At 42.7% G+C, this 1138649-nt stretch overlaps 8 protein-coding genes and 3 non-coding genes across 12 annotated transcripts; 3 read left to right on the plus strand and 8 right to left on the minus strand.

Annotated features, from left to right (window-relative positions):
• Window positions 1-135403: 135403 nt before the first annotated feature.
• ALK (ALK receptor tyrosine kinase) lies at window positions 135404-829212 on the plus strand. Its single transcript, XM_058551519.1, has 29 exons — window positions 135404-136849; window positions 338143-338262; window positions 361592-361756; window positions 506026-506227; window positions 645796-645923; window positions 701912-702043; window positions 709012-709143; window positions 711483-711583; window positions 730861-731030; window positions 748638-748732; window positions 748902-749030; window positions 771590-771752; window positions 782198-782348; window positions 788171-788302; window positions 789075-789219; window positions 791923-792105; window positions 793348-793446; window positions 793968-794120; window positions 795190-795294; window positions 797132-797318; window positions 798058-798148; window positions 798280-798344; window positions 799806-799935; window positions 806156-806253; window positions 810031-810123; window positions 812177-812278; window positions 823032-823166; window positions 823855-823945; window positions 826311-829212. Exons 1-29 carry the CDS (start codon window positions 136177-136179, stop codon window positions 826989-826991), a joined length of 4851 nt encoding a protein of 1616 aa, XP_058407502.1. The 5' UTR covers window positions 135404-136176; the 3' UTR covers window positions 826992-829212.
• Window positions 829213-835855: 6643 nt separating this feature from the next.
• Window positions 835856-895208, minus strand: CLIP4 (CAP-Gly domain containing linker protein family member 4). 2 transcript variants are annotated; one of them, XM_058551518.1, is made up of 16 exons: window positions 895081-895208; window positions 889281-889428; window positions 881930-882069; window positions 881035-881128; window positions 879746-879907; window positions 877865-877983; window positions 874476-874712; window positions 870301-870436; window positions 864130-864267; window positions 859338-859427; window positions 858424-858567; window positions 856332-856466; window positions 853062-853185; window positions 849006-849070; window positions 843413-843485; window positions 835856-838143 (listed from the first exon to the last, which is right to left on the minus strand). In XM_058551518.1, exons 2-16 carry the CDS (start codon window positions 889411-889413, stop codon window positions 837822-837824), a joined length of 2112 nt encoding a protein of 703 aa, XP_058407501.1. In that variant the 5' UTR covers window positions 889414-889428; window positions 895081-895208; the 3' UTR covers window positions 835856-837821. The 2 variants fall into 2 exon arrangements, with proteins under 2 accessions (XP_058407501.1, XP_058407500.1); XM_058551517.1 differs by lacking the exon at window positions 895081-895208 and adding an exon at window positions 890871-890962.
• Window positions 895209-923388: 28180 nt separating this feature from the next.
• On the plus strand, window positions 923389-931278 carry PCARE (photoreceptor cilium actin regulator). The gene is made up of 2 exons (XM_058550671.1): window positions 923389-927083; window positions 931098-931278. The coding sequence occupies exons 1-2, from the start codon at window positions 923389-923391 to the stop codon at window positions 931276-931278; spliced, it is 3876 nt and encodes a 1291-aa protein (XP_058406654.1).
• Window positions 931279-943148: 11870 nt separating this feature from the next.
• Window positions 943149-977957, minus strand: LOC131412089 (TOG array regulator of axonemal microtubules protein 2-like). Its single transcript, XM_058551521.1, has 16 exons — window positions 977783-977957; window positions 976498-976688; window positions 971415-971461; window positions 968891-969057; window positions 966188-966344; window positions 965795-965959; window positions 963511-963664; window positions 962722-962827; window positions 961697-961932; window positions 959428-959586; window positions 958426-958543; window positions 957942-958036; window positions 956072-956264; window positions 954898-955114; window positions 947481-947567; window positions 943149-943624 (listed from the first exon to the last, which is right to left on the minus strand). The coding sequence occupies exons 1-16, from the start codon at window positions 977897-977899 to the stop codon at window positions 943368-943370; spliced, it is 2466 nt and encodes an 821-aa protein (XP_058407504.1). The 5' UTR covers window positions 977900-977957; the 3' UTR covers window positions 943149-943367.
• Window positions 977958-978220: 263 nt separating this feature from the next.
• Window positions 978221-1005283, minus strand: LOC131411724 (TOG array regulator of axonemal microtubules protein 2-like). Its single transcript, XM_058550706.1, has 4 exons — window positions 1002883-1005283; window positions 982103-982246; window positions 980118-980231; window positions 978221-978615 (listed from the first exon to the last, which is right to left on the minus strand). Exons 2-4 carry the CDS (start codon window positions 982128-982130, stop codon window positions 978221-978223), a joined length of 537 nt encoding a protein of 178 aa, XP_058406689.1. The 5' UTR covers window positions 982131-982246; window positions 1002883-1005283.
• A 14991-nt stretch (window positions 1005284-1020274) lies between these two features.
• On the minus strand, window positions 1020275-1067889 carry WDR43 (WD repeat domain 43). Its single transcript, XM_058551522.1, has 18 exons — window positions 1067643-1067889; window positions 1060269-1060406; window positions 1056838-1056959; window positions 1050409-1050529; window positions 1049491-1049630; window positions 1045311-1045413; window positions 1044684-1044748; window positions 1042095-1042266; window positions 1040335-1040421; window positions 1039180-1039311; window positions 1037254-1037385; window positions 1030787-1030873; window positions 1028887-1028918; window positions 1027780-1027843; window positions 1024969-1025082; window positions 1024373-1024442; window positions 1022009-1022058; window positions 1020275-1021907 (listed from the first exon to the last, which is right to left on the minus strand). The coding sequence occupies exons 1-18, from the start codon at window positions 1067865-1067867 to the stop codon at window positions 1021713-1021715; spliced, it is 2049 nt and encodes a 682-aa protein (XP_058407505.1). The 5' UTR covers window positions 1067868-1067889; the 3' UTR covers window positions 1020275-1021712.
• LOC131412314 (small nucleolar RNA SNORD53/SNORD92) lies at window positions 1038534-1038610 on the minus strand. The gene has a single exon (XR_009221757.1). It is a non-coding gene; the product is annotated as a small nucleolar RNA SNORD53/SNORD92 (small nucleolar RNA).
• Window positions 1039741-1039818, minus strand: LOC131412313 (small nucleolar RNA SNORD53/SNORD92). The gene has a single exon (XR_009221756.1). It is a non-coding gene; the product is annotated as a small nucleolar RNA SNORD53/SNORD92 (small nucleolar RNA).
• LOC131412315 (small nucleolar RNA SNORD53/SNORD92) lies at window positions 1049951-1050035 on the minus strand. Its single transcript, XR_009221758.1, has one exon. It is a non-coding gene; the product is annotated as a small nucleolar RNA SNORD53/SNORD92 (small nucleolar RNA).
• Window positions 1067890-1082300: 14411 nt separating the features above from the next.
• On the plus strand, window positions 1082301-1099251 carry TRMT61B (tRNA methyltransferase 61B). Its single transcript, XM_058551523.1, has 7 exons — window positions 1082301-1083026; window positions 1087859-1087961; window positions 1092087-1092277; window positions 1097480-1097571; window positions 1098020-1098246; window positions 1098964-1099041; window positions 1099125-1099251. Exons 1-7 carry the CDS (start codon window positions 1082307-1082309, stop codon window positions 1099166-1099168), a joined length of 1455 nt encoding a protein of 484 aa, XP_058407506.1. The 5' UTR covers window positions 1082301-1082306; the 3' UTR covers window positions 1099169-1099251.
• Window positions 1099252-1099421: 170 nt separating this feature from the next.
• On the minus strand, window positions 1099422-1126671 carry SPDYA (speedy/RINGO cell cycle regulator family member A). The gene is made up of 6 exons (XM_058551524.1): window positions 1126419-1126671; window positions 1124088-1124146; window positions 1122085-1122170; window positions 1116867-1117038; window positions 1106373-1106667; window positions 1099422-1099510 (listed from the first exon to the last, which is right to left on the minus strand). The coding sequence occupies exons 1-6, from the start codon at window positions 1126651-1126653 to the stop codon at window positions 1099422-1099424; spliced, it is 936 nt and encodes a 311-aa protein (XP_058407507.1). The 5' UTR covers window positions 1126654-1126671.
• Between the last annotated feature and the right edge of the window lie 11978 nt (window positions 1126672-1138649).

Here is a 1138649-nt window from a genome sequence, read left to right on the forward strand (position 1 = left end):
ATCCAGTCACCAATCAATGCAGGCCCACAAGTTGCCTGAGGGCTTGTTGTTGGGTGGGGCCAGTCTCTAGGGTGGGCTGCCTGCCCTGGCTGAGCTGGATTAAATCGGTGCTGTAGCGGGTGGGGCAGACCCTGGGCTAGCAGGCCTCAGGGAGAACTCCAATGGCGTCTGTGTCAGCACGCCCACACTTGGCCACAACAATGGCCGCTGCCAATGTCCCAGTCCCTGGAGAGGTCTCACCTCTCACCGAGATGCACTCAGGGCCTATTAGGTGAGTCTCTTTTCACCACAGCACTGTGCACCTTTCTTTCTGGTGATTTTAGGTTGCTTCCTGAAACGGGTGAGTTTGCGCATGGCCCTTTAAGAGCCAGTTGTAGTTTCTTTGTGAACCGGGTTTTCTGGGGGTACTCCCCAATGCTTTAGCAGCAGGCAAAGTCAGATATTATGCCGCTGGTCTCGATTGTGCTGGGTCCACAAAATGCCCACAGCGGGGGCTCCCCGGCTCAGGGCCCCGCGCCTCCAGGGAGGGCTGCGTACCTGTGAGCTGCTCCCGGCGGCCGTGAGGTGCTGTGGCTTGTGAAGGCGGAGTTCTTCCTCTCCAGAAGGGAATCTCTGCCTCTTCCACCTCAGTTAGGATTGTCCGTTGTTGCAGGAGTTCCTCTTATCCAGTTTTCAGTTCTGTCTCAGGGGTAATTTTTCCACGAGTAGTTGTAAATTGGCTGTGTCCACGGGAGGAGGTGAGTTCAGAGTCTGCCTACGCCGCCATCTTGACTCGAGATCTCCTGATGACAGATCTTAACAGAACAGTTTGATAAGTTTTGACAGTTGTATATCCAGTGAAACCTCTATCCTAATCAACATATGGAATATTGACATAATTCCAGAAAGTTCCCTTGTATACCTTTCCAGTTTATTCTCTTCCTCTCCCTGAGATGTTCTGATTTTTATCACTCATAGATTAGTTTTGCCTGTTTTTGAACTTTATATAAATAGAATTATACAGTATTTATGTGTAGCTTTTGTATCTACCTTCTTTTTCTTAGCATAGTGTTTTTGAGATTTATCCACCTTGTAATTCATTCCTTTAATTCATTTTCTTTTCATTGTTGAGTAGTATTTCATTGAATGAGTATACCACAATTTGTTTACCCATTCTCCTGTGGATGAATATTTGGGCTATATCTAGGTTTTGGCTATCATAAATAAAGGTGCTATGAACATCCTTGTGCAAGTATTTTTGTTGACATATATCCTCTTCTATTTTTACTTATTTTATATTCTTCATCTGATAATTTTAATATCTGAGCCATTTGGGATCTAAATCTTTGCTTTTATTTTTCATCCTTTCCTGGTGGTTTGTTTTTGTGTTGTTGATAACTTTTGATTTGATCATATTTTGCTGACTATGGGAATCCTGAGGGGTTTGAGCAATTTTGCATTTGCATCTGCCAGGTTCCCAGGGTGATTTTGACTAAGAAGCACTTGAAATTAATTTTCCCTTTGGGGTTCCCTGCATATAAATAGTGTAGTTTCAAACCCTGCCTGTGGGAGGGAAGGCTTGTGCTTATAAATTCCCAGGGAGCCTTTTTTTTTTTTCAACCTCAAGCTGTGACCTGAGACAGACAGATTTCCCTGTCAGGTCCCATGTTGACATTTTCCCCCTAGCTCATCCCTCTCCACAGGTGTAGCTCTGCAGAGACCCTGGATTCAGGCAATGGTCTCACTTGCAGCCTCCACCTTGGGTCTCTCAGCACCTGCTCTTGGATCTTCCATGGGACTGTTAAAACACGGCTTCTAAAGGCTCTGGACAGAGAACCCCAGGGCATTCCAAGCCTCTCTCACCTTTCAGTTCCCTCTTCATTTTTAGACCGTGTGGATTCCCTTACTTTCTTACGAACTTAGCTATGCATTTAAAAGAATGTACTTTTAGATTTTTATAGCATGAGTTCCTCTCCCCCAGTGCACCCCGCCCCCCCGTAATATCTGGTCACATTTTTGCCAGAAGTACACGTTCTCAAAATGCTTTTTCACAGACTCTACTCTGCCTTGTGCAGAGAATATATCTCTGCTTCGTGCTTTCCATTTCCCATGTTCCTATTTTTGGAGTGAGCGGTAAGTCCGCTTACTCATCATAAAATCCTGCATTGTCACAGGTTTTTTGGATAGTGTTTTAGCATTTATTTCTTTCCAGCTATCTTGGGTCAGAAGTGGAGGGCTGTTTGCTACCTGGCCTAACCAAGCTATTTTTTATAAAGATTTCTCATTGGGCCGGCTTCCTGCTTCCCCAGTTCCTTGGTGGTGCAGAGCGAGTCCTGAGATGTCCTGCCTTTGGTACTCAAGTTAATGGTTGCTGGTTTGGCCTTTTATGATGTGTGCAGACTTCACTAGAACCATGAACCACCCAAGACCATTCTCTGCCTCCTCCCTTGACTTGGCCCAAACGACAGTCACTCCCTATCCATTTGGTTTTGGGGTTTTGGCTGTTTCCTAGTTTCACTGAAGGTGTACTTTCTTCTCTATTTTCTATCCCTTTTGGAAAGGAGAGTGGTGTGCAGAAGTGGTCGGTGCACAGAGGAGATCACTCGTTGAGCTGCCCATGGCCCAGGCCTCATCCCGTGGTCTGGAGCAGATGTGTCCCCATCTAGTCTTCAGTCCTCCTCAGGAAAGCTGTGCTCCCGCTGCACCCTGGGGCCGCCTGTCACAGCCCCATCTTATCCCATCTCATCATGCTCGTCTGCCTTGCTGGCTAGATTAAAAACTTCTTCCGGGGAGGGACTGTCTTTCATTCTTGTACATATAGTGCCTGGCACATAGTGGGTGCTCCAAAAGTGTTTGTTTACTGAAAAAGGCTCCGTCTTATTTAGTGTTTGGGGCTCCAGATGTGGCCCTCTGGATACACACCCTCACATTTAAGGCATCCCCCCAGCTCAGTCCTGATGATGTGATATTAAGGACAAGCACTTGCTTTAGGACCAGGAGACTTAGGTTTGTAGATAAATATATTAACCTCTCTGTGGCTTAGTCTTTTTTCCATAAAAAGGGGCTGAGACAACTTGCTCTGTCTGCCTCCCAAGTTTGTAGTGAGGATCAAATGAGGTGATAGATGTGAAAGTGCTTTAGAGACCATTAAGCTCTCTGTTTACAGGTCTCATCACGGGAAGGGAGAATTGGTCACTCTGTGTTTCACAGCGTGTTTCACAGGGTTTAGCTAATTCACCCACTGTCGCCTAATTCTAACCACCCCTCAGCCTGGCTTGCCCTCCTGACCTGGGGAAGCCAGAGGGCAGCCCTGGCTGGGTAATGCCTGGGAGTCAGCCATCTTTTGTGCCTTAAACAAAAAGGGAAGTTGTTGAGAGCCTGGAGTGATCTCCATGGCCACTAGGTGTCACTCTTGGCCTTAAAATAATGTATTGTCCACTGCCCTGCAAATTTTCCTCTTCCTGTCACCCTTGGTTCTGGGCGTTGAGCATGGTAGGTCTCCATACGTCCCGTATATTTCCGGGATGTGTCCCTTACAGTTTTTAAATTCCTGGCAGCAACACTTGGAGCCAACCCCCAGGACACATTTAGGTTTTTGCTTTCAGGTAAAGGGTGCTCAACAATTCTAATTTATTTTAATTTTTACCTAACCAACGCGGGACCATAAAGGTATACCCGTGGCCAACATGTTCATAAATGGGATTTCAGGACCCAATATCAGGAAATTTTTGGAAATCAGCAGATTTGAGATTGGTCATGGCAAGTCCCCTACCAGCTTCCTCCTCCGTTTTTTTGCTGTTAAAAAAAGTGTTTAAAAAACACTGCTTCAAGGTGACCTAGTTATTCTAACAGCAGGACAAGGGAGGGAAATCTCTGACTTTACCTCCACCAAAGTCTTCCAGATGGACAAAGCCAGTGGATGCTCTGGTTTAGCTTTTATCTTCCTGCAGCTCTCTGGGGGCATTTACTCTGTTGATTACTTTCCCTTTTGAAAAAGTCTCCCTCAACTTCTGTTGAGGTTTTTAGTTCTCTATTGTTTCTTCTCAGCTGTCTTTCTGGACTCTTCTGCACCTATGGCCTCTCACCATTTGCTGGGGTGCTCTCCTTGACCTCTTGTTCTTCTACTCTACACAGTGTCCCCCCCCATGGGTTCCAAATCCATAGTATATATCCAGACCTCTGTCTGTTGCCATTTCCGCCTGGTGTCTCCAAGGACACTGCTTTAAAAAGTAGCTATATTGAAGTATTTTCAGACAATAAAATTCATTCATTTTAGGTGTATAGTTTCATGAATTTTGGTAACTGCTATCTCAATGAAGATATGGGGCCTTAGAAAAATGTATTATCTCCTATTCTGTAAAATTTCTTTTTCACATCTTACGCTTCATTCTCAGTATCCCCTCACCCTAAAAGTTTACTTGTGGCCCTTTGTGGTTGGTCCCCTGTTCTGACCTTTAGCCCCTGCCAACCACTGATCTGCTTTCTGTCACTATGTTGTTTTGCCTTCTCTAGAGGTTCATGAAAATAGAATCAAATGGTGTATAGTCTTCTGTATTTGGCTTTTTTCACTTAACCTAATCATCACTTTTGACATGTGTGAAAAACAAGCTCACCTCTTGCTTCAACCTTCCCTTGTGATGGTGCCTCTATTCAGTCTGACATTGAAGCCAGAAACCTGGGTGTCATCCTCCCAAGGCCCCTTCCTCTCATTCACCATTCCCCTCCCCACCCTACCCCCTGCCGTGTGTAATTAGTTGGGAAGTCCTAGAGCTTCTTTCTCTTCTGTATTTCTGAGTCAACCTTCTCTTTATTCTCAAGGTCGCTGACTTAATTGAAGTTTCATTTACTTCTTGCCTTTCCTAACTGTTCTTCACGCCTCCAGCCAGGACCTCTTCAATCTGGTCTCACAACCACCAGTGTGAACTTCTAAAACACAAATCTTATTCTGCCGCTCCCTTACTTCAAGGGCAATGGTTTCTTAGCAAATGCCACCCTCCGTGACCTGATTTATTTCAGCCTAAATCTCTACATCTTATTTTCCTCAAATGCAGCCTATGCTCAGCCATTACTTGTGATTTTCTTGCAAGGGCCATGCTTGTTCATACCTGCATGCCTTTGCACATGCTGTTCCCTTGACCGGGATGCCCTTCTCCTCTCCTTCATCCAGCTAACTCCAACTCATTCTTTAAGAGCCAACCCATATGACTCCTCCTCTGAAATGCCTTCTCTAGCCCCAGACTGGGTTAGGTGTTCCTCCATCATCACATTTATCATCAGTCATATCAGATTGTATCAGTCTATTTGTTGAGTTAGTAATCTATCTCTCCCACTAGACTCTAAGTTCTTTGATGTGTTTGTGTTCTGTTTGACTTTGTATCCTCTGTTCCTAGCACACGGCCAGGAACATAGTGGCATCCAATGAATGTCTTCTGAGTGATTAAGGTAGCATGGAGGGAGAGAGCTAGAACTTTGTGAGGAAGCTGGGGCGAGGATCAGGAAGACCTGGTGTGGAAAACAAATGCCCCATTTTATCCAGCCTCAGACATGGGTAAGTCTACCTGTTGTGAAAGGAGGAGAAGAGTGAGGGTATCTTTGGGGAGAATCCATGGAAGGGAATGAAGTATAGGGAAGGCACATTCAAATGTCTGGGTCACTGGTTCTAGCAGTGAAAGTGTCTGACTGAAGAGAGCAGACAATGTCTTTGTTTTTTTAACAAATTGTTAAAAAAGATTTTAAGTGAGGGAAAGTCAAGAGACAGAGAGAGCCTAAACTATGGCAAAGCAACAAAAATGAGAGAAGTATACATTCTTAGATTTCTGTGTGAGAGAGCAAGATTATTAGACTCCCAGATAGTGCTCTTTTGACAACATCACTCAACTGGTTGGGTCACAAATGTCATTTCTTCCTGTGAACAGTGTCCTGCAGTTTTCACAGTGCTTTTCCAAGCATTGTCTCATCGTATCTGTACACCAACCCAGGAAGTAGGTAGAACTGATCTGATGAATCCCATTGAGCCAGTGAAGAATGGGAGGCTTAGAGAGCCTGGCTGACTTACTCATGCCGCAGGGCTGGAACTCTTCCTGGTACAGCTTCTGTCTCTAAGGTGAGACCTTGGGCTGAGTGGCCTATATCAGGTGTGTTTAGAGATGATTTGCCTGAGAAGGCCTATGGCTATTTGCAGGTTCTACAATGAGACAAGAGAGACCTGACAAAGAATGTCCAGAGGCGGAAGCTACTGCAGGTTGGAGAGCAATCTCTGAGTCAATGAAATGTTAGAACAATTTAATATTAGATTAACAGGAGAACTGTGAGTTCCCTAAAGTCTTAATGTCTTCCACTTGCACAGCTGGGGCAATTGGCCAAGGAAGCTTTTGATTAGCTGGAGCTTTATGGGATGAAACATTTCCTGTGACAGTGCTCTTTTTTTTTTTTTAATGAAAGAGAAAAGAAATGATTCTCAAAAGAGAAAAGGGATAGTTATAAAAGGAAGCATTTTTCTTTCTCCTCTTGAATAGATGTTCTTGTGTTAAATGATTTTGAATCTTAATAACATATTATCAATCTTATCACAACATGAAACATAAGAGTTTTTGTTTTGAGTGGAAGATCAGCGTTTTTCTTAGTCTATATAGCCTAGAAGGTAAGAACACAGGCTTTGGCCTCAGACTGTATTCACATCTTGGCTGCACCACTTACTAGCTGTAGGATCTTGGGCTAGTTGCTTAATGATTCTGTGCCTTAGATCTGTTCCTACCTTATAGGCTTATTTAAGTATTAACTGATATCAGTAGAAAACACTTAGCATATTATTGGTACGATAATATAGTGACAATGCCTTATATTTGCACATAGCTGGTTTTAACTTTTTAAAAGCCCTTCCATTTCATTCTTATAACAACCCTATGAAATAGGCAGGGTGGGGACTCTTGCTGCTTTTTGACAGAGGAGGAACCTGTGGCCCAGAAAGGTTAGGTGATCTGTGAAAGGCCATAGCGCTAACAAAGGACAGTCTCTTGGATGCCTCTTACCACTCCACTTTTTACAGAGAGGGTAGAATTGGGAATTATCGCTGGGGAGTGAGAAAGCGGGTATGGTGGGGATCTTAGCCTCTTTCTCCTATTCTTCTGGTTTGGAGTGTGCCTTTACTGGGCTCTAGATCTTAAATAAGTGTCTGAACATCAGCTGAGGCTCTACGAATTAGATTGTTGTGTGTCAAATCCTACTTATTGATTTTAGAAATGAAGCCTTTGTTATTTTCATTGATTTATTCTTGGGATTGTTTTGTATATGTTTTATTCTCAAGTTTTAACTGATAGAGCTAGAGTCCATTCTAGTCTTTCAGTAAATATTTGTCAAGTACCTACTTGTCGTTGTTACATGCTGTCAGGTTGTCTCTGACTCCTGGCGACCCTGTGAATGTCCATACTGTCCTGTCCTCAACAACCCTGCTCAGCTTCTGTAGACTCATGCCTATGGCTTCCTTTATGGAGTCAATCCATCTCATATTTGGTCTTCCTCTTTTCCTGCTGCCTTCTACTTTTCCCAGCATTCTTGTTTGTTTGTTTTTGCCCCAAAGAATCCTGCCTTCTCATGATGTGCCTAAAGTAGGACAGCCTCAGTTTTATCATTTTTGCCTCTAGTGATAGTTCAGGTTTAATTTGCTCTAAGACTCACTTGTTCATCTTTTTGGCAGTCCAGGGTATCCATAGAGCTCTCCTCCAATACCACATTTCAAATGAATCAATTTGAATACCTACTATGTGCCAGGAAATGGGTTAAATGATTTCACATATATTTTCCCATTTAACCCTCATAACAACCCTATACATTATGGTAAATTGTCTCCATTTTACAAAAAATGAAATATAAGCTCATAGATGTTGAGTAATGTTCCCAAACTTATGAAGGACCATCACAAGAAAGGGGAAACTATAGGTAAATCTCTCTTGGATAATGATACAAAAATCCCAACAAAATATTAGCAAACTGGTCCAGCAATATATAGAAAAGATAATATATCATGACCAAGTTGGCTTTATATAGGAAATCAAGGTTGGTTTAACATTTAAAAATTAGCTGATGCAATTTACCAAATAAACACAATAATGGAGAGAAGTCGTATATCAGTTCAATAGATGAAGTACAACATTTATTAAATTCAATACCCATTCATGATTTAAAAAAAAAACTCTTAGCTAACTAGAAGTAAAATGAAACTTCCTTATTGAGATAACAGGAATTTACAAAAAAAATAATAAAAATATATAGTAAATACAATGGTGAAATTTTGAAAGTTTACCTGATAAGATCAGGAAGGAGACAATGAAGCCCACAACACCACTTCTCTCCAACATTGTACTGGAAGTCCTAGCCAGGGAAATAAGTCAAGAAAAAAAAAGGCAAAATGAATAGAAAGGAAGAAATGAGACTCTTGTTATTTGCAGATGACACGATTATGTACACAGAAAGCTCAGAAGATTCCACAGATGTGGGGTTCAAATTATTAGGTGAAATTGGTCAGGTCACTGGATACAAGGTCAATGGTCAACAGCAACAAACAATTAGAAAATGGAAATTAAAAAATATACTATTTGCAATAATGCTAAAAACATCAAATATTAGGAATAAGTTTAAAGAAAGACATGCAAAACCTCTATCTCAGGTCTTCCTCTTCAGTATGTAGAATTTCACTTAATACCACTGTTTCCACTGAGGTATCTGACCCTGTTTTCTGATAAGTGTGATGTGCTCGAGACAGAGCCTCTCTAGTTCTGTTATACTAATGACAAAACCTCCAGTCTTCTCCCAAAGTGGGGAGGTGTAGTCACTTGGTTACTTGAGAGAGGGGCTCTTAGCGGCTTTCACTCCTCTTGTTTCAGCTGTATCCCTTACCTCACCCATTTGAGTTTTCTGGTTCCTCCAAATTCAGAGCTTTTCTGTGATTCTGAGGTGCAAATTGGTTTGCTTCTTGATGACTTCCCTCTCTTTGTGCTTAGTTTTCAGCTTTCTCTATATTCTTAAGCTGCTATCACTTCCACTTTCCCAAGTCTTGTTGACATCTTTTGTCTGCTGTCATCCTCTCTCTCCTTTTTGTTCTTATGGAGTCACACTTCAAAAAAATTCTTTTATTGTCATTTCACTAGGTTTGGAGGAGGAAGGAGTGATAAATGCATGGGTTTAATCTGCCATGTTTAATCAGAAATTCCACAGGAAGTGGAAGTTATAAAAAGTTATAGAAGCAAGTTATAAAAAGCAAAGTCACTAGGCAGTATTTGTTATGTTTGATTCCTGTACAAACCACTTAACACATCCCGTCCAATACCCTGCCTGCTTCCACAGTTCTCTTAGCTGCTCTCCCTCACAGGCATTTGAGTGTGTTGCTGCTGGACCAGGTGATCTCTGGGGCTCAATCCAGCCTTGAAAGCCTGTCTTCACATTGCCTCCCAGATGGCATTCCATGCCATGAGGATCCGGGATTGACTGACAGGAAGGAGACTGCAATCCCTGAGTCCCCAATACCCACTTCATTCATGAGGTTGTCTTTTGGGGCTTGAAAGAACGCAGATCAGCTTGAACAATGCCATTAATTAAAGTGTATTCTAATTGATTGGATGATCCCTAGGTAGCTTAAGTTTAGGGAGTGAAGGGATAAAGGAAATGGGAAGAGATGCAGAAATCTAGATAGAAAACGCTCTTTCTTTTTCTCTCAGGCTCATCCCAACTCCAAGCACCTGATAAAAAAGGTCTCCTTATCCTGTTCTCTGCAGAGTGAATGGCTCTCCCTGCTACCCTCTCCTTGCCTTTCTTCTGCCCCCAAACATCTACTGTGTCTCCTAACTGTAAGGCTGGGAGTGCAGTGACCAAGTGTGGGAATGCCAGCTTTCCAATCATGCCTCTGCCCCTTACCAGCTCTGTGACCTTGAGCAAGTTACTTTACCTTCCTGTGCCTCAGTTTCCTCGTCTTCAAACTGGGTCAATAATGATGCCCACCTCATATGGTTTTTGTAAGAATTAAACATAAGTATGTAAAGGTACTTAGAACTGTGCCAGCCATGTATGAAGCACTCAGTGCACATTAGTTATTATTTTTATATGCTTTTCTCTGCAAATGAAGTTGAAAGACATAGTCATTACACTCAAGAGCTCGCCATCTATGTGCAGATAGACTAGCATTTGAGTGCATAGGATGCTATGAGGGCAAAGAGGGTCAGTCACTGACTCAGTGGGGATTGGTGACTGGTGGCTGTGGTAGGGGAGTGTGGAGGAGACATCTGGGAAATTATGCTAGAGCAGGTGGTGACCCTTGAATTGAGCCACAGGGGGAGAGTATGAGTTAGCCATCACCAGAACGTAACAGCATGAAGGCAGGAACTTATTCTAGTGCCTAGTGTTCTAGGCACTGTTCTAGTGCCTAGAACAGTGCCTGCCACATAACAGGTGCTCAATAAATATTTGTTGCATGAATGAATGAGTGATAAGCTGGAAGAGTGGGCCAGGGGAGTAAAGAATTCCAGACAGAAGAAACAGTTTGTGGGAAAGCACAAGGTTCAGAGATTACACGACCCTCACTGGGGAAAGTATAAGGGCACAGTATCGCAGGAGCTCAGAATCAGTGTCAGAGAATGGAGAACAGAGAATAGGCAGGCCCAGGACCAGCAAGAATGTGGAAGACGCACTTCATGGGATGCAAAACAGATGAACTCATTTTAGTGGCACGTGGGACCCAGACCCTCATTTTCTTAGATACAATGCGTCAGTTGCAACAACAATCCCAAATAATATCAATCAAGTTTACATTTTTGTAATGTTTTCCATTCTACAAAGCAGTGAAACACTTTCACATGTATTATCTCATTTAAGAATCACAATACCTTGTGAAGTTGGTGACATCCCCATTTTACAGATAGGAAAACTGAGGCTCAGAGAGGTTATGGGACTTACCAAGGTTACTCAGCTATAAATTACAAACCTAGGATTCAAACTAGGACTTTGGAAAGCATAGTGCTTCACTGATTTTTATTGTTGTTGCAGAAAAGAAATTCATAGTGTGCTGAATAGTGTTAAAATAAACACCCAGGTGACTGTAACCCAGATTGAGCAATAGAAACATTACCAGCGGTCCCAGAAGGTGGCTATGTACCCCACTCTGGTCTCAACCCCCTTCCTCCCTCCAGAGGTAATCACTATTCTGACTTGTAGAGTAATCAGTTCGTTGCTTTTCTTTCTAGTTGTAGCACTTATTAATGCAGACTTGTTTTTTGATCAATCAAATAGTCACTTATAATCTGGGCATTTTTCTATTAGCCTGTAAATTCATTGAGAGGCCACTTCAGTGGCTTAATTCATAATATTCTTTTGTTAAATATTTAGGGAGCCTCTCCCAAGAGCCCAGCAGCTGGGTTCTGAAGAGCTAGATATAAAAACAGGCCCTGTCTTCAAGTTAGGACAGCCTTATGGTCACTGCTTTAATAATTTGTATGATTTTTAGTTAGAAATAAACAACAGGAACAACAGCAATGACCCACAGAAGCCCTGGGATGCGAACTCTCGACGTCACCTGACTTTTCACAGGTGTGCCTTCCCTCCTCCTGGCCAGGGTGTCCTTCCTGTTCCGTGATGGACAGCAGGGTAACCAGAACACCAGCTCCTTGCTTTGACCACTTGCTATCTTGTGGGCAGTTGGAATTTGTAGGTATTGTTCACCTTCAGAAATAAATTTATTGTTCAGTGTTTCTCAAATTTGAAAATGCATAGCCTCCTGAGAATACATCTGCATATTTCCAGCTTGAGAGAGCCTTCATTAAAAGTTAAGCACTGGGCCGGCCCCGTGGCTTAGCGGTTAAGTGCGCGCGCTCCGCTACTGGTGGACCGGGTTCGGATCCCGGGCGCGCACTGACGCACTGCTTCTCCGGCCACGCTGAGGCCGTGTCCCACACACAGCAACTAGAAGGATGTGCAGCTATGACATACAACTATCTACTAGGGCTTTGTGGGGGGAAAAAAAGGGGGAGGATTGACAATAGATGTTAGCTTAGAGCCGATCTTCCTCAGCGAAAAGAGGAGGATTAACTACAAGTTAAGCACTTGTAGTCCTGAGTAATCACTTGGTGTCAATGTGGTCAATTCTCAGTTATAACACTAACATTGAAATGTCATGGCAGTATTCAGTTATCAGTAGCCATCCATGAGGTACAGAATAAACTTAGATTAATTGTTTAAAAGTTTTCATGAAAAATGAAAATAGAAAATAATTCTTACAAGAGAGCTTTGAATTCCTGAGGATATCTCTATCTACTCCGTCAAAAGAAAGGCATGAACTCCCATGTTGATTGGAATTATAAATAAACCCACAATGAGTGTGCTTTTGGATGCATGTTGATATCTTCAAAGTAGTTCTACCTTCCAGTTATGTTTAAGGTGCATTCTTGTAACACATGTTGACTACAGGGGAAACTTCCAGGGGCAGAGGGTGGATGGCTCAGGGTTGCAAATTGTTCCCGGATAATCTATGAGTAATCAATAGCATACTAAGTCAAGAGACCGACCTGTCTTTGGATCCCCGGCGGAATTTTATGTTAAATTCCCGTTGAAGAACTGGGAGATGATCTGTTTTTCCAGTCTGGTTGCCTGGTAAATCAAATGCTCCAGTTTTGGCTCTGTTTGTTATTTCTCTGACCACCAGCCCCAATGGATTAAACAACTCACTGCGCCAGTTTGACCTATGTCTGTTCTAACATATGGAACAGAGTTAATGAGCTTGTTATGACTACTAGAAGGATCCTACCCAGAGAGTTATGGAATTTCAGAGAAGAATAGAAAAGAACCAACGTTTCTTCACTGGATTTTTGCAGCAGCCTCCTAACTTGTTTCCTTGCTGTCATTCTTCACCTGCTCCAACCCATTTTCCACACGGATCGTACTTGTCTTGTGTCGAGTTCCCTAGAAGCGGGGGGCCTGCGCTGGGGTTTGGAGTTGCTGGTGCAAATGATTTATTGAGAGAGTGTTCTCGTGAGATGAGGAATGAGGGAATCAGGACATGGAAGGAGGAAAAAATGCAAAGACATGCCTTGGCTAGAGCTTAGCTTCAGCTTGGTCCCATAGGATGCTCTGGAGTGGAAATGGCACCACACAGGTGGTCCCACATTGAGGCAAAGGGGCCAACCCTTTGTACTCCATGTCAACCAGTCATTGGCTGTGGGTGCCCCAGGTTCGTGGAGAGTGGGCTGAGGGTGATTCTTCAAAGAAGGGAGCAGCTGTGAGCATTAGCAGCGAGTACTCACAATGCAGGAGGATGGATGCTGTGCTAGAAAAGACGATCTGGGCTGGGCACCAGCTGCATGCGTTACACTAGGTAAACCTAAAATGCATATTTGATGCTGACGGCTGGTAAATTGACTTGCCTAGGAGCACACATCTAATGCTTTGCAGCTATAACCTGCCTACATTTTTTAAAGTTTAGTCTAGCTTATGTGGTATTTGGTGATTTGCCCAGGACCATATAGTTTATAGTTCAAATGCTTCATCTGAGATCAATTTTTTTGGGGTGGAGCAAGAAAAAAAAAAACGAAATCCAAACATTTCTTATAATTCTTGCAAGTTTGGTGGTGAGACACTCTGGGACTGGACTGGCCCTACTGGAACTGACTAGTTATAACCCAGACTCCTGAGGAAAGTAACCTGTTAATATCCAAAAGACTCTCTAATCCAGTGATTTGGACCCAATAATGGGATCTCTAGAAAATGACATTCTTACAGTCAGGTAGGTAATAGAGTAATTCTGGAATAGGACACAAAGGACCCAGGCATCACCCCAATCTCTGGAGCTGCGTCAGCACAACTTATCTACACCCTATTTGCTGGGAGCCATGGGACTTCTGATATGCCCTTGTCTTGGTCAGGGTTGGTTCAGGGACTGTGTAGGGCTGGGCTTCAAAGACTGTGGAACAGGACTGGATAAAGCAAGGCTAACAGGAACTAAACTTTGAATCAAATATTTAGTAAAAGATAGTATTTCCAGTTTGAGAAGCTCAAATAAAGAGCTGGGTCTCAAGAGGAACTGTATTATTTTGTTACAGACTAGTTGTTGCTTTATTTTGGTGAGAATTAAGCTTTTCCCTGAAGTCGCCGGATGGTTTGATGATCTTCATGGCAATTACAGACACAGTCTGGAAGCTGGCGCCAGATGACAGGAGCTGTCCCTGTGGTCTGTATCCCCATGTGCTCTATTGACTGGCAAATATGGCACAGAGAATTTCAAGCATAATGATTGCTCAGCCAACTAGATCAGATCTTATTCCTAAAAGCTGTTTTCTTTCAGAGCTAATATGTTGGTTCCTGACTCATTCTGATCAGTGGGACATCAAGTTGTAAGGAACAGATTGGAGATTATTTTATTGATTTTTTTTTCTTTTTCTTTACCGAAAGTGAGAGTGAATTTCTCTTCCCTGAGTGTTGTTCAGATACGAGTAAAGCGGAGGACATTAGGAGGTTTGGGTAGAGTCAATGTAGAACCATCACAGCCTGACTCCGCTACCCTGGCACATAAACACTGGGAAAACGGCCTTGGGGAGCCAAAGAGGACTTCACTCTACTGTCTAAAGGGCACAGTCAACTTTTCTTTATGGCCCTGGCTACAGTGGTCGTTGGGAGATCTCAACTGCCTTTGTAGTGTGCATCCCACAGAGGCCCCAGAGCCTTGCCAACACTCTCGAGACCATGGTGTGGGATTGCAAAGGCCACAATTTGGGAATTGTCTGATTCAGAATCTTCCTTTCCTCCCTGGCCCCCAATCTTTTCATCAGAAGGGAGAATGAGACAAGGCAGGAGATTTCTGTTGAATCTAGGAGAAAGCTTTCCTCATTACTCACAAGAGGAAGGTTTGGGAAAGGAACAGAAAAACATTTTTTTCCCTCAATTTTTCTTCCTCAGGGACTATCCCCATTTCCACTTTCAAATTGTTTTCAAAAATTAACAGTGTGGGGCTGGCCCGGTAGTGTAGTGGTTAAGTTCTCGTGCTCCCCTTCGGCAGCCCGGGGTTCACAGGTTCAGATCCTTGGCGCGGACCTAAGCACCACTTATCAAGTCATGTTGTGGCAGGCGTCCCACGAATCAAGTGGAGGAAGATGGGCACAGATGTTAGCCCAAGGCCAGTCTTCCTCAGCAAAAAGAGGAGGATTGGCAATAGATGTTAGCTCAGGGCTAACCTTACTCACCAAAAAAAAAAAAAAAAAAAAGAAAATTAAGAGTGAAAAATCATGTTTAGGCTGTCTTTCCATGGCCCTCCCCTAAACAATTTCTCAAGTTATTCAAAGTGAAAACTTTTATGTGCACTATTAGCAAACATCAATGACTTAGCATGGCACTGTGATAAGTAGCTTTACATGCAGTACTTCATTTAATCCTCAAAAGAACTTTATGAATCGGGTTATCACGACCATCTCCAATTGACACAGCTGAGAAGTGTTGAAGCTGTAATTCAAACAGAGGCATATCACCTAGGACTTCAGGGTTCATGCTTTTCACCATGAAGCTGTGCCACCTCCCAGCTCACTGAGCGTGAAGACACACCTAATCCGTGAGCCTGTTGTGGGGCCTGGCTTCATGGTACAGTAGGACCCCCAGCCAAAGTCTTACTGTAGGGCCACTAGAGAGATAAGAGTAGGCTATCAGAGCCAGGCAACCCCACAGAGGTTCACTTCTGACTCTTTATACTGCCTCATATGACACATCCCATTCACCGAGAACGGGTGGTAGAAGACAACTCTTAAATGCAAAAGATGCACATTGGCCTGCAAGGAGCGCTTCATCATCATGATGGAAGACGATTCATTACCTTGTTGGATTTATGGATTAGCTCTTGCCCCTATTAGTTGTAGCTGCTTAGACCTCAGAGTTCTGGAAGTGGTAGAGACCCTGGAACTAGTGTTAAAAGAAGTACCCTGCTTTCTATCACCTGGGTTCTCAGACCATGAGCACCTCAAAGGTAGCTCTTCAATGCTATAAAAATGATAAGATGTTACAGATGTACTCCATTAAGTTGAATCAGTATCCTGTTAACTTGTATGTGTTTGATGTGGCCTGTTAAGTTGATAAGCACTACCCGTGCCTCACATATACGTACGTAGAGACATAAAGGTAATAAAGCAGTAGTTCTCAACCCTGGATACACATTAGAATCATTTGTAGAGCATAGCAATGCCTGGGCCCTACCTCAGACCAGTTAAACCAGCATTTCTGGGCATGAGGTCCAAGCATCAGTATGTTTTCAAAGCTCTTCATATGATTCTAATGTATCCAGGTCTGAGACCCATTGGACTAAGCTAAGTCAACTATGAAACTATGCTAATAAACCGTGTCCTAAGTAAACTATGATACATGTGGGAGCTGGAGCATTAGTGTGCAATTCAATTGACCAGCTGGGAAGAGGTCTTGGTGGTGGCAGTGGGGTTGTCCATAATGATAGCTTTGTAGACGCAAGGTAAGAGAAAGGTTGAGAATGAGGGATAGAACAATTGTCTGGCAGACAGTGTTGCAGTGGCTTTGAACTCTGGGGAAAGAACTGGCTGAGACTGTGCAGGGGATGGAGTCAGGTGGCAGGTGTCCTAGCCAGGTGGTAGCATTGGTGGTATTATCGTGTGAAGGTTTGGAGGTGTAGGGGTGCAGGCACATAAGAGTGTAGCAGCTGTTGGAATTATGGCAGCTTCATTGAACAAGATCTCAGGCCTTGGAGACATAAAGGGCAGTGGCAGCAGCCCCGGCCAAGAACAGTGAATATAGAGCTAGGAAGGATCAGGAAGCATAGGCCTCATGGGTTTCCAGGCAGGTCAGACAGATGTAAAGATTTCTATCCTACCAGAATCCCTGTTGGATGCTGCCTCTTGCCTTTCTGCTGCTTTAGAAAAGCGTCTCTTAGGAACATTTAAAACTATGCTTAAGCAAGTTTATACAATGCCAGCAAAGTAAGGACATTGTAGAGGATGCGGTATTCAAAATGTTTGTTTGCATGCTCTTCATAATTTATGTGCTACCCCCGTTCCCTACCCTCTCACTTCCCAACAAGAATAACAATGCATTGTGATTAGCCCAGAATTACAGACTAGGAGGAAGCAGACCTTTGGAGGCTCCTAGAGGGAAAACAGGAAGGGAAAAAATTTTCAATCCCTGAACCTAGAACTTTTGTCTTTTGGAATCCTGGCTTGTTCAAGCAGTCACAGACAAAGGAGCTGGAATGGAGTGCAGAGATGTGGCTGGGCCTGTTCTGCATATGAATGGAGACTGGCCACTTAAGCACTTGCCATGCTTGGAAACTTCCAGTTCTTAGAAGCCCAGAGAGGGTAAGGCAGGCCCCACTGTCATTTCATGACATGGTCCCATCTCCCATCACCACATTACCATAGCTCAACAGGTGTCCCTTAACAGACTCCAGTCCCTCCCCTCAAGGAGTCCACAATCAAGTGAAGTGGATGGATAATGTACGCAACCAACTATACTGCAATGCAAGTTTATACAATGAGGTAATACTTCTGCCTGCATCCTCACCGTGTTGTTATGAGAATCAGTTAGCTAACATAACTAGAATGTGCAATAACAGTTAAGGTGTTCGTATTATCAAAATTCAGGATATTAAGCTATATTTCAGCTGTATTGTCATATTTTTCATGTTGGAACCTGAGGTTTAATGCAAAACCACTTACACTTTAGAAATAAGGGGAAGCCTGCAGGAACAGAAAGTTCTTGAGCATGATGCCAAGAGGATGCCATTATAATATTTATACATGTTCTGGTTTAAACTAGCTCCTTAACGATAGTCTTCTTCCCTGTCTTCCTCCTCCAAGCAAAATGATGAGACCGACTTTGACATATGGAAGAATTTCTGCAGTGCAAATTATTCTGGAGGAGAACAACAAAACATAATTTGCAAATGCTGTCAAGGAAATGTTTCTTTCCAAAGGCTACGAGCAGAACAGAGCACGTATTGGTGTGTGAGAGTTGCCTCGTGGTTCTGCATGGCTGTGAATGAGAGGACCGTGGTGATGAATGTGCCAGGTACTTTACCAGTGTTCTCCACCCAGATGTTTTACTATGATGCTCTTATAACCCCAGCATTGTCACATTGAAATCCTCAAGAAATAAAATATTCCACGAAATGAAATTTCTACACCTCTGTCTCCCGTTATTTGTAGACAAGATGACACCTGGATTTCAGTAAACACCTTGGCCAAGCACTCCCAAGAGCTATCTAGTCTTGGATGCCCTACTTTAAAGCCTTAAAAGCATTCTTAGAGGGAATGTTTGAATTATGAAGACCATCTCATTTTCCCCGCAGGCCCTTTTCGAGTGAATCTCTTTGCAGCCTTACTGAGTGGGAAATGGCATCGGAGGAAAGGAGAAACAATGATGCTTTTATCTCATAGCATTTACAGATAGGTGGACAATATGTGGGGGAAAGGAGTCATTCCCTTAGTGACAACACCTCAACAGTGTTGTACAGCAGCACTGAGACAGGGACCAGAATCACTGGAGAACAATTTTGCTGTAAAATGCACGAAAAGCAGATTAGTGTAGTGGAGAGCAGCATAGGTTTTGAAGTCCGTCACTTACTAGTCAGATGATTTTGGGTGAGGTTCTTAACCTCTCTATGCCAGAGTTTCCTTAGTTGTAAAATAGAGGATAATGACAGTACCTACCTCATAGAGTTGTTATAAGGATTAAGTGTAATAATGCATGGAAAGGGCTTTGGCATAGGGTATGGTGCATTGGAAGCACTTGACAAATGTGAAACAGGTCCTATTGAAGATCTGAAGATAGTGAGGCTAAAGCATTTGCTTTGCCAGCTGATAAAATAAGTACCATCATGTCTGTAGTTGGATGAGAGGTTATAATAATAAATATTCACATATGACTACAGCAGGGTATTCATCTCCTGGTTTATATGTATTTCTTTATGACATCATGAAGTTGGGAACTCTCCAAATGATATCTAAATACATAGAGAATGTTACAAACAGGTAAAATTACTGGTCAACCACTTGAAGCTGTCTTCCCAAAGTCCGAATGAAAACATCGCCAGGGGAGAAATAGAAATAAAAAGTTCTGTTAAACAAACAAAGAACTTAGTGGCCACTTAGAAATATAATTTCATAATTTTAATTTTTCTCAAATTAATACATATATATAATTTAAAAAGTCAACTAATACTACAGAGTTTATGTTGAAAACCTATAGGTCCCTATTCATCCCATTCACCTTAGAGTTCCACTCACCATAGGCAAAGACTTTAAACTCTTTACTTCTGTTTTTTTCTATTTATCTCCTATTTCTAGTAACATACAATATACTGTTCTTAGTGAGTTTTCAATTTTATATATTATCTATCCACATCCATTTCCTCAAATGTCTGATGATTCTTGGCCAATCATTTATATTGAGTGAGGCCCTAGAGAGCAGATTGAATTTACCTCCTAATCAGGGAAAGTAGACAAACCTGAAATCCAGATTAGGCTTGAGAGGCACTTGTTGACTTAGTTTTCATCTTTAAAAAATTTTGTCAGTACTGTTTGCTTTGTCTTTGTGGGCCTATGTCCTTTTTATTCCTTTATCGTCATTTTAGTGAGGTTTGAGATGGATTCAAATATAAATGCTAGGATTCCATTTACCTGGAAAATCCAACCCATAACTTGTCTATAGCCTTTGAGAGACTACTAAATGACAATTTTTAAAAATAACCAACAGCAATCAAACTTTAATCAGTGTTTTCCTCTGGGAAATGGGAATTCAGGTAGAGTGAGGGGAGAGGATTTTACTTCTCATGCTGTATACTTTTAAATATATCCATACATATACATATATATATTAAAATCAAACCTCTCATGATAGAAACAAGGACACTTCAGACAATTTAGTCATTTGTAGTAGTTGTTGCTCACAAATTACACTTATACCAGGGGATGAGATTGTGGTTAGGATTGAAATTTCCATTATTTCATTCCCATTTTGAATTCTTCCAAGTTATGAGGAAGAATTCTTTTAGGTTATTTTATGCCAGCTTAAAATGGCTTTGGGGATGTTAAAAAAGATTTTCACTCAATTTGAAAAAAAATTGATCAGGTCCGTGAAATGAAAAACAATATTTTGTATGATGATGTCTTCTGGACTCTTAACTACATTCTAACTACAGAATGACTGAATAGACATTCCAAAAGTACTGAAGGAAGTAAAGTTAAAGCTTCCATTAAGACATAAGAAGCAATTTGCCTTTATCTGCTGCAAATATCTTGAATCTAAGAGGGACAGGCATAAAGGCAATAATATCAGCTACAATAACTCACTAAAAAACCCAGAGCAAGTGAGAGTCAAAGCCAGGATTTGGACCCCTGTGTGTCCTTCTTGGTTTTAGCCATCACACTAAACAGGAACCAAGTGCCTTGGAGCAAAGATGAGAGATCAGAGGGTGCCATTCTGCTTGGGATGTTTGAGGACAGCTTTATCAAAAAAGGGACGTCTGGACTGGGTAGCAGTTCACTGCTCACAGGGGCAGGGTTTACTTACGGCTATTCACGGGCCTCTCTGTGACTTTTAGGAGGAATGTATGTTTGTAGAAGGTAAAGGACTTGCTGGCACTCTTCCTGTTCCTCATTGTACATAAAGATATTCTGGATTTCCATGTGAGGAATGACTCTCTACTTAGAAACTTAAAATCACGGGACTGTAAAGTTACAGTGACCAAGTCAGCATGGTATTGGAATAAGGGTACACTTGTAGATCATTGGCACAGAACTGAGAGTCCTGACCATCCTTATATGGTCAAATTGATTTTCAATAAAGGTGTCAAGGTAATTCAATGGTGAAAGGATGGCCTTTTCAATATGTGGTGCTGGAACAATTGGTTATTCTTGCTGCCATTCTTCCTTTTTTTGTTGTATATAATAAAGCTATTCTTGATTTCCATAAGAGAAAAGACTCTTTACTTAGAAACTTAAAATTATTGGACCATAATGGAATTAAACTAGAAATAAACACAGAAGAAATTTGAAAAACTCCCAAATATGTGGAAATATAAACAACGCACTTCTAAATAATCTGTGGATCAAAAAAGAAATCACAGGGGAAATTAGAGAGTATTTTGAGCTGATTGAAAAATGAAAATGCAATTTATCAACACTTGTAAAATGCAACTAAAGCAATGATTAGAGGGAAACTAATAGCTTTAAATGCTTCCATTGGAATAGCAGAAAGGTCTAAAATCAATGATCTAAGGTTCCACCTTAGATCCTTACATAAATAAAGGACAAATTAAACAAACAGAAAAGTAGTAGGAATAAAAGAATAAGGATCAGAGACGAAATCAATGAAATAAGAAACAGACAAGTAATAGTGATAACCATTGAAATCAAAAGCTCCTTCTGTGAAAAGATCAATAAAACTTTAGTTAGACAAATGACAGAGAGAGAGAGAGGGAGAAATATTGAAAGGGAGAGATTGAAAGAGAGAGATTGAAAGAGAGAGAACAAGAAAGTCAAATTAGCAGTATCAGAAATGAAACAGGGACATCATTACAGGTTTTATGAACATTGAAAAGATAATAAAGTAATAATATGAAAAATTTTATGGCAACAAACTCAACAACTTAGTAAGATGGATAAATGTCTTGGAAGACACAAATTACCAAAGCTCACTCACAAAGAAATAAACTGAATTATCCCATAGCTATTGAATACATTGAATTCATGATTAAAAACCACAAAACCTCCAAGCCCAGGTAGTTTTATTGATGAATTTCATCAACATTTAATGAATAAATAATACCAATCCTACACAAACTCTTGCAGAAAATTGAGGAGGAAAGATCACTACACCACTCATTTTATGAAGCCCAAATTACCTTGATATCAAACCCAGATAAGACATCATAAGAATAGAAAACCACAGACTAATATATCTGGTGAACATAGGTTTAAAAATCTTAAAGTATTAACAAACTGAATCTAGCAATATATAAAAATGGTAGTACACCATGTCCAAGTGGAGTTTATCCTAGGAATTCAAGATTGGTATAACATTATCAAATCAATCAATGTATACACCATGTTAATAAAATAAAGGGTAAAACCCATTTAATCATAGAAATAGATGCAGAAATGCCTTTGAGAAAATTCAACACACATTTATGGCAAAAACTCTCAGAAAACTAGGAATAGTAGGGAACCTCCTCAATTTGAGAAAGGTCATCTATGAAAAACCTGCGACTAATGTTACACTTAATGGTGAATATGTTCCACCAAAGATGAGGAATAAGGGAAGGAATCTGCTCTCATGACTTCTATTCAACATTGTAGTGGTGGTCTTAGCCTGTGCAATAAGACAAGAAAAAGCAAAAAATGACAGAGATTTGAAAGGAAAAAATAAAACTTTGTTTGTAAACAACATAAGCATGTATGTAGAATGTTCTAAGGAAATCTCCAAAAAAAAGAAAAAAAAGTTACTAGAACTAATAAGTGAGTTTAGTAAGATTGCACAGTACAAGATCAATAAACCAAAATTTACTGTATTTTTATATACTAGCAAACAAAAACTCAGAAATAAAATTTTAGAAATTCCATTCATAATAGCATGAAATACTCAGAAATAAGTTTAACAAAAGATTTGTAAGACCTCTACACTGAAAAATATAAACCATTGCTGAGAGAAATTATAGAATAGTTAAATAAATAGAGAGCTGTACCAGGTTCATTGATTGAAATACCCAATATTGTTAAGATGACTATTTTCCAAAAATTGTTCTATAATTTCAATGTAATCCCATTCGAAATCCCAGTAAACTTTTTTCTAAAACGAAATTGATAAGCTGATTCTAAAATTTGTATGGAAATGCAAAGGACCCAGAAAAATCAAAACAGTTAAAAATAAATTGAAGGACTTACATTTCCTGATTTTAAGAATTACTCTAAGGTTACAGTGATCAAGTCAGTATGGTATGGGCATAAAGACTTGTATAACATTGGCAGAGAATTGAGAGTCCTGGAACAGATCACCCTTATGTGGTCAATTGATTTTCAATAAAGATGTCACTATAATTCGATGATGAAATGATAGTTTTTTCAATATATGGTGCTGGAACAGTTGGTTATTTATATGGAAAAAATGAACTTTGACCCTTCCTTCATGCCATACACAGAAATTAATTAAAAATGAATTAAAAAGTGTTATAATCATAACATTTTTATAAACAAACATAAAAGAAAATCTTTCAGAACTTGGGTTAGGTGAAGGTTTCTTAGGACAAAAAAAGCATAAACCATAAAAGTAAGAATTTATAAATTGAATTTCATCAAAATTAAAAACTTTTGCTCATATAAAGACAATTAAGAAAATGAATGAAAAGCCATAGATTGGGAAAAACATTTGCAAAATATAGATCTGATAAAGCACTTACGTTCAAGAGTCCAAAGAACTCTTACAACTCAATAATAAGACAAAAAATTTTAAAAATGGACAGAAGATTCAAACTGATATTTCATAAAAGAACATATAGAAATGGCCATAAAGCACAAGAAAAGATGCTCAACATCATTAGTTATTAGGGAAATGCAAATAAAACCACTATGAAATAGCACTCATACTCTCAAGAGTATCTGAAAAGATTGACAATAGTAAAGTGTTAAAAATAATATGGAATGACTGAAATTCTCATATTGTTAGTGGAAATGAAAAATGATACAGCTTTCTCTAAAACAAGTTTGGCAATTGTTATTTTTTAAAAATAAATTTAAACACTTACCATTTGACCCAGTAATTCTACTGCTTTCTGTCTATTCAAGACACAAAAACACATGGCCACACATGGAAGCATTATTCATAATAGCCTAAAATAAGAAATAACCCAATGTCAACCAACTGGTGAATGGATAAACAAAATACGAAATATCCATGCAATGGAATACTACTCAGCAAGAAAAATGAAAGAACTACTGATACACACAACAACATGGAACAATCTTAAAACCATTGCGGTAAATGAAAGATGTCAGATACAGAAGACTCCGTACTATATAATTTCATTTAGATGGGATTCTGAAAAAGGCAAAATTATGGTTGCAGAAAGTAGATCAGTGGTTGCCTAGTACCCCAGTGCTAAGGATTGACTGCAGGCAGGTACAAGGGAACTTTTTGAACTATACACTCTAAATGGAGGAATTGTAGGAAATTTATACTTCAACAACAACAATATATATGTTTAATATATATATATATATTAAATATATATATTAAATACTGCAGAAAACCACTTACACAAATAGCTGTATTTTTTTCAGGACTCTTAGAAAGTGTTTTAGCTCTAATTGTTTTCCCTTCTTCATGGTGGTAGTATGTGGTGGCATGAATTTTCATGGCTAATTTACAGGACATTCAATATTTGTGCAAGTGAACTCTTAGAGTTGAGCAAACCTTTCCTGGTGGTATTGGGGTAAAGTGGGGTAAAAACTTAAATCCAGATCAGACTTGATTATTTTAAGAAACATTAAAAAAATACCCTAGTTTATGTCACAAAAAATTGTCTGAAATTTTTGACTGCAGTTCTTTCCAGCAAAAATTCACATGCTTATTTGTTTGCATTTTTGTAGATTCTATAATGCCCTCCTCTCCCCATGCCCTTGTTTAATGTGTTGGTGAAAAGAATGATTTCCAACTGTTTCCACAAATGGCCACATCTTAAGCTTCTGGAGAATAAATGATGAGAATGTAAATGTTCCTTGTTGAACGCCAATATTTTGGCTACTCTGATTATTTTTAGAGAATCTTCTAGAGGTCTAGGGCTCAACAATAAGAACAAATAGTAAACTTTTAGTGCCTTGGGCAAAGACAAGTTGGAATAAAATAGGAGCTGGATTAATGCTTATGAGAAATAATAATTTTTGTCTTTATTTCTTTCAGTCTTCCTCTTTTTCTTTCTCTCACTTTCTTAGTCCCTGTCTTTTACACACACACGCAAACACACGCACACACACCCCTTCATAACAATTGTGCCATTTGGAACTAGAAATGAAAAGAGCAAATAGAATTAAAAAAAACCAAAAACATAACTTTAAATGAAGTATTTCCACTTCTAGAATTTTATCCTGAAGAAAAATTAAGTACATGAACAGTTTAAGCTGTAAGGTTTTTCTATCTCACTTTTGTATGCAATAGTGAAAAACTGTAAATATTCTAAATGTCACACAGGGATTTTGTCAATAAATTACTGTAATTTTATACAATGGAATAACATGCAGCCATTAAAAACCATGCTGTAGAAGAATATGTACACTACATGGGTAAATGTTATTTTGCTAAGCACAAGGTTGAATTTGCTTCTATGACTATAGTGAGTCCTTGCCAGGTCTACCATGGATCAATAACCCTCTAAGAAACAAAAGACCAAATGTGTCACTGTGATGCAGCGAGAATTTCCTTACATAGTTTTAGGACGGACCCATGAGGCAACCCCCAATGCCAGCAGTCCCCTACTGCTTGCTTCTCAAAGAGCGGTCCGTGGACCCATAGCATCCTGTCACCTGAGACTTGTTAGACATGCAGAATCTCAGTCCCCACTCCAGACTTACTGAATCAGAACCTGCATTTTAACAAAAGCCCCAGGTGGTTTCTACGCACACGAAGTTTGGAAGGCTTGCTCTGACCTGACTTTGTGGGGGCTACACAGACCGCTGAACTTTGGGTCCCCATGGAGAGCAACACTCACTCACTTGTGCCTTTGGTTTCGCGAATAACTTTGCACTGCTTGATTTGCTGGAAAGCAAACTGCTTGATTTGTTTGGAAGTCAATCTCAGTGAAGACAACATTAGTGGAGTTCAAACCACTTTTCTCTCCCATCTAAGAACCAGACCAGCCTTTGTCATCTGGACTAGCTCTCATGTATCATTCTAGATCAGCAGTTCCTCAAATGTGTCCACTGGAACACTAGTTCATTTATTTTCTCAATAACCATTTATTAAACCTTGACTGTGTACTCACCTCTATTATAGGCACTGGGCTTTCAGCAGAGAATCAAACAAAACCTGTGCTCTCATGGGGCTTATCTAGTTGTAAAAGGTATGAACAGATTAAAAAAATAAGAGATAAGAGGGATCTGTGGCCAAATATACTTATTAACTTCAGAGTTTCTCAAATGCTTTAATATATTATTGTGCATTGCAAGTTACCACGCAGGTGGAGGGAGCAGGGTGGGCAGAGGTTGACGATATTTAAAAACAGCTTTGACCATGGAGGCTCCTTATTAAGGAGATTCTGGCAGGACTCACAGTCTGCAGAAAATACTTTGACAAATGTAATTTCAAAATCTTAAGAGTAAGAGAGTTTCCCACTGTTGTTATTGTTATTCAGGATCTCAGTAGGGTAGAAATCTATTTTTCATAAAATTCAGAGATATGTATTCCTTCTCTCCTTCACCTTCAAGTAATGATACTTTATGTTCATTTAACAGCTAACTCCACTGATGCTTAAAACACACTGATATTACCCCGTAATGATGTTAAGGCCAAATGAAGTGAGAGAGGCTGGTATCCTCACCCACATGCAATAGATGAGAAAATGGTGGAAGGAGGAGAAGAAATTATTGGAATAATAATAACTAATAGAGTGTGGCAGCCAGAATTCCAAGATGGCCCCCATTACCTTCACCCCTCACGTTATTCCTACGATTATGTATCTTACATGGCAAAAGGGATTTTGTAGATGTAATTGATATTACTAGTCAGTGTTCCTTAAGATAAGGAGATTATCTGGTAGGCCTTACCTAATCACACGAGCCCTTTTAAAAGCAGTTTTCTCTGGCTGATACCTTGATTTCTGCCTGTGATATCCTGAGCAGAGAACCCAGCCATGCTGGCCTGGACTTTTGATCTGCAGAACTGTGAGTCTTGTTTGAAGCGGCTAAGCTTTTGGCAATTTGTTATAAAGCAATAGAAGACTAAAACACAGAGCTTGAAAGCTACCATCCTCTCATTTGACAAATGAAAGAACTGAAGCCTGTGGCTCACCTAATGTGAGTGTCTGAGAGGATCTCTGAGGCCACTTCCTAAGGCCACCTCCAACTTGAAGATGCAATAGTTTTAACATTCACCTCTCCCTCTCCTGGGAAATAACCTAACAGAGTGTTTTCATTATTCATACGATATGCATTAGACACAGCCCCTCCCTTCAACGAGCTCACAAGTCTGATGAGGGGAACAGGCAGGTGCACAGAGCCCATGTATGTGGAACGCCATACAGAACTGTGCACTGGAAGGAGGGGGTGGCCTCTGTGTCCATTTGGTGGAAAAATGTATGCGTTCTAGTAGGATTTTGGTGATATGTGATATTATGAAACCATATTATTACTTGCAAGGACCTCTAGGATGAGTTCATGGAATTCAGGCTGGGACACATTGCTCATTTTATTGATGTGGAAACCTACACCAGGAGAGGGCTTATGACTTGCCCAAAGTCACGTTGTAGAATAGTTCAGAACCTGTTTATGAACTCAGACCACCCACGCCGGGACAGCATTTCCTCTGCTGTACTTCCCCTTTTTGGTCTGCTAAAAAGAAGCCAATCTCTTCCCCTCATCTGTAACACTCTACAAAGGAGAACAGAGGACTGTTAAAAGAAAATTTTCCATAGACAATTTACTGATCTAGTAGGCTTTTCTTCACTGACTCATGAATTGGGCAGCAGATAGAAAGGAACTGTGAAGAGCTGTACCAGGCGAGAGGTTTTCATAGACCAAAGGGAACAGGAACAAGGAAGTTACACTGGGCATTTGTTGAGTGGCTAAAGCAGGGTTGTTTTCCTTATATGGAGCAAAGGGAAGACTTGGAACCTGGTCAGGTAACTTGTGCTGAGCATGCGAGTGCTGATTGGTTGACCTAGACCTTCCTTTTTTGGGAGAGCTGAGCATAGAAATTTAGTTAAGTTTTGGTTTGCTGACATGGGGTTTAGCATGAGTGACTGTGTCTTGGGTCTAATCTGGTTACTTTAACAGGACAAAAAACTTTACTCCAGAATCGTTCTGTTTCAAGGAAGAGAGAGACATTCAAACAGGCTCAAGTCCTAGGGGAGCTCCTGAAATGGCACTTGGCTTCTCACTGGGCTCAGAGGAACCTAGTGCTGTGAGCCTACTCTGTTCTCTGCCCTCAGGGCTGCATAGGTTGCTTTTGCAGCCCTTCTGAGGATCTGCTTCTACATCTGTTTGCTCAGAACCCATCCTGGCCTCCACAAGGTGGAGCCTCTGAACCTAAGCAACACTCAACTTGGCTCCTTATGGCTGACTGGCTGAGTCTCTGATTGTCCTTGTTTGGTATTGCTGGTCATTCAGGGGGAAAAATGAGGTGCCTGGGATCGGGTGTCCACTCCTGGCCTGTGGGTGAGGGCAGTATCTTTCAGAAGTATATTATGGAGATCACTATTACAAGTGCCAAGTGCGGGTGGCTGTTGTCTGGCTGGGTGCAACTCTTTTAAGAAACTACCTCTGCCCTGCAAGATACACCATATTATAAAAGTGTTATTATCTATGAACCCTGTTATCCAGAGACCATTTATGTCATTTCCTTTGTCACTGAATCTTTAATTCAGTTCTTTCAGTCTTTAGCTCTTTCTCATTGATGTTTTTGTGTCTCCTCCTTGGATTAGAATATCGAGAGGGCCTTATATTTCATGTAAGGGACATACATTTCATGCCTCCACATGGTCTCTGGAACCTTCCCTTTCTTCTTCTGTTCAAAGAGCAGCCCCAACCTCACTGTGTCCTGGCTTTGAGGGCAAGGACCAAACAGCCATGGCTGGAATGATGGTGGCCAGATGGGATGATGCTGGCGGTATTTGTTCCAAGGGCCCGGCTGCTTGGCTGATGTAAATGCCAGGTGATGTCCACGAACTTGATGACTGCCTGGGCTCCAGGGCCACATTCAGCCCTCCAATTCTTCCTGTGATTCACCATCACTGGGGGCTGTTGAATCACTACAATCAGGAAAAGGTACTAATACTTGGCACTGAAATTTAGTAGCTCTCTTAGCCTTGACACTTCATTAACTGGAGGGAAAATCAATGACAGGCTCTTTATGACCCAGGGCTTCCCACTTAGAGCTTCCTCCAAGTAGGCTATACCATCCCTTCAGCTATACAATCCAAAAACAGGGGCTGCTGCCATCTTGGAATGGACGTTTGAAAGAGAAAAATTTCTTTTTGTTGTTATACATCCGGTAGATGTATTTATTCCTCTTCTCCACAGCCCAGACCTGCATCTTATATGTCAAGGTGATTGTAATCTGGAGTTTGGAAGATGAGAGAACTGTTGATTACAGATATTTTGGAAAGTCTGACTTTGGCAAACTAATAGCTATGTTGTGGTTAGAATCCTCACTCTGTCTTTGGGGAAGTATGTGTTTAATAGCATTGTCGTTCTGTGTTTGCTTGCTTAATTGCATCCCTCTTCAATCCAGTTTATGGTGTAGAAAGCGCTCCTTTGCTTTCTCTGAGTCTGTTTCACATTCATCTTTAACTTTTTCTCAAGTCTGATAAACTCCTCCAAATATTTCCTACTAAAAATTCTGTTTGATTACTGTAGATTAAATTTCTGTGTTTGGCTTCAGAAGATCTGGATTCTAAGCCATGCTTGTCTGGTAACCCATTGCGAGCTTGGGCAAGTCACCCTGAGGAGGATGAAGATAACTAGCCCTGGCTATCTCTTGGCATCAGAAGAGAAAACTTATTGGAAGTCACTTTACTTTTCTGAGCCAGTGCCTCCATTTTCAGATGTAGGCATAGTTGTTATATAAGCAAGGGCTTTAGGAAAGACAGATGCAGGTTCAAATCCCAACAAAAGCATTGATTAGCCATGTGGTCTTGGGTCAGTTTGTGCATCTCATTTTCCTTTTCATCTGAAAAGTAGGGAGAGTATTACCTTATTGCATTATGTTGGGGTTCAGTGAGGTGATTTAGGTAAAACATAATATGCATTATATCACAACCTCTCCCCCACACCCCAGTACTTGCTGTCCCCCTTACTCACCGCTGTTATTTTAATAGAATTCATCAGTTTTTAGATTTGATATAATGTACTTATTTATTTTATTTAGTACCCATCTCCCTCCACAAGCATCACAAGGACAGAGTTTTTTGTTTGTTTACTGCTGTATCCCTAACGCCTAAAACAGTATCTGGCATATAATAGGCTCTCCATAAATACTTCTATAATAAATGTTAAATGAATGTGATTCTTGTACAAGAGAAAAAGAAAAGTCAGCAGATTTGTTCTGTAAAGGACCAGATAGTAAATATTTTAAGCTTTGCAGGCCACACAGTCTCTGAACTTGGTTGTGTAGTGTGAAAGTGGCCCCATAGACAATACATAAACAAATGGGTGTGGCTGTGTTCCCATAAAATTTCATTTACAAAAAAACAGGTCTTCAGCTGGGTTTGGTCTACAGGCTATAGTTTGCCTGTCCCTGCTATAGACACATTTAATGGTTCTAAATTCTGATGCGTCATTCGTGTAAATCATTAATTCAGGAATAGCCCCTGTTTGGCCTCCTATGGTGAGGAAAGAGAAAAGCCCATCCTGGATATCCTCTCTTTGTCCTCTGGATGCACTATCCTTTCTTCTCCACACTGCCCCTGTCCTAGGAGGCTGACCCTAGATGGCTTTATCCAGTTCCTTTGTCCTCTGGCTTCTGGTTGATTTCATTGCCTTGGAGGCACCTGCAGGAATTCAGAGCATGGAAGGAGAGGGGGGCTGAGGCGCTGGTTTCCCAGCTCCCTCCCTGCTGGCAGTGGTTTGGGGAGACTGAGTTCCTTTCTTACAGCCCCAGCTCTTGACAGCTCGCAGTCCCACTGTTTCTCCACCCAGGACGCTTTATCAGTTTTTTCGCGTGCTCTCTTAGCTTTTTCCACACTTTAGTAAACAGTGCCTTCATTACACTTGCTTTTCTTACCCGCTTTAGAAGGGGACTTCTGTTTTCTGCCAGGTCCCTGACTCACACACAGTCCAAAGGAAGAAACACATAGTGGGAGCCAACTGAGATCTCCTTCGTTCTCTGTCCACAGCTGCCCGTGATCCTCTCTCCAGCAGCAGCTACAGAACACTATTTTGGTTGAGACTTTGTGTTTTCTCTTCTTTTCCTGCCGGGAAGGGCAGATAGAAGAGGAAATGACTTGCCGGAGGTAGTAGGTTGGCAAAGAAGTGAGAGATTCTACTTGTTTCTCAAATTCATCAAAAATAAGAATAGAGTGTCAGAATTTTTTGGTTCCAAACCCAATATTTTCACTCCGTAGCCCTGTGTCTTTGGACTAGTTATTTAACTTCTTTGAGCCTCAGATTACTTACCTTTAAAATGGATATAATAATCCCTGCTACACAAATTAATCTATTTAGTATGATTACACTTAATGAAGAGGAAAAAAACCCAACAAAACTAATTCATAGAACGTGAAATACTATTTAAAAATGTTAAGCATGAAAATCTACAGGTGGTTTTTTTCACTTCCTCTATTTTCCAAATTTCATGAATAAGTGTTTATTATTTTTATTGTGAGGAAAAAGAAAAAAAAAAACACCAAAACATAGTCTCTGTCAACTTTACAAAGTGGCTCAGGAAATAAAACAAAATGTTATCTTTGAATGCACTTTGAGAACTGCAAAGTGCTGCGAGGATTAGAATTACCATTGTTAATTTGCCCCACGGGTTTGTGCCATGGTTCAGTGGATCTCCTTTTGCTTGTGCAGAGGTGGCTCCTTCTACCAGGACCTTTACTTTTGAGTCCCCAAAGCCAAGGAGATATTAGTAGAGCTTGGCCGAGACCATGATGCTCCATTTCATTTCTGCTGCGGTACACCACCCCTCAGGAAAGGGTGGCCCTTTCTCTTGGGCTGTCCTGATTTCAGCACCAGTTATTCTACCAATGTTCTAAGGAGTTTCCAGAAGCACTTTCCACAGCTCCAGCTCCCAAGGTCTTTTTGTCTTCTGCATGAGCTCAGAACCTGCCGGACAGAATAGTAGCCACCAATCCCTTCTCCTCACCACATTCCTTTCCCTGAGCTCATCCTGTGCATGTGCCCTGGCTCTGGAGCCTCTGAGGGAGGACGAAGGAATGGGGCACCATGGGCATTTTCATTGACCCTCTTTTCTTATATGTTTTTGGATGAAACCTTTCTTTATGCCTGTACTCATGATGTTTTAGTGTTTGCCTTCACTTATCCCTCCCAAAGAAATGACTTTCATATAGGTGGCCCTTGGATCAGACTTTTTTGATTATACACACACACACGCACACACACGTACAGATAAAGTTGAAGTTCCATTTTTCTCCCTTCTCAGAGTCACCTACTGTCATGAAATGAATTTGAGTTTATCTATTATATTAATGTTTTCTGATTTAGAAGTGATAGATGGCATTTATGTTTTTTTAACTGTTGTTATTAAAATTTTAAAATAAACATTTTTGTTGAAGTGTAGCATACATACAGAAGTTGTACAAATCCTAAGAGTACAGCTTGACCTGTAGTAGTGCAGAGGGGGTGGTGCAAGCAGTCCACTGCAGCTTCCGGCAATAAGTGGGTTTTCATGTCTGTAGAGAATTTAAAAACAAGAGAAAAGCAGTCAATCTGCTTTTTATTATCATTATGCGTTGACTATTCTAAACAATGTCAGTGATAAAATCCTCATCCCTGGTGGGCAGACCACTCTCATGGCCCTTCTCGTTGGTATGCCCTTCAGCTTGGTAAATACCACACGGTGAAGGCATCCATGAACCACTACCCATATGCAGTAATGGAATCGACCAGCATCCTGGAAGACTCACCTGTCATACCACCAATTCATTTTGCCTATATTTTAATCTTCTGTAAGTGGAATCATACAGTATGTACTCTTTCAAGTCTGGCCTCTTTTGTCCAGCACCATGTTTGTGAGATTTCTCCACATTGTTGTGTATAGCAGTAGTTTATTCATTTCTGTTGTTGCATAATGTTTCATCGTATGAATATACCAAAATCTGTTTAGCCATTCTTGACGTTTGCTAGTCATGTTTTGTGGTTGATTAACATTCGTGGTTAACATTTGGGTTGATTCTGTTTTTGAGCTATTATGGATGCTGCTGCTAGGAGTGTTCTTGTACATGTCTTTTGGTGCACACATGTAGACATTTCTATCGGGCATATACCGAGAAGTGGAATTGCTTGGTCACAGAGTATGTGTACGTTCAACTTTAGTAGATATTGTCACTTCCTTAAAGTGGTTGTACCTATTTACACTCCCACCAACAGCGCATGAGAGGTTCAGGCACTCCACATGCTCACCAACACTTCGTGTAATCAACTCCTAAAATTTTAACTATTTTGGAAGAAGTGTCATGGTATCATTTTGTGGTTTTAATGTGTATTTCCCTGATCTCTAATGAGTTTAAGAAACTTTTATATGTTTATTGGTTATTTGGATACCTCTTTTGTGAAATGCCTATATAAGTCTTTTGCTCCATTTTTTAATTGAGTTGTCTGTATAAATGATTTGCAGAAGTTATTTATATAGTCTGGATAAACTTATTTTTTTTTCTATTATATATAATGCTTTTTCCTTTATGAATGTTGTGTTTTGAAGCACAGCAGTTTCTAATTTTAATGTAGATAAATTTTTTTAATTTTTCCATTGTGGTTAGTGCTATTTGTGTCTTATTTAAGAAATCTTTGCCTACCACTAAGGTTAATTCTCCTATGTTATTGTCTTGAAGGTTTATTGTTTTGTTTTTTATGTTTAGATCTATAATCCACCTGGAATTGATTTTTATGTATGGTGTGTGATAGGAGTCACTTTTTTTTCCATGTGGATATCTAATTTACCCGGGGATTGTAAAGTGATGATAGTTAACTCTCTTGGTTTTGCTCCCAGTCTCGGACAAAAAACTTTCAACAATTCACAATTAAGTGCAATGTTTGCTGCAGGATTTTTGGTAGCCATCCTTTATCAGATGAAGAAAGTGCTCTTCTACTTGTTGGTTAAGTTAGTTTTTTCTTTCAAATCATGAATTGATGTTTATCAGATGATTTCTCCTCATTTATTAAACTGATTTTTTTTCATTATTTTTCTATTAAATTGTAAATTTACATTGATAGATTTTCAAAATGTTAAGCCAACCTTCCTTTTTGGAATAAAACTACCTTGGTCTTGATGTTGTATATTCTTGTTGTGCATTGTATTTTATTTGTTTTATGCTTGTGGGTCTTGCCCACATCCACTTGAGGACAAGGGTGTGCCTTGCACAGATTTGATACCTCTCCCCCAATAAAGCTGAGCCTTTAGGAGATGCCCAGTGAATTCTGGTGGAAGTAAAGTGCCATTAATCCAAGTAGAGTCATTTTTCCTGCCTGTAGTCGGATGGGTTTGACAGTTTAGACGGGGTGATTCTCCCAGTGGCTAATGAGCAGCTCGAGAATGCTAATGAAGGGCTTCCTTTGCTTGTCTCTTGTGAGTCAGCAAATGAGCTCTGTAACTTGGAGAGCAGGAAGTTAATTAGCGACCTAGTATAGACAGACCGTGATGGAAATAAGGGAATTTTTATCTGTCAGAGTGGAGCACTCAGAAGCTTTGAAGGTGAGGTCAGGATTGGAGATGTGAGGAGAAAAGCGAGCGGAAGCCAAAGCTAGGGTTTATAAATAAATGTCAGTGCCGAAGCTCTGTAAAGGAAACCAGGAAAGGCCAGAACACGTGGCCTGCACAGGAAGAGGAGCGGGCCCAACATCTGGGTATCGCTGACATCAGAGTTGATTCACATCTCTCCCTTGTAGTAGAATAGAAGATATGCAGGAGATGTGTACGGTGAGAATAGCTGAAGCAGATCACCTGCCAGCGGGCGATGATGGACGAGGGATTTTAGGTGTCTTGCACTCCTTGTTCATTTTTCTTTGAGACAGGGTGGAAAATCTAAAACCCCATCTGCTTACAAGTTTACTACGATAACCCAACAGATAAATAATTTGCCAGGCAGTACCATGGATAATGTTCTCCAAATGAAGTCGAATAGACTATAGACATCAGGTGAAGATGAAAGAGCGGGACCTTCCTTGTCAAGCTGCATAAGTGATGTCCACCATAAGCACTGGACTCGGATGTGCTGGGTGTGTTCGTGATCTTGGAAAGGCAACTTCAGCCAGAAAAAGCGTCCCTCCATTGGCTTAGGCAGATACCTAATTAGGTTAGGAGAAATGCCAAAAAGCAACCTATTGAAAGCTTAAACTATTGCCAGGCACCGTGGGTAAGATACGCAAAGTGCCACCGAGGCAGAAGTAAGGAAGCCTAGAACAGGTGCAACCTAAAACTAACCTGCCAGAGAAATGGTTAGTTCTGTTTCCTCATGAAATGAGTTTAACTTTTTCCCCCCTCATTTTGGAAGCTCTGTCACCTTTACCATTTAAGACCCAGAAACAGATGCTTCCTGCCCTCTGCCCACCCAAATTTTAATAGGAGGCTGAAGATGGAAAAGAGGCTCTTGATTTTTCCACGTCCAGGTCAGGTGTTCCAGTCATTCTGTGTTCATCAGGAATATGGCGGAGAAGGGAATGGCGATGTATCAAATTCTGCCTGGTTTAAGCCTGTTCTTTGGAAGTTTAACTACTTTAACTAAATGTTCTTAATTTGCCGCACTCATTTCTTATTGCAACAATGCAGTAATACTACACCGATGTCAGCTGGGGCCTCTGTAGCCTGGGGAAGGCCTAAGCCTATCCTCAAGATTTCTGCAGATGCTCTCAGGCCCACTCTTTCATGGTCCTGAGCTGCAGTGGAATGGCCAGGTGTAAAATACAGCCTTATCACACACTCGCATGCTCCACTTATACCAGGGTGTTTTATTAGTAATTTTGTGACCGATATGAGGCGGGTGGGGCAGGGAGGATGTATTCTGCCTGTCACAGCCTCTGACCGTCTCCCTGGCCATCCCCTCTTCTCTCTCCTTCGTGTTCTTCTCTGCCTTTTCTTTTAGAAATCCTTCTTTTTGTCCATGCAGAGAAGTTTTACCCCCTTCTCTGAGCCCTTGGTACCAGTGACATCCATGCCCTTCAGGTCGTACATAACTCAAATGAGCTTCTCAGGGAAGTTTTCTCACAAAGCAGTCTCTACCTGAAAGATTTAGTACCAGTACTGTTTAGACACTTTGAAGTGGGCATCACTATCCCCATTTTACACTTGAGGAAACTGAGGCCTGGAATGAGTTTGCGAGTTGCTTAAGTTAACACAACAGGGCCAGGATCCTAAATGAGGTTGCTTGACCCCAAATCCCATGCTGTTGCCACTACTCAATGCTGCTTTAAGGGCCCCCTATAAAGATTTCAAAGCCCTTTACCTACGTGATCTCTCCCATGCTCAGGTAGGAGGAGGGTGCACTCTGTCAGCCTTCATACCGTATTGTCGCATAGTGCTTTAACCCACTTTGTTTTATTAAAGCCTGCAAGGATCCCTGCGAGTAACCCCTTTGTAAAAAAGAGGAAGCTGCAATTTGGAGAGGGAAGTGACTTGGCTAAAGTCACCACCAGTAAAGAATACACCTAAGTCTCAAACCTGAGCCTTCTGCCTCCAAATCCATTGCTCTTGACACCGCTGTATGGCAGAAACTCAAAAGTGAAGGGTCAGAAGTTTGTAGCATCCTGGTGATTTCTGCTTGGTTTTTCAAGATGATGTTTAGCCCAGACTGGAAAGAATAACTAGCTCAGCCACAGATACAGGCTTGTCTCGCACCTGCCCTGGGGCCCAGGTCAGATCTGACGTTGTGTCATCTCCAGCCGCAGTGGAGGGTATTGAACATCACCGGGCAGGCCAGGAGAGACCGAAAGTAGCTGGGCCTTCACATGTATTTTCTTCCTTCCCCTTGGCTTTTTGTGGAGCTGAGCCTATCATTAATCAGGCTGTGAAGCAAAGGAAATAAAAAACTGCCTTGGAAAGAACTCTTATTTATTTAAAATTGAAAAACAAACCCAACTCAGAAAAGACTGAAACATGTTTCCAATATACTGGATTTGATTATCTGGCTATGAACAAGGGGACCTAGTCATTTAAAATTAAAGTTTGGATATTTATTTGTTGAAAAAGTTTGTTTGATGAATCAATTGTTCTGGGAGGAGCCCCCACCAGCAGAAATGGTGAGGTTCCATCATCTTCTCTCTGTACATTCTGACATGCTTGCTAATTGCTCTAGTTGTTTGGTGTCACTGTTCACAAGGGCTGGGTAAGGGATGGAATCAGAGAAGTCCAATACATCCTCATCGTATGGATTTGAACAAGGCTTTTCATCTGAGCAAGGGAGCCCTGGGTCTCTGTCCCTAGGAGTGACCATTAGACGACCCTACTTACAGCACCCAAATGTGCCAGGCTTGTTGCTTTTGACTTTGATGGTGAGTATCAATCAGAAACATAACGCTTATCAAGCCAGGAGCAAAGACAAATGCATCATTCATACAGTAGAACAGAATGGAGGAGAGTAGGAAGCAGAGGATATTATTATTGTTCTCTAGGGCAGCTTATAGAGGAGAAAACCTGGCAATGAGTGCACAGGAAGCAGTAACTGGCGGATATAATCCCAGCAATATGAACACTGGGACATATTGTACAGCGCTTTCAGTTGAATTCCAAAATAAAATCTCGGTAGACTGGGGACTCCTCTTGCCATGAACTCATGCCCTCACCTCCCTCCCTGCAGTGTTCACAGCAGAATTCTCTGTTACCCTGCTGCTGAATTAGCTTTCCCCAGGCGCAGTTCTGATCGTGTCCCTCCCTTGTTTAGGAACCTGCAGAGGCTCCCTCTTGTCTACAGAATAGAGAGAACTCGGCATTCAACTTTGCTTTACCATCCTCCTTGACTCGTCCGCTCCTGCACTTTCCACCTATGGCCCAGGCTTCCCTTCTTGCACCCCGCATTTCAGGGATGAAACCATTATGATCCCAGCACACACTTTCGCTCCTTTTTCAGTTCATGCCTTTTCTTTCTTTACTTCCTGAAATGCCCTAAATCCCATCTTCCCATGTCACCACCTTCCCGTGGTTTTAGAACCCCGGTGAAATGACACTTCTCTCTTTGATTCCTCTCTCCCAACTGGACACCTCTTCTTCCTCCTCGGGGCTCCCACAGTACTGTGTCTTTCTGATCACAGTACCCATCACCTCCTACCCCATGTTATAGTTCCTTGGTAGGGTTTCTTTTCTGAATACCTTGCCTCATGTGTTCTTTGAAAGCAGGGGCAAGTGATTCCTTGTTGTATCTACTCTGGGGTCAGGCAGGATGCCTTGAGCATCCAAAAATTTTGATGATGAATGAAGGAATGAGAGGTTTACTGAGGCAAGGGTTAGCAGTCTTCGGCCCAGGTTGGCACCCAAGGGTGAAGTCTGTCCATCCTTTCCTTCCTTCTCTACTCCCCCTTTTGCTTCTCCCTCTTCTCTCTTTACCTTCTCTTTTTCCTCTTTTTGTCTCACCTGCCTCCAAGCCTTGCTCTCTAAACAGCTCTGCTAGGCATACCTCATCTCTGCAGGTGTTGTTTCCTACTACAGGGGGAGTTTTCCATTGTCCCAAGCAACTTTTAAAGAAGAACAACAACAACAAACAAACTGTACACACAACAGGGTCTGGTATCAGGGAAATAGGGACTTTTTCCATATGGGTCTTGTTTGCTGTGGAGATTACTATCTGAAATAGATGAAAATATACATTTGTGGAGTGTTCCCTTCTCTCCTCTGGGAAGCAACAAGTGCTCTTTCCTGGTCAGTGTCTCTGCTTCTTTCCAGTGGAGGGTTAAGCACGAGGAGGCAGGTGGGCACAGCCCTGAATAGCAGCCAAGCCTCTCTTCTTGCTAAGATCCCTCTACAAAGCCCACGTCCCTCTGTGGCCAAGGTTACTGGGCCCTAGTGGTTTGGCTTCAAGAAGCAGGAAATCAGCAAGGTGCTAGGGAAAGAGCACCAGATTGGACTTGACTCTGGCTCTGCCACAATGGGGTGGGGGGGGAACCCGCCAGCATCTAAAGGGCTCAGTTTCCTCTTCTACATAGTGGGGAAAGGGGTTGGATGATCTCTGGGGTCTTTTCTAGATCAAACACTCCAGAATTGCTGATCAGAGATTCCGGATCATTTGAAAAGTCTGCCGTGGCTCAGCCTGAGCTGGGGCCAGGAGGTGGCAGCACCTGCCCCGTTCAGAGCCCACAGCCTCAGCTGCAGCTGCAGGGTCTGGGCTGTCGCTGCTGTAGAGCTGGGGTGGACATCGTGCTGCACTCCCGTGGGGACTCTTTGGTTGCGTTCCACTGCAGGTTGTTTGTGGTCTGCTGGGTTGTGACTGCCAGCAGGACTATCAAGCAGTGGGTACAGGAAGCTCTTAACTGTTCCCTCTCTGTCTGCATCTGATTTCATCTGGCATGACACACGCAGACCAGGGCTCAGTCATCCCCAACGAGGCCCCTGTGACCAGCTCATATCCGGGCAGCTCACTGGAGATCCTTGACGCAGGCTTGGGTCTCCCCCAGGGCAAGTGAGAGCTGCATCCATGAGTAAGCGCCTGTGCTCGCCTACTCCGAGTGTGTGCTCCTGTCTCCCAGGGACCTCTGTGCTGTTTCTAAAAGCTGCATTTGCTCACAGCAAAAAAGGAAATGTCTGATGCCAGGCATGACTGATGCAAGAACAGAGAAACTGACTTGGGGGTTGCCCATCAACTTGTGGGGAGCTTTTACTAAATGGAGATGGACATTTAGACACTTAAAAGGCAATAGAATGTTTAGATCGCAAGGAACCTGTGAGATGATCTAGTTCAGTGGTTCTCAAACCCTGCAGGGCATCACCTAGGAAACTTGTTAAAAATACGTATTCCCTGGCTCAGCTTCAGCTCCACTGAATAAGAATCTCTAGTGCTAGAACCTAGGAATCTGTATTTTTTTGTTGTTGTTGGGGAAGATTTGCTCTGAGCTGACATCTGTTGCCAATCCTCCTTTTTTGCTTGAGGAAGATTGTCGCTGTGCTAACGTCTGCGCCAATCTGCCTCTATTTTGCATATGGGATGCCACCACAGCGTGGCTTAATGAGCGGTATGTAGGTCTCTGCCCAGGATCTGACCCTGCCAACGCTGGGCTGCCGAAGCAGAGCACGTGAACCTAACCACTGGGCTGGCCCCCAGGAATCTGTATTTTTAACGAGCTCCTCAGCTATGTCTAACGTAGCTGGTCTGCAGAAAGGCATTTAGGAGCCACCATCTAGTCTATAACAGTACATTCAAGGAGCTTATTAGAAATGCAAATCTCTGGGCCCAGCACTCTGTTTTAACAAGCCCTCAATCCTGGTTTGCCTGGGACTTTCCTGGTTTTAGCACTGAGACTCCGATGTCCCAGGACCTCCCTCAGTCCTAGGAACACCAAGATGATCGGTTCCCTACGAGGTGACTTTTACGCATGCTCAGGTTTGAGAGGCACTGGAAACAGTTTATTTCCCAGTGGAGGAAATGGGGTCCGGGACAGGAGTTTGCCCACAGACATGCAGGCAGTTAGGGGCAGAGATAGGACAAGACTTTCAGCCGTGTCCTTGCTACACTTGGAAACATTTTGCTGTAAGTAGCTGCCTCACTATTTCCTGCTGTCTTCTAGGAGCTAATCCTGGAGGAACTCATTATGGAGTGGCCATATTCGGAGCAAATAATCTGTATTCCGTGGCCTCCCATGAGTGAGGTGTGCAACAGCGACAGGGGCAGGTGCCATCAGACTTAACGAATTCTTCCAGGCCTTCTCTTGGTCCATGTGGGGAAGGTGACTTACAATTTAATGCATTTCCATTTGGCCGTAATCCTTGGGAAAGCAGCATTACTGAGATGGAGAATTGTTGAGAAAAGATTACAACCCAGGGGATTTGGTACAACTGAGTTAAGATCCCTGCCCTACTACCTTCAGGGTCCCCCTAGAGGCCCAGGATAAATCCTAGCACGGCTCCCTTTGTTCTCTCACCCTTGTCTGCCCAGACTTGCCACGCTATTCTTGATCATTAAGTCTAGGTCTGATTTATTTATTCCAGGGTGCCCATTGCATTACCAGTTAGCAAGGAATGGAGTACAGTAACAGGCCAGAGGCTCTTGTAATACAGTGGTTCTCAAACTGGACCATGAAGCACATTCACTTAGAGGGCTTGTTAAAGCACAGATGGCGGGTCCCACTCCCAGAGTGACTGTAAATTGGTACATTACGAGCACATGAGTGACTTTGTCATGTGATACTCATTATTGATGTCACCAGGCTGGCCTAACTATACAAGGCAGGCACTAGATGATTTCTAAGGACTCTCCTATCAATGAAATTTTTACTTATGAACAAAGTAGGTACGGCTTTACATCTGATGTAATTTCATCATCACTGTTCCCTCTTTGCTTAAGGCATCCCTGTGCGTAGGCTAAGACTTAAAAAAAAAAAAGACAATAATTCTTTTGATGTAAAGGTTTAGCTTCAATAACATATAAATATTTAAGGGGAGGGGAGGAAAGAAAACTAACATTTGTTCAGAACCTCTTTTGTTCCAGCTATCATAAAAGCAGAAATGTTAAGCCTTACCAGTCATTTGTACCTAAAACCTCTTAATCTTGGTGTCTATGGTACCAGAGTCTTCTGGTTTCCTTCCTACGCCCCTGGCTGTCCTTCTCAACCCCCTTCACTAGCTCCTCCTCTTCCTGACTTCTTTGTGGTGTGTTCAAGGCTTGGTCCTGGGCTCTCTATCCCTGGGGGGATATTATCTATCTGCTTAGCTTCAAGCCCCATCAATATGCTGGTGACACCCATATTGTACTGTCAGCTTGGACCTCTCCTCTAAGTTCCAGCTGCCTACCTAACAGCTTCACTTGGATGTCTGCATGAAATGTGTCTAAAGCCTCATTCTATATGAAATCTATTCATTTCTCTATCCCCATGGCTCCTTACCTAGTCTGGGCCACCACCATCATCTGCCTTCTGGATAATACAATGGTCTCCTTCCACTTTATTCCACAGTGGCCAGAAGATGTTCTTAAAATGAAAAGCAAACAGTCTCTCCTATACTGAAAACCTTTCACAGACTCCCCATCCACACTCCTCACCATGGCCCACAAAGCCCTGCTGGATCTGGCTCTGCCTACCCCTCTAGCATGTTTTCCTGCAGCCCACACACTGCAGCCACATGCTTTCTTTTGGTTCCTGGAGCACAACTGACTTTGTCACATCTTTGTATGTGCTGTTCCCTCTGCTTGGAATGCATGCTCTTTCGCTGTCTTGGTGTGGCTGGCTCCTTCTCATCCTTCAGGTTTCAGCTTAAACGTCATGGTCTTAAAATATCCTACTCTGACCATCCCATTGTAAGTAGCTCCATGACTTATCATTTTCTGTTTCAGCGTTCTGTTTATGTTTGGCTTTGACCTTACAAACTGTACTTATTTTATGCTTCTAGTCTGACTACTTTTCTCTTGTTTGTTCCCTCACTGGGCTGTGGGATCTGTAAGGGCAGGGTGTTGATGGTGGGGAAGAAGCTAACTTCACTGCCTGGTATGCAGTGCAGACCCCTAAGAGATTGAGTGAATGTATCAGATCCCATATGGAGAGCATAACTCTGCTCAGGGCTACCAACCATGGGCAAGAAAGAAGGAGAGGAACTGAGGAAGAGAAAGAAGTTTTCAGACATGGGAAGCCATGAGCACTGGCAACAAACAATGCTGGGCTCACAACTCTGTTTTAGCCTGGCCTGGCTACAGGTTTCCCAACTTGCCTGGAGCAGAAGGTCCAGTCCAGTCATGAGCCTGCTTGGAGCATTTCACAGACATTCTTCCCATGGATCTTACTCTCCCCTAAGCATCTCAGTGGCCTCTCTTGCGGTCTTGTGGGGCATGGCAGTAATTCAATCCATTTTCAGATCTGTGCCTTTGAGATGGGTTTGGAGAAGCAAGACCTTGCTTGTGGTGGGGATATGCTTATGCAGAGTAGGCAGCCACTGAGAAGTTCCCATCTCTCCTCCACCAGGGAGCAGAGCTAAACTATAGCCACTCACATGTAATATGAGAAGAAATTAAGTGCTGGTTGTTGTAAACCACTGAGATTTTGCAGTGGTTTGTTATTGCAGCAAAGCTGACTAATAATGTTATCATTCTCTCATAGGAGAGGAGAATGAGGGAAGATTCTTTGGAGGAAAGTATTTCTAGGTTGAGCCCTAAGGATGATCTAAATACCATTTAGACATAGTGGATGTAGGTGGGGAGTGTTCCAGTGAAGGAAAATAACCTATAAAAATTCTCGAATTCAGGAGAAAGTGTTGTTCATTAGAAGAATGAAAAAGGAGTTGGGAATGACTAAAGAATGAGAAAAAAAGAGCGGTAATAAGTACAGCTGGAGAGAGAGTTAGGGCCACACCATGAAGACCCTTGTAAACCAGGATAAGACATTTACACTTTATCCTAAAGACAATAGAAGACTATTTCATGATCTTTTTTGCCTTTTAGAAAGATCACATTGGCTGATTGCAAAGACTAACTTAGAGAGGCCAGGAGACGTAGAAAAGTCTGGCAGAACCCCAAGTAAATGATGACAGGCCTGGAGGCACAGAGGGAAGTGGACAAGTGTGAGATGTGTTTGGAAAGATATGGTGACTTCCCGTGTGAGAGCTGAGGAGAAAGAGTCAATGATGAGGCCCAGACTTGGGAATCAGGTGGGGGGTATTGACGGAGAGCACAGGAGAGGAGTGTAAGGGAGGCAAATGAGGAGTATATTTTGGCCATTTGGGGTTGCAAGTGCCTGAGAAACACTGTGACATCACTCCTAACAAGAGTACTGTGCCCAGCTAAAAACTACATTGTCTAGCTTCCCTTGCAGCTGAGGAATTGGGAAGAGTCAAGAGGAAGTGATGGTGCCAGATATGAAAATAAACTTTTCCTGAATTCCCTAGAAGACTTCAACTTGTCCCTTACTGGCCAGAACAGTGTCAAATGTTGTTTTAAGTTTGGTTTATATTCTCTACAAACCTTTCCCTTGTGTGCGTATTTTATGACAGTGCGTTTTAAATATGAATGGTATATTATTTGTATCCTTCTGTAACTTGCTCTTTCTTTTTTTTTAACTCAACAGCATCACTTAGAATCTAACCATATCATCACATACAGACCTAGATCATTCCTTTTAACTGCTGCATAGTATTCCAGGATCAATGTATTACTGGTTATCTGATCATTCTCCCATTGCTGCTTGTGTATACGGTTAGATTTGTTTCCAGACTTTTGCTTGTACAACAATGCCCTGAGGGACATCTTTGCACTTGCTTCTTTTTTTGAAAGTGTTTCTTACAAAAACAAATCCCATAAATAATGTCTGGGACAAATAGTGGAATAAGAAGAGTCAGAAGATAGGCATGTTTTTAGTTTTAATAGAAACTGTGAATTGACCTCCACTATGGTTGTATTGATTTTTATTCCCACCAGCAGTGCAAAACAGTACCTGTTTCTTCACATTCTTGCCATCACCTGATATTATAATGCTTAACATTTGGATCATCTGATGAACGAAAAATAGTATCACTTAAGTTTATATTTTCCTATCTGTTAGCAAGATTGAGCATTTTCAATCTACTTATTCTTCATTTGTAAACCTTCTGTGAACTGTTTGTTCATATTCCAGACTATTTTTCTATTAGGTTGTTTTTTCTTTTCTGATAGTTTCCCAAGAGTTCTTTGTATATTCTGGATACTAGTCCTTTGTTAATACTTGCAAATATTTTTTCTCGGTTTCTTGTAACTGTTTAATGCTATATTTTGTATATAGCGTTTGGAAAAGTCAGCTTTATCTATCTTTATGATTTTTACTTTTAGCATCCTTACCCCCAAGGACATCAAAATATTATATTTTCTTCTACTTCTTTTTATAGATTTTTATGTTACTTTTGGGTATTTATTCCATCTAGCAGTTATTTTTCTTACAGTATGACAGGTATCTAACTATTACCCCTCCCCAGAGAGAGGGCCTACTGCTCTAATATCATTTTTTGAGTAATCCATCTTTCCTTTTCCTATTAGAAATGCCACCTCTATCATTTATCAAATTCCCATATATACAAAAGTCTGCTTTTGACTCTCCATCTGTTCCATTGATCTATTCCTTACAATGACAGATAGGTTCTACTTACTTCTCCAGATCTGTTCTCTACTCTTTATCACCCTGTCCCCTGCCCTGGGAAGCTGTATGGAGTATAGGGACTAATCAAGGGGCAGTCCTGCACTTGGGCTTCCAGGTGGGTTAGGCCAATGGGGATTCTCCAATAGCAGGTGGAGGGAGTGAGGAGAATGGAGTTGGGATATTTATTCTCCTAGCTCTCTTCCTACAATGTTGTTTTGGGCTGCCTGTGTCCTGCTGTGGAAAGTCACATGTCTTCTTAAGGTAGCCCTCTTTTCCCAACTCCTTTCTTCTGGATTTTGAATTCTAGATTCGCTTCCTTTCCCCAGATTCTGGATTCTGGTAATTTCTGTCTCTCTTTGCCCCTTTAGGCCTGGGGTGGTAATAGCCCCCTTGTTCCTTACTCTAGGGTGTGGATGGCAGTTTGTGATTTCCCTAGACCCAATCTATACCATGTGTAAATAGCCCCTTTATTAAAACCTTCTGGAATCATTCTAATCTGAGTGTGCTATTAGTTCCCTCCTGGGGCCCCAAATGATATGGTCACGTTAAGATTCTGATTGGGATTGAATTGACTATATAAGTTGTTTGGGGATAAATGAAATACAATATTAAATCTCTCCATCTATAAGCATGATTGGTCTCTCTATTCACATCTTTTAAAAAACGTCTTTCAGTGAAGTTTTATGGTTTTTTTTCTCAAAATGGTTTTGCATATTTTTGTTAGACTTATTTATAGGTGGCTTTTGTTTCTATCATGAATAACATCTGTTTCATAGAATATTTTTTAATTGATAAATATTAGTTTATGGGAAAGTCATTGATTTGTGTAGTTATTTGGCATGTGGATACTTTGCTGAACTCTTTAATGAGTTCCAATTGTTTTTCAGTTGATTTTCTTCAATTTTCTAGGTATATAATCTCATCTGTGGGTAACGAGTTCCATTTCTCTTCCAATTTTTTAATAACTTTTATTTCCTTCTCTTGTGTTTTTTTCTTTTTTGACACTATGCTGAATAATATTAGTGACAGGGAACATTCTTGTCTTGTGTGATATTGATGGGTGTCTTCCCCAAACTAAGGACTTTAATGTCTATGTCTCAATTTGCTAAAAGTTTTAAAAACAATAAGCAGATATTGAATTGTATCAAATGCCTTTTCAACAGTCTTGGAGATAATAATATTTGTTAATTTTAATTTTTGTTGAAGTTATACACGTATACATGTTAAAAAGGAAAATTGTCCATAAGGATCCTAATAAAAATAACTTTTCCTAACCTTATCCTTCCTACTTCCCACTTCCCTGAGTCAACCATTTTCTAATTCTTTTGGCTGTTTCTTCTGGATATTTGCCTCCGCAGTTTTTAACACAGGCTTAGGCTGCTACCTTTTATTTTTGAGAAATTTCCTTCACTGATTAGAAAGTTATACACTTTATCTCAAGTTTCCTAGGCCTTTTTTTCCATTCTGACATAATACATAAATGCATGTTTTTCTGATAAAGTGTAGAGTTAATTAGTATTTATATTCTTTCTCTGAGTAGGACAAAAAAGCATTCCTTTATTTGCTTCCCTGTTATCCAAACCCATATTGCTATTGACTAGAATTTTGGGTTCAGATTTTTATTAAAAACTTTTTTCTTTTACAATCAATACTTGCTTAGATTTAACAATAAGCTTTTCTCATTTCTTTTCTTCCTATTTTTTCTTTATAAACATTATTTAGAATTGTTTTTTATTAAATATTGAGTATATACATAATCGTATTTATTAAATATGTATAAAGTACAAAGTAAAAATACAATGAGCACATAAGTAACCAAAATCCAGAGTAAGAGAAAGAACACACAGCCCCTAGAGTCCTACTGTCTTTGTTCAAATCCTGGATCTACCATTTATTAACTGTGTGACAGTGGGCATATTATTTAAACTCTTCGTATCTCTATTTCCTCATTTGTAACATAAGCATGATAATACTTACCTCACAAGGATGTTATGAATGAGCTAAAATGTAACACTGTTTAGAACAGTACCTGGTATATTATAAACACTATATAAATATTAGCTATTACTCTTGCATAAATATACCATAATTTATTTATCCATTTAATGGTGTATAGACATTTTTTACTATCTCAAACAATGCTTCCATGAATATCCATCCACGTGCACCCTGGACCACATGCATATTACTAAATTATAGAGTATGAGCATCTTTATCTGTATAATGTCAAATTGTTTTCTGTGGTGGTGTTATATTTTACCCCTCAACTAGCAATACATAAGAATTCTGTTTGCCCCACATCTTTATTATACTTGGAATTAAGAGATTTTTAAATGCTTGCCATCATGGTGGCTACGAAATAGTATCTTGTTATGGTTGATTTTGCACCTCTCTGATTACTAGTGCAGTTGACCATTTTTTTTTTGTTGGCCCTTGCAATCTGCTTTCTTTTATGTAGTGCCTATTCAATAGTTTCCCTATTTTTCCACTCTATTCTTTTCTCTTATTGCTGTTTTGAAGTGTTTTAAAAAAAATATGGCATCCTAACCTTTTGTCAGTTATACGTGTTATAAATTTGAGGCTTATCTTTTCACTTCCTTTATAGTGTTTTGATGATCAAAAGTTATTCAATTTTATGTAGTTGATTTATACATTTTGTCTTTGATGATTTTGCTTTTAGTGTCATTCCAAGAATCCTTCTCTCACCCTGAGAACATTTGAATATCTTCTTATATTGTCTGAAAAATTTGTTTTTCACTATTATGTCTTTAAGCCATCTCTATTGAATTTTATATGCGGTGGGAGGTTTGAGGTTTAATTTCATTTTTTCCCCTATAGATGACCAATTGTCTCAGAAATATTTATTGAAAAGTTCAACCATTTTCTACTGATGTGCAGTGTAACTAATCAATTATTTCTCTTCTTGAGTTAGACAGTCTTTGTCTTTTTGCAATTACTGTAAGCACTAATTTATTTGGATATATTTCTACATTTTATTTATTGCTATCATCTTATTTGTCTTGCATTTGCTATAGTTTTTTTCTCTTCTTTCTTACATTCATTTTGATTGAATGTAATTTCTCCTTCCACTTTTTCCTTCTATTTCTATTTTTAGTAGTTTCCCTAGAAATGTTAACTTACATTCCTAACTTATCAAATCTAGAGCTTATCAATATTTTTAAAATATCTCATTTAGAACAATAAAAGCACCTTGAAACAGTTTAACTCTGCTCACCTCTCCCCTGACTTAATTCTGTTTTTGTTGTGAATTTTAGTTTTTCTTGTTTATTTTTAATACCACAAGATATTATTATTATATCATACTGACCACATTTCTTTAGATTTATCTACATGTTTACCATATCTGTGCTCTTTGCTCCTTCTTACATCTCAGATCACTTTCCTTCATCTGAGGTATATCCTTTTGAATTCCACTTAGTGGTGGTCCATTGTGTCAAACTCTCATCTTTTGTTTGTCTGAAAACATCTGTTTTGTCCTGTTCTTGAAAGATGTTTTCAAAGTTATTTTCTAAGTTAACAGATATTTTCTTTTAGCCTGATGAAGACATTAGTCCACTATTTTCAGGTTTCCATTATTGTTATTTGGGAGTCAGCTGTCAGACTAACTGTCATCTCTTTCCCATCAATCTGCTTGTCTCTCTGGCAGTTTTTAAGATCTCTTTGTCTTTGGGAGTTTCCATTTCGTTATGATATATCTCTTGGTCAAAGCATGTAACAGTGCCATCCTAGATTCAGGGGTTAGAAAAAGGACTCCACCTCTTGATGGAGAAGTACAAAATATTATAGCTATATGTTTTCAGGAGTGTGCATTTTATTAGTCAACAAATGCACATCATATATTTTTGAAAAACATTAGCACATAAATGTAAAAAACATATTCTATTTAAAGACAATATTTGATGTCCAGGTGGATTTTCAGAAAATTAGCCCACAAGTTAGGAACCATGAATGTAGGGAATGTTCTCAATTGTGGCTTCCAAAAATAACCATAACAGCAACAATCATATATTGAGTGCTTACTCTGTATTAGGCAGTGTTCTAAGTGATCTGTAAAAAAAAACTTTTTATTTTGATATAATTTTAGATGTACAGAAAAGTTGCCAAAAACAGTACATAGAATTTTAATATACCCTTCATCCTGCTTTCTTTAAATGTTGACATCTTACACAACCTCAGTACAATTCTCAAAACCAGGAAATTGACACTGACTGTTAACTAACCTACAGACTTTATTTAAATTTCATCAGTTTTCCCACTAATGTCCTTTTTCTGGTCCAGGATCTAATCCAGGACTCCACACTGAATTTGGCACATCCCCCTGACTCCTTCAATCTGAAAGATCCTTAGACTTTCTTTGCCTTTCATGACCTTGACACTTTGGAAGAATCTGTGTTTGTAAAGAGTCTCTCAGTTTAGGCTTGTCTGGTGTTTTCTCTTGAATAGACTGAAGTTAAGCATCCTTGTCAAGAATACCACACGAGGGATATTGTGTCCTTCTTAGTGCATCATATCTGGAGGACACGGTGTTGATTTGTCTTATTACTGGTAATGTTAACTTCAGTCATGTGATTAGGATGCTACCTGCCAGGTTTATCCAATGTGAAAATCACTCTTTTCCCCTTATAATTAATAAGAATTAACTTATTTATTAATTTGTAGTTAATAACAATCTTGTGGGGAGATACACTTCTATTTATCCTTGTACTTTTTAATCTACCATACTCTTATTTTATGTTTTCTGCTCTTTATCACTCTGTTCTGAATTCTGGGTAATTGCTACTAATTTGTCTTCCAGTTCTCTAATTTTCTTTTCAGTTATGTCTACTCTGCTACTAAATACATCAATTATATTTTTAATTTCAAAATCTCTGTTTGGTTCTTTGAAGAAATTACCCATTTAAAAATCTCTTATTTTATTGATAAAATTTTATATTTCATTTTTAAGAGGATTTTAGCTATACCTTTGAAAAGCTCTTTAAATTTTTTTCTATTTACCTTTTCCCCCACATGGAAGTTCTTTGCTTTGTTGGAGAGTTACCTCTTTATGTTCACCTTCATCTGACATTTAATAATTCTTCGTTCTGCATTCATTTTCAGTGTCAGCATTCTCCCCTGGGACCCTGGGACATGCTGGTTTCCCAGATAGCTGGATGTCCTCTCAGCTGGTGTCATCAGTTGTTTCTTGGCATGGCAGATGAGACAACCTCCCGTGCTTTCTGGCATGGTGACCCATCAGTTTCCCATGTAGGTCTTGCATTCTCTTCTCAGGGAGAGTCAGGATACACTGTGGGATCTTAGCTTATGACGAGCCTTTCTATCTACCATTTTTTTCCCAGTGTGCCTCACAACTTCAGATACACCAGAATTTCCTCTATTTACATGTATTTATTAAAATAAAATTTTAAGGGTTTGGGGTAGTAGGATGGGAAAGTTAACACTTATATGACACTTAACATATGCTATGCACTATTCTAAGTGCTTAATATATATTAACTTACATATTCCTTCCAACATTCCTATGAGGTAGATACTATTCTTTATCCCCATTTTATAGATCAGGAGAGTGAGGCACAGAGATATTAAGTGGCTTCCCCCAGAACACAGAACCAGAGTATTGCAGAATCAATATCTTTATAATCAGATATAAAGCTTCCCCTTGCACTCCTCTCTTTATCAGCCAGCCCCCAGCTTTTGCAGCCCCAACTCCCCGGAACAACATCCCACCACTCAAGTTAAAGCCTGCAACCACAGAGGCTGGAATTACAGGAGTGGAAATTAGTTCCGCTAATACAACCCACATGCCCCTCTGTGCACAATGATAGATTGGATTTTGGATCTTGTTCTTCCTGCGCTACCTCCCTGCTTCAAACACTGCTCCAGGACTGTGTTGTTGAAATAAGATTATTGTAGGAATCACTTTCCTGTGGGACCTTAGGAAGTAATTTCTTCTCCTCTGAGCCTGCCTTTTCCACCTGTAAATAAGTAGAGGGCTGAGAGTAAACTGGAAGATGAAATCTTTAGTTTTTTTCTTTTCTAGCTCCAAGCATTCTCTAAATCTATGAGTCACACATGATGATATTTTCATCATTGCAATTTGACTTGTTTGTATCCACTTTATTTACTTTTCTTTTTGTTTGAATCAGTCTGAAAAAATTAAATTAATACACGTGGTTAAAAAATTGAATAATACAGACGTGCTCAAAATGAAAAACAGTGTTCCGCTTTTCCCCTTTTCTCCCAAATATTGCCCCCTGAAGACAAACACTCATGACTATCTCTGATTTTAGTTCTACTGGAGGTTACTGCCATACTTCTAAATAAAGTGTGTATTGCTGTTGCTTGATTTATGAGCATCAGACATGATCTATTAGGGTTTGAAAGATGAGGTTATAGCTCATCTATTATTGTCTAAGGGTGAGAGCTCCTGCCCCAGCTCTGTGATCTCAGTTGAACCCCGGAGGCGATGCCTCTGCAAGATGGGAAATTGCTCCCATGGTTGCTTCGTCACTCCGTCACTGCTGCCTAATATAGAATAAGGGCCTTATTCAGGTTTCTTGCTGAAGATGGTAGCACAAGGAGGCACTGGAGACAGCTCATGACTGCACTCTGAGGAGGGGCTTTCCACCCTGGGGAACAGTGTCTCCATCTTTAAAGAGGTTAATCAAGAGGAGTACAGATCAGCACACAGTTTATTGCTCCCCAGAGGGCCTTGCGGTACTGGGGAACCAAGGAATAGGAGCTATTTTACTATAATTGACGGGTGCTGTTGTTCCAGGCAGTGGGAAATAGCAAGGTCACCTGAGATAGGAATAGCTGAGTGCCAGAAGTCCTCTGGCCATGCCCAGTGACTGGCATGGGAAGATTTGGGAAGTGACCTGCATCATCACAGCAGGCCAATTTTCCTCCATCCCACTGGGGATCAGGAAAACATCCTTTGGAACCTTTGGGGGCACAGGCTGTGGTTGGGTGCTGGGAGCAGGTGGCTGCCCTCTGACAATTAGATTGCGCCACAGGAGGCCTGGGCGGGAGTGAGAGACACAGAGAGGACAACCTTGCAACTCTGATCATCCCAGAAGACCCTGTCACATACCTGTCAACCTGTGTCAGCCTCTGCCCCTTCAAGGGTCCCCTTCCTAGTGTCTGGACAAAGAGGGGGTTTGACTAATAGCCACTACTGAATTGCCCACTGACATCCACCTCTCTGTTATGTGGGAGCCCCCCTGCCTCCCAGCTCTGTCATGGGTCCCCCTCACCTCACTGCTGTCACCCCCTGGAACTTGGGCACTGCCATCCCACACAGAGTGATGGTGAGACAGCCCTGTAGGCCTCAGTACAGGGATGACTTGGGGAAGCCCATACATCCCTACAGTGCCCTGTGCCTTCTATCTCATTGAAGATAATTACAGAGTCGGAGGGAAAAACGAGAACCAGTGATTGCTTTGACTTTTTCCATAGTTCAAGGGGGAAAAGAAACCCAAATAATGAAACTCTTCACAGGATGCCCCTTGGGTACACCCTAATACCTAGCCTCACTCCTGTGCTTAAGGTCTCTTCTTCACCCCTTTTCTGAGAAACTTCTTCAATTATCCAGCATGCAAACCTCCACCTTTTTAAAAATTAAAACTCACACCCTCTATCACAGAGGTTGATCTCACTCCAGAATCTATTCTTTTCACTACTCCTCAAACCAGGGACTTGATCCCTAACAGCATCATGAAGAGCGAGCAGGGGTACTTGGGTGGGATAATCCAGGGTGGGCTTTGGCATTCCAAGGTCTGATGCCCTCTGGGGATACCTCTCTCAGTGTGAAGGTGGTTCCCTTCTTTATTCCTGGTCCTCAACCCTGCGTGCACACACACACATACACACAGACATCTCACAAAGACACAGTATTTCTCTGAGACAGTGGGATAAAGGAAAAAGACACATCATCTTTTCTGCAACATCACCTGCATAGATCGTGCTGCCAGGGGCAGGGAGGGTCCAGTGTCGGCTGTTCTTTATTCCTTCTCCCACGTGTTCCAGGCCCATTGCTCTAAAGAGAAAGACTACCAAAGACCCTGGACATTTTTTTTTTTAACAGTCACTTTTCTTTACCTTTGACCCAAGCAAATTCTCAGGCGTGTTGTCTTCCTCCCCCAGTCTATAGCAATCCACAGGAGTGTCAGTGGTGGCAGCAGTGGGGTCTTCTGCCTACATACTTATATATACCACCTATATACTGCCTAATATATATATTACATCATGTTAGAGGTCAGGAAGTGGAGCTTATAGACGCTTTCTGGTTTCCCAAAGGTCAGGTGTGGCAGTGTCGGAACTAGATTCCAGATCTAGTGAGTCCAGGCCTAGAGCTCTTTCTACCACATTAAAATGGAAGAGAACATCACTGAATGTATATCTTGTTAAAACAGATTACTGCACTGGTAGAGGAGAAATTAGTGTGAGAATGTGCAAGACAGGGGGACCCAGAGCTCAAAATAGGTCAAAATATCACTAAATTTTATTTTCCAACAGAACTTAAGGCAGAAGGATCCTGCCTGTAATTTTGGAGGCCTAGGGTATACCTTTTAGCTAACTTTTCCATCAGACACTTCAAGAGAATCTTAGTTTCTTCATCTAAAAATAGGAAAGGTTGGATTATGATCAGCCCTTCCCACTCCAGCATTCTATGATATGAAAAGCTCATATCACACGTGATGTGAAGTAAGCAGAATGACTTTCTTGTCACGTGTTGATCGGGCCTGGTCATAGAAAGTTGTGCAGCAGCATGGCTGATTTTATAGCTGTAGTGCATCCAAGGTCGAGTCAGCCTCCTCCTACAGCCACAGTGAAGAGAAGCTCTTGATTTCATGGTGGCGGAAGATGCTCGGTGAACTCATATCAAATTCTCTGTGAGCTTAAACAAATCTTCAAATGAGACACTGGACATGAGAAAGGAAGCTTAAGTGGGTCAAGAAAAAGAGCTGTCGGCTGACACTGAAGGATTCATGAAGGTCAGATACACGCGTGAAGTGGGGCCCGTCATCAGCAAGACTGATGAAAATTTGAAAAGGTCAGAAATTTGGTTTGTACAAATAGACAATTATCTGTGAGAATGATGGTTGAGGACTTAAATTGACATGAAAGCAGATTCATTTTGAGAGAACGCTAGAGGAGGAAAGTTTCTCTGACGATCGTGCTGTGCATTTGATTAAAGATCAGAAACAGCCAGGATTTGGCATTTGTCTGGATCTCTCAGAGGAAGCTGGACTCAGGAAAGGACTTTTGAGGAAAAGAGTAACTGGTCAAGCAATACCTTCTATCTCTTGCTCACCTCTCTAGTCTACTCATAGTCACAGTTCCTGATCTGGGAAGCACTCATCAAAACAAATGTTGTTGTCAAAATAAAATGAGATTATAGGCATGAAAGGGTATGGCAACCTGAAAGCCCTCAACTAATGTTATTGCTGTGTTTCAGAGGGACGGACAAGGAAAGGAGGTGAAGAGGCAGTGTGGTATCTTGGTGAGAGCTATGGCTTTGGCATCAAATGACATGAGTTTTAACTCCTGCTCTACAACCTGAAGATAAATTACTTAACACCTGGAGTCTCATATTCCTCATCTGTAAAATGGGGATAACAGAGCCCATTTGCACAGGTGTGTGACTTAAAGCCAAAAAGAGTAACATCTGGCAAGACTTTGCAAATGCTAAAGCACTATATAAGTTTGAGGAATTATAAATGTAATTACTATCTTTTGGGTCCTCAGTTTATAGGATTGAAATTCGGCTGCTCCAGTGACAGATGAACAGGAACACATGAATGATTACCCCTAGAGTATACTTTTTCTCCTTGCCATCTATCATCAATAAATATTTGATTTACATTTGAAATCTGGCAACCCTGAAAGCCATTAATCCCAATAAATACTCAGCGCTCTGCAAAGCAAAATGTCTCCCAGCCAGAGCCTCCACCTGCTCTATGATGCTTGCCTTGCGCACACGCTGACAGACCCATTTGCTGCTGGTACTGTCTATAATGACCCACCCACCAGTCAGTCAACAGCCTGGAATAGGTGGCCACTGTGCATGGAGCAGCTTGCAGGATCTTCAGGCAACTACAGAGGAAGGACAAACATGGCCCAGAGAGCTGACAAGCTGAGAGGTCCTGTTGTGGATGACTATTGTTCCTGCCTGTCCAGCCTTCATTTATCCTCTTCTGGTAAGAAAACCTCAATTTTCTTTTTGTTAATCACCCATCCCCCACTCTTGCCAATGTGGTATTTGAGTGAGGCTGACTTCAGCCCCCTGCTCTAGAAGTGGACACAAAACTCAGTCCTTCTAACCAGAGAGCCTTGGCAATTGGTTCTGGGAAGGGCAAGTCAGTTTGGCCCATTGAATGTCAGGTCCAGAGATCTTGGTCAAATATTGAGAAAAAAAAGTCTTTCCTGAGCCTCAAGATAACCATAAATAGCTTCCTAGTGATATTTCTGAGCACTTGGATCTAGCTGGGCCTGAAGCTTACATTGGACTTTGAAGTTTATTCTGGACTTTGAAGCTTACCCCAACCAATGAATTCCCTTGTTTGCTTGTTCACTTGTTTGGTCTACTCAAGGCTGCCCACAGCCATATAACTAGTTATGGCTGTATTCATTCCTTCAGTCTACAAACCACTTATTGGGTGCCTCCTTGTGTCAGGTTCTGTGCAGGGAGTTTTGATGACCCAGATGTGGGCTCTCCCCTTGTGGAGCTTGAAGACTAGTAGGAGAGACACTGATTATTAAAATACAGTACAGTAAATGTAATGAATGATATATGTATGAGGCATTAAAGAGCATAAAGTGGAAGCCCTTAACTCATCCAAGAGTAGGTCAAGTGTGGAGCATCTGGGAATCTTCTACCTTGAGGAAGTAAACCCTGAGAGGCAACTTCAGGGCTGAGTAGGATTTCCCAGGAAGTGATGGAGAGGAACGTAGATACATGCTAGTTCTTACTTCTGAGACATAGAGAATGGTGTGTGTGTGTGCGTGTATGTGTGTGTGTGTATCTGGGTGTTAAAGGTTGGGGACTAGAGAGGAATTACAAGCAAGGCCAAGTTTCTGGAATGAAAATGCAAGATCTCATTGACAGAACAGTGAAAGTGAAAGTGGGAGGAATCAGGATGATGGGAGGAGTCCTTTTACCCATGGACTTCTCTTGGGTTTTGACTGTCTCCTGTAGGTCAGCCTTGAAATGTATAAAGCAGGAGAACATTTAGAAAGGTCATGCCAGCAGCTATATGGAGAATGGAACTGATAAAGACATACTGGGAGGTAAGGAAACAATTTCAGAGGCTCTTGCCCTAACCTTGATGAGAAGCCTAATCAAATTTTGAGAGATAAATACAGAGTAAAGAAATATTTTGCAGGTAAAATTTATAGTATTGGTGCCTGGATGTGGGGGTGAGAAAGAGAAAAAGAGTCAGATTTTTTTGGCTTGCGTGGCTAGTGAAGATAGATGGCCAACGGAGATGATAAGTTTTGTTTTGGACATGCTGAATTTAAAGTACGTGAGAGATGACTGGACAGACACACCCAGCAGGTATGTGGCTTGATAGAGAAGTCTAGGTTGGAGAGAGACATTTAGGAATCATCAACATATCGTTAAAATCATGATATCATCTGAGGAGAAAAGTGTGGTATAAAGAGCAGAGCACTCAGGAGGAACCCTGGGTACGCCAATACTGAAGCATTGTGCTGGGGTGAAAAGAGCCCTCAAAAGAGGCCATGAAAGAATGGTTGGAAAGACAGGAGAGGAACCGAGAGTGTGTGGTGCCCTGGAAGTCATGAGAATAGAGCTTTAAGATGGAGGGAGTGATCATCTGTACCACATGCAGTAGAGTATAGAAATAAATAAGATACGTAAGACTGCCTATGGTATTTGAGAGTCAGGAAGTCACCTAGTGATCCTAGAGTGGTATAGAAGAGGAGGGATGGCAGTGGGAGCTAGAGCAGAGTGAGCTGAAGTTGACGGAATAACTGTGACCACTCTTTGTGATGTTTACCCGAAAAGAGAGGAGAAAGATGGGATAGTAAATGAAAATGGACCCAGTATCAAGGAAGGTTTCCTCTAAGGACAGGAGCCATGTGAGCATATTTCCAGGATAACAGGAAAGAGAGATCTACCAGAAAGGGGGAAGTTGAAGATATAAAAATAGAAGGTTTGGGGATGTAGCAAGACCTTAGAGCCTAGAGGGGTATGGTCAAGGGCACCAGGGACAGATTGGCCTTGGAAAGGAGGGCATCTCCTGTTCCAATAATGAGAGGAAATTTTTTAGGATGGGTATGGGTTTTAATAATTGGGTGGGGGAATCTTCAGGAAGAATGCACTTATGGCTCAGTTTCACAGAAGTAAGAGGTAAGAGTGGCCAGGAGGGGGCAAGGTTGGGAAGTTGAGGCAGTAATACCAGATAACTATTTTTTTCTGTGGACACTGTCCAGTTGGCTGGGAGTGGACAATGACAAGGAAGGGTAGGTAGCTGAAATGCACATGGCCCAAAGGCACGTGGCTTTTTTTTTTTTGGTCTTTTTTTTTTTTTTAATTTTTATTTATTGCAGTAACATTGGTTTATAACATTGTATAAATTTCAGGTGTACATCACTATACTTCTATTTCTGCATAGATTACATCATGTTCACCACCCAAATACCAATCACAACCCATCACCACACACATGTGCCGAATTATCTCTTTCGCCCTCCCCCCTCCCCCCTTCCCCTCTGGTAACCACCAATCCAATCTCTGTCTCTGTTTATTTTTGTTATTATCTACTACTTAATGCACGTGGCTTTTTCTTTTTCTTTTTTTTAATTGAGATACTATTCACATACCATAAAATTCACCTTTTACCTGTGGTTTTTAGTATATTCACAGAGTTGTGCAACCATCTCCACTATCTAATTCCAGAACATTTTAATCACCCACAAAATAAATCTCCTACTCATTAGCCGTCACTACTATTTCCCCCTCCCCTCAGCCCCTGGCAACCACTAATCGGTTTTCTGTCTCTATAGATTTACCTCTTTTGGACATTTCATATAAATAGAATCATACAATATGTGATCCTCTTCGTTACCAACTTCTTTCACTTGGCATAATGTTTTCAAGATATATCCATATTGTAGGATGCATCAGTACTTTATTCCTTTTTATTGCTGAGTAATAGTCCATTGTATAGATATACCACATTTTGTTTATCTATTCATCAGTGTTGGACATTTGATTTATTTCACTTTTGGGCTATTATGAATCATGCTCTTATGAACATTCACGTACAAGTTGTTGTGTGGACATGTTTTAAATTCTCTTGCGTATATACCTAAGAGTGGAATTGCTTGGTCATATGATGTTTATGTTTAACTTTTTGAGAAACTGCCAAACTGTTTTCCAAAGCAGCTACACTATTTTATATACCCATCAGCAGTATAGGGTTCCAATTTCTTCATATCTTCACCAACACTTGCTATACTACTTTTTTAATAACCATCTTAGTGAGTGTGAAGTGGTGTCTCATTGTGGATTTTATTTACATTTCCCTGATGGCTAATGATGTTGAACATCTTTATGTGCTTATTGGCATTTGTATGTCTTCTCTGTAGAAATATCTATGTAAATCCTTTGCCTATTTTTTAATTGGTTATTTGTCTTTATATTGTTGAGTTGTAAGAGTTCTTCATATATGTATAAACTAGATCCTTATCAGATATGATTTACAAATATTTTCTCCAATTTTGTGGGTTGTCTTTTAACTTTCTGGATAGTGTCCTTAGAAGCACAGAAGTTTTAATTTTAATTTCTCTATTTTCTCTTTGGTTGCTTATGCTTTTGGTGTCATATCTAAGAAACTATTGCCTAATCCAAGGTCAGGAAGATTTACACCTACGTTTTTTTCTAAGAGTTTTGTAGTTACAGCTCTTACATTTAGGTTTTTTATTCATTTTAAGTTAATCTTTTTATATGGTATGGGACAGATATGCAACTTCATTCTTTTGCATGTTAACATCCAATTGTCCCAACACCATTTGTTTCCCCTATTGAATTGTCTTGGCCCCCTTGTCAAAAATCAATTGACTGTAAATGTAAGGGTTTATTTCTGGATTCTCAATTCTATTCCATTGATCTATATGTATATTCTTACACCTGTGCCACAATACCCTGTTTGCTGTTGCTTTGTATTAAGTTTTGAACTTGGGAAGTGAGACTTCCAGCTCTGTTCTTTATCAAGATTATTTTGGCTATTTTGGGTTCCCTATATAGCTATATAAAATTTAGATTTTGAATTTCTGCAAAAAATCCAGCTGGGATTTTGATAGGGATTGTGTTAAACCTATAGATCAATTTGGGAACTATAGCTATCCTAATAATAATAACTCTTCCAACCCATGATCACAAGGTGTTCTTCCATTTATTTAGGTTTTTAAAAATTTCTTTCAATGATATTTTGTAGTGTACAAATCTTGCACTCTTTTTAAAAAATTTCTTCCTAAATATTTTATTCTTTTTGATGATATAAATGAAATTATTTTCTCAATTTCATTTTCAGGTTGTTTATATCTGGTGTGTAGAAATATAATTGATTTTTATATATTGATCGTGTCTCCTACAACCTTATTGAATGCTATTTATTATTTCTAGCAGTATGCGTGTGTGTGTGTATGTGTGTATTCCTCACAATTTTTTAAAATATACAAGATCATGGCATCTGCAGATACAGATAGTTTTACTTCTTCCTTTCTAATCTGGATGCCTTTTGTTTCTTTTTATTGCCTAATTGCCCTGACTAGGACTTCCAGTACAATATTGAATACAAGTGGCAAGGATGAAAATATGATCATCATAACGCTGATATCAGGGGTAAAGCCTTCAGTCTTTCACCATGAAGTATGGTATTAGCTGTGGGTTTTCGTAGATGTCCTTTATTGGGTTCCTTTTATTCCTAATTTGTTGAGTGATTTTATCATGAAAGTATGTTAGATTTTGTCAAATGCTTTTTTCCTGCATATATTAAAATAATCATGTGGTGGTTGTCCTTTGTTCTATTAATATGGTATATTACATTGATTGATTTTCATCTTTTGAATCAACCTTGCATCCCGGGATATATCCTACTTGTTCATGGTGTATAATCCTTTTTGAAATGTTGTTGTATTTGGCTTGCTAGTATTTTGATGAAGATTTTTATGTCCATATTCATAAGTGATATTAGTCTGTAGTGTTCTTTTCTTGTGATATCTTTGTCTGGTTTTGGTATCAGGGTAATACTGACTTCAGAGAATGACTTCAGGGAAGTATTCCCTGTGTTGTACTTTTTGGAAGAGTTCTGAAGAATTGTTATTAATTCATCTTTACTTGATTGATAGAATTCATCGACGGACCCATCTGGTTCTAGGCTTTTCTTTATGGTGAGCTATTTTATTACTAATTCAATTTCTTTATTTGTTATAGGTCAATTCAGATTTTCTGTTTCCTCTTGAGTCAGTTTTGGTAGATTGTGTATTTCTAAGAATTTGTCCATTTCCTCTGGATTGTCCAATTTGTTGGCATATAATTTTTCACAATATTTCCTTATAATTCCTTTTATTTCTATATGATCAGTAGTAATTTTCCCTCTTTCATTCCTGATTTTAGTAATTTGATTCTTATTTCTTTTTTCTTGGTCAATCTAGCTAAAGGTTTGTCACTTTTGTTGATCTTTTCAAAGAACCAATTTAGTTTTTTTAATGTCTCTATTGTTCTTCTATTTTCTTTTTCACTTATTTCTTCCCTAATCTTTATTATTTTCCTCCTTCTGCTTCATTTGGATTTAGTTTGCTCTTCTTTTTTCAGTTTCTTAAGATAGAAAATTAAGTTACTGACTTAATCTTTCTTTTTTTTGTTTAAGTAAAGGTGTTTAAACATATAAATTTCCCTCTAAGCACAGCTTTAGCTGCATCTCATAAGTTTCGGTATGTTGTGGTTTTGTTTTCATTTATCTCAAAGCATTTCCTATTTCTTTTGTGGTTTCTTCTTTGACCCTCTGATTATTTGACTTGTGTTTTTAAATTTCCACATATTTATAAATTTCCCAAATGGACTTCTGTAATTGCTTTCTAATTTCAATCCATGTCATAAAGTACATACTTCATGTGATTTCAAGCATTTAAAATTTATTTAGGCCTGTTTTATGGCCTAACATGTGGTCTCTTCTGGAGAATATTCCATGCACATTTGAGAAGAATATAAACTCTGCTGTTGTTGGGCGAAGTGTTGTATAGATGTCTCCTGGCTCTAGTTGTTTAAATCTTCTATTTCTTTGTTGATCTTCCGTCTATGTAGTTGTTCTGTCTGTTTTTGAAAGTGGGGTATTGAAGTCTCCAACTATTATTTTTGTATTGTCTACTTCTCCTTTCAAGTCTATCAGTTTTTGGTTCATGTATTTTGAGGCTCTCTAGTTAGGTGCATATATATTTGTAATTGTTGTATCTTCTTGATGGATTGACCCTTTCATTATTATAAAATGTCATTCTTTATCTTTAGTAACAATTTTTTTCTTAAAGCCTAGTTGTCTGGTATTAGCCACTCAAGATCTCTTTTGATTATTTTTGCATGATGTATATTTTTTCATACTTTTTCTTGCAACCTATTTGTATCTTTGAATCTAAAGTGTGTTATTTGTAGACAGTATATAGTTAGATCATGTTTTTGTATACATTCTGCCACAATATCCCTTTTAATTGAAGTGTTTATCCCATTTATATTTAATGTGCTTACTGATAAGATAGCATTTACACCTGCCATTTTGCTATTTGTTTTCTAAATGTTTTGCCATTTTCCCGTCTGTTCTTCCATTACTGCCTTCTTTGTTAAATAGCTATGGTTTAATAGACCATTTTAATTCCTTTATCATTTCTTTTCCTATATTTTTGAGTTATTTTTTTTAATGATCACCCTAGGGATTATAATTAACATCTTAACATATAACAATCTATTTCAGATTAATGTCAACTTAATTTCAATAGTATATGAAAACTTTGCTCTTATATAGCTCCATTCCCTCCCCCCTCCCTTCTGTTGCATTATCATACAAATTGCATTTTATACATTATAAGCCCATCAACACAGATTTATAATTATTGTTTTATGCAGTTGTCTCTTATAAGAGAAAAAAGAGAAAAAAGAGTTCCAAACAAAACACATTTATGTTTTCTGTTATATTTACCCATGTACTTTCCTTTACCACTGCTCTTTATTTCTTCTTGTGTATTTGAATTACACTCTAGTGTCTTCATTTCAGTCTGAAGGACTCCTTTTGGTATTTCAGACAGGTCTGCTAGCAACAAATTCTCTCAGTTTTATTCACTGATTCTTCTGTGTTGTTCACTGACAATTCAGTGAACTGTTTTCAAATTCACTGTTTTTCTTCTGCCTGCTCAGATCTGTTGTTGGGCTCCTCTAGTGAATATTTTCGTTCCAGGTATTGTACTTTTAAGCTCCAGAAATTCTATTTGGTCATCTTTAAATAATTTATATCTCTTTATTGATAATCCTTTTTTGGGTATGACCTCATTCTCATACTTTCCTTTAGTTCTGCAGACATGGTTTTCTTTAATTTTTTGTTAAAGTAGCATATTTAAAGCTTTTGTGTAGCATGTACAATGTCTAGGCTTCCTCAGGGACAGTTTCCATAGACTGCTTTTTTCCCCTTTATTTTTGCCATACTGTCTTGTTTCTTTGCGTGTCTCATAATTTTGTTGAAAACTGGGCATTTTAATAATAAGATGTAGCAATTCTAGAAGTCAGATTTCCCCCCATCCGAAGTTTATTATTGTTGAGCTTTGTTGTTGTCATTGTGAGTTTGTTTCATGACTTTCTGGACAAATTCTGTAATCTGTATTCTTTATCATGAATGATCACTGAAGTTTCTGCTGTTAGCTTGGTTGTCAGCTAATGATCGGCAGAGATTTCTTTAAATGCCTGGAAAGCCTTCCAGTCATTGCTAAAGGGCTCTGTGTGAATTTTGGGCTAAACCTTCAGCAACCACACAGTTAACAACTCTGCCTTAGCTTTTCCTGCTTCCTTGCACAGAGCCTCAAGGTTAGCCAGTGGTGAGATTTAGGGCTTTCCCAGGTCTTATCTGAGTGTGTTCACAGCCCTACACATGCACGTGGCCCTCTAGAATCTCAGCAATATTTCTGTGCTTTTCAAGGCTCCCTGTGGACATCACATTTCCCAGTTTTTTCTTTTAAGCTTTTTGAGTAGTCTTTTGTTTACCCCAACTGTTATCCACCTCCTCAGGCAGCTGTGATGTTTAACAATTGCCTCTGATTGTTTTTTACAAATGCCCCCAGGGAAAAGGTTGTTCCTACTGAGCAAGCTCCACGTCAGGTCAAATAACAACAGGCCTTGTGAGTGGGATCTTCCAGGGAATATAAGACAGTTCAGATGTTTGCAGTTCTCTGGGAATTAGGCTTTGAGGGTGCTGCTCCAACCCTGTTCTGCCCATTCTAGTGGCTGCCAGGATGCTCATTTTCACCGTGATTGTAGGATGTTAAATCTTTGGATAGGAGATATCAAGGATACTGCTGATCTAGGGGTAAAGGTTGGAACTGGAAATAGGGAAGTTAAAATGCCATAATGCTCACTGGCATGTTTCAAGCCTTTGGTTAGTTTCTAGAGTTTTGAAAAAGTTAATTCTTGCCAGTGTTCCAGTTAATTTTATGGAGGAGAGGATTTTTAGATGTGCTTACTCTGCCAAATTTGCTGACCATCACTGGATGGTTTCTTCATAAGGTAGAAGTAAGTACAATGATGATGAATTCCAAGGGGTACACCACAAGGCAGAAATGGTTGTAGCTAAGGAGGGGCTTAGTGTGGGGGGTGCCTTAAACAAATTTTAAAAGAGGGAAGGCTTACACCTAGATAGAAAAGGGGAGGGAGTTTTCATGTGATTTGAGAGCCAGCCAGGCTCCCAGGCTCCTAAAATGGGGCGTGTCATCTAGAGAATGATGGCTAAACTTGTCATCTTGGAAATACGTTCTCATCCTTAAAAGAAAAACTTTCATGATGGTATCTCACCTTCCAGTTACTACTACCTCTTTCTCTTATTTTCTCATGTATACTTCTTCAAAGAGTGATATACTGTCATGCGTCACCTAATGACAAGGATACGTCCTGATAAATGTGTTGTTAGGCGATTTTGTTGTGCTAACATCATAGAGTGTACTAAAGGAACAAAATTTGCCACCCCAAAATATGTCTCTTTAAACAGGAGGATTATTTTAGGCTGATTATTTTTAGGAAACAAAAGACTCAAAGTTTTTCTTGTTACCTCCCCCTTAACTGCCTAAAAGAGTTCAGATACAAAAATCTGTTTCAGGAAGTGAGCTATCACCTTAGTATAATATGAACTAGGTGATAGACAGGGAGGAACCTAGGAAAGCCTATTTGTTGGGCTGCCCTCCGTGTTCTTCTGTTTCCATGTGGCCAAACACTTGTTTTCCAAACATTTACTCCTTTTCACCTACCTGTGAATTACCTTCTTTCCCTTTGAAGTCCCTGAGTCTCCCCATCCCCAACATCTTTTTTTGTCTTTAGTGGAGGATGGTATTTAAGGTGAGGGCTTTGGCCATTTTGTTGAATTACTTGGTTTTCCTGGATTTCTTCTATGTATACATGTTATTAAACTTCTGTTTTTCTCCTGTTAATCTGTCTCATGTCAATTTAATTCTTAGACAAGCTAGAAGGACCTAGAAGGGTAGAGGAAAATTTCTTCCTCCCCTACACTGCTTACACAAACCTTGCTGGTATAGCCTACCACACACCTAGGCTGTATGGTACTAATCTTATGGGACCACCATCGTATATGCAGTTCGTCATTGACTGAAATGTCTTATTCTGTACAGTCTTTCTCACTATGTGTCATCTTCAACGCACTCCACTTTGGCTTCTCCTTCTGTCCAGAGGGGCTGGAGGAAGGAAGGCCAGATAGAGAGTCATCCCAGCTTGGGATGGTTCCAGTAGAGAGTATGAATTTGGGCTCTGGACATGGTGAGAAAAGGGTAGATAGGGAAGGATCCTCAGAGGACGAGTTAGCCTAATTCTGAGATTAACCACCTGAGGAAAGAGAGAGGTCTGATCTCTCTCTTTAGTGAAATGTTTTTTAGTGAAATGGAGCTAGAGAAACAAATAAGCTAATTAACATGCATTAAGAAATGAAACCAAGGAAATAATATTCTCATCTTTACTCTTTGAGTATATTGCTGTTCATGTTTTCAACTGTGAGGTGTTTTCTAAATCAAGGCTCATATTAGGGGGAGGACATCTCTTTCAGCTTTCCCGTTTGGCCAGGATAAAATTAGACTGAAGGTCAGAGCAGCCTTGATATAAGGGACTGAGTGGAGAGTTGTAGTCTTGCTGATGGATAGTTAGGTGAGGGCTGATGTTCAACTCAGCCTGGCTCCTGTCATCTCCTGTTTCCCTTTCTCTGCCTCAGCTCAAGGGAAAGATGAACTTGTTTTTCCTGAACCCCTACTATATGTCAGGCATTGGGCTAAGGTGCTCTAAATCTGTTCCCCACCAAATCTTCACATTAACCCTAAGGGATGGGAATCATTGTTCTCACTTTACAGATGAGCAAACTGAGGCTTAGAAAGATTTTTATTTGCCCAAGGTCATGCAGTGAATAAAAAAAAAATACAACAGGGTTGTAAATCTAGGGCTGACTAATTGAAAGTTTGTTGTATTTATTCGCTATCGCTTCTTTCTTTTTTTTTACTTTCTGTCTTCAGAGAGTGACTCTATGTCAGGTGCCAGGGATGCAAAGAGTGCAAAGATAAATAAGCCCTGGACCTTATGTAAATACTCCCTTCTCTTGTCTATGAGGGCCACAGCCCCTTCCTTCTTTTTGGTTTGGAAAAAGGGAAGAGCAATTTGGGCTCAATTTCCTCTCTGTCTCTGTTCCGGGGGCTTGACTCAGAGCACTGCAGAGTTTCATTCCTGGAAGGAAGGGCTGGTACATTTGGACAAAAATAAAGAAAGAGAGAGAGAGACTTTCAGACTTTGAGAAATACGGAGATAGCAAGACTAAGGTAGCAAAAGGACCTGCTGAATCTGTCTTCTTCACGGCAGATGGTGGGCACAGAGCCATTACAAGGTCACAAACTCAAACTGCCCACAGGGCCAGGACAGGTCACAATGAGAAAGGCAGGCAAGACATAGAAAACATGTGGCCCACTTGGTCAATCTTGGGTTCTCCCACTTTTGGTGTACACATGGGGGAAAGAAATATTTTACTCTCTTCTCTCTAAATAAATAACAGATCAAGTGCAATGATAAATGACACTGACTCCCGGCTGCCCTGTAGGGAAGACAATGGGACAAGGCGGGCGGTCTAGGGTGATGGGAAAGCAGGTGTCCCACTTGAGGTTGGCAGGAATATTGACTGGGGCAGTGTGTTGTCATGTAGAAACATGGGCGCAGTTTTTCCAAATCTTTTGATTTTTCAAGAGAAGCTTGGAAAGCCAAATTTTTAAGTGAAATAACTCAATTTTTAAGTCTGAGCACCCAATTCAATTTTTTTTTTTAAGACTAGGTAGGCTGTTGATCTGTAGGCCAAACATAATAAATCTGCATGCCACTAGTTTCAACTCTCTTCAGATCATTTTGCAACGAGGACCCAGCCATTGTTGGGCTTGAGGACCAGCTTTCAAAGCATATGGGAGTCCAGGGTACCTTTACCCCTTAGGGAACAGAAGAGCTTCTGTGCTGGAGTGGGAGTTGTTCTCCTTTCTGAGATCAGACTGACATGCCCTTCGTTCTGTTCCTGGCTCCTGGGGCACACCACACTTTATGCTTTTGGTTTCCCCAGAACCCCTTCTTCCTTACTCACTCATACACCTGAAGCAGGCATCTCTAGAATGACGGGGGAACATAAAAGAATGCAACTCTCTGAGAATCCCACCAGAACTATGCTATTCAATACAGTAGCCGCTAGGTGCATGTGACTATTGAGCAATTAAAATATGGCTAGTCCAAATTGAGAGGTGCTGTAAAAGTAAAATATATACAGATTTCAAAGCCCTTGCTATGAAAAAAGGAATGTAAAATATCTCAGTAACTTTTTATATTGCTTACATGTTGAAATGATATTTTGGATAGATTGACTTAAATAAAATATGTTATTAAAATTAGTTTGCCTGTTTTCCACATTGTTTTTTAGTGTAGTTACTAGAAAATTAAAAATTACATATATAGGTCACATTTTTTTCCCCACAATTTTCTATACATTGGACAGCGCAGTACTAGGCCCCTCCCATTCCTAGGGTAAACTGGAAAAATTGATTGTTCATTCTATTCTCATTGTCGAGAGAACAACCACTCTGAAGCTCATGGGAGATGATGGGGCTGTTGTGAGGGAATAACCAGGCCCAGCAGTGTCGGGCATCACTTCAGGTAGCTGTGCCTTTAAGTGGCAGGAAACGCCCATGGAGTGGCCACTGCACCGTCAACTCTCACCCTGGATTCTACCTCTCAGTACTCTCTTAGGATGTGACATTTGTCATAGCCCCACATGTCTGGACTTGAGGGAGTGGCCAAGGCTATTTTGAATAACAGCCCTTCCGTGTACAGTCAACACTGAACTGAGCCAAAGGCTGTTTGAGTGTGGGTGAGCAAGTTCAGGGATAAGGGATCCTTCTATCACCTCATGGCCAGAGCACCAGCACAGGAGTCCCCTTTCCTGGCTGGTGTCACAGGATGGATAGTGGCCTCCCAACCACTGCGCCTCTGGATGAGAGATTTATAGTCCTTTATACTCCTGACAGAAGTTAGGAATCTGTGCAGTTGAGACCCCACCATACTCCCCACCCCATGGGACAAGGGGTATCTGAAGGATACCAACAGAGGCAAGGAAAACCTAGAGCCACAGTGTGCTCCGTCAACTGCGAGCACTTGCTGAACACAGTGCTGAACCCTGGGTGTGCCAGCAGGAATTTTACCCAGCCGAGGAATCAAAGCAGTAGGGACTAGAGTGCAAGTGTTGGATGAAAACATCAGAAATCACTTTTAAAAACACTTTGCTGGGGCCGGCCTAGTGGCGTAGCCGTTGAGTGCACGCGATCCGCTGCTGGCGACCCGGGTTCAGATCCCGGGCATGCACCGATGCACCGCCTGTCAGGCCATGCTGTGGTGGCGTCCCATATAAAGTGGAGGAAGATGGGCACAGATGTTAGCCCAGGGCCAGTCTTCCTCAGCACAAAAAGAGGAGGATTGGCATGGATGTTAGCTCAGGGTTGATCTTCCTCACCAAAAAAAAAAAAAAAAAAAAAAAAAAAACTTTGTTGCATGTTACCACCAGGATTATCGTAGAAAGTTCCTCTTCTTTCCCTCCTTCTTTCCTCCCTGTCCCTCCCCTCCACCCCTTTCTTTCTTTTTTTCTTCTTTCTCTGTGCTCGTGCACAAACCTGCCAACACGTCTTTGCAATCTATCAGAGTCCTGATTTACACCACTCAGATGTTTTGCATGGCTGTCACCTCATTAAGGTATTCATGTCCTGGCAGAGCCTGAACTTGAATCTACCTTGAAGGTGTAATTGTGTGTTGCTAATATAATGGCTGGAGCTGCCCATGCAAAGAGCAACACGAGAAAGGTCATGGGGAGGAATGCAAGGTTACAGAGCTACCTGAGGCGTGCTCAGAGCTGATTTGCTCATTTCCTCCAATCCCAGGGAGGAAAAGTCTCACGACGGCAGGCAGGGCCTGTAGAGGGGAATGACTGTGGCATGGGCTTGTGCAGATGGGAGTGGAGAGGAGCTTATTGTGCTTTCCAAATGGCTGAAAGCCTTCGCTGATAATCTGGGCACACACGCAGCAATAGCCCTAACCCAGATGCCCATAAATATGGATGAATCAATGGGAGAGGTGGTTGCCTCTCCACTAAAGATGGCTTGCTGTTTCCCCAGCATTAGCAAATTTGTCTGCAAAACAATATAGGAAGATATTTTTCTTTTTAGAACTAGATACAAAATTCAAGCTTGCCCTCTTGCATTTGACCTACCTCCCAGGTTCCTTGGGGTACGTGGCATGAGAGATATGGCCAGATGGGCCATTGTGACACTTTTCTTCTCCTACCACACAGGGAGGGGTGGCTGACTGTGCCGTGGAGGCCTCTGGCCCCCTAGATTATATCACAGTTATAAATTCAGTGAATATTTGTTAAGCACTTGCTATGAGATGTACCAGGTGCTGGGAATAAGACAAGCATGGAGCCTGCCCCAGTGCTCACTGGCTAGGTGAGAAGACAGGCAACAGCAAACAATGTGGTAAGTGCTGTTATGAAGGACAGAGGAGGGTGCCATGGCTGGACAGATAAGGGACGTCTCACCTAGACCAGGTGGCACATGGAAATCTTCCCAGAGCAGAAGGCCCTGTGAATCCTACATTATCACGAATGGGACCTTAGAATTCATCTCATCTAATATTTGCAACAATGAAGAAATGGAGACCCAGAGAAGTGAAGTAAAACCCCAAGTTTATACAGCTGGTAAGTGGAAGACCAACTGAGGTCAGGTCTCTTTACTTCAGTCTTTTACTCCGATCCACTGAAGTTACGTATTTCTCTTTTCATAATGTTGGGTGTTAAACCAATTGAACTTTAAGACATAAGATGAAAGAGTTGATGGGAACCAAAATATTGCCGTTATTAATTATATAATGGATATTGGAGAATATGGTCTTAGGCGAAGGCTGAACCCCAGGATTAGGCAGACCTGTCCAGCCTGTCCTAGAGGTGCTGGAGCCAAGTGAATACATGCACCTGTGGGCAGCTCACTTTGAAGAGAAAGATGAGAGGAAAGGGCTAGGTGACCCTCTCCAGATTCGTTTCCCAAATGCAGCAACGGAATGGGCCATGCAACACCTCCCAGGGCTCAGAGAGTGTGGGGAGGGAAGAAGCCAGGAGAGCTATGTTAATGAGCTCCCTTCACAAAAAAGTAAGACCAGGAGAGGGGAAGAAACACACTCTCAAAACTCACCTTCCTTCCTCATTCATTTGTCCATTAAACATATTTTTGAGCACTTTCTCCTAGGTGACAAGGATTTAAAGATGTCCTCTTAGCTATCAGAGAAGTCATTACCTAGAAACGAATAGTATTTTCCCTGAAGTTTAACATTGGGAGAGGAGGGGTTATTAAATGTAGATTCTAAGCGACGCAGTCAGTAGTCCACAAAGGGCCCTTTTCTCTCCTTTGAGTCTGTTGGAGAGAATCCACATGAGGCATCACTTGCTGTAATAATGCTCTCATCTCGGCTTTGTACAATCCAAATCACCATGAGGAAGTGGAAAGGAATGGAGTTCTATCTTTCTGTGGTGAGATCTTTCTGTTTCTATCTTTCAGTTTCTCTCTTGCCTCTGGTTGCCAGCTGGTCCTGTCATGTAGTCACACCTTGTGTCCCCCCCACCTCTCCTTCCCTCTCCCTTTCCAGTAAACAGCATCTCTTCTCCATCTTCCCCCCATAAAGAAGGACTACCAACCTTTGACTCACCTCTCTTCCAAAATTTCAATGACTAGTCTTCTCAGAGTACATTTGACTGATGTCACAGACCCCTGAGTTTGGAAGGGTCTCAATATAAGTGGGCATTGACCTTAATATAAGTGAGTTTTCTATTCTTTTATTTTTGGTTCCCCCAAAAGGAAACCCTGAGACAAGTAATTTATTTGGGGGGCAGTTCCAGGAAGTACCAGTAGGGGAGTGAGGAAGCTATAGAGGGAAAGGGAACAAAGCCAGCCAAGTGTGGGTTAATGAGCAAGTTTTTGTTGTGGGCACCTGGGGCTCTGTTCCTAGGCCCTGAGAGAGCCTGTGTGCAACATGCCTCAGATTGTCCCTGAAGGATTAGGAAGTCAGGGTATTTATCCACCAACTTCCATCCTTCTCTAGGAAAAGGTTGTTCCTGGAGCACCAACTCCCTGGAACTTCTGGCCTCCCCCAAAGCAGACTGGAGGCCAGAAAATGTCCTGAAGAAGAGAGACAATGCAGAAAGCCATCCACATGGACTGAACTGTGTACAGTGACCTCTGGGGTAGGCTGGGGGTACAGGCAGGGCACTGACCCACTTGGCCATGTCTCTGCTAGCCTTTTTTTTTGGTGAGGAAAATTGGCCCTGAGTTAACATCCGTTGCCCATCTTCCTCTTTTTGATTGAGGAAGAGTGGTCCTGAGCTAATATCTGTGCTAGTCTTCCTCTGTTTTGTATGTGGGATGCTGCCACAGAATGGCTTGATGAGTGGTGTAGGTCCGCACCTGGGATTTGAACAGATAAACCCCAGGCGACCGAAGCAGAGCATGCTAAACTTAACCACTACACCACCGGGCCAGCCCCAGCTGCTAGTCTCTTAAGCCACTCTTTTTTAAAGAATGTACTGTACTTATCACACTTTTCAATTTTACATTAATTTGCAAGTTCATATGTCTAATGTTTGTCTTATTTACTACCATATACCTAATACCTAGCTCAGTGCCTGAAACCTAGGAGATCCTCAGTAATTATTTCTTAGTTAAATGATTGAATGAATGAGTGACTCCATGCCCCTGCATCAGCATTCAATCCTTGGGACATGTCTGGGACCTCTGGGGCTTCAGTAACTGGGTGTAGGGGGAAGGTTGGAAATTATGCCTGATTCCAGGTAGTTCTTTCCCTGAGAATCTCTATAGAAACAGAGTATGGCAATCCTTCAAAGTATGTCCCTTCCCCACGCCTGGAACTTAAATCTGTCTGGACACTCTAAGATCCTATCAATGGCTCATTCATTTGACAAGTATCAAGCACCCACTGTGGGCAGTGCACTATGTTCAGAGCTGTAAGAAATACAAGAGAAGTACAAGACACAAGTCTTGTCCTCACAGAGCTTACAATCAAGTTGGGGGTAATAAAATAAACCATGTGAATTACAAAACAGCTTGTAATTAAGTGATAGATTGCATTTCTCACTCTATTTGTAGGGTTCAGAATCACCGAGGGGTTTCAATAAAGCAAAGGGGAATGGAACAAGCTGCGGACTTGTGGTGAAGAGCCCTGGATTTGAGTCCCTTCTCTATCACTAGACTCTAAGACTCTGGAGGGCACATACTAGAGTTGATCTAATCTGAAAGAAGAACTAATCACAGTACTTAGGGCCCATGGAAGCCACCTTATTCTCAGCCCCAAGGCTGAGCTATATGAATTACCTTAATGGTGCTGATGCTTTCTGGTTCCTGGTTGGCCAATGGAGAACCCAGTCAGAGGGAGGAGAGTGAGGCTGTGATATTGGTATTCCATGGCTCCCTCCCTATGGTCGCCTCGGCCTGGCTATTGACTCTACCCTACTCTTTCCATTTGGGATCCATTTACCCAACCCTCTCTCATCTCTTTGGGTTTCTGCTAGGTCTGGATTTCCTCACTATCCTTTGAGGTTCCTTATATCTTTCCCACACCTTTGTAAATTAGTCCCTTGGTAAGTAAATCCTCCTTGCATTATCCAGTTTCAATGTGCCATCAGTTTCCTATTGGGACCTGACTGTTACAGAAAAACTCAGGCCCTGCCCTTAAGAAACTTACAGTCTAGTAGGAGAGAGAGCTCTAGACAAGTCTACTCATAATCAGAGGCAGACTGAGGGTAACACGCTGATGGCAACATGCTGAAGGTGTGATGATTCACATTACAGGTTTCTAGAGGGCCTTTCCAAATGTACTTTGGGATATACGGGTGATAGGAACCCTTAGAGAAGAGGTTCTTTCCTATAATTACACTAATTTAACTGTGGTAACATGATTTACTGAAATAGCAGTTGAGGCTTTGTTGTTAATGCTATACAGTTGGCATTTTACATACCCCACCAAGGCCTCTGTTTCCTTACTCCAGGAGCTTCTGCAGGAAGCAGAAGTTCCCAGCACTGCCCCCACCATGACCACCTATCCCCCCACCACCAGCAGACAGTGGCTCTCCTGGCTTTTGTTTTGCCCAAGTCTGTGCTCCAGAGGGGAATGTGCTGAGCTGCAAGGGAAGGGAAGAAGGTGGAGGCAGGTGCTTGTCATCCAACATCATCTAAGAAGACGTTGAGGCTGCCATAGGAAAAAGAGGATTTTAGAACATTTCCTAAGACCAGGAGGGAAAGAAAAGTTTTCAGGTTCACAAGGTAGTAGACACCAGCGGCTGGCCCCTGAGGTACTACAGGGAAGTGGCAGGATCTTAGGAGAGAATGACTCTTTCGGTGCCCCAAGGAGGCTGGACTTGGCAGTCTGGACACTCAGCGTTGGCCATGAGCCCAGGACAGAGGAGATGCTCATCTTTGTGGGATTTCACGGGCGTTTGGACAATGACTATATTAGTGATGGACGATGGACCAGAGAGCCATTCCTGAATGACACGTACTATGCCAGTTCCCTGGGAACTTTGCCAACCCTGAGTGAGGAAAGTATGCTCCCACAGTGACTAAAGTTAAGTTTGCTACCAACCCAGTGGGATGGGAGCCCAAAAAAGATTAAATTTTATTTCCGGAGATAAAAATAATGTGATATTTCTTATGTTCCACATCGTAGAATAAAATTTGTACCTGCTACATGTGGGGACCTCGTCTAGGACTACTAAGAATTCCAGTGCAGAACGTATCTGTCCGCAGGTTGATTACTGCCCTAGCAGTGGGACCAATTGGTTTTGAGGAAATGGCTGTTTCTCTATTGGAAAACTAGTGGGCACAGATGAGTGTGGACTCTCAGAAGTCACAGCTGATTTGGGGAGTACCATGTACTAGTGATGAAACTGAGTTTGAAAGAGTGCTATAGAATGCTTTAAACCTCTGGGTTGTTACAGAGTGGCTTATCAATGTTTGGAAGGAAGGAAGCACAAGTGTAGTTTTGTAATCTAGGTTACACTGACAATATTAATTTCTCTGAAATTCCCAAGAGGATACAAAGACATTTTAGACTCACAGAAGGAGAAATTTAATGCCCTATCTCTGATTTTATTTTTAAAAACAAACAAACAGGGGCTGGCCTGGTGGTGTAGTGGTTAAGTTCACATGCTCCACTTCAGCGGCCCAGGATTCGTGGGTTTGGATTCCAGGCGCGGACCTACACACTGCTCATCAAGCCATGCTGTGGCAGCATCCTACGTAGAAAAAATAGAGGAAGATTGGAACAGGTGTTAGCTCAGGGACAAACTTCCTCACCAAAAACAAACAAATAAACTCCCCCCCCAAAAAAAACAAACGAAATTTAACCTCTTTCCAGCATAGAGAGACATCAGAGACTCATATCACCAGAGCCCTCCGTAAGAGAACTCTCTGTTTCCCAAGAGTTATGATGGGTAAAGAGCAGACATCCATGGATAATTTTAGTGGCAGTCTTTCTGGCTGGGGCACATGGGGTCTTAAAACAGAAGGTAGACTACCAGGGAGAGGAAGAGGCCTACATCTCATTTGATGAGGCCACTAAGAAGAGGTGGGCTGAATATGCATTTGACAGCTACCCCCTGCTGTGCTCCTTAATGAAAGGGGTTATAGCCTCAGGCTCCAGTTCCACCAAAGGGGCCCAAAGAAGTCCAAATGAATTTAGGGACCACTTGCCCCCCAAGTTTGGCCCAGAGCCTGGGGCAGAGTGATGACTTAGAAGATGTAGAGTGCATGGTTTTATATTCGATTGGAAAGACTCATTTATTCATGCAATAAAAATATTTATTGAGCACTCATTATGTGCTAAATGCTCTTCTAGGTTCTGGAGATACAACAGTACACAAAATATGCAAACATCCCCGCCCTTATAAAGTGTGGCAGATTGCATTTGCTAAAAGTGACTCAATGTTTTTAAGATATCAATTCTCCCAAACTTGATCTGTAAATTCAATGAAATCCTAATCAAAGTCCCAGCAAGTTATTTTATGGATATTGACAAACTGATTCTAAAGTTTATGTGGAAAGGCAAAAGACTCAGAATAGCCAACACAGTACTGAAGAAGAACAACAAAGTTGGAGAACTGGTACTACCTGACTTCGGGTACAGCAACCAAGACAGGGTGATATTTATGAAAACATAGACAAATAGATCAATTGAACAGAATAGAGAGCTCAGAAATAGACCCACACAAATACAGTCAGCTGATGTTTGACAAAGAGCAAAGGCAATTCAGTGGAGAAAGAATTGTCTTTTCAACAGATGGTGGAACAACAGGATATGCACATGCAAAAAGTTGAATCTAGACACTGACCTTACACCCTACACAAAATTCATTCAAAATGCATCATAGACCTAAATGTAAAATGCAAGACTATAAAACTTCTAGAAGTTAATGTAGGAGAAAATCTAAGTGACCTTGGGTTTGGTGATGCGTTTTTAGAAGCAACACCAAAAAGTATAATCCATGAAAAAAAATTGCTAAACTGGACTTTACTAAAATTTAAAACTTCTGCTCTGTGAAAGACACTGTTAAGAGAATAAAAATATCAGCTAAAGACTTGGAAAAAATATTTACAAAAAACCTATCTAATAAAGGACTTATATCCAAAATACAATCATGTGTTGCTTAACAACAGGGATACATTCTGAGAAATGCATCGTTAGGCAATTTCATTGTTGTGTGAACATTACACAAACCTAGATGGTATAGCCTACTACATACCTAGTCTAATGGGACCATCATCATATATTGTCTCTCATTGGCTTGAACATTATACAGTGCATGACCATATCCAAAGAACTCTTAAAACTCAGCAATAAGAAAACAAACAACCCAATTCAAAAATGGGCAAAAGATTTGAACAAACATCTCACTAAAGAATATGTGCCTATGGCAAACAAGTATATGAAAAAGATGCTCAACATCATATGTCATTGGGGCATTACAAATTAAAACAATAATGAGATATCACTATACACCTATTAGAATGACTAAAATCCAAGAAACTGACAACACCAAGTGCTGATGAGAATGTGGAGCAACAGAAACTATCATTTATTACTGGTGGGAATGCAAAATGGCACAGCCACTTTGGAAGACAGTTTGGCAGTTTCTTACAAAGCTAAACATAGTCTTGTCATATGGTCCAGTAATTGTGCTCCTAGGTATTTACCCAAATGAGTTGAAATCTTATATCCATATGAAAACCTACACATGAATGTTTACAGCAGCTTTGTTCATAATTGCCAAAAACTGGAAGCAACCAATATGTCCTTCAAAAGGAGAATGGATAAACAAATTGTGGTATATCCATGCAATGGAATATTATTTGGCAATAAAAAGAAATGAGCTATCAAGTCACGAAAAGACATGGAAGAAACTTAAATGCATATTGCTTAGTGAAAGAAGTCAGTTTAAAAAGGTTATATACTGTATGATTCCAACTGTATGACATTCTAGAAAAGCCACCACATTGTAAGGAAATTCCAGCTATGTGGAGACATCATATGATGGTGTTCCAGCCAACAGTGCCAGCTAGATGACAGACAGCATCAACTACTAGATATATGAGTACATGAACCTTCACGTAATTCTAGCCCTCAGCTGTCAAGATACCATTAGCCTTCTAGTCTTCCAGCTGAGGACCCAGATATCATGAGCAGAGGCAAATCATCCCCACTGTGCCCTGTCTGAACGCCTGACCCACAGAACATAATAAATGCTTGTTTTGTACTTTAAATGGCAGGAAAATTTGCAATAAAAAACTCTACCATATATCTCAATAGCAATAGATAACTGGAACATATATTGTATATTCTGGCTACCATTTCATTTGTAGAAAATTCTTACATGGTGGCTGCCAAGGAAGTCTCAGAGACAAAAACATTTAGAAAAGAAAAGAGATTTACTTGCAAAGAAGTGCAAGATAATCAGAAGGACTGGCTCTCCAAATTACAAAAAACAAATGAACTAAATTCCTATATTAGTTTCCTATGGCTGCTGTGACAAATCATCGAAAACTTAATGGCTTAAAAAAGCACAATGTATTATCTTGAATTCTGGAGGTCAGAGGTTTGAAATGGGTCTTATTAGGCTAAAATCAAGGAAAGTGTCAGCAGAGCTTCATTCCTTCTGGAGGCTCTAGGGGAGAATCTACTTTATTGTCTTTTCTAGCTTCTTAAGGCTGCCCACATTCCTTGGCTCATGGCCCCATTCTTTCATTTTCAAAGCCAGCAACATCAGGCCAAGTCTTTCTCATTCTGCCATCTCTCTGGTTCCTTTTGCCTCCTTCTTCCGCTTATAAGGACCTTGTGATTACATTGGGCCCACCCATATAATCCAGGATAATCTTCCCATCTCAAGGTCAGCTGATTAGCAACCTTAATTCCATCTGCAACCTTAATTCTCCTTTGTTATATAACCTTACATATCCACAGGTTCTGGAGTTTAGCACATAGATATCTTTGAGGCCATTATTCTGCATGCCAAAGATCCAAACTAGCTTTATTATCAATTATGGGATGGAAATTTTGGTAGGTATTTCCATTCTCTAAGGTGGTTGAGAGTATGTTTTACATACTTTTGTCTCTCTCTGCAAACTTTGCCTGTAGTAGATTCTCGATAAATGTTTGTGGACTGCCTCCACTTCAAAAAAAAGTTCAAGTAGGGAAAGTAAGCATATTCACATACCAGTTACTTTGTTTTATGGAGAGAGAAAAGTTAAGATGACATGCAGACCAATCTGAAACCCACCCGGGATACATTAACCTGCTCTTTTAGTTCTGGTTTATCTCACTGAACTCTTAGCTTAACTTTGTGTAGCAGGTGGGATGGGTCTGTTATCCCTATTTTAGAGATGGGAAAGGAAGTTGCAGGGAGGACAAATGACCTCTCTAAAGTCACCCAGGGGTAACTAGAGAGCGAGACTTGAGCTCTGTCTCATGTTTCCAAATCCAGTGCTTTTCTCTTACCCACTCTGATGCCTCAGCATCCCCTTGGCCTCTTTCTCAGAGGGTCAATTGCCTACTTGTGTCAATACCTTATGTTTGCTTTTGTTTTCCCCTTTTCTCTCTTGGCATAGGGGATTTCTGTTTTCCCTACTCTGTCCTATGATTTCATGTCCAGCTTATTCTTCATATGAAGCTTGATATTTTGGGGCACTCTCAGGAACCAGCCAAGGAAAGCCAGCACAGGGCAGCTGTGTGAGCTTTTTATCTCGCTCTGCTCTACTGCATGCAGATGTTTTAAATTCCACGCTTTTATACCAGTATGTTTGGACTGGCAGCAGCTGATGAAAGATGAAAGATGATCACTCTTTAAGTCATGATCAAACTTCCAACTGTCTTTTAGGGTTATCAAGGGCAGAGAGAGCCAAAGTCACCACTAGCCCCCTCAATTGAGTATTTGCTAATTTAGTCATCCATCTAGCTATTTAAAAATATTTATGGACATATTTAGAGAAATGGAATTGTTCAAGATTTCTCAGCCAGTTAGAGCCAGACACGGGTTTAGAACCCAGTCTACTTTGCCAGCTACACTGATCACCATTGTCAAACCATTAACAGGGAACATCATGGCAAGATGATGTGGTCAGGCTATGAGGGTTGCTCGTCTCCATCAGTCCTCAGATGCCATTTTCTAAGTGTTTTCAAGTTCAGGGGTTTGTTGATGCTGGGAGATATCAGGGTTCAGAGGAAAGGGCAGAGCTTGGAGTGAGACTGGGGTTTGAATCCCAGCTTTAGAAGTTATTAGCTCTGTGCAAGTAAGTTAAATAATTCTGAACCTTACTTTCTTCTTTGTGTAGTGAGAATAATGATACTATCTTTCTAAGACTTGTGAAGAATAAATGATATGGTTCACATGAACCATGTGGCAAAGTCTGTGACATATAGCAAGTACTCAGTAAATACCTGCTTCCTCCCCTCTTTCTGTCTGCAGTGCATTCAGCTATTCCTCAGCCCTGTCCCCAAGGAAGAAGACATTGAGGGTAGGTAAGGCATACCTGGTAACTGAAATTGTAGTCTTGGTTCTGCCCTTGTTGCCCTGGAAAAGTTGCAGCCTCATTCTGTATATTGACTTTTTTATATCCATAAAAATGTGGGTAGTCAAGCCTACCCCTCCTAACCTCATGAGGCTTGGTGAATGCACTAAGCTTCTAGAACTGAAAAATCTATAGCACAATGAGAAAAAAGAAGAGACTCTGCCTCTAATATCGCTGTACCAGTGAGTAGAAAATAAGCAACCAGAGCAACTTGCCAATGATTGAGAACTGTAAATATTTCAAGAGGAAATGAATTTAGAATTGGTCAAAAAGCATTTGATTAATAGCTCCCAGGATTGAAATCCTTTATCAATGTAGTTACTATAGTTAATAGACTTGTATTGAACAACAGCTATGCTCTAGGCAGGCTACAAATAAGAGTAGTTAAACACAGCCCCTCCCCAGTGTCTACAATTAAATGAGATTGAAAAACAAGCCAAACATGAATAAATGAGAGATGTACTCAGGGGGAGAAATGCGTGGGATTAGATTCACTATGAATCAGGAGACTGCCTGAGCACTACATATGCCATGGGGCCCAAAGTCTGAGAAAAGAGATGGGTAGCTGGTCCAAAAGAAAGCAGTGAAAATGGTAAAACGAATTCTGAAGGAAGGGTAAATGCTTTGGGTGATTCCCCTGCAGAAGTAAGGGTTCAGGTTTATGAGAATCTGACTGTCCATTGCACACACATACATCCATCTTCCTCTCACCTATTTCCTCCTCTTCCTCTCCACACTCTTTGTGGTCAGTTTCCAGTTTTACTAGACTGCAAGTCCTCTGAGGATAAGAATCATATCTTATTTGTCTTTGAATGAAATCCACCGGTGCTTGTACAGAGTAAGGTGCTTATTGCATGTTTATTGGACTATTGAGTGATTGAAAGGGTGGACGGATGTGGAGTGGCCAGGCCACAGTCGGCTCAGAGGAATAAGAAAGTACAGGCTGTTTGTCACTACTCAGAAAAGTGTCCTGACACATTTGCAGGTGGGATAATGATTTGGAATCGCAGTGGACATCTGTTGATCACTTACCTAGCAACCGGTGCTGCCTTCACCTCTTTCTAATAGCACGCAGAGTTTCCTTCCTGTGGCTGAGGTATGGATTACCTCACCCTTAGGCCAATCAGTGTAATCTCATCTTCCTTGCCTGGGTGTTGGTCTAGGGCCAGGTGATAACCCAGGCCTAAGCTAATCAGCACATGGACATAACTTGGCCACTCTGATTCTTTCAGGTTGGTCCAAATCAGAGTGAGCCTTATTAGTCTGCTCCAAGTTTTGAGCACGAGAAGGTTCATGTCTCTCTCTTCCCTCTGAATGATGTAGAGCATGAACATTGTGTTGGAATCACTATAACCACTTTGCTTCAGTCAGAGATGAAGCAAGTGCATGGGTAAGGGCAGAACCAGAGAAAGGGAACACAAGCTTGGATCAAACTGCACTAAAGACAGCTCTACATTGTGCCTTTCTGTGTGAATCAATATATTCCCTTCATGTTTAAGTCAATTTGATTTGGATTTTATTAATATTCATAACACAATGCATGCTAAGTGATGCAGCCACAATTCTACCATCAAAGTTGGAAACTGAGAGGCAGTGGCATGGTGATTAGGAATTCCGGTATGGCTCCACCACTCCCTCACCAGCTCTGACACTGTGCAAGTTATTTGCACTTTCTGAAACTCAGTGTTTTTCATATGTAGAGTAAGAATAGGCTTGTGAGGATTAAATGAGATAATGCACGTACACTCCTGAGCACATAATGGGAGCTCAGAAGAGAGTAGCACAGCAGCACTGACATAAACTGTACAACCTTGGAGGGTCCTACCTGGGATTTTTAGTGTAAAAATGACATGTCCTGAGTTATAATTGAACTTTCTTGTCACATTTCTCTACCTTAGGCTTGCTTACCTTAAGTTCTTTGTGTCTACTTCTTAGAAGGTTAAGTCAACTCAAATGGCTTCTTATTAATTACACTGTCCATTTTATTATGCTTTACTCGTTGTACTTTAGTCAGGGTTCTCAAGAGAAACAGAACCAATAGGATATAGACATATTTATCTAGATACCTATCTATAGCTCTCTATATTTGTATATATATCCAGATATTTATTATAAGGAATTGGTTCACACAATTATAGAGGCTGAGAAGTCTCAAGATCTTCAGTCAGCAAACTGGAGACTTAAGAGAGCTGGTGGTATAAGTTCTAGTCTGAGTCCAAAAGCCTCAGAACCAGGAGAGTTGACGGTGTAAGTTCCAGTCCAAGGGCGGGGGAAGACCAATGTCCCAACTCAAGCCAGCAGGCAGGTGAAGTTCACTCTTACTCAGCCTTTTTGTTCTATTCAGTTCTTCAACTGATTGGATGAGGCCCTCCCACGTTAGGGAGGGCAATCTATTTTACTCAGTCCATCATTTCAAATGTTAATCTCATCCAGAAACACCCTCACAAACACACCCAGAATAATGTTTGACCAAATATCTGGGCACTCTGTGGCAGTCAAGTTGACACACACAATTAACACTCATTAATTGAAAAATACTTATTAAGTACCTCCTGTGTGCCAGGTATTGTTCTAGGCACTGGGGATGTGGGAGTGGAAAAAAAGAAAGAAATCGCTCCTCTCGTGAAGATGTTTTTTTGTGAAAGTTCCTTATAGCTTAGCAAGTTCTTTCTCCTTATGGTCTCGTTTAATCCTCATAATAATCCTGTGAGGTTGTTCCGACAAGCATTATATCTTCACCATACGAAGTAGGAGATGGAGACACAGAGAGATTAATTTGTTGACTTGGCCAAGGTCATGCAGGTCCTAAGCAGTAGAAACAAGATGAGAATAGAAATCCCCTGAATCCAATGTAATGCTATTTTCACTATACTGGATTTTTATGTACCTATTCACCCACAGAGAGCTGCAAGGTTGAGAGGAGTCCATTTACAGAATTACCTATCTCCATTCTGCAATGTGTTTAGGGATGGACAGCGCAATATGAATTGTCGGATCATGTGTAATTACTATTGTTACTCATTCGCCAACACAGTCTAACAGCCTTTCATGCCTTTGCCCAATGAGCAACTGCATTTGAGAAACACACTTGGGTTCGCATCAGCTGACCACTTAATTCTCAATCCAAGACGAGCTCTTGCTTCGTTTAATGGCCCTCAAAATGTTAACATGCATGGGAGCACGAAACAACACTCTTTCTTGTTTTACCCTCCTTCTAAAAACGCAAGAAATTATTTAAGGAAGTTTTAATGAAATGCATCTGTCACTTATTAAGATGGATGGCTAGAGTGCAGCTTTCCATTACTGGAAATGGCAGAATCAAATTAGGAAATAACAATCCTCAGCATCTTCTCCAATTGGCTTTTGCATAATGTGTTGGGAAAAATGCCACCTCGACGGAAAACTGCTGTTGTGAGCGCCAAGTTTCTTTCCCCAGAGAGATTGTGTTTACTAGTGAGGTTCCTCTTCCCCTTTGGCTCATGAAATGGCTGGGCTTGAGAGTGAATCTTCCTTGCCCAGGACACTTTGGTATTTGGAGATTGGAGTCTTTTTCCCAGTCCAAGACGCTCAGAGAACCTCTTATGCTCTATGCTTCTCTCAGTCAGAAGCCCTGGCTTTAGATATGACTTTTGAAGGATCAAATTTCTCATTTCTTATTGGACCCAACAGCACCCATTCAACAAATACTGGATGTCTTCTACGTGGCCAGCACTCTTTTGATACTGGTGTTGCCAGTGAGAGCAAAACAAAGTGCCTGCTTCACGTTGCTACTACACTAGATGGGGACACAGTAAATAAAGTTCAGAAAGTGTTTCATGCTATCATGGTAATAAAGCAGAGCCACAAAGTCAAGAGTAGGTAGAAGAGGGGTTTATTAGAAAGAATAAAATCTCTTTTACAAGTCATGAAACCCAGGCCCTTATTTCAGGATAACCACTGTATTTTTATGTCTCCTGGGAGAAACTGTGCAGTTAGTGTTTTTTGCTGTTGTTGTTAAAAAGGATATTGAGATCATTTAATTCATCTTCCATCTAAACACAGGAGTCTGTTTTTCAGCAACCCAATAAACGATAGTGGACTAGTCACCTTTTCCTGAGTACATCTAAGTTCAATTTTCATTTCCCCAGGAGGAAGTCAAATCACCTCAAAATTTTTGTTAATCCATATAATCTTTCAGCAAACATTTATTGAGCCTGTCCTATGTGCCAGGCACAGCGCGAGGCACCTGGGAGACAGCAGTGAACAAGGCGCAGAACATCAGCAGCATACCCTTCGTTTCCTTAGCACTTGATCGTTATGAAGAACTTTCATGCACGTGATTTTATCCTCTCACCCATCCTGCAAGGTAGTCAGGACGATATAGTCAAGACATTGAAGTTTATGATTGTCATTAGTGCTATTCTTTAAATATTTCTGGCTCTCTTCTTTCAGAGCACAACTCTTTTAAGTAGTTGTGCTGATGTGACACGCTCTGGCCAATGAAATATGAAGAAGAAGGATCATGTCACTAATGAACAGAGGCTCTAAGAGGACCTTTCCCTTCCTGCTTTGGTGGTGATCATGGATGCTCATGTGCCCATCACCAGCTCACTGAGGAACTACAGTGAGCAAAGATCCCTCCTGCCCCACATGGGATGTGTAGTGTGAGTGAGAAATTAAAATTTTACCATATTAAGCTACTGAATTGTGCAGTGTTGTAACTGCCCCATAACTTGGCCCCGAGTAGTACAAGATTCCATCTGATCACTTTTCCTTACTGGGGGCTTACTCTCTTGTGAGGGAACTTAGCATCTCTGGGAGAGTCCATCCCACTGCTAGAAAGTTCTAACTGTTGGGAAGTTCTTCCTTCAAAATCGAAATAAAATCTTCTTCCCCATCATTTACTCTGACTTCTCACTCTTTCTTCTGGAATATCAAAGGAGAAACCTACACCTCCTTCTACATGGCTGCTTTTCACATAATATGACAGCTGTCATATCTCCCCTCAGAGCTCTCTTCTCCAGGCAAAATGTGACTGATACCCTCAAACTTGTTCTTTAATGACACGATTTTCAGTTGCCTGGTTACTCTTGTTTGCAGTCTCTTGATATACCCTAACTTACTAGTGTAGCTTTTAAGTAGGGAAATCATAATTTCAAATGTTTTATGACCAAATATACTACAATGAAACCTCTATTTTTTTAATGCTTAGGTACTAAAACTAAAAAAAAAAAAAAAAAAAAAGAAAAGATTTAGTAATCTTTTAAGACAAATTCAATCATATACTTCCTGCTCGAAACCCTTCAATAGCTCCCCATTGTGCTTTGGATAAAGCACTCACAAGACCTTAAGTGATCTGATCATAGCCTACTTTTTCAGTTTTATCTTTTCCAAGCATCCCTGTGTTAGTCATTTGCCTATTTGCCCTCTGATCCCTTCCTTCCCCTCCTCTGCTCTATATCACAGTGGGGCAGAAAGAATGCATTCCAGGGCTCCTTATCAGCTGGATTCCACCTAGGTTCGGCCCACTGAGGGCGTTGGTGGGAGGGTAGTTTTATTCCCCCACCACTCTGCCTCTACTCCCCCACCAGTCAGCCTCAGGTGGTGTCTCTAGAAATGGCTGCATTTCCTCTGTCTCCTTGTGGCTCCAGCTCCTTCCAGGCTGCCGTGTCCTCTGTTGCCCCACTCCTGCCAAGCAATCACCACTATGCTGTGGCCCCCGCCAGATGGCTCCAGCTCTGGGCTCTCGCAACCCCACTCCTCCCTTGGCTTTCTGCTGTAACTGATTGCTGAGTTGCTTCCTCATCCTCTGTTTATCTTCTCATCTTTTCCATCACAGCTGTAAAAAATTCCCTCTATTGAATTTCCTCTATTTGAAATACCTTGAGAGGTTTCTGTTTTCCTGACTTATCTCCATTTAGCATTCTCTTCTCAACCACAGTGAACATATTTCAGTTCTTGGACTTAAGCCACATTCTCTCTTGCATGTCTGAAACAGTTTTCTCTCTACTATCCTAAACATGACTAACTTTATTCATTCTTCAGTTCTCAGTGTAGATATCTCCCCTCTGGGCTCCCTTAGCACTCCATGCTCACTTTTATCAGTATATTCACTTACTCTTGACTTGACCATTTCCCTTTGGAATTATGAGCTAATGGCAGACAAAGGCCACTTCTGCCTTATTCATTGTTTTCCCAGAACCTAACTTCGTGTCTGGCTCATAGAAGGTGCTCAATGAATAACTAAAGAATAAATGAATTAGTAGTATAATTGTAAAAACACGGTTATGAACCCAACATTATATATTTTGAAAAGTGAAATGAGTACCTTGGTAACTATCAATAATGTCTGGAACTCTGAAGGCCATGGGGAGTATTTTGGTGAGGGCTTGTATTGTGGCTTTAATATGTAGAGAAACATGCGTGACCTTGGTTTATATTTTGGATATCTGTGAGGCAAGAAATTTCCTGAGTTTTTTACTGCAAAGAGGATAACTTTGGATAAGGAATTGTTGTTGCTGCCATTGGTTATACCAGACAACTGTACCATTGGCAACAGCCCAAGATTCTATGAAAATGTGTAGATGGGACTGACAGTTGGCCAGGGCATCCTCTAGTGCTGAGATGACCACTGGAGGTTTGGCCAGTTGTGCTGACCTTGGATCCCACGCTTGATCAGGGATGCCTTGGTTAGGGAATGGAAAACAGCAGCTCTCTAGCAGGCTCTATCACATGTGGTGGTGCCACTACAATCCATAATGTATATTGACTCCCTTTTCTCCTCATTCAGCTGATTCCAAGGGGCTCCCCAGGTGGAAACAGGTCTGGAAGAGGGTTGGCTACCTCTGGTGTCATTGCATCTAGCAAGGGATTGAGGACAGGGGAAGCCATTTCCTCCTGTAGGCAGGATACGCCAGAGGGCCCTGGTTTGGCTTTATCCTATAAGTACTATTTCCATTTCAATAAGGAGGCCTCTGAGGCCCTGCTGAGCCTGTGGAGTGCTGCTCCATGACCCAAGTTATAATATATAGCTGGTAAAGACTGGTCTGGTAAAGCTGGATGAGAGCTGGTCTCAGGGACTTCCATCCATCTCCAGAGGAGCCCAATGTGTGGCCAGCAGTTGCTGCTTTCATGATGTATAGTATGAAGCTGAAGAGTTTCTTGCGCTGGAAGCCCATGAGCAAATTATGGCCATCACGGGTGGTCCAGAAACTTCAGGAGACACAAGAGGAAGTTGCTGATGCCTCCACAGTGAAGGAGTCTCTAGGGAGCACTAATGAGATTGCCTGTTGCATTGCAATTTGGACAGATTTTAGAGACTTTTGTTCTAGAGGGGCCCCATTCAAAGTGGGCTGATTTGCAAGTAACGGATAAATGGGCTTAAGTAAAATTTGTAAGTGAGGAATATGTTGCCTCCAAATCCAAATAGATCGAATAAGTGTTGGGCCTGCCTAAAGCAGTGGGTGCCGACAAGGTGAGGAGTTGATTCCTTGATCAAATAATGCCGAGAAATGTTGTTGAAGTGGTAGATCCTTGACTCTTATGGGGAACAACGGCTCAGCCCTAACTGAAAAAGTTCTATGACAAATGTTTATCTATCCTGTGTGAGTGTATCCTTTGAATCTTCTCAGAGGAGGATGTCATCTGTGTAATGTCATATTTGTGTTCCTGGAGAAAATTGAATGCAGTTAAGATCTTTCTTGCAAAGACTGAGTGTGATAGCAGGGCTGCTGGAATATCCCATGGGGAGGCAAGTGAAAGTATGTTGTGTTCCTTCAAAGATGGCAAATTTTTTTTTATTGAGGTCATAGTAGTTTATAACATTGTGAAATTTCAGTTGTACATTATTATTTGTCAGTCACAATATAGATGTGCCCCTTTACCCCTTATGCGCACCCCCCACTCCCTTCCTCTCTGGTAACCGCTAATCTGTTCTCTTTCTCCATGTGTTTATCTTCCACATATGAGTGAAATCGTGTGGTGATTCTCTTTCTACGTCTGGCTTATTTTCCTTAACATAATACCCTCAAGGTCCATCCATGTTGTTGCAGATGGCACAATTTTGTCTTTTTTGTGGCTGACTAGTATTCCATTGTATATATGTACCACATCTTCTTTATCCATTCATCAGTCAATGGGCATGTGGGTTGCTTCCACATCTTGGCTATTGTGAATAATGCTGCAATGAACATAAGGATACATAAATTTCTTTGAATTTTTAATTTCAAGTTCTTTGGATAAATACCCATTAGTGGGATAGGTGAGTAGTATTGTATTTCTATTTTTAATTTTTTGAGAAATCTCCATACGGTTTTCCATAGTGACTGCACCAGTTTGCATTCCCACCAGCAGTGTATGAGGGTTCCCTTTTCTCCACATCCTCTCTAACATTTGATATTTTTTGTGATTATAGCCATTCTAATGGGTATAGGTGATAGCTCATTTCAGTTTTTATTTACATTTCCCTAGTGATTAGTGATGTTGAACATCTTTTCACGTACCTGTTGGCCATCTGTATATCTTCTTTGGAAAAACGTCTATTCATATCCTCTGCCCATTTTTTGATCAGGTTGTTTGTTTTTTTTTGTTGAGTTGTATGAGTTCTTTATATATTTTGGAGATTCACTCCTTGTCAGATATATTATTTACAAATATTTTTTACGAGTTGGTGGATTGTCCTTTCGTTTTGTTCCTGGTTTCCTTTGCCTTGCAGAAGCTCTTTAGTCTGACGTAGTCCCATTTGTTTATTTTTTCTTTTGTTTCCCTTGCCTGAGTAGACATGGTATTCAAAAAGATGCTTCTAAGACTGATGTCAAAGAGTGTACTCCCTATATTTTCTTCTAGGAGTTTTACGGTTTAGGTCTTACCTTCAAGTCTTTAATCCATTTTGAGTTAATCTTTATGTATGGTGAAATATAATGATCTACTTTCATTATTTTGCATTTGGCTGTCCAGTTTTCCCAACACCATTTATTGAAGAGACTTTCCTTTCTCCATTGTATGTTCTTGGCTCGTTTGTTGAAGATCAGCTGTCCGTAAATGTGTGGTTTTATTTCTGGGCTTTCAATTCTGTTCCATTGACTTGTGTGTCTGTTTTTGTACCAGTACCATGCCGTTTTGATTACTAAAGCTTTGTAGTATATTTTGAAGTCATGGATTATGATGTCTCTAGCTTTGTTCTTTTTTCTCAGGATTGCTGTAGCTATTCGGGGTCTTTTGTTGCCCCATATGAATTTTAGGATTATTTGTTCTATTTCTATGAAGAATGTCATTGAGTTTCTGATTGGGATTGCATTGAATCTGTAGATTGCATTAGGTAGTATGGATATTTTAACTATGTTTATTCTTCCAATCCATGTGCATGGAGTATCATTCCATTTCTTTGTGTCATCATCGATGTCTTTCAATAATGTCTTATAGTTTTCATTGTATAGATCTTTCAGCGACGAGGGCAAATTTTGACTGAGAGGCTGTCAAAATAGGCATGAAGAGAACAGATTAGCCAAATCTGTAACTGCAAAATACTTGCTGATTGGATGGAGTCAGTAATGTCGATATTACGTATGGGGACATTAACTGAGGGTATTGTGGCTTTAAGTTTATGGTAAACCGCTGTTAGGTATAATTTATTTTCATCAGGTTTGAACACTAGCCAAATTGGGCCCATAAAGAGGGAGACAGTAGGAACAATGACCCCTTCCTTCAATAAGTCTTGTATAATGGCTCTTAATTCCTGAAGGCCTTGTTTCAAAATATACTGGACTATATTAAGTGTTTTAACCAGGTAGAACAGAAGTGTGAGGAAGGTCTATGGGATCCCATTTTGTGAAACCAACTATAAGTGCCAAAGACTTCATTTTATTCAAATTTATTACTCATTGAGTCAGTGTGTCCATGCCCACTATGGGATATTTTAGGGCAATGAGTTCTATGACCATGGGGAGTTTAGGTAAGGTAAGAGTGCTGATGGTTAAGGTGAAGCATAATTATTTGCCCTACATTTTGTGTCTCATAACTACCCTAAGAGTATAGGGGGTACCTTGTTTAAATTTTGTGAGATCCTAAGTGTAACTGTAACTAAAGCCCAGTGTTGATTAAGCTTGTGAAGATTTGCCAATTGTGGGGAGACTAATGAATCACCAGAGAAGTACAGGGGTAATTGTCCCCAGGTGGTGGCTGGTGCCTGGGGGAGATGCCAACTCCCTAGCAGGCTTGTGGTGGTTGTCACTGGGCCCTTGGGGTGGCAGAGGCCCGGGAGTCATGGAGGTCTGGAGGCAACTTGCTGTATATCTGGTGTGGCCTGGTATTGGAGGACTTCTAGTTTCCCCATAGTCTGCTGCGATAAAGCTTGCAACTCTTCAAGGGTTGTGCCCCAAATTAAATGATTTGGGAAACCCAGATTTTAGAGTCTGCAGTATCAGGCCTTTTGATGAGGATCTCGGTTTTGGGGACACTGATTACCTGGAAGCCCTTTATGAAGACCATTGCCTCCTTTATAGTTCTCATTCTCTTGATTATTTCTGTGATAGGCAAACACTTATTTGGGTTTCATCTTGTTCTTCATGGGTAACTAATAACTCTAGGCCATCTAATGCTTTCTTAATAGTGGCAGCCTGGCTAATATGGGGAAGTAAGCCTGCTTGATAATTTGGGGGTGTGCTTCTTAGAAATAATTGCCTTGTATCAACATCAAAAGGCCCTGCTTGGGGCTAGTAAAGGCCTCTGGTTGATTGGGATGTTCAACAAAATAATAACTCTATTGCATCATGCCAATTTTCCTGAATAGCTGTTGTCCTTCCTCCAAGTTTTCCCAACTGTTGAAAGCATGAGCATTTATGATGGTGGCAGTGTGATGGGCTATTTTCCATGCCATGAACACTCAGTGGATGAGAGAAAGACAGGGAGATGAGCTCTAGAATGCTGCAGAAGTGCATATTATCGGCCCATTTCGATAGATTAAATGAGTTTCTGAATAAATTGTTAATTTTGGGATCATGAGATATGCCTGTTAATTGGCACATCTCAGTAGTAAAGTTAATTCTGAACTAGTGTTATGGAGGTGCAAAAGCCAATTGGTTCCCTTTTCATCTTCCTGTTGAATAAATTCTTTTAGTCAATTTTGGATTTCCAGTCAAGTCAAATCACAGGCTTCTGTTTCAGTTTCTGTTTCCTTCACTTGAATAAAAGTCTTGTGAGCAGTTATAAGGAATACTTTACAGAAAGTCTTGCCCTGTCCTGTCTTTAAGCTTCTCCATCCAGGGAATCCCAGTCAGCGTCATCAAGGTTAGGAATTTCATTCCCCACATAACCTCACCCCACAATACCACCTGTTTTGAAGCCATGGGGTTGGAATGTCACTTAACATGCTGATAGGTGGTGGCACCCAGAGTCTTTGGTGACCACTTTTTCAATTTCCAATAAATTTATAGTTTCTTCTGGCCCCTTTGGGGAAACTGGGCTGAAATATTCTGGTATACTTTCATTAGGGTCTGTGCCTTGGGGTATCAGGGATTTCCCCTCTATAATGCCTAGAATCAGGATTTTTTTTCATGCTAGAAACAAAGCAGCAACAGCAGCAGAGGCACTTTCAGCCTCACAGAGTCCTGGTGAGCAGAGTGCCCTGTGGAGCTTGTACCTCAGTGCGCCACGTACTAGTTGCTCTTCCTCACATGAGCGACCACCTGATGGCCTGTAGATTGCATAGGGTATCAGTTTGTCCCTGAGTGTGTCACCTGGGTGATACATACAAACAACAGTAGGGCAAGAGTCCTTCCCTGGGCCTATAGTCAGTCAGTCTCAGCTCATGATGAAATCAAGACAGCTGAGATGCACAGAGAGATCTGGGTCATGATGCACCATCCAGGGCAACTTTAAGGAGGGCACCAATCCCATTTAGGGACTCCTGTTGCTAAATGCCAGTTATCAAAGCTTGTGATTTAGGCAGTTAAATCTGTAACAGAGTCTTAGTAGGACTCGGCATGTGCAGCACAAACTAACATAGCTCAGTGCAAGCTCGCCAGCAGACAGCAGCACAGCTTCAAGTGTGTGCTTGCCAACAGGCAGCGGAGCTGGTTTGCAAGCCAAATACAAGAGAAGAAACACCCCCCGGTGAGGGGGTGGTCATTGCCTAGACCATTCTGCTTACAGCGCCTCTTGTCTTGTGGTTGCCCATGGAGATTGGGATCAAGCCCCTCCAAGTTTGGCTTGGGAGTCAAGACTGATGATGGCACACATGCACCAAGAGGGTATGAAAAAAATTCATTACTCATGTATTGAGGCTTTCTGGAAAGAGCAGGGTATGCACCCAAGCCACTCTGAAATGGCTTGAGTGAAACAAGGGGATAGTGGCTTTGGTTGTTATTGTGGTTGGGGGCAGGAGCAGGGAGTGTTTCTGTGCATGTCCAGGGCTTCTGTGCTTTGAGCTTCTCTACTGGCACCTAGGGAGAGAGCACCGGAGCTTTCTTATCAGCTTGCCCAGATGTGGGGCACGAGGGTAAGAGAGAAGGGTGGGGCCTGTCAAATATAAGAGATGGAGTCAGACTCTTCATTACACTGATACAAAATGTTTTACAAAGTTCTAATTTTGGCTTGAAAGCTCAAACTGTATCATTAGCAACAAGTATTGTCAGGTATGTTCCAAGATGTGACCGTCTCACTTTGTTTGCTTTTGATGAAGTGTCTGCTAAATACACAAGTCTGAATAACCATAGTTTATTAGCCATTCTTTTAAGGAAAAATAGTGTTCCATGGAAAAAGTAGCTAATGCAGCGTGCAACTCAATCACACAAGTGCTTTTACTCGCGACAACCACGGTACTTGGGTATGTGGCAGAAGTGCTTTCTCCTTACTTCCCATTTCCTCACACAGATTATTAAAAAGACGTTTACTCAGGCATCAAGATTTAATAAAATTAATCCTGTTTACTGCTTCATCAAGGAAATTTTTAGACAAACTGGAGCTTTCTTTTGCCATGAGTTCACGGCTGTGAAGAACACGATGACTGCTGATAGAGTTTGGTGGCACAGCCTTGATTCATGCCAAGGCACCAGCAGTTTTAGCCAATGTTGCCTTGGCACCATCAGTGCAAATGTCAACTCAGTGAAAAGAGCAGGTAATATCTTAGTATTACTATGAAGATAGTTTTGACCTCATAACCCTCCTAAAGTATCTCAGAGACTACCCTGCTCCTTTTCAGGTGTTTGCATTCCACACTTTGAAAACCGCTGGACAAGATCAGAATCAAGCAGCAGGGAAGTATATTTTGCCCTTTCCTGAAGCCGTGAGGCAAAGGTGCTCCACAGGAGGGTGAAGAATTAGGACCAATGAATCAACCCATCCTGATGGGTGTCTTATCAATCTCAGCTTGTCTCTAACCGAACTCACTCACCTAATTTACATTATGTTCCAGGTTTTATTTGGGGGAATCAATAATAAACAATGAATAAGATGTGGCTCCCGATGTGTTCCCAGATCAGTAGAAGCTGAACACACTGCAATAAATGATCATAAAGCACTTATCAACAGCTCTGATGATGGAAGTACATCCTATGTGTTAAGGGAGCACAGTAACTAAATCTCCACAGAGGTCAGAAAAGACTTAACTACAGATGTGATATTTAGACCGAGTCTTGAAGGAAAGTAGAAGCAGTTCATATGGGGAAAGGATAGGAGCTTTCCGCTGAGGGAATGACATGTGTAATGACATGAAGGCCACAGAGAGTCAAACCTGCTGACATTTCTTTAAAACCAGCTCCAACTCTGTCTCAGTGACACCTTTAATCACCCCAGATCACAACTTAAGGCTTATTCTCATCTCTGCCTTCTCCTCTTTAGCCATTCATTCTTTCAGTCATTCATCAAATTTGTTTCAAGCACCTATTATATATTTTTAGAGTTGCATCTTACTCAGAGGTGGAGCTCAAAAGTCAAGCGGAGAAAGTAGGAAATTGCATGGAGTTACAGTTACGTCTGAAAATTCCTTAGATCACCCATAACGTACAATATAAATGGTTTTATGAAGACACAAAGACTTGATTTGGGGATCCATGTTGCATATAAAAAAGCTTTAGTCTTACACAGCCCTGCTGTGAGATGCTCACACTATGAGAGACACATGAGAGCTGAGACCAAGTGAAGGAATCAGATTCATAGCTTCTGGTTTCTGCTCCCTCCCTGAAACATGACCACTGAGAGGAGTAGAGGGCACATGCGCCTGCATGCTTTAAATGTTCTTCCCTCTCTCTCATGCGTGCACACACACTGCCATAGTTGAATCTGTATAGAAAAAGTGCATGTATGACGAGGCTCCCTTCTATTTTGTCCCTGGTCATGTTGCCGTTTATCACTTTCTTTCTGCCACCTCCATCACCACCCTGCTCTGGGCTCCCAGGTTGCTGTTAGAGTCCTGGAAAGCTGGCCTCCTACTTTGATCTCTGTGTGCTTCTATCCATTCTTGGCACTAGAATCAAATGAAGCTCCTAAAACCTCCTAGATTAAAGCCTTCCGTATGGTCCCCTATTGCCAAGTGGACACTCAGAACAGACAACTTTTTACTATATGATTTTTTATCTCTCTGACTTCCTTCCTCAACCAGAATGTGAAGTCTGTAAGGGTACAAATCACCCCTTCTACCCTCTGTATCCGCAGACTCTCCCCATAGTGGGACCCCCATGAATTCTGGTCCTTTTTGATGATGATGAAGACGACATTAAAGTATACATTTTGCCCACTGCATATAAATTGATGTTCACTTGGGTGTGTTTTTTTTTTGTCTCCTGTGTCCACACAGCTCCTCCCTCACTCTACTTTAAGATAGTTAGTTATCTGACAATGATTACTTACTTTGTGAGCTTTGCTTCTAGGAAACCTAAAGCTGTCAATCATTTATCTTTTGCAGATCTGTTTTTCAAACCTGATTCTCTTAAAGTCCCTAAAGCAAGTACAGCCAGTTTGTAAGCATTTACAAGGTTGTTCTCCCGCATGGGAGCGATCACTCCCTGCTTAGTGAGTTCTTCCTTCCGCTTGGTGGGACTGTGTGTGGAATGGAACACCACATGTATTGGGGGGCTTTTCCACGTGCCCTGTCCAGGTGTGTGAGAAAGCAGGGGGCCCTCAGCCATGCAACACTGTGCAGGGTAGAAGTTTAATAAATGTTCCTTATTATTTGTGCCCAACTTCTTTCTAAGAAGAATTCAGGGTAGTTTACTAGGAAAAATAAATTAACCATAAGAGAAAAAGGAGGCAAAGAGAAGGAGAGTTCAACCATGTAAGATGAAAAATAGTTAGTGCAAAAATGCACACCGTGAACCTATACACTTGTAAAGGTGGATCATTTATTTGCTCCTGGCTTTCTTGCCAAGACCCTGCAGTTGGAATTCTTATAGGATCACAAAGCCCGGAGGTGAAAACAATGCATTCAACTGAGAGAAGCACAAGTCCTACCATTGAGTCCAGAGGGAAACTTCTCCTAAGGATTTCCATAAAGAGAATCCCTACAGTAAACAATGTCCTCAAGACTGTTCTTACAATAGATGCAGTAGTGGATTTCTCAGGGCTGTTTCTTATAATGTCCTCAAATGTAGCCTTAGAGAGGGAGTAGGATGTCTTGGAGAAAAAGTCTTCCTTTGAGCCTGGCAGGGGAGGGGATAGTCCTGAACCAGACCAAGGCAGGTCTGGATAGGGCTGGGCAGAGCATGTGGGGCAGGGTAGAGCTAGGCCAGGCAGGGCTGGCTGAGAAAGATTGAGCAGAACATGAGCTGGACTGAGCAGGGCTTAGCTGGGCAAGGCAGAGTTGGGCAGGACCAGACAGTGCTGGGCAGGACCAGACAGTGCTGGGCAGACTGAAGCATGAATGTGCTGTGCTGAGCAGGTCTGGGCAAGGATACCTGGACTGGGCAGAAGTCATCAGAACTGGGCAGGGCTCAGTAGGACTGGGCAGCTCAGTGCAGAGCTGGGCAGGGCTGCCAGGGCTGGGTAGAGCAGGGCAGAGTAAAGCAGAGCTGGGTAGGACTAGACAAGACTGGACAGGTCTGGGCAGGGGACAAGGCATAGCAGGACAGGATCTTGGACTCTAAAAGGAGTTGCTGAAGGAAGGAGAATGTCCTCTGCTCCAGGAGTCCCTAGAAACTGTTGTCCCAGAACTCATCCTACCTGGGTATCCGAAGGCTGCCTGCCATTTAGATTGTGGATTATGAACCCTGGCAAGGGTGGCACAGACTTAGAGACCTCCCCTGAGGATACTGGCTCAATTATTGTGCACTGAACAGAGTAGTGTCATCATAGTTAGCGAAGACCATCTGGATCTAACATGTCCTCTGCCTGAAAGAAACTTCTTCCCTGGAAAACTCCTCCTTGTCCTTCAAGACTCAGTGCAAATGGCACTTCCTCTGTGCTACCTTCCCAATGCCTCAGCTCTGCAATTCTCTGACCCTTCACCTACCTCCACCTTAGAGTACCAATAATTTGTATCTGTGTCATTTCTAGTCTTGGTTGAAATTCAATCCTTTCTCTTCTGTTCATTCATCATCATGAGTGAGAGTGATGTTACTTGAATGGTCTCTAATTTGGCACACCTATTATTAGTGTTGGGGGAAGAGGGAGAATCCCCCTCTGCCCCTTCCCTTAAGGTTCTTATGGCTGGCCAAATAATTAACAAGATAGGTTAGCAGGAGAAAATAATACCAAGTTTAATAACATGTATACATGGGAGAAAGCAGGGGCACTGTGTTTCTCAACACAATAGCAGAAATTCTCATCCTAAATACCATGTTCAGCCAATGACAAAGGAGGATGTTGGGGGTGGGGGGAGTCAGTTACAGGAGATTACCACTAAAGCACTGTAAACAAGAGTAAGGTTATTATGCAGATTTAAGGCCTCACTTTCCACATTGATAAGTTTCTAGAAATGAAGTCATCCCCCCTCTTCCCAATACAGAGAGGGAGATACCTTTACAAATGGAGATTTCCCTTATAAATGTAAATGTTTGTCTGGCAACTCCTCAAAGGGCCATCCAGAGAATGTGGCCAGAGACACAGAACTTCTGATAAGATGAGCTTGTTGGTGCCTTTCCTATTGTAACATCTATTTTACATTATATTACAGCAATCAGATAGAAGATCTGTTCCAGGGAGGAGTTACTATGTCAAATTCTTTAGGCAGTTAGTGGGGGAGGTCAAATGTCCATCAGAGAAAACAATCAAGGTAAAGAGATATATTTCAGGGTGGCCAAATCTTGATCTCCCACATTAGTAACAAACTATTTGTAATATGCTTCACAATTAACATGTCACAATATCTCTACTAGGAGCTGCTTTCATAGGCTAAGATTGATTTGACTATAGGATCAGGGAATACAGTTAGAAGGGTTATTAAGAGGTCTTATTAGGAAACTGAGGCCCAGAGAGGAAATTGACTTACCAGAAGTCACCCAGAGAATTCTGGGGAGAACCTAGGCAAACTTCTTTTCATTCTTGATCTGATATTTTCCCCTACAGGACTTTTCAAAAACATATGACTTTATATCTCAGGGTGCTCTGGGTTAATGGCTCTGAAACCAAGATTCTCAAAATGTGGGTCCATAACTTTCAGGATTTGGGGATTTATAGAAACTTCTCTGGGATGTCATTGCCCAGCCTGAACTCATGACCCCACTCCCTCTTAATCGTATGGTGTCCGCAGGGGCTTCTTCTCCTTTTAACGGTTTTGCTAAGGGAGTAGAGGAGCCCCTGAAGTTGAGTGAGAATCACAAATACACACATCCAGGTCAGCCCGATGGAAAGAGGATGGACACTGGCGTCAGACCTGGGTTTTGATCTGTTTCATAACCTGAGTGAGTCATTTACCATCCCTGAGTCTCAGTTTCCAGTCTATAAACTGGAGATGAGAGTATTTACCTCATTGGACTGTCAGGAGGAATATGAGAGATAATAAATGCAAAATGCCTAGCACAAAGTAGGTCCTCAGTAGGCACATTTTTTTGCCTTTCACCTTAAAAGAGCCCTCACATGTCTTTAGTAGAGCCTGTTCATGCCTGGGAGGCAGTTTAGAACAGCAGACTGCTGAGGAATGCAAGCTCTGAGGTCGACCCCAGCCCTAGTTGGGAGCTTTGCGGCCACCTACAGGCTGTGTCAGCTTGCGTAGGTGAGCCTCACTTTCCACACTGTCCTTCCTTTATAAAACCATTGTGAAGATTAAACGAAATACTGCATACAAACAGTTTAGCAACTCAAGTGCTTAGTACCAATCAAGGCCAGCCATTAATGGCAGTATTATTACCTATTAAAACGCTTTAGACAGATGACAATGAGAATCTTCCAAAGGCTGGAGCTCCCTGCAGCTGACCAGTGACTCCTCCTTGGACCCAGCTCTCCCACCAGGCCTGCTGAGCCCCACAGACACCTCCTGTGTCTAGGCTTGATCCTCCAGCCATTATGAAAAATGAAAGGGCTTCTGGCAGCTGCCTCTCCCTCCCTGGGTGTGGCCAGCCCCATGTTTGTAAAGGGTTCAGAAGCACTCTGAAAACTGTGTATGTAGGAGTAATTCGTGGTTAAACCAAATGCAGGGGTCCTTTCCCCTCTCCCTCCCCAACTGAGGTCCTCCCTCCCCAAGACCCCTCCCCAGGACTGCTGCCACAGCACTGGGTCCAGGACTTCTCCTACCCTCCCCATCGCCCCTCAGTTTGGCCGTCCCTGATTAGCATTGCAGATTTTCCCAGCCAGGATCTGCCTAATCCAGGGTTTGAAGCTTTACCCAGATAAACATTTAATGAGCATGGAGTGCAGTAGACTCCATCCTGAGGGGGTCAGAAGGGAGGAAAGCAGGACCCCTGGGACCTGGAGCTGGAGAAGCAGCTGCTGCTTGCGTCTGTGCTCCACAGCCCACACTCCCCTCCTCTCAGTCTTGGCTGCCCCAGCAGGCTCCATTGGGGTGTGCCTTGGGCTGGCTCCCTGCACCTCAGAGCTGTGATTGCAGGTCTCATCAGGTCTCATCAGGTCATATCCCCTCTGGCTGAGACAGGGGCCTGTTGTTGGGACCAGACACATGGTATAATTGAGGAGCTGCTGGCAGAGCTGGACTAACAGGGCAGGAAGGGGCCCCTCCTTGGCCAATCCCCAACCTTCGAGGTCAGGGCATCAACACTGCATTTTCTCTCCCCACCGAGGTCCCATGCCTGGCTGGCCCCCTGGGGGTTTTGGGGTAACTGAAGGATGATGACTCCCAAGATATAGACATCAAAAGAGAGCATCTCCAGGGACCTATGGAACACAATGAAATGAAACCACCACCGTGGAAACCATTTTCGTATGTGTTATGTATATATAATGTTGAGTTCCATAGTATGCCTGTGAGGTGGGCAGGGCACATTTCCATCCCCAGTTTATGGATGGGGGAACTGAGGCCTGGACAAATGAGTGAAGTGCCTGAGGCTGCCAAGTGAATCAGGCAGGACTAAGACTAGAACCAGATTTTGAAGGTCTTCTGACTTGTGTCAATGGCCTTCCTAAGGGAGCTAGCTGCCCCAGGCAGCTCCACCAGAGGTCTTCTCTGCTCTTGGGGAAGGTCTTCAGAGAGGCCCTAAAAGATAGCTGGGCCTGGATGTCAGCATCTATGGGGTAGGCACTGGGCCTGCTGGACAGAAGAGGAAAAAGAGCTCTGATCCCCACTTGGCCAGGCAGCTTGGGTGGTCAGTTCCTCCACAGAGCCTGTTTTGTCCTCTGAAGAACGGGTACAAAAAGAGCTGCTCCCCAGATATACTGGGATTATTGTGAGAATAAAATGAAATGAGATGAGTGTGAAAATGTTTTGTAAATTGTAAACAGTCATAAAAATGAATAGCATAATTAACACAGAGTCAAGGAACTAGGCTGGGAAAACTTACAGAGGAAAATGACAAGCTAAGAAGAAAGGTGAGTGTTAAAATAGGGCTGGTTTTCTTTCCTTGTCTCCTTCCATCTTCTACAACAGGCTATCTACTCTTTCTGTTTGGAAGGTGCAGACATATTTTGTTTTACCCAGAGGCCCCAAGACCAGCTTTAAGATGAAAATGATTTTATGGGCAAAACCCTAATGTATATTCCTAACTCTCCTTGAATTTCAGATTTTAAGCATGCTATTACATTGATATTTTCAATACCACTCTCTCTACTCACAAGAATACAAATTAGGTATTTATCTGTTTGACACTATGCATTAAAAGAAAAACAATTTAATCTGGATATGCTAATGTAATTTGCACACAGATACCACTTAAAAATCATGTTCTAAAAATGTCAGACTTACCTTGAATAAGTCTTAGTGGGAATGTATTGCAAAGCAGAGGGAATAAATGCATCATATAGAAAGTTGTAAAATATAGAAACCTTAATCAATTGCAAGAGCAAGTTTAGACTCCAATAAAGGAGAATGATTATATGTGAGTGAATAATTATTTTAAATATAGATATAATTGGGATTACCTTTTGGCTCACATAAAACACTGTAAAACATGAGTTTTATGCAGCAAAGACATTTTGTCATCAGTTCCCATTATTCCTCATAGAATATTATTGGAGGAATAAAGAGCTTTGCCAACGACTGCTTGGAAAGATCTAAGGGAATGGGTCAATATCATTAACCCTTACCTGAAGAAGGAACTGAAGCCTGGAGAATTTAAGTAACCCACCCAAGGTCATGCTGTTGGTCAATAGCAGAGGGGATTGTGTAGCCCAAGTGCCCTGACTTCTGAGCTTGTGCACTGGTCTTTAAAGTTTAAGTGCTGCTTTTCACTATTAGTTTCTGTTAGGAATGTCATTTGGTGTTACAATCTCCTTTTTTTTTATCCTTTTAAATCTCATTTATAAAGTTAAATATGTTTTTTTCCTCTCATTAATTTCAGATTATGTTGCAAAGAGACCCAGGGTTCTGTGAATGTGACTTCACCCCAGTGAGTGTGCGGTGGTAGGAAGGACCGGGAGTGGGGAGTGGTGGGAATCAGCAGGTTCCTTCATCCTCAACCCCTCTTTACCCAGAACTGCTCCACTACTATTTGCCATATAGATTGGATTTCAGAAAAAAAAAAATTGAATTTGAAAAGAGGATTCCACTGCCAATAAAAGAATACGAAAACCATGACTGAGAGGAAACCATTCCCTTTGGATTGCCAGGTTTGGGGTTGTGGGGGTCAAGGGTGGATAGCGAAGGGCAGCAGCAGTTGTTATTTCCAGTTCAGGGCAGGCCTGCAAGGAATAGGACCGTGAGTGTTCTCACTCCAGGTGTGAATCTGGAGGAGCCAGGAAGCACCTGCCTCTCCCAGCTGCTCTGGGAGGCTCTGTTTGGCTCAGGGAATCCAGAGCAGCAGCCAAGAGCTGCCTCAGAAACGAACAAGCGGTTTTCTGAAAATAGGACATTTGGTGTCTTTAAAGGCATTATACCCCAAGCTTCCCACTTTGAAAGGGAGCAAGATTACAGAGATGTTCAGGGCTGAAGGAAGGGTTCAGAGACATATACCAATGAGAAGTCCCAAACTCCATGTTTATGGGCCCAAATTCTTTCATTTTAGGATCTCAAAGTACCTTATCTGTTCATTAAAGGTGATTACTTCAGCTGTAATGAGAGAAAATAGAGGCGAGAGAGAACAGGGGCTGCGGGTGAGTCCTGAATAAATCCCGGGGCTGGAGGAGACCTTGACAAGCTGTTGGAAATTTGACGGGATTTATTCCTTTTTCCCCCCTTGTGGAGCTTGAAACTACGAAAAGGGAGACTATGTACCTTTGGATCTGAATTTCATTTTTCATTCTTCAAAATATCACCAATGAAATAATCCTCAAGTGGGGGATAGATGATTATTAAGAAAGCTGAGAAGCAGGCATATTCTACCCTTTGAATAGTTCCTGATAAAAGAATAAAACATACCTTGTGCTTCATTGCTTACACACCACTTCTAACACCACTATTTAGTGCTAAAGCATCAGAAGGGACCCAGCAGACATACCTGTGAGGATGAGCAACAAATCTGAAAAAATAAAATGAAAACTCAGAGTCCAAGAATCAGTGATCACATCATAAAAGGAGGATGGTGGTGACAACTTCATGTACATTTTATATAGGCTATCTCATTTCATCCTCACAATATTCTTTAGAGGCGGGTATCATCATCTCCATTTTACAGGTGCAGAAATTGAGGCCCAGAGAAGTTATGACTTATTTAAGGTCACTTGGTAAAGAAGAAGAAGCATCAAGATTTGAATCCAGGTTTAGTTGCCTCTGAGGTCCATGTTCTCTTTATTCCACCATGGATGAATTCTAATTTGAGGCTACAGTTAAATGCTATTAGGCTTTTAAAAGTGGTTAGGACAGCAAAAAAGGTAAAATATTTTGGTATAAACTTATCAAGAAATGTGCAAATCCTATATGATGAAAACCATAAAACACTTCTGAGAGATACAAGGTAAACTTGAACAAATAGCAACACATCCCTTGTTCTTGGATAGGCTATCTCAATATCATCAATACATGGGTACTCTTTAAGTTAATTTTTAAATTTTTTTTTTAAAGACTTTATTTATTTATTTTTTCCCCCCAAAGCCACCGTAGATAGTTGTATGTCATAGCCGCACATCCTTCTAGTTGCTGTATGTGGGACGCAGCCTCAGCATGGCCGGAGAAGCAGTGCGTCGGTGCGCACCCGGGATCTGAAGCCGGGCTGCCAGCAGCAGAGCACGCGCACTTAACTGCTAAGCCATGGGGCCGGCCCTAATTTTTAAATTTGATGTAATTACAATAAAAATGCTAACATGCATTTTTTCCTATAGCTAGAAAAGATGATATTGAAAGTTCATGTGGGAAAATAAACATGAAAGAATAGCTTATGTGTGTGTGTGTGTGGGGGGGTGGGTTGGGGGAGGTGGAAGGAGGGACTGGGTCTACCAGATATTAAGACACACTACAATGTCTCTATAATTAAAATAGTGTAGTACTGAAACATAAATTGACAAATCAATGAAATAAAACAGAAATTCCAAAATAGAAACAAATCAAATACATATAGAAATTTAGTATGTATGATAACGGTGACATCTAAAAATCACTGGGGAAAAGATAGATATTTTAATAAATAATGTGAGACAAATATATAGGCATACAGTAAAAGATAAAACTAGATCCATATAATGTGCAAGAATAAAGTTCAAAAGGATCAGATGGAGAGTGGAACTTCTGGCTATGGTGGCATCAAGAAATTGGCATATTCTTTTTGCCCCTAAATAAGTATAAAACTGGACAAAATTGTAAGAAAAGTCATTTAAAGGAGTTAGAAATTGGCCACAGGCAGGCAAAATATTAAGCATTTATTCTTAAAAAACTACTAGAGTTTTGGATGAGAACACTGGAGTCTGCAACCTACTTGCTGGGGCTGCTATCATCCTCCCCTCTCCATCCCTGCCTCCACACACAGATATGTTGGCAAGAATTGTAATTTCATCATTGTGGAATTGGCCAGGACAAACAGCAGGTTTGCTGCCAAGGGGGTTGAATTCAATAAGAGGCAGAGGGCAAAAACTCAGGGTGTAGTCAGTAAAAGTACAAAAGGTATAAAATGAACAGGGAAACCTACAACTCTGCCTACTTGAGGTTGTGGTTCCAGGACAAGTAAGGGCAAGTGGCAGCTCAGTCAGATATTTAAGAGGGAGACCCTGGAAATGAGAGTCATAGAAGGGCTACATAAGCTCTCCATCTACCCTTGACTGACTATGAAAAAAGGTGCATGCTCAGGAGAGCCTCAAGAGAGTCCAGTGGAAAATGAAAGTCAAGGCAGACTTAAGAACTGGCTGAACTTTGAACTCTTCCTAACTCATAACTCATAACCTAACTCATAACCTAGATAAATCAGTAGAGGAGTAGATAGAAGCCTTAAGGGATCAAGGTGTTTGAGAACAACCTCTACTCAGATTGTTGGTCATCCACTAAGCTATATAATCCCTAGAAAGCCAGGTTAAAAAAATGAAAGTAAGAATAAGAAAACTGATGGGAGACATAAGTGTTTGCTCATTATGGTGGAGAGAGATTCTGCAGCTGAAGTCCAGGCAAGGTACTCCCCTCCACTAAGAGGGAAAAAAAAACCCTCAGGAAAGAAGTCAGAATCTAGAGTTGTTATAAAATATTAACTAAAATGACATTTCCAACAAAATTTGCAAAACATGCAAAGAAACAGGAAAGTGTGATTCATATTCAAGAAAAAAAAAAGAAGTCAATAGAAATGGATTCTGAGTGGGCCTAGAATGTTAGTTTTAGCAAACAAAACTTTAAAAGGCAATTATAAATATGTTCAAAGGATTAAGGAAACTGTTTCCAAAGAATTAAAGGAAAATATAGTGACAATGACACAAACAATAGAAAACTTCAATAGAGAAGAAAAAACTATAAAAAGAACCAAATGTAATATTCAGGATTGAAAAATATAATAATTAAAAAACTACTATGTTGCTCAATAGAATATTTGAGATAACAGAAGAAGGAATCAATGAAATAAAAAATAGTTCAGCAAAATTATCTAAGCTGAAAAGCAGAAAAAAAATTATTGAAGAGAAATTAACAGAGTCTCAGAGACATCTGGGACAATATCAAACATACCAATATATCTGTAAAGAGAGTCCCAAAATGAGAAGAGAGAAAAGAGCAGAAGACATATTTAAAGAAATAATAATTGAAAACTCCCCAAATCAGATTTAAAAGATGAATCTACAGATCCAAGAGACTCAACTAACCCCAAGTAGAATAAATACAAAAAGAACCATACCTAGACACGTCATAGTCAATGATAAAATCCAAAGACAAAGAACATCTTGTAAGCAGCAAGAGAAAAATGATTCATCATATGAAGGGAACAATTTAATTGGCTGACTTCTCATCGGAAAAAATGAAAGTCATAAGGTAGTGTAATGACATATTATAAAAGTGCTGAGAGAAAAAAGAAGTGTCAACCAAGAATTCTATATCCAGCAACACTATCCTTCAAATATGAAGACAAAAATAAAGTTTTCCCCAGATAAACAAAAACTGAGAGAATTCATTACTAGCAGACCTACTCTACAAGAAACTCTAAAAATGTCCTTCAGACTGAAAGGAAGTGATACCAGATGTTAACTGAATACATAAGAAGAAATGAAGAGTGCTAGAAATGATAAATGTGTAGGTAAAGTATAAAGGAGAACAGAGGAAATTGAGCTATATTGGAGTAAATGCTATATTTTACTGGAATTAAGACAATATTAACTTGAGTTAGATTATGATAAATTAAAGAAATATAATGCAATACTTAAAGTGACCACTAACAAAATAACTAAAAAAATGTAGCTGAAAAGAAATTGAGGAACTAAAATGGTACACTAAAAATATTTGTTTACTATAACAGCCGCTAAAGGTGGAAACAAAAGGAAGCAGGAGATATATGGAAAATAAATAGCAAAATGGCAGACATAAATCCAATCCTATCAATAATTACATTAGATATAAATGTGTGAACATTCCACTTAAAAGGCAGGGGTTATCAAATTGAATTTCAAAAGCAAGATACAACTCTACGCTATTTACAAGACAGCCATCTTAGATTCAAAGACACAAATAAGATGGAAAGAATACACCATGCAAACAATAACTATAAAAGAACTGGAGTGGCTACAAATAATATTAGACAAAGTAGACTTGAAGGCAAGAACTATAACTGGAGACAATGAGGGAAATTTCATAATGATACAAGGGTGAATACATCAGGAAGATATCACAATTATAAACACCTAACAACAGAGCCCCAAAAGATGTAAAGCAAAAAATGGCAGAATTGAATGGAGAAATGGACAATTCAATAATAATAGTTGGAGGTTTCAGTATCCCACCATCAATAATAAAAAGAACTAGACAGGGAATTGATAAGGATATAGAAGACTTAACCAGATATTTTTAGAGCATGCCATCAAACAATAGCAGATTACACATTATTTTCCAGTGCACAATAGACTATTCTCTAGGATAGAATTTATGCTAGGCCACAAAACAAGTCTTAATAAATTTACAAGGATTGAAATCATACAAATTATGTTCTCTAATCACAATGGAAATAAATTAGAAATCTGTAACAGAAAGAAATTTTTAAAATCCTCCAATTTTGAAAATTAAGCACACTTCTAAAGAACCCATGGGTCAATGAAGGAAAAATTAGAAAATATCTTGAAGAGACTGAAAATAAAAACACAACATATCAAAAGTTTTAGGCTGCATTAAACAGTGTTTAGAGGAAAATAGCTTTAAAATGTTCGTATTAGAAAGGAAGAAAGATCCAAAATGAACAATCTAAATTTCCACTTTGAGGGACTAGAAACAGAAGAATAAATCAAACTCAAAGTAAGTAGAAGGAAAGGAATAATACATTTTCAATGAAATAGAAAAACAATACAGAAAATTAATGAAATCAAAAGTGGTTTCCTTAAAAAGATTTTTTTTAAAAGATAAATCGTTAGGTAGACCAAGAAAAAGAGAAAACACAAATTGCCAAAAATCATGAAATGAAAAAGGGACACCATTAGAAATGTTAGAGGAATTAAAGGAATTATACGGGAACATTATGCCAACAAATCAACAATTTAGATGAAATGAATGAATTCCTAGACACAAATTACCAAAACTGACTCTAGAATAAATAGAAAATTTGAATAGACATGTAAAGAGTAAAAAAGTTGAATTAGTCATTAAAAATGATCTTGCAAAGAAAAACCCAGGCCTGGATGAATTGAATTCAGTCTACTGAATTCAATCGAATATATGTCAATCTTACACAAACATTTTCAGAAAATAGAGGAGAAGGGAATACTTCTCAACTCATTCTTTGAGGCCAGTATTATCCTGATACCAAAGCCAAACAATGACATCACAAGGAAAGAAAACTACAGAGCATTATTCCTTATGAAAATAGATGCAAAAATCCTTAACATGGTGAATCCAGCAACACGTAAAAGGATTTTGGACAATGACCACGTGGGATTTATTCCAGGAATCCAAATGGATTAGAGACTTGCATGTGAAAAACAAAACTACACAAGTGCTAGAATAAAATATGGGTGAAAATATTCTGTTAGGACCTGGGTATATGCCTATTAATTCTGCTTTGAACTTTGTAAAATTCAGAGGTACTAAAAGAAAAGATTGATAAATTTGACTGCCTGAAAATAAAAAAGAAACTTTTCAATGATAAAAAGGGAAAAAAACTGCATGCAATTTTATTCATAATAAGAGACATTAAAATTAAAATTATACTTAGATACCATTTCTCACCCTTCAGATATAGGATTGGAAAATAGAAACTTGCATTCATTGCTAGTAAGAATGTGAAATGGTACAACCCCTATGGAGTGAATTTGGTAATATCTAACAAAACTACATAAATATTTACCTTTGATCTAGATATCCTTTAATATACACCTCCAACAGTAAAGAATACCTATGTACTAGGTTATTCGTTGCAGCATTTTTTAATTGCAGGATATTGGAAAAAGGAGACTGGTTGAATAAAGTACAGTACACTCACATAATGTAGTACTATGCAGTTGTTAAAAAAGAGTGAGGAAGATCTCTATAAACTGACATGGAATGATTTCAAGGCTATATTGTTAAGTTTAAAAAAGTGCTGTGGAAGAAAGCAGGTACAAATATGGAACGGGGAAGGTTAGGAAGAACCTGTGGGTTTGGTTGGATTGAAATAGGAGCTATCAGTATAAACTCATTGTGTCTGTCTATCTCCCTGTCTCTGTCTCTATCTCTCTGTCTCTGTCTCTCTCTCTCTCAGTCTTCATCTTTCTATCTATCTATCTGTCTTCATCTACCTATCTATCTATCCTAGCTCTGCCTGCTGAAAGGGCCTGAACGCAATGGCTCCCAAGGACCAGTACTTAGTATACCTAGAACACAGATCTTATATTTCTCAATATTATTTCCCACTAAAAGGAAATAAGGCTCTTTGGAAAAATGACTGATTCCACAGTTGGGGCAGGAAAGGTACTAGATGGGCCTGGAAGCTGTTGTGCTAGAAAATTAAAAACTGCTAAAAAAAAAAAAAAAAAAAAATGAGGACATGTCGAAAAGACACTGAGGGCTTCATTGACTGTTGAATGGATAAATAAAATGTGATATAACCATACAATGAAATATTATTCAGCAATAAAAAGGAATGAAGTGCTGATTCATGCTACAACATGGATGAACTTTGAAAACAATATGCTAAATGAAAGAAGCCAGTCACAAGACCCTACATATTATGTGATTCTATTTATATGAAATATCCAGAATAAGGAAATTTATAGAGATAGGAAGTAGATTAATGATTGCCTAGGGCTGGGAGGGTTGAGGAGGAATTGGGAGTGACTGCTAACGAGTACAGAGTTTCTTTTTGGGGTGAAGAAAATATTCTACAGTTGATTGTGGTGATGGTTGCACAACTCGATAAATGTATTAAGACTAGAATTGTATGCTTTAAATGGGTGAATTATATAGCATACGAATTATATTTCAATATAGCTGTTATATTTGTTTATTAAAAAAGACATTGGGGGTCAGCTTGAAGGGACTCCTACCAGTCAAATTTGGGAAATTTGAACATCCAAGTAAATTAGGACAGAAACGGATTATAACCTATTGAATAAAATAAGTAGCCATGAGTCCATAATGATAATAAATATGTAAATAAATAAGTAAATTAGAGAAAAAGGAAAGCTCTCTTTAAGTAGAAAGTCAACTATTAAAGATAGAAGAAATAATGGTGTTAGAAAATCAGCATTTTGCAACCATTATAATACAAATTGATTGAAGCAAGTATCATCAATTATTCTAAATCTGGCAAGGGTGGGGTGAGGAAGTTCTATGAAGAACAGAATACTTTTGTAGTCTCAATGTATCTCCCCACAATCATATATTAACTTGTAAAAGGAAAAATATTAAACATAGAGTGACCAAAATGAACAACACTTTAACCAAGTGATCAAAATGAACATAGCTGAATGAGGAGTAAATTGATACACAGCACGAGACGTGATGCCTGCGAATGTGTGCCTGAGAAGGGCACGTAACTTATACAGTATTCAGCCAAAAATATATAACATGAATCTAATCATGAGGAAACATCAAACAAACCCAAATCAAGAGAAATTCTGTAAAATAATTGACCTGTAATCTTCAAAAATATCGATATCATAAATGGCAAAGAAAGACCGAGGAACTGTTGCAGGTTAAAAAAGACTCAAGAAACATGGCAACTAAATGCAATATGTGATCTTGGCCTGGATCCTTTTCTGGAAAAAAATGATTGTAAGGACATTATTGGGACAATTGATGAAATTCGAAAGCAATCTATAGTTAGATAAAAATATATTAATGTTAAATTTTTGGAATTTGATTTCTATGGCTTTATAAGAGGATATCCTTGTTCTTAGGAAAGATACACTGAAATATTACGGGTTAAAGGGACATGATATATGTAACCTACTCTCAAATGGTTCAGAAAAAAATTATTAAATATATGTAATATATAACAATTTATATATTAAAAAAGTATTAATTATTATCAGTACTTTAATGATATATATATTATAAATAATATATATGATATCTATGTGTATATATATATATAGAGAGAATGATAAAACAAATATGGCACAATGTTAAAAATATGAGTAAAGGCTGTATGGAAGTTTTGTGCTGTTCTTGCAACTTTTCTGTAAGCTTGAAATTATTTGAAAATACAAAATTAACAACAAAATTAATATGGCTAAGAATAATATTCAAAACTCTGTTAAGGCCTGCACTGTATTATGTGTGAATTAGAGAATTAGATTGTCCTTTAGTTAAAAATCAGTGATGCACCACCCTTTTCATGGACTCTGGATTATAAGATTTTTAATAACCCTTTTGGAAATAATCTTTTTTATTTTAAAATAAAACAATAGCAAAACTAATATACACACATGGTTTATAGTGAAACCAACCCCCCTGGCCCACTCCCTGCCCTTCCCACCCTTAACCTTGGCTCTGCTCCTCAGAAGCAATCCCTTTGAACCCTTCTTGGATTTAGTCTGCCTCCCACCATATGTTATATGGCACGGTAATGCCACTCTCACCTCGAGAAAGTGTCATTTGACTTCCTCCTGTGGTGAAGGAGGATGTAGCTTATTTATACTCTCCTCCCCTTTTCATTCTTCTAGAAGAAGGATGTCACTGGTTTCAGTTCCTTTAGCTTTTTCCCCCTCCGGCTTTTTTACATTGTTATCCTGGGTTGTATCTATGTTTTCCTGGGTCCCATAGCTTCCCCTTTATTTCCACCCCAAATTTGTTGGCGTACACCCTAAAGTAACTTTTTTTTTTTTTTTTTTGTGAGGAAGACCAGCCCAGAGCTAACATCCAATGCCAATCATCCTCTTTTTGCTGAGGAAGACTGGCCCTGTGCTAACATCCGTGCCCATCTTCCTCTACTTTATATGGGATGCTGCCAGAGCATGGCTTGACAAGCAGTGCATCGGTGCATGCCCGGGATTTGAACCCCGGGGCCACTGCAGCAGAGTGCGTGCACTTAACTGCTGCGCCACCGGGCTGGCCCCTAAAGTAACTTTTTAAGAGAGGATACATGGAATATTAACTTTCTGAGGTTTTGCATGTATCACAATACTTTTATTCTAATTTCACACTTGATTAATTAATTTCCTGGATATAAAATTCTAGATTAAAAATAATTTTTTCTCAGCCTTTAAGATATTCTTTCATTATATTCTAGCATCTAGTGTTCCTAATGAGAAATAGGGTGTCAATCTCATTTTTTTTTCTTTTGTAGGTAAACTTTTCTCCCCCTCTGGATAATTTTATTAGCTTCTCTTTAGGTTTGGTGGTCATGTGTCTGGATGTGGGTCCATTTCTTTCATCCTCCTTAACACTATGTTTTCTCCTCTAGGAAGCCTCTCAATTGAATCTAGACTTTCTGAATTGACCATGTCTCTTTTTTCTCTCATATTTTACATCTCTTTGGTTTTCTTGTTCTCCATTCTGAAAGTGGACCTTGACTTGATGGTCTAATGATTCTATTTGTGTAATTTTTCTTTGGGAAATTATATTTTTGATTTCTAAGAGATATTTATTGCTCTCTGATATTTAAAAATGGCATCCTGATCGTGTTTTATTAGTGCAGTATTTTCTTGAATTCCACTGGGGACATTTTCTTTTAATCTTGATGTTTCTTCATTATGGTGTAGGCTTTGCCTGTCCAGTCGTTTTTTGATTGAGACTGGGAAAAGGCTGATTGGGAACTCGCTGCGTGTCTGGGCTTCCTGACTGACAGCTTTTCTTAGGGCGTGGAGACTTAGGAGCCTTTATCCTGGGGGCTCCCGTAATGCCCAAATGAGGAGGACTGTACTTAGGGATACAAATCTTCACAAGAAAGGCTCTATCTAGTCCTCCCCACGTAGTTTGTTCTAATTCATTAGAACTAATTCATTAGACACTTTCTTTTTTTCTTCTTTGCTTGGGGCAAATGCTAACACCCGGTATTCTGTAAATGAGAGTGGAGGTAAATTGTTCCATGAACACACCTCAATCTTTGCTCCATTCTGACTCCACGTTCCACTGTACTTGTCCCCCCTTTGGAGTTTGCCTGAAAATTTAACTCCTTCCTCATCTGTAGCCAACTCTAAGTGTATTCTAGGCTGCAGTTTCACCTGTGGACAGTCAGTACTTACCAAATGATTTCCTTGTCCCTTTGTTGAGTACTCTGGTCTGCTGGGGGTCCCTCCTGTTCTGTTTGATCTTTAATGAGGTCTTGGGAGGAATAAGACATGTGTTCTGTCCACTATCTTTGGGAATGAGTTTTTTTTTTGGAGGAAGATTAGCCCTGAGTTAACATCTGTTGCCAATCCTCCCCTTTTTGCTGAGGAAGATTGGCCCTGGGCTAACATCTGTGCCCATCTTCTTCTACTTTATATGGGATGCCACCACAGCATGGCTTGATGAGCGATGCATAGGTCTGCGCCTGGAATCCGAACCTGTGAACCCTGGGCCGCCAACATGGAGCGTGTGAATTTAACTGCTATGCCACCGGGCTGGCCCAGGAATAAGTTTTAATTACCAACATTTTGTTAACAAGGGTCATTGCCCAAGCTCTCTTAGGCAGTTTGGACTAATCTTTATTTTAAATTTAGACATGGCAGTTCCACAAACATTTTTTTCTAGCACACTATTAATGCATTCTGTTTTTAACTTTCCTCATTTCTGAATTAGTGATTCTCTTTTCACCAAAGATCAATATTTACCATTTGATAAATAATCTTGGCTTTTAGGAACTTCCCTAAATCCTTGACTTTCCTGAGGCCAAGCCATGATCACATAATCTGGATTGGTTGCTTTGTCCTGAGCATTGCTGTCTCCAAGGCTTTGCCTGTTTTTTCCACCGGAATCTTCCCTTCTTTCTCCTGCAGCCCGCCTGTTTTCTCCTCCCATATAAATCCCACCTAAGCTTCAAGGCTAGATGGGCAGGCCAGTCAAAGTGGTGCCCTATCAATATCCTCCTTCTAACAGAGTCTCTGCCCAGAGCCCTGCCGAGGGAGGTGGTCACCAGAGGTGACCATGTGACCCTGTCCCTCTTACACAACATGTACCATGTTGTACCATGTGACCCCGTCCCTCTCTTCCATCACAGTTGATTGTATGAGGCTTGGCCAGGACCCAAGGGAAACCAATCTATAGATGCAGCAGCAGCCTATGAGGTGATTTTACCTTGTTTTACCTGATCAGACTGATGGTGACTGAACTGAATCTTTTACTCTCTACTGGGTAGTTAGTTGATAGCTAAGAGGGTGAGCAGAGTCAGAAACACATGGCGAGAAGCAAACACAGGCACAAGCTGAGTCACATTAATGGTGGGGCATTAGTGAGTGACAAAACAAGACAAGGCAATTGCTGGCAGTGTCTTGGGCCCTGAGTGACCTTTATCTAGCCCCAGACTCTATTCGCTGGGCTGTGCCACGGGCCTGTTCTCCCATGAGGTCTGCCTGGGAAATGTTTCCCGATTTCAGCGAAGCCTGGCTCATGGCTAGGCGTCTTTTTTCCTCAGACCTGCCTGCATTCTAATCACTAGCATCCCGTCACTTGGGATAGAAAACTTTCAGAATTCAGGCCAGAAGTGAAACAAACCCAAACGCAGTCTTGAAAGGCCTTGTGCTTCGTGAAACTGCTACTGCAACCCCAGGGATCTCTCTTCCTCTCAACTCAAGAACACTTGGAACAGTGTAGACAGTCCTTACAGGACGTGGCCCATGCCCCGTACTTTGGCTTTCGGACCTACGCTATTAGTCTGACAGGATTAGCAGAGCACGAGAACGAAGCCTTCTGCACCATTGTGTCCTCCATCATGCCTGGAGTGGGGAGGACACATAAGAACTGTTCACTGAATGTTTGCTGAAACAGCGAATGAAAACATAGAAGGTCAAGAAAAGGAGAGAGCCGTGGAGGAAAAGATTTTAATTAAATACACATGGGAATTTCTTTCTAGCTATTATTTATTCCACTAAGCACATGGATGCATGAATTCATTTAACGAATCTTTTTTTTTTTTGGCACATTTGCTATGTATTAAGTGTTAGCTATACAAAGAAAGATAACAAAGCTACAACATTCCTTCTTAAGGAGTTCTAAATCAAATGTGAAAAGGGGAGTTATAAAGTAAGAATTACAATAAAATAAATGTTGTGTTCCGATAGTCCTCTGAAAGTAAAAGAGAATCATGCATAAACAAGGAAGTCTTCACCAAAGGGGAGGAGAGATTAATCTCCTACTGTGTGTCTGCCCGCTGCATAGATGAACTCAGGTGATTCTCAGAGTAAGGTTTTCATCGTCTATATAGTACATCATTTGTTCATCTTATAGATGAAGAAATCAGGCTAAGGGAAGTTTGGGCTGTGCCTTGGGTCCCACGGCCAGCAAGACTGAGGCATCACTCCATCCATCTCTTCTGACTTGAAACCCTCCTGCTCTCTCGAGTGTCGGGTGTCTGCCACAGGTAACCGTCTTCTGGAGCTTAACCCTGCTCAGACATAAGATTGGAGGCCAGAAAACATAGGGTTTGATTTAAGAAGATTGTTCTGACTGTAACCAACACCCTTGGGACCTTTAGGGGAAAACAAACCCACTGTATATTGGCCTCACAAGACTCTTTAGGCTCCGCAGCTGGTTTCTGTTCTAAGGAGGCCTGGTTTCCCCATCTCGCATCTGGCCCTCAGACCCACACGGCCCGGCCCCAGCTGCTGGGCCCAAAGGGAGGCGCATACACAGGCTCCAACCCGCAGCTCGGCCGGCTGCCCTGGACCTGGGCTTTGCATCAGTTCTGCCTGCAGGGCTTTGTTTAATTATTGCAAACCTGCTGACTCTGGGTGTTGAGTTTTTTTTTTTTTCCCAGTACTGGACACTTAAATTCAGCAAGGGGCCTGGAAAAAGGATTGTATCTTTGGCAATGTCGTTACCAACAGCAGTTGGCAATTACCAGGTCAAAGTTGTGCTAGAGCCAATCTGGAGCTCAGCCTGGCTCCACGAGAGGAAAATGGAGACAGATATAAGAGGAGGGGGAGCTGGGAGCCCTGAGGGACTGCAGAGCCACCTGTTGCTACCGGTCAGCAAATATCCAAACACCCAGGTATAAGGCAAGGGCCTTGCAGTGGTGGGAGGGAGACACAGGCCCGAAGTGCCAGTCTAAGAGACCCAGCACAGATGCCAGAGTGTGGCAGAGAGAGAGTGTAAACATGTTACATTGCCCTTGAGCGTCACATACCTTTCTTGCTGTGCCACAGAGCGGAAAGAACACTTCTGGGGGGGCACAGCTGCTCTTGCCCTTCCCGACAATTTGCCCTCAGGGTTCATCTCTTCAGGGTAACTCTCTTGAACATATCATATTCCATCCCCAACCCTACCTCTTATGAGCGCTCTGAGTGAATGATGGATAAGTATGTCCCAAGTTGGAAGAGAGAAGCTCACAGTGCTCCAGGGAGGGCAGAAATGTATGTAGAGGTGAGGAGCACAGGCTTGAAAATCAGAACAAGCACCTTTCCAGCTCCACCTCTGTCACTTCCTATCTGCAGGAACTTGGGCAAGGAACTTAGTTTCTCTAAGCCCCAGTGATCTATACAATGGGGCTAATTCTATCTACCTACTAGTTTGTTGTAAAGATTAAATGAAGTAACACTTAAAGGGCACAAGGTATGGAGTAAGCACTCACTGAATGGTGGCTATTGTATTAGTAAAGGACCCTTAGTCTCACCCCATGAATAGACTCAAGAGATTCATTTATCCTCAGTGGACTGAGAGTCCGTGCCTGTTAGACTGTCAGCGTGAACCCACACCTTCTTCTGATTCCTGAGTTTGGATAGGTCTTACTGATCCTACAATACTCAGCTTAAGCATTTCTTTCTCTGGAACTTTCCTTGACCCCTTCTAGGCTGAGCCAAATGTCCCTCCTCTGGGCTTCATATTTTGCTTATATCTCACATTGTTTTGAAATGATCTATTTCTGTGTTTTTCTCTCCCACTAGATGGTAAACTCCAGGAAGGCAGGGACTGTATTTTTCTCTTAGTAGTCAAGCATCACTCATGGTATGTGGCATAGAAAGGTCCAATATGAACAGAACTGAATTCCGGGTCCAAGTTTGTCCCTTTCTACAAGTCAGGGCCAGGTGCCTGCTGAAAGAGGTAGGGTTGACAGAATCAACTGCATCTTTGACAGAACAGGATCCAAAGGGAAGCAAACTCTTGTTCCAGCATACCTTAGCTGAGCTGGCAGTACCTGTGGGGGCTTTGGGCAGATCTAAGCCATGAAAGGGAATAGAACAAAATGAGAGAAGAGAAAAAAAGAGGAGAAACAGGAAAAGGAAAAGTAGATTTTTAATGGTCTATTATAGATCTTTGCTGATTGAGCAAAAAAATTTTTGCTTGGTTGAGCATGAAAGTAGAAGAGAAAGAGGAGATTATTAGGGAGATGACAAACAGGTAATGCCTCACAGACTCACACCCACATCTGTGAAAAGACTTGGCTCTGTGCCATGTAGTAGATAAGCCTCATGAAGTTTCAACAGTGGGACGAGGAGAGTGTGGGGGTCAAGGGCTCTAGTTTTAGAGTCAGATTGTCTGGTTGGGATCCCAGTTCTACCAAATGGCCATTCACCTGGCTCTTTAAACCCTATTTTCTGCATTATACAATGTGGATAATAATAACATCTGTTTTATTGTTGTTATAAAGATTAAATGAGATGATCAGTGTAGAAGCAGTTGTCAGAGTGCTTGGTGCATAGTAAGTGATCAATAAATTATATCAATGATATAGATGTTGGTAATTTTTTCTGAACACCCCAGGCCTGACTCTGGAGCCTCAGAGAGTTGAGGGGAAAGTGGGATGAAGGGGAATCCTTGGATATAGGATAATATGGCCTAGAAAAGATCTTCTCCTTTCCCAGTTTATGTTCATTAAGATACTCAAAACATTTTACTATGGATCTAAGGGAATTAGCCATGTGGAGGGGGAAAATAAAAACAACAACAGGAAAGAATGACCCTGGAGTCAGGACATCTGAGTTCTGGTCTAAATCCCACCACTGCTCAGTTTTGTGACCTTGGGCAAGTTCCGTAAGCTCTCTGGGTCTCTGCTCACTCATCTGTCAAATAGAGGAATTGGTCTGTAAGCTCTTTTTTTTGGCTACAACAACCATTGATTCTAATATCTAGCCAAACTGAGTCGAAACATTTTTTTCCTTCTTGTCCACATTTACTTGTTACCCTACCCAGTTGTCTGGGGGCTATAAAGTGATTAATAGGCAAAGCAAACCTCATCAGACAGGCTCTTCATAAAAGGAATTGATGGCTGAATAAACACAAGTTATATCTAGCACTATAGGTTTAAGTGCTTAAGTTTAAGAACCCAAAGATTTCTGGGGCAGAGGTAGGGGAGGGGTGAGAGTGGGCATGAGAAATGCAGAGCTTCCTCAGGATGCAGAGCATAATCAGGCTTGGGTGTGCATGGGTCCCTCTCTAAAATACAAGCAGTGACTGAATAAGGCAAGCATTTCCATCTCAGGGAAGAGAGAACCAAGAGCAAACCACAATGATTGATTATACATAACCAAAGGGTTGTCTGATGCAAGAGGGTAGAGAGCTGTCTAATGGAGGAGGGCACAGCCTTCCATAGCACTCCAGGGGAGAATGATGACCAACAGGGCAGATTGCAGATTTCACTGTAAGTTAAGAAAACTCAACCATTTCATTAAAAGCAAGGGTTGAGAGACTTTTTATGTAGAGGAACGGATAGTAGATATTCTATGCCTTATGGGCCATACAGTCTTTGTCACAATTACTCAGCTCTCTAGAGTGCAAAACGACCAATAGACAGTACATAATAAGCATAGCTGTGTGACAATAAAACATTATTTACAAAAGCAAGTAGCAGGCCAGATTTGGCCCATGGGCCATAGTTTGCTGACCCTGGCATTAGAGGAACACCTGTAGGATTGGGTAGCTGTTGGAAGTAAGTAGTAAGTACCCCCCACCCCAACACCACTGGGAAGACAGGGTTCCAGTAGAGATTGAAAGACCCTCTTAATAGTGCCAGGGTGTATATCCCTGCCTTGCGGAGGGAATCTGGTTAGCTGGCCTGTGGGGTCCCTTTTAACACCAAATCCCACACTTAGAGGGTGGACATAGGGGGAGACCATAGGGTCCTAAGTGTCTGTGAGGGGGCAGAAGACCTTGGAAGGAGAAGCTGGGGCTCATAAGACAAACTCCACAATTAACATGGAGCTGCTGCAGTCTAGTTTGATACTTTCAACTTTGCTTCCTTTCTCTTTGGAGGAACGTCATCTGGGAAGGATTTTCTGTTCTTACAATTTTGGCAGATTTGAAGGGGATCTCATGGAGATGGTGATTGACTAATACCTGCTGGTATTAGTCATGGACATGCCTGCTCTGTTCCTGCCTTGTTTCATGCCTGCCTCTATCTGGTCCTGGGGCTTATTTCCATTTTTGTTTCATCTTCACTCTAGCCAGCTATTTCCAGCTGCTCCTGGCTTCTCCCACCTGCGTGAACTGCCTTTCTGCTACCCCTCCTGCCAAGGCTCTGACAGTGCCATCTGATTCCAAGAAGAGGTGGCACCAGGTAGTGAGAGAACATTGAATTGAGAATTAAGCAGACATGGGTTCTGGCCCTGTTCCCACCTCTCGTTATCTGGGTGTTCTTTGCATGTCTTTTATTTTTCTGTGCCCCTGTTTTCCCATCTGTAAAATGAAAGGGTTGATTAGATCACTGAGGGCTTTTTCCAGCATTCGCATTTTATGATGCTATGAGTCTTTGGCAGGGAGATGGGTGGGATGCACCTGATTTGTCCACAGGTGGATAACTGATTTCAATTGGCTCCAGAGCTAATGAAAAATCTGCTGCATGACTGTTTGGTTGAACAAGTTCAGCCTACACATCTATATTTCCTCAGGCTTGGTGATGATGACACCCCTGTGAGTGCCGTCGGCAAAAATGAAAATTAGGCAAAAGCAACGACAATATGGAGGGTACATTATTTGATTTTCATAGTAATCTCACATTCATTCATTACTCATCTTTTGGAGGAGAAAAACCTCTCAGGGTATCAGAGAAAGCCTTACTGCTCAATTTTGTAATGCTGCTTGGTGGTTCAGAGATTAGCTCAAAAAGGAAACACAAGCAGCCAAATGCCCATGAATCAAGGGAAGAGAATGTTCACTAATTAGGGGTGTTTATAATTTAAAATGAGGATACATAATAATAATGATGAGGATGGTGTTGGTGATGATGAGGATGGTGGTGGTGGTGATGATGATAATGCTAACAATAGCCAGCACATACAGAGCATATATATTATGTGCTAGGGCCTGTGCTAAGTCTATACACATACTATTTCATTTAATCCTCGGATCCACATTGTATTATCCAAGGTCATACTAAGATATAAACAATGATGTTGTAGAAACATCAGACCTGCTTAGGAGACAATATTAATGTCAGTAATAATAGTGTTTTACATTTACTCCCAGTTTATAAGCCATTGCTCCTCTGTGATACCTTTTCTGTTTTGACTTTGGAAACAACCCTAAGACATGGAAAGAGTGGACATGTCTCATGTTATAAACAAGGAAATTGAGACTGGCAAAGGTAAACTAATAGGCTAACAAATACCTAAGAAGGAACGATAAAGATCACTTCAAGGGGATTGCATTGGGGTTTTGAGAGAGACAATCTCATCCTTGAAATTTGTACAACAGAAAGAAAGCAAAGTGTTTACTCAGTCGCAAAAGCATTTGCTTAATTGCATGCCCTTTGGCTGTGTCAAAACCTGATTTGGAAATATTTAAGACTCTGAAAAGCTCCCAAAATTCTTTACAAAGAAAGAAGTTCCCCTTTCCTTCTATGACCCTGGGCTTACTGTTTTTCTGTCTGTTTTTCTGTCCTGGTGGGACTCTGGCCTTGCGGGCCCAAATCTCATTCCTTGGGTCAGTGGAGGGGGGTTTGTGGTATCATTGCAGCTACTGCTGCTCTCTGCCCTTCAGTGATGGCTGTTTTTTCTGCTGAGTTTTTCTTTGAAATATTGACCTTTGAAATTCTAGGCCTGCTTAATCTCCAGTCTGTGTTGCCTTGGCTGTGGCCAACCCTTAACCCAGGTGCTATGCAGTCTGCAGCTATGGCCAGTGGCATGGCGTCTGAAAATGGGGCCCTTCTCCTCCCCATGTTGCTTTTGTTCCCCCCAAGGTCAGCCAAAGGGCTCAGACAAGAATAAAAGATGATCTCAGTGTGCTTGCTTCCAGTTTCTACACTCAAGAACTTTATGAACTCATTCTTTTAATCTTTCTTCACATTTCTGCCTTGTCTCAGCTGGGTACCATATGCCCTTCTGAGTAACTTTATTCTTATTTCGTCTTCTAGGTCATTCATAAGGATGTTAATCATTTAGAAGGATGGGAGCTTTCCCTACCTGGAGAATGCTTTTTCCTGAACTCATCGAAAGTCTGTTTGATTTGCCCAAGAACTAAGAAAATAAAATCTAGACTAAGTGGGAAAATATTCTGTGTGAATAACATATTTATAAGCTCTGGGTGTTATATCAAAATCCCCACATTGCAGAGAGGCCTGCTAGCTGCTCCCACTGGCGGAATGCGTAGATGCCTATATAGTGTGTTTTAAAGTTTGCTAGAAAAAGTTTCCCACCTCTAAATATATTGCCTTGGATTCTGCCATTACAGATATGTAGCTTAGTGTTAAATATTGCCCTCTGTGTTCGTGTGATAGGGGTGAGAGCCTCTGTTAAAATCAGAATACTCCTAGGGTGGTTTTCAGCTAGAACTGTGTTTGGGATAACAGAATCCATACTGAGTTTTACCAGGTGTAGCAGATGCTTTCAGTACCCCACTCATGCCTGTCTTCAAGGGTCTTATTGCTACTGCAGTGTCCCCAGTTTTGTCCTCAGGCTTTTTCAGGGTGCAGGGACATGTGTGGCCTGCTTGCAGGGCAAGCTGGTGTGCTGGAGTATTAATGCGCTACAGAAGTAGCCTGGATGGGATTTAATGGCTGTGTACCCCAGCCCCTGTCCCCTCAGTTGGATAATTCTGGTACGTGTTCTATTTGGTCCCCAAGGCTTCTCCAGTTCCAGTTTCCCATTGTGGTAATTGGCTTGATGACACCGTTCTTGGCTTCCTTCCCTTCCCTGTGTCACTTCTCATCCTCCTACTGGTGTTTCCTGAGATTTCTTCCTAAATAAACTACAATTGAAATCTTGTCTCAGGCTGCTTCTGGGGAAAACCTAAACTGAGACACCAGGTAACAGCAAGTAGGCACAATCCACGAGGCATGAAGGACCAGGCTGCTTCTCCCAGCTCTAACATCTCAAGTCTGTGGTTTTCAATGTCATGGTGGCAAGAGAGCTGCTGTCCCTCTGGGCATTAGGTCCATGTTTCAGGCAGTAAAAAGGAGAAAACACCAAAAGCCAAGATGGAGACCAAAACCGTCTCCACCAGAGGCTTTGTCATTTTAAACAAGAAGGGATGCCTTCTCTAGAAAATTCTACCTACACCTCTTTTGTCAGAATTAAGTCACCCGCACCCCCACCCCAACTACCGTGGTTACTGGGGAACTGGACAGTTTTATCTGATCATATTGCCCTGCCTAACAAAACTGGGAGTCTCATTGTAAAATAAAAGGAGAACGGATATTGAGTAGGCAGTATATATCACAGAAGTTAATGCCTTATAATGTAATACTAACATCTGAGTGTGGCATAGGTTTATTAGATCCATGCTACTCGAAGTATGTGATGAGCAGCATTGGCATCACCTGGGAGCTTGTTAGAAATGCAGGATCTCAGGTCTACTGAATCAGAAGCTGCTTTTTAACAAGAACCCCCTACCAATAATTGTATGCACAATCAAGTTTGAGAAGCTTTGTCTTAAATCACTTTCCTTGGTGTCAAGACGAACAAGGGAATCCCATCTTGGTATCCTTTTCTTGGCCTTGCCCGGTGCCTTGTCAGTGGCCAATTTCTGCTGAATGACTGACAACTCATGCCAACCCAGGGTTGGGGGAGAAGCTTCCTCCCTGGTCCCTCACAATCAAAGTGATTGTGATCCTCTCTCCTTTGGATGACCCCCATACTCCTCAATATCCTTTGCCTCTCTCTTTTCTGTATCATAGTCAGGTTCGAACTTCTCTCATTGTTCTCTTGGATCCAAAAGTTTAGGATCTTACTTCATTCATCTTGGCATCCTTCGTACCCCATCCCCTCCTAACACCCAGCTGGGTGCTTTGCTAGGTTAAATTGAGCTGAATTGAGCATTCTTCTATACCTAGTTTCACCTTTGTTTTTATTGTTGCTTTGACTATTCATTTCCGTGTTCCTATTCTTAAAATAAAGCAACTCCCACAACTAACAAGGTAGTGTTTTCTTTCTGGATTTTCCTAGTATTGTTTTAAATGGCTGTGGTGTTTGAATAAACAGAAAAGTGTAGTGCAGAGATTTCAAACATTTTTTGGCAACAGGATTCTTTCTGCAAACATAGAAACTCAGTGTGTGCTCAGATTTGAGGCAAGCCGCTGTGCTTAAACGAAGTGGTGGGGGCGCCTGGACCCCCAGCCCTGGGCTTCCCCACAGTGCCCCTCCCAACCCCCATAGTCCTTAAATGTTTTTGAAAAGTCCTTAAATGTTTGGAAAAAGACTCCACGGCCCACCCATTCCCTCTGTCAGTGATGATAGCAGTTGGTGAGGATAAAAGAGAATTAGAGAAAAACAAAATCAACAAATTGCGAATAACTTATTGCTAGCAAGAAATACATATTGCATATTATTCACGTTGTAAAAGAAGAAGGTGAGCGTATACAAGTCTATATTTGCTAAAGCAATGCCCTGTGATCTTAAAACAACCCAGTGATTTTATTACACCTTCTTTGATAGAAGGTTCAAGTTATTCAAATGGCGCAAATTCACAGGCAGCACATTACAAATTAAATGTCCTTATAAAAGCAAATTAGCACAGGGATATAGATGATTAATATTAAACTTTAATTATTGGAAAAATTATAGGCCTGAAAGACTGTTAATGCAACTATATATCACTACACACGGTAGCGTTACCCAAATAATTGATATTCTCTAAATTGATAATAATGAAACTAAATGAACAGCAATTTATATATTTAAAAGATCAAAATCTCTGAAAAACCTCACCAGCTCACAATAGTTGTGGTAATCTTGTTGCTAGTAAGAAATCACATGGAGTATTATTTGCATTGTGAGTGCAACTCACATTAGCACTGGAGACCCAGTGACAAGAAAACCGACTTCCTCAAAATTGTTGGAGTACAACCACCCATAAGGCATTGCATGCACAGGAAGAAGCAGCTGAGAAATGTGGCCAAGCAGTGCAAGGCGTCCTCACTTTTTCATGGATACTAAATTAAACTTCTCTGCAAACTCTAATAATGAGCTATTTTTAGTTTATGCGCCAACATTTAATAACCTCGATAACTCAATTTAAGGTGTTACTAAGTAGCCCACAGTCCCATGTCAAGATGAAAGTCTAGAGAACAGCTCATCATTTCCTGGAAGAAAGGGAGATCTCTTGCATTTGCCAGGCTTTGAAAATCCCTGCTGTAAAGAAGGCGGAGAGACAGGCTGGGAAAATGCTTTGCGTCCCTCAAAGGAGCTTCCTTCATTATGTTGTGCTGCTGGAGATAGAAGCTAAACTCACCAGATGGGCTCCCTTGATGGGCCAGGCGTGCATTCGTGTCCCTGCAAACTCGCCTTGATGTAGTGTGACTTGCGGGGAAGTAACTGGCGACGGTGCTGGAGGTTCATTAGCGGAGTCCCTGAAGGCCCCAGGAGGCATGTCGGTGGGATGGCTTCTGAGTGAGGGTTCCTTAATGGGCTGAGCTGCTTTACTCTTTTGCTTAAAGACCAATTTAAAAGCAGTTCAGCAGTTCTGCCACTTCTCGCCACCCTTGACTCTAACCACAGGAGCTGCCTGTGGGTCTCCTCAGTGGCCTTGACTCTATGCATATGAGCAGCAGGCAGTTTGTAAATGTGATTGTTCGTCTCCAGGGATGCTTGTCCTTACCTGTGGCCATAGCTCAGGTGGGCTGTAGGGGAGACCTGCTCAGCATCATCAGACTGTAGGGAAAAGGAAGAAGTAGGAAGAGGGCACAGATGGGTGTGGAGCAACCAACCCTCTCCCACAAAAATGGAAGCCAGCAGATCACTGACTGGGGCAACAGGGGTGCAGCAGATGCCATCTTGCCTCCTGTTAGCCTTAATGTCTGAGGCAGTCTGAGTCAGGAACAAGTGTGGGGTTGTAAGACACTGTGGAATTAGAGCAGGCTTTCTCCGTGGATATGGGGGTACAGAGCCAGCCTTGGGGACATTCTCTCTATAGCCAGAAAGATCTCATTGTCATAGGCTCTCATGGCCCGTCCCAATAAAGAAGGTTCTCTACAGAAGGTTCCAAGTTACCTCATCTAGTTCTGAGTTTAATGGACATGTTTTATCTACTTCCTTCAGAATGTCCATTAGAATCCATCTAGGGATGATTTGAGTGTGTCTCCATCTTCCCATAAATGCATGGGAATCCTTGGAGACTCTGGGTCCAGATAGTTCAGAAATAGCGTTTATTCCCTTTAGGGAATAAGCACACTTAAATAGTTGTCGGGACAGCCTAATGATGTAACTTGGACCTGAAAGAGTTGAGGAAGAAGGGTTAGACCTTCTAGGCCTTGGGGGGGAATTTCATCAGTTTTTGTGACACAGTTGGAACTATAAGGCAGTGATTCTCCTCAAATGTTGGTGTGCATAAGAATTGGCAGGTCTTGGGTAGAGCCCAGGATTCTAAAGTTTTAAGCAAGAATCCTGGGTTATTCTTATGTTTCTTGGGAAACACTGCTATGAAGCGTGGTTTTACAGCCTGCACAGGGGCGACATTAGCTGGTTTGGGGTCAGGATAGAGAATGTGTCTGAAACGACTCTGGGGCCAGGGCTTAGCTATGCTTTGTGAATCAGAGACAAGCAAGGACTTAGGAGACTCAGGAGGGAGAGAGCTCAGATAGATCAATAATGTATGAATAGGTTTGGGTCTGAAGATTTTGCAGGCACAGTTTCCATTCCTTAAATGTTCCTTCAAAACTAGACAGGCCCCAATAGTAACTTCTCACTCATCCCAAACCGAAATTTGTATAGTGCCTCTTTTTTGGTAATCCTCTTTAGAGGATAATGTTTAAAAATACCCTATCTTGGTCCTCAGGCCAGGATTTACCACCTGACTTGAGACAACACACTCATTCCTCCAATTTGAGATGTACACACACACTGTCTGGCAGGTGCAGGATGGCAGCCACAATGATTGATGGAGGGATCTGAAATTTTGGTGGAAGCATGGAGTTTGGAAATATAAGAGTGTGATTCAATAACAAATATATATTTCTCAAGGAAAATCTCAGCATCAGGCATAACAGTAAGATAGTAGAATCGTTCCCATAAAGTCAAGAACAACAGGAAGCTCTACACTACCCTCACTATGATTTGATTTTGTTTTTGGAGGAGCTAGCGAATAAAACAGGATGAGAGAAGCAAAGGTGGTATAAAAGTTGGAGACAAAGAGCAACATTATCATTGTTTGCGAGTGATACAGTTGTATACTTGGAAAATCCAAGAGGATCAACTGAAAAGCTGTTACAAGCAACAAGTGTATCTGGTAAAAAGGCTGAATACAAAATGAATATAGAGAAATCAATAGCATCCCAATATATAATGCCAATAACTAGTTAGATACTATATTTTTAAAAAATCCCATTTACAATAGCAAAAGAAATAATAGGAATAAACATTACAAGGAATATGCAGGAACTATTTGAAGAAATTGTTAAATAGTATTAAGAACATGGTTAAAAAGACCTCCTATATTCTTGAATAGAAAGATTCAATACTATAAAGATGTAGATCTCCCTGTGTTAATCTGTAAATTTCAAGTGATTTCAGTAAATAAAATAACAGGATTTTTAAACTAGTGGAAGCAGTTCTAAAATTCATATGGCAAAATAAAGAGCAAGAATAGATAGGTAAATTCTGTAAATGAAGAATAATTGGGAGGAGGGAAGAGCTTTCTACCTATTAACCCTTAGGAGGGGTAGACAGATGGATCCATGAACAGAATGGGGGAACCAGAAAGAGATCCATATACAGGCAAATAATTATTTTATAATAAAGGTGGCATTTCTTATCAGTGGGGAAAAGGTTTTTTATGAAATAAATAGTGTTGGGACAATGAGTCCCATGTAGGGAGAAAATAAAAATTAAAGTTTAATTCTAATCTATTCTTTACCAAAAATATCCAAATGCTTTAAAAACATTAAAATATAAAAACTCATGAAAATACTAGAAGAAAGTATAGGATAAAATTTGAAATATCATGTGTGTGTTTGCAGGACGAGGGAGGAACGTATAACTAGAAGCTAAGAAGAGATTATTAATTTAATAGTTGCAAAATTTATTTTGCATGATAAGATAAAATAATCAAAAGGCAAAAGACAGAAATGTGCTAAGTTTTTTAATATATAAAGAAATCCTACTAATCAATAAGAAAGAACCAACAAATCAAAAGACAAAGGGGCGGCCGGTCCGGTGGCTTAGTGGTTGAGTGCGCGTGCTTCGCTATTGGTGGCCCCGGTTCGGATCCCGGGCGCGCACCGACGCAACGCTTCTCTGGCCATGCTGAGGCCGTGTCCCACATACAGCAACAAGAAGGATGTGCAACTATGACATACAACTAACTACTGGGGCTTTGGGGAAAAAAAAGGAGGAGGATTGGCAATAGATGTTAGCTCAGAGCCAGTCTTCCTCAGCAAAAAAAGGAGGATTAGCATGGATGTTAGCTCAGGGCTGATCTTCCTTACAAAAAAAAAGACAAAACAAAGGGGCAAAGTACATAAGCAGAGACTTTGCAGAGATGAAGATACGAAAGACTTTTCGAGTAGGAAAATATGCTTGATCTACTCATAATAGGAGAAATGGAATTTAAAAGTACAATGGGATAACATTTTTTTTTGTGTGTGGGGAAGACTGGGTCTGAGCTAACATCCATTGCCAATCCTACTCTTTTTGTTGAGGAAGATTAGCCCTGAGCTAACATATGTGCCCAGCTTCCTCCATTTTGTATGTGGGTTGCCACCACAGCATGGCTTGATGAGTAATGCGTAGGTCCACGCCCAGGATCCAAATGTGCAAACACCAGGCCACCAAAGCAGAGCGGCTGAACTTAACCACTATGCCACCGGGCTGGCCCAGGATACCATATTTTTAATCATCAGATTTTAGTGATTGAAAATTTGATAACACTGTGATGGTGAAGCTGTGAGGAAACAATCACTCTCAACTATCTTAGGTATAAAAACTGAGATATTCTCTGTGGAAGGTAATTTGGCAGTACCTATTTTCAATGTGCATACCCTTTGAGCCAGCAATTCCATCGCTAATGAATTTATTATAGAGATATACCTGCATTTGTACAAAATGAAGAGCACAGAAGGTTATTCTGTGCACTATTTATTTTATGTAATAGTAATAATGAAAGAAAAGATTTGAAAAAAACCTAAATCCCGTCAATAGGAACTGGTTGAATATATATGGAACAACCATAAAACGGAATGAAATACAGTCACTTAAAAACACCAAAGCTGTTTTATAGGTGCCGAGATGAAATAATCTCAAAGATATATTGTCATATTAAAAAAAACCTATAGAGTAATGTGTATAGCATGCTAACAATTGCGTGTGTGTGTGTGTGTGTGTGTTTTAAGGTCTGTACCGACGGATCTCAAACATTTTGATTTCAGGAGGCCTTTACACTCTTAAAAACTACTGAGGATCCCAATCTAGGATTGTCTTAGAAAATTCTAGAAAACTCAAGAATACACAAGTACACATTCCATTAGCTGTCAAAGTGATGATGTCATCACGTGTCACGTAGCCTTTGGAAAACTCCACCATACACTTGTGAGGGAATAAAAGTGAAACAGGTGAATAATGCCTTGGTATTATTATGAGAATAGTTTTGACCTTATGGATTTCCTGAAAGGGTCTTGAGGACCCCGAGGGGTCCATGGACCACACTTTGAGAACCACTGATCTACACATATGTAATTGTATACACATAGAAAAGTTTTGCATGAATACCCCAGCATGGGTAAAAATTGTTGCCTCTGGAGAAAGGCACTGGGAGGACCAGGGAAAGATGCACTTTCACTGCATAACCTTTTGTAACTTTTCAATTCTCTGCATGTGTTAGTAGTTACATTTTTTACAAAGAAACTTAAGGATCTAAAGAAATGAACTGAAATGCAAACAGAGATTTATGAGCTATAGAATTAATCAGAGTCATGGACTAAGATTGATGCACATGAATATTTGTCACAGCGTTATTTATAACAGCAAAGACTTGGAAACAACCCACATGTCCAAAAATAGAGACTGGTTAAACAAATTATGGTACATCTATATATTGTAATTCTATGCAGTCATTAAAAATCATAAATCCCTAGAATGTTCTGCTATATGGGAAAATGCTCACAATATAATGTTAAGTTTAAAAATATAGTGCAGGATATAATATTGCATGGACCAAATTATACTAACTTAGAACCATACTAGAAGGAAATATACCAAAATTTTCAGTTACTATTTTTGGATGATGAGACTATGGGTTATTTAAACTTCCTTTTTAATGTATTTTTGAAATTTCCAAATTTCCTGTAATTAATATATATCGCTTTTATAATCAGAAAGAAAATGCTATAAAAGAAAGAAAAAAAATGGAAAGGATTCGGGGCTGGCCTGGTGGCTTAGCGGTTAAGTTCCCATGCTCCGCTTTGGCGGCCTGGGGTTCACAAGTTCGGATCCCAGGCGCAGACCGACGCACCGCTTGTCAAGTCATGCTGTGGCTGCGTCCCATATAGAGTAGAGGAAGATAGACACAGATGTTAGCCCAGGGCCAATCTTCCTCAACAAACAAAAAAAAAAAAAGAAGAAGAAGAAGAAGGAAAGGATTCATTCCCAGGGCTATGAGGGGTTGTGCAGCTTGTTGCAGGTGCTGATGGAACAATGAAGTGGTTTTGAGGGATATCCTTCCCCTGGCTGCTGAGGCTGAGGGGCTGTGGCCTGTAGTGATGAACCCTATTTTGGGGATGTTTGGGCACTGGTGGCACTAGCTGTGGTGGATTGGCCTGCAATGGCATGGCTTGGCTGGGGAAGCAGGTAAAAGGGGAGATAGAGGAAACTGGTGAATTGGAAGGGGTGATGTATTTATTGTCTAGTACAACAAATTAATCCAAAACTTAGCAACCTAAAATAACAATAAACATTATCATCTCATAGGTTATATGAGTCAAGAATTTGACTTAGCTAAGTGGTTCCGGCTCAGGGTCTCTTGTGAGGTTACAGTCAAGGTATCAGCTGAGGCTGCAGGCATCTGAAGGCTTTACCTGGCTAGAGGGTCCACTTCCAAGTCGACTTATTCCCATGCCTGGTAAGTTAGGGCTGGCTACTGGCCGGAGTCCTTTGTTCCTTGCCACATAGACCTCTCTATAGGGTTTATTGAATATCCTTATAAGGCAGCTGGCTTCCCCCAGAGCAAGTGATCCAAGAAAGCCACAGTGTCTTTTACAACCAAACTCATAAGTCATTCACTGTCATTTCCATATATCCTATCAGTGACACTGGTCAGCCCTACTCAGAGTGGAAGGGAAATGCACAAGGGTGCAAATATAAGGAGATAGGGCTATCTTTGATGGTGGACACTTGCTGTTCAAAGTAACAGGGAAGGCTCCAGAGCTCAGCTAGTGTCCCATGGCCAGGCATTGTGGACTGGTGGGAGGTTTGAGGGTCTGTTTTGCAGAGTGGGGACTGACTAGCTGGGCCGTACTGAGGCTGCTAAGCCACCAGGAGCCATCAGGCAAGGTTTGGGACTTGGAAATTGGAAGGAGGTCTAGAAGAGGCTCTTCCCTCCTGAAACTAGGTGGCTCTCCCTTTGTATAGAACTGCTATCATGTGCTGGAGGCCCAAATATGGGTCACTGGTATTATAACCTTGCATGCTGAATGCTTTGGATCAGCATGATGTAAACTTTTTGCCATAAAGCCTTGAAATATCTGCAAAATGTGAACATTGTAGAATCCAAATTGCCTCTTATGTGGAAGCCTGCCATACACAGAAGTCATACCAGACCACATGTCCAGATTTGTGGCTTTGAAAATATGGTCCTTGTGAACCTAGGTTTCCCCAGTGCTGTCCAAATCCACCTGGGTAATCAGTTCACCATCAGCACAGAAGTGAAAGCAGAGGACTCTGGGGCTTAGTCTTAATGGGATAAACCAAGCCAGTCCTGGATAGCAGGGTGAACAGCGCTGGGGGTCAGATATTCCTGGGCTTAGAGAATAGTATCTAGGTAGGACCTATGCAGAAAATCAGTACCAGGAAGGACCAGCGAGAGGGAAAGGGCAAGTGTTCTGGCTTGTCTTAGTTTGATTTGCCAGGAGCAAAATCCTTCCCAAATTTGCTCAAAAAAGTGAGATGATCATTATAAGGTTATAGATCTGATGGGAGCCATCAGTCCTCAGGAAAGGGGGCATTCTAGTGCCTCACTATTAACATGACTCAAACGTCAGTTCCACAGTCTCTGCTTCCTAGTTCAAATTTTGGAGAGGGAAGCTGACTGGCTCAAGGTATCCTGGGGATTGGCCTCTCTAGAGTCAAGTGTTCACCTCTGGTCTAATCAGCCAAGGCCATGGCCTGTGTCCCGTGGTAATTAGTGATGCTCCCTCTTGGCTATGGGCCCAAACAGAAGAAGAGGGAAAGGGAGGAGAAATGGGCCTCTCGAGGTCACATCACTGGGAGAGAGGACTGGGAATTAGTATACACACTGCTGGGCTGGCAAGGGATTGGCATCAGGGAAGCCAGTCAGTGGAGAGAGGACTTCAGAGAAAGGGTATTGCCTGGAGGGAGGGTCCTATAAGAACAAGGCTAAGTCCAGCCCTTTCAGAAACTGGGGATATGGTATGGCTTGGTCACAGGGGCAAGAAAGGGGTTCAGTCAGCTCTGGGTCTGGATAAGAAAGGAAGGCAGGGACAGAGGACCAGACAGGACAATGCAAATGTGAAATGATGGATCAGATAGGACTGGCCAGTGGGAACTGTCCGTTATTTTGATCATTAAGACAACCAGAGCAAGTCAATTAGATGTAATCCATTGCTCAGAAATTGACTTGCCTATGGTTGATCTGATCCATCATGTACACGTGATTAGGCTCTAAGATACCAAAGCCTTCTCCTTGATGCCACTAAAAGTCACAGGCGAGGGCACTAACCTCTCTTGGCTGAAAGTCAGAAAGAACTAAATGGAATGGATACTGTGCATTAAAAGGCTTTTCAAGAAGACTATATTGATAACCAAATTACTCCAAAAGTTATTTTTTCATATTCCTCAGTCAAAAATGATATTTAAAAAGATGATAAAATATTAGGATAGCAGCAGGTGATAAGACCAACAAGTGTTGGTTACGATAATAGCTTACATCCTTCTTCCCTAATGTACCGGGCTTCGCTAAACACCGGGATTGCTGTGAAATACACAGTGGTGAACTGTTTGCTTTGATCTCTCTCTTGTTGTTTCTCTCTCTTCAGTAAATGTGACATTGTTTATAGTTTCCAAGAGAGAACTGTCACTCTTTAGTGTTTGAGAAGGGCTTTTTCTGTGTCTGTGTGGCCTCTCATAGCGTGCCTTGGGAGGGATGAGAGCTGTCTGAGCTCTTGTGTTGTTTCCCCTATGATGTATGCACAGACTGAGAGGCTGTGCTATCTGTTGGTGACTGGGATCCCAGGGGAATAAGGTCATTTTCCTCCGGGTATCTCTAGTCTGCTAGACCCCTCCTGGTCTAAGTTATCTAATGCAACACTTGCAGGTTTTCTCCTTCCTTGGGAGTCAATGAAGTTGTTTGCTAGACATTTCTAACTCTCTACCTTGTGGGCCCTTCATGATAGGGTAGGACCACATGGATATTTCCAGCAAGAGCTGTGAGTGGAAATGACAAGTGCCCTTTCCAGGCTGGAGTATTTAGTTCTTGGTGCAAGACCCTCCAAGTTTACTATAGTGGCGGCTCCATCAGCCTGGATCCCTAAATGATTATGATGATCAGAGCCCTCTGCTCACCCGAAGTGGATATGGACTATGAGAAGAATATATTTTATTGTTTTTGAGTTATTGAGATTTGAGGGTGGTTTTTTATTATTACAACGTAACCTGGCTATCCTGACTGATAAATTTTCTTTGTAGGAATCAAATTCTATTATTATATAAAACCATTAAAAGTCATTTGTATAAAGAAAAAAAATCACCCACAATTCTGCCACCCCAGTAAGTCTATTTTTCAATGTTTTCCTCTGGTTATGTTTTTTTTTTTTTTTGTATTTGTAATTTTTGCTTAACTGTAAGATAGGCATGAATTCAATTTTGTATTCTGGGTTTTTTTCATTTAATTTTATCAAGGCCTCATGATGGTAAGAACCTTGACTGTTTTGTTCACCACAGTATCTCCCCTCCACACCTTATGGAAAGCCAAGCATACAGTAGGTGCCTAATAAATAATGGTTGAATTAATAACTTTGCTTTCTTCTTAGCATGATGATTATTAGAAGACTGCAGACTATAGATTCAGAGCTCAGGTTTGTCTAGTGGCAGAGACATTTTCTCAAAGGAGTTTTTGTTTTGTTTTATTTTTCCTCTGGCCAGTGATAGGTCCAAGTTCTTTTCCTGGTTCCCCTGAAAGTTCATAGTCTCCTTCTAGTTCCTGTCCCCAGTCTTGGACGAGAGCTTTTAGTCACTTGGAGAATCTCACACAGAATTTCAGAGTGGACATGTGTCTTAAAGACTATATCTGGTCCTTCTAATTTGATACATGAGCCCAGAGGAGCCAAGGGTTTTCCCAAAGTCATAGAGCCTCTGAGAGGCAAGGCTGTGATTGAAATCCACTTTCCTGAACCCAAATCCCCAGTTCATTGGAATGTTTCTTGTGGGTCCCAATTCCTGCTCTTGGCCCTGGGTAAGCTACGCTGGTTGTGGGTTTCCAATGTCTTAGCAGTAAGCATCTTCTCATGCCTTACTTCAGCTTCACTTACTGATTGTTCTCTTGTCTTTTTTCTCTTCCTTCTCCTTCCTCTTTCTCCTGCTCGTCTTCCTCTTTTCCTTCTTTCTCTCCCTTTTCTCCTCCCCCTCCTCCTTTTTCTTGACCAACTGAATGCCTGACTTAATTAATCATCTAGGTCTCAGTCAGATTTTGCAGTTCTGAGATGTGTTTTGCCTTAAGTCATACTGCTTGGATTTGAAATGCCGTTTATATTACTGCTTCCCCTATAGAGAATTCAGACCCCTCCTTAACTGAGTGGTCCACTTCTCCCTTTCCAGAAGTGGGGGATTTCCTGAGGTGGGTCTTGCTGCTCTCAGCATCCACCTTGACCCTTTCCTCTCTTGGTACCTGGTCTTCTCATTTTCCTCCCTCCTCAACTTAACTGCCCAAGTCATTGCCAAGGTGACCCAGAGCAGCTCACCTTATTAGCTGTGTCCTCGGGGCTCCCAGTATCTCCTGTCTGTTCTCCCCGCCACTCCCACCCTCTGTGTGTCTCTTTTTGAGTCAGGCTTTCAATTTCTTCCTCTGTTCACCGCTGCCCATCTCAGCCTATTCCACCCACTCCGTTTTTTGTCTTATGAGGTTGCCCAGGATTTGAGAGCATGGACTTCTTAGTCAGATATCCAGGTTCAAATCGTGTAACAGATCTTGTCACCTGTGTGGTCTTGTTGTTGGGAAGTTGCCCTCTCTGGGCCATTCCATTTGTAATCTGTAAAATAGAGATATTATTACTTCCCCTCAGAGTGTTAATGTGAATATTAAATGAGATAATGCATGAGAATTATTTTGAAATATGCTGGTCCATAATAAGTGCACAAGACGTGTTAGCTATCACTTATGCTCACACTTTTTATCTTTCTATCTCTGTTTGCCCCACTTGCTCTTTCCCATCTTCTGCACATTCTCATCTATACTTTCTTATCTCCCATCCTCTAGATGGCAACGATATAGGATAGAGGTGTCAAAATTATAGCTGTAGGCATAAGGAAAAAGCCTAATTCATTCCAGTGGGACATGTAAATTTTGGAGGAAAAGAATCATTGGTTCGAATTCCAATTTTGTTATTTACTTGCTGTTTGACCATGGGCAAATTATTTTGCCTTTCTGAGCCTTAACTGTTTTGTCTCTTTAATGGAAATAATAATATATATCTTCCTCCAAAAGGCCACTGTGTGATGTGATACACAAACATGTACACACACACAGGCACACACTCCTACAGATACATAAGTATAGTAACCAATAGAGTCTATCAATATTTGTTCCTGCCTCCTTTTTTAAATTAACAAAAAGGGAACAACATTTTTGAGATTAGGTGTGATTTAATCTACAGGGAGAAGCACTTGTCCTTCCTTGGGGGAAATTTGAGAGAATTTATAAAAGTATGAGAATTAATTGAGACCCATGTGTCCACTAGGTGCAAAGGTAAATGGTCATGGATGTTATCTGGGAGAATGTTAAACCCTGGCAGCTCATCTGAAGTTTCAAGTCTCTGCAGCCCCCTAGTGGCCATTGATTATAGCAGAAAATTTATAGTTATTGATAAATTACTAGAGTCAATTTGACTTTGGATAAGAATTATATACAGAAGTAAGAGATGGAGTGGGGAGTGCAACAGCCTGCATTTTAGTACTTTTAGTATTTCAAATAGAAGATTATTCTTCCACCAGTGTGCATGCCAGCGAAATGAAAATGCAAACATATATGCTCACATACTAGGGAAGTGTTCATCTCCACACCCTTTCTTTCCTCTTCTCTTTCTCATTCTCCCTCCCTCCCGCCTTCCTCCACCAAGGTAGGAGCATCATTTCTTCTACTTGGGTCAGATCATTCTTTGTCCTTGAACTTGTGAAGTCAGTGTATCCAGTTTAAGTTTCAAGGAGAGGCCAGTTGCTTGTCAAATTCAGTGAGTTGTCAAACATAGAGGCAGAAGCAAGTCATTCTGAGAATCAATATTCTTTTGTTATTAGGTCTTCCAACTGCCAAAGGCAATAGCACAATGCTCAGAGGAGCCAAGCCTGGGAAAGCAGAGGTCTGCTTGGCCACCACCTCCTGTGGGGCGGTGGGCAAGTTACTGCAGCCCTTTGCGGCTCACTGAGGGAGCTTCAACTCCGCTCTGTGCTCCGACTCTGTGACGAAGCTCTTCTGCTACCTGCCAGGCTTTGAGCTCCTCAAGGGGGGACCTTGCCTTATTTTTAGCTCTGTCAGTTTTCACAAGGCCTGACAATCAACTTTTGAGAAGAAGGAAGGGAAGGATTTGTGTGAACCAGAGATTGTAGTTTTGTCTCAGGTTCTAGTGAACCACTTGTTATAAACACAGCCATTGTCTGAGTTCTGTGTTGGCAGCTCATGAGAGATGAAGGGAAAGAGAGACCAGAGTTACAGTCCTTACTTCACAGGTGAGTTAAAAAAGGCCTGCAGTTCTGACCTCTTACTCCCAAGGCTATGAGCAAGAGTGTCTGATCATTATCCCTTCTAGGTAAGTCACCACGAGATCTTCTTGGCCTCTCGCTAGTGGAGAGATATAGCAGAGCAGTGGTGAGAGCACATGAGTAAGGGCTTGGGAGGCACATATGACTATGTGACCCAAGGAAAATCAATTAAGATCTCTGTGACTCATATTTCTCATCTCTAAAACTGGAATTTCAAATACTTACATTGCAGAGACTAAAGGATACATGTTCAAGCACCATTCTGAGAAAACGCAGGGTGACTGAAAGGTCTGAAATATATTAGTTGTAGCTGAAGAACTCTGCCAGATCGCGGCCGCTCCACACTCTCACCCTGCCAACTTTTCTTGCGTAGATGGTGGGACCACCAGGTTCCCAGGAATGCTTTCAAATAGTGGAAGGGTTAGAGAAGATTCTGTCTCAGGGCCCTAATCCAAGCTGTTCTGGGATTTGGCAATGTCGTGCTGCCCCTCCTCCCTTCCCCTCGCCACCAGTTTTATTCCATAACCCGCTTTTCCAAAGTGGGACCCATTTAATCTCCTAAATGCATAATTAGAAAGAGTGGTTGATTACAAAGGCCCCTTGCAGGCCTCCCATTTATCCAAAACAGGCTCCTGTTCACACAGCGGAGAAATAGGGCAGGGAATCTGGAGGAGGGGAAGGAAGGAGAGAGGGGAGAGGGATGCAGGGCGGGGCGGGCTGTGTGCTTTTCTCAATGAATGCCAAGGCCTCTGCAGATTTGCATAGGAGCCGACCTCGGCGCGCCATTGGTTGGCGGGTGCGAGCGGGGCGGGGCGGGCCTGCGTGAGCCAGGCAGCGGCGCGGAGTTGGCGTTCGAGCCCCGCCCCCGCTGCGGCCGCGGCCCCGCCCCCTCCCAGCGCGCGCTCGCGGCTCCGCCAGCTGCAAGTGGCGGGCACCCAGGCAGATGCGATCGAGCGGCTCTGGGGGCGGCAACGGCGGTAGCAGCTGGCACCTCCCGCCGCCGCTGTCCGGAGGGTCGCGGGGCACCGGGCCGCCTTCTGGCCGCCCTCTGGCCAGCTACCCGAAGTCGCAGAGGCTGCCGATGGATGAGGAGGGGGCCGCGAGATTTCGGCTTCTCTTTCCGCTTTCGTTCCGCTTCTGCCTCCGGGGCCGCTTTGGTGTCGGAGAACTCTAAGGAGACGAGACGCGGGAGGAGAGCAAGGACGCTGCAAACTTGCGAGGCAGCGGCCTGAGCATCTGCTTCACAGCGCGGGGGTTCAATTCTGGCCCAGAAGTTCAGCGAGCAGTGCAGTCCGAAGACTCCCCGCTGCGGAAGGTCGCAGGAGGGTGCGCCAGAAAGCAGCCCGTACCCTCGGTTCCTCCCCAGACGAGAGAGAGGAGCTCAGAGGAACGGAAAGGAGCGCAGGAGGCGTCCAGGACAGCAGACACCAGCTCGGAGCCGCCGTTCCCAGCTGGAAAGTTGCTGAGGCTTGGAGGCTGCTCGAGAGCGGACAGACCGCAGCTCAGGCCGCGGGGGGCGGGACAGGACGCTACCCAATTGCCACCTCCCTTCGACCATAGTAGTTGCTCTCTTTCCAGAGCGCAGCGAGCCACAGACGGGGGCGCGGCTCTCGGCGCGGCGCGCGAAAGGCACAGGGTCCCAGCTGCGAAGCCCTTCGCGCTTCAGGGTCTCTTGACACGCCCCTGAGCTTCCAGACCCGCTTTATTGAGACTCCTGCTCGCCTCCTTGCAATTGGTGGAAAGCAAGAGAATCCAGTGCACGCACAATCCCCCAGAGATCAGGTGGAAGGAGCCATTCAGGACCAAGGACTGTTAGGAGCCCCTTCCCATTTCGGGGGAAGCGAAGGCGAGGCTGGATCCCGGAGAGTCAGGAGACTAGTATAAGCAACCCTCCTCTGGCGGGATGGGAGCTATAGGACTCCTATGGCTGCTGCTACCGCTGCTTCCAGCGGCAGCTTCGGGCTCCGGGACCGGGACGGGGACCGGAATCGGCCAGCTCGTGGGCTCACCAGCCGTGGGGCCGGCGCTGCAGCCCCGGGAGCCGCTCAGCTACTCGCGCCTGCAGAGGAAGAGCCTGGCCGTGGACTTCGTGGTGCCCTCGCTCTTCCGCGTCTATGCCCGGGACCTGCTGCTGCCGCCGCCGTCCTCCTCGGAGCCGAGGGCCGGCCGGCTGGAGGCGCGCGGCTCGCTGGCTCTCGACTGCGCCCCACTGCTTAGGCTGCTGGGGCCACGGCCGGGGGTCTCCGGCTCGCCTGCCCCGGCCCCGGCACGGACGCTGTCCAGGGTGCTGAAGGGCGGCTCCGTTCGCAAGCTCCGGCGCGCTAAGCAGCTGGTGCTGGAGCTGGGAGAGGCGGCGATCCTTGAGGGCTGCGCCGGGCCCCCAGAGGAGGCTGCTGCGGGGCTGCTCCAATTCAACCTCAGCGAGCTGTTCAGCTGGTGGATTCGCCACGGCGAAGGGCGGCTGAGGATCCGCCTGATGCCTGAGAAGAAGGCGTCGGAAGTGGGCAGAGAGGGAAGGCTGTCCGCGGCGATCCGTGCTTCCCAGCCCCGCCTTCTCTTCCAGATCTTTGGGACCGGTGAGCAGCTCTCGCATGAGCGTGTCGGGATTTGATTTTTAGTCACATCAATTTGCAATCACTATCAACTAACCCCCGTTTCCAAAACCTCAGCCTCTGGTTCTTAGCCCTCTTTCCCTCTTTCGCAAACCTTCTCCCCCAGTTAGATCATATTTTCTCCCCGAACGCAGTCAGTCCCCAGGGTCTTCCTTCCTCTCCAGCAACCAAGTTGGGAGAAAAGTTTCCTGGCAGAATTGCAGAATGCCTCCTTCTACCGACTTATACAAGGTCCCAGCCAAAACTGGGTTTCCTTGTTCCAGGGCCCCTGGGACAGTTGAAATGCCCCTATTACTTCGATGTTCCAAGCTTAGTTCTAGATCTCAAAACTATTGCCCTTCTTCCCTCCTCCTATTCCTCTTTTCTGTCAGCACAGATTTGGGGAATTTGGTACACTTTCTCAGGGAATATAGAATTCCTCTTCATATTTTGAATCCTACTCAGCTGTCCCCTCCAAATGCTGGCTTACCTAGGGATTGCCTCTGCTTCATTAATTCATTCTGCCCACCCCTCCACCCCAGTCTGCTATCCATTCTCAGACTCTTGTTCTTCCTCTCAGATGTCGTTGAGAGAACCCCAGAGGAACTAAGGGGCAGGGGACTGGAGGGAGATGTGGAGAGAGGGGGCTAAGTTGCCAAGATTGTCTTGCTTTCGGGGAGTTACTGTGAAGCCAGGGAGAGACAATAGTTGATTTCCCTGCCTTTCTTCCCCTGCCCCCTCCCTTCCCTCCAATTCTTAGCTTGAATGTCTGCAGCAGCAGCTCTGGATGACAGTCTCTGGCAGGCCTGTTTCACTGCAGATCTCTCTGCTGGAGACTCCTGAAATGAGGTTTCTGTTTCATCTCCTTCTCATTTTCTTCTCATATTCACTGAGTTGGGGGTGTGTGTACAGGCACTTACTTCTAACTCTTCCCATAGTATCCTTTGACTGGAAATCCAGGTGGTTTTCAATGGATATTTCTCTTGTAAGACCACTGGGGAAAGACTTGTGAATGAAATATACAATGTAAATGAAGGAGACAGCACAGAAAAGAAATCATGCCTTTTAAAAGCCTACACTAATTCCATTGAGCAAACCCAGTTTCTTTTCTATCATTCTCATCGCCAGAAATAAATGAAATTCTTATGCTCCACTGGTTACTAATGTCTAGTATTAATTGGATGGAAAGCATTGAAAAAGGCCCATTGTAGAGCTACAAGTATCTCCCATGCTTGTCCCAACACACACACACATTCCCACATACACCCAATACTCTCATGCAGGAGAGATATTCAGAAGCTGAGGTTCCTCAGCCATTGCACAGAACACATACTGGTATGTGGTCCCCAAGGAAAACAGAGTATGGATGCATATTTCAGCATTGGCATTAGTGGCATTGGCCTCTAAAATGACCCCTTTGTGTTCAATGTTTGAATTTATATTAGTCCATAGTAAGAGGCAGGGTCTGATGAGTTTAATAGTGCCTTCTGTGAGCTGAGATAGGAGACCAATACTGTTGTCTCACCACAGATACTTTTGTAAAGAACAGCAGTGCTTTAAAGTCATTGTGGCTTCTGTGGTTTATACATGCAACATTCTCTTTTAGTGCCTAATGTTTTTGTAATGGATATAAAAATGACTTCTCTAAAAATGCAGATTTTCTTTCACTTTCATGTCTATGAGCATCTCTGGAGCTTTCCCATCATCTCTTGTTAAATGACCATAGGTCCCAGTAGTCTATATCAGCTATTGTCAGATGTTGGTGACAGGAAAAAGGGGTCTTTTCTGCAGCCCTGAACTTGCCTACTGTATACAAGCAGGTAGCGTGAAGTTATCAGTGGATGTCTCTAAAGAGTCCCACGCTTAGTGCATTTGAAGAATATATTCCAGTCAAGCCTTAGATAAGGAGTTGAAGCTGCTGAGTGGGAGAGTTTCATGTAGAAAGGAGTGTGCTCCAAGAGCTGCTCTCCCACTGGCAGTAGGGAAGCACTATGAGCATCCCAAGTCCTCCCTCAGCAGCTCAGTCCACTTGGCAGCTGGACGAAGCCCTTATGCATCATTTGACACATCTAGCAATGCTGGTTTCAGAAAGAGCCAGGATTCTGCCATTAAAAGGCTAGAAATTTTGGCTAAGCATTTTTCAGTAGGATTGGGATCAAATGATTATTGATGGGATCAAATAAGACACTAAGTGTAACTGGATGAGCTCCCCGTGACCTCGAGAGATACAAGCAGTTTGTTGAAAAGCACTTCGGGCCTTGTGGTGATCACACTTGGAACAGGCTGGACTCTCCTGCTCTGAGACATATGCTGTCTTCAGTTAGGCAGCTGGCCATGCAGGACTAGCATCTCACCTTACCACTGCCTCCCTAGCCTCATTCGGATACAGCCTCCACTGCAGACCTCCCCATGGAGGGGGTACACACACCCCGCTATATCATGTTTCATGTTTGGGGCAACATATATCATTGTGGTTCCATTCATTTTCTTGTATGAAAATTCAAGCTTAGGTTCTCTCACTTGGATTGATTTTGCTATTTATCATGTTTGAGGAAATGGGTTTTTTCTTTTTATATAGGCTCTGATTTATAGAAAAGGCATTTAACTCTTCTGTAACATAGGATCTTCAATTATACAAAGGGAAAATAGGCACAACTCAGCTTATTTCTCCCTGCTTCTGCCCAAGTGATTGGTGGTCTTGTCTAGAGGAACACAGGCATGCTGATGGGGCTATATGTGGGGAGGGAAGAGAGGAGGATGGGTGTTCTGCCACTCCTTGTGGTGAGGGGCTTAGGGCAGCCCATTTTTCTCACACTAAAGAGAGCTTCCTAAACCTGAGCAGGACCATGACTAGGGATGTGGTAAAAATGGAAAAGCAGCCAGTCAGGACAAAGCAATACCTTCATATTTCTTGTGGTTTGGGCTGTCTGAGAGGACAAAAGGATGTCTGAGAGGCCTTATAATGCATGACATGCTAATGGTTTTTCTTTGTGGGCTGCTTTGAATTTGTAAATGGGATCAGTGTTTCAAAGTCTGAGGCAGTTCCCCAGAGCACCTGTTCATGGAGAAGAGGTAGAGAGACAGTTGCTGGGACTGTATGAATGGTAGTGCTCCATCCTGGGACAGCCCAAACCTCAGAAAAGATGTTTGCCTGGAGGCTACCACATTGCCTACAGCTCCGCTTTGTATTCTGTTTTGTAGATGTTCTGACACCTTGCTTCTGTCATCCCCCAGGCTGATGATGACCTGTGGGATAGGAGGGCTTGTTTCCCTGTAAACACCTCCCTTCTCACTCCAGGAAAGGGGATATATGACTGGGGACTTTACATGTACTATGGAGAGGCCTGAGCAATTTAGAGAGGATGTATGCAATGCAATATACCTGACCATTGACCTCACATGTCTGTCAGTCCCTTCCCATTTCATTTCTGGAGAGGGCAAAGAGAGCAAAGGAAGATAGAGAGGAAATTGGAGCTCTCAGAAGGGATATCAGTTATTGGAGGTGAATTGGGAGAGTTGGAACTAATCCAGAGAAGAGCAGAAAGCTGATTTAAGAGTTGAAGGGACTGATTTATGATGAAAGATGAAAAGAATTAAATATATATGGCTGGGCTAAGAGGTGATGAAGGGAAAGCCATGGTAACAATCTACAAATCTCTGAGGAGGGAGAGTGGCAGTGAAGGAGATGAGTTATTTAGTGTGGCCCATAGAAGTAACAGGATGAGACTTGCGGAAGGAAACTTCAGGTTGAATATCAGGGAAAGCTTATTTTCTGAAATTGATATTCCTCTGACTATGGAATGGAATTCCAAGAGGGCAAAGAGTAAGGTGAGATGTGGGTCAGACAAGCCACAGCATTCATAATTAATCAGTTCTGTATTTTCAAATGCTGAGAAGCCGCAACAGACAGGAGAGCTGGGATAGGGAACAGCAGCAGGAACCAGGATATTTTGGGATACAACTGTTGAGAGCCTTTGGGTATTGGTGTTTCCAGGGGGAGAAGAAAAGAATTTCATATGTACGTTTGAAGTTGGTAGGAAGCACTTACAGAAGAATTGTTAGTGGAAAAAATATTTTGAAATTACTGGGCTTATTCTTCCCTACCCCCAGATTAAACACAGAGTATCTTTATGGGGTGCTGTCTGTACATCCAGTCAGGGGAGGCACACTCACCAGAGCATTATACGTCTAATACACAGCTATAGGTGTGTGCGGCATTGAGTCATTGGGCAAGGCAGAAGATACCTGGGTCTTGAGATGATGAGATCAGTTCTAGATTTAGTGGACTCCTACTGGCTACCTGAAAACCCTTTGAAATGCTGAGAATATAAATGGCCATGTAAAAGATGAAGTTCATCTAAATCCAGTTGATCCCTTCACAAATCAAAACCTGGAAAAAGAAGGTCCATAAGGAGTTCGTGTGTGGGGTGTGGGAGGAGAGTGTTATCATTAATAAAAATGAATGCCTTTATAAGGAAGTTTGTCTGCTGAAGGTCGGGAGGGACTGGCCTGCAGGTGGGAGAAGAGAGGGAGAGTTGGGTCAGCAGAAGTTGCAGCTCCCTGCCGCTCTTAGGATTACTGCCCGATAACCTCACTTCATGGAAATTTGCCCAGCCTGACTGATAAAGGACATTTTGCTTTCCTTTATAACCATTATTAATGTCCTGTTACAGTTGTGTGGAACTTTACAATTTATAAAGTACTTTCACATTTATTATTTTTACCAATCCTACAGTAGGCAGGGCAAGTATTTGCTTTATTTTATAAATGGAGTAACTGGAATCCAGACATTTGATAACATTTTCTAAGGTTATACATGTAGAAAGTGGTAGACCTGACACTTTCATTTATGTGTTGAGAAGCTTTGAGATGCTAGGTGCTGTGCTAGGTACTCACTAGGACCACAGATCTCCTGGCCTTCATATCAAGCCTCTTCCCACTAAGGGAATCATCTCAAGGTGCCCATTATAAACAACCAAGACATGTAAATAGATGAAAAGCTTTACATTATCCTTGTCAAAAGGCCATGCAACAAATATTTGGTGGTCAATAACCATGACTTGGAAAAATTCTTTAAGATCTTTGAGGCCCAGTTTCATCATTAGAAAAATGGGGATCGTCGTCTCAAGATGTTGTCGTGGAGAGTAAATTAGATGATACACGTAAATCCTTAACCCAGTGCCTGACACATAATAAATATGAAGCTCTATCAATATGAAGCATATGGTTTTCCCTAGCAGCAGCAAAACCCCAGTGTCTGGTTGAGTAGATTTTGCACTCTACAACTCCAAGAGTTGCATGTACATTTTAGTCTATTTGAATGGTGCCATCTGGAGTGGTGCACTTCCATTGTGTGGCCGTATGTGGCAGCAGTTGTGATTCTATGGGTTCCCCATGCAACTAGTTTCTATTGTCTCACCACGGAAGGCCTGTCTTTCCCAGAAATGTGGACGAAGAGGAAGATCGAGGTGTGGTATTTACTTCATTTCTATTAACTAATATCCTCTTGTAGGTCTTTTGATCCTGGATTCAGTCCAAAGATTCAAGCAACATATTCACAATCCAATTCTTTTTTCTTCTACAGAAAGAAACTAAGCCTTAACTTTATGAAAGTATGAAATTGAACACTGATGAAGAACAAGATAGAGGCATTACAGAAGAGTAGTTTTGTCAAGCGGAAAGCAAGGGAGAGATGGAAAGCACCAACTGGTTAATGGACATAAGCCCATTAAGAGCAGTTAAATCTTTGAGATTTCATGGAGACACACAGCCCAGGGACTTGAGTGGGAGGCTGCCTCATGAAAGTGCTTCAACCTAAAAGAGGCTGTTAAGCATCCACACAGCATTTTATAGGGGGCGTTTTTTATGAGCCATAGCTGAGCCATTGCCTCCAAAAGACACACATGAACATCATTTCTGCTTGGGAATAGATGAAGAATAGGGCATGTTGGTGAGGATGGTTATAGGTCCAGGGGTCATATGGAGAGAGCTGCCCTATGGACGCCTTCTTCCTTAGAGACATTGTGTAGTCCTCTGGTCTAGGCTGTGGCCAGTGTTTCTTAACTTAGTGATGGCCTAGGCTCTTTCACACAGGTCAAGGTGTGAGGGAAAAGCAGTTAAAAGACAGTGTTGGCTTGGGGTGAGGTGATGAGAGGGTGGGAGGTACCCCAGCAACTTTTTTGGTGAGCCAGATTTCTCAGAACAACTTCTTTATCTTCAGCAAATCTTGTGGTTAACTTTCCAGCTGGGCTGTTCTGAGTTTGGGTTCTTTCCCAGGAAAATTCTATCAGATTCACTTGGTAATATAACGTCGGCATTCCAGAAAGTGGGAGGTCCCAGAAGAGGGCTCAAGGAGAGCTCCCTTGGGGCAGATACACCCAACCATGTGGTTAATTAAGAGTCTTTGTTCCTTGAACCTTCCCTTTCTGGCTAATTAACAACAGACGCATGGAGAGGTAGGCAGTCAGAATTTCCTGGGGTAAGGAAAAGGCTAAAGGGAAGGTATGAGGGGCCTGCCCCACGGCTTGGAGGTTGAGTGCGCGCGCTCCGCTACTGGAAGCCTGGGTTCGGATCCCCGGTGCACACCAACGCACCGCTTGTCCAGCCATGCTGAGGCGGCATCCCACATACAGCAACTAGAAGGATATGCAACTATGACATACAACTATCTACTGGGCCTTTGGGGAGAAAAAGGGAAAAAAAGGAGGAGGATTGGCAACAGATGTTAGCTCAGGGCTGGTCTTCCTCAGCAAAAGGAGGAGGATTGGCATGGATGTTAGCTCAGGGCTGATCTTCCTCACACACACACACACACACACACACACACGCAAACACACACACACACACACACAAAGGAAATCTAAGCAAGTTTGAAGGAAATCAGGGAAATAGCCAAAGGAAATCGGAAGGAAAATTTAAACCATTAACTATGTTTTTCTTTTCCTCTGATTTATTCAGTTTTCATTGGAATATGGGTTCATGAGGGTGGGTGTGGGCAGGACTCTTCATAGATCCTTTCCACATTCTCAGCCTCGATCATTAAAGTAAGTGTTCTATGGTGGAGAGAACACTAAATTAGGAGGTAGAAGACTTAGATTCTCTTATGATATTTGCCTTTTATTAGCTTTGGAATCTTGTACAACTCCCTTAAACTTGTTGAGCCTCTGGGTCTTTGCTCCTAAAGGAGATAATACAGACCTTGGCTTGGCTACCTCGTGGAGTCACTACGAGCATCGTATGATACAACCTAAGTGGAAAGCTCCAGTCTGGATTATTCAGAAATAAATATATAATGCAGTAGAAAAATGAATACACAAGATCATGAAAAGTGCTGAGATTCTGCTTCATCCATTCACGGTTTCAACCAACTCTTGGCATTAGGAGGAGCAGTACAAGGTCCCAGCTTTGAGGCCAGTGTTGGGGTTCAGTTAATAGCCCAGCAGCCCTGAAAAGGGGTTGTGTGACCCCTCCCCAAGGTTTCTCAGAGTGAGGTCTTTCCATTGAAGTCATTTTGCCCAATTCCAGACTTTTCTGGAAATGAATCTCTGGTAGTGAGACACAGGGACCTGCATTTTAACAACAGAACATGATTTTTTTTTAAATTGAGGGATTACAAATACAATTGAGTGCATTAATCTTGTGTACAGCTTGCTGATCATTCACATATGCAACATTTGTATAATCACCATCCAGATAAAGAAAGAGAACATTTCTAGCACCCCAGAAAGTTCCCTCCTGTCTTTTCCAGTCTGTATCCACGCCCCACCCAAGGTAACTATCCTTCTGATTTCCACATCACCAATTAGTTTTTCCTGTTCTTGAACTTCATGTAGATGGAATCATACTTATGCACTCCTGTTTGTCTGGCTTCTTTTAGTCAGCATGATTTCTGTGAGATTCATCAATGTTGCTGTATGTACCACATTCTTTCTTTTTTTTTAATTGCTGTGTTGTATTCCTTTATATAAATGTAAGACCATTTATTTATCCATTTTCCTTTTTGTTTTTCCTACTAATGAATTAGATTTTTGGGAAATCAAAAGTAAAAGTCTATTGCAATTAATGGGTAGAATAAGTCACAGATGTGGGGTTGAAGCCCTGCTCTACCATTTATTGGCCTAATGCTATTTATTTTCTTTGCTTTGAACTTCAGTTTTCTTATTTGTAAAGTGAGAAAAATAATACCCATCTCCTCGGGTTGTGAGAATTAAAGAGGATAAGACATGTAGTAGGCTCTCACACACACTTGGTATTCAGCAAGTGTTAGTTTTCCCCCCCAGTTCTTCATTACATTTTTTTCCCTTGGTGGCCAGAATAGATCCTTCAAAAACTTCCTGGAGGAGGGAAGCAGAACCTTTTTGCAAGTGAGGTCCTTCACTCACAGAGGGAAAAGGAACAACCAAGGGCTAAGTTACATGTAATAATTTTTAATAAATAAATTTATTTATAAATAAATAAAATAATTTTAATAAAACACAAGTATTTCCTACACTCAGTTTTAAAATTAATAAAGAAAATACACTATTCAATAAATAAATCAAAACTTTAAAAAACTCTCTGATCTTATATTCAGATCAGTTAAGAGAAAAAAGTATAGAGGAGACAGAAAAAGATGGACAGAAACACAACCACATGTACATAAAGAGAGAGACAAAAATGACTGAGAATGACAGAGATACAAGTGGAGACACCGAGAGAAGAATGTATAAGAAGAGGCGACCCAGGAAAATCGAAGACAGGAATTATCTCATGGACACTGAGATGCATAGATATAGAAAAAGAGACTAAAAGAGTGACAGAAAGAGAATGAGAGTAGAAGAGGAAAGCAGAGTGAGGAAACACGTGATTATTTTTGTCCTGGAAGGATTCTGACAAATCTGATTTTGGCGTCAAAATCTGCACTCTGAATCTACGTTCTCAATTTTATTGAGGTATAATCCACTTACAATACAATGCACCTGTTTTAAGTGTACAGTTTGATTTGTTTTATAAATTTATACACCTGTGTAGCCACCATCCTAATTAGGATATAGAACATTTCTGTCAACCCCCAAAAGGTCCTTCTCGACCTTTTGCAGTGAATGCCCTACACTTCCTGCTGTAGGCAACTTCTGATTTGATTTCTATCACAATAGATTAGTTCTGTCTGTTCTGGAGGTTCATATAAATGGAATCATACAGTATATTTTTTTTTCATGTCTGGCTTCTTTCACTTAGAATTCTAACGCTTTTAAGATTTATTTGTGTAGTTGTGTGTATTAGTAGTTCGTTTCTTTTTATTGCTGAATAGTATTCCATTGTATGAGTATACCACAACTTGTTTATCCATTCATCTTGTGATGGTTGATTCCAGTTTGGGGCTTTCATGAATAAAAGCTGTTGTGAACATTTTGTGTACAAGTCCTTTTGTGGACATACGTTGTCACTTCTTTTAAATCCATTATGGAATTGCTGCATTGTATGGTAAATGTATGTTTAATTTTATAAGAAGTTGACAAACTGTTTTTCCAAGTAGTTGTAGCATTTTACATTCCCACCAGTAATGTCTGAGAGTTCCCCTTGCCCCATTTCCTTGAAAATACTTCGTGTTGTCTAAGTGTGGTGGCATCTCATGGTTTTAATTTACATTTCTTCTGTATTGGTTCTCTAATATTGCATAGGAAGTCACCCCAAAAGTTAGTGGCTCAAAATAATAACAATAATAATTTATTATCCTTTATAGTTTCTGTAAGTTAGGAATTCGGGAACAGCTTGGCTGAGTGATGTTTGCTTGGAGTCTTTCGTGATTATAGTCAGATATCAGCCAAGGCTGACGTCATAGTAAACCTTGACTGGGGCTGCAGGATCCTCTTACAAGGCTGGCAAGCTGGTGCTGACTGTGGGTGGGTGGTCTCGGTTCTTCTCCAGGTGGTCCTCTCCACAGTGCTGCGGGAACATCCTTATGACATGGTGTCTGGCTTCCCTCAGAGTGAGCATGTATTGAGATGATCATATAGTTTTTCTTCTTTATTTTGCAAATATGATGACTTACACTGTTTGATTTTCAAATGTGGAGTTAGCTTTACATTCCCAGGATAAACTCCACAGAGTCATGTCATATTATCCTTTTACATATTGCTGGATCCATTCACTAATATCTTGTTGAGGATTTCTGCATATATTCATGATGGTTATTGGCCTGTGACAGGCTCTAGGGTCTGGCTAATGCTGGGCTCGTCAAATGAGTTGGAAAGTGCTCCCTGTTCTATTTTTCTTGGAAGAGAATTGTAATTTTTTCTTTCTTGAATATTTTTTAGTAGAATTTGCCACTGAAGCCACTTTGGCCTGGTGTAGTCTTTGTTGGAAAGTTTTAAATTACTAATTAGATTTATTTAATGATAATTATAGGATTATTCAGGTTATCTATTTCTTTTTGAGTGAACTTTAGTAGTTTGACTCCTTCAAGAAATTGGTTCATCTAAGTTATTGAATGAATTAACGCAAGTTAAGTTGTTCATAATATTCCCTTATTATTTTTTACGTTTGTAAGCTCAGTAGTGATCTCCTCTCTTTCATACTCGATATTGGCAATTACATCCTCTCTCTCTTTTCTTCATGGTCATTCTGGCTAGACCATTGCCAATTTTATTGTTTTGGTTTTTTCCCCCCAAAAAAGGGCTTTTTGTGATAGTGATTTCTTCTATTATTTTTCTTATTTTAATTTCATTGATTTCTTCTCTTATTTTGTTACCTTTCCTTCATTTTGTTTGCCTTTGGTTAAATCTGCTCTTCTTGTTTCTAGTTTCTTGAGGTGAAAGCTTAGATCATTGGGAACATGTAACGCTAAAAATTAACTCCGATAACTATTTTAGCTGCACCTCAAGAATTTCATCATGCTGTGATGAAATTTCATTCGCATTCAATTAAAAATATTTTTGGGGGCCTGCCTGGTGGCGTAGCGGTTAAGTGCGCGCGCTCCACTTCAGCGGCCCAGGGTTCGCAGGATCGCATCCTGGGTGTGCACTGACGCACCGCTTATCAAACCATACTGTGGCGGCATCCCATATAAAGTAGAGGAAGATGGGCATGGATGTTAGCCCGGGACCAATCTTTCTCAGCAAAAAGAGGAGGATTGGCATCGGATGTTAGCTCAGGGCTAATCTTCCTCACAAAAAATATATATATATATATTTTCTAATCTTCCATTTGAGTTTTTCTTTGACCCACGGTTATTTATAAGTGTGCTTTATTTCTGAATATTTGGGGATTTTCCAGATTTCTTTCTTTTACTGATTTCTAGTATAATTCTGATACATCTGAGATCATACTTGGTTTGATTTCAGTTATTTAAAATTTGTTAAGGTTTGTTTTATGGCTCAGAATATGGTCTCTCGTTGAAGGTTCCATGCATACTTGAAAAGAACATATTTTTTGCTGTTGTTGGGTGGAGTGTTCAATCAATGCCAATTAGGTCAATTTGGTTACTAGTGTTGTTTTGGTCTTTTCTATATTTACTGATTTTCTGCGTGTTTGTTACATGTATTACCAATGGAGGAGTGCTAAAGTCTCAAAGTTTTTGTTTGTGTCTCTTTCTCCTTTCAATGCTATCATTTTTTGCTTCATGTATTTCGAAGCTCTATTATTAGGTGCTTACACATGTAGAATTGTGGTGCCTTCTTGGGCCGGCCCCGTGGCTTAGTAGTTAAGTGCGTGCGCTCCACTGCTGGCGGCCTGGGGTTTGGATCCTGGGCGCGCACCGCCACACCGCTTCTCCGGCCATGCTGAGGCCGCGTCCCACATACAGCAACTAGAAGGACGTGCAGCTATGACATACAACTATCTACTGGGGCTTTGGGGGGGGGAAGAAAGAATTGTGGTGCCTTCTTGATGATTTGACTTTTCTATTATTATATAATATCTCTTTTTATCCCTGGTGATATTCATATTTTGAAGGGTTTTTTTTTGATTGATATTAGTATAGCCACTCCAGGTTTCTTTTGATTAGTGCTTGCATGGTATATCTGTTCCATCCTTTTACTTTTAATCTATTTATTTATTTAAAGTGGGGTTTCTTATAGAAAATGTGTAGTTGGATCTAATTTTAATACAACCTCACAAAGTCTGTCTTTTACTTGGTGTATTAGGCCACTTATATTTAATGTTATAATTGACGTGATTGGATTTAGGTCTACCATTTTATTATTATTGTTTTTCTCTCTGCTTTTTGTTCTTCTCTTGTCTCTTTCCTGACATCTTTTGGGTTATTTGAATATTGTTTAGTATTTCAGTTTAATTTATCTATCGTTTTGGCTATATCTCTTCGTATTGTTATTTTAGTGGTTGCTCTGGACGTTACATATATATGTAATATATGTGTGTGTGTATATATATATATATCTTTCATCGTCTACTTTGAGTTGACATTTTACTATTTCACTACACAGTCCTTTACTGCAGGGTCTCTTTACCCTCCCCCTTTATGTTATAGTTGTCATATGTGTTCTATCTACATAATTTAAAACCCTGCTAGACAACTTTTATAAATTTTTTTTTTGCTTTCAGCAGTTATACATATTTTTAAAAACTTAAGAGGAGAAAACTGGTTCTTTATATTTACCCAGATATATACCATTTCTCTTGCTTTTCCTTCTTCCTGAAGTTCCAATTTTCCCTATTTTATCATTTTCTTTTAACATAAGGAACTTCCTTTTGCATTTCTTTTAGAACAAGGCTTCTGGCAATAAATTCTTTTAGTTTTCCTTTATTTGAGAATGTCCTATTTCACTTTTATTTCTGAAGTATATTTTTACTGGGCACAGAATTCTGGGTTGACAGTTCTTTTCTTTTTGCATGTTAAGAATGCTGTTCCTCTGTCCTTCATAATTTCTAATGAGCATTCTACCAGTAAATTGTTCTCTATATGTAGCTGTTTTCAAGATTTTTTTTCTTTGTCTTGGTTTTCAGAAGTTTGATTATGATGAGTTGTGCCTGATTTTATTTGACTTTATCCTGTTTGCAGTTTGTTGAGATTCTTGAATCTTTAAGTTTATGTCTTTCATAAAATTTGGGTAGTTTTCAGCCATTATTTTCTCATTTTTTTCCTGCACCAGTATCTTGCTCCCCATCACTGAGACTCCAATTACACAGCTATTAAACCTTTTGATATTGTCTCACATACTTTTGAGGCTCTGCTAGCTCCTTTTTAATGTTTTTTCTCTCTTCTGCAGATTAGACAGTATCTGTGATCTGTCTTCAAGTTTACTAACTCTTCATTTTGCTATAATTTTTTATTTTAGATATTCTACTTTTCAGTTTAAATTTTCCATTTTTAATTAATTTTATGTAATTTATATGATTTAAATAATTTTAAATAATTTCTGTTTACTCACTGAGAACTACCTTTCCATCCATTTGCCACAATGCTAACTTACACATCATGGAATATAGTTATAATGACTTCTTTAAAGTCTTTGCCTGATAATTCCAACATTTACATCATCTTTTTATTAATATTTGTTGATTATCTTCCCCTTTAAGAATTGATTGCATTTTGTTTTTTTGTTTTTTTGTATATTGAGTAATTTTAGATTGTATCCTGGGAATTTTGGAAATTATGTTGTTTGGTCTGAGACTTGGGTGTGGTTTAAATCTTAGTTTTGTTCTCAAAGCCTTTGTTGTGCTGCTTTGAGTCTGTCCACACAATGTACTGCTCAGAGGTGAGCTGGGACCCTGGGCCAGTTTCTTCCTATAATTAGTATGTTTCTTTCTCCAGCTCTCTTCTCTTTGAGTTTCTCCTTAAACTCAGAGTTTTACACACCTGTACTACTATTGCACAGTTCCTGCAACTGGGGTTGCCTCAGTCAAAACAGACAGATAGTAAAGAGAAAGAAAACAGGAATTTCCTCCATACTCTTTGGCCTAAAGGGGCCCCCTTTCTCAGGCGTCTGGCCTGAAATATGTGATTTCTAACAGGGTTTCTGTTAGAGTTTTGGCTGCTGACATCGCCGGCCATGCTGACTCTGCTGAGGGCTCACCATCATGAGAAGAAAGAAAAAAAGAAATGGAGATTTACCTCCGTACGTTCTGGATCACAAAGCCCCATTTTCTGGCTTTTTGGCCAGAAAGAAAGGATTTCTCTGGGAATTTTAGCCGTTCGTGGGACTACCACCATAGCTTTGCTGGGTGCCCACATTTGGCTCGCAGATGCAAGAGAAAAAAGGTAAAAAACTGAAAATTCACCTCCATATATGTTGCTTTTCCAGGATTTGAATCTCTTCCTCCATATTCTCTGGTTTTATTTACTTTTCAGAGTCCCTTAGTAGTCATGTTTTTGTATTTTGTCCAGAGTTTTTGGTTGTAAGCAGCAGGATAAGTAGGATTTAGTGGGCTTACTCCATCTTGGCTGCACTAGAAGTCCCTCATTCCTTTTTTGAATCAGAGTTTCCATCAACAATATTTTTCTTTCAGCATTTAATAGCTGAGGTTGTGCCATTCTTCTGTATTTAAATTCTTTCAGCTTTTGCTGAAAGTGTCTTTCATTTCTGAAGATTTTCACTGGATATACTTTTAGATTGATGGCACTTTAATGATGTTCCATTGTTGCATGGTTTGCTTTGTTTCTGATCAGAAGTCAGAGACTATCTTTATCTATGTTTCCCCTTATGTCTCCCTTCCTTCTCCCCCCACATGGCTGCTTTAGAATTTTGTCTTTATCATTTCAGCAGTTTGGATTATGATGTATCTGGTAGTTTTATTTGTGTTTTTCTTGCTTAGGATTTGTTGAGAGACTCTTGGTTTTGTGGGTTTATATTTTTCATCACATTTGGAAATTTTTCAAATATTTTTTCTGCTCCCCCTTCTTAGTAATCTCATTACAATTTTGTTATATTATTTAACATGTTCTCACATTTCTTTAAGCTGCTGTTCATTTTTTTTCAGCCCTCTTTCTCTCTGTACTTCAGTTTGGATAGTTTTTATTGCTTGTCTTGAAGTTCACTCTCTTTTCTTCTGCAGTGTCTAATCTGCTGATAAACTAACCCATCTAATACATTTTCAACTCCAGAATTTCCACGTCCATTTTTGTTTCTTTCCTTATCATGTTTATGGTTTCTTTAAGTCCTTGAACATATTTATAATAACTGTTTTAAAGTTTTTTCTTTTTTTTTTAATTTAATTAATTAATTTATTTATTTTTCCCCCAAAGCCCCGATAGATAGTTGTATGTCATAGCTGCACATCCATCTAGTTGTTGTATGTGGGACGCGGCCTCAGCATGGCCGGAGAAGCGGTGCATCGGTGCGCGCCCGGGATCCGAACCCGGGCCGCCAGCAGCGGAGCACGCGCACTTAACCACTAAGCCACAGGGCCGGCCCTTAAAGTTTTTTCTGAGGCAATCTGGTACCATGGGAAAGAGCACAGCCATTAGAGTCAGACTGCGTGGGTTCAGATTTTAGTCTTAATGCTTAGAAGCTGGGTTGACCATAGGTAAGTCAGTTACTGTTTCTGTGCTTTAGTTTCCTTAAAATGGTACAAAGAGATTACCTCCCTTGGGGTTGTTGTGAGAATAAATGGGATAATACATAATGCTCTTAGAACAACAGCACCTTGTACCTAATAAGCACTCAACGAATGTTGATTATTATAAAATTATTTTTAAAGTTCTTTTCTGCTAATGAAATTGTTTCCGTCACTTCTGCGTCTGTTTCTATTGCTCAAATTTTTTCTTGGTTAAAGGTCACATTTTCCTGCTTCTTTGCATACCTAGCAATTTTTTTCTTGGATGTTGTTCGTTATAAATATTACTTTGTTGAGTATGTAGATTTTGTTGTTTTCATTTAAAGACTGTTGTTTTGTTTGCCAGGCAGTTAAATTACTTGTCCATCAGTTTAACACTTTCAAGGATTATTGTCAAGCTTTGTTAGAGGGAGTTTAGAGGCACCTTTATTCTATGGTTAGTTTAGGCCTACTCTTAAAGTTTGGCCGTTTTGGGGCGTCTACTGAATGCCTCAAGTGTTCAGTGAGGTTCTCCACTCCGGTTATTACACACTTAAACATTTCCCAACTCTGTGTGAGCTGCAGAAGTTGTTCAGCTTACAATTCCATGATAGATGTTTTTTGTAGCTGTCCTTTGCCTGGCCTTGTGGAATGTACAACTTAATATTCAGCCAAAGACTTAATGTGGCCCCTATGCAGTTTTATGGAGTGTATTCTCTCTGTCTGTCTCTCTTTCTCTCTCTCACTGCCTCTTCTCTGGTTTGCTGCCTGGAAATTCAAGCTGTGTCAGCCTTCTCAAACTCCACTCTCTGTTACCTTATGCCTGTGAGACCACCATGCTCTATTGGGGTTCCTCCTTCCAGCATGGGTGTGGTAAATGCCTGAAGGCAGAAAATCAGGGCAGTACTAGGGCCTACCATATTTATTTTCCCTCTCTCAAAGATTATATTCCTATGCTACTGATTATCCAATAAAAACAGTTTTTTATATATATTTGTCCCCAATTTTATAGCTGTTTATGATAGATGAGCTAGTCCAATGCTTGTTACTCCATAATAACTGGGTGCCTATATGATGAACTTTGAGATCATGATCATATTGGCTTGTCTCCAGAGACGCCATATAGATCTATATGAGAAGTGCTTACCAAATAGAAATTAGACATCCTTTTTATGGACATCTATAAATTTGGACTTTTGCCTTGAGGAAACGCTTCTTTATCGGTTTGGTTTTTTATACTGAGCACTTACCAAGTTGAATGAAGTACAATCTCTTTCTCCCAGGAGGAGTTCACAAACTAGTAGGGGAGAAAAGGCAGACAAGGCATGCTAATCTATAACTCCAGGGAAAGGCAGCACTTGAATGCTGACCAAATGATGCAAGTGGTTATAGTGGTTCAGCGGAGGCTTGGAGAGTTCAGTTCCTGCTGGGTGATTAGGGGCAGCTTCGCTCTGTGCCTCCAGATCTCAAAACCATTCGCTTAAAGGCTGATGAGCATCACAGTGCGTGACGGGAGGGGTGAAGTTCCTCCGAGACAGGAAATTATAGCTCTGGAACTTTAGAAAGAATAAGCTTATTGCCTTTTGGCATGGAGTCAGGTCAAAGGATATTTACTGAGAATGATGGTTGTCTTTTGGGATTGCGACAGAAGTGAGTTAGAAAAAGCTTTCAGAAAGAGGTGATTTGAGAACAGCATCTTGGAGGGAGTGCAGAATTGGACTTGAAAAAGAGAAGGGCAAAGGACCTTCCAAGTTGGGGCAATAGCACAACGCAGTGCCCAGAGGATGAACAATTGGTTAGATAGAGAGAGACAGACAGACAGACAGACTGACTCTGTGCATGTGTGTTTGTGGATGTGTGTAAGAAAGTAGGACTAGCCAGAGCAGACATGTCTAAGGATTCTTGGAGGTTGAGGCAAGGGGTGTTGAGTCAGATACTCTGAGTGAGAGGCGGGACTGGCTTATTGAGTCAGGAATTTACATTTGATGCTGAAGAAATCAGAAAGTGTTTAGTTCTTGAGTAGGGGTGACACATGTTGACTTCACATTGACTGCAGATTCTTCAGGAAATGTAGTTTGGTCATGGATCTCAGGCCTGGACTGAAGAGAGAGCTGGTAGTTGGACTGGAGCCCTGAGAGGCTGTTCCACTGGCTCAGGAGTGGGGGACTCAGAGCTGGGCCAAGAGATGCCCAGATATGAGAGGAACAGAAAGGAAGGAGTCAAAGTCTAAAGTTTTGGTCTGGAGACCCAGCAGACTGGTGGTATTACTGGTAAAGCAGACAGTTAGGAAGAGGATCAGGTCTAGGAGGAGAGTGGCTGGCGTGATGACTGATGTAGAGGACATCCATCTGAAGATCAAGTTATCTAGTATGCACATGAAGATATGGAACAGAAGCAGGAACAGGTAAGAGGTCCAGGTGGAAGATATGGATGTGGGAGATATTTATATGGACCTGGTGGTTTAATTCTTGAGAGCAGATACATTTTCCTGAGGAAGAAGAAAGAGGAAGGAAGGTCATACTTTTGGTTTATTCAAGTTCATAATTAGTGGAATGGAAGTCAATGATGTTACCAGAAAGAAATTCTTACAAGAAGGAAGACAGATTGAAGACCAATGGATTGTGTGGTGTCATGGAAGCTAAGGGAGGCAGATGTTCCATAGATGGAGTGCAAAGGCCATTGTGTTTGGCCAAGAGCCTTCTGGAGAGCAGGCATAAGCAGAAGTAAGTTTAGAGGGAGTGCTGAAGAAATTAAAGCAAAATGTGCATAAGTAATCATTCAAGGAGTCTATCTGTGAAAGAAAGAAGAGAAGAAAAAGAGAATGAAATGTCAGTGAGATTAGAGGGTTCAGCAGACTGAAGAAAAGATATATTAAAGATATGTGAAACTTCTTAATATTGAAAAATAGAGGAGGAAAAGCTAAAGAGAAAGGAATTTTCAGGTATCAGAAAGGGAGGGGATAATTGTGAGGCAAAACCACTCAATCTAGGCATTGCAGACTCTTATACAGGCCTTAGATGCATTCCATCCAGGCTCCTGTCTGCTTCTGCAGTCTCTTCTTGAAATAGAGTTCCTACCATCTCATCTTTTTACCTAGTTCTGGGAGATGGGGTCACTATTTTGTGAGGCTTCCCTGTGCTTGCTGGACAGATCTGTTGGGAAAATATTTAATAATGGCTGAATTCTACTCCTCTGTAACTTAATACTAATGATAACAGTTACCTCTGAACAGTTTTGCACAGATTACTTTATTTAATCCTCACTATAACGTGGTAAGATTGATTTTATTATTATCCCCATTTTCCAGATAAAGAAACAGAGGCTTGAGAGGTTAAGTAACTGGCCAAGGTCACATAGCTAGTGAGAGGAGGATCTGGTATTTGAATCCCAGCATGTTTAACTCCACTACTATAATCTCTATGTCTTATTGCTCCTACTTGTGACTGTTCTTCTGCCCCCAAGTATTGTTCTTCTTCTAACATGAGAGTCTTTCAAATGTCTGAAGTCAGTTATCCCACGTACTCTGGATAATTTCCTTTGTCTGCTCCTTCTTTTCTTCTTTGTCCTCTTTCTTGCCTTCTTTTCTTTTTTTTTCAATTGTTAATTCAACAAATAGTTATCGACAGCTTCAGTATATCAGACACTGTGTTGGGTGCTGCACAGACAGTAATGAACAAAACAGACCAGGGCTTTGCCCTCATGGGTTTATAGACTGGGGATGGAAACCTATTAAGTGTGCAGATTAACAAATAAAAATATAATAAGAAATGACAATGAGTGCTGTGAAGGAAACAAATGTTTCTAGCCTCCCTTGTCACTCTTCCTCATAAACTTGGAGTTTCAGAGTGCTCGCTATGCTTGCTTCTTTCCTCCTGACGCCCTCCCCTCTTAAAGAGCAGACTTCAAATGAGGACAAGTTTCTGCAGCTGTGATATGACCATCCCAGAGCACAGTGAGGCTCTTGACTGGGAAACCTTCTGTTACTGCAGCTTAGAGGTAGGAATGGGCAGAACCACAGGCAGGTGTGGCCGGAGAGAAGGAACACAACTCCCTCCTCTGAGATGAGAGGACAAAGGTGCAGAGGGCCATACAGAGACCAAGGATGGAGAGCTCAGGCGTGGGGCCAGGTGGTCTCAATCCATTCCATGATGTATGACCAGAGGTCATGCTAAATAGATCACAAAGCCATGCATCCCCTTCTATTCCACAGAACCTGCCTTTTGCTTCACACTTCAGGCTTCCCCCGACTCCCATACCCACACATCTGCTTGAAAAATGCAGCTGAGGAGGAAGCACTAAATATGCATGTGTCACTGTGGGCAGCTAAGGTAGGAAATGTGCTGCAGGGAAGGCTTTCTCCCCTTCCTCCCTTCCCTCCTTCCTTCCCTCCCTTCTTCTCCTGTCCTGTCCCCTTCCCTCCCCTCCATGTCCCTCCACCCTTCCTTCCACCAGCCCGCCCTCCCCCTCTCTCTCTCTTTTTCCCTCTCCCTCTCTCTTTCTTTCTTTCATAGCATTAGTCTCAATACCATAATTTGGAAGAATCTGGTCGGGGAAAAATGTCAAGAAGTACGAATGCAGATTTGGTACATCTGACCTTTCTTGTCTTCAGAACAATAAATGTCAAATAGCTTAAAATGACAGCCAGGATGGCTAGAGATTATTTATATGCTTAAATATTTAGGGAAGAAACACAGTTTAGATTTAGGTCTAATTTACATGAAGATTCTGACCTATGAGGATCATAAGTACTTTTAAGGAGCTAGCATAAACAGTGATGTTTACATTTAAGAAAACAGAAAATGTGAAAAATCAGAGTAGAATGAAGTGGTAAATGATCCCTGATAGATAATGAGAACATTTGATAACATCAAGAAAGTATTTTGCATCACAAAATTGTGTTTGGGTTTATCAAATCTGCGTGGTGTGGTGTGGTGGCATTCCAGAGAAAGACCCACATTCACATTTCCTCTCCTTTGATTAAATACAAAATATTTTATATATGCATGTTTACTTGTATGACTTATCCCCATTTTACTAAAGAAATTTTATTGTTAAAACAGAAAGAGGGAGAATTATCTTGCTCCAGCTGTGCAAATCCTGATAGGAGTATAATCCTCCAGCCTGGAGTGTAATTCTCTGCTCAGCCTCATACCCAATTATCATCAGAAGCAGCAGCGTCCCTTTCAGAGGGGAGGCTCTGAAAGGTGGTTTTTTGTTTTTTAAGAACTGTGAACATTAGTTAACCCATTTTTTTCTGAAAGGAGATGGTATTGCATTGTGTTAAGAAAATAGAATATGGAGTTAGTTCTGGGTTTGGTACCCAGCTCCAGAACCTACTAGTTAAAAGTTCTTAAGGTAGTAGTATAATAACTTTTTTGCTCTTGGCATCCTCATCTATAAAACAGAGATTATTATAGCACTTGCTTTATAGGGTTCTTATGAGAAGTAAATGAGATAATTTTTTTTTATTGATGTTTTAATGGTTTCTAACATTGTGAAATTTTGGGTTGTACATTTTTGTTTGTCCATCACCATATATATGACTCCCTTCACCCCTTGTGCCCACCCCCCACCCCCACTGCCCCTGGTAACCACAGTCCAGTTTTCTCTGTCCATGTGTTGGTTTATATTCCACATATGAGTGAGATCATACAGTGTTTGTCTTTCTCTTTCTGGCTTATTTCACTTAACATAATACGCTCCAGGCCCATCCATGTTGTTGCAAATGGGACGATTTTGTCTTTTTTTATGGCTGAGTAGTATTCCATTGTATATATATACCACATTTTCTTAATCCAATCGTCTGTCGAGGGACACTTAGGTTGCTTCCACTTCTTGGCTATGGTGAATAATGCTGCAATGAACATAGGGGTGCATAAGCCTCTTTGGATTGTTGATTTCAGGTGCGTTGGATAGATTCCCAGTAGTGGGATGGCTGGATCATAGGGCATCTCTATTTTTAATTCTTTGAGGAATCTCCATACCGTTTTCCATAGAGGCTGCACCAATTTGCATTCCCACCAGCTGTGTATGAGGGTTCCTGTTTCTCCACATCCTCTCCAACATTTGTTGTTTTTTGTCTTGGTGATTATAGCCATTCTAACAGGTGTGAGGTGGTATCTTAGTGTTGTTTTGATTTGCATTTTCCTGATGATTAGTGATGTTGAGCATCTTTTCATGTGCCTATTGGCCATCTGTATATCTTCCTTGGAGAAGTGTCTATTCATTTCCTCTGCCCATTTTTTGATCGGGTTGTTTGTTTTTTTGTTGTTCAATTGTGTGAGTTCTTTATATATTATGGAGATCAACCCCTTGTCTGATGTATGTTTTGCAAATATAAATGAGATAATTTTTAAAAAGAGTTTAGTACAGCACCTGGGACATGGCTAAAGCAGTGAAAATATTATCCATTATCTTCTATTTTATTATTAGTGTTGTTTTATTAATAAAGGGGTTTCCTCTAATTATTTTTTTGTGGCTTCCTTTCCATATCATCTTTGGTGAAATCTAACTATACTCAAAATTAGAGTTTATCTTACAGAAAATACAATTAAATAAAGAAAGGGCCCAAAAGAAATCTTTAAATATTGTGGACTAAAGCAGCCTATTTGCTCAAAGTGTAAAGTCATCAGAAAATCAGTGCCATCCCATTGTGCATCACCTAAGGATTCTATATGGAACCAGCAAGGTTTTTTTGTTTTTGTTTTTTTTAGTGTTTTTAATTAAGTCATAAAGATCATTTCTAAACTCTTAAGATATTCCTTATAAGATCTTTTACTTTCATAGCAGAAAAAGTCCTTATTTCAATAATTAACTATAAGGTTTGAAAAACTATAATGTGAGTTGAGGCGGTGGAAGGAGGGAAGAAAGTTCTGGACCAGGAGTCATCGGATTAGGTTTTCATTTTATGATGTGCCAAGTTGTCCTGTTTGAACCTGGGCAAATCACCTAAACTTTCTGTGTCTTAGTTTCTATCATATCAAATAAATGAGTTCTAATCTCTACTATCCCTTTCATATTAAAATTCTGTGATTCTAATGTATTTCCAGGGCTGGTGCTGAAGCATTACGGGAAAGATACTATTTCTATAAACAGTTGCAGGGTCAATTAGAATTTCACAGAGCTGTGACAAGAAATGATAACCTTCTCTGATTCTTACATATTGGTAACTAGCAGATTATGATAAGAGCTGTTTACCTCTAACTAATATGCCTTAGAGACTATGATAAGATTAAAGAAATTTATTTTCATTTCCACCCAAAAGGAAAACCCAAGTTATTTCGGTGCTTTTCTGGATATATAGTAAACTCACTCTGGATGCTGTGTTGTGGTTTTCTGTTGTAATCATTACAGCCAGTCAGGGATCAATTGTGTGGACAGAGGCAATAGATAGATAGATAGATAGATAGATAGATAGATAGATAGATAGATAGATAAATAGATAGATAGACAGATACTTATCCATCTATCTACTTGCATACATAAAAAGTACTTCCATTTCCTTATTTGAGTAGCATTTATGTTAGGGGTGGGATTGAGGGATAAGGGAGTGTTTGACTCATCTATCTCAGAATGAGGGACATAGGAGGTGCTCAGTAAATACTTGGCTGAATCAATGAAGGAAGGAACAAAGAATGAATGAGGAATGAAAATATAGTATATGAAAAGGGCTATTGAGCAAGTTCTTTCCATCTTTAATAACCCACGCCCCAATGAACACAGTGTGTCTTACATTCACGCTCTCACTTCTTGATGGATCATTGACTCTTTCCTTAACTTCAATTCTCCATTCAACAAATAATCAAGTAGATCTCCTGTGTGTTCAGAACTTTGTAAAGTTCTATAGGGTAAAAGACAATAATTAGAAATGTGATCCCTGACTTTAAAGGACTTATAGTCTAATAAACGACACAAAATATGGGATTTGGAGTGAAAAGTTGGGGATTCAAGACTTGACACCGGCATCAATTAGCTTCATGATCTTCATTTAAACTCTCTTGAGTCCTAGTGAAGTGCAGGGGATGATTCCAACCTCACAGGGTTGTTGAGAGTATCAAATAACATTACATAAGTAGAATAGAGCTCTGTAAAATTGAAAGTGCTGTAAGCATTACACCAGCCATTTAATTGGAAATAGTACAAGATGGTGTGGACTTAAAGGCTAAGTGTCTTGGGGCATAGAACAGTGAGTGGGGTGGTGGGTAGAGACTTCTTGATAGAGCTGAGGCTCGATGGGTCTTGGAGGATGATACGGTTTGGATAGTCAGGACGAAAGGAGACCATTCCAGGCAAGGAATATGGAGCATGGAGTGAAGGGTGCTCAATTCAGTTTGATTAAATCACCTAGTCTTCCTGGAGTGCCTAATATGAACCTCATGCTCTGTTGAGACCTGTCTGTTTGGAGAAGAGATTTTGCGTTGGAAAGTACAGTTGGATGGGCAGACTGGGATCAGGACATGACAGGAGAGTCTTGGAGAGCAAGTGAGGGTGTTTAACCTTTGCATAGCAAGAAAAAGGCAGCAATCAATAGGTCTGATGTGAATAGCATTTTAGGAAGATGAAACTAATAATGGTGTGTAGTATGGATTAGAATGTAGAGGCTGGAGTCAGTAATCTGGGGTGGAGTAAGGGGGAAGATTTGGAAAGTGGGATAGCAGAGAAAAGAGTGATTCCAGAAAAATGTCATGGGCCCTGTTGTCAGAGGCAGAAGAGAGAGAAATTCAAGTTTTTCTAGAACTTTCTGCCAGCAAGATTCAAATATCAGTGGTTCATTTGATAAGAGAGAAGAATTAGGGAAGAAAAGATTTTGGGAGGATGAGTTGAGTTCCATTTGCACATGGGGAGCTGAGATGATAACGGACTCCAGGCAGCAATATCCTGTAAGCAATTGGAAATGTGGCACTAGAACTCATGTAAGAAGCTAGGGCTGGGCATGGGGATTTGGGAATCATCAGCACAGAGACTTCTCATAAATTATGCACTTTGCTTAGAACTTAATTTCTTGTTTTTTAGGAGATAAGAGAAATGAAAAGCTTGCTGAATTATGGATTATGCAACTGTATTAAAAGTAATTCTTTCTTTCCCTCTCCCCTCTGCCTCCCTAGTGATTTTTGTGTTCTCTTCTTCCCTCTGATCCACTCCCCCTTCCCCTAATACTTTGTAAACTGAGGGACAAAATAACTTCTATTTCTGTCAGATCAGAAGATTGTCAGCGAAGAGATTAAGGTGATAGGGAATGTTCGCCAGAAGATACGACGATCCTCTTGGCATCGTCTGCAATCCTTCAGAGATCAGAGGGATAGAAGGTTTCTCTAGAGGAAAGCAAGCATTTACATTTATAGGAGGAAATGTTTAAAGAGCTAAATTCTCAGTTCCCTGGACAGCCCCGTTGTTTGATTTGCAGCTTTTCTTAAGTAAAGCACTGATTCTCAACAAGAGACGAGCTGCTTGGCAGATAATGTGATCGGATGGAGTAGGGCTTTCAGACCTGGTGGACGGGCTTGAAGCTGGGACTCCTTTCCTGGCACCAAGCTTTCATTTGTGGTTTGAACTGAGTTATCACAAACAGCAGGTGCAGCACTCAGGTGTTGAATTTTCTTTAATTTAATCCTCTTCTTCCTCCCATCCAAGGAGAAAATTTTCTCAGCAATTTTCTTGGACGCTCTCAAGAACTACCTGGCACAGACTTGACATTAGATAAGGTAATGATGGGGGGGGAGTTGCAGAAATAAGACACACGGTGCTAACATTTAGTGAACATCTATTATATGCCAGGCACTTTACAGACATTCTCTCTCTTAATCTCTACAACTGCAAAAGATGGGTATTTTAATCTCTGTTTCACAAATGAGGCTCTGATGGGTTATGCGATTTGCCCAGATCATACGACTAGTAAGTGGCTGAATTGAGATTTGGTTCCCAGAACTAGGATCAGATTTCTAAGCCTGAAGATCCCCTCCTTGTTCCAAGCTTGTGCTTCCTTCCCATCCCTATTATAAGGAAAAATTATTTTTAAAAAAGATACTTGATTATAATTTTGCAGAGGCCTGTGGAGTAGGATGAGAATCCAGTAGTGCTCATATACATCTACTCCTTAGCTGTGTCACTCATTTCCCTTGTCCCTCTTTCCTTCCTGCTTTCTCTTTTGTTTCTTCTCCTCCTATCATAGTGAGATGCCCTCTTCTCTTCTTACAATTCTTTCTATTGAGATGGACAGGTTAAAGGATGAGGCAGAGTGTTGAAGCAATACAGCATCAAGTCCTTCATTTTTCAGGGCATCCTGTGCACTTTTCCTTCTGTGGAGCCCAGTCAAAGACCTGTGGATACTACAGTTTGGCTACATTACAGCTTCTGATTTTCGTGTTGACTATGGACAGACATATTGAGAGAAGTACAAGGCACCACAGTGGGTGCTAGAAAAAAAATTACTTTGAAGTGATTAAATTGAAATTTCCTTAAAATAAAAAAAAAAAACTGTCTCCCGGGCTGGCGCCGTGGCTTAGCGGTTAAGTGCGCACGCTCCACTTCTGGCGGTCTGAGTTCGGATCCCAGGCGTGACGCACTGTTTCTCCGGCCATGCTGAGGCGGCGTCCCATATACAGCAACTAGAAGGATGTGCAACTATGACATACAACTATCTACTGGGGCTTTGGGGAAAAAAAGGAGGAGGATTGGCAATAGATGTTAGCTCAGAGCCAGTCTTCCTCAGCAAAAAGGAAGATTAGCATGGATGTTAGCTCAGGGCTGATCTTCCCCCCACACACACAAAAAAGCGTCTTCTTTTTCTTTGAATATTTAAGAACTATGTGTCAAGGAGAAAGTGGTGGGGAAGGGAGAGAAGCAGGCAGCAATTTTGCTCAGAAGCTAACAGGTTCTTGGGGATAAAAGACAAGGACAGCTTGCTGTGTGGCCCTGGCCAGTTGCCCTGGTCCACTACACAGTTGCTTCTTCATCACAGCCCTCATGTGTCCAGCGTTCTCTATTAGGCAGCCCATTTCCACTGACATCCCTCAGGTGGCGATCCATGCAGATTCTCTTCTCCCCTTACCTTTTTCTCCTTCTCTGAAATCTAATACATGAATGAATGGATAAGGGCCCACCCTCAGGGTAGAACCATCTGTGCTTTCCAAGACCCATTAATCTGGGCAAGACAGGGAAATTGGAGTGAGCCAGGGCCCCTTAAAACACTCCCACGTCAGCCAGTGCATGTTAACTACAGCCTTCCAGGGAATTGTGACTAACAGTGAGGATTTTAGGTCAATAAGGAGGCAAGGCCAGCTGTGAATTTGAGAGGATGTGCATGAGATAGTTACGACAACACTTAGCACATGGTAAGTGCAACCTAGACGTTATTTGTACCATGATCATGCTTATTCTTATTGAGATCAATTAAAATGCTTTTGGCTGCAAGTAACAAAGACGCAACTAAAAGTAGCTCAACAGTCTTATATAATAAGAGGTTGAGAGTTGGTGTGGCTCCAGGTTGGTTAATTCTGCAACACATGACAAACTCAAGGACCCAGGTCCTTCCTGTCTTTGCACTCTGCCTTCCTCAGGGTTGGTGGCAGCACAAGCTCCAGGCACCTTCACACACAGCTGAAAAGGGGCAAGTGTTTGTCCTTTATTCCTTCATAAGAAAAATGAAAACTTTTCCAAAGGCCCCCAGTGGATTTACCCATGTGTCCCATTTGCTAGGGCTGCCTCACGTGACTATGCCGAAATCTAGAGGGAATAACACAATTCACTTAGTCTCAAGCTTGAATGTGCATTAGAGTCAGTGGCAGGGCTTGTTAACACAGACATTGCTGGGCCCCATCCCCAGAGTTTCTGATTCAGTAGGTCTAGGGTAGGGCCTGAGAATTTGCATTTCTAACAAGTGCTCTGTTGGTGTGGGGACCACACTTTGAGAACTATTGGCTTAAACTATTCAGCAGTCATCTCCCAGGTCTAGGGTGGTGCCCTTGAAGCATATAGATGCCCCAAACCTGATCAAAGTTGAACTTGTGTTAGCAAGAGTGAGAGGGGAAGTGTCTGCTGAGTAGCCACATCATCATTTTTAATTTTTGGAGTTATAGAAAGGGCAGATGGTTCCATATAAGGCTCTTGATTCCCACTGGGTCATATCTTATAGGGGGCTTTCTCTTCATTTGGGGCAGTTCTGGAGAGTGTCTGGATGGCAAATCCAACTGAGCTGAAGATAGGAGAAATTTTGGTAGCATTCTGGTACAAAGGCTTGTGGATATCAAACATTTAGATCAGCTGACCACTGGAGATGGTGGTGGTGGCTTCTTCCCCTCCCTCTCCCTCCGCTTCCTCCCTACAAACTTCAGTGTCATGTGAAACGTCTACCTTTCAGAAGACCAAATTCTTCTTGCCTTACAGTGAGTCCCACTTTGGGGATGTGCAGCTCCTGTGGCTGCAAGGGCTGAGGGCCTCTCAGCTGACAGCTGAGCAGCACAAGCTGAGCCATCAGGGAGCTCGATGCTGAGGCGACTTCTAAATGAACGCTCACTATTGATGCTAATTGAACTGGAAGTTAATGAAAAAGGATTATTGTACAGGGCTTAAGTCGAGGCCAAAATTGTTATTACAGGTTAATTATTCTCCTTAAAAGGCACCATTACAGCCATGATTGTTTTTTATCAGCTTTTTCTCTGGTGCTGAAAGAGATTTCTTCGAAGGTAGATTCCTGATATAATTAGTCACCTCATCGAATTCTTAATCACCAATCATTTCTCTCCAGATAAAGGTTAATCAAAGGTATATGAGTTGGATATTCTGCCTTAATTGCATTTGATCAGTTTCAAAGAAACCTTTTTCTCTTCCATTTTTGGTTCGGAGTGTGGCCTTTCCCTGGGCTTTTAAACCTAAAACCTGGAAAGTTTTAGGCTCACTGGAAGAACGGACCTGTTCTGCTGCTGGTGGCAGCAGGAGATGGACATCTCTGGGTGTGTCTGGGGCTGGAGGAGGGAGTGGGAGAGAGATTCTCTGTGGCTCTGTTGTTAGAGAAAAACTGAGTCTTCTGCTATTCTTTCCCTTCACTCTCCTCCCTTCTTATTTTCTTTCTTTTCATATGAGGGGGTCAAGGCTTCAACATATGAATTTAGAGGGAACACAATTCGGTCCATAGTGACACCCAATTCACCCTCACAGCTCTGTGCTTTTGTCAAACTGTTCCCTCTCCCAGGGTACCCTTTCTTTTCCTCTCCATCCTGGGAAATGCTCTTCATACCTCAAGTCTCCACACAAATGTCAACTCCTCCAAGACACATAGCCTCCATAGCCCTTCCTGCCCCACAGGAGAGACCTGCTCCCTCCTTTATGTTCCCCAAGAGCTTATGACTGCATGCCTTGTCTTGCCAATTCTCTGGCAGTATCTTGTATCTTCTTGCACCCCCACTACCACTCCCACCCTCCCATTACAGGGAACAATTTGTGGACCCCATGAGGACATTCAGTAAGTGTCCCTTATTTCAGCATGGAGAGACCTATGCCAGAATCTACTGGCAGCAAACACAATGTCTGGGACATGCATAGAAGGCCAGGGAAAGAAAGCAACAGACCCATAACCTGTAGCCAGCTCCGTTTCTTCACTGCAGCCATTGAGAATGCTGGAGAGCCATGGGATGGCTCCTGTGGTCCTCCTCTCGAATTCCCATTGGCCAGAAAGAGTCCTGGGAGAGCCAATAACCTGGCTGATAAGTCGGTAATTAACCAGATTGAGGCTCACAATTAACTGTTGAATTGACGTGATGAGGGACCTCCTGAGTTAAGCTGCTGGAAGGGCTATTAAAATGCAAACATTATCTAGAAGGAATAAAATAAGAAACTATGGCCAATCATGCAACACTCATTTACAGAGACCATGAATTCTTTTCCACATTCTTTAACCCAGTAGGTTTCTGAAGGAATGGTGCAGGAGCCAGACCACGGTTTAGCCAGGCTGACAGCCACAGTGCAGGGATTCTTGGAGCCACAGCTTTCTGCTTCCTTTCTCGGTTTTTGTCTCTCTGCCAAGACTTTCAGTCATATAACTTTCAACTCACAGCCTATTCCCTTTTAGAGAAAAGCTTTGTCTTTTAACCTTTGTTCATTTTCAGTGTCTTTCAGAGTGAAAAAAGGATTTTCTTATGGAATCCTGATTCACTCCAGTGTGGTCTGCCTTCTCAGGTTGTCACCCATTCACAATGCAAGATGGCAAGGAGGCGGCCGTCCCAAGTAATAACTTTCAGGGATAATTCAGGTTTTAAATCATTCTAGAGAATTGGGATCAACCAGTGCCCCTCATGTGTGCCACTGCAACTTGCCAATTCCAAATCCCACCTTATCTCCAGGCATAAAAGCCACATTAAGTTTTAAGACCTGATTCAAAAATGCATTATGGATAATGATGACACCTTGATATTAAGTCTTCAGAAAGGATCCTGGGCATATGACTTGACATATTGAGGTTTTACCACTGATAGAAATGTTAAGATTTTATGGTTCCCATTGATTGTTAAGCAAATACTACATCTTTCTACAGGAAATACTGACCCCAAAATTGCATTTTAAGAGGAACATGTGTAAGTGGTGTGTGTGTATACGTGTTTGAGGCATAGCCCTTCTCAGATATTGACGTCTTCCCTTGTCGTCCTCCTAATGGGAGTCCAGAGTCAAAGAATATACTGCATTTTTAAAAAAGTGCTTAGGAGTAAGGAGGAAGCATTAGATAACATTATAGCACCCCGATGTTTTAAAATTTTATTTTTCGACAGAAGAGAATTTCCTGGACTAGAAGTCATGCTACTTGGGTTCTCGCTGCTCTCCCACTAATTGATTAGATGATCTTAGAAAAGTTATTGATAGTTTTAAGAGCTAGCACTTTATTGGGTGTTTTTTTTCAAGTCAGGTTTTGCCTCCATTTCTCATATAACCCTCCCAGCAGCCCTATGTGGGAAGTATGATTGCATTTCCCATTTCACAGGGGCTTAGAGAAGTTAAGTCACTTGCCCAAGTGGTACAGCTCTGGCTCAGGGCTTGCAGACTCCCAACACCCACCATTTACCACCATGCTAAGCTGCAGTCTTGAGTCCAACAACACCATCCATAACAGCAGTAAATACTCATTGAGTGCCTACCGTGAGTCAGGCACTGGGAAAGGGTTGGAGATGGACATGGCCCTTGCTCTCAGAGCTTGAAGACCAGGACAGCTAAGTTCTCTCTGGGTTTCTTCATCTTCTACTGTAAGAAAAGAGCTCAGATCCTTGACATCTCTTTCAACTTGAAAGCTTATTAGTGTTTAAACTATTTGCAATGACTTCTAGTTTTCCATTTCTTTATTAATATTATTATCAGCACATTTTTATTGGATGACTGTCATGTGCCAGGCACTCTGCTAAGAGTTTTTATAGGACTATTGAATTTAGTCCTAATACCAGTCCAGGGAGAGACTGCAAATGAGGAAGTGGAGGCTCAGAGAGGTTACTTTGGCCAAGGTCAGTCAGTTTATAAATGGCAGAACTGCGATTTGAACCCAGCTCTGTCAGCCCCATGCTTTCTCAATGTAAGCCACTTCTTGAGCTACTGCTCTTGAAATTTAATAAGCTCCATTAATTAATTAATTTTTTTGTGAGGAAGATCAGCCCCGAGCTAACATCTGCCAATCCGCCTCTTTTTGCTGAGGAAGACTGGCTCTGGGCTAACATCCGTGCCCATTTTCCTCTACTTTATATGGGACGCCGCCACAGCATGGCCTGACAAGCACTGCGTCAGTCCGCTCCCGGGATCCGAACTGGCGAACCCCGGGCCGCCCAGCGGAGCGTGCGCACTTAACCGCTTGCGCCACCGGGTTGGCCCCGGTAAGCTCCATTAATTTAAACGAACTAATTCCTATTACTACAGATATCATGAAAACAGAAATCTAGGTAAATGAGCAAGCTAGAAGCCTGGGCAGCAGTCTTCTTATTACACGCAGCATTATATACTAGGGAATTCAGACCTGGACAGCCTCGACTCTGGTTGTTGGTTTGTTTGAAACCAGGAATGAATGTGGGAACCTTCACATCATTGAGAGTTAACGTTTCGCCATGGTGAATCGATCTTGAGAAGTTGTTAGTTATAAGCACAACAACAACAAAGAACTAATATTTATATACCTCTTTATAGTTTCCCAGGCCCTTGCACATCCAGTATCTCATTTGATAAGAGGAAAAGAATAGTGGAATGAGTTGGAAGCCTGCAAATATATAAAGTGATATGGAGTCTGCCAGGGAGAAACTCCGAGCAATGAGAAAAAGGAGCAGGGTCACTCGTCAGAAGCAGACGGCTTATCTTTAAATACCTGATCAGGAAGGCGGCTGAGCAGGAGATAAATGTAAAAAGGACCATGAAGCTGAGAATAAATGGAGCAATCTTTTTCTGAAGGGAAAGTAGCTGAAATTCCAGGGCCAGGGAAGGGGAGGGGTGGAAATAATCAGAAATTATGGCCTGAGAAGAATCTCTAAAGCTGTCAGACAGCAGGGGACGACAGCAGCCCATCAGGAGTGGCCCAGAGTAGATGGAGCTGTAAATCAAAGGGAGAAGTGTTATGGCCATTGCAGGGCACTGCGGTGCCCTAATGGGGAATGGGCTGGAGGACTTTATAAAGCTGGGTCTGCCAGGCTCTGAGCATGATGGAATTGACCATGTCAACCTTGGGAAGGCTCAAAATTCAACTTGCTTTTGAAAATGGGCTTGTGGGGTGCTTAGATCATTCAGAAGATCCACAAGTCATTTTTTTTCCTCTCCCAAGAACCTATTTAAAATAAAAAAGATTATATTCTCTTGGGAAATAGTATGTGTGTTGGAGCAGGGGAGCGGTTCTGGGCCTCCAGGCCCCTATGTGTTCCAATTCCATCAGTGCCCATAGAAGCAGTGTGGAGTGGTGGTGGTAGGAACCTCGGTCCTGGCACGAATGGTCTTGGTTTCAAGTCCCAGATCAGACACGTACCAGTCATGTGACCAACCCCTTCAGCTCTCAGCCCTCAGATTTTCTCGGCTTCAATTTTATCATCTGTAAAATGGGGACAATAATATCTCAATTATAGACCATTGTGAGGATCAAATGAGCATAATGATTGTAAAGCACTTAACAAAGGGTCTAGTGCAGAGTAAGTGATCAGAAGCAATTATTAGAGAGGAAAGTAAGCGTATCTCTTCATTCAGGAATCACAATCCAACAAAGGAAGAGTGTAGTAGAAAGTTTTCTCTGGGTTATACTGCATAATAACCTCAAACTCTTGTGGCTTTACAGCATTTATGTATTTCTCATTCATGATGCTTATTGGTGCCATGGGACAGCTGCTGATGCTCTGCTCCGGGCTGTCAGTAGGTTCAGATCTGCTCTATGCATCTTCGCATTCTGGGATTCGAGATGAAGGGGGCACCTCTTGTCTAAGCCTCAATATTCTCATGGCAAAGGAAACTAGTGCAAGAGAGCTCTGAGAGCCTCTGTCTGGAGCTGGTACTTTTCTGCTTCTACATATATTTCAGTTGCCAAAGGAAATCCTGAGGCTAAGGCCAACATCAGTGGGACAGGGAAGTATATCCTCCCATGGTGGGTGGAGAGTGGAGACTGAGTATTTGCATGACAACAATGGAGTCCACCTCAAGGGGTATGCTTGGGACCATGGCTGTGTGCACAAAGTCATTTGCCTGGACCAGGGGGAGAGTGGTTGAAGTCAGTCAAGCCCCTGTTTACCCAAACAATGAACTTATGGTCCAAGAATGGGCTTTTGCTGCGTCTTGCTCTTGGCTCTGGCATTGTGTGGAGGGAGGCTGGTTGTCAGGAGGGCTGTGCCCAAGTTCTCCCTACCACTGTTGCCCTCAGGTCTTGCTGCATGTGTGCCTCCTCTTGTGACACGGCAATGACCTCCCTGACCAACTCCTTTAGCTCTCAGCCCTTGGGTGGTACTTCCAGGTCTATGTGAGTTGATGGTAAGTCAGTGTCTCCCTAAGCAGTTGGATGTAAATGTTAACACTGGTTCCCAGGCAGCATCAGAATTCAGCGGTTTCTTATAGTTCTTATAGCTCTCCCCAGAATCATAAAATGTCCTTCTTTATGGGCCTCAGACTTGTCATTTTTTTTTTTTTTTTTTTTTTTTTGTGAGGAGATCAGCCCTGAGCTAACATCCGCCAATCCTCCTCCTTTTTTGCTGAGGAAGACGGCCCTGGGCTAACATCGGTGCCCATCTTCCTCCACTTTATATGGGACGCCGCCACAGCATGGCTTACCAAGCAGTGCGTCGGTGCGCGCCCGGGATCCGAACCAGCGAACCCCGGGCCGCCGCAGCGGAGCGCGCGCACTTAACCGCTTGCGCCACCGGGCCGGCCCCTCAGACTTGTCATTTTTAAATGAGATGTGGTAGAGTGATCTCTAAGGCCATTTCCAGTTTCTATGGTCTATGACCATGATGATTTGACAAGTGTTTAGGAGGCATGTATGAAATACTTGATCTGAAACTTCCTAATATAGATAAGTGTTAATTGCAACGTTATGCTCATTAAAGTTGCATTACATTACCCACATTACTATGAAAGAGTGATTGTCACTCAGCATCCTCTCCAAGTCTTCTGTTACCCTGGGGTGCTTGTTTCTCCCATGTCCACCTCTTTCAAAAAATCTGCTGCAAGCCTGCATGGTGTCACTAAGGTGTGCATGACTGATCACTATTTCCATTCTTGGAGGAGGTGAGTCTTTACTCCTAAAGCAATGACTGTCAAATCCCATGATGTGACAGGTGTTTAGGGGAAGACACTTTAGGGTGGAGGGCGCTCTTCTTCCTTTATTCCAGTTTGATAAATATTCATAGAGCACCCATTATGTTTCTCACCAAGCCCTGTGCTTTCATTTATTTTGGCTCATTTAATCCTCACAAAACCCCTTGAAGGAAATATTAGCATCCTCATTTTATAGATGAGAAAACTGAGTTCCAAAGAAATTAACTTACCCAAAGTCACACAGCCGGGTATGGCAGATCTAGGATGCAAACTTGGGTCTCTTTCATTGCAATTTCCCTTCCCCTTTTATTATGATTTGATGAGATGTGAACGGAGCTAAGAGTTGGGGGCCTCCATCTAAGACTTGAGCCTGCTTCTGGCCCATCTGGCCTGAGGCAAGTCTCTGACAATGTGGAATTGAGGCACAGGAACATTTAGCTACTAGGAGACCTTTGTTTTTAGATCCATGTTCACAGCTTATTAACTCAATGACTTTAGATTAGTCACATATATAAAACAGGACTTATGATACCTACCCTGCCCATCTCAGAGATTCTGAGGGAGTCTGAGGAAAGAATAAATGTGAAAATACTTTGTAAACTGTTTAATATTCAAATATATGGCATTGTTGGTGGTTCTTCTTAGAAGGGAATGAGAACATAGCTAACTGCCACTTCCCCTCTTAAAGATAGATTTTGCTTAAAAAGGAAATCATATCCCCCAAAATGTTTGTTCTGAGGTTTCCAGGATACAGGAGAGAGAGTATGAAGTCTGTAGCTTCTTCGTAGCAGGGAGAACAAAAGACAGAATTTCAAACTCACTTTTAGAAAACCCAGTGAGAAATCCAGATTTCCATCAAGGTATTCCAGGATTCAGACCCAGACTTGTTTGACTTTGGGAACTCCCACTTTTTCATCCTAAAACACTGCTTAGGCTAGCTACTAACTGAGGTTACCAAGTGTAAGACCTGATCCCTTGATTCTGGTGACATGCAGTCTGATCAGAGCGGGGAAAAGACACCCTTACATAGAACAGCTGCATCGTGGTGCAGAGTGGTGTGGGTTGTGGTGTCTATTGCCAGACGAATGCTGGTTAAGACAGGGCAGAGGTTGCTTCTCTCCCACGTGTGGGTGTTCTATGTTTAGCTGAAAGTGTAAATAGCCTGGAAGTACTTGTTTAGAGGACTCAAAACCTCAGGACGTACACATTTTTTGAAGTATTTCTCTATAACGTATTTGTAAAGCACCCTGTTGTCTTATTTTATCAGCTTATTTTCACAATAGAATCCAGCTAAAGCTCGCCAGCTGGTTGTTGTTCTTTTCCTTTACAAGCTGGGTCATAAAGGGATGAAATGTCTGCTCAGTCAGCCAGGACTGGGAGTATTTGAGCCCCTCTTCATCAGAGACTCTTTATCCGCCTCACCTCACCATCTACCCACCCCCTACCCCTGGTTTCATTCATTATCTCTCGATAGAGAGAGATCTAGATCTAGATCTTCTTTCTTCTTTTCTCTCCTCCTTCTGCAGAGAAGCCACTGTACAGCTCTGGAAACATTTTGTTCTAGTCAAATGTGCTTTTAAACATTAACAAAGTACAAAGACAGAGCTTTTTAAGGAGAGGCTGCCAGACTAGTTTCTATTCAAAGTCACTTTTTGATTTAAATTAACTTCTACCCAGTGGTTTGCAAACTGTGTCCAGAGATGGTGATGCCCCCACTTTTGATTCCACCATAGCTACTCACTTTCGTTAGTTTTACATTGGGATCCTCTTAGGACTTCACTTGATGAAATGTTCTGATACAAACAGCATGCAAATCCCTCTTTTACACCAACAGTGAGTTTCCCGAGAGTCAGAAGGAAATGGTGTACTGGATGTTAGAGTAAGACTTTTCAAATGGTAAGGGAACTGTCTTAGGAACTGGCATGTAACTTGATATTTTTTTCCAAGTGGTTTTTGAATGAAAGTGTAAATGATGCAAAGATTGTGGGTATAGTAAAAGGAAGTCCTTTTTGGGAATCAATAGGAAGTCACATACGTGTCTCAAACTTGGCTTCTGTGAAAATGGAGTACTCCAGAGCTAATATAGTATTCTGAAAAGAAGCATTAGTGATTTCTTTTGTGTAAATTACAGCATATATTTCAAGGCCACTGGTGCCCCTGTGCCTCTGAGTTTTGAACTAGGTTCAGTAGTTGGAGCAGCACAGCCCCTGGAAGTTCTACACAGGACAAAACCTATACTTGTTTTGGTTGAACAAAGGGAAAAGTCCCTTTAAAAAGAAAATAGGTGCCACAGAGATGGTAATTGGTAACAGTTGAGAATAAGTCAGCACATTGTATCTAGAGGTTTATATTCCTTTAAATCCTGCTTTGAATTGTATCATTCCTTAAGTAAGCAGGTAAACGTTAGCCCGTAAAGTTGTGTTAACATTGATTGTTAGCTAATACATATGTTCCTTTTTTATAGAAAAAAAAATTGATTGAACCCATGTGCTCAATGCGTCCCGGCCTAACCCTCCACACCAAGGAACAGCCTTGAAAATTGGGTCATTGACTTGTATGACCAGAACCCAAAGTATCAATATTTACCGACTAGCTGAGTCACAGATATTGTCTGAGTCTCCAAGAGGTGATAAACCACCAGTGAGTCCTCTTCTCACAATCATCTTTTTGGACGTGTCTCTACTCAGATGGATGGTGGAGAAAAAGGTACCCAAAAGGTTTTATGATTACCTGACCTGACATCCTCATTTGCCAAACGTTTTCCCTTTAGCCATTTTAAACTCCTTTGTGAAATCTACACCCGGGGATGTTTCTTTCTTTTGAAATCGAGGTCTTAGAACATAGCAATCCTTCCAGTGAGCCTGAAGAGAGATTGGCTGGCTGAGTTCCAAATTAAATGAAACTACAGAAACTACAGGGAATGAGACAACAGAAACAGGATTTTGGTGCAGAGGAAGATGCAACATAATGGGTTGTCAAAACTTTCCTACTCAAAATGTAAGCTATGGAATGGCAATATCAGATGTAACCTATGGAAAGGCAATATCAACATCACTTGGGAATTTGTTAAAAATCCAGAGTCCCAGCCCCCATCCCAGACCTGCTGAACCAGAATCTTCATTTTAACAAGATTCCCAGGGTGGCAGTTTAGAAATGGGGCTCAAATTCCTTGATGCTCCTCTCATTGAGAGGTGAGGAGTCTGTGTCCCCTCCCCTTGAATCTGGGCAGGCTTGTGACTGTTTTGACCAGTAGTGGCTGGCAGAAATAACTCTGCATAACCTTTTAAGAGTAGGTCAGAAATGGCCATGTAGCTTTCTCCTGATTCTCTTGAGATGCTCACTGTGGGAGAAACCAGCTGCCGTGTAAAAAGTCTGAGCATCCTCCGATAGCCGTGAAGCCACTTTGATAATCTGTCCCTCTTGAGCCCAGACTTCCAGCCATCCTTGCCAAAATGCCAGACATATGAATGAGGCCACCATGGGTCCACCAGACCGACCCACCCACCACCTGAATACCACCAAGTGACCCCAGTTGATGCCACATGAAGCAGAAGAATTGCCTAGCCAATCCCTGCTTGAATTTCTGAACTACAGAATTCATGAGATATAATAAAATGGTGTTTCTTTAAGCCACTACGTTTTGATGGTACTTTGTTAGGCAGCAGGATACCTGAAACATATTTGCACTAGGTGAACTGTATGCCCAATAAACATTTGAGAAGCACTAGACAAAAATAAAAATAATAAATCACTCAGGGAGGCATTGAGAGAAATGTGCAGAGAGCAGTCAAAATGCTAGGGTGGGTTAAGATGTTCCTGATTTCAAGTGGGAAGGTTCCACTTGCAGTCTTTCTCTTCTTGTCTTTACTGTGTAAACCATGGCAAGTCTTAGGATAACAGTTGGAAAACTAACACCTATTAAGTGTCTGCTCTGCCAAGCATTGAGCTTAGTGCTTTACTGTGTTCTACTACTCTCCAGAACAATCCTAGGAGGTAGGTATAATTAGTCCTATGTTATTAATGATGGAACTGAAACAAAAGAGGTTATATAACTTGCCAAAGGTAATTCATCTGGAAGTTAAATGTAGGTCTTTCTGATTTGAACGTCTCTTTTCCCCAGGTTGTACCATCTCTTGATGGCACAAGGTTGAGATGCATTTGCCCTCAGGCCAGACAAGACACTGTCAGCCAAGGGCACTCTTCCATCCTTCTCTTCCCTCCAGGGAGGAAATAGACATGGCTGGTACCACCAGCCTGAGTTTTGAGTTTGATCTTTCTTTTATATCCAGGCTCAGATGGAGGGCTAACAAAGACCAAGATGCAGGTGACTAGAGAGGTACACGACCAGGGTGCTGCACACATATGATGGATTTTTCTTAGGCAACAAGCTCAAATATAATTAATTGGATTAAGAAAAATTCTTTCTCACTCTCCAAGGAGTGAGTAGATCTGAGCCTAGTTTTTACCCAATTGAATTTGAGTTATTCAACTTCTCTCTAGTCATCTCTTGGGGGAGAAATGCATCTGTTCAGCATCTTTTACTGAGTGTCGCTGTGTGCCTGGTGCAATGCTGGTATTGTGGGGGGGGGGAATATAGTGGTGAAAAAGACTCAGCACCCCCCCTCCCCCCAGTATTCATCATCATACATCTATGAATATCACTGGGCAGGGCCAGAGGATGGACAGTCTGGGAGGGGCAGGGAAGGTTTTCTAGAGAAGGTGGTCTAAGGTGGGACTTGAGGATTTCACAGACAGAGATCGGGTTAACAGCATTCAGTCAGGGGGATACTTAAAGCAAAGGCCTTGAGTAAGGAAAAGCCAGAGGGATTGGGAAATGGCAAAGAGACATCAGTGGCTGGAGTTGGTCTAGGTTTCCCATTGGGTGTGTGGATGGGGTGAGGTTAAGGGAGGGGGACTCCCATCCTGTTGACCTTCCTAACAGGGAAGTAAGGGACAAGGGACTTTTTAATGCTTTTTTTTTTTTTTTCAGAAAAAATTCCCTGTCAATATCAACAGTAAGCTTACTTGTTTTTCCATTTATGACCAAGGAAAAATGTTTGGGCATTAGGTAGAATTGCTAGATTTAGCAAATAAAAATACAAGATGCCCAGTTAAATTTGAATTTCAGATAAACATGTTCCATACACAATTTGGGATATGCATGTGCTATACATTTATTCCTTATCTGCAATTCAAAGTTAATTGGGCATCCTGTATTTTACCAGGCAACTCTAGTGCTAGAAAAATATAAATATCTCCTTTGACTCCTCATGTCTATTCCACAGGTGAGGTGAAAACTTACTTGGTTTGTTTAATTTTTATAAGTAAATGAAGTTTCAATTTACCCCAATGTAATAGTTTATGTCAAGACATCATGTTTTGTTTATACATTATTTTTTATTTCTTTTTTTTCTTTTAAACAATCTGTTTGCAATTTGTCACTTAGTTTCTTCCTGTGTGCCTTTACTCTTCTGAGTTTAACACTTTCAAGTCTGACAACCACAGTCCTGGAAGTGTTCTGCCTCAAGCCAAGGTTTGCTGTGACGGGACACCAAGACTTTCATACTTATAATCCTTCACAGCCTTTTGTGTTTCACGGCAAACTTGGAAATGATTACATTTATTTAGACAACTTCAAATGGTGTCCCTGTTTGCAGATGGACAAATTGGGTGGGGGCTGTCATGTGGGTGGGGGTCTTCACCAGCCTGCTGAAGAGCTGAGGATCAGGACAGGAGGGCATAACACAAGAAGGCATTCCCCACTCCTAGGACTCACTGGGTTGTGGAGCCTGTCGTTTCTCCCTCCAATTTGATGGCAGTAGAAATTATAAAGAATTTGAGGCTTAAGACTATGGAAAGGGGAGGGGTACATGCAATGAAGATAATGGTGAGAGAGTGATTCATTTTGACCTGGAGAAGGTGAAGGGGATGTGGGAGGGTGAGGAATTAGGAAAAGTTTCATGGAGGAGGTGGCATTTCAGCTGAGCCTTAAAAAGTTGCGTACAATTTATGCCACATTCTTGACTGTGGAATCTCATGCACTCTCCCTGTCCCATCATGTTACTTTGTGAAGAGTGCAATGGCCCAACTTGTAACAGCACACGGAGGAGGCAGGGAGACAGCCTGTTGTGTTTGGATGAGCTGGCAGGGGAGCCTACCCCACGAGCCCAAAAGTTTGCTGTGCCCACAATGCCACCATGCCCTTTGCTCCAGAGTCAGAACAATTCAGCCCCATCTATCTCTCTTCCTTCCTGTAAGATATAGAAATGCTCCTCTTTGAAACTTGGTAAAATCACCAGCCTGCCAATCAGAAGAGGGAAGGATCATAATTAATGATAATAGCCCTGTTTTAATTATAGCTATTTAACAAGTTAGCAGAACAATACCAGTAACACAGCTCGACACTGAATGGGTCGGGAGCAGCCTGCTATTTCTCTCAGCATTCATGCGGTCCCCTGGAACTCTGCAAGGCTCAGCTCCTTGTAACTGGAGAGATTAGCAAGTGAGAGCTAAGCAGTCTGCATCTCCCCTTTCCCAGTAAGATCTTTCTTCCTTGCTCTCTTCTGTACAATTTGCATCTCATGCCAGGTGCATCTGGCTTGACTCAGTGGCCTCTGAAGCTACAAGGTTGAAGGTGTACCTACCTTCTGTTGGCGTAGGGGAGTGAACTGGGGTATGCAGATCCCAGTGAGGCCCCTTCTGAGCTATCCATCTTTGGCTTATCTCTCTGTCTTGGCCAGACCTAGAATCCTAGAAATTTAGCCCTGGAAGGGACCTTGGAGATTCTTTAATCCAAAGACTTTCAAACTTTTTAAGGCTAGAAGGCTGCTGTAATTGAAGGGGAGGGTGAGAGGATACCCACAAAACCCTGCTCACCCAGCCTCCAACTTGCCCCTGGCTATAGCCACCTGGTTGCTCCCTGGAACCCTTAAGACTCCTTGAAGAAGTTGTTCCTCACTCTCATTTTTAAGATGTGGGGACTAAAGGAAATGCAGCTCTCCTACACCCAAGCAATTCAATTAGATACTAGAAAAATTAAAACTTAGATCTCCTCTCGCTCAGGCATATGCCCTTATAATAAACCCACTTAGGTTATTTCAGTGCTGAAAATCCAAATTCATCTATCCATAGATCACCCAAGGACCTAAGGAAAGGTTCTTGGAAAGGAAGAAAGGAGGAGCCTAGGAAGGTCTTGGGGCTGGGGAGAGCCCCTAAGTCAGAGTCAGTGTCTTTTAAGCTGCATTCCATAGTGGGTTGGGGAACTGTGTGTGTGTGTGTGTGTGTGTGTGTGTGTGTATAGCACTTATGGGCAACTTTTTTTTCTGTTTTGAGAAAAGTGTCCATAATTTTCATCAGATTTCAGCAGGATTCATGAACCCCAATATTTAAGAACCATGGCAGGAGGTTACTCAGCAAGTCAGCAAAGGGCTCTGACAAATGAAACCCCAGGCTCCTGTTTCCTTTCCAGATCAGATTGTCACACCCTGCTGCCCTGGGGCGCATCAGCCATCTCAGCTGGTTCTTCCTACTTCACAGCTAATTCCAAATGACCACAGACCCAATCAAGATAGAAGCTGACAGGTAGCAAAGGCATGAAGCAGAATGAAGAGGAGCAGGTTCTTATCCAAGGCAGCCAGGGAGATATTTGCTCTGAGAGATGACCAAGTGGCCTTGTCATTAATGAGGTAGACATCTCTCCAAGGATGGGTCTGCAGAAAAGACAGCATTTCTCCAATTCGTTTTCTGACAAGAAGCAGCCTTTAACAGATGCAGAAGAAATCTATAGGGTGAGGTTTCTAGGATCTGCTTTAAATCTGCCGTGGGACATTGGCAGTCAGAGAAAATCATCTCAGGTGATAAAGAGTTGGATTAGCATCAGATGACTATGAAGTAATAATTCGTCCCTTTGAAATAATTCAGGCAGCCTTTCTTCTCTCTGACAGATTCAGGCCGTGAGGTTTCGGCCTTGTTAGTTACCAGATTTACAGGAAACTTACCGGCTGCTTCTTATCAAAGGGAAGGGAAATTTCTTCCTAAAAGACTTTGGCCTGGCAATCTTCCTTCCTCTTCTGACTTGTAAGAGGGCATGTTGTCTTTGTTTCTAAGGAACAATAACTGTTGCTTTTGAGAGCAAAAGGATAGAATAAGCTGGTACATTACAACCACCTCATCTTTTGAGTCAAGATGAATAGATCATTGTCTAGAAGGCGAGTCTTCGAGGCTCCAACTTCCCACGTTGTCAGTCTCCTGGGACATGAGTGGAATTGCAGCATTGGTTAGGAGAGGGAGGGCATTAGACCAAGAAGATGGAGCAGAATAGTTTAAAATAGGCTGCCTGGTCACACACCATTACCAGTCACTGATGAGGTAAGGATCTTGCACCAGAGTGTAAATCATCTTCATCACTGAGTTTGTGGGTTAGTTCAGCGGACATTTTTTTCATTGCAAGACCTTCTCAAAAGAGGACGCAGCGTGTTGCTGCATGCTTGGTGAACTCTTTATTTCATCATGGACTGGTGCTTTGAGAAGCACTGGTTGAAAACGAAAGTAATTCCTTAAGCTGCTTTCTCGGAAAGCTGGAAGTTTTCCAGGCCAGACGCTCTCAGAATCCAGGAGAATTGATTGGAGGAGGGATTCTTGTCCACTTGGTCAGATCTGTGTGTTGCTACCCGTGGACAATAGCCCTGTAGGACCATGCATGGGAAGCTGGGCATGACCAAAGCTGAGTGCGTTAGTTCACAGGACCTCATGATTCTGCAGTCATTGTTGGCAAAGGATGCTGAGTGGAATTGCCTTCCCTGGGGGCACTAGGGCCCACCAAGGTGACACTCCTTGGCATCAGTCCTATTTCTTGCCTGCTCACTGCTTGGCCCCTCTGCCTGGATTCTGCCCAGCCAGCCTGCTGTGTTCCTGTACAGCTCCTGGCCTCTATCCCTGCTCCATCTACCAGCCTCACCTTCTTGACTCTGGATTCCTGGCCAACATTGTTTTCTGACGCCACTTTCCTCATAGACACGCCAAGTGTAATGCTCCCCAATCCCTCAGCCCTGCTGTCTGCTGGCCTAGTTCCACTGTGCTAGCCAACTCCCATACTTAGAGTTCTCTTTGCTCCCTAATACTGTAGCAAGGGAGTTCTTTCATCAGGATGATTGGCAACTGGTTCATTCTCCAGGGAGGACTGGAAATTCCAAGGCCCAGTAGTGACCTGGGCCTGCTGGTGACATCCAAATCCGAGCTGGGTGTAGTTGTGTTAGAAAATGCCCCAGCAGGACAGTGCAGTATATTTGCCTAGGAATGATGGTCAGAGGACAAAACTGAAGCTTGGAATTAAATCTGGGGTTGATGGTTTACCAGCTGTTGGAGCTCAGGCAAGTCCCATGACCACTGAGCCTCAGTTTCTCAATCTGTAAAATACAGATAATGGAAGAAATGTATGAGGACAATCGATGCAGTGGACACACACTTAACACAAGGTTTGGCTTAGAATAGTTTCCATTATTATCACTCAACTTCCTAGAGACCTAATTTACCTAAAGACCTGTGACTTTCTTCTTTGTCTTTTCTCTCCGACTTCTGTGCCTCCTATACTCCTCAGTGGGTAGAATATCACAGCTCCACACTAACATCTCTTGGAAGCAATCAAGTCTCTTTACAAATGGTAAACAAGTGGTTTCTTGGTAAACAAAAAACTGTGTACTTGATTTATCTTGCTATCCAACAAAATGAAAGAGATCACTTTTTATTCTGTACCATAGCAGAAAGCCATTCTTACCAAACAATGCTCACCTCGATTTGTCTCCCAAGTTGGGGTGGATGAGATAATGGCCCCTACAGACTGCAGTCAGCAGGTGGGCCCCCCACCCTCTGATACGGTGGCCATGTCCCTCCCCTGCATCTTGGAAGGAGGCCGGTGTCCTAGAGCCACGTGGCAGCCCATCACACCTCAGGGAACGGCAGCTTCTGGGCAGTTCACTGCATTCTCCCCCCACCGAGCTGGGGACAACCACAAGGAGCAGCCTGGAAGCCCTCCTGCCCTGAGGGCCTGGCTCCCAAACCATAGATGGGCAGAGCCTCTGTGTGGGAGGAATGGCGAAGTGGGGGTCTTGCCCATAGCTTGCCTCTATATTCTGTGAAATTTGGAACAAATGAAATTGATGGTGGACTGGGGCCTTGGGAGTTCATTCAGTAGACAACTGACTGACTTACTCACTGAATGAATGAATGAACAAATGAGCAATTATTTATTTAATACCTACTGTGTGCCAGGCACCCTTCTAGACACTAGGAACATAGCAGTGAACAAAATGGAAAAAAGTTCCTGCTCTGATGGTGTTTATATTCTAGAGGGGAGAGCAGACAATAAACCAAGAAATACATAGCATATCAGCGGATGATAAGGTTTAGGGAGAAAATGGAGACTGGAAAGGGGATGGACAGTTATGGGGGGTGATCATTTGCATAGGAGGGGCAGGGAAGGCTCTGCCACAGGCTGATGGTAGAGCAGGAGTGGGAATGCCATGAGAGAAGGAGCCATGAGGGTACCTGGAAGAAAGATCCCAGGCGGAGGGAACAGCAAGCACAAAGGATCTGAGGTGGGAGTGTATGTTGGCCCACATTAGCCTCCAACTTTATCTTATAAATGGGCAAAAAAAAAAGTTACATGCTTATTTCTGGTATGTTTAAGTGTGACTCCACAGGGGTCAAAGGAGACATTGATCCTCGAGCAAGTTACTCCACTGGACCTCAGTTTACTCATTTATGATATAAATGCAGTAGATTAGATTTACTCTGAGCTCCCTTCTGTAGGACAGAGTTTGGAGATTGATTTTTATTATGGGTACTGATAGGCCATGAATGCACGGAGAAGCCAGGACCAAGGCATTCTACTTAGGTGTGGTGCCTTTGTTTCAACCCTGTAGCATTCTTACCTGGCAAAGAGGAGCTCAGTAAATGTTTGCTGAATGAATGACGTAGAAGTCAGGCAGACAGACAAGGGCCAGGAGGAAAAGTTAAAGTCAAGAATGGAGCATGCACTTGGGAATGAAAGGGTTGGGTGGTTCGATTTGGTGACCTTTAAGGTCACTTTTGGTCCTGAGAATCTAGTTCAACTCCAGTGTTTGGATACAGGTTTTGCTGCATATCAACTTATCCCCAAATTTAGCAGCAGCTTAGAACAGCAAACATTTACTATCTCACAGAATTTCTGAGGGTCAGGAATCCAGGAGTGGCTTAGCTGGGGCTCTCCTGAGGTTGCAGTCAACCATCGGCCAGGGCTGCAGGCACCTCACAGTTGGACCGGGGCTGGAGGATCGGTCACTCACAAGGCTCTTGGCAAGAGGCCTCAGATCCTCATCACGAGGGCCTCTCCACAGAGCTGCTGGAGTGTCTGTACCAGGACCAGGACCAGGGACTAGGGTGAGGCAAGTTCTGGCTCTATTCCTCACAATGTGGCAGCTAGCTTCCCCCAACAAGTGACTCAAGAATGAAAGAGCAAGCCGGAAGCAGCAGGGCTTTATTCTATTCATTAGAAGCCAATCCTTAGGTCCAGCTCATACTCTGGGGGAGGTGACTTAGGCTCCACCTCCTGAAGGAAGGAATATAAAAGAATTTGTAGACTTTCAAAAATCCCTCCATCCAGTTTTTAGCTGTGGGAACCTCATTAAGTCGTTAACTTGTGATCCTCAGGTGCTCAGCTCTAGCCTTAGCTTACTGCTTAAAACACGCAAGCTGTCTGACATAATATTTGTTCATTTGTCTAGGAGAAAAGGCAAGAATGGATGTACAAAAGGCTAAGAGGGTGATCAGATATTAAAAAACCCATAGGCCACACTCAAGAATTATGGTTCAGTTGGTTTTAGGTGAGTTTTGAGCACAGGTATGATTTTATTTAAAAAGTTTTTTGTGGTTATTTTAAAAACATTTACGTATTTATTTCTTATTGTCGTAAAATATACATAAAATTTAACATTTTAACCAGTTCTAAGTGTACACTGACATTAAGTTCATTCACAATGTTGTGCAACCACCACCACTTTCCATTTCTAGAAGTTGTTCATTACCCCAAACAAAAACTCTATACCCGTTAAATAATAACTCCCCATTCTCCCCTTCCTCTAACCTCTGGTAACATCTATTCTATTTTCTGTCTCTATGAATTTGCCTTATCTAGGTACTTCATATAAGTGGGATCATATAATATTTGTCCTTTTGTGTATGGCTTATTTCACTTAGCATAATATTTTGAAGGTTCACCCATGTTGCAGCATGTGCCAGAATTTCATTCCCTCTTAAGGCAGAATAATTGTGTATATATACCACATTTTGTTTATCCATTCATCCACTGATAGACATTTGGGTTGTTTCCACCTTCGTCTACTATGAATAATTCTGTTATGAATATAGGTGTACAGGTATCTGTTTGAATCCTGCTTTCAATTTTTTGGGATATAAACCCGAAGTGGAAATACTGGATCATATAGTAATTTCATGTTTAATTTTTTGAAGAGCTTCCAAATACAGGCATGTTTTTTAAAAGCTCCCTAGGTGATTCTAATGTGCAGCCGGGGTGATAAGGACTGACTGTAGGTGAAGACTGCTAAGAAAGTTCATCTGATGGGTGGGGAACATCTGAATTTTCTCGTTGATTTCTAGGTTCCTCTCAAGAGGGAGGAAAATGTCCGATCTGATGTATCTGATATTTCACTTAGTCTCTTTGGATTCAGCTTGTCACTGCCAAGGTTTCTTTCAAGTATGTCAGCGTTTGTCACAGCAACAGAGCATTTTTTGTGCTGGGCTTCAGTTGACAGATGTCAAGCGTTGCTTGGTCCTGGGTGGTGGAGGTGGGCTGGGGACTAGTGAAGGAAGCCATAGATAAGGAAATAACCTTATAATCTTTTAAAGCCACACAAGCAATCATACCAACAAGTACTTTGGGATGCACAAATCCTGGGGCAGTGGACAAGAGAATCTGTACATCTGTTTCTTTGCATCTGTAGATTTGGTCAGTAGTTAGTGCGTGCTTTGATAGTGGAGCAATTTCTATTTACAATTGGGCAGGTCATCGTAAGAATGGCTCTTTATGGAGTCTATATTTTTCCACTGCTAAATTTGCGCTATGCCGAAAGAGAGAGCTTCCAGAACAAACCAGGTTCCCATGACACATGGGGAAATATCTGCTTTATTGGCCAGAGGCCATTGCTTTGTTGGGGACATTAAAAGGATCATACTTTTGAGGCCCAACATCAGAGTGGAAGTGCTTCTCAGGCAACTGCAGTCTGGCAGTGAGGAAACAGCAGGGATTTTTATTGTTCTGGTGGCATTTCCATATCACAGGAGGCCAGGAAGGGTCACTCCAGCTCTGTGGGCCACTGCTTTGCCCAGGGAGAGGCCACTGTGCGACATCTGCTTCTTTCTGCCTGCTTCCTTTAAGATTCTGCTTTCACTCCTGATGCCGAATTCTCTTCCTAGAATTTGGAAGGCCACTTCCCAGGCCACTTCTGGATTCTTTCTGTGGGCAGAGTTCTAGCATCTTGGTTTACTCCACTGATTCCCTCTACCTCCTGTCTGACCTGGAACCAAGCCTTGAGCACAGTCATTATTACTGTCTCCCCACCGTCACCACTAGGTTTCCCATTCCAAGAGCCTGTGTACACCAAGTGCCAGTGCTCTGGTCCTGCCTCAGCTTCTATTGCTCCCTTGGCATGTGCTGACCTGGCTTCAGGAGCTCGGAGCATCCCAGTGCACACCTTCCCTCCAGCTGCTCCCTCCGCCCACCTCAAATGTCATCTGGCTCTGGATATCTTTGGGGGTATTGTGGGGAAGAGCCATCTGAAACTGAGCCATTGGATTCTTGACTTTTACTGTTAATCATGAGAAATCATACTTGGACCTCTTGCCTGTTTGCGCTGGGAGCCCACAGCACTGAGCTGCCACTTGGATAAAACATCAGAGTCAGTGGCCAGAGCCACAGCCCAGGGTGGACACCCCCAGTGCCATTGATTCCTGGAGGGAGTGTGGATGGAGACACAGTGAGCTGAGGAGCCCATACAGTCTAGGCCACTTCCCAGGAAGCCTTTGGAAATTCCCTGGGGCTCTTCCAAGGAGAGATGCGGCTTACTTTTTGATGGATAAATGCTCCAGCCAACTTGAAAATGAGGAGGAAAGCTGCTTTTGAACAAATCTATAGCAGAGATGAGGAAGTAGAAATTTAAAGAAACATGTAGCTATAAGAGACCTTAGTGATGATCTAGCTTGTCTACCTGTTTTGTCTCCTCATCAGACGAGGAAGCTGAGGCCTGGAAAGATCACAAGATGGCCTAAGTGCCACACTGCTGTCAGGCGCAGTCCCTCTCCAGCTCTGTTCTTAATTCCTTGAATTTACGAGGCCCTCAGTTCTTCTGAATTAAGAATGTTCGGTCAACTCCCTATCATTGTTAAAATATTCTGGAGTCTCTTCTCTGAAAGCATCTAGAGCTTAATCAAAAAGAGAGGAAGGTGGAGGCTGTGAGGTTTCCTGGAGCTTGGGTCTGAGAGTCAGTGCATCCAACAGGCCCATGGGATCATTATCAGCCATGGACTTAATGACACCCAATCTAGGGCAACAGACTGCATGGTTTCTTTGGCCAAGAGGGCAGGTTAGAAGGCCTGCCTCTCTACCAGCTATGAGTGGTTTCTCTCCAACCCGATGAGGAAGATACTACCATTGCTCTCAATTTATGGTTACTTATTCAAAGCTAATACCAGGCTTCTGTCAGAACTGGTGTAGGACATGCTGTGAACCAGCTATGAGACCTTGGACAAGTTGCCTTCCCTCTCTGGGCTTCAGTTTTTCTCCTCTGTAAAACAAGGTGAGTTGCTGATATCTAAGACTTGTAGGGGGTCCATCATTCCATGACGCATGCAATATTGGTAGCAGCCACTAAAGAATGATTTCGAGCCTCTTTTTAAGAACATCTTCAGTTTCTGCATTTCTCACAGGCTTCCTATGGTCAGGAAGATAATTGGAGCCATTGATTGAGAGCTGGTTCTAGAATCAGAGGTTTTGTTGCTCTTGGATGCTGGGCCTGCCCTGATTTGTTTTTTCCCTTTTCATACTGCTTGTGCCTCGTGGGACTACGCTTCCCACTGCCACATGCTCAGCCAGTGACCAACCTTGGACTCCTGTCTATGGGGGACCAAGTGGGCAAGGGTGAGAGGACTCCCATAAGGGAATGTGGTGGCTGAACCCATGGAGCCTGACCGAGACATTCCATCCAGTAGGATTTAAAGAGTCAGCTCAGGATAGTTGCATGGATATATTACAGCTTTAGTACTAGCTGAAAATGACTCAGGGGAGCCTGGATTAGTAGATACAAACTTCCCCTAGGCCAGAGGATGCTTACACTGGTGGTTGGTTGTAGGCTTGATCTCACCGGGATCTCTCCTCTGCAGCCAGGCATCTTATCCCTCAACACTTGGCTTCCACCAACTTTCCTAAAACCAATGGGGTCTATACCAAGGTTCACGTGTGTTGACCAGCTAGACCTCTCTGTTCCCACAATGGACTGAAAAAGGAAAATGAAACATACTTATATGCGAACTGAGGGATGATATGCAACACAGCCCTGGAGTCATCATATCTGGTCCCCTCTCCTCCAAAGGTGGTTATTTGAGCTGCCTTATGATCCTGCATGGACTTATGGTTCCTGTGGGCAGTGAGAATTGCTCTTCAGCAGAGACCTATGCACTTAACTCCTCCTACAGGGAAATTGCGACCCCTGTCTTAATCAGTCTTACCCTGATTTCTTATTTTCTCTCTATAAAGTTCTACCAAAACAGAAGTGTATAAAGTAGATAAGGAAATTCATCAGTAATCCATAGAGATTACCAGCACTGTTAGTTTGAGGTATATCTTCTTAGACGTTTTTCTTTGCAGAAACATACCTATATTTGCATATTTTTATATATTTAAAATTTGATTACATTTTCTACATCTTTAAAAACTCTTGGTAAACATGATTTTAATAAAAATATGATATTTTAGGTGCCGGCCCAGTGGCGCAAGTGGTTGGGTGCATGCACTCTGCTGTGGAGGCCCGTGGTTTGCAGGTTCGGATCCCGGGCACACACCGACACACCGCTTGGTGGGCCATGCTGTGGTGGCGTCCCACGTAAAGTGGAGGAAGACATAAAGTGGAGGAAGATGTGCACGGATGTTGGCCCAGGGCCAGTCTTAGCAAAAAAAGAGGAGGATTGGCAGATGTTGGCACAGGGCCGATCTTCCTCACAAAAATAAATAAATAAATAAATAAATAAATAAATAAATAAATAAATAAAATATGATATTTTCTAAAACAGATATATCATAATTTGCTTAACTATTTCCATAATGGTGGAAATTTTCCCTAAGTTGTTTTCAAGTTTTTTTTCTTTTATTTTGCTTTCCGTTATGCTTATTGCCAACTTACTTCACCAAAGGTTATTTAAATGTATACGTACATCAGTAATGTATGAGAACACTCAGCTCACAATGCACCATTATTATCATTTTTCTATTATTGTAGATGAATATCATTATTATTTTAATTTGAAATTCTTTGATAACCCATCAGGTTGGATATTTACCATTTGGATTTTCTCATTTAGAATTTTTCTGTTTGTGTCCTTTGCCTGTTAATCAGTTGGGATCTTAGTGTTTTTGTTGTGTTGGTTTGTTTTTGGTGTTTGTTCTTTGCCTCTTTGTTGCAGATATTATTCCTTGCTTGTTGTCTTTTAATACTGCTTATAACTTTTTGGCATGCAATCCAGTCTATCAGTATTTTCCTTTATAATTCCTTTGCTTTTAAATTTAGAAAGTCTTTACCCCCAGGAAATAAAATATACCTTTATCCATATTTTCTTCTTTTTCATTTTTTGATTTTTTTACCTTAAGCTCTTTGATTCATACTGAATTTATTTAAGTGTAGGATCTAAATCGATTTTCTTTCAAGTAGTTAACCAATTTTTCCAGTATCAATTTTTAGATAATCTTCTTTTCTTTACTGATTTGTGACACTTCCTTTAACTTTTATTAAGGTTTGTTTCTGGGCTATTTGTTCTTTTTTGCTGGTCTCTGCTAGGGGTAATGTTGAAAGTACTGGGCAGTTACTAGGTCAAGGCACAAAGAAAAAGGTTAATCTTACCTTAGCATAACCGCCTCTCCTCCCTGTGAGGTGCCTAAAGAAGGTATATGTACAAGGGACAAGCAAATCAATGTGTTATTTTATTATTAGCTTTAATATTGATGATCCAGTTGTCTCTTGCTGCATAACAAACCACTTGAACTTAGGGACATAAAACGACCATTTTACTATGCCCATGGATTATATGGGCCAGGAATTGGGAAGGGCACTGCAAGGATGCCTTGTTTCTGCTCCATGATGTCTGAGGCTTCAGCTGGGAAGACTCAAAGGCTGGGAGTCACTTGATGGTAGGGGCTGGAATCATCTGAAAGTTTGTTCACTTACCTGTCTGCTGATAGATGAGGGCTGTCAACTGGGGCTGTCAGCCAGAATACCTACTTGTGGTCCATCCACGTGGCTATCTTGGGCTTCCTCACAGTGGGTGGCTGGGTTCCAGGAGTTAGTGTCCCACGAGAATCAGGCAGAAGCCTTGCTACCTTTTATGGCTCAACCTCAGAAGTTATGTAGGATCTTTTCTGCCAGTGTCTCAAACCTGTTCAGATTCAAGGTGATGGAAGGAGTGTCAGAGTCACATTGTAAGGAGAGCATGTGGGATGGGAGATACTGTTGTGGCCATCTTTGGGTGAGGTACAAACGTCAGAGCAGGGAACTTTGACAAGCTGGACTAGAGCATTTCTCCTGCTTAATATTCTCTCCTGCTTGATATCCCCAGATACCCACGTGGTTCACTGCCTCAGTAACTTAAGACCTGTGCTCAAAGCTACCTTAGTGAGGTCTCCCCTGCCCACTCTATTTAAATTTGACCTCACCCACACCCTGGAACTCTCTATTACCTTTCCTTGCTTTATTATTTCTTCAATAACGCTTATCATCATCTAACATGCAATCTAGTTGACAAATTTGTTATGTTATTATTTATTGTCTGTCTCTTCTCTGTAGAATAAACTCTCCACAAAGGTGGAATCTTTGTCTATTAATATTCATGAATGTCTCCTACCTGCCTAGAACAGTGAGTGGTGCATAGCAGGTGCTCAATATTGTTGAATAAATGAATAGATGGATGAAGGGCAGGGGCACCTCATCCCCTTCTTTCTCCTGGCCACCTTGCTTCTTGGGGCTCCTTTGGAAGCCAAAAGAGACAACCAGCCCATCTGCTTTCCTTCTTTTTGCTTTTCCAGGCTCCTAAAATTCTGAATCCCATCTTCCTGCTCCAACTCTATAGCCTTTCTGCTCACCATTCCTTTTTTAATGGCCGGCCCTTGCTCTGCTCCAGCTGAAGTCAGGGCAGCACTCTCCAGGCTCTGAGCCTTCCAGGTCACTCACACCTGCTCCTGCTACCTTTGCTCTGCACTTGATTCTGCAGGGCCCGTGTCTTCTCTGTCCTTCACCCCTCAATGAGAAGTAAGGGCGCTGCTCTCTGGGCAGCTGACCATTCCTCCACCCTCCCCAACTGTGGCTGTGTCATCTCCTTCCACCGCAACCCTCACTCAAGTGGAGCAAGGACACTTGGTCCTCTGGACAACCCTGGGAGGCAAGAAGGCCAAGCATGGAGACTCCCATCTGCAGATGAGGAAACTGCAGAGCCATGTAGTAAAAGAGCTTGCCCAAGGTTGTGAAGAACAGCAGCTGGAGCTAAGGTGCTCTGACTTGAGTCCATGGATCTCCATATGCATCAATCCTTCTGATGTGGCGACTGTCTTAATTTCTGACTCTGGGCCACTTCTCAGTCTCTCTGTGTTTCAGTTTCCCCAAAAGGAAATTAAAAAACATCCCAAGGGGTCGGCCCGGTGGCGCAAGAGGTTAAGTGCGCGTGCTCCGCTGCAGCGGCCCAGGGTTTGCCGGTTCGGATCCAGGGCGCACACCGACGCACTGCTTGGCAAGCCATGCTGTAGCGGCGTCCCATATAAAGTGGAGGAAGATGGGCACGGATGTTAGCCCAGGGCCAGCCTTCCTTGGCAAAAAAAAAAAAAATAGAGGAGGATTGGCAGATGTTAGCACAGGGCTGATTCCTCACAAAAAAACAAAAAAACACATCCCAAGGTGTAAGGCAATTGTAAGTCCTCAAGTTATCAGGGACAAAAACAGCATTGTTGTGATTTATGAATCAGTTGAATAGCATGAACATGGCAACAAAATGGTTGAATATCTCTTTAGGACAAATGAACCTTGTAATTTGATGAAATTACCTTCCAGAAATACCATTTTGACTATTTTTAATACAGAAGTTACATACTGAGCAAATGAGTGTTTTGGTTATGATCCTTCTACTCCTGCTACCTTTACTCTAGAGACAGTTTTGACAATCTCCTAGTTTTTTTTCTTTTTTAAGTACTAAACTTCCTTGAAGTGATATGAGGACACAAGGAAATAACTTTTTTTTGGCCTTCTTTGACATGCTTATTTGGCCTCTAGCCCTTAGTAAAATGGAGACTATTTTTTAGAATGTCCCCCTTCAACCTGTCATTCTGCTGTCTGCTAGTGGAGTGTCCTGTGGAATGTGGAGTGGGCTGGAGGCTTTCTTTATGTAAATATATTAATCCTTCTGCCACCCTGGAAATTGTCATCAGTGCCAGCCAGATAATGAATTTTGCCCTTCAAATATTGAGCCAGTGTATATATTTCAGCCAAAAGGTAGAAACTGGCTTGTCTGTAAGAGGCAGCAAGGCCCAGGAATGTAGCATTTTGACAGGTTCCCTGGGTTTCTGGTGCACACCACCTTCTACAGATCAGAGAGAGAGGAGCCTCACCAGGGCACCTGGTGCACTTGTCTTGCCCACACGGCTGTTGCAAGAGTTTTGTAGTTTCAAACAGGTGACTTGTACCCCATGTGGCACATTTTCCATGGGCCTTTAAGGCCCTTTTCCTTCAGTCCCTTCTCTGTTTCAGTCTCTCTCAACTCCTTTAATCATGGAGTTCTTTTCATCTGCTGACTGTAATTCCTCCTCATGTAGGTTCTCTTTAGTCTTTGCTAGTCTCTGGTAAATCTGCATATCATAGTGATCGGCCTGGGGCATAGGGATGTAGCTCATAAGTTTATCCTGTAAATAGAACCGGAGTTTAAGCTCCTTATTACCATAGAAATTAAAAATTCTTCTACTCACACGTAGGTTTGGTCTTTAGACAGGATCTGCTAAACCTGCCAACTCCTAGTGGGCTGTGAAAGCCTTGTGCTTGCCACACTCTGAGCTGGTACCTTCCTCTGAATGGCATCAGACACCGCCAGCTCCCACTGCTCAAGGCCTCCAGTGTATTGTGTACTGCGCTGTCAAATGCTGCTCTGCAAACACGAACAGATTTCATTGCCCTTCCTTTCACTCCGGTTACCAGAGAGTCCGTGGGAGTGAGTTCAGTTCCTGGCGATGCACTGGAGATGAGAGATGATGTGGAGGAGGAAGACCCCATCTCCTGAGGGGCAAGGTGGCCTCATTCTACTTCCTGAGGGGTGGGAGGAGCCCCTCTGCTGCCTCTGGGCTGGTCAGGGTCAGTCTGTGGTATCCCTTTGCTTTCTCCATGCCTTGTCTTTCTCTGCCCTGTGGAGAAAGCCACTGATGTTGCTATGGTTCTAGAAACAGTGGGAACACCTGTTAGTTTAGTTTAAAAAAAAATTAAAGAACCAACTCCCTGCCAAACACTGGGCTAGATGCTGAGGATGTAATGTTGAATAGACTGGTCCCTGCCCCCAGAGACCCTTGGGCCCTCGGAGAAAGACCCTGGGCATTCAGAGACTTGGTTTCAAGTTCTGAGTCCTCTCTTACTGGCAATATGGCTTTGGGCAATAATAACGAAAATAACTTCTGTTTTGGAGCACTAACTACGTGCCAGGCATGCAGAATGTTAGTAGTTTCACACACATTATTATGCCTTTTCAACTTTCAGTTTCTTTATACTAGACAGACTTTTTGTCAGCCCAGTTCTTCCTCCAGTGTAATTCTCACCCCCGCCCTCCCACCCCCCAACCATGGCCATGGCTGTGTGATCTAGGATGTCTGAGCAAAGATGGGCCAAAGTTCCTTATCCTGGAATGGAGGACAGGAGTAAGTTGTGTCAGGAGAGAGAGAGGAAGGAGGTGAATCTGTGAGTCTCCGGGTATGTGGATTATTACACATCAAACTCAAGAACAGCTGAGGAGGAGAGGAAGTCAACCCACACATAAGAAACAAATAAAGCAGATTGGTAGAAAGGAGGAGACAAAAGAAGGCGAGAGGGGTCCTGGGGGCTCCTCAGACCCAGGTACCAGTGTGCTTTGGATGCCCAGCTCTTTGCCTGTTCTTGGGCTCTGTGAGATAGTTTGAGTTCTAGCAAAATCTTCCCTCCTTGGCTGGAGCTAGTATGAATTGGCTCTCTAATCTTTGTAACAAAAAGTCCTAAATATACATTTCTTTTGTGCAAAGGGGAATAATTGTCAGAATTAAATGAGACCATGTATCTGAAGATGCTTTATAAACTGTAAGGATTTATTTAAAATGCAAGAGATTATTGGATGACAACAATGACTATGATGACAGCGATGATGATGATGATATAATGATTAATGTCACACAACGATAGACAAATTAAGCTGTTTATAAGTTGTGACATGAGGAGAATTTTCCAGTAGAGCTCAAATGATGCTGGTATTACCTAGTGTCAGGTGGAGTAGATGTGGATTTGGTGCTGGACCCAGTGGCTTCCATGGTGACTTAGGAGCTGATGTAGAAGTTTGAGATCAGTGAGGATGGAGTTTGGGCCCGGGGGAGCAGCTGGGTTCCCTCTTAAAAGAGCCCCGTGAACTATTGTCCTAGATCTTCCAGAAAGGGTCTCTTTCCCTCCCAAGAAAGCATCTGTTTCCTCCTCCTGCTCCTGGCAACTCCTGACCCTAACCCTAACCCTAACCCCATTATCTTGAACTAGCTCTGGCCAGCTGCTCAGTAAGAGTGGGGAGCTAAATTGCAGTGCACATGGAGTGCACGTGCCCCAAGCAGGTCACCTTAGGGTGGAGAGGATGTTATGGCTATGTTGGGAAGACATCATTGAGCTGGATCACCTCAGCCACCAGCTCTATTAATTTAATTGTCAGCAGCAGAGCTCTGCCTTGGGCTGACAGGGGCAAACCCATTGAACTCAGTAGCATCAAGCCAGAGTGTGGCTAAAAAGACTTAGCTGACATTTCTGACACTTTTGATGGATATCAGCCCTACTTGAGCTCCAATGTCCTTCAGGGGAGAGGAAGGGAAGTGTTTGTCACCATGATGTGACTTGCATGTCGAACTGCTAGTTCTATACACATCTCTTCTAGGAAAAACACTGCCTTTTCTCCAAAGACGGACATGTCCTTGCAGGATGCAGACTCTCCCATCATCAGAAGCACCCTGGCACCTGAGGCCATTTTGGGGATGTGAGGAGTGATCTTTTTCTCCCATCCAATGGATTTAACCTTTCTCTTTTCTTTCCTTTGTGTTCTCTTCCCCTGTCATTAAACAAGATAATGTATGTGTGAAAATACCATGCAAATACATTCATGTATTTACCCATTTATTCAAAAAATGTGTATTGACTATGTGCCAGGTACTGTACTAGGATTTATCAATACAATGGGAAGGAAAAGACATGAATCTTGGTATCACCGGACTTGCATTCTAGAAGAAGAAATGGGCAAAAACACTAAGCAGAAAAATAAAGGAAATAATCTTTATAAATTATACATCTGTATAAATATTGAATTGAGCGCTGCGAAGGAAATAAACCAGGGGCAGAGGTAGTGAAAAACAGAAAGCATCTATTTCTATTTAGTTAGGGAGGCCAGGGAGTACTCCTCTGCCAAGACCCAAAAGAAGAGAGAAGGAGCCAGCCCTTCAAGAGAAGAGCATTCTAGATAGAAGAAACTGTGGGCAAAGACCCAAGGCAGGAAGAACTGGGTGTGTTTGAGACACAGAATATGCCAGTGTAACTGCAGTGATCTTGGGCAAGCACTTACCCACTCTGTGCCTCATCTGGAAAATGGAGACAATAGTACTTAAATCTTGGGTTATCATAATTATAAAATGGGATAAAGCATTGTGTTCATTCAAGTCTTCTGAGGAACAGATGCCAAGACAGAATTAGGTGGGCAACAGACTTACTGAGAGAAACATCTTGAAGAATAAAGGGGAGGAAGCCAGAAAAGGTGAGAGAGTTTTCAGACCTTGATGCAGGTCTGACAGCTGTGAAGGAGAGGGGGAAGGAAGGCGTTCCAAGGCAGATCTGGCCAGTCTAGAGGGAGTTCTTGAGCTAGAGCTGCTTGTTGGAGGAGTCTCATGACCCACAGGAATGGGCTGATAGTGGTATCACTGCTTTGCTCAGTCACTGAGCTACCCAGGGAACTACCTGGGGAAAGGCATGGCCTTGTTGTGGACTCTTTGGAGCCAGAAGGATGGCTTCTGGGGCCGTTAATCAACAGTGCTCCTGCTGCAGAAGATCTGAGTAGTGCATTTTCATGGCTGCCGATAGTATGTGCTTAGCAGACCCTCTGGTACATAACAGGCATTAAAATTAAAGTGCAGCCTTTGTTACTATTATTACCAAGAATTTTAATAATTACTGTTGTTGTCTTATCTTGTTTCCTTGATTCCTTTTCTGTTTCTTTCTCCCCTGCCTTGGCTGTTCTCCAGCCAGTTGCTAGTACCTCTGGACACTACCGATCCTCCTGGTCAAGCAAAGAAGTTGCTAACAAGAGAGAGCAGGCAGTTGCCATTGAGAGAGACCACTAAAATTGCCCTTTCTTAAAAAAAAAAAAAAAAACCTGTCACACTACCAGAAATTCCATCATTAAAAATTTCTTCTTTTGGGATAAGCCATAAACCACAGGTCCCAAAGGAAAGATTTCAAGGACTTATCCTTGTAGGTCTTTATCTTTGCTTTCTTCAACCATTTGGGAGCACTCAGTATTGCTTAATCTCTCCTTAAAATTCTCCCTTTCTCTTTCATAGTCCCTGCTATTCTGATTGTCCTAACCCCTCTTCCTCTTCTTTGCTCCATATCTATAATCTTTGTTGACTTCTCTTCTTCCTCCCATCCTATGGGAACCCTAAGGCTCTTTTACACTCTCCCCTCAGAAATCTATGACTTCAACTAGGAACATGACTGCCAAATAAATATCTCTAATTTTTACCTTTCCCAAGCTTTATACCACATCTCTCAACTTTCCTATGGTCATTTCTCCTAGAAGAAGTCATCCCAATAACTCAGTCTCAACATGCCCAAACCATCTTCTCCACCCTCGACTTTTGCCCCTCTGAAGGTCCTGTTCTCACAGGCTGGAAATCTGGTCACTTCTATCTTCTTGGTGACTCACGCTTGAAATCTGGGGTATATGTGTGACTTTTCCCTCTCCTTCTCCTCCACTTCCAGTCGCTCCTGAGTCTTCTATTTATTTTTTCACAAGTGATCACTCTCTTGTCTCCAGCTTCTCTGCCATTGTCTTAATTCATGTTCTCTCCTTCCACCTATGGTTTTGCTGTGGCCTCCTCACTGGTCTTTTACTGCCTGCCTCTGATCCCTCCATTAATTTGGGACCGTCTGTTCATTATTTAACATGTATGGATGAAGTCAAAGTGTTTTTAAAGTTTTTGAAAATCGTGTGTTCTCAACAACTTCAGCAGCTTGCAACCTTCTTTATACACGTCGTTTCCATAGGTCTGGCTCTCAACGGAGAGCAGAAGCCAACTTCAGCACCCAGGACTTTCTTTCAGGCCTGGCCTTGCTCCCATCCCAAACCTGACCGCATGCTGAACAATCGTTGTCTGCACCTGACCTTTCAGACACTGCATCTTCTTGTCATTCCTCCTATCATCTACAGGGGCGTCCTGTCCCCAGTTGTCCCTCTAGTGTGACACATCCAATTCCTAGCCTCGGCCCCTCCTCTGCATCCTGCCTCACTCACTCAAGTTGTTAAATAAGATTAAGTGGCTATTTCCTGGGAATGTCAGAAAGTTCAATGGCATCAGACCCATTGTCTCTGTAGCCTACTGTTAGTGCATAAGAGATGCTTTGTGAAAAGGGTAGTTCAACTTTGAGTCTCAATTATTACTTCAAGTGACGTTCCTCATCCTTAATTATGTGCTGTTATCCATAAAACGTTAGCGCTCGTATGATTCCTTTTATATAACATTATTGAAATGACAAAATTATAGAGCTGGAGAACAGATTAGTGGTTATTGGGTGTTGGGAATGGGGGCGGAAGGGAGATGGGTGCGGTTATAAAAGGGCAACATGAGAGATCTTTGTAGTGACAGAACTGTTCTGTACCTTGACTGGTGATGGATATAGGAGCTAACACGTGATAAAATTGCACAGAACTAAACACACACAAGCAAACGTGAGTACAAGTAAAACTGGGGAAATCTGACTGAGATTGTTGGATTGTACCATTGTCAGTATCCTGAGTGTGCTCTTGTTAGTTATGTAAGATGTTACCACTGGGGGAAACCAGGTAAAAGGTACACCACATGATCCCTCTGTATTATTTCTTACAACAGCATATGAATCTACACTTACTTCAAGATATAAAGTTTAATTAAAAAAAAGTTAGCACTCCTAGTTTTAATACTCAATGGTATTTGTGGAACTGAACCATTTATTCTTTCAGCCAATTCTGCCTCTTGGGAGTAATAGATTTCATGGGATTTTTGTTCACTTAATGAGAAAATGTTTCCACTTACTTTTCAAAATGTGCCTCTGGCTTCAGCCTCTCCAGCGTTCTCCTTATTCTATTCATGATTTTGTAGACATCGCTCACACCTTCCCTGGTGCTCTTGCCTATGGACTGAAGAATCCCAATAATTTTAGTGCAACCTCAGCGTCCCTTTGATTGTTTAAACTGCTCTTTTCTGGTCCCTCAGCTGTGCAATTTTTTTTCTTTCTTTCTAAAGCAAAAGCGATGAAAACCACACCCCGCCACAGCCTACCAGTGACTGCACCATGATTTGGCATAGACAGCATGGGATCTTCTGTTTGGTTTTTATTTTCCTTCTTCCTCATTTGTTTTTTTTTCTTTCTAACATTTTTGGCTACAGAAACACATTAAAAGGAAGCCTTTGGGTCCAGTCTGGGAAAGATTCCCAGGTGAATTCCAAGGGTCTTAACTGAGAATTCAGAGCTCTGATTCCTTTAAGTCAGAGAAAACTCCTCTCCCTATTCATAGTCCCCTAGGAGCCTGTGGCTTCTTCCCATCAATTTTCCCATTCAATATCCAAAAAAAACTCCATGCCAACTGCAAAATCTGAAAGTGTATTGCACATTCCATACTCTGAGTAATTTATAAGTAAGGTAAATAAGTTTGAGTCCAGTTCTAATTCCCCAGACATGAGCACACTACACTTCCGGATGCTTTCTGCCTCTAGGTAAGGGTCCTGTATTTGCCAAATCCCATCCCCACAGACCCCTTGCCCAGCACACACAGTTACACAAGGACAAGGAACATGACTTGGTTAAAAAATAAAAGTAAGAACTGTGGTCTACCTTACTACAGAGGTGGAAAAGACTGTGAGGACATCTTATTTCTAATTCAGCACTCTACTAACTCAGGAACTGCACTTGTTAGACATTTTTTCTTACGGCGAGTCCAAGCTGTTTGCCCTCATGAGGGACACAGGTCCCTCCACCTATGATGCTTCTCTCTGCAAATTGAAACCCCTGTCTCCTTGGTGTTGCACCCACTCAGTCTTTCAGGCATTTTGTGCACATCAGGGGCAAACAGATGACACCACCAGTCCTTCTTTACCGCTTATGTGGAGTGTCTCCACAGAGGTATGATTTGGCAAAAGCAGGCTGTTGGTGGAATTATGTAGATCTGGGTTCAAATATCTGTTCTTGCACCTACTAACTGGGTGAGCTTGAGAAAATTACTAACTCACAAGCAGACTGTTTCTTCACATATAAAACCTATCTCAAAAGGTCGAAGTGAGAAGGAAATGAAGTCCTCTATGTGAAATACCTGGTACACACTAGGTGCTTGCACTCTGACAACTTACATTGCTAGTAGTAGCTGTAACAGTTTACTGAGTACTTACTATGTGCTAGATACCACGCTGAGCACTTCACATGCAATATTTGTTTTTATTCCTCACAACCCTGTGATAAAGGCGCTATTATTGTTTCCCACTTCACAAATAAGAGAGCTGAGGCTGGGTTAAGTCACTTGCCAAGGGCCACATAGCTGGAAAATGGTAGAGCCAAAATTCAACCTCAGATTTTTCTGACACCAGAGGAAAGAATCCTAACCCAAAACTCCGTGTCATTGTTTTTCCCCTTCCTCCCTCTGAGAACTTCAATACGTTAATCAGGCAGTCACCTCACGAAGCGTCGGGGTATCAGTAAAGAGAATATGCATATTTTAACTGGAAGGAGCCACAATACCTCTCACTCGATGTTTATGTAATTATCATGAATTTCAAATTAATGTCATCTGAATTAATGGGGTCACATATTAAAGAAACAAAACATGATCTTTAGGGTACTTTTTGGTTTTAAAATTTAATGATTCTATACACATAGCAAATTGTAGGGAAATAAACAACTAAATAATGGAAGACTTGAGAAGACTAAACATAGGCTTGTTTTGATCAGGATTGCTCTAGGAACCCCAAAGCCATGGCTGAACTAAGACAAAATGGGCAGGGCCTGCGTGTGTCCAATCTTCTCTGATCAAGTGGCTCTAAAGCAAGAATAAGGACTTATAAATTCCTGTAACCACTTATTTAAGGGAGGCATGGAGACTTTTGTCAGTGTGTAGATTTCTACTAATTAATTTTTAGGAGCTCTTCTGTTGATTTTTCCTAAAGTTCAAGTGTGTAATCCTTGAATATTGACCAATTAATTAAAGGTTATATATAGCCTGTTAATCAAGGTTCTTATCTTTACATTTCCATTTCCCCAGGGGTGTGAGGCAGCAATCTCTCGGTAAAAGGAAGAAGGGGATAACTCTCCCCCTTCTTCCTAGTGTCGTTCCCAGGAAATAAGCATAGCACTGCATAAAGAGATGAGTCATTTATGCATCTAGGCAGCAGCACTGTGCAGCATGAGCCCAAGATTCAAACTGACTCGGGAGTAAACCTCTTAACCTATGAGGCTTGGTATATTCAAGTATAGAAAGGAAATAATAATAATATTACTGTAGGGCAACTGTGAAGATTAAATGAGATACTGTATGTTAAGGGCCAAGGTGCCTGCTCCTTCACTGGTTCATTCAATGAATATTTATTGAGCCCTCTGTGTGCCAGGCCTGTGCCATGCACCAGGATTACAATAGGGCACATTGTTTATACTGGAAAATAATGCAGGTTGTTCCTGCCCTCAAGGAGCTCACAGTCTAATGGAAAAGACAGAGCAAAAAAAAAAAAGTCACAGACAAAATATCTAACTACAAAATGTGATAAAGGACATGGAAAAGAACATAAGCATAAAAGAGAATAGGTAGGGGCTGGGGGGAGAGGGAAATGGGAAGCTGCTGTTCAAAGTGTATAAAGTTTCAGTTTTGCAAGATGAATAAGTTCCAGAGATCTGCAGTACAACACTGTGCCTATAGTTAACAATACCGTGTTGTGCACTTAAAAATTTAAGAGGGTAGATCCCATGTTAAGAGTTCTTAGCACAGTAAAATAAATACACAAATAAACTAGTGTATTTAACTACAAAAAGTATGCATACACATCAATGAATTGATATTAGTAATGCATTTAGAATATTGCCTGGTACAGAGGAAGCACTATATAAATGTATGTTGACTAAAATAAATAAGTTCAAATATTAGGGCTTTGTTCTAAGAAAATAATCCTGAAATGCACAAAGATTTAATTGCAAGAATGTTTAACCCCAGGACTGTTAATCTAAAGTTGGAAACAACCTAAATGTCCAAAAGTGGATGATGGACTAAGTGATATTAATCCATAAAGAATAAATAAAAGAAAATCCAGGGAGTGTTAATATAGATAGTGTGGATAGTGAAGGCCTCTTTGAGGAGGTAACAGTTAAACTGATCAATGAAGGAGGAGAAAGACCCATCCTGTGCAGAATAGGGGGTGCATCAGAGTAAGAAGAGAACATTACTGGTGGAGGGAACAGTAAATGCCAAGGCTGGGAGGTGGGAGGGGCTTGTCAAGTCTGAAAGATGAGCCCCAAGTGAGGATAGAACTGAAGGAAGAAGGAGAGGTAGCAGAGACTGGGGAGCCAGGCAGGGTCTGATCCTGCCGGGTCTCCCAGGCCATCAGAATGAGTTTAGATTTTATTTGAAGTATGACGGGAGGCCTTTGAGGAGGTTTAAGTGGGAGGATGGCATGATCTGATTTACACGTGAAGAAGACTGCTCGGTCAGCTGCACAGAGAATGGATGGGGAGGAGGGCAGAGGTGGAAACCAAGAACCCAGTTGAGAAGCTGCCGGACAAGACTAGGTGAGAGATGATGGCAGCTGGACCGGGGTGGTCAAAGTGGGGAGAGTAAGATGGGTGACTCTGAGATGTTGTTTGGAGTCAGAACCAACAAGACTTGCTGATAGATTCATATTCAGATGACAGAAGGTAAAGAATTAAGAATGAAGCCTGGATTTTTGGTTTAAGTAATAAGAAGAGTCAAAGTGTCATTTACTAAGATGGGGAAGACTGGTTTGTGGGGAGAAACAAAGAGTTCAGCTCTGGACGTGTTGGATTTGAGCTGTCTGTGAAATATCCAGTTGGAGACATCAAACGAGCTGTGGAGAAGTTGGGATGGAGGTATAAGTTTGGAAGTCAAATATTCCTATTTAATAATAATAATAGCAACTTCTAGTTTATGAGTTTTCTCTGTGTGTTCTTCAGTTATAGCTGTCAAACACGCCCATTAGGCTGTGTACCATCAGGAGATGTAACTGAGTGACTTAGGATAAGGGGAGTATTTGTGGAGGAAGATTTCAGAACTTTGGGATTCTCTGCTGGGCAGGCTGCTCCTCTAGTTCCAACTCAGAGCTAAGATTTGAGAGGTCTGTCCCATGGTGTGAGAGACCTTCTCAACGTTTCGGAATGCATCATCAACAGCTGTCACTCCTAGGCCTACCTGAGGTGGCCCGTCTTGGTGAGCCTGGGTGATGGTGGATGAGGCAGCTGGTCTGTTTTTTGAGCCTGGAGGGATTAGGAAAAGGCACGTAGATTCCACCGCAGAGGAGAAGATTCATAGCCTCTGCTGACACACTCTGTCTGCCTGTCTGATTGTCACCTGGGTGGAAGGCTGTGATGTCCGTGGAAAGATAAGACGTTGTATGAACTACAGATCCATTGCTGCCTTAGCCACCTTAACACACCCCTCTCCAAGGAATCAAACTTTGTGCCACAGGTCATGGGATAAATGCTGCATAATGGGCTGGAGTTCTTGTTCCTGTGGAGACACCTAGGGAACGGAAGAGAAAAATCGATAACGGTTTTTGTTCTGTCTCTATCTTCCCCCACAGGCAGATATGGCCAGAACAGAGTAATAATATGAAAAAGTTCTCTTGGGCTGAAACATAAGAAAATGCAGGTTCTAGCTCTCATTCTACTGCTGACTGCCTGTCTGACCTTTTTCTGCAAGTCCCCTGAGCATCCCAAACTTTAGTTGGTCTATCTGTGGAATAGGAGCAACCTATGCTTGCTCTGCCCTTCTGTTTTAAAGATCAAAGACAACAAGTGTGAAGGTGCTTTGGTAACATTAAAGTGCCATAAAAGTATGAGATATCTGTTTTCATGTCTTCAGCCACGCCCCTGCCCTCATGGAAGTTACAGTCTGGTGAGGAGGATAAACACCAAACAAACAACGACAAGTGTGGCCATAAAGGGGTAAGAAGAGGAGTCCTTGGAGACAGTAACAGGGGGGCCACTTGGTCTTGACCAGTGGTTCTCAAAGTGCGGTTCCCAGACCAGCAGCAGCATTACCTGCGAACTGGTTAAATGGGCACCTTTCCAGGTCCCACCCCAAACCTACTGAAGCAGAAAGGGTGAGGGCTTATTGAAACACAAGCCCTCCAGGAGATTCTGATTCATGCCCAAGATTGAGAACCACTGGTCTAGACATTCAGGAAGACTTTCCTGAGAAAATATTTTCAGTAAAACCAGAGAAATAATTAGAATTTAGTCAGACAAAGAGGAGTGGGTTGTGGGGTTAAGAATACTATTCCAGAGGAAGATCCTGCACAAGAAACCACTTAGTCCTTTTGAGAAACTGAAATGAGCCTAATGTGGTGGGAGCAAAGAAAGAGCAAGCTCGAAGGGAATGGAATGAAGCAGCCCCGTGGTTGTAAGCCTCGGGAAAGATTTTTCAGTGTGGGAGATCAAGATTTGGCCACCCTGAAATATATCTCTTTACCTTGATTGTTTTCTCTGAGGGACATTTGACCTCCCTCACTAACTGCCTAAAGAATTTGACATGGTGGCTCCTTCCTGGAACAGAACTTCTATCATGATGGCTATAAAGATAATGTAGGATAGAGGTTACAATAGGAAAGGCACCAAGCCCCTTCTATCAAAAACTCTGTCTCTCTCTGACCACATTATCTATAGATGACCCTGAAAAAAATTGTCTTCCTGCCCTCTGAAGTCCCAGACCACTACCCACCCCCAACATGTTCCTCGCCTTTAGCTGTAATACTTAAGCAAGCAGCTTAGACAGAGGGATAAGTTGCTCATTTCTGAGTTTCTCCCATATATACATGTTAATAAACTTGGTATTATTTTCTCCTGCTAACCTGTCTTGTTGATTATTTGGCCAGCCATAAGAACCTTAAGGAAAAGGGCAGAGGGAGATTCTCCGTCTTCCCCCGACAGTTTTGGCCTAGTCGCCAGGAGCCACACTGGCTGGCAAGTTGCCTTCTCTGGCTGGAAGACCTGCCTTCTCCCTGGACTACTGCAGATGGTGAGATACGGGAACACCTGATGAAAGCTGGCAAAAGGTAAGACTTCTTACCACGTCAGCCTCCCGGAATCTCTATCTGCAGTGTCCGGCAGAAGGAAGTGGTGAGAATTTTTTTCTCTTTCTAAATTTAGATTGGCAGGAGAAAATATTTAGGAAACTAGTTTCTTGTGCTTTTAGTGACTCTTGGTTTAAATTTGGTAGAGTACTCTTGGTTTTGATCTTGATCCCTTTTCCTCCCAGAGATAGTCTCTGTTTTTCTCTTTTGTCTGTGTCTTTTGTCATAAGAAGGAAATACTAGGGTAGGACGCAGGCATAGGCCCTATAAGCCTGCTGTCCGGGCCGGCCCCACAGACTGGTGAGTTTGCAGGTCTCACCAGACCGGCGTCTACAAACTTTGCTGTGAGTTATTATGCACATGAAGTGAAGGTCATTGCCAAGGGCATCTTGGAAACCAAAAAGGCTGCAAGTTTGGTGGGCACAGGTCGAGCAGTTAAGAGCCATTAGGGCGCTCACCACTTTCAGAAGACTCCCGTGACAGGATAAGTTGGGTCACGGAACGGGGTAGATGACACAGGTCCCCCGCCAACTGCAAAAAAAAAGTCTGTGCAACGACGAGGTACTCTGTAAAGCACACAGTCCCCAACCCTGCGGCACCTCCCCCTCTAGGTATTATTCTGGCTCCAAGAGACCTAAGGCGTGGCTAAAGCTGTCATTGTACACATAAGAAAAAAAAACCAGATGAGGTTTTTCCTTCTGTCTTGTTCTGTGTCCTGAGAAAACTTGACTTTGTGACCAGTGAGAATATTCTCCTTGGTCTCCACCATACAGAAGGTGCATTTACCGGGGTGCCCCTTGGTGGCCAGTCGAGTAGACTAGGGTTCTGAACTGTCTGTTTGTCCGGCTGTGCCAAGCTCTCAGGGGAGTTTGTCATAAAGGGCACAGTCCATAAGGGCTTTTGTCGTCTTAACCTTCTTTGCTTGTTAGTGCTAGAAAAATCCCATTCCAGTATCACCCGCCTGGTGTCACAGATTAGCGGGTCTGTGACTGGAGGCGTCCCACACTATTGTGGGAGACCGGAGACACCATCCTTACCGCCTGTGCAACGAAGTTCTGAATATCTTTGGGAGTGAATTCTGTGGATCATGGGGGCTACATCATCTGCGCCCTCACCAGGGACGCCTCTTGCGTCCATGGTAAAGATTTATTCTAAGCGTGGAAAGTTACCTCCAGGTCTTTCCTTAAAAAGGCTTATTAGATTGAGTCACTATTGGAATAAATATACAAATGAAGATCCTACTCGTCAATGGCCAGACGACGGATCCTTTGAATTGGAAAAACTTCTAAATTGGAGGAAAAAAATGTTTTGAGAGCTCTCACATAATTATTTAATTGGTACCTAAAAAAAGGCCAGAAAAAAGAAGAAAAAAATTTAAATAGCCTTAAGACCTTGACTCAGGTTACAATTGAATTGAGAACATGTAAAAGTGTAAGTGTTGATAAGATTATAAAGGTTAGAATGTTTGAACTAGTTTTATATAAAGAGGTTACATCAACTTTGCCTGAATATGTTCTAAAATGTCTGACTGGGAATGCTTCCCTTGTCCAAAATTAGAAGACGAAGACCTATTGATAAAAATCTTAATGATAACTATGTCTAAAGGTATAAGAGGTGATGAAACTTACATGAAATTTTGTAGGAAAAAAAACTGATGTTATTTCTATTACAGAACTGGTTAACAAAAATAGTAATTTAAATGATGGCTAATTTTATCTGAAGTCTTATGAAGTCTTGTAGGCAATCTAAATAATTATTGAGAATAAGTAACTAAATAGTTGTGAAAAAGATGAATGTTGGATGGACTTTAAACAATAATTATGTGTCATGGTGGTTACAGCTTCCAAACTCTTTTTGGTGACTTAAAATTTTAGAGTTTTGCTAAATTTTATGATAAAAATTCAGTTGAATAGATCATTTCCAAATAACATAAGATATTAGACATTGATTGCTAAATATACATTTGTCTACTTTTGCCTTTTCATTACAAGAAAACTAAAAGGTGTTTTGGGTCTATTGGTAAACATATGTTTTATTAAAAGATTGTACTATAAAGTAACATATTTCTAGAAGTTATGAAGTGTTTATAAATTTTCCAAGCCACAAGATACTAATGTAAAAAAAAGTTTATATTTGTTTGCTTAGTTTTTACTTACAAATTAAGGTTTCTAAAGGTTAAAATTTCTAATTAGTATATGTGATTAAAGCTACTAAAAATTAAGAAAAATATGTCTGTATACAGAGAAAGTAAGATGTATAAAGAAGGTACAAAAAATGGAAATATTTTGTTTGATTGATTAAAAAAGATAAATTTGTCCTCAAGTACTAGGAGGGAAAAGAAAGACATGGGACAAATTCTAAATGTTAAAAAAAAAGTTATAGGTTTGTGGAAGAGGAATTCTGGAAAAAGAGTTTTTGCATGGTCAAGTTGGCTAAGATTAAAATGAATTTAATTAAGTAAATGAGTTTTAATATCAGAAGTAAGCTCATACAAAATTATGATTTGGTCTTATTTCTCTTAAAAAGATAATTTTCTTGAACTTGATAAAGAGGTTATAAAAGATTTTTCTTTATCTTTGGGTAAGTCTACCTAAAAGACAGAAAAAAAAAAAAAACTGTTAAAATAATTTCCTGTGTTCAAAAGACTGAGGTCTCTCTATTAAGGCTTTTTAGACTGTTAATGCTCTGTTTGCTGTGACTTTTTATATTTTTGACAAGCTCCCCAAAATTCATATCTTAAATAAAGTCTTTTTTTTTCACTTTTTCTCTTTGAAAATTTTCAAAGGGCCCTGGAACTTCTCAAAAAAATTTGCTCTCTTCCTGTAAAGAGAAAGATACTAAACTTATTAGGCTTATTCAGTATGTTAAATTACATGGAAAACATTGTCAGACAAGTGATGATAAGCCTGCTTAGGTGGTATTACGTGGGTAAATGTTATTGATATAGGTGTTTTAAAATTGTATAACATTACTAAAATTCTGATCTGTCCTGGTTATCAGTCATAATTCTGGTTATTATTTTAAAGTGTTGTATGTCACAAAATTAACGAAATTTCTCTGTCAATTGCCATTTTGAGGTCTTGTTGTTTACAGACATTTCTTTGCTCTAATGCTTTTGCAAAATGTTTAAACTTCAAAAAAATTCGTGAAAAGGACTCTGACATTTACACTGGAACACAGGTTTCTGACAAACATTCTGATCATAAAACTGAACTTGATAAGAAATTACAGAAATCTGATAGAGAGACTGATAACTTTATAAAGCCGCTAACAAAAAGAGTGGGATCAAGAATAGATTACACGGGACTGAACGAACTGATAAGGATGATTATAATTTTTATGATTTTTCATCTGAAGTATTGCTGAATTTTTAATGTTTTGTTTTTTCAGATTTAAGGAAAACTTTTTCTCTTTTCTCCCGAGCTAGCTATGACTTAACAATTTGGCAAATGATACTTTTATAAGTAAAATTAAAATATTTATCTTTTTCTCTCTATCTGATCCCTCGAATTTAGAAACTCTTAGTGAGTGAATATTGTTGTTTTCATGACAATATAGTTATTTGCATAAGTTCAATAAAAATCTGTTCTCCTTATAGCAGGACACAATTGAAAACACTGGTTATATTACCAAGGTTGTGACTAGAACATCATATTTGCGATATAACCATACAGCTTTCGAAAAATAAAGATTAGACTTTATGGAATAAAGCCACGTGAAAATATTGGCCTGGTACCTTATGTTCCAAGCAGCACTTACCAAGATAAATAAAGAATGTCACTTATCTGGCAGGTACAAGGAAACTCGAAATATTTTGGGAGAACCTCAAAAGAGAAGAATTCACCCAAATCTGTAGGTATTACAGGCGAAGTCTGATGACAAAATCCTTGGCTTGGCTTTCCTGGCCTTGAGAGGCCTTTAAAGTTCAATCTGAGATTCCTTATAAAAAGTTCCAGCAAAGCAGATTTAAAAGAGCCTATGTGATCAATTGCTATTCTTGCTGTACTTATGTAAATAATTGGGCCAACTCTATTGGAACTAGACTTATTTTGCAAACTAGTTAGTTTTAATTTGGCTATCTTAATAAAAATGAGGGTGATTTTAGAGAGAAAAATTATATTTCAATAAAAACTATAATATACATTTGTGGATATTAGATCCTAGTTTTGTTAATTGTCTTTTGAGGTTTTTGTGTTATATCTGTTGACTGGACTGGATCCTGATTTCTTCTAGTCTCCTAAAATATCTGGCTACAGATATCCAAACTGTTTTTGATTTTTTTTCCATCATTTTCATTTAAAATCACTAAAAACTAAACCTGCCCTTTTTCCTGAAGCCTTACAAACTAAAGCTGATGGACTTGATATAAACTTGAGATTACCCAATGACATCATCAGAGACATTTTAAACTGCAAAAGATGCTTTGACGCTGACATCTAAAAATCTTCTTCACTGGCTGTCCTCTGAACTCAAAAACTGCTTTACAACTTGCTCCAAACATTAACCTTGTTTTTCTTTTGTTTACATAAAAATGCTTCTATTAAATACTTGATTGCTTGCTTCCGCAATACAGGCATAACCTTGAGAGCCCACCTACATCACCACCTTCCAAAAGGAACTTAATGAAACTGATCTATTATCAGGACTAAAAAATGTGTTCAGTGAGTTGAAACAATCTACCAACTCAGCTTCTAGACTATGAAACTGCTTTAAGTTTCAAAAAGACTGTGAAACTTTTAGTTTCAAAGGCCGGACTGTGGGAGATCAAGATTTGGCCACCCTAAAATATATCCCTTTACCTTGATTGTTTTCTCTGAGAGACATTTGACCTCCCCCACTAACTGCCTAAAAAATTTGACATGGTGGCTCCTTCCTGGAACAGAACTTCTATCATGATGGCTGTAAAGATAATGTAAGATAGAGGTTACAATAAGAAAGGCACCAAGCCCCTTTTATCAAAAACTCTGCCTCTCCCAGACCACATTATCTAGAGATGACCCTAAAAAAAATTGTCTTCCTGCCCTCTGAAGTCCCAGACCACTAACCACCCCCAACACGTTCCTCACCTTTAGCTGCAATACTTAAGCAAGCAGCTTAGACAGAGAGAAGAGTTGCTCATTTCTGAGTTTCTCCCATATATACATGTTAATAAACTTGGTATTATTTTCTCCTGCTAACCTGTCTTGTTGATTATTTGGCCAGCCATAAGAACCTTAAAAAAAAAGGGCAGAGGGAGATTCTCCCTCTTCCCCCGACAGCAGTTTATGCTCAGGTCAATAGGAAGTCATTAAAGGGTTTTGAGCAAGGAAGGGCTTTTTCTGGTCAATAATGTGCTATTGTAGTTTTAAAACATTTCCTTATAATCCAATAAAGACAGTTAATTGTCTTAATTGGACTTTATACTCTAATTCAGGAAAAGGCACAATATAACTAGAGGGCCAATCCATGAATATATAATCATCACTAATTGAGTGTTCAGCACGGTAGTAGGCACGATAAAGGATGCAGAAAAAGATATGGCTCTTTCAACGGATTGAGAACCTGGGCCAGAAGACAAGATGGAAGTACACACAAAACTCCCAGGGAAGGATTTCAGACATCGTCACGTTAAATTCCTAATCGCCTCGTGTGGCCGTGGCAAGATTCCAGAGACTGGGTAGTAAAAGAAGTGCCAGGGCAGTCAGACAAGGCTTCCAGGGGGAGGTGGGGCACACGCTTGGCTTGGCAGTGGAGGAGGACCTTGGAGGAAAGCATAGAGGCACAGATTAGCAAGAAATTTGTCTGTATCCTAAGGAACAGGCTTGATGGGAGTTCACAGTTCCCATGGGAAGTACTGGAAAATACATTGGAAGGAGCAGCTGAGACCAGATTGTGCAACCGAGCCCAGAGAGAGGAGGCCCCTCAACCTGGCGGTGCAGGCCCCCAGACGGTGCTGACCCCAGATGAAGCCGTCCTTGGGCGCATTGGCACGGGTGCCGCTGGGAGCCCTCAAGCAGAATAATGGGGCCATTTTCTGCTATCACCCCTGAGAATTTCTTCTCCATCTCCTTCCCAGGCTCTTGGGCATCCCTGATAGTTGGCTGCTTTGCACTTGCTTTTAAATCCTTTTACTGAAATATACTAATCCTAGAAAAAAGTGCACAGATCTCAAATTAAGAGCATAAAGAATTTTCCCAAATGGACACCCTTTTGTTAACTCCACCATGATCAAGAAATCGGATATTTCAGCACCCCAAGCCCCCCTCCCCCCACCATTACCCTTCCAGGCATGCCCATCCCTAGCGAGTCACTGCTCTGACTGCTAACTTGCTTCTTTTTGTACCTTATGGGTTCTCTATTTCTGGCTTCCCAACATTACCTTTGTGAGATCAATCCGTATTGTTGCCTGTAGTCGTAGATTATTCTTTCTCATTGCTGTAGGAAATTCCATTGTGTGAATACACGGCAATTTACTTATGCATTGTCCTGTTGATGGGCATTTAGGTAGTTTCCAGTTTGGGGCTGTTATTGTGTTGCATTTTAACCTTTGATTTGTGTCTTGCTCGTCAGTTTGCTCGGATTTCCCTTTTTGTCACTAAAATCATCTCCTCTGAAACTGTGAATGCTCTGTTGTATGTGTGTTTGGCAAAGGAATTAAACAGAAAAGAATACTAAATAAAAAATGAACAGCAAGAGATAGGCGGCTGGAGACAACCGCTCGCTCCTGCCCCTCCTCTTCCTCAGGGAACCGGGCTACGGGAGACCGCTGCAGCCGGCTCAGGGGTGCTGCCAGCCGGGCACCTGCACAGCTGGGCCCCGTGGATTGCTCTTAGGAGCCTGTGGAGGCTGGGAAAAGTATCTTGTTCATTTGTGTAAACAGCTCGGTGTAGGCATTTGGTAAATGTTTCTTGAATGAATGAGTTTCTAACGAAACGGAACATACAAGTTACTCTGACTCGATGATGTGCCAGGTGGGCCCTGAGAATGCGGCGAGGTATGAAATCCTTCTCTTGAGGATCTTTTGAAAAATGTTTGTCGAGCACTTTGCCCTGTGCCAGGCACCTTCTAGGCGCTTTGCATCCCTCACCTCCTTTTATTCTCACACAACTCTGTGGAGTAGTTACTCTTCTTACTCCCAAGCGCAGCCGGGGAAGCTGAGGCACAGCTGGCCCAGGTAACTTGCCAGCCCCATCCTCACAGAGAGTGTCAGGTGGCATTCGCAGTCGGGTGGGCTTGAATCCGTGCTTTCACTGCCACGCGGCTGGTGTCAAATGAGCACAGCCGGCTGCAGGCCTATGGGAGGAGGGGCAGACATGGAACCGTTCCCAGGTGGGCCGCGGGAGGCCCAGATTCTCAGAGGAGGTGAGGTTTGGGTGGGACCTTGAAGAAGCGGTGATGCTGATGTAGGTGGAGAAGAGCAGGTGTGTCCAGTGACATGGGGGACCAGCTTGCGCACCCTCCTAGGGTGGGCCCAAGGGGGCTGCTCAGAGCCGGTGGGACTATGGGCAGAGGAGGGGCATATCCTGGTTGTACATGGACTACAAACTCTGGGAAAATATTGTGGCAGGTCAATCCACCAAGTGCTACCTGGGTCAATATTTCCCGCTCTGGGGTCTCTGTGGCTTGGCCGCTGTTTGGCTCTCTGGCTGCCAATTCTCTGTGGCCCTGACTTCTGCATTTCATGTGAGCCCAGCTTCCCTCCCCACGCAGTCTCCTAAGTCAGCTTCTGCACTGCCCCCCAGGACAGGGCCCTGCTTGGGGCCTCCGCCTGGACCCTCAGAGCGAGGCTGTCCCCACCTTGTCCTCCTGGCATCTGATTGCAAGATCCAGCTGTGGGGAGCTCAGAGCTGAAACCCGCCTGTGCCTCTCCCTTCCCACAGACCTGAGAGCTTAACCTGCACTCCTCTCACCCTGGGGAACCCTCTGGACAACAAACAAATCCATTAACATTTGTTAAGAATTTAGAGACTAGGTATTAAAACACTGCAGAAACCCAGCCTGCTAGCAGAAACACTTTAGAATTCTCTAGTCATCCCCCTTTCAGCACCAGCAATTTGATAATCATCTTGAAGACCTTATGGTTTGAGAGCCCATACATCTGCATAGAGATATTCCTTTCCTTCTTCCCTTTAAGTCTAGCTCAGTGGTTCTCAAACTGGCTCCTGAAAAAGCCTTTCTGAACCAGGCGGTAAACGCAAAGCGCATATGCTGCACTTTCTTGGCAGTTTAAGGGATTTTCAAGCATAGTTTTGACTCTATGGGACTTTTACCTTGTGCGCTGCCTTCAGAATTGAAGTCCCTCTGTACTGCTGAGCTGGCTGGGAAGAAAAGCCTTCCTCCTGCCCCCTTCCTGGAGGACTAAGGCACCTCCACGCTCTGCTGCCCCTGAGCCCCCAGGGACCCTGGCAGCTGCATACCCAGCCTCGCCAGCAGCCGAGAGGACACTTCTTGGAGACTTGGAAATCCCTGCCACTTATGGAGGGATTTAAATCCAGTTGGCTCCTGAACTGAGCCTATATTTTTGGAGCCAGGAGTCTGTCTCCCCCACTAGACAATGAGGTCATCAAAGGCAAGAGTGTTTCCTCTTCTCCACTCCTCTTCTCCCTCCCCCCACCTTCCCTCTCCTTCTCCTCCTTTTCCTCCTCCTTCCTCTTCTCCCTCTTCCCTTCTTTTCTCCTTTTCTTCCCCACTCCGTCCTCCCCCTTCCGTATTTCCACCATCATGCACAGTGCCTGGCGCAGAATAGCTATTCTATAAAGTTTGATAAATGAATGAATGAATATCATTATTTGGCTTCAGAGGAAAACTCACTCTTTTTTCAGTCTAGGGTGCTTGGAACTGGATTGTCATGTTCACCTTTCTGTCTTTTTCATTATTCCCTAAAAGCACAAACTCAATTTAGGCTTTAGTGAAAAATGAAGAGCATTAGACCAACCTTTCAAAATTGCTTGGTCAGTACTTCCTGCTCGCCTGTACTTCACGGCGCTGTCATCACTGGGTAATTATAACATTAAGTATGTACCTGATCAGCAAGTTGCTTTTAATTAAAATCCCCTGTTGGTTTCCTAGCACCTCAGGGCTCCTGGAGCATTTGTTCAGCTCTTTGGGTTGCTGGCAAAGTTTCAGCTCCAGGGAATAGGAGCAGACTTCCAGAGGTCCTGGGTCAACATATCTTCCCCCATTTCCCGCCCCCAGATTTCCCAACAGTATTTTGCCAGCTGTGTGGTGACCAGCTCGTTACGTTCACCTCTAGAAGAAGGGGGCTACCTATCCACAGACAGGGGAATGCCGAGGTCCTGCGGAGGGGGGAGGAAACCCCTGGAACCAGAGCTTCTCTTGGCGATTCCTAAACCATGTCCCACCCACAATGAGATTCCTCCCTGTGCCTTAGCTGATGGGGCCACCTGGCCTCTCTTCTCATGTTCCCACGCAGGGGAGATGGCAAGCGTGGCAGAGCTGTTTCTACTCCTATTTCCTTCACATGTATTTACAGATTCTACAGCTCAGCAAGAGTCTAGTTTTGGAGGCAGGCAGACCTGCTCATAAATCCTGGGGCAAATGATTTTTTTCTGAGCTTTGTTTCCTCACCCGTAAAATGGAAATAATAATAACACCTATCTCTTGGAATTCTTGTGAGGGAGTATTAAATGATATATGTAAAGAGATTCACATAGTTCCTGGCATGTAATAAACTCTCAGTAAGTGGTGGCTTCTACTACTCTTACCACTACTACTGGTAGCAGCAGTAAAAGTAGTTCTTCCTGACAACAACCCAGTAAGGAGTTTGGCCAACTTTTGATGGTCTCCAGGGGAGGATGGCATCCCTTTCTTGCAGTGTTGAATGACCTTCAATCCAAGGGAGAAGAGATGGGTCTTGGACCGCTCAGAAGACTATGGATGGAGAAAGGAACACCTTCACCAGAATAGACTGAACAGGCTGTGGAGACTGAGAAAGTCTAAATATGGAGCAACAACATCAATCTTTGAACACCAACATATGTGCCATAAAATTCACTAATACTTAGAGTAAATGCCTATTTCTTTTTGCCAAAGGATTATATTCCCCTCACTCATATAAACAAGAAAATGTAACATGTTACTGTTTTATTTCAATAAATATTTATTGGGCACTAACTGAGTATCTAGAAGATGTGACAAATATTTATTCAATCGCTCAGACCTTTTGTGTGCCTATTCTGAGTTGAAGACAGGTGTACAATGGTTAATAAGCTGAGCTGCTACACAGAAGCAGGAGATGAGGCACAGAGAGGTAAACAGCCTTTTTACAGGGGACACAGTGGCAGAATTGTGATTGAACCAAGACCTCCTCTTGCTTACCCTAGTGCCTCTCTGCTGTACTGCACCAACAGTAGTCTCTGCTTTCAAAGGGATTGCGATACTTCTGACGGGACAAAAGTTACCAGCAACAAATCATTGAAAGCATTCATTCATTCAACAAATATTTACATCCCTACTATGTGCCAGGTTCTATGTGATGGATGAATACAAGAGACAAGTTCTTGTTCTCATGGAACTTATATTCTAGAGGGGAAGACAGACAATAAATAAGCATAAAAATAAACAAACAAGGCAATTTTACATAGGGATAAGTATTGTGAAGAAAATAAAACCAGGCAATGGAACAGTAGGCAATTTGAGAGGGGTGCTGTTGAATTCCAGGGGCTGATGAGAAAGAGCCAGCCAATGTGAACTGTCTGTGGGGCAGAGGGGTGGGCAAGCACCAAGGGCCAGAGGCAGGAACCAACCTGACAAGAAACAGACAGAAGTCCATAGTGACTGGCCTAGGAGAGGACAGTTCAGGGTGAGGTCAGAGAGACTGGCAGAGCCAGACCATGGAGAGCCTGCAGAACATAAGACATTGTGCTCCCAAGTCCCAAATTAAATTTCTTATAATCGTGGGCCAAAACGTATGGCCCAGCCTATAAGTACTAAACGTAGACTGGACCATTGGAGAAGGCTTCCTTCATGAGGTAGGATTTAATATGAGCCTTGAACGGGATATAAGGGTTATGCAGTGTGCTAAAGAGAGCCCTGGCATGAAGCAGGGCACAGAGGTCTTTTAAGAGCACTTTGGAGAGCCACATTTCCAGAGATATGCCTTGGAGCACAGATGCTGTGAGATGTTCAACCAAAGGCTTCTGGGAAAGTCTTTAAAAAGTTTGGAAATTTGTAAACTAAATTTCCTTCTCCAAGGTTAAAAAAATACTGTAAAGAATTGAGGAAGTCTTGCAGCAAAGATACCTGTTTCACCTTTTGTAATCCAGAGTATCCCAAGTTTTCTTCACCATGGAATCTTATTTATTTTAAGAACTTTTATTACTATTCCTTAGAATTAAGATACCAAGGAACGTCTTTTGGGAATCACTGCTCAAGAAAAAGCTGAGATTTGTGTGGACCTAAGGGATCGGTAGCTTCAGCCCCAGGATCCCCGGGTGAATGATTCACCACTTGTGCCTGGATTGTTCACGCTGATGATCCCCTCCCGTGACTCAAATCATCAAGTGTCAACTATGCCTTTGTTGGCCCTGATCCACTTGTTTTATTTTCATTTTGCTAGCAGCACAAGGGAGGGCCTGGGGAGAGGAAGTGAGTAGACATGGATTCATAATCCCCCCAGACTCGGCTGTGACTGAGCTGGTTATGAAAACGCTCTTGGGTCTTAGACGACAACTCTGTGAACCCCCAGGGCCAATCTCCTGAAAAGGTCGATAGCCACAGCCTGTGAGAGGCCTTTCCTTAGGATAGGCGGCATGTGTGTGTGCGTGTGTGTGTGTGTCTGTGTGTGTGTGAGAGAGAGAGAGACAGAAAGAGAGAGAGAGGAATCAGAGTGAGGATGATTGTATTCTTTGCTCTACTCTGATGCTAGCAACAGCAAACCTATATTTTCTAACTTTGGGCTCTTATTTCACTGTTGGTGACAGTAAACCTTAGTTTGTCAATGACTTGGATGACTCAGAGTTAGTCTTAGGCTCATGAATCTTAGACAGATGGAATGGACTCTAGTGAGAAATCATCCAGTCCACTGTCCCAGTAAGAATCAGGACAATGGTTTTAACCTTTGGAGGATCGTGGAACTCTTTGGAAATCTAATGACAGCTATGGGCCTTGACCCTGGAGAAAAAGCACAGACAAATATTCAAATAACATTTCACCTACAACAGTGGAGATTTATCAGCCTTTTTACATTACTGGTATCCCTTATCTGTAGTATATTCAGTAAGCTTTTCTTGACTATCTATTTAAATCCCCTTAATTGACTCCCTTTGCTCCTAGGATAAAGTGAAAGTATTCTTTAAAAGGGCACATATGGCCCTGCGTGATCTGCCCCTGCTCCCTACTAGCCTCATCTGGCACAACTCACTCTCTCTGCTGCCTATCTAGTCGTGCTGCGACCCCTTGGCACACAGTGGGTAGTAAGTGGTAACTGTGTGAGATGAGGGAATGATCTTTGGTTGCCAGGGTGCACTGTATCTCCAGGCAACCCATTTCATGGTCCCAAGGCTTTTGTTGGCTTTTGGCTTTTGATAAGTGACAACTTATTGCTTCTGCCCATTATACTGACAAGTAATGAGAGGTTTTATCCTTCTGTCAGTAAATCAATGACCACTTTACAAAACTGTTGGCCAGGTCTCTACAATATAAATTTCCCTCAATGGATACATCTCCAGCCAGAACTTAGACTTCACTCTGCCCACTCTCAGGCTGTAGGAGTATATGATGACCACATCCATCAGCAACCATCCACACAATCACATTTCCATTTCCTTCCTCCTTCCCTCCCTTCCTTCCTTCTTTCTCTCCTTCCTTCCTTCCTTCCTTCTTTCCCTCCCTCCTTCCTTTCTTCCTCCTTCCCTTCTTCCCTCCTTTATTCTAGCAGTTGCATAGGCACCTTCAGAAGTTAAGAAGTTGAGAAGATCATATTTATACAAGCACACACACACACATATACTTGGAGGAAATTCTCTGCCTACGTGTGTACCTGGTGGGTGGGAGTGGATGCAAAGTAAGGCAAAATTTTACTATTCATAGTTGAAACCAACTCTGCATGGTGATGGGGCACTAAGACCCCTTATAGCTGACGATCCCCTTCCCTTTCCCCGAATTCTCATTCCCCTCATCTCCATCAACACAACCTCATAATGTCAGTATTACTCAAGTCTCAAGCTCTAATACCTTTCTCACTCAACCACCCTTACATGCTCACCCTGCCCTTGCTGCTTGGTGAAGCTATTTCCTTAAGACTTCACACAGTGGGGAGGAGAGAAGCCAGAGGCCCTCCCTTTTCTCATTTCCTCTACCCTTAATGCTAGAACATTTGTAAAACTTCCCCTTCACCTCAGCATCCCACCACCAAAATATCCATGGCCTTTGAGCCCATAATTCTCCAGATACAACTTGTCTCCCCACTTGCAAGATAGGACTTTGAATGGAACTAGGTGTGAAAAGAGATGTTTCCACAGCCCCAGGTGCTCAGAGCACACCGCTCTAGTTGAGACTACACAGCCAAATACAGCACTTGGCAAAGATGCTTTGATGGAAATGAACCTTGCTTGCTCAATACCTCCCTCTTTCTTCCCTCCCCACATGGATCAGTCCCAATGTTTGGTCCATGCTGTGGAGACTTGGAGGGTGGTGGTAATCAGCTGCTGTCCTATTGCCATTGAATATGTCCAGAGTCCTTACTGCACCTTAACCACAGCTGCCCCTAATCCAGAAGCATGAGTGTCTTCCTCGAAGAGTTGAGTGGTAACTGTGTGGTGTAGTGGGAGAGAAAGTCCATTGTTAAGTGAGAAAAAAAAACAGACACGTGGGATGTAGCTGTGTGCCTTGGTGGAGCATTAGAATGATAATCAGTGAGCCCCTAAAACGCCCCCAGGTTCAGATTCACCCTCCAGTTCCTGCTTTTTCTGAGGTGTGATGGTGGGGCTCTTCTTGAGTTCCTGTGCTCAGGTAACCTTCCAATAAATTCCTTGTTGCTTAAAGTAACTCATTGCAACCACAAGAGTCTATCTAGCTAGAACCTCTCCTAGGGTTCTTAAATTTATTTTTATTTTTTAATACTCATAAATATACCTGTCATGTTTTCCCTATCAGATTATAAACTCTCTGAGTCAGATTCCAATTCAGAGTCATCTTTCTAGCATCTGATAAAAATTGTTAGAATAAAGAGAGAAAGGGAAGGAGGGAGGGAGGGGAGGAGTGAAGGAGGGAAAGAAGGAGGGGATGAGGGAAAGAGGGATAGAAGGAGGCAGAGTAAGAAGGAAGGAGGAGGAAGGAGAAGAATGGAGGGAGGAAGATAGGATGGAAAGTTAATTTTTAGGAGTTATGTGACCTGCACAACCTGAATGTCATCACTCGTACACCATGGCTGGGGTAGGAGTGGAGAGAAAGTGGGTAGAAGCTGGGATGAGAGTGACGCTGAGTTTTTCTTAAAGAAAGACCAGACAAGCCCTTGATTCAGAGCAGAGTTTTGTTTTTGGAGAAATTAGTTTTGATGGATATTTTTGAAAGCTGAAAAAAATGGAAGTTTATTTCACTGCCAAGTCTGCCTGTTGCAATTTGGCAAACATGTATTTCTTCATCCTGTTTTGTATTTCAGATGGCACTGAAATGAGCAGCTCTGTTGAGGCTGTACTGACTCGACTCGTTGCTTGTTCAGTACAGCTCCCCAGGACTCGCTGAGCACAGCCCCCAACAGAAGCTGTCTGCTATTACCCAAAAGGCCAATAGAGGGCTCCTGAGAACACTGAGCAAAATGGGGTGGAAGTCACCAAGGAGAGGTTCAACTATAATGGCAGTGGTTATTATGGTTATCTAACACACAAAAGGATAGAAGTGGATTCAGATAGTAAAGGTCCAAATGGAGGAGAACCTGCCAAGAATGCAGTAGAAGAAGTTGGAGTGAGCTCAGATTAGATTAGCTTGTATATGGTATGTATACGGTATGCTGGGTATGTTAAAGATAACTATGCTATCTTGGAAAAAATCACTTAATTTTCCTAGGCCTCAGTTTGCTTAAATAAATTGCTCAGTTACTTAAAAATAAATGAATGGGTCATACTGAGATAGTGAGAGTCTGGCTTTCTAAAATCTTTTTTGAGGTATAACCTTCTATTACTACAACTTGTGGGAACCACATTCAGGAATGATCTCACAAAACGTGGCTTACTCAAGAGGAAGAGGGTTAATCCTGTCCCCCAACACAGGCCTAACAAAATGGTCCTATTATACACCTAGAGTAATAGCTAGAATAGTGAATGCAGTCTTTGATGACCAAGCAGCGAGGGATAGTATGGTGTGGGAGAAAGATAACATTAACTATAGCCAAAAGACAGATTGTGATCTTGACTTTGTTTACTAGCTAATAACTTTACCTCTCTGAGTCTCAGTTTCTTCATCTGTAAAGTTGGGATAATCCAAATTGCTTGCCTACATCAAAGTATGATGATCAGATAAGACAATGCAATGAAAGTACTTTGCCTATTGCAATGTGTCACACAAGTGTTCAGCTATTAATAGATGCACTAACTTACCTGCTCCAAATTTAGTGACATAGTATATGTGAATGCCTTGAGTCCTTTTTTTTCCTGAACTTAAGATCTCATATAAACCACATTATAGCCATAGTGTTTCTTTGTAATCTTCTTTCAACAGAAAATAAATTAGAAAAGAAATATTTCTGAAGTACAAAGAAACAGGAACTAGATTTGCAGATCTTAGAACTAGGAGGGAATTCAAGAGAATTCGAGAGCAAAACCAGATGATTTGTAGCCACTATTGAGACAATGTTTGAAGTAGGAAGTAAGATTGCTTTTGTTCATTTATTTATTTGTTCATTTATTTCAGTTGCTTGATGTTCTAGGAATATAAACTTTAGAATTGGGGAAAGAACTAGAGTCTTCCAATGGGCTTGTCTGTCCATCCATTCCTTCAAGCATTTGTTGAGATGTACTTATTTTCCAGACACCAGGTTAGATGCAGGAGGCAATACAAAGATGTGCAAACCATGATCCTTCCCTTCGAGGAACACTGAACACTCAGCCTGTTACACAGTAAGTGATAAATAGATATAGATAGATAGATTTTTGTTCTTGTCGTTTTAAGATAAATGAGACGTGGATGTCAAGGAGGTAGTATAGTGGCGAAGAACAAAAGCTATGGAGTCAGAAAGACTTGGGTCCAATCCTAGGTCTGCTAGGTAGACTAGCTTTGTCCTTGAGCAAGTTATTTGGCTTGTCTAAACCTTGTTTTCCTCTTCTATAAATTGGGTGAATGTTGCCTTCTTTGAAGAGTGGCCATAGGGATTAAATGAGCTGATGTATGTAAAGCACAGTGAGTAGCATGTAGTAAACCACAATACATAGTAGTTATTATCGGTATCATCATTACTATAGAGACTCACAATACCAAGCCATTCTGGATTTCACAAGACAGACACTGAGGGTCACAGAAGTTCAGAGGAGGGAGCACTCAGCAAGGCTTTTGGAGAATGACCTTTAGGCCACTTAAAGGATGAGAGGATTTTCCATTGGCAGGTATAAGGAAAAAGTCATTCCAGAGGAACACGGAAGTATGGATATGAGCAAAGGAGGGGAGCAGGAGAGAACGTGGCAAGTGCCGGGAATGACGAGACATTCATTTGCCATGAACAAAAAGCTCATGTTGTGATCTACTTAATGTATTCATTCCGACTTTGAAATTTCCGTAAAGATATCTTGCCATGTCTCTCTGTGTAGGAAATTGCCTCAATTATCCTAATGCTTTGCTGGTCTCAACTGGAAGGCAGTTACGTGAAATCATGAAGATGATGAAATTTGTCTTCTGGAATTCTCAGCTACTTTTCCTTCTGTCAGTTTTCCGTCTTGCTGGGGACTTCCACCCTGCCCAGTCATCTAGGATCTCCATGTACTTAAAAAAAACTACATTTATTTTTCTTAATACGTAATAATATGTGTTTATTGAGGAGAAATTATAACACACAAGAAAAACTATCTCCTGTGACCTTCATGGTATTTGACCCAGTCATCCTCCCAAAAACACTTTCTTAGAAAAGGAGCTGATACACTAATTTATAATACGGTGAAAATGGTTTTCAATGTGACCCCATTTAAAGGCATTTTGCTTTTTGAACAAGCATAGAGCTTCAAGGTAAATGAATTGGAATTTCAGGCATCCACAGGCACACATGGAAGTCATTTGGGTGGTAAAGGTGATACAAGTGTGTACTCAAAAAATAAAAGCAGAGGAGCCGGCCCAGTGGCACAAAGGTTAAGTGCGCGTGCACCGCTGCAGCGGTCCGGGGTTAGCCGGTTCGGATCCAGGAGCGCACCTATGCACTGCTTGTCAAGCCGCGCTGTGGTGGCGTCCCATATAAAGTGGAGGAAGGTGGGCATGGATGTTAGCCCGGGGCAGGTCTTCCTCAGCAAAAAGAGGAGGATTGGCAGATGTTAGCTCAGGGCTGATCTTCCTCACAAAAAAAAAAGAAAAGAAAAAAAGTATAAAAGCATATTATTGACCATTTATACCTAGATGTTGATTTTATTTTTTTAATTGATGAAAATTAATATAGATATATATATATCATGAGATGTACGTATCTTTAGTGTACAGTTGGAAGGGTTTTAATAATTGCATGCACCTGCATAATCCTCATCCCTATCAAGATGTACATTTCCATCACCACAGAAAGACCCCTCATGCCCCTTGCTAGTAATCCCCTCTACAGAAGCAACCACTGTTATTTCTTTCAACATAGCTTCATTATGCATGTTCTAGAACTTCATATAAGTGGAATGATACAGTATGTGTTCTTTTGCCTGGGTTCTTTCATTTAGCATACTTTCACAAAACTATTAGTTTTTTGTGTCTGGCTTCTTTCACTTAACATAATATCTGTGAGATTCATTCGTGTTGTTGTGTGTATCAGTTTGTTCTTTTTTATTGGCAAATAGTATTTCATTGTATAATTATATTACAAATTGTTTATACATTCTCCTGTTGATGGGCATTTAGATTATTTACAGTTTGGAGCTATTGTAGATAAAGTAGCTGTGAACATTCTTATCCAAATCTTTTAAATCTCTATCATTAGTTTTTAACAATTTGATTATGATGTGCCCTGGCATATCTTTCTTTGTTTATCTTGCTTAGAGTCCATTGAACTTCTTAGATCTTTAGATTCATATTTTTTATCAAACTTGGAAAAATTTTCACTATTATTTCTTCAAATATGTTTTTCTGAACCAACCTTTCTTCTCTTTCTGTTAGACCTATTACATGTATGTTACGCTGCTTAATATTTTCCCATAGATCACTAAGTCTCTGTTTATTTTTTCTTATCATCCTTTTCTCTCTTCCTTTTAGTTTGACTATTTTGTATTGCCTGGTTTTCATGTTCACTGATCTTTTCTTCTGCAGCATCATCTGTTGTTAAGCCCATCCAGTGAAGTTTTCATTTCAGATTATATTTCTCTATTCTAGGATTGCCATTTGGTTCTTTTTTTACTTACCATTTCTCTGTTTGATTCCTTCTTTGTTTCTTCATTAAGTTCATATTTTCCTTTAAATCTTTGAACATACTTATGTTATGAGAGGTTCGGGGATTCGATCGGAGACGTAAAAGACACTTTCCACTCCAAACAAATGGACTGAAGGTATATTTTATTATATAGAGGATAGTAAAGGTGACAGTCTGCAAACAGATCCAAATAGGTCAAATATTAAGAGGGAAAAAACATCAGCCCAACTGGAAAGGGAAAACACCCACATCGGCTGAAGAGAAATGACACAAATCAACCAGAAAGAGAAACACCAGGTTGACCGAAAAGAGAACACATCAAATCAATTACTTCATATCAAATCAATTACTTCACATCAAATCAGTTACTCACAACATCCACGCCCCACTGCCGGGAGAGCCCTGTCAATCGATGCGGCTGGGCAAGGATCACACATCCTGGGCAAGGTGTCCCTTCCACAGGTGGAACTCTCCCCGGGGCTCAGTTTCCAGCAGTTTTTATACCATCAGTAATTTTCAGAGTAAGCAATTACAGAGTTTGCAGAGCAAGCATTTAGTGTTTCCATGCACAAATGGTTATCAGTGGCGTACGTGCACTGAGACCCCTGGCTAACGTCCCAGCCCAGTAGTTGTGTACGTGCATTGTTCTCTTTGGTTATCGTCTCAGCCTGGCACAGATGGCCAGTCCATTCCGGGCTACGATGCTCCAAGAGCCTTGAAATGTTACAACTTGCAACTCTCTCCGTGGGAGAAAGGCCAGTTCCCGGGAAAAGGCCAGTTCCCACCACACAGAAAGCAGCTTTGTATTTCTTTTTGTGCTGGTGGCTGTAGGTCAATGGAGCGGCCAAACATGGCTGTACTCATGTCAAGACAACTTATAATACATATTTTAAAGTCATGACCGCTAATTCATTCTTCTCTATCATTTCCAATCTGTTTCTACTAACTGACTTTTCTCCTGTTAATGGATCACATTTTCTTGTTTCTTTGCCTATCTGGTAATTTTTTTTGTATGCTGGACATTATTGATGCTACATTGTTGACTGCCTGGATATCGTTGTCTTCCTTAATAGGTCATTGAATTTTGTTCTGGAAGGCAATTAACTTACTTGTGAATCAGTTTAATCATTTTAAGGCTTGTTTTTAAACTTTCTTAGGGATGACCTAGAATAGCCTTTAACCTAGGGCTAGCTTAGGCCTACTCTTAAGGCATAGACTTTCTGGGGTCTCTACTGAATTACTGAGGATTTTCCACTGTGGTTGGTGAAAACTCTCATGTATCCCAGGCCTATGCAATCTCCAGTAGATTAGGATACAAACTCTGATAGATAAGCGAACAATTATCCTCTAGTAATTTTTCTTTCTCTGGTATATGTTATTTTCCTGGCCCTGTGAAGTTGTGCCCTACACACACACAGCACAGTGTTCAGCCAAAGACTTGATGGGACTTCTATGCAGATTTGTGTATCTCCTTCTTTGCACAGTTCCTTTCTTTCTGCTACCTATTCCACAAATTCCAGCCACCTCAGTAGCCCTGAACCCCAATATCTATCTCCTGGGCTCAGCAAGACCATGTTTGGGTTTCCTCTTGTTGTGCCACAGTCCCACAAGTGCCTCCAAATAGAAAACTGAGTCAATTGCATGGCTCATCTCATCTATTTCCCTTTCTCAAGAATCACAGTCTTTTGCTGCTTGCTATCCAATGTCTGAAAACAATGATTTCATATATTCATATGTATTTTTCTGGGTTTAGAAATATTTTCATTAGAACATAAAGCTCTGTACTAGTTATTCTATCTTGACCAAAGTGAAAGACCACATAAATATAGTTCATTTTGCATATGGAGAAACCAAAGCATTGACCTTAGATTATCCAGGATCACCATATTACCAACCCATGGTAAACTTGAAATAATAGCAACAGTTTTCAGCTTTTGGTTTCTCTAATCAACCACACAGTCTCTTGTAGAAAGTGTCTATAAGCAGATTATGGGAATAAATTGATATGCATGGGAACCAAACCATATTTAACAGGGAGGCAACAGATCTAATTTCTAAGCTCTAATTTACTACAGTACTTATTAGTGAATTTTGCCCCAGGCCCATTGTTAGTTGGGTTGGGCTGTGAAACTAGTTGAGGACAATGAGTTATTAGCAGAAAAGATGTGTATTAATTCTTAGTGAACACTTGTTGTTGGCTGAGCCTTCCAGTCTCCGTTTTCCTTGTCATGGTAACTGGCAAAGTTCAAGATGATGGGTCTGTCAGTCTGGGTCTCTGAGTGACTCAGGTGAGCAGAGACCACTTCTTAAGTCTCAGCGCATGGGTAGCATGAACAAGGAATAATCCTTTATTCTTTTAAGCCGCTCAAATTTTGAGGATTGTGTGTTTTCATGGTGTAACTTAACCTATCCTGAATGATGGAGAGAATGCGATAAAACTTAATTGTTTTAAGTTGGTTCCCCAGAAGCAGACCCTGAGATGTAGATTAGTATGCAAGTGACTTCTTAGAGAAATGCTCCCATGAGAGACTGCTAAGAGAGTGGGGGAAGCAGGATAGGGAAGGGAAGAAACTAAGTTAAGGTGTGATCTTAGGCATACTTCCCTCAGATGGTATGCTACAGCCTGATTTTGCAGGGGAATTCTGGAACTTAAGTTTTGTCTTGATGTTGTCCCAACTCAGGGCAAGGGAGTAGGGCTTTCTTATGACCACATACAGCCAGGGTTGGGGAGGCGAGGCTGGGGAATGCAGAATGAGTAGAAGGCAATACCAGGGGATGTAGGTGAAGCACCAGCGTGGTCTACTACTGTGATCACAGGGGAAGAAGAAAAAGCTCTGTACCTTCATTTTCAGTTCTGTATAACAGCAGACCCCTAATTTCTTATCTCTTTTAAAAATGGCATGGAATAAATACACTGTAAAATTATTTGAGGATAGAAATACTGGTGGTTGCAGAAGTCTCAGATGGAAAGGCCTTTCTCCCTTATTTCAGTATGTCTTGACTACCAATAAACACCCCATAGCATAGCCACTGAATTTTCCCCACAAATATTTGTATTTTCTTCTATATTTTCAGCCTCTGAATCAACGTAGAGCAAAAGAGAGCTCCAAAATTTGCCTTCAACTCTTGTTATTATTTATTATTTGCTGGCTGCCAGCAGGGTACTCAGACCCTTTAGCTATACAAAAAGACATAGGTCACAAGTGCTTGTTTCCTCCTCACTACTTGACTTACCATCTTGCCAGCCCAGCTTGAGTGTTGGCTGCCTCCTTATTTGACTTAGATTGCAAGGCTTTGGGGAGCTTGTCTAATGGAGAGATTTTCTTTACAAAGAGAGCCGAATAAGTTACTCTGCCTTTGTGCTCTTTTGAAAGGTAAAGCAAATGGAATTTTGCCTGCCATGTTTTGAAGTGAAGGTGTGTGCTTCTTTTGCTGCTGTTGATGGTACAGTTAATGCTGAAGGCAGATCAGGGAACTTTGGTCTTTGAGTGTTTGGCGTGAGTGATGTGGAAAGATTCCTAAATTAGGTGCAGTAAAATGTTTTGGGACCAATCTCCAATTCAGGAGTATAGAATCATACCTCTCTTTTTCTTTCTCTCCTTTCTTTGTGGTCTCCCCTCCCCACACTCAAACCCCATTTATTTGTTGACATTTCTGGACAAAGTATTTCCTATTGCAATCCCAGTTCTTCATCTTGATGTCTGACCTGATAGAATGTCTAATATATTGGCGTTATAGCTGATGTCTAAAACAAGTTTACTATTCACTTTGAAAAAATCTTTGCTGTCGCCTCCCACTCTATCTAGTTTCTACATGTTAGCATTGACCTAATTGTTTAGAGTTGATCTTTCCCTTAGAATTTTCTGCCTCAAGCTCTGTCAACCCATTTACCAAAATAATCTTGTCAAATCAGTTGAGAAAATTGATGAGATGGGCTGTTTGGCATTGTGTCAAGCCCATAAAACCTGGCTAACTAAGCTGCCTTTTTCACTTTTTTACTAATTAGGTGGGTACCATGTGGACATAAATATACCACGTGATTGGAGCTCCCAGTCAGAAAGAAGCATTCTTCTCACATTGTCCCCAAACAGTATTGCCTGAGAAGTCAGTGGTTTTGACCTTACCAGATGTATGACCTTGCTGGATACATTATCTAATTCCGCTAGCATTTTGGAATCTCACATTAGTGATGTATATCTTATTATAACTTTAATAATATATTAAACATTTGTATGGCCCTTTGTAGTTTACAAAGTGCTTTTATATATTTGCTTTCATTTTATCTGCCCAACTATCTGTCTTACTGACATTATGTGGTTAAACTGTGCTCACTGGCTTAAGAAAATGAGGGCTGTGTTGGTCTGGGAATCGGTTGATATTGCTAATGACAAAGTCTATAAGAGGTCTCCAGAAACCATGTAACTAAGCTTCTAAGGACAACGGCACCAAAACTGTCTAGAGTTGAAGGTTGTGAGTTGTGTTTGTTATTGTGCAGGAAAGGAGATGCTGCATGCCCTTTCCCTGTAGGGAAGGCCTTTAGAATCATATAGATCTGGGCTCTACCACTTATTAACTGTGTCACCTTGGGTAAATTCTCCGTCTTTGAGTCTATTTCCTCATTTATAAAATGAGGGTTAAAATGCCTACAATGTGCAGTATTGTTGTGAAGATTAAATGAAACAATTCTTGTGAGGCACATGTACAGTGCCTGGCTCATAGTAAAGTGCTCAATAAAGGCAACTATTATTCCTTGTACCAACTGATCCTTGCTATGGGGACTCCTTCATTATGTTTAACTTTAGTCTCTTTTAGAATATGGAAAATAAATAACTCTGAATTCTTCAACCCAGCTAGTGAAAATTCAGACTGTAGAACATGGAAGACTATTATGTCCAAAGACTGATCTGATAACATGAAGACAGCTAGATTTTCTATTTTGTCCAGTCTCTTCTAGATTCAGGGCCAAGCCTCAAGGCTGCTACCTTACTGACGGAGAGTTGGTCCTCATACAGGTGCTATGAGGAGTGGTGGAGGGAGATATGGACACAGGGGTGCAGGGCAGAGCTGCCTTTTCATCACTCTTTCCATCAGGTGTCTACAGAGATTCTGACAGGTGAGAGGAGAATAGAGGCCTGAAGCTCGCTTGCCTTCTGGGCGTGAGAACTTCTAAGTGGCTGGAATCTGGGAGCTGCCCTAGAGATCTTGTCCTCCAACAGACCTCTCTGTCCAGTGCAGTTTGACTCCACCTTCCTGCTTCGAGTGCTCCCTGGCCTCTCCACCCCACCCATGTTGGCCTTTTCTCAGCCCTCTTCCTTGCCATACTCCTTGCCTCCATTGAACATGCTCTTCCTACCCTTCTTTGCCAAGTAAGTTTGTGCACATCCTTCAGAGTGCAGCTCAACTGCTTTTTCTGAGAGAAGTAATCCTCTCCTGGCCTCCTAACTATACTAAATTCCCTTACCTGCTGTCATAGCAGACTGACGATTTTTCATTCATTTCTGTGCTTATTTGATCTACGTCCACTAGTCTTTGAGGTCCATGAAGGTAGAAACTGCCTCACTCAGTGTCTGGCACATGGGAGGTACTCCTTAAATATTTGTAGCCTGGGTAGATAAGTGAGTGGATGGGTGAATATTAGGAAGTAGGCACAATAGTCTATGCCTAGCTCAATGTGCTGGAGAAACCATGGCTTTCCTGCCGGCTTTCAGAAGCTGAGTTCAGAAACTTTAAGATTCATGGGCAAACACCCACGTGTGTAGTCCGATGAGGCACAGGGAAAGCTAGGGCATTTGTGCAGGCCTAGTGTGCACAGGCCTTCTCTCTCATGTGCATTCTACATATTCCACCGCTCCAAAGACAACCCATTTTGAGCTTCTTGGTTGTTGTTCCTTGGTTTACCCCTTTGAGAGATCAACCCCTTTCTCTTCACATCACCTTTGTTCCTTGGCTCTGACACACTGGGTGCTATCTCTGCTTCTTGGACATCCTCCTGCTTGTGAGACCTCTTGCCAGGGACTGATGTGATGGGACTCAGGCACCCAGTTTTCTGAAATTTCCACCTGCTTGCCCCATATTCCTGCTTTCTGGGTCTTCCATTCTCTGCCTTCCTGTCACTAGTCCAGAGTCCTAGGGAATTGGCTTCTGAACATTCAGAATTTCAATCCAGTCTCTCCATGATGTTGAGTAAGATGACCCACATTCCCATCCCTTGCCTATCCATTTCCATAGAGAAGACAATGCAGGCAGGGGAACTCAGCTCCCAGTAAAGTAGTAGTAGTAGTAGTAGTAGTGAAGATTCACCCTTACACAAGATTTCTTTCCTGTTGCTAGAGGTTCTTTATAAAGCTTGCTACGGACACTGAAATCTTTGAATAAGACCTTACCCAGTTGGAAAGCACTGTGAAAGCCCAACTTTTCTAAGTCTCAGAATTAAGCATGCAATGAAAGAGATTAGCCTATTCAGGAGACAATGGCCATTAACCCAGACAGATGTTCACAAGTACTGCCTTGCACTTGCTATATAATAATGAATGCTATTAAATATGAATGACCTCATTTGTCCTCCTGGCATGTGTGTCCCATAGAGAGTGACGCATATGTATATCGTCATTTAGCATCTGGAGAAACTGTAGCCTAGACAGGTTAAGTGATTTTTATTAACAACCAAAGTTAACTATTAAGTGTTGAACCTTGGGAAGGCATTGCATTTGGTAGACTTGTGCCATAAAAGCTATAAATTAGAGTGAGAGTGGGATAAGAAGCCAAAAATATAGACTGACCTGGGTCAACAGTGTTGAGATGGGTCAGCAGGGGACAGTGCAAACAGGAGAGGAGCTGATTAGAAACTAGCAGTTCAGCCTGTCGTGGAATCGTCATACCTAAGGGCACAAGGGAAAGATCTAAAGCGTGCTTCTCAAAGTTTAATATACATACAGATTTCCTGGGGATCTTGTTATAATGCAGATTCTGATTCAGGTCAGGGGTGAGGCCTGGGACTCTGAATTTCTAAAAAACTCCCAGGTGATGTTGATGCTATTGGTCACTGGATCACCTTGAATAGCCAGGGTCTCAGGACCCCTGGGCTATGATGGGAGTAGATCTTACACTAATAGGATTCTTCTTAATTGAAGTCTCTTTTGAGTGCCCTAGATCTACTTCCACAATGGGGTCTTCCTATATCCTAGGGTTAGGGAGGTAATGACTATCAATGGGGCATATTGGGCTGTGCCCACATCCTGGAAATTGACCAGTGATTTTCTCCTAGACTACTTTAGCAACAACCCTACTTTTTGAAGATTGAGAATTTTTTTTTTCCCCGAAATGATTAATTCAGTTGAAAGGAGAGAGAACTCTTTGCTGTTGCTGTCTTTGTGAAGGACAAAGCATGTATTTGTTCAGAGTTGAAAGGAATGATTGAAAATAAGTTTTCCTGAAGGTATTTACAGCCAAGAGCCTCACTAAAATATCCACTTCACATTGAATAGAGGGGGTGATAGGCTACACAAACACTCTGTCTTCAGCAAGTCAGAGCCAAGTCAACGTTAAACTTCTCAGCAGCCAGCGGCTCCACGCCACTTCGGTTTGCCAAGAGAATGATGAAGGATGCCCAGATTGGAAAGCAAAACCTTGAGAGAGACAGCAAATTATGGCATCAACTTAATGGAAATCTCAAATCTTCACCCAGAGGCTGACAGCTCCTCTGTTCCCATCAGCCCAGAGCTTTTGCTGAGACTGTAGCTATTGAGAAGAGAGATGAAAGTCTAGGAGGGGAGAGAACCTCACCGATCAGGGCCACACCAGGCTGAGGAGTAGACGCATGCACCTGTAGCTTGGGGCAACAGGCTTCAGAGAATCTGGGACAGCCTTGCACTTGGTACCCTGGGATTTTTCTAACACCAGAACTCAGTTGTATTAGGATGAGTTCACTGTTCACTGAGAATTAATTTAATGAATAATGTACTTCCCTTCATAGGTGGGAATGATCTTAGTAGTAGACCCACCTCATTCATACAAATATAGACCTATAGTCTGATTCTAAAACTATTCAAAACAATTGTGATAAGCCTAAACCATGTACAACCTTGCTGAGTAATGATCTTAGGCTCCATGCAGTCGGACTGAGAATAAGAGATGTTCTTGCTCTCTGCTCTTATAAATAACACCCTGGGCTGCTTCCCACCCAGCTCCCTGGGCTTGGGAGGGATACCAGAATCTAAGCAGGCCCCAAGAGTAGAGCCAGGTTAGTTTAGGAATATCCACCCTTCATCCCAGGGCCCCTTTCAAGGCCAGTGGTGGGAAACATTCTTGGGCTATGGAACTAGTTTCTCAGCAGGGACACTAAATCACCTCAGATGGGATTTGAGCCTGCCCATTAAGTCCCTGCCCCTGCCCTCGCCAACAGAGCTCACTAAACAGATTGGACTAAGTACTAGAAATAATAACCATAAAGCACCTCTAATATGTAAACTGTGCAAAGAACTCATCATTTGATAGCAGCTCATAAGCAGAGAAGACCTGTACATTAGAGAACCTCACAACATTAGGGTGAATCACAGGGAGCAAGTGTGTTTCTTGTTGGAAATGTTTGGCTTGCCCTTTCTTCTTAGAAGGTCAGTGGGGTTTTGCATTAGACAGTGAACCACAAATTAGGGATTTTGAATAAATTCCCTAGCCTCTCTGGACCTTGACTCCTCACATTTAAAATAATCTTGGAGGCCTTCCCCTCCAGCTCTGATATTCTAATTTTCCTGGGCTTGGCAAAAGCCATGCATCCAGATCTGCTTCTGAACTATGTGCTGTCCTGAGACCATTACTTGATATCACTAAGCCTCTCTTTTCCTTCTAGCAATATTTGCTCCATCAAATATCTTTTGATCATTGGTTGGAAGATACTCGATTGAGACCGATTTCTCTGTTAGTCCCCGAGACTTGGATTTGAGTTCATATATTTGGAAATCAATCTCCCGTAAGAGTGCAGCAGCTGAAGGCAAACCTTTCTGAAATGTTGCACCATTAACATACCTCCTTAAATGGGTTTCAAGTTTGACATCTGACTAATATCGGCACAGCAAGCGCCTGTAGAATTGCAGCCATGAGCTTAGATAAAAGCATTCTGAGTTCCAGTTCAATTTTCTGTTCCTTACAGCAAAGAAACCAGGCGATGCCCTCTCTTTGGTGCTCATTCAATGCTTGGGGTCCCAAGGAGGTGGCAGGTGGCTGAGGAGAAAAAGATCTGATTTATTGCTCCAATTAATCATGGAGGGCCAGACAGGCATTGCTCCAGTGTTGGACTTTCTCCTCAGAGAGTGTGAGAACATTATTCTCCTCATTCCTTGCACGCCACGACCATTTGCTGCTGCTTCGAGCACAGAAAGGGTTGCATAAACATTTTAATATTGCATGAGGCTTGTATAAGACTGACTGAGTATGTGAATGCTAAACCCTGACACATAGAAAGAGAGAGAGAGAGAAAGAGAGAACCTGGTAAAGACCTGAGAGGGTCTCTTTTTTTTTTATCAACTGGAGAGGCTCTCTGTAGTAGCTCAGGATGTTTTGATGATTCTCATTGTAGAATTTTGTCATGGTTATATATCAAAGCCCATGATAAATCAAGCCCAAATGCCAAAAACTATAGGGATATTTTCTGTTTTTGCTTGATTTTTCACACACAAAAAAGTCTTATAAAATCATAGCCACTCTGTCTTCTTTTTTCTCCAAGAGTTTGAGGTTTTGCAGTTGGATTTCTACTACCCCCGATGGAGAGACAGGCTTCACGTAGATTTCAGAACCATGGTCTGTTTGTCATTCCTACAGCACTATAAGGCCATGACAGAGCTGCTGGGGTGGGGGTGGTAGGGCAGCACAGGGCAGGCCAGTCCCAGGTGGGTGGGTCCCGCTCCCCTGAAAGGGTCCCAGGGAGAGCAGCTGTGTAGGGAAAACTTACTTTGTTTGGCTTAGCATTCAGTGAGTCACAAGACCAAGCCGTGGGTCACCTGGCATCCTTAGTCATGATTCCCCAGCCTCCAGAACATCTTTCTTATAATCACTCTCTTCCAGGCTCCATCACCTCCGCATCTAATTGTTCTTTCTGTTGTTTTTTTTTTTTTTTTTTTTTTTTTTTTGTGAGGAGATCAGCCCTGAGCTAACATCCGCCAATCCTCCTCTTTTTGTGCTGAGGAAGACGGCCCTGGGCTAACATCTGTGCCTATCTTCCTCCACTTTATATGGGACGCCGCCACAGCATGGCTTACCAAGCAGTGCGTCGGTGCGCGCCCGGGATCCGAACCCGCGAACCCCGGGCCGCCGCAGCGGAGCGCGCGCACTTAACCGCTTGCGCCACCGGGCCGGCCCTCTTTCTGTTGTTTTGATCCTAACTTCTAAATATTTCTCAGATGCTTCCATGTTTCTCTGTCTCCATCCAGTCTAAGTTCAAATCATCTGCCTGGAACACTGCACTGGTCTCCTAGCTGTTTTTCTTTATCTTCCTCTATCCAATCCCCACCACACAATAGCATTTTTTTTTTAACACAAAATGATCTTTTCAAGAAAAAAACCTAGTTGTATCACAGCTATGCTAAAAATCACTTAATGATTTCCTCTAGGATTCCTTTAGATAGAAAACATCATCCTTAAGCTGGATTATCAGGCCCTTCAGATCTGCCTCCTGCCTACTCTACAGCTTCAGCTGCCACCATTCCCTACCTTGCACTTTATGGTCCAACGCTATTGACTTTCTTTACATTCCTTGAAGTACCAAGGTCTCTTGTTCCTCCAGCTCTTCACACACACTTTGTAATATTTATTTTAGTTCTCTGCCTCTCCTCCTTGACTATAATTAGGACATAGACTGAACCTTGCTCATCTTTCTTATTGTATGCCCCAGTGCCTAATGGAGAACTTGGCCACATAGTAGGCACTCAATGCATATGTGATGAATGAATGGATGGAGGGATGAAGAGAAGAAGCAAAGAAGGGAGTCAATGTCTGGAACAGACTCTTTCTATTATAGCTCATTCTATGTATAATCATTGAATTCAGAGATAAAGGCTGGAACTGGGGGGACCTTAGGGAGAATATAATCAACAGCCTCATTTTACAGGTGAGGAAACCAAGGCTCTGAAAAGTCAAGTGTTTCACCCGGCATCACACAGCCAGCTAGTGGGCTAAGACTAGAATCCAGGTCTTCTAATGCCTATTCCAATAATTCTCCTGTATCCTTCGCTATATTTCCAAAGATTTGATTTGTCAACTCCTAGAACTTTAGAAATGGGAGGAATCTCTTTGTCATTTTATGAATGAGGAGGCTCACTGAGTCTTAGAGAGGCAGAGGCTCCAGGTCAGTTTTTGTAAATTGCTCAAGTCCTAGAGAACAGGATGGGCATCAGCTACTCAATTGTAGCCACTGCCAAGCTGAGTCATGAGCCAACAGCACATGACTTTGACTACACATGAGGCAGAATGGTGCCCCCAGCAAATAGTCAGAATTCACATTCAGCTACACCAGTTTCACATTTCCTCTGTCCTCCTCCAGCTGAGAGCTGGTTCTGCCTTTGTCTTCCCCCTGCCTAATTGCTCTGGCACTTTAGCTCCCTAAGTTGGTGGCATAAACCACCAGCAGATGCTAGGTAGTGGTCCAAGACCAACCAGGTAGAATTCCAGATCTCCCTCTTGGGCAGCAGGGAGATGTGGAACCACTCACTTTTCTGTGCTTTGATTCCTCCCTCAGCTGAATCAGGAGGCATCCAGAGCCTGGGAGTTGACTCTACTGGATTACCAGAAACATGTGTGTAAACTTCTCTGGACTCCTTGGAGAAAAGGACAAAATAAATTCCAGACATCATCTGTATTCCTTCCTGCAGAGGCTTAGAGGCTAAGCAAACAGGGACTGAGAAAGCTTCCTGAGATCCTTAGACTTCCTAACAGGCCACTGGGAATGTCAAGACAATGTGTGGGATAGCCATCTTGGAATGGCCCATCAGCCTCCAAATTCCCTGTCTGTGCTCATCTTTAGGAGAGGGACCGTGAGGAGGAGCAGTTCACACAAGATTGATTTTCCTTTGCTAAGACTTAATCATGGCTGGCAGGCAAGAGATTGAGTTTCTCTCTTTTCCCCTAGGTCTGAGGATAGGAAAAACAGAGGGAGGCAAGGACCATTCAGTTTGTGAAAAGCATTCCAGAGGTCTTCCAATTAGTGTAGGAAGCTATCAGGAGCCAAGTGGTCTGGAGTAATTGAGCACCCCAGAACCCTTCCAAATGCACTTCATCAGTGGTGGGTGGCCAGGGCTGAGGGTGCGGCTGGCTTCCTTTTCATTGTCATTTGTGGGGGTTGGTCTTGGCCCTCTCAGGGCAGGAGGATTGAGTCTTGGTTATCACAACTTCTCACTGGGAAGGCGTCTTGATCCTGCAGTTCACTTTTATCTCCTATGTAAGAGAAATTTGTCAAGATTTCTGCTGGTTGTCCCACAGTCTTTCCAAGAGGTAGATTCTTGATGGAAGAAGGAACAGAGGTACAGAAGACAGGAAAACCAAGCAGGTTGGGAGAGGGTAGAAGGTGGAGTGGGGTAGGGCACCTTCCATTACTCTCACAACCTTCCTCTTCTTTCTCTGTCACCAGTGGGTGGAAGAACAGAAGGTGGGTCCCACATGGTTCCACATGGCACCACCTTCCCCAAGTGTCACCAGGGATTCCTGGTTTGACAGCACTCTCGATCACTGCTCTGGTGGAGGCTTTGGTCAGACACTTCCCCAGGCAGGCTCCAGATCCAGTACATGTGCCATCTCCTCCCTCCCCTCTTCTTCACACATCCTCTTCCTTCCCCGCCCCGGCCCCATGATAGCAACATTGGTCCCCAAGGCAAATGTACTGGGATTAACAGCTGTGTGGGATGAGAGTTAGAAACAGAAAAAGAAGGAGAAAGAGGAGAAGTACTGGAGGGGTAGCAGCTCCAACACTCAGAGTGCCATATGTTAGGTCTCAGACATCACATCATCTCTATTCTCATGAGAGGAAGATCAGTTAACGGACTCATCCAATGCTCAAAACCAATCAGTGACAAAGCCAGGATCAAACTCAGAACTTTCCGGATCCAAAGTCTGTGTTCTTTAAGGTACTAAGGAGACAAGGATTTTACGAGTCATCCTCTCTCATGGCCTGAGACTTGCTTCTTTTTCAGCTGAATCTCTATTCTCTTTCAATTCTCTGCATTGCTCAGGCTTTCAAAGACCTTTGACTTTTCCCAGGTCAGTTATTAGTTATCTACTGCTGCATAATAGATTTCCCCAAAACTTAGTGGTTTGAAACAGCAGCAAGTGTTTACTATAGCACACAGTTTTGGTGGGTCAGGCATCCAGGAAGGGCTTAGCTGGATGGTTTGGGCTCAGGGTCTTTCCTGTGGTTGCAGTCAAGTTATTGGTCAAGGCTTCAGTCATCCGAAGGCTTGACTGGGGCTGGAGGATCTGCTTCCATGAAGGCCCACTCACATGGCCTCAATTCCTCACTATGTGGACCTCCCCATAGAGCTGCTTTACTGAATTCCATGATATGGTAACTGGCTTCCCCCAGAGCAAGTGATCTAAGAGAGAGCAAGGAGGAAGCTGCAACGCCTTCTGTAACCTAATCTTGCAAGTCACGTACTGTCACTTGCACCATATTCTATTTGTTAGAAGTGAGTCACTAAGTCCTGCTCACCTTCAGGGACAGAGGAATTGGTCTCTATCTCTTGAAGAGAGGAGTATCAAAGAACTTGTAGACATATTTAAAAACCACCACAGCCTATTACCCAAGTCATCTCAATCATAGGGACAGATGTTTTCCACCCTCATGCCAAGTGAATGTGGGCACTGGGATTGCCTATTCCTCACCTGCAATGGGGCCCAGCCCCAAGAAAGACACATTGCATTCTGGTCCATTTAGGTAGCATTATGGATCAGAGAGTGTGGATGGTGTAAACAAAGCAGTCACTTCTGGCGACATCTTTCAGTGCCCTGCTGACTGTGGGAAGTCTAGCTCTCAGAATGAAGTCCTTTTAGCGAAAGAGAACAAAGGTACATAATCCTAATGCTGAGTCTGCTTGTTTTAACCCCTTCCTAATGCCCTGACACAAATGCTACCATTCAATCAATAGCGACAATTTGGTATGGCAACAAATTTTTCTGTGCACAATAGGGGGTTGTGAAAACACTGGGGTGAGTGGCAGTCTAGGGCTTCCACAGTCATCTCTCTCATGGTAATAATTAATAACACTCAGAGAACCTTTACAATGAGCCAGGCACTGTTTCAAGCAGCGTTAACTAATTTCCTTCACACAATTCCGTGAAATAAGTGCTGTAATTCATTTCATAGATGAGGAAACTGAAACACAAAAGGTTGTATAACATATCTAACATCAAATAAGTAGCAGAGTAGTTTTGACCCCAGCAGTGTCTGACCGCTGAATCTGGGCTCTTAGACATGTCTTAGTGGCTTGTATTATGCACAACCTTGGATGAAAAAACAGGGGAATAAGACAATGTTTCTCAATTTGTGTTGTGAATTTGAACCAGGGGAACCTGTTAAAATGCAGATACTGATTCAGTGCGTTCCAATTGCGGTCTGGATTCTGCATTTTTAAGAGGCTCCCAGATGATGCTGATGGGGGGAGGGTAGGAACTACACTTTGAGTGGCAAGATGTCCTTCCCTTTCCCTATTCTTTTTCAGGAACAAAGATTCTCCACCCAAACTGGACTTCAGAATCACTGGGATTGGGGGTGGAGTGGTGGATGGAGAAAGTAAAGAAGACCAAAACAAAAATGAAACCCTTCTGCCCATGTTCCATCCTCAAATGCTCTCAGTCACTTGGTATGGGGTGTCTTCCTGAGGAAGCAGTATTTTTAAAAGTACTCCACGTGATTCTCATCTGCAGCTGGGGTGTAGAACCAAGACCTTAGGGGTAAATCTGCAGTCTAGTATCAGACCCGTATCATCTCCCTCTGCAGAAGTTGTAGCACAGGTCCCCATGGCGAGGGCCACCCCATGCTGGTCCAGGCACTGCCAAACCCTTTATCTGCTGCTGAGCTGCTCAAGGGATTGGGGATAGAGCAGTGTAGAGCTGAATTACTTATGCAACAGAATATTCTTGGAGCACTTATGGGCTGCCTTGCTTTGGGGGAGAACAGCAGGTCCCAACCTGGAAAACCTGTACGCTGTTCCCGGCCAGTGCGTGTTGGAGATGCAGCGCATGGGCCCAGCCGGGCTTCCTCTAACGTCTCATTTTGCATAACACTTTTTGTTTTCATTATGCCTAAATTGGGCCTGCCCAGAGAGCATGATTAAAATGAAAACCTTATTCTAATAGAACTTGGAAAATGGGAGAATGAATCTAAAAACAGGCCACGGAAAAGGAAAAAACTCAAATGGTATAATGACCAAGTTGGTTCAAACAAACACAGTTGCAGTAATTTCTCTTGGAGAGAGAAAACAGCGGTGACGTCCACGGAGGTATTTGTATAATCCAAGTCACATCAAAACTCCTGTCTGTTTTACAGATACAAAACCCTGGGATAAATGGAAGCAAACAGTAATAGGAGATAATAAGAGGAATAATAAGTCTTACTCCCTGCCTCTTGCACAGCGGAGTTTGGCAAGCCAAGAGTATCTGTAATGCACTTTGTTCTCTGCAGAGAAACACTGGATGGCAAGAGGAAACGTCGTTAAAATTCTAACACAAAGCCTGAAGGGGACTGGCCACAGGCGTCTGGTTTTTGGTTTCATTCTTTGCTCTCTCTATGATTAGATAACCCACACTTAAGAGCTCTGCTTAAACTGAACTCCTTGTAGAAGGCATCCTCTGGTCCCCTGGCCTAAGTTAAATTCTCCAGCTCCAAGTCCCCAGCACCCTCTCCATTTCCCCCATAGGGGACTTGTTTCTCTTTGTTACTTTTGTTTAACCTGTGTTTAGTTCAGCCCTACATCTCCATGGCCTTGCACAATACAAGGCACATAGGAGAAGCCTAGTATGAATGAATGAATGAATGAATGAATGAATGAATGAGTCCCTGGGAAAACTGCTGAACATCCCCAGACCTCTGTGTCCAAGTCAGTACAATGTTGGTGGAGAAGAGTTGGGGTAGATGATCTTGAAGCACCCTTTCTCTTCTGATGCTCCATTAAGAAGGCTTTCGTTTTTCTGGCTTAGCAGTCCACCCTGCAGTTGGCTGGGCAGACTAGTGGCAGAAGACACGGCCCCCCAGTTGTTGCTCAGAGGAGCAGAAAAGGCCACTAGAAAAGTTACCATCTTGCAGTCACATGGCTTACTCATCTCACACCTTGTCCCCCTACCTTGTTCATGCTCTGTGATCTGTAATTTGCTCTAGCGGTTGGGTATTAAGTGTGTTAGCTCTGGGATCTTACTGCCTGGGTTCAAATCCCAGGCCTTGCTCCTTACTAAGATTTGTGACCTTGAGCAAGTTACTACTTCCCTCCCTGTGCCTCCATCTTGTCCCCTATAAAAGAGGAATGATAATTTTTCTACCTTGTAGGGTAGTTGTCAGGATTTAATGAGTTAATACATATAAAGCTCTTAAAACAGGGCTCAAAGTAGGCACTCAATAAATGTCATCTCTTTTTATTACTTCCTCTCTCTTGTATATTCCTGTCTCTGCCTCTGGCCTTTATTCATGAGCTCCCACTCCTCTACTGAAATCTGATTCTGCTTTCAAGGCCCAGCCCCTCATAGACCATAGATCACAACCTGTCAAGCTGGGAGGAGCTGTGCTGATAATTGAATCCAACCTCCTCATTTTACAGATGAGAAGTCAGAGGCACAGAGAGGCGCAGCCAGTTGCTTAAGGTCACAGAGCCGGCTGGTGCAGCACTGGCCACAAACCCAGGGGAACTGACCTTGCAGCCAGGGCTTTCCTTCTGATACCGGGCAGCCTCGGTAGCCTCCCTCTTTGGAACGCAGAGCTCGTCTTGTCGGCATCTTTCTTTTTGGTGCTTGCTCTCTTGTGAAGCCTTTTTACTAGAATGTGATTAGTAATCACTTTTGGAATAGCCTTTCTTGATTAATCTTACATCGCCACGTGCTGAGCATGTTGTTTTGTCCCTAGTAGGTATTCACTAATAATAATGAGCTGCATTGGATTAGGAAGTCATTATTTACAAAGCACTTTCAGATATATTACTATCTCATTGATGCAACAGGGCCAAGAGCCAGGGATTATTTTTATCTCCTCTAGAAAGGGGGAAATAGGTTTAGAGAAAGGAAGAGAATTGCTCAGGGCCACCTAGCCAACAAGGAGGGGAACCCGTCTGTCTGCAAAGCACTCTGCTATTCCTGCTTGCCTGAATGAATGAATCTGTTACCTAATGTTTCATGTGGATTTGTCTTGTTTCCTTCACTAGAAGGCCTGGGCCATGTGTTAAGAATTCCGCATGTGAGAGTCTACAGTAATCACAGCAGGCTCACAATATGTGTTTGTTGAAGAAATTAGTAACAATATTTCACTGTTGCCTCCAACCCTGATGAGATAGAGTCTGTTCAGGCACAAATATCATTGGCTGTGTGGCCTTAATCCACTTTCTTCCCAGTCTGTGTTTCTCTTTTTTCCTCTATACAATGTGGTTAAAGCTATTTGCTTCCTTTCAACTTCTTGATGATGCTTTGAGAGCAGGCTGACAACTAAACATTTGTGGACTCCTCAGGCTCTTTCAACAACCAGCCAGGAGAAAGAGTGTGTATGGGAGCTTCAGAGTTCAGAGGCTCAGTTGTGGTCCAGGGTGCTCCAGGATGACATCACGAAGCAGAAGTTGGGAGAGACACGGACAGGAGGTGGTAGGGAGTCATCCGACTAACCCACTCCCATACCCAATTTCCTCAATCTTTAATTACATCCTTATTTCATGAGTTAATGGTGGCATTACCGCCTTAATATTATTCATTAAAGCAGTTAATTCCACGCAACTCTGCCTGGCCTCCTCTGTGAATCCACAAGAAGAGACCTCTCCACAATCTAATAGCAGAAGGCTTCCAAGAGCAAACCTCTCCTCTCTCAGAGAGAGACCAGCACAAGAAGGGGGCCTGTGCAGGGTTCCAGTGCCTTCCTCGCCTTCTGGGCCCCAAGAAAGAGAATTGTTTAAATTAAACAGATGGTGGACCAGGAATAGTGGGGTCACTCAAAGGCTTTCACGAACAACCCCACCCTCCTCCCTTTTATTTTTAAATAAATTAGGAAGATCTGTAGAAACAGAGAAAATTTTAATTTAATCCAAAGGGGTCACAAATTTAAATGCCTATAGATGCAGGCAATTTATGCAATGAAATGAAAGAATGAAAAGAGGCCGGTCTGATAAAATGGGACATGCTAGCTTCAACGAAAGGGGGCAGGCTTAGGCCAACTCTTGCCCTGTGGGAATCTGGAATCATAAGTGAAAGCTCACTGATTTAAGTGTTGGCAACTGATTTAAATGAAAACAAAATAAAACGACACACACACAAAACCTTGTGGGATAAACAAGACTGACTGTGGGGCACGATGCAACCTGGGCTACCAGTTTGAGAGATCCAATGGGGTGACAGCATTCACACGATTCATGCCCAAGGCCCTAGCCTTGGGAGGGAAAGAAGCTTTTGAAGGTGTTTGGGAGGCCAGAAAGTGTTTGCTACTCATTTTTTTTAGCTATGTACCTAAAAGGAGTTAGGAATGACTCTATAAGGAAATGCCAGGTACTGTGCTAAATTCTTTACAAACTTTGACTCTTAGCCTCACAGCCCTGCAAGTTGGCTATTATTATCCCCATTTGACAGAGAAGAAAACAAAGGCTAGGAAAGCCTAAGTAATTCATACAAAGTCACACAATTATTGAGTGACAGAAGTAGTATTTAACCTCAATTTAGACTGCTGCACCAGAAATACCTGGGTTCCAGACACAAGCCACAAGACATCTAGATTTTTATGGTTATCCACTAAGAGCCTGCAACACACCAGAAACTGTGTGTTATACCAAAGCTGGATCTACTCATCTGTTCATCCCTTCATTCATTCCGGATTAGATTAGAGGGTCTCTAAGACTTGACACTCTGTGATTCTGAGACACAACCACCACCCCTACTGCCACTAACATTTCCCACTAACTAGTTGCCAGGTGCTAGCATTTAATTGCATGTAATTCTCACACCAATCCTGTGACATAGTATTAATCCTATTTCACAGAGGAGGAAACTAAGGCTCAGAGAAGTTAAATAACTTGCTCAAGTTCATGCAGCTAATAAGGCAGACCCAGGGTTGGGGCTCAGGTATGTCTGACTCAACCTCTAAGCAGAGGTGCCTGGGTTGGAATCACAGCTCCACCATTTACAGTAAGTACAGTGTGACATGGGCTAGGCACTTAACCTTGCTGAGCCTCAATGCCACATCTGTAAAGTGGGATAACAGTAGTACACCTGCTTCCTAGGGTTGTTGTTGAGTTAACATATATAGAGCTCTTGGAACTGTGCCTGACACATGTTGAAGTGTTAGCTGTTGTTATTTTCTTTTCTCATAGCCCTGAGCCTGTGTTCTTGCTCTGAGGACAGGAGGTCAGCTGCACATCTGTTCCTGCCTTGCACCACTGTGGGAGAAATGCGGCCCCAGACTTCTGGAGAGAGGCTTAAAGAGCTTCCCTGATGTTAGGGAAACATTAACTTACCCTTTCTTTCTCTCCTTAAGTTTCTTTCAACCACGACAGCCACGGACTTAATAGAATTCAATTCACTAAAGTTCTATTAGTTCTGGATATGAGTTCTAGAAGGAGCTTTCCCAGGAAGCTGTTTATGGGACTGGCAGGATAACAGCTATTCGCCACACAATCATGAATTAAAGGGTTCCACAAGGAGAACATCCTTAGATAGTTTGGGTGAGAGACTCAGAGCAGGCAGGCGTGGCTGCCCCAGGGTGTGCTATGGAGTTCAGTGTCGGGTCTAGGTAACAAGTCGGTCTTACTACAATGGAGCATTATTTGTGCAGGGGCAGGGCACCTCTCATTTTTTGAGGAAACGTATGCCCATATCCCTGCAAGTTCTAGGAGGTTTATTTGTACGCTTCTTTTATCATCTAGGTAATGGATTCAGTAGACTGTCTTGAGGGAGACATTGTCCTCCTTCTTCTGGCGTAACAAGAATGTGTATTCAACCTTGAGCCCTCGACAGGGTTATTCCTCTGGCCTCCTCTGTCCACTCCCTAATTCTTGTTACACCTCCATCCTGAATGCCCGGAGATTCTAGCTTGTGACACCTCTGCTGTGCTCTTCTCTGGAGCTCGCTGGCCAACCTGAAAGGGACGATTGGCACCTTCACCTAAATACAAGAAAGAGCATACTGACCAGAGGGTTGGGGAGCCTGGAAGAGACATGTTTGTATCTCCTTCGATGTCTGGCACAACGTGGAACCCTTAGTAGGGGCTCAGCAAAGGCTGGCTGGAGAAAGGCATGAACATCCTGTGCTCAGAATTAGCCATATTTACTGGGAGGCACCTGAACCCTCCATCACCTCCTCTATGAAGTTTTTCCTGGTTGTACCTTCATCCAGAAAAAATATCTTCCAATCTGAAGTCCCATGAAGGTTATCTTTACCTCTTAATAGAGTATCATGCTTCACATTGTGTCATATGTAATTCCTGGTTCCCTAGTAGGACTGCAAATGTCTTCAAGTCAGGACCAGATTGACCCCATCTTTGTTTTCTGTACAATACCTAGCCTGAGCCCATTAGTGAGAGGTGAGTGTGTGTGTGTGTGTGTGTGAACTTGAAAGCATTTTCTCTATGAGAGTGGTCTGCATTATAACTCTAAGTCTGTCTCTCTCACCAGATTGTGAGCTCCTTCAGGCCAGAGGTTGTGTCTTACTCATCTTTGCCTCCCTAGCCCATGGCAGAACCATATGCTTCTCCCACAGCCATGTTTATAACCCCCGTATGCAACTGCATTTGTCATCTCTTTGCCAGAGATACACATTTCTACTTATCTTTCACGAAAAACCCTGGCCAGTTACCCTACTCCCGTCAGAAGAAGACCCACTGAAGAAGAGTTGGTTCCTCCTTTATTTGTGCCATCACTATACCTAGTAGAGAACCTGGCTTATAGTAGCTGGGCAAAGAGATTCTTGAATAAGTAACAGGATTGGCACTTTATATTTGCTGAATAGGTGATGGAATCTAGGAAGGAGATCAGACTCCATTTGCACCTACTCCACTGTCGAGTGTTTCCGTCTCCTGTCCTAGAGTGTATATGTGTGTGTTCATGTGTATGTGTAAGTGTAGCCCCAGTGCCCAGCGCAGTGCCTAACACATAATAAGTGATCCGTAAACATGTCCTGAATACATGAAACTCAGGCAGGAGATGTTATGGGAGAAAATGCAGTCAGGGATGTTGGGAAGGATGGTGGGCTCTATGAAAGACCCTGGGGGTGGAGGTCTCCCAACAGATGACATCATCAACCTGAATTGGCTAAGCCAAATCAGGCGTTCTTTGTGTCTCATTGGGCTTCTGGTTCCTGGAGCCCAGCACTATTTTGTTGATCCCAATACACTGACATTTGCTTGGTAGAAGGCAAGTGAAATTTAAGTTGAAATCCCATAAAAACAGGAATGGGATATTTATTTATATCTATACAGAATAATATAAAATTCTTAGGATGAGTGACACATAGAAGATACTCAGTAGATGATAGTAGCCTTGCATTTCCCTCCACTTAGTGGTGTGTTGGAGTTCAGTTCACACAGGCCCCTGAGAGCCAATTATGTGCATCTTTTCCAAACTCTGTTCGGTGATTTTTTGCTGGTAGCTAGAAATTGACAATGATAGGAGAATTTACACCACAGAAACTGGCAAGTGCTACAAAATCAGAGTTTATCTCCTCTCTTCTCTCAAAGCATGTTGTTAAACATTTACTAGTGCACCCCTGCCCCTCTTCCTCTCCTCCTGCAGGCTTTGCCTGTGTGTACTTGTTGTGTGTAGCTGCGATGGGCCCAGCATAGTAGGATATGTGAAGGAGAACTGAGTGAATGTGGACTGTGTTGTAGCCTTCTGGGTCTCATACCTTCTTCTTCCCTCACACACCTGCATTCAGCTGGCTAACACCTGGTAGGCACAAGGAGGCATGGAGGACCTGAATTATTGCCATTTAAAAACAGGGATTTACCTTGTCGTCTTTCATATTTGTCCATGTTCCTGTCAGTGAGTCACAAGCCTGAAGACTTGAAATCTTCATACATGCATGGCCTTCAGAATCAGGGAACACTCAATTTGGAAGGACTATTAAATTTGGTCTAATCCTCTTCTCTTGAGAAATGGCTGAACCTCATGATGACACCATGTAAATACTATTTTTAAATATCTCACGGGTTAAATATCTCATGTCTCCACATCTCTTTTAGGTACTTATAGGAAGGAGTTTGACCCCATCCTACCAAACTTCTCTCTGTTGTGCTATCTCCTCAAGCTACTCCCTGTCTCATGCTCTTAAATTCAAAAGAAGGAGTCAAAATGTGCCCTCTCTACCTCTTCACCGCCCCTTTATCCCTCATAACCTGGCCTTAGACCCCAGCACTACACGAATGGTCCTCATTTGTGTGTCATTTTACAACTCTTTTCATACCTCATCTCTTTGTACCCTGTAGTAGTCTGCTTCGGCCACCATAACAAATACCACAGATTGGGTGGTTTAAACAACAGAATGTATTTTCTCACAGTTCTGGAGACTAGAAGTCCAAGATCAAGGTGCCATCACCTTGATTTCTGGTAAGACTTCTCTTCCTGGCTGTGGATGACCACCTTCTCACTGTGTTTTCACATGGCCTTTCCTCTGTGCCTGCATAGAGAGAGAGAGCTCTCTGGTCGCTCTTCTTAGAAGGACACCAATCCTATCAGATTAGGGCCCCACCCTTATGAACTCATTTAATTTTAAATACCTCCCTAGAGCCTCTATTTCCAGATACAATCACATTGGGGATTAGGGCTACATCCTATGAATTCTGGGGGAACATAATTCAGTCCATAACAGACCCTGAATATAAGGCCCAGGAGAGAGCCAGGGCAGGTGTTGTGATTGCCATTTTATTAGCACAGGATCTTGAGGCTCAGAAAATTAACAGTGGAGTCAAGTGACTTGTATAAGGTTGCCAGGCTGGTCAATTGGAAGCTGGGGAGAGAACCTGAGTTTACTGACTCTGCCCCCGGCCTTTTCCCATTGTTTTCCCAGGTCCCCCATCACAAATCATCCCCAACTGAAAAATACAACAGTCTGTTCTCAGTCCTTATTTCTTTGACGATACTTAACAATATGACTACATACTCATTATTTTTTTAACAATGACATCTCAATTAAATTAAATTGCAAAGGAAAAAATTTTACCCAAAACACCACCATCTGGACACCATTGCTGTTCTCCTTTGTCTGTGTCACTTTTCAAGTTTTAGCCATATGTATTTATTACACTCAGTTTAATGAGTAAGTTGGCTTAGGAAATCTATTGGCTTGTCAAGCTCTTCAAATCAATGACTTGGTAGATTCCAAAGCCACGGGCAGATATGAGCCCATGGAGTAGAAACTGGTCTTAGATAGACTGGCCCTTTCCCATGAGACTGGACTGTCCTGTGCTACTTTGTTGCTCTCTTCACAAACCACCACAATACTTCACAACTAGTATTGACTAGTTGCTTTCTGAAATTTCTGTCCTTATGTATGTCTCTGGGAAGTAACCATTTGAATTCAAGACAGAGCAGTGGAAGACACATTGAGAGCCCCATGAAGTCCATGCTCTGACTGTATCTCAAGATGGGAAGTGGGTGTCATTGGGATTTCATATACTCTTCTAAATGTCCCACACTCCTAACATCAGGAGAAGGAGCTGTGAGAAAGGAAGATATTAGGCTGAAGACATCAAAAGCAGCAGCTCCCCCTCCTTAAATCAGGCTCCCTTACTGAGGGAGAAGTAGTGAGATCTAGTAGAATGATTATGATGGAGTGAGACCAACTCTAGTTCACATCCCAACTCTGCCGTGTAGTCATTCATTCTTTCACATCCTCCCTCATTCCAGCAAAATTTTAAAATGGCTTGCTGTCTTGCTACTTGCTTTTGAGGTGACATTCAGCAAGCCTGAATTGATTTCTTAACTGATTTCTGACTCTCAGTAAAATGGAGATACTAACAGCCACCTTGAACGGCTGTTTGAAGAATTAAACAAAATAATGCATGAAAGTTCCAACTACAACATGTGGCACATAGCAGGTGCCCAATAAACAGCATCCATTATTTAAAAAATGGAAATATATGATAGGCTTGTGTTTGTAAAGCCTTGTATAAGAAAATATCCTTTATCCACATTCTTCTTTAAAACTCATATGCTCTTGGATGCAGTTTAGCTTCTGCATAAAGTTTATGCTGCCCTGGTGTTATCAGTAAGGGACTCATTATTTCATCGGTTTGGTGAAGCAATCCCTGAAAAGGCATTAGGATTTGGGAATGGCAGGTGATTATGGATGGGGCTAAATTATTTACTTCATCAGAGTGTCTCTGGGCTTTATCATGCAGACCTGTCATAGGAAGCTGTACATAAAGATGAATAATGGTCCCTTTAACTCAGGGATCTGAAGGGTCACCAAGGCCGTGGCAGACATATAAAGTTGTGTTTGCTGCATCCATCAAGATATACAATTGTGTATGGATGTGATGCATGGCAGGCAGCATGAGGGTGGACTTTGCTTTCCACTTTGTATTCCGGTCATGCTGGGCTGCCACATGGAAAGGCCGCAATTAGCCCTCCAGAGGCCCAGAATCCTGTACATACACCATCCTTTGCAGTCACTATCTCCTATAGTAGAGCATTCAGGACAGCAGGGGTTTGGAGAATGGACCAGCGAATGTAGGATAACGAAGTGTCTGTTTTTCCATCTGATAGGTGTGCTGGGCTTGAGCTCACTTGTTATCTCCCAGGGATTTAGGAAATTGATGGAAAAGGAAAAAAAAAGGAGATGAAGTAACTGATTCTGTCACTGCCATGTGATGCACCCCAGTCGGGGGTCAGTGGACTCTTGCAGGTTTCTTGGCCTGAGAAGGAGGGACTGACTCCTGCTTAGGCTCTTGGGACCCAGAGCTTTAGAAAAGTCACGCGGCTTCTCTGAGTTCCAGATGCTTTTTGGATGAAGTTGACTTTCACCTTCTCTCCTTCTTCATAGGGGCTGAGCAGCAAGAGTGGAAGACACTAATCAAATGTGCCACTGTGGGCGAGTCATCTCCTGCACTGGGCCCAACATCCTTATTTTCCGACTCCAGTGACATTCATGTTACCTTCATCATCCATGTCCTACTTTTGTTACAGGCACTTAATATTTTCCAAATAGGCAAAATTTTTATTTCAATAGATTTATTTTTAAAGAATAAACCTCATATCATTATAGTAAACAGATACAGAAAATACTTGAAAAAACAGATAAAATGAAAACGAAGCAACGAGGTTAAATTCTTGCTGGATGCTTTAGCCAAATCAAAGTCTCTACACCTGAAGCTTGCACTTTTTTTGTTAAAAAGGGAGCTTGGTAAGTGTTGGAGAAGTGTTAAACACGTAGTAGACCCAATGGAGACTTACTCTTTGAGATACTCAGAGTGGTACAAGAGAATTGAAACAGGAGTAACTTTCTCACAATATAATTTAATATTATTTAATAACCCATCCTTGTGTTAGCTACAGCATTTTCTGGACCATCTAAAATCATATGTCATATTAACAATGGCATGAATCCTATACTTTGGGGAAAACTAGTTTCCTTTCAACTCCAAATTTTTATTATTTCCATCTATTATCTATCCCTAATGATCACCTAATTAAACATTTCTATTTCCACTTTTACTTCTACTACTTGCTTACTGGCCTATATTAAGCTGGTATTTATTTGAACTGCCCACCCAGCACTTTGTACCTTCAAAACACTTCTAGGTGCTAATTAAAAACCATTGACACTTAAACTCAGCAAATTACTGGAGCCTGGAAGCAGGCCAAGGAACAAATCCCGGAGAATCCTCTGCCCATGCCTCCTGGCACGCGTTGGGCCCTTGAGTGCAGAGCCTTCCCTAACGGAAGAAAGCTTCCTCACTCCCTTCCTGAGGGCTGCCACCATTCCAATGAGTAATGTTTTGAGACAGATGCAAAATCGATAGCACTAGACTCACACCACTCTGGTTATCTGCCATTCTTTCTCATTCAACCTCCCTTGGCTTCCCTAGATGAGAGTCTAGGGAGAGATTCATCTCCTCCCTTGTTTCTTATTATATCACTGTTGTAGCCACAGGGACAGCAGGGACAAATATTTCTAGGTTGTCAAGGGAGAGATAGGAAAGATGAGCTCTTTGTAGCACCTGATAACTTGCCATAAAGACCCACAGCGCTATTTGTGGGTTTTAAAAAAGTTAATGTTTTAATTGTCATCTTCAGTTTGCCCAGCTTGTAATCCTTGCTGAGCATCGCTCCCGAGTGAAGTTTGAAAGTACTTTAGGTGGTGGAGTTGTCTGAGATCTCTTTAATGAAGGGATTTGTGTGTATATGTATCTATGTTTTCCCTGAGGATTGTCTAATACAGACCGATGGTCTTTTCTTCCAAGACCCTGCTTGCTCTTCTTATAGCCATCTAACTTGAGACGTTCCACTGAGACTCCCTCTTTTTGCTTCCTGTCTCTTAGCCACCCAGAAATGGCCCCCTGTCCAGGCCTGGATGCTCCCTGCAGGGTGGAGAGAACTGTCATGAATCAGTCATTTCCCCATCTGCCCTCCTCATAATGTCACCAGTTCCTCAACATTCCCCTGGAAAGCTTTAGATATTCACCTCTGTGTTTATCTCAGTCCCAGTATTCTAGAAACATCCACATTGCTTAGGTAGAAAATCTTGCCAGGTGAGCACATGGGAAGGATGGCCTCAACTAGCCCTAAGTCCTGCCCAGATTTGCCAGCCACCATGCCATCTTCAGGTAGATTTGTAATTGCCCACATGGACTTGCAGCTCCTTCTCCCTAAACTCCAATTAACAGTAGTGTCTACAGCTTTCCCGCCATTTTAATGTGGTGCCCCTAGCTTTTATCTCATCTCCTGGTTTCTAACCTATTTCTTTCCTCCTCCTCTTCCCCATGGACCCCTTTCCTTCCAATATATGACACTATTAGTCTTCCTCAAATGCTATTAAGAAGCTGGTCTCAGGCCGTTGCCATTCCACACCCCTCCCTCCAACAACAACCACAACAGACACAATGCGCACTTGCACACAGTTGCTTTAGGGCTTTTCATTCAACTCTCTCTGACACTTGTCCTCAAGGTTTAAAACCTCCCTAAAGCATTTAGGCCTTTCCATACAGTATCATAGCTAGAAGACAATGGAAAAGTATAACAATGCATCGAGATTTTTAATTAAACTTCTGCATATTTGAAAGCTCCTGGAAGTTACTCACCTACTGAGGCCTGGGGTTGTATAGATTCATCTTTAGTTTACCCATGTTGTTATAGTGGACATGCACGTGTGTGCGCGTATGTGTGTGTGTGTGTGTCGGGGACAGACAGGGACAGAGAGGTGGGAGAAACTAGCCTCCTGACATGCACAAACAATGGCAGGGAGGGGTGGTAATAATGAGAAAGAATGTCCCCTGGGCTTATGCCCATTTATATAGGGTTCCTGTCTTGTAGCCCTTGATGGGTGTGAGGTCTTCTTGTCTATTATCTCCACTGTTCCCCACAATCACTCGGGAGGTTGGAAAGTGGGCATTATCCTTGTTCTCATTTTATAAGTGATGGGTCTAAGAAGCAGAGGGTAGGCATATTCTGGAAGGTCAGAGGCAGGACTAAGGGGCTGGCACTCCTACCCCTGGTTAGCACCTTAAACCCAATGCAGGCACTCCTCCAGAAAATGGAAAGCACAGAGGTATGGTGGGAGCCACAGGCCCTACCTCCAGGTAAGGAGGTTATTATTAGCTTGATAACCTTGCTGAACTTCTGTTGCCTTATCTGCTGAATGCAAACAGTCCTCCTGGCCTTACTTGCCTCACATGGTCATGGTCATGAGCTGCATATGAGGTGAGGGTATGAAAGTTCTTTGTGACCTAAAGAATTCTGTGCAAATGTAAGGCTTCGGGGACTAATTCACACCCCGCATCCAGCCCCCGCCAGTTCTCAGAGAACTGGTTAGTTCCAAATGTAACGAAATGGCATCAAGAAGGACAGGGTGCTGGCTGCCCTGTTTGTGACCCCCCCATTCATCTGTTTGTGGGGTTGGGGCAGCAGGCAGGCACTGTAACATTCATTTGGAAATGTGTCTGTAAGTACAGTAGGTAGCCCTTGGAGGATGAGATTACCAACCGTAATATTCTAACTGCTGGCTTTACAGATAGGCAGGCTTTTACATTTGCAATGCAGTCGTGAAGGAAAAAAAAAGAGATTTAGTTTTCCTGGTTTGCCTCTGAGTATTGCCTAATTGTCTTGAAAAACAATTGACTTGGTATTTCATACTCGGCTTCTAATACTAAGCATACGTATATTATGTCTCCCAGCTCACTTATCTATTTACCACTGTTGCTTGAGGAAGGTTAATTTCTCCTTAGTCTAAGTTGTTTGTTCCCTGCAAATGCTGCCGTTAAGGGACACTGAGGCTGAGTCCATACAGATGTATGGGGAAATGGAGAGCTGTGTGATTTACTGAGGCACAGGTCCAGGGCATGGTTTGGACCCCCTTTCCTCCCACCCTTGACCTCTAAGCTTGGGATCCCATCATCTATCTGCATAACTGTCTTAAATCTACATTTCACTGTGTAGAAAACCCAAGACAATGTTTATTCTACATGAATGAATCAACCCTGGTGCAGTCAATTTATTTCTCTTAGTAGGATAAAAAGACAATTTCCACTTGATGGATTTGATCAAACATACAGCAATCTGAATTAATGGTTATGAAGGTGAAGACCAGCACCCCGACAGCCCGATGTTATTTTTCTCTCTAAACAGAGCCAGTGACAGTTAAAACTCTCTATTCAATGTTTCACATCTGGACCATGAAGAATACCCCAAATGTGATAGTGGGGTATTGGACTTGTGCAAACAACCAGTTACTGTTTTAAGAAGTTAATAACCAATTTTAATTATTATTAAACAACCAGTTGAATTAAAGTAAACAAGAGTTTGCTTGACTATATTCAGCTTTTCAATACTAGCTTGTGGGAACTTGATCTCTTTTGGTCCATTCCCTTCCCAAGTCTGCTCCCTAATGAGCTACGTTGCTTAGAACCTCACGTTAATGGAGTTGTGGTGATGGTAGATTTCTTTGGTCTGAATTATGTGGACAATTGCCCAAATTACCACTTTGTTTTGCTGGCAGGGACACAGCTCATTGAAAGTATCTCCCTGAGGTTGCTTTAAAAAAAGATTTGGCATTTAATAAAAGCAGTTCCTTACTTGTGTTACAGTTCAAGCCATTTAGATAATTAAGAAAGAATTCCTTTGACTACATCTTAACTATTTTTAAAAGTTCTCTTTTAAAAAGAAAAAAAAACCATTTAGCTTATTTGCACATTTGATGGGAAACAGAGAAACTAGACTTAAGCCAGAATGCATGATTTGGGGGTCAGAGTAGAGGGGGATGGCATAACTGCCTAAAATGTGTCTTGGACTATCTTTTTGGTTTTCAACCTCCTCCTCCTTTGTCATTGTTGTTATAAACCAGAACTGCTAACCAAACAAATTAGTTTCAGTGTTTTGTTTCCTTTTCGCTTTTCAGTGTAGGTACAAGGTAATAAGACAATGGTTGAAAAATCATGTTGCCAGAGAGAGATGGGAAAAGCAAAGATTCTGAATAATCTACCAACTTGATAACCAGCCCCTGAATACAGAATTCACTATAGAGGGTTTTCTCTCTCTCTCTTTTTTTTTTTTTTATAATTTTATTTATTTATTTCCCCCCCCCCAAAGCCCCAGTAGATAGTTGTACATCATAGTTTCGCATCCTTCCAGTTGCTGTTTGTGGGATGCGGCCTCAGCATGGCCGGAGAAGCGGTGCATCGGTGCGCACCCGGGATCCGATAGTTGTACATCATAGTTTCACATCCTTCCAGTTGCTGTTTGTGGGATGCGGCCTCAGCATGGCCGGAGAAGCGGTGCATCGGTGCGCACCCGGGATCCGAACCCTGGCCGCCCGCATTTCCCTCTCTCTCTCTCTCTCTCTCTCTCTCTCTTTCTAATGATAAACAAGACCATGGAGTTGCCCTAAGCTTTCTTCTCCTCTCATTCAGTCTCCATACTTGACTGAGCTTAAGTGGGTGACTATTTTGGGAGACATGTGTGGGTTTCTTATGTGACTGAGCAAAACATTATTTGATCTTAATTAGGTTTGGGAGATTTTATTTTATTTTGTTTTGACATTTAAACCGAGTCAACATTTGAAGCAGAACTATTTTCTTCGACAGTATAGTTTATCTTACAGAACCAGAGGCAGGTTTTGATTTCGAATCTATTATTATTATTATAATTATTATTTATGCCCTTCTAGACCTAGGGGTTAAGAAGTTGTTAACTCTATTATGTCCCAAACTGATTTGCCCTCAACTGCATTTGCAGTGCTGTAGTAGAAAGACTATGGGCACAGGATCATAGAGTTGACTTACTGAACAACTGTGATTCCAGGCTGTGATTTCTCGGCCTTGATTTCCTCAATTTGGAATGATGGGTTACTGGAAGATTTCTCGAGACTCTTTTAACTTTAATGGTCTATATACTCCCAGCAAATGGAGAGATGTTATTTCTTTCCTCCTGGAAAAAGAAAGAAGTCAGGCAAAAGGAAAGAAAACAAAAAATGAAAAAGTTAAGGGAAGAAAAGAAGGCAGAAACAGTGAATAGAGGCCAATTTTTATTGAAGTGGGTGTGTGGCTCCTCTGATCCTTAACGGCTGAAGGCAGCATAACAGCAGCATACACAATGCATGATGCAGGCAAAACCTATACATCTTGGAGCTGAATTCACAATCATCAAGAGTAAATGAGAAAACTGAAGTGTTGCTCAGTATAGGTAGCAACTGGAATGCTCTTTTTTTTTTTAAGCAACAAAACAGTCTCTGGGACCGAGTGATAGATGACTAGTCATTGAGCTTAAAAAATTCTGTGCGTTTTTCAAATTAGGTGCAATGAAGGGGAACTGCAGATTGGGAAAGCAAATGGGTTACTGTTTCCCATGTTCCTTGTTTTCTTACTCTTGGTGGAAGACATTTCTCACACCATCCACTAGTTATTATATATTGTTTTCTTTTTCCTCCATCAGCTAGATGGGAGAGCCGTCTCCCTGGGCTCCATGGTCTTCTCTGGGTTAAAGGTTGTACCTGTCTTGCCATCTGTGGGTCCATGGGAGCTTGGGAGAGCTGACTCAGCACCTGTCCCTCCCTGGGGAAGAAGGCTATGCATGCCTTTAGGCTGCTCCCCCCCTTGCTGTGAGTAGGACCCACCTGAATCTAGATGAGAGAGAGAGAAAGGGCCAGTGCATATGGGAGCCAACAACATGGACATTCCCAGCTGCAAGGCTCTGCCCTGTCACCACATATCAGAGTTGTGAAATGACTAAGCTGTGAGTTAGCTCCCCAAATTGTCTTACTCATGACCTGGAGACCCCAAGCCTTGGGGAAGTTGTGGGTCTTCTCTTCTGCTGCATTCCTTGGTGGTGGGAGTGGGTGGGGATAGATTTGAGCCAAAAGGACTCTTCTTGGGTCTCAAAGAGAAGAACCTGCTGGTAAGTTCTCAGTGGAGGAAATCTGAATGCCCTCAGATCCTGGCCCCTCTGAAAGATCTTCTGTTGCCAGCACTTTCCAGTGGAAGCTCCTGGGGACCTTAATCTCAATGTTTTCATTGGGAGGGGCAGTTGTAGGGGGTTGTGAGCAGTCTGTCCTCGATGACAAGTGCTCCTAATAGGAATCCTGTTCCATAGCAACTTATTCTCTGCACAGTTCTAAACTCTTCCTTCCAACTCACTATATGAAGCCACCTTAGATTGCTTTTGAAACAAGGCAGGGTATAAATAACAAATAAGTTAAACCAGTGAATGGTTCAGGTTCCTTGCCTGAGCTTTAGGAAATGCTAGGAATGTTGAAGATACATGCAAGGGTCTATTGCTCTGCCTAGATGAAGGCTAAGGGCTGACTAAATCTGGGGCCTTTCCTTTGGTCTGCATGGTGGTAGCTGGACCTACCTTAGGTTTTTCTTCTCTGAGAGGTTGATCCTGCTGTCTCTTAGCCATGAATGCCCTACCCCACCTCTCACCCTTTTAGACTCAGTTCAAGCATCACCTTTTCTGAGGGATAACCCCTTCCATGTTCCTCCCCACCCCTCACTTCTATCTCCAAGCAATGTGGGTGTCCCCATTCTGGGCTGCCATGATTCTTAGAGTACTGAATGCACCACAATGAATGCAGTTGTTACTTTGCATATTTGCCTCTCCTATTCGGAGTCAGGGCCTTTGTCCTCTTCTGCACCCTGATGCCGCACAGTGCCTGGCCCAGCAAAAATACTGAACACAGGTGCACTGAGTGAATAGGGGAACATATGACATATGGGCTCCAGCCAAGACCGTTGGCATCATGCCCTTTTGGGGCCCACTTCTGCATTCTTTGTTCAGTCAAATGCAATTTGTTAATGATAGTACGATAGTATGCCTGTTTCTCATTTTGAGGTCTTCTTTTATAATGATTTTTTATCCATTTTTCTATTTCTTTTGCTTTTTGGCCAACTATTCTCTATCTTAAGAAAACAAAAACAAAACCAAAACCAATCAAATACTAAGATTCTTAAAGTGATGCACGGTCATTCTTTCCAATATTGAAAAGGAATCTTTCCAATCTTTCCAATATTGAACCACTTCGATGCCTCCTTGCTGCTCTGGATGGAAATGATTTTTAAATTGATTTCAAAATTAGAAGAGAAGTTTCTGAAAATGTTTCTTCTTTAGTTGAAAGGGAAGTGAAGTGAACAAAACACATAGAGATGATGGTATGGAAACTTCTTTTGTTTTGTTCTAATCTGGCTGGTGAGAAATACCACATCTAAAAGAGCCAGCTGTTTGCAGCCATGGTTTCATATTTCAGACATTTTCATATCCCTCATCTTGATGATTCCTTCAATAGCTCTGTGAGGTAAGTGAAGCAAATCTTTATGTTCCCATTTTAAAGGTGGTAAAACTGATACTCAGAAAGGCTCAACAACTTACTCAAGTTCTCATGGATAGTGAGCTCAGAGGCAGGACTAGGGCCAGGGCTGCTAACTGAACCCGCTACACCAGAAGGCCTCCCCGTGCTCTCTCTCTTTCTCTATTTTTCAGGAAAACTGTCCAGTAAGATCAACATCCTTCCCTCTCTTTCTATGCACATTCTTCTTAGGGACAAGATCAAGGCTTCTCTACCTAAGTTGAGTTTGAAGGATGAATGGAGTTCTTTGGTTTATTATCATCCTACCTTTGAATGCCCATGGAGGTATGGCAGATTCTAGATATGCTGGCAATTTATAGAACATGGTTAAGGATGGTCCCCTACTTCTTGAGAGCTTCACCATTCCTGAAATGCACATGAAAGTATGTGTGCTAGAAAGGGGTGGACACCAGGAGCAGGAAATTTTGTAGTTTGTGATGGGAAGACCAAATTCTACATGTTTTCTATCCAACACAAAATCTATGTCATGTATGATTTCTATATCCTAACCAACGATTCTCATTCCCATAATATTTGAAACCACAGTTTTCCAAATGCAGTTAAAAAGAATTCTAAGTCCTTCGATTTCTTTTTAATCAGACTTATGTGGATAATTTTGTCTTTGTGAGTGAACCTATGGCTGAGAAGACTTGGCTCTCCTAAAATTGAGGGGAGCTGGTGAAGATACTGATTTAATAATAAAGCACTCAAAATACTTTCACACATGCACACAGAAAGGGAGGATTTGGCCATGTTGTAACTACCCAAGTGATGGCAATTATTCCCCTTTTGGATTTAGACTTCTGAGCTTGTTTCCTGATTAGCTAATATAATAAAGGATACTGGCAGGCGTGAGAAATCTGTCTGCTCACCCTCACCTTCCCGGATCTGTGCTTCATGGCAGTACCTTAAGATACCTGAACATTAACCCTCAGGCATCTTTCTCTGGCTGAAAGACTTCCTTACTGACCAGGGAGATCCTAAGCTCACCACTCCACTGTCTTCTGCAGGTGGTCCCACCCACTCATTTTTGGCTTCCCCTTGTACCCCTTAGATGGCCAGGGCTAGAGCTTTACTTGACCCAAACCCTTGGGCCGTTGACTGCATGAATAAAAAAGTCTAGTCCTTTGGTGATAGTGAACGACTCCTCACATTTCTCTGCTCTTCTTTTTATATTCAATTCAACAAATACTTACTGAGCACCTACTTTGTGCATGGATATGGACATGAGTAACAATGAGTCCCTGTTTTTAAAGAGATTTAAAATCTAAGAGTAGACAGATAACTAGTCAGTACATAAGTAGTTCATTCATTCAACAAATATTTGGTGAGCACTTCTATGCCAAGCACTGTCCCAGGCGTTTGGGCTGTATTGATGAATGAGACAGACCTGGTCCCTGCCTTTAGGGAGCCTATAGTCCAGAAAGGGAGAGACACAGTTAAAAGAGCAATGATAGTAAGGGGCAATAGATAACTTGATGAGGACAGGAGAGGCCGCTCTGGGATCTCATAGCCAAAGTGACCATTCTAATCAAGTGAGTCTTAAGAGAGATTCAAAGTCAATAAATCAAATATAGTTGAGGATGGAAGGGTAGCGATCAGAGGATGCTTCAAGGAGAAGTATTTGAAAAAAAATCTTTGAAAGACGGGTAGATAGTAGCAGGAGAAGAGCATTTTGGTGAAGGGAATAGCATGCACAAAGGCAAAGGAGGTGGGAAAGCAGAGAATGTGCTCAAAAAACAGAGTTACCTGGACTGGTCAGAATATTGATGGTACACCCAGTCTCGGAGACAAGACTGTTAAAACAAGTTACAGAACAAATCGTTTTTAAATTTAATTTATTTTTAAAATCTTTTAATAATGATTCAAATCTAAAGAAAAGTTGCTAGAATAGTATTATAAATCTCCATATACACTTCTGTTACATTTTCCACTTCTTAACATTTTGCTACATTTTTTCTCTCTCTCTCTACTTCTATGTATACATATTTATATGTAGATGTATATATATATTTACATCTGTATATAATTTTTTATTATCTTTAAACCATTCTATAGCAAGTTGTGGACATCATGACCCTATGTGTATCTCCTAAAATCAAACAAATAGGATTTTATTTGCACTTATTCTTTTACATTAAAAAAAAGTATTAAAAGACAGCTCAACCGCCCTCCCCACCCATGACATTGGTCATGCACTGTTTCTATGCCCCTCTCCCAGCCCCGCGTTTCCCTTAAGGTAGTTCCATCTCCATCTGCATCTTTCTGAACCCTGAAGTGAACAGCTGCTGAATAGTCAGGTTGCTTGGAGAAAAGGAACAAGTTTAAACAACTCCGAAGTCGTTCGCAGTCTCTGCTGGGTTGAAGCAGACAGGGCCATCTGTGCTTTCTGCTCATATCTCAGGATCTGAAAGAAAATATTCTATGAGGTTTAGGAGAAAATGACATAAAATGAATCCATTCTGCTGTCAGAGATCATAATGAAACTGGAGAAGAGGTACAAAATCAATTCATTCTTATTCTAATTTTCAGATTGCCATCTTCCCCGTTTGTTCAGATGTGGGTCTGATGGCTCAAATTGGTCTTTGGAATATTTAAGGAGCTTTTTTGGTCCCTTAATATTGGCTTATCAGTTCCAGTAATTTTATCTCCCAGAGTGAAATTGGCTGCTAGCATTCGGAGGAAATCCATGCTGTATTTTTTCGTAAGTTTTGCTGATCGTCACCCACTCGGCCACAGTAAATGTGCTTCTGGCTTATTAGGAAGACAGCCAGGGAGACGGGACGTTTTATCAAAAACCTCTGGTCGTTCCAGGAGCCCTTCCCCAGCAGAGAGAGCCTTCGTCAAGCATTTGTCTATTTTTCTTCCTGCGTAATACCTTAGATCTCCTGTTTAGAGGAAGTCTTCCCATTTGGCTGCTAAGATAAAAGAGAAAAATCAGGCCTGCAACAAGTGATCCTTTTATTCCTCCTTCAAGGCCATGCACGTGGGCTTCATGGAGCGAGATTAGGAAGGAAGAGAAGGGTAGAAAGAAAGGGTGACTGAGCTTGAAGACCCATTCCCATTTTTCTTGTATTGCAAGTAATAATTGGAATGTGTATCTATGTTCTGTTTATAAAACATTATTATTTTAATTATAAAAATAATATATATTATTTTTTAAATAATTAAAAAATACTGAATAAAATAATTGTCCATAATTCTAACAACCAAATATAACTACTTTTAACAATTTAATGTTTCCTTGCAGTACTTTGTGAGTGATAAATGTACAGTTGCCAATATATTACATATTAATTTTTTGAGATGATATTTTCACTTAATATTACCTAAACTCTTAATAAACATCTCTGTTAGAGGTTACATAATAACTTATCTTGCAGATGTCCATAATTTACTTTATCATTTCTTATTTCAGGCAGGTAGTTTGCTTCCTAGTTTTGTTTTGTTTTTAGTTGTTGTTTTGTTTGGTTATATTTTTGCTATAAAGATGGCAGCAATGAATATCCTTATTCAAAAAGCTTTTTATATGTATATCGGATCATTTTCTTGGGATAGATTTCAATAAGTTAAATTACTGGGTCAAAAGGTAGGCATGTTGTAAAGACTATCTGTATTTGCCTTCAGAGAATTTTTAAAAATGCTCTACGAGAACAATTTACATTTCCGCTAGCAGCGTACAAGAGTGCTTATCTCGTTAAACACTTGCCAGATCTGAATATTACTTTAAAAAATATTTTTAAATTTAACAGATAAAGAAAAAAATGCTATCATTTTTTAAATTGCAATTCTTTCCTTACTAGTGAGGTTGAAAAGTTTTTCGTGTCTGTTAGCAATTTGCGTGTGTGTGTGTGTGATTTTCTGTTAATGTTCATAGCATTTTTACCTATTAGTCTTCGTGTTTTTCTAAATTACTTGGATGATATCAGGATTAACCCTCTGACTACCATGTTTGTTGTGAATTTTTCCCAGATTGAAATCCTTTTACGTAATTTTTGTACAGTTTTAAAATTTCATGTGGTTAAATTTTCTTCCCTTTTCTTTTTATTTTTTAATTGCTTTTGGTCTTAGAAAGTCATCTCTCATCTAGGGATGTATAAAATACTGTTTTGTATTTCCATTGAGTTTAGTTATGGATTAGTTTTTTTTTTAATACTTACTTTATTCTATCTGCCTTTTATTGTGGTGGATGATTTGAATTGAGGTTCCCCAAATAGTTAAACAGTGATTCCAGCAGTATTTATTAACTAATCCTACCCTCCCTACTAACCTGAGGTATGCCTTTACGTATATTCAATTCGTATGTAGACCTGAATCTGTTTCTGGAGTCTCCATTCAGTTCCACTAATCTATTTTGGTCCAGCACCACACTTTTAAAGAAATACAACTTTATAAAATACCCTAATGTATGGTAAAAGAACGCTCCGTCCCTCCCTCCATTAATTTTCTTTTTCAAAAAAGGTTAAAACCATTTTAAACTATTTGTTATAACAGGAATTTTAGAATCATTTTTCCAACTTCCAAAGAAAACGTATTGGTGTTTTGGTTGGAGTTGTTCAACCTGTACATGAACCCAACCTTCTTCAAGGTTCTAAGTTAACTTTTATTTCATCAGCTCATGTTATGATCAGAATTGCTGATTCCTACACATAAAATAGTAAATGCCGATTTTCAGACCACTTGGTATGTCTGAATCACCCTGATTGTTTGGAGAGAATTCTGAAATGGAATGTTTCAAATACTCTAGAATTTCAATTAATTGATTATTAATGACAAAGTCTGTCTCTGGGTCTATATTAGACAAAACATGAAAACTAGTTGAATGTAAGTCAATGAATGAGTGAATGAATGAATGAGATTTACAGATGGACCATGAAAAACAAAAAATCTGGCTTACCAGAGGCCATCAGGGCCATCTGGGCAGAATGACTATTACTTGGAAATCCCTGATATCGAGTCTGCTAGTAACAACCAATGGTTCCCTATTTATGGTACAGAGATCAGAAACTAAATATTTATTGAGCTCTGCTAGGCATTTTGCTAGGTGCTTTTCACGTGTTATCTAATAAAAGAAAATAAGGTACAAAAAAGGAAGAGACTTACCCAGAGGTCATGGAGGTTGTAAGAGGTGGAGCCAGATACAAATTCACGTCTCTTGGTCTCTAGAGTCTTTGCGATCCATTTCAGTTCCTACAGTCTGTGCACGAGCAAGTCTAATGTATAGATTCTTAAAGAAAGAAGATTATTTCACCTGTTCCAATTTCAGTGTATCAGAAGTAGCACAGATAGTAATATTTTAGAAATAGAGTCCCACTGATGATTATTTACTCTTGGAAAAGACTGACAAGGTTCGTCTTTTGTCCCTGTTATATGCAAGTAGGTCCACAAAGACTTGGGCCACAAAGGAGTCTACTGATATGTACTTGAGGACCAGAGGATTCTGCATAGATTAGCATTTTTTAAGTCCATTCCATGTCAGTTGTGATTGCAGAGACATGTCTCATGAAGACTTGACCTGGCATCTAGTCTTAACAAGAGCAGACCTGCTTTAATCTACTTTCCACTGTGCTGCTCTCCATCCCGGCAAGATAGTCTAATTATGGCAGATGCAGGGTTGTGAACTGTGGTTTACTCTTCCTAAAAAAAAATGACATTAATGGTGCTGTAATCATTCTTTAGCTGCATATATTAGAGATTTCTTCCCCAGAGCCCCAAACACTTTGCAAATATGATCTCATTAACCCTCATGCCAACCCTCTGCGGTAGGTCAGCCGTCTTGGCGGCATTCGGGAATTGAATTATGTAAAGAGAAAGTGGTCTTTTCAGAGCTGCTTGCCAGCTGGGATGGGATCAAGATTAACAGAGACTCTCAGAACTGTACAGGGCCCTAGATATCACCTGATCCAACATCTTGGTTAAATAAACAGGAAACCGAGGCCCAGAGGGGCCATATCACTAAACTTCAGATTTTTCAGTCATGGTTATACGTTGTTATCACCTGGGAATCTTTAAAAATATATGCCATTGTCCAGGTTCCACTCCAGACAAGTTTAATCAATGTCTCTGGGCCCTCCCTCCATCAATGATTTTAAAAGCTTCGTAGATGATTCTAATGAGTAGCCAGAGTTGAGATTTAGCTGGACAAAGGCAAACCCAGGGGGAGAAGCCCTGTCTATATATTTTAGTCTAGGGATCCATCCATGGCTTCCCTTTGTCATTCTGTGTCATACAGTTTGGCTTATGCCAGAAATTCTTGAGATTTTAACAATCCAGGCTGGCATCTTTGAAACAGGAAATATTTGTAGTAATTTCTTAGCTTTTCACTTCATTTCACCAGCAGAGGCAAATTGCAAAGCCGTGGCAACATCACGCTGAAGTAACTGTGTTATTCTGCCAAGCCAGTCAGTCAACTAGTCAAGTGACTGGACAAAATCAGTCAGATCAGTTGGTTGGCTGACTTACCCATTGCAGATAGAATGGTCTGCCTAGTTGCCTAGGCGTGGACATTACTTTTCTACACCTTGCCTTTTACAGGGAGATGTGATGATATTATATTCATATATTATGTTAGTTTCTATCATAAGCTCAGTGCTAGGGAGCACTGGAGAGTCTCAGCGTTAGCCCTGTAAGAGAATAAAATGAAATTCTATCCTCTGGCATTATAAGGGTTAGAGATTTAAGACTTCATCACAGTCCCCATAGTAGGTGCTTGGTAAATGGTAGCAGTTATTATACTCACATTGCCTGGGGACATTGCAGCAACTTAAGACCCAGATCCAGACAGGCACATGTGAGCGCACACACACATACATAGTGTGCCGGTATGGAGCAGATTTTTAGACTTGACTATTTGCAAAACTTGGCTAAAGTTGAGGTGGGAGGAAGAAACAACCAATCTATTCACTCTTTCACCTCCAGAAAGAAGTAAGAATACAGAAAGTGGCATTGGTTGGGGAACTAGAAACACAACATAACGCTGTGTCAAGATAAAACATGCTGTCACTCTTACTTTTTAGCTTTACATGAGGTAGAGTGATAGTGGATCTCTTGGCTTCTGCTCCTTAGCCCTCTGGCTCCTAAAGCTAAAGCCCCTCGACCCTGGAATCTGGCATCACTCCTGTTCCTCAGCTCAGTAGTTCTCCATGTCCCTTTCAGTTTTATCATTTTTGACAGTAAGCCAGTCTCATTGAAGTCCTGCCCGGACCTACACTCTGTTCCCACTGACTTGAGTCTCGCTATGTTGCCTGTGAACCTTCTCCTGTCTCTTATTCAGGAACTGAGCCCTTGTCTAATTCTCTCCATTTCCCTTTCTTATGAGTCCCTGCATCCGTATATAACCTCTCAGTTCTCCCAGGCCCAGGAAGCCTGCTGCTTCATCACATAAGCAATAAAAATGTAAAGAAAGTGATCAATGCTCTCTGTCCCCAAGACAGGCTGATGGAGATCTGTCTAGACCTCTCTGGTTTCAGGAGCTAGACCTCTTCCCTCTCTGATGAAGAATGTTAACTTGTCCACTGGAACATCTCCTCACTGCCTGCCTTCCATGACACTAATTCTTCTTGTTGTGAAACCTGTCACCACAGGTGCTGCAGCTACGTGGCCAGGACATGAACCACATCACTGAGGCACTGGGAAAGTTATCATGAGGCTCCTTAATTTAAACAGCTGCTCCACTGTCAGACAGCTGGGTGAGCTAAGACAACTCCATTCGTTGTCCCTGTAGATAGGTCACAACCTAAAGACCAGGCAGAGGCTATGAAGCAAATCTCTTATCAACTGTAACCACTGCTTGCTTCCAAGAAACTCTCTTACCTTCATAGAAATCCTTAATGTCTGCAGCAAATGATGATGTGTTTCCATTTCTACAGTTATGCTTACATGCCTAACCAATATTTTCAGATACCAACACTTTGAATAAAGGCATAAATTCTAATCTCACTAATGGGATAAATGTTTACAGACGAGTGCCAAAGAAGGTCATTGGTTTCTTTGATACCATTCTTTGGTGCAGGGCAAGGTCGATTATTTAGACCCATCCACCTTTTCAGCATCATTTCCTGCCTTTCCTTCAAAGAACCATTTAAATGTTCTCCCTTATGGAATCCACCCTACTGTCTCACAAATCCATATTTTTATACTTGTTGCTTCCTCTCTCTCAAATGTCCTTTTCCTTCTCTTCCCGGCTAATGCTTACTCATCCTTCAAACCTTGACCCACATGTCAACTTCCTTGTAAAGTCTTCCCCGAACTATCATCCTTCTCTGTGTCCAAGTACCTTTTGTGTATATCCCATAGACCACTTATGATATTTCTCCTAGCTCTTCGAGCAGAAGCCTGGCATCATTTATTTTCACATCCATGATATGCACAGTATGAGTGTAATAAGTGTTTTGACACAAGTGAATAAATTTAAGTGCAAAGTAACAAATGTGGGCCTTGGATTGCCATCTGTTACTTCTTGCGCAATCACGGAAAAATGTTAAGTGGCTTGAGGAATGAAGCTCTGATTAATTCATTTTTGTATCCTTCATCCAGCACCTAACACTGTGTCTAGAACATAGTAGGTGCATAATTCATGTTTTCTAGATGAATTATGACCAGATGGATTACTGTGGTGCCAATGTGCCCTACCTAAAAATGATATTTGCTTGGGTTAGATTGAACCTGATATGGAACATACAGGAGACTTTTCTTTCCGTTGAGTGGGTTTCCATTCCCTTTCAAAAGCTCCCAGGACAATCCTTGGGGCATTTGTCTGTGCAAACTCAAGAAGCAGAGGGAAGAAAAGGAAACTTTTCACTTGCATTTATTTTTCACCTAGACTTTGGGCTCCCACCACTGAGACTCTGGCTTTCTCCAGTCAGAGGACTGTGTATTATTCCTGCTGAACTCTAATTCCTTAGCCCAGTGCCTGGTACACAATCGGTGCTTTATAAATTTTTATTGAATGAATGACCACATGGTGATGTCTATATTGCCTAGGGAAACCCTCTAGCACCATCTCTTCTAAGACACATTTTGCTTTAATATCCATCGCTATGGATGCCATTTCCTCTCCAGGCAAAGTGATTTGTTCAAGTGCAGCTTGCTTGCCTTTGGATTGTCCTCAAAAAAGAATCCCTGACAGTTGTGCTGATGCTTTAGTTAAGTGGAATGAGGTGGTTTCCATTTTCATATTGTTAGAAACTGCCACTTCTGTTGGTTCATGGATTTGGTTAGCACTGGGGGAGCAGCGCTTGTGCTTTTAGGCTCTATAGAAGTTTCAGATAATGGGAGGGAAAGAAAGAAAAGATTGGTTGGAAGAAGGGAGAAAAACTAAGCTAGGCAAAGAAAATGAATATGAAAAAACTTCTCCAAAGGACACAAAAATTGGTGGCATTCATCATTAAAGAGAGGAGCATCAATCATTCCCAGTCTCATTTTATTTTCATTGTGTGTGTGAGTGAAGGCACAAGTGGAAATGACAATGGTGAATAACTTTTAAAAGCCACTTTATCCAGAAATAGTCAATAAGAAAGATATTTAGTTCCAACCTTGCAGATAGGATAAAAAGGGAAATCTATCAACTCTAAAACCTTTTCCCCTGGGTGGGTGAAATTTCTCTGAACCTTTCCTATACTACCCAATATCCAGGGAATGGAAGATAAGGAGTGGTCAGAACCCACAGGGAAGTGCTGTTGGGGAGACCAGGGTGGGGTGGTGGTTCATGGCTACAGTTCATACTAAATTCTTTTTCCCACTGCGGATTCATTTTCAGCCCCATCTGCTTTCTTTCTGGATCTTAGCCTTGTGGCCTGCACAAATTTGCATGCCTTGCTTCTTGTTTTATACATTTTCCCAAATCACATGGACTCCTACTCATGTAACTCTCCTTTGTTAATGCAAGGCTGTGTGAAAGGTGGAACTTTCGTAAATCTAATCATCTTTCGAATGTACTCTGGAGCTTTCTATTTAACAGAAGTCAGGCTTGAGTCTCGCACAAAATGAAAAAGACTTTAGCAATCCCACTCACATGCCAGTTTGTCTGCTCTGAAAGGTGGTTTTTTAATCACCAATTTTCTTAAAGCTGAGCCTGTCTTTCCTGAAGCAATGAATAGGTGTCTGCAGTTTGCAGGACATCAGTGTACTCTGCTGAATCAGCTCCAGTCTCTCCACTCCCCTCACTTACCACTAGGAAGTGCCCAGCACAGAACTGTCCCTTGCTTACATCTAATACCCTATACCTATTAGCGCATGTGCACCCAGGTTTTCTGCAGTGCTTGGAGGTAGGTAGGGCAGATAGGGCCCATGCAGAGCCATGCGAGAAGTTTGTGGCAAGAGTCTAGACCAGGCTCTCCAGATGTCTCAGCAAGTGCTTATCCCTCTTTTTGCCATACCATCTCCCTGTAGTAGGATTCACTCTAAAACGTGATACTTCTTTCAGTGGTTTAGGGCATGGTCCCCTCGATCCCTTCCTTCTTCATCAGGCGTACACTCAAAACTGCTGAAGGATGAAGATGCTGCCTTCATGGATTTTTCACAGATTCTCTACTTGAAGTATCCTTTATAAACTAAAGCAGAAGAGAGCGCTGCATCTCTTGCTAAACAACTGGGAGAATGGTTTAGGAGGCAGTATAACGTAGTGGAAAGGCTGGCTTGGGATCAGTCATGGTCTAATTAATTATTAGCATTGTGAACTTGGACAGTTTCTTAACCTCTCTGAACCTCAGTTTCCTCATCTGTAAGATGGATATATTAATACTAACCTCAGAATGCTGTGGATATTAGAGAAAATGTATATACAGCATGGTAGGTGCTGAATAAATAGTAACTATCATTATCATTAGTGTTTATTAGCACAAAAATTGTTTTGACCTCATCCTTGTTTTATCCTCACCTCCCCACTCTGACTACCCTTCCATTTTCTGTTATTATACTTCTCTTGTGGTTGCCTAAAGACATTTTCTGTTTTCTGTCTCCTCACTCCCTAATCACTCCCCACCTCCACCCCCTTGCTTGCTCACTCTTGCTCTTTTGCTCTCTTCTCACATCTAATCTTATGGTATTCTTATGCTCTCTTCCATCTAAGAATCATAAAATTTCAAAGCTAAAATGGCCCTCAGAGATTCTGGGATCCAGCTCCTGTGTGTCAGATGAGACAACTGAAACCCAAGGAAATTGGCTTCTACACAAGGTCACCAGGTAGTGGAATCCTGGAGGACACAGGTGGATACTCAGTCTACCTTCATGACTCTCTGTCCCTGGGAGTGACCACGTGAGGGATGTCTATCCCCAAGGAGCCTGGTGAGGACAGGGATTTACAGTTCTCAGTCTCCCTAAAGGATAGTATTTTTCCTCTTTCTTTTATAACCCTCAAGAGCATTTTATATTTCAAAGCTCTTTGATAAAACAGCTAAACCAGCTCATCTCCTGGGGCAGCAAAACTCAGCTGAGATTTCTCCTGAAATTCTCTTGTTGTTGGACTGGGGATATTTAGATTTTTTTTTCAGTCCTAAAAAAAATATATAGTTGCTCAGCATGGATAGTACATCATGATGGAACAGTAGTAGGCTTTTGATCTAATTTTTGTGTATGTCTGCTTTCTCAATAATAAATGGGCTTTTGTTATGAGACAAGTTGACACTTACTGAGTTTGCTTTTCATTGGTCCATAGCAAGTTGGGAGTGGCTGAGGATGTGTTCTCTTTTGTTAGTCCTACAGCAAAACTGTGACTTGACACATAATTGGATATTGTTGCTTACGCCCTTTCAATATTCTGGGCATTAGAAGAGAGAGAAAATTGTGTTCCATCTGGGAGAATAGCATCCAAACAAAATGTCAGGTGACAATTTAGCATAGTGGTGCCTGATATGATCCATCACAAAGGAGAGAAGAACTATTGATTATGGTGCTGAAAAGAGAAAAACACATCCTGGAGAAAAAGGCAGGAAAAAATTGGGAGCCTATAATGTAACCTGCTATCTTTAAGTCACTGCTCTTGAGTAATGACAAATATCTTGTGCTGGCTCAGATTTCTTTGAATCAGCTTGGAAATGGAGCCCAACCTCTCTACCATCAAAGACAACAGAAGTGACGTTAAAGAAAGCTGTTTTGAGTAATGTTAATGTTGAGCAGAATGGCTCACACAACAAGACATCCTTCTAGAACGTGGTCGGAGGGCATTCTTCAAAAGGGCCTGAGCATAAGGACTACTGGAGAGGAACTGGCATAAACTCATCAAGAGGCTCATTTGTCTGTGCTCTCAAACAGGCAAGGTGAGAGGCCGAGGCGCACGGAAGGCTGGCTCTGGGGAGTGATAATGGTGCTTGGAGCCTTTCACTTTGGTGCAGGTCACTGGTTCAATTCAAACCCTAACTGCTGGAAATTGTTACGGCTTGATGGCTGATGGGAAATTAGGTTCTGGCTTTCAGTCAGCTTCCTAAAAATATTCACTGTAATTGGTCTCCCTTCCTGGAAGGCTGCTGAAGGCTGGGAAGGGTAACAGGTACAGAACTGTTTTCTGAGGCCAGGAGGAGATTCTGCTGGGATGGAGAGGGTGATAAATGCTGGGCAGGCATGAGAGGAAAGGCAGTGCAGGGGAGGGAGGAAAATACTTTGTTCCTCTCGCCCCTGAAAGTGTGAGGGCTGCAGGGATCCTGAGGGCAGACTGTAGGCAGACTAGCTTGGGGACAGTGGACAGAGAGATGGACTGAGTCCCATGAAGAAAGTCATATCTGACTCACAGACCTTTTCACCTCGTTCTGATTCATCTCTAGCGCCCTCCTCTCCACAAGTGCAGAGAGTCCTAATCTAATTTCGGGGCAGGGGAGCGTGATTTTGAGCTAGCTTCCAAATGCCTTATTTAAGTCTCCAGCTCTTCAGGTCTTAGGCTATTGCAATGCCCAGGTTCTTGCAAAGCAAAAGCTTTGGCACTTAGATTTCAACCACTTTTCTTGGTTTTTCTACTAGTGTCACCCCTCCCCCTGATGCAGTGAATGGGGAAGGGGGAGTGTCACTAGTGTTCTTATCTCCAACTCGCATCCTGCTCTACTTCATTCCATGTGTTTCTTTCAACACTTACCCTATTCCTGGGCTTTTGAAGCCTGCACTCAGGTCAGCTGGTGGACCTGCCTGTGGGTCCATCAGCCTCCAAAAGCCCTGCAAAGGTCTATTTTGTAGAGTAAGATAGGGGACAGAGGACAGGGGACAGAGGAAACAGCCCATGAGAAACCTGGCTGGGTCTAATATTTTATGGCTTACAATCTTTTAGTCACAAAGATGGGAGATGAGAGAGAAAAAACTCAATACAGCTCATCACCCATCATAATAAATGGGCAGTGTCATTTTTATATAGGTGAGATCATTTATTTGTTTGCTTTGCATTATGTAATGATTTCAAGTCACTTTGCAGATAATCTGTTTCTAAAAAGTGTGCCTGGTGTGTCAACTGTGTGATCATGGGCACGTTCTCTCTCCACCCTGGAGATGAGGAGCCTGGTTTCTGACCCGGCAAGCCCATAGGAGGGTGGGCAAACTGGCGTGCTAGAGCTATCGGTAAGCCTGGGAGAAGCCCAGAGAGTGGTTTCCACTTGTTTCTGGAACACAGGATTTGTACAAAAGCTTAAATGCTGGATACGGTTCTTTGAAGGAATGGCCCTGCCAAGGCAGAGGGTGAGATGGAAAACAAAGGTGGTATTCTCAAGAACAAGCTGCTGAATTTGCACTCAGTGTCGGAAGCAGGTGGATGTGTTTTAAATATTTGTGTGTTTCTCCTTCATTAGACCTTGAACTCCCTGGAGCGCAGTGTCTTTTTTTTTTAATTTTTTGTTTATTGCAGTAACATTGGTTTATAACATTGTAAAAATTTCAGGTGTACATCATTATACTTCTATTTCTGCATAGATTACATCATGTTCACCACCAAAATACTAATTACAACCCATCACCACACACATGTGCCGAATTATCCCTTTCACCCTCCTCCCTCCCCCCTTCCCGTCTGGTAACCACCAATCCAATCTCTGTCCCTATGTGTTTGTTTATTGTTGTTATTATCTACTACTTAATTAAGGAAATCATACGGTATTTGACGTTCTCCCTCTGACTTATTTCACTTTGCATTATACCCTCAATGTCCATCCATGTTGACACAAATGGCTGGATTTCATCGTTTCTTATGGCTGAGTAGTATTCCATTGTGTATATATACCACAGCTTCTTTATCCATTCGTCCCTTGATGGGCACTTAGGTTGCTTCCAAGTCTTGGCTATTGTGAATAACACTGCAATGAACACACAGGTGCATGTACCTTTACAAATTGGTGTTTTCAAGTTCTTTGGATAAATACCCAACAGTGGAATACCTGGATCATATGGTAGTTCTATCCTTGATTTTTTGAGGAATCTCTATACTGTTTTCCATAGTGGCTGCACCAGTTTGCACTCCCACCAGCAGTGTATGAGAGTTCCCTTCTCTCCACATCCTCTCCAACACATGTTGTTTCCTGTCTTGTTAATTACACCCATTCTGATGAGTGTGAGGTGATATCTCATTGTAGTTTTGATTTGCATTTCCCTGATAGTTAGTGATTTTGAACATCTTTTCATGTGTCTGTTGGCCATCTGTATATCTTCTTTGGAGAAATGTCTGTTCAGGTCTTTTGCCCATTTTTTAATTGGGTTGGTAGTTTTTTTGTTGTTGAGATGCATGAGTTCTTTATATATTTTGGAGACTAAGCCCTTATCAGATGTATGGTTTGCAAATATCTTCTCCCAATTGTTAGATTGTCTTTTCGTTTTGTTGATGGTTTCCTTTGCTGTGCAGAAGCTTTTTAGTTTGATGTAGTCCCATTTGTTTATTTTTTCTATTGTTTCTCTTGCCCGGTCAGATGTGGTGTTTGAAAAGATGTTGCTAAGACAGATGTGGAAGAGCGTACTGCCTACGTTTTCTTCTAGAAGTTTCATAGTTTCAGGTCTTACATTCAAGTCTTTAATCCATTTGGAGTTAATTTTTGTGCATGGTGTAAGGTAAGGGTCCACTTTCATTTTTTTGCATGTGGCTATCCAGTTTTCCCAACACCATTTGTTGAAGAGACTTTCTTTTCCCCATTGTATGTTCTTGGCTCGTTTGTCAAAGATTAGCTGTCCATAGATGTGTGGCTTTATTTCTGGGCTTTCGATTCTATTCCATTGATCTGTGTGTCTGTTTTTGTGCCAGTACCATGCTGTTTTGGTTACTATAGCTTTGTAGTATATTTTGAAATCAGGGAGTGTGATACCTCTAGCTTTGTTCTTTTTTCTCAGGATTCCTTTAGCTATTCGGGGTCTTTTGTTGTTCCATATAAATTTTAGGATTCTTTGTTCTATTTCTGTGAAAAATGTTGTTGGAACTTTGATGGGGATTGCATTGAATCTATAGATGGCTTTAGAAAGTATGGACATCTTAACTATGTTAATTCTTCCAATCCAAGAGTACGGAATATCTTTCCATTTCTTTGTGTCTTCTTCAATTTCTTTCAGAAATGTTTTATAGTTTTCGGTGTACAGATCCTTCACCTCTTTGGTTCAGTTTATTCCTAGGTATTTTATTCTTTTTGTTGCAATAGTAAATGGGATGGTATTCTTAATTTCTCTTTCTGCTACTTCGTTGTTAGTGTACAGAAATGCAACTGATTTTTGTATGTTGATTTTGTATCCTGCAACTTTACCATATTCGTTTATTACTTCTAAAAGTTTTCTGGTGGATTCTTTAGGGTTTTCTATATATAAAATCATGTCATCTGCAAATAGTGACAGTTTCACTTCTTCCTTTCCAATTTGGATCCCTTTTATTTCTTTCTCTTGCCTGATTGCTCTGGCTAGGACTTCCAGTACTATGTTAAATAGGAGTGGTGACAGTGGGCATCCTTGTCTGGTTCCTGTTCTTAGAGGGATAGCTTTCAGTTTTTCACCATTGAGGATGATATTAGCTGTGGGTTTCTCATATATGGTCTTTATTATGTTGAGGTACTTTCCTTCTATACCCATTTTATTCAGAGTTTTTATCATAAATGGATGCTGTATCTTGTCAAATGCTTTCTCTGCATCTATTGAGATGATCATGTGATTTTTATTCTTCATTTTATTAATGTGGTGTATTACGTTGATTGATTTGCGAATGTTAAACCATCCCTGCATCCCTGGAATAAATCCCACTTGATCATGGTGTATAATCTTTTTAACGTATTGTTGTATGCCATTTGCTAGTATTTTGTTGAGGATTTTTGCATCGATGTTCATCAGTGATATTGGCCTGTAATTTTCTTTTTTTCTGTTGTCCTTGTCTGGTTTTGGTATCAGGGTAATGTCAGCCTCGTAGAATGAGTTAGGGAGCTTCCCCCCCTCCTCAATTTTTTGGAAGAGTTTGAGAAGGATAGGTATTAAGTCTTCTTTGAATGTTTGGTAGAATTCACCAGGGAAGCCGTCTGGTCCTGGACTTCTATTTTTGGGGAGGTTTGTGATTACTGTTTCGATCTCCTTACTGGTGATTGGTCTATTCAAATTCTCTACTTCTTCTTGATCCAGTTTTGGAAGGTTGTATGATTCTAAGAATTTATCCATTTCTTCCAGATTGTCGAATTGGTTGGCATATAGCTTTTCATAGTATTCTCTTATAATCTTTTGTATTTCTGAGGTGTCTGTTGTAACCTCTCCTCTTTCACTTCTGATCTTACTTATTTGTGCCTTCTCTCTTTTTTTCTTGGTGAGTCTAGCTAAAGGTTTGTCAATTTTGTTGATCTTTTCAAAGAACCAGCTCTTGGTTTTATTACTTTTTTCTATTGTTTTTTTTTGGTCTCTATTTCATTTATTTCTGCTCTGATTTTTATGATTTCCCTTCTTCTACTGATTTTGGGCTTTGTTTGTTCTTCTTTTTCCAGTTCCTTTAGGTGCATTGTTAGATTGTTTATTTGAGATTTTTCTTGTTTGTTGAGATAGGCCTGTATCGCTATAAACTTCCCTCTTAGAACCGCTTTTGCTGTATCCCATAAATTCTGGCATGTCGTATTTTCATTTTCATTTGTCTCCAGGTATTTTTTGATTTCTTCGTTAACCCAGTCGTTGTTTAGTAGCATTTTGTTTAATCTCCACGTATTTGTGGCTTTTCTGATTTTCTTCCTATAGTTGATTTCTAGTTTCATACCGTTGTGGTCAGAAAAGTTGCTTGGTATTATTTCAATCTTCTTAAATTTATGGGGACTTGTTTTGTGGCCTAATATGTGATCAATCCTGGAGAATGTTCCATGTGCATTTGAAAAGAACGTGTATTCTTCGGTTTTTGGATGGAATGCTCTGTATATAGCTACTAGGTCCATCTGTTCTAGTGTGTCGTTTAAGGCCAATGCTTCCTTATTGATCTTCTGTTTGGATGATCTATCCGTTGGTGTAAGTGAAGTGTTGAAGTCCCCTACTATTATTGTGTCACTGTATATTTCTGTTTTTATGTCTGTTAATAATTGCTTTATATATTTAGGTGCACCTACATTGGGTGCGTAGATATTTCCAAGTGTTATATCCTCTTGTTGGATTGTTCCCTTGATCATTATGTAATGCCCTTCTTTGTCTCTTTTTACAGTTTTTGTTTTAAAGTCTATTTTGTCTGATATGAGTACTGCTACCCCAGCTTTCTTTTCATTGCCATTTGCGTGGAGTATCTTTTTCCATCCCTTCACTTTCAGTTTGTGAGTGTCTTTAGGTCTGAAGTGTGTCTCTTGTATGCAGCATATATATGGGTCTTGTTTTTTTATCCAGTCAGCCACCCTATGCCTTTTAATTGGAGCATTTAGTCCATTGACGTTTAAAGTAGCTATTGATAAGTATGTACTTACTGCCATTTTTTAACTTTTTTTTTTTCCTCAGTGTTTTAGTAGTCCTTCTCTGTTCCTTTCTTCTTCTATACAGAATTGATGGTCCCTTTAGTTTGACCTCTGTCTGAAAGCTGTACTCTTTAACTCCCCTCCTCCCTCATGTTTTTGATATCATATCTAACCTCTTTGTTGTGCATTTGTATCCATTATGTTCTAATCATGGAAATACATAATTTTTCCTATTTGTGGTCTTTTCTTTTCCCCTTAAATCAGTCCCTTTAACATTTCTTGTAGCACTGGTTTCTTGGTGACAAACTCCTTTAATTTTTGCTTATCTGGGAAAATTTTGATCTCTCCTTCCATTTTGAATGATAACCTTGCTGGGTAGAGTATTCTTGGCTGTAAGTTTTTTCCTTTTAGCACTTTAAATATATCGTGCCATTCTCTTCTAGCCTGTAAGGTTTCTGCTGAGAAGTCAGCTGATAGCCTTATGGGATTTCCTTTGTATGTAACTTGACATTCTCTTGCAGCTTTTAGGATTCTCTCTTTATCTTTAATTCTGGACATTTTGATTATGATGTTTCTTGGTGTGGGCCTCTTTGGGTTTATCTTGTTTGGGGCTCTGTGTGCTTCCTGTACCTGGATGTCTGTTTCCTTCCTTAGGTTAGGGAAGTTTTCATCTATTATTTCTTGAAATAGATTCTCTGCCCCCTTGTCTCACTCTACCCCTTCTGGGACACCTATAACACGGATATTAGTATGCTTGATGTTGTCCCAGAGGTCCCTTAGACTGTCCTCACTCTTTTTAATTCTTTTCTCTTTTACCTGTTCACCTTGGGTAATTTCTTCTAGTCTTTCTTCCAGCTCGCAGATCCGTTCTTCTGTATTCTCTACTCTGCTTTTGAGTCCCTCTAATGAATTTTTCATTTCCAGTATTGTATTCTTCATTTCTGATTGATTCTTTTTTATATCTTCCATTTCTTTGTTGACATTCTCACTGAGTTCATCTATTCTTCTCCCCAGATCAGTGAGCATCCTTAACACTCTTAGTTTGAACTGTCTGTTGGGTAGGTTGTTCATTTCTGTTTCACTTAGTTCCTTTTCTGGGGTTTTGTCCTGTTCCCTTACTGGGAATGTATTCTTTTGCCTCCTCATTTTGCCTCTTTCCCTGTGCTTGTGTCTACATATTAGGTAGGTCAGCTACGTCTCCTGCTCTTGGATAGGTGACCTTATGTAAGTGATGTCTTAGGAGGCTTCCAGTGTGCTTCCCTCAGTTCTCAATGTTCCAGGGGTGACCCCTGTATGGGCTATGTGTGTCCTTCTGTTGTGGCCTGTTTGCTCTCCCTGTAGGCACCCAGGGAGGCCGATTTATGCTCCAGGCCACCTGTTGTAATGCTCAGCTGCTTGTAGTTGTTGTGGGCCCTTCAGTCTCTTTATCAGGTGTGGGGAGCCCCAGCACAGTTGGCTGCAAGTTCTAATACCACATTTGTGTTGCAGTATTTCTTTTAAGTGAGTAAGCCCCCAGCGTGGCAGGTTGTTAGGTTCAGGGCCTTACAATTGCTGTAAGCCTCTAGCCTATTAGGTCTCTTGTCAGCTCTCTGAGGATTGCACCTGGGTGGGGCTGGCCTCAGGCACAGGAGCACCCAATTGTTTCAGGCTTTGGAAGGTGGGGCAAACCCCCATGTGGGTCTTTGAGAAGCACAAGTCTTCTGCAGCTGACAAGCCCTGCCGCCCACAGGTCCACACACACAGTCAACACATTCCTGATCCGTGTGCGTTCCCCGACCTCCCCAAGCGGACCCAGTCTCTCCACGGCGGGAGCCCCACACACTCCACCACCGCCCCACACTCTCCACCTGCTCCTTGTGCACACCCTGCCCCGCTAAAGTCGGCTCAGTTGCCAGGCTGCAGAGAATCCAGTCACCAATCTATGCAGGCCCACAAGTTGCCTGAGGGCTTGTTGTTGGGTGGGGCCAGTCTCTAGGGTGGGCTGCCTGCCCTGGCTGAGCTGGATTAAATTGGTGCTGTAGCGGGTGGGGCAGACCCTGGGCTAGCAGGCCTCAGGGAGAACTCCAATGGCGTCTGTGTCAGCACGCCCACACCAGGACACAACAATGGCCGCCACCAATGTCCCAGTCCCTGGAGAGGTCTCATCCCTCACCGAGATGCACTCAGGGCCTATCAGGTGAGTCTCTTTTCACCAAAGCACTGTGCACCTTTCTTTCTGGTGATTTTAGGATGCTTTCTGAAACGGGTGAGTTTGCGCGTGGGCCCTTTAAGATCCGGTTTTAGTTTCTTTGTGAACCAGCTTTTCTGGGGGTACTCCCCAATGTTTTAGTAGCAGGCAAAGTCAGATATTATGCCGCTGGTCTCGATTGTGTTGGGTCCGCAAAATGCCCACAGCGGGGGCACTCCCGGCTCAGGTGGAGCGCAGTGTCTCAATTGTCTCTTTTCCCTTCATTCCTAGCAACTACCAGACACATAGTAGGTGTGCAAAAAATACTTGTAAAAATGAGCACAGGGGGAGAACAGAGCTCAACGTAGTTCTATCATTTCTAAAGAGGATGCTTGGCTGCCTTGGAGTATTTTCAGTCAGTTCCTACCTGGCCTGCTATTCAAACTACACTTAAGCATCCAGAAAGTCACCTAAAAACGTTTTGCTGAGTAGGCAAGAAACAGATCTTAAAAAGGAGAACTTAGGCTTCCATATGATGATAAGGCCAAAGCTTAGTCATCAGAAAGGATATTGGATATCTTTGGAGAATCTCTCACCAGCATCACCCTCCTCAAGCAAGATGGGCTCTTCCTTGTGGCATCTGTACCCCCCTGCAATCCTTGGGCTGTGCTAATGTGAACTATCCAGTTCAGCAGGGTGCTGCTCAGATCTCCCTCAGGTGTCCAGGGATTAGATCCCCCCGCCTGGCTTCCTCCTGCATGCTCCTGACCCCACGTGACCCTGTCATGTTGCAGTTAGGCCCGATCAATAGTCTTTTTAAATAAGCTTTACCCTTTGAAAACGAGCCCTAAGCACTTTGCATTCCTTTTCTGTTTGAAAAGTTCAGTTTTGTTCTATGCTCAGTTCTAAAAATACCTGAGTGAGTAGGAGGCCCCAGCTGTGCAGTTCAAAGCTGTTCCAGTAGGTGAGGATCTCCAGGGCTTGACAATGAACTCATTGGGGTGAATGCATCATCTTCCCCCCTTCAGGAAATAGGCTTTATGAAAGACAGAGTAGGAAAGTGAGAATTCTGTCACCTGGCAATCTCAACTCCATGGAAGACAGGGGAGGGCACCAAGATCCTGACAGTTGTTGAGATGCCTGAATTGAAAATGGCTGTGACATGTCTCAAATTTTTTTTGCAAGATGGATGCATTATGTAGACAGTATTGACTGCGAGTCGATTGATAATCTTCAGTCTGTGCTTTTGAGTGCACGGGTGGAGATCAGGGGCGATACCCATTGTCTTCAGGGCTGGGATTCTTGATCCACAGTTGATGCTGGTTATTTGGTTCTCAGCATTCCTGAGATCAAGGAGTCTTGTCCAAAAGCCCCATACGTGAAAGACTGTTCCTGGGTGTGAGTGAAGTAATACACTTGTTCCCTTTGCTCATAATTGTCCCAAAGTGGGTAGCAGAGGCCCAGTCTCTGTTTTGACTCTGTGTCCTTAGAGAATAAAAGCATAGTGAGATACATGCTGTTCAAACACTAAGCTTTTTACACTCTGTTTATCTGATTCTTCTGTCTAATTAAAGTTACCTTCTATACTTGATTGGTTTTTAAAGCCCAATATTTGGCAATTAAACCTTCTTTATTCTAACAACTGAGTGGCATTTCGCTGAGTGATTTAGCGCATGATTTATTATCTGCAGAACCAAGGACTGGCTTCCTTGGAGAGCTTCTCTTGTAGAATTTAATGTCTGGGTGGCCACGCTGAACACCCACCAAAGAATCTGCAGATAGATTGTGTGCATTCAACTCCGGAGTCCATGGAACTTGTGTGTGGAGAGCCTTGGCTTGAATTAGGCATCAGGAGACCTGATTTAACGCCCAATAAGACCATTCTTCTAGAGCTCCCTCAAGGTCTTTGAAGGTGGGCTTTATCCACGTCTACTTGTTATGGCCAAAGAAGCGTGGCGGGTGCAGGTAGAGAAGCTGGCCTGCCCCCACCATCACAGCAGGCACTTACCCCAGTCAGTCCAGGCCTGTGCTAAGCCTCCCTGGTGTACAGAGTGCTTCGTAGTGGGGTGCAGGACACACAGAGCTTCCAAATCAGACTTGCTAAGAATCAGGAGCAAATCATCTCCACTTGGTCCTTCCTGGGAGCCCAGTCAAACCTCCACAAGAGTTTGCTTTTTTCCATGTTCTCTCACACAGGAAAACCTGTGGCAGGACATGCAGGGGGTGGAGGGAGTGCCAAGGTGGTAATCATAACCTCTCCCCTTATCTCAAAAGAGTGGACTCTATTTCCTATTCAAATTTGTTAGATTTTTGAAGGACAGAGTTTTAGTGTTGTCTTTTCCAGGGAAATAGAGAAAAAGTGGTTGAGCTACCTTTCAAGCGCCATAGAAAGGAGGATGCTAAGGAAATGGCAGCCATTTTACAGAGAAAGGATCAGTTTGTTTACCTCTTCCTTTCTGCCTTGCTCCTGTGCATACACATACATTCACATGCATGCATGCATGCACAGACATAGCCTTGCGTCTGCAAAGCTGGCAAACCTGAGCTGTCTAGGAATGCACACAGTACTGTCATTCTGTCCCATTCTCACTCTGGTGGGAAGACATCTTCTCCAAGTCTGGCATTTTGAGCTGACTTGTGGCTCTTCCTGGGAGCCTGGTCCAACCACATACGGCGTTCTTTGTTTGAGAGTGTTTTCAGTCTTTTATCCTCACATATGAGTCCAGAGTGATGCTTAAGGGAGGCTAAATTACTGCCGCCAACCCGATCTGATTCACTGTGAGGTGATTAGCTCTGCCACCTGACACCAAGGACTGCAGAGCGCATCCTAATGTGTTTGTATTTCCTGTACTGTGAATGCAAATGATTTAGGGGGTTTCTTCTAGACTTTTAATCCTTTCCCGAGGACTCCCCCGGGGAGGATAACTGGAGCTATTGAAGACTCGCTGTAGTCATTCTGGCATGTTTCTAAGCTTCCTCAGCAATACCACCCTTCCCGGAGCTGAGGTGGCCTCCTGCTCCTGGAGTCCTTCTGCCTCTGAGCTTCCCTGTTTTCACCAGGTGGAAGACTGGGCTGGTATGTGGAGATGGCTCAGAAAGCAAGGGGCCTGTAGAAATTACCCCTGAGATTTGATTGTTCTGGGAACTTCCAGCTGAGATGGTTCTGGGGCGAGCGCACAGGCTTGGGGCAGTCAGAGCTGGAAGGGTCTCTAACCCCTTCCTACACTTTGGGGTTTGAGGACCAGAGACATCAACATCACCCAGGAGCTAGGCACCATGCAGAATCTCAGACCCCAACCTAGACATGCTGAATCAGAATCTGCATTTTAACAAGAGCCCCAGGTGATCTGTAGGTATGTTAGAGAAAACAGCCAGTCAGCTCCCTCATCTTAAGGGCTATTCTCCTAATAACTGTCCCTCTGGGATGTATTGTATTGAGAAAATGTCCACGTGGGGAACAGAAAGGAAGCAAGCCAGCAGGAATTTGCAGCATGGATTTCTGACTCTGGGGTCTTGGCAGTAGAAGGACCAGGGAACCCAGCAGTAGGCAAATGAATAGATGGTGGGTGGCTTGAGCGGGCGCAGGAAGAGGTCTGAGTCAACACGGACTTTCTTGACATCCCTTTCTCCTCTTCTCCTTCCCCACAAACCAGCTGCCACTGACCTTGTCAGGTGCTCATTTCTAGGCTGGATGGTGACTTTAAGAGACACTGGTCTCTAAGAAGTTTATGGTGTGCCCATTTCCCTACTCCTGCCATAGAATTAAAAATAAAATAGCGGTAAACTGTAAAACAAGTATAAAAAGTCTAATGAAATTCTAAATGTCCCCTTGATGAATACTTTGATCTTTGCTTTAAAATAGCAAATGTGAGTTTTGTGTGTGAGCCCCAGCTTTGCTGGCACCCAAGTACATCACTAGGGCATCAGACTCCTCTGCCAACTGCACCCTCGTCCTGCCCTTGCTGCAGTTTGAGGAGACTTGTTCCTGACACTGGATGAGAAAACTTAGGTTCCAGCTCTGTGGCTCCCTCCCAGCGACAGAGCCACTTACCTGTAGATCAGGGGCCAGAACCCTGGTTTCTGGGGTTCCACCTGTTGAGGTGTGGCTGCTCAGGTCACAAGTAACCTGAGGTCCACCTCGGCATAGCTGGCGCCCTGAAGGAATCATGAAAATAATGTTGGCTTCCAGGGCTTGACACAAACTAGGACCTATTTTGAGTTTATCCACATCTTAGTGTCTGGATGCTGATGAAAAACAGACCTGAGTCAGACTTTAAAAAAGCCAACAAGACATTTAACTGCCAGCTTTTCACTCTGCGTTTGACAAGGATCAGAGGGACAAACTGGCTCTCTGACGGACCCACGGGAGGCATACCTCAAGGAATGGGTCCCTGACAGACACATTCAGGAGGCCAGCATAGCCAGCAGGGAAAGGGAAAAGCTGCCCTCTCAAAGGCCGTCCTCAACCTCTCTGCCACCACTGCTTCTCACTCAACGCTGAGTCAAGTTTGGGATTGGAAGCACTGAGGAGGGGGTTAAGAGTCATGGCTGCTTTTGACTTGTCAGTCAATTTTTGATGAACATCTTTCTTGCCCATGCTTGAAGGGCCAGCCTAATTGTCATGAAGTCTTGCTGACAATAAGCTCTCTTTTCAAAATTCCATTGCTTTTCTTTTTTTTAGCTTAGTTATGGTTAAGGGGTGTATATATATATATATATATGTTTATGTATATCTATTTCTTCAAGAAGGCTCTGAGTATAATTAAGCTTTGTGCTGTGCCTAGCCCCATGCCTGGCAAAGGGAAGATGATCAACACATGTCTAATTCAGTGAAGGGTTTGTGATACCATCAGTCACACGGTTCACTGCTTCAAAAGTGGAAATTAGAAAATGTTTCTCTCCACTGTCTTACAGATGTTACTCTAGTAGACCTGGGAGTTCCCTGATCTTTTAAAAGTCATGTGACTTTTCCAAAATGATCAAGAATTTGTGCAACACCCCATGATGCCAAGACTTTTCTTGCTGTAACCTTCATGGTTCTCCTTCAATGTAATACTTTCTCACTAAAACTTTGAACTAAAGCAATTGCTCTTTCTGATATTCATTTGGTGGTTACTTCATTCCAGCCGGGAGGCTAAGCAGCTCTACTTAAATTAAGTAATTTAATCTTACAATAGCCTATGGGTCAGTACTATTATTATCCCTATTTTACAGGTTAAGTAACTGTCTCAGGATCACCCAGCTAGTAGACGGGGAAGCAGGGATTTGAACCCAAAGAATTCTGTCTAGAAGAGTCCAAGCTATTAACTAATATGCTATCATCTGCTAAAGGTGTCTGGATGTAAGGAGCCCTTCTCTCTCTCTCTCTCTCTTTTTTTTTTAACCTCTGCTTTGGCTTTTTTGCCAGGGGGGAAGACTACTCATGCCTTATGAGTGGAATAGGTTTCCAACTATGAGGAAGAGATTTGGAGTATAACGTCTTAGGCCTCCGTCTCATCCCTCTATGTGATATTCAGTTACTTAGGAGGGGTTTCCTTCTCTCCTAGTGGCATAACTAGCTCCAGTTTCTTTGGTTAGCAAAATAAAAAGACTCTGTCTCTTTCCCTTAGATCAAGTATTTTGGTAAAAGAAATAGTCAGCTTCAGTAAAACATTACCCTGACTTCCAAGTTAGAGAATGGTTTTGCTCAGAGTTAATCAAGACCCCAGAGTTAGAAGGGATTTTAAAGGCCCTTTTATCCAAATCTCCATCTAATTTATGACTCCCCTTTATAACCTTCCACCAAGTATCATGTTGTATTTTGGTTTATCTGTTAATCAGTCAAAGGTGGCCTTGTGCTTGTTGACACTTCCAATGATTAAAATAAGAAATCGGGTTTTTTTTTGCCTTGTTCTGAATCTTCAATCTGGCTTTCTTTTTTTGTCTCCATCTTTTCTCCTTTTAGAACCTATTTATCTGCTTGACATGAACATCCAGGTTAATTACATCCAGAAAGAAATTCCTTCTCTCAGTTATAGAATGATTAACTATGTAAATTTAAATTAACCCATCCCCAAGTCAGAATTTTGAAATCATCTTTTTTGACGACTCTTTGGTGAAGTTCGTTCCATTTACTGATTTTTCTTGGGAGTACAATTATGTCATTCATTTTCAAAGAGAGGCCGTATATACACCACCGAAACTGTTTAATTGCTATCTCTGGTTTTTATACTTTTCTGGTCCACAGAGCTGTGCCTTTTGCATTCTATTGGAAGAAATTTTTCAGATGCACGGCATTCTGTGTTTACTTCTTAGGCCCACCTCAAAAGTTCAAAAGTCAGCATTTTATGGAAAGAGCACTGGGCTAGAAGCCAAAATAACTGAGTGAGTCCTAGATTGGATTCTGCTCTGAGACCTTGGTCAAGGCATTAACTTTTGGGAATCCTGGTTTCATCCTCAGGAAAAAGGGCATTCTGCCAGCTCTGGTCTTCTCATAGGATTGTTGAGAGGCTCAAAACAGGGAATGTATGTAAGAGCTCTTAATAGATTATAATACAGGATGGCAAATATTAGGCCAAAGTCCTGGTTTCTCAGAATGGTTATGAAGTAGGTAAATATGGAGATGGGGAGCCAGAGAGCAAGAAAACCCAAAAATCTCAACCTGACAGTTGATTCTTGTCTATCCAGAATGTGTGTCTGTAGATGTCTGGGAGGGGTTGATGAGCATTCCTGTCAGTCAGAAATGTGTCAGTCAGGGAATTTCAAAGCAACACAGGGCAGAAAATCAGCTGACAGCCATTTGTACAAATTTAATGAACACTACTTAAGCATCCTGTTTGTAAATAGCACCAAAGATAGTATAACATAAACCTTACCTGGGCCATTTCAGGAGGTGTCATTAACTAGAGGTGTGTTGCTCCAGCCACCACTATGAGTTGCCTCCAAGGGCTCTGAGCATCATCAGGCACCTTATTTATATCTTTTAGACATTTTCCTCACTAGGACTAGCTCTTGGTTGGATATTATCCTACCAAATTATGTTTTTCCCAAGATTTTGATAAATCTCGTGCCATCCTAGTTCTAAGACTTTCTCTTTAAAGAAACCTTCACATTAAAGAAGTCTTCACAGATCCTCTTCCTTCTCCTTGTTCCCTTCAAGATTCTAAATTAATCTCCTCCTTCTTTGAAGTCTTATTTTTTTATGATGCTTTTTGAAAAGAATAGAATTTCATGAGGAAATTTATGAAACAAAATTCAGCCAAAAATGCACATAGTGCTTAATGCAATAAATAGTTCAGTTGTCATTTCCATCATCCACCCTAATGGAGGAGTGTTTTACTTGTATTTCTTTGAAAAATAGTGAGTCTTTCAGTTATCAATAATTCCTAATTTTATACCAGAGAAATCCATTCTTATGTAGTGGGTTTTGCCCTCTATGGTCATCAGTGCCGATGCCCTTTGGGGAAACCCAACAAGTTGCTAATTGGTGAAATCAGAGCTGAGACCCTCCCAAAGGGCAGAGGCTTCCTCTCCCCAAGTGGTAGAGAATAAAGAGGAGAGGATAGAGGTCACTTCCAAGAACACAGGCCCCTGAGGGATTATTTTGGTCAGTTCTCTGTTTCTAGTCAGGATTCCTCATTCCTTACTCATTCCTAAGCAATAGCTGTAGGTCCAATGGTATGCTGGTAAATGTTTAACAACTGGCACTCTGAAAAGAAAAATGTGTGTGTGTGTGTGTGTGTGTGCATGCGTATATATGTATATTAATACACACACACACTTACTGTGTATTTTATTGATATAAAAGATGTGCGGTGCACAATTTACAAATAACAATAAGACATTCTTTTTCTTTGTAAATTCAAATTGATTCTCACAGAATACTTTTGTTGATTTTTGCCCAAATTTTTATTTGTAGCCAACATATGGTTGTAATTAACAAATGAGTGTAGTTCTGACATCAATGTTGGTTGATATTTTTGTTTACATTAACAAGTAAAACAAATATGAAACAACAGTTATGTGTGTTGGAACTCCAGCACACGTTATGTGAGTCGCATCTTCCTAGAGCTATGAGGAGAAAGAGGTTTCCCCCCAAGTCTCACCCAAAGTCCTCATGTTGTATGTTAAGCCAATGCCCTACTTTGAACAGGGGAACAGATAGGAAAACACTATTATTACCTGGAAGAGGAAAGGGCACTTGAAAAATTGAGATTCACGCTCTTTTTTATATTCTAATATTTTATCAAATATTATACATGCCTGTAGTTTAAAAATACAGATAGTGTACAAGACTCATCATGAGACACAGCAGTCTTCTGTCTCTCACCCTTCATTTCCTCTCACCAGAGAGACCACCTTTAACTCATTTAGCTGATCTGGGGGACATGCAGCTCCATATCTCTAAAGAATATGCTTGTAATGTTATTTCTTTTTTTTTTTTTTGGTGAGGAAGATTGTCCCTGAGGTAACATCTGTGCCAATCTTCCTCCATTTTGTACATGGGATGCTGCCACAGCATGGCTTGATGAGCAGTGCATAGGTCCTCGCCCAGGATCCGAACCCATGAACCCCGGACCGCTGAAGCAGAGCACGTGAAGTTAACCACTATGCCACCCCGCTCGCCATTTTATTTCTTGATTTGAGGTTTCAGACACTATCTGTTGCCTTCGCACTGCGGTAGGTGAGGAATGGGTTCTTTGGTGTTCCACCACCCCTGCCACCTCCCACCCCACACATCCTAGTACACATGCCAAGATGTGCCTTTCTTTTCCCTCCACTCTCCCAAGAGTGTTCACATTTTAATTTTGTTCAAATCAATATTCAGTGTTTATATTATATGGTAATGCAAATGATATTCATGGCTAAACCTTTATTTTTTCTTTCATGCACAATCTTTCATTTTCCCTAGAGGTTTTGTTTTGTTTTATATTTACATCTAAATTACATTATATCCTTTTATATTAGCTTTGTTTCCACTGAATTTGTCACTGTTTCAACCCCAACTCCGCCAGTTGTCTAAATGTCTTCTCCACATATCAGATGCCTCCACTCTCCCTTCGTTAAGAAATCTCTCCTGGAGCCCTCTGCCCTGCTTTGACCTGGATGGTTACCCTCTGACATCCCGGGCCCTCCCTTCTGCCTCATCCTAGGAATTCTCTTTGCCTTTCCTGTGTTAGACCTTGTCTTTCAGGGTCCCACTGATAATTGGTGGAGCACATCTGCAGGCAGCTTCTGGAGAATGAGTACAGGGAGATAAAATATTGGAGACCTTGTATATCTGACAAAGCCATTATTTTTCCTTCATATTTGATTGATATTTTCTCTGAGTATAGAATTCTAGGTTGCAAGTCATTTCTCTTCAAATATTTGGAGGCATCACTCCATTGTTTTCTAGCTTCTGGCATTGCTATTAAGAAGTTCAAAGACATTAAGATTCACAATCTTTGGAATGGGATCTGTCCTATTTTTCTTTCTCTGGAAGTTTATTTGATTGTGTCTTTTTCCTCTATGTTCTAAAATTTCATGACATTGTGCCTTTTGAGTTTATTTTAATATTATTGTATGGACCCCTTTAATCTGGAAATTCAAGTCATTCAATTTCCTTGAATTATTTCATGGTTAATTTCTTTCCCTCTTTTGTGTGTGTGTGTGTGTGTGTGTATGTGTTTTGTTTTCTCTTTTTGGAACTCTTATTATTTGCATAGCGGGCATCCTGGACTTGTCATTTGCTGTTCCTATCTTTCCTGTCCTATTTTCTATCTCTTTATCTTACAACCCTCTGTTGACTTTTTCCATTTCTATTATAATATTTTTAATTTCACCAGTCCTATTTTGCTCTTTTAGTGTTCTTTTTTTTGTATTATCCAGTTCTTGTTTTCATAAATACAATATATCTTCTTTTATATCTCTCAGGATATTAAATATATTCTGAATATGAAATGTTTTCCTTGCATAATTTTTGTTAGTTTGCTTTGATCTTGTTTGTTTGATTTGATTTCCATCTTTTATGTTAGAGATTTTCTTCGGATGTCTATGAACTCTAGCTTCATGCTCCTGTTAAGAGCAGAGCATTCAAATGCTGTCCGGAAGCTCTGAGCTTGCCACTGGGGCTTGTCGTCTGTGGGCTTCACTACAGGGTGTTGTTGGAGAACCTTGATGTCCATGTCTTTAGGTCTTTCCTCTGGTGCTGTTCAGATCCTCCTGGGAAAGCTCTCCCGTCTCCTGCTTATAGGTATAGGCCTGGCAGCCACATTTGTAAAAAGCCAATAGGGAAGAAGGTTGGAGGTCTCTGGCATTTAGGATACAAATGCTCACTCCTTCCCACTGTGCCCAGTACTCTGCCCACGTCCTCTAGTGGCCCCTCGTGTCCCCTGGACCAGGGAATCTCTATTTCTCCTAGTCCAGAGAACAAACACACCTCTCATTCCTGCTGGGGATGGGGAGGGGATTTGTGGATCCCACTGCTTCTCTACTGGACTTTGATCAAGCTTCTTTGCTTAGCTCCCCTTCCCTCCCACACTCCCAGAGGTAGTAGAGTCAATTCCTCACCCTTTTGAGCAGTTCTGCTGGGAAACAGGGCTGCTTCTAAGCCCTTCCCTGTCAGTTGAGGATACAGCTTTCTCAGATCTGTTAAATCAGTTGGTTATCTGTCTAGTCATCCACTTGCTGCCCAGTTTCCAAAATGTTGTTGCTGTTGTCTGCTTTCTCATTCTTTTCGTCCTTGTGCATTTATAACCCCCTTTTCTCCCATAGCATTTCAGTGCACCTTTATTTCATGGAACCTCTTTTTGTGCATTATAGCTCACTGTAAATCTGTCTAGTCTCTCCTTTGAAGAGGGAGCTCCTCTGAAAGAAGAGAGGCATCCTGCATATTTAATAGCCCTCAGGACTTAGCAGTGAGAGACAGCTGTGTGCTGAAGTGTACCTACACTGAGGTCGGTTCAGTGGCCCAGACAGGCATGGGGCTAGGTGCTGAGGCTCAGACACTGGTGGGCCCAGTCTCTGCCCTCAAGGAGCTTATGGTTAGGTGCTGTTTTCCTCCCTCCAACCAGAGGGAGTCTGGCTCTGACTGTTGGCATCTCAATGGTTAAAGAAAGAAGTAATGGCTCCATTAGCTTTCCTTGCTCTCTCTTTATCAGAAAAGAGACATAGAGGGAGGTGAAAGGCAGCCTAGAAACAAAGAGACACAACATTTTGTAGACTGATAGGAAAAGGAAGGCCTAGGGTGAGGATGAAAGTCAAGAGACTCCAACCCCTTTCCATATTCTTCTTTGCCCTCTTTTATATGAAAGATTGTTTCCTGATTATAAAGCAGTACAAGTTCAATGTGGCAAGTTTGAGAAATAAAGAGAAGTATAAAGAAAAAACTTAAATTGCTGATAATCCCACCATCTTTAAATATTCTGTTATAATTGTGTGTCTATATATATATATACATATATATGCATAAATATACCTATATACATAAATATATATACATATATACACACATATATAATTTAATGACATTGGAATCATACTGAATACGGTATAAGATACTGCTTTTATACTCAGTGTTACATTGTGAGTTTTTCTTACATCATTAAATTTCCTTTGAAAGCAACTACAAAATTCTACTCTGTATATATGTTTTGCATTTTAAACTATTTAGGCTCCGTTACTGTTTCATTATTATAAATAAAGGTTTAATTAAGAATCATATACAAAAGCATTTAACTCATTTCTGATTATTTAGAATTTATAGAAATGGAATTACTGGATTATGAGGAATGGATGTTTTTAAAGAGCTTAATGAATATTATAAGATTGCTAAATAAAAAAGTTATACTCATATGTAGTGCCACCAGCAGAGTATAAAAGAGACTATTTCTCTAGTCCCTCAGTGTGTGTGTGTGTGTGTGTGTGTGTGTGTATTTTTCACAAGAAAATTTCATTTTTTAAATTTACATTTCTATATTTGGTTAAATTATCCCCTTTCCTATTTTTTTTTTTTTAGATTTTAGATACCTTTTTAAAATTACTGTTATGTTAATTTTGCCCAATTTAATATTTTGAGGTTCATCATTTTTAATTGATTATTAGAACTCTATATATCAATGCAGTCAACCTTTTGGTGTGTCTTTTCCTTCAGTTTATTGTTTCCTTTTTTGCTTTTGTTTTGAAATCTTCTGACATAGAAATTAGTAGATTTTTATGTAATCAAAGCTATCCTCCTTTCTTTGCAATTTCTTTTTGCTTTATACTAAGAAAGTATACTAAGTAGATTTCCTGAACAGGATATTAGTAAGTTTATTTCTCTAAAAGCCATCAGATTTTCCTGCAGTTGCTCAATTACCATTTATTAGGCCCACATTTACTCGGACTCTGAAGGCTGACTCTGATACTGAGTGTGACGATTAGGCTCTTTAGAGCTCTGCCTCCCTTTGCTAAATCAGTCCACTCTTCCCTCTGCCACCTTCACAGAGAGGACCCGCTGGCTGATGGCAGAACCACAGACATTGCTACAGCTGTCATCAGATCTCTAAACCATGAAAATTCCTCAGGAACCCCTTGGGATACTCCAGCCTACACCCACCTTAATCTGAAAGTCCTAGGATCCTCCCCAGAAGACTTGCTAAAACAAGAAATAGCAAAGACTGCTCCAGGCACCAACTGACAGCCGGGCAGTAACAGATCACTTTTCTTTCCTTGTAGCTACCTAATGAGTAATTGTCATGACTTCCCCCAGACTGGGGCTAGAAGATGAGCAGTGTTCCTTGGAGTTATGTCCTTTCATCTTGCCTGTTTGACATCCCTGTTGACAGGACACGAGATGCCGGGCCAGATGGCGCTAGGCACATTATGCAGATGAGTGGCAGAAGTCCAGGTGTGCCGGGGGGTTGGGGAGGAGGAGGCAGAGGAGAAACTGGGCATTTCATCACTCGAGTGTACTAGAAAGAACAGTTCCAGCTGGGCTCTGTCTCTTCTTGAGAGCTTGAGTGATTGATGTTCTAAACAGATTCTGAAATGCCCAGGAAAAATGAACACGTGTCTCCTAATGACTTCATCTTCCCTTATGAAGAGAGAAAATACAGTTTGTGGTGGAAAGAGCACTGTCCTAGGAGTCAGAGGCCCTGGGTTCTATTCCCTCATAGGGTGACTGACTGTCCTGGTTTGCCTGGAACTGATGGGTTGCCCAGGACACAAGACGTTTCATTTTAAAATTGCAACAATCCTGGGCAAACTGGGATGGTTGGTCTCCTTATCTAGCTGTGTGGCATTGGCCATGTCATTTATCCTGCTGAGCCCCTGTCTCTGGACATCTATCCCTACTCTGCCTTGAAAGAGTTGAAGAAAAGATCACCAAGGTATTGGGAGGCAGAGCAATTTAAAGGCTGTATGACCTTGGTCAGGTTACTTTACCTCTTTACTGATCTTATTTTCTGGTCTCTACAATGGGGGTAATACTAGTTAACACCTCATCAGATTACTGTGGGAATCAAATGAAGAATGAAAATTAAATGTAAATTCCTTATCACAGTGCCTGGCATGTAGTATGCTCTATTAAACGTTAGCTGTGGCTCTCATTTTCAGTGCATGTAGAACATTGTCAAAAGCAAGCTACACTGGCACTGGCCCAGTGGCATAGCGCTTACGTTAGTGCTCTGCTTCAGTGGCCTGGGGTTCACAAGTTCGGATCCTGGGCATGGACCTACGTGTCGCTCATCAAGCTATGCTGTGGCAGCATCCCACATGGAGCAACTAGAAGGATGTACAACTGTGACATACAACTATCTACTGGGGCTTTGGGGAGGAAAAAAAGAAAAATAAAGGAGGAAGATTGGCAACAGATGTTAGCTCAGGGCCAATCTTCCTCAAAATAAATAAATAAATAAATAAATAAATATTAAAAAAAAAAGGTAGGCTACACTGATATTACTGGAAGAGCCCTTGGATTTCAGAAAGTCAACTCCACCCTTTTTGGTTTGGATTGCCCTCATCCAGAGGAGTCAGGAGTCTCAGAAGGCCAGGGTGTACAGTAGCTTCTAGACGAGCCTTCTGGAGGCTAGGCTCTGATCAAGTTAAGAACCACACTCAGAAGCTGACAGTAAAGATCTCCTCCTCTTCTCCTGGACACGTGTTCCAGTTCTGTCAACAATGGTTCCATGTTCCTTGTTGGAAAGTAAATGCTTCAGGGGAGGTAGAAAAGTATATAAAGGATTTTATTCAATAGTCGTTTATTAAGCTCCAGCTCTGCTCCAGGCCTGGGCAAGTTGCTATGGATATGAAAGTGAGGAAGACTGAATTCCTATCATATCCTTGAGGGGTTACAGTCCTGTTGAGGAGACAGATCTACGTAGCTTTAGGTCATAGAAATCTGTTTAAGTGCCATAACAGTAGTGTGTGTGCTGTAAGAGAAGCCCAGGGAAAGTGCTGACTGTGAGGTTAGTCTTGAAGAATGAGCAGGGGATGGTGGGGAAGAGATGGGAGTTTCAGAGAGTGGAGAGACAATGCTCAAAAATGTGAGGCATAGCCTGTATGGAGAATATAGAGATATAGAGTAATTTTTGGTGGCTGGGAAAGAGAATGGAGCCCACACTGTGTAAGTTTAAATGCCCAGCTTGCAAGTTTGAGAGATCTGGAGCAGCAGGAAAGGCACTGAATACCCTGTGAAGGAGTTGGGCTTTGTGAGTGGTCCAACGGGATCCATCCCAGATGTTTAAAGAGGAGATGGAGAAGGTCAGATTTTTGGATTTGAACTTGCTTTGTCTACACAGATTTATCTTCAGTTATCTTCCCCATCATATTGTTTATACTAGCAAAGATTAGAAAGAGTTTTTATGGATTCTCTTGAGTCAATTATGCATTGATGCAATAGAATGTCATACAGCTATTTAAAATTATATTCATGATGTATATTCATTGGCATGGAAAGACTTTAAAGAATAGGTTACAAAGAAGGATGTAGTATTTCCACATTTCATCTAAAATTAAATGTATATTTTATAGTGGTGTGCTAGAGCCAGCTCATATGAGCTCGAAAGAACCAATTGTTAGCATCTCTTCCTAAGTCCATGTTCAGTGACATCATTCTGGTAGCTTGAAATCAGCCAAGTGGAAGTATTGGTCATGAAATTGACAAACACTGCAAATCAGGGCTTTTTGTTGTTGTCGTTAACAGACAGCCACTTGGTAATTTACCAGCACACCACTGTGTATATATAAATATTCAGAGAAAAGCCTGGGCACCACTGGGTGGTGAGATTAGAGGTGATTTCTTTGCTTATCTGTATTTTCCAAGTTTTTAAAATTAACATGCATTACTCAGGTAATTTTTTAAAAAGTTTTTTAAAAAGGGGCTCACTCTGGCAGCATTGTCATGATGAGGGATGGGAGTGGGGAGATTAATTAGGTTATTCAGACCATCCTTGGAGAACTCATGAGAGCCTGGGATAGGGCACTGCTAAAAGGGGAGAAGGGGGATTGCCATAAGATTTCTGAAAGAGGCCGCCCTGTAACTTCAAAGGCTCTCAGTCGTTTTCAGGTGAGAAATCCATGGAGATTGGATATTTGGGCAATACTTTTATACAACCAACCCAAGAAAAACCAGAAACAAATATCATGAAAATAGAGCATCCATGGGTTTGAACATGATTGCTTTTACCTTCATTCTAGCCCAGAATTTCAAATCCTCTCCTAACATCATTATTATTGAAACTGATGACAAAAAGCAAAATGGCCATTCAAGCAAGACTTGAATGTCTTTGCTCTTGGGAGTCCCTGTGGACCCTATGGGGATAGACCAAGCCAGCGACAGAACAGAAGACGTAAGTGGACAAGATCTTTTATTCATTTTTATAACTGTAGTGCCTTGCATAGTGCCTCTCCCAGAGCGAGTGCAAAAACAATGTTTGATGAATGCATGAATAACAGATGAGGCTACTCTCGTGGTGTGCTGGTGAATTTGGAACAACCAGCTCTCTGAAGAAAAACTTCCTAGTTTGTGGCATTTGTGGTATAAATACTCCCATCATGACCAATTTCAAGCTATAAGTGTGAAGTCACTGAACTTGAGGTTGGAAATTGATGAACACAATGGGCTCTTGGGAGCCTGTAGGAGCAGGCTCCAGCACACCACTGGCCCACTTGGTATTCAAGCCTCTAGTGACTACCACCAGTCACCTCTCTGGCTAGACCCACTCTCCCGCTAATCGCTTAGAGAGCTCTGCCTTGCCCCCAGCCCTGTAGTCATGGCAAGGCCTCTTCCTGACTTTGACACTCGCAATGACTGCTACGGTCCCTAAACAGAGTCCAAGAGAAGTCAAGGGATTGACCCCAAATAGGAAATCCATTGGAAACTTTGGATTAGGGTGGAAGGAAATCTGGGTTCTGGTCATAGCTGACCACAGGATGTCTCTGGTCTCTGTCCTCTCACCTGTTCCTTGGAGATTAGTGATCTCCATCCCAAGGTAGCTATGAGGGCCAAATAAATAAGTTGTTACTGGATGGAGTTTTAAGAATCCCTGAAAGTGGGTATGGAGCCCTGAAGAAAGCCCTTTCTTTCTCTCCTCCTTTCTTTCTCTTCCCGTTTGCACCTCTCTCCCTAAATTGGCCAGAGACCCTATTATATGGGAACAAGAGCCAAGACTTCCTTTTAGTATCCTGGGGTTAGCGGACATGGGTTTTCCCCATATCCCTTTCAGGGATTTCCTGGAGCTGAGATAATTTGTAAATAAGTTGTGGAGCACAGCCCTCAAAACTGATATGAAAGGGACAGGAGGACAGTGCTCTCAACCCTTCTACTACAGCTTATGACCTGCCAGGCAGGGCCAACTTGTCTCCCTGAAGCAGAGGTGCTATGAGCTCCTCCAGAGGCAGTGGGTCTCCAATGGCTGATAAACGTGGGGGCTGAGCCTGGTTTGATGGGGAAACACTTAATTTCCTGATTTATGAAGCACTCATTTTTATTAACTATCCTTTTTATTAGGCCTCATTCATGGCCTGGGAAAATCCCTATCCTCGTGGTTCTCAATGCCAAGATCTTCATCCAAGCAGAGAGATGCTCAGGAGTCACATCTGTGGGAGAAAATCTGGCTCTGAAAGTGACTAGAAGGCGATAATGGCATTTATAATAATTGTAATAACACTATTTTGGTGCCTGCTATAGGCCTGATCCTGAACCGGTTCCTTATATGTCCTCTAATCCTCAAAGCAACTCTGTGTGATGGATATCATTACCTCCATTATACAGATGAAGAAATTGAGGTTTAGCAAAGGTATGCAATTTGTCCAATGTCACACAGCTAGAAAGTGGTGGATAAGACCTATATCCAGGTCATCTGACTCCCAAGCCCATTATTGAGGCACTGCCATAGATTCTTGGAGCTGGGAAGGGGCTGACAGCTCTCCCCTCAGCCTCCTTCTGTGATTGGTCACCGTTGGCTAGTTGTTTAAGCCCTCCTGTATTCCCGTTTCCTCTTTCGTTTCACAGTACAGGCAGAGTGGGATATGTCTCCAAGAGCTGTAATATTTTAAGGGCTAATGTTATCTCAGCCATAACTGAGTCCTAACCAACGCTTTATTTTTCTCTCTCTCTCCTGAAACATGGATCTGGCATGATACTTTTCTCTTGTCAGATGGATCAAGGGCTACAAGTTGCTCCACAATATATACTCTCGGGGCGACTGCAAAAAGCAGCCCTCGGCTCAGCTATTAAAATAACCTTCCCTCTGTAATGGATTAGTTATTTCAGCAATGAGGCCCATTTGAAGAGAGATCATGAGATAATTGACTGTCAAACAGTTGAGCAATGTTAAGGTCAATTGTAGTGGAGGTCAATTCGTTTGAACAATGCGCTTGCTTCTGACAGGCCTCATAATGTTGATAATAATAACTTTGGTTTAATGGAAGTGTTCAATGATGTTAGAGAAGAATGAACTATTAGACATTCAGATTAAGTATTGTCTAAACTCAGAAGGTTTTGGAGACAGTTTAGTCACAGCAAACGTGAAATCCTCGGCTAGGGAAAACTGACTTTAAAGAACAGCTGGATTTAATGTCAAAGGCAAATGATTTTCTTTCCCCCTTTACCGATTGACTTGAATTTACGCTGTGCAGACTGTGATTATTCCCTGACTCTATATTTATAGCTTTTCATTTGCATTTTCCAGAATAATTAAGAATTTAACCTAGAACAGGCCATTTTTGAGTAGAGGTGAGTGCTTTCTGATTTTTAAATGAATCGTCTAAATTAGATACTAAATATACCTTGTATTCTCCTTGCTTCCTGCTTAAAGTCCTTCTAAACTTCCGGACTCATTACTGGAACCCAAGGGGAGAGATTGCTCACTCCATCTAGAAGTCTGTCTTTGTTTAGGAGAGTGACTCTCATCCACAGAGGACGATCTGTTTCACAAACGTTGACCCTCTGCCTGTGGTTGTATGGAACCAGAGGACAAGCCCCGCGGCTCTTTAATGGGGAGCCGAGGACTTCCCAGTGAGTCCCCAGCAGACCGTAGAAGGGGAAGGCTGCTCGGTTTTCTTTGCTTCAGTTCTACTGGAAATCGTTTCCAATCTATTTTGCTTTGCTTGCCAGTGCTGGATCTTCCTTGTGCTTTTAAAGGATTTACTCCTCCAGGAAGAGTGTAACTCCCCACACCCCCAGGGTAATGCTGCCCTCCAGCTTCAGCTGAGAAGGGGAGAGCTAATCCTCAGGAGTGCCTGCATCTCTGGGTAGAGCATCGTCATTCTTATCATTGCCCCCATTTAGCACAGGAGGGCTGAGGCTCCAAGGATTAAGACACATGCCCCACATCACATGGCTGGAAAAATTAGGAGCTCAACCATATCTGTCGGCCTCGAAGTCTATTTGTTATTCGTCTGTACTATGCTACCTCCCGCATTTATAAACGAGGCCTCATATCTTGGTTCGTCAGCAATAAAGACCCGTGTCTTCTCCTGAAGTTCATTCTCTGTTAGTGGGTAGGGGGCCCCGAAGGCCCTGCAGCTGCCAGATTCTGCAATGTAACAACAAGGTTTCCAAGAGAGGGGAGGTGTTCTTTCTGGGCAGATGGGCCCTGTGTCTCCTGGCAGGCATGATCAGCTGCAGAGATAATTCATCAGAGCTTTCTGGAAAACTCGCAGCCACAGACACTTGTTTCTCTCCTTAGAGCAGAAGGGAAGGTGGGGACACCCTGATGCTCTGGAGGGTGTAGGTATGAAAACAGCCAGAGGATCCTTCAGAGTTCCAAGTAGGAGGCAGGGCATGTTGAAGCATGTCGAGCACAGCTCACCTGATCTTTCTGAAGGTTAGTGAGCTGTCTGCAAAGTTCTCTGCATGGTTGGATTCCAGGATCCCAAATGCTCCTTCCACTCTAAACAAAAAGGAGCAGTGATCCCAACATTAATGTTTGTAATGCCCATTGCAGAAGAGGCAAATGCCAGTCAAACAGGGTAACCCATGAATCCACTGGCACTCACCTAGACAGGTCATAGGTCAGATTAGTTAGCAAAGATCAAGGGCTTTATGGAATCTGATGGGTCCATTTTAAAGTCCAGTACTTGGGACATTGCTGGGAAGGATGGGCCTTAGTGAAAGTCTGCACTGAGGGATCTTGGCTAATAGTAATAATAATAGATGCTGACATTTTACAAGCTGTTATTATGTAGCGGGTGTGGCAGCCAGGACTTTGACCTGCATTTTCTCACTTTTTCCTTACCCAATAAGGATGCAAGTACTATTACTATCCCCATATCCAAATGAAGAAACTGAGGCTTGGAGGGGTAAATAGCTTGCCTGAGGTCACCCAGATAACAAGTGCTGGAACCAAGAGTCTCACCCAAGTCAGTCACTCAGACTCTGAAGACAGGCTGAGCATATGGAGAGGTGTGTGTAGGGGGTGATAAAAGGACAGGAGAGTTTGCCTACTTTGCATTTTGTCTTAGTTACATTGGCATTCTTGTGACTATATGGAGAAAAAATATATATATATGTGGAAATTTCCAAAATACACTGTATTTACCATCACTTTCTTCCCCATGGTTAGGGCTATCAGATAAGATTCTTGGTATAAATAGTGATCAGCCATTGCTATAAGGACTTCTGCTTATCTGGAAGGCTGATATAAAATTCAGAGTAAACAATTATCAAAGCTAGTTCTCTGGTATAAAGGAGGAAAAAAATAAAATTCATACATGCTCAATGAATAGGCCTGTCCTGAAGACGCTGTATGTAACTCTCTTTTAGAATCTATCTTCCCACGTTCTGGCTAGACAAAATGTGGCCAAACATCCTGCCTGGCCTGAAAGCAGGAGCAGAATGGTGGCTGAGTGAAATACTTCTGGCTTAGTTACACTTCCCATGACAGAAAAAAAAATGACTTTACCTCCATGAGAATGACAGGCAGGAGTTTAAAAAATCCTGTAATATTTCCTTTGTTTTGGCTTCAAACATGCTGTTGATAACAGCTGTTACCAGAGTACAGTGTGTTTATTGTTGAGTAATTATGTTTTGCTTTCATATTGGCAAAGCTATTATTTACACTCTTAGGAGCAGCGGACATCTTGTGTGCACAAATGTATTAATGTGACAATGGCTTTTGACTTTGGAAGCAGAGACTTATTAATACCTTCATCTGTAGTGTTGTTAAATAAATACTCATATCTGTTCATCATGGTACCTATCACTAATGGGTTTCTCCAGCTACAAATTCCACAAGATTGTGCAACCCAAAAGATCAGATTATAGAAAAGAAAGAGAGAAATTATGGACATCTTTCTTATTATGATTTTGAATCCTGTCCAAAAGCCATAGAGTGTTTCTGATTTAAAACAGTCAGATTGGTCAAAGCCAGACATTGGAAACTCCCCAGAGAGGATGTCAAGGGGAAGACTCCTGCACTGTATCCCATCCCTGGTAGACTAAATCAAAATGACATTCCTCTCCTTCCACCCCACACACGTGCGCACACACACACGCACGCACACACACGCATGCACGCACATGCATATAGAGATCTTTTATTTTTCTAGAACCTCCTAAGTACATGGTGGAGGGCTTAGTCAATAGTATTGCTTGGCTGTTTTATTATTACTCACCATTTCTTGTACACCAGGCACCATACAGTTAGCTAAATCACTCACTATATTGGCTAAATGGAAAGGCAGACAGAAAACCTAAGTTAGGTGAAGGATGACGAATATCCTCAAGGAACAGGAAGGTACAATAATGAAGATAAAGGTCTTGTGTAAGGATCTTGTAGACTTTCACTCAAAATGGTTAACTTCAGAAAAGAGAGAAGGCTGGCAAGCAGCAAGGAGACAGTTTAGACATACAGAAGGAGGGAATGGGACGTGAAAGAATTCCACTTGGTAAATATTCTAGTGCCTTCAGTATGTGTAAAATAAAGTGTGTATGGCAGAAAAAGAAAAAAAAAGAGCATGGCATGGCTTTTACTTCTTGGAGAAGTCAAATGGTAGGACAATGTACACTAAGTGTGTAAAGAGGCAGTGGTTTCCACACATATGAAAGGGCGTGGTGGGGCATGGTGAGACCAAAAGGAAAACAAGGCTTTGCCTCCGAGACTCTTCTAGGGAAACCTGAAATGTCCAGAAAAAAGGAAACTTGAAGGTCTGATGGAGGAGGGAAAGCTTTTGGGCTGAATCCTTTTTAATTAATAGGAGAAGAAAGAAGCAGTAGAAGTCAGAGAGCGGCAGCCACGAGGACAGGTGATGAATAAGGCAGGAGCAGAGCCTGGGGAGAGAGGAACAAGCCAAAGACAGTGTCCGGGCCCCAGGCAAACACACAGAGGGACCAGGAGCAGAAAGGAGCCCAAGGAGACTTGGTCCACATGATGCAAATCCTGCTCATCTCTGATACATCCCATGGGCACTTTCATAAGCACCGGGGTCAAATTACCAGATACAACTAGGACAAGCCTGATCCTCAGAAAAGGCTTATCCATTGCCTCGTTAATCAGGAGCCATGTTGAACCATGATGCCAAAATGAGTCCCAGTTCTGAGGCCAGCAGTCAGCCATTCCTCTAGCCAATGTTGAACCTAAAATCACAGCCAACCCCTCCATGATCCCCAAATAAAAGTGTTGTGGGTGGGGCCGGCCCAGTGGTACAGTGGTTAAGTTTGGTGCACTCCACTTCAGTGGTCCCCGGGGTTCACAAGTTTGGATCCCTGGCGCGAACTTATACCACTCATCAAGCCATGCTGTGGCAGCATCCCATATAGAAAATAGAGAAAGATGGGCACAGATGTTAGCTCAGGGCTACTCTTCCTCAAGCAAAAAGAGGAAGATTGGTAACAGGTGTTAGCTCAGGGCCAATCTTTCTCACCAAAAAAAAAAAAAAAAGTGTTGTGGGTAAGGTGCAAATACTATCTCTTAGGAACGTGCAAGAGTTTTCTTGAGTGCGGAGAATCAAGACTTAAGTCAGATCATGTCTGTCTAGTACTCAGAAGCTTCTAGATCAAGGATCAGAAACTGCAGACAGCATGCCCTGCAAGCTAAGATGGTTTTTACATTTACATTTTACATTTTACGTTTTCAAAATGGTTTTTACATTTTGTTAAAGACAAACAGCAACCAAAATGAAGAATAGGCGACAGAGACTATATGTAGCCTTCAAAGCCTAAAGTGTTTACTATCTGACCTTTTGTAAAGAAGTTTGCCGACCTCCACTCTACAGGATTCCAGCACATTTAGGAAAAATCCAAAGTTTATTATGGCTTATAGGTAGTGTTGGCAGATCTGACCAAAAAAAAAACAACAAGAAAAAGAGGATGCCCACACAATATTTGGATGTACTCATACTAAAACACTACTTGCTGTTCATTTGAAATTCAGATGTAACCAAGCATCCTGTATTTTATCTGGCAATCTTACAAACAGGGCATTAGGGGGTTCTACAGCAAGAGCCTGGGCTCTGGAATCAGACCACCGGGGTTTAAATCCCAGCTCTGCCATTGACATAACTGGGCAGGCAGTTGACCTTCCTAGGCCTCAGCTTGTCATCTGTAAAATGGGGATGATTGGCTCTCATAGGGCACCTGGAACAGTGCCTGGCACTAGTAAGAGTGTTAGGAGCACCAGCTGTTGTTATTACATCATCTCGCTCCAGGCTATCCCTCTGACTTCACCTCTTGCTTCTCTCCCCTCCCAGACTTCACTCCAGCCACAGTGGCCCCCTGGTCTCTCCCAGACCCTGCGCATGGCTCCTGCCTTAAAGTCCTTGCATTCATGGCATCCTCTGCCCAGAACTCTCTTCTAGCCAGTACCCCCTAGTGTTCACTCCCTCCATGTGTGCGAGTTTCTGCTCAACCACGATCTCCTCGAGAGGACTTCCCTGGCCACCCTGTCACTCTCTAACCCTCTATTCTGCTTCACTTTGTCATCACAGCTTTTGCTGCTCCATGACATTATGTATCTATGCTGTTTGCTCCTGGTCTGCACTCCCACTAGCATGCCAGCTTCCCGGGCGGCAGGCTCTTGCCGGTCTTGTTCACTGTATGCTCCTAATCCCCATCAGTGTCTGGCACTTATTTGAAGAAGAAATGAAAGAATCAAGGGCGTGGTTCAGAGTTGTGTGACAGTTATAAAGCACAGCACGTGTTCGTGAGGGTCTTCCATGTGCCGGGGAGAGAGTGGTGAGTAAGCACATGAGGTCCTGGCCCCCTTTTGGGTTTACCGCCTGGCTGGGCAGGCAGATATTACACAAGCACTTAGGAATGATAGAGTAGAAAATCCGAAAATGGCTGTTAAGTCCTGGGGGCTTAGAGAGCATTTGACAGGGAGGTCAGGGAAGGTGTCTCCCAGGAGGGGACCTCTGAGCTGAGCTGTGAAGCAAGACCAGAATTTAACCAGGTAAAGATGGGGAGGAAGAGCACTGGGTGCTGAGGGAACAGCATGTGCAGGGCCTGGAGGTGGGGCAGCCACAGCGTGTTCACGGAGCATAGGGTCTAGGACGCCGAAGGATGTGGGCACCGTGTGGCTGTGCTCAGCAGCCTGTCCGTCCTGCGTGGTGTTCAGGTGTCTGTGTTCTGCTAGATGCTACGTCAGCACTACTGAGATGGATCTGGGCTAACAGCAGCCTCCTTGCACGCGCTTTTCAAAACTTGTGCTTTTTATTCTTTGTGAGTCACCTTAGCACTGGTGGAAAGTGGTGGACAGGTCTGAAGATTGATCCATGGATCCACGTTGTGGCATAGATACCGTGAAGGATGGCAACCCCCTTCACTGCCATTTCCTTCTTGTGGGGACAGCCCATAGGAGAGCACAGGCTTCCAGTCAGCCCTGTGTGTCCTCCCGCCACCAAGCTCTGACCTTGGGCAAGTGAGCTACCTTCTCAGAGCCTCAACTTCCCCATGTACAAAGTGGGGAGGTGGGTACTGATATGTGCCCCATGAAGTTAATAAAAGAATTACATGAGAAGGGATGTAATGTGCTCAGTTTGTTGTCTGTCACAGGCAGGACACCCAGGAACGGGAGCTCCTGTCTCCCACTTCCGCCTTCTCAAACCCAGCCCTCTTCTACTTGGCAGGATCCATTGTGAGAAGGAAGACTTGAGGTTAGCATTTTCCATCATGTGCCCTTTGAATCCCGGTCCCCTGAGAGTCTGCAGAAATAGGTGCTGTGGTAAAATAGGTCCCTGGAGGATTCCTCCTCTAAAACCTCAGGGTTCCTTTCTCAAATCACCAACCAGTGGATTTGTCTCGGCATAGAGCCACAGATGGTTGGGCGTTTGACACACGGGAGCTTCCTGGCGAAGTTGTTTTGTGACGCAGCATAGGGCCGCCTATAGGGCCGCTCACCTGTGGAGAGTCAAGGCTGGTCAGCGCAAGGTTGAGATGTTTTGGAGTGAAGCAGGCTGGTTCCATGAGAGGAGGTGGAGCTAAGAAACCAGCATCCCACAGACAGCGGTGTTGACCAGCAGCTTCAGATGAAATCGCCTCATTGTGGAAACCTGCCAGAGGGCCCCTCACTGCCCCTCCTCACTGGCCCTCCTGAAGTTGGTGCTGTTAGAGAAGCTGCTGTGGCAGAAACTTCATAAGCATTCCTTTAGAGGCACTGAAGCTCAAAATTCACCTATTCATGCACGTTTCATACCTCCCTGGGGCTGGGGTCTGGCAGAAGAGGTCTTGCCATCCGCATATCCATGCTATCACCCAGCAGCTCCTTAGACTGAGAGAGTATCTCGTCCTGCACATTTGTATACTACTTTTCCTCAGATGAATTTAGAAGCTGTTGTGCTTAGGAAAATATGAAGTCATTCAGAATTTTTTTTCTTATTGATAAATAGTAATATCCTTGACTAGCCAGGTAAAATTACCAACATGCATGGGTTGGCAAAAATGTTTAACCTAAGAAGAGATCTTCATTCCTAAACAGGTTTGGAATGCTGCTTTAGAATATTTAGGATTCCCTCATCAGAGATGAAGAAACTGAGGCAGAGAGTGGCTGCTATCCTGCCTCCAGTCAGTGAGGATGGGCAGGAGACATGTGTGCTAGTTCACGGCCTGTGTGATGGAGTCAGCCTTCAAACTGCTCTGTCCTCCTCCAAATCTCCTTCTGCAGGGAGACGCACCTGGGGAAGAAAGCACACTGTGTTCTGCGTTCTGTCATGCTTGTTCATGGTCACCCTTGATGGCCTGGATTGGAGGATCTGATAAGCCCACTCCTGTGTATGGGCTGGCAGCATCCTGCAAAGGTACATGGCCGAGCAGGAAGAGCACTGCATTAGGAGTCAGAAAACCTGGATTCGAATCCAGCTTAACTATTCACTGTATTGTCCTTGTGGTTCGGGCCAGTTAATTCATCGTTTTTTTTCCGTTTGGTTTCAATGCTCACATCTGTATATCGGGGAAAAAAGTTTCCTTTGCCTTCCTTGCAAAGAAGCTGCAAAGTAACAAGATATAAAACACTTTGAAAACGTTTAAAGCAATTCAGCCAGATTCAGACTGCTGACTGTGTTTAGGTGTTAATGCCAAAAGCAAACGTTTCCTTTCTTTCGGCATGTTTAGCATCAGATTCATGGCCTAGAAGTATCAAACGCTGACCTGAAAAAGTTTCTTGGAGTCTGTCAAGGGCACGCAGTTATAGTTCAGTTGAGTTTAAACCTTGGGAAGTTGCAGGATGAAATTAGAAATCACTCTGGGTAATGGAGAGCCAAATTGGGCCTTAGAGCAGGTAGCAGGGTGACTTATTTTTTAATGTTTCCAACATGAAAGAACACAATTGATTTTTTTCCTCCTTAATCTCTCCAACTCCCTAGCTTTTATTGTTTCTAAAATAAGATAAACCAAGAAGGTGTTATTTCAGCTCTGTAAACAATCTTTATTTTTCTGGCAATAGGAATAGAAATTGAGGCAGAGACCAGGCTTGCGAGAGGGGGAAGCAAGGTAATCAAGGAAATCATTGATCTTAACTTAGTGACTCCTAGCACTTCTGCAAATGCTCACAATGGTCGTGCTCCCTCCATAACTCACCCTCCGGTCTTTGTCGATACCTTGCGAAAGTGCGGAGCCTCCGGCAGCAAAATCTTCAAGTGCTCTGGTTCCTTGCACAGATCAAATCACACTCGTTATTTTTTAAGATTAATGGCCACTTCGACTACACTTTCTTGACTTCACTTTCTCGATCGAGGCAAATAATTGTCAAATGATTTTATTGTAATGCTTCGGTGCTGGGAACATTGGAAGAGTTTCCATTTTATTGCACATTCTGAAGTTCTCAACCCACTTCTCCTCCCTTTGTGTGTTTCTGCCACAGGCAGAAGTACGTTAGCTTCAAAGACCTTTTCTGAGTTGGCAGACCCTCAGCAGGATGTCGCTGAGAGGAGGAATGAGGCTGAATACACCTAGCAGCGGAGACAGGCACTTTATCCTGGGCCTGATGTGAGTGCGAGGGTTGGAGTGCACACAGCCCCACTGCCTCTAGCCTCAAGACCCTGTGGCAGCTAGACACATGCGGCACATGGGATAGTCCCTTTGGCTCACTTACAGGTCCAGGCAGACACCCAGCTAGCTGGAGTGTGGGCATCCAGCCAGCCACGCCCCAGTCCTTTTTCCAGCTCCGAATACCCTTGCTCAGCCTTGGGTGTGTCCCTTGACTTCTTGGGGAGCAAGGTTGAGAAGACTGTTTTTCCTTCTTCCTACCTGCCGGGGCCATTCTATGGTGTTGGTGCAGTAGATGAAGTGAGATGCACAGGGAAGAGAGAACAGGTAAGGTCTTTGGTGACAGGCAGACCTCGGTTGGATAGCAGTAGCTTTGTGCAATTACTTTAGCTTTCTGAGTTTCTGTTTCCTTATCTCTAAAATGGGACAACATTACCTATACCACACAAGTCTCAAAAATGTTAGTTATAATTACCATCGTTGTTATTTTACAGTAATTATTAATAGTATTTCTAGAGTTCATGTATATTTTCATGACCAAATATAAGGACTTGTGGTCAAACAAGAAGACAGAATATTTGAACTAGAAACTGTCCCAAAAAATCTAGAACATGGGAACACAATGAACACTCTCTCTGCCTCTACCTTACCTGGCTACATTTCACTTCATGGAAGGTGGTTCCTGCCTCAGAACTGTGCCTAAGCTTTGGCAAATTGGAGGCTCGTCCAGGTAGTGACCTGACAGTCGGGATCCTGTGCTGCCTTGGAAACCAGTTGTCTGGTGTAATTCATTAACTCAGGGTGGCAGAAGGCAAGAGGAGCAGACAGTGCAATCACTACCCAGAAATAAAAGAAACTGAGATGCTCATACCCAATATGCATGAGACCCAACGCCTTTACCAGCACTGAGATCACAGGGCAGGCTGAACCCAAATAAAACTATCGGACGTGTTCTGGCTCCATATACACACGCTCAGCTGAGGTGCTGTCTGTCTGGGACGGCTGTTCTCTGGCTGCCACCTCTTCCCTGAAATACTTCCCAAGGCTATTCCTTGCTGGCAGGGAGCCCTCATTTCTTCTGGCTAAGGCTGCCCTTGAGATGTTGACATGAACCTGCTTTCAAGGGTCTGAGGCTGTTTTAGGGGAGGGGGACCACAGCTCTAATTAGCAAAGGTCCAGAATGTGTTTCCATCCCGGGAAACAAGGGGACTCATTTCTCCTCTTCTTGTCTTGTTGGAATCTGGGGAAGAAACCAATGAACTAAAAAGTGTCACCCAAGTTTCCATATAGATAAGCTGTTGGGCTAAACCGAAGCTTTTCTCATGTGGGCTAATAGATGACTGAGCTCATCGCATTGGAGGTGTTTGGGCCATGGAGGAAGCCATGACCTCCTTTTCTTTCAAGACTGAGAGGGAGAATGAGGACCCACCACCCTGAAGGAGCTTCCCTCCTGCTCAGCATGATTAGGTCTTTCCTTGGGCTTGAGCCTGAGGAATTCCTTCAGGGATAGAAGGCACAACCTTGTCTGGGACCCCTGACTCTACTTAGCAAGCAGTCCCATAGGTCCTTCTGGGGCCCTGAGGATATGTATTTAACTCTATTATCTATTCAGGATTAAAGGGCCTTTTCTTTGGAATACTTGTTCTCTGAAGGGTACCTAGCACCTGAGGAGCTGTTTTAAAAACACACCACCAGCCCCATACTCCCAAGGCATGTCATAATGAGGGTGGGGATGTAGGGGCGGGTTGAAAAGCTGCTGGGGTGATTTTAATAAGATTACCTTTCACCTAGACTCCTGGTTTTTTGTTTTTTCATGTGTGTGTGGGGGGGGGAATGGTGAGGAAGATTGGCTATGAGCCAACATCTGTTGCCAATCTTCCTCTTTTTGGTTGAAGAATACAGTCCCTAAGCTAACATCTGTGCCAGTCTTCCTCTACTTTGTATATGGGATGCCACTGCCGCATGGCTAGATGAGCAGTATATAGGTCCACGCCCGGGATCTGAACCTGCAAGCCCTTGGCCACCGAAGTGGAGCACGCGAGCTTAACCACTATGCCATTGGGCTGGCCCCTAGACCTCTGGTTTCAGAGAGTGGAAGCCAGACCAGCAGTATCAGCACCACCTGGAAACTTGTTAGCAACGCAAATTCTCAGGCCCCACTCCAGAACTACTGAATCAGAAACTCTGGGGGATTGCTAAAGCAGCAATCGTGCTTTAACAAGTCCTCCAGGTGATTTTGATGCACTCTAAAGTTTGAGAGCTGCTGTCCTAAGTGGTCAGGAAGAGTGAAGGCAGGTGTATTGTTTCTGCTCTGTACAGACTAGAGGACACACTCTTCACAACATCTTCTGTGTCAGTATCTCTTAAAGTACTCTGCACTGTCTTCTACGAATCATTCGGGGTGCTTATTAAATATGCAGATTCTTGGGCCCTACTTCAGATTTGCTGAATCAAAATCTTTGAGATTGGGGGTCTGGGGATACTGCATGTTTAACATGCTCCCCAGAGGCTTCTTGCACCCAGTAATTTTTAGGAATTACCTCATGGAATAGACTCTCATTGCTCAAAGTATGGTTTGTGGATCAGCAGCATGGACATCGTCACCTGGGAGCTTGTTAGACATGAAGCATCTCAGGCCAAGCCAGACCTACTGAATCAGAATCTGCATTTACGACATAATGCCCAGATGATTCGTATACATATTAACATTTGAGAAGCATGGCCTTAGACCATGTGCCTGGAGCTCCTGCCATATGTGGGCAGCTGATTCACAGAGCTGTGAGTGGGAAGTCATTCCAGAGTAGACCAAGCACTCTTAAAAAGTGCCATTGTCTGGGCCGGCCCCGTGGCTTAGCAGTTAAGTGCACGTGCTCTGCTACTGGCGGTCCGGGTTAGGATCCCGGGCGCGCACCGACGCACCGCTTCTCCGGCCATGCTGAGGCTGTGTCCCACATGCAGCAACTAGAAGGATGTGCAACTATGACATACAACTATCTACTGGGGCTTTGGGGGAAACAAAAAGAAGAGGATTGGCAACGGATCTTAGCTCAGAGCTGGTCTTCCTCACAAAAAAAAAAACACACACACACACACACAACAAAGTGCCAGTGTCCCATGGGTCCTGACTCAGACATCCTGGAGCTTGTGCCAATGTGTAATTAATGGGGTAATAGATACCCTTGCAAAGCACTGGAGAGATGGCCAACACCTAATGAGTATAGGGTTGAGGGATACCGTGTGGATCCCTTGTTGTAGGTCTTACATCTTTTAAGAAGGGAAATCCACTCAAACATCCTTCCAAACTACCTTTTGTTTTTTTCCAGAGAGGACAGGCAATCTCAGTTTATTCTTACTACTTAGCCCAGAGAAGCAGAGATAGAGGACTCACTTGACTCATTCTTTTGTTTGTAGTTGGTTTCATGTAGCTTTCCAGAAAGGGCTTGCCAACAATCCTTCACAACTTAGTGTGAGTTGAGGTTAATTTATCTTTTCTTTGAGTCTTGACACTTTAGAAGGGAAAAATTGAAAATATGTGCTGTGACAGGCTCTAGTCTCCCGTTAAAGGAACTTTAGGCATCAACAGCAGATGAAAAGGTGTTTAGGCATGGGGACTTTCAAACATTGAGCCTCCCAGGAACTCCTGAGATCATATCTGGTATGCCTGGGCCTGACTTCTGAATATTGCTGGTTTCTCTTTTGTATTTCTGGGAGGAAAGTGGCTGAGCTGAATAGTCTCTGAGTCTCTTTCCATTTTTGGAAATTCTATGGAGTATTTGTTGAACATTCACTCTGTGCTAGGCCCTGTGCTGGATGTTGAGGGAATGAGAAATTTAAGATGGTGCTTCTTCTGGTCACCCAGGCTAGGGCTGGGGAGAGGGACAGAGACATCTGCCCTCCCTCTGAGGTCCATGAGATAGTCTCCTCCTCTCCCTTCAAAACCGATGTACCTGGATAGTGACCCAATAGTATCTATAAAGAATATAATGGAAACCTCCACATTTATTGGTGTGAAGAAACTTGCTCATTCATTCATTCATTCGTTCAACAATTTTTTTAATATCTACTATTTGTAGATAATTGTTCCTTAGATTTGTTTTTAGGTTTGATTATGGAAGCAATCTTTTTTAAGAGTACTTGCTTCCAAAGATAAGTTTTTAAAATTTCAGACTAGTTGGAACATGTTATTATGAATAAAGCACTGATTAGAGAAGAAGAAATGGGCTATTTTCCCTCCAGTTTCCCAAAGGGCAGTTTGAGGGAGGTCAAGTTGAAGTTCTAAATAAGGAAGAACTTTGCATCAATCGGCATTGGCCACTCATGGATTAGAGTGACCCCACACACGTGCACACACTTGGAACTGGTGGAGGAGAGGCAGAAGGATCAGCTATCATTGCCCAGGGCTTTGAGATAGGACATGGACTTGGTGGCCTCCTAAAGTACCTTCCAGACCTGAGATTCTGTGAGAAATATAGGAATGCGTGTGATTCATCTCAGAGACTGTGGTTCTTTTAGCATGACAACATCTACATGGCTTATTCCATTGTATTTCTGCAGGATGGATAGAGGGCTGGCAAATGCAAGCTAGATTCCATTTTTCTCTCCCAGGTGAGAGTCACTGGTAATATGGCTCAAACGCAATGGACTGAGTAGAAAACATAAAGGGCTTAGAGTGCAACAGATATCTCAAAGCCAGCAACTGGGAACAGTTATAGGAACTTTTTTCCCTAAATTGGCCTCAAGCCTGAGAGTTGTGCAGGAGCCCAGAAAATATCAGGCTTCTCCGCTAACACATCTCCAAGTTACCCGAGTGTATCACAAGACACAACTAGGGGAGATGTTGGAGGTGGCGTAGGGACCAAGTTCTGTATCAAACCGTATCCCTGTGGAAAACTGAGAGTTTAGTATAATTTACATCAAGTTATCCTCTTATTTAAAGGGTTCAAGCAAAGCCAAACCTTGTTACACCACTTGCTATTTGTCTTCTGAAGATCCAGGCTTCATGAATACTGCTCTTACAATTTGAGCACCTGTCACCAGTAAGCAGGGTCATGGTCCAAATACTAGCTTTACATCAGGAATGCATTTCCAGAGATTCCAGTGTGCAATTCTCATTTTTCACAAAAATTAGTTGTTCAAAATTGATCTCCAGTTGCTTTTTTATCAGACTGTTAAAGAAACCCATTGTTGGAAGTATTACCTAATAGCAAAGAGATCAGGCTGTGGAGTCAAACATATCTCAGTGGGAATCTTAGTTTTGATTCTTTCTAGTGGTGTTAACTTAGGGAAAGTTACATATCTTCTCTGAACCTCAGTTTCCTCATCTATAAAATGGGAATGGTTCTAACACCAGTTGTTGTAAGGATTAAATGAGATAATATTCATAAAGTGCTAACAGAGTTATCTGACTCATACTAAGTACTTCATTAAGATCACTATTATTATACCTGATCTTCCATAGTGGGGCTTGAGGGTGTGGACCTATGGTCCTAGTACCCTGGAGGTCGACAATTGATCTCAAGATTTTCACAGTATAAGATCATTCTTTCATTCATTCATTTGTTCATCCAACAAATATAGCACCTACTCTCTGCTAGGCACTATTTTAGGCACTTGGTATAGACGAATAAAATAGAGATTGTCCCTTCGCTCATGGAGCTTACAGTCTAACAGAGGAGTCAGACAACAAGCAAGTGACTAAACAGATACGTAATTGCAGATTGGGATGAACAACATGAAGAAAGCAAACAACGGACAGTGACGGAACATACCGGCGTGTGGGAACCGCCCTGGTAGGGTATCAGGGAAGGACTTTTAGAGGAGGGGACATTTAAGCTGGGCCTGAAGGATGAAAAAGATCCAGCTGCACAAAGAACCACTGATCCCTCTATTAGCACACAAAGTAGACACAGTTTCACCAGGAGTACTCCATCCGAGTTGAGACCCCAGCTTTCTTCCTGTCTGTACAGGAAGTAGACTTTGCCAGCAACTGGGAGAGCGTTTTGCTCATTTTGTTGCATATGATGGAGGGTTCAATTATATCACAGTTCTCTAGGGCTTAGGATTTTTTGGGATGTTTCACCATGTATTATTCAAGGTTCTCCAGAGAAACAAAACCAATAGGATATATATATACACACACACATATATATATATAATGAGATTTATGATAAAAGATTGGCTCATGCAGTTATGGGAGCAGTTGCATGATCTGCTGTCTGCAAGCTGGAGACCCAGGAAAGCCAGTGGTGTAAATTCCAGTCTGAGTCTGAACGCCTGAGAACCGGAGCACCACTGATGGTGTAAGTTCCAGTTCAAGGTCAGGAGAAGACTTATGTCTCAGTTCAAGCAGTCAGGAAGAGAGAGAAAATTCAACCTGCCTTCCCCTTTTTGTTCTGTTCAGACCCTCAATGGTTTGGATGATGCCCACCCACACTGGGGAGGGCCATTTGCTTTTACTCAGTCCACCAATTCAAATGCTCATCTCTTCTGGGAACACCTGTACAGACACATGCAGAAATAATGTTTAACCAGATATCTGGGCATCCCTTAGCCCAGTCAAGTTGACACATAAAATTAACCATCACACATCACCAGGATACAGTTTCTGCCCCCTGCTGAAGAAGTGTAACTTGTGAGAGGAGAGTGGGCTTTAGATCCAGATGTGGGATACAACCTGTCTCTGCCACTTTCTAGTTGAGTGAACTTAGGCAAGTTAACTAATCTCTGAGTCTCAGTTTCCTCATCTCTAAACTGTGAGTGTGGCTTCTGTTGTTGTTAGGATTGAAATTGAAATGAGATAATGTGCATAAAATGTTCAATGCCTTTTATAGGGTAGGCATAGAGTAAAGCAAGTTTTCCAGTGGCATCGTTAAAAATAATGGAAACCCACCCCTATTTTCTACCCCATGCCGTAGAAAAAGAAGTCTTTGGCTATGCGGTGGCTTTAAAACATGTCTGCAAATTCTTTGACACTCTTCCCTTCTTCTTGAAAGTGGGCTTGCCTGGGTCACTTACATCTAACTAATAGAATGCAGCAGAAGTGATACTGAGTGATTTCTGAGGCTGCATCAGAAAAGGTAATAGCTTCCTTCTGGCTCTCTTTCTCTTGGGATGTCCCTGCAGCCCCCCACCTTGAACCCAGCCACCACGCTGCGAAGAAGCCAGGCAGCCACATGGAAAGGCCACTTACAGGTGTCCCAGCCGCTGCCCTGGGTAAGGTCCCAGCCAAGAACTAGCATCATCCACCAGACGTGTGAGTGGATGGGCCTTTGGATGACTCCAGCCCCCAGCCTTCAAATGCCCCAGCTGACCCTGAGTGGAACAGGGTTGAACTGCCCCTGCCAAGCCCTACCTACACTGCAGATTTGTGAGCAAAATTAATATTGCCGTTGTCTTAAGCCTTAAGTATTGGAGTGTTTTGTTACACAGCAACAGATAACTGGAATAGCACGCTTCCCTTCTTGGTCCATCCTGCCCCCTACCCAGTGTCTCTCCCATCACCCTGGGCCCAGAGTAGCAGAGGTATTAGTAAGGACACTGTATCGTAGTTTCAAGAACTGTGGGTTCTTGTTTCTTCCACCAACTCTGTGGGCCAGAGTTCCCTCCTCTGTGTGGTGGCTTTGGATTAGATACTCTCTCAGGCATTTGCTAGTCCCAAGGTCATATAGGAAACAAATATGGTAATAGAAAAAGTTTCAGGCTTTAGGGATTTTGGATTATAAGCCTAAATTTTGCATGCCATGGTATAGAAATCCAATGTTCTCTGAGAGCCTTCTTTGTGAATTTTCAATTAAAGAAAGCATTGTCTAAGCACTTTTGATTTGAGAGGGAGATTTTGCATGTCTCGACCGTGTGAACCATGCAATGGGCTTGGTTGGAGCCTCGCAGGCCTGTCCTGATCCAATTGTCTAGTAATTCTCGTGGAGTCCTCATTAGAACCTGCACCCCAAAGAAGCCTGCCGTCCTGGGGGCCCATTTAACACCTGCAAATTCTCTTAAAGTTTATACAAAGACTAGCAGGCCACAGGCTAACAAAGTTTTAAGCCCCCATCTGTTGAGTGGTTTCTGGCAGATGGGTCTCTAAAGGGTGCTGTGTGTTTTATCATTTCAGTTTCTTCTGAAGAAGGATTTAAAATCAATTTAGGGGTCATGTTCAGGGACTTTGTCAAAACTACAGGCTCCAAGTCAAACAGGCACCAGTCCTCAGGGGCTCTCAAATGACAAAGGGAATGTGATCTGCGCTGTTTCAAGTATCCTTGTTCTCATCTCCTTCCTTTGCTGAGGCACTGGCTTTTCTTTTGAAGTCTATTGCCTCCTTCATTTATTCTTTAATTTCATACCCCTGAGGTGAGTCTGCTCTGTCTTGTGTACATAACTGCTGTCATGGGCTAGGCTTCTCCAATGAACAAAAGCTAGCCTGAAAGGGGTTGCTTTGAAAACCACCTCTCCATGTAGAACATCACACCTTTAAATGAAACAGAAGAAAGTCTTCTAATTAAAGGAAAGTTCTGGGCAAGCTTTGGAGAGGGAAAAAAAAAAAAAAAGATTGTAGAAGCTTTAGAGATCTCAGCAGCTAGCTTACGGAATATCAATATAGAAGAAGGGATTCGTTTGTTTTTCTACCCGCCACCCCCACCCATGGATAGGCAGATCATGAAACTCAGTGTCAGAAAAAGTTAATACTAAGAGCCCAGCAAGAACACTACTTGTTTTTCTTGGTCAGTTTAAGGCTGCTGAGATTGGATTATATCCCTGGGATATTGGTTTTTTCTCTCTATCTACTGCCTGGAGCTTGGCCATTATTGTAATATTGGCAGAGATGTTGTCAAAGTGCAAGAGGCGCTCGGCATTATGAGTCCTTAACCGAAGTATGGCCGGCACGTGAAGGGCCCTGTTCATCAGCTGAGTTTTGCAGCTGTCACCTTGGGGGTAGGGGTGGGCCTGCAGCTGTGTGTAGGGTTAGACTTGGTTCTGGGATGCTCTCTCTGTCTTAGAGCAAAGGAAAGGGAGGGAATAAGCGGTTTTGGGTTGGAATCTCAGTTGAGATTGCTCATCTGGTTAGAATGAGAGAGTAGGTCAGGTTTGACATGCCAGAGATCTCTTGCCTGGGAGAGGAGCTGTGGTTGTTGGTTTCTGTTGGCTAGAGCACTAGACTAAGGAGTCAACATCCAGTGTTGGATCTCTAGCTGGGGGAAGGAGCTAAGATACGGATATAAAGGAGGTAGGTAAAATTAGAGCCAGGAGGGACTTTGGCAACCAATTAGTCTAGCCCCTTCCTATTACTAATGCAGAGACTGAGACCAATAGCTGGATAGTGATTTGCCCATAGCCTGTAACAGAGGCAGGGCTGCTCATCTCTTCTCTCAACTCCAGCCCAGGTCTCAGTCCACATCAGGCAGCCTGTACTTACAGGCCCTTGATCACAAGGGTGACCAGAGGAGAGGGTTAGCACCATTAGCCCATACCTACTATGGGAAAAGCAGTTTAGAGTGTTTGCCATACAGGTATTTGTCAGCAGTGCCACCTTAGGGTTAAGGATGGCACCTTCCCTAATGAACATGTCCCTGCCATCTCCTCCAGCAAGAGGGCCCTGGGCCTCCCTGCCCAGTTCATCCATAGTCATGCAGGCTCTGCCTGATATGAGGCTGAATGGAAACACAGGCCCTGTCACCTGGTAGAGATCATCTCCATGTCCCTGGGGAGCCCTGCAGCAGTGAAGTTGTTGGTGTGCAGGAGGCCAATGTGCTCATTGATATGGGAGGCAGATTTCAGGTTTTGTTGCAAAAATATTTAGATTTTTTTTTCATTTTCGTGGATGACTAAAACCTTCTGAGTCCCAGCACTTTGGGTGAGTAATTCTCCTCCCCACCCCAGCTCCTCCTCCAAGCCTCCCTTGGACCCCAGTCACGTAACTGCCAGGCCTTGCTGATTAGAGTCCCTCTGTAGCTATGTAGGAGCCATTCAGCTTGAATCTGATTCAGGCCATCTGTGTGGTTCCTTCAACTTGCCCTGGAGACTTTCTGTAAGAGGATGGAGGCCAAAGAGGCTTTTGTCTTGGAAGAATCGTCATGAATGACTCTCTAAGAGAGGGATCAAACTTGGTGAGCTTCTCAATGACCAGAGGAATGTCAGTGGGGGAGACATGGGCTGGTTAGCTTTAATAACCAACAGCTCAACTTAAAAGCTCAGAAATGTATCGGACTTCTTTTTCAGATTTTTTTGCGAAGATTGATTGGCTTCAGTATACAGATTATAGGAATTTTTAAAAAATCAAATATACTTATGCTAGTATGATTTGTCTGTTCTTTGACGCTTAATATTGACACTCTTCACTACCATTTAGAACCTCATGCTTTCTCTCATTTTTAAAATATTTGTTTCAGTACTTCATAAAGTAGATAAGAGCTATCATGGTCAAAAGATAAAAGAATAAAAGGATAAGTAACAGTCTTTCTGTCAGTCTGACTGTCCCTCTGTCTAACCAACTGTCCATCTGTCTGACTGTCCCTTTGTCTGTCTTTCTGACTCCTCTGTCTGTCTGTGTGACTGACTGTCCCTCTCTCTCCCTCTCTCTTTCTGACTATCTGCCCTTCTTCCCTCCCTTCCTTTCTTTTTTTATTGAATAAGTATTCAATCTCCTGCTGTGTGGAAAACCTTATTTTTTTGTTAATTCATGAAGCTGATAGAACTCCTTTGCACCAGCATGGAGCCTAGTGGTTATGTAAACTGGCCATGCAGAGTTGAGGACAGAAAACCTCTCAATGTCAGAACAAGGGACTTGAAACACCAGGTCCTGACCTCACATCAAAATGCAATAGCTCTCTGAAGTTTTACTAAACTAGAGAATGAATATGGATGGTATAAGCATTCAATAAATGTTTGCTGAATTGAATGCAATAAAAATGATAAAAGAGACATTACAAATGCATTTTTTTAAAACTTTATTACATGTACTGAAAGACGTTTTTGACATTTTCTCTACAATCCTAGTTACATCCCTAGCGCCTGGCACATATGATAGAGTTCCTTGCTCTGCCGTGTTGTGAATCACTGGCTGCAGAGTCAAAACCCATGCTGGCCTCCAGTAATTTGATTTTGATGGGGGATGGGTGGAGACTTATGTTAAAGCAGGCATTGATATGTGCTTGGTATTCACAATGCACATCTCATGAAATCTTTTAATAATCACATAAGGCAGAATTTTCATCCCCATTATATTTTTTAACAATGAGAAAACTGAGATTCAATTATGTTCATTAATCTGTCTCAGTCACATACCTAATATGTGGTAGGACGAAAATGTAAATCTGGGGTTATCAAACTTTACAAAATATGTAACCAAGTTCTTTCCACCCTTTTCCGTGCACCCTTGAAATCATGTGTCACAGAAATTATTTTTTGCCATTTTTGTGTTTTTTTTCTTTTTAAAAAACCTTTTTATTTTATTTATTTTTTTTTAATTTTTTGTTTATTGCAGTAACATTGGTTTATGACATTGTAAAAATTTCAGGTGTACATCATTGTACTTCTATTTCTGCATAGATTACATCATGTTCACCACCAAAATACTAATTACAACCCATCACCACACACATGTACCGAATTATCCTTTTCACCCTCCTACCTCCCCCCTTCCCCTCTGGTAACCACTAATCCAATCTCTGTCCCTATGTGTTTGTTTATTGTTGTTATTATCTACTACTTAATGAAGGAAATCATACGGTATTTGACCTTCTCCCTCTGACTTATTTCACTTTGCATTATACCCTCAATGTCCATCCATGTTGACACAAATGGCTGGATTTCATCGTTTCTTATGGCTGAGTAGTATTCCATTGTGTATATATACCACATCTTCTTTATCCATTCGTCCCTTGATGGGCACTTAGGTTGCTTCCAAGTCTTGGCTATTGTGAATAACGCTGCAATGAACACAGAGGTGCATGTACCTTTACAAATTGGTGTTTTCAAGTTCTTTGGATAAATACCCAACAGTGGAATAGCTGGATCATGTGGTAGTTCTATCCTTGATTTTTTGAGGAATCTCCATCCTGTTTTCCATAGTGGCTGCACCAGTTTGCACTCCCACCAGCAGTGTATGAGAGTTCCCTTCTCTCCACATCCTCTCCAACACATGTTGTTTCCTGTCTTGTTAATTATAGCCATTCTGATGGGCGTGAAGTGATATCTCATTGTAGTTTTGATTTGCATTTCCCTGATAGTTAGTGATTTTGAACATCTTTTCATGTGTCTGTTGGCCATCTGTATATCTTCTTTGGAGAAATGTCTGTTCAGGTCTTTTGCCCATTTTTTAATTGGGTTGGTAGTTTTTTTGTTGTTGAGATGCAGGAGTTCTTTATATATTTTGGAGATTAAGCCCTTATCAGAAGTATGGTTTCCAAATATCTTCTCCCAATTGTTAGGTTGTCTTTTCGTTTTGTTGATGGTTTCCTTTGCTGTGCAGAAGCTTTTTAGTTTGATGTAGTCCCATTTGTTTATTTTTTCTATTGTTTCTCTTGCCCGGTCAGACATGGTGTTTGAAAAGATGTTGCTAAGACCGATGTCGAAGAGTGTACTGCCTATGTTTTCTTCTAGAAGTTTCACAGTTTCAAGTCTTACATTCAAGTCTTTAATCCATTTGGAGTTAATTTTTGTGTATGGTGTAAGGTAAGGGTCTACTTTCATTTTTTTTAATATGGCTATCCAGTTTTCCCAACACCATTTGTTGAAGAGACTATCTTTTCCCCATTGTATGTTCTTGGCTCGTTTGTCAAAGATTAGCTGTCCATAGATGTGTGGCTTTATTTCTGGGCTTTCGATTCTATTCCATTGATCTGTGTGTCTGTTTTTGTGCCAGTACCATGCTGTTTTGGTTACTATAGCTTTGTAGTATATTTTGAAATCAGGGAGTGTGATACCTCCAGCTTTGTTCTTTTTTCTCAGGATTCCTTTAGCTATTCGGTGTCTTTTGTTGTTCCATATAAATTTTAGGATTCTTTGTTCTATTTCTGCAAAAAATGTTGTTGGAACTTTGATAGGGATTGCATTGAATCTATAGATGGCTTTAGAAAGTATGGACATCTTAACTATGTTAATTCTTCCAATCCAAGAGTACGGAATATCTTTCCATTTCTTTGTGTCTTCTTCAAGTTCTTTCAGAAATGTTTTATAGTTTTCGGTGTATAGATCTTTCACCTCTTTGGTTCAGTTTATTCCTAGGTATTTTATTCTTTTTGTTGCAATCGTAAATGGGATGGTATTCTTAATTTCTCTTTCTGCTACTTCGTTGTTAGTGTACAGAAATGCAACTGATTTTTGTATGTTGATTTTGTATCCTGCAACTTTACCATATTCGTTTATTACTTCTAAAAGTTTTCTGGTGGATTCTTTAGGGTTTTCTATATATAAAATCATGTCATCTGCAAATAGTGACAGTTTCACTTCTTCCTTTCCAATTTGGATCCCTTTTATTTCTTTCTCTTGCCTGATTGCTCTGGCTAGGACTTCCAATACTATGTTAAATAGGAGTGGTGACAGTGGGCATCCTTGTCTGGTTCCTGTTCTTAGAGGGATAGCTTTCAGTTTTTCACCGTTGAGGATGATATTAGCTGTGGGTTTCTCATATATGGTCTTTATTATGTTGGGATACTTTCCTTCTATACCCATTTTATTCAGAGTTTTTATCATAAATGGATGCTGTATCTTGTCAAATGCTTTCTCTGCATCTATTGAGATGATCATGTGATTTTTATTCTTCGTTTTATTAATGTGGTGTATTACGTTGATTGATTTGCGAATGTTAAACCATCCCTGCATCCCTGGAATAAATCCCACTTGATCGTGGTGTATAATCATGTGTCACAGAAATTATTTTTTGCCGTTTTTGGATTTGGGTTATCAATAGCAATATTCTTCCATGTTCTAACTTAGAAACATTTCATTTTGAGTCTCATGAAACTTTAAGCATAAAGCTTCAAATTGTCAGATAGGGCAAATGGCTCAATGGTGTTCTTACCATGTTTCAGCTTTAAGTCCAGGCCACTCTTTAATGAATTCAATTCCTATAGAGGATAAATGAGTCTCCCTTCAATAGTCCCTGTATAGCTCCCAAGATCTATACAGATCTATGCAGTAATTCCACCTTAGCCATGGTTTCACTTTCCATGGTTTCAGTTACCTGTGGTCAACTGCTGTCCAAAAATAATGCTACGTCACAATGCCTACATCATTCACCTCATTTCATCTTATCACGTGGGCACTGTATCATCCCACATCATTGCAAGAAGAAGGTCGAGTACAGTACAATAAGATATTTTGAGAGAGAGAGACCACATTCAGATAACTTTTATTACAGTATATTGGTATGATTGTTCTATTTTATTATTAGTTATTGTTGTTAATCTCTTACTGTGCCTAAATTAAATTTTATCATAGGTATGTATGTATAGGAAAAAACATGGTATATATAGGGTTCAGTACTATCTGTGGTATCAGGCGTCCACTGGGGGTCTTGGAACTTATCCCCTGCAGATAATGGGGGATTGCTGTATACTACTCAAAATATTCCTCAAAATTTTCCTGGTCTTAAAAGCCTGGGCAACCTCCTCTAACTATGAGCAAGGATTGATACATGAGCTGCCTTATCACACCCTGTAATTCTGGAGTGACAAGAAAATAGTAAATGACTGCACAAGTTAAAGAATTTGCCCAGTGGGCTCGTAAGCTAAATTATGCTGTCAGAACACAAACACGAAAGCCTATTTTATGATAAAAAGTAATGATACATAGAATTTGAGCATGATTCTTCTGCAAAAAGAACATGTAAATTTGTCACGTGTCATTTACTTTTCAACAAAGTCCATTTGGTTGTTCTTTTTCTATTGACACAGGCTCCAAGCTCCATGAGGGCCAGAGCCACTTGGGTGTGGAACTCAGTTTTGGGTGTCTGCAGCACCCAACTACTCAGGTAGTATTTGATGTATAAATGAATGAGTATAATATAACACAGAATCCTCCCTGGCCTGAGGCACTTTAAAAGCTACTGCCGAACTTGTCGTTCTCATTCTACCTTGCTATTACTGAGATCTCTCTGCATCCAACTCCTCCCGTGCCAGGATCTTGGTTTCAGGGCTCTCATTAGGCCCACCAGGCTTGCGTTTTTGCCCTTGTCCCTTCTTGTGCCTGTCTTTCTCCTTCTCACCTTAGCTCAGTTACTCTGGGCAGGACCTGTCTGATCCTCCTGGGTCTCACCCAGACTCAAACTCAAACCATTTCCCACCCTCCATGTAGACATACTGTCTTATTCTGGGGAACTAGCCCAGGATATTTCCTAATGGTAGAGACTCAGGGAGGATTATGTAAAAGAAGGCAAATACCAAGTTGGGAAGGATGGTAGAGGTAATACCTCCCAGCAGACTCTTCTTTTCTGGGCAAACCTTGCTCATGGCAGATGTCCCTGCCACTTGCTTGTTTTGCTCTGTACTCCCTGGTTTGTCAGTTCTTTTCTGAAAACAATGCCAGAACTGAATGTAATATTATCAGTGTGCTTTGCCCACTGCAGAGCCCAGGGGAGTCACTGCTGCCCATAGTCTGGAGGTTTTGCTGCTAGTGGTGTCACTTAAGATTGGAATTAATGTCTTTTTAGCTGCCATGCTGCATTGCTAGCTATATAAGAGCTTAGGGCAATCATACATCCAGTCCCATTTTTTTTTCTTTTTACATGAAATGGCCTAAAATCAGCACCAACTGCAACTCCCCAAAACACATTCTGTAGTTGTATAGAAGATACTTTTACATTTTTTTAAAAAAGTAATTCACATTCAACAGAGCATAATGAAAAAAATACAAACACACAAAGCTACCCATAATTACACTATGCAAAGATATCTGCCACTAACATTTTTATTTAATTTTAATGTATACCTTCCAATCTATGTTCCATGCATTTATCTCTGGCTATTCACCACCTATGTATTTCAACCAAATTAGGATCACACTGTTTATATTGTTTTATAACCTACCTTTTTATCTTAACATATTATGAAAATATTTCTACATCAATAAATTATTTTTTTTATTTATATAAATAAACATCCTTTTACTGGATAATATTATCGACTGTTACAGATCTAAGTGTTTCTAATTTTTAGGTGTTACTAAGGAACATCACTGGGGCTAAGTCTTTGTGCACATTCTTAGTTATTTTCTTGGAGTGTTTCTAGAATCACATCAGCAAATCATTTTAGAACTTTGTTTTTTTGCAAAGTGTTCATATCGATAAACTATGTAAGTTTATACAAATCAATTAATAAGCATATAAGAGGCAACAATGTATAAACAGTATTTCAAAGATAATAGCTACAGTTTTATCATCAAAGTGTAAAAACCCATTATAATAATATCCAGTCCTGCTGCATCTGCCTGCCTATGATACCTCCACTTTCTTTTTATTTTATTTTTTATTGAGGTAACGTTGGTTTATAAAATTATATAAATTTCAGGGGTACGTCATTATATTTCGATTTCTGTGTGGACTACATCATGTTCACCACCCAAAGACTGATTACCATCCATCACTGTACACATGTGCCCTGTCACCCATTTTGCCCTCCTCCCTCCCCCGTTCCCCTCTGGTAACCACCAATCTAATCTCTGTATCTATGTGTTTGTTTGTTGTTGTTGTCGTTTTCCACTTATGAGTGAAATCATACAGTATTTGACTTTCTCCCTCTGACATATTTAGCTCAGCGTAATATCCTCAAGGTCCATCCGTGCTGTCGCAAATGGCAAGATGCCATCTTTTTCACGGCCGAGTAGTATTCCATTGAATATATATGCCGCATCTTCTTTCCCCATTCATCCATTGACGGGCATTTAGGTTGTTTCCAAGTCTTGGCTATTGTGAATAATGCTGCAATGCACATAGCAGTGCAAATATCTTTTCATATTCATGTTTTTGTGTTCTTTGGATAAATACCCAGAAGTGGAATAGCTGGATCATATGGTATTTCTATTCTTAATTTTTTGAGGAATCTCCATACTGTTTTCCATAGTGGCTGCACCGATTTACATTGCCATCAGCAGTGTGTGAGGGTTCTCTTTTCTCCACATCCTCTCCAACACTTGATTTCTTGTCTTGCTAATTATAGCCATTCTGACAGGTGTGACGTGGTATCTCATTATAGTTTTTATTTAAGACTTTTGATACATAAACAATTGATACTTTGGAAATGTTAACGAGTATTACATTTCTTCTGAATTTGGCTTAGATGATTTCAAATCTTGACTCCGTTTTCTGTTGCATTAGTTGTCACTACAAATTCAATAAGCAATTCTTCCATGTCTTGTCGTTGGTTTTTCAAAAAAATATTTAAAAAGATAAGGTCACTCCTTCTGCAAATATTTTCCAAAAGTTAACATTGGATAAGGCACTCTGTTAGATATTGGGGTAAAGGGACTAGAAATTCAAGAGCACATACGCCTTAATCTTGGTCCTCTTTTATTTATTTAATACGGAAAGCATTGTTCCATTAATAAACAATCTGAGACATTTTGTGTTAAACTTGTTCTCTTTCTTAATGCACTAAATACAAGTTACTTTGTCAAATTTTAAAATACGTTGTCAAAATGGAAATAAGGTAATTTGGCATGAGCCTGACTTCCTTACCCTGGATTTAAAAAGAAAGGCATATGCTTACTTCAGTAAATTAGAAAAATTCAGAAAAGTATAAAGAAAATAAATGACTCATAACAAGAGCATTCAAAGACAATTACTGTTAATTGGTGTATTTCCTTCCAGGCATTTTCTTTGTATATTTTTTACATAGCTGAGATCATACTATGTATGCAATTTTCCAAGCATATAATGTAAGTATTTCCTCATATTATGAAAAATTCTTTGAAAATATTATCTCTAATGGTTCCATAACATTCCATCATGGAAATAAATTAAATACTAGAGTTCGATGGTTAATAGTGAAAATCTAGATGATACTGCCATGGTTAACTTGTGATTTAGGGCAAGTCACTTACCTTTTCTGTAGCTCAGTTTCCTTATATGCAAAACAAGGATAATTCTGATCTGTATCTTTTAAAGTTTCTGTAAGGAATACAGGAGACAATTCTAGTAAAGCTGAAACTAGTGCATGGCACATAGTGAGCACGCAATAAAAGTTATTATTATTATTACTATTGCTACTATTATTATTTTCTTAGTCATTCTACCTACTGCTAGATAGTTAAGTCATTTCCAATTGAGATAGCATTTACAATTCTAAAATGACTGTAGAGTGTAATTGTTCACAAACATCTTTATAACCTTAGAATATTTTCTTAGAATAGAATCAAAGTCAGTGGTAAGCACACTCTTAAGATTCTCAATATTGCCAAAATTGCTTATCTACACTTATCTACAGTATAGTGCAGTGCTATTATTCTCAGCAGACATATATGTCCAAATCAGGATCACCTATGGGACTTTTTCACCTCTTCTCCCATCCTCTTCCTACCCATCCTCACCCTCCCTCCCTCCCTCCCCCAGATGACACGTGAGAATCACAATCTCTGGGGCATTTGAAACTCTTATCCTCTAAATATCTTCATATGCAAAATGAGGATATCAATTTCTATTTCATAGGGTTGTTGTGATAAATAAGTAAGATGATGCATGTGTATAGGGCTTTACACATAGTAAGCACTCGTTAGCCGCTATCACATTATTTTTACAAATAACAATTAAATTCATGATTTATACTCCTACCAGGAATGTATAAAATTATCTATCTCATTGCCCCTAATCATTCTTGAGCATAATTATTATAAAATTTAATTTTAAATTAATTTACACTATTTAAATTGTTAAAAATTATTTTTAAATATTTTCTAATTCAATAAGTGAAAAGTAGTAGTTCACTGTTTTAATTTGCCTTCCTTTGATTACTGTAGGAGTTGAACTTTTTCAAATATTTATTAGCCATTTGTATTTCCGTGTGTGAGTGTGCGTCGGAGGGAAGGGAGGCAGAGAGAGAGAGAGAGAGAGAGAGAAATCAGGATCTGTTTATTTTACTGGGGTCTTTGTTTTATACATCTTTTCCTTTTTTAGGGGGACACTGTGTTGTTCTTTTGATAGTAAGGATATTATCCTCAGTCTGATCATGTCTTATTCCTATTGAACTAGTTTTGTTTCTAAAGGTTTCCAAGCCATCTGGTTAATTATCCACTTTAGAATTTTGCCAGAGAGTATTGTTAAGCTTGTAAATCTAAGGTCCGTGAACTCTATTCTTTTTTCCCAGTAAAAAAAAAAAAAAATCTGAAAACATTAGCCAGTCTCCTATCTCTGGCACAACTTGAAATCTCCATGATTGCTGAGAGCTTCCAGAAGGTGATGGAGATTGTCTGCAGTACCTTTTGCTTGGGCTAGAATGTGAGTGAAGGGAGTGAATATAAAGAGCACAGATTACTTGTTTGCAGTCAATGAATCTGGGCTACAAGGCCAGAAGGATGCTGATACCTGGGCCCAGAGTTGGTTCTGTGCCCTGTCCTGCTGCTTGTTCTTCAGTTCTCCCTCCTAATTGGGTCCCTAACTTGTTTTTCCATGCCTGAGTTCTCACCTTGCTAACCTAATTTATGCTTTACTGGCTCCCAGACTGACAATGTCTCTGGCACTCTTCACCCTTTGTAAGCGTCAGAACTCCAAGTTCAGGCCATCTACTGTTAGCCTCTCCGACATCGGCCAATGATCCGCCAGGATCTGCAGGCCCAAGTTCCTGTTGCCACCTTTTCCTTAGACAGCCCTTTTAACCCCTCCTGTCACTGTCTACACAGCCCTGAAAGCTGACCCATCCCTGTTGTTATGTCTGGATTCCAGATCTTTGCCCACTGCCCACAGAACTCATGTTTACCTCGTAGGGGTCATACAGACTCTTCCCTGAAATTTTAGAACTCAGACCTCTTAATGGCTAGGCCCGAATTTTGTCCGGCATTTCCTTTATTTGCTACAATAGTAATACATTATTATTTTTGGCAATATAAATAACTTTTTCTGAACACTTACTCTATGCTAGGCATTGTGCTAAGTGGTTCATAAGCACTCTCATGACATCTTCAAGGCAAGCATATAAGGTTGCTTCTATTATTGTTCCCACATCACACATGAGGAAAGCGAAGCTTAGAGAAGTTAAATAGCTTGCCTGAGATGGAGATCACCCTTGTAGTAGTGTTAGAGCTGTGAGCTGATTTCAGGTCAACCTGATGTCTAAGCCCATGTTCTAAACTCTAAGATGATATGGCATCATCTGGGATTCCCCTCTGGTCTCCTTTTCCTAATCTAGTTTACATCCCCTTTTATAAACCCTACCTATATATGTGGCATTTCCTACCACATATCTCTATAAGCAACGATACTTCAAAGCTGAAAGAGGCCCTGGCTGCCATTTCATTCTGCTGGGATGACATCAGGTTTTCTCCTCCCTGATCCTGCTTCTAATTCCTGTACAACTTCTGGGGACCCTAGCTGGGTTACTCTTCTTCAGTGCCCCCCTTGCAGGGCGAGAACCCCATCAGCCAGTTGTATGTCTTTTTCTTGGGTGTCATGCTCTCCTGTTTCCTCTGTGAGCAGACTTCCTTCTGCTCACTTCCTAGCTCCTTCTTGCCCTCACTGGCAGGCTACTTCACATCCTAGAGCTTCTCTCTGTTGGCCTTACATCTCCTCCACTTATATCCACTCTGGAGGCTCAGGCCCTCCTTGTCTTTATCTTTGGGGTCTCCCTAACAATTAGCAGCCCACAAATATGCCTTCCTCAAGTCTTTTCACCTCAAGGGTGAGTTAAACCTATTGTGGATATAATTGCTACTTATTTCAGACAGGAAAACTACACAGATCTACAAATGTGGACAGTGAGGAAGCCACGGATAGAACTTCTAGCGTGTGTGCTAACAGGTCGTTCCTCCTTCCTGCCTATTTCAAAGTCTGGAATTCTAGTATACCCCAGTGAACCTCAATGTACCTGGAAAAGTAGCTTTTGTATCTGGTTATATTCCTCTAACTTTCATATTCTGACTACAGCAGCTTCTCAGTAGTGGCAGATTTAATAGTCACAGTTTCTACTATTTGCAAGCAATTCCAACTTCCATGGTAGGTAGTAAATTGTCATTTTACTGAGATTAGAATTTGAAAATCTCATACTATTAGGCTGGGTGTGGTGGCAAGTCGCTTAGTGAGTGATTTGTTGTTTTCTGAATGCATTTTATGGAGGTAATGATATGCTACAGCAGTATTCACAGATAGTGGGATTCTAGAAATCTCTGGATGCATCCTGCACAAAAAACAAGAGTTCACTGTGTGTGCAGTCCCAGGGCAAAGTGCTGCCTCTTCTCCCCACCCACTGTGATCTGTTGCTGAGTGCGAGCAATTAGCAGGGAATTGACTTCACCTTCCTACAGCACCTTTCCAGGTGGTTGACAGACCCTCCCTAGAAGTCAGGAATGCTCTCTATACACAATTATAAGCTATATTGGTAGTGTTATCCAATTAGTCCATGTTTCATTCACCTGCTGCAAATATGTTTAATGCTTACTTCCGACTGCTTCTCTTGGGCTGGATTGGTATAGGGCACACTGTCCTGATGAGAATGGAAACATTTGGGTTGCATTTGAAGATATTCAAGGAATTGAGGAAATATATTCATTTTTCCATCCAGAGGTTTAGTGTTGTGTAGATGCTGTCTGAGTGGAACCTACCCGTACAGAATATAACCTTTCATTCGGTGGGCTAGAAAGCTTAGTTTCTTATGCACCTGGTGCTAGCAGCCATCGTGTCTCAGTGCTGCCCAGAATCTCCAATGACAGCAAGACCTGGGAAGTCTTGGGGAGATAGAGTGTCACTTGCAGAAAAAGAGTCCATTATCTTGGAAGCCACTGCAGGAGTCATTGCCGAAAGCAATTTCTTAGAGTTTATGCTCAAACCTTAGAAGGTTCCTCCTGCCGTTATGATTGAAGGGGTAAGGGAGGGAGCCAAGCCCTCTTGGTCGGCAAATGTCATCAGTCATGATGAGCAACTAATCCTGATGAGACTTCTTATAAGACTCTGGTATGATGACAGATGAGGCCACATACAGCAGTTAACTCAGTCATTTGTAATCATTACTTTTTGGCCATTCAATAACCATCCTGTGAAATTACTTTATGAATTTCCCAGAGTAGAGAAAGGAGCCGAGTTTTACCCCCTTTTCTTTGGTGAAGCAGCCCAGTAGTTATAAATGCTTGAAGGGAACTTTCTACGGCCCCATCAGATCCAACTTCAAGACTCTTATTCACCTGAATCACCTGCTTTCTGTGTGGGTGATGACACAGTGTTGGACACACTTGCTCTTTTCCTAACTCTGCCCACAGAGTAAGCCCCAGGATTCTTCTGTGGCTGACATCTTTATTGCTGTTTCGATATATCCCTAGGGCAAAATGCATGGTGATGGTGCTCTGTTTCTTCTCACAGTGCAACTGTGGCCACATCTCTTGGCCTAGAGCTTCCTTCCCCAGCAATGTGCCATGGTCATGCGTGTGCTACAGTGGCCAACAGGTGTGTAGAGATACCAAACTATCTCAGCACTCTGGGAGGCTGGGTTGGAGCAGGAATGGCTGAAGCCCTTGGGCCAGTTGCCTCTAACTGCGGGCAACCTCTTCTGTTTATCTCGGTGGGCCATACAAATAGTATCATTTTCTCTGTGTCATGGTATGAAAAACGGTTAGGAAGCACTGACTTAACCTCTTCGATTTTCATTTTTCTCCTTTCTAAGTCGGGATTTCTTTTTATTATCTTACAAGACCATTGTGAGGATCAAAGGCTTGAATGCGTATGAAGAGGCTTTAAGAACTGCCGAACAATTACTGGGTGTATCACTGGCCACAGAGAGACAGGAATCTGTCTCCAGTTATTCTCATTGGCTGTCCCTTTGAGCATGAGATGGAATTCCACTTTTTTAAATCTTTCCCAGAAATCAATGTGCTGCGTCTATCATTGAGGTTCAAGCACTGACATAATACATTTTTTATAGTCTTTGGTTCTTGTGACTTCTTTAAGGCATCTACCAGAGCAGAAGCTCCTTGCCCCTCTGCCCAGTGATGCTGAGGGTACACAGCAGTGTACATGCCTCCCCTGGTCTATCTGCATTCATGTCCCAGTTTCTTCCAAGTCCACCCAGGCCAAGGCCTCTCCTTCCTGCTAAAGATTGGCCTTTGCTCCCTCTGAGCCTGTGTTGCCTTTGACTGTAGGCCCTTGCCCTAGGCCAAGAGCATCTCAAGTTTCCATGGTCTCAGCCTCTGTGCTCCAGGGTGTGAGCTGGCTGGTGTTGGCCCCCCAGGTGGTTCCAGAGAGTGACATCTCTGCACCCTGCAGACAGAGATCTCATGGGCAGAGAGGAACAAGACTGCCCTTTTCCTCAACAGGCCTTAAGCCAAATGCTATCTTGATAAGTGTATAAAAATCAAGTCACAAAACAATATACCGTAAAGTGTTAACACTGAATTTCTGGATGCCGGAAGTATGAATCATTTATTTTCTTCTTTACGCCTTTCTGATTTTTTCAGATTTTCTATAGTGAAAATGAAAGTATATTTTAAATTATATTTCTAAAAGATGCACTCAAGATGTGCTGCATGAAGGTAAATAACAGCTCCAACATTCCTTCACACTTGCTGGCTGCAAATTACTGCCTCTGCTTTCAGAGCCAGGCGATTTGGAGGGGGTGGAAGCCAGAAGGGAGGGGGAGCAGGCAGCAATGTGGGCCATTGAATCTCCTCTTTTCAGACATTGCTCTGGCAGCTAATTCCAGGGTGCTCATCTGTATGGTGGCAGCGTGACTTTCATGTTTTCCCCAAGGTGTTTTATGGCCTTTTTACAGTGTAGTTTGAATAACTTTCTCTCAGTAACTTCCAAATAGTGAAAAATATCAGGTGATTTCTCTTTTTCCCTCGCCACTTTTCTTCTCTTCTTTGTTTCTGCCCATTCCTTAATGCTGGTCTCCTCACTATCTCTTCCTTCACCTTCCTCTCTCTTCTTTTCTCTCTCTTCTTGCTGTACCTCTTCCTCTTCATCTCTTTTCACCTAATTTTTAAAGCAAAATTAAAACATGATGGTGAGAAAGAAAGGATTTGATCATGTTGGCCTGGGCCATGGTGAGGGGAGTGCAAATACGGATGTGTCATTACGAGCTAGGTGAATGCAAGGGTGGTTCCAGGGGCATTTTCACTCCTCCACTTTTCCAAAAGGTAATTCAGTTTTCAGACCTGTGACAACTGATGTATCTTCATTCGACTTCGTCATTAAGGCCAGAGGAAGACTGCCTAAGAAATTGATGTTTGAGCTGAGGCCCTAACATGGATGAGTAGAGTTAACTAGTTAAACAGAATGGGATGGGGTGAGACGCCGGAGAGGACAGGGGTCTATTCAAGCCCAAGTCTGTCTCAGTCCAGAGCACCTGCTCCTTATTCACCATGAAGAAAGACGAGGTGTTACTGAGGACCCCTGATGTATGGAACAACCAGTGATGCCGCCGTCCCATTCAGAACCTCTTGGAGATGATGTCAATTGCCCTGCAGAACGGGGACATTGAATTACATACAGCAGAAAGATTTATCAGATCACAGATACCTGTAGTATTCTCCTAACTGGAGGATGACAGACTCCTTCAGATCAACCAGGGAGGTGACCTGGAACTGCCACCTAGAATGGCTTCACCCTGTTGACAGGACTGCCCCATCCTGTTAGTCATCCTCCTACCTTTTCTCTGATGCTCAGCCTGCTGGGCAAGCTTCCTGCAAGAAAGGGGCCTGGAGTCCAGACCCCAGACCCCAGCCCTTCCCTTTGGTGTCTGGCTGTGTTTGAGTTTTGAGGGTCTAATCCTGGGGGTTTCCTCCTCAGCATGTCCCCCATCAGATTTCCAGGCCTCTGACAAATTTCACCCTAAGCATCCTTCCCCTGATCAGCCAAGGACCCATATCAGGACCAAGCATCAGGCCTGGTGGTGGTTGCCATGGAAACAGTGCTGGCCGAGTTTGAGGCCCCGGAGAGCCAGCTGCCCCCACTGAAGGTGTAATTTTTAGGTGACCTTCCTGGTTGACCTGAAAGAAGTCTGTCATCCTCCAGTTAGGAGAATGCTATAGGCAGATCAATGATCTGATAAATCTTTCTGTTACATGTAATTCAGTGTCCCTGCTCCAGGGGAATCAACATCATCTTCAAGACGTTCTGAACAGGACAGTGGCATCACTGGTTGTTCCGTACGTCAGGGGTCCTCAGTAACACCTCATCTTTCTTCATGGCGAATAAGGAGCAAGTGCTTTGGACTGAGATAGACTTGGGCTTGAATAGACCTCTGCCCTCCCTGGCTTCCCACCCCATCCCATTCTCCACTTAGGGCCTCGGCCTAAGGATCAATTTCTTAGGCAGTCTTCCTCTGGCCTTAATGATGAAGTCAAATCCCTCCTTTATACAGTCTCACAGGGCCGTGTATCTCTCTTTCACAGCACATACCAACGTTGAGACACGGCAAGGATTTGTGCGGTTGTTGGACTGCTGTCTGTTGCCGCACCACCTCTAAGTTCCTCAGCCATAAGCTCTAAGGGGGCAATGTTTAATTCTTCTCACTAATGCATCGTAACTGCCAAAGACAGAGCTTGGCACATAGGAGATCCTCAATAAATATTCATTGCATGAATTAATTAATCTTAGTTCCATCCCTTTTCGCTCCAGGACCTTGGGCAAGTTACTTAACCTCTCTGAGCCTCAGATCTCTCATTGGAAATGGAGATAATAATCCCCTATTCAGAAAATTGTGGGATTTACATGGGACAATGGTTGTAAAGCACCCAGAATAGGGCCTGTAGGTGTAATAGGCCCACACACACACAGCATTGGTTTTTTCCTTAGTTTCTTTTTCACCCCAGAGTATTGCATAGACCAGTAGTTTAAAGGTTTAAAGAGCAAAAATATATGTCCCTCTATTTCTTTCCCCTTCTCTCTTCTCTATTACCTTCTTCAGTGGCTGGTTGAGGCACAGAATGAAGGGTCAGAAGATCAGATTCTCAATTTTTCACTAACGAGCTGACCTTGGATGAAACATTGGCTCCTCCTATATTTCAACTTCCTTGTATATGTGATGAGAAGACATAGATAAATGGTCTTTACAGTCCTTCCCAACTCTCTCACCCTGGGTCTCCGCATAGGGGTCAAGGGTAACATTGACCACTGTTGTTCACAGTGCAAGATGAATGGAAGCAAAAAGGAAATGCGGCTCCAGAATAGGGAGAAGCAAATTAGACTATTGGCCTATCTATTTTAATACTGTACAAGCTGAGTTTATTTTAGTAATATAGGTAAAGAATACTTTAAAATGTATTATCATGACAATGCCCCTTGGTAACAGCACAAGGATTTGTAGTGTATCTTTCTTCAAAAGAGCCTAAGGGCTTTGTATATACTGTCTCATTAATTCTCGGAGCATCCCTAAAGTTGGACGGAAAAGCATGATGAGTTCTGTTTTATATGCAGAGAATCAAAGCTTCAAAAAGGTTAAGTAGCTTACCCAAGGTCACACAGTAACAACACTGTTCCCAGACACCCAGGTCTCTATCTAGCATACCAGCCTGTTAGAGCATTCTGCTCCCAGTCTCTGGAAATGTGTCCAGCCATGGTCACAACAAAGAGGTCTTTGTTCTGAGCAATGTGGTATTTAAAGTGTGGTTTCCTGGAGGCTAGACTCCTTTTACTGGAATGAGAGAGGTGACAAGTAGATAAAGAGGGATTGAAAGGGCTGGACATTAGTAGAAAGTGCTCTGCCCCTCCCCTTCCCCCCCTCCCAAACATCCTTTCCCTGGACCAACCAAGGGCCCATCTCAAGGGCCAAGCATCAGACCTGGTGGTGGTTGCCATGGAAACAGTGCTGGCTGAATTTGAGGCCCTGGGGAGCCATCTGCCCTTATTGAAGGTGTGTGTTTCTAGGTCACCTTCTTGGTTAACCTGAAGAGATTCTCTCACCCTCACTTAGGAGAATGCTGCAGGCATGTGCGATCTGATCAATCATTCTGCTGTATTTAACTCAATGTCACTGTTCTCCAGGGCAATCAACATCATCTCCAAGAGGTCTTTGTTGGAGAGTGGCATTTCTGGTTGTCCATGTATCAGGGGTCCTCAGTCATATGTCCTATCCTGATACTAGCTATGTGACCTTTGATAGGGAAGTTGTTCTTTCTGAGCCTCAATCTTCTCATCTGTAAAAAGAGTTAACTAACAGGACTATCATAAGGATTATGAGTGTGAATGGCTCCAAAAGGCATCAGTGAGTCAAAAATCATGGTGTTTGTGTAAATAGTTAGTATCCACTCTTCCCTGCTGGAGGTCACCTCTTCTTGTGAAAGTGGGCTCTCCCTAGGGGTCACCATGGTAACTGTTGCTTCCCGACTTGAAACATCAGTTCAAAAGAGCCAGTTGTTCCTGGATAGTTTGTTGCTTCTTATCCAACTTATCTAGAGACTGCTGGGCCCGCTGGTGAGTGGTTGTCCCCACAGGCACTCCCTCATTCCAGAAGACAAAGGTCTTTCATTGATGGATTCAGTTTTCCAGGCTGCCTCATCTTTGTGTCGCTTGCAGTACATTAATTATTTAGTGCCTGGTAAAACTCTCTGAGATCACTAGATGAAAGGCCTGGTGGCAGTTAAAAGTCTTCTCTTTGATTATTATTCTAGTCAACATATTTTGGGGGCAGAAAATAGGCTTAGATCACAGTGGAGTAAATTTCATAAAGAGTACAAGCAAGCCGCAGAAATGGATCTGGGATGGACAGTCTTGTCCCTGCTGATGGAAGTACTCAGGCCTGGTGTGTGTGTGTGTGTGTGTGTGTGTGTGTGTGTGTGTGCGTGTGTGCGTGTGTGTGAAGGATCAGGCCACCTGGACAGTGATGTCGTCTTCATTTCTTTCATGAATTAGTATAAATGCCAGTTAGTCTTCTTCTGCTGTCGAAAGCCAATGAGTGCACCCTGGCTAGGTAGATAGGACCAGTGACCAAGCATACTTGGAACGGGGATTCCAGGACAAGAGGAGACATTGCAGGGCTCACAGACCAGTCAGGAGCACTTGCTTGGGACACTGAGGTCATCTCTAGATAAGTCAAAATGTGGCAACTCGGAACACAAATTCTGAAGGGGCAGCATCCAGTATCACCTTGCTTTCATTATCTGGCTTTGACCATGAATTATGAGTCACCTACACAGACATGATATCCTAACTGATCAGGAGATATCTGGGTTCTATGCCCCTGATTTTGTCCTGACCTTGACCCTAGGAAGCATGTCCTACATGAGACTGAACAACAGGCCCTATGAATAAGTTTTTCCTAATTTCTTCTAAATCTCTGAGCTTGAGATCTGTAAGTGAAATTAATACTATTATACTCCATTGTCGTGAACAACCAAGGTAGTTTGAGTGACATTTGATAAATGACCTAAATGCCACTATGCTAAGTGGCAATAAGCCATAGTGGTCAAGGAGGCAGGAGGGCCCAGTTGAAGTTTTGTTTTGGCCCACTCTGAGTCCCAGCTCAACTGCTTTGATGGGCTCCAGCTCAGGGAAGATGGGGAACCTTGGAGAAGGAAGGATTTGGTTTGGACTTTTAAGAGAGGATGGGAGTTAGGAGAGCAGGGTTGAGGAAGGACGTTCTAGGCAGAAATCGGCTTGGGCAAAAGTTTGGAGATGTATGTATAATGGAGACCGTAGAATGTGAAAGGATTCTAAATGGGAAATAAGGCTGAAAAACTAAGCAGCGGTCAAAATGTGAAGGCTTCAGATTTATAGGTTTTAGCCCTTTCGGCAGCAACCTCTTTGTGATTCTGTTTTTGGTGTGGGTGCAATATACCCTGCAGGTAAGCCATTGCCAAGGGCAGGGACCATGCTCACAATTCCCCTTGTATTGCCCTCCGTATTCCGTAAGCTGTGCCTTGGGAAGGAACGTCTGCTTTTCTTGGCTGACAGATGTGGCTCACCACTGAACGACCTCAGTAGTTATACATGGGTTCTTTTGGGGTTGGGGAGAGGTAAGAAATGTGTTGAAACTTTGACTTTCAATGGTACAAGGGAATATTATAGAGAGAATAATTTTTTCTTCGAGACTTGAGCTGCCAAAAAGCACAAACCTTCCTGGAAGGGTGGGAGTGGGGCTGGAGAAAGGTGAGGTGGAGAAAAGGCTGTTAATTCCATTCAAATTCCGCCCCTGATGCTAATAGCTCCTCTCTGAATGAGCCAGCTGGGAAGAAATGTGAAAGCAAACTATGGAGAACCAACTATGTGTGAACTGGAGAGGACCTTAGCGAACAGCTAGCCCAACCCCCTCATTTTCCAGGCCTAGAGAAGGTGTGGGGAGGTCTGTGTGTTTAGACAAAGGACACATCTGCTAACTCTCCCTTTCTTTTCTCTGAAGATCACATCTCTGTTTTTCAGACTAAATGAACTGCCTGTTACAACTCCAGCATCACCGCTGACTCTAGTAGTCATGTAAATTCGCTGAGAAGGTTTCTTTGGCTGAACAGGTGTGGGCTCAGCCCTATGAACACTGAAGCCGCTTCCCTGGGTGGCCAATCCCAAAAGGGGCAAATTGGAACACAAATTCGGAAGGGGCAGCATCAAGTATCACATTGCACAGTGCCTTGCACTGCCCTGTGCGCCGGTCTTGCTGCGCTAGCTCACCACAATTTGACATCCGAACAACTATTTATTTGGCCACATTAAGTTTTGCTTTGTGTGACACAAAATCGTTGTAAAAGAATGCATTATTAAGTGTGTTTTCAAATAAGGGGGAAAAACTAGCAGGCTGTCACCAATTGTTTTATTGTTGGAAAGAAAATAAGTAAAACGTGTATGAGGCAAGGCAAGAGCAATTCCAAGGAGTGTTTAGAATAGAAGCATTTTTATATTTTATTGATGTAGGTTTGTAAAACATGCCTGCTAGTGAACCTAGGGCATTCACGTAAATAGTCATCACACACACATAGCTCTTTGTTGTTTATACCTATGCAAGTATGATACATTCACTGTATTATGTACTTTGGCTTAGGAATAAATAGACACACAGTGAGACACGTAAAATAAAGGCTGGAAATAGAGACATTGCCAGTTGGCTGAAACTAAGGTAGTGGACTTCATGGACAGCTGGCAGAGTTAATAATTAACTGGTGAAAATAGAGAAGCAGCTCTTCGGGAACACATTTGATTTCTGGATGTTGTATCCGAGATCCTCAGATATAGGAAAGACTCCCATTCGTTTTGGATTCTGAAGCAGAGATAGAAGCATAAAACTCAAGAATGGCATAACTGATATTTAAAGAGCAGATCATGCACACTTTATCCCATCTGGCCCTTACAAAACCGTTAGAGTTAGTAAAGCACATGTTATTCTTGTTCTTATCATCATTTTCAGAACATTGAGGTTCTGCAGAGTATGTGATTAGCCTGAAGTTCAACAGCTAATAAGTACCAGAGCTAATAATTTTCTCGAGGGCTCTGGTTTCATTCATTTGACAAATATTTATTAAGTGCCTACTGTGTGCCAGACATGGGGACGTACCACTGACTATTACAGAAGACACACAATGAACAAGTGAATTTAAATATAAGAAATAATAAATGGAGGGCAAGGGGATAGATAGTGGTTTACAGGGAGTGCTATTTCTGACAGGATGATCAGGAAGTTCTTTCTGAGGAGGTGACATTTGGACAGAGACCTGGATGGAGAGAGGGAATGACTATGTAACTCTAGGGGGCAGGAGGTTTTTCAGGCTGAGAGAAGCACCAGTGCAAAGGCCCTGAGGCAGGAGTGTGCTTGGCGAGTTTGAGGAATAGCAAGGAGGCCTGTGGGGCTGCAGCTCCACGAGCAAGGGAAAAATGGTTGGAAATGAAGCAGAGAGAGAACTAGGGGCCAGATCACGGGGCCTTTAAGGGCTAGGCCACAGCAAGAAATGTGAAAGCTATTTCAGGGCTGAGGTGTCCATTTAACTGTATTGTGGAGAACACACTGAAGGTGAACACTGGTAGTGGCAGGGAGACCAGTTGGGAGTTTATAGCAGTAGGCAGGATGAGAGGTGTTGGAGGAGAGATGAGAAGGCGTAAAATTCAAGTAGAACCATCAAGATTTGCTGATGCATTGATGTGGGGTGTGGGAAAAAGAAGGAAGTCGAGGATTCCTCCTTGGTTTTGACCCAAGCAACCAGGCGAGTTTTATCATCACTTTCTGAAAGGGGGAACAGCTGGGGTTTAGGTGGAGGGACATCTAGTGTTTATTTTTGCATGTGCTAGGTTTGAGATATCCATCAGGCAATAAAATGGAGATTCCAAACTGGCAGTTGAATATATATTCTGCTGTCCATGGGAGAGTTTGGGTCTGAAGATATAAATTTAGTGGCGTTAGAATATAGATGGTATTTAAAGCTATGACACTGGATGAGATCACTTTGGGAGCAAGTTTGGGTGGAGAAGAGGAAAGGCCCAAGCTGCCCAACTTTTAACAACTGTCAAATAATAAAACAAAGACCCTCCCAGAGTCAAAAAAAAAAGCCAGATCTTATTAACGTGTCAGGCAAGGAGAAATTCACTGGGTATTTCTCTAGGGAAGAAAAGTCAGAGTTTTTAAAGCCTTAAGAAGAGGGTTACATGGTGGTCATGCTAATTCAGAACTGGAAATCAGCACTTGGGGTAGGAGAGAATGAGTTCATAAGTCTGTACGTGCTTGGTTGAAACAAGTCCCTGCTTCATTCGTCGAGTCTTCAGTGAGGTCCAGGAAGGGGCTGATATCCCGGGGTCACTTGACATTCATGATCATTGATCATGAGCAGCTGGTTAAAACCACTGTGATGAAATATTTAGCCATGAAATCTCCTAGGTGATTGCTGCTGGAAAGTGGAGAATGTTCCTTTTGTACAGCCTGGAAAATGGGGAGGATCTGGCAAAGAAGAGGAAAGAAGACCTGCCACTGAAGTAGGAGGCAAGGACAGTGGCAACCAAGGACCACGGTGTCACCAAGGTGTGAGGAATCCAAGAAGCACGCAGGGGTCAGCAGGGTCACATGCTGCTGAGAGGTCTAGTAAGATGAGGACCAAGACTGTCCATTGTATCTGCAACCTGGGCTGCCGGTGACCTTGACCTGGAGCGGTAGAGACAATCTTGATGTTATTGAGTTTAAGAGAAAATGGGAAAGAGAAAGTGGAGACAGGCGCATAGACAAATCTTTTAAGAGACTTAGCTGTAAAGGAGAACAGAGTAATGGGACAATGGCTGAAGAAGAGTGTGGAGGTCAAGGAAGTTGTTGCTTCTTTTCTAAGATGGTATACATTTGCTGAGGATGAGATTGACTTGGTAGAGGGGAGAAATTGTTGATGCAGGAGAAAGGGGGGACAATTGCAATAGCAGATTCCTTGAGGAGGGATGAGATTAGCCCCTAAGTGTAGAGGCTGCCACTGCTCACGAGTGTAGACAGCGTGTCCGTTATAACAGGAGAGAAGGTAGCGTATACCGGTACCAATATCACTAAGTTTGCAGATTTGCTTCTCTTTTCTCAATGAAATGAGAAACAAGATCACTAGCTGAGAATGTGGAGGGATGAGGGGAAGTGGAGTTTTGAGGGGTAAGAGAAAGTTGGAAGTTATGGTGCTGGAGAGAAGGAGCGTGAATTGAGCCAGTCAGGGAATGCAGTAGGATTCCCGGGCAGTCCTGAGGGTCCTCTTGAGGTTTGCGGTCATGAATTTCAAGTGAGACTCGCGTCACCATGGCGTATTCCTCCTCCTCTTCTCCCCTTCTCTCCCACCACCACATTCCACTGCTCAGGACAATTGTGAAGGAGGAAAGAGGCAGGAGTTGTGGTTGTTTGCGAGGGAATTATTACAGTGATGAACCTGGAATCTAAGCCAAGGACACCAGGGGGTGATGCACAGTGGAAAGATTAGTGTCAAGAGGTTGGGGGTTTCACTGCCTGGACACCCTGCAGTGTCTGGAAAGGGCTCAGGATATCACCAGAAAAAAAACACTAAAACACTCTTGTCTGTAGCCAATCAATGGTGCCCCTGTCCAGAGTGCATTTCTTTACTCTTCTCTCCTTGGGGTCTTGGCCATTAGTGGTCAGTCGCACTTGGGCACCTGGAAACTCTTGCTCCTATTTTTCCCTTTCCTTTCTTTTCCACCCCTCCTCCCCAGGGTCCAAGATACACTCCACTTGAGCCAGCGGAGTCTTAATTCACACCTTCTTCCCACACGTCTGTGCTGCTGAGGCCCCTTTCACTCTATATCCTCACATTTTCAGGATGCAGCACCGAAAAGCCAAGCCTGTCTCTTGCTTAAATGAATTGCTTCTCATGGTATCGCTTTTCTCCTTGCTGGAAACGCCCTTCCCACCAGGGGTGGGTTAGGGGAGGATAGGGAGTGTGGAGGGAACTGAGAGCCTCTTCCCTGAATTTGCTAAATGCAGTACTTTCTTCTTAATATTCTAAATTTATGCATATTCTGTGAACTCACTTCTGTCTTGGTGCTTCCAATTTTATTTTGGCAAACAACTTCATTTACATAGGCTATGTTTTTCTTGGTCTTTATTTTTTCAGGTGAGGAGGCCCATCATTTTGGTTGATCCCTCCATTAGCTCCCCCAGCCTCAGGCAGCAAATCACTACTCACCTTCCTCTGGGGACCATGTGAGCCCAGTCTGCTGGCAGAAATACCAGGAGTTCCTGTAAGGGCAGGATAAAAATTTCTGCTTTTTCTCCAGTATTCATCTTTGAAGTTGCCCAACAATTTATTGACATTTTTTGGATATCAAATGCCTTAAACTTATGTCTTTGGGAATGACCCACAGTGACACCCATGGCTCCTTGCTAGGCTGTGACTCAACCCCCAGAGCCCTTCCTTTTGAATGATTTCAGATATTTTTTATTCCTGAATATATAATCTGGCCCTTGTCCATATTAAATGTCATCTGCCATTTTGTGCCCACTCACAGATTCATAAGTGCTTCCTGAAGTCTAGCCCCATCTGCGTGGTGCTTCACATCAAAGAATTTAATACCATTCCCAGACTACGTGGTTAAGAAAGACATCACCTGGAAACAGGGAAATATCGTGTAGCCTTGATCTTCTCGTTGCTTCAAAATTACTTAAAATTTGAGCTACGCTGATGACTCAGACACAGGGATGCCAATTTTCATTCACACGGGGGGCATTACAGAGGGTTGGTTGTCAGAGTTCTCTCAGACCGCTCACACTGTTGCCCTGTCTAGAGCATACTCAGTGGTGACCTCTGACCTTAGCCATTGCCCTGTGGGGGCCCTGAAGCCCTGTAGAGAGCTGAGGACCACCTGCACTAGTTTATGAGGGCCCATGACGGTGGTGGAAGGAGTGTGGGCTATCGCATTAGAGCAACCTGTTCTTTTGACTCTAGTCTCCTGCCTACTGGCCACGTGGCCACAGACAGGGTTTCTAATCTCTCTCAGCCTCAGTTTCCTTGGCTGCAAAATAAGGACAAATAATAGTACTTATTTACAACATTGTTGTAAGTGACTGTAATCACACGTTTAAAACACTTAGCATAGTGCCTGGTGCAAATGTGCTCAATGCATAGTATTAATTTTTTAAAGATCTAATAAACTCAAAGCTGCTCCTAAGTAGATCTATGTGGCCTTGGGCCTCACCTCTCTCAGCCACATTGCTCATCTATAAATTAGTTGATGTGAGGGTGAAATGAGATGGCTTCTCTCTGAGACTTACTAACACAGCTTCTGACCTATGTCAGCACATTTCATCTGAGCCATTTTGTAGAAATGCTACCAGAAAAATGTATCTGGTCACCAACCAATTCAATTCTGATCTCTTTAGCTCAGATATAGGAGAGGAGTCAAAAACTCTTTTCTAGGTACTCAGGACCCAGCACTTGTAACTCAAACCTTTGGAAGGCAGAGATAAGAATATTTCTTTTGGGAAGGGCACCATAGGATACCCATCCTGTTCTAGTTGCAGGGGCACGTGGTCCTATGGTCAGCTGTGCCCAAGTGCAGCACTTCTAGGTGAAACAGTGGAGGGATCTGGAAAGAAAAGGCTTCCGTGGTCACCCAGGACAGTTCTTTTCTGACAGCATGTGAAGAGGGGTTGATACTAACAGCAGGTTGGAGGCAGGAGAATAGGGCCTGGAGGAGCTGTTACTGGAGATGATGTGGAAGAGACGACGAAGTGCATAGGCTGGAAAAACGTTTCTGCTGCTGCTGCTTCCTTTTATTCTTTCTCTTCTTCCTCTTATTTCTCGTCACTAAGTCACTCCAGATGGTTTAAGAGTAGCAAGCCGGCCCGCTTATGGTAGAGCATGGCCTTTTGATGCTGGGTAAACTTGGGTTCAGTTCCCGATTCCATCGTTGGTTCCTCTGAGCCTCAGTTGTTGCATCTGTAAAATGGGATGATAATGCTTATCTCAGAGAGTCACTGTGAATACCATGTGAGATTATGTGCGTTAAGAGCCTAGTATGGTGCCTGGCCCATGGAAGCTTCAGAAGAATTCCTAGTTCCTTTCCTTCATTTCTCCCCCCACTCAGTCTTGCTACACATCTATCTACTAAACAGAATTGATTCTCAAACTCATCCTTCTTTAAGAGAAAAAGGTTAGCCTGCCATGAAACATTAGCAAATAGTGATTGAGTCAGGGATTTTCTGGGAAGAACTGCATAAGAGCATGCAGTGTGCGTTCATTTGATTTGTAGATATATTATAATTACTTTTCACCACACAAAACCCACTTGAGGTGCTGTTAAAGCAAAGGAATAAAGCTGCTTTTTTCTTTTTCTCTCAACCCTTCTTTCTCTCATGCAAATCAGAAACATTAATCCTTTGTGGCTCCCTGGACTCTTGGCTATAGGAAAACCCATCACTTAGCTTTTTTTTTCCTGAAAATAACATAATTGTCAAAAACTCATAACTTCTGAGTATAATTTCAGCCCTCTCATTGATAAGGTAATAACCCAAGCAAACAACATTAGATGAAGTTATAAGTCTGAACATAAAGTAGAACGGAGGCATTATTTGGATGAGATGAAGTTCTCTACAAAGTTGCACAAATTCTTATAGGGAGAATAGACTTTGGATAGAACTATTAGAACAAGCCATTAAGTAGCCTGGCTTCTAGTTCATCTCCCAGAGGTCTTTGGCACGGCCTTGGTCATTAGATCTGGCTGCCCTTGGTAGAATATGTACACTGAATTCCTGAGGTCAATTCGGTCTACTAGTGGCGCAGTCTTTTTTTTCTCATTTTCCAATGGATGTGATGAAAGCCCTTTAGAAACTTTCTTTCTAATCAATATGAGTGACAGCTGAAAGACACATCCCAAGCAAGTGGATCAGTATTCTCTTTGTTTTTATGTTCAGGTCACAGCTCCTCGGAATCACCGACAAACCTGCCTTCTCTTCCTCCTGATTCTGTTGCATGGAATCTGACCTGGATAATGAAAGATTCCTTCCCTTTCCTGTCTCATCGCAGTCGATACGGTAAGTATGTTTGTGGTACTTATTTGTGATGTGTGGTCACCATCTCAGTTTGTGACTCATGGCTCTCCGGGATCACTTAGCCCCTTCTACAGAGGAAGTCCTTCTGTGCTCTTTGTCTCTACTGGCACCCAGCTCTACCGAATCACTCTAGCCAGACCTGGCCCCTCCAGACTGACAGCTGCATCCTGTATCCTGGAGGGAGCCAAAGGCTTTGTTGCTGTCATATCCCATCCCCCAAGCCTTTATGGTGTATAGTATTCCTGACATCTCCTTATCAATCATTAGATGCAGTGTTTCTTTGCATTTTAACTGGTTTTCTAAATAGAGGGATCTAACTCATGAGTGTTTCTAATGATGGTAATCTCTTGAGGGAGGATTGTTATTACGAGGGTTGCAGGTCTTCCAGGACCCCTCAAGTGACTCTCTTACATTTGGCTATCTCCTTAAAGGTACCCAGGCATGTTCCTAGATATTATTTCAGCTCATTTGATTCTGCAACAACCTTGGAGGTAAGGAGGCCAGATCACATTCCATTTTTACAGATGTAGAAACTGAGCTTAATCAGATCACAGAGAGTGGATTCTCTAACTACAAAACCGAAATTTTTCCTTTACGTTGACTTTTTCTCCCAGGGGCCACCTATTCAGCCTGCTAGGTCCTAGCAACCTTCAGGAGGCCATATTTACATGGTGTAGATTCCTCATTCTCCATGATCATCCTAACAGCTCATGGGAGATGGACCTCTGTAGAGGAAAGAGCAGGTTTGGAGGAGAGCTAATGTATTTCCGGGTGGACAATTTTTCTTCTCTTGAACTCCTCTGGAGTGAACCCCGTGAGGGCAGACACTAAGCTGTGTTTACTCCTCACTTGATCCCATCACATAGAAGACACTCTTAGAGGCTGTGCATGATGAATTGTGAGAAGGCCTCCAGGGATGGAACTCACTCATCAGCCTGATTCAATTAAGTATTTATGAACCCAGTACAGCACTGAGTTCTAGATTCCCTTCCAGGCATATTTACCTATTCCTGATGCTCAGTCTCTGCCCTTGGGCCTGAGCTTTTAAAAATGCACCTAACAGAGATCTTCCACTCACTGCTGTCCCTCATCCATAATGTGGTTAGTCTTGGTTAATAATAGCTGTACCTTTCATTTCAAACTTAAAAGAATAAATGCATGAAAAACCCTAGGGCAGTTTAGGATTATATTCTGCTGGGATGTTTCCTCGTACTTTTAAGCCTCCCCAGTGGGAGAAGAAGATCAGTAGTTGTCAGGATATTCCAGATAAGAATTACTTCTTGATTTTATTTAAGCCAGACATTGAGTGTCATCTTATAAGGGCAAGTGTCTATAAATAATTGAAATCTAGTCCTTTGTATTGTTATTGCCTTCTAACCAGATTTGTGATAAAACCAGACTTTGGATAAGATTTTTGAATTTGCTCTCAAAGTCATTCAGTATCTCCACAGCAATGACAACTTTTATAAAATGCAGAATGTCCAAAAAAGGCAGGTCTACCTCCTGCATAACACAGACGGCACTGTATTTGTTCTCTGAGGAGCATCCAGAAAGAGGTTACAGGTTGACAGGAGAAAGCCACTGGAGTTTATTAAGCTGCTACCTAATGCTGCTTGGCCCTGATATACCTACTTCCTCTCACTGGGCCCCATCTTTCTTATCTGTAAGGTGAAAGTGGAGTGTCATGATGCCTAAGGGCAAAGGAGTAAATCTGGAAGATTCCCAAGATCCCTTTTAAACTCTCCTTGTGGTCTAGAATCCTCATGATTTCCCTTCTTGGCAGAGGAGAGGACCCAAACCATTGGCCAGATATTGCCCAAATGCTCAGTGAGAGTGCCAAATTGCCCAAATGCTTGAGTAGGGTGCCAATCATTATTGCTATTGATTCACAGGATGAGAAGAGCTGATTCTTAATTGGTGGCTCTTTGACTGACTGTGGTGGTAATTTCAGAGCCTTTTCATCTTCTCACTCTATTTAATTCAGCTGAGACTCGTGAAGACCTACCTGCCCCCACCACCACCTCTGTGTGCTTGGTCCAGTGCCAGATGCCGGAGGTGATACAAATACACAACTTGGTCTTGCTCTCTCAGAGTTCATAGGCCAGAGAAATAATTCTGGGGGCAGCTAGGCCCATTGCCACAAAAAGTGCCTCTGGGGGCTAACCCCAGAGCACAGAGGTTGAGGACTCACCCCGAGACCCTTGCAGAGCAAACTGAAGACCAAGACTCCTGTCCCCTTAAGGATGTTTGTGAGGGCTCGGCCCACATGTGTCTATGAACCAAAGAGGCCAGCAGACTCACTGGTGATAAATATACACTTTTCAACTGCCATGAAAGACATTTTAAGAAATGTTAACAACTTCATTAATTTTAAGGCTCAAACTCGGGCAGAGAAATTTGACTGGAAAATCGCCGCCTGAAGGGCTAGTTCTTCAGACAGTGAGATGTAACCAAGTCTCAGCAAGCTGATGTAGGCACTTGAGTGGTGGAGCTTTGTGCCTGGCTGGCTGTCTTCACTTGAGTTCTGGGGAGAAGGCGGGAGGGGGCGACAGGAGTAGCCATCCACAGCCAGACCACAGGCATCATGATGGACAGCGGCGGCTCAGCCCTCTCAGGCAAGCTATCCAGTCCTGAATTGAGTATAGCTTTCTTTTCACTGGTGTTTTATGAGAAGAGACAAGGTGGAGAGAGGCTAATAAGATTTACTCACCCCCAGCCTGTAATTATCTGCTTGAGGAAAAAGTTTGACCTATCTTTTTGAAGTCTCCCCATATTTCTTCTAATTTACATTGGGGCCTTTTATGTTGTGTAAAATATATGCTCTTCAGTGGCATTTGGTATCAGATTCCAGCTCTTTCTCGCCTCTTGTCTTGAATGATGGGAGCCTGCTAATTTCATCATCAACAAGCAGAGAGCAGCACATTCTTCCTCCAAGGCTTTGAAGGAGGGAGGACATCTAAAGAAAGACTTTTTTTCCCTTTTTTCATCAGTTCTGATGCCTTAAGACTTATTTATAGGCTTGACTAAAGGACTGGGCTCTAATTACCTACCCAGATAAAAATCTGTTCCATTCAGTAGCTCTAGGTGCTAGGAGATTGAGGCCACTGGGGTTTTGATCACCTTGAGTTCTAGATCCACAGAAGCAGATGTATCCTGCCCAATTTTAACTCATGTTTGCCCACTCTGGGTGTGGGAAGAATCAGATCAACACTTAGAATAATCAAAGGTTCTTCCTCAGATGAGGAAGAGAAAGAGAACTTTCACTTATTGAAAAAAATGTTTAAGCTTGTTATAAAATTGTGATGGGTGGAAATTACTTTGTATCTCATTTTTATAGAAATGTAAATTGGGGGCCAAAGAAGTTTATTAATGTGCTTCCAAGTTATGGAGCAGGTGAGCAGTTAGACAAGATGGAACTCAGATTTTTCTGACTCCAAGTTGAGTGCTCTTTCTAAACATCACAAAGTTAATTCAAAGATGAATTTCCCTCTCTGTGGAGAGTGCTCTCATTTCCTGGACAACCTGGTATTTGGACTGAATGACCAGTCTGATATCTAAGATTTTGGTCAATTATAGGACCAAGACTTGATATCTCCAAACTGGACTATCCCAGGCGGACCAGGTAATTCGCCTCTTCCTAATCATGAGTATAGGCCCCCTAGGCACCATGGGCAGTCCTGTCTTCCCCATAGTAGACTGTGGTCCCTGTCATGTGTTGAATTGTGTCCTCCAAAAAGATATATTGAAGTTAACCCCTAACACCTGTGAATGTGACCTTATTTGGAAATAGGGTCTTTACAGATGCAAGCAAGTTGAGTCCATACTGGATTAGAGTGCGCCCTAATCCAATATAACTGGTGTCCTTATGAGAAGAGGAAGTAGACACAGACACACAGGATGAATGCCATGTAATGACGGAGGCAGAGATTAGAGTGATGCATCTACAAGCTAAGGAATTCCAAGGATTGCTCTAATCCAGTATAACTGGTGTCCTTATGAGAAGCGAAAACAGACACAGACACACAACCACAGAAGCTAGGAGAGAGGTATGGGACAGACTTTCCCCTAGGAGAGAGAGCAAGGCCCTGATGATGACTTGATTTTGGACTTCTGGCTCCAGAACTGTGAGAGAATAAATTTCTGTTGTTTTAAGCCAGCCCCAGTTTGTGGTACTTTGTTATGACAGCCCCAGCAAACCAATACAATCCTTCATCCCTCTAGTCCTCCAGTGTCCAGAACCTTGACTCCTGGGGAAGAAAGGTTTCTCCCAACATTCCAACATCAGAGCACACCAAAGCCATTGCTGGACTTTAAATAAAAGTTCTATTAACACTTTGTCTGCTTTCAAACCCATGGGGACCCATCCAATTTAGGGGCTGGTGTCTTGGAAAGAAAGAAAAATTAGGCTTTTTAATTACTTTCCCAGCTGCTGAAACCACCATCACCAGTCCTGTTAATGTATCAATTTTTTTGATTGAAAAGACTGGGTAAATTAAATCTCTCTCTCTCTCAAAAAAAGTCAACCTACCACAGAATCAAAAACGGAAAAAAAAGGCCCTCCAGCCCCCTATGGGATTTGCTTCATAGCTCTGGCAGGAAGTCAGCTTGATCACATTTCTGAAATTACGTATTTAATGTGGCTGGCCGTGATCAGCCGTCCACCCTCAAGAACCTGGCATCAGTGAAAAGCAGCTCCCAGCTCCCTTGTGGACCATTGTCACGGCTAAAAGCTTTCTTACCAATTCCGCTGCCCTAACAGGCCTGTGTTCTCTTCCCAGCCTTGCTTCATTGAGCTGGGATGTCAAGTTCTTTCCCAGTCCATGCCTCTGTATTTTTATCTACAACATGGTAAGCAAAAAGCCTCTGGATACATATATCAAAAAAGCTGAGTCGCAAAGGGGACAGCAATGACAGCTGTCATACAGGACCAAGAAGACTGAGCATCCGTCACTCGGAGAACCACTGACCTTCTAGGAGCCAATGAACTCAATCCATGGAAATTAAATAAGAAGAAGTTGGCTTAGGTGTTTCAAGGAGAGATTTGTTTAGAACACTCCATTTGATCATATACCTTGACACATAGAGTGTCACATAGAGTGTCACCATGTAGACACATAGAGTCACTCAATAAATATCAGCGATTTATCTCTACATTAGTGTCAGGTTGAGTAAGGAGAAGCAGAAAGGAAACAAGTCAAATTAAAAGATAAAAGAATGACCAACTGACACAAAGGCAAGAAAAGCAAGCAAAGAGATCCACTTAAAAGAGTTGTCACAGCCAGAGGGGGAAAAACATTGACAAAAAGGAAAGAGAGAGACAGATGGATGAGGGAACAGAGGATAGAAAGACGCATGTGGAAAGAAACAGAAAGACAGATAAATAGAAAGGATCACTCAGGGCTGTCTGTTCTCCTATGCACGCTTTCTTTCTCTCCTGCTAACATGGTCTCAGCTCTCACACCAGGGCTGGCTCCCTAATGTTTGCTCCAATCTTGACCTCTCTCCTGAGGGTCACTCCTGCATCCCTACCTGCCTGCATCATTTCCCCCTTAGTGTGTCTCTGACACCACAGAGAATGGGAGGATGAATGTAAATATTCTTTGAGCACCAACTGTATGCCTAGTCCTACTCTAGGCACAGCAATGATGAGGACAAATAGGACACGCTCCTTTCCACCAAGGAGCTCTCAAGGAAGAGGCTGACATCCTTGATCTACGACAAGTGCAGTAACAGAGGTGTGTTCAAAGCTCCCTGAAACACAGGGAAGAAGGGCCAGTTTTGTAGAAGACTCGTGAAGGTAGGTGTTCTGCAGACAGGGACAGCTCAGCTAGGGCTTGGACCACAGGGACCACAAAGACCAGTGAGAAGGGCATTCCAGGTGGAGGGAATGAAAGTGCAAAGACGTGTTCAGGAACAGGTCAAGCTCAGCGACACAGGGTGTAGAGGACCTGGGAGGAAGCAGCAGGGATGAAAAACAGTTGCTTCTCGGTGTGCCCAGGGTTTAAACATGATCCTACATGTGAAACATAGGTTGGAAAAGGAAGGACAGGAGGGGAATCTGGGAGAGATTCTGGATACAAGGTGAGCATGACTTGGTTGCCCATTCAAGAGAGTCCAGCCTGAGTAACTGAGTTGATGGAGATCCTGTTAACTGAAACAAGGAGGAGGAGAAACATTTGACAAAGAGAGATGGTGACCAAGACATCTAGGTGGAGGGGAGAAGGGGGTGAGATCTGTGTTGAACAAGTTACATTTGAGGTGCCTTCAGGACATCCAGATGCAGATGACCAGTAGAGAGTTGTAAATCCAGATCTTGGCTTTGAAGAGAGAGGTGACATGGAGAGTCATTAGCATAGAGATTGCAGGTGAGGCTGGTGATTGGAAGATGAAGGCCCAGAGGAGATCCAGAATGTTGCGTTTAAGAGGTAAGCAGAGGAAGAAGAGCATGGCAAATAGTCAGAGATGGAGAAAAAGGAAAAATAGGAGGAGATCCAGAAGGTGCTTTAGCCACAGAAGCCAGGAGGTAAAGAATTTTAGATGAAGGAATCTACAGCATTGAAGCCACCCAGAGATAAAGTAGAACAAGGACCATGAGAAGGCCTTTCCTCACCCCAGTAAATTCCTTTTATGTTTTACATTCTTTCTCCCAACCCCCCATGTTTCCTACTTTCTCATTCCAGTCTGTCCCCATTGGTTTGTTTTTCCTTCCCTTGAACCTGTCTCCCTAAAGCCTACCTGCTCCAATTTACAAGGCCCAGTTCAATCTCTGCCTCTACCACAGAGCTTTTCCTGAAGACTCAGGCTTCCCTGATAGCTCTTTCTCCTTGGAATTTTTTTATAATACTAGGTTGGTATCATTCCCCCTCTTGAAATCTGAGAAGATTCTGACTTGTAGAGGAAATAGTAATTTCCTGAACATCCTAAATTCTCCAAGGACGATGCCCATACTTACAAAACCTGGGGCTTCCCTAACATTTCTTTTCAACCAAATCACTTTCCTCATTTGTATTTCATCCCTTTTATGGCCCAAGTGTAAACTAGGTCACCTGATAAAGCAATCATGGATAAATCTATTTTATCCAACCAAAAAACAGAGATGTTAAATGTCACTTCTATCTATCTATCTATCTATCCATCATCTGTCATAGATTCACACACCCAATGAGTGCCTACAATTTGCCAGGCTCTTTGCCCCTGCCCCTCATAGAGATTCTAGCCTAGTTCACTTTTGTCACAGGTTTAAGATGGTCCCAAACATCCATCTGGAAGGTTCTTCTTAAATACTCGTTGTATGATTGTTTTGTATGTGTATTCAGTACTCCTGGGTCTGATGAACCATTAAGCCTAATAGGAAGATAGAGCTTCTTTTTAGATACTGTATAGCAAACATTCACACTCAGCAGCTGGTGACCACATTACCCCAAATTAGAACATCCTGCAAGGTTGTAGACCTCACTTTATCCCCATTTTCTCACCAAAGAAGGTTATATAATGTCTTTCCATGGCACTTTGCATGTCTGATGTCATACTTTTCCTTGTATCCTAGTTATCTGTGGCCCTGCATCATCATGATTCCTAGACTGGAAGTTCTTAGAGGTCAAGAAATCCACGGCTTTATCCCTTTTGTATCCCTAGTACTTAACCCAGTGTTTTGTACTCAGTTGGGTTCTCAATAGATGTAAACTAGATGAAATTGCAATATTTTCTAAACAATCCAGGGATAAACTAAGAGCATACTTGAGTCTCTCAATTCCCAACCTGGAGCTTTTCCTCCCGTGAGGTTCTCTGTTTTAGTAAAAAGTAGAGATGTTCCCACCAGCCCTGTCATTCCTAAAATCATTTTAATTGGTTTCAGAAAATACATGTGTCTAAGGGGAGAACAGTTCCAGGCTGGACATACTTTGGTTTAGAATTCAAAGCTGTGACTTTAAATACTTTGAGCAAGTTTATTTTTTCTCTTTTCAATCTAAAAAAGCATATTCAGCAGACATGAGTGAATTGAGGCATTTTTATTTTGACAGCATTGGGACATCTGAGATTGTACATAGAGAATTTCTAACCAGCCTAGAAAGGCATGTGTCCAAAACATATGCAGGAAAATGACTGATCAAGAGTGAGAAAAATGAGAGGAAATCCTCTTAAAATGAAATGTTTTGTCAAGAGGAACCTCAGATGCAAAACTTTATATCAGAAGAGACCTCAGACTAACAGGACTTTAACCAGCTCATTTGGGTAGATGACTAGAATAATTTGGTCTGTGAGACATTCATAGAGATTGTGAGCTGTGAGAGCCCACAGCAGTCTAGTCAAATATCCTCATCTTACAGATGAGGAAACTGAGGCCCAAGGAGGTAAGTGATCTGCCCAGAGCTAGTGCCAAAGCTGAGATGCAAACCCAGGCCAACTACTTGGCAGAGACCACATCTAACCCCTCCACAGGAGAGGCATGGGTGATGGTTCATATTTTCTCAATACTTGGGCTACATGCATCACTCCCATCTATTGCCTTACCCATCTCATCACTTTATTTAAAATTTTTTTTCCAGTTCTATTGAGAAAAAGTTGACATATATCACTGTGTAAGTTTGAGGTGTACAGCATGATGGTTTGATTTACAAGATTACCACAATAGGTTTAGTTAACATCCATCATCTCATACACATAAAACAAAAAGAAAAGAAAAAAAAATTTCTCCTTGTGATGAGAATGCTTAGGATTTACTCTCTTAACAATTTTCCTATATATCATACAGCAGTGTTAACTACAGTCATCATGTAGTTAACCATAGCCATCATTATCTCCCTAGTACTTATTTATCTTATAACTGGATGTTGTACTTTTTGTCCATCTTCCTCCAGCTCCCCCTCCCCTCCACCTCCTGCCTCTGTTAATCAGAATATGATCTCTTTTTCTATGAGTTTGGTGTTTTGTTTTGTTTTTTAATTAGATTCCACAATATAACTGAGATCACACATATTTTTGTTCCTCTGTCTGACTTATTTCACTTAGCATAATGCCTTCCATCCATGCTGTTGCAGACGGTAGGATTTCTTAATTTTTTTTTTGGCTGAACAGTATAATACTTAGGGATAAATTTAACCACGGAGGTGAAAGATGTCTCTCTGGAAACTACACAAGACTTTGATGAATGAAATCAAAGAAAACACAAATAAATGGAAAGGTATCTTGTGTTTATGGATTGGAAGAATTAATATTATTAAAATTTCAATACTACCAAAAGCCATCTATAGTTTCAATGCAATCTCTATCAAGATTCCCTGGCATTTTTTACAGAAATAGAAAAAACAGTCCCAAAATTTAAACGGAACCATGAAAGACCCTGAATAGCCAAAGAAATCCTGAGACAGAAGAACAAAGCAGGAGGTACCCCACTTCCTGATTTCAAGCTATGCTATAAAGCTATAATAATTAAAACAGTGTGGTACTGGCATGAAAACAGACAGACCAATGGAATAGAATGGAGAGCCCAGAAATAAATCCAAGCATATTCATCAATTAATATTGGACAAAGGAGTTAAGAATACTCAATGGAGAAAATAAATGGTGCTGGAAAAACTGGATATTCACATGTAAAAGAATGTAACTTAACTCTTATCTTATACTACTCATGGAAATTAACTTCAAATGGATTAAAAACTTAAGAGTAAGACCTGAAACCATGAAGCTCCTAGAAGAAAACATAGGAAAAAAGCTCCTTGACATGGGTCTTGGTAATGATTTTTTGGAAATAACACCTAAAGTACAAGCAACTAAATAAAAAATAAGTGGGATTACATCAAACTAAAAACTTCTGCACAGCAAAAGAAACCATCAAAAAGTGAAAAGATAGGGGCAGGCCTGGTGGCGCAGTGGTTAAGTGCACGTGTTCCGTTTCGGCAGCCCGGGGTTCACAGGTTCGGATCCTGGGCAGGCACCTGCGCACCGCTTGTCAAGCCATGCTGTGTCGGCGTCCCGTATAAAGTAGAAGAAGATGGGCACGGATGTTAGCTCAAGGCCAATCTTCCTCAGCAACAAAAAAAAAAAAGAGGAGGGTTGGCATCAGAAGTTAGCTCAAGGCTGATCTTCCTCACAAAAAAAAAAAAAAGTGAAAAGACAGCCTGTGGAACTGGAAAAAATATTTGCCAATCTTCACATTAATTCCTTGGGTCTCCATCAGCCCAGCAGATCCGTGCTGTCCCAAGGGTTGCGTCCATGTAGGGTTAATACCATCCTGCTATGGATGAACCCACTGCCAGGCTCAGTCTAGTTGCCTCATGATCACCTGGGGAGCTTCTTAAAACCAAGATTCTGGGACCCTCAAACTGTAGGAGTAGGTTTGGGAGCCACAGATCTTTTGTTCTCCTCCTCGTTGCCTATTTAAATCTCCTCTGTAACATCCAAGCCAGCAGTCTTCCAGCCTCTGTCTGAAAGCAAAGTGCAGAGCAGTTGGGGAAGAAACTCAAGTTGGGATCTGAGACATGGAATTCATTCCCAGCTCTGATTCTTGTGAGTTTTATTATCTTCAGCCTGTAAGCTACTCTCTTTGATTCTGTTTGTTGTCTGAAAAATGGGAATGGTGATGATTCCTAATCGACAGCATCACTATAAGGACTAACTACGTGGACAGATTTCCATGTGACCGGAGCACAGGCATTTCTATAATGCTTTCTAAAGAGGAATGAGACCCATTCCAGGGAGAGGCCAAGAGCCTGCATTTTGGTGGCATGGCTCTATTTGCTGGAAGATTTTTTCTCAAAACTCTTTAAGTCCCTAGTTTTGCCCCCTGGAACCTGAAAGCGCTTTACCTTTAACCATGATACTATCTGAGCTGGGATTTAAGCCCATGAGGTCCAGCTTCAAAATTCATACAACTACACTAAAATAAGCAATACTAGTTCCCCACCTGCCTGGAATAACATTATTCCTTCTTCTATTTGTAAAAATCTTCCTGTCCAAACCTTTACCGTCTGTCAAAATCCTTTCATCCTTCAAGACGCAGCCCAAAACTTGCCTCCTCCATGAGCCTCTGGTCCTTCCAGGAAGAAAGTATTTCTTGTTCTGTGTCCGCGTGGCCTCATCATGTCTGCTTACTTTGAGAGTCAGGTGTGAATAAGTCCATCCGCCCAGTTGGACTAGGAGTCCCTGAAGGGCACAGGGTCCGTGCTAGGGCAGCCTGGCATCTGCTTGTTTTTTCAGATTGACATCAGGGAGGAACCCCATTTTCACCTCCAACATCCAGCAGATCCTTATCATCAGAGTCAGAAGAGTAAGTGGGGAGGGTCATTTTGCATGTTCTGAGGTCGAGACCTCCCATGATGATCAGCCTCCTCTGGTTGTTGTGGACGCCACATTGCTCAGAGCTCTCCTCCAACCTTCTGGTTTCACAAATGATCCCATTTGGATGGATGTCATGCTGAGCAGTGTACAGACTACTAGGGTTTTCACCATGCTCTCTGGAGCCAGCTTCATTTTGTGGGAGACCCCATGTTCTGCATGAACACTTCCTGGAAATCTCAGGCAAAGAACTGGACTGGAAGTCCAATCTGGGTTCTGGTCTCTGCTCTCTTACTTCTCCAGACCCTAGGCTATGCCCCTTTGGCCAAGTCACTTCACCCTCCTGAGCTTCAATTTTCCCATCTGCAAAATGAGCAGGCTGGGCTAGTTAACTTCAAAATGTCTGGGATTTTAATTATTTTCAATTTTCTGTTCTGGGATAAAAAGCAAAGTCCCATTTCTTCAATCTGTAACATTGTTACGGCAACAAATAAGAGAAATGAGAAGCTTTCTGTGCGTATCTCCCACCATCATGGGCATGCGTGTACACAAACTCTCTTCTGAGACTGTCTTCCGAGGCTGTGTTTATATAATTGATTGATTGAAGGAGACTTGGCCCTTCTTTGCTGCAGCTTGATCATAAGTGAGCTAAACAGATGTCTTGAATTGGGTGATTGGTTCCCAGATGCATTCTAGGGAGCTAGCTGGTGGAAAGGAAGTGAGTGAGTTCAGTTCTGGGGCCCCATGACAAATGAATAGTGGTTGTGGGTAGGGGTGGGCAGGGGCCAGGTTTTATACTTAGTCTTATGAAGTCAGTGACCAGATGTTGATGGCAGCTGGTGGATTAATATCAAAGGTGACTGATGGGCTAAGTGCCCCTTTAGGAGATAACCCAGAAATGGGGAGTAGAAGTCCCTAATCATCCAAGCCTGGGCTGGAAGTCAGGCCTCTTGGGATTCTGCTGACCAGCTGGCTAGAGCCAAGTTAGAAAGCTTGTTTGGGCCATCTGCCCAAAAGGGGAAATTGGTCTTAGAATGGTAGAGATGGAAGAGACCTGAGGATAATTTTATTCCACCGCTTCATTTTTCAGATGAGGAAACTGGGGCCTAAACAAGTTAAAGGACTTGTCTGAAGTCATACTACAGAGCCAGGGCTAAAGCCAAGCTCTTCTTTCTCAAGGTCTAGTGTGACTTCATGTCCAAAGGGAAGCTCGATCAGCACATCTAAAAGCAAAGATTGAGTAAAGAGCTTCAACAAGTTTTGACATAGTCAGAGCTTTCTGCCTTCAGTGCTGGACATGCACCACTTTCCCTCCCCTCTGCCGTGGCTGACCCCTGGAGCCACCTGAAGAGCAAAAACAATGACTTCCATCATTTAATAATAATCAAGCTATGTGCAAGACACCACTCTAAGTGCTTGACATACATCCAGGCATGCCTTGGAGATATTGCGGGTTCAATTCCAGACCACTGCAATAAAGTGAATATCACAATAAAGCAAGTCACACAAATTTTTTGTTTTTTCCAAGTGCATATAAAAGATACGTTTAGACTATAGTATAGTCTATTAATTGTGCAATAGCATTATGTTTAAAAAAATATATACATACCTTAGCTGAAAATACTTTATTGCTAAAAAATGCTAATTATTGTCTGAGCCTTCAGTGAGTCATAATCTTTTTGCTGGTGGAGAGTCTTGCCTTGATGTTGATGGCAGCTGATTGATCAGGGTGGTGGCTGCTGAAGGCTGGGGTGGCTGTGACAATTTCTTAAAATAAGACAACAATGAAGTTTGCCACATCGATTGACTCTTCCTTTCATGAGAGATTTCTCTGTAGCGTGCGATGCTGTTTAATAGCATTTTACCCACAAGAGAACTTCTTTCAATATTAGACTCAATCCTCTCAAACCCTGCCGCTGCTTTATCAACTAAGTTTTTGTAATATACTAAATCGTTCATTGCCATTGCAACAATTTCCACAACATTTTTGGCAGAAGTAAATTCCATCTCAGAAAACCACTTTCTTTGCTCAACCATAAGAAGCAACTTCTCATCCATTAAAGTTTTATCACGAGATTGCAGCAATTCCTTAACATCCTCAGGTTGCAATTCTAATTCTAGTTCTCTTGCTATTTCCACCACATCTACAGTTACTTCCTCCACTGAAGTCTTGAACTCTTCAAAGTCATCTATGAGGGTTGGAGTCAACTTCTTCCAAACTCCTGTTAACGTTGATATTTTCACCTCTTCCCATGAATCACAAATGTTCTTAGTGGCATCTAGAATGGTGAATACCTTCCAGAAGATTTTCAATTCCCTTTGCCCAGATCCGTCAGAAGAATCACCATCTATGGCAGCTATAGCCTTACGAAATATATTTCTTTTTTTGTGTGTGTGTGTGAGGAAGATCGGCCCTGAGCTAACATCCATGCTAATCCTCCTCTTTTTGCTGAGGAAGACCGGATGTGAGCTAACATCTAGTGCCAATCATCCTCCTTTTTTTTTACCCAAAGCCCCAGTAGATAGTTGTATGTCATAGTTGCACATCCTTCTAGTTGCTGTATGTGGGATGTGGCCTCAGCATGGCCGGAGAAGCGGTGTGTCGGTGCGCGCCAGGGATCCAAACTCGGGCCACTAGTAGCGGAACGGGTGCACTTAACTGCTACGCCATGGGGCCAGCTCTGAAATGTATTTCTTAAATAAGACTTGAAAATCAAAATTACTCCTTGATCCATGGGCTGCAGAATGGACATTGTGTTGAAAGCAACATTAGTCTCGTTGTACATCTCCATCAGAGCTCTTGGGTGACTAGGTGCATTGTCAGTGAACAGCAATATTTTGAAAGGAATCTTTTGTTCTCAGCAGTAGGTCTCAACAATGGGCTTAAAATATTCAGTAAACAATGTTGTAAACAGATGTGCCCTCATCCAGGCTTTGTTGTTGCATTTATAGAACACATGCAGAGTAGATTTAGCATAATTCTTAAGGGCCCTACTATTTTTGGAATGGTAAATGAACATTGGCTTAAAGTCACCAGCTGCATTAGAGAGTGAGCCTGTCCTTTGAAGCTTTGAAGCCAGGCACTGACTTCTCCTCTCTAGCTATGAAAGTCCTAGGTGGCATCTTCTTCCACCTAGGAAAACATCTTCAATGTTTTGTCTACATTGAAAATATGTTATTTAGTCAATCCACCTTCATGAATTATCTTAGCTAGATCTTCTGGACAACTTGCTGCAGCTTCTACATCAGCACTTGCTGCTTCACCTTGCGCTATTATGTTATGGAGGTGGCGTCCTTCCTTAAACCTCATGAATCAACCTCTGCTGTCTTGAGACTTTTCTTCTGCAGCTTCCTCACCTCTCTCAGCCTCAGTAGAATTGAGGAGAGTTAGGGCCTTGCTCTGGATTAGGCTTTGGTTTAAGGGAATGTTGTGGCTACTTTGATCTTCTATCCAGACCACTAAAACTTTCTCCATATCAGCAATAAGGCTCTTTTGCTTTCTTATCATTCGTATGTTCTCTGGAGTAGCATTTTAATTGTTTTTCAAGCACTTTTCCTTTGCATTCACAACTTGGCTAATTGTTTTGCTCAAGAGGCCTAGCTTTTGGCCTATCTCAGCTTTCGACTGCCTTCCTCACTAAGCTTCATCATTTCTAGCTTTTAATTTAAAGTGAGAGACATGTGTCTCTTCCTTTCACTTGAACACTGAGAAGCCATTGTAAGGTTATTAATTTGTCTAATTTCAGTATTGTTGTGTCTCAGGGAATAGGGAGGCCCGAGGAGAGAGAGACGGGAGAACGGCTGGTCAGTGGAGCAATCAGAACACACACAGCATTTATCAATTACGTTCATTGTCTTATATAGATGTGGTTTGTGGCATCCCAAAACAATTACAATAATAACATCAAAGATCACAGATCACAGATCACCATAACAAATGTAATAACAATGAAAAACCTTGAAATGTTGTGAGAGTTACCAAAATGTGGCTCAGAGAGATGAAGTGAGCAAATGCTGTTGGAAAATGGCGCTGATAGACTTGCTCCTGACGTAGGGTTGCCACACACCTTCAATTTGTGAACAACACAGTATCTGCGAAGCACAGTAAAGCAAAGCACAGCAGAACAAAGTGTGCCTGTCTTGCATGTAATCCTCCTCATGACAAGTCCCTGAGGCGGTCCCTGCTTTAATCCCCAGTTTACAGATGAAAAAATTGAGGCACAGAAAGCTTAAGTAATTTGCCCCGAGATATACAGCTAGTAAAGTAACGAAGCCAAGCTCTCGCCTTGAGCACCCTGAACCCATGCAGCATCTATGCCTCTAATTATTCCCCAGACCCCCTGGTGCCCCTCTGAGGTTTTGATATAAAACAGGGCAAGGAAAGAGGATACTTGTTTAGTCAGTGTCTCCGTGGGTCTTCCAAGGTCAAGTCAGTTTAGCTCATCCCTAGTTTTCTGGTGGTAAATCTAAGGCACAGGGAGACCAAGTGCTGTGTCCTGCATCACAAGACCAAGGTGGTAAGAACATCCATCCAGAGTCTCTCATAGTTACGAAATCACTTCCAGACTCATTTCCTTATTTGATTGTCACAGCAGATATCATTATTATTATTATCATTATTATTATCATTATTATTATTATTTTGATGAGCATCATTATTGTGATAATTCTCTCTGGTTTATACATGAGGAAACCAAGACTCCAGTGTTAAATGAATTGCCCAAAAGTACAAGGCTGATTGGCCCAGAGCTGGAAGAGTTTCCAGGAGTTCTGTAGTGATCTTTCCTTTTCACTCCTAGGCCACTGCTTTCCCTCCCTCTGTTCTCACCATAGCTTCTGGCCTGTGCACAGACCTGCACACCAGCAGAGAGCTTCCTGCAACCATCAAAAGGCAGTGTGTTGACAGAAGGGTACATCTAGGAGGAGAGAAGCCAGAAAGCCTTATTGGAGATTATGTGAGCCATATAATCATTGGGAGATATTTGAAACCTAGCCATGTATGTTTTTGCCAGCTTATTCCAGAAAAACAGTATGGATTTTTGAGAATTTTCCTAGTTGTTTAAGGTATTGTTTTCTTTGTTTGTTACTCACAGCTTCGAATAATAATACTAAAAATCACAGGGTTAGGAACTGAATTTTAGTACCAATTCTTCCACCCACCCACTGTGCATCCTTTGGCAAGCTCCATCATGTCCTGGGCCTCAGTTTCTTCATCTCAGATGGTCCCCAAGGTCCCTCATGACCCTGAAGGTCAATGATTGGAAAGTTCTGGAGAATCTCTTGAGAAAAGGAGACCCTGCTTTATGTCTCAGGATTGTTGGCTGCCGAAGGAGTTCCCTTGAGCTGGATACAATCCTTAAAGGACTTACAGTGTTTTGAGAATGTTGGTTTCTGGGGCTTTATTTAATGAACTGTAGCTTCAAATATGGATGCCTCTAAAGGCCGCCTATAAGAGAATTGCCACATGTGCATGATGCTTCATATGGTTCTTTACTGAATACACAAATCAGGCTTGTCAGGAATACATTGGCATTGGTATATGCCTCCTATGAAGCGATCTAGTCTCAGCTTAAATATGCCACTAAGCAAGCCTGAGAAGTGAGAGCTGGTGAATCAGTAATTCTGACGTTCAGCTTGGCCCAGGCCTGGTTCTGCCTGGAAAGGATGGCATTCACAAAGGCCTCCACAGCTAGGAGAAATGCCTTCCACACTGTGTGTGAAGGACTCTCTGACTAGCCACATGACCCTGAGTAAATCTTGTTCCTTGCCTAGGTCTTGGTTTTTTTCACCTGTCCAATGGGAGAAATGGTTGACTTCAAATGTCACTTCAAATTCTAACAGCCTCTGACTCTGTGCATATCACCTATAGGCAAACGTGCCAATCTTCCCATGGTACCACAAAATACTGAGGAAATAGTCATCTGCCATCAGTTGGAATGCCCCACATAAATACCATTTCTCATGGTAAACAGGAGGCTGTGTTCAAAAAGGGCATGACTATACAAATTCTGAATCAGCTAATGTGGTTTGGGAATTTCTCCATTCCAAGCACGTGCATCGTCTCATTGCATCCTCCTAGCAGTTCTGGGAAGTTAGTCTTATCACTGAGATGACCGAGGCTCAGAGAAAGTGAGAGTGCCCACATTGCACAGCTGACAGGTGGCAGAATTGGAGTCAAATCTCAGTTCTTGTGCTCTCTCTCTGAAAAACAATCATGATGATATTAATGTCACTTAATGAATAAGACATACGGGTATAGACACATAGGAAAATATTACAGGGCTGAGTGGAACCATAGAGACCACCATTCAACAAGTGAGAGTGTCAGATCCAACATTGGGCCATCTGCATCCCTGGAGTTAAACATCGATTCAAGATAACTACAGACACAAAAGCAGTTTTAGCAGGAAAATAACCCCAAGACAAAATCATGATCATGTTGCCATATTTTAAGTGAATAGCAAACCTGATAATTCTCTGTGTTCAGATGCAGATCCCATGGCCAAGTATCCAGTTGGATAAACTCTCTCATGGGCCCCTGATGGCCATGGAAGTCTTGCCTACCCTCAGTTCCCTTAATGGGGACGCCTGGTCCGACCCAAGAAACACAGCAGATATCCTGGCAGAAGTCAGGAAATCAAGATAGGAAGTTTGAGCCCCGGACCTTACTGCACGTGTGGCCTTGGCTTCCCGAGCCACACACCCATTGGGATTAAGACTTGGATCTTGGAATTACCCTGACTTGGTCCTCACCTAGGGCATCTCAGGTCTGACTTTGTAGAGGTGAGATCAGGGCCTTCAAGGACAGCTAAGATGCTCCGGCTCCTGGCCCGCCTCTAGCTTGGCCCGGCCTGCCCCTCCGTGGCTCCAGTTCCTATCCTTCCTCACTGCTGGTCTTGACTCCTGTTGGTGTCTGTGGCTCCAAATGAGGGGAGCTATTTTTCTGCCTTTTCAAGTCGTAATTTCCTGTATGTAAGATACTGACTTCAAGGCCTCAGGGCTCTCAGGGAGGAAGCAGATCAGTGAAAGCCCGCTCTGTCACTTCCTATCTGAGTAACTCAGTTGTGACTTCACTCCTCTAAGCCCCAGTGTCTTCATCTGTTAAATGGGGATAATCCTTCCTACTTCATAGGGATTCAATAAGATAATGATGGAAGGTGCTCGGCATAGTGTCTGACCACAGTAAGCCCTCATTAAACACCAATTATGAAAAGACATCCCGAGGTCTTCATGGAGTCCTCCCCTCGGGGCTCGCGGCCTTCTATAAACACATACCCAGTGCTGCCAGAGTCAAGAAGGTAAGTGAGACCCCAAGCTTGACTTCCAAAACACTCATAATAAGAGTCAAAATGAAGAAGGGTGAAGTAGTATGGGATTGATAATCATGGTGTTCTTCTCTTTTTTTATGACTCTGCTTTTCACCTGTAATATTTATTTCCAAACCTCATAGTGGGCAGAGACTGAGTGACATCAACAAGCGGGCTCCTGTGGACCTGACCCAGGGTGGCTGTTCTTTAAGGCCTCTGCCACCCTGTGGTCACCTGGAAACCAGCTAGCCCTGGAGCGGGTGTCTTAAAAACTGAAAGAGGTTGCTGGTCCCCTGACCCGAATTTGACTCAAGATGACTGAGGAAATTAGTGAGAGGTCCTCCGTCTCTGCCTGAACAGCCAATGCTAGTTTCCTAGGCACAGGACTTGGGCATGGCTGTTTTAGTAATCTTGCACATTCCTAAAGGCTAGGTTCCACCCTCAGATTCAGTGTCAAGATTGGTGGTCATTGCCAATTCCTTTACAGCCAAGGGAGTTTGATAAGGGGCCTGGGCATCTCTCTGGGTAGGACTACCACAGGGCTTTTCTGGTCAGTTACTGTAATACTCATCTGAATGGCTGCATTTTATACTAGAACAATGTCTTGAAGCTACTTGTTAATGAATTCAGTTTTTGAAATGTGACTCATACCCTGAAAGGTTTCAGAATATAGGTACAAACGGATAAAAATGCATGAAAACGCACACACACACACACACACACTCACACTCACTCACTCACCCAGGAACAGTCATCTGTAAAACTTGCCTGAGTTTTCCTTCTTAATTCTTTGAGAAACCTGAGTCCCCATGGAGGGTGGTGTGTGTTCAGCCTCCTTCCATGGGAATCTACTTCTAGGTGTGGCAACAAGCCCTTGTTTAGAGGCAGGCAGTGTGAAAGTGACTGATGGTCTATAGATATGATTGTGTTGGCCCAGGATGAGCCCTATAGAATCACTGACCTTCAGAGCTGGAGGGCACCATAGAGAGCATATGCTTCATTTCTTTCAGTTTTCAAATGCAAAAAATTAGGCATAGAGAGGAGAATGGACCTACTGAGGTCCCTCAGCTGTTATGTGCAGAACCGAGCCTGGAACCATCCTCACTGCTCTGCCAAGAACTCTTCCTTCACAGCACTTGACACTCCTCTTAGTAGGTGAACTGTTTCCAGAAGATTCCATTACCTTATCGTTCTTCCATGATGGAAGTGACTAAAAAGTGGGTAGCAAGTGATTTCAGCTATGTGATCAGCAGGCTCTGAAAAGTTTGTCTTTTTCTCATTGCTGTTTTTCAATGGTTAGATTCTCCCAGGCCCTAACAGGTACATAAAGTAAAGTTGAGATCTCTGGATTCTTCCAAAGGTCACAGTTACTTTGCAAAATGGGCCTGACAGAGGAATTATAGATCTGTCCTATTAGGGTATTAGGGAAGCCTTGGCGGATATGAAAAGGTTGCAGACTTTGGGTCTAATGATAACCAAAATATAACACTTCATAGGTTTCTCATATATTATTTAATTTAATCTGTCAGCCCTGGATTAAGATTCTGAAGCTGTGGAGGTGTGATGAAAAACGCCTGAGTCTTCATCGTTATCCAGTCCTGGTTTACATTCTGGGTCGGCCTCAGGGTAGTCCTTGATCTTTGGGCAAGTAGAGTAAAATTCCTAAGCCTCAGTTTCCTCGTCTGTAGAGAGAAGACATTGTCCACTTCTCAATATTGTTCCGCAGATTAAATATAGTGATGTAAGAAAATCACCTAGCGCAGTTCCTGGCAGACAGCAGGGGGTCAGTGAATGTTATTTCCCACCCCTTCCCTTTGGCGGGGACCTTCTCAGCCATTGGGTTGCTTAAGGCTGAACACTTCACTAAAGCCCTTGATCCCTCTGAGTCCTGTCTGTAAAATAGACTCTTCAGTCCCTACTGCCCAGGGATTGAGTCAGAGGAGGGTTAAAGAGAGAGAGATTCAAGAAGTACCCTAGGTCTAGAAACTCAGAAATGGCCTAAGGAAAATGAGACTTAATGTGGTGTTTTTAAAGAAGATGAGTCCCAGATATTATTACTCTAAAGGCACTGAGGCTAGCTTGGGAGACAGAAACTTGTCTCAATGTTTTATAAGAAATTAAATCAGAATGTAGAAAAGCGCAATTCAATTTCATCCAAAATGAGCAGTAATGTTAACTCCGTTCCTACTTAAAGCCAAAGAGTACAGCTTTGACAGCTAAAGGGAGGCTACCCCAGAGCAGGAATTTTGAAATGAACCTATTTGGTAATAGGAGTATGTGCCTAGCCTGTTTCACTAGGCATGCTCTGTCCCCAAGACAGCTGATTATCAGACTCTCCAGAGTTCAAAGATCCCAGGACTGATGATGCTCCACGTTGGGACTGTATATTCTGTTGTCTGTCTAATATGCGCACAGGCAGTGTCCGAGCTGGCATACCACACCTCTGTCCCAAATGAAAATAGGATGACTTTAATTGGAGGTGAAAAGTCAAGATAGAGATGGGCAGCAGAGGTTGAAGCTTTGGGAAAGGCACCAGTAGTTGTCGATGTGGGCTGAGGGTTGCTGTTAGCTTTCTCTTCCATCTTCTGACTTGGTCATTCACTAATATAGATGGATCTTTATGACCATCCCCAGAGGAGCAAGGTTTAATGGCTACACCTTTCATTATAAGGATAATTTTTTGTGCTGCAAAGAACAAAATGTTGGATCAGTTTTACTGGCATTCTGCTATCAATACCAACTGCCTGGTAAGCAAGTCTTGAACATTAAGGCAGACTGCAATTCACGGACACCAACTTACAGCAGCAGGTCAGCCCCCAGAGGCAGGTAGAAAGTCTCCAAGGCTGATAAAATATGTAGGCAGCGAGTGGCATGTCAACTCAAACTAGGCCAGCTCTGCCCGTTTCTGCTTGCCGTTATAAAGGTGAATTGTCTGAATCATGAAAGGGCGAGTGGTATTAACCTTAGGACCAGAAGAATGGCATCTCCTGGAGAGCAGCTGGTACATAAATCTCTACTGGCCGGGAAGCAGAAAGATACTTAGTAGAGGTGTAATTGAAGGATTTTTTTATTCCTCCCTAAACTCAGATAGTTTGGCTAGTGTCAATGGGAATTATTTTACTCTCACTCTGGGGCAGGGCCAGCTGCGTATGGGTGTGATTAAAGGACAATCCAATGACCTACGGCCTGCGCTAGAATCAGCCCCACTTCTCTGCATTCTGAAATTCCCAACACCAGACTTGTCTTGGAAATCAAGGTAGCAGTAGCCCCAGCAGCAGCTGTTAAAATACACAACATTAATTGGGAGTTAGCACCCATTAGCACCACTGCACGGATTGATTTATCAAATTAGCTGTAACCCCTCTAAGAGCAAGGACTTTGAAATCTTAAAAAAGTCCAATCGAGAAGGAACTTTAGAAAATACCTGGTCTGGGTCTCATTTTGTGTTTGAGGAACTTGAGGCCCAGAGAAGTTAAGTGGCTTGTCCAAGGTAACCAACAAATTAGTGGCAGAGCTGGAGCTGGAACCCAGGTTTTGCTGAGTGCTTGTTTCTAGAATCATCTAATCTAAACCCTTTGCTTTGCAGATGAGGGCACCAAAATCAACACACGAGAGGCAACTGGCCCAATCTGGACACAAACCAAATTCCCCATATTCCCAGTTCAATGGTCCGTCCTTTATATCACATTCTCTCTTTCTTTGCATCCACATGGCTGAGGGGAGACCATGAAGAAAAAGGTGGCTGAATAATTTGCATTTTAGCACATATCCTGTTGATCCATCAGCAAACATTGAGAGCTTACCACATACAAAGTACTTCGACCACTTTGGGTAATATACAATGAGTAAGGAAGGGAAAAGAGAAGGTGAGTTATCCTAAAAGTAGGGCAGGAATGGAATGATTTGGACACAAGGATAATTCCCCCCAAAAACCTCCCCAACAAATCATAAAAAGTCTCAGGGCATGACCTCTTTCTGCCCCCCTGGTCTCTCTCTCTTTACCCAGTGACCTTCCCCATTCCCTTCCCAAGAGAGAATAAGCCCTGATTAGCTGTCATAGCCTAGGCCCTCTTCTCCGGAGGGGGTTGTAGGGTAGCTGATAGGGCTGGCAAACAGGGCTGTGAGTAAGACTTGTGTTCCCTTTGGCCTGTCTCTTCTCAGACAGGACAGGACCTGACTAGGATTTTTCCTGAGCATCCACTTGGCCCAGGCTCATATATAGATAATGCATTATCCAATTAGTTCTTAACAGCAAACTCCACAGGTAGATATTATCATCCCCAACATACAGGTGAGGAAATTTGAGGCCAGAAAGGTTAATTTTCTTGCCTGGAGTCACCCAGCTGGTAAGTGGCAGAGCCAGGCTTAGATTCAGACCTATCTGGTTGCAAAGCCAGGCTGCCCACTTGACTTCAGGCCCTCTCCATGTCACCAGGTAACCTCACAGGATACACAGCTTCTCACGGTCCAACCTGTTAGCTCTTTTTTTTCACCTGCCTTTTCTGAGGACACCTCCCATAATCTGAATTATATGAAGGACACTTTTTCTCTCGCAGTCCCCTTTTCACCAATATGGAGCCTAGCCACCTGTGGAATTGGCAACTCACTACCCCTGGATAGGGTGAAGGTTGTGAGTGAGATGAAGGGTAACTTCCTGTAGTGGAGCGATGGGGCTGGAAGGTCATGTTTGGGAGACAGCTTGCCCCGCTGACCTTTGGCTATCATTGCAGGTCTGGAGTGCAGCTTTGACTTCCCCTGTGAGCTGGAGTATTCTCCTCCATTGCATGACCTCGGGAACCAGAGCTGGTCCTGGCGCCGCGTGCCCTCTGAGGAGGCCTCCCAGATGGACCTGTTGGACGGGCCTGAGGCAGAGCATTCCAAGGAGATGCCCAGAGGTAAGGGTAGAGGCCACTGCAAAGTGTCCCGCGTGGGTCGGGACAGGGCTGGGATGTCTATTTCCGTTTGAAATTTTGAGTCTTCCCCACCCCTGCTCTATCCTGTTTCCCTTAAAACCTGTTTTTAATATCCATGCCTCTGCATGTCTTCTTGGGCTGTACAAGGAGGGGAGAATGCAAGTCCAATTTCAAGATCAATCCAACTCATTACTTTCTTATCAAGTGAATAGAATTTTATAACTCTTTTTCCTGCAGATTTCCCAATGTAAGATGCAGGAGAAAGTGCTAATCTGTTTGCTCATTTGAAATAGGGTTGCCGTATGAAATACAGGACATCCAGTTAAATTTGAGCTTCAGGTGAACAACAAATGATATTTTAGTATAAATAAGTCTCATGTAATAGTTGGGACATACTTATGCTTAAAAATTATTCCAAGTTTACTAGAAAATTCAAATGTAACTGAGTGCCCTGCATTTTTATTTGCTAAATCTGGCAATCCTAATTTGGAAGGTATTGTATAACTGGGTTAAATGTTAGTTTCAAAGCCATTAATGAAAGTTCAGGCTGCATATTAGCCTTGCAAGGGGCTTCCAGTAGTCCTGAGCTATTTACGAACATCTTCTGAATTATCAAGGACTGGAAAAGGTAGGTTCTGGATAAGTTGTGGATGCTTGTTAAATATTTGCTGAGTTTTTAAGAGAGAGATGCGGAGGCACTAAGCTCTGTCCTGCCTCCAGGTCTCTCTAAGGTAAATCTTAGAGCTCCCAGTTCCTTGGACCCTAAAACTCTGCTGACCCAGAATTGACAGCCTATGTTTCTGGCTTTTAGGAAGAAATAATAACTGACGTGGTAACGGACTTATTGGACTTTCAGTTTGCAAAGCCCTGCCACCTACACTGTCTCATTGGAATCCAGTTTTGTGAAGGAGGCAGGGCAGATGAGAAAGCTAGGGCTCAGAGAGGGGAAGTGACTTGCTAAAGATCACACAGCTTGTACATGTGGGTCCAGGTCTAGATGTCTGCTGTGATGAGTCCTAGATAGGAACACTGTCTACCACATCGTGTTTCTGTCTTTGTAGCAAAAGCTATGATGAGAGCCTGCCCTGGACTCAGTTCTTGGGGGCGATTATCTCAGGCTCATACTACTGGGAATCTACCAGGGACAGGGCTCAGGTAAGGTCACGGGGGAGGTCGGAGGTGGCACAAAAATAACTCATGCTCTTAGGCTTCTACGTCAGCCTTGAACCCTGAACTGTGAGACACCTTTCCTTTCTACAACTCTCCCAGGCTGACCTTTTCTGTTTTTATGACTGTCTTCAAATTGCTTGACCTTAATTTATATTTTAAGCTGCTTTCACCTGGTTACTGATGTGTCTTGTGGTGGTGTGTGTGTGTGTGTGTGTGTGTGTGTGTGTGCAGGTAAGTGGTTCTTAACCCGATAGTGCATCCAAATCTTCTGAAGAACTTATAAAAAATACTGCCTAGGCCCCAGAGCCTGAGATCTTGATTTAATAGATCTGAGATGGAGCCTAGAAATCTGTACATTTTTAAATTTTATTATAAAATCTAGCATGTGCAAAAAAGTAGACATAACGTATATACATGGATTAAAGAGTACAATAAAATCAACACGTGTTCTCACCACCAAGTAAAAGAATTTGACTATTGTCAGTCCCTTTACAACTTCTTCTGTCCTCCACCTAGATCAAAGTCTTTCCCGCCCCTCAGAGATAACCACTGTCCTGCATTTTGTGTTAATCAGTCATTTGCTTTTCTTTATGGCCTTACCACTTATGTATGTAGCCCCAAACAACACGTTGATTAGGTTTGCAACCTTTATATAAATAGAATAATACTGTCGTTTTGTGATTTGTCCATTTTGATGCATGTAGCTGTGGTTCATTTGGTTTTGAATCCACTGCATTAAAACACCACAATTTATCTCTTCTACTGTCATTGGACATTTGGGTTGTTTCCAGGTTTTTGCTATTCGCAACAACACTACTGTAAGCATTTCCGTACATGCCTCTTGATGTGTGTGCATGTCCACAAGTTTCCCTAGAGCAGAGAACTGGGAGTGGAATTGCTGGGTCCTGGGGTGCAATTTCCATTTCAATAGGTAATGCCAATCTATTTTCTGAAGTGGTGGCACCAAGGTATACTCCCTCTAGTGACGTATTAGTATTCCTCCCCAGGAGTGTACATCCACCCTCACTAGTACCTGGTCTTCAGATTTTCTCATTTTTGTCCATCTGGTGGATGAAATACAGTATCTCGTTGCAGCTTCAGTTTCCATGGGACTCTATTTTATTGTATGTTTTTATAAGTTTCTCAGGTGATTCTGAAGCATGGTTAGGTTTGTTATACTATTAATGTGGACCCCTTTTCAGACTTACTCCCATTCAACGACCCCCAGGGATATCTCTGCATCCCAATTCTCAACCTCTAGAAACAGTCCTGGCAGTCCATGCATTTTTGGTCACTGTAGATTTTTTTTATTTCATAGCTATTGAATTATGATCACAGTTCAGTGAGATCAGGAGAGAGGAACAAGAGGCAATTGTCCACAGACTTTGTGGAGTCAGACTTTATAACTTCTAAAATCAGTGCTTTTTAAATTTTTAAACATTTTTTAAAACAGTGCCAATAGATTGTGTGTTGCCACTCTCTGACCTGTTTCTCCTCCTCCATCCTCTGTCTTGTGATCTCTGGCATCTGCACGTCACACTGAGAACTGTGAGGAAAAAAAGGAAGAAGGAGAGGAGGAGAGGAAGAAATAAATGCTCACGTCTCAGTGTTCCTGAGTGTGGAAATATATTGATGCCTTTATGTTTTTAAAAAGCTAGGTCCCCAGGGCCAGGACATACACTGAATGTGAACCTTTTTCCATTAGATGAATCAGTCAGGATTGGAATATCCATTTTTTAGTAAGTGTTGTCAACTTCCATCTCTCTGAAAAATTGTTGCTCTTTCCAACGTGGTAGTGTGTCACAATACTAAGGACGGTGATGTGAACAACCATGGCAGAAGCCCCTGTGGATACGCCTGTCCACTTTATCAAGTTCTTTAGTGAACAGACACATCCACACATAACTCAGGGGCATCTCACCACTGTTGGAAACTTGTGTTCATTTTTCCTGGGGACTGATGGAGGGATCTATACTCACACAAGCTTGATCAGTCTTAGAAACAAGGGACTGACCTCCCAGCCTTTGTAAGGACACTTCTGGAATGTTACTGAGAGGTGTTCAGGACTTCCAATAATGGGCCAGTCATTGCTTCTTGAGTCAACTGATCACATTACTACCTGCTCCCTGAAGTAGAGTTGCTCCTCATGAAGCAGGCTGATGTATCTTAATGTCCGCTGACCTTCAGGGAAAGAGGTGAAGGTGAAGGGAGAGAAAAAAGATGTGCCCAATCTGCACAGTAGCAAAGCAAGGACCTACATCCCAGGCCTAACTCCAAAATCTTTAGAATCTCACTTTTTCTGTCATGTTGGCAGAAGGGATGCTGGTGGTGGAGATAGAAGGAGTGATGGGTGCCCTTTAGGCTAGTGTAGTCACTAGAGTTTTTTTTTTAAACTCAACATTTATTGGTTGGATGGTATTTAGACTCTACTGCAATATTTCTTGCCAGGGGATATAGAAGGGCCAGAAAAAGGCAGTGAGATAATACCAATCATAGATAATGAACTGTAAGAGTATAAATTCTGAATAATTTTAATTTATGGCCCCTGTAGCTGAGAATAATAAGGGAGATACAATTCAGAGCAGCAAGATAATAAAAAGTGATGATCATGATGGAACACAATTTTATAAATTAATAAAATCTTGAGGAATAATCAGGTTGAGGCATTCTGACTTTTTAAGAAGTGCCAGGGGCATGTTTGATGTCTACTACTTGTGATGTTTCGGAATGTAGTCAAGGGAACACATTTTTCTTCTCCAGCAAGACCAGATTTTGATCTCTAGCATGAACCCTAGTTTTAAAATGGAAAACAGATTGGCAGCCCCTCCCCAACCCCTCACTCATGTGCATACACAGGAAGAACGGGGGTAGACTCAGTTGGGAGGGCTGACATACTTCCTGTATCAACTCAACTTTCTTCCAGGGCACTGGTTTTCAAGTTTTTGCTTTTTTGTTTTTGGCGGAGGGCCTGGATGGAACTCTCCACTGAGATTCTTCTATTTATCAAGATGACTTAGTTTTCAAAAGATTGAGAAGCACTGTCCTAGAGCTCTGGAACAGCTAACGATGCTGCCGCGGATGACTAGGGTACTGCAATGCCAGAATGGAGTCATTCAGCCTTTTGGTCCACTCCTGTTGTACCTTTGTGTGTTAGTTTCTTGTAGTTGTAGAGAAAATTAACACAAACTGGGTCACTTAAAACAACAGAAATGTATTCTCTCCCAGTTCTGGAAGCCAGCAGTCTAAAATCAAGGGAAGTGTCGGTACCTTCTGACAGCTTTTGCAGGAGTATGCTTTCCATGCCTCTTTCCTAGCTTCTGGTGATTGCTGGTCATCTGTGGTGTTCCTTGGTTTATAAATGCATCACTCCAATCTCTGCCTCCATCTTGACATGGCATTCTTCTCTATGACTCTGTATCTCAAATTTGTCTCTTATAGGGACACATGTCACTCTATTTAGGTCCCACCTTAAATGTAGCCTCATCTCATCTCAAGATCCTTGATTATATCTGCAAAACCCTGCTTCCAAATAAGGTCACTTGCACAGCTACGAGGGATTAGGACTTGGACATATCTTTTGGTGACCACTGTTCAACCCACTACACATTGATTTTTCTCTCCTTGCATGAAGGTTGGCATGTGGATCCTGTGTGTCTCTCCCTGCACTGACGGCCTGTGGATTCTTAGACCTTTCAAGAAGTTAGATTAGGCAGGTTCAGAGGAGCTGAGATTAATACCAGAATTTCTCATTATTCCTTCAATTCCTTCCCCTGCTCCAAAGGTTTGCAATATTCTTAAAAGAGTCCTTGAACACCTCTCAAGTGGACTCCATCCCAGGGGCAAGAAAACTGGGCCACCTTTTGAGCTGTAGGTGCAGGCTTGATGGGAAATCTCTCTCATGATACAGTTCCCTTTGCACTCGCAGTCACTGGAGGCCGCAGCTGGCTGACTGAGTTGGCTCTAAGTCTCATGCTCTGACTCTTGACCCTTTGGGGTGTTGATAGGCAACTGGTGCGATGAAGGTCTGCCCAGCACTTCCTCATTCATCCAGAAACTTATCATTAGCCACCCATTTCTGCCCTAAGGCTTTATTGGCTCATTGACTGGGACCTCATAAATTAGCCTCTTCAGTCATTGACACACCTACATGTGAGTGGGTTCACAGATCTTTCTGGAGAGCAAGTTCCATAGATGAGGAAGGGAGGAGATGGCACAAGGACATGCTGTCAGTGAGATGGAGGTGGAGAGTCACTGAGAGCATGATCTCAAGCTTTGCCCTGGAAGCACCCCTCTTGTCACCGCTCCGCACTGTTGCAGAGGTGCACTGTGCTAGTGCTGGCTTAAAGTCAGGCGGTTACAGCGCTCAGGGTTTAGTGGTCACCTTTAAGGTAACCTGGTTAATGAGAGAGTCAATAATTGCTCACCTCACTTTGTCTGTATAAGCAGCCGTTAGCAAAGACCTCTGGTTTTGGAAGGATGTAGGAGCAGGAAGAGTAGTCAGGAGAGAGAGGCAAACTGGAATAGAAGAGAAGTGTAATTGGAATGACAGAGATATATACACAGTCACATACACACAGACTCAACACACATATATACATACACAAATACCTACTCTGGGACAGAACAATGTTCCTTTCTTTTCTCTTATTTCAAGCAGGATGATCCAAACTGGGACTATCCACGCCAAGTGTTCATGGGCTCCAGCCCCCGGAAGCTCCCTTCCTCTGTTGTTCACTTTGTCTACTATGAAGTTTCTGTTTTAAGGCAGTGGTCTCTAAACTTTGTTTTATTGTGTGCCCCATCAGTAAAATATTTCTGAACATGCACTCCTACCATGTATATATTCATCAATTATATGCATGTATTTCTTCCTAACTGTATAATATTATTAGTAAAGCTTAATTTCTTTCTTACTTCTTTAGATAAAAATAAACATTATCGTGGACACACTTTGGAGACCACAGCAGGACGTCTGTCCTCTGTAAATGGGATTTGACTTCCGGGTTCGCTAAGGCATCTCACCCTGGCCCCAGGGTCACCGATGTCTCTGTTCCTTTTCCAGTCCATTAAGGAGCCTCCTGGTTGGGTTTCTCCCTGCGCACTCACTTCCCATCAGCTCAGCTGTGCTAGCTGGGCACTCCTCCACCAAGAAGCCCTCACGGACAGATCTAGCCCTTGCAGAATCTCTGATTCTTAAGTTTCAAAGACCATTTAATCTCTTTTCTCAGAATCTACATGGTTGGAGAGGAAAGAAATCACTTCTGGGCTGAGTGCTGCTAACAATGCTAACTCACCCTCAAGAATCAAAAGATACCTTTCTCATAGACATTCTTGTTTCCATTTCAACTGATAGACCCAAGGAACCGGGTTGCAACCGAGTATTTCCTACTGGCTTATCTAAAAAAATTTCTTGATGGTGTTGTTTATGATGGTGAAAAACTAGAAACAATTTAAATGCTCAAACAATAGAGAATTAGTTAAATAAAATATAGTATACCTAAAATATTATGCAGCCATTACATTTATGCTATGTAAAAATATTTAACAATGTGAGAATGTATTCAAGGCTTATTATTAGATTTAAAAAATAGGTTAAAGCATGTGTATAATATAACTTGTTTTGTAAAAGAGAAAACCATATATATATCTATGGAAAAAAGTCTATAAGGAAATACACCAACAGAGTGTTAGAAGTCATTTCTAGATGACTGAATCACCAGTGATTTTTATTTTCTTCTATGTGCTTTTAGTATTTGCAAATCTGAGTCCAAGAACATGCATTACTTTTATAATAAGATAAAGCAGGTTATTATTTTTTAATACAAAGGGATCAAAAATTCCCATTTGAGGCTATATTCTATTACATTATTTTAGACTTTTTTGGGTAGAAAAACATGTTAACTCTTTTCTGCCACAACAACAACCAAAAAAGCCAGCCCTACTGGCTGGGATGAGATAGATAAGCAGACAGACAAGCAGGTTGCTTTCCTGCCTGCCTGGGTAGGGCACAGGGCACCAACAATTCACATCGGCTCACAAATCCAGAGTGCCCACCCCCCATCCTCTTTCTGCTCAGCTTATCCTTGAAAGGTGGGAAAGGACAATTGTAGGAACCAAATGTGCAGCAGGCTCAGGAATGTACCCAGGGACCAAGTGCAGCATGTAAGCAGGAGTGACATAAACAAGTCCTATTTCAGTTCAATCTTTGCCCCTTCAGACATATCAGAAGGGTTCCAGGTGGTCATGCATTTCATTTGAGCGTGACTTCTCATCATACTGTCACTGAGGGGATTTGTAGCCTTTTATCCCGGCTCCTCTTCTGGAACTCACCATGAGAGGCCACATTAGTTTTTTGGTTCTGTTTGCAGAAATGTGTCCTTCATCTCCCAAGCAATGTGGTAACCGGGCCTTAGAGCTTGACCCTTGAGCAATCCCTTCAACAAGCTGTGACTTGTGATTTGTTTATCCTAATGAGATTCTGGTACCAAGCTGGCAACTGGAATTTGAGTTCCAGAGAGGGACTCAAGGAGCTCGCATGTTTGCCTCAGAAGTGGGGTGTCTAGTGAAGTATTCTCCACTTCCCCATCATGATGGGCCTCTCCCAGGGTGTTGCCTTCTCTGCCTTTGAAGGAAAGCCTTCAGTGGGAGGGGATGGATTATGGTCGTTTTGTGAACACTACGCCCCTCCTTAGTTGATCCTAACAACCCTGTCCCCGGGGTGATGGGGAGGTAGGTACGTGGAAAAAGGAAAGAAGGACAAGAGTTGGAGAGAGAAGGGGCCTGAGTTCTCATCCCAGCTCTCCATAAAGCATGTCACTTACCTCTCTGGGCCTCGGGTTCCTCATCTGTAGGTAAAGTTCTGAGACTAGATTGTCACTAAGGCTATTTCCTGCTCTGATATAAGATTGAGGTTAGGCATATCCATTGCAAAGGATGGCCATGTACCAGGCGCAAAATCTGTGAGCTGTAGAAATTCCTACCAGCTTCAAGAGAGATACCCATCCTCCAAGGCTTGGCCGTGGCTTCTGGAAGCCTGACAGCCCCATGGCTCAGGTTACTCTTTGGACCACAGTGTCGAGATGTGAGGAGTGCCTCTAGAAACCTGTGTGCCTGGAGAGAAGAAAGAGGATCTCCTGCCCCAGTTAGCCCTTTAGCATAGAGGAATTTGTCAGATTGGGTCCTTGAGGCTAGAGAGCCTGAGGAGAGTTAGCAGTATAGTGCTGTGAGCTAGGGTGGCAAACAAAACAGTGCTGCCCAAAGAAGTTCGAATCCCAGGAACCTGTAAATAAGTTGCCTTCCATGGCAAAAGGGACTTTGCGGATGAGATTATCCTGGATTGTCTGGGTGGGCCCTATGGAATCACAGGAGTCCAAATAAATGAAAAAGGGAGACAGGAGAGCCAGAGTCAGAGAAGATGTGACAATGGAAACAGGGGTCAGAGAGAGAGAGAGATTTGAAGATCATTTAATTATGTGCTAGTTTGTATGAATTTTTTAATTTTATTCATTCTTTGAATCGTATATTCCTTCATTAAGCCAACAATTGGTAAGCCCCTACTGAATGCAGGGCACTGCAAATTAAAATCTAAGTCAAAGGGATCTAAAATCAAGGAGACATAGTTCCATGTAAAGTGGCAGCACAGCAGCTGCTGGCATTGAAGGCGGAGGAAAAGGCTGTGAGAGAAGGCAACGCAGGCAGCTTCTAGAAAATGGAAAAGGCTGGAAAATAGATTCTCCCTAAAATCTTATCCAGAAGGAACACAGCCCCGCCAATCCATTTTAGAATTCTGACCTCCAGAACTGTGAGATAATAAATGTGTGTTGTTTTAAGCCACTAAGTTTCTGGTAATTTGCTACAGCAGGAATAGGAAACTAATACAGCTGGTCTTGGCCAAGCTTGGAGGAAAAGTGATGTGCTCTTAGGGTACCATTCTGAAGAGGGCAGGGCTCGGAGGACTGACTGGGCCTCAGAGACACACTTCTTTGTAGTTACTGTGGAAGGTGCTCAGTGAGTCATTGCTGGGAGTGCAGTCTATAAACTGCCCCCTCCACTGGGGACAGAACAGACGTCTCTGGACCAGAAATGGAACAGAAATAGCAGCAGCAGGAACTAAGCTGGAAGCACGCAGCTGTCTCCGGGAGTCTGGCTCTTGTCGGTAAGAAGGACTGAAGGCACTCCCGGCAGGATCCTGAAATAGTGGAGCTGGGGTGAGCCTACCTCTCCCGAGGAAGGGAGCTGTGATGCTGCCCAGGACAGTTTCTGCAAAGCTCCTGTGTGAGGTGGCTGGAGGCAGTGAAATCACACACAGAGGGCCTGCAGCCGGCTGCCACGGGCTCAGGGCCTAGCCCTGGCTGTATCCCCAATAAGACTGGCAAGAGCTACAGTCTGCAAAGTGCTTTTCCATCCATGATCACGTTTGATTCTCACAACACAGGGAGATGGGTATTACTGGTGTCCCCAACGTATAGCTTGTTAAACTGAAGCTAAATAGTAAGCTTCAGAGAGAGGAAACCAGGTTTTCCTCGTTCATTGCGGTGTCCCAAGAGCCTGGCCCAAAGCCCAGTATAAAATAGACATTCAGGGTATTTCTTGACCCACAGTTGGAAGCTTAGAGAGATGAAGTAAGTTTGCTCAAGTCTACAAAGCCAATATGTGGCAGAGCCTGACTTTGAATTCCAGTTTTGTGCGTGTGTGTGTGTGTGAGGAAGACCAGCCCTGAGCTAACACCTGATGCCGATCCTCCTCTTTTTTGCTGAGGAAGATTGGCCCTGGGCTAACATCCGTGCCCATCTTCCTCTACTTTATATGGGATGCCACCACAGCATGGCTTGACAAGCGGTGTGTCAGTGTGCACCCCGGATCTGAACCAGCAAACCCCGGGCAGCAGAAGCAGAGCGCACAAACTTAAGTGCTGCGCCACCGAGCCAGCCCGTAAATTCCAGTTTTTAAACACTGAATCTCATGTTCTTTCTGCTATTTTGAGATCTTCCTAAAACACAGCGTTTCCCAGGCCTACTCCTACATAAGACTCACCCTCATTAAATGTCTGGCAGTGCAATCAGAAGTTCAGGGCATTGTCCACATACCCGTGATGCTAGGGAGACTCATTCTGTTCTATGACATAACCAAATTCTATCCACTGTGGTATCTGATAAGGGCAGTGTCTTCAGAAAGGTCTTGGAAAGCTCACTCTCACCTGTGTCTTCTTTGCAGATGGCTAGGGTGAGGGGTACTGCATAAGGCAGCTACGGCATGAAGCTTGCCATCCAGGCTACACAGTGATGCAATCAGTGTGAGAAGGTGGAATCAGCAACCAGCACTGCCCTTTTAGAAATGGAAGGGACACTGTGCTGGGAGTCAGGAGTGGGAGGTTGGCCGAAGGCTGACATGTGACCTCAGACCTCAGTCTTTCAATGGTAAATTGAATGGGTAGGACTAGATGATCTCTTAGAGTATGTGAGGCTGTCTTTCTGATTTCCTACTTCCTATTATTAAGAATCTTTTATTAGTGTTATATGGAGTTTTAGCCTCACTGATTTCCATATATCGAATGGTTCAGATAAGACACATCTTAAAGAAATATGGGCTCTGTTTAAGAAAAGACATGAACTGCTCTGAATTTATGCTTGAAGAGAATTGAAGGAAAGCCAGGACCTTACAAAGAGGAATAAAATAGAATGCTCTTGAATGGGGATAACTATAGTGTAATTCTACTTAGAGTGGAAAGATAATCTTTACCCATTCAAGATGGAGAAAGACTGGTTCAATGTAAGTTAGAGAGAGATCTGTGGGTCATTTTACCTCTGTGGCTCTCTTTCCTGACTTGTTATAAAAATCAATAGAAATAATGCACAAGAGAGCACTCTGTAAACAGGAAAATGGCATAGTAATGTGAAGCCTAGCCTGACAGCAATCATCTCAGCCACAGCATCCTGAAGCAAGGGGTTCTGCTCTATCTTGATTTAAGAATCTTGATCATAAAAGGCAAGAGGCTTATTTGGCCCAGATATCCATGTATAATATATCCAAGGGTGTTTTTAAACTTAGGACTTTTTGGACGTGACAAAGGAATTTGCTGAGAATGACTGAGCCCACCTGCGATGGTAATCATGCACATTTACAAATGGAATTGCAGTAGGCTCTGAAGAATACACGAGGGTTCAAATCTCAGTGTCTAGTTCTCCCCATTAAAGTATTGGTAAGAACCTTTAACCTGGGAGGCTGTGGTGAGAATCTAGGTCATTCTTATCTAAAACATTATGATCTATTTTGATTCTTTCCACTTCTTGCATTGGGATTCTTAGTAATGATTGCTAGTCATGCTTGATCAAAACATTTGTTGGGTATCAGGTCTTTCTTAGCTGATTTTTATGGAGGCTGTTATTATGCTGCACGTAGGATTCACTTGTTATTGAAACTGGTTGCATACATGGTGTGGCTGTTGCCTGTGTTCCTGGAGTGCCCTGACCTGCAGTTGGGTTCTCTTTGGCAACTCTCTTCTCTCTGATGTGATCAGCATTCTTTACACCTGGAAGCAGTGGAAGAGATATTTAAAATATTTTTTTGGAAATAAGAAATTATTGCAAGGTACTTAAAATGAGAATGATCTTCTCATTGGAAAGTAGATAGACATTAAATTTACTTCTGCAACAACAGCATATGATACTCCTGTTTAATACCCTCATCTCTGATATTGCGTGGGCTGCACAAATATAAAGTATTATTAAAGCATCACTCCTTAGATAATATACTACCCCTCTCCTAAGAATTCTTTTTCTTCCTTTATTAACATGATGTGTTTATACTCAAAAGGTATCCATTTCATAGCTGTGTGTACTCAGGGAGCTGAATGCGGGAGAGCTCAGTGCAGTTGCTGTTATCCCTCCCATGTCCAAGCTCTTAACTCAGATTATACCCCATTTAGAGCCTCTAACTATAAGTCAGATAAAGAGCACTGAGAATATTTTTTTTAAAAAGAGCAATCAAAATAATGCTTTCAAAATGAGCATTTTGGAGAAGGTCAGAGTCTTAATTCCTTCAGCTTGGAAACCCTCCAGAGATCACCAACAATTGTCCAGCCCTCACATGAGTGCTTCATTCCATTCTCCTATTTTTTTTTTTTTTTTTGGCTCTTACTGTTCCTTCTCTCTTCTCTTCCTGTCCTCTGTTCCTCTTCCCTCCTCACCCTCTCTTTCTCCTCAAAAGCCAAATGCATCCTTCCCATCTACACCTCTGGAAGCAGAACAGGCAGGATCAGTTCGGTCAGCCAGCACACAGACTGGAAGTGGGCTTCCCCTACAAATAAGACCAATTCAGACCTGGTGGCCACATATATAAGGATAAATTTGAGAAACATTGCTTGCTAAAGAAACAAGAGAGTTAGGCAAATTCTAGAAGTCCTCTGCTCCATAAGGAAATAATTAAAATAAAACCTTCATGTAATAGAAAAATAGCTGAGACAATTGGCTTCTTTATTCCTGGAGTCAAAGGCAAGATGGAAAATATTGTCCTTCAGAAGAGAACCAGGTGCCTAGATGGAGTGAAAGAAGGATCCTGACGGAGTCCTACGTCTTTCAGAGGGATTTATCAATTGAGCTTCTGCAAGAAATCTACTTAGCAATCCTCTTCCCAACACCCTCACCAGCAGCAGTAGCCCAGAACTTTTTTTAAATTCATGGTTCCATAAATGCATGAGTAGTCATTGAGCCCATTTATCCTGGAAAAGGGAAAGAAAAAATAAAACGAAAATAGAGGAGAAACAACCAAAGACCATGAGATCGATAAGGAGCTTTTGTGTGAGCATGTTGGGCCAACTCCAGATAAAGGACTTAGCCTGCACCAAGAAGGGCTAGGAATGAGGGGAGGGAAGGCAACAGGAGCCAATGTTCAGGGACCAGCTAGGCTACATGGCACTTCTGTGTGAATTAGAATAAACTTGCCTCCTCCAGGTGAAGGAATTAGGAAAAGATGCCTCCTCTGAGTGGATGCAGCCAGTGCTAGAACTCATAACTTGACAAGCAGAGCATGAGCTGAATCTCAGCTCCACTCGCTCCCTCACTCAACACATTTGTGCAGGTTACAAATTACCCAACTGCATACAACGACCCTGTCAGTGTTTATCAAGGGCTTACTTGGTGCTAAACACTTATCATACATTGCCTTATATGATTCTCATGATAACCCCCTAAAATAGTTTCAGACACACGAATACCCACGTTTCAGACTAATAAAATGAGATTCAAAGAAGTAAGGTGAGGCAGGGCTTCCAGCTATGGCCAAGTGAAGAGACTGGCAAATTCTCTCCCCCAGAAGCAACTGAAGAGGTGGACAAAATGGACAAAACAACCATTTGAGGGTCTGAAAATTGACCAAATAAATACAACAATCTGAGAAGCATTTGTACTTAAGAAACTGCTGAACTTCTGTCTTCCCTGCAGTGTGTGGTTGCAGATAAGACCCAGGTAAGAACTGTGGGATTCTGTGCCATTCTGACCTGGTGCTTCTCCTATTGACCTCACTCAACTTGCACAGAGGTCCTGCCAAAGTAGGGTACACCATGAAGATCAACAGCTTCTATGCTGCAATCAAAAGGGACTCCCTTGATTTGGAGGAGGGCACAAAATACATGCCCAGCAGTGTTGTAGGTGAAAGTGATAATCTATGACTCAGCCGGCCTGAAGCTCTGTCGTGGTTGGGGCAGGCATATTCATGGTTGAGACTGTGTATATTGCCAATGGGGATGGAAAATGATCCAAGCTAGCCACAACTTTCTAGCCAACTCTAAGACTGTGTGTTTATGCAGAGGAGAAACAAAAGAAATCAGCATCCTAAGCATTGAATGCACTCCCTTATACACACACAGATCTATTGGCAAAAGACAGAAATCTTATTGGCTCAAGGTGTTTGAGCACATCTTTTATCCAAACATTTGCAGACCTCTAAGCTACACACGATGACCCATAGGAAGCCAGGCTTAAAAATAAAAACAAGAACATTAAAAAAAAGAAGAAGAAATGCAGAGATATTAGCAGCCACACACTGCAGGGAAGACAGATTTCACAGATATAGCTTGGCCAAGTTTTTAAACAAAGAAACAAATTAACTTAAGAAAGAAAAGAAAACAAAACAGCAACAACAGAAGAACTAACAACAATCTTCAGGGGAGAAAATTGAAGTCCAAAGTTACTAGCAGAACTGCCTTACAGTAAATATTAAAGTAAATCCTTCAGGCTAAAATGAAATCATACCAGTAAATAACATGAATCCACAGGCAGAAATGAAGAACATCATAAATAGTAAATATGCTGATTAATATAAAAGACTCAATAAATGTTTTCTCTCATTTCTTTTCTTAACTTCTTTGAAAGACATACGATTATATAAATGCACAAAGAAAACTATATTGCTGGGTTAACACATACATAGATGTAATATATACGACCATATATATAGCACAAAGGGTAGGAAATGAGATGGACTATATTGGAGCAAAGTTTCTATATTTTGCTGGAATTAGGTTAGTATTAACCTGAAGTAGACTGTGATAAGTTCAGATGCATATAGCATAGGGAAAGCACTAAGGAAATAACTCCAAAAATGTAAAAAAAATCAACAGAAGTTTCTAAATGGTACACTGAAAAATACTTGGCATTCAAGAGAGAGTAGAGGAACCAAAAAGACATGAGACATATAAAGAACAAATAGCAAAAACACCAATGTAAATCCAACCAAATTGCTAGTTATAGTAAATGCAAATAGTCCAAACATTCAATCAAAAGACAGAGATTGTAGGACTACACAAAAAAGCAAGATCCAACTATAGGCTTTCTACAAGAGGTACATTGTAGATTCAAAGACACAATAGGTTGAAAGTAAAAGGATAGAAAAAGAGATACCATGCAAACAGTAACCATAAGAGAACTGGAGTAGCTATATTAACATCAGATAAATAGACTTTAAGACAAGAAACATCGCTAAGGAAAAGATGACATTTTATAATGATACAAAAGTCAATTCACCTGGAAGACATAACAAATATAGATATATATGTATCTAACAACAGATCCTCAAAACACATGAAACATAACAGTCACAACTAAAGGAAAAACAAATAATTTAACAATTATAGTTGGAGATTTCAATGACCCATTCCCAATAATGAATAGAACAACTAAACTGAAGAGGATATAGAAGACTTGGACAATACTATCAACCAACTCAATCTAACTGACAAATATAGGGCACTCTACACAAGGACTATAGAATACATATTCCTTTCAAATGCATGGAGAACTTTCTTCAGGATAGACCATATGCTAGGCCAAAAAAAAACAAGTTTAAATATTGAATCCATACAAAATATGTTCTCCAGCCACAATGGAATAAATTAGAAGTTGACAACAGAAAGAAATCTGAGAAATCCACAAATATTAGGAAATTAAATAAATAATTCATGCTTAAAAGAAGAAATCACAAGGGAAATTAGAAAATAGTTTGGTAAATAAAAATTGAAATAAAACATACCAAAACTTATGGGATAAAACTAAAAAAAAAAAAAAACAGAGAGAAAAGTGTAGTTTTAATGCCTATATTAGAAAAGAAAGGTCTCAAATCCGTAACCTAAGCTTCCATTTCAAGAAACTATAAAATAAATAAATAAATAAATACATGAAGCATGCAGAGAGAAGAAAAGAAATAAAGATTAGAGCAGAAATCAATGAAATAGAAAACAATAGTGAGAATCAATGAAACCAAAAGTTGGTTCTTGGAAAAGATCAACAAAATTGACAAAATTTTATCTAGACTAACCAAGGGGAAAAAAAGAAAGAGAAGACACAACAAATTACCAAAACCAGAAATGAGAAAGGGAACATCACTATTGACCCCAAGGAAATTAAATGATTATAAGGAAATATTATAGATATGTTTTTGCCAATAAATTAGACAACTTAGATGAAATGGACAAATTCCTAGAAAACATCAATTACCAGAACTAATTCAAAAGGAAATAGAAAAATTTGAACAGACCTATAACAAGGTCAAATAACTTGAATTAGTAATTAAAAATCTACAAAGAAAAGCCCAAACCCAGATATCTTCACTGGTGAATTCTATGAAATATTTGAAGAAAAAAATAATACTAATTCTTCATATACTCTTTCAGAAAATAGAGGAATGAACACCCCAACTTATTCTATGAGGCCACTCACTTTTTCCTGATACTAAAGCTAGAAAAACACATCACAAGGAAAGAAAACCACTTACCAACATCTCTCATGAACAGAGATACAAAAATCCTTAACAAAATATTAGCAAACAAAATCCAGCAACATACGAAAAGGATGATACTGTGATCAACTGGAACTTATCCAGGAATGCAGGGTTGGTTTAACATCCACAGAGCAATCAATATACTACACCATATTAATAGGATAAAGGACATAAACCATATGATCATCTCAGTAGACATGGAAAAAGCATTTAATAAAATCCAACATCCATTCATGATAAAATCTCTCTGCAAACTAGGGATAGAAGGGAATTTCCTAAACCTGCTAAACAACATCTACAAAAAATCCATACTTAACAATATAATTGATGAAAGATGGGGAACAAGGCAAGGATGTCTGCTTTCATCACTTGAACCTCACCAGTGCAATAAGGAAAAGACAGACAGAAAGATGTGGGAAGGAAGGAAGGGAGAGGGGGAGGGAGGAAGAAAGGAAGGAAGGAAGGAATTCAACCCATACAGATGGAAAAGGAAAAAGTAAAATTTTCTTTATTAGCAGGTAATGTGATCCTTTATTTAGAAAATTCAAAAGAATTAACAAAAAAACAAAAACTAATAGAACAAATAAATCAATTTAACAAGATCACAAGATACAAAATCAATATACAAGAACCAGTTATATTTCTTTGTTCTAACAACAGACAATTCCCACAAGGAAATTAAGAAAATGATTTAAATGACAAAATCGTCAAAAAGAAGAAAATACTTAGGAATAAATTTAACAAAAGAAGTGTAAGCCTTGCACATTGAAAATTACAGAGCATTGCTGAAAGAAATTAAGGATAATATAAATAAAAAGAGAGACATTAAAATTTCATGGATTGGAAAACTCAATAGTGTAAGATAGTATTTCTCACCAAATTGATCTGTAAATTCAATTCAATTTCTATCAAAATCCCAGCAGGATTTTTTTTTTTTGTAGCCTAAAAGTTATATGAAAATGCAAAGGACCTAGAATAAATAAGGCAACTTTTAAAAAAGAAGAAAAAATGAAAAAAATTGGAGGATTTATGCTACCTGAGTTCAAAATTTACTATAAAGCCAAAGTAATAAAAACACTGTAATATTGGGGCAAGGAGAGGCATACCCATCAATGGAACAGAATTGAGAGTCCAGAAGTAAATCCTTACATTCATGATCAATTGATTTTTGACAAAGGTGCCTACACAGTTCAGTGGGGGAAAAGTAGTCTTTTCAACAAATTGTGCTGGGACAATTGGGTATCCATATACAAAACAATAAACAGACCCTTACTTCACATCATGTACAAAATTAACTCAAAATGAAGCATAGACGCAAATGTAAGAGCTAAAACTATCCAGTTTCTAGGAAAAAAAAATAGCAGACAATCTTTGTGACTTTGGGTTGGGAAAATAGTTCTTAGATATGACACTAAAATCACAATCAATAAAAGAAAATTGATAAATTCTACCTTAGCAAAATTCAAAACTTTTGTGCTTTAAAGACACCATTACAAAACTGAAATAATAAGCTACAGAGTAGGAGAAAATATTTGCAAATCATATATCATATAAAGGACTTGTCTCCGGAATATATAAATAACTGTTACAGTTCAATAGTAAGCCTATGAACCCAATTAAAAATGAGAGTCATATCATCCACTTCAAAGTGATTTACTGAGAGTTAAACAAGATAGCGCACTAAAGCTCTCTTTGGCACAATGTTTGGCATATAATAAATACTCAATAAATGGCAGTGATAGTTATGATCAGAAAAGTTATCACTATTTTGTAAATAAAGCAGCTGAGCTCCAGGGAAGGTAAAGACCTTGCCCAACGACACTCAGAGTATAAGTAGCAGCATGAACCAGGCTCCAGCTTGCAGTGTCCAAGGAGGGATTAGAAAGTTTCACAGTGAACTTCACATTGGCTGAGTGGAAGGTGCTGCTCTCGGCCACCCCATCGTTCAAGGTGACCAAGGATGGGGCCTCCTCCAGGGTCCCTGTCGCATCAAGTTCTGCTGTTAGAGGAGGTCGGAGGGGAGAGGAAGAGGGAGAAGCACCCTGCTTTTAGTGGGCAATTCTCACGGTCTCACAGTTCTCCCTGTCCCTCACTTGATTTTCATTCATTGTTTCAATGTTGTTATAGTTCATTGTCAATATTATTTTGAATAGAGAAAAATTGGAAACTACTTTGTCCAATTTTGGGGAAAATTGGAAATTGAGAAAATTGGAAATTAGAGAAAAATTGGAAACTACTTTTTCCAATTTTTGGCCAGGGACTGGCCAAATTAACTAGGCTTTATCCATAACAAATTTAATTACAAAGTTAATACATACTTATTATGAAAAAATTTTAGTTAGATATATGTATTGACGTGGAAAGATATTGATATATAGTTAAATGAAAAATGTAGTTTGTAAAACAGTATGCATATTATGGCCTCATTTTGGTTTGTGTATGTTTATTTAGGTATAGACAATATCCTGGAAGCATATATATCAAACCATTATCACAGTTACTTCTAGAGAGCAGAATTTTGGTTGGAGAGCCAAGGGGAGAATACATTTCTGTATTGTTAGAATTTTTTCACATATTTCTTTTGTAATTAAAAACCAAAGAAAAAGAAATATAACATTTTTAAATGTTTTTATTTAAAAATTCTTATTTACTTCCCATTAAAATAAAGAAACAAAGTGACTTAAAGTCACACAGCTAGTAAATAGCACACTCAGGATTTGAACTCAGATCTGTGTCTTCTCTACCATGCCATCCTCCTTTAGAAGGGACCTGGACGAGAAATTAGGAAGCCCTTCCTGAACATAAGGTTGTGAATCATTGATTTAACTATCAAAAGAGGTCCTGGACTCTCCTGTTTGGGAGATATTGAATAACAGATAGTGGTCTGAAATGGTTCAGGAAGGTGATGAGAGCCTTGTGAAGAAACAGAGGCATTGGTCAAGTGACTCCTGGAAGCCCCTTTCTTATTCTTCTGTGATTCAACAGAATAAGGAAATACCACTCTGTTGATAGTATCAAATTAGGTAGCAAACTTTCAAAGCATCGAGGGAAAAAGGGATCCTAGAAACGACCATCTAGTAATTCAATCCCTGCTAAAATAGTGGAACAAATATTAAGAGGAAAGAATACTATCTAGGATAATGGAATTATGAGCAATAAGCATTATGGGTTTTAAAAGAACAAATCATGCCAGACAAAGTTGATTGCTTTTTTGATTAGTAGACTGAGGGAATAGAGTAGATGTAATATATCTTGATTTTAGCAAAAGGTTTGATAGTGTCTCGTGAAATTTTACTCAGGAAATTAATTGAAAATGGCCTAGAGATGAGCACTGTTGCGTGAACTTCAGCGTGGTGGCAGGACAGCAGAAGAGAATGAGAAACGGCGATGTATCATAGCAGGGAGATGTGGGGCGGGGAGGTTCAGGTCAGAGGTCAGTTCTATTTAATTATTTCATTACTTCTCGGGAAGAAGAAGAGGCAGCTCTTACGTGAGTGAAATTTATAGTATATCTTATCTGTGTGCTTTAATGAAAAAATCCTTTGAAAGTTAGCAAGTCTACCTGGTTTTCAATCCCAGGTAGCCTCATTCTGGGTCCCGGAAGAAGCCCTGTGGATGCAAACAATATCATGTGGTCCCATATGAACTTCAACTCTAATTCTGAATAATATGGTCTTAGCCAAGAGCCTCCCTTATCCTTGTCACCATGCCCTTATCCTGCATGAGTTCCTTCTTAACTCCTAATACCTGGGAGCCCTCCGACACCTCGGATCCCAGCACTCAATCCTCTGATCAACTACTTAGTACCTACTATGTGTCAGGCCAATGGTAGATATAAATGATAAAGGACGTTGTAAATGCATAAGACGTAAAGAATAGTTCATGGTTTAGAGTAGGTGACAGACACATTAAACTGCTAGTGATCATTGCTGTACTCAAGTTTAAACAACATTCTATGGAAAAACAGGAAGCTGAGAGTAACATTAGATGGATGAAAAGGAGAGTTTGGGAGAGCCAGAGGTTGCTGAGGACAGCTTCAAAGAGGAAGTGATATTGACCAGGGGATTAAAGCAAAGGAAAAAATGTTATATAGGATGGGGAAAGGAAAGGACAATTCAGCCAGAGGATAGAAACAAGTTACTCAACCTCTGTAAATGATCTGTAAAACTCTAACAGTAATCATATCAGCCCTAAGTGTTGTTGGGAAGATGAAGTGAAGGGTTGTCAATATAGAACATAGCACTATGCAGAGCACAGAATAGAGGTTCAACAGTTAGAAGCCATTACGCTGCTGCTGATGATGAGTGGGAGCAAGTGTCAAGGTGGGGTGGGGTTGTGGTGGGACATGAGGATGGAAAGACAGGTTTAGAACCAACTTGTGAAGAAGGACCTTAAAATTCACATTAAGGAATCCAGACTTTACGAGGCAGACAATAGGAGGACATTAATGGGCTTATAAATAAAAGGATAACTTTGCCAGATCTTGTTTTGCCAAGATCGCTCTGAAACAAACCAGGGCAGTTGCATTGGGAGTAGGAAAAAGGCTGTGAATCTGAGGTCTATCTTGATAGCCAAAGAAAAGAGAATCAAAATTAACTTGATTGTATAGTTTGGGCAACTGGATATTTAGTAATGCCATTATCTAAGAAATGGAGCTCAGAAACAGAAACGGGATTACAAGTTTGATTTTTTATCATCCCACAAAAAGTTTCTCTGGACTTCTGCAAATCAAGGCTCTGAACTGTGATGGGAATGCCATTCTCATTATTACTACCTTCGTCTGTAGAAGTGAGATCTTAACAGGCTGACACTGAGCTGTCTCTCCTGGCTCTCAGAGACGTTGGCAATAGAAGCAGTGTTTGTAGGAGAAACATCTCTGGAGGTTTTACCTGGGGAAGAATTGGAATCGCTGTACTAACTGGGAAGAAGTAAATGAGGAACCAAGAAAACAAGGGAGTTCCCAAAGATACTACTCTCCTCTCTTTTCTCCCTCTTATTTTGTTGTTTCAACATAACAAGGAAACGTTTTCAGAAGTCCCTCTCAGGGTGTTTTCAGCATGGAGCCAAACATTTCATTATTTCTCTACTTGACATATAGGCAAACATTAGAGAGAAGCATTATAAATATCCTGACCTGAAATGTATCAGGTTACAGACTAGATCTATTTGCTATGATATTCCTGCATCACTACATGGAACCAAGTCTAAACTTTCACAAACCTCGATGTCCAAAGTTAGATTTTGTCCTATGCTTTCCTTTAACCATTAAACAAAAGAGAATGAAAAATAGTTCAAGATAATACCTGATTCATTGAAACCTGTTGTGAGAAGATACTCAATATACCTTAGACGCGTGACATAACTGTGAGTCACGCAAAACACAACCCAGTCCTCTTGAAATGGTCCTCATGAGGTTAAACTCAATAGAGGGAAATTGCTTCAGGATCTCACAGCTTTCGTCACTGCTTGTGCTCTTTCTTGGGTAAAAGTTGCTGAGAGAATGGGGGAGGGAATGAAGGAGGACAATGCGAAGGGGAAAGGGAGGGAGAGCAATCATTTTTGGACCAAGAATTTTCTTTTAGTCTCTTCCATTAAAGCTTTGACTGATTATGTTTACTTTGACTCACCTGGAGTGATTAATAAGAGCATGGCTTCATGAAAGAATTTTGTCAGCGTAATCAAGACGTTTTTACTTAAACTTTTTTCAATGTCCCAAGACATAATCACTAGGTCATTTTGGAATCATGTTTTATGGTTGCTCAGGAAGATGAATATTATGAGTTTCAATGGGGCAGTTAGGCCCACAGTTTAGTCTGCTCTGATTTATGAATTGCCCTTTATGGAAATATAGTGGTAGTTGAACATGGGTTTATGGAAAGTCAGTGTTGTTCTGAGAATGTGTTCAGCGGAGGGAGTATTATTCTAATAGACAAACTTCCTAAGAGTGGATGTACGAATATACAAATTTCTGGTTCCTTGTCAATCATCAAACAGCTCTTAAGCACCTAGTATCTACTGGGTACCTTCTAGGCCTGGTGGGAAATACTAGCAGTGTAAGATATGGTGCTTGTTCCAAGGAGCTTATACTTTCATCAAAATGATAAGTCATAACCACGTGGCAAGAGTTAAAAACTGTATTATAAAAACTGGCACACAAATTCCTCTGGAGAAGAAACTATCTTTATTTGGAAAAGTATCTTCATATGAATGGCTTGAGGGGTAGATAGCAGATCTGAAGTCATGATGTCCATACGTTCTAATAAAAATAAGGAGAGGACATATTTCCTGAAAGAACAAAGAAGGGAGAGAAGACCAATGAATGAAGTCATCTTTGATAATTTCTTAATGGAGGGGTGGTTGAAGACTGTAGGTACTAGCACGCCTAATGTTCATTTTGAGGTTGTTTGCGTTCCTCTGATGTAAATTCTTTCTCTGTATTTATTGTTGCCTCTCGCCACCACCACCAAATCTTGTTGTAAACACACAAATTGCCTTTTTGATGGAACTCAAGGGAGTGGTCAAGTTTCACTTTGGGGCCACCTTGTTATGAAACACACATGACATTGAGAAACAAATGAGACAATCCACGAGTTTGAAGCCAGAAATGGCTATGACCACCTAGGAATTTTGGAAATCTTAATGAGAATTTGAGAATTTTGGACTTCCAAAAGGCATGGAATTGGAAGTTTAAGCTCATCTTCTCTAGACCTCAAAGGGCGGAGAAGCAGGCCATATTTGACTTTTTGATGACATGTGCACTGAAAAGATATCGATAAATGACGCAGTATGAAACCTGCTAAATATGTTCAGCAAATAGGAGTATTTCTTACATTGTCCTCTGTTGAGTTGCAGTTTCCTGCTGTGTAGATTCTAAATGACGCAGACCAGCCTTTAAGTAAGTATATAAGTGAAGTACAGAGTGGTTACGAGGACCGTGGAGTCAGACTGCTTGAGATCAAATCTTGGCTCTATATTTATTAGCTGCATTATCCTGGGAAAATTACTTTATTTCTCATCTGCAAAGTGCATATAAAGAATCCTGCCTTATAGGATTATTGTGAGGATTAAATGATTAATACATAGCAAGGCCTTAGAACAGCACGTATAAAACCTAAACAATCATTATTCTTTCTCTTGTTAGAGTTCAAGGGGATTTCACACTTATGTGTCCTCACAACATTGCCATAAACTACTCTTATCTCAATCATAGAAGCGGACACATTTATTTATTCATTCAATTAAAATTTAATGAGCCAGACAATGTGGTGGGTCCTTGTATGGCCCAAATCACAGCATCAATGCAAAATTACTTTATCATCTATAAAATAGGAATAATAATAATACCTTTCTGTAGAGTTCTGATGAGATTTAAATGAGTCAATGTATATAAAATCCCTAGAACAGTGCTTAATACTCAATAAATGTTGGTCTCTTTCCTCTCTTTCCAACACTATGTTACCAGGAGCCAGAGAGGAGCAGAGGGTCAGTAAGTGCTTTTGACTGCACAGAAAGATGCCCAACATAAGGGCTTCATGGGAGAAGTCAACCAAATGAGAAGTAGGACGAGCACCACAGTTTCCATCAGGGCAACGTGTAGTCTAATTCTTCTGTGCCTTTATGGCTAAAGCAGTACTTCAAGGTGGGCATGGAGGACTGGTGGGGCTGGGGCTGTGTAATCACATTCAGATAGAGGCATGAAATATAGAAAATAATGGAAATGGAGAAGATTCCAAAGGGAAGAAATTAGTGCTCTTTGGTACAGTCGTATACACTCTTGACTAGAAGGAAAGTTCCAGCCTTCCCTGGCTTCCTACCTGCTGCCTCTACCCACCCTTCTTACCACCCTTTCATGCCCTCCTTCTCCCCTCTCACTTGGCCCTCTCTATTTCTCCTCTTTTTTTTCTTCCCAGTCTTCTCCTGGTTTCCTTCATCTCCCTTTTGCCCTCACTTCCTCCTGTGTATCTTTCCTTCTTTCCTTCCTCATCACACCCCATCTCTTGGAAAGGAAAGAAGGGACAGCATTAAGCGTTGGTCTGAGGTCGACAGAGCTGGGTGGCTGGCAACCAGGAGGTAGCCCTGCCTCCACAGGTGACTTCCAGATGAGAGTGCCTCTGGAGGGAGCAGCTGAGCCTGCCTTGGCCACTCTCCTTGGGCTATGTGTTCCCGACTCCTCTGAACAAATTGGGCACAGATGACTCAGGCTTTAGAATGTTCTTTGGTCTGTGTTCAGTCAGTCCATGTACCTTCCTTATTCAGCTGATACAGCATCTCCCAGACCAGAGTTTAATCACACAAGCAGTCAGCAAGCACGTCTAGGATCTGTGGATGCAAAGCCCTAGGTCCCAGAGGGACCATCCTGGGCAGACTCTCAATGTCTCCATTTTCCATGGCACATCAGGGACTCGCTTGCTAAGATCAAGGCTTCCTTCCAAAATTGTATATGTTAAAGGACTGTTTATTTTATGATGTCCTGGGATGGGAGTGTTAATCTTTTCGAAAGATATGTTCTAGCTAATAATACATAAAATGAGGAAATCTAAGAAGGGGCCATATTACGGTAAGGAAAAGGGAGACAGCACAGAATAGGAGAGAAGAGATGAGGCAAAGTGAGAGGTGGAAAAGAGTATAAAGAGCACAGCTAGGAAGAGAAAGGAGGGAGGAAGAGCATCTCTAAGAGATTGATTAAATTGCTTATATTAAATTTTTTAATGAAGATGAGGACCTCAAAATAAAAACAGATACATAAATACATTCATACACACATACATACATAAATTAAATTTTTAAAAACTAACATCCACACTCACTTTCCAAGTGAATATTGAGTTAGAGTGAATTGTCAGAAATGCCTGGCCCCTGAGGACAGGTATTGTAAATGTAAAGATGGATGGGTTTTTATTTTGAGATTTGTTTACCTGGTAGTCTGGTGGAGTTTGTTTGCTTTTTTAATATCTTGGGTCGAGTCTCAGCCCTGAGAGACTAGGTAATTTGCTTCATCTCTCTGAACTTTCAGTCTCCTCATGTATAACGCAGCAGTTAGAATGTCTCACCTTCCTTAAGGGGCTGCTCATAGAAAGTGTGTGGCAAGCTTTTGTGAGCAGTCCAGGTCCTATGCAGTGCCAAGTCACAGCGACACTCACAGTGGAGACCTGCTCCCATCTCCTCAGCTCACTTTCCCAAGGCAGAAGAGCCCCCTCTCGGATGCAATGATGTTAGTCATACACACTTGCCTACCTGGGACTCTCACCCACTGATTTGCTACAGGACGTGAAGTGCTGTCTATCAATGCAACTCTTATTTCATTAAGTAGCATTGTTCCTAGTGAGACTGCAAATCTCTCTATCAGCCACTAATTCTTTTGTTTGAATGGGTCTAGAGGATTCCAATCATTTCTGTTAACTACCTGCAGCAGGCTTGACGGTGAATGTGCTTGCGGGGGGAGGAGGGAGGAGAGGAAACCCACAGTTCTTGAGCACCTGGATAGGCATTAAAACTTGGGCTTTAACTTCATAGTCTCTTACTCAAGAGGAGGTGGAGGAAAGGCGATTCTGAAAGCCCAGTAAGATGTGGTGACTTGAGATAATGAGCCCCTCCCGAATGTGATTTTTTCTTCTTGCAGAAACTTTGTAATTTGGAATAAAATATAGGAGACTTAAAAACTACAGCTGCTGAACAGTGGCTTAAACTGGCTCAAACAGGGGAGTAAACTTATGGTCCCTGCTTCAGTGTAGTTTATGAGCCTCTTTATCTTTGTCTATTCTGGGGATGAGTATGTAATAAATATTATATATGTGTATTATATATTATGCAGCACACATAATTAAGAAAATTTGTATCACTTAATCCACCCTAGAAAGTAAATATACTAGCATGAATATGCATGCTAAACAAAACAGTGTTCATTGTACTTGCATATTACACGTCTTTAAAAAAAATGCTCGTATTTTCTGAGGCCAGGTCAACCTCTGTACAAATATGTGGGTGTTCTATTCGAGCACTGTCTTAGCCCTGGCTCTCCCATCTCTGAAGAGGGGCTATACCAGGCCACTGACGTCTTTCTGAAAGGGTGTTCAGTAGTATCTGAGAAATGCTTAACATTTCTGAGAAAAGATGTATTTATTAACTTAAATTTCCTAATGCTTGAAGAGATGCCAAATGAGCATCTTTCCTTGCAGGTGGGCAGTTCAGGTGAGCTAGGAGAAGCCTGGAGAAGTTAAGCAACCCTATCATGTCACCAGAGCTCTTCAATGGGAGAGGTGGGCCTGTAGTCTGGACTAGGACTTCTGCAGTCTGCTACAGTGTTCATTGCACTCTGCTTCTCATTTGACTGATGTACAGAGGCAGAAATAAGCTCATTCTAAGTACTTTTGTTTCCTTCGTGTCTCGTGGAATTACAATCCTTTGGCCTGGCTTGAGTGGATCCTGGGGAGAAAGGAGCAGGAAGAACGCTGGAAGCTCATGTTTTTTCGGCCTTGTAGTTGGCTCCACCTCCTACTCCCAGAACCAGGACATATGCATGGCCTGGAGACACGCCTGCCATCCTTCCAGCTGTTTAGTTGAGTGAGACAGATGCTCCGGCGGGCAAGTGACCCGAAGTGACTGGCAAAAATTAATTAACTTGCTGCAGAACTAATAATAAGCTGCTGGTTTGTTTTTTCTTTCCTTAACACCAGTTGCCAAAGTGTTTTTCATTAGGGGGCTGAATGCTTCCTTTGTAACCAGAATAACCTCACTAGTTACAATCCCATCGTGGCTGGAGAGTTAGACAACAAATCATTGTCTCCTCTTCAGCCACCATGACCTAACTTGTCATCTTTTATTTTCTTGCTGGGAGGAGTTTTCTCCACCCCCAACATTCTCCATCCCTTCTTGAAGGTCTCTTTCAGAAGCGACCTTCAAACATACCTACTTACAGTTTTTTTCCTGACAACGGAGCTATTTTGTGTTTGTTGACCTGGGCATTTGTTGGAAAGAGAGTACTTCTAGACACTGCATGTCCATATTCCCAACCTCCCTGGCCTCTTTGCCCAGCCACTTTTGGTTGGTGCTCTGCCGTTTTAATTCATATTTGCAGTGTGCTTTACAATGTGCACATCAGTTTCAAAGACATCTTTAGTCTTCACAACAATCCTACTGTGCTATCCCCATTTTACAGATGAGGTCATTGAGGCTCACGGAGGTAACATATCCAGAGTCATACCTCTATTGAAAGGTGCAACTGGTATGAAGACCAATACTTCTGACTCCAAGTCAAGTGCTCTTTCTAACCCACCACAGCTGCCTCTCTGTCCCTTGTTTTCCCATGTTATCTTTGCAGTCCAGATCTTGCAATCCCCTCTCCCCACTCTCTTTCACCTTAGCCCTATTGCTCCTTTCTTTAAGACTTTTGGGTTCACCATAAGTAAGTGGCAGGGCAGGGATACTGGGTTGCAAAGGATCCACCCAATTGGCTCATGTTCTTTGTAACTTCAGAAATCTTGCTTCAAGCTGGCAGCTTACCCAAACTGATGTCCTAAATCCTTGATGGAGACTTTGTTTGGGTGCTTAGTGAGGAGGAGAAAATGAGGAGGCAGATCAGGGAGACACACTGTGCTCCTTATCAAAATAGGAAAAATTTTCTAAGATTTCTTCTCTGAACAGTTTTATTCCATGCAAAAAGAGTGGGAGAATGAGGACCAAGGACAATGAAGTCTGTAGTGGGGACTCATGGACTCCAAAACTCCAGATCTACCTCTGCGTGGAGGACAGTTTTGTCCCTCCTCCCTCACTGGATGCTGAGTCTCCCTACAAAGACTGCAGACTCAGGGTCAGATGGCCCGGCTTGAAATCCTGGCTTCACTATTAACTTGCTGTTTGACTTCGAACAGGTCTCTATGTTTCAGATTCTTCACGTGTAAAGTCAAGACAATAATCTCAACTTCATAGGGCTGTTGTGTTAAGTAAATTAATATATGTATGTCATGTAGAAATGCTTGGCACACAGTAAATATTTAATAAATATTAGCTAGTACTATTACATTAGCTAAGAATTGTGATATTAACATTTTTTTCTTTCAATATGTTCCCCTGGGTATGGGAAGAAATGTGTGTACATTTGTTAGCCAGGTTTTAAAACATGCTTATGGTCATTTGTTCTTCCATTAGTGTTCTGCAGGATATTAATTTAAAGTACTTGATTTGGGATGGTTTAAATATAGTCACATAATATTAGAATTGGAAGAGACTCGATATATCTCTCTCTCTCTATATATATATATAAGAGACTCATATATCGTTTCAGTCAATCCCTCTACTATTCCAGTGAGTTCCAATGAGGACATGAAAGCCAGACTTAGAGACTTTTGTCTTTAAGAACTTTATATATATACACTATATAAATATGTATACTATACATATATATACTATATATATAAAGTTCATATATATGTGTGTGTGTGTTTACCTATGTATATATGGTTGGGTTTATCGAAGTATTTAATGTACAAATTTATATTTGTAAAATTAACCCTTTGTAGTGTACAGTCCCATGAGTTTCGATAAACACACACAACCATGAAACCACCACCACAATCAAGAAAAAATAATTTCTATAACCTCAAAAACTTCTGTCATGCCTCCTCTGTGCACTTGGATTTGTATATATACATATCCTTTTGACCTTCAAAGAGAACTATATATTCTTAGAGGAAGTCTATAGATATAGGTATAGATATAGATATAGCTATAGGTATGGCATTTAGCAGAATGGACTCAACTCCTTTGACCCAATCTTCAGCTATTGTATGATCATATGTCAATCAGTAGAGAAATGCAAGACGTATTGAGAAATTTGAGATTTAATCCAGCATCTTTCCAAGTTGTTTGAACTCAGTCCCTCAGAAAAGAGAAATGAATCTCTACATTTTTAATTTTTTTCTACAAAGAGTATCTAGACTAGTTTATAATTGTAACAAAAGCAATACATATTGATGAGCTTTTTTTAAAATTTTATTTTATTATTTTTGTTTGTTCATTGCGGTAACACTGGTTTATAACATTGTATAAATTTCAGGTGTACATCATTATACTTCTATTTCTGCGTGGATTACATCATGTTCACCACCTAAATACTAATTACAACCCATCACCACACACATGTGCCGAATTATCCCTTTTGCCCTCCTGCCTCCCCCCTTCCCCTCTGGTAACCACCAATCCAATCTCTGTCTATGTGTTTGTTTGTTGTTGTTATTATCTACTACTTAATGAGTGAGATCATACAGTGTTTGACCTTCTCCCTCTGACTTATTTCGCTTTGCATAATACCTTCAATGTGACAACATGGATGACCTTGTTTTTTAATGAACCTGACCTCTGAAACTAGTTGAGGCTTTACAAGACAAGGTGAGGGTGGTGGAGTCCAGAGATCATGGGCCTGGAACCCAAAGGACTATCTTCTTGCCCATGTGGTCATTACTGAGCCTTTCCAGGCCTCCCTGGACACAGCTCAGAATAAACAGAGGGAGGACTTGATGAGTTCCTCATGGAATCTTTTGTTAGTAAGATTTCAACGTTAGTGGATCTCCTAAGATACTACGTTCAGTATCTTTTCAAGCACCTAGGAGATTGGCTTGGAGAAACACCAGAGGGAGCTGGTATATATCATTTATTATTCGTTGGATAGTATCTTCATGTCTTTCCAAAATCATGAAGCTCACAATCATTCAGTTAGGTCCACAAAATACACAGTTCCCAGTTTCTCCAAATCTCTAGTTTATTAATGCTACCACATTCAGCACCTACCAGCATTTCTACAATATTCCAAAGTTGCCACTTTTCCACCTGCAGGAGCACCCTGAGATCACTTTTCTCTAATCCAGACACAGAAAACCTTCTTAGACTTTGAAGGTTGGTTAATCAGAGACAAACATGCCTTACTTTCTGGTTTTTGCACATTGCTGTTAGTATTTTTGAATGTTTCTCTGAATTCTATTTCTGGAAACCAATATCTGGTCGTTAGCAGTTCAGATCCATTAAGCTTCTTGAAGATGTCTCTAGTTGGTGGAACAAAAGAACTTGTTTTATTGGCCTACAGTAAGCTATCAATGACAGAAGCAGCCAGTTTATCATCTCTTCTTTATTAACAGATGTCAGAGTAATTGATGAGGGCTTTTTTTTTTTTTTCAACCTCTGGTATATTTTTTAAATGGATTGATTCTGGGGCATTTCAGTTCATTTACTGACAGTGTCTTAAGAAGTAGAATGTGACTGTAATCAATTTTCATTATCATTGTGTAGCTAATAGGGCTAAAAATAAGAACGCTTAATTTGCTATGGCATGATTGATTATCCAAGAAGAATATGGAATAACGTCTTTTAATATGCCTGGAGAGTTACATTAGACCTTTAAAATTTTTATCCTCAAAACACATCACTTCCTGTGATTTTCTATCCACTAATAAAACAACTCAGGACTCATGGCATGACTTTTCTCTGGCTTTTAATTTCAATGGGTGATCTCCAGTTGTAATTGTCATATTCAATTCTCTCCTGTACACAACCTCATGGCCCAAGCTTTCTTTTTCATTGATTCTCTCCATCCTTGTTTCTCTTGAAAAAATTGTTGGAAGCCCTGCTAGATTTAGAAGACCCAAAGCAGCTTCCTAGAATCCTGACTCTGCTTGTGTAAGTTTTCTCTAGACCAAAAGTGAGTCACCTGGAGGATGAGTTCATCACGGAGTCTTCAAGGTGGTATGGTAAAAATAGAAATTTGAAGGTCATATGGCCTTATGAACAAAGTACTGGGCTGGGAATAAGGAGACGTTGGGTCTAGTCCCAACTCTGTCCCATCATCTTGGCCAACTCCTAATCTTTGGGGCTTCAGCTTCCTCATCTGTGAAATGAATACTAATGCTCATTCTGTCTCACACGGTCATTGGGGTATGACAATGACACAAGGTGCATAAATTTGCTTTGTAACTATAAAATTCTGTATATTATTTTTACTACTCCTTCTCATATTCTTTCTCTCCCTATTTTGCATCTTCTGTCCTTCATATCTTACATCTTTCCCAATTCCTTTACTTTCCAATGAAACTTTGGTTACCCTTTGCTCCTGTCTAATATTAATTGAGCATCTACACATATCTAGTCCTTTGGGATATGTTGAAACATTTTATCTTCGCAATAACTCTGTGGAGTACATACTGCCACAGACAAGAGACTGATGTTCGAATTAAGTTAACTTAGGTAAGTAGGTGGCCTAGTCATGATTTGAACTAAAGACTGTCTTATTCTGGGGCACTGTTCCTCAATAGGGTGATTCTCAAGTCTAAAGAGGTTGTTATTTCCTGGCCTGCTCTAATTAAAAGACAAGATGTGATGCACTCAAAAGCAGAGCCAAAGCAATAGGAATGGGAGAAAGTCCCAAATGGGTGAATTGATGGCTTTCTTCTTCCTTAACATTGATGTTTCTTGTGGCCTTCAGACGATTCAGGAAACTTTCGTTATGGAAAACGGTGGCTCTCCATAGAATACCTTCACCACTCTTCCCTTTGATTTTAAATCAGTGTTATACAGAGAGAATTTCTTACCATTTTATTAACCAACCTCAATTATTTTTTATTCTAGTGTGGGCAGGAAACCCTAAGCCAGGGGTCCCAAACTCAGGACTATTATGCCTGGGGAGTTATGATAAGGAATCCCAAAATCTGTCTGTGGACTAAAAAGTTAAAATGCCTCACTCCTCTAGATGCTATTTTTCAAAAATATACAGTATCAATAGTGAATAACAAAATACAAATTCATTTAAGAGCATCACTGAATTCACAGGACAGTAGAAGCTCCCTTAATTAACCTCCACTTTACCAACTCACTGTATTAATCGCTCCCTCTGTAAAGCATCCTGATTGATGCCCACAGCAGCCTGAACACTCGAGGTCAACAGGCTAGTCTCTAGTATACCTGTACACTTCTGCTGCCGTTAGTTAAGATGTTACCGTCCCAGGAGTCTGCTGGATTCGTTCTCAAAGATATTTATGGTAATTACAAAATTCAGTTACAATGCAAAAAGAGAGCTATTGTTTCTATTGAAATTCAGTTGAATGCTTTGGAAGGACCCAGTAAAAGCAAGCCACTAAAAAAGAAGTTGCTGCTGAGTGAGGCAGAGCCACTGAGAAAGGCTCTATGAGTTGTCACCACACAGCTCTAAGGAGTGGTCTGGATGATGCCCCCTCGAGTTGTATAGGGCGGACCTGCAAAGCAGTGCACAGAGCCTTTGCATTGGGAGTAAGACGACTGTAAAAGTTTGGAAAGAAAAACATTAGTATCTTGAAGAAGTCTCTATTCAAAATCCTTCACAAATCTTTTTAGGTTCTTATCCCCCTTTACATGAAGCCAAATGGGAAATTATAGACAGTGCATTAAGGGTATGGTGAATGTAATAACGATGATTCACAAACTGAGGACCTGAGACCTTGACCTGGGCCCCACATCAAAAGATTGGTATATGAATATATGTAAGAAAATAGAATGTTTAAGATATCCTATTTTAGAATTCTCTGACTTAACTGGCTTTTTGGATTAACACATGAACTGCTTGTCCCTGAACTCTAGCCTTTGCTTGTTTTACATGTTCTCAACCAGCAGATACTCAAAGTACCACCACTGTTGTGTCATGAAGAGTGGTCTGTGAAAAGTTCTGAAGTTACAAAGGAGATTTGTCTTGGTGGCACTCAGCTAGCTCTTAACTGAGCACAAGGCTTAGTAATGCTGTCATTGTCAGACAGGGGAACTAGATTCCTGCAAACACCCATATCAGTTTCTGCGTGTGCTACACTCCCTGAATAGCCCACACCACTGTTGTTTCAAGAGCTCCAAGTCACTGTGAGGCGACTAGCAGACTCTGCATTCTCCGTAATTACACCCAATTTTCCAATTGAATTATCGCATGATTTAATTCGTTGGCTGCATCTGGAGAGCATCAGCATTGTGCAGCTGTTGCAGCTTCAAGAGCTAATTGTTGCTAAGCACATTAAAAGTAGCCCTTTTGCAATGCACTGGAGTCAGAGGGGTGGGGGTGTAAACTTTCACTTCCCATTTTCTCTTTGGTTGAATCATCACCCAAAGAGCCCGAGGGGTAGAAAACATTTAAGCCCTGTTAACTTGGAGACCTCATCGGGTATGGTTACTGTCACTGGATGAAAACCCTTAAGTGAGTCGGACATATCCAGATACCAAAATACACAGCGACCTGAGAACTTTATTTGGCATGTCTTAGAGAATCATGACAAATGAGATTAGGTTCGAAACTAAAGGCCCACCAAAAAAGTACAAGGAAGCCAGTTGTTGATGAGGCACCAAGATATGTAAAGACCCCTAAATCTTAGTTCCAGTAACAAGCTACCATATACCTGCCACTCTACCCATATGTTAAATTCACCTTGATATGTTTCCATAGAGCATCTACTATGTGCATACTCATTTGAAGACTTGGTTCAGTCTAAAATATTTCGTGATATTCATCTTCAGTCTCTTGTTATATAGTATCTTATAGTCAAGGATCTCTTAACTCTGAAAGACATGAATTGAGTACTTCCCATTCTTCCTTCCCTTCCTTGTGGTCCCAAGGATGTGGAGGTTGAGTCTCAGAGTCTCCTCCTCTGCCTAGATTTAGGGGTCTACATATAGGCTCTATATTCTATGAGAAAGATAAAAATTATGAGTTCATTAAAAAATATCAAGGATATTATGTCTGAACTGAAGGCTGACAGGGGAGGAAAGCAGGCCATGGGGGAGCCATATGTAAAGGCTGAAAGGTAGAAGTGGGTCAACTGAAGGAAAGAATAGAGGGACCCAAAATGGAATCTAAGGACAGAGTCCAGGAGACAGGCAGAGGTGAAAGCATGCATTTGCACCATACTAACACTAGGGGATTAAGAGAGAAGTCTGTATCTTGAATGGTGAGATTCCCTATTCTATTCCTCACTCCCTAGACTTCAGAAGAGTGGCAGTTAAGCTTATGCCCTCCTACCCAGGAAGGAAAGCAGAAGGTTCCTTCCTGAGGAGACTGGCAAGCCCAAGATAAAGATCTACTGATATTGACAAGAAGGACTATTTACACAATGGTTAGGTCCTGGCCCAATCACCCTCCTGTAAAGTTTACAAGGCAAGAGCTCTCATTCACGCACACTGAAATTCCAATAGGCTTTTAATTTATCCCAATCTTAAATAAGAAAGGACAACCCAAGACCACCAGACACTTCATGATAGAGTCCTAACAGAAAAAACAGAGACTAAAACCAAAATCAAGAAGCAAAACAAAGAGGAAAAGAGGGTTCTCAAAGTCAATGCAGGAAGCAGGAATTAACCTTAAACACACACACAGACACACATACACACGCACAAATGATATCCTCAGAGAGTTTCTAGCACAATTAATTCCAAAACATAAAAGGCATATATGATAGCACATAATTGTGAAATTTTGGAACACTACAAATAATAAGGAGAGATTGTACATCCTTCAGAAGAAAAAATATAGATCACATATAAATAATAGGGAATCAGAATAGCATGTGGCTTAACCACTGCAATTTTGGGATCTAGTAGTCAATTGATAAATGCCTTCAAAATCCCAAAGGAAAATAATTTCCAACCTAGAATTCCATACCTAGCCAAACTATCATTAAAGGTGAAGTTAAAACAAAGATACTTTCATAAACACAAAGTCTCCAAAAATTTACCTTTTATGCACTTTCTTTTTCTTTTTTTGAGGAAGATTGGTCCTAAGCTAACATCTGTTGCCAATCTTCCTCCTTTTTTCCTTTTTTCTCCCCAAAGCCCTGGTAGATAGTTGTATGTCATAGTTCTACATCCTTCTAGTTGCTTCATGTGGGACGCCGCCTCAGCATGGCTTGATAAGCAATGTGTAGGTCTGTGCCCAGGATCTGAACCAGTGAACCCTGGGCCACGGAAGCAGAGCGCTCAAACTTAACCGCTACACCACTGGGCTGGCCCTGCACCCTTTCTTAAAAAGATACTGGAGGATATGCCACCTGGAAATAAGGGAATAAAACAAAGAATAGGAAAACATGGGAACCAGGAAACAGAAGATCCATCCCAGAAGAGAGGCAAAGAGGATTCCCAGCGTAATGGTGAAAGGAAGTCCTGGGATGAATTGAAAGTGTTACATGCTACAACACGGATGAACCTCAAAGTCATTATGCAAAGCGAAATAAGCCAGTTACAAAAAAACAAATATTGCATGATCCCACTTATATGAGGTATCTGGAGTAGTCAAATACATAGAGACAGAAAGTAGAATCATGCCTGCCACCAGCTAGGAGGATGGGGAAATGGAGAGTTATTGTTTAATGGGTATGGAGTTTCAGTTTGGGAAGAATAAAAAAATTCTGGAGATGGATGGTAGTGATGGTTTCAGAACAATGTGAATGTATTTAACGCCACTGAACTCTATAGTTAAAAACGGTTAAAGTGCTAAATTTTATGCGCATACATTTTACTACAATTTTTTTAAAAAGAATTGAAAATGTTTGCTCTGGGGAGTGGGAATTAGGAGGGAGGGGCAACTTCTTTCTTTTGTAAGCCTAGAGTATTAATTGGCTTTTAAAACTATGCATGTGTAATACTTTAATAAAAAGAAATTTTTTAGGTAGAACTAAATTTTAATTGCAATAGGCATTCCAGGCTGAGGGCACTGCATGAACAGTCAGGGAGGCCTGAAACAGCATGGGGGGAAGCATAAGAAGTTCCATGTTCCTGGGGACCTTAAACAGGCTGTGGGAAGGAGCTGGGGCTTTTTTCTCTAGGACCGTGTTTCTCACAGTGTACTGTGCACTTGCAGATGTACCTGATGATCTTGGTCACTTAAATAGTTATATCTTTAATCTTAAGGTTACCTTCTATTCATAACAAATGACATTGGTTTTTAGTTTATGGTGGTGACAATAGTGATATAGATATTTTAAACTAAATTTTAGTTTATAAATGTGAGTTGATTTTAAGAAAAACACTATGTGAATAATAATATGAGAAGCACACAATTGTGGCAAAAAATCGTGATGGTGGTGCATGGATGACCAAGGTAGAGGAAACACTTTTCTGGACAATAGGGAGCCCTTGATGATTTGGGTGAGGTGGAGTGTCCAAGCTAAGTTTGAGTCCCATATTGATCCAGGGAATATGAACTGCCTTCAACAGCTCCCTGAGACCTGGAGACATCTTCAGAAACTGTCTTGAGGTGAGAGATGGAGATTCAGACGGAGATTCTCTGTTCTATGAGTCTGCCTATGAGTAAAAAGAAGTGGACACTAAAAAATAAAAGATTGTGGACCACTGAGACCATTCTGCTTGGGGGTGAATTAGGGCAGAAAGGCAGAAAACAGGGAGACGAAAGAGAAGCTGCTGCAAGTGACCCAACAGGAGACTATGGGGGCCTGGCCTGGGACAGTACGTAGGGAGAGGAGGAGAGAGATTAGAGACCTAGAGCTCCTGACTGCAAGCCTAGTGTTCTACGTGGTGGCAGCTCATCTGAACTACAAGTACAGCACTTATGAAGAAATAAACGGCTCTTAGAGAATAAGCTTAATAGACCCAAATAAAGAAGCGATGGCAGAAGTTCATTGCCATATTGATTCTCCAACGTTAGGTTACATTATTAGAAGCAGTGGTATTAGAAACTTTTTCCAAGCCCACAAGAATGTGAAACTAGAAGAGCAGCCATATGTTATAGTAGGAGACTGGACTTGGAGCCATTCATTCATTCACTCTTCATTCATTCATTCTTTCATTTATACCAGAACTATTTATTCAACACATGTGTGAGGAATTGTTCTGTACACTGGAAACCCATCAGTGAACAAAACTGACATCAATTCCTGCTTTCCCAGTGCTCATATTCTTGTACAAAGAGACAGGAAATAAATAAATATATAAAATATACACTGGATTAGAAGAGAACAAGTGCTATAAGGACTAATGAAGCCGGGAAGGCGGGAATGGTGGAGTATAGTTTTTTAAAAGGCAATCAGCTAAAGCCTTGTATGAGGGTTAACATTTGAGCAAAGACCTGAAGGAGGTTAGATAATGAGCCATGCAGAAATCTGGAGGAAGAGCATCCAGGCAGAGGGAGTAGCAAGTACAAAGGCCCTGAAGCCAGAGAATGCCTGGAATGTTCAGGAATAGCCACGAGGCCAATGTGGCTGGAGCAGAGCAAGCCAGGGGAAGAGCAGCAGGAGATGAGGTCAGGGAGGTTGCAGGGGGCAGGCTGTACAGGGTCTTGTAGACCATTGTAAAGACTTTGGCTTTTATTTGCTCTTAGAGAAATGGAAGACCTTTGTGGGGGTTGGATCAGAGGTGACATGCTCTAACTTAAATTTTAAAAGGATCCCTTCAGCTGAAATGTTGAGTCTAGACTATAGTGCAGCAAGGGCTAATGCAGGTAGATATGTAGAAGACATTTGCAAGAATCTAGGCAAAAAAAAATGTTAACTTGATTCAGATGCTAGCAGGAAAAGTAGTAAGAAGTGATCAGATTTTAAGTATATTTTGGAGGTAGAACCAAAGATTTGGATGTGGAATATGAGAGAAAGAAAGGAAACTAGAGTGACTTCAAAGGTTTGGGCCTGGAAGGATGGAGTTGCAATTAATTGTAGTTAGGAATGACTAGATAGATCAAGTTTGTGTAGGTGGATCATGAATTCAGTTTTTGACATGGAAAATTTGAAACATCTATTAAATGTTCAAGTGGAGGTCTTAAGAAGGCAGAGAGATAAATGGGCCTGGAATTCAGGGGAGTGGTTTGAGCTAAAGATTCTTCACTAGGGAGGTGAGATTAGCCAAGGGAATAAGTGTAACTAAAGAAGAACTGAGGTCCAAAGGCTGAGCTCCAGGGAACTCCAACATTAGCAAGTTGGGGAGATAAGGAGCAACCACAAAAGAAATTGAAGAGAGGATGGTAAAGTAGGAGGAAAACCAAGAAGGTCCTGTGTCCTGGAAGTCAAGTGAAGAAAGTGTGGGAGTGGGAGTGATCAGTTGGGAATAAATGCTGCTGATGGTCCAGGAAGAGCATCAGAGGGCTGAGGATTGACCACTGGATTTAGCTACATGGAGGTGACTGGTGATCTTGACAGGAGCAGCTTGGCGGAAGGTGGAGACAGAAGGCTGATTGGAGTCGTAATTGCTGGGCTCTGGTCCACACCACTAACGTGCTGGGTGACTTTGGATAAATCATGCAACTTCTCATTTGTCAAGTGTGGAGGTTTGAGCTAGAAGATCTCTAAAGCTCCTTATAGCTCCAAAATTTTAAGATTTTGTGATGATTCTAATGAAGCAGAAACTGATAGCCAAAAAATATTTGGAATCTGAAACTTGCGTGTGCGGCTTCTTTTTTCTCAGAGTGAGGAAAATGTGGGTGGAAATCAAAACATTCAGCAAACTGACCACTGGTTCTAAAGTGAAAAAGGCCAAGTTAGTTTGTAGTTTGTTTCAAGACAATTTGAAAAAACACGCGCGCGCGCACACTCACACACACACAAATTTTCTGACTTTTCCCATAAGAAAAGACACCTAATTTATATTTGTATTTTTGTTTTTGTTCTGTGTGTAATATTGATCCTATTTAATTAAGATTTCCAGACTCTCATTAAACAGTGTGTTTTGGTAATTTCCTGAAAGTGAGCCTTTACACGTTGATAACTCCACCTTTCCTGTGGATGCACCTATCTACTACCACCTGGTGGTAGCAAAAATATTACAAAACTGAGCAAAAGAGGAAAAGCAAAGAAAGGAGCCTTTTTTAGTTCACTGCTCCCAAGGGTTGGTCCTAGGTCTTTCCGGGGAATATTGACTGTGTGACGTCTCCAAGGCCTCCGAGGCTGCGGGATGCGCACGACCTCCAGGAGAACTGATGCCTGGGGCTTGGTATGTGGTCCTTATGTCCGAAGCCAATGAAATCCAGACACACCGAATATTTTCCAATATTCCTGGGGGAATAAACCAAGTAAGTGAGGGCCATGAAAATTAATCCTGATTTTCTGAAACCACTTGAACTCTCTGTTTAAGAAATTATCTATGCAAACATTGAAGTACTTCTAGAAAACTGTTTTTAGTAAAGGTTGAGTTTTTGTATTGTGAAGGTCTTCCATCTGTGTCAGAGACAAACTGTGAGCATATCTGGTTGCTAAGAGATATAAACTTCTTTAAATTATCAGCAAACATAATAGCTAACAACTGGATTCCTACATGAATGGAGAAGATTCTGCTATCCCTGGAGAGTAAAAAACAAGGCAAAACCAAGAAAAAGCCTTTCATTTGAAAAAAAATAGGTGCTGGGATTTATTCTGCCGATGCAAAGACACACCGACGTGACTATAATCTCTCTGTGTTTCTGAAACCACAGGGAAAGCTGGAAGCAGCTCTAAGCAAGGAATAATAACAGATAACAGGAAACTGCAAGACTTCTATCACTATAGCACCCCATCCCCTCTCCTCCCCGATCTTCCTGAGCCAGCTCAGAGAAGATGGTCTGAGTTACAAGGCAGAGAGAGCCACAGTTAAGAGTGACACTGAGCAGAAGGGAGATTTTCCTTAAAGAAGTCTGTATTGTTGTCCCGAACAACCCTAGGATTCAACAGCAGATCAAATGAGTGAGATAACGATATTGGAGTTTCTCTGTAATAAAGGAAGTGAGTAAATATCACGTGAATTTAAGATCACTTTAAAGGATTACTTTACCTGGATGTTTATTTCTTGCAATAGTTCTTTATAAATTATAAAAATTTAAAATTGTTCTACTTAATGTAGGAGTGGTGGTTTCACTAATTATGGTGGAAAAGGAGAGGAAATGGGTAGGACCTAACTAATGATGGAGATCTACACATGCTACAATCCAATTTTATAATTTGATATGAGAAGAAATGAGAAACCATTAGAAGCCTGAAATGATCTTAGTTGAAGCAGCAGGCAGGCCAAGTAAATTTGGTAGTAGAAGTGTCAAACGATCAGTGATCTGGCATTGGAAAGGAGAAAATATGGCATATTTGAGTGATGTCATAGAGAGTGAAATAGCTAGTCTTCATAATCTTCTTCATGTCAGAGTGGAAAGATACATAGAGTTAGACTGTGGATCTTCTGATCTACTCCTCTCCGCTTTAGATGCAAATTCAAGACCAGAGAAGTAGGATTATCTAGCCCAAGTCTCAAGGGAATTAGTGCAGCATCAAGACTAGAATCTGGGTCTCCCAGGCTAGTATTCTTCCCAGTATTTCAGTGACGTCTTTAAGCCCTCCATGAAGTGTAAGGCTTAAGGGGCATGTCTGAATGAAGAGCTTTGATAGAGATGGGTAGGGAAAGCCACTGTGAAGGATAGACGGGTGGTGGGGAGGGTAGGTAAATTAGAAAGAATCTTCAGCTCTGCCATATTGATTTTAGAACATCCAACTAAACACCCTTGGTGCTTTCCTCTCCCTTCTGTTTATCCTGTCTCATTTAACCCCATGGTCTCAACTCTCATGTCTAGATAGAGGATCCCCAAATCACTGTCTTCAATCTCTTCCAGTCTCCAATTATATATTTCCAATTGCCTGCCAGACATTCCCTCCTGGATTCCCACTGACATCTCAGACTGAAGATGCCCAAATTGAATTTACTGCCTTTACTTCAAAATGACCTTTTTGTTTTCCTAATTAGTACTATCATCCTCCCAGACATCCCAATTGAAACATTTAGCATTACTGTTACTTCTTTCTCTTCCTTGCAAATCCCCAGTGAACTGCAATCTAGTTAGATGCCAACTGTAGTCACTTTTCTCATCATTGCATCTCTCGCCCCTGCCCCCTGTTCTCGCCCTGCTCTTAGGTCACGCCCTCATTGCCCTGTCCCAAGCTTTTTATGATACCCTTTCTCTGGGCTTTCAGTGTCCAATATTCTTTTATCAGTATTTTCCTCCAAAATCTCAGACTCAGCTGTGTCACTCCTTCATTGAGAAAGCCTTCAGTGGCTCCTATTGTTTATAGAATAAAGTTCAAATTTCTTAGCCTAAAATTTAAAACCCCCACAATTTTTCTAACATATTTTTCCATTACTTATCTTCATGCAGGAGCCACTCAAGTCAACTTTGCTAGATTCAGTTGTCCACTAACCCTATATGTGGTAATCACCTAGCCTTTGCATATGCTGTTCTCATTGGTAATGATGTCTTTCTTTCCAGTGTGAACCCTGGATAATTTAATACCTACCCATATTATTTTCACTTTTCAATCCATATTTTAAATCCACTGTGACCCCTAAGAGACCTTTATTATTTTTCTCAAGCCAAAAGGATTCTCTCCTTTGGCTTTTTCCCAAACCATTTTCTTTCTTTCTCTTTTGAAATCTTCACTTTTCACTTTCTGTTAGGTATTATTATTCCTCAAGTTTAAATCCCTAATAAACGATGAGCTCCCAGAGGGTAAAGACAGGTTTAATTTAATCTCATTTGGTATGTTACTTGGGGTATCATACTAAGTAGGTGCTTAATAAATGTTAGTTGAATGAATGACTAAATGAATGTCCAATAAATTCCTGAAGACAGTAGGCAACTTGGGTTTGAATGCGAATAGAAAGGTAAGGATGGAAAGAGGTTTGGAATTTATCCATATACTACTGATGGAAAAAATTACAACTGGTTTTTGTTATTGCCACTTATTTTGTTTACCTTTTTTTTTTCTTTTAAGAGTAGCTGAAAAGGTGAGGGCCAGCTCTGAGACAAGGGAAACTGCAGAACTTAGCCCAGGATGAAAAGGACCCAGTGAGAAAGGAAGTTGAAAGGGAGAGGATATACAATACCCCAGAGGAGAAATTTATGCAGACCCAGATTTGAAGTTAACCTCTGATTATTTGCTATTTATATATTTTAAAGAAATATGCACAAGATTTGTGCTTCTTTTTTGTTTGTCTCCCAATATACGCATGAGCTAGCACAATTCAGGACTTGATTTACCTTTGCTGATTCAGCTTCTTTTCTCTGAGCTTATTTATGGCTGTGAGAGAGGCATTGTGTCCTTGCTGATAAAGGACAACCAAACTATATTCCAGGCTCAGCCACTGAGCTGCTGTGTGACTCCTAGAAAGTTGGTTTCTTCCCCAGCTGCCAAGTTTTCCTGACCTGTAGGAAATGAGGACCACATGTGAAAGGTAGAGTCCTAACCTAGAGTGTCTCAAATTTTAATGTGCATTCAATCTCCTGGGACTCTTGTTAACACAGTAGATTCTGTTTCAGCAGATCTAGAGCAGGGCCTGAAATTCTGCATGTCTAACAAGCTTCCAGATGGACTACACTGGATAGCAGGGTCCTAGACTTTTGAAGACAGAAGGAACCTTAGAGCTCAGCCAAGCCAGTGATTCACAGATCCAACTGGCCACTAGAATCACCTGGGGAGCATCTTAGAATACAGATACCCAGGCTCCACACCCAGAGTCTTGGATGGGGCCCAAACAGGTGAGTTTTTAATAAGCTCCCTAGCTCATTCTGATGTGCAGCTGGATTTGAGAACCACAAGTATCATCTGATCCCCGACTAGGGATGGCAGAACTGAGGCCCGGAGACTGCTTGAATTCCATGAAGAAAGATTCCATTCATATGGAAGTGGTTTTCCTGAAAAAATAACTCCTATGCATTTTGTTATTCTAAGTGAAAGTTCCCCTTTAGAGCCACAGAAATGACTGGATCCCGTATATAATTTATTTCTTAAAAGCTACTAACACAGAAAACCAATTTTTTCTGCCTCTTTTAGAATGATAAATACTCTAGATTATTTTAGTTTCATCCTAATGGTAGAGGAGGGTGGTGGTGGTGGTGGTAGGAATGGCTATTAAGCAATTATGTTATTCAAACACATCATTATTATTATTACCATGATGAGTGAACTCATTATAATTGAACAATAAAAGCATGAATGACTTTGCATTGTTATTAGTGTCTGTCTCAGGGCCCTTGCCTTTCCCAGGGGCTATTGCATTCGGAGGACGTGACTCAGATGTACCGTACTTGCAGTGCTAAACTTGCAAGTTACTGGATTGGTGTTCAGAATTCAATCTGGTCATATTTTCTTTCCTGATGCTGACCTATTGTTCATTCAAGACTCTTGCCCCTGCCTCCAAATAACATAATCTTAGGAAGACTATGGGCTACCTACCTCCACTCTTGTCTTCCCATCCTTTTTTTAACACGGCAGCTAGTGATCATCAGAATTGTGAACTGGCATTATAATTCCCTTGCTTAAAACCTGCCAATGGCTGCTTGTTTCTTTTAGGATAAAATAAAATCCTTGGCAAAGCTTCCCAGGCCCTTAAAAGCTGTGCCACTTCCTTCAGCAGCATCATTGCCAGCCATTTTTCCTCTCCCTCTAACCATACTGTTTTGGGCTTCTGGAATGTTCTAACATCTCTTGCCTAGGGACTTGGTACATGCTCTTCTCCTTGTTTATAAGATAATTTCCCCAGCTATTTCCTCCTCATTCTTCAGATCTCAGCTTAAATTTCTATTTGTCATGGAGCCTTCCCTGGCCATCAGACTAAATTAACACCCCAGTCAACCCCTTCCATAACATCTACTGCTTCTCCATTGGTAACAGTGACTATACCAGTAATTATTTGCTCTATATCTTTCTTCCTTCTCTCATGGTAAACCCCAAAAGGACATAGTGGTCCTTTCAAAGCTAATTTCCCATTGTCCAACACGTACCTGGCTTAATAGTTATTTGTTGGAGCAATGAGTGTAAGAATCCACAAGGCACCTGAACTGACCATGCAGAATCGTGGGATCTAAGGGGAACCAAAGGCACTGGGCCTCCCCCTGTCTAATCCCCAGAGTTAGGTGCTGACTTTCTTTTCCCAGTATCCATGTCTCCCCCTCTCTTTCCCCCAAATATTTTTTTAAAAACTTTTGGTGATTAAAGTATTTTATCCCTAAATTGAACATCAAAACCCAGCATAGTAGATCAATATTTCCTAGAACTGCTGCCACAGTGTTACTCTAGGAGGATGCATGGGTGAAGCTACACAGAGCCCAGAACTGTACTTTTGTGGAGACGTTGTTGCGGATGCTGTTTGCTATAGCACTCTGTGTCCCCTATGGAAAGGCCCACCCAAGAAATGGCTCTTTTAACTCATGCATCTCAACAACAAAAAAACTACCAACCCAATTAAAAAATGGGCAAAGGACCTGAACAGACATTTCTCCAAAGAAGATATACAGATGGCCAACAGACACATGAAAAGATGTTCAAAATCACTAACTATCAGGGAAATGCAAATCACAACTACAATGAGATATCACCTCACGCCCGTCAGAATGGCTATAATTAACAAGACAGGAAACAACATGTGTTGGAGAGGATGTGGAGAGAGGGGAACTCTCATACACTGCTGGTGGGAGTGAAAACTGGTGCAGCCACTATGGAAAACAGTATGGAGATTCCTCAAAAAATCAAGGATAGAACTACCATATGATCCAGCTATTCCACTGTTGGGTATTTATCCAAAGAACTTGAAAACACCAATTTGTAAAGGTACATTCACATCTGTGTTCATTGCAGCCTTATTCACAATAGCCAAGACTTGGAAGCAACCTAAGTGCCCAACAAGAGACGAATGGATAAAGAAGCTGTGGTATATATACACAATGGAATACTACTCAGCCATAAGAAACGATGAAATCCAGCCATTTGTGACAACATGGATGGACATTGAGGGTATAATGCAAAGTGAAATAAGTCAGAGGGAGAAGGTCAAATACCGTATGATTTCCTTCATTAAGTAGTAGATAATAACAACAATAAACAGACACATAGGGACAGAGATTGGATTGGTGGTTACCAGAGGGGAGGGTGGAGGGAGGAGGGTGAAAGGGATAATTCGGTACATGTGTGTGGTGATGGGTTGTAATTAGTATTTGGGTGGTGAACATGACGTAATCTATGCAGAAATAGAAGTACAATGATGTACACCTGAAATTAAAAAAAAAAAAAAATGGCTCTTTTAGATTTAAAAGTCAGGAAGAGCTCTACTTCCTTCAGAAACTGGTGAATATTTTCCTTGTGTCCACTGAATTTGTGTATCACATTTATCTCTCTCAGCTTTTGCTGCCAGGAAGCTCAGAGCCACACTGTCAGCCCAACTTTTGTAACTGTGGAAGCCTATGGCTCGCATACTTGCAATATAACTCTGCCCTGGTCTTGATTTTCTATTCTAAACATATTTTCTCTGCTCTTGATTTATTAAATTATTTATAGCTTTCTATTTCGGAGTATGAAGTCTTGTAAGCTTCCTCAAATCGTTAGTGGAATGAGGCAGGGAGATATATGAAAGAAAGAAATTCATGAGGCTCTGAGATACATTTCCTTTAAAGTGCAGAGGGTTCCTTTCTATGGGTGGTACTGGCAGGAGAGGTGAATAGAGAGAGTCCTGCTGGCAAGGGTGTTCGTTAACCGTGCAAAGACGTGGCAGGGCTTCTAGGAAAGCGAACTCTTTTGGAACAGTTTACTGAGGTGATTTTGTTTCTGATCCCTTGCCAAAGCTATCCTCAAGTGACCCACAAGTGTGAGTGACTCTGTCCTCTGAGTGAGGTCTGAATCCTTTTCTGGAGAGTGGCTAAATAGAGTGAGCCTTGTAATTTGTCCTGAAATTCTGTGTGAGAGCTAGATTTAGGTGTGAAAGCATAAGATCTTCTATTATAAGGTCAGAGTTAGAGTGCTTTTATAGGAAAGACTGTAATTTCAGCTACTTTCCAATTCTCCTTAAGTGTCCAACATTGCAGTGGAAACCCTACTTGCTTTAAGAAGCTGGCATTCATTTCTCTCTCTAAGGGAAGCGGGAATGAGCTCGTGTTCCACATGTACTGTACACTGGATGCTATGAATGTACCTCACGTGGGCTGATTTAACTTCCACACTCACCCTGTGAAGTAGGCTCCTTATCTGCATTTTATGTATAGGTAAAACAAGGCTCAGAGAGAGAGACTTGCCCAAGGTCACCTGGCTAATGAGAGGTGGTGCCAGGGTTATATCCAGATCTTCTGACCCCAGAGAGGCTGATCTTCTGCAGTCCACGGGAAGATTGTGTGAGAGCAGGGAAAACTGATAGGGTGAAAAACTACTCAATGGGTGAGATAAAGAGCAGTCACAGGTGGAGCTGGGAGAGGACTCAGAGACAGGCGGAAGAGAAAGGAAGAGACTCCCTTAAGGACCCAGCCTCCGTGCTTAGTGAAGATGCTCCCGCCCCAACCCACATCCATCTCTTTCCCCCATCCTGTCCTCTTTGGTATGCTCTTGTTGCCATAAACAAGTTCCCTGACACTCTAGGTTATCCTGGCTCTCATCATTCTTGCCTCTTGGAAATTAGATATAGATAAAGATCAGATAGATTAGATATAGATATAGACATAGATAAAGACATAGACATAGACATAGACATAGACATAGATATAGATATAGATATAGATAGAGATATAGACATATCCACAGCATCCTTCTGAGTGGGAGGTGCTTCCTGAAGGTGGATACTAATCACTGAATACTGATATTGGTAAAAGTTGCTATGTATTGAGATACTGTCATGTTCTGGATGCTTTAGAGACATGATTTCATTTAAACCTTGCAAAACCTAGCATGGTAGACATTATTATCTCTGCATTGCAGGTGAGAGAGTTGAGGCTTACAGAGGTTGCCCATGGTCATGCTGTTAGCAAGTACTTGTGCCCCACTTTCTTGCCTCTACTTTCCATCATTGCTGAGATGCCAGTCATGGTCAGGAGAGTCTCTAAGTGTTAAGTTTGCAGTGCCTGTTTAGGGAGAATGGAGTCAATAAAGAGTAAAGAATTTCACAGACCTCCATAAAGCTCTGATTTGAACACTAGTTCTCTCCATTCACTTCATTGACATGCACAATAATTTTTTTTCAAGTTTATTTCAAAATTCTTTGTTGGACTTAATTCCCAGCTTAAGTTTTAATAGGAACTATATATTTTTAATTAAACTTCTTATTTTGAGATAGTTATAGATTTACATGCAGTTGCAAGAAATAATATAGACGATTCCATTTACCCTTTACCCAATATTTCCACCAATGATAACATCTTGCAAAACTTAAGTATAACACACAACCAGGATATTGCAATTGATAGAAGTAAAATACAGAACAGTTCCACAACCACAAGGATCCCTCATATTGCCCTTTTATAGTCACACTCAGTTCCTTTCCATCCCCATCCCTTCCTTAACCCCTGGCAACCACTAATCTGTTATCCATTTCTATAACTTTATAATTTCCAGAATGCGATATAAATGGAATCATACAGTATGTAACCTTTTAGAATTGGCTTTTTTCACTCACCATGATTTGTCTGGAGATTCCTCCAAATTGTTGCCTATACCAATAGTTCTTTTCTTTTTATTGCTGAGTAGTATTCCATGGTATAAATGTACCACAATTTGTTTAACCATTCACTCATTGGAGAATATATGGGTTTCTAGTTTGTAGCTGTTATGAGTAAAGCTGCTCTAAACATTTAAGCTCAGATTTTGTGTGAACACATCTTCATTTCTCTGGGCTAAATTCCCAGGAATGCAATTGCTAGGTCATGTGATAATTGCATGTTTAGTTTTATAAGAAACTGCCAAATTGTTTTCCAGAGTGGCTGCACCATTTTACATTCCCACCAGCAATGTAGGAGTGCTGTAGTTTCTCTGCATCCTTCCCAGTATTTGGTGTTGTCACTTTTTAAAATTTTGGCCATTCTGATAGCTATGTAGTGATATCTCATTACGGTGTTAATTTGCATTTCCCTAATAGTGATGTTTAACATCTTTTATGTGCTTATTTGCTATCTATGTATCCTCTTTGGTGAAATATCTCTTCATTCTTCTGCCTATTTTCTAATTGGACTGTTTGTTTTTTACTATTGAGTTTTGAGGTTCTTTATATATTCTAGATACTAGTTTTTCTCAGATATGTGATTTGCAAATATTTTCTCCCATCTGTAGCTTGTATTTTCATCCTCTTAACAGGATCCTTTTCAGATCAAAAGTTTTTAATTTTGATGAAATCCAACATAAATTTTTCCTTTTATAGATAATGATTTTGATGTCAAGTCTAAGAACTCTTTACCGTGCCCCACCTCCCCAAAATTTTCTCCTACATTTCTTCTAAAAGTGTTATAGCTTTACATCTTCCATTTAAGTCCACGATCCATTCAGAGTTTATAGATATCCAGTTGCTCCAGGACCATTGGCAAAGGCTATCTTTCCTCCATTGGATTGACTTTGCACCTTTGTCAAGAATATGGGCATGCTTGCGTGGATCTATTTCTGTGTTCTCATTCTGTATCTGTCTCTCCACCAACACCACATGGTCTTGGTTACGACAGCTATATAGTATTTTGAAATCAGGTAGAGTGATTCTTCCCACTTTACTTTTCTTTTTCAAAAGTGTTTTGGTATTCTAGTTTCTTTTTATTTCTATATAAATTTTAGAATAATCTTGTTTATATCTACAAAAATCTTACAGGGATTTTGATAAGAATTGTGTTAAACCAGTTTCCTGTGGCTGCTGTAACAAATTATCACAAACTTGATGGAAAAAAAAGGCAACAGAAATGTATTCTCTCAGAGTTCTGGAGGCCAGAAATTCAAAATCAAGGTGTCAGTAGGGCCAGTCTCCCTCAGGAGGCTCTAAGAGGAGAATCCTTTCCTTGCTTCTTCCAGCTTCTGGTGGCTTCCAGCATTCCTAGGCTGTATCACTCCAATCTCTGCCTCTGTCGTTACACCACCTTCTCCTCTGTGTGTATAATTGCCCTCTGCCACTCTCTTATAAGGACACGTGATTGGATTTATCCAATCACCTGGATAATCTAGAATAATCTCCCTATACCCAAGAACCTTAATTTAATCACGTCTGCAAAGATCCTTTTTCCTTATAAGGTAGTAACTAATTTACAGAATCCAGGGATTAGAACCCGATATCTTTGGGTGGTTATTATTCATTCCTAGTATAAACCTGTATCTCAATTTGGGAAAATTGACATCTTTACTATGTTGAGACTTCTAATCCATGAAGTTGGTATGCCTCTCCATTTGTTTAGATTATCTTTGATTTCTTTCACCAGCATTTTGTAGTTTTCAGCACACAAGTACTGTAGAGGTTTTGTTAGATTTATACCCAAGTATTTAATTTTTTGAGCAATTGTAAATAGTATTGTATTTTTAATTTTCATGCCCATGTGTTCATTGCTGGTATATAGAAATACAATTGATTTTTATGTTTTGATCTTGTATCCTGCAACTTTGCTGAATTCACTTACTAGTTATATGAATTTTTTAATTAATTCCTTGGGATTTTCTATGTAGACAATCATGTCATCTGAAAATAAGGACAATTTTATGTCTTCCTTTCTGATACATATGTTTTTTATTTCCTTTTATTTACTTATTTGCCTTATTGTGCGGACTATAACTTCCAGTACTATATTGAATAGCAGTTCATAGAGTGGACATCATGCCTTGTTCTCAATCTTTGGGGAAAAGCATTCAGTGTTTTACCATTAAGTATGATGTTAGCTGTAGGGTATTTTTGTAGACTTCTTTATCAAGTTGAAGGAGTTCCCCTCTATTCTTAGTTTTCTGAGAGTTTTATTGTGAATGGGGGTTGAATTTGCCTATTGCTTTTTCTGCGTCAATTGATATGATCATTGATATGATTTTTCTTCTTTAGCCTGTCAATATGGTAGGTTATATTGATTGATTTTTGAGTATTGAATCAGCTTTGCATTCCTGGAATAAATCCCACTTGGTCATGGGGCATAATTATTTTTATATATTGCTGAATTTTATTTGCCAATGCTTTGTTAAGGACTTTTACATTTATATGCAGTGGGGCTATTGGTGTGTAGTTTTGTGTTTTTGTACTGTATCTAGTTTTGTTTTCAGGGTAATTCTAGTTTTATAAAATGAATTGGTAAGTATACCTCTTCTTCTGTTTTCTGGAAGAGATTGTGTAGAATTGGTATTAATTCTTCTTTAAATGTTTGGTAGAATTCTCCAATGAAACCATCTGGACCTGGAGATTACTTTTTTGGGAGTTTCAATGGTGAATTCAATTTCCTTAATAGTTATAGGCTGTTCAAATTATCTATTTCATATTGAGTGAGATGTGATAGTTTGTGTTTTCACGAATTGGTCCATTTTATCTACGTTGTTAAATTGATATGTGTAGAATTGCTTATAGTATTCTTTTATTACCGTTTTGATGGCTGTGGGATCTGTAGGGTCCTTTGTTTTAGTCTTCATATTGGTAATTTGCATCTTCTCTTTTTTTTTCTTTGTTATTCTTGCTGGAAGTTTGTCAATTTTATTGATCTTTCCAAAGAACCAGCTCTTTGTTTTATTGATTATTCTATTGTTTCTTCTGTTTTCAATTTCATTGATTTCTGCTCTTATACTTGTTATGCCCTTCCTTCTACTTGCTTTGGGTTTATTTTTCCCTTCTTTTTCTGGTTTCTTGAGTTGGGAGCATAGATTATTGATTTGAGAATTTTATTCTTTTCTAATGTAAGCATTTGGTGCTACAAAATTCCCTTTCAGCACTGCTTTAGCTATCTCCCACAAATTTTGACATGTTTTTTCATTTTCATTCAGTTCATTGTATTTTTAAATTTCCTTTGAGAATACCTCATTGACTCATAGGTGGTATTTGACATGGGTAAAGCTATCCCACACCTCCTGAACACATACACGAAGTGGAGCCTCTTTATGTTCTAAAGATCATTTTTGACATAATCATTGTTATAACTATGATGATTCTACCCTAGGAAGAAGTGAGAAGTGCAGCCCATTAAACCCATGAGATGGGTCATCATGGACTTAATTCACCCTCACGCCGAGGTGCAGTATGTGCCCCTGCTGTCTTAATCTTCTAGGGCTGCCATAACAGAATACCATAGACTAGATTAAACAACAGAAATTCATTTTCTCACAGTTCTGGAGGCTAGAAGCCCAAAGTCAGAGTGCCCACTTGCTTGGTTTTTGGTGACAGCTGTCTGGCTTGCTGATAGCTGCCTTTTCACTGTGTCCTCCCATGAGAGAGAGAGGTATCTATTTCTCTTATAAGGCCACCAATCCTATTGGGTTAGCAGCACACCCTTAATTACCTTTTTTAACGTTTTTTATTTAACCTTAATTTGATCTTATTTACCCTAACCTTAATTATTTAACATTAATTATCACCTCAATCACCTAAATTTGACCTTAATTATCTCCCAAATTTAACCTATTCACCTCCTAAATTACCTAAACTTAACATTAATTACCTCCTTAAAGCCATTTCTCCAAATAGTCACACTGAGGGGTCAGGGCTACAACACATAAATTTGGGGGGAGACAAAATTCAGTCCGTAGCACTGGCACTCCTACTAGCCCCACACCCAGAGAGGAGAACCTGCTCTTTCTCAGCTCTCACAGATTCAGTTTGGCACCACTCACTTTATTGACCTCATGCTCTGTGCAAAGCTCTGTGTCAAACAGCATAGAGGTGGAGAGGGAGCAGCCTCAGCCCTCTAGGGGTTTACCACCTACTCCAGGGAGAGACGCGCAGAAACTCTTTACAGGAGGCAGCACTAAGGAACAGATCTGTACTCACCTCCTGACTCCACCACTTACTAAGTGCATGGGACCTGGGCAATTCACTCATTTACACCCTTATCTACTAATTAGAGACAATCCCTACTCTGTCTGCCTCAAAGAGTTAAAATGCAACGTTGCCATATGGGAAAAAATGGTGATTTGATTCATGTTGCTGGAGCAGAAGGTACGTGGATCAATGGAGAGAAAACTGAGGCAGGGTACATAAAATGGAACTAGTTGGTGTAGGGCATTGAAGGCTATGTTGCGAGATCTAATCTTTATTCTTAAGACAGATTAACTGTGAAGTTCAATGCCTATCTCTTCTACAGCTTTCAAAAGACCTTGACGTCCATTTTCATTTGATACACAAACAGTCCGTTGAGTTGCACAGGGCAGGTACTATTTTCTCAGTTTTAGAGATTTCAAAAAAAAAAAAAAGGAAGCCCAGACAGGTTACCTAACTTGCCAAGATCACGCAGCTGGTAACTGGCAGAGCTGGGATTTCTAACTCCTACACTAGTCCTTTGTCTACTGCCCCATCCAGCTGCTATAGGAATGCACAACAAGTCCCTGGATGGGATCTAGAATTAAAGCCCCTTTTCATGCTCACAGATTCACACATATTAGCCGAGCCAGTATAGGTGCTCCTCCATATCAGCAAGATTTCCCTGATCTGAACTCTTTTGAATTTGGGAACAGCTTACAGCTCCTACCTGGAATGATGATAAAGACTAGGTTTCCTTTGATTTGTCAAAGTTTCAGACTTAATCTGCATCACTCTCATCATGGGATATGGCCCAAGTGCCAAAATCATCACTTGTTCATTGACATCTATTAACGAGAAATTTTCTTAAAGGAATTTTAATAAACAAAATTTATGATGTAGAGAATGCATAAATGCTTTCTAAATCTTAAAGCTCTGTATATAACTATAAGAGCTTGTTATTTACTTAAATTTTTATTTAGTTTTTGTATATTTTGGGCAATTTCACTTTGATCATTTTATCTACAGACCTGTGAATTGATTTTCTTATTTGCATATCTTGAAAATGTACATTTCTAGATCCTCACCTTTCACAAAGAACCTAAAGTACCATATACTACACAAATCACACCTAAATACGGCTATCAATAGAGGGATTAGTTATAGGTCCTTGATTAATGATGACTAGTATGATGATGGGGCTTGTAAAGTTATCCCACAAGAAAAAATAGGTATCAATAGATAACCAGGCTATGAGTCATGCAGTGTGAATGCCAAAGTTCCTCAAAGACATAGATAGCCAAATTTCAAAATATAACCTATGGTAACTATAGTATATATTTCTTGTGAAAATATGTCTTCGTTAAGATATCAAAGCATTAATCTAGGAGGATTACTAATACTTGATGGTTTGTATAACATTTTTTGGGACTCTTAAGAACGACACTTAAAATTGTATTAAAATTATAAATACCTAGTACTCTCAGACACTTAATATTTGCCAACCTTGATTCCATCTCTTCATTCTCTGCTTTCAATAAAACCTAAACATTTTCTTATTTATCATAGTTTGAGTGTCAATGTCTCTAAGCTACCATATAACTCCCTGGTGCTTGGAATTAGAGACCCTGTAGTTAGGCTTAATATTGCTTGCAAAAAAGTGAAATAAAATTCTGTATCCGTGATAGCTCTATTAATACTAGAAAATCCCTAAGGTCACCTTTCAGCTATTGTTTTACTTTCCTCCTTCTTTGCAAGGAGGAGGGACTTTTATTTTCTCCCTAGTACCTTTGGAAAAAGCCAGAAGAGGAGAAATATCCACAGTCCACTTTGGGTACCTTCCTGTGCATCCACCACTATTGTTCTCCAACCAAGTGTCCTTCCATCTCACCCTCTTCCAAGCCAGTTGCCAGCACTTTAAGGTACATGTGGTTATTAGCATTCAATCAAGTCTCTGTCTAGACTGTGAATTGTAGTTGTGCCTGAGGAAGACAACTGACATGAACTACCTATAAAAATAATGTTTTATTATTTATTATTAGAGCATTTTTGTGGACAATGGGGAGGAGTAGAATGAGAACGGCATTTGTTGGGTACACGACTGCCTCTATGGTAGGCTCGTCATTTTATAGGTCTGTGAGGCAACCTCATCAGAGACAGCTTGTTTCCAGTTAGCTTAATGGTTAAAACTGTGGCGGTGGAGTCAGGCCAACCTGCATTCAAGTCCTGACCCACCACCTGCCACAGCATGACTTACTGCTCTAACCCTTAATCTGTAAAATGGGAATAATAACAGTGCTCACCTCAGAGGGTTGTTATCAGGATTAACCAAAATCATGTATGCAAAGGACTTAGCATAGTGCCTGGCAACTCAATAATGTTAGATGTTGTTGATGTTGTTGTTGTTGTTGTTGTTGTTGTTATTGAAAGATGGTGGTTACTAAGTGGACAGCAATGCCTTGGATTGTGGTTTCTTGGAGTCTGTGCTTGGTGCAACAGAGAGAATTATGAGAGCAGTTTAAGATTACTCAATTTAAGATTCTTCTATAAACCTTAGCTTTAGAAACACTAAAAGAAAACTCTGAGTACTATGTGGGGAAATTCATTTCATTTCAAGAAAGATTCAAATAAATAAAGCTCCCGCTGTAGGCCATTGTATATCTATTCACTATCATGGATGTCTGCTTGAAAAAACACTTGTGGTTAGGAAACAATTTTCCATTTGCCCCATTCTTTCCCTAAACTCTTGAACTTTCTAGCACTTGTATACAGAGTTACTTTGTAAAATATAATAAAGGTTTACATATTTGATAAGACAAATTTGTTTAATCATAGTTAATAGGCAGTAGTCCTGTAGATTGGCTTTGAGTATGGGGCTTCTTAAGCACCCAGAAACATGTGTGAGGGGGGAATTCTTCCAGGATGCCCAGGCCTAGATCTAACTCCATTGCTTTAGCACACACATAACTAGACAGGGCACTATGTGCCCTCTTTAAATAACAACTTGCAGCTTATCATAGAAAGTGTATAACTTTGCCTTCTAAACATGTCCACGGCAGTCGTAAGCTCCATATTTATTTTGGTTCCTTACATCTTCTCTACTTTAGAAAGAATGACTTGTCCCTGTGCATGGGATCATTCTCTGTTTGGGAAGACACATCACAGAGTCTTGAACATATCAAGTCTGTATCATGTAACTCTTTTATTATGGTCTGTCTCTTTTTTTTTTTTTTTTTTACAAATTTTTCTGTGTTTGAATAGCTTCTCCTTTAAAGCTTCATTGATTTAAAAGTTACTTGCATTGAATAGCTTGGGATTGCACGTGAACCACTTTAGAAAGCAGGTTTTGCAGGCTCGTCTCGGCCAAAGCTTTGGTTTTGGTTCTTAAGGTAGCCAGACATATTTTTCTGACTCAAGCATTTTAAACAGAATTCCACTAAGTTTTAAAACAGAACTATATGCCAGTTTCTTTATAACACAACATGGTATTTGCTATGCAATAACGAATGAATACAGTATAACACTTGTGAAGTGGTACGACTGAATTCTGTCCAAGAAAACTCCACCATATGGTTCCTCCAGCTCGTAAGTTTGGCTGAAATCCTGAAGCATTCTCCTGATAACTGTGGCTGTTGTACACTTAAGTCCCATGAAGTCATGAAAAATTGCAGTAAAATGAAAATTAGCTATATAACTTTTTATAGTGGAGAATACATGTGATTCATCCGGAATGTGCTAAGATTATACAGAAAAGTGTAAGTTTTTCTTACAGTTTTGTGGGAGGATTTAATGCTCATAGATTGCATGTTGACAAAGTTAGAATGCTTGCAGTGAATCATAAGAGGCCTAAATGGTGCTTTTATTGTATTTGGGGATCTCAAAGACACATATCTCGGAAATCATAATGGAAGTCAAAGGGAAAATCATGTAGCTTAATACATGCTTTTTAACTTTACGCATAGCTGTTTGCAGACGGCCTGAGATGCATAAAGTAAGATCAAGCTTTACTGAATTTAGCAGTTTTTCATCTGAAGAATTCTTAAACCAAGCCCTGTTGATTTTTCAACTGAATGCTGAAAGAGAATTAATGATATTCCCCAAGCCAAATCAAGGTTTGATGCTCTAAAGATTATTTCACTCCTTTGCCCCTTTTCAGCACTTTCAACTTGGGCCCTTTGCAGTGCCATCTAAAATGAAACATGCTAAACTTTTCTGTCTTTAAACACACAAAATCTCTTCTTGCCTAAATGGTAATGAATAAATTACTTTCTGCCGCCTGACAGAAAGATGAATTGTTTAGCAGTTATTATTCAGCCATCTACTTTAAGCCCTGATTGCAGTTCAATTCACATTTGATTCCTAGAACTTGAAGTATTCATCATTCCACCCCCTTTCCCCCTTCGAAAGGTCCTGGGACATCTTCCTGTTGTGACAAATAAGACGTGACTCATGCCTTCTCATTCGTCTCTCCCGCTGGAGTCTTAGCAGTAAACCAGCTAGAGACCGTGCTCAAGAAATGAGACTTCAGTTGAATGGATCAAATGCTTCACAGTTCCCTGGCCCACTGCAGTTCACTCAACATAAATACAATAATCATCTTCATTTACTGAATTTGGGAATGGAAATGGGCTACCTGCCATCTAATGCAGAAATTTGCAGCATCAACAGTGAGCGGTGTTTTGAGGGAGAGAGAGTGGAGAGCAGGAAAATGTTCTTCCTTGCAAACAGCTCTGCCTTTAGAATACATGAAGTGATGTGTTGTCCTCTCTGGGCACTGTGTAGAGGGCAGCTGGGGCTGGAGAACAGAGGAGAATTTTCTGTTATAATTGGGCTAGAGAGAAATCTTTTATAAAACAGAGCCGTGGTGGTCTGGAAAAGGCTGCTGTTTGCCTTCCGGAGAGCGTCTTGCCCAGCCGAACCTTCTTGCGTCAGTCAGGCCTCAGAGCCACAGTGGCGCCTGGCATTAAGCATCATTAGGGGATGATGGGCATGATTACCTGACACTGGCATCTTTCTCTTTTGGAAACTGCAACCAGGCTCCTAGAAGCAGGTCTAATAACTGCACTGGATAGGTTGCAGGTGGTTTGGAGGAGCCCCTGGGTGCAGGGATGTTTGACAGCTGGAGAAAGAATAAGAGGAGCTTTCTTTTCACTGCAAGTCTCTCCTCCTCCTTTGGACATCCACCATAATCTCTGCAGAGATGGAGGCCTGTCTTGCTAGAAGGCAACCATGTCCGAAGCAGAAAACTAGAGTGGAAAAAGCATGCTGTCTTAGTCTTCTCAGGCTGCTGTAACAAACTACCATAGACAGGGTGGTTAAACAACAGACATTTATGTCTCACAGTTCTGGAGGCTGGGAAGTCCAAGGGTACCAGTACAGTCAGGTTTTTGGTGAGGGCCCTCCTCCTGGCTTCCAGATGGTTGCTTTCTTGCTGTATCTTCACATGGTGGAAAGAGAGAGCTCTGGTCTCTTCCTCTTCTTATAAGGATGCTAATCTCATCACCTCATCTAAACCTAATTGTTTCCCAGAGGCCTTCCTTCCTAATACCATCAAATTGGGAGTTAGGGCTTCAATATCACATGCATTTGAGGAGGACACAAATGTTCAATCCATAACACGTACTGTCAGCAGTTCCCCAGAGCCCTGTGCTGCTTCTCACTTGAGAGAATCAAATTAAACATCAGGAGGGGAAGAGCTTTGTAAATGGTAAAGTATCGTTTGACTCAAACCCTTTGGAAAGCTTTTTGGGAATATATACGTACATATACGCATATATGTACATATATACACACACACACATGTGTGGGTATTCTTCCTTCCTTCTACCTATGGATTTTGAAGTCAGTTAATTTTGAAGTCAAACTCCAGCCCCTTTCTAGCTATGTAATCTAATGATTAATTTTCTCGTTTGTAAAATCAAGAAAATAAATATAGAATGTTGGCGAGGATGGCATAATATATAGTAGTGAAATTGCTTAGCACAGTGCCTATAGACTCTCTCAATCTACAGTTGCTTGTCCTGGTACCCCACACATACCCCAAGCCACACTGACCTAGCACTCGTTGTGTCCATACTACCCATGTTGGCAACCATGAATCCCACACAGTATGGGACTATCAGTTACCTTTTCCCTGGGTGTTAATCGTATCTCCCCAATGAGTGTGTAGGCTTCTGGAGATGAGACACCCCCACCTCACCTAGCACAGGGGTCTGCCCACAGTGAACACCCTCCCAGTGAATACCAGTTGAACGAATGTTCTTGCTTATAGTCCCTTGGAGTGGGGACGGGGATGGAACACAGTAACAATGAATCTTAGCTATTGAGTAATGATGATGGCATCCTTGATGTTCCTTCTCACGCTGCTCTACAGGAATAGTTCCTCCAAACCAAGGTCTGCCCTTCTTTTCTGCAGGTATGAACACCAAAGTGAAAGAGGGGCTCTCCCTCCGACATTTCCTCTCTCTCACAACCTTCACACCCCTTAGGATTTCTCTCACTCATCCACAGACATTAAACCTCCCTTTGTTAACACTGAAACATTTTTGTGCGAGAGCTCAAGGAATTCTGGAGGGTTGGTTCTACCATTATAAAAGACCTCAAGTCAGATCAATTTGGAAGGAACTTAAGGATGCCATTCCTTGTGCCCCAGAAACAGGGATAACACTGGTCTCCCCTCACACAGCTCCACCTAAGCAGTCCCCTCAGGGACTTGGTTGGGGTTTGGGGTTCTTACTACCAGCTAGGGCAGGGCTAGTGTTTGAGCAGAGGGAGAATTCTTTCCCCTTCACACTCTCTCCCCACCCCCACCCTCCAACACTGAAGTGAGTATATTTTACAAACTGAAAGCAGGACACATGGTTTGACAAAGGATTTTTTCCTGACTAGTGAATTGATTTCTTTCTATGAAGAGTCTTGCTAGGATATAAACATCTAATCCCATATGTTACACATTACAGTGAGTATACTTTATCGAAAAGGAAAAAAAAATACATGAGCAGAAATACAATTTTAGCTTTATGTGTATCGGTATGTGCATCAGGTAACTTAGTATTTAAACATTTTAATTCAAGACAAACTCCAGAATATTTAACTCAGCAATTGAACAACTGTTGTAAACATTTTACTTGCTTTGCAAGTAGACATTTGAAGATTTCTATATTATGATTAATTTTTTAAATTTTTTATTAAAAATATTCTTCTGTTGTAAAGGTAGTATAAGCACATTATAGAAAATTTTAAATAGAGGGGAAAAAATTCATTTATATTTTCACAATCTTAAAAAAGCAATAGCATTTTGTTTACTTTCTTCTGAACTCTGGATGAATTTTATATCATAGTGATGAAGAGCATATTCTCTGGACACAGATTGGGTTCAAAATCAGGCTCTGTCACTTACCAGCTATATGATTTAGGGCAAGTTACTTAACCTCTCTGTACTTCTACCCCATCATCTATAAAATGGAAATGTTAAGAGCACTGAAAAAATTACTTATGACATTTGTTAAAGAACTGTAAGGCAGACTTTATTTAAGGGGGGCCTACTACAGTGAGTTTGTAGTAGAGGAGAGAGATTGGGCTCAACTCTAAATACAACAAGGAAAAGTGAGAATTTATAGCCAAGTAGCAAGGTAGGGGGTAAGTGGATGGAAAATTACTAAGAGGAAACATCGGGGGTCAGGGAGGATTCTGGCTAAACTGACATAGCAGGATTCTTCCTAAAACTGGACTCTGCAAAGAAGGACACAGGACCCCAAAGCTGGGCCTAGTCAAAAAGAGAGCTCAGAAGAACCTGCCTAGAGTTTGGTCAAGGAGAGACTCTAAGTCAGTATCTACCACATAGGGTTGTTTTGAGAATTAAAAGAGTTAATACACGTTATGTGTTAAAGTGAGACACCATATAGGCATTAGCTATGACTTTGATTTTACACAGTCGTAATCATCCTATGCATGCATTTTATATCTTTTTCATTTAATGTTTTATTATAATTCTTTTTCATATTTGACATAGTCTTTCATAACCATGATTTTTGATGGTTGCAAACATTGCATCAGATTGCAATTTAACCATTCTTCTGTTATTGGACATTTAAGTTCATTCCAGGTATTTTTCTATTTTAAATAACACTGCCCTGAACGTTATCATGGAGATCACTTTTTCATAGTTTATATTATCTCCTAAGAATAGAGTCCCCAGAAGAGGAGTATCAGGGTCAAAGGCTATAAAGTTGCTATTGCTCATGATACATCCTGACAGATGGCTTTCCAAGGGCCTTGATTCAATTTATGTTTCCACCACAAAGTAGAAGATGAGTGATTCAACTCACCCTCACCAGAATTGAGTCCTATTGTTTTTTTTTTCTTTTTTTTTTTGCTGAGGAAGACCGGCTCTGAGCTAACATCTATTGCCAATCCTCCTCCTTTTTTTTCCCCCAAAGCCCCAGTAGATAGTTGTATGTCATAGTTGCACATCCTTCTAGTTGCTGTATGTGGGACGCAGCCTCAGCATGGCCGGAGAAGTGGTGCATCAGTGCATGCCCGGGATCTGAACCCAGGCCGCCAGTAGCAGAGGGTACACACTTAACCGCTAAGCCACGGGGCCGGCCCCAGTCCTATTGTTTTTTAATCAGCAAATATAACATGTTAAAAAAAAATGGTTCATTCATAATATTCAAAATATTGTTCAGCACTTCCTTGGTGTTGGGGACTGGGTCTCACACTGGGGATGCTGAGATGGAGACCATTGGTTCTGCCTATGCTCTAGAGAAGAAACTGGAAACTAAACTAACAATTACAACCAGAGTGATAAGAGCCACAGGGTGCAGGACAGGGATCCTCACCCAGCCTGGGGAGTCAGGGAAGGCATCCTGGAAGGGCCAGGGTTGACTTTAGTCTTGAATGAGGAATAGTTGTTAGCCAGGTGGAAAGAGCTATGGAGTGTTGTTCCATACCCAGGGAACAGCGTGTGCACAGAGGGCTGACACATTTGGGAAACTACAAGAAATTGGATATAGGCATGTGTGAAGGAGTGTTTGAGAGACAAGGCTGGGGCCAGGTCATGCAGAGAGGCTGGGTTCTTTTAAAGTTATGATCTTTAAAGGTTGTTGTTTATTTGTTTGTTTTTGATAATAAAAGCAGCCTCAGTGGAACCCTGCAAGAGTTTCTGACTGCATATGATCAGATTTACCAACTGGGTCACAGTATTAAATGTGAAAGTAATTGATGCTTCACTAAATAAAGTTAACTTGTAAACTATTAGTATTGCTGCTTCACTAAGTGTGACGTTATGGGCTGTGTTATAGCCCATGAGGCAGAGCAGTGAGGCAGCAGAAATGATCTTCAACGTCTTCTCACCACCTCTCCTCTCCCCTTTTTTGTTCCTCTCTTCCTGCCTAGTTCCCACCACAGGTTTGGGGACCTGCCCTTCCCAGTTACTCTCTAAATAATCTCTCAATACCATGGAGAAGGATTGTTGGATTAAACTCTTTGACACTAAGATGCTGGTGACTGGTTAAGAGGTCCAGCCCTCTTGACCATTTCGATTTTAAAGGAGGTCACGTGGAGAGAGAAATTTTTGCAAGTCAAAAAAATCTCCAGTGGTTGAATTTCAGCCAGAAGGCCGGCCAGTGAAGGCACTACTTAAGGTTGGGGTGGGCAGGCAGTGCTTCTCAGACCCTTCCATCGTCCGGCATAGCAGACGGTCTTTGTGCAAGTCCAGCCTTGGATGTAGCCTTTTTTCCCACTGACAGGGTGGCTTCCACCTTGGCTTGCCTCCTCCATCATGGCTTCTGGATGGAGTAGGGGATCAGTGTCCTGGGATAGAATCAGGATCCTGGGGTAGAAGCTGGTCAGAATCAGACTGATGGCCAATGGCTGGCTGGGAGGTGAGGGCTTCTGTGAAGTGGCCACACTTCCATAACCTCAATCTAATCTACCTCCTTAGCCCTGGTAGAAAAATATTGATATCTTTTTTCCACTATCTTTTTTCGCTGTCTTCTAGATAGCAAAATAAATAAATAAAATCATCTAGGACAGTGCTTTTTTCCTCACCTCAGGAAAACATTGTAATTCCCTCCCAGAAGATTTCCTGGATCTTAAATATCAGCACAAACATTTATGCATGAAAAATTAGAGGCCATGAATGATACATGCGTTCTGGAAAGTCTGCTCGTAAATCTCCCCTCCCTCCTTTGGAAAGTCCCAGGATGGCAGCCAAAGCCTCATTTCCAACCCTATTGAAGCCACCTGAGATGAAATTTCCTATTTGTTTCCCACTTGCCTGGCCTTTGCGTATTCAGCCCTCTCTTGTGGCAGATGTCTGCTATTATCTTGTCTGAGATATTGTTCTTTTACTTGACCAGATTATAGCACAATTGTCTGTTTGCTCTTTAATAACACTACTTCACAGGGGATTTGTAAGTATTAATGAAGTAATGTTTGAAAACCACTTTGAATTTGTATGCACTCTTTCTATGGAGGCTCTGGGGTTATTATTTCTTAGGGTTTATACTGTATCTTCAGTGTAAGAAGTTTTAAATTCTTTGCAAACATTTGGATCCATTTCAGTTAAATGATGGAGCTATTGGCTGATAGAGCTGGAGGGGCCTTTGAGAGGATCTAGTCCTACCTTCATACTGAGGAGGTGAGGAAGAGCCTTAGGCCTAGAGAACTGATTTGATTTACCCAGTACCACACAGCTGCTTAGTGCTAGAGCTGGTTCTAGAATCCAGGTGCCCTGACTCCTTGTTCAGTTCTTCAAGTCTGTTGTGGATTGAATCGTGCCCCTCCAAAAATTCCTCTGTTGAAGTCCTAACTCCCTAGTGCCTCAGAATGTGATCTGATTTGGGTTGTTGCAGATGTCATTAGTTAAGATGAAGTCATTCTGGAAGACGATGGGCCCCTAATCCAATATGACTTGTGTCCTTATAAAAGGGAGAAACTTGGACACAGGCACAGATAGAGGGAGAGCACCTTGTGAACATGAAAATGGCCACCAGCAAAACAAGGAGAGAGGCCTGGAAGGGATCCCTGCCTCATAGCCCTCAGAAGGAACCATGCTACCAACACCTTGATTTTGGACTTCTAGCTTCCAGAATTGTGAGATAGTACATTTCTGCGGTTTAAGCCATGAGTTGGTGGTACTTCTTTACAGCAGCCCTTGCAAACTAACACAAAGTCTTTCCGACTCTTAACACTAATTATTGCCATTGAGAATATTAAGAGATTGAGACAGGAAGAAAGGGAGCCATTTGGTTCAATGCTGGAAAGCCAAGTAATGAACCCAGACACCCATCTTGTCTTCACTCACCCCAGGACTCCTCTTGGGGCTGCTTGATGTTTCTTGGAGGCCTTCACGGTAGGTATAGGCCCTTGATACAGCCCGTAATGATATACCAGTGCCCAAGGGCTGCTTCCTGGCATTCCTCCAATGTCCTTCACAACATCAGAAGGCAGCAGCAGAGCTGAGTGAGGGCAGCAGCCCGGAGACCCTCGCTGCATGCTGTTTGACAATCCAGGAGAGGTCTTCACCTATGAAAGAACGGAGATGGGTTCTAAAAGTCTTCTTGTAATGAGACATTGGGAGTTCAGAATTCAATCTCCTGGGATAAAGCATGCTGTACATTGGGGTGAGGGGGTGGTTCCCAAGGCTGTCCACAAAGCCCATGTAAGTTGTATTATTCTAGAAGCTACATTCTAGCAGTGCTGCTTGCTGTGTGGGAAATCACAGTGACATTGGAGAGGGCTCTTTCATTGGGGTCGTCAGGCTGGCAGGCAAATTGTGAGGCTTTTAAGGGAGAAAAGGGCTGAAGAATGCAATATTCTCAGAATCCACACGCTCAAAGGGAGGGAGAAAACTAGGAGAACTAGAACTTAGAGGTACAGCACCCCCAAGGAACAGTTTGGGGAAGGTTCCTTTTTACCACATTGGGAAAAACCCAAGCACGTTTGAAAATCAGGAAAGGAGCCAGCCCCATGAAATCACAAATAATCCTGGAGGAGGCCTAGAGAGGTTAAGGTATTTGCCTAAGGCCACACGACGAATGAGTGGCAGAGCGGTGACTCTTGGCTGCCAGCCCAGGGCTCTCTACTGTACAAAGATTGTCCAAACTTCAGCCCATTGTTTCCAAAGTTGCATATCACTCTTGCTATCATTTACTTGATATTATTATAAGTCAGTTAGCTTTTTCAAAAAAACTTAAATATGTTTAACCTCATCTAAAGCAATAATAGCCACGAAATTATGGGTTTGATGTGCCAGGTATGTAATTTTTTTTCCTAATACGTATTCAAATTAAATGCATAACTATTTTTACAGCGTTTTATTTTTTTAATCATCTTGCACATCACCGGTAGTAACCACTTATTCCATAGTTTGGGCAGCTCTGCACTGGGAGATGGCAGGTGATGGGGAGAGGAGAACTAGAGGCAGTGGCAGCGTCTTAGAATCATGGAGGGAGAGAGAGTGGACAGATTGGGAGCACAAGAGTGGGGTTAGCTCTGGAGAGGAGGAGGGACTCTCTTCCCCCAAAATGAGGGCCAGTGGGTTCAGGGACAGAGCAACATTGAAATAGAGGTGAAAGAAGATGGCAGAGCTCACGCTCACTGACCTTGATTTTTTCAAAAAAGTAGTATGACAAACTGATGACAACTTGAAAGGAGCACTGAGCTTTAGCTTTTAAATTAAAATTGTATTATAGTCCCCTGAGATTCAACCTTGTTTGTCAAAGGGCAGAGGCAAGTTGTTTCAGAAAAAAAAGTTGGACTTTGAACCTCAACTGTGGTTCTTAAAACACTACTGTAATTGCTTCTGGATTGGATTTTGAGGTTGACCTTTGATCAGAAACATTGGTTTCCTAAGACGAGGCCTCTCCCTGAATAAAGGCAGATTCGATTGCTCTGAACTGGGCTGAATGTGGGTCAGAGACTAGGAGCAGCTTCTAAAAGACTAGCCAAGCTCCTCCTTGGCAGTTCACCATATTGACCCTGAGGAGGGGTCTGAGGGATGTGCTGGTGTGGACTCTGTAACCCCCCTCCCATTTCACCCCAAAGCACCTACCTGTGGTCACCATCTAAGGGCAGGTTTTCCCAGACCAACTGTTATGCCAGGAAGGAAGAGTTATCACATGGCTGTAGAATTGCTGCCTTTTCAACCAGGAACTAGGTAGACAAATCCCACAATCTCTTGATCCCTGGAAGAAAAATAATGGCAATAATCTTTGGCATGTACTATTAAAGAGGAATGATTCTGACACTTGTTAAAAATGGTGAGGATGGGGCTGGCCCGGTGGCTCAAGCAGTTAAGTGCATGCCCTCCACTGCGGCAGCCTGGGGTTCACTGGTTCAGAACCCCGGGCACACACCGACACATCGCTTGTTAAGCCATGCTGTGGTGGTGTCCCATATAAAGTAGAGGAAGGTGGGCATGGATGTGAGCCCGGGCCAGTCTTCCTCAGCAAAAAAAAAAAAGGAGGAGGATTGGCATCGGATGTTAGCTCAGGGCTGGTCTTCCTCACAAAAAAAAAAATGGTGAGGAAGACTTTATTCAAGACTATTGCAATAGTCTTGCAATAGGTTGCAACCTATTGCAATAGGTTGAGTGATCAGGCTCAACTCTGAATACAAGAACGACATGTGGGGATCTATAGCCAAGGAGTAGGGTGAGGGGGTCAGTGGTGGAAAATTACTAAGACGAGACCTCAAAGGTAGGGGGATTCTTGCTAAACCGATTTAGCAGGATTCTTGCTAGAACTGGGCTAGGCAGGCCAAAGACAGGATGGGGGCCAATGCTGAGGCCTAGTTGAGAAGAGGGCTTAGTGGAGCCTGGCTAAAGTTTGGTCAAGGACAGTCTTTGTCAGTACTTAGTCCTCCACGGGTGCCAGGCACTGGGCTATAGCCTTTGAAATGCAATCATCACACCACCTTATGAAGTAGGAAGGCTTATTTCAACTTGATTAAAGAGGAAACTGGGGCTCACCCATTGCCCATGGCCTATAGCCAATCAAGTGTTAGATTTGGATTTGATTTCAGTGTCCTCTGATTCCCCAAGCCCAAAGTTTTCCTACCACATAGTGCTTCCTGACCCCATTGTGACCTTCTCCTTCCCCAGAGATGTTTGTAGAAAGAGAAGACACTTACCTGTCTAGAATGGTCAACACACACAGAAGAAGGAATCACCTGGTACCATTTACTCATAGCTTCTCCATACTGCTCCATTCCTGAATCTTAAGTCATCCTCCTTCTTGCCATTGTGAGCTCTATGAAAGTTCAAAAACCGAGCCTAAGTTTAATGCCTAGATGGAAACATAAGCAAAAATGTATGGCAGTCCCTCCTCTCTTCCTCCCCTCACTAGTCATTGCTGACGGTCCCTTCTCTTCTCTCTAGGCTGCCCTCTGCCCTAACTCCAAGAGTAGAAATTCTGCCCATCTTCAAATTCCAGCACACATGATGCTTCCTCCACAAATCCTCCCAGGAATTCCAAGTAGGAGCTGCTCTCTCCCCACTTGGAATCCCCATGTCCTTTCTAATGCTCTGAGAGCTGTGGCCATGCTCTGCCTTGTGACATAACATAGTTGTCTATGACTCCACCATAAAGATGTCAGCCCAACCAGGGCAGGTCCTGGATCTCTTCATCCCTGACTCAAAAAGTGTATTTGGGGGCCGGACCGGTGGTGTAGCGGTTAAGTTCATGCAATCCACTTCAGTGGCCTGGGGTACTCAGGTTTGGATCCTCAGCACGGACTGACGCATCGATTGTCAAGCCATGCTGTGGCGATGTCCCGTATAAAGTAGAGGAAGATGGGCACAGATGTTAGCCCAGGGTCAATCTTCCTCAGCAAAAAGGGAAGGATTGGCATCGGATGTTAGCTCAGGGCTAATCTTCCTCACACACACAAAAAAACTGTCTTTGAGTAGAAATCATTTAGGTGGGGCCCAAACCCTGGCCTCTGCATGGCAGATGTGGCCATATACCAAATGGGATTTGGAGGTTGGGCTCAAAAGAGTCTGCCTCATCCTCCTCAATATTAGGGTAATTTGACTTCCTGAGGTGAGATGCAAAAAGTATTCCTAGTGTTTCAAGTACTGCTTGAAGACCCCTATTAAAATGCAAATAGACTTATATATTTTGGATATTAACCCCTTATCGGATATATGGTTTGCAAATATTTTTTACCCATTCCATAGGTTGTCTTTCATTTTGTAGGTTGTTTTCTTTGCTGTGCAGAAGCTTTTTAGCTTGATGAATTCCCACTTGTTTATGTTTGCTTTTGTTGCCTGTGATTTTGGTGTCACATCCAAAAAAATTATTGCCAAGGCCGATATGTTCCAGCAATCCCACTTCTGGGTATGTATCTAAAGGATCTGAAATCAGGATCACAAAGAGATATCTGCACTCCCATGTTCATCACAGCATTATTCACAATAACCAAGTTATGGAAACAATCTAAATGTTCTTTGATGGATGAATTGATCAAGAAAATGTGGTGTATATATATACAATGGCATATTATTCAACCTTAAAAAAGATGGAAATTCTGCCCTTTGCGACACATGGATGGAGCTAGAAGACATTATGCTAAGTGAAATAAGCCAGACACAGAAAGGCAAATACTGCATGATGTCACTTATAAGTGGAATCTAAAATAGTCAAAATCATAGAAACAGAGAGTAGAATAGTGCCTAGCAGGAGAGGGAAACGGGGTGATGTTGGCCAAAGGGTACAAAGTTTCGGTTTTGTAAGATGAATGAGTTCTAGAGATATAATGTACAGCATGGTGACAATAATTAATAATACTGCTTTGTATACTTGAAATTGTGAAGAGGATAGATCTTAAATTAAATCTTCTCACCACACACACACACACACACACACACAGTAGTAACTATGTAGAGGTGATGGATATGTTAATTAGCTTGATTGTGGTAATCTTTTCACAACGTATATGTATATCAAAACATCAAGTTGTACACCTTCAATACACACAGTTTTTATATATCAAAGCTATCTCAATAGAGCTATTGAAAAAAATGCCAAGTAAACTGCCAGAGAGGTCATATGAAACCTTTAGCACCCATCAACACCTGCTGTGAATCCTTCATCAGACCTGTTGCTATCAGCATGGGGACCGAGTGCCTGTGAGCCAGGGTGATGTGAAGCTGGAGGAAGAGTGCAAGGATGAATGAGACCCAAACCCTGCTAGTAAGGAGCTTCTTGGTCTAGGATTGGGGGGTAGGGGCAGGGCAGATGGTATTGATAACAATGATAATTATAAAATGTGAGAAGAGCTCTCATAATAATAGTGGTAACATTTATTGAGCACTTACTATGAGACAGACACTTTATCTAGGCACTTAATAGAATTAATGCATTAGGACAACAACCCAGTATGGTAGGTAGTATTATTATCCTCGTTTTTTTTGATGAGGGAACTGAGGCACAGACAGGTTAAATAACTTGCTCAAGGTCAAAAATTAGAGAATGGTGGAATTTGACCCCAGGCTGGCTGGTGCCAGAGCCCTGCACTAGATAGGAGTTGGTGGTAGGGGGTGGGGGTTATCCAATGAAAATTTCACAGAGGAGGTGACATTATATCTTGAAAAGTGAATATTATTTAACCAAGTAAGAAAGAGGAGAACAGGGAACAGCATTCCTAAAAGTCACAAGCAAGAACACAGATGCTCAGGATCTTATCAAAGAAAAAAATTATCCATGACACTTGTTAAAGAATGATAAGGAAGATTTTATTCAAGACTATTGCAATAGGGATTTTACAATAAAGGAGAGATTGGGCTCAACCCGAATACAGCAAGGAAAAGTGGGAATTTATAGCCAACGAGTCAGGGGTGAGGGGGAATAGAAAATTACCAAGAGGAAACGTCAGGAATAAGGCGGGATTCTGGCTAAATGGACATAACAGGAGTCTTGCTGAAGGCAGGCCAAGTGATCAGATACCGAGGATGGGGGATTCTGGCTAAACTATCTTGACAGGATTCTTGCTAAGTTGGTTTCTTGGAGGATGTGGCCTTGTTGGGCTTAGAGGAGCCTGACTAAAGTTTGGTCAAGGAGAAAATATTTGTCAGTCTCTGAATCATTTGGAGTGGAGACGTGCTGTCAGTCTAGAGGGACCTAGAAGAAAAGAGACCAGCTAGGTGACTCTGCAGGGGAGGGGCTGGAGAATAGACAGGGAAGGGGACTTACTGTAACCGTGCCTTTACTGGTGGCCTAACATCATGCCAGGCACTTGCAATAAGTTAACATTTTTTTAAATAATTTTTTTCAGCTTTGTTGAAATATAATTGACACATAGCACTAAGTTTAATACATACAATGTGATGATTAAATATACTTACCTATTGCAAAATGTTCACCACCATAGTATTAGCTACAGCTTCCATCCTGTCACATAGTTACCATTTCTTTTTTGTGGCGAGAACATTTGAGATCTCCTCTCTTAACAGCATTCAAGTGTATGACACAGTATTATTAGCTATAATCACCATGCTGTACATTAGATCCCCAAACTTCTTAATCTTATAACTGGAAATCTGTACCCTCTGAGCAACATCTCCCCATTTCCCCCAGCCTCCAGCCCCTGGCAACCACCACTCTGCTCTCAGTTTCTCTGAGTTTGTCTATTTTAGAATCCACATATAAGTGATATCATACAGTATTTGTCTGTCTCAGTCTGACTTATTTCACTTAGCATAATGCCCTCAAGGTCCATCCATGTTGTGGCAAATGGCAGGATTTCCTTTCTCATGGCTGAATAATATTCCATTGTATGTATATAAACCACATCTTCTTTATCCATCATCCATTGATGGACACTTAGGTTGTTTCCATATGTTGGCTATTGTGAATAATTCTGCAATAAACATGGGAGTGCAGATGTCTTTTTGATATCTTGCTTTCGTTTTGAAATAGGTTAAAATTTAATCATGTGGTGCGGAGTCTTCTCCCTGTTGAGCAAACCGAACTTGCAAGAGGTCAAGTGATACAGAGCTGGCAAGTGGCAGAGCTGGGATTAGAAACCAGGTCCCACTGATGCCAGCACCCTTGGCACCTGCTGCAGGGGTTGCTGTCAAGGCAGGGGCTGGGAGGCAGACGACCATGATCAGTGCGTGTCTAAGGACCCAGGGACCTGAGAAAAGTGGGGCACTGGTTTAGGAAAGGAACCACAGGAAAGGCAGAGGGAAAGTAACCACCCCCAGCTCCTCCCCACTTTTCCTGAGCCCTGGCATCCCTGGTGAGTGTCCTCCAGCCTGGGCTGCCTGGGCCGGGTCAATACTGGCTGGAAGCAAGATGATGGAGTTAGACAGCCAACACTTGCTTCTGCTTTATTGCCCAACGGTCCCTGCTTTAGAGCTTACCTTCTCCCTGGCTCGCTAGAAGTCGATCAGTCTCTCCTTAGCCAGAGGGAAAAGCAAGTCCAGCTGAATTCACCAAAGCTAAGTAACCAGGTTACCGCAGGGCAGGAGTAAATCCATCTTGATAATCACATTTGGCACTATTCGAAGCCATTTTGGTTGGACAGTGCAAATTCATTTTATGGTATAAAATGCTGTTTATTTGTTGTGGAAAAACACTGCACTCAGGCCCATATCCTGTGTTCAAAATCTCCATTCCATGGAAAACAGAGTTTTATTTTCTTAGTGAAGGAGATACAGATGTGTAAGGCGCTTGTGTACCCATGTGACACAGGCCCCGGTAAAGATCAAATGCCAACTGAGGTCCACAACAGGGAAGAACAGTGCCCAAGCCAATGGACTGTGTTTCCATTTAGACTTGTGGTTCCAAAGCTGGTTTTTTACAGGAAGAGCTTATTCCTTGAAAGGACGTGTCAACATCTGAAAATATTAGCTAATTTGACTTCTTGAGGAACAATTCAAAAGGGATTGAAGTGGTTTATTATGTTAAATCTCAAATAAACCTTGACAATTAAAAATGGAAAGGGAGCCAAAACTAATTAAAAGGAGAAGAGAATGAGAAATGCCAGGCTTCTGGAATAAATCTATGATTGCTGTTGAACACTAAATTTAGCTCTAGGCTTCCTTTTGGCACAGGCATTCAAAAAATAATTTGGGTTAATAAAGTTTTTTAGGTTCATTTACAGAAAGCTACTGATGACCACAATCATGGCAGAACACTTATGACTAAACAATTAGCTTGGGAATGGAGATATAAATAGGACTAGAATTCATGAATTTGCTGTCAATGTTTTTCCTTTCTGATGAAGCTCAGATCTGATATTATGCCTTAACATCTATACCCCGACCACCTCTTGTGTGTGCACACCAAGAGTGAGAGGAGTTCATGCTCCCTAAGTTTTATATTGGTTTGATTCCTTTCTTCCCAGACTGGTCTGGAGTTGTTCTGAGGGACATGTGCAGTACGGGACTCTACAATTCCAGAGGTATTTGTGGAAGTGTCAAAGAGAACCAGAGGTGATAGTGGTTACAGTGGTGAAAACAGATTTTCCTCAGAAACAATTGCAATAGGAGAAAAGAGACCTCAGTATAGAACTGGGCTCAATTCCAAATACGACAAGGTAAAGTGGGGATTTATGGCCAAAGAGCAGTTGGTGAATGGAAAATTACTGAGAGAGTAGGGTAATTCTTGTTACACTGACCTAACAGTCATTTAGCCTTGCTGAAGGCAGGCTGGAGTAATCAGATATTACCTGGGGATTGTAGGGGTTGAATAATTTGGTCAGATATTAGGGGTGGAGGAGTCTGGCTAAACAGACTTGACAGGAGTCATACTAAAATTGGGCTATGCAGACCCAACAGGGGTGGAAACTGAAGGTCAAGGCCTAGCAGGCTTAGAGGAGCCTGACTAGAGTTAGGGCAAGGTGAAAGTGTTTAGCAAAAGACAAAGGGGAAGACAGCAAAACTGCCTGTTCCCAGATTCACCTCCTCGTTAACATTAACAGCCCAACCCCTCAGTGAGCATCGAGCGACTCTCCCATTCCCACTCTCCCCCTCTTCGTGAGCTAAACCACCTGGAGAAGTTGCCATCCTGGACTCCTCCATAGCAGGGCGAGCCTTCAGCGCTTGGGGCCAGGGGAAAAGAAAGAGGAGGTCGGAAGAGCAGTGGCTGGAAAGAGAATGACCGCAAGGGAGAACTCTCCTCTGGACAAAGATGATTCTTCCTCAGCTGGCTCAGCGCTGGTTGATTTCATAATAACTTTGGGAACTGGAGAGCAATTGTCCATGTTGCAAGTAGAATCCATCTACATTTGTCTTCAGTGTGGAACTCTGCAGTGTGGACATGACTGCCGGGAATGAGTGAGACCAAGAAAGCAGAGCGAAATGAAACTTATCAGGGACTTTAATGATCATCCTGATAAAGATTTAAAAAAAAAAAGTTGCAACTAAAATGAAGGGGGCGGATACAAATTATATTTGTAAAGGCTTAATTTTTTTATATCTTTACATTTAAAATCAGAGACACTGTTAGAACGCTACTGAGATGGTGACTGCAAAGGCATCTTATAAGCACAAAGGCATTAGACAGATCATTAAGAAGGAAGGCGGTGGGTGCGGCAGGAGGGGGAAGCATGGGTTCTGGGCAGTCCTGGTGTCCAGTCCCAATTCTGCCACTTCTGGGCTGTGCGATCTTGGGCGAGTTGTCCTGCCCCCGTAAGGCTCTGCTCCCGTAAGGAGGTACTGGCATTGCTACTATGAGGAAGAAGCTATTCGTCTGTCTGCTGTTCATTTATTTAGCCAAGCTCCACCTTCCTCCTGGTGAGATTTCAGGTGGCTGACGTAACCATTTAATCGAACTACTAACAGCAAACAAACAAGCAAAGACAAACAGGACATTAAAAGTCCACCTATCTCACAGGGTTATGGTGAGGGTTAAATGAAGTACTGTGACCATTTTTGGATGGTCACATCACAGATACTCAGTAAATGTTTGTTGAATCTGAGCCCAAGGAGGTGAAGCGTTGTGGGTTCTGCCCACAACACCCCAAGGAGAGCTAGAGAAAATCTCTTCCGTAGCCTCCCTTGCTGGTGCATCATCTCATAGCTTCCATGCCCTCAAGGGTTCCACCTCTGAGGGTGGTGCTGTTTGCCACCGTTCCTCTGCAGCCTGTCTCTCCCTGGAGCTCTCAGGGGATGGGCAGAATTTCCCCAGCCGTCCCTCTCCCACGTCTGCCATTCTTAGGGACCCAGGTCACATGGAGGAAGCTTCAGTTCTTCCTTAGGAGCTGAGCCTGAGAAATGAGCTCCAACAGAGATCTGGGAGAATCATTTAAAGGTCCCAGACATCTTGAATAAATTTTTCAGTGGGGTCCTGGAGAAAGTACAGTGTCAGCAACTCCAGACTGATTTCGGTAGAAGTGAAATGTATTCAAGTAAGAGAATTCACAAGCAGACCTAGAGTGTGATTTTACGCAGTCATTTTTTTAATTATTGTTGACAGGCAGAATCTAGTTGCAGAGAAATGATTTGATGCCGATGCCCAGACTCTAGCTGTAAAATGAGATACAGGGTAACATTTGCCCCATGACCTTTTCCTGCCACAGGACAATGAATGGATCTTATTTTTGTAGAGCTATGATCTTGTCAGTTTAAATCTGGCTTGCTGACCAAACTGGAGAGAAATGTTTGTCTCCAGCAGACCCAGAGCTCCTGTCTGCTGCTGCGTAGAGTCGAGTTTGCTGGCTGGTGTGTGTGGAATTTTGGCTTAATCAGGCCAGCAGTGAAGCAGAAATAATAAACATGGAATTCGAATGAAGGGAAAGCAGAAAGTAGAACTCATCTAAGAAGAATGAAACCCTTTAAATGAAAGTGCATCTTTCTCAATAATAGGAATTCTAATGTGCTTGGAGTCGTTATTATAATAGCTTTCTCTGGAGGATGCAGTACATTAGGGGATCCAAGTCGGAGCAAAGGACGAGCAGCTCTGAATCATTTGTCCACTGAGCCAACAGTGAGTCATCTGCTGTCCATATGCCTTGGTTTCGCCATCCACACTCTGGTAATGGCAGTGCTTTACACTCCTGTGGCTGCCTGTGGGTAAATAGAAGGATTTACTAACCTATATTTGCTTTAATAGCCAACAGAGTTATACTTATATCTAGGGCCAACACAAATGGAATGGATGCTTTTTCTATGCTCATAGGCCTATCTGAAGACCTGACAGATAAGGGAAAGGTGAGATTTACATGGGGCTAGGTCTCAAGGAAAAAACCAAGACCAGTGTTCAGAGGCTTTAGGGAGGCTGGTTCTGACTCAACCTAAGGAAATTTGTGTGAGAGTGAATGTATTTTATTGGTAAAACGGCTCAAGTGAAGATGACCTACATGTCACAAATATTTCAGGGATCACTGCATTGCTGCAAAATGGCGGGACAAATGACCTTTGAGATCCCATCCAAACCTAAGATTTTGGGTCAAAGATTTTGTTTACTTTGAATGTGTAGGTGACTGAGGGAAGACCTCTGAAACAATGGTTCTTAACATTTCTCTTCTTTGGGCCACCATGATGGGATAAAGATCTCACAGAGCCCCTGCCCCTCTCTGCTTGCCACTGTGTAGACAGACTTGCAATGCATTGGACTAGTACTGGTGAGGGTGAACAAAATTAAAACTGTTTACCCAGATAAGATATGGGCATTAAAAACTGGAAATGCAGACATGAGAGACCAGCCAGTAGATACTGGGACACCTCTCAAACCACACAAGATACCTACCACTTGTTAATAGTCATAGTTTAGAGAGCTGAGGAAGTTGCCTTGAACGTGAGGTGTAAATTCATTTTCTGTTGTAGAATCCTCTAAGATTTACACCACAGGAAGGAGTAACAGCTGTTTAAGCACAAATGTCCTCTTGGCCTCAATGGGTCGTTATGATGGTGGTAACAAGAGGCCATAGAAATAGCCTGGCCTAGAGGTTAAGGGGCAGGTTGCCACTGTCTGTTCAAAGTCAGTCTTCACTGAAAAGCTCCACGAGAGCAGAAAAGGAACCTGTGTCTCCTCTGTCCATCACAGTGCCTGGCACTTAATAGAGACTCAATAAATGACCAGCTTTCTAATATTATCTCTGCCACTAACAAGTTACATGATTTGAGGCAAAAAGAGCTAAACTTAGCTCCCCTACCTGTGAAATCATGTTGAACCCTAGAATCCCAAGACAGACAATTCACACTTCTATTTATCCACCCTAAAATATTTACTAAGTGCCTACTATGTGCCTTCCAGAGTTCTAGGCCCCAGGATTATAGCAGAAAACAAAATAGTTCCTGCCTTCATGAAGCTTATGTTCTAATGAGGGGAGACAAACAACTAGTAAATACCTAAGCAGTTATAGAGGATATCAGATGGTAATAAGTCCTAAGAAGGAAAAAAAAGCATGGTAAGGGAGCTCTGGCAGGCAAGGGTGAGGGGTGAAGGTGTTATTTATACATATATTTATAGAGAGTGGTCAGGGAGGACCTTACTGATAATGTGATATTTTAGCAGAAACGTGAAAGAAGTGAGCCAGGCAAATTTCTGGGGAAAGAACATTCCAGATTGAGGATGGAGATAGAAATGTGGGAATAAATGGTATTTAAAGTCATGAGATAGGGTGAGATCACCTAGAGAAAGTGTAGATAGAGAAAAGCATTGCAGTGAGGGGCCTTGAGACATTCCAGCAGCTGGAGGTCAGGGAGATGAGGGTGACCCATGGAGTAGCTGAGAAGGAGGAGCCGGTGCAGTAGGAGGGGAGTCAAAGGAGAGTGGGATCCCGGAAGCCAAGAGAAGGAAGTGTTTTGGGGAGGAGGGTCATCATCTGTGTAGAATTTTGCAGATATTTTGAGTACGATGACTGAGGCTTGACCGTTGGATTTAGCCACATGGAGGTCCTGTGACCTTGACAAGAGCCATTTCAGGGGAGTCATCGGGGAGAAAGCCTGACTACAGTGGGTTCAGAGAGAATAGGAAGAGAAGATTGGGAGAAATGAGTATAGACATTTTATGTCTATAGTAATTTAGAACTCCTCATTTAGAAGAATTCTGCTGTAAATGTCAGCAGAGAAATGGGTGGTGGTTGCATGCGGATGGGGTTCAAGAAGGGTTTGGGTTTTTTTTTTTTTATAAGAAAGATATTTTGTTCTTTGCTCATAGGAATGATCCAATAAAGAGGGAAAATACGATCACATTGGAGGGGGAATCCTCTGGCTCACTGAGGGTTCTCCCCAATTTCTGATGTTACCATCTCCCTGGGGAGAGAGGCACAACTCCCCTGTACTGCTCTGGCCTAAGGGGAACACCACAGCCCTCCCCTCACATCTCATCAGCATAACTGTCACTAGACTGGAAAATCTAAGCAAGGCTCGTCTACAGGCTTAGAAAAAAGATAGATAGAAAATCAATTCAAAGAATAGTCATAAGCTATAAGACTGGTGCTTCACTGAGTGTGCTCCTTATGCCCCACGGAGTGTGGATAGGGTCAAGTGAGTGAGGAATGCTGAGTCAAACAGAGTTAAACAGACGTGTGTGCTGCAGGACTTCTTGGAGCCTTTAAAAGACTAGTTGCACCTCAAATTTCCAAGAGGGGCATCTGGTGTGAAGAATTTCCCCAATGTATTTGGGGGAATATCACAGAGGATTACAGGCATACAATACAAGAAATAGTGAACAAGGTCAGGGGTTGGCAGACTTTTTCTGCAAAGGGCTAGATAGTATATATTTTAGGCTTTGTGAGCCATAGTTTCTGTTGCAACTACTCAACTCTGCTGTTGCAGCACAAAAGCAACCAAAGACAATAGATAAATTGATGGGTGTAATTAATAAAAAACGAAATTTTATTTACAAAAAACAGGCAACAGCAGGATTTGACCTGAGTGCCATAGTAGTTTGCCAACCATGAATCAGATAATCTGCCTCAAGAGATGAGCTCATTCTCCTTCAGTCCAACTGCCCATAGGGATACCCAGTTTCCAGCTACCTCTATGTGGCAGGGGCTATTGTTTATTTACTTTTCACTTAGGGACACTCTCAAATACACTTAAATTCTTTGAAGTTCAGCACAGAGGCCCAAGACCTAGAATGTCCCATCTAGATTCCCATTTCTTTTCTGGGGTCCTGCCCCTTTTCCCTATGATTGACAACGGGAGTATCCACTCTATGCCATTTCCACAAGGCAACTGTTTGGGTCCAAATTGAAAGCAACTCTTAATGATGTAGATTGTGGCTTATCGAGTAGGCCTTTTATTTACTTGCATCCCCTCATTTCCTCATTCCTGGGAGGAAGATAGGGAAGGGAAATGAAGTGAGCATCCACCACATTGGCTGATTATTGTCTCTGTTGAAAGCTTTAGTGGAAAAATGAGATGTGGAACCATACCATATGAAGAATGGTTAGAGAATATTAGTTTGGTAGGTCTGAAAAAAGAAGACTGGTAAGGTTATGAGGAGGTGGCAATGGGGGTGGGAGGTGGGGACAGGTGGGATGTAGGGGTTGGGGACAGGCTGTTTCATGAAAGGGAAATTTTTCCTTTGGAATCCAAGGAATGGAACCAAGACCACCAGGTTGGACTTACAGGGAGCAAATTTCAGCTGATGATCAGGAGTCATTTGATTTTGTCAGAGGGGTCGAGAGATGGCATCATGAGCATTCAAGCAGAGGCTGTGGAGAAGATACTCAAAATTCAGGTGTGTGGATGGGCTGGTGTCTTAGTTCAGGTCACTATAACAAAATACCATAGACTGGGGGGCTTTAACAGTAAACATTTATTTTTCACAGTTGGAAGCTGAGAAGTCCAAGATCAAGGTGATGGCAGATTAGGCTCCAGGTGAGAGCCCTCCTTTTGGCTTGCAGAGGGCCACCTTCTCTTTAGCTACATCCTCATATGGTGGAGAGAGAGAGAGCTTTGGTATCTCTTCCTCTTCTTATAAGGACACTAATCCCACCATGGGGGCCCCACCCTCATGACCTCATCTAAACCTAATTACTTCCCAAAGCCGCCACCTCCTAATACCATCAAATTGGGTGTTAAGACGTCAACATATGAATTTTAGGACACAAAATACTCAGTCTGCAACAGTTGGACTTTAAGGCCTCTTCCAATCCTGAGAGTTTATGAGATTGAAGCCATCAAGTCAAACATGGTTTTCCCTGGGCCGTAGATTATTGTCTATCCCATAGCTTCCTCCAACTACTACCTTGGTCCCCTTTGTCATTAAACATCACCTATATTATTAGTTGGAGTGAAATATGCCAGAATATCCCAACAGCAATGATTGAGGAGCGGATTCACCAACTTTCAAGAGACTTGCATTGACATCAGTGTCACCACCTTTATATAGCTCTAGCTTGAGCAGAGTTATCTGAAGCAAAGCTCACTGTAATCCAGGGACATTTGTCTGCACAGGCCTGTGGCTTTGCTCCCATGTCAGAGATGTGAGCAGGCACAAAAGGAAGATCTGAAAGCAGAGCAGTGTGGCATCAGAACACGAAACTCCTAGGGTTGTTGCATTTTGTAATAGAATGGAAACCAGCCTCAACTTCAGCACAAACAGAACACATCAGGCCTTTTTTCACCAGAGATGCTTTTATCCCTTTAAGTGTCTTTTCTCAGGGGGCTGTTCAAAGTGGCTTTTAACAAAGCACCTTTTATCCCAGGTCCTTGGGGACATACGCCTATCACGGATATCTAGAAAACCTGCTGAGCTGGGCCAGGTTAGCTTCTGGGCCATGGTTTTTGCAGTCCTTGTTGCCAGTTGGGAGAAATTCACTAAGTGGAGTTTGAAAGGTCTGAGTTTAATCCCTGACACGTCTGAACTTCAGCATGGCCCTTCTCTGCATTTTCTCTCTGTCGTAACAACTCAAGTCTCCATTGTAACATGAAAGCGGCCATTGTGAATACGTAAACAACGGCATGGCTGTGTTCCAATAAAAATTTATTTATGGACACTAAAATTTGAATTTCATATAATTTTCATGTCATGATATATTATTCTTCTTTTGATTTTTTTCCAGCTATTTAAAAATGTAAAAACGATTTTCACCTCTTGGGTCACCAAAAACAGGAAGTGGGCCAGATCTGGCCCAGGGGCTATAGTTTGCCAACCTCTGTGCTAGACCTTGGGTATAGAGAGGTGAAGATGATGGATGTGGTCCTAGCCTCATGGCACTTACTGTTGATGGAAGAAATGGATGTTAAACAATAATTTGAATAGTTTTTATGTAATTACTAATTGCATAGGAAGGAAAATAAATGGTATAATTAGGAATTATAACAGGAAAATACCATTTAAATTGGGAAATCAGCAAGTGAAATGAGAACAAAGACCTAAGGATGAGTGATATTTAGCCAAGAAAGAGTAGATAAAAAGGGAAGTGTTCCAGGCAGAAGGGAATTATAGCTCAAACTGATAAACTGAGTGGTGGTTTTTATCCTTCTTTGCAGTCATAGCAGGTAAGGAAATGCTCCAGGAAGTTTTCAGAGAGAATGTGGTGTCCCCGCGTGTGGGAGAAGTGTGAGGGAACAACCTCGTCTCCAAATGGGACACAGGAAAGGAAGTTCCCTGTACCTTCCTTACTGTTATCCTGTGTTTTCACAGAGATTCAGGCCTCTTCATCTTTCTCTTTATCACCATTATTCCTCCTTTGGGGGACAGGTGAGGGGTAGTGACATTATGAAGCAAAACAAGAACTCCATACAGCTGGGAGTCGGGCACCCTGGGCCCTGGATTTCGTTCTGCCACCACCTTGTCATGTGGTCCCGGGCACATCCCTTAACCTTTCCTAAACTGAAAGACAAAGGAAGGGCTTTTGTACATCAAGAGTCTCCAGGCAGGTGACCTAAGAATGACTGAGTGGTGGAACTCTAGGCTCCTTCAGAGCAGCCCCATTTGCATCTGTTGTATATGAAGGAGTTTATTTAAAAATAGAGTTTCATAGAAAGCTTACTGGATTCGATGACTGCTAGGCCCTTCCTGGGCCGGGACCTCTGTGATTCTGTGATAAATCTCTTCTCCGAGCCTGTCCATGTTGGATCCAGACCCAGGAGGGAACCCAGGTCTGGGCGCTCCCTGGGCAAATTGGCCGTGGGAGTGCCCATCCAAGCTTTCTGTGATGAGACACAAGGAAAATCCAGCTGTTTTCTTCAGGAAAATGATAAACCCCATCTTTGGAAAAATATCAGGAAAAAACAAAAATACATGGTTCATATCAAGGTTGTTCAGCATTCTATTACCTCAGTGACACTATAGGCAATTAGTGACGTAAATTAGGTGGCAGGCCTTTAATTTCCCAGTAAATCAATATCCTACCATGAGGGGCTCACACCCCAGAGAGCACTGAACCAGGCTGAGTCCCCGGCCCCCTCCCACCTTCAGGTGTTGCTGGAGGCAGCCTTGGGGCCTCTGCCCAGCACCTTCCAGCTTCCTTCCATGCCACCTTGAACATGCTTCCATCAGAGCTTCTGTCTCCCCATCAGTCCTGATGAACCGATGAGCTTTGCCTCTGAATCTGGTAAAGGCCATCCAGACAAAGAATGCTAGGACAAGCTTCTGGACCCTGTTTGTTGAAATCTGCCCAAACCCTGTTCTGAGTCACCCAGACCCAGCATCGGTCCCCCAGACGTGCGCTGCAGGCTCATTCGTATGACTTTCCTGCCGGCCATTTCTTTTCTTCAGAGAATTTCTTTCCGGCTCTCCTTCACTCTACAGCACACTGAGAAGCTGAGCGAGCACCATAATTCTGTCCTGTCCTCTCCACACAGTCATCACACTGAGAAAAAACCTCCAGTACTCTTGACATTTCCCACTGAAACTAATGGAGTCGTTAGAATCCAAGCCTTCGGTGGACCTCTTTCCCCTGGGGTACATGACCCCACCGACTCTACCCTGGTTTCACATCACAGTTAACAAAGTCTTTTGATTCATAGCCTTGCAATGGATATTCTGGATAACCCTAATAGCTAGACAGAAGAGGCATGATTATCCCCTATGACACATGGGGAAACTGAGGCACCAGGATCAAGTCATTAAATAGGGATAGAGCTAGAACTGGTGCCCAAGATCTTGATTAAGTATGAAATTAATATTTGTAAAGTGCTTAGAACCAGTCTGGGGGACTTGTTGCAACACCAGACTCCCACTCTCAGGTTCCCCCTGATATTTCTGTATTGCTCACAAAGGCCATTTGCCAAGCTCTGAGTTGCCTAGCTTGAAACTGCTTTTAGAAGGGACATCAGACAGAACAAAGTTCTCTGCATATAGGCAGAGCTATGTGCAAATGCAATTCTGGTTATTTTGAGCTATTTTACAGTGAATTTGAGCTCCAGAAACGAGTGCTTTTTTGAGTTATAAAATAGGTTACAAACCTAATACTGAAACCTTTAACCAAATATAGTCAGTGACCCAAGCAGCCCTCTCCCTTTCCACCTACGTGGATGTTCCTGTGGGCTTGCCTGTTAAGGAATTTGCTGTTAAGCTTCAGTGGAGACACTTAGCCCTTTCTTAGTTCTCAAAGCTAAGCTACCTGTTTCCAAATATATGACCTGAATTCCTTCCTACCCCGTGCATCCACCCACCCACCATGCCCCTCTGCTCTATTCATTTCTATCTCATAGTTTATTTGCTACCCTAGCTCTTAAAGTGCCCCAGCCCCTCCCTTTGAATCATCTCACCCTACAATCCAGATCCTACCAAGTTTAGCACTGCCTGAATCCTCTGAGCTCTCAGGGCTACCCCATCGTGAAACCAAACCGCTCACAAGCAGTGCCTTGCACAGGGGCAGCTCCAAGGTCTCGGTCTGGACCAATAGCCTTGTCACCAACACGTTTCAAAGTCTGCTTCCCTTGTCCCATCATCCCATCTGCTTCTCCTCTAATGCCAGGAGCTATGTCTTCAGCCTCAGCATTTTGTTTCCCACGTAAATGATAATTTAATTTCTTCTTCACATTTATAGCCTTCATTTCCAAAATTTCCATGGATTTTCTTTTTTGGAACCACCTCTTCTTGTTTCATATCTTCTGTTCTTTTCTATGGATGTTATTGCCTTCTTTATCTCTTTGAGTTTCTTAAAGATACTTAAAAGCTCACTTAAGGTTATTCCATCTCTAATTCCTCATGTAAGTTCTTCTATTTGTTGTCTGCATTTCCTGGTGTTATTCTCCCACAAAGGCTTGAGGATTTTTGCTTTGTGAGCTCATCTTCCACCAGAGATTTCACCTCTGACTATTGTGGGTGATATCCCAGGGAAACAGTCTTGCAGAGCCTCAGCGCCTGGCTTGAAGGGAAGTGGCTCCCAGCCAGGCCTGTGCTGGCCACTGGTTTGACCCCCTCCTGGACGGGTGGGGTGGTTCTAAGTACTGCCCTTACTGGTGAGACCTGGCTCTGGGTCCTGATCTCCTGTGACTGAAGCTTTCCTAACCTAGACACAGGTGAGCAGTTTTACATCCCCCCCACACAACCTTGGGAAGATGGCAGGGATGGGGGATGACACAGCTTAGTTCTGCAAGACCAATGAGCATCACAGCCCAGCCCCCTGCCTCATGAAGGTGGTCTTGGACTCACCATAGGCAAAAAACGTTGGCCCTATTGCCCATGATGGGTTTCCTTTTTTCTCTTCCTTTTTGAGATTTAAGGAATCCCTATTTTGGTCTAGTGAGAAGTCTCTTGCTTGTTTTTGAGAATGGATATATATTTGTTAACTCTTATTACTCAGATATTCTCCTGTCTTTTTCTGTGTGTGATGTGGAAAACGAAGTGTCAGCTTATGCTCAATTTGCTATCTTGAACAGAAAGTTCAAGTTCAAATTTTAGCTTTCCGATCCAGGCAGGTTCCTGAGAACCTGCATTTTCCTGCAGGCTCTGCAGACAAAACCCTAGTCACATTCTTGTTCCCCGAGAACAGACTCATTCAACAGCTTAATCGAAAAGCCCCCTTGGTACTTCACGATTGCAGCTTCCAGCTTCCTTAAGGAAAACTCTTCATCCCCTGCTAAGGAATTTTTCAGCTTAAAAACGTGTTATCAAGTGAGAGAGCACCACCCTACTCCTGGCAGTCAGTCCCTCATTGACTTTCAAACATTAAAAAGTACTTAAGAGCTCACATTTTTATTTTATCACATTTGGGATTGTCCCTTATACTAAGGATGTTCTTGTTATACCACAGGCTTTTCAATTACATTGCACTCCTTTAGGACAGAGGGTAATATTTTTTTGCAGAGTCAGATATTTAAGTGAATTTTATTGTCAAGTTTTCTTTGTAGTCATTTTAAAGCCAGCCACTGTTTCTTAAGCTACCTCTGAGGGTAACTTATCTATTGATGACACAGCTATATCTTTTTACAGTGTTACAGCTTTTCACACCATACAGCTTAAGTACCTTGACATCGTTATTTTAAAGGAGAGAATATGTTTTTTGGTCTGTGATTTTCTATATGTCCTTTTATATGTAGTTTTAGGTGTCCATTTATTTTGTGTTAGGGAACAGAAGTCATGGCTTAAGGTGCCTTGTCATTTAAATCATAGTATTTATTCGTATAATATAATTTATATGTTTATAATATTTTTCTGTAAAAGCAATTCATGTCCATTATAGAGTATCTATCAAATACACAAATGAATAAAATAAGAAAATAAAAATCATTCATACTTCCATCATCCAGAGGCTATTATTCACTATTAATTTTTGGAGCATTTCCCTCCAGTCTTTTTTCAATGCATTTAAATGTGCATCTACATCTTATATTCCATAATAGGAATCAGTATGTACATAGATTTCTTGGCTCACTATTTTCACTTAGTGTCATGTAATTTTAAATCCAGAGCCAGATGCCCTTTGCTCTCTAGACGGGTTACAGCTCCTTTCCTTCTTTATAAGATGGTGAAGCCATGAGCTTTCATGATGTCCCTAATAAAAGGTGTTAGGATGAGAACGATTTGCTTTAGGATCACGCAGTGCCTTAGTGTCACCCCTAGTTTCCTCTACTGGATCCTGGTACACTAGTCCATGTGCAAAACGATGAGTCTTCTCTTTTTAAAAGTACTCTCTGAACCTCAGTTTTCTCCTACATAATGTGAGGAGGTAAGAGTAGGTGATAAAACTTTGGCCTCCCTTGGTGAGCTCTGACTTTGGCACCACCACTCTTCTCATGCATGTGGTGCTCAGCCCCTCTCTTCTCCACCACTCCTCAGCTATGTGCCTCCTACCTGCCCTGTGTCCTCTTCGTCCCCTGGAGCTCTTCTGCATCTCCTCCTCTGGTGAAGAAAAGAGAGCTCTCCAGGAGCTTTCAAGGTTTTAATTAAACATGACGCCAGCCAAGCAGCAGTACATATTAAAACTTTTATTAGAAACACTGCTAAGGTTCCATGTTAATCAGGAAGCCACATCTTCCCTTAATGGACAGAATTACTCATTACATCACTAGAATCAGTTGAGACCTCTCCGCTGTCAGATTTTTTTTTTCCCTGATGCAAAATCTGTATGAGTCACTCTCATGTTAGGGATTAACAAATTTATTATTATTTGATTGGTTATGTAATTATGTAAGAAAAGGGAACCTGGTTTTGTTGAGGAATTTCTGACGACTCTATGGCAAATGGAACGACTCAACACCAAATTAGCAGCATCGATTCACATTCTTATTTGATTTATCATCTTTCACATGCTCTGAAGCACAACAGATATGATGGCTCTGGGAGTGAGCACTAAATCTCCTCTCCCTCACCACTCTGTTGACAGTAGTTACTTAAGTAGAGTCTGATTTGTGATGCCGGCCAGGCTTGCTGTCCACTATCTCTGTCACCGCCAGTCAGGGGATTAGATTTCCACAAGACTGTCCCTTTCTTTCCAATTTCCTTTACCTAACTTTTAATAATAATCTCATATATCCCAGGCACTTTTCCGTGGCCTTAAAGAATTTCATTGACTTTGTCTTATTCCCTTGGAGTCTTGGAGTAAGTGGTATTTTCAGGTCCATTTTGAACTTGGGGGTGCGAAGAGATATAGCCCATAGTTACACAAATTAAAGACTCAATGGCCTAGAGTAGAATATTCCCTCTGGGGAGGAATTCAGTAGCAGGCAAGGCCCCTTCGGACCCCATCACAGAGGGTAATGATGAAAGACCTCATGGACTACTTTATGAGGTCTGACCTCATTCAAGATGTAGTATTCAGTTTGTACTTCAAAAGCATTCCTGGGAGGTTCCCCACATGCTCTCAATGCTCCCTATTAGGAGTCAGGACTTGTTCCGGTGAGCCTGGAGAGTTCTAGAGTGGCCAGAGTCCTTGCCACCATTTCAACACTCTTCTAGAGTCTATTTTCTCAAGGACTTTTTTGTCTACAGCTAGCCCCTTACTGTTAGACTTCCCCACTGGGTTTCATGAGCAAGTCGTAAATCTATAACATGGCTCATGGCCCTCAGAATCTGACCATGCTCACCTCTCCAGGCTCCCCTTTCCCCTCCCTGTCTCCCAGCCATGCTGAATTTCTATCATTTCTTTAGATGCCCATGCCCTCCTCTTGCCTCCAGTCTCCAGATATTTAGCTCCCTCTGCCTGGAACACTTTCAGGTAAGGAAAGAAGGTTTGGGGAAAGAGATGGTGAGTTGTTTTGGACATGTTAAATGAAGGTGACAACAAAACACTCAAGATGTCTATAGGCTACTAAAAATATAGGACATGGGAAATGCAAGAGATTAACACATAAACTAAGAGTAATTTTTAGAGACAGGATGATTGAAGCCATCAATGGCAATATACGGAGAAATGTATAGAACCCAGAACAGAGCCTTTATTGGGGTTTGGGGAAAGAAAAATCTAGCGAAAGGATGGGGTAGAAACAGAGATAAGAGGAAAATCACTGCAGAGTATGTTTGGGAGTAAGAGAGGGGAGCTAACATTTGTTGAGTGTCCAGTACGTGCCAACACTGTATTAGGTGATTTATATACATGGAGCTGAAATTCAAACCTAAAGCTCATGCTCTCTCCAACATATCATCCCAGAGATGAATCTAGTGCCAAATATTACAGAGAGATCAATAGGATGAAGATTGAGAACAATCATTGACTCTAGCTAAGGAAATCATTGATATTTACCAACAAATGAGACACTATTGAAATGAGGTCTAGTTTTTATTAAAATATATCATCTTTAGGATGTAGTAGAAGAAGCACTGGACAAGAAATATAAAGGTTCTATTCTTAACTCTTCAATTAACTATGTAAGTCACTAATGTGTTTGATCTCAGTTTCCACAACTGTGAAATGAAGGTACATTGTTAAAGGGATTTGGTCCTCCGGCTCTTACTGGAATCTGTAATCCTAATTTAGTGAATTTTGCTAGAAATGTATGTACCTGACATACTGCAGCGTGAGGCGGAAACATTGCCTGTTTTGTTCACTATTGTGTCCACAGAACCTAGAACAGTGCTTAGAACACAGTAGACATTCAATATATGTCTGTTACATAAATAAATAAACTCAAAACATTTTTATTAATCTAGACCAAAAGTATAGGCATTATCATGTTGGAAACCTGGATAGTTTAAGACAGTATATTAAAAATTAAACTGTAAGAATAACAGGTAAAAAATACTGGTCAGTCTGAAATACTTAAAGTGAATACTAAGATATGTTTTCATCATAGTTAGGAAAGAATGTGAAACTGGTCTCGGTGTAAGAATCACTGGTCTAAATTGCTCTGCCTTTGAAGTAAGAAAATCAGAAAGATGTAAGTCAATCTGAGTCTTTGCTATATAGCTGAAATATCAATAGTCAGACAGGGCATCCATGCAATTGAGAGAAAAACCCAGATCGCAACAAGGACGGGTCAGTGCTGTGTTTTTGGCTGACCATTTTGGATTATACTACAACCAAGAAAGATACAGACCACTTCTATATATTTACTTCTGTTCATTCTGTCTTTTTAGAAACAACTTTTTTTTTTCTGGTTATGAATTAGCCCCTGTTCATGATAGAACATTTCGAAAATACAGAACTACAGAAGGAATAAAATAAAAACTCCCTGTAACCCTAGCTAGTAGCAATGCCCTGTTTTACTATTTTGGAATGCTCCTTCCAGTCTTTTTTCTAGGATACTAATTTTTAGTGCAGCCCCTCAAGCAGAGGCTGACTTGGCCATTAGTGGTAGACCGACAACTGGGAGGCCCAGCGATAACTGGTGAGCTCTCCACACCCACCTCCACCTTCTGGAAAACAAGGATGGGCTCAATTGTCTGGGCTCCCAGGGTCTAGTGGACTCTCTTTTACTCACACCTCTCTAAACACAGTCCTAGCCCCACTATTTCCAGCCAGCTTGCAGCTCCTGGTGCACAACATGCCTGATCTCAGACCACAGCTCACTTCTGTCAGTGTCCAGGGCTCTCCTGTGTTCTCCCCTCAGCTCCAGAACTCTTTCAGCCTCAGAGGACCTTTTTCCTGTGCTTCACTCTCTCAGCCACTGCTTCATGTCATCAGGCTTGTGTCATTCATGTATTCAGTTTTAAAATTTATAAAATTCTTCTTTTACTTGAAAATGTTTTCTCTATCTTCCTTTTCCTCCCCACCCCCTTCCCCCATGTTTTCTTATGGAGAGAGACTCTTTAAGTCTGTTACCACATCACAGAACAATCTCAAATTCTACCCAAGATAAGTAAGGAGATCTGGGTAAGGTAGCCACAGGCTGGTGCCCTGGCTTCCAACATGGTTTCTCAAGTAGAAACCAAGTTCTACTTTAGCGAAAGAGAAATTGCTTTCAAATATCTGAACAGCAAGAAGGGGGAAAATCATCTTAATATTTCCTAATATTGAGATATTATGCTTCAAGTAACCTAAATATTCAAATATTCATCTACTTGGCATCACAAAGAAAAGACATCTGAGTGAAGGATTGATTTTTCATTTTTCATCCAAATGCTTTGCTAGTGTAAAAAGATAGATTTAGATGCATGACTTCCTTTCCATTTAAAATTATTTATTGTAAACACCCTATTTTTTCCATTCCTTTCTTTTGCATTTTTATTGGGGACTTCATTTTTCCAGTCTCCTTGGCCCCCTCTCTGTTTTTGTTTATAAATAGATGTCTCCACTTCACTGTGTTATTTTGGGAGAAGTAAAAAAAGAGAAAATCCTGTCAGACAACCTGTACCTACATGTCCAGTGGTGTGCTAGTGAATATTTAACAACTGGCTCTCCAAAAGAGAGGGGAGATCTCATTTGTAGTGCTTGCCTATTTCCATGGTGCAAATCCTCCCACCATGGTCAATTTTAAGCTACTGACATGATTTTACCGAATGTGGTGTTGGGAAGAGATGCACAGTTCACACCATTATATAGTGTTTCCGCCATACAGACACAATACGTATATAAATATATACCCTCAAAAACATAAATACTAGAAAATAATTAGGAAGTGGTGAATTTTGATGTATTAATTACCTTTATATTTAATTTAATTTATTTAATTCAGAATTTCTCAACCTTGAGAAATTGGCATTTTGGGCTGGATAATTCTTTGTTCTGGGGTCTGCGCCTGTGATTGTAGGATCTTTATCAGCATCCCTGGCCTCTACTCAGAAGAGACGAGTAGCACTCCCCACTTGTGACAACCAAAAAAAACCTCTCCAGACATTGACACATGTCTCCTGCGGTGAAAAATCACCTCCGGTGAGAAACACTGATTTAATTGTAAGTTTGTATACTGCAGTTTTATTAAGGCTGTATTTAACAACCTTCTCTCAAAATTCCTGAAAATTTAATAGACAGCTCTCTCTCACTCACCACTACATCTCCCACAGAGAGGCTTTTCCCCAGAATATAATGGTTTGCCAGGGTCACGTAGTATATGAGAGGAAATAAAAAAAGGAGAGTTCAACTACACTGACTTTTTCTGTTTGTACATTTAACCACTGGGTTTATCCCATCCCTATATATAGAGCACATCTTTCTTTCATCGTGTTTTTGGTTTTCTTTGAATTAAAGAGTGTCTTAGCTGACTGCCTAATTTTCTTCCAAAGTGGCCTTTGTTTCGTGCACAGCCCTAGAGTTCCCTCTAAGGTGAATGTGATTTTCTGCTCAGCCAAACTTAGGAGCCTCCCCTAGGTCCTTATGTGCTTTCCAAGGAAGGCAGCTTTGGAGTGGGAGGTGAGGGGCAAAGAATGAAGGGGGAAGGGACCTCTAAGGCAGTGTTAGGCAATGATCTGGGTGAAGAAAGGCCAAATCTCCCATTCTCGGGAGAGACTATGTGCTGGAACAAGAAACTCTAGCCTGTCCCCATCTCTCTACTGCAGGGGAAAGGGAGCTGGAATGAAAAAGTGTGACCTGAGAGCTCTGCCAAGCCATGGGGGTCAGGGTGGGGGACACTTCCTGTCTCATCTATAGGCAGTGAGATTAGCCTTTGCAGATATTTGAGATCATCTCCAACCATTTCCCTTTCTGGGCCTTTCCTGACCTCTTGATGCCCTCATCCTTTGCTCCCACCAAATGCCCTACAGCCTTCATAGACCAAAATAACCTCTGGCTTCAGCTGCAACTCCACTCCACATGCCAACTAGGCACAGGGGTACTGTAACCTATGGACTAATTCATCCCAACTTGTGATGGCCAATTCATAACCCCACCATCCTTTGTGTGTCAACAGAATTTATTCCATTATTGGTAGAATTTGCCTAGGGGAATATATTAGTTTCCTAGGGCTGCCACAACAAATTGCCAAAAACTAGGTGGATTGAAACAACAGAAATTTATTCTCCCGTACGTCTGTAGGCCAAAAGTCTGAAATCAGGGTGTTCACGAGGCCACATTCCCTCTGAAGACTCTAGGAGAGAATCCTTCCTTGTCTCTTACAGCTTCTGGTGGCTCCTGGTGTTCCTTGGCTTACGTCAGCACAATTTAAATCTCTGCCTCTGTCTTCATCTGTCTTACTTCCCTGTGTCTCAAATTTTCCTGTCTTGTCTCTTATAAAGACACCAGTCATTGGATTCAGAGTTCATCTGAACTTAATTCATCTGCAAACCATATTTCCAGATAAGGTCACCTTCACAGGTACTAGAATTTAGGACTAAGACATATCTTTTTGATGGACACTGTTTAACCCACTGCAGGGGGATTAGGAGTGAGGGTTATTTCTCCTGCTTCAAAAATTACTCAACTTGTCTGGCCACCCAACACTAAAACTAGCCAGGAAGTGAGCAGAAGGAGACTGTGGCCTCCAGCTCTCCCTCTCTCCAGGTGTAGGGAGGGATTAAACACGCTTGCACTTTCTCCTTCTATGTTGGGGAGATAGTCCTGACACCTCAGTCAAAAGGGACCCTTTTCAACTTCAAGTAGCCTGTTTAAGCCCGAGCAGGTTAAGGAAGAGAAAGGTCTCGTAGGGTTGGCTCAGGCCTGATCTGAGAGTAGCAGGGAGCCAGATCCCAGGGTACACACAGTTTCACAACCAAGTGCCCAGAGCAGCAAAGAGACAGAGTGATGTGGCCAAGGCTGGGGCTGGGGTAGGCCTGTGATACTGCAGGAACAGTGGGAATTAGGAGGGATATGAAGGTGAGGATGAGACCCAGAAGGAGCAACAGGTGCTCTGGGATCCCTCTGAATACCCAAGGAGCCTTCAGCTGTTGGTGACTTGTGGGGTTTCAGCTCCTCCCCCACTCTCATTCCACTCCCTCAAGCCCATCTCTGAGGGTTTGTCATCTGCCTTTTCTTGGAGCTGGTTCTCCAGTGACAGTTTCCTCAGCCTTAAATGTTGGTAGCCTTGACTTTGTCTTTGAGATAGAGAGGGATTTTGCAAAGATTGGCAAAAAGGGATCTTAAGCCAAAAAGGATAAAGACAGACCCACGAGAAAGACAGCAGGAAGAATAAAACCCAGAATGAATTCAGGTCCTGGAAAATGCTAGCAAAGGCCCGAAAGTTTGTTTTAGCTCTGATAACAGCAAAAATGACAGGGCACAGGCTGCCACCACTCGGAGAGGACAATGTAATATACATAACTAAGATTCTGGGAATTGATTATTTTTGAAAAAAACATTCTTTTTCTGTTCCTTCTCCTACCAAGTCCCCTCCTTTCTCTCTCTTCACCTCTCTCTCTTTCTCTTTCTCTCTCTGTCTCTGCTGCTCTCCTTTCTTGCCTCCCTCTTCTCTCTGACCTTTAGTAAGAAAAATCCAAAACACAGTCTCGAAGGGGCTGCTTTTATTTCTGTCTCTTTAAATTCTGGCAGAGTCCAGCCTCCGCCTGTGTTCCTCTGGTGTACGATATTCTCCTGTCTGTCTAGCCATCAACACTAATGTTTCACGGCTTAGCAGTGTCACTGAGGAGGTGGCCCTTCCCACTGCCCAACTCAAGCCCTCCTGCTGCTCTGTCGTGCTTTCTCTGCTTGCCTTGTTTCCCATGCTGGCTGTAGCTGGCTAGATGCTTTGATAAGCCAAACATTCACTGACATCCCAAATTTAAGAGGAGCTTTACATCTTTGAATTTCTTTCTAGTCACTAAAAGGAATGAGAGAAGAATTTAGCTGGTCAGAATGAGGAATTCCAAAGGACCCGATAAATGAAATTGGTTTGAGTGGCATCGGTGTTTTGTTTTAATATGGGAGTACTGAACATATACGTGAGTTTGGATGTAAAACATTCTACCTTTAAAAATGAACAACTGAAAACAAACTCCAGAACCATGCATGATTTGGGTATTACACTGTAGACTAATTAATGCAATACAAATTAGTGACCAATTTTCAAGGAATTAAAATATAACAAAACTACCAATAACGTTGTGTGTAGAATAATTAAATTGTTTCATGATTAAGGATGCATGCGTTCTTCCTAGAGTGCCTGTAGTCATAATTATCCACATGGGTTATCATTGCCCTGTAGATGTAGGCACGTATTGTCTGATGAAGAAGTCCTTTCCATGACAAGCCAGACAAGCTAGCTTTGACTGTGGCTGGATGGCATTCCAGAGGCAACTCTTCCCTAATGTGCTCAATGTCTTATTCCCTGGCACACAGAGAATTTGACTTGATCACCCCCCGAGTTCTTCCAGACTGGCAATTTGACAAGCATACTACCAGGTTCTTGGCTATTTACTTTCCATTCTGCCAAAGAGCTTCCACCTGGCACAGAGATAACTGCTCCCTGGCCACCGATTCTGTCTTTATAGAAGTACTTTATGCCAGTTCTCTGAATATTAATTGGACCCTTTTGATCTAAGTCACGTTCTGAAAATAGCTTACTCATCCATAAAATGGGGATAGAGCAACTTCCCGTGCTAGTATCATGGATGAGAAAGCCTCAACTCTGTACAATAATGGTAGAGTTGCCCAGTGCCTTGGGATATTGTTATCATAGTGACAGCAGGCTTCTCTGACACCTGTGATACTAAATACTGCGTGGTGTAGCAAAACCCACAAATTTCAGGACTCCAAAAACCTCCGTTAGAGTTCCACTTTATAAGCTGTGCAAACTGAAGCAAGTTGCTCAGTCTCTGCCCCTTGGTTTGCTCAATGTGAAAACTCAGGACCACTACATCTTTCCTGAATCTTCCTGGTACAGGGCTTTCCCATCTGAAAAAGGATAAAGATGGACTTGGTCAGAGGTTCTTCACCTTCTCCGGTCACACAGCTCTGGGACGTCCATGACAGTTCATCCTACATGCAAACTTCACCTGTCATTCATGTCGTGGCAGACCCCTTCTCTCTACCCTAAGGAAGCAGATCAGAATGCAAGTGAGAAAGAACAGCATTATTATAGTGAAAGCGTCGAATCTGCTTTAATTTATAAACAGGCATAAATCACTTGCAGGCTTTGGTAGTTTATTATCAGTAGCAAATTACTAAAGATACACCTCACTTACCACTGCTCCATGGTTGAAAACTGCAGAGATGATAAGATTTCTTCCACCTCTAAAGATCTCAAGCAAGCCCTGTGCTTGTGTTCAGGCTATATAAATGTAAATATTGGCAAGGATGTTACCAAACGTATACACAGAGAACAGATCCAACAGAGCCCCTCCCAGAGGAGAGTGGAGGGCTTATCTGCCAGCACCCAGGTGTGTTCACATAGGTGAGAGAATAGCACAGGCATTAGCTGTGACCTGTTAGCCAAATCAGGCTCATGAATTAAGAATGGCTTTTACATTTCAAATGGTTGAAAAAAATCAAAAGAAGAAAACTATTTTGTGACACGTCAAGATTATATGAAATTCAGATTTCCATGTCCATAAATAAAGTTTTGTTGGAACACAGCCAAGCTCATTTGTTTACATATTGTCTACGGCCACTTTCTCTATAATAGCCAAGTTGAGTAGTTGCAACAGAGACTGCCTGGCCCACATAGCCTAAAATATTTACTATCTGATCCTTTATAGAAAATGTTGGCCTACTCCTAGAATAGAATGTGACTCACTTTACCTCAATCCCTAAATCTAGAGAGAAAAAAAAGACAGTTTAATGTCTACTTCATTTCTTTCTCCACAAATAATTAGGGTAACTGTATAATTTATTATCCAAACTGAGACCTTTTTGAGAATATCTTAGTCCATTCAGGTTGCTATAACAACATACCACAGATTGGTAGCTTATAAACAATAGAAATTTTCTTCTTACAGTTCTAGAGGCTGGAAGTCTGGGATCAGGGTACCAGGATGGTTGAGTGAGGGCTCTCTTGGTGGTCCGAGACTCCTCATTGTATCCTTACATGGTAGAAGGGGCTAGGAAGTTCTGTGGGGTCTCTTTTATAGGGGCACTAATCCCATTTATGAAGGCTCCACCCTTGTGACTTAAGCAGCTCTCAAAGGCCCACCTCCTAATACCATCACATGGGGCATTAGGATTTCAACATGTGAGTTTTGGAGGGACACAAATATTGAGACCATAGCACAGAGTGAAGAAGATATATGCATAAACTGAGACAGAATTGGGTAAGCTGGAACACACGTCCACCCTACTTAAAATCCTTGGTGTGAGCAAACTAAAGTAAATTTGTCCACGGTGGGGACAGAAGACTCTGTTGGCCCAAACTCTAACAGATTCATTCTCTGGTTTCCTGAACTAGAAGAGGCATCTCTGCACAAGAATGGAGAGAAGGGCTAGATCTGGGACAGCTGACCTCCCTTTGCTCTATAGAGCTCGCTCTGCCTGCCCACCACTTTCCCCATCCCATGCCCTTATTTTTTAGGCAATATTTCAAATATTTCAATATTTTTATATGTTCTTGCTTTTGGGGGGATAAGCTACTTTTTCAAAATTTTTATTTTTAACACATAAGAGAATATTGAGCACAACATAAACACAGAATCTCACCTTTATTTGTTTTGGAAGTCTTCTAAAAATATATCCATTACTCAGCCTCAAGTTTTTTGTATGGGGATCAGGAATGAAAGAAGTCAAAAGAAGAAGTGTGAAGCTGCTGACAGTTATGCATTTTCAGGAAAACCAAAGGAAAAATGCTAAGTATTTGCCCCAGGGCAGCGAATTGACACATTAGCATGTGGTTGAACTGAAAAGGAAAGTGGTTTTTAGAGGCTGGGACCTCTGTATCCTCCAACTAGTTCATCTCAGGAAAAAAAAAATAACCTGGTTGCCTCTGGTAGGGGCGGAAGGAAAAGTGATCTCTTAGAAAAGTCAAGGCCATATCACCCTGGGCTTTATATTTCATTGTGAAATCAATGCTTTCAGTTGTGCTTAAAAATAAGCTCACAGCCTAACCCAGTTATGAAAGGCAGATGTAACACACATCAAGCAACAACCAGGGATCACAGGTCTGCTGTAGCAGGAGACCAGGGACCGTGTCTATGCCCAGGTCTGAAACTTGGGAACATCCTGCCCCTCCTCCACGTACAGAAGAAAAATATTACTGTCCCTCCAGTTGTCCTGGGGTATTGCCTACTCACCAGCCTTGGAGAAAGGCCCTCTGTGGGAGGGAGACACTCAGGCTAGGGGAGGCAGGAATAGGAAGATGCAAATGCAAAGCTATGATCCAGCCCCCACCCCCACAGGCAGGTTAGGCTGTGCGCAATCCAGCCTCATGGATCTCTCATCCCAGTGCTCCTCCATCCCGGATTTTGTGCCGTTGAGTCTGGGACTCTTAGCTAAAAGTCCTGGAAAATAATCACTCCTAACTCTGGGAACCAACTCAAGGATTTTACTTCCTTGGCTTTTGGTTTTTGTTTGTTCGTTGTAATCTAGTAGAAGGAAAAGGAATACATGTATAATGGTGAAATTTGGGTGCTGTCTGTAGATGCTAACAGTGCTGTGTATTTTTTGGTCTGTAGCAATGGGGGATAGATCTTCCTGATTCACTTCTAATCACACCACATAAGTTGTTACCGGCATTACTTTCTCCAAAGAGGCGAGCCTAAATAAATGCCAAGTTTTCTTATTTCCCAGATTGGATAGCAGAACCACTGGCCCAGAGGATCTTGGAGAGAGCTGATGCATTCCCATGGGCTCAGACCTTGAGCCTTCAACAGAAGCCCAAAATATACCAAACTAAATTCTGGATTTTAGCCAAATTTAGTTAAATTTAAAAGACCCAAGCATTTTTTCAAACTTAAAGAGAATATATGTGGATAGTTATTTCATCCTTGAATGTAGATAAGAATTAAAAGAAATTGAACAAACCTGTTGAGATGATTATCTAAGAATTAAAATCCTGCAATCAAAAAATTATAAACAAAATGGAAACACAAACATATTTTCCAAAAATACATAAGAAAGTAGTTGATGTATTTAATATATATAAAAAGCCTTATATAAATAAAAAAGAAAAGCATTTATACCCCTAAGAGAAATATGGGCAACTGATATGAAGCAACAATTCAAAGAAAAATACATGAAAAAGATAAAGAGATCAAAAATGATTGAGATTCTAGTAAGCAAAAATGCAAATTAAATTTTGTAATAACGTTTGGTGATGGATGTTAAAAAATTTTTTTTTCTTTTTTTTTTTTTTTGGTGAGGAAGATTGGCCCTGAGCTAACATCTGTTGCCAATCTTCCTCTTTTTGCTTGAGGAAGATGGTCCCAGAGCTAACACCTGTGCCAATCTTCCTCTGTTTTGTACGTGGAACACTGCCACAGCAAGGATTGATGAGCGGTGTGTAGGTCCACGCCCGGGATCCAAACCTGTGAACCCTGGGCCACCAAAGCAGAGAGTGCAAACTTAACCACTACACCACCAGGCTGGCCCTTAAAAAAATTTTTTTAAATGCAAAATAGAAAAATAAATTGTTTTTAACTACAAAATTAGCAAAGGTTTTTAATGGTAATAACAGAATAATACCAGTGAAATCATGATGAAATAGGCATGCCCCTAAGCTGCAAGCAGGAATGTGGCTGATGTGATATTTTTGGAAAGCGGTTGTACAATATTTATCAAAACATTTAAAATGTTTGTGTCCTCTAAACTACTAATTCTCATAGGAATCTATCCTAAAATAATGATTAAAAACTCAAACAAAAAGTATTCTAGAAAGATCTTAATACAATATTATTTATAAGATGAAAAAACAAAACAAAACCCTGAAAACATGCTAAAAGCCCTCAAATAAGAAATTACTAAGTATAGAGAATATTTAAGGTAACAGAAAAATGCTCATGATACTATAAGTGGAAAAAGCAAGATACAAATTGTATATGGGGTATGATTCTAATTTTGTAAAAATGATTGACAGAAAATACATCAAAATATTGGCAGTGCATAAGTTTCTCTAGGTGTTGGGATTACAGTTGATTTTCACTTTCTTTGCATCATCACTTAAATTAAACACTTAAAAACTTTTAATTATGCATTTATACCTTGCCTTATTCCAAAAAGAACTTAGGGTTTAAAAATATGAATAATTGAGACAGATAAAATACATTAAAATAATTAAGATATTAAGATGAAGGAGAAAACGTGGATAAGAAAGTTACTATGGATCTCAGAATGTCCTTAGTACAAAAAACCATGCCATGTATTATAATATACTGATAGAGGAAACCACAGATTCGGCTGTGGGCTTCTTAGCAGCCCACACGAAGCATGAAATGGTTTCAGTTACAAGATTCACAGTGTATTTAAACTAAAATCAAACCAATTGCTTAATAAAAGAATATGTGTAGTCTGAAACTACGACCAGAGAAAAATCTTTTAGATGGGCTGTTAGAGAGAGACCAACACTCTACATCATCTGAATAATCATAGCAATGCATTTTAGGCAGCATTGTTTACAATGACCTTTAAATAGGGGCTGATGTAAGGTGTAAATCAGAAAAGCAACTCTGTTCATTTGGCTACACCCAGAGGTAGATTCTAAGGCCCCTAAACCAGCCATTCCAGAATGAGTTCTGCAGATCCTTGATCGGCGGCGAGTTTCTTCATGAGAAAAGGAAGCTATGGCCGCAGGGATGTGAGGACGCCTGTATACTCCATGTGCCTCTCCTCTCCGAGAGACCCAGTGCATAATTACCAAATCAAACTCTGCTTAATTCAGGTTTGCCTGAATTAAGTGCATTTATTTGACTAATTACTGTGCAAAATTTCTGTTAAGATCCAAATGAATCAGCCATTAGTCTTTCTCAGATTTTACTTTGGGAAAAATTCCCAAGGAACATTTATTGCTTTTAAAAGCAGAGGAATACCATTTAACAAATAATAAAAGAGGAAGCTCCCTGTATTATGGAGTGACTGTACATGCAGTTTCTTATGGATTTATGACATCCTTGCCCTTGCGTTAAATCCTACTAGATTCGACTCCCAAGATGGTTTCTAGAAACCCCACTCAGATCTGGTGGTTCTTCGGAGGTTTTGGGGGGGGGGTTGAGGAGCTCTGATTTTGAACTTCCTTCCCTCTCAACTCATACTATTTGGCTTTGCCTTTAGCAGTTGGCTCCCTGCTGCTTCAGGGCCAAGATCCAAGAAAGATAGAGCTAATTTTTACTGTTACATGCCATGGCTTAGAGTGGCTGGGATGCAGAGCTGGAGAAAATGCTAAGACCTTGATAGACACGGAGTAAATAAATCAGCCCTCTAATTAAATTTCCATGATAAATAAATAGGTTGTCTCATTTATTTAGTAAACAAATTTAGGCAGATAATGAGATTGTGACTGGAGGCCGTACAATGCCCCAGAGGCATATGCCAGCTATCACCCTGTTAACATTCCACATTTTCTGTAGAAGGGTTTAACTGGCTCATCAGGTGGTTGTGTCTGCAAAAGAAGAGACAAGTGACAAACAGCAAGAAAGAGGTGTCCCTGATACATACATGGGTCTGTCCTTCCATTTGTGGTCTCAGAAGAAATCAGAGAATAGCACCCAAGAAAGGGTTTTTTAGGGAAGAAAGGAGGTTTCTCATGGTAATTGGAAAAAAGGAAGAGAACAGATGGAGCATTTTTATCTCGGTGTTAAAAATCAGGAAACTGAAGTCAAGAGAGGTTGGACTTATAATCAAGATGTGTCTGACTGTGTTCTCCGTGCAGGGCTCTGCTGTGACTGGAGATCTAGCTGAGAGCCAGGGCATTTGGTTGCATGGCAGAAGCTTTCTTGAATTAACAGAGACAGGCTGCAGGATTTCCCACTGGCCAGTGGCATGGCCTTGAGCAAATCATCCCATGTCTGTGGGACTTAATTTCCTCCTCTCTAAGTAGAGACTAATAATGGGGAAAGGATCACCAAAGGATTGTGAGACTCGGAATGCTTTGCAAATTGTAAAGCATGATGCAAATATTTAATTTTATTATAATATTATGTAAATAACAGCAGGAAGCAAAGTGTAGTGGAAAGAACAGTTTCTATGGATTATGAGGAATGCTGGGCTTGAATTCTGACTTTCTGTTCTTTTCCCTATGTGAGGATGACATTGGAAAAATTCTGCCTCTCTGACTCAGTGTGTCTGTCTTGGTATCCATGTCTTATACTCCGTCTCTCTCTATTTCTGTCTCTGAAACAAATGTGACCCCTTCTTGAAAGGGAATCTTGATGCCAGACTTGGGAGAATCCTGTTCATCAGAATGGCTGTGCAGGTGAACATTCTTTAGAGCATCAGTACAGAAACTAACAAAAGGAGATGGCATCGCAATGTCCCTTTAATCTGCAAGCCTCGTAGCCCTGCTAAAGCCCAGCAGACACAGGACAGGCGAGAATGCCCAGGACAGGCCATCTGTACAATCTGACACGCCCATGGCCCCCGCTCAGACCCAAGGCCCCAGTTTTAGGTCCTAGTTATCACGCTAGTCCTATGAGCTCTTGCCTCAAGCTCCTCCTCCAGGCCCTGTAATAAAATACAGGACCCAATCCATTCTGCATTTAGGGAAAAAGAAAAAAAAAAAAACACATAGAAGGAAAGTGAGATTCCCATTCTTCCAGGATTGGGGGTGGAGTTTCTAGGGCCTACTCAAACACCCCCCTCCTCCATGAGCCCTTCAGGATTGCCTCAGCAAGAAGGCCATTCCCCTCTGCTGCATCTGCATGGTGTTTTGTTTCCAACACTCTTAGGCACTCATCCCATTCTCTCCTCCAGGTACGGTTCTGTCTATGCAGATCTTCTCTCTAAAAAGTGCAAACAATGTGAGGTCAGGACTACATGGGACATATTTCTATGTCTTTGCTGCACTGGACCCATGCCTTGCAAACAGACAGGGACTAATAAATACTTGTTGAGTGAATGTTCGACTTGAGTCTGCGCTCAAGGATGGGGAGGGATAGAATTGCACAATGACCATCGCGCTGCGGTCCACTCTGCAGAGGTATCACATATTCACCCACGCCCGCGCTTCTCTTATCCTGGCCTTTCACACCTTTTTCTCTGCCTAAGACACGAGGAATTGAGGCCGGATGGGCATTTTAGCCATCAATGGGCAAAATCTTGGCAGAGCCAAATGCCAGCCTTCTCAGAAATTATTTCATTTTGGAAAGCAAGAACGAGAGAAGAAAGAGACTCCTTCCTGATTTGGGAGTCCAGGGGCTGGGTTCTTGCTTCACCTTCATTGCCCTGGTCATCTATGATGGGCATCATTTCTGAGAGCTCTGACTCTTGGTCCAAGTGATTCCCATCTCTAACCTTGACCTGCAACCTCTAGACCTCAAGGTACCCCCAGGCCACATTTCACCTTCCCGGCCTCTCCTCCTCTAGTGCCCTGACAGCAGGGAGTAGTGAGCAGAGCCTGGTGGGAAGTGGACACAGCAAAGTGGTCCTAGCAGGTGTTCCCTTGGCTCTGGGGCTACGGGTGGATTCTACCAGTAAGACCTTTCCTCCCAGCTGTTGCTGTGTACAGGCTCCGCCCCGTGCAGTTCTTGGTGGAACCACACGGTAAGGCCTCAGAGCTGTGTGGAACACCTTGACCTTGGGAAAAGAGGCACCATATGTTCACATACTGATTCATCCCTTAGTCCTGGCCTTGACACTTCTTTCCCTGCCTGAGGCATGAGCAAACTAAGCTAGAAAGGGCATTTAAGCCATCACTCAGCAGAACACAATGGAGCTGACCACTGCTGAGCCCGTGGCGTGAGCCTGCCATTCAGCCTCTTTGACTTGTCGCCACTGGGCAGCAGGACGGCATAAACAGCCCCAAACCACGTCAGGGCCTGTCTTTGTTCAAGCTGAACTAAACTGTCATATGGATGGCAACTTTCCCCTCCACATCTGTTTAGAGTAATTTAAAAATCACAGCTCTTGCACCTACACGATCGGCACCACATGTTGTTCATCTTCCCTATTATCCCAAATTAAAGCGCTGCCTGGTGTCTGGATTTTCTGCATTGCCCGTAATAATGGAGCTCTCATCTGACTCCCAATCAAACTTTGGGAGAAAGCGTATTGAATCCGAGGGGAGTTATGTAAACCTGATTTCTACATGGCCGCAGGAAAGGAGACCTCCCCAGTGGCTGGGCCTGAAATCCCAGGCTTTGGTTATAATGACGTTCAGATGCCAGCGCTCGCCTTGCGGTTTGGCTCCTGTGCGTGACAGAGAGGAGAGCAAGAGAGGACACTGAAGCGAGTGCATCTGGGCTTCATTAGTTGCAATGTAATTTACAAAAGGCAGCTTTTCAGATGTTGGGATAATCAGCAGGCTGTTATTGAGGTAGCGCACGGTAATCACGGGTTGACATGAGCAATCCATGCGCAGTGAGATAAATGGGTTTGACTGGCAGGGCAGCGGTTGGACTTTAATAAAAAACAAATTGAATTTTTTTTCCCTGTGGCTTAATATAAGAATCATCTGGACATATGCATAAAACTCACACAGCAGCAAAACCCCTGGCAGAAAGAAAATGCCACAGCGCTGGGTCTCAGAGCCAATTTCTGTGTTATAAATTCTGTGGATGTTTGGGCAGTGGTTGAAGTGGGGGTGGGTGGGGTGAGGAGGAGAAAGCAATGCAGGGACCTCGCAGCCCAATCCCAGCATAAATCACATAATAATGGACAAGTAATTTAATACCGTTCTGAAGACTCAGAGTGAATCATTGCTTTTTCCTACAATGACTCGGGGCTCTGGTGGGTGAAGAACTTGAAGGTGTTGACTCCTAGAATTATGCCCTCTTTGGGGGCGATATATCCATGTGCCTAGCTTGGTCAAGATTGAAGTCTTCACTGAGGGGTCTGTTAACCTTTCCTTTACATATCTAGTATCCAAAGCACATGGACCTGCCTTCAGTCTGCTATACACACCGTCTCCACACCCCTAAGAGCTCCACAGGGGTCCTCCCATCCTTGGAGCAGCTGTTTCTCAGTCTGAGTAGCTGGCTGTATGCACGGTTTTTTAAGTCCGGCGCATAACAGATGCTCTTGGATAAGCCTTGGGATGGCTCACATGTGCTAAGTTAGTTTGTGTCACCTGCAGGAAAAGAGTCAAGTATCAGCAAGGAGCGCAGAGGACATCTCCGAGGATGTGTAGGGAGGCTGCTGGAGCTTTCTTTGCATATAACAACACAGGTAATCATCAAAGCTGGGCTGAACATTTTTTATCATGTCATGCCCATGTGGACTAGAATGTCACCTTTTTGAAGGTCAGATTAAATAAGCCATGGGAATCTTTAAGGCACTTGAAGCTTGTGAATATAGAAAGGAGAAGAGATGTATTTTTCATGGCAAGTTGATTTAAAATACAGGCATTGGTGTAAGGATGAGGTCATCGTTAAAGATCAGAGAAAGCCTAGAATTCTAAAGCTGGAAGAATCTTAGAAATCATCCATCGCTTGATGAGGAGACTCAAAGACAAAATTGCTTACCCAGGGTCACACAGCAAATTGGCTGCAGAGACAGGGCTAGAACCCTAGGCTCTTTGGTGCTGCTTCATGTCCTGTGGAGTCCCAGACCCATTCAGCAGGTGCTGAAGAAAGGGCCTGGCAAACGAAGATCTCCCCCAAACATCGCACTGCAGGTGGCTGCAGCTCCTTCAAGACTGTTCAGTTCCAGGTCGACACTGCTTAGACTCCCTTCCACTCCCCACATCATCTGTCCATGACTACACTTCCTGGCATCGCCAGCCAAGAAAGCACCGAGATAGCACCCAGATTGCTTGAAGGGCCGTCAGGGGAAGAGCTTGACTAACCACTGGGATCTGTACTGCCCAGCTGGGTGACCTTGGACAAGTCTCCTCAATTCTCTGGACTTCAGGCTCCTTTGATTCTAAAACGTGTACATGAAATAAACCATCTCTGGGGCTTTTGTGGCAGTTTATTGTGTTTTTTTGTTTTGTTTTTGCTGCAGCGGAACCCTTTTATTCCAGGTGACCCTTCACTGGCCACACAGCCCAGCACTAAGAAAGAGAGGGAGTGGGGTGGCTCTGGTGGAAGGCAGGGAGGAATATGTGCCTTCTTCCTCCCCTCTGCACCCTTCTCAAGCTCAGGGCTCTGCAGCGCATGGTTAGAAAAACACTGGGATACGCTGTCTCAAAGGCCCTTTCAGCTGCAGCATTTTATGATTCTATTAATAGCCTGGACTCAGATGTCTGGACAGAGACTGTATTAATACATAGCATGATGTTCTGTGACCCCTTCCTGAGCTATTGCAGGTCAAGATCCTCTCTTGCTCCTCTTTGCCCAGTGCAGGTAGGGGCACCACCCTGGGCCTACCCACCCCCAGTACCTCTCTCTCAGCTTTCCCCTAATCCAAGCAAAAGCATGGTTTCAAGGATTGAGGACCCTACTCTGAAAGAAGAGAGGCCTTGGGGGTGTTGAGAATTAGGTTAGACTGTTTAGGTTGCTAGAAAAGACTCATCACCTGCCAATTCATGTGAGAACCGGGGCAGAGATTCATCAAGCACGATTTGCTCTCGGATCAGTGTTTTAGGCCATCTGGGAAACAAGGAGGTTGTTAGGAGCGCTCCTGTATTTGCAGAGCTGGGGTGGAGTTGGGAGGAGGGGCAGCAATTAGGATTGCACGTGCTAGAATGATGGACAGCGATACACGGAGCTGTAGCATCTCCCCAGACCCGACCCTCGTCTCCTTTCTCTACCTTTATTAATCCTTCACCTGTTAGCCCCAGATCTCCTCCGTATGGACGTAGAAATCTCCCTTGCATCCATATATTATTATCAATGTTATGTAAGACAATTAGACACACCCCCAATACTGGACTACTCACTAAATCCCTTCTTGCCTTTTTTCACACCTCAGGAAATGCAGTATGATTTATTCAGTGACTGCTGGGTGCCAGCACAGAGCATATAGGAACCACTACAAAAGTCATCTGCCTTAAGCTCATCTGAAGTGGATATCTTTATTTATTTCCAAGTGAGGAAACTGAGGCTCAGAGGGGTAAAATGACTCAAAGAGAAGAAAGGGTGGGCCCAAGATTTGAACTCAAACACACCAGAGTTTATTGTATGAACTTCCGATGCCACTTCACGTAAGAACCTGGATAAAGTCGGGCTCTCCCGAGAAGCGTCAGGGGGCTGACAGGCAGCTGGGAAGTCCCCCTAGGGACTCGGTAGGGCTGTCAGGGGCATCTGCAATCAGCAGGTAGTTTTCCCAAAGGCACTGGGTGGACAAAGAAAGGATCTGAACTAGGACGGAGCAAGAGCTGCGGCCACTTCCTGGGCAAACGTTGACAGAGCATCTACTGGGGACGCGCACCCCTCCCTCACCAAGCTGGCGTTGACAGTTGGGAGGGGAAACCACCAGGCTAGCCTGCAGACAGAGGAAGATGTGCAGGACGTTCAGAAGGAAGCTGAGGGAAGAAAATGAAGAGCCCTGCCCAGACTGGGGCCTGCAGCCTCAGCCCTAGTCAAGGCAGGAAAGAGGGGCTTGGAGTTTTTGCTCCTGGTCTCTGAGAGCTTAAAGGGCAGATGAGTTCGGGGCAAGGCACACGTGTAAACCGGGCCATTTCTGAATGTACGGTGATTATTTGGGGATATATAGGCAACCTCTACTTTTTTTCAGTACATCATATTTCTCTGTTTCATTCGTTTCACAGTCTCTAAAACACGTTTCTGTTTTGAGCAGCGAATCGGTCAGCCTCAGATTCAGCCTGTGCATCTACCATCTAATAGAAAAGGGAGTCACTGCAGGATCTCTGCTACAGGCTGCTGCCTGAGCTCCTCATTCCATCTTCAGCAGTGAGACAGGCAGGAGATTGTTAGCCATCTTGAGTGGGGAGGCTGAAAACGTGCACAATGTGTTTTCAAATAAAAACATTTCCCCTGTGACATTGTCTAGTTTTTGGGGTACGCCTTACAGGAGAACAGCAACAATGCCCCTGGGCGAAGCCCCCAGGACTCCGTTCTGGTTGCGTGTTTGGCGAGCCTGGCGCTAGGCAGACTTGGCCAACAGAAACACCATTCTGGGGCCACAGCACTGCAAAAGAGCAATCTTCTGCCCAGAAACCTTCCAGAGGGCTGGGAATTCACTTATCTGCCGGCAAAATTGCCAACTTGGGGTTTCAGCGCTGCTTCTCTGCAAAACCAGGCGCTGAATTACCCCTGCACTTAACAAATGGTTGCCCTGCTCTCCTAAAGCTGCCAACACAAATTGAATTGTATTTTTTCATTGGTGTATACAGTGGGTGTGCTCTAGAGCCAGCACTAATTTCCCCCAAGCAAGATAAATGCACAGACCTGAGCCTTCCTGCTTACGTTCTGCCTCATTCTAGCAAATTAAAATGTCACAGAGCTACAGCAATCCTTTAGGAGACCCAGTCAGATGGGGGTGGTGCAGTGGGGGTGGGGAGCCTATCATTTGATTTCACATCTCAGCTGCCACTTAGATAACTAAGGAGAATGAAAACTGGTTAAAACACTCACAGCTTGCCATAAAATAAGAGTCTGTAGAAGGCTGTGTCGATGGACTCTTGCAAGAAGCAAAAAGCTATTATTTTGGCAGTTTTCTTAAGAGATATTTTTACATCACGTATCCTCTCGTGGATCCCCGCCTCCCTGCCCCAGTTCACTCTTACAACCAACCACAATCGATTTGGTTTAATTGAGTTCCAAGAAAATTTCCACCTAGAGTGACTATTTTGTGAATCAAAGTTCATCAGCAAACAAAGTTCACACGATCAGAAATGGAGTTTGATTTCGAGAGGCTCTCGGAGGAGAATTGCAGTAGGAAACGGAATTGTGTTTGCAGCTGGAATGCCACTGGTTGTGGCTGCCTGAATTCTCTGAAGTTACCGAAGAATGAGTATTAATAATGTAATGCTGGTTTTCGTATGCTCCTCTTCTCCCAGGCATCTCCCAGGCATCAAAGGGCACTGCAGAGCTCACTCTCATCCTCAAGGCATCCTTTTAGGAAAGGGGGTGTGTGGGTCTGTGCCCAGCCACTTGCCAGAGCAGAAGGCACAGGCCCTTAAGAGGCTCCTGAGGACCTGAGCAGGAGCTGAGAGAGGAATCCAGGGACGTCTCCTCACGGGCGAAATGGGAGAAGCACTGGCCTCAGAGCAATTCTAGAGAACTTTTACCTTTTCCTGCCCCCACGCCCAGAGGTCCAACTTTTCTCACCAAATCTTCACTAACAAGGGTCCGCAAAGGGGCGCTTCGTGTGAGAAGCAGTCAGGAGGTGTAGTTTGGAGGCTGAAATATGAGATTTTCTGGGACATTTCCATGGTTTACAGGGCCAGTGGGACCAAACATATGAAATCAAAGCTGTCCCAGAAAATTCAAGATAAATGGTAGCCAACCCATGGGGGCTTACAATCAAAAGCAGAGAACACCAACAAAGGCAGGAGGCAGAAGCCCATCAGAATGATACTTAACCCCCTAGTGCACGTTTCAGTTTAGAAAGAGACTTCGTATTCGTGATCTCACTCAGCACGCTGGGGGCAGACTGGGGAGAGGTGTCATGGCCCTGTTTTATGGGCAAGGAGGCCAAGGCTCAGGGAGATGGATTGGCAAGAGCAAATCTCTGAGCACAGGTGGGACCCAAACCCAGCTCTCCTGATGTGCAGCTGTGTTCTAACCACAGCACCACCCTCCCTCTCCGTACAAGAAAAGACTCAGTGGAGCTTGCTCTCCCTGCTCCAGCATCAATGAGTACTACAGGGAAAGTTTTCAAATGGAAGGTTCTAGCCAAGGCCTCTCTTCCTTTGAGGCCTTTGTCTTTGGTGCTCCGCACTGGCTGAAATTCTCTCCCCCGTATATCCAAGTCTCTCTCCTTACATCCCTCAGGTCTCTGCTCAAATGCCAGCTCACTAGTGAGATCTTTTCTTACCACCTACCATGCCTATCAAATTTATCCTCCTTACTCTCTTAAATTTTTCTCCATAGCATTTCTCATTTTTTATTTGTCAATGGGCTGTCTCCTTCCTCTGAGTCTAGTCATGAGAGCTGAGACATTGTCGTGCTTGTTGCTCTATCCCAGTGTCTAGATTAGGAGTTGGCTGTTTCTATAAAGGGCTGGATAGTAAATAGTTTAGGCTTTGGGGGGGCCATGCATTCTCTGTTGCAACTATTCAACTCTGCCACTGTAGTGTGAAAGCAGCCATAGACAGTATGTGTATGAATGGGCATGGCTGTGTGCCAATAAAATTTTATTTTTGGACACTGAAATTTGAATTTCATATAATTTTTACATGTCATAAAATATTCTTCTTTCTCTTTTCCCCAAACATTTAAAATGTAAAAACTATTCTTACCTGTGGGCCATACAAAACAGGTGTGGCTTGGATTTGGCCTTCAGGCCATAGTTTGCTGAGCTCTGGTCTAGATCCCTGGCTGGCGTAGAGGAGGCACACAAGACAGAATTGTGGAGTGAGGGACTAAACAAATACGTAACACAACTATATCACACAGTTGCAGCACGAAACAGATAACCAGCCATCAGGTGTTTATGGAGCAGTTAGGTGCCCTGAGGAATGGTCTGGAAGTCAGACACAGCTGTAGGCTCTGGGAGCCCACAGTCTTGTTTTATATGTAGGGGAGGGGGGGCAGGGAGAGAGCTCTTTGTCAGGACAAGAGAAAGCCAGGGAGTTATCTCATCTTCCCTGAAGCTTACCTGGAGAGTGGGTCCCCTTAATAAAAACGTTTTTGGACCTATGGAGAGACAGGATGATGAGCTCAGAAACCAGGGCCTAAGAGGAACAAAGTCATCTTGGGGGCCTTGTTCTCTAGAGAGATGCTGCAGAACACTTGCCCTCAGATGTGCATAGACAACTCCAGTGCTGTGTGTCTAGGGCTGGGTGAAGAAATGCACTGGGCATTGTGGGAAGGCAGGGGAAGAGGCCCCTCCCACAGCCTGGGGAAGCAGCGTGGATCAGAGGTACTCTCTCAGCAGGAAATATTTGAGAGAAGCCTTCATTCATACACTCAACTGCCATGTGTTGAGAGACACTGGGATAGGAGCTGAAGATAAAGACAGGCATGAAGATAAAGATAGGTGTGTCTTTGCCTTTGAAGAACTCCCAGTTGCAAGGGGTTGATAGACATTAACCATTATTTCATTAAATTAGTGGTAGGTGCTATGGAGAAGAAATAGAAGGTGCTATGAGAATATAATAGGCACCCAGACTAGGTGCCAAGAAGGGTATGGGTTGGTCTGGGAGACGGTGAGGAGGGGCATGCCAGGCACATAAGGCATGTGCAAAGGCCCAGTGGCATGAAGGAGCCATCAGTATGGCCTGACTGTGTGATGTGTGCTGGGGATTGGGGGTAAAGACCCTCCCATGAGGGAGTGGCCAGCTCTCCTAGGACCTTGTGTGCTATGCTGAGGAGTTTGGGTCCAAATCCTGAAGTCTAAAATTTTTCATTTGAATGGTGGCCAACCACATCTCTGGATGCCTAAAATTTTGAGTTCTCCATCAACGATTGAAGACTTCTAATCAAATCTTTCTCGCAGGGCAGTTTCCAAGAAAAGAAATCCCTATCTACACTTAGGGTGGAACAAACCCGAAACTGCTTTAAGTGAGACCAGCTGAGATATTCTAAACAAAGCACCACAATTTGGAAATGATCCTCTGAACACATGCCTGTTTTTCTTCAAAATGAGATGTAATTCTACCCACTTTGCAGAATAAAAAGTTCAGCGTTGTCTCCAGTGATAGTGAGGATGGGATGTTCTGCCTCACAGTGGTTCTTAATCTTTCTCACTCATTCTGGTAAGGGCCAGCACATTCTTCAGCTGTTTGCAGGTATTCTTGTTTATAACCCATCCCTGTGTGTGGCTGACCCCTGTGTGTCCCTGGGTGCCTCTGAGTGTGTGGCTCTGCACAGCTCTCCCTTGGTCTCCTTAGGTCCCTCTGCAGAGTAGTCCTTTTAATCTGCGCCCTGGCGGGGGACAGGAAGCAAGTGATGCCACCTCCTCCTCCCTCTAGGCCTGTAGGCTCCTGTGTTCCTCTGTTTCCATTTTTCTCTCTTCTGACTGTCTCTTTCCTCTTCCTCTCTCCCTGAGTCTCTGCTCCGTAATTATCCATAATGTAAACAGAAGATTTTATTATTTTGTTATAATCATATAAAAAGATTTTATGTTTCCTGCTTCTAGTTTAAAAGTCTGATGTGAGAACAGTATTACATTCCTCTCTCAGAAACAGGTAAATACAAGTTTTTCTTTGCTGATGAGCCCTCATGGGATAAAACGTTTGCCATCTGCTCTCTGCACTAGGATGCCCTATCCCAGGGAGCTCTGTTCTCACCAAAATCGCAGCCAGCTTTCCTATTGAGAGAGAAAAGTCTAAAAGATAAGCTGTGCTTGTCAGAGGCTTTGAAGATCCCTACCCTGGTGTTGGAGTGACCAGTTCTGAGAAAGAGATTTCTCCAAGGGCTCAGCCTTAAATCCCGCTCCCTCTGAGACTGTTTCCATCTCTGTGTGAGACCCTGTGGACTGGGACTGGATGACCCTAACGAGCCCTTTCAACCCATAGCACTTTCACAAACACAAACACTATCTGTTCAAATGTTTCCCTTTTTGCACACAACACTCCCAGAATTTTCACATTCTTGAGCACCATCAATCCTACCTGAGCAAACTCACCAAGCTCCCTGGGAGAAGAGATCCTAAAAAACAAGCCAATTTCGTATGCATAGATGACTTCATAAGCATATATCAACCTTTTCCTTAACGTCATCTTCCGGGTCTAGTGTCTCTGTAATATCTTGAGAATGATCTTAGTTGTTTATCTTCTCTTTCTTTTTAGAAATCCGTTAGAATCCTAGGATTTAATAGTTGTTTCCTTGATGTAGGGAGTTTAATTGTGTAGCTCTTAGCATGCCCTAGAGAGTCTAATGAGAAATAAATAATCCTAAGTAGCCTCCCTTAGGGACGAAGGATAAACTCTTTACCCAGAGGATCTTGTTAAGGAGATTTGCTAATTGTTTCTACAGTGGTAGGCTACTCCCCAATTAAGTAGGAGGGTCCTTCAGGGCTGGGATCATCTCTTATCTTAAGAAGGTATTCCCTTAAGTCCTTAGCACAGGCCCCAGGCAGAGAGGATTCTGTACTGCCCCCAGGAGCCCTTAATTGTTTGAGCAATGGCTAAGAGTTTTCTTATTGTTTCCATGTCGTCATCTGTAAAAGAAGACACCATCTCTCAACCTCCTTTGGGGGAAGAAAAGGGAAAGGAAGTCACATTTATTGAGCATGGCTGACATCTGTGCTAGGTACTTTCCCGTCTGTTATTACCCCCTCATCTCTACAAGGCACATTTTAGTATCCATCCCATTTTACAGACAAGGAAACTGAGACTCAGTAAGTGAGGCTAAGTGATTTACCCAAGTAATATAGTTATTACATGACAGAGATGGGATTAAGTGACTTCCTCCAGGTAAGGAACTAGAATGGCAGTGATAAGTTCTCAGGAGGTGGTAACCTCCTTTGCTGCCACTGCTGTGGTTACAAAGCCAGACTATTTGATTTCCAAGCTTAGGCTCCAAGAGTGAATAAGAGGAAACATGCAAAATTTGTTGAGAAGGATGAGGAACCTCACACGCTGGATGAAATTCAAGTAGTTTAAGCCAAAATACAGGTGCAAATTAACAGCCAGTGTCCAAAGGGCTTGCCAGTGAAGCCCTGCGGCTGGAAGTCCTCTGGGCATTCAGCCTCTGGCCTCCTCCCCTGGGTGGACAGAGGGGAACTGCAGAGGGCCCAGGCTGCGGTCTCTAAAGAAAGACTCTTCCCCACACCCCCACGCCCCGGCCAGAAGTGGAGAGACCCAGCATAACTTTGGAGAGTGCTCTGTTGGTCTCTCCTGCTGACTGCAAATGAGAGCCAGGTTGACGAGATGTCATCGCCCATGGCCACACCAGTGCCAAGCAATTACTTTTCCCACCCAGCCCTGCTGAGAAAACATTGGCAACACACACCAATTTTAGGACCCAGAAGGGAAGAAGGGCTTCCCTCCAATTCAAGTTAGTTCTTTCCCCTCTCTATACCATCTCTGCCAACCAGGACCCAGCCCACATTTTCTCTTTCTTCCTTCACTTCAGAAACTGTGGGATGAGCGAGCACGTAGATCAGGGGAGGTAAGCAGACACTTGGCACCCAGGTTCTAGCGGCTGTGCTATCTCCAGGGACCACTAGGAACCTCAACTTGAAAGGCCTGCCCTACACTTTGAGTCACCCACCTGAAAAGCACAATACACATTCAGAATTACTGACTGAAATCAGTTCTCCTTTTGATTTTCTTTGCCCTTTCTTTTTCTCCTGGCTGGACTTAGGCAATGACACTTATCACGGCTACAAAATGTGGCGGTGGAAAAAAAATGTCTCTGTGCTGTTGACAAAAGAAGGAACGCATTCTGTTCAATCGACTGTGGGAGAGGCTGAATTATTTATACTGCCTTTGTCAGTCACTGGGAAAGGTAATTTCATTGCTGAATTTTAAGTTTTTCATTAATTAACCACTTTTTCAGTTCAGTGCTCCGCAGCCAGGCATAAACCCACGGGAGAGCCGTTTCAGAGGCGGGCTGGGGGGAGGGGGCTTGGCTTTGGCCCCGCTGCTCCCAGTGACATATGGATGTTTTTGTGTTTTTGTTTTTCTGTGGTTTCTTCGGCTGTGTGCTGGCGCAGATATTGGATGTTTCATTTAAGACTCAGTCTCACCCAAACTGCCTGCAATTTAATATGTCACAATATATACGTGGGTAAATCATCTCTGTGTCATCTTTCTCAACGTTCTGTTATTAAAGCCCATTTTTCACGGTAAAATATTCCTCCAAGAGACGGCACGAGGTGCACACCTCCCTGTTGCTAGTATTTAACGCTAATAGGCTGAGCCTTCTCTCTGAAACTAAACTAGGAATTGAGAAACTGTAGCAGAATGAATCAGGAAAATGATTTCTTGGAAATAGAATGAGATTAGACTAGAAAGGAGCTTCAGGAGAAAGCTGACATTTTACCTGAACTCTCCAGATAATTGGTTCATCTTTTCCACTTCGCTCGGAGAGTAGAAACCTGGCTAGACTTGCCAGGGGAGAGCGAGGGACTTGTTTCAGGGAGTCTGTGCAGTGGTACTCCGTAAGGAAGGCACGTGCATAATTTTCAGAACTTTTTCAAGTGTAGTAGTAAGTTGATGATATTCTGTGATTGTGAAACTTCTGTCTGAAGATATGTTTTTGGCTAAGATCCTTTGAAATGTCACTCTTCCCAGAAACAGAGCAGATAAAAGCTTTGTGGATCCAAAGGAGATACGTGAGTGCCTACTGTGTGCCAGGCATGGGACAGGTCCTGAGCACGTGGAGAAGAACGTGGGCTTCTGCCTGTTCATGAGTGACTGTGCTGGGATGGACAACGTCAGCAGGTCCTGTTTGTTGGCTCTTGGCAAGGCCAGTATTTCTGGGCCCTGTTCACATGATCCCACTGTATCAATAAGCCATAGGTAATCAATCTGTCAGCAAGGATGTATCAAGTATCTAGTGAGTCCTTCATGTCATGAGAACACAGAAGGCAGTAAGACAAACAAGTGTATTATCTGTTTTTGTTACCCTTGGTCACAGAGCAGCCGTCTTTTCTTAAAGGCTCCCCCTGCACTATGACTTCTTCATTTACATAAAGCATCACCCAAAGTTCCTTGCATCTTAAAAAACAAATCACTTTTATAATTTATTTTGATTAAAATAACATGTTCATGGGGCCGGCCCGGGGTGGTATAGCAGTTAAGATCAGGCGCCCCGCTTTGGTGTCCCAGGGTTCTCAGGTTCGGGTCCCAGACGTGGACTGACGCATCGCTTGTCAGGCCATGCTGTGGGGCATGCCATATAAAGTGGAGGAAGATGGGCACAGATGTTAGCCCAGGGCTGATCTTCCTCAGTAAAAAGAGGAGGATTGGTAGCAGATGTTAGCTCAGAGCTAATCTTCCTGACAAAAATAAATAAATAAAAAACATATTCACTGTGAAAAATTGAGCAAATAAAGATAAGCACAGAAATACAGGAAGATTACTCTTAACTTTATGACTCAAAGTTTACCACGTTTAACATTTTGGTACATATCCTCCCAGTCTCTTTTTTTTCTATTCATATATTTACATACATAGTTCATATAACATACTACAATTCTGTTTTGTGACTTTTTTCTTATTACATAGAAATATATTATGGTCATCTTCCAGGTCATTAATTGTTCTCCTCCAACCTTATCTCCTATTCCCATTGTGTCATGAATTACTTCACTTAACCGTTCTCCTTTTTAGGCTGTTTCTATCTTTTTTTTTTTTTTGATATTATAATCAATATTTCTTAGAATATTCTGGATACTAAACTTTTACTCACCTCCATATCATTTCCATTAAACAAATTTTAAGTTTTGAACTGCTGGGGCTAAGGTTTTTGCCAAATTTTAAGGTTCTTGACAAATTTTCCACCAGAAATCTTCAACCAGTTTACTTTCCTACTAGCAATGTGTGCGACAACTTGTTTCTCCAACTTCTCCCATTGGTTTCTTGCAAGGGTTGACTTCTTAACAACATGTGAGTGTTTGGGGGATACCCTGCCCCCAAATGTCATCAAACTTCCATGCAGATGCAAGTCAGTACAGCTGGAGCATCTTATTTCTTGTATTGGGGTACAGCAAGTTGATTTTGCTACTGTTACTGGTTTCTTAAATATAAGAGGAAAGCTAGCAGTGCTTCCTTGATGCTCTAGTAAGTTCTGCTTACACCCAAGATGTCCAGACCAAGCATGATGTGGCCACTCAAATCACTTGGACCCTAATGACTGATTAGGATTCAGCCGTGGTGAGTGGCCACCAGCAACAGGCTGGAATAAGTTGGATGGGTCATAAAGCGGCCCAGGCAGGGTGGCTCTGGCTCCAGCCTTCACCTGTTTTCCTGACCTAGCTTTCCTCCTGCAAGCTTGTAGCTCAAGCAAGAGACACCAGGTTCGACTCGCCATAAAGGGCAGCTCCAGGAGACCCTCTATGACTAGCCCCACTGGAAGAGTCTCTCACGGCAGTGAAAGCTGACTTGGTGCTGATACACAAAGTTTTGAGTGTTAACAGTGGTCCTCACATCTGCCCATAGATTTTCCTCTTTCTTCTCTCTTCTTTTCTTTTTCCTTCCTTTCTTCTTCTTCTTGTTTTGTTTAACTGCTCTAATTCAATCTCACCAAGTATTGAACTCATATGTGAAAGGTAATAAAATCCTTTTAGGACTAAAACAGAGTTTATGTTCGGAATAACAATCTATCAGTTTTGCAAGGTGCTGTGAAGCTGCTGCTGTGCGATAGTGACCCAGCGAGGGGAGGCTGGCTGCCTTTGTCTTGTCCTGCTTTTCCATATGATAAACCAAGCCCAGGGAGAAGTGGCCGCTGCCAATTAGGAGAGCTGGGCCACCGCCTTGGGGATTCTCCACTGAATAATCTGACTGAGAAGTGGATCCCCAGGGCTCCTCTCATTTGTTTAGGCTCTGCTGTTGCTTATTCAGTAGCTATCAAATATTATTTTTCCATAATCCACTTGCTTGATGGCTGGTTCCTAACAGTCCACTGTTTTTCTTTGCCTCTCTTTGCTTTTGCTACCCTTCCTTCGCTAACACTTCCCTTACACTTGCTGAACAGTTAAACAGGGTCTTGAGATATCTATATCTATGTCTATATCTATACGCATTTCAATATCCATCTATCTATCTATCTATCTATCTATCTATCTATCTATCTATCTATCTACCTATCTATCTATCTATCTTCCTGCACTTCTGCGCCCTTCATGCTCGCCATTAGAAAGCTACATGCTAGTAAGACCTAGGTTTAAATCTTAGCTCTACCATTTAGTGTCGTTTTGTTTAGACTTGAACCTTCTTTGCCTCAGTTTTGTCATCTGCAAAAGTAGGTATAATAATCTTCTCTCCCAGGGATTTATGTAAGGATTAAATGAGACTATATTAAATCATCCTACCATGCAGGGCCACAACAGCACACTATCCCAGAGGGCACAGTTCACATTGTCAGCTAGATTTGTGCCATGTAATCATCCCTTCTCCAGCTCCATGCCTGGCACAGGGTAGGTAATTAGTATATGGAATATAATTATTGTTGTTATTATTATTTTCTACTTCTTTCTGAAAACAGCCTCAAGTCGTTAGGCCAGACTGTTATCCCCACAGAGTATTCTGGTAAATGCCCCTGGTTATATGTGGCCTGCAAGCCTGAGGTCCCAGTGAGTGGTTACTGTCCTACCTTTCTGGAAAGATCCATGAATTGTAGACCTGAAGGCAGACAAAGTCTTCTCCTTCCCAAGGAAGAAAGAAAGTGCCTTTGAGAGTTCGTCACATGTCCATTATTTAGGCAGAGCAGTCTTGTGGAAATGTTACTTGTACCTGCGAAAATGAAACTGATTACTTTGCCTGAGCCGCCCTAAAATCCCCGTCAGCAGATCACTGAGATTCGCCTGGAGCCCTTCTGTCAGATGTCGTGGTCAGAGCTTGGAACAGATCTAACTATCAAACTGTGTGATTCCTAGATCTCTTCTAGAAACAATGCTTTCTAACAATTCATGCCAGGGGTTCCCAAATTTATTTGCACATTAGAATTTCCTGGAAATTTTTTAAACTTGTCAAAGCCCAGGTCCCACCCAGACCAATTAGTCACAATCTTCAGGATGAAACACAGACATTATTGTTTTTTTAAGCCACCAGATGATTCCCATGATGGATCAGTTTGGGGAGCACTGGTTTAGCCTAAGGAGGAAAGAAGGTCAAGGCTTGCAGTGGCTCAGAGCCCAGCACAATCCTCGCCTGCCATTATCTGGCTCACCATAGTGCTCCCCCGAGTAGCATTGCTGGGAAATTTGCTATAGGGTTTGTTTCATTCCACTGATCATGATGCCATGGTGTCTTTTTCTAAGGCCACCTTGCCACATGCATCATGTGCACAGCATCTAATCTGTATCTTCCTGGGGAGAACTCAGAGGATGCTGTGCAAATACCATAGTCTGAGCCTTAAGAGAAAGTAAACCAGAGTAAAAGTTTTCAAACACTCTGCCCTCAGCAGGCAGGACTCCCTTCTCTGGTTTCTCTGTAATAAAGAAAGAAGGCACAGGGTCCTCTCAGATCAAACCCTGAAAGAACCATGGAAAAATCAAGTTGTAGCAGCACAAACACAACAAAAAATAAAGCAACAACCCAAAGATGACAAGAGTGGCTCAACTTGTCTCTGACTCAGAGCGGAGCTTTAGATGGCACCTCCCGTCTTAGGGCCTCTGATTCCTCACTCATGATGATCTCAATGGGTCCGCTGAACTCTGCAAATATGGGTGTTTTTATTATTTTCATTATTTCTTAAGAGAGAAATAGAGAAAGAAGAGAAGTAGATGGGAGGATAGGCTGACCAGCCCAGTGTGAGGCATCTTCTCAGGGTGACCGCGGTAGTGACAGGAAATCATGGAGAAGATGAGCATCTTGCCACATGGTCTCAATAGAGCTGAGAAGCAGTGGTCTGTCCCCCTTTATGAGAGATGGGGAGTGGTAGTAGAGTTCCTCCATGCCAGGCACAAGGCCAGGTGTTCTATGCTCACTCATTTTTGTTGGAACACCCATTTGACAGTGTCTGTTCCTCTGTTGATTTGATTTTGTTTTGATTTTGATAGTTAAATAGACAAGATACATAAGAGAAAGTGCCTGTCACCCCTTGAGATTGGCCTTTGAGAGTCCAAGTTGGAATGGTCTGTTCCCAGGGTTCAGAAGGATTATCCCATGGGAGGGTGTATTATCTGGGGGGCGGGGGGGGAGGGGCGTTCGGGGGCAAGGCGGCTCCCCATATCAGAAAGAGGCTATTGGTTTGCATGTTACAAAATCATCAATTGCCCTCCCTCCCTTTCAGCCTCTGCCGTGTCTGTCTGTAGAATTTTGCTCATTTCCAGGGGGAAAGGAGCCATGATCCATATGAGCAATGTCACTGTGGAAGGGGATGTGATAGGTTTTAAAAATGGTCCTAATCTATGAATAGTCTCAAGATTAGGCAGGAAGACTAGATATTCCTGAGCTTTTCTGATACTTCCCTGGATCTTCTCCCAACTCCAACACCGACCCTCTATCCCCTTGGAGTCCAGTGATCTTGTCTGAATAGCAATTGATATCTCCCTTCCATTCCACAATTCAAGTTACCCCATTGCAAAAAATTGAAAATGTTTATATAATAAACCATATGTAAAGGCCCCGCACCTAGATATCTAGCACAAAGTGGGTATTTGATATATATAAATTGAATTTGAAATGAATTGTCTTTGGAGAGAGATGTGGGTAATTAAGCCAGCTAGAAAGTAAACAACTTCTACCATGTTCTGGGCCCTGTGCCAGCACAGAGGAGTCGAATGTGACCACTGCTCTTTGGGAGGCCATGTTTTTGTGAGCAAAGCAATGTAAGGCCCAGCTTCAATTCATGGCATGGAATTTAATTGGCTTCTCCAGGCAGGGGATGTGGTTTGCATTTGATCTGGTCTTATCTTTGGGAACCAAGTCATATCCCCAAATAGAATGTACCCTACCCAGGATGAGCCCAGCCCTTTCAGATCTGCTAAGCACTTTGCTAAGTATTGTCATTTTGCCTATGTCCCTAAACTTTGGTCACTGAAGCACTTGATGGAAGGCTAATAGTTAAGAAATATGCTAAAACAATGAGAATTCCTTTCTCTGCTCACAATCCCTTTATTCTCGTAAATTGGGTTCCCACTCATTCAGATGAGTATTTTGTGAAGTGCCATACTCAAAAGTTAAAATTTTACAGATGAAAAATTTCAGGATTCTAGGTTTCCCTTTTTTTTTCTTCTCTCTCCTCTTTCCAATTGTTCTGCTATTGAGCCAATGCAGTGTGGTGGTTGCATTACTAGGAGTGTAATGGCCTTATCAAGGCATGTAATTGTCCTGCTGTACTCAGCCCCGGGCAGACACCATCTGGAGGATGAGCATTTGGAGTCTCCACATTTTAAAGGGGAAATTGACAAACTCATGCTGAGAGATGGTTACAGGCCTGGAGAGGGGACCATGCCCGGAACAGATCAAGGAACCGGAGGTGCATAGTATAGAAAAGAGAGAGCCTAGTGGTCCTGATAATTGTTTTCAAATAGTGGAAAGACCATTGTGTGGGGAGAAGACAGACTTATTCAGTCTTGTCCAGATGGCAGGGTAGGACCCGTAAGTAGACATTAGAGTACAGCAGGTTTGAGCTTGGACTAGGAAAGACGCATCTCACAATCAAAGCTTGTCCAACACAGAAGGAGCTGTCTCATAAACTGCAGGCAGCATCCTCCTAGAGGTTCTCCAACAGAAGCTGCCAGGGAGAGGGGCAGGGGATTCCTGCCCTGGTTGGGAGGAGGACCGTAAAGTTTGCATAGCCTGTGGGAGTCTGTGGCTCCTCCTTGTCCATCTCTTCCTCCTCTTCTTGCTATTAATTCAAAGTCCGTTATTAAATGCTTGCTGAGCAAGGCCCTGGATCAGTGACTCTCATGCTGGCCTATATTAGAGTCATTTTGAAAAGCTTTCAAAATATCATTACCAAGATTCCACCCCAGACTAGTTAAAATATTTTGTGATGGGGCCCAGGCAACCACATATTTTTAAAGTCCCCCAGGTAATTTTAATGGGAAGCCTGAGCTGGGAACTACTGGCCCAGACAAGGTGAAAATGTGATAATAACCACCTGGCCCCCAACCAGGACACTAACATCTAACCATTTAACATGCTGAATGATATTATTTTTAAAAATAAAATTTAGTTTTGTCTCAATAAATTAGTAGCATTTCAGCTTAGATCCTCCTAGATGGTTTTAGTAGCTTATATTCTTATATTATTGTAGCAGGTAACACTGGCATTGAGAGATATAAAGGGTGTGTGGGCATGTGGATGTACAATGAACATGATCCATTTTCAGACGTGATGGATACTCTACTGACATTGAGCTCAGTTTCCCCTTATGCTCCTGTGCCTCAGCTGGCAAAGGGCCATAATTTCTTCCATGCCCGGTCCACACTCCTCTTCTAATCACCAGGGTACTGTTGTATAGTCAGTGGCCTAAACAGATGCAATCTGGGCAATTCCCCCCTACTTTAGAGTCTTTTGAGGGATACAAGCACTCTCTTCACATATGGGGCTTGTTGTGAGCCAAGAAGAAGGGAAGCACATTCTCTGAAAATGAATGGAGTTATGGGGATTGTTTAGTTGGTATCGTGGGACCTTCTAAAGTTACGCTGTCCAATAGAAATATAATGCAAGCTACATATGTAATTTGAAATTTTCTAGTAGCCACGTTTAAAAAAGTAAACAGGTGAAATTAATTTTAATTTTACATTTTATTTAACCCAATATATCCAAAATATTATTTCCATATGTAAGTGATGTAAAAATTATTACATTAAAAATTACTTTGGAAATTATTTCATATTAATGAGCTATTGAGTATAATCTACATACCACAAAATTTCCTCATTTCAGGAATAAGTTTCAATGATTTTTAGTAAATTTACAGAGTTGTGTAACTATCACCACAGTGTAATTTCTAAACAATTCCATCATCCTAAGAAGAAGAAGCCTTCAGCCCATTTGTAGTAATTCTCAGTTCCCATCTCCCACCCCAGGCAACCAATAATCTATTTCCTCTCTCTTTAGCTTTAAAGGTAATTTAAAATATATGGTCTTCTGCATTTGGCTTCTTTCATTTAACGTGATGTTTTTGGCATTCATTCATATTATAGTATGTGTCAGTACTTTGTTCCTTTTTATTGCTGAATAATATTCCATTGTATAGATATGCCATATTTTGTTTATCCATTCACCAGTTAATGGACATTTGAGCTGTTTCTAGTCTTTGGCTATTACATATGAATAAAACTGCTGTGAACGTTCACATATAAATCTGTGTAGACTTATGTGTTTTCATTTCTCTTGGGTAGGTACCTAAGAATGGAATTGCCAGGTATATGTTAACTCTATGTTTAACATTTTAAGAAACTTTAAAATGGCTTTCCAAATAATGAAATATTTTACATTTTTTTAAATGATGTCTTCAAACTCTGATGTGTATTTTACACTTATAGCACATTTCAATTTGAACTAGCCACATTTCGAAAGCTCAATAGCCACACTGGGCTTCGAGCTGCTATATTGGACAGTATAGATCAAAAGTGTACCGTGTCTCTGCCCAGATATCCTATTTGAATCCCAAGCCAGGTCAGGAGAATGTGTTTTGCAGACTCACACACACACGCACACGCATCTCCAAACACACACACACACACACACACGCCATAAACACATGTACAGTAGCTCCACCCTCATTACTCTTCATTTATGATTCATTCATTTGCCTTTACTGAATGTTGCAATAATTAGATTATGCTAAATAAATATGCTTTACAATAATTTATCCATGGCTTGCTGAAATACATTTCTCATGGGACCGAAGGTGATAAATTAGCAGAAGTATATGCCCTAAAATGAAGATATAGAACCTCATTAAGGGTTGATGGCAAATATTAAGAATGTAGAGAGACAAGGAAGATTAGAAAGCTGAACGTATTAAAAATTGTATGCTAATTCTGGAGATCTCTATTACTTATCAGTGATGACAAGTGTTTAGCCAGTGAAGCCTCTATTGGCAAGAGTTTGGGACATTTCTCCTACCTACTCCATCACTCCTACCCAGTTATCCAAGATCCCAAGATGTTTGGTCTCTTGGCTCTCAAATCCCTAACAAATAGCTTTGGATGCAATTCTGAGTCTCCAAAGCCACCTACAGAGTAAGGGTCCCAAGGCCATTAGAGGGGTCCCCCTTCAATACACAGATTCTTGGAAAGGTTGTTGAAGTTCAGTTTGGGGTTATCTATACCACTTCAGACCGATAAGCTAAAGTCCATCGAACTTTTCAGGAATTCTCTTGACTTTCAGATCTTGGTAGACCTGTCTGAATCCCTCAAGATGTCTCAGGTACTGGATGCATATTTACCAGAAAGATAGCTTTCCCACTGTGCATGTATATTGTAGTGTTTATGGACAGAAAATTATAGGCTACCCTCTTAAAATTTTCAAATTTGGTATATTATAGCAACTGGCAGATTATTTCTACACCTAAATTCCCTGTCAATTTAATTCAGGAGTCATTTATAGGTATATACTCTGTGCCAGGACTGGGATAAATACTGGAGAGAGTGAATGAATGAATCATGATTTTTGCCCTTGGGGAAAACATAGACTAGCTGGAAACACAAGCATATAGTCATCATAAAGTCTTAAGTTTTAGAAAATATTAAATACCAAGTTATGTATGTACAAAGGGAAAAACAAGACTACCTTTGCTTGAGGAGCTTGGAAAGGGCATCCTGGAGGAGGTGACCTTTGAATAGGCCTTGAAGAATGAGTAGGAGATTTCTAGGTGGAGAAGGGGAGGAAAGGCAGAGGGGATGGTCTGTGCAAAGGCTTGGTGGCATGGAGGAGAATGGTGTCTTGGATAGCAGTGACCAGCTCTGTGGACTGGGGGCTGGGTCATGGAGTGAACTGAAGGACCTGAGGGCAGGGCTATGTAAAGAGGACATTGGGCCAGGCTGAAGAGTTTGGGCTGAATTCTATAGGCAAAACTAAGCAAAAAGGACAGCTGGGAGAAGCAGAGTGAAGGCATTTAGCCAAGGACTAACCCTGAGATGAGCAGGAATATGTCAGCATGGAATCAGAAATTTCCAATTCTGAGAGTCTTTCCAGGTCTAAAGTCCTTGATTTTGTGAATGATCTGAAATGTTATAACACATGCCATAAACAAACGTATTTGAAAATGAAGAAGAGATAGGCCCTTGATTAAGGATGATCATGTAGTATTTATAGATGCCAGAAATCAGGAAGAAGCTTTCAGATCACATTTGGTTAGTGTCCTTCTTGTCTAGCAACCCAAAGAGTTTTTGAAACACAAGGAGCCAAACAAGAACGCAGTGCAGACATCACTGACCAGACATGGACGGAGGAAAGAGACAGCCTCTCCTCTCTTTAAAGACACTGAGGACTCTCGGCCCAGAAGACCCCTTTGCCAGGGCTTTAAAAGAGCACATGGAGGCAAGCTCAGCCTCCCTGAGTCAGCTTGGAGTAGAGGGCACAGGAGACAGGACGTATGCAAATGTCCGACCTTAACCCACAATCTAAAATCCCAGCATCCGTTATTTTACAACTCTTTGGCTCCTATGACCTATCTGTGCCTTTTGTTTGTTCTTGCTTTTTTTTCCACTATACCATATGTTCCCTGAGGAGAAAGAGGGTGTATATACCACTTTAGTGACAGCCCCCATCCCACCGATATAATGCTGTATATAGTAGATGCTTAAAATCTATTTCGTAGGGCCGGAGCCGTGGCTTAGCGGTTAAGTGCGTGCGCTCCGCTACTGGCGGCCCAGGTTCGGATCCCCAGCGCACACCGACGCACCGCTTCTCCGGCCATGCTGAGGCCGCGTCCCACATACAGCAACTAGAAGGATGTGCAACTATGACATACAGCTATCTACTGGGGCTTTGGGGGAAAAAAAGGAGGAGGATTGGCAATAGATGTTAGCTCAGAGCCGGTTTTCCTCAGCAAAAAGAGGAGGATTGGCACGGATATTAGCTCAGGGCTGATCTCCCTCACAAAAAACAAAACAAAAAAAATCTATTTTGTAACCTGTCAGTGGGGGTTTTTAGATGAAGGAGAATGCCTTCATTTGGGGGCCCTTCGTCAGTTTTGTCTGGTGCCCCACTGTTAAATAAAGGGTCAAAGCAACGGATGCTGACCTGCCACTGCTCTTCCCAATCTAGCAACTTGCACATCCCTCTTGCCGAAAGCCCCAGGATCTGAGGCCAATAAGCTTTGAGCCCTGAGCTCTGAGGATCTGATTGGAATTATTTCAGAAGCAGTTGGCTAAGAGCGACACCAGCATCCTTAGTTAGATAGAAAATACCGATATTTCTCATACCTTCCTGAGAACCGAGCACTTGCAATACACCTTAGTGTTTCCAAATGGGCTATTTGATGATCTGCTCTAGGCTACTTACAAGCAGAATTTAGAGGACATGTTTCAATTTCTGGGTTATGCTTAGCTCCCTTATTCTTTCATTTTTTTTTCCATTAAAAAAATGGTTGCATTTGCTTTTTTTCAGCTATCAATCAGTCAGTGAACATCTACCTGTCTAGGACCTGCATAGCACTTAGAGAACAAAGTATATGTGATTTTATTACTCATTTGTGTGATAAATGATCCTGTCCATGGAATAGACTGAATGCTCTATGAAATATTGTACAAGGGAGTCAGATAATAAAACTGAAAGATTTGTAAAGATATTTCTGATTTAACTAGTTAGTATTAAGATAAGGAAGAAATCAAAATATGGAAATCTAATTTACTGCAAGTTGCTGGAGAAGAGATATTTACAGCTTATAACATAGGCTAAACAGCGTAAGCTTATAAACTCCATGTGGAAACTAGTTCAGGTCCCTTGGGGTCTGGTAATAAGCCTTGAGAAACCTAGGAAATGTCATCAATAGAAACCTATGCATGTGGACTATGGATCAGAAAACCCTAAGCTGAATGTCACTTCCAAGTTTAAATGAAACCTGGATAGTTCTCATAGGCCACACGAAAATCACTACCAAACGCTGAGACTTCTTGATGATAACTTTTGTATTTAAAGAAGAGCGAAGCTATGAAATCACAGTGGCTGCCTTTCTAATCCTCCTGCTTGGCCCACGCCCATTCAGGTCCGTATATAGTGGCTGTGACCTTGAGAACTTGTCCCTGCTGCATTTCTTGTATCCCTCATCATTGAAAATTGTCTTGACAGCAACACAAGTGCTCAGGACAGTCTTGTTTGTGATAGTAATGATTATCATGACAGTAATAGTGAGAGTGAGCAGTTATTGAGTCCCTTGCTGAATACCAGAGAGTATGCTAAGCCCTTTTGCAAGGTTTTCCTCTGTTAATCTTCACCACAACTCTATAAGAAGGTCCTATCCCGTCTCTACTTTACAAATGCCTCAGAGAAGCTACTTACCTCATCCCACAGTGTGATCACACAGCAGGTAATGCAGAGCCAGGATTTGGCCCAGGTGGTCAGAGCTCCGAGCAGTGGGACCATAACCACTCTAGGCTGCAGCATCTCCCAGGTAGGCCCCCAGGCACCAGTTGGGCCATTGCAGTTGGCACAGCAGAGCTCTGATGGCAGGTTCCCCTTGGGGCCAATTTGACCATCTCCTCACTCAGTAGGGATGCAACCACGCAGGATTCCAGTCCCCTCTCCTATATTAGGATCCTTTAGTCTGGCTCTTCAGGCAGTTTTTTTCTGTACAAATTTACACCTTTAACAACCTGACAAGCCATTTTTTCTTCTACAACCAAATGTATTTTTCTAAATTTTATTTATAAATATTTCACAGTTATCTTTTTCTTTTTCTTCAATCCTAAACAACTGACTGATGTTTCGTCTTTTTTTTTTTTTCTTCTGATTTTTGAAACACAGCATTCCTGCTTTCCAAAAAATTGAAAATCTGCTCCTATTTATTTACCATCATTACCTGTGGCCATTAGGGTATAAGATGCCAAGATACCAACTGCCTCTTCAGGCTCTCCCAATGGGGGTCTTTTCACCATTTACTTCTTTAGCTGGGCTTTAGTTACAGAATTTCTGAACTCGTGTCAATATAAATCATATTCACTAGATCCAAACCAAGGGAGGGGGGAGCAGAGAGGGGTGGTCGGTAGGGGTGGGCAGTGGGCAGCAATTTCCACTTATAGAAATAGATCAAATACTCACAGATTGACTGATCTCAGTTCAGAAGCACTGGATTTAAGTTTAATCCTCATAGCTCCATGGCTGGTGAGATTACCAAGCAGATCCAGGAGCCTGACCTGATGCCCTAAACCAAATGCCTACAGCAGCCTGGCAGACAAAGTAAATGAGTGAAGTGGTCCAACAGTAAGATGACAAATGGCCACTGATCCTCATCCTCAGTGATGGGACATGAGGGAATGGTGGGGGCTGCAGGGAAGAGAAAGCACATGGCCATCTGAGTTGAGCAGATGCTCAACTCCAGCCAGTTATTGCCACCAAAAAACCAGGCCCATTGTTGCCGGATCTTTCCTTTTTTATTTTTTCCAGAGCAGATGGTAGGCAGATATTCATGTGGTTAATGTTTCCTGACTCTTAAACATTGACTGCCAATCCAAATTTAAAAACCAGTTGACCAAGACTTGGGCAAAAGGAAAGCCTACTCATGGACAATGGGCTCTGAGGGCTGACAATTTGCAAGCTCTTTGCTAACCCTTTTCAGGCCTGACTATTGTTTTGCACTTGAGATCTCACTTGGAATTTAGGGCTTTTCTCTTTACTTAGCTATAATAGCTATAAGAAGTCTAAAGAAAGCTCAATTTACAATATAAATTCAGTGACTTCGCTTAGGTTTTCTTTTTTTTTTTCACTTAATGATTTCTATGAATATAATTATGCTTAAAAGTTCCCTCCAAAGACCCATAAAGTAATTGGTGTATCTTTAAATAAAGTGATTATTCTTATCAAATATTATTGAATGTAATAATATGGAAAACCATTACAGAACATTCAAGTTTATAAATATAAATAGGCAAAGTGGTAAACTTTATATATAAGATTTGATAGCATAAAATTGTTTAAATTTTTTACATTAAAAACAAAATTAAATGACAAAAAACAAATGGGAGTAATTTCTTTCGCAAATATAACAGATGAAGGGTTAATAGCCTTGTTTTAAAGAGATCTTACCAATCATTGAGGAAAACACTAAACCTCCCGTAGATAACTGAACAAAAGAAATGAATAGACAATTCATAAAAGAGGAGAAATTACTAATTAAAGAACATATGGGGAAATGATTCAACGTCATTAGTAATTAAAGAAATGCAAATTGAAACAACAAATATTATAATTCCCAGTGCAAGCAAGAGTGTGGTGCAACAGGAACCTCCATGCATTACTGATAAACAAAATGGGCCAGCCTCCTTTGCCTTGTTGGCAAGCAGTTAGTTAATATAAATCAAGAGTTCGGTTCTGTTAAGCAAATATTGAGCTCCTTCTCTGTGCTAGGTATTGGTATATGCGGATGACAAAGGCCCACCCTTATTCTCAGTGAGTGAGTGCCTCCTGTGCTGGAGACAGACACAGGTAACGCCATCATTAGATGGCAAATGGCAGAGGCATCCACAGCATCCAACAAATGCAGGAGGAAGACCGTAGCTCAGTCGGAAAGGTTTGGAAGGATTATTTGAAGAAATGGTCCTGAGCTGAGTCTTAAAAGGTGATTAGAATTTAGTTGGATGAAAAAGAGCAATGAGAAGGAAGAAAAGAAGGCAAGGCAATCTCTGCAAAAGCTAGAGCATGGGCAAAGACGTGGTGTCTGCAAGAAGATTGGGACTGCTGCAGCACTGGGTGTGAGGCAAAGAGGGAGAATAGGAGGCTGTGGAGGGAGCCCAGCCAGCCAGCGCTTTGGAAGCATGAACTTCACACCAGGGGCAGCGCAAGGTATGGAAGCAGGGAATGGACCCAAGCAATATGTATTTTTTTAAAAATCCTGTGTAAAAGTCACTGTGGTTTATTTTTCTAATTTAAAAAGTAACAGATGAAAACAAACAACCCAATTTAAAATTGGGCAAAGGACATGAATAGACATTTCTCCAAAGAAGATACACAAATTGCCAATAAGCACTTGAAAAGATGCTCAACATCACTAGTCATTAGGGAAACGCAAATCAAAACCACAATGAGATACCACTTCATACCTATTAGGATAACTACTATTTGAAGAAAAAAAAAAGTAAAATAACAAATGTTGGTGAAGGTATAGAGAAATTGGAACTGTTGCACATTGCTGGTGGGAGCGTAAAATATTATAGCCACTGTGGAAAACAATTTGGCAGTTCCTCAAAAGGTTAAACATATAATTATCACATGACCCAGCAATTCCACTCCTAGGTGGAAAAACCCAAAAGAATTGAAACCAGAGACTCAAACAGATATTTGTACACCCATGTTTATGGCAACATTATTCACAATAGGCAAAGGTAGAAACAACCCAGACGTCCATCAACAGATGAATGGATAAATGAAATGTGGTATAAACATACAATGGAATATTATCCAGCCTTAAAAAGAAATGAAATTCTAACACATGCAGTAATACAACATGGAGAAGCCTTGAAGTAATTATGCTAAGTGAAATAAGCCAATCACAAAAGGATAAATACCATATGATTTCACTTATATGAGGTACTTAGAGTAGTCAAACTCATAGAGACAAAAATAGAATAGAAGTTACCAGGGGCCAGGGGGAGGGATAATGGGGAGTTTCTGTTTGGGATGATGAAAAAGTTCTGGAATTGGATAGTGGTGATAGTTGCACAGCATGGTGAATTTACTTAATGCCACTGAATTGTACACTTAAAAAGGTAAGTTTTATGTTAGGTATATTTTACCACTATAAAAAAATACAAAAAAGTAACATATGTTTTGGAAAATTCAAAAAAGTATAAAGAAAAATATTCTACCACCCAGAGTTACCCATTTAACCTTTTGTTGAACGCCCTCAAGTGTTTTCTTTTTCCATATATGTATTCACATATTTATTCCATTTTACTAAATTGGGATCAACTACCCATGCTGTTTTGTACTGCCTTTTCCATCTAATGATAGAGCACGAACATCCCAGCTATTTATACAGCTTGCGTTAGGGTGTAAGCCCTGGAGACAGACCGCCAGGTTTGTGTCTTTGCTGCATTGCTTACTCAGTAACCAGCCGTGTGGCCCTGAGAGGTCCCCTAACCCTCTAAGCTTGTTTCCCCCTCTGTACAAAGGGGATGAGAATAGTAGTACCAAACACATGGGTTGTTAAGGATTAAATTAGATCCTGAATATGTATAAGCACAGTGCCTGGTACTCACTAAGAGAAAGCTATTATTATTAATAGTAACAGTATTTAATAATACTCACCTATTCTTTAAGACAATATTTTTAGTGGCTTCATGAAGTACTTCATCACATGGATACACCACACATTACTTAACTAATCTCCGTTGTCCGACATTTGCCATTTCTAAATATTTGCTCACATAAATGATGCTAAGCAACTTTGCAAAGAAGTCTTTATAGATACTCTACGTTTTTTGAAGCACATTCCTAGAAAGAGAATTGTTGGGTCAAAGAACATGCACAGTTTGAGGGTTTTGGTACATGTTGGTGGACTGCCCCGCCAGAAAGACTATAATATTCAGAGGAGCAGGAGAACAACTTTATCTATATGAGCAAAAAACCGAACTGTCTAAACTAAAGAAATAGTTTAAATGTGATGTCAATTTATTGGAATATTATACAAGTATTGATAACTATGTTTACAAAGCCTACATAAGAACTGTAGAAAATGCTTATGACATGTTAAGTGAAAGAGCAAGAAAAAAAGTATATTTAGCGGAATTATAAATGTTAAATATCCTATGCATACGGAGGAACAAAAAAACAAACAAAACAGAAAGTTTGAGTAGCAGGACTTTAGATAAATTGCTTTTTCTTACCATTTTTTTTCTAAATTGTATTTAATGAGCATACACAATGTTTATAGCAAAAGAAAAATACTTTCACTGGGAAAGTATGATTTGTCCCTATATTTGAAGGCTGATATTGAAATTTAGTTTCACATTGCAAGTAGATCTTTAAATAAGCACCCATAGTAATGAAGTTCATATTTCAATTTTCTGGTTGAAAACTTTTCAGATACAAAGTCACCTTCCCGAGCCTTATCTATATGTTCAAAGATTGTGGCGCTTTGAGATTTGTACTGTATTGTATTGGAATCAGCAGTGAAATCAGCAGACACTATTTCCCAAAGGAAATTAATCTATCAGGACTCGGGGAGATACAGCTGCATGCTACCCAAACAGAGCCCAGCGCTTTTGTGAGGGCCGTAGTCCAGGGAAAGGTCCTAATTGTTCAGTCATCTGCGTGGACTTCCTAGGCTCTGGGCCCCTCAGTCTGTACCACCTTGGGCTGATAGGCAGGTTAATCAATGTCTCTGAGCCTCAGTTTCCTCATCTGAAAAGTGAGTATAATAATCACATATCTACCTTACCAGGTTGTAAAATCAAATGCAGTAAACCTTGTAAAATGTTAACCTAGTGCCCAGGATTAGATACTCATTAAAAGTTAGCCGTCATTATCATTATTATCATCCTATAGTTTACCCATTGTTTTTAAAAATAACAGTGAAGCCTAGGGAGACATGACTTCTTGTAGTTTAGTGGAAAGAACCATGCATTTGGAGTCAAATGACCTGGATTGTAATAGTGATTGAAGCACTTACTTATCCAGTGGCCTAGGGCAAGACACTTACTCCTTAGATCAGTGCTGTCTAAGAGAAATATATGAGCCAAAAATGTAATTTTGGATTTTCTAGAAACCACATTACAAAAAGTAAAAAGAAACAGATGAACTTAATTTTAGTAATATATTTGATTAACCCAATATATCCAATATTATCATTTCGACATATAATCACATAAAAACTATTAATGAAATATTATATATTCTTTTTTCTGTGCTAAATCTTTGAAATCTAGTGTACATTTTATACTTATAGTACATTTCATTTTGGAGGCTAAATTTTTAACTGAAATATTTTATCTGTATTTCATAAAATTTATAGTTGAAAAATTAGATTCTCATACCAAAGTTGTTCCAAACATATTTTTCCAATAACTGAATCAAGTATCAGTTTCTAATTTAAATTAATTAAAATTAAATAAAATGAATTCAGTTCCTCAGTTGCATCAGCCGCATTTCAAATACTCAGGAGCCATGTGCGGCTAGTGGCTGCCATGGGAGACACAGCTATAACTGGGGATAGCATCTATCTCACCAAGTTGTTGTAAGATTGTTTGTATGAGAGAGTTTTATAAGTCATAAAAGTCTGTCCGAATAGATTACTTCTCGTCCCAGTCACCCAGCTCATGAGAGGTGGCTCAGAGACCAGAACCAAGCCAATATAATTTCCATATGGACGTTTGAACAATACTCACCCTGAGCATTTCAATTTTTTTTTAACTGTGACCCACAGTAAGAAATATATTTTACATAACAACATGGTACACAGAAATGTGTGTGTGTGTGTATGTGTGTACATATAGATCACCATCCATTATTTCCCAAAGGAAAATTACAATACGGATATTTAAAATTTCATCATATTTTTTTCCTCCTCCCAATCTCCTCCTCTCTTCCTCCTTCTCCTCCTTTTTATTTAATGCTGGTCATGACCTGCTACATTGATTTCATGCCCACTAATGGGTTACGAACCACAATTTGAAAAACACTGATCCTAAGAGTCCAAATTTCCAGGCATTTAAAAAACTGATTTGTTTTGTGTTGCAGTAATACTTCTGCTTTAAGAAGAGAAGCCACCTGTCCATTCAAAATGGAAAAATCTTCTCCCCAATATAAATAAGAAGAATGACACTATTTTAGATAAGATACAAGGAAACAAATGAATTATCTCCTTGTCCATTGTGTCATTTATTTATCAACTCAGCAAATGTTTACGAGGAAGCACTGTCCCTGTCATTGTGTTAGGCAATAGACAGCTGGCCCAAGACAGACAAGATCTGTGCCCACAGAGCATCAGCTACAAAACAACAGAAGCCCTCATAACAGTGGCTTAGCCAAATAAAGATCTTGGGTGTTTCGTTTTCCCATAAGAAGATGACCAGTGACAGGCAATGGTGCTGATGTTCAACAACATCATTACTGACTCAGCTTTTGTTACCTTTCTGTTCCACGTCTTCATGCTTGTCACTTCATGGTCACAATACACTTGCCACACCTCCAGCCATTATGTCTGTGTTCCAAGCAAGAAGAAGAAGAAAGAAGCGGAGAGAAGTCTTCTCAAAATTCTCCAGCACATAGGGTTGCCAGCTAAAACACAGGATGTTCAGTTAAGTGTGAGTTTCAGACAGACAAAAAACAATGTTTTTAGTATAAGCATGTCCCGTGCAATATTTGAGACATATTTTTACTAAAAAATTATTCATTATTTATCTGAAACTCACATTTAACTGGGTATCCTGTATTTTTATTTGCTAACTCTGGCAACCCTATGAGCACAATTCTTCTTACATTTCATTGGCCAGAGCTGTGTCTCATGGCCACTCCTACCTGCAAGAAAGGCCAGTTAAAACACGTCGTTTTTTAAGTTCCAGTCTCAATAAAACAGAAAGGCAAAAGAGAAGGAAGTCGGCTGGGGAGCTGAGTGAGCCAACCTACTATATCTGCTACGGGTCAGTTCTCCTCTGGCCTTCCTTGTAGATCATAGTAAGGAACTTGGATTTTAATCTATGGTCAGTGGGAAGCCATCAAAGGGTTTAAAACAAGGGAATGACTAAATTATATTTAAGAATATGGCTCTGGCTTCTGTGTACAGAATGTATGGGAAGAGGATAAGTGAGAAGTGGGAAGACCAGTTAGAAGACGCCCAGATCATTCTAGAACCTTTGAGAACTCAGCCCCTAGCATCTTGCCATGCCAGGCCTGCCTCAGACACGTACCTCACCTTCTTGATTGTGAGGTACGTGTCTGAGGCATTCTCACTGAAAAATGAAGACTCAAGCAGGTTGTTCTCTTGGTGCTCCGTGCAGCATTCCCAGAGTGGCACGTGGGTGACACATGGTGGCCTTCCCTTGTTTTTCAGCTGCATGGCTCGGTTGTCAATATTTGCCCATGTTTCATATTTCTCATCAACAGTGGAGTGTCTGAGAGCCACAGTACAAGGAACGCCAGAACTTATTATTATGAGTCTGGGATCCTGTGAGGCTCCCACAAGGAAAGGGGTAAAAAATTGCTTTTTAAAATTTTTAATTAAAAAAAAATCAATGAAATGCACAGAATAAGTAATAAAATCTGCTACTTCTTAGCAAAATTTGAAAAGCAAGGTGGAAGATTTTTATACCCTAACATCTGGGACTTAAATCAAAAATTGAACAATCTGATTCCAGAGCTACAAACCTATGTGGAAAAGGGAAAACTTGATTCTGTGCTCTGCTCTCTCCAAAGTGGATTTTGTTACACTGAGGATGCTTTGGTCCCCAACTGCCTCCCTTCCCTTCCCGCCCTCAGCAGACACTTTTCTCTCTCCTTCCTCCCGTTTCTCATTGAATTAAATCAATTGTTTAGTTTTTATTTGGCTTCCCTTTCTCCCTCTCATCCGATCAAGTACTTTTCTATTTTCCTCCAGGATTACCAAAATGAGCTCTTAGGGAAAAAAAGGTTTCTCAGCACTTTAGCTTCTCTTTCCTTCCGTTTTTTGCTTTGCCTTTTGTTATCTTTTTTTGCTGACACTCCAGGACACACATGCAGTGTGTAGGGATTATTTGCTTCTTCTCTTTTTCCTAAATGAAACCTGTGGTTAAAAAAAATATATATGTCTGTCTCCTCCAAAAAGGTTTATTCTTTTTACAGGGTCAGAGATCTAAGAGGGGATCTACATAAACATACGCGCACACATACACACAGATACATACATATTCATACGCATATATGTATGTGTTTATACGTGTATATAGATATATACGCATACACAGCTGTACACACACCAACATATATATATACATATATATGTTTACTATACATACACACAAGCATATATATATTTTACCATTTCCTGTGAACTTTTCCCTCAGTTTCCTTGGACCTGAGGGTGGTCTACAGAACTCCACCAAACACGCAATTGTGCTACTACTTGAGGCTACAACTGAACTCAGTGTTAAGACTAATAATACAGTGTCAAGAACAATCAACTATCTCTACCTCCCTTCCCTCCCTTAATGAACGCATTTGGTTTTTCTAATCATTTGATCTCAAAAACTGATACCATTTCTCTTCAAAGTGCTGCCCAAGGAAGGTGCAGAAAAGCAATACATTTAAGTCCTGGCAGTGGAGGGTAGCAGAGCTAACTCCAAATATTTGACATCATGGCAGAGTGAGATGGTAAAATTGCACAGGGCTAATACTGGAGGGTCCAGGTCCTAACACAGCTCGGTTACCCACTGCAGAACCCAGGCATATCCCTTTACCCCATTGGACTGAGTATCCTCACTTGCAAGGTGAAAAGGTTGGACTAGAGTCCCAAGAGCTCTAGGTCTTTGAAGTTCTGGATTCCTAAATTATTCCTCTGTTAGGAAAAGCATGCCAATGAGGATGATCCCACCTATTCCTTCCTCTAAATTTCAAAATTCTGCTCTAAAATCTAAAACCCGAGTTGAGGCTACATAGAGTAGTAGAATTAGAATCTGAAAAATAAACAATAGGGGAACTCTTTCAGTGGTCCCAACTTCTTCTGGCCACTTCATAAGCCCACACGGACAGATGAGACCCTCAAATACTGCGCAACCATTGAGGACCCCCCTAAGCCCTCATGAGTGATTTCCAAAGGAGGACTCATCTGTCTGGGTCCCACCTGCTCAGGCCTTAGTCTGTGACCTCTGGGGACAGTCAGATGGATGAGCTTGAGACCATCTACTGGGCCTGATCCTCAGAGCTATGAGAGTGCAAAGAAAGGAAACTGATGTCTGGGGCAACTGGGGACCAAATTGTAGGACATTTGACTGAAAACATCATCATAGATTTCTATCATGATCAGGTAGATACCGGGTGTTCCAATGGACAGGGAGTCTGAAAACCTTGCTTCTAGTCCCAGATCCACCACTAATTTGCAGTGTGACCTGGGGCAAGTCCTTAACTTCTTTGCTTCTTGGTTTTCTCCTCAGTCCAGCGAGGGATTAAGCTGTGTGACCACCACGTTCATTTCTAACTCTGACCTTCTGAAAGTCTGGTATGGAATGTAGCATTTTTAAGTCTTCTCAGGTAGAGAGACCAACACAGTGACTCAGAGGAGTCTTTCCAAAAGCATGATTCTGCCGTTAAGGAGCTTAGTTCTTGATGAGTGGACAATTTGAAAGTCAGACAAACAGAGAAGGTTTAAGAGATGATAGATATAATAGATACAGATATAGATATATAGATATAGATTTAATTATTCACCTTTTACACTACCTTCTTTTTTCCGTGATGTTTTTTCCTTCTTACTTTCTGCAAATGGTGTCTAGAGCAGAAATAGAGTAGAGGAGAGTTTCCAAAGCGTATTCCATGGTATACTATACACAATAGCAAAAGAGTTCTGTACCTAAAGGAGTTTGGGAAATCTTCATTTTACATTCCACTCTTAAAGAGTCACAACTCTTATTGGCGTATTAAGCTTCTAAGAAGTCTTGCAGTGAAAGAGCCTGTTTACTTTTGTTTAACCCAGTAATCCTCAAACTGACTTGATCTCAGAGCTTTCCCATAATATCTATTAACACCTAGGGGGCTTGTGTTCTGGGGAAGATACTCCAGGCCGTGGCACAGCATTATTCTCTGATGCTGCATTTAGTGGCAAGCATCTGTTTGAGGCCTGTATGCGTCACGTTGCACTTCTTTTGTCCATATTCTAGCCCGTTCAACTTCTGATCTTCTTTAGGTCCCACCTAATATGAATGGCGTCATGATCAATTGAATGAGTAATAGCTTCTAATAATGATTTAATAGTTTAATTGCAATATAGACAATTAGCCAATGGTGCCAGAATCATGTGTGATTTTTTGAGATGGAAATCTGTCCATCTATACATTTGTTTACTTATGTTCTCACTCAAAGAATATAATTAAGAGGCTCTGGTTCAGGATGGTGGATTGAGCACACATTTGTCTCCTTCTCTCCTGCAATCCCGCTAAAGTGATGATAAAGGATTCAACGGAGGAATAAGTTATGAATAGCAAACAGAACAGGAGGAGAACCATGAGCGATGTTTAGAGCACAAAGAGGAGATGGAAGCTGTTGATGGAGGAAATAAAGTGGCCATAGCTGAGAAGACGCAAAAGAGGTTTGGAGCAGAGGAGAGAGCCCATCTGCTGGGAGGCACCACAATGAGTACTGATAAGGGGTCCTTGGAAGGAAGGATGAAGGAAGGGAGGAAGAATGAAATTCGTCTATGGTGTGGTTTACCCACCCCTTTTCAACTCTATTTTTCCAGACTAAAAGGTAGTAGGATGCTTAACCACAGGGGAAAGAAGAAGGGATCTCTTCTCTAAAAAGTCAAGTGGACTGAAAGATCTAGGGCTGCTAGTGGGAGCGTTCATGCCCACAGTGATGTGTTCATCATGCTAGCATTGGGGAGCAGGCTCCTGCAAAATGGCCTGCCCCTGACACCTGCCATCAGGCCAATTCTGACACACAGAACAAGCACCCTCTAGGTACATAGAGGTTCCTATCAGAGTTCCTAGTCTCTCCTGTTTAAACATAAGGGGCTGAACCAGGATCACCCACCATATGAATAACCTGGCAGCATGAAAAAGAAATATCAACATAAAAAAATCAACCCCAGAGAAAACAAAGATAAATTAGGTAACAGAGGTTAACTTGAAAGATAAAGCTCTTAAGAAGGATTCCAGACTGAGAAGAGAGGGGAATGAAAGCATCAGAGAAATAATAAAACAAATTTACCAGCCGTGAAAGAGATATGTGTTTTCTGATTGAAACATCCCACCAAATGCCACTGAGGAATTTTATAAAGATCCATACTTTGATGTATTGTATTGAAATTTCAGCAGCTCAGTGTTAAAGAAAGATCCCGTAACCTTCCGAGAAAAAAATAGATTGACTACAAAGAAATTAACAATAAAACCAGCCTTAGACTTCTCCTCAGCCACACAGATGCTAGACAACACCAAAGCTATGCCTTCAAATTTCTTTTTTTTTTGTGAGGGAGATCAGCCCTGAGCTAACATCCGTGCCAATCCTCCTCTTTTTGCTGAGGAAGACCGGCTCTGAGCTAACATCTATTGCCCATCCTCCTCCTTGTTTTCTTCCCCAAAGCCCCAGTAGATAGTTGTATGTCATAGTTGCACACCCTTCTAGTTGCTGTATGTGGGACGCGGCCTCAGCATGGCCAGAGAAGCGGTGCGTCGGTGCGCACCCGGGATCCAAACCCGGACCGCCAGTAGCGGAGCGCATGCACTTAACCGCTAAGCCACTGGGCCGGCCCTATGCCTTCAAATTTCTACAGCAAAATTTCTAATCTAGAAACTATAGCCAGAAAAGCTATCGACCAAGTGTGAAGACAAGATAAAAATATTTCAGATATTCAAAAATTCACAAACAAGTTTCCCCCTGAGGAAGTTTCCTGAGGATGGTGGGACTAATGGAGCTGTGAAAAGAAATTCCAGAATAATAGCTGTACTGGAGGCCAAGAAAGCAATTGGTACAAATTAAAACAAAAAGTCAATGTCTTCAAGAAGAACGGAGTGATTTTTCAAAGATTGTAATGAAGTGTTAGTGATATGGTGAAAAAGGCAGATAGAAAATTAAAAAAAGAGAAAAAAGAAAGAAAGAAGGCCAGCATAAAATAAATAAAAGAGAAAAGCAATTAGAAATTTCTGGAAAAACAGACTGCATAAGAAAGTTCTGATTCAAATGTAAGGCAAATTAAAATGTGCTACAATTTTGACGAGTGACAATGTAAGACAGAGAGAGAGAGAGGGAACATTCATTTGATCCTGATGCTGGAGGCATTCTTTGTGGAGTGGGATGTATTTTTGGACCTGTAGAGAAGATGATAAATATAACCCTTGTTTGCTGCAGTGGAAAAATATATAGTTATCAGTAGAAAAGCTCTATTTATTGATTTTCAACATTTAACATCAACCTGTAAACAAAACACAAGACTGAATCATTCTTGCCCAACCTTGACAATGGAAAGGAAAAGTACAGCTGACTTGGGAGGTGGACGCGGAAGAGAAAAAGTGCGGAGAGGGGCAGGAAGACTAATAGCCTCATCTTCCAGTGAGGAGATTCAGGCGACACAGTCTAACGCTGATGGAATAAGTAATAAATTTATCGCGTAAAGTTACAACGGTAAGCAATAAAAAAGTAAAAAGAGATTTTAAAAATTTAGGTATTAGGAGGGGGGAGTATCATTTTTCTTATTGTACCATCAATGTAAAAAGTCTCAAGTTATTGCGCCAACAAATAACACTATGATCATAATATTTAGAATTATGAAGGCAGCCACCAAAAGAAATTAGAAATCCTTAAAAAATGTTTTTGGGGCTTAGTGAGAAGAGCAGGATTTGGGGTTTTAAAAAAATTATTATTATGAGCTATTCTGAACTATTGGACTCTTTGCCGTGTGTATATATTACTTTGATTTTTAAAGTCATTGAGTACCTGCCATGTGACAAGCATTGTGTTGAATACCAGACATTTAAGGGAGGTACCAGCCTTATAGCAGAGGCATCTGCTATAAGTGATGCTGGGGCAGGAGCCCCTCTCAGGGATGTATTTACATAAACTGGAAGAGAAGACGCAGGGCAGGGAATCACAATTCATGGAGTATTTGGCCAGTTGATTGAAACTGTTGGTATAGAATCCTCAGAGAGGTGAATTAGGAGAAGAAATCTTTAGGACTTGGGGGCTTGGAGAATTGACATGTTTCCTTCAGATCGATAACATTCTAGGCAGGCAGATAGAATTACTGACAGTTGGGAGCTCTGTGGGTCCTTAGAGAGACTCTATCCAACTCTTTCATTTTACAGACCAAAGAAGCTTGGTAGTGGTAGAGCTAGGGCCCAGATTCAGACCTTTTGATTCCAAGTTTAGTGATAGATAAAAGGAGTTCCAGACTAAGACACCCCTGAAGCAGGAAGTCAACATTTATCATATACCTACTAAGGGCCAGTGTACTGGCCACTTTATGTGTTTTATTGAATTCAATCTCCACAACAGAAATATGAGGTAGGCTATACGCGTATTAAATTGGAGCAAACTAAGGTTTAAAGAGTTTAAATAATTTGTCTACAGCCTTGAACTGAGTAGAGACAGAACCTGGATGTGAAAGAGTCTGTCTGATATCAAGGTTCAGGCCCCTTGGTTTCTGGCTCATAATTTGAGTCCTGCTGGCTGAGGTGAGAGCAACACATCCCTATATTGGTGACTAGAGGTAAAAATAATAACCATTTCATATTTAATCATTGAACATATCAACACGATCCAATAATAAGGAAAACATGATCCTGGCACCGTATGTGCAGGGCTCTTTGATCTGCCTCTCCACTCCCCCATGGCCCGCACTCAGGGAAGGTCTGTGAGCTGCCAGGCCATCCTTCTTAATTAGAAGGGACCCCAGGAGCCTTTGCATAGCCCTAAGCTAGTCTGAGCAAAATAAACAGGAAACAGAAAAGAAGGAGAGGAGAGAGGAATTCTCACTGACTTTAAAAGATTTATACCGACAATATCCCAGGGAGCTTATGAAATGTATTTTTTCCTTTTTGTTTTTTTTCTTTTTGGTAGAGGAAAGCTGCTGATGAAGAGATAGCTCTCAACTATAGACTTTCATTGAGAGTGAAAATATTTTAAGCTTAGTCTCTTATTGATAGTCCAGTTGCACAAAATAAAATTCATAAAAACATCATCTAACATATTAGAGCTGGAAAAATAATCCATCTTCCAGTCAGTTTTGAGAGAGTCCCATTATTGAGGTTCTGAATTACAAGGACAGAATTTATGTATGTTTTCACATCCAGGAAGGAGGAACAGTGGTGCAGGAAGAACCCCAAGCCCAGCAACTTCAGCCTGATTTTCTCCTGCTGGGAACTTGAGTTTCCCAGGGATGTGTGTGTCCACACACATGCGCACAAGCATGTAACTTTTCTGAGAAGAAAGAGGACATCTCCTTTATTTTGCCTACATTCTTTCCTTCAGTAGCTCAAAAGACTGGTTTCAAACCAACTTTCCACCAACTTGAAAACATGGGTCTTAGACCCTACTCTGCACAGTTGTTGCTCCCTTATGTGTGACATGTGTGGCTTCATTCTAATCCCAGACCATGCCTCTTAAGTGTCTGGAGCAAGAGTGTGCCCCCAGAGATGCTTCCAGGACTCTCACTCGCTCTGGACAGATACACACTAATCTAGTATTGACCACCTCAGTCAATCCTAGAGTCAGTCCCCAACATGGCACCTTTGCTTACAACAGTGGCATACTAAACACATCACATTTGCATGTAGTCACATCCTTGCCTAGTGCAGACTGGTGGTGCAGGATGACGTTGGGTCAGTATTGATCCCTCCCTTTCTCTCACCGTACCAGATTAATCTTCCTGAAGCACCGCTCTGATGATGCCACTATCTTGCTCAAAAACTTTTTCTGACTCCCTGTGGTCTACAAAATAAAGTTGAACATCTTCAGCCAGGAGTTAAATGTTCTCTATGATCTGGTCCCACACCTACAGCCCAAGCCTTCCTTATTTCCCAGCCTTTTCTTCACGTACTCTGTTCTGCAGCCAAATGCCGCTACACACTTTCTACGTTTATGCCTTTACTCCTCTTCCTCTCAACTCTTGCACAGCCAGGTCTGCCAATATCTTTATTTTCCTCTCCCTTTAAGACCTACCTCAAAGCTCATCTTCTTTATGAATCTTCCCAAGTGAACATAATGTCTCCTTCCTGGAACCTCCCAAAGTGCTTTACCTGTATGTGTCTCGTGACTTTCTAACCTCCACTTTTGATTACAATTATTGCAGACATCTCATCACTCCTGCTGGACCTGGAGTTTCTTCAAGGCCAGAACTGTGTCTGGTTCATGTCTGTGTCCCCAGGGCAGAGCCAGTGTTTGGATGTTTGCTCAAGGTAGTCATCCAATACGTGAAATTTGAGGGCGGAAAGGAATGAATAAGGAAACCAGTGAACAAATGGATTTGGTCCAGTACCAATCTGCCTGTCTTTCTCCCTTCTTATCCTTCTAGTTCCTGAGCTACACAACTTGGCCACAAGGCACCATGATCATATTTTAGGGTAACGGATACAGTGGGATAATGAGAAAGATACAAGAGAGAGAGCACTGGTTAGGAGTCCAGAGACCTGGAGTCCAGTATGGACTTTCAAAGTAAGACTTTGGACAAGTCATTTCCCTATTCTGGTCTCCAGTCTACTTCTCTAGAAAAGAAAGGGTATTCTATCAGATGATCTCTAAGTCCTTTCTAATTCTGAGTCTAATTGTAATTCTGAGTCTTTGATTCTAATCTGTTTCTTTTACCTCTATGCCCATGACAAGAATGTGTCCTCCATTGTAAAACAGGGTAATAATACAGATTATTTACTGAGGGTTGTAGAACACTTTTCAAAGGCCCATATGCCATGCTGAAACTTCCCAACAATTGAGAGGGTTCAGTTTCCAATAGTGACCCCGTGTCCCTGATCCAGCTCAGAAACAGTCTTGTGCTGACCTCACCCTGAATTTAACTAGAAGTCACATTTATCTACTTCCAGAATATAGGCTTAGCTCGGATATATTACAGGTTCCAGACCACCACCATAAAGCCAATATCACAATAAAGTGAGTCACATGAATTTTTTGGTTTCCCAGTGCATATAAAAGTTATGTTTACACTATACTGTAATCTGTTAGGTGTGCAATAGCATTATGTCTAAAAAAACAATGTACAAACCTTAATTAAAAATACTTTATTGCTAAAAAATGTTAACCATCATCTGAGCCTTCAGCGAGTTGTAATCTTTTTGCTGGTGGAGGGTCTTGCCTCGATGCTGATGGTTGCTGACTGATCAGGGTGATGGTTGCTGATGGTTGGGGTGGCTGTGACAATTTCTTAAAATAAGACAACAATGAAGTTTGCCACATCAATTGACTCTTCCTTTCATTAACAATTTCTCTGTAGCATATGATGCTGTTTGATAACATTTTACCCACAGTAGAACTTTCAAAATTGGAATCAATCCTCTCAACCCTGCCGCTGCTTTATCAACTGTTTTTGTAATATTGTAGGTCCTTTGTTGTTATTTCAACAATCTTCACAGCATCTTCACCAGGAGTAGATTCCATCTCAAGAAACCACTTTCTTTGTTCATCCATAAGAAGCAACTCCTCATCCGTTAAAGTTTCATCATGAGATTGCAGCAATTCAGTTATATCTTCAGGCTTCTCTTCTAATTCCAGTTCTCTTGCTATTTTAACCACATCTGTAGTTCCTTCCTCTACTGAAGTCTTGAACCTCTAAAAGTCATCCATGAGAGTGGGAATCAACTTCTTCCAAACTCCTGTCAATATTGATATTTTGACCTCTCCCCATGAATCATAAATGTTCTTAATGGCATCTAGAACAATGAATCCTTTCCAGAAGGTTTTCAATTTACTTTGCCCAGATCCATCAGACGGATCACTATCTATGGCAGCTATAGCCTTATGAAATGTATTTCTTAAATAATAAGACTCGAAAGTCAAAATGACTCCTTGATCCATGGGATGTAGAATCGATGTTTTTGGTAGGTGTGAAAACAACATTAATCTCATTGTACATCTCCATCAGAGCTCTTGGGTGACCAGGTGCATTGTCAATGAGCAATAATATTTTGAAAGGAATCTTTTTCTCTGAGCAGTATGTCTCAACAGTGGGCTTAAAATATTCAGTAAACCATGTTGTAAACAGATGTGCCCTCATTCAGGCTTTGTTATTCCATTTACAGAACACGTGCAGAGTAGACTTAGCATAATTCTTAAGAGCCTTAGGATTTTTGGAATGGTAAATGAGCATTGGCTTAAAGTCACAAGGTACATTAGTCCCTAACAAGAGAGTGAGCCTGTCCTTTGAAGCTTTGAAGCCATGTATTGACTTCTCCTCTCTAGCTATGAAAGTCCTAGGTGGCATCTTCTTCCAATATAAGGCTGTTTTGTCTACGTTGAAAATCTGTTGTTTAGTGTATCCACCTTCATTAATTATCTTAGCAAGTTCTTCTGGTCGACTTGCTGCAGCTTCTACATCAGCACTTGCTGCTTCACCTTGCACTTTTATATTTTGGAGACGGTTTCTTTTCCTTAAACCTCATGAACCAACCTCTGCTGGCTTCAGACTTTTCTTCTCCAGCTTCCTCACCTCTCTCAGCCTTCATAGAACTGAAGAGTTAAAGGCCTTGTGGATTAGGCTTTGGCTTAAGGGAATGTTGTGGCTGGTTTGATCTTCTATCCAGACCACTAAAACTTTTTCCATGTCAGCAATAAGGCTCTTTTGCTATCTTATCATTCACGTGTTCACTGGAGTAGCACTTTTAATTTTTCTAAAGAACTTTTCCCTTGCAATCCCAACTTGGCTAACTGTTTGACACAAGAGGTCTAGCTTCTGGCTTATCTCAGCGTTTGACATGCCTTTCTCCATGTGAGTATTCATTTCTAGCTTTTGATTTAAAGTGAGAGATATGCAACTGTTCCTTTCACTTGAATACTTAGAGGCCATTGTAGAGTTATTTATTGGTCTGATTTCAATATTGTTGGTTATCAAGGAATAGGGAGGCCTAAGACGAGAGAGAGAGAGAGAGACAGGGGAATGGCCAGTTCATAGAACAGTCAGAACGCACACAACATTTATGGATTAAGTTCCCTGTCTTATATGGGCATAATTCATGGTGCCCCAAAAGAATTATAATAGTAACATCAAAGATCACTGATCACGGATCACCATAACAAATATAATAATAACGAAAAAGTTTGAAATTCTGTGAGATTACCAAAATGTGACACAGAGACACAAAGTGAGCAAATACTGTTGGAAAAATGGTGCCGATAGACTTGCTTGACTCAGGGTTGCCACAAACTTTCAATTCGTAAAAAAAAAAACAATATCTGTGAAGCGCAATAAAACAAGGTATGCCTGTATTGCAAATCTTCAATTTCTGACACAGGACCTTCTCCTTGGAAAATGCTTTTCTTTTGGTAGGAATCCCCTTATTTCATCTGCATCGTTCTCTATTGCAAGCTGCTAGTTCATTTGCCTGCTTGGTAAATTCCTGTAGAAGGAGACTAATTCAAAGTGCCGGGGGGTGGTTTAGAAGGATGAGCACTCATTAGCTCGTTCCCACTGGAGAAGTCAGGGATCTTGTTGGAATAGGCTTCCACTGCTAAAGGAGCAGTGTCCAATGGTCCAAAACTTCAATGCAGAAGTGTGGCAAGTAAAATTAATGCATCAGAAGGAATGCCTGGAACAATAAAATGCTGCTGTGCTTTTACACTGACAGTAATCCCCATGAATATAGATTTCTTGTAGGTCACTTGGCCCGTGCTACTGGAATTAGGGTTGGCTTGCCCCAGAGGGAACTGCCACAGGCACGGCACCAGGAGGGATTTATAGGGCTTTCTTTGTAGAGACCAGTTGCAAATTTACATGACTCATAGAAGTATGAGCTGAAACAGATTTTAAGAGATTATTGAGTTCAGCCAACCTTTTTCACTCCATTTATAAACGAGGAAACTGAAACCTGAGAAAGTTAACACTTTGCCCAAGATCACTCAGCTAGTAAACGAAGGAGCAGGAGTCATGATCTTAACTACTACATAATAAGTGACCCAAAGCCCCCTCCAAGACCCCCCTCCAAGCCACCCACCTCTCCCGGAAAATCTTGAACTGGTCATAACTATTTGAGAACCTAGAGCCAACCTGTACATTCTTAGGAAACTCTGAATTGTCTAACAGACATGAATTGAGTCCCAAGTTGTCTTGAATGTGACATGGAGAACTCAGATCAGCCTTGATTTAAACTGTGACCTACAGGGTGGTCTGAGGTGCTTCTGAGTCCTGGTTTGCAGAGTATGGAGAGACCCTACATGGATGTTTACAAGATGACACTGATGTCCTGGCTCCACCCTTGGCGCATTTATGGAGGGAGTGGCTCTGTTTAGGCTGTCCCCCTAGACCAGGATGTAAATCTATAACAACATCTTAGCACCTGGGTTGGGTTTCTGACTCTGGTCACTCTTTAGTGGTTAGGTAATACCCCCTAGTCTTCCTATTTCCAATGGGACTTTGTTAATTGTGCTTATTGGCTGGCAAAGAATCAGAGAGATGTCATTCCTACTTTAACTTGGAAGACGGTCAAAATCAAATAATTGATTATTTAATAGGGTGCTTCCTCTCTGCCTAAAACTGGGTAAAGTGCTCTCCATGCTTATCTCACATAATCCTCACAACCACCCTTTGAAATAGATGTTTTCCTGCCTATGTTACTGACAAAGAACCTGAGACTCAAGGACATAGAGCTAGTAAGCAGGGGAGCTAAGGTGAGAACTTCAGTCTTCCTGATTTTAAAGCCTAAGTCCCCAGTCACCGTCCTCTTGCTTCAGGCTTTACTTTTTACAAAGACAATCTAAGAGAGGGGGAAGAGGGCTGGGTGTGTGGGAAGAAGGTGAGAAAGGCCTCCAGCATCGCTGACTTGGATGCCATTGGTCTCTAAATCCTGCAACAGAGCTGCTACTGGTCCTCCTGTCTGGACACACCCGCAGAGTCACTTTCCTTATTTCTTGGCAGGCTCCTTCCTCCTCCTCAACACTTCAGCAGACTCCAAGCACACCATCCTGAGCCCGTGGATGAGGAGCAGCAGCGAGCACTGCAGGCTGGCCGTCTCAGTGCACAGGCACCTGCAGCCCTCTGGGAGGTACGTCGCCCAGCTGCTGCCCCACAACGAGGCTGGAAGAGAGATCCTCCTGGTACCCACTCCGGGGAAGCATGGGTAAGTCCTTCCCCGTGTCCTAAATCAATTATATAAAAAATTTGGCTTGTCGCTACAAACTTCCAGCGTCTGTGACATCTACTTAGAACTCACAATGGTCCTTTAAATAGTAGGGTCCAGATTGAGCCATTACTGCTAATATTCCCTGGGTAGTGTCTCAGGCACTGATCTGTGGGATCCTCTGGCTGCCCAGGCTGGTAGTCCTTCCAGAGGCCAGAGAACCAGATGGCACAGTGGGCATTTAATGAGTGGGTGTTAAAGATATTCATTTCCAAAATCCAGGTGAAGCCAAGAAGAAAACAGCTAAGGGGAATGTTAAAAGACCAAAATAAAAGTAATTCAATATGCTGGAAACAGTTTTACCAGCAGAACTTGGGCCGGAAGGGAAAGAACAAACTACCATGGCCGCCCAAGCAGGTTCTACAGGAATATGGGACCCTAGAGCAGAGTTGGTCAGGGATACCACAATGGTATCAATTCAGCAGAGATTGGAACAAGCTTTGTTCTAGAACCTCTAGGGCTTATACAACACTGAAGTCACACCAAATATCTATGTCAGTAAACTCCTTTAAGCTTCCAGGAGATACTTGCCTACTCAGTGACCCATCGGGCCTCTAGAAGAAGTGACATTGGAAAGCAAACTTGAACCAGTGCATCTCTGTGCCTGCCTTTTTTCCTCATTCCGTAAGTATAAATACCACCATAAGACCTCAGTTTTGCGGAGCACCAGATCTGATTCCCTTGTAATCAGCAAGGGTGAGAGATCCTTCCTTGTGGCATGTTTGCAGGAGAAAGACCTCCACTTTCTAGCTACACTTAGACTTTGCTTCCCTCTAAGAAAATACTTTTCAGAGGGGTCGCATCTGAACGATGATATTACCCATCCTCCACCTCCATGGTGTTCTGGGTCAGTGAGAGAGATCCTACCTACTGCTTTTCTAGTAAAGCTGTATGGTGTCCTTAGTAATTTCTTGAAAGTCTTCACCCCACCTCCCTGCTACTGACCCACCTGTATTTAGTTGTGCTTCAAAGAACTACAAGCTGCTACAATCCCAGCAGGAATGAAATCTTGGCTTCAAGAAGGATGCTCTCCCCATTCCTAAATTCATATTCATCTTCTTGCCTCTGAAATGCCTCATTGGGCTGGCCAGGAGGGGCCCAGCCACCAAGTGCCTCTTGCTCTATTCACCAGAAATCAGGAATGTCGGATGTCTGGGCTGCCCATTGTTTTGTGTGAGCTGTCCTCCAGGGCCAAGCCTCCCTCCAACATGGCCTCCCTTTCTTGTGAGAAGCCCAGATGGGAAGGCCTCCCATCCATGGGAGGGGCTGGTAGTGGCCTCAGCTGCAGTGCCATCATATAGGCGTTTGCCCACCCTCATGAGCTCTTTATGCTGACTTCTGCACTCAACACTCCTGCCCCACCAAGCCTGGCAGAGACCAGAGAGTACTACTCAGGGCTTCTGGGACTTCAAGCAATCAATCTCTTGAGGTCCTGGTGGGGGGAGATCGTTGATGTCACAGAGGGAAATGGAGTTTTGGATCTTCCTGAAATGCAGGCTGAGAATGTGCATGAGTGTGAGAGGAAGAGTGCCAGAGGGATTTCAGCACTTCCTGAGTAGCAGAGCCTGCTCCCCTGTATAGCATGGTCAAGACGACGATAGATCCACGGTATGACCAGACTTGGGGGCTTTTGAAGAGTTTTCCCCTCTTTATCCTCCTATGATCATAACTACCAAGTGAATTCCCATTTAACTGATGAGAAAACTGAGGCGGAGACAGGAAATAGGAAGTGATGTGGCCCAAACTAGACTCCAAGTCTCCTGTTTCATCATTCATGCTCCTTCTGGGAAACCCATAGCCTCTCAGCAGGAACTCAGGGGGAAAGAGTGGGGTTTGGAAAGAGGAAATGGAAGGTAAAGGAACCTTGCAAAAAGAGATGATATATATTCTTTGGTGGGTCAAAACTGATGATGCCAGGGGGCATGTGATGGCAGCCTTCCCTCCACATGTGGTGAGAACAAGGAGACCAAGACTGCTCGGTGTGTGCAGGCCATGAACTTCCCCTGAAGCTGCCATGGCCACCAGTCTCAAGGCCCACTCTGCTGGCCAGTGCATTTTCTTCCCAAGGCGACTCTTCCATCACCAGAGTCGGTCTGCCCCCTGGAGGGTGGGAGTTGAAGCAGGAGAAAGGGAGCAGGGGTGCTGGGGCAAGCCCATGGACTCAATGGCTTTGCTGGGGTTGCCCCTACATCTACAGGGGCTTTGCCTCAGGCTGGGCTCTGTGCATCTCCGTGCAGAGATGTTCTCCCCAACCCGGCAGAGCCATCTTGAAGTTTGATGATGAGTGGGAGTGATTTCAAATTTAAATTAAAGATGCCCAAGCCAGGCTCCCCAGCTCCAACAAGATCAGTGTGGTGAGGGTGGAAGGCGGCAGCTGAAGGAGCAATCCATAGACTGCTCTGCTGCGGGGAGGAACTCTGCTGCCCCAGGCATCTTGGCAAGCAGCAGGACACAGGCGCTTGTCAGAGCAATACAGAGAGCTCTGGGTATTTGTGTAGAGTTGGATCTGGGTTGCTCAGCCTCAGCGCTGTTGACATCTGGGGCCAGACAATTCTTTTTGTGGGCACTGTCCTATGCACGGTCCCCACCTTCCCAGGCCTCTACCCACTAGATGCCCATAGCACCTCCCCTGCTTGTGACCATAAAAATGTCTTCAGACATTGTCAAATGTCCCCTGGGGGGCAAAATCACCCCCAATGAGAACCACTGAAATAAATAGAACATTTTAGAGCTGGGAGGAACAGGCGGATTTACCTAGTTCAACCTTGTCAGTTCGCAGGTGTGGGAACTGAGGCCCAAGAGGGCAAAGGGACTTGCTCCATGTCACCTGATGAGTGTCAGTGTTGGTAGGCAAGTGTCTTGAGCCCTACACTCATGTGTATGTGCCAACCACTATACTAGATCCTGGGTTACAAAGATATATAAGGCCCAGTCCCTACCCTTGAGTAATAATAACTGTTGCTAACACTTATTAAGGACTTCCTAGATGCGCTAGCCAGTTACTGTCGTGCATTTTACCTGCATTTTCTTGTTTAATACTCAGCAGCACAATGAACCAGTACTGTTATTATCTTCCATTTTACAGATGAGGAAATTCAGTGAGGTCAAAAAACCTACCCAAGGTCACCAGCTAGACAAGGTGGAGGGGGTGTGAACCTAACCAGCACAACCTCAGACTGTTTTTACCCATTGCTGGAAGAGCTCAATTAGGCCATGAGAGTGCAGCAGAAAAATTATTATGCTGTGAATCAAAGCCCTGAATTTAAGTCCTAGCTCAATAAACAATCATTTACTTTCTATTTGTTAGGACCATAGAGGTGCTAGGGACACAAAAGGCCAGCATTTGATGGTCCATGAAAGGATGCTCCATGAATAAGCTCTATGCCTTCAGGCAAATCCCATTCCCTCCCAAACCTCAGTTTCTCCATCTGTAAAGTGGGGATGATGTTGTCGGCCCTGCTGACATGGTTCTGTGAGGTCAACGTAATAAGGGATGTAAAGAGTTTTGCACACTCTGAGCAGGATGCAAATGTAAGAGGCCATTATTTAATACCCTAATCTGCTCTGCTCTGCTCAGAATTTGAGATCACAAAGGATTGAGACTTGTCTGTTCTCTGATTATGAGGTCAGTGCCAGTCTCAAGAATCCTTTGTTTTTGAGATCCTTGGCAGTTTGCCTCTCCGGAAGCTCACCCCCTTTAATGTCAGAGACAACCCCAGCAGCACAGTGCTTAGTGTGGCAAAGGGGACACAGTGACATCCTGGTGGTGATGACAGTGATGATTACAAACAGGGCTGGCTTCCTGTCAGAACAGAACATGGTGGTTTGGGGACCGCTATTTGGAAAACAACATTCAGCATTTGTAGTAATAAGGGAGGAAGTTGTCATAACAAAGTCTGCTGGGAAGAGCCTGACTCAGAGGAGTGGGCTGAGAAATAACTACTCAGCAGCCACCGAGTCCCCGGAAACCACCGAGTCGTGAGCACACGATGCAACGTCAGAGGGAACAGCAGCCTGCCTGGAGGTGCTGGAGGCAGGAGTAGGCAGTTGGGGAATCCCAGCAGCTGCTCCCTTCCTTGTCCCCTAGAAAGCAGCAGCATGCATGAGTTCTAATGAAGCACAGAGCTTGAGCGCCCACGTCTGCCAAGGCAGCCTGGCTTTGGCCGAGATCTCCCAGGGAACAGATGACAACGAATGCCTGGCCTGCTCATCTGTTCATCTGCCCGACCAGAATGGCCATAGAAGCAAGGAAGCAGAGAAATGGGCTGTCAAACAGCCCAGCCCCTCTGGCCACAGAGTCCAGCAGACATAGGACATCTTAACTGGAAATTAGAGGCCACAAAGTTCCCATGAATTGAATGAATATGGTAATACCTATTTAATACGGTGAATTGTGAAACAGCGTAAGGAAAATGGCTCACGTTGTGCCCGACTGTAGTAGGCACTTAATACAAGCTAGATCCTTTTCAGTTCATACATTCATTTAACAACCATGGATTGAGCTCCTCCTGTGTAATAAGGTGCTGGGAACACACAGCCGAAGATGACACGAGCACAGCTTTCAAGGAGCATCCAGTCCAGTAAGGAAGACAAAAGCAAAATAGAAACAGCACATGCTTGCGCAGATGTTTTTAAATTGGGACCCAGAGATATAAAGAGGCTGAGCTAAGATCACGGGCCAGCAGAGCCAGCACAGGTAGCCCAGCCCCTGCTGCCGCCCCCTGTGCCTCCCGCTGCCCTTCCCTGCCTTGCTGCAGAAAGCTGTTTCAGAAAGAGCTATCCAGCAGCAACTGGCAGTGTGAAATCGGCACCCTCCTGCACTCAGGAACACAAGCTCAAGGGTCGGTGGTGTTTTCGGATGTAGGAGCGACTCCCCAGGGCTCCTTCCCGGACACCCATCACAGGTTTTCCTTCCTCTCCCAGCGCACGGCTTTCTCCTGCAGCCGCGGGTATCTGGGGACTTTATTATGTGTGACCAGAACTACACAGTGTGTAGAAGAAAGAATTGGGCCCTGAGGGGATAGAAGTTGCCAATCATTTGAATTACTAATACTTGAAAAGATGTTTTAAATCTAAAGGATTTGGTGATTCTCAAGCTTGAGCCGAGATAAGCTGTCAGGGCCATTTCACAGCACAAACAAGGCTCATTTCAGAGGGTGGCAGAGAAGTAAGATTCTCCTTGGTGCAAAGCTTCACCTTTCTGCAAGATCTTAACCCCTATGCTCAGAGGAGACTTGAGTTCAATCTTCTCCCCAACCCTGTTGATTTCCTGGTGGGGAAGCTGAGGCCGAGAGGCGTGACGTGATGTGATGAGGGTCAAAGTACAAGCCAAGACTCATGTCCATGTTGGCACACTGAAGCCGAGTCCTCCCACGCTCTGTTCAGTCTGTACCCCAGCTGAACAGCTTTATCAAGAAATCCTCAAACTCACTACCCTTAGACTAAAATCTGCAGCCACCCTTCCCAGGTGAAGAAAAAGCCATGTCGGTGCTGGGTACCCACACGCTGCCACGTTTCTTTAAACTAGTCAGTTCTGATCAAAGATCCCAGCTGTCAAACCAGAAGTAATCCTAATGGGAGACACGCCAAAGTAATTTAACCCAAAGCAATATGGATTTCTGGGTGTTAGGAGCATCAGTGTCAGTTCTGCTTCCATCACTAATTTGTATCATGGTTCTGGAACAACCACAGCCTTTCCCAGCCTTGACTTCTTACCTTCTCAAGTGGACATTCAGCTGCACTCTGCCCCTTCCTCCTTCCTGCAGTGCCAGCAATCCCACTTCTGGTTGCTACTCGGGACTGGCGTACCGGGAAACGAGTTTCCCCACCCCAGACTCCTGCGCTTTGCTCCCCTCTCCTAGTCTGGCCAACAGGACAGTTACCCCTACTGACCCAGGGAGACCTTCCGCTGCTGACTCTTCCTGTAAACAGACTGGATGGTCTCAGCAGGCTGAGTGAGGGATAGGCTCAGGGTAGGGCAGCATGGAAAGGCGCCACAAGCATTTGCTTCTGAAAAGATGCCTGGCTGCCTTTGCCAAGCTGTGCTGGGTTTAACTTCAGGCGGCCTGAGGCAGTGGGGCAAGTCTGGCCAGTGTGGGGAAGTCAGAGGCCTGTGGCCTGCAGCGCCCCCTGCCAAAGTTCTCCTGCATCCCGCCTGCCTGATAGACAGGATCGGGAATAAAAAAGGTGATCATTTATTGAAATTGATGCCCTTGAGTGGCAGTGTCACAATGATTTAATTTCAGGCCCAGCTTTTTCTCACTTTCAAAGTCATTCGCAGTGTTAGCTTCTCTCTTCTTCCGCTTGGTCTGAATAACACACTAATAAATATACAATAAGGGCTTTAATGTCCGGGTGATTTACACTAAAAAGAGAGAGCCATTCAAAGGCTTTAAAGATAATTTTTTAAAGCCTTAAAACTCACACCCAGGCTTGTCAGGGACATATTTCCCAGACACCCTGGGCCAGGAACAATGGTGCAGCTTGGAGTTTTCTGAGCACAGCACGGTTATGAGACTTGAGCCCTAAGTGCACTGAGAGGGCGCTCCCACACACAGCGTGAGTGTGGGCAAGTCTCTGAACCTCTATGAGCCCCAGCTTCCCTATCTATAAAATGGTGATAAGCCCACCTCAAGGGGTTGTTGGGAGGATTAAATTGATAACATGCAGAGTGGCTGCTAATAGTACTCCCCTCGCCCTGCTCTTGCCTGCCCCTCTAAGAAGTCCAGGGCTGGCCCTTCTCCAAGCTGCTCAGGGTTGTGGGGGAGTGGGTGTGAGGACAGCTAAGGTTACTGATTTCACACCCTTCATTCTCAGAGTGACCACCTGTGTTCTCTATGTTGGACCCCAAAGTACCAGTCCCACTGACTGTGCTTGGATTTATCATATTTCTCACCCCTGTAGGTAGTAATATTGAAGCAACTACTAAAATGCTAGTCCTTTCTAGAGCACCTGGACTTTAAGCCATTAACATGATAGGTCTCAAGCTTTGGGGGTGAAAATCAGAACCCTTTCTCCATTCTGCAACTCCAGCGATTTTACAAAATTCATACGACTGAGTCCCATCCCAAGCAATTCTGATTCTATTAGTCTTGGGAAGGGCGCATGAGCATATGTATTTTTTAAAAGTGCCACAGGGATTCTGGTGTACATGAAAAATTAAGAATCATAGCTAACACTTCAACTTGAATTGGTTGATCCCATACACTAGTAACTTTCTATGACCATTTAGTAAACACTAAGGAGAAAAGTCAAAAAGAAAGCTTGAGAGGTGATATGGACTTGTGTGCAGGGTGGAAAGTCTTTTCTTCCCCTCGTGGGTGGACAGGCTAGTGACAGGGCTGTTCAACCCTGGCCTGATCCTGCCTGTGTAGCCCCCAAGCTGTGGTAGCCAGGGTGCACTCAAGGCCATGTACAGGACTTGTCTCTATTGGTGGGTCTACTCAGGACACATCTGTTATTCTCTCTCCAAAAGGACTGCAGCTTTCAAGGCCACAGGGGACTGAGAAGAATACAATGTGACTAGGAAAAGCCAGACTTTTCAGAGTCAGAAAGAGTCTCCATCTCATCCATCCTTCCATCCATGCATTTATCCATCCATTCATCCATCTATCCACCATCCATCACCCATCTTTGTTCTTCAGAATGTCAGGTGTTGACTTTCATCTAGGTCCATGTCACGTGTTGACTCTCGTCTAGGTCCCAGATTAATAGCAGAGCCATGGCACTCCTTTTTGTTCTCAGGAGGCAAATACTATGTCATTAATATTCATGGTGAATATCTGTACGGCGCATGTCCGGGTTATCAGATTCATCAACATCCATCAACTCATTTCATCTTCACTACGTTCTATGTCATATATATTATTACCTTCATTTTAACAGATGAGTACACTGAATCTCAAAGAGGTTCAGTGATTTGCTCATAGTCATGATAACAGGAGAACACAGGAAACTGAGAGCTGTTCTCATCCAGTCAGGAAAAGCTCTTCTTAGGAAGACTCATCTGATTTTTGGCCGTCTAGTTCTGGGCCACAAGCCTTGAAGGCAGAGATCTCAGCTTGTACATTTCTTATTCCCCACAGTGTCTGGCACAGTGCCTAGCACATAGTAGGTATTCTGTGTTAGGTAAATGGACATCAGATCAATTTAAGGTAGTCTATGATGTGACTCTTCTTAAGCCTAAGCTCTGGGTCTAAAAATTAAATCCCAGTCAGAGATCACAGAAGAGTCTCTAATCAGTGAAAAGATGGAAAGTATTTTCTCCCCACCCTCTGTCCACGCCCAGGGATAGATGTGTAATTCTCTCCAGGGCTCAGGAAGCAGCTGTCAGAGTGCACCTCAACTGTGAAGGTTGCCACTAAGTACAAAGGACATTTCCTTTCCTGGCAGGTACAACTTTTACTCACGATTGCTTTCATTGATGGGCGTCAAGAAAAATAAATGAAAAGACTATCGGCTTCTGCCAGTTTTGACCTTCGAGATTTGACAGCCCAAGGCTTGTAGTGAGGCTCTTTTGAGCTGGTTGCTTTCGTTTTCCCACTCTTCCCTGGATACTTGGTGGATTGAACACTAAAAAGATGAAAGAACTGTGAATACCTAGAATTCCTTGGCTTGCCAGAATAGCATTTGGCAAATCCCATAGTGATAAATACATGTTGTATACAAAGAGAAGTCAAAATGCGTGGAAACAATCACTTCTCATCTCAGAAGTGTTTATTGAGCCTCACCATTTCTCCTTGGGGAGGGAGATATTAAAAATAGGTGGAGGAATTCAGGCAGTAGACCACTGGTATCAAAGAATTCACTCATTCATTCCATCGTGCATTCTGTCAACAAACGTTTATGGATCTTACTTTGTCCCAAGCACTGGTTGGATTCTGATGGCTCATTCTGCCTTAAAGGGGCTCACAATGAGGTTTGGTGTTGGATGACAAGGGACAACTGCGATGCTGGGGGGAAAGGGCTGTAACGGGTGCGTGCACATGTGCCACAGGGGTGTGGAGGAGTGCATGCCTCTGTGTGCCGGTGGCTGGCAGGCAAGCTGGCCCAGAGAAGACAACTTGAGCTGGATCTGAAGGGAGAAGGGGACTGGTCAGGTGGACAATGGGAGGAAGACACCCCATGCAGAGAGGGCACGTGTGCCAAGGCCTGGCAGCCTGAGAATGTAGGTGTGCTGGGTCTGCACCATCATTCAGCCATCCTGCCCCATCCACTCTCTCAGAGTGCTCACACCTTCATGTGTATGTGCCACCAGCTTATGTGGCAACAGAACCCGTCCCCTTGTCACCAAGGCAGGCTCCAGACAGAAGAGTCTCATCCCTGGACCCTCCTCCACCCCCACCACCTCTTGTAGCAAATGTCCTGCTACAAGTGCTCAGAAGATTTCACGCTGGGTCCAGGCACTTGCTCACCTTCTCTCTCTCTCTGGCGGTATCTTCCCCCACAGTGAGGACTCCAGGTTCCTGTAAATAATTCGTGTATGCAGCTGTTTGCTACCCCAGCACAAGTGGATTTCAGAGTACAAGCTAGTCACACTTTCTGGTTACTGTTGGCTCAGACTCCAGGACTTTCCTGTCATCCCTCCGCTCCTCCCCCTTTGCAGGGAGACAGGTTGTTCCTCACGGATTGTCCTCCACCCCCTTCTCCACCACAGAGCCCCTTATTCATTCTTCAGCACCCAGTTCAATGTCTCCTCCTCTGAGAAGCCCTTTTAAGGTCCCCCGAATGGCATTGGCCCTGCTGCCTTGTGATGATCCAGCTACAGGCCTGTCTCTCCCACCAGTCGACAGGGACCCAAGGTCCTTTCACTGCTGGCTCCTAAGTGTTGACACATAAAGGAAAGGGAGAGTGAGGCTGCTGGCTGGGGATGAGCCAGCACCCTGGCAGCCTAATTAGAAACTCGTCTCCCTTCCAGCATTTCCCTTAATTTGTATAATAATAATAATGAAGAGGAGGAAGAAGGTTTTATTTCATTCGAGCTGCTATAAAAAATACCACTGGCTGGATGGCTTATAAATAACAGAAATTTATTTCTCACAGTTCTGGAGTTGGAAGTCCAAGATGAGGGTGCCAGCATGGTCATGTTCTGGTGAGGGCCCTCTTCCTGGTTCATAGTTGGTGTCTTCTCACTGTGTCCTTGCATGTGGAAGGGGCAAGGGAGCTCTCTGGAGCCTCTTTTATAAGAGTGCTAATCCCATTCATGAGGGCTTCACCCTCGTGACCTAACCACCTCCCAAAGGCCCCATCTCCTAATACCATCACTTTGGAGGTTAGGTTACAGCATGTGAATTTAGAGGGGATACATTCAGACCATAGCAAGGACAGAGAGGAATAGTTACTTGTGAGAGCCTCTTCCAAAGCCCATCTGACTTCAGCTCCAACCAGTAGGATGCTCATCATCTTGCAAAGCAGACCACCCCACCGTGGGGCAGCTGTAGCTGCTAGGAAGAACTTGCTAATGGCCCTGTGGCTTGGTAACCTTGGAAAGTTACTGAAGGTCTCTAAAAAGTTATTTAATTTCTTCAAGCCTCTGGTGTCTCTCCATAAAATGGGAGTAATAATACCTACCTTGTAGGAGCTTCATAAGGATTATTGCTTTTAACAATGGTAGTTAAAGCGTGTTGAGTGTTTACCATGTTCTTAGCTAATGCATGTGATAGCATTTAATACCACAATTTCCCTATGAAGTAGTACTGTGATAATGTGAATAAGGCACCTAGAATAATTTGAGCAGACACTTATATGTTAGTTCCTTCTCCTATTTCACCATTATCTGGCTGATCCTCTGTTTCTCCTCTGGAATTATATACAACAAGCCTACTTTCTCCTAACGAGGCTGTTTTTCATTCCTTTGAGGATAGTTTTCATGTCTCTTCTTAACATTTTTTTTCCCCAGGCTAAACAATTTTAGTTTCTTCTACAGCATATTTTCCAGAGCCACATTCTTCTAATGTAATCTTACCAGTGAAGTGGTCAGGGGCTTGTTCTTCAGTGATCTGGAAACCTCAACCCAACAATGTAGCTTAAGCTTGGCTCACTCTCCCACCAGCTGCATCCTGCTGTTTGAACCCCCGACACTCTAAAGTTGACACCGTTAGGAACCATGGAGGCTGCCGGAGCATTTCATCAAAACCATTTCTTAGATTGTTTGCATCCTTTCTTCCAGGTGGAGAATCCTCACGTTTCTCTCACAGGCAACAAAGGCCTTTCTTGTTTGCTATTGACATTCCCCAAAATACCTGATTCAAAAAGATTTAATTCTGGTCCCAAGCTTTTGCGTCATCTTGCTGCGTTTGTCATCCTTTCAATCTGCCAGCTTTGCCCCTTTGTTCCCCTAATTGCCAGAGACATTTTTATACTGAGTAAATTGCATCAGGCTCACTGCAAAATAAATCAATTTGGGAAGCGTATGAGCTGCACTGTTGTCTTAAGTGTGCATTAACATTTAGATGCGTTATTTAAAACAGGTCCAGGGTTAGTGCCAGGGAGACAGCCTCAGGACTATTCTGACTCATTCTCTGCAGCCAGCCAGACTCCAGAGAAGGGAATCCTGCAGCCATCACCAGTCCTGTTTTACTCTCTGTCCCTCTAACGAGGGCTTGAACTAGGTGAGAACTTTTAAGAGCTCAGATTTGGGAAATTGATTGACAAGCTGAGTTTGACTTGGTGGTCTCAGAGTGAAAAGCAAGCTGGAGTAGGAGACGACAGGGAGGAGAGATTCTCCTTCTCTCTCATCATACATCAGGCACGCACACGAGATCTAGGTTTAAGTAGAAATCAGACAGCCAGAAGTCTTTGGCGATAAAACAAAGCACACAAAAAGAAACAAAAGACACCAGCCAACCCTCTTTTGTGTCAAAATTAAACAATGTTCTGAAAACCAGTGAAAAAGAAAAGCTGCAATCCAGATGATCCTGTGGAGATTCAATGAGCTAATTCTTTTATCATCAAAAGAGTTAGGTAATAGCGCCATTAGTTGCAGAAGGTTTAAAAATTGGAGAGAGTGGCATCACCAGGACAATTGCCTGATTTATGCTTTTTCAATCACCTGGGCTCATGGCCTAAACTGGTAATGGACTCCATCCATCAAAAAATTATTCCATCTGGCATCCTGGTTTCTGAGGAAATCTGGACGTCCTCACAGAGAATTGGCTAAATGATATAATGTATGTGAAAGCCCTTAGCACAGTGCCTTAGTAAAAGGTGGTCGAATCTATTCAGTCTATTGTAATTTTATGTTCAGAGATATGATGGTGCATTAGATAACAGAAGAGAAATAAAATCTAAGTTGTATAATGCCATAATTAAGATCCTGATGCCCTGAGATGTATGACTATGAGGATTGTAAGGGTGGCACCTTCTCAGGGAGATCTGCCCAGACACATCTGTCCCTGTGCATCCCTTCTCCTAAGGCCCTTTGTAAGCACTAGCTCCAATCCCATGGAAGCTCACCAATGCATTTCTGCCCATTTCTCGTAATAGAATCCGAACTTCAAGCGGGTATACACTGTGCTTTCATTGTGGTGTGCCCGAAGTCCAATACAATGCCTGACACAGAATAGATATTCAATAAATGTTTGTTGACTGAGAAATATTTCCAAATAGAACTAAAAAATATTGTCTTGCTGATTTCTGAGTTGAAGCAGATGATGAGTAAGGGTATCTTATGCCGTTGTGCTGGGCAGGCCAAAAGCAGTAGGATCCCTGACTAGAGATGGAAAACAATGCACGAAGACCACTGCCACCACTTGTATGGACTTGCTATATGGTGGGCATTGTTCCAAGAGCCTTTACCTATATGTACCCATTTAGTCTTCAAATAGTCCTATGAGGTAACGTATCATTATTATCCCCATTTTATGGATGAAGAGACTGAACTTGCCCACAGTCTTGCTAGTAATGATCAGAGCTGGGATTTGAACCCACAGAGTCTCGCTCCAGAGCCCATGACTACCACACTACATGATGTGACCTCTCCAAAAGAGATATGAAGAGGCGGCCCCCACACTGTCCCCCACAGGGGAGTTCACAGGCGGCCCTGTCAGGTGACATGTCAGGTGGACAGGGGCACACACCAGTGAGAAGAGACTGTCCCCTCTACATGTTCCACGTGAAATAGCACCTCCACTACCTACCTAGGGACACGCCACCTCCTACAGGGTAGAGAAGTGGACCCCTTAATTCAGCTACCTGGGCCTGAGAGGAAGATGCTATGCAAGGCCTCGTGTGTGGTGCTGGTTTGGGAAAAATGAGAGCAGAACAAGCACAGGATTATAGTGGGAGCAGGAGAGAAGTTTCCGGCACAGCCCTGTGTCCTGAGGACGAGAGTAGGGAGGGGGAAGGGGAGGCAGAGCAGACCTGCACTCCAACCAGACCCTAGCAGTGCACTTAGTCATTTCATTCTATTTAGAGGCAAAATTGAATAACAAACCACTAAGGAGAGAGATGAGGGATGCATACATAATGTCTTATTGGATAAACTGAGGCAAGATGGAAATAACAAAGTCTACTTGCTTCTTGCTGTTTTGTGGAAACTCATGCTGAGCTGGGACCCAGGCTCCAGCTCTCTCACCGCGAAGCCCCCACTCAAATCATTGGACCCTGCTCTCTCCCCAACTCTGCTCAGTCAGGCTTGAACTGGCCTTGCACATCCCTGTGAATAGGATTTCCAAAAGCTCTAGAGGAAAAGTGAAAAAAAATCTCTCTCTTTTCCAATTGGCTAATGAAAATATCTTCCTCTAATTGAACTTTCTCCTCTTGCTTATGCCTTTTGATGCCTGCACTTAATTTCTTTTAAACAGGAAGCTGCTGTGATCAGAGAATTCAAAGTTACATCTGCATCTTTTGTGCTGAATTGTTTTACCATAGGCTTCCAAAGCTGGTTACAGGTTTTGATTTTGATGAGAGCAACATAGGTCCCACCAGTTGTGCTATAATTAGTTGTCTGCTTACACAATTGGGGAGAGAAAATTATTTATTGATTCCCTATTCAAAAAGAAGATCAATAATGTGTTTCCCACAACCACATGATTCCATTCTGACCCTCTGTCTTGGTGAGCTCATGTCCCATGGTCCACCCCCTCCCCCTTCCTATCCTGGGTTGCCCTTCTCTTTGTCTTCATTCATTCATTCATTCATTCTTTCAGTCAGTCAGTCAGTCAGTCAATTCTTGTCTCAATAAGTATTCCTCTGCTATGTGCATGGAAATGTGCTAGATGGTAGAAATAGAACTGGGAACAAGCAGAAATGATTGCCGTCCTCATGAAGTTTACATTCTAGAGGGAGGATGAATAGTAATAATCACACGTATAATCATTCAATTACCATAGTGATGCAGGACGGAGGAGCAGAGGCTTCTATAAGGGGCGCCTGACCTGGGCCAGGAGTTCAGCGAAGCCTTCCCAAGGAAGTGGCATTTCAACTGAAGTCTGAAGGAAGAGTAGTAATATGACAAGTGGCAAGACTCTTCCAGGGAGTGGGAACAGCTTATGAAGGCCCTGAAGGGAAATGCGTGAGATATTTTTTAGGAAATCAAGGAAAACTGCTGAATCTGGGCCTAAAAGTGAAGAGAGGCCTGGCTGGGGAAAAGGATGGGGAGAAAGAGAGGCAGAGGAGAGGTAAGGCACACTGAGGATCACAACTTTTATCTTAAGAGCCACGGAAAGCTGATGTAGAGTATTAAGGCTAGGACTGCGAGTAAATTGGAGGTAGGACAACAGTGGATGTGGAGACCCCAGACCTTTGCAGCACCCCAGGGGACAGGAGGGTAAACTAGAGAGTGAGGTCTGGAGAGAATTGAATGGACTTGCAGATATGTACAAGGTGCAATAGACAAGATTAGTAATGGATTAAATACAGGTAGGAGAGAGAGGAAGGTATTTTTGTCTTGACCAGTTGGGTGGATGGACCTATTCACTAAAACAGGCAAAAATGAAGGAGGTACAGGCATGGAGAGGAAAATAGAAAATTCAGTTTGGAGATCATGAGTTTTTAGGGACTTCAAAACATTCAAGTGGATATGCAAGTAGATACAGGGATCTAGAGCTCAGAGAAAAGATCTGGGCTGGAGAAAAAAAATTAGGAGTTGTTGGCATATTGGCGTGACCTTGGTGCCATGGGAGTGTATTAAAATGCCTAGGAAATTAACTGGTAAAGCATCATAGACCTAAATGTAAAAATCTAAAACTATACAATTTCTAGAAGAAAGCATAAGAGAAAATCTTTGCAAACTTGGGTAAGCAAAGATTTCTTAGATAGCATACAAAAAATATAAACTATAAAACAAAATATTGATCAATTGGAGTTTATCAAAATTAAAAACTGTTGCTCTTCAAAAGATTCCATTTAAAAAATGAAAAGCCAAGTCACAGAATAGTAGAAAATACTTGAGATTTTATATACATATCTCTGACAAAGGACTTGTACCCACCCAGTTAAGAAATGGACAAAAGATTTTACTTGACACCACACAAAAGAAGATATACAAACGGCCATTAAGCATATGAAAAGATGCTCAACATTGCTAGTCATCAGGAAAATTAGAATGGCTACAATTAGAAAGACTGACCATACCTAGTGTTGGTGAGAATAATGAAGGAACTAGAACTCTCTTGTACTGCTGATGAGAATGTAAGATGGTATAACCACTTTGGAAAACGGTTTGGAAGTTTCTTTAAAAATTAGGCATACACCTACCATACAACCCAGCTATTCCACTCCTAGATATTTATCCAAGAGAATGAAGACGTATGTTCACACAAAGGCTTGTACGTTAGAATTCATAGCAGCTTTATTTGCAATCGTCTCCAGCTGGAAATGACCCAATTGTGCACCAACAGGTGAGTGGATAAACAAATTGTGGTTTGTGTATACAATGGAACACTGTCCAGAAACTAAAAGAAATGAACCACTGACACTTAGAACAATGTGGATGAATCTCAAAATCATTTCTGCCCAGAGAAAGAAGCCAGGCACAAAGACTACATGGTGTGTGTTTCCATTCATATAGAACTCCATAAAATGCAAACTAACCTACTTATGTACAGTGACAGAAAGCAGGGCAGAGGTTGCCTGGGGAGTAAGGCAGGACTGACTACAAAGGGGCGAGAGGACTTTTAAGGAGTGGTGGGGAGATAATGGAAATGTTCTATATTTTGAATGTGGTTATGGTTTCCTGGTGCAACAACTATTAAAACTCATCAAATTTTACAGTTTAAATGGATGTCATTTATTGCACATAAATTATACCTCAATAAAATTGATTAAAAAACAAATCCCCAGAGAAAGAATAGAGTGGGAAGGTAAAAGAGCCGAGAGTACAAGTAGTGAAAGGGAGATGGGAAAGTGGGTGTGCATGTGTAGACAATTATATTGAGGAGCTTAAGTGTGACGGGTTGGTGAGAGATGGCAGATGGAGGGGGGGAGGGATCAAGGCCACTTATTTGTGCCCTACTTGTCCCTGACTTGTACCACTCAGATACAGCTAGTCAAGATGGAGCCTCTGATTCATGAATCACCTCTCTCATGAAAGTTTCCCGGAAGACTTCAACCTACTCTGTTCTCTTCACTTCTCAACTCCGTAAAACTGTCTAGACTACAAAATACCACTCCAGTGTCTCATCTGATCAGATCATGCCTATAGGTTACTCTACTCAATTCTTTGTTTCCTTTGTCTAGCAATACCCAGTGCTATCTTTATACACAAATTGTTCTGCATAGGAGTTTCTCGTTTCCCCCAACGAGACTGTTCCTTCACTATTAGTTATTGAATTTTTGCTATGAGCTAAATGATTTACTAATATTGTACATATTGAATACTTGTAACATCCTATGAAGTAAATATTACTAACTTCAGTTCACAGGGAAGAAAAGTAAGGCTTGGGGAAATTAAGCAACTTCCAAAAGCAGTAGAACTGGGATTTGAACTTAGGTCTTTGTGAGTTCTGAGTTCTCAGTTCTTTCTGAGTTCTAAAGCCTGCTCATAAGCACTGTGGGCGTGGCTTCCCTCCAACTGAGGCCGTGTTTTATACTTACCGTGCCCACCTTTGCAACTGGTACAGTGCTAAGCACATTGCAAATGGTAAACAAATATTGGTTTATTCATTGATTGATTCCCTCGACTAATATTTTTATGTTTTAAAATAGCAACCACCTGCCACCAGGGACTCTTAAGGGGCTTTAAGAATGTCAGTTATTAGGTACATTTCATCCTTGCTGGAGCAGATGAAGAAATTAATTAAAGGGGCCCCAGGCTTTTTGTCAGTGCCTGGGTAGGAGGAGAGAAAGGCAGGTCAGCTTCCATCTCTCTGCTCATCTCAGCTACCTTTTCACCTTCTCTGGGACTTCTCCTTCCCTTCAAGAGAAGCCACAGGAATGTCAGGGGATTGTGACCACCTCCACTGGTCACCTTGGCCCAGACCCAGTGTAGGAGTTTCCATTACACTCATGACTCCATTGGGATTCCTGGAGCGGGAAGTGGTGACTTCCACTTCCAGTGAAGCCACTGCTTGGTCTTTCTTCTTCTAATTGCAAAGTGACAAGTCCCAAATGTGAAATACAAGTAAATCACAATTGATAAACATAAAAACTACCTTTCAATATCCTTGGAAGTAAAGTCCCCTCTCTAGCTCTTTCTTTTTTTTCTCTCTCTGTGTCTCAGTGTCTCTCTCCAACTCTACCTTCTTTCTTTCTGACTCTCTAATGTCCCAAAAAGCATGCATTATAATTGCTTATCTAAAAGGTTTTTTAAGTTGTTGTAAAAGTTTAAGTTCTATTAGAAATACATTGGAACTAGATTCCAATTATGTGTCCTTGATTTTTGCATAATTTAGAGCAAGTCACTGTTTTTTGATGAATCAGTGCAGAAACAGGAATTCATTCATGAATAAAGGTTTCCAAGGATTCATGAGAATCCAGAGTGAGATACTTGCCTAGAAGGTAGAAACACTGTTTCTTCCAGATTTTGGAGTTTATATTCAGTGAAAAACAAGCGAGTAGGAGGGACTGAAAAGTATTGAACTAGTGAGTACAGAAAGCTTTTGCTGATCTAATTTACTCTTAAAACAGCTTTCTCCGTGGTTGAAGGAATCCCTGTTCTCCTTAAGCCTTTCTTTCTAGGCTACAGTTAAAAAAAATAAGTTTCTTTTAACGTAGCAGGGGAAACTAACGATGTGTTGAAGATGCTTCAGTGAGAGATGAAGCTGAAATCAGTAATGCTGGAAAAGGTCAAAGCCAGAATTGTTATTTAAATGTTGAATACCCAAAATTTGCTACAAGTTGCTTATAAACATTCACAATAATCAGTGCTCGTTTCCTCTGGAAGCTTTCGTTAAAAGGAAGCCTCCCACACGTGACCGTGTGTCTGTGTATGTGTATATGCGTGTATGTGTGTGTGCGCGCGTGTGTGTCCCAGAAACAACTGTCTTTTTATAGTACGGCTTGAGTATCCCTCTTCCCCTGACACATAGGAGTACCTGCACAAACTACTCACATCCCATTTTTAACTTTTTTTCTTTTCCATTAAAGTAAAAATACCTACTGAATCAGAATTACCAAGAGAGGAGCCTGGACATCTCTTTAATAATGCAACCCAGATGACTCCCATGACTGAGGAAGCTTGAGAAACAAGACTTAGATGGTCTGAAGCAAAGATTCTCGAGGTTTCTTGTGCATATGAATCACCTGGGTATCTAGTTAAAATGTAGATCCTGTTCCAGTAGGTGAGAGATGGAGATGAAAATCTGCATTTCTAACAAGCTCCCAGGAGATGCTTATGTTGCTCTGACCACGTTGGGTAGCAAGGGTCTAAAGGAAATGCATTCAAATGTCCACACACAGATATCAATTGGGACTAGAGGCGAGAACAGTTACAGAGGCACCTTCTGCCCTTCTTGCTCATCCGATGAGTGATGGTAGACAGGATTCTCAAGAAGGCCAGCAAGGCCCTGCGGGGCGGCAATTTCTCAGTGCACTCACCAAGTTCTAGATGAGATCTTCAGTTTTGCAGGGCCACGCATGCTCCGGACCCAGGCTAACCACACTCCCAAAAGACATGCATAAGTCATAGATGCTAATTTTTTAATGTCCAATAAAACATATAATGATTGGTGAGAATCCTTTCTTTGGTCAAGGCATTCTCTGCCTGCAAGCAGATCCGCATGGGCAGCCAAAATATCAAATTATAATCAGTGGGTGGCTTGGCGAGCAGGCCTTCAGAAGTGTCAGCTGAGTGATTTCAGTGGCCTCTTGCTCTACTGTGGGGACGCACCTTAAGTCATGACTCAGTTAACTTGGCCCGCCTTTCCTGCTCCTATTCTGAGAACTTCTTGCTTCTCTTGAAGTGTTTTGATTCAATTCATTCCTTCATCCCTCAAATGCAAAACTCTCCCAAGCCCCGGTGTCGTGCGGGGCACTGAGGTCACAGAAATGTTAGTGAAAATTGAGTCCTGCTCCTCCTGGTTTGCATCTGAAAACCATTCTGTCTCTTTTTCTTTTAATAATGTTTAATTTAAAAAAAATTTTAATAGTGGTAAAATACAATAAAATTTACCATCTTAACCATTTTTAAGTACACAATTCGGTTGTCTTAAGTAAATTTACGTTGTTGTGCAACCATCACCACTATCCATCTCTGGTATTTTTCATCATCTCAAACTGAAATTCATACCCATTAAACACTAACTCCCCGTTCCTTACTCCCCCCAACCCCTGACAACCACCATTCTACTTTGTCTCTATGAATTTGACTACTCTTGGTACCTCATAGAAGTGGAATCATACATACTGTATTTGTCCTTTCATGATTGGCTTATTTCACTTACTGTAATGTCTTCAGAGCTCATCCGTGTTTAGCATGTGTAAGAATTCCCTTCCTTTTTAAGGCTGAATAATATTCCATTGTATGTATATACCACATTTTGTGTATCCATTCACCTGTCGATGAGTATTTAAGCTGCTTCTACATTTTGCCTATTGTGAATAATGCTGCTATGAACATTGGTGTACAGATGTCTCTTTGAGACCTGCTACCAGTTCTTTTGGATCTATACCCAGAAATGGAATTGCTGGATCATATGGTAATTCTATTTTTAATTTTTTGAGAACCGTAGTACTATTTCCATAGTGCTTGCACCATTTTACATTCCCATCAACAGTGCACAAGCATTCCAGTATCCCAATATCCTTGCCAATACTCTGCCTCTTACTTTAAGCGACTTCCTTAGCTATATTCTGGGCCATTGCCCCAGTGTCCCACTCAAAACACTCTTTCAATCTTCTCTGCCCTCTCCAAGTCCTGCTCAACTTCTGAAGCCAAGTCCCAAGTTTTCTAAAAAATCTGATGACATTAGCCCCTGATGAACTCACTTTGTCTACACCTAAGACCACTCCTATTTTCCATTAACTGAGTGTCTCATTCTCAAATCACCCCCTGTTGCTCCAAGTAGAGTTCATGTTCCATGCTCCTTGGTTTTATCTAGCAGTAAAAGCAATTGGTATTTGTTGTAACTTGTTTGGTAGAATAATATGAAGAAAAGCAAGAAGTATGCAGAATCTGAAAAAGGAATCAAGTGCCCAAAGCTTGATTCCTGTTCTGAGAACTCTGTACAATGAGAAAAGAAATAGAGTCCTGTTGCCCCAGAACATTGTCTCTGGTGGAGGCTTACTGAGAGCCTCTGGACCCACCTAGTCAGATATCCTTCCCGTGGCCACGGTTGCCTTGGAGAGCACTGACCCTAAAGATCATCAGGTAAGGAGAGGCACTTCTCAGAGGAGGCCTGGCTCTGAAAGGGCTAACCACAAATCTGTAGCAAACCAGATTCATTAGTTCAGGGGATTGCTGTGGGAATCCATGTGGATTTTATCACAATGTCTGCAGGCACTTATGTTACACAAGTGCTGAGTTTTCTTCCATATCCATTCACCCCATGGTAGATGTCAGTAAACAGCCCCAGTGGGGCTGCTGCTGGCTGCTGAACCAAACAAATGTTACTTTTTTTTCCAATTAATCTGCGCCCTTTTGAGTTTGAAAGCTTCTCGACCTCTCATTGGATTCTCTTTAGGGAGGCGATAGTATCCCTTGGCTGCCTCATGTTATAGAAAGAGCTGATGGTGCTGGGATTGGCCTCTTAGAATCTCTGCCATTTCTCTGCCATCATGTGAATGCTCTGACGTGTGATGTGTCTGTTGCCATCCCTGGCTCGCCCTGCACCCATTTATCTGTATGAAGCAACTCCCTGAAGCCGCAGCCACCACACACGGGGCCTGCATAGCAGAGGGCCCAGTTCCAATGTTCTTTCAAGCTCTTCCACTGGGAATGGAATTCCAGTCACGTCAAGAGTGCTGGCCCAACACAGAACTCCTCCTAAGCTCATCAGAACCAGAGGGGAATGGGAAGCTCTGGCAGGTAGAAGACTTTTAGGACATTTAGTACAACTTCCAGCTGGTATTTGAAGCCCCTGTCAAGTGGTTGGCAGTCTATTTGAACTTCTGTGACAGGGAACTCATTGCCCCCAATACAGTTCAATCATCTCTAGACAGCACATTTGTTCTGGAGCCATTGATGCCCCAAGAGTCTACTGAGCAGGAATTGGCATATAGCCGGGGAGAGCAACAGCTACCCAGCACTGGGGTAACAGCAGGTCTCTGGCCACCTTCCCCCTCCTGGTAGTCCTGGGAAGCTATGCTGAGGACTGTGTGATGTCTGGGTGCCCCAAACTGTTATAAAACTGCCATCAGGGTATCCCCCCCAGTAGAGAATTCATCAGCCTTCCTGCCTTGAGAACCACAGAGCAGCCCAGCTGCCCTCAAGTTATGCCCCATCAAGAGGCCCCAAAGGTTTTGGAGTTACTCTCAGCCCAGCTGGTTTCCCTTACCCCAGTCTAATTACTATCCCCTCCCAGATGGGAACCACATTTTCCTTCATAATCCTAACACAGCCTGACACCTGTGGTGTCAACAGACCATAAGCAGCCTGGGGTCTCTGCCCTATTTCAGGCCCTCATCACCTGTTGTCTTGAATGTTACAGTCTCCCTAGACTCCATCCCTGCCTCTAGGCTCCTTGCTTCCACTCACCACCCAGCTGACAAAATGACCTTCTAAAATGCCAATCTGACCGCATTATTCTTCAGCTCAGCATCATTCAGTGGCTCTCTGTCTCCTACGGGATCAAGCCAAGTCTTGTGCCAACCCTTGAGGTCTGTCCAGTTGCTCCATGTTAGTCCACCCCTGGCTGCCTCCCCAACCCCGTCTCAGGAAGTGGCCCATCATCTGAGCATTGCCCAAGGCTGAGATTCTTCCTCGTCTCCTCCTTGACCCCTCACCCCATGTCCGCTCTGAGAGCAAGTCCCATCAATTCTACCTCCAAAATACATACTTACCCACTCACCCTCTCTCCCACCACCCTGGTTCCAGCCGCTGTCACCTCTCACCAGTATCACAGTAATACTCTCCTAATTGGCCTTCCCGCTTCCACTTTTGCTCCCTTCTAATTCATTCTCTACACAGTAGACAGAGTAAACTTTAAAATATAAGTCAAATTATGTCATTCACTATAAAACCTTTGAATGGCTTCCCATTGGTCTCAGAGTAAAATCTTGGCCAAAAGCCCTGTATGACCTGGCTTCACCCACATATCTGACCCTCTCTCACACCATTCTCCCCACAATCACTGTCCATCTGTCTCTCCCAGCCACAGGCCCTTTGCACTTACTGCTCCCCTCGCATGGAATACCCTTTCCCCAGCTCTATACTATCATCTCTTACTCATCCTTTAGTCTCAGCTAAAACATCACCACCTCAGGAATGCTTGTTGTGACCTGTTTTTCTCTATCTCAGCACCTCGTTTAGTTCCTTTTAGCACTACTCACAATTTGAAATTAGTTAATGTATTTGGTTCCTTGTTTATTGTCAAACTCCCTCAAAGCTCCTTGAGGGCAAAGACCTCCTCTCTTTCACTATATCCACCGCATCAACAGCACGGAATGCAGTTCATATCATTTGGTAGGGGCTCCGTAAATTTTGTCGATTGAATGCTAGATGAATCCAGCACCTGCTCCTTCTCCAGTCTTTCTTCTCCACCACTCCTCACCCCTACACCCACATTCCAGCCATGCTGGCTGGCATTCCCTGAAGATGCAGGCTGCTTTATGTCTCTGTGCCTTTGCACATGCCCCTGGGTTGGGATTCTTAAACTGCCCTGTCTACCTAGAAAATCTCTCTGATTGAAATATCATCTCTTGGGCCGGCCCTGTGGCTTAGCAGTTAAGTGTGCGCGCTCTGCTACTGGCAGCCCAGGTTCGGATCCCGGGCGCGCACCAACGCACCACTTCTCTGGCCATGCTGAGGCCACATCCCACACACAGCAGCTAGAAGGATGTGCAACCATGACATACAACTATCTACTGGGGCTTTGGGGGAAAAAAAAAAAAAGAAGGAGGATTGGCAATAGACGTTAGCTCAGAGCCGGTCTTCCTCAGAAAAAAAAAAAAAGAGGAGGATTAGCATGGATGTTAGCTCAGGGCTGATCTTCCTCACAAAAAAAAAAAAAAGAAAGAAAAGAAATATCACCTCTTCTCCAAAGCCTTTCCAGCCTCATCAAGCAAAGCTAGTGCCCCAGACCTCCATGTGCTACAGTTTGGCACCCACGCCTCTATTCTTGCTCTTGGCAACTAGATTGTAATGATTCGTTTTCATAACCATATCCTCTGTAAACTATGATATCCCTGAGAAAAGAGATCATGTCTTCCCCATCTCCCCAATCGTCATTCACAATCAAGTATAGAACCTGGAACATATTAGTTGCTTAACAAACATTTGTTGAAAAGATGACTGAATTAAGTGGAAGATCAGTCCCTGGATGTCCGTTCAAGAGGCCGGATTACTAATCCCAGCACCCTGGTAATCCAAGTGACTCACAATGCCACTTTGTGTCTCAGTTTCTTCACCTATAAATTGGGAATAATAATTAATTACTTATCTATCTCATAAGGTTAGTTTAAGAAAAAAATAAAATAGTACATACGAAAATAGTTTGAAAAATATAAATTCATTCATTTCAAAAATATTTATTGAGTCCTTACTCAGTGCTAAGGCACTAGAGTTACAAATGTGAAGACAGGATCCCTTAAAGGATTCTACTTCTTCAAGATGGCATTATTATTGGTTAGCTGCCCATCGTAAAAACATGCCTACCCCTTATTGTCTTGGTTCTTGGTCTGCAGCATCTTTGCATTAATCCTTTGCTCTTGGATTCACTGCATACCTGTATATTCTAGTTTTACTGGAGGTCTCTGCATGCTTCCAGCTATAATCACGGCTGAATGAGTCTCTTACCAATCCTGGTTCCACTTCAGGAAAACTGTCAGCGATAATACACAGCACCAGTCCCATCCATCTGTGTAAGAGATAATGTAATTCTAAGACAATATTTAACACTGTGGGATGAGGCACAAACTCAATATGTTTTCAAGCAGAATAGAAAAAAATATGCGCCCCATCTCATTAATCACAATAAGAATGAGGGATGGGGCAGATACCCAGGCTGGTACTGTTCCCTCCAAATTAATCTGTCTTCATACTAGGCCCTTGATAAAAAGAATGCCTGTGTCAGTGTTCTGCTTGTTCAGTAGCAATTTACATTGGAGGAGCTCAAGATTTATCGAGTAACAGGAACCTCTCAGTAATAAAAACTTGAGTGATCCATGCTGTGTTTGGAGTTAATTCTACTGCAAACACTCTCTAGGGATGAAACTTCAAGAGAAGGATTTCAAGGTGTGTATTTATAAAACTTATCTATTCACAAGTACTTATTGGGTTCATCCATTCACTCATTCAACAAATTTTTACTGGGCACCAACTCTGTGCAAGAAGTTCTGTTAGGGGTTTGGGGCTGCCAAAGGAGCCAGATATGGTCTGTACCCTCAAGGGACTCCCATGAGGGAAGATGCAGCTCATAGCCAATGAGGGCACCACATGGATTATAAGCTCCACAAAGACAGGGACGATGTCTGTTCACTCTCCAGTGTATACCCGGTGCCTATCATAAGGCCTGGCACAGAAAAGTTCATTAAAAATTTGTTAAATGACAAGTGTCCATCAACGGTTGAATGGATAAACAAAATGCAATCCATACATGCAATGGAATATTACTCAGCCTTTAAAAGGAAGGAAATTCTGACACATGCTACAACCTGAGCAAAACTTGAAGACATTATGCTAAGTGAAATAAGCTCATAATAAAAGGACAAATACTACATGAATCCACTTATATGAGATACCTAGAGAGGTCAAATTCAGAGAGACAGAAAGTGGAATGGTGGTTGCCAGGGGCTGGGGGTAGGAGGGAATGGAGAGTTATTAATTAATGGATATAGAGTTTCAGTTTTCCAAGATGAAAAAAGTTCTGGAAACAGATGGTGGTGATGGTTGTAGTCCAAAGGGAATGTACTTAATGCCACTGAACCGTGCACTAAAAAGTGGTTAAGGTGGTAAATTTTATGTTATGTATATTTTACCACCACCACCACAACAAAAATTTTTAAAGGGCTACCAAGAAGTCCAGAGAGAGCTTGAGGAGATGCAATGCAGTGTTCCACAGAGAAGGAGTCATTGGGAGGACACATGTTTTCCCAGGGAGATAGGGGAAGAAGAAGGCATAGAATTGTGCACTTCAGGGGTGTCAAGGAAAGGAGGCCAAGGGAAGAGTGGTCAGAGCTCGGAGGAGCAGTGGGCCAGTTAGGGACATGGAAATGAAGGGTCAGAGAGTTCCAAGGAGAGCCTTTAGAGAATGACAGCAGTTGACCAAAGCCTTTGGATTTGACAAGTAGGAAGTAACAGGCAACCACAGGTAGAGCTTCCTCAGAGACATGACAATGAGGCTGCACAGGCCTAAATACCAAGTGAATGCAGAATAAGACATTGAAGTTTGATAGTAAAGGAAGGAGAATGATGGTAGAAACTTGAAAGAATCAGTGGAGGGGAGAGAAAAAAGAATTAACAAGGGACAGAGGGATTGAAAGAAAAGGAGAGATGTTCTGGAAGGATCTAGAATGGCTGGGAAGGATAAGTTAGGGGAGTCCTTCTCCCTTTGAAACAAAAGGTCAGGATGAGAAGATGGAAGAGGTATCAGGAAGAAGTAAGGTGGAGAATAGGGAGCTGAAGGGCTTCTGCCTCCTCAGGGAGGCAGGAAGAAAGACCAAGTGCTGACAATGAGAAGATGAGAATACACCAGAGAAGAGTTGGAGAGTTTGCAGCTGGTGTTATAGGGAATGTGGATGGGCACAAATTGGTGAAGAGTAAAGCACTGGATCCTGTGTGTGCAAGGAGACCAGGGGCCCTGACACAACAATGCTTGGCTCCTCGTGACCTGAAGGAAGAGATCAAATGGAAGATTTGCCCAGATGGGGATGAGTGAGACAGGGTCAGCAGCAGGGGGACATGCTTCTTCAGGATAGGCAAGAGCACGGATAAAACCAATGTCCATGAAGTCCAGCCTGGATGGTAAGTAAATCAGGATCAAAGGGAGCTAGGAGGATATGAAGTCAGGGACTAGAGTTCACGATGAGGGTGAAGAGATGGTTCAGAAAGGAAGAGAGACTAAGGCGAGGCTGAAGGAAAGGAAAAGGTAGCCAGAGAGAAAGCTTGGAGTCTGAAATCATGGTCAAAGAGCAGCTGTGTGGGAGGGCAGGGAACAGGAGATTGGTGCTGACAAGGGGTGGACATCATCCAAGTTTAAGTCAGGGAACTGCGAGGTCCAAGTATTTGTGGAATGTTGAAATGTCCCCAGTGATAGTGACAGGGTGATGAGTTGGAAACAAGTGTTAGATGAATAAGAAAGTCAACCACTGGGGAGGGAAGAGGGAGCAAAGGGGAAGGTTTATTCGGCTGACTAGGACAAAAAGAGAAAGAGCTTGCTGAAAGACAGAGGTGCAGCTACTGGGAGGACAGGACCTGAGGACACCAGAAGACAGAGTCAGTCACTCAGGAAGAAACGGGCTCGGGGTGGGATCGACTTCCACTGAAGAGGGTTTGCTGTGGGAAAAGCTGAGGCCACCCATGAAGGAAGGATGGTTGGAGGGAGAAAGCTGGAGTTTGAGATTTACAGCTTGAGCAATAATTGTGAAGAAGCCAGATGAAGAGGCAGGCTAGAAGAATGAGAGAGGATTCCAGAAGGGTGAAGTCAGGGAGATGTGTAGTGAGGAACTTAGAGTCAAATTCTAAGTGTCTGTTAAACTAGTCAACCCTCAACCTGAATGTAGAGGACCTCCAGACAGGAGGTCCAGAGCAGTACTCCAGTGTTGGATTCTCCAGTGCCACAAAAGTGGGGTGACAAGCATATGTCTTGGGAATGGAAGACTCCTGCTTCTAATGTGCAGGCCTGCCACTCAGGATGCCAGCGTTCTCATTCCAACTGCCACGAGTCAGTTTATGAACTTAAGTAATAAGCCTTTCTTTTGGTGTGTGGGGGAGGGCATTATTCTGAGTCTTGGACTCCTTTTCTGCAAAAAGAGAGTGTTTGGAACAGGTGATCTTCCAGCTGCAAAATGCCGGGTCTGTGAATCTGTGTCCTTGGCCTGTTCATGCCACCATTTCTGACTATGTTCAGTTATAATGACCATCCAACTCCACATTCTCTCCGCTGGTGGGAGGGGTACACACTCATTAGGAAAAAGTGGGAGCCCTTGGCCGAATAATATTGTCATTACAGACTTATCTCAGTCAGGACGCTGCTAGTACAAACAGCTCCTTCTTGCAAATTAGAAAAAGCCCCCCAGCTCTTGGCAGACAAACCAGCAAAGAGAGATGAGCAAAAGTCCGTGCTTGGCAGGTGGAGCCAGGCTGGATCGGGGCCCCCTCCTCCCCTCCGCAGGCTGCTCCAGTGCGGGCCCCAAGCTGTGCAACTGAGACCCTGATTTCAATCCTTGTGGCAAGAGAAGTGTCATCGACAGCAAGTCAGCACTCCCATTTTACAGATGAAGGAATCAGAACACAGAAGCTTCGGTAATTTTCCCTACAACTAGTGGCCCCATACACACATACCCCAACCCTACATGCTTTGGATTCCTGAAAAGGGTTGCATTTCAAAACTATTCTGTTTTGGTTTTTATATATTTTATATCAATGAGTATTTCCTTGCCTAATAGCTTAACACTTAATGGAGGATATCTCCCCCTCCATGCCAACCTGGTCACCATGCTTTCCATCCCACTGTTCAAACCATATTTGGATATTTATCATATCACCCACAGTCAAAATTCCATCTCTTCTGGAAGGAATATAGCTGCAATATTACAAGAGCATAGAATAAGTACCAAAATGCATAATTCTTTATCATCCTTTCAGCTCCCATATGCACTTACTGAAATGCATTTGGCCAAATGAGAAGGGGGGAAAGAGAAATGAATCCTAAAGTAGATAATGGTAATTTTATAAGAAATTGTATTTTGACTTATACTATTATTACTTATAAATGATAGTATTATAAAAATATCAGGAGCTCGCAATTAGTTTTGTGTTTTTTGGACTTAAGAATGGAGAAAAAATTCAAACTTACTTTCTGGACCAGGAGAGCAATAATCATTTTATGACTATATTCATTTTCTTAGCCTCAGATGAAAAAGGTGGCCAGGGACTAGTTATAATAAATGATCATGCTTTCTTTGTCAAGGCCCCCTATATGACCAAAACGATATGGTTTGTGGAGTTCCGGTGGGAGCAGAGATTTGAACCTAAATGAAAGAAAAAGATCCTGTCTTCAAGGGATTTGCCTTTTTGATAGGCATACAGGGCCTAGATACATAAAAGAGTCATAATGGATTTTACAAAGACTTACAGATCACCCCCAAGGGCTGATTAGTAGAAAGCAACAGAGCATGGTCTGTGCGGAGATTATAGAGGAGAGAAGGGACCTGAGCGAGCTGAGGTCAGTGAGGACATGCATAGAGCTGAGAGCTCTGGTCGCTCTGGGTTGCAAGCATGATGTCTAATACAGACCATGTCTTTGCGTTTGATCAATGTTTGAAGCAGAGCATAGGTTGGTAGAGAGGTGGGGTCAGGTATTGTTAATAGAGGTATGCCAAGACGTGGAGAACATTCCCAGAGCTCTGGTGGAAGTTTTGTGTTCTCATACAAAGAAGAAATGGGCTTGGGGTGAGATCGGCTTCCCACCCCAATGATACACCATGATGATAACGACAGTTATTATCATGTTCCAGACATCACAGATTCAACATCTTGAAATCCTTATAACTGTCCCAGGTAGCGATGACAAGCGGGTGTCAGCCGTCATGCCAACCCCATTTGGTTGGTAGTGGTTGCATGAGACACAGTAAGGGTTGCACCCAGGCTTGGTGAAAAAGGGCATCATTCATGCCGGGTTACTGGAGTCTGCCACGGGCAGCGAGTGTGGTGGTACCCATGGCAAATATTTGCCATCTCTATTCTAAGGGAGGACCATGGATTAGATTAAGAAACCAGGGTTAAGTTAAGGAGCTTTCATAAACTAATATAGTTGCTTTTTGTGAAGCTAGGAGAGGGTCATATTAGAAAAAGACATGCCTTTCTCAAGACATTTTATTTTTATGTGTTGTAAAATTGTCGTAGTATACAATTTTAACAGAGCACGCCACTCTACTACCATCTTCTGGAAAATGGTCATTAAAAAACATAAACATCTATAGCGTCTATGATGTGAATGCCTTGGATATAGCATCCTTGTGCAGGACACAGCCAGCACAGCTGTACACAGCGACCCTGAACCAGGATTTGATTCCAGATGGTCTGTATTTGTTCCACTACCCAATGTTGCCTTAATGAAAAGGTGAGGGAGTTGTAGAGGAAAGGCAGTGAGTTTTTAGAGGGCCTTAAAATTTTGCCTAAAGAGTTTGGATCTGATGCAATAGGTAATGAGCAAAAGGGCTGTTCATGTGCATATGATCTCCTTAAATCAGATATTTACAGGTTGAGTACCTATAGTTTTTTGCATTTTGTGAAGCATGTTACATTTTTAAAAATACTTTGGATAAGTTATTTCATGTGATCTCTACGTGTGGAACTACAGTACAAATTCCTGAGCGAAGAACTGGCATCATTTGGGGGTGGGGAATCTCAGAGCAGGAGTTATATAAAGCTTCCCTCCTCTAAAAACAGTATGTGAAGTTGTGCTCTTTTCCTCACCTGGCTTGGATTCTCTTAACTGAAGCTGAAACGTGCATTTCAGTATTTAATTTATCAGTATCTCAAGTAGACTTGCTAAATCATAGCTCTATTCACTGGCTGTGCCAGCATAATTAATTACACTGTGACACTTCCTGACAGCATTTTCCAGGGACTGAGGAAAAAAAACTAAACACAAAACAGGAAAATTTGGGTCAACTTTCTATATATTCATCATGGGTTTCTTTAGAGTCTTGGCTTTCTGTAGTTGAGTGACCTTGGGCAATTCTCTTCCTGAGTTTCCTTCTCTCTCAAAATGTAGAGGTGGGAATAAATAATCTTTATCATTCAAGGTGGCAGGAGGAAAGAGATGGCACATTCAAACTGGATAATTTGAGGTGCGTTTAAGAAAGCAGATTCTTTATAAAGGTGTGGGCAGGGTGAGGAAACCACTAGGGACAGAGCTGCAGCCCAGGGCCGGTAAGCACAGGCCATCACTACCCGAGTCCTGAAGGAGAAGGGGAGCCATGGTTACTAGAATCCAGAGGGAGACAGTGTGGAGAAAAAGCTGCCTTGAGAGAGGCAGTGACCTTTGCTCCAGGGAGGGAAGTGGAGAAATAAATTCCCCAGTACCACTTCCCTCCCTCTAATCTCCTATGATGCTCCCCATTGGCCAAACTCAGCCAGAAGCCAGAAAGCAAGGGAGTGTGGGATGCATTCCATGCAGCTCAAACTCCCAAAGCATGAAGGAGGGAGGCAAAGAGCAGAGAGTGGATCCAGGGCAGGCGGGAGATACCCAGCATGCTCCCTGAGTCCATCTGACATGAACATACTTAACGTACATTAAACACCTTGTCCTCTTAAGCATGCAAATGGAAATGTGTTAGAAGAATTTTTTTTGAGTAGAGAATGTGCTAGTAACTTAGGGGAATATGACCTAAAGCATGGAGTCTGCCATAGTAGGTGAGCAAAATGTATTTATGGAATGAACAAATATACGAAAGAAAGAAAACAGTTCCACCTGAGGTCTAACAGCAAAGAACTACGAGACTCCACACACACGCGCACACACACACACACACACACACACACACAGTCTCTAAAGAGCTTTGAGCTTTCTCACTATAGCATGGAATTTACTAGGCAGTGAGTCAATCCTGGGACTCTAGCCTTGAGACAAAATTATTGACACCCCCAAAGGGCCCATTGTAATGCCATATCACAAGCCAGGCAGATCAGGAATCCCAGGGTTGTAGGTCTGGGAAGGACTCGAGGGAGCAGCTGGTCCAACCCACCCCTTTCTGTTCCAGGATGGGTTACCATGAGCTGCAAAAGGGCCTGACTTGTCAGATCCCCACCTGGATGGGGCAGAGCCAGGCGCAGCCCCCACTTCCCCACCAGCCCCCGTTAGGACTCGATGCCTCACTCCAATGTCGCAGCCCTCGTGAGTGTGGGAAAGGTTGCTGGTTTTTAAGATCTCAGAGCCCCAAACTTCATGGCCTTCTGAACACCCTCTGTTTCGCCAAGCTCTCTGCTTTGTTAGCATTCACTTCTGGTTATGTATTCCTCCCACAGCTTCTGCCCAAGTGTTTTTAACTGCACTTTCCATCACCGTTAACAGAGACCCTGAAGTGGACTAATTCTATGTCTGAAGACCTAAAGGCTTGGGCTGTTTTTGATACTAATATTACTAAAAATAATAATAAACCTGCCATTTATTCAGCACCTTCTGGGTACCAGGCTCTAATCCAGGCAATCTCATATACTTTATCTCAACTAATCCTCCCCAAACCCATCAAGTTGGGGATTCTGCTTATTATTGCTCATATGAAGACACAGGGACAGTTTCCCCAAACACTGAGCAACCTGCCTAAGATTCCATGACAAGTTAGCGGGAGACCCAGTGTATCTCTCTACTCACTCTGCTGCCTCCCTTCTGCTCTGCCAGAATCAAAGACCTTCAGGGGTAGAAAGAACCTGCTGCTTCTCTGTGTTTGGCTGCTTTAACCTGGCAGTGATGGCTTGCAAAGAGGGTCTCTGTGAGCTGCATCACTAGCCAAGTCCCAAGGGCTCTGCAGGGCATCTCTCAGGGAGCCTTGTTCAGCCTCCATACCAAGTGCACGCCCTAGACCTGGGTGTTGGGAGACGGGAGGGAACTAACATGTGTTGTGCTTTGTGCGTCCGAACGGCCACATCACTTAATCCTCCCACAACATTGTGAAGTAGAAATTATTATTCCCATTATACAGATGAGGAAACTGAGACTTACCAAAGGAGGAAAGAGTGAAATCAGTTCTTTTTTTCTAATAATTTTATTTATTTACTTCTTCCCCCCCTCCAAAGCCCCAGTAGATAGTTGTATGTCATTGCTGCACATCCTTCTAGTTGCTGCACGTGGGACGCGGCCTCAGTGTGGTCGGAGAAGCGGTGCGTCAGTGCGCGCCTGGGATCCGAACCCGGGCCGCCAGCGGCGGAGCGCGCGCACTTAACCTCCAAGCCACGGGGCCGGCCCTGAAATCAGTTCTGTTCTAAAAGCTAATATTCTTTTCACTGCACACTGCTCCCCCAGATAAAGTGAGAAAAAAGGGTCAATAAGAAAGCCTCAGAGATCATCTTGATTAACCTCTCACTGCTGCAGGGACCTCCTGGAAAACATCCTGACTGGGACCCATACTGCCCTTCCAAGGCAGCTCATTCTGTTATGAGACAACTGGAGAAAACACTCATTCTCTGATGTAATATGCCTTTGCCCTTGGCTGGGTTGGGGGACAGAGTTTGGGAATGAGGGGAGACCAGGGTCTGGACCAGAGGAGTCCTCGAGGCAACTGGAGATGCCAGAATCTCAGGAGTGAGGTCCCCGGGTGGAGCCATTTGAAAAGCTGATTGGCAATCCTTCTAGTCCTTATCCCACTGTTGGATAAAAACGTTCAACAGGACGGGGCAGAGGACAGAGAGACATTAATCCACACTCCTTGGCTGTTGACGCTCAAGTAACTGTAAATCCACTTAATACCGTTATCAGCTAATCCACATCTATCTTATTACTTGAAAGGATAGCAGGAGAGATTTCATCAAAAGCCAAAATGAGATGCATGCTCTCTACTGCATTATTCTGCAACCTGCCGTGTGCCAAGCCTATCAGAAGAGAAAATAAGATTGGTTTGCATGCCTGGTTCTGAGTTTACCCACAGTGGCTTTTTTGGTGATCCCTGCGTTCTTTTCTAAATGCTCCCAAACCATCTGGTTAGAAATATGTTTTAAAATTTTGCCAAGGATCCGTGCCAATATTACCAGTATGAAGTTTATTTTTTAAATCAGAACACTTAACTACATCTAATCTGCAACAGGCATTTGCATAACCAGACAGCCTTGGGTTTCCACAGCTTAGACAACCACACACTTGATGTTATATCTGGCCTCAAAAATCATCTTTAAGAACTTTTATGAACAGAAAGCAGTTCCCCATCTGTACTCTTGGTTTCATTCTTATTAGGTAGAACCACTAGACCAAAGAAAAGTCATCAAAACTTTTGCTAAGCACCTACTATGTGCCAGACACTAGCCAGGCACTGGAGAAACCCAGAACTGAATAGGGGCCCAGTCTGGGCCAATGCAGAGTCTCATCCTAAGGCCCTGATTCTTTCTTCCCGTTCCTAATGCCTTTCTCCTATTCTTTTTAAGCAACTCTGACCTGAATCACCAAGGACTTGCACCATTGTCTCTTCTCTCGTCAAGGGCAGGGACTGTTTTATTTCTAGATGCATTCACACTGGACAGCCCCATATCTTCCATGGAAAACACACTTAACACACACTTGTAACGATAATAACAGTGTGGATGATGGGTGGGGGCAAGAAGACACAGCCTAAAGATAAATAAATTTCTGATTCAGAAGGAACAGATTATGGAAACACATTAAGTATAGTGTTGCCGATTAATATGACTGAGTATTAGGAGACCTTGCAATGCTGTAATTTGGAATGGTAACCGTGGCATATTCTTCCATTCAGGCCGGGGGTAATATTTTTCATGATTAGCTTTTGATTAATCCTACTAGATTGATATTTCATATATAGCCTATACATTTGTTCTTAAGGGTTTAATTGCTTGTGTAATTTATAAGCATTAGAATTGCTATGTAAATGAATTTCCAGCTTCTAATTCACCTTTAAGATAATTAAAGTGTGGTTAGTTAAGAACATTAGACATCTATGAAAAGCCACTGAGGAAAATTTGGTTTGCTCGGATGAGGAGGTGGCCTTGTATGTTTCTTTTCAGTCATTTTGTATTTATCCCAGATCCTGGGTCCTCCATATGTCCTCCACCGTTAGTCCCTGCCTCTCTTCTCTCCTGCTGGCACCAACTAAATTTGCCAGTTAGAGAAGGACACATGTTGAGTGAAAGTAACAACCTGTTTCGTAAACAAGCTCCGCTGCTTCTAAGAGAAACCAGAGGGACTCATGTTCCTTGCTGAGATGCTCCTCTCCTCAATTTGATGAATTGTTTTCCAATTTTGATGCAATAATATTGCTCATGATATGTGTATTCAACATGAATTTTAGAATCAAAGCTCAGCTGTTGGGTCTAGCAGTTCAGGGAACTGAACTTACCTTTTCCCGACTCCTTGGTAAAGAAGAAGAAATAGCGGCATTTAGTAGCAGCATAGGGTGCATGGGGAGGAGAAAGAGCATGGACTTTTGAGGTAGGCAGGTTTGGTTTTCATTCAATCCAGTTCAGTTCATTCATTCATTCAGCAAATACTTATTGAGCACATACTATAGACCCAGCTCTATCTGGGCATTGGGGAGAAACTAGTGGATTAGACAGGAAACCCTGATTCCACAGGGGCTTTGAACCTGCACTCCATATTTACCAGCTGTGTAAGACATTGGATTTATCTCTTCAGTTCTCTGAGCCTCAATTTCCTTGTCCATAAAATGAGAATATTAAAAATAAGATTGTTAAAAGAATAAAATAAGATGATGTTTTTTAAGTACTTGTACCAAAGGTCTTAATCCTGGGTCCATGGATGCTTAGAGGATGGTGGATAGAATTGCAAGGTCTATGAACTTGGGAGGAAAAAATTACATCTTTATTTTTAGTACTTATAATGGAAATTTAGCATTTCTTCAATTGTGAATGTAGGCAACAAATCTACCACTACTGTGTGGTAGTAGTGTATGTGATTTTGTCACAAACACTGTCTCATTACAGTTGTTGCAGACATCATGAAATACTCTTGAAGCTCATCACTACTTCAAATTTACGGATGTTATTAGATCTGCTGTGAGATACTGTTATTAAATGTGTGAATAAAGAAGTACACATATTCCTCTATCATAACTGTATTTATATATTGATAACTATATTTTAGTATCATTGGTTTCCTTTGTAGCTCTATGTATTTTATTTTATATATTTGAAAATATTACTCTAAGAAGGCATCCATAGGCTTCACCAGACCATCAAAATGGTCCATGACACACATGAAAAGGAAGAACACCTGACTTAGACAGTGTCTGCTACAGTGGTTATCACACTTTAGCATGAGTCGACATTACCTAAAGGGTTTGTTAAAACACACATTGCTGTCTCCCACCCCCCCACCCCCAAGTTTCCGACGCAGTAGGTTTGAGGGAAGGCTTCATGATTTGCATTTCTAATAAGTTCTCAGGTGAAGCTGGTGCTGTGGATCCAGGGACCACACTTTGAGAACCTTGGCCTGGTATATAATAAGTATTTAAATGTTATTTCTTCCCCGCATTGACCTGGCACGTGAACACTTTCGGGTCATGGGAGAGCTAGCAAATGATTCAGCAGCACATTCATTCAGCAACACGTGAATACTGCATCTGACACTGCTGGCCCGGCCATGCTGAGCTTTAGCCCCTCCTCTGCCCGTGGCCAAGGTCATGTGATCCTACTGCTTGCAAGCTCAGGCCTTCCCCTGTCTCTAGCTCCAATTCTGACTTAGGGGCAATTTAAGAAGCACTGAATATTCTGGGATATATCATCAAGTCTTACTTGCTGGCTGGCCAACTCTAACCCCTTATCCCTTGTCCCCAGGTATGATACCTGGTTTCTGCTTTGTTCCATGGTACATGAGTCTCTGACTCATGCTCTAGTCTCTGTTAGACAAGTGCTTGCCCCCATGCTCAGGGTTTGGAGTCCTAGCCTGGATGTGGTGTAATGACTGAGTACCTGCTACCTATAGAATGCCCACCTTCCTGCATTTATGAGCATTGCCCACTCTTGGTCTTCTTTTTGACATATTTTTCTCTTCTGTGGGGCCACATGCTCTTCAGACCACCTGCATATGCCACTATCTATTGCCATATCCTTCAGATACCAGATCTTGGGCTTTTCCTGGGCTCAGTACCTAAGACAGCTCCCCATCCTGAAATAAGCTTCTGGGGTTGAGGTTCTAGCCTGCTTGAGTTAACCCATCCTGCTGGAGTCCACTGTGACATACCCCATCATGCCCCAGATAACATATTTGTCATGCTTTGTTATTTTGGGCAGGACCAAGCATCAGATTAATATAACATCTTTGGAAGTGTTTATACTTGTAGAATTAATCATTTATTGAGTGAGCATCTATTAAGTGCTAGGCATCATGCCAAGCCTTAGGGTTAGAAAAGGAAAAAACTGAGATGCACACCTTGTTTTAAGAAATGCACAGACTAATATGAGATGTAAACTTGTAAATAAATAATTGTGGTCTCTTTTCATCTCCTTTGCATATTCATTTGCTTAGTTCTGCTCTAGTTAGTAATTCATCTCTAATTCTTCTTTAAGTGGACTTTTTTTTTAAGTCCTGAAGATGACCAGTTGTGAGTTCTCCTTTGGCAGACTTGTAGTCCTTTTGCTTTCTTCTCCAAGCATGTGGCCCCATTTACTACCCTACTGATCCCAGTGATCGTTGCTGTTGAGTTGGCTAATAAAGTGATATCCCTCCCCTTTGCTCCATGAAACCAAAGTAATCAGCTTGAACAAAGACAAAAGCCTTCCCAGATGAGGAGGACCAGGCTGTGATGAAAAATCTTCAACTAACTTCACTTTTCTGCTAAGTCTACCTGGTATTCCCACTTCCAACACCGTCATCTCCCTTTGAAGTTACCTCGTGGTTATGGGGCTCCAGTGGATCTGAACAATTTGATTTTCTCCCCATAGACCATCATTACTAAATGAGAGGTGGAGATCATGAGTAGATTATGAAAAAAAAGAATGTCAGACATCATTTTTTCCTTTCTTTGCTTTTTCAACCAACCTGAGTGTAATTTATGAAATATGACCATGAACGCTCTCTGGATTCTTACCAATATTATCTGGCCCATGCCAACTCGACAGCTCCGTCGCGATCAGTCATGCGGGGGGAACTCCTTGACATATCCTGAACTAGTGCTGCTCTGCTCCAGTGCTACTGTGATTAATTAGATGTTTAAGAGAGCTGGTGAGTCACCAGTGTTTGAGTATCAGTTGGGGTATTCATGCTGTATTCAGTATTCATGCTGATGAATACAACAGCATGATGAAATGCAACTTATGTAATAGGATGTAGGCACCTCTTAGAGCATGGTGACAGACTATCAAGGAGTAAGTAACAAGAACTTGTCAGTTGCCTGAAAAGCAGGCTGCAAAACAAAGAGAATGCAAATAGTTCTTACATAGGCATATATTAATAGCACCTGTTTTGTCCGGAGAACTCTCCTGGGATTACCTAGAACTGCATATGAGATGTTCCCTGCTGCAGTGAAGTCAAGTTTAAGGAGGGCAGACAGAATGTGGAATGCTGTAGGTGTGTGTCTACGTGTGGATGCATGTGTGTATAACTATTATGGAAGAGTCCAACAGAAACGAAAATAACAATCCAAGAAAATATGCTGAGCAGAAGTGACCAAAGGAACTCCAACCACTGGACCCCTCTTGCCTTTGAATATGGGCTGAGCTCCAGGAACAAGCCCAAGGCAGCATGCAGCCTGCAGGGAGGGGAGCAGATACCCAAACTGTGAGTGCTGCGTCCGGCCCTGTCTGTAGCCCTGATTCTGTCTCAGTAAAATGACGGATCAGTAAGTGGGCAGGAAATTAAATGAAATAATGTTTAATACCTAGTGAGGTGACTGGAACATAGTACGCATTGAATAAATGTCTCCCCACCTCCCAAATCATCTACCATTAACCCCATTTTACAGTTTAGGAAACTGAGCCTCAGAGATTAAGTGAGCTGCCCAACGTCACAGAGCTGTTAAACTATAAAGATGGGACTTTCAGCCTTGAATCTGGTGCTCTGAACACTATGCCACGTTGCCTCCCATTTCACATTTTCACGGATTAACCATCTCAAGTAGAGTCCTTGCTTCAGCTGACTTTAGGGTTCGTAAAGAGCACAATCCTAATCGAGTGCAACCACCTTTCCTCAAAGTCCAAGCTGGGACTTGGAAAAACAGTCTCACCTCATTATCTAACCTGAATCCTATTCCCTCAGTTGCAGATCCACTCACAGCCACAGACAGCTGTCAGGGTTCGGCAGTTCTCCCACACTGCTCTCCCACCGCATGCTCAGTGACTGCCCTGCATGCAGCAGAGAGCTGATAGGAAGCGTCTGTTCTAGCTCCCCTATATGCCAGTCTGCTTATTTCAGTTCCTTTTGGGCCATGATCCCATACTGGCAATCCTTAGAAATCCAATTTTGTCTACTTTTTTGATGACTCCAAAGTTCAGAAAGTTAGAGTATCACTTTTTAATTAATTCTACTTTCCAGAAACTCAAAATGCATAGTCCTACTAGCAACTGTCCCCTCTAGCTCTACTGGAAAATGCATATGGACCCATTAGTTGGCATTGTTTTGGTCATCGTTATTCTCTTAGGACTCTGCTTTAGAAAAACTTACATTTTTGAAATTGCTATCATTTAATTCCATAAGCAGTTGATTTAAGCTACATTTTTTCCATTAAATGAAAATTAAATTAAGCTCATTATTGTATTAGACAGACATTGATTATACTCGCTTTGGTTTTAATTAAATGCTGCTATTCATTATTTCCTCCTCCGTAGTGCTTTTAATTTTCTTTGGTATATAATTTGGGGTAACAACGATATCAGTAAATCCCTCATAAATAATATTCAAAGAGAAAGACATACAAAACACACTGTGAAAGCAATTTGAGGGTATTTGTTTATTGTTTTTAATTTACTGGTAGGATATTTATCAGAGAATATTTTTCCATGTTGCTCCTTTGTGATAAGAGGGCATGCCCATATCTCTCTTAAGCAGCTCTGACTTTTGCAGTTAATGGCTGACTTCAAGATGTCATTGATCTTAAAAATGTGCTGACTTTACGTGCAACATTGAAGTTATGGTCCAAGGGGTAGATGTTTGAATTTAAGTCTAAGAACATTATCAGAAAGGTTCAGAAAAATGTCCAGAGAAGCTTATTTAGTTTTTTCTATAACATTTGTGAAGCACTCATTTCATGCCAAACAGTCTCTTGGGACCTGAAAATGCGTGTAAAGATAGAGAACTACAGACCTTGTCCTTCTGGCACCTGTATTCTAAAGAGTAGGAGATAACGTAATATATACTGACTCCAACCCTCCGAGAAAACAGGATTCCCGTTAACCTGCTGACAGTGCCTGGACTATTCTCTGCAAATCTAGACTTGAGCAGGATCATGTATTTTGCACTTCCTTCCTCTAAATATATCACAATGATAGGTATGGAACGATATAACTGAGCTCAAAAATGCAGATACCATCTCTCAAATCCAGAACAGACATGGAAAATAGCGAGTAGATCAAGCTGCAGACCTAAGGGCTCTGGGGAGGGGAGCAGTCCATGCAGCTAGGAATTTGGCCCGTTTGGGGTAAGTAGTTCTCAGGGTGACCACCCAAGATGAAAGCTCAGGGTTCAGCGCTTGCAGCCAGGGTTACGTGGGATAAGCGCCTTCAATCATAAACGGAGCCGAAAAAGGGCCACTGCGGCTACTGTTTCTAGCCAGCCGCAGTCCTATGGATGAGGTCTTGTGACCTGGAACTGAACCAGCTACCCAGTGATTGGATCTGGTTCTGGCTTTGAGGGAGTTGCAAGCAGGGGCAACACAAACAACTACACAGGGAGGGGTGAGCCTGGCTGGGAACAGGAGGACATGTAAATAAACACCCATCACTCAAAATGAGCCTAGCCTTCAAGTACAAAATCCCAAAATGTAAAAATATGCCAAGAAGAAAACCTAAAATCAATGATCAGGATATGAATGCTCTTCAGATTAAAAGAAGTTTTTTGTACCAGTCTGAATAAGCTTTAAAACGAGTACATTTAGTGTATACTCAAGTAGATACATGAAGGAAAACTTCTGTTTAAAAAGTTAGGAAACAAAAGTTAGGAAACAAAAGCAGGCTGACATGAAATGAGAACCGAGGGATATGAAAAGGAACCGATTATAAATGTTAGAAATAAAAAAGAGTCATTAAAAATAAAATTAAAATAAATGTTTAAGTAAAATTTAACAGCTCAGAGGTTGAGATGAACTCTGGAATGGTCTTGTTCAAATGGAAAATTAGTGGAGTGGATGGTTATACTCAAGGATTCACCCAAAAGGCAGCAGAGAGAGAGAAAGAGATTTTCTAAATTTTTGAAAAAGCAGTTTAGAGATGTGGAAAATAGAGAGGGCCTTACATAGTGTAACAGAGTGTCAGAAGAGAGCAGAGGGGTTGGAGGAGAGTCAATAGTTGGGAAAATAATATGAGAATTTTCCAGAAGTGGAGAAAGGTAGAATTATTTGGATTAAAAAGTTCACTCCAAGTATGCAGCAAAATAAAGATAGATAGATAGATAGATAGATAGATAGATAGATAGATAGATAGATAGATATTCCTAGACAAATTATAGTAAAACTTCAGGTTACCAAGGGTAATACAGAGAAAAATCTTAAAAGCTAGTAACATACTTTTTAAAATTTTTTTAAACTGAGGTATAATTGACATATGACATTATATTAGTCTCAGGTATACAAAATAATGGTTCAATATTTGTATACATTATCCTAGTAGAATATTTTTAAAGGGATTAGTTATAATCAGAATATCAAGCTTCTCATTCGCAACAAAAGATACCAGAAAACAGTAAACTAATAATATCTTCAAAGTGCTGGAGGAAAGTTGTTAACCTAGAATTTTACAGCCGTCTACAGTATTTTTAAGAAATAAGGTCAAAATTAAGACATTTTCAGAATTATAAGGACTAAAAGAGTTTACAATCCATAGACTCTCATGAAAAGAATATTAAAGGATATATTTCACCAAAGAAGAAAATAAATCTTGAGGGAAAGTATGGGATATAAGAAACAATACATAGCACAGAAATAATTAAAATATGTTGGTAAATTTTAAAATATTACAATGAATCATTGATTGCAAAAAATACTTTAGGACATTTTAAAAAATAAACCTAAAACTCTAGAAAAAGTAAAACAGAATTGGAAATGGTGTTCAATAGGTACTTTAAGGTTACTAAGTTCTACTTTGTTTTGGGGAGAAGGATAGAAACACTGAAAAAAATTAAATTTAGTTTTTCTTGAAAACAAATTATAGTTAAGAATGTATGTAAAAGTTTGTTGCAAAGAACGGAAAGATAATCTATAGCTTCTAAATCAGCTGAGGATAAAATGAAGATAATATACAGTATATACTATATATAGTATATATAGAAATATAGTATTGATCTAACAGAAGGCAAGGGGAAAAAAAATGAAAGAAAGAAAAGTGTAAAAAATCAAAAAGATAATGATAGTAGTTGGTAGAAATAGGTCAAATATATCAGTAATCACACAAAAAGGTAAATTGACTAAATTCACCTATTAAAAAGACAGATTTTCATATTGAGTTAAAGAGATAAACAGAATCCAGCTACCTATTCCTTATAAGAAGCATAACTAAATAAAACCACACAGGAAGGTTGAAAATAAGGGGATGTGAAAAGAGTTACCATGTGGCCAAAAGAAACTATTACTATCAGTCAAAATAAAACTTACAGCAAAACTTGTAATATGGATAAGGAAAACGACGAAAATAATAAAGGAAGACTCTAGCAATACCTCGCAGCAGTAAACTTGCATGTGCTTAATGATATGGCCTTATGTATAAAGTATAAGAAGGCTGACCGAAAACAAAGAGGAACTGACAAAGCCTCAAATTTCTTTTCAGAAATTTGAAAATCAAATGGAAAAATAATTAGTAAGGATATAGAAGAACTGAACAACAAAATTAACATGGAATATATTATGGACTCAATAAGTAAAGAGTGTACATTCTTTCCATAGACATGTACAACAATTATAAAAATTTATCACATTCCATATCCAGAGGAAGTCTTATATTTCACAGGACTGATACCATAGAAATCACGTTCTCTGACCACAGTGCAATTAAATTAAAAGTAGTAATAATAATAAAAGATAGTTAAAAATAATACCAACATATGTTTGGAAACATAAAAATGTCCTCCTAAATAACTCATGGATTAGAGAGACAACCACAGTGGAAATTACCAGATATTTAGAACCAGGAGACAATAAACGTACTAATGAATATTTGTAAAATGCAGCTACAGCGAACTTTGAAGTCAAATTTATAGCCTTGTACACATTTTCCAAAAAAATTTTATGAGACTCAACAAGCTACAAATATAAAGCCTAACTTAAAGAAAATAGAAGAAAAAAAGTAATAAATAGTGGTTAACAAAGCTGAGTCTTTGGGAAAAAAAAACTAATAAATGAGACAAAAGAGAAAAAGGAAAGTCAGGCAATAACTACAGATACAGCAGAATTTTTAAAAAATAAAGGAATTCAATAAACAATTTTATGTCAATAAATTTGAAAACTTAGATGAATACATAGTGTTCTAGAAAGAGATAAATTACCAACATTGGCTCAAAAAGAAATAGAAACTCTGAATAAACTGATAACCATTAATAAAAAGAAATTAATAATCAACCCCTCCAACACCCCACAAAAGACACGAGATCCAGACGGTCTTAGGCAAGCTTTATTAACCCTCCAAGAAACAGATAAATAAATCCTATCTTTTATAAACTATTTCAGAGAATAGAAAAAAAGGTAAAACTATATAACTCATTTAATATGGCCAGCATACTCTTGATAACAAAACTGACAGTAAAGAAACATTTGAGACCAATCTCGTTAAGTCCTAAATAAAATGCAAGAAACTAAATCCAGCAGTATATTTAAAAAGTGCATATATCATAACCCATTATGATTTATCCCAGGAATGCAAGGATGGATCAACAACAGAAAACCTAGTAATTAGGCATGGCAGCTTTATCTATCTATCTCCATCTAACTATCTATCAGTTACCTACCTATGTAACAATAATATAAAAACATTCATGAAATAGAAAAGCACTCAAGTCGGAATAGTGACTACATCTACGAAGAGAGGAAAAAGATAGGATTCAGGAGGAATACACAAGAGGGGCTCCAACTTAAATATATGTTACTACATTAAACAAAATCTAAAGCAAAATGGTAAAAAGTAATGATTTGATAAAGCTGGGTCAGGCACATGGATATTAATCAAATTATTCTCCAAGCATTTCTATATGTTAATAATATTTCACAACTTAAAATAAAACGCTATTTGGAGATCATCTGTGTTGGGGCTTCTCAAGCTTGAGTGTGCATGTGAATCATCTGAGAATCTTGTTAAAATGCAGAATCCCATTCAGTAGTTCTGTCAGCTGGGGCCTGAGATTCTGCATTTCTGAAAAGTTCCCAGGTGATACTGATGATACTCCTGCATGGACTACACTTTGAGTAGCAAGAGTGGTTCTCAAACCTGGACATACGTTAGAATTAGCTGGGGAGCTTTAAAAAGAACCTGATGCCTGTACCCTAGCCCCAGAGATTCTGATTCAGTTGGTCTGAGGTGGTGCCTCGACGTTGGTACTTTTTGAAAGCTCCTCAAGTGATGCTAGTGTGCAGACATGGTTTAAACCCATTCAGCGAAGCTCATTTTATAGCTGAGGAAGCTAAGACTCCAGGAGAGGTAGATACTCACCCAGGTTGCACAGCTTGCTGGGCCGTTCCCTTTCCACGTACAAATTTTTACTTCAGTCTCTTCCAAGTTCCTGCCCTTCAGATTTCCTATCGTTAGGGCGCATGTTGCTCATTCACTCTTCTTAACCCAACAACTGTGTAGTCATAGCCACCTGAAATAGAATTGGGCAGATCCAAAGCATAGTTATAAATCAAGTCAGACTGCCATTGGCACTCTCCAGCCACCTCCCTCCCCGTCCATTGCCCCTCCATGCACAAACGGATACACTCGTGGGGAGCTTCCTGCCATGGATTTGGATAAATGACATCGAGGAGGAATAAAGAATATTCTTCTCCAAAGACTAGGTCTCAGAGTTTTTCAATTTTTTGTCTTGTTTTGTTTTTTTACTTTGCTTTTTCTTCTACAGCAATCTCCTGCTCTCTCATCAGCTGAAGTAAAAGACACTAGTCATTCCATTGCACCAAAAACACTCATCTATGTGCGAAGGACCCATGAGATCCATACCATGCCGAAGAAAGCCTTATTACATGACTTCGTGTCATGCTGTTAGCTCAGCACAGGTTTAAAACACCGGGTAAACTTTTCCCAGGTGTGTTCAGTTCTAATTCTTCTCTTCTAGTTTGACCTCTGTTCTTCCGTACTCATCCACTCTGATTTGATACTTCCTCCCTCAGATGTAGGCACAGACATCTTTCTCCCTTAGTTCTCCTTGACCTTGAATGAGTAGGATTTATGCCTGTGCTCCAAGTCCTCCAGGAACTTTATACTGGTAGAATTAAGAGACTAGAGTCTTGCACACCAACACCTCCCTTTTATAAAACCAAGGCCCTGAGCTGGGGGGTAACTTGCTCCAGCTCATGGCATGCTGTACAATGGTATCTGTCATACTGACCATCTGGATCCTACCCCTAGAAATACCTTTCCAAGCCCAGAGACAGCCTTTATGGTTCCAAAACTAATGGAGCTTTCATTTCCTATACTGGTCTCAAACCAGGGCTGTCTCAGGGGAAAGAGGCAGAGGCTGGTCAGAATTTACCCAGGGGCTACACTAAAGGTTTATGTTTTGTCCATTTGAGATCTGTGGTCACAGGCAGGAAGGGAAAGTCACAATTGGCTTGATTAGGTTTTATAACAGGCCCACCCACTGCACTGACCATATTCTTACTTCTAAGGCAGGTAGGACACGAGGCAATTAATTACTTTCTTTGTGGGAAGAACTGAGGCTTAAGAGCCTTTGAAAATCAATCTGCAAGTCATTCTGTTGCTGGGTTTTAAATATTTCCTTCACCCTCTTTCCTGAATATAAAGTAACTACTGTATCAATAGTCCTTCCTTTTACTTATCACTTTTCTGGGCAGGAAAGCTGTGAACCATGTAAAGAGAGAAATGACAGCTAGAGAGAGGAGTCCCAGAAAACCATATTTAAGGTATAGAAAGAGGAAAGCTTTAAACTCAAAAACTATTAAACCTGAAAAGACCTTAGAGACAATGAGTCCAACACTATTTTTAGGTGAAGAAATTGAAGCCTAAAGAAGTAGCTTTGCCAAAGTCAGAGATTCTAGAAAGCTGAAGAAAGACAGAGACCTAGGGTCTGGCAGGAACAAAATAATCAGTTAAGGTAGGCCTTCATTTATGCAAATGGTGCTGATAAAATAGTATGTATAAATTGATTTTTGGTAAAATCAAATTATATGTGAAGTCTATTACAGGAGCTTGCAGTTTACAGGAATCCTATGATAAAGACTAAAAAACGATTTTTTTTTCCCTTTTCCCATTGCTCTTTTATTTTAAATCTGGATTTGGCTACAGGGGAGTTGCTTAAAGCCAACTGTATTGGCAATTCAATGAATTCTTACTGCTGAGTTTGTTTTCTTACCAAGATGAAAATGATGAAATGGTAAAATAGTTAAGGCACAGAATTACAGTTCAAGAATCCAAGTTCTGGGCCGGCCCCGTGGCTTAGCAGTTAAGTGCTCACACTCCGCTGCTGGCGGCCCAGGTTCGGATCCCGGGCGTGCACCGACCCACCGCTTGTCCGGCCATGCTGAGGCCGTGTCCCACATACAGCAACTAGAAGGTTGTGCAGCTATGACATACAACTATCTACTGGGGCTTTGGGGGGAAAAGAAAAAAAGTGGAGGATTGGCAATAGATGTTAGCTCAGAGCCGGTCTTCCTCAGCAAAAAGAAGAGGATTGGCACGGATGTTAGCTCAGGGCTGATCTTCCCCACACACACAAAAAAGAGAATCCAAGTTCTAGTCCAGATCCACCACTAACCAGCTGTGTGGCCTTGGGTGAGTTACTGAACCTCTATGGGCAGCTATTTCCTCACCGGCTGTTCTGGAATAATCTCTAAGACCTCCCCTTCACTAAAGCTGGAGCTGATCCTCAGACACAGGAGCACTGGCTCCTGTTAGAGGAATACACACATGTGCTATGTGGGGTGACTCAAAGGACCACGCTGAATCTCATTTTCCTTCTTTAGGACCTCGCTACTCAAAGTGTGCTCCTTGCACCAGCAGCAGCGGCATCACAGGGATGCTTATTAGAAATGCAGAATCTCAGGCCTCACCCAGACCTGCTGAATCAGAATCCGCATTTTAACAAGGTCTCGAGGAGATGCATATGCACATTTAAGTTTGAGAAGCATTGGCTTAGGACACCTCCTCCGGTTTCCCAGATGATAGACAGCTTCTCTTTGAGCTTCCTTGGTGCCCATTTTTGCACCCACCTGTGTGCCAAGTGCCTGTCGGGCTCCTGCCTGACCCAGCCAGCCAGGTTCTGCTTGCTGTCTTGGGTCTGACTGGGCTTTCCTCTTGGGTGGGGTGTAAAGTAAGTGGATAGGTCACTGACAACAGCAAGAAGCATCAACGTGTCATTGGGGCAAAGGGATAGTAAAAAGCAGAGACAAGAAATATAAACAGACAACCTGGGACCATTTCGTTTAGAGACACAGTCCCATACAACTCGGCAAACTAAAAATGCTTACAATACAAGAAAGGGCTTAAGTTATGTCTATTTAAGGAGTTGTTATACAAGCTTTTTTAATTCAAGAATAACAAGCACAAAAGTCAAACAAATAAAAGAAAAATAAGAACATGAACAGGCAGTTCACAGAAGAGATAGTAGAATGGTCAATAAATCCATGAAAAGATGCTCAACCTCAGGAAATTCAAATTAAAGCAACGAGATACCATTTCACACCTCTCCATATAATTTTTATTCTTTCTAAAATATTTTACTTTTAATTGTGAAGTATTGCAGACACACAGAAAATAATATACCAAGTATAACAAACACTCATATACCCACCACTTAGAATTAATAGATATTAACATTTTGTCCTATTTGCTTTGGTTTTTCCCCCTTTTTTGATAAAGCTAAAGTCTCACTACGTTCCTCTTTCCTCCTGCCCCATCACTCTCCTGAAGTCTCTGGGTGTTATTCCACACTCAACCTTATACTTTCCCTGTATACGAATGTGTCCACAGTCAATGCATATTCTTGTTTTGATCACACTATATATATCTTTTGGAACTTGTGTTTCTTCACTCCACATTGTTTTGGGGATTTTTTTCTGTGTTGAATTATATAGAGTTCATTCTTTTTTTTAAAACTACTGTTTAGTATTTAGTGGAATGAATACTGAGGGACAGTCAAGTTGAAGAGAATGAGAAAGCCTGTTTAGAAAAAAACAAACAACTTTTAGTTATGTGTCTACTATATTTTAGATCAAAGATTTCCTATACCAGATTCCAAGAATCCTGTGCCCCTTTTCCTTGTCTAAATCTATGCCTTCCACCCCTGAGAAGAATGTTCTCCTCCACATCTGCCTAACTTCTTCCAAAGTCATTGCCAGAGCAGAACACTGGTGCCTCTGGGTGGGGGCAGAAGGGCAAAGGACCAGCAAACCTCAGGGCCCACAGCCAAGCTACCTCACGTCCACCTGTCTTACCCCACGGTCTGCAGTCAAACTGCCCGTGACTGGAGAAGGCTCAATTCCCCGCATCCAACGATACGTAGAGAAAATGCAAACACTTTATTGCTACAATTTATCCTAAAGGAGATTTGCAAAGCTGCATCCTGAGATGGATGGTGTGACATCCAGAGATTTCATGCACTGTATTTCTCGTTTATGGGCCTCAATTTAGTTAAGAGAAGAGAAGCTTTCTAGAGCAAAAACACCCTAAAGCTTTAGTAAAGTGGGATATTTAATTAATTCCAAAATCACCAAATGGGTAAAGAGTGAGTCTCAGACCTGTGTGTTCAAGCGTCCCCTGGGCCTGCTTGTTAGCTCCCTCCTAGGTCTTGGCAACAGAGTTGTGCACTGAGAAAGACTGAGGCTGTGCTTAGGGCCTCATATCCTACAACTCTCCCAGCCTTGAGCCTAGAAAGCTCAGGGTGGAACCTTTCCCCTGAATAACCTGGTGGTTTAAATTGATTTGCATATGCAAATGACTCATTCCTAGTAGGTCTTTAGGAGCCTTGAGAGCACAGAATTTAAGTCCTCTACTCAAAGCTCTCCTACAGGTCAGCACAGAGTAAGGGGGTAGTGGAAAGAATGTGGCAGCCACCAGGAAGGCAAGTCCTCCACCTGTCCACGGCTGTTTCCACATGCCCACATGGATGCCAGCACCTGCCCTACCTTTCTTGGAAGGAGCTTGAGTGACTCCTGGCAGACAACGGATGTGAGAGCTGTTTCAAGACTGCAGTGCACTTTATTCAAAACAAGGATCATTATAGTCAAGTGTACAGTAAAGGATGGTTTATCGATTGACTCTGAAAGGAACATGGAGTAAGCTGTCTTCCCACAAAGATTAGTGGAGAAAGACATGTACCATATTCATATGTATATGTTTTATATTTATGAACATATTTATGTTCATATGTGTCTTTGTATTCATCTTCGTATTTGTGATGATATTAATATTCATATTTCTATTTGGTCTGGAGCCAAAAGCAGGGAACCTGGGGAGCTCTGAGAAGCTGAAAGTGAGACAGTCTCCTCATTTCTTACAGATGGAGAAGCATACATCAAGTGAGGCAGTGCTCTGCACAGCTTATCGATATTGAACTCAGACTCGGGAAAATAGTCTTTTTTCTTTTTTGTTTAAAATCAATGTGTTATCTGCTGGCAAAAGATCTTTACTTACCTTGCGTATATACTCCTGCACAGCACCTCCAGCTAGAACCCAAGCTTTTGGATTCTAAATCGCATTCAGATTCAGCTCGTACTTCCTGACCGCCAACCTTCTGCTGGCCAGGCAATCAATTTGCCCAGTCATCCAGCCACATCTGAAGTCCCCACGTTTCTTATTGCTCCTTACCACACAGAGCCCCCTCTTTCCTTCACATCCCTCAATGCCCACTATGCCTGCATTACTGCACCTCTAAAACTGGCAGCCACTTAAGATCTATCACCCTCAGAACTGCTGTGTCCAGAGCAGGAAAAGCTGGGACCTTTGAGATCACCCTTTTAGTTTGTGACCTTCAAAACTTGGGAACCACTCTAGGTTATTAAGAATCGTATAATGCCTCTCATGAAACAGCCTGAACCTGAGGATAGGATTTATTGACTTGCTTAGCTCGAAAGGAAAGAACATCAACCTCAATGGAATACATATTGTGTGCCAGGCATTCTACTAGGCAATTTCATGCTTTCCATATTCCTAAATCTTCACCACAACTAGAGAGGTAAGTATTATGATTTATTTTATGATATGGAATCTCAGAAAGGTTAAGTAATGTGTCCCAGACCACACAGATGGTAAGTGACAGAGCAGCTGTCTCTGTTGCATGCTGCTGCCTCTGGCTGATGGGATAAGGTGGTACTAAGCATATTGATGATGGTTATGTAATTTTGAGGCCTCCTGGCTTGTTCTAGTCTCTATGACCCACTCAAGCCTTCTAAGCCAAGAATCATCACCTTGCTCCTGTTCACATATCCAAACCTTTCCCAACCTGCACTGCTCAGCTCAACTCTCCTTCATGGATCACCTCTTCCTGTGGCCTCCCACAGCCTGTCTAGTCTGAGTGTTCCCAGTCTATACCACAACCTAGACTCTCCTGCATCCTCTGCCCACTAAGTGATAAATGGGAATCCCACCTCCGCATCACCCAGTCAAGCCCCTGAAGGCAGAGTGTCGGGCCCAGGAGGAACTTTATGTACGGGCCCTGTTGACAGCCATCTGTGGCCCTCCGTTTGGCTGCAATTCCATTATTGGCATTCATTTATTTGGCTCAAGAGTTTATCATTGTTAATAGGGGAAGTAATAATGCACTACGCCACATCAGGCGTTTATATCCTTCTTTGATTTCACTTTATGAAAGTAGTTTTGATACGAAAGAAAGAATTGTGTGAAGCCCATTGGAGTTACTCAAGGACAATTAAAAGGAGAATAGCAGTTGAGGGGAGAAGGAGATTGAGTGGGAGAGGGGTGAGAAACGACAAAGTTGACTTTGTCCATTTTCCGTTTGCCTGAGGGCCGGGTAGTTGTTTACTGGGTTAGTCAAGGATTCTAGAATGCGAGAAGTAGAATTCTTAGGATCATCTAGACCTGTTCCCAGAAATTACAGAAAAAAAAACTAAGGTCCAAAAGAAGCAGCTGTCATCTTTTTAAAACACAGATCTGACTGCCACTCCCATACTACCAGCTCTTCAGCGCTATCGGCCACAGCAGCCAGGCTTCCGTCGAGACAAGCCTCAGTCTCGTACATGACACACATCCATTGGCATATGCAGATTTTGACTTTTCTTCCTTTCAGTCCATAATTTTTTAGTGCCTAGAATGTTCCAGCCCCTTTAAGAACCAACTGAAATGTAATTCCCTCAGTAATTTCTTCCTTGCTCCCAGTCTAATTAGCCCTCCCCATGCAAAACCCCTGTGCTGATATTTCACAGTATTTGTCACCACTCGCAATGAAACATTTGCTGGTGTGTTTATTTGTTTAAAGTCTACCCCTCCCACCCCAACTGGTCTGTAAATTCCATGAGGCAGGGAAGTTTATTCACCATGTGAAGCCTGTCGATTGTCTGGCACATAGTAGGCATTCAGTAAATACTTACTGAACGAATGAATGAAATGTGCTAGGGATTGGGGATATAGCAAACATTCAGACAAGTATGGACTCTGCCCTCACAGAACTTACAGTTCATCAGGGCAGGAAGGGAGACAAAGCAGACAATTATCAATTGGGTGGGAGTGACATGATCACTTTGGGGGTGGCACCATCCTTGCTCTGCTCTACCCCTTTTCCATCCTTTCTTGAAGCCCATCAGTACGTGAATGAGTGAGAGAGAGGTGCATAGTGACCACCTTGAATCTGCTCTACTGTAAATTGACTACAAAAAGGCAAGTCAATCAATACCTGAAGAGGCGTTAGTAACAAATTACTAGCAACGCATCTCACAACTAATTTCTGCAGTGTGACACCACAGTGAGAAAGGCTACAGGATGGGATCCGAGTTCTTTGCAGGACCCAGGGGCTCCTTTGCAATCTGCCTGAGGTGTCTTTTCAGTCTCTCCTCCCACCTATTCCCCCTGGGTGCCCTCAAACACCTTGAGTCCAAGCCCACACACCAGGCTTTCCTGCCCTTGCTCCACTCCCTCCCAGGGAAACACCGCCCTCCTTCTCCACCTGGAAAGACCCCCTGACCCCTGGGCCTGGTGCTCTTTCTCTTCTGTGCTCTCCTCTTCCACGGCACTGGTCACGTGGGTATATGGAGCTATATCCATATCCCTAAATATATTCAGTGGTTGTCTCTGCATAGTAGGATTATGCGTGGTTTTTATTTCCTTCTTGATACTATCAGATATTTTCTGTTTTTTCTACAATGTGTCTTTCCTACAATTATCTTTATAAAAGGAAAAAAAATTGCTGATGTTTAAAAAAGACTGTAGTTATTTTATGTCGGTCACTCCAGCTGTACTGTGGGCTTGCCAAGGCCAGCAACCAGGTCTTTTTTTATCTTCAAAGCTTAGAACCTATTATGTGCTCCTTGTATGTCAGGTGAATGAATGAATGGATGAATGGACGAATGAATGGGAAGAAGAGGGCAGCAATTGATTTGGCAACTATAGACGTGAATCCCAGCCTCGGTTCATCATCTGGAAGGTGAGTAACAAATCCTATTGGTCTCAGCATCATAAACTGATAAATCGTTCCAAGGGAGTCTCTTGACCATTCCCTCCCACAGCAAGCACCGTCCTCTAGCTGGGATCTCTGCCCCACTCTCCCTACCCTGTCTGTTTAAGGCAGCCCTACATAGCACAACTGAGACTTTCTTTTCATTGCAGTGTGGGACTTGATGTCACTGGTCACATTTGCCGCCTGTCTGGGGTTTTATAGACACAGTTTCTCTGTTTATTGTGATGTCAGCTTGCACAATTTCTCTTCAGGCACTCAGATCCTTTCAAGCATGAAGCTCCTAGAGATGAATGAGCCTTTATCGGGGGCTCAGTGCTCTTTACTCAGAGGGAGCCAGCTGTGCTCTTGGCTGTCTTAAATTTTCAGCCAGATTTTCCAAACCTTTGACTGCGAGGCCAGGTCCACAGGGAGACTGGCCCCAGCGGTTCACTGTTATCTCCACAGAGCAAGGAGGGATTCAGCCACTCAGTAAGGGAGGGAGATAATCTCCCTCTGCTGCCTGCTGGGAGGGCCTGGAGATGTAGTCTTATGCGGCTAACCCAACCCGGGGCAGCCCAGAATGTTCACCAGTGTGGGGGCTTGGAGAAAGGAAGAATCCCTGCAGAGTAGGGAGGGGCTCTGGGATGAGACTGAAGGCAGGCGATTCTCTCACCTACACACTATGTGGCCTTGGGCAGAGGCTTCACCTCTCTGAGCCCATATCCTCATCAATCAAATGGGAATAGTGTCACCTGAGATAATGTGGAGTACATAATAGACGTTCAGTAAAGGGAAGTCTGTTTCTTTCCATGCCACCTTTGGGCTCTCTGAGGCCAGGGTTGTCCCAGAGATGTGCCTCTGGTTCAGCAAGGAGAAGATTTCCCCAGGACTGGCTGCTGGGCCTCTGACCTTGCCTACTGCCTTCCTTACTGTTCCTTCTCCACTCCCCCTCTCTTGGGTTGAGGCCGGGCACTGCTTCTCCAGGAGGCGAGCTGAAGGAATCAAAGGCAGAGTTGATGGCCGAGTAGTGGGGGTAGGAGGGGACTTCACATGAGACAGAGGAGCCCATGGCTGCTTCTGCAGGAACTTCAAGGGTCCCTAAGGTCTCCCTTCAAAGTGACGCTGAAGCCTGGGCGCTGACAAGTGGCAGCAGTGGCGGACGGGCCCCGACTGGCAGAGCGCTTTGAGTAGATAATTAGTTCAGGCTTTTGTGCTCTTCTGTCTTTGCCTGTCAACTTGATCTGATGAATCACCCCTCCCCATAGCCATCTTTCTCCACACCCTCCCTCATGTTTCTTCCTCTAGAAAACCAACCCGAACTAAACTTCCCCAAATCTAACAGAATAAGAAATGAATTCAGGAGTAAGTTTCTATGCTGCAATGCCATCTTGTGAAAGAGAGCGTATTCCTGAATTCACAATTCTTTCCCAGAGGCAAAATAGTCAGATATTGTTGCTGTAGAGTTAGTTACACAGTGTTAACTGGAACTCTGTACAGTGATACTTGCACGAAGCCCATTCCTTGGACATTTGGGAAAAGATACACAGGTCTCTGTAGGAACAGAAAGTCACCACTGTTGCCATCAGCAGCCCCAACCACTACTCGTGTTTTTTCTTCTTTTAATTTTTAAACTCTTTATGAAATATAATATACTTATGCTAAAAACCACACGTCAGTGGAGGAATTTTTGTGAAATGAAATCATTCATATGACTACCACACAGACCAAGATTTGGAACATTTATGGCTTGTGAGAAGCCTCACTATACCCCTCCAGTCATTTTTATATGAATAAGCATAAGAATAATATTACCTATTTTGTGTCTGTGAGATATTTCCATTTAGTTGTATATAGCAGCAATTCAATTTTCATTGTTTTATAATAGTCCATTGTATAAATTTACCTTATCCAGTGTATTAGGTTGTTCTTGTACATGTCTTTTGATGCACAGTGTCACGATGTATGTATTTTTTTTTTTTTTTTTTTTTTTTTTGCTGGGAAAGATTCACTCTGAGCTAACATCTATTGCCAATCTTCCTCTTTTTTTTTTCTCTCCAAAGCCCCAGTACATAGTTGTATATTTTAATTGTAAGTCCTTCTAGTTCTTCTATGTGAGCCACTGCCACAGTATGGCTACTGACAGACAAGTGGTGTGGTTTCATGCCTGGGAACTGAACCCAGGTGGCTAAAGCAGCACGTGTTGACCTTTAACTGCTAGGCCATCAAGGCTGGCTCTGTATGCATTTTTTTTTGGATATTTACTTAGGAGGGTCAAAAGTGTGTGTCCATTCAGCTTTAGAAGATATTGCTAAATAATTTGCCAAATTTACACTCCCTCCAGCAATATACGAATCTTCCAGCTGCTCCATATTCTCTACTTGGTAGGGTCAGTCTTTTGTTTATTTTATTCTGTTCTGTTTGTCTTTAGCCACTCTGATGGATGTGAAGTGGTATTTCATTGTGGTTTTAGTTTGCATTTCTCTGATGAATAATGATGTTAAACATCTTTTCATATGCTTATTGGACCTGTGCACATCTTTTGCTCATTTTTGTTGTTATTGTATTATCTATATTTGTCTTATTGATTTTAGGGGTTCTTTATATATTTTGGACAAAAGTCCTTTGTCAGATTTTGCATTGTGAATATTGCAAATATTTTCCCCCAGTCTGTGGCTTGCCTTTCCATTTACTTAATAGTATCTTCTAATGAGAAATTTTTATGAAGTCCTACTTAACAATTTTTTTTATGATTAGTGCTTTTTGTGACCTATTTAAGAAATCTTTACCTATCCCAACATCATAAATGTATCTCCTATGTTATCTTGTAGAAGCTGCATTGTTTCACGTTTCATATTTAGGACTATTGAATTCATTTAAAGTGAATTTTTTTTTTTTTTTTTTTTTGTGAGGAGGACCAGCCCTGAGCTAACATCCAATGCCAATCCTCCTCTTTTTTTGCTGAGGAAGACTGGCCCTGGGCTAACATCCATGCCCATCTTCCTCTACTTTATATGGGACGCCGCCACAGCATGGCTTAACAAGTGGTGCGTTGGTGCGCGCTCGGGATCCGAACCAGCGAACCCTGGGCCTCTGCAATGGAGCGCATGCACTTAACTGCTTGCGCCACCTAGCTGGCCCCTAAAGTGACTTTTTATGTATGTCATGAAGTAGAAATGCATATGCACTTTTTCATATAGATATCCCATTGATCCAATACTATTTGTTGAAAATATTATCATTTCTCCATTGTATTACGATGGAAATTTTGTTATAAATCACATGATGATAAGTGTGGGTTTGTTTCTAGACTCTATTCAGTTGGTTTCTTTGTGTCTTTGCATCAGTACCACTCTGTTTTAATTAATGTAGCTTCATAATCTGTCTTGATACCTGGTACTCTGAGTGCTCCAATTTTGTTTTTCTTCAAGATTGTCTTTGCCATACTTAACCCTTTACATTTCCATGTACATTTTAGAATCATCTCACATAAAAAAAAAATAGTCTGCTAAGATTTTGATTGAGATTGGGTTGAATCTATAGGTTATCTTGAGGAGAATTGACATTTCAGTATTGAGTCTTCCAATCCATTAGCATAATAGAGGCTTCCATTTATTTAGGGTCTTCCTTAATTTCTTTCAGTAATATTTTGTAGTTTACTTTGTGTTCTTGCCAATATTTCTTTAAATTTATTTCTATGTGATTTTTAAGTGCTTTTGTAAAGGTTGTTTTAAAAAATTAATTTTTCTTTTATGACTAGTATTTAAAAATATAATTTTTGTTGTGTATTGACTGTATCCAAAGACCATGTTAAATTTATTTATTGATTCTAAAAGTTTATAATTATTTCAGATTTTCTGTCTTGTTGTCTGCCAAAGTTGATAGTTTTATTTTTTCTTTTCTAAATAGTATGCATTTTCTTTCTTTTTTTTTTCTTTTTGCCTTATTGTATTGGCTAAGAGAGCCACTAAAATGTATATTAGAAGTAGTGATAGTGAGTATGATAGATTCATTTCTTAACTCAGAAGAAAGATTTCAGTATCTCATCATTAGGTGTAACGTTAGCTGTAGGATTGTCAGAGATGTAATTTATCAGATTGAGGAATTTTCCTTCTTTTCTGGTTCCTATGGTTTCATCTCAAAACTTAGTGGCAAAAAATAACCATTTATTATGCTCAAAGATTCTGTGGGTAAGGAATTTAGGCAGGAAACAGTAGAGAAGGCTTGTCTCTGCTTCACAATGTCTGGGGCCACAGCTGGAAGGCTTGAAGTTGAGGGGATGGAATCATTTGAAAGCTTGTTCTCTCATACATCTGGTGGTTGATGCTAGCTGTTGGCAGGGGCCCTCTCCATACAGTCTCTCCACACAGGCTAATTGGAGCTTTCTCATAGCGTGGTAAACGGCTTTCAATAGTGAATATCCTACAAGAGGGCAGACTGGAAGCTGCATTGCCTTTTAGGATCTAGTCTCAAAAGTCACACAACGTCATTTGGACTGTATTCTATTCCACAAGATAGTCACAGAGTCCTGCAAGTTCTGGAAGAGCATGGGGAAACAGAAATATTGCTGTGGCCATTTTTGGAAAATAGCATCTGCCACAACTTCTGTTCCTAGTGTGCTGAGGATTTTAACCATGAATGGGTGATGAATTGTAACAAATGCTTTTCCTGTATCTATCAAGTTGTTTATATAATGTTTATTCTTTTTTCTATTAATGTAGTGAATTACACTGAATGAATTTTAAGAATTAAAATAGCCTTATATGGGGCCGGCCCGGTGGCGCAAGCGGTTAAGTGCGCGCGCTCCGCTGCGGCGGCCCGGGGTTCGCTGGTTCGGATCCCGGGCGCGCACCGACGCACTGCTTGGTAAGCCATGCTGTGGCGGCGTCCCATATAAAGTGGAGGAAGATAGGCACCGATGTTAGCCCAGGGCCGTCTTCCTCAGCAAAAAAAAAAAAAAAAGAGGAGGATTGGCGGATGTTAGCTCAGGGCTGATCTCCTCACAAAAAAAAAAAAAAAAAAAAATAGCCTTATATCCTGGAATAAGCCCAACTTCTTGTGATCGATTATCCATTTTGTATGTAACTCATAGTGATTTGCAAATATTTTGTTTAGAACTTTTGCATCTACGTTCATGAGAAAGATTGACCCGTAATTGTCCCTTCTTGTAAGCCTTCTTAGTTTTTGTTATCAAAGTTATGCTAATCTTATAAAACAAGAAGGGAAGACTTCCTTATTTTTCTATTTTCTGCTAAGATTTTGTGTGAAATTGGTTTTACCCCATCTTTAAATATTTGGAAGAATTCACTGGTAAAGCCACCTTGGCCTGGAATAATCTTTGTGAAAAAGTGTTTAATGATGCATCCTATTAACTAGTTAGTTATATATTCTTTGACTATGCTGTTCCTTGTTACTCTAGAGATCATTAGAGTATACTTTAAACTAATGTGCTTACCATTCTTGAGCAAGGCGAGGACCTTGGATTTCCTAAATTCCATTTACTCCCACCCTATCTTTTGTCCTTTTTTTGTCATTTATTTTATTGCTACACATATTTTAAATCTCTCAAGATATTATTATTGTGTTAAATAGTCAAAATTCACTTAAATATTCCCCCATATTTTCCCTTTCCAATGCTCTTTTCTCCCTTGTATTACCGTGCTTCTTTCTGGGACCATTTTCCTTTGCCTCAAGAGCTCTCCTTAATATTTATTTATTTTTTTTCTTTTCCATGAGGAAGATCAGCCCTGAGCTAACATCCATGCCAATCCTCCTCTTTTTGCTGAGGAAGACTGGCCCTGGGCTAACATCCATACCCATCTTCCTTCACTTTATATGGGACGCTGCCACAGCATGGCCTGACAAGCAGTGCCTTGGTTCGCACCTGGAATCCCAACCCGGGCCGCCAGCAGCGGAGTGTGCACTTAACCACTACGCCACGGGGCCGGACCTTAATATTTCTTTTAGTGAAGGTCTACTGGAAAAAAATTTCTCAGCTGTTTTGTCTGAAAATGTCTCTATTTTACCTTCATTTCTGAAGATTATTTTCACCAGTAAATAATTCTTGGCTGGCAGTCATTTTCTTTCTACACTTTACATGTATCACTCTGTTTTCTGGCCTTTATTGGCTCTGTTGAAAAGTTGGTTTTCAGCTTTAGAGACGCTTCCTTGGAGGTAGCTTCCCCTCTGGCTATTTTAAAGATTTTCTTTTTGTCTTTGATTTTCTGCAGCTTTATGATGATGTGACTAAATGTGTTTTTCTTTATATTTATTCTATTTGGGGTTTATGGAGACACTTGATGTTTTTGTTCATTTCAAAAAAAGAATTCTCAGCCAGTATTTCTTCACATATTGCCTCTGTCCTTTCCTCTTGCTCCTCTCTTTCTGGGACTTCAAATTACGTCTACTTTACACCTTCTCATGTGTCTCCTGGTCTTTCTGACTCTTTTCTATATTTTTAATCTTTTTTTCTCCCTGTGATTAAATTTGGACATTTTCTACTGACCTCTCTTCTAATTTACTAATTCTCTCTTCTGCTGTGTCCAATCTACTGTTAAACCCATCTGTTGAATTATTGATTTTAGTTATTATATTTATCACTTCTAGAAATTCCATTTGATTCTTATTTCATAGACTCCTGTTCTCTGATGAAATTCATATTTCATTGGTTTTCTTGAACAAATTCTTCAGATAATTATTTTAAAGTATGTATTTGATAAATCCATTACCAGACTTCATGGTCTGTTTTTCTCTGTTGTTTTTTGTCTTGGCTTTGGGTCATTTGGTCCTGTTTCCTGTCAGTCCTGGTAATATTTTATTGAATTACAGAAGCTCTGGATGACATTGTTGTTCTTCAGAGAAGTTTCATTTTCTTTTGGCAGGCAGATCACATTGATCCAATCAAGATGATTCAGGGCTGTGGAATCTCAATGAAAGACTGGGTAGAATTGGCAGGAATCAGTAACTTATTGGAAAACAGGGGCTGGAGGAAAAGGGATGGTTAGGATTGGCAAGAGAGAAGAAGTCAAACACTCTAAGCTGGGAACGTCAGTGACAAGGAGGAACATGCCATTAAGAGAGTTGCAAGGAGGACCAAAATCAGGAAAGAACAGGGAAGGATTTGATTGCCATGGAGTTGGAGCATGCCTGTGAAAGGATGTTGTGGCTGGATAGACACAGTGAGTTTAGCTTTAGGGGAGACAACACCTTGAAATACAAGTCAAAAATAAAAGTGAGAAGGACCTTATCAAAATACTTAGGCTAATAAAAGCTGTAATATCTGAAGCCCACCTGCTGCTTCCTTAGTTGATGTTCCTGTTGACATCGCTAACACTTCTCAGTCCCTGTCAAATCAAAGTCTCTGGGTATTGAGAAGTCAACTTGGCACAAAATAATGGCTTATGATCACCAATTTGGATAATTCCTTACACTGGACCAACATATTGACAAATGTGAATAGATCAAACATTCATCTTTTCATTATCTTTTTGAAGGGATGACTGCTCCTTCACTCAGATTGGCAGCAAGAGTAGCTTCCATCAGAAAGCTTCTTATCACCATCTTTACCCTCTCGGGGCTCGTTAGGGCTGGCTACTTCCGAGAAACATCCGTCTGTGCCATTAATTGTGAGGCAATTACTGCAGTTTGTTTTGTGCCAATTCAGTTTGAACCAGGAACTTGTTATCTGGAAGGATAGACATGAGAAATATGTGTCCGCGAACTTATATTGCCTATATTCTTCAAATCTGTATCTCCGTGACTCTTCAGTTTCACCACAAAATATATCTGTTGACCCACCAACTGCTCAGCACTGGTATAGATACTACAGGTAGGTCTCAAACTTTTTTATCTCAGGATCACTTGACACTGTTAAAAATTCTTGAGGATGCCAAAGAGTTTTGTTCATACGGGTTAAAGCTATTGACTTAATCATATTATATACGAAGCCGAGAAATTTTAAAAATATTTATCTATTAATTCACTTACAAATAATAATAAATCCATTACATGTTAACATAAATAACATATTTTAATTAAAAGCAACTATTTTTACCAAAACTAAAACAAGTTTAATGAGAAGAGTGGCATTGTATATTTTTGCAAATCTCTTTAATGTCCAGCTTAAGAGAAGTCATGTAGCTTCTGGAAAACTGTACTGTATACTCACGAGAGAATGAGAATGGAAAAGGCAAATAATATCTAAATATGATTATGAACATAGTTTTGCCCTTGTGGGCCACCTGAAAGAGACTCAGCAATCCCAAGGATCTCTGAGCCACACTTGGAGAAGCATTGGTGTAGCTGATAGGCTTTTATGCCAGAATGAGTGAGAGGATTCCAAGTCCTGGTCTTCAACCGTGCTCTTCTTTTTAAATCAGCCTTTTAGCTTTTAAAATCAGAATTAATAGTGTATTTGAACTCTTTCAAGTGACAGAAATTTAAGATAAACTAGTTTAAGTGAAAAAGGAAGGTTAATTGGCTCATGCAACTGGAAAGTCTAAAATAGTGAGACCAGGCTTCAGATTCCACCCTATCAAGGGGCTCAAGAATTCCCTAGAATATAAGCCTTTAGAGGACTTGTTCACTGCCCTAGCCCCAAGGTCAAGAACAGTGCTAAACACATAGTAAGTACTCTATATATATTTGCTAATTACTTAAACAATAGATTAATGACTGTTAGCAAGACTCTGTTGTCACTCCTCAACTCTGCTTTCCTCGTATTTTTTCTATTATCAGTAAGATTTCCTGGCAAGATGGCCCCTGGCAGCTCTGGTCAAACACGGTTCTTAGTGCTCATAATCCCAGAGAAAAAGTCATCCTTCCTTCACACAGCATCATATTATTCCCCAAGAAGGAAAATTATTGACCCTTCTTGGTTCATGTGCCCAAGCTGAATCAATTATTGTATGTGAGGCGAATGAGTATTACCAGCTTAAAGGGGAAGGAAAGATGAAATTATTAATAACCTCACCAGAATCAAATTAAGTGAAAAATGTGGCAGTTCCCACAAAGAAAGACCACTGAGCATACATTACACAAAATTACAGATGTCCACTAAAGCTATCATAATAACCTATCAACAAATGGCTTACCTACTCAAGTGTAACTCAAATCGTCAGATATATAATATGTGGTCTGGTCACTTCAATGATCCAAACAGAGAACTGTATGCCAGCCAAGTTAACAACTGAGTGATTGATTTGTGATTATTCAATTTAATTTTAGTCACTGAGCTTCAGAACAAACTATTTGACTTTTTTCTACATCACTTTCATCAAATGTAAAATGCGTGAGAGCACTGCTGTCATACGTCACACCATTCGGAAACCATCAGTGATTGCTTGTTGCCTATAAGAAAGAATCTCAAACGCTCAACGCCAGGCCCTTTAGTTCATCCCAGTGGTTCCATGGTCTCCAACCTTTTCAAAATTGAGGAGCCCTTTTAATGACTCCCATGTAGTAGAAGTTAATTGTTTAGTCATAAACATTAATTGATTTTAAAAAAATACATAATGACAGCAAATTCTATCAATTCAATAACACTTTAAAATAAATTTGTACCATGAGAGCATTCACATGTATTTGAATATTGTTATACATGTATTTGTCAGGCATATTTGACAGTCTCCAAATAAAGTTTGGTGTGTGTGTGTGTGTGTGTGTATGACTCTCTGGACATAGAATAACAAAAAGTACTGAGAGCTAAAGTATTAACACTTAGAGAGGTTTGGAGATTCTTTTCTGAGGTCTGTACCAGTGTTTTCATGGCTTTCTAAAGACTAAGGAAGACAGCTATCCATCCACATGGTGGCAAGAAGCCCTGGACCATGAAGAGCTTCAAATTACTTGAATGTTTTTTTAAATTCAACTTTAGCTCCACTTTTGGTTTATTAGCTATACCTCTTTCTTTTTATATCTTAGTGGGTAGTCTAGGGATTTTAGTATTCATCTTAAAATTATCAAAACCTACCTTCTCATAATATAACTTCATGTGTAGTATAAAATTGTCATGTTAGTATATGTCCAATCCCCCCCAGCCTTTGTACTATTGTTGTTATACATTTTAATTCTACATATATTATAAATCCCATAATACGTTGTTATTATTTTTGCTTTAAACAGTCAAATCTTTTAAAGGAATGGGAAAATGAGACAAAATGTCTCATATTTACCTGCATAGTCGCCATTTCTGGCATTCTTTAAAGGAATGGGAAAATGAGACAAAACGTCTCATATTTACCTGCATAGTCGCCATTTCTGGCATTCTTCATTCCTTTGTGTAGATCCAGATTTCCATCCTTTTGCCTGAAGAACTTCCTTTAACATGTCTTATAGTGAAAGTCTCTATCAGCTCTTGTTTGTCAGCAAAACTCTTTATTTTGCCTTCATTTTTAAAAGATGTTTTTGCTGAATGTAGAATTCTAAGTTGACAGTTTTTTCTTTCAGCATTTTAAAGATGTTGCTCTATTGTCTTCTGACCTGCATGACTTCTAACAATGAGTTGGCTCAATTCTTATGTTTGCCCCTGTGTACATAATGTATCCTTCTTCTCTGGATGCTTTAAAAAAAATTTATCACTGGTTTTAAACAGTTTGATTATGATAGGTCTTGATGTGATTTTCTTCATGTTTTTTCAGATTGAGGTTCACTGAGCATCTTGGATCTGTGGATTCTATAGTTTTCAACAAATTTGGAAGTCTTTCTGCTATTATTTCTTCAAATACTTATTCCCTTTTCTGGGACTCCATTTACACATGTTAGATTAGACTGTTTGATAACTGTCCCATAGCCCACTGACACTGTGCTAACTTTTTTTAGTCTTTTTCTCTCTGATCTTCATTTTGGATAGTTTCACCCTGCTTTACATCATTGAGCATATTTATAAGATTTATAATAGTTATTTTAAGATAATTATCTACTAATTCTATTACCTCTTACTTCTGGGTCTGTTTCCACTGACTGATTTTTCTTTTGATTGTGGGTCATATTTTCTTCTTTGAATGCCTGGTAATTTTTGGTTGGATGCTGGACATTGTGCTTTTACATTGTTGGGGGCTGGATATTTGCTATATTCCCTTAAAGAGTGTTAGATTTTGTTCTGGCATGCAGTTAAGTAAATTGCAGATCAGTCTGACCCTTTCAAGGCTTGCTTTTAAGTTTTCTGTGTCAGGTTTAGAGTAGTCTTTATTCTGGGACTAATTTAACCCTACTACTACTAAAGAGTTATTTTTCTGAGGACTCTACTGAATGGTATTACTAGACCTATCCACTCTGCCTGGTTGGGACACAGACTATTCATAGCCTGAGCTCCAGAAATTGTTTACCCTATTGCTTTCTGGTGCTTCTTTCCTTGTCCTGTGTTGGTTTTCTGTCATGCATGCATGAATTAGTACTCAGCTAAAGATTCAAGGGGACTCCTTTGCAGATTTCCAGGGCTCTCATGCTCGCTAGCACGTGCTCTCTCTTTCTCTCTTTCTCTCTCTCTCTCTCACTGCAGCTTCCTCTCTGATATCTTGCCTGAAAACTGCAGCTACTTTGGCCTCCCCAAACTCCCATCTCTGCCTCCTCAAATCGGCAAAGTCACCAAACTTTGTTTGGATTGACTCTCTTTGAATTGCAGCCTGGAAGCTGCTTCCAGGCAACAACCTGGGGAAATTATGAGGCTCGTCTCATTTATTTTCCTTCTCTCACGGACCACAGTCTTGTGCTGCCTGTTGTTCAATGTCTGAAACCCACCACTTTATATAGATTTCCAGTTTTCTAGTTATTTATGACAGGAGGCCAATCCCTGTAGCAGTTAATTCTCATGGGCAGAAGTGGAAGTCTCCATGAGGAGCTTTGAATAAACCAAAGCAACAGCCAACTTTTACATTTAAAACATTTTTTTCAGTATGAAAAATACCACACCTGCCACTGTGGATCTCTGAAAAATAGTCACCATATTCCACGGTATTTCAAGTGAATGGAGTATATGGAATACTTCTGCTTGCTGCAGAAATCAATCCAAAACAAAGGAGTGCATAAGTGCTAATTTTTTGGGATATTTCTCACTTATAAGAGGAGTGAGCATCTAAATTATCCTGTAAAACTCCATCTGGGGACCGGCCCAGTGGCGCAAGCAGTTGAGTGCACATGCTCCGCTGCAGCAGCCCAGGGTTCATCGGTTTGGATCCTGGGCAAGCACCGTCACACCGCTTGGCAAGCCATGCTGTGGCGGCATCCCATATAAAGTGGAGGAAGATGGGCATGGATGTTAGCCCAGGGCCAGTCTTCCTCAGCAAAAAAAAGAGGAGGATTGGCAGTTGTTAGCACAGGGCTGATCCTCCTCACAAAAAAAAAAAAAAAATACCTCCATCTGAAGTCTCAAAGAAGCAAATAAAATTATCACTCATTACATATTTTTGTTTTGTTGTTGTTAGCATGTTAGTTTTAGGTCGGATTTATGGTATAGATTTTTATGTTTATAAGTTATATGACTACTTTGATTATACAATAAGACCAAATGTGCTGTAATATGTTCAATATATTTATTCCCATTTTATAGGACTTGGAACATCATTTTATTATTTCAAATGATGTTACATTTTTCTCTTGTGCCTTGTTATTGGCTATATTTATAATTAATTGGATCCTACGTCTTTGGTTAGGAGCACAACCCTTTTTATGACATAATTCCTATGGGGGAAATAGGAATCATTTTATAATGATTTGCTTTATAACACTGTTTTCAGGGACATATTGTAGCAAAAAGTAGCCTTTGCTATAAAAATCTTTATTTTATGGGGCCGGCCTAGTGGCGCAGGTGGTTAAGTGCACGAGCTCTGCTTCAGCAGCTTGGGGTTCACAGGTTCGGATCCCCTGCGCGCACCGACACACTGCCATGCTGTGGCGGCATCACATATAAAGTGGAGGAAGATGGGAATGGATGTTAGCTCAGGGCTGATCTTCCTCACAAAAAAAAATTCTTCATTTTAACTCTTGCATTACTCCTCAGCATGGTATGTGTATATGTCTTATCTCTTCAACTAGATAATAAATGTGCTGAGAACAAAAACCAAGTATAGTAGTTCTTTGTATCTACAATGCCTTACATATAAGAGGAAAGCAGTGTGGCATAATGCTGTTTTATTTTAAACTATTCTTTTAACCAGCAGAACCATTTCTTTAGATTATCTCTTATGTGAGAGTATAGTTTATCAAATAGATTAACAAGAATTCTTCTGGTTGAAGTGGGATAAGGCACCCAGACCCCCAGTCACTGTGTTCCTTCCATTTCTATTGTAAGGTAGTGACTGGGACCTCTTCACTGTAGAGTGAGGCTCCAGAGTGGATGGCTCAGGATTTGGAGTCAGTCCATCTTAATTCAAGCCCAGGACCCACTATTTACTTGCTGAGAGGTTTTGAGTGAGTTGCTAAACCTCTCTGAGTCTGTTTTCTGTAAAACAAGGATTTTAATCATTATGATACTTCTGTATCAGTCAGAGATGCTTTTAGCTGAAAGTGACAGAGAAAATCTAATTTATAGTGACCTAAAAAAACAGAGGTTTATTTTTCTTACTTAAAAACAAGTTCAGATGTATGCATTTGCTGGAGTTTTTTCCCACAAGTTCAATAATATTGTTGGAGACCCCAGCTCTCTTTATCTTCCTGCTCCACCATATTTATCCTTTTGGCTTTCATCCGTATGCTTGTTGCTTTGAGGTCACAAGATGGCTATTCATGTATGAGTTCCAGAAAGAAAGAAGGGGCAGCCATCCACCTCAGGAGGTTGTTTGTTTTTTTAATTCAGAAAGGGAAATTTTTCCAGCATACTTCTTTTTATGTCTCATTAGCTAGAACATGTCCATCCTTTGCCAGTCAGTGGCCAAAAGTAATGAGTTTGGACCAATCGAAAATTTTCCCCTAGGGATGGCATAGGGGGCCCACGTTCCCAGGTTTCATGGGATGTCCAGTGCAACACATGAATGCCTCAGGGTCCTGTTGGCAGGAGAGAAGAAGCAGAAGAGGAGTGCTCGCTGGTGTCTGCCGTGTCTGCCCCCATACCTGCCTGATGGAGTTTAGATGACTGCTGAGCTTCCCATGAGGATGTACATGGAAGTCAATTTCAAACTGTGAAAGCACCGTCAAAATAAGATCCTTCATTATGTTAACTTCTTGGCAAATGTTTGAGAAGCGAAGAAACGGGGAAATTTCAGTAGAAAATAAGAATGGCATTGAAAGTCCTAAGTCAGTGATTATGAAAGTATACTCCCATGATGCCTACATTAGAAGGCATCAGAAGGATTGATAATTGAAATATAAATTCAGACTTACTAAAGGTGAACCTTTAGGTTGGTCCGAGAAACCTCTACTTTAAAACATCTCCCAAATAATTTTTATGCCCCTTAAAATGGAGAACTATGGCCTTGCATTCTGGGGACAATCCAGTGAGGTAGAACCAGGTATTCTTGGGTAGATGTGCACCTACAGTGGGTATTTTGAGGCATGAGAGAGAGGAACACTACACGAAAGAGTAGATAGCTGAACAGCAACTGTACCTTCTCTTTAGCATAGTCCCGAACACAGCATAAGCACTCCATAATGTTAGCATAGCCCCGAACACAGCGTAAGCACTCCATAATGTTAGCAACTTTTATTATTATTGACAATTTTCTCCAGCACCAGGAGACCTAGATCTTAATGGATGCCTCAGCTATGGTTCAGTTGTTCAGTCACCGTCTGTGAAATGAAGTCACTATCACCCAAGTCTGCTAGCAGTAGACACCATTGAAGTCTCCTAATTCAATCCACAGGGAACAATAGGAAGTTTCTGATGCATTCTATAGGTCAATAAGAAATTTCAAGCCTCAAGATTGTTTTGAAGGTATTCGCAAGACTGATACAGTATTTTTAGAGGGTATAGAGTCCCTCAAAAGCAAGACAGCCTAAAACAAATTCAAGGTGTAATGATTAGTGGCATCTCCTTAGCCCAGAGTGTTGGGAAGGGCAGATGATAAATTACTACAAGCCTTGGCAAAATGCTGAAAAGTTCTACATAACAACATAGCGAGTCTGAAGCCAAGTATCTGGGCCTGACTGAGCAAATGCTTTCCTGGTTGATTTTGAAACAAATTAATCAAGTTATAGGCGATCATTCTAGGCTGCGTATCCCAAGTTGCATAACTGGACCTGAAATGATTGTCAAAGGCAAAAATATATACACATAGACATATAAATTTAAATTTATATATATATGTGTGTATGTGTGTGAGCATGCATAGCATCTGAGACTTTCCTAAACTTCCTAACATGTTGATAGCACCTTCAGAATGCTGAAAAGTTAAGAAGGGGCAGGGGCAAAAGTGTATGGAAATAAGAAGGATTTTTTTTTCACTTGGACAAAGCACCTAACCTATCTCAACTTTAATTTCCTCATTCATGAGATGGGAATAAAAATACCAACGTCACAGGACTGTTATGGGGATAGAATGGAATAATGTATATAAATATGTAATGAATATAAATAACATAAATAAATAATGTATATAAAGCACCTAGTACACATAGTAGGCCCTTGATAAACCAGTGTTACCTTTTACTACCCTCTATACTTAGATGTGATAGGTTTGAAGAAGTGATTTGAGCCCAAGCTCCCTTCATAGTGTTCAAAGGCACCGTCTGAGAAGAAGGGACAGAGTCCCAGCCTGACCTGGCCAGGAGTGCTGTAGGGGTCCTGCTGGAACTCCCTGAGACCTGTAGGCTGCAAACTGTCCTGCAACATGGAGACCACAGACTCACCACAAGTTGGATTTGGAAGAAGCCTTAGAGAAGCAGCCTTTGGCATCATCCCTTGAAAGTCTATTTCCCGCCAGCTGCAGAACCCCTCCCCACATCTGCCTCAGGCAGGGACCCGCCCTCCAATTTACCTCCTCACCCTGTTTCTGAAGGTCACCTGAGCATTGGTGGGCAGGTGTGGTGACTCCCACCCAGAAACACCATTCGGTAAGGTGGGTGAACTTCTGGTTCCCACGCCGTAATCAAGCTGGTGCTGAAATGTTTGTTGGCTCAGTGAACTAGGTACATAAGGATGCTTTCTTTCACTTTTGAGACCTAGAAAGGCATTTCTCCCTTCCTGTTTTAAGCTCAAGAGAAATTTCCAGTGATCTCTCAGGTGCACCTTTCTGCATTCAGTTTGCTTCATGGAGTAGATTATTTTTAAGGCAGAAAATAGAAAGAAGCAGGCTCTCGAGACTAACCTGTAATCAATTTCTTGCTTCTTTGGGTGTGATCATCTTTGTGTAGAAATGTTATTCTATACCATCCCCATCTGTGCAACCTCTTTTCAGTTGTAATCTCCGGACTGACAAGGCAAGGAGAGGCTCCATGTAAACTGTATATGCTGTGTTGAGAAGGAACCAGCGTGTGTTGAAAAACTACTATGTGACAGGCATGGTTCTAGATATTTTGCATGTGATATTTACTTTAATCTTCAAAATAACGCTCCAAGTTAGGTTGTAATAGTCCCATTTTCTTATTGTGGTAAAATACATATAACATAAAATTTACCATTTTAACTATTTTAAGTGTAAAATTTAGTGGCATTCACATTTTGGTGCGGCTATCACCACATTCATCACCAGAACTTTTCTCATCTTCCCAAACTGAAACTCTGTACCCATTAAACACTAACTCTCCATTTCCCCCTCCTCCCAGCCCCTGGCAATCCCCATTTCACTTTCCATCTCTAGGAATTTGACTTCTCTATGTACTTCATGTAAGTGGAATCATATAGTATCTGTCCTTTCATGACTGGCTTATTTCACTTAGCTTAATTTCCCAAGAGTCATCCATGTTGTAATATATGTCAGAATTTTCTTCCTTTTTAAGGTTAAATAATATTCCAGTATATGTGTATACCTCATTTTGTTTATCCATTCATCTATTGAAGGGCATTTGGTTTTTTCCACCTTTTGGTTATTGTGAATAATGTTGCTATGAACATTGGCGTACAGTATCTCTTTGAGTCCCTGAGTCCTAGATGTGGAGTTGCTAGATCATATGGTAATCCCATGTTTAACTTTTTGAGGAACTACCAAACTGTTTTCCACAGCAACTGCACCATTTTATATTCCTACTAGCAATGCATGAAGGTTCCAATTTCCTCATATCCTCACCAACACTTATTATTTTCGGGTTTGGTTGTTGTTTGATAATAGCCATCCTAATGGATGTGAAGGGGCATTTCCATTTTATAGGTGAGGAAACTGAGATTCAAAAGTGAGAGGTAACTTATTCAACATCAGGCTGTTAGTAAGCAGAAGAGATCCAACTCTAATCTAGAACTCTTAGACCTTAAACATTTTGCTGTATTCTCTGTACCAGCAGGATGCCAGGAATGCAGGGCCCTCAGGAGAACCACAGAGGAGAAAGTCTGTTTAAGAGAAGAGCCCCGTTGAGTCTGTTTTCATTTCCAAGAGCCACCCAGAGATGGGCAGGCTGTTTCCGTGATGTAATTGCCTGATCAAGAGCCCAACTCAGAATTTCAATTTCCACAGTTAAAAATAGAGGCTTTTGAATTCCCATTTCTCTTACTTCTGTTGGTCAGTCAAGTGGTTGTTGACCTTTTCTTTTCTACATCCGGACTAAGGTTTTCCCTGGGGACATCATGCATGTTCCTTTCTGCAGCCAATTAGATCGTTTTGATTGTGGAGCTAATAAACAGCTCATATTTGAAAACTCAGAGTGAGAGAGAGACACACACAGGGAAAGACAGTGAAATAGAAGCAGTGAGGGAGAGAAGAAGAGAGAGGATGGCGAGATTGATGTAATTAACATGGCACAGCACTTCAGACAGTTAAACAACTTCCGTATCTCTCCCTGGCATACAGGACGACAGGAGTCTGCAATGGGAGACCAGATATAAGGCCCCACCTTGCCTCTTTCCTGGGGTAGGAGACGGCTTCCATATCTTCGTCATTTGACAGATGGCACAGCTAAAGCTCAGACAGGGCAAATGCGTTGACTGAGATCCCACAGCTAAAATAATATGAGAGGCAGGAAAGGACCCCAGTCCACTGATGTCCCCCTGGGCTTTCTGCACACTGTTCCCTCTGCCCTCTCAGCACTCTGTGAAAGAGATAATGGCCAGGGGCCCCTTTCTCTTAAAGTCTGGTCTATCTCACCTGCTAATGCCTATTACCAGCATGAAAAATGGGGCAAAACTGTAGAATTTAGGTTAGATGATGCCTAAGGCCCTTTTTAAGAGCTTTGGCTGAGAGAGAGCTGGGCTTGAGCTTCTGGCTTCATGACTTGAGTGCTGTGTAAATCAGGACTGGTCCTTTCTCCTCTCTCAGCTTCATTCTCCTCATGTGTGGAGCAGAAATATTAACTTCATCTCAAAAGGTTTTTATTGTGAACAATAAGGAAGTATACAACCAGATGCTGGGCATGCAATTAGTCATTGATACGTAGAATTAAAATAATATTCATTGATGAAATTTCATTCCTCCGACTGGAAGAACACTGCAAATTTTGAGCTCTTCTTAGGTCCTTAGATTTGGAGAACAGCATAGCACATAATTTCATATACCCTGCAATTGAAAATAAATTCAGTTCTGTAGGTCATCCCAGGATGGCCTATGTCTCACTGAATTAATTTTGCTGCAATTTCCAACAGTCTATAGAGACTTACTTACCCATGCCCTCAGGACCCAGGGCTTAGACTGTGCCAGTTCTACTCAGCAACCGAAGTTATTACCCTGCCCACCAAAAGCTGGAGAATTCTTTTGGGAAGGCATTGCATGTGTTAATCCAACCATTGCATTTAATCCCAGTAATTAACTACTTTAATTAAATCTAATTCAATCAATGTGTATTGAAGACCTAGAATGTGGCATGGGCGCTAGGTTCTGGAGACACAAAGACCTGTAGGGGAGATATCCCTAAGCCTTTGTGGATCGTGGCATGTGACAGATGCTGTGAGTGAGCCTCTTCGTTGAGGACCTTAACAGGTCTGTTATGTTACACATCTTCTCCTTCAAGGGACACCTCAAGTCTTCCCAAAGCTGCCTCCTCCCTTCTTCCCACACTTTCTCCATCTCTGCTTCTTCCCTTCCCTCCCTCTTTTCCTTCACCAATTCTTCCTTTCCTCTAGTCCATCCTTCTTTCTTCCTTCTCATCCTTCCTCTCACTCACAAATAATTAGTTAACACCTACTATGTAATACGCACTGTTCTAGAAAATGACATGTAAGCCCCTGCTCAATACATTTATATTTTTTTAGAAAAACCTTTTATTTCAAGACAATTTTAGACTTAGATAAAAGTTGCAAGAATAGTACAGGGATTTCTTATATACCCTTCACTTAACTTCGCCTTCTGCCAACATCTTATATAACTATAGTAAGTACTGAAACCAGGAAATTAACATTGATGCATTTCTATTAGCAATCCTACAGATATTATTAGGATTTTTCCAGTTTTCCTACTCCTTTTTCTGGGTCCAGGAGCCAGTCTAGGCTCCTGTATCATGTTTAATTATCATATCTCCTTATTTTTCTCCAGTCTATGACAATCCTTCAGTCTTTGTCTGTCAAGCCCTTGACACGTTTGAGTAGAACTGGTCAGATATTCCATAGACTGTCACTTAACTTGGGATTGTCTAATGTTGTTTCATGATTAGACTGAGGTTCTACATCATTGGAGGGATATCACAGAAGTGATGTGTCCTCAGTGCATCATATCAAGGAGGTACACGATGTCAAAATGTCTTGTCACTAGTGATGTTCATCCTGGGTTACACTGGAGAAGTTAACACTTGGTGAGTGTCTGATAGTTTTCTCCTCTGTAATGAAGTTACCATTTTCTCCTTTCTAATTAATTAGTATTTTTCTGGGAGATAGTTTGCGACTATGCAAATATCCTCTTTTTCATCGTGCTTTCACCCATTGATTTTATTACACATTGTTTTTTGAAAACTTCCTTACTCGAGAAGCTTACCTTTTATTAGGAGGAGTTAGATAATAAAGAAGTAATGAAATAAATTAGGTGATTTTAGATAGTGAAAGTGTCATAAAGAAAATAGAAGAATGTGGAATGACAGAAAGAGAGGTCTACTTTAGTTATTACTTCAGGGAAGTCCTCTCTAAGGAGGTAACATTTGAGCTGAGACCTGAATGACAAAAACCCAGCTGAATGAGATCTGAGAGAAAAGCACTCCAGGCAAAGCACACAGCAGCAGCAAGAGCCTGGAAGCCTGAATGAGCAAAGCCTGTTTGAGGAAAGGAGGCTTTGGCTAGAGTGGAGTGAATAAGTGGCCAAGTGGTGGGAGCTAAGGTGCAGAAGTAGGGAGAACCAGATCAGGTGAACCCTGAAGGCAGGGTAGAGAGTTTGAAAGTTCTCTAAGGGCAGTGCTACTTCCTTCATTAAATGTGTTCTCTATCTGTGCTGTCCTGTAGGGTATTTGCTAAATACATCTGCTACCTAAATTTAAATTGTCATGGATTGAAATCAAATCAAATAAAAAATTCAGTTCCTCAGTTACAATAGCCAATTTTTAAGTGCTGAGTAGTCACTATTGTGGCTAGTGGCTACCCTATTGGATGACACAGATCACTTCCATCATGGCAGAAAGTTCTATTGGACAGCTCTCTTATGTACGCCTTCTGCAGGTCATTCATTATGTTCATTTCTATGGGCGATACAGAATAGAGTGAGTTATGGGCCTTGCTCTCCAGTAACTTCAAGGTTAGTAGACAAATATGCAAATAAACACAATATCAGGTAGTATGTATTAAGACCATGGGCATGGCACAGAAGAAAATGTGTAGGATTTGGACAAAGCACTTACAACTGAAAGATCAGAAAAGGTTTCATGGAGAAGCAGCACTTAGATGTCTAGAAGGATGATAAGATTCTGATGGATTGAGATGAGGAAGTCATTCCTGATGAAACGTTTGGTGTGAACTAAGGTTTTGGAGACATAAGGTACAAGATGAAGATGACAAGTAGTCTAGATTGGCTGGAGTTTGGATGTGTGTGTAGGAGAATGTGAGGGGAAGATTAGCAGGCAGGTGGGTGATATAGTGTGAAAGTCCTCGGAGCCAGGCTAAGGGGTTTTGTCTTTATCTCATAGGCAGTGCGGAGCTGTTGATGGTTTTTACTAAAGGAGTAACTTGATCAGAGCTGTGCTTCAGAAAGCTTGGTTGGTGTGTGGTGTACGAGGTGGACTGTGGTTGGGGAGAGACAGACTGCAGGGAGAGGGTTGGAAATCCATTTGCAGTAGAGCAAGCGTGAGGTCATTCCTTTTCCAGCATGTCTTTTTCTAAAACCTAGAAGCGTTCTCAAGCACATAAAGACAGGCTGCTTGAAATATAACATTCGGAAATAAACTTTGAGATTTGAAAATATACAACTTACTCTTTATAGCAAGCAAACATCTTATATAACTGTAGTATAAATACTGAAACTATGAATTTAACATTAACATATAAACCCCACAGGATTTGATTCAGATATTTGATAAACAGGTATTCTTTGTGCATATTTATTCACCCAAATCAGAGTTTTTTAAACTTTAGTGTTCATAAAAATCACCTGGGCAGCTTGCTACAACGCAAAGCCCTGGGCCCTGCCACAGATGTTCTGATTTGTCAGGCATGGGATGGAGCAAGGGACCTGGATTTTAACAAAAGAAGCCGTAATCTGAAGAAAGGCACCCGAGAAACACTGGCCAGTCCCATTTCCCTATAAGCTCTCTGTCTTCAAGTTAACAGATTCTCCTTCTCATTTTTATAGGCTGCAACCCCACAGATATTAAAAAAACAAAGTTCCTCTCGCATGATGCCTTTTTCTCCCACCTCCATGAAGTAGTAGATGTAAGAGAACTGTAACATATTTTTCCACTAACAATTTCTTTTCATTTTATCCACTTAAAATACGCTTAAAGAGAGGCTGGCCCAGTGCCGTAGTGGTTAAGTTCGCACGCTCCGCTTCGGCGGCCCAGGGTTCGCAGGTTCGGATCCTGGGCGCACACCATCACAACGCTTATCAAGCCACGCTGTGGGGCGTCTCATATAAAGTAGAGGAAGATGGGCACAGATGTTAGCCCAGGGCCAGTCTTCCTCAGCAAAAAGAGGAGGATTAGGGGCCGGCCCGGTGGCGCAAGCGGTTAAGTGCGCGCGCTCCGCTGCGGCGGCCCGGGGTTCGCTGGTTCGGATCCCGGGCGCGCACCGACGCACTGCTTGGTAAGCCGTGCTGTGGCGGCGTCCCATATAAAGTGGAGGAAGATAGGCACCGATGTTAGCCCAGGGCCGTCTTCCTCAGCAAAAAAGGAGGAGGATTGGCGGATGTTAGCTCAGGGCTGATCTCCTCACAAAAAAAAAAAAAAAAAAAAAAGAGGAGGATTGGCAATGGATGTTAGCTCAGGGTGGATCTTCCTCAAAATAAATAAATAAATAAGTAGGCTTAAAGAAGTATCCCTTCATTTTCCTCTTTTTCCCCCAGGTGCTGATTTCCAGAGCTATCTGTCTACCTTTCACCCATGTATCCCTGATATTGATGTTGTTTTGCTTTGTGCTGTCTGCCCTGCACAACCAAAATTCCTGTGAGGACAAACACCTTGTTGGAGTCATTTCCTCGAGCCCTGCAGGACTCACCCGGTGCCCTGGGATCATACAGTTAACACTTGTGTGACCCTCAGAGTTCTGGCCCAACTGGTGCCACAGCATTCTAATAACCCAGCGGAACTGGAGTCATTACCAAAGCCACGTCACAGATGAGATTACCGAATCTCAGAGGGTTTAAGTGGCTCCTCAAGGGCACACAGTAAATATCCGAGTGACTTTGAACCTAGGTCTCTGCACCCAGCATCCCAAAGGTTTTGCTCTTTACCACGTGGTTCCAAAGAAGATAGGTGTTTGGTGATGCTGATGTTTTTTCCTTGGGGTCATAGGAGCCTTATTTTCAGGAGGGGAACAGGAAGGTGACAGCATCTTCCCCTATGCACCTTGGGTTTTGCTTGCTGTCATTCACTTCCAACGCTGGCACTTTCTCTTCTTATTTCTCCAACGCCATATGCCCAGGCTCTATCTGCACTAACAGGCAGCTGTTCCATTAGCCCATCTTCAAGAAGAGTGTTCCCAATTCACAGGTACCTGGGGAGTCCAGAGGGTGATAATTACAGACCTTTCCTCCAATTCCACACAAGGAAGGAGCTTTCACAATTTAACATGACCCCTTTCTTCCAAATATATCACATTGTAGACAACATGCTTGCAAAAGGAGCCTAAAGATTTCCTTTGGCAATCCATGCCTCCATGAAACAGGTGGGGGTTTTGACACAAGAGCCTCACCTGGACAGACAGTTCCTGAGGGAAGTGATGGGAGGGAACTGACATCCATGAGCCCTCAGGTCCTCAGCCAGACCCTTGGGGACATTGTCCTCTCCCAAGGCTTTCCTGCTTCTGATGAAGTGCCTCTAGGTTGCACACCTAAGTGAAGCACATTAGGTCTGGACTGTGAGTGGAAAAGTCCCTAACAGTCGTGACTGTCAGAGCCCACGTTAATGGAGACCCCAACACAGTGGCTGGGCAGACACCAAGGCGCAAATCTCCTAATGAGGAATTTTCCAAGCAGCTTGAAGAGAAGGTAGGAAATATGCAGCCCTCAGAGTCCGAGATCAAAGCCACCACCTTGGGAGGTCTTCTCTGCTTCCACTCACCTACCCTCCCACTAGGCAAATAAATACACTTCCCTGTGGGCCCCCAGAGGACATTGTTTAGACCTTCACTTACCAGAGTAAATTCAAATTAGTTGATGAGGTGTCTGGTTCCCTATTATATTGTGAGAGCAGGTCCCATGTCTTATCCACCTCGTATCCCTAGACCCTGGTTTCTGGCACGTAGTAGATGCTCAATACATGTTCAGCTGATGAATGAAAAAATAAATAAATTATATGGCATGACAGCTGTCTGCAACTATTGGAAGATGGTCATGCAAAGAGGGATTGTTTGTGCCCTTTGTGCAGTAGTGGGTAGAACTAGGATCAAGCAGTAGATGCTATGATTTTAGCAACATAAAGTAGAGGGGTTTGTTTTGTTCTGTTTTTTAACTGTCTGGACCCTGATAAGTTGAGATGGGTTAACTGCTGTGGAGAAGGCAGTGAGATCCTCATCATAGAAGGGGTTCAAACCGCAAACAGGAGGAGAATATGCAAAGATATTAAGAGAATTCAAGCATGGTCATTTGGATGGATGGTTGGTCTAGACACCTTTAAGGCTTCTTCCAACCTTGAGACTCTGATTTCAGGATTTGTTTTTATTCACCCGCAAGGCTGCTTTATTGGCCTGACTATATATGGGGATATTTTTCATCTTTCAAAGTAATCCAAAGGCAGCCTCTCCACTTACCTAAGGAGCTTTTGGTGGGCAGCGTGGATTGACTTATAGTGGGGCTGACTTGCATGTTGCGTGATTCACTGTGCTCTATAGCTGCCCCCAAACACATATATCATTGTGTCTGCTGTTGCAAGATGACACTGTTATTTCCCACCTGTGCAAATACAGCTGTAAAAAATGATGCATGGCCAGCCGTCCCTTCCCCAGAGTGTAGACAGAGAGCACACACCCTCCGGCTTAACACACCCAAGAGGCACGCATACCTACTTCTGAATTTCAACACTCATTTTCAAGCCTGGTAAGAAGAGAAGAGAATTGCAAATGAACTCACATTACCAGCAAAACCAAACCAGCCTCCCTCTTAGATTACTTTGTATATTAAGTCTGTGGACTACAGAAGGACCTCATTCTCTGTGGCTTCCTGGAAAAGCAAAAAGCTTTCCAGCAGTTTCAGCAAACAAGCAGGCTCTGAGCCTTCTCTCTTTGTTAGAGATTTGATTCAAACTGTGTTTGCCAGCAGCGAAATACAAAGGGAAAGCAAGTCAGTATGGTATAACTTTGAAATTTTTAGCAAGCGCCATGGGAAAGAATAATAAACCATAAATTGCTGCATCTGGCCTTAAATTTATAAAGAAAACAATAATGCAAGAAACCAAAAATGTTACTCTTCTTTGTCATTTAAAAAAAATAGTTTCGACTCTTCCTCACTTTTTGTGAACCCTTTTACTTCACCAATCGTGAAACTGCATCAAAAGCAACATCACTGTCTCCCCACCTCTCCATTAGGCAATACAATTGTGCTGAAAAATTCACACAAATTCAGGCAGCAAAGAGACCGGGAAAAGTTGAGAATGGTAAGGCCCTCCATCCCAAAGACAAGAGGTGTGGAATGGGTTTCTGTTTAAGAAGGCAAAGCCAGAAGCTTACCTGGAGGACCTGTGCCACTGAACCTGAGATTTAAAGTGGCCCTCTGTGTTCAAGGTGAAATCTCTCCCCAGCCACCCTCTATTTTACCAAAGGTGCTGCTGAATTGTGTCATCAACTAATAGAAACAGACTGTGGAAGGAAGGACAGGGCCCGACTCCATTTTCTTTTCTTTTATGTGTGCTCAGCAAACCAGGACCAATTCTATTCTATTTCCTTTATTCGGGGCAATCATCTCGGACTGTATTATAATAAACACATAGGATTTTTTTCCCCTCCTAAAGCTGCTGCTTGCTGTGCTGCTCAAAATAATTTCCCAATCTGACAAAAGCACCGCATGTCAACGACCTGTTCTGTGTGCACTCTCTGTCCCCATCCTACCCAGATGCTGTGGCTTAACTTGAATGTTTCCTGCCCAGGTGCTGGCATACTCACCAGAGAGGTTTCTGCAAGAAATCGTAACAAGCATCTCTACAAAACAACAGCAAATGGCCTCTGTACAAGTGATAGGGCTTGCCCCTAGAGGGTCAGGGTTAAGGGAGGTCTGTGCCCTACTTGATCCTTCAGCCCAGGGCGGGAGGCAGGAGGTGGCCAGATGGCGCATTGGTGTTGAAGCAGTGCTATCACATGGGGAATGAACCAAATGGGAAGGTGCCTTGGTGGGCGAGTCAGAGGACACAGAGAGGGTCTCTGGGCACAGCGAGCCCATCTCACCTCTCCAGTCTGGCTCCTCCAGGTATATTAAAAGTATTGGTGCCTGAGCCTCACTCCTGAGATTCCATTTAATTGGTCGGGGTGGAGCCTGAGCACTGATCTGTTTCAAATCTCCCCAGGTGATGTTAGCGTGCAGCCAGGGTTGCAAACCTCTTGTCCAGACTCTGCAGGAGTGGAAGAAGGTTGCACAGTGCCCGACCCAGAGTTAACAGACAGTACACCTGAGCTACTCTCGTTACTATTACTATTGTTACTCCAAAGTCTGGTTGCACATCCTGGGAACATCCAGACTGTAATCACCTGGAGGGGATGGCCTTGTCCCAGAACTTCAGTGTCCCATCACTGGTTTCCACCTAGGGTAGGTGTTCAATAAACATAGCCTGATTTGTCAAGATGACCCCTAGGAGCTAGTCAACTCAATTTTTTCTCGTGCTTACGGCTGCGAGCCATGATCATGATCCATTTGTAATAAAGAGTCCTGGAGTTGGGTCAGGACACTGTGTTCTTGTTCTAGCTCTACCACCTTGATCAAGTCCCTTCCCTTCTCTTGGCCTCAGTTTAGCCATTTGTAGAACAAGAGTGTTAGATTATGTGATTGATCACTGAAGACTCATCTGCTCTATCTTTGGCTTTGGAAGCATACGTTAACAAAACACTCCTGTTTGTCTACTAACAGGGTTGACAAGTTTGGAAGAATACTAAATATTACATACTCAACATTGGGAAAGGCAGAAGTCATGTGAAGAGGGAAAGGGGGGCAGATTCTGATGGAAAGGTCAATTGGGGCTAGGTTGTGAAGAGTCTTGAGTGCCTCAATCAGGTACGTGGACTTTATTCAGAATGGAATTGGGCACCATCCATGAATGTGTGCCAGGAAATTGATGCCCCAGCTGTGTTTTAACAGTCGACACTGGCATCCATCTTCCAGGGAGGTCCTTAAGGGAGGACTCATACCTTACTCTTCTAATCAGTAAATGCCTAGCACCAGCATTATTGAATGATTAATGAATGAAAGATTTTGCTTAACTGATGTCAGATATCCTGATGAAGACTGAAAAAGGATAATAACCATACGTTAAACTCTAGGTTCCCTAACATCCATGCTTTTTAAACATCTGGAAGGGTAACTAAAGTTTAAAATATTCTTCCTGATTCTTGCGATGATATAAACAGCCTTTGGCCACCAGATTTTTCTAAGCCAACGCAGGGACACTATTGGCACATTATTTTGCATGAAATATAGTGATTTACATAAATTTGCATAGTGCTTTCAAAAAGCCTTATTTTCAAGTATGTCAAATAAAATAAAACAAATTAACATAATCTACTGGCATTGTGTGGAAGCCCAGCTTGGGGATCCTGGTGGTGACAGGGCCAGCGGCTGGAAGAGCAAAGAGCCTGCTTTTAGGAAGCTATGACCACCCCTGGCTCAGTGTAGACAGGGGTCAACAGACACAATGAAGTCTGAGAACAGACAACTCTTTTGGTGGAGTAGTCTCAAGCATCTGGACAGCGCTCAGTAGTTCACAAACCCCATTTACATCCCTTATTTCATTTAAGCCTCACAAAACCCTGTGTGCTTGGTAGGGCTGGGGTTGTATGAGCTTTTAATTAGTAAGGGGATTACAGAGGTGAAGTGACTTGCTCGTGACACACTAGTAAATGGTCATGCCTAGATGTAAACGCAAGACTTTGTTCCAAATCTAGGCCTCTTGGTCCTCCAGAGGCTTGATACCCTGAGAATTGATCCAGAGTTCCCTGGAGAAGAGGCGAAATGTCCCCATTTACTGCTAATCCAACGTGTCCTCTTCAGCCACCACAGTGCCGCTGGGAAAATGTACGAGGGAACCCCCTGATGGTTCAGGGACCACGTCACCTAGCCTGTGATGCATCTGGCCCTAAGTAATTGCCTTTTTATCATTTGAGACAGTTACTTGAAAGTTATGGTAATGGGGTGAAAATATAAGCAGCTTATAGTTTACTAGAACATTAATCCTCTGGGGATGATTTCTTTTTCCCTCTGAGCATATCTGTGGGGCCTTTTCCATCACATTATGTAGAATTTATTTTTAGACTTTTCCCGCTGTGATCCACCATCACCTATCCACCCTTGCCTAGTTACTCATCTCCACGTTTGCTAAGCTATATATATATAAGGGTTTCTGATGCAGGTCCTGGACAGGAAGGCCTCTGGTCTAGGGGAGTGGCATTTAGCAGCAGCCCAGGGATGATACACACAATGGGAAGTAGGAGTCAGATCATGGGCTTTGGAGCCAGACAGAGCTAAGTCCAAATCCTGGCTCCTCCATCTTTGACAACTTGACTTTGGCTTCTTTGAGCTTGTTTCTTCATCCCTAAAAGCAACGGTGCATCTGCACCTCCCAGAAGCTCAAACTGATGCTGTGAGGCTGATCCTGTGAATTTGGGTGGGCCTGGCCTGGATGGGCTTGGGCAGACCTACTTGAGGTCAGCTACCGCAGCCAGCAGCCCTAGGAGACAGAAAATGCTCCCAGAGTTGGTGTATCCCCAAGGCACAGCAAGCGCAGTGCCTAGAGCCCACAATACTTTTAAGGCCCTATAAAAACTTCTAATTTCTTTTAAAATCAGAAGAGGAAAAAAAGAGCTTTCAGGTTGAATGAAGTGTTATAATATTATATAATATTAATATATTTATCTGTATATCGATGCAATTGTAAAATAGAATTTTAACTTTTTTGGAGGAAAGGTCCCATGAAGGCAAAGTGCCTGAGCCCTCAAAAGTCATAATGCAGCCCTGGATGCTCCTGCCTGGCCCTCTGTTGTTCCCCGGTCACCCAGTCTTCATCCGTTCAATCTTCATCTGTTCATTTACAAAAGAGCATCCAAATTGGTGGCCGTGGGTGATCGAGCCCCCCACATCTCAAGATGCTCAGCAAGAACCCACCTTTCTGAGAGGGTCATTTCATATCAAAATGACCGTTGGTTTGTCTAGACTTGGCTACTTGCTTGATGTGCATCTTGCTCCAGCCAGTGTCGTTCCATGTTCCCCAGGGTCCTCATGTTCCTGCCCAAAGCCCCTGAACTGCCTCAAGCTGAGCATCAGGACAGAGAAGAGAGAAGGTGCTGGGTGACTGGGAGCTCCCGACTCCCTGTTCCGTGGCACACTTTTCGCCCCCTGCCCTCTTCATTCAGGAGTTGTTTGAGCAGAGTAAATAAGTATTTCAATAGCAATCACATTCTTCTGTTGTTTATTTGATAAAAACTATTGAGAAAATAGGAGAACTGATGCCAATTCATGATGTGACTTTCTCCTTTCTGTGCCTCAGTTTCTCCATTTGCAAATTGAGGCTAATAAGAGCAGCCTTGTAGGAGCAATGGGAAAGGGAATGAAATTACAGCTGAGAAGGTGGAGAATGCCTTCAGAAGAAACATTCTAGCTGAGCTGGGAGTTATTATTAGCTTGAGTATCAGTGAGCTCAAGCCTCTCAGAGTGCCCAGGGCATGAGGACTTCCTGTGTCTATAGGGCTAAACGTCCTCCTCCACTTCCTTCCTGAATTACCATCCGTTGATTTCATCACTACCGAAAGGGCCCTGATTTTTGATTACTCTCAGTTCACACCCTGTGAAAGGCTGTGTGAGCCAGAGGTCAGTTCAGCTTGGAGACTTAGCAACGCCCCTTCCCAACCACTTCTGAAATCCTTGGTCAACTTCATGGCAGGCCTGAAGTCTAAGGGGCGAGGAAACAGGAACAAGAAGGGAAGAGTGAGAGGAGAAAAGGAAGGTAAGGTCTCATAGGGAAGGGGAAGGACACCCTCAACTGCCTGAGTGTCACTCCAGGCCTGTGCCCTCATTCTCCATTGCATGGTCATCCTTTGAGCAGGACACTCAGGAAGTGCTCCCCAACCCCTGCATCCTTGTCACATTGTAACCACCATGTGGCACCTAACCTTAGCCAGTGGTAGAGTCACGGCTTTGTCCCTTTCATGTTGAGTTAGAATCAGAGGTCTTTGACCTGAAAAGGACATTGGAAATCATTTGTCCAACACTGTCTTTTTACAGATGAGGAAATCGAAGCCCAGAAGCTTAAGGAACTTGTCCAAGTTCACACAGCAACGAAGTGAGGGCTAAAGCCCGGGTGTTCTGATGTCCAGTCCAGTGTCCCTTTCACTGTAGTGCATAAGGTTTTTAGATGTGCCTATATGTGTGTGTACATACACACACATACCTACACACAAACACACACACACACATTTCCACATGCTTGGGAGTCTAGGTGTGCTTATGTTATTTTATTTGTCCTTACAGCAACCGGGCCTGGAAAACAAGTAATATATCCCCATTTTTACCAGTGAAGAAGGTGAAGCTCGAATGGCTAAGGGAAAATACTCAAGATCACCCAGGTCATTGTAGCAAAGCTGGTATAAAACCCAAACTCCTTCCTCCCAGACAGTGCACTTCCCACCATCCCACACTGCCTCGGACCCAACTCTCCAGAGCTCTTGGCTATGGCTATTATGAAGGAGCCGGGATTCCCATCCATATTTATAGGAAAACTTCTGGCTCAACTGCATTCATGCTTATAAAGTCTCAACATTTCTTTTTTAATTTATCAGAGGAAAGAAAGTAACAATGGTGTTGATGGCAGTTTGTGTAATTAACACCCCAAAGCTCCTAATACTATAAGGTTTTTTTGATTCAGAGCATTCTCCCTAAAGATGCTCTTTTTACTGGTCAAGTGGCATTATCTCAAGGATTACAATGGAGGGGGAAAGATGCCTGCCAGAAGAGAGTGGAGGGTAGGCATGATTTGGGTTTGTCATTAGTGATCTCAGGTACACTTTGCTGTACCTATGAGCCTGCATCCTGCAAAGATTTGAGTGATGAAACCAGTGAGTTCCAGATAAGGAGTTGGACATCTGCTTCTCACTTAGTGCTAATTTAGCTTGTTTGGAAGTGATTTGTGCCTCTACAAGGCGGCATAACTGAAAGTTGTTTTCTTTCCTTTGACTGTAACTTTTTACTCTTCTCACAATGGGCCAGATGGATGCATCAGAGCGGGCTTGCTGGGCTGCAGAAGAACGATGTATATTCCTGTTCCTGTCAATATTCCAGAAGACATTGTTACTCCTTAATCTCAGTACGGTCATAATACCCAAATCAAGGTCTTGAAAAACGTTCAGCCTCTTCCCCTTCGTGGAAGTACATAATTGGCTCTTCTGTGGTTGTTAAACCAGGATTGATGTTCATATGGTCCATACCACTACGACTATGCTACTTATTAAAACGTTGATGTATTTCCAGATCAGTTGGAAAATAGTCACTACTCCAGGCCCTTCAAGTGCCCCATCACTTCCTCAGCTGCCCCAGACTCAAGGAGCCCAGATGAGCACCAATAAGGAGCTGCCTCGGCACCCACCAACCTAACAGTCAGGTCCCTATGGCTTCCGCGTGACTGTCCCATTCCTGCATGTCCCTCAGCTAAGCAGGCTCCGCTGTGCTGAGGGAGACAGCATCCCTGAGAGCTACAGTGGATCACAGCAGGCAAATGCCCACTCTGTGGTTCCCCTAGAGGGACCCCAAGTGACTGGTTGCTAAGGGTTTTAATATCACACTGTGTGTTCAGATTCCTTAGTGAGGTGCACAGAAAGGCTAATGCGTTTCACCAGGGCCCTCTGCAGGTATGATGCCCTCTTATCAGCTGTAAGGTTGACATGGGCAAGCCCAAAGAATATGCCTGGAGCAGGGCATGCCAAGCCCTGCCTCTTACAGTGGTGAGGTGGGCAATGCTGGAGGCTGCCTGCCCAGACTCTGACTGCAAGGCTAAGTTAAGGTTAAGTGTGGCAGGGAGTAGAAGTCCAAAGTGGTTATTGAAACCAGAGGCTTTCGATCCAAGAGTTCGTAGCCAAGGCCCAGAGGCAAACAGGAATCAGAGAACCAGGGAAGGCAAGAGGGAATGAGAAAGGGACAAAATCTAGATGTTTCTGCCCCTCAATCAGAGTCCATGGACACACAGGAGTCTGTAAGTTCTCTATGATAATTTGTGATCTGTTTTCATTTTGATAATAATCTAAAAGAAAGACATTTCACTTCTACCTTTGGGCGTGTGTCTTCAATCACTTTGGTACCAAAGAGTGGTGCTTTAATGATCATGACACATGAAAACAGAAGTGAAGCTGACCTGGTAAGGGTTTATGCCTTTGACGGCCAAACGACCTGAGGGGACTCGGATAAGAGAAGGGTTTGCAGCAGTTGGCATAGCAAAAACTCCTGGGAGAATTGATTCATCACACAACCCGTGTGGTATGGGCACGTCAACCTGAAAAGACCTGTTTTCTAGGGCTGCTGTAACAAAGTACCACAAACTGAATGACTTATTCTCTCACAGTACTGGTGGCCAGAAGCCCAAAATCAAGGTGTCAGCTGGGCCATACTCCCTCTGAGACTCTGGGTAGAATCCTTCCTTGCCTCTTCCTACTTTTGGTGGTGGCCATTGATCCTTGGCATTCCTTAGCTTGCAGCTGCATCACTTCAATCTCTGCCTCTGTTGTCACATGGCCTTCTCTCTGCATGTCTTTCCCTTTTTCTTCTTATAAGGACACCAGTCATATTGGATTAGGGCCCATCCTAATGACCTCATCTTAACTTGATTGCACTCGCAGAAACTCTGTATAAGGTCGTATTCACAGGTACCAGGGATTAGGAATTCAACATATCTTTTTGGAGGACCCAATTCAACCCATAACAGAACCTGAGTAGGAGCAGTCTGTGCCCTAGTTGTCCTGAGAGCTATGATATTGTTTCAGCATATAGTACCTTTCACTACATTGAATTGGTCTGTTCATTTGAATTGCATGGTTTCGTACATTTGTTTGTTCTTACTTTGTAAATAATTATTGAATTATTTTGTTTGGTTTTAATAGTCATACAAGAGCTGTATGCATAAGGAGTTTATACCTACTTTTATGTTGTACATTTTTAAATAACATTATAATACAAATAATTTGTCACTCAGGTAGTCCTTGACAATTTTCATTTGTTCTATTTAAAGTAGCTGCATGTTGTTTCAGTACTAGAGCCCCTGGGATCTAGATGAATACCAGATGTGAGAGGAGGAGGTGCCTTTCCAAAGCTTGTATGTGTGAGTACATCTGTTAAAAGGAGCTTGCCTGGGCATGTGGTCAGATTTCAAATTCCCTGAAAGCCTGTGTACCTCTTATGACCAGCATATGCCCCCAAGAACCCATATGTTGGGTTCTGAAATGGCCTGGAGCCGAGGTCAGTTCTGTTAGTTCCCCTCCCCCCATGCCTCTCAGCGGTAATATCTGGGCCAGAGAGGGGGCTGATTCCGGCTTGAGTGCCACAGGGAGGGCTGCTCTGGAGATAGCCAAGCTCCAGACAGCTGGGTAGTCCTAGAACCTAGAGAAGAACTTGCCAACGTGAGATCTTGAATGTCAGTCCAAGATGTTTGGTTTATGCTCTTTGATCCAGAAACAGACAGATGGACATTAGATGGAATTCTCTGTTTCATCTATGTATCCCTAAATGCAGACCCCTGGAGGGTGGAGGTGGGAATCTGGGAGAGCAACCTTAAGCTGCTTGCAGCAAATAATGAATTTCTTTGTTTTCTTTCTATCTTTTTTTTTTTGGAGTTTTAAGTCCAAAATATGTAAACCCTATCCTTGTAAAAAATATTAAACTAACTTGTTTCCTCAAAAATCTTTGATTAAAATTGATGCTTCTGAAAGATATTCCAACCTCAATGCTTTCTCACCTGCCATCTCCAGTTGAAGCACTAAATATCAAATAGTTGAGGGACTTCTTTCCTCTATGACCAGCCAAGGAGAAAAAACACTGAACACGGAGCAAGAAGACTTGTCTCAAGGCCTTATTCCAATACTTAATAGACCTTTGAATTTACATAACCCCTTTAACCACACTGAGCCTCAATTTCCAAATCTGGAAAATGATTATAGTAACACCCACCTGTCTTCCTCATTGTCTTGAAGATTGACTAAGATAATAGGTGCGAAAGCTTCTTAGAAGGTAAATTGTTGTTTAAATGTGAGTTGTTTTTGCCACTTGTCAATGCCCTTGAGGTAAAGACCACCAGGAACATACCTGGAGTTCAACAAGTTCGGTTTATTACTCGCTGCAAAGCAAAACAAATATCATGGTGTACATGGGGTGTCTCAGTAAGAGGGTGTGAAAAGGAACCTGTTATAGGATTCGGGCTTTGGTTGGATAATTTCAGGGAGGGTCTAGGGAAAAAGGTTTGCTCTAAATTGGATGCTGTCAGAAAGTGGGGCAATTCCGTGATTGGATATCTCAATAAATCTTCTCTGTTGGGAAGGAAGACTAGATGAGGATAAAGCTGTAATTTAATTGCTAAGGAAGCAGGAGTAACTCATCTTGGTCAACAGAGGCGGTGTTTGGTATTTTGTATGCAGCACAGATCTTATTTTTGTCTGTGCTTAGAAGTGGCCTTGCTTTGTCTCATTTTATCATGATCTCAGAGTAACGTTGTCTGAGCGCGGTATTCTGTGTTCATGTCTGATAGGGGAATAACATGGCCGAGGTGTGCGTGCCAGGCCAGCTTCTGAATGTCAGGGGCTGCTCTTTTTTTCTTTCTCACATTACACATACTCAAACCAACAAATTCTCTGTAGAACCACGGGCCCACGGGGTTTCAAAAATCGATGTACTCAGAGCAGGTAATGGGAGAAGGAAGAAGGGAGGGAGAAAAACAAGGAGGAAGGAATGAGAAACTTAAAGGGGAAAAGAAGTTGTGAGGCTGTAGTGTGTTTGCACATCCACCAAGACTCTCCAGGAGCAGAGGAAGAACTCAAATGGATTGAGTTTTTTCCACTTCATAATAGGCCTTCAGTGGAGGCAGCATCAAAAGGGCAGCCTAGAAAACACCAACGCCACTCAATACCCTTAAAGGGGCACCAGCTTAATCAAATTCTGGGACTGGCTACAGATTTGGCCCTAACCACTGTAGGGGAGGAAGAACTATTCCTCTACCTTCTAGGTCCTTCTACCTTCTAGGTCTATGAATTAAATTGACCTGAGACAGAATAACAGAAGAAAAATCAAACAAAGTTTAATAACATGTATACATGGGAGAAAACCAGGGAAACTGAGTAACTTGCCAAAATGGTCGTGGCCACCACAAATGTTTGCTGGGCCATCTATAAACACTAAGGCCCAAGAGACAGAACTTCAATAAAAAATGGGCTTAGCAAGGACCCTCCCAGTCTACTAACACCCAGAGTTATCTATGGTAATGGTCTGTCCTGGGGACAGGCCTTCTATCTTAAATTCTTTTAGGCAGTTAGAGAGAAGGTCAAAGTTTTTTCACAGTTTTTTGTCCTTAAAAATAATCAAGCTAAAGAGAGACATTTTGGGGTGGCAAATTCTGATCCCCCACACTAGCTCTTCCACTCCGCCTGAATTCTATGTCACATAGATGTTGGGGTCTGTGCTTCCTGAATGGTTGGAGGAAGATTCCAGAGCCATTTTCTCCTCTGGCTGGTCTGTGATCAAAGTGCACAGATGTTTCATAAAACTTAAAATGACTAAACCATTTACCTCAGATGGCTAATCAAGCAGGTTTAAAGAATTCCAAAGTATCAAGGAACCACAAGTGCAGAGTGGAAATTGAATTGTGGTCACAGATATGGTTTGGTCATTAAAAGCTGAACTTGATGGGCTAATAGAGAGTTATCAGCTGATGAGCGAACATCACTATGATAGCACAAAACTGGCCTTTGTTCAAAGGAGATCTTCTCAAAGACCTCGTGATACCCAGTAGAAGATGAACTCTTGATACCTGCTATATCTCAGTTAATAGCTTCAGTTGAATCAGATTAATTTAAAGGGGCCAATGAAAATGATGTAGGAGAAGGTTTGGAGGTGATAATTTGATGTGGAGATATCAGCTGAAAGATGAAACCAGTCCCCTGGGGAATAGGCAGCAAGTGCTGAGAAGTAAGAAGGAAGCAGAGGGTTCCCGCCTCCTTTTCTATCAGTTCACCGTGTCTCGCTCAGACAGGAATGTGGCAAAATTGGTTGACATTAATCAGTAAAAAATTTTAAATGACTATCAGATTTCTAAGGCGTTCAAATCTTACTGATGGTTTTATAATATATGGATTCTGCATTTTTCTTGCATTGCTAGAAAGGTTCTCTGGCTGAACTTGCTGTGCCTTCTTGGCCTCTTGCTATCATTTTTTTGGACCAAAGTTATATGCAAAGCCAAATCTTAGCATTATTGAGGCCATATCTTATACAGAAAAATAAAAAATATCTAAGACAAAGGTAGAAAATTAAGTGGTTAACAAGTAGGAGGAAAGAATTTTAATGGCCACATGGATCCCACCTTTGATACTTGTTTTGGTATGCTCGGGCTGCTCTAACAAGAACACCACAGACTGGGTGGCTTAAACAAATATTTTCTCACAGTTCTGGAGACTGGGAAGTCCAAGATCATGGCTGGCAGATTTGGTGTCCAGTGAGGACTTATTTCCTGGTTTGCAGACAGCCACTTTCTTGCTATATCCTCACATGGTGGAGAGAGCAAGCTCTGGTCTCTTCATCACCTTATAAGGCCACTAATCCAATCATCCCATCATGACGGCTCCACTCTCATGACCAAATCACCTCCCAAAGGCCCTGCCTCCAAATACCATCACATTGGGGATGTAGGCTTCAACATATGAATTTGAGAGGGACACAAACATTCAGTCTATAGCACTACTTTAAGGGTTAAAGTTGCCAAGGTCTGTCTAGCTGCTCTTGACACAGTTCCTCAATAAAATTGGCAAATAGAGGACGAAGCTCATATTGCCTTTGGAGTTAACTTTACCTATATTCAAATCTTAGCGCCAGCTTTTATTACCTCTGTGACCTTGGATTGACTTCAGAAAACCTTTCCAAAGTTCTGCATTCTTATGTTTGTTTTTTTTTAAACATGGGGGAGGGGGAAATACTTCACTGTGTTACTGCCAGAATTAGGTGAGATCATGGATATAAAAGCACCTGACACTGCACTTGGAGGTTCAAAAACTTTTTGATGTTATGTTGTTCTCAGTTATCCTCTTGTTTATAGCACCCGGCAGGGCCACCTCTGACAGATGCATAAAGGCATTAGTCTTAAAGTAGATTCAGCAGAGTGGTTTTGGTGGCACTGAACACTCCTATGAGTCTTTCCATTGAGAAATGAGCTTTGCAGTTCTAGGTAAGAAAGTTCAATGATTCCTCGGGATTTAGTCATTTGAGTGCCTGGCACATAGTTGACTCAATACATATTTTGTATAATGAGTGAATGTCAAGTGGTAGAGACTCTATTTGTTGCCTTTAATTGATTAGTTCATTTCTATAGTGTTTTGGGTAAAAGCCACAAAAATCTATTGGTAGAAATGGCAATGGCCCACTAAATCGGGAGCTTCCAAGGGCATTGCTTGATATAAGGCAGGTGCTTTCTTGAACTGTACTGGCCTCTCAACCAGGAGATCTGGGTGCTTTAAATAGTTGTGCAACCTTGGTGAAATCAGGTCAGTTCTCTAGGTCTTAGTTTCCTTATCTATGAAATGAAAGCTTTGGGCTGGAAGATTTCTATGATTCCTTACAGTTGTAATGATCTGTGATCCAAAACTGACTGTTCCCTTGCAAATGGATTCCCCACTGACCTAATGGGAAGAGATACAATTGCCTCATCACTCAACCATGAGCCCAGCAATGTCCATTAGAATTGGAAGGCGAGTCTCCATTGTAAGTGGATATTATATGTATCAGGGCCTGATCAATGCCTTTCCTTTGTGGGTGAAGTGTTATTTTGATAAATGCCTATCTTACGAATTTTAATCATATGGATTGTCAGCACTCCTCAAACTCTAAAGACCAAACTATTGTTATTACTTATTGACTGATTTAGAGCCAGGTCAAAGAAAGGAGTCCCAAACATTGGCAGCTGAAATATTTATGATGCAACTGGTGTCGCTTCTAAGTAAAGCACACTACATTCAGGAAGAAACACATTATGGCAAGCCAGGCCTTAAATTGAGGAACATGTCTCCATTTTAGCCATGCAAATCATTCATCAGAGAGCAATCAATAATAATTTGATATTCCGAGGAGACAAAGCAGAGGTGGGAGTGGGCTTTGGGACTGATTCTGCTGTCTTAACTTTCAGAAAAGGAGTAAGCTATCCCCGATATCCCATCATAGCCCCAATCCCATTTTCATTAGTCCATTATGCCCTTCCAGCCTCTTTTTAAAGGACAACGTGTCTACTTGGAGTGTGTCATATAGATATGTAAGATAGAGATTAGGAGTTTTTGAAAATACGCGGTCAAAAGCTTTATGCATTCCCTTTCTAACCAAGGATAACACATTAGGGATTCTTGTACAGGTACAAGTGGTGAAGTGATATGCAAAACATCCTTTATAAAACTGCAGGCAAAGGCATGCATCCCCATGCCTATCGCTTCTCCACACTTTTCCTTTACGAAAGCATATTGACTGGTTCCAACTATTGAGAGGCTGGGGTCAAAGAAGCTCTGAGTTTAAAATATCTTGTTGTAGATGTTCCATTAAACTTCGCCTAAGAGATTCAGAAAGTCTTAATAGGAATTGCCAGCAGGATGGGATGTGATATTCCAAGTAGGGGAAGCCATTTGGTCTATATTGCCCTAGGTAGCAAAGAAGGAAAGAGATGCCTTTTCTTCTAACCTTTAACAAAAGAGTAAAATCCATCAATCAACAAGCAAGCACTTACTAGGCACCCGCTTTTAGCAAAACCTCAGGGTAAGTACTTGGGGAGAACACAAGTTAGTTGAAATTTGGTATTCTCTCAGATACAGTATCAAGCTTCCTACTACCGGTCTCATGCCTCCTCACCAAAACCCTCTCGAATCCTGCTACTCAAAGTGTGGTCAACATCAGCATTACCTGGGACCTTTTTAAACAATCTCCAGCCCTACCTTAGTCCTACTAAATTAAAGTAGGCATTTTAATAAAATCCTCCTGTCACTCATATGCACATTAAAGTTTAAGAAGCACTGCTGTAGACCACAGGAGTCTGAGAAATAATCACATAGCCAATCAAAGAGTACTCACAGGGGGCATCCTGAAGTCCCTACCATGCAGCCAATATTGTCATAACAGCCTCTTATAGTCTTTAAACATAGCCTGGTCACTTGGGAAATAATTAGAGATTCTCTCTATGGGTCTGATAAAGAGGATGTCTTTGTTAATTATGTGAAATCATAGATAGTGCAGCTGGGAAGGATCTTACTGACTACCTATTTCCTCCTGATAGAGATAAGGATACCCAGAGCAAGGAAATGATCAGTGGCACATAGCTAGTAAGTAGGAGAGCTGGGGCTAGAACTGAGGTTTCTGAACTTATTATCTAATGCTTATTCACCTCCACTTCACCGAGAAATGAAGACAGAGCCTGAAGGGCTTGTTGGATGAATCACAAATCAGTTGCTTCGCAATAGATCAGATTAGTCAGTAAAAAATGACTACATCTAATTTACCATTGGATAATTTGCCAATTTACCAATTTTTACCAATCCCAAGCAATGGATATAGTCAAATTCTCAAGGGGAGAAAATGGAATCATAGGAATATGGCCATTTTGAACATGGCCATGAGTCAGGAACAGTATAGACACTGAGCAAATTTAATCATCAAATAAATGACCTAGTTATACAATCTAAGGTTATTTGTCCCCTGACAACCATAGGAAATAGGTATGTCAGAGAGAGGCCTACCTGTAACCTAGGTCTCAGGGATGGAGGGAGTCTCCTAAAGTTCCTTTTGTGCTAGAATGCCCTCCCTTAAGCCCCATCCTTCCAGGGCCAGCTAAAATGCTGCCTCCTCTATTCAATGAATGGGAATGGGAATGGGAATGGAATGCAATAATGGAATGCAATGGGACAGAACACTCTCTCCTCTACTGGCCTGGGAGCTCCTAAAGACAGAATGCACATCTGAATTATATCTGGGTCCCCAAAGCATCTAGTCCCTAGTAGGGCCTCAATCACTATTTGCTTGGTGGAACCATTAGGGGATTTCTTTCATAATTCACAGATGAGTCAGCTTCCATTACAAGAATAACTGTAGGGGCTTTGGGGAACCCCAAATCTACTGGCAGTCATCACTAGGGGTACAGACCTACCTGAACACCTCCAAAGTCCCTGTTGCTGTCCTTGCTTGCAGTTGGCATGGTACACTCATGTCAGTCAGCTGAATCAAGGGACAAACAGGGTGTTTGCACTGAATCCTGAGCAAGAAGAAAGGTTTGTTTGACCAAATTGATTTGTCGGTTCTCATGTGCCTAGAATAAATCATTATGAATGGAAAAAATAAATCACTTCAGTAGTTTTTGTTTGTGATTTAGTTTTGGCTAAAATTCAGAGTCAGTTGGTTACAGAAGGCAAGAGGATTGACTCCCATCGCCTACTTAATCCATTAGCCTGAATGTTCTGCTTTTCACACTGTTGTTTTCTGTCTTGTCGACATAGACTTACATATACATTAATGACTCTTGGGGGATACAACCCAAGAGCATATTATCTTCCCATATTTATCATCTGGTTTGGTTTTCCAACCTCCTAGGTCCCTTGGCCTCACATATCAGATATCATTTGATTGAATCACCTAAATCCATTTTCCTTCACTTTCAGCTAGCTTACTGTTGTCCTTTCTGGCTCGTAGCTTATAATGATTCTCTTGTGTCTGGCATCTCCAAATCTGTCTTTTTTGGAAGTGATTATGTTTCCAAGAACTTTTACTTTTACTCCCCAGTTATAGAAAAAAGCCTTCGCTTTGCAGTATAGCCTTCTTGTCCTCACCTTGCGTCTCAGCCCAGCTACATTCCATCTGGAATGCTGGCAGAGTGTACCAGCACTGCCCTGGCTGGGCTGTTTTCCTCTTGAAGCACTCAATGGAGGTACCCCAAAACACAGAGTGTCAGGAGATTGATGTGGAATCTAGCATCAGAATACATGGGAAGTCATACACAATATGTGGCCTTTGCCTTGCCCCATTCATTTCTTTGTTCACTCATTAAACAATATTCATTAATTGTTCTCTTTATACTAGGTAATGAGAACTTATCACAGTCTTGGTATGCCCATAGATTCCATTTTATCTCCAGAATTGACTTATTAGCTTTACCTCTTTGTTTTATTTTTTTAGGAGTTCTCTTGTGCAGGGATTGGCAAACTATGACCCGCATGGAGGCCACCTGTTTTTATAATTAAAATTATATTGGAACACAGCTATGCTTATCTGTTACATATTCTCTATGGCTGCTTCATGTTACAATGGCAAAGTTGACTAGTTGTAATAGAGACTGTGTGACCCTCAAACCTAAAATATTTACTATATGGCCTTTTACAGAAAAAGTCTCCCTACCATTGGTTTACAGAATTCTTTGCATATTTTTAAATTGGTTTACATGTCTTTTTATAATTGAAGTGTAGGTGTTCTTTATATATTCTAGATACAATTCCCTTATAAGATATATGATTTCCAAATATGTTCTCTGTGGGTTATCTTTTCACTTTCCTGATGGTATCCTTTGAAGTGCAAAAGTTTTTAATTTTGGTCAAATCCAATTTCTCCATTTTTTCTTTTGTTTCTTGTACTTTTTGTGTCATATCTAAGACTCCATTACCAAATCTAAGATCATAAAGATTTACCCCTATTTTCCTTCTAAGCATTTTATAGTTTTAGCTCTTACATTTACGTCTTTGACCATCTTGAGTTAACTTTCATATATAGTGTGAGGGAGGGGTTCAACTTCATTCTTCTGCATTGAATATCTGGTTGTCCCAGCAACATTTTTTGAAAAGACTATTCTTTCCCCCATTCACTTCTCTTAGTACCCTCTCAAAAATCAATTAACCATAAATGTGATGGTTTATTTCAATTCTGTTCCATTGATCTATGTGTTTATCCTTATGCCAGTACAACATTGTCTTGAATACTCTTGCATTGTAGCAAGTTTGAAATCAGCAAGAGTGAATCCTCCTACTTTGTTCTTGTTAAAGACTGTTTTGGCTATCCGAGTCCCTTGCAATTTCATATGAATTTTAGGACCAGCTTGTCAATTTCTACCAAAAAGTCACCTAGGATTCTGATAGGGATTGCATTTAATACGCAGATCAATTTAAGGACTATTGCCATCATAACAATATTAAGTCTTCTAATTCATGAACATGGGATGTTTTTCATTTATTTAGATCTTTGATTTTTTTCAACAATATTTTGTAGTTTTTCAGAGTGTGAGTTTTGCACTTATTTTGTCAAATTTATTTATAAATTTTTATAGTATTATAAATAGGATTATTTTCTTAATTTCATTTTTGGATTATACATTGCAAATGTATAGACATAGAATTTATTTTTGTATCCTGCAACCTTGCTCAACTTCTTATTAGTTCTAATATTTTTTAGTGAATTCCTTAGGATTTTCTATATGTAATATCATGTCATATGCAAATAGAGATAGTTTTACTTCTTCCTTTCCAATCTGGATACCTTTTATTTCTTTTTCTTGCCTAACTGGACTGGCTAGAACATGGCTAGTACACTGTTGAATTGAAGTGGCATGAGCTGATATCCTTATCTTGTTCCTGATCTTAGAGGAAACCATTCAGTCTTTCACAATGAAGTAGGGCATTAGCTGTGGGGGTTTTTGTAGAGGTCCTTTACTAGTTTTAGGAAATTCCCTTCTACTCCTAGTTTGTTGACTGTTTTATAATGAAAGGATGTTGGGTTTTGTTGAACGCTTTTTCCGTGTCTATTGAGATGATCCTGTGGTTTTGTTTTTTATTCTGCATGGTATGTAACATTAATTGATTCTGGATATTAAACCAATCTTGCACAAATCCCACTTGGTCGTGGTGTATAATCCTTTTTATATATTGCTAGATTCAATTTGCTAGTATTTTATTGAGGATATTTGTGTCTGTATCTGCAAAGCGTTTCTGGACCCTATTCCAATGTGTGTGTGCAGAGGTTTCCCCATACCAACAAGCAGTTCTCGGACGCCAGCAGGGTGTCCAAGAATTCAACTCGGTCCTGATACTGTTTACCCAGAGATAGAATCAGATTCCACAGGTAAAGTGTGTAGTCCCACAAGACCACCCTTTACCTGAATGTATTATTGGAATGGATATTATGTCTGACTGGGGATTGCCTCCTCTACCTAGTATTGTAAACAGAAGGCATGTAATTCTACTTTCAGGCCAGTTTTAATTGGGCATGCTAAATGGAAACCACTAGAACTGCTGAAACCCACACAGGTGGTTAACTTAAAACAATATAGAACACCCAGTAGACGAAACAGATTACCACTTTAATTAATGACATGCTGGAAGCTGGAGTTCTGGTACCAGTGAATTCATTGTACAATAGCCCTGTATGGCCTGTGAAAAAGGCAGATGGCTCACGGAGACTAACAGTAGACTATTGAGGCTTAAATAAATTTGCACCACCCATAGCCTCAGCAGTTCCGGACACGGTTTCAACCACACAGAAAATGCAGCAGACTAAAGGAGACTGGTACTCAGTGATGGACCTTGCAAATGTTTTCTTCTTTATCTCACTCTCAGAAAAGAGCCAACTTGCCTTCACATGGAAAGGATCCCAATTTACTTTTACTGTGCTGCCACAAGGTTATCTGAACTCACCAGCTTATTGTCATAATTTGGTCAGAAGGGATTTGGACTTGATGCAGGTCTCAAGTGTAATAATACACTATATTGATGACATTATGATAATATTGGAAACTGAAGAGCAGGCCAGGACTGACTTGAATGCAATGGTGACGCACATGACCAACCAGGGCTGGTTAATAAATCTAGCAAATGTCCAAGGGCCTGGGCAGGAGCTACCTGGGATATTCCACAAGCAACTAAAAATAAACTGCTGTTACTACCCACCCCTAGGACCTAACAAGAAGCCTGGTGTTTGGTTGGTTTATTTGGATTTTGGAGAACGCATATTCCACATCTGGGAATATTGCTCAGCCTCACACAAAATCTGTTCAAAAACACAAATTTTCATCCAAACTTTCACCTCAATCCTATCAACTGTTACATCTCCATATCCTCCTAATCTAAACTTAGCCCCTGTTAAGATTTCACCAACCAGTTTTAGAATCACCGTGTATTGGGCTCCTGTATCAAGGAGTCTCAGAAAAGTTTATTCTCCTCCCCCTGGCCATTTTACCCACACATGTGCATATGGCCTTGGGTCCCCGGCTGGGGATGGAGCCAGAAGACCCTGGCCTCTATGTCAATCTTTACCTTGATTAATCTTCCTAATCACTGTCCCAGGGGATTCCTGGGGAGGTTTCTTTTGTAATCTTTGCCTTCTGGCTTAAATTCCTCCAAATTAGGGTAAATAGAGCAGACTTGTTTGGGGTCCTTTAATGTTAGGTGACCAGCAAGGGGTCCCATTGGTCCATCCAATCTCTGGTAGTGCTGCATCAACACCTTTGTTTCAACTCCATCAATGTTCACTTTATTCATCCCATTTTTCAATGACCATCTGAAGACTTCCACTCTGCTGGGTCGAGTCACTTGACTCTCTCCTTTGTCTCTCCCTATTTTCTAAATTACTTCAGTGTTCTTGGCATCAATAAGACCCATATAGGGAAGTTGAGATAGCGAATCTGATAAGGCTTTTCAAACTGTTGCTTGATTTTTGTAGCAGTAAAGTTATATGGAGTGTCCATGCAACAGGGGCCCGGTTAATCACAGAATTTACCATAACCTGGGTAATGGGCACATTCAGCGGGTGAATATCTCGGTCATCATAAAACCAGTCCCACATGGCTTGCATACGAAACATATCAGCTACTTCATCTGAGGTGTTCCATTTGGCATTTATAGGGAGAGTTGGGCAGTTCCCCTTCTCAGGATAAACACACTTTACAGTGGCTTTTATCCAGTCCACCAGGCCAGTTCCCTCCAGAATAACCTCTGTGTGTCTGGATCATGTACAATCACCTGTGATTGTTCAGTAGAGAGCTGGAGGTCCTGCATCAACCCAAACATGCTCCTCCACTCTGCAGCATTCCAAACCAAAGACACAGCCCCCAAAGTGGTTACCATCACACTCCATTTTAGTAAAGATTCTGCAGGATGCTGGTGATACAATCCACTAAATGAGCCAGTTCCTTCACACTGTACCCCCTGGTTTCATTCATTTCTTGATTTTGCCCTCCTCCTACATTAACTACCTTCTTGGTGACCATAGGTCTTAGAGGTACTTTCTATTGCCCCTGAATAATTTTTCCTTTTCTAGGCAGCTTTGAGGCTAATAGCCAAAGCTCAGATTGACTCAAATCTGAGCTTGGTTCAGCATCAAGGCCTGACCCAGCACTTTCCTTTTATTTTGGCTATTACAGTTAATACTAATCAGAGAATTGTATATTTAGCATGCTTCTTCTTATTTTACATTTCCTTATATATCCAATGAGCCAACTCCTCAGGGATTGGGTCTACTACCATGTCTAAATTCCACTGGTAACTTTTACCTTTAGTAACTGATCACAGTGCAGCTGCAGTTTCATACCATAGGTGACTAGGTAACCAGCCATCCAGGGATCAAAGGTTCCTCATCCCCCCCCCCCCCCCCCCCGTTTATCCATTCTCTGTAAAAAACACATTTTTCTGTGAGCCAGGGCCATTCGAGCAAATCTCACTTCACCGACACCAACAGCAAAAGAGTTCCTGGACCCAATTCTAGCATGTGTGTGTGTGGAGTCTTCCCCACACCAACAAGCAGTTCTCAGACGCCAGCAGGGTGTCTGAGAATTCAACTCATTCCTGACACTATCTACCCAGAGATAGAATCAGATAACTCAGGCCCACAAGACCACCCTCCACTTCAGAGGCCAGTTGAAAGCCCAGTTTTCTGGGCTTTCTGTTACCCGTGTTACTGACCGACTGATTACAAACTGGAGATTCCAACGACCCCCTCCAATTCAGGATGCCAATCACAAGGCCAGATTGTTACCTGTACTTCTGACCAACTGGCTATAAATCAGAGGTTCCCACGACCCCCTCCTCTGGTTCGATTAATTTGCTAAAATGACTCAAGAAAACACATTTACCCACTAGATTACCAATTTATTGCGAACCAACAGCCAGATGAAGAGAAACGTAGGGCGAGGTCCCAAACAAAGGAACTTCTGTGCTTGTGGAGCCTGGGGCGCAGCACAGTGGCACATGGAAGTGTTCTGGTTCCCCAACATGGAAGCTCTCAGAAAAAAGGCCAGTGACCTGTCCTTTTGGGTTTTTATGGAGGCTTCTTTATGTAGTTATGATTGACTAAGTCATTGGCCATTAGCAATTGATTGCACCTCAACCCCCCTCTCCTCCCTGGAAATCTAGGGGTAAGACTGAAAGTTTCAATCCTCCGATCACATGGCTGGTTCTCTTGGCAACCAGCCCCCACCCTTGGGTGGGGTCCAAAAGTCACCTCGTTCACGCAACAAAAGACACCTTTATCACTCTCCACACTTAGGAAATTCCAAAGGTTTTGGGAGCTTTGAGCCACAAACAGAGACAAAGACCAAATATATCTTTCTTACAATAAATCACAATATCTTTAAGAGATACTGGTCTGTAGTTTTCTTTTCTTGCGATGTCTTTGTTTTTGGTATCAGGTAATACTGGCCTCATGGAATGAATCAAGAAGTGTTCCCTCCTCTTCTTTTTTTTTGGAAAACTTTGTGAAGAATTGATATTATTTCTTTAAATTTTTGGTAGAATTCAGCAGTGAAGCCATTTGGGCCTGAAATTTTCTTTGTGGGTAGTTTTTTAATTACTGACTTAATTTCTTGTTGTTATGTATCTATTCAGATTTTTTTATACTACTGAGATTTAAATAAATTAAGAGAAGGAAGGAGAAAAAAGAAGCATTTTTACTGTCTTTTATGATTTTGTAATTACCTTTACCAGAGCTCTTTGTTTTTTTTGTGTGTGGAATTATTCTGATATTACTTGCTTTCTGCCTGAAGAATCTCCTTTAGTATTTCTTATAAGGCAGGTCAGCTAGCAACAAATTCTCTCAGTTTTTGTTTATCTGGAAATGGTTTTACTTAATCTTCATTTATTTTTCTTTTTTTGGTGAGGAATATTAGCCCTGAGCTAACATCTGTTGCCAGTCTTCCTCTTATTGCCGAGGAAGATTGGCCCTAAGCTAACATCTATGCCCATCTTCCTCTGTTTTATATGTGGGATGCCTGCCGCAGCATGGCCTGATAAGCAGTGCGCAGGTCTATGCCCGAAATCCAAACCCGTGAAGCCCGGGCCACCCAAGCGGAGTTAACCATTACACCACCAGGCCAGCCCCTAACCTTCATGTATGAAAAATAGTTTTGCTGGATATAAGATTCTTGGTTGAAGGTTTTTTCTTTCAGTACTTTGAATATGTCATCTCACTGCCTTCTGGCCTCCATTGTTTCTGATAAGAAGACAACTGTTAATCTTATTGAGGTCCCTTTGTAAATGATGTCATTTTTTTCTTATTTCTTTAAAGATTTTCTCTTTGTCTTTGACTTTAGCATTTTTACTACAATGAGTCTGTATGTGGATATTATGGGTTGAATTGTGTCCCCTCAAAAAGATATGTTGAAGTCCTAACCCCCAGTACCTGTGATGTGACCTTATTTGGCTTTAGTGAAGCCTATTTTCCTTGCAGTGTGAAGCATCTGATGTCACTCTTCAGAGGGTATAGTCTTGGGCATGCTAGGATGACATCCTACAATGACAGTGGTTTTAACAGGGCTCTTTTAGACTGTCTCTTTCCCTGATCTCTGTTAAACTGTTTGCCTCTATTTACATCACATCAGCTGTTGGCTTCCACTAATTGTTAGCTGATTGTTTTATTATTTTTGGCAAAGCTCTGGAGCATATTGTTCCACAGTCTGGTCCAATTAAATGTGGGTCCCTTTGTGGTCCTTGACGTTTCTTTTGACCTCAGCTGGGCTCTTCTTAGCTGTCTCTTTCCTTGGCTCTCTCTGGCAAAATAGCTGGCCTACTGGTTGCCTTCTTGCTCTCATGAATCTACCGATCTCCTCTCCACTGTTTATCACCAAAATCATCATTGTTTTTGAGAGCATCCTTAGGCTTGACTTTCTCTACCCTGTTTCCAATAAAGTCAGTTCCTTTGGAGAGAACTTTGGAGATCTCTGTTCTTATGACCTGCCTCTCCCTAGGGCTGGGGGCAGGAGATAGTGGCCCACTTCTCTTGAAGTGACACCTGCTGTATGGGCAGGGTGCTCAGCAGAGTTAGTAGTTTTTCTTCTTCTCAACTTGACTCTCCCAGTTTGGAACCTCTGTCCTACACGTAAGCTGTGGTCAGAGCAACTGGGAGCCCAGTATTCTCAGTGTGCCATGCCTGAGGTAGAGTCTCTACTCTATGAGTGGGGGCTGGGTGGAGTAAGGGAGTGCTGATCTTGTGGCCACACTCACCTGGAATTTAGCCTTTGCCACACACAGCTGGGGAAGATGAGAAATGCTGGTGGCCTACCCCACCTGGGGGTGGGTACTAGACTGAGAGCTGGGGGAAGAGAGAGCCATCTGTTCTTGACTGAACCTAGCTGGAGTGGAGTTTCCATCACATTGAACAGGGATGGGGAAGGAGGGTTCCAATATCACAGATTCTTACTGTACTTACTGAGTTTTAGTAGGTTTTCTTGAATATTGTAAATGTTTTTTTTTTTTTTATTTGCTATATGCCCTTAGGACAATTGCCAGAGACTTTAAGTGATTGCATTTTTAAAAATAATTTTCACCAGTTATGCTCATTTCACTGGGGAACAGGCCTTCAGAGCTCCTCATGTCACCATTCCAAAAGTGGAACCCCTCTGCAATTCTTTCTTTATTTTTCTCTCTCATGCCAGATGGTGAACTCCTTTAGAATAGGGAATGAGTCCAAATAATAATTGCTGCCTGCATTTACTTTGCTAGAAACTATGCTACTCTGTGAATATTATTTCTAATCCCCTCAATAGCAAGTTGGTTATTATCACCACTTCTTGGGTGAGGAGACTGAGGCTTAAAAGGTTAAGTGACTTGCTTGAAATCTCGCCATTAGTAATTGTTGAAGCCAAGAGCCCAAACCAAGTCCCTCTCTCTAAAGTCTGTGGCCTTCCCACTTCACCATGATGCCCTTGTGTCTCTAGCACTCAGCATAGTACTTGGGATACAGGTGCTGGCTGAATCAATGAAAAAATTATAAATGAATGAATAAATAATTAAACTCTTAGGCACAAAAACCTAAGAATCTCTACCAGCACGTGACTACCCTCCCTCCTTTCCCATTTTGCTTTCAGGATGATTGATGCCCTTTCACAGCAACCTCTCTGACCTTGCTAATTAGTTCCTTTGCCTTAATGGCAACTATGACATATAAGAACAACCTTAATCCTAAATTCATTAAATTAGATCAATGGGTATTATATAGGCACAATCTTCAGGAAGTATAATACTAAGCTCTTTGGAATTTGCAAAGGGTCTTTCCTTCGAGTTTATTTCAGTGACAGATCATAGCAGTATTCTTTTGCGCTATTTGATTTTTGCATAATGTGTCAGTTTGGCTATTTTTAGGTTGGTCATCTTTAATACTGAATTGTTAAGAAATTCGATCAGCTGTACCATTCTCCGTATGATGGTACCTGAGTCTGTTTCTGACAGATACATCTATTGGACACCCTAAAAGCTGAATCAGTAGCTTCCTTCCAAACACAAGCTTTATCTTTTTAAGTTCCACTTTTTCTTTCTTTCCTCCTCTTTTTTTTTTTAGAATTAAATTTTCATTACCCAAGTAACACATGAATGTATTCTCCTTATGAAAATTTCTATGGATACATATTTCTGTGTACATGTGACATACACAAAAAAAAGGCTTGAAAAAATATATTCCAAACTTAATATAGTGGTTACCTCTAGGGATGGAAACGGGAGGGGGAAGAAGGGAACTTGCTGGTCAAAGAGAACACGAGGCTTATGGGTAATGTTTTCCTATTTTGCGAGGAGAACGTATCCTCCTCCTCTTTGTTCCCTGTGCCCACTGTCATTCTTAGTGCAAACATGTGAGAATGTGTATATCCCCAATGTATATGAGGTGAATTCAGCCAAAACCTCCTAGTGGGCCCCCTCAATGTCCTGAGGAATCACTCACCCCTTCTTAATTGTTCTCTCTTGAATAGGAGAAATGGGATATCATTATTCTTGCCTGTGCCTTTTTTGTCTACAATATATATTTTCTATTAGCATGGTCTGCTGCGGTTTATGGCAGTTTTATTGCTTATATTATTTGCCAGTAAACACCAGCTTGATCCTGAAGAAGCAGAGAGAATTGAAGAGGTACTTCGAGAGGCACATTCTGTTACCAATAGCTAGTCGCTTCCTTGCTTAGTGATTCAAGCTAAGGCAGCCCAGGGAAGAGAGACTGGGGTGTGGCACATCCAGGCATTCATTTCGACCATCTCCTCAATTGACACTAATTGCTCCCCTGTAGTTAGTCATAAAAGGGTGCAGATTGTTGGTTAGGTCAATGAGTATGTTGGAGAGAGCAAGGACTTTTAGGTTTCAATCCTGATACAAATCCTAGTTTCATCTCTAGCCGAAGGGCTCATAGGCAAGTCTTAGTCTCTTTCAAGTCAGTTTTAGTTTCTCCCTCTTCCTCCTCCTCCTCCTCCTTCCCTTCCTCCTCTTTCTAGAATTAAATGAAATTACATAGGAAAGAACCTAGTTCCATAAATGCTGGGGCACATAGAGGTGTTCTGTGATTGACTACCAGTTTCCTTTTCCTCTGCTAAGATAGGAAAAAAATTCTTTCTCCTTCTTCTGGCATTAATGTGTCCTCTGTTTCTCCTTCTAAAAATATGGGGAGCAGTCTTCACCCATGCGCATCTCCCATGGCATGGCTGGCGACCCTTATGGGTAAGATCCCTCAGACTGCACGGAGATTTGATGCAGGAAAGAAAAGTACCAAATGCTGTTCTGACTGAGGTTTGGAGTTGTCATAGACCCAGGCATCACTTCTGAAGCAGTTCCTGAAAAAGCTTTTAAGATGAAAGATTTCCAATATCTGTAGGAGGAGTAAGGCTTAGGCCCCTCGAGGAACAATAACCCCAGGCCATGCCGAATGCTTCCATCCTTCAGACGGGAACTCCCATGAGGAAACAGCAGCTGGCAGGAGATGTCATTGGCATTTCTGATTTCCATATGATAAGCTTGGCATAAAGGATATCTAACAAGTCTCAAAAAGAAAAAAAAATTAAATAAAAACTTCTTGAGCAGCGTGTTGCTTTCATCAAGCATTTCCTGGGAAAGTAACTGTTGTGGAAGCTGGAAAAGGGAGAGTGAGTGTCACATTTGACTAGCACCCCGGGAAACACCCAAACCTACTAATGCCTCCATGGTGCGCGTCATTTGCGGTGAGAAGCCTGGGACTAGAGAGGCCTCCCAAAGGATCAGGGATGAGGTTTTCTCTGAGTGAAAAGATCCCACCAATTTGGGGCCTGCCGTCAGTCATCCTTAAGGCTGTCCCTGTGCTAAGGGGGACTATGTTTTCTATTAGTAAGTTGAGAGACCCGAGTAACCCTCCTGGATCTCACCCGATTTTACTGGGTACCTTTAGGTTCTTCTGAAAAGGACTTAACTATCATTAAAGTCAGGCTTTTAATTCTGTGACCCCGGCCTAGAGGGACTAAGTTACACCTACCTTACCCCTAGGCTCCTAAAAGACTACCCTGGTTTTCATCTCTAGACTCATTCCTTGGCCTCTCCTCATGGACAAAGCCCAAGGAGCCTCAATGTAGAGGCCTTATCAAAATGAAATTGTCTGGGAAAATTCCAGAATCAAGTTTACCTAAAAGCTAATCCCAAACATTCTTAGAGGTTAAGAAAAAGAGAAGTTGGCTATAAAATGAATTGCTTCTCTAGAATTTTCTAGCAAACAAAGGCTCTTCCTCAAGATGTTACAGTAGGGGCATTCCATAGAGTTTGTGATTTGCAGAAAGGTTCAAATATAAGGGCTCTTCTTTAACCCACCCTGACTGTGGTCTGGGCAGAGATTACTCAGGATGCCTTATCAAGGCTGGGCTTCTGATGCCTGATTCAGATGCTCTGGCTCTCTGGCCCTCTGGGACACAGGAGGCAGCCAGGCTGAGCATGAAACAGTGAACCAGGAGTCTGAACCCACATCCCTAATCCAGTGCCCATCTCTGATGGGGTCAGAGCCCATTCACCCACACACAGACTGTTAGGGTAGGAAGCAGTCTTAGAAATATTGTCAAATATTGTCACAGTCACTTGGACCCAAACACAGACTCACAAAAGGTGGCCTCCTGCCTGCACTCATTCTGGCACCTTTTCTCTCATTGCTCTGTTGACCTCTGGATTGAGGGGGATGCAGCTTGCAGTACCAGCAGAGGATATCCATCGATTTAGGGAGTGGATTACAGCCAATTTCCCCTTTGGATGCCAAGAGGAAGGGAACCAACAGTGCTGTTCTGCCAGAGCCACCCTGGGCTGAACATGGACTAACAGTGTGGAGACAAGAGGGATCCTAAGCCACCAGCAGCCACCTTGGCCATTGCTTTCCCGACAAGTTCGGTAATGGAAGAAGGCAGCCTCCGAATCCCTTCTGCTGCTTCTGCTGCAGTTCGGGGTGTGTAATTGCAAAGCAGAGAAGCAAGTTTGTCGATGTAGAAAGTAAGGTCTGGCCAGCATTCCATTTCCCCCGACTTTTAATAACAGGCTGCGGGGCTAGCATTTTTCCTCTCCGTGGTTATTATCTGTTACTTTTTGCAAAGCAAGACATTCCCGTGAAGGGCGCTGAGGCTGTAAGGCGGGTCATAAAGGGTGACAAAGCAGAAAGAGTCGCCCGCAGTCTCCTCTGCTGGCGATTCACTCCGCCTGGTTATCCATCCGCACAGAGGAGTCGCGGGCCTCTCTCTCAAATGGCTTCATTCATGATGATTGACTTCGGGGATCTGCCTGCGCCTTTGCAGAATGTTAAGCAGGAAAGGATTTTTCCCTTCTTTGAACCAGCTATGTTAGGAAGCTCTAGTTTCACAGGCCTGGAGTGGGAGACTGACGGGAAAAATCAGCCCTCTGCGGTAACGCGTTCCTCAAATGAGTATAACCACTGAATAAATATGGTAATGAATCCGGGAGCAGCTCCGTGCCTGTGGGCGCTCAGGTATTTTTCTGACCCTTCTAAGCAACATCTAAAACCTTCAAATACCAGTAAAAGTTTGTTTTCTTAACATACCTTCACTTCTGTCTACTGATTACCTTTGGTGCCTATATTACATAGGTTGTGGAATATTGTTCTTTAGAAATGCAACGTCAGGTGTATTAGTATGATGCCTTGCATATCTTTCCAGTGTAGGGCCCACCGTTCTAGTCAAAGTATCACCACTCTAGTTCAAGCCTTATCCCCCCAGAGCTTGACCTTTGCATTAGTTTCCCAACATGGATCTGTCTCCACTGTTCCCAGTCCTCTTATCTCTCATTATCTTCATGATTGGTAAAGCCAAGACGTTTTGCCTATGGACCACTTTACTTATATAACTTCCCTGATGATGATAAACCTTCATGAGCTCCCCACTGACTCTCAAACAAAAACCAAACTCCTTGGTAGAATGGGTAAGGTCTTTTGCTTTGTATTATGCTAATCCTCTGCCCCCTCCACTCCACCAAGCAGGTTCACTCCTCATTTTTAACCAACCTTCACACCTTCCAACTCTGCAACCTTTGCTTACCGTTGTTTCTCCACCTGGAAGGCCCTCACCTCCCATCTCTGCCTATCACATTCCAACTCATGCCCTAGGGTCAGGAAATCTTTACTGATAATTCCTGTTACTGAACGCCTTGTATTATAGATATATGAGGAAATATCTTGTCTTCCCCACTAGAATATAGGGTTATTGAGAGCAGGGACCTTGTATTTTTTTGTGTTTCTACCCTGCCCCCTCACCTATAGTAGCCCACTGCTTTGCATGTCACAAACATGTAATAATTTTTTAAATGATGAATGAATATATAAATGAATAAGTGACCAACAAATTAATTAATTGGTTAATACTGGGCAAACTTTCCCTTAACTTCTAGTCTCTATTTTACTATGCCACCCAAAGCAAAGAAACGCACCTCTTAGTAATGTGATTTGAAAAGCAAGGTTATAAAATATCTGTTACTAATGCTTTTTCTCTGAAATCCTTGGTTGCATACATACTTTAAGAGAGTAGAGCATAAAAACTTGGAACTAGGGGCTGGGTTTTCTGGTTCCACGAATCCCCAAGGAGTGCTGAGGTGTGGAGATTGGAAAACATCAAGAATTAGATCAGCCAGAGCACACAGAGGTTGACTGTTTTCTGGTCTAGGTGAATATTTTGTAATTGCAGAGTTGATTCAGCCCTCGAGGTCATGAACTGGGAAATCTAGCCCTCTGTGGTTCTATTTGAATTAAGGACTAATCGAATCCAGCCAGTAAAAGCAAACCACTCCTTATAGGTTGTGAGTATAGGGTAAGAGAAGGAAGCCAGGAAGCATGAAGTTAAAGGGGTGCTGTGCCCCAGGGTGGTGAAGCTTAGGGAGCTCTTCTGTTGATTTTCAGAAACAGAATTACAACCGTACTTTTAAAAAATAAATACATAAAATAAACATGTCCTGAAGCATACAATTTATAAGCCCAACCACTAGGGTAAGTGCACTCTCAATCTTAAGCGTGGTGTTAGGCTGTATTCCAGTACATGGGACTGTCATACTTAGCACCTGCAAGAACAGAACAGAGCAGTTCCAGTCCTTGTGCACGTAAAGCCCCCAAGATGGGACAGCCTTGAGGAAGAGTCTCTCTTCCTGGTATCATATCTGAATTTTTTATTTGGATTGGAAATATCTAGTTGGTGATCACAGGGTATAGGCTAGAGGCTGTTTAGTCAGAAGAAATAACCTTGCCTTGGAATGAGCATACTCTATCACTACCTATGTGATCCTGGGCAAGTCTCTTCCTTCTCCATCAGTTTCTTTATCTGGTGAACTAGGGGATTAGAACAGACAGTCTCTGGGTCTGCTTTCAACCTGTGGGAGATCAAAATTTGGCCACCCCAAAATGTATCTCTTTACCTTGATTATTTTCTCTGATGGACATTCGACCTCCCCCACTAACTGCCTAAAGGAATTTAACTCTGGGTATGGACAGACTGGCAGGGTCCTCGCTAAGCCCATTCTTGTCAAAGTTATGTTAACCAAACATTTACATTTGTAAAGGTATCTCCCTGTCTGTACTGGGAAGAGGGGGGATGACCTTATCTCTGGAAACTCTTATCAGTACAGAAGGAAAGGACTTAAATCTGCATACTCTTTATTGTTGTGCTTTCCGGTAATCTGTCTCCTCCCCCACCCCCAAGACCTCCTTTGTCTTTTTATTTTATTTTATTTTTTTTGGTTATTGCAGTAACATTGGTTTATAACATTGTAAAAATTTCAGGTGTACATCATTGTACTTCTATTTCTGCATGGACTACATCATGTTCACCACCAAAATACTAATTACAACCCATCACCACACACATGTACCGAATTATCCCTTTCACCCTCCTCCCTCCCCTCTTCCCCTCTGGTAACCACCAATCCAATCTCTGTCCCTATGTGTTTCTTTATTGTTGTTATTATCTACTACTTAATGAAGGAAATCATACGGTATTTGACCTTCTCCCTCTGACTTATTTCACTTTGGATTATACCCTCAATGTCCATCCATGTTGTCACAAATGCCTGGATTTCATCGTTTCTTACGGCTGAGTAGTATTCCATTGTGTATACATACACCACATCTTCTTTATCCATTTATCCCTTGATGGGCACTTAGGTTGCTTCCAAGTCTTGGCTATTGTGAATAACGCTGCAATGAACACAGGGGTGCATGTACCTTTGCAAATTGGTGTTTTCAAGTTCTTTGGATAAATAGCCAACAGTGGAATAGCTGGATCATATGGTAGTTCTATCCCTGATTTTTTGAGGAATCTCCATACTGTTTTCCATAATGGCTGCACCAGTTTGCACTCCCACCAGCAGTGTATGAGAGTTCCCTTTTCTCCACATCCTCTCCAACACATATTGTTTCCTGTCTTGTTAATTATAGCCATTCTGACAGGTGTGAGGTGATATCTCATTGTAGTTTTGATTTGCATTTCCCTGATAGTTAGTGATTTTGAACATCTTTTCATGTGTCTGTTGGCCATCTGTATATCTTCTTTGGAGAAATGTCTGTTCAGGTCTTTTGCCCATTTTTTAATTGGGTTGGTAGTTTTTTTGTTGTTGAGATGCATGAGTTCTTTATATATTTTGGAGATTAAGCCCTTATCAGATGTATGGTTTGCAAATATCTTCTCCCAATTGTTAGGTTGTCTTTTCGTTTTGTTGATGGTTTCCTTTGCTGTGCAGAAGCTTTTTAGTTTGATGTAGTCCCATTTGTTTATTTTTTCTATTGTTTCTCTTGCCCGGTCAGATGTGGTGTTTGAAAAGATGTTGCTAAGACAGATGTGGAAGAGCGAACTGCCTACGTTTTCTTCTAGAAGTTTCATAGTTTCAGGTCTTACATTCAAGTCTTTAATCCATTTGGAGTTAATTTTTGTGCATGGTGTAAGGTAAGGGTCTACTTTCATTTTTTTGCATGTGGCTATCCAGTTTTCCCAACACCATTTGTTGAAGACACTTTCTTTTCCCCATTGTATGTTCTTGGCTCCTTTGTCAAAGATTAGCTGTCCATAGATGTGTGGGTTTATTTCTGGGCTTTCGATTCTATTCCATTGATCCGTGTGTCTGTTTTTGTGCCAGTACCATGCTGTTTTGGTTACTACAGCTTTGTAGTATATTTTGAAATCAGGGAGTGTGATACCTCCAGCTTTGTTCTTTTTTCTCAGGATTCCTTTAGCAATTCGGGGTCTTTTGTTGTTCCATATAAATTTTAGGATTCTTTGTTCTATTTCTGTGAAAAATGTTGTTGGAACTTTGATAGGGATTGCATTGAATCTATAGATGGCTTTAGGAAGTATGGACATCTTAACTATGTTAATTCTTCCAATCCAAGAGCACGAAATATCTTTCCATTTCTTTGTGTCTTCTTCAATTTCCTTCAGAAATGTTTTATAGTTTTCAGTGTACAGATCTTTCACCTCTTTGGGTAAGTTTATTCCTAGGTATTTTATTCTTTTTGTTGCAATTGTAAATGGGATGGTATTCTTAATTTCTCTTTCTGCTACTTCGTTGTTAGTGTACAGAAATGCAACTGATTTTTGTATGTTGATTTTGTATCCTGCAACTTTACCATATTCGTTTATTACTTCTAAAGGTTTTCTGGTGGATTCTTTAGGGTTTTCTATATATAAAATCATGTCATCTGCAAATAGTGACAGTTTCACTTCTTCCTTTCCAATTTGGATCCCTTTTATTTCTTTCTCTTGCCTGATTGCTCTGGCTAGGACTTCCAATACTATGTTAAATAGGAGTGGTGACAGTGGGCATCCTTGTCTGGTTCCTGTTCTTAGAGGGATAGCTTTCAGTTTTTCACCATTGAGGATGATATTAGCTGTGGTTTTCTCATATATGGTCTTTATTATGTTGAGATACTTTCCTTCTATACCCATTTTATTCAGAGTTTTTATCATAAATGGATGCTGTATCTTGTCAAATGCTTTCTCTGCATCTATTGAGATGATCATGTGATTTTTGTTCTTCGTTTTATTAATGTGGTGTATTACGTTGATTGATTTGCAAATGTTAAACCATCCCTGCATCCCTGGAATAAATCCCACTTGATCATGGTGTATAATCTTTTTAACGTATTGTTGTATGCGATTTGCTAGTATTTTGTTGAGGATTTTCGCATCGATGTTCATCAGTGATATTGGCCTGTAATTTTCTTTTTTTCTGTTGTCCTTGTCTGGTTTTGGTATCAGGGTAATGTCCGCTTCGTAGAATGAGTTAGGGAGCTTCCCCCCCTCCTCAATTTTTTGGAAGAGTTTGAAAAGTATAGGTATTATGTCTTCTTTGAATGTTTGGTAGAATTCACCAGGGAAGCCGTCTGGTCCTGGACTTTTATTTTTGGGGAAGTTTTTGATTACTGTTTCGATCTCCTTACTGGTGATTGGTCTATTCAAATTCTCTACTTCTTCTTGATCCAGTTTTGGAAGGTTGTATGATTCTAAGAATTTATCCATTTCTTCCAGGTTGTCGAATTGGTTGGCATATAGCTTTTCATAGTATTCTCTTATAATCTTTCGTATTTCTGAGGTGTCTGTTGTAACCTCTCCTCTTTCATTTCTGATTTTACTTATTTGTGCCGTCTCTCTTTTTTTCTTGGTGAGTCTAGCTAAAGGTTTGTCTATTTTGTTGATCTTTTCAAAGAACCAGCTCTTGGTTTTATTAATTTTTTCTATTTTTTTGTCTCTATTTCATTTATTTCTGCTCTGATTTTTATTATTTCCCTTCTTCTACTGATTTTGGGCTTTGTTTGTTCTTCTTTTTCCAGTTCCTTTAGGTGCATTGTTAGATTGTTTATTTGAGATTTTTCTTGTTTGTTGAGATAGGCCTGTATCGCTATAAACTTCCCTCTTAGAACCGCTTTTGCTGTATCCCATAAATTCTGGCATGTCGTATTTTCATTTTCATTTGTCTCTAGGTATTTTTTGATTTCTTCTTTGATTTCTTCGTTAACCCAGTCGTTGTGCAGTAGCGTTTTGTTTAATCTCCATGTATTTGTGGCTTTTCTGATTTTCTTCCTATAGTTGATTTCTAGTTTCATACCGTTGTGGTCAGAAAAGATGCTTGGTATTATTTCAATCTTCTTAAATTTATGGAGACTTGTTTTGTGGCCTAATATGTGATCAATCCTGGAGAATGTTCCATGTGCATTTGAAAAGAATGTGTATTCTTCGGTTTTTGGATGGAATGCTCTGTATATATCTACTAGGTCCATCTGTTCTAGTGTGTCGTTTAAGGCCAATGTTTCCTTATTGATCTTCTGTTTGGATGATCTATCTTTTGGTGTAAGTGGAGTGTTAAAGTCTCCTACTATTATTGTGTTACTGTCTATTTCTGTTTTTATGTCTGTTAATAATTGCTTTATATATTTAGGTGCACCTACATTGGGTGCGTAGATATTTCCAAGTGTTATATCCTCTTGTTGGATTGTTCCCTTGATCATTATGTAATGCCCTTCTTTGTCTCTTTTTACAGTTTTTGTTTTAAAGTCTATTTTGTCTGATATGAGTACTGCTACCCCAGCTTTCTTTTCATTGCCATTTGCGTGGAGTATCTTTTTCCATCCCTTCACTTTCAGTTTGTGAGTGTCTTTAGGTCTGAAGTGTGTCTCTTGTATGCAGCATATATATGGGTCTTGTTTTTTTATCCAGTCAGCTACCCTATGCCTTTTAATTGGAGCATTTAGTCCATTGACGTTTAAAGTAGCTATTGATAAGTATGTACTTACTGCCATTTTTTAACTTTTTTTTTTTTCTCAGTGTTTTAGTAGTCCTTCTCTGTTCCTTACTTCTTCTATACAGAATTGATGGTCACTTTAGTTTGACCTCTGTCTGAAAGCTGTACTCTTTAACTCCCCTCCTCCATCCTTTTATGTTTTTGATATCATATCTAACCTCTTTTTTGTGCATTTTTATCCATTACGTTCTAATCATGGAAATAGATAATTTTTCCTATTTGTGGTCTTCTCTTTTCCCCTTAAATCAGTCCCTTTAACATTTCTTGTAGCACTGGTTTCTTGGTGACAAACTCCTTTAATTTTTGCTTATCTGGGAAAATTTTGATCCCTCCTTCCATTTTGAATGATAACCTTGCTGGGTAGAGTATTCTTGGCTGTAAGTTTTTTCCTTTTAGCACTTTAAATATATCGTGCCATTCTCTTCTAGCCTGTAAGGTTTCTGCTGAGAAGTCAGCTGATAGCCTTATGGGGTTTCCTTTGTATGCAACTTGACATTCTCTTGCGGCTTTTAGGATTCTCTCTTTATCTTTAATTCTGGACATTTTGGTTATGATGTGTCTTGGTGTGGGCCTCTTTGGGTTTATCTTGTTTGGGGCTCTCTGTGCTTCCTGTACCTGGATGTCTGTTTCCTTCCTTAGGTTAGGGAAGTTTTCATCTATTATTTCTTGAAATAGATTCTCTGCCCCCTTGTCTCACTCTTCTCCTTCCGGGACACCTATAACACGGATGTTAGTGCGCTTGATGTTGTCCCAGAGGTCCCTTAGACTGTCCTCACTCTTTTTAATTCTTTTCTCTTTTACCTGTTCGCCTTGGGTAATTTCTTCTAGTCTTTCTTCCAGTTCACAGATCCGTTCTTCTGTATCCTCTACTCTGCTTTTGAGTCCCTCTAACGAATTTTTCATTTCCAGTATTGTATTCTTCATTTCTGATTGGTTCTTTTTTATATCTTCCATTTCTTTGTTGACATTCTCACTGAGTTCATCTATTCTTCTCCCCAGATCAGTGAGCATCCTTAACACTCTTAGTTTGAACTCTCTGTCGGGTAGGTTGCTCATTTCTGTTTCACTTAGTTCCTTTTCTGGGGTTTTGTTCTGTTCCCTTACTTGGAATGTATTCTTTTGCCTCTTCATTTTGCCTCTTTCCCTGTGCTTGTGTCTACATATGAGGTAGGTCAGCTACGTCTCCTGCTCTTGGATAGGTGACCTTATATAAGTGATGCCTTAGGAGGCTTCCAGTGTGCTTCCCTCAGTTCTCAATGTTCCAGGGGTGGCCCCTATGTGTGCTACGTGTGTCCTTCTATTGTGGCCTGTTAGCTCTCCCTATAGGCGCCCAGGAGGCTGAGTTATGCTCCTGGCCAGCTGTTGTTATGGTCAGCTGCTTGTAGTTGTTGTGGGCCCTTCAGTCTCTTTATCAGGTGTGGGGAGCCCCAGCACAGTTGGCTGTAAGTTCTAATACCACATTTGTGTTGCAGTATTTCTTTTAACTGAGTAGGCCCCCAGCGTGGCAGGTTACAATTGCTGTAAGCCTCTAGCCTATTAGGTCTCTTGTCAGCTCTCTGAGGATTGCAGCTGGGTGGGGCTGGCCTCAGGCACAGGAGCACCCAATTGTTTCAGGCTTTGGAAGGTGGGGCAAACCTCCTATGTGGGTCTTTGAGAAGCACAAGTCTTCTGCAGCTGACAAGCCCTGTTGCCCACAGGTCCACACACACAGTCAACACAGTCCTGCCCCGTGTGAGCGCCCCGACCTCCCCAAGCAGACCCAGTCTCTCCATGGCGGGAGCCCCACACACTCCGCCACCGCCCCACACTCTCCACCCACTCCTTGTGCACACCCTGCCCGCTCAAGTCGGCTCAGTTGCCAGGCTGCAGAGAATCCAGTCACCAATCTATGCAGGCCCACACGTTGCCTGAGGGCTTGTTGTTGCGTGAGGCCAGTCTCTAGGGTGGGCTGCCTGCCCTGGCTGAGCTGGATTAAATCGGTGCTCTAGTGGGTGGAGCAGACCCTGGGCTAGCAGGCCTCAGGGAGAACTCCAATGGCGTCTGTGTCAGCACACTCACACCAGGCCACAACAATGGCAGCCGCCAATGTCCCAGTCCCTGGAGAGGTCTCACCCCTCACCGAGATGCACTCAGGGCCTATTAGGTGAGTCTCTTGTCACCAAAGCACTGTGCACCTTTCTTTCTGGTGATTTTAAGATGCTTTCTGGAACGGGTGAGTTTGTGCGCGGGCCCTTTAAGAGCCAGTTTTAGTTTCTTTGTGAACCGGGTTTTCTGGGGGTACTCCCCAATGCTTTAGCAGCAGGCAAAGTCAGATATTATGCCGCTGGTCTCGATTGTGCTGGGTCCACAAAATGCCCACAGCGGGGGCTCCCCGGCTCAGGGCCCCGCTCCTCCAGGGAGGGCTGCGTACCTGTGCGCTGCTCCCGGCGGCCGTGAAGCTGGCGGCTTGTGAAGGCGGCGTTTTTCCTCTCCGGAAGGGAGTCTCTGCCTCTTCTACCCCAGTTAGGATTGTCCGTTGTTGCAGGAGTTCCTCTTATCCAGTTTTCAGTTCTGTCTCAGGGGTAATTTTTCCACGAGTAGTTGTAAATTGGCTGTGTCCACGGGAGGAGGTGAGTTCAGAGTCTGCCTACGCCGCCATCTTGACTCCGCCTCCTCTCCTCCTTTGTCTTTATCTAAATTTATTTAAGGTGAAAAACCTCCGCCATTTGTTGATAAACTCAGTTTCCCTGGTTTCTCCCCTGTATACATGTTATTAAACTTTGATTTTCTCCTGCTATTCGCTCTCATTTCAATTTAATTTGTAGCCCAGCCAGGAAGGACCCAGAGCGGGTAGAGGATACTCTTCTTCCTCCTTCAAACCCTAGGACTCTCACTTGTGGAGAAATTCTATGAGTGTATGAATCTTTGTTCTTTGTAGCATCTGTAGGACTATCACTTTTCAGTACAAGTTTGCATCTTGAGCTATCCCAAGAATTAGGAGTTTTGAGAAAAGAAGGGAGAAATGTTTCAAAAGTTGATTACCAAAGCAAAGAAAAGATGCTAACATTGATTGACCTGCTGGAATGTTTGAAATACGCCAAACATCTATAAGACAGGGGTAAATCTTGTCAGCAAATATTTTTTGACTGCATGCTACAGGGCAGGTATTGAGTCAGATACTGGAGATGCAACATGGAGTTTATAGTCTAATCCCGTTTTACAGATGGAAAAGCTGACATTTAGAGAGGTTAAGTAATTGGCACAAGGTCACATAGCTATTGGTGAGTAGAATCAAAATTTGAACCCTCATCCCTCTCACTGCTGCAGTACATCATACTGCATCCTGGGAATTGAGATAAAAGGACCAAAAGGAGTAGTGTCTGGAGCCTGAGACTGGATCTGACATCTTGATGTTCTTCCTGATGGAGCCACCGAAGTGAGTTTTTTGTGCTTCTTGACCTCTCCCCAAAGTCTGATAGTCTCTGAAAATCCTTTGCTTCCCTTAGTAATTTTTGTTGAAGCATCATCTGTAAATTATGCTAATCCCTTGGAAAATTGCTTCTGGAAAACTCAAAACCAGACCTCTGAAGCCTGGCCCTTGGGTCCCATATTTGATATTTCTAGAAGCTGAAAGTGGACTTAGTCCTATTTCAGATCACAAATCAGGTACTTGAAGAAATAGCTAAAAGATAGCTCTCCAGCAAATTGGAATTTTATTCCCTAATCCCATTCCCCAAAGCTCCTGGCTTCTTGTTGGATTAGCATATAGGCATTGAGGCACCTGAAAGAGATTATGAAGACCCTAGAACTGGTTCTGTATTCCATCCCACCCTCCCACTTCTGACCTGCAGCCCTTGAGCCTATATCCTCAACACAGTGGTTCTGACTGGAGAGCCTGCTCATTCCAAACCTAATGGATTGAAGGAGTGCTGCACCAGCCTAAGGTAATTCCTTGCCCACTATCTCATGTAGGGCTGTAGGGGGGAGACCTGAAGGATCAAAAGGATCAGGGTGGGGGCTGGGGGAAGGCTAATGACTTGAGTTTAGATACACTCCATTTTATGCTAAAAGGATAAAAAGAGTTGTTGAGGAGAGCATGCCAATTAGGTGACCAATAGAGCTTCAGCAGGAGAAACTAGACTAGAGATAAAGAACATGTTTTGGGGGCATAGTGGAAAGATAATGGACTTGAATGCCAGCTCAGTATACTAACCATGTGCCTTGGGTCACGAGGCATCAGTGTCTTCCTCAATTGAATGGGGATAATAACACTTCCCTTGGAAGGTTGTGAAGATAATTGCTAACATAGAGCAAAAGTCTAGTTGCAGTAGAAGCTACCTGCTAGTATTTTTGCTTTATCTGTATTGTCCCTCATGTATCCAGCAAGGTTTCAGACCTAGCACGTCAGCACCATGGCATTCAATAGTCACTTGTTAGCGAGGGAAGAAGCTTAACTGTGAACAGACACGTGTGATTTTATCTTATGTATATGTATACATGTGTGGGGGTATATCAGCCTATGAGTGTGTGTGCAAGTGTACACATATCCTGTGTGTACATGCATCGTGTGCATGTCCCTGCCCAGAGCTACACCTCCAGGTGACATTTCCCGAAGTGACTGGGAGTTTTGATAACCTCCCTTCTCATGCAGCCTGCCTTGAATGTGGCAGTTTGAGAATCCCAGTTATAGACTCTTGTCTCAAAACAGCCTGGAAAACATAAAGACAAGCCTCACAAACATTGTCTCATTAGTTCAGTAAAACCTTACTAATTTATCCTAATTGCAGGGAAGGATCGTTTGCATGCGGGAAGTGTCTGAAAGGGGCCTGCTTTAATAAATAGACAGGACTTATTTGTAATTAGTGGTGCCACTTACACACAAACAATCAATGTGATCAAGTCCTTAAAAACAGTTTGTTCTCGTAAGTGGGTTGCACATTCCCACTGTCATCTTGAAGCTGCTAATGCAAGGAGTGACCTGGGAGCAAGAGTCCTTTATTTTCCTTCTTATTTCCAAGTAAACAACAATCTAACAGATGGCCAAGGGAGTTGAACTAGGGCCTACTTGCAGGGGTGGAGGGAGACAACAATGGCAAAGCTGAGAGTTTTGGCAAGAGTCAGGACTCACAAGACCTAAATTCTCATCCTAGTTCAGTCCCTGAACTGTCAAATTACTTTATCTCTCTGGGTCTTAATTTCTCATTTCTCAAGTGACAGAGTTTAACTCAGTGGTCTCTCAGTGCTTTTAAATCATAGCATTTCAGAGCTGTAGGAGATCCTAGAGATCATCCTGTATTTATATGTGAAGATAGTAAGGGGTTCTTCCCATCTCATGTTCCTCTGAGGGTTCCTAAACTACAAATTATGAAGGTTGAACATATGTTTAATGATGTATATGATTGAGATAAGGCTCAGGCAAGAGGGTGGGACTGGAAGAACTTGACTCAGGTCAAGGTCCAGCAGAGAACAGAGGAGCAGCCAATAGAGCACACAGAGAATGGGCACTCAGAGAAACCAGAAATGGGTGTTGGGGTAGAGAAGTGGACAGGAGAATCCAGAGAAGGAGCAAGAAAGGTCTGGGGTCACCAATGGAGCAGGCAGGCAGGTGGGAAGCCCATGAGGAATCAAGGACCCAGATGAGAATCTTGGCAAAGAAAAGCAAAACTCAGCAAAAGTATTGGGCCCAGCTTCAGGGCACCAAAGAAGAGGATGAGGATTGATGGAGAGCCATTGGCCCTGCCACTGGTGGTAATTACAAGGCTGGAGGTCCAAAGGCATCTTCTCTGATTAAAGGAGATCAAGAAAGCCCTGGGCTTGCGAATTGTTTTCTATCCTCTGGAGACATGTAGCATAATAAATGGAAGGCCTGGTTGATGAATTGAAGGGAGCTCCATGTGATGGAGGGTATCCAGGTAGAAATGGTTCAAAGCAGTAGGAAATGCAATGCTGATGGTCCAGGTGAGCCATCGAATCAGAGCTAGAGCTGAAAATCTGAAAGTCATCCCCACAGAAAGAAGCAGTGAACCTGTGAGAATGGACAAGCTCTCTGCAGAGAGCAGAAAGAGAAAGAGAAAGGTCAAAGACAATCTTAGAGAACACCCTCATTCTGGTTGGGCAAATAAATTAAAAGGTGACCTATCCTCTTACCTTACTAGAGGCTAATAGTGAAGTATATATTGAAGACAGGTGGGAGAAAGGACGAGTGGCATTTTAGAGGACACAAGAATAAATATGGGCTTTCCTCCTTGAGTTGCATATTATCAGATCCACCTGTCTGTGCCTCTCCTTCACTTACATTATTGTTCACTGATGAGATGGCATCTCCATAGTCTCCAGAATGCAAACAACAACAAAACAAGTCCTTGGTTTTCTTTTCATTCAGAGAGTGTGAGTTGAGAAGTGGAAGACATAGAAATAAATCAGCCCCTCGATATGGATGTTTGTATGTTTCCTTCTTCCTGGGCAATTCCATTCTAGAGAAAATTTCAGCAAGTCTTGCTTTTTTCTTGATTCATTTTTCTAACTGAGCATTCTCATGCTCAAAACTGGTGACCTTGAGGCGGTCAGCTGGGGCAGCAATCTCAGAAAGGTCTGCCTGCCTCCCAAATGTCTCTCTTCTCAGCCTGAAATTCATAGAACTAAAAACTATCTCATCTACCCATTCCCCCTTTTTTTAAAAAACATGAAGAATCAGTCCAGGAAAGATGAAATAAATGGCTTACTCCAGTTCATTAGTGCATATTATGGATTACATAGTATTTCTCAAATCAGAGTATTTTATGTGAGCCCCTTTTAAAATAAAAAAAGGATATTTTATGAGTCCCTGTAATACATGCTTATTCCCCCAGGGAACCCCAGACTCCAGGTTAAGAGTCCGAAGTGTAGTTCAAGGTGGCTGATGGTAGCGACTTGTTTCCTGAAGGATCTAGTTGAAATGTGTCATATGCTCCTCTCCCACTGGCATCCTGAGTTCTATAAAATGGTTTTTTCCTGAATACTTTTGCTCCAGGAATCTTCCCAGGCCCCACCCTGTAACCTTCTCACTCTTTCTCCTTTGACCGATGGAGTGTATCTTTCTCTGTCTCCGGTCATAGGGGTCTCTGTGACTTTTTGGTTTCCAAGGCACCTCACTAGATATTGGCCTTTATTTGGCTCACTAACTCTCTCAGGTCCACGCTCATTCAGAAGGTGAGGCAGAAGAAGATGGGGGAGTTTTCCAGGTGATGGGATGGCTGCGCCACCGTGACATGCACACGGGGGAGAAAAATGTCAGTGGCCCAGTAGGAGGCACAACCTTGGGAAGCTCTGAATAGAATGTGGGATGGAAAAATCTGCTGGGTCAAAGAGGGTGTGTAGGGACTTGAGCCACAGCATATGGGAACTGGAGGGCCCTAGGGGAGTCCTAGACCTAGTCCTCCTCAAACTCCACATCTGTTATTAGCTGTGTGACCTTGAGCAAGTCACTTTGCTTTCCTCAATTTCTGTTTCCTCATCATGATAGACCTACCTCGCTCGTACGGTGGTGGTGAAGGTTGAATGAAATAATGGATATGAAGTGCTTAACACAATGTCCAGCACCTAATAAGAACTCAATAAATGGGGGCTGTGAATAGCAACAAAGGTGGAATTAGAAACCTGGGTCTCTGGAATCCCTCATTTGGGATGTTACACATCTCACCCACAGGGGACAAATTCACCTCACAGGTTTATTTATGATTGAGCCTTGTGGAAAATGTGTTCTGAAGAATATAAAGAACTGCCTCAGATTAGAAAGCTATGAATTCTAGGCAGTTGGACGTGTTGGCTGCAGAGTTGAGGGACAGGATTGAACATGGAGCATAGGGGATGCATGTGGACTCCATGCACAAAATAAGATGTGCTGCTAATGGGGACAGCTGACATGTGGACAAAATCAGAGTGTGCCATGGGGTGAGGGAGCAGAAAGGCCTGCCTCCTGATCATTATTCAGGCCAGTTCCTTCCTGAAAATTCTGACTCTTCTAACCTCCTAATACAGAAGGTCCATGAACTGGGCAGCCCTCTCAGCTCCACGCAGGCTCTGCAAATGAGTAGAGGTGCAATCAGTGATTGGTGGGCTTCACTTCAGAGGTGTTGGGCATCTGCCAGGCTAAAGCCCTTTGAGCCTAAGAGGGACCTCATGTTTACTGAAGGCAAACTTGAGGAAGGGCTGGTAATAATTCAGCTCATAGCCTCATAGATTCTCGTCCCAACTCAAATCCTAAGGAGTCTCAGTGCAAAGGGGGTCTGGGTGGGAGGAATGGAAAATGGAAAAGTGTGGAAGAGGGGCTTCAGGAGGTCAGAGTTCCTAGGGAAGACACAGGCAGCAGATTTGGTGGAATGATGCATTTGTTCCTTCTGCCTTGTCTATAAAAGATTCCTCAACCTTCCCTGAATTGCATCCCCGGGCTTCGTAGAGTAGGGGTTGACTTGTCCCAAGGTCATGCTCATCAGTGATAGGGATGGAGAAATGTCACTCTGGGCCTTGTTGGCTCTGCAATTATTCAAATGCTTTGCTTATAATACAATCACAGCTCCTAGCTCTGATTATTGGCATCATCAACATCATCTATTAACGGGTTTTGAGCTCCTCTGGGTACAGGGCATTGTACAAGATGCTAAACAGTGCCAAACACAGATTCAGAAAATGAAAGACAGAAAAGAGCAGAAAGTGGACCAAACCAGGCATCATTCTGAGTAGCAAGATCTAAATCAGCCTGAATCCGTTCCTGTGAGCTAATCTTAAAGGGCCAGGGCCTCCTAAATTCCAGAAGTGCATTAATTATTCCAGAGTCTTTTTATCATTCTTGTCTCCATTATTTTCAGCTGCCTACTTTTAACTAGAAGTATTTAAATTTCTATTAGCTTTCTTTTTATCCCTTTTGTTAAATAAACTTTCTCTTTATCACCTATCAGACTTTCCTGGTGTGGCCATCTGCAGGGGGAGAACTAGCAGGAATCGAACAGAACAAAATAAATAGGTAAAGGAGGACTTGATTCCAAATTGGCCAGACTGCTGTGTTTGCACAGTGGCGCCTTGCTACCTGGTGTTTCTTCTTGATGGGACCTTGGGAACTCAGCACAAAGGAAGGAGACAAACTTTGCAGAAAATGCCCATCACCCCGGCGTGAAACGTGCTCAGCCCGCTGCAGAGCTCCAAACATCTGTTCTGCCTCCTTTCGTGCGTGTGCTTTTAAGCCGATGGTGGGAGACAGCCTGCCAGAAACGTCTTAGTTTCCACCAAAGACATATTGTAGGTTAGAAGGCAGACGGCTGTTGTTGTATTGAAAACCTGTTCATCAGAGTTTCCAAAAGGAACAGATATGAAAGGTTCAAATGAACCCTTCAGGGTTTCTCCATCTAACCAGGCCTTAAGCTCTGCCTCTCATTAATCTTTAATGAACAACAAAGAAAATGTGTCGCTGGCTAATTATCGTGTAGGGTGGCAGATGCTGAGCGAGGAAAAGTCCCCAGAGTCACGTCATTTAAAGGGACACTGTCAAAAAGAAAGTCTTATTTTGAAACGGATTCCCTGACCTGTAACATTATCTATTTCTTGTTAAACTTGCATTACACTTCTCTCTCGACATTTTTACCATTATCTCTGACTGGGGGACTTGAAAATTAAAAGTCTGGAGCAATCCAAATTTGGAGAAACCCAAATTTGTCCCCCTACAGGAAATTCTCATCCCTTCTCACTGGAGCTGGATGGAAGGACTCAACTGCTTTTCCTCCTGTCGTGTTGCCTACCTGCAATGTCTTTCCCCTGCATCTACTTCCTCCAAATTCTTCTTTCCCCCATTAATTAGTTAATCCTGTCCCATGCTGGGCTGGGGTTTCCCTTACTTTGTATTTTCTTAGCACTTATGCAGTCTCGGCATGTGAATTCTTGAATGTAAGTTCCTTTAGGGCAGGAACTATGTCTCATCACCCATATCCAGTACCTACCACATGCCTGGTGCATACTATGCTCAATAAGTGTTTGTTGAATTCAGTGAAATTGCTTATATGTGCCTTGGGCTTATTTGTTTCTTATTCCATACTACCTCTTTAGTCTTCACACTAAAAACTCCTTGAGGGTAGGATTCTTGTCTTATTCTTCCTTTGCTCTACCGCTAGAACACTTGCTACACACTTCTGTAACAGGTTCTCCACGTGCTGGATGGCCGTGTTAATTGTTTAAAGTTAGTTTTTTATAGCAACCCAGCATGAACTATGAAGTGTCCTGTTGGAGTAAATAGTTATATGCTCTCTAAATACTATGAAACTAGGGTAGTCTCAGTAGGTTTCCTTTTATAGCCAATTTTATTTTTAGATTTAAATGCAAGGATCTCAATGTTATATTTTTAGGATTCAGTTTACTTCAGGAGTCACTCAAAAAAAAAATTTTTAATTTAAAAATGTTAACCCCAGTCAAATTCCAAACAAGTTGCTGAAGAAGTGGTTTTGGAACTTTTAGAAAAGAATGCAGTGATTCTCCGAGTCAGCACAGGCTCACCTAAAACAATTCCTGGAAAACACCTTCTTTAGAAGAGTTGTGAGATTAGTAGGATAAGGAATGTGACAGACACAGAAGATCTTGATTTAAGCAACACATGTGACAGTGTTTTTCTTGACACTCTGGTAGGTGGGTCTGCAGCAAATCGAACACGTGTATCCGGAGGCATAGTGAATGAGCCTTGTCCATCTGGAAGGTGTCTCTAATAAAAACGATAAGGATTCTGCCTTGACCTTTGGCTCTGTGTTTTTAATGCATGACTGAGATGGTGGCAGAGAGGGAATCCTAACATTTGTTCAGACCTACTACATTCTGGCCACATGCCAGAAGCTGTATGTTCATTATCTCATTTCATAGGAGGCCTCTTCTGCTGATGACTCCAAGCGCGGCAGGAGAACTAATACCACAGATGACAGATTCTAAATTCTGGAAACCAAGCCACTTAAAATTTGCTGCAGGAAATGTCATGGTTCTGCACTCGGGTTCAAAACAATCTGCTGATTTAAGCCACAACCTATAGGATCTGGAAAATCTGGTTGGGACACAGTTCATGGGAAAATGATTGGAGTAACCTAGGGAGGGGTGCGGAGGGGGAGGCACTGCAGTTGGCCACAAGCTCACACACAGCCGTAGTGAGCCGCAGCTGCCTGAGAGGACGGTGCTCTAAGAGGCTACAGGCGCAGAGCCCAGATCCCAGGGAGGGTTGACCCTAGCGTTCCCTGCGGTGGCCAAACTAGTGCAAGGTACTGCCACTGTCCTAGTATCCAGGAGCTGAAAGGAGCTTCAGGGGTCATCTAGCTGGATTTTTGTCAACAAATGTTAAGGGAACAAACTTAAAATGAAGAGAATGACCACACTGAGGTGAGCACCAGAAACCAAAACAATAGTAACCTATTATAACGTATATTTTCAGAGCACTTTCCTATTCATTCTGCCACTTAATCTTTCCAACAATCCTGTGGGGAAGTTGATAAAATAGACGAGCAGTGAGCAGAGAGGTGAAGTGACCTGCCGAAGTCCCCCAGCCAGTGAAGAAGGAGAGTCTTAAGCCAGGATCTCCAAACTCGCAATCCAGTGCTCTTTCTGGAGCCATGCTGCCTCTCCAGGTCAGCTCCTGGCCCACCCGGCACCCGGCATCTGCTCCCTGCACAGTCTGGCCCAGAGCAGCTGCACGGCAGGCAAGGGCCATTTGCATGTCTGGCTTTCAGCAGAGCTTGAGCTCGAGTTCCTGGGGAATGGCTCTGTCAGGTTTTCACTCAACACCCTTCTGTCAAGCCCGTCTTCCCTTCCTTTGCTGATATCTTCTGAAGTCAGGGATGTAAAACACAACCAAACATGAACCTGCAGTTCCCTGCCAGCCCGTCCCTCAGAGCTGCCCCGACTCCCAGAAACAATACCCTGATTATCATTCATTATTTCTGCTTCTTAGTATTAAACCCCTTTTAATATGGCATTGGAGACCATTGGGGAGTTTTAAATTTCATGTCAGATCAGGATTTATGGGCCAGTTCTGAAATTTTACCTCTGGGCTCAATAATTGCAATTCCCTTTTAATCGCTCTCTTAGACACCTCTGTTAAAAGACTTCAATTATTTCCACACAGTGGCCCCTGGGATTTGGCCAATCTGAATACTCAACTTGTGTCACCTCCTTTTGGAGGCACACATGTGAGGCTTTAGCCATGGGTCCAGTTTGAAGATACCAGGTCTACCAAGCAGTCCCACCAAGGATCCTGGGGATTCTTAGGAAAGAAATCTGCCTCACAAGGGGATTCCTTGTGAATTTCCACGAAGGTGGAAGGCCCCCATCCACCCCCGCCCTCCAATCCCCGACAGGAAGCAGGAAATCAATGCGTTAGGATGCGCGTGTTCGCCGTGTTTGTTGTGAAAGCTGTACAATTTTGAGAACATGCAAATGCATATTGGGAATCCTTCCATGGGAAATAGCTTACAGGAATATGATTTGAGGAGTCAAGTGAGAGGGTCAGGGAGGGGTGAGATCCTTTAATTGAGCCCTAGAGAGCCCTGTGATGCTTTCTGTAAAAGCAGATGCTATCTAAGGGGTTGTGCAGTATTGAAAAGGGCCCCCCCAGCACCAAGGACAGAATGAGGACACCAGAGCAGCAACAGCCTGCAAAGGGCAGCCAGGTCACAGAGAGGAGAGAAGAGCTGGGGGGACAGCACGCTCTTACCCTGTTAAAGACCCAACAGGATCAGAGTGTAGTGAAGGGGGCTAAGACAGAATGCTGGGGGTGGGAGTGCTAAAGGAGCCACCTCTGATATGTCATTTAGTGCTTTATATCCGGTGACAGCAATTTGTATGGGAGAAATGAGTAACTGTATGCAGAGTCACCAATTGCTGAAAAGAGGTTTAATTATGGGCCAAAACAGCTGCCTCTGTTGGGAGACAGTGGGCTGGGTGGGGGACAGAGTTCAGGCTGGGAAAAGGGGAATTCACCAAGGAGGCTTGGGAAAAAAGAGAAAAACCAGGACTCAAGCCTCATACACTGATGTTCCAAGTCCTGTCCTCAGGTAGAGACAGCCAAGAGAGAACAAGACTCCTCAACCTTGGGGAAGAGGTGCCCCCAGGCCCTCTGTCAGCAGGCCTTCACAGGCTGCATAGGGACTGCCTGCACTGGCAGGAACAGCCTGTTAGAAGGTGATTAATAGGCTGGAACAAAGCAAGAAAAGCCTTCATCACTCAAGAGTGTTGATCTTCTAACATGGCAACAGACTAAGCCAGTGCATCTCCAAATGGAGTGCAGTCACCCCATGGGCATCCAACATGATTCATTGGAGGTACTATTAACATAGCTGCTTATACGTATTACTTATTTAAAAATAAGATATTAAATTTTACTAATTTTTAATATTAGATGGACAAGAGTACATGTGCATGCTCAAAAGATTTTTATAATGGAGAAAAATAAGTAAGAAAATCTTTTAAATTAGATGATGTACTTGATGCTAAAGGATTCAGTGACATATGATTTAATACAATCGGGGGCTCCAGCCTCTGGCCCATGCCCAGGCACATACCCACAAACATACACAGAACCAAGTCATAGACGAGGACTGAGGGCCTGCGGATATCTTTACTCAGTTCAGTGAGAGGCTGCAAGGATTAGGCACCAGATGCTGTCCCTAGGATCCTAGTGTCTATGCTCTTTTCCTTTCTAAAAAACTGGGTTCCATTTCCTTCTGCTTTCCATGCCTCAGTTTTCTTCCCTAAAATGGGAAGACTCATGTATTATCCCTGCCCTGCAAGAACTGATGTTTATTTTCACCAAGTAAAAATGCCAGGAAGGAGGAGACTCCCAACTCGGATTTGTCCCAGGTTCCCCCTACACACACACCTCTCCTGCGCTTGCCAAGGGATGGCTCTAGAAACAGGAGAACATCTTCAGTCAGCCTCCACATGTACCAACACCAGGCAGACAACATGCCGGCCAATCCCCAGGCTTTAAGGCCCTTCCCATTTCCAGGTGTCTTCAGGGGATGGATAGGCGAGCAGCAGCCTTGGACTCACAAGACCAAGCTCTAGCTCTTCCAACTAGTCCTCCCAGCAACCCCCATAGCCCTTCATTCCACACTGCCTGGCTGGGTGACAAAGAGGATAAGAGCACCTGCATGCTTGTCGCCCAGGTGGCTGTAAGAATCAGATGAGAGGGTGTATATGGAAACATGGAGCCCCCGCAGATGGCAGCCAGTGTACTGAGGTGGAAGTCCCATGGCTGTCCCAAGGAACACTCACCCTGTGAACCTGAGTATTCTGGACTGAGGGTCCCTCTTCGCCCTGAGCTCATCTGTAGTTTAAATCTCTTGGTACTCATAGTGAGTAGTATGCTCTGCACACAGTGGGCCCTCAAGAAACTATCTCATCCGTCTCTGGGATACCTCTCAGCTTGGAAGTTGTGGGACCTCTAAGTGTCTGAGACCATCCTCCTCCACCTGCTACAGCAGCCCAGGTTGCATCCTGCTTCTGTGGGAATCTGGGGCATATAGAGACAGCTGTGGACGTGGAGTTTGACAGGCCTGGGTTTGAATCTCAGCTGTTACTTACTAAATGGAGAACAAGATAGTTTACCTGCTGGAATCTCTTTCCTCATCTGTACAATGGGGCAACAACTCCTACCTCTTACAGTTCCTAAGAGGATTAAGTGAGATAGCTCTGAAGAGTTCCTTCACAGTGTCTGGCACAGCATTAGTGTCCAAGAGTGGTAGACATTATGATAATTATAATAATCTAATAGCAATATAACATTTATTACCATCATTGCTTGGATGACATCACTGGCGGGTTGCCAAAGCCAGAGACACTAGCAGACCACAGATCCCTTCCACATCTTTCAGGATCCACCCACAGCAGCACCTGCCACATAACCCCTACTCTGTGAGCATGAAAAGCCAGAGATGAGTGTTTGGTGTAGAGGCAACCAGCCCCTTAAATCAAAGACTCAGGCTGTTTTGAATGATGTCTCTGAACCTGCTCCAAGCTGTCAGCAGAGCTTCGGAACCACCCACAGGGCTTGCAAGAGCCAAAGGCTTATGTGTCCTAGTCCATTCCTGCAGCCTCTGTCCTTTGAGAGTGCTGTGGACTGGGGAGAAGCAGAGGGCTTCTGCTCTCCCTCTTGGCTCCATGAGAAACATGCCTAACAACTAGATAGACTCCAGCTTCCATGATCTATCAGTAAAGGCCTGAGCAAAGAAATGGGTTTTTCAGCCTCATCTCCAGGAGTCAGTTCTTATTGACTCTTTGGTTTGGTTTCAACAAAACTGCATTGCAGGCTCACCAGTGACTATGGTGACACTTACAGTACAGTGGATATCAAGGCGGCCCTTTTTTTGGATACATCTCTTAGGAGGCAGGTGAAGGAAGACGGGCTATTCCTGTCTTGTAGGTGACTGTTCTCTAAGCACTTATTGATTAAATGTATCACTGAAGGATTGAACCAGCCAAAAGCCAGGAGCCTGCCCTTTCCAGAAAATTGCAGCTTCCGTTGTACAGGGCCAGGGACAGTGTCAAAGGATTCTGAGTGTTCAGGGCTTTCTTACTCTAAATATTCCCACTACAAGAGGAATCAGGAGAGGAGAGGAAGGGCTGGCCCATGCCTCGACAACCCTGTTCACTCTAACCCTAGCCCCAATTTTTCTGTCTCCCCCATGTGCCTCTGTTTCTAGTCCAGGCCCAGCATCCCTTAAAAGTCAGGTCACTATTTTGAGCTGACCCTCTAATGTCGTTTGAAAATTGGTGGTGGCAGTTCCAGCCCAGAAATTGGCTCCCAGGTGAACACACCATTGGCACACTCTCAGGGCCTCTCAAGCGGTTCTGTCTGCTATGTTCTGGAAAGCTCCCATGTGGCCGACACAGTAAAAGCCTGAAGTCCAAATTCCATTAGTTTCCTCAAGCATGACTTAAAGGCATGAGCATTATCCAGGCGAATCTAATGGGCCCAGGATTCCTGGGTTATTAGCAAGCACTTCCTCATATCATTCTACAGTGGGTCCTCCCTGAAGGTGAAGGGGATATTATTCATATGAGAGGCAGAGGTAAATGTGTAGGAAAATGTCCTGCACTCTTTCTGGTCCCAAAGAAAATGGGGCTTCCTTGTGAGAAATGAGTTGATTTCCTAGTAGCCTATGGGCTGCCTGTCCATGGGCTGGTCATCACACAGAAAAATAATGCCACTCATCCATAATCGGTAAAAATATTTTAAAATTTGTTTTTCAACTTGGTGAGGACAGTTTTGAGCTAACCACCTATATTAGTTTGCTAGGGCTCCCATAACAAACTACCACAAACTGGGTGGCTTAAACAACCATTCTGGAGGCTAGATGGCCAAACTCAGGGTGTCAGCAGGGTTGGTTCCTTCTGAGGGCTATGAGGAAGACTCTGTTCCACACCTCTCTCCTAGCTTCTGCTAGTTTGTTGGCAATCTTTGGAATTCCTTGGTTTGTAGATGCATCACCCCAATTCTTTGCCTTCATCTTCACATGGCCTTATCCCTGTGTGTGTGTCTGTCTCTATGTCCAAATTTCCCCTTATTATAAGGACACAGTCACGTTGGATTGGGGCCCACTGTAATGATCTCATTTTTAACTTGATTACCTTTATAAAGACCCTAGTTCCAAGTAAGATCACATTTTGAGACACTGGGGGTTATGACTTCAACGTGTGTTTTGCAAGGGATACAATTCAACACATAACACCAGCCTTTCTGCCCATCCCTTCTAGGACCAGAGGAGGCCAGCCAATAATAATAAATGTCACCTCCTCCAAGAAGCTTTTCTAAAAACTCCTTGGGCAGAGTTAGGCATGTCTTACCTTTGTCTCCCTATACCAGCCACCCGGTCCAACCTGGGAGTTGGATTCCTGAAGGCACTAAGTTGAGTCTTGATCAGTGAAGAACAGCCCAGTGCAGGAAAAGTAGAAAAGGGATTCTGGGTACAGGGAACATCCTGAGCACATGCCCGGGGCAGGAAAGAGCGTGTCCTGAGGCATGGTCAGGACCAAAGGCATTGGAGGTCCTGAGGGCATTGGAGAGCCTAGTCATGTTTGAGTTTTAATGAGGTTATTCCAGACACAAGGCGTAGAATGGAACCCTCCTCTGTCCGCAGAGTGCAGGTGGGTATGTCCCCAGGCCTCAGTCCTTCTCTGCCATGTGACAGAATTAGACATGGTGATTTCCAAGATTCGTGCCAGTCTTACATCTTTCAACCCCACAGAAACATCATCATCCATGATACTTGCTACAGTACAGTATAGGCACTGTAGCAGGACCAGTGCCCACTCTGCACCAAGGAGCTCAGAAAGTGGCCCACCAGTGCCTCTGGCAATTACCTCTGCATCCCTGGATGGCCACCCAGCAAAGGGTGGGGCAGGAGGGGTAGGTGGAATGGGGGGTCATCTCTGGTAGGGACAAATCTGTGGCTGTCCTGACCCCCCTTCACTGGGCCCCTCCAGCCTTTTCCAGCTGACCACCATCCCAGCCCCAGAATTTGCTTACAGGGCTACAGTTTATGGTCAGGTCTACCCTACCATATAAAGTTTCAGCACAGTGGCTCGACTTGGCCGGAGATTTATGCCTGAAATGGAACCTCTGAGCTTGAGCATCAGCATTTTGCTTAGCACAGAGGCTTGTGTTCATACTGAACCAATCAATACATTAGCGCATTAAATGGCATTTAGGCTGGCTCTCTAGGGAGCAGGATGGACGACTGGCTGTCATTTGAACACAGGCAGGGAGGACTGCTTCCAGATCTGGGAAATCCTGGGCCTTGAGGCGGGGGCACCTAGGATGAAAGCCCCAACCCCAGACCCACTCAGGACTCAGGGCTCAAACTGGAGGCAGACTGGGCTGAAGGAGGGATCCTACAGAAACAGCAACATTTCAGGTTTCAATGTTGTCTTTATCCTTCTCCCTCAGGAGGATGTATTTTAAAAAAACAAAAACAAAAGAACTGGCTGCATTGAGTTGGCTTGAAAGAAAAGATTGTATTTGAAAAGAACAGATGGTGCTAAAAAGTTGTTGGAAGGAAGAGAGTTAGGAAACCAAATTCCAGATTCCCACTGGCTGCTGGTGGGTGATGTGCCCAAATCTCCTTACAGAAAGAGTTCAAAAGGCAAAATGATCAACTGGGACTCTAATCAAAGAAAGTCCACCTCCTTCCCTGCTGGAGAGATTGTCTGACAAATCTGTGGAGTGAGGAATCCTGCTGAGATCCCTTCTTGCGCTCACTTCTGTCATTTTCAATGATTTCTGGAATGCCAGCACCAGCCAAACTCTCTCTCCTCTCACTTCCCTTGCCCAGAATCCAGCTGAGTCCCTCCCCACAGCCCCCTGATGAGGGATGTTCAGCAGATGCTGGGGTGGTGGCTTGCAAGGGACCTAAACCAAATTTCAAAGAAACTCAATGAGGAACTTCAGGATTCTCAGGCTCGCTACTCTTGATTTGAAGAAATTTCCTCTCACTTGATTTTTTGCCTGGATAATCAGTGTTTCTTCCTTTAAAAAGAAGAAAAAACATTAGTTAATCTTCTATGGATTTCTTTATACAAACTAGAGCAAAGAAGAAGCCCTTTTTAGAAAATAAGCTTGGGACCAATAGTTGCTTGGGAATCAACTTACATCATTAAACATTTTATTTTAACTGCAATTTCTAAATGTATGCTAATTCGCCCATCTCTTGACGTAGGGCCTAGGCCTTTGCTTCCAGTATGGGTGTGTTGACTGGAGTTCTGCACTGTCTCGCTGTGTAAATCACATTCATGACACCACGACACCACATACATGATTTCCAGTTTCAGTTTCTCCAAAATGGAAATAATTTATAAACACTTATGAGCTAATCTGAAGGCTTTCTAGATTTTTAAGATTTTTGCCCCCAATCTTTTCTGTTGCCCCATCCACACCTAAGTAAACAAAGTGACTTTTAGCAATGTGTCACTGCTAGTCTCTATAAAGTAATTCGAATTTTCCTTACTCATGTTGCATCAATTTAGTGAGTACAACTGGCATAAACAGGCGTGGGAACAGCGGAATTGGCTCTCAGTGGGTGTGTAACTCAAGTGATAGGAGTACAATGTGTGGAGGTACTAGAGAGCAACCTTGAACCTTCAGAAGGCACAGGGGGTTCCATTGAATGTAAAATGTAGAGACTATGCTAATCCAGCAAGCAAACGGGCCACGGGGAGGCCAGTTAAGAACACTTCTGCTATTAGTTTTCCTTACAACTGTGGCTATGATCAGTCTATTCGCCACCCCACCCCCAATGAATAGGGGCTAGGTCTGTAGAGGTCGCCTCTCAGTCTCCTACTTCCTGGCCTGGTATATAGACTGAAGAAAAAAGTCTGTCAGAGACTGGGCTGCATGTCTGCCTCCCACAAGCCTGTGTATTCCAACCTGGTTATGATGATGTGGAACTTGAGTAGAGAAGGAATAGGACAGCCTGGGGCAACACTGGGAAGAAGCCAAAATATTTCTTGGATTCATCCTTTCCTGAGCACTGCTGTTCTTCAAATACTAGCCACTCCCAACCCACCAAAAAGCTTTTTATTTTTTTTAAATTTAATTTTATTTATTTTTTCCCCCAAAGCTCCAGTAGATAGCTGTATGTCATAGCTGCACATCCTTCTAGTTGCTGTATGTGGGCCATAGCCTCAGCATGGCCAGAGAAGCGGTGCGTGGGTGTGCGCCCGGGATCCAAACCCCGGGCCGCCAGCAGCGGAGCGCGCGCACTTAAGCACTAAGCCATGGGGCCGGTCCCAAAAAGCTTTTCAAAAAAACTAATCATTTACATTTCACATAAATTTAAACCTATGTGCAATATAGTAGAAAGTGCAAGAGTTTTGATGATAAATAGTCTTGGGTTCCTATCGCCTCTTACCTTTTACTATGTGGGCAAATTATGTAAGCTCTCTGAGCCTCAATTTTTTTTTTCGCTTATAAAATGGGGGTGATAATACCTGTCTCATGCATTTATTGTGAATATTAAATGAGATAAAGTAAAATAGCTGCCTTAAATCCTTTCTGGAATGAGGCAGCACATAAATAAACACACAAACAAATAAAATGTGTATCAGTGCCTGGCACAATGTTTCCAGTGTTTTCTGCGTTTGTGTACTTGTCTCTTCATCTCCACATGGGGAAATGAAAGGAGATCCAAAAATCTTGGTGTCTGAGGTGGGAGGCTCTCCCCAAATGCCCGAAATCCCACCACACTGTCAGTTTCCTATTTCACCTTCTTGTAAGGTCATTCTTTATAAGATCATCTGCCACACTGAGATTAAGAGAGAAAAGAAACACTAACGTAATAGTAACTGTAGTAGTAATACTATTGAGTGTTAGCTAAGTGCTTTACACGTCTTAAGTCATGTGATCCTCACAGTACCCCTGTAAGGTTCTACTGTCATCCCCACTTCTTAATGATGGAACTCAGGCACAGAGAGGTTAGATTAGGTAGCTGGCCAGAGGTCGCAGGCAATAAGAGGCAGAATTGAGATTACAAAGCAGGAAATCGGGCTCCCAGTTTTGTGCTCTTAATATCTTTCTCTTGAAGGAAGGAAGGAAAAAGGGAAGGGAGGGAGTGAAGGAAGGAAGGAGGTAAAATTAGAAGAAGCAAACGAGGCCAGAAAAAGGAGCCCAAAAGCATTCATTTTTTCTTTGCTCAAAAAGCATGAGAGAAGAATTAGGGGAAATGCAATCTGGGAACATTTTCTTAGCCCCACTCCGGGAAAGCTGGGCAACCTTCCAGATCTCCATCACCCGTACAGCATCTCTGATGAAAACCAAAACTGCTTTCCAGCTGCCAATGCTAAGTTCTCAACCAGGTCCACCTGTGGCCCCAGGGAGCCCTTCCCTGTCTCAGGACCTCCTTTGCGCCCCCATGCCCCTCTAGCAGAGCCACAGGCCACCCTCAGCCTCGGGGCAGCTCTTTTCCACCACAGGCCTCTGGAAGTCACATCCCAAACCCACCTGAAACCTCGTTTTCATCTAGATCAGATCCTCTCCAGGGCACATGCATCTAACTTCTGGGAAATTGTGAAGGGCAAGGGAATAACAAAGCCAAGGCTACGTGGATAAAAGACCCCGTGCCACACACCAAGTGTTATCACTGTTACAGAAAATTAACTAGCAACAAAGGACTTCACACTAAAATTTACATTGATCTGGCATTTTTTTCCCTGCTATGTCTCATAAAAACGCTTTAAATGCAGGCTGATTTAATGGAAACGATAAAAAATAGTACTGAACGGTTTATATTTGCTGCTGCAGAATTACTACAAGGTATATTTTAAGAAAGATTTGAAAGTTATTGTGTCTTTTTCCTTTAGGGTAGGATTTGGGGGAGAAGTACAGTTGGCTATTTTTTTCCCCGTATTGATCTAGGCAAGCTCCCGCAGGTTCAGTTCCTTGTTTCTAACTAATCTTCACACCGTCACACCCACGTCCAGAAACTCGTCAAGAGAGAGTCTTAGCAAAGGGACATGTGGAGGAATGTCAGCTGTGTGGCCTGAACCTCAACAGGGTCATGCTTAGTAACATTAAGCTCAGTAATAATAATAATCCTGTGACCGAGCTCTACATGAAAGGGACACGGCTGGTTGTCTAATTTATGTGGTTTCCATAATCCTTGACCTAAGCCATGAGTTTGGCTGTCCTGGCAAGGGGGTTAGTCACCACCTGAATGACTTGGCTCTGGTGACCACTACAGAGCATGCGAATGGCCACATCTTTTAGCTTCAGGTCCCCAACCATGTTCACCAGGGCCAGAAGTTGAAACAAAGCCTCAGGAACTCACAGCTTCTAATCTCAAGAAGCTTAAAAGGGCAGTTTCAGATGGTGTTCATAAAGAGTATGGAGTCACAGTAACCTGGGTTTAAAACTAAGCTGGAAGAGGAGCATACAGTAGGCCTTCAATAAATGTTAACTATTGCTATTGATCATATTGTTAGTGCTGTTATTACTATTGGTATTATTGCTGTTGTTAATATTCATATCGACTTGGTTCCAGACTGACCTGCATTGTAGAGAACGTTCATGCATCAGATGGGACCTCTTCTAGTTGAGCACTCAGGTCCCCTCCATGTCTCAATTACTATAAGTCTCTGATTCCTTCTTTGGATTCTAGGTACATGAACAAGAGCTGATTTGATGGCTGCTTCCCACGGCCCTGCCCCCTTAAAGAAGGGGCTTGTCCGCAAATCGGGAGCCAAGAGCTATGTGATGAACCAACCCCTAAACTTTCCTCAACCCCAAAACTTCCCCGGTCCTTAGGTTCCTCCTAACAGGGAAGGCATCATTATCACTTGAATGGATGACAGCTAACAATAATGAATTAACATGAACTTTTAGATTAACTAGGCTCCACTACAATATAAATTTCGGCCAAGAATGTCAGAATCTTGTCTCATTTAACAGAAATCTGTTCATGCATTTGTTCTCTCATTCAACAAACATTTGTTGAGCATCTATGACGTATCAGGCCCTGGAGATGCAATGATGAATGACCCACCATTCCGGCTTTAAGAAGGTGGGGGTGGGGGTGGCAGGGTGGTAAGACACAGAGAAATCTTCTTCCTGCAGAGGCCAGTGAAAAACAGTGACGCTCTCCAGACTGGACCACCTATTCTCAGAATGCACAGTCTGTATGGCCTCTGCTCATGTGCTCATGCCAGCCTCTCTTTCTGCATTGCCCTTTTCCCAATTCCTATCCCCTCTTCAGAGCCCATCCTCAAGTTACACCTCTCTTGATCACCCAAACTGAGACAGCACTTTGCCCTCTATGCTTCAAGAGTATAGAGTGCCTATGTCACTCACCTAGCTCTTCTATACTGCATTTCACTTTAAATTTTGGTACGTACTTCTACTCTTTCTCACTAGTCTGTAAGCTCCTTGTGTGCAAAGCTAAATCCTAAACCCTTAGGATCCCCAAAGCATTTAATACTTTATCTAGTGTGTAACAATGCACCAATAAATCCCTGAGAAATGGAATTCAATTCAACAAATTCTAACCGAGATCTAGACACAAGGCATCTTTTCACATGCTACAGGAAGATGCAAAGGTAAATAAGAGGTCTTTACTATAAGTGAGATGGGGTACTTTGGAGGATTCTGAGCAGAATGTTGATCTGCTATCATAGTCCAACCATAATATGTTTTGTTGTAGGGGTGTTTCAACATAATTTCTTGGGGCTGTGCTTAACATATGAAGATTTATTTAACTAAGAATTTTTTTTTTTTTGGTTTAAACAAATAAGGTGGCTGCTATTCATAAATTGCAAATGCCTTCCTCACCTTCTTTTACCTACATTCCTTTCCCCCTTGAATCTCATAATGAGTTGAGATGCAGAGAGTTTCATGGACCAGTGCCATTTCATGAAGAAAGCTATGATCTTCTGTAAGAATAGCTCCCTCTTATTGAGCCCCCAATAAGAATGTTCCTTTGCGTACCTCCTTCTCACAGATTCTCGCAACTATCCAGCAAGCTAGGCATTATGACTTCCACCTAAAAATAAGGAAACCAAAGATCCGAGAAGTTAAATCACTTGCCTAGGGTCTCTTAGCTAGTAAATGGTGGAGCTGAGAACTCAATCTAGGCCGCATGATATTGCAACCTCTAAAACCATCTCAGAAAGGCATTCTGTTGAATAGCACGTAGGGTTTGAGGGCTCACTTTTGTGAGCCAGCCCTACATCGACATTATGCCTATTGGAATATCACACAGCAGCAAAGTAATGCACATTTCTCTGTCTTGTCAACTGCCACCCATGGCCCTCAAGTGCTATCAAAAAGTGCCCCTTCATTCTGGGCTTAAAATAACTTGGTGCCTTCATCCTCGTGAGATGGCTGCCAACTCTTCAATCTCATCAGCAGCATGCCTCACATCAAACATGCCAGACAGTTTCCTTTAAACATGTCGAGATTAACCTGGTATGGAGTAGTGGGAGCCTTAGAGATTCTTTTTTGTTTCCATGTCAGAGCTTTTTATGATTTTTGGTTCTGTGTGTGCATTTTATGACAATGTACGTATTTCACTGTCTGGCTGGCCTGTCTATCCTCAGAACCCAGACTGGTGATCCCTCTAGCAATGCTAAGTAGACATATCCTTTTCTATCTCTGTGATTCTAGTGATGTGAAAAGTGACTGAATACACAGACTGATCCAGAGGTAGCCTTGTCTCTTGTTCTTGCAATGTGGGAGCAATTATATACTTGATTTTAATCTCAGGTCTGCAGGTTACCAAATGTGTGACCTTGGGCAAGTATCTCCATTTCTCTCATGGGGTGGAACTGAGTCTCTTTGCAGGAATAAATCTGTGATTTTTTGACTAATCACTCTTCTTCCACAATCTGTAGGATATTATTTGTCCATTGCAGCTTTCAGGGGTTTCCTAAAGTGATTTGTCACTAGAACTACAATCCTCTGGAAAAGAATAAGCATCAGACCAACAAGGGACCTTGGAGAACTTTAAATTCAGTGCCCGCATTTTGCTAATGAAGAACCTAAATCCCAAGGAGGTGCAGGTACTTACCCTAGCCCATGCAAATCCAGGACCAGAATCTGAGACTCAGCTCCCAATTAAGTGGCCTTTGTACATACTACTTCCAGCTTCCAGGTCAGAAATGGACCTTGATATTCACAAACCAACCCTCCTGGCTTTTTTGATAGACTCTAATGTATTCATTATGATGTAGCTACTCAGCAAAAATGTGTGGTCAGTTTTTTTGTCTCAGCAAATTCACACAAAATTGGAGACACTTTTTCTGGTTGAGAACACAGTTGATCTGAAAACATCCAAAACTTCAGGCATTTGGAGTAAAGTGCCTTGTTCAAAGTCATCAGGCAAATGAGGGGCAGAGCCAGAACTGGAAGTAGAGAGCTCCAGAGAGACACCTAGAAGATAATGGATGGTGACAGGCTGTCCATACAGTCCGTCTGGCTTCCCGAAGCCCAGATGGACTCCCCACACTGTCAAATTGATAGATTGAAGCAACGGTGCTAAGATGGCCACAAATCCCCAGCACATGGATACAGCTGCACTTTTGTTTCTTTGTTTCTAGGAGGCTCTAGGTCAGAACATAACCTTCCCCCTTGCAAGCACTAGTAGAGTTGCCACTGGCCAAAGAGCACAGGACCCTAATGAGCGAGTTTCATGACCACTGGGATGTAAGCCAAGAAAATGGAGGCAGACAGAAAAGAGAGCTTGGATTTGTTTTTCAGGGGGTATTTGGCTATCTCTTAAACAAATCTGACCCTAGGTACAGGCTTGCCCTTTTCTAGTTCCAACTTCCCTAGTTATAAAATACATGTTTGGCAACTGCTCTGAAAGTTATTAAAGTTGCAGCAGTAAACTATGGGAGGCCAGAGAATTTCAGGCAAAACTTATTACATCAGTAACTCAGAAACTAATTCCTAAAACTCTTGACACATTTATCCAGAGGGCTAGTGCCAATACAGAAATGGAAATCTTTGTCAAGGGCCACTGTGTACCTGGAATTAAAATCCATCATTCCTCAGAGCAGAGAGCTACGATTTTGGCAGAATATGAATAGTCATGCCTTTCACCACCATCTTTCCTCAAAAATAGGGTCCTTTATTTTTCAGAAAAACGAGAAAAATTCTGCTCTCTTTGTTTGTTTGTTTCCTTAAGAACCCCTCGTTTACATTTTCTTTTCAAATGTTTATTTGACAGTTCCACATTTAAAGTGAAGGGCCTCTTTTTCCTTATTTAATTGCACTGGTTTTACTTTGAATAGAAATCCTGCTGGGTACAGTAACAGAGAACAAACTTTACAACAGCAGTAACCCCTTCTACAGCGTCTATTGTGGGCAAACTTAATACACTTTTATTAAATGGCTGAGGCATTGGCTTCGGTGATCGGAATTAAATACAGAAGAGCAAAGAAAGGGAACAAAACTACATTCCTCTCTCAACAGACTGCTACTGCATGCCCAGCAACGTGGCAGGACTGGAGACTCAAAACTGCCATCCAAGAGTGCCCCACTGAAAGACTATTGATTGCCTTAGGCAATGCCTTCATCACTAAAAGTTAGTAAAGACAGAAAAGACTTGATGGGTTCCACTGTTAGCAAGCAAATGGAGAAATGGGCCCTCTGATTCACTGTTGGAGGATTGACAATATGCCTCAGACTTTTAAATGTACATGCACTTTGACTCAGGTTCTAAGAATTTATCCTACGGAGGTATTTACATAAGTACACAGGGTTAGCCTCAGCATGATCATAAAGAGGAAAAATCAGGAGCAATGCACAGATTGTTAAAAATGCAATCATTGAACTGATCGTGTAACCTATATTTATTGTCTCATGACATACCACTGAGTGGCAAAGTGCGGTCACAGAGAGCATATGTACTATGGTCTCATTTATGTAAAATTGTAGATGAAAGGCTGTTCACCTATGTGTTTACCATGGTTATCCCCGGATAATGAGCTTCTGGGTGACTTTTACTTTCCTTTACCAACTTTTCTGAGTGGTTGGATGAGCATCACCTTATACTTTGGGGGAGGGTGCTTTAAAAATTTCTTAAAATAGAAAGCTAGTCTTTCCCTAAATTCCTTAGCACTTGTACTGCTATACCTAAGCCCAACCTAGTGGTAAGACGATATGAAACATTGTGATGAGTTCTGGGGTGTATACATATGTCAAAACTCATCAATTTCTACACTTCAGTTCATCAAATTGTACACTTTCAGTACATGCAGCTTATGGTACATTATTATACATCAATAAAATTGTTTTTCTTTAAAAGGAAAGAAAATATGAAATAGTCCAGGTAATTTTTATTCTCCACACAAAATTGGCAAAATAACTATATATATAAAAAACCTGAATCAATGTTGGAAAATAAATTTGATGTTCCAATCAGTGACGGGAGGCTATTCCAAGAGGTTAACAGCCTGAGTACGGTGTAAAAATGTTCATTTAGCTTATTCTCCGTTCTCCCACGGTGTCAGTGTCCTTGGTTATAGATGGACGCAGAGCTCACTGTTTGACCTGCTTCTGTCTTCTTCTGTTTGCACCTTTTTGCAGAGTCCATGTCAATCTAAAGTACCTTTTACCCCAAAATACATGCTTCGGTGCACTTTAATTTTCCTGCAGTAAATAAGTAGCCCTTGCTAGCTTCCCTTAAGTAACTATATAGCAAACCTGAGGGTTCTGAGACTTTGGGATCAGATAAAATTCCAAAAACCAAGCATTCTTTCCAGAGATAATTATGAATACACTGATAAATGTTTTGAAGACTATTCCTTCCCTCTGCTGGCAGGTTTCCTCAAGTATAGATATTCTTTTCCTATAAGACTAGCTACTGAAATAGTTCAAAAGTCTGCAATTGCCAGAAAGAATATGACAAAAGAAACACCAGTGGCTAGAGTGGGTTGAGAATTGGGCCTCTGAGTTAGCTCGACAAGAAGGAAACAAGAGTTTGTGTGTTGGAGTGGAGTCACCATTCTCGGAGCCACTTAGTATTCCCTCTCTTGGTGCCCATGAAGAAGGTGGGTCCTGAAGTCACTGCAGGGGCAGGACCTCTCTGCAAGTTAGGCGTGCTTCTCATCACTGTTTTTCTGTTCTCTTCCCCTCTGCTTTCCAATGCAACCAGTTGGACAGTGCTGCAGGGAAGAATTGGGCGCCCAGAGAACCCATTCCGAGTGGCCCTGGAATACATCTCAAGTGGAAATCGAAGCTTGTCTGCAGTGGACTTCTTTGCCCTGAAGAACTGCAGTGAAGGTATCTGAATCTGGCTTTTCCCTCCACTCCTTGGCAACTTGTTATCTTAAGTGTGTCCGTAACATGCCACCGCGATTAGCTGGGACTGTGCACAGTTATATAAAAAAGTCGATGGTGCTTTGGGGCTGATTCTGAATATTTCCAAGTGCTTCATAGCCCAGCTGATCAATTTTCAAAGACTGAGTATAACATTATATCTGCTTAATGTAAAACTTCATCAAATAGAATATAGTCTTTGTTAGATAACACATTAGCTTAACTTCCCTAGCTGCCAAGTGCTTTCAGCTATGTATTGTTTTGTTTTGCTTTTTATTGTGGAAAATGTCAAATGTATACAAATAAATAGAATAGTGCAGTGAATCCTCATATACCCTCAACCCAGTTTCAACAATTATCAACATTCCACCATTTTTGTTTCACCTATATCTCTACTCGTTCTTCACCCCATCAACTTGATAATGATTATTATTTTATTTTTTTTCTGAAGCAAAATTAATAACTAAGTATTTTTAATGATTTGATTTAAGCTATTATTAGGGACAGCATGGGAAATGGTTATATGTGAAATTTTTTGCTTGTTTTGTAAAAACCATTAGAGAATGATCCACAGTGTCATTGAACTAATTTGCATGAATCCCACATTATGAATTTATTTCAAGATTTATTACCAAGAGGAGGCATCTCTCTCCTAAATAAGAATTTGTTGATTTTTTTCCTTTTGCCTTTGTTGCCATGAAACTCTAAACTAAATGCAATACTCAATCACAGTAATTATATCTGTGTAGTTTTTTGATAAGCTTATTTCCCCTCTGTAAAATTTTTTGATAAGCGTATTTCCCCTCCCTCTACAGAGTTTATGATCTTCTATTCCTATTTTCAAGGTCTTATTTTATATGTGTCTTTCACTAGACATCGTCTCAAGTCTGATTGGTAAGCAGGATGAAATGGATCATCAATAGATATATGAGGTTGATCTTTCCTTGATTCTTCAGAAGACCTAGGGTCATAATTATAAACATTGTCTCCCACATGTAAAAGGTATAGGAGATGGGTTTGAATTATACAAGTCTTAGGAAGAAGTTGCTTTTATTACTGCTATTCTTCTGCTATGCCTGCCTCTGCCCAGAGGTTCACAGGGAAGGGAACACTCACCCATGCCGTGGAACCTATGGTCTGAGAGGCCCAAGAATGAAGTGTGGACAGGAAGGAAGCTGTGGCACTCCCAGACCTAAATCCTCAATTTAGACTATTCATGAACAACCATGAAAGCCCATAACACACAGCCATCTGTTGCATGTAGGGGTCCAGCTTTGAATCTTGCGCCTCTTGGAGCTGGTATATGAAAAGGACTCCCTTAGGTAGGAAACCTACTGATCACCAGCTCCTTATGCTGCTGTGGCTCTTCAGTCATTGCTGGCCTTGCAAGAACTTTCACGTAGTGCTTTTTTTTTCCTTTAATCAAAGCTGGTTTATGTGTGGGAAAAAGAAAAATCATAATGTGATAGATTGAACTTCAGCTCAAGTTGAAAAGGTGGTTAACCTGTGATGTGAGGGAATGTACAAGAAACATATGGTTTGGGAGAAAGCCAGGAGCTTGTACAAATGTTTCTGCACTCATGAACTTGGGGATTTGTGAATGTCTCTGGACATCATCAATCCTCGCAGATGTCAAAGGTCTATGTACGGTCCAAAAGAGGCCATCTGTTGAAATGGAGCCAGTTAAAAGGAATGTGATGGGGAAAAGGTATCAGTTCCCAGAAATGGCCTAATCTCATTTGAGCAATGTCAAGAGAAGGGAATAAGATACTACAAAACTCCAGATATAGGGCCCAGCACAAATATTCCTGCAAAAATTCTTTGTACCTTTGAATCAAGGATCTCAACCAGGTGTGCCAATTTTTCCTCTCTTGCCCCTAGAACTCCCTTTCCACCTACAAAATTCTTCCCCTGCAGCTTATGTTGCATTTGCAGTGTCTGCTGCAGAGTTTAAAAGACCTGTTTCTTGTCTGCTTCTCTACCCTTACGAAACCAGGAGAGTTGACCTCTCTAACTTTCTCTCATGATCCAGAAAGTGTTTCTTCTGGCAGGACACTCTCTTAGAGGAGGGAGAAAAGAAGTCTGCCTCTAATTCTCTAGGGAAGGTGGATTGGCCAAGAGACCTAGGATGGTTCTCATGGCCCAGCTACCTTTCTTCAGAGACTCCAGGTCCAAGAACAGATGGCCTCCGTGGAGAAACAGATGTTCTCTGCACTCCTTCTCTGGCTTGGACTCTTGTGGCCACCAAGGGGTGTGAAGGGATCAGTGTGGATGTATAAAGCAGAGAGCAGAAGAACAAAGCGATCCCGGTGTTTCCTAAGAACTTCTAACCCTCCCTCCCATAGCGGAACAAATTCAAGTGCACATCAGTTGGTGTGGACAAGTTACAAACATAAGAAGCATCCTAAAACTACACTTACATATTTAAAAGGAAGGAGTTATTTTGGAGGCATACTCGCCTCCTAAGCCTATTGGATGTAGACGAGGCCTCCAAGGCCTATTTGATGTAGACGAACATTGATATTTTCTGAGATCATTGCTTTGATTAGGTCATAAAGGGGAAGAGGTAAGGGGAGAGAAGTAGTATCTTTGAGGGAGTGAACAGGGCTGGTGACATTAGCTAGGGTTATAGATAGGTCTGCAGGATGCTTGATCTGTTTTCTGATAGTAACTTGCTCCCCTCATGATGAGGCACAGTCAGAGCATGAGGAGAAAGACGTCTGTAAAACTCTACAGCCTTTCCTTTGCCCACGCGTAGAGAGGCATTATTTTAGTTAATCCAGAGAAGGCTTACAGGGGACATTGAGACAATACTCCCCACAAAGGAGATGATATCTCTCTGTGGGTGTCATCAGGGCAGAGCCCATGCCTCTTTCCTCTCTGAATCCTGACACCTATCACAGTGTGTAGCACCTAACAGGTACTCAGTTAATAAGCAATAGAAGCTAACTTCGACAGGGCACTTACTACGTGCAAAGGCAAAGTGCTGATTGATCCCTTTATGTGTATTATCGCTGTGAGCTTTACAATAATGCTAAAGAGAAGGTACTATTATCTTCATTTTACAGATAGGGAAACTGAAGCTCACAGAAGTTTCAAAACTTGCCAATATCACTCAGTTAGGGAAAGGTAGAGCCAAGCTCAATCCTAAGTCAATCTGACCACCAAGCCAGTGTTTCTGTCCACTACATTCTGCCACCTTTGTGGAATATGTAGAGGCTGGGGTTTCATTTATTACTAGAAATGTTAGGATTATCTTTGACTCCTCCTCTTGTCTCTACATCTAAATGGCTGAGCCCTGGGCTCTAGACTTGTGGCTGCCTTGCGTCCTATCTGTTGCTGTCTAAATGTTACTGTTGCTGCCTCTCAAATTTACCTTCTGACTTCATTTTCTCAGCAACACGCCTTAGCCAGGCCTTTGGATATGCATACTTGGACTTTGGCAGTAGCCAGCTGGCCTCCCTGATACCATTAACCACCCTTCACACTTTGCCAGACAAATCTCCCCAAAACTCCCTTTCCTTGTGGCACTTCCATGGGACTTCAGTGACTTCTTATTGCCTCCCATCTTGGAAATATAGGGGCTAGACTGAACCATCTCCCTCATTCCTGGGGCCAGGAAAGTGATGGGCTGGGGATCACCCAGTTGATGGTAAAGCTGGGACTGACGTCAAGACCATCTTGGCTCTGGCCTTGGTACTCTCACCACTGCTCAATCCTGCCTGGAAAGCCGCAGTGTCTCTGCTTGATTTCCAAGGTCCTTTACAATCTGGCCCCACTGTACCTGTCCACTGTTACGCCCTCTGTTCTCCCACACCTCCTGCCCTCTAGTCAGACTGGTTTTCTGTACACTACACAAGGGATGGCCAGCTTGGTCCTAGGCCTTCCATTCGAACACAGACTCATCGTTTCAGATCCAGCTTGGGGCCAAAACCCTCCAGAACGTCATTCACAGCTACAGAAATTCTTCTTGGATGACTTTCTCTCTGCATCTAAATTTAGTAGCTGTTTTGTAATTATTTCCCAATTAGTCATTTGGGGACTCTAACTTGAGGTTCAAGACTTTGTCTTATATTTCTTTCATTTCTCTAGGGAGCAGTTAACAGAGTGCTAAACACATAAGAAACACTACGTAAATACTTCTTGACTGATTGGTGGTTAATCAATCAATTGATAAATGCTGCTCCTGCTTTTATAGCTTTGGGCTATTACCTTACTACTTTCAAAAGAAAGTAGCAGTGTGTGGAAATTGCTTGGAAGAGATTTTTCTCTGATCTTAAAAGAGCAGTTTGTATATTCAGCACTGACAGGAGGGATATCAGCCCCCAGAGACACCAATGCCTGGGGTCCCAGGGAACTCTTCCCTTATTCACAAAAACCTTTCTTCATCAGACAACCCAGAACAATAGGATTATGCAGGACACTCATCAGGATTCCTCACGTTCAGAGAAACTTGTAGAAAAACACATGTCAGAATGGGCAGGAAGGACTAGCTTCTTGAAAAGGATTTGAAAAAGATCAGTGTGCCTCTGAGCAGCTCATAAAAATATACATCATTGCAAACACTCATCTAGCACCTTCTATACACCAGGGCCTGTTCTATGCATGTTGTATGTATTAACTCATTTAATCCTACAAAAACACCATGGGGTATATATTATTATTATCAGCACTCCCATGATATGGATAGGGAAATCAAGACACAGAGACCTAAGTAATTTACCCAAAGTCTCACAGCTGATATTGGGAAGGAGGTCTTCTGCTCCAGCATCCATGCTCTCAGCTCCACATGCTGCTAATACCTGTGGAAGGTCACTGCTGGAAAGAAGCCCAGAAAGCATCTAATACTTCTTAAGCATCCTCTCTCACCATGTGGAAAATGAATGAACAAACACCCAAAGATTTACCTTGAACTTTGACACAATAATTACTGACTACTCCAATGTGATTTCTACCTCCAACTTATGGTTGTCAAGTTCTCAGTTTTTCTAAGAAACCAATTTGGAATTTCCTTCTCCTTGCCCTGGTTGGTCAAAGGTACTTTAGGTGACCACCCACTGGTCAACAGTAGACGCCCCCATCCGTGAAAATCAAAGAACTGCAAATGGCTCCTGTATGAGCCTAAATACACTTTATTGCAGGCCACCATAGTTCCCTTTCTCTTTCAGGAACTTGCAAGAATCGTGTCTGAGGTTTCTCAGGTCAGAGCCACATTCAGCTCACTAACAGATTTCTCAGCAAGTACTCTTGGTCCCTTACCCTATCGAGACACTTTCATACACATTACCTCCTCTGACCCGTTCAGCAGAGAGGGTGTCATAATCCTCACATTACCCATGAGGGGTTATTTCACTAACTTCTGTAGTTCAGGACGGGGGAGGAATCCAACGTGTCAAATGCAGTCCCACTACCATGGATACCTAAAACACATGTCCCAAAAGAGTTGAAAATGCACAGATATCTTAACCTCTCTGAGCCTAACATGAGGGCGTTTGAACTAGATCCATGGTCTTTAAACATTTTGTAGTGGTTGAACCCTTAATTCAAAGTCTTATATAGAAGTCCATTATATAAAATTACACAAGCAGAGCTGCCTTAGGGGAAGTAAAGGTGGGGGGCACAGAATTCACCTGCTCCACAGCCCTTGACACCCCCCTCCAAATGGGGGGTGTCATGAAATACGTGAGATACAGTTTGAGAACCACTGGACAGTCTGATTTCAACTCTCCTATTAACTCCAGCCTTTTGATCGTATGATTCTGAACTTACTTAAAATATGATAGATGAAAATAGTTAGATTAACCACGCCTTCTTTAAACAATTAAGACTAAGCACAAGGCTATTATACTTTGAATATGGGCCATTTTCATAAGGCAAATTCTTACCCTGGTGGGTCCTAGCTTTGAGATGCTAGGCATGGAGCTAGTATGAATGTTTCCAGTAAAAAAATGTGTGGCATCTCCCAGCCTTGTCCCCTCTCACTTCTCCTAGTCCTCCAAAGACAGTGATGGACAGGGGAGGATGTCCTCCTTAGCCAAGAGGGGACAAGAGGTAATGAGAGAAGCTGAACAAACAGATTCTAATCTTTGGCCAGCCATGTGGAACCCATCAGCCTCCGGAATAGGCTCCAAAATCCAGCTGGGTAAAATGAGAGATTACCTCATGGGTTCCTGGCAGCCTAGCCCAAACTGGGCATTTTCTATTCCAACAGCAGACAACACCCCAGCAGGATACTCAGTGCTTGCAAAATGTGCTTGTAAAATGGAGATTACTGTGGCACTCTGTCTCGGGGCTGCCAGCAGAAAACTCTCTATGTGGTAGACTCATCCATCCATCCATCCGTGCATTCACTCATTCATCTGACAGACATTTACTGAGTAAATACTAAACTGAAAGCATACTGACATTGATATAAACTTGTTGCTTCTCTCTTAGAACTGAGTTTTGGTGTGGTAGCTTTGAGATCTCCATTCTACTTTGCACAGAAACTGCTCCCCAAAGGGCATCCCTGACTTACATTAATTTGCACCAGAGGTATTGAGTAGGTGCTCCATTTGTAAAGACGTCGTCCTCCAAACTAGTGCCAAGGTGCCTTTCTCAGAAAAACCACAGAACGAGCACTGAACCAGCAATCAGGGGATTGAAGTCCCTTTCCAGCTCTTATTTGCCGTAGACTAACCACCTTTTCCGACCAGAAGGGACATTAAAGATCTCCCCCAGAATTGGCACATTGATTGGTTTTAAATTAAAATAGGAATAACAATATGTCAGTGGTTGTCCCAAAGCTGTCCTTAATCAGAAGGGACAAATGAGAAGATGGTTGCAGCGGTGCGTTGTGGGTGATGCTCTGAGCCATCTAATCTCTCTCAGCCTCACCTGGCCTGAAGCCTTTTAAAACCAAGCTGCCCCCTTGCTGCTGCTCAGCTTCTCATGGAGAAACTGCTATTCGTAGAAACTAATTGGCTCTTCTGACGCCTCTTCCAAAACTTTGCAATGTTAATAATAACCAATGCCAAGTGGGTGATGAGAGCCACAGCACTGCCAACCTGGGACCCTCACCAAGGTGGCCGCCATCTGGGTTGGTCACTTCAAGGGATCGTATCAGTGCTGCAGTGGTAGGATCTATTGCTTGGAAGTGAGAGCCAGGGAGAAAGGGTTGCCACAGTCTGGCGTCCTCACTTAGTTCTCATTGTATTCTCCAGGTGGAAGGTGAACCCTATTTTCAAAACATTCTCCTTCTTAACTCCCTATTTCTAAAACTTCCTGCCCATAATTTATCTTTGGACTGTACTGTTTAAAAGACAAGATTAAAATTATGATTTCCTCTAGCCACTGAGATCTACTCACATTTCTCCAAACACACCTCCCCGCCTCAAGCTTCTGTTCCAGCTGCGCTCCTGAAGAGTGCTCTCCCTCCCCCCATTCGCATTCTGTCTTTCAAAGTCCTGCATTTGTTTTTTTGTGTGTGTGTGAGGAAGATCAGCCCTGAGCTAACATCCATGCTAATCCTCCTCTTTTTGTTGAGGAAGACCGGCTCTGAGCTAACATCCACTGCCAATCCTCCTCCTTTTTTTCTCCAAAGCCCCAGCAGGTAGTTGTACGTCATAGTTGCACATCCTTCTAGTTGCTGTATGTGGGACGCGGCCTCACCATGGCCGGAGAAGCAGTGCGTCGGTGCGCACCCGGGATCTGAATCCGGGCCGCCAGTAGCGGAGCGTGTGCACTTAACCGCTAAGCCACGGGGCCAGCCCCCTGCACTTGTTTTAAATCTCAGCTCAGGTGGTATCATTGCCAAAGTCTCAGCTCAGAACTATGTTTCCATATATTTCTATTTTAGAAAAGTCTACTTCTTTCCAGAGTTATTTATGTGTCTTATTCAATAGATGCTAAGTTCCTAGAATCAAAGACTATGTCTTTTTTTTTTAATCTCTGTATTCCAATTAACAACTAACAGTGCTCTTCTCATGGTAAGCACTGAATAAAGGTTTTCTTGTTACAATGTAGGAGACAGATTACAGGCTTTGGAATCAGACAGAATGAGTGTGGAATCCCAGCTCCACCACTTCCCACCAGTTGAGCTTGGAAGAGTTTTTTAAAATCTGAGTTCCAGTTTTCCCATCAGTAAATGGGGCTAATAATACAATTATAGGTTCGTTGGGAAATTAAAACTGATATGGTGTGTAGAGCCCCTAGCACAGCTGCCACAATAAATACCATTGCCCTCTCTCCCTCTCGGGTCCCCTGACTCAGCTGAATGTCCTCATTCTGGAATCAGGGCTGAATAATTCTGTACAACTATCCAAGGCTGTGTTTGCAGGTTCACATACACCTTTCACTCTCCATCTGGGCCTTGTCTGAACTGTTGGGCCAAGGGAAAGGTTACCCCATTTCCAGCAGAGACTCTGAGAGCCCAGACCTACATTCTGATTTCAATGGCAGCTGCTTCTCTTCTGATTTCAATGGCAGCTGCTTCTCTTCCCCCACCATCTATGCTTTTATCCCTGATAAAGTCTTTTTTTCCTTTGTGACTGGTTGCACAGAATCCCTCACGCCACGCAAAGGAGTAGGACTCTTTAATCCTGTGGGGATGGTTGGAGGCTGGGGAAGAGCCTAAAAGTCCTTTGGCATGTTTGTCACGCTGCCTCCCTCGGCAGACAGCACGGAGTCTGAAACAGCCAGGCCCCCAGCTGGTGGAACCAGGAAGGAACTTGTGGCTGGCCCCTCCTTTCCCTACTGATGCATAGCTGCTCTTGGCAGAGACTTCCTTACTTTGGAATGGCTTATTCATAATCGCTAATAAAGCCAATTAAAAATGCCCCGCAAAGCGCTTAGGAACAATAACGATTGCTTGGGCAACTATTTTAGATATGCAACCTCTGGAAATCGCCTGGAAACAGGGGCAGACACAAAAGGTTTTTAAATATAAATAAATAAGGAACCAGTGTGCTGAGGTCATTGTACTCCCAGAAGAAAATTACTTTCAAATTACAACTACATAAAAGAAATAATTGAAAAGATTAATCACACTAAAATAATTGGTCTATTTTACAAGTAATTTGGAGCAATATTCAGTCATTGACATCAATGTCTTGTAGTAAAATAGTAATGAATTTCATTCTCTGACTAATGTATTTATTTTATTAATGGTACTAAATGGCGTTGTTACTGCTTATAAATATTTCATAACTTTTAATTCATTAAAATGTTCAAGGAATTTCCAAAAGTATTTATTAGTTTTAAATCATCCTTAGTATTCAATATGCAGTTGCTACGCTCCCTGGGTAATTAAAAAAATTATTGTTTTGGGTAATGGGAGTCTCTTTGAATGTGGAGGATTAAGCCCCAGTTATTAATGAGACTGACTCCAGCTGGTGACGGATGAGGGGCTTGGTGAAGCTGTGTTTCCGCTTTAGGTCTCTAAGGCCCCTCTGTAGCCATTTCTTAAAATCTGTGGCTGTGAGGGGAACAGAGTGGACCCAGATAAATTAATTCCAGAGATGATAAGAGAAACATCAGTCTAAACGGTGGTTTCAATCCACCATCTCTCCCTCACCCTCTCCGTCTTCCTGAAACAGCTGACAGCAGAATCCTTACATTCCAGCCTCACCTCCTCTCTCTGTTTCTTTCATGCTTTGATAGAGGCCATAACAAGTAAAATAGGCAAAAAGATGCAACAGGAAGAAAAGCAAGGGACTCTGCATGATGAACAGTGGGAAGAGGGGAGGATTTGGATAAGAAAAATGTGGGTCTGAATCCTACCTGAGTTGCTGGGTGCTATGTGTCCATTATATCCTGCAGTACTAGATAGTTCACATGTGAAATGAAGACAACGGTACCTAGCCAGGGTCTGTGAGAGGATTAAATATGACATTGTGTGCGGCCTACATGACATGGTGCCTAGAACTTACTGGAAAATCAAACGGTTAGTTCTACCCTTCCTTAAGTCTAAAGACTGTATCATGGTGGCTTTGACCCAATGGCCTTGGTAACTCTGAATTAACCCATGGTAGAAACAATTGGTATGAGTCATCAAGAAAAACTGGACCAACAGTAAATTGGTGCAACTCAGGGCCTCGGTGAAGTCTAAGGACATCCCAGGAGGAGGGATGGGCTGACTCTGCTCTCAGTGCTCTGCCCCACAGGTCTGAGATCAGGCTCACTGCACTGCTCCAGTGCCTCCTCCACACAGGAATGGCTAAAGGCATTTGGCACTGGGCAGTTTGGGAGGGGCTAGGATCCAACAAGTGGGTTGGAGTAAACTGAGGCTTCTCATACTTGGACACTTGTACCTTGAGGTATAAGGATACGCAGTGGTGTTCTGGGAGTGTCCAAACACACAGAATCAACGTGGTCCATCTTTCCAGAGCTTCAGTTCTACCAAAAGATTGGAGTGGAGGGATATTTTTGTATTAAAACTAGCATGGCCATGTACCGGGCTCCACTGCAAACTCCACACAAATTTTAAGATAAAACAGCCTTTAAAGACCTTTTCTGCTTGTAGTGATCCCTCAGATTCTGGGAGGTGACTTCACTCTTCTCTGCCATTTGGGGCACATCAGAGGGGATGTTGATGAAGCAGCACTCCAGGAGGACAGAGGGACATGGGTAAGAGAAGGAGATATAGCCGGGTCTGGGATCATCTGCTGGGAAGCTGGAGCCAAAGGGAAAGTATCCTCTCAGTGCAAGCTGGAGGAGGGCGGGATGGCAAGCAGAATCCCAAGGTGACGCCAGAGACCAGCAGGGGGGCCCTAACCAGCCAAATTAGGCAGATAAGGACTCAGCTCCTAAAATTGAGGTACCAGGTCAGGGCCAGACTAACCAAATATTAGATTTAATATTTGTGCATAGGCCTAAAGCTTCTTAAATTTCCCCAAGGACAGAATTGATCTCAGAGTTGGTTTTGTTTTCTTTTGTTTTGTTTTGTTTGAAGAGGCATACAGGGAGGCGTACTAAACCTTTATCTGAAGACCTGGGAGACATTGTACTTCCTCTCTGCCCAGACCCCTGGACAGAGCTCCTCACACCAGGGGCTGTGGGAACCGAAGTCCTCCCGAGTGGAGGACTCTGAGTGTGGGCGGAGGGAGCTGTTTGCAAGCTGATGGGCATAGACGGGAGTACAGTACATCACATCCCTGCTGGGATGGTACGCATTGTCTCTTTTCACTTGAGGTTATTTTGAAGTTTTTGGCATCCTCTGTTTTCAAGTTATGCTGCGAGCACGGTTTTTGTGGAACTTTATTTTGCCTTTCCTGTTGAGATTGTCTGGGGAGGCAGCACTGGGAGACAGTTGCTGCGCAACTGCCCAGAAGGCCCTACAATGTGCAGTTTGCAAACCACAGGGCAAACGGTCTCTGTGATCCCTCCTTCCCTCAGCTCCAACAGTCTGGGATTCTGTGCACAGCATTTGGGTGGATGTCAGGTCTTTTGGCTTTTGCTGCTTCTGCTTCTTCATTTAGCTCTTAGGCAGCATTTTGAGTCTACAAAACGCTTAACAAACTTTGACTAATTACCCCTCATTAATCATTCATGCAACTGGTAGACCGAGGTCTTATCATTTCCTTCAAGAACACGGGTGCAATATCCTGTGTGGATCCCAAATCACAAGCCTGGGGGTGATGGGACCATCATGGCAGCACTGGGATCCTCCCAAGCTCACTGGGGGAGTGGGCCGGAAGGTAGGCACAGGCTCTGTGAGGCTCCAACCCTCCTAGGATGCCCTTCTTCTCTAATGAACAGGAAGGATGAGCCATATCGCCCGCCAATGGCAGCTGAGAAGCAATAAGCTTTAATTAGAGGTTTCTTCCCGGAAATTCACGTGGATATAAGTCTGTTGTCTTAAAAGGCCCAGAGAAGTTGAACACCTCAACTTTCTTTTGCTTTTATAAGCTGATCCTCTTACTCATTTGTGAAATGTAAATACAATGAAAACGTTGGCTCTAAACAAGGGCTCTGATTAGCTCCCCAATGCTACAGGGACAGGCAGCCTGAGTCTAGGGTCGGGAGGCAGCCTGTCTATAGATACGTGGTTCAGGAACACACAGCAGGGAGGTGAACGAGAGGTCATGGCTGGAACAGCAGCAGAACCAAATCCTGGAGAGAGTCAGTCTAGTCTCTTGGAGGGCTGGGAGTGGAGCAAGCTTCCTGCACCCCAGCCCCCAGAGGTTGAGGAGAGCCTGTGAGTAGCCCAAAGCCTCTGTCCTGTGGTCTTGGGCTTCTGAGTGTGTAAAGCTAGAGTGAGAAATTCCCAGAATTACATTGTGTGGATTAGAACAGAGAGCAGAAAATTACAAGGACAGACGGTCTCTGATTTCCTTCTTACCATCTCAGGACTGATATCTTTCTTTCTTGTTAGTGCACAGAAACAAACTCTTGCTTGCTGGCTTTCACACACTCTCTCCCATATATCCACTGCACATGTAAGTACACTAATGTTAGAGTGCTGTCCTCCTGTCCATTCTCTGCCATTGTTCCCCTGGTGTGGCTGTTTTCCCCCTTCCTTTCTCTCCACTCCTTACCTGTGTCTGTATGCAGTGCCAAAGCCTCTACTCAATCCAAGGTCATATCGTTTGTTTACTCTGTATGATAAGAAATAAGCAAAGGTGGAGAGAGCATTTCCCTTCTCCGTTGTTTGTTTTGGCATCTCTTGCCAGCCTCTCCCTACATCTCCCCACCCTCAGCCTCTCTTCCCTCTGTCTCCCCAGACTCTGGATATCTTTATCTTTTTGCTTGTCTATGAACTCAGTCTCATTTCTCAACGTTCTTCCTCTCCTTTTGTGAGGGGAAGAAAACTGGGGCATGGAATTGGCCATCTGATTGCTGTGGGCATCTCAATTATTAGCGAAGCCTACTCTGCTTTCACTCCAGGCACAGGCCTGAGCCTCTGCAGCCGTGGACAATGGCTGAAATGGTCAGATTGGCTACACTGGGGACAGATCCGGGGTGCGCACACAGGGAGTTTTCCTCTCTTTTCTTCCTTCCTCTAGGCATAGATTTTCCCCTCTCCTCCTTTTTCCCTCCACCTATTATTCCTCCTTTCCTATCACGTGCCAGTCATTCCCTAATTAGGAGACCTCACCCCCCCAACACACACACATGCATACATAAGTGCATGAATAGTGAGGGGTTTTGTGAGGCATTTGGACATGGTGATCCTAAAGTGAGCCTCAGGGGCAAGACCACAACCTTCAGTTGGAGAGTGAGGTCTTTCCTGGTGTTGATCACATGGCAAAGACAAGGATCTAGGTAGATAGGAGTGTCCAGCATTTTTCTCTGGGGGTCAAGAAATTAAATTGGAGAGAGCTCTTGGGTAATGGGAGCTGAGGTTGCACTCACTACAGGGTTAGACACTAGAAGCTCGGAAGGAGAGTCTTGGAAAAACTCTCTTCTCTTCTGGGGTCAGCAAAGCACATGATGCGCACTGGAGGTTTCCTCCCTTGTCTTTCCCAGTCTTTAGTAAAGTCAGGTTGAACATTCCAGCTTATCTTGGTTGTACTCCAAGAGTTTTGTCTCAGCTTTGGCCAGGGTTTTAAAGGGTTTAAACATCACTCCTGAGATCTGATTGATAATGGCAGTAGTGATCCATGGGATTCTCCAAGGAAATGGCAAATCTCAGAAAAAGAGGGAGGGAGGGAGAAAAGACTAGGCTAGGAGGTCTAACCTCTTCCCTCACCATGAAGTTCTCCTTCTGTGCCAAACTTAGAGGTTCTGAGCTGGCCACTGATTAAGGAAGGTGGGATCTCCCTACCTGGTACCTGTCCAGATGCATAAACTGGGCTCGCCATTTCCCCACCAGCTAGTAACTGGACTCCACAACAGGAGTCTATGCTTCTAGAACCCAGACTAGAGGTTTTATTAAAGAAATAAAACTCTTTGGGATTTTTTTAAAATCACATTTGCATTTCCATATTATTATATTATCTGGTGCAACTTCATCAGAAGCCCCACTGACATATGAGGTACCACCGTTTCTCATCATTGGTTGTTGCTTTTCAGAGATAAAAAATAGAAGAGGAGTCACATGGTCACCATTTGATGGGTTCTTTGGTCAGTGTAGAACTCTTCCCACTGTAGCCCCCACCCGAGCCCTTGGTTCCAGCCACAGACAACCCCAGTAAGTATGGTATGAGGGGCAGCCCAGGGCTCTGTCTGCAGAGCTCTAGCAAGGCTTCTCCGTAGGTCTCAGGTAGATCATCCAAGTACTACAGCCTGTTTGACTTTTGCTTCTGTTATTTTTCCCTTGCTTCCCTTTCTCTCCCTGCTAAGTTGTGAAGCTTCCACCTCATCTCTGCATTTCTAGTGCTTGGCTCAAAGCCTGGCACACAATAGGGGCTCCATGAATTTTTGTAGAGAGTTGAGTGAGTGAATGAACAAATGAGTCAAGAGAGAGTGGTATGGGGAAGTGTCTATGAATGCAAAGCAGAGTGGAAAATTGAGATCAGCAGCTAGAAATTGTAAACAAGGAAAATACATCAATGTTTCAGATGATTTCAGATATCTGTGTACTCATTGTAGGTGGGCATTCTACTTTGTAAATATAGGCAAAAACTAACACACCCGGTAGCATAAGCTTAAATTCCAGATTCTCCCCTTCCAGAAGAAGAAGAAGAATTGCAAGAGTGGGCCGTCCAGTACACATCATCCAGAAACTCCTTCCCTAGGTCCTGAACACTGCCAGGACTACTCAGGTTGGTGATGAGTGATGTGCTCACCCCCATATGATTTACTTAAGGTGGGACTTTGCCACTTCTCTGAAGATGTTAAACAGAAGTGAACAGCAAATGTACTTGTATTCGCTGTCTTCTATCAACTCCCTTGCCTTCTAGGGCTTCAGTTAACTATACAACTCTTCACTTTTGAAAATCACAAGTTTGATATAATTTAGCATCTGGAAAAGGCTTAAAGGAGATTTTTTTTTTTTTTTTGGTCTTCCCTCCTCCCTAATTTTACAGATTAGCAGACCAAGGCCCAAAGACATTAAGGTTCTGTAATCACCAAGTGACCAAGTCACGACGTTTTACCTCCTATTCCATTTTTCCTTCAACCTCTACCTGCTACGCCTCAGCCGTGGAAAGATTAGAAAGTGGCTTTAACATCTATATGTTTCTGTTCCCTCATCCTGGATCCTCACCATTCAGCACAGAGCCTGGCATAGACCAGATGCTCAGTCAGTGGTCTTCATTGAAATAAATGGAATACATGGCATCCTGATAAAGTATTAAATGGATGATAAGCATACTGGAACCTATGTCTCAGCTTGTATTTTCAAAGAGAGGACCAGCCCACGCTCAGCCCAGGGAAAGGGCATGCCTAAGAAGAGAGCTATGGTGGGGGAAGAAAAGCCAGACTAGTTGTGATGTAAGAGAATCAGCCCATTGGAAATGATTTTAAACATTATATAGAGGATGTGAATTTTACAGTCCTCATACACAAAAAATTAAAAATTAAACTGAACTTGGCTCTTAGGAGAACCCTCCATTTCCATTGATGGAAAACAGCTTAATCTAAAGTCAGCTCTTAAAGTCAACTCTGACATAGGAATTTTCTGTATTCCTTTTGGATAGATATTCAGACAGTTCAGAATTCTCTCCTTTTCCTTTCTCCTTCCCATTCCTGTGGGGAGTAAGTAAAAATGAGAAGGCTTCTGTGGCATCTGGTAATGGAAAAGCCATCCACTCTGGCCTCCCCTGAGAGATTCACTCCCTGTCGGTCTGTGGTCATCAGGCCAGCCCCATGAGTGGGACTGAGGGAGTCCTTGCTTGCGGGTCATCTGGTCCACACGGATCATTCCAGCTCTGTCCACAAGGCCTCTATAGGTCTGCCTACACCCTCTCAGCCACGTCCGGGCCCCATCAGTGGGACACTGAGACTCTCAACACTCTCCCATGCTGTTCTGTGTTCCGAGGCACTCCCTGCCAAGAATCTCCTGGCTGCTCCATCTGCTCTCCTGACTCTATTGAAGCAGCCGAGAGCACACACATCTAACCCAGGGCACACACGTCTTCTTGCTCACAAGTCCCCCAAGACTTTCTGGTCTTCCTGTCCTTCCCACACCCCCACCAGGCCAAGTCCCCGGTAGGAAATGCACAGACCTTGTTGCCCTAGCAGGGCCACTTGCTTGCTCTCCTCTCATTTTCTCTCTGCTTCCAATCTACACAGTCTATTCCACAACCTTGTACATTCCACCTCACTCTGTGGTTTTTACTGTAGGCCTGTATTTTGGGGCCTATCAATTCTTGGTTCCAGATACTCAAAACTCAGGGTTTTTTGACTGCAAGATCCGTTTCACTCTGAAAAAGTCCAGATCTTACCATTGAAAATCTGTGTTCAAGTGTATATTCCCTCCCCATCCCAGTGCATGGAGAAAGTGACAGCAACTATCTAAATGGAGGAGGGCAAGAGAGTGGATCTACACTGCTCAAGAAAAAGAAACCTCAGGTGACATTTCAAAATAGTATCATATTTTGAATTATAATTATCATAGTCATAATATTATTATCACATTATCACACCCCCTGAGTCCACTGGACTCCAGCTGAGTCCAGTGCCTCCAGCTAAACAATAACCAGAGAGAGCTATCAGTGCTCCTTTTTAATGACCTTAATGAGAAGAGTTTCCACAATAAGTTTGATGTGAGTCAAAGAACTCAAAATATTTTAAAATTCTAAGATGTTCCAGGAAACATCCACCCCTTTTGGGTGTGGATTGTAGCCCTGAGTCAGGCTAAGAGCCCAATAGAGCTATATATGAATGTTTTTGGTTTACACCATATTCTCCCGCATTGAAAAATCATGACCTAAGGCAGGATCCAGCCTGTGTTCCGTGATGGCCAAAATTCATGTTTTGAAAGAATCTCCTACATCTTGTTCCTTCTCAAGATCCCAATCACCTGTGAAGTTCAAAGACCTTGAAGCCATTTTTCTCTGGCCCTAACCTATATTCCCAGCCCTCTCCATCTTGGCATGTGACTAAATCCCAAACCCCAGCCCACCAGGTCAACAATCTGTCCTCTGAACAGGCCAGGAACAGTCATCCCACCTGTCCCAAGCCCATCTCTTCATCAAGGACCATCACAAATCTCATTTCATCCCCCAGTGGCATCCACGAGCACTTCCCACAGTATCATCATTTAAGCCACTCATTTGGCACTAACTAGCCTCAAGTCATCAGCTGCTCATGACTTATAAAAAGTGATTTCATGTTTGGTACTACTTTATGTTTTGGGTGGAGTCTACCAACTCTTGGTTCATCCAATACACGTGAGAATGTGTTCCTGCCCATCTAGATGGTAAGCTTCCAAGGACTGTGCACTACAGTGAAAAAGATTTTTGAGCCACACACAGCACTTGCCTAACTCAACCTCTCTAAGCTTATTTCTCATCATAAAATGAGAATCGTTATAATGCCAACATTATAGGGATGGGATTAAACTCAATGAGATAAGCTGTGTAAAGAATAGGCACAGAAAATTTTCAAAAAAGCTAATTCTCTTCCTTCTTTCTCTTTAGAGTTCTGTATTTCCTCTTCTCCCTCCTCCCACCCCTACTCAGCAAAATGAGTCCTACCAACTCACATGACGGCCTGATGCCTAAAGCGTAATAAGTCCTCAATAAAGATTTGCTAGATGGATGAAAGATAAATGGATGAATGAATTAATGAGAAAAAAGACATGTTGGGATTGCTCCATTGACCACACTTGCTCTCTGTCTCACATTTGTTCTCCACCAGAGCGGCTTAGCCCAGCCGCTGGGAGGCCTCCTGACTACTGCCCTGAGCCCTGGCTCTGCTTTGTCCATTTTGCTAAGGAAGAGCTTGGCAAGTGTCCCTGAATGAGGCTTCAGTTTACTTGACAGTGAAAACTAGGGCACATGTAAGGAATGATAGTTGGCTCTTTCCTCAAGGACGATGTGCCCTTCGGAAAGAAGTGGCAGGATTTCTATCAGAACCAGATTCCCTCTCAGTGCAAGCAAGCTGGGGGCTTCCAGCTTTCCTATGCAGTAACATGAAGCCCACATTGAGCCAAACTCATTAGCTGGCCCTTCCCCAGTTCAACTGCTGCCCTGCGTCTCAGAGAAGTTGCCGTAGCTCCTCACACTGCTCCATTTCTTTTTCCAGGAGGGAATAGGGAGACATTCCTGAAACCAAAGCCTGTTAGCTATGCTGGGTGTTATCATTACCCAAGCTGGACATTTCCTTTCCTGGTCTGAAAACATCAGGTGTCTGCCATGGAAGTGGGGTGGCTGTTGTATACATATGCATGTGGACAGATAGCCTCCCTTTAATTAATCTCTAATCATGAAAGACTCCAATTCAATGTATAACATTAACTCAGTAACATTTAGATTTTCCTATTTTGAATGTGTGTTTATAGCCCTTAATAATGAGGGACTGTGAGGTTGGATGACATTTTTAAGGGCTTAGATTTATTTCAGCAAGACCATTAGAGAGTTTCATAATCTCACTCCCAATATAGGAGGAAGAAGGAGGTCTTCCAGGGGAGGAGGTGCCAATTCATGCCAGTGTTACTCCAGTTTCCAGCTAAGGTATTATAATCTCCCAACGCTTGTCGCAAACAGATTACAATCTGGTTTCCTCTATACATTTCTTAATAACTTTTCTGAAGAGATGATGGAGACTGAATTGTTGACTCAGATTGTACCAGCTTTCTAAGATTCCTGCTTTCAGAGGCGGGAATGGTGAATTGAAGAGTTATTTACTTCAATTTTTAAAAGGTGTCCATCACTGAGGTCCCTAGGCTTGTGTACAAAGATTAAAAAACACAATTCCCTCAGATAAATAGACTGAGTAACCTGTATGTAGGCCAAGCCAACTACAGTGTAGACAACCATGCAATCCTGCCCCTTAGATCCAGAGGTAGTAGTGGTCCAGTGAGCTCATAGACCAGAGCATATGTCCCAGTTGAAGTGACGGTTTCATGAGGATGCGAGACAGGAGGCCAGGTGACTTCGATCTGCACTTTCTAGTCAAGAGACCAGCCTCTTTGGGGCTGAGTGGTGTGAGCTCAGAGAGGCACCACTCCATGGAAAATGCCACATCTGCAGGCCAGTGCCACGCTGTTTCCAAGAAATAGCCCAGCAGCAGTGGATGAAGGTCCCCTAGAAAGACAGAAGCCAAAGTGGGGTCTGTGCTCCCAGGAAAGAGATGTTCCCAGGAGCCCTTGATTTATTATGTTAGTGCACACCCCAGGATCTGCCTGTGAAGAGATCCCTGAAATCCCACACTCTCAGAAAAAGGTTCTAGATAGCCAGTATGAAAGGGAAACTGAGGTTAACCCATTTCTCCTTGGCACCCTGGGAGAGGTGAAGAGGCAGGCGCAAAAGAAAGGGAAGGGAAGGAAGAGGAAGGGAAAAGAGGGCAGGCAAGGCATGGATGTTGAAAAAAGCATTTGGAGAAACATCTTTCTCCAAAACGTTGGTGATGTGATGGAAATACTGGGTGGGGAGTTAGTTGTTGTGGTAAGTCATGTAAATGGGAAGCAGTAGAAGAGAAATTATATATGCCTAACACATTCATTCAATGTGTTTTTTTGGTTTTTAGGGGGTTTTTTGCATCTGCTGTTTGCTGGTACTGTGCTAGGTCTTGGGCAATATAAGTATAAAAGCAATTAAAGAAGTTTCTTGGCCTTAAAGAGCTCAGCCTAGTGGGTAAGACATACATGGAAGGAAGTGATTACAACACAGTAAGGTGAATGCAGGTAAAGCTCTTTCACAGCACTGTGGAAACATGGAGGACAGAGTGACTAACTCAGGGCCTGCATGAAAAAAGATAATTCAACAGAGCTATAGAAAGGGAGCTGCATAAGAGAAGAGCACAGACATTCTTCTCACTTTGTGAAACCCATCCAGCTCCATGAAGCCTTCCTGACCCTCCTTTCCTCCCCCAGTAGAATTGATCCACTCCCCTTGCTGTGTACACACCCCTTCATGATGGTCTTTCCACATCTTGTCACACATTAAACACTCTGCCTCCTTCTAATATACTGTAAACTCCTTGCATGCAAGGACCATGTTTTATTCATGTTTGCATCTTTAGCACCTAAAATATTGGTATAGAATATCGTGTGTCAGATTGTGGGCTGCTAATAAGTGTTTGTTAGAAAGACAAAAGGAAAGAAGGAAGGAAGGAAGGAAGGAAGGAAGGAAGGAAGGAAGGAAGGAAGGAAGGAAGGAAGGAAGGGAGGGAGGGAGGGAGGGAGGGAGGGAGGGAGGGAGGGAGGAAGGAAGGGAGGGAGGGAAGAAGGAGGAGGAAGGGAAGGAGAAGGGAGGAAGAGAGAAATGAATTTGTTAAACTTGTAGCACTTATTTCCATAACCTCTGTCATTCTCCTGTACTTGGCCTCCTTCTCCAGGTCTCTCCCTCTTCCCCCTATTCCCTTCTAATTCTCCCCCCAACCCATGCCTGCGCCCTACCTCTCCCCTTCCATCCTCAGTCTCCCTTTCTCTGTTTCTCCTCCATTTCCTGCCCCTTCTCACATCGTATCTTACCCCTGAGCCTTTGTGCTCTTTCTCTATCCTTCTCTCCCTAATTTCCCTTTACTTTAGTGGGGTCAGAGGTCTGAAATGGATCATGAAACACAATGAAGTGAGGGAAAGGATGAGCTAAATATAATTTGTTTCAAAGGCAGCCAATCTTCTTAGGCCTTAAGTCAATGAGGAACAAAGAACCCCGGGCCCAATGCCTCCACAGCCTTCACCTCTCTGTGGTCACAGGCAGTGTCAGTGGATAGGCCACAGTATCCAAGCATCATGTGGCCAATCCATTTTGAGAGCTGCCAGCCCAAAGCAAGAGTCATGGAGAGCGTATGCTCTGCTGAAAAAGAGCCTACATGGTGACCCCAAACTGCAGATCCCATGGGAATCACCTCTCCCGGCTGCCTCACTTTACAGCTTAGGAAACCCAGGCACCAGGGAAATTAAGTGACTTACCCAAGGTCACACAGCAAGTCATGGCTGAGCCAAACCCAGAACTTAGTCTCTGGACCACTAGTCCCCTGATTTTCCCACTACAATGCTTTGCCTCTCACTCTGACAATACATTGTCTGCAAGCCGCGATTGATGCAGCTGACACGCACTCACATGCAGGGAGTCCTTCTTCATGCCAAGAAATGCATCCAGTTATAGGGAGGAAGGTGACAGTTGTTTAATGGAGCTCTGTGGGATGGTTCTGGACTTAGAATGTGGAATATTATCTCCCACTAATGAGTTAGAGGAGACGGGGAGAAACAAAATGTAATTACCCAAATGGCTGTTTTTCCCGGATACCAAAACTAATTCTCTCACTCTGGTGAATAACGCTGGGGGGTCTTTAACAATTGGTTTATGCCCCGTCTGAAAGCTGTCACCACTCCTAATAGCACGGAGACCTGTTTTCCAATCAAGGGTATCAGTTTGAGACTGCCTCGGAGATCAGCCTGTGGATTCATCAGTTTCCTGAGGGCTCCTGAGAGAGTCTCTCCAAGGAGGATCCGGGGAGACTTTGCTGCTCAGCTTCTGACAGCGTGGCCTCCGAGAGGCCTCCCTCAGATATGGTCATTCTTCACTTCTCTCACCAAGACCCTGGCAGCCTATTTGGTTCCAATGACAGAGGGTACACAGGGAGTGAGGATTTAGAGAAGCACTCTGTTCTTAGAAGAACCCAGAACAAGTGGGCTTCCTACCACACATCTTTAAACAAACCTTGTATACAAGCATCTCAATTATAAAACACATAAATTAAGCATAATTAATTCATCTCATTGACTGAGAAATAACTTCTCTTCCTCTAAATGTCTTCAGACTTTTATTTCTACCACCATTATGGTACTTATGTTTTACCACAATTCCTAGTTATTTGTGCTCCTGTCACATCTGCCATAAGATTCCTACTCTTTAAGGATAAGAGTCAATGAATCATCTCTGTATTTCCACAGCACCTGACAACCACCACAGAGCTGTATGCCGAAGATGCCCAATGAATAAACTTAACATGAAGTCACTGACAAAAATATGTTTACTACATGGCCTTAGAGAAAAGCATCCACTGTGTGCAGGAATGAGCCTTGTGTAAGAAGCTCTGGATAATCTGTGCCCTTTGTACTTCCTACTGTGCAAAGGCCAGTAGGCTACACGGAAGCTAGACCTGTGATGGGGGAGGATTGGCCGGCCAAGTTCAGGACAGTGTGCAAACTCCGCAGCAGCCCCTTGCCCAGAAAGAAAGGAACCAGAGCCCGCTCAGGCTAAGATGGAGCCTGGGACCCGGAAGACTCACTCATGGCTGCGTGGACTCTGCCCAGTCAGGGAGGGTTAGTGGACTGCAGAAGGCCAAGGACATGTGAGCTAAGCAAGAAAAGCCACGACTCATGGCTGGTAATCTGGTCAGGCTTTCAGACTGTGGACACTTACTGCCCTGGATCTAGGAAGGGAGGTGAAGTGCACATCTTTTTTCCCACAGCATGAGGAAGCATTGCGACAAAGTCTGAAAAGACAGAGGCACTGCCAAACGGCCAAGCTGCATGAACTCTGTGTTAGGTAGAGTTATCTCCCAGGCGGAGAGAGGAGGTGAGAAGGCGGTGAGACCACCCAACCAGACCACCTGCTCAGGAGATTTCCAGTCTGGGGATGAGCTGGATCTCACTTGTGGCCTTCTGGGAGGTGAGCTAGCTGATGCGGCCCACTAATGATACGCTGAGAGCCTTTATGAATTGAGTCTCTGGAAGTCCAACTAGAGAGTGTATTGATCCCAAAGTCACCCTCAGGTGGAACAGTCATAAATTACCAGTCAGCTTTTATTATGTGAGAGACTTTCACATTCTGAGAGTTTGACTTTCTCCCTTTTATTATCCTAATGAAATACTGTGACTCAGCCTAACACAAGAAAGCACCCAGTGAAGAGGGAACAGGATTTCTGGGCTAATTGTCTATGCTCCTCACTGAGGAGGCTGGGACACCAGTCCTGCCAGGAAACCTGCTGTGTGTGGGACAGTCTGAAAGCTAAGTGGCATCGCTTTGGTGGAGCTCAAAAGGCATGGAGGTCCGGAATCGGGGTGCAGAGGAGCACTAGACCTAAATCTCCTCCTCAAGGGATGGGGAACTGGCTGCATTACAGTGACTTGATGATCCAGGGAAGACATCAGTCCCAGCTGCTGTGTGTGAGGATGTTACAGTGTAGGCTGAAAGGCTCCTTTTACATTCTGGTGTGGGTCATCCTTCCAGATATACCTAGAATATTCTCAATTATTCATCCATTTTTTGAAAAAGTCCTATGCTGGAACTATTTATTTATTAATCTCCCAAACATTTATTAATCATCTACAAATGTGCATAATAGGGAATTGCTGATCCTCACAGAGCTTGTACAGTAATGAAGGAGAAGTACATATGACAACTAATTATAATGAAGTGGAATACCACCGTGGGGGAAGCTGTGGAAATAGGGAAATAACAGGTGATTTCAAATAGGAGAGATGGCATCCGTGCCTGCCTCTCACTGAGCCCCACTCAGTTTATTTAATGGCAATGCAGATGAGAGGCTGTACAGAAAGGTGGGCACCCACGGGCAGAGTAAATCCACATTCGAGTAGAACTGGTGAACAATCAACTTTCCCAACGCTTGAGCAAACTTCAGATTGAAATGGCTCCTCCAGAGCCCTTGGAAGAATTTGCTGTCAGTCAGACTGCTTCCTGGGGACCGTATGGCCAGTGGCGGCTTTTGTTCCTATTTGGAAACAAACACGACTGAGAGCCCTAAACAGAGCAGGCTGAATCCCTAACATTCTGCATGAGGCTCAAATATTTATCTGAATACAGTGTTTTCTCCATCTTTACTTTTCACCTAAGACCAGAACATGTATTAAAAATTATAGAATTTGATCAGTCCTATCAGTCATCGTTCAGAGATTTAAATTTCCAAATAAATAAGATAATTATCTTATGAGGACATCATTGCTTATTTCAAGGAACAACGCCTATCTCAGACAATGATTGTCTTCGTTTGCAGGTTTCCTTGCATAAGTTGTTCATGACACACTAAAAAACTTCAGAGGTACCCTGAACAAACTCAACACCATATTCGTTAAGAACTCTGGCTATGGAGTCTGACATTCTGGGCTCAAGTATCCCTTCTGCTGTTTGCCAGTAGTGTGAACTTAGTCACTTCCTTTGCTCCTCTTAGCCTCAATTTATCCATCTGTAAAATAGTGATAATAATAGTGCCTACCTCATAGAGATACTGAATGGAGTAAATAGGGTATTGCGTATTCGGTGTTTATCGCAGTTATTAGTAAATAGAGAGATTTGATAGCTAGGAATTATTATTTTTTAAGGAGAAGGCCAAACCAATGAGATATAATTAAGCATCTCAGAAATTGAGGGGCTAGTTTCTGAGATATACCCTCGACCACCATATACAAGAAGAGAGCTCTTTCCACTCAACCCTCCAGGAAGAACCTACTAAGTCAATCTGCGGATTCTGCAAAGGGGATTGCTGACATAAAAGAACAAGCCAAGTCACATCCCAACTGGAGCTTGGCACTTGACATGGGGTGCCTTGACGATTCCAAAAGACAAGGAGGCCAGGGGTGTTGCCACAGCAACATCTATGGTCAGGAGGGCAGAATGGGAGTTGAATATGGCCATGTTATGACCCTAAATAGCAAAGGCATCTGCCATGAAAGTTTGCCAAGACTGCTGAGACTTCAGGAATAATGTAACTGGTCTTTCTAGAAGCTAGAAGCGGTGTTATAATGTACTGTGTGAAGGGAGAGAGACCACTTCTTCCTAGAAGATCCACAGAAGTCTTCAAAGAACAGTATGAGCTGGGCCTTGCCAGAGAGTAGAACTTGGACAGAGAGATGTGGAGATGATCCAGGTGCAGGTGACAGTGAGAATGACGATGAGGAAGGGATGAGGGCAAAGCACTAACTAACATCAGCATGATCACCATTAATCATTGCTGACTCATGTTTAGTCCTGGCCAGGTACCAAACCCTGTGCTAAGCACTTTAGATGGGTTATTTCATACTCCTCACCATAGGCCACATGGTAGCTCACTATCCCAATTTTATAGAGAGAGAACCTAAGACACAGAGGCTTTAATTAGAGCCAATGTGTAAAAACAAAGGTGACGGCCATGGCCTGACTAGATCTTGTCATTCATTCAATGCGGAAAAATGTTTGGGGCTTGCCTAGGAAACTGTGAGTAGTGTGGGGTGACTGAAGGTCCAGAGGGTGGGACTGGGAGTTTTTGAGGAAAAGCAGACTCAGGCAGTCCAGTGTGGGTTACAAATGGCAAGAAGGCTTCAGGCACTAATAGGTTTCAGCTCATACCCAGGAACTGGAAGATTCTTTACCCTCAGCTGAACTCAGGTCTTTCCTTCTTTGTCCAAGACAGCTCAGAATAAATAGCTCTCAGCAGCTGCACCGGAGCCCATGCTGTATGCAGGGCCCTGATGGTGCGCTTGAGTTTATTTATTTATTTAGATGTCATTTTCAGCGTGACTGAATGATTCCACTCTCCACCCCTCCAGTGAGTCTGCTCAGTCTTCCATCCCAAAATCAGACAGGAGGAGTGGAGCCGATTTTAAGATACCACCCTGAGGTCACTGAACACACACTTGGGAAGAGATGCATGCACACAATTGGCTCCAGCACACTGCTGGCCCCGGACCTCTGAGGAGCCTAGTGTGGAACCCAGAGAATCTTGGAGGTCCCTCCTAGCTCTGGCTTTGTATATTGTACATCAGGGTAACCCAAACTTTGGAGTTAAGCTCCCCTCAATGTTGGGCAAATATCAGGGAATGGGCAGAGTATGCAGTGAGGAAAACAGTTTAGAGAGTTCAGGATCTTGGTTTTATGCCTAATCCAGAAGGCAATGTGTCTGACAGTTCAGTGACTCTTAATTAGATGATATTGAATCAGCAGAACTGCTTCCTGTGGCTAAAAGGCTTTCCTTTTGAGTGCAGCCATTCAATTACTGCTAGGGCCCGTCGGGCAACGAGCCTTAGCTGAGGAATGGGTGGGATAGGAGCATGGCATAATGGCGAGCATTGCAAAGACCTTCAAGGATGATGAGTGTCTGTGTGTGTGTGTGTGTGTGTGTGTGTGTGTGTGTGTGTGTAGTGGGAGCACAGGCCAGGATGGGCTGGGAGTCTTGGACTTACAGACTCAGGATTTACCTAGTAGAAGGTGACCTGAGAACCAGAGAGATCCCATAGAAAAGCACTAGACTGGGAATCCAGGAGCCTGGGTTTTAGGCCCAGCCCTGTGTGACTTTGTTTCCCTTTCTGAAAATATGAGAATCATGATGCCCACCATGCCTTCTTCACAAGAGTATTGTAGAATCAAGTGAAATGTCTGTGAAAGCTTTATACAGATGAAGGACAATAAGCGCTACTCATCAGAGAAGTGGCAAAACACCCATGGTTTGGCCAAAGGCCTCTGGAACCAGTCAGTTGCTAGGGCAAGTATCCGACATCCACTCTTGTCACCACCAAGAGAAGTGGGAGCATCGTGACGGTATTCATGGCCTGGGACTGGAACCAGACAGCTATGGACGCCAAGAAAGTGACTCTTCATCTTACTCCTGGAGGGAGAGGTAAGAGCCTCTCACCTCTGCTCCTATGTGTTGGGGATCATTAAAGCCTCTGAGTTTTAGCTTTTCTGTGTCTAAAATTGGGATAACGAGGAGAAAGGATGAAGAGTAAAATGAAGAGTTAGCATGGTGCCCCGTGCGCAGTGTCGCTGCTTCTCTTGGGGTGCTGCTCTGCTCCTCTTGCTCTGCTAATGATCTGCTTCTTAACCTCGGCTGGAGCGTGGCCCAGAAGGGCTTCCTCAGCCCCAAATCCACCCCAGGACCTTTCAGCTGTGTCCCCACAGACAACCAGCACTGCCTCCGTTTCAAATTCTGAAGAACAGCATCTGGCTGGCCCAGATGAGCCTTTCAAGCAAGGCCACATAAATCATAGGTGGTTGGCCAGCCTGTGGAAGGACAGCCCTTCAGTCGCAGCAGGAAGGGGTCACACAGCACAGAGAGAACCTGGCCACTTAAGATGGGGTAGACTCCTTTAGGAGCCGGTGCAGGGAGCAGGCCACAATTGGCTTCCCTGAAGCCTATACACTCAGAAATAAAATTCTGAAAGACCTTGTGGCTGGCACATGAGACCACCCTGAAGGTCATACAAAAAGTGCAAATGTTAGTGAGGGGATGGTTGGGGACATTTGAGTTTAAGTGAAAGAAATGTCTCAGATTCAGAGTTAAGGCTATTCTATAAATAGGGAACAAGATGGTTATCCTCTGTTGAAACTGAAAGCATTTGTCCATTTCTCTCCCTACCTTTGAGTCTCACTACCCTAACCAGGCAACAGGAAGGAAAGATGTTTTCCTTGTGGAGTGTTTATGAAGAATTCAGCAGAGTCTGTATGTATTAGGTTGAATCATGTGGAATTGCCACGTTCATGGGTCCGAGTGGTCCAGTGTGGGCAATTTCAACCTAATAGAAGGCTTTCAATAAATGCTTTCCCTTGAGGCCCTCACTCCACCATGACCTTCGCCACAAGAAAATATCTAAACCTCAACACACTGCCTTCGGGTCATTTACAGTTCAACGCACATGTGTAATAGACAAAACACCTCTCCCTGGTGGGCAGATGGAAGCCGACTTTAGCTCAGACAGCACCTTGTAAGCCCCCAGGTTGGAAAATTCCAGAAATGAGTTTTCTCTTCAATCATGTTTTTTTTCCCTTTTCCCTGAAAATTGGAGTAATTGCAAATGTAAACATAAAAAAAGTGAAAAACTGATGGTTGATTGATAGGGAAGAACACTACATCCAGCTCATTATCTTCTCATGGAGCAGCACATGGCCAGTCCAGCAGCTCTTCTGATGGAGGAGGTGGGGCGTGGAGGAATGGGAGGTAGCTGGGGCAGAATCCAAGGATGCTGGCCTGGGGGCCAAGTCAGCCACTAACATTAGGGGACTCAGGACTAGTCTCTTTCCCTCTCTAGGGCTCAGATTTCTCATCTGCAAGATGAACAGTCAGTTGGGTGTACTCTCACTCCTGTTCAGCATCAATGATCTCTGAGAGAGGGGTGCACATAGTCAGGTAACCTGGAATGAGAAGGGGAAGTCAGAGTGAGCCCTGTGCCAACTGTGACTGTGGATGAGTGGTCCCTGCCCATTCACCCCCACGGCCTTGAGCCCTTTTCACTCTACTTCCTTCCCGGATCCTCCTCTCTCCTCAGGCACTATGGGGCTCTGCCTCCTTCCCACACTCCCTCCTATTCCTCACAAACTCCCAGCCACCACCCTCTGGCCTCTCTTCTCCTTCCTCTCCCCCATCACAGTTTTAGTGCCTTGAGGTCACTACTCCATAGATGGATCTGAAGCGCTTGACTTGCTAATCACTGATTAGTTAGCCAACATCAAGATGTCACATAACCCCTCTGGGCCTCAGTTTTCCCATCTGACATTTTGTCCTCTGTGCCTTTGCTTTAGCATATGCAATACCTACCACCACCAGGCAGGCCTGTGACATTTGGGGGCAGAGGTGGGAGAGTGAGGCTGGGATGGGCCTCGAGCAGTGGCCCCCGTGCAGCACTTCCTTTGGGACCACGTGGTCCGCCTCAACTGGAGACTGGCTCATGTGGCTGCCCAGCACATCGCCGGCCCCCATGTGGCTTTTAAAAGCATCTCTGCACAACTAATAACAGTAATAACAGTAATAAATCTATGCCACTGGTGACAGTTTACCAAGGGCTTTCACACACGGTATCTCCTTTGCTCTTCTCCACAATCCTTATTGTCTCCAGGTTAGCAGTGGAGAAGGTGAGGGCACAGCATAGACATGAAATGGGTGGCTAATGGTTAGAACAACCAGAACCAGAACTCGGATCACTGACTCCTAGCGCGGTGGCCCCTCCATAATACTGCACCACCTTGCTCTAAGATGGTTGTCATTTCCACTCCTGATGCTGAGGGAAGCTGGAGGAAGAGACGGTAGCTGCCAAGGTTAGGAGTGATGATAGAGTTGGCTTCACTGTGGCCAGGGCTCAGGAGGATCTGAATATCCAGAGCTGCAGGAACCCCAACAGGAGAGTTCTTGGCTTTTAAGGCCAACATCTGCTCTTCACGTGGATCAACCCCAATCGTGTGTCAGTCTTCTCTTCTTTCAACAAGAGCCTTCTCCTCAAGGAATAAGTGTCTGCCTCCACCGCCCCACTCCCAGCCTCCCACTGAGGTAACTGAATTGCTCCTGGCCCGCCTTGGCCTCTCCAGCCTAACTCCACTTCAAGACTTTTCAGCTGCAATTATCGCTGTAAATCATCAAGTCTTTCCATGTGTTTGGTGAGATTTCTCAAGCTGAGAATCTGATTGCTCTCGCTTATTTCTTTGAGCCAGACCACATAAGTGACAGTTTATGGCCAGCTTAGGAATTGATTGCCCCTGGCTCAATTAGATATGGCTGGAGCCGGTGTTGTGTGGTACAGAGGTGGCCTTCCAGGGTACAGAAACTCGGGGCAGTGAAGGCAGCAGGACTGACACATCCACTGCAGTCAGGTTACTTGTGCCCTGGCCTTTTCCTGGGACACCTTCCTTTCTGTCCTTATCAGGTGGCCCCTACTGATTTGCCATGGCACACCCCAAGTGTTACCTCCTCTGTGAAGCCTTCAGGAAGAATGAGTCTGTCCTCCCTCTAAACTTTGATCCATCTCTCCTCAGTTTTTACACATCTTAACCCCTATAAGAATATAAGATCCCAAAAGAATGAAAGTATTTTTCATCTCTCTTTAATAATTCTATATGTTAATTCAAAAAAAAAGCCATGATGTAATGGTATTTCCCAATACTGTTGGGGTGAAAAATTGCCCCATGTTCAAATATGTGTAATGAATGTTGAGTTTTAAAAATGATGCCCAAATTTCTCTAGTCTGGGACTTCTCAGAGCCTTTAATTTCCTAATGTGCAATTTAAATATCCAAGAGGAAAATAGAATATGTAGCCCTCCTGTACTTATTGCCATGAAATTATCTCTTTATGAAGCACCAAAAACAGCCCCCAGAACCAGTTTTTTCTGCAGAAAACAGTTTGGGAGACACTAGTGTAGCAGAAGTTGCTTAGATTCAGGTAGGGATAAGTCATAGTTCAAATCTGGCTCTGTGATGTTGGACAAGTCACTTAACTTCTCTGGGCCTGGGTTTTTTCATCTGTTAAACAAAGATAATAATACCTACTCAAAGGGTTGGTGGAAGGGTAAAATTACATATGGAGTATGCAAAATGATGGGCACAGTGACTGGCATTGAGCAGGTTCTCCATACACGGTTGTGTTGGTTTCTGGGTACTCCTCCACTGCTGAGTTTACTCTAGAGTAGGTACTCAGGAGGTGCCCATTCAGAAGCATAGCACCAGAAGAAGTCTGGAAGCCTCCTTATATCCAACAGAAACCCAGCAAGGCCAGAGCCAGTGACAGCCACCCCGTGGGACAAGCTGACTCAGACACTCAGCTCAGTGTATGGGTTTTCCCAGGATCTCGCCCTCTGCCCACCCCCTTACCAGGACCAGAGATCACGGATGGACAACTGACTTCTTTCTGGCCGCAACAAAAGCCTACTGGCCCTAGGCCACTCTCACCCAGCACACTGAATAAAATAATAAAGTCACTTGCATTTGCACGGTTCCTTCAAGTTCACGAAGATCTCTCCTTTATAGCTTCTGTCTCATCACCTCAACCAGGTCAGGTAGATCTCACAGTGCATGCCCTGGAGGTGTGCAACAGGACAGTTCTGATCCCAGCAAACTTGTAGGATAGACAGGACAGTGATTATTTATGCCCATTTTACAGATATGAAAAGCAAGACTTGGAAAGAGTAAACCAGTTGCCCGAGACTTTGCCCTAAAATCAACAGTCCATCAGTCTTGCCTGCTGGACATGCTCTTACTGGTTCTCAATCATCCTCCAGGGCTCTGGGGCCGGCCTACCTCCATCTTGAGTGTGTGATGCTCCTGTCTCAGTGATTCCTCCCTTGCTTGGACCAAACCATCTGACCAGTTTCCTCCCGACCAGCCCTGTCTAGTAGCCCTGGTGACACGGACCTCACCGGCACTAGTTCTCTTTGTCCAGCTTGGAGCCTCACCATATATCCCAGGCTGCTCTCCTCTGGGCATGGCATATCCTCAGGTGTTGAATGTATAAATCATGTCTCCATCCCTCTCCCTGCTCACATGGTCCCTCTCCCTGAGCTGTCACCTGGCCAGCCTCTACAACTCCTTCATGCTACCTGCAAGGTGCTCCTCAAGAGCTGGAAATAGTGAAAGAAGAGGCCACCAGCCAGGAGACAGGCTGCCACTGATTTTTGCATTGGAGGGTTGAAAACAGCCCCAGTGCAGTAGAACCCTGCTCCCTGGATGTGGAGTTGTTTTGTGTCTAAATGAACTTCTCTCTTCAGCCACTGCCCTCTACCCTGGTAGATGCCATGCCAATTGCCTCCACATAACGCACTCTGATTTCCCCACTGTGATTCATAATGGACTGTTAAGCCAATGTTGCCCCATGAATCTCAGCCTATAAGGCAGTAATCAAAAGCAAGCAGTTTGAAATGACTTTCCCTGGATGAGGCCACAAACGAACAGAGGCCAGAACTCAACCTGAGTCCTATTGTCAAGACGCCAGTCAGAGTGAGGTCAAGAACAAAGGGGCAGGCTGTGCCGCAGGCCAGGGAAGCCACTGCTTCCCAGTAATTAGGACCCAGCAAGCCCCATAGAAGAAGGCGGACTCCACTGTCTTCTCCAAGCCAATGGAGACTGTGGCTTGCAACCCATTTCATCAGAAGGAATGATAGTAATGCAGCCAGCATTCATCAAGCTTTCCTCCAGGTCTGGCACCACCAAGAGCTTTATGGACAGTGACTTGTTAGCTCTTCACAAAGACTCAATGAAAAAAGTACTCTATTATCCCCATTATACACGTGAGAAACTGAGTCTTAGCAAGGATAAGCCACTTGCCCAAGCTTACAGAATCAGTATGTGATGGCGCCAAGAGTCACACTCAGGCAGGCTGTCTTCAGTGCCCAGTTCGAGATCCAAGGAGGGGTCCTGATTGAATTTGGGTCCCTCTTATGAAGCATCTCAATGAACACAGTTAACAGGAAGAAAGCATTGAATTAAGAGTCTGTTCTGACAGAGGAAGCTGTAAATAGCAGAAAGTGGCCTGCCTCTTTTCTGCTGCATGATCTGGACAAGAACCAAACCCCTTAGTGGCTTTACAGCTACCTCACAGAATTATTACAAAGATTAAATCCCATAACTTGTTCAAAGTGCTTCAGAAACCGTGACGTTGACCATATGAGCCATTAGTACTTGCTGTTGTATGAAGAGCCAGTGCATGAAGAACTCTGGTCCTACTACCAACTAGTTAACTGAAATGTCCCAACTGGCTTTGTGAACCTCTGAGCTTCAGCTTTTCAACTGTAGATGACACTATTGATACATGGCTGCCTTCTCACCTTGTCTCCAACCTGACAAGGTGGAGACACAATCAGGTTCAACTCCAACCTGACAAGGTGGAGACACAATCAGGTTCAACATCCAACCTGATTGTCTAAGTTGTAAAGCCCCAGTGAGCTGTGGCCCATTGGTGCCCTGAGGAGGCACAGTGTACCATATGAATGGAAAGCATTTATTACGATGGTGATTGCTCTAAGATGCCCTCTCCAGAGAGCTGCCAGCACTTTAGAGACACAGTTCATTCATTCTCATAAGCAGACCCAGATGGACCACCCTGAGGGACCATCTGGCCGGGTAGATGTGCCAAGTCAGCCTCAGAGAGATGGAGAGATTCTGGCTTACTGGGGTGGGGACAGAATCCTGTAACTCACGCTTTCAACCCTTGCCCAACCTGGCACAGACTGTGTTGCTTCTAAGAGACTAAGAGTAGACCCCTTCACCACCAAATTTCCCCTTGTCTTTAGGGACCATTTTGCCAGCCCACATCAAGTTAATGGGAAAGTCTTCAAGGTGACACAGCAAATCCATACAGCCATCCCTTGCAGCCAAATCCTTACAGCAGAGGTTCTCGAGATGTGTCCCAGGACCAGCACCATCAGAATCTGCGTAATTAGAAATGCAAGTTATCTCATTCAGTAGGTCTCTACCTTAGACCTACTGAATGAGAAATTCTGGGGGTTTTAAGAAGCATGATTTTGATACACGCTAAAGTTTGAGAACCACTTTCTTGAAGTAAATCCCAGTTCCGGGTGCAAAGGTCATTTGTGGCTCATGGTGTGCACTCTCGACAGATGTAGAGGGTTAGTTTTGTGGCAGATCAGATCTTGAGCAGTCATTATTCCCAGGGTCGGAGGCTGAAAGGCAATTAGGTTAAAGTCCCCCCCCCCATTCCATTATCACCCCTTCCTTCTCCCTTGCTGCCCAAGTAACCCTTGCATCTTAAGAGTGGATAGGACCATAATCCAGTTCTTTTACAATTAATAAGATGTAGGAAGAGATAGCCTTCCCAAATTTTTTTTCCTGGGGGCCCGGAATCTGGACCTAAATCTCCTCTCTGCCCTCTAAGAAAGGCACCAAGGCCTTAGCTACAGGCAGACTCCAGCAGCTCAGAGCATCAGCCTCATCACTCCCTCCCCACCCATACCGTACCCCATCCCAACCAAATGATTATCTTCAGTGGTCCTGTTCAATATTTCTCCCAAGTGCTAATGGAACTGCTCCCACCTCTCATTGCTAAGCAGGGAAATAACCAGGATATGATCAGAAGCAAGCAAGCATACTTTTTGTTTAGTCTGGCATCCCCAGCATATTGGTGTATCTGACTTGTGAACCTCAGGGGCAAAGACCATGCCATGTCTAATTTATCTCTGCAATCCCATATGGCATGTGGAGAGTGCTCTATAGTTGTTAATTATTTGGTTGAATCTGCCCCGGGTTCACCAGAGTGGTATCGGCAGAGCCCGGGTTGAAGGAACACAGCATTCAGTGCCGGGCTGTGACCTTGTGGCTGGCAGGCTGCAACTCCGTGAGGGTGGGGGTTTGCCGAGGTCAGTGCCTGCAGAGATGTGAATTTGACTCGTGATGCAGGTCAAGGAGAGCTTGAGACTGGCCTGGGGCAAGCAGGAATTGCTACCAAGGGAATATTGGCATTGGCTCTGGTGAGAACCCTTTGCCATCCCACTGTCTTCGTCATCAGGGACCTCTCTGCCCATCAGGAGGCAGGGGGCAAGGGAAGGAGTCCAGGTTTTGGAGCCTGAAAGACAACTCTAGAACTATACAATTGGGTAGTCTTTGATAAGTTACTAGACCTCCAAAAATTGCTTCTCATCTGGAATATGGAGAGAGCAAAACCTATACATCAAGTGAGCTATCATATACCAAACACCTTATCACATAGGGTCACTTTCTCTTCTCTCCAGCCCTTGTTGGGACTCAATACTTTGAGGTAAGGACATAGGAATCTAGGGATCCTAAAATTTGAAGAAAATAACTTCCAAATTAGTTGCATAATGGCTTGTAGAGTGAGTAAAAAATGGAATGGTCTGGCCACACAAATCTGTAGTTGGGCTTGTTCCCAGAAGCTGGTGGTAGCCACTAGCTGATTGGAGTGGCTTCTCAGAAGTTTGTCATGAGTCCCTCCACATGTAGACAATAACCCCAAATAGAAGCCTACCCATTGCAGTTCCCACCCCAACCTCCAGGGTCTGGGCTCTGGCTTAACAGGTGGCATGATTAAGAATGGAGAAGGAGAAAGAGTCTGTACCATATGACTCCATTTATCTAAAAGGCAACCTAATCTAAAGTAACAAAATGCAGACCAGTACCTGGGCCTGGGGATAGAGAGAAAGGATGGACTACAAAGGGGCATGAGGAATTTCTTGGGGGTGTTGGAGATGTTCTGTATTTTGATTATGTTGATGGTTTTACATGTGTATATCACTGTCGTACTTCACCGATTTGTACACTTTAAGTGAATATGTTTTATTATACATAAAATATCCATCAATAAAATTGATAGAAAAGAAAGGGGGAGAGGCCTCAGGCCCCCCAAATTATTGTGAGGCTAATTCAGCAAATGTAGACTAGATGCTTATTCTGACATTTTAAAAAAGAAGAGTCAGGACTTGAACAGATATTTGTACACCAATGTTAATAGCAGCATTATTCATAATAGCCAAAAGATGGAAGCAACTCAACTGTCCATCAGTAGATAAACAAATTGTAGTGTATGGATACAATATATTATTTGGCTAATAAAGTCTAGTGCCTTAAAAAGGAAGGAAGTTCTGACACCTGCTATAATGTGGATGAACCCTGAGGACATTGTGCTAAGGGAAATAAGCCAGTCACAAAAGGACAAATATTGTGATTCCACTTATATGAGGTACTTACAGTAGTCATATTCATAGAGACAGAAAGTAGAAGAGTAGTTTCCAGAGGTTTTGGGGAGAGGAGAATGGAGAGTTTGTGTTTAATGCATACAGAGTTTCAGTTTTGCAAGATGACAAGAGTTCTGTGGATGGATGGTGATGATGGCAACAATGTGAATGTACTCAATGCCACTGAACTGTACTCTTAAAAATAGTTAAGATGATAAATTTTGTTATGTGTATTTTACCACTATTTTTTTTTATTTTAAATATAAAAAAGGGAGGGGCCACCAGATGGCTGGCTAGTAGTCATGCTGTCTGGTCAGTGTGTTCTCCGCCAGCACAGAAGCCCACCTGGAAAAACAGATTCTGCAGAAGGAGAATACCAGGGCTTCAGAGGAATGATCAGGATTCTTCTCCTCAGGCAGAGTCAGAGAGCCCATCCTTAGAATGTTCTAGAAGGTTCTAGAAGGTTCTAGAAGGTGTATTGGACTGGCAACCAGGAGATCATGATTCTAGCCCCTCTCTACCCCTTACAACCTATCTGACCTTGAACCAGGTTCCTCATCCATAAAATGGAGGTGACAGTGACATGTCATAGGTTTGTTGTCAGGATCAAATGAAATAATTTATGTTGTTGAGCTTCAAAAAGTGGAGAGTGCTGTGCAAATGAAGGTCTTTATTATTCTGAGTCGCTGCACTTCAAGGGAGACAAGTGAGGTCAGGGGAGCAGGTGTAGACCAAGTCTGACCATCAGGGCAAGAAATTATGAGCGAAATTATTCCACTAATTGTAATAGAGATCCAGGAACATGTTGCAGAGTGAATGATCAGCTCTTGGGGACTGCCTGGCCGGGTCAGCTGCCTTTGGTTCATTCATCTCCTCCCAGTTCAGAGGCTCTGACAGATGGACGCAGGAATTGCCTCCTAGTTCAGTGAGTGAAATGCACACGGTGAATAGTTTACAGTTTACCCCTGAGCCAGTAAATCCAAACTCCTCTGCACTGTGTTGTGCCTGGAACACATTAAATCTGGCATAAGACAGGACATAAAATATATCGGAGTTTAGTTGATTTGTTAATTTAGCTGTCAATGGAAATCAGATGTGGAGATTCACTGCCGTGCAAAGTAGCTATTTGTGCCTCTGTCAGAAGTGCGGGTCTAAACCATGATTTAAAAGCCTTGCCAGAGCACTGTGGGTGTCTCACGGATGCGGTAGCCCTGAGAATTGCCAAGAGCTTGGTGGTCCAGCCATGGGTAAGATCCATCTCCCCATCCCTACCGCGGTCCTCACTGTACCAGCAGGAGGTTCTCAGGCGTGGGTCAGGGGTGTGGATGAGGTGTGGATTCCTGAAAATAAAGCAGAGATTCCATTCGAACGATATCTTCCCATGGATCATTTTTTCCCCTTTAAAAATGGAAGGAATCTCTGCCCTGCCTGCCTCCTGCAGTGATTGTGAGAAATTAATGAGATGACAGATGTGAAAGTGCTTTGAAGAGTTTCGTGAACAGAAATGCAGGGCAAATTTGTCTACTTAGAATGTCAGCATTGGTCTAGGAAGAGAGGGAGGATCGGCTCACTCATGCTTCTTTTAGAGTCACTTTACTTCCTTTATTCTAAAAGTTGTATATGCCCATTATAGATCACATAAATTCAGAAAGACATGAGAAAGGAAACTCAGAGCGCTCATAATCCTCCAGCTCAGAGGTAACAGGTTAACAATTTGATGTATTTCTTCTAGTTTTTATTTCTGTGTGATTAAATGGGTTTTGCCATGCTGTCCCAGCATTCTTAGATACAGGTGGGTTTGTTTTTGTTTTTTGTTTTAAGTTAATTTATCAAGAAGTTTTTCTCATGTTATTAGAAGTTCTTCAAAAATCTTTGTGTGACGCAAGTGTGCCAGCTTTTTTGTGTGGGTGTGAAGAAGATCAGCCCTGAGCTAACATCCAATGCCAATCCCTCTCTCTTTTTTTTTATTTTTTCTGAGGAAGATTGGCCCTGAGCTAACATCCATGCCCATCTTCCTCTACTTTATATGGGATGCCGCCACAGCGTGACTTGACAAGCGGTGCATCAGTGCATGCCCGGGATCCGAACCTGTGAACCCCAGGCCACCGAAGCAGAGCGCACACACTTAACCGCTTGCACCACTGGGCTGGCAAGTGTGCCAGCCTTTATTAGCAGTCTCGTATTGTTAGACTTCTTGTTTCCTTGTTTTTACTTCTATGGTATTGTAATCTGCTATGAATATCTTTGGGTCTAAATATCTGTATAATGCTCTGTTTCCTCAAAGACATTTTCTGGAAGGGGAGCTTCAAGGTCTAAGAGTCTGAATAAAATTTTTAAGGTTCTTGAAACATATCACCAAATTTTTCTAGAAAGTTCTATCAGTTCACTTTCTCACCGGCAGTATGTAAAAGTCCCTAACTCACTACATTCTTGCTAGTGCCGAATATTATTTTAAAATCTTTGCTGATTTGATGAAGCTCGATTTTTTAAAATCTAACCCTCAGATGATTTATGTGCTTCAGAGATAGCACTATTAAAAATGGCTAAATGAACATACTATTGTATTGACTATACAGATGCAGGTTCCACTTACGAGGACCCACAAAACAATTTCTCTTGGAGCTCAAGATCAGGAAGAGCATTCATTTTCCCATGAACACTTTGAACCTTACAATTGATCCTGTTGCTCTTTTTGCTTTGGCTGCTAGGAAGCACAGAAATGTACTTTAGCCAAATTTTAGTTATTATGTAAAAATCTTATGGCACATTTGTACTAAAATATTACCCTTACATCACCCTGATTTATTTATTCATATGTTTTTATCATATGTAATTGCAGGTAGCCTCAAATCGTTTTTCGAACGATGCAGAAATAGTTAAGTTTTTCATGTATTATTTTCAGACTTAAGCTTGTTTATTCTCACCCAAGAGAGCAGCTTTGCCATCAGTGGACTTTGTAAGAAGTTCCAACTAGTGGCCTTCACCTCCGTTTTCTTTCTGAAACTTAAACTCACAGTGATGCACACATGGGTCTCCAGCACCAGTCTTGGTAAAATTCAAATGTGATGAACTAGCTCACCAACCCACCACGCCTACTCATTCTCATTCCCTCTCCTCTTTACCCTCCATTGACGGGAAGCCTCAGAAGTTTGATGTGACCGTTGCAGAAAGTAGGCTGCTTAGCCCAGCGACCTTCAGTGCTCAAGCATCATCCTGAGGGTCTTCTCTTTGCTGAGCCTACTTTTGACATAAGACATTCCAGGCTGGTGGATCTGGCTCTGCCGATGACTTGGATGAGTCCTGGTCTTCACCGTTGGTAGTGCTGGTCCTTGGCCCAGAATCTGCAGTAGGCAAGGAGGCTGCTCTGCCAGCACATTGGCAATGCTCCAGGGAGGTCTAGAAATGTCTCTGCTGCTACTTCACCTTCCGAGATCAGACTGCAACGCGGCGCGAACCCCTGCGGTCTGAGCCAGCATCCTCTCTCCCACCTGGCATCTGCCCTCTGCCCTTTGCTGTGCCAAGCACTTCAACAGAGAGCCACGAGGGGAAGCTAGCACAGGGCAGCCCCCTCTGAAGCCGGGGCCTGCAATCGTCCACCAAGAGGCAGGCGTGTGCCAAGCAGCGGAGAAAGGCCCTCGTCTGCTCAGCTCAGCTGATGAGGCAGGCCAGGGGCTGCCAATCTGAGCTCAGAATGCAGCTTCCTGCCCATTCTTGTTGGTAATTGGAATCGCAGCTGGGAGGACTGGAGAGGGAAACGTTACAGGCCAGACTCTCTCTGACTGCTTTCCTAAAGACAATTACAATTACCCTATAAAAGAAAACGACAGAGAGGAAACTGAGGCTCAGAGAGGTTGGGCACATCCAAGGTCACACAACTAGTAAGTGGCTGAGCTGGGCTTGAACTGGGTCTGCTAACTCCAGAGACTTTGCCCCTCCTCACTATGCTCTGAGGGGAGGCGGGAGGGAGTGGCTGTGGCTGGGAAGGCTGTGACCCCCTGGGAGAAACCCCGTATGTCATCTCCACCACGTCACTCACCACAGGGGAGCAGGGCCAAAGCAGTGATGCCACTGCCTGCCTCTCCCCGATGCCGTGACGCAGCCACGCCAGCTCCACAAACTGTTGGCGTGAGTGTAGGTGGCGTGGAGGAAGAGACAGACCTTTGGAGCAGAGGAGGGGAGAGGAAAAGGCGCCCCTCCACCTTCAGGCCAGTCTTGGCTTCACTGAGAATGCACAACACATCAACTCTTGTGGGGACTGCAGGGTAGGGAGGGCCTGTGGAGCCTCAAGGACCACCCACAGCGACAAGGGGCTGGTGGAGGGGAGCAGGGAGGAGCTTGTGATGGGGAGCTGAGATAATGTGGACCAGGGCCAGCTGGGTGGCCAAGGCTGTCTCTCCACACCTTGCCTTTCTGCAGCTGGTGGGTGCAGCCCCACACAGGACTCCCGTGCCGGCTCCTCCCAGAGCCCTGCCTTCCCAGAGTGCTCCCTCACCTCAGGACCATCCTGTCATGCTACTCGGAGCCACAGTCGGAGTCCTCCCAGCACTCCCCAAGTTCCCCAAGTTCCACTCCTGGCCCTGCCTCCTGGGCCTCCCTGATACCACGGCAGCTGCCCTATGAGGCCCTGGAGGCCCTGCAAGAGGAAGGAATGCGGCAGCTGGCAGCAGCCTGCTCCTCCCTTCTGCCTTTGCAGATAAAGGTCCACCGTTGCCCAGATGCTTAAGCCTCAATGCCATCTTGTACTTCTTCCTGCATCATCCCATAGTCCTATCCTGACGATTCTACCTTTGAAATAGCTCTCACCAACCCCCTCCTCTCCACCCCATAGCCCTGTCCTGACCCTGCCCTCCCTGGACTCCTGTGATGGCCCTCTGGCCACCAGCATCTCCGACCCCCTCCCATCCCCACCCCACGCCTTTCTCCACACCCCTCTATGACATGGTCCTATTTCTGTCTCCTGCTCTGGTCCCATCCCTTCTGAAAGTATTTTAGGTATTCTTTGTCACCTATGGGCTTGCAGTCCACAATCCTCCCTCTTGTTTATTCCCGGGGCTTCTAAAATGGCCTTTTCCACCCTGGCAGGTCTAGCATATTGGTTAAGAGCGTGGGCTTCAGAGTCATGCACGCAGACCATCCAAATCCTGGCTCTGCTGATACTCTGTGACCTCAGGAATGGTTTTATAAATTCTTGGATCCCAGTTTCCTTCTCGTAAAACGGAGATAACAGCTATTTCATGTAGTTGCTGTATAGTCTAAATAAGATAATGCATATAAAGCCTAAAGTCAGAAGTCTTTAGTGTGTCATTCAAGGCTTTCATGAATGGCTTCCTGCCTGTTTTTCCAGCTTGCCCCACTCGCCCCTGCTTGTACTGGAGGTCACCCAGGCAGATTGCTATTCCCTGAGCATGCCATCCTCTTCCTGGAGCTCCCTTCTCCTTTCTCCCTGTTGGATCAACTCCTGCCCATTCTTTGAGCACAACTCAAGTGTTGCCTCTTTTCTAGAGCCTTCCTTGGCCCATAGTCAGACACCCCTCCTTTGTGTGCCTATCATTCATACATTCCAGTTACCTATTTCTGAGTAACAAATACTCCAGAGTGTAGCTGCTTAAAGCAACAACTATTATATTTTCTGGGACAAGAATTTGGGCAGAGCTCAGCTAGGTAATTTTTTTGTACCATGTGGCATTGACGGAGGCCATGCAGTGGCATTCAGCTGGCAGATCAGTGGGTGTGCAGGGTCCAGGATGGCCTTGCTTACAGGCCGGCTGCATTGGCAAAGACGGTGGGGAGGCTGGGTTCAGCTGGGACTGTCTCCAGAGTGCCTACCCTTGACTTCTCCGGCACAGCAGCCTTCGGACAGTCACACTTCTTCCATGGAAGCTCTGGGCTCCAACGCCAAATGTACCCGTGAGCAAGGTGGGAGTTGCACAGCTTTTTACGATCCAGCCTCAAAAGTCACATGGTGGCTCCCATCATATGCTATCAGTCCAAGCAGTCACAAGCCTGCCCAGATTCAAGAGGAGTCAACAGAGATCCCCACCTCTCAATAATCCTCTCGAGAGGATTATTAAAAGAATTTGCAGATAAGTTTGAAAACTGTCACAACACACACATATTTTAGCCCACATATCTGCCCCAATATACAGGATGGACTCAAGGGTATAGATTATGTTTTCTTCATCATCTACCATTTATCGAACACCTACTATGTACCGGGCACTGAGGCTTACCTGTAGTTTTTCTAAACCCTAAAACAACCCTGAGAGATAGATGCTGAAGTTCAAGGCAATTGAGTACTTTGTACAAGACCAAATGGTGAAGTTAGAATTCAAATTTGGTCCAGCTATCTTCAAAACCAAACTCTTTCCTTAGCCTCTGCACATGCTTGGCAAATTACAAAGTGGAGATTCAGGACAGCCACACAGTTAAAAAGCTGTCCATCAGATCCACATAAAATGGGTCGCCCTCGTAGAGCTCCATGGCAGAACCACTTTCCTTTCTGGATCCTTCCTGAACTGAGAGGATGCATGCACCTGTGCCCCTGGGACATGGTGGGGGGTCTGCGCAAGACTGGTGGGCATGAGTAGTCCTGTAGGTGTCCTCACAGACCTGTCCCATCAAGTCTTGTCTGTTTTCTCACCTATTTTCTCTAAACAAAATTGTAAACTCTGTTCAGTAGCGCTTCACTCTAGAGCATATAGTACCTGGCAGAAACGCGCCTGAGTGTTCGGGAAATACTCATAAAAGTGGAAATGGAGCTCTGTGTGCCTGGGGACCTGCTGGGCCTGAAGCAGCCCTCTGCGTGACGTGCCCCACATTTAACAGCAAGAGCAAGGACTGAGAGGATTCTAGCTGAGCTGGGAGTCTCCCCATAGGCTTTCAAATTGTCATCCACATTTATCATCATTACCAGACTCCCCTCCCCCTCCCTGGCACCTTCTTCCTACATGTGGAGTTCTTCACTGTTCCCTGTTGTTGGCTGAGACCTCGACCTACCAGGGAGGAGGAAGAAAGGCCCCTTAGAGCCCACCTGGTCCAATCCCATCATTTCCAGATAATCAGACGAAGGCCCAGAGAGGGCATATGCCTAGCCCAACATCACTCGGCTAGTACCTGGCAGTGTCGGGGCAGATCTGAGGCCTCCTTACTGCCAGGCCAGTGCATTCAGGCTCTGTCCACTGCCTCACACACCAGCATATTCCGCTGGAAGCCAAACAGAGGGGGGATTTAAAAGAAGAGCCTGAACTCCTTACAGGGCCACAACAATAGGCTTTTCTCATTAGGCCACACTGTTGTCTTGCCCTGCTGTCTTAATTAGGGTCTATTTTCAAGGCCAGCATAATCAGCCATCTTTTATTTTTGATTGTGATAAAATACATATAACATGAAATTCACCATCTTAACCATTTGTTAGTGTACTGTTCAGTAGTGTTAAATGTATTCACATTGTGCAACCAGTTTCCGGAACTTTTTCATCTTGCAAAATTGAAACTCCATACCCATTAGACAATTCCCCATTATCCCCTTCCCCAGTCCCTGGCAACCAGCATTCCACTTTCTGTCTCTATGAATTTGACTACCCTAGGTACTTCATATAAGTGGAATCATACAGTATTTGTCTTTTTGTGACTGATTTATTTCACTTAGCAAATGTCCTCAGGGTTCATCCATGTTGTAGCATACTGTTTTCCCACTGACAGTGTACAAGTGTTCCAATTTCTCCTCCACATCCCACCAACACTTGTCATTTTCCATTTTGTTGATAGTAGCCATTCTAAATCACTCATCTTCTTGTATATTTCACTTATGTCCATTCAAGGAATCAAGTGAAAGATAGTACACAAAAAATGGCTGACGCATAGTAGGTACTCATTTAATATTATTTCTTGTTATTATTATTATTTATCCTTTCTCCCTTTCTGTCATCCAGCTTTCCTTCTTCACTGGATTTCTCCCAGTTTTGTGATTCTGAGCAAGTCAGACCCTAACATCAGAGTCTTAGAAAAGAACAAAAAACTAAAAACTGCAAAGAGATTCTTAACTCCTAGCCCAAGCAAGCAACTTTCATCTTTTCATAGGAGACTCTGCCCCCTTCCCAGATTTCTTTACCTGGACTGGGCCTGTCAAATTGAATAACACAGAAGCTCGTCACATTTCCTCCAAGGAGACCGTGCTTCCTCCTGACCCTGTCTGGAAGTGGCCCATCCACTGAACATTACTAGCTTGGAGGCTGGTCCCAACTCCCCCCTTGGTTTTGAGCCTGGAATGGAAAGTACTTTCTGACATTCTCCCAGCCTCTCACAATTTACTGTGAATCAGCCATCACTTCTCTCCTCCGTGTCTGCTGGGCTCCCAGAAGCCCGGGCCTGCTGCAGCTCCCTTGACCTTCCAGTTAGTGCTCCATTGTGGGTATGAGCGTGCAGCCATCGTCCTGAATGGAGTTGGCAATGCCGAGCAAGGTCTTTAGAAACAGAGAAGGCCACCGTTGCTGCAATGAGCCTCTTACATGATTTGGTTTCTATATGGACAAATCCCAGCTTTGTACACATGTAGCCATGGGGGTTAGGGCTGCATGGAAGATCTCTTCAGTGAAACGCCTTTTCTCTGAAATACCACTTCTCAATGGTGAATAAAGCAAAAATCCTGCTTCTGAACCCATTGCCCCCAATCTTTTATTAAAGAGCATATATTCACTTATTCTTCCAAAAACTTTTATTGGCAGCCCACTATATGCTGGGCACTGTTCCAGGAACTGGGAATTCAGCAGTGAAAATACACACTGAGCTCTCCATCCCCTTAATGCTGGTGGGGTAGAAAGACGAGTACCAAAACTAATAAGGAAAGGGTATATTGCCAGAGAGTAAGTATCAAGAGAAACAATACAGCAGGGAAGGGAGACAAGAAGTGTCTAGGGTGGGGCAGGGGAGAGATTTTAATAAAGGCACCAGGGAAAGCCTCACTGAGAAGCTAACATTTCAGTAAAGACAAGGAAGTGAGGGATGAGCCTCTTATGGCTTTGTGAGATCCTGTATGAATGTCGGTGGTTAATAATAAAAATAAAATTTTAATCGTCTGCACTCAGTAGTTTACAAAGTACTTTTCCATGACTATCTCATTGGACCCCAACAACTTCTGAAGGAGATGAGATTTTTGGCCGGCCCAGGGAAAAAACCACGGACTCTGATATTCATCTTGCTCCCCTGTGCCTGGATCCTGTCTTATCACCTATCTGGTACATGATTCCCCTAAAAAGGTTTTACCAGCAATTTGAGGGACTGTCCAACCCAGAATCCCAGCCAGCCTCACTCTCTATCCCTCCACCCCTCCACAGTTCCCTGAGACTGCCAGCTTATCTGCTTGGGCCTCTGTCTCCAGCCCGTTACACACATTCTCTCCCTGGTGATCTACTGCCTTTTACTCTACCATCCTCCCTCTCATTTATTCCTGGGGCTTCTCACATGGCTTTTTCCACCTGGTAGGTCTAGAGTATTGATAAAGAGCATGGGCTTCAGGGTCACATAGACATAAAATCCTGCCTCTATGACCTTAGGAATGGTTTTACAAATCCTTGGATCCCAGTTTCCTTCTCAGTAAAATGGAGATAATAACTACTTCACATAGTTGCTATAAGGACTAAATAAAATAATGCTTATAAAGCCTTCAATGTGGTACCTAGAAGATGATAAGCACTCAATAAATGGTGAGGGTGGTGTTTATTGTTATCATGATTGACATCCGGATCAGCACCCAATGGCTATCTTGTCTCCTCAGTAAGCAGCCATCCCTTCCACCATGGCTACCAGGGGTCGAATGGAGGCAAGATGATCTCCCATCTATCTTCAAGGGGCTGAATCCACCCGGCCCCCTTCAGTGGAGGTACCTCAAGAGGCCACTGGCGTGATCAGTGCTCCTGTCTCTACTCCTCCAGCATGAATGATCCCTGCTCACCTCTGCTCTCCGTTCCAAGCAGCCTTCTCCACTGCATAATCTGCAGCATCCCTCCAGTGGTCTCAGTTGTAGCTGTAATTTGTTTGTGATTAGTATCAATTCTCCAAGGTGTGATTGGAGTTGTTTGCTGTTTACTGAACAAACAAGAGGAGGAAGCGACGTATTATATGGGAAGCTGTGGTGCAGAATGGTTAAATGTCACCGCTTTTCAGGGAGATTAATGGTAAAAAGTGCACAGAGGTCGTTTACAATATTAAAAGTAAAATTATTGCTGTGTCTTTTCAGCAAAGCAATGAAGATAAATGCCGCATACGGAAAGCTTGGGAAAAGGACCAGGCAACAAAATAAAGGGGGTGTTGAAGGTACAAAGGGATAAGAAAATTTTTAATTTCTTCAGAGAGCTCAGCCGCGAAAATGAAACACACTCTGCTTTCCTACTGATGGCCTACAGGAATCTCTGTGATTCTTCATAAATTTACGTGGAGACTGACTTTGTCTGAGGAGCTGGGATTTTGAAACTCACCCTCAGTGGCTCTGTCACATCAGCTGGAAGCCGTGGTTTCATCTTCGCACCATCTTTGATGTCGCCTCTCTCTCACCCTTGCCTCCAGGCCATCAGCCTGTGCTGTCAAGGTCACCCCCAATGCGAAACTCACATCACTCACTTCTCTCCAGCTCTACCAGCCTCCTGCGAGCTGCCTTCATCACTTGCTTGGTCGCTTATAACGATGGCCTTCAAACTAGTTTACCCACTTCTATTGCCCTCGCCAATCTGTTCTTCCTAAATTGCTCAGAATGATCTTTTTAAAAACTAATCAAATTGTTTTCAATCTCTTGTCTAAACTCCTTAAGCAAAATCTACACCCCTTACCACAGCCTGCAATGTCCTGCCTGATTGGTCCTCTGCCTCCCTCCCCAGCCACCCGTCAAGACCCTCCGTGACCCTCTTGAACCAGCCTGGCCTTTGCTCTGCTTCTAGATCATGAGCATCCTTCCCCACCCCCAGTGTTGCAGCTCCTGCTCCTCCACAGCCTTTTGGTATGGCTGACTCTCTCTTGTCCTTCAGCATCAGCTTAAATATCACCTCTCCAGAGAGGACTCATGTGGCCCACCTATCAAACTAGGTCACCCATGTTACTCTGTGTTCACTACCTTAACCGCAATCCCACGCTCTTAGCAGAAGCTCTGAACATAGTTGTTCAATAATCCAAAGACTGAAAGAGGGGAGGGGTGGAATTTCTACCATTGTAAACTAAAGGAATTAACAATTTCCAGAATGCAAGGAAATTCCACCTCATCCCATTCTTCTACTTAAACTTAGTGATCTATTTTGCACTCCTTCAACGTACCTTCATTAGTGCTCACTATGTGCCAAGCACTCTCCAGGAGATAAAATGAGTAAGACAGACCCCCTGCCTCAAAGAATTTAGTATTTAGTGAGAGAACCTAGCAATGCAGACATAATTGTGCAATAGGGTGAGGTGAGTGCACAGTTAAAGGTGTATAGCAATTACCAGCACACCCCAGAGGGAGCCACATGTCTTTCTTAAAGGGAGAAGAACAGGCAATTGGGAAAGTGACATCTGAGTTAGAAGGAATTGTTCAGATGGAGAAGATGATTCTAGACAACAGAGTCGGGTTGCACAAAGGCTGTTGTGATGGCTGCACGTTCAAAAAACTGCAAGTCATGGTGTTTAGCTAAAGATGCAAAGGAACACGGAAAAGGTGGGAAAGTGGGTTGTGCCAGGTGTGCAAAGCCTCAATTTATATTGAATGGTGTGGAAACCAGCAAAAGTTCAAGGTAGGAGTAGGACCTAAAAGGAGCTGGGCTCAGAAAGCTAATTCTGGTGGTGAGGTGACTCCAAAGACAATCTTGAAAATTCACCACTGCAATTATTTTTCATAGCTATTATTTGTGTTGTAAATTACTATTGCATTTGTTTCTATCATTGTTTTGCTGAAAGGGTCTGGCCATTTAGATCCTCACCTCTGCTATGGGATGTGAGGGATTCCCAAAGGTGCTGTCTGTCCCCAAGATCTGGCCTGTCCAACTTCTTCATTGACCCCTTGCCACCCACCCCCCATGACCCATTCTCCCCAACTCCTCAGATACTCTCTGAAATTAGCTCATTAGCATCCCACATGTTGTTTTATGTACACAATTTCATTTGATCCACACCAAAATCCTGTAAATTAGATAGCATCCCTAATTTACAGAAGAGAAAAACCCTGTGAACTATGTCAGAGTTCACACCACTAGCTAGTAGGAGAATGAACCTAGTATAATTTTATCTACACCTTAGGGGTCTCATCAATACAAACTCATCAATACAAACAAAGCAATACCTTGGGTTTGCTGGAGTAATAGCAGAAATGGAATCTAGGTGTGAAAGGAACTCTCAGAACTCTGGACCAAGGAGGGAATCATCATGGTGAGGGGGTGGGTGGTGCTGGAAGGCTTGGGATTCTTCCAAGGGGAGAAGGAACTGAAGATCCATTTATTTCTCTAACACTAGAGGTTCTCAGACTTTGGTGTACCCAGTTGTCACACAGGGATCTTGTGGAACATGTGGTTCCAGAGTTCCATCCCCAGATATTCTGACTCTGTAGGTCTACGGGGGACCCAGGAAGCAGCGTGATTACCAAGCTCTTGTGTGACTTTGATGCAGAGGGTCTGTGGACACACCATCAACACAATAGCCTCAACCCATGGTAAATGCAAATGGCTGGCATTAGAGGGTCTACAAACAAGGAAACTGAGGCCCAGAGGAGAAGTGACTTGCTCAGGGCCTCAGAAGCCTAGAGGCAAGGCTGGGCCTCTGACCAGCTCTCCCAGTTCCCAGTACAGTGCTTTCTTACCCAGCCTGCTGGCAGTCCTCCACAGCTAGCCCCTCTCCTTGCCGCTTTACATTTTGAGTAGGAACCCAAGATGCCAGTTCTGTAATGAGGTTGTCCACACTACAATTTATGAGGCCCAAAGCCCTCAGCAGGACTGGTCTCTGCCAGGCTTAATTTACACAGTTCGAAGGCCTTCCAACACCCCCATTAACGTCAGCACAGTGGCGGCGGCTGTTAGCCTGTGCATGCCGTTTGACTACGTCCTCATCATGTCACCATCCATTTTCACGTCTCTGAACTTGTTTACCCTTGAGCACCTGATTCTCCTCATCCTGGGAAACATTAAGTTTCTAACGGCGGGGAGGAACCTGGCCCAGCCTCTGGGCTCCAGCTCCAGCCCCACCCCTGACCTCCCTTCTCCAGAAGCCAGCCTCCTCCCACGCGTAGTCTCCTCTTCTCTTTAAGAGCAAGACCCCCTTCTCACTGAAGCAGCACTCAATTTTCCCCTTTAATGTGTCATTGGTTAGGCAAGAGCAAGCAGGTGGGAGACAGCCCAAAAGCTGCTACAAATATGCTTTTTTTAATGCCACATAAATCACTTTAATTAAAAATTAAGTGCCCTAAAATTTGACATTCATTTAAAAAAGAAATTTGAGTTAGGAGAGTTATGTAGATTTTGTAGCATCAAATCTCCAAGACACAATTGAAGGAGGAGACTATGTTGGGTTTCTGTTTTGAATGCACAATTAGGGAAAAGGAATCATTCTCAGCGAGTGAACCTAATAAGACACCCGTGGTGTAGAACAGCAATTCACGTAACCTGACCTGGGCCATGCATTTCTCAGATGCAAATCTGAACTAATTTCTACTGCATCCGGATAGGAGATAAATGGGCTAAGAAATGTGGTATGCTGTTTTAGGAGAGATGTTCCAGGATGCAAATGACAGATGACTGAGACAGGAAAAGCCAACATGAGGCAACCAAGAGAAGCTTGCTGGGTGAACAGCTTAGTAAAGATGCATGGGAGAGCAGAAGGCTTCAGGGGAGAGTCATTAAATGGTCAGCATTAGTAAAGATGGCACTAACTATATCAAATCAGCCTTATAAACATGGAGCTACCAACAACAATTGTCCAGAACCCCGGAATCAGGATGTCACAGATGGAAAGGGTCTTGGAGTTTGGATTTGAGGCCACATTCTCATTGCACCAGGGGGCAGGAGAGGCCCATGGAGGTAAAGGATGCACCCAAGACACACAGGTGCTCAGGAGCTGGTCCTCCATCTCTCTAAGGAAGTCGTTCTCAACCCTATGCCCATGAGAATCCCTTGAGGGGCTTTTAAAACCATCAAGGCCAAGGGCCTCTCCTTCAGAGATACCGATTTCATTGGTCCAGGTGGGGCCTGAACATCAACAGTATTTCTGACTTCCCAGGTGACTCCTATGGGCAGTCAGGGCACTGCTCTGGAAGGTGATCTAATCTGAGTCGTGGGAGAACTCCACTAGGATCATCTGACTAGGTTCTGTACCTTTCCCTGCAGTTTACTAGCTGTGAGACCACAGGCAAAGCACCTAGCAAAGAGCTGGTTGCATTTTGTAGTGCCTCACTGTTTAAAAAACATTTCTCTGTACATGATTTAGTCTCTCAAATCCTCAATCTTCTGATTAATCAAATGGGAATAATAATAACTTCTGCCAGTTTTTTATGAGGTTCAAACAAGAAGGATTAGGAAAGCACATTGTAAGCTATTAAAATGCTATACAAAGGCAAGGAACGATGACAATTTACTACCCCTGGTGACTTACATCATTATTCTGGGAAGAACTGCTGTTTCAAAGGTAATAAATAAATTCCCATTGAGAAGACCCTTACTAACAAAAGACTCCCAAGCACCAACTCTCCCCAGAGTGCCTTGATCTCAGATCTCCCTAACCTTTCTGTGATTAGGGCTTTTGGTGTTTCAGCGATTACCGGGAATCACCGGCAGGCACCTGGGAGTGGAAAGCATCAGGAAGTGCCAGCAGGGAGTGGGGGCTGACTCTTCATATAGAAGCCCCAGCTCTTTCTTGCTGGTCCGGAGGCAGGCTATGACCACCCCATGCCTTCGGTTACCCCACTGCATAAGCCAAAACAATCATTTCACAACCACAGAGAGGATGCTGTTTAGGGAACTCAGGCTCTTGATTAAAACCATTCACCAAGGGTACTTCCCTCCTTGGAATTCATGGGCTCCATAAAAAAAGCTTAAGAAGACAGAGCAGTTGTTTTTTGTTGTGCCTCATTAGTTTTGAGTTTGGGCTGGTAGTAGAGATCAGAGTACCAGGCGTCCATCTAATTGAATCTCTCACAAGCATACAGTTCCCTGTGGTACGGAGGAGGCAATGCCAAGGAGCCTGTAGTCTCCAGCCGGGGGAAGGAGATGGGGAAGAGCTGGTGGAAGCAGAGCTGAAGGATATGGCTGCTCTGGACTGTCGTTGTGCTTTAGCCAAGGAAGAGAAGTCCTGGGAATAAGCTTCTCCAGGGCATCCAGAGAGTGAAAGCAGCACCACCCTCCCACTACTGGACTCCTCCTTGGTCGAGGTTTGTGGGTGAAGAGCAGGGAGACTGACGTCCTGCCCTTCCATACACACCATCACTGCTCCTGAGGACAGTCATCACCTGGAGGGGTCCCGACAGACAGACACAGTACAAAAGATAGAGAACAAGATGTCAAAATTATGGGTTTCCACCAATCCTTCAGGAAGCCATGTAACCACTCTGAGCCTTTGTATTCTCAACTATAAAATGGGCATAACCATACCTTCCACAGATAATACATAGGATCAGCTTACTTCCCAAATCTTGGGGTGGGAAGATCTCTATACAAGGCACTGCTGTAGACTCGTGAATATAAGACGTGATACCTCCCTTCACGTCACTTACAGTTTGGTGAGGAAGACAAGCATACAAGCAGCTAAGGCAGAATGTCCACCACGTTAAAGGCAAGAAGAAGTCATGTGCTGCACAAGTCCAAGTGAAGAGATGGTTTATGGAGGGGGAGAATGGGGGAATCCAGGAAAATGTCGTCAATGAGGTGGTGAGGTCTAGATCCTCATTAAAAGAAGAGTAGATAGTAGAAGACGTTTTCCCAGATGAGAAGGCAACCCAAAGACTACAAAGGGTGACCCACAATTACCAATCCCACATGGAACAAACTCTCTAAGTGTGAAAGAAAAAGAAGAAATCACCAAGGAAAATATGGATAGGTTTGGATTACATACTAACTGAAAACTCCTATATATCAAGATACATTATAAACAGAATGAAAATACACATAAAATACTGGGGAAAATTGTCAAACATATAATAAATAGTTTCATGTCTTTGTTAATAATTTCATACAATTCAATAGGAAAACGTGAAGATCCTAACAGATAAATTGGCAAAAGGAAATGGGCAAATCTTTAAAGGTCAAAGTAAAATAAAGCTAGTAACATATGAAAAAAATACTCAGCCTCACTAATTGCCCAAGAAATACAAAATAGAACAGCCAGGAAATACCTTTAGTTAAAACTAAAAATCATGATAACATTCAGGATCGGCCAGGATGTAGTAAGAGCAGGATGTAGTAAGAGGGACATGCATGTATGAACACAGCTGGTGAGAGTGTAAATTGGGTTAACTTCTAGAAAGCAATTTGGCAATATGTATCAAGGGCCTTTAAAAAGTTTATACCCTTTGATTCAGTAATTCCACTTCTGGGAATCCATCCTATGAAAATAATCTGAAATGTCAACAAAGGTTTATGGTCAAAGATAGTCTTCGAAGTGTTTTTAGAAACAGTCTAACAATCCAGTCATTGAATACTGTTTAAATAAATAATGGTACATATCACACAGTATTGTAGCCATTAAAAAGTATTCTTCTGGGGAATTTTTAAACTCTTGGAAAAACTTGTGATATCACCTTGATTATTTTAAGGCATATATACATATGACACACCTATACAGACTTTTAAAGCATAGGCCAAAAAAACTAAAGAGAAATCTTCCAAGATGTTAAAAATGTTGGCCTCTGGATAGTGGGATTCTGGGCATTGGTTTTGTTTATTTTTCCCCTGCTTTCAAACTTTAGACAATAGGCATATATTTTTAGAATGAAGGGAAGTAAAAGAAATTGTAAGACATATTTGGGGAATGACAAGTCATTGGTGTGTGAAACACGCACATGTTCATGAAGACACACAATGAGGAAGAAGGCCTAATCGTAAGGTGTGAATAAAACACGACACAGCTTCCATTTGTTCCATAGGTTGAGGAAGACTTTATAGGTTTTTCTATTTTGCTTGCTTTCTTCGGCAGGGCTGGGAGCGAGGGCCATAAGGTCCTAACTGTATTTAATGATCACATAAACGGCATAGGAAAAGATGCTTTGGAAACTAGAAATCACCAAGCAAAGGTGAAGGACAATTTTTTGTATTATCCTAAACACCTTTGCCCTGAAGGAGGGGAAGGGAGGACAGGCAGTGTCACTGGGCAGGCTAAGCCCACCAACTGGGGTGGACACACCAGTCTGGCCCTCATAGCCGCCCCCAGCTGGAGGCCACCTGCATGCCACCTCCTCTCACCTTCACTTAATTGGAAACTTCCCCCATTAAGTGGAAATAATAAAGCCGGCCTGTCCCGGTGGTTATAGGGTTTAGTGAGCAGGCAGATGAAGTCCTGATGCTGTGCTTGACAGGTGACAGGTATGCCATATGTGATGCCAGGTGTCCTGGCTGTGCCCTTGATTCCTGGGACAAAGTCCACAGCCACCCCTAGCAAAGCAATCAGTGCTTCAGGGAGGACTCCCCTCCTCCCTCTCTGCATGGCGAAGATGGGACCTGCCAGGGACCAGCACCAGTTCCTTAAAAGCATTTTATTTACCAGCTTCCAAGAGGGCATGACTGACAAGTGAAGAATTGATGAGCAGAATTAAAGCTATAAAATGAATTTGGCATTTACCTTTGAGAACAAGCATTGTGTCTCTTATTGTCGTTCTTTTTGTATTTTGGTCCTGTGTGCTGAGTATTTGGGGAGGCAGTAGGGTAAGTTTTCATTGTGCGTTTCCCTGTACTTGGAATTGACAGGGGGTTTGGAGAAAACATTGTCTTAGGCTGCCTTGAGGAATAGGGATAGACGGGGGTGCATTTTTCCTTCTGTATGAGGAAGAAAGAGGCAGAGGGAACTAGTACAGGGAACCACAGAGATCCAGTCACAAAACAAGTTAAAGACCTGAGAAGCTGATCTCAAGCTACACTGGGCTCCAGAGGACCGGGGCCTCAGCTGACGTAGTCTATTATTTCACCTGGAGTCGGGTTTAGACGGTGTATTAGTTTCCTATGGCTGCTGTAACAAACTACCACAAACTTAGTAGCTTAAAACATTTTTTAAACCGCAACACAAATTTATTCTCTTAGAGTTCCAAAGGGCAGAAGTCTGAAATCAGTTTCACTGGGCTAAAGTCATGTTGTCAGCAAGGCTGGCTCCTTCTGGAGACTCTAGGAGAGAATCCGCTTCCTTGCCTTTTCTGGCTTCTAGAGGCCGCCTGCCTTCCTTGGCTCATGACCCTTTCCTCATATTACTCCAAACTCCTGCTTCCATCAGCACATCTCCTATTTCTTACTGTGACTTTCTCGCTGCCCTCTGATAAGAACCCTTGTGATTACACCTGGATAACCCAAGATACTCTCCCCACCTAAAGATCCTTAACTTAATCACATCAGTAAAGTCCCTCTTACCACATAAAGTAATATATTCGCAGGTTTGGGGGATTAGGATGTGGCTATTTGGGGGGTCAATTATTCAGCCTACCACAGACAGGTAACCTCATGCGCAGGCTTTTCATGAACCCTCCTGGGGCAGGCACTGGCTAGGGCTGGGAGACACACAGAGGCTCAAACAACTTGGTGAAGAAGACGGGAATATGCACACGTATTCTAGAGCCAGGTTACATGGAACCAACGTCAGATGAGGCTGGAGCACAGGCTTCGTGGGGAGAGACAGAGACAGGTGAGTCAGGAAAGGAAATTGGGGCCCAAATCACAGAGGACCTTGAAGAGCAGGTTAAAGAGTTTGGATGTGATTCCCTGAAGGAAGCAGGGCTTGTGTTTTCCACGCGCAGGAGTCACAGAGAATGCCCAGCCAGGCTGGAGGCCCATCTGACGATGCTGTATGGCAATCTGCCGGCAGCTGACAAATTGAGCCTTATCTGGACCAGCCTGTTAAAGAGGCCCCAAGGCCTCCTCCAGTGCCTCCCTCCCATGAGATGGAGAAGGAAGCTTTGCTGTCTGACAGGCTGGGTCTGAATCCTACTTACCAGCTGTGTGACCTTAGGCAAGTCGCTTGAACTCTCTGACTCAGTTTCCCACTTAGGAAATGGACACTGTTAAGACTTGCATAGCTTCTTTACAGGGCCCGATGTGCTAAGCTACACAGAGGGATTCTAGAAGTAAACCAGCCGGACTTGATGTTAGTTTCAGGGCTGTTGGAAACAGTCCAATGAACTAAAAAAATCATGGAATTTTAGATATTAAAGATCACCTAACCTGGGGAGTCCCACCTCACAATCACCTGGGAGGTTGTATTACAGTAAAATTGAATAGAGGGGAGTCTAATTTCACAGCCAGGGTTGGAGAAGCCCACCCCTTATGTGAGGCAAAGAGAGGCTATGGGACTTGTCCAAGTGAGGGTCCTGGTTCATCCTCTCCACACCCAGCTTAGCATTGAGGTGGGTGGGATGGGGTGGGGAGACTGTTGAGGCACCAGCTACCATGGGGATGGAGCTAGACAAGAGGACAGAGTGCAAGGCAGCTAGACCTGGGGGTCGACCCAGGGGGGCCCTGCCTGGTCATCTCTACAGGGACCAGAGTCTCTCCCATCCCACACTAACCTAGAGCTGGGTGGCAGGAGGCACCCTCAGAAGCACCAGCCAGGTCCTTGCTAGGTGGTCCCCAGGCCAGGTCCCCCATTCAACAGGGCAGGCTAGGCCTGGCCAGCCTTCTTCTCCCAGAATCCTGGCTCTCTGGAGTCACAGGTTAATTAATTATCAGAATGCATTGTTCTTGATACAGAAACAAATAACTTCTAATGTGTTCATTATAAACTGCCCCCTCTCTCTTCTCTCACTGGATAATATGATTTATCTAAGAATTTCAGACCTGGAATGGACATTAGAAATATCACCAAAAACCCTCCTTTTGTAGACAGAGAGACAGGGGACCAGAGAGGGAAGGGGCAGGGTCAGCATCACACAGCCAGTCATGGAGGAGGTGGTCCAGGCCCCAAGGCCCCGGCTCTCACGATAGTGTTCCTTGCATTCAACAACAGGAAGTGCTGCGTGTTTCTAGAATCACTCCAACGGCGGAATCTGGGGTCAAGAACATGGGGAAGACACACTGGACCACATATGCCCCAAATTCAACCTTGAGGGTAGAGCTGCCTGTACGCAGATGAGACTCCACCTGCAGGCTCTCCACCCGGCACACTGAAGCCATGGGTTTGAGGACCCCAGAGTGTTGGGGGAACATGGACCAAACCTCGGGCCACCTTGCTATTCACCATCTCTAGAAAGTGAGACCGCCAGAGGGCTGCGGGTGTGTTAGGGGCTTTGACTTCCTCTCAGCCTCCTGGTGTTGGCCCTCGCTGTGGCCAGACTGAGAAGCAGGTGTCAGTCAGGCCTTGGGGTGTGACTAGCAGGGCAGAGTGATGCTCTCCCTGAAGACTTCCCAGAGGGCCACCCAAACTGACTAGGGGCATGTGTCTCTGTGTGCTCTCCAGGAACGTCCCCGGGCTCCAAGATGGCCTTGCAGAGTTCCTTCACTTGCTGGAACGGGACAGTCCTCCAGCTCGGGCAGGCCTGCGACTTCCACCCGGACTGCACCCAGGGAGAAGACGAGGGCCAGCTGTGCAGTGAGTAGATGGGAGCTTCCCCACGCCACCCCACCCCAGCCCATGCCCATATCTCCCCCTGCCCCCATCACCCCAGGTATGGGAGCTTGGGCAACCTTCCTTACGTCTAGTGCCTCTTATGTCCTCTCGGTGGCAACTTTCAAAGGCTACACGGTCTTCAAGAGACAGACCTAAGATCTGTGCTCTAGAAACAGCATATATGTTGAGAACCAAGCAAGATCTTGTAAGCCATGCTCTCAGCATCTTCATGGCAGAGAGAAACTGTGCAGGCTAAAGCCCAGCTCTGTAACATGGCATTAGAAGCCCTCTACACCCATACTTCCCCCATGTTTCAAGCCTTATATTTTATCACCCACCTGCCTCTCTCATCCTCCCAATCTTCCATGTACTCCAGCTCCAGCTGTATCAAACCACGTCTCAGCTCCCTCGTGCCTCCATGGCTTTGCTCATGCACTATCCCTTGCCTAGAATGCTCTTTCCCTTCTAGAGTCACATCTATTCTTTAAAGACTCATCTTAAGAGTCGATTCTTCTGGGAAGTCTCCTCTGACCATCCTCCACAAGTACAATTGGTTCTTCTTCCTCTGGAGCCCCCCGTAACAGCCATTATTTTTTATTGACAACTTTTTAGAGATATAATTCATATACTATACGGTTCACCCATTTAAAGTGTACACTTCAGTGTCTTTGAGCATAGTCACAGGGTTGTGCAAACATCACCACAATCTACTTTAGAACATTTTTATCATCTCAAAAAGAAACTTCTAGCAATCTCTCCTCATTTCCCTCCAGCACCCTCCCCCCACCACCACTACTAGCCCTAAGCAACCACTAATCTACTTTCTGTTTCCATAGATTTACCTATTCTGGGATTCTGGGCATTTCATATAAATGGAATCATACAATATGTGGTCTTTTATAATTACATCTTTCACTTAGCATAATGTTCTCAAGGCCCATCCATGTTGTAGCAGGTATCAGTCCTTCATTTCTTTTTATCATCGAATCATATCTCATTGTATGGATATACCACATTTTGTTTCTCCATTCATCAGTTGATGGACATTTGAGTTGTTTCCACTTTTTGGCTATTATGAATTATGCTGCTGTGAACATTTGTGTAGAAGTTTTTGTGTGGACATATGTTTTCATTTCTCTTGAGTATATACCTAGGAGCAGAATTGCTGGATATATGGTAACTCTATATTTAACATTTTGATGAACTTCCAAGCTGTTTTCCAAAGTGGCTGCACCATCTTACATTACCACCAGTAATGTATAAGGGTTGTAATTGCTCCACATCCTTGTCAACACTTACTATTATCTGTCTTGTTATTTTAGCCATCCTAGTGGGTGTGCATCCACTACATTTTATGGAGGTGGTTTTCATGTCTCTCTTCCTCTCTGTGGGGAGATTGGGTCTGATACTCTTCCTCATATCAATATCTTCCCCCAGTCAGTATCTCAAATGATTCTTGGCACAACATAGGTGCTCAATGACTCTTTGTTGATTAAAATGAATAAATGAGTTGGGAAACTTGGGCTCCATAGAGGAAAATAAATTGCTGAGTTCTTACTGGTAGGTAGGGGCAGAGTCAGTTTCCCAGCCCAGTGCTCACTCCATTGAAGACAGTGTTCTCAGCAGCTGCCTGGCCGGGAGTAAACGCTCCAAGTTTTTACGTTTTTGTCAGGGAAACCCCAAACACTTACGGAACACACACAGTGTGAGCTAGAAAATGTGCTAGATCCTGGAGCAGAGACAAAGAATGCAGCACCTGCCCTCAAAGCGCTGAAAATCCAGCACAGGGGCGGGAGTGAAAGAAGGGAGCCATAACTGGGAAAGGAGGCAGCAGACACGTGCCTGGGGTGCTGTAGGGCCAGACACAGGAGCAAGTGCCTCGCCCCTCGGACACACCGGCCCCAAGACGCTGCGGCCTGCAAAACAGCTCTAAAACATTAACAGTGTCCCCCAGGTCATCTGGAGGACAGATTATCCCAAGGGGCACAAAAGGTTTTATTTACTCCTTTAAATGAAGCAATAAAGAAATCCATTTTTCAATTTGAAAAACTTCCTTTTTATACAAAACTTTCCAGTGAAGTTGTCCAATAATGAGAGAACTGTGGTTGTTTGGATAACACTCAGTAAGGAGTTGCTGGTAAGCCCTTTGCTTGTCCCACACTGTCCTGTTGCTGGCCTTTCTCCCAGAGCTCTCACTGTGCACGTGGACCACTGTGGAGCCAGCCCGGCCACGGTGCCCGGGCAGGGGCCTAGGTGTGTCTCTGTAGTTATTTGTCTCCGCGGTTTTTCCAGTAGTGCCTCTGAGCTGTGTGATTTTGCTTTTGCCTTTTTAAAGTTTTTTGATACCCACTTCCCAGCTGGACACAGGTCAGAGGGCCATGCCCTGATTTACAATTGGGAACATGAAAGCACAGAGAAGGTAATTGATTTGTTCAGGGTCACACAGCATGTCAGGAACAGAGCCATGATTAGAGCACTGAGCCTGCAGGCTCCAGCCCATTACTGTGGGCTCAGGGCATTTCCCCACCATTCTGGGCTTGCCATTAACGGGTTTCCAGGGCCAACTCCAAGCTTGAGGGCAGCCTAGCTCCAGTATAGAGGGCAGGCACCTGGGTTTCCTGCCACACTTGAAAAGCTGCTCAGACCAGCTGCCAGAATGACAGCTCCACACTGGAGAATACCCCCACTGCGTTCTTTGTGACAGAAATCAGTTGCTAGGAAGAGAAGTTCAATTCAGAGGGAGGGTTATTCTGATCTTGTTGCCACTCTGATCTTGGCAGTACTCTTGGCAAATATCCTTTTCCGTATTTGTGTGCCCCATTCTCTGGCATTTTTGCTGTTTTCCCTATCACATTGACTGATGTTAATTCTGGAAACCATCCCCACAAAGAAAACAACAACAGTGATAATAATACTGGCTAACCTCTATTGAGCATTTACTATATGCTGGGAGCTGCTCCAAACACTGTTCGTGTATTAACTTACTTCAGCCTCACAACAGTCCCAGGTGCTGCTATTACATCCACCATAGAGATAAGGAGCCTGAAGTCCGTGCTCAAATTGCCAGCCAGTGGCTGAGCAAAGCCCACACTCTGAACAACTGCAAGCCAGTCTCATTTGTTTTGAGTTCCCAGCAGTTGGTTGTGCCAGGCACAACCCCAGCTATGTATCCACCCAAGAAGAAGGGGCCAAGAAAAGTCAAGAAAGATCCAGGGCTCTGCCACCACCTTTCTCGGGGATCAGATTATTTGTCTCCACCCTCTGGGCCTCAGTTTCCTCATCTATAATATGAGTTGCAACATGATACCCGCTGATGTGTTGATGTCCGCGATGCATTTAGGACAATGCTCTTCGCTCCCCAACACGGCTGTCCTGCATTTCCAATTAAACATTGCCAATCCCAGTGAGACATCCAAGGATGCTATAACCCATCGAAGAGTGTCTTCAGGTTCCCTGTGTATTGAGCAATGGCCTCAGTAGCAAGCAGCCCCCCAGAAAAGGGTCAGGTGTCCCCCCTTCAGCCCCTGGATGGGTCATTGACTCACTGGGTATTGCAGGCAGCTCACTTCCCCTCCATGGACTCAATAATCTCATCTGTTTGGTAAGGATACTCTTGCTGCCAGGCAAAAACAGTTTTTTAAAAGTTTATTTCTTTATTGTAAAATAAAACATGTTGGTTGTAAAATATTTGGAAAATCTAGAAAAGTACACGGGAGAAAATAACTATTGCCCATAATCCTCCCTCTCAGACATTCAGAGATAACCATAATATTTTGATGTATTTCTTCTAGCATTTTTTCCCATGACTCTATATTTTCAAGGAAATGTATAATACATATTTATCAAAAATGTTAACAGAGTTGTCACGCAGGAAGGAAAAGTAGTGTCATTTGGCCTGGAGTTTATACTTGGCAGCTCCGGCAGCTACTGCTGAGGTCACATCTCCGTGACTCTACCAATTTGTCTCTCTTAGACTGGAATCAGGTGTCATAATTGCCGAATGTTGCGGGATGGATTGACCTCCACACAGCCTGATTTGGCCATCCAGCCAATGAAATAACTGGCTGCAGTCCAAGACGAGGGTCAGTTAGAGCTGTGATTCTCAGATGTTGAGGTGCATAGAACCAGCTGGAGAGCATTAAAAATGCAAATTCTGACTCGACTCGGTGGTGGCGGGATGGGGGACCTGAGATTCTGCACTTCTAACAGCTACAGAGGCAATGCGGATGTGGCTGGTCCCTGGACCACATTTTGATTGTTAAAGGTTTAGAGGACTGAACCCACTCCATTTCATTCAGCAAATACGTATTGAGTCCTACAATGTGCCAAGCACTGAGTAGGTGCTTGGGGTGAATGAAAGGAGAAAGGGGTGATCAGAGCGGGAGTTGACATTAGATCCAACCCTGCGCACCAACGCTGTGCTCAGGCATTTGGCCCTAAGGGCAATTTCCAAAATCTACCTAATCCACTAAGGGGCTGTGTTCTGGCGCTCACCCCACCAGCTTCCTCAGGGCCGGCTTCCTGCTGAGCACTGATGTGCTTGCAATGGTGGAAATCCTCTCAGCACACCCTCCTGCCCTCAAGCTTTTAATTGTCACATAGATTGTCAGTTGACCTAACTGTTTTGCCTACCACCTCTTTCTTTATTCAATCAGCCAGAAAGAAAGGGGCTTCCAATCCCAGCCCACCCTGGATCCTATGCCAAGCTAGGATGAGGATGGGCTTCCAGAAGGTGGAGAATGCCAATGGCTCTCCTTATTCCTGTCCCAGTGGAAGGCATGGGCAGAGCTACCACAGGCATTTCCAGAAAGGCAGCTGAGGACCCGTCTCTGCCCTGAGGGCAGTGTTGGCTGTTTCAGCCAGTCCCCTGATGGATTCCCCTGCCCCAGATGTGAATGATAATTAATAACGCCACCACCGCTCTACATTTGCTCAACTCTGTCTATTTACAAAATGTTTCCACACTCTCTCCCTTATTTTGTCCTTAAATAGCCCTGTGAAACAGACACTAACATTACCCCATTTTACAGATGAGCGAGCTGAGGCTCTGAGGAAGGAAGTGACCTCCCTAAGGTCGCACAGCAGAAAGCTGTAATGCTAGGACCAGAGCCCAGGTGGCTGGATTCCAGTCCTGCTGAGGTACCAACACCCATAAGTCAAGCCCAGTTCTCTGCCTCCACCCCTAAAAGGAGGGAAAAGGAGGGCACGATGTGCCGTGCAGGCCTCAGCTCAGCCCTGCCCTCTCCTTCTATCAGGAGCCCATCGCCTGCTGGAATCTTCCATCGTGGTCCCCGGTTTAAAGCACGCTTGTGAAGGACACTTCATGGAAGGTCACTTCCAGCTTCCAGTTAGTTTTTGCAAAAGAAGTAGATGTGGGATCCCTTGAGGGGGGCATAAAAAATAAAACAGTTCTCCTTAGCTTTTGGATTTTTAATCAGAGGAACGTGCAGGGCTTGGGGGAAAAATGATTTCTTCAGGGGGGTATAAATGGGAAGAGATGCTCAAAGTCAGTGACAGCTGGTTTTAATTTATAATTCTGCCTCTGTGTGAAACGCACAGAGAAGCATGGGGAAATGAGTAATAATTCACTAAGGTGCTGTCACAGCCAGGAAGCATTAGGGCCCTCTTTGTCAGCCTGCTGCTGCCAAGAAGCCTGAGACAGAGGAAGGACATGGAGAGCGGGGGGTCCAGCTAGAGAACTCCTTTCCTCCTGCGCGGCAACATGGCCCTGCTGCTCCTCTACAGCCTGGCCAGGGGCTGTGGGTGCCGTCAGAATAGCCTGGAGTGGCTGCGCCTTCCCTGCAGTTGTTCTCCGAGTAAGCTAGAGAGCCTGAGCTCTCTCTAACCCTCTTCTCCTTTCCTCCTCCTCCTGGGGACAGTTGGGAAATGTATGATCCTTAAAGCTGACTGTGGCCTTTTCAGTGGGACCTGAGGTCAGGCTGATGTAGAGAAAAGGATAACAGGGCCCTTTATGCTGAGCCAAGAGATGATTTAAAGAGGCCCCAGGGACTGGGATTCTTGGTCAGGATAGGCTACACGATGCTGCCGTAATAAGCCGTCCTAAAGTTTCAGGGGCTTAACATAACATTTACAGTACCTGTCCACTGAGGGTTGGGGTGGGAGGGGCCTCTGCTCCACAGGGTCTCTCAGGGACTTGGGCTGGTGGGGGCTCCACCATCATACAGCACCACCCCCAGAAACGAGGACTTTCCTTGGCCACTTCAACGGAGGAAGAGACAGACTGAGAACTGCACGAGGGCTTTTCGCAGCCTCCATCCAGCAGAGATGCACGTCACTTCCATTCACATTTCATTGGCCAGAACTACACATGAGGCTTCACTTAACCACAAGGGGGTTGGGAAATAAAGGGGAACAAACAGAAAGTTCTGAGCAATATGTCTCTCTGCAGAGCGGGTTGATTTGAGGGACCCAAACCAACTCCTGGCCAAGACAACCACTACCACCACCACATGCTTGTCAATGTGTCGACCATTAGAAATGTGTTCTAGTGAGTTACACAGTGGCTTCTCCTGGGGTCATTTTCATGGTGGATCAGTATAAAGAGCACAGAACCTAGGAGCTAGAAGAACTGGGTTCAAGTCCCAGCTGGGTTACCTGCTTGGGTGTATGAACTTGGTCAGGTTTCTTAACATCTCTGAGCCTCTGCTTTGTCATATATAAAATGAGTTAATAATACCCATGCTGTGGAGTTATTATTATTATTACTATTTTATTTTCTGAAGATCAGAAAATCATAAACCAGCACACGCACAAGTTAGAGATTGGGGCTTCTCTTCATTACGATCAGTTTCGCTAGACATCAAGGGTCTGGCTGGGGAGCTGTTCCTAATGAGGATAATTTGGTCACACCTGGTTAATTTTACTTGATGTTGGCCTATTTTGTCTTTAGCAGTCCTGGAAATGACTGTGCCCCTGCACTCTCCCTGCAGGTAAACTGCCTGCTGGTTTTTACTGCAACTTCGAGGATGGCTTCTGTGGCTGGACCCAAGGTGCAATCTCGTCCCACATGCCCCGGTGGCAGGTCAGGACCCTAAAGGATGCCCGGTTCCAGGACCACCAAGGTACTGCCACTCTCTTCCTTACCCCTGGTGCCCACCTGGACAGACAGAGACTAAGGGTTCCACCCCAGGGAAGCTGGACCTCCCCTCATCCTGCAAGGCAAGCCCAGGAGGCTGCCCATATCTTGCCCTGGGGTGTTCACACACAATTCCCTCTTCAGTCCTTCCTGGGCTTTAGAATGATTGAATCAGACCAAGGTAGATGTCACCTTTTTGTCCTTAAAATGAGAACCTTGATGAAGGATTAGCTGAAAGATAAGAAAAACAGCAACAATAATAGCAATCCATTCACTCAAGAAGTGTTTGCTGGGGACCTCCTATGTGTCTGGCACATAATTCATTGAGAAGTAAGGAAAACGCAGCCCTCTTATGACTGGGGAGACTGCGGCACAGGGAGGCCTGGTGTCATTTGCCCCAGGTTGTGCCTGGGACCCTTGCACCACATCTGGGTCACTCGCTGCAGCCCAGGATCCTCAGCCACACCCCACCCCCACCCCCAGCTCAAGCTGGCAATTCCCGCCCTTCCCATGCCAGAGCCTGTCCTCCCACTGCCCCTGCTCAACTGACAAAGGGGCAGAGAGCCTCCACACACCCAGGAGATGGCCACCCACACGAGGCCGAGCTGACTCCACACCTTGAGACGCAGGCCCTGGTGTGGATTAGAGGGGTCTGTGAGGCCAGCACAGCTCCCAGCATCGGGCTGCTGGAGAGGCCAGACCATCCAGCCATGGGCCCAGCCTTGGGCTGTGCCCAGTGGCTAGGTCTGGGCAGGCCCTGGGGTCCACTTCTGTAGGATGGGGCTGGAGGGTCTCTCCCCTTCCCTCCCTTGCATTTGCCTGTTCTTTGTGGAGCTAGAGACCCTCATACCAAAATCCCTCTCTTTTCAAGCAAAGATCACACATCCTATGGAATCTTTTAAGAATTAATAATAACAATAAAAGTGTGAGAGAGGACAAAATCCAGATCAACCACTCAGGATCCAGAGCCAGTGCAATTCCGTCCTTGGTCCTCAGAGCTGGCTGCATCTGAGTGAGTTGGCTTTCAGCCGCATTAGAAAGAAGCCTGAGTCCTGGCAGTCACAGGAGAGTTCCGCAGGCCCTCACCAGATGTGGAAGCCCCGGAGCTCCTGCTTCTCCTCGGGGCCTCCTCGCTCCACTGCATCATCCTCAGCACCTTGTCAGTAGGAGCAGAGAAGAGAGACAGAGCTCACAGCTAGCCGTGATCTTCATGTCTCTGCTCTCAGACAGCACCCATGGCAAATAAATGCCCAGCCCTTGTTGAATACCTCTGGTGACAGGGCTCTCACTGCCTCCTAAAGTGGCCATTCCATTGTTGCACAGCTCTGAGCTGCAGAGCAGTTTTCCTTACCTCAAGGCAAGCTGCACCTCTCTGTAAATTCTACTTATTGATCATGATTTCTGTGAACTGGAGCCCCAAAGAACTAAACTATGCCCTCTCCCACAGAGGCAGCCCTTCAGATATTTAAAGACAACAATTGTGACCCACCCACTGCATGAGTTCCTTTCTCTCCCCAATAACATAACCCCAGCTCCTTGAATCTTCCTCAAGGATGGGCAGCATGCTTTCTAGGATTTCTGGCCTGTCCTGCTTACTCTGCTCTGGACCCACCTGAACTTGTTACTTGGTAGTAACTCCATAACAGACTTTACTAAGAGGTAGAGAAAAGTAGAAATGAATGACTGAAGTCCTGCTTGGGGTTCTATAGGGCCCCTAAAAAGTTGTGAGCTCACTCTGACACCCATCTCCATAGCACTGACCCTCTACAGAATGTTCCACAGTTCCTGGAGGCTTACAGATGCTTCTTCCACCACCATGTGGGGGTGGGGGCTCATGTTGTAGCAGGTTTTCAGGTGGATCCGTGCTTAGAAAACCCAATAAATTAATCTTCCTGGTCAGGGCATGGGGCACAGGGTGACCTGGTAGAAGAGAGTGACGGTCGCAGAGACCATTGGAGGGCAAAGAGCTGGCATGACTAGAAATTGGGAGAGGTGGGGCTGGGGGTCCCAGGGTGCTTCAGGCTGCTCCTGGGCTTATGGGCTCAAGTTGGCGACCTTGGGAGATCAGGGATACAGTAGGCCGGATGTATGGTGCTGGGACATCCCAGGCCATTTGGAATGAGACCTTTGCAGGAGCCAAGTTTTGACAGTGACAAGAAGGCTGTCTTATCCACTGCAGGCAGAAGAAACCAGTGTCCTCCAAGATGTCCCTAGGCTAGAGAGGAATGATGCAGAGTCCATTAACCCTGCCCTCATTAACCCTGCATCCCGGGGCCCTGCAGTGCATGATGATGGTGCATTTTTGACTCTTCCTCTCTGCCCCAGGCCACTCCCTGTTGCTCAGCACCACTGACGTCCCCACTTCTGAAAGTGCTACAGTGACCAGCGCTACATTTCCCGCACCGATGAAGAGCTCTCCGTGTGAGGCAAGTCTCCGTGTTCCTCTAGTTCTCTGACTTCTCCTGCCGCCCCTCACTTTGGGCACTTTCAGATGGACCCAAACATCTGAGCCAAGTAGCCTGGATGGTCTAGCTGCTTGTTCTCCCGGAGGGAGGACAGGAGGGCCATCTGTGCCATCTTCTAGGCAGAGAGTGCCCACCAACATGGTCCAGTCCCATCTGCAGAGAATCTCACCTTAAACATCCATGCTCAGCGACACTGGACTATTTGCAACAGGACCTGGATTTAAGCAAACCCAGAGAGTAGTTCCAAGGCATAACAAGGGAGGGTAACAGCGATTTACAAGAGACTTTCCACAGAATCCTTCTTAAAAATATCAAGCTCTTGTAATACATTTTAAATTGTATAGGTTATCAAAATTTGATTTACATAAATTTCACTAAGCCAGCAACTGCATTCAGTAAGATACCACCTGAGCCACTTACCCAAATGGTCTCTGTAGCTGTTCCTCTTTAGTGTGAGGACTGAGAGACCAGTGCTATGTTTCTTAGCACAAGGCCATATTCTCTAGGGACCAAGAAATGTGCTTAGACCCCAACACGGCCCAGAGATTAAGCTCGTGGACTCTGGAATCAACTGCCCGAATCCAAGCCGGCTTCAAATTGGCTATACAATTTGTTTGGGCAATTAATAGCCTCTGGAGGCCTCACTTTCCACACCTGGAAAGGGGAGACAATAAGATTGCCTACCTCAAGGAGGTGAGGATTAAACAGGTTAATATATGTACGGGGCTTATCACAGCATCTGGCACAAAGTAGGCACTACCATAGTTGGCCAGCAGTGCCTGGCACCCTGTATCAACATAGGAAAGGAGAACGGGGAGGACGAGGAAGAGGACTAGCCAAAAATCAGACTCTTTGCTCTCAGGGGGCTGGGCCACGCCTGTGCTTCTTTGCCTTCCCCCATGGCACTGCATCAACATCTTGCACATAGTAGAAAGCCAACACGTAGTTTAGACTTGGCCAGGCCTCTCTTTCTGGAAACTCACAGGAGAAGTTTCTTTCTGGCGTCGTTTCAGGAAAGCTATGCACCCTCTGAGCAATGTATTTCCTTTCACGTTGTGGACGTGATGAAACTGACCAGATTCGCTTCCCCTCCGCTGGCTGGTAGAAACCCCCGGAGGTGCAGCTTTGACCAGCAGAGGAGCAGAAACAGGCTCCCCTGCTAAGGGACGCAGGCAAATTCAAGCCGTCCAGACTTTTTGTGAAATAAAAACTCACGGACATAAATAAGAACGGAAGAGAGGTATCGGTGAAGTTTTTTTTAATAGGAACAATGGTCATATTAAATCTGAGGCTCTCTCCTAGTAAGCAAATCGGGATTCAAGATGTGCAGTTTGTAGCAGCCTCATTGCTGGTTCGATTTTATAACTCGACATTTGCCCTGTCTTTCTGACCCTCTTCTAGTTTGTGTTATCTGACTAGATTTTATGTATCTCCGTGAGCCACCTTAAATCCTTTTTGGAAGAAGTCAGGGCACAAATAAATAGATTCATTACATTAAATTGTATTTGAGAAACCACGCTATCTGATGCAGATGGTGGAATTACACAGTCATCCTTGATATTTCTCAGGTGCCTCAGAGCAGGCGCCTAGAAAGGAAAGCTTCTTAACGAAAATCTAAATGAGGAGAGAGGGTTGGCCCACCTGAGAGGTGGCGGGGATCCATAAAGCATTTGATCTTTAAATTTACGTTTCACTGGATTTAATATGAGCCTAATTTCAGAAAAAGAAATGTCAAGGTAAAAATGATATTTTTCTAATACTTCATCATTTCTCTAATAACCTTTGGGTTGATCAATAGCTCACACAGGTGTTTTGCTTTACTGGCCTGTTTTATTTTTCCTCCAGTCAAATTTGCTCTGGGCTATTTCTGCTGTTTCCTGCCCTTTTCCAGAACTCGGCTCGGCAGGAGTGATGAAGGGAAAGCAATGAGCCCACTCCCCTCTCAGCTCACAGCGATTTCGCATTCAGGTTTTCAGACCATTCATCTAACGCCGATGGGTCTTTGAATTCCCAGTGTTGGGGGAAATGTTTTCATCAGAAAAATAAATAACCAGAATAGAAATATGCATTTCCAGGTTTGTAAGCCAGCCATTTATTTCATCTGAATCCTAAATGCAGAAGGCATTTCCTTCTCCCAGGTTGGCTGAACTCCGTGACAGGGAAACGGATATTACATTTCTGTGTGAGACTGTGTGAGGTTAACTTGCAGCCTTCAAACCCCACCAACCCTAAAGGGGCCCGAGTGCAGGAAGGTGGACACAAGATAGAGCCAGGGGTGAAGGTCTCTGATGAACGTCAGGCCCTCAGGGTCTGGTGGCTGGCCGAGCTGAGCTCCAGGGCTAACACCCACCACTGAACGTCGTCTCTACACCCAGACCAGTCCTGGTCCATGGGACCTCTAGGAAGTTGAAGTAATTGCAGAGTATCTCAAGATGCTCCCCAAAGAAACCCCACACTCGTCAGTGGGTTCCCATAGGGGAACTGGTATAGCCTTTGATGCATTTCCTTGAAAATCTAGCTACAATCTAACTAGTGTTTCTCCAGTTGCAGTCACTTGGAAAAATGTAATAAATGCAGATTCTTGGGCCCCACCCCAGACCTCCTGGGTGACATCACTGAGTGGGGTCTGGGAATCTGCATTTTTAAAACCCACCCTCAGAGATTTGGATGCACACTGAAACTTGAGAGTAATTGGCCATAGGTGTACTTGCCAATTGTGACCAAAATTCATTCTGAGCCCATGCTGAGAGCTTTCCTCCACCTGTAGCCCCAAATAGTGTGATGTAACTTTCCTTTTAGAAAGATGAGTAAGAGAAGAGGTTAGAAATGAGGGGGTGGGGGAAGAGGCAGAGGAGACAGAAGGGGCTAAGAAAGCACCCCTCAGAGCCTACATGGAGCCAGGGCAGATGCCCACCAACAATGGAGACATAGCCAGGGTATGCTTTTGTGCCAGCCAGCTTCCAGGGCATTCCAGAAGTACGCCAACCTCAGCCTCCTTCCTCCAGATTCCTGCTTCCACCTAAGACCAGCTGCCTCTCCCTGGCTGGCCACGGTGCAGGCACTGCCTCCTCAGTCGCTCTGCACAGTTGCATATGGGGCATGAATATTTAAAGACCTCTGCCTAGCCCAGCCCCAAACAAGAGAGGGTGTTGTGGGGGTTTTTGCCCCCCCCCTTCTTCACCACGAGCTATTCTCTGCGGGAAACTGGGGAAGCCACTTACAGTATCTTCAGATTTTATTTTATTTTTATTTTGCTGAGCTCCAGTTCAAATAATTACAGTTGCCACCGGGGAGGGGAGCCTCGCGGTAGCTTTCATGTGTTCGCTTGCTGTCAGACCTGCTCGCGGCCGCCTCGGCTGGGAGACACACTCGGATGTGTCTAGCATTGCAGCTGCTGATAATAAAGAGCGAGGGAGAGTGGCAGGGGCCGTCTCTGCCCCTCCCCCTGCCTTTCACACATCTAGAAGCCTGAATGTCTCAACAAGCCCCGTGTGGTTTGAAATTCTATTTTATTTGAATAGCCTGCCTGTGACTAGAATATTTTAAACCATGTTCTCAGTACAGAACAAGGCCTAGGGGGAAGAAAAAGTGGGCTTCTCTCATTTTCTTTCCCTCTCCAAAACAGGGAAGCAGTTTTCCTTGTATGAGCTGTATGGAAGGGACCCAGGAAGTGGGATGTGACCCACTTCATTGGTGGTGACACTCTAGGGCAGGTCAGTTCCCGGCTGCTGGTTTTCTGAACTTGCTGGAGCTGCAGCCACCTCCGTCCTCTCCCTACACGCATGTACCTACACACAGATACACACACACACGCTGGGATCCTGGAACACAGCCTCAGAGGTCGCCTTTCTGCCCCTGACGTCAGCCCTATAGTGATAAAAGGGTCGGCTTTGATTAGCCGCTGGGGGCTGCCGAGATCAGGGCAGAAGGCCACCAGCGGGGCTCCTCCGTGTCGGCAGGGGCTATCTTGCCTGCGCAGAAGGACACCTCCACTCGGCATCATTAAAACCAGCAAATGTGGCCCAGAGGGATGTGGGAGAACAGCTTGGCATCTGGACTTGTCCTCTGCCATACGTTCAGCCCTGCTCAAAGCCCCACTGAGAAGGAGCCCTCAAGGCGGGCAGGGCCCTGAAGGCTGGAGGCCAGGGAGTTGCTCAGCAAATTGCTCTCTGGTTGATTTTGCAAGACTTTTCGGGGTGCTGGTGAGGGTTCCTGGACACAGGGCCCATCCTTTCCTGGAGATTTGGCTGGTGGGGGTTCTCCAGCATCTCAGTGTCACTCAGAAGCAAAATACACGAGAGTCACGGCTGTGTCGATGGGCGTTATTCAGGCTGGGCCCGCTCCCTCCCCGTGGGCAAAGAGGACTTTCAAGATAGGAAGGAGAGGGGAACTTTTCTGACAGCTGTGTTTGAAGTTTATTATACCCAGTGGCAAAATCTCCCATGGAAAGGCAACAAAAGGCAGATAAGAGTAATAGTAATTATTATAGGATGGCTTGAGGTAGAGGAGAAAACAAAAGCAGAAGGACTCTTCCTTTATCAGTCCCCACCAAACCCTCGATGAGGGGGGACCCATGGGAAAGAGTTAGAATATTCTATTCAGCTCACTTTATGGAGCACATCCTATGTGTCAGGGCTTCCCCGCCTGTGATGAGGTGGGAGGGGGGCGGGTCGAGGCACATGCAGGGCCGCCCAGGGGATGGGAGCAGCCCATCCCTGCAGGGCAGGAAAGAAATGTCTCAGAGATGCACAGCCAGTAAGCACAAAATCAAGATCAAACTCAGACCTTATGACTCCAAGCGTCATGCTCTTTGTATCACACTGGGCTGCCCCTGCCGGGGGGTGGGGGTACAACCGTGACGCCGAGACACACAGGGGACACAACAGATGGTACCTCCTCAGCTTCAGGGGAGTCGATGTGGGCCTCAAAGGCATCTGTGAGTCCTGACATCGCTCTCACCTAACCCAGAGCCCCCACCCCACCTTAGACTCCTCATCTCTGGAGGCAGGGAAGAAATACCGCCCCATTTTGTAACAGACTAGTTACCCACTTAGTCTCTCCTCAGGCCAGGACTAGTCACTGGGTCTAATTCCTGAGCAGCCAAGGGAACACTGCTGCTCACCTATGGACTTAAATATTATTTGTGCCTTGTGTGTGCCTTATTCTAAGCTCCAAGTGCTCTCACTTATTTTAGCAAATCAGAAAGGAAAAGCTATTTCATGAGGCCTCGTGGCCTTGATCCTGAATAGGGTTATCATTTCCTGGATGCAGTCCATCTTCTGCATAGAACATGTGCCCATCTGTGGAGAAGGAAACTGCACTTTTCCCTCTCCCTATTCACCCATTCTCCCCTGTGTCACGGCCAACTGGCCAAACACTGACCAGTGGAAGAACAAGCCAGTCCCTACCAGGGTCCACCTGGGAGCAGCCTCTGCCCTTGTATGGCCAAGCTATGTTGCATGAACACCTTGAGGTGGCTGTAGAAACCCTCTTTGTAAATAGTTTGGGACCAGTGCCAAGCTAGGGAAGATTCCAGGGTAACATTATCCCTAGCTCCCTGCCCATAAGCCTGAGCACCTTTTGTCAGGTATTTCGGGACAGGACATCTAACCCCATCTCATCGAATGCTATGGAATCCACTGCAGTGACAGAATCGCTGGTAGACATCAACTCGCAAGGTAGTCCAGCTCACCTTCAATAACTCCGGGTTTCAGTGCTTGCCTGGATTAGAAGTAAGTCCAGCTAGACTTGCTAGGGGTTGTTTTCACACTCTGTCCTCTGTACCACCCCTCTTTCTGCTTTGGGGACCTTCTAAGAACCAGGTGTAGGGCCCCATACTATGTGACATCCAGCTGGGTTGTCCACTCTCTGCCCAGGAGGACATAACATTAAGCCCAGAGGAAGCACAGTGCCCCTCTGGCTCCCACGGGGTGATGCTGACATCTGAAGCAAGTCAGAGCAGCATGGTGGCTCAGGGCAGCTGCCTCCCTCCTGCCCCGTGTCCAGAGGAATCCAGCTGGTCACGCAGCGCTGGGGCACAAGGAGCATCACTGAGGCAGTGTGGTGTGGTGGGAAGAGCAGCGCCTTGAGGTCTCTTAGCCCTTGGTGGGATCCTGCCACTCTCAGGCAGGGTGACCTTGTGCAAATCACCTCACCCTTTGCAGGTTCGGTATCCTCTGCAGGACTGTTGGGAGAAACAAGTAGATGAGTTACAAGGAGTGCCCAGCTCTAGACACATAGATGCTTAATAAACGGTACAGGTGATTTCTACTCCTCTACTGCCGCTGTTACTATTATGATCTGACTTTTGTGATGATTCCAGGATCAAAGGCGGGAACCTACCCTATGCAAGGATCCTGAATCTAGAAATTTGGCCTCTGCTATGCCCTAGGTGACCTGGCAATAGGGGGATGGGCAATATTGCCCAGCTCAATGACTGGGGTCCAAGGAAGCTAATGCTCTACTGGCAGCAGATGAGCCCCTGTCACCGCCTCTCCCATCCCCACCAGCTCCTCCTCCGCCCCCACTCACACCCGGGGCAGCAGACACCTAAACAGATGGTTTTGTCACCCTTTTACAAATGGGGAGACTAAGGCTCAGGGAGGGAGCCTGCGATCATGCACAGCTGGCCAGCAGTGCAGCAGAGTGTCCTTAAGACACAAGAGCATCTCCTCAGGAGAACTCCTGTGAATGGGACAGTGGCAGCAAATGAGGGGACCACCCGAGAAAGGAGAGGAAGGGCAGATGGAGGGAGTCTGGTGAAATGACCCAGAGCAGAACATCACAAGCCTGACTTTTCTTTTAACATCTCTTTTTATAACTTTAAAATGAATGCCAATTCTGTATTTTATTCCCTAACATGCATGTTTGTTTGAATACAAAAATACAACTCATTACAGTTGACCCTCCCTGAGTGGGGACCAGAGAGGCAGCGTGGAACTCGGCTGGGCTGGGTGGACATGCAGATGTCCGGCCTGCAGGAGAGGTGAGGGAGGGAGGAGCACAGCGGGCCTCAGTTAGGCAGTGAGCCAGCAAGTACTCATTTCAAACCCACCATGTGGCCAGCCTTGCCAGAGATAGACTGCAGGAATCTGGGATCTCTTTAGGGAATTTATTCAACAGAAAAGTTAAGAAAACTTATTTTAAGTACTATAGGTCCTGGTCTCCAAGTTACTTATAGATCTCTCAACTACATTACACTAAAAAGCAAGCCAAAATTCTTAACTAGAGCCCTCAAACACCCTAACTTTTTGCATTCCTGGGAGAAAGAAGCCTTCCCTTAGCTTGGCGCTGAGGCAAGGGACCCTTTATAACTGTAAAGCCAACTAAGGGAGTATTTTTAAAATATCAGACCCTACTGTGTGGCTGGCACTGTACTAAACAGTTCACGTCCATGATCTCATTACCAACACAGGCTAGTGAGGAATTGTTACCCCCACTTACTGACGCAGAACCTGGTTCTTAGAGAGCTCAAGGGACTTGCCCAAGGTCACCCTTCGAGTAAGAGGCAGAGCCAGGACTCAGACTAGGTCTGTCCAGCTCCAAAGGCAAAGCTGCACTCTAGGGTCACTAGACTTGACTTAGGTCACCAGAATTTGCATCCCAACTCTGCCATTTATGAGCCATAAGACCTCAAGCAAGTCGCTCTCTGTAACTGGGGATCAAAATACCTGTTTTCCTTGCTGCATGAGGCTGTTTCAAGGATCAGATGAAAATACAAAAACTCTTTGTAATCTCTACAATATTTATGAATGACAGCAACTATTGTTATTGTGCCTCTTCTTACTTTGCACAGGCATGAAGAAGTCACTGCCAACATAAATTCAGACACTGGGTGTGTTCTTGTTTCTCCCCGCAATCATCAACGTGTGCACAGGTTGGGAGCACTGTTTTGCATGGTGCCTAGCATTAGCACCAGGAGGATGTGCCCAATGAACCCGTTTAATCAATAATTAATTAATTAACTGGGCAGCCCCTCAGTTGTAAGCATAACCTTGGTCCAGGATAAGAGCTAACAAGGAGACTTCTCATTGATTCTCAAGTATCCAACAAACGCGACCCCACTGAGATTTCTGAGCCAAAATAATTCTTCCCTCAGTACCTAGAGCTGGGAAGCCGCTGGAACCTCGCATTCTGTCACCACTTACTGTGATGTGGTTGCCGCTGCCAGGAAACACACTAATGGGTTAAAGTAGTCAAAAGCAATTGTAATTACAGTTGGACATAATTAATTTAATACCTTTGAGCCATTCAAAATTAATACCTCTGCCATTACATGATGAAACTGAGGCATATGAAGAATTGCCGTCAAAGCTCAGTGGTGTGAATAAAACCCTCCTGGGTGCTCGGCAGAGATTTGGGTCACATTCAAAATCCACATGTTCATCATGGACCCTCATGGCTCCCACTGGTGGTGATCACTGTAACACGTTCAGGTGGCCCATATATAGGGGGACACCCTGTGGAAAGCACAGGCTCTCCCCAGCTGTCTGAGAATAATTACTGCCTGGGTGGCTATGGGCCCTGCAGACATTTGTGTGCCCGGAGTCATTTATTCTCTTTCCAATGGTCATCCATGAAGGTTGTAGGAGTTTCATTGCATAGAGTTGATCCTGTTCCCCAGCCAGAGGATTACAAAGCTATTTCTCAGCATTATCCCCATCATACACAGAGAAACTGAGGCACAGAGGAGGCTGTTTGCTCAAGATCACCCCATTACAATGTAACAAAAGAAAATATCAGCTTTTTCTTTCCATAAGACTGGAAAGATAATTCTCTGGAGAACCTGAAAGATAAAACACTGGACTAAAATTTTTTAACACAGCATCCTTCACCCTGCCGTATTCTGGTTTTTGTGCGCTATTTATCTCTAACCTGGCGTCCCCTGCCTGCTCTTTCCAGTACAAGAGGAAGGAACTAACATTGACCAGATGTATTTGGTAAGCCGGCCACGGGGCTCACATAATCTTATTCAAGTCTCCCAATAACTTTGTTTGGAGAGTATGATGAGCCCCATTTTACAGAGGAAGACTGAGGCCCTGAGATATGATGTCATAAATAAAGACAGAACCGCTCTTTCTGATTTCAAAGCCCATGCTCTGTCCGCAGCGTGACTCCACTGCATTCCCCAGAATCTCCCTCCTTCCTTTGGTCTTTCTCTCAAAGGTTCAGGCAAGAGAACCTGATCCTCCCTGAAGTGAGTAAAAACACAACACTCTTTTCCCACTTTCTGACGACATCAGAATCCCCCTCACTTTTTAATATAGCATTTATTGTTTTTTCTGATTACAAAAGTACTCTATGTTCATTGTAGAATATTAGGAAAATACAGGAAAGTATGAAGAAGAAAATTGAAATTGCCCATAGTCTTACCCCCAACGATAACCCCTGTTATCAAGTTGGTACATTTCCTTCCAGACAGATAAATGTAGATTTGAGCAGAGTGATAGATAAAGAGTTTATACAAATTGTCATACCATATAAGCATTTTGTGTCTTCTTTCTTTCCTTAATATTACATTTTCCTATATCAATATTATTTTTCATAAACATGCTTTTGTGTGTGTGTGTGTGTGTGTGTGTGTGTGTGTGTGTGAGGAAGATTAGCCCTGAGCTAACATCTGTTGCCAATCCTCTCTTTTTGCTGAGGATAATTGGCCCTGGGCTAACATTCGTGCCCATCTTCCTCCTCTCTATATGGGACACGGCTAGAGCATGGCTTGATAAGCAGTGCGTCGGTCTGCACCCGGCATCAGAACCCGTGAAACCCAGGCCGCAGAAGCAGAGCGTGCAAACTTAACTGCTACGCCACCCGGCCGGGCCCCATAGACATGCTTTTAATAGCTGCATCCTCTAAACTTATTTTATGTTTTTTGTTCTAGTTATCAAAAGTAATAGATGTTCATTGTAAAAAAAAAAAAAATTAGAAAAAAAAGAAAAGACCAAAGAAGAAAAAAATACCTATAACTCCTTAACCTCAACAGCCAGGGATCCCCTGGTTATTCTTTTTCTGTATATAACCCTCACGTTATATAGAACCCTCAGAAATCTCAATCTTTTAAGTCTCCTACATGGCCAGGAACCCAGCATTTCTTAAGCCTCCATAATTGCAAGCATTTGCCAGCGTATTTTACTTGCTTATTATCAGAAATCTGCATCTGGCCTGCTTCTTGCTGTGTTGGGTTGATTTTTCATTAGGCTATTTATAGCTAGAGAATCGGTGTTTATTTTTTCCAGGTGAATTAGGAGATGGTGTACAAAAACACTGGGCTTTGGGGGCCGGCCCGGTGGCGCAAGCGGTTAAGTGCGCGCGCTCCGCTGCGGCGGCCCGGGGTTCGCTGGTTCGGATCCCGGGCGCGCACCGACGCACTGCTTGGTAAGCCATGCTGTGGCGGCGTCCCATATAAAGTGGAGGAAGATGGGCACCGATGTTAGCCCAGGGCCGTCTTCCTCAGCCAAAAAAAGAGGAGGATTGGCGGATGTTAGCTCAGGGCTGATCTCCTCACAAAAAAAAAAAAAAAAAAAAAAAACACTGGGCTTTGCAGTGAGTCAATACTCTCAGTTAAACTTAATAAGAGACCATATTGGAACAAAGGAACTCTTAAAATTATGAGTTCACACCCAGAATCACAGCCCTATGGCATCTTAGGTTGGGAAGGAGCCTTAACCTCCATTCAAACCTTGGATGTCTCTGACAACAACCCCAGTCCTGGTTATCCTGTCATGGGGAATAGCCAGGGAGTACCCACCCCACAAAACAAGCTCATCTTTGAGCATATCTGTCTGTTAAAAAGTACTTCCTTCTGTTGAAGTGAAAGGCACACTAGAGCGTCCATCCTTGGTTTTGTCTCTACTGCTGGAATACATGCAGCCCTACAGACATTTGAAGAAAGATAGCACCTCCCCCTCGTAGTATTTCCTACGTTAGGTGGCACTGCATGCAGAATGAACATTATTTGATACCGTTCAGTCTCTTTTGTCCAACTTCAGCCTAAATTCCATGCTGATTTTTTTTAATGGGTTCAAGAGATTATTGTGAAGTTGCCACGAGGTATGCATAGCAAACACAGGACATATTCTAGGCAGAAAATAGCAGTAATTACCTCTGGAGGAGGAAAGGGCTGTGAGAGAAATAATAGCATTAGGCCTAGCCACAATGCTGCTCCTGCTTTACATACAAAACTTTCATTAATAAAATGACAAACACTGGTAGCACATAATTGGAAAGCCTATTGAGCCCTACAGAGAGGGAGGAAATAAAGGCCCTTGTGAAAGGGCTGGCTGGAGCCAGAAGACATAATTGCTGGTGGCGTGCTCCTGGCATTGTCTCTTTTCACTTGTCTCATTTGCTGTCTGTGTGTAAAAGAGTTTATTAGTCAAAAGCTGTCGTTTATAACCTATATCTATTAGGATATGTCTAGAAGGATCAAAATTTTTATTATTACAAGAGCCAACAAGTGTTATTTCCTATAAATATTATTTTGGATTTGTATGAGATTTCCCATATTTGTGTGAATACATTTCATATAGAGATATATATAGATATAGATACATGGATACATACATTTACGACTATTAATTGTCTGGCAGAGACAAAGTTTGTAAACGGTTTAAAATCTACTATTTCCTTAATTCTCTTAATATGAAGATATTTCTGTGATAAGATCTTGTTAAAATTTAAATTCTGATTCAGTAGGTCTAGGGTGGGGCCTGAGACCCTGCATTTCTAATAAGTTCTCAGGTCATGCTGACACTGCTGGTCCACAGACCACACCTTGAGCAACAAGGATCTAGAAATCATTTGCAATACACTCCAAAAGATTTAAGTATTACCATGATGTATTACATGTATACTGCACTATAGATATGGTAGAAAGAGCATAGAACCTAGTGTGGAATCCAGGTCTGCAGCATATGGGTTTAGTGACCATGGGTGACTAACTTAACCTCTCTAACCCTCAGATTCCACATCTTAAAATGGGTATGATACCTACAGGAAAGAATATTGTGAGTATAAAATGAGACAACATATGCACAAGTGCCTAGCACAGCTCTCTAGTATTCAATAAATAGTCGATTAGCAAATTACTTCATCCTATAGGCCACCCAGATAGAAACTGGTCTTATTAAAATCAAATTCCAAGGATGCTTTTTGCCCACTCTGGGCTCCTGAACCTTGACTGTCAAGATTGAGCCAGATCCACCTGGCATGGGTATCTATATATAACAACATCAAACGGGTCTTTAACCTAAGACTGCATAAGGACCCTGGAAGTCTTTGAGAGGGACTTGAGCCTGTGATCTGCTCTGGGAATCACATATAGTTGCTCTATACACTTAGATTCAAGTAATTAATAAAGGATATTCAGTAAGAATTGATATCAGTCCTCCAGTTCTTCCAATTAAGAAATTGGTGAGAACCTTACCCTGTAGATCCAAAAGGATAGTTCTGGTCCCGTTTGCATCCTCAGGTCATCCCTGCTTACCCTCAGCCCCAGGATCTCTCACTCTCATGGTTGTTCTCAGTCTTTGCCCAGGGGTGATGTGGCAGCCCCTCTGCTCGAGGCCGTGTCCTCCTCCCTGCAGGAAAAACACTCCTTCTACACCTTGGTGATGGTGGGCACATTTTAAGCCATTTTATAGTTATTAAGAATTGCCTCCTACTCAAAGTCCAAGATGAAAATGGACCCCTCACTGAGAAAGCCAGGCTACTTCCTGCACTAAGTAGTCCCATATCCCCAGTGGTCTCAACCCAGGCTGTACTTTAGAATCACCTGGAGAGATCTGAAAAACTGCTGATGCTTAGGACCTACCCATGGCCAATTAAAGCTGAATCTCTGGGGTGGAGCCCAGACATGGGTAGTCTTGAAAGCTCCCCAGGTGATTCTAATTTGCATCCCAGGTTGAAAACCACTGGTTTAACCATTTCATTCATGACATGTGAGCTCTACTTCCACGTTCTTTTTTTTTTTAAAGAATGCGCTCTCTTTTCTCTTTTTTTTTTTTGCTGGGAAAGAGTTTCTCTGAGCTAACATCTGTTGCCGATCGTCTTCTCTTTTTTTTTTTCTCTCCCCAACGCCCAAGTACATAGTTGTATATTCTAGTTGTAAGTCCTTCTAGTTCTTCTGTGTGAGCCGCTGCCATGGCATGGCTATAGACAGACGAGTGGTGTGATTCCATGCCCGGGAACTGAACCCAGGCCACCAAAGCAGAGCACGCCAAACTTTAAGTACTAGGCCATCAGGGCTGGCTCTCTACTTCCACATTCTTTATCTCACTCAATCTTTATAACTACATTTTAAGGTGGATGAGGAAGGTATGGTTATTATCACAAGTTTGTCTGTAAGAAAATAAAGGCTCAGAGTGGGTAAGTGGTTGGCTTAAAGTCACACAGTTAATTCACTTTGGCCTTGGAGCCCAAACTCCAAGTTATCCCCTTTTCAACGGGCAAGAAATCAAGGATAGTTTGACAAGCCATCCCAGAATGAATGTTGATACAAAGGGCAGTAGCTTCTGGTGCCTTCTAGAAAGGAAGTGGGATGAGTCATAGGAGCACAGGGACAGAGTCCCAGAGGCTGCTCTCTAACTTCATGCTTCTCTGCAGATTCTGATGCAGTACATCTGGGGTCAGGCCGGAGATTCTGCATCTCTACTGAGTTCCCAGGTAACATACCAGCCCAAAGATCACACTCTGAGTAGCAAAGCACTAACTGATTCTTAGAGGCAGGATCTGGAATCACTAGGGATAACTACAGGTGAGAAGTAGGCCAAGTGAAAGACCACAAGTTCTGGACTGCTTGTGTCTTGAGGAAGAATAACATCTGCCTAGACATATCACCTTACCAAACATTCAGTGGATGAAAAAAATAAATGGCCAAAAAACACACTTTGCTAGCCACTCACTGGCTGCCAGTTTGCAATCTTATTCCAAATCTTTTGTATCTGTTTCTAGAAGTAGAGTTTGCTGAGACTCAAACAGTGCACACTTTGTTTGAGTTTAGCTGTAGACATATGTTTTCTGCTATAAACACAGGTGGTGGTAATATAAGGTGAAAGGACAGTCAAATTTTTAATTCTCCTCTTTGTCCATAACTTTGAGCAGTTGGGTCAGGTGACTGACTTGACCCAAGTTCTGACTGTCTATGTCAAGTGTCTTGACTGTCTTCTGTCTTATGTCTTCACTGCCAAGCGGCTCCAATTACTTCCCCTTTTGCTACACTCAGCACAATTGCAATTACTCATTTAAATTCAGACTTCCTGGCTAGATGATAAGGTCCATGAGGACAGGGAAGATGTGCATAATATGCAGCACATAGTAGATATGCAGTAAATATTTGTTGAATGAGTGGATGATCATCTCCCTCACAGACTGATACCAAGCACCTCAGGAGCTAAGGATGCCATCTTAGCACCATCCCTTGGCAGCCAGCCCAGTTCTCTCTTGCTCAGGCCAATTGTCCTAAAATATAGCACAGGGAGAAGGGGAAAGCTCAGTTGTCAGCTGGCCAATGGCCCCAGTGTTGATATGACAGGGCTACATCTCACTGACATACTCAGGCCACCAGCAGACTCTACTTCAAACTGAAAGTTTCCTAAGAGCAGCTGAGAACTAGGCAGTTTTGACTATAGCCAGTTGGCTGCAAAGTGGGTGGATCCTCTCCCCTTTCCTGGAACCTGACCTCTAGAATGCAAGAAAGTGCTAGGGAGCTTCACAGGATGGAAAGTTGGTTTCTGTCCCTAAGAGGGGGACCTGGTAAAGATGGGAGAGTCTTCTTATATATGTATACATTTGTATGCCTTCTGACATTGATCAGCTCCTACTGTGTGCCCTCCCTTGACAACCACTGTGAATTCAAGATGAATAAGACAGTCCCTGCCTTGAAGGAACTTGTAGCCTAAGGGGGATGGAGGGGATGGAGGGAAGAAAAGGCAGCAGAGCTATGCCCTGTGATGGTCCCAATAGCCTCAGTTATAAGATTTCAGAAGAGGGGGAGGTCATTTCTGAGCTAAATGATAAGAAACGGCTCCTTGAAAAGAAAATAGATTTAACTTTTCTTAAGTGGCAAGAAGGAAAGAGAATTTAGAGGAAAGGGAAAGATCAAAAGCACAAAGGCAGAAAAATTCATGGCAGGTGCAAAACTGGCATGTAGACCAGTATGAGGGAGTCGAGGAACCAAGATTCATTGAGCCTCCATGTGTGGACGACTGGGTGAGAACTCTGGCAGACCCCACTGCTTACCTGGTTGCTCTAAGGTAGTATAGACAGTTCTTCAGTCACCTCACAACATAAAACACAGGCTTATTTAGAAAGCAAAATGCCCCATCCAGTCAAAACTTGAATCTTGCTTGAAAGTTAGGGCTTCTTTCCCTCCGCTCCTCTTACCACATTTGGCCCTACTGCAGAGGAAAAGCCTGAGATCAAGGAAAGAGTGGTCACTGATCTCTCTCCTTCTTCACCCAGCTCTCCTCCTCTTTTTCCTCTTGCTAACTTCTGACCCTTCAAGGTCTTAAGTACAGGGAGGGAGAAGAGGCCAGGAGAGCAGGAGAGTTCTTACTTGGCCAGGACTGTTGTGGTGATCTCTGGCTTTGGTATTTTCTGGATGTGACAAATGTTTAAGGCTTACTATTTCTCACAGGGGACACTTCTGTGGTTTCTTTGGAGAGCTACCTTTCTCCCCACCCCCTCCACTATGGCTGGGAATCTTTCACCTTGACTAGGACCTATGCATCTCCATTCCAGGAGTTCAGTTACTCCTTTCTCTGCCCTTGAGCATATCGAGATACCTGCAGCTTCTTTCTGCTGAGTTCTATTTACCCCTCCAAGCAGCCCTCTAGGACAAGATCTAAAATGACCCACATGGGTTCTGTTATATAATGCTAACTCTAGTCTGTGTGCAACACTCATGCATTTTTTGCCCCAGCAAACTCTGAGAGTACAGGCTACCCAACGCTGTCACTTCACCTTTGTTCTGCCATCAGAGCAGCTAACCAGCCCATTGTTCATACTTCAGATTTTCCAGGTAGGAGATAGACACTAATCCACTGTGCTTCCCCAAAATGGGAGTAAATTTCAAGTGCTCAGTGTAGTATCACTAAAACCACTCTCTCTTGACTTGGGATGAAAAGCGAACTTTCTTTGCAGGAGGGTGAAGTGAGATAGTACTCATGATATACCAAAAGCACATTCCAAAAACTCTCTCCTAATAATCAACCACCAACTTTTCTATATCCAAAGTATAGTTGAGGAATTAAGAATTATGTAACCTGTTTTCATCCTCGTCTCTTGAAAGTCCTGCATCGTTGTGTTCTCAGACTTTTCTTTTAAATGCAATATCTATTGCATCAGTGCTTTAGCCAAAATTCCTTTTTAATACTTTGTTGCATTATTTGTTATTTCCTTTCGTCATCACTATAATGCTATAAAGTAGATAAAACTATTCCCATCTTAGATAATGGAGCACTGAGCTTCAAAATGACCAAAGTGGCAAGAATAGGTTTTGAATCCAGATCTCTCTGACTCTAGAGCTCTTAGACCATTCTAGAATAGAGGATACATGTGGCTCAGCATACATACTCGATAAATATTCATTGAATGCCTAAAAAGCTGATTTGCTTAGATTCTGGAGGAATGTGAATGCCTTGATATTAATTGATAGAGAGTGAGAAACTATTGAAGAGTCACAGATGGCAGTGAAAAACAGGAAAATGTGACAGAGATAGACAAAAGAATGTAGAAGGGAGAAAGTGGAGACGGAGATGCACTTTAGGAGGCTATGGAAAGAGTTCAAAGAGTAAGTTATAAAAGACATGGTGAGTGCTGCTTTGTTATTAATGAGGATAGAAGCCAGGTTGAAAGAAATTAAAGAGAGAATGGTGACAAGGAAATAGAAGCAGCAGTTAACATACCAGTTATCCAAGATGTTGACATTTGAATGGAGGTACGGAAATAGGTCGCAAGCCAGAGGAGCTAGAAGGATCAAATAAAGGATATTTTTCCAGGATAGGTGAAACCTGATCTTACTTTTAGACAGAAGAGCCAGAAGATAGAGAGACTCTGAAGGTTCTGGAAAAAGGAGGAGCAGTTATTGAGAGAGCAAGGACTAAGGGGAAGTGAAATGAGAAGAGGTTAACATAGAAGAAAATGAAGGATACATCTTACTCTAAGACAGGAAAGGAAGAGAGAAGGTGGGTAAATAGACACTTCTGCTGCAAAAGAAAAGAAAAGAAGAAGAAGAAGAAGAGAGGCTGGAGGAGATTGTACCTGATATAGTAAATCTTTGTCAGTAAAATAGGAATCAAAATAATGGATCAGGATTTGGGGACCAGGAGGTGACAGCATCAGTGTTTGAGGAAGAGTTTGAAACACCTATTGTGCTATATGTGTTCGGAAATCAACTCTGGAAATCAGCAGTGGATGAATAAGTACCACCAACAGTCCAGGGCATTGAGGTTCAACAGTCTGATTTCACGGAAGTCCAAATCAACAATATTCTGTGTCCAAAGAGCAAAAGGAGAGAAAGCATGTGGCAAGCATTATCCCAAGCTGGGCACTGTAGGGCCTGGGCTGAGGGCTGAGAGGGTTTAGTTAGCAAAAGTAGGATTAAAATTTCCAGTTATGGCATCCAGCAGCATAAGAAAGCCAAATGGAACCAGAAAAAAATTGACAGCTTTGTTAAATTATCCCGGGAGGTCTCAATGGAGACAAGCATTTGCTGCATTGGATTTGGGGAAATGGGAAAGGTATAAGTGAAGAGATTTATGGTTATAGACTAGGCTTACCGGACTCAGACTCTCAGAAGTAGAACAGCGCCTGGTCACCCTAATGCAGGTGTGGCCTTGTTAGTGAAGGGGTTGTATGCAACAGAATGGGAAGTCTTTAGCTTCAGCTCCCCATGGTACATAACCTCTCTGATCAAACTGTGAGGCAACCATGAGCTCAGGGACTGGGAGACAAAGAAGCAGAGATTTACAGAGAAGCATGTCTTCAAACAATGAGAATCAAAGAAAAAGGGGCGCCATAGCTGATGAAAACTCCAGCTTACCATAGGACATATTTTACCTTCCTTCCTACAATAGCCATTTTTTACTACAGGATCTGAATGGGAATATTTGGGGCATTGATATGCTATAGTCATCCTAAGTTTTAAATGTTGTTTATAGATTGTTTCTATCAAACATACAACCTCTATTATTTTCAACACAAAGACCAGAGACCTTGTTTATAATATATACTGCCTCTGAGCATGACCGCACTTAAACTTTCTTAGAAATATTAGCTACGATTCCCTTTCATATGTCCAGGGAACAGTGTCATAGAAACCTTTAATAAAGACACAATGAAAACATATGGTTGTGGCTTCCTTTTGGCAAAGTGGGCCATCTTCATTCTGAAAGACAGCCATATTAAGAGATCTTTATATGTAGATTTTTGTCTCACCTTTGCCTACCAGTGGCCATAGGTCTCAAGTCATAGGGTCTCCAGTTAACTAACACGTAACATGGTACCGTTCAAATTAGACTATTAAAGTCTTTGGGGAAGGAATAAAAATCTGTGATATCTAAATCACTAAAAGAAATTGAGTCACAAAATCACTTGCCCAAGGTCACAAAGTGAATTGGGGCCACAGACAAGAAGCTTTGGGTCCTCCTTAGGAAGTTTGTTTAAAACCCTCAGAGGGGCCGGCCCAGGGGCGCAAGCGGTTAAGTGCGCACGCTCCGCTGTGGCAGCCTGGGGTTCGCTGGTTCAGATCCCGGGCGCACCCCGATGCACCACTTGGCAAGCCATGCTGTGTCAGCATCCCATATAAAGTGGAGGAAGATAGGCACGGAAGTTAGCCCAGGGCCAGTCTTCTTCAGCAAAAAAAAAGAGGAGGATTGGCAGATGTTAGCACAGGGCTGATCTTCCCCACAAAAAATTAAAAAAAAAACCTCAGAGTATCTTGATATTGATATCACCTCAGAGGCAGAATCTTGTGAAATTTAGGATGATGACGTCAATCTGAACAAAGTTCCAAAATTGGCCATCAGTTGCCCCTCCCAGCTCCTTGAACCTTAATGAAAGCTATTTTGGGAGACAGTGAGTGAGATCAGGCAGTGGGTGTCCAGCTATCGTCACTGGGCAAACCTCAGCTGAGTAACCAGCAAAATCCTTTAGGCTTCAGTCGAGAATTCCAGGAAGGAGGCCTAAGATTTCCTTTCAACATTAACACCTTGTCCTTCTGGCTCTTCTCTCCCTTGCAGCTCCGAATGTCCTGGCTCATCCGTGGAGTCTTAAGGGGAAACGTCTCCTTGGTGCTGGTGGAAAACAAAACCGGGAAGGAACAAAGTAGAATGGTCTGGCATGTGGCCACCAATGAAGGCTTGAGCCTGTGGCAGTGGACGGTGCTGCCTCTCCTCGATGTGGCCGACAGGTGGGTCTCTAACCATCCCCATAACTCCCTTTTCCTCCATCAGCCAAAATGCAAAAGGGGGCCATGGCTTCCCTGCCCCCATACCTCTACCCAAGACACACATCCAGATGTGCACACAGACAAATGTGTACACACACGTGCATGCACACACACACATACTTTCTGCATACTTACAGGAATCACTGAGTTTCTCCAAGGGATTTCCATGCTAGTGAGCATTTATTTCTCACATCTCTGACCTGGCCTGGTTGGCTGCCTCCAGTATCTGTAGGAAGAAACAAAATTGAACAGCTCATATTTTTCCCAAATAATAATCAGACTTCGTATGTATACAGCATTTTCTCTTAATTAATGGATTTTTGCCTTACTTTCCCATTTGACATATTATGTATTCCTTATTAACAACAACAAAACCTGTGACGTAGGTAGGACAGGCCTTATCATGTTCCCCATTCCTGCGCTTTTATGAGCTTCTCATCTGCTGAGAACCAACGAGGTGAAGCACCAGCAAGTTGGCATCAGAGTGAGGACTGGCGCTCAGGCTGGTCCAAGTCCAGTGCTCTGTGGAGTCAGATCTCTGGGGCAGGTGGATGACAAATTCTTCAGTTAACAGAGGAGTGCTTCTACTAGAGGCCCTGGTTCCTATTTGGGTTCTATCACTAATGACCTTTGTGACCTTGAACTTCTCTGGGCCTCAGTTTCCTCATCTTTAAACTGAGAGGGTTGGACTAGAAGATCGTTAACTCCATGTGGCTCTAAAATGGAGCAGTAACCACTAAGTTCAGCTGCCACTTGTCTCCCAGGATGGCACCAGTCTGCCACCTGCAGTCGGCCTGGAGCAAGCAGTGCTTGAGTAAAGATGGCCCAGCACAGCAGCTCATGTGACACTCTGCTGTGTCATACTGAACCCCGGACAGTTGGTGTTGATCTGTTCCAGACAAAAAAGGCTGGATGGGGGAGCACGTCATTTCTATAAAGGGGATAAATAAATGGATCTGGAAGGGGCTAAATGTCCCTACAATCCAGAGAAGCCTCTGCATTAAACTCTTAAAACATGTTCATGTTGCCATCCTAGTGGATCTACTTTAAAAAAATGAGGGCAAAGGGCTTAAGTCAAGGCAGAGGGTATTTCAATTGGCACCCAGCTTTGTAATATAAAGCTGGGTCTCAGATTGGTTACCTAAACTTCACAGAGTCTGCTGTTTTCAAGAGCTTATAACTCGAGCTGTGCTGTCATAGGAAGAAGCCATTGTCCTCACTCTGGGCACCAGCTTCCCACTCCTTCAGATGTGTGTGGGTTAAAGATCAAAGCCCTTGGACATCCCAAGACTCAGTGCTGCCCACAGGACAAATGGATTTAATTAAAGTGAAGGAAGGGGCAGTGTGGGTACTCCCCAACATAGACTAGTCTTTTGTCCTGTGGGATTGTGGGGGCTGTGTGCAGGGGATGGAGAACAGGAGATGATGCCAGAGCCCTCCCTCCTGGGAGATGCTAAATTAATTCAGATGAATCAAAGGGATTTTTTTCCTCCTCAATCCAGCAAGTCCTCTTGCTTTCATAGACACTCCAGGGGATTTAAAGCAAGTAAGATGTTGACACTGTTCACTCCCATCTGCTAGAGTTTCATTTGAAGGAGACTTTGTTCTCAGCCTCCTTCCTTCCTGTTAAAGGCTGTTTACCAGACTGACTTATCCAATATTGATACTGAGACCAAACTGTCCAGTGGGGATTCAGACAAAGGCCAGCTTGGTCTGATGATGCCTTATGACCTAATAAGTGTGCAATTACAGAACACACGGGTGTCCCCATTCACTGGAAGCCTGCACACCACTGCTATGCTCTGATGTGGGAAGCTGCCCCCTCAAACCCAAGATGATATAGGAGGCCTCAAGACCCAGAGGCAAATGGAACTGCAGAGAATGAGGCATAGCAGTTTTTCCTTCCTAAAATCCAGCTAGACTGTAGATATAACTGGCCTATAAAACTAAAGTAGCACTGTGGATAAAGGAGCATAGGCTTTAGAATCAGAGAGTCCCAAGTTTAAAAACTGGCTCAGCCACTTACTAATTGTGTGACCTCAGCCAACTACGGAACCTCTCTGAGCCTCAGTGTCCACATCTGTAAAATGAGTATAATAACAGTACAACTTCACAGGATTGTAATGAGACTAAATAAAATGATTATCAGAAGCATCTATATATAGTAGATATTAATAAATTTTATTTTCCACTTCCTCCACCCTCAGCTCTCAGTTAGGTAGCCTCAGATAATTTATTGAATAAATAGCACAAATCACAACCACTAATCTTCTAAGTCAAGCCATGATTATAAAATAGAGATAATAAAATCTACCTCTTAGGGGCTTGGGGGAGTAAAGTGCTTGGTGAACTGCCTTGCCTACAGTAAATACTTAGTCAGTAATAACTAATAATATCTATAATATAATAATAACAATATCTCCCCACTTAATGCCTCAGAAGAGGCTGGGATGGCCAATTTAGCAATAATAACCAGTCATCCAACCCTAAGATGGAGTGAGGATTCTTACGAATTTGCTGTCATCAATGCTCTGTAGAATCCTTGTAAGGGGAAGTCACTGATGGAGGAGGGGCAAGAGGCACACTCTTCCCTCTTTCTTCCATGGAGAGTGAGCTATAGCTGCCCAGATTGCCAGAAAATGAAAATGGGAGGAGAAAGAAGGCAGAGGACGGAAATAAATAATGTAAAGAGGAAAAGAAAATGGATAAAAGATAAAGAAAGACCAACTCCCTTCCTTCTGACCCTGAGGTAGGCGTTAGCACCTTGCACCGCTTGCTCCCCTCCCATGAAGCTTCCTTAGGCAGGTCCTGGCATCAGCTCTTCAGCACCCGCCTCCTGGACAGCTCCCCAACCATGGCCTTGGAAGAGGCAGAAACTTTATTCCCTATGCCGTCCCAAATCACCTCTGCTCCTAGCTTCCCCATCCTTTTTTAAAACGACTTCATTAGGGCTTACAGGTTAGCCCTAAAGTGCTCTCGGGCTCTAGACAGTGGTCATAGCCCCTGGACATCACATGAAACTAGCCTAAGCTAGTCCTCTTGCCTCTTGCCTTGTCCTCTTGCCTTGATACAGCAGGGACTTCCCAACTTGTTTCTTTGCCTCCATTTTTTGTCCCCACCCAATCCAGTCTACACAAGGCAGCCGGAATAAACTTTTTGAAAGGTAAATATAATCATTTTCCCATTTTAAAAATCCTTTCATGGCTTCCTGTGGGTTTTAGGGTGCTGTTCAAACTCCTTTAATAAGACCTTTATTTAGGCCATGTGTGGTCTGTCCAAACCTAATTTCACCAGCCCCTTTTCATACCATTATTCCTCTATTATTCTACCCAGTAGCCTCACCGACTTTCTTTCAACTCAGTTGTACCATGCTAAATTCTTACTTCCAGGCTTTTGCACCTGCCATTCTCTCCACCTGAAATTTTCTTCTTGTACTTTTCATCTCTACCACTCTTCCTTCAATTTTGAAGCTTCCCCAGACCCCTAGACCCACAACATATTCTCATGGCTCTTGAAACATCCCTATTCTAACCTGTCACTCTTTACTACCTGTTTTTTTAATATCTGAATATACACACCAACAAGGCAGGGATCAGGTCTGTCATATATCACTGTTAGCTGAACATTTAGTACCATGCCTAACACCCAGTATGTCCAACAAACATGTGTTGACAGAATGATGAAATGAGAGAAATTGCATATATTTCCAAATTCCAGCTGAAGTAACTGAGAATTTCACATGTTGGAATCCATCTAACATTCCTTCTCTGTTCAACCTGTGTCTAACAAAACAGAAAAAATCACATTATAATAAATACTACTGCAAAGTATTCTGTATATGAAAGCAACACCTGTGTCCCATCAGACGAACCCAAACAGCATTTGTTACTCTTGTGACAAGGAATTCTCTTTAGAGACTTGCCTGGTACCCATGCTTTCTTGGTCTCTGGTCACTGTCCTGTCGGAATCACTTTATAAGAAAGACTTTGATCTTAATTGTGTGCCCTGGTCCTCGCGAGTAGGGAGATCTAGACCTGAACACTTGAGAGCAAAGAGCTATATTCAGATTGACCCTACCACAAAGTAGTCCTTCTGCAAAGGCTCAGAGAATATGCCATAGCTATATAAAGGCTGATGACAGGGGGACATTGATTCATGGAATGATATTTCTTCTGCCCCTTTACAAATAGGAAAAGTGATAGAAATAATGCCATAGTCTGTCATCATTATGAAATGATATTAACTGTACAGCCATACTATAAAGGGTAACAGGAAAAGTCTCCGAGAGCAGTGCCCAAGATGTTTTGAGCAGTGGCAACATTCCTGGAATACAGATATGTGCTCTCAAGGTAATTTTGAAGTAATTCAAACATTGGTTGGATGTGTGCTTAAAAGTTATCTCATTAGTTTATATCTACCTCATGTAACTAGTTTTCTTCATTCTCTCCCCAGTTCATCAGCTCCTCCCCCTCCATTCAATTGCTACCCTTTGTGTCAGAATTAATTCTACTTTTTCTCAAAATGGAAGAAAGACAAGTTCTTTCCCCTTATTTTATATATTTAAATTAAACACAATGTTCCCACACCATCCTAAGCTTTGACATGCGTACAGAGCAGAAGTAAGTGCTAAGTTCAACTCATTATGAGGTGTATTTGGAAACATCATGGGTCAAATCATGTCCCGCAAATCACTGCAATCGTACAGCCAAATAGAAAGTACATAACTTATAGCAAATGTGTAGGCTCCATTCCCCAGCATTATCATTATAAAGGCTTTTAGCTGTACACTATATACATAGTCTAACAAGAAAAAATTTTCCCTCTGGAAATATTTAGATTTCCTGTTCCCTTGGCATCCTTTATCCTAAACGACAGGTGGTTCGTTTCACAAATGCATCTTTCAAATGGGATCGGTTAAAGAGAGTTATGTCTTCATGTACTCAGACCAGAAACTCCACAGAGCCAAGATTTCTCTCCTATTCCATTCTTGTTGCTCATCCTCAGAATCCCCATTTTATATGGGGTCCTATCAGTAACAATACCCTCCCTTTGTGTAGCATCTTTCTGTGATGAGAAAGCCATTAGAGGGGCTTTTTCATTACTTACTCTTACCTGAATAGATAAGTAGTAAATTCCAGTGAGTGGAAATCCAGAAATTTTCAATGAACCTTAGTTTGCAGGCCTAGACACACCCCAGAAAAAAGTTGTGTTTCATTCAGATTTTTGTAAATTGAATCCCAGCTCCTCATAGAGCCATGGGGAGTTATGAATGATGATGATTAGAGCCAGCGTTTGTTGAGTACTTAACTGTGTGCCAGTCCCTGCAACAAGTACTTAACATGCATTATCTCATTTCATCCTTAAAACAGCCCCCTTGGGGTAGGTACTGTAATTAATCCCCTTTTTATAAGAGTAATCTGAGGTTTAAAGAGGTGAAATAATTTTCCCTTAACCCTCAGGCTATTCTGCTTCCCATGTACATGCCTAAGGAAATGAACGCCCAGTGCTTGGCACTTACTAGAAAACTTGATAAATGGTAGCCATTGTTATTAACAAAATATTTTGGTTTGGGATTTTTTTAGGCCACACCTCTTATTCATTTTGAGTTACTTTTCTGTTTTTTCCTTTGCTTCATCCACCCCCTGGAATCCATCATCTTAATTCCCCACCACCAGCTTCTGCTAAAGACCACTCCCTGCCCAGCCACACCGTGCCCGCCTGCTCTGTCGCCTCCAGCCGGGTAGCATCACCAGCACAGGGAGAGTCTCCTGTTTTCCTTCCAGGGAACCATGGCCCCCTCCCCATGTGCCTTTTCAAGTCACCACTCTAGCATATGTTTGAGTATCTCTACTCCAAAACTAGAGCATAGGTTCTGATAGGCATCTTTTATTTGCAAATATATTAATTTGCCATGTCTAACAAAAGCATAAAAATACAATACATTTAATTATACATTTAACGAATCACTCTTTAGTAGAGAGTGAAGTTCACTTCCATAAGGACTGACACAGAAAATCCAAGCCCTATGAGGGCTACACCGTCCCTAGGAGAAGTCGGCAGGGGGTCAGGCCCTGCATGCATTCTTCACCTTCAGCCTGCCTCCCCTTCTCCAAAAGTTTCCATTTGTAACTGTTTGCCTCCACCTGTCCTTCCAAAGGAGGAGGGATGCCTGGGAGGAGTGTATGTCACACCCTACAAACTCCCCCAAGCCAGTGCCTGCTGCTCCTTCGCTGGACAGGCTGCTCTGACTGTCACAGCAGCTCCTGAACCTCCTCACAGTCTGCCCCCGGGTCCTCCCCACCCACAGCAGCCATGAATCTCCCTTTCCAGGTGCTTGACTCCTTCACAATGTGAGGTGCCCACTCTGTGCCACACCTCTGGGTAGCTAGGGCAGGTGTCATCTCCCATTTTCAGGTGAGAAGACCGAGGCAGAGAGGGGTTAAATCAAGGTCCTACAGGTAGTTAACCATAGAGGCTCCTCCTTAGAGCTCCTGCTTCATCTCCTTCCACTTTACCAGAGAGCACTCTGTGAAGATGCTCAAGTGTGAAACGGTATTAACCTCCAAAGTCACCTAGGTATTACGTATTTGTTTATCCAGCCAACACTGACTGCCCTACTCAGTGCCAGGTGATGGGCTTAGCTAGACAAGCGATACAGCCCCAGCCCCCTAGGAACGTCATCTATTAGGGGAGGCTGGCAGGAAAACAAGACTGTTGCATCACAGGGCAGAAAGGGCTGGAGGGTGGGGGGAGGCACAAAGAGAGAGAATGGCATGAGGCCCAATAAAGCCACAGCTGTTGGGGCTCCTCGCATCCAAACAGACACCTCTCTAGGAGCCAGCTTGGGGTTCTCCCTTGCCAGATATGCCCATGCCAACAGAAGCAGAGAACAATGACTGTTGCTCAGGGTGGGTCTGCATTTGTTCATTCGTTCACTATCAACAGACGCACAGTAGGGACTCGCTATGGAGCAGCCTCACAGGCTCCAAAGTCAGAGGTAGAGGCAGAGGGGAGGGGCAGATCTCAAGGCTCTGCTTTCATAGGGTGGCGCCTGCTCCTCCTGAGGTGAGTCTGACTGCTCTGAGTCCGTATACACAGGCAAAACCCAGCCCTTCCAGGGCCGCCTCGCAGTGGGTGAAGAAAACAACACAAAAGGCGCTCTTCCCTCTACCCAGCTGTGTCCCTTCCTGAAGCTGCTGGGGCTGGGCCCTCGACATGCTTATTAACATTAGGCTGAATCAGTTCTTTGAACTGAGAGAAAATGATGGGCTCCAGGGCAGTTTTAGGCCAAACAGGGTGAATTGCAGTAACTAAACCCGTCAAGCTCAAAGCCCCTTGCTAGAAACTTGGCTTTGCTCTCCTTACATTCCCAGAGGGAGGCAGGAACTAGCATCCCAGAGCACTAGACCACGCTCCTTAAATCCAGTCTGCCTCACTCAGGTGTGTCCTTGGTCCTGGAGTGGCGCTGAGTGTGCAGTGGGGAAGGCGGTAACGTGAGGGAAGGGTACTTCAGAGTCCCGCAGCCAGCCAAGGGCTAACTTTATCCATCACCCCATCCCCAGGAGTGGGTTAGTCATCAACCCAACCACATCAGGTGCATTGAACACACCTGAGTAAGTAGCCTTGTGCTACATGATATGTTTGTTGTGGTAGCACTATCCAAAGTAACGTTAAACCTCCAATCCTCAGGGCTATACAAAAAGAAATGTATTTCTTGCTCATGTGAAATCCAAAATGAATGTGCTAGTTGGTGGGTGGCCTTCCATCTGGTCATTCAGGGACCCAGACTCCTTCTCCCTGTGGCTCCACTCTTTTCTTCAGTTTCGTAATCCTTTGCATTCAGACAGCCAATGGGGGAAGAGCATGAGGGATCTCACATAGGAAAATTTTTATGAATCATCACTTCGGCTCACTTTCTATTGGCTAGAACTCAGTCAGATGGCCATACTTAATGCAAGGGATGCCAGGGAATGTAGCCTAGCTGTGTGCCCAGAAGAAGGGGAAATGGGTTTGATGGAAAAATAAATGATATGTTGTATCATGGAGTAAGCCAAGGAATACAGCCCCCTCTCTGGGCATATATCAGAGTGTCACTTGAGAACACTGATTCCTTATTTAGCTACTCCGAGCAATGCTCAGTCTTCTCCAAGAACCTTCATAATTCAAGGCTGAAATCAATTCCAGGATCCATTCTAAGGTATGAATGTTTCATTCCCAAAATTTTATGATACAGCAAAACCTCACTTTCTGGCAGAAATAACCCCATAATTTCTCTTACTGAATTTTTCCTTTCTAAAAACAAAAAAATAAATTAACAGGAAAAAGTACTTTGAAAAGTTTTAAAGCTAGCAGACATCATAGGATAATTGTTTACAAATTTGGCTGAACATTATGATCACCTGGAAAACTTTTTTTTTAATGCAGAGTCTGGGCCCCATACATGGAGTTTCTAATTCAATAGATCACACATTGGGTCTGGGAATCTATATTTTTTAAAACATTCCCAAATTGATTTTGATGTTCAACCAGATTTGCAAGTCACTGGCATAAAATGTCAGATTCAGATGTCTTGTGGGCAACACAGGGAATCAAGTGACTAGAGAAGTGTCATTGGCTGTCACGTTGTCAGCAAACATATTTTAAGCCCCAATCAAGTACAGAGGATGGAAAGGGGTGTATGACCCAGCCTCTTGCTGGGTCACAGGGCCTGCATGCTGCGGGGGTGACACAGAGCATATGCACTGAAAGGCAAACAGTAACATGTGGAGCGTTGTGCAGGGCCCCACAGAGCATGGCTGATGTTCAGATGGCGCAGTGACCTCCCTGTGTCAGGGAAGCCGTCATGGAGAAAATGGGATTATTATAAGATGGATCTCGAGGAAAATTTAGGTCTTAAGAAATGGGAAAGAAACAAGGGCATTCCAGAGACGGCCATCAGGATGAGCAGAGGCTTAGAGACAGGATTGTTTTATGTGGGTTCAAGGTTATGTCAGAGAATCCTGAGCAAACTCCTCAGGAGAGGGTGAGTGTGGATATTAGGCCAAGTATTTTGGACTCTGAGCTGTAGGGAATAGAGAGCCATTGAGCACGGAGATGGGCGGGAGGATGGGACACCAGAGCATGGAGACTGTTGGAGGCTCTTGTGAGGGACTGAATGTGAAATGATCTGAGCCTCAAAGTAGGGCTCAGAAAGAGGCAAGGGGAGCTGGAGGAGAAGAGGTCCCTTCTGCTGCTCCCTTCCAAATGGCACCATTGGCCCCAGGACAGCCTTAATTTTAGGTCAGCTCTCTGAAAAGAGGGGGAGAGATGTAGCTGGTGGTTCAGCAATGCAATGTGCAACCAAGCATTGATATATACAAATCAAACATTCATAACTCTGGAAGGAACCGGCCCTGTTTCTCAGAAAATATCCCAGATCATTGGAGCAAGGAGCAGATTAGCAATTCTGAGCTTTAAATCCTATTTCTAACACTGATTTACTGTGACATTAGGGACAAGTTGTTGCTTTTGATTGCTAAGCTTCCACAATCAAGAGTGCAAAGCAGTGAGACAGATACGGCCTGTGAGCCTGGTTTAAGAAGTAGTCACTCAAAATGGCAATAAGTGAACACCTTTAGAATAATAAGGTGTTCAGATCTGCTCCAGATTTTCTTGGTGATATTCACTGCTCAGTTTACAAGTCAACAGGTGCATATCTTTTTCATAACTCTTAGAGCCTCTGAAAATGTAGCCCTGTACTCTCGGCTCCTTCTCTCTCCAGACACAAAGTCTAGAATTTAAGTAACTGGGCTGCTGACATGTGAAGCACGGCAGAATCTAATTCCATATATGCTATTCTCCAAGAACCTCATTGACGTTCACAGCCTCCACCCTCCCCTCCTTGCAGATGACTCATAGTCTTTATTGCCACCTGAGTCCCACACCTGGGTTTCCAGCTGCCTGATTGGCATCCCACCCACACCTTCCGCGTGGCCCCACCACCACACCCTACTCCTGAGTGATTCTTCTGTCCATGACTCTACCATTGTCCCAGCACTCAGTTCTCCAAAGTCTTTCTTGACTTCTCTCTCACTGCCCAGATTCAATGTTTTCCTAGATTGCGTAGATTCCAGCTCTATGGAGGCAGAAGTAAAAGGGACTTTGGAAATCCCCTATACAGTGAATAATATGAATTATAAATCTGTTTGAATTCCTCATGGCCAAGGTCCATGCCTTATGCATGTCTATACTCCCAGCTGTAGACACAGTGCCTGACTCATAGTAGGTGTGCAAATAATCTTTGTTCAAAGGCAGAGAGGGAGATATGTAACTTATAATACTGCCTGAGGAAACACAGATTCCTAATAAAAATGTAATATAAAACAAGAAAAATGAACTAGAATCTCCCACGCTAAAGAACGACTTCCACTGTGAAAATACCCACGTGACATAGATTATTAAAAACCAAGATGGCGCCTAACAAGTTTCGGTGACTTGCCCAGGGTCCCACCAAGGATATAGCCCAGTCTTCACTCCACTCTGCCTTTTGAAACTCAGCCTCCGCCAAACAGAGAAGGCTACTAATTCACTCTCATAAAGATATGTTTGTCAGGGGAGAAGGGAACCAGCAACCACCCTTTTCCTGGGTCTTCTCACCATGGGGACTGCTGCCATCTCTGGCACCATCTCAGCCCTCCAAGCCACAAGCCAGCTCAGCAGAAGAGGCCAGTGTTGGAAATGTCCGTGTGTCCGAGAAAGGCGGAGCAGACATCCTGGTCTCTCTGAGAAGAATGGATGCAGGCAGTTTCTAACTCTGGACAGCCCTCCAGGCCCCCAATTGCTCCAAGGGGCTTGTTTTACTTCACGAATAGTGTAGAGAACGTAGGAGACTAAATGAGATTAAGGAACTTGGATAGCTCAGCAAGGGATGGTGAAAGAAGTGGCCTGGGAAGCCAGAGGACTGAGTTTCCTCTTGCCTCTGCTGCTGTCTCTCTGTGTGACCTGGCAAGTCAGATGATACTCCCAAGAGGTCCCTGCCCTTTCTTCTTTGGCTCTTGTGCTGGCCCCTCAGAGATAATCTAGCCTAAGTAACTCTGACAGGGACGTTCAGCCCAAGGAAAAGACTCGTGGGCTCATGTGTATGTACTCTCTCTCTCTCCCTCCCCCCTTCCCCCACCTCCCCCATGTGCGCCCCCCCCACCCCATGAAGAAAGGCATTACTTCTCCTCCCTCAGGGCACTTGACACCTTCCAGCCTGTGAGGCAGATATTTTTGTGCTCAGTCACCTCCTCTGCTGGACCAGGGCTCCAGGAAGCAAGATTCACCTTTGGCCTTTCCCCATCAAAGCTTGGGGCCTGGGGAGAGATCCATCCATGTGACATAGAACGAGAGTGTGAAAGAGCAAAATGGGAACTTGCTAGAGAAGGGCTTCTCCCTGCCTGCAGGCTGGTGAAACATCCCTGTGGTGGGCTTTCTGATTGGTGGCATGTGGGGGCAAATGTGGGAACCATTGGTGGCATGTGGGGCAAATGTGCGAACCATATCCTTTAGTCTCAGCCTCCAGAAGTGAGCACAGCCGATGCCTGGAAACCTGGGACTGAGACTGTTGAAGTCTGAGTAATTCTCTATGCTTGCTCAGCCTGACTGAAAATTCCTTTTTCCCCTATTCCACTCCAAAAGGCTCCCTCACGGAAGCCAGATTCGTTAAGAAAGATCTCTCTGGCCCTTGGCAGCACTGGAATCAAATCACTCTGTATCGACTTCCCCTCACTGCTCAGTGGTGTCATTATGCCCGGAGGGGAAACCTAGTCAGGAGATAGTAAATTACTTGGGAGATGGGACTGAATAGGGAGAGGGGTTTCCCCCAACTGCTGAGTCTTGAATGTCCAGCCCATCCCCACTTGCCTGTGCCGGAGCCAAAGTCTCCTAGAGTCAGGATGCACATGTTCAGCTCTGGCAGTGTTGACCCAGCCAGGGCTGGTCCCCGGAACCCAAAGCTGGCCATCGGTCCCTCCTCTTCATTCAGTAACTGAAGTCAAATTCGCAGATAATAGGATGGATGCGGCAGGGCTTTTTCATCACATACATTCTTCTAGTAGAAATGCATACCATGACTCGAGCTTTGTGACAGTCCCTTTTAGAAGACTTTTGCCCAGGAAATCAACTGTGCAGTGAGAAATTGGAGAAAGTGTTTTTCCTTGGCAGTATCTGCCAGCTCTATCCTAAGCAGCCAGACCCCAGACAAGCCCCAACTATGAAAAGGGATGCAGAACGCTCCCTCCTTCTGAGCCCACTAAATGGTGGATGGAGGAATTTGCCTATCCTTTAAATGTCTTTTACCCAGTCTGGCCATTCTTTCTTTCTCTCTCTCCAAAGCGTTCCTATTCCCTTAGTCCACATTCAGACTCACACCTTTTTGTTAGCTACTTAAAATCATTAAGTGAACATAATTAGGTTTGTCAATCCCTAAGGCTGGCAGGGTGGCAAATAAGGCATTATATTCACTGTCCATTAACAGTCTGTTGCCTGAATGAGATTGTGCATTTTCTGAGCTGTGCATGAGCAGCATCAGCATTTCCTATGCAGAGATCTGCCCAGTGGGTCTGGGAGACACCCAATTCCAAGGCCACCCCCTCTAAGCCTGGCCCATTGCATCAATGGCCACCTCCCAGAATCCCCCCAGGGCCAATTTTCAACAGGCCTCTCTGTAAAGCAGAGCAAGACAGACTTGGGGAGTGCATTCTTTATGCAAAGCCAAGCTCCAACCAAGATCTCTAGCCAAGTCTGTTTTAGCAACAAGCTCCAAACCCCAGCGGCTGGAAAAAAAGAGAAAAAGCAACAACAACCCGTACAATCAAAAGTATCTTCTTTGGAGAAACCAAAAGCGCTGAGCAGGTGTGAACTATTGAGGGGCAGGAAGTGAAATCTCCACTGCTAAGGGCTAGAAAGAGGGGAGCTCAGCTACCATGTTCTTAAATAGCACAGATCAGTGAGGGAGCTGGAACAGCCCCAAAGAGCTTGCTCTTCCCTTCTCCTTGCCCAGGCTGCGCACAGAGAGGGAGGGCAAGGATCTTCTAGCCATGGGGGCTCAGCTTCCTTTCCCCACACAGAGCTAAAGCTTTGAGATAAGGGGTAGTGGAGTAACCTATATGTTTTTGAGAACCACCTGGCCTCTGCGATCCTGAGAGTAATGTGGCATGGGCCTTGCTTTCCCTCAAACCCAGAGCAGTCCACCTGGTACATGCTAGAACTTTCCCTCAGACCCAGAGCAGTCTACTTGGTACATGCTAGAACTTGTCCTCAGTCTTAGAGCAGTCCACCTGGTACATGCTAGAACTTTTCCTCAGACTCAGAGCAGTCCACTGGGTACATGCTAGAACTTATCCTCAGACCCAGAGCAGTCTGCCTGGTATATGCTAGAACTTTTCCTCAGATCCAGAGCATTCCACCTGATACATGCTAGAACTTCCTCTTAGTCTCAGAGCAATCTGCCTGGTACATGCTAGAACTTGAGACCTGAGGCTGTGGCTGACTCTGGAGAGTGATTTGGTATCTATACTTTTGGGGGGGCTCAACAGGAAAGAGTGATTGGACCAGAAAGGCTCTGAAAGCCTTGAGGAAGTCTTGCCCACCTCCAACAGGGACAGGGTGAGCAGAGCCAGGAGCAATCTCTTCTTCACCTAAGGTTCAGGTAAAGGCACACAATCAGGTACCATTCAAAGCAGAGAAGCCTGAACCTGGGTGGCCCTGATGGCCACCTGGTCTCTTGGTCAGTGCTCCCACAGAAGAGAAACTGCTACATTGGTTCCTCTGTCCCCTCCCTGCCTCAACACCTACCATCCCCAGACCCCATTCCCAGGCTGCCTTGCTTCACCCCTTGCTTCACGAGCCAGAGGGGCCCTCCCCACACCCCAGCATGACCCACCTTTGTCCCACCTGTCCCTTCCCTGCAGCCTCTGGAGCCTGGAGCATTTGGGGAAGGGTTGGCAATGTGGCCTCCTGGGTGGATGGAGGTAGCATTACGTGTTTCCATCTGATTCGACATCTGATTGAGCCTTCCCTGATTGTTATGTGTGTTCCTGACTCAAAATATGTGCAATTCTCAGTGTCAATCAAACTCTTTTAAACAGCGGCTGCCATTGCCGTTGCCTTGCAGAGCGCTTTAGAAACTCTTCTATTTAGAAACCATTCCAGCCCCAGCTTGCATCATGCCATCAATACTAAGAGGGCCAGTGGCTGGTTGAGAACTTTGCAGCTCTAATCTCTCAGTAATAAAGAAGGAAGGCAGAGAGAGGGCAGGAGTGCAAGGACGGGAGGGGAGATGTGCAACTTCCCCGGAAGGGCCCGTGTACAGGACATAGGGATTATGTCCCTCTCCCCCACGGTAAATAGGCACACACATGTAGTTTACTTGCTCAGGACCCCCAGGCCCTCCTGGAAGGTACACGCATGAAGTGCTCAGCACTGAGATCAGCGCCTGGCATGGCCCCTCGGCCTGTGGATGACAGATTAGGAGATGATGACCCAGAGTGGAGAACTGGAAAGGTGGGCTGTGGGGCCTTTACCCACTGCTATTCCCCCCAGGAACATGATCCTTTCTAGTCACCGTCTCCAAGTAGCTCCATGTGCCTGTTCTCTCGCTGCCTAGGAGCAGCATCTCCCTAACCCTGGCGACCCTGGCTGTAAAGAGAACAAGACAGCAGTATTAAGGCCTCCGTTTGCCACTTGAGAATCCCGGGCCTGGCTTTTCTGAGGTTATACAGGCTCAAGCCAGGAGGTCATCTGTGGACTGTGTTCCCCGTGGAGATCTGGGGAAACCGTGGCTGTGATTTGCCGAGACTCATGGAGAAACCTGATGCAGGTGTGTAAGAACATGTGCCTCTCACCATCTTACTTCCTTCCACACCCCTCACACTCGAGCCAGAGGGGCCCTTCCTGCTCTGACAAGCCCCTCTACTGGAGATGCGCTCTCATCACTGCTCTGCATCCTCACGTCCACATCTTTGAGTCCTCTCCTTCCTTCAGAACCAACTGAAATACCACCTCCTCTGTGAAGTGCTCCCTATCTCCCCAGCCTGGTGGAATTCCTCCTTCCTCTGAGCTCTCACGGCATTTTATATGCATCTCTTCTGTGGCATTTACCTCCTTGTATCTTATTCTACACTAATGAATGCACTCTTCCTCTCTCCACTGGACAGTAAGCAACTTGAATGCGGCATTCCCATCTGATTTCTCTTAGAATCCCCCATAGGCCTAAAATAGGGCCTAATACTCGATAGGTGTGTATGAAATGAAAATCAATTCAATAGGTCATAATCAAGGTCATTATGCTTGTCAGGGTCATAATAAAAGATGCCTCTCAGAGGCATATGCCTAAGTGCCGAGAGCTGGCTGAACAAGTGGGTGGGTTCTTGTGCTGGGCATCCCTCATACACACTCATCCATCCTGCCCAGGTGTCTTGAAAGAGGATTTGGGAATTCTCCACTGGGCGCTCCTCCTTCCACGCCCAACCAAACACCAGCCCTCCTTGCTGGTCCATCCTGACTAAGGGGGGCATGTAGACCCCACCATGAGGAATGAGGCCTGAAGGGCACCAATGGGGTTGGCCATGGGTACAACAGAGTCAGGCATTTCCTCTTTAGAATTGAACCGGATTTATGCCCTCTAATTGTGACTTTCAAACAGGAAGGATTATTTGCGAATGATCAGATTGCACAAGATAGGTGAAGGCATAGACAGATTTACTGAGTAGTTTAGTTAAGAATAATCAATCACAAATGTACTGTTTAGATAAAAGTTTGCTTTTGATTTCAAGTCTTTCCCCCACAGGAGGCAATAATTGTTCTGGCCAGGAGTAACCAAGCCAGAGTCTAACTCTTCTACATGTTGATCAGAGGTCATCTGCTCATGAGTATAACGGGCTTCCAGCCCCAGCAGCAGTTCACTCATTGACTGTAAAGCTTTGCTGTCCTCACTGCAAAAATTGTGAGTGAACATTCTTTCTCCTGCCTGTCTCTTTCCTATATGCCCTTCCTCCCTCTGTTAACATTCTAGTTCCTGTGCCCTCCTTGCCCCGCCTCCTCCACACTGTCAGTCTCCCACTCCTGCCCACGCTCCTGTTTTCTGCTCTTGTTCCCCCATGATGCCAACACTCTATTGTCTGGGTTCCCTCTCTCTCTCCTTTTTTTCTAACAGTTTTATCAAGCTATAATTTACATACCATAAAATTCACCTGTTTTAGATGTACATGTCAATGACGTTTAGCAAATTTATAGAATTCTGCAAAGAGCACCACAATCCAATTTAGAATATTTCCATCACCCCAAAAAGAGCCCTTTTGCTGGTTTACAGTAGATACTATTCCCACTCCCAGCCCCAGGCAACCACTAATCTGCTGTCTCTGTAGATTTGCCTATTCTAGACATTTCCTATAAATGGAATCATTTATACGAATGGAATCACGAGCTCTTTAACTTATTGTCTGGCTTCTTTAGCTTAGCATAATATTTTTGAGGTTCATCCATCTTATAGCCTATCTCCTGGTCTGTTTTCTTTTACTGGGGAATAGCATTCCACTGTGTGGCCATCCCACATGTGGTTTATCCAGTCACCAATTGATGGGCACGGGTTCCCTCTCTTGAGGGTGTTTTAACATCCACATCAGATGCACACTCTTCTGCGGGTCAATCTGGATTGACTTGCTGAAAGTTGGGAAAGGTTTTTCAAGTTCTTAAGAAACTCACACTTTACAGTAGGGCAGGGCTGGTTGACTAACAGCCTTCCAGGAGGATGGCTTCCTAGGAAACAAATGAACCAAAGATGTTTTCTGTTTATCCCACTCTACAGCCTTCCCTGGCCACAGTGCAGGACCTGACCCTCCAAGGCTATGAAAGAGGTGGAAAGCGACAATATCTCAGTGGGTTTACTGTTAACATTTATGGCCCACTCTGTGTTGGTTACAAACACCCCCAGGGATCCTAGTCAACTCATTTAATATTTAACTAGTCAGGCATTGCACAGACCAACCCCAATCGGAACTGATGCTGTCTGTGCAAGACACAGATCCTTGAGATCTCTGCCATGTGAGGGGTTAACATTTTGGTTGCTGGATTATGAGGAAAACCAGGGGGAACCAGGGAGGGAGTCAGGCTGCCTGAGGCAACAAGCAGGGGACACTCTGGGGACAGCGGCTCCTTATCAATTGGGCCAGAAGCATTTCAATATTTTAGTAATGACTTCAGCTCCACTGGGGAGCACCAGCTGAATATCAAGGCTACCCATTTCAGCCCATCCTGCACACCCATCAGGTGAAAGAGGTCTCCTCGGAGTTTCAGGGAGTCCGGGACCCAAGCCCCAAACTCCAAATTGGATTAACATATGGAGCACTCCCTCAGAAAGGGAAGTACTCTGTGCTGGAGGAGTGGGAGGACATGGTGACTGCTCCCCTCTTGCAACTTCTCTGAGATTAGGTGAGGCTGATGGAAACGACAGTCATGAGCCGGGTATCAGCACATGTTTGCTGGGTGCTGAATCCTAAGACATGACCAAGCCAGGTTGTACCTCACACACTCCTCTTAACTCATGTACAGGTTCTGGCTGCAGATTGTCGCACGGTGGGGACAAGGATCCAGAGCCACCGTGGCTTTTGACAATATCTCCATCAGCCTGGACTGCTACCTCACCAGTGAGTTCACCCTGTCCCTGGCACTTGTCCCCAACCCAGACTACCCTGGCCTCACTATTCCTCCTTAACCCAAGCCCGACTGTCTCTCCCACCTTCCCAGGGGCAAACTCACCTCTTTCCCTTAACCCGAGCCTCATCTGACTCAGCGCATGTGTCTTCTCTATTCCAGTCAGTGGGGAGGACAAGACGCCACAGAATACAGCACCCAAATCAAGAAATCTGTTTGAGAGAAACTCAAACAAGGAGCTGAAACCCTGGGAAAATACACCAAGAGAGACCCCCATCTTTGACCCTACAGGTAAGGGTTCAACTTACAAATTTGAGCAAAGCAATTTTTTGTTGCAAAAGGCAGAAGAAAGATGTGTGCTGTGATTGGGATGGGGAGCTATGTTTAAAGAATAAAATAGCCAACCTTTAGAAGGAACACCACCTACCCCCTGGCTATGGGGCTCCAAGAGGAAGCTGCTTGGTTCTCTTACTGCCTGAGCAAATGGAGCTTCTGGAAGTTGTGCAAAGGAGCAGCTCTCCTCCATGCCTTGGGAACACCCAGGCCCCGACCCCGATGGGAGAACCAAGCTGGTATCCTTTCCTCACCTCAGTCCCCTCATACCACTCCTCATTTACTGAACAAAGCAAACTTTCCCTCTGATTTCTCCTCTTTTTGAAGAGAGTTGGGCCCCAGGCCAAGGTTATCTGTTGCACAAAGGCAGGCTGCCCCATCAAGGGTAAAGCCCCCAAAGCATCTGGTTCAACACAGTTCAACACAGTTCACACAAAGCTTGGCTCCTTTCCAAAGCTGTTCAATTCAGCATCCCCCAGGCTGAAAGACTTCTCATGGGGGCTCTTGCTGCTTCAAACACAGGCCTCTTCAGCCTCTGGCCCTAAACCATGGAGGTGGCTTCTCAGCTACAATTTATACCAGCAGGAAATCTCCTGGATTCAGTCTCCAAACTCAGCATGATGTTCCTCGGGAGTTATTAAGTCAGAGGCTGTGAGCCAAGCCCCAGAGAAGCTGATTAAGGCCACCCAGCCTGACACCAGCAAGTCAGGGGGTTCCCCCAGGTGGGCATTGTTGCCTGGGCACGAGAATCTTCTTCCGACAAGAGTCACCTGGAGGACAGTTGTACAGCACGCGATCCACCCACACTCTTTTTCCTATAAAAGATAATTCTTTATTAAAATAGCAATTGATAAGTGATAAATCTCTCCTTTCTACTTATAATGTGAAATCCTTGTTTAAACAGTGCCAAGCGTGAAAAAAAAGTAGAGGCTTATACATTCTCCACTAAATTGTCTACTTATTAGGTAAATATTAGCTTTGCTTTCCCTTTGAAGAAATCCTTTCCTTTCTCCCCTCTGAAAAGCCACCCTGGGACTAACTCGCATCCCTCCCCTATCCCTGCCTGATCTAATCCAGCTGCCAAACTAGGGGAAAGAGTTCCTTACTTTTCCCATCGCCTCTCCCCTTTCCTCCCTTCGCCTTAACCAGAGCCTCAGAAAACCTTTTCATTTTTCCACACAAGGAGAACCTGGCCTCCAGAACTACCATCTCTCTCTATTTCCCCACTCGGCCTCATGGTCCATGAAAACATCTAACACAAGGGAGGCAGCCTTCTCTGCGAATTGTTCACGCCCCCAGCCCAGTGATTCCCCTCCATTACTTCCTGGCTCTTGGTCAACCACCGCCTCCCCATGGTAAATTCAGGACCTGCTAAGCAAACATCGTGGCAAGCCCCACCGGCCTAACCACCAGTACTGATTACATAGCAGGGGCTTCAGAAACACTTATTGATTGACTGGTGGGCGCTTAACACTTGAGCTCAGTTCTCAGATGTCAGCAGCCAGCTCCCTGCAGCCAGCATTTAGGAAACAGCCAGCCACCCTGCCTGACTCCCAGGTTTATTGCCATGTAACTCCCACTGTCCCTAAAAGGCTAATCGATAAGGGCCTGCCCAATGGCCACTCAGACTAATGAAATCACACCACGGTCCAAAAGCGGAGATGCTCCGCCACCACCTCCAAATAAAATTAGAAGCGAGTGGCTGCTAGAGAGGCTGGAGATGACAACGGCTGGCACGCAAGCCTCCCCCGCTGCCCAGCCCCCAACCTCAGAGCAGGAGTGACAGGCAAGTGGCCATGGGTCAGCGTTCTGTCTCCAGACCCCCTTCCAGAGTGACCTCAACTCAAAGGGAAGAAGACACTGAACCAGTACATCCCCAGGCGGTCTTAGTAGGTTCCTTGGGAAGGCTTCGGAGCACTGAATAAAGAGCCAGTGCTTTCCTAGGAACACTGCCACATCAAGGATCAGCTCAGGAGAGGGAGAAGCTGAGTCAGGCTCCCGACACCCCTTCTCCTGCTGTGTTCTAGTAGCAGGACGTATGTCTCCCCCATCCTGACAGATCTGCCAGTCCCACCTTGCTGCAGAGCCCTAGCGGTGGGAGTGGGGGTGTTTTTGTCTTCATTGGGAGCATTTACAGGGGGCGGGGGGAGCAGGGCCTCTTCTCCGCACCACCCACAGTATGACATCCACTGAGCCCCTGAGGCTCTGACATTGGCCAGGACTCAGCCTCACAGTCAGGGAGAACAGGCCAGGTCCTGTGTCCGTGCTGAGGCCCACCCACGCCCAACTTTAATCTAGACCCACAGTTCTCTCATACTTCCTCTGTGGCTGATTCAGTGCTCAGAGATGCTGAGCAGAACAGGGTCCAGGTCAGGCGCTCAAAGAACTCACAGTAGAGGGGAGGAGAGGGCAAGTGGACAAATGATTGAGGCCAAGCAGCCAGAGAAGTGCCAAGCAGAGGGGCGTCCTGGAGGAGGAGAGGCCCAGCGGGCTCATGGAGATGCCCAGGTCAGGGCCACACCCACGCAGAAATAATCACCCAGCGGACATTTGCCTGGCACCTCCCACAACCCCGGCATTGTGCGGCTATGACAGGGACAAGGTGAGCCACTACTCACTGTTCTGGAGCTTCTGGCCCATGGAGGAGGGCAGCCTGTGAACCAGCAGGTCATGGCCTGCAAGGTGAAGCTTAATCTGACTCAGAGTTTCCACCTGGGAGGGCCCCCGGGAGAGGAAGGGAGGGAGAGGAGCAATCAGCAAGCATGCCTGACCCTGGGCCAGGTGTTTCACACGTCACCTCATCTAGTCCCTCTGGCCCAAGGACGGCTGCTGCTATCACCATTGTAGGGATGAGGAAGGTGGTCTAGAATATGAGTCTCACAGCTGGTAGGGCATGGCGCCAGGATGTGGCCCCAAAGTCTGCATTCTTTCAGCCAACTAAGCTACTTCTAGGTGTCCAAGTCCAATCAGAAATCAACACTAGGGCCGGCCCCGTGGCTTAGCGGTTAAGCGTGCGCGCTCCACTGCTAGCGGCTCGGGTTCGGATCCCGGGCACACACCGCTGCTCCGGCCATGCTGAGGCCGCGTCCCACATACAGCAACTAGAAGGATGTGCAGCTATGACATACAACTATCTACTGGGGCTTTGGGGGGAAAATAAATACATAAATTAAAAAAAAAATCTTTAAAAAAAAAAAAGAAATCAACACTAAAATGGAAAAGAGTGGGGAGAGCTTCCATGACGAGGGGTCCTGCATGACCAGTAAACAGATCAGCTCCGGCCCTCCAACAAAGGATGGAAGAGACAAGATAATAAGATTTTCTTCCCAAAGTTCAGTGCTGTCAAGTTTCTGCTGGGCTGGAACAAGGGCAGCTGGTGGCATTTCAAGTCTCCTCCTGGCAGGCATTAGAGCAACTCCTCGAAACGCAAAGGCCACATCGGGTCTTCTGAAAACAGTCACTCACAAAGCTCCCAAGTTTCCCTAAACTCTCCTCATGTGCCACAAGCCAGCCCTCCCCATTGATGAGGGCCTGACCCTCTGGGGGTGAGGACGACTCCCTCACGCCCCAGCCCACAGGGCCGAGCTGAGCCGCTGGAGCACCCAGGCAGGGAGAAGCTTCTCCAGGTGCTTCACGAAGCATTCTCGGAAGCCTCTGAGTCACTTAAGCTAATCAGATGAAGAAACTAAGAGAGAAAACGGGGCAAGTATTAAGTCTGGGGAAATTACATTTGTCAGCTTTGCACATACAATTACGCTAACCAAATGGTTGGGATAATGCAATCACGGGGCTGCAGAGCTCTATTCCTCTCCGTCTCTCTCTCTCTCTGTCACAGCAGTGAATGTTAGGGGTGAGGAGGTACAAGCAGGACCCCCCCCGCAACAGCCCAGGTATAGGCAGGCAGGACCCCAGGGCCCAGTTCCCTGCCTCAACTTCCTTACCCCTCCCCCCTTCTCCTGCGCCCACATATGTAGGGAGGGTGTGAGGGAATCAGCTCATTTTATGTGAAAACCAACCCAAACCTTGGGCCCAACCCACAAGCACCTGTCACTAGTGGAGCCCTGGCATCAAACCAGTCTTGCCTCTGAGTTGGTTGGTGATGGTTGGTGACAGTTGGTTTACCATTTTCTGCGTACACATCTCTTGCCAAAGGGTGGGGGACAATTAAAAATGCATAGGATCATGAAAAGAGCACTGGACCAGGAGTCAGACCCCTGTGCACAGCCCTGGCTGGCCTGCACTGGCAAGTTGTGCTCCTGGGGCGGGTCCTCTACGGCTTCCTCCGCCTAGTCTGATGGCTGGGGCTTGTCAGCAAACCCACAGGTAGCCGGTCTCTTGTGAGAGGGGCTAACATTAACACAGACAAGGGCGGAAAAACTGCTATTTTCAAAAGTCAAGGTTTGAGGTAGACAGTCTCCAGGTGCCTCCCCATCCCAGCTTCTTGGGTCTAAGGGCTGAAGGGATATGGCATAACGGAGCCAGAGCTTTATTTGGCCCATCTCTCTAATTAACCCATGGCACTGCTAATGTGCCCAGAAGTAAGGGTGACAGACTGTCCATTTCCACACACGCTCCGATGATTCAAGGACAGATGCCAATTCCGTGGGAAAGTTTTATGTGTTTCATATAAATTGATTGGGTCTATTTCTGCTAAATGCATTATCCATTCACCACAGAACAACTATTAGAGTTAATAGAATTTGTAGCTAGAGCCATTATGTTCCAAGCACGCCCTTCTGGGGATGACGGCATTGTTGGAAGGCAGGCTTCGCAGGGCCTGACCCCCCCTCACTCAGAACCTGTCTCCTCACTCACTGGGGGTCTTTGTCTCTGTCAGAGCCTTCTGTGCTCAGGCCCTGCAGGCCCAATAGTGAGGATTCACCCAGTTCCTAAATAAATAAATGTATCCTAATCCAGCTCCAAAAAGTCCTGTCATCTTATCACCTGTTGGCATTGCAGACAACCCCATGCCAGGCTGATGGCAGAGAGGAAGCTGGGATCCTGTAGCTCCTTCCTGCGTGCCAGTTTTGGAGGCAGGAGGCCCCAGAGGCATTGGGAGACAGGAAATAAGTAAGGGTGGGAGGGCCAGGGAGCACCACTCACTCCGGGGGGCTCAGATTAGACTCTTGTTCATTGCATCATTAACAGCTTTCCCCGAAATGCCCAGTGACAGAATCTGGGACTTTGTGAGTGCAGAGTGAGCAGGTCGGCAGTCGGGGACCTAGATCAGGCCCAGGGTTTCTCCAAGCGTGTCCTCACATCACCTACTTCTGGTCACCTGGCTGGGTGAGGGGGGACCCACAAGTGCTACTCATTAAAAATGCAGATTCCTAGGCCCAGCAGACCTGTGGAATCGGAATGTCTGGGAGTGGGAGGTCAAACTCTGCATTTCTAACAAACTCTCAAGGACAGCCTGATTTGAAACAAAGTTTAGGGACCCCAGACTGCAGCCTGACCTCAATACAGATGAGGCTGGGCCTTGGGAAGGGAGGAGGCAGCTCAGGGCCACACAGCCTCCTTTTAAGGCTTCATCTCTCTTCATCTTCATCTCACACCGAAGACCTTGTACTATGTTGTTTGCTCTTGACACAGCGATGATAACCGCTAGTCACTGAGCGTTGCTGTGTGCCAGGAACTGTGCTGGGCTCTTTCAGAAGCATTATCTCGTTTGTTAGTGCTGTAATATTATCCCCCTTTTACAGACGAGGAAGCTGAGGCCCACAGAGGTTAAGTTATACAACTTATACAAGTTATACAACTAAAGGCTAAAGAATATGTTTCTTTGGAAATCAAATAAAAAATAAAGTTTTCTGAGCCAGATCACATTTGGAAGGGCAAAGTTGTGATAAAGAAACCTTAAAGGAATCTCATGTTGAATAGATCTTCTAGAGGAATCTCTCTTCTCTGAAAAACATTTTTTCTAATGTCAGTCTTTGCTTAAACAGAGCACATATACGTCTTCACTAATAGTCAAAACAGTGCACCAGGCACACAATGCACTCATACACATGTAAGAAAGCTGATAATTGCAGCTAACTGGCGTCCCTGTGTGCACCCCAGCCTTCACTGGAGCACATGGAAGGCACTTCTAACAGCACCCATTCAACTGGGGGAAGCAACTCTTGGAGAGCTGAGCAGGCATGGGTCCATAGATACAATCCTTTGAACCCCTTCAGGCATTGGCCATTTCCCTGTTCAGCTGGCCTGCTATTTAACCAAGAGCTGCGTGTTCTCTCTTTTTTACTAATTTTAGATTATCACCTATTTATAGCAAGTGAACTAGTGATGACGCATGAAGCACCAGCCTTACCAAGACTCGTGGGCCCCCAGTCTCTGCAGCAGATTCGGCGCTCTCCCAATTAGAATGTCACTCTTCATTTGGGTGCGTCTCCTTTCCCTGGGAGCTAGTACGGCTGTGCTCCAGGAAGAGAGGTGGCGTGGAACTAATGCATGATTCATGATCTCCATTACTGATGTTAGCAAGTCTCCTCCAGTGTAAGAGACTTCGCATGCTGGATAGCCAGCCAGCATCTCCAAGAGGTAACCAACATCGAGGCCCAGGGGCTGCTTGGTTGCCAAGGGAGAGAAAGCACTTCCACAGGGACCGGTCACCATGACAGGGTGGAAGTGAAGGCTGGATGGGAGGCCCTCCTCCCCGGGCAGAGTACCCACCAGCAACAGAGCTTCCCGAGTGTATGTTCCACCGTTTACTGCCTCCTGTCGTCTGTGCACCGGTCTCCAGTTACTAAGCACGTTCAGTGTCTCTCATTTGATCCTTACAGACTCCCCCCACCCAGGGTAAACATCACTACCAGGAAGCAATAGGCATAGTTTTTAAGAGCACAGGCTACCTGTGTTCAGGTCCCAGCTATGCCACTTGCTTTAAGCCACTCCCTTCTCCTTTCTGTGCCTTTGTTTCCTCACATCAAAAAAAAACGGTGCTTATATTCTCAGTGGTTACGTCTCATAGATTTGATGAAAGGATCACATGAGTTATACGTGTCAAGGGCTTAGAGAGGTGCTTGACATACAGGGAGCTACATGAGCCTGCGCTATTTTCCCGGTTTTAGAATCGAGGAAACAGAATCAGAGGCTGATGCGACTTGCCCCACCCATCACTGCAGAGCCAGGGTTCCCACTCAGGCCGGCTCACCCCAAAGTCCTCCTGCTCTAACCCACTGCCGCCTAGCTGCTGACCGCGGTGACGGAGAAGCTCTTGCTGCTTCCAGCCCGGCCAGTTTGCTCTCCACTCAGGAGATTCAACTCATCATTCCATGCAGAAAACATGGTTGCTGTCTAGTTAATGCTGTCACAATTCCCTGGATCCCAATCCTAGGAAAAAAAATCTTAGAGAACCAAGTTCAATCTAGCAAGTACGTGCTGGGCGCCTGCTCTGTGCCAGGCCCTGTGCTGCCTCGGGCCTGCGGCTGGGAATGGGCCAAAGCGCCACTCTTGAAAATGCACCACCCAGAGCTGGGTCCTCGAAACCTGATACAAAGCCACTGTTATCCCAGCGAGAGAGAGACTCTGGTTCCCTTTCCAATTTCCAATTCTGATCACGTCTGAAATTAGGACAGGTCCCCCACTCCACAGCTCTGACTTCATTCTGTCCTGGATGATGAGAAGGTCTTCATCCAAGATTGATGCATTGCAAATTAGACTGAACTGATCATCATTTTTTAAGAGAAATCCAATGTCCTTTGAGAAAGCAAGGAATTGATAGTGCTACTTCAGAACTGCCCAACCCTAGGGCCCACTGGAGAAATAGAACAGCATCATCCAGCTGTTCGTGAGGACTCAAAAACACCTCACGAACCTCCAGTCTGACACTAGTGGTGGTTGGAATTATGGCAAAGCTACAGACAAAATGCCTTAACACCACACCGTGGCTCCTCTTAGCATGGGAGAGGACTCATTGCCTCTCCAAAAATAGCATGTTTTTTGCCATTTGTTTCAGTGAAAGTTTACATAAGTGGGAGACAATAAATGCTCCGGGAACTCTGGGCTCAGCACGCCTTGATTAACATCACTTAGCTCCAAGACCAGCAGAACGCAAAAGGCCCCTCCATCAGTGCAAGTGCATTAAGCGCTTGTTGTTTGGGAAGACCACTTTTAATTATCGTCCTCCTCCCAGACTTGCTGGTCCTGCCTACAAAACAACCCCGCATCCCCTCAGAGCCTATTCAGCTCTCTGCTTGTTGCAGCAAAGCTTCAGTGGTCCTGGACAGAGAGATGTTATTATTATTTTTTTAATTCATCTAGACCCAGAGCTGAACAGAGGAACTAGGAGGAGAAAGGCTGAAATGCTAACTATAGATAACAAAAGGAGGTCCCCCCCACCACTTGCCCCTCCACTGCCAAGAGGCAAAGGTACAAGAAGTGGAATTGCCTTAGCCATTACTGAGTCAAGGAGGAGAGAAGGCACAGGGAAGAACTTAGCCCAGCCAGTGCCCTCCACACTGGGTGTTTACACAAAAGATGAGGAGGCCAAAGAAAGTACTGGCTGCTGGGGGGTGCTTTAGGGTGTCTGGATAGTTATCTATTGCTTTGTAACAAATTACCATAAACATAGTGGCTTAAAACAACACACATTTGTTATATCGGTTTCTGTGGTTTAGGAAAGCAGGCACAGCTCAGTTGGGTCCTCTGCTTCATAGTTTCTCATAAGGTTGCAATCAAGGTGTTTTCCAGGGCTGGAGTCTCATCTGAAAGTTTGACTGGGGAAGGAGTCACTCCCAAGCTCACATGATTGTTGGCTGTTCCTGGAGAAGCCAGTGAAGACAGCAAGGGAGGGAGAGAGAGAGGGCGCTAGCAAGATGGAATTCACAACCTTATGTAATGTAATCGTGAAAATGACACCCCATCACCTTTACCTTATTCTGTTGGTTGGAAGCAATTCACAGGTCTCACCCATACTCAAAGGGAGGGGATTATGCAAAGGTATGACTACCAGGAGGTAGAGATCATTGGGGGCCACCTTAGAGCCTACCTGCTGTGGCTTTTGTGTGCTGGAGACCAACCAATCACCAGGAAGTTTTGAGAGCTCATTGTGGATTCTGATGGGCAGAATTCCTGGCAGCAATCTCAAGCCTATCTGTTCAACATTGCACAGACACTTAAATATTCACAAAGTACCTACTGAGTGCCAGTCCATAGCAAGATGGTAAGTGGATTGGCAAAGGATCCTAGAGACCAAGATTCTAGCTGTGTAACTTCAGGACAGGCAAGCATTCTGGATCCCAGTTTTTTCTTCACCCATAAAGTAGGGATAACAATTACCTGCCACAGTTCTTTCTCAGACCTGGCTATTGTAGTGAGCAAATGAGATCATTTCTAACAGGCTTTGAAAGGTACAGAAGAATATACTAATATAAAATATTGTTATGATACTGTTATCAACATTATTATTAAAATAATCACCAAAAAGATTGGGCCAATTTGCTTGTCCCTCATATGTTGCCTTCTATGAATCTCCAGTATATTCATAATCCTCTTCCTCCCCAACCTATGAGCTGTGCACTCTTTTGTATATACACATAAGTGTGCGTTCTGGGTATATTTTTCCTAAAATTTTTTGCAGAAGTTTCAAACAAATTCCAATTTCTGGCCCCTTACAGCTAATATGTTGGGAGGGGCCAGTATTTTGCATTTTGGTTCCTCTCACTTAGTCAGTCCCTCCAACCCAACTGATCAGCAATTTGTAGGTGAAACCCTCTAACTCCACTTGGAGGAAATAAATGAATTGTGTGGGGCCATAGAAGATTGCCCCCAAAAGACCCAGTCATCAATCTAAATTGAAAGCAGGGTTTTAGTCTTTTAAAGCTTGTCAAGATCTCGGAAATGCTAGAGACTCGAGAGCTTTCTCCAAGCACAGGTTTTCAAACAAATTACAGGTGATTGGATCTGAGAGGCCTGATTTGGTTTTTATAGTGAATTTTGACTGTGACTTCATAATAATGTGAGAGCACATTGTATTCACTTAATTATTATTTATTAAGTGACTGACAGATTGAGTGATCCTGTTCCAGGATTAATGTTAACAAGTAAGGAAACTAAGGCATAGCTTGGGCTTGTCCAGCAACCTAACTGAGAATCAGGAAAACTCCCCAGGTCTCAGAATAGCTCCCTGAAAAAGAGGGCTATTGGGGCTGACCTGGTGGCATAGTGGTTAACTTTGCACACTCTGCTTTGGCTGCCCGGAGTTTGTGGGTCCGGATCCTGGGCGTGGACCTACATACCACTCATCAAGCGACACTGTGGCAGCATCCCATATACAAAACAGGAAGATTGTCACAGATGTTAGCTCAGGGACAATCTTCCTCACCAAAAAAAAAGAGGACTATTTCTTTTCCCTCAACGGGCTTTATGACTTTGATCCTACTGACTAGTCCATTCAGCCTATCAACTGATGGGTTCTATCAGCCATCAGGTAAGTGGAGTGTCCACACTGCTAAGGAGGTAGGACTCGAGCATTTTCTTAAAGACTGAAGGGCTCCCTGCTCTTCAGTTACATGGGTGTGGGTATGTGAGTATGAGTGTGTGCTGGTGTGTGTGCGAGTGAGTGTGTGAAGATGTGTGCCAGCTCCTCAGGAGCCTGCCCCCTTTCTGCTGTGCAGTCATGGGTAAGAGAGAAAATGCCTTTCAACAAATATCCTTTTATCCTACCAGACTCTTCTGGTTCACTCCATCCTAGATTGCTCTAATTCTAATACCAGAACTCCAAAGGGCCAAAGATGTTCCCACTGAACCACACACGTTCACCCCAGCACACATGAGCCTCCCCTTCTGACTACTCAAGTGGGTTTGGGGGCTGGTATTTGGCCTACTCTCTTCTTTCTATTTTGCTTTGTTTTGTTTTTGTTTTTCATTGAACAACAGTTTATTAACCACCTTCTTTGTGACAGGCACTGTTTTAGGTCCGGGAGACAAAGCAGCAAACAAAATCGACTGAGCCCCACTCCTGTAGAGTTTACATGCTAATGACAACACGCCAGACAGACAACAAACAAGTGTATAGATGATATAGGTTCAGATAGCTCTGTGTTGTGAAGACAATAAAGCAAGTTAAGGTGACAGAGATGTCAGTGGTGGAGCATGTGTGCTATAACGATGGGGTGTTGAGGGAGAAAACTTTAGGTTCCTTCAAGTGTGCGTCAGAGCAAAACCAGGATAATACTATTTGTTACTAATATTAAGATTCTACTTTTTACTCCTATGCTTGTGTGGCCTGGGGAAACCCCCAAGGCCCTCCACAACATAGCTACAACTCTAATGGCCTTGACCACAAAGTGAGAGGAGACACAGCAGAGGGTGGGTGAAGAAAGGGCAGCAGCCTGAATTGAGCAGGCTGGGCCAGGGGAGTGACCCAGATGCCTGGCCCTCCACCAAGGAAGGCAGGCTGAAGGCCACAGTGTCTAAAGAAGCATTGGAAACATTGTCCCAATCCAGGCGGGCACTGCTCTTTGAGGGATAGCAACAGAAGTCTCTGGTCAGTGGTGTTTTCATTGCAAGTAAGTAGGATATCTTAATTCTAGGAGGCTCCATTCAGATTGAAGTAGGACCCAGCCAATGGCCCAAGGAAGGGTCCAGTCCCATAACAAAAATTATTTCATAGATGACTGATGACGTTAGTTCAGTGGCCCGATATGTGACTGCTGTCATTAGTTCAATGCCTGGTGATGTCAAGACTCACATCTCTGTGATCTTGGCCTTTTCCTCATGCTTGTTGCCTCACAGCTGCTACATCTCCAGCCACCATGACTGCATTGCAGGCAGAAATAAGAAAGAAGTGTCTCTTCCCTTCTTTTCTCTAGTCCTTTAGGCTTATATACTTTGTCTTCTCTTCTTGATCCATGATTTGGTCCTACTTCCTCCCTCACTACTTTAGTTTCTGCCCTTGACCTTTGGATTTCCCACCTTCTCCTGTGTCCCTGTTCTCCAATTCATCTTAGAGGGTCCAGAACCCAGACCTAAGTGTCAGGACATTTGTTCCTTCTAGTTCCAAATCACTTGGCCAGTTGGGCTGCCTGCACCGCCATCTGCCCATCTGTCAGAGGTGTTACAGTCCCAAGGGCCTTGTAAGGATTTTGCCTATCATGACTTAGAACCACACAATAGCAAGAACTACTAAGAATAAAGCAGCGAGGGGTTCTGGCCTCCCACACTGTTGCCTCTCTCTCAGACACCAGTGGATCTTACAACAGGAGGCAGCAAATCCTACTAACATAACCCCTATGGCTGTGCACCAGACCAAGGTTTTCTCTCCCTAGTCTGCGGACAAGAGCAGATGAAGGCAGAAATCAATGACTCTTTGGGCCTGAGCATGGCAAGGCTGGTATTTGAACCACCACTTAAGCCTCGAAACCAAATCCATTACGTGTAACCCCCGGATGGATGAGTCCACAGCACCCGTCTCAATATCAAATACTTTATTAACACAACTCTGGCCTGAAGCCAACTGGGAATAACCAAATTACCCCCCGAGGCCTCCCTTAACTTAATTTTTACAGCTCTGCTTTCAGGATAGTGTTTCTCCTGTGACCTTTCTCTTCTCTCGTGTGTTACTAACTTTCCCTCAGGGAGCAGAGGATGGCTGAAAACACAACACAGCAGCCATCACAGGAGCCTCAGATTGCCCAGCGTCAGAGCTGTTTAGGGTAATTCAGTCCTGAAAGCAGCTTTTATCTCAACAGCCCTGACTTGCTGCCCTGTTGATGGGAAGCTGGTTCACTTGGAGATTCCTCTCCGTGAAGGGTGTCTGCCTCCCAGCAGAGAGGAACATGGACCTCTGGTCTTTGTTCCCCAGGAGCCCTCAGTGTTATCAGACATCCGGCCTGTCTAGGGGAACTGTGCAAGGGGCAAAGGAAGCAAAGACGTAACAGTAAAAAGAGAGCATGTGTGTGAGCACTTCTAGCACAAAAGACAGGGCTCGTATTATAATTTTATTGTTACTACCTCCTCACTTCTCATCATCAAAAAGAACCAGAGAGAAACGACCAGAAAGCTTTACATGAATGAACTGTGTGTGTGTGTGTGTGTGTGTGTGTGTGTGTGTGTGTGTGTGTTGCATGCAAACAAATTCAGTCTGAGAAACAAACCAGAACAACAAGGAAGAATCCATCAACTGAAACTGTACCATAGAAAGAGTAAATGTGACCAGCCCCTCTTCACTTAGCCTCAGGTTTGCTCTGTGATCACGGGCCAATTGTTTAACTTTTCTATGTGATTGTCTATCTTATGAGATAAAAGTAACAATTCTTCCCCCTTCCCTATCTACTGACCTAACATTTAGGGAGCTAAACTTACTGGGGGATGGAGGTACTGCATAAATGTATAGTAATTAAGCACACTGAAATTGAAGGCCTAAAGATTCCCAGCCCTGTTCATTCAGAATCATAGTAACATCCTTTTATCTAAGGTATTCCAGTACCTTCCACTATCCACCAAATATAAGTACCAAAATATAGGTACATTCCAAAACTGTGAAATAAAGTCTTTCTGCAGCTAGCTGCCCCTCAGCCTGATGCACAGAGAAGTCTAGGGCCACTCTCATGCCCTCACTCAACATTGGGTATAAAATAAGATTAAACACAGGAAGACATGCTGAAGTACTAAAAGAGCATACCTGACAGTAGAGAGAGAAGAAAGTGAGTCAGTGTAAAATATTTCCATCTGGGGCCACTTAGTGAAAGGTCAAATAGCCCTAAATAACTTGTCAAGTCTGGGTGGCACTATCAAGAAAAAGTTAAATTATACTTAGGAGCTGTATCAAAAAAAAAAAAGGCAGAACATGATGTAACAGCAGGTTCTAGGCCATGGTCATTGGAGATGTCCCTGATGTGAAATCTGAAAACCCTGCAGCCCTAGGAGTAGAAATGCAGGTGAGGGACCTGACCAGGTACATGGTACAAAGGGGATGATCATAGCAAATGACCTCAAGTGATTCCTACATTAAAATATTTTTGAAGGATTCTGGGAAGGTGGCAGTGATGGTAGTAACAGAATAGTTTTTTAATCTCTCTGAATCTAAAAACTGAGCAACCATATATCAAAACTGAAAGCCCATGACATTTACAACAAAATTTTTGATAAGGTATTCCCCTCAAACCCCAAAATACAAGTGGTGGGGACAAAGCACCAACAACCACAAGACCTGCATAGTATCAGCATCTGAACAAGAGAAAGAAGAAGAAAGCATCAGGCTGTCTTACAAACCTGAGAACCAGAGAACCCTAAAAGAGCTGACAGATAGTGGCTAGAAACGACAGAAGGCCAATCTGAGAACAGCTGTGGAAACCGGGGAGTCTTTGCCCAATCCAGTAGTATGTGAGTGCAAGGGGCTGAGGTAAGACCTGAAGGAGCTGGGACAGTCTGGCCACCGAGCCTCTGTTCCAGGAAAGGGCCCACACTGAGAAGAAATTTCTGGGAGTGAAATCAATATTGAGTAAGATAGGGATCATAGAGACAAAAAAAATAAGAGGATGTCCAGATAAAAGTTGTGAAAAGAAACAGAGCCAGAAACATCAGAAAGCAAACTGACATATTTTTTAACACTCTATGAAAAAATGTGTAGAGAGAGATCTGTGAAATTAGAAAAGCTCCTGAACACTAAAAGTTCTAGAAAGCTAGTTTCACATAAAAATACATAATGAAGAAGTCTTAAGATCAAATCCCATCCAAAATTACAATAAGAATTCTCAAAAGAGCATAGAGGACAGAATAACATCCCTACAGAAAAATGAAAACATACCAGAAAGACATGCCTACAGAATAGATCAAAATTTTAAACTTCTATCTCAAAGTGAGCTAAAAGACAGTAAAACAATAATACAAGACATGAAAAATAACATGAATCAGTATCACAAAAGATCAAAAACTAGGTGGTAGAACTCAGAAGATAATGTGAAATAAAAGGAAAAAATAATTTCATAAATGAAGACTAAATTAAAAGGAACACAAGAGCTAATAAACACAATAGTTAATGCCTTACAAGAAACACAAGGTGAAAAGAGAAAATATTTTAGAAGATGACATACATCGAAGACAGGTAAAGAAGATCCAACATACAGATAACAGGAGTGCCTGAAGAAGAAAACCAAAGAAGGGGAACAAAACAAATACTGAAAGCTGTAATTCAAGAAAATTTTTCTGATTGAAACTACTTATTAAAAGAGCACACTGTGTATCTGAGAATATTGACCCAGCATGAGCAATACCAAAGGATACTCTAGTAAAATTGCTGAACCTTAAAAAAAAACAAAAAACTTTGGGCACCTAAGCAAAAGCAGCAAATGGTTTATTAGAGAATAAAATTTAGATATCATCAGAGTTTTTGACAGTAGTACTTTATACCAGAAGAAAATGGAGTAACACATTTAATATACTCAAGGGAAAAAAATATTATCAACACCCAAGAACTCAAGGAGTATTACTCCCATGAGCCTTTCCTAAGGAATCTACTTGAAAATGAGCTTCAGACAATCAAAATGATTAGAGATACATCAACCTGACTGATAAGACCATTAAACATATAATACTTGCAGAAGTAAGACTAACTAAGGACTAAATAGGAAAGAGAATCGTATGTAATGGCAGTATGTCCCAATAGTGCAGATAGAGTACAACTTCAAGAAATTATAGGAGAATGGAGAGCACATAACCAAAATAATTTTTTAACTGGTCTCAGTTTTCGTATTGATGATGGTACAATAGTAGTATTGTTACTCTGATACTATTGTGTGTATAATGAAGGACAAAGTAAATGAGTAACTATAGAATATTCTAATTCTATTATCACCTGTGTTCTTGAGAGCCAAGATTCTCAAAAATTTGTGGAAAAAGAAATACAGATGTAATATAGAAGAAGTTAAATTAAAACTCTGTAGTCCTGAATTTGGATTAGAAGTATCAATGTGAGCTTATGAGGTATTTTGTCATATACATACATGTATATTTCAAATATATGTATGTTTATACTGAAATAGATACATACACACACATATACATTTCCTAGCTCTGTCCACTAAAGAAACTTAGAAACAATCACCAATCCAGTAGCAATAAGTGTCCATAGCACCTAGATTGTGTAATTAAAATACCTTTTTCCACTAAAAACCAAGGCTTTTGATAAAATGGCTGAGTCCAGGTGTGGGGAAGAAACATTTTATCATACCAGATAGCAAGGAAGCAAAAGAACTCAGGAAGCTACCACTGACCAAAAATGGGACAATTTGAGCTTCTAAAGCATAATAATTGTGATTAATTAAAACTCAAAAATATGTTGAAATTCATGGATTCATAATATACAAACAACTAATTGGTCAACTTCAGAGGATGATAGAGAAGCAATACATTATCTTGAAACTATAAATAAGGAGAAAGAATTGAGCACTTATCCTGCCTTTCCTATATGAACTGTACCACGGGAAACCAAATAGTAGGTGCGAGGAAGCATCTCTTTATAAATACTGTATATTCCAACTAATAAATAAGAAAAAAAAGGTATAATTTGAATATCATTATTTTGCCGTTCTCGATAAATGGACCTAGGCATTAAGCTTCAACAACTGCTAACATCAACAAAAGAAAGCAATAATCATATATTGATCAGATATCTAGAAGGGGACACTGCTGCATTGTTTAAAGAGTTGAGACAGATGGTAGAACATGTTTTAACCTCCCAATGGCTACAACATATTATTTTCATTTCACCCTAATAAGGAGAACAATTTATTAATTTTCATCATGTACTCAAAAAAAGGGTTACTTTTTCCAATTTATAACAAAGAATGGCGTCATATACATTTATGGATGGGATGATTATATTTACTTGGATTTTGGTCATGATTTTATTTAACGGGATCTATGATGGCCATCAAAATGGTTCAATATGCCACAGCTCCCGTAAAGTTCAGCTCAGTCAATAGATATGGATAAAATTCAATTCCAGGGATCAGAATCAAAAAGGTACAAAAGATTCACATAAGCCATTGAGTTTTTTCTGTGGTACAACCCCATAGGCCTTCAGTATGAGGCAGATCCTTATTATTGTGATTAATAGCAATAGTTGAGAACTTATTTTCCTTTGTATCACGCTTTATTTCTTTGCATTCAATTGAGCAGATGAGATGGCTTAGCAACAGTAATAAAACCAGTATAATCACTGTCTAGCCTATTTTTTTTTAGCATTGTGCTATATATTACTAATTGATTTGTTTCTTCTTGGAGGGTGCTGCAATATACTTAAAATGAAACCCACTGCTTAATGGACTTTTCTTCACTGAGCTGTCTATAAGCAATCACTATTTTGATGTTTGTGGATCCTTTATACAATTTAGATGTGAATGAGTATTAAGCTAGGTTTCCAGTGTGTGGTATAAGAACAAGACAAAGCAGATCTTTTTTTTTTTTTTTCTTTCATAAATGAGTTTTAATACAATAGTTTTTTAAGTAGGAGAGGAGGAAAGAGCCAGGATTCCTCCCTCTCCTGCCTCCAATCCAGACTCCTCCTTGGGGGACATTTGATCCTCCTACAGCTCCACAGAACCTCAGGGACCAGTGTAGACTCTCAGCTGGGGAAATATGAGGACGCTTGTACTCTCGGATTGGCAGTTTAGCATCAAACCCACCTCACAGCGGGTCTCACTGTGACCTTGATCTTCTTTTCAAAAGCCAAGGTTTTGCCTTGTGGCCAATGACCCACTCCCTCTCTCTTATATCTCTGCTTCCTGACCTCATAAACATTCCATTTACTGGATTTCCCTTTTGACACCTCCTGGCTCCCCATGGCCTCTGGGGACCAGAGTCCTGAGGCTAGCATCTGCTTTCCCTGGCTTGTGCCCTACAGCCCACACTCTGCTAGGCTGAACTACTGTGGGTGCTACTGTGGGACTTGCTGGGGCTGAGGTCCACCTACCATGGTACCCTGACCAGACTCGCATCTGTTCCCTCATGGTGGCCTGCCTACTCTCTGGGCCTGACTTTAAATGAGCCCTAGGCTCATGGATTTAAAAGGAAAAAAAAACCCCAGACTCACAGGAAGGTTCCATGCAGATTTCCTGGTGATCCTGGCACCTTTTCAAGCTTTGAACCTCGGCTCAGAAGATCTGTGTTTAATTCCTGGCTTGACCAATTACCCACTCAGAACTGCAGGCTAGTCACTCGGCTTCTCTGAACTTGAATTTGCTGGTTTTTAAAGGGGATACCTTCAGGACTGAGAAGCATTTTCACAGGCACTGGATGTATATATGAAAGCACAGTGCCTGACTCATATTAAGTGCACAATAAATATTGAGAGGCTGCTCCCTTCGTGGGTGGAATTTACCTCTCAGGTGTCTGAGTTTAGGGCTCCCCACTCCACCCAGAAGGAAGCATAAGACAACTCAGGAAACGAATAGCTTCTACCTGGGGATCAAAGCTCACTTTGGCTTCTCCTGCCCTCTGGAACCACTGTGGCTAATTCTCTTGCCTCCCAGGTACTGAACCTGACTGCTTTGATCTACAAAGTTGTGCGCAATGCCTTCTACCCCAGATACTTCTGAAAATCAGCCTAGCCTTTGCCTTCCCTATCGTGGTTCTAACTCTACCTGCCTTAGCTTAGAGCTGATCTCATGCCTACTAGGCCTGAAGTCCTGCCAGACCCTTTCTGCTCCCAGGGTCCCCTGTTCCCAGATGCCTCCTGTAGGGCCTTCCTATGTCCACAACAATTCAAGTCTCAGGGCAATAGCCCACCTCTCAGGTAAGGATCTGGAAATTATTATAATCTGTTCCCAGCAAGCCTCAGCCCAGTGCTCAGCTGAGGGAGGCCAACACTGTGTTGGGCACCTTCAGAGGGACACTAGAAATAAGGCAGACTAGCGAATGTCCCCTTACACAAATCTACAGGAATCCACAGTTCTGGTGACTTCATCTCAAAAAAACAGATTCTAGCATTAAAGAAGCTTCTGAGAAGGATATGAGATTAGGGGCTCATGCAGGAACAATCTAAAAAGGTTGGAAGTCTTCAGGGCAGAAAGCTGGGAACGGCTTGATCACCACTGCAGAATCCTTGGACGGAGGAGGAACCCCCAATTTTGGTTCCTTCCCCAATGCTGATTTACTCAGAAAAGTCAGTTCCCTTCTCTAGAATGTTCTTTCTTCATCTGGACAACAAAGTAGGTGGGACTAGTTCACAAATCTAGTTGATTCTGGGAAGGTTTTTATATAATTTGTATATTGCACCCACCCCCACCTCAAACTAGGATCTACTGAATCTGAATCTCTAAGGTCCTAGAATCTGTATTCTTAAAGGTCCTCTGAAGGTTTGGCAAACAGAGAATTCAGTGATCTCCAAGGCCCCATCTTGCCATGACATTCTGTGATGTCTATGAGATTCCAGGGAGAGTGAACAGAGAACCAATGGGATCAACAAGACAAGCCTACACACATAAGAAAAAGGACAGACTTTGCACAATGGGCAATAAACTCAGAAACCTCCGACCCCCAAGAGGTGGTGCTGGTGGGAAACATAAATTGATTCCAAACAACTCTGGGCAGATTTATGAGGGTCATCCGAGAGAGTAGGGAGGATCACCATGTCTCAAAGGCTGCTGGGAGCAACAGAATTCTGGCTGGATGAATCACGGGTCTGACCTGGGATGGCAAATCCTCTGTTCCCATGGAATCCACTTTAGAAAGATTCCCTCTCTGGACCTTTCCATCAGAAATTGTTGAAAGTAAAAACAAAATTTTGTGCATAGAAACCACCTGAGACTAATATATGTCCACTGAGTTGGGAAAATACTGGTCCCTTTATTGAGAAACAGCCCTAGAGTCCCTCTTTTGTGGAATGAGAACATAAATCTTGAGATTGGGGTGTCTCTGCTTCTGATGATCAGAAATTGAACAGAAAGTTACACACTTTCTTAACTATATTCATTATGCATCTCTAATGTCAAATGTTATTCTAAGCACTTTGCTTAGGTCATTATCTACTACATTATTATCTCCACTTGTTCAGATTAAGAAACCGAGGCTCAGAGAGGTCTGAGCCTGAGGTCACGCAGCTAGTCAGGGGCAAATCTAGGATGAGAAAAGTTGACCCACCTGGATCCAAAGCTCATGACCCTCTTCCTACCTCACCAAATGCCCCACCTGGCCAAGAAGTAGAAGCTCAGCATGTCTGGGAATGTCTCAGAACTTTCAGAACAATGTTAACCTGGGCTGAAGGTGAGATGCTCAAGTAGGATGCCAAGCCCATACCTTTAGCTCTCTTCCTCTCCCTTATTTTGAGAAAAATAAAATGTATATATATATGTGTGTGTGTGTGTGTGTGCGTGTGTGTGTGCATATATATACATATTTTTTTCTTTCATTTCCAGGACTAAATTAACTAAATAAACTCTTATATTGCTGCCCCCAAACCCAAGCTGCTTGATGTAGGCACAGACTGGACCTGAAGAATAGGCTTCAAGGAGCTAGAGATCACGGGAAGAGTGGATTTTTCAACTCCCTTTCTGAGTTCTTCTTTTTCTCCCTGCCCCAATCCTCATCCCCAACTCACTGAGTTTAAATTCCTAGATCCTGCTGACAAGGGATCTGTTTCACAGAAACTCCCCTGGCCACATTTCCCGTTGTCAGGAGCAGCACATCTTGGGGGTAGGCAGCAGTCATTGACACAACTCAGATTTTTAGAATTTTGGGCTTTATAATGACCTTTCATAACCCTTGCTTGCTTTAATCCTCATGCAAATCCAGCCCCTATTACACATGAAGGAACTCTATCAAGGTTCTACAACCAATAAGCGATGAGCCTGCGCCCAAACCCAGGTGTTCCTGCTGATTTCAAAGCCCGTGTCCTTTCCCTTTCACCTCTGGCACAGCCCACACATATGATGTGGGCACTGGAGAGGGTTACAGGCAACAGGCCAATACAGCTCTGTTACAGTGCCTTCAGTAAAAAGTCAGTCCTCTGAATTAACAGGTTAACTCTTTGTGGTACAAATAGATCAGAAAATTAACAGTCAGCAATTCACACCGAAGAGGAATGGATTCATCACCTTCTTGCCCTTGAAATGACCTTCAGAAACCAAATAGAAATCAAGCTCTTCATTTGGAAAAAGCCTAGAAAAGTGTTGAGTACTCAGTGTTGAGTAGCTGTATGTCTTGGGACCCCAACTAGAACTTCAGTCTCCTGAGCTCGGGGCCAGGACAGTGTCACGGAAGCCCATCACAACTGGCCCAGTTTTCAGAGTATCAAAACTGCCCAGCATAATTTCAATCTGATGGCTTATAATTAGCAACTGTCTTTCATACTTGCATCATCAAATTAGTTGAAAGTCTTCAAAACATTTCACTTTAACATTTTAATGAACAAAGCTATGTACACCCAAATTAATTTTTCCATTATTTTCTGTAGATAGAATTCGACTTAATCTCTTTAAAGAGAAATAATTTCTGCAATCTTATAATGAGATTTTTGTATCTTAAGTAAAAGTAATTTATCAAGAACACATTTTTTTAAAGTTTTTGCAGGTTGTAAAAATGTTAGAATTCTGGCCAGCATGAAATCGGACAACTCCCCAAGGTCTAGCCTGGCTCAAAGAAAGTTTGAAAGGAAATGGCCCAGCGGTGATGGAGGGATGGGGTGTGCCGAGTGTTCCTGAGGCACCCGCAGAGGGCCACCTAAGGACAGTGGGTGCTCTGGGTGAGGGCAGAGCACCAGGAAGTGGCGGCAGGAAAGCAAAGACAAATGTGAGCTGCTTCCCCATTTTTTACATTCTCTGTTATATAGGGAGCCTGAAAGCTGCTTTCATTGTGTTTCAAACCCTAATGGTGGTGAATACAGAGGCTGAGCCCTGTTGAGGGCCTAACAGATAGACAAAGACTTGAGCCAGGAGTACAAGGCTTCCTGCTCCCACTACTGTCCTGGGGCCCTGGGCCAATGCAGGGTCATGGAGCTAACTCTGTGTCCAGTTTACTCTTTTGATCTTCCCCAAGCTAAGAGGATCCTATATGCAGATGTCAAACCTTTGGGAGCAGATTAAATGCAGTCACGATAGCACAGATTGAATGCCTGTTGTTTGCCCACCACTGCACTGGACACCATGAGAAACCAGGAGAGGGCCCAGCCGCTGCCTGTGTCTGTCCCACTGGAAAGGGGTCATCTCTACCTCCTCAGAACTCTCACAGTGCAGTGTTAGCCATCCATCCTAGGGCTTTTGTTTCACTGCCCTGCATTACAGTTGGTTGCATCTTTGTTGATCTCCCATAGTGCTCTGTGAGCTTCTTAAAGCCAGGATCCAAGTCTGCTCCATCTATGTCTTTCCCTTCACATCTGATCCAGGGCCCAGCACATAGTAGATTCTCAACAGAAGTTTCCAGTTTGAATGACTCTTCGGTTTTTCTTGCCCCAACCTTGGTGCCATCTTGGAACATGGGTTTGGGGCCATGGAGCAAATGGCTCAGAAGCAGCCCAGGGAGGCCCATGATGGAGGGATAGCCAGGCCAAGTGAGTGACTGCCTTTCCTCTTATGCCGTAGTTCACTGGCTCTTCACCACATGCGGGGCCAGCGGGCCCCACGGCCCTACACAGGCCCAGTGCAACAACGCCTACCGAAACTCCAACCTGAGCGTGGTGGTAGGAAGCGAGGGCCCCCTGAAGGGCATCCAGACCTGGAAGGTTCCAGCCACTGACACCTACAGGTGTGTATGAAGGAGGGGGAGGCTGGGGGGCAGATCCACCCTCCTGAAGAGGACTGGGGTCCTGCCTGTGGGTGCATGCCCCCGGGGTGCCTGGCAAGCCAAGGCTCATAGGTCATGGACTCTGGCCCATAGTGGGATGTAAGGGATGCAGATGGGGAGATTTGGGATAATGGAATATGGTAACAAAGGAAGATGTGTCCTCTGTCCTCAAGGAGCCCACAGACTATTTGTGGAGATAATATGCATGCATGAGCTTTCTTCAGAACATTGTTTGTCTTTATCATTAATAATTATAGTTATAGTGGGCTGTTCTTTGAATATTACTTGATGCTGTCCCAACGAGTCAGTGCATGTAAAAATGTTTGGGAGGGGCTGGCCCCGTGGCGTAGTGGTTAAGTGCGCGCGCACCGCTTGTCAGGCCATGCTGTGGAGGCCTCCCATATAAAGTGGAAGAAGATAGGCACAGATGTTAGCCCAGGGCCAGTCTTCCTCAGCAAAAATGAGGAGGATTGGCACGGATGTTAGCTCAGGGCTGATCTTCCTCACAAAAAAAAAAAATGTTTGGGAAACAAAAGTATGACATGAAAGGTGATGTTCTTATCCTTGAGCCTCTTTTCCTGAGCCTTCGCTGTTCACAAGTAAAGCAACTGTTCTTGCACTCTTGTCCCATGGCCAACCCCAACCGTGCAGTATTCCACTAGAGCAAGGAGGGAGGCCCAACTCTGCTGGGCCACTTAGCTAAGCGAAGCTCATGGCAAGGCTTAGACCACTGCTTCTCAGCCTTGAGCCGGCATCGGAATGACTGGGGGGCTGGTCGAAAGACAGATTGCTGGCCCCACTTGCAGAGCATCTGGTTTTATAGGTCTGGAGTGGGGTCTGAAAACATGAATTTCTAACAAGTTCCCGGATGCTGCTGATGCAGCCCCTGAGAACCACAGAGTTCCATCAAACCCTTGACTGTAATCCTCCTGCTGCTTGATGGCATGGGCAAGGCCAGTGCTGCAATCCTCATGTGACAAATGAGGAAACTGAGGCCCAGAGTGTCAGGATCCTCCCCATGTCCCACAGTCCAGAAATCACCTGCAGCCCTAGTCTTCTGAGGTGCATCCTTGCTGAGGCTCCTGCCACCACACAAGGCCAGGCTGTTTAAACAGGAAGCATCGTAATTATGCTCTTGCTGGTGTGAATGCCCCCTAGAGGCAGAACACAGTGGGGAGTGAGCTCTGCTTCCCCTCCCGCAACCCCCAGCCCCCAGCACATCCTCAGCCCCCTGGGAGGGAAAGGGGCTTCTCCAGTTGCTCTGTTTTCTGTGCAGTCCCACCCCTGGGACCTCAGCGTAAATGTGTTTCGGGGAGAGCCCTAAGTGCTTTTTAAATGACATTCTGGGCAGGAGTGCAGTAACAAGGTTTGGCTGCTATCAGATTAGCTGCTCTAGGTCCCACACATCCTCAGTAAATGGCTGAAGACACCCGGCCACCTCTGGCCCCACCACACTGAGCAGGCCAGGCCTCCCTTCCTGCCTGGGTCATCCACTGATGCACTGTCCCAGAGAGAAGGGAATGAATGTTTGCTGGGACCCGCCAGGTATTTCTCCTTCTGGCAGTGAGGTAGATCTCATGACTTGTTATTACTGATAGTCCCTTGTCTCCATATGAGGAAACTGGAGTCAGAGAAGCTTAGCAGCTGATCTAAGGCCACTCAATCAGTGACAGAGCTAGAATGTGCACCCAGGGCCCTCTGGCTCAAAGTCTGCATGTTCTTTCCACTAAGACCCACACCTGGACTCTGAGAGGCATGCAGGAGACAGGATGAATGGGAAAGGGGGGGTGGGCATAGGAAGCATGCACTACCCACCTCCAGGAAGCCTCTGGAAATGAAAGCCTGGGAGGAGAGGGCCCACCACCTGAAGGGATAGCGGCCAGCCCAGCCCTCGGTGCAGATCCCCATATGTAAAAACAAAGTGAAGAAGAAAGAGGAGCTGTAAGGCAGACAGAGACATCAACAGCAAACCCCAAGACCCGTTGTCCTATCCCTGCCCAGGGCAACTCCCAAGCCAACCTGGCTAGAAGTCCCTTGCTGCCTCTCCCACAAAGACGGATAAACAGGAGACGCCACATATGGGGGTCCTCTTGGGCTACATTCCCCCTGAGACAGTGTGAATCAGACCCACTTCCAAACTCGAGCAGGTTCTGTAGCTCTTGAGGCTCTGTTTCCCCATCTGTACAAGGGGGCTGGGGGTTTGCTAACACCTGCCCAGCTGGTTGCGAAAGTCATGTACAAGTTCCTCGCACAATGCTGCGCGTGCTGCGTGCTCCCTGGCCTGTGGGCAGAGAAATCAGCTAGAGCAACCACAGTGTCAGGCAGCAGGCAGCGGCCAGACAGCATTTCAGGAGCAGATTGATTCCACGGACAGTAGTTCCTAACTTCTCTGCTTCCAAGGACTTGTTTCTGACTTCCTCAAATGGGGCCCATGATTTGAAAGATTTTGCCTGCCAAACTGCACTTATTAAATAATAATTAGTTCATTTTCCCATTTTTTATTAATCACAGCCATATCTAAGTCTAGCCAGGTTTCTGATCTGCGTGAATTGCCACAGTATTGCCACACTGCATTGATATAATCCCAGCCCAAATGGGAGAACTGTTTCCATTTCTCTCTTTGGAATGTTGACACTAGCTGGCAGCCCCCAGCATTGCCTGGTGAATGCTCATTGGAAACATACACAACGAGCCATTTTTCTGTTGAATCAGGACACTTTGAGGTGTCCAAATTGGTATTGGGGACATTTTGATCTCCAAGACTCTGTTGAACTGGCCTGAGATAGCACCATATCAAAATGGAAGAAGCAAAACCGAGAAACATTAGGTTTGGGTTTTTGTTGTTTTTGTCGAGTCTTTGTTTTTTAACCCAATAAAGGCTGTAACAGATATTCCTGACCTCACCTTATGCTTCACCCTGGGTGAAGCCCAGGGCTTGGGCAATAATGTCTGCTGGTCACATAACTTCATTTTCAAAGAAGCAGACCATTTAATGATTTGCTTTTTAGACCACATCAAAATGTCCCCAAGTCGGAATATCTGTGTTAAGTCAGGTGGCCTTGTTCTGAAAGACATTTTCTCCATATTAACTAATTCTTATTTAGCAAGTGCAGTTCATCTAGTGAGATAAACATGGGGCACACTAGAGGACGTGAGAAAAAGGTGCTTGGAAACCGAAAGGTTGGGAGCATTTCTTAGGGAATCCATCTATTCCTGGAAGAGTGTGAGCACTCAACTAGTGCTGTCCGGCTGCTGCAGAGGCCTGGCACTCCAGCTGACTTCTACCTGCTGGTCAGAGAGGTGAAGGAAAGGGATCTCACACTTATCAAGCACCTACTGTATGCCAAGATGAGGCCATCATTGCCTGGGGCTTCCTCAGAGATGCGTACAGGTGAAAGCACCCCCACTCTTAACTGATCATTTATCCTGGGCCCATCTCCCACCCTCTACTGCTTTGCCCACCACCACAAAGGAAGAGGCCCAGAAAGAGACAAAGGAAGGAGAGGCTGGGGAGAAGGGGGCCGCAGGCTGGGGTGGGTATTCAGGGGCGACACCTAAATCCCATCCCCCCCCCCCCTTTCCTGGGCTTCTCCTTCCCCTGGATTCACCATTTCCTCTGTGAAAACAGGAGAAGTGAGGCAGTCACTCTGTTCAAGTACCTATGTCCTGGTGTCCAGGCCTGCTCCCCTTCTGCTTTGCAAATCTCAGTGGGCCACATTTCGCATCTATTAGGACACAGCCTGACACAAAGTATATAAAGGTGAACAGGATCCACTCTCTGCCCAAGAGGAGCCCCAGCCAATGGGGTGGTGGATGTAAGAACGAAGCATTTCAGTGTGAGGTAGAGAGTCCTACAGTGGAGGTTTACACAAGGCACTGCTGTCAGAGTCCAGGGGAAAGGACCAGCTCATGAATGTCTTCCACAGAGACAGAGACCTGAGTTAAGTCTTGGAGGCGATGGAGTTGTCTACAAAGAAGAGGGGCGGGCCTTCCTGGTGGAAGGAGCACCAGGGGCAAATCCTGGCTGGTGGGAGCAGAGGCAGGACCTGGCCCTGGGGCTGGAGCCTCCCTTCCCAAATGCCTTTAGCTCCCTCTGGTGATGGCAGGAGAGTGGTCATGAGAGAAACAAGCCTGGAGGCAGGGAGAGCAGAGGGAAGGCTGCTGCGGTCACCCAGGCAAGAGTCAGAAAGGGCTAAACCAGGGCAGGGGAAACATGGATTGAGGGGAGGGGCAGGGCCAAGAAGTGTTGGGGAGGTAGAATCAGCATGATTGGAGGATTGGGGAGGAGGCAATGCCCAGAATGACAGCCATGCCTGAGGGGCTGAGGAAGCCAGGACAATGAGTGACAGCTGCCATCTCAAGGAGCTTGATTGAGAAGGACAGATGGGGATTAGGCTAATGGCGAGAGGGGAACCTGATTAAGGGAGATTTCTGGGTCATTGTTCTGAGTGATGACGTCTGGAGTGTGCCATGGGGGTGGGTGGCTGAAGTAGAGCACAAAAAGAGCACGGATTGTGGGGTATGTGCTGGGGTGGGCGAGATCCTCAGCCTCACCATAAAATAGAGATAGCTGCTGACAGAGCCCAGCTCCCAGGACTGCTGGGCATTTAGTGCGATTCTGTGGGTGACGGAATCCACACTCAGTAGATGTCGGGAGCCATCTCTCACTCTTCCTGACTTCTCCTCTTCATCCATCTCTCTCTCCTTTCAGCCTGCCTTCCATCCTTCCTTCTTTCCTTCTTTCCTTCCTTCCTACCTCTCTAGGACTCAGCATCCTTTCCAGCCCTGAGTCTTCACCTCTTTTCCCACATACACACACACACACGCAGATCATCTATAAAAACATTTGTCAAGCACAGCCCACAACTCCTGTTGGCATTCTCTCATGGTTCACTTGTTCCTCAGTCATTACGTACAAGAGGCCCCAAATCCCAGCTGGAGCCAGCAAATCCTGCCAGCTGACCTGGGCTACAGCTATTCCTGATGGTCTCTATCACTGCCACTCCTTTCCTCACCTGGCTCCAGGGACCAGAGTGTGCAGCTGGATGACACCATCATTCAACCCAATCCACAAAGAGCCGTGGGGATCCTACTGTGTGCTGGCTGCTGAACCATGGTGCTCCTACTGTGTGCTGAGCACTGAGCCATTGATTTCCTACTGTGTGCCAGGCTCTGAGTAGGTGCCACAGGACTTGCAGAGGGGACTGAGAATCTGGAGCCTCACAGTCTTTGGAAAGACCACAGCACGGAAAAGTTAAATAACAGTGCACAATGCCAGTGACGTTCTAGACAATTGTAGAAGAGAGTCACAAGACATGATTAATTGCCAAAGTAATTGTGCAGATAGCCATCACTGTGAAGAGCACGGAGCAGGGAAAGTCAGAGGCGTGGGTGATTGTGCAAAGATCAATGGGCTGCAGGCAGAATGGAGTTGGGTCCAACTTCTGCCACCAACATAGCATGTGGCCTTGAAAGTGTGCTTTCGCCCCCTACAGTGGCCCCATCTGTAGAGGGAGGGGTTGTAGAGAGGGGTCACCGAGATCTCCTCCGGCTCTGATATTCCCAGGTGCTTAGGGCTGTTCTGGTCAAGAAGGTTGTAGGGAAGAAGTGGACGATGAGCCTTGCTCTTTGGTGCAATCGCCAATGCAATGCAATTGGTGCCCAAGAATGGAACTTGGGCAGCAAGGAGCACATGCCTCCACAACTGGCCCTTCACTGCTGACCCCCAGAGGTGTCTCCTGGTGGCTCAGATGCCTCATCTGCATAATACGACTGTACATCTGAACAGAAATTTCCAATGACCAAGCCCTGTACACACTCACACATCCCCTGTGCTCACAATAACCCTGTCCGGTAGGATCTTACTAACGTGATTTCACAGAGGAGGAAACAGAGGATCGGAGGAGGGAAAGAGACTAGCCCAAGTCCCACTGGCAATTAGAGGCAGAGCCCAGAGTGGGGTGCAGGGGAGAAATGAAGTGCGTCAAGCTTCTCCAAGTGGCGTCGGCTCCCTCCCTCCCCTCTACCGCCCCCCAGCATCCTCTCGGAGGTGTGGGGCCAACACTGCCGTTGTGCTGCACACCAGCTGTGCTCTCATTTCATGATCCGGCAGGCAGCCACTTTGATTTGTTGCTAATTCTTTGTTTAAAAAAGATTCACAACTCAATTACATCAGGTAACAATAGCTCACAGTCAATAATACAAAACGCAAACCCAATAAACATCCATTCTGACCAGGGGACATGGATTTAGAAGAGGAAAAACAAAAAAAATTATAGCATCAGCTCGTTGAGAACAGTATCTTATAATTTCCAGTAAATTGGAATCACTGCGTGTCATTTTCCCCATTTGAGTGGCAGGTATATTAATTTGTTGTCATTCATCAACCACCAAAAATAAATTGTTTACGAGGGGTGGAGAGAAAGCTTCAGAGCTTCAGGCTGTGGTTATTATTCTGGCACGAGTTTGTCTAACGTGATTCATATGGTTCCAGCGTCTTCAGAAGTGCCAAGGCTGGCCTGTGCTCCCACTGGCTCCTTATAGAGGTGGGTCATGGGTGAAACTGAGCAGCCTTGACTCCAGGTCCCCTCGGCCACACCCTGCTCCACCTCTTGTCCTGCTCTCTAGAAATCAGAGCCTCATTCACTCACCCCTTTCTGCCTCCCAGAAGTCACCCCTGGGAGAGGAGTGGACAGGCTCACCCCCCAGGGTACGTCAGGACAGCAGCGACTATTTGTTGCTCCCTGGGTACCCTCCAGGTGCTGAATTAGGTCCCTTATAGACATTATCTCATTTAATTCTCACAACAACCTTCAAGGTAGGTATTATTATCCCCCTTTTATAGGTGGGGAAAATGGAGCTCAGAGAGGGTAAATAACCTACCCAAGGTCACACAGCTAATGAGGAACACTGGCAGGGCCAGGCCCAGGAGAGGTCAGCAAGGTGCCTCGGACACAAAATTTAAGGAGGCACTGGCTCTCAGGGTGAGAGCCCTGAGTACTGGGTCGGCCCATGAGAGGGAGGTGCCTCACCCCACCCCTGACCCTGAGTAACAGAGCTTGAATTTGGATCCCGGTCTCTCTGCATTCAAGCCCATGCTTTTTTCACTGTGGCACAGCCCACTCCAGAGATCAGCCTTGTAGTAGGAGCAACTAGAAGCTTCCAAAGGAGTGAAGCTCTATGGTGGGATGTGAGGTCTCAGAGGGCTGGTGAGGCAGGCCTATTTCCCCACACTAGTCCAGGCAGGCAGTTGCCTGCCCCCCGTGACTTGAAGCCAGTCCCTAGTCCAGGCTGGAAACGCGACCATCATACGGGAAAGGAAAATCCAGCTGCTGAGGCCTGGTTGTCAAGCTCCACCGTCTACTCTGGAATCTATACAGCTGAGTCCTACCTTTTACTTGGCATCTGTTTGCAGTCTTTTCAAATACACTGCTTATCCCCGTGAGGGCAGGGTCCTTGTCCTCCTTTCTTTTCTTGGTAGGGGAAGCGGAGGCTCCAAGAGGTAACCACGTTGCCCCAAGTCACACAGCCAGCAGAGCACCCAGCGTATGACTCAGAGCTCGGGCTCTTTCCAGCCCACCTCATGGCCAACAACTAGGTCAAGACCTAGGTGGGGCTGGCGTTCAGATTTGGCTGGGGCAGGAGAAGTAGGAAAGAAGACTTAGGGAGGAAAAAAGGAGTCAAGAACAAACTTCTAAAATATAATGATTTGTCTAAATTTAAACATGTGAAAGAGTTCAGAATGATTCATAATGCATGCAGATTGATGCAGATGACTATGCAAATGATGCAAAAAGGGATGAGAAGGGTACCGCTTACCTCTCAGCCATAAGCTGGAGTGGGTAGGAAAGGACTCCGTCTCGGGCAGCAGTTTTCCAAGCAAACCACAGCTTCAGGTTGAAAAGACTTTCTCATGCAACCTGACAAAGCCCCAGAAACCCGAGCCATGAGCAGGACAGAGGGGGGCCCATCCACATTGCTATCTCTTGACTCCACACAGACAGTCTCTGGACCCCCACTGCTCTCACCACCCCCTGCCCCAGGCTTCTGTTCTCGGAGCTAAATCTGCTTGCTTTCCTTTCAACAATAAGCCTTCCTTTTTCCTCAGCCTTTTAATTGTCCTTATCACCTTCTCCATTTCTCATGGATCAGGAGCAAGGGTTTGGCTGAGGGGCTGAGGGAATTAGGATGGACAGTAGCTTCTTAGACCACCCTCACTGTGCGGCCATGTAAGCCTCACAGCAGCATATCAGAGAGGAAATGGCCTCTATGAGGGGAAATGTGGGGGGTTTGGACCAGCTGATCAGCTGCCACTGGTCAGCTGTGTGGCCTCAGATGAGTTACTTAATCCCTCTGAGCCTCAGTTTCCTCATCTGGCAAATGAGACTACTAACATCTCCTGTTTATGGCTGTTGGGGGATGTCACGTGCATTCATGCCTGGCACGTTGTAGGATGCTCAGGAATTGGCCCCCACTTCCCTCTGCAGACCTATAACCCCTGCCTCCCCACTTCAGCCACCTGCTGCAGTCAGACATACCACGGGCTTTCCTGCCTCTTCACTTCCGTTCACCAAAACCTGACTCCTACCCTCCATCTCTTCCTGCTTGTCTGAGAGTCCTACCCATCCATCATCTCCACCTTAAAACCAACTTCAAACCTCCACCCCTACCCCCGCAACCAACCAAGACCTGCAGCGTGCCACTGCCTCTGACGCCTGTCACAGTCATCTGTCTCCCTCCTGGGCCCTGAGCACCTGATGGCCCTGACTTTGTGCAGAGATTTGCCCCTTTCTCAGAGCTTTCGCCCCATTATCTCCTTTTGATGTTGAACCTCCCTATTACCCTGTGAGTTCCGAAAAGAAGATAGGGTTCCTCTTTGACTAGGAAGAAGCTGGGACTCTGAGAGGACACACAGCTAGGAAATGGTCCACTCTGATCATGGAACCCCAGATCCCTTTGGTCCCTCCACCTTGCCTCCCCAATGTAGCCCTTATGATGAGATTTCTCTTTGCATAACTATGACTATCTCCCCACTTTCTTTGTAAGCCCCTTGAGGGCCTGGAGCCCATCTCAGATCTCCTCTTATGCACACAGCTTTATGCCACATCTGGCTTGCAGTGGGCTCTGATCAGTGCCTGGCAGGGCGATGGGCACCAGACTCTCCTTTGCCCTCCAAGGAGACCTCAGCTTCTCACCTGCTGCATTAGCCATCAGCCAGCCCTCCAGGCTTGTCTCTGCAGAATGGGCCTGAGCTCCGCCTTAGGAGAGCCCCCAGGAGGCCCCTCGCACATTTGGAACATGGGATATTTTCTAGAATTATAGGTGGAAAAGCCACGTGTGTGCACATGAGCAAAGCCGCCTTACATCTCTTTCGGAAAGCTTTTCGTAAAGGACATTGGATCTGAATGCGTGGGGACATGAAAACCTCCCGAGTCCCTTTCCCTGGCAGCTGGTCTCTGGGGAGGCATTTGTAGCTGGTCCCCTCGCTCTCTTCAAGACACACAGCTCTTCTGACACGGTCCACCAGTTGCATTCTTTTTTTCCCATCCATACATGACTTCATCTCAACAACCTAAGAGGCAGCAGAAATAATCCCATGTCCCCACACTCTGTTTTTATTTTCGTCATGATTTGTTGTTTGTTGTCTGCATGCATATTGCTCCAGAAGGAGTTACTGGCGGGATGGGAATAAACAGTCGGTGCTCACAAACACCACTCTCGTCAATCATTCCATGTGGGACCACCTTGTGTCTAGACCTCGTGGGGAGACTTTAAAACTCTGTACCAAGGCAATCACTGCTACTTCCACCATTGATAATCATCATCATCATAAATACTTATTGAGTGCTTATCATGTGCCAGGCACAGTACTAAGACTACGTGTCTTAATTCTTTTAATCCTCACAACACACATGGGCTAGAAGGTAGGTTCTCTTACAATCCCCATTTTACAGATGTGGAACAGAGAAGTTAAGTTACTTGTCTAAAGTCAGATGAGTCCTTTGATCTTGGACAGGGAGAGAAATCCATAATGGGAAATCCCAGGTATCCAGGGCACCAGCACCCCAACACCCCACATTAATGCAGGCTCTCCCTGTCCTCCCTCTCTCTCTTTCTCTCTCTCCAAGCCCCCCATTCTTCTCCCTCTTTCTCTCTTGCACCCTTTACTAGTTCTTTACCTTCCTAGCTCTGTGAATGGGGCAATTCCCTGGCCCTCTCTAGATCTGCCTGTCCTCTCCTGACAGTGGAGAGAGGAGCCCTCCCTGCTGACCTCATGGGCTGATGTGGGTGAGAACCCTCAGGACTGGGACGGTGGTGCACTTGGCCCACTAGAAGCTGCTGGGTTGGCAGGAAGGGGGTTGGTCTTCACACCAGGGAAGGATCCCATGTGCTTTGTCCCATTGCAGCATCTCGGGCTATGGAGCCGCCGGCGGGAAAGGCGGGAAGAACACCATGATGCGGTCCCACGGCGTGTCTGTGCTGGGCATCTTCAACCTGGAGAAGGACGACACACTGTACATCCTGGTCGGGCAACAGGGGGAAGACGCCTGCCCCAGCGTAAGTGCCCAGAGCAGGGGTTTCTCCTCCACACTCACTAGGACCCAAGCAGGCCCCTCAGAGGGCACCAAGGCTGGACACACTCCCTCTGGGGGCTCACGTTCACAGATGGCAGGACTCGCCCCTTGCCGCTCCCTTTCCAGGGCCATTTGGGTGCATGGGAAAGCGGGTGGTGTGGCTGTTGGGATTTCACATCCCCACAGGGACCAAGGCTGAGGCATGAGTTTCATGAGCAACCCTTAAAACTGAAGAACTGAATCCTACTTGAATGGGGAAATGGTTGTTCTCAGCAGAAGTAGGAGTTGAAGCCCACTTCCTAAACTTTCTTGCTAGGGCACCGTTGTCTTCAGCCATATTATAACCAGGAAAGCACCAGGTTAAACATTTCTTGTTCAGCTCAAAATCACAGACTCATAGCCACATGTATGTACATAAATGAGTAGAAAAAGTTCTGAAAGATACAGATAACAGTGGTTGCTTCGAGGAGGGGACTGGGGTTGAGGGGACTTTGTCAGTAATGTCTAATATTGTTACAAAGAGAATGCATTCATATATTATTTGTTATTTGTGTGATTAAAAATAAAAGTAAAAAAAATTGGAAAGCACCGACTCAGAGCTGGAAGACCATGTAGTGCACTTCCCCCATTTTACAGATGAGAAAAGGGAGACCACTGAGGTGAAGGGACTTGTCCAAAGCAGCTCGCAGCGCAGCACAGAGAAGGGACTCTGGCTCCTGTTTTTGCTGCCCCACACTTGCTTGGGCCTCAGTTTCTATAGCCTTTTTCCCTTTTTCACCTACAGCCCACCACTTGACAAGCCAGACTGCCATTCTCTGCAGCCCCAGAGACAGCCTGTCATTCTGGTTCCTGACCCCACTGGGGTGTCCAGCTGTCAAAGAGGGACAGCTCCAACAGCAGGACTTAAGAAAGCTGTTAGTGGTCTAAAATTACCAGGAGAAGGAGACAGTGAAGACTAGTAAAGCATAGCCATGCAAACTCCCAGCGCCCCAGTTGTTTGCCTCTTGCCTGTGTCTGGGGGAGGCAGGACCCTGGCCTTGCTGGCTGTCCTGGAGGAACTCGGCACCTGCAAGATGTGTCTCCTCACTGGGCCAGGCCCCACCCTCACCTGAAGGCCAGTTTCTGGCCTGGTGGGCAGGGCCTGGGAAGGGAGCTGGTTCTAGTGCCCAGGACCCAGGGCTTCTTCTCCAGGAAATTATTTGAGATCAGCTTTGGAAGACAGATGTGGGAACAAAGGCTATTGAGAAAGCATTTCAGTTCCACAAAATTAACTCAGGGCTCCTAAGAGCTAGGCCCCAGGCTGGGAGCTAGGAGTAAAGCACAGCGATCCCCCACCCCCACTTTACAGGGTTAAAACAAAGCAACAGGAGTAAGCTAGGCAGGTGCAGCCTTGTGCGTGAGAACTGTCTGGACTCCAACTTTTATTTAGCAGCTATAATCAGGACTTTCCAACCTGATATAATATATTAAGTCATTAAATTACAGGCTACTGTAATTTTCACAGGAATTTATTGAGTGCTAATGTAATTCTCTCATCTAAGCGGAAAGATTGCATTGAGTTCTGCAAGGGACTTTGACTTGATTGGATTGTAATCAGTTATGTCTTTTCACAGGACTGCATCCTTTTTTTTTTTTTAATTCAATTGTAATCTACTTGTTCCTCTGGGTTGTTGCACTTTATCATTTCATTAATCAACCTACTTGCTCTCAAACTTTGTGGACGCGCAGGGAGAGTGCCAAGGAAGCTGATTCTCAGCCAGGGACCGAGGGCGGCCCTCTCTGCTGGTCGGGCGGGCATAACATGGGCCCTGGGGGAAAGCAATTGGTCTTCTAGGTTGCTCCACACCTCCACCCCCCAGGAGTCACTGTGAGAGGGAGAAAGAAAGGCCATTTACAGGCGCCACCTCAATCTCCACTCCTCCCTACGCAGAAGAACGATGTCTAGAGAGGATCCTCCATAGAATGAAACAGACCCAAGAATTAAACTGCAGGATTTGGCAGCTTTGCTGGTTCAACTGCACATCTGTGTGCAATCGCTATTCCTTTGTGCCTGGCCACTCCTGAGCCCAGAATGGGCTCCAGCTGCTGGAGACCCCACACACATCCCCCTCAGCCCACTTCTCCAGTTCCTTCCTAGCCTCATCTGGTGGCATGACTCAGGGGCTTCTCAACGTCAGCACTAGCGACATTCTGGAGCAGATAATTCTTTGTGATGGGGCTGTCCTGTGCACTGTAGGCCGTTTAGCAGCGTCCCTGGCCTCTGCCCACCAGATGCCTGTAGCATCCGCCAATAACGACAATCAAAAATGCATCCAGACATTTCCAAATATCCCCAAGGGAGCAAAATCACTGGTCTGATTGTTAAATCTCACCATTACCATCACTCACAAGGGAAAATTGTGAGGGGCCAGCCCACACCCAGCCAGCTCCCAACTCATTCAAATGTATTCAGCAAATATTTATTGAGTCCCTACTGTGTGGCAGTCACTGTTCTAAGAACTTGGGATACATCCATGGACAGAAGATCTTTGCTCTCAAGGAGCTTCCATTCATGCTTGGGGAGGAGGGATGAGCAGACAATAACTAGGAAACATAAATTAATCAGAACATCCAAAAGTGAAAGTGTCAGGGGAACAGAAGCAGGGTAAAGGGAGTCAAGTGTGCGCGGCAGGCTGTAATTTTAAATAAGGTGGTCACGGGAAGCCTGTTGAAGAAATGACAGCTGAGCAGAGCCCTGACAGAGGTGAAGGGTTGAACCAGGAGTCTGGGGACTCCAGCAGAGCAGAGGCCAAGTCCCTGAGGTGGGAGCGAGCCTAGTGTACTCAAGAACAGCCAGGATGACTGGAGGGAGCAAGAGAGTAGGTGAGAGATGAGGTCAGAAGTAATGGGGACCAGATCGGGCCATCATAAGGACATATTTAAGCCATAGGAGCGTTTTGAGCCAAAAGGTGAGAATAGTGACCTGATTCGATTTGCATATTAAAAGGCTCACCCTGGCTGCAATGTGGAGAATAGACCCCATAGTCTCAAGGGAAGAGTCAGGGCAATGAATTCAATGGCTATTGCATTAATCTAGACAAGAGAGGATGGTGGCTTGGGCTAGGATGGTAACAGTGGAGGTGGTGAAAAGTGGTTGAATTCTGGCCACATTTGGAATGTAAAATCTGAAAAGATTTGTGTCCAATTAGAGGAGGAACTGAGAGAAGAAAGGGTCAAGGATGACTCCAAGAATTGTGCCTGAGCCACTGGAAGGAGGGAGCTGCCGTCACCTGAGTTGGGGAATGCCGCAGGTTTGGGGGCTGATCAGGAGTTCAGTGTGGGCCATGCTGACTTGTAGAGGTCTGGTAGACAGCCAAGTGGGGACTTCAGTAGACAACGGGAGATGTGCTGCTGGAGTTCAGGAGAGGAGTCTAGAGTGGAAATACTAATTTGAGAGAAACCAGCATAAAGTTGAGACAGGATGACAGAATGAGATTGCCTAGGGAGCGTTACAGATTGAGAAGAAGACCAAAGACTGAGCCCTGGGGGCCCCCAACATTTAGAGGATAGAGAAAAGAAGAGGAACCAGAAGGAGGCTGAGGAGGAGGAGCCCGGGAGGTAGGAGGAGATTCCAGAGGGTGTGGCCTTCTGGAAGTGAGGTAAAGAAAGTATATCACGGAGAAGTGATCAATTCTGCCAAAAGCTGCTGCTGGGCCCACCGAGATGCAGACTGAGAATCATTCTCTGCCCCTCACCTGATTTAAAGGAGACACGGGAGCAGGGGCAGCAGGAGATGGGTGCGAGTCCGGGCTCTAGTTAGAGGAAAAGCCATCCTCCAGCCAGACTGCTCCCTCCTCCCCGCTTCTGCAATCTCCAGGCGTCTGCAGATTCTGTTCAGGGAAAAGGGCATCCCCAAGGGATGGGGGCCCCACTGCTGCTGGGCAGAGGAGAGGAGGAGAGGGAGCAGGTCTGAGGGGATGGATCATCTTAGCACCACTGGTTCAGACTGGCAGCTCCCCGATTTACAGAGAGGGAGGCAGACCCAGGCAGGTGAGGTGCCTCACCAAAGTGGTCGGGCAAATCTCCCGCAGAGCCAGTCAAGAAGCCAGACTGGACCCTGTATTCTGGGCTCTACTTTTCCCAGCTGACAGCCCACATTTCTGTCCCCTGCCCCAGGGCTCAGCCCTCAGGGCAAGCCCCTTGCACCTCATGCCCTCCCCAGGCAACAGTTAGCAGGGTTTCCTTCCAGCAGTGCCACCCCCCTACCCCCAGCCCTGGACCGCACTGCACATACACAGGAGGAATGTCAGCTCTCTATAATAGCAATTCAGAGCCTTCCACCCACACTAAATCCACTCTAAGAAATATCAAATTATTTCCATCATTAAATCCGAAATGCCATAAAACAAATTGCATCTCGGCTATTTATCTGGAAATTTCTCTAGTACTCATTGCTTGCACCCCTGAGTGCATTAGCATAAGGAGTGGCTTGAGATGAATTGCCATGTCCACTGGCTGGTTACACAGTAGCATTCGATGGAAATTTGATGTTTTATTGGCCTTTTTTCTATTAAGTGAAAGAAAAGTCATTTTCCTCCGAGGTCAGGCTGATGGAGAGTTCATCTTAGCTGCTGTGGCCAACAAGCAGGGTGGCTGTTCTTGAACACTGCCTTCTTTATTCAAAGATTCCAGGATACTGTGTCACAGGATTTTCCAGCACATCCCCAGGGATTCCCAGATGCCTGGCCCCACACCAGGACCACATGTGGGCCCAGAAGCGAATCCAAATAAAATAACAGCGGTCATTTACTCAGTCCCTAACACATGTGAGACACTACCCTAGACTCCTTCCTGTACTATCCACGACCTACAGTGTCTTTATCTTTGTCCTGTACTGCATCTCAGAGAGATCGAGCGCCTCCTCCACAGCTGTCCTGGGGTGTCTGTTATTTCCAGAGTTCACACCCTGTCCTCCCTGGTGCACGCAGAGAGCTCTCTTTAGGGCTGTGCCAGGGCATTTCTGGAGGCAACAAATGGGACGTTCGCTGGGAGGAATGAGATGTCCCAAATAGAAAAATGATTTTCCCAAAGATGAGCTGGGAAGAAGATCCGAGTCTGGCCTCCCGCTTCTTTTTTCTCTTCCCATGAGGCTTCAGAACTGCAATTTCTCACAATACCTCAATGGCTCCCCACTGCCTAAAGAATGAAGACAAAGAATGAACTCTTTGTCTGATTGTATTCAAGGCCTCTGGCCGTAATCTGACTGTCCAGTTTAGTTCCGTCTACCCACAGCCATTTACACTCCCTCCAGCCCTATCTCACCTTTCTCACCCCCTCTTGAGAGTCCAAAGGATCCTAACAGGTCCTCCGAGACCATGTCTCTGTCCTAAGATGGACTTTTCTGAGCCAGAGTCTCCTTGTGCTTTTCCCCAAATACTCCACTCACCTCCTTCCCTCTGGGCTCCTGGTGTTCTCTCCCGCTGGAATGACCTAGCTTTCCCCCATTCTCTGTGTTTAAAAATCTCCCTATCCTTCAAGGCCCAATTAAATGCCACTTCCTGCAGGCAGTCCTCCCTGGCCACCAATCAGCAACAAAGTCTCGCTCTCCCTCCCTCAACTTCCCACATATTTTTCCATCGAAGCTACCCTGTGGTCCTTCTCCAAGGCTGCCAAGAGTGATGGTTATCTGTGTATATTTTTTGTCTCCTCAACTTAACTGTAAGCTACTGGAGAGGTTGCCAGACTCTATCTTTAAGTGTGGAAGATCTATCTCCTGGGAAGTAGAGAACCTTGGGCACAAACATGAGGTGCTTTTTGTTTCTACAGACAAACCGATTAATCCAGAAAGTCTGCATTGGAGAGAACAACGTGATAGAAGAAGAAATCCGCGTGAACAGAAGCGTGCACGAGTGGGCAGGAGGGGGCGGAGGAGGGGGCGGGGCCACCTACGTGTTTAAGGTAGGTTGGCTGTGCCAGCTCCCCAGGGGCGGTGACTTCTGGGCGTCATGGTGTGGGACCCTCACGACAGCCCTGGAAAAGAAATGCCTCAGGTGCTCTTAGTCCCATTTAAAGATGAGGAAACCGAGGCCCAGAGGGATTTAGAGTTCCCTGTCTGTCCAAGAAAGACAGGACTTCGCTTGCTGATTACCAGCCCGATTTCACCATGCAGGCCTTTGCCATGCCTGCGTCAGAACTCCAGAGGGTCCCCTGTGCCCTCTTCTGTCCTGAAGTGGAGTGTTCTGATGTTATCGCAACCAGGCAAAAGCTTCCTGATAGGTCCTCCCCCATGGACGGTGATGCTGAGGACTTAATCTTGAAGTAGTGGGGGTCAGAGCTAGAGACCCCTGAGAGTAGAGAGGAAGGAGAGAGCAGAGGGACCTGCTTGTAACCACCAGCACCCAACCTCTGAGGCTAGTCTGCTAAGCTTCAGGAAAGCGGGTGTGAGCAGCCTCTGAGGTGGATCTCCGCCTCCGGGTATTCGTATATCTATTTCTATCTCCTGGTGCTCTTGTTTCTCTGATCGAACCCTGACTGATATGGGGGCTGGGTGGGGTGGGGGTGGGAAGCTGATGGGCTGTTGTAACGTGAGTTCAGAGCCCTCAGAGTACCGAGGTGTCACCCACTGCCCCGCAAACACTCAGATGTATTTCTACATTGAAACCAGGGCTCAGGGGTCTCCAGAGTGGAAGCCCAGCCCGGTTTCTCAATCCCTGAATGTCCCACTGAGCAGATGAAAGATGGCGTGCCAGTGCCCCTGATCATTGCAGCCGGCGGTGGCGGCAGGGCCTACGGGGCCAAGACAGACACGTTCCACCCAGAGAGGCTGGAGAATAACTCCTCGGTTCTGGGGCTCAACGGCAATTCTGGAGCCGCAGGTAAAGCACTGCAAGCCCGCCCTCTCCCAGAACATTCTCCCGGGACCGGGACTGGGTGAGCTTCAGCTCTGTCCGGGCGCCATCACACACCTGTGGGCATCATAGTCGCTGGTACTTGAGATGCTGGGAGCTCTAGATATTGGCACCAGTACCAAGGGAGTGAGGGCAGGCAGCAGCTTGGGCACCCGGAGGCCACTTTGCTGACATGGATGCAGACTTGCCGAAGGTCACTGGGAAAATGAGACAGGCAGCAGCATTCGGACAGCCAGCCCAGAATCCCAGGATTCTACCAAAAGCAATTGGATGTGAGCAGGTGGAAGAAACCTGGGCAGAGTCAGGCCCCCCAGGCCCCTGTGGTTCATCCCTCCAGGCCCCGGACTGCCAGCTCACACATCTCCTCACTGGAAAATCTTTCTGGAATCTCCACGGCTGTGCTCTCTGTTCTCATTGGTGAGAGCCAGCCACCCAGAAATAGAGGACAGATGTGAATTCTCTGATTCCTCTGAAGTCAGACATCTCTAAACAGAAAATACAATTCATTTTTATATTTTCTTTTCTCCACAATTAGACTGCAGGTGGAATTTTGAAGGTATTTAAGATTTGAAATTAATTAAAATAAATACTCAAACTTTCTCTTCAATCGAGAGATGGCTAGAGATAGAAGAAAGAGTAGAAACAGTTGTCGGTCCGTGGTGAGGAATTGCCTCCAGCAATATTTACAGCGCCCTTACCGGGTCCAGCATTTAGTGAATTACAGAGCACTTCCACATGTGCTTTTCAAAACAATCCTATAGGGTTTTCCAGAAAGATATTATTCCCATTTTACAGAAGAGTCAATAAACTCATAGAGATTGGGTGAATTTTTTTCTCAACTTGGCCAAACTCTTTTGTACTCGATCCATTTTTTAAAACTTTGTTGTTATTGATTTGTTGTTACTTTTATGTCCATTGTTTTCTTTTCCACACATTTGCCCAAAGGCTGCAACATGGGGATGGGGGTTAGAAACCACTTCAGCTGGGGACTGGGCAGGACGCAAGCGTGTGGTGGTGCAGGCAAGGGAGGGAGGGCACACGTGGTATGAGGCCCGTCTCAGCCCAACTTATTTTCTAAGCTCATGGCCCTGATGGCCTCCAGAGCCCACTTCTGGTCCCTAATGGAGCTGAGGGGCCTTCCCTCTGCCACATCACATCGGCCTTGACAGGCCCCCACCCCACCATCTGGCCGGCAGAAGAGAGGCCAGCCACTTCAAACTCAGGCGCAACAATCCAGTCCAGCCGCTTCCAAAGCTGACAAAAGTCCCCACAACTTGCCTCGGGGCCTCCATTCAGCTCTGCTTGTCCCTGTTCTAGATCTGAGCTTGTTGCTGACCGTGGCATCATTTCCTGAAACCTGGCTCCCTCTTTCTAGCACGATAGTCATCTCTGCCCCCACCTAGACATCCCTCTGCTGCCCCTTCTGGGTCCGGAAGAACCTTGGCCACAAGTTCTTCCAGATGTCCCTTCCGGGCCGGTTAATCCATATAGTTCCAGCATACCCAGACACTGCTGCTTCTCCAGGTCCCCACCACCCATCATCTGCTGCAGCAGAACGAGCTTTGGGGTGTTTTGGAGTAGACTGCCTGTTGAAATGTCATACAAAACGATAAGGAGGGAGAGGGTGGGGGTCCTGGAATCTCAAGGACCAGCAGGAGAGATTTACTGTGCTCAGCCTGTGGCCTTAAAATAAAGTTGCATTCACCCTCAGCTCTGTAAATAGCATTTCCTTTGCAAGAGTTCAAAGCAGCCACAGGGGTTGGGAAGCACAGCTCAGCTGCTGCCATTGTCACCAGAGTATCACCAACCCGGCCCCCCACCCCCCCCATCCCCAGGTCTCTCTCTGCTCCCGACCTTGGAGGAGGTCCTTAGAATCAGGCAGACAAGACACTGCCTGAGCTTCGACCCCAAAGCAGACTAAGCTTCAGAGTGTGAGGCCTTCTGCTTGCGTGTGTTCTGCCTCACAAATGCCCAGCGATCCTACACTTGGTGGTTTATGAAGCATTTCACACACTCACTGTCTCCTTTGATCCTAACATCAACCCCATGAGGCCAGTCTTATCATCCCCAAGTTACGGGTGAGGAAACTGAGGCTCAGAATGGGAAAGGTCTTGCCCAGTAAACAGTAGAGCCTGTTGGGTTATCTGGTGCCTGGTCCAGGATTCCTACAAGGAACTTCACTGCAGTGACTTGGCAGGGCTAGACAGTTGGCTGCCTAAGGACTAGTGGGTCCTGGTTCTTGTTGGGATGGGAAGCAGATAATGAAACAAAGGCCCAGCACTTCTGGACTTGGCGGGCATGGAAAGAAGGCAGAGGAACAAGTTTACTTGGTGTGCTGCCTGTCCCCCAACCTTCCCCCACCCCGAACCAAGCACATTGCCTGGCCTTTGAGCCAGAGGCCTGATGGGAACCAGAGGTTCAAGGCGCATTCCCATCTGGACGTGCATGACTATGGCCAAAGCAGGTCCCCCTAGGGCAAAGGGCATGCTCCTGGTTTTCCAGCGGTGGACTCTGAAGCCCCCAGGCCCCACTGAAGACAGGCCCCTTGGGCGCTGAAGCTGGAGCAGCACCCCTCAAAGCACACCACGTCCTGCTTCCTTTGCCAGATCCAGCGGCTAACCTAAGCTTGCCAGCATCCTCACTTGGGGTTTTCTCCATCTCTTCCTGCAGGTGGTGGAGGTGGCTGGAATGATAACACTTCCTTGCTCTGGTCTGGAAAATCTTTGCTGGAGGGTGCCACCGGAGGACATTCCTGCCCCCAGGCCATGAAGAAGTGGGGGTGGGAGACAAGAGGGGGTTTCGGAGGGGGTGGCGGGGGGTGCTCCTCAGGTGGAGGAGGCGGAGGATATATAGGTAAAGATGATTCGTGTTCAAGGTGTCACTCCCCTCCCCTTAGTCCTAGGCCCCTCACCTCCCTGTCCTCTCCCCAGCCCTTGCCTGCCCTTCCCTGGCTGCCCCAAGTGTGGACTGCGATGTAATCTGTAACCATGCACGCCTCTCAGCCCCAGACCAGCCAGAGGCAGGGTGTTGGCTTGCGAGCCAGCATCCTGCCTCAAGGCTTAAATAGCAACAGCATCAAGATCCCGTGTGATTCTTGATCTCCTCGCACCAAAGCCAGTGACAAAGGGGCTTTGATTTCCCGGGCTATTCTCTGAGCCACCCCCAGGGTCATGCTGGCATGAGAACCTTGGAGGCCAGACTCCCCAGTCCCCTTTGGATGGCCTGGCCCAAGTCCTTGCCGAGCCAGCTCCCTGAGGGCCTGGTTTGTGGCTTCTGACCTCATGGACTCCTCACTCTCCCCTCCCTGCCCCAGCCCATCAGCTTCCAGAATGGCAGCTCTGTCCATGCTGATGGGCACCACTCCAGAGGGCAGCTGTGGGCAGCCCCAGCCCAGCCAGCCACTGGCCCCAGCTCTCCTCTGGGCTCCAGAGCAGAGCAGAAGAGCCTTCTGAAGCTGAGAGGCTGGGAGGCGATGGCTCCACCATCCCCAGAGATTAGGACACAATGCATGCACACACTGTGATGTTCTGTCTGTGTTTTGCTTTATGCTGTGTGTAAGATGCTTGTGTTAACCAGATGCTCTTCTTTTCCAAGCCCAGGGTGGGTGGGAGGAACCCAAGGTGGGGAGCCCAAAGACAACCCAGCCCTAGCTGAAAGGAGGGACAGGAGCCTAAAGGCACAGGGGCCCATCCGCCCATGCCCTAACCCTGACCCCGTGAGCCTGGAGAGCAATTTCTCAGTGCTACTGCCCTGGCCAGTCCTGGAAGAGGCCCCAAGGGGCCAACTCAGTCTGGGGAGACTAGAACTTCTCCAACTCTTGCTCACATAGACTGCATCCTACTGGGGCCCCAGCAGAGTGGTAGAGACTCCCCAGTGGGAGCTGGCCTGGACCTGGAGGGGAAAGTGGCCCACACATCTGGCGTCTACTAAGCCAAGCCCAAGTGCAGCCTCTGTGCCCTGAGCCTCCCTTCCCTCCCATCGCCCCAGCCCCCCAGGCCCCTCCCTGACCCCCGCTGCATGCCCTGCTGATGCGCACGTGTGTTGAGACTTGGGCACACACCTCTCTGCGTTAAACTCTTCTCTGGTTTGCCACAGGCGGCAACGCAGCCTCAAACAATGACCCCGAGGTGGACGGGGAGGATGGGGTTTCCTTCATCAGTCCGCTGGGCATCCTCTACACCCCGGCTTTAAAAGGTATCGCCCTCTGCCAGGTGGAGGACCAACTTCCTTAGGCCTGTTCTCCCTCCCAGCTAAAACCTCGGGGCTGCTGGTATGCATCCAGGATACAAAGGCATGATTGTGTGTCCCTTGTAGGCAAGTCTTCCTGGTGCTCATCTCACCAAGTTTTCTGGAAGTCAGGATGTGTGGTCTAATATGGACACAGTGGCAGAATATTGACTACCAGTCAGGCTGGTCCTGGAGAATGCAGCAGTAATAGTCCCCTTACCTGTACCAGCCAACCTACGGGTCACGCCTGTGGACCCTCCCGCTCACCTACAAAAATGCACCTACACGTCCTCTGTCTGAGCTCCACTCACCAGATGCACCAGGGACTTGCCTACACAGAGCGGTGCTTCCAGTGGCAGTGGGCCGTAGGAACAGGGACCAGAGAAGCCACACTGACCGGCTGGAGAAAAAGCACAGAGGCTGGGAATGGGGTGCAGGGCGGGCTTCGCAGGCTTAGCCTGAAGCTGACCCTCCCTCCCTGTCACCAGTGATGGAGGGCCACGGGGAAGTGAATATTAAGCATTACCTAAACTGCAGCCACTGTGAGGTAGATGAGTGCCACATGGACCCCGAGAGCCACAAGATCATCTGCTTCTGTGACCACGGGACAGTGCTGGCCGAGGACGGCGTCTCCTGCATCGGTAAGGGGATGGGAAGGAGAGATGGGGGTGGGGCTCAGAGCTTGAACTTTGGCCCTTGGTAGCCGCAGCTGGTTTCCATGGATCCGGGACACCTCAGACGCAGTTTCCTGACCCCAGTCTGTCTGCACCCAGCGAGAGTGCTTCGAGGGCTGGGCAGAGGGACTATGTGTGGAAGGTGGGTCACGGCTCCTGAAGGAGTCCTAAGCCATCTAGACCCACCCCTAACCCAGGGCGTGAACCCTCACATCCCCACCAACGGGCCATCCCACCTCCACCGAAGCCCCCTGTGACAGGGACCTCGAGACTCCTAAGGCACGCTGTTCCATAAGGGGGTTACAGAGCCGGGACCCTGTTCCTTTCAACTTCTGCTCCTCAGCTCCCTAGCTGCAACGAGCAGCCTCTCGGGGCCATGTGTGAAGACAGTGCTTCCGTCGTCCTCCTGCAAGTCTTCCCAGACTAAATAACCCGTTTATTTCGATCCCTTCATACAGGACACAGCTTTCTGTTTCCTCCCCATCCTGGTGTCCCATGTCTGCAGGTGTTCCCATTGTCAATGTCCCTTTTGAAATGTGGTGTCTGGTCGCAGACATGATGCCTCAGTGTGGTCTGTGTCCCTGTGCCCCCGGGACCCTCCCTCCAGTGCTCTGGGCCCAGCGCTCTCAGGGCCACGGGAAGTAATTCAGCCTCAGTGTGTTACTGACGGGCACACTTACTATTGGGCCACATTGGGTGTCATCACCTAAGGCCCCTGCGTCTCTTCTGTAGCCACTATTGCTCACCTTTCATCCTCATTCTGTCATTGTGCCGTTGACATTTTGGACCAGTGTCCAGAATTTGATATTTATTCCTGTTAAGAGTTCCCTCTGCCCAAATGTACTGTTGAAAGCTGTAAACCAGGATGAACCTGCTTCATGCCCCCGGTCCTCTGAAAAGGAAGGTGGACAGGGTCTTCAGGGACGGGGAGGAGTGCGCGGCTTTTGTCCTGGCTGGGGAGGGTGTTCCTGACTTGGGGCCAGCATAAAGGAGAATCAGTGTGGTCATCGATGCCCTGTGGGGACCTGTCTTCCAGTCTCGCCCACCCCGGAGCCCCACCTGCCGCTCTCGCTGATCCTCTCCGTCGTGACCTCTGCCCTCGTGGCCGCCCTCGTCCTGGCTTTCTCCGGCATCATGATCGGTGAGTGTGCCAGAGCCCTGGAGTTTCCAAAAGCGGGCAGAGGAGGCAGATCTGGCAGAACAGGACAGTGTCTCAGGCTGTGCCGCATATGCTGAGGTGTCACTCTGGGTGGGTGGTGATTCGAGCAGTGCAGGCCAAGTCAAGACAGAAGCCCCCCACTCTCCACCCCCCAACACAGCTGCAGTTCCCTGATTCTAAACCTTAGCCCCATGTATAGCCTCCTAGCTGCTCAAGGAGGTGGGGGGTGGGGCACTCTGCAGAGGTGGACACAATAGCTAAAGCTCGCTCCCACCCCAGGTTTCACTTTCAGCTCTCATCAGACATGCGCTTCAGTGGGCACCGCCCCTGGTTTGGCTCTCTCCCAGTGTAATGCCTCCAGCCCTACTCGTCCCCACTCCAAGCAGGAATGCAAAGTTGGTTTCTGAGAGTTTTCTGTTAGGCCTGTAAGCCAAGGTGAGCTTATCTGCAGGTCACAGAGGGCGCAGCAGGGTCCGGCCAGGCTCATATTGCTGGAAATGCCCAGGGCAGAAGGGCAGGGACATGGAGGAAGACAGAGGGAAAGGCTCAGCTCCGGACAGCACTTTCGGCCAGCCCCCTTGGGGGCAAGGGAATCAGAGGATGGACAGGGAGATGGCAGCATGTTATTCCCATGTGATGCCATCCTTCAAGGAGACGGGATGATTAGAGCTAACACTTGTTGCACACTTACTACCTGCCAGGTGATTTACACTTTTTAGTTCACTAAATCCTCAAATAACCACATGATCATGGGTGGTACATTTCACAGCGGAGAGAACTGAGCGCACAGCAGTTGACTCACATGCCCTGGCCCACGAGCGGTGGGTAGACGCAGAATCCAGCCTGTGAATCGCCATGTCATCTGCCTCCCGTGGAGTTTGCCTTACAGAATATTCTCACATATAGTAATAACTGGGATAGTGGTCACTTGCACTGGTAGAGCTCTTTAGAAGTCTCAAATCTGTTTTATATCAGTGAATTCATTTCATTATCACAACCCTAGAGGGTGGAGAGTGGGGGGGCTTAGGGGATAGGGCAGGAGTTACTGTCCCTGCTTACAGAGAAGACTGAGGTCCAAAGAGGTCACGTGACCTGGTCAGTGTCTCTCAGCTTGTTAGTAACGAGGTTGCAATCAGAACGCAGGTCCTCAGGCGCCAGCTTAGAGAGCTTTCACTCTGTGGCAGTTCTCACACTGTAGCAAGCACAGGTGACAGGAGCCCCGGCTGCACTCTCAAATCCACTGCTGTGTTTGCACTGAGGCTGCCCTGCCCAACGACGGAGACATGGGACTCCTCTGATGGCGAGCTTTGGCTCCGGAACTTCCCAACAGTCTTGCTGAAACTTCTTTGGGCTGCATGGCTGTCTAGGGTCTTTACTCAGCCCTCCCTTGCTCTCTCCTGCATGTGGGGTCAGACTTTGAACACAGTCTGATGGATCTCCCAGCCTTCCTGTGCTCACTCCCGATTTTCTCTCAAAGGCATTTCCCCTAATAAAATTCTTGCACATTTAATCCCGTCTTGGGTCTGCTTCTCGGAGGACCCAAACTAATGTATCCGTGCCCCTGTAGGATGCAATAAAATCTTTTCCATTTACATGATTTTAAGCTTTACATTTATTTTAAATAATCTTTCCATTAAAAGTACACTTTTGCATCTGTAATCATCTTGTTAGTATTACTAAGTGTGATGGAAAGGTTTAGATCTCAGAGGAGGAGATGGAAATCCAGGAAGGCTTCCTGGAGGAGGTGGCCTGTGCTGGGCTCCAAGGCCCAGGCTGCCTGGTCTAGGCCACATTGCAGGTGACCTCCCTCTCTCTGCAGTGTATCGCCGGAAGCACCAGGAGCTGCAGGCCATGCAGATGGAGCTGCAGAGCCCCGAGTACAAGCTGAGCAAGCTCCGCACCTCCACCATCATGACCGACTACAACCCCAACTACTGCTTCGCTGGCAAGACCTCCTCCATCAGTGACCTGAAGGAGGTGCCGCGGAAAAACATCACCCTCCTTCGGTGAGTGCCCCGCCAGTGTCCTCTGGGGCGACAGGTGGGGGAGGGGGAGTTCTAGGTGCTGGATGTCATCCCTGCGCCACGCATTCCTCTTGCCTCAAGAAACCAGCAAAGCCACCCCTCAGGGCACCTCCAGCCCTCCCGGGGTGGGGGGGAAGGTTTCATGTTTAGGGCCACTAGGGATATTGAATCATTTATTTTAGCATGCTGTATGTTCATGGGGTTTGTACAATGAGAGGAGGACTAGATGGGAGGAACCAGGGCGTTCCTCAAAGTCCACTCAAGTGCCCCTCCCAAGCCTTCCCGGCCCCTCCCTTGTCCGAGCTCCCAGAGCACCCTGTGCATTCCTCTATCATTCACTGGCCACACTCCACAGAAGTATCTGCCAGTGATCTGTCCCTCCCCAGGGAGGGCGAGCCTCCCTGCCCTCCCACCTCCACCCCCACCCCCGGCGAGGGCCGGATCTTATTCACCTCTACGTCCCAGGCAAATATCAGAGACCCAATAAGTATTCATTGAATGAATGTTCAACCAGTGCCATGAATCCCTGGTTGGAAGCTTTCTTGCCGGTTTTCGGATGAAGCAATGGAGACCCCGGATTGCATAGAAAAACCAGGTTGAGAGTGTGGCTCTCGAGTGGGTGCATGACCCCCGCCTTGTGTGTGTGTCCACTAAATGAGCCCCCAGCCCCTTTCTCGTGGCCCACCCACCTTCGCCTCATCTTGCCTTCTCCTTTGCACAGGGGTCTGGGCCATGGCGCATTTGGGGAGGTGTACGAAGGTCAGGTGTCTGGAATGCCCAACGACCCGAGCCCCCTGCAAGTGGCAGTAAAGGTAAGGGGCGGCTCCCTCGTGGGCCTGACCTTGGCCAGCAGTCTGTGTCGCCCGCAGCTCTGGGCTGACAGCCTCTCACTCTTGCTGCTCACAGTCTTCTCCTCCTTCCCACCTTCCCCTTCTGTGCCCAGACGCTGCCTGAGGTGTGTTCCGAACAGGACGAACTGGATTTCCTCATGGAAGCCCTGATCATCAGGTAAAGCCACAGAGAGACACTCCCCCCACCTCCCCACCTCTATAAGGAACGTGGAGACATTTCTAACAGACAGATGTCTCCGAAAGAAACCGTGCTAACCTCCAGCACACCCTTTTCTTCCTAAAATTCTTAACAGGTCTTACCAGTGGAACAGCCCCAGATGGCTGTCTCAGAAAAAAAGGCCTAATAATCTGTGGCCTAATAATCCCACCAATATCACTCTACCTTCAACCAGCATCCCTGTGTCGTACATTGGTTCTTTTTCCCTTTTTCTTAAGAAATAGAGCGTCCTAGTTTTTGACAGTAGAAGACATAATTTCCTTCTAGGTAACTTTTCTGCCAGGCCCTTCACCAATCCCAGCTCTTAGATCTCGTGTAAAGGAAATGTGCCCCTAACCTGTTGGAGGCTGTTCCACCCTGGTCCACCCAGCTGGCTCGCACCCTGCAACTTGTGGCTCCAGGGCCCCCAAGGAGGTGGGAATCTCAGTGCCCAGGGCTCTGACAGCAGATCACCTTAAGGAGGACACAGAGGTTTGACCTGGAGTTCTGGCCAGCTCATGGCCTCCTGTGGCACGGGGGAGCCTCGAACACCCTGATAGGTTGGGGAGGCCTGGGGTCTCCCCTTAGTGGAAGTGGCAGGGAACTGAGGCCAGGGCAGTGTATGATGTGCCTGTGGGGTCTGGAGCCACAGGAGGACACACAGGGGGCTCAGCGTCTTGCTTTAACAATAACTTATTTTCTGATTGTACGTGTAATATATGATTATTGAATAAAACTTGGAAAGTATAAGATTTTATGGAAGGAGGCCCAAATCGTTCAGTCTCACTACTTGGGAATAACTAACCCCCCTTATATTTCAGCGTCTAGTCACCCAGTCATTCAGCTCAGCGTGTGTGTGCCCATGTGGTGTTCCCTGGCCCCCTGCCCCATGTGTCCTAATATGATCACATTAACAAGGAAACCCAAATCTCAGGGCCTCCGTGAGGGATCCACAGTGGGATCCAATGCCCTCTTCCTCGCTCTCTTTCACACACAGTCACTTGGCAGGTCTCACACAGTCCCTCGTGAAAGCAGTTCCTCCAACTTCCACCTGAGCCCTTCCTCAGAGAACTCAAACACGAATCCTAGCAAGCCGTCCATGCACCAATCTCTGAGAAAGACACTCGATGCTGCCCTGTCCCCCGACTCCACTTTCTCACACAAGTGCCTGTACAGCGTCCTCGGCCTCCAACCAAATACTCTTGTGCAAACTGAACTCCCGCTGGGCCCACCCTCTGGTTCTTCCACCAGCTCAGCAGTGAGATTCTCTGCTTAGGCTCAGCAGGGGACCCCTGCTACCCACATTTACAGAATGCATTCACATAACATGGCTGCTGAAAATATAACTGTATCCTGATGTTCCCCCTAAGATCTTCCCAGACTCAGCTCAGTTAAATTTGGTTACTCCTCTCTGCTCTGCAGTAAATTCAATCACCAGAACATAGTGCGCTGTATTGGGGTGAGTCTGCAAGCCCTGCCCCGGTTTATCCTGCTGGAGCTCATGGCGGGAGGAGACCTCAAGTCCTTCCTCCGGGAGACCCGCCCTCGCCCGGTGAGTGAGAACCAGTCTTTCCCCAGTGGTTGTGCCATGGAACGGAACAGGGCGTGGAAGGGGCAAGAGGGGGCGGCCTAGGAAGCGGCATACTCAGAGGGTCAAGGGAAACAGCCCTCGGCCTTGGATCTGGGGGCATGGCTGGGACAGAGTGGACAGAAGGTGGCCAACGGTGCTGTGGAGGTTGTGCAAGGCTTGTGCAGTGGATTCTCTGGCCTGAATCCATTTTCATAGCCTGCCGGTCTGTGATAGAGACGAGCACAGAGGGGGACTTTCATGCCAGCCATGTCACTAACTCAACCAACTGACCTGGGGCAAATGACTCTACATCCACTCATTCTGGACCCCACGGTCCTCATCCCTCAAATGGCGACATCCTGACTTTGTAGTTTTACTATCAAAATAAAGTGCTGAGGTATTTAGGAAGGTGCTGTGCACTTGTGATGGCGAAGGAGCTAGAGCTTGGAGGAGTGAAGAAACCTAGGTGGACCCGGGAATGCCACGCCCCAGGCCTGCTTGGCCATTGTACAACCACGAGGCTCAGGGCAGTCTGCCCCCTCTAACCTCAGTCTCTGCAGTGTGCAATCCCAGGGCTGTATTAGAACGTCTCAGAGGTGGTTCTACATTATAGAACGCAGCACACTGGGCGGACCCAGAGTCCAGCTGCCCACTCCTGTCGCTGCCAGGGTCCTCAGGAGGCCCGGGGCACCAGGAACGGGAGAAGAGCAGACCCCCGAGTTAGGACTTGGCTTCCTCGAGTTGCCGCTGGACTGTGAGGACCACAGGGAAGACTTGCACCCTCCCAACCCCCAAGAAAGCAGAGACAGACTGACAGCCGCTCTGCTACAGAGAGCCCAGAACTGAACACTCTGCTCACAAGGACTCTAAGTGGTGGCAGAACCCTCAAAAGTTCACGCCTGCTCCAAGCCCCACCTTCAGTCAGGCCACATTTAGAATCCCTTAGCCTTAGGAGCCTCCACACTCTTCCTACAAGCCCCTGGGTGACCCATCTTGGCATATAAAAAGAATCTTGTCCAACTCCTTGAAAAGATGAGTGTGTGTACACCTAAGTACACCTGGCAGGAGGATGTGAGGGAGAAAAGACTAACCCCACCTCGTAATAATCCTCATCACCATTATTATCATCTTCCTCATAGTTTTCACATTTCTCAAAACCATCCTATGAAGTAGACAGATCTTACCCCCATTTTACAGACTAGAAAACTGTGGCTCAGAGAGGTTATGTGACTTGCCGAGGCCACACAAGAAGTAGAATAGCTGGTCTAGAACTCAGGACTTGTGACTACTGATTCAGTGCTCCCTCCAACCTGCTGTGCTATTTATCCCAATGATCCTCTTTGAGAAGCCAGGCAGTGTCAACATGAGATTGGGTCGTTGAGAACCAACACTGCCAGCTATGCAGGCGGCTCTGCCAGGGTCTGGGCACCAGCCTCAATGGCTTTCCCAGCACCACCCAGCCAGACAGAGCCTTCAGCCCTCATGCCCTGAGATTCTCAACAGTGCTTCTGGCAGAGGTCAAATGGGGGACACGTGACATCAGACTTCGGGAAGAGTCAGATCCATGGTTATCCCACTGGGCATTCCTGAGGCTTGAGGAGAAGGAAGTATTATGCATGCAAAAGAGAGACCTCCTTTGACAGGGGCTCTGAGAACCCACCACTTAGCCAGTCCAAGGACCTTGGGAGTGGGGGGATTCTCTCTCTCTTGCAGGCAAAGGTCTCTCTCTCCCCTGATGATGAAAGGTAGTTTGAGTATTGTCTCAGAGAACAAAGCACCAGCAAGGAAAGAAAGATCATTGACATCTCCCCCCACCTCCCACCCCAGTGCCACCCCAGGGAGGCTCAGAGCAGGGGCCTGCTGCCAAGTTCTGACCTCTCACAGCAGGCACTGCCCAGGGCATGCCCACTACCAGAAGACAGTCGACTCCCCTTGGGAGAGCCACTTCTAAAGGTCAGGATTCCACCCGCCAAATTCGCTCTTTTAACACTTGATCCTGCTCCTCCTTTGGTGGCTCTCCTTGCCAACCATGCCTCCAAGCCTCAGTAGCACCCCAATCATCCTTCTCCTCACCCTCATATACGGCCACCCATCCCAGGGGAGCTGGTCCTTCCTGAGATACCTGCCCATGAGGAGTGATTTAAAATGTCACATTACAGCCCTCCGGAGTGACCCCATGCAAATGCATTTGTGATAGCAGCTTCTGCAGGGGGTTTAAGAGGTTTGCTGGGCATCCTATATGAATTCTCAGAGCCGCAAGATTCGACGTAGTAGGGTGAGGACCAGAGTGACTGTGGGAAGGAATGCAATGTAGAGTGGACAGAGGGGGCTAATATCAGTGAATCCTACATGCAATGAAGAAGGGACTGGCTAATGGACGCCAGGGCTAGAGAAATAAACACGCTGAAGAGAGGGTGGGCAGAGTTGTGCCTCCAGGCTGTGGAAGTCACTGGATTCAAAGGCCTGAATTCCACCCGATTCATTTGTTTGAACCCCCTGAGACTGTCAGGGCTTACCTAATGACCTGCGGTGCACAGGCACTTGCCTGGGCATTCAGAATCAGATGAGGTCTCTATCCTCACTTCCTGCCCTCCCTGGGCCTCAGTGGTCCACAGATCATCAGGATCAAAGGACCTCAGAGACGGTCTAAGAGGCTCCAGCTTCAGATAATGTGTGTATGGACATGAAGTGACAAAACAGACGTACGTACTCAGTGGACAGAATAGAGGCTCTGGCCAACCATGTCTATCACGGAAATGAAATTCGTAAGTGCAGATGAAAACATCATTTGGTCCCAGGACCCCAGCTCTTAAAGAAGAAAGGACCTTTTTTAATATCAAAAAAAAAAAAGAAAAATGCAGACTCTATCTTTTTTCAACAAGTATTTATTGAGGGTTTAATATATGCCAGATATACACGAATAGCTGTCTTTTAGTATCTGTTGATTCAATCAATAATGACAAAAGCCATGAAGGAGTCAGTAATCTCTTTATTAAAGGGGGCGGTCATTAACTACAATAGTGTCTGCATCTATTTGGAACTTGGTGATGCCTATAAGTTATGGCTCTAGAGTACACAGGTGGCTCTTTGGATCCCAGAAGTCACAGTGTACAGGTGAGAACCTCCGATGGACTAATGCTCAGGTTTAGATCTTTGGCTCTGATTTTGCCATACTGACGCTGGCTCCAAAATGCATGAAGGAGCATTTGGTGCCAGTGAAAAGTCGGCCACATTAGGAGCCAGGAAATACGAGGGCTCCTGCAGTAACTTCTCATCACTCCTCAAAATGGATTTTTGCTGCTCTTTGTATTTTGTGTCCCCCGTCTGCATTTGCTTCTTCCTTTCACCTTTCCCTCTCGCCCTTATATGCATCCATTTTTAAATATATCCCTATTCAGTTTTTCACTTGGTGAAACAATTCCTATCCCATGTCCTGTGAGTCTTTGTCTCTAAATGATTATGGAGAAGCTACTTAAGGAAAGGATAAATATCAGTATTATTCTGTCTTATTAGTATATATTACCCTTTGGGAATAGCCCCTCAGAAGCTGTGATGAAAGAAATCATCCCACTTCACTGGGCCTGTTTTCTCACCTGTAAAAAGAGGATATTAGTCTAAACAGTGTCCCAGAAAGGAAGCCGGTGCCCTGAGGTGCTGCACACTCATATGCACGCTCGAAAGAATTCTGTGGTCAAATTCCAAAGCCACTGCAGTCTCCCTCTTCTTGATTCTCAATGCACATTAGTATATAGCAAAGACTCTGATAATTCCTGTGATAAAGAAACCTATTTAACCCGGGAATTCCCACGCCTGTTTGATCGAAGGGCATCCCACCTGCCTTGCTTCAGGAAATACTGGACGAGATCTCTCTGACTGCTGGACAGGCTACATCCATAACCACGACTGCCTGAAGAATGTCTGGTTGCCAAAGGAAGTGGCAGATCGGGCAAAAAAACGCTGATTCCACCTCCTTCTTTGTCCAGGATGGATACAAATGGCATTGGGCACACCACTACACTCTCACTGCTAGTTTAGGTATTGGTTTTGCAACAACGTCCACACCTCCCCCAACCACACACACACACACACACACACACACACACGTGAGCACACACACACACGCCACGGGTTGCCAACTATCTGCTTCTGTGCAGACTGATTAGCGGAGAAGTTAATTTGCTCTGAGCAGCCAAAGACAGGGAGCCCAGATAAACCTGGTCCGTGGGTTAATGCCTGGGAAGATTTAGTCCCTGCAGCGCCAGGCTCACAGAGCATTTGAGAACAATGGTCCTCGCATCCTGAGTGATGGGGGCTAAGACACAAAGAGACTCAGGGGAAGCTAGGACTGGGTCCTCCTTTGGTAGGAAGAGAAAACATTTTCCTGAAGATATTTCTAATACATATAATAGCAACATAGATGTGTATTTCCCTCGGAAGTATATTACTTTCGTTTCTCCAGGAAATGGGGACTGTCTCTCTCACAGTGCCTGGTACTTCTGACTCTAACAAGGCCCCTGGAGAAGCCAAACACAAGGACCGTTTCTTGAGACCCCCACGACCCTACACAGTGTAACCCCATGCATAACTGCAGACCCCTTGATGAAGCATCCATTCTGCGCCTCTTTCTGAGGGTCCTCATAACAATCCAGTGAGATCGATGGTGTCATGCCGCTTTCACAGACAAGGACACTGTGGCTTGGAGAGAGGCAGAGCACTTAGCTCCAGGTCACACAGCCAGTAAGGGAGGAACAGGGATGAAGCCCAGGTCAGCTCCACTGACCACTGAAATATGCTGCTCACTGCGTTTGTGTGCTGTGCTCTGTATTCACTTGGGTACTGGGCACCGTGTCCACATATACTGCATCCCTTCTCTGACACGATCTTCAGGGAAGCTCAACCTTAAATCCTAGAATTGTTCCTCCCCCAACTCATATCCTTAAAGTCCAGCTCAGGGCAGTTTTGGCCCCACCTAATTAGCTGTGTGACCTGGAGTGAGTCACTTAGCCTCTCTTGAGCCCTCAGCCTTCTCATCTTTAATATGGAGATTAACCTCTCTTCCCTACTGACCACGCAGCACGTTGCACCAAGGAGACCATGTACTTGGACTTGCTGTATTGTATGTAATCACTGCCTGATGTTCTATGGACAGAAACTCCCCCTCCCTAAGTTGTCTCCTCCAGACTTGAAGCATGGCCTCGAGCAGCACGGCTTCTCTCTGCCTCCTCCAGACCCACATGATTGCTCCAAGGAGTCCTGGGGAGGCCCTGATCCATGACAGAGAACACCCCCACCGGCATCTAAGTAAATCCTAGTTCAATTGTAATCAACCAACAAACCCCCCATTTCCATGGACCTCTGCTGTGATCCAAGGGTTGTGCTGCATAGCGTGGACGTGAATGCTGATGACCCTGCCTCGGGGACCTCAAAGTTAGCTTAGAGACATGGAAAAATAAACACAGAACAACAAAGTGAATGTGACCCCGCACGACAACGTGCTCCTGCAGACTTCGGGGATTTAGGAATTAAAAGAGAGTGAAGACAGGATGGTGGCTTCAGAAAAGACTTCGCAGCACTCGACAGGCTGTCCGAGAAGCTGAGACAGGCTGCACCCCAGAGAGGGTGCCGTCTCCTTTTACACAAAGGAGACTTCATACAGAAAAGCTTGAGATCGCTTTTCAGTTGCCCAGCGTTTTCCAAAAGCTTTTCTTTTTCATTCCCCTTTAAGTCTAGATCTTCTTGAAGAAAACGAATTTTTAAAAATATTTTTAAACATTTAAATAGAGGATTAAAAAAAAATTTTTCCCTCTTGATTTTCTCAGGGCTTGTTTATAAGTTTAAGGGATCAAATGTTTCTGAAGATTAGGGTGGAAGAATGTGCAGAATAAATGAAAAGCGAAAGTCATCTGCCCCATCCTGGGCTCCTGTGGTTTGGGGTCTCAGCCCTGGCTCCACGTTAACTCACCTGGGGAGCTGTGAAACCTACAAAATCTGCACCCACCGGAGACAGTAATTCATCAGTCGGGGTGGAGGCCCAGGCATCTGCATTTGTTTAAAGCCGCCAGGTGATTTCTCCTGTGTGGCCAGGGCCCCAGGTGGACAGCGTGTCCATGCTTGGCCTACTTGCGAGCCCTGGAAGCTAGTGTTTCAGATTTTCTCTCCTCCAAGAGCTTCTCGTTAGTGGATCGTTTCCATGTCCCCACAGAATCAGCCTTCCTCCCTTGCCATGCTGGACCTTCTGCACGTGGCTCAGGACATCGCCTGTGGATGTCAGTATCTAGAGGAAAATCACTTCATCCACCGGTGAGTCAGTGACCTTGCTCTTCCCCCCGCCTTCTGTATGCTTCCCTGTCTCAAGGGCCCAGATCTCCCCCTTCAGAGTAGAACAGTAGGTCTTTCTCCAGAGTTGTTTGGATGATCAGCTTCATTTGTCTTTAAGATGATTACTTATGGAATCAGGGCTTCATTTGCCCCGTATGTAAAATGAGTATCATAAAATACCCATCCCAGTGCTGGACACCTACATGAGATATTCCTGACCTCCTTCGGGGACTCCTGCCTCTATCTTGCAGTGGTGCGTTCAAGTCCTGTGTCACCTTAATGTTTCCCCCATCTAGAAAACTGGGCTCCTTAAGGGGAAGTAAGGAATCCATATTTTCACATATTTGACTATGGATAACTCAAAGGCAAGGACCCTACTGTATTCATCTTCGTATCCCTGGCATATAGTGGGGCACAATAATGTTTGTTAGATAATTTTTTTTCTAAAATACTCTGAAATGAAGCATAATGATTATTTTCTTTACTTCTATACTTCATTTCTTCTACTCTATAAGACCTTTGTGTTTAAATGGTGTTTGGACTGGGACGTCAAGTCCACATATAATGCTGTAGGCATCATAGATTACACATGTTTCTTTCCATGTGGATGTTGATGACTTTTCTCAGCTGACAGCTTGACTCAGAAATCTGAAAATTCAAATAGATTGTTAGGCTCTTTGCAAAGCTGTCCTAATGATTTGCTTCTAATTTAGTAAATAACAACCTGGTGAACTAGCAATCATTTATTAACCCATGTCTTCAAAGACATGTTCCTAGTAAGTAGAATATGTGAGTACAAAGTAGGAAATGAGAGGTGCTGTATGAGTTTAGAAATAGAAAAGCACATAAGTCAATAACAAGCTATGCTTTCTTCCCTAATAAAAATGGGGAAATTAAAGATCAAGAAATACACTCACCCAAGTCCCAAAGTCATTCCTGTGACAAGGTGATAAATTCTCACATTGGTTTATCCTGTTGCTGTCACATCATCATTTTGGTCTTCAGATCTTCCTCTTGTTTCTAAACATTTCCAACTTGCAGATCATTGTGCTAGACAGAAAATAGACGCACGAGAGGAGCTGGGGCCAGTCTTTTATGTCCTCAGCCCAAGCTCACCCTTTGCTTCACAGCGCCATTGCCATTGCCATTGCCGTTCTTGCCCTTTTTCTTGTGCTCAGAACTTCCCAGAAATCTCAGCTCTGGGCTTTATTGTTGCTCAGACATGCCAAGATTGTGCTCTTTTTGGAATTCCTTCTTGGTTAGATCCATATTTCCATCAATCTTTTGTCTATATCCTTTAAGTTGGGACTCATCCGAGAGCAACCGGTGTAGTCACCTTGGTGACTTCAGGTCTCAGAGCCCTTTGCTTCTCCCTGAGATCGTTTCTGCTTTTTCATCTCCACCCCATGTTAGTCACCAAGCACACAGATTCTCTGGTTGAGGGAGCATATCCATTTTTCCTCTGCTATTTTGAAATCTGCTTCCCGAGAGCCATGATACATTTTGACTATATCCAGTGCTCTGTTACTATAGCTAATAAGATAATAGGATCACATTCTCTCAAGATTCCTATCACTTTCATATCTGTACATAGTTACTGAAGGTCAGAATTAGATCCCAGAGTAATAGTTTGTTGCTCCTTTTATCTTTTTTGAGAAGTGAAATGTCAGAGATAAAATCAAGAATATATCAGATGATCTGCTTTATAAGTAAAAGGCAACTTCTAGCAAAAATTGTCCGTCTCAATCAAAACTTGTCTTCTGGGGTAAGAGCGATTAGGAAAGCGTCTTTTATATCTTCTGGGAGGTGTGTGGTACATTCCCACAACAGTATTACAACTAATTCTCTCTCTTCTACACCTTATATCTGCCTTAAGATTCACAGATTCCCACGCACTCCTAAATTCAGAGCAGACCTCCTTCACCAGATCCACATACTCCCATTTTTCTATTAGATCTGTTTCCTTTGGACATACTTTATTGCCATTTCAAGAATTATGTGTCATTCTACCAATTCTTGGTGTGTTCTATGATGCTACATTTACTTCCTTGCCATTAAATTCAAGATCACTTTTTTAAGCAATCATTCCATGCACATCCGCATAAAGACATTTCTGGAGCCATAAATATTGTTCCTGGTCTACTTCACTGTATTTCTCTTGAGAAATAATAGCTATATATCCCACTATTTTTCTTCTTTTTGATGTCATACGTGTTATGCTTTTAGAGTTTTATTAGGGCATTTTATTCAACATTGCTCCTCAAAATTCAACTTAAATGTCCTGGATCATGTCAGTGGCATTAACAACACCATCTCCCATCCTGGCCCACTGTTCTGGTATCCTAAGCCATGATCCCCAATCCGGATCCTTTTTTTTTAAATAATTTTTATTTATTTATTTATTTTCCCCCCCAAAGCCCCAGTAGATAGTTGTATGTCATAGCTGCACATCCTTCTAGTTGCTGTATGTGGGACGCGGCCTCAGCATGACCGGAGAAGCGGTGCGTCGGTGCGCGCCCGGGATCTGACCCCAGGCCACCAGCAGCAGAGCGCACACACTTAACCGCTAAGCCACGGGGATGCTACCCAGTTGTTTATTTTCCGTGTCCTTCTTTCTCAACCAAAGATCAGGACCTCCATGAAAGCAGTTGAAAATATGAAAACACCACCTGTGCCCCCTAAGAAGTAGTTTTGTTTTTCTGTCCAGGACTTTAATATTATTAGAGACCCATTCCAGGCTGCTTCTGGCTGCATCCTTCGTTCCCACATACATATCAAGAATGGGTAAGCAGCCAGTAGAAGCTGACGAGTCTTGGAAAGCTTCTAATCATGCCTTAGAGGCATGCTGTAGGAAAATAGGCCATCTGGAATAGAACAACAAAGAAGACAAGATAACTTTATAACTTGAAAGAAGTGATTCTTCAGCCATGTAACAATGATGCATATGGCTTAGCAAAGACTTTAGATAAAATCGTGGATGCAAGAACCGTAATGGCTTATTAAAAAAGAAAACTAAAATGGCTGGCCTAGTGGCGTAGTAGTTAAGTTCACATGCTCCGCGTTGGCAGCCCAGGGTTCGCAGGTTTGCATCCTGGGCACAGACCTACACACCACTTATCAAGCCATGCTGTGGCAGGCGTCCCACATAAAATAGAGGAAGATGGGCACAGATGTTAGCTCAGGGCCAATCTTCCTCACCAAAAAAAAAAAGAAAAATAGAAATATTTGGGAATACCTGGACCTACTTGAACTTGAGAGTATGGAAGTCATGCTGTCCCAGGACACTCCTTCAAACAATTGGCAGAAACCATCAGCAAAATGTATAAAACAATAGCCTAAAGCCAAATGGCATTTCTCATGTCCCTATATTATCCGCTTTTAGCATGGATTAAGATGGCACCATCTATCTTATAGGGTTGTGATGAGAGTTAGATATGAAGCACTTAGAACAATGCTTAGTTTATAGTAAAAAGCCAATAAATTCTAGTTTCTATTATAGTTATTTTCATTATTGTTATCCCATTAAACATTTCCAATCATCTCCCTAATCTTTTTCCATTTCTCTGTTAGTTCTGAGGCCTAGAATTGGTATAGCTATGTCTTTCAAACTGAAGTATAATGAAGTAAAGGAACTATAGGGCAGAGGAGGGAACTATTTGAACTTCAAATTGGAAGTGAAAATCCTTGCGATGAATGTCATACATTTATCCTACCAGGGATAAAATTAGGAAGTGCATTTTCTCATTTTTTTCTTTCCAGGGACATCGCTGCCAGAAACTGCCTCTTGACATGTCCAGGCCCTGGAAGAGTGGCCAAGATTGGAGACTTTGGAATGGCCCGAGACATCTACAGGTGAGTAAGGACTGCCATCACCCATTAAAGCCAGCCTCCTCAACCTCATCCCCTCAGGTGAATGGCCGCTTGTGCCTTAAATCATCTGTTGTACCTTGTCAACTTGCCACCTAAAATTCCATTGAGTTCATTTTCAGGATATGGGAAACCTTAACTGGTACCTGTGCTTGAAGGTCTAATCCTAGGATTGTACTGCCAGCAATAATTGACACCAAGTTCTTAATTAGGTTGTCTTTCTGGTTCCCACTCTCTAATCTTAGCATGTTCTGAGACACAGAATAACCTGGATACTTGATATGGAAAAAGGCTACTAAGTAAACTTCAACTTACTTAACTCCTCTCCTCAATACTCAGGAATTCTAAACAGCTTCCATCATCCCAGGAAAGAGCACCCGAGAGCTGCCAGGATACTAGGCCCAGCTCATTGGTCTCTTTACCTACAGGAGACACAGGAGTGTAGGTCAAAGCCCATAGTTACTTAGCTCAGCCTTATTTCTTTTTCCCTGTCATATTCTCAAGACTACATTAAAAAAATAAAATAATTTTTTAAAATAGAAAAAAAAAAACACTTCTATTGCACTTTCTCTCACTCATCTCTTCCCAACACTTGCTTCTTCTTTGTCTAATTATTTACAACAGTGACTTGTTTCTTGAGCTGAGCAAGTCCCTCCTTTGCATGGTCACTAATTACACCTTCCCTGATCCAGGGGTAGAGTGAGGAGAGATGGTTCTGTAGAGCTTTCACTCTTTGGAGAATAAGGGAGACCCTGAAGGCCTCCGACAGAAGTGGTAACAATCTCCACGGGGTGAGAATGCTGATGGCGTCCTGTTACCATGGAGCAGCACACGGAGAATTATGAGTTAGGAATGTTTTTAACTACAGTCGTCTGCCACTGGTCTCCACCACACTACCTCGGGACACTCCACTTGACCTTCTGTTACTACCCAGTGAGCTCCCCACCTCCAGGCTTCACCACCCTAACTTACCTCTGTAACCACCGTTCCCACACACCCTGTGCAATTTCATGTGTCAGGGACGGTCTTCTGGGAGAGCTTCTTCACCACTCAGCTCCATCAGCCCCTTTCTATGACACTTTTCCTGTACCTTACCCCCCGCTTCAACTGGAACAAATCAACTCTCCATTTGTGTCACTGAGCTTCCTACATACCTACATCATTATATGTGTTGTTCTGCACTGCAACTGTTTATGTGTCTGTTTCTCCCATTAAACCGTATCCTCGGAAGAGAGAGACTATGACTTATTTATGTCCTTGGCACATGGCAGAGTACCTGATACATGCTAAATACTCAGTATATGTTTAATGAAGTAATTAATTAATCTAGGCAGCTGGCGAGGAGCTGCCTCCCAGAGCACACCCCGACAGGAGAACACAGGGCTGGGGGAGGAGCTGGCTTCAAAGGTATGAGTTAATTTATTACTTTTTATCAGTGATGTCATTAATGCAACTCACTGATAAAAACTAACAAATTAACTCCTATACTTTTGAAGCCAGCTCCGCCCCCAGCCCTGTGTTCTCCTGCTAGGGTGTGCTCTGGGAGGCAGCCTCCCACCAGCTCCCAGGTTATTTGTTGAGTGCTTGTACTGAACTAAACGCTGTATGAGTGCCGTGGAGGATCCAAAGTGAATAAGACACAAGCCTTGCTCTCAGTTCTCCCATTTTGGGTCTTGCATTACTGTGGATCGTCAGGAACAGGCTGTACTTACAAGGTTGCAGTAGTGTTATTCATTGTGAGTTATAATAAACAAAACCCATCAGGGAAATCTAACCATCTGCTAGTAGATATTTTAGTCATTGTATAGATGTTTTCTTTCATGCCTCCAGGGGGCTGTTTTGTCTCCTATTAAATGACCTCAAAGTTCTTAACTAAATGATCTGTGTTCCCCTACTCTCCTCCTGAACCACAAGAACACCTCATTAATTTCAATCCTTTAATGGGTAGACCTTGTTTTTCCACTTTCTCAAGTTGCCTGGAGCTTCCTCTCAGAGCCATCACTAGAACAAAGTTGAGTTTTCCGTTTCTCCCTCACAGAGCGAGCTACTACCGAAAGGGAGGCTGTGCAATGCTGCCTGTCAAATGGATGCCCCCAGAGGCCTTCATGGAAGGAATATTTACTTCTAAAACAGACACGTGGTGAGTCTTTCTGCTGCCCTCCTCCAGGTCTCACCGTGGGCCTTAAGATGGTGCTCTTGGGCCAAATAATCCCAGATTCTCATGTGAGAGGGTAAGAGGAGAAGAATCAACATACCTCTACAACAGGGGCTCTCAAACTTTGGCATATATCAGACTCATCAGAAAGCCTTGGTGAAACACAGATTACTAGACCCCATCCTGAGAGCTTATGATTCAGAAGGTCTGGGGTCACTGAGAATTTGCATTTCTAACAAGTTCCCAGGTGATGCTGATGATGTTGGCTGGGGGACCACAATTGAGAGCCACATATAATTTTTTTTTATATATCTATAACAACAAAGTTGAGTTTGTTCCAGGAATGCAACATTGAGTTAACATTAGAAAAAGTGATCAGTGAAATTCTCCATATTAACAGAATAAAGGAGAAAAGGAAATAATTATCAGCACAAAAGTGCTGCAGGTGATAGTGGTGGTCAGACTCATTCTACAGTTAAAAATAAGTTTGGAAAACACTGTCTGTACATTAGATCTCCAGAACTTATTCATCATGCATAACTGAAACTTTGTACTCCCTGACAGACACCTCCTCATTTCCCCCTCCCCCCAGCCCCTGGCACCATCATTCTACTCTCTGCTTCTGTGATTCCACATATAAGTGAAATCATGCGGTATTTGTCTTTCTGTGTCTGACTTATTTCATTTAATGTAATGTCCTCCAGGTTCATCCATGTTGTTGCAAATGGCAGGATTTTCTTTTTTATGGCTGAATAATATTCCATTGTATATATACACGCCACATTTTCTTTATCCACTCATCTGTCAAAGGATATTTACATTGTTTCCATATTTTGGCTATTGTGAATAATGCTGCAATGAACTTGGGAATGCAGATATCTCTTTGAGATACTGATTTCATCTCCTTTGGATATATATCTGGAAGTGGGATTGCTGGATCTTAAGGTCGTTCTATTTTTAACTTTTTGAGGAATCTCCATACTGTTTTATGTAATGGCTGTAAGAGCATCACGTAATTTTAAATGGCAGATTGAACCCATGCTTCCCCCAAAAATACACACACACACACACAAAACACTAAAGGGAGTCTTTTTAGTTCATAAAAATCCGCAAAGACAACAACAATGACAAAATTTTGGAAAATGGAGAGTTTATGGACAAGTGATGCCTTACATAGGAGACTAGAAGTTGATATCGAGGTTCACAAGCAGCCTGATTCACTCTGCCTAAGAGCCCCAGAAAGGCCCAGGAATTGAAGGTGCCTCTACTTCAGATGTGCAGCAGACAGGAAAATTAGTTACAAATATGTTTAAAAGGTAACTAGATCCTCTAGCCCATTTCCTCACCCCTGGCCCCTCCCCTACCATCACACAAGACTAGGGGCTCCCTCTCTGAAGAGGTTAAACTAAAGTCTTTCTCGTCTTGTGGTCATTAGACATCATCAAGGGTGAATTCTCTACTATAAGCAGGGATACAAGTCTACCAACTTAAAGGTATATGCCCCCTTCCTCCCCTCAGTTCCAAGAACGCAACAGCTAGGCAGGAGTAGGTTAGAGAATTCCTCATTGGAGGAACTGACCAAGAAAAGAAAAACTCCAGATACTGCAAGTAGTAGTAGGCTGAATTATGGCCCTCCAAAGGTATCAAGTCCTCATCCCATAAACCTGTAACTGTTATCTTATAAGGAAAAGGAGTCTTTGCAGATGTGATGAAGTTGAGGATCTTGAGGTGGGACAATTATCCTGGATTATCTGGGTGGGCCCTAAATGCCACCATAAGTGTCCTTATAAGAGAGAGGCAGAGGGAGATTTCACACATACAGAGGAGGAGGCAATGTGAACACAGAGGTGGAAGTTGAAGAGATGTGGCCGCAAGTCAAGGAATCCTGGCAGCCACCAGAAGCTGGAAGACGCAAGGAACAGATTCTCCCCTAGAGCCTCTGGAGGGAGTGTGGCCTGCCACACCTTGATTTGAGCCCACAATACTGATTTCAGATGTCTGGTCTTCAGAACTGTGAGAGAATAAAGTTCCGTTGTTTTAAGCCACCAAGTTTGTGATAATTTGTTACAGCAGCCACAGGAAACTAATACACCCAGTGAAACAAGCCAGCCAGTTGCCCACCAGTCGACAAGCCTCATCTACATTGAGCTTGCCTGCAGCTTTGTAATGTCCCAGTCTTAAAATACGAACAGACAGGCAAGAATCAACAAATGTTTGAGAAAAGATTCTAGTCTGAAGGAGACAAACATATAAAAAGGAACTTGGGGGAAGAAAAATGCAGAAAGCTTAGGAAAACTTTTAAAAACTTTAATACCCTCAGAAAGATAAATGATTGTGACCATAATCTAAGGACAAAAGATTACTTAAAACAATGTTTCCAGGGAATAAAGTTCTTAGAAATAAAAACACAATGACAGAGCCCTCGAGGAGATGGAGCATTGGTCCCCTGCAGCTTGTGTGGGCTGCACACAGCACGTCCTTTCAAAGAACACAGGGAGGGAGGCAGGGGAAGAAAGAAGCCTGAGGAACAGGACCTCAGCCAGGAGAGCAAGGTCAGCTTCAACAGTGGTGGGTCATGTTGACAGTATGTACCCTGGATATGATATGATGAAAATGGCGCTTAACCTCTGTGGTCTTTCTCCCCAGGCCCAATAACTCCCGTCTAATCATTAAAAAAAAAAAAAAAAAAAAGGGGGCTGCACAGTGGCGCAGCGGTTAAGTACGCGCGCTCTGCTGCAGCAGCCCGGGGTTCACAGGTTCGGATCCCGGGTGCACACCGACGCATCGCTTGGCAAGCCATGCTGTGGGTGGCATCCCATATGAAGTAGAGGAAGATGGGCACGGATGTTAGCCCAGGGCCAGTCTTGCTCAAGAAAAAAGGGGAGGATTGGCATCAGATGTTAGCTCAGGGCTAGTCCTCCTCACAAAAAAAAAAAAAAAAAAAAAAATCCTGATTGGACATTGTAAAAAAAATCCCTGACCAGTACTCTTCAAAACTGTCAGGGTCATCAAAAACAGGGAAAGTCTGAGAAGTTGCCAAAGTCAAGAATAGCCTAAGGAAACATGACAACTAAATCTAATGTGATATTCTAATGGGGTCCTGGAACAGAAAAAGGAAATTCAGCAAAAACTAAGGAAATCTGAATAAACTACGGATTTTAGTTCATAATAAAGCCTTAATATTGGCTTATTAATTGTAACAAATGTACCATACTAATGTAAGATGCTAAAAATAGGGGGAACTGAGTGTGGGGTATGTGGGAACACTGTGTTATCTTCATAGTTTCTTTACAATCTAAAACTGTTCTTAAGAAAATAAAGTTTATTTTTTTAATATGATGATAAATATGTAAAAGTAATAGAAAGGTTGGATGACAGAATTGAATAAATCTTCTAGAAAATAAAACAACTATAAACACATGGGACATATAGGAAAGAAAAGAAAAGAAAATTAAGAGGATTAAACCATTAGATCCAATTAGCTGTCAGCTCCCAGAAAGAATAAACAGAGGAAATGAAGAGAATAAAAATACCAAAGAAATAATTCAAGAAGATTTCCCTGAACAGAAGGACATATATTTCCAGAAGGAAAGCATCCACCAAGTGCCAAGCACTGTGGATGAAAAGAGCCACACAGGAGCACATCAACATGAAATTTCAGACCAGTGGTGATCAAGATTCTGCAAGCTCCCAAGGAGAAAAATAAGATAATAGTAAAAAATAGGGAATCTGAATGGCATCAAATTTCTCAACAGCAACACAGGAAACCCAGAAGACCATGGGCAAAAGTCCTCCAAATTCTGAAAGCCTTGCGTTGAGATAACATCATAAGATGTTATAAGGGCCATCATAATCATCATAAGGGCCAAAATTATCAGGGTCCCCTTTCTAATCCATGTTTGAGAATGTGAGCAAGAGCCTTTGTTAAAATGTTAAGTCACAGAGATTTGACTTCCCCAGACCTAGTGGATCTCAAAGTGTGGTCCTCGGATCAACAGCATCAGCATCACCTGGGAACATCTTAGAAACGCAAATTCTCAGCCCCCACCTCTGGCCTAATGAAATAGAAACTCTAGGGATGGGGCCCCGCAATCTGTGTTTTAAGGAGCCCTCCAGGTGATTCCACATGCACCAAAGTGACAGCACCACCAACCTACCCTATACAGGTATAGATAGTAACGTAGGTAATTAGGGAATTGTTCTGAACACATGCATATCCTATGACCCAGCAATTCTTCTTCTAAGTGTCTACAGTAGAGAGAGGTTGGCACAAATAGACTTGGGCAAGGACGGTCATTTGCAACATTGTTTACAAAAGAGAAAAAGCAAAACAACCTAACTATCCTTCAAGTAGGGGATGCAAAAATCATCTGTGGTTTACTTATATCATAGGAAAGGATTCAGCAGAATAAAAGAACACACTAAACCTACATGTATCAACATGGATAAATCTCAAAACAACGTTTAGTGGAAAAAAGGCAAGTTCCAAAAAGGGATAGGATATCATTTATGTATAATTTTACAAAAAAATTAAGTCTGTAATATAGATTCTGTATTGTTTATGCTTTCACACATTGTGGTACATGGGAAGGCTACCGTCTAACTTCAGTGGCGGGGAGGGAGGGAGGAGAAAGGATGGAGGATGGGGCTTATTTGTATCTGGTTTATTTCTTCAAAAAGAGAGGGAGAACTGACACAAATAAGGCAAAATATTAATATCTAGATACATAGGTATCTATTATATTACTTTTCTCTTTTGAAGTTTAGATTGTTTCATGATTAAAATGCTTAAAGAAACAAATAAATTATATAACTTCGGATACTGATAAGTGCTCAGTAGACAAGCAGAGGATAAAGTGTCGGGGTGGAGGGGCCAGAGGAGGGAAGCTGTCTTACCACAGATGGTGGGGGAAGGCTCCACAGAGGAGGTGAGATTCTAACATTTGCGTGACGGAAACGTACACAGGGAAAGATCTGCAAGAAAGGCTTTCCAGGCTGAGGGAAGGGCAAGTCTAAAGGGCCAGTGGCAGAAACAAGACGGGCTTGTTTGAGGAATGACAAGTCTTCGTGGCTGGAGCTGGTGAGCACAGGGGCCAGTGGTAGTTGAGACGGAAGAGGCAGGCAGGGGCAGGAAGGCCGTAGGACCCAGGTTAGCGGATGTGGATTTTATCCAGAGCACAATGAGATGCCCCTGAAGGGTTAGAAGCAAGAGTGTGGTGTGATCTTTATTTTTTTTCTTTCTCCTCTTTTTTTTTTTAGAGGTAACATTGGTTTATAATATTGTATAAATTTCAAGTGTACATCATTATATTTCAGTTTCTGTGTGGATTACATCATGTTCACCACCCAAAGACCAATTACCATCCATCACGACACACATGTGCCTAGTCACTCCTTTCACCATCCCCCCTCCCCCCTTCCCCTCTTGTAACCACCAATCTAATCTCTGTATCTATGTGTTTTGTTGTTGTTGTTGTTGTTGTTTTTATCTTCTGTTTATGAGTGAGGTCATACAGTAATTGGGTTTCTCCCTCTGACTTGTTTTACTTAGCATAGTACCCTCAAGGTCCACCCATGTTGTTGCAAATGGGATGATTTTGTCTTTTTTATGGCTAAGTAGTATTCCACTGTGTATATATACCATGTCTTCTTTATCCATTCATCCATTGATGGGCACTTAGGTTGTTTCCAAGTCTTGGCTATTATGAATAATGCTGCAGTGAACATAGGGGTGCATATATCTTTACACATTCATGTTTTCATGATCTTTGGATAAATACTCAGCAGTGAAATAGCTGAATCGTATGGCAGTTCTATTCTTAATTTTTTGAGGAATCACCATAGTATTTTCCATAGAGGCTGCACCAGTTTGCATTCCCACCAGCAGCGTATGAGAATTCCCTTTTCTCCACATCCTCTCCAACACTTGTTATTTCTTGTCTTGTTAATTATAGCCATTCCAACAGGCATCAGGTGATATCTCATGGGAGTTTTGATTTGCATTTCCCTAATAATTAGTGATATTGAACATCTTTTCATGTGCCTGTTGGCCATCTGTATATCTTCTTTGGAAAAATGTCTGTTCAGATCTTTTCCCCATTTTTTAATTGGGTTGTTACTTTTTTGTTGTTGTTGAGATGTATGAGTTCTTTATATATTTTGGATATTAACCTCTTATCAGATATATGGTTTGCAATATCTTCTCCCAATTGTTGGGTTGTCTTTTTGTTTTGTTGATGGTGTCCTTTGCTGTGCAGAAGCTTTTTAGTTTGATGTAGTCCCATTTGTTTATTTTTTCTATTGTTTCCCATGCCTGATAAGACATAGCATTTGAAAATATGCTGCTAAGACCAATGTCAAAGAGTGTACTGCCTAGTTTTCTTCTAGAAGCTTTATGGTTTCAGGTCTTACATTCAAGGCTTTAATCTATTTTGAGTTAACTTTTGTGTATGCTGTAAGATAATGGTCTACTTTCATTCTTTTGCATGTGGCTGTCCAGTTTTCCCAGCACCATTTCTTGAAGAGACTTTCCTTTCTCCTTTGTATTTCTTGGCTCCCTTGCCGAAAATTAGCTGTCCATAGATGTGTGGGTTTATTTCTGGGCTCTTGATTTTGTTCCATTGATCTGTGTGTCTGTTTGTGTGCCAGTACCATCCTGTTTTGATTACTATAGCTTTGTGGTATATTTTGAAATCAGGGAGTGTGAACAAAACCTCTAGCTTTGTTCTTTTTTCTAAGGATTCCTTTGGCTATTCAGGGTCTTTTGTTGTTCCATATAAATTTTAGGATTCTTTGTTCTATTTCTGTGAAAAATGTGATACAAAATCAACATACAAAAATCAATTGTGATTCTATACACTAACAACAAAGTAGCAGAAAGAGAAATTAAGAATACAATCCCATTTACAATTGCAACAAAAAGAATAAAATACCTAGAAATAAATTTAACCAAAGAGGTGAAAGACTTGTGCACTGAAAACTATAAAATGTTGTTGAAAGAAATGAAGAAGACACAAAGGAATGTAAAGATATTCTGTGCTCTTGGATTCGAAGAATTAACATAGTTAAAATGTCCATACTTCCTAAAGCAATCTACAGATTCAATGCGGTCTTGAAAAAAAAAAAAATCACTCTGGCTGCCATTGAAAATAGACTGGAGTGTGGTGGGGCAGGTGGAGACGGGAAACCAATTAGGAAAATACTGTACATCTCTAGATAAGAGGTGAGAGGAGCTAGGCATAGTGGTGGCAGCGGAGGCGGTTAAATGTGGTCAAGCTCTATCTTGAGAGTTTACGGGACTGCTGAAAGTTGGATGTGGAGTGGGAGGTGTGAGAAAGAGGGAGATCAAGACAACTCCTCAGTTTGCATCTTGAGTGGTACCACTGAACTGGAAAGAATGACGGAGGAGATGGTTTGGGTGCAGAAAGAGTTCTGTTTGTGCTTGTCAAGTCTGAGTTGCCCATTAAAATAGGCCAGTGGAGATCTTGAGCAGACTTCTAATACATGAACCTGAAGCAAACTGCAAAAGACAGCAGAATCAGCTGGCTGGAATTTTAAATACAACACGGTAACTTTTGGTTCCTATTTTTCCTAAAAGTGTGACCCACCCTCTACCACATCTGGAGACAATCTTCCACCTTCAGATTATAAATAAAGGAAAATAAAATTTAGCTTTAAAAGATGGATAAGCACAGCACAATTCGAGATTTTAAAACTTTTCCATCAGATTATCTTCATTGATTCAAATTTTAAAAATAACAATTTAATCAGCAATCATTTAAGCTATTTCTATAATTTCCAGTAGACTAAATTTAATACCGAGAAAAAAAGTGGGATTTTTATTAAATATTTGTTTTTATTTCATTTTGAATGCTTTGGTGTAGAGCTTTGGGCCTTGTTGGTCCTACTGAGGCCAGGCTCATAGATGTTAAAGAACCATCTGGCATACAAAATATAGATTTACCTTATCTGTCGCATTGCTAGATAAAATACAAAATGGCCAGTTAAAATTGAATTTCAGATGAACAGCAAATAATTTTTAGTGTAAGTATATTCCATGCAATATTTGAGATACACTTATACTAAAAAAGTATTTCTTGTTTATCTGGAATTCGAAATTCACTGGTTGTCCTGTATGGTTATTTGTTAAATCTGACAACTCTGTTTACCTGAAATTATCAAAGTTCTATAACCAACACTACTTCTTGCTCCCTTGAACTCTTCTCAACTTAAAAAGTAAATTTGCTTCTTATTTTATCTCAAAATGAGTTTATTCGGGAATAGCCAAAAGAATTGCAATTCAGGATGTGCATGCGATGGCAAACCATAGGCAAATCCAGCAAACAAATAAGGGGAGCTACTTTTATAGAGAAAAGGGAGGAATATGGAGGGGCTGTTCTAAAGGAAAATCCATTGGGGGAAAGTAACAGTTCAGGGTGGCAACATCTTCTCATTGGCTGAGCTGCTACATTCTCATTGGCTGGGCTGTTGCCAGGTGGGGAGAGAAGTCTTCCTTCAGCAGTAAAGTAGCTCTACTTCCTGTCTAAGAGGCAAGTGATCATCTTTTCCTGTTTGGTGTAATTGACGATGTGACAGGAGGTGAGAGCCCCCGCTGCAGACTTTCTCGACTCCAATTTAGCTAAGGTTTCTTTTATTAATTTCCACACTCTAAATCAAGAAAATAAACATCTATTTGCATTCTATATACTGGTTGTCTCAAAGGATACTGCAATCTCTCTCTCTCTGTCTAAACATATAGCTAGAATTCTTTAGGCCTTGCTCCCAGTTCCTTGCATGATTTTGCTTATTTTGTTTTTCCTTGGGGGCAAAAAAACCACCAAACAGAGAGGAATAATATATGTGCCAGGCAACTTGTAGGTAGCAGAATCAAGAGATCTAATAATGTATTCCAGTCTGTCTTGGATTAGTTGTATAATAACCTCTGCTTCAGCCTTCTCACCTGAAAAATATGGAAAACATCTTTGCCCAAGCCTCCTCCCAAGAGTCTTTGAAATTTCACCAAGGTGATGTCAATAAAAGTCCTTTGTGTTCCTTAGGAGATGGAGGAGCCATAGTTCTCTACAATTTTTGAGGTAATATTTATTAACATCAGAAAACTACAACCAGATACAAAAACAAAGATAAGCTTTTTTTGTCAAAAAGCTAATTATAAAATTAAAGGTTTAAAATTAAAATTTTAGTCAAAATATCAAAGGAAATGATTTTGGAATATGGTAAAAATCATTTTAAGGTTCATTTAAAACAAATAACAAATGAGAAATCAAGTATGTTTCTTTAAATAAAGAGAAATAGGAAAAAGATGCCCTACCAGATATCAAAACATAAATACACAAAAATTAAAACAGAATGGCATCAATGTAAGAGGCAGACAAATAGATGAAGTGAATAGGTAGCCCAGAAACGGACCTATTTTTACTCATAAGTCAATAGGTAAGGGGAAAATTATTTTAGGAATAGTGTTAGAAGACTGGTTGTTTGGAAAAATAAATCAATTTAGATCCTTACCTCATACTATATACCAAACTAAATTTCACCTGGATTTGAGAAGAGAGAAGAAACAAATACAACTAGAATAAAATAGCAAATATTCATCTAATTTTTGGTGAAGAGAAGATTGCTAAATCTATAAAATAGATGGAGGAAATCACACATTTTGTTAAAAATAGATTTGACTACCTAAAAATAAAAATCTTATGTATTTTTATAAATAAAAATTAGAATTAGAAAGCAACTTATAGAAGTATTTGATTTTTAGATAAAATGTTAGCATCTCTGATATTTAAAGTATGTCTACAAACCCAAAAGAAAATTGACAGATATCAAAACAATATGTGGATAAAAATGGGCAAAAGATATGAACAATTCAAAGGAGAAAAAAATGAAGTGAATTAATAAATATTTGAGAAAACACTCAATGATGTTAATTATCAAGTCATTAACATAATTTAAAATATTCTATTTTTTTAAAAATTAGCAAAAGTTCTCATTTTTAATAAGAATACCGAACGTTAGTGAGAGTGTCTGATGCATTCCTGCATAATGCTAGTTGATGATCAGAGTGACACATTTGGAAGTAAAATGGACAATATGTCAAGAATTTTTCAGTGTTCATATTCTTTTGATCTAGTAATTCCATTAGAATTATCCTAGATTTTACTAGATTATTCTAATCCTAAATTTGGGGAATTTACCCTAAGGAAATTGTCCTTTTAAAAAATGCACAAAGATGTTCATCACAGTATTTTAAATATTTAAAAAATTGAAAACAATATGCAAATGATAAGGCAAATTATGGCTCAACTATTCAATGGAATGTTTCACAGCCATTTCAAATTCTGTTTGTATTAGCACAGAAAATGTTTATGCTATAATGGAATGTGTAAAAAAAATTAAGATTCAGAATTGCATATTGAATATAACTGCGATTATGTAAAAAAAAAATCTAAGCACAGGAACTTAACTAGAACAAAAAGATAACATGCTAACAGTGGTTGCCTTTTTATGGAACACTGCACGTGGCTACTTTCTCATTCTTTTATTTTTCTCCAAATTAAGAATTCTCTATTGTAGAAATATGTGTGATAAAAAAATTAAAATTTTACGTGCGTCTGTGTATGTGTGTCTGTGTGTGTCCCTGTGTGTGTGTACGTGTATGTCTGTGTATGTATCTGCCTGTGTGTATGTGTATCCATATCCATTTCTTCTGTCTTGTGCACAGGTCCTTCGGAGTGCTGCTGTGGGAAATATTCTCTCTTGGATATATGCCGTACCCCAGCAAAAGCAACCAGGAAGTTCTGGAGTTCGTCACCAGCGGAGGACGGATGGACCCACCTAAGAACTGCCCTGGGCCCGTGTACGCCTCTTTTAGGAACATTTCTAGAAATTGCTAAGCACAGTTTTCCTTTTCTGAAAATCTCTGCAGCCACATATCCTTTTTCCTTTTAAGATGAAGGGAGGTGGCTGACCTTGTTTAGTATGCCCCAAGATAGTAACATGTCTGTGACTTCAAGGAGATGGGTTAGTCTTCCGGCCCCTGGAAAGCAATAATGTCACGCCCGCAAAGGTATCCATGGTCTGGCTGGAAGCTCAGGCTCACACTCCTCAAGCACCTCCTAGGAATTTGTGTCCCAGACTCCACTCCAGCTGCCCTACACCATATGTCTGAGTCTCCTTTAAGTATTTCCATTCCCTGCATTTTCTGCTGTCCTGTCTGGCATCCCTCACCTCCTTCCCACAAGCAAGATAGGAAATGTAATTAGAGTATTCTGCCTCAGAGGTCATTTAATTCAAGAATGGAATGAGAGGAGCCATATTTAATGTAAACACCAGGATGTCTGTGTTAATAACACCTCTACACCTGGGCGCGATTCCTTGGCCCATCAGCAGAGGGCAGCATATGCCAACCACCTGGGACCTAGATGAGTTGCCACGCTCCAAGACAGTGCCACCTCCGGTCCCATTTAGAAAAGTGCTGGGAGAAAAAATGTATTTTTCATCCTTGTTTCTCCCGACTGTAATTAATGTGCTTACTCTTCTTTTAGATACCGGATAATGACCCAGTGCTGGCAACATCAGCCTGAAGACAGGCCCAACTTTGCCATAATTTTGGAGAGGATTGAATACTGTACCCAGGTATAAACACTTTTTTCCCCCTTGACCACTATTTATATGGAAGAGTCTTAAAGATGGCAAATACCAAAATGTGAAATAAAAGTTAAACCAGCCAGAAAATACGAGTTATGATCATGAGAATGAATGTTAATTATCTATAAAGTAAAACGATTGGTATCTCAGTTTGCCTGTTTTGTAAATAAATACTAGTAACTGCTGCTTTCTTCACCAGCACGTGACACAGTGGCAGAAACTCAGTAACATTAGGGAATCAATTCAATTCATAAGCATTAACTAAATCCCTAGTGGGTGCCTAATGTTTTATTAGACAAAACTGGAGCTTCAAATTAGTGTTGAAAACACTTGCTCTCAAAGAGTTCATAGCCTGGCTGAAGAACTAATAATGTAAAATAATTAACAATATATAACTGTTAAATTATATGTCCAGTGGTGTTAGAGGGATTAAAGGAAGGAAAGGTCAAAGTAATCTGGAGAAATGTTAACATCAGTAGCATTAGTATAGCATCTGTAATACACAAATCACTTTTCATGTACTCATTTTATCCTCAGTGAGGTACATAAAACATCCCCATTTTGCAGGTGAGGAGTTGAGGCTTGGAGAGGTTGTCCAAGCCACACAGTTTCCTAGCAATCCCGCTGGTCCCTCTGCAGATCCCTCTCCCATTTCCTTCAGTAATGGCTCTAAATTTTCCCTTTTCTACCCCATTTTCAGCAGACAACTATGCCTCCTACCTCCTCAAGAGTGGAGAGGCTATCAAGTGGGAATCCCCTCGGTTTCCTCCCTGTGTCTGCATCTCACTCGTCCTCACCACCTTCCTTCCCGCCTCAGTGGAAGTGGTGGCCCTCCTCCCCTTCAAGGAGAACCTCTCTACCTGCACCACCAACTGCCCCTCAGGGACCTTCATTCCACCGGTTATCGCCCCTCCACTGTGTCTGCCTCCTTTCCCTCTCTCGGCTCTCATTCTGCCAGAATATCTAAATTTTGCAGAATATTTCAGAAGTCAGACAATAAACCACTATGTCTCTAAATTCCCTCATCTTAGTCATGACAAAAGACCTATACGTTTCAAACTGCAGTCACTTCTTGGCCTCACGATTCCATCCTTTCGGGTCCTTTCAGCTCAGAAGGAAGCGGACTGGCATTTATCTGGATGGACTCCATTTATCAAGTTATTTGGAGTTCCTTCAGAGAACTTGGTGTTCAGTGGCATTTTCAGTTATTATGTCGTAATATTAATGCAATATACCCACTTAAATATATATACTTGGGTGTAATTTTTCTCCAAAGTATATAATATCCCTTTTTAAAAGTAGGTAGTTCTATACAAGCATATTTTGACTACTCACTCTAGAAATTAAAAATTAGCAGAGAAGGAAGTAAAGAATAAAAGAGAATCGGGAAGTAGGTTTTTTATTCTTAAACTCTTTATCGATAAATACTGGACCAATGTGCTTTTCTGTTAAACTGAAGTAATGGTTTTCCCAATTTGCATAAAATATTAAAGAATTAAATTTCCCTAAGCTTAAGTTTCCTTCCACAAATTTCCCTCATATCTCTGGCAACTGTTTTTGCTTTTCTATATTACAGTCTATTGCTGTAAAAATGATCTAGCACAAAGTTAGTTTTGTAAATGGTTTTCCTCTCAGCACTTCAGTATTTCCTGGGTTTCACTAAGGGCCTCATTATATACAAAATAAAGAACAGAGTGGCTGCATTGTGCTATCTGCACATGTAGTGATATGATGGCATAGAAAGAGTCATAACCCAGTGTAACCCATCCAAATATCATAAAAGTGGGAGGTAGCTAGGAAGACAACAAGAGACAAACCTTGTATAAGCCAACAGGTGTGTGTCTCTCTCCCCTCTCCTCTCTTCTCCGCCCCTCGCCCCCACCCATGTGCGCATGGATGCACACGCACACGCACACATGCACACACACACAACCTGAAGTCAAGCAGACTTTTCTTTTTAGTTGGAATGATTTTATTGGAAATAGATTGGAATAATTTTTTAAACTAATTTATAATATTTTTTAAATCCATTAATCTGTAAGATTGGCCCAAGGGTGGTCTCTGCAAAGCCTTTCCTGACCCCGGTCCCTACCCCAGGCAGGTGGCTGCTTCCCAGCAGCTGTGCACACTCCTTTTACAGCACTTATCCTCTAAGCTCTCCAAGGATGAGGATGATTTCCCATTTGTTTCTTATTTCCCAGTGCCTGTAAATTAATATAGTCCCAATAAACAGTGAATGGTTTCCTCATCTGTAAAATAAGTTTGGATGAGATCATTGCTAAGATATCTTCCAGATTCAACATTTTTTGTCTGTGATTCAAAGTTTTAATCAGTTCTTTTCTCCTACCTGTAGGATCCAGATGTGATCCACACTGCTTTGCCGATAGAATACGGCCCCCTCATGGACGAGGAAGAGAAAGTGCCCATGCGGCCCAAAGACCCTGAGGGGATTCCTCCTCTTCTAGTTTCTCCTCCACAAGCTAAAAGGGAGGAAGGGCAGGATGCCCCGCTGCCTCTGCCTTCCACGGCCTCTGGCAAAGCCGCAAAGAAACCAACAGCTGCAGAGGTCTCTGTTCGAGTCACTAGAGCGCCAGCCGTGGAAGGGGGACACGTTAATATGGCATTCTCTCAGTCCAACCCGCCATCAGAGCTGCACAAAGTCCAGGGATCCAGAAACAAACCGACCAGCCTGTGGAACCCAACTTATGGCTCATGGTTCACAGAGAAACCCGCCAAAAAGAACAATCCCCCAGCAAAGAAGGAGCAACAGGAGAGAGGAAACCTGGGACGTGAGGGAAGCTGTACTGTCCCCCCTAACACTGCAACTGGCAGACTTCCAGGCGCCTCTCTGCTCCTAGAACCATCTTCGCTGACTGCCAACATGAAGGAAGTGCCCCTGTTCAGGCTGCGTCACTTCCCATGTGGCAATGTCAACTATGGCTACCAGCAACAGGGCTTACCTTTAGAGGCCACCCCTGCCCCTGGAACTAGTCATTATGAGGACACCATTCTGAAAACCCAGCCTGGGCCCTGAGCCTGTCGGCACTCATTTCTCTTCCTTGGGAACCCTGAGCTCATGGAGGAGGGACAGGTAAAGGCTCCTCCACAAACCAGAGACCAAATGTCACTTTTCATGTTGTGCCAACTTGTTTTGAAGTGCCACATAAAAAGCTGTATTTTCAAAATGCTTTAGAAAGGTTTTGAGCATGGATTCATCTGTTCTTTCAAAAGAAGAAAATATCATAAAGACGAGTGATAAATACAAGGTTGCATAAGCTGTTTATGCATGGTTGCTGTACACTTCCTCATGCTTCTTTCAAACTGTGTGCTCTGCTCAATGCAGTCAGAATTAGCTGCTTATGTGTTTCATAGGTGTTTCCTTACCTTGTTGATGTCGACCTGGACCACTTGTGGGGAGAGAGAACAGAAATAAAAGAGTTATTTGTAATGAGTCAGCATGGAGAAAGACATTCTTTACTTGGAAAAGAAAAATTATAGACAACTAACCAAAACGTCGTTAGATGATGGTTAGATACTTTCAATTATGTTGATTCATCAATGATTGTAAAAATGTGGTGAATACTTAACGTGGTGTAGAGAAAATGTGTATATACTCATCTAAATGAGACGCAGACATTCCAAGTGCTCTGAGTATGATAAACCCCCGTACGGATCCAGAGAGTCAAACATCCTGTTAATACACCTCATGCCTTAAGAAAATCCTCCTTGTAAAAGTGAACAACTGAGTGTGAGGTTTCCTGCTGGATTGAAAACTCGAGATTTAAATTATTAATTACTTATTTTAAAACTTTCCACTAATTAAAATAAACTCTGATCATTTAAAAACAAAACTTTTAAGCAGCAGTGAACATCAAAGCATAGAAACATAGCCACTCATGGGCGTAAGCGTCAATAGCTCTTAGACCAAAACCTTCTAATGGTTTCAGTCATGAAGGTTAGGTACCAAATTGAAGTTTCTACTTGTGCTGATAGAAAGGTCATTGGGTGGTAGTCCAGACAGGCCATCGGTGGTCCTGGGGAGAGGTACTAACGCAGTATCCTTCCTTCCCGTGTTCACCTGAACTTTCTCTCCCTTCATCATGTGATCATAATATCCATGGGAACACACATTTGCTGAAATATACATAGCATAATTTGTATAGCTACCAAATGCAGATTAAAACAAAGAATTTTTCCTCTGGGTGGCAAGGAGCGAAGGAATTAGGAACATCGGAGTGCTCAGGTTGACGCTGACATGTTATAGTGGGAGTGCGGAACTTGGTTTTCACAGGTGAAATTTATTTCCATGAATCAAGAATCTGTTAAACTTTACACACGTACTTATGCAATAATGCTTTACATTATCAATGTTTTCATTTCATTCTTTCTTTCTGCTTCTCTTCCATTGTCCTGCCCAGTCTCTTTCCTGGTGGGAGCTGTGCCAAAGCATCGCTTTGGGAGGAGAGCATTTTGTATTACTTGCTGGGCACTAAGCATTCCCAAGCAAAAGGACTGTACATGTACCTACCTTTTCACCTACCTTCTCAGGTTCACTACAGCAAAGTATCACTTTGGACATGGGAAAGCCATTCTGTTCTAAGCCAAGCCTAGAGAAGGTTCCCTCCTCCTATGGCAGATGCCTTGCCCTAGTAGGTGGTTCTGCACATCTGTAGAGGCCCTGATACCCTGGATGCCGCTTTTCCTTATCTTCTTAACTGCCAAAATATTTTCATCAGAATAACATGAAGATGAAACATCAGTGATGAACCCATCTCTAAATAACCATCAGGATAGTTTGGGCTCCTGCCAGGCGCAAAAGTATATATAGTAAAATTATATAAACATCAATCTAACTCACAAACCACCTGAAGGGGCCCCAGAATCCCACTTTGAGAAACACTCTCCTAAAGGATAATGACCAAGGAACTGTCAAAACTAAGAATAATTTCATTTTATATTTGTAACCCCAGTAACCTATTAAACAGGGAGCATGCTACATGGTTAAATAGCCAACTTTTTCTTGTCATTAATGGTGAAAAAATCTTATCCCTTTCTCTTATTAAAAACTACAAATCCCTTACATCTTCAGGCTGTGCCTTACTACCACAGAGATTGGTTTGTTGATTCTCTCTAATTGTCTTTACTGGTATCAACTTTCATGTAAATGATAGTCAAGTCTTACAAGTCTGTATCCATGGATAAGTAAATAAACACCTGCACACTGAGATATGATGACCTCAAGATGTTTCATTTCACTCACTGTAAGCCCTCGGTATTAGCATGATATTAATCTGGACTGTCGTCCACTCAATATTGCCCCAGCCATATGGCTATAGCAATTCATACAGATGCTGTGGACGCTCATATTTATTAACCATGATAGAAAGTTCCACCTAGAACACGAACAGGCACAATTAATTAAGTTTGCAGAAGCTATGCTAATTAAACCATAAGCTAGTATAATTTATATTCCATGTCCATAAAGAAGCTCATCGTAAGTTCACAACCGTTCCATTGGGAAATTAGCAATTTGTGAGGAATGACCATTTTGTTAGTACATAGCACCTCAAAATCAAAATTGCAGGAATAAATTTTATTTTTTTAGAAGAACATGATCTACTAGTAGTCGACAGACCAGATTCTCTTCCACCAGTTAGGCTGTGGGGCCCGGCTCTTCTTGGGTTATGGGACCTGCCTGTACCTGTCTCCATATACAAAACGAGAATAATCACCTCCCCTTCTCACTGCCCCTCAGGGAACTGAGACACTGTGTGAGAGCACAGGCAGGCTCTCTTACACTTCTTGAATTCCCAAGTGATCTGGGGTTGGGTGCGGGGAGAAGTGTGTAAGTCAGTGTGTCCACGCACGCCTGCCGGCTCTACACCCCTCTGGCCCTCCTCACCCTCCCATTTCTGTCAGGTTTAACTTCATCTGTCACTTGTGACAGTATGACACAATGACAGTAGCAAGAACCCTACCAGAACCAAGTCCTTTTCGGCTCAAAAGAAGACCGTGAAGACTCCACCACACTAAGAACTGGGTTCTAAGTGTTACAGATAAGCATCACAGAAAGGAAGATACATAATCAATTTGAGTAATTCTTTTTTTTTTAATTTCTGGCATCTCCATATACTACTTGGTAAACTCCATAGCTGTAAGATATTATGTAACTGCAGACTAACTTTATTCCTCTAAGAAATTCTAAGTGATCATGATATTTTCATGATTTTCTCCAATAATAGCAGGATTAAAATTCATATAAGCTTTGTAAATCTAAAATAAGATGCATATGAATCACACTATTCTGAATAACAGACTCCCCATGACAAGATTCATAAAATTGTATGAAGTGTGTTATCTGTCTTTAGCTAATGACTTTTTAAATAGGTCCCCAAAAACATACAACTTGACTTTGCTAATTTCATTGCAGCAGATGGCTCCCCATGTTGTGTGAACATACAAAACCCAAACCAGCATTCCCATAACCCCCCACAAGATGCCCTAAAATAAAACATAACTACTGAGAACAAATAGTAAGGCTTCTATTAAGATTCTGATTTCATTTGATATCCTGAGTAGGTATATTTAATTTTTAATGCACTACTCAAGTACAAAGCTATTTTTAGCTCTAGCTTAACAACTTTAAAACATTGGAAAAGCTCACTGTAAGAAAAGACTTACATACAGTTGGGGGGATGGGAGGAGCATGAACTATAATCACACTAGAGCAATGACTTTCCTCTCAAAGTAAAACAAGTGTGTTACCCTTCCAGGTAAAAAGGGCACTGGCAGGCTAACTGCAGAAAACCTGCAGGTACAAAGGCCGCTGGCAGTGCTGTCCCTTGTCCATTGCTTAGATCCGTCTGCTCAACACACCCTCAAGCTATCTCCCCACTCTACCAATTTACTAAGGCCTCCTGCCTCCTTGAAAACAATTACTCACAATTATTTATCCCACCATCACCAAAATGCTCATTTGGTAAGTGCATTTCAGCTGGTGTTAGTTGAAAGGCAGTCTTATTAAATGAACTCTCACTAAGCTTTAACAACTAGTGTATTAACACTCACTAGAATATTTACATTTTGAGAGGTTATTTGCCAATAAGATGAATATCACATTGATGAAACTTCAGATGATTATACTCTCTTGGATGGTTTCTGTTATAAGTGCAGACGGTGGTGTGGTTCCCTGACAGGGAAATGAACTGGGGCCGCAGTGGTGAGAGCGCCAAATCTTAACCACTAGACCACCAGGCTGACCTTGGATGGCCTAGCACTCATCAATTACATGAGAAACAGCAAGCAGATTGGGCAGGAGTTAAAAGACCCAGGTACTAGACTGCAATTATCTACCTAGGTGACTCAAGCAAGTTCCTTAAACTCTCACTTTCTCATTTAAAAACATGAGCAGTCGGTTTTGTCTCAAAGGCCCCTTCCAACTCTGAAGCCTGGGATTCTCTAAGACCTCACCTCTGTGTAAAGTAAATCCCAACACCCGGCCCACAATGGGTAGGACCCGACTGGTACAGAGGGGCACATGTGTGTGTTCTCTTCCTTGACCCTGACTCTTCATTCAGAGCCAAAGCCAATTAATTCAGTGCACAGTTCCAGTGAGCCAAATTGAATCTTTATACAGAAGTAGACTAGAAAGAAGTCCAGTATCAGCTCTGTTTATTCTTACTATTCAAGCTTTTAACAAATCATAAAATCACTAACATAGCAAAATGAGGTCAATCAGGGGTGGTTACTTGAAAAAAGCAAAGCTGACTGCGAGAATCATGTCCATTTAATGACCTTCACACCTTCACGTTACACTTCACTTATTTCTCTTTTGTTACGTTTACTACAACTGCAGCCCTAGTAGCAAAGTAAATAAAATCATAAAACTTATCTTTTGAAGGCTATCTTTTACCCCTGCTAGTATTTGATGATCTGTCTGATGCACCTTCTGGCAGCTGTCAGTTTGCGCCTCCCAGTGCCCATTCCCAAAGTGAGGTAATAAAGCCCAGAACAAGCCACATCTTTGAGACCACGAGGTGTCTGTGGAGTCAGGCATCCCTCAATAAGTGTCACGGTGCCACTATGAGGAGGAACTCATTAATAATAGGAGTCTTCTCTCCCAATTACCATGAGATTGGACAGAACCCTCTTATCAGGTTTATAGAGATAACCGCTGCCACTGGATGATAATTTTTGGAAACCGGTTGTGAATAATATAGCTTTATAGGGATCTAGAAAAAGGGAATCCCAAAAAGATACCCAATTTAAATATCCCACCAAAAGATAAGATTGTGAAGACTGCAGGCAAATTTTCTACATTTTCATGCATTTAAGAGTCAAGAAAAAAGAAACAATTTAGGGGCCGGCTAGTTGGCGTAGCAGTGAAGTTCGCATGCTCCGCTTCGGCAGCCCAGGGTTCACCAGTTTGGATCCTGGGCGCAGACCTCCACGCCGCTCATCAAGCCATGCTGAGGCGGTGTCCCACACAGAGCTACTAGAAGGATGTACAGCTGTGACATACAATATCTACTGGGGCTTTGGGGAGAAAAAAGGAAGAAGATTGGCAACAGATGTTAGCTCAGGGCCAATCTTCCTCAAAAAAAAAGAAACCAATTTAAATCTTTTAAATCAAAGTAATATTTTAAATCAAAAAAAAAGAAACCAATTTAAATCTTTTAAATCAAAGTAATATTTATATAGTATTTCACAGTTCTCAGAAGAACTAAAGAAATATTAAAGACAGAAATTCTTTTTCCTCATGTATGTACCAAGAGGCAGCTGTGATGTTTTATAAAAGAAACTAAAGCAGAACATTACATTGGATTTTCCTTTGTCACACACCAGGGAGTAAGAAGTGAGGCCTCAAGAAATCTCATGCTATTTCATAATTCCCTAAGCTCCACTCCCTTCAAGAAAGAGAAAAGATCATTTGAGAAAATGACACTATTTTTAACTGATATCTATAATCTATTGGAATTCTTATTATAAATCCATTTTTATTGGCAGGTCCAATAAAAGGGACTGAAATTTTTCATTTTACTTTTCTTCTCTATTGTCTATAGTGCAAAATCCACCTTCCCCTGCCATCGATATGGGACTTGTTATGACTATTGAAATTTATCTTAAAATCCATTTTAGGGTATCTCTTCCAAAGATACTGGATAGTAACACCTATCCTTCATACCAAGAACAGTCAGAGGCAGCCAATATCAACACTGCTGACGGAGATTTAAGCTGAATCTCAGAAGTCATATTACGGACAGAATAAAAAGAATGGTTGAAGCTGTGTGAATAACTTTAACATGATTCATTTCCATGTCAGTCTCATTTGATTTGTTATGTGAAAAATAATTAGTCCAGTCTTCAAGAAGGTAAGTCCACTTCGAGTAAAGCCACGATGAACTCAATTAGGCTGGAGTTGAAAGCACTTAACCTCCGTGAGATAGACACAGGGCAGGGAGAACACAGCACCTGGATACTTAAACTTCCTACACTGCAGAGGTGCTTACAATTCAAATTCAGTCCAGTAGACTTCCGAAACTCTATTTAATTTCATTTATCCAATTCGAACAACTCTTAAGTATCTAACCCTGAGCCCAAATCCCTCCAGACCAAGAAACCTCAGGGGTGTGCAGGGGTGTAAATACTGAAATAGCTATAGTAGCGACAAACGCGTACGTCTAGACTCATGTAGGATCTTAGAGCTGACCTTAAACCAGATTTGTGAGCTTTTTTTTTTAAATGACACCAGTGATCACTGGGAACAGGTTATATTTTAAGCTAATAGCCTCAATTTAAACACCTAACATACCTTTACCAACATAATTCAGACCTTACTGCCCCCTCCTCAGCACCACCACGATCACCACATTTCCCTATCTGAGACAAACAGTAAATGACGAACCTGCTGCTGCTTTATCATGAAAATCCTATTCATTATAAGATATTCTAAAGGGATAAGAGGAAGAAAGGTTCCCATGCCCCTTGGTGCCTTTCTCCTCAAGGGAGAGGCTGTGAGCAGAAAGCCAGTTTCCTTTCTACCAAGCATAATGAAAATATATTACTGTCAGTAATACGTGCCCATCCCCTCTAATTCCGCCACACATACTTCTTTTTCCCTCCTGTAAAAAGGAGCACTAGCAAAAATTTTGGTAGAAAAAATTCTTTTTGCCTACGCAAAGGCATCATATTCTGCTTATAATAAAATCTTAACGTGTCCTACTTAGCTTGTTCAGACTACATACAAGCTTCATTAGGAATGTCTATTGCGTATTCAAGCAGCTTGTGACATGGATTGTAAATAAGGACCTATGTACCAAGGGATATTATTAAACAATTACTAAAAAAATGTGATAGTGTGAGTTTTGTGTTAACCACTGTATTTGTATTATAAATAAGTGTGGTGAAGCAAAGGGCATGAAGAAAAACAAAAAATAAATTCTCCTATTAGCTTGCAATGTGGTGATACATATTATATGTCTCTGAGTTAATCATCTAGATAACAAATGTCTGGTGAGTACTTAAAATAACTAGATCTGGTGCCTTCTTTTCTTTTTTTTTTTTTTCGTGAGGAAGATTAGCCCTGAGCTAACATCTGATGCCAATCCTCCTCTTTTTGCCAAGGAAGATTGGTCCTGGGCTAACATCCGTGCCCATCTTCCCCTACTTTATACGGGACAGCGTCACAACATGGCTTGACAAGCGGTGCGTCATTCTGTGCCTGGGATCCGAACCTGCAAACCCTTGGCCAGCGAAGTAGAGCGTGCAAACTTAACCACTACGCCACCGGGCCAATATGGCTTAAATAATATTATCACATATTCTAAGTAGGTAGGTCCAAAATAAAACTCTGAAATAAAAATGCTTGGCTCTGGAGACCAATGCTGTGCATACTCGGGTAAGGTCCAGTTCACTCGCTCCAGATTAGCCCACACATATTCCTACGTTCTCTAAACTGTCATCACAGCAAAACAGAAATTCACAGCTGGCCCGGGGCCAACACAGGGGTGGTGGCCTTGATGACTCTGTTGTTTTTTCCTCCCCCTTTTCCACCCCGACACCCTACATCTTTCTCTCTCCTTCATGTCGCTATTTGGGGGTAAAGGTGGGCTCCTGTGATTCAAACCTTTCTTGTCGTCTTTCCTCCCTTATCTAGCAAATTTACCAAGTCCTAGGCCTGGTCTCTCAACGCCACCTGTCTGAAGCCAGCTAGACAATATCTTCACTTTACACAATCGATGCCTTTACTGCGTCTGTTCATTCAACAAACGTTTTCTGAGCATTCACTAGGTACCAAGTATCATCCTGGATGTGAAGCATAAAGCAATGAACAAACAGTCCAAAATCCAAGCCTCAGTCTAGGGAGGGAAGAGAGAATAACAAGCAAAAAGTTTAGCATGACCAAGGGTGGTAACTGCTAAGGAGAAAAGCAAAACATGACAGGGATGGGGAGTCGGGGAGAGGACGATGCGAGGGACTCATACCAAGATCACACCGCCTCAGCTCAGGTTCAGCAAACACCTGTATCTCAACACCTTCAAGCACTTAAAAATATTCCCACCAAATTAGCCTGAAATACAGAAACAAAGCTTTTTAGTATAAAGTAGATAATTATTTAAATATATTATAAATCTAAATTCAAAGTGTTATATCCTAGTTAAATAAATGAAAACCCACTGGTATAAAAGCAAGTTAAGCAATTTTGGAAAACTTTAGAAACACATTCTTTTCTTAAACGGCTCTCTGTCCATCAAAACAACATAACGGGAGGGTGCTTAAAAACATTACTTGTTGAGAAGAAAGGATGATACTTTTCAAGACTCTTTATAGGGACAGGACAAACCAAAGTCAGTACTGTAAGAAAAAAAAAAGTCCAAAGCACACGTACTGCGAGTTACTGAGCAAGGGCAAACTGCAGATGGAGTAAATGACGAGATATCATTCCAAAACCAAAAGAGCTTCCCTTTTTATTAATGCTCCAGAAGTGAACTTTGAATGACATTTAACAAGCAGAACACAAATGAAAACACTTAATTTGCATATATAGTATATGTAAACATATACATTATCTGGATTTAATCATCCTAATCTAAATATGACGACGAACATTTCTCTAACCTCAAAATAAATTCAGCACTGGCATTACTGTTTCTAACTTATAGTGTTTCATATCTAACAGGAAGAATTATGGACACCCAAGTTCAGTGTAGTGATGAATTTCACGTTAAGGTATAAATAGAGTTTTTAAGAAATAAGCTATATAATAAAATAAGTTTACTTTTGAATCGCAGTACAGTCATTTTCTTCAATCAATAAAAATATTCCTTGATTATAAAGCAGCCTTATTTTGCAAATGCATTTCAGGAAAATAGCTCTAGCAATTTTTGAAATACCACACTTTTTTAAAAAGGCAGCAAAGCAACGGAATTTAGATTTTAAATAGTATATTGCAAAATAGTTCAACATATTATTCCTAAGCATAAAGCGAGCTCCATTCCGAAGGAGACTTTTAATCTTATAAAGCAAACTGTTCCGATGTTTCTGTAGGAGTTTAACATCTAAATACCTACAATAAAAGATAAATCTTTATACATATAGGACATAAACTTCAATACATACCCACAACACAAATATTTTGCACTATTACATGACTATTATGAAGCTTAGTTTGTTAACATGTGCTCAAAAAGGAAAATAAAAACACGACACAGTTCTGTAGCTTTATAACAGGCTGAATTCTGCAACACCTGTAAATGTAAGAACAGCAATGACAGCAAACACAATACCAGTTTTATGAATAAAACAAAAAAATTGAGAAATCATAAACATTTAAATGAATAACTGCTACATTCTTCCTAACACATCTTAACTTGCTCTCCTCTTAAATATAATTTTTTCAAATGTTTTTCATATCCCAGGAGGAAATGATGGCAAATTCTCCACAAAGATGAAAGTGCATCACGTTTTAAAAGTGCTTCGTGTGTATGTGTGTTTTATAGATATGTCCGATAAGGAAGTTAAATAAGTAAGTGCAAAGAATTCTAATGATGACTTGAATTCATAAACCTAATCATGGGCTTTTGTAGTTCATCCAAATGAGGCAGTCATCAACACAGAGGAAAAATCTGAGATAACATGCTTTGTATAGAAGAAAGAGCATGAGGCACAAGTCAGGAGACCCATGTCCTATTCTCAGCTCTGTTAACCAACTAGTTGGTGACCCGGGTAAGAGAAGAACCACTTGAGACCTCCTTTCCCATATTTGCCAACGTGTGCGAGGCTGAGCTGGAGAGCCACGAGGCCCCATCCAACTCCACAGTTCTAACTTATCTTTAGATGAGGCATTCCTGAAAGGGCAAATAATTTTACCAAAAATATGAAAAATACACTAGTCATATAGCTACTATTCTCTTATTGTACTTATTAGTACAGAAATAAAAACTCCAAAAATACTTGACAGAAAAAGGTCATGTGAACATCATATGTTAACTAAAACTAGTGAAAACCTTCACAATTACAGCATCTGAAAAATCCACTACTGTGTGCAAGTGAACAGAGTAAGCAACATCAGTTGGTTACCCAATGGCACATTTTTTCCTAAGTCTCAGAATTTTCTTGGGTCTAAAGCTTTAAATGCTTTAAAAAATGTTTATTTTGAAATTGTTTTAACAGGACCATGATTTCCATAGTTCATATGTCTAGCTTTTTAAAGGAATCTCTCTGAATTGTTATAACGGTTTTTATGAAGATACCTATATTTTCAAATTTTAAATAATGGCTAAATAAAGTAAACCGTTTGCCATGGACTATATTACACCATATACAAATGTATGTATGAGCTCATTTAATATTTTAGAAGTTTAACTCAACAATTCTCATCCACAAGCTTTGCCCCATTTATTCCCCGATAGGTTACTCTGCTTGGTCTCACTAAGACTCCGTGGTTCGGCTTACAGGTGAAGTAGCGCTTGTCACCCACTGCTCCATCGTTTTTCCCCTTGGCGCTTCGAAGCTCAAGTCCAAGCCAGATCCCTGAAGCGAAGTCAGTGGGGCCCACGTACCTCACGGTCCCCATCTCATTGGAGCTCGTGAGGAGGACCTGAGACCCCTCGTGCAGCTTCACGGCCCCTTCCACGCCGCCCGCGGGGGCCGTGCTGCTCCAGCTGCGCCGCAGAGCAGTCTTGGATCTGTTCAAGGGGGAGAGGAAGGAAACTGTTAGGTACAAAAGCCACGCGACGCAACTGATCATTTCCACCAGCAGATTCACAACTTATTCTCAAGGAAGAACACTTTATGTATGCAACTTGATTTTTTTATTCTACATAGCAATACTAGAATATACTTTTGTTTAACATTTAAGATGTTTTTCTCTTTTGGCTATTTTAATACTACCCTAGTCTGGATTTAAGATTTCACTAGCAATTTCTAAATATACATATGCTTTCAGTAAGATAACAATTAGAAAAAACACACTTATACCTATTTAACTGCTATCAATATTATCAACTAAAGCAAAAAGAAAAGCACCCAGCATTTGGCTGTGGTAAATTAAAATTACCTTTTGTTCACTTTTTTAATATTTCTTTACATGAAAACAATTTTTAAAAATGGTTAACCCACAACTTTGGAAAATGAATTTACCTATATCTTCTATGAACGAACTCCAGTTACACTTATGGGTTTACCACCCTCCCCGCCACTAACTTTAAGGAGGATCTTAGTTGCCTGGAGCAGGATTCCTCTCCTTGTCTCCACAACGAAACATCGCTTCTAACGTCCTGCCTCCTAGCACCCGCCACCAACCCGAACTGATACATCTCTCGGGCACCCACACCCGGAACTCAGCCGGGGCCTCACGCTGGTCCTGCCCCAGAGCTTCCTCACTGTCACCGGAAAGTAGCTAACCCTGAAACTCACCCTAAGTAGAAACATTACCAGGATCCTGCTGCCCTATGACCTGAGACATCTCAAAAGGGTTATCCAGAAACCACCACCAATGGAACCTTCCACCCTCCATCCACACCACCTCTCTTCCCAAAGAAATCCTTCTCCCTGGCCCCACAATAGAGATAACACAGAACCTGTTACCAAAACTGCAAGGCACCTAATGTGAACAGAATCTGGGTCCTGCTTATTTTCTATTTGATTTCACTTTCTCCATTTTTTAATACACTGTCACACATAATGTCTCATTTCCTCCCACTAATGACCTTGGGAGAAAGGAACAGCACTCTGCTTTTATGGGTAGGAAAACTGAGGTCTGCAGACTTATCCTAAGCCACATTTGCCAATAAGTGATAGAGTTCTAGTTAGAAAATACAATGGGAAAAAAAATCATTCACCATGTCAAATGCACAAATACAATGATAAATTAAGAAAGAAATATCTAATAACTGTAAGAAGAAGTATAAATCTTTGCTGAAGAACATACAAAAGAAAAACGAAAGAGCTTTGTTCATGGATAGAAATATATATATGTCAATTCTTCCCAAATTCACTTCTAAAGGGATATTTTTTGAAACCTGACAAAATTTACTCTAAATGTCACATAAATAATGACAATATCTATCATGTCCTGAACACTTACTCCATCCAAACACTTCATATACACTCTCTCACTCAACCTCACCCAGACCAGTGACATAGATATTATCTCCTTCTAATGCAGGAGAAATGTGAGGCTCAAAAAATGAAGCTTTTTGCCTAAGGTCAGGGAGATGGTAAAGAGGAGAGATGAGGCTCAGGTCCAAGGCCGTCCATGTACAAAGGCCAGGCTCTTACAACCATAATGGGTATTAGTAATTAACAAAAGGTTGAAAAATAATACAGCAAGATTTACACTGCCATTATGTTAGGTTATAAAGTTACAATAATTAAAACAATGTGGCTCTGGCACAAGAAGGTACTTTTAAATACTCAGAAACGGTATCTTAGAAAAATAGACATAATTACTTCTTATGTGATAAAAAGTAAAACTTCAAATCGGTGGAAAAGGAGTGAATATTCAGTTAGGGATGCTGTAAAAATTGATTATTTGGGGGAAAAGAATATGATTCTTACCATTCGCTATATATTAAAATACATTCCAAACAGATTAAAGAGTCAAATGCATAAATTGAAAAAAAGAAAGAACTAGAAGAAAATAAAGCTGAACATTTATCTAATCATACACACACATACATACACACACAGAGGTGGTGAAGGAGGGAAACAGATACATGTTTTAAAACTTTAGTATCTACTATTAGTTAAATTATGATTTTTTCACTTATTATTATGCCATAAAAATTTTTTCCGTATCACAGTACAGTCTTTAAAAAGATTTCAAAAGTCACACTGAGGAAAACTATTAAAGAATACAGGATATATGATAGGGAAAAGCTTTCAAAGAGTATATAGAGCACGATTTGTCCAACTTTGCTTAAAAATTCAGATACGTGCTTTAGAAAAAAACTGGAAAAATATCTACCAAAATGCTCACGGTGATAATCTCATCTAGATGATAAAATTACAGCTTATCTTTATCTGCATTTAGTTTTTTGTAATTTTCAAATTTTGTACAATCAACTTTTATCATCAAAAAATTCTTTAAAGAAAGAAGTAATAAATGAATTCAATACCTAAACCAAAAATTAATGGTTTGGGTAAAGACTTACCATTCTAATAAGAATCATTTGATTCAAGTTATATCAAAGCTCTAAAAGCCCTGGAAGTGAGACATTTAGAATTACACTACATTTGAGAGCTATGTTTACTCATTCAAAAACATCAATTGACCACCTATGAAATGGCAGGCCGGGGACTAGGTTCTAGGATTTGTGCATAATAACCAGTAAAATACTATAGATACTGCAATAAAGACTGTGTACAGTGGGGAGGGAGCACAGAGGAGGAGGAAATCTCTCCTCCCTTCTTGAGGTTACTCGACAGACCAGCAGACAGAAAAGAGAAGCAGACACAATCATAAAGCAAAATGTATGTATTATTTTTTTTTGAACAGCACAGAGAGTTTAGAGAACTGCTCGTCACTTGCGAGGATATTACCACAAAGATAAGTCAGGAGAAACAGACAGGAGCCGATCGTGCAGGCCTTTATATGCTGGGCCGACGACTCTGGACTTCATTCTGTGTTTGAGAATTCAAAGCTTTAAGGGACAGGCAGAAAATGCAAACAGATGATGTGATATGATGGAACCTGTGGCAAACTGGATTGCACGAGTTCTATCCAAAGACATTCAAATCTGAGCTGCCCAAATAAATCGTGTCAACAGGCTGCATCCCGCAGATTGGACACGATGAAGGTTTTTCATGCAGACGCACTGATAACACAGAGAGGAGCTGACATAAGTTGCTAATGATGGGGATGAGGTGTAGAGACAGGTGAGACACAGATCAGAGGCTGGATGCAGATGGTGGGAGAGGATGCCTTGTGCCAACCAGGTCGCTGTGATGCCTACGGTGAAGTCTCAGGCTCCCCGTCTTTACTACGCCCACCATTCTTGGCATTAGCTACATAGAGAATTCTGAAGACAGAAGAGCTGTTTCCAATCCCCCTTCTGTCACTTTCTCCTCTGAATGAAGTGCATTCACCACTACCTCAATCAGTGATCTAGAAAACCAAACCCTGTTCTTTCACGAACGTGCCACGTACACGTAGGCTGCTGCTTCCCCCTCCCTCAGTTCTCCTCCACTCTCACAGACCAAACATGTCCTTTGCCCGAAGTCCTTCAAGTTTCTTGCCCAGGAATTTTCATCATCTCTGACTATATTTTCCATGTTTCTTCTGGAAGCATCATTTATTTCCACATGAATAAACAAGAAAATGGCACAGTGTTTGGCAAAGCTCAATAAACTCATTTTTTTCAGCCCATGTTCTTCAGAATACATCATGCTTCCAGATTACCAACAGCACAACATACAAGCAACTCTGTCCCCTCAACAAAAGGTCATCCAAACACTACAATGTGTCTTACCCCTAAGATCAGGGGCAGATCTCTAGCACCTGCCAACACCTCAAGTCTGTCTTTTGTTCCTTATGACACTGATCATCAAACACTTCAGTCACATATTCTATAGTAAAAATAAATAATTTTAAAATTGATTCTATACCCTCAAAGTATATTTATTCCTTTTCTTAAACAGGTACTAGTCTCAATCCGTAGAAGTATCAGTAAAGCTTCATTTCTTTTTATTTTTTGTAGAAAACAAATAGAAGTATTGATATTTTCTCCTCATGTCAACAGGTCATCTGTGCATAGCCATACCAGCTGTATAATTCGCATGGATCAGACTTTTTCTCCTTCCCTCGTTTCTCTGTATCATGCCCTCCCACTCCCCAACATCTCGACACTGATTTTGACACTTCTCCCCCTTCAGAATCCTTATATCCTGGTTGTCTCTTCTTAGTAATTTCTTCCATTCTGCCTAAGAAGCCTTGAATATCTTCAGTCAACTGGAGCATAAAGTTAGTGCCCTTAAACTCTTTCAGCTACTCAAGTGAGGAGACCAATTTCAAAACTCCCAAAATTGGTGAAGGTTTTGAGGAAGGGGGGAAAAAAAACCCACCCAACCCTGCTACACAGTACCTACCAGTGCCTTAGGACCTGCCAGGGGTCTCGAGTGCAATTTCAGATCTTCATGAAGCCTCCCAAAAACTTCACACTAGATTATTACATACATGACCTGCCTGCTGCTCGGCTCATGGTGGAGTCCTAGTGCTCGGGCTCTAATTCCTAGTGGCTTCTACCCCACTACTTACATAGGGATGAGCACTTCCCCACTCAGCCAGCCTCTTTTCTCCCCCACAGCGTTATTCTATAGATTAACTGAAAAGATTTAAAGAAAAAAAAAAAAAAATCCTTAACCCAATCAGTCTAGAAGAGCCTCATACTCCTCTAAAAGTAAAAAAGTTTCTAAAAGTCTCAGAAAACCATTAGGGGACTAAAGTGGGTCTGGGAGAAAAAAATATAAATAAAAAGGAGAGTCTCTATAAAGAAACAAAAAAAGGCATTTTGAGCAGTAGACTCTACAAGAGAAAGCGAGAGAATTTTTTACAATAATAGTCAGATTACCTTATGCAAAAAGGCCTGACATTTCTTTCACATATTGCTGAAAACACTAAATCAAATCTCTGACTAATTAAATAAACAGAGTTTAAAATCAATTCACCCTATTCAATGATAACACAAAATGTAAATTCCTCCAACTTTTATTAACAGGACTAAATCTCTTTGAAAATATATGCAGTGTACTACTTTTAGTCACTGGTGACATTTTTAATTGAGCTTGCAAAGGAGGGAGAAAGAACTCTTCTCAATATACTCATCACACTTTTTCTCCTAAGTGTTAAAATTCTACCATGCAATGTAAAAGACGCAAATTCCACTTTTCCTTCCTTCACAGAATCCTGTCGTGTTCATCTTGAAAGGCATTTTTCTAAATCTTCTTAATACTCACTTGGCAAAAGCATTTCTTCTGTTAATCTCTTTTTGGGAAGAAGCAGAAGTTGTACTAAAACTTCTCCTAAAACCTAAACATGATCAAAAGAGGAAAAATAAATCGCAAATTTGCAGTCCTTATTAAAACTTATCTTTTATCATTTCTTCTATAGATATTCTATTATATCAAATGTTTCTTTGGAAACAGAAAGCAAAGAAAATAAGTACATACAGAATATAATAGTAGTTTAGATTTCTTGATAAATTTTTATCCTACATTTCTCATCAAACTATGCACATATATGAATAAGTTAAGATCATGACATTATTTCTGGAGATTTTTATTATAAAATTTCTCAAAAACCAAATAAAACTGAATTATACATTGATAAAGCTGAATCTTTTTATTCTCAAATGTTATAATCTTGACAAATCATATGAAAACAAGAAAAATAAAAATAGTTTAAAAAAATCACTAAAGATACCCCATTTATAAAATATTGAACAATATGTTTCAGAGCTTATGATTGTTGGCATCCCCAAATGACAGAGTTATAACAACAACAAAAAAAAATGACTTTGCAAAAGGTAAATTTTTAAAAAAGGATGGGATTTCCAGTTCTGGCACTTATGACAGAGCAGATGTGCTGAATGAATCTCCTGACTGAAGTGAGTATAATTTAAAGCAACTATAATTTTGTTAAAAATACTGTTGAGCTGACACAAAAGATGCAATTTCAAAGAGGCCAAACACCAAAAAGGGAAACCACGAGAGGTAACCAAGCACCAAAGCAATTGACCCTCAGTAAGGATTGCCACTGAAATCCAGAGAACTTGGGCTTCAGCCTTATTGGCTGCACAGGAGATGGCTGCCAAGATGGGGATTCGAACAAAAGACTCCTGGTTAAGTGAGGATCCCAAACAGCTCACCTCAGAGAAAAGTTAAATGAGAAACAACATGAAACACTGTTCAGACGAAGACAAAGGAAGGTGGCTTATATCAACCTAACGCTCAAAAGAAGGCAAAATTTTCTCCCCTCAAAATTTGTGATCATAAGCCAAATTCATTTTTTTCGGGTAATATAAAAAAACATGGCAGAGAATGTAAATCAAAGTAGTCCCAGGTTGGCAGTGCCTCTAGGCCACTGGCAGAAGTAAATATAATATTCTCTGGAGGCATCAACCCAGGTCTCAAAGAATTCCCATCATTAAATTCTTAGTAAAATAAGCATCTCACAATAAGAAATTACAAGACTCACAAGGAAAGAAGGGACCATAAGTTAGGTCCCATAGAAGCAGATGGCAGAACCAGACTCACAAAGAACAAAGACTTCAGATATTAGATTATTTAACATAAAATAAAAGATAATATTTAAAATGTTTAAAGACATAAAAGATAAACTTGAAAACATGGGAAAGGAATAAGTGACAAAATAAGAACCAAATAGACTTGTAAAAAGAAAAGAAGAAATAAAAATTTTATAATTAAAAACTTTGTGGCTAGATTAAGCAGCAGAATAAACACAGCTGAAGAAAGAATCAAGAAACAGAAAGTTAGATCTGAAGATATCCAGAAGGCAGTCCAGAGAGACAAAGCTGTGAAAAATACGAAAGAGGCACAAGACAGCCTACAGCACTACCCATCATAGTCTCAGGAGATAACAAAGAGAATGAAAGACAAGTATACGGACAAGAATTTTACAGAACTGATCAAAGATACTAGTTCTCAGATCCAGGAAGACCCACGATGCCAAACAGGATAAACAAAGAGAAGTCTCCACCCAGACACATCATAGTGAAACTGTACAACACCAAGGAAACAGAGGAGACCTTTAAAAGCAATCAAAAAGAAAAGTCACCTACTACAGTATGGATTAGACAGACTCATAGCTGACTTCTCAAAAAAAATGACAAATGACAGAGAACAGAAAACAGTACAATTATATTGTCAATGTGCTGGGAGAAAATATCTTTCAAACTAAAATTTTCACCAATTTTTAATTTTATCCAGTAAAACTATAGAAAAGACAAACAAAAACTGAGAGAGTTTACTACCAACAAACCTTTTCTAAAAGAAATTTCAAAGAATACACGTGAGGTAGAAACAAAATGCTCCCAAGTGGAAGTTCTGAGAATTAATGACTAAAGATATTGGTAAATATGTGAGCAAATTAAATAAATATTTATTATATATAAACTATTATAATAATGTGAATTTGCAGGGAAATAACTGAATAACTCAGTTTTTAAGGATTTTCTATTATTTGGGAAAGGGTAAACATAATGATTAGCTTTAGACTTTGCTAAGTATGTATCTCAAAGTACCTAGAGTAATTACCAAGAAGCATAGTCATAGAGTATAACTTTTATACAAGTAGAGAATGGAATGGAAAAAAAGAGGGGTGTAAGAATATAACCAGAACAAAGTCAAAAACAAAAAACATTTAAGTTTAAAAAAGTTGAAAAAATAGAAAACAAATAAAATAGCATAAATAAATCCAAATATATTAGTAATTACAATAAATGCAAATAGGTTAAACTCTCAGGTTAAAACACAAAGATTGTCAGACCATATTTTTTTTTAAAAAAGTAATACCCAATTATATTCTATTTAGAAAATACTCCAAAAACATAAAGACATAGACAGGTTATAAGGTAATGGATAGAAAAAGATATATTAGGCAAATAACAAAAAGAAAGCTGATACAAGGTAAAAATCAGTATTATAAAAGCAATACCATTTACATTAACACCAAAAAATGAATTATGTACAAATAAATCTAATAAAATATGTACAAAAATCTATATGAGGAAAACTCTCATGAAAGAAATTAACAAAAATCTGAAAAAATGGAGAGGTATTTCATGTCCATGGATAGGAAGACTCAATATTGTGAAAATGTCAGTTCCTCCCAATTTGATCCATACATCCAATACAATCCCAATCAAAATCCCAGTAAATTATTTTGTGGACATCAACAAACTGATTGTGAAGTTTATATGGAAAGGCAAAGGCCAAGAATAACCAGTGCAAGGTTGAGGGAGAAGATCAAAGTCAGAGGACTGACACTACTGAACTTGAAGACTTACTATAAAGCTACAGTAATCCAGACAGTGTGGTGTTAGTGAAAGAAAAGACAAACAGATCAGTGGAACAGAATACGGCACCCAGAAAAAGACCCACACAAATACAGTCGACTGATCTTTGACAAGAGAGCAAAGGCAATTCATCAATGCAGAAAGGACAGTCTTTTTCTTTTGGTGAGAAAGATTGACCCTGAGCTAACATCTCTTGCCAACCTTCCTCTTTTTTATTTTATTTTTTTTGCTTGAGGAAGATTGTCCCTGAGCTAACATCTGTGCCAATCCTCCTCTATTTTATATATGGGATGCTGCCACAGCATGGCTTGATGAGAGGTGTGTAGGTCCCTGCCCAGGATCCAAACCCCAGAGCCGCTGAAGTGGAGCATGCAAACTTAACTACTAAGCCACTGGGCCAGCCCCAACAAAGGATAGTCTTTTTAACAAATAGTGCTGGAACGACCAGACATTCACAGCACCCGCCAAAAAAAAAAAAAAACGAATCTAGCCACAGAGCTTACACATTTCACAAAAATTACCTCAATGGATCATAGATCTAAATGCATAATGCAAAACTATAAAACTCCTAGAAGATAACATAGGAGAAATTCAGGGAGACCTTGGGTTTGGCGATGACATTTTAGATACAACACTAAAAGCACAATCCATGAAAGAAAAAATTGATAATTTGGACTCCGCCCTGTGATAGGCACTGTTACGACAATGAAAAGACAAGCCACAGATTGAGAGAAAATATTTGCAAAACACATTCTGATAAAAGTCTAGTATCCAAAATATGTAAAAAACTCTTAAAACTCAACAAGAAAACAACAAACACAATTTAAAAATGGACAACTCACCAAAGATGATGTACAGATGGCAACTAAGCATATGCAAAGATCCCCAACATCTGTTGTGGGCTGAATTGCATCCCCCTCAAATGCATTTGTTGAAGTCTTAACCCCTAGTACCTCAGAATGTGACTGTACTCAGAGACAGGGTCTTTAAAGTGGTAATTAAGTTAAAATGAGGTCATATGGGTGGGCCCTAATCAAGTATTGCTGGTGTCCTTATAGAAGAGATTAGGATACAGACACACACAGAAGGAAGACCATGTGAAGACACAGGAGGAAGATGACCAACTACAAGGCAAGGAAAGAGGCCTTAGAAGAAACCAACCTGCCAACACCTTGATCTTGGACTTCTAGCCTCCAAAATTCTGAGAAAATAAATTTCTCTTGTTTAAGCAACGCCACCTGTGGTACTTTGTTATGCTAGCCCTAGCAAACTAACACATCCTCATATGTCATGAGGGAATTTCAAATTAAAACAATGAGAGACTATTACACACCAATTAGAATGGAGAAAATCCACAGACCATGAAATTAATCTCAACAAATATTTAAGGATTGGTACTATACAAATCATTCTTTCACAGATGGTTATCCATATGGAAAAAAAAGAAATTAGATCCTTACTATACACAAAATCAATTCCAGGTGAATTGACAAATATAAAAAGCAAAAATCTAAAACTTTTAGAAGCAACATGGGAAAATATCTTTATGATGTGTTTTAGGAAAAGATTTCTTAAGACAAAACATGTAAAATATAATGGTTTGCTATTTTGACTACTTAAAAATTAAGAACTGCTCATCAAAAGACACCAAAAAAAAAAAAAAGGCAAAATACAAGTTAAAAACTGGGCAAGATATTTGCAACACACAAAACTGAAAAAATATTAGTGTTCAAAATAATAAAGAAACCTACAAATTAATAAGATAAAGACACATCAACCAAAATAAAAATGGGCAAAAGACTTAACAGGCTCATCATAAGAAAGGAAATATATATGGCCCATAAACATGAAAACAGGCTCAACCTCATTTGTAATCTGGAAAATGCAAATCAAAACCAAAACAAGATACCACTTAAATCCATCAGCTTGGCCAAGACTTCTAAATCTAACAAGACCAGTGTTGGTGAGGTGAGGAGCAACAGAGGCTCTCATCCCCTGCTCAAGAGAATGTGCACTGCAGAGTTTGGCATTACCCAGGAAGGCTGAAGATGTGGATATCCTATGCCTGGAAATTCTAGAGTGACTTCTGCACATGTGCACAATAGCATAGTTTGTAATAGTAAAAAACAGGCTGTAACCCAAATATCCATCAAATACAGAATGAATTCTAATGGAACTACTAAACAACAAAATAGCAAACAATAATCAAAACTAAACATACATTATTTATTGATATATTTGTATACGGGTGATAAAGATAAAGACAGTCAGGGAATAATTAACATAAAATTCAAGAGGCAGAGCGGTGGAGGGGTACTCAGGGGTTTCTATAGTAGAGGTGGTCTTCTTCTTCTGCTAGGGGGTGGGTCATAGATGTTTGCTTTATGATGACATGAACTACATAAGTACATTTTACATACTCTTTGGTATACATCTATACTTCACAATAAAAAATTTTCAATAAATAAAAGCAAAGGAACAATTATTACGAACATAAAACTACATAATCTTACCAGGATAAGAATGATTCTGTTTATTGGAGGAAATTTCTGAAAGAGTATCCATGGAATCTGTTACTCTGTGAATAAAACAAGGAATGCAAACCTCATTAGAAGCAGCTGGTCTTCAGATTTAAGACTGGCTCTTAACTGAGGTTTTCACACCAAGGGTTATTTATTTCACTCATTCGACAAACATTTATTGAGCATCTACTATGAGCAAGGAATGAACTTCAATCTAGCATTGGAGACAGGCAATAATCAAACAGAAGAGGTCCTCATTATCTAAGGATAATTAGGACAGAAAAAGTCAACTTAAAGTGAATTCACTTAAAACAGGGACCTAACTTTATTTCTTTGGTACTTTATCTTCCAAGAGAAACTAAAAAATGGAAAATAAACTTATTTTATATATTAAATTTAACAAACGTTAGATTATAATTGTAAAAACATCACATTCTTAAATGGAAAAAAGATATTGGCTGAGTCTGTATATGTGTGTAATTTTTCCGATAAAATTGTATGCCTAATACAATTCAACATCGTTTACTTTATATCTGACTCTAAGCACAATCATAAAGGTCACTTTCCTGACAGATTTGTCTTTACTTTTTGATATTCAAATCATTCTTTATCTTTTAAAAGCCAAGCCTAACAGTCTCATTTTCTTTCAATCATTTACTGACCTAAATCTGCAAAGCCTTCACTCTGTCAATCACTTCCTCCAGCATACTTTGTTACCATTAAGAAATTCTGCAACTCTTGCAATATTTTCCATTTCATCTTGCAATTCATATGCATCATTTTTACATGATCTACAACATACAGCAATCAATGAGACGCTAATGAACACAAAGAATATGACTTGATGAAGAGGACAGACACTGGAATTAAGCGGTGACAGATAGTTGTGAAGAACTTAATTCTAAAAGTAACCAGTTCATCAGCAGTAAGTACCCAGTGGTAGGAACTAAGAATAAGACAATAATACTATGCTGATAAGGACCACCGGGGCAAAAAACAGATAGATGGATCAATCGATTGATAGACAGGTAAAGTAGACAGAGAGAGCATAGATCTAGTCAGTGAGTTTTCTTAAAATTTCTCTAAAGAACTCTTGGTTGATTTATACGTTAACAGAAGAAAAGGCATTAACTAGATGAAAGTTTGGTGACAGTAGGTGGGTCTAGAAAGCCACCTAAGCAGAGGAAACAACCTGTGCAAAGATTCTGAGACAGAAGCACATTTTAAAAAGGAAACAAATGAAGCCAGCTCTGATCTGGAGAGGAGTGGGATGCAAGGTGGGCCTGCGGCTGGTCGCTACTGACTCAGACTGTCCTCAAACAGGCCCTGGGTTAAAACCCTTCCTTCTTGAAGACCAGTGGTGTCTTTAAAGAGCTCCAAAGCCGGTTTAAATTAGAATCTCCTCAAAATCAGGGACCATGTCTGTGTTATGTGCTTATAAAATGCCTAGCACAGCACGAAGTGCTAAAGACACTTAATAGTATTTGATGACGATGAATGAGACAATCAGAAGATGACAGGAAGACAGCTGGAGGGAGACGGCAGTTCATTAGAGACAGCCCTGTTTCTTTTAAGAAGAGCGGGCTGCTTTTAAATGAATCACCTTAAAGAAGGCCAAATAGAAAGCAGGAAAAAAAAGAGAAAAAGTGGCTTCACAATCTCAAAGAGAAGAAAGGCTGTTACGGCATAAAAAATACTACACTAGATTTGATCGATATTTACTGTGCCTACAAATATGCCAAACTGTGTTCTCTGGGCAATCAAACGTGAGACCGAGAACCCGGTTCTCGTGACTGGGAGACGAAAAAGCTGCTAAGAGACTGTAGCAATGTGTTCGTGAAGATCCGTCCAAGTAATATGAGAACCAGAAGACTGACTGGTGACTCAGCATGGATTTTACTCCCGAATCAATCATTTATAAGATGCGGCTCCTGAAGAAAGTCATGGAACCTCTTTTAAGCATTATAGGGTCATAGTTAAGAGCACACAGTCTGATGCTAGACTACCTGGGTCCAAATCCCCACTTGGGAGCTGTGCACAACTGCACAACTCACTTAACTTCCTTTCCTCAGCTGTGAAATAGGGATAATTATAGTCCCTCCCCCACAGGGCTGCTGCAGAGGAGGAAACAATACACAGAAAGCACTAAAAACAGGGCCCGCCATCTAAGTGCTAGTCATTAGCTATTACCTCTTTTTCTTCATTTATAAAATGACTACCAAAAAAAAGCAAGGGCTTTGGAAAAAACAACAACAAAATAACAAACCTGGGCCAGGTCAGCTCCACCATTAACTAGTGTAGGAGATCAAAACATGCCACTCCCAACCCTGCCACTCAGCGTGAGGGTTATTCTGAGCTGAAGACCTTTGAGAATCCACAAGCAAGGAGACGCTTTTTCTGAACTCCCCTTATCTGCCTAAAACAGATCCTCCAAAAAAAGAACTCAATTGTCATCAATCCCTCCCCAGGAGCTTCATCACATAGAGGAGGAGGGGAGATGGGAAGTTAACACCACACCCAGACAGACATTGTCACAAACTATCACATCTCCCATCCATTTTTTCAAGGGCCCATTCATCTTTCCTAAAAACCATTTGCTCTCCGACAAGGGGCCTTTCTCCTCCTCCCTTGCCCCTATCAATTAAGATGATCTATGAACTCTTCAGTCTCACCACTCCTTTGGGTGTTCACTTCTTTCTGTGATGCCCCAGTGCACGTAAAATTAAAATTTAATAAATGTGTATGCCTTTTCTCCCGTTAATCTGTTTAATTCACAGACCACCCCCCACCACCACCAAGGACGAAACTTAAGAGGGTAGAGGAAAAGCTTTTCCTCCTCTACACTAGTTATACCACTTGAGCTAAGTTACTTCATCTCTTGAAACTTTTCTTCTCCTGCAAGAGGGAAATGATCATAACACCCTACACCTCCCTGGGTCTGGGGCGACTGATGAGAGATGCATCGAAAGTGCACCGGACAGAGCCTGCCACTCATGAAATGCTCAATAACTGTCTGTAATAGTTATTGTTCTTTTCCAGCTCACCTGATCAAATACTTAATCGGATCAAATGAAACAACATTTCACTGAAGATATTTTATAAACTACACAGCACTATATGTTAAATGCTATGTTATCATAAATAATAGGAAAAAATTACATCAACTACATCATAGAAGGAGGAAATTAATACAAAAATTATATGTAATTATTCAATAAGGAAAACAAAGTGAGGAAGAAAATGGATATAAAAACTATTAAATTCGCCAGGAGGCAGTCACAAGGCCTAGTTGGAAAGGAACCAACGGGACTCCCAGGTTGTGACTATAGATCTAGTCTCTTGGAGGTGATTATACCATATATATTATTTCCCATTTCCCATCCACCGAAAAGCACACCAAGCAGACTTCTTTCAGCACATAAGTCATTTCACATAATGGTACCTAGAATTTCATCAGGACTTGCTTCTGCTCAACTTATTTTTTTAAAACCAGAGTGAGCTGGTAGGCAAGTATACTATCTTAAGAAGAAACACGGAGGAGGTATATTACATATAAATCCTTGAAGCTTCACTTCCCCAAAGATCTACTGCCTATCTATTTTTGAAAACTAAAGAAATCAGAGGAAAAAGCCATTTTGGTTCCATTAGGTTTGCAGGAGAATGAATGGGGTGCCTGCTGGCAGGAAATCTAATGCAGTTAGGATGTGACTGAAGCAATCAGAGAGCATTTTTACTTTTGTTTGCATGACAGATTAAGCTTGCTGCTCTCACTGTTCTTAGCTGCAAACGCCACTTCTAATAGCCTACACATACTCATAGGGTTTGCAAATTAGGAATAAAGGAGGTTTTTAAAATTGCAAATCCTCAGCAAAGCAAATTTAGCTTTCCATGAGCCTCCTCTCTGAAGAAGGTGGTTGGTTAACCCCTTAAAAGAAGACACGAGCTGTAACCAGTGCACGTCTTTAATATGAAATTAGAGACTCTAACTACAAACCATTGAAATTACAAAAAGTTCTCGTGAATAAACATAAATTCCATTTTTCTCACCTTTGCACCCTGGAGGGGGGAGCAAATATTCCATACCTCGGAGAACAACTAAAATACTGCACACCTCCAACTGAACCATCATTCTTGCCGTGGGGTTTCTCAAGCTCTATTCCATACCAATACCCTAGGACGAAAATATTGGATTTTAAAAGCATCTGCACTTTATCCAAAATTGTTATGCTATTATACAAACCCAAAGTCTAGATGGTTTCACGTTTTCACAAATGACCAAAATGATGGAAAAACATCAAGATGATTAAGCTTTCAAATGATAAAATTATAAAATAAAATTTGAAAATTTAAAAAATGCACAGGAAAAACATTTTACAAGCATAATTGCAGAGTTGTACATTAAGGGAGAAAGATAACATGCACAAATACAAATTTGGTAAGGATTAGCTATTATGCAAGTAGTATAGGACCAAAATATATCTAACAGCTATAATGAAGAAACTCCTTGCCTCGGTAATGTGGTGTGTTTACATGAGAGAGGTGCAGCATAATACTGAGATGTATAAATCATAACATGAACACGCAATCTTTTCCTTTCACTCTCCCAATATCAGAACACCACGAGCAGTTCTTCAATAATTAAAAAAGGATAAAAATCATATGGAAAATATGACTAGACTTCATGGTGACTCTTCTTTTTGAATTTTTGATTCAAAAAAAATTGAATTTTTTGAAATTTTGATTTTTGAAAACAAAAGTCATTTTTAACCTAAATGAGAAGATTTAGGTTAGCTAATAGCAAGAATTTTCTAAAAGGCTTTTACATATTTAAAAGGGCCCACTCTGAGGAAAGTAATAGGATTTCCTTTTCTAGAGAGGCTAAAATTAAAGTAGAAAGCTTGCTTTTAGTGTGGTAAATATGAAGTAAACGGACGCACACTCCTGGAGTAAGGATTCTCGAACTGAGGGCGCTTCAAGACCAGTTAAGAATGCCTAACAGTCAACATGTTTTTTATTTAAAAGGACAATACAGTAGTAATTGGTTTTGGTCTCTTACAATCAATATCAAATAAAAATAAGAATATAGATATTGAGAAAATTATTGCAAATTAGAAAATACAAAACTATTGTTTCTTTCAGATTACTAGTTCAAAGAGTCAACTATATAACCTCTAAAATGACAACCTAGAAGTTCATAATTTTTTTCCTCTTATGTCCGAAATGATGACACTTGAGCCCATTTCCAAATACTGGAGTCTGGGTTGAAAAGACTAATGCATGACCATTGTCTATTATACCTAAACAGTCCTGCTATGCACCAGTACAGAGCTATGCATACAAACCTATTCCTTAGCCACACTAAGGCTCTGAAAAGAGGTCATCAGGTTTCTGAAGGTCATTAACCAGTCTAGTCTGGTTGCCACTGTTATGTCTCTAACACAGTCACAATTTTCCAAGGTTTACTTCCTTCTGCCTTTGATGCTTTCCTATATCATTTTTGCATTTTCCCATTTTAATATACCATATAACTGCTACATGTTTACCATATAACTCTTGAAAATGTATAACACACAGCAGAAAGACATTACAACTAGTATTAACAGTGGTGACTACACATTGTGTGGTAGTGGTGAGATATGGATATCTTCCCATTTAAATGGTAATTTTCTTTCAGAGGTGGCACTAATAAAAATGCCTAAGAGGCTAAACATGACCTCTCTCAGGTCTAGATCTTATAATCTATAAAAAGCCTACCACTGTTCCATAGAACTAATTGATCTAAATTTTGATACCACAAAAAATATATGCTACTACTGTCTAAAAGGGCAGAATGATTTTAATAAAAAAGTTTCCAACTTTTATTAAATTTGCTTATTACTTCCCCAATTTCTAAATTCAAAAATTAAAAGTCGACCTAAAATAATAAATTATATCCAACAAATCAAACCATACTAGCCTTGTTTAATATAATCAGAGAAAGAGAACTCAAAAGACATAGTGATTGTGAAAAATAAACCTACCTTTGGGATTCTTAAGTTTTTATTTGAGAACTAAATCAAGAACATCCTAACTAATCTCAGTTACTGCCTGGAGACCTAAGAGAGACATGAATTATAAAACATATAGCCTATCTCAAACCAATTTGTTGGACTGCAATTCTAAGTGGTGTTAACAAAACAAGAATATGTTGGGAGACAATTCTCCATGGCTCTCTCACGTTTCTGCACGTCTATGGACAGAGGCACTACTGTCTTTTCATGAACGTTTGTACAGAGGACAGCCTTGGAGGATACAGACAGAGTCTCCCCAGTGCAAAAGACAGGCATGCTTACCACCTAGCATAAAGGTTCAGATTCTTTAAGCTCAGGGTTCCTCTCCTGTAGCACAAACTACTGGGTGTGCAGGTGTCACCTGGTCCTCTCTATCTCACCCTCTGGGAATTGGGGCTCTGGAAACAAGTGCAAGAAAATGCTGACACTGGCTACTACTATTGCTGTAGGCACTGAAGTCCCCTGTCTCTGACCCAGGAGCGCAACATCTTCTACCAGCATCTGTGAAACTGTGGCAATCTAACTTGTTAGCTTGCAAAAAGGATAAAACCTCAGACCCTTCACAGTTCTTCACAGACTACCACAAACTTTTTAAAAAAAATCAATGTTTTAGGTAACCTTTTCCCAAAACGCTGCAATGCCACCATGTGTCAAAATAGCATACTGCTATTTAAAACACAAACATGGTTTCATTCAACTGGCTTCTATTTGAAATTACAATCACTGAAAATGCAAAAGAAAGATAATCTTTACTTTTGGAAACACAACATTAAGTCTAGACTGGTATGAACATATAAATACACAAATACACATTTTTAAGATCCCAGGGTACCCAAAAGCTTTCTCATTTTCCTTCGAACTCTTTTGTTTGCCTTTCTCTCTAACCCACTCTGAAAAAGCTATATGCCGTGAATTCATTATCTACTCATTTTAAAGATTATCCTTAGCAAAAATCTAACCCTAAAATGTTTTCTCTGTTATTTAGCACACTTGGCAATCAGTGAGAGTACAATTGAAGAGCGATAACTAATTTTAACATTAGACAATTTAAAACACAACTGGCAAGAAAAAGTTATGGATAACAGTCAACCTGAGTAAAAACGGTTTGCATTTTAATCATTGTTTTGCGTTTTATGTGCCATAACCACCATCCACAAGAACTGTTAACCAAGAATTCTCTATAATTAAATTTTATTTACATGTAAAATTTTAAACCTTTTGTATTCTAAAGAATTTAAATTGGGCAAAGAATATACAGTTGAGTTACCTGGAGCAAAGTTTGTTTTCCCAAAGAACTTAATGGTACCAATCCTCTGGCCTACCACCAACACTCTATCTCCAAGGCGGAGTTCTCCTTCACAACGGGTATTATTTGCTATAGATGTTGCTGAGGAATTCAAACCTGTTTAATTGGTTGGTGGGGGAAGGGGATAGGGCAGGAAAAGAGGAGAAAAACAAAAGGGAAAAAAACTCAAAATGCACATTCGCCAAAAAAGTCACTATGCATTCTAACCAGTCTAGTTAGCTGGAGATTTCAATATATGATGCCTTTCATTACATATGTCATCTACAGTTGTGTTTCTCACATGTGAGGCCAAGCCACTCAAAGGAAATTTGAAGGGTTTCCTGAGAAAATTATTGCCATGGGAACTTCACACACGATCCCTGGTAAAGCATCAGCTCTACTGAGATTGCCTGGGGCACTCTCTACTAGAGCAGAGGGCAGCACACTTGTTCTGGAAGGGGCTAGATAGTAAATACTTTAGGCTTTGCAAGCCATCTGTGTCCCAACTACTCAACTCTGCTGCTGCAGCACAAGAGCAGACAGAGATAAATGGGGATGGAGTGTTTTAATAAAACCTCGTTTACAAAAATAGGTGGTAAGGTGGGTTTGGGCCATGGGCTGTAGTCTGTCAATCCCTGTTCTAGTAAAATGCTGGAATTATAGTGGTCCACCGGGACTCAGGGTAAAGGATATACACAGGAATGTGATCGGAAAGTGAAATTGCTATAAAGTTCCAATTACCCCAAATTGACTTCCTCTTGATGGAACAAAACCACTCCCCTTCACGTTGATTCAAACCTAAACCCTGAAATGCCCACTATTAAACATGAGAAGTACTAGAGAAATACTGTCTAGAAAGCTGTTCAGTTGTAACAGAGAAGAGGTGGGCCCGTGCTTTCTGGACAAGTTAGCTATACAGGTCAATAAGTGAACTGCAATAAATTTAATATAGGTCAATTTCTACAGGAAGTCAGATAAAGTGTTTTATATACATCCCTACATATAACTGAAGAAATGTGAACTGAACAGATCATGCAGAATTCTCAGCTAGTTAAAAAGCCACATCAGAACAGGTTTTCATTGTCAACCTGTTAGGAGAGCCTTTGACCCTCTCCTCATAGTTCTAAATAATGACTTGGACAAAAATAGAGAAAGCATGCTTTTTAAATATGAAGACAACACAAAAGTAAGTGAAAAGCTAATATGCAAGATATAAGAAGCAAAATTCAGAGGGATGAAAACGCTAACATTCAATTACATGAAAATAAACGTAAAGTCCTATATGGAGCAGCAAAATGAGGAGACCCAGCCTAAGGCTCTACTGAGCCAATACTGCAGTGTGCTCACCACAGTGGCACGAGCAGCCTTAGACTGTGCTTGCACTGAGAGGCAACAGTTCAGCTCGCCAAGGCCGGCTGTGAGGGGTCTGGAGACCCCGCAGATGAGGAAAAGCTGGGATGGAGGGGGCTGTAACGGCAGCAGAGAAAGCACCACACAGACCTGAGGGTAGAGCCCAGCTGTGCACTGAGAAACTGCCATCATGCACCACGACTTACCTCCCTAAGCCTCGGTTTCCTCATTCATAAAATGAGGATGGTAGTAATAGGACCTACCCTATAAGTTTATTTTGAGAATTAAATGAAATAAGGTATGTAAAGTGCCTAGAATAGTATCTGCAATAATGAGTATACATTATATGTTATTCTTATAGGTTTAGATTAGAAAAGAGATAAGTAAAGAAAAATGATAAATCATACAGCTTCCAAGCATCTGAGGATCTATCATAAAGTTCTAAAGTGAACCTTGAAGGGCTGGAGGCCTTAGACACACGGGGAGGAGAAGTCAATCCAGACCAGGAAAATGGCGTGAGTACTAGGAGAATGGCTGAGAAATCCAGAGTATGCTTACAGAGGGGAGGGAGGCGGGGGGCTACGGGGAGACAGGGAGGAGTGCAAGTAGTTCAGTGTGACTGCAGTAAAGGGTTCCTTCTACACAGTTAAAAAGAGCAAATCTACTTACAAACAAACCAAGATAAAAAACACCAAGAAAGCCTGGTTGAAAAAGCCATAGATACCAGCACTGGCTCTAGATGAGACAGACGGGCTTTTGCTCATTGTCTTCTTGTTATTGCCACGGGCATTCGGTTTCTTGGGGCAGCTCTGTTTGTGTTCCAAAGAAGACGCAGAGGAGGAGCTGCTGAGGGATCCAAGCAAGGCAGCTAAAACAGGTAAAGGACAAGAATACATCAAAGGGTGGAAAACAAGACGGGAACCAATGAGATGCTTTTCCAGGTAAATCTTTCTGAACCTTTCCATTTAGCTTCCTCGATTGTGGATTATCTAGTTAAATTAAATGCCTAGTTTCATCCAAATGTATCACAGTTCACACATACAAGATTTTATAACCAAATATTTTAAAGATTCACACTATATGATGACAATCTTAGGTAGGACAGTGTTGTCACATTATTAACTTAAACTGACTACTTAGTCTAACCACCACTGTCTCTCACCTCTCACTTCAGATGAGTTAGTAGAATCCCATCTTATTTATATAAAAAACGCTATTAATATGTTTTAAGGTAACAGAGCTTAATATTGAAATGTTTTGTGTTAACCTGAAGGCAAGCAGGGATACTTCTGAATTTTCCATTCATGTTCTAGTCACCCAATGATTTGATAGCTAAAGATAACTAGAAACATTATTATCAAGCCATCTACACTGAGGAATTTCCTTTTAGTCTGTCTTTTAGTCTAATCCAGTAGTTCTCTAATTTAATTGCACATAAGGTTCACAGTACAGGATTTTGTACAAAAACCACGTATAGACTTTATTATGAGATGTTTAAGGGATTTTCAAGGGTAATTTTTACTATAATTTTTCCCTTACAAACTTTAAAACTTAGCCCCCATATAAGCTATATCACTATCTTATTTTAAAGTTCCATCAATAAATTAAATTTTGACAACAGAGTTATAAATATATTACCATCTTTCTCTGTTACAGTTTTCAGTTCTTCACCAGGAGGCAATGAAAGTGTTGATCCAGAAGCACTATCTTTTTTGGATGTCATTAATCCTAGGACACAGAAAGAAAACGCTTTCGGCAAGAAAGAATTTTGTTTAATGTTAAACTAAAAATGTGTTTGCTTTTGGGGCCAGCCCCATGGCGTAGCGGTTAAGTGCAAATGCTCTGCTGTTGCCGGCCCGGGTTCGGACCCCGGGCACACACCGACGCACCACTTGTCAGGCCATGCTATGGCGGCATCCCACATAAAGTGGAGGAAGATCAGCACAGATATTAGCTCAGGGCCAGTCTTCCTCAGCAAATAGAGGAGCATGAGCACAGACGTTGGCTCAGGGCTGGCCTTCCTCACCAAAAAAAAAAACAAAAAATGTGTTTGCTTTTTAAAGCACAGACATCCCTCGTTATCTAAATCTTATCCACTTCTGAAAACATACTGGATAATAAATTCACAGACAGCAGGGGCCAATATTTCATTATTTAAAGGGGAACGAAAAGAATGCATGCCTAGCCCATCTGAAAACCCCAATCAATTTCCCCAAATATCACTAAAGTATCTTTTAAATTCATTTAACAATCCACTAAGGAATTCCAAATAATATGAAGCATTTAAAACACAGTTACCTAATTGTTTGACACAGTGCACTCATCAATGTGTCTGCACAATGCCAGACACATTGTATTAACAGCTGAGACAGGTTTGCTGCATGCTTGCTAGGACTTGCAAACAACTCACATGACTTCACTGTGTATGCACGCAAATTCATTACAGCAGATTTTATATTTAGAGAGTGAATTTTGGGTAAAAAAATTTGCAGGGGCGGGCCCCATGGCATAGTGGTTAAGTTCAGCAAGGTCTGCTTCAGCAGCCCAGGTTCACGGGTTCGGATCCAAGGCATGGACCCACACCATTCATCAGCCATGCCAAGGCAGTGACCCACATACAAAATAGAGGAAGACGGGCACAGATGTTAGCTCAGGGCTACTCTTCCTCAAGCAAAAAGAACAAAAAAAATTGCAAATCACTGTAGGGACTATTCATTTAATTGAGAGTCAGAGAATAAGAAATCCTGTACTCTCTGCCACTAGTATTCTGAAAATGACTCCCCAACTTTCACCACACCCAACTCCCACAGCAAACTCATTTTGAAAAAGAAAAAGCTCATCAATAATACTCTACCTTATTAAGACTTCTGTTTCAATTCTACAGAACCAAATTCTTTAAATAAGAAACGTAACGGACTACACTCAGTTTTGAATTCCATCAAGCACTCACTGCAATTCTACTCACTCACGAGGCATTTTGGGTGAAGAACTGTGCTTGGCCCTCTGAGCATCACAACATGAACCAAACATGGTCCCAGCCCTAAAGGAGGACTTTTCAATTCAGGATGATGGAAAGACACGGACAAAGATAACTAAAATATGAGGACATTTTCACATAAGCACTAGCATGACGGAGGAGACAATATCACAGCTATGAAGACAAATGAATGTCTCATCAAGAAGATCACATTCTGAGATGGGTCTTGAGAGAGAGGGCAGATTTCTTCTAGAGAATATTGAAGGTATAGTCAGAGGGAACTGAGGGTAGGCATTCTGGATGGACAAAAAGAAAAAAAAATATCTTAAAGAAAGACAGGGTCAGAGAAGGATGAGGAGCTTGGCTGGAATAGAGAGTACTTTGGGGATGTGAGAGAAGTACACTGGATAGACAGGTCAGGGTAAAACCTCAGAGGGTGACAGTGCCAGCTAAGGAAATGCAACTCTTCTGTAAAGGATGAGGCTCTGATGGGCTTTGAAAAGGAGAACTAGCATGAACAGAGTTATAGCTGAATAACATTACACTGACAGCAAAGTTCAGAAGGAAACTAGAGGAGCAGAGACCAGTTAGAAGTTACTACAGGAGGCCAGGAATGAGGGCCAGAACTACAACAGCAGGAAGTGAATGGAGGGTGGGCAAGAGAGACTGTGAAGGCAACCGACAGAGGGAATTTCTTGTTTCTCAGGTATATTTTTCAGTTCTAAAATATCCATTTGGTACTTTCTTTGTATTTGAATTTTTTTATTGAGATAACCAGAGAGTCACATGCAGTTGTAAAAAACAATACAGAGAGATCTCTGGTACACTTTGCCCCGTTTACCCCAAAAGCAACATTTTACAAAACTAAAGTATAATATCACAACCAAGACACCGACATTGATGTAATCCACCAATCTTAGATTAGCCCCGTTTTACTTGTACTCGTTTGTGTGTGTGTGCGCGCGTACATGCGTGTATGCAGGCACACATGCATCACTTGGTTCTTTTTTATAGCTTCATTCCTCTGCTGAAACTTTCTTGCCATTTGTTTCAAGATTATTCAACCTAATTCTTAGAGCATGGTTATAATAAATTCTTTAAAGTCTTTATCTGATAAATGTCTATGTCATCTCAGGATTGGCATCCTTTGTTTGTCTTTTTCCTTAAGAGATATTGAGATTTTCCTGGTTTTCCACACTTTTAGCAATTCTGGATTATATCATATACATTTTGAATATTATGTTGTGGGATTCTGGGTCTCGTTTAAATCCTATGGAGAATGTTGACTGTTTTGTTTTGTTCCGAGGCAGCCGACCCAGTTAGGGTCAGGCCGGATGTCCCTACCAATCTTCTGGCACTGTAGTTCCATGGGCAGTTCAGTTGCCAAAGCCTTTTTGGGATCTTTCTCAGGTCTTGTGCTACCAGTAGTCAGTCTGAGACCTGGGCAGTGGTCTACGCAGGAGACCAAAGCCTGGGGTCAAGTCCATGCACACACAATTTGGGAGTAAGCCCAGAGGTTTGCATCCAATATTTTGAGATCACTTTCTTGAGCTCCCTCCTCTCCACGGTCTCCCTGACACTTTGATATTCCCATGGGCACCCCTTCTTGGTATTCTGGGTAGAATGCCTAGGCTTTAGTTCCCCTGCTCTGTCATATAATCTCCTGTGATTCACTCTACCTCTGGGGCCAAGCGGTGAGAAAAAAGAAGAAAAACTAATGGGGATTCCATCCACGTCCTTGCGATCACAGTTTCTCTGGTCAGAGACAAGGGTCCTCTTCCTTGGGGTTTTAGGTGCCTGGCCATCCACTGCTGCTGCCACACCATGCAGGACTGTTAGGGACTGGGGCGCACAGAGCCAAAGTGGGAAAAAAGCAATCAAGAAAGAAAACAGAGGATTCCCTCCACTTTCTGTCCAGTAGGCGACTCCTCTTCTGCTCCTCAGACCAGAAACGGAGGGCTCCTCTTTGAGCTTCCTTTCTATATCTGCTGTGTACTTTTCCGGGTTTCAGGTTTAAAGGATACCATTTACGACAGCATCAATAGTTCTTCCCAAATTGATTTAAGGTTTACATGCAATACCAATTAAAACTTCAACAGGGGCCAGTCCAGTGGCATAGTGGTTAAGGTCACACACTCCACTTCGGTGGCCTGGAGTTCACCGGTTCAGATCCTGGGTGTGGACATACTCCCCGCTCATCAAGTCATGCTGAGGCGGTGTCCCACACAGAAGAACTAGAAGGCATACAACTATGTACTGGGACTTTGGGGAGGAAAAAAAGAAAAGAGAGAGGAAGACTGGCAACAGATATTAGCTCAGGACCAATCTTCCTCACAAAAAAAAAAATAACTTCAACAGCTATCTTTATAAAAGAAACTTAACAGCTTATTCAAAAATTTATACAGAAATGTGATTTATAAGGGCCCAAATACACAAGATACTGTTTAAGAATAAGGTAGGAGGCCTTCCTCTAGTAGATATCAGATTTATTTTTTAAAAACTATAGTAATTACAAAGTGCAGTATGGACACAGGGATATTCAAATAGCCCAATGGAACGGAGTAGAAAGGCCAACCAAATTCTTGGACAAAATCCTTTAATCATGATAGAAAGCCTTTCTGCTTCAGTTATTGATGAGTTGGCAAGTATTTATTGAGCACCTATTTTATTTTATGTGCTACAGCGAACACGAACAAAATACTCTCAAAGTACAAAATACTCTCACAGTCCACTTAAAAGTTTAAAATTCTGCTGAGAGAATAAAAGATCTACACAAGTAAAGCGATCAGAAGACAAAACCCAAGATAACAAATAACAATTTGGTGCTAAGGATAAAAGTGTGTATGAAGTTAGAGAATGAAAGACCGAAGTGAACTGGAGTCATCAGGGAAGTATTCCTGCAGAAACAAAATCTGAAAAAGGACGTAAAGAAGGGCTAGGACCTCAAAAGGCAGAAGTCAAATTCCTGCACCTGGAGACACAGCATGAGGCAGTGTGAAGGACAGAGCAAGAACAGCGTACACACAAGAGAGTGAGATGTAACAAACCACAGTCGGACCACGGCAGCAGTAAGAGACTCCATCAAATAGAGACAGGACTCGGCCACTTTTAAGAGTCGGGACTTCTGATAGAAAAGAAGTCTCTAAAATCCTTGAACAGGTGAGAAACATAAAGCTAGCTGTGTTGTATACAGATTTATTGGAGGTATAAAATCTAGCTTTGAGGTGATAAAGGTATGGAGATAGTAGGAAAGAAAAGGAAGGAGCAAATCTGAAATACTCTCATTTGGAATTAAAATCATAAACCACGATCGAGGTTTAAAAATGTGTAAGACACAGGTTTTATTAAATTCAGGTGTCACAGTTAGCTAATAAAAAAGTGTGAAGCAATCTAAATACAAGGCATTCCACGAATAAAAATGCTGAAGGCATTTAACGTTCTGGTTTGACCTACCAGTATTTACTTTTGACGTGACGTGAGCTACATCAATTTTCTGGGATCTGATGAGAGGCACAGCTTTCGCAGAAGTGTGTACTATATTCCTCCTTCGATCTTTTGCTTTACTTATCTTTGAAAGAGGTGCAAAAATACCTGAGGGAGAATGTAGAATTTCAGTGTTAAGCTATTAACACTAGAGCATTTCAAATAAAGAGGCAAGTACAACTATTTAGTGATATGAAGCTTTAAGTTCTTGTTTAGTGCTGACTAGGTGGCCTATAGTGAGAGACAGAAAAAAAGTAAGACACAGCTCTTGCTCTCAAAGAGCTTACAATCTAGTTGTCAAGACTTACAACATGCACAGTAATTTAAGAATCACATAAAAGATACACAATCGGGTATTAAGTGAAATTCAGGGAAAAGAAAAATGAGTAAAGGTAATAGTTTTCCATTATAATTATTTCTGACTAAGCTATCGGCACATAATAGTGCACTATATAGTATAAAAACCATTCTTCTGTATCACTTTATCTCTAGCTCCTTTAAGACTTACATTTTTCCCACACAATAGCTTTTTATGTCCATGTTTTCTCTGTCTTTTAGACTGTATACCTTTAGAAGATAAAATTCACTGTTACTCATCTCTTCATTCCCCCATTGCATCTACTAATTACAGTGCCTTACACATAGTAGGGATATAAAAATTCCTTTTGAGTATGAAATATAACCTTCCCAAAAGGCCTAGCCCTCAGCTCCTGACCATCAGAAACCACACAGCGTGTGTTGGGGAGGGGAGGCATGTGGGGACAGAGATTTGCTGCGGGTGAAAGTATAAAATTCTATTAAAAAAGGAGTTTATCCCGGCAATAAAATATTCAGTATAAACAAGTAGGCATAGACATTAGAGACAGTAAATATGAACTACAAATACCAAGATTACCTGTCTAAGACATTTTAAAAGACAAAATAAAGTCACAATATGTATATTACACTCTTCCATTGAGTGTTTACAACCTAACAAAAACACATTATGACTAAAATGTAATATATTAAAAACAACTTGTTTTAAAATAGGTTTGCAAAAACGCTCAGGACTCTACAAAAAGTGAGTGCTTTGTTAATAGCTAACAGATGCCAACTATACTACTTCTCTGCTAATCTTGGAATTCTCTCCTCCCTTGGATTTTATACTTTATCCTGATTATCCTACCACTTTTGACTTAGGCACAACGTTGTCTCTTCTATCTCCTGCCTATCAGATTGTCCCTGACTTTCTATTCTTTTCTCTAAATTCTTTTCCTTGCCAAATACACAAACACACACACACACACACACACACACACACACACACACGACCTTGATGATGATTACATTCAGTGTTGCCAAGGGTTGGAAGAACAAAATTGTTTTATACTCTGGGAATGTAAATTTGTACAGTCTTACTGGAAGACAAAAATTCTGACCTAATCCACTTTATGGCATTAATTATAAGGAAATATTTATACTTAGAGGTGTGCACAAAGGTTACAAGGTTATATTTGTATATTATAAGGAGAAGATAGATTTCAAGAGCCAAGTTTACTACTATGATCCAATCACACTTTTGGAAATTAATCATAAGAAAATAATCTAAATAGGAAGAAAAGACCATATACCTGAATATGTCCTCACTGAAATATTATTCATAAGTAGGAGACAACAATTATTTGGCAATAGGATGAATGAATTAACTATATCTATGAACTACTGCATCACCATTAAGTAAAACAATAAAGATTGTATAAAAATAGAGAAAAATATGAAAATAAATCAAGAAAATAGAACTTAAGTTATATATTTGATTACATTACATCTGTGAAAACTGTATGTGTGGATATAGGAAACACTAAAAAATTGAAAACCAAAACATATTTATGAGAACAGACTATGAATTATTTTTCAATTTTATCTGTCATTAACATTATAATAATGTTCAAGGAATGATTTTTTTTCTTAATCTGAGGGAAATTATGTGGGTTTTCCTTCAAGTCTTAACAGAAAACTTCCACATGATAAAGCATATTTATTTTTTAAAAAAAAGAATTAAATATTTAATTCTATGGCTTGAAAAGATTTCTATAGCATATAAAATCTCACGTATATAGTTCTCACTCTTCTTGTTTTTTTAATTAACTAAATCATTTGGGAGAACTAAAACTAAATTTAAAGCAATGCCTGGATATAATCAAAGCCCAGACTGTGCATAGTACACGGCCAACCTTCCTGTTCAGTAACTCATGCTAATCAAAGTACTGACAGGATTTTTCTCAGATCTTGACATACAGTTGTACAGCTTAACTAAAAATAAACAGGTGAGGAAGAATTATTTTAAAATAGAAGAGTAATAAATTTCCAGATAAACATGGCCCATTTTGTTTAACTCCAAGTCCTCCCAAAACTCCACTAAAATATTAGTAAGAAATAAAAATGGTATCAACTCTAAAGAAAAAAGAAAATGGCAAAAAGGAGAAAAAAGTCTAAATGCTTCCAAGGAAGCTTTCAAAGAGAGGAGGAAAGGTCAAAGACAGAAGACAGAAAGACTATGAAACTTCTAAACAGCAACACTGGAAGCTCAAGATAGCAGCTGGCGAACCATGGCCCAGAGCCATATCCTGCCTGACGCCTATTTTTGTAAAGCTCTACTGAAACACAGCCACACCCGCTTGTTTACATATTGTCTAGGCTGCTTACTCACTACAACAGAAGAGCTGAATAGTTGCAACAAGAGACTGTATGGCCCACAAAGCCTAAAATATTTACTGCCTGGCGCTTTGCAGAAAAAGTTTGCCAAACTGCATTAGATAATAGGGTATCACCTTCAAAATACTGAGAGAATATGAATTCCAACCTAACATTCTTTATCTCACCAAATTATCACATGAAGTATGAGAGGAGAAATAAACATATTTTTAGAACAAAAGGTCTCAAAAAATTTACCTCCCATGAGTCCTTTGTTAAAAAGCTACTGAAGGATGAGCTCCACAAAAACAAATAAGTTAAGAAAAAACTGATTTAGAATAGTAAGAGCACCAAATCCTTCTCTTCATAGTACGAAGTCAATAGATGTCTAAAATTGGAAAAATCAAGAAAGATTCATGTAAATATATTATTTACAAATATGAATATTAATATCAGAAGATACAACAGCTAAAGGAGTTGAAAAAGTTCTTGCCCCTAAAGAGCAGGACTCGGGGTCAGGGAAGGCCAAGCCAGGGGAGGGTTTAGCTGTTGTTATTAATAAACCTTACAATACAATTTGACTTATTAAACTAGGTACATGTATTCACTTTGGTAATTACTGAAAGAAATAAAAACTGTATTACCGATATTAAAATTTATTACGAAATTTTCATAATTGCCAAAACTTAGAAGGAACTGAGATATCTTTCAGTAGGTGAATGGATAAGTAAGCTGTGGTACATCCAGACAAGGGAATATTATTCAGTGCTAAAAAGACATAGAGGAAACTTAAATGCATATTACTAAGTGAAAGAAGCCAATGTGAAAAGGCTACATACTGTATGATTCCAATGATATGACATTCTGGAGGAGGCAAAACTATGGAGACAGTAAAAAGATCAGTGGTTGCCAGGGATTGAGGGGAGGAGAGAAGGATGAATAGGTGAAGCACAGAGGATTTTTAGGGCAGTAAAAACACCCTGTATAATACTATAATGATGGATACACGTCATTACACATTTGTCTAAACCCACAGAACGTACAACACAAAGAGTGAACCCTAAGGTAACTATGAACTTTGAGTAACTATGATGTGGCAATGTAGGTTCATCAATTGTAAAAAATGTACCTTCTGGTAAAGGGATGTTGATAATAGACAAGGCTATGCATGTGTGGGAGCAGGGGGTATATGGGAAATCTCTGTACCTCCCTCTCAATTTTGCTGTGAACCCAAAACTATTCTGGGAAAAAGAGTCTTAAAACAAATATTATAAAATTTCTACAACTTAAAAAAATCTAATATGTGCTAGAATTAACAGATCAATGGAACAAAACAATCCTGAAACAAACTATAGCATTTTATGAGAATTTAGTTTATAATAAAGGAAACACAAGAAGCCAAAGGGAAAATGACAGATTTAGAAAGAGAGAGAGAAAAAACCATTGCTGAGAAGAGACAAATCTTTAGCTTCTGCTTAATCAGGGGATTCTCCACCCCTCCTGCCCCTGAACCCCCCCCACCCCAACCCCACCCCACTCCTGCCCCCCCTCGACCCCCTGGTGAGCAATGACCTGGCTCAGCACACTGAGCTGGCTCTGCAGGAAGGCTACTCCCATTTTTTATATAATCCACCACATGATCCTTGCCCCCCAACTTGCCTTTAATTATGTAAAGCGGCACAGAGGCAAGGTTCTTGGGGTATCCGGCTTTGTCCTAATGCAGCTTGCCTCTCCTTAGGATGATGAGATTTGGGGAGGCCACATGCATTCTATTACAATCTAAGCATTTCCCACTAATCTGATTTACATCTGTCTTGTGTTGCTAATGGTTTTTGATCTTGCCTTTAGTCTGCTTGACAGTTGCCAAAATTAGCTAACAGAGGAAAATTAAAATTAAATTCTTAATCTCTCACAACCAACCAAATAAATTCCAAATGGATTAAATAATGTAGTATAAAAAAACTAAAACATTCAAATAAATAAAATATATAACTAACCTTAAATTAGGAAGAACTATCTTTCTAAGCATAAAAGCAATGCACGAAATTATAAATGAAAAGTCTTTTAACTACATAAAACTATATGTCCAAAACACTGTAAATGAAATTCAAAGGCAATGACAAAATACCTGTAATAAATATAAAGGCTTAATATCCTAAATATATATTTTTATAAACTCTTACTAGTTTAAAAAAAACACTAAATGCCAATTTTTTAATGGATAAATAATATGAACAGTTATCTCCTGACAATTGCCAAGATAACACAAAAAAAACCTATATACTACAACAAAACATTTTAAATGTTTTATTTCACCACAATCAAAGATATATGAATTTAAACACAGAAATTTTCGCCCATCAAATTAGGAAAATTAAAGGAAACGTAGCAATTAAAAATCACATTTTCAAACAATATTTAAAGATTTAGGGAAATTATAATCGGATGTCAAGTAAAAATGCAAAATACATAACATAATCCAAATTTTGTGAAAAAATTTAAACAGAAAAAATATACAGATGATTTTATTTTCTTCTTTCTCCTTTTTTATGTTTTTCAAATCTTATACAATGATCATTTTTTATAAACAAAAAAAGTCTTTAATAATAGACCAAAATATGAGGCTCCATCTTAAGTGAATGACAAAAAAGAAACTGGTAATTTTGATAAATTTAAGAGCTAGCAAACAGGTAACATTTTTTGAGTGCTTACAGGGAACCAAGCACTATTCCAGGTGTTTTAAGTATTTACCAAAACATTTAATCCTCATAAATTCTTGAGGTATTGTTATCTCCATTTTATCGAAGACAAACTGAGGCACAAGGAGAGAGAGAAGGTCACACAGCTGGCAGATAGGGAAGCTGATTCACACCCGAGCACTCAGACTCCAAAGCTCATAGTGTCCTCAGCATTATACCTAACTGCCTCCCTGTCGAGCTCTAAGATGAAATACTGTACGACGAGGGAAACTAATGTTCTAGAAGAATATTTCACATCAAGGAAAAATATTCACAACATAGTAAGCGACAAAAGCAAATTGAAATCAATGTGTCCGGGTGTGTGTGTGTATAACACAGAGAGAGAGAGAGAGTATATGAATTTAATTAAACATCTGTCAGAAAGACAAAGAATCATCCCAGCTCAGGAGTACTATAATAAAGTTGGCCGCACTTGTTTTTCCAATTTTTCAAGTTTTTCAACCTCCAGAGCTCTGCATTTCCTTGATAACAAAGTCCCTCCCTCAGTCATGAATCCACAATGAGGAGGATTTAAAGAGGTCTACAGACCAGGGGGCACTCCTGGTCAGACACCTTCTCCCAGTCACTCTACTGCTCACAGCATAAAAAGGGCAGCCCCTTATTTATTTCAAAAGGGGAAAGTTTTATTTAAAAAAGTAAAGTTTTATTTTAAAAAGAGTAAAATTTGATTATTTTAAATTAATTCTCATTTAGTTAGTAACTACCTTACCATATTTGGGGGCACATCTAAAGTACTGGACTTTCCCAACACTTCCATTGTTTTTTCCTTCTGGTTCATCCAACTCAATGCCAGCCCACTGCCCACTTGCAAATTCCGTTGTTCCACAAAATCTTAATGTTCCAACCTAAAGAAAATATAAATCAGAATAACTTTTGAGTATTACTAGTAATCCTAAGTGTGCTACTCTTGCAACTTTACCATGGAAATTTTTAAAAACCGTTCTCTCAAAGTGGACTTCAGAACAAGGAATATTACCAGGGATAAAAAGAGACATTAAACAATGATAAAAGAGTCAATTCACCAAGAAGACATAAGAATCCTAAATCTGTATGCACCTAACAACTGAGCTTCAAATGAAACAGAAACTGACAGAACTGAAAAGAGAAATAGACAAAACCACAATTACAGTTGGAGACTTCAACACACCTCTCTCCATAATCAATAGGCCAAGTAGGCAGAAAATCAGTAAGGATATAGAAAACCTGAAACCTGAAACCAGCAATAAGCCAACTTGACCTAACTGACATTTATAAAACACTCCACCCAAAAAAGCAGAATACAAATGTTAAAAGAACAGAAATCATACAAAATAATTCTCAGACCATAATGCAATTAAACCAAAAATCACCAGTAAAAAGATATATGGAAAAATCTCCAAATATCTGGCAATTAAACAATATAATCTTAAATAACCCAGGGTGAAAGAGAAAATCACAAGAAATAAGAAAATATTTTGAAGTGAATGAAAATGATAACACAATATATCAAAATTTGTGAGATCCTGCAAAAGCAATGTTTAGAGGGACATTTATAGCACTAAAATGCTTTTATTAGAAAAGGTCTCAAATCAATGATATAAACTTCCACCTTAGGAAACTAGAAAGTGAAGACTCAAATTTGGCAAGCAAAAGGAAGGAAATAATAAAGAAAATAAATTAAGAACGGACAAACAATAGAGAAAATCAATGAAACCAAAAGCTGGTTCTTTGGAAAGATAACTAAAATAAATAAACTTTTCGCTGTAGACCAAGGGAAAAAGAGAGAAGACACAAATTACAAACATCATGAATGAAAGAGGGACATTATTAAATTCCGTCAATCATCTAAAGAATAGTAAGAAAATACTATGAATAACACTAAGCCTATAAATTTGACAAATGACATGAAACATTCTAATTCCTGGAAAGACACAAATTGTCAAAGCTCACACCTGAACTGAATTTGTAGCTAAAAATCTTCCAAAAAAAAAAAAAAAAACTCCAGACCCAGATGGCCTCACTGGTGAATTCTACCAAAGAATTTAAGGAAAAAATACTATGAGTTTCACACAAACTCTCATACAAGATGAAAGTGAAGGGATCAATTCCCAACTCATTTTTTGAAGCCAGCATTACCTTGATACCAAAACCAGACAAAGACATTACAAGAAAACAAAACTATAGAGCAATATCCCTCATGAATACAGAAACAAGAATCCTCAACAAAAGGACAGCAAATCAAACCCAGCAATACACAGAAAGGATAACACATCATGACCAAGTGAGGTTTATCATGAGAATGCAAAGCTTGTTCAACGTGTGAGAATTAGTAAACAAAATTCATCATATCCACAAACTATTTCAACAAGCTTTCATGATGACAATAATTGAAAAAAATCTCTCAGCAAACTAGGAATAGATGGGAACTTCCTCAGCTTAATAAAAGACATCTATACAAAATCTACAGCTAACAATTATCATACTAAATGATGAAAGACTGAGTGCTCTCCCCTTAAGACTGTGAACAGGGCAGGGATGTTGGCTCTTACCACTTCTATTCATCATTATACTGAAGGGCCTAGGCAATGAAATAAGGCAAGACAAATAAATAAAAGGCATACAGATTGGAAAGAAATAAAACTGTCTCTATTCGCAGACAAAATGATTGTTTACATAGGATATCTCAAAGAAACCACCAAAAAAAGGCCAGACCTAATAAATTTAGCAAGGTTAAAGGATACAGGTCAATATACAAAAATCAATTGTATTTCTATATACCAGCAATGAACAACGGGAAAATGAAATTTACAATAGCACCAAAGATCATGAAAAACTTAGGTATAAATCTAACAAAGTATGTGCAATATCTATATGCTTAAAACTACAAAACTGATGAAATAAACCAAAGACCTATTAAATAGAGAGATATATTGTGTTTGTGATTGAAAGACTCGGTATTTTAAGATGTCAATTCTCCTCAACTGATCTGTTTAACACAACTCCATTCAAAATCCCAGCAGAATTTTTTAATAAAAATCTGTAAGCTGATTCTAAAATGTACATGGAAAGGCAAAGGAACTAAAAAAAAGGAAAAAAATTGAAGACCTAACAATCCCTGATTTTAAGACTTACTATAAAGCTACAGCAATCATGACAGGGTAGTAGTGAAGAAAGGATAATCATTAGATCAATGGAGCAGAACAGAATCCAGAAATATACCCACACATATATGGTCAATTGACAAAGGTGCAAGGGCAATTCAAGAGAGAGCAAGAGACAGAAACAAACTCTATCTATACCTAGTACTCTGCACAAATATTAACCTAAAATTAAAGCTAAATGTAAAACCTAAACTATGAACTTCTAGAAGAAAACACAGCATAAAATTTCTTAGATATGCTAAACACACAATCCATAAAATAAAAAGTTGATAAAATGGACTTCATCAATATTTAAAACATCTGCTCTTTGAAAGACAGTCCCAAGAGAAGAGAAGACGAGCAACAGACTGAGAGAAACATAAATGTAACCAGACTGGCCAGGAGATGATCACGGTAAACCCAGCTGACTGGTGCATGCATATTCATTGTACGCGTCTACTTTCATACAGCTTTAGGTTATCCAAAATAAAACAACAAAATAACTGTTCTCAAAGTCCATTCTCAGACACAGGACAGGAATACTAAAGAAGCTGAATATTAATCCTAAGTAAAAAAACAAAAATGCTATGCATTCATAATTTCTTGATAATTTAGCTCCACAGATAGGATAATAAAAAACTAACAGAAGTCCTATGAACATCTTCTTTGCAAAGCTGGTAAATGTCATTCTCAACATAATAGTTTGTTTGTAGCTTACCTTCCTTTTTAAAGCAATTTTCTCAGTAAATCAAACTTTCAAATTTCAGTGTTTTCTGAAAAATTTGCATCGCCCTTCCCATGAGCCCACCCAAATATTTAGACATAACTATGTTAGGAAATTCAATATCCAACCAGGAATTCCCTGTTCCATTCTCCATAGTGAGCTCCCTGTTAACGCCAAAATTTAAAAAAAGGAAAAAACACCCGTCCCATATGAAGTATTAAAGAGAGAGAAAGGCAACAATTGAGTGCCATATGGACACGGAGGCTTTGAAGCAAAAGAGATATCTGGAGCATCTTTAATGGGGTGGGGTGGGGAGTCCTCTTCGCCACATACTTTTTTTTTTTATCAGGTTAAAGTAATACCTAAGATTTTTCTACTTGTGGGATCTCAAAGCCAAACACCCATGAATGGTGAGAGTCTCCTTTGCTCCCTTTCTGTGAGGTGGTAGTAGTGGGAGAAACACCACTAAGGACGGCAGGGGGGCTGGAAGGAAAGCGTCGAGGCCAGATGATTTCTCAGCTCAGGTCCGTAAACGCACTCAACAGCTCTACCTATTCTTTTCCCACTCAAATAAAGACGTCTTCACTACTAAGTTCAAATAGTTTATATTCTTTTTTTTTTTTTTTTTAAAGATTTTATTTATTTATTTATTTCCCCCCTCCAAAGCCCCAGTAGATAGTTGTATGTCATAGCTGCACATCCTTCTAGTTGCTATATGTGGGACGTGGCCTCAGCATGGCCGGAGAAGTGGTGCATCAGTGCGCGCCCAGGATCCGAACCTGGGCCGCCAGCAGCAGAGCGCGCGCTCTTAACTGCTAAGCCACGGGGCCGGCCCTCAAATAGTTTATATTCTTAAATCATACTTTATAGCAAATGTGCACCGAAGTTTCACATTTTCCATTAAGTATCTTTCTACATACATATTGAATTTTAAAAAAAAAAACTCAAAACTCTGCCCACTACTGCATGCACCCTTGGCACACAGGCCACGGACATAACGACCTTGGACAGAGCTCTCGAGATTGTAGTTACTTACGATACCTTCTGTCCTGCAATAACAACACGATCCCCCAACTTCAGGCCAAGTGACGTAAGCATTGCCTTGCTAGTAACACGATCATAATTTGGAAGCGTGGGCTTTGAGATATCACATGACAGAGGCACCGCATCCAACAGCATCTGCTTGATTTCTTTAGCAGTTGCCGCGGCATCGGCCATTTCTAATGGCATTTCGACCGGGTCTGGAACAACATCAGCAGGGACCTGTCCTTTGTCATTCTACACATAAAGAGAAGACAACAACGTCAATTCACACCTACTTAGAGCTCTACATAGTCATATACAAAATTGTTTTTGGAAAAATTTAAAGTTACATTCATTCATCATTTCTTTATTCAAAAATATTTAACATCTACTATACGCCAGAGACAACATTCTAAGTGCTAAAGATACCACAGTGAAGAAAACAACAAGCCTTGCCCTCAAAGAGCACACATTCTGGTGGGAGACACAGACTGTAAACAATCAAACAAGAAAAATATATGGTATATTAATGGTAAAAAGTGGAGAGAGAAAAGAACAATGCAGGGAAGGGGAACAGGAGACATGGGGACAGAGGTGGCTATTCACGCAGTGAGTCAGGGGAGGCCTCACTGCTAAGACACGTTGCCTCAGCAGCCAGAAGAGATGAGAGAGTACCGTGCAGGTTGGCTGGCAGGGAAATGCGTGCCTCGCCCAAGCAAGAGCAAGCGCTAAGGCCACCAGTTACAGCACGCCTGGCCACAGAGGTTTACAGAAGGCAAGTTCAGAGATAGAAGCCACAGGACTGACTGGCTTCCCAGCCCCAGATCCTAGACCCTCTCCACTAGCCCACAGCCGCCGCCTCCACTCTGTGACCTCGAACCATCTTGCCCACTCACGGAGTGACTCAGATTTCAGGAACGGAAACTACAGTTTTGATACTTCTAAAATTTGGGCTATAATCAAGAAAGCAGCTCTGTTCTCACTATAAAGGAGAGGCTGTATCCTCGGATTTATCCTGCAACAAGACAAAACGGTCAGGTACAAGCCCACTAACAGTTGCATGGTGTTTATTAACCAAAACCCTATCATATAAATTATCTCATTTGGTTCTCACATCAAGAAAAAGCTTGTGACTAAAACAGCTAAAAATCCTTGTCCATTAAGAATTTATATTGTAGTAGGAGAGACAATCACTAACTAAACAAGTAAAATATTACTAACACTTCCAGTTTGCCAACTAGGAAAATCAGGCAAGGAGAGATTAATGACTCACTCAAAGTCACTTACTCGATGACTGGCAGAGGTGACATTGTAATCCACTTCTAGGACCCTCTAGACTCTCAGTCTTTCTCCTCCATGCTATCCTTCCCTCAAACTACTTATCTTCCTCCTACACTCCCTAACCAAAAAACTTAGACTTTACGAGAAAGAGTCCAGATTATAACCCCCTTTTAGTATGATGAATCAAGATTCTTTTGCTGAGAAACTTTTTTCCCTTTTCTTCTCCAAGATAATTATCTTCAAACGATCCATATGGTTAAAAGAATGGGGCTTTTAGAACACATTTAGTTTACAAATATGTACCTCACATTTTTTGTTTTAAAATTCAAGTCAGTTTGGCCCTAACTAAAAATATCATAGGAAGACACACTATCAAATTTCTCAGACGGTGATGAACTATTTTAATCCCAGATTTCAAAGAAAAAATACAAAATATAATGAAGATATGTACAACACCAATATGTCCTCTTGATAAAAAGAGAGAGAGGGAAAAACTTTAAAAACAAAAAAACCTAACTGATAAATTGTAAGCAGTATTTACAATAAATACTTTCCTTCAGATTTTAAGTCCTCACTTTTCCAGAGTAAGTTACACACTTCTGTTAATTCCTATAAAATTTAGCAACTGAAACTTCTGTTAAGAAAAACACTAAATAACAATAAAATAACAACAATGATGATGTCATGCTGACATAAGAAGGCTTATTCATGATTAACCACAGAATTCTATTTTATTCCAAAACAGTAGTTATCAGAGAAGGATCCACGGGCTACGGCTGACTCACACGTTGACCGCTTTTTTCCTTAAGTATTAACCTTCAAATTATAGTAATCTATTATTAATTGTTTCTGGCCTGAATTTGTAATTTATCTCAGTGACATACCTCACTGCATCTAACTAAATTCAAAATATTCTCTCCACTAATGGGGTTGTGTCAACAGTTGTACTAGCAAAGGCAGACACGTCTCACCTTCACACTCCAGTCAAACTGAATTATCGTCTCCTAGCCTTTGTGCCAGCTACTCTCTCCGCCTAAAATGCTTTTCTCACCTCCCTCCTCTATCTGGTTAATTCTTAACTATGTTTAAGCACTCAGTGTCACCTCTGCCAGGAAGCCTTCCCAAGATTTGGAGAGATGCCCCTCCTACGCGACCCCATGGTGCTCTGTGCACACCCCGCTGCCCTCGCGTCGTAACACACTGAACTTGACACACTTCAGTAAAACTGACTGCTTACTTGTCCATCCTCCCCTCTAGACTGTAGTCTCCTTGAGGACAGAGTTTTTATCTTACTTACTGGTGTATTCTCCCAGTGCCCACTAAACAACAGGGTACGAAAGAAGGCGGCGGGGGGAACTAACTAACTGACGGGGTTAAACAGAAAGAAAAGCGGCAGAGAATTACGCAGGAGAGGGGAAACAGGAAAGCAGGGAGAGGGAGAGGAAAACAGGAGGGAAGAGGTTTTTCAAACACTGCCCTCCCTGCCCCTTCAAGGTAAGGCACCAACCCAATTAAGAATCCCTGCCACAGCAAGTCACTGTTATTAACACATAGGAAAAGAACACTGAAAGCCTATTCTGTGAAGACAATAAAATACCAAAGGATTTAAAGATTATGAAATTCCATCCTATAATATTACCATGAAAAAATAAATTTTTCCTTTAATTTGATTTTTAAAGGTTTACTCCATTCTTAAATATGCATTTTTTTAAATTGTCTGGAATAAAATTTCTTTCCAAAAGAATTTAAAATACGATTTAATACAGAAATATAACTTTAATATATGCATTTTTATTTAACAGCTAACTTTTTATAAATATATCAAAAGCCTAAATGAAAGATACTTAAACTCAAAGATGATGACACTTTAAGGAGCTTTTTACTTTGCTGAATGAAGCTAAGTTTTGTAGAGCTTAACAATATAAGGGGACTGAAAATCACTGCTATACTTGACATTTATTTGAGATAAAGTTTATCATCATCACTTTTTATACAGGGCACAGAAACACAAATTTTTTGCTCATGTAAGAGTTTTACAACAACATCCAAATTCAACTCTTTACTGGGAGATAATGTTAGATATTTTAATTCTTTTAATATTTTTCACTTTTAATTTAACCTCTTACCCTAAATGCAGGATTTGCTCCATGCTCGAGTAAGCATTTCACAGTACCTGCACACAAGTTATACGCGGCAATATGCAGAGCTGTCCCAAAATTAAAGTCACTGCAAGTGGCATCCACATCTGCAATTAAACATCACAAGCTTATTAACTAAAATTTTAAATTTAGCTATTATAAAGGAGCTATTATAAAAGGAGACAGGTTGAGTTTTTTGGGAGCGAGTTGGAAAAGGAGCTTTATCAACCATTTATGAGACTTAAATCAACCCACTAGATGCACGATTTCACAATGGAACAAAATCTTCATACTACAATCTGGTTAACCAATTACATTCTTAGCACAATAAAATTTCATTATAAAATGGACTTTATCATGGGTTTTCCAACTATCACAAACTAAACTATATTTAGGGCAATTAATGGCAATAACTAATATTTGTAAAAGTAACTATCTTAACATAATCTCTCGTTAACAAACCTCTTGCATATCTGTCATGACAACTACAATGAGGTAGCAGGGTTTAGGTCAGGGACCAGCAAACTATGGCCCATGGGCCAAATCAAACTCACCATCTGTTTTTGTAAAGAAGGTTTTCTTGGAACACAGCCACATGCATTCATTTACATATCCTCTATGGCTACTTTCATGCCACAACAGCAGAATCAAGCAGTTGCGACAGAGACCATAAAAAGCCTAAAATACTTACTATCTAGCCCTTTAGAGAAAAAGTGGTAGGTAAAACAAAGCAAAATTTTCAAACTAGGAATAAGTTAAAGACTAATTAAACATATAAACGCTTACATATTGTACTCATGCACAATACTTTATTCAACAAGTGAATCTGGACTTCACAATGAGAAAAGGAATCTTTCGATTCTAAGGACATTCTAATAACTTTCAGTAAATCATCATGATGCTATACTTACACACAGGAAATCATCCAGATTTGGAAATCCCATTTTGAATGTTTTCTACAACAAGGGTTTAATACCTCTGGTTCTGCTAATCCAACCTTAATCTAAACCACACCACTCCACATGCGCCACCTACAACTGCAAACAACCAAGACGTGCTCAGGACAAACTCTCCTGAGTGAGCAAAGACACCGGACTATAAAGAGAGGCTTTTTTCCTCACGTCAGTCAAAACACGAAAAGGTAAAAGTTAAAGAGCAAATGGACAAGTATACAAAGCAGAGGTTAGAAACAAATTTTCTGGGCAATTTATTTATTGAATCTCTAAAACAAGTCTTCTACAAATGGAGAAAACATTGCATGCCGCCTTTAACTTAAAGTAACACTACTGCACTTGCTCTCATGTTTTTCTCAAAAGAAAACTGACACACTGAGAGGACCAGGGAGAAAGCCAAAATACCAGGACTGTAATTTAGACGTTCTGATGTTCAATCTTAGGATACCACCATCAAGACAGGAAGAGAAAAAAATAACCCCAAAATTTTATCCTTTAATGGAACCATAGAATTTGAGAACTGAATGCCACCTAAAACAAATATTCTTTATGATTTCAATGCTTAGCTCTGAAGGCTTTACTGCTCTATTTCTGGCTACGCAAATGAGACAAAAGAATTATAAAGCACGAAGATTCAACTACACTTTATAAAATCCAGGTTTCTGGGGACTTTGCAGAGATATAAAAACCCGGAGAACACGTTTTTATTTTGTATCTCTTTGTAAAGACTTTTTGTGAAAGGACAGTAATTAATCTTCAATAAAGAAATTTTAAACTATTTCTGGAAAAAGATGTGAGATAGGAGGTCATACGGAACAAGACGGATTAGAAGGAAAAAACTCTTTGAATTATCATTTTTATGCCACTAATAAAATGTTCAATTAGTAACATCTAAAGGTGATTTTATAGTACTTGCCTTTTGGTTTAGATGTCTTCAAAATCACTCTTATAAGCTCAGGGACATCAAAATAAGCAGCATAATGCAAAGCGTTCATATTTGTCCAGCGACTCCGCAAACTAACATCTGCTCCCAGATCAATAAGTTGAGTTGCAAATTTTACAGCTGTATCAACATCACCTAAAGAAGGTTTTCTAAATTATTTTTCTTCAGTACAAATTTTAAGTTCCAATGGATGGCTATCTACTACCTCACTTAAGCCAAAGCAAACAGCATAGCAAACATACACTTACACCTCAAAAACTGCACTTACAAAGAATTTATTCTAAGAAAATAATCATACTCGGGGATATGAATAAACACTTAGCTGTAAAGATGTTCATCACAGCACTTTTTATTATGAATAAAATTCTGAAACAACCTAAAAGTACAATAATGAAAAACCGGTTAAATAAATTATGAGACATCCATATAATGGAATACTATAAAACCATTAAAAACAATGCACTACTAGACCAGTGCTACTCCAAGTGTGCTCCATGGACCACCGCCAGTCCCAAACTGTAATTTGTTTGTACTTTTTATAACTCATTTCTTTTTCCCTGTATAACCATTTCTTCTGAATATATTAATGGAACTGTAATTTTATGCCTTTTGAAAAACATTTGGGCTTGTATTTTATATGTCTTTATTTCATTTTTCTATTACAAATTCATTGTTATTTTATTTTACAAAAGTATTAGTCCATGATGGATTGCAAAAAAAAAAGAGTCCTTCACCATCCATAGTTTAAGAAGCCCTATATCAGACTACTGAAACAGAGAGAGATGTTCACAATATACAGTTAAGGAAGAGAGGCAGGTTTACACAATGATAAAGCACAGGAGAATACTAATTTTGGAAAATACAAACATATGTTATGTATATAGGAACAGACCTTAGACAAGCCTAAAGACTGGGGTCTGCAGGGGTTGGGCTGCCTGGAAAACGGATCTTGGATTGTCAAACCTTCTGTAAACTCTCAGGAAGGTTATAGGGTGTTACCAGTTACTCTCAACTAGAGAGCACGCAGGCGTGAAGCCTGTTCCAGAAAAGCTGGGAGGTGCCAGGAGACTATAAAGACCCCCTTAAGGAAAGGCAGAAAGGGCAAGGTTTTTGCAAGGACCTAACTGAATCCTCACCTATTCAAGGAATATTATTATCATCAGCTAGGTGTCCTCACAGGCACTCTGGTTGGCATAAACATAGCTTTTACACAATACAAATATACATGTTCTAAGCAATTAATAGATTTACCACCTACTTACCAATCCCATGAGCTCCAGACTTGCAAGTATAATGTAAAAGAGTCATATCTGTCAATCCATCTCTGTCATTCACATTGCAACCTCTCTTAAGAATCTGAGGAAACCAAGGAAGATATGATTACAACCTGACTCCTGAAGTCAACTGATTTCAAACCAATGCTGGGGAACCAAGTCATTAACCAAGTTAATTCTTATCTGAATTAGTTCTCAACAAAATGTGTAGATAGAACTGGCTTCTCTTGAGGATAAATTTTAAATCCACACCCAACAACAATAATGAAAACTGAACTTCTCACCAGATTGAAGGAAATTCTTAGAGTATTCCAAGGTAATCTGGCACTTCAAATATGTTCCCTAACCTCTCAAAGAATAAGCAAAATTTTCTTTCTAATGAGTGTAACAGTATTTGAAAAAAGTATGAGCTCTCTCTTCCCACAATATGACAACATGCTGGTCAATAACCCAGTTAGTCTTTCATCCCTCGTTCAAAAAATCAACTATTTTTAAAAATTATATTTGAACCTAGATCTTTACCAAACCACTCAAAAGTATAGATAAAACATGACGGGAATCAAATCCCCTTATGAAAGTATTTTTTAAAGCTTACAAAATTAATTTGTATAAAGAAAGCAAATATGAAAAATGCCTGCTCCCACCAAGAATCTATAATGTCACATCTCCAGATGTGAGAACGTGAGGAGCAGGGGAGTAATGGAAAGAATATACAGTCCTAACCCACTGTTCCACGAAAAACCTGGAAATACAAAGAACAAACATCAGAAACTTTAAAAGTCTTCTCCTTTATCACCATCTTTCCATTCAGACGAGAAAAAAAAAAAATCTATACCATTAACAAATCTAACAACGCAAAACTCAAAATCTAAGAATTCCTTACCTCATTTCCAATAATGTCGATGTTTTGCTGGACCTGAGGAACCCATTGTCTTAAAATGGCAAATAATTCTGATACAGAAGTTTTGGGATCAAAGAGAATTTCCTGGCATGATGTATCATTAGGATCAAAGAAAGAAAACTCTGAAATAAAAAAGGTGTAAATTAAATTTATTATAAGTTCCAAATAAATACATTCAAAATAATAGACAATAAGACCAGGGCTCAAATGATACAAATATTTTTAGATGCTCGAAAAAGTAGATTTAGTTTTCTCAAATCCAAAGTCAGAATCGCCAAAATGTATGAGGCACTCCTGAATTGCTGTGAGAATGAGATTTCCATTTATCATGCCCCATTTTATTAGAGATGAAATAAAAATGTGAGTGCACAAACCCTGATCTCAAACCCTGAACTTTCCAAGAACTTTTTCTAAGGCACAGAAAATTTTATCAATATTTTCACCTCTCCAAACATCAATACGTTATGAACAGTAGATTCACATCTATGATTAAAACATATATTAAAGAAAGAAATATGCCAAAATATCAACAGTGTGCTTGACCAATGTGTAATTCAAAATATTCTTTTTACTTCTCTGCATTCTCCTAATCTTCTATAATAAACAGGCATTACTTTTTATTCACTGAAGAAGCATGAGGGGAACGGCTATGCTGACCCATAAGGAAGCGACATCTGGCAACGCAGCGATGAAACCTTGAGACAAAGTGACTGGGTTGTTTTGGAACATGTATTAGTAAAAACATGGAATACTAGACAAAATTGAACATGACCTAAGCATCTCTTAAAATTTCTTTCTTTAGATTCATAGAAAACTTAGATCATCCTATGGCTAGAGAATAAAAGAGAATGGAAGAAAATCAGATTCTACTGCCTTGAACAATCTTAAAAAAAGTAGGGAATCTAAAAAACCAGAGGCATTGAAGAAGGGAAGCATTACAAAACCAACACTTGCTGAGTGCTTACAATTTACCAAATACCTCACCAGTCCTCACAAACACCTTACCTGGCAGTGTTACTATTCCCACCTTGCAGACGAGGAAACCAAAACTCAGACTAAATAACACTTGCTCAAAGTCACGAAGCTAGCGAGCGACAAATGCAGGGCAGAAAACCAGGTCTGTCTTCCTCTCTCTACTACACTGCCTCCCTAAGAGAACTCACGATGAGCTCAGATTTTAACAGCACACACAAGTAGCAGGGTGCATGTTTTTTTTTTAAATTTTCTTCTTTGTATTTTTATACATTTTCCAAAATGATATTATGTACACACAATTCTTACTTTTAAAATCAGGATAACTAAAAGACAAAAGGAGAGGCAGCAAACCAAGGCCATATAGAAAAGTGGAGCAGCAGGTCATTAGAAGAGAATCAGCAAGACTAAGACTACGAGATATTGTCCAAAGTCTTAGACAACAAAATGGTCCTCTGTGCTCAGAAAAGAAAAATCAGAAAAGAATCAGTATCCAGCGTGGAAAAGTACCTTGCATAGCTTCTTCAACGTAGATTTGGGTGTGTTTCTTATAAATTTCAGTTGACTGGATTTTTTTTTTTTTTTTTGGTCTCATTCATTCATCCCTTCACTAAATACTTATGGATCAGTCACTTTACTAGGCATTCGGAATTTCTAGTAGAGAAATTTCTGAATATAAACCTAAACAGACTCTTCTGTATGTGTCCACAGGAGAGATGTACAAGAATGCTTTTTCTAGCATTGATTATAATAGCAAAAAAAAATTGGAAAACTGATTTATTTGTGGGAGGAGAGAGACAAAATTACTCTACAGTTCATCTGTGCCAGAGCTTCTCAAACACTAATGTAGATAGGAATCACCCAGGGATCTTGTAGATTCTGATCCAGTGAGTCTCAGGTGGGATTGCATTTCTAACAAGCTCCCAGCAATGCCAATGCTACTGGACTAAGGAACACACTTTGAGTAGCAAAGATCTAGAAAGTAAATATAAGAGTTATAAATAAGAAAGAACATTTGAACCAAGAAGAATAATGGTCAGAGTGTGTGTGTGGGCGGGGGGAATAGCCCAATAAATACTAAAGCATATAACAACACTTCAGTAATTATATACTGAGGTAATGGCAAATAGCAGTCATCTCATTTAACCAATAATGACAAAATGTTATACTTATTAAGTGCTTAATAGGTGCCAGGCTGTTCTATGTACTTTACATATATTACCTTATTTAATCCTGATAACAACCATATGAGGTAGGTACTATCATTATTCTCATTTTAACAAAGAAGAAACAAAGGGATAGAGAAAATAAGTAATTTGCCCAAGATCACACAACTGGTAAGTGATTGAGTCAGGACTAAAGCCAGACTGACCTATAGTCTTAACCTCTGTGCTACACTGCATATTAAGACATCTAACTGCATCTGAATTTTAAGGTTCCATACAGCAAAAAAAAAAAAATTAATCAAAAGAAAGTGAGGGTGGAGGATGTCCCACTTCCAGTCAAGATGGAGTAATGGGGACCAAATTTGCCCTTCCATCTGAAACAACCAAAAAAACAAAGGAAACAGATGAAACACAGTTTTCAAGACACTAGACATTAGCCAATGAAAGAAAGTGATCCCTAAAAGACAATATACAAACAAGGTGAGTCTTACAATTGCCCCAGGTTTCTGCCTTGAGAGTTTCTAGGCCCCAAGACAGAGACAGGGAAACCAAGAAAAATCCCAGAAAGACTCCCTGAGTTGAAGAGACAAAGCTGAGAATCCAAGGAAATCAAGGCAGCTAGAGTTCACAGGGCAGAGTATCAGAGAGGAGAGAGACGCACAGCAAGAGAACCACAGAGATCTGTGGAGGTTCCTGCTTGAGCATTTAACATATTATTGTGAGGCAATACCTGAGGTAAGGGAAAGAACCATCCAAAAGGATTAGAGGAATTAGTGCTGAGTGCTCATTAAGGGCCTTGATCAGCGCCTGTTTCCACCAAAAAGGCTGGGAAAAAAATTCACAGGGCACTGGATAGAGTACTCAATAGTACTAATTATTGAGGAATAATTAGCCCCAGATGATCTCTGCTCCAGAACCACCTAACAAATCATAAAAGCAAGACCTGAGAGGATGAAACTATTTCCAAGTAACTTAACTGCCTCCCAGAACAAAGTTCAAGAATGTTTATAGGAATACAAAAATAGCCAGCACTCAACAAGTAAAATTCACAGTGTCTGGCATTCAATCAAAGATTACCAGGCATGCAAAGAAAGGGGAAAACATGACCCATAATCAGGGGAAAAATCAATTGCAACAGACCTTGAGTTGACAAAAAAATTATAATTAACAAAAGGGGACATTAAAACAGCCATTATAACTGGATTCTAAATGTTCAAATGGTTAAGTAAACATACAGACTATATAAAAAACCCAAATCAAACTTTAGAGATAAAAAACTACATCTGAGGTGAAAACTACACTGGATGAGATCATCAGCTGATCAGACATTGCATAAGAAAAGACATAGCAATAGAAACTATCCAAAATGGAACACAAAAAGAAAAAGAATTTTTAAAATATGAGAAAAGCATCAGTGAGCTGTGGGACAATTTCAAGTGGTCTAATATTTGTGTAACTGGAGTCTTTAAAAAGTGGGAAGGGCAGAAAAAATATGTGAAGAAATAACAATTGCCCAAACTTGATGAAAACTGAAACCCACAGATCCAAGAAGCTTAAGAGACCCCAAGCACATAAAGAAAACTACACCAAGCTACATCATAATAAAACTGCTCAAAACCAAAGACACAGAGAAAATCTTAAAAGCAGCCAAGAGGGGAAGAAAAAGACATTACATACAGAGCAACAACAATGATAGCAGATTTCCTGTCAGAAACAATGCAAGTTGGAAGAGAGTGGACCAACGTATTTAAGTACTGAAAGAAAAAACTATCAACCTAGAATTCTATACCCGGCAAATATATTTTTCAAAAAGGAAGGTAACATAAAGATGTTTTCCAACATATAAGAGCTGAAAAGATTTCTCACCAGCAGACCTGCACCACAAGAAGTGTTAAAGGAAGTCCGTTAGGCAGAACGAAAATAGTCAAATGGAAATCTGGATCTACACAAAGGAACGAAGAGCACTAAAAATGGTAATTACGTGGGCAAATAAGACTTTTTGTTATTATTATTTAAAACTCTTTAAGAGATAATTCGCTGTTTAAGCAAAAACAATAACAACATATTGTGGGGTTTATAGCATATGTAACGTGTGTTCTGTGTAAACTGGCTCTAAAGGTATTCAAAGCACAAGATTCCAAAACCCTTTAGTCCTCCAGGGTAACCACCTTGAGAGTCAACACTGAGCTGCATGTCTAAGCTCTGGTTTGTGTGGTTTGGTTTGGTTTTCTTTGTTTCTTGGTTTCAGTCTCATTCTCAGTCTCACATTCAATGGCTCCCATTATATTTAGGGTAAAGTACACATCCCTTACCAAGGCCTCAATGATCCTGCACGATCTGGCCCCTGTCGTCCTCTCCAACTTCATCTCCTACCATTGCGCCCATCAATCACTTTGCTTCTCAGCCACACTAGCTGTCTATTAATCCTTAGGATATACCAGTTTTTTCCCCAAGTCTGTGCCTTCAATTTCCTTTTCTGCCTGGAACACTTCTCTCCAGGGTTTCTTCATGACCAGCTCTTCAGATCCCTCAGCGACTACCTATCTGAAACAGCCCCCCTCCCCTTATCCTCTATCACAGCACCCTGTCTCTTTTCTCCACAGAACTCATTATAGTCTATAATATTTATGTTTTGTTTATTCATTTGTTGATTGTCTGTTTTCCCCACTAGACTGTCTGTCTTGGTCACTGTGCTATCCCCAACATCTAGGACAGCATCTAGCACATAACAAGCCCTCAATAAATACGTAATAAACAAAATTCTGGGTGCCACTTTTAAGAGGACATTGACTACAGTGTACTAAGAAGAAAACATCTAGAATGAAAAGGGTCTAGAAATCCTGATAATGAGGGACTGGTGAAGGAACTAGAAATATGTAGCCTAAGGAAGTACAGACTAAGTAAAAATACTCAAATTATCTTCAAATATTTGAAGGCTATCAAATATAAGAAGTGTTTGTTCCACATATCAAACTAGTACCAGCTGGCCAAAATTTCAAGGAGACATTTTCAGTCCACATACAAAAATAATTTTATCACAACTAAAGTTTTTTTAACAATGAAATGGATTATTTCATTAGTTTCCCATTAGTATCCAAGTGGTTGAATGGTTATCTGTCAGAGAACCTGAAAAAACAGAATTTCCATACTGGGAGGTGAGCAGGGAAAGTTGAACTATAGGACCACTCAGATTCTCAGAATCTCTAATTCTAAGACTACAGGTAATGTTTAATTTCAGTTATACAAATGGGTCAATATCCATTATCACCTTTCATTCAATGTACTTATTCAACAAACATTGACTGAGCAACTAATATCAACAAATGACAATATTAGCCCTAATGAGATCAACAAAAATAAAACATGACTGCCACCTCATCCCAAAAAGCTATAGTCTAGGAAAGGAAACAAGACAATTATACCCCAAGATAGAATGAGATAAGTGTCATAAGCAGGGTATAAAGTGCTTTAGTTCAAGGTTTTTCTGCATAACTGATTTTTTTCCATCTGAAAATAAGCCCAGTCAATTTTTGTAAAAGCTGCAAATAATTCCTAGGATCTAGGCACAAGTTTTATGTAATACTTTTAAAGATTGCAAGATAAGCTGCTACAGAATCTGACCACATAAAAACAGCATACTTAGGGGCCGGCCCGGTGGCGCAAGCAGTTAACTGCACGTGCTCCGCTGCAGCGGCCCAGCGTTTGCCAGTTCGGATCCCAGGCACGCACCGACGCACTGCTTGGCAAACCATGCTGTGGCGGCGTCCCATATAAAGTGGAGGAAGATGGGCACGGATGCTAGCCCAGGGCCAGTCTTCTTCAGCCAAAAAAAAGAGGAAGACTGGCAGATGTTAGCTCAGGGCTGATCTCCTCACACACATACACAAAAAAAAAAACAGCATACTTAGAGAGGAGTAGTTATTAGAATAGATATGACTAAAAAGACAAATTCCCAATCCAATAATTTTATATCTACTAATATTTAAAAATTGCATTATGTCTACCTCCAAAGACAATTTGAAATGGTGACCCAATATTTTACTTGAAAAACTGTAACTAAATTAGAAATGTAACAAATCTATCAAATTTAACTCCTGGTTTTCTCTTATTCCTATATCAACTATCTGATAAAATATGGCCCTGGGGAAATAAGCCTAAATAGATAAAAACTAGAATACTTCTAAATTTACATTTTACAGAGGAGAGTTAAATGAACTATTTTATTTTCTGTGTGTGTGAGGAAGATCAGCCCTGAGCTAACATCCGTGCTAATCCTCCTCTTTTTGCTGAGGAAGACCAGCCTTGAGCTAACATCTATTGCCAATCCTCCTCCTTTTCTTTCCCCCCGAAGCCCCAGTAGATAGTTGTATGTCATAGTTGCACATCCTTCTAGTTGCTGTATGTGGGATGCAGCCTCAGCATGGCCAGACAATCGGTGCGTCGGTGCGCGCCCGGGATCCCAACCCGGGCCGCCAGTAGCGGAGCGCGTGCACTTAACCTCTAAGCCATGGGGCCGTCCCTAAATGAACTATTTTAAAAATGAACCAATCTCACTCCACATTCCAGGGAAAGGTGTCACCCTCTGCCTAAGTACACAGCTTTTTTTTTTTTAAGTTTTACCAAATGTTATTTGTGTATATACTGATAATTATAATGGGCAACAACTGAGACAAGATCCTAATAAGGCCTGCTTATGTATTGAACATGTAACTTGTTACAGCATCATCCAAGCTTGGATCATTTCAGCAGTGATTATTTGGTTTGTTAATTAGAATCCTAGCATTTCAGAGACAACAGGGTCCTTGGAGATGGCTATTTCACGGTGCTTTTAAATCATTTTTTAAGTATATGGCTCTTTTAGCAAGTTAGTATATTTAACCAAAATAAATACATCAATAGCAGAACAATGCTAGATGTCTAAGCACCATTGCGTTCTAAAAATAAAATCCTCTAAATCCATCGTGGTACTTAAAATGAACATTTTTACATAATAAAAATGCCGACAGAAGAAATAAAGCATTCAACTTAAGAGGCAGAAAAAGCAATAAGCAATTGTATTTTTGAAAAAGGAAAACTTGAGCAATTTTATGAAAACCATAACAAATGGTTTTAGGAAAAATTATGAGTGCAAAAAGGGCCTAAGACAGAAGTCAAGCTACCAGTTTATGGAAAAGAAACATAGCTACTTAACATACCACAGTCTGAAGGCATTGGTGCTGCAGAAATGGAAAAGATAACTGGTGTATCAGAACCTGGAAACAAAAATGGGTATCTTCCAATCAAAGAATTTCCTTCTAATGGAAAATCTGGAAGGTCTTCTATGGTCATCTTCTAGAAAGCCACCTTTAATGAGAGGGGGAAAAAAGCATATCTATTATATTTGCATACAACTTAGAATGACTCCCTTCAATCACAAAAAGCCTACATTCTGTTAATATTTAACCTACTGACATTTTTAACTTCAACCTTCAAGAGTCTTTTTACAGGGGAAGGGGAAAAATACCTTCCTTTTAGCAAACTATTGTTAAAGAATACACGTTGCTTCACACTGCCTCTTATAGAGTTAGCAGCAGAGGTAATCTTTCTAGACAAAGCTCAGGGATAATATTAGCTCAGGAGTAATATTATTTCCCAATAATTGGTGAAAACATTTTTTAAATGCTGAGCTAATCTAAATGGGTGATGTTCTCTTTACTCACAGCGACAAACAAGGGAATATTATCCCCTGTAGATAACTTCTCGTGGAATCTGACACATGTTATATCATCTGTCATCCAACAGCTCATGACATGTGCTCATCACATGAAAACAATCCAGTTAGGAATGTTCTCATTACTTTCCAATATCCCAGAAAACTTTACTGAAAATTAATCACATCACTTGTACAAATTGAAGGGCTTACTGACATTGTTTCACTTCTTGACAATGTACAGGATCTCTTTATGCTATCCTAGAGGATGGAAGGCCATGCTTTTTAGACCACATCACTTATATTACCTCTGCTTCCTAGAAAATATGAGCATTCAGAATAAACTTTCTCTAAATTAGACTAGTGCTGCACCCTAACCCACATATCAGAAATGACGTAGAAAGCAGAGAAAATGTTAGTAAAACTGAATTCTGAGGCTAAAAACCTTCCAGTTTCTTTTGCATCAATTCTTTAAAGTCTGAAATATTATGAATCTCTATACCTGTTTTTAAACATAAGCAGAAAACCATATTACAAAACCACATAAAAATGATTTTAGATTATTTCAGTTGAAAGACTAGAATAAGCAAAAATAGTTACCTGACAGTTTCCTCTAGAAGATAACGTCAGGCTAGATATTACTCAATGTGTGTTCCAGGATACTTCGTTAACCAATCCTACGTCTAACTTAGTTATCTGTACTCTACCACCACCACCCTTCTCCAAAGAAGTAGTTACCTCTCTGAGCTAACTGGTTCCTTTCCAACTTGATTCACAGGTTTTCTGTATACTAGCAGAAACTGGTAACACATAAGATTCTTTCTTTCTTCTCACAAGGTGCATGTTTATATGGATATGGATATTATATATTAACCCAATCCAGTGTTACTATGTTAAAGGTATTCAAGTTTTCTTGGATGCTAAAATTACTTGCCACCCAATCATTTTGACATTAACTATTTGACATTAATTATTAACCACATAAATAGGAAAATAACAAGGAATTTGTGTCATATAGCATGGTGATCTTCCTCAAATACTATCAATTCCAAAAAGTAACATACAGCACAAAGACAGCCCTCCTTCAACACTATACCTTTTCAGTGTTGAAGTAACTCAGGATTTCTACTTGTTGGCCTCTACTTGCTTGGCAGCAAGTCTGGACAAAACATTCTATGCAGGGCATGAAGCTTCCTTTAAAGTCAAGGAACGGAAACAAATTTAATAAACATCTAACCACTATGTACAAGGCCCTGGACTATTCTAGATGTCTCAGAAAATACAAAAAGGAATGACAGGTGGTCCATGCTTGTTAGGCAGCCTACAATCTACTAGAGTGGATAAAAGAGCACTAATAACTATAGATGATGAAACAGAATGGGATATGTTTCACAACACAAGTACAAGGAACACCTGCTATGGGAGTGCCTGAGAATCAGAAATGGTGCAGTGAAGAAGGCATCACCTGAGATGGGTCTTGAAAGATGAGTAGACAGAAATAGGGGCAGAAATTTAAAAGGGGAACACTTTAAAGGAACAGCAAGCTGGAACTTGGGGTACATCTAGGAAAACAGTAATAGGTAAGGCTGTAATGGATTTTTAGGGAGAACTTTAAATACCTGATCAAAGACCAAACCACTTAATTCCAAGAGCACCGGAAAACCACCGATTTTTTAAAAGGAGGGTGTGCTGATTTCAGCTGTGTTTTAGGAAGAGTAATCTGACTATAATCACACTTTGGGACTCAGTCATGTTTTTTATACTCTTAATTCTTCAGCAAAGTGATTATGTGGTTCTCTTTCTGAGTCAGTTAAGAGGAGCCACCTTGCCAAATCTCCTGTTCAAAGAGCAGCGTTTCCCATTCAAAAAAGTTTTTTGAGGGCCAGCCCCGTGGCTTGGCAGTTAAGAGCGCGTGCTCTGCTACTGGCGGCCCAGGTTCAGATCCTGGGTGCACACCGACGCACCGCTTCTCTGGCCACGCTGAGGCCGCGTCCCACATACAGCAACTAGAAGGATGTGCAACTACGACACACAACTATCTACTGGGGCTTTGGGGAAAAAAAGGAGGAGGACTGGCAACAGATGTTAGCTCAGAGCCGGTCTTCCTCAGCAAAAAGAGGAGGATTAGCATGGATGTTAGCTCAGGGCTGATCTTCCTCACAAAAAAAAAAAAAAAGTTTATTGAAAGTGATCCCCAGAGCACCTTTCATTCCCTTGTAGATAGCTGAGATCCTTAGGATAAGAACTGTGTCTTACAAAACTATCACTTGCCACAGGAGCTAAATTAGTGTCTTACACATATTTAATAAATATTCAAATCCTAGATTCCAGGCGGAAAGATGATTCATTCAAGAAGATGTAATCAACTTCATCATCACCAGTTAGATACTTGAAGCCCAGAGAAGCCACAATATTACCTGACCCGTGCAGGGAACATTCCTTGTATTTTGTGTCTTCATTGCATTTTTCTCTAGTCCCATTTCCTTTCCTTCACAAAACACCCAACATTCTACCTTTTGTCCCACCAAAGAAAACTATGCACTCTACAAACTTTTATATAGTCTTAGAATCTTTCCCTAAAAGCTATTTCTGGATCTTGAGATCCATGACACCGGGGAATCTTGGTCGAACTTAGAGATGTACTGATCTGAATTGAGTACATACTTTCATTTCAAATCCTACTATGGTTACCTGGTGAGAACAGATTATATAAAGTAAGCCTAAGACAAAAAGTCAGCCCTAACTAACTATGAACATAACATGCAATAACTAGAATCAAATTCCCAAAACTTTGATTTATATAGTAATCCCATCCTACTCCATCACCTCTGAGCAAAAGCATCTTGTAACGCGGCTATACTATCTTGTGATTTTTCAAGGATTCCTGATTCATGCCCTAACACGGAATGGTGGTGAGTAGGGATGTCCACTAACTTCTTCAGAGGAGTTCAAGGCTGTTAGGGCCTCACTAAGGAATCTCACTGAGGGCAAGAGACTCCCTCAGATTTATTTGGAATATGGTTCAAGGGCAGCATCCTCGAGCTATTCAACTAGACCTAAGCTGTGTCCACATGAGTTGCAATCATGAGGTCCTTTCATTCAGCCTCATATGGTATTTTGTTGTGAGTCTTTATTTTCATGAGATTCCAAAAAGTAATCTAACCAAAACAAGCATTTAAAACATAACTCCAACTATCTATTTATTTGATACCTACACGAAATTTGTTCAGTCATTAAGCAGGTATTTATAGTACTTGATACTTAGCTCTAGGCACTAGAGAGAATATAAAACATACCTGCCCTCAAGAAGTTCATTTAGTCATTCAACAAATATTTATCGAGTGCTTTTTACTAAGTCCTAGGCTAAGCACAGCGAAGGGAAAGAAAACAGATATGCCCTTGCCCTCATGTAGATTACAGCCTACTGCAGGATTTCTACAAGAAAGCTGTAATTACAGTATAACTGTAATAAATGCTGGATTCAAGAAGGTCAGTGGAGGCTTCCTGAGGGACTAACAATTTAAAGCTGCAGTGCCCAACCAGGTAGCTACTAGCCACACGTGGCTATTTCAATTAAATTAAAAATTCAGCACCTCCATTGCTCTAGTCCCATACAAGTCCTCAAAAGCCACACGTGGCTAGTGGCTACCATACTGAGCAGTGCAGAAAGAATATTTCCCTTGTTCAGAAAGTTCTATTGAGCATCACTGAAGGAAAACAGTGCTGCTCAAACTCCAGATGAGAAAACAGTATACAGACGCCTGAAACAACAAGAAATAAACAAAGGCTAACAAACTAAGCAAGCCTATGGGCTTAGTTTGTTATACTTAATTATACATAATTAACAAGAGAACAGTAAGCTTAAAAGTAACCAGATAGAGGTTTAAACAGGAAGAAAGAGTTAAGTTGATTCTATATTCATAAAGATCATAAAGTGATTCATAAAGATCACTAGTATATGTTTCAAAATTGGAGTTATTATAAGCAAACAAAGACACCATAAAAATAGCACTTTTTTAAAAGGTCTTGCTGGTGGGAACTGTATCTGGTAAACCTGAAATGTCTGAAATAAATCCTACAAATTATATACCATGTGCCAAATCTTCTATAAAATAGAAAGAAACATAGTCAATACATGTCAAGATCCAATCTTACAGCTCAGGTAGTTCAGATCAAATGAAAGTATTTAAAAACGCACATTTATGTTAACAAAGTAAGACAAAACCAGGACGGTTTTGCATCATAAAAATATAGAACGCTACACCTGCCATTTTCAGTTCTCGCTTCCCCTCTACAGTGGCTACACGTCCTGCACCACGTGATCTTCTGACATTTAGACGACTTCCTTTAAATTGTGCAGAAGATTCATAAATGACAACTGTCAATGTGAAAGCGAAGTACAATTAAAGTATTTGGGGGGTGTTTCTAGGAAGGAGGGTGTTTCTTTATTTAAATATTTCAAACGCAGCGATTTTCACTATGACATTGCTACAATATGAACCACAGTCTAGCTGGGAACACAGAGCAAGTTATTACCCCAGGAGAATATCACCCTCTGCTACATATCAAAACATTGTCTCAAACAGAGCTTAAATCCAAATTGCCTATATAGTCTCTGGATGAATGAGCAACCTGACATGTAATTCAAAAGCAAGCTGACATTATAAACGCATCGATCTAATCCACGGGATGCCAGCTAAACCGTGTCTCCGTTTAGGACATGTCTCTGCGCAAGTATTGCCGCCAACTTCCCTTCCCAATTCCCGCGACTTAGAATTAAGGAATTTCGGGGCAGCAAAAGACTGGACGCAAAGTCATTTGGTTTGGCTTCGAATTCCCACTGGCAAAAGGTTTTTTAAATAATTGAATAAGCAAGGGGAGACGCGAGAGATCCGAAGAGGCCCGTTTCAGGAAAACGACGACCGGCCGCGCACAGCGCGCAGCACACCGATGCCCGCGGGAGGCACTGCCAGGGCGCCGGGGTCGTCCGAGCCGGGGCCAGAACCCAGCTCCGCCGCGGGGTCCGGCCCATCCCACCCAACTCGCGGCGTCCCATCCTAAATTAAATTGCCCTTGAAGAACGGAAACGAGAAACCCACACCCTCGCCGGTGGGCCGCGCCACCCCCACCCGCGGCGCCGCCCCGGGGAGGCCTCCCGGAGCCGGCGACACCGGCGCCCACTGGAGGCGGCCGCAGGGCTCCCGGGGCCCCCAGCGCTCCCCGCGGCCCTCCCCGAACCGCCAACCGCCCCTCGGACACCCGCGCCCCCCAGCCCGGCCCGGAGCCCCTGCGCGCTCCTGCCCCACCTGCCTCCTCCGGTCCTCTCGGGGCGGCCGCCTGGGAACGCGGGGGCGCGGAGGAAAGGCCGAGAGGCGCGCTCCTCTGCCCGGCGCCTGTCTGCGCTGTCCGGCCGCGGAGCCTCCCACCGCGCCGCTCCCCGACCTCGTCCGGCCCCTCCCGCCTGCCGCCTCCGCGCGCGCCGGAGCCCGAGCCCGAGCCCGAGCCCGAGCCCGAGCCGGACCCCACGCGGGGTCGGCGCGCGCGCAGTGCAGGCGCCCGGGCTGCGCACAGGCCGCGGCCGCGGCCCCGCGCACGCGCCGGGAAGCGGGGCGCGGAGGCGAGGAGCGTGTGCCAGCGCTCGCTGGCCTCCTGCTTGCGCCCCTACAGCCCCTCCACAGGCAGAAGGTTGGGCCTCGAGGTTAGGGCTGTCTGGGGGCCCTTCACGGGTTAACCTCGCGTGGGGGTGGTGCCCCTGTGATATTTCCACCGCAGGTTCTCGGAGGAACCCTGCCTGGCCCAGTGAATGGGGGAAGCAGCCAGTGACATGAAAGTACAGACACTCCTGCATTAACGCCCTTAGCTAGCCGAATCTGGCCTGCCTCCCTGTCCCACATCCCTGGGCTAGAAGCCCTCCTACCCCCTTCTTAGGACCAGGCACTGCGTCTTACCCTTTTGGGGCTACCCAGTGTCTAGCTTTGCACATGGCCCAGAGTAGGTCCATCGGTCAATTACCTGTTTGCAGGTCTTGCTGTAAAAAGCCTAGTCAATGCTATACCCAAGTTGAATAATTACACTCACGGGTGTCAGTGTAGGGACACAAGGGGAGAAGTGAGTAACCATCGCAGGAGTTTATTTCCCCTGCTGCTCTGCTCCCTTCTCACTCCCTTCTCTCCTGGTCCCCTTTTCCATCCTCCAAGAACCAGAAAGTGGTGATGAATGCTGACATCCTGGTTCTCTTTCATCCGTCATCCGTGGAAGGAAAAGTGTTACTTGACACTTAATGAGTCCCATTGATGAAAGGACTTACTGAGTCCATTGTTTCCCCATGACTGAAGTTTGTAACAGAGTCAGTAGTGTTACACCGTAACAACTCTCTCTGAGGCCTTTTCCCTCTGGCTCTGATACACAAACTACCACACTGTACTTCCATGTTCATCAAGCACAGTGCCTGGCAATAGCAGATGTTGAATGAATGAACGACTCTCCGTGACTCTTCAAGAGCAGAGCTAAGCGCTTGGAGCACACCAGAGCATCTTTTCCTGTTTGAGTCATTGATTCCAGGCACTAGAAAGGCCCCTTTCCTTCAATTGCTTGAGTTCCCTTTACAGTATCCTTCCACCAAGCGGCCATAGCTGAATACCACCTGTAACCAGGAACTCACTTCCTTTGAGAGCAGCCATTTTATCTTTGACCAACCTAGTTGACAAGTTCTTCCTGCCTTGGGAGCTAAAATCTGGCTGCCTCATCTCCTTATTGGGCTCTATTTCTACCCTAGAGACTTCCAGATCATGTCTGACTCCAAGGTGTCCAGGGCAAGCATTTTCTATCCCTTAGGCTGCTCCTTATATGACATGGTGACCATCCCACTCACCAGAGTGTTGAGGGACTCTTCATGATGCATCCCAGCTTGTCCAGGGCCCTCTTAAATGTGATGCTCAGGAATGAATGGGGTGTCCTATTGAGTGCAGAGAGAAACTGCCACCTCTTTCTAGGTCCTCTGCCTCTATTAGCATAGCTCAAAGTATTAAAATAGTTGTTTGCAACAGTCACATCACATTGTTGAATCAGGTGGAGCATACTGTCAACTAAAACCCGTGGCACTTATGCAATATTTAAACACCATGACCATCCCACAGTCCTGGTCAGCTGCCAGTATCTCTGTCCTTACAAGTTCAGCATCTTCGTGCACTCTCAGGGATGATAATGTGACACAGATGCTTCCTCCTCCCTTTGGGGATTCCACCCCACTCTCCCTGCTTTCATCACACCCTGTTCTTGCCTGACCTCGCCCACCTCTCTAAACTGGTTAAAAGAAGGAAGGCAATCTGCCCTTGGTTGGCTTTAAGCAATTGTAAATGAGCCCTATTGTTAGTGAGCCACAGAAACTCATAAAGATCTATGTGTAACAGAAGGTGCTATTTGTAACTTTCCATAGGTATACAGTTCACTTTTATTGCTGTTTTACATTATCCCTCTGAGACACCACTATTAGCAGGTGGCAGGGTGTGGCTAGCTGAGTTGTTCTTAACTATAATAAAAATCTCTGTTAGAACCAGCAAGGCCACTGGCTTTTTCTGCTACACCCAAACACCATTCAGTGTATAGGCAAATTCCCAGGACACCAAGCCATCAGAGACAGAGTCTCCCACTCACTTGGTTGCCTTCATCCAAAAAACTGAAGTTACTCCCTAGACCACCATCAAGAATGCAAGCGCTCATTGGAGTCATGCTTCCTGGAACACCCCGTGGGTCATACAAGTCTTAGAACCAGGTATTGCCCAGTTAACAAGAGTTGGACTGGGCAATAATATGGGGCCAGACCTTGGAACTTGAACCATCCACTGGGATGTGAAGACACGTGGGGATATGGTCCAGCCACAGCTGCTGAGATTCACTTATGTCTGAAGGCACCAGAAGGTTCCTGGCCAATGCAGCAGTAAAGCACGGTCCCAGGAGGTGCTCAGTATCAGTAGCCAGCATCAGTGTGGAGAAGGGGACACTACTGACTGAGCACTGCATGATCCCTACCTGTGGGATCTTACTTCCTTCACTTTACAAATGAAGAAATGGACTCCAGGAGGCTGTAGCACTTGCTCAATGTACCCTGGGGCAGAAATAAGTTTAAACCTAAGTCTGTCTAATATGAAGGCCTATGTTGATCCTCTATTTTGCAATCCCTCACAGGGTGTCCTTTAAGGCATTCAGGACACAGAAATGCTGCATGAGCAGCAGGGATCGTTGAGAAATCAGGCAGACAATCAGAAAGTCAGCATCAGGAAGGTCTGTCAGTGGCTAATAGGACCCCAAACCATGAGAAAAGGGTTAGGGGAAATAGGCAAAAGAAGACAGGGTCATGTTCTTACATGGACTGAGGTATTGGGCAGGATATCGTTCACAGTGGAGGAACACAAGGATTCATTTCCCGAATCTGGGTGTACAGGGCATGAGGAACATAAAAGACATCCAGATGACAGAATTGGGGTGCCAGATTGGAGCCCCACTAACAGAGGTAGTTATATGCAGAATATCAGAGCACTGGGTAGAACCCCTAAAATCTTCCTGTCATCTTTGCAGATGATATGATCATCAGCATAGAAAACCCTACAGAATCAACTATTATAAGTAATAAGTGAGTTCAATAAGGTTGCCAAGTATGAGATCAATTTCTAAAAATCAATAGTTTCGCCTACATCAGCAGTAAGCAACCAGGAAGTATAATGGACAATAAGAGACCATTCACAATAGCAATAAAACTCTACAGCATAATATCCAGAAATTAACCTAACAACTTGCAAGAACTTTGTGGAGAAAATTTTTAAACTCTATATAAGGACATAAAAGAAGATTGAACAAATGAAGATATACTGTAGATAGGATGACTTTACATTGTAAAAATGTCCATTTAATCTCTAAATTCAATATTATGCCAACCAAAATTCCAGCAGGAACTCAAATTCTAAGGAACTTCAATAAACTTATAAAATATATAAGGAAAAATGAAATTTGAAATAGTTGTCAATTTTAAAAAGCAAGAGCTAAGAAAGATATTATGTCATTACCACATAGTGATACCCACTAGTATGTGACTAGTACAGGAACAAATAAAACAGTGAAGCAGAATAGACAGCTCAGAAGGGACCTCAATATATGTAAAGTTGGTACCACAAATCCATGAGAAAAATATACATTATTTAGAAGATGGTGTTGGGGAAACAGACTTAGTTTATGAAGAAAAAATAAAGTTGGATGCCCCATGTCCACCATATACAAAGGTGAAATCCAAAAGGATTAAAGACCTACATTTGAAAGGTAGAAAAGAAAATGTAGGAGTATATCATTATGAATGTGGAGTAAGGATTTACTTCTTAAAACAAAACTGCAAAAGCACAAATCTTAAAACAAAAGACTGGGAGATTTGACTGCATCACAACTGATCGACTACATCGTTAATGAAGAATACAAAAAAGTTAACAAACAGCTGACAAATTGGGAGAAGATATATGGTATGTTCAAAAGCAGCTAGGGATTAATAACTAAAATACATAAGGAACTTTTGCAAATTAACAAAAAGAAGTCCAAAAATCCAATATAAAAATGAGAAAAAGACAAGAATAGGCAGTTCACAGAAGGGAAAGCCTGAATGGCAAGCAAGCATAGTAGAGATGCTCAAACTCACTAGTGATGAGAAAATAGAAATACAAATAGTATGATACTACCTATAGCCACTGGTATGCTGGTATATGTTTAAAACCCAGCTCTCGGTGTGGAAGGGGAGAAAGTCCTAATTTGTAGCATTTGTCCATTTCCGTGGTGCAAATACTCTCAGCCCTGCTGATTTCTAGCTACCGGTGTGAGGTCACTGAAGAAGGAGTTGGGAAGGAATATGCTCAATCTGCTCTCATGAGCCAGCTCCAACACACCAGTGCTTTACCCATCAGCTTGGCAAAAATTAGAAAGATAATCTTAAATATTGGGAAAGATATGGGGAAATGGGAATCCTCATGCACTGCTGATGGGAATTTAAACTGGTAAATACATTCTGTAGAGCAATCTAGCAGTATTTAATGAAAAAGTTATCAGCTTGCTCTATGACTCGGCAATCACCCTCCTAGATATGCCTCAGAGAAGCCCTTACAATGGTCCTATGAGAATCTTTTTCATCTGGCTTCCAGGAAGCCATTCTCTCATTTATGAGGTGATTTCATGCAGTCCATGGCTTTAAGTACCATCTCTATTTTCATGATTCCAAAATTTCTGTCTCCAGCCCTGAACTTCAGACATATATCCAACTCCCTACTCAGCATCTAATCTATAGTGTATAGTGAGCATCTCAAATAGAACGTGTTCAAAATAGAACCCTTGCCCATAACCTTCCCATGTCGGTAAATGACAAATCCATTCTCTTTGCTTACTGGAGTCATCCTTTCTTTCTTTCATATCTCTGGATTCCCCAAAGTCCCATTCCTCATTCTTAAAATAAGTTCATGACATCTATATTGATGAAGAAATTCATCAAGACCACTGAAATCCCTACAAATCAATAGCCTCTGGACACCCCAGGAATTTCCTACTGCCGTTACTTGGGTTTGCTTTCCTCTGACCCATCTCCTTTTCTTTCTCAAGGCTTCAAGTGGGGACTGCCTGCTGAAGTGGGCACAAACCAAAGACCTCACAAGCCTTATTATCTGAATCTGTGGTTCTCATTCCTGGTTGCACATTCAAATCTCCTTTCAGAAATAAACCCTCAAGATTCCCTCAAATATTCTAATTCAACTGGTCTAGTTTAGATTCATGCTACCGTATATGTTTATTCTCTCTTTTGTTAGCCTTGTTCCCAAGAAGATACAAACGAATGAATGTTGCAAACCCAACTTGTTCCTATGTGGGCAACAGCTTCCTAGGTCCTCCCGTTGGTGCCACTCCCAAACACCATGTGACACAACCACTTTTAAAAGTCTTGTTTACAGGCCAACATAAAGGAAGAAGGAACAAAGGGAATGCTTCATGGCATCGGGATCAAAATTGCCATATTGTACAAGAACTAAGTTTTTCATAGGGGCTGCCCAAGTTTTTGGCCATCAAGACACCTCCAGAAACACCTCTGACACACAAAAATGGCATCAAGCCAGTTTCCACTAGGATGTTAGTTCCAATGCACTCCTCCAATTGAAACTGAATCTAACCAAGTCTCTAGATACAGCTATCATTTTATAGAAAATGTGAAGCATAAAGGAATATCATAAACAACACCATGAGGATGTAATTAGCCAAATCCAAACTGTGGAAGCTTATACAGGGTCAATAACCCAATTCCTGCAACTAGAAAAATAGCTCAGAGACCTGGAATAGATCAAAAGAGACAAAAGAGCTCTATCCCCAACATATAATGTGCAGACCCTATTTTGATCTGGATTCAAACAAAGAAATGTAAAAAAATTCTTGAGACAATTGAGGGAAATTCAACCCAAATTGGATATTAAATGATACCTAGAAATTTTTGTCAGTTTTGTTAGGTATGATAATGACACTGTGATTATGTTTTTATTAAAAGTCCTTATCCATTAGAGATTCATACTGAAGAATTTATGATAAAATGTTTAAGGTCTGGGGTTTGCTTTAAAGTGCTCCATTAAAGATAAACCTGTGGGGGGCTGGCCCAGTGGCGCAGCCCTTAAGTACTCGTTCTCCACTTCGGCAGCCCAGGGTTCGCAGGTTCAGATCCCTGGCGCGCACCAACGCACTGCTTATCAAGCCATGCTGTGGTGGTGTCCCATGTAAAGTAGAGGAAGATGGGCACAGAGGTTAGCCCAGGGCCAATCTTCCTCAGAAAAAAGGAGGAGGATTGGCATCGGATGATAGCTCAGGGCTGATCTTCCTCACAAAAAATAAAAATAAAAAAATAATCTGTGGTAGGAATGTAAATTGGTTCAACCACTATGGAAAACAATATGGAGGTTCCTCAAAAAATTAAAATAGATATACCGTATGATCCAGCAATTCCACTTTGGGGCATATACCCAAAGGAAATGAAAACAGGATATCAAAGAGATGTATGCACTCCCATGTTTATTGCAGCGTTATTGACAAAAACTAAGACATGGAAACAACCTAAATGCCCATCAATGGATGAACAGATAAAAAAGATGTGGTTCATATACACAATGGAATATTATTCAGCCATGAGAAAGAAGGATATCCTCCCATTTGCGACAACATGGGTGGGCCGTGAACACATTATGCTAAGCAAGACAAGTCAGAGAGAGAAAGACAAGTACTGTATGATATCACTTATATGTGGAATCTAAAACAGTTAAACCTGTAGAAAACAAAGAGTAAAATGGTAGTTCCAGGGGCTGGGGGGAGGGGGGATTAGAATGATGGTGTTAAGGGTACAAACTTGTAACCAGCAGTAAATAAGCCATGAAGATCTAATGCACAGTATAATGAGTATAGACAATAATATTGTACTATATTATGTAATGTGATAAATATCACTACATCAGCAATCATATTACAATATATAAATGTATCAAAGTGACACACTGTACACCTTAAACTTATACAATGTTACATGTCAAATTTATTCAATAAAAAAATGTGTGTGGTGGGAGGGATGGTGGGAGGGATAGATGAAAAAAGAATGACAAAATATTGATAATTATTAAATCTGAATGGCGGATATATTATTCTTTCTTCTTTTGCTTAAATTTGAAATTTTTCCATAATAAAAAGTTTTAAAAGAAAAAGCTCCAAGAGGGCAGGAATTTTAGTCTCTTTCTGTCACTGCTATAGCCTCAGACCTAGAACAGCATCTGGCACATAGTACAAATTCAATAAATATGTGGTGATTGAACGGGCCTGGTTCTTTAAGATTTCAGTCTTGGTAGAGATAGACTATTATATCTGATGAATTTAAAAATCACAGAAGTTGTCTTTGTATCACGTGCATGCACGCAGTCTAAAATGGGAAGCATTCATACATCACTAAAGCTCTATCAAGTTGTTTTTCCAGCAGCTGTTTACAAAACCAGTGCAGCTTTACCCCCATTCACTGTAAACTATCAGCTGCTTTAATAGCATCTTGATTAGGGGGTGAGAGAATGTCAGACCTACTGGAGCTTCCCCAGAGCGGGTGGAAAGCAGCTTGCACCTTGCCAACAGATGGATCAAATGACTCACCTGACAAAGAAAGCCATTGACAGACCAGTTAGTTGGTATTGAGTCATAAGAAAATCTCCTTTGTGACAAAAACAGCATGGATAATAAGATTGCTTTTGACATTTCTCATCTAACCATGTTTGCAACAGGAGGGAAAAATTAAGGGAAAAATAAATGTGAATTGCTTTTTTAGATTCACATGGGACTCAACCCAAGAAGAAGAAGTTATAGTCTATCTTTTTAAAGCCCATCAAGATATATCACGCAGCATCTTTACCATCGTCAAGATAATCACAACCATAAGGCACTGAATGACACTTAGAAAGACAACCGAATCGCATATGGGTCCACCAAATCACCAGAAGTACACTGAGTGCCGCCTACCTGAAGGGCAGTATGGAGGCTACGGTAGCGTAAGATTCACACCTTGTGTTCCAGTAAGGGAGGGAGACTGTCATGGCTGCAATGGTAGGCAACCTGAGTTGGAACTCCAGAATCCTCTCTCCTTAGCTCTGTAACCTTAGCAAATCACTCAACCTCTCTGAGCCTTAGTTTGCTCCTTTATAAAATGAGGTAAAGAATACCTGCTTCCTGGGCCGGCCCCGTGGCTTAGCGGGTAAGTGCTTGCGCTCCGCTGCTGGCGGCCCGTGTTCGGATCTCGGGCATGCACCAACGCACCGATTCTCTGGCCATGCTGAGGCCGCGTCCCACATACAGCAACTAGAAGGATGTGCAGCTATGACATACAACTATCTACTGGGGCTTTGGGGGAAAAATAAATAAAATTAAAAAAAAAAACTTTGTAAAGAATACCTTCTTCCAAGCGTTGTCATGAGCACAAGACCTGGCTCAGAGTGAACGCTCAATAAATAGCTGGATGAAAACCATAGCATGTGGTCATAAGACATGAGCATGAGAAAAGAACGCCAACCACGTGCCAAAGGAACAGTGTCAGTACTAGGGATTTCCCAAGAGGGAGAGCACATTGCAGGATGGGGTGATCAGGAAATGCTTCGAGGAAGAGAGATATTTTGAGCTAAGTGTGGAGGATAATGAGATCCAGTTATACAAATGAGGAGCTAGCATTTACTGAGTGCTTAGTATGTGCTGTACATTGTTCTAAGCACTTTCATGAATTATTTTACTCCTGAAAGAGAAATATCATTTTAGTTTCATTTTCCACTTGGAGAAATCAAGGCATAGAGTAGTTAGATAACTTGCCCAAGATCACACAGTTAGTAGCAAAACCAGGATTTGAACCCAGGCAGTCTAGTTCAAGTGATTAAACTCTTAGCCAAGATGCTTTGCAAGATAAAGGCTTGGAGGCAGAAAAGCTGAACGTGTGTTTGAAGGATAGTAAAGAGTCTAGCTGGAGCAGAGCCCATGGTACAGACCAGTAGGAGAGGAGCTGACAGGTGGGTTGGTGCTAGACCAGGAATGGCCTCGAATGTCACACTAAGAGGCTGAAAGACTACCCCTAGGGATGAGGAAAAGCCACCATGAATTTCTAAAAAGGGAAAGACTAAGGAATCTGTCAGCACTGTTCAAAATGGAAACTCCTGTCTAACCTTTATGCCCCGTATCTGTTATGCTCTCTTAATAAAAAGTCTGAAACAAAAGCATAGTTTAAAATTCAAGCATTCTGAAGTGAAATTTAGCAACTAAAAATAAAGTTGCCTTTAGAGTCTTAGGCTTTATCAATTCAAGTTAAATAGATTTTTTAAAAATAGCAAATGATATTTCTCCACAGACAGCTTAGTTTTTGTGTTTGATGTATGCTCGATAATGACCTGCATTCAAAATGAAGTTGAAGCAAGTTATATGGATGCCCTTGGGAGACGGAGATGTATTGTTTCTGCCTTTCCCCACACACCTCATTAACCACTTCACAGCACAACAATAACACCTACATATCATCATTTTAACCACAGGATATTGTATAATAATATAATCATATAATAATCTTTCAGATATGTGCCCATTACACAAAAGCACAATTCCAGCAAAAAAACACCAGCCATTCTGCTTCCTTGGGTGCTGTCCATCCAGCAAGGTGCTGATGGGCTTGCTGCCCACCCTAGGCACTCCACTCCTCTTGGCACCATGGTTTCTGTCTCTCCAGCTTCACCCATGCCCTAACTCAGATTTCAAGGCAGTGTCTCTCAAAGTTCAGCTTGTCAAGTGAGGCACCACACATCTACCAAGGAGCTGCATTTTCAACATTTAGAGGCATTGCTGCTAGTAACAAGAGCCTAGCATCTTTGCAAGCAATGGCCAGTGACATCACGTACATTTGTGCACCTCTATTGCAAAGGCCACTGGCCATGCTCAAGTCCCAGCTGCATCTAAGATTGGCCACCTCCAAGCACACTAGTCCACACAGTCCTCAGCTCCTGCAACCCAAAAAGGCTCAAGAAAAGAAGTGTGGGCTGTGAGGGGAGCTCCCAGTCCTCATTTGTCAAGGACTTAGTAAGCAATTCTTGCTATCAGTAAATACCACTAGATATTGCCCTGTCCTTAGGGACTTTATAACCCAGCTGAGATAAAAAAATTAAAACTCTCAAAAAAATGGAAGCAGGAACCAGGCTTTGAAGTCAGACATATGCGGTTTGCCTGGAACTGAGAAGGTTCCCAGGATATGGCACTTCCAGCTTTAAAACCAGAACAGTGCCAGGGAAACCAGAACAAGTTGGTCACCCTACAGACAGATCAAAGTTCAAGTTTAATTAGCTTTGGGACGTTGAACAAATAAAATAACCTTTCAAAGCTCAGCTTCCTCATTTATAAAATGAGTATAATAGTAGTACCTACTTTATCACATATTTCTTGTAAGAATTCAATGAGCTATGGTATAAAAATAACTAAGCACAGTGCCTAACTGAATAATTGCTCAATAAGTGTTAATAGTGTATATATAATCAATAAGCACAAGATAGCATATAATGCAAGACTGAATTAGATGTTTTAGGAACTGAAAAAATTAGATAAGGGAGAATTGGATCAAGAAAAGTTTCCATAATGATAGGGTTGACAGATAAAATGTAGGTGCCCAATTAAATTTGAATTTCAGATAAACAACTAGTAACTTTTTAGTATAAGTATGTACTCTATTTTTAAAAATTATTTGTTGTTTATCTGAAATTCAAATTTAACTGGGTATCTGGGTATTTTATTTGCTTAAAATGGCAACCCTACATAAAGGAATTAGGACCTAAATTGTTCTTTGGAGGAAGAGGGAAGAATAAAATGCCAGGCAGAGGAATAAACATGAGCAGCAGTGGACAGAGGACAAGAGCAATGCATGGGACAGCCTTGTAAGTTTGTAGGGGAAACACCTTGAGATCTAGGCCAAAGAGCCTACTTTTGATGCAGAATGTATGGGAGAGTTAGAGGTAAGGTGCTGGGGTCCTGGGATAATGTGGTAATCAAAAGGAAGAGATGCTTCAGAGAAAGAATGAATGAGACTTCATGAAGGAAAAGAGTGGATCCAATGTTTTGAACTCGAGTCGCTACAAGGGGCACTATATAGCCAAGGAGATCGAGTATGTGGCTGTCCTTATAGTCAGGTGGGTGGCAGTAGGATGGGGGGAAAAAAAGCGTTGGCTGCAGAGAGATATTATGAGGGAAGATAATGTCTGTGAAGAAGGCACTGACTAAATTCTGAATATGAATGTGTCCTTTCACTATGAAAACTTTCTTGAATCCCTGCAGTGTCATTATTGGTGACCTGAATAAGCAAGTACATGTAACACTAGAGAAGCCACTTGAGCTAAGTTAACTCTGAACAAGAAAAAAATGGGGCATTTAATGCCTCTTTTGCTCTTCCCTTAGTAGTGAGAAGAGATTAAAGCTATGGGATTCATACATTTCCCCCACTGCTTTCCTCCCTCCCGAGAGGAAGTTCTCCTGCCCATCAGAAATGGCAGAGCTCTTCAAAGAGTGTGTTCAATGCAGCCAGTGAGGGGCCTGGGGAACTCAGAGCAACATCTCTTGGGGTCTGCATCGCTATTTTTGACCTCCAAAGCAGGTGCTGTCTTCCTGATGTGTGTACATGGAATTCTACTCTTGCAGCAAATGAAAAATCTGCAGTCTCATTTGGTAGCTTTTCCCCAGAAAGGCAGTGCTTCTCTTTAGAAACACTCCCTAACATGAGCTTGTAATTCTGTGATTCAAAGAAGCAAATGGTTCAGAATATCTGCCTTGAGGTATATGTAAAACCAAAAGCTGATAGTCCTAAAAGAACTAGACCCAAAGGATCTGCTTAGGAACTCAACTCTAAGCACTTTATCAAGTTCTGATTACTACTCCCATTGATATTCAGGACTTCTGTGCTTTTTGCTCTTTAAGGTTGTTTCCCACCTCTGCCAGATGTGATAAGGCCCATCCCTCCAACATTCCCACCTCTGCATCCTTGTGCATGCCATTCCTCTGCTTAGACCTGGCCTTTAATCTACCTCCACCTATCCAAACTCTACTACCCTTCCAGACCTTCCTACTTCTCACTTCTTCCGTGGAGAGCCAGTTCCCTAACTTCTCCAAACCACACTGATCTCTCCCTTTTGCTAAGGAAGGACACATTTTCAAACCCACTTGTATACTATTTTTTCTTAGTTGCTCATATGGAAGCATTTTGTCCTGCCTTCCCAGTGAGGTTGTAAACTCCAGGACGGCAGAGAACATTTCTTTTGTATGCCTAGAAACACTCAATACCAAATGCTGTATTAAACTTAAAAATGAAGGTTGTAACAAAACTATCACACTAATGAAAGATATTAATAATAGGGGAAACTGTGAGGGGAAAGGAGGCTTGTAGGAATTCTCTGTACTGTCTGCTGAATTTTCTGTACACCTGAAACTGCTCTTAAAAAATACAGTCTATTAATTTTAAAAAATGTTTAATTTAATCTTTTTCCAAGTCTTGTGTTCCTTCCTCTCTTTCAAGAGACAAAAAGAAGCAATGAGAGAAAAGGGCAAAGAACACATTTAAAAAGTGGAACAATATACAAAAATCAATTGCTTTCCCATATACCAGCAATAAACAATTAGAATTTGAAATTAAAAACAGAGCATCATAAACATTAGTATCAAAAGAGAGGGAGAGAGAGATACTTAGGTATAAATCTAAAAAAATATGTACACAATCGATATAAGGAAAACTAGAAAACTGTTATGAAAGCAACTAAAGAAGATCTAAATAAATGGAGAGATAGTCCATGTTCATGGATAGGAGGACTCAATATTATTAAGATGTCACTTCTTCCCAAATTGATCTATACATTCAATGCAATCCCAATCAAAATCCCAGTAAATTATTTTGTGGATATTGACAAACTGATCCTAAAGTTTGTATCAAAAGGCCAAAGAGCCAGAATAACTAACACAATCTTGAAGAAAAGCAAAGTCAAAGGACTGATAAGACTTGACTTAGAGACTTACTATAAAACTACAGTAATTGAGACAGTATGGTATTGGTAAAAGACAAGACAAATAGATCAATGGAAAACAATAGAGAGCCCAAAAATATACCCACACTAATATAGTCAACCAATCTCTAACAAAGGAGCAAAGATAATTCAGTGGAAGAAAAACAGTGTTTTCAACAAACAGTGCTGGAACAACTGGACATTCACATACAAAAATATTAATCTAGACGCAGACCATACATCTTTCACAAAAACTAACTCAAAATGGATCACAGACATAAATGTAAAAGGCAAAACTATAAAACTTTTAGAAGATAACATAGGAGAAAATGTAAGTGACCTTGCATTTGGTAATGACTTTTTAGATACAACACCAAATACACGATCCAATTTTTTTTTTTTTTTTGGTGAGGAAGATTGGTGCTGAGCTAACATTGGTGACAATCTATTTTGTATGTGGGATGCCACCACAGCATGGCTTGATGAGCGGTGTGCAGGTCTGCACCCAGTATCCAAATCCGCAAACCCTGGGCCGCCAAAACAGAGTGCATGAACTTAACCACTATGCCACCAGGCTGGCCCTGATCCAATTTTTTAAAGAAAAAATTAACAAGTTGAACTTCATTAGAATTAAAAACTTCTGCTCTGCAAAAGGCCCTGTTAAGAGAATGAAAAGACAGACATAGACTGGAAGAAAATCTTTGCAAAACACTTATCTGATAAAGGTCTTGTACCCAAAATATACAAAGAACTCCTAATAGTCAACAATAAGAAAACAACCCAACTAGAAAAATGGGCAAAAGATCTGAGCAGATGTCCACGAAGAAGATATACAGATGGCAAGTAAGTACATGAAAAGATGCTCAACCTCATATGTTATTACGGAATTAAAACACAACAAGATACCACTACGAACCTCTTAGAATGGCTAAAATCCTAAACACTGACAATATCAAATTCTGGCAAGGATATGGAGCAACAGGGACTCTCATTCATTGCTTGTGGGAACGAAAAATGATACGGCCACTTTGAAACTGGTAGACAGTTAGCCATTGATGATTAGTTAGCTAGTAACTAAAGTTTTTTTCCTTCTTTGCAATTACTGGTTATAGCTTTTAGTTGTTCACCCACCCATTGTTAACTGTGCTGCTTAGGCAATATGCTATCTGACTCCCACTAGGTTCCTCTAGATAACGTCTCCCTGGAGCCTGGGTCACCACGGTAATGGGTGTTTGAGTTGTTTTCAGGAATTAGGACCCCCTTGTCCAGTTCAGGCCAGTTGAGACCACCAACCTATCAACTGGGCCTGCGCAGATGCCCAATAAGTGTGAGGTCAAGAGGCTAAAAGCTCCACCCTCAGATTATGCTAACACCCCCCTTTTGTGAACATGTGTCCTATGAAGAGGCACAAAGTTTGACTACACAGGCACAGACCATCAATTACCTCACCTCTCCTCACCTCCAATCATCTATCTCCACGCTTCAGACCACCTTCCACCCTTCCCCATAAATATCCCTGCGCCCCCATTTTCAGGGAGGAGGATTTGAGACTTCTTCTCCCATTTCATCACTTGGCTGCCTTGTGATTAAAACCCTCCCTCTGCTGCAATCTTGTTGTCTCAGTGTTTGGCTTTCCAGGTGATGGGCAAAAACGAACCTGGCTTGGTAACAACTTTGGAAAACAGTTTGGCAATTTCTTGTAAAACTAAGCATAATCTTACCATGTGATCCAACAATCACATTCTTAGGTATTTACCCAAGTGATTTGAAAAGGTATGTCCACACAAAAACCTGCACTTGAGTGTTTATAGCAACTTTACTCATAATTGCCAAAGATAGGAAACAACCAAGACGTCCTTCCATAAGTGAATGGATAAACAAACTGTGGTTCATCTATACGATGGAATATTATTCAGTGTTTAAAAAGTTATGAGCTATATCAAGCCACAAAAAGACTTAGAGGAATCTTAAACATATTGGTAAGCAAAAGAAGCCAGTCTGAAAAGGATACACACTAGATAATTCCAACTATATGACATTCTGGAAAAGACAAAACTATAGAGACAGTAAAAAGATCAGTGGTTCCCAGAGTCTGGGCGGGAGGAAGAGAAGGATGAATAAGTGGAACACAAGGGATTTTTAAGGGCAGTAAAACTATTCTGTATGATACTGTAATGGTGGGTACATGACATTACACATTTGTCAAAACCCATAGAATGTACAACACAAAGAGGGAACCCTAACCTAAACTACAGATTTTAGTTAATAATAATGTATCAAGATTGGTTCACTGACTGTAAAAAGAAAAAAAAGCAGATTGTGAAGCATTTTTAATACTCCATTTAGGTTTTTAGCACTGAACTGACTTTTTGACTTTTTGATGTTATTATGTAGGAAAGGACACATTTCTGTAAAATACTATCTGACCTTTGCCTCACAATAAAATTGCCTCACACTATGTGTCCAATTAATTTGTCTAAAATAATAGTATGGTTTGCCCAGGATGCTCACCTGTGCCTTAGCAGAAATGAGGTTTCATCAGAGGCCTGAGTGGGCATGAGATTCATTTTACAATGAAACTTACCCAAATCATGTCACTGTCTTCTCAATGTCACAGAAAAAATAATTTTCGGTATCTCATGGGTCTTCTTCAGCAAAAGCACAAATTGTTTAGAGTGTGGCTTGGGAGTGTATGGAAATAGGTGTTTTCATAATGGGCTCCCTTAGACCCATATACAGATTCCGATTACAGGAAGCCAGGGTGGTGGTGGCAGGCTTTGACTTGCCTCCCTGCGGTGGAGTCCTGCTTCGCGTGCACCAGCCTGCTTCCCTACAGGGAGCAAATACATAACAATGATATTGCCTGTGGTGCTATGGATACCAGATTTAAAGAGCCAGAGACCATTAGTTACAACCCTTAATCTGTCTCTTAGGCTGCCAGCAGCAACGGCAGAAGAATTGTTAATGGGGCCTGGTCCTTCACTTCACAGCAAGGAAGAAGCCCCGGAAACTGAAGAGACTCTCCGAAAGGGAGATGGGGGAATCAATACCTGACTCACTCTTACTCCCTCCAAGCTCTCGCCAATGCCTCTCAAGGGCAGGAGCCCTGGTGATGCCTTGCCTAGGGATCTGCCCCCCAGGGCACTGAGAAGGGTGGAGAGGCTTGCAGAGTGGGGCAAACAGAAGATATCCAGCACAACCTCCAATTTCATATCTTCCCCTTTTTGGTCAGAGGGTTGTAATCTGGCCTGGACTTCCTCAGCACTCCAAAATATGTACTTTTTCCACCAACAAGAGTTAGCTCTGCTTTCTGATATAAAGAGAACATTTTGAACAGAAATTTGAATGGATTTCTCCATGATTTCTGATGATGATAAGACATTGTGTTGATCTTATGAGCTGCAGCCACAGATCAGGTAATAACTTGGAAGCACAGTCCTTCATGATTCCGTGGTCTATTCATGAGACTTTACTGACACCTGGCTGCCTGTAATTATTGGAGCCAGTACAAATTTCACAGTCACTGACTCAAGTGTGCAAAAATGTAATTTTATCTATTCTCCTATAATTGAGTATAATTTCTGCCTCGAGCCTCCATTCTCCCTCAAAGTAGAGAAAATTTAATCTAGCCACTCTCAGATAAACTCATTCAAATTCAGTCATTTCTTAGTCAATTCAAGTGCATAATTTGGTCACAATTAGGTTTAAAGTGCTCTCTCTTTTCTCCCCATCATCTTCTCTTCCCTGGAACCTATCTCAGCTCTCCAGGGCTTATCTGAGAAGCTCACTTCTTGGTCTTAGTAGGTCGTTTCTGGCTCTGGGTATAGCAGATAACATGTGCTCCCTTGAGAGGTGACCTGGGTGGTCTGTGGGACACAAGGAGGTTCCCATTAATTCCCTCCACTGAGAGGGCAGCTCCTTCCTCACCTGGTTCTCACACTCGTTCTGGGCTGACCCTCTGGCTCTCTCTCTCTTTCTGCTAACTTTGTTCTACACGGAAGCTCCCAGGACATTGTGGGTGTCTTCTTATGCCACTCTGGCCTGAAGGAGACCGGGGAGGGCATGTCTTTCATCCTTTTGTACCTAGACATGCGACACCACCAGTCTGACTCGGCCACATCAAGACGACCTGGGGCACTTCTCGCCAAGGCTTGCTGGCTTGCTCGCTCCCCAGCCTCGGGCTGTGGCTCAGGGAGCAGGGCACAGGCACCTCTTCACTCAGGACTTGAGGCCTTGAGATCAGAGCAGAGGCACAGAGAGTCCCAGACTCACACATGACCCTGTGCCTTCTCTCTAAACTCTTTCTCATTCCTAGCTCAGGAGGTATTTGTTAACTATTGGAGGGGGTGGTGTGGGGTGGAGACTCTTCTGTTCTCTCCTCCAATCCCCTTGCAGACATTTTCTTACACCTGAAGTGGAGCCTTTGAACTTAGAAGTCAATGATTCATTGACTTGATCTTGTTCTCCACTGAAAGTCTTCCCCAACAGGCTGTGAGGAAAGGGGCTTGAGATGCACTAAGACCTGATGAGTATGAAGAGAGAGAAGAGCACATCCATCAACATTCCACATCCCAGTCTGCCACAGTGTCGTCTGGTTTATTTCCATTTACTATTTTACCTTATGAGGTACAACTAACAGTAATTAGACTCATTTTGTTTCACGACTGAAATTGGCTCAGAAAAATATTCTAAAAGAGATTGTTCTAAAAATTTTTTTAGGAAATAGCTACTCGTTGAATATATGTTAACGGCCACTCCATCACCGCACCAACCCCAAGTCTCCATCTCCCCATTTCTGACTGCTCATTTGGATAAGCAAATTACTGAGGAATGGTGATCAAATTAGCCTCTTTATTTAATAATCACATTTCTCATTCAGTTTAAAGCTCATCTCTCACTTAACTGCTCACTTACATATTTTCAAGTCATCTCCTTAGTTTGCCATTTTGTGGCCTCAAAGAACTTAGTATCATTATATTCGCCAGTTCACTTCCATTTTGAAAATTCTTTAAAACATTAAAACAAGACCCAGAAATCCCTGAGAGGCCATAATTTACAGTTATCCTTGAAACATGTTCACTGTTAACTATTTCAGAGGTAAAGCTCAATCTAGTCATGTCCTCTCATTTCACAGGAACTCAACTTTTAAAAATAATAACTCCCTTAAAAAACAATAATAATAACTTCCTTAATATAAATTTGTCCAGGTATTTTACAGAGTATAACTTTAGCCTTTCTAAACATGACAACAAACATAGAAATTATAAAGAAAAAGACTGATAGAGTTGATTATGCAAAATGAAAACTTCTGTACTCCAAAAATATCATAAACAAAATTAAAAAGCAAAAGGAAAACTTAAAAAAAATACTAGCAACGTGGCAACATATATGACCAGTTAAAATGTTAACATCCTGAAAATTAACAAAATAAAAATAAACACCCCAGTTTTTAGGATATAGAAGTAGTCCCTGAAAGAAAATATGCAAATGGCCAACAAAGCATATAATTTTTAAAATACACAAACTCTCTAATAAACTCATAAATGCAAATTAAAATGAGATGCCATTTTTCCTCTTTAAACTCAGCAGATTTTTTTAAAGGATAATATCCATTGTTGGCAAGTTTGCAATAAAGTAGATACATATTCACACTGCTGCTGGGAATGTAAACTGGTAAAATCTTTCTGGAGAGTAATTTCACAATTTGTACCAAAAGTCTTAAAAATGTTATATTCAGGGTGCAGTGGAGGTTCCTTGTAGGATCCAAACACTATGGCTCCAAAGTGGGGGTGCGCCAGAGGGGTATTTAAAATTCTGTGTGTGCATAAAAGTATACAAGCATACATATATTCAGGGAGCTCCCCCTGAATATAACTCCCCACTTTGTAAGTGTGGCTGCTCATCATACTTCCAAAGAGTACAGTAGAGACGGGGGGGAATAACTTCACAGTTGAGCAACCTGACACACACTGCATCAGCCAGGTGATCAAGGTCAATCAACATCAGCAGTCATAAATCATGTTGATAGTACATACTCTTGATATGATGTAATAAAGATGGCACAATACCTCTGTGATCTCCCTCTCAAAAGCCCATAACTCCAATCCAATCATGAGAAAAACATCAGACAAATCCCAACTGAGGGATATCCTACAATATGACTGGTACGTCTCAAAACTGTCAAGGTCATCAAAAACAAGGCAAGTCTGACAAAATGTCATAGCCAAGAAGAGCCTAAGAAGTCATGATGACTAAATGTAATGTGGTATTCTGGATGGAATCCTGAAACAGAAATACAACATTAGGTTAAAACTAAGGAAATTTAACTAAAGTGTAGACTTTAGTTAATAATTATGTATCAATATTGGTTCAATAATTATAACAAATGTACCACAGTAATGTAAGATGTTAATAATAGGGGAAACTGTGTAGAGGAAGATTATATTGTAACTCTCTGCTCAATTTTTCTGTAAACTTAAAACCGTTCTAGAAAAAGAAAGTCAATTAATTTTTTTCCATGTTTACTTTCTTTGGCTAATTCCACATCCCAGAATTTATACTAATAAAATAATCACAAATGTGGGCAAAGATTTACCTACAAGGATATTTCAGTATTATTTAAAGTAGAAGTAAGCTAAATGTTCAGTAATAGTAATAAGAGACTGGCCAAATAAACTATATTTCCTCTGTCCAATGGAATACTGTGTAGCCATTAAAAATGCTGTAAAGAATATTTGGTGATATGAATATAAATTTATGATATAGTAAGAGAAAAACTAGGTTCCAAACTGTAAATACAGCAAGGTCTTGTCTTTACTGAGACAGGATAAACAGATATAGATAGATATTCGTTTTTATTTCTCTTTGAGCTATCTATAATTTCTAACTGTTTACATTGCATATATTGCTTTTTTTTTATTGTGGTAAAATACACATAACATAATATTTACTCTTTTAACCACTTCAAAGAGTACAATTCAGTGGCATTTAGTACATTCACATTGTTATGCAACCATCACCACTACCTGGTTCCAGAAACTTTTCATCACCACAAAAGGAAATCTCTTACCCATTAAGAAGTCACTCTCATTCTCCCATCACCCCAGCCCCTGACAACCATTAATCTGCTTTCTGTCTCTATAGATTTGGCTATTCTGGATATTTCAGATAAATGGAATCATACAATATGTGACCTTTTCTATCTAGCTTCTTTGTCTTAGCATAATGTTTTCAAGGTTCAACCATGTTGTAGCATGTATCAATACCTCATTCTTTTTTATGGCTGAATAATATTCCATGGCATGGATATAACACATTTTGTCTACCCATTCATCAGTTGATGGGCATTTGAGTTGTTTCCACCTTTATCCATAGTGAACAGTGCTGCCATGAACAATCATAGACAAGTTTCTGTTTAAACATATTACTTCTATAATAAAGAAAAATATGCTGTTCTTAAAAAATAATGTCTGTTTTTGTCTTCTCGGGCTGCCGTAACAAAATACCATAGACGGGGTGATAAATTTTAATATCACCATCATCTCCGAGTCAATAAGATTATTCACATTTTAGGTTTTTTTCTTTATTTCCTGTCTTACGTATGTGCATGATTTTTCTTCACATTAAGGGAAAGCAGTAACAACTTTTTTAGTTTTAAAAATACAATGATGAAAACTGCTGCATTAAGAAAGTTGGAAAAACATGAAGGTAGTGTACAATCTGATAATGTCTGTATTATCTGAATTGAAACCAGATCAATAAATCTGGACCAATAAGTGGTGAGGGGAGAATTCCATGTTTCAGAGTTTGAGATTTGGGTTTCTCTAACAATCACTAGTAAGGAGGGGATGGCAATCAGACTTCTACATTATTGCTTCGAAGGAAAATACCCTGTTTCCTTTTAGGACCACACTATTGCAGACGACAGTCTTAACCATGAGGATGTTAGAGGCTGAAGGACCTTGAAATCATCTATTCAATGGCACAAGGCCTGTGACAGCCCGGAGTTGGACACATGCTAGGTCCCGATAGATCTTTGCTAAATCTCCTCATAAGATATTTTATGGGAAAGCCCAATATGTTAAATAGAGAAAAAGTGGAGGTGCTTGGTTAAAGTTGAGGTGTCCCTTGGACCCCTCATAGGCCGACCTAGGGCTCCTTAAAGCAGAGTTTGAAGGTCATTAACACGCTTCAACCGCCTCATTTTGAAGCTGTCAAAGCAGACAGCCTGATACAGTAGAAAGAGCGGGAACCGGAGAATCAGCCAGACCTGAGGTTTAGGTCCTAGCTTCACTACTTTTGAGATGTTTGTCTCTGGGCCGGCCCCGTGGCTTAGCGGTTAAGTGCGCGCGCTCCGCTGCTGGCGGCCGGGTTTGGATCCCAGGCGCGCACCGACGCACCGCTTCTCCGACCATGCTGAGGCCGCATCCCACATACAGCAACTAGAAGGATGTGCAACTATGACACACAACTATCTACTGGGGCTTTGGGGGAAAAATAAATAAATAAAATCTTAAGATGTTTGTCTCTGCCTCAGACATTGGCTTCTCAAATAAATCCTGTCCATTTGGTCACCCTTTTCTCCATCCAGCTATGCCACAGGGTAGGTGTGTGGTTATGTCTATGTGATATGCATTTCTGCATTGGACTTCTCTCAGAGAAATATCTGCCTTGGAAGAAGAGTTAGTAAATTCATGAATTGTGCTTTGATTTACACCTTTGGAGACTCTGCTCTTTATCTTTTTGTTAAAGTAAGAGGCTGTTGCCTTGATTATACACATCGCAGTTTTTTCCTTAAGAGTGTTGAAACAGTGTAATGTGGAAAATGTTAATAATGTGTTTAAGTGAACAAGGATAATACAATGGCATGTACAATATGGTTAGCAGCTGTGTAAAATATATATATACAAGTAGAAGAAAGGAGTGGAAAGTAATAAGCAAAAATAAAAATTACAATGCTTGTCAAATTCAAGCATGTTTATGGAATGCAAACGTTTTTGCTGAAATCAACATCTCTTGCTTAAAAATATCTCTGGGGATAGAAGTATACTCCTTATCTTCCTCTGAGAGAGACTTTAATCAGTGGTCAATATGAAGCCACTTTACATGTTCAATTCCCAGGCCCCAACCACAGCTCTGACAAGCTAGAGTCGTGGGAGGTGGGCCAGAGATCCAGGAGTCTGTGCTGAGATCAGAGGTTCTGGAGCACAGGACTTCCTGTGGGATCTAGAATTCAGGGCAAAGGGTTATCTGAAAGTCCCCATCTGGGGACAGAATTAAAACCAATGACCATCCAACCTAGTTATTAATCCAAAGGGACTAGTTAGAGACAGAGAAGGTTTGGAAGGGCAACCTGGAGGACTTCTTTGGGCTGAAGAGCAAACCTGAAGTTGCTTCTCATAGGCTCCTGCAGGCTTCCTCCTGGTGGGGCCAGAATCTGGGCATGTGACTGAAAAGTCCAACATAAGTTGAACTGCCAAGCTATGGAAGCTTGAAATACAGATGTCTTATCAAAAAAAAATGTAGTAGGAATAACACAGGCTTTGGAATCAGAGAGACCAGGGTTCGAATTTCAGATCAGCTACATGCTGGTTATATGACTTGAACAAATTATCTAAACATTTCAGCTTCAGTTTCCTCATCTGGAAACATGGATGTGATAGGGGAGACTACTTAGCCACCAAAACTTGGGGCTCCGCTTCTGTGGTATAGAGATGTTGCTGGAAAGTAGCTGTCCTGCCAAGGGTTGATTACATTTCTCAGCTCTTTTGCATCTAAGTGGGGCCATGACAAGCCCTGGACCTTAAAGCGTGAACAGAAATGATGGGTATCGACTGAGCAACGACTCTTGTCTATCCAGTATGCCTTCCTCACACTCTCTTCCCCTTCTGCCTTGGAAGTCATATTTTGAAGATGTTGATGTTTCCGAGTGGAAAGGCCTAGATCCCTGAGTCACCATTTGGAGGAGAGCTGTTTAAGAGACCAACCCAACTAAGAATGTCTACATTGGCATTGTGTGAACAATAATAACTCTTAATGCATTAAGTCATTGAGATTTGGGGTTGTTTGTTACAGCAGTTAGCCTACCCTAAGGTAAATATCTAATTTATAGGTAAGAATGGAGTCTATTTCAATAAAACAGTTTCTCTTAACATGCAAGGAAAAAAAAGAAAAAACTAGATGAAATTTTTCCAAATTTGGAGAGTATATTTAGGATACTTTGACTCCAAATATAGGCTACATCGTCTGGATGAACTTTATTTTGATGGATCCTCAGAAGTACCTCCAAGAGTTAAGTAGTCTACCTCCAGAGGTACAACAAGAGGCCTGTGTGACTACTGATTCAGACAATAAGCCATGTATATGAAGATTTGGTGAGAACAAACAGGAGTTTCTAATGTGATCACTAAATCAGAAGTCTCTGAGGGCAGACACCTGAATGTCTCATGTTGCTCTCCTATAGAATTGCTCATCACACGAGCAACTCTGGATGGATTGCTCTAAGGTCTGTAACAGTAGCCAGATTAAATTTTTAATGATGGCTAATTATTCTCCTCAGCAAAGCAGGGGAGGCAAGCTAGTAAAATGACGTATGTCGAGTGCCTGACACAGTGCCTGGAACACAGACATCAGCTCCCTTTTCCTGCCAGCTGACTACAGGGCTTGCTTGCTTGTCGCCCATTCATCCACATCTGGACCAGGGAATTGTGTCACAAAGAGCATCCCTTCAGATCTGAAGGACCAGGTATGCCCTAGGCCTTGGTTAGGGGGGAATTTTTCTTAGCTTTTAAGGTTCAGGAGAGCTCACTGGTGAAGCTGATAGAACTTGAGAAATATGATATTTTTTCAGATTGTTTAAATGACATTCAGTTTTGGCTCAAAATTGATGCTACGTTAGAACCATCTTTTGCTAATCAGTTAGTTCAGGGTCACACGAAAAGAAATGGGGTGGAATTTATTTGAGTGCTGAATGGTAAGGACAAGCCCTTAGTAAACTAATGTTCACTGTACATAGTTATGTTTTAGATGTCGTGGTTTGACCTACGATATGTCCAGACCTTTTTTTTTGAGTGGCCTTTTGAACATGGAGCCTAGTTTTTCTCTCCTTGAGTGTGAACTGTGCTTATTGACTGGCTTCTAAAGAATAGAATGCAGAGAAAGTGAAGGTGTATGGCTTCTGAGATGAGGACATAGTAGCCTCCTCCTTGCTCTCTCTTGGTTGGCTTGCTCTGGGGGAAGCCAGCTGCCATGTTGGAAGGACAGTCAAGCAGCCCTGTGGAGAGCTCCACATGACGAGGAACTGAGGCCTCCTGCAAACATCCAGTAAAGAATTGAGGCCTTCTGTCAACAGTCATGTGAATGAGCTACCTTGGAAGTATATCAACCAGGGACCAGCCTGGTGGTGCAGCGGTTAAGATCGTGCATTCCACTTTGGCAGCCTGGGGTTCGCCGGTTCAGATCCTGGGCGCGGACCTATTCACCGCTCATCAAGCCGCGCTGAGGTGGCATCCCACATAGAAGACCTAGAAAGACCTACAAGTAGGATATACAACTATGTACTGGGCGCTTTGGAGAGAAAAGAGAAAAAAAGGGGAAGATTGGCAACAGATGTTAGCCCAGGGCCAATCTTCCTCAAAAAAAAAAAAAATCAACCAGCCCCAGTCAAGCCTTCAGATGACTGGAACCCTGGCTGATGTCTTGACTGCAATCTCCATGAGAGACCCTTAGCCAGAACTACCCAGTGAGCTGCTCCCAAATTCCTGACCCACAGAAACACATAATGTTTCATAATGAGATAATGGTTGCTGTTTTAAGCTGCTAAATTTGGAGGTAATTTGTTATCTGATAATAGACAACTAATTCAGGACCCTTTTCCAAGACCAAGAGCATTATAACTGAGACTCTCTTAGGCACAAAGTAAAGCATACAATACTGCATTTTACTTAGGGATGTGTGTGTGTGTGTTAGCATACATAGAGTAAAATGCACAACTGAAGTGTCCAACTCAAGGTATTTTTACCTATGTATATACCCATGTAACCACTCCCCAGTTCAAGATATAGAACATTCCCATTACCTTAAGAAATTCCCTCATGCCCACATCCAGTTAATAATTCTCCACAGAGGTAACCACTTTTCTGAGTTCTATTATAAATTAGTTTTGCACATTCCTGAACTTCACATAAACGAAATCATTCAATGTGTGCTCTTTTTTATGTCTAGCTTCTTTCACTCAGCATAATAATTTTTAAATTTATGTTGTTACATGTTTCAATAGTTTGTTCCTTTTACTGCTAGGTAGTATCCATCAGACAATTATGACAAATTTATTTATTTCCCTATGGACAAACATCTGGATTATTTCTGATTTGAGGCTATTATGAATAAAGCCAACACGAATATTCTTGAGCCCGTTCCTTTTGTGGACCTATGCATTCAATACTCTTGGATAATTCTTAGGAGTGGAATTGATGTGGCATAAGGTGGGTGTATGTTTAACTGTCAAACAATTTTACAAAGTAGTTGGATCATTTTCCATTCCCACTCAGAGTAATTTAGTTGGATTTTTTTTTCATTTGCAGCAATACTAGTCGGAAAAGAAAGAAAAACTAAAGTTAGTCTTAATGAAAAATGAGTGGCAATGAATAAAGAGCTTCCTAAATTATTAGGAATAGTCAAGAAAAGCAGTCTACAAGGCACAGAGCTACCTGACAGCTGATCCTCCCGGCAAATACTTTTATTTTGATCCTTGGTTTGGAAATAATTTTAGCCACTTAGATCAAAGGTTTTCACAAGATGATTTGAGCAGGGGCCCAAATCCAGAGAGGAGAAGAATTTACATAAAGAGCCCTTCAGATGAGCTTTCCACTCTGTTAAATGGAAGAGAGAAGAGTCTCCCCACATGCCGTGCTTGTTTACTGAGCCAGCTCGGTGCTGTGACAAATGAAACAACTTCTTGAGGCCCAACACAGCTCGCCCCCAGGCACTGAGTCAGCTTTGTGTTTCCCGTGAGTTCTACTTCAAATAAACAGACCGGAGAACTTTATTAATTATGCACTCTGGGGCATAAGGCTGTGACTGGCATCAGGCTCTGCACACAGCCCCAGCAGCCGGTCTCCAGCTAGCTCACGGCACAGGAGGTGTCTCTAACTTCCTTCCATTGCTGAAACCGTCCTGAAAACCACAGTGTTATTTTCATTGGTTATGCGGGGCACAAAGAGGAAGTGAAAACTATAAAGCCAGAATATCAACTCCAGTCTCAGCCACTTCAGGACATGCTCAACGAAATATTTTTTCTATTAGGAAACTTAAAAATTGGCAACAAGCTAAGTGTCAAAAAATGGGAAACAGTTAAATAAAAGCCATCCCTCCCCCTGCGGTAGGTGGGAATCGTTGGGTGTTTAAGAGCGGAGAAACGACACAATAAGGCCTTAGAAATATCCTGGGGAGGCAGCGTACCGGGCAAAGGACACAGACACAGAACAGCCAAAGACCCGGATGCAGGGGGCTCCAAGTCCACTAGCTGGCAATTATTTCCAGACAATTCAGGAAAGGATTGGGGCTTCGTCCCTGACACAGCAATGAATTTTCTTATGGCTCTTATTATTATAAGTGCCCTAGATGCCAGGAGAAAAGTAATAAAGAATTTCTTGGGTTTTTTTTTTTTTTTTTTTTTTTGAGTACCTACCACTCTCCAGGCTCTGCCCCAAACATTTAACAAGCATTAAATGACTTAATCCATACAACAGCTCCATGAAGTAGGTACCATTATCCCCATTTCAAAGACGAGCTCCGCCTCAGGGAAGTTAAATAACTTGTGGAAGACCCTCCAGGTACCTAAGAGGAGAAGGATTCAGGACTGAAACTCAAGTCTCCCTACGCCAAGCCCTTGCTCTAGACTTTACTGACAGCAAATAAGGTTCAAAAGGAACTTAAAAATGGGCGGCTGCTACCCTTAGCCATGGGCAAGAGCACAACGCTCGGGTTGAATAGAACCTGTGCTTAAAAACGAAAATAAAAATTTCCCTTGAGTTCTACTCATGACCAAATGGCTCTCCACTGCCCAGTGTTAGCTTATCTTCCTATGAGAAAGTTCCAACAAGGAGCTGCTTCCTGTAGGAGCACCGCCTTCCTGAGCCCCTGTGGTCCGCAGCGACCCGCTTGAGCTTATATGGCGATGAGTTTTTCTGCTTTCCTCCTCCAAACCATGGAGGATGGCTTCCCTGCTATCTAACCCATTCTTCTAACACAGAGGAAAGCAACCTTGCCTGCTTTATTCACTGTCTTATTTAAAGAAGTTCTCTAGCACTAGAACTGTGGTGTTTCTATAAGCCACACAAACCAGAACGTATTGCTTTAATTTCCTTCTATTGTGTGTTTTGGGGTCTTCTTGATAATAGCAGGTTGGAGCACACTCGCTGGTTTGCCCTTATTAAACTGTGAAGGTCGCTTCTCTGCCAGGATCTGTAATCGGCAAGCCCTTGCTTCTCCTCCACAAATGTGTCTCTTCCAGAGCCTTTTGCAATTACGGCTCATTTCTCTAGGTTGCATACGGCAGGCGTCTGAACAGAATTAAAAGCACGAGCACGTGCAAAAATAATCCGCTTCCCAAGATAGTAAATGCTGAGGAGTTCTATATTAGAACACGCTGGGAGTGCTGACTGGCTAGGGCGTGATTAACCTAATAGGCTTAAAGTTCCACTTGCCATCCACATCTGTTAGGACACGGGCAAAACGCAGGCCCGTAATCCACGAGACTGAAGTCTTTTCGAATTGCCCTGCTGGTCACTAACAGCAGAGGGTTCAAAACTTGGGACCACAGTAGGACGACAGGCACCGTTACCTCCACACGGGGAAGCCAAGACAGTGAAGAAAGCTGGCTCTGAGTTTAGGCCACTGCACCAGGGACTTCAAAGGATTCTGGCTTGGAAACTGCCTGGATGGACTAGTAAGACTGACTTCTGCTCCTATTTCAAATCCTACTCTCTGAAGGTTGTGACACTTGTGGGTGGGAGATGACTACAAGGTGAAATCATGGGGTGTACACCTTCCCACAGTGAAATTGTTAACAGCGTTGCTAAGAGTGGCATCCAGTTTTTTAAAAAGCCGAAAGCAAATTTGCCAGGATGTCAGGGGGGCAGTGAAAGATGCTCCATCCCTTTGCCAGCTCAAATCTCCACCTGCTCTGACTCTGGGAGGGGCTTGTCCCAGGGACAGAGGCCGGCAGAGGAGCAGCCAAGTTCCAGATGGACTCAAACCAGGGCTGAAGGTCTTTGTCAGCTCACGAGAGATCCCACTGCAGGCAAAAGGAAAGATGTGGAAGGACTGATCCCAGAAACCGAAACCTCCCCATCCCAGCTGAACAAATTGCACAGCCACATGGCTAAGGACATTCCATTCAAGACACAGACCCACAGGTCACAAGGGGCAGACTTTTCTGGGGAAGAGAGTGAAGAAAGTAATTCCCAAGAAACCTCCAAATGGGAAAGGAAGCCAAAATGCCATAGGTCAGGCAAACAGGGCCATTGCTGCCAAACCATCTTTCCTGCTCCTAGGTCTGAAGACAAAATAGACTTCCCTGAGCCCCTGGTAAAGGCCCACCAGCATGCTTACGCCTATCTGCACTCCTGCCTCTCCAAATACGAGGCAATTCTGTGCGTCACCCATCGGGCCACCCAGACCCAGGAGCTGCTGCAGCCCATGGTCAGCTTCCTGCTGCAGTGCTTTGATGAGGTTAACCAGCTCCTAGGGGAGATCTCCAAGGATGGAGAAGTGCTCCTCCAGGAAGTTAGGGAGGATCTGGCTTGGCCATTGAAGCAAGGGGAGCCCCAGGAACAGCCAGATCTCCTGCAACAGCTTCTGCAGTACACAGTCAGCAAGCTGCAGGTGCTCCGCGGCACGGTGGCCTCGCTCACCAGCGGCGTCCTGGAGGGCTCCGGCAGCTACCTCCACAGCACCGCAAGCCACTTGGGACACAAGCTGAGCACAAAGAGGGGTGTGGATGAACGCCTCCTAAGGGCTCTGGGGCAATTGGAGAGCTTGGCAAGCGACCACACCGACCCTGGAGCGCAGGGTCTACCCTTGTGCTCTGAGGACAGTGGCATTGGTGCCGACAATGAGTCCGTGCAGCTGGCAGACAAGCTGAGCAAGCAAGCCAGCTGGGACTTAGGGCCGGAGCCTGCAGAATGGAAGCCAGTGATTTCACCCACAGTGGAGGCCAGGCTATTGGGACATGCCTGGCAGCAAAGTCCTTTCCAGATGGGTCCAGACGGACCCCAGGACTGCCCACTCTCAAGGCCTCCTACGGCAAAGGTTCAGCCAGCAGCACAGGGTGGAGCAGGGAGCCCACACCCCTCCAGCACTGAAAATACCACTTCCAGGCCCATCGGGAGGGGCAAAAGCACTCTGCGTGATTGCCTTGGGACTGAGAACTCCGTGGAAGTATACCCTCCTAAAGGCTCCAGGTTGATGGACACGCCATCCCTCAGCGAAGGTGAGGACAGCAGCCCAGAGGAGGAGGAAGACACTTCTCACCTAAGGCCGAGGTCTTCACCTTCTGGCCAGGAAAGCACATTTCAGCTACTGAGGAGCCCCCAGGCCCAGGAAATGATTCTGAAGATGAAGGAAGCCATCAGCGAAAGGATCAAGTTTGTCCCTGTGCCCTCAGGGCACCAAGACTGGGCTGAGGAGGAAGAGAGGAGGACAGCAGTCCCACCGAGACCTAGCACTGTCAGTGGCAGCAGGAGGGCCCCAGAGAGGCAGAGGAGGTCTCAGTCAGAGGGGTGTCTGAAGAGCCACATGGAAGACCCCACCCTCCAGGAGCTGCGGAGGGTCCAGAGAGACCTCAGCCAGAGGCTGGAGGCGTTTTACGCCCTGGCTGCACGACGGCAGGGGCAGAGCAAGGGGCAGGTTCTGCACCCCAGAGCAGCAGCTGGGAGGCCCCACAACAACTACAGGGTCACCCCGAGCAATACCATCAGCAAGCTGAAGGCATCCCTCACCAAGAACTTCAGCATTTTGCCAAGTCAAGACAAGAGCATTTTGCAGAAATGCAGTCCCCGCCCTGAAAGTGAACAGCCCTGGCAGGGAAAAGCTGAGGGGCTTCCAAATGCCATCCCATCAGGTGAGAGGGCCAGTGAGGCTCCCGGGGCTGAGGACTGGAACTTCAGGGGCCATGCCACCAGGACATCAGTCAAGAAACTCATTGAAACTTTCAGTGCCACTGAGAGTCTGAGGACACTTGGGGATTCCAAGGACTCCGGGCTGAACTCCTGCCTCAGGAAGTGGGGGGTCCCCATCATGCCTCCCAGATTTCCCATTTACAGGGGGCTTGCTCCTTTGTATCCAAAGCCCCAAATTTCTCCAGCAGCAGGCAGAGACTCTCTCAAGGTGGGCCCAGGCTGGAGACCCTTAGCTCCTGTCTTCCCCCCTCTGCTCACAGCAGAAGCATCCAAGAGTGAGGACCTCAATTGTGAAAATGAGGAGGGCCCAGAGCATCTCCCTCCACCACCTCTGGAAATCCTCATGGACAAATCATTCACCTCTCTGGAGCCCCCAGAAAGCAGCAATCTGGCAAGGTCCTCCCTTGAAGGAACCCACGTGCCAGGGCTGGGAAAGCCCAGCCCTGCCCGGAGAACGTGGGCTTCCTCAAAGCTCAGAGCTTCTATGGACCCCACTCACCTGCTTCCCAGCAAGAGCACTGCCACCCTCACTGGGCCCCGCAGTGCAGGGCCAGGGAGCAGCAGGAGTGGCTGGAATACCAGAAAGCTCACCTTGGACCTGAACCACCCGCCAGCAACCGGCCAAAACCCAGAGGTGGAGGGCAGCAGGGCTCAGAGTCAGGCACGAGCGGACAGGGCCGCAAGCCTCTCCAAGCATCCCCAGAAGGTAGTCTCCTGGCACCACTCTAGCCACACATCTGGGCAGACCAGGACCTCAGAACCCAGCCTGGCCAGACCAATTCGAGGGCCACGTTCTCCTGAGGCTCTAAGACAGAGCCAAGAGAGAAGCCCCCCAGTGGTCAAGAAGGCCTCTCCCACAAGGGCACACTGGACACCCCGAGCAGACAAGAGTCACCCAAGCCTGCCCTCCTGTCACAGACCTGCCCAGCCAAGTGTGCCCTCCGTGCACGGCTCCCCCAGCCCACCACTCAGCCCTCTGGCAAGCCCCAGGGTGCTAAGTCCCCCAACAGCGAAGAAAGGAGCTTCCCCACCACCCCAGCACAAGCTGCCCAGCCCTCCCCTGGTGAGCCCACCTGCTCAGCACAAGGTCTCCAGCCCCCCTACCCAGCGCACAGAAGCAAGTTCCCCTGCCTCTGGCCCCTCCCTATCTCCCCCAGCGTCCCACAGCCAGGAGCTCAAGGAAACAAAAGATTCTGAAGATAGTTGGGCAACCACAGCCAAAGCGCCTAGGAATACATGTTCCATATTCTGCCCGGCCACCTCCTCTCTGTTCGAAGCTAAATCGCCATTCTCAACAGCCCACCCACTCAGCCCACCATCACTGCCACCTGAAGCTGGAGGCTCGTGCGGGACCCCCACAGGATGCTGGAGGAGCAGCTCAGGGCCACAACCGAGGGCGGACTCACAGCGGGGAATGGCTCTGTGTGCCCTCAATCCTCAGCCCTTCGTCAGAAGGACAGCTTCTGACCGCCGGCCGGGCGTCCGCCTGCACCTGCCTGTCCTGGGTGCCACCAGCAATGCTTGTGAATCCCAGCATGGCCAGAGCAGGTAAGGAGAGTCCTAAGGTCCTCAAGAACCCAAAAGAGCCTTTGCGTATGTGGGTAGTATCTATCGCTTTTTACTATATTATAAATTAAAATTAAGAAATGTTTGAAATACTTATTAATTTAAAAAAACAAAAAGGACCCCATTATATGTTAACATAAATAATACATTCTTATGAAATGTAACTATATTTTCCGCAACAAAATCTAATGAAAAGAGTGGCACTGTCTTATATTTTTGCAAATCTCTTTAGTGTGTGGCTTCACAGAAAGACAGCTGAATTTTCAGGTCTGGTTCTGCAGTCAATCTGTTGGGATCTCATACATCATGTAGACTGGAAAACTCCACTCTACATTCATGAAAGAATGAGTGAAAAAGGGAAGTAACACCTTAGTACTATAACGAAGATAGTTTGGACCTCATGGACCCCCCTGAAAGGGCCTGGGGGACGCCCAGGGGACACGCCTTAAGAATGGCCGGTCCTGGAGGTGTGGAATATAAATGGCTGGCTTCCTCATTCCCCCAAGGACCTGCCCCCACTTCTCCAACCCAGCCTCATCTCCACCCCCCCTTCAGAGGTGTGTAGAGGAAGAACAAGACTCTTCATGAGCGCTGAGCACCAGAATCCAGGCAGAAGGGCTTCCACCCTTGCCCTTGGCAGAGTGAGTTCCAAGTGTATCTCTTTCATGAGAGGCACTGACTTGCATGTCATTGGCCCAGCCATGCTGACAGGCCTGCGCATAAGGCTGCAATGGGCCATGAGTCAAAGTATAGCCATCGCCTGAGCATTGAAAGAAGGACTCGTATGCTCAAGTGGTTATTTTATAGAATACATGGGGAAATGCATCTTTTCCAGAATGGTGGCATGGGGAAAAAATGTAAATCTGAGGCCTATTAGAGAGGAACTCATCCATATGTCTTGATATCAGATCAGACAAAGTTCAACCAGCCCCAGTCCTTGCTATCTTTGCACTGCCCACAATTGCGTAAATCAGCAGTTAATTTCTGCCAGAGTGGTGCGTGTTACAGACTTCACAACCTGTCACTGCATAAATGGTAAATTTTTACAAAGTACTCGGCAGTCAATTTTAAATAAAGATGCTATCTCAGGAAAGTTGTGCCTTATTATGTTATATAAACTTCCCCAGCCACTTGAAAGAAATGAAATATTATTTTTGCAAGAATCTTAAGGTAACATTGCTCTTTTCTTAAATCTAAAATGAGCCTCCTATACAGCACCTTTCATCTGAGAACCTCTATAAATGTTAATGCATTATTCCTCACACTGGCCACCTATTCAGTTATTAGATTTCTAAAACTGTGCCCTTCAGGAGGAGAGCTTGAGAGAATAGGGACAATAAAATGGCATTAATTAAAAACACGAACATTTAAAAACAGCAGGAGCAATAATAAAATAACATAAAATTGTTCAAGAAGAAAATAATGCCCTTCTCTCAGGCTTCTCCTCGGAATAGAGCAGCCTAAAACGTTGTTTTATGTCCTGAATCTCAACACTTGGAGACATGGGGGGAGGTGGAGAATTACTCGTAGCTTAAAAGAGAGAGGACAATGCATGAACAGGAGCCTTCCCAAGGTCGCGTGGAAGGTCACATAATGACTCGCACCCGTTCGTTCCCCTGTCTTCTGGTGAGACCACACCTCTAAGCCATTCCAAATTGAAACTGTGAGAACGTGATGGGGAAATCCTCATTCCCTAGCCCCTTCACCCGCTACCCAACCCTGTAAAGTTGGCGTCTGGGAGCAGAAGCACACCAGCTGTAGGAGCACCAAGCATTTGCTCCAAGGTCACGCAACAAGACAACAAGCCAGTGCCAGAGAGCCAGAAACTGCTCGGACACACAGTTTCCCCAGGCAGGGACCTGCAGGGACACAACCACACCCATTATATCTTGCAGCCGAGGCAGGCTTGCAGAATGAACTGGCCTGCATCCGGCGTTGACGCCCTCCCGGTCATCCCGTGCTAGGCACGAGCCCCTTTTATAGAAAAAATGATGATGTTTATATCCTCCCGGTCTTGGAGCCCAGGGGACTGGGAACAGTCCTTGCAGGCTGACCCAGGAAGCTCAGTTGCTGAGCTTCAACTGCTACTTATGTGTCGAATCCCCTGTGGAGGTGTGTGTCTCTAGGTCTCAGCATGCTGGGGCGCTGTGAGCATCAAGAGGGTCCAGACTTTGTCCCCTAAATGTGGCACTTTTAGTCTTTGCCTGAACTGGGCCGTCCGGGCAGGAGCTCTCTGCAACCCTCATCTCGTTTCCTGGATCAGGCTGCCTAGGCAGCCTGCCTCCCCAGCAGTTCTGGGAACCAGTAGAACCACAGCCACATTGTGGCAACCAGGAAAACCAACCTCCTAGCCTGATCCTCAGGCAGATGTGGAAGCTGGTTGGGGTTGAGGAAGACACAGTTCTAGGACCAAATCATTTGTCAGACCTCAGTGTCAGCCTCTGCTGACGCTGCATACCACAGCCTGTCCTCTGGACATGCCCCTCCCATTCCTGCCAGCCACTCCAGCTGGGGAGCAGCAAAAGGTCGTGGATGAAGTGCATCCTGTATATGCCTTCCACTGCTCCAAAAGGCGCACAGGGAGAGGAAGTAAGTAAGGTGGGAGATGTGGCTCACAAATCACACTGGGTCCTGCAGGGATCTGTGATGGGCCTGGAGGCCGACACAGATGAGACAGGCTTTAAGGAACACAGTGAGTTCTTCACTGCCTGAAAATCATGTATGTATGGCAGTCTTAGTGCCCGCTCCACCTCAGCCCTTATTCCTGTCACCTTGATCTTGTTAAAATCCAAACTCAAACTTGTCTTCCATTGGTTTGACGTCCATGTAAGCCTAACCACACAAAGCTGAGCACGCTGTGTAATATAGCTCATGGAATAGTCAAGAACATGTTGTCATGGGCAGAGAGAAGGGCTCCCAGTCTGTGTATGTGGGAAGTTGGGTCCAGTCCTGGCCCTGGGGCAATTGATGGAGAGACTCTGATCTTCAGGTGCCCACCTATAGTATGACAGGGTTGTTTCTAGGGTCTTTCCAGGTGTGACTTCCCATTCATGCTACAAAGCAGTGCCAGAGTGACTGCTGACCGGTCACTGAGCAATTACCATGTGCTAGTTGGTACGCTAAGAGTTTTACATGCTTCACCCAATATTGATACCTTTGAGTGCCCAATGGGATGGATACTATTATTTTCTTCATTTTACAAAGAAGGAAACTGAACCAGAGAGATTAATTAACACGCTACAGGTCACACAGCTGGTAAGCAGAAGAGCCTTGAGCCCAGGCAGCCAGACTCCATCCTCCACGCAGTAATGTGAGGCTAGCCTGCCAGCACACACCCAGTATGGCTTTCTGAGCTGGTCCCCCTTCTGGCCTAGACTGCTCCAGTCTTGGGACCACCCTCCATTCTGTATTCCCAGAGCACACGGGGTGTCCCTCCCCACTCACAGCCCCTCTCGCTGTATCACTCAGCAGCGGGAAGCTCTGTTCTAGCCAAATGCCTGGCCTGCGCCAACTAGTTTCCATTTTACTCCTTTCAGGAAAAGGGTGGCAGCTGAGCAAAGTAGGGTTTTTTTTTTTTTTTTTGCTGTTATTGTTGATGGTGTTTTTAATTCAACTAGCTAAATGTAGCCCTTTATTAAACAAGAAGTGCTTTAAAAACAAAAACAAAATAAAAGTCTGGCTCCCAGAACTCCTGCGGGAGTTGCTTTGTTCAGAGCAGCAGGATCCTGGGCATCATGGCAAAGAACAGGACTCAACCCGTCAGCGGAAACCCCAGGGGATTGGCTCCCAGGGTGCCCAAGCACAGTGGGCACGCACAGGGACGGCAACCGCAGTCGAACCTGATACAGAAAGACAGAGGCCTGGCACTGAGGGTCCACCGGGCCTGTGGCTGAGACAAACAGGGAGGGACGGACAGAGGCAGAGTGGAGAGCAGGGGAGGGGCCGGAAGGAACAGGAGAAGAGTGTCTGATCTGCACCTGTTCTTTCTCTCAGCAGCAGCAGTGAGGAGAGCCCCAAGAAGGACGCAGATCCGTGGTGCAGCCGCTGCACCCCAGAACTGAAGGGTGGCGGCAGAGATGCATCTCCCCCAGAGCTCTGCGTGCTGGGCCACGGGCTCCAACGGGAGGCCCCCACCAGCTGCACCCAGGACAAGCCCCAGCAGAAGGAAGCAGCCTGACAGGCTAGCCAACACTGATGCCAGCCACCCCTGGAAGGCAAAGGGTGACAACTAAGCATCAGGCTGTCCTATAGATGGTGGGACAACCAAACTCTTATTGAGGTGTCCTAGAAAGGCCTGGAAGGTGAGCTGCGCAGAGGGTCTGCTACCTTCTAAACATTCACTATTTTCAGTCCCAGATCCTGCTTTGCCTTGGGATTCAAAGGTTCACTGTAACTTTGGACCCCACAATGACACTCTTTAATCCTTCAATTACTGGCCTTAATTTAGGGGGAAAATGTATTTATCGCATGCTTGATGGGCCTGGTGTTTTACCTGGGGACGTCATTTAACCCCCACAACGAGTGAAGCAGGTAGCATTCTTCGGGTTTTGCAGTTAAGAAAACCAGAGACCCCACCCAGCAGCTGTCTTGCCTGAGGTCACATAGCTAGGAAGAGAACACAGCAAAACCTTGAACAGGTGAAAGACAAAATCTATTGTCTTTCATTACATCTCATTGCCCATGACTAGTCCATCACTCCGTCTGCCTGAAACATGCGTAGTTGTACAGATTGTTGGAAAGCTGTGGTCTTTTAAGGTCAAATAGTGGCACAGCATTGAAGTCCCCATTCCAAGCTTTGTTTAGAAGCTAATTGTTTCAGGGATAAGAAGACTGAGGTGGAATTAAGATACAGCCCCACCCACCCTCTTTCCTTTCCTCCTTCCCAAGCTCAGCTCCAAAGCCCAAACATAAAGCTGCCAGCCTGCTAGCTCAGCCTTGCTGCCTCTCAGCCTAAGCGTGTCTCAGAGGCGTGTCTCAAATGCTCTGCCCTACGCATCCACATGCCTCGCAGGCTGAGTGGGTACAACAAGCCTCCCAAACAAGCAGGGACAAGCAGCCTATTCTCTGTGTCCATGGAGGCTGGAGCTCTGGGGGATGCGGGGGCGGGGGGGGGGGGTTGTTGAAGGCGCGCGCGCGCACATACACACATGCCAGTCTCCCCCAGGGGCTTCTCAGCCAACTTTGTTCCCAGGTCATCTGCAGAACTTCTGCTGGAGTTGAAATTGAAGTGAGGAACAGCCATTCATGCCAAAAACCTGCTTCTGCCAATGAACTAGATATTTGCTACAGATCTTGGAATTTTTCCACTGGAGGCTGTGGCGTACTTTCCATTTAGAAAAGAATTTGCAGTAATTGGGTGATTCAGTGCTGGCTCAGTGAGTTGTCAAAAGACAAGAATTCTCACCCACAGGGTACAGCTAAGGGACAATCCTCCAGATCTGCTGCAAAACTGATTTTTTAAGTTTAGGAAAATTATAGGCTTCAAGTCTTTTCTTGTTGAAATAGATCATGACTCAAGAACGTGTTAAACTGGGTCCTGGGACTACAGGTACCTTCCCCAGGGATAGGCTGTGACTCCAAGTCAATGAATCCCACTTTGACTTGTCCAGTTATTAAAATACGAATAATCTCTTCAGAGGCACTCAAGGAACAGTTGATTAAACTGCAAAGAGGGGTAGTTTACCCTCCCCTCTGTTGGGAAATGTCTGTCCACAGCCAGCTATATGCTCACATTTGCTGTGTAGCCTCACTAACCATCGAAACAGAGCCCAGGCAGCAGCAGGGCCAGTTCTGGGGCTGAGCCACACCCAGCCACAGGCATGGACCCTGGGAACAGCCTGGGCTGCAAACAATGGGAGGAAGTCCAGCTACCCAGGCAGGGCAGGGCTGAGGTAAGTGTATGAGAACAGCCAGGTTTAGGAAACTTACTTGATATAGATCTGGGCAGTCTCCCTACACGGTTCGGCCAGTAGCGTGGGTAAGAGGGGGTGGGCCCTGTGTAGACTGGGCACTGAGCTGAGCATGCAGGAAACCAGCAGTGTGGAGAGATCCAGATCGCAAGTAAGAGGGCTGTCAGAAAGCAGACCCCACCCTGTGCTAGGGTTTAGGGGTAGGCTTCCTGGAGGTCTGAAGAAACAAAGCAGAACCCCAGCTACAAGGAGACTGGACAGGGACACAGTTGATGAAACTGGGATACAACATGGGGATGTTACCACAGGAGTGATAAAAAGTCTAGTTACTGGAACCAGGATATGAAGCGGGCCAGATCCACAGGGAGTGGAGTGAGGCTGAGTCTCCAGCCCAGGCTCCCCTTAAAGAGTCTCATCTTACACGTTTTGGGGATGATTTGAGTGTGTAGGTGGGGGCTGAGTGCACCCAGCTTCTGCCATGAGAGCTAGAGGTGGGGAGCCAGACAGCATATTACATCATGGAGGGGGTCAGCATCAGAGAGAACGCCCTGGAAGAGTCTGGAATGAACCATTGCTGTTCTTCATGAGTGTGCCTGGCAGGAGGCTCTCCCCAAAGCTAGGCTGGAAAGCAGCAGCCAACACCCACCCCTCTCGTGCTACAGCAGCCATGGAAGAATACAGGACTCCTCCTGCCATCAGCCATGGAGCAGGTCACGACTCCTCCTCATCCTTCTACATTTACTGAGCACCTACTCACGCCAGGACAGGGCTAGGCTCCTGCCATATATCTCTATGTGTAATGAGAGGCCCCCGCTGCCTCCAGGCCCAGGCAGCAGGGACAATGAGCTGGTGTAGCCATCCTGTTGCCCAAGGACCCAAAGGCTTCAAGAATCCCAAGTCAGCTTTCCTAGGGGAAAAGGGGAGGGATTGCCAAGGCCAAGGGTCTAGGAGGCAATAAAGGTCAAAGGTAAAGCAGTGCCAAGTGGGCACAGGTCAAAGATGTGTTTTTGGCTATCATCCCAACTACCAGACTTAGCCCAAATTACATGCGAATTAGACTTTGTACAAAAGAAGTTAAATCCACCACAACAGTCCACTTATGTGGCATCAACTCCATTTCACCACCCCCAGAGCCGAGGCCTTTCCTCAGACCCATGTCTTTGGCTCTGCCTTAGGGAGCACACCGCTGGTGGCCATGAGGGGCAAGCCAGTGCCACAGCTTTTCAGATGTCACTCTTACCCACCCTCTCTGCCTCCACCCAAGAGCCTTGGAACTCACTGGGCCCAATCCACTTCCTGTGCTCAAGGGAGAAGGGGGAGCAGGTTTTTTTTGTATTGTTTTGTCTTTTTAAATTAATTAAGTCAATGGACCCAACTCATCAAGAAGGAATGTTGGATATAGAGACAGCAGGAATCCACCACAGGAGATCAATTTATATTGTGCATATTATACCCAAATTCTTATTTGGGCCAACTCCTTTCTGGGGGGTGTATGGCCTCCTCCTCCACACCCACAGAGACCCCCACAGCTGCAAAAAGGGAGGTGCTCAGCTGGCTCCTTACCAACATAATACTAACATGGCAAATAGTTCTGCCTCAAGGGAAAAACACAATTTTTTGGTTCCATCAAAAGGATTCATGGAGAAAAAAAGCAAATATAATATTCTGGCAGAAAAGTGATAGCTTTTTGCAAGTATAAATACAATCTTCAAGATGAAATATAACTTCCCTCCACAGCTTGGGTCTGTGTGGTTGTTTACTATAAACAGCAAGTATTTTCCCTCCTTACATCGTATACCCAGTTCAGAACCTAAAATAATCCATGTTGATAGAAAATGCAGGGCAGACAGACCAAAGAGACTTTTCTTTCGTTGTGAAGAGCTTATATTTGACAAGATTTGCCTCATAAACCCTACAATGTGAATGAAAGAGAGTTTGACAAATATATTCTTTTTTCTAAAATAAACCAGTATTTTGCATGTATCAGGGGAGCCAGTGCAGTGAATTATAAGTGTCAACACGTTTGTCAATTGATCATTTGGTTGACTGCTTACAGGCTGCCAACACCCACTCTATCTTCCAAAGGAAAGCTTTTCAAAGGTAATATATTTTTGAGTAGCCCCACATCAAAGATTCTGTTGACCTGCCATAAAGTAAATGTGTTCTGAGCCTATATTAACAGAACATTTTATACTGCACTGTGGTTTACTCCCTGTGCCTGCCTGAAGTTTACATAAAGTTTCATCAATCCACCCAGACATTTTTATGAAATGTAATTAAAGATGCGTTGCACACTCAGAGGAGTGAACAGTTAATTCACTCAGCACTCTAATTCAATTTTATGGAGGCCCCTGGACACTGCTGGCTTGATTACACTCATGGACTTCAGAAAGTAACTTTGTGGATAGTCTGTGGGTCCTGCGTCAGGTGACTACAGAATTCGACTGATCTAGTAGCCCAAGATCTGAATGCTGTAATTCCAGACACTCTTGAAGTCTAGCACACGAGTCAACCCCATGCGCAATGCCCATAGACAAACCCGATAGTCCTGAATTAGAGGGAGAAGGAACAAGGAAGAGGAGGAGAAAGAAGGAGGGACATGATGAATGTGACAGTCGCCCTGGGGAGCCAGAGTCGATCCCAGAGTTGATGGTTGGAATTAGGACACAGGAGCTGAGGCCAGACACCTCCATCACCCCAGCCTGTGACCTGGCTTCATTCTTTTTTTTTTTTTTTTTTTTTTTTAATTTTTTGTTTATTGCAGTAACATTGGTTTATGACATTGTAAAAATTTCAGGTGTACATCATTGTACTTCTATTTCTGCATAGATTACATCATGTTCACCACCAAAATACTAATTACAACCCATCACCACACACATGTACCGAATTATCCCTTTCACCCTCCTCCCTCCCCCCTTCCCCTCTGGTAACCACCAATCCAATCTCTGTCTCTATGTGTTTGTTTATTGTTGTTATTATCTACTACTTAATGAAGGAAATCATACGGTATTTGACCTTCTCCCTCTGACTTATTTCACTTTGCATTATACCCTCAATGTCCATCCATGTTGTCACAAATGCCTGGATTTCATCGTTTCTTATGGCTTCATTCTTAAACCATCTTTTGAGCCACCTTGGGGATCTGAATTCAATCCCTCCTCCATTTTTGTTTTTAATGTTCATCTCTGCCATCTCTGCACTTTAAGATTCTGATTAAGAACAGAACTCAATACCGTTTCCCCTCCTTCCAGATCTGCGCTTTGATCCTTGAAGAAAGTTAAAAACAGCTGTCAAACCCAGCTAAAATTGACTTCCTTCTTGAAAGATTCCATGTCTTTCAAAGTGAAAAGACTTTAAAACATTTTGCTTGCAATCACAACTACATATGTCAAACATACCAAACGGAAAAAAACAAATTAAGCTTCAGAATCTCCCGTTTATTCGCATGTTGAGTTGTGGGTGACTGTCAGTCAGATGATGGGAATGACTTTAGTGCTTTCTGAACAGTGGGATTTATTGGGATGAGGCTATAATGCTTTTCTTTTTTTATGTGTATAATGCTCTACTTTTTCAAAATACAATTATTTACACTGTTTTATTTGATCTTTAAAAAATCCTATGAGAGGAACAAAGCAAGCATTTTTTCAATACCTTTTACAAATGAGAAAAAGGAGGCTGAGAGAGGTCGAATGTCTTGCTCCAAAGACACATGGCCAGTTAGTGGCAGAACTAGGGCCCCTAGCCCCTGACCAGCCTTGGTTCTAACACCTACTGTGAGCAATATTCAGAATATTGGGAGGCGGGGGGAGCGGCAGCCCTAGAAAAAGATACCATAACCTTCTTTGAAAAAAACCTCAGTTTTCTCTAACATTTACAAATAGGAAATTATTTTTCATATCCAGCCAAAGTCCAGTTGTAATTTTAGCCATTCCTCTTAAACTAGCTTGGATGGAAACTCAAAACAAAATTTCCAACAGAATTTTTAAAAATAATAATCCTCTCTACTTACCTCAACCACTCCCCAAGCTTCCCACACAAGCACATATAAAATTGCTCTGGCATCAAGAAAGAAAGAAAAGTCTTTTCCAAAATATCTTTGTTCCTCATTGCCACAAACCCCTGAAGTGGGCTTCCGGGTAAACCCCCGGCAGGAGCAGATGACACTTCGAGAGACAGCTCTGACACTTCATTGTCAGAGCCTCAAAGCAGTAAAAACCAGTGGATGAGGCAGCAAGGAAATATAGACCTTGGGAAACAAACTGCCTTCATGAAAATTGTTTATCTAGCTTTTTTTCTCCTCCTTTGAAAGGGGACAGGATTGGCTGTGTGTACAAAACCTGGTGACCTTTTAAAGCTATTGTTTAGTCAACAGCTTCTGACACTAGCCGCAGAGGCGCTGGATCACTTTCTGGACATAAAAATTCTCGAGGAGAGCCCAAGGTGATGCTAATAACAGCTGTCAACCCACAGAGAGGTAATTATAAAGCTGTGATCAAAACAAAACAAAACCTTCACATGTTACAGCCTTCTTCCCTGAAACACCAGGTGACAGGATATGGAGAGGCCATAATGACCCTGAATAAGCCTCACTAATAAGGACCAAACTGGAACCCCCTCAGTGGTCCCTGACTCAGCAACACCCACCTGGTGAGCAACCGGAGTACACGGTGATGCTGCCCTGCCACCTGCCCAAGGGACTCCTGGAGCCCCGCTGGGAACAGCAGTCAGAGCACTGCTTCTCCAACCCACCTGATCCTAGGAATCACTCAGCTGCACGAGAATTTGCAGGCTCCCAGGCCCCTTGCTGGAGGGACAGATCTAGAGCTGAGACTAGGAATCTGAATTTTTAACAAGCACCCATCCCCATCTCCCTGCTCCCTCCCCCAAGCAATTGTTTTCACCAACCATGTTTGGGAAATACAGGCTTAGGGATGCTGACTCCCAGGTGCGGGCAAGCCTGGGAACCTAACAACCACTGAGAGCTTTGGGACTGTGGCAGAGGCTCTCGACCTTGAGGGTGTCCCAGGGGTCCTCACTTCAACAAGCACCACGGGTACTGCTGTTGCCAGCAGGCCGCAGTCCACACTGTGCCTACATCTTCCCCATGCCGGCAGCCTCCAATCACGGCACAGCTCAAGCCTTCCCTTTTTTCCACTATAAAGCTTTTCTACTCCTCTGCCTGCCCTTGAGTCTCTGCCGAAACACAAGTGACCGTGGCTGACTCCCTTGCTATAGCAAGCTCTGAATAAACAGTCTTTGCTTTTTTCATTGGCTGTTCTTCATTTATTTCCACAAATCCTGTCCCCACCAAGGCCATGGTTGGTTAGCCATGAGCAGCATGCCCTGATGATCAGGTCAGACCAAGCAGACCTAAAGACCCCCTGCCCCAAAGTTTTTAAGGGCAAAACTCTGGGGCCAGCCTACTTCCAGGAGACCATGGGATTTCAACTGGTCCTCTCAAGGGGCTCAGACTGACCCAAAGGGAGGTAAATGTCTTAGAGCCATAGAATACCCTAGAGCAGGTCAGGGGCTTTGAAGCCAAACAGACCTGAGCACAGATCCAAGCTTTAACCACTTTCTAGCTGTGAATTGGGACCTGGCCCCCACAATGTGGTCCCCGCCAGACCAGCAGTGTTGACATCACCTGGGGGCTTGTTGGAAATGCTGAATCTCAGGCCCCACACCAGACCTGCTGAATTGGAACGTACTTGAACAAGATTCCCAGTGATTTCCATGTACTGGTGGAGGTAGCTTATCAAGCATCTCTGAGGCCTCGTTTCCTCACTGGGAAATGGAGGAAATAATATCTTCCTTATGAGCTGTCAAGAATGACAGACCAGGAACATCGCAGATATTCAGTTAAGAAGTTGGCTCCTCCTCTCAACTTCCCTTCTTGGGGCTCCATTTTCCTCCCTCCGGTACCAGGGGACAGAATATGACCCACTTTACCTTCATCATTTCTCCCTTCCTTTTCCAATGGCAGAACTGAGTTATAAAGAAAGGCAAATGCTTTCAGCAAGAAAGTGTTCTGCCATCCTCCAAATCCTTCTGCCCCCCGGGCTGAGAGTCAGAGGAGGAGTGGAGGGGAGGGAACATCCCTGTAGGAAGAAGGGCTTCCAGATTTCTTCTCCTGTTGGAGGTGGGTTTGGGAAATGCTGAGGGTGGCTGTGAGGGAGGTGTCAAGTAAGGAGAAGGAGGAAGGCAACTGGAGAGATGACAGGCCCCCAAACCGTGAGAACAGCCCTAACTTCCTAGGAGAGAGGGCAAAACATGCTCTACCCTCTGAAACAAGCCCAGGGCAGGGTAACAGTGGGTCTCAGGCTTCACAAAGCTCCAAGGCACATTCTCTCTTCTTCCAACTCCAAGGGCAGCGGAGCACAAGACCTTGATCCTAGGTGCTCCTAAAGCAATGACCCCAAAAACATAATGGCCAATATTTGTTGAGTGCTGCCTCTGCTCATGGCCTTGTGCTAAGCACTTTACAAGAACCATCTCATTAATCATCACAATAGCCCAGTTAAGGTGGGCATTGTTGTCATCTCCCCCACCACATACACAACACACACACACACACACACACACACTGGATTGATAAGATCAGCAAGGTTAACAAGTGGGTCTAAGGCCACACACCAGCAAGCAACAGTGCCTGGACTTGAGTCTAGCTTCTCTGACTCCAGTGCCTGGCCTCAGTCTCTATCCCCAACCCCAGGACACCCCAGTGCTGTTAGGTGAGGAGATCTGGCAGGCCAGAAGCCCACAAGGCCAAAGCCATCACCACTTTCAATGTCTTTGATTTTACTGTGGTTTCGGAATTTGGCCATCCATTAGAATCACTTGAAGAGAAAAGAAAAAAAAAGAGAAGAGAGAAAAGAAAAGGAAAGAAATGGGTAAAGAATGTATATCTTCTTTATACACACACACAATGGGATACTATTCAGCCACGAGAAGGAAGGAAATTCTGCCTTTGCAACAACTTGGATGGACCTTGAGGGCCTTATGCTGAGTGGAATAAGTCAGACAGAGATAGACAAATACTCTATGATTTCACTTATATGTAGAATCTAAAAAAGCCAAATTCAGAGAAAAGGACAGTAGAGTGGTGGTTGCCAGGGGCTGTAGGTGGGAGAAATGGGGGCGATGTTGGTCAAAGGGCACAAACTTCCAGTTAGAAGATTAACAGATTCTGGGAATCTAATGTATAGCATGGTGATTATAGCTAATAAATCTGTATTATATACTTGAATGTTGCTAAGAGAGTAAATCTTAAATGTTCTCAACACAAAAAAGAAATAGTAATTATGCGATAGACGTGTTAGCGTCTAACTCTGTGGTGGTAATCATTTTGCAATATATAAATGTATCAAATCGACAGTTTGCACACCTTAAACTTACACAGTGTTATGTGTCGATTATATCTCAATAAAGCTGGGGATGGGGATAGAAAGGAAAGAAAAGATAGCTACCTGATTCCCATCCCATACCAGTTGAATCCAAAATCCCCCGGGGGTGGGGCCCAGACATCAGTATATTTTTTAATCTCACCAAATGACTCTGAAGCACAGCAAGAGTAGAGAAACATTTCTCCACTCAGAAGGTAAGAGATGAGGCAAGAAAGACACAACAAGACAAGAAGTGGGGCCTTTAGGAAAATTTTCCTAAAATCTGAAAAATTCCTAAGCAGTTACATGTTCTCAGACCAGCCTTGGGTCCTTGATTCTCACACTGGAGAGAAAGAGAGAGAGAGAGAGAGCTCTTCCACAGCTACAGGCTATATTCCCACTCCCAAGAGCATCTTAAGCAAGTAGAGCTCCCGGCCACACACACACAGCCAAGCAGTGAATGGGGTGGCCTCGGCTCAGACCCACCCCGGCTCTCAGGACAATCTCCATTTCCCATGACCGGCTTCCACTGGGACTCGTTCTTGCCGGCCCTGCCAACAGGCCCAGGCCCAGGGTACTAATGCGCTGTCTTCCCTTTGTTATAAAAGTAATGACATGGGAAACCTTTAGGGACTGAAATTCCCTGAGGCACCAGAACCACTCAGCACCCCTACCCATGGGGTTGTGCCAGAGGTGTCGCCACAGAGCCCAGCTGCCCAGAGACTCGATTAAAACCTGAAATAGTGAAGGAAAACAGGATCACGCAAAGATTATTCTTTGCTTTTCAGCTGTTTTCTATTGTTTTAAACACCTCCCCCCATGAGGATGGGTACAGAGCACAGGAGACAGGAAGCTTCTTGTCTGAAGTCCTACTTGAAGATAGGACCCAAATGTGGGAAGATGGGACAAGGCTTTTTTGTGTGTGTGTGAGGAAGATCAGCCCTGAGCTAACAAGCGATGTCAATCCTCCTCTTTTTGCTGAGGAAGACTGGCCCTGAGCTAACATCCGTGCCCATCTTCCTCTACTTTATATGGGACGCCACCACAGCATGGCTTGACAAGCGGTGCACCGATGTGTGCCCGGGATCCAAACCTGCGAACTCTCGGGCTGCCGAAGCAGAGCGCACGCACTTAACAGCTACGCCACCAGGCCGGCCCCGGACAAGGCTTTTGAGCTTACTTTCTGCCTTCAAAATCCCTGCCAGACTCTACATCCCTGGGCTCCTACGGTTCTAAAAATTCCTGAAATCTGATGGGTTCTAGGATCTTGACAAGCAGAAAATGTCAGTCTCCAAACCAAATCCAAAAGGTCTTCTCAGACTCCAAGCAAACACAATTAATTAAATTGTGTAAAACTTTACAAGTGTTATTTTGGATTTTTGACGGCTCCCTGTCTAGCAGGCCTTTCATCTGGTTCAGTCAGAATCAACAGAGGACAAGGCGGTTGTGGGGAAGCCCCTGCTGGGGTCACAATTAGGTGAGAAGCGGCTCACGCTGGGGCTGGAATTACCCAAGTCACAGTTAAGCTGCCTATTAAAAGCCCAAGTCCCAAGATAACTGTGCCATGCCCAACCTCACCCCAGGGCATTTGGGGGTTGCGGGGGTGGGGGGGGCGACCTAGTTACACCTGGCAACACAGGCAAGATGGAAAAGCAGCTTCTTCAGCCAGGGGCACCCACGGGGTTTAAAAATACATAAGTGAGTCGATTTGGGGCTTCCCAGCCTGCTCTGGGCCGGACTCCCCAGGGGGGACTCAGTACAGTGATGTGGAACTGATGTTATACCCAGGGGTGGGTGACAGTGGAGAGGGGCCCATGGGTGGGACCTGCCAGAAAACTTGCTGGCATGAAGCCTCAGCCTCCTGGATCTGTTCCAGGGTGTTGCTGTGGGTCTGGCCTCCTTGGCTGGCACTGGGATGTTGCCCCTTCAGCCTTCACCTTACCTATGTGTTTGAGGTAATGACCTGAGCTCTAATTCTTCCTGGTCACATTGTTGTCAACCTGCCGCTGGCCCCAGGCAAAGCAGAGCCACCCCTACTGTGTCCAGAGCCCAAGCCCCAGATGTCCCCTTCTCACTGCCCCATTTCTTTGGCTGCTCCATCAGTGGGAAACGCCTTCTCTCAGCTTCCTTAGGTCCTGGCCCATCCAACATGCCTCTCCAGCTTCGTGATCCGCCAAGCTGGAGTAACCCGTGCAATTTCAGAGCTTCCCCCTGACGTCTGCATACCGTGTAGCACTTTACCTTCTACCACGTGCTTTCGCTTATGCTATTTCAAGTGTGAAACATCATCTAGTCCTCTTCAGAACTGGCCAGAATGCCAGCTTCCAGAGAAGGCTTTTAGTCATGAAAACATCTGACTCTCCTTGCCTTTTGAAAAGCTGGATGGATCCCTTTAGAAGGTTCCTATAGGACCAACAGATGCTGCACTGAAGATTTTGTAAGGCAGACGCACGATGCCCCCGGAGATGTTTGTTACATTCACCTCAAATCAGGCTCGTACCAAGTGGACTGGATTTGAATGACCAGCTCGGGGCCTCTGGGTCAGGAGGGCTTGTCCAGCTGCTCACAGACAGGGGCCTAGGCCCCCAAAGGGTCTGCAACCTGTAGCTCTGTGCTACGCTTTTTCTCCCTAACTTTTCTTCTCCGTATCATCTGCAGCTGGTTTTGCTGTTGTCATGTTTTGTTTTGTCACAAACCTAGTTACTGGAAAATTCTCTGATGTTAAAAAAGTGCAAGATAATAAAACCTTAGAAAAATAAATAATTCTTTTATTTCTACTGCAAAACATACTATGTACATCTGGAACTCTAAGGGAAAGTAGACCAGGAGATTATTCCATCATAAAAATAAAGTCAGCTGAAAAACAACGATTGCCCATTTCAGATCCGGCTTGAATCCAGCTGAAAGGGGCGTGAGCTGCCAGTTGTCTTGGTATCAGATGCCACGCCTCTGTCGGTGACCTTGGGGCTGCCTCACAGGGATTCCGTGTTGAAGAGTTCCTGGAGCGTTTGGAGGACTTTCTTTGGCTGGGCAGCAGCCAAGTCCTGTAGCTGGGAGCCCATCTGCTCCTGGAGGCTCCTGGACAGCTGGCGGACCGCCGTGCGGACGTTCCCGCCGTGCCCAGGCAGGACACCGTTCCCGATCATGGTGTTCAGGAAGTACCAGAGGACCGGAAGGACATGGCGCTCCACAGCCTGGGGTTTTCGGGGGTAAACCGAGGCCACCAGCACTGTTGGGCAGAAAACAGGGAGAGTTACTTGAGTCAGGCACTCTCCCTCTCCCACTGCCCTCTCTTGGGACATGAACTCTGTCCCCCAAAGGGCAGGCAGCCCAGCAGAGCCAACTCGTCCATTAGACATACTACCTAGGGCTCACGACACATTTAGGGGCCCATGGAAATGTTTTAATTTCTTTTAAAATCAGAAGAAAAAAAATATGAAGATATTCAGATGTTTATACCAATCAGTCATAGAACATAATTTTTAACATATTTTTTATAGAAGAAAGGCAAAAGTGCTCAAGGTCCATCAGAGTCATAATCAGGCCCCGCAGCCCAGGGGAGAGGAAAGACGGAGACATGCCTGGACTGCAGTCCTGCCGCTGCTATTTACCGTGTGAGTGAATTGTTGTGTGAGCTTGAGCAAGCCACCCAACCTTTCTGAGCCTATTCCCTAATCTGTAAAGTAAGGATGATAATCCTGAACCAAACTCTTGAGATTATTAGAGATTAGATAATAAATGTACGTGAAGTGTCTATGTAGGTAGGCGTGTGACAATTGGTGGCCAGTACTGGTGTTGATTTCATCCACATTACCACCTCTGAGAGTTCACACAGAGAAAATGTACTGGGGAGAGAAGTCAAGACCCTCTCAAATGAAGCATTCTAGAAAATAAAACAGCCAGCGGGAGATAAGACCAGTGTGGCCTTCCCGGTGTCTGATGCCAAACCTCACGGAAAGAACAGCAGTAACCCAGGGGGCGTGAACGTGTTTTGTAAACCATCCAGCTCTGCACAGACCCTTCATCCCAGTGATGAACCTCCAAATCTGGTTACCCTAGGCCCCCTATCTTCTCTAAACCCCAGAAAACCCAGAAGCAGGCTAAATCTGCCAGCAAGTCCTCTATCACAGGCTAAATGCCGGGGCTGCACCCAATGTCAAAGCCACATCACGGGCCACCTCAAGTCTCTTCGGAGGGGCTGCTCCTGCCTTCACCCATGGCTGTGTTACCCTAAGCATGTTCGTGCTAACGATGCTTGCTTTACAATGAGTGCGCTCTGTCTGTCATCCTGCCAAAGGATAAGTGCTGGTGAAGGCAAATGATGCTGAGAGAAGCACCTTGTTTATTTATGGGACAAAGAAACTAGAAGGTTCCCTGGGCCGAGACATGCCTGGGAAACTAACACTGCCTGAGTCCTGAGTCTGGGGCTCAGAGCTTTGCAGTGTGACTCCATTTCATTGTCATAGCACCCAAGAGGCAGGACACTCGTCCATTTCACAGGGGAGGAAACCAACACTCAGGGGTCAAGGAGCTCACCCAAGACCACACAGCTAACAAGGCAGAGGACAGAAGCCAAGCCTGCCTCCAGAGCCCGTGCTCTTTCCAGCCCTCGCTGCCCCTAACCTCTAGGGGTTCCTCATTTCAGAGGCTGGTCTGAAGCTTTATTTTTAGCGAAACCCCCAATTTGTCCTTCCTTCATTAGTTTAACATCATCCATTCCCCCAGGATATCTTCCAGCAGGAGCCTCCGGGGCCGCTCTGATTTCAGAGCCAGCCTAGGACAGCAGGAAACCAGAGAAGATGACCTGGGCTCCCTCAGCTCAGCCTCACACTCTCTGTGCCATTTCCGGTGGAATGTGTATGTTGTCTTTCAGGCCATACCCTCAGGGTTCCTGCGCCCCACACTGTGGGGCTTCCCTTGGGGCTCCCCACGTGTCACAGAGCCCTGAGAAGTAAAGGTGGTCCTCATTACTGGGAAGAGCAGGACTGCACCCAATGAGTCAACCAAGCCATGTCAGCATTGAGCAGCTTCGTGAAGTGGGACAAAGAGCTGAGAGTTACTTCCCTGTCCTGGAAACAGGCTGCGAAGGGAGGGCACAGGAACAGGAAAGCCACCCAGTCAGCCCCAAGGAGCGAGGGAGGGAATGGGTAGGGGGAGAGAGGGGAATGGAGAAGTGGAGATAGGAGGGGGACAGCCAGAGGGAACTTAAAGACAACCAATAACCCTGATTAGCCACCTACAATGAACACTGTAACTCAAAGGTTTCCTAAATCTCCACTGAATCTCACCTGCAAATGAAGGGGAGAAGTGTCCCAAGAACCAGGCCCCCGCAGGGCTCCCCCAACCCCACCAAAGGGCAAGGGGTTCACCTTGCCCTAACCTGCCACACCTTACCTGCTCCTCCAACAGGGACAGGCTGTACTTCACACCTGGCCTCTCCCTCCCTGCAGTGAGGCATCTACACCCCGACCCAGGAAGCTTACTTCTGCAGTCAGTTCCCTCCCTGAGGAGGGAGGGGGAGGTGGGGTCGCGTGGCTGACAGTGGTGGGCCTCTTGAGCTGGCAGAGGTGGCAGTGGCCCTTCTGGGAGTCATCATAAGGAAGAAAACCCCATTAAACTCAAGCTTAAAAGGCAGCTGAAGTAATTAGCCAAAGATTTGCTCCTGTTAAGCTCTGCTATTATTAGTCCACGCCTGTGTCAATTGAAATTTTCTTCTCTGTTCCTGGCTGACACGGAGTTAACAGAAGAGCTACATAGAAACTCTTGCTTTTGAGGTCTCTTGGAAATAGATGGAAAATATTTACAGTAAACAGATAATCTAAAGTGAAGTACCCACCCACCTCTGGGCCCCATAAATTACCTATACAAGGACTGGTAAGTGTTTCACCCAGAGAACGCTAATTTTTTTGTATGCATGTGTGTGAGGAAGATTGGCCCTGAGCTAACATCTGTTGCCAATCCTCCTCTTTTTGCTTGAGGAAGATTGTCGCTGAGCTAACGTTTGTGCCAGTCTTCTATTTTGCACGTGGGATGCCGCCACAGCATGGCTTGATGATGATAGGTGTTTAGGTCCGCGGCCAAGATCTGAACCCGTGAACCCTGGGCCACCAAAGTGGAGCACATGAACTTAACCACTATGCCATGGGGCCAGCCCCCAGAGAATGCTAATTTTGAGCAACAGAAAGGGTTTCTTGCTTGGTTCCCAGGGTGGTCTCTCTCAGTTATGTGGCCCGGTTCCCACCCCAGGGCACCTACAGCATGGCACTGTGGCTGCATCGTGGCCCCCAGCCCCACCTCACTCACCCCAACTGCTTGGGGAAGGCCTGGCCCCTGGACAGGAGGTAAGGGGCCACTCTGGGGATGCTGGAAGGATGGAACCAGGGCACAGAGGCAAGGCCAGGAGCAAGAGATGGGGCCATGGGGGAGTGGGAATCAAACCCTCAGTCAAGCAACATATGCTGAGCACACTCTGAGGGCCGATACCGCGAGGGCCTGGCTGGGCCAGTGGACTGAGGCTGGCACCGTGTGGGACCTGAGGCAGGAGGGCTGGGAGAACGGAGACAGAGGAGTTGTTGCCAGAACCAAGTGAGCACCACCCACGTGGAGGAAGAAGGGTGGAGGAGGGCTGTACAGGCTGGGAGCCGCATGTGGGCAGGCAAAGCTGAGAGGATGGGAGATCAGCCACTGCGAGGAGGGCGGCAGGCTGGCACCCAGGAGCAAAGGCAGGGGCCGCTCAGGGAGAGGCAGCTTAGCCCAGAGCATGAGGGCATGGCTCTGCAGCAGGCGCCTGGGGACAAATCCTGGATCACTTGCCAAGGGACCCTGGGCACTTAACCTTTCTGACCTCCATTTTCCTTATTTCTACAAAGGGGATAATCACGGAGCCCACACCCTCCTTGTGGGGTTGTTATGAGGATTAAATGATCCAGTGTGTATAATCGGGAGTGGTGAATATGGGGCAGAGCCTGGAGGGCCAGGCAGCAACGGGCGTTGTGGGCCACACCAGGGAGCCTGGACACTATCCTGAAGATTGCTCAGGAGCCATGCAAGGATTTAAGCAGGGGGAGGGGTTTGGGGGTGCTCACCTGATAGGCGTTCTGTGATGTCAAGCACAGCGCGGCCACTCAAGAAACGCACTCGCCCAGCAAATGCCTGTAGGAGGCACAGGTTGTCTAGAAGAGATGATGAGTGTCAGTGTCAGCTGTGCCAGGTACCCGCAACACCTACGTGGGGAAGAGGCCCTTTGGGGAGCTGAATTAATTTTTCCAGGTCACAATGGGGCCACTTAAAAAAGTGAATGTACAGGGGATGTTTGGAGAAGAGTGAGTGGCCTGGCATAGTTAAACTGGCTCCCAAAAAGGCCACATTTACTCCCTTGGATCTGGTTCATATTGTCTGCGCTTCCTCAAAATTGCTGTGAGCTTTGGGGCAAAAGAGGGTAGACAGATAAATACAGAGAGATGGATGATTGATGATAGATAGGTAGATAGATGATTGATAGAGGGATGATTGATGATAGATGATTCATTGATAGATTGATAGATAATTGATAGAGATGATTCATTGACAGATTGATAGATAATTGATAGACAGACGGATGAAAGAGACAGATGGATAGATGAATATACACGTGGATATGCAGATGGAGTTTTAGGGAAAACTGAGGCACTGAGCCATGGTGACACCAAAGGTCAGAAAAGGGTTGGGGTCAGAATTCAGAAATTTTGGCTCTCTGCAAAGCCTGAACTTGAGCTCTAAGCAAGGGCGTCCCCACAGCCAGATGGCTGGTTATTTCCACACTGAACATTTACTGATATCCTCTCTGAAATAGGCATGGAGCTAGGAACTAGATGAGACCTGGTTCCCCTCCTCCTCTTTCCCTCTAAGAGACTCCCTTGACCAGGAGACAGACACTTAAGCGTGATTCGAACACAGGGAAGCACCATGCTCATGTAACCAAGAGCCTGGGGTTCTGGAGCTAGGGAGACCAATTCGTCTCTCTCTGCCCAGACCCTCCCCATTTTAGCACTGAAAGTCCCATATCCTGGGAAACCTCTCAGTCCCTGGCAAACCAGGATGGTTGTCACCCTATCAAGAGCAGAAGCGCTGGGCTGGCTCTGGTAGGGTCGGAGGAGGGGCTTTGCAGGTTGGGGGGCAGCACGTATTACCTCTCAATAGTTTATATACAACCTCACTGCGTGAGACCCAGGCCCAGACGACACTAGAAAAGACAGCAAAGTTTATCCCCCACATGCCCCACAATCACGAGGCTTAGTGAAAAGAGGGAGTTTTAATCTTCATTTATTGTCCCACCTCGCCTACACCAGCCCAGCACTCCTGCCACACCCGGCTGGAGCCCAGCTCTCCCTGCTCCCAGCCACACCCACGGGTGAAGCCTGGGGAGGAGCACTCCCCACTTGGATCCTGAAGGAGCGTTTATTAGAGACGAACCACTAACGGCGAAATCACAGGTGGTGGGGTGGGGGATGTTTCGGGATAAAGAGGCTCTCTGGCATTCTTTGACTATATTTCTAAAGTCGACTCCAGCAGGATCTCATAGGTACTTCATTTAGAACCTGATCATTCTTCCCCAGTCTAGCTGACGTCTCCTGGTTTCTCAAACTATTAAATTTGAAGTCATGTATTCCTCACAAAGATATCCAAGGTGAGGAAAGTGGACCCTCACCTGAGAAAAGTGTGCTAACTTGGAGAATATTTCCAAGGTCGGACCGCTCTCCTCTTACCACCAGACAGCCTCTGCATGAACCCTGAGGGCACCCAGCACGCCCCGCTCCCAACATTTTGCAACCACAGCAACCACAGCATAATTCAGTGGCATGTGGGACAAGTAACCAAATGCACGTTTCAGGGACGTGGCTGTGGGGCCTGCCTGCGCCTGTCAGGGACTTAAGGGGTGTTACCACAGCCAGCCCCAGCAAGTGTGTCCGGGGGTCCCAGGAGCTGACCATCTCAAGGCCAGATTTCTCTTTGCAGGGGACAGAGATTAGAGGCCTGCTTGAGGAAGTCTTTTCGACAGGTTCCACCTTCTCCGAGTTCCTTCAAGCCCTCAGCACAGAGCCCGGCATCCCCATAGAGGTGCAATCAAAGCTTTGTTTTTCCTGTCAGGCAACCATTCTAGCTAAGAGCTAATTCCTGCTTCCCTTGCTCTCCTCCTGAGGCCTGTAAGGGATATAGAGGAGAAAATGTACACATGTACATTTACTGCTTGCAACAGCTCCATCCATAAGGCAAGAGTCTTTAAAGTAATTTGTTCTGGGAGATAAAAGAGATGCCAGCCTCTAGAACACTGCAGTTAGCAAGAAGTGGTCTCACGGTGTCTTGGTAAAGCTATAATTGTGTAAGAATAGGTTTTATGCTTTATTGTTTCCAGGTGCTTCTATTGGTCCCACCCCCATCATTAGCCATGAGCTTGCTTCTAAGGACAAGGACTTCTCCCTCCTTGGTCTCTCCCACAACAATCAGTCTAGGACATTGTCTGAACAGAGCTGGACCTCCCCTCTTCTGGCCACTGACATGGCCTCCCAGAGCCAGAGAGAAGTGAAGAACTTGGAAGATACTTGAAAATGCACATCCTGCAGACATCTATGTCAGACCGTGCTCTCACGTGCCTGGCACACCCCAGGTACTCAATAAATGCTTGTGGGGTACAGGGCAATGTTAAAGCAGAGACACTGTTTGCCCGTGCTGGTATATAGACCCCAGACCACATGCCCCAGGTAGCTGGCCTCTCTTCCTCTGACCACTTTTATAGTGAAAGCTCACCTGTCAGGTCACACCCAGGTTTAATGAGAGGCAGTAAAGTGCAGTGGTTAAGGGTGTGGGCTCCGGGTCCAGATCGCCTGGTTTGAATCGTGGCTTTTCCACGTTTTGGTGTGAAGCATCACTTATCCTCTCTCAGCCTCAGTTTACCCCTCTATAAAATGAGGATAATACTAGTACCTTCCTCATAGAGCTGCTGTGAGGATTAAATGAGTTGACATAATACTTAGGAAAGTGCCTCGAGCATATAACTACGATGTCGGTATCAGCTATGTTGCTACTATTACTGCTATTACCCAAAAATGCTCTGAAAGCCCAGCAACTTTCATGGCGGAGAGACCAATTAAGAGGCTGGAATCTAACTTTTGAAACCTTAATACCCAGGGTCCATTAGCCTAGGCCCGGCTTTGCACAGGCTCCTCTTCACAGGCTGCCCCACAAGGAAGCCACGGCTGGGCTTGGCGCTGCCCGCACAAAAGGGCGGCAAAGCCGTGCAATGCAGAGAAAACAGCGACCAGCTGGCAAACCGGACAGCCTGTCCTCCCCAGGTCTAGCCTCCCCTCTCTACAACGGGGTGAGGTCTAGGGGGTCTTGCACCCCTCCCATCCAGCCAGGCCCTGAGGCTGCCAGGCCACATCGTGCCGGGCTACTGGGAAGCCAGAGAAAAGCTTTTAAGAAAGCATAAAAAATATGGTAGTGGGGACAGTGGCAGCAAAGAAACTGGAGTCAAACTGGACCCCAGACAATAAGCACAAGACTCAGTAAGTTATGATATCACACAGCCGAATCCTCCGCAGCCTCCAAAACTAGGTCGGCTCATCATAGGAAAACTGGGGATGAGCCACGTGAACAGAGAAATGCAGGCTGTGGTATAGCACAGGACAGAGCTGGTAAAAGTGACTCGTGTGTAACCATATGTAAATGCTCATGCTCTGCTTTTTTTAAAGCAGGATGCAAATTTAAATGTGTAATATAATCATGACTGCACACAAACGTGCACAGAAAAAATATCTAAAATGAAAAATGCCAAATGTTAATAATGGTTTCTCTTAGGAATTGGGGCTATAAGTGAGGTTTTTTTCCTTCCAAATGCTTTGTATTTTCCATTTTCTCAATAATTAATAAGTATGACTTTTACAGTGGTGGAAAGTAAACATATTTTTAGGTTAACAAGAAAGACTGCATAATAGCATGGGAAACTGAGCAGTGTTAAATGAAAGAAACAAAGCCAAAAATGTATTTATATTATGATTTTTAACCAGGGAAATTTGTATACATGTGGACAAAAAATAGAAGATAGAGACATTTTAAAGCAGTTGGTATATTAGAGGGCCACCACGGATGAATTTTTAAATTCCATTAATAACATAATATTGGTCATATGATTTATATAAGGTAATAAATGTAAAGTCAGAGAGCAAAATAGCACAAGTAGATCTGAAGCTGCCCATTTTTGAGCTTATCTGCTCTCTCCAGCACTGGCCAGGGCTGTGCTAAATTAAGAGAACTCCTTTTGGAGCTCAATGTGACCAGCAGGGGGTGAGCTGTCAGCAGCCTGATGTTTTCATTAGTGAAGTTTCTTCTGTAACCGACCCAGTAACAGAGACCAAAGAGAGAACCAGCCAGTCTGTTCAGGAACTGCCTTGATCCCCAGAATAACTCCCCTGAAAGCAGAAGGTCTTAGTGCTGAGTAGAAAGGATGCCACTCCAGCCTCACTCCTGGAGAGGCCCTAAAGCAGGCAGTGACATAGGGCAGAGGTCAGGGAGCAAGGTACCCAACATATCTCCTTCCTCACCACCCCCCAAAAAGGGGACGTGGGCAGAAATCCCCACCTGCTCTGTCAACCAACACACCACCTGCCCAATCACCCCGGGGAAAACCAAGGAACTGGAAGAGATATGGTGGCTGGCTGATGAGTCAACTTTACCACTGAATTCCAGAATCAAGAGGGGTCTTTAGAGGTCGCCTAAGAAGATCAACCTTCCAGTTTGGCTGTATGATCTGGACTTTGTGCCAGAAGACAGCCTGACTGTGTTCTTGATCCCCTTGCCTCTCCCCCCACCCCGCGCCCTCCCCATTGAGCAGGAAACAAACAGTAACATGTTGAGCCTTTGCTTTGTGACTTTCCACATTTAAGTACTTCACAGCATTTCACGGTTCCTCTCCAGCCTGGAGCCCAGACTCCCTCGTGGGGCATGGAGAAGCAGGCTTGGGAGAAAGCTCTCTGCTCACAGGGCTCCAAGCCTCTTCCAGGAGGGGCCTCAGGGTGCTAAGGGCCCACTAGGGCCACCATGCTCAGCCTGGGTGATATGGGAAGGAAGATTTACACTCCTTTTCTGTCACACCTGCCCCAGTCTGCTTCTACCACCCAATCCCCTGAGACAGTGGGAAGTTTAGTTACTTGCATCCATGTTTCCCTCCGCAGGCCAGGCTCAGACCACTCCAGACAGATGAGAACCATCCCCAGAGAGGGCTTGATTCTCCCCTTGGTACCCCTGACAGTGATGGATTCTGGTCGGCAACCTAAATCCCTCCGGTTCTGACCTTGGTGGATATAGAAATTGGCTCATCCCTTCATAGTTAAGAAGACTTCCAAAACCGATGTTGTCGGTTGGGGTGAGAGGATGTGGCTCACAGCAAAGCCAGTGTCCCCGAGAGCCCACTGCCACACCTGCTCAGAGTGACCTGGAGTCAAGACCCTGTGCTTCACCCTTTGCTGCCCACAGGAGCCTTTTGCTAGGGGTTTACTGGGCTCTGTCCATCCCTTTGAGGCCAATCCCATTCCATTCCAGCCTAGCACTGACCTAAGGATCAGAGAGGAAGACAGTGCCCCTCACACCTGCCTCCATTCTCCCCGCACCAAATCCTCCAGCTGATGGACCAGAGGGGGCATCGTCAGCCATACCCAAGGAGACCCTGTCCCAGGAGGAAGCAGAACTATAGGCATCTTCCTGGAAGCTGCAACCTGCCTCAAGGTGTGGTCAGATCACAAAAGCAGGCCACCCCCAGGCCCCCTTTCCAGGGTGTCTAGCCCAGGTGGCTGCAGCAGGGCCCCAAGTAGAGGGGACCTGAGTCTTGTGACAAAGTGAGACACCAGGTTCTGCAGCCCAAATCTCCAGAGCTCCCGCATGCTCAAGGAGGCCGGCCCAATGGCACAAAGGGGAAACTGAAACACCTGGAGGGGAAGAGTGAAAAGCTCTCCCCCCAGACAAGGGTGCTTATCCTCTTCAAACAGCTAAGGCCTATTTCGCTTGGTGCAGGTTTTCCCAATAAATCCAGGGCCCGCGGTGATTTACCAAGAGACTTGGTTATTGGCAACAGCAATCTCACTTACCCAGAGCAGTGCTGAGAACAAGCCGTCACTTAGAGCTGGATTTATATTGTTTGTTCTACAGCAACAAACTCAGCAAATCATAAATTCCCTCTGAGATGAAGAGAGGAAAGTGACAATATTTATGAACTCAAGAGGCGGAGAAGGGCCTGACCAAGCCTTTGATTTGTAACTGAAACTTCTCCTGGAGGCTGCAGCCAAGGACACAGCTGCTGTCCCAGCCCCAGGGAGCTGGGATCAGGCCAGGGGGCGGGTGGGTACCAGGCAGTGTTTCCAGCCTCAGCATGGGGATGCTCTGTGGATCCTAAAGACAGGACATTGCTCTCTGCTCATCAGGATGTACAGCAAGAAGGCAAACAAGGGCGGTTCTCAGATCATAAGCTTCCTCACATCGAGGCAAGACTGGTTTGTGAAAACTCATGGTTCTACTGGTCTGGACATAAGTCTGCTCGTGTGTTACATTCTCACTCACACCTGAGGTTTTGAATTTGCACTTCAGTCTGTGTACTAGATACACCAAATATCATCTCCTAATCATCTGTGAAAGGAATGGAGAACAGAAGAGGATGCACCAAAAATTCCCCCTAATGTTCTAGAACCAAGGTGTGATGCTGCAAAGCACATGAGGAGCTGAGGAGCTCTCGCCTTTCCTGATGTCTCCCCCACAGTTCCTCCCTTTTTTTTTATTCTTCCCCCAACCCCCACTCCACCCTCACTCCCCACCCCCTGCCCCAAATCCCTTCCACCCCAAGCCCTGGCCCCCAAGAATCTTCCTAAAAGACAACTCTCATCCATTCAGTGCTCAAAAAGCCAGTGGGGTCCTGGCCCGACTCCTGTGCCAGACAATCAAGATGGCTGGCCACCCAGGCCCACCCACCCATCAGCTTTGTCCTCTCCAACATGCCCCGCACTCTCACCAGCATCCTGCCTGGTCCCCATACAAGCCACATCCACCACTACCAGCTCTACAACTAAAAAAATTGCTGATAACTCTTCCTAACTCTTTCCTGGCAATCCTGACCTGTGTGTCCTTCGATGCCCTGTTGGCTTACTCACTGTGGTGCTGTGTGACCCTGGGTGAGTCATTTCTGTCACATGTACTATGTGAAGGCAAGCCTAGATCATCTCCACGTCTCCTTCACTTCTCACTGTCTAAGACACATGCGTGGATGTGCATGGGAAAACTTGCCAACCAAGAGCCACAGAGGCGCTGGGTTGCCCATCCCTGCTCTATGCAGCCTTTGGGGAAAGGTTTAGCCTGACAGCCAACCAGTGCCTTTCACCGCTCTGCTGATTCCCAAGCAGGAAGGGTGGGCCCATGCTAGGGGGCTACTAGGGAGGGATCCAGCTGCCTACCAGAACCAAGTGGGGGCTGCAGCAGGAGGCTCACCCAGACTCTCAATCATTGCATCCAGTGCAGTCGCCGCGGCAGCATAAATCCCTGAGTTCTTGGAGTTGAGGTTGTCTGCGACAGCGATGATGATAGAGAGCAGCATAGGTTGCAAGCTTTCTTTCAGGAGGGGGATCATCTTGGAGAGGGACTCCAGCGCCCACTGGTTCACTTTCTTGTTGGAATCCTGAAGCCTTGGGGTGAAAGCGTCAAAGACCTATTGAGGGAACAGAAACCAAGAGCCCATGGGAACCCAGGCTGGGCAGGAGTCCCACAGTCCAACCAACCTCCCTCGGAAGGGATTCCTCCTGCGTCCCTGACAGGGGTCATCTAACCTATCCAGAACATTTCCAATGATGAAGAGCTTGCCTCCTCAAAAGGGGAGGGGACAAGAGGGAGGAGCGAGCCCCTATTGAGCACCCATTGTGTGCACAGCATCAAAGCATCGTGTCAGGTACTCTGTCGTCTCTCTTTCAGGGAGTGATCTTAACAACCCACGTGGCAGGTGTTCTCATCCTCACTTCACACTAAAAACAAAACAAAAACTGAGGCTGGAAGAGGTTAAATGTCTTGCCCCAGATCACATAGCTAGTAAGAAATTTGGATGGAGACCCATGTCCACTGACATCAAGCCTGTGTCTTAACTCTGCTATGTGGCTTGACTGTCAGCAGTCTCACTCCTGGAAGGAGCTTTCCAGCCTGTGAAAGGCCTGTGCCTGCTCCTAACCCACCTGTCCAGCCATCCTGGCCCAGTCGTCTGGTCCACCACATGCTCTGCCGCCAAAACATCATGTGCATAGCTAGACCAGGAGCAGCCCCCAGTCACAGCATTTTCGACCTCTGTCCTCCTCCCCATAAATCTGCTAGAGGGATGAGAGACACCCAGAACATCTCTGAGCAGTCCCAAGGTGCCTGGGAGGAGGCAGTGCCCTCACCCCTTGGCCACTTCTGGCCCTTCGTTACCAAGGCAACTGGACAGCTAGTGCTGATTGGAACAGCAAGCCCTGTTCTCTTACGCTGGGATCACAGGCCTGTTGTACCGCCCTGGCCCCTTCCTGGCCCTCTTTACCCCAAGGGGTCTGGCACTAGGTCCAACCCTGTTCCAAGTTTTCCAAATTGAAGTTGCACCCACAGGGAGAGACAGGTGGGAGGGCAGGGGTGGGGCAGTGCTCACCTGGACCAGGTTGGTGGTGATGAGCTTGGGCTTGGCCTTGCAGTAGTCCAGGAGCCGCCCCACGCCTTCCATCCGAGACTGGTACTCCTTGGCCTCCAGCAGCCGCGTCAGCTCCCGCAGCTGCTCCACCGTCTCCAAGCCACCCCGCATGGAGGAGCGCAGCCCCGCCAGCCACGGGCCATTGGAGCTGAGCCTATGTGGAAGGAGCATCTGATCTGGGCAGCCCCAAGGGATGGACATACCCCTCCCACAGACAGGTGGGGCTGAGACAAGAGTGTCACCCACAGCTTAATCTACCCCCAGCTTCTCCTCCACTCACTGCTGGGGGACACTGGTCTTAGGAACTCTAGAAGTCCCCTTTCCTCAGGGGGCAACAATATGGTGGCCTAGCACCCCATCCCCTTGTCAGAGGGAGGGCTCTCTCTTCCTCCCTTTTTTTCTCTTTTCAGAAGACATGTGAAGAATGGGAGAGAAAGCTTGCAGTGAAGGGGTGGGAATCCACAAAGAGATGACCGGTGCATATTTAATCTAAGACTGAGGGAGGATCCTGCCAGGTGCCTGCATCCTGAAGCCTGGCTGTCCAGGCCCTGCTCACACTCCTCCAGTAACTAGGGAAATGTTAAGAAGCCCTGTTCTCTTACTTTGGGATCACATTCCCGTTGTACCCCTCTGGCCCCTTCCAGCCAGCATGAGAGCAGCTCCACACAGAATTCCTATCCCCCCACCCAGCTCAGAGCCTGGGTCTATGAGCTCATGCCCTACACCCGGGTCCCACCTGACAGAGCCCCAACAGCATTCATTCTGTCATTTGTTCCTACATTCCATGCTGTTTGCCAGCTGAGTGCCAAGAAATGTGCTGGGCACTGAGAACAATGAGAAGAGAGACACGGCCTTTGATCTAAGGCGCTCACAGACCAATGGGAGACAGGTAAGTCAACAGGCTGACAGAGGACTGAAGAACAGGAGCAACCTGTCTACCCGGAGGACATGGGGGCACAGGGTGTCAGAGAGAGCGTCCAAGAGAGGGTGACAGGTGAGCTGAATCTTGCAGAATAAACAGGCACGTTCTAGGTGCAGATGGCACAGCACAAGCAAAGGCTCAGTAGGAAGAGAGAGCATGGAGAGGCAGGGAACACGAGCTCTCTGGTCTGGCTGAGAGAGGCTGCATGGGAGAGAGGCAGGAAGTTATCTTTGAAGGGGTGGGCGGGGGGCTTCCCCGGGTGCCCTGCTAAGGAGCTCATATGTAGACCTTCCAGGACACTGTAGAAAAGTTTTTAAGTTTTAGGCACAGAAGTGACCATTGGATTCCTGCTTGGTTTCTAACTCCTAGCTCCCACCCTCCAGCCCTTCAGCCCATTCCTTTTCATCTACCTTGGTCCCAATTCTGCCTCTAAATGAGTCTCAGGCTGGCCACTCTGATGATGAAAGGATCTGCAGCTCTAAGTGAATGGAGAAACACTGAGCTCATACAGCCTGACCAACAACACATCCCACCTGTACGAGTGGAGTTGCTCCTACTTGGCCAAGACAACAGACCAGGAGCAGCCCTCAGCCACAGCATCTTCGACCTCTGCCCTCTCCCCATAAATCTTCTAGAGGGATGAGAGATGCCCAGAACATCTCTGAGCAGTCCCAAGGTGCCTGGCAGGAGGCATCTACTGGCAGATGCTCCAGATCCCAGGATTTGGTCTCCCAGGATTTGGGTGAGGAACACATCCTATAAATTCACCCATGATTGCTGGAGACATAACTAGGCCTCAGCCGTAGCCCAGATCCACACATCCTCCCAGAGCCTCCCCTGGCCTGGGGCAAGCAGAACATCTGTCACAGTCTTGGATGTGGAGCCCCAGAGAGACAAGAGCAGCCATACCCGTGCTCGCCGGGCAGCCCGTTCTCACACACCACCAGACTCTTGGACACCTTGCGGCCTTTGGCAAACGGAGGTTCCTCACTATCTTCTATTCCCTTGAAAAATACAAACAAAACATGAGCCAAAAGGGGTGGCCCTGTGGGGAACTGCCAGACACTCCAGCCTAGATCGTAACAAGAGGAATCCCTCCTTCCACAGGGGAGAGCTTCGGAGGGCAGAGTAGAGCCTTCCAGAGCACTGGTAGTGGAGTCAGGAGTCAAGATCCGCATTTAACAGATGAAGGCGTAGAGGCCCAGAGAGGCTCAAGGAACAGGCAGTGAGGGGCAGAAGCAGGTCAGAGCAGAGGGGAAGGGAATTCCGCCTGTCTGGAGTCGTGGAGGACATGAAAGCCACTGGCGTGCACTCCCCACTCCCCTGACCAGCGTGAGGGCTGCTAGGCTCAGCTGTGACCCCACCCCAGACCCACTCACAGCCCACTGCTCACCCGCAGTTTAATGGCCGCCATGACCTTGCGCAGGTCGTGAGACGGGAGCGACTGCTTCAGAAATGCATCAAACTTCGAGTTCGACATCAAGATATTCACCATCTTCCGGCCATAAAACCTGCCATAGGAGAAAGAGCAAGATGAAGAAATAGCCTCAGAAATGCATCATAAATTTACTTTATATAAAGCTTTACATAATTTTTCTAATTATAGTAAGAGAGTTTTTAATACTTTTTCTAATTAGGACAGTAATCCCCACCCAGTTAAAAACTAGATTCAGAAAAGAATGAACATCATCCATAATCTCAAGAGAAATCCACTATTAAATTTTTATGTAGTTTCTTATAGTCTTTTTTCAGTGCATATACATTTTAGTTGATATCAGAATGTATATACAACTTTTATCCAGCTTTTTTCACTTTATCATTAATCATCTTCCCATGTCATCCTTTTTAATGGCTACATAATATTCTCTTAGGTGGCTATACCAAAATGTACTTAACTTGTTTCTAGCATGGGACATTCAGAAGTCTGAGGAAGTGTGCAGTAGGGCAGCATAGGAGCGAGTGGTCACCTCTACCTGGTGAACAGTGATGGGCTGGGGAGAGAATCAAGGAGAGCTTCATAGAAGAGGTGACCCTTGGGTTGGGACTCAAAAGATGAGTAGGAGTTCACAAGTGGCAGAGGGCAGGCAGGGTGGACAAATGACCACAGGAGGACAAGGAGAACCAGGGAGTGCAGTGCCATGGAAACCAGGAAGCATAGGGTTCCCAGAAGGAAAATGAAGTGTAGCCCACACCATTCAGCGTGAGAGAGAGGCCAGAATGGAGAGGAGTATTAAATCTGGAGAGATATTAGATCCTGATTTCCATCCCTCACCAACAATTAAAAACAAACAAACCAAAACCTTCTGCTTCCCCTCCAATATTCCCCATTGGCTGGTTGCATTATGTGCCCCGGGCTGGCCGGGTCAGCAGCCCCAGGCCCCTGGCCCTGCCTTACCTGGTGTCCTGGTTGGAGTCCTGGGCCAGCCTCACCAGGTTGTACACCAGCATGTCTGTGCTGTCCTTGGTGCCCGAGAGAAGCTTCTCAGCACCTATCTGCTCCAGCACGGCCAAGAGGTGCTCAGCAGTGCATTTCCGAACTAAGGGGTTTCGGTGGCTGAAAAGAAACACAATCACAGTCAGGGACTCAGTCAAGGAATGGGGTGTGGGGGTCCCCACACTGGCACACATGGACCTACAACTGTGCATCCATGATTCATGCCACAGTGGGCTCCAAATTCTGTCCCGGGTCAGCTAAAGGGAATCTTTGAGGAAAGAGCAATCATTCCCTGACAATAGGGATAAGGATGAGGACAGCAACAACGGGGGTGGGAATAGCACACCGTGAAGCCACGTGATGCTCCCCTCACACACCATGTGCCAACGGTTCTCTGTGCCCCCCTGAGCTCTTAGTCTGCCTTTGTCTAAGTGTGCTTCCCCATCCTTTGCCCACCTAGAAAGATCCTACCTCTGCCTTCCCCAACCCCCCAGTAGAACTAGATGCCCCTGGGGGTAGCACTGCCTCCTCCACTGGGAGGTACAGTTGCACCCCTGTGGCTCCCCAGTCAGGCTGGGAGCTCCTGGGGAGTGGGCACCAAGCACTCTCTCAGTCGAATCCCCAGTGCCCTGCTGGTGCCTAGCACTTAGTGGGAGCTTACTGCACACTGCGCAGTTGGTGAGCTGAACTGAGACAGGAGGGGGGATAGGGGATTAATGGGTGATTTGTTAACTGTAACAGGGGGAACCTGAATTCTTACAAGAGAAACCCATCAGAATGTGACCTCTTTCTTTTTCACTTTTTCAAGCAGATCCTATGTGTCCACAGTCCATTAGGCAACACTGACCCCTGTTTCCCCAGGGTCCCATCCCAGAGGAACACAAAGGGGGACTTCTGGGCTCTCCCTCCTCAGTGTGGTCCATGGACCAGCACTGTTAGTATCAGAATCAGAATCCTCATTTTCACAAGATCCCCGGGAATTCAAATGCACAGCACCTGCCCCTGGTTCTTGCTGACAGTGATCAGTGGCCTCAGTTTGTAGTGAGTGCACCCTCCGTGCCAGGCACCCTGCCCAGCACCTTCCATCCATTACCTCCCAACAACTCCACAAGCTACTGTGATCATCATTTGCAGGTGAGGAGGCTGAGGCAAAGGGAGGAATCCAGAAGAAAGTATAGTTAAGTCCTCCCAAGTTAATGTCAGCCACAGTAAGCACTCAGTACACATTCAGCAGAGGCAGGCACTGTTCTAAGTGATCTTTCACGGATCAATTCATGTACTCCTCACAACAATTTTATCATCCCCATTTTACAGATGAGGAAACTGAGGCACAGAGAAGTTAAGTCACAGTCCAGGACGTGAACCCAGGAGATGTGGCTCCGGAGCCCCTCGCCCTTTGCACTGGGCTGTGGTACCATTAGCAAAGGCCTGCTGGCTGCTACAACGCACTGGGGTCCATCTGAGAAGGTTCTCGGCATAAGCATCATGACTGGCTTATTGAGGTTGAGAGTTGTCTCCCCTGTGGGAGAAAGGGCTTGGGAAATGCTTTTGGTTTTGCTTTTGGTTTGGGTTTGTGCTTAAGAGGAAAGCAACTCTGGCTGCAGAAAGGCTCCAGTAGTAGCCAGCACCCCACAACCCCCAGGAACAGGCCAAGTGGTGCCAGCTAAAGTAGGCGATTCTGTGCTTTGCTCTCCTCACGGCTCAGATTTCATCAGAATGAAACAGTCTCCCCTGGGAGAGGGGCTGGAGCTCCTCAGGCACAGGCTGCAGGCTGCAGGCTGCAGAGGCAGCCCCGTCTCCCGGGACGTTACCACGGCCACTATGAGCTCCCCAGGCTTGAGCAGAACAACAGCACCTCTCGCCTTCCAGCCAGAGCTCAGGGCTTCCCTGAGCTCCCCTCCTTATCCCCAGCCTGGCCCAGGGAAGGTGGGAGAGAGGCCCACCAGGAAGCAGGGGTCTTCCTCCCCCAGCTAAATGCGTGAGGCATTCGCTTGAAGCCTGAGGTGGGCCCCTCCTTCGCTCTGACCCTCTGACTCATCACCTGGGCCTCTGAAATCCCAAGGACCCCGCTACAGCCTCACTTTCCACCTCCCTCCTTCTCTGTCTCTTTCCATCCTTCCTTCCTGCCCTCCCACCTCCATTTACTTGCTCCTTTCCCATCCCAGGGCCTCTCCTCTGGCCTCACCTTTCCAGACCACTCCCACCCCTCAGACAATGGACCTCCACATACTAGACACCCGCAGAGGTGAGGGCCACCAGGCAGCGGGCAGGAGTCACGTTCTCCACCATGGCCCCTAGGGACCGGTTGGCTGCTCTCTGGATGAACTCGCTGGTGTTCCCCATCTTCTGGAGCAGGCAGCGGGTGATCTCCTCAGCCTCCTGGTCCATATTCTTCTTCAAGGCCCGGAAGAGGTCTCCCAGGGTGCTGATTGCCAGGCGGGACACCTTGGAGCGGAGGTTGGTGACCTTGAAGAGAGACGGCAGAGGGACCCTCCAGGGCGGCTGGACCCTGACAAGGGTTCCAGAACATACCAAGAATGGGGCACTGCACCACCCCCTCCAGCCACCTCCACCTTCACCCCAGGCCTCGGCCTTGCCAGGCTGGAAAGGAAAATCCTACAGCAGCTCTGGCAAAGCAGTCCCATTTTTTAAAAATACCATTACTGTTGTTATCTTCATAATTACTAATTCCACTATCATTATCATCTGAAATTTATGCAGCACTTAGTCTTCAAAACACTTTGATAAATAACGTCCAATTTGATCTTTACAGGGCCCCCTGATTGGAACAGTCCATTCCCAAGGGAGGGGCATGGCCTCCACATGTGATGTGATAAGATGCTTCTTATTGTCCCTCTGGGCCCAGCCTAGGCCAAGCTCCAGCCCCATGAGAGAAAGGCCTTGGGAAATGCTACAACTGCCTTGGGGTTGGAATCTGGCCCAGAATGCTGCATCCCTCCTCTGACATTCTGAGTACAGAGGACAATGCAAGGTTGTGACAAATGGGCATACAGGACTCTGATTGTTTCAATACCCAGAGATTAAAAATAAGGAAACCCAGGTCTCAATTTTCCAATCAGAAATGGGTGGCCACCTCCCACCTCAGTGGCTGAGGTCTGAGAAATAAGCAAGGGATGCCCACATTCCGGGAGCCCCTCTGCGGCTGCTGTGTGACCCTCACTGAGCAGCACCAGTGAAGAGGGACTGGCTGCGGGGTTGGGGGCCAGAGGGCGCACAGGCTCTGGGAGGCCTCACCTCCCCAGTCACAGCCAAGGACACGTCGTGCAGCCTCCCGGCGAGGACCTCCGGGTGACAGGCGGCCAGGCGCTGGATGCTCACCAGCCCCTTCTCCTTCATCTGCCTGAAAAGCAAATCCAGACCCTATCACAGGCAGGTGGGAGGGAGGAGCCCCACTCCCTCTGCAGACCAGGGACACCCCCGTCACCACCCCTCCCCACACCACTGCAGGGTGGGATTTGATGGCCTCAAAGGCAGGGTTTCCTGATGGAACACCCAGGCTGAAATCCTAACAGACCAGTAAAAGCCAATTTAGGGGACCCTGGCTCACCCTCACTCAGCACTTGGGCCTACACCTGACACAACGTGAGCACCTTCAAGAGAGGGCACTGGAACACGAGGAGTGAAGACAGGAAGGGCTTCCCACAAATGTTCTGGACCCCAAGTCATCCATTACTCTGCTCATGACTAGGACTGTTGTGTCCTGCCAGGGCAGTGGGAGGAGCACTGGGAGCAGATTAAACTTGATTCAGAGAAATAAAGTGCTGTGACCTTAAGGAAGTGTTGTGGAGTCAAATTTATACTTGCCACGCCTGGCTCTGGTGTGCCACAGAGCAGTGCACAGGGCTGCTTAGAAGTCCCGGGGCAGACACGGGAGGCTAGACTCACACACACGCACACACGCACACGGACTCCTCTCTCCACGGCACCAGGGCCTGGCAGTGGGGGAGGAGGGCAGCTGGGGGCAGGAGCTATTCTGCAGCTCTCCCCCGGCCACAGTGCATGAAGGGGAAGATGTCTCCTCACCAGTCGCTGCTGTCAAGGCACTGGAGGGCATCCATCAACCCCAGCTCCGGGTTTGAGAAAGGCCTCAACTCCTTAAAGGCTTGAAGGTCCATCTCTTCCTCCTCTTCTTCCCATTCAGGAGACCCCAATGTAAGCACTGCAGGCAATGAGTTAGCTGCACTCACAGAAAAGAAAAGGAACAGGGCAGGTTTCACCAGGAGAACCCGAGGCCTGGCCCACAGCTGGGGAGCCACAGAGACTTCCTAAATCTCTACCTTGTTGACTTTTTCCATTCCTGCCCTTGCCAACCTGATTATTATAAACAAACTGCCCTGTGATATGCAGCTTGGTGTCATGTGGCTAAGCCCACTGAGCCAGGGATTCACCCCCAATCCTGCCCCATCTACGGTTGAGAGGGGGCGCATAAGTCTGTCAAGGAATGACTCCCTTACTCCCTTTGGTGGTGTTCTAACCTCCTTCCCCACCAGGAACCTGTGTTATCAGCTTCTCCTCCTTCCCCTCACACTCCATCCTTTTGTGAAGTTGCTCAAGGGCAGGGAAGTGGTCCAAAGGCAGCTGGCCAGAGGAAGCAGGAGACAATGAAAGCACCCCCCCAAGACAATGTAGCTAACTGGCACCCGCGTGGTCAAGATGTGGCCACACTTGCAGGGACTGACAATAAGCAGGGATGTTGTTTAAAAATCAGATCACGTTTTCTGTGCACTCCTTCTTTGGGGACAAATGCTAGAATCATAAAATCCTAGAAGAACAGGAAGAAAGTTTAGAGCTATCTATCAGGTCCAACGCCTGAATCACAGAGTTGAGGCATCAGAGGCCCAGAGAGGCTGGAGGCCCCACCCGCAGTCCCCCAGCTCCTCTATCAGCAGAGCCAGGACAAGGAGGTCTCCTCCGAATCCAGGGTCTCTCTGCCACACCTAGCCTCCTGGCTAGCTCTCTTCAGAGGTCCATCTCCACTGGGATGATTTTCACCATGGCATATCCAGGAAGTCCAGAGTTGGGGGGGCTGTCCTTCACTTAAAGCCAAGACACAAAGACCTCATTCCTGGATGCTCTTGTCAGCTCTGCCAATGGATCAGGAGTCATTAGCTAAAGCCTTAGTCCCTATGGGCCAACATCACCTTGAGTGACCCAGAGTGACCTTGGGTCTCTGGGTCTCAGTTCCACTGTCTATAAAATGAGTGGGGTGGGTTAGACAGATCAATATTTCTCAAGTATTAACCATTCAATTACCACTTTCATGATTTTTTATCATATCTCTTAATTACCTGTACTTTTATTTATACGGTATTTTTCTTCAAATCAACCCACTTTACAAATCCTAAATAAGTTTATTTTAAAGGGAAATTATGTCACTACCATAATCTGTAAGCTAATATTATTTGTCATAGAACATGATAAATATTTACAGTAAAAATAAAATGTTATAAACTCTAGCTATAAAATTACGGCCAGCTTCCGATGTCTCTGAGCCAAAAGGAAAGTCTCTGTTTAAAAAGGAGATTTGCAAGTCTTAGAGAGGTGCTAAAAACTAGCACCAAATTAAGACTTTCTACTTGATGGAATCAAAAGGATAGAAAGAGATTGGAAAAGGGAGGTGAGTCAATATTATTTCTGGCACCAAAATGATGCTCTATTCTACCATCACGGTCCCACTACATCCCACACTTAAAGAAACTCCAAACCTGGTTGGTTCTTTTCAAATGTTCTTTAGTAGTAGATTTTTTTCAAATGAAATCACATGTGGATGCCTAGTATACGAAAAGGTGAGGCAAAATAGATGCTCCTCTGGGAGAATGGGGACAGAGGCTCCCCTTATCCCTTTGCACCTTCCTGAGCATCCCACAGAACCTTTTGATCCTGGGATCCTGGTCTGAAACCACCCTGTGAAGCCCTGACATTTTATGAGGCAACATGCAGGAAACCAGGGTCTTCCCAGAACCCTCTCTCCCTCTTCCTTGTGTTTCTAGCTACTTCCCTGGATGCTGTTTCCCAGCATCTGTGGTCCTGGTGCACTGGTGAGTCCTCTAGGACATGTCACACAGGCGGGGCACACTGCCCAGCCATCTACAATTCCAGCTACAAGTCCCTGGGTCCCCAGCCTGGCTCGTAGATACTTTTGATTTACAGATACTGTTCCTCTCTCTCTGGCAAGGTGACCACACCCCAGGCTGCCCCCTACTCTAACATGGACAATGGGCAGAAGCAGAACAGCCAAGGTCACCTTTGCCACGCACCAAAGCACAACGAGAGGACATGCACCCCCGGCAGTCGGTCTGGGCCCCACCTGAAGTATGGCGGGCAAAGCTGGGCTCCTGCTTGCTGATGGAGATGCTGGGCAGTGAGGCCCGGGTGGCTCGCTTCCTCAGGATGACCCCGATGTTGTTCCTGCGTGGGCTGCTCAGCCCAGTGGGCACAGACAGGGTCCTGCTGCCCCGGAGGGGAAGGAGACCTATGGAAGCAGAGAAAGTTCTAGGATGGAGCAGGTCCTACCTGTCCCCAGAACCCAGTGTCCTCCTTTGGAAATGGGCCCATCAGCAAGCTATGAGAGAGTAGATGTGGCCCCCTGTCCAGTCTCAGGATAGGGAGGGTGGGGAGATATGGACAATCTCTCTTTTGGCCCAAGTGTTGGCCAAGAAGCCTCCTTAGCCTGAGGGAATCCCGCCCAGGCACCCAGTACCTTCTTTCATCAAGGTCCTCCGGGAGCCCAGGCTCTGGGAAGCGAGCTCCCGCTCCTTCTCCCTCTCCGGCTCCTTTGCCCTCCCGAACAACTCCATCTCCTTCATCTGCTTCAGCCGCATCTTCTCCTGGGCAGACCTGGAGATGGTGACCTGGATCTGGCACAAGGTCAAGGCAAACTCCATTACACTTGGAGACTCAACTGTGCTTTCCATACCTTCATTCATTCAATCATCAGGAATGTGAGTGGCTCCTATGCATCGACTGCTGTTCTAGAGTGAACAAAATGACAAAGGCCTTGCTCCCAAAGAGCTGCCACGCAACGGGGAGACAGCAAACAGACCAGTCTCTAATGTCAGGCAATACATACTGGAAGGAAAGTAAGGGACAGAGGGTGATGGGCCTTCTGTTTTAGGTAGGAAGGCCCAGGGGGACTCCCTGCAGAGCTGAAATTTAAGCAGAGACATAAATGAAATGAGGGAGCAGGTCATGCAGATTTCTAGGAGACAAATGTTCTAAGCAGAGAGAGTGGCAAGTGCAAAGGCCCTGAGGCTGGAGTGTGCTGGGCATGGTTGGTAGCAGGGAGGAGGACGCTGGCTGGAGCACCCTGAGTCAAAGGATGGTGGGACACTGGGCAGAGGGGGTGGGGGTGGGGCAGAGCCATAGCACACTGGGCCCTGTGGTCCATGGTGAGGATTTGGGCTTTTCCTCTGAAGGACGCTGCAAGCCACTGGAGGTTTTGAGCAGAGGAATGACATGATCGGACTTACCTTTTTTTTTGGAGGGGTGGGGGTGGTGGTTGGAGGGATTCTCTAAGTGTTGTGTTTTTTTAAAACCTTTTATTTTGACGTAATTTAAGACTCACAGAAGTTGCAAAAACAGAACCAAGAGTTCCCATGTGGTGAGGCTTGGACTAGGATAACAGGAATGGGAATGGTAGAGGGGCCAGATTCCGGACACATTTCAAAAGCAGAGCCCACTGCTTTTGCTGATATGTGAGATGTGGGATAAGAGAGAAAGAGGAGACAAGGATGGGCTCAAGATCTTCGGCTGGAGCAGCTAGAAGGCTGGAGTTGCCTTTTACTGCCGTTCACTGAGAGGGGACACTGGGAAAAGAGGAGGTTTTGGGGGGTGAGGATTCAACAGTTGAATTTTGGACAAGGTAAGTTTGAACTGTAATTAAATGTCTAAGTGGAGATGTTGAGTATCAGTTTATACATATATATATATATAGTTAGATAATTTAACTGCTACTGGAGGTCAGGAGAAGGTCTGAGCTGGAGAGGGAAGTTTGGGAGTCCTCAGCATGTAGATGGTACCTAATGCCCTGGACTGGTCAGGTCACAGGGGGTCAGTATAAACAGACAAGAGGCCAGAGGTCTGAGCTCTGGGGGCCTCCAGCGTGTGGAGGTCAGGAAGATGAGAAGGAGTCAGCAAAGAAGGCCTGGGATGGCCCCCGCTGTGATGTAGGCAGAGAACCAAGAAAAACCCATCCCTCACCTCCATCCCTAGGAGGGGAATTCAAGAAGGATGAGCCACAAAAGCAGCTGATGGGTCAAGTTAGAAGAGGACTGAGATGTGCTGCACGTGGGAAGGTAACAGCCATCGGTGATCTCAATGTGGGCCGTTTCAATGGGGCGGTGGGGACTAAAGCCCACCTGAAGTGGACTAGGGAGAGAATGGGTAGAGAGATGAGGTAGCTTTGTTTTCTTAAAATAAAGGAAATAACAGAGAGCTAAGATCCTGATAGGCAGGACCCAATTTCAAGGAGAATATTGTTGATGCAAGAGTACAGACAAATGTTGGAGTTGCGGTATTAGACGGATTGAGCTAGAACAGCAGGAGAAGGTGGTGAGTGAATGGGACGCTTGAAATTGAGACTCCAGTGGGGTGAAGTTATTTGCAGTGCCCGGGTCTACGGTATGACCACGGGAGTGAGTGGCTAAGGGGGTGGAGGATGAGATCATCTCACAGCACTGAATTACTCTCCCTCTGTTTCATGATCTGTCGCCCTCGTTGGAGTAGGACTATGGTGCCCGCATCTTATCATCATCGCTGGATCCTAGTCCTAACACAGTAGTACATGCACATAGCAGGCCTTCGAGATAAGTTTATTGCACTTTTATATCTCTGTCTAAAAGAATGAGCACGGGTCCCCATAACAGTGACTCTCCAAGTGTTACTAAATGCATCAAGACTCGGATCTGGATGAATCATCTGGACCAAGGTCACCTTAGAAGTGCAAGGTATTTGTCAGCCTGTCAAGCACAGCCTTTGGCTGATCTGCCTCTGAGTCAGCGGCTCCTCAGTTGCTATCTTGGGTGTTGGTTCAAATGACTCAGCTTGGTTCACCTAAGCCCCTCTGAGCTCTCCCCCGCATCCTGCTTCCTTCTGAACCATGTGTGGCCTCTTCTGCCCTCTCTTCCTCCCTCATCCCTGCCCCTCAGCTCCCGCTATACTCTTCCCTTCACCTAGTCCCCCACCCCCATCCTTCTCCTCTTCTCTCTTGCTTCTCTTCCTTTCTTCAGCCCTCACCCCAAACCCATCCACAGATTCTAGCCATAAATACTAGGGGCAGCTGCCTTGGGGCTCTTCCTTGCTTACCTCATGCTGGTCTCACACTTATATATTTCAGAAACATGCTTGTGTTCAGCCAGTGGTCCACTAAGACCCTGACATCCTCCTCCCCTTGCTTTCCAGATACCTTGGTGCTGCTCTCCTCCTGGTCCTCTTCTTTAGGCAAGGGGTGGGCTTCTTTGGCATGGCCGAAGGAGAAGGCTGTCAGCGTAGGAGCAGACTGAGATGAAGGCAGGGCAGGCTTCTCGGGGGCTGAAGACCTGCCTCTGATGGGCAGGGCCAAAGGTTTTGGCTCTGAGGAGTCAAGAACAAGAATGGAACTGAGGACACCCAGCACCCTGAAGCAGCAGCAGTCCCTCTGGGCTTCCCCTGAGGCTCTACGACCCTAGTTGGTGTAACGTTTTATTGCCTAAGCCCTCCACCCTCAATTCTTCTGCCCAACCCTTCCTTGATGGAGAAAGACATATGTTAAATTTATTCTTCAGAGCAGCATTGGCACGCATAGAATGAGCTGCCCAAGGACCAACACCGTCCTCCTCTCATTTATCCATCCATCCATCCATTCATTCAACAATTACTGCACACCTCAGTCTAAGAAGGAGAGGGAGGAAGGAGGCTGGGCAGGAAACAGGGGCAGATCTGTTATCTAAGAGGCTGAAGATATTTCCTAAGAAAATAAATCTGTATTACCTCGAAGGTATTTACCTCAGGAAGAGAAAAAATAAAATGACCCCATTGGCCATTTTATACCACCAAGGACCTGTCTGAGACTATGACACAGCATGAAGGGACCAGAGAACTAACTATGCTAGTCCAATCGTTTCATTTTACAGACAGGAGAGCTGAGACCCAGCAACCTTCAGATGCTCTTGTGACGGATAAAATACAAATTCATTGGCAAATGACATCAAATTCATAGTATCTTTTCATCATTCTGTATTTTCCCAATCAAATGATTTTAAAAGTATATTTCTTATTTTGGAAGCAGACTGGGAGTAGGTTCATTAGTTTTCTTTTAATGAAAGAGGTGATAACCGAGTTCTCCTGCTCACAAAGTTTGCAGCTCACTGTCTTTGGGTGAAACTGCAAATCAGGGTTCCACTGGGATGGGGGCCACCACCTGGGGCTGCCTGAGGCTGGAAAGGGTGTCTTGAGTCTGGCACTCTGGCAAGGCTCCCAGGTCACCCCAGACCTCTGCCAGGCCCATGGCTTCTGCCAAGGATCCCTCTGCCTGATGCAGGATGTGCCCAAGGACCTGGGGGAAGGATCAAGGGCCAAGGAGGAAGAGGAGTGAAGGCTCCATCTGCCCAGAAGTAAGAGGCAGGACAGAGGGCACAGGTGTCTGGGTGCCAGCTGACCAGGGCAAAGACTGCAGAAATGCCACCAGAACTGGGGAAGTCCTCTGCTTCAGACAATACCACATGAGCCCCTAGCAATGCGCTAGGACCGTTACACAGATTGGGCAATGTTAGCCCCAGCTGATGGCTGGAGGGTCGAGTGCCCTTTAAGGACTTCACTATTTTGTATCCCCCTCCTCACCTACACCTCCAAGAGAAACCCTAGAAAGGGTGTCTTGTCTGAGCAACCTGGCCCCTGCCCCCAAGCTCCTGGGAACCTGGTTCTCAAGCGGCAAGCTGTTGAGGCAGACAAAGGAGTAGTTAGGCACTGGGGTCTCTTGGCCCAAACCCCCACACTGGCATTCTCAGGGTTAGCTCTTGTGCCAGAGACACTCCAGGGAGTAGCAGAAGCAGCAGCCACCTCAGAGGTTTCTGTGCCAGGCCTGCCTCTCAGGCCCAGCTGCATGGCCTGCCCCTGGGGCCTCTTGGGCAACAGCCTCCCTTTCACCAGCTGACCCACCTGCTGAGCTGATTACAGAGTGACCTGCCGGGAAGCTGGACAGGGCGCCCCCACTTCCTGCTGCTCAGCACAGCAGCTGCCTCCAGCCCCCACGGCCTGAGGCCCCGCTCAGGGTGCTCCACCCGAGTCCCCTCACCCGCCCTGCCCAGGGTTCAGCTTCTCTTCTCCCCAGAGTTAGGTCATCAGGCTGGAGAGCCCCCTTCTCCCTCTTCTAAAGCCTCTCTCCCCTCGGCCTCCCGCCAGGCCCCCAGCCCTCAGCCACACTTCCAATCCCCTTGGCCCGATTCCCCTGACACTGAAACCTTCGAGGACCAGCTGACTCAGGGGTTTGTGGGATGTGGTTTAATTTCTCACTCTGTCTGGTGAGGAACACTCTCCTCTCCTTGCTTAAAACAGTGCAGGGGCAGCCGCACGATGTGTCAAAAGGGCCAGCTTTGGAGCCCTGCGGACCTGCGTGCAAACGTGACGGGGCTGCCTTCCATGCCGTGAGACGGGGAGAAGGTCCAGCTCGCTGAGCCTCAGTGCATCCCTTCTTCTGTCAAACGGGACAGCACCTTCTCTCTCAGTTGGGCCGTCATGAAGCTACACATGCTGGTGCATGAGGACACGCCAAGCACAGAGCGGGGGCCACCCTGCAGCGTGGTGCCGGGTGACTTCAGCTTTCCCATTTGTGGAAAGAGGGGCTCAGGTACGAGAGTAGTCAGGTATCCTCTGGCCCTAATTCTGACCCCATGACCCAGCCCGGGAACCGGGGAATCAAACAACAAGTGAGGATGCGCATGGAGAGTACATACCCAGAGATTGCAGGGTCTTCTCTCGAGGCCCACTCTCCAGAGCCAAGCTTAAAAGAATGGAGGAGAAAAAAGCACCGTGAGAGAAGGCAAGCAAGAGCTCCTGCTGTGAGGAGGCAGGGCAGGTGGCTCGAGGAGGGGGCAATGGCCAATATGGGGACACACAGTGGTGGGGGCTATGGGCCCCCCCGTAAAGAGGCTCTTGGCCAGGGGTTCAAAGCTGCAGGAGATACAGCTCCTTCTGCAAACTCAAGGGCAGGCTGAGCGGCAGGCCAAGCTGGGTGTCCAGAGACAGCTCTGAGCCCTATTTTCTGGCTGCACAGCCCATTGATTCCCCAGGAAGCCGCCTCCACATGAAAACTGCTCAGTGTTAAAGTAGGCCCAGGCCCCTCCTGTGCCCACAGGAGAGCAGCTGCAGCAGCTGACGGGGGCAAATCTCCTCCCAGCTCTGGGCAGACTGAGCTCAAGTCCCCCAAACTGCCCCACCCCGTGAGAGCTCAGAGACCCCTAAAGTCCTCCTCCTCAAGATAGTCATCCCTGTTCCCCTGCCCTCTGGGTCTAGAGGGATTGACCACTTTGTTGCTGATGGGAAATCCCCACTGTTTTGTACAATCCCAAACTCCCCAGGGGAAGGGAAGATGGGGCATGCCCCGCATTGGTTTTATGTAACTTTTTAAATAGGCAGCACCATTTACTCATTCAACGGATGTTTACTGAAGACCTACTCTGCGCCCAGCACTGTTCTAGATACTGGGAATGGAGCATCAATGAGACACGAGCCGACCCCTCCTCATGGAGCTTACATGCCCATGAAGACCAGTTGCGCACTATCCAACAAGGATTTTCCTCTTCTTAGCCGGGAAATGCATAGACATCAGAACCCCTGGGGGCCTGGCAGGGTAACAAGCCACAACAAAAGGACTGGGACACAATGTCCTGTGCCCTGGCCTCAGAGGATTCACTCAGCAGAATGACCCAGGCTGAGGGGGCCAGAGCATAGGCAGCAAGAGAGCCCGCTTCAGTGCCGGCCCAGATCCAAGGGACCCCTGTCTGAGGAGCCTGTGGGGGTCAGAGGGACCCTAGGTCCACTGGAGGGGCAGAGCTTCAGGCCGGGCTGGGACCAGCCAGGACTCAGAGCTGCTCCCTGGAACAGGTACAGCCTCTTGGATCTGGACCCACACGAGGGGCTTGTGTGAACCGAGTTAGCAGGTGAATACCCGAGGGCACCCAGCCTAGGGACCTCACCCACTAGATCTTTGCCACTGGGACCCGCCACTGCCCAACTGCACTAACAGGATTGCGGGGAAGGAGAGGCGGGAAGTCCCTGTGGTTGCCCCTGGCTGCCTGAGGTGGGCACAGGGCGCTGATAACCCCAGTGCCACGTCCTTCTCCCAGGCCTGGCCGCATCCAGCCTCTGGCCTGCACCTTCACCCCTTTGGCCTCAGGCTGGAGGCTGCCTTTCCTTCCACCCTGAGCAAGGATGGGGCCTCAGAGCACTTGGCTCTGCCTCCTTCAAGCTGTGGACCTTGGGAAGCTTCTCGCCTTCCTTTCTCTAGAGACCCCTCAGCAGAAAGGATGGAGGCTGCGGCCACTCACACCTGTCAGACCCTCTGCCTTTCTCCACGCAGCGTCCCAGCCCCTCCTCCCTCTGCTGCACCCACAAAAATGCCCCCACTGCCTGAGGTCCTTCCACAGGGGGAGGTGCGGGGGCAGCAAAGCTCCATCTCCAGCAAGAGCCCTCTCCCTGCTCCAGGCTGGACATCAGAGCATCTACCAGTGTCCCTGGGCAGCACGAGCTGACCCCATCCAAGCACAGCCTCACCACTGCCCCCATCCCTGCCTCTCCTCCCAGTTCCCTGTCTCCATGGAGGGCACCACCATCTGTCGAAGCCAGGAACTCCTGTATGGTCCTCAGCACTCCCCTTCGTCCCACATCCAGCCGGTCACTAAGCCCGGTTGGCCCTCCTTCCATCCGGCCCTCCTTCCGTCCATCCCTCTGCGCGCTCACCACTGCAGACTACCACCTCTGCCCTGCTCGGCGCCCGTGGCCTCTCCCCCGATTCCTGCAGCAGCCCCCTTAGCGTGCACCACCCATGTCACTGTGTGGTTGCCAAAGTGGCCTTTCTAAATCAGATCTGATGTCACTTCCACCAAAAAAGCTTTCAGTGGCACCTCGTTACATCAGGATAAGCTCACGCTCCTCCAGCTAGCACCCAGGGCCCTTCAGCCCTGCTTACCTCACCCGCCTGTCCCGCACAAATACAGCTGCCGCCGTGCAAACTCCCCGAGACTCCCTGAATGCCTCAGTCACTCCTCCTTCACGTCTCTCCCTCTTCATCTCACAAACTCTCCCTCAGCCAAAACTCAGCTCAGGCCTCACCTCCTCCAAGAAGACTTCCCAGCCTGATTGAGATCATTTTCCACTGGGCTCCCCAGAATGACAGCAGCCTTCTAGATTAGCACTTATCTCACTGGATCTTGAGACAGTGGTTTACTCGCAAATCTCTCTCACGTGCACCTAGAACACAGACACTGTGTCTTGTCTGGCTTTGTTTCTGCAGCACCTGGCACATAGTAGGTGCTTAATAGCTTTTAAGTGAGTGAATGGATGGATAGATGGATGGACAAAGGAATGAATGAAAGAAGTGGTAATGGAGGCCCCTTCCCACCCATTTGCTGGCAAGTCTCCTAGAGTCAGTGGAGAGAAATCTATGTCACAACCAGACAGCAAGTGGGCAGGCATTTACTGTGTGCCTAACCCATGCCAAGAATCAAGCTTGACACCATGGGAGCTACAGAGATTTCAAGATATGGCCCCTGCCCTGTAGTATTACAAGTTAAAGAACAGAATGAGATTTAAATAAAGAGTTGAACAAATCAATGAAAGGGGGTGGTCCGGCAGTCCATGGGCTGGATGCCATCTGGACGGTGCAGAGAAGGCACTTCCCCTTCTTGCCACCCCGAGGAGGACAAGGAAGATCTTAGAGCGAGAGTGGACGTGGAGCTGAATGGCGGTGGGGGATGGAGTGAAAGGCTTGTGTTGAAGCTGCAGAGATGGAGGAGGGGAGATGACTTCCAGGGTTTGGCATGTCCACACCGGGTCTGGAGTGGGGGAATGTTCCTGCAGAGCAGCACAGGAGGAAGAGTGTGGAGTGGTGAGCTGGGACACCCTGAATGTCCGACCAAGGAGAGTTGTCTTTAAGCTACTGGCACCAGGAAGTCAATGAGGAAGAAGTGCATGGAAGAAGTATACGGGTAGGGGGATGGCAGGGGATGAAAGATTAGAATGCAGAGCCAAGGGCTGCAAGGAGACAGCTTAGGAGCTATAGGGGGAGGTCAAGAGGGAGCCAGTAAGTGCAAACTGAGAGGAGAGGCAGAGGCAAGAAAGGGGTGGTAGCTTTTGTATTTTTTCTTGATATTTAAGAAAGACCTGATGGGAAGTGGCAATCTGTTAGGAACAGAAGCCACAGGAGCAAGAGTCACTGGGGATGCCAAAACTGGAAGACCAAAGAGAATGCCCGCACCGTGGTAGAAATCAGGACGTCGTGGGAGGGAGGCAGTTTGGGGAAACGAGGTGCTCCATGGTGTTGCCGGGATGGTGACACATCCTCCCTCCCTCCTTCTGACGCTGGATCTGCATCAGCCATGAGGACACTGGGGATGCCCAACAGGAAGATGGAACCACGGAGCTTGACTCTGGGGAGACCTTAGGACAGAGCAGGGGACGTGGAAGTCACCCATCCCCTCATGATCTTGGAAGCCAGCTGTACAGACAAGATCCCAGGGAAGAAGAAGGAGATGGAAGCAAAGGGCCCTGAACCAAATTCGAGAATGGCGACATTTAAGAGACAGATGAAAGGGGGCACACAGGAGACTACCTGAAAGGTCAAGAAGCAGACATAAAATCAGGAAGGTGAGGAAGGAGAAGAGGTCAAGAGCATCAACAGCTCAAATGATGCAAAGAAATCAAGAGCAATGAGATGGGAGGAAAGGCCACTGGTCTGGGGCCAGAGGGTCATTATAGCCACCAAGATTGCCTCTCGGAGGGGAGGAAGAGGCAGACGGCTGAGCAGGAAAGGAGGAGGAAGCGTCCGATGGTGAGGAAGCAGCGATTGATGGAACAGGCCATTGTCTGAGGAGACTGACGGTGAGAACCAAGCAGAGGAATCAGATCCAGGAGCAGATCCGTGGATGGGTTCCCACACTCCAACAGGGCTGGGGAAAGATGCGGACACGGGCATGGACAGAAGTGAAGGTAGCATGGGAGACAGAGTCTATCTTGAGAAGAAGCTTGGGAAGAAGCTCTAGAGAAATAGAATTCTTCAGTACATCAGGCCTCAGCGAAACGAGAGAGAAGTAGGTTACAGCAGGAACTCGATTGTGACCCGTGCTGGGTGAGTTAGCACCACAAGCTGTGAGCTCTCTCTCTCTCTCTCTCTCTCTCTCTCTCACACACACACACACACACACACACACACACACACACGCACGCGCACGCTTGCTCTGACATTAGTCTGGACTGACACAGGGATGTTCTTGGCCATCTAGAAAGCACCGTCTGTCCCACTTACAAGCCATAACTCAGATTCATTACAACACAGAGATCCTCCACCCCACTGGTTCTCAGCGTTTTTTGGACATGAAGACCCCTTTTTACATCCAAAAGTTTTGTGGACTACCATTTCCTCCACCCCAAACGCATGATAATGCTTATATTTTCAGTATCCGTTAATTAAGAAAATACATAATAACAAAGAGCTACCATGAATTCAATAGAGCTTTAAAATAATTGGTATTTTATTCATCACTGCAACAACCACATATATCAGGAAACTGATAGAAGATGAAGGCTGGGACATTGTTTATTAAGCCCATACACCCAGGCTGCTGGAGTCAAGGATCGGAGCAGGGCAACAAGGCTGTGGGCTCCCCAGGGCTGTGGCTTATAGGTGGGGGACCCTGCGCTTCACAAGCCCAGTCCCCCAGAGCTCTGCCCTGGCATGGAGGTTCAGCTATGGGGAGCCCAAGCAGATCTTGGGGGATAGGAGAGAGGACTGCAAGGTAGTTTTGACTTAGGGCTGCTTACCGTGCTGGGGGGGCCCTCAGGCCCATGAGGATGTCCTGGCCTAGAGGCAAGTGGCTGGGAAGGGAGCCAGATGTGCAGGAGGAGGGCCCAGCAGACAGCCCAGCCTTTGGGATGGGCGGGATCACAATGCCCCCCAGCGACTTCTGCATCTTCTCATCATTGCAGTGCAGGTATTGTCGGGAGATCTGCACCTGGGAGCAGAGGTGGGGGAGGGTTCTGGTCCACGGAAACATCCCACTCTGATGCTCACGTCCCAGGCACCTCATGCAGGGCGGTCCCTTCTATCAGGAGCCACCTCAGCAGCAGTGCTGGGAAGTGTCTTCTGGTTCTCTTCCCAGCCATACAACCCTAGGACCCCCGGAAAGCTCTTGTTTCCTCACCACTCCAGGCGAGAAGGCTGGTAAGGCATCCCCTTATCCCTACTCCAACCCCTTATGTTGTTATTATTCGTTTTTCTGTGCTTCTCTTTTCAGAAAAATCTTAGAACACCAAAGCTGGAAAGGCTCTCCAAAATCATGTAGTCCAATCTGCTTTTTATAGATGTGCAAACCAGGGCCCAGAGAGGGGAGTGACTTGCCCGTGATCACAGAGCCAGTGAGGGGCAGAGTGGAAACCAGAGCTCAAATCTCCTGAGTCCTAGCCCAGCATTCTTTTCCTGCTGCCACACTCCCTTTCCTAAAATGGAGAGGGTCAGAAGCACGAGGAATTCTGGAACATTTTGACCAGAGAAGGCCTAGTGACCACCAAGTGAAGGACAGATGGCACACAGCCTCTGCTTGAGCAGGAGCTCAGCACCTCTAGGGCAGCCACTCGGAACTCTCAGGCCAGCCACAGGAGTTTTGGGTGCTGTGGGGGAAGATGAATGACAACCCCGAGCCCCTCCAGTGCTGCCCCCATCCATGAGGGCAGCCCCTGAGACACCTCCAGAAAAGCTAAGGGTTCAGAAACAGGGGTTAGTAAAGGATGAAAGAAAGACAGAAGAAGAGGGAGATAAGACTCAGAGCAGTGGGGCTGGCCCAGTGGCATAGTGGTTAAGTTTGCGCCTTCCACTTTGGCGGCCCAGGGTTCAGAGGTTTGCATCCTGGGTGCAGACCTACGCACTGCTTATCAAGCCATGCTGTGGTAGGTGACCCGCATATAAAGTAGAGGAAGATGGGCACAGATGTTAGCCCAGGGCCAATATTCCTCAGCAAAAAGAGGAGGATTGACAACAGATGTTAGCTCAGGGCTAATCTTCCTCACAAGAAAAAAAAAAAAAAGACTCAGAGCAGTCAAGTCATCTTACCTCCTCAGCACCGGGTCTCAGCTCCTGGGGACCCTGACTCTCACCAGGTGGGTCCAGGCTCTTCTCCTTGGCTCTGCCAGCCTCGGGGGTGGTGGGGATGCTCTGGATGGGAGGCATAGGCCTGGGCACCCTCAGCAACCTCTGAGAGGTGGCCCGGGGGATGGTGTTCCTCAGGGGAACTCCTTTGGGGCCTCCCCCAGGATCTAGAGAAGTTGTATGGGGTAGAGATGGGAAATAAGTCAGTCCCAGGAGCACAGGGAGTAGGGGCTAATTCAAATGCTGGCAACAGGGCCCTATGTCCTGGGGAAGACTGGGATGGCAAGAGGAGATGACAGATCCGCCCCAGCCCCACCCCCACCACTAGACTGCACAAGCAGGGGTGCTGAGTGTCCTTTCCCATTTCTGTAAAATTTGATGGAAAGTGCCAATCAAAGCCCCCTATTTAAAATTGAAAGCCAGGTTGGGTAGAAAGGGAAATAAAATCAGTACTAGATTAGGAATGATTAGGCCTGAAGTCCCTGAACTTGGAGTGGGTGGGTGGGAGGTGGGCAGGGCCCAAGGCTCACCTCGGGAAGACACTGCCAAGCCCTCTGAGAGCCTCCTTTTCTTGAGCTTGTCCTTGATCTGGGTGGTGTCCCGGGCCACACTGTTAGCCTCTGACTCCAGCGAGGGGAGGGGCCCCAGAGACAGGGCCCCAAGGTTCCTGGGGTGGCCATTCCTGGCCTGCCAGCCCCTCAAGGGAGCATCCAGCTTGAGGCTGCCAGGGTCCCCATGTCCACTCAAGAGCTGTGACGGCTTCTCCTGCAGGATGCTTGGTGTTGGCTGGAGGGAGGCTGAGGGAGACAGAGGCAAGAGTGATTTGGCCCACAGCACGCAGGGTGGCACCCATCAGCAAACTCTTTGGTGCTGCTCCCTTGGAAGTCAGCCGCTCACCTGGTGAATCCCAGTCATTCAATTTGTCCATCACTCTTTGGTTGATTCATTCATTCGACAGTATCTATGAAGCACCTACCCTGAACAAGACCTGTGTCATGAGGTACTCAGAGGAAGAAAAGGGGTATCAGTGTGCAGCCCTATCAGAGCACAGATGAAAGGCCATAATACTCAGGGAAGCCCCCTTGCCCAGGGACCACCATCCACCAACCTCCAGGATCCAACCAACTCATTCAATAATCTTGAACACCTGACATACCAAACACAGATTGAAAAGAGAAATTCAGATTCGGAACAAATCATGCTCCCACGCAGACACCAGTTTATCTAACTACTCACTCAACAAACATTCAACGAGCATCTAGTATGCACCAAGCACTGTCAAGGCAATTGGAGATACAGAGATGCATGAGGCATAGGCTTTATCACTAAAGGACTTTCCATCTATTAGAGAAATAAGCTATGTCCCTAAATGGGTTCGTCACAAGGTAAAATGTGAGATGTGCCATAAGAGAGATATCAACAAAGCGCTTTGTCACGTTAAGGAGGAGGAGGAGGAGGATCTGGAAAACCTTCAAGAAGTGGTGGTGTTTGAACCGGCCCTTGAAGGAGCCTGGACCATGGAGGGGCTAGAGAAAGCATACAAACAGACCAGCTTTCAGAATCTCGGCCACACGCCCAGCACTTCTTGGAATGCCTTGATGTAGGCCATGAGACCCTGATGCCAGCACCAGACACAAGGAAAGCCGAACTTGGTGCCAGCCACAGACCTGTAAGGGGACTGGCCTGAGAGAGGGCAAGTAACCATAACAATCAGATTCTCCATCCAAAACACTGGAACTGGGGCTCTGCAGAGAAGATGGTCTGCAGCTGGAAGCTAAAGTAGGAAGTTGCGGAGCAGAGAGTGGAGGAGAAGCTGAATGGGTGTCCTGAAAATCACCCCATCTGCAGCTGTGTCTCTAGGGGTGCCCACTTCCCTACCACCCCAAAGTGAGGGGCAGCAGACCCTGTCTTCCCAGGGCTATTGGGGCTTCCCCTGGAGTTCCAGGAGAGCCAGGTGCATGCTGAAATCCCCCTTCCCTGTCCTGCGGGTCCCCTCAGTACACTTCCATCCCCTGAGGCACAGAATTGAAAGGACCCACCTAAAACCAAAGGGCATTTTCAGCAGGAACTACTGTAAAAATAACATCTGCTGGTAGCTTGAGGATATGGCCAGGCATCTAAACACACTCATCTCCTCCCTCCAGGACGAGGCCCAAGCTCTGCTCTGTCACTGGCCATGATTGGGCAGCTGCCAAGTAGAACCCCCTATTCTCTGCTCAAAATGCTCAGAGAGGCCACCCAGGGCGCTCGAAGGCAATTTAGTGTGACCGAGTCACCAGGCCAGGTCCTCCCATCTTACCTTCTCCATGAGTCTGCAGGCCAGAGACTCTGCTTCCTCCCAGGAGTGTGCGGGGCCCAGCACTGGTCCGAGGGACACTCCCACAGTACACAGCCACTGGAGCCAGAACCTTGGCTGGGGAGAGAACCACAGGGAGAGTGCCATCTTAGAGTCCTCTGAGGCCCACGCCCCCAAACCAGAGCCTGGCCCTCAGAGGGGTGCCTGCCACCCCAAGTCCGGCTGGCCAGGGCACCATGATCCCCTCTCGGCCTGGCTGCTCTCCCCCTCCTCACATTCTGCCGGCCTTCTCCCTACCGGCTTTGCTCAAAACCTCCCACCACACCTCCTTAGTCTCCTTCATGGGCTCCCCTCCTCCACCGCCTCCACCCCTGCCTCTGTCCACTGCGCGTCTCAGGCCAGCTGCTCTCACTGCCAGGCCCTGAATTGTCACCCTCACACGGTAACCCCCTAACCTGTGGCGTGGCCCCCAGTGGCAGGGCGGAGTATCCCAGCACCTGCTCCACTCCCCTCCCCTGAGTCCTCGAGCACTTCATCAGCCGTCCTACACTGACCCTTCATCTTCTCTCCTAAACTCCCCGGCTCAGCAAATGGCACCACTGATCCTACTGCAGACATGTATGAAGTGTTGCTCTGCAGGGACTCTGCCCCTCACAGTCCCCAGTGACACAGTCACGAGCAAGGCTGAAGTCTGGTGGGGGAGATGACGAGTAACACGTAATAACAGTGTGGGGGCGGAGCCCTCGCCAGAGGCAGGACAGGCAAGGCTTCTGGGGTGGGGAGGGAGCCTGAGCTGAAAGTCAGAAAATAGGAGGGGAGACTCAGCCAACCACCTGCTCCTTTAAGAAGCCTTGCCTCCCCCCTGCGTCCCCACAGCACCCCAGGCATTCCTCCGTCTTACACTCCCCGCTCCTGGCCTCTCCCCGTCTGGGACGGGGACCACGTCGTCTTCATCTTTATAGTTCCTGCTCTCAGTAGGCATTAAATGTTTGCAAGCTGAACCTCAGGACCATCTGTGGGGCCCTAACCCACCACCTGGAGAAGCCCCTACGAAGGTGGAAACCCAGCACACCCACCCCCAGGGTGGAAGGTCCCTAGACCAGGAGTCAGGAGTCTGGGTTCCCGTCCTGTTTCTGTCACCTGTGTGACCTTGAGGAAATAACCTCTCTGAGTCTCGGTTCCCAGATCAGTAAAACAAAGGAGTTGTACAGGACCTGGGGCTCATATGGTCATATCTGCATTCTATTTCTAGATTTCCAGATTTTTCTAAAGACTTCAGCACCTCCCCCTTCCCTACAAGGATCTAATGTCAGCAGGCTCTGACACAGCACTAAATCATGCAGTTGTCTTCACACTGATACTTCAGAGCCACAGGGTGCTCTGCCCTCAGCATAATGACCTCTTTCCTGAACTGCTCTGGCATTCCCCGGGTCTCTACATCATTCCCAAGTGGTCGCCTGGCGTCTGCTCCAGCCTCTCCAAGGAAAAGCAGCTCTCTACCTCACAAGCACCCACTCCATCTGGGGCGGGACCTGTCAACCCCCTCACTCTCCAGAGGAAAGTGAAGCCCACACAGCAGCTCCCAGACCTGGAACCCTGCCTCCGGACACTGAGCCGGCCACACAGTTCCCACTCTCCCGCCTTGTCAGCTGAGGAAACGGGGACACCAGCCCTCCCTGAGGTCCCGGCCCCACATCCTCTGCCCGTGCACAGAGTCCCACCCCAGAACCTGTCAGCCCTTAGCCAGCCCACCAGCTCAGAGAGCGGAGGCAAAGCTCAGGCCAAGTCCCTAGAACATTCCAAGCCCCTCCCCGGGCCAGGGAGCCTGCAGACAGCAAGCTGAGCAGGGAGGGCCAGCGTCAGCTGGCAGAGAGCTGGGCCGGGATGGAAAGGCACGGCTGCCTGGATACATCTCCCAGGCAGAGCACAGCCCCTGGGAGAATCCAAGGAAGATCCTTGCCCCCATGGCCTCTCTTGGTGCCCCTTACCTGGGGGGACAGTGTCACGGGTGCCCATGCCCTGGGTGGAGAAGGTGCCTGGGAGGTTGTCCAGAGGCAGCCACTATTCTGGGCCGTGAGTACAGTCCTCGGGGGTCCAGGGCCAAGGGCCCCCACCTGTAAACATCCAGGGACCTGGGGTGGAGGGGCAGAGAGAAGTCAGTACAACAATTAACAAACACTTTTCAAACGCTTCGCAGAAAGCCCGTCAGGAGCTAAAGCATTCTTGTAGTGAAGAAATCTGCCACTGGACTGAAGGACACTTCTCTTCTGACATTCGGACTCTCTCGACACTTCAAAGTTTCCAGGTGCCAAGGCTGCGTGACTGGGCAGAGCTCACTGGGAAGAGTGTCCAGGAAACTCTGAACCTGGCTTCGTTTGTGGCTTTGACACGGACAGCTTAGGGTCTCAGGGATGGTGAAATTTATCACGGGGGAGTCTGACACTGTTTCTCCATCGGTTTCTATTTTCTTCAGAAACCCGTTACTCTGCCAGCTGCCCTGGAAGCTCATGACGGACGTCGAGCTTTGTGACCCCGCCCATCACTCAGGCACCTGGCGGCGTCTCCCAGAAGCCTTGGCTCTCTAGTTGTCTCTCAGGACGCGCCTGCCTCCACCTGCATGAAGTTCCTGGTCCTCATTCTCACCTCATTGACCAAGCCAAACCTCTGACCCTCTCGGCCGTTTCACTGTCCTGTGGCTGACCGCTTGACCACGCCAAGCCTCTTCCCAGCCTCCTGTAAGCCTCTGGGGTCAGCCATCGGCTCTTGCCCTTGACCTAACTTTATTCTCTTTCCGAGTGACAAAAGGTCTCATTGCAGACTCTGTGACTTGACACAACTTGTCATAAATTCTTTGCTGAGATAATGGTGACCTGTTTTCACCCTGACTGGTAAGGAAGTGGACGGCGAGCACTGGTTAGTGATAAAATCGGGGGTAAAGGCCACATCTCCCAATTTCTACTCGAGAGCAGCTCCCTCAAGATATCATCTGGGGACCAGGCAGGATGCAGTGCCAACTTCCTCTTGTTGAGCAACAGATCCCAACTCAGGAACTGAGGAAACCTGCCTTCCATCTGGAAGCAAGCCAGCCACCGTCCCCACCCAGGCGCCAGAAGGCACGGCAGCTCCTGGCAACCCTTCTGGCCAAACAGAGGTGCCAGCCGAGCCCAGCGGCTCCGGCCCCAGCCAGCCCTTGCCTGGTCTCACTGCTTATGACCTCAAGCCCCTCGGTTTCTTTGTCTGAGAAGAACTTTCCTCACACCAGGGGAGAAGGCAATTCCCTGTCTGCTGGCTCCTGGGACAAGGATTTGGCCACATGGTAGTGCCAAGTGGCCAGGACTGTCCATGAGATGGAGCACTTCTCCTGAGCAAGGTGGCAGAAGATTCTACTCCACAGGATCCAACACCCCACTCCTCACTCCAGTGAGCTGGGAAAGAGACAAGAGATTGGCAAGGGGGCTGCTTCCAGCAAAGCACAGCGAGAATGTTCCAGGAGGGGACTAGACCTTCCACAGCTGAATTAAAGCAAACAAGCAGGAATCCAGGCTTTTGGGACAGGGAGAGTTGCAGGCCCCACAGACTCCTGCTACCAGTATCTAACCAGAGCACAGACTTCCTATGCAAACTGTATGTAGAAAAGCAATACTTAGCTACAGCCCCTGTTCTCAACCTCAGCTGTACTCAGAGTCATCTGGGAACTGATTAGAATTACAGATTCCAAGGCCCCACCTCGGGCCCCTGCTGAATTAGTCTTCTAGGGAGCAGGCCACAGGGATCAGGGATCAGGTTGTTTTCTTAACTCCTGAGTGATTTTGATGTTCCAACAGGATTGGGAACCACTGGGCTATAGGTCAGATTCACTTCATAATAAGACTCCAGTCCTATTTCTCACCTTAGACTGTCAAAGTGGTTATTGCTGCCTCAGTTTCCCCAAAGTGGTCACTCTCTAGGAGGCTAAAGAGAAGATTTGGAGCTGCCTGAGTACAGGCAGCATAGGGTTCAGTGGCCACCTCTACTGCAAAGGACCTTCTGAACAAGACCATCCCCTACCCCGCCCGCCACTAACTCCTCAGCAGGCTGAATGGCCCCGGCCAAGACAGCCCTCATTACTCCAGGCCCTGAGGGCTCCCACCCAGATCCACGTCACAGCCTGCCAGGGCAACCCAGAGGGCAGAGCCCCTTTTAGGCCAGCCCCCGCCTGCATCTACACCTTTTACCCTCACGCCCTCAGGGTCCACGTGCAGGGTCTCCTAGGCACCTGCCCAAGGGGAGATGGCTACTGCTGCGTGGGGACAAACAACTATGTCTTATGTCTTATGTGAGCGCCATGAGTGGTGTCTCCCCAGGAAAATCATGTAGGCCCAGCACCTGGTGGGAACTTAAAGATCCATGTCCAAACTATAAAAGCCAGAATCAGAAATTCCAGCTCAAATGTGGACAGAGCTTTGGGGTTTAGTATGGACAGCACCTAGCGCCTGACCCCCAGGGCACAATTCACTGAGCCCCCGTTTGTACCCAATACTCTTCTGGGCACCAAGGAGGGACTGTCCCCTATTGGAACAGCCTCTGACCTAAAGGGCTAACAGCCAGTGGGTTCTGGGGACCAGGGTTCTGTCCTCACTCCCTGATGCTCTGGATTGCCCCAGATGGCTGGCTCCTCCATCCTGGGCCTCAGTTTCCAGCTCAGGGAAAGGAGATGGCCTGAGGAAACTGACTGTTGTCCACTCCTTCCACTAAAGCCATGGCTACAGAGGTTCCATGGTAACTGGCACCACAGAATGAAGAAAGGTGACAGAAGGGACTCGGGTTTCAAGTGGCAAAGAAACAAAAGCTAAGACTGGCCTGGTAAAGAATGTCACCCCCCAAGGACAAAATCCCAACCACCCTGTGCCTTGTGCAGCCTCCAGGGAGCCAGTGCCCTGCTCCACGTCCACCTCGGTCCCGTGGGAGCTGGGCAGAGACTGGTCCCAAGAGAACAGCCCTCAGACAGGAGGGCAAGGGAAAGGCTCGAGGAGGGAGGAGGGATCAGAGCAGGGAGGCCAGGGAGGGGATGGGCCCAGATCCTGAGACACAGCCACCCCCGCCCACCCTCCCAGGGGCTGCAGTACCGCAGCTTCCTTCATGTGGCAGTGACACAACCCCCTCCTCCTTTTAGAGGCCTCTGAGAGACATGGGTCCCAGTAAGTCAGAGATCTCATCTCCTCAGACGTGTTTGGTGGGAAGAAGAGTGCCACGTCAAGGTGAGTAGAGAAAGGGAGGAGGGGAAAGATGGTGGAGTGAACAAACCTAGTTTCTGAACCCAAAACTACGTTCCCCCACTGAAATACTCACTCTCTGAAGAGAGGCCTCCAATCTAGGCCCCCCTCCCATTGCACACTCCCACCCCAGTGTGCTCCTGAACACCCACCTGGAGCTCTGGCTCTGGGGTCAGACAGCTGGGTTAGAACCCTGCCCTCGCCCCTTTTGTGGGAACTTGGGAAAGTTACTTAATTCCTCTGAGCTTTGATATCTTCATTTGAAGAAATGTCCTAATAAAGGATATTGTTAGGATTAAATGATGTCAAGTGCAAAAATAATTTAGTACCATTGCTGGTAGATGGTCAATAATGTCAGGTCTGAACTCTTCTTCCTCTTCCCCCCATGCACACACATGCACACACACGCACACACCCACACTTTGCACAGTTATGACGGGCCAGCCCTCATTCCTACAAGACAGACCCAGGTGACACAGGTGTCCCTCATGAGGAGGAGACAGACTTGTCTATAGAGTAAGAGGCTTAAACCGTGCGGGCCCTTGACCTCCTGCAGTTGTCGCCCGTGATTATGTGCTGCCATGTGGATGCTCCCTGCAGCGCCCAGCAGAATGCAGTCAGTCCGGGCAGAGAGGGGCACAAGGGAGAACAGCAGTGCTATCTGACTAGGCCCTTGGAGACCCCCATGGAAAAGCAGCATCCTCGCTGGGCCTGGAAGGAAGCGGAATCTAGATGGGTAGGGAAACAGGAAAGGCATCCAGGCTGAGGAAACAGTTTGAGCAAAGGCCCTGGGGTTGGGGGGGTGGTGACAAACAAATGGGCCTGTGAGTTTGAGGTCTGGTGGGAGGGCCCGAGTCTGGGAAGGAGGATGAGGGCCAGGATGGGGAGACTGGCAACCATCTGTCAGAGTCTGGGCCTATTCTGCAGGCAGAGGGAACTCTGAAGACTTTTCGAGGAGAGGAATGACATTATCTGACCTGTGTTTTCATGCAGACCCCTTGAGTTAGACCTGAGAGGGACTTCCTAGGGAAGGACTGAAACTTAGAGACCACTAGCCCAGCCTCTGGACAAAGCTGGAGAAAATATGTGACTTAACCAAGATTTGCCACTAGTTATTGACAAAGTTTAGACTGGGTAGAACACTCCTTCATGTACCCCAGGCTGTCTCCCTCAGGGTAATTGGTCACCCACCCACCCTCTGCTCATCATACACACACCTCACCCTTCCCCCCACATGAGGCAGCCATCCCCTAGACCTCCAGAGAAAACTCTGGGTGTTCTCAGGTGACCTATGGGACTCTGACCTCCTGGGCTCAGTCTATCACTGAAAGTCTGAGATCTACTCACTCATTCAACCATATGCTAGGAACTAGGACACAAAGGTGAAGGAGACTAAATTCCAGCACCCGTGAGCTGTGTGACCACAGGCATGCTACCAAACTTCTCTGAGCCCCACTTTCTTTAACTGCAAAAATGGAGATCTTACCTATTCCACTTCAACAGTGCATTCAATAAAATGCAAAAATCACTTAGCACTGGGTCTGGCCCCTAGCACGTAATCAACACCCAGTGACATTGGTATCAATGCCGTGAACAAAGATCCCAGCAGCTGCAGGTGGGGGACAGGTTTGGGTGGATAGGGTGGGAGGCTGTGGAAATAATCCTGGAGAGAGAGGATAAGAGTCTGATCTGGCACAGAGGTGGTTCAAATAGGGGCAGGGGAAGATCTGAGAACTATTTAGAAGGCAAGTCAACAGGACACGGAGACTGAATAGATAAGGGGGTTGGGGCGAGTCTAGACTGAGTGCAAGGTTCTGGCATGAGGGCTGGAGGACCGGGCGCCGTTGGCTGCCGAGATGGTGAACCCGGGAGAAGGTGCCAGTCCGGGAGAGACATTGGGTCCTGGTTTGGGCAGGCTGGTTCGTGGCTCCTCCAAGACAGCCAGATGAGAGCATCCAGAAAGCAGCTGGCCTGAGGCTTGAGAGACAGAGGTCTGGGCTAGAGCCACAGGCCTGGAAGTCCCTGGTAATAAGACAGCAATTAAAGCCATGAGCGTAGATGTCATCAGTGAGAAGACCTGGCCAAGTGCCCAGAGCAAGGACACTCAGGGAGGCGGGGAGAGGGTGCCAGGAAAGCCAAAGAGCAGAGTGAGCAGAAGTGTCAACTCAGCAAGGACTGGGGAAAGCCCACTGGGTGTGACCATTAGGGAATCATCCAGAAGGTGAATGAGCATGTGGGAACCTGGAGGTCACAGAGAGATGCGATTGAGGAGTGTGTGGAAGGTCGAAGAGTGGAGACGGCAAGTACAGACCACTCTGGAAGTGGGGGATGAGAATGGGAGGAGAGAGAGGGTGGTAGCTGGGAGGACAGGGGTGGATGAAGCTGGTGCTGTTCACTTGCTTGTTTGTTCTCTGTGTCTTTTTAAGGATAGGAATTGCTAGAGTATATCCAAAGGAAGAAGGGAAAGGCTGGAGACACGGAGGGAGGATGGGGAACTGGTGGAACAGCATCCCAGAGCTCACTGGGCAGGGAGAAGGGCACAGCAGGCAGGTGAGCGCCAGGCTGGAGGAGGGCACCAGTCCTCGGGCACTGGAGGAGGGCAGCCTGGGGGAGTCTGGGGGTAGCAGCAGGAAGGCGGGAATGGTCGTGTTGAGAGGATTGTCCGTGAAGTAGGAGGTGAGACTGATGAGCATGAGAGCAGGACTCAGGAGATCAGCAAAGTTCTGGAAAATGGTGTATTCTGACGCCAGAAAAAACAAACAGTTCTACTCCTTTTCCCGCCCCCACCCCAGCCAGATGCCTCCATCTTTGTTAGCCTGGGGCAGGGCTGATGTCTTCCAGATAAAGACTCTGCCCTTCTGGAGCTGGGAGTCCCAAGAGCCACCTCCACCCAAAACCAGGAGACTGAAACCCACCCCACCAGAACCTCTGGGAGGGGCATCCAAGGGCCCCCCACTCAGGCTCCTGGCTCCAGCTGCGACTGGCATGTGGGCCAGCAGGAAGGCAGTGCCCAGATGAGCCAGCCCCCCACCATAACTGCTCCTTTCCTGGGCCCTTCACCAGCTCAGCAGCTACATCCACTGGCCGCAGATGCCGTCTCCCTGCTGTGGGATCAGGTGGGGTCAGTACTCCTGTGACGCCTCTGTTCTGTCCTCCCAACAGTATGAGGCACAGGTCAGCTAATAGGACCACGGGAATTTAGAGAAATGCAGACAAAGGGCCAAATGCAGTGCCTGGCACATAGTAATAACTCAGTAATTGCAGCATGAATGAGTGAAGAAATCGAAATTAAAGCACATCTTTCCAGACAGTCTTGCTGAGAAGAAACTAAGTGAAAGAAACCAACATTCCTTAGTTCCAGGCTGCCAAGTGCCAGGCACGGGGCAGGTGCTGCCGAATACTATGCCATTTAACCTTTGAACTGGAACAACAAGGAAGATATTAGTGTCCTCATTTTATAGATAAGATTGAGGCTCAGAGATGTTAAGTAACCAGATCAAGGCCACAGAGCTACTAAGAAGAAGCATCAGGGCTGATGCTGTCTGCTCTTGGAGGTGGTGGAACAGAGTATGTGCTTAGGAGTCAACAAACTTGGATTAAATTCCATCGCCTGCCAGCTGTGTGACTTCTCCAAGCACACAGCACGTTACTAAACTTCTCCAAGCCGCCTTTAACTGAGAAATGGAAATAGTAATACCTATCTCACAAGGTTCTTGAGAGTATTTGTGAAAATATGAAGAGCATTTAATACTGTGTCTGGCCCCTAGCAAGCACTCAATAAACAGTGACTATTATTATTATTACTGTTTGTTTAATGACTATTTTACTGTGTGTGTTCAGATGTTCAAGGAGAGGGAAAGTGTCCTTTTTGAAAGTCTTTGGGCAAGAAGCTACAGAGGTCTGGCGGGGTGGCAAAATGGAGGTGCCGCCTGGGGAAGCAGGATGTCCCCCATTGCACACGTTTTCTGGGGTGAGCAGGAGGCAGCGGGCAGGCTGGGGCAGGACACTTAGAGGAGCAGCTCAAGTACCACCTTGCTGGGAAACACTCCAAGAGGTCCTTTCTTACCAGAACAGACAGAGGCTGTTAAGGAGGCAGTTAACACCTGCATCTTAATGATTTCCCGGGACAGGGTGGATCTCGTGGTCAAGAGCCCAAAGCAGTGCTTCTTGAAGGTTTTTATGCCCAACACAGCTGAGGAGTGTGGCCTTCCACTTGTAATAGCTCCGTGTGTGGAGGGAGGTGGGGGGCAGATAGGGAGAGGAAGGGCAGAGCTGCATAAATGTCGAGGTCTGTGACATTTGAAATAGCCCCTGCATCCTCCTCCTAGGAATTCTAATATGAGAATTATTGGTCTAAAAGACGTGGGAAAGCCTAAGGGTGAGAGAGAGTTTTATTTAAGCTGTGTTTGAAAAACAGTGGAGGTAGGAGACAAGCAAGGCTGCCCTGTTTGATTGTCTAGGTTGGGCACTGCACAAGGGCATCATAATTAAGTACCCTTTGTCACTAGGGCCGCCACTTGCTCCTGCAGCGCCTTTGTGTGAGTTAGAAAAAGATGGCTCTTTCTCAAGACACTTCACTTTTATTCATCAGAGAAGGGCTGTAATAAATGTTTAGTGTCTGCTGTGTGAATGGTGTCCCCTTAACATATCCATAAATCTACAAAATTCAAAATCTTCTGAGCCTGCCCCAACTTTCATGTATCCTGTTGATGCAAATATAAATTAGAGATCAGAACATGTGCTAGGAATTTAATGAAGTTCCACATTGTGGGGACAGGATGTGCCTTTACCTGCTCCTCTTGTCACTAAATTTCGAGCTGCAAGGGACCTCAGAGGTCAGCTGGTCTCCTGGCTGGTAAAAGAGGGGTTAATCTGAGGCCCAGAGACACTGCCCTACATACCAGGGCCCGCACCCCTCAGGCATCACACTAGCCACCAGCTGGCAAGGCCCTCAGCAGGGCTAGGAGGGAAGCTTCCTTCTCCAACCTCCCACCAAGGCCTCCCCAAGGTGGTCCCCTCTGCCCTGCAGTGCCCAGTCAGAGTCAGGACAGCGCATTCCCGAAGACTAAGTTCCCTGGCGGGGCTGGGTGCCGTTGCGTCAAATCCTGCCTGAAATTTCACAGCTGCTGGCCCAGGCTTGGAGGGCTTCTGCCCACCCTGAGCTTTCCACCAGCAAAGTCTGAGTTGTCCTGGAGCTTGATCACAGTCCTGGAGTCTTGAACGAAAAGTGGCCTGGTCCCCTGCCCCGGGAATGCTTTCTGTGTGGTTTGGCTGTTCCTGGACCCTTGCCCCGCTGCCGGAGCTTCAGTCGTCAAACTGCGGTCTGTGAACACATACGGGTACCAGAGGCCCAGAGGGACTGGGAAGAAATAAAGCATCTTTCCAACCAGAGTCTCAGCAAAGTTGTTTTGACATGCCTGGCATCTACATATCTGTCACATTCCAGGACAGGGCTCCTGACAACAGTCTCCCCACGAGAAGCTCAGAAGACTTCAGACCACCAGCTCTGTCCTTGTCCCCAGGAGAATGCTGACTCTCCTTGACCGAAAGGTAGAATCTTACATGGTTTCTCCAAGGCATATGCCAGGTTTCCCTGGGAGACTGAAATGGCTTCTGTGGAGGCCCATTTTTTTTCCTGTCCTCATTTTATTGAAGGGAATTCCCAAGCCCAGGAGGGGATGCAAGTTGGGCTAAGAACCAGAGGTTTTGAAGCAGAGACAAAGTGGAAGCCTCAGCCCTCCACACAGCTGCTCTGGAGCCTGGGTCTGCAGCTCAGAGACAGATGACAGAGAGATAACAAGGATAACTGATTGGTCTCCCAAGAAGAAAAATGGGAGGGTAGGGACAGAGGGGCGTGGAGGGCAGAGAGAAAAGTGAAAGTTGGGAAACTGAGCACAGTGAGGGGGCTGAGAGAGAGACCAGGGGAAAAGGGGAACCCAAGAGGAAGGAAAGTGTGAAGGCACAAAGGTGAGGGCAGGCTCTCTGCTCCTGGTAATCAGGGAAATGCAAATGAAAGTCGGAATGAAATGCTACCACCAGTCTGCAAAGATTGGCAAAAATTCAGATTATAGACGATACCAAGTGCTGATGAGACACAGAGCACCAGGGACCCTCACCATGGTGGGTGAGGTGTAAATGGGCACCGCCTCTTGAGAAGGGTCTGGCTTTATCTAACAAAGTTAAAGACATGCAAATTCTACACCTAGTATCTATCCTAGAAAAACTAAGAAAGAAGTACGACAATGTTCACAGCAGCTCTATTGATAACGGCCAAAATCTGGAAATAATCCCAGTGCCCAACAGGGAAATGGAGAAATAAATTATAGTGTATTCATGCCATGGGATATTCCACAGCAATGAAATGAGCAAACCACTGCTCTACTCAACACCATGGACGACTCCACAGCATAACGTTTAGCCAAAGAAGCCAGACACAAAGGACTTGATAGAATGTGATTCTGTTTATATACAGTTCAAAGGAAGACAAAATCAAACTGAGTGTTTAGAAATGCATAAATAGACGGTAAAACTTTATCAAGAAACAAGGAAACATGTGGAGTGTGATTAACTCTAAAGTGAAGTGAGGCAGCCCATGGGGGAGGGTTCTGGGGTGCTACCAGAGTGTCTGTTCCTTGACCTGGGTGGTAGCGGCTACACAGACATTCACATTATAACTCTTCTTTACATTGTTCGTGAGTTTTATACATTCTTCTGTCTGCAAGAGGTTGAGCATAAAACAAATAATAAACTTCCAGGCATCCACGCTGGTGAGCAGAGTCGGGTGCCTCTGAGGTCGCCCTGGGAGCAGTGGGAGACCCTCAGGGGCTGGTCTCCCCAGAGCTCAGCTTGAAGTCTCCCCATTACTTGCTCCCACGACATTCCCTTTCATTCAGATCTGCTAGGCCAAGGCTCTGTGGGCTGAAACAGAGCCAGTCCTGGGAGCCAGCCAGCCGGGGATGGAAAGGCTGCAGGGCCCCTCCTGCCAGGGCGTGGTGGGGAGCAGCGCAGGGTGTGCCTGGCTCAGGACCAGCCCCATTACCCGCCCTGCACACCCCACCCGGGGCAGGGCGCCACTGTGCACTCTGACCGTCCTCGGTCATGTACCCACAGAGCACAGGCCTGTCCAGTCCCTCCCAGTGCTCTGGAGGAAATACCAGACCTTCCAGTCCCCAGCCAACATGGGCCCTTGTTCTGGAGAGGTGGCTCACAAAACCATTGTTTCAGGAGCCCCAAATCTGCTCTAGCAAGGAACGCAATCATCTCTGCAATGGTAATAACTGCGTCAGCAGAGGTAACTTCCGTTTAGCACAGGGGCTCACACGCCGGCTGCTCTCTTACAACCTCCACTCCTCACAAGCAGCCCCGAGGGAGGCATTATTGAACCCTCACTTTACAGGTGAGGAAACTGAGGCTCAGAACGAAAAGAGCATAAGTCCACGCAGCCAGTAAGAGGAGCCAGAATTCGAACCCAGAGCTGAGCCTCCACAAGGCCTGTGCAGCGCCCCTAAGCACAGATCCTAACCCCGGCACACCCTCATTCCTCCCGGCACCATTGCCCTCGGCACTCGGGGAGCCTTGGCCAGGTGTGTGCCCGTGTCTTGTGGAGTTTACCCCCAAACAGAGAGCTCTGATAGAGGCCATGGCCAGGGAGGGGACAGCCCAGGGCAGCCCCTCCTTCCTTGGCTCCCAGCAATCAGAGAGCAGCCTGCAACCTCCTCCTCCAGAGCTCACACAGAAAGGCCCAGAGAGAGGAAGGGACCTCTCCGCAGTCACACAGCCTCCATTTCATGGCATGATGCTTTTCCTCTCATGCGCCCTTTGTCCTTGCTCTGGAACAGGTCCTTGATGCCCCTCCAAAGACTTCAGGCGTCCTGACCCACCCTCCCACTTCCCTCCCCCACAAATAGCTTGGCGGACACATCACCTCTCACCTCTCTGTCCAGAGGCCAAACCCCCGTCACCAGAGGAATCCAGGTTCCATGGTCTCTCCGCAGACGACACTGCCCATGGGTCCAGAGAGGCAAGGATGGGGTGGCCGTATGCCTGACCTGCCCTGGCCCCAGCCCAGCCTTGCAGCCCTGGGCTGTGGGCCTCCTGTCTGGGCAAGTGCTGGGGCGGCCACTGGCCCTGCTGCTGGCACCTCCTGCTCCCTGCCAGGCTCTCCTGGAATAAACAAGGCTGCATAGCAACCACCTTCTGAAGGAGCCCGCAGCTCCCTGCATGGGGGAGAGACGGAGCCAGGAGACTATTCCCCTTGGCCCCATTTCTTCTGGGGCTCGCCTGGGCACTGGGCACTCCCAAGTGGCCAACCCATCCTGTGGGGCCACCGGAGAGAGCAAGCTGCGCCCACTGCATGGTGACTGCAGCAAGAGAGTGCGTGGCAGGCTCAGAGCAGACAGGCTGGTGGTAGTTAACCCTGGTTTTGCTGTGGTTGGTCTCTGGGCCCAATTCTGGCTCAGCTTTCAAGCTGCTTCTAGAGGCAGCAGGGCAGACAGCGTGAGCATCCAGGCCTTGGCAGCAGGCAGAGCTGGGTTTGAAGCCTGATCCTGCTTCTTCCAGCTGTGTGACCCCGGCCAGTACTTAACCCTTCTCAGCCTCAGTTTCCTCATCTATAACACAGGGTCACAACAGTACTGACTTGATAGGGTTGCTGTCAGGATTGAACAGGGCAGGTGACAGGCTTGTGATTATGCCTAGCCCACAGGACATCCTCTATCACATTAGCACCCTTCCCCAGAAATACCTGCACAGCAGGAAGCCTGTGGCCTCCTCCCCAACCAGATTCTACTACCCCAATTTGTGGAAAATGTGAACCCTAGCAGCCCATGTATGCTTCCTCATTGAGCCCAGGCCCTAGGACAGAAATCCCAGGCTGGTATCTCCCCCCATCGAATGACAACTGCTCCCACATTTCACCCCACCCGCCTCTAATCTTCATCATCCAAGGGGCACAGGGGGAGCCAGAGGCCTCACTGATTTTATGCAGCCTTGCAAAGAGCCACTCACCCAAAGACAATAAGAATCTTTCCAGGCGGGCAACCCCACATTCTTTACAGAGGAATCGGCAGGCATATGAAATACAGAGCAGGGAGAGCTGGCGAGAGGCTGCTCATACATCCAGGAGGCCTGGCTGACTGAATCATGTGCCCGGGGCTTGCTGACTGAACCCACATCCGGCCTTCTCAGGACTTTCCTGAGGTTCTCTCCTCTTCTCTGAGACACCACTGGGGACAGGCCTGTGGGGGTCTCCTCTGAGGCCCTAAGAGGAACAGTTTTCATTCACCAAGCTCCAGGAGGGGCCAAAGAGGGCCAGCCAATGAGCACTGAGAACAAGATCCGCCATGGTGGACACTGGCCCGGAGCCAGAACCCAGAGGCCTGCTGGGCTCTACAGGGAGGCTGCTCCTTGCCACGGCCCCTCGGGAAGCAACCTGGCAAGTTGAACTGAATTCCCAAACTCCTCCTAACAGAGGCCCCAGGAAGGAGGTGTTTCCTTGTGCTTTGTATGAGGTAGGTATGAAGAAACCCGAGTTTACAGATGGGGAACTAAGGCCCAGCAACATAAGTCCTTGCTCAAGTTCCAAAGCCTGTAAGGGACAGAGAGTCACCATGGAATGCCAGATAGGGTGTGGACAGGGGAGGCCGGCCTCCATGTCCCTTTGCTCTCCCTGGGAGAGGGCATGTGTGCATCTCCCCCCAAGCCCACCATCGCATCAGAGCCCAAGAGTCAGCGCTTCTAAAATACAGATCCGATGGTCACTCCCCAGATGGACACGCTCCATGGCTCCCAGTGTCCTTGGGGTAAAGGCCACACTCAGCACCACGGTGACAAGCCCCCCCAAACTGGCCCCTGCTCAGTTCTCCTTCAGCCGCATCTCTTCCTGTTCCCCTCGCTCACACCTTGACCCTGCTGGACTGTCGAACATTAAGCATTTCCCGAAGGCCACCTGTGCCACACTCTGTGCCAGGTGCTAGAAATACAGGAGAGACTACAGTCTGCTCTCAGGAGCCGAGTGATTGAGAGAGACCCCACTGGGCAACTAACTGTGCATTCCTGTGTTATCTATAATAAGGGGGATGCATTTTGCAGACCTTGAGAACTAGAGCTCTGAAGCCAGACTGGATCTGACCTCAGCCACCTCTTGACCTTAGGCAGGAAACAAGCTCTCAGAGTCCCAGTTTTCCCATGTGCCAAGCGCTCCACTGGCATAGAGCAGGCACCCTGCCAGGTCACATGCTCAGCATTACTGTGATGATGTGACACTGAGAGTGAGCCTGGGGACTGTGAGCTGTGGCGTCAACCTGAAGCCTGAAGGGTAATGAGCTGGCCAGGTGACGGCAGGAGTGGAACCATTGAAGCTCCTGAAGCCCACGCCTGGGGCCCCTGTGAGCCTGGGTGTTACCCCACAGGACAGTGCTCCGGGTGGAGGCAGGGGGAGGGCAGGCTGCCATCTAGAAGCTTGCTGGTAACTCACCTGAAGAGATCTCAGAAGAAAGGGACTGAATCTCTTGGCCCCAGTAATTTGTTGTGATTTCTTTTATCGTTCTAAATAAATATTCACTTTCATACCTAATTCTGTCTTCTTTCTTAAAGAAGCCCCCAAATCGTTTAAGCTTCAAGTCCAACAAAGCCTGGATCAACCCCTGACGGGAGGGTGTCCAGCGCACAGGCAGACCCTCTGAGAGGCCTACCAGCAAGAGAAAAGGCTCTGGAGGAATTGCAGGATGTGAGGGCCTATGGGGCAGTGGGTGGAGGGGGCGAGAATGGCAAAAGGTTGAGGGAGGAGAGACCAGATCACGAGGACTTCTAAGCCATCTTAAAATAGAGTGTGCACTCACAGACCCCGAACATGTGGCTCCCAGGCCTCTGGGTGTCTATTTAACAGCTCCACCTAGATAGCACACACACACAGACACACACATACATGCATACACACATACACACATGTACACATACATACACATACACACATACACACAAACACACATGTGCGCACACACACGCTTGTATGCCTAGCGAGTCCTTACCCATCTTGCAAGACACACCTTGTTATGGAATTGTGTCTCCCCAAAATTCATTTGTTGAAGTCCTAGCCCCCAATACCTCAGAATGTCAGAATGTGCCCTATTTGGAAATAGGGTCGTTACAGATATAATTAGTTAAGAGGAGGCCCTACTGGAGGAGGGTGTAACTGGTGTCCTTATGAAAAGGGGAAATTTGGACACACAATCCAATGTGACTGGTGTCCTTATAGAAAGGGGAAGTTTGGACACACACACACACACACACACACACACACACAGGGAGAACCTTATGTGAAGACTGTAGTTACGCTGCCACAGGTAAGGAACTACGAGAAGCTAGGAGAGAGGCCTGGACAGTCCTTCCCTAGCACCTTCAGAGGGAGCATGGGCCTGCCCACCTGGCCTCCAGACCTGTGAGACAATGAATGTCTGTTGTTCTAAGCTGCCCAGTTTGTGGTACTTTGTTACGACAGCCCCAGGAAACAATACGGATCTCAAGCATCGTGTCCCGAGTGAAGCCTCCCCCAACCCCTCCAGGAAGAGCCAAGTGCTCCCTGCTGGAGTCCAGTGCAGGACACCTCCCACTCCCCTCTGGGTCCTCTCTCCATCCCCTCCACCCCGCTCTGTGCTGATCCGCTGATAGAAGCCTGCCTCTCCGGGCTGTATCAACAGGCCCTCCTGCCTCTGGACCCCTTGGGTTTGGCCAATAGAGGAGAGAGGAAAGAGGTCAGGGTTCTTTTCCCCCAGCTTCCTCCGCCCAGTCCTGCTGGGCTGGCTGCACCCCTCACCTGAAGGTCATGGCTCTTCACCTGAAGGTCATGGCTCCGGACAGGCAACCTTCTTCATTTCCAAGGTCCTGTAACTACTCCCTTCAAGCTTATGGCTGATGGAGGTGCCCAGCATGAGCAGCCAGCTGCTGCACTACCCCTGTGGTTTCTCATCCTGCCCACACCTGTGTAACCCCTCTCATGAAATTTTCCCCCAATCACCCAATTTCAGTGTCTCCATGTTCCCTGTCATCACACTGACTCTCTTCGGTGAGCTTGGTGACTTCGCGTCTGTGGCCCCCATCATCTGTGAGTTCTCTGAAGACAAGGACCATGAGTGATTATTTCTATACACCCACCATGGGGCACATGGCCCAGCCCGCCCCAGAAGGCATTGAATAAATGCTTGAAATGAATGAATTAAACGGACTAACAGACCACGCAGAATCACAGGCCAGGATGAGGGCTCTTGAAAGCACCAGATAAGTAGCCCCCACCACATCCACAAAGGACAGCTCTTGTCTACCCAGAAAGCAGCTCAAGAAGATCTCAAAAACCGATATCTGTAGCTTTCTATGCTGATGAATTTGATCAGTGGAAAACAATTACATTTGACCCTATTCTCTCAAGAAAAATGTCACTGACGGTCCTCTTGGCCCTTGTTGATTTGTAAAATGAATTAAACTGCTTCTTTTTCCAGCAACATGAAGGACTAAATATCCTGAACACACTTCCTATTGCAACTCCCTGGACATCCTGGTTAAAATACACAAATAGCCTCCTAAATACACAGCTGGGCTCAGGGTAGGGACCCCACTGAGGGATGCAGCTGCCATGCTCTTCCTCACTCCTGGCCTTTGCTCATGCTGTTCCTCCACCTAGGAAGCCTTTCCCACAACCCTTCCTACCGCTTTATGTATACATATCACCCTGGCCAAGTCCCACTTCCGCTTGGGGACCCCTCCCTATGTCCCCGGGGCCCTCCTCTGCTTCTCTAGCCCCTGCATGTCCCCATCGTAGCTCCACTCAGCAGACTGAGCTGTAAGTGTTCACCCCGGCCCCGCCGCCCAGCCAGCCATGCACACACACTAGGCTGTGAGCTCCTTGAGGCCAGGGTCCATGTCTTCAGATCCCTAGAACCTAGTGCCCACAGAGTGCACAGTAGACACTCAGTACCTGTGGTGGGTGTGAGTGACACAACCCTGACAGTGTAGGGGAGGGAATGGTTAGTGGCATAGATCTCCTTTCCGAGCAACGTCCACTGCTTTTCCCAGGAATAGACCTCATCTCCATACTACAGACCAGAATCTGGGCACCAGATATTGTATGGCAGAGTGAGGGAGGGGGGGTGGAATTCTGACCCCTTGGCTGGCATTGCCCCATTAAAACAGTACCGTCCTAGCCACAGCTAAAGTTTAGGTCACATAGAGCATGTGCAGCAAGGCCCTCCTGGTGGGGACCCCAGGGAGGTGAAATGCCCAGGCTGGGCCTCCCTTTCTCTCTGCCTCAGGTTCCTGCCTCTTAGGATAAAGCAAGTCCAGACTAACACTGATTAGCATGTGACAAGGCCAAGAGTGCCAGACAAGGAGATAGGGGAGTTGGTCCCAGTCCTGACTCTGTCATCAACTTTACTGTGTGACTTCCAGCAAGTTCCCATCCTCCTGGACTTCTAAACTGTCATTGTGAAACAAGAGGATCAGACACTGGATGACCTCCAGATCCCTTCACTCTCTGATGCCCTGTATTCTGGATCCTATTCCAGGCTGAGGAGAAGGGCTAGAAGCCTCCCTCCCTTCCACATGCCACATGCCCCATGCAGAAAAATAGAATGATGGACGCAAGCTGGCTCTGTTTCTAATCTGACACTTGGGCTGACTCATTGTCACAAAAGATCACTCATATTCCTTTTTACCCCAGCCCGTCCCTTAGAGCCCAGCCTGTGAAAGCCTGGGAGATGCTGACTACATCTCAGGCTGGGTGGGGGTGGTCAGACACTGCCAAGGGCACAGAACAGGCCCCACCCAATTGGCATTTCCTCTGGGCTGGCTTGTTCCCTGGGAAGTTCCTGGGAAACTCCAAAATAATATATGCAATCTAAGCCACAAAGTTAGAGAAGGGACCAAGCCAAACCCTTTAAATTACAGATGAGGGAAACTGAGGCCCAGAGGGTCACAAAGCAAATCAATGGTAGTGACAGGACATGGACCATGGCCTTCTGATTATGCTGTTTATGGCCCCAGCTGCCCCTCCCAAGAGGAGCCAACCCTTTACACTACATGGGTCCTTCCTTTCCCCCACAAAAGGGAGTGCTGGAGAAGGGAACAGCTTGCTGCCCCACAGCCACAGGAAGGGGCATGAGGGAGGATACCTGCTCCTACAACAATAAGTGAATGGATGGATAAATGGATGGAAGGGAGGAAGGAAGAGAGGGAGGAAAACTAATATGTGAATGAATGAATAAATAAATGAATGAAATGAAAGAATGAATGTGAAGAAAGAGTTGGAGGGCAGAGGGAGGGAAAGGGTCAATAGATGAGCAAATAATTCTGGGAGCTAATAGAGAAAAAGGATTTGATACATTTTCATAAGAACACGCAAAGAAATAAGAATATTCTTAAAATGCTCCCGCATTTCCAGTTTGTCAAAATTCATCAAGCTTATTATGAACATACTTATGATATGTGCACATTTCTGCACATATGTTGTTATTTTTTTAAAAGACTCTGCCCAGCAGGGTTGAGTGGGGAATGGAATGAGGCAATGAGGCAAAGCATGGCAGCATGAGGCGGTGTCCTGATTTTACTGGGCTGGTATCAGTGGGGCCTAATGAGGAACTGAACATCCATCCCCACCTGGATCTGTGGTCACACCTAAACAGGGTGACTTCCTGCGAAAAAAAAAGAAGATTAAATAGGATCTAGAGTCTTACAACATAATACCCAAATGTCCAGGACACAACTGAAAATCACTCATCGTACCAAGAACAAGGAAAATCTTAGCTTAAATGAGAAAAGACAATCAAATGATGCAACGCCAAGGTGACACAGCTGTTGGGATTGTCTAACAAGGGTTTTAAAGCAGCCATCATAAAATGCTTTGATGAGCAATTATGAACATGCTAGAAACACATTAAAAAAATAGCAAGTCTCAGCAAAGAAATTGAAAATATAAAGAAAAACCAACTGGAAATTTTAGAACTGAAAAATACAACTGAAATAAACAACTCAATGTGAATATGATGGTGACAGAGGAAAGAATCAGTAAACTTGAAGATAGAACAATAGAAATTACCCAGTATGAATAAGAGAGAGAGAATAGACTGAAAAAAAATTGACAGAGCCACAGGGACCTGTGGGACTATAAATAAAGATCTAACATTTGTACTATTGGAGTAGAGATAAGAAAGAATATGGAACTAAAACAGTATTCAAAGAAATAATGGCTAAAAACTTCGCAAATTTAATGAAAGATATTGATCTACAGACTCAAGAAGCTGAGGCAATCTCAAATGGAATAAACCTAAAGAAATCCACATCAAGACATATCACAATTAAAGTTCAGAAAACTGAAGACAAAGAAAAAAAAAAATCTTGAAAGAAAAAAACTGTCAACCCAGAATTCTATACCCAGCAAAAATATCCTTCAGGAATGAAGATGAAATCAAGACATCCTTAGATAAAAGAAACTCAGACCTGTCACTGTTGGACCTACCCTAAAAGAATGGCTAAGGGTAGTTCTTCAAGCAGAAAGGAAATGATAAAAGAAAGAAACTTGAAACATCAGGAATGAAGAAAGAACAGGGAAAGAGTAAAAATATGGGTATATATATATGCCTATTTTTCTCCTCCCTGGAGAAGGGCAGCCACAGAGGGTGGAACAGTGTCCCACAAGCTTGGAAATCCCCAGGCACAGCTTACACAAGTGGACACCATCAAGGGACAGAGTGAAGGAGCATATCTGAAGCATTATGAGTCAAGCAACACGCAAGCCCTACTGCTAACGCCAGCTAGTGTGCTCATAAAGGCCTTTTATTGTTTAAGACATTTTGAGGAGGGTTTTATATTAGTTGAAGCTGACAGCTTCCTAACTGACAAGGCAACTTGATTCACTGAGACTTTCTAGCTAGTTAAAGATTCTCATGCTGAGAAGAATGTAATGACTAAAATGGAAAGCCTCGACAAACCTTCCTCACTAGGGCAATACCTAATTCAACCCATGTGAACACAAATCTCGTTCTTGGTGTGGACTTGCATGGCAGGGACAGGCTAGTCAAAGAGCCTTTCCCCAACACGTAAGAGCTGTTGCCCTAGGAGAAAGGCAAGCAGGTGAGGAAGACTCGAGGCTTCTTGACCAGAGCCTGGGGGCAAGCGCTGCTCTGGGCTCAGAAGAGAAATGCTCAGTCTGTTCAGTTCTGCATCTCCTCACCACACTGTGGGAAGGGTATCAGCAAACAACAGCCCATCCAGAGGACAGAGGACATGATGGGGAGGGGCTTTAGACCACATCACATGAGCAACAGTGAAGACATAGAGAAAAAGGGCTCAGAGGGGAATCTGAGGGCTCCATTGAGCCACTGAAGGGATAACAGGCCACAATGGACTGGGCGTGGCTGCACGGCTCCAGAGGCCAGGACACTAATTAATAGGTATACAGGAGGATGAACTTCCAACACTCTAACAAATGGCTTCCCCAAGAAGCAGTAAACTCCTCATCCTTAGAGATGTTCGAGGAAAAGCTGGACAGCAACATTCCAGGATATTTAATAGGGATCCAGGCTCCCCCTGACCGCAGCCTCCTGCTCCCCAGCCCCACTCAGTGATTCTGGAATTTGGGGGAAATGGGAGATATAGCCCCCTGTATTTCAGCTGGATACTATGTTTCATTTCAGCTACATTCTGGAATCATGCTATTGGCCAGACCTGCCCCAGGACCAATGGGGATTTCCAGCCCAGCCAATCCCCAGTTGTGTTTTGTGGAACAAATATGAATGCAAAAAAAAAACCAAAATTCTGGTAAAGAAAGTTTGGGAAACATGACCTTAAATGATGCTGAACTAGTTTCTTAACAATAATATATCTCAGGGCTTTATAGGTTGAGTGTATTGTGATGCTCCAATAAGGGGTGGAGTGTGAAGCAATTTCCAAATCTATATGACTATATACCTGTTTGTTCATGAAATAGTTCTTAGGACCAGAGTTTTAAGGAAGGCACATTGCAAAACAGTGCTCCAATCTGTGTCAAAGTTTCCAAGGCAACTAGCCTAGAACTTCAGCCCACTGAACAACACATTTATAATTCAACTCAAACCATATTTTACTTCTTGAGACCATCAAGACAAATCAGATCCCAAGAAAGGTGCCCAGATCAGTAAGGGTGTGTATCTCCCTCTCCAGCTGGTACCAGAACATCATTACTTCCCTCCAGAAAAGTCATCAGAAGCAAAAGAGGAAGAAAAATCCTTCAGAGAAAAAGAATACCTCAGAGAAGATATAAAAGAAGCCTCAGGAGTGAGAAGAGGGAGAGAGTACATCTTCCCACCATCAGAAAGTTGATAGAGGATCTCCTCCCCCCGACCCAGCCCCACCACCACCAATCTTTGCTCTCGAAACTATAAACCATCAGGAAATGCAAGCTTTTTTGAGCAATTTCAGCCACCTCCGGAATATGACCGGCAAACACTTCGCCATCCCCCACTCCCCCCCCCACCCTCCCACCCCCCAGGTACCTGAGGAGCCAGGCTTCAGGGGAGTTTTCAAAGGCAGGAAGTCCCAGTCTTGGTTCTGCAGTCTCCAGGGCTGCTGGTCCCCAGCAGCCTCGAGCAGTCAGCCAGGGCTTCCTGGGAGGGAGAGGTGTGGAGGAAGAGACACACACATCCTCCCCAAGAGACAAGCCAGGGCTGGTGGAGGGAGAGCCAGGCCCGATGGTCTCTGGGCACTGGCTCTGCTTGATGTGGATGGAAAGAAAAGACTCTTGTTCCTCACAGTGAGGAACAGTTTTATTTATATCCCTGGGTGACAGTTACCATGGATATAAATCAATTTTTGGAGACTGTCAGTTGCCAGTTGAATATAAACAGCGAGCTTTCCCTGAGCTGTGGTCACCCAGAGACACACACGGGAGACGGAGATGGATAGCAGGCTCAGGTCTGCCGACAGAGTGGACACAAACAAGCACCTGGCTCCGGGGAGCCCACCCTGGGTTCCTAACATGGCACACACATATGTGCATGGGCACACAGCACACACTCCCATCAGGGAGAAGTAATCTGACATAGATATTAACTCCCTTTACCCATGTTAATATGCAGGACACCCAGAACCCTAAAGAACACTTCCCCAGAATGCCCCAAGAAAATATCCAAAAACGAGCCCCTGAGAGAGGGCCTGCTAATGGCTCATTTGATAATCAGAGCTACCACTTACTTGCCAGTCCAAGCATTTTGTAGATATTAGCTAATTTATCCTCACAACAACCTTTGGGGGTAGATATTCTTATTATTCCTACCTTACTGATGAGGAAACTGAGGCTCAGAGAGGTCACTCAGCTCACAGCTGTAGGGCCAGGATCAAAATCCAGCTTGTCTACTTCCATAGTTCTTCTGTACCATCAAGACCTCTGGAACCCAGATCCAGCTCTGTGCCTGTGGTCTCATGCAAATCATTAAATGTCTCTCTACCCCATGTTCTCATCTCTAAAATGAGAATAAAAATATTTTCCCTGCTTATGTCCTAGGACTGTTATAAGAATCATGTCAAAGGTAATCCAAATTTAGAGAAGAGAAAAAGAAAGGAAATTAATATTCATTAATCACCTACTGTGCCAAGCAGTTACCTTGTAACTTACAACAGCTTATCTCTAATTCTGCGAGAAAAATGAGAAACCTAAGGGGAAAGCCATGTGTCAAAGACCTCATAGTCAGGAAGTCCAAGAGTCTGGATTCAAACAGAGGTCTATCTGGTTCCCAAACTTTTGTTTTTTATGTTTTTTTTTGTTTGTATGTTTCTGTACACCAAGTTGTCACGGGTACAAAAAGAACCCTATTAGCATTAATAACCCAAGTCCACTGGGACTCTAATCTTCTGGAATCTTCATTTGCCCATCAGTGTAGGCATGTTCTGTCTCTCTGGCCACAGAAAGGCTGCAGCTTCCAACTTCTGCACTTGGGCAAGATGCCCACCCTACCCAAGATGCCCTGCCTCTGAGTCCTCTGTATCACCCACTGCTCTGTCCCACATCCTGCCAGGTAGTTACAGACTCACTAGCCTCACCTTTAAATGGCGCTAAAACCAGAACTGAAGATAGCCATGGAAAGTCTCCAGCCCCAGAAGCGGCCTGCAGGGCAAACCTTGCAAAGCTCCTGAAGTCCAGCTAGAATCCTCCTGAAACCTCCCTGTGCACAGAGTATCCTGACGCTTCATCATAAAAGCACAGATGGACGTTTGTCATTCTTGCTGTAAATAGCAATGGCACATTCTTCTGGTGAGATCAAAGAGCAAATATCCTGTATTCCTCTCATGCTGATCTTCCCGGAGCTCACAGGGCTGCCTGGACATGGCCTCATCCATCCTAGCAGCAGGGCAAGCCTGCTTGGGGGACCCTCTGAAACACTGGCTGTGACCACAGCAGAAGCCATGGCTCTCTAAGGACCCTGTGGGTGACACCAGGGAGTGCTGCCCCCAGAAGCACGTCCAGCATGCACACTTTCCTTAGGGTGTGTGTGGGTCGGGGGAGGAGGACAAATGTATAAAGGACCGAGATGGCCTGGTCTCCACCAATTAGACACACTGAGGAGAAGGGCAGACTCAGAGAGGAGGACAAAGGAGGGGGAGGGAAGGAAGGGAGAGAGAGAGAGAATATCTTATAACAGCAGAGCACATCTCAGAGTGTAGAAGCCAAAGTGAGCATGACTAGAATTCACAGTGTTATGGAGGGGAAAACAGTTTAACTATAAAAAAGAGACCCTAGAGCCCCAGTGGCCTAGAGTTAAGTTCAATGTGCTCTGCTTCAGCAGCCCAGGTTCAGCTCCCGGGTGCAGACCTACACCACACATCAGTGGCCATGCTGTGGCAGATGGCCCGCATACAAAATAGAGGAAGATTGGCAACAGAAGTTAGCTCAGGGATAATCTTCCTCAGCAAAAAAAAAAAGAGGCCCTAGCTGGAAAACAGAGGATGATAGAGGGAATAAGTGCACTTAGGTTGGAACAAGTGATTTCGTACTTGACGCTCTGTGGGCTTTGTGGTCTTAAGCTAGTTTCATAATATCTCTGAGATTTTTTACTCAACACCTGTGTAGTGCTGCTCGCTGGACACATTACAAACTTTATTTCATCTTCACAGCTACCCTCTGAGTTGCTCTTGTCTTCATTTTGTGGATGAGGAAATGGACACTGGGAGAAGGTGAGTGGCTTGCCAAAGGTCACAGAGTAAGTGCTAGAGTCTGGGTCCTCACACTGGAAGTCCTCACACTGGAAGCCTGTGCTATACTCCATTTCTCTATAGGAAAAGGCACGCTAGGTGAGCAACAGCCGCCTCTGATAGGGCCAGTGTAGAGCAGTTCATGATAAGAGCTACAGAGCTTTAATTTGTACACTTTTTTAGCAGAGTGGCCTATCTGGTTTTTTTTTTTGCTTTTGAACTTTAAAAGATCCAAATTAATAAACAGTCCAGACTTGGACAAATTTTTTGAAATCTGAAAATCCATAAATCCATCTGTCTCTGCCCAAACAATGTATTTGATGACAAGCCCCTTGGGGGCCTAAAAATGCAATGTCAAATATGCTGCTTTTCTTTTCTCTATCTCTTTTTTTTTTTTCTTTTTCTGTTTTGGTTAAATACAATTCTTCCTCTTGCAAACTTTTGCATTTGCAGAGTTGTAGACTTTATGGTCTTCTTTCACACATGAAATTTCTCAAGTCCAGAGTCTTGCCAATGTTTCTGAAATGCAGTAGGCTCTCCTGTGAAACTCCTGAGCTGTCATAATGCAGATGAAAAATGGGCACTATTTCCCCTGCGTTCTTCGGGAGTAGGCAGTCATTATAAACCATCATCATGGCAGGGATAGTATAGTCCTATTTTTGTATTTATAGGCACATATGCACATAGAAAAGTCTAGAAGGATATATGCCAAAACATTATTTCTGCTTACTTCAGGATGGAGGGGATTATGCATGATTTTTACTTCAATTAGTATTTCAAGGTTTTCTACTATGAACATAGATTATTTATATGCATTTTTAAATTACTATAATAAAGACTATGCAGCCACATAAAAAAGCTCAATAGTCAAAAGTTAAATGAGACTTCTCTTTCTGACATGATGGAATAACATATACTGGATTTACCCTCCCACAATAAACAATTAGAAAACTGGACAAAATAAACGAAACAATTATTTTCAGACGCGGACAACAGGCAGCACCATGATTTCTGAAAGAAAGGAAACAGATGCAGTGAGTCCTTCAGGAGTCCTAGCTTTCTCCTTGGAGGCACACTCCAGACCACCGAGCAGGGAAGAGGAACCCCAACCCAGCTGTGTTGAAAAGACAGAGATCAGGGTTCAGAGAAGATGAGGAAGCTGGAAGTTGCAGGACAGAGTTCTGGTGAAGAGAGAGGTAGACAGAAAAATGGCTCCAAAAAAATCTGCCTTGGAATCCCTTTGAGTCTTTACTGAATACCAAGAAGCTCATGGGCAGAGTGAAATTCCAGGAGGTCAGACAAAGAGCTACCAAGAAACAGTGAACTGAATGGTTCCCAGAGCTTACACAGCATTTATGTTCCAAGCAGCCAGAAAGGAGAGTCTTTGTGGATAACTCAGGGCATTCACCAGGGAACTCAGCAGAGCCATGCATACTGTGATGTACATGGCAAATCCTAGGGCCATCACTAAAGAAACAAACCAAAGAAGTAGAGCAAATAGGCCAATTGGGAAGATAAAGTAGAATTTTTAAAATATTCAACCAAAAGTCCCCAAAAAAAGAAGAAAATAGGGAACAAAGAACAGATGAAACAAATAGAAAACAAACAGCAAAAATCCCAATCATATTGATAATACATTAAATGTAAAGGGTTAAACATTCAAATTACAAGGAAGAGAGAGTCAGACTGGGTAAAAACAAGACCCAATTACATGCTGCTTACAAGGAAAAAACTTTAAAATTAAAAACACAGATAGGTTAAAAGTAAAAGGATGGAAAAAGATATATCATACAATAAGCATACCATTAGCAAACAATAAGCATAAGATAACTGGAGTGGCTAATTTAATATCAGATGAAGTAGACATTAGGACAAGAGATTACCAGGTATAAAGAGAGACATTTCACAATGATAAAGAGGTCAACTCATCAAGAAGATATAACAGTCTTAAACATGTATGCACCCAATAACGAAGTTTAATATACATGCAGTAAAAACTGGCAGAACTGAAGGAAAAATAGACAAATTCACACTTATAGTTGAATACTTCAATAGATTTCTTTTGATAATTGATAAGTAGACACAAAAAGTAGAAAACCTAGGGGCCAGCCCGGTGGCGCAAGCGGTTAAGTGCGCGCGCTCCGCTGCGGCGGCCCGGGGTTCGCTGGTTCGGATCCCGGGCGCGCACAGACGCACTGCTTGGTAAGCCATGCTGTGGCGGCGTCCCATGTAAAGTGGAGGAAGATAGGCACAGATGTTAGCCCAGGGCCGTCTTCCTCAGCAAAAAAAGAGGAGGATTGGCGGATGTTAGCTCAGGGCTGATCTCCTCACAAAAAAAAAAAAAAAAAAAAAAAAAAAAAGTAGAAAACCTGAATAACACTATCAAACAATTTGACCTAATTGATATTTGTAGAACACCCCAGCCAACAATAGCAGATACACATTCTTTTCAAGTGCATAAGAAACATTCATCAAGATAGATCATACACTGGGCCATAAGTCTCAATAAATATAAAGAATTAAGTCATACAGAGGATGTTCTCTTACCACAACAGAATTAAGTTAGAAATTAATAACAGAAAGATCTTTGAAAATCCCCAAATGTTTGGAAATTAAAAATCACACTTCTAAATAATCCAGGAGCCAAAGGAGAACTCACAAGAGAAATTAGGGAATATTTTGAATTGAATGAAAATGAAAACATGGCATATCAAAATTTGTGGGGTACTGCTAAAGCAGTTCTTAGAGGGAAAGTTTAGCTTTCAGTTCTACACTGGAAACAACCCAAATCTCCAACAACAGAAGGAATAAACAAATTGTGGCATATCCATACAATAGAATACCACTTAGCAATAAATAGAACAAACTATAGACATGTGCAACAACATCAATGAATCTCAAAAACATTATGTTGAGTCTCCTTCATTGGAAACTCACAATCAGAAGAGTACATATATATGATTTTTTTTATATGAAGTTCTTGGAAAGATATCTATTCCATAGTGACAGAAAGCATACCAGTTGTTGCCTCAGACTTCTGGGGAGGGGGGACATTTGGGATTAGCTAGGAAGATGCACAAAGGAATGTTTTCGGGTGATGAAAATTTCCTATATCTGGATTGTGTAGTGGTTATATAGGTGTGAACATTTGTTGAAACCCATTGACTTGTACACTTAAAAAGTATGTTTTTATTGATTATAAATTATATCTCAATAAAGTTTTTTTTTTAACTAGCATCACTAATAGGGGGAAAATGTGCCATTATTTCGCCTCCTGATGAGTTGCAATATGAAATATACAGCATCACCTTTGATCTTCTGTCAAAACTGTTAAGCCTAAATCTTATCAAGCCCTAAGATCTGTGCTATTCCATATCATAGCCACTAGCCACATGTGACTATTTAAATGTAAATTAATGAAAAGTAAAAATTTAAAATTCAGTAACTGGGTGACACTGGCTACACTTTAAGGGCCACGTGTGGCTACTGAATACCATATTGGACATCACAGAGAACACTTCCATCATCACAGAAAGTTCTATTGGCTAGTGCTGAGATATAACTTCCAGATTACAGAAAGCACAGGGGATGGAGGAGTGAGTTAAACCCACAATAGGGAAACAATCAAATCCAGCCCATGGCTCTTCCTACAAAACAACTGGCCTGGTCTCTTCAATGTGTCAATGTCAGAGAAAAAACTAAGGCGGGGAGAGGGGAAAATACTGTTTTAGAGCAAAAGTAACTAAAGAAGACTTAACAACCAAATCCAATGAGTGAAACTAGACTGGATCCTGGTTTGAAAAGAGCCAGCTATAAAAGACGTTTTGGGGACAATTGGGAAAAACTGAATATGAACTAGATATTAGACGGTATTAGGGAATTACTGTTTGATTTTTTGGTGTCATATTGGTATTGTGGTTATGTAGGAGGTCATAATTTTTAGGAACTTCACACTGAAGTATTTAGGAGTAAAGTGTCATGATATCTCCAATTTACTTTCTAAAAGATCAGCAAAAATAAATAGATGCACTGGTCATTGCAGTATCTTTTGAAATGGTGCAAAACAGAAAGTTATGTAAATTTCTATCAGCAGGGGACTAGATAAGTAATATATGTCCATGTATATGCATAGAGAGAGACAGGGAGACACTATCTAGCAGGTGAAATGAATCAACTTAGATACATGTTTCAACAAAGATAAATCTTAAAAACAACTTCGAAAAAGCAAGTTGCAAAAGGATACATGTAGTGTGATACTACGTAAAAGTCTTAAGAACACAAAATAATAGTATCCACTGTGGATTCAGATAGATAAATATGTATAATTTTAAAACCTGGATGGGATGATTCAAACCAACTTAAAGACAGAGGGTTCTCCCGGGAAGGAGGGAGGGAAATGGGATGGGAAAGTATTCAACCATATCTGTAACATTATATTTCTTTAAGGAAAAATAAATGTAAATGTGTCAAATATGGGCAGTGTTCATGTACTTCTCTATATTATTCTGTGTATTTCTTTTGTATGCTTGAAATGTTTGTAACATTTTAAAAAAATAGAGAAAAATAAATAAATATATGTATACAAATGTAGATAAAGCAAAATATAGCAAAACATTCACAATGGTTTAATCTAAGTGATGTGCATACAGATAATTATACTAGTCTTTTCACTTTTCTGTATATTTGAAATTTTCGTAAGTGAAGAAAAGAAGTAAAAAAAAAAAAAATTCTTACCCCCCCCCCCCCCACTATCATTGACATAATGTAAAATTATAGTTTTCATGGACAAAGTCTCTGGGGTAAATTAATGCAGTTGGTGTATGGTGTGTGTGATTTTTCTCTGAATTTGGCTTTATTATTATTACTTCACTTTTGAAGGAAACGCAGAAAGAGCAACATCTTTCAAGCTTCCTATACATAAGGACTGTTCCAGACTAAGAGCTGCTGCTGCTTTCCCTGTTGGCTGGGCGTTTTGTCAGGTTGGTGTTTGTAGTCCAGTGGGGGTCTGCCTGTGTCCAGGAAGAGAACAGGTAGACCAGCTGTCTGCTCGGAGGGCACTGCCTGAATCTGTGCATCTGGAAGGGGCAGCCCATCTCCTGAAGATGCAATTTCTTCTAAATCGGGACTCATTCTGGGTCCCTCTCACGATGTGTGTTGCTGGGCTGGAGACGTTAGGGCTCTGCTTTGGGACCCGGACACCAGAAAAGAGAGAGAGCTGGAAGCACCTCAGAGTTTCCCTGGGCCAACCCCAGAAGGTGGGGTACAGAAAACACACCCCCACCTGCCATGGGAGTTTACACAGGTTGAGGTCACAACTAGCAGCTTTTCCTCAAGAGGCCCAGTCTGTATGCAACAAGAAGAAATTTGCACAAAGCAAGGCTGGCACCTAGTGTTTGTTTTTTATATTGATGTTGTCCTTCTAACCTGAGAAAGTAACTAGGGCAATCTGGATAGGCCTGGTGAGGATGAGAGAAAATGTGGTGACAGTATCCTGGTTCTAAGCACACCAACTAAATTCAGCAAACTCAATGAGAGCAATAAGCAACACACACATGAGCTCTCAACTCCAAACGTGGAATGTCCAGTGACCATTTGGGGATAACTGAGAAAAATTTGCCGTATCTCTGTTCATCAAAACTCATTTTGGTTTCTTAAAATTAGTCTCCCACACATAACTGAATCAGGGACCTCTAAGTGCTGGAGTTGCGAGCTTCTAGAAGACACCTATTCGCCACTCACTTTAATCATTTTTGCTTCCCAGAAGGCCCTCCCTCAAGGCTTGGGTCAATGTACTCAAGTCCTCTAATCGTTCTGATCCCTGGCTGGGAACAGATCAATCTCTCCTTTCTCACGGCTTCCACAGCACTCCACTTATAAAAGTATATGACATTTACTTCATTCTACCTTGTATTCTAATTAGTCGCTTAACTGTATCTCCCTATTCATCCCCATCCCTAAATTATAAGTGCCGTTGTCCCAAACCCAGGGACAATCCAGTGCTGTGTGTCAAATGCAGTCAACTGTGTGCAATGCACTGAGCACCCAGCTGTGAGAGAAGAGGTAAAAAATATCCTTCCCACTGAAGAGATTCCCACCTATGCAGACCCCCAGTGCTTCCCCTATCCTATTGAAGTCCTACATAAACACACAAAACCATTCATTCATGAGGTAAGAGCTTGGTAAATACAATGTGTTAGAGTCTTACCTACTTTGCCTAAACTGGGATGTTCAGCTACACACACTCTTAAAGGAGCAACTAGGTGATTACTTCCAATGTAATTACCCCAGCCTGAGGTGGCAGAAGCAAGAGCCATCGTTTTTTTTAAATTTTTTAAAAAATCATATTATGTTCCTATCAAATGAGAAAAGTAATGTTTTAATGTTGTAATATTCCATGATGAAATCAATTCTCTTAATCTACTGGTTTATCTCAAACCCAATCAAAATTCCCATTGGATTTATTTTTAACTTGGGGGAAAAATTTGAAAAGTTCATCTGTAACCTGTTACAGCCACATTGCTGGGCAATTTGACAGGATCTACTAAAATTTAAAGTACACATATCCTGTGACCTAGAATTTTCCTTTTCAATAGCCACCCTAGGAAGATCCTGGCACATGTGCACAAGAAGCACGGACAAGGTCACCACAACATTCCTTATTTTTCTGAGAAACTGGAAACAACCTCAATGTCTATCAATCAGGGAATGGTTCAACAGCCTAAAACCACAGCAGTGGTTCTCAGAAGTGAGTGTGCTCACAGAACGGCAGCATCAATGCCATCTGGGAATTTGTTAGAAATGCAGGTTCCCTGGCCCCACCCTGACTCAGAAACTCCAGGGCGGGGCCCAGCAATCTGCTTTAACCAGTCCTCCAGCCGACTTGGACACAGTTTAAAAGAATGAGGTAGTTCTATATTACTAACTCGGAAAGTCCTCCAAGATATATTGGGTAATAAAAAGCAAATTCAAGTTGCAGAATGTTGCACACAGTATTCCATTCACCTGGGAAAAAAGAAACTACTTATTTTCTGATAGCACATCTATATTTATGCAAATGAACAGAAAAAGACTTGGAGGAATCCAAACTCTAAAGTAACACAGTTACCACTCCATATATAACCACCACAAGCAGGAAGGGGATCAGAAGTGGTGGGCAAAGTTAGTTTAGCCTTATATGTAATGTTTTCACCCTTTTTTACAAGAACACATTTCTATATTACTTGTCTAATTAAAATTTATTTTTTAATGAGGTCCCTAGACTAAACAAATTCATAGACAAAAAGAAGAATGGTGGTTGCCAGGGAGAGGGGGGAGGGGGAAGTGAGGAGTTGGTGTTTAATGGGGACAGACTTTAAATTCGACAGGATGAAAGAGTTCTGGAGATGGATGGTGGTCATGGCTGCACATGGCTGCACATGTGAATGTACTAAATGGCACTGAACCGTACACTTAAAAAAATGGTTAAAATGGTAAATTTTATATCATGTATATTTTACCTCAACTTAAAAATTAAAAAATGTATTTTTTTAAATGCTTAAGCTATCTGTAAGGTAGACAGTAACACAGCTCACAATGAACCCAGCTCTGGGGAGGAAGACTGCTGTCTTCACAGGGGTGGGCTCGCAGGAGTCATCAGTGTGGTGTGACACCGCCCCCGGGCATGGATGACTGGACATGGTGGACACCTGAAACAGGATGCACCCAGGAACGGGCAATTTGGACTGGCTCAGGCTCCTAGCAGAACACACATGACAGACTCAGAGTATCTGAGGAGAGTTTCATAGAGAGACTACTTACAAAGGTGTGAGTAGAGTTCAGGAAACCAACAGGGTGGGTGAAGGACTCTGGGACAGATAAGAAAGGAAGGCAACCTTTAAACGGGAGCCACAAAAGAACAAAGGGAGAGAATTGCTCCTGGACTCCAGCTAGAGTTAAGGCACAGGAGGAAGAAAGCAGCAACCTCCGCCAAACCACAGCCCAGGAGAGAGCTCACCAGGGGAATAAACACTCTGACCTCCTCACCTCCCACCCTCCAATCTCCTGCCAGTACCACCCACTGGCTGATCCCAACCAAAAGCCACGAAAGGGAGCTGGGCTGATGCAGTTTGTAAAATTCAACCTCCGAGGGCACAGAGCAGATGGAGAAAAGCAGGAAAGTGGACCTGAAGAGGCAAAGAATATCCAGCTCTCCTGAGAATCAGCAACATCATAAACTCGGGGACTGTAAAGCAGCCAAAGGCCAGGGAAAGAGAGAACTATTATCAGGCAGCAGAGGGCAGCAGATAATGGACCACAAGAAGGCCCTAACGGTTCTTCCCCCTCCCACTTGTAATTCCTTCCTGAGGCCTAGCTGTTTCTGCCTGTGTACTGAGATTCTTCGAAATTGTAATGCATTTGTTTTGCTTAAGACGCCTCTAATAAGTTTCTGTTTCTCACAACCAAAGAATCTTTACTTAATAATATGGAAGAACGAAAAGGCAAAAAAATATTTAGGAAAATATTTCAAAGAAGTATAAGGATATCAGCAATAAAAATGAATTACAAAGCTACAGTAGTTAAAACTAATGCACTGGCAAAAGAAAAGAGATCAATGGAATGGATAGCAAATAAACAGATCTACCACATGACAAATGTCTATGGGACAGAAAAAGAGCGGGCTGCTGTAACAAATTACCATAGACTGGGTGGCTCAGACAACAAACATTTATTTCTCACAGTTCTGAAGGCTGAGAAGGCCAAGATCAAGGCGCCGGCAGATCTGGTACCTGGTGAGAACCTGCTTCCTGGTTTGCAGATGGCCGTCTTCTCGTATCCTCACGTCAGAGAGCAGAAAGGAAGAAAGCTCTCGTGTCCCTTCTTATGAGGGCACTAAGCCCATCATGAGGGCTCCACTCTCACGACTTAATTACCTCCCAGGACCCCATCTTCAAATACCATCACCGTGGGCGTTAGGGTTTTGAGATATGACTTTTGGGGAGACACAAAATCAGTCCATAACAAACAGTGTGCAGAAAACTAGTGTGTGTGTGTGAACCCTAAGTTAGAGCCTCATCTCTCAGATACACCAAAAAGAATTTCATACAGATTAGAGAAGCAGCTTTCAAATGTCTTACCCACAGAAACACATCCCACATTGCAACCTAGTATATATATGCCCCTCTAAAACAATTACTCTTAACTACATGCAGCACATTGATATTTTCTATTAATGACCTTTTCTACTTTGAAAAAAGGTGGTTGCAACCTACTTTATTTCACACTGCACTGATAAATCACAACCAGTTACTACAGAGATAAATGTTAAAAAAAAGGTAAAGATACAAAACAACTACAACAAAATACAAGTATCTTCCTAGGGGGAAGTTTTTTAAGCTTAAAGAAAACTACAGAGGAAAATAGCATCATGAAAAAACTGAAAAGGCAAATTGGGGAAATATTTGCTGTGTATGTTTGGTAAGGGATGAATATCTTTACTATATAAAAAGCCTTTACAGGTAAATAAAACAATCGCTTTAAGCATGGACAAGGACCTGAGCCCACAAACACTAAAGAAATACAAGAGGCAGTGAAAAAAGGCGAACTGAGGTTCACAATGAAATGGAAACACAAGCACTGCCTGTAGGGCTGAAAGTCAATGCCACCTTTCTGGAAAAGGATTTTGGCAAATTTTCTAAATCTGAAGAGAACAGAATATTCGCGTATTTTATTGAGTAATGCTACTCCTAGAAATATCTCATAAGGATACATTTAAAGAAAAATACAAAATGTGAGTAAGAACATACACTGTAGCATTACTTGTAACAAACTGTAACAGGAGAATGTTTCAAGTATAACATGGGAGGAATACTAAAAACCACAAGCATTGTTATTTCAAAGGGTAATTAATGATTTAATAAGTGACAAAGGATAAAATGAATACATATTATGATTCCAATTCCATAAGAAAAATGTGTGCACTCATGCAAAGAGAAAAAGATTAAAAGGAGATATACTGTAATATTATAAATGGTTATCTCTGTTAATATGATTTTATTTCCCTTATTTTTTGGTATTTTCCAAAATTTACTTAATGAATATCATTACTTTTAAAACAATAGATTTAAAAAATACATTAAAGAAAAGGAAAAAGATTTAAGTTCACTTTTTCACCTGTGGAAAAGCAGGGACTATGTTTACCTATAAGGCTCTTTTGAATTTCTTGAGACAAAAAGGAGTTTCCCTTAGAACTTGTGCCCCACCGTCCCTTCCCATATTGGAAAACTGTCTAACAATTAATTGTTCTGAAAACAATCTTTGCCAGGTGCTGCACATTGGTGTTCAGTGTCCCCACAGACACTGTTCCATTTGGTTATCACAGCATCCTTGCGACAGACAGCGTTGTTACTCTCCTGCCAGACCAAAAAAAGAAATTAAGTAGATTTATCATTGCCATGCTGGAGTGTGGACCCAGAATTAGAACTTCTGGCCCTAAATTTGGTCTCTCCACAATACACTGATTGTGCTCATGTTTGCCTTCTTTCATTTCCTGGACCTGATCCTATCATAAACATCACCAATTTAGAGACTTTGCCAATTGCACAACCATGTAAATATACTTAATGCCACAGAACTGTACACTTAAAAATGGTACATCTTCTGTATATTTTACCACAATTTAAAAAAAAGTGGCGGGAGGTGGACTTTGCCAGGTTGAGAATAACAAAGCCAAAGTATGCCTGAAAATACCAAGTTTGTTTCTTAAGTGTAACCATATTGCGATGGTACCCACCGTCAGGAGCAAGCTCTCCGCTAAATTATGAGAACACATCCTAACCAGCTGTCCTAAGTGGGTGCCTGAGGAGATCCAACATACCGACATTCCAACCACAGTTAACTGTCCTGTTGAAAGGAGGATACAAGTGAGAGCACCCAGAGCAAGCTATCAAGACCATCTAATTCATTTCTTGTTCCAATTCCAGACTTCAGGTCAAAGACAATCTTCCAATTATAAAACCGGTTTACTGTGTGACTTTCTTATGCAGAGAGAAGACATGTCACCACCCAACATGAACACTCTTGCTCCACCTGAGGGACGTATTTCTCATTCTAAATAAATACACCATTTAAATACCAATTAAATACCAATTACTTTCTTATGCAGAGAGAAGACATGTCACCACCCAACATGAACACTCTTGCTCCACCTGAGGGACGTATTTCTCATTCTAAATAAATACACCATTTAAATACCAATTTTTCTTGGAAGCCTGGTTAATGATTTGACTATATGAAATTGCATCGATTCTAGGAACAAGGACAAAATTAAGTTTCTGAACCTGCAAAGCTTTGGCCCAGCTTTGGAACATCATGACCACATAGGTCCAGCTAAGGCAGCTGCCAAGTTGTCTGTGACTTCAGTGACTGCATCACCAGGCAACCACACTCCTTCCCCTCTTTCAAACTAGAACAAATTAATCTACAACAGGGCCAAGTGCAAACCTATAACAACATGCTTTCATACCTATTTATTTCCATTAGGAAATTCTTTTTAAAACACTGGCATCCAAAAAGCATATTTCCTCCCCCCTTTGAGCCATTATTACCTAGAAAGAATACGCCAGGCAATTTTTAAACTGGTGATTTTCACCTTTTGGATTTTTCATGACATTCCTTACCTCTTCAAGTATATTTATAATCACCCCGTTCTTCTCAGAGCTATTTTCATATTAAAAATTACCCATACGAAAAGAAAAGCCATTATAGGGCCAGCCCCGTGGCTTAGCGGTTAAGTGCGTGTGCTCCGCTGCTGGCAGCCTGGGTTCAGATCCCAGGCGCGCACCGACGCACCGCTTCTCCAGCCATGCTGAGGCCGCATCCCACATACAGCAACTAGAAGGATGTGCAGCTATGACATACAACTATCTACTGGGGCTTTCGGGGGAAAAATAAAATAAAAGAATCCATTCTAGTACTGATGAGTACTGTCAATCTAGTTTGCTCACACCAAGTCAGCCAGCACTGTATAGAAGAATGAGCACCATCGATCCCATGATTTCTCCCACATTGCTTCCTGTTTGAACGATGCCTGCTAATCCGTTTACACTGCTGTGGCCTTTCATCCTGCCATAATGGGTTGGCACAAGGGGCAGTGCTGAAGTGCCACAAAGGTGAAGACCACTACACTGGATTAAAAGAAAAACAACTTTTATGCCTGAGTTGCCTTCAAAGAAGGGATCAACAAATGGTCAATATGAAGGGAATCATAAAAACCATTGCAGCCTGGGAGGATTCCCCAGTAATATCAATTACAGTTGAAAGAAATCATGGCTGAAGGATGTCATGAATTCAGATTTGAAGAGAATGGAAGACTAAACATCAATTCCTCCTACCTCATCACCACTCTCTCTCGGTGTCCCTTGGGGTTTCTCTTCTCTCTTACTCCAATGCTAGAGTGCCAGGCCTGGGTGCTTTTCCTATGTGCATTTACTCCCATGGGAAGCTCACCCAGTCTTGTGGCTTTACTGTCACATACAGGTCAATCCCAAAGCTCTACCTCCATCTCGACCACTCCCCACAAGTTAACTGGGTATGTATTTGCATTCCCAATAAATATCTGTAACTCAACATTTCCAAAACTCAATTCCTGATCTCCCTTCCCAAACCTCCACCACCCACAGCATCCTCCAGGTGCTCTAGCAAAAAACACTTGGGAGTCCTAGGTGACTCCTCCATGTCTCACAATTTACAGGAAATCCCATTAGCTCTAACTTCAAAACAATCCCAGAAACCAACCAAACTCCATTACTACCCCCTTGGTCTAAGTCACCGCTATCTCTCACTTGGATTACTACAAAAGCATCCCACTGGCTTCTGCCTATTAGGATACAGTTCTGCAATTTCTCAACACAGCACCAGGGTGATACTAAATTCTCAACACAGAAGCCAGACCACATCACTCCTCTGCTCCAACACTGCAACTCCCTGTTTCACTCAGAGCCTAAACCAGTCCCTACAATGGCCAACACAACCTGACTGCTCAGTACCTCTCTGCTAATCTCTCTCCCCTTCTCACTCCGTTCAGGTGGCCTTTATCTCCTCTCAATGTTTCAACACATCAGACATGGGCTGGCCATAGGGCCTTTGCTCATGCTGTTTCCTCTGCTAGAACACTCATCCCCGGATCTCTACTTAGCTAACGCCCTCACTCCTCCTAGTCCATGTTCAAATCACACCTTCTCACTACAGCCTACCCCGATCATATATTTAACTCTGCAACCTGCACTACCCTACCCCAACTCCCAGTCTCCTTACTCCACTTTTTTTCCCCCATAGCAGTTACCATCTTTTAACATACTATACAGAATTTACTTACTCATTATGCATTGTTTATTGCCTGTATCTCTTTTGTTAGAATGTCAGCTCCTCAGGACAGGTTATCTTTTTTTTGCTTTTTTCAGTCACGTATAGACCAAGCAACTAAATAATCAATACTTGTTAAATGAATGTACAATGTTGAAAATTAACTCCCACAGGAATTGTTATAACAGCCTTATATAGCGTCAATGGACCAAATGTTCTCACTACCAAGATCCCATTTCTGACCCTCAAACACGCCTCTGCACTAAGGCTTCAAAAGTCCCAAAACTGAAGCCTGGACATCTACTTATGTCAAAACATACTAATACAGTCATGCACTGCATAATGACGTTTCAGTCAACAAAGGACCACATACACGGTACTGGTCCCATAAGATTAGTCTAGCTATGTAGTAGATGTTTATGTATACACATGGGTGTATAGATGGCTAAACCATCTAGGTTTGTGTAACTACACTCTACGATGTTCACACAAGGATGAAATCGCCTGATGACACACTTCTCAGCATGTATCCCATCACTAAACAAGGCATAACTTTATACTTATCTATACCCAAAGAATTTCTTACAAAATAATCTCAAATATCACTACCTATTTAGTATTCTTGCCAAAAACATCAAACCAGAATCTAATCATAAGGAAACAAGCAGACAAATCCAGACTGTAGGACATTCTGCAACACAGCTTAATTTATGTGGACTCAGATATCAAAATCATGAAACAGACACATACACAATGGGGAATATTCTGGAATAGAGCAATATGACAACCAAATACAATGTGTGATCCTTGATTTGATCACGAACGGAAGGTTAATTTTTCAAAATAAAAATTGGGAAGAAAAATTTATCTCAAAAAAGACAACACCACACAAAACTTTTTTGTCTGGATTAGGAGTGGAATAACCCAGTGAAATACCCTGACACTAGAAAATTCTCTTTGTAACAAGCTTAATTTAACTCTGCATTTGTCTAAACCAAAAAATAATTAGTAAGCAATTACTACACAGTTGTAGTCCTTTACTTCTTTAGGGAGAACCAGGTGCAGGGGAACTCTGACTCACAGACCTCAAAATGGGATCTAATAATGAGAACGTGCATCCTCCTGTCACCGCTGCCTTGAGCCGTGGAAGAACAACCCAGCCAAGGGGGACTACATCAAGAAACCACCACTAGATTAAGACAAAGCTCTTGGTTCTTCCACTTCCATACAAATTCTAGGTTACCCAGCAAGCCTGGAAAGCATTTACCTATTAATGCTAGTGGAATCAGATTGCTTTTTTGAAATCTTCCCACCACAAGGCCAGATGTGTGGCTATTCCTCTACATATACCACAAGACAAGCACTGGGTAAAGATGAATATTTATTCACTTTACAAAGAGAATGGTATTAAATTGCCATAAACAGCTCCAATTATAGACAAATATAACTGTACATTACACCAGCAGCTGGCTCAAACTTGCCTTGCCACGATGCTTATATGGCTCCAGCTCTATTAGTTGAGCACAGAATTCTCTGTTCTGCCACTGATGTTAAAAAGTCCCTCAGAGATAATGGTTTTGTGTTTTACATATTCACAGGTGGGAAAAATAAACCCCTCTCCCCAGCCCTTCCTTAGAGTTGAGCTTCCATTTGCATGTTCCCTAGAGAGCACTAAACAAATACTGGCTCATTCTTTAAAAAAAAGAAAAATCACTGATAATTTGAAAAGGCTTTTGTAGCACACCAAAATACCTATTTATACATACATAAAAAATCTTGAGTCAGATTTATAATTTTAAAGGTAACAGATGCCCTAACACTGCCAAAAGTGGGTAATGAAAAGGAAGGAAAACAGTAAATTACTGAATTATAAAAATATTTTCTTTGGAAAAAAATTCCAACGAGGTTATCCTTAATATCTAAAACCAAAGAGAAAAAATAAACAGTTGTTCTTTGATCCATTAGTAATGTAAATAAAAATGAACACCTCTTCAAAAGCAGCTATAACTGAATTTTTTAAAAAGTTGTAGGTAATGAGCACTTCTACATCTATACACTGATGATTCTTTACACGCAACTTGCAGTCAAGAAAAATCCTTAATATGGCTAATTCTTTAGTTTTTTAATTACCATAATTTTTTGTGTGCTTTAAAAAAATATTTCAAATGACAGCTTAAAAAATAAGTGGTCGTTTTTGGCAAGCACTCCAAATATTCAATCTGACTCAAATCAGATTACCACAGTTAATAGACAAGCTAGGGATACTGGTGATTTTATTTTTTTAATCACAATCATTTTTACTCCAGCTTTTAGTTATCCCCTTATATTTTATGAAAACGTACCAAATTAAAAATTTTTTCACTAGTGCTGCTTCTTATCTAGATTTGATGAAAGATACCAACCTGAGATAAGAGCTGACTCCTTCACAAAAGTCCAGTTCTTGAATCTCTATATGGGAAATGTCTTTATCTGCACTTTTGTCAATTCTTGGTGTAACCAATCATACTAGGGTATTATAAAAATATACCATATATTGGACACTCATGTCAGTACATAGCAGAAAATGTTATCTATTTACTGTGTAAAGTTTATTAACATTTGAATGAAACACTCTTATTTACACAGTTAAGTCTGGGGTGCTCAGGACAGCAAGGTGGTATGGGAGCCACCACCAGAAATTTGGAAATGTGCAACGGTCCTTGGCATCCTGTCACAGAGATAACCCTCCCCAGGAGAACTCGGCAGCACTGGGAAAGGTGAGCCAGAGTTTATATAATTCAATTGCCTTGTTTTTCTGTCTTCATTCTTCTTCACTTTCGTTTTCCAGATCTAAATCAGAATCTCCATTTAATTCTTTTTCACTTGCCACATCTCTGTCCTCACCATTTTCTTCATCTTTTTCTTCAGCATCCTCATCTTCCTCTTCATTCTCTTCATCAACATCCTCATCTTTTATACTTTCTTTCTCTTCCTCATCTTCCTCATCCCAATTATCCTAGTAGAAATATGAAGCAAGGAAAGCATTCATGAAGGCCCCATTCTTACAGAATACAAGGATCTAAAGGCAGATTTATTTAAGGGAAACAAATTACTCACATCAGAATCCTTATCTGCTATTTCATCATCAGACTCCTCTTCAGAAGATTCTGTAAGGGTTGGAAAAAGCCTAGCCTTAATTTTGTCATCAAAGCAAAGGGCACAGCCTTGAAAACTAAACAGAATCAGACTCCTGAATTTACTTTAGAAATACTATATTCAGCTATCATCCATCTGAAAAGTTACTTACAATATTCTTATCTGCAAAAAAGCCCATTTATTATATCATTCCATCAAGATCTCATTGAGCAGGATGAAGCAAGAAAACCTTAACAAAATCTCATCTCAAAAAACTAAGCTGAGGATGTGGAGAAGAGGGAACCCTTGTGCACTGCTGGTGGGAAAGTAAACTGGTACAGCCACTATGGAAAACAATACCAAGGTTTCTCAAAAAATTAAAAGTAGAATTACCATACGCTCCACCAATTTCACTTCTGGATATACACTAAAGGAAACGAAATCAGGATCTCAAAGAGATAACTCCATTCCATGTTCATGTAGCATTATTTACAACAGTCATGACACGGAAACAATCTAAATGTCCATCAACAGACAAACGGGTAAAGAAAATGTGGTGTATATATACATACATACATACACACACACACAATAGAATTAAGACCTGAATTCAGCCATAAAAAAAGTGAAATCCTGACATTTGCGACAACACAGATGGACCTTGAGGGCACTGTGCTAAGTGGAATAAGTCAGACAGAAAATGATAGATACTGTATGACCTCCACTTATATGTGGAATCTAAAAAGCCAAATTCATAGATACAGAGAACAGATTGGTGATTGCCAGAGGTGGGGGATGCCGGAGTGGGGGAAATGTGTGAAGGTCAAAACGTACAAGCTTCCAGTTATAAGATACATAAGTCCAGGGGATGCAGTGTACAGCATCTTGACCATAATTAACAATAATGTACGGTATATTTAAAAGTTGGTAAGAGTGTAGATCTTAAGTTCTCATCACAAGAAAACAAAATTGTATAAATACGTGTGGTGATGAATGTTAACATATGGTGGTGATCATTTTGAAATATATATACAGTGAATCACTATGTTGTACATCTAAAACAAATACAATGTTATATGTCAATTATATCTCAAAACTGAAAAAAACCTTCACAAAAAGTCTAATTAATTAATTCACGTATGCTTTTATGTCCTTCAGTTATGTTTTATAATTTTCTCTATAAAGGTTTTGTTTCATTTTTTAGGTGTATTTCTATTGGTACTTCATAGTTTTGACTGCTGCTACGAATGAGATCTTTTTTCCTAATACATTTTCTAACTGGGATATAAATTAGTCAACATACAACACATTACTGGGACATAATAATGCTAGCAATTCCTTTTTGCTGATCTTGGTACGCAGTTAACTTGCTTATTTGCATATCTCATTAGTAATGGTGTGACTCTAGAAGTCCAGTGTTCTAGAATTCATTTCTTTCATACAGTACTAGGCAAGATATCCAGAAGTAATAAAATGTACATTATTGTCCTAGTCCTGACTTTATGGGAATGCTTCTATGCTTCTAAACTTTATGTTTGATGTAGATTTACTAAGGAAATTCCCTTCAATTCCTAGCTTGCTTAGATTATCAAATAATGAGATACATGAAGACTGAAATTTATTAAATTCTTTTTCTGTATCTATTAAAATAATATATAGTGTTTCCCATTAATCTGTTAATATGGTGACTACATTAACAGATTTCTTGATGCTAAATCGCCTTACAATCTTTAAATAAATCCTACTTGGTAATGACATACTGTTTTACTTAAGCACTTCTATAATAATTTCCTACGTAGGATATTTGAGGATGGTCTAAAATGTTAGTTTCTTGACTATCCTTGCCTGGTTTTGACTCATAAAATGCCTAAATTGTTTGTAGATGACAAAAATGACTTTTTCCTTGAAAGACAGATAAAATTCACCTATAGAACTTCTGTGTCTGTAATCTTGTGAGGAAAAGTTTTGCTTAAGTCAATTTTAAAGCTATTGGCTTGCTCAAGGTTTTTCCTATTTCTTTTTATTTTCAAGTCAATTTTGGAACTGACTAAGAAATCACCTATATCATCTAGGTTTTGTAATGTATTGGCATAAAGTTTGTTCACAGTGTTATTCTATTTAAATCTCTTCCATATCTAATGCTGTTTTTTGTTACTGTATTATATCTGTAACTTCTCTTTTCTTATTTGATCATATTTTTGCTACAAGCTTGCCCATTTTTTTAGAGGTATGCCAAAGCATGATCTTCTTCACATTGATGTTTTTACCAAATAAGATAAGAGAGCCGAGTCAATGTAAAAAACTAAATGTTCCAACTTTAGACTCTACCCTTCCCCCAAGCTTTACCTTCTTCATACACCAATTTCGCCTTCTGTGCAGGACAAGTCGTTCCCTTTGTTTTTTCTGACGCTGTAACCTGAAAGACAATAAAGTGCTATTATGAAGGAGAGTATAAGTTTATCTCAAGTATCACAACCACCACCAACCCTCCCCAATAGAAAACTCACCCTCAATCACTATAATGGGTGACCTTAATAAAATGTAGATCAAATACAGGCAAAAAAACATATTCGTCAAATACAAGAGGAAAAGAATTACTCTGTAAAAGTTGAAAAAACCTTTTAAGGTGATCAGAGTTTCTTTCTGTGCCAAAATTTTTCAACTGTATAAATATCCTGTAACTTTTTGTTCATAGTACCACAATCATCCCAACTGTATTAATTGAAATATAATGGTGAGAGCCTTTGAGTAAAAGTTGAAATAGGCCAGCTAAGTTTACTTACTGTCAAATACATAATGCTTCCAAGTTAAAGACTAGATCCTGATTTACCAATTTCTTACTGAAATAGGGAGCTTTCAAAGTTCAGGTAAATGATCCTTATTTCTCTCTCCATTCCTAAAACATTCAAAAGTTTCAGCACAAAACAATTTGATTTACTTACTTGTGTGATTAGAAGGATAAGCTTTCCATGAAGGTGGGAGAGTTTCTGAAAAGTTTTTACTCTGCTTTCCATTAACTGATACAGTGTCCCCAGCTGGGGTACCAAGTCAGGCAACTAGGAAAAAAAAAATGATCATTTTATATTATTATGACACAATATAGATAACAAACACACAAATCATCCTCAGCTAAGTCTGAGTATTTAGCCACTGTACCACAAGCATTTGCTTGAACTTCCAGTGACAGTGGCTGGTTGTGACATGGCCTAGCAACATCTCAAACTTTCAGAGGCCTTCAATGCAAAAAGTAACGTATTTAAAAAAATGATACAAGGTCAGAAGGGGCAACTGCAAGGTAAAAAAACTGCAGGGTGGGACTTCTTTGTATTGATCACAATATTTCAGAGAAGGTCAACATAAAGCAGACACTAAATAAAAAATAACCCCACCACATATCTCTAGGCTAAAGGGAGCATTCCTCTGAAACTTACTGTCTGATAACATCACATTATCTACCTCTACCATAAAGCCCCAGCAAGCTAGGGGAAGCTTTTCACAGCTTTTAGAAACCAGCAGGACAGTGACAGAGCTACAAAGCTGACATTACAGTATTTCGAACATATACTCTGTTAATGAATTCTCTGAACCATGCTTAAGAAATTAAAGCAGGAAATTCTTTTACTTGTTCCTCTAGAGCCACAGAAAAAGGGACCTCACTCTTTGCCCTTTAAGTAGCTTTTACCTGCCCTGCTATCTCCGACATTTTACCATAAATAAGAGTGTTTCATTCAAATTTTATTTATTTATTTATTTTTCCCCCAAAGCCCCAGTAGATAGTTGTATGTCATAGCTGCACATCCTTCTAGTTGCTGTATGTGGGACGCGGCCTCAGCATGGCCGGAGAAGCGGTGCGTCTGTGCGCGCCCGGGATCCGAACCCGGGCCGCCAGGAGCGGAGCGCGCGCACTTAACCGCTAAGCCACGGGGCCGGCCCAAGAGTGTTTCATTCAAATGTTAAACTTTAAATAGTAAACAGACACAAAAATGAATAAAACGGGGGCCGGCCTGGTGGCGTAGCGGTGAAGTGCGCGTGCTCCGCTTCGGCGGCCTGGGGTTCGCAGGTTCAGATCCCGGGCGCACACTGATGCACCGCTTGTCAAGCCATGCTGTGGCGGCATCCCATATGAAAAATAGAGGAAGATGGGCACGGATGTTAGCCCAGGGCCAATCTCCCTCAGCAAAAAGAGGAGGATTGGCATTGGATGTTAGCTCAGGGCTAATACTCCTCACTAAAAAAAAAAAAAAAAAAAAAAAAAAAATGAATAAAACAAAGTTTAACATGATCGCACTTCAATTACTATCATCTCCTTTCTACTTCTCCCTATTCAGACTATAAGCACCAGGAAGATGGGGATCAGAGTACCCTGTACAATACCAAAGCCCCATGCCTAGCATAGTCCTTAGCTTAGAGAAGGTACTTAAAGATATCTGACAAGGAAGGAAGAAATAAAGGAAAGGCAGGAGGAAAAGCACTGTTTTCTGAGGAGAGAGAACTGCTGTAGGCTTGTCCTTCCTATACCATACTTCAAGGTCTGTTTTGCCATGACTTTGAATGTTACACAACTACTACTCCAGTACTTACACCTTAGGAGTTGATTCCAGAAGGGATTTCAATACAAGGCCTCCTAGGGCTCTCTTCACGTTTAAGCAAGTAGCTTAGGTCACAAAGTGAGTGTTGTGCTGTCTAGCAGCCAGAGTCCCAAGACCTGAAGCTTCGCGTATCCTTCCATGCCCATCATCCGGCCACTCTGCCACTCCACTCACCACTGCCCCCAATTCATTTCCCAAGATTCCCGCAAGCTGGGAAACCCAATATGCATTCTTACTGCTTCTTGTCTCTTCCCCCTTCTAACAGCCTGGCAGAGTTCTCCACGGACATACAAAGAACAAACTGCTGACTGCAAAGCAGGTTATCTAATAGTTTTCCCTACTTCCAACTACTGAAGGCAAAAGAAGCCTGAGACAGAGAACAAGGGACAGTGACAAGGCAGAAGCCTGGCTGAAACTGCGTTAGGAAAGGAAGAGATACAGTTTAAAGAGCAATTAAGAATATTTTTTAACTATCCACTATAATCTTTTAAGAAAAATCTACCTTAAGGTGCTAATCAAATAAAACAAAAATTAAATTGTATAATTTTATTTCTAACAAAATATAACTGACATAATGAATAATGACGTGGCAAAGAACTCAACTCATATTGTCACATATAAAATTGTTTTCTCTGGTATTACTTTAAGATTTTATGCTCCCTCCCTTCTGTTTGCATAAATCAAGAGCTGACAGCAGCCCCAGCAAAACATCAGGTAGTAAAGGTTTAACTTATGTCATTTTTATCACAAGCTACCTTTTATCCTCCTGGGATGAGGGAGGACAAACATGTTAGTGTGCATATACACAAACTTTAAAAATCTGCTAAGTTTTTAAGAGGGGAGGGGAGAGAGACATACAATTTAAAGGTAATTTTGCTGAACAGGTTCACATATAGAAAAACATATGAAGGCTAATATGTCAACATATAACTTTTCTCCAAGTTCTGCATAGCATATATGTCACTTTTAAAATCCATGAGACAAAAAGACCAATTTATAAAAGGCAACAACAGTGACATTATGAGGTTGCACCTGAAGAAAAACAAAATCTCTAAAAGCAGCAGCTGATGGCTAAATGACAGATGGAAAGGATGCTTTGGTTAAGCTATCAATTTATAATCCTCAAAGTCAAATTATTCAGCAACTGTAGCTGAAAAGACTTACTGTGGATAGATATGATGCATGGACTGTTAACACACATTTTAGCCACTGAACCATTAAAACAGCACTGAAAAAAAGGAAAAAAATCCAAGTAAATTAATGTACACAAATTCAAAGTTTAGAGTTACAAATTAGAAAAACCCACAAAGGTAAAGTGAAGATCTATAAATTGTGCTCTGTGAAAATGACTATAATAAATAAACCACTGTGAATCTGACAGTCCTTTCATTCTTTCACTGAGTCTATTTCAGATCTATGTAATATTCTAATCTCTTGGGGAGGGGAGGGGAAGGAGGATGGACTGAAAAACAGGACAAAAATCCCTTCCTCTAAAACAACTCAATTCGAGAATAAAACTCACGCTTTACTTCGTAATTAACTGATACGAGCGCAGTAAACTGGGCTCAACAGACTTTGCATTTTATGCTCATGCTGTTTGAGCCCATCATCTACTCACCATCAGGCACAAACAGCAAAAGATTTCCACACCAACATTAAAAAACATATATAGACCAAAAATGTGTAAGCTGGGCCTAACTAATGAATTCTTTAGCTTTCCTGTGTGAGCTCCAAAGGCTAATGGAGCCTATCAGGAAATAACTTAGAAAAGAAAAACTGTATATTGTAGACACTGATAATACTACACTAGAAGCTTTGGATCTTTAAGATATCAACTTCCTATTTAAATATTTAATCAGAAAATCACTAACAAAAAAGACCCACAAAATTTAGTCTTTTATAGAATATTTCCTTAAAGTGTCTTAGCAGCTACCTAATGGTTAGGCAAGTTCTATAAATGGCAATTTTACATATCATGATTAGGACCAAATCATTAAATAAGACTAATTCATTAAATGACCTGATAATAAAGCTGAAAAACCTACACAGGAGTTTTCTAAAAGAAAGAAAAAAACTGATAAAATCTTAGGAATAAGAATCATTCCACTTCAAATAAATGGGTAGAGTAATATTTGACACTTAAAGAGTTTTATTAGCTAGAATTTGGGGCTACCTACCATGTAATTTCATGCTGTCAGACATTGCTATTTTTAACAATCATCTCTAAAATATTTACAAATTCAAACAATTTAAGTCACCTAAACATCTTACCTATTAGGATGTCCTTGCAATCTCTTTGTAAGCTGAGGGGGAAAAAAACAGTATTAGCAAAAGCACTTCACAGGCAATCCCCATCCATTCCCAGGAACACACATCCACAGAACAAAGGAAAATAATGACTATATTAGGAAATCATTATTCCTAAATGATTCCTAAATTTCCTAATTCCTAAATGTTTAATCAATATAACATAATCTAGGAATACAGTCCCATAAGAGTAATTACCTGATAAAAATCTAGGCTAGGATTTATATGAATGAATGTCCAGAATAGGCAATCCATAGAGACCAAAAATAGATTAGTGGATACCAGAAACCGGGGGTAAGGGAGAATGGGGAGTGACTAATAGGTATGGGATTTCTTTTTCATGTGACAATTGCATAACCTGTGAACTACTAAAAAACACTGACCTGTACACTTTAAAAGAATAAATTTTATGGTGTGTGAATTATATTTCTATAAAAAAATACATAGAAAAAAATCTAGGTCAGGTAAATGTTGTTTGAGTAGGTAAGATTCTAAAACCATATGACCAGCTTTTCCAATATATGACACTGTTTTTCTAAATACAGAGGTTTCCCCTACCAGTAACAGTAAAGCAGCCCACATTAATACCAGAACTACTCTCACAAAATACTTCAGTACGTCAAACAAATGTATTCCAAGTATAACTTCTAATTACAAAGAACCTACTTTAATTTTAGGCCTATTTTACATTTTGTACTCATATTTTTAGGACAAGCTTTAGTCAAATTATGTACTTTTAAGAGACAAGATTTTCCTTTAGATTACTAATGAATTACAAATTATTTGAAGTGCACGTACGACACACCTCAGTTCACCACCTTCACTGGCACCCAAATGGCTCCAGCCCCTGGGGTTGTGTTGGAGTTATCCCTCAGTGCCACTACCATGCTGTCACTGACTATGCACAGGCCTTCTGTCCCCAGCACTCCTATTACCCTTTTCTCGTCTAGCCGCCATCTACTCCTTTCTTAAAACCCTTAAACAGAATTACTAAAACAAAGCCAGGGAGACCACTTGCCAGAAACCGTGCAAGTTATTCTTGCATAGGCCAAAGGCTGAACAACTACTAGATAATCTTAATGATCTCTCAAATTCCATATTGCCAGGCCTAGAGATTAACAGCTATTCTGCAATAAAGAAAATGAAAACGTACAAAAGTGGTTTCAGTGTTAGGTTACGGTACCTCGCAGGTCACAGTGAGAAAAACCAAAATGAGAATTTGGGGCTCTGTGTTGGGATTTCTTTTTTCTTTTTTTTAATTCTAGCACTTTTTGTTTTTTTGAGGAAGATTGGCTCTGGGCTAACATCTGTTGCCAATCTTCCTCTTTTTCTTTTTTTCACCCCAAAGCCCCAGTACATAGTTGTGTATCACGGCTGTAGAGTTGTAGCTCTTCTATGTGGGACACCACCTCAGCACAGCCTGATGAGCAATGAGTAGGTCCGCGTCCAGGATCCGAAGCAGCGAATCCTGGGCCGCCGAAGCGGAACGCGCGAACTTAACCGCTATGCCAGGAGGCCGGCCCGTGTTGGAATTTCTACAACCATCATCCCATGTAGATGACATCCTGCATATACAGCATTCAATGGTTCACTTTAAAATTCCCAATGCCTTTCAGATAAATAGAAACACACTTGCCCTTAGTAGAATAAAAGTAAAAATGCCAATGACATTCCCTTTCATTGCCTCAGGAATTCATCCATTTCACTTTTCTTTCCAAAGTATTTTAGGAGTTCCTCCTAGTTATCTATCATCCACTCTAAATACCCTGCTTGCCTACATACTACAAATCCATCTCTCTAAATACTGGATTTTATCTTTAATTCACAACATTAGGACCTTAAAATGAAAAGCATACTCAGTTACCTCTTGCAACAATGGAATAACAGCATGCAGGGGCATCCTTAACACAGTCCTCTTTATTAGGTTTAAATTCCTAGTTTGAAGTACTTTCTGTGAGAAAATAAAAGAAATATAAAGATAAGCATACTTAGAAGCTGAGGACACTACAGGAACACTGTCAGTAAAAATATTTTAAAAACCAAGGCCATCAACTACCAACTAAATTTTAGCAAATAAAGGTTGGAGGGACTGGACGAAGAATGTTATATTATGTCTTACGGCTATCAGACAAGTAGTCTTCAGGCATCAGGACATTTACTTCAATAAATGGTTCCTTCTCTACAAACTCTAAACTTTTAGGAACTAATTTTTGCATATAAAACAGAAAAGAACACCTCTAGAGATATTTAAATACAGATACATACTTTAAAGAAGTTCCCAAATCTTCATTTTATGAAATTAGAGACATAGCCACATAAGAGTAAACAAAACATACTAAAATCACACTTAGAAGGCAACAAACTGGGGGCCAGCCCTGTGGCGTAGCGGTTAAGTGCGCACGCTCCACTGCTGGCGGCCCAGGTTCAGATCCCGGGCGCGCACTGACACACCACTTGTCAGGCCATGATGTGGCGGTGTCCCACATAAAGTGGAGGAAGATGGGCACGGATGTCGGCTCAGGGCCAGTCTTCCTCAGCAAAAAGAGGACGATTGGCATGGATGTCAGCTCAGGGCTGACGTTCCTAACAAAAAAAAAAAAAGCAACAAACCTTTTAAAATTAAGTGTGAACTTTTTGATAAAATTTTAAGACAATCAAAAGATCACATAATGAGTGCCTGAATGAAAACCCTTTAAGGGTGCATCAATGGGCAAAATTCAGTCTGCACCCCAGGGTATAGAAAAGGACACAGAGCAGATTAGTCCTAATCCTAGCTGGTCTTTCAACTTCTCCAAACCCCAGCTGCTTCCTCTATAGGGAAGGGTGGGAAATAAGAATCCTTTTGGGTCTCAAAATCCTGATTGCCCCCTTCCTCTTGAATACTTTTAAATATTTATTCATTCAAAAGGGTTTACTCCTAGGGGAACTTGCCCCATGGGTGGCACATGCTATGTTTTGGCGGCAGTTGTTCCTACAAAGCTAATACTCAGGATATAAACAGCAAAGGTACCCGAGGGGAAAATACAGAAAGTTGGTAACAGCCCTAACATATCCTTTCAGAATTCTCTATGGATTTTATTTGCTTGTAAAAATATCTTTACACCAAGCCCTACTAAATCCATCAAGTACTATTTAAAAACTATTACTGATATAATTAGTTTCTTATGCAAAAGAAATAAAACTTTTTATATACAATCACTGGACAACTGACGGATGGACTGTCCTGATTTAGCAGTCCCAGTTAACATACTATTTTCATTTTCAAATAATCAAAATACAAGATTCAAAGCTAAATATGTTGATCAGAACTTTAACAATAATTCAAAAGGTGCCTGATGATACTAACTAATTCCTCAAATCACCTCGTTATTATAAATGTCAGTTATCACAAAGTTTCAGTGATGTAAACTAGTCTACAAATTACTCTGAGATATGACATGCTTTTGTTAAGGTCCTCAATTTTTACAGGATGTTCACCAAACCACCAGGCTCCACTGTCCTAAATGGCCAAATAGGGTAGTAGCACTTCAGGTCAAGGAATACGCTCGAACTTGTTGCTGCACATTATTTATACCAAAAGCTTGGTTAAGAAACATATTGTAGGACCGAAGCTTTGAAAAATATACAGTTTGCGAAATTCTCTAGTGCTCTAAATTTGTAAAGTGATCATATAATTTTGTTGTCCAAACTGGGACACTTCTGAGAATAAAAGAAGTCACTATTAATAATTACACCAAGAGGTGTAAACCAGAACTGTCACGGGCAAGTAACAGTATGTATGGCCTAGCTATTGAGAAGTTATTCCAAACTGCAGGGCAAAAGAATTTTTAACAAGTTTTCAGATAATTCTTATGCCCACTAAAGACAGAAGCTCTGTGATAATTTTCAAATTTAAAATAAGCAAATAAGTTATCCAAACCAAGTGAAATGATAATGGATAGATGAGTTAGCACTATTAACTTTTCTGCCAAGAATGCATTTAAAGAAACAACCCTATAACCATAGCTACAACTAGCAAAATGATACTGAAGATGGGATTTTTCTTTTACAACTTTACTGCTTTATAACTGAAGCATAATAAACAGTGCACATTTAAAGTGTACTATTTGATCAGTATGATATAAACAAATATCCATGAAACAAAGACTGTGATAAACATTGTATCACTCTCAAGTCTCCTTGGGCTCCTCTACAATCTACCCTCCTTCCACCACCATCCCCAAGCAACCACTGAACTACACATTGGTCTGCATTTTCTAAAATTTTTATATAACTGGAATCTTACAGTATGTACTCTTTTTTTGTCTGGCTTCTTTCTCACAGCATAAGTTTGAAATCGATCCATGTTGTTGATGAATCAATAATACATTCCTTATATTGCTATATAAATAATTTGTTTACCCATTCTTACATTGAGGGACATACAGGTTCTTTCCAGTTTTTGGCTATTACAAACAGTTGCTATGACCATTCACGTACACGTCTTCACATGAACATGTTTTTGATTCTCTTGGTAAAAATATTTAGGAATAGAAAGCCTGGGTCGTATGGTAGGTGTATCCTTAACTTTTAAGAACTGCCCAACTGTTTTCCAAAGTAGTTGTATCATTTTACATTCCCATCAGCAAGATATAAGAGTTCTAGTTGCTCTACATCCTCACCAACAGATGGTACTATCTGTCTTTTTAATTTTAATCAAGCTATAAGGGGTACGTAGTGTTATCTCATCGTGACTTTAATTTGCATCTGTGATGATTAATGACATATATAATACATTTACAAGTACTTACTGGCCATTTGAATTCTTTAGTGAAGTATCTGTTCACACATTTACCAATTGCTTTCTGAGTTGAGTCTCATTATTGAATTGAGTTCTTTATACATTCTGGATATAAATCCTTTGTCTGATATATGTGTTGTGAATATTTTTTCCAGCCTGCAGGTTGCCTTTTCATTCTCTTAAGTCTCATTTCAAGAGCAAAAGTTTTTAATTTTCATGAAGTCCAAACGACCACTTTTTCCTTTAGAGTTCCATGCTTTTTGTGATGAAGACTTTCTCCACGCAAATTTGCAAGGATTTTCTCCTAGAAGTTTTGTAGGTTTTGGTTTTACATTTATGTCTACGATCACCTTTGTGTAAGGTGTGAGGTAAAAACTGAGATCCTTTCTTGGGACGGGGCGGGGAGGAAGACTGGCCCTGTTGCCGATCTTCCTCTTTTTGCTTGAGGAAGATGGTTCCTGAGCTAACATCAGCGCCCATCTTCCCCTACTTTGTACGTGGGCTGCCACCACAGTATGGCTTGATGAGTGGTGTAGGTCCACACCTGGATCTAAACCCATGAACCAGGCCACCGAAGCAGAGCGCGTAAACTTAACCACTACACCACTAGGCTGGCCCAAGATCCACTTTTTTCCATATGGATATTCAGTTGGTTCAACACCACTTGTTGAAAAGACTTTGCTTTCCCCATTGACTCAACTTAGTATCTTTACTGAAAACCAACTGTGTGTGGTCTATTACCAGACTCTCTGTTTTGGTTCCTTAATCCGTATTTATTTTTTCACCAATATCAAACTATCTGGATGACTATAGCTTTATAATAAAATCAAGTAGGTTAAGTCCTCCAATTTTGCTCTTTATTTTATAATTACTTTGGTTATTTCATGCCCTTTGAATTTCTAAAAGGCAGTTGCTGGAATTTAAATGGGAATGCATTGAATATATAGATTAATTTGGGGAGAATTCCTCATCTTAACAATGTTGACTCTTCCAAACCATAAACATCATTTACTTAGATCTTTGTTAATTTCTCTCAACTTCTGTTACTTTTCAATGTAGAGGTAGAGGCATCTTTTGTAGATTTATCCTAGGTATTTTTTGGTACTACTACAAATGAAACTTTTAAAAAATATTTAATTTAAATAAATTTTTAAAAATATTTTAAAATATCTATCTCCTATGGGAGCCACGAATTACATAAATGACTAGGCTTCTCTTTTTGCATAAGCTATAGACTATTTCTTTAGGTCAAATTTCCCCCTTCCTAAAGCCATAAATTTTAATGTAAAGTTTTCTATGATAGGGATTCTTAACCTCACTTCTGGTCCCATGTTGTATCTCTGCCACTGCTCACTTTCTTCTTTCATTCCTTTTTTTAATGTCTTCCTACTATACTTCATGTATCCTCAAAAAGTACCTTTTAGGAACGAGGAAGACTATTTTTGAGGAAAAAATATTTGATTTTTTTTCTTTACTTGCTTCTTTCTTTTTAGAGTGGAGTATAGAATGTATAAATGCATAATCTCCCAGGTAATCTAGTATGGGAATATTTCCATACTTTTACTTTTTTTTTAAGGGTTATTTTAAGCCCTTCACTATAACTTTCACAGGTCTTTTCCAGCACACAATTTTTCAGGATTCAACTAGTTTCCAATTACTTCTACTTAAGTAATACAACATATCAGCTCGAAGTCCTTAATAATGAAAAGGCCTTACATGTACAATCCTTTACAACTTAAGAGGTGCTTTCATAAACATCATTTCACTTGTCCTCCCAAGAATTTATGATACCTGATAAAAGTATACACCGTCACCTTTGAAGTGTCAAAAGATTCTAATCTGAATTTCCTCAAGCTTCTAGATCCCAAGACCACTGTACAGGAAATATGACGGACAGAGGAACACGTTAAATGATACCATTTATTGGGTCAAATGACCCAGTAAAATGGATTTTTGCAGGAGGCAAAATCCAGAACGTAAGCATCTCTATAGGGCAAATAACCTAGCTTCTCCAAAAAATAAATTCCAAGAGACAAACGAGGCAGATCCACCAAATACAGTGTGGACATGGTTGGGATCCTGTTTTAAAGAAAGCAAAAAATAAAAACTTAAAAAATTTATGAGACAATCAGGGAATTGTAAACACCAACTGGATATTTGAAGATTTTAAGGAATTACTATTTACTTTTTTTAGGCGTGATAATGGATTGTGGTTACGTTTTTAAAAGGAGCTGTTATCATCAGAGTTGAACAGGGATATATTTATGGATGAAATGATACATCTGAGATTTGCTTCACTATAACCTGGGAAGGCATATGGCCAGATAGATGGAACAATGAAAGACTGGCTAGTGTTGATAATTTCTGAAACTAGGTAATGGGTTCATGGTGGTCCACTGGACTATTTTTAAATGTTGTGAAATGTTTCTCAAAAAATTTTTAAAAAAGAAAAAATTGGTAGCTGATTCACTTGTACTACTGAGGAAGGTTTCAAAGCATAGTTAAGTAGGCAATGATGGCAGATAAGTTATATTCCATTTTAAAAACACTGCCAACTGTTCTCTACAGCTTCTTATTTTTCACCAAATCTTCACCTAGGTTTCCATGCCATATTAAACTAAAATCCACCATTCAAAATACATACACTCACAAACTATTTTAAAAGTAATTTTATGTTTTTAGACATGCTGGTTTCCCCTCGCATTTTGCAAAATCACCTTAAACATAAATATAAGATACTCCCATTTAGATCAAAATATAAATCAGAGAGATACGACCCATAGGTTACATATTAAAGTCAAATCTATAGTAAGTGGCACCATATCACTGAGTCACTAAGAATAAATGCACTTAACAAATGTAAATTGCTTTCATCTGATCAGGCAGTGCTTAAATCCAATTTCTTACACTTAAATTTTCTCTACAGACCACTGTCAAATTCTGGAATTTAAGAAGACAGAATTAAGAAACTTCATACAAACAGTCACCAACTTACAAACACAGAAATCATAAATGCCTCCCTTCATACAAAGTTTTTAGTACTTTTACCTCTAAATACTTTACAACATAACCCCCAACCCTCTTGAATTTTTCCCCCAAACCTCCTACCCATTGCCAAGGTTCCACCTCACTGCCCCCTCTCACGGCCAGGGGGAAATAAGTTTCTGGACTCCAGAGTAAAAACTCAGGAACGCATTTTCCTACAGAAAAAAATATAAATTGTGATCTAGAATGCTGAGTATTATAATTCAGCTACACTATGTTTACAAAGGCTTTTGTGAACTAAAGCCTAAGAACCTAATAACAATTCAGAACAATATTTCTATGAGAAAATGCATTCCAGGTTCAAAATAATTCAATACAATCCCTTTGTAGGTTGGTGACTGTCTGTATAGTGCCACCAAGTGATAGATATTATACTAAACTCACAAAATATTAAATTCAAAATGGCAACATAACATGACTATTCACTCTGTGAATGTGCTTACATCAATCGCTTTCTAAGAAAAATTAAACATCTTAATTCATTTAAAAACTGCTATAATACTTACATTTAGCATTTCAAAATCATTACTTTCTAAACCCTGTGCAAGAAGAACTGGAAAGCTATTTGTCTGTGGAAGGTCATCCTTTTCTTTTCTTGTATCTATATCCAGTGCTCCCAGGCGCTCTTCAATGCTAACCTACAGAACAGAAACAACCTATTAATGTTAAACCAGACAAGGCCTCAAAGTAGTTTGGTCAAATTACTTGGTGCTTATGTCTTAGGAAACAAAAAGCACTGACTGATTCACACCTCAATCCTAAAAACCACAAATATGCTCTTTCTCATTCCAAAGGAACATGATTACCATAAAGCCAGTGTGGGAGACAAGTGAAATATTTGCAATCCAAGTTTCCAGACTCCAGTGAAAACAACAACTGCCTAATAAGCCATGATTTGAAAATGTAATTCATAAAAATCCCTCTATATGAAGATTCAAAAAATGCAAGAATCTGGCATCTGATTACTAAAGCACAAGAAAAGAACTATTATCACAGAAGCTTCACCTTCTGTAACAATCCCTTGCCATCAACCTCAGATTTGCAAAAGGAAACAAATATTATCAAAAGAGCATATAGTTATGTTCCCAAAAAATTTATAAAATTTCTTCCTATTTTTCTCTTTATAAGTTTCAAACAGTGATTTATTTTCTAGTAGATGCTATACTATGACCAAGTTGCCTTGATAAATATCTAAAATTTAAGTGTAAATAAACATGATGCAATTTGCTATACAAAAACTCAACTGTACAGAACTCACTCCTCATTAAAGCACATCTAACAACCATGTTCTGCCAGCCTCTTGGTAACAAGATCAAAATACAAATGTTCTATGACTACCAGAGCAAAAAGATATGCTTTGGTAAAGCCTCCTGTTTGGGTTATCTTAACTTATGAAAAATATAAAAAAGGCAGGAGGAAATTAAAGGGTTGGATCTAGGCCAAGCTAAAGAAAGTTGGCACATTACTTGTAAATACAGATATCGTATTATTGAGGAACAATTTTTATGAACAGCAATGTTATTCCCAACTCCCCACTCAATGAAGTTAAGACGTTTAGAATCAGATAAAGAAACATAATCTTTCTCTAATGATAAAACAGTTAAAATTCTAGATTAATCAGACACGAGCAACGAATGTGAACAGAAGATGAAAAACAACTGAACAGACAAGTACAGTAACCACAGGAGGGTTTTGGGAGTTGAGAAAAAAATGAAGTTTATAAGCACTTAAAGAGGTTATCACGACAATCACTTTTAAAGACCAACTAGCACTAAATCAACCAGGATTGCTCAGACAGCCAAGAGAAGAGGCATCATTGGAACTCAGCAAACATGCGAAACCCAATGAAAATCATCACGGCAAGTCCTGGCTTAATCTATTCAATTACGTTACCAAGCTAACTATTAACAAATAGCCAAAACAGCACCCTCTTTAGTTAATAAGAGTTCTGTCTTCTCCATTAACAGTGGCCAAAGGGGGCGGCCCGGTGGCGCAAGTGGTTAAGTGCACGCACTCCGCTGCAGCGGCCCGGTTCAGATCCAGGGCGCGCACCGATGCACTGCTTGGCAAGCCATGCTGTGCGGCATCCCATATAAAGTGGAGGAAGATGGGCACGGATGTTAGCCCAGGGCCAGTCTTATTTAGCAAAAAAAAAAAAAAAAAAAAAAAAAAAAAGAGGAGGATTGGCAGATGTTAGCACAGGGCTGATCTCCTCACAAGAAAAAAAAAAAAAAAACAGTGGCCAAATAAGTCTTACATAGGCCACGACCTGGAATTTTGGAACCAACACTACTGGAGATGAGAGAGGAAAACACCAGCAATCTCAGTAAGTTTCTGAAGTTTCAACTTTGGCTTTATCCAATGTAGTTGCTAGAATCTCCCAAGTAATCTTAAATTTCAAACTCAAAAATGGTCAGAGTGATTGTATTTACCTCATTTTCCCCTAATTTCCTCTTGTTCTCTATTTCCTCAGTTTGTGGAAGAGCAGGCTTGATCGCTGCCTGATGACCAGGTATCCCAGGCACCAGAACTTTTGCTTCAGCATTCATCACTGGTGTTCTCACCTGTTAAACAGGAATAGCAGAGGTGTGACAGAGGAAATTATGCCTTAGTCCTTGCAAGATGTATCCCCAATGAGAAAACTAACAACTTTTAAAAGGTTTTCCTATTGGAAACTTAATATGTGGGCCGGCTCCGTGGTGTAGCAGTTAAGTGCGCATGCTCCGCTGGAAACTTAATATGATATGAATTAAAGATAAATTTTTTTAAATTTTACTGAGGTCATAAAAAGATAAATTTTAATTAAATGTTGGCAAATAAGTTTTTAAATGATAACCTGAAAGTTCACCGTTTTAAAGCCTTCAATACTACTTAAGACTAAAAACCAGGAAAAACAAAATCTACAGATTACACAAGGACACACTGACTTAAAAATGTTCAAGAGTGAAGTTGTGTATTTTACGACCACCTCCAGTAATCAATCTTTGCCAGAAATGCTCAGACAGCCAAGAGAAAGGTGTCATCTCTGAAACTCAGCCAGAAGCGAAACCATATGCATGTCATCATAGCATGTCTTGGCTTTCCTTTTCTCATTAAACTGCCAAACATATGATATTCACGTGTAGACACCATATTATATACTAAATAAAGCATCATGATGATGTTCTTATATATGGTATCAAATTCCAGACCCATTATGGTTTCAGGTTTTATTCCACTCTGAAATACAGAACTCCTCTCAACAAAGTTATGCTCCTTTAAGTACTGAGATTGATAAAATAATTTATTGATAAATTTGATATCGATATTTATTCCTACAGACTTCCTTGCACAGATGATCATGCATAGGAGTCAGGAAGAACTAAATCCAAGGTCTTCAACTTCCAGTCATCTATTTACTCATTCATTCAACAAATCAAGAGCACAGAAATGGAGAAAGTTTTACAATTTTAATGTCTAAAACCTAATCCCACAAAATTTGTTAAGATCATAAAAAGGATATTAAAGAGTTTAAACATAGTATTACGTAACATTTAAATTCACCCAAATCTCTTTTTTCCTCAACTTCTAATATGTAATGCACTCACCTTTGTTATAGCTGTTTCTACTTTTGGAGCCCAGCAGTTTGAAATATCCCTTACTAAACACATATGAGCTTCTTTGGAATTTAAAGCCTGGAAATATAATTTTAAAGGGGGAAAGGGGTGAGAAGGGGGGAAAAAAAAAGGAGACAATACCAAATAAAGCAATTGGAAATAAGAATAAAATGAAAAACTTCGTGCCCAGTTGTACATTTTTATAAAAATACAAACAAGTATGGGCAGCTTCCACACAAAACTGTTAGCCATTCAGACTGATAACCATTCAGACTGACGGTGGCTGAGGAAAACGGGTAAACTGAAGATACTAGGCATGATGTTTACTTTCTTCTTAAAGTATCTACTACTCAAATTTTTCACATGTATAATACAGTTTTAAAACATCAACAGATTTTTGGTATTAAATGTACCAGATTTTAAAGAAAACATATCAGTTCATCACCCTTGTAAAGAATAATCTGTGCTCAAAAAAAAAAAATGGTCCTACCCTAAGATTTCCTACTGCTATCCTTTCCACAAGCAAGTTAAAGACAGGACTACTGATTAACAAAATGCTCTAAGGTAGATCTCCATTATGCAATACGGTATTATTCAGGGGAAGGAAGTCAGATGCAGCAAAGTATCTATGTGCCCATAAAGCTTTAAGGTTTTATGTAATCCTCTATGCCCATATAATCAATCAATACCTGGACACAAAACAAACAGGAAACAACGGCTGAGCCCAGAGATGGGGGTTAGGGGGTCCCTGTACGGGAAGGAGATTTGTTTACAGCTCAACACTTTTCTCCTTTTTGTATTAAACCATATTCACGTATTAAATTTTTTAAAAGTAAAAGGATTTAAATAAACTCAACAAGAGCTTGCTTGGGCATATAATATTGCACTCATAGCCTCCCTGAGAGCCTTACTGAATAAAAGTATTATAAATGAAAATTCAATGGGTGCTATTACTAAGGGCTCTTTTCTTAAGATTTATCTTTCAGATAATTGGGCAAAATTCACTTATACCTGTGCTGACCAAAATGGTAGCCACTAGGAATGTGTAGCTACCAAGCACTGGAAATGTGGCTAGCGCAAACTGAGATGTGCTTGTAAGAGTAAAACATACACCAGATTTCAAAGACATAATACCAAAAAAGGGAGGAGGGGGAATAAAATATCTCAAATAATGTTTTATATTGACTAAGCATTAAAAAAATATTCTGGATGTACTGGGCAAACTAAAATTTATATAGGGAGTTCTCACAGATTAAAATAAACCACCCAGGGCCCGCCCCGTGGCTTAGCGGTTAAGTGCACACGCTCCGCTACTGGCAGCCCGGGTTCGGATCCCGGGCGCACACCGACGCACCACTTCTCCGGCCATGCTGAGGCCGCTTCCCACATACAGCAACTAGAAGGATGTGCAACTATGACATACAACTATCTACTGGGGCTTTGGGGGAAAAAAAGGAGGAGGATTGGCAATAGATGTTAGCTCAGAGCCGGTCTTCCTCAGCAAAAAGAGAAGGATTAGCATGGATGTTAGCTCAGGGCTGATCTTCCTCACAAAAAAAAATAAATAAATAAAAATAAAAAATATATAAAATAAAATAAAATAAACCACCCAGTGAAAGGCCCTTCAGTCAGGGAAAAGGAGGATTTTTTTAAGTATTCCTATAAGCAGACCAATGTGTCATTTTAAAATCATTCTTTCCCGTGGAGATGTTGATGCTATGTTGTTTTACTCCAGAGTAGCATCTACGTACCACTCGCTCAATGGTGGGCTGAAACCAATTGCCATATACAAGCAACAATGACATTTTGTCTGAGCAAAAACCAGCTGCTAGAATAGGGATGGGTTTTGCTGTTGCTTTCTTGCCTTTCCCAGGTGTTGCTATCTGAATTGTGCAGCTTGAAGTCAAGGGCTTTTTGCAGTATCTAGAAATGGGGAAGAAAATTAGATTAGAAAATTTGAAATAACATTTCATACTAGTTCTCTGAAGTTGGCATCAAGTAATGAAATGTGACCCTCCTCTGGCCTCCACGCTACCAGCAGGAGAGATCAGGGTCCCCAGAGCACTAGTATTCCTGTCAAGACTTCATAAGTCCCCTCCCGCCAACATTCAAGTCCTCACCACCGAAATCTGCCTTGAGACCCATTTGCCCTTCTATCCCATGTGTCAACCCCAACAAGAGGCCTCAAGCTCCCAAGTGCTCTCTCACCACCCTGAGCTTCAGTCCCATTGGCTCTATACATGCCCCATTCCAATCAGCCCCATTTCCAATCGCTCCCAACCCCCGAGAGCCTTACCATGACCTCTGCAACATAGTTCCAGCAGCAAAATTATCAACAAAATATAATCAGCAAAATTATACTCTCAATTTCTTCCCTAAGGGCTCTCTTCACCTTCTTGCTCTACACTGGCTCATCCCTCAACCCTCCCAAGTTGTAGCTGTTTTCTCTCCTACAGCCTTTGTGCTGGGGCCTTGGACATGATTTAAGTACGCTCCTTGCTCTTCACCGACACTTTAAGACAAATAGTCTCTCCCTCCTTCACCTCTAAAACTTTTGAAATTGCTGTTATCAGGTACCATCTACGTTCCCCTCCTGCCATCATCCAATGATCTCTGGGTCACTCCCCCATATTTCTTACAGATTTTAGTGGCTCACTGTCGTTCTGTCCAACACTACTCTCCTGAGGACTTCCTTTCTTAGCAGTTTGATGACCCTTCTCACACTCTGGCCTCTCAGTTCCTTAACCTTCCTACCTCCAACAACCCTGTCCTTCACTGTACCTCAGCCGCTCACTCCTCACACCACAGACAGCTTATCAACAGTTAGTGCACACCCTCCATAACTTCCATTGTAAGCACCCCACTATCCCTTATCTTTCCAACTCACTCCTCCTAGCATCCTGACTTCACAACCACCTCTATCCAGGATTTCTGGTCTCTGCTTTGGCCTTTGCCCGCTCTGTAGTCTTTTCTCGACACATCAGAGAGAATAACTTAAAACTTAAGTCAAGCCCTATCAACCCTCTGTTCAAAATCCTTCAATGGCTTATTACCGGCCAAGTCCTCACCATGGCCCACTACTTCTGGACCTTCAATTATACATTCCATGTACACATTTTTGTTGTTAGTGTCATCAAGTCGATTCCGGCTTCTAATGACTCTGTGGACAGCAGAGCGGAACCCTGCCCAGTCTATTTGCGCCACCTCTCACTTTCCAGCACTATATCAGACAACGCTCCGCTGTTCCTCATAGGGTTTTCATGTCCAATTTTTTCGTAAGTGGGTGGCCGGGTACTTCTTCCTAGTCTGTCTTAGGCTGGAAGCTCCACTGAAACCTGTCCACCATGTGTGACCCTGCTGGTATTTGAAATACCAGTGGCATAGCTTTCAGCATCACAGCAACACGCGGCCACTACAGTATGACAACTGACAGACAGGTGGTGTGGTTCCCTGACCGGGAAATGAACCCGGGCCGTAGTGGTGAGAGTGCCAAATCTTAACCGCCAGATCACCACACATAAGACTCTGTGAATAAAGGCATCAATTGTTACACACTAAAATGTTAATAGTTAACCTCTATAGAGCAGAACTCAATGGAAGGAGACTTGGATTTTATAATCAATTGTCTATGCATCCTGAATGTTTTAAAATAAATCTATACTGCTTTCATAGTTAGTTTATATTTAAATAAATTCCTATACTAGGATTTTAAAAGGAAGGATAGCAACTGACAATAAGAGGTTGAAACTATTTGGAAGTTTAACATAATTGTGCACTTGAGTCTCAGAACACATTTATAGTGTATGGCCAGGATCAGCAAACTTTCTGTAAAGGGCTACATAGTAAATATTTTAATTTTGGGGGGCCACATATAGTCTCTATTAGATTTGGCCTGCACGCCATAGTTTGCTGACCCCTGGATTATGACTCGTAAACAACCTACCAACAGCACTATCCCCTCTGTCTACCAAAACACTAGCATGCCAGGCTTCACTGATCCACATGTGTGCGGCCAAGGGAAGCACTATCAAAAATAGGAATTAAGGCATTGCCAAAGTTCATAAGCAAAGTTCTCTGACTGAACCACTTTCTTTTAAAATTTATCGTTAGAACTACCAACATTTACTAAGCATACATCATAAAAAGCCACCCTCCTAACCACAAATATGAAGAAATGGCCCACAACTCCAAGAACTTGAGTTCTTGGGTTCTTGAGTTCTTGAGTTCTGCGAATGTATGTAGTCATATGGATAAAGAATCTAAGAATGCTTTCAAAACAATCTCACTGAAAAGTGAGAGTATGAAGAAATAAGACAGGGACTTGATAATGTCTAACTTACCCATTTAATATGTGTTCAAAAAGATGAACTTGACCGTCTTTGCAAACAACAGCTAACTTGACAGGCTAAAAGAAAAATTTATCTGATTACTCCAATAGGTAATATACTCCAGTCTACTGCAATGGATAATTACTTTCATAATATACTTAGGAAAAGTCAACTCTCCTCCCCACTCCTTTAAATAACCAGAGAAAAGCCAGAACAGCAAGTATGCACAACCCTTGCATTTAGAAATAATTACTGCCACCAAAATAACAATTCATGTCATTATTGTCAAGATTATAAATAAAAGTTTAGGACAATAAAAGAAAACACAGTCAAGGAAAAGGAAGCCTAGAAGTCAGAGGAGCAAAGTCACTACCAAGGGCAGAGGCTGACACCAGGGAGCTGGCATGCCCCCAGGTCAGAGCAGTCAGGGCTGTGCAAATGCCACTCATGGTCCCTTCCCCTCATGAGAGCTCACCACTGTGACAATGGTTATTTCAAACAGTCTAAGAAGAATTTTATGTTTCATTCTTCCTCCCTCATGTCCCCACTTTCCTGAGTCATTAAATCATCAAAACTCTCCTTTTAAAAGTAATATCTGTGAAATCCGAAAACAAATTCTCGAAAATTGAGCCATTTTACCTCTTCTTTGTTTTCTGACAAAGTCAAGTCAATATAGACAGGTTCATCTGTAACTGTAAAAGACATCACTGCATTCTTTTCTTTGTTTTCTGACCGGACCTGCCTAGATAACAAAACCAAGGATTAGATGATAAGACAGACTGGGGGGAAAAAAAGGCAAACACCTACAGGGTGTTAGATTAGATTAGATTTCGAAAAACATTAGATTTTCTTTTTCATCTTTTAAAAGCTAAATAAGGTGACTAAAGATCAAAATAAGGGAAGCATTCGTGCCACTGCCATACAACATGGTTACACGGGAAAAAAGAAAGCATTAATGTGTGCGTTTGCAGCAGATTTAAACAATGAGTAACATTCTCTATTCTTTTCCATTAATCGATTTGTCTATCTAGATGCCAATACCACACTGTCTTGATTACTGTAGCATGACAACAAGTCTTGAAATCACACGTCAGTCCTCCAACTTTTTTCTTTTTTTCAAAGTTGTTTTGGCTATTCTGTGTTCTTTGCACTTCGATTTGAATTTTAAAATCAGACTGTCAATTTCTACAAAAAAAATCTGCTGGAGTTTTGACTGGGTTTGCATTGAATCTATAGATTAAATTGAGGAGAATTAATGTCATAGCAATACTGAGAAAATAGAGTCCAGAAATAGACCCATATATATACACAAACATAACACAAACGACTCTCATTATTCACTGATTCCTTATTTGATAATTCGCCTACTTGCCGAAATTTATTTGTAAACCCCAAAAACAATATTTGTGGCGCTTTCGTGGTCTTTAACAGGCATGTACAGAGCAGTAAAACGTATGGGTTGCCCCATACACATGAGGTAAAACAAGGCTGTGCTCTGCCTTCTTATTTCAGCTCTCATACTATGAAAAGTATTCTTTTTGCACTCTATTTAGTGCCATGTTTTTGGCTTTTGTGCTTTTTGTTGGTGATTTCACTGTTTAAAATGGCCCCCAAGAGTAGTGCTGCAGTGCTGTTTAGTGTTCTAAGAGCAAAAAAGCTGTGATGCGCCTTATGGAGAAAATGTTTGTGTTAGACAAACTTTGTTCTGACATGAGTTCATCATATGTGTGTGTGTGTATGTGTATATATATATACAAAATAAGGTCTCTAAACAGGAACACACATAAAAAAGGTTATGTACTGATTAGATAACAAAAATGTTGTGACCAGAGAGGCTTGCAGAAAGTTAACCCTTATTTTCCCAGAGGAGTAATAGTATCACTAAATCAGTGCTCATGAGGACTTTACACAATATTCCTACTGCAAATAACAAGAATTGACTGTATGTGTATATACGTGTATATATGCAAAACCAATTCACTAGAGATAGTCTTTTCAACAAATAGTACTGAGACCACTGGACAGCCATAATGCAAAAACATGAACTTCAATCCATTCCTCGTACCATGTTCACAAAATTAATTCAAAACAATCACAGGGCCAGCCCTGGTGGCCTAGTGGTTAAGTTCGGTGCACTCTGTTTTGGTGGCCCAGGTTCTGTTCCTGGGCGTGGACCTACACCACTCGTCTGTCAGTGGCCACACTGTGGCAGGGGCTACATACAAAAAGAGGAAGACTGGCAATGGATGTTAGCTCAGGGCAAATCTTCCTCAGCAAAACAAAAACAGATCACAGAACAAAATGCAAGTCCTAAAGCTATAAAACTTCCAGGAGAAAATCTTCGTGATCTTAGGTTAAGCAAAGATTTTTAAACATAATCTGGACTTCTCATCAAAATTAAAAACTCTCTTCCTCAAAAAGACAAGCCATAGACTAGGAGAAAATATTTACAAAGCATAAACCTGATGATAATGGACTTGTATTCAGAATATACACAGAACTCGCAAAACTCAGTAAGAAAACAACTCAATAAAAACTAAGTCCAAAATATTTGGACACTTGGTCAAGAACATATCCAGCTAGCAAATAAGCACATGAAAGATTCTCAACATCAATGGCCATTAGGGAAATACAAATTAAAACCACACTGAGACACCACTACACACCTATTAGAATAGCTAAAATTAAATGACCATATCAAGTGCTGGTGAGGACGTGAAGGAATTAGCACTCTTATACACAGCTAGTTGGAATGTAAATTGGTACCACTTTGAAAAAAATTTGGCAATTTCTAGAAGACTTAAATATACACCTATCGTATGATCTAGCCATTGCACTCCTAGGTGCTTTCCAGAGAAATCAATCATATGCCTATACAAAGACCTGTACATAAATGTCCATAACAACTTTATTTGTAATGTCCCAAACACGTCAACAAGCCTGGAGATGGGTGCAGAAGGGGATTACAAAGAGATATGAGGACAGTCTTGGGAGCAGTGCACGTGGTCACTGCCTTGACTGTGATAATGACTTCACAGATGAATACACATGTCAAAACTTATCTGTACTGTACGCTTTAAATATGTACAGTTTATTATATGTCAATTATACCTCAACAAGGCTGTTAAAAAACCGTAGGCACAAAAAAAGTAAACGAGTAACAGAGTAACAAACACAGTTTACAAACATGATTCAAAATCAATTTTTTAATCAACTAGTGAGACTTTATACATTTACCAGTAAACAATCTTCCAATATTTTTGTGTCTAGATGAAAATTAAGAGTTGATCTGATAAATTCTAAATATTTCATGCACAATAATGTGTTAAGAAAACCAGATTACTCTAACATGAAGTCATTCATACTACACATGTTCAAAATCACTGCCATCAGACTCCTATATACAGAAGAAATTGCAATCTTAGCCCATCAATAGGAAATAATACTGTCTCCTTATAGTAATATGAAAGGTTTTTTTTTTTGTTTTTTTTTTTTCCATTCAGCGGCTAGAAGCTTTCAAATGTTATTTCCTTAACAGAAATTTGTGTCTTTCAAAGGTAATTATCAGGAAACCTTAGGCTCTTTGCTACCTTTGCTCTGCCTACCAAAACAAAATTTCAGGAGCTTCATAAACGGCCTTTTCAGGCGGCCTTTCAACATGGGTTTTAATTTCTTTGTTTTTGAAGTTTACTCTCCGGTTACCAGGAAGCCCCCCGGCATACACATATTATTTTCAGGATCTTAAGACAACAGAAATCAACTTTAATTTTATAGAAGAAATTTTGCAGCTGGAGACCCCTAGGTCTAGGGAGCCAACAAGAGGAAGCATTTAAAATTGAAGCACTTCAATAATGTCAGGAGCCTTTGGTGGCGGATTTTAACTTTCTGACGTTACTAATTTCTTATGTAAGTGTTAAATCCTCTAGAACTAAAAGAAATTATCCCAACAAGAGCTCCTCAAAAATAAGACAGAGAACAGAAAACCAACTCAATTTGATAGGAGAGGCATAATTAGAAACTACAGCTTAGTTGACGGTTTTGAAGGTGAACAGAGGTCCACATTAGGCCCCATGAACCTTTCCCGACACAACTACTTTAAGGAATACACATTTGATGAGTCCCACTTCTGAGTATTATTTGGTATAAATTCATAATAACTCTATATGGTCAAGAGCATGCTCAACTAACTGATCACTAAGATGAGAAACTACTTTTATTTTTTAAATCTCTACTCATTTTGTCCATGAATAGGAGGATTAAAAAAAGTTAACTTCACCATCAGATGATGTCTAAAATCCAAGAAATTTCCTATATTTCTTAAATTTAAAAACTTTTTGCTAGCCCTTTAATATCAAATTAATTTTTACTTTTAAAAGTAGTTTCAAAGGGAATTAGTAACAGCAACTACTGCAAATTCTCAGACAAGCCAAGGAATTTAATGTCCTCAGTAAATCATCAGTAAATAGACATTACTGTAGTAGATTAACTCAGTGGAGTCATATATTTCAACCAAATCACAGAATTTGCTAAAATTTAAAAACAAAAGGTTATTTTTAAATTGTGCAGTCACAAAAATATCGCCTACTGTACCTCTAAACATGCATGGAGGAGGCTCCATTATGTAATGAATGCCCTTAAATTTTTCTCATAAAGATCTGTTTTTTAGGCAGGCTCAATTCTTTATTATAAGTCAATGTAAATTTAACATTAAATACAATAAAGCAAGTCTCATACTCATCATTTACATTAACCATATAAGCTGTGACAGATTCTGTCTTTTCAAGGCAAAGTTACCTTCCAAATCCAAAAGACTACATACCAGACATTAAGTAACCGGTCATGCACTGCTCCAGATAAGAAATAAAGACCTGTAATTCCATCAAAGGGTTGGCTCTCATTAGGAGGTCTGATAGTAGTGAACAGAAGTGATGAAACCGGCGTTGCATGTCCTGTGAAGTGCTAGAGAAAATTAAATCTCATTTAGGAGAGGATGGATACAAAGCAGTAACAGATACTAAGAGTCCTCATGTGTCATAAACAAGATATATATGATACATAACTGACATCAGAGCTCCAGACTAAAGGTAATAGTTAAATTTAATTCTATGTAACTAAGGTTATTTGTGCTATATTCTTCTCACTTCTTAAAAACTCCATCTGAAAACAGTGAAAATTAAGATGTCCCTTTCCAAATCCCATGACCCTACTCCACAATCTATTTCTTCCATTTTTGAGTTGAAGATTCACTTAATTCTATCCATTTTTAATGGGGTGCGTGGGTGCTCAGACACAGCCAAGGAATTGTAGGTCTTCATTTTACTCTCAGTGAGTCGAAACCACAATTTTAAGGCATCATCACAGCACCAAGTGTTCAGTAACCCTTGAGCGCACTCAAAATGTGATACTCAATCTCCATAGTTAAATACTGTAAGTGGACCAAATGCTGGATGCAAGGTAGAAATCAAAATTACTATAATCACTCCATAGTAAAGTAAAAGATTTCCAATACAAATTCCACTTCTTATATTCATTTTTCCAATGCACGTTAAATGGATACGTCTCCCCTATTTAAATCAAACCAGATTCGGAGGCTAACTTTTGTCTATTAAGCTTACATTTGATAAGCTTGAAAATAAAGGATCTACTCTTAAACCAATATCCTATGGCTCAGACTTCTGCCTTTCTTCATATTTACTCTAGATGACTGTTATGCTTATAACTAATCTGATTCACTCACTCTGTAGACTTCTTTGGTCTCCAAAACCCATAGTTTGATTGTTCGACCAGCTGAAAGCAACATTTTTCCATCTGGGCTGATACACAGGGAACTGACGCTGCTATTGTCACCTTTCCATTTGCTGTATTGTGAAGAGAAACAAAAATATCTCAATGAATAGGGAGAAAACTTTATTCAGAGCAAAAAAACAACAAAAACAAACCAAGCATTAAAAATACCACCTAAGGTGGCCGGCCCGGTGGCACAAGCGGTTAAGTGCACGCGCTCTGCTGTGGCGGCCCGGGGTTCGCCAGTTTGGATCCCAGGCGCACACCAACGTACCGCTTGGCAAGCCGTGCTGTGACAGCGTCCCATATAAAGTAGAGGAAGATGGACACGGATGTTAGCCCAGGGCCAGTCTTCCTCAGCAAAAAAGAGGAGGATTGGCATTGGATGTTAGCTCAGGGCTGGTCTTCCTCACCAAAAAAAAAAAAAAAAAAAACCACCTAAGGTTCTATGCCAAAATGTATTCCCTAAAAGCTCATGTCAGGTAACTAACCTTGGACACATCACTAACATAAAGCCTCCCTGATAGGACGATAACAGAGATTCTCAAGAGGTACCAGAAAGCAGGTAAGTTATAAGAATGTAAAATGGGTAACTGTATATTCTTTGATCCACGAGGTGGATTTTGTTAACGCTCAGGAAACCACCATGTTGGCTAGACCTCTGCAAGTCCATTCTATTCATTCCATCTATCTTTAATTTACTTAGCACAGTCCAGAAGGTTATTTCCACTCCAAACCCACATAGATGAGCCCTCATCTGATAGGGTAAAATAAATTAGGTATAGATGATCCCTTTCTAATACCTCAAATATGAACAGCAAATGAGACTTTGCAGTCTATTGCACACGTTAATGCTATTATAGCCACAGGAAGCTTGGCTATTCACTTACAAAGTCAAGAAATAACGGTAGCAATCTTATTACTAAAAGAGGTTATTTCTCAAGTAGAAGAAAATGTACTGTTCTGCCAGTCATATTGGAATATGTCAAATTACTCATTTGGAAAAACAAAATTAGATTTCTACTTGATACTACAAACACACGCAACTTACTAATTGATTAAAAATAAGTATTAAAAAATATATAGGAGAACATTTTTATAATCCTGGGAACAGGAAAGGCTTTTCAAAGCAATTACAAACCAGAAATCATACAGGAAAAATTGACCTGATTTAATTAAATAAAACTCTGTACCACAAAAAAAGTCATAAAATCAAAATAAAAGCAAAAGGCTAGGAGAAAATATCAAAGATATATACTATAGACGAAGGATTAATACTCAGAATACATAAATAGCTCATTATGTTCAAGAAATAGCTTCTTGAGTTCAAGAAAAAGAACTCAAAAAGAGACAAAGGATATAAACAGGCAATTCACAGAAGAAATACCAATTGCTAATAAACATGAACATTCAACTGCACTAGTAATCAAGGAAATGCAGCAATAACGTACCAGAGAACTTTTCCTCTACCCTCATGGGTTCCTAATATTTTTGACAATTTCTCATCAATTCCCACAGCTTTGATGCTCACTTATATTTATTCAACACCTGTTCACTGAATTGATACATTTTTATTAAAAAAGACATGATCCCCAAAAAATGGGCAAAGGAAATGAACAGACACTTCTCCAAAGAAGATATACAGATGGCCAATAGGCACGTGAAAAGATGTTCAACATCACTAATCATCAGGGAAATGCAAATCAAAACAACACTAAGATTATCACCTCACGCCCGTTAGAATGGCTATAATCACCAAGACAAAAAACAACAAATGTTGGAGAGGATGTGGAGAAACAGGTACCCTCATACACAGCTGGTGGGAATGCAAACTGGTGCAGCCTCTATGGAAAACGGTATGGAGATTCCTCAAAGAATTAAAAATAGAAATACCCTATGATCCCGCTATCTCACTACTGGGAATCTATCCAACGAACCTGCAATCAACAATCCAAAGAGGCTTATGCACCCCTATGTTCATTGCAGCATTATTCAGTACAGCTAAGAAGTGGAAGCAACCTAAGTGTCCCTCAACTGATGACTAGATCAAGAAGATGTGGTATATACATACAATGGAATACTACTCAGCCATAAAAAAAGACAAAATCGTCCCATTTGCAACAACATGGATGGGCCTGGAGGGTATTATGTTAAGTGAAATAAGCCAGAAAGAGAAAGACAAATACTGTATGATCTCACTCATATGTGGAACAGAAACCAACACATGGACAGAGAAAACTGTATTGTGGTTACCAGGGGCAATGGGGGTAGCGGGTAGGCACCAGGGGTGAAGGGAGACATATATATGGTGATGGACAAACAAAAATGTACAACCCAAAATTTCACAATGTTATAAACTATTGAAACATCAATAAAAAAAAAAAAGACATGATCCTCACCTTCACAAGCTTCCTGAATCTACTTCCTCACTCAGCACTGAAAATGTGAGCAGAGCTACCACCACCACCACCAACACCACCACCACCACCGCTCCCACCCCTCCCCCAATAAGAGCTTTGAAAATCAAACTATAACCCTCCTATATCAGCATCACCTGAAAACTGGTTAGAATTAAAGACTCCCAAGCAGCAACCTAGACCTACTAAATCATATCTGTATGCACAAGTAATGTCCATGCACATTAGAGCTCACTGAAAAGCACTAGATAATAAAGATTGCTCTCTGGAAAATGTAATTGCTTCCAGAGGAAATGACCTATACATACTGACATTTGAAGGCCTCTCCATCACTCTACAAATGAAGCCCAACAATTGAGCCACACACCCACAGAGGCCTTCCAATCAGCTTTTTTTTTTATTTAGTGTGTGTGTGTGTGTGTGTGTGTGTGTGTGTGTGTGTGTGAGGAAGATCAGCCCTGAGCTAACATCCATGCCAAGCCTCCTCTTTTTGCTGAGGAAGACTGGCCCTGAGCTAACATCCATGCCCATCTTCCTCCACTTTATATGGGAGGCGACCAGAGCGTGGCCTGACAAGCGGTGTGTCGGTGCATGCCCGGGATCCGAACCCAGGCCACCAGCAGCAGAGCGCGCGCACTTAACTGATACACCACTGGGTCGGCCCCCCTCAATCAGCTTTTTAATGTTTCATTTTCAAATAGCAACAGGCAGCCAAGGATCTCCAGTCATTTGAAGAATGCCTTTAAGACGAAAGACAGAGACCAAAAGCAAACAAAAATCAAAACACATCCTCAAGAGTGAAACAATGGAAGGAACAAAAGAAAACTTTAAATCCTATAATTAATATCTTTAAAGGGTTAGAAAATATTATATGCATAAAAGGAACATAATGCAACAAAAAAAAAATTCAGAGAACAAAAAACAGTTCCTGTAAGTGAAAAATATGTTAAGAGAAATTTTAAAATTCAATAGAAGATCTGGAAGATGATGTTGAGGAAATCTCCCAGGTAACAGAAGAAAAAGACAAAAGGGAAAAAATAAGAGGGGAAAAAAGTAAGAAACTTAAAGGATTAGTCCAGGAGATGCAACATCTAAACAATAGTACAGAATACTAAAGAAAGACCAAAGGAAACAGAGGGGTTGAAATTATCAAACACATAGTGCAAGAAAAATGAAGAACAGAAATTTCAGGTTAAATGGTCCCTCGAAAGCTAGGGTAGTTCATTGATTAAAGAAAAAAGCTCAGGATATTTTTAGAATACTAAGGATAAGTAATACCAACAGCTAAAAAACCGATGAACCAGTGCTTCAAAATCCTGAGGGAAAATTATTTCCAACCTAAAATTCTATACCCTCAAACTATCAATCAACTGTGAGGGTAGAATAAAGACACTGGTGGACAAGCAAATCAATCTACCATCCACGCACCCTTTCTCAGGAAGCTACCAATTCATGTGCTTCACCAAAAGGAAGGAGTCAACCAACAAAGAGAAAAATGGGATCCAAGAAATAGAGGCTCCGTCTGACAAAAGAATTTTCAAGCTGATGGTGAAAGGAAATCTCAGGACAATCGCTGTTCAGGAGACCCTGGAAGAAAGCAGAGAAGTCCTCCAAGAAACAAATAAAACTGACTAACTGATGTCTGAAAATAACCGAGAAGATTTACATTACTGTAGGAGAACAAACTAATGATAGGTATACACAAAACTAAGCAAAAGAAGAATAAGGCAATTATAAAACTTAATATAAAATATTAAAGAAAAGCAAAGTTGTGTGCCAAAAATATAATATAAACCTAGTACAGGGACCAGCCCCGTGGTTTAGCGGTTAAGTGCGGGCGCTCTGCTACTGGTGGCCCGGGTTCGGATCCCGGGAGTGCACCGAAGCACCGCTTCCCCAGCCATGCTGAGGCCATGTCCCACATACAGCAACTAGAAGGATGTGCAATTATGACATACAACTATCTACTGGGGCTTTGGGGAAAAGAAAGGAGGAAGATTGGCAGTAGATGTTAGCTCAGAGCTGGTCTTCCACAGCAAAAAAAAAAAAAAAAAAAAGAGGAGGATTAGCATGGATGTTAGCTCAGGGCTGATCTTCCTCACACACAAAAAAAAAAAACCCCTAGTACAGTCCAATGCTCATCTATAACAATATTTAAGTAGTCATAATGTAAACAATGAATACTGCTTAATCAAAAATTGTGACATAATATTGGGAGAATGGGGAGGCTAAGAGAGCTAAACCTTCATCTTCTGTAGCAAGAAATCAAGAAATAGTACCTAACATAGAAAACAAAAATCACAGCAGCCTTAGAATGCTAAGAACGAAACGGGAACACAATATTATACAAGACGGTACAGTTTAGATGAGAGCTCAGGCTCTGATTTAACCTATTTCTCAACTGTAAAATAGGAGGCCACTTCACAGTGTTAGGATTAAATACAATACTGTGTGTAATGGGAACAGTGCCTTGAACATTACTAGTCCCTATGTGAAGGGTCTGACTTTGTGAACTCTCATCCAGACAGCATTTTGAAAATACAGTTGCATGGGCCCCACCCCAGACCTAGTGAATGAGAATCTCCACAGGTGTTTCTGACAGTCACCAGTGTGGAAACTACTGTGCAAGTAAATGGAGCACAAACCCTTACTGAGAACCTCTAGGCAGATGACTACATCTGCACCTCCAGCCCCAAGCCCTCCTCCTTTAAACTCGAAACCTCTATCACCACTCTGTCTGTTAGGTCTTGCCTTTCACATATTTCAAATTCAACTTGTCTAAATAGTCCAAAACCATTTCCCTCTTCTGATCATAATTTCTATTAACCGCACCACTACTTCCCGAAGTTCACAAAGCTGAAAACTTAGTAGTTACCTTTATTTAACTCCTTTCTGTCACTCAATACGTCCCTCCATCCTACCCAAGTGTTGCTGATTCTTCTTGATTGCTATCTTTCCCGTTCTTACTTTCCACTCTTACCATCCTAGACCGGGACTATTACAACAACCACCTGGGATCTGGCTTCTCTGCCTTTGAACTAGCTCCTTCCCATATAGTCTACACATCGCTGACAGATTACTTTTCCTCAAAGCATTATTTTGGTTACTTTATTCTGAAGACACTGACCTTCAGTGGCTCTCTCCTGCTACCTGGAGAGAAATGGTTTGAATAGAATCCAAGAAAGTAGTTTCAGTATGGTAGAAAAACACTGTACCAGAATTCAAACTCCTCTACCACTTGTTAGCTGTAGGACCATGGGCATCATTATCCTCCTTAGGGTTCTCATGTACACAATAAATTGAACCTCATTCAATAGTCCACATTTATTGAACATCTAATCTACTATAAGCCAATCACAGGATTAGGTGCTTGAACTAGAAGAGCTGTCTGAGATTTTTATCTACAAGAGACACTTAAGGCCAGAGTCCTGAGATACTCTGGCTCATATCCTCCACCAGCCTTTATCCCCTAGTATGCCCCTCCTCTAAATTACTCTACTCAGCTCCAAGTACATCTTTCACTTCCCTTTCTCCTAGCCTTGCTCTTGCCATCTCCCCACCTTCCTTTCCCCACCCTGGAAAGGATTCTCCCACCCTCTTCTATCCAAATCTTACCTATTCTAGAAGACCGAACTGAAATGCTCTCTCTTCCACCAGGCCTTCCCAACAATATCCTATTCATTTGACCAGTCATCACATGCTACCTTATGACATCTCTTGTGCAGTTATTTCACTCTTGTACCATTATTTAACTTTTATGTATTAAAATCTTACATGCTCTATTTGATTAAAAGTTCCTTGAGAACAGTCTATAACCTTATTAGTGTCTAGATTCCCCATTGTGTCCAATATCAAATTTTACTTATAGCAAGAATACAGTCCTGACTTGTCAAACTCTAATACATTTCCAAACGGTAACCAAGTTACTCCTCCAATAATACCATAGAACCATCAATGTTACTCACCACTTTACTTTGCACGTCTGTGTATTCCATTCCACAATATGTTTATCATCTGAACAACTATACAAATAGCCATTGTCTTGATGCCACTGTATGCAATTGACTTTGCTGTCATGTCCACCACTCTGCAGATTAAAAAAAAAATTTAAGAAAAGAAAAACAAAATAAAACTCATCTGGTATATGATAATATGCACCCTAATATTTGGTTACTAAACAATTAACTAAATGTTAGGCCTTGACCTAGCTAAAAAAGCCTTAACCTACATCCACCCATTTCCAACATCAAAAATAAGATAAATTGGGGCCGGCCCGGTGGCCTAGTGGTTGGGTTCGCACGCTCCACTTTGGCGGCCCGGGGTTTGTGGGTTCAGATCCCGGGTGTGGACCTACACATTGCTCATCAAGCCATGCTGTGGTGGCATCCCATGTACAAAGTCGAGGAAGACTGGCACGGATGTTAGCTCAGCGACAATATTCCTCAAGCAAAAAGAGGAACATTGGCAACAGATGTTAGCTCAGGGCCAATCTTCCTCGCAAAAAAAAAAAAGAAGAAGAAGAAGAAGATAAATCAACTATAACTTCATCAGATGTTAACCTTCCCTTCTCCTCTGGTGGAAAAACATACTTCCACATAGTAAGTCAAAGGATACTAGTCCTAAATGCCACTTACTTTTGACAGGAATGTGAGCACTAAGCATGATAAAATACTTCATGTATAGTGGCAGAAAGTTTGTGACACTTGAGAGAACTAGTAAAGTCAAATCTTAAAGAGTTTAAAGTCAGTCAGTACTTAAGGTGAAAATCATGTCTAGTCAAAACGATCCTTGAAAATCCCTTTTTTAAAAAAGTGCCAAGGGGCCGGCCCGGTGGCGCAAGCGGTTAAGTGCGCGCGCTCCGCTGCGGCGGCCCGGGGTTCGCTGGTTCGGATCCCGGGCGCGCACCGACGCACTGCTTGGTAAGCCATGCTGTGGCGGCGTCCCATATAAAGTGGAGGAGGATAGGCACCGATGTTAGCCCAGGGCCGTCTTCCTCAGCAAAAAAAAAAAAAAAGAGGAGGATTGGCGGATGTTAGCTCAGGGCTGATCTCCTCACAAAAAAAAAAAAAAAAAAAAGAAAAAAAAGAAAAAAAAAAAAAAAGTGCCAAAACTACCCAGTTACTTCCCCCTCCCTCCTATCAGCTATCTACTCAAAGAACTAAGTCCTTTATTATAGACACACACACAAAGAGCTGAACAAAGGATACGAACAGATAAATTTCACAGACAGAATTCAGCAAGAAAATAAATAAAAATTTTCAAAGTTAGTAATCCAAGAGATACAAATCAAAACAAAGTAACATTTTCAGTCTGTTCATCTAGCAATTTGTTTAGTATTTTAATACCCAGGACCACACTCAACTGGGAGGAGAGGAGAGAGCAATAAAGTGAGATTCCCTTCTTGCTATACATACCTCTGCTTTAATTTTTTTTTACAGTTGTGTATTATTTTTATAATCTTTAATGTGAAAACAATAGTCATGCGCTACATAATGCTGTTTTGGTCAATAACAGACCGCATATACGACAATGTTCCCCTAAGATTAGTACCTAGCTGTGTAGTAGGCTATACCATCTAGGTTTGCATAACTCTCCACTCTACGATGTTCACACGACAACGAAATCACCTAACGATGCATTTCTCAGAACCTATTCCCTGTTGTCAAGGGACGCGTGACTGTATTTTTAAATGCTTGTTAAAAATCAGGTAAAATTTCTCACCTATCAAAGTAACTGGGTTTTTGTTAGTGTTATTGTTGTTTTAATGGGAATACTGAATGGTGGCAATAAGGCTACTGAAACACAGGTACTATCCTTCCATTGTTGATATAAGCACAAATCAGGAAAACTCTTCCAGAAAGTATTTTTATACTCTGTGTAAAAAGCCTTAACACTAAAACCCTCTGACTAATCACAGGTTAGTAATTCTGGGAATCCATGTAAGGAAAAAAAAATTAAAACAAAAAAAAAAAAATCAGAAACCACCTAAACAATCAGTAATAGTTAAAACACCAAGGGACTGGGCCGGCCCCGTGGCTTAGAGGTTAAGTGCACGCGCTCTGCTGCTGGCGGCCCGGGTTTGGATCCCGGGCGCGCACCGATGAACCGCTTCTCCGGCCATGCTGAGGCTGCATCCCACATACAGCAACTAGAAGGATGTGCAGCTATGACACACAACTATCTACTGGGGCTTTGGGGGAAAAATAAATAAATAAATAAAATTAAAATAACTGTTTAAAAAAAACACCAAGGGACTATCTAATTTAGTAGGATTTTAGGCAGTCATTAAAAATGTTTATAATTAGTTCTTGACAAATATGAAAAATGCTTACATTGTAATTTAATGGAAAATATCAAGATACAAAATAGATGGACAGAATCCAATTATATTTTTAAACACATGCATAAAGCAAAGAAATACACAATCTATTAAATAGAAAGAAGATCTCTCAGTGACAAATTTAGGTATAAATTTTTTCCCTTTTCAACGTTATGTAGTTCCAAATTATCTATGGGTAGATGTTACTTAAAAGAGAAAATATTGTTTTATTCCTATATACAGAAAGCATTCCGATATACAGACAGTTCAGTGAACACCAAAAACATATTATAATAGATATTGTCTGAAACAAATTATGCCAGTTAAGTTATTGCCTTGCAGCACCAAACCATTACTGCTCTGCTCTGCAATGCTGGGGCTGGGACTCCGCAAACCACATCTCTGCTTTGCCAGCCAGATCGCCAGTAGGCTCCACCAGTAAGGGGTGCTAGAGAGAGGCAAGGCTGGAGGAGGAACAGGGACTTGTTCCTTCCTGTCTCCCAGTTTGCATCACCCCAACACTTCTTCACCCTAGCAGTGGCAATCCTTTCAGCAGCAACTGAACTCAATATGCAATTTTTCCAACACTTGGAGAATCAGTTTCATCACCTCCCTTCAGAGACACCAGCAGTCAGCTGGAGCCCCCTCCTAAGAGGGCTGGACCCCCAGCCCATGGGGCCATACTGCCTCAAGAGACAGCAGCACCGAGAGCAACACTTGTTCCTCAAAAGTCTGAGTTTCAGCAATAATTCCAACTGCCTCCTTGTTCCCTAGCCCTAGAGGTGGTGAGTGAGCTCCTTCCTGCAGTTACTATCTGTGATACTTAAAATTGTTCTTACCCTTTCTTATTTTAAACCTAGTCAACAACTCTTTATATTCTGACCCATAATAAGGACTATGACACCTATCATAGCTATTATCAAATATTACTGTTCAGAATTTTAAATGTGGAAGGGGCAGGAAAATACCCCCATAGTGTAGATCCTGAACTGTTTTGTTTTTAATAAATCTCTAATAATCAGTTTCCCTGTCATATCTCTTTTATATAAAATATACACACACACATTATATACTTACTATTAATTTACTGTGTAATTCTCCTTTTACTGTACTGTATAATAAAATACTACCAACTGCTGTACCAAGAGCCAACAAGTCAGTCTGGTTACTCGTTCCTATAGCTTCTGATTTCCTTTTTTTCCTCTGAGGAGTTTCCTGGAAAAAAAAGAGAAAACAATTGTTTTATTTGTATTTAAAAAACTGAAACATTATTAATGCATAAATGCAAATACCCACTACCCCACAAATGAAACATGACTGCTACTAAAAGGCACGTCAAAAAAAGCGGGGGGAGGTGGGATTTCCCTCTCAGATGATTTCTCACTACTTCCAAAAAAAAAAGAAAAAAAATCACTCCAATGGGACGAAGAGCTCGTAACAATCTGTCCCCCATCTCCTATCCCTCTGGAAGAAAGGTGGCAGTTGGGACAATCTGGTATGCTCTTGGTATTCTCTTAACAGATCCAAGCAGCCTCACCGCTGCTTCCACTTCTCAGAAACCAACCAGTCCTAACAGGTCCAAGTGAAGCCTCTACTCCCAAGCAAAGTGATTACAGAGCCATACTCAAGCAGCCAATGCGTCCCCTTTCTCTCCCCTGAATCCTTCCTTGCATTCCAGCTTTGTTTTCAGGAAAAGGGACTCAAATATTTTTATATTTACAAACATGCATTTACTTCAATTTGAGTTGAAAAAAAATAGTTGTAACTAGTAGAGCAGCACAGAGTGCACACTAGAGAAGTTGCTCCAGTGACTGCTTAAGGGCTAGTCTGCAAGTTCCATGTGGTCTTGGTGATTCTAATGACTTAGGAGGCACAAGTTTCAATCTAGTGTCAAATGCCACAAGACTTCTTTGATTTATTTCAAAAATGATACTAACAGCTCCTGTCCATCAAAAAGATAGTCAATGATCACAACTTCAGAGTACTACATCAGCGTTTATAATGCTGAAAAATTATTTATAATTTCAGAACTTCTCTTCCATATGTTTATGATTTTTTTTTAATTAAAGCTTCCCAAGCTTATATTTTAGCATAAAGAAGCTCTGAGAATTGATTCTTTTAGTGTAAAATAGATCAATAGCATAGGAAAGAGAACATTTTCTCAACAATGCAAGAGCTTTGCTCTACAGCACAAAAAAGCAGCCCAAGATACATAAAAATCTGCTCAACCCAAAAACCACCAATGAAAACTATGATGTTACCAGTGCATAAAGAATATCAAGGAGTAGACTTATAAAACATTTTCTGTTTTTTCGTTTTAGTTATGAGGATGTTCCATTTGAAGAATTTGATTCCTTGGACACACTTAGGTCAACAAAAAGTAAAAAAACTTAACAAAAAATAAGGTAACTTTTTACATACAGAAAAATATAATACATTTTGCAAGTCCTGAGAAATGTATCTACATTAATAAATCCAAAAGAGAAGTTACAATTAAAAGCCATAAAAATAAAAAAGTCTGATTGTCTCATCAGTAACATTTAATTTGTTTGAAACATTGAAACTTTAGCACAAGGTGTGTCCTAGGTCCCACCTTCAGTTAAATGAATTTCTAAAGCAACCTTTAAATGATCCCAGAGAGCAAATGTGGTTCCGCATAACTTTATAAACATAAACGCCTATTTCAGGCGAGGACAGTGGGGAAAGTATACCAACCTACTACTATCTTATCAGAAAACTCTTCTCTGAAAGATTCCAGAAATTATTTCTTGTACTCTTGGTTTTCTAAATCAAATTAAAATCATCTACATTAAGGTTTCTAATGTGTGAAACACAGGCTGGTCCAAACATGTATATGTTTTTCTGGAGATACGAATTTACATTAAAAAGCACAAAGAAATTTTAGAAATTAAACATTAACATATCCAAAGCCCTAATTTCCCTATCAGCAAAATCGCTATATTTTTGGAAGAAGCAAGCAGTCAAGTCAGAGGAGTATCCACAGAATCTCTGCCCAATTCTGAAGATCACTGGTCTAAACTTAAATAATAATCCAATTAATTAATCTCAAAGAACTACTGACTCATGTATGTTTTCTCAGAGTTGGATGATCTTTTTAAAAATAACTTCCCGGGGGCCGGCCCTGTGGCTTGGCAGTTAAGTGCGCGCGCTCCGCTGCTGGCGGCCCAGGTTCGGACCCCGGGCCCGCACCGACGCACTGCTTCTCTGGCCATGCTGAGGCCACGTCCCACGTGCAGCAACTGGGGGGATGTGCAACTATGACATGCAACTATCTACTGGGGCTTTGGGGGAAAAATATATAAATAAATAAAAATAATTTAAAAAAATAAAATAAAATAACTTCCCGTGCAGCAAGAGGAGCATGCCCAAACAGGTAACACAACAACCAGATAAATATATATATAAGCAATGTGCATTTTAGTGAAATCTAATATTTTAAATATTACCCCATTACTAAATATTTCTGAAACCAGAAGTTTAGTGCTACTGATTATTACATTATGACAGACTTTTATTGGCATTTTCTATCTGAACCTGTTATTCCTGTCATCAAAAACTTAAATGACTCCCCAGAGAAGAGTGAATCAATATAAACAACTCGCTGGCATTCGAAAGCATCCACAATTTGCCTCCAACCCACCTTTTCCAGGCTTATTTCCAAATCTATCCTTACATGACACTCCCTAATCACAAACATGCTTTCCCATTTTGCTTTTGCTTTTCCCTCCACTTGCACAGGCCTTTTCCTATTCACCTCAATTTTCTTTTGGTTAAAAATCTATCCATGCTTCAAGGTCCATCTCAAATCTCTCTCCACAAAAACCTCTTCTTTCTCTTAAGGCACAAGTCATACTCTGCTCTGCATTACAGACACAGTATATCTGAATTGTCTTTATTTCTTCTTTGATGTGTTAGTCATACTCAGTTTTGTTTCCTCTCAAGTGCCTAGCACTTGTCATGTGCACATTAACTATACATGCAAGTAAATAAAGTAATGGAAAGGGTAGGCTAAAAATTTAGTTCATATATTTGTGATTGGAAAATCTGAATTCCTGGACGCACCAGGAGTAAAGACCAAAACGATGTGATTTCTTACACTAAAGAGTCTTTTCCAATGTGAAGGTCTGACTGAGCTAAGCAATAAATACCAAACCAGTCTGAAGAAAGCTTATCAGCATTTGATCCAGAAGGCAATCAGAAAACAATCAGAGTAAGAGTCTGAATGGCATATGTGCATGATTTATGAAAGCAAGACACAGTATAGATGTAGTGGAGACAGAGAGAAAAAAGCACATCCAAGTGATGAAGCCTGAATTTGACCAATTGAGCAATGACTTTTTAGACTGAGATCCCAGAGGAAGAAAAGAGTTTACATAGAGAGCCAATACACACACTCATAAAAACGTATGTATAAACTGAAACAAGTTTCACAAAAACTTTATCCTTCATCATGCAAAATATACTCAGACATTGTCTATTTCATTTTTTAATGCTGTCACAACCCACTAAATCTATTTCGCAATGCACTAATGGATCAAGACCTATTTTTGAAAAATACTGACCTCTAGACACTGAAAATTATGCCAAGTTTCAAGTCTCATTCTGCAATTAGTCTCCTATGCCATAGTCTCTTGGCCTATATTACTATCACTTACTCTGGCAAATGTTTAAGTTTCATGGATAAAGGTGAACAAAATGTGTGCATTTTACACATAATTACATACAGTATTTATATCAAAACAATTATAATTCTAATACACAGGAATTTCTATTTCTGCCAATGGGATCTAATCTGCAAACTTTACCTTCTTTTGAAGTTTAAATACTGGAGAGACCTTAAGACAGCCTTCATCGTACAGAAGTCGAGTGTGCTACATCTCTAAGAAATGGAAGTGGGGATACTCAGCTGAGATTTTTCCTAGAAATATCCTTAATGCTACTGTGCTTGTCCTGTCCAATGTATGAAATGCCACGCGGTTCATTCAACAAGCACTAAGCTGTGTGGGTCATTTTAACTGCAGTGACAGCAAAGCAGCGTAAGTACATTTACTGCGGTAGCCAACAGCAGACAAGGCTGTTTCACCAGGGCTCTACAGCAGTTAGGGAAGGAAAAGTAGAAAAGTTGGAGAGATTTAAGGCGGCAACAGAACACCAGGGTCAGTTCCTAGGTGGCTCAGCCATTTACTGTGTGGCTTTGGCATATCATTTAACATCTTAGCCTCAGTTTACATACGCAAATCTGAGCAGCTCTAAACACGGCGTCCATCTATAGTCCATCAATCTGTCGCCTTGCACTTTTCTCGTCATCCTAGGAGGTCCTCTTGCCCCAGGCTCCATCAACCAAAAGGAATGCTCAGCTATATAATATATATATGAAAACCCTCTAAAAACTATTGTGTCATAAATGCAAGTATTATAATCATTCTATGACCAAGAACAAGAAGCAGCAATCTAATTTCCCTAAACATTTATGAACCACTGCTTTAACTCCTGTTACCCAAGAAATCCAGCACCAACTCACAATTCTCAATCGATAAGAATACTGTGACCAAACTTTGTCCTTGGGTGGCAAACTGCAAATTACTGAACCAGATGCAGGACACTCTTACAAACTGATTTATATTGAGGAATGTAGCAGTAAATGATAAAATGAGCCCATATAGAACACTCAATGAATCATTCAATAACTAATATTTATTGAGCATTTACTGCATGCCAGACCATACTACACCAGTCACATACATTGCCTCATTTAATCCTCTCAGAACGCTGAAAGGTGGGTGGCATAATCTCCATTTCACATTTGAGAGAAACAAGATCTTAACAAGATGCTGAGAACATAGGCTTCAGAATAACACTCTTTTCATGCCTCTTACTTTAAGCCTCAAAGTTGCAAAATAATAGGGTTTCATAAGATGAGAGCATCTTAAAACTTAAGCGGCAAGCATCATAACCCCGGGGACCTGAGAGCAAAGGTTGAAGCAGTTGCTACAAATCACTCTTCATTTTCTATCTTTAAAAATCATGTGACTTTTTAATTTTATACCATAATATATGTGCAAATTTGTTTTAATACAGGAAAACTGCTTCACTTCCTAATTTTCAAGTAAAAATGATGCTCTAAGAGAACACATTCCCAAGATGATGAGGACTGGATGTCTCTACACTCCTCCCAGCTGTCAATTCTGTGATTCAAGATCTAAGGTTACAGTGTAAGAGCACTAGACCAGGAGCCAGAGTATCTCAACTCTAGTCGCTTCAACTACTTTACTGTGTATTAGGGCTTCGGTGAGGTCATTTAAACTTTCTTAGTCCTGATTCTCAGTTTTTAAAAATGTAATAATTTCAGGGCATCTCACTGGGTTGTGTGGCTAAAACAAGAGCATACAGGTAAAACGATACTGAAACCTGTATAAACTTTTTAATGTAGCCCAACTCTCATTTTTCAATGAAGCCTCCAAAATTAAAGTGACTTGCTCAATGTGACAAAAGCAAGTTTGACTTGAGTCCTGATTATGAAACCAAATCCAGATATTTTCTATTGTATCAAAGTGTTATATATATTCTAAAACTAAGACTCTTAACAGGAAATTTAAGACTAGGCAAAAATTTTATTCCTGAGGTATACAATGTGATAGTAAGTCAACAGAAAAGCAAAGTGGGCGACAAATTTTTGCCAACCTAATATTAACTATTTGTTGCAGATAATAGAGAACTGAGCTCTAAATACCAGAATTCTAGTCCTGGTTCCATTTTTGGCTTTTTCAAGTTGCTTAACTTTCTAGAGCCTCAGTTTTTCTTCCCAAACAAGGCAAAAAGTTAGTCTTTACCTACCTTGCAGGACTAATCACACAAATATGAGATACTTATAACGATATTAACACTTGCAGCACTTACACACCAAGAACTATTCTAAATATTGTATGCATTATTAAATATGTTAACCTTCACAACCACTCTATGCGGTAGATACTATTATCCTCATTTTACAAATGAGGAACTATAGGCACAATTACTACTATGAAGCCAAGCCTGGATTCAAATGTAGGCAGCATAGCTTGGATCCATGCATCTAATCATTGCTCTGTATTTCTCCTCTTCATTAGTATTATCACTTTACAGGAATGTTAAAATACAAACATAAAAAACAACTTTGAGAAAGAAAAATATGCAGAGTGCTGTAATTTTAACACTGACAACTACGATTTTTTCACAAGTCCAAGTTTTGTGCTTGACTAAGAGCTCTGAAAAGGTTTCTCTTATTAGTCAAGAGGAGACACTTCATCCAGAAACTATGAAAATTAAGCTTAAAATGTGAAAAATACCTAAACATACTTATACAAAGTAGAACAAGTTAGATGCATCCCTACTTTTAACCTAAAAATTTAGCAGAAAGTTCCCTAGGGTAGTCAGAAGGGAGTTAAGATCTGTACTAAATACTAGCTTTTGAAGTTTTACAGAGTGTCAGCTGAACACCACACACCTCACAATACCTGATGCTTCCAAACCACACTGGACTGATTCAGTTTGGCTACCCTGTACCTGCAGTTCCCACGTGCGTGTGAGTTAGAGCAGATGTAGTCGCGTGACTCACAGTGAATAGCATCTTACCTGAGATGGGTGGCTAAGAGTGAAAAGCCTTCCCTAACTCGGCAGTGTCCTATCTAACAGAAACTTCACCTGGACTCACGATCATTAAGCTCAACTACTTCAGTTTACCACCATATCCTAATGCAGACTTCAACCTTGGGGGAAAGGAGATGTACAACAGTGGAGCCTAGCAGAAGTTAAAAATAAAAAAGCAAGAAGGTTCAAACGGCCGAGAATGGAAACGACCCTGGGAAAGTCAAGAGTTTCAAGAGTGCAAGTCCCACATCCTGGACGTGGAAGAGAACACGTGGTGAGCCGGCACCCGAGGGGGGGGGGGCCGGTTGGGGTTGTCCGGAAGCAAGGAAACAGACTTGTTCATTCCAACTGCCCAGGGCAAAGCCAATAAGCTGGACAGGGGTCGGAGAAGTAGTATAGCCCCAAAGTGGAGCTCTGTCAAAGGCCAAGGCTCTGAAGAGCGCACGCTGATGAGCAAGGCCAGGCAGCAGGAAGCCGCCCCTGGGGGGCCGGGGGCCTCCGCGAACATGGCGGCCCCGGCGACTGCGGGGCGCCGGGCGCCGACTGCCGACTGCATGGAGCCCGCCGGCAGGGTGCCGGCCCACGGCCCGTGAGGTCGGGCGGCGCCCTCTCTCGCTGCCCTCGGGACAGGCCGCACACAGGGCTGGCGGCGTGGGCCCAGTCCGCGCCGCCGCCGCGCCCCGTGCCTCCTCGCCCCGGGCCGTCGAGGGCCACGCGCGATGCTGGGCCACGCGCCGAGGGGCCGGGGGGACCCGGAGGCCGAGTCCGACAGGCGCCCGCCCACCGCCATCCCGCTCGCTTTACCTTGGCCTGCAGCCGCCCTGGCGCCCAGGCCAAGCAGGTGCAGGTACCGCTGAGGTGCGCGGAAGGCACGTACTCCTGGTGCAGCCGGTTGTTGGCTGTTTCCCACACTCGCAGGTGACCGTCGGTAGACGCCAAAGCGAAGTAGGCCTGGCTCTGGGGGGAGAAGGCGCAGGGGACCCCCGCGGGAGACAGGGGGTCGGCAACACTGCCGCCACCCGCCGCCATTGCTGCTCTGGCTCCGCGGCAGCCACGTGTTCGCCCGTGCGCAGGCGCACCGACGCGGGGCGGGGTCTGGAGGGAGGAAGTGGGGCGGAGGAAGCGCCGAGGGTCGAGGGCGTGGCCTTTCGCCGCGCAGGCGAGCGTAGGGCGGGCCCACTGTGTGGACGGTGGCCCGGTGGGCCAATGCTAGCTTGCACTGGGGAAGGGAAAGGACGTGTGGAGCAATGTGACTGACTGTGCCCTGGAGAGCGGAGCTCATTCCTTTAAATAGAGTTGTTCCGTAGGAAGTTGGATATATGAAAAGATCACAGTTAGAGATGTAAACTGTGGATGCGTTAGCATACAGATGCTGTTTGAAACTGTGGGACTGGTCAGATCATGTTGGGTGTAAGTATAGATAGAGAAGAAAACTTAGCCCCAAACTATGCCAGTCTTTAAAGGTCAGGAAGAGGAAGAAGATCCAGCAAAGAAGATTAAGAAGGGGTAACAGTGAGGCAGGATGAAAGCCCAGGAGAATGAGATGCCCTGAAAACCAAAGTTTTATAAGAATTTCACAAGCAAGATATGATCAAAGCCGTGTCAAATGCTGTAAGATGAAGACTGAGCATTAACCAGTGGACTTGGCAAGATCAAGGACACTGGTGACTTTTCAAAAGCATTTTTAGTAGAGAGGTGGGGGGGGAACTTATTGAAGAGAGTAGAGGGGAAAAAAGGGAGTGAGAAAGTGCAGAAAAGTATAGACAACTATTTCAAGGATTTTTGTTATAAAAAAACATATATAGGTCTGTATGAAAAAAGATCTGAGCTAGAGTGATTTGTTAGTCGTAAATATACAAATAAAAGCCTATTTATTGTGCACTTATTATATGTCAGGTATTGTTCTAAGTGTTTTATGTATATTAATTCACTTAGTCCTCCCAACAGCCCTAGGATGTAGAAACTATCAATATCTCCATTTTTCAGATTTTTTTTAAATTTTTTATTTATTTTTTCCCTCAAAGCCCCAGTAGATAGTTGTCTGTCATAGCTGCACATCCTTCTAGTTGCTGTATGTGGGACGCGGCCTCAGCATGGCCGGAGAAGTAGTGCGTCGGTGCGCGCCCGGGGTTCCGAACCTGGGCCGCCAGCAGCGGAGCGCGCGCACTTAACCGCTAAGCCACGGGGCCAGCCCTCCATTTTTCAGATTTAAAAAAACTGAGATATAGAGCTGGGCAGTGGAAGAGAAGCTGGATTTCCAACCCAAGTCATCTTTGGGCATGGACGACCTGACCCAATGAAACTATGTAGGGTTCACATAGATGACCCTCCAATACCCAAACATATCATTTCTTGACCTTCTCCCTTTCAATGATCTTGGCATCTACCTTATACCAGCCACTCACTCCCACGGTCATGTCGCAGACCTTATCATTACAATAACTGCACCCCCTCCATAATCTCTGTTTCCACACACTGCTCTCTAACCACCAACTCCTATTTTTTCAGCCCGCTCCCTCTAGCTCCCAGGCTCCAGCCAGTCCTTCTACCCCACAGGACCATCAATTCATCGATCCTACAATGTTTTCACCAGCCCTCACCCCTCCTCCCTGACGGCTGCCCTTCCCTCTTAATTCATCTTAAAGTCTGTCATTGCAATTCTCAACTCCCTTGCCTCTTTCTCACATCATAGTCCTTCGTTGGTGAAACTGCAAGCCTGGTAAAATCTAACTCTCCACCCAAAAGCAGCTGAAAGTGAGTAGAGAAAAGCCACAACCACTCTATTATGACTCTTACCCACTTTAAATTCATGATCACAAATGTCATGTGGGAAGTCAACGCTACCAGGTTATCAATTGTTCCCTAGTCCATTCACTCTTCCACTCTCCTAGACATTAATTCATATCCTATCACCTCAAACTTCCTCCTCCAACCTCGCTCTCAGTGGATGACTTTGCTTCCTATTTTCTGAGAAAATAGCAATCAGAAGAGAACTTCCACGAGCTCCCAGTACCACAGACGCTACCCACCTGTGCTCCATCTTTCCTGTACTACAGATGAATTGTCCATGCTCCTGGCAAAGGCCGCTCCTCCACATAAGTTCTAGATCCCATCCTCTCTTGTCCATTCAAGAATATTATTCCAGGGGCCGGCCTGGTGGCGCAAGCGGTTAAGTGCGCACGCTCTGCTTCGGCTGCCTGGGGTTCACAGGTTCGGAACCCCTGGCACGCACCGACGCACCACTTGGTAAGCCATGCTGTGGCGGCATCCCATATAAAGTAGAGGAAGATGGGCACGGATGTTAGCTTAGGGCCACTCTTCCTCAAGAAAAAAGGGGAGGATTGGCACTGGATGTTAGCTCAGGGCTAGTCCTCCTCACAAAAAAAAAAAAAAAAAGAATATTATTCCAGGGGCCGGCCCCGTGGCTTAGCGGTTAAGTGCGAGAACTCTGCTGCTGGCAGCCTGGGTTCAGATCCGGGGCACGCACCAACGCACCACTTCTCCAGCCATGCTGCGGCTGCATCCCACATACAGCAACTAGAAGGGTGTGCAACTACGATATACAACTCTACTGGGGCTTTGGGGGAAAATAAATAAATAAATAAATAAAATTATTTTAAAAAAAAAAATTATTCCAAAAAGTCTTTCCTCTCTCTACCAGCATCAAGTTTTACTTCTCAGCTTAATCCTTCTCATCAACATATAAATATAATGTTATTTCTCCCTTCTTAAAAGATAAAATTCCCTTGACCCCACTTCCCCCTCTAGTTGCTGTTCCAATATTTCTTTCCTTTAAAACAAAACAAAACAAAAAAGTAGTCTAATTTTCTCAATTTCTCTCCTCCAGTGGGACTTTCATCCTCACCCACCACTACACAGAAACTCTTCCCAAGGCCACCAATAACCTCCACACTGCTAAATATGTGTCCATTCTAAGTCCAAATCTTACTTGGCTTGTCATTAGCGTGCTTGTCTTCCACGACATCACACCCTCCTGGCTTCTTGTTACTTCTCTGGTTGCTCCTCTCAGTCTTCTCTCCTGGCTCTTCCTTATGTCCCACTCTCTAACATCAGGGTGCCCTGGGGCACTTCTTTACCTGGGCATATGACTTTCCAGAATGAAGACTATATTTTCCAGCCTTCTATGCAGCAATGTGAGGCCATATGACTATAGGCCAGTACAAAAATATCCTTAAATTGAGAGGGTATACTAGTCATCATTGCTTTTTTCTTCTACCTCTTCTTTTTTTTTTTTTTAAATCCCTCCTATCTGGGGGATGCTTCCTGCATTCTTTTTCTCTTTTTTTGCAGGAGAAGATTCACCCTACACCAACATCTGTTACCATTCTTCCTCCTTTTTCTTTCTTTTTTTCCCCGCCCCGCCCCCCAAAGCCCCAGTACATAGTTGTGTATGGTTGTAAGTTCTTCTATTTCTTCTATGTGACCCAACGCCACAGCATGGCTACTGACAGACAAGTGGTGTGGTTCCGTGCCTGGGAACCGAACCTGGGCTGCTGAAGCGGAGTGCACCGAACTTTAGCCAGGCCATCAGGGCTGGCTTGCTTTTTTCTTCTTAATCCTTGGAACTCAAATGTGGTGGCCAAACCTGGAGCATTTATGTTGGACTTTGAGGAGAAAAGAACATGCTAAGAAGGGCAGAGCAACAATAGAGAAGGACCTAGAGACCCTGAAGCCTTATATATGCCCTGGACCAAATCTTCTGAACTTTTTTTATACAAGAGAAAATAGACATCCCTCTTGTTTAAATTACTATCTTTTGGGTTGTGTCACATGCAGCTGAACCTAATCGTGTTCATTCTTTCGTATCCCTTGCCCCAGTTGGTGATACCACCAGCCATCCAGTTAGCCATAGTAGAAAGCCAGAATTCAGCCCTGTTTATTACCCAATCTCATATCTCATTTCTACCCAAACACATACACACTTCTGATCAGTCATCAGATTCTTTTTATCTCTTAAATAATTCCCCACTCAATTTCCTCACCTCCATCCAATTCAACCACCTCTGTTCTTATTTGAACCTTATATCTCTCACCTGAAGTGCTGCCACTGCTTTGGTTGGACTCCCTTTCTCCAGGCTGCCCATTGGTATAATCTTTGCAAGTCATAAATCTGACCATTCTACCTCTCTACTCAAAACCCTTCGCAAGCTTGCTGGTACCTATAGAAGAAAGTCTATACTGCTTAATATATATGGATTACAATCTATAATCTGGTTCTTGTTGATGATGGTCTCCCCTATCATCACTCACTACAGGTTGCCTCAAACATCACACCCCAGATCCTGACCTGCTTCTGGTTTCCTGCCCTTACCACCCTTGTTCTGGGCTCTGCTCTTTTGTTCATGCTTGTAATTTAGGCTCTTCCAATCTTCCCTCTGCCCCCAATTCCAGCCCTTCATCCAATTTACTAACAATTTGGCTAAACAAAGTCCTATAAGTCCTAAAGAGTGATAGAGCCTATCAATCTCTAATCCTTAACAAAATATTAGCAAGTCAAGTCTAGCAATAAATAAAAAAGTTTATACACCATAATCAAGTGGGATTTATCCCAGGAATGCAAAATTGGTTTAACATTCAAAAATCAATACATGTAATACAACACATTAATAGAATAAAGGATAAAAAACACATGGCAATCTCAAAAGGTACAGAAAAAGAATTGAACAAAATCCAACACCCATTCATGATTTTTAAAAAAAAAAAAACCTTAACAAACTAGGAATAGAAGGGAACATCCTCAACCTGATAAAGAGAATCTACAAAAAAACCCACAGCTCACTTCATACTTCATGGCGAAAGACTGATGCTTTCCTCCTAAGAATGAGAACAAAGCAATGCTGTCCACTCTTACCAATTCTATTTGGTATTTTACTGAAGGGTCTATCTAGTGCAGTAAAGTAAATAATAATAATAATTATTGTTAGTAATTATTATTGTTATGGCATCCAAATTGAAGAGGAAGGAGTAAAAGTATCTTTATTCACAGATGACATGTAGGAAATCTCAAGGAATTCACAAAAAGCTCTAAAACTAATAAATAAATGTAGCAAGGTCACAAGACACAAGATCGATATACAGAAAATCAATTGTATTTCTACATAGTATTAATGGACAATTTCTGAAAATTAAATTAGGAAAATGATTCCATTTGCAATAGCACTTGAAAGAATAAAATACTTGGGAATAAATTTAACAAAAGAATTTCAAGACTTGTACTCTGAAAAGTACAAAATATTGCTGAGAAAAATTAAGCAGGACTAAATAAATGGAAAGATATTGCATGTTCATGAATTGGTAAACTCGATATTGTCAAAATAGCAATTCTCCTCAATTCACTCTATAAATTCAATGCAATTCAATGAAATCCATATCAAAATCTTAGCAGGACTTTTGTAGAAATAGATAAGCTGACTCTAAAATTGATATGGAAACACAAAGGACCTAAAATATTGAAAACAATTTTTCAAAAGAAGAACAAAATTGGTACACTCACATTACCTAATTTCAAAGTTAACTATAAAGCTACAGTAATTAAATGTGATAACAGTGCAAGTATGGGCATATAGAGCAATGGAACAAAACCAAGAGTACAGAAATAAACTTTTACACTTGAAGTCAATTGATATAGGCAAGGTGCCAAGCCAATTCAATAGGCAAAGTACAGTCTTTTTCATAAATAGTACTGGGCCAACTGGATATCCACATGCAAAAAATATATAAATAATTAAGAAGACAAACAACCAACTAAAAAATCAGCAAAAGACTTGAATAGACAATTCATCAAAGAAGATACATGAATGGCTAATAAGCACATGAAAAGATGCTCAACATCATTAGCCATTAAGGAAATGCAAATTAAAACAACAATGAGATACCACTTCATGCCCACTGGGATAGTTATAATAGAAGGACAGACAATAACAACTGTTGAGGATGTGGAGACACTGGAACTCTTATACATTTCTCATGGAAATGTAAAAAAGTACAGCCCCTTTGGAAAAGAATTTGTTAGTTTCTTAAAAAAATTTAACATGAACTTCCTGTACAACTTAGCAATTCCACTCCTAGGTACCCACTCATAGAAATGAAAACATATGTCCACACAAAAACTTGTACCTGAATATTCATAGCAGTATTATTCATAGCCAAAAACTATAAACAAATGTCTATCAGCTAGTGAAGAGATAAACAAAGTATAGTGTATCCAAACAATAGAATATTGTTCAGCAATAAAAATGAAGTATTGATATACGCTACAATATGAGTGAGCCTCAAAAACATGCTAAGTAAAAGAAGCCAGACACAAAAGACTACATAATGTACAATTCCATTCATATGAAATATCCAGAAAAGGAATATTTATAGAGACAGAAAACAGATCAGTGGTTGCCTGGAGCTAAAGGTGGGAACAGAGTTTAACTGCAAATGGGCATAAGGAAATGTTTTAGGATGATAGAAATGTTCCAAAATTGGATTGTGGTAATGGTTGCACAACTCTACTTTATAAATTTATTAAAATAATTGAATTGTTCACCTACAATGGATGAATTTTATGGTATGTAAATTATACCTCAATGAAGTTTTGTTTTTTTTTTTAAAGATTTTATTTATTTATTTTTTCCCCCCAAAGCCCTAGTAGATAGTTGCATGTCATAGCTGCACATCCTTCTAGTTGCTGTATGTGGGACGCGGCCTCAGCATGGCCGGAGAAGCGGTGCTCGCCCGGGATCCGAACCCGGGCCGCCAGCAGCGGAGCACGTGCACTTAACCGCTAAGCCACAGGGCCGGCCCACAATGAAGTTTTTTTTAAAAAAAAAGAAGGGGCCAGCTCGGTGGTGTAGTGGTTGAGTTGGCACACTCTGCTATGGCTGCCTGCGGTTTGCAGGTTTGGATCCTGGTCACGGACATACACACTGCTCATCAAGCCATACTGTGGTGGCATCCCATATACAAAATGGAGGAGGATTGGCACAGATATTAGCTCAGGGACAATCTTCCTCACAAAAGAAAAAAAGAAGAGCCTTTCCTAAGCTCTTTTTTAATAGTAGAATGCCAACTAATAAATACAAAAAAAATTATAGAGTTAGAAAACCATCAATGAATGCAAAACTAATCTCAACGTATTTCTCCATCATTAATTACAAAGGTTAAAATAGTAACATTACTGTGGAGATACTAGGAGTACTTGGACTTAACTAAGTGATCAAAGCTAACATCATCAATATTGGAACAAACTGACATCCTTTGACTCCTAATATGACGCACTATGGAGGAAGAATTTCAGTAGAATTTCTGACAAAAATGCATATTCCAAATCTGATCAGGAGGAAACGTCAGATAAACTCAAAGTGAGGGGCATTCTATAAAATAATTGGCCGGGCCGGCCCCGTGGCTTAGCGGTTAGGTGCTCGCGATCCGCTACTGGAGGTCAGGGTTCGGATCCCGGGCCCGCACCGACGCACCGCTTCTCCAGCCATGCTGAGGCTGCGTCCCACCTACAGCAACTAGAAGGATGTGCAACTATGACATACAGCTACCTACTGGGGCTTTGGGGAAAAAAACTGAGGAGGATTGGCAATAGATGTTAGCTCAGAGCCGGTCTTCCTCAGCAAAAAGAGGAGGATTAGCATGGATGTTAGCTCACAGCTGATCTTCCTCACAAAAAACAAAAAATAAAAAAAAGAAAAAAAGAAAAAGAAAATAATTGGCCTGTATTCTTCAAAAATGTCAAAAGCAAGAAATAAGGAAAGGCTGAGGAACTGTTTGTTCTAGATTAAAGAAGGCTAAAGAGACATGACAACTAAATGAATGTGTGATCCTGGATTGGATACTGAACTGCAAAAAAACAATAAACGATATTATTGGGCTAAAGCAACAAAATCTGAATGTGGTCTGTAGATTAGACAACAGTATTATAGCAACGTTAAATGTCCTTAATGTGATAATCTTTACCATGGTTAGGTAGAAGAACGTCGTTTTTCCTAGGAAATACTCACTGAAGTATTTAGGGATTAGGGGGCACAATGCCTCCAACCTATTTTCAAATGGTTCAGAAAAAAATGTGCATGAGTGTGTATGTGTGTGTGTATTGTGTGCATGGAGAGAGATGGAAAGGGAGAGGGAGAAAATGAAAAAAGCAAGGGGGGTTAACATGCAATCAGTTGATGAATCTAGATAAGAGGAATGGGAGACCCTTGTGCAACTTTTGAAATTATATCAACATAAAAGTTACCCAAAAAAAGTCTTCCTTGATCCCCAACCTCAAACACTCCAGTTTAGACAGTGTCTGAGTTTCAGCTATGATGATTTACATCATCTCATTTAAAATAATAAAATAATTAAAATAATCTGCTCCAGAGTCTGTCATCTCAGGGGCATGTCTAGCATACTTAACACCCAGAGTGGATCTTTTTTTGAAAACAAAAAAGGGGATCTTTTTTTAAAAACATCCCCTTCTCCAGATGACAAAATTGTTTTTAATAATAATCATAAAATGAAACAAATAATAATAAGGGCATAAAAGAAACACACTGATAATTTTCTTTTACTGGACCTCACATATTCTGCCAATTAAAAAAGATAAATAAATTATATAATAAATATTATAGTACAAAAAGGAAAAAGTTATGGACTCATATTTTCAATTACATTAAAACATTTTTAAAGGGGGGAGCTTATATCTATATATTGGTCTGTTGAAGTAATTGAATAATAACATTAGTTTTGTTTTCAAGCTTTTAACTTCTGCAGATTTGTCAATAACTTCAGCAAAATTAATCTTCACATATTCAACTTCAGTAGTCAGAGCTGCTAGATTTGTCAATCTATACTTGCTCACATTGTAGACAACACTTTATAGTAATTTCAAACAGTTTCTTTACACGAAACAACATATACAAAACTGGTTAAGAAAAAGCTTAAACTTGGAATAAGTGTGACAGATTCATAAAAATCCTGTTTCATAATAGATTTCAGATACTGTAATACTGTCCATGCCTTTGTTTCTTTGAGTAGCTAAGTAGCTTTCAGATGTCTACACAGCTAAAACATTTTAAACACAAATAAAAATTCCAAGTAGTCATAGAATGACAGGATTGAAGTAACTCAAGTTCTGCTTCTTCATCTTCATAATTGTTGTGGTATCACTGTTCATCTGATTCTCCAGTTTTAACACAGGGGTTGGAGACGTGAAATGTGCTCATAGCAAGCTCGAATGATTCCGAACCTTTAAGAACTTAGAAAGAACTCTTGTAACTGAGTCCACATGTGTCAGGGCCAACTATATAATTAGGAGTTCTTGGAATTAACCTTCTTAGACACTATAATATTTATCTAAGGATAAGTAATAAAAATGTGCGAATTTGAAGCGTGTATACATACACACATACATGCATGTAATTAAAACTCAGTGGTGACCACACCCCTTGTTTAGAACTTGAGCCAATAAAAGGTTTTGGGGGAGAGAAGTATTTCACCACTGACATTGTTTAGAACAGGTGTCATCTGGTGATAATAGGAAGCAGACTAGCTTTTCATTGATTTTAGTATTGGTTTTGAATTCTTCACAGATGGTACACCTCTTTACTGCCTGGATGCTGGGCAGAGAGCTCCCACCATTGTGACTTTAGTATGTCACTGTGTCTCCCCTAATGGGCTGTGAATTCCATGAGGGCAAGAATTACTCCCACCCCCCAATTCAATCTCTGTATCCTCAGCCCAGCACTACACATGGCACAAAGTAGACACTCAAGACACATTTACTAAATAACTGAATGAAAGAATGTAGAACAGGACTAGAGAGGCCTCAGATGCAGATAGTCAAATTTGGTGGTGACTAAAATGCCCTATTTCAATAATTGTGCCTACAGTGGTGGCTAATGGAAATGGAAAGGAAATCCACAGGACTTGATTAGAGGTTGTGAGCGTGCTTCTGTCTGTGTCAGAAGAGAGTGTCACAGAGAGAAGAATCACAGATGACCTGGAACTTTCTAGCATAGAAATAAAAGAAAATCATGTGATTTTAACTGATATAGAGAATATAAGAGGACCGGGGCTCCAGTGGACTAGAAGAACAGAAGACTGGAGGAAAGGTAGAAATGATGACTTAGTTCAGTTTGGGCCATGCTGAGTTTGAGGTACTAGCACGTCAACCAGTGACGGTATCTAGGAGACAGTTGAAAATATGGATTTTATATTTAACTTTTTGTTTAAAAGATACAAGTGGCTTGTTTATAGTTTTCCATTGTCTTTTTTAATAGTGAACACTGCTTCAGTTACTTTATTCCTAAATAGGCTTTTGAGCAGGTCTGGGAACATAAGCACTATTTACACCAGATTGCAAATATCCTATTTACAAGTTTTAGGAAGACAATACATTTATTAAATGGAGATTGCCTAAATTAGCCAGCATGCACCTGTGAGAGACAATGCTAGTTGCCTCCAAACCCATTTCCCCTTCTTCAATATTAATAGAATTGAATATAATTAATAGAGTAGTTATTCAATATTAATGGAATAGATTTTCAGCTATGTCTATATTCAGCTGTAATAAAGACTAAATTTTCCATCTTCACTTGCTGCTAGACCTGGCCACGCGATGAGTTCTGGTCAATGAAACATAAGCAGAAGCGATATGTGCATTTTTAGAGAAGTATTTTTAAGGAACGAAGGAAAGACTTTCTTCTCTCTTCCCCCTTCTTACTGACTAGAACTGAGATGTAATGGCTGGAGCTTGAGCAACTATACTGAACTATAAGGTAAGCTTTGGAATGGAAACCACACCTAGGAGTATCTGACACTTCACAGTGCCGTATTAGCCCTGAATTTCCTACCTTTGCTTACAGCCAAACTGTATCATAACTAATATACAACCTTACCTAACTGTTTGAATTTAAGTGCACAAACAAGAGTCACTTAATTAGGCAGGATTGCTTATTGTGTGGAAACTCACAACAGTGGCACATGTACATGGTCTTGCTAAGGTTTTACTGCTGTTTATGCTCATTCATAATCTTCAATACAAAGAGTCAATGTGAGAAGAAGATTAGAGTATGACTACAATTTTACAAAAACTGAATAATAAGCAATGCATAGAAGAAAGATTAGAATAGTATTTGTCTTGGGTGCTCAGGGGAGTCCTCTTTTGGTGAGATGCATGATCAGGAGCCAATTACGCAAAGTAAATGAATGAATGAATGATGACTGAATAGATGGGTGGATATGCTCAAGGTTTTAAGTTTTAAAAAGGTTTTAAGTTTAGAAGAGTTTGATTATTTTATGTGCATTCATAAACAAAGTGAGAGAACATAAATATAAAGTTTAAATGCTTCACAAATAACTTTAAAAACAGAGCACTGGTGGTTGAGTTCTGCAGGGTCAGTTGGTGGCATCTGAGAAAGAGATGGAGGGCAGAAGGAAGGGGTGCAGCGTGGAGGTTCTCTGAGGCCCAGACTAGCACTGAACCCTGACCTGCAGTAGGTGTGGTGGGGATGGAGGCGAGAGTCAGTCCAGTCTCCAAAAGAAGGACCTTGAGGAAGAGGAAAGAGGATCTAGAATCCTCTTCAGGCGAGGAATCCCAAGGAGGACTGATCAGTTCTTGATATTCTAAAATGATGGCTCACAATGGTTCTGGATCACCCTGCATAGTATCCTCTACTTTAGGAACCAAAAGATGGGGTTTAGTGAGTGGGGTGGGTGATGATAAGTAACAAGATCCTCCAATTGTAAATATCATGTAATTTTTCTTTAAAGCCTGTACATATATTTGAGAAATTTTAAAACTTCTCTGGATTTATATTTCCAATCTTTCTTTCTTTCTTTCTTTCTTTGTGTGTGAGATGAGCCCTGTGCTAACATCTGCCAATCCTCCTCTTTTTTTGCTGAGGAAGACTGGCCCTGGGCTAACATCCATGCCCATCTTCCTCCACTTTATATGGGACACCACCACAGCATGGCTTGCCAAGCAGTGCATCCGTGCGCGCCCGGGATCCGAACCAGTGGACCCGGGGCTGCCACAGTGGAGAGCATGCACATAACCGCTTGTGCCACCGGGCCGGCCCCTATATTTTCAATTTCTAATAACACAACAGTAAACCCTAGAGAAGTTCTACAAGATCCAGATTCAAGTTCAGCAGCAACTGGGGAGAAAAATGAAAAAGCAAAAGAAAAGCAGTTATATTCTTAGACAGATACTTTATATTTCATTAAAAGTCAGTAAGAAAAAATTTATGAACTTCAACAGTTTTAATAAAAGCTAAATACATGTATAGATACAGAACAAAATATACAACTATTAAATATAATTGGACCATATTTACACATTGAGTTATTTAGTATAGGGACCTAGGTATCAGGGAAGCTGTTTTTCTCATTTCCTACTTTTTTCATTCATTTATTCAACAAATTTGGGCATATTGTGTGTCAGGCACTATGACACACACTGGAATTCTAATGATGAGCAAGACACAGCCCTCTCAACAATCTTATCCTCTAACTTGGGAAATGGTAAATAAATAGCGACTTCCATACAATATATGTGCCATGACAGATCTAAAGACAGGACACACCAGGAGCACAGAGGAGAGGCACTTCTCCCAGTCTTTCAGAGTCGTTATAAGTCACCATTCTGGCAGTAACGTGAGCTTGATACCTGAAGGACGAGAGTAAGTTATACAAAATAGAGGGAAGACGCATGTGCAAAGAGCTAGAGGAGGACATTTGTAGAACTAGAACTAGTGGTCTAGATTGGTGATTTTAAAATGTCGGCTATCAGCCATAGCATTTCTTGACAGCTATTTGGATTCTAAAGTAATTGCTTGACTAAATGCCACTTGACAACAGTGTCTTTCTGGCTTTATATCATAATGTAAACGTAATGAGTTGATGATGCCTCATATTTTCAGAGAACAGTTTCAAAGTGCAAATTGACAGTTTCATAGGCAAGACAGAAGGAAAGGAAAAGTAGAGCCAGAAACAGAAAGGCACACACAGTGACTTTTTTTTGAGAGCTTAAATGCTCCGAAAGATCATGAATACATAAGGAATAATTATATTTTTCAAAATGTGTTAATGTATTTAATTAGATGTGTGTAGGACAAAATATTTATAACATTGTGTCTGTTATTCAAACAATAGAAAACATTTATTATTTACAGTTTATCTCAGAAATTAGAGATTTGTAAGTTTACTTCCCATATTTTGTCAATATATCTTCTTTCCACTTCCTACTCCTTCTTAAATAACAGCCAAATATAATTTAATATTTAAGAGATAATAAAGTAGGGATGACAAATTTAAAAACGATTGTAGGGCTTAGGAGTCAGAAGGTTCCAATTTAGGCCCAAATTTGGCAATGATAATAAAATGATTGGTCATAAAAACTTTTCTTAAAAAAACAGATCAAAACCGAAAGTGAGACATGCACTTGGGGTAGAGGGAGAGCAGTTTCTTTAGTCATTTTTAGGATTAAAAGACAGAAACCCTGATGATGGAGTTCATGGTGGCCAATGATTTATAAAGCACAGACTAGAAAGTATTAATTTCTGTCTTTGAAAGTAATAGCAATATTTTATCAAATTTAAACTGAATTCGTGGCCCTTTGAACATATTTCGACTCTCTCTGAATTCAGTTGTACTGTTCCGGTCTTTGAGAAGGGGCGTTACAGTACAAAGAGCATGGACTGCTGAACCAGATTGACCGAGATGGGAAAGCCCGTCACGCCGCTTCTCCTAGGTTGCCAAAATCATTTAATCTCCCTGGGTCAGTTTTCTTATGTGTAAAACAAGAATACTTATTTCTAACACAGGGTTGTCGTAAACTTAAATAATGAATATCTAAAGCGCCTAGTATTGTCAGACCCGCAATAAACTTTTGCCAAGTGAATTAATACTAATCCAATAGGTTAGTGATATATAATGTGAAAGAGACTTTGGACTCCAAAGATAACTTTTTCCCGTTGTTTTTGTTTTGTTTTTAGGACTAAATTTATTATTTTTAAAATTTTTTGGGCTGCCAAAACCTGGGAATAGACGATTTTATGACGGGGTGACGTGCGTGCTCGTGATTACTAGCGAGCTAACCCTGGTGTAGAACTTCAGTTTACACAGCGCTTTGACAGGCTTTGTCTCTCTTAATCCTCCTCTCCCCGGGCGAGGCGGGTGGAGATTTGTCGGCGGTCTGTTGTTTACTCTGCCACATTCCGATGAGGAAAACGAGCCCCCGCGCGGCCGCGAGACTCGCTCCCCGGACAGCTACCCCGCAGCTCCCGCGCGGAGGGCTCCCCACGCCCCGTCTGCACGCAGGCGCAGTCGCGGAGCTTTCCTCGCGAAGCTCTTCCGGCGAAGACGCTGTGGAGCCCCCAGGCGGCTGCGTCGTGCAGCGAGCAGCGGGAGGCGGAGCTTCGCCCGGCTCTACGTCACTGGCAAGAGACGGCGCCTGCACGGGATGCCATGCTGTCGGCGGGTTGCCGGGGTCTGGTCGTCCTACGGTTGCGGCGCCTCCGCAGGCGGCCGTGGCTCGCGACGTGTTCAGTCCTGCGCGGCCTTGGGCAAGAACCAGTGGAGACAGCCTGGTCACTGTGTTGCGAGTCGTCGCCTAGAGACGCAGGAGATGGAGATGGAGAGGGAGAGCGCGAGACCGCACAGGGAAAAGGCCCCAGCGCGCAGTCGCCTCCATCTCTCCCTCCGCGCGTCCAGCGCTTTGGCACCAGATGTCTTTCGTCACTGGAAAGCCTCAGGCTGCATATGCCGCAAGAGGAGTCACCCCCTCGAGAGCGCGGGGACTCGAGCGGAGACCAGGGCCATTGCGGTCCCGCACACCTGGGCTCCGGGGGTCCCTTGCTGCCCGCCCTGGGCCAGTCCGCGACCGAGGTAGAAGAGCTTCACGTCTCCTCTTCCTCGTCAGCTGCTAGAGAGAGGCCCTTTCGGGCGGGGGAGCTGATTTTAGCTGAGACTGCGAAGAGAGAAACACAATTTAAAAAATTGTTTAGGTTGAGCAACGCCGGACAGTTAAATAGTAGCTGGGGCACAGTCCCGTTCAGCGAGATCGTGGGGAAATTTCCCGGCCAGATACTGAGGAGTTCCTCTGGTAAGCACTTCATGCTGAGGAGGCCGGCATTGGAAGACTATGTATTACTGATGAAAAGAGGGCCTGCCATAACATATCCGAAGGTAATGCGATGGGAGTTAGGTGCGTACAGTATTGGTTCCAGAAAGGGCACAACTGATGCCTTTTTACATCCTAATTCATGTACTGAAAGCACATCTCAGAACGTTGAAAGTTTTTATTCTCAGCCTTTTTTTTTTTTAACCAATGGATATGACTTTTACATATCTTATGATTGCTAATTTTAGGAGGAAACATCCAGATTTTAATTTTAATTTGGGAGTCTTGATTCTCTTATCTCTAAAGTGAAGAGAATATCGACTTATTATATAGACTGATGTGGACTCACTAGGCACATAATAAGTACTTACATTTGTTCCCCATAACTCTTAACGTTTGCAAGTTCAGCACTCAAGAGAATGTTGAATTCTTTTGAGAACAGTTTTTTAGTACATTATGGTGATATTTTAATCATCATTTAATAAGGCATGTTACTAGTATATTTTATCAACAATAGATATATTACTATGCTTTTCATTTTAGGAAAAAAATAAAGTTTTGTATTAAAACAGCTAACATTAAAAACTAAACATAAAAGGAATATTCTTTATAAGTAAATTGCCTAGTTCCTTGTTACAATCTTACACTAGTGGTTTATTTCAGTCCTTAATTACAGTCACAGTCCTTGAGTAGAATGTTCCTTTGTAATTGTGACAACTCCTCCTCCTGTCCCCAGATGAGGATTCATTCATTATTTATTCAGCAAATAAGCGTCTACCTTCTATATTCAGGGCGTTATTACAGGGAAGTATAGCTGAACCATAGTCCTCGCTCTCAACATAGACCTTACATCCTAGAGTGGGTGACAACAAACAAGTAAATAAAAGAATAAGGTAATTTCAGGTAGTGTTAAGTGCCACGAAGACAAATAGATTAACAATGACATTGTGTTCAGTGACCTAGGGGAGAAGAATACTTTATGTCAGTTGGTTAGAGAAGGTCTTCAAGGAAGTACATTTGATAAGAAACCTAATTATGGAAGAGCCAGCCATGCAAAGATCTAGAAGCCGAGTGTTCTTGCAAAGGGAAGAGTATTGCAGAGATTCTGTTGTGGCCTGAGTGGGTTAGGTGAGGAAGAGAATGATATGAAATGTGGTTGTAGGGATGAGTATTTTATTCCATGTGCATTGGGTGACCACTGGAAGGTTCTAATTAGAATCCAATCTGTATTTTTTTTTAATTTATTTATGTGTGTGTGTGAGAGAGGAAGATCAGCTCTGAGCTAACATCCATGCCAATCTTCCTCTTTTTGCTGAGGAAGACTGGCCCTGGGCTAACATCCTTGCCTATCTTCCTCTACTTTATATGGGATGCTGCCTGACAAGCGATGCATCGGTGCCTGTCCCAACCTGGGCTGCCAGCACTTAACCGCTACGCCACAGGGCCGGCCTGCCAATTTGTATTTTAAAAGGTCTACCTAGGAACTATGAAAACTTTCCCGGAGGCTTTAGGTCAGTGGGCTATCTGTAAGCTCTTGACAGAAACTTTGTCTTTTTTAGTGTATTGCTTGTGTTTCCTCTTTTTGCTGTTACAACCTAGCCATAAAAAAAGACTTGTAATTTCATCATGCTTCCCTACATCTTTTTTCTCCCCACTAGACAAAACTGTGAGAGAACAGTTGTATTTTATAAAGTTAAAACTTAGTGTACTTTCTGCCTTTCCATTTGTCACAGAGTTCCATGCTAAGAGGAATTTAAAGACTGGACTTGCTAGGTGTTGACTTCTCCTTTTACCTCCCAAGTGGTGGCTGCAGGAGATTTGATTTCAACCTTTTACAAATTTGAAATGCCTTTTAAAGGAGTACTTCAACTGACTTTTGAAAGCTGGTTTCCGCGTTAGAATTACATAGTTTTATCTTAATATTAAAAGTAGGTCTGTGGGAGCAATTTTTTTTTGTCTTTTTAAAATTTTTTTATTGATGTCTTAATAGTTTATAACATTGTGAAATTTTTGTTGTACATTATTATTTGTCACCATATAAATGCCTCCTTTTACCCCTTGTGCCCACGACCACCCCCAACCCCTTTGACCCTGGTAACCACCAAACAGTTCTCTCTGTCCGTGTGTTAGTTTATCTTCCACATATGAGTGAAATCATGCAGTATTTGCCTTTCTCTGTCTGGCTTGTTTCACTTAACATAATACCCTCCAGGTCCATCCATGTTGTTGCAAATGGGATGATTTTGTCTTTTTTATGGCTGAGTAGTATGTCATTGTATGTATATACCACATCTTCTTTATCCAAACATCAGTTGAGGGACACTTGGGTTGCTTCCACTTCTTGGCTATAGTGAATAATGCTGCAATGAACATGGGGGTGCATAAGCCACTTTGGATTGTTGATTTCAGGTTCTTTGGATAAATACCCAGTCGTGGGATAGCTGGATCATAAGGTATTTCTATTTTTTTTTTTTGTGAGGAAGATCAGCCTTGAGCTAACATCTGCCAATCCTCCTCTTTTTTTGCTGAGGAAGACTGGCCCTGGGCTAACATCCATACCCATCTTCCTCCACTTTATATGGGGCACTGCCACAGCATGGCTTGACAAGCGGTGCGTGGCTGCACGCCCGGGATCTAAACTGGCAAACCCCGGGCCACCGCAGCAGAGCACGCGCACTTAACCGCTTGTGCCACCGGGCCGGCCCCAAGGTATTTCTATTTTTAATTTTTTGAGGAACCTCCATACTGTTTTCCATAGAGGCTGCACCAGTTTGCATTCCCACCAGCAGTGAATTAGGGTTCCCGTTTCTCCACATCCTCTCCAACATTTGTTCTTTTTTGTCTTGGTGATCATAGCCATTCTAATGAGTGTAAGGTGATATCTTAGTGTAGTTTTGATTTGCATTTCCGTGATGATTAGTGGTGTTGAACATCTTTCATGTTGAAAGCCTGAAATTTTAAAATGCATAGAAAACTTAATAGTAGAATGATATTTCATAACTTTGGAGGAATCTCCCAGTAGCTTCAAATCCCTTTTGGAAGGAGAGAGGGAAATGAATAAATGCTAATGTCCCACTCAAGTTTTGGACTGAAATTGCTAGGATGTATGTAGTGGGATCCAACATAGAAAATTCATCCCACTGAGACCGTGTAACCTGAATGGCAGGAAGCAAAAGTTAAAGTGTGCTCAAGTTTCTTTATTTTTTATTTTTTAATTTTTTGTGGGAAGATTAGCCCTGAGCTAACACCTGTTGCCAATCCTCCTCTTTTTTCTGAGGAATATTGGCCCTCGGCTAACATCTGTGCCCATCTTCCTCTACTTTATGTGGGACGCCTGCCACAGCGTGGCTTGAGTGGTGCATAGGTCTGCACCCGGGATCTGGACCTGTGAACCCCAGGCCGCCAGAAGCGGACTGCACGAACCTAACCACTACATCAAGTGTTTTTATTTTATAATACTTGGTTTCTGTATTTCATATGAAAAGGTCCAAGAAAATAAAACTGCCTTCTCTAGGGCATTCCATTGAAATGATTTCTCAAGTTGCCTCCCACTCCTGGGTGAAGTTGTCTGTGCCCCCAGGTGCCTGGCACATGGGAGAGGATAGGTATGTCTGAAAGACTCAGCATTTGTGAATGAAACTTTTTGACTAATACATCTTAAAAATTATGTTTCTGTGTATCATTTGGTCTAAGCCTTAGTCCAACATTTCAGAAAATACATTTTGGCTTTTAATTAGACGACTGTACCTGTTAAATATTTTCTTATGCAACCAAACCTATACTTAATACACAGCTTTGTTGTGACTTGACAGGATCCTGGAAACCTTCCTTCTTTTAGAATTTTCACAGCGAAGAAAAGATAGTAAAAACTTATCAGATATGCTGCTTTTTAGCAACTTTGAAAGGTTTGGTATTGGGGGAATGTTGAAATAAATGCTAACATTTAAAATTCTCTGTGTACTACTTGGTATACTGTAATGATCAACAGCATGGTCTTTGGGAGTTCAACATTGGTTCTACTCCTGACTTGCCCATTTAATTCCTGGCTGTGTGACTTTGGGCAAATTATTTAACCTCTTTGATTTCTCATTTTTATGATGGGGATAATGATACTTTTCTGATATTCTTGTTCTGATTAAACAAGATAATATATGAAAGCAGTTTGCGTAGTTACAGAAGCCTAGCATGTGGTAAAGTTTCAATAAACAGCTCTTATTACTATCATCCATGATATTCCTGTTAAAACAATTCTTCAATTATAGTGTTTGGCAAATGGGTCCTCCTGTCTATTCGTGGTATCCTAATTCTAAATTAAAGTTCATCATTTCATGCAGAGATTATGTAATAACTTCCTAACTGGTCTTCCTGCTTCTAATTTTTCTCTGCTCTAGTATATTCTGTATTCCCTTGACAGATTAACCTTCATAAAATGCCATTTATATTACCTTGATGATGTACCCCAGTTACTCACCAGGTCAAGTTCAAATGCTTTAGCCTGGCATTGAAGTCTCTCCTTATCTCTCCTCCTGAGATGGGCAAACTGTATTTATTCTACCTCTGTTTTGTTTAAAGCTGTTTCTACCTTATGATTATTTCCTTAAATTCTCCACTCTATGTCCTTAAGCTAGGGCAGTCTGCTCACTTCTTTCTCTGAGCTCCTGTTGTACTTATGGTCTTTAATTTCAGTATTATACTGAAGTGCTGCTTTATTTGCTAATTGATTCTTGAATCTCTTATTTCATCAAGTATATTGTAAACTCTTGGAAGGCAAGGCCAGAGTTAATCCTTTTTTTTTCCACTCCTTTTTTCTCCATGTCCAACATTGTGTTTGGTAAGAGTGGGTGCTTAGTACATATTTATTGGTCACTGAATCACCCATACTGTGTTTCAATCATAGGATATGAATATGATACTGTTGATGATGAATATCCACCCAGGTGATACTGTTCTGGAAGCTGGCTCGGGCTCTGGTGGAATGAGCTTATTTTTATCCAGAGCAGGTAAGAGATTGGGATAATTGAGCTGAATTTAGATGACAGAAAAAACATTCAATCTGTTCATAATAACAAAAAGTTAAATAGATAAAGATGTTTGGGAAAATATTCATTCACATAACTTTGTGAGAGAGCGTTCTCATTGAAACCAAATGTAAGCAACTATTTTTCTTTCCATTTTGTACATTTATTCCAGTTATTCTCTTTCTAACCCTCTCTCTGTTTTCTTTGCTGTTTCTCACTCTCTCCATCCTTTTTAATGCTTCTACCTTTTTTGTGTGTGTGTGGGAGGAAGATTAGCCCTGAGCTAACATCTGTCACCAATCCTTCTCTTTTTGCTGAGGAAGACTGGCCCTGGGCTAACTTGCGTGCCCATCTTCTTCCACTTTATATGGGACGCTGCTACAGCACAGCTTGACAAGCAGTGCGTCGGCGCACACCCAGGATCCGAACCCCGGGCCACTGAAGCGGAGTGTGTACACTTAACTAGTACGCCAACGGGACGGCCCCGCTACCTTTTTTTTTAAACTAAACTTTTTATTGGAGCATAACATAGCTACAGAAAAGTGCACAGATTATAAGTGTATACCTCAGTGAATTTTTATATAGTGACCATACTTATGTAGTTATTACCCAGATCAAGATAGGGACTGTTACTGCACCACAGAAGCCACCTCATGTCCGCTCTCAGTCCTTATCCTCCCCAGAGGCAACCACTACTCTGACTTTTAGCATCATTGATTAGTTTTGCCTATTTTGAACCTTATATAAAAGGAGTCATACAGTATGTACTTTTTTGGGTCTGGCTACTTTCTTTTTTTCTTTCTTTCTTTCTTTTTTTTTTTGTGAGGAAGATTGGCCCTGGGCTAACATCCTTGCCCACCTTCCTCTACTTTATATATATAGTGGGATGCCTGCCACAGCATGGCTTCTGTAAGCTGTGTGTAGGTCCACACCTGGGATCCGAACTTGTGAACCCTGGGCCACTAAAGCAGAGTGGGCAAACTTAACCACTACACCACCAGGCCAGCCCCCTGGGTCTGGCTACTTTCATTCAACATTTTGTTTGTGAGATTTAGTCATTACATGTAGCAGTAGTTCTTTCAATTTAGTTGCTATATAGTTATTCCACTTTATAAATAAATCACAATTTATCCATTCTGCTGTTGATGAGCATTTGAGTTGAATATTATGAGTAGTGCTGCTCTGAACATTCTTGTACTTGTCTTTTGGTGCATATATTTACATGTTTTTGTTAATAATAGTGCCAGATGAATACTCAATATGAGAGAATATAGGAGGAGGATGGCTGTCAGCTGCTGGGGAAGAATCATGTACTATTAAGAGCAAAGAATTATAATTGGTATTCATAAGTAAATTAATCATAATACAGAACTATTAAGTTAAAGCTAAATCATGGAGAGTTTTCCTTTCTTTTAGAAAGTCTCGGGGCCGGCCCAGTGGCATAGTTCGGCGAGCTCTGCTTTGGCAGCCTAGGTTCACGAGTTCAGATCCTGGGCACGGACCTACACCACTCATCAAGCCATGCTGTAGTGGCATTCCATATAGAAAATAGAGGAAAGACTGGCACAGATGTTAGCTCAGGGCTAATCTTCCTCAAGCAAAAAGAGGAAGATTGGCAACAGATGTTAGCTCAGGCCCACTATTCCTCACCACAAAAAAAAAAAAGTCTTTAAACATTGTCGGTTGGTAAAAGTACTGCTTGAAGGTAGCACCCGATCAAAAATCCATGGGTACATAGTAAACCTAAAAATCTGTTCCTGATCCCACCACATGATCTCCGGTTAGTGTTATCCTAGTTGACTATTGCTCCCTTTGACCACTTACTCCTCTCAGTATCAGGGTTGCTTTGGCTGGTCTGGCTACCTGTGCTGTGTTCCCTTCTTCACCTAATAATAGACTGCTGAACAGTGACAGTACTCTCTTTGGGTAGATTCTTTTTTTTTTTAATCATTCATGTTGTTCTTTATTAATGCATTCTTTTTTAAACTAATAAACTTTGTTAGAGCAGTTGTAAGTCTATATGGGTAGATTTTATAAAGACTACAGATAGAAATATACTGAATTAAACCTTTTGTTCTTTGACCCCAATGCCATCACATACAAACATAATCCAGCTTATACTATTGTTAGGCAATTCACTCTAGGCTCCTCAATTCTTTTGTCTTACTCTTTTCTGTGTATAGTTAAAGGCAGTCATTTCTTCACAATATGTGCAAGATTCCTAAATGCATTTGACAAAGTGAATTTATAAAAATTTGTGAGACAGGAGGAGTGCCGATATTTCTAATATCGATAGTATCAGAGGAGTGTCATGGCATGAATGATCCCAGACTATGAGTGATCAAGAAATTATTGCTGTTTACCTTTGGGATGGATTTTTTCCCCCATAATTTTCTTTTCTACTTGTTTAGCTTATGCTACTATTTTTTTTTTTTGTAAGGAAGATTAGCCCTGAGTTAACATCCATTGCCAATCCTCCTCTTTTTGCTGAGGAAGATTGGCCCTGGGCTAACATCCGTGCCCATCTTCTTCTACTATATATAGGACACCACCACAGCATGGCTTGACAAGCGGTGCATTAGTCTGCGCCTGGGATCTGAACCTGTGAACCCTGGGCCGCCAAAGCGGAGTGCGCGAACTTAACCAATACACCACCAGGCAGGCCCTAGCTTTTGCTACTATTAACATTAATTTTTATCCCTTGAGAACATGATTGCTTGCAGCTGGAGTTACATTGCAAAAGACATCCTGGAATTTAAACTTTTCATTAGTAAACTACAGACTGATTGATCTGGGACAACCTCCAAACGGTATCAAACCACCTCAGATAGAGGTGGGTGGAAAATTAATTGCCTTAAGTTAAAATGCAGTAGTTTTCTGTGAAACTGCAGTATTACTATGCTAAACAGTTTGAAATTTCTTCAGACACACACAAAAATACATATATCTTAAAATTTTTTTTTTGTGTGAGGAAGATCAGCCCTGAGCTAACATCCAAGCCAATCCTCCTCTTTTTGCTGAGGAAGACCGGCCCTGAGCCAACATCTATTGCCAATCCTCCTCCTTTTTTTTGATCCCTTTTTCTCCCCAAAGCCCCAGTAGATAGTTGTGTGTCATAGTTGCACATCCTTCTAGTTGCTGTATGTGGGATGCTGCCTCAGCATGGCCGGACAAGCGGTGCGTTGGTGCGCGGCCGGGATCCGAACCCAGGTCACCAGTAGCGGAGTGCGCACACCCAACCGCTAAGCCGCGGGGCCCGCCCCCATATATCTTTAGATATATGGAAGGCCTAACCTCATCCATAACAAAAGAAATGCAAATTAAAACTACAATGGTAAACTATATTCAACTTTTAGATTGACACAGATAAAAAGTTTGATAACTCTTTGTGGGAAAGAGTCCAAAGAAATAGGCACGAATACATTGTTGGTAGAGCGTAAATTGGTATCATTTTTTTGGAGGACCATTTGATGATAATTTTCAAAATAAAAATTGCATTTTTAGGATGTTATTCTATAGATATACTGGCTCACGTGTACAGGACATAGGCAGAATAATTTTCATTGCAATATTGTTTATAATCGCATAAGACTAGAAACAAGCTAAATGTTCATTGGTAGGTAACGTGTTAAATAAATTATGGCATAGCCATATAGTGGAACATAATAGCTGTTACAAAGAATGCAGTAGATCTGTTAACCACTGAAGTGGCATTGGTAAATAAGAAGGTAATTAAGTTAATCACTGAAGTGGCATTGGTAAATAAGAAAGAAGGTACAGGACAGTGTATGAAATACATCAAATAAGTGTTAAAAACAAAGAGAAAGAGATACTTGCACACTTGTATAGACACCGACTATCTTGGGAAGGTAAATAACTGGTAATATGGTTGCCATATTAACCAACCAAGAGGGAGGTTGCTAATCCCCCTCCATCTGAAGAGGGAGATTGACTGGGGATCTGGGCTGGGATAGAAACTTTTGTAATCTTGAACTATTTGAATTATTTTTTCACATCCATGTAATACCTTTGCAACATAAATTTTTGACATTCTTTTATGAATTGATTAATACTGTGAAATATCATAAATTATTTTTTTCAATTAAGTTGGATCACAAGGACGAGTCATAAGTTTTGAAATACGAAAAGACCACCATGAACTGGCTAAGAAAAATTACAAACACTGGTGTGATTCATGGAAAATGAGTCATGTAGAACAGTGGCCAGACAATGTGGATTTTATTCATAAGGATATTTCAGGAGCAAATGAAGACATAAGATCTTTAACATTTGATGCGGTAAGTTTTCTAAAGTGGGTCCAATGATATTACCTAATACTGAGTACAAATTAAACAAGGATCACACTTCTTTATGGATGTGGATCTTCCTGCATTATTTGCCCCAATTCTATCTCTAGATGTGGGAGGAATATTTTCCTTTAATATGACGGTGGGATTTAGAGCAGAGAGACATAGTGAATCAGATACCAAAGTTGTTAATAAATGTGGGGTAATGACCAGATACTAGGAGGAGTAGTTGAGCATCATGAATCTCAGCATTTCTAGGATAAAGGAATAATAATTTGGAAGCAGCATTGGGAGCATATTGAGCCCAGCGCCTGACCTCATGTGAGATTTGGGAGAATACATAGCCTCCATTTGTGAGGAAACAGGCAAGGGCATCTTTAGACGGTTAAAGTCAGGATGTAGAGGAGTATTCATTAAAGATGGTGAGGATAGAGGCATTTATTATGAACAAAGCTCCAGAAAGTGGAGTGGAGGGATTTGTGAGGAAGAGGAGCAGTGGGAAGTTGAGTTAGGGGAGAAGAAGCAGAGTAGTATGAAGATAGAAAGATAGATGATGAGAGGATGACATTTTAAGCTGTGACCAGTGATGGTAGAGATGTGGGATAAGGAGGTTATTGTTGGCTTCAAAGTTTCAGAATTCTAGTATAAGTTGCCTTATCCTTGATGATGTCATTATTAGTTCATAGCTTGACTCTGGACTGAGGTCTGGGTAAGGAGTCTTCTTGGCTTTTCTTAATTGGCTGTTGGAAGATTGGATTATTTTAGGACCTTTATAAGGGAGAGTAAAGTTCAAAGAGGAGATTTTTATCAGGACCAGTTCCTATCTTTAAAATAACTAAAGCATATAGTTTTAGTGGAACAGCTTCCTGGACACAAAGACGACAGTTCTTTTTCCACGTCCTTGTTTGGCTTGCATATTATAGCTCAATATAGGCCAAAAACTGTATGTAGGCCATCCATAGGAATGTCATAGATACCTGGGAGGTTAATTGGTCATCAGAATTTTGCTTGATGAGTATGAAACACAACAAAGGATTTTAACAATATCGTTGAAGCTTTGTAAAAACCTGCTGAACCATCTCTGATATAAGGAAAGAATACTCCTTAGTAGATTTATTCAGTTGAATCTCTCTTGAATAATAGTACCAGATGAATACTCAGTATGAGCCAATAAAGAAAGAGGAGAGCTGTCAGCTGCTGGGGAAGAGTCATTCCCCAGCAAAGGAGCAAAGAATTACAGTTGGTATTCGTAAAGAAATTAACCATAATATGGAACTATTAAGTTAAAGCTAGATCATGAAGAATTTTCCTTTCTTTAAGAAAGTCTCTAAAAATTGTGAGTTGGTAAAAGTTCTGCTTGAAGGTAGCACTTGACCAAAAATCAAGAGGTATATATTATACATAAATTTCTATTCATGTTCCCACCACTTGATTTCTCATTACTGTTATCCTAGTTGATCATTGCTCCCTTTGACTACTTAATTCCTCTCCTAGATGCCATCTTACCTCCTAGGGCTTTACACTTCCAATCCATTCTCCTCATCTCTAAATTAATCTAGTTCCGGTACTGTCACTCTCCTGCTGAAAAACCAATTAGTAGCTTTTCATTCAAAGACTTAACGGTGTCCTTCAGAATCTGATCTCAACCTTCCCCTTCCTTTCTTTTCTAGCCCTTTATGTAACCTGCCTATACTCCTGCCATCCAAAATAACAGTAAATGAATAAAAAAGGTGTTAAACTACAAAGACTAAGAGAGCAGGAGAAGAAAAAATGGCTAATAAAAGATTTTTAACAAATTTTAGAAATAGTGAAATCTACTGTATCTGCGTCAATCTCAAAGACATGGTGTTTACTCAAAGAAGCATTATAAAAAATTTGTATGGAATGGCTGCATATATGTAAAATTTAAAACTACAGAAAACAGTGCCATGTATTGTTTGTAGCTATATACATATGTTATAAAAGTATAAAATTATTTGGGAACATTAAACTTGAGGACAGTGATTATCTCTGAGGAAAGAAAAGGAAGGGTAGGGGAATAGAGGGAAATAAATTTTGGAGTCCATTCAGTCTGGTTCATTCTCAGACTCCATAAGAGCCACTATGACCTTGGATAAGTTACTTAATCTTTCTTTGCCTCAGTCACCTCATGTATTAAACAGAAATAATAGTAATAATAATAGTGCCTATTTCACAGAGTTGTTGGGGATTAAATTAATTCACGTAAACTGCATAGACCAGTACCTAGTATATAGTAAGCATTAAATAAATATTAGCTATGATTTTCATCATTATTATTTTATCTCCTTTTCTCCACCTGTTTAAATTATACTCTTCCTTCAAAGCTTAGATCAAAGGTTGTCTCCTCCATGGAATGTACCATAATCATCTAACTGGAGGATTATCTTCCTCTGAATTACTGAACCACTTTGTTTCTTGATTCAGCAAGCATTTATTAAAGACCTGCTATATGCCATGTATTATGTTAAGACAAAAATGAATTATATATTTAAAGGAGCTTTCAATCTAGAAGAAAAGATACACATACAAACACTTACTAGAAAGATTCAGACACATGAAACACCGTGGCTGTAGAATTGGGTATAGTGAGGAGATGAAGCTGCAGATGCAGTCATGGGGGGCTAGATAATGAAGAACACTTATATGTATATCAAGCTAGGGCGAATGGACATTCTGTTGTAAATAATGGGAAACTACTGATGAGTTTTTAAGTAGGGGAGTAGAATGTCTAGATTCCTGTTTTAGAATGATTCTGGTGGAAGAATAGAGGCTATGAGTCTATATAGAAAGCTATTGTAATGTTTCAACAAGATATGATAAAGTCCTGACCTAAGGCAGTAGTAGAAGGATGAATTTGACAAATACTTAAGAGATAGCTTTGTGGGACTGGATAATTTTAATCTAAACAGAAGCATCAGAGCCTCACAGATTCTCCGAAGAATCCAAGGTAAAGAAAGTGATGACTCCAAGTTTCTGGTTTGAGTGACTAGATGAATGGTAATGTTGTTAACTGAGAATAGCGCATTCAAGAGGATTGGCAGGTTTCTTGGTTATCTGATTTTTCGTCCTTCTCAATAATATAGTAAAACTACAGTCAAAGAAACCCATTTATGTCCATCATGTTGACCCTTTGATTCAGTCATTGAAATCTTTATTTGGATATCTTTTTTTTTTTCTAAAAATTGTGTTACTTTTTTTTTTTTTAATATTTATTTTTGTGAGGAAGATCAGCCCTGAGCTAACATCCATGCTAATCCTCCTCTTTTTGCTGAGGAAGACCGGCTCTGAGCTAACATCTATTGCCAATCCTCCTCCTTTTTTTTCCCCCAAAGCCCCAGTAGATAGTTGTATGTCATAGTTGCACATCCTTCTAGTTGATGTATGTGGGACGCGGCTTCAGCATGGCCGGAGAAGCAGTGCGTCGGTGCGCGCCCTGATCCGAACCCGGGCCGCCAGTAGCGGAGCGCGTGCACTTAACCGCTAAGCCACGGGGCCAGCCCCTTTATTTGGATATCTAATAGGCATCTTAAACTCCTGTCCAAACCTGAATTCCTGATTATTTCTCTCCAAGCGTGCTCCTCCCATAGTCATCATTTTCCTCATTAGTAAATGACATCGCCATTCTTTCAGTGGCTTAGGCTAAAAACACTGGATTCATCCTGATTCCTCTCTTTCTCATATCCCACAGCCAATCCTAATTCTAATTGGCTCTGCCTTTTCAAAATATATACCACTTCCCATCACATCCAATGGTATTTGCTCTTGCAAGTCACCATCATCCTTTCTTGCCCTCTCCCAGTCTTTTCTACGTATAGATTTAAAAAATAAGTCAGAAGGTACTTAATGCCACTGAATTGTACACTTAAAATGATGAATTTTATGTTATGTTTATCACACAAAAAATCTTTTTTTAAAGTCAGATCATGTCTAAAACTTGCCAGCAGCTTTTCTCTTTCTGAATAAAGCTAAAGCCTGTAAGATTCTGTCCCTCTCCCACTCCTACCACATCCCCACCATCTTAGAACTCATCTCTTACCACTTTCCCCCTTTTGTCTCCACTGCAGCGACAGTGGCCTTCTCAGACTCACCAAGTATCCTACAGCCTCAGAGCATTAGTATTTTCTGTTCTCTCCGTCTGGAGCACATTTCCCCCCTAAATTTCCACAGGGTGAGCTTAATCATTTTCTTCAGGTCTCTTCACTGACCAGCCTATGTATAACATAGCACTTTCTTTCCCTGCCCTGTCACTCTCTAGCTCTCATATTCTGCTTTATAATTCTATAGTTCTTCATGTCACTCATCACCCTCTGACTTACATATTTATTGGACTTTTTGCTTAATGTCTATCCCTTTATTAGAATATAAGTTCCCATGAAACAGAATATAAGCTCCTGTTATATCCTTAGCATTTAGCAAAATGCTTGGCACGTGGAAGGTGCTGAATAAATATTTGGTGAATAAATTAATAATGAATAATGTTCCTTGACCCATTAATACTGTTTTTTAAAAAAACACATAAACAATAGAATAATTTCTAATTTAGTAAATATATTGATGTGCCAACTATTCTTAGCTTTCTGGAGTTATCTATCAATAAAAATCACTTTATTTTCTATTTTGACTGTGTTTATTTTTGTTTCCAATGAATTTTTTTTGAAAATTTCATTTACTCATTGTATTCATTTGACATCTTTTGTGAGTACAGCCCTATATTCTGCCCTGTTGAATGAAGAATAAATAAGGGACATGCACTTTAGAATCTCTAAAATTAATATTCAGAACTTTTCTTTTGAATATAAAAATACATGTATGAGATAATGTGAATTTTTATTGCCAAAAGCTGAACTAAAGCATTGAAACTTTATATATATGTATGTATATATATAAGTATGTGTATAAAATATAGCTAAAGAAAGATTCCTGTATTATCAATAGTGCCAAGCGTAAGACACCATTACGATTTTCATGTAGTTAAGTACTATGATAAATTGTATAATAATAAATATGCCTTTTTGGGAGCAGTAAAATGACAGTTAGTAGTACTATATTCTAAAAAATGAAATACTTTGAGTAATTGCTTTCTAAAACTGTATCATTTCACCACAATAAGAAAAGAAAACCTATGCTTTATTTAAACAGAACTCAGTCTGATTCTCTTTCCTCCTCCTACAGGTAGCTTTGGATATGTTGAATCCTCAAGTTGCTTTGCCTGTTATATACCCAAATCTTAAACAGGGTGGTGTATGTGCTGTATATCTAGCAAAGTGAGTAATGTCGCTGTTCTTCTTTGTAATGCGATTTTAAACACACTTTTATTTTGTCTTAAGTATTAGGCTAAAATGTTCATTTTGTAACTGAGTTAGATGTATATGTCATCTCGTAAAACTGTTATGAAATGACATATGTCCCAAATTCATATTGCTGTTTAAATCATCTTTTATATAAATGGTAATATAAGATGCATATTTCTTCTGACAATTTAGAAGAAAAGTTTTAAAAGCGTAATGTGAACAATAATGTGAAATTATGATCTCTATATGTTTTTACTTAGTATTCTGTGTAATTGTCTATTAAGTGCCCTAACTTCCATTTTTACTGTTTTCCCCCTTGATTTAACTACAGCATTTAAGTTTGGGTAAGAGGTATAGTGAACTTAAATATAAAATTATTATTATAGTAGAAATTTAAAGTACATTTTCACTTTTCTGAAAGCATCACACAGGTTATTGAACTTTTAGATGGAATTCGCATCTGTGAACTTGCTCTCTCATGTGAAAAGATAAGTGAAGTCATTGTCAGAGATTGGTTGGTTTGCCTTGCAAAACAGAAAAATGGAATTTTAGCTCAAAAAGTAGAACCTAAAATCAACACAGATTTACGATTACATTCTCAAGAGAAAATTAGACTTGAAGATGAGATGTTTCAAGAGGATGATCACGGTGAGTTTCAATTTTATTTTATGAATATATTTGCAATAATAAATGGAGAATAGGTTCCTGAGTATATTGACCAATAAATTATAAAAATATTTCTCAGGGATTTTTTATTTTTCCTATAGAAATTGAAATGTGATATTTATTCTGTTAAATCAAAATTTCTAAGGGATAGAATAATGACTTTTCCTGCCTTTTATGTAAAAGTGATACTTGTGAATAATTGAGCTTCTTATAATATTCATACTTTACTTGTGACAAGGAAGTTGGCTTATGAAATACTTTAAATATACTAAAGAATGTTTTTAATTTAGATTAGTGATTATTACTGAAGGGAAAGAATTTAATAGGCCCTGATATGTAACTAGCTAATATTCCATAAAGGAACTTCTAAGATGCTGCTGCAATTTTTCAAAGAACTAAATTTAGGTCCTTGTTGTATGTATACATTATTTAGGCCGTGAACAAGTTTTCATAAGTCCACTGAGTTATGATATGGGCTTATCTATTTGGTTATAAAACCATATATAAGTTTATCATGTAATCTTTGACAAATTGTTTCTGTGAGATAACTGGCAGAGTAGCTCCAAAATAAATGCTAAAAAAAATGTCTGAGAGCAAAAACTTACAGTAAAGGGACAGTAATTTGTATTTTAACAGTTTTGTGAACAAATTACAAAATATTTTATGTAGCTTATAAAATAATATTTTGTTCCATAACAGAAGAATCACATTCTGATTTTGCATATGGATCATTTCCCTATATTGCTAGACCTATACACTGGCAAACTGGTCATACAGGTGAGTAATGTTTTCAGGCCATGTTAAATGGTATTTTCTTCTAATTATTGTAATGACCTTACTTTTTTCTTCCCTTAAATTAGCTTTTCTTGTCAAGTTGAGGAAATTCAAACTACAGCTTAACTGAGTACCTCAGATGACAACAACTGATTTGAAGACGGGAAAGTATCAAAATAGAACTTTATATTGCAAATCACTATTATAAATTGGCATTTTTAGGTATTATTAATAATGATTTGTATAACTTTTACATATAATTTTGAAAAATAACAAAAGCTAAAGAAATATGTGTAACATTTCAAAACTACTTAAATGTCCCATTTGGACACTTGTCTTGCAGTTAGTACTTAATGATTCCACATTGGTTTAGTTGAGCCATCTCATTCTTCACTTCCTGTAAACCACTCCATAGATTTGTCTTTCTCCATGAAATTAGTTTTCTTGTCTTTGTTTGATTGATGGTCATTGGCTACCAAAATAAAATATGCATTTTAAGGTAAATTTTATGTATCTGTATATTTTAAATACATATTTTAATGGCTTATATGTATCTTAAAAAATAAAGAAATCTGGGTTATAGTAAATAATAGGGGGAAAACTGATAAGAATGATAAGACCACCTTAAAAATTGTAACAAAAGATGTAACAATTCTTGAGTCTCTTTTATCCTTCTCAGAATGATTTTAACTAGTTTGAAAGAACGTCTGAATTTTTCCATTATTACATAAATGTTTGGAGAAATATATCTTATAAATATGAAATAACTAGGACTAGGGATTATTATTATTCATAGATACCAGTTATTTAGCATTTACCATGTGCCTTACATTGTTTTAAGAACTTTATAATATTTTTTCCTTTAATATGTGTATTCATCTTTAAGGTTTTTGTATTTTACAGATAAACAAATAGAGCTTAGAGTAGTTAGGTTTTGTTTAAATACAGATATTTTATAGGTTTTAAAGTGGTAGTGCTTGAGAGGATAAATGCAGCCATTCCTGGATTTATCCCTTAGGCTAGAACTATTTAATATATATATTTTAAATAACATTTTACATATTTTTATTATGTAGAAAATTTTAACCTAAAATCTTTGCCTTTATAGACTTTACAGTCTATCGTAGAGCTAGACATTAAATAATCACTCAAATATAAAACTAAAACTGTTACAAATGCTCCAGAGAAGTACAGGGTACTATAATAGGGGTTTTGCTCTGGTCCAGTAATCAAGTGACAATTGAGCTGAGACCTGAATGGTAAGTAGAAGTGAACTACAGCAGGGAAAAGGAGAACAAAAAAGGCCAGTGATGCTGGGGTTGAGTGAAAGAGAGTGGAAAGATAGGTAGGGGTCAGGCCATGCAGGATCTTGTAGACCTGTTAAGGAGTTTGTCTATCCTAAGAAAAATGGGGTGCCATTGAAGAATTTAATGAAGTAAAGGGTAACATGCTTACTTAAGGTGTTTCGAAAAAAATCACTCTGGTTGCATTTGGAGAACTGATTGAATCATAAGCAGGGTATTTTTCTGGTGTCATATTTCTGTATGGTTAGTATCTGAACTCATACAATAATAATGGCTTTATAGTTTTCATAACATTTCCAGATATACAGAAGCTCTGAAGTACATTTTTAAATTCCATAGTGGAATACTCTCTTTTCTTCTGCCTTTCTATTTAACTAGTAGTGAAATTCCGTCCTTCATTTATTGTTTTGAAAGCAGTCACTAATTGTACTACTTGGAGAAGGGGCTGGCTTGAGAGCAAAGAAACGTTGTACCTTCTACTCCTATTTCCTGTATATTAGTTTCTGTTCAGTACACTGTGCTCAGAAGATGTTGAATTGAACAAGACCTCTCTAACAGTGTCCATTCTAGTATTAAGTTGAATTGAAAACCAACTACAGAAGCAAATAAGCATTTATTTATATAGTTATCAAAGTCCAGCTTAAGCCCTTTCTCCATCTCTCCATCAAACACTAAGCACGTTTACAATCTGATTTATGGGACAGATGCCTTCTTCTCAAATTAGCTTTCTGTGTTCATGTCTGGCTCTCATTTACCATACTGTAAAACTCGTAGAGATTTACAACTGACTCACAACTGTCTTCCCAGCACCTTCCAGAGGCCCCACCTTTTCCACCCAGTAAATGATCGATAAAAATTTGCCGATGACTTTAAGCTTTCAACTGGGTCATGTGTTGTTTCATCTGTTGACTTGGTTACTCTAGGGGGAAATTTAGGTATCTAGCTCTTGGATTGTGGAAGCCTTTGGGTTTGAACTTTATACTTAAGAGGCAGTAGGGAACTTCTGAATGTTTTATGGTCGTGTAAAAGGGGATATTTTTTAAAAGTCTGTTAGTGATGTCTGTGAGTATTTAAAGGAAGGAAAAAACTGTTAAATGAGAAACTTCCTAGTAATACACAGTGTACAACTATGAGGTGAGGAAAAGGGGCAGATGTAAAAAAATATTCTAAAGGAAGAACCAGAGAAGCTGGTGATTCATTGGATGTAGAGGGAGAGAAGCTATATATTTTCAAACTGTTATCTGCTATTCAGAAGCACTTTCCCTTACTTCTCTGGGCAAAACAGGACTCAGTTAATGCCCGGCTCATATATTACTTCCTCTGCAAAGCCTTCACCAAGTCTCTCACCCCCACAGAATTAATTCTGGAATCTTTTGTGCTCCTAAATGTTGATCATATAATTAGCATTGCCCTTATCATATCATTAATTTACAAGCCCTAATTATGCTTTCATTAAGTATAAGGATTTGAAACCTGGATGAATAGAACAGTGGTAATGACAAAAATAAATAAAGTTCAGAGAAGGATTTATTTTTAAGAGAAAATTACTTGGTTTTATATTATATAACAGTTAGAATGTCCTGTTCCTGCCTGCATGACCCAGGACTAAGGTTTGGTATATTGCTTTTTTCCCTTGGCTTCACTCTAAAATCTGAGGAGTCCTCAGATAATACATAATAATACATACTCATGTTTCAGATGGACTAGTCTAGGTGTCGTAAGGCTTAAGACAGCATGAGGTAAAGAGAAATAATGTAATTAGTATTAAAATGTGCTATGTATTCAGATAGAACTGGGTTCTTATCTTACTGTTTTTGTTGTTGCTGTTGTTTTACCTTGAAACTAACTTTTCTGAGTTGTTTCTTCATCAGTAAAATGAGTGTCATAATGCCATTTCAAGATTTCTTGGGGGGATCAGGTGCTAAATGAGACTAGACTCTCTTTATAAACTGCCTAGCGCATTATTGGTGATTGTGATGTATGTAAATTTGTAAAGAATGCCTCATCTATCCCCCCAACCTTTTCAAAATGAAAAATATTCTGTACTTAATAAATGTCATAAACATGTTTACATAAAACTTGTTTTTTGAACATGTTGTTTTGAGAAAAAAATTTTAAAGGCAGAAAAATTTTAAAGGCACGTCTACTTGAAAAGTGAAAAGTTGCTTGCTTGTGCTTGAAAGAAAGATGGAAGCATTGATTACCAGCTATAGCTAAGTTTTAGCATAAAAGCCTGGAGCAGACCATCAGCTCTCTGTGTCTCTCTTGGAGAACGGTGAATTGAGTTTTCTATAACCACAGACCATTAAGTGATTCCAACCACCTTATGTGGACTGGAGGAAGAAAATTTTGCTAGCAGAGGTCACTACTGGGAATCAGCAGCTGCTGAGGCAGTGAGAGACTGACCACTGCTCCTGATAACACTGTGTTGTCTTTAAACCCCCCACTCCCCACCCCAAATTAGCTTATTCCCTTGTAAAGCCTACTGAGGGAAAATGAATGTAAATGTTTACTGGTCAAGTGTATGTATGAGCAGTAATTTTTCTTTGTGTTGCCTACCCTCTGTCATCCTGAAACAAAAGGTTTTTTACATTTAACCTTGAGTTAGTACTCTGAATAAGACAATAATGGGTAAATACTTGTTCCTTCTTGTATAGGACCTGTATATCCTAAAAAAGGGCTTCAGGGCTTTCATCCTGGGACAACTCTCCCAAGTCAGGTGCCCCACTTTTCATCCACATCCCTCAAAGACCTGCTTTTTTTTCAAAGCAAGCTGACTGGCAGGCAGAGCCCTTACTCCCTGGGTGCACTCTGATTTCCTGTTGAGATATCAAAGCCTAAAATATATAGTGATACTTCTCTTGATATCTACAGGGGCTAGTCTGAATAAAATATAACTGCTTCTGTTCTTTCTGTAAATACCTGTTCAAATTGTGGTTGGAATTCTCTCCTAATTCATTCCATATCGCCTTTCATCAGGGACCTGATTCTTAATGCTTTCACCACCTCCTTAGTCCATAGCAGTCTGCTAGAAGACTTCTGTGGCAGCTTATTTTCGCCACCAAAGGCAAGATTTCATCAAAGGGGGCAGTAGAGCATAATAGTTAGGAATTCAGGCTGTAGTCTAGAGTCAGAGACCTGGGTTCAAATGTCACTCTACCACCTTGGGCAAATTATTTAACCTCTCTAAGCCTCAGTTTCCTTATCTCCAAAGTGGAGATAATAGTATTTACCTTAGGGTTGGCTGTGAATATTAAGTGAGATTATGAATGTAAAAAGCTTAACACTGCCTAGAACATTTTAAACGTCTAGTATAAGGTGTAGGTAAAAAGAGCTGGGAGAGAGGGGAGGGATGCTAAAAGGCAATTCTTATTTTATAATTTAGCCTATGGTAGATCTTATTTACCTTCAAATATGAGTGAACCAATAAAAATTATGCTTGGAAGTGTTGCAAGGGAAGAGACTACACTGTCAGTCAAATTTGTTTAGTAATTAGTATGGCCAGGCAATGGGACAATGACTGAGGCATGACCCCTACCTTCAAAATCTTAAGGGTCTAGTTTCTCTTTTAGTAAAACTTCAATAGTCACTCACTGTTAATTTCATAAGGATGTAGTAAGAATAAATAGGTGAAATTCTGAAATAATGTGGGTCTCATCATAGAGTTAGAAAGACCCATAAGAAATCTGTCAGTCCTATCTTCAGATGGGTGAAAATCTGAAGAAAGGCTTTTTAAGAAGTAAAAAGGATCACTGCTAGTAGAATATTATTCTGGTTCTGTTTCAAACTGAGAGATGTCTGAGAAATACTCTAACTTTATGAATATAATTTGAATGAAAATTATGGTGTAGTTGACTAAAAGTATTTCCAGTTCATATGACTGTTTTCTAATTAACATAAGACACTATTGTTCTAAGCACCTTAAATCCCAACAAAAATGAAATGTGCAAATAAATTATGATACTTATACTATGTCACGATTAAAAATCAGGTTTTAAAAGAGTAAATAATGACATGGGGAAATGCTTTATGGTAAGTGAAAAAAAGCAGGCCTAGACATTTTTTTTTAAATAGAAATAGAAAAATATAGTATTATAAAGCTATAGTAATCAAAACAGTATGGTATTGACATAAAAAAAGACACATAGATCAATGGAACAGAATAGAGAGCCCAGAAATAAACCCACACATATATGGTCAATTAATTATTTCTAACAAAGGAGCCAAGAATATACAATAGGGAAAGGATAATCTCTTCAATAAAGGGTGTTGGAAAAACTGGACAGCCACATGAAAAAGAATGAAACTGGACCACTATCTTACACCATGCACAAAAAAACAACTCAAAATGGATTAAAACCAACTTAACATAAAACTCCTAGAAGAAAACGAGGTAAGCTCCTTGACATTGGTCTTGGCAATGGATTTTTTGGATTTGACACAAAAGCAAAGGCAACAAAAGCAAAAATAGTGAGACTACATCAAACTAAAAAACTTCTGTGCAGCAAAGGAAACCATCAACAAAATGAAAAGGCAACCTATGGAATGGGAGAAAATATTTGCAAATGATATATCTGATAAGGGGTTAATATCCAAAATATATAAAGAACTCACACAACCCAGTAGGAAAAAAAATACAATTTAAAAATGGGCAGAGGAACTGAACAGACATTTTTCCAGAGATGACATACTAATGGCCAACAGATACATGAAAAGGTGTTCAACTTCACTAATTATCAGGGAAATGCAAATCAAAACCACAATGAGATATTATCTCACACCTATTATCAAAAAGGCAAGAAATAACAAGTGTTGGTGAGGATGTGGAGAAAAGAGAATCCTCGTCAATGTTGGTGGTAATGTAAATTGCTGCACCACTATGGAAAACAGTATGGAGGTTTCTCAAAAAATTAAAAATAGAACTACCATATGATCCACCAATTCCACTTCTGGGTATTTATGCAGGAAACAAAATCACTGTCTCGAAAATATCTGAACCTTCATGTTCATTGCAGCATTATTTACAGTAGTCAACACATGGAAACAACCTAAGTGTCCATTGATGGATGAATGGATAAAGAAAATGTAGCTTATGTATACAATGGCATATCACTCAGCAATAAAAAAGAAGGAAGTCCTGCCATTTGTGACAACATGGATGGACTTTGAGGGCATTATGCTAAGTGAAATAAGTCAGAGAAAGACAAATACTTTGTGACTTTATATATGGAAATCTTATATGTGAATCTAAAAGAACCTGAACTCAGATACAGAGAACCAATTGGTGGTTGCCAGAGGCGGGGGGTGAGAGGTGGGCAAAATAGATAAAGGTGGTCAAAAGGTACAAACTTCCAGTTATAAGATAAATAAGTCCTGGGGATGTAATCTACAGCATGGTGACTATAGTTAACAATACTATATTGTATATTTGAAAGTTGCTAAGACAGTAGATCTTAAAAGTTCTTATTACAAGAAAAATGTAACTGTGGTGATAGATGTTAACTAAACTTATTGTGGAAATCATTTTGCAGTATATACATATGTCAAATCCTGATGTTGTACACCTAAAACTAATACAATGTTATATGTCAATTATATCTCAATTTTAAAAAGTGTATAGAAGAAAACCAATAGTTAATCACTGATGAAGCTGGATGGTGAGATTACAAGTAAATTTATTTTCTTCTTGAAACTTGTTTTGAATAAAATAAACGTTTCAAAGAAAATGGTTCTGGCACTTAAAATACTTAATACTTAAAATACTTGACACCCATGGTGTATTAGGTTTCAATTTAACATAAGTCAAATTAAAAATTGTTTAGTTTAGGTAGGCTACCACAAAACAGATACTGACATAAGACAAAAAAATAGTAACTGAAAAGGGAAAAACTTTCAATAGTAATTTAACTCATATTGTTATAGTATATAAATTATTATGTACCTCTGCTTGTAAGGATTGAATACAGGTCAATAAATAACTGAGATTTATTAATAATGCATAAATCTAATTCTGACATCACTAAATCATACCTTGAGAATAGCTATAAGCCTGAGAAGGATCAACTGTTATGTCCATTGAGAATGAATTGTGTGATTCCTGAGAATGTTTCTCTATCACCTCTACTGTATCACTGGATGAAGATGATGAAGACAATCCCAGTCTAACATATCTTCCTTTTTTACCACAGAGTGAACAATCCACTGGTGTGGCACTAGGTCCCCGGGGCAGTTGAATTTCATCTCTGTTGTAGTTTCTAACAGCTCCACTGTGATGCACAGAGCGTTCTCGTTGCCATATATAATGGGTTGGAGCAATGGCCATAACCTATAGTGGAAAGCTTTCTTTTAGAATTTTGATAAGATTTTAAAATTTTGTAAAATTAAGTACAAAAATTATAACTCAAGAACAGCTATTTCTAAAACTAGACCTAAAAATCTAAGTTACCGGTTAAAACAAAAAAAAAAGAGCATCTCCAGATAAGGCAAAATTACCTTTAAAGTGATTCGTTGCTTAGATACTTCAGTTAATAATTGACAAAGTATTTAAATTATTTCAAATAGGAAACAGGATTGAAGCAACCTTCCAGGTTTTTCAATTTTGAATACTCTAAGTTTGGGAAAGATAATACAATTAGCCCAAAACAATACATAATTCTTAATTTTGGAATGTATTAGGTTGAAAATAATATATATATATATTTTTGTGTGTGTGAGGAGGATCAGCCCTGAGCTAACATCCATCGCCAGTCCTCTTTTTGCTGAGGAAGGTTGGCCCTGGACTAACATCTGTGCCCATCTTCCTCTCCTTTATTTATTTTTTCGTGTGAGGAAGATCAGCCCTGAGCCAACATGCATGCCAATCCTCCTCTTTTTGCTGAGGAAGACCAGCCCTGAGCTAACATCTATTGCCAATCCTCCTTTTTCCCCCCCAAAGCCCCAGTAGATAGTTGTATGTCATAGTTGCACATCCTTCTTAGTTGCTGTTTGTGGGATGCCGCCTCAGCATAGCCGGACAAGCGGTGCGTTGGTGTGCGTCCCGGATCCAAACGTGGGCTGCCAGTAGTGGAGCGCGTGCACTTAACCGCTAAGCCATGGGGCCGGCCCCTCTTCCTCTGCTTTATATGGGACGCCACCACAGCATGGCTTGACAAGCGGTGCGTCGGTGCGTGCCCAGGATCTGAACTTGTGAACCCTGGGCCGCCAAAGCGGAGCGTGTGCGCTTAACCACTACACCACCAGGCCAGCCCCTGAAAATAATATTTTTAATTGAGGTTTCCAACTATGTATGTTAGGCTAATCTTAAAATGTTTGCAATTATGGCAAGGGGTTAGGTGAATTAGAACACAGGTAAATTACTTAAACTCTCTGTTCCTCAGTTTCCTTGTCTGTAATATGGAGAGAACAATAGTGTCTATTTCAGCGGGTTGTTGCAAGGATTAGATGAGGAATTATTTGTAAAGCACGTAAGATTCCTCACTACATGTCAGGCATTGTTCTTTAAGGTTTGTTACATAAAACATTGCCTTTAGAATCAAGATAGATATAGTTTCTTATCCTGGCTCTGCCACTTGCTAGCTGTATGATACTGGGCAAGTTACTTAACCTTTCTGAGGCTCAATTTCTTCATATCTAAAATGAGGATACTATCTGCCTCATAGGATTGTTCTGAGGGTTAGGTATGTGTAAAATCCTTATATAGTAAACATCTGGAAAATGATAGCCATTTAAGAAGTCAAGCTAGGGAAGTGTACCTATGTGCTGACCTCATGATGTCTAAAACTTCTAAGCAGAATATTACTTCTAAGCAAAAATGTTTAGTTGCAGTTATCAATGACCTAAAGTAAATGAGAATTGTAGAATTTAACAGCTATATGGTACCTTATTAATTGCCTAGACCAGTGATTTTGAAACTTTTGAGGAGCCCTCAGGTTTTACTATATTAAGGGTTCCAGGAAGGGCTAAGGGAAGACAGAACAGGTAGAGAAGCTCAATTTTGGGGATTGTATGTAACATTTTGTTTTGAAAGAAAAGCTTTTGGGGCCGGCCCAGTGGCGAAGCGGTTAAGTGCGTGCACTCCACTTCCAAGGCCCGAGGGTTCGCAGGTTCGGATCCCGGGTGCGCACTGACGCACCGCTTGTGCAGCCATGCTATGGCAGCATCCCATATAAAGTAGAGGAAGATGGGCACGTATGTTGGCTCAGGGCCAATCCTTCTCAGCAAAAAGAGGAGGCTTGGCATTGGATGTTAGCTCAAGGCTGATCTTCTTCACAAGAAAAAAAAAAAAGAAGACCTTTTACTGTTAAAAATGAAAACCTTCTTAAAAACCCCCAGATTAAGACCATTCTCCTCAGAAAATGGGGTTATTGTGGCCTCCTCCAAGAAAATGGCATAAAGAATACTAGCTATACTAATTTTTAAAAGTATATTTTAGGATTGAATTTATTTTATAATCCACTTCTTAAATCCTTCAAAAAAGTTTTCAAAGACATGTAATAAAGTTACATATCTTTAAAAAGGTAGAAATAAAGATGTTAACTTTAAACATTTCTATAACAATGTAAAACTAGGTTCAGAGTTAGCTAAGGTGAGGAAGTAGAATATCAGAATTTCTTATTCCTTCCATATTTATCTACTATTTTTTTCCTCAACACTTCTATATCTTTATTTCCCATATCTGGAATGTCCTCTCCCTTTGTCTTAGTATTGCTTTTCCTTCAATGCTCAGCATAAGTCTCACCTTTCTAAAAACTACAGCTCTCAGATTTTCTTGTTAATGCCATATTAGGACTTTTAGTATATAAGTGTCTAGTACTCAGATATATCTTTTTATTTTTTTTTTCTAAGGAAGATTTGCCCTGAGCTAACATTTGTGCCACTCTTCCTCTATTTTGTATGTGGGTCACTGCCACAGCATGGAGGCTGAGTGGTGTAGGTCCACACCTGGGAACCAAAACCTGGGCCGCCGAAGCAGAGCGCACTGAACTTAACCACTATGCCACGGGGCTGGCCCTCAAATATATCTTTTAATCATGTAATCTATTCCATTGAAAGTCTCCTCTGGGCAGGAATAGTCTCTCATAAACCTCTCTGTCAAATGCCCCCCACACAATATTATGCAGTCATTAAATATTTTTTAATGATGGATGAAAATAATTAAGAATTAGAGGCCACTGACATTATGAACTTTTGAAAATATGATTTTTGTAGGAATTTAGCAAAGTCTAGTGAGAAGAGCAAAAGGAAATACAAAACAAAGAGTACAAAATAGAAGGTTTGGTACACTGTTCTTTCTGCAATAAGCTAGACATCATAGTCTCTCCACATGCTAACCAAGCTAGAAAAATGCATGCACACACACTTGTTTACTTTTAAATATATATTATGTTTACATATATTTTATACACATACGTGTAATTAGAATGTTATTGTGAATTAAAAAGAAAATTGTACCAGGGTTAAAAGAGCAGGATTTTGGTCTTAATTCTATTATTTCTATGACCTTAAGCAAATTACATAACTTTCTGGGCCACAAGGTGTCTTTAATATATGAGAAAATAGGTCACTTACAGTCCTCAAATTCTATGAGTCTATGAAAGTAACTTTTCTAAAGCATTGGTAGCACCTGACCTACTACAGACGTTATCCTATTTTTTACTTTATCTTACTCTTCTGTCATTTTTAGTGATTTTTTTATTTTGGTGCCTTTGGTGGGTGTTCCTGAAATTTAATACTTGGCCCTCTGTTTTTCTCTATATATGCTCCTCTATAATCTCAAGAGAGAGTATAGGATAGGTGTTAAAAGCACTACTTTGGAGTCACACTGCCTAGATTTGAATACTGGTGTGCTGCTTTACTAATTGTGTGTCCTTAGAGAAGTCATTTAGTCTCTCCGTGCCTCAGTTTCCTCATCTGAAATTACCTAGCTATCTAGAAATTTTGAGTTAATACGTAAGCAGTATTTAGAACAGTGCCAGCAAGTGCTCAAGAAATATTAACATTACTTTCACCTTGGATCGCTTATCTACTCTACCAAGCTTTAAACATCACATACATGATAACATCTTACTCATACCTGTTGACCATTCACTTAATTATTCAATTATCACCTTAAATTTATATGTCTAATACCAAATTTCTTATCTTCCAATAAACCATTTTACTTCTTTAGCCTTCCCTATTTCCATTATGGAATCTATTACTCTTTCACTCTTTCTGTTATATAGTTTTGAAACTTTTGACAGCTCACTCTCCCATATGCCCTATTTCCAACTGGTCACCAAGTAATGACAATTATGATTCCAAAGCATTGATTTTTCTTCAGCACCTTCATCTTCAGCACTAGGTTTACACCTTGCTTCCTGACCTATAGCAAGTTTAGCCTTTTCCAGTACCTTCCTTATACTGGATCTCTTCTGCATACTGTCTGGATTATTTTGTTCAAAACACTGCTTATATCACATCACTGCTTTCTAAATTCCTAATCTAGAATCAAGTAGTAGCTGATGGAGAAATCAGCTATGATGATATTGTGCCATCTAGACCAGAGTATGTAACAAGAATAGAGAAAAGCCTCCTCTTGATAAAATTGCTACCCTCTATGATGCATAAAGGGGCTGGAATTGGAGTCTCTTTCTCATCAGATTGACATCTTCCATAATCTGTGAACCAATCTAGAAATTAAGCTATCATCAAGCTAAATAAATTCCACCTCAGAGGAGCTGGTGTCCAAAAAGGTAAGCTGATTGTAGGAAGAAGATAAGATTAGAATAAGTAGAGAAATAGTCTTTACTTTTTTCAGCCCTACATATATTTTTCAATTTAATCATACCTCATCTCATTCCAAAAAAAGATCTGATTGAGGCAACTGACAAAAAGAGCAAATGAATTTTTTTCATTAAACTAGGACCACAAAGGGAAAATTTGGGTAGAGGGGGAAAGCAGACATGCCAGTAATGGAGGGTAATAGAATTGATGTGGTTAAGGATAAAACCTGGCCCTTAGCTTCTTTGCAGCAGCAAAGGCTTAAAAAAAAAGGGGGACAAATTACAAAATTCATATTATCTGAAAGGAGAGAATAAGTTTTTTCTTTAGACAGTGGTGTATAGTGGAAAGAATGCTGAGTTTAAGTACTAGCTGGCCCTGCCACTTACTAACTGAATGACCATGGACAAATCACTACCTTTCTAAGCCAGTTTCTTCATCTGAAAAATGGAGAGAATACTTATGCTATTTAATTCCTGAGATAAAATAATAGATATAAATGCATTTTCTAAACTGACAAATGAGAGGTGGAGGCTAGATGTCAGAGAAAACAGAACACTGGGAAATCATTAGACATGAAGTCAGTTCTGGCTCTGCCACTTAATTGATGTATGATCTTGAGTAAATCTCAACCTGCTTGATCCTCAGTTTCATCAGCTGTAAAATGAGAATGCTACAGCCTTCACAGGTATTTTTGTGAGGATAAGAAGATAATTTATATGAAACTATTTATGAATTTGTAAAGCACAATGCGAATGTAGAGTATTATTATTCTAAGCCAGTCTGTAGCTACAATCATAACTTGGGTTAATTTTAGGATATGAGACTAAAGAAAGGGATTGGCAGTACGCCAGTACAGGGCTCTCAATAACAAATGCATAACTTTGTTCACTTTTTTTTTTTTTTTGAGGAAGATCAGCCCTGAGCTAACATCCATGCCAATCTTCTTTTTTTTTTTTTTTTTTTGCCGAGGAACACTGGCTCTGAGCTAACATCCGTGCCCATCTTCCTCCACTTTATGTGGGACGCCACCACAGCATGGCCTGACAAGCAGTGCGTAGGTGCGTGCCCGGGATCCAAACCCGGGCCGCCAGCAGCAGAGTGAGCGCACTTAACCACTACGCCACGGGGCCGGCCCCCAAATGCATAATTCTTAACTAAATTTCTAACAGCATGTCTTGCTACTTTAACACAGCAAACTGCAGGGCAAGGATGTGTAATACTTCTTTATAATAAATCGCCACAACACTGAACTTGGTGTCTTACTCGTAAGTTAGCTGTCGAATGAATACTTGAGAACAGGATAAAATCTACTAGGTAATTGCCTTTCCTATACATCATCATGATTCAAATGTACCTGGTTGGAACAGCAAAAAAAAAAAAAAAAAGCTTACCTATCTGCCACCGGAGTAAGGGCCAGTGCTCAGTGAGCTCCGTGAAGAATTGTTTTATAGTTTATTGTTTTTCTATTTCATGGATAAGAGGGTATGAAAAAGAATTGAAAGCTTTAAGTTCCATTCATTCTGTCAGCCAGCAATATTTACTGAGTACCTACTATATGCCAGGCACTGTTCTAGGCACTAGATACACAATAAGAACAAAATAAAGACCCTACTCTCTTGGAATTTATATTCCAGTAGGGGGAAATAGACATTAGTAAGATAAATAAGTAAAGCAGAGTATGTTATATGTGGTAAAGTGCTATGAAGAAAACCAGGAAAAGGAACAGAGTAATAATAGGAGGTACTACTTGTTATTTTAACAGCTTTATTGAGATTTAACTCAAATACCATACAATTCACCTATTTAGAGTGTACAATTCAGTGGCTTTTAGTATATTCAGAGTAGCACAACCATAACCACAGTCTATTTTAGAACATTTTCATCACTCCATAAAGAGACCAGTCATACCACATTCCTTCCTCCCCTTAGCCCCTGGTAACCACTAGTCTACTTCCTGTTTCTTTGGATTTTATTCTGGACAGTTCATATAAATGGAATCATACAATATGTGGTCCTTTGTGACTGGCTTCTTTCCCTTAGCAAGTTTTCAGGGTTCATCCATGTTGTAAGCATGTATCAGTTCTTTATTCCTTTTAATTGCCAAGTAATATATGATTGTATGGATATACCATATTTTGTTTATCCATTCATTAGCTGATAGACATTTGGGGTTGTTTTCACTTTTTGACTATTATGAATAATGCTATGAACATTCGTGTACAAGTTTTTGTGTGGACATAGTTTTCATTTCTTTAGGGTATATAACTAGGTGTGGAATTGCTGGGTCATATGGTGACTCTATGTTAAGCCTTTTGAGGTACTGCCAGACTGTTGTCCAAAGCAACTATACTATTTTACATTCCTACCAGAGGTGTATGAGGGTTCCAATTTCTTCACATCCTTGCCAATGCCTGTTATTATCTTTTTTTATTACAACCATCTTAGTGGGTGTGAAGTGATATCTCCTTGTGGTTTTGATTTTGCCTTTCTCTGATGGGCAAAGATGTTGAGCATCTTTTCATGTGCTTTTTTGCCCATTTGTATATCTTCTTTGGAGAAATGCCTATTCAGATCCCTTGCCCTTTTCAAAATTGTCTTTTTTATTATTGAGTTTTAAGAGCTTTTTATATACTCTAGATACAAATTCCTTATCAGACAAATGGTTTGCAAAAAATTTCTCCCATTTTGTGGGTTGTCTCTTCACTTTCTTGATGGTGTCCTTTGAAGGACAAAAGTTTTAAATTTTGATGATGTCCATTTTATCTATATTTTCTTTTGTTGCTTGTGTTTTGTATCATATCTAAGAAACATAATCCAAGGTCATAAAGATTTACCCCATGTTTTCTTTTTATAGCTTTTTAGCTTACATTCAGGTCTTTGATCCATTTTGAGTTAGTTTTTATATATCATATGAAGCAGGGGTCCAACTGCATTCTTTTGCATGTGGATATCCAGTTGTCCCAGCACCATTTGTTGAAAAGACTTTTCTTTCCTCATTGAATCTTCTTGGTACCCTTGTCAAAATTCAATTGAACATAAACGTGAGGGTTTACTTCTGGACTCTTATTTCATTAAGGGAGATACTACTTGATATAGGATGGTAAGGAAAGGTTTCTCTGAGGTGACATCTAAGCAGAGTCCTGAATGAAGTCAGGAAGTGAAGCATACTGATATCTAGGGAAAAAGCATTCCAGGTAATGGGAATGGTAAGTGCAAAGACTTTGAAGTGGCAGTGTCCTTGCTGTGTCTGAAGAACAGCAAGGAAGCCAGTGTGGCTGGAGTGAAGTGAGCAAGGATGGGAGATGAAGTCAGAGATAAGGGAGGATAAAAATTAGACTACTGGTGGTGAGCATGATGCAGTCTATATAGAATACTGGTAAATAATTACACCTGAAATTTCACAATGTTATAAACCATTATGACCTCAATAAAATAATAAAAAAGAAAAAGAGAGAGAGATAAGGGAGAATTGGTAAACCATGTAGAGCCAGGATAAGGACTTTGCCTTTTACCCTGTGTGAGATGGGAAGCCTCTGGAAGCTTTTGAGTAGAGGAGTCATGATTTGACTTACTTTCTAAAAGATTTACTCTGGCTGCTGTATAAGGAATAGACTAGAGGAAGAAAGATTATAAGAGAGACTATGTGGAAGGCTACGGCAATAATTGAGGCAAGAGATGACAATCAAAGTAGGGTTTAGTAGGGGAGATGGTGAGAAATGGTAGGATGCTGGATATTTTTTTAAGTTATGGATGTGAGAAAAAGAAAAGTCTAGGGTGAAATTTTTTGGCCTGAGAAACTAGAAGGATGAAGTTATCATTTATTAACATGGAAGACTGCAGGAGGACAGGTTTGGAGGTCTATGTGGAGTAATCAGAAACTCAATTTTCAGCATGTTTGAGGTTTCTACTAGATAATGAAATATGAATAAGAAGCTTGATATACAGGTCTGGAATTAGGGAAGAGATTTGTTAGTTCAGTGTTGAAGCCTTGAGAGATTAAACTTTTCTGGAAATCCCTTTACACAACTGAGTTTACAGCTCTCTAAAACTTTTTCTAGTCTTTTACACATATGATGTGGCAATTAAGCCACATCATTCTCTGGCTCTTTAATAGCCAGAGAATGCCTGGTGTCAGCAACTGAGGTAATTCCAGCTCCAATAGTGTAAATCAAAGTTGTTTGCAGTTAAGATGCTAGTCGTCGTATCTTAGGAGAGGGTGGACACTTTGCCATGAGATGAGCATTGCTTATCCTGGCCTCTTGCTTCTGATGCCCCCCTCCATGCCCTTAGCTGAGTGTCCCATGGGGCTGGAAGCATTTACTTTGAGAAAATAAGAGTGTTCAAATAAGGTCCACTATCATGTCCAACAATGGCAACTGGTGCACAAATTATGCCCTCCTGACCTGAGGAGATAGTGACAAAAAATAACAATATAGGACTCTTTCAATGTCCTGTAACTGGAATGAGTCATTTATTTTTTATTTATTTATTTTTTATAATTTTATTGACTTATTTTTTTTGCCCCCAAAGCCCCAGTAGATAGTTGTATGTCATAGTTGCACATCCTTCTAGTTGCTGTATGTGGGACGCGGCCTCAGCATGGCCGGAGAAGCGGTGCGTCGGTGTGCGCCAGGGATCCGAACCCGGGCCGCCAGCAGCAGAGCGCGTGCACCCAACCGCTAAGCCATGGGACCGGCCCTGGAATGAGTCATTTAAATCCTATAATGAGGATCCAATAATTCGGGAAGGCCGGATACACCCAATCTCTTATATTTTTCTACTGAATTGAATCTTGTAAAGACTTAGCTTGCTGTATAGTCTTCTAAGTTATTTCTGAATCCTTTTATTTCCTCCAACATTCAACAATCCTCCTAATTTAATCCACAAATATGCATACTTGCCATATCTTCATCTCATTATAAATATCATTAGCAAGGTTAGTTCTGGGCAGAGTTCTGTTACACACCTCTAAAGTCTTCCCTCAGGTTTAACACTAATCCATTAATTGGCTCTTTTGGCCGATAGTCACTTAACTGTATATGACTTCATTTAATTACATATTATCTAGTGCATATTTACCAAACTTTTCTGTAATAGTACTGGCTTACAGTAATCACTGCCTTCCATTTAATTTTCTACTCTAAGAATTTTTCTTTAGTGTGAAACATTAACTTTCTTCTTTATTGAAAACCAGAACATTAGATAAAATAACTGATCTTTTAAATTTTATTGTCTTTCTGCTTTATCTTAATAGAATCTGGCATCAAAGAAACTTACTTTATCTATTCTATGTGAAAAGAGGTATGGTTTTTAAACCTATTTAAATTTATTTAAATATTATACCATGCAGTTCACATTTCAATCTTGGGAACTTGAAATTTCGTATACTTTATTTAATGAAAATTGTTATTCAACTCCAATGTTATTACTATAAGATATTTTGGAAAGTGCACACTACCCTTTCCCAATATATCTGGTGATCTTTTAAGACAAGAGAAACATACTCAAAATAAAAATACCTACTACAGAAGTAGACTGCTCTGAAAAACAGAAATGACGATTTTTAATTATTATGGTATAAAATTGAAACATGAACATTGTGATACACAAGTTGTACTCATGTTAACCATCAAGGTTAATGGTCTACCCTTAAATATACAAAAATTGAAACATTAGTAGCACATTAAAAAACAAGACAAGGAAAATTACATAAACAGAAGACAGAGATTACATATATATATAAGTATTTTAAAATCTTACCTCCTCACAACATCGCCTGCTTACAATAGCTCTATAGTCAATTCTATCCCAGAGCTGGTCCCTTAACTTTAAGAAATTAGGGAACAATTTTCTCCAGTTTTTCCCTAAAGCCCATGGAAAAATTTCATATTTGGATTCTTCTTCATCTTCTTCAACTGTATTAGCCAGATACCTAACAAAGAAGACCAAGAACTCAAAAAAGAAATGGATAAAGGATAGAAACAGGCAGTTCATAAAAAAAAATACAAATTGCTTATAAACACATACAAGATATTCAACTTTACTCATAAAGAAATGTAGATCAAAAATTGAGATACAATGAATTTTACCCCGTTGAGTTCTGAATATTTTTGTATTCCTATAAATCTTGAGCTTTATTCTAAGATGCAGATAAGTTACTTGGAAACAGCCTGATCCTTTCAGGTCTTGCTTTTATGATTTGTTAGGTGGATCTGGAGCAACGTGCAGTCTGGAGCTAATTATTCCCCACTACTGAGGCAAGATGTTCCTGAGTACTCTATCCAATATCCTGTGAATTATGAGTTTTTCTGTCTAGCTGGTGGGAACAGGCACTATTTCCAGTCCTGGGTGAATGTTAGGTACTGTCCCCCCTAATCCTTTCTTATGGTCTTTCCCCATACTCAGGTAGTTTCCTTATACACATATGGAAATCAGTATCTTGCCATATGCTTGAGGGGGATCAGGCATGCATAGAAGCAGGAAAACACAACCCATTATAAGAGGAATAATCAATCAATCAAAACTGATACACACGGTAGAAGTAACAGACAAGGACATTAAAATAGTTATAATCATTCCAGATGTTCAAAAAGATAAGTAGACACATTGAAAGTGTACTTCTAAAGATGAAAACTATGTGTACAATGAAAAAATACAAAGTGAGATTAAAAGCAGATTAAATATTGCAGAAGAAAAGATTTGTGCATTGAAGACATAGCAAGATAAACTATCCAAATTGAAACATACAGAGAAAGAGAAACAAAAATATGAACAGAGCATCAATGACCTATGAGATAACTTCAAGCAGCCTAATAAAGGTGAAACTGGAGTCCCTAGAGGGTAGTGGGTGGACAGAACAAATACTTGAAGAAAGAATGGCTGAAAATTTGATGAAAACTATAAACCCACAAAGGGGCTCAATGAAGCCCAAAGCACAAAACATGAAGAAAATTACACCAAGGCACATCATAATCAAACTGTTCAGAACCAGTGATAAAATCTTAAAAAGCAGTCAGAGAAATAAAAGACAGGTTAAATAACACAGGAACAGAAATAAGGATGGAGATTTCCCAATTGCCCAAGGTTTCCAATGGGAAACAATGCAAGCCCCATAGATGACTTTCCAAGAAAAATGGGCAACTTACAATAAAAAAATTACAAAACACATAAGGGAACAAGGCACCATGAGCAGAAACAGACCCTGAAGTCTGAAGATACTGACATTAATAGACAAACACCAAAGAAAGGGAGGTCTTAAAAGCAGTCAGAAAGGAAGGCAAATGATCTCAAGTGGAAGGTTTGAGATGCAAGAAGGAACAGTAAGCAAAGATATAAATATGTGGGTAAATCTAAAATGTTGAATGTATAAAATAAGAGTAATAATGTCTAACTTTTGGAGGGCATCAGGTAGAACTATAGAATCGCAAAACAAGAGACTATAAGTTGGGAAGGAGGTGATTTGAGGTAAAATGCTTAAGGTTCTAAATATGCTCTAAAATGCTTAAGGTTCTTAAGGTTCTGATTAAAAATAACTAAGGTAATTGCTGAAAGAATAGATATACACTGCATAATTTCCAAACAAGTAGAGGAAAAAAGGTGTCAAAAAATAAAAATTAAAAAATCTCTATCAAAAGAAGATAAAAATGGAGGGGAAAGAAGAAATAGAAAAAATGGGACATACACAAAGTACATAACAAGATGGTAGAAAAAAAATCCAAATATATAAGCAACAATAGAATAGTATTCTGCAGTGAAAATGAATCAACTACAGCTACACGTATCAATATAAGTGAAATTCAAAATCAGACTATTATAAAGCAAAAGAAGGAAAATACCAAAGAACAGTACACATGATTCCTTTATATACAGCTCAAAAACAGAAAAAAACAAATAATATATTATTAGAGGTATATACATAGAATAAAGCAAGAAAATGACTACTTGTGGAAAGGAGGGTTCTAATTGGGAAACTGTGTACTGTAACCTTCTAAGATTCTGGCAATGTTCTTGAGTCATGGGTACATGAGTATTTGTTTTGCTTTTATTCTTTCACACACACATACATACACACTCCATACACTCTCTTGTAGATATTTCACATTAAAATTTTTTTAAAGGCACACAAGTGTGTAGTACGCTTCTATTTATGTAATATACACACTAGTTCATGTATAGAAAATTATTTCTAGACAGATACAGATCAAACTGTTAATTGTCCTTGAGGAAGGAGGCCAAAGTCTTGAGGTATGAGGAACACTTACTTTTAACTGTATATCCTCTTATGTATTTTTTAAAAAAAAACATGTGCATATTCACAGTTACATTAATATAAAATGATCACCTACATGTTACTTTATCCTCCCTCAAAATAACTGTATTTTAATATTACCTGATTATAAAGCACCTCAATATTAAACCTATTCAGTTATATGAGTCAAATCATGTCCTCTGTGAAATTATATAATTTCTTACTTTAATATCCTTGATAGTGCTTAGTAAAGGGTAGACAGAGCAAAGGTTGGCCCCTGTCATGCTTGCTGACTAAGTGAAACATGGGAAATCTATATAATGTACTATGGTACTATGGTATCAGGACTACATCATGATTCTATTCTAGATTAACAATTTTTCAGGCTCAATGTGATGAAATATCTGTATCATACACATGTAAATTGTCTTCTAGTTTGAAATAGTTAAATTTTCTTGGAGCAGAGTTCATTTCTTCTGCATGACAGTAATTATGTTCACTCAAATAAAGAATTAAGAACCTCTTATATGTTAGCCACTGAAAGGTGCAAAAAAACCGTAATATACACGTTCCTTGCCTTTAAGGAGCTTCCAGTCAAGCAGAAGAGGCAACTAAGTATGAACAAATGACCGTAAAAGAGAATATGAAGAATGGTAATAGAAGTTAGAATGTTATAAGAATATGTAAAAAGGGGGGCTGGCCCGGTGGCACAAGCGGTTAAGTGAGCGCTCTCCGCTGCAGCAGCCCGGGGTTCGCCGGTTGGGATCCCGGGCGCGCACTGATGCACCGCTTGTCAAGCCATGCTGTGGCGGTGTCCCATATAAAGTGGAGGAAGATGGGCACGGATGTTAGCCCAGGGCCAGTCTTCCTCAGCAAAAAGAGGAGGATTGGCAGATGTTAGCTCAGGGCCGATCTTCCTCAAAAAAAAAAAAAGAATATATAAAAAGGAAAAGAAATTGAGTTAGAATTGCAGCTGAGAAAATATTTAATGAGAAGAACTATTGAGTCAGCCTATGCAAAAAGTATGATTAGATATAAAATGGAAATTATAATTCAAGTTGTTTTTAATATGGAGCTTATAATACAACATGCAATGCAACCACACGGACTACTACATAGTGTAAGCTGACACAGTGCTTTACTGGTAATCACTACAAAAAAAGTCAAACAAATGCAATTTCAAGCATTTAGTAAGATTTAAACTAAAGCTTCTTTTGGTTTGTTTTTAATTTTCAGGTGAGAAAAAAACTACAAAATAGATATTGCATCAACATATGAATATAATACATTACTAAGAGACACGTAAAAAGCAGCATAGCAGGGCCGGCCCAGTGGCATAGTGGTTAAGTTCACGTGCTCCGCTTCAGCAGCCCAGGGTTCTCGGGTTTGGATCCCGGGTGCAGACCGACACACCGCTTGTCAAACCATGCTGTGGCAGTGTCCCATATAAAGTAGAGGAAGATGGGCACGGATGTTAGCCCAGGGCCAATCTTCCTCAGCTAAAAGAGGAGGATTGGCAACAGATGTTAGCTCAGGGCTAATCTTCCTCACACACACAAAAAAAACACACAGCTTAGTGGTCAGTGGCTGAATTAGGCCACTGGCAACTCCCACCTGAATTTGCGCCCCAGCTCTGCTGCTCACTAACTTTTGTGATCTTGGAAAGTACTTAATCTTCCTAAGCCTCAAGTTCCCCATCTGTAAAATGAGGATAATTAAAAAATGTATCTCATAGGGAAGGTTAAATGAGCTTATAAAAAATATTTTTGTGGTGCCTTGCACATAATACTCAACATTAGCTAATACTATTATAGTCCCCCAATTTAGCAATAATCACCAAATTTTATATTGAGTTCATTTTTCCCTATGCATGGGGAAATGTGTCTCCTGAATATATGCAGAGATGAGTTTCTTCTAGTCCTATTTCTTGAATCCCTGAATTAAACAGACTGAGTAAAAACTTACTTTTCAGTGCTAACAGTTGTTGTGGTATTCAATCTAAATATTTATATGTAGGTCCTTAGTTAAGTACTTAAAATTATATTCACACATTCCCAACCACAGCATTATGTTCAGGTACTGGGTAGAAAAGGTTTTAAGATTTAGATATTCTTAAATTATATTGATTCTAGCAGAATTCTGACCTATAGCTTGAAAAGCCAGGTTATTAAAATCATTTAACAGATCACGAAGTTAGTATGAACGGTCTAATATAAAGTCAATGGAAGAACTGGAAAGCAAATTATACTCCTTGGTCAAAGTTTAATGTGTTAAGTAAAACAGTTAAGGGATACTAAAGGTATCAGATATGAATAACTCCTATGTTATACAATGAGAACGTCCAGAGCATTTTCTACAAACTACTCAATGTAAAAGGACAATAATGATGATGATTTTTACTATATATTAATTGGAAATTTTAAAAAGAATATTTTGGCTTTATCTAAGTCCAAAAGAGGAGAATTTGGGATAATTTATCTGGAGTACTCTGAAAAATGTAAAGGTACAATACAAACTCAAGTGGAATATTGAATAGTAAATCTTAGGCATATAGCAGGATAAGGTCAGTGGAAGGAATATAAAACTATCCTATTAAAGTAAAAAAACATATAGCTTTTATACAGGAAGCCCTATTCAAAGATATACATCAGGTTTTAAACAGCCTCTGTTTTAAACAAGGTATCATATATATTATAAATAACTAAAATCACTTGTAGAAAGCATACTTACAGAGCAATAAAGAAATTTATCCTGGTATGCTCATTTATAGTAAATTTAGCCCTCTTGAAATAAACAAAGGTCATAGCCAAAAGATACTATAGGGAAAAAAGTTAAAAATTAATGTTTTGCTTTCAGAAGTAAAACTGCTTTAAAATAGTTACCGTTAAGATGAATAAGCTAAAATAAGAAAGCATTATTTATCTTTATTATAGAATTATCCATTTATTTGAGTCCTTATTTTTTGGCTTCCTGTAATCCATGTGAACAGTGAGAAATAGTTCTGGACTATTTATCACGACTAAGATTACAACTAGAATGACCCCCCAAATTTTATTATTGCCAATATTTTTTGAACCAAAACCCAACTTTTTTCTATCTTAAATTTCAAACCTATAGAGAAGCTGAAATAATAAAATGAATAACCATACATCTTTTACCTAGATTCACCGGTTGTTAACATGTTGCCACATTGGCTTGATGTATGTGTATATACAAAAATTTTTTTCCTGAACCCTTTGAGTTAGTTGCAGACATTCATACTTGCTTTTTAAAATAATCTTTAAACAATAACTTCTAATGAGAAATTAGAATAACTTGCCTCTATTTTCATTTGAAAAAAGTGTTTTAATTGTATTATTAGAAAGACACATGTCTAGCTTGATATTAGGACACTATGCCAGGTTCTGCCTATTCAAATGAAAAACAAGTAATACTACCGATGTATTAGATTCCCTCTCATGCAATGCTTATTCATCCTACCTTCACAGGATTGGTTACAAAGGTGATTCCAAGTTTTCAAGGTAACTTGCAGTAGAGGACTCTTGAAACACTTTTAAGGTAACAGTACTCCCGGTTAGTTACTTTAAAAGCACTGCCCTCTGCTGTCCAACAACTTTAATTACTGTAATGCACTTAAAACTATAAAGTTTAAAACTTGACAACTCCATGAGAACTAGATATTTGATATTAAGGCATTACCATTAATTTTTAAAAGTATTAGTGACATTGTTATCATGTTTAAAAAGATCTCATCTTTTAGAGATACATTTTAAAATATTTATGGATAAAGTGTTAGGATGTCTGGAGGTTGCTTTAAAATAATCCAGTTTTGGGGAGAGGGGTTAAAAGAAACAAGAATGGCCATGAGTTGATGATTGCTGGAGCTGGATGATAGGCACATGGAGGGTCTTTGTTCTATTCTCTCTACCCTCAGTTGTGTATGTTTGAAGTTTTCCAAAATTAAGAAAAAAACTTCTCCAATTTTTTTGTTATCTTAAGCTTGAAATAAAGAAGTTCACATCAATATTAACTTAGTGGGTATTTAATCATTAGCTAGTCTTCTGTTCATTCCGTTTGCTGTTGGTTGGCACATTTTTTTAAGTGTAATGTGAAGTCATGCTGAATTTTCTCATATGACTACCTGGTCTAAGATGGTATTTACAAAGCTGAAATCAGAACTGTTCAGCTAAATCTAAAGAGTATAGAAACATCATGGTCCCTAGTATGTAAATTAGCATCATGTTTTTTTTGTGAAACACTGATTCTTAAATAAAGAACATGATAAACTAATTTTACTTTATAAAATTATTAGGATTTGTTTTATCTAAATTACTTACAAAATATTAAAATGTATAACAGGCTGCTTTAATAGAATGAATTGCAGAATATTCTTTCTCCATAGCCTGACAAAAGGTAATAATTCTGACCAAGACATATTAAGTCCATACTGATTCTTGTTTTCAATCAAACACATATAGACTTAAGGTCATTTAAATTTATCAATAATATTCTACAATTCCTCAAGTATAGAATGAATCTACGGTGTATGCTAATTTCAAAAATTAATGTGTAAGGATTTCACTTTGAAAGAGCAATGCAGGCTAGTTCTTTTCCTAACCTTAATTAATAAGACAGAAAATTCTTATATGGTTTTGTTATACGGTTTTGTTAAAGTTCTGATGGTCTGGTAATATAATAATGCTGGTTAATGATTATATTTTTACCAAATTTACCTTGTCTGCAATTTTACAGCAGCAGTCCATCCACAAGAAATCTTGAATTAAATCGTCATCTATAACAAAAGATAGCTATGACTTACTTGTCTTTTAAAAATAGAATGTTTCCTTTTGAAGAATTAATTTCTACATAAGATTATAAATGATGCTTAGAAATCAAACAAAAATGGCTGGACCAGTGTTGTCTAAGGTGTAGTTTTCAGTTCTTTGGTATATTTGCCATTGCAAGCACTGTACAAAAAGCTACCTCTTTATTCTTTGGCTTTCCATCTAACTTGCCTTAATATATAGCTCAGACTGGAGGGAGAATGGTAGAAGTGTTTGGTTTACTAAATATCCAAATAGCTCTTTGAGAAATATGTCTTGGGTAACTGTAGATTAGCTCTTCGTTACTTTCCAAAATCAATCTTTAACAGGTGGAAATGGAATCTGATAAAAGATAACTCAGTCTTTAAGAAATAATGACTTAATGAATACTCTGTTTTCTAAATATGTTCTACTTTTTCTATTACTTTCTCCTTTTAGGTCCCAGTGTATATTTTGTTTTAGATTCCTCTTCTCTCCTCCTATTTATCTCTGTCCAATTATCTATTATCCAAATACACATGAAAATGTCTATATAAAGAAGATTCATAATTCATTAGTTACTTATAATTAACATTTAATTTTGGAAAAACCAAGTTTTATAACAAAAAGATCAACAAACAAAAATACTGTTGATAAAAGAATAACATCCAAATAGTAGGACAAAACACTCATTTCAATTTTAAAAGGCTAAAATATATAATCCCAAAATATATGGGTAGTTGTCAGAATATAATCTGAGAAAATCTACTTTTTCCCATTTCCCTCCTTCATTTTAAGTAACAAAGTATAACTTCTTTATATTAATTTTTACATCCTACAAATATCATCAAAAAAGTCAAATATATGGAAAGTTCCCAGAATAAGTACTGATTTTCTGAAAGTAATTCATTTCTGCCTTGTTAGAATCCATTTCTATTTTTTTTTTTTTGGTGAGGAAGATCGGCCCTGAACTAACATCTGCCAATCCTCCTCTTTTTTTTTTGCTGAGGAAGACTGGCTCTGGGCTAACATCCATGCCCATCTTCCTCTACTTTATATGGGACACCGCCACAGCATGGCCTGACAAGTGGCGTTGGTGCGCGCCCAGGATCCGAACTGGCGAACCCCAGGCCGCCGCAGCGGAACGCGTGCACTTAACCACTTGTGCCAGTGGGCCGCATTTCTATTTCTTAAATTACCTAAAATGGTAGAGGCCAGGTGTTTTTTCTTATTTCTCATGATGAGTTATGAATAAGTTTGTGGGTAAATTATTTTGCTCTACTGTTAATAAAGAGGGAAACTTGTATTAACAGCATTCTAGGTCTTGACAGGGAACATCCTTATAGTTCAACATTTTTCTACTTATATTACTTACATTTTTTCTTCTTCTTATCTCTTCTTATTTTGCTTTTCTTTACATCTTAACCAGCTTGCCCTGTTTTTTTTCAAGATTTCTCTCCTCTCAGCCAGGGAAGTACTCTTGTCCCCATCTCTCTCTTACATGCATGTGCCTTCCTCTATAAACAAGGAAGCCTGTTACCTGGATCTACCAGACTGTGGTATCTACTTGACTTGATTCATTCCCACAGATATTTACCAGAATCCATCTATCCTATCCTTTATTCTAATCTGTCTACCATACTACCTTACCTCAAAAAAAAAAAAAAAAATCCCTTCTCTTTCTTGGCCAGGAGAAGTACTATAAGTTTCTTTTGGGCTATTTTTTAAAAGTTTATCAGCAAACACTGTCTCATGATCCGAACAAATTCAAACTCAATTTCATTATATGAGCATGATGATAAAGCATATTCCCCAGATATAATACTGAAACTTCTCTAGGTTGACTAACCTTTCCAGTTTGCTCAGTTTAAGCACTGAAAGTCCTGGGAAACCCCTCAGGCCCAATCAAACAGGGTCAATTGGCTCACCTGAGACTTTACGTAGAATTTTACTTTAGGTCAAACAAAACTCATGCTATAAACTTGAATTGCCTAGAATTTACATTTGACACTTGGATTTAAGTAGTCTAGAAGATAAATGAGTCTGAATTTCTAATCCAAAAGCAATCAAAACAAACAAAAACCCAACATAAAAAAAAAAAAGACTAAGTAAAACAAAAACAAATTTGGTTGGAAATGGAAAATCTGACATAGAAAATAAAAGCATCCTCTTTGATTATTATGAAAATGATAAAATAGATCTTTACATTCTCTCATTTTTAAGTACTTTACAATTACCACTATTACAATATTTTAAACCTACCAAATAATTTAAAGAAAGCAGTCATTTCCTGACGCTGTATAACTAGACAGGGTCCTTTGGGGCGTTTAGATTTTTTGCTATTATGTGCATTTTTTTCAGATGCTGGCCAACTATCTTCAAAAACAGCACGCTTCAGATTAACGGGTTTTTTAGGCTGATGTGATCTATTTGACCCTGATTTTACATGAACAGTGACAGTAGGTGGTGTCTCACAACACAGCTGATTATGCCTCATTTTGGTTTCCCAAGATTCCTGTAAAAATAAAACATACAATTATTTATCACACTCTTGTTCATTTCTATATAAAAACAATTGAATGACACTACCAGATGCAGTCATATGAAATGTTACTGAACTTGTTACTAAAATGTTATTTGTGACAGTGACTCACATGAAAAATTGCTTTTAGAATTCAGTGCTAAGAAAAGCTATGCTTCCTTTGGGTAACTGATATGCCTCCTCTTCCCAAAAAATAAGATCCTGTATACTGTTTTGCTTTGACTACTAGAGAATGCAAAACCAAATTTGAAAGTTAATTATAGAAACTGCTAAGTTTATAATCTATTTGTGGTATTCTTTTTTTTTTTTTTTTTTTTTGTGAGGAGATCAGCCCTGAGCTAACATCCGCCAATCCTCCTCTTTTTTTTTTGCTGAGGAAGACGGCCCTGGGCTAACATCGATGCCCATCTTCCTCCACTTTATATGGGACGCCGCCACAGCATGGCTTACCAAGCAGTGCGTCGGTGCACGCCCGGGATCCGAACCAGCGAACCCCGGGCCGCCGCAGCGAAGCGCGCGCACTTAACCGCTTGCGCCACCGGGCCGGCCCCTGTGGTATTCTTTTTTCCTGATAATTTTTTATTCTGCTTGCATTGACATAATTTTATCATATGGTTTTTATATGCCACCTCAAATTTTTTATAGGACAAGGCAAACTATTTCCAGAAATAAATTATTATCAATATCAAGTATTATATTAAAAAGCAACTCCACACACAAAAAAACATTTTATTACTGGTAAATTCCTTAATATGTTACAAAATTCACTTTTTCAACAAGCATTTATCGGTATTTATTGAAAAGTTAAAAACAATTCTAGCAAGGAAATGTATGGTATATGAGCTTTGAGGGATTCTCATAAATTGATCACTCTGATTTTTAAAGTTGTGAGTGCATGACCATTATATTTGAGTGGCTGATTATAAGTGTATAATCAGTGAATGTACAGTGTTATAATCTAATAAAATTTGAAACAAAGTTAACCCATCAATATTTAACAATATGCATAATCGCTATCATGTTTGGTGGTAATTAGTTCATGTAATTACTACAGTTAGTATTACTTTTGTGGTCAAAGTATTTATAGGGCAATAGGAAAGGGAGGTATGAATAGGCAAAGCAGGAAGCTACTCTAAGACCCTAATGAGAACCTCTGAATCCATAACTCACAGTGACCCAGGCAGCCATGCCTCCCTTGGTGTTCAAGTAGTTATGTACAGATTCTCCTTCCTGACCCTCAGAAACTTCCCTGCTGAAGGAAGGAATGGAAAATAAGATTGGATATAGTGGGGCTAGATCAGCACTGTCCAATATAATGTGAACCACACATGTAATTTTATATTTTTAAAGCTGCATTAAAAAAGTACAAATAAGCAAGTGAATTTTAGTAATATATTTTATGTAACCTAGTATATCCAAAATATCATTTTAACATGTAATCAATATAAAAATTAATGAGATATTTTACATTCTTTTTTTCATACTAAGTCTTTGAAATCTCGTGTGTATTTACATTTATAGTATATCTCAATTTGGATGCTAAATTCCCAACAGTTAAAGTGAAATGTAGTCCAATCAAGATAAGTAGTCTGTAGGGAAAAATATTTCACACTCCTTCAGTATTTAATTTTAAATTAAATAAAAGTAAAAATTCAATTCTTCAGTTGCACCAGCCACATTTCAAGTGCCCAACAGCTACTACATTAGGTAGGCTAGTGGCTAGCATATAGACAGTACAGGGCTAGATTATGAAGAATAGGCAGGGGAAATTATATTCAGTTGATTCTATAATTGCTTCTCTCCCTTCTATTCTGCTTCCCTCCTCTCTCCCCATCTTTCTTCCTAGATCCTAAGGTCCAACCAAATTGAAGGCAACTGTGGAGTCGGGGTAGGGGTGCTACAAACTCCATAGAAAAAGGAATGGGTGATAAATTGAGCCTTGAGACTTGTGTAAGAACTTTCTACTCTTTCCTACCCACTTCATCTGGAAGACAGCTGGAGGCCTCATCTGCATCTTTTTTTTTTCTGAAGCAAGAGCAGCCTTACAATCTAGATGGAAAAACTAAATAGTCAGGCTTCTCAAATTGGGGGCTAGGCCTGGGTTGGACTGTACCAGAATATAGAATAACTGTGGAATATCTACCAGGAGGTAAGATTTACTCAATGTTAAGTAACTTAAAATAGTGTTGTTATATTAAAACAACCATGGATCTATCATGAAATAGGATGCAAATTTTCTATCAATCAAAAAATAAATATCATGCTTACAGTATAGCTTTACACTATTCCACTAAACCCTCATGTATGTGTTGGGATATTTCATATAAAATTTGAGAAAACAGAAAGAGATGTCTGAAATTCCCCAAATAGAGATTCATTGAGGTTAATAAGCAAACACTAGTAGGAAAGTTATGGAGAAGGAGCTTAAGGAGAGAAGCGATTGATGCTACATTCTTGGTCAAATTCCACCTTGAGGTAGCTATTAAATTTTGCTCTTCATTTAGATATAATAATAAGAGAATGAGAGTTCTGATGGCAAGCCAGAGGAAGAGAATGAAAGGCAGATTAAAATATGAGCCATTTCAGAGAAGGGGAAGAGACAGGGAAGGAGGCGGAACTAGAAGAAACTATGCTCATATGGCAAAATCTTTTACTGAGTTTGTACATGGCCCACCAACATGAAAAAAATCATACCAGAATTCATACTTGAATAGGATGTCTAGGGTTTTTTGTTTTTTGTAAGTAGACCACAGCTAATCTATAGACATCTGAAATAATTTCTTCTCTGGGGGTAATATAAAGAATGATGGGGGTGGTGGTTCACAGATCATACAATAGAAGTAGTAGTTGGGGATTCATTTGCATATATGAAAAATATAATAGCAATATCCATTGGTAATTCAGGACAGGCAGGTAAGCCTTAACTTCTTTATAATTGCAGCCTCACACTGAGCACTTAATATGTGCCAGACACTGTTCTAAAAGTTTTACATGCATTATCTCATTTAATTCTCAAAACATTTCTATAAGGTGGGTACTGTTTTTTTTTTTTTGAGGAAGAGTGGCCGTGCGCTAACATCTGTTGCCAATCTTCCTCTTTTTTCTTTTTTTTTTTTCCTCCCCGAAGCCCCAGTGCATAGTTGTGTATCATAGTTGTAGAGTTGTAGCTCTTCTGTATGAGATACCACCTCAGCACGGCTTGATGAGCAGTGAGCAGGTCCGAGCCCAGGATCCAAACTGGCCAACCCCAGGCCACCGAAGCGGCATGGGCGAACTTAACCGCTACGCCACCGGGCTGACCCCAAGGTGGGTACTATTTCATCCTTATTTTCTAGATAAGAAGTTTGAGGCTTTGGGAAGTTAAGAAATTTGCCCACGGCCACATAATTAATGAGTGATAAAGCTAGGACTTGAATCCAGGACTGTCTGACACCAAAGCCCCCTATTCTTTAACCACTAAAGAACTGTTTTAAAGATTAAATGAAATCATGTGTAAAACATTTGACACATAGTAAGTAGTCCGATATCACTTACTGTAATCCTCACCAGGAAAACAAACCCAGCTACAGGGTTACACTTTATAAAAATTTAATCCTAGCATTTGCAGTGTAAATGTGCACAAGACATTGTGACTTAGTGGTTAAATAAGCCATTGCTGTGGGGAAGAAAGATGGGCTTTTTTGCTAAAATAAAATAACTCCTAAAAAAGAATCCTCATTGAAATGACTAAAGCATTTTTCTCTGTCATAACCACAGAATCTAATTATTGAAAAACAACGCAGCAAATTTAGAAAAAAATATTCTGGCAAAAGTGCTGGAAGCTTTGTTGGGGCTGTTATCAAATCTCCACTCTTTAGATGTTTTAAAGATTTTTTTTCTAATTTAATTAATCATCTAATAGTTGTAGAACACTTTTAGCCTCAGCCAAGTGCTTGGTGCTACAGTGTTTGTAAAATTACATGGCACAGCTGTTCTAATAAGTTCAAATCTGATTAGAAATCCAGCCCATTAGTGAATAAAGCAATACACTTCGATGAAGTCGGGGGAATAAATGGAAACTAGATGGAATAGAATTAAAGGAGTGGTGTGCTAGAAAACGATGTGCAGGAGGTGTGAACATGCCTCCCTCCCCTTTTTTAAATGTGGCAATGATTAGAAAGAAGAAAATGAACAGCAGCCAGAGGGGACAAAAATCAAATGAGGAATTTTTTTAAGACAGGATTCTTATGGGTGCCGGAAGGCAGAAGGAACAGAGCCAGTTGAGAGTACAGGTTAAAATACTGGAACAGAACTGGATTAAGACCTCATTTTGTCTCACTAGCTATGTGACCTTAGGCCATTGAACTTCTCGGAGCCTCATTTCCTCACTTAGGATATTGAGATAATAAAAGCACCTGTTTTTTTTAGAACCTGGTACATAGTAAATATTCAATAAAAACTACCTATTCTTAGGCATTGTTAATAATACATATTTTGTAGGGTTGACGAGAAAAGGAACTATATGGATAATGCCTAGCACAGTGCTGAATGCTTAGCAGAAACTCAATATACAGCAACACTATTATTGTATCTTCTTTACAGGAAGGGTGTCTTGCAAGGAAAGACGAGTCGGAACACCACAGCTAAATTTCACCTCAACCAATAAATAATTAAATGTTAAAATTCTATTGGTACCAGAGATCACAGGTATTTTTTAAAGTGCTTATGTTAAAGAATAAAATTTGTCAATAGACAGGATCTCAACCTTAACATAGCAGGGGTTTATCAGTCTTTAAATGTTAAATTACTTCAAAAGTTTTTTTTTTTTTTGTGAGGAAGATCAGCCCTGAGCTAACATCCCTGCCAATCCTCCTCCTTTTTTTTCCCCAAAGCCCCAGTAGACAGTTGTATGTCATAGTTGCACAACTTCAAAAGTTTTTTTTAAAAAAATTGAAGCTAGTTGGCCTCCAGTCGTATAGAAAAAGTAAGAAAAGGACATTTGTAAATTTTGAGAAATGGGCGAAGGGCGTGGCACTGAGACGCAGGAGCTCGGATCTCCCGATTCTGGCGCGGACGCTCGCGGGAGCCAAGACGTGTTTAACGGGACTTACAACACCCGGGGGAGACCGGCGGGGGGGCTGGGGGCTGGGGGCTGGGGGCAGGGGCCACTTCATAGGCCTTCCCCCGAGCGGGTGGGCGCCGAGGAGCCCCGCGGCACGGGGGCTTCCCATCTCGGTGCCCTTCCCTCCCCGGCCCCCCGGCCAGCACCACCTAAGCCGCGAGAGCCAAGTGCGGGCCCAATTCCCTGCACACCGGACCGGGGAAGGGTGCCGCGCGGCCTGCCGCTTCCCGAGGCCGCTACCCGCGCCGTCGCCGGCTTCCCTAGGGCCCTGAGCCCCACGCCGCCCGCGGTCCCACCTCGACGCCCGCCGCCCCACCCCTCTCGCAAGCCCAGCCCGAAGGAGCCACGAGGGTGTCTTCGCGTCGCTGCGAAGGCTCCTGAGGGAACTCCCGGGCAGAAGCCTGAGGGGAAGGGGCTGAGGCGCCGCCACACCCTCACACACGGTGGGCGGCGGGGACGGGGGCGAGAGGGATGGAAGGACCAGGCACAACCGAAACGGAGAGCCGCCGGCGAGGCCCGAAACCGGGCGCGAGCAGAAGGTACCTGCGAAAACCTGGGACTGAGGAACGAGGTGCGGGCCGACGGTCGGCCTCCCGCAGACGCTCCCGGGCCGCAGACGGTTGCTCGCTGGTCGCTACACAGCGGCACCACCCACTCGAAGACCTCCCGCCAACCAGGAGCGAGGCTGCGCGGGCCAATCAGCGAGCAGAGCCCGCCGCCGGGGGCGGGGCCGGCCCGAGGCTGCGCGCGCCGCGGCCCCCGCCCCGCACTCCCGCCGGCCGGCCCGGCAGCCGACCTTCTACCGTTACCCTGCTTTACCCTCTGGGCAAGACCCAGGCAAAACGCCACGACCCCCCCCAGATCCCTTTTTGCATCCTAATTTAACCCCTTTCTCTTGGATGCTTATCAAAGTCAGGCTTGTATTAGAGTCATTACTCTTCCCTCCAGCTAGATGGAGAGGCCCTGCAAGGGCTGGGACTTCAGGTCTTCTCACGTCTTCCCCCAGCACCGCGCACGGCGCCTTGCACACACACTGGCAGGAAAGCGATAAATGGAGACGGCAATAGTAGGACAAAGAATCAGAGGTAACGTCGCAGCAGAAATTATAATGTACATACAATTACTGCTATGTTAAAATAATTATATAAAGAGGAAGAGACCACGTCAACTAAAAAAAGTGTCAATACCCTGGCTCCTTGTGAGAAGGGTTAATGTTATTCTATTCTGTTAAATCTACTGTTCTAAGCTGTAAATTCTTCTACAGGAACCTTTTCTTTCCGGCCTCATCCTAGCCCTTGGCCAGGTGCCTGGGATGTAGTAGGTCCTTAATAAATGTTTGTTAAATGAATAAATAAAAGGATTCTTCAAAGCTTTTTAATTTTTTCCGTGACATTTTTTCCTCTTCACTTCTCTTCTACCTAATGTGCAACCTCCTTTTTCCCATTTTTTTCATGTTGCTACAGTCTTTCTAAATATTTTTAATGAATGCATAATACTCCAGAGTGGACGGACCAAATTTAAATTTTTATCTTTGGATTGCTTCCAGATTTTTCAGCCATTACAATTATTACACTTAAAAAGCAATTTGGCCTTGCCTATTTGTGGTACTTTCCAGCAATCAGTTCTTCAGTCAGCATCTCCGGAGAATAAATATATCAGTTCCTTCTTTCTTGGGCTCTCACACAGTGAGATGATGGCAAAATGACCTACAAGTAAGATGACGGCACAATCTGGGAACTCATTTTTCCTTACAGATGCCTTCGACATTTTCCCCATGGCCCTTAAATGGAGGAACGAACCAAGAAGCATCAACCGGTTGTGAAAACTTTCAATATTGATTCTCCTAGGAAAATGACTGCTTCAAGCCTCATTCCTCTTTCCCTGGTTCTTCTCTTTTTTCCCTCAAGGTATGAGTCAGGGTTTACTATGATTACTAGTTTTCAGTCTTGAGGACAGAATGTTTACTGAACAATGAATATTTACTATATGGAAGGCACTGTTGCAAAATGGGAGGCAAAGAAGTACACAACAATGAACACAACCATGGCCCTTACCTTTCTAGAACTTTCTAGACAGATACAGACACAAATAACTAAAATATAAGGCACAATGAGTTGTGCCATGAGAGAGATGCATATATAATGCAAAGGTAAACTACAGTTAGGAGAGGGTACTCCTTAGGACCCCAAAATCTTCACATAGTAATTTATTAGGTAAGTAAAATTTGCACACACAAGTCAGCCAATACACACAGATGTTAACAAAGCTATTGGAGAAGAAGCGTATCGCTTAAGTTTTGGCTTCAAGTAGAGTTACTACCAGCGAGGTCTTCATGAGTGTTCTCATTCTTGAGTTTTTTACTATGTTGGGCCCATGATGTAGAGGAAAGACAATGTACTTCAAAATCACAGACCTGCTTTGAATACAAGGACTTCCACTTTACTAGCTATGAAGTGGGCAAATTATTTAACTTCTGTATGCTTCAGTTAAATGTAAATGTAGGATGATACCATCTACTTTGTAAGAGTGTATGGGACACATTGTGGGTAAACTGCCTAGAGATGGACTGGCACATAGCAGGCGTTCTTTTAGTTCCCTTCTTGCCTCCATTTGATCTGGGACTTGGATGATAACAAGAAGCATTTATTTAATTGAATAGCCTCCGCACTATTGTCTACAGTCCCTTTCCTCTTCTATCCAGCCAGTCCATCATCTCTAAAGCATTGCTTTGTTATTCCCTTACTAAATAATCATTGATCATTGCCCATAGCCCATATTGCCCTGTGCCGGGTTGTCTACATTGCCTCTTTCGACCCCATTCTACTTCCTAAATGTACCCCCTCCACTTTTATCCAGTTAAGGATTCTCTACCCTAGACTTACTAACATACTTGCTTATCTCTAAGCATGTCTTTTTTGTGTGTGTGTGAGGAAGATCAGCCCTGAGCTAACATCTGATGCCAATCCTCCTCTTTTTTGTTTCTGAGGAAGACTGGCCCTGGGCTAACATCCAATGCCCATCTTCCTCTACTTTACATGGGACGCCGCCACAGCATGGCTTGACAAGTGTTGCGTCAGTGCGCGCCTGGGATCTGAACCGGCGAACCCTGGGCTGCTACAGCAGAGCGCGCGCACTTAACCGCTTGCACCACGGGGCCAGCCCCTCTAAGCGTGTCTTGAACCTTCTCACTTCAGTGAGCTTGTATATAATGTCTTCTGTCTTCATCACCTTCATTTAAATTTCCTATCTGGTCTCCATCCTTTACCATCCAGCTTAAGTCATCAGCCCATCATTTGAGTGCTCAATAAGTGTAGGGCTCTGTGCCACTCTTAAATTCCTACAGCACTTTCTAAAGTTCTGATTTATGTACTCTTATTAACCAGCTATCTTTTTTATAAAAAATTATTTTTATTATATGTACATAGATACAATTTTACATAAGTGGGATTGCATACATACTTTTAAAAATGGAATATTTGATATGTACAAAAGAATATACATAACATACATGCAGGCTAAAGCATAATAAAACGAAAACTCAAGCCACTACTCACCAAACAAGCATGGACCTAACATTCTAGAACATAAATAGTACTGTTGAGATTCTGCATGTTCCTCCTTCTCCCCTTACTTTTCTAAAGAGCTGACTTTTGTTTTTTCCCATTCCTTTTTCTTTAGATTTACTGTATCCTTAAATATAAATTTTGTTTGTAAATTTAATACTCTTCGTATTCTTCATAAAGATTTAGACATGCTAATGCATGACACTTTCAGCATGCATCCTTTTCATTGCTGTATAGAATTCTATAAATATACCATAATGTATCAATACTCCTGTCAACAGCAGTTTGGGTCATTTTTTGCTACTATGAATGCTATGAGCATTCTCGTACACAGACCTCATTAGCAGCTGCTATGCCTCTGTAAGATCATTTTACTTATTTATAGTTGGCACAGGTTCTGATTAGCTGGTGGTCTAATTGGTCAGTACCCATGTTTTAAAGTCAAATATTCTGAATACTACTTCTGCTTGTATATGCCCCATGGTGCGCACACAGTTTTTTTAAATAAATGCTTTAAAGTGAAACTGACAGGTTTTAGGGTATGCGCATTTTCAACTTTACAAGATTATGAATGCTTAATTCATTTTTTAGGTAGTTGTACCAATTTTAAGAGTTCTCAGTAGTCTACATCTTGCCAATTTCCTATTTTCAGACTTTTTGTGACTAGATTATCTTTTCAAGCATATCGTACAGGACACCTTTGAGTTTTCTTTTCAGTATCCCTTTTCTAGGAAATGTTCTACTCAACCTCCCAAATCGCTTGGGTGCAGAAATAGCAGCTATATTCATGCAATATCATCTTGCCCCGACTTCATTCGTTAGAGTCATAAGGGCCCTTGATCCAAGCTGGGACAAATTTCCTTTCTGGAATTTTGCACTATGACCAAGAAGTCAGCCTGGCTGCTCGCTGACTGCTCTTCCATATGTAAGAGAGAAAAACTCTTGAGAAGTGTCAGGATAGAACAATCACTAAACAAGATAAAAGGACTGTATTAAATTTCTCTCTGGAAGTGTTTTCTCCATTGTATCTCACTTTTTTGTTCCTTACTGAAAATATCTTTTTCTTGATCTTTTTCCATAGTTCCTTCTGCCTATCACATAATCCTTGTTATATTGAGGCAACAGCCTCTCCACTTTCAAGTTTTGATTCCTGGTTTTAAGCGTTCATAATTACTAGGTTACCTTTGAAAGACAAAATGTTATACAAACCATACCACCTTCTTAAAAATGTCTGCAGTGGCTCACAACAAAGGTGACTTTAAGGTCAACAAAAGAGAGAACCTAGACTACAGAAAGGGGGAGGCAAGAAAGTAACCATAAGGATCCTGGGAAGTCTGATTCTGAACAAGAGGCAACTTTCCCCCTGTGCCTGTCAGGTGCTAGCTGCGAAATGTTCAAGTAATTGAACACTTTGACTTTTCCTATTTACCAATATTTTACCAAATAAGGATTACAGTTTTGACAACAAATTATTTATTTTAGCTACAAAGACCCAAATCACTTTTCTCCTGAGACTCCACCAGAAACAAAAAGCAGTTAGATGAAAACAAACTATACTATTTTTGGCTAACTTTTCCAAAAGGTCAAGGTGTTAAAATACTAATAATTTTTGCAACTCACTTGCCATTCATTAAACAAATATTTGCATGGGTACTATGTGCCAGGCACCACTTTAGGAGCTGAAGAGACATCACTGAACAAGAGACAAAAATCTCTGCCCATATGAACTTACATTCTAGTCGCATACAATCTAGACCTAAAGGTTCTAAGGGCCAAATAAAACAAAGTTTTGAAGGAATGCCCAACATACTAAGGGATCTGTCACACACTCATTTGTCATCTTCTACTCTACTGACACCCAAAACTGTGTAGGTTACAAGTAAGATTTTAGTCTTTAGTCTTTAGATTTAGTAAGACCACAGTCGCTGGCAAAGATCCCCAAGAGGAAAGAAGCAAAGATTTATGGCCACTCTTGTAAAAATAAGTGTTTTATTAAACACTGGCAACCTGAATGAGAAAATAAATTACAATGAGAAATTAAAGAAGTTTATAAGTCAACCAGTGTAGGAGGGGGTGGCTGAAGGCAATAAGTTTTGACTTTTTAAATTTCCTAATCAGGATTTGTTTAGAAATTATGGCATTCAAACGTACAGGTAAAATCCAATTTTAACAGGAGATCAAAATTGTTACACTACACCTAAATTTAACTTTTGTCGAAGAAACCTTATAAAGAGAATAAAGATTTTTAAACTTTAGGTGTATAGTTTGTCTTATTTAACTATTGTTCATTTTGTAAGGTATGCTCTCACTCTAAAATCCTTTTAACTACTTTTTAGCTGTTTAAGAACACTGTGAAACACAGCAATCTACTAGCAAAAAGGGACATAGTATTCTAAGTGGATGCCACTGGTATAATCAGGCTATGGAGTGTCTTCTCAGGTGCAGCTTTGATTCAGGAATGGATTCACAAGGAGGAGAGGAGGTGGATTAGGTCCGAGGAGCAACAGCAGAGTACGCACGACCATTTTCCTTCTCTAAATACATTTTTACCATAAAGATGTGAAAAAAAAATTTTGTTCTTTTGGTTCAAGAGTTACAGTTGCCAAGGAGACACAGGAATGTACCTGAACTTATAAAAGGAGACATAGTTCAATTCCTTGGCTCAATATAACACACTTTATATTCTTAAAGGACACATCTCAAGATATTCCTGGCTTTTCCTCAGATGAATTTTTTTGGAAAGGCATATAAATCCCCTGAACACTCTCACACTTCCAATTAACCACCTTTTAGGCTTTAAAATTCTTCTTGCTGGTATTTCGACTCTACATTTTACACAAACCAGTCTTGCTGATCACAATTAAAATTTGTCCCTGGGCAAGATTAAAACAATGAATATTAAAGCTTCAAATACAAGAGGTCCACAGTAGTCCCTTGTTGCTGTTCAGGAACTAACAGATATTGACCTTAATAATCCATGTGACCCATCACACTACCACAGTTATCTAGTGTTTAATGATTTTGAATGTCATGACATTTGGATTAAAGAGAAATCTGAATATAGAAAATCATTACAAATCAGAGAAGAACGATATAAATTAGTGACAGGGAATAACGATATAAATTAGTGACAGGGAATAACAATATAAATTAGTGACATTAGAATTACAGGATATTTCTCCTAAGAAACAAAGTTTATTTCAAGTAGCAGTATTACCAAGTAAATAGTATTTGTAATGAACACATTGTATGAATAGAAGCTATTAAAGTGGTTTTAAGACTGCTTG

The sequence above is a fragment of the Diceros bicornis genome, chromosome 12 (genome assembly GCF_020826845.1).
Source record: "Diceros bicornis minor isolate mBicDic1 chromosome 12, mDicBic1.mat.cur, whole genome shotgun sequence".
In the NCBI taxonomy this organism is placed as follows: Eukaryota; Metazoa; Chordata; class Mammalia; order Perissodactyla; family Rhinocerotidae; genus Diceros; species Diceros bicornis.

Bases quoted from the DNA above. Each gene is read 5' to 3' on its own strand.
- ALK (XM_058551519.1), top strand. From the start codon at position 136,177: ATGGGAGCTATAGGACTCCTATGGCTGCTGCTACCGCTGCTTCCAGCG. The intron at 711,584-730,860 runs GCAAGTCTCCGT...TCTCCCTTGCAG, and splicing joins TGAAGAGCTCTCCGTGTGAG to CTCCGAATGTCCTGGCTCAT. The intron at 782,349-788,170 runs GTAAGTGCCCAG...TTGTTTCTACAG, and splicing joins GGGAAGACGCCTGCCCCAGC to ACAAACCGATTAATCCAGAA.
- CLIP4 (XM_058551518.1), bottom strand. From the start codon at position 889,413: ATGACCATAGAAGACCTTCCAGATTTTCCATTAGAAGGAAATTCTTTG. The intron at 877,984-879,745 runs GCAAGTACTATA...GTTTAATTGCAG, and splicing joins GAAGACATCTAAACCAAAAG to ATGTGGATGCCACTTGCAGT. The intron at 838,144-843,412 runs GTGAGTATTAAG...CCCCTTGAACAG, and splicing joins AGAAGAAATGCTTTTGCCAA to ATCCAAGACTGCTCTGCGGC.
- PCARE (XM_058550671.1), top strand. From the start codon at position 923,389: ATGGGGTGTACACCTTCCCACAGTGAAATTGTTAACAGCGTTGCTAAG. The intron at 927,084-931,097 runs GTAAGGAGAGTC...TTCTCTCAGCAG, and splicing joins TCCCAGCATGGCCAGAGCAG to CAGCAGTGAGGAGAGCCCCA.
- LOC131412089 (XM_058551521.1), bottom strand. From the start codon at position 977,899: ATGCCTCCCATCCAGAGCATCCCCACCACCCCCGAGGCTGGCAGAGCC. The intron at 962,828-963,510 runs GTGAGGAGACAT...TTTGCTTTTCAG, and splicing joins TGCCTTGACAGCAGCGACTG to GCAGATGAAGGAGAAGGGGC. The intron at 955,115-956,071 runs GTGAGCACTGCC...TTCCCTCAATAG, and splicing joins TCACCACCAACCTGGTCCAG to GTCTTTGACGCTTTCACCCC.
- LOC131411724 (XM_058550706.1), bottom strand. From the start codon at position 982,130: ATGGGCACCCGTGACACTGTCCCCCCAG. The intron at 980,232-982,102 runs GTAAGGGGCACC...TTCTCTCCCCAG, and splicing joins CCGTGACACTGTCCCCCCAG to CCAAGGTTCTGGCTCCAGTG. The intron at 978,616-980,117 runs GTAAGATGGGAG...TGTCTCCCTCAG, and splicing joins CCTGCAGACTCATGGAGAAG to CCTCCCTCCAGCCAACACCA.
- WDR43 (XM_058551522.1), bottom strand. From the start codon at position 1,067,867: ATGGCGGCGGGTGGCGGCAGTGTTGCCGACCCCCTGTCTCCCGCGGGG. The intron at 1,044,749-1,045,310 runs GTAAAATGGCTC...TTTTTCTTTTAG, and splicing joins TGTCAGAAAACAAAGAAGAG to CCTGTCAAGTTAGCTGTTGT. The intron at 1,027,844-1,028,886 runs GTAAGATGTTTA...CCTTTTTTTCAG, and splicing joins TTGCAAGGACATCCTAATAG to TGCTGTTTTAATGGTTCAGT.
- TRMT61B (XM_058551523.1), top strand. From the start codon at position 1,082,307: ATGCTGTCGGCGGGTTGCCGGGGTCTGGTCGTCCTACGGTTGCGGCGC. The intron at 1,083,027-1,087,858 runs GTAATGCGATGG...TTTCAATCATAG, and splicing joins CTGCCATAACATATCCGAAG to GATATGAATATGATACTGTT. The intron at 1,087,962-1,092,086 runs GTAAGAGATTGG...TTTTCAATTAAG, and splicing joins CTTATTTTTATCCAGAGCAG to TTGGATCACAAGGACGAGTC.
- SPDYA (XM_058551524.1), bottom strand. From the start codon at position 1,126,653: ATGAGGCATAATCAGCTGTGTTGTGAGACACCACCTACTGTCACTGTT. The intron at 1,117,039-1,122,084 runs GTAAGTATGCTT...CTTCTTTGTTAG, and splicing joins ATAAATTTCTTTATTGCTCT to GTATCTGGCTAATACAGTTG. The intron at 1,106,668-1,116,866 runs GTAAGATTTTAA...TTTCCACTATAG, and splicing joins GCAGGCGATGTTGTGAGGAG to GTTATGGCCATTGCTCCAAC.